General features: G+C 46.1%; 2 protein-coding genes and 2 long non-coding RNA genes across 5 annotated transcripts; 2 read left to right on the top strand and 2 right to left on the bottom strand.

Annotated features, from left to right (window-relative positions):
• Positions 1-64,422: 64,422 nt before the first annotated feature.
• Positions 64,423-91,260, bottom strand: NGRN (neugrin, neurite outgrowth associated). Its single transcript, XM_078683251.1, has 3 exons — positions 90,940-91,260; positions 81,575-81,685; positions 64,423-66,266 (listed from the first exon to the last, which is right to left on the bottom strand). The coding sequence occupies exons 1-3, from the start codon at positions 91,146-91,148 to the stop codon at positions 65,600-65,602; spliced, it is 987 nt and encodes a 328-aa protein (XP_078539377.1). The 5' UTR covers positions 91,149-91,260; the 3' UTR covers positions 64,423-65,599.
• Positions 91,261-256,651: 165,391 nt separating this feature from the next.
• Positions 256,652-865,738, bottom strand: TTLL13 (tubulin tyrosine ligase like 13). The gene is given in 17 exon segments (XM_078683250.1): positions 256,652-256,798; positions 293,780-294,026; positions 366,461-366,806; positions 570,731-570,940; positions 619,362-619,548; positions 690,651-690,839; positions 699,023-699,204; positions 700,271-700,496; positions 700,592-700,677; positions 727,255-727,398; positions 743,673-743,829; positions 746,228-746,358; positions 747,712-747,830; positions 770,328-770,368; positions 797,774-798,155; positions 865,590-865,662; positions 865,664-865,738. Coding segments are annotated over 17 exon segments (2,808 nt in total). The 3' UTR covers positions 256,652-256,785.
• Positions 514,850-515,589, top strand: LOC144825270 (uncharacterized). The gene is made up of 4 exons (XR_013609369.1): positions 514,850-515,050; positions 515,137-515,215; positions 515,317-515,435; positions 515,525-515,589. It is a non-coding gene; the product is annotated as an uncharacterized LOC144825270 (long non-coding RNA).
• Positions 555,338-619,618, top strand: LOC144824132 (uncharacterized). Of its 2 annotated transcripts, none has more exons than XR_013608908.1 (3): positions 555,338-555,524; positions 576,814-576,978; positions 619,499-619,618. It is a non-coding gene; the product is annotated as an uncharacterized LOC144824132 (long non-coding RNA). The 2 variants fall into 2 exon arrangements; XR_013608907.1 differs by having other exon boundaries at positions 555,338-555,536.
• Positions 865,739-1,130,872: the final 265,134 nt, after the last annotated feature.

Below are 1,130,872 nucleotides of genomic sequence, written 5' to 3'. Positions count from 1 at the left end.
TGCTTCCTGACCAGAAAGTGACCGCGCACAGCCACGGTCGGCGCCCCGTGAGCTTGCTCCGGCCCGACATCGGGCGGCCGCCCTGCCTATCATCCGCCGCCCTACTGACCTGACTGGAGGCGGCGCAGTGGGGAGCGACACCGGCATAAGCTTGACCGGCCCCGATTCAGTGGTGCTTGACCGCCGCACACCTCCAGCCATGGGGAAACCGAAAGGCCCGAAGGGGGGTGCCCACGCGACATCGGACGCTGAACCGCCGGACAACGAGGACCGAACTCACATGGGCAATCCAGGGGACCCCCCTATCCAAGCGCAGCTGGATAAGATCCTGCAGGCGATCACGGAGACCAGGTCAGCCTTACGAGAGGACATTGCGCAGGTGGCGACGGTATTGGGTCTCCTACGGGCGGATCATGGCAAGCTCTCTGACCGAGTGAAGGAAGTTGAAGGGTCGGTGAGGCACTTGGAGCCGGCGCAGAAAGTTCTGGACGCAACGATGAAGGACGCCTTGACCCGCATAGAAGCGCTGGAAAAGCGAGCGGAGGATGCGGAAGGGAGGAACAGGAGAAATAACATTCGCGTGGTTGGCCTTCCCGAAAAAATTGAAGGCGGGGACATGGTGGAGTACCTGGAAAACTGGCTGCGGGCAACAGTGGCGCTGGAGGGATTGTCCCCTTTCTACACATTAGAGCGGGCGCACAGAGTACCAGCCCGACCCCCGCTACAGGGCCGACCCCCCCGTCCGGTGGTGGCGCGGCTGCTCCATTTCCGAGACAGGGACTTTATACTCCAAGCTGCCAGACAGAACGGTCCTTATCAGGTGGACAACAGCCGAGTGAACATTTTCCCGGACTACACCTATGAAACGCAAAGGCGTCGGTCATCCTTCCTGGCCGTCAAGCGAGAACTACGAACTGAAGGCATCCAGTACTCTCTACTATTCCCGGCGCGACTTCGTGTCATCGTGGATGGCACCACCAAGTTTTTTGCCACCCCGGATGAGATATGCGATTGGCTGGAACTGTACAGAGCGGGCAAAGACGGTTTTGGAACTTCATCTCAAACCGCGACGGATGTTGCACCACCGAGGAGATCAAAGAGGTTCCGACACCGAAGGGGCAGGACTACTGGACCGTCCACGCTGGAGACTGCGGCAGAACGGGGTGGAGCATTGGAAATGGTTTCTTCCATGTCTGGCCCTGCGACGGAGCGTGGTGCGGCTCCTTCGGAACCGGGAGAGAGTGGTGGCCAATCGGACACGGAGGGCTCCGAGACGGACAGCGTGAGACTTCCGGTGGTTACCCCCGAGACAGCTGAAGGACTACTGGATGAACAATAAAGATATGGGGTGAGGAGGTTCTAGGTGGGGGACTGCGGGGGGGGGGGGCGTGCGTGGGGGTCGAGGAGCTCAGGAGGGTAAATGTTATACTCGCTAGCTGCGGGAGGGGGGTTGTAGGGATTCCCCTATACACGTTCTGATATTGTAGAGTTCGGCCGCGCCGCGACCTTCGGAGGGATCCCGCATCGGCGCTCGGTCCCCCACATTGCCCTTAAGGCACGCCTACGGTGACTACCGGAAGGATAGAGGGAGGGGAGGTTTTGGAAACTACAGTTTGGATGGGGACTAGATGGTGCCATTTGGAACCTGTTCTGGGGGGGGTGGCTGGGGGTTCATGTTTACAAGTTGAGTTAAAGTTGGTGAGGGAGGGACTCGTCATCGGGGAGGATGTTGTTGAGCATTTACCCTTAGCTGTGCAGTGGGCGGAGAGACTGAGGCATGCGATATGGGACAATGGCTGATTTCTCAAACCTGAAATGCGTCACCTGGAATGTGCGGGGCCTGCACACCATGTCAAGACGTCACAAGGTCCATGCTTATTTAGTGCGTAGAGGGGTACAGATCGCTTTGCTACAAGAAACGCATCTCAATAAAGCCGAGGGTCTTGCGCTACAGCGCAGATGGCGGGGACAGTTATACTGCACTTCATACTCGGCTTATGCGAGCGGCGCGCTGATCTGGATAAAGGCGGGAGTACCCTTGCAGGTAGATGATCACACTATAGATCCTGAGGGGAGGTATGTCGCGCTAGCAGGGAAGCTTGGGGGCAGGGATTTGAGCATCTGCTGCATTTATGCGCCCAATACGGACCAGCTCGCCTTTTTTAATGCACTATCGGGTATTCTAGCTCGTTATTTGTCGGGACCAGTCCTGATGGGTGGGGACTTTAACTCGGTGCTCGACGTTGACTTAGACAGATCACATCCTCCCCTCCCGGACTCCCCAGCCCATAGAGTGGCGAAGGGTAGACTGACTTGGCAGACTCAGTGGGGACTGACGGATATATGGCGGGCGCATAACCCGGGTTCTCGAGATTACTCACACTTTTCGGGAATGCATGAATTGCATGTGAGGTTGGACAGCTTCCTAGGGTCTAGGGAGGTGGCCGCTGCGGCGGTACGCTCCGAATTTCTGACGAGGACGATCTCTGACCACAACCCTCTATTGCTAGACCTTAGATGGATTCATGGGGCCCCTTGTGTGCCTTCCTGGAAATTGCGGCCGGAGTTGCTAGAGGATCAGGTGTTTCGCGGAGACCTGGAGGATAAGATAGCAAGCTATTTTGCGATTAACGAGGGTACGACGTCAGAGCGAGCCACGGAGTGGGATGCCTTTAAGGTCGTGGTGAGAGGTTATTGCATAACGCAAAAGGTGGGAGTGCGCCGCGTACTTCTGGAAGACCTGACCAAAGCTGACCGGGTCCTCCGTGACCTGGAGCTTTCCCGCCCTGGCCGCCCGGAGCTTCAGCAGCAGATCCTAGCGGCTAAAGAAGCGGTAGCGGTTGAGGTTGAGCGACTACGTAGCTACGACTATAAGACCTACCTATCTAGATCACTGGCGGAAGGCGACAAATCAAGTGCGTTGTTAGCTTGGCTTGCTAACCCTGCTAGACGCTCCCCTCCCACCGTGGCGATGAGGACGGACGGAAATGGGGAAGTTTACACTCCGCCTGCAATCCTTCATTGCTTCCGGAGTTACTACGAGCGGCTGTATCGTAGCCGACTACAACCGGACACTTCCCCGACGGATGCTTTCCTGAGGGACCTGCCTATCCCCACTCTTGAATCGGAACAGGCGAAGGCCCTGGGTCGCGATGTGGAACTAGACGAGATTAAAGGTGCGATCAAAAGAATGGCGCGTAACAAAACGCCGGGCCTTGGCGGCCTGCCTGTGGAATTTTATTCCGCATACTCGGATATCCTAGCCCCAAAGCTCCTGCAGGTTTACAAGGAAGCGAAGTCCTTGGGAAGATTACCGGGCTCGATGCGGGAAGCACTGGTGATACCTCTCCTGAAACCGGGTCGTGAGGGTACGGACCCGGCCTCTTATAGACCACTGTCGATGCTCACGGTCGACTACAAGATCTTGAGCAGCATATTAGCCGAGCGGTTGCTGGAACACATGGGCTCCCTGGTACACGCCGACCAGGCGGGCTTCATCCCCAAACGCAACACGACAATGAACATTCGACGACTTTTCAGACTATTAGAGATGGAGCACGAGGATGCTCCCGACCCTATGATTCTCTCGATCGACCTGGAAAAGGCCTTCGACAGCCTAGAATGGGTCTACCTTCGCAGGGTTTTTGAGAGATTTGGATTGGGAGAGGGATTCCTGAAGTGGACCGAAGTGCTGTATGCCGCGGCGGTGGCCAGAGTGAAATCGGGCCGGCTGGTGTCCCAGCAGTACCCGGTAGAAAGAGGCACGAGGCAGGGTTGCTCGTTGTCCCCATTGTTGTTTGCTCTAGCTGTAGAACCGCTGGCTATCTCAATCCGCACAGGGGCCTACTATAGGGGACTACAGACTCCGCTGGGTCCTCAATACATTTCCCTATACGCTGATGACCTGTTGCTCTTTCTCGAGGACGCTGATGCGGCCCTGACGGGAGCAGACTCGGTACTCACGTTTTTTGGGGAGTTATCGGGACTTCGGGTAAATTGGGCTAAGACCTGCCTATTTCCGGTGCGTCAGGATGGCCCTCAACCGGACACTCACAGAGAAATCAGATGGGAACCGTCCTGCTTTAAGTACCTGGGGGTACATGTTTATCATCGCCCGATCGATATCCTGGAGGGCAATATCTCCAGGGGCATCCGAGCACTCAAAGGCAGCATGGCCTTCTGGTCTACCCTGCCCCTGTCGTTGGCGGGGCGTATCGCTCTCTTAAAAATGGTGGCACTGCCCCGATTGCTGTACTGCTTTCGAACGCTCCCGGTATGGATCCCCAGGTCGGTTTTTAGGGGCCTCGACTCCATAATAGTGTCGTTCCTATGGGGAGCGGGCCGCCGTAGGGTTGCGCTCGAGACTTTGCTGCGACCGAGAGCGGAAGGAGGGTGGGCGGCTCCGGACTTTGAGACGTATTATTTGGCGGCCCAGTTGCAGTTCTACACCCAAGAAGTCGCGCGTGAGTTCCGAGGCCCGGAAGAGCTGAGGGGCAGTGGCACACCCAGGCATGTTTTATCATATATTGCGCTGCAACAGACATTGGAGCTGAAACACCTCACTCAAGAGGACCGCACCGTACGTTCCTGCTGGAACCGTATACACCGCAGGCTCGGTAGATCGCGACCCTATGCCCCGGAGATCCCACTGGGAATGCTTACTGCATTGCCCCACGGCGGAGACTGGTCTCGTCTCAGTGTTTGGGAAGACATGGGGATACAGACGATGGGCGACCTCTACGAGGATGGGGGGCTGCTACCCTTCCAGACCCTTTTGGATCGCTACGACATCCCTAGAGGGGATTTTTTGATCCACGCGGCACTCACGAGAGCGATACAGGCTCACTGGAGGACCGGTCACGAGGAACCGCGACTGTCAACGACGTGTCAATATGTCATGATGTCTGCGGGGACAGTTAGGGCGGTGTCGTGCCTCTACTCCAGAATGGTGGAGGAGAAATTAACCCCCTTGACGGCCCTTAAGTCCAAATGGGAGACGGACATAGGTAAGGAAATTCCAGAGACCACATGGTCCCAGCTGCTGCAGAGGGCCTGGAAGGGGACGAGGAATGCACGCTTCCAGTTGGTCCATTTCTATGTGTTGCATAGAGCCTATCTGACCCCGGCGAAACTACAGCAGTATTTTGGTCTGGAGGTGGCAGCCTGTCCTAGATGTAGAGCACCCGGAGCGGACCTTATACACATGCTATGGTCCTGCTCTGAGCTGGCCTCCTTTTGGTCGATAGTAGGGGACACGCTGACCGCGGTAACTGGTAGATCGTTACGGATGGACGTGGAGGTGGGACTTCTACACTGGTTTCCGCATACCCCTAAGACTAAAATTACCAGTAAGTTCATCGATTTGGGTTTACTATTAGCCAAACGGGAAATTACCAGACACTGAAAGGCGCGAGTTGGTCCGTCGGACGATAAATGGCGCAATGAACTGCTTAAATGGGCGGGGAGTGAGAGCACGCTAAGATTCCAACAGGCGAAGCGAAGACGAGATGAACGGGCGTTAGAGGCGGCGCAGGCTTGGGAAACGATAGTGCAGACCCTGCGCGACCATGACACACATGCTGACACAGACAGTACGGAGGGAGACGGCCTGAATCCCACTGTCGTGCCATGATAAAGTAGGGCGGCGCTACCGCGGCAGACTCACGGCCACTTTATCCTCAGATGACCACACACAGGTTGACCTACCGATGACGAGTGGGGGAGGGGGGGGGGTAGGGGTTAGGGGAAGTGAGATGTCTCTGATCCTTTGTAGCACTGAGACGATGAGTAGTGGTGAACAACCCCGTCTTCCACTGGGGGGGAAAGGCGAGGGGAGGGAGGGAGGGGGGATAGTTTTGAGGCAGTTGAATAAAAGCAGATGGGATTTACTCTAGTACCTGTGATTTGTTATGCGACTGGGGAGAAACATGCTTTATGGACATGACATACGCCGCCCGACCCCCGGGTTGTGGGCTAAATGGCCGTGTATGAAGACTAAGTGGATCCCACCCACACTGGATTGCGTACTAATACAGGTGGCAACGTTGTACTTACTTACATTTCCTGCAATAAAAATATATTTACAAAAAAATAAAAAAATGACTGGAATAAATATCAGCAATGACTGGAATAAATATCAGCAATGACTGGAATAAATATCAGCAATGACTGGACAGTTTCCTAGCAGGTTAGATACTGATCGTTTCACATAAATATCACAGGGTCATTCTGGTATCGCTGCCACCAATTAATCACTTTCAGGGTAAACACATTACGTTTGTCATTCAATGCGGAATGCGTGCTCTTACAGTTTTTGAAGTGTTCACGGGTTCGGGCTCTCTGGGCACAAGATACGCGTGATAATCCCTTAGTTGCACTCACAACTCATTGCGCGTATATCTGGAAGATAAAGGCATAAAATGACTACGGCAATTACACTCCGCGGTCAGCCGGTTCAATGCTACTGCTGCCGGAGGAGTCTGTGCGCTTCTGTCAGCGCAGGCAGGGTTTCCGAAGGCGGCTCCAGTTCACGAGTCTTGGGACCGTCGAACGGGCTGCCGGAGGGGCCAAAACACCTGCGCGCACAGTTCAAAATGAGACCGCATCACAGTTCCACAACAACGCGGCAACTTCAGGGGTAGAGACGGCCCACCTCACTTCGGCGGCGCCGGTAAGCCCTCCAGTCAGTATGGCACTTCTCCCAAGGGCGAAGGGGGGGTTCCAGGGGCTCCGCGATCCTCCCTCCGAGCTCACTCACGGGGGGGTTCCCGCCCACACACCAGCTCCCAAGTCACTCGGGCAGGGCAGAGACAGTAATCTCGCCCTAATGAAGGCCAGCCTTTCCCCGCCCCAGCGCAGCACCTCACCTTCTATCCACAAACAGCGCGTCGACGGCGGTGGGTTCGGAGACGTCCGAACGCCCGCCAGGAGGCACTTAAGTTGAAGGTGGCACTTTAAGAGTTGCGGTTGCGGTTGCGATCTCACCACTGGGGGGGCGGGGAGGCTCTAACTATGGCCAAAGTCTCTGAGGGGCAATTGGGCACTCGCTGACCAGGCGCTGAAGGCTAGAGGACACTGCTCACGCTTCTGACTGGAACGCCAGTCAGGGTCCACGCCAGCAACCTCTGCTGCTCTTCTGCCTGAACTATCAGCTGCCTCAGGGGGTTAACAGGGCAGGTGTCAATCTGGGGTCAAGTCCTCTTCTTCTGGTGTTCTTTGATCATTCTTCTCCAACATGGCCGCCAGGGACTGGGCCTTTTATAGCCAGTGCCCTAGGATGCCAGCACGAGCCAGAAGGTTCTAGAACCTTCCCTGGCTATGTCAATGACATGGCCCTTTCAAGGTATCTTTTTGGTCATTAGGAGCCACCGTACTGGGCTTCCTAAGGCAGCCATTTTGTGTACTTGTAACTCCTGAGGGGATTCCTGTCAGGTTTGCAGGTTACACAAAGTGCGCCAAAACCTTCAAAGGGTCAGAGGTCAGAGGGGCTCCAATGGGAGTCACTCTCATAGGGGACAATTGTGTCCACCATTTTAGGGTTGACAACCCCAGTTGGTTATGCCACCGGTTCCGTCAGGCGCCTTGTACATAGGTGCCAGGAACTTGGGGAGCAACTGGGCATCAAAGAGCATCTAGCCCCATGGGACAACACACAAAAGGGTCCTGGTAGACAAAGAAAAAGCGACAAATTTTAGGAGGTACGGGGGAACAAAATAAATCATAGTGTGAGGGGACTCTCAGAAGCAGACAGGTCTAACACGCGTCCCCCCCAGCTGAAAGTGGGGAGAGCTACCCAACCCCTTGGGAGTTCTCAACACTAAGGCGGAAATACCTGGAGAGACCGTCTGCATTGGCGTGGTCAGCTCCGGGCCGATGTTCCACCCGAAAGTCCATTCCCTGTAGGGAGATAGACCACCTCAACACTTTTGGGTTTTCCCCCTTCATCTGCATGAGCCAACGAAGGGGTCGGTGGTCCGTCTGAACCAGGAAGTGCGAACCAAACAGGTATGGTCGCAGCTTCTTCAGTGCCCAGACCACCGCAAAGGCTTCCCGCTCAATGGTACTCCATCTCTGTTCTCGGGGAAGTAGTCTCCGTGACAGGAAGACCACGGGTTGATCCAGACCCTCTTCATTGAGTTGCGATAGCACCGCCCCAATGCCAATGTCGGATGCGTCTGTCTGGACAATGAATTTTTTTGAGAAATCTGGAGCCTTCAAAATTGGAGCGTTGCACAATGCTTGTTTCAGGGTGTCGAAGGCTCGTTGGCAAGCCTCGGTCCAGATGACTCTCCTGGGTTGCTTCTTGGCCGTGAGTTCAGTAAGGGGAGCCACGATAGTGCCATACCCCTTCACGAACCGTCTGTAGTAACCTGTGAGGCCCAGGAAGGCTCGGACCTCAGTCTGGGTCTTGGGGGGTTCCCAGGCCACGATTGCCTCAATCTTTGCCTGAAGGGGTTGCACCGTTCCCCGGCCCACCAAGTGACCTAAGTACACCACCGACCCCTGCCCAATCTGACACTTGCTGGCCTTGATCGTCAGACCAGCTTGTTCCAGGGCCTGGAGAACGTCTTGCAGGTGCTGCAAGTGATCCTCCCACCTGCTACTGAAGACGGCAATGTCGTCCAGGTAAGCAGCAGAGAAGGATTCCTTCCCAGTGAGGATCGTGTTCACCAGTCGCTGGAATGTTGCAGGAGCGTTCTTGAGCCCAAAGGGCATCACACAGAACTGGTAGTGTCCATCAGGTGTGGAGAAGGCTGACCTTTCCTTTGCTCCATCAGTCATGGGAATCTGCCAGTACCCTGCTGTGAGGTCAATGGTACTCAGATATTGGGCAGCTCCCAACCGGTCAATTAGTTCATCCGCCCGAGGGATCGGATGAGCATCGGTCTTCGTGACCGAATTGAGTCCTTGATAGTCCACGCAGAATCGCAATTCTGGCGTGGTGCCAGGTGGTGCAGCTTTGGGAACTAAAACCACCGGGCTAGACCAAGGGCTATTCGAAGGTTCAATGACTCCGAGATCCAGCATCTTAGCTACTTCGCTTCGGATGCTGGCCTTCACCTTGTCCGACAGCCGGTAAGACTTAGACTTCACAGGAGGGCTGTCACCGGTGTCCACGTCATGAACACACAGATGGGTCTTACCCGGGACAAGGGAGAACAGAGGAGAGAATGACCCCAAGACCTGGCGACATTCCTCCTGCTGCTCCAGAGTTAGGGAGGGTGAGAGTTTCACTCCCCCCCACTGACCCATCCTTCTCTTGAGACGCAAACAGGTCGGGGAGAGGCTCAGTGTCCTCTTCCTCCGATCCATCAGTCACCATGATTAACATGACTTCGGGCCTCTCATAGTGGGGCTTGAGGCGATTGGCATGCAGCACCCTATGGGGATGCCGTGGGGTCTTGACGTCCACCAGGTAGGTAGACTTGCCCATCTTTTCCAATACCTCATAGGGGCCTGTCCAACGGTCCTGAAGAGCGCTCAGCTCTCCACACCTTCCACATTGCCCGCATGTATGCTGACATGAAGTTGGTCCCCCTATCAGACACAACTTCCTTGGGGAAACCCACTCGGGTAAAGATCCCCATCAGGGCCTTTGCCACCACGGGTGCAGTGATGGTTCTCAGAGGAATTGCCTCTGGATACCTTGTGGCATGATCCACCAGTACCAGGATAAACCTGTGACCGGAGGTTGTTGGTGGATCTAGGGGCCCAGCAATGTCGATGCTCACCCTTTCAAAGGGGGTGCCAACGACGGGAAGTGGTTCCAGGGGAGCTTTCAGCTTCATCCCTGTTTTCCCACTGGCTTGGCATGACACACACGACCGACAGTATGCGTCGGACGCCACCCTCATTCGAGGCCAATAAAAGTGGGGGACAAGCCTGGCAAAGGTCTTGTCCTGACCCAAGTGTCCTGCCAAGGGAATCTCATGAGCCAACTCTAACAGGAAGGCTCGGTAACACTGTGGGACTACCAGGGCCCGTGACAATCCGTGCACTGGCGCTCTGGGTTCACTGTAGAGAAGGCCATCCTCCCAGTAAACATGATAGTTCCCAGACTCGTTACCCGCTGCTTGGGCTTCAGCCTGTTGCCTCAGACCCTCGAGGGAGGGACATTCCCTTTGTCCCTTGCTCAGTTCCTCCCTGGACGGACCTCCCTCCACTCGCCAATCAGCGGGGATAGGTAAGTTCTCCAACGGAACCATGTCCTCCTCCGTGGACTCCGGGTCCACCTCCGCAGGTGGCCTATCCGCCTCACGGGGCACGGACGTCGAGGCAGGCTCCTCCTGTCCTCGACATGCTCCCTCATCAGCAGCTACGGGGCGGGCCATTGTTCCAGACTCCGACCCCTGCGACCTCTCCTCTCGAGCAGTCGCCGACCTGGTACTCACACAGGCCCAATCAGGTGTACCCAGCATCTCAGAATGAGCCCGGTATTCCACCTCCTTCCAAGCATTGTGCTCCATATCATTGCCCAGCAAACAATCGACTGGCACGGCGGGGCTTACGGCGACTCGAAGTGGACCTGCAACCCCTCCCCACTCAAAGGGAACCTCGGCCACAGGATAGTGACCCATTCTGCCGTCAGCCATTGCGGCTGGATGAAGTACGCCTGGCATCACCTGCTCCGAGGACACCAGATGACTCCTTACCATAGTCATACTGGCTCCTGTATCTCTCAGAGCTTCCCCTCTATGGCCATTGATGGTGATCCACTGCCCATACTTGGTAGTATTCGCGGGCACCTGGATTTTTGGAACCATCTCCCGATCACCCAGGGACACTAAGGTGACTCCCGCACACTCCCTTCCCTTACTTAAGGACATCTCCTCCCCAAGCGCTACACTAGCGACTCCCGGGGCCTTTCCTCCAGTGGGAGGTGGGGGTCTCTTTGGGCATTTCGGGTCTCCTTTGTAATGTCCAATACCACCGCACTCAAAGCAATGGACAACCCTTGGCTGCTGACTCTGGCCAGGGTTAGGGTTCTTCTGCGGGTTAGCCTTAGAGTTGGAAAAGGTGTTTTTCCCCTTAAAGTTATTTTGGGGACCTTTGGAGAACTCTTTCTTATTATCTCCCCCCTCTTTCCTCTGGGGAGCGCCCTGTCCGGACTTCTGAGAATCTCCTCCAGTCCCCTTCGTGGACACTCGGGTACTCGCCCAAATGTCCGCCTCCTCAGCAAGCTTACGGGGGCAAGTAAGTTTGCTGTCTACCAGGTGTTGCCTCAGCTCGGGAAGACATTTCTCGAGTAGATGCTCCTTGAGGATTAAGTCATACAACCCTTGATAGTCCTCCACCTCACTACCTTGGACCCACCCTTCCAGGGCTTTCTTGGCAAAATCCAGGAAGTCAACCCAATTTTGTGAGCTCAGCTTGTGGCTGCCCCTAAACCTTTGCCGGTATTTCTCGGGGGTCAACCCAAACTTCCTGATGAGCGCCACCTTCATGGCGGGGTAATTAACCTGTTCCTCCCGGTCTAGGGCCAATAGGGCATCCCTACCTGTCGGAGGCATGTACCGGTATAATCCACCACCCCAATGCTTCTCATGGATCCCATGGGCTCTTAAGGAGACCTCATAGGCTGCCAGCCACTTGGCTATGTCGTCTCCAGTGGTATAACTGGCGACTACGTCCTTGGGTAAATGGGGCCTGGGCTCCCTGGCAAATTCCTTTGACTCGACACCCTTCGGAGTGATGTTAGGGGCCTGGAATTCGAGTTCTCGTAGCTTGAACTCGTGTTCCATCCTTTTCCTTTCCATCTCCATCTTGGACTCATGTTCCAACCTCCTCCCCTCCCTCCTTTCTTCCAACTCCATTTTTGCTATTTCCCACCTTAACAGTCTTTCCTCTGTCCTGTCAGCTAACTCGGTTTCTGACAACCCTCTCGATGACACACTGCTGCCCTCCCGTGAGGTTGCCTTGGGGCTGATTGACATCTCACCCACCCCCGGGGGACATTCCGCAGTCCTATCAATGACAGTACCTCTGTCCGATTCCTCCTCCTCCACCGTTCCCTCCGTGTGTGCTTCCACCCATGCCCGCAGACTAGTACGGAGCTCCTCTCTTTTGGCCCCTCACCTGACAAACACTCCCCTCTCCTGACAGAAATCCTTGAGCTGGGCCACAGTATAGGTCTCCAGCTCTGACATTTTGAATTCCATCTTGTCAGTGAAAAGTGTGGACCACCACCCCGAAGTAGGTGACCAGGATAAGAACTTTGAGGGTCACTTCCACCCACCTCGAGGAAAGAATTTGGAAAAAGCAAAACGTTGAATTTGAGGGCCGCTAGGAGAAAACTCCGGGTGTGTACCTGTGGTGCACACTGAATTATTATGGGGTTCAAAACAAGCACGGCTCGCAATCCCACCCGCTGCCACCAATTTTATGTTGGACCTGCGATGGGCATGCCCAGCACAAAGGGGGTAGCTTGGCTCAAGTGACGAGGCAAGTGAAGGCTGTAGTGTTAAGCCGGCTCTGACCCAATAATAACTCCCTGCACACCACACAAAAAGAAGGACACCACACCACTGTTATAGAAAAATACGTTTCGTTTATGTAAAAGTTCTCTGGGTTTGAAGGAAGTTCACTTAGGTAATCACATTCACATTTCTTACATGGGTTTGATTAGCTGTGTACTGGTTTCTCAGGAATAAATAGTTGGACTCTAATAAATAAATATACTGGATAAATATCAGGATTCAATACATTAGAATAAATATCAGCAATGACTGGAATAAATATCAGCAATGACTGGAATAAATATCAGCAATGACTGGAATAAATATCAGCAATGACTGGAATAAATATCAGCAATGACTGGACAGTTTCCTAGCAGGTTAGATACTGATCGTTTCACATAAATATCACAGGGTCGCTGCCACCAATTAATCACTTTCAGGGTAAACACATTACGTTTGTCATTCAATGCGGAATCCGTGCTCTTACAGTTTTTGAAGTGTTCACGGGTTCGGGCTCTCTGGGCACAAGATACGCGTGATAATCCCTTAGTTGCACTCACAACTCATTGCGCGTATATCTGGAAGATAAAGGCATAAAATGACTACGGCAATTACACTCCGCGGTCAGCCGGTTCAATGCTACTGCTGCCGGAGGAGTCTGTGCGCTTCTGTCAGCGCAGGCGGGGTTTCCGAAGGCGGCTCCAGTTCACGAGTCTTGGGACCGTCGAACGGGCTGTAGGAGGGGCCAAAACACCTGCGCGCACAGTTCAAAATGAGACCGCATCACAGTTCCACAACAACACGGCAACTTCAGGGGTAGAGACGGCCCACCTCACTTCGGCGGCGCCGGTAAGCGCTCCAGTCAGTATGGCACTTCTCCCAAGGGCGAAGGGGGGATTCCAGGGGCTCCGGGATCCTCCCTCCGAGCTCACTCACGGGGGGGTTCCCGCCCACACACCAGCTCCCAAGTCACTCGGGCAGGGCAGAGACAGTAATCTCGCCCAAATGAAGGCCAGCCTTTCCCCGCCCCAGCGCAGCACCTCACATCCACAAACAGCGCGTCGACGGCGGTGGGTTCGGAGACGTCCGAACGCCCGCCAGGAGGCACTTAAGTTGAAGGTGGCACTTTAAGAGTTGCGGTTGCGATCTCACCACTGGGGGGGCGGGGAGGCTCTAACTATGGCCAAAGTCTCTGAGGGGCAATTGGGCACTCGCTGACCAGGCGCTGAAGGCTAGAGGACACTGCTCACGCTTCTGACTGGAACGCCAGTCAGGGTCCACGCCAGCAACCTCTGCTGCTCTTCTGCCTGAACTATCAGCTGCCTCAGGGGGTTAACAGGGCAGGTGTCAATCTGGGGTCAAGTCCTCTTCTTCTGGTGTTCTTTGATCATTCTTATCCAACATGGCCGCCAGGGACTGGGACTTTTATAGCCAGTGCCCTAGGATGCCAGCACGAGCCAGAAGGTTCTAGAACCTTCCCTGGCTATGTCACTGACATGGCCCTTTCAGGGTATCTTTTTGGTCATTAGGAGCCACCGTACTGGGCTTCCTAAGGCAGCCATTTTGTGTACTTGTAACTCCTGAGGGGATTCCTGTCAGGTTTGCAGGTTACACAAAGTGCGCCAAAACCTTCAAAGGGTCAGAGGTCAGAGGGGCTCCAATGGGAGTCACTCTCATAGGGGACAATGGTGTCCACCATTTTAGGGTTGACAACCCCAGTTGGTTATGCCACCGGTTCCGTCAGGCGCCTTGTACATAGGTGCCAGGAACTTGGGGAGCAACTGGGCATCAAAGAGCATCTAGCCCCATGGGACAACACAAAAAAAGGTCCTGGTAGACAAAGAAAAAGCGACAAATTTTAGGAGGCACGGGGGAACAAAATAAATCATAGTGTGAGGGGACTCTCAGAAGCAGACAGGTCTAACAAGCATCCACACTGGTTTGCTGCGGTATCTTCGCCATGCTCTTCATTAAAGGAGATGCTGACTTTATCCCCACTGATAGACAAGAGGCTGTTTCTACCTCTATTTACTGGCAGTGTGCAGTTTTCCTTATTTTATGCATGATCGGCACAGTTGCAGTTTCTGGTGTATATAAGGCAAGTGGCTTGGTGCGATAGAAATGTTCGAGCAGTTTGCCTCAAGTGGACAGATCCACGGAACCCCGGCGGAGGCCATTATAACCGTTATACCAAAGGATGGGAAAGACCCCGCGTCCCCGAAAAACTACAGGCCAATAAGCCTGATTAATCTCGACTCTAAGATCTATGCAATGATCTTGGCCAAAAGAATCCAAAAAGTGTTGCTCCAGCTGATCCTTCCATCGCAGGTGGGGTTCCTCAAAAACAGATTGTCCAGCGACAACACATATTCTAGAAAAAGCTAAACTGACTGACTTCCCCACGGTGGCCGTGACCCTAGATGCCGAGAAGGCCTTTGATAAGGTCGACTGGGCCTACCTAGAAGCCACCCTACACAAATTTGACTTGGGAACAGGCTTCATCCGTATGGTGATGGCCTTTTATGCTAACCTATCGGCAAGAGTAAGAGCGGGAGGCTGCCTCTCGGACTCCTTTGGGCTGAAACAAGGCACAAGACAGGGCTGTCCCCTCTCCCCATGGCTATTTCTTCTGGCGATCAAACCCTTCTTGTACTCTTTAAGAAACAATGATCTAATTAAAGGTATAGATTTTGGTGATGTCACAGTCAAAATTTCGGCTTACGCTGATGACGTCTTGGTGGTCTCCGAAAATGCAGAGATAGCGATCCCGTCTCTAATGTCTTCCATTGCAGAGTTCGCAGAAGTCTCAGGATATAAACTTAATAAAGACAAGACGGAGGTAAAACTGCTTAACACCTTAGGTGGAAAAAACATTCTGGGCGACTCTGGACTGTACTGGCAATCAAAGAGCTTTAAATATCTTGGCATTGACTTCGAGAAAGATTTAATCAGTACTCTTAAAACTAACGAACTTGCCTTATATAAGAAGATCTCCTCACTATTAGACGGGTGGTCCCCGAAATTCCTATCCTGGTGGGGCAGAGTAGAAACTTTAAAGATGATGATCACGCCACTCATAAATTATTTAATAAGTATGCTACCCATGATATTGTCAGAGGATTTCCTCTCTAAAATACACAAGATTTTTAATGTATTTCTATGGCAAAATAAAAAACCAAGAATATCCTTACGTAAACTCCAGCTGCCGAAGGATAGAGGAGGTGTAGGCTTACCAAACTTTAGATGCTATCAGACAGCCTACTTATGCAAACAGGGAGAAAATTGGTTTCACAGCTCTCAGGAATACACTCCTGTATAGATCCAAGTTATCAATCATTATTCACGTACCGCTGCCCGCTATAATGACTGGACGCCACGGCCTTTCCCCATTCTAAGTATGTATTTCTTAATACTAAAAGGGCTCTCCTCAACCTAGAGAGACATTGTAAGGCAAAAATAAAGTTCTCCAAATCCAATCTTACATCGTTTTGGCTTAACCCGGCGATAAAAGATGAAGGCCAACTCCTCTTCTGGGAAGATTGGTCCAAGAAAGGAGTGAACTTGTTGCAAGACGTTTTTGAGGGATCCACACCCCTAACCTTTGTCACCTTACAAAACCGATTCAATGTCCAACCCCTCGACTTTTACAAATTCCTACGCCTCAAAGCACTCGTATCTGACAGAGCCATTCAACCAAGGAATCCTACAATCTGCCATAAGCTAACACAACTCATGTCACTGGGCCAATGATCATATGGTTTCTAAAATTTATAAGATTCTGTCTCCTATGCCTCAGAAAACACATAGAAAATGTGAACGGGACTGGGAAAACGAACCTAACTCCTCCAAGGTGACTTTTGACTAGGATAAAATCCACCTCACACCTTTCTACTATAAAATATCACCGATATTGTCGCAGACTAAATTTATGTTGATAAATAGGCCGTATTGGACTCCAGAAAAACTCTTCAAACTCAAACTCTTAGAGAACCCGCTCTGTTGGAACTGCAAGTCAGAAGTGGGCAACATTGCGCACATGCTCTTTTACTGCCCATTGCTGGATACCTTGTGGCATGATCCACCAGTACCAGGATAAACCTGTGACCGGAGGTTGTTGGTGAATCTAGGGGCCCAGCAATGTCGATGCTCACACTTTCAAAGGGGGTGCCAACGACGGGAAGTGGTTCCAGGGGAGCTTTCAGCTTCATCCCTGTTTTCCCACTGGCTTGGCATGACACACACGACCGACAGTATGCGTCGGACGCCACCCTCATTCGAGGCCAATAAAAGTGGGGGACAAGCCTGGCAAAGGTCTTGTCCTGACCCAAGTGTCCTGCCAAGGGAATCTCATGAGCCAACTCTAACAGGAAGGCTCGGTAACACTGTGGGACTACCAGGGCCCGTGACAATCCGTGCACTGGCGCTCTGGGTTCACTGTAGAGAAGGCCATCCTCCCAGTAAACATGATAGTTCCCAGACTCGTTACCCGCTGCTTGGGCTTCAGCCTGTTGCCTCAGACCCTCGAGGGAGGGACATTCCCTTTGTCCCTTGCTCAGTTCCTCCCTGGACGGACCTCCCTCCACTCGCCAATCAGCGGGGATAGGTAAGTTCTCCAACGGAACCATGTCCTCCTCCGTGGACTCCGGGTCCACCTCCGCAGGTGGCCTATCCGCCTCACGGGGCACGGACGTCGAGGCAGGCTCCTCCTGTCCTCGACATGCTCCCTCATCAGCAGCTACGGGGCGGGCCATTGTTCCAGACTCCGACCCCTGCGACCTCTCCTCTCGAGCAGTCGCCGACCTGGTACTCACACAGGCCCAATCAGGTGTACCCAGCATCTCAGAATGAGCCCGGTATTCCACCTCCTTCCAAGCATTGTGCTCCATATCATTGCCCAGCAAACAATCGACTGGCACGGCGGGGCTTACGGCGACTCGAAGTGGACCTGCAACCCCTCCCCACTCAAAGGGAACCTCGGCCACAGGATAGTGTCCCATTCTGCCGTCAGCCATTGCGGCTGGATGAAGTACACCTGGCATCACCTGCTCCGAGGACACCAGATGACTCCTTACCATAGTCATACTGGCTCCTGTATCTCTCAGAGCTTCCCCTCTATGGCCATTGATGGTGATCCACTGCCCATACTTGGTAGTATTCGCGGGCACCTGGATTTTTTTAACCATCTCCCGATCACCCAGGGACACTAAGGTGACTCCCGCCCACTCCCTTCCCTTACTTAAGGACATCTCCTCCCCGAGCGCTACACTAGCGACTCCCGGGGCCTTTCCTCCAGTGGGAGGGGGTGGTCTCTTTGGGCATTTCGGGTCTCCTTTGTAATGTCCAATACCACCGCACTCAAAGCAATGGACAACCCTTGGCTGCTGACTCTGGCCAGGGTTAGGGTTCTTCTGCGGGTTAGCCTTAGAGTTGGAAAAGGTGTTTTTCCCCTTAAAGTTATTTTGGGGACCTTTGGAGAACTCTTTCTTATTATCTCCCCCCTCTTTCCTCTGGGGAGCGCCCTGTCCGGACTTCTGAGAATCTCCTCCAGTCCCCTTCGTGGACACTCGGGTACTCGCCCAAATGTCCGCCTCCTCAGCAAGCTTACGGGGGCAAGTACGTTTGCTGTCTACCAGGTGTTGCCTCAGCTCGGGAAGACATTTCTCGAGTAGATGCTCCTTGAGGATTAAGTCATACAACCCTTGATAGTCCTCCACCTCACTACCTTGGACCCACCCTTCCAGGGCTTTCTTGGCAAAATCCAGGAAGTCAACCCAATTTTGTGAGCTCAGCTTGTGGCTGCTCCTAAACCTTTGCCAGTATTTCTCGGGGGTCAACCCAAACTTCCTGATGAGCGCCACCTTCATGGCGGGGTAATTAACCTGTTCCTCCCGGTCTAGGGCCAATAGGGCATCCCTACCTGTCGGAGGCATGTACCGGTATAATCCACCACCCCAATGCTTCTCATGGATCCCATGGGCTCTTAAGGAGACCTCATAGGCTGCCAGCCACTTGGCTATGTCATCTCCAGCGGTATAACTGGCGACTACGTCCTTGGGTAAATGGGGCCTGGGCTCCCTGGCAAATTCCTTTGACTCGACACCCTTCGGAGTGATGTTAGGGGCCTGGAATTCGAGTTCTCGTAGCTTGAACTCGTGTTCCATCCTTTTCCTTTCCATCTCCAGCTTGGACTCATGTTCCAACCTCCTCCCCTCCCTCCTTTCTTCCAACTCCATTTTTGCTATTTCCCACCTTAACAGTCTTTCCTCTCTCCTGTCAGCTAACTCGGTTGCTGACAACCCTCTCGATGACACACTGCTGCCCTCCCGTGAGGTTGCCTTGGGGCTGATTGACATCTCACCCACCCCCGGGGGACATTCCGCAGTCCTATCAATGACAGTACCTCTGTCCGATTCCTCCTCCTCCACCGTTCCCTCCGTGTGTGCTTCCACCCATGCTCGCAGACTAGTACGGAGCTCCTCTCTTTTGGCCCCTCGCCTGACAAACACTCCCCTCTCCTGACAGAAATCCTTGAGCTGGGCCACAGTATAGGTCTCCAGCTCTGACATTTTGAATTCCATCTTGTCAGTGAAAAGTGTGGACCACCACCCCGAAGTAGGTGACCAGGATAAGAACTTTGAGGGTCACTTCCACCCACCTCGAGGAAAGAATTTGGAAAAAGCAAAACGTTGAATTTGAGGGCCGCTAGGAGAAAACTCCGGGTGTGTACCTGTGGTGCACACTGAATTATTATGGGGTTCAAAACAAGCACGGCTCGCAATCCCACCTGCTGCCACCAATTTTATGTTGGACCTGCGATGGGCAAGCCCAGCACAAAGGGGGTAGCTTGGCTCAAGTGACGAGGCAAGTGAAGGCTGTAGTGTTAAGCCGGCTCTGACCCAATAATAACTCCCTGCACACCACACAAAAAGAAGGACACCACACCACTGTTATAGAAAAATACGTTTCGTTTATGTAAAAGTTCTCTGGGTTTGAAGGAAGTTCACTTAGGTAATCACATTCACATTTCTTACATGGGTTTGATTAGCTGTGTACTGGTTTCTCAGGAATAAATAGTTGGACTCTAATAAATAAATATACTGGATAAATATCAGGATTCAATACATTAGAATAAATATCAGCAATGACTGGAATAAATATCAGCAATGACTGGAATAAATATCAGCAATGACTGGAATAAATATCAGCAATGACTGGAATAAATATCAGCAATGACTGGACAGTTTCCTAGCAGGTTAGATACTGATCGTTTCACATAAATATCACAGGGTCATTCTGGTATCGCTGCCACCAATTAATCACTTTCAGGGTAAACACATTACGTTTGTCATTCAATGCGGAATGCGTGCTCTTACAGTTTTTGAAGTGTTCACGGGTTCGGGCTCTCTGGGCACAAGATACGCGTGATAATCCCTTAGTTGCACTCACAACTCATTGCGCGTATATATGGAAGATAAAGGCATAAAATGACTACGGCAATTACACTCCGCGGTCAGCCGGTTCAATGCTACTGCTGCCGGAGGAGTCTGTGCGCTTCTGTCAGCGCAGGCGGGGTTTCCGAAGGCGGCTCCAGTTCACGAGTCTTGGGACCGTCGAACGGGCTGTAGGAGGGGCCAAAACACCTGCGCGCACAGTTCAACATGAGACCGCATCACAGTTCCACAACAACACGGCAACTTCAGGGGTAGAGATGGCCCACCTCACTTCGGCGGCGCCGGTAAGCGCTCCAGTCAGTATGGCCCTTCTCCCAAGGGCGAAGGGGTGGGTTCCAGGGGCTCCGCGATCCTCCCTCCGAGCTCACTCACGGGGGGGTTCCCGCCCACACACCAGCTCCCAAGTCACTCGGGCAGGGCAGAGACAATAATCTTGCCCAAATGAAGGCCAACCTTTCCCCGCCCCAGCGCAGCACCTCACCTTCTATCCACAAACAGCGCGTCGACGGTGGTGGGTTCGGAGACGTCCGAACGCCCGCCAGGAGGCACTTAAGTTGAAGGTGGCACTTTAAGAGTTGCGGTTGCGATCTCACCACTGGGGGGGCGGGGAGGCTCTAACTATGGCCAAAGTCTCTGAGGGGCAATTGGGCACTCGCTGACCAGGCGCTGAAGGCTAGAGGACACTGCTCACGCTTCTGACTGGAACGCCAGTCAGGGTCCACGCCAGCAACCTCTGCTGCTCTTCTGCCTGAACTATCAGCTGCCTCAGGGGGTTAACAGGGCAGGTGTCAATCTGGGGTCAAATCCTCTTCTTCTGGTGTTCTTTGATCATTCTTCTCCAACATGGCCGCCAGGGACTGGGCCTTTTATAGCCAGTGCCCTAGGATGCCAGCACGAGCCAGAAGGTTCTAGAACCTTCCCTGGCTATGTCACTGACATGGCCCTTTCAGGGTATCTTTTTGGTCATTAGGAGCCACCGTACTGGGCTTCCTAAGGCAGCCATTTTGTGTACTTGTAACTCCTGAGGGGATTCCTGTCAGGTTTGCAGGTTACACAAAGTGCGCCAAAACCTTCAAAGGGTCAGAGGTCAGAGGGGCTCCAATGGGAGTCACTCTCATAGGGGACAATGGTGTCCACCATTTTAGGGTTGACAACCCCAGTTGGTTATGCCACCGGTTCCGTCAGGCGCCTTGTACATAGGTGCCAGGAACTTGGGGAGCAACTGGGCATCAAAGAGCATCTAGCCCCATGGGACAACACAAAAAAAGGTCCTGGTAGACAAAGAAAAAGCGACAAATTTTAGGAGGCACGGGGGAACAAAATAAATCATAGTGTGAGGGGACTCTCAGAAGCAGACAGGTCTAACAAGCATCCACACTGGTTTGCTGCGGTATCTTCGCCGTGCTCCTAGATGCCGAGAAGGCCTTTGATAAGGTCGACTGGGCCTACCTAGAAGCCACCCTACACAAATTTGACTTGGGAACAGGCTTCATCCGTATGGTGATGGCCTTTTATGCTAACCCATCAGCAAGAGTAAGAGCGGGAGGCTGCCTCTCGGACTCCTTTGGGCTGAAACAAGGCACAAGACAGGGCTGTCCCCTCTCCCCATGGCTATTTCTTCTGGCGATCGAACCCTTCTTGTACTCTTTAAGAAACAATGATCTAATTAAAGGTATAGATTTTGGTGATGTCACAGTCAAAATTTCGGCTTACGCTGATGACGTCTTGGTGGTCTCCGAAAATGCAGAGATAGCGATCCCGTCTCTAATGTCTTCCATTGCAGAGTTTGCAGAAGTCTCAGGATATAAACTTAATAAAGACAAGACGGAGGTAAAACTGCTTAACACCTTAGGTGGAAAAAACATTCTGGGCGACTCTGGACTGTACTGGCAATCAAAGAGCTTTAAATATCTTGGCATTGACTTTGAGAAAGATTTAATCAGTACTCTTAAAACTAACAAACTTGCCTTATATAAGAAGATCTCCTCACTATTAGACGGGTGGTCCCCGAAATTCCTATCCTGGTGGGGCAGAGTAGAAACTTTAAAGATGATGATCACGCCACTCATAAATTATTTAATAAGTATGCTACCCATGATATTGTCAGAGGATTTCCTCTCTAATATACACAAGATTTTTAATGTATTTCTATGGCAAAATAAAAAACCAAGAATATCCTTACGTAAACTCCAGCTGCCGAAGGATAGAGGAGGTGTAGGCTTACCAAACTTTAGATGCTATCAGACAGCCTACTTATGCAAACAGGGAGAAAATTGGTTTCACAGCTCTCAGGAATACACTCCTGTATAGATCCAAGTTGAAAAATCAATCATTAATAACGTACCGCTGCCCGCTATAATGACTATGGACGCCACGCCTTTCCCCATTCTAAGTATGTATTTCTTAATACTAAAAGGGCTCTCCTCAACCTAGAGAGACACTGTAAGGCAAAAATAAAGTTCTCCAAATCCAATCTTACATCGTTTTGGCTTAACCCGGCGATAAAAGATGAAGGCCAACTCCTCTTCTGGGAAGATTGGTCCAAGAAAGGAGTGAACTTGTTGCAAGACGTTTTTGAGGGATCCACACCCCTAACCTTTGCCACCTTACAAAACCGATTCAATGTCCAACCCCTCGACTTTTACAAATTCCTACGCCTCAAAGCACTCGTATCTGACAGAGCCATTCAACCAAGGAATCCTACAATCTGCCATAAGCTAACACAACTCATGTCACTGGGCCAATGATCATATGGTTTCTAAAATTTATAAGATTCTGTCTCCTATGCCTCAGAAAACACATAGAAAATGTGAACGGGACTGGGAAAACGAACCTAACTCCTCCAAGGTGACTTTTGACTAGGATAAAATCCACCTCACACCTTTCTACTATAAAATATCACCGATATTGTCGCAGACTAAATTTATGTTGATAAATAGGCCGTATTGGACTCCAGAAAAACTCTTCAAACTCAAACTCTTAGAGAACCCGCTCTGTTGGAACTGCAAGTCAGAAGTGGGCAACATTGCGCACATGCTCTTTTACTGCCCATTGCTGCAAAAGTTCTGGGATAACATCTATAATCATATCCACCATACCTTCCACTATAAACCACTCAGGGAATTTGCGTATGTCCTGCTAGGGGCGATTGATACGAACATAGCAAGAGACCATGACAGACACCTACTGGACCTCATGATGACACTTGCATGCAAGGTAGTACCCAGCAAATGGAAGAGTACTTCAGATGTATCTTTCAAAATGTGGCAGGAATGGTTGGCGTCCCCGAGGGGAGCTGATAATGAAGCCCTCCATTCATCCCCTTGGCAAAAACCCCATACCAAACTGTGAAGCCTACTCGATTCGTTAGAACTATGTTACGATCCGCCTTAGACAATTTGCCTCGCTTTACGCCTGTACAACATACTGACAACACACTGAACATCTGTGCCTGTTATGTGAGCTCGCTGTCCTCTTATTCTTTAAATGCCATGTTGTTGCTGCCTGATCCCCCCCCTTCCCTCACACCTTCACTCCCTCCTTCCCTTATTGCACGGTTCCAATACTTTCTATATAGATGGTGAGACGAATACTTCCATTTATCAAGAGTACATATAGAACCCACTGCACGCACCTTTTGAATACTCAAGTATTAGTATTTGCTAGACAAACATCACCTGCCTTCAATTTGATATGTGTCCAACCACACATTATCTTCTGTCTCCCACTTTACGTTATGCCATCCATGCGCCTTAATTTGCTTTTGTACTTACTGTGAACCAGTAATTGATCTTTATTGTGTACTTGTTGCTGCCTTTCTTTTGTATTTTGTGCATTTGTGTATTTTTGTATTTCTGCATTATTTGTATTTTTGTATCATTTGTATTATTTGTTTCCTCAATAAAAAAGATTTGAAAACTAAAAAAGAAATATACCTGACCACCACCAGAGGATCTTCAACATTTGACTGTATTCATAATAAAAGGTTAATTATATTTATTTATTTGTTTACATTTGTAATGCGCACAGCTACCCAACAAAGGGTTTCCCGGCGCGGCAGATCCCAATAGCAATGCGGTTACAGAAACTAGATGTTAAAGAGCCATGTTTTTAAGGCTTTTCTGAATGTGATGTAATTCGACTCAGACCGCAATGTATGTGGCATTGAATTCCAGAGCGAAGGTCCTAGGAATGAGAAGGACTAAAAAAGCCGACCCCTTGTATCCAATTAAATACAGGGCATGTGTTATTCCCCCCCAAAAAAGAAATGTTCGAGGCTGTTTTTATTGGACGTTTTGGAACTGGTGGCACAACGTGACCATCCTGCACTCTGTAGAGGCGGTCGCTCCCTCACGCTGCTCCCCGAGCTGCCAGACTCCTACACTGCTGTCTGCTGCCTTCGCCTGCCTGCACGAAGTACCGCAAGTACATCGTAGCGCTTGATTAACAAATAATTAATTAATTTAGAAGCGCTTTTTGGATCGTAGCTCTTTAATTGAAAAACGCCTGATAGAATCTTGAGCAGTGCTGCGCCGAGTGTACAGCTGATTGCTGCCTGGTTGTGCCGGCTCCACTGCCACTTGCACCGCGTTGTTACCGATTGCGCCCCAATCCTATTTGGCTTTTGGCCTGCGTCCATTTTGTTTACTGCACTGTTGTTGTTGTGGCTCCCTACCCGAGTCTCCACCCCCGCTCCCGCCTCCCAGCTGCCCCGCCCTCCCACTGATAGCGTTAGCCCCGCTCCCCCCGCTGTAGCGCTGTGACCATCCTGCACTCTGTAGAGGAGGTCGCTCCCTCATGCTGCTCCCCGAGCTGCCAGACTCCTACACTGCTGTCTGCTGCCTTCGCCTGCCTGCACGAGGTACCACAAGTACATCGTAGCGCTTGATTAACAAATAATTAATTAATTTAGAAGCGCTTTTTGGATCGTAGCTCTTTAATTGAAAAACGCCTGATAGAATCTTGAGCAGTGCTGCGCCGAGTGTACTGCTGATTGCTGCCTGGTTGTGCCGGCTCCACTGCCACTTGCACCGCGTTGTTACCGATTGCGCCCCAATCCTATTTGGCTTTTGGCCTGCGTCCATTTTGTTTACTGCACTGTTGTTGTGGCTCCCTACCCGAGTCTCCACCCCCGCTCCCGCCTCCCAGCTGACCCACCCTCGCCCCTCCCCCTCTACCATCCACATATGACAGATGCTTTCGTGCGCAGCGGTCACGCGCAGCGGTCGCGCCAAAGGTAAGCCCGTCTACGCCCGTCCGCGCCTGGACTGCGCCCAGCGCCTGTCCCCCTGGTCCCCGCCGCATCCAGCCCACTAGAGTCACATATGATGCCGCAACTCTCCACGCCCTCAACCCCGGACGCGCACCACAATGCTGCGAAGCCACCCCAGGACGTACCCATGGCCCTTTCGCCTGCCTCCCCTGCAAGTTCAACTGCTTCAGGACCCTCACCAAATCCACTTCCTCCATACACAGCTCCAACTCCAACCACCTGAAGTGCATCCTGCTCAACACCCGCTCAGTCCACAGACACGCAACGGAACTCTGGGACCTACTCGACACTGCGTCACCGGACATCGCCTACCTTACAGAAACATGGATGAACACATCAGCACCCGACATCGCCATAGCCATACACTTGAAAAACAGACGCTTACAAGATTACCCGTAAATACCGCACCAATCAAACAGGAGGAGGCATCGCCATCATCCATAAGAACACCATCAAAATCACGACCAGCTCCGACGATAATCTTGCAACCGCCGAACATCTCCACTTCCAGATCCACACCGACCCTAGGACCACACTCAGAGGCACCCTCATTTACAGACCTCCAGGTACCCGCACTCAATTCAGCGATGTCATCACAGACTTCGTCAGCCCACATGCCCTCGCCTCCGTGAACTACATTCTCTTAGGAGACTTCAACTACCACCTTGAAAACAAACACGAGAACAACACCACCACCCTTCTGGACAACCTGGCCAATCTCGGACTCAAGCAACTTGTGGACACCCCCACCCACGTAGCCGGACACACGCTCGACCCCATCTTCACCTCCAGCAAGCACATCTCCTTCGATCGCACCACAGCTCTCCACTGGACGGACCACAGCTGTGTTCACTTCAGCTACAAAACCACCCTGACCCACAACCACCCACAACCTATTCCTCGGAGAAACTGGAACAAAATCACCTCCGACCAACTCCTCACATCACTCAACCAAAACCCTCCCACCTTCTCATTGGACCCAAACCAAGCGGCCAACAATCTCAAGCAATGGATCACCCACAGTGCCGACGAATTAGCACCCCTGAAAAAGCACCAGATCAAATCAACCAGCAAAAAGGCTCCCTGGTTCAATGATGACCTTAAAAAATCCAAGAAGCTATGCCGCACCCTGGAGAAAACATGGAGAAAAAACCCAACCACCGACAACATGTCCACCCTCAAGGCAGCCACCCGCAAACACCACCAACTGATTAGATCCGCCAAGAAATCAGCACTCAAGGATCGTCTCGACAACAACACTCACAACAGCAAGGAACTTTTCAACATCGTCAAAGAATTCACCAACCCCACCGCAGCATCTAACGACATTACTCCCTCCCAAGACCTCTGCGATGCGTTATCCTCCTTCTTCTACAACAAAATCGCCGACATCCACAACAGCTTCGAGAATACTCCCAGCGTTCAACCCTCCCCACCCCCCTCAGATCCTACTCCGCCAACTAACAACCTTAGCGCCTGGAACCCAATCACCACTGAAGACACCATCCGCCTAATGAACTCAATCCACTCTGGCTCACCAACCGACCCCTGCCCCCACCACATCTTCAACAAAGCGGACTCCATCATCGCACCCCATCTCCGTGATGTCATCAACTGCTCGTTCAACTCTGCCACCTTTCCAGAAAGCTGGAAACACGCCGAACAGAGCCCTCCTGAAGAAACCCACAGCAGACCCCTCGGAACTTAAAAACTACGACCCATATCCCTCCTCCCATTCCCGGCCAAAGTCATCGAGAAAGCCGTCAACAGCCAGCTCGCCGCCTTCCTTGAATCCAACAACTCCCTCGATCCATCTCAATCCGGGTTTCGAGCCAAACACAGCACCGAAACCGCCCTCATTGCAGCGACTGACGACATCCGAACACTACTGGACAACGCTGAAACAGTGGCCCTCATTCTACTCGACCTCTCCGCCGCTTTCGGCACAGTCTGCCACAGCACCCTTATACAACACCTAAGCAACATCGGCATACAAGGAAAAGCCTTGGACTGGATCACCTCATTCCTCGCTGGGAGAACTCAAAGAGTCCGACTTCCCCCATTCAACTCTGAGGCCACTGAAGTCATCTGTGGCGTACCACAAGGATCTTCACTCAGTCCCACCCTCTTCAACGTTTACATGAGTCCACTCGCCTCCATCGCGCGTCAACACAACCGTAACATCATCTCTTACGCCGACGACACCCAGCTAATCCTTTCCCTCACCAAAGACCCTAACACCACCAAAACCAATCTTCACAAAGGCATGAAAGAAGTAGCCGAATGGATGAAACATAGCCGCCTAAAACTCAACTCAGACAAAACGGAGGTGCTCATCCTAGGATCTTCCCCCTCTGCCTGGGACGACTCTTGGTGGCCTTCCGCCCTGGGCACAGCTCCCACACCCACAGACCATGCACGTAACCTTGGCTTCATCCTAGACTCCTCTCTCTCGATGTCCAGACAAGTCAACGCAGTCTCATCCTCCTGCTTCAACGTCCTTCGCATTCTCAAAAAGATCTTCCGTTGGATCCCCCGCGATACAAGAAAGACTGTCACCCACGCACTGGTCACGAGTCGACTGGATTATGGTAACACACTATACGCCGGAATCACAGCAAAATTACAGAAAAACTCCAACGCATCCAAAACGCATCAGCGAGACTCATATTAGACATCCCTCGCCAAGATCACATCACCGGACACCTAAAAGACCTCCACTGGCTTCCCGTCAACAAAAGAATTACATTCCACCTTCTCACCCACGCACACAAGGCCCTCTACAATCTAGGACCCGAATGCCTCAACACTCGACTGTCCTTCTACAAACCCACCCGCCAACTAAGATCGTCCAATCTAGCCCTCGCCGCTGTCCCGCGCATCCGAAAATCCACCATGGGTGGCAGATCCTTCTCCTTCCTTGCTGCCAAGACCTGGAACTCACTCCCCACTCACCTCCGCCTTACTCAAAACCACATCTCCTTCAGAAAAGAACTTAAAACCTGGCTATTCGACAAATAATGAACCCTTCCCCAAGCGCCTTGAGACCCTCTGGGTGAGCAGTGCGCTATACAAATGCCCGAACTTGAACGCAAGTGAGGTGCATATCTCTATGCATGGATGCCTTTTATTAATGTTAATCTGCCTTCTCCGTGTAATTTTATCTGACATTCTTTGGAATTCGCTTTGTGCCAAAGCAGTGAGCTTGTGCGAGCACTTCCCTTTCAAACCCTGCTCACCTTTCCTTCCTTTCCTTCTCCACCATTATATTGTTTCATGTCTTGTGCACTGAATCGCATGACGGCCATATTTTGGGGAAATTTTGAGTACTTTAAAGGCTTTTACGTCCTTTGTAGCTTACACTCTATGTGTCACATGGGAAGTTTGTTATTGCCCTTTCCTCTTCCAGCAGCATTGGCAGCGTTTTGGGATTTCCTGTAAATGTTTGATAATATATTCTTTCTTTTTTCCGCATTTTTACAGATTTTCTGTCCAATCAGTCTACTATGGCTAATAATAATAATTACCAGCATGAAAGACAAATGGCTTACACTTTTTAACAATTATCTTTTGGAAATGAATGGAGGAATATTTCCACCCCTAAGAAAAAAAAAAAACTTTACTACTAAGTTTAATGGGCACTGATGCTGAAGACATTTTCGAACAATTACCTGCTATGGCACCACCAAATGGAGTAGAAGCAGGGGATTGACTGTTATTCAGAAGCGTTAGATTACAAAAAAGATTCTGTGAAGAACCATATAAAGGTTTCATTTCAATACACATCATCAATTACTTGAGGAGTCTGTGGATGCTTATGTTTCTTCCTCGAGGGTTCATACTGCAGACTGCGCATTTAGTGCTGAAGTAGACACTTGTATTAGAGATCAATTGATTATTCTTTGCTCTAACAAAAAGACTGAAGAACAGCTTTTGCGCCAACGTGACCCTGCATTAGAAGAAAAAATAGACATTGCTAAAGGAGTTGAATGTTCTATTAATTCTTTTAAAACTATTAATGTTGACAGCCCTACAGTTGGGGTACCTGCATTTTCTATTGGAACTGCCAAAACTAAAATGTTGAAACCATTTACACCTCTTAGTAATGCAAGCACTACATTTTCTTGTAATCGTTGTGGTTCAGAAATGCATTTTGGCTCAATTTAAGAAATGCCCAGCCAAGGGTAAAGAATGTTTTACGTGTGGAAAAATTGGGCCTTTTGGAAATGTTTAAGTAAGGCGCAAAGAGTTTCACGTGTTCATGAATGCTGTATGGAGGATGAGTTTGAACAAGAAGTTGTGTTGTATATTAGAGAACGTCAGTCTGTAAAAGAAACTGATAAGAAGAATGATGTTTGCATGATCCGCAAGTCAGTGAATCAGTTTCCAATAACTGTAACGCTCAATAAGTGCATTTAATTTATTTCTGATGTTTCTCATGGTGAAGTGAGTGCAGAACCTTATGTACCACCCATGTGTGAGATCATTACGTCGCTGTGGATGGTTTGCAGGTATTCGGATGGAGACACCAAGGGAAGTTTAGTATCTCTCTTCATCCTAATGTGAAGATACAGGTGTGTTTTGCTGAAGACACAAAGTTTGTGCAAAGTGTTATGGCTAAATATAACAAATTAGAAAGTATTCTAGGAGAACATAAGTCTTTTTTTGGAAAGAACTTGAAACGGTTAAATGTTTTTTACATATTCAATTAAAAAAGGATGCTGTACCTGTACAACATAAATTGAGGTGTGTTCCATTATCAGTTCGAGCAGAGTTGTCTCAATTGTTGAAAGACGTGCAAAGAAGGAATAATTGAACATGTTAATTTATTAGAGTTGGTTTCTCCGATTGCTTGCTAAAAAAAATGGAGAACTTAGGCTCTGCTCAGATTTGAGGTCTCTAAACATACACATTTCGATGGATTGCTATCTTTTGCCTAAAGTGCATGAATTATTAGCAAAATTGGATAGTGCCAATGTTTTTTCTGCAATTGACATCAAATCAGCCTATCTATCATCAGGTTGCGTTAAAACCTGAATCAAGACATATTGTCTCATTCATTACACCTGATGGGGCATTTAGATATGTCAGGATGCCTTTTGGATTAGCGGCCACTGCATCGGTTTTTCAAAAATGTATGTTTTGTCTTTTTAGAGATATTGATGGAGTTGTTGCTTTCCAGGACGACATCTTGGTTTATTCTAAAACAGAGGATTAACATTCTGACATACTAAGTAGGGTGTTAACTATTTTGAAAGAAAAAGGGATGACTATTCGTCTTCATAAATGTAAATTCTTCACACATGAAATAGAATATTTAGGTCACACGATCTCTATATCTGGCATTTATCCTAAGAAAGATTTGTTGAATTATATTCAGAATACACAAATTCCCAAAAGGATGGATCATCGCAAATCTTTTTTGGGTTTATGCAAATACTATGCTAGATTTGTAAAAATAAAATCCTGATGTTCTTCCTTTCACATCTTTACTTAAAAAAGGAATCAAGTTTGAGTGCTTGGAAGAACATTCCTTAACATTTATTGGTCTTAAGGAAGCGATTATCAACTCTAAACCGTTGTGCTCCTTTTCTGATGATGCTACCAATGTGGTTATTGTGGATGCCAGTGCTACTGGTCTTGAAGCAGTTCTGAGGCGAAATAAGGATGGTGTTGAACGCACCATCTCATTTGCTTACAGACCACTTACTACAAACGAGTCTAGGTATTCCACCATTGAACGTGAGGCATTGGGATGGTATTGGTCAGTGGAACATTTCAAAATGTGTTTATGGGGAAAACATTTTCATCTTAAGACTGACCGTAAGCCACTAATTTCTTTACTTTCAAAACATGGTATGGGTAAAGCATCATCCAGGTTGGTTAGAATTTATCCAAACTTTATTAATATAATTTCACTGTGACATACATACCAGGGACACAGAATGTTCAAGCGGATTGTCTTTCTCGTCTATCAGATGATGTTTTATCATCCTCTAGTGCACTAACACAAGAAGAACGTGTTCTTGAAGATGTAGTTCTTTCAGCTGGTGAAGTGTTGCCTAAAGAAGAATGGTTGTTAGCCATGTCTAAAGATGGCACGTTTGAATCACTTAATGGTTATATTTTAGAAGGTTGGCTTTTAGAAAAACATTTGTCAAAAGAATTTCAAGTTTTCTGGAAGGTCAGAGATTACTTACTGGTTGAAAATGATGTAATTATAAAAGGAGGGTGTTTTGTTCCACCTCGAGGTATTGGGGACAAACTGATTTCAATTGCTCATTTAGGCCACATAGGTCAGTCTAGTACCATTAAAAAGGTCTGCAAGTTTTTTGAGTGATCATACATCGGCACTGACATTGTTAGGTTTGTGGAAAACTGTCCTTTATGTATTAAGTCTGACAAAGTCTTGAAGACTCAACAAATTGATCATGTTCAAACCACGTTACCGAGTAAACCTTGGACCAAATTAGATATGGATCTTTTAGGACGAAGGATTTGAGTTTGGAAAAACATATATTTTGGTTCTTATTAATTATTTTTCAAAATGGGTGGAATTAAAGTGGATTCCTCAATCTAATACTGGAGTTGTTATTGATTTTTTACTGAAAGTTTTCAGGAAAGAGGGTTTTCCAGATTTTATTGTATCTGACTATGGTACTCTACTTCCCTCTGCTACCATAAGTGACTATTTTAAGAGTGTAGGCATTTGACAACTTAAGACAATTTTATACTCTCCAAATATGAATGGTTTAATGGAGAGATTTAACAGAACATTAGTAGACGGCATCCAGTTGGCTCTCAACATAATGCCAATCTTTTATGGTCTAATCACTGTACCCCTCATTGCACCACCTAGTTTTCACCTTTTATATTACTTAAAGGGAGAAGTCCCAGACAACAACTTAATCCTGTTTGATTATTTCCCAATGAAGATACTTGTAATCTCAAACAGATGTACGATAAAGTCAAAACTAATAAGGAAATAAAAAAGTTTCAAACGAGTTTAAAAAAAGAAAACAATAACAAACATTCATGTTCAAAAAGGTTGTTCTACATTTTCTGATGTAAGGAAAATTGTCAAGTTTTTGTTTGTTGAATTTTTTTATTGAATTTAAACATTTAAAAAAATACACAGGTTAGAGTGATACAAGTCATGTATATCGATGTACACATGCAATAATACTACATCTTACAATGCACCGTTAAGCATTCAGAGGCCTTGCGGGTTAGGCACGGTATATACTATACAACAACGTTTGTTATATGCATCATACTGGTACGATGTCCCATCTGTAGTGGCTCTCATATTGCGGCGTGACCTGATGGATGGCCACTACCCAGGAGTTACTACTTCGCTCCCACATCAGCATCGCTGTATAATGACGTGTAACGTAAGGTGCCTGTGTTTTCGTGTGTTGGTGTTGGTTCCTAAACTACTGATGTACTTTTGATGGTCCGAACATGTGGGGGTAAAACTGGGAAAGCGGGTGTAAATCTGCAACGCTAGGCTCTGGCATGTCCTGTAGCATGCCAGCTATACTGTCTTTACATGAAGTGTTGATGTATACGGGCTGGTGAGGGAGCTAGGGGGGTTTTGTTCTCGGCGTATTCCTTCGATGTAGTTTGGTGTTTGGGGCTTCTAGGTAGTTCCTTCCCATAGTGTCTGCGTTACATGCTTACGTTTGATCCGGCGAGTGGGCCATTGGATCCCAGGGGAGGTGAGCGTGGGGACTGTGCCTGGGAGGTCCTAGGCGAATTCGCTTGTGTTGTCTCGTGGGTGTATTGGTGTACCAGTTGTGCCCATTCCAATGATATGGGATGTTTTCGTGTTCCTTTGACCTCCTCCTCCCTCAGTACCTCTTCTTCTGCCTTGCCCCACTTTTTAGCTGCCCCTACCCAGGCTGCCTCGGGTGGCTCTGACGGGGCTCACCAATACATTGCCAATCCCCGCTTCGCTAAAAGGGGGGCTTGTGATGTACCTTCTCAGTTTTCCACCTTCGGAATAAACTGAGGGCACACGCCTCCCAAGTGTATATGCCCGTAAGATTTGTTGTTGCTCAAAGAGCCCTGTGAATTGTATGCCAGTAATGTATCGTGGGGCAATCCCAAAACATGTGCCTAAAATCTGCCTCTGGGGTTTGACAACGGCGACATGCGAAGTGCGTGTCAGGACAAAAACAATGGAGACGTTGCGGTGTTAGGTATGCTCGATGTAGAATATTAAATTGAATGTTCTTGAACCGGGAGTTCCAGGACACCTTTTTCGTGAATTCAAGCGCCCTCTTCCCATTCCTTGTCGTGAAATACCCGTCCCACGTCCTCTTCCCATGTTTGACGTAATGTTTGCAGCGGTTGCAGAAGTAGTTTCCTGACAGCTTTGTAGAGCCAGGTGACTAAATGTCTACCTGCTCCCATGAGTAGAAATGCGTGTAGTACTGGGTGTGTCGGGTGTTCTCCTTCGTCTAGGGCCCAGTATTGGCGGCCACTATAGGAAAATTGTCAAGTTTGGAAAAACTTCAGCTTTATTGGACAATGGTACATAGTGGTTTATTTCTAGATTAGCAAAAACGAATTCTCATTTGCAAAAGTATGTCAATGTAACTGATGTACCTGACTTTCGAGGTGAATCAGTTACAAGAAATGTTTCAGATGACTGTCTTAAAAAAAGTTAGCGAAATACCTGAGATTTTAGAGCAAAGAAAGAGAAATACCAAGTTACCAAAAACAAATTGATGATTATATTATGTATTGATTCTTTATGTATTCATTGCTTTTAGTATAGGGAAGGGGGGTATGTGGTAGTTAATATTTTACAATGAGCATTCTAAGTTGTCTTTATTCCATGTTCCTAACCAAGTGTCTTTACCACAGGCATGACTTACATTATTGTTGATACTGTATGTATTCATTGGTTGAGCTTATTTATTCCATTTTCTTAACCAAGTTTCTTTACGGTAGGCATGACTTACCTTATTGTTATTGTATGTATTCATTGGTTGAGCTTCATCTAACTGATGGCATCCCACTTTCTAGGCTGGGGGTTCTTATTCAGTTGGTCACCAGTCTAGCTGGATGGTGGATGCTCCAATAAAGACTGGAATTGAATACTTATGCGTATGTGTTACTATTACTTCAAAGTGAACGACCCTAGGGCAGTGGTCAGGGGTACTTAGATACAAAGAAAACAAAATGTACACCAGAAAAAAAAAGCAGAAAACGGCTTTCCAGTCACAGAAAAATCATGAGCATCCATTTCAGGTGCTGAATTTTACCAATACTTTGTGCCCCGGCTGCGCACATGTTCGCCACCTAGATTGGCCTGCGACCTGACCCGGCTGCCAGTCCCTGTTGCACACAGTCTCGGGCTGTGCTTAGTGGGGGCAATGTGCCAATGGTGGGTCGTTTTCAGTGACTGGCCACAGGCTAGTACCTTCGCCCAACCCCAAATGCACAAGACCAAATGTCTTACACAATGGGGTTTGCACTCATCTCCAGCTGTTGGGTGCCCACAGGGGTTTGTATGACATGCCTAGCCATAGGCCAAGCCCTGCTCCTAACACCCACTGCTCACAGCCAAAGGCCTTGTGCAGTGGGGTTGCAATTCATCTCCGGCTGTTGAGGGCCCATAGCAGTTTGGATTCCAGGTTGTATGCCCAACCCCCACTGGGCATGGCTTACGCAGCAGGGGATGCTCACATGCAATGGCAACAATCACTGAAGAACTGTTAGAACATGAGTCTTGGTTCTGGCTCAAATGTATCAAACCACTGGAACTCGCCAGTTAAGGGTATTAATGCACTCAACACACGCCATAAATTGCGCCGTTCGCCGTGTTCATAACATCAGTTTCAAAATAGGCCAAATAACAAAATATATAAAGATAACAACTCGGCAGGCAGCATGGGCTATGGTGTGTGTTGATAACCATGGTTGGCTAAATTTCACTGCTATCATGCTTTTGAGCCAGAACCATAAATTACTTTTTCAACTGTGTTTTTCAAGTGATATCTGTACATACATACACTGAATATGTTAAAAACAAAGAAATCGCTAAAAAACAGTTCAAGTACAACTATGGTTTTGAATTAAAACTGAAAAAAAAACAATAATATTTGGCACTTATAAAACTGTTTGCTGGTAGTAGTTCTTAAGGTACCTGTTCATTTACTGAAAACTCAATAAAAAAAAGAATTTTGTTGCCATTTATAGGTAGCTCTGCGATCTATAGGTCACTCTACAGCTATTCCAATGTTTGTGACCTGGCTCTTGATGTGACAGAGGCAATTACAAATATAATAAACTTGCTGATGAGATATGACAGAGTTTGAGTCTGAGCTTTTGTCACCATCCCACTTCAATCAGCTTCTGCACCTACTGTGCTATGCCCAGCCCTTGCTTGAGAAGAATATTAGGCAAGGATGGCTAGCATGAATGCTGGGAAGTTTCTGGTAGGATCATTTCCTACTTCAACTGTGCAGTTGGGGGATGCCCGAAACTGTCTTTATCACTATAAACAGGGACTATGGTTTGCATTTTGACAACACACCTTGCCAAGGGTACTGGCAGACAACTAACTTTACAATATGTTTTAGATTTTTTTAATGAAAGAAGTTTTTAATGGCTTTTTTTAGTATGTGTTGAAAACATCTTTGTTTACATTTATATCGGTCTCAAATCGCTTCACCACAAGTACTAGGTACAGAAGTCTTAGCATACAAAACAGTCAGTTTATGGCCCATAGCCAGATATGTGCGCCTAATGTCTTGTGTCATGTTGAGCATTGAGTAGCTCACATGCCCCATTGCTACCACCATTTTCCTGTGGTTCCAAAGTAATGCCCTTATATACCTCCCATTTTCCCCATATCATAGTATGCTTTTGCGTACAACCATGAACCTCATAAACTGGCATCTACAGAACCATTCAGTTGCCTACCCACAGACCCAATTATAATAATAACAAAAACGCATTTTATAAAGCGCGTAGCTACCTTAAAAGAGGTGTCCCAGCGCTAGGTACAGGTATCCGCAGCCCCAAATGCAGCAATTAAACTCCCCTGGCTCCCACACTAAAGTACCAAGTTTTTCCTAAAAACACACTCCGTCTGAATCGGACAAAAAGTCAGTGGTAGAGTTCAACAACTTCGGTGCGAGGTGACTGAAATAACTGCCACCTGAACATGCTGTGTTTATGTTGGGAACAAACACCAACCTCTGCCCAGCTGATCTTAGATTTCTCGCTGGTATATATGGTCTGACCAGAGGTACTGTGGTCCTTTTTTTTGCAAGTGCCTTGTGATTATAGCACAAGGCTTTAAAAGAAGATCTATGCCTCTCCGGCAACCAGTGCACCTTCTTAAGTGTGGACCCCATCGAGGTGCACCATGGGAGGTGCAAGAGAAGATTCGCAGCAGCATTCTGTACTCTTGGAGTCTCTTAATCCAGCCCTGTGTAACCCTCAGATACAGCACATTGCAGGAATTAAGCCGTGACACAATCAGAGGCTGAACTACTATTTTTCTTGCAGGCTCTGGCAGAAGGCAGAGAATTTTTCTCAACATCTTTAGAATTTCAGAACATTTTCCTGCTAATGCAGTAATTTGGCTGTCAAAACACTGCTTTCTGTCCAGCCAAAGACCCAGTTCTTAACCTTGGGGCTTGGTTCAGGTAGCGGACCCAGCTTCATGGACCACCAAGCAGTGGACCAGATGTTTGATTGAGAGCCCAAGGTCAGCACCTTGGTCTTTCCACCATTGAGCTTAAGAACGTTCCAGTCCATCCACCTGGCAACTTCTGTAAGGCAGAGACACAAGGACCAGGCAATGGAAGAGTTCTGTGACAACGTGATGATAAGCTGCGTGTCATCCGCATATTCGACAATGGTAAACCCATACTGGTCGATGACCTCCGCAAGTGGTGGCGTGTACACATTGAACAATGTTGGACTCCAAGACGAGCCCTGTGGCACTCCTTGATTCACTGGAAGCACCACTGACTGGTATGGTTTTTGTGATACCTGAAAAGTATGCCCCTGCAAGAACAGCTCAGTGCTTTATCGCCCATTCCACAGTTCCAGAGTCTCTCCAACAGGATGTTATGGGGACAGTGTATATGAGGCACTAAGATCTAATAATAACAGTGCCGCTGAACTGCAGCATCCAGAACTCTGTCGCCAACAACAAGGCAGACTCTGTACTGTATGATGAACGAAAACCTAAACGAAAACATGATTGCGCCATGAGTAGTAAGTTATGGCTGTTTATATAGCCCGAGAGCTGCCAGTTAACAAACTTCTCTGTGAATTTAGAGAATAAAGGTAGTAGCGAAATCTGATGGAAATTATTTGGTTTAGCGGGATCCAGCAACAATTTTCTGAATAGTTGAACCACCACAGCATGTTTGCATCACCCATGATTCTGTCCAGAAGCCAGTGATCTGTTGATCAGTTTCCTACTTCAGGTACTCCTCTTACTAATAAGGATGTGGAGGTCGCGTCCAATGGCTACCCTGACTGTACAGCAGCACATGGCAAAGTCAGCTCCTCAGGCTCAATTGGTCTGAAGTTCAATAGCTTTGAGCTATCCTCAGGGCATTTGAACCAAGAGCTCAAGCACGGGGCATCTCTAGCTTTTTCAGGCAAAAACTCATATTTGGCCACCGTTTCCACATTAATTATGAAGCCTTGAGGATGCTCATTTGTCCATTCTTCTCCACTCTTTGGCCACTAGTAGGGCTATCTATAGGGATGCCTTATATCTGATAGCCTACATATCGTCATTATGTGTAGGATAATTAGTATGGGGTCTAGTTGTTAAGGCCACCCAGCACCCTCCGAAGTGAGGCATTACAGACCATCAGAAGCACTGCAGCACCTGGCACGGCCCTGTAGTGTGGAGAAAGTCACCAGCGCGCTCCCTACATCACATGTAATCAGGTAGGTGATGGAGTCTTTCCAAATCAGCAGAGTTTGAGATGAGCAAAGCAAACCAGGTGAATGAGCCTCAAATGAATCACTCTAAATTGAGCAGCTATAGAAAGCTCTTGGGGTGGGTTGGCGTGGAAGGGGGCCGGAGGCTCACTGTATTCTACACCATATCTCTCTCAAAGCCGATTTAAGCAAGCCATAGGTGTTAGGAGTACTAGTGATCAAGGAACGGTGAAGAACAATTTTTTTCTGGCTCATATCCCCATTAAGAGCTTACCTTGCAGTAGGTTAAGATCATACAGATTATCAATCCTTTGATGTCTCAGTGTAGAGCATTGTTGAGCTCTAGGTAGCTGAAGGAAATGTTGTTTGTGCGTGTCATGGCTCTTGAAGACTAAAAAAGAGCACATCTGAGCACTGGAAATTATATCACCCAATCTAGAAAAAACTATTTTGTTCCATTCCCGAACACCCGCTAAGGCAGCAGTTTCTCACAGTATAGTCTCCATTCGCAGTAGGGCTTCCCATGTCAAACGGCCCACCATCCCAGGTCTCCAAGGGTCTTGAGCCTGAGCTCCAGTACCCCATAGTCATTGAAGGAAAGTGTTTTGTCTCCTTACCTCATATAGGTAATGCAAGAAGTGAGTCTTTAAAATGGCCCACCATTCTGGATCAGATTGGGGAGCATGCCACCATTTTTGTCACTGCTGGGTGTGCTGCTGCCTGAGCCGCGGCTCTCCCTATACCACCATCAAATGGTGACTTGTAGCTACTCTAACCAGAACGGGTAAAGGTGGGGCGGACCAAAAAGTTAGGTTTCTGCTGAGTCGAGACGGTTGATCAAGAATGGTACATTCCCATGCCTCGTCTATGTATTGTGCAATATGCACATCTAGGTATTTAAACCCTTCACTGGAGATCTGCATTTCAGAGGCCCATTGCATATTCCTCATCTCTTTAATCGTGGAAAACCACTTATTTGGCTAGGATCACCCTAAGGAGGGAAAACTCACTGAAGATCCACAGTATCTAATGGACCCTAACCTCTGACTCTTGAGGTTCATTGTGGTACCCCTGCAGGTCACCCGCATAAAGCAAGAACCTGTTAGAGACCCTCAGGGGGCCACCTGAAACCCCTCACCAGGGTATCCACATGGAACCACAGAGTAAGGGTTTTAATAGCCACCACAAACAGCGGGGAAAGGGGAAAACCTTGTAGTATGCTCATGTGGACAGGGAAAGTATCCAATGTCTCCTGTTATTGTTGGTATTATGTGTTTGGCAGTTTGTTTGGAAAAAGTCTGCAAAAAGACCATTAAGAACAGGAGTTTTCCCCCTGAAGCAGTGTAAGGGCATCGCCGAATTCCGCCATACATCTTTCCGCCTCCAGTGTGTCCCCGCTTACTGCTGGCGAGCCATCTCATCAATCATAGATGCTTTAGACAGGGATTCCTTTGCTGTTTAATGGATCTATTCCTCAGCAGCAGAACACAACGGATTAGACTCCCACTGTAATGTAATGATGTCTTGTCTTGTAAAGCGCATGAATCACCCCACATGGGGTATCTCCGCGCTGTAGACCGCTGGGGAACCCGTCCTGGCTTTCCCTGTGAGATGGTCCCTACTGGGTATCTCCAAGGTGAAGCCAGGCATCCCCGGTGTATGTGGGGGGCCGTTGTGGAGATGAGGCAAGCTAATGTCCAGAGTTGCCGAGTGTGATCCCTGGTTAGAGTAGGCACCGAGGTGAGAATTATCGAGTCCGCTGACCCTGGTCCACGACCCTGCCTCGTCGGGAATTGAACCCTGGTCCCGGGCCGTCCTCTGCTTCCGGGTCTGCCGCCTCTAACCAGTGAGCCACACCACTCCACTGTACCTCTCGAAATCGACAGAGATCAGCTGCGGAGTACCCCAGGCCCCCTCCCTCAGCCCCATCCTCTTCAGCATCTACATAACACCACACACAGCCATCATCAGGAACCACGGGCTCAACATTGTCTCCTACGCCGACGCCACCCAGCTGATCCTCTCTCTCACCAAAGAACCCACAGTTGTGAGAAACAATTTCTAAGAAGAAAAGAAAGCCGTCACCACCTGGATGAAGGACAGCTGTCCGAAGCTCAACTCAGAAAAGACAGAAGTCCTCATCCTGCGAGCCTCCCCCTCTGGTTGGAATGAGTCCTGGTGGCCCTAGAAAGTCACCCTACCCCAAAGAACCACGCACAAAACCTCGGCATCGTACTGGACTACTCGCTCACAATGGAACACCAGATAAACACCGTCTCCTCGGCCTGCTTCAACACATTCCACCTGCTTTGAAAGACCTTCAGATGGATCCCCACCGAATCCAGGAAGACAGTCACCCATGCCCTTATCAACAGCAGACTCGACTACGGCGGCACACTCTATACCGGCGTCAACCAGAAACTCCTCCGAGGACTCCAGAATGTCCAGAAGACCTCAGCAAGGCTAATCCTCAACATCCCTCATCGTAGCCACATCACTCAAGACCCCTGCGACCTCCACTGGCTCCCAGTCGGCAGAAGAATAACCTTCAAACTCCTCACCCACGCATACAAGGCCCTTCACAACGGCGGACCTGTATGCCTGAATCACCCCCTTACATTCCATGTACCCAACAGACATCTCCCCTCTGCCCAGCTTTACCGGGTAACCGTTCTACAAATCCGCGAGATCAGTACCAGAGAAATGTCCTTCTGCTACCTCGCCTCCAAGACATGCAACACTTTGCCCATCCACCTCAGGAAATCACCCTTGCTGACGCAGTTCAGGAAGGATCTCAGGACCTGGCTCTTCAGATGAACTCAGCACTTAGTCTGATCTGCTGCACCCACCCTCACCCCACACTGCCTTGAGACCCTCACAGGTGAGTAGCTGTGCTTTACAACCCCTGATTGATTGATTGATCCCTATAGGTCTATTTGCGCTGTTGATGAAATTCCTCCGTGACATGGCACAAAGAGACAGTTGTATCCTACAGATAGAGGAACACATTCACCCCACACTGTTTGACGGAATAGATATCTCCTTGTCGCTGTATGCAATGGTTTATTGTCGGCACTCATCTTGTTCCTTTTTTTGGGCCATATTCTGTGATATGTTTGCTTGTAATGGGTAATGTAAACCAATTGCCGATCAATAAATCATTAATTGGATTTCTCTCAATCTACCCAAACAATAGTGCCTTGTTAATTCTGGAGATTTAAGGGTTTTAGTATTAAGGAAGTGATGGTGCACTGCAAATTTACGCAGTGTGTATGGGTTGCAACAGTGCGTATGGTGCTACCTAGGAAGGGTAGAACCTCGTAACCCCTTAATAACTATAGGGGAACCCTACAGCAAAAAAGTATAGCTAGATCCTGTGCACACATAAAAAATCTCAATACCTTGTGCCTTGTTAAACTTCCTAGTCAGTGTATTCATAATGCATCATGAATTAACTAAATGGGTTTGCTTACTTTCAGCATATGGAAGCCCTTCTGACGTGGACAGGAATGGGTCTCTATCCTCTAATTTGTAATACAAATGCGCACGTTGGCGGAATCAAAGACTCATATTTTACATTACACCAGAAAGGGACTATAACATAGATACATTTTCACAGCTCCCAAACAACTGAGTTGTGCACACTATGTTTTAGTGAGTGACAGTATAGATTAGATGGGGGCCGTAATCTCCGATTTACCATAACCTATACCACTAATTTATGTGGTAGTAGAACATTTTTTTGCAACTAAGGAGCTCTCGTCTTCATTATTGTGACTGTGAAGCCATGCCGTTAGGGAAGAGACTGCATGTTATACAAAGTCTGCGGAAGTATTAGAGGTTTTTGCCAAATTCTACATGAATGAATGAGGATGCTCTGGAAATAGAAGGGAAAGTAGCAGAGTTTTGTGGAGATAGTATGATCTCTAAGCTAACTGCTGATCAAAAGGAAGAGTTAGATGCTGACATTACCTGGGAGGAAGTGGAGGCAGCAATAATATCTCTGGCTGTCGGTAAGGCGGTGGGACCGGATGGGATTCCGCTTGAATTTTTTAGAACTTTTCGGTCGGTCTTGAAGGAACAAATGTTGGTGACTTTTTTGACCGCACAAAGGGGAATTGCCCCACTGTCTTGGCGGAAATCTATCATTACGATATTTCTAAAAAAAGATAACCCCCCCCGTCTCACCATCATCTTATAGGCCTATTTCGTTAATTAAAGTCAACAGTAAAATATATTCTAAAATTCTAGCTGAGCGCCTATCGAGGATAATTTCAATACTGGTCTCACAATTTCAGCATGGGTTTATTCCCGGCCGGGATACTGCTGATCATGTTCGGCGTGTTACAGCTCTGATGGATTGGGCAGAAGCCACAAAGACTACAATTGGAATCACCCAACAGGGTGTCTTGGCCATACATGTGGGAGGTTTTACGGCTGAAGGGGTTTGTATCTGGAATGCTTCAGGCTTTGAAGTCTTTGTATCAACTCCCAACTGCTTGCATACGCTTGGCAGGTCGAGAATTGGGTTTGTTCGCAATCAGCCGAGGTACACGACAAGGTTGCCTCTGTTCGCCCTTATTATTTGCCTTATATATTCAGCTTTTTTTGTCTAAATTAAACCAATCCATCGACATTAAACCAGTTAAATTGTGTGATACTGAGTATAGAGCTCTGGCTTATGCGGACGATATTGTCATCATTACCAGCGATTTGACTATCCGCACTGCCAATAATTGACGGATTGGCATCAAAGTTTGGGCTCTTTTTGGGGTACAAGTTAAATTTATCCAAGACACAGACCTTAAGTATTGGTGGCAATCCTCCTGATGGTATAACTATTGTCTCGGAAGCCACCTACTTGGGAATTAAGATATCTTCACCAATTGATAAGGTCCCTGAAATAAATATGAACCCTGTACTTAATAAAGTGAATTCAATGCTCGAGAGTTTAGACCATTTACAACTATCTCTGCACGGGAGGTCGAATGTTTTAAAGATGCTTGTGCTGCCCAAACTTTTGTATATGTTCAGAACTATTCCACTCGAGTTTCCAGAATCATGCTTTAAAAGACTTGAGAGAATAAGTTCCAGATTGTTGTGGGGTTATAAAAGGCAGAGAAGGGTGTATAAAAAGATGGTGCTGCCTAGAATTCGTGGTGGTTGGGGTATTCCGTCTTTTCTGCTTTACTATTGGGTGGCTGTTTTGCAATTTATTTGCCCTTTGGTTGTGGGGGATAGGGCTAGGTGTTTGCCCTGTCATAGCCCCTCGATTTTTGAGTTTGGGTTGGGGGAAGAGGCCAATGGCTGCTTGGTTAAAGTACTGGAACCAAGTTACTTTAGGAAAAGCAAATTTAAAATTCTGTGTGGAGGCAGGTCAAGCGGCATTTGGGTCTCCCGGATTTGAACGCTTATACTCCATTTGAAGCTGCTGGTGCACTCCCTTTGATCTTTCGAGACCAAACTGCATTTAGATGGCGTCAGAAGGGAATACATCGCTTAGGAGATCTATGTTCGGATGGTCAACTGCCCGCTTTCACAGAGTTACAAGCACAATATGGCCTGGCAAAACATGACTTTTTAAAATATTTGCAAATTCGCAGCTTTATGAATACGCTAGGCCTGGGCTTAGAGCATCAATTTAGCAAATTCCCTTTATTTGAGAAGATGGGGAAAAACAACGCCCATTGGTCTTTTTTATTCTGACTTGATAGGGGTACTACCAGATGATATAGAGCAATGTCAAGAGAAGTGGGCAAGGATGTTCAACTTAGAGGGAATTGATCTTAGTAGCTCCTTTTGTTTGACAAACGAAGTCTTGCTGACGGGTAGGATGCACGCACATTATATGGCCATTTACAACATGTATTATACCCCTAGGAAAATCTCCAAATGGGGGACAGCAGCCGGAACTAAATGCAATAGGTGTGGCTAATTTGCGGCAGGTGCTGTTCATATTTTTTATGCATGCCCTAAATTGGCTGACCTTTTTTCGTCTATCGAGCGTTTCTTAGCTTTATTAATGGGATTGCCAGTGTGTATCACTGGAGAACTGGTGATGACAGGGGTTAATTCAGGCAATGCCGCACAAACAAGATCTAAAGCAATGACTCCTTTTGTGTTTATATGCATGGCGGTTGTGCGTGCTTGTATCACGAAGGATTGGATTACCTCTGATCGTCCGTCATTTATTAGATGGCGGGCAAGACTTCTGGCGATGTATAACCTTGAAGTAGCCATCTATAAGACCAAGGGGAGAAGGAAGAGGGCAATGGGAGCAAAGATTTGGGCTGCTGTTACTGACTGGATTTAAGTTATAAAGATTTGATAGCTACTGCGCATTTCTCTTAGCTTAAGATGTTTTATTTCTCTTTTTTTTTGCTTTTTGCTGCTATAATTCGTATTGTATCTTTGATGTGTTCTCTGACCCCACTTGTCCATTCACCTTTTTTATGTTTGTATTGAAGAATGATCATTTCCTTGCATAAAAGTTGAAAAAATCAATAAAAAATTTTTTTTTTAAAAAGGGAAGAGACTGCATGCAACTCTGCTACATTATTTAGCCACATGCATAAAAAGGTTTCATAAATGTAGAACCGGCTAGTAAATTTAAAGTAGTGACATTTGAGAGCTTGGCAAGAGAAATCCTTTATGAGTGAGCTTGACATAATGCCTCTGGAGCCCTGGTCGAGTGGCCAACTATTTTGATGAGTCAGCCAGTACCAAGAGGCCGCTTGAGAAAGGGGGTGTATTACAAATGTAATGATTTAGCTTCCGTCAGTAAACACGGTCATAAACGAGGTATAGCCATAGCAAGCAAAGAGCAAAATACCTACCACTGATTATGAAATCCAAATGGGGATCCTGACCTCGGCAAGCTGTGTGTTTCCCTCAGGGAAACACAAGATTTTTTTTCTAAATAATCATACTCTCATTGTAGAGGATTCTAGATCATGCTCACGGGTGATTGTTGCTTTACATGTTTCTGCCCCAATAAAGAATAGTTCCAATCAATTGTGGGAAAATTGTAACCATCTTTTCGCAACTTATTATGGATATCCTTCATTGATGATCTAGAACATTGCTGGTCTTGGATCATAATTAGATGATACTGATTTCCAGGGATTTTTGACTAAGACAAAAAGGAATCGGTCGCCATTAAACATGGGTAAAAATGCTGGTAAATAAATAAGGGTATTGCGCTTATTGTGTTCTTGCTTTTAAGCATTAATTGGGGCGAGTTCTCTTCTGGTGGCCTCTTGATATTGTTTTGTGTAGATCTTAAAAGCAAATATCTTCCTCTCCCAGTGGATACCTGTGACATCCTGGCAGCCATGTTTTGAATCCAGAATATCAAAGACCAGCTTTTTAATATAAATAAGCGTCTGCAAGGGGCAATATGCTGGGCATTCTTTATAAGCTCAATCAGTATCTACAAAAGTTGTATTTACTGCAACCTCCAGCTCACTGAAATGGCTTAGACCATTGACATTGATCGCTGGAGACATCAAACTTCCATATCGTGCCCCAGATGTGGCTGATGTAAAATTTGAGAATGCTAATGGCTATTTCATGGTCCAAGATATGGCAGCCTTTTTTCCAGTCAGATGCAGGCAATAGTATGAATTTATTCATTACTGAATAACATATCGGCAAAGAATTTGAAGGATTGCTTTCTGTCAGATCTCAATGCAAAGTCCACCTTTTGCTCTGCTGCTTTGGAAAGGCTAATTGCTTATATCATACTGTTTATTGAGCATTGATAAAGAATTTTAAGGCGGATCCTTTAATCCTCTGCTTCGATCTAGCTCATTCTATACAAGGTAATGAGTTGAAAGATCTGAACAGGGGCACATATGTTTTACTTCAGTCAACAAGTATTACATAGTTGCCACTTAATCCCTGATCATCTCAGGGCCATATCTGCACCACTTTCTTCTATCTTAGGGGTTCAGCCCGAGTCTTCGGACTGTTCCTGCTTCTGTTGAAATTATCACATAATCATGCTGAAGGTTAAGCTCCCATTGTACCAAACCAGTTGTGCTAAGTCAAAGAAGAAAATTATATCAGTGGGCTCACTAAATTTATGTTACCCAGCGTAGACTGACCAAAAGGGCTTTGCTGTCAATGGTTTTAATCTACAGATATTCAGAGTATACAAACTATTGGATTAGCTTGTAGAAATTAATATTAAACAAAGGAGGTCTAGTACCAAGAAATCAAGGAGGCAGTCTCAAATCAAAAATCTAACCCCAGAGACAGCCTCAATGGAAGGCATAAAGGTATATTCTGGCTTTGCGAAGGACACCACAAAGATGAGGACAACACAATAAGATAAAATACTCACTCACTAGGCCATTGGAGGTAGACCAGGGAAGTGAGGAGTACAAAAGAGCCCTGTCAGCAAGGATGAGTCCATGTGGGAGGGTACTGGAGGACTGGTTGAGTCTCTCTGGTGTGGATGCAGGTTCCCTCTTCCACAATCTGAGAACTCCCGGCCACGAAGGTGCTGTGAGAGCATTAAAAAATCACTCTGGGGTAGACATGGGAGCCTAGCTATGGCAGTCCAGCTAATATTCAGCAACAGGCATGCAGGGTAGTAACACTTAAAGGGGTGAGATGCCTCGATTCTTGTCCTGCAGACAGTTGTGGGACAAGAGGGTCCACAGTGCGAACCGTCACTGTCTTGGGAAGGGAATTAATCCTAAGCTCTTACAGTGCCATCCTTCATTACTCAAATCCATTTCTTGTTCCAAGGTTCGATATATAAGATGCTGTTCAACATATGGACTGGCAAACCTACAGGTGTCCCATGGGAACTCTTGATCTGCGCACAAGTAGAATGTTTGCACTTAACTCTTGGCATCGGCAATTTGACTGGACTACTCTAAACATCCCCTCACTGTTGCTCAGGGGCATATTAACAAGGGCCTTATCTCCGCTTTTTTGGCTGTAAAAGCCAAAAAAGCAGAGATAATCTTAACGCCCTATTTGCAAGCTGGTGCTAACATGCATTAGCGCATGTTAGCAACCGTTTTGCAGACGCCTCGCTTTACATCTCTAATGAGATGCAAAGTGGGTGTCACTGGGTGTACCCTTGACGGACTACCTTGTAAATTATCGCGAAATGCACATTGCGATACTTACAAGGTGGTCCTCAGGATTTTAGCAGACGTTAGTTTTTGGCGAAAACTAACATTGGCTAAAATCTTGACTTACCTATTCACAACAAAGGGGGTGGATTATGTGGATACGACCACAGGGTCGTATCAGCAAGGTTATCTCCGTTTTCCATGGAACGTCGCTGGAAAACCAGCGACGTTTCATGGAAAACACCTCTATTGCAGGAATAATTATTGCCATTGCGCTATGCGTTGTTGATACAGCGCTAGCATGGCGATAATTTCCTGCGATAAAAAATCTATCGCTAAGCGCAGCCAGCGATAATTAACGATGGCCGTTGATAATATGCCCCTAAATTCTTAGCAATTTCAGTGTGTTCAGCAGTTTTTGAATCATGAAACTATTGCAAAGCCTGCTGTTTCAGCTAAAATGATTGAAAATAGTTTTCCCTTGATCCATCTCTTCCATGTTTATCTTGTTGTTTCTTTAATCAAGTCTTATCTATAAACTTACGGGCACATGCATCAACCTATTTAGGAAGTGCAAACGGTGCGAATCGGTAAATTCGGCCGTTTGCGCTTCCTAAATACGTTTTTGGGATGCATGAAACAGAGTTTCAAAATTCACTATTTTTTGCATTTCCTAAAAATGCGAATGCATTTAAGGAATCGCATTTGTGCGATTCCTTAAATGCAATGCATCAATTTTTAAAAAATTGCGAATTTTGAAATAGGAAGTGCAAATTAACACGAGGTTGACCCTCGTGTTAATTTGCGAAAATCTTTAAAAAAGCAAAGAAATGCACTTTTTAAACATTCATGTTACAGACACACATGTCCTTAGGACATGTGTGTGTGAAACATGCACTTTAAAATACATTTCAGGGGTGCAGGGGGGGGGGGTCCTTTGGACCCCCCTCTGCACCCTTGCAATGCATCAACAAATTGTGAGTGCAAAAAAAAAAATCGAAAACGGCATTGATTCCTATGGGCCTCTAGGCCCATAGGAATCAATGTAATGCCATTCCTTAATTGCGATTCGCAATTAAGGAATCGCAATTTCCGAAAATTAAGAAATCCTAAAAACTTTTAGGATTTCTTGATGCATAGGATTTTGCAATTCCTAAATTGCGATTCCTTAATTTTCGCAATTTAGGAAGTGCAAAATCCTACAATGATGCATGTGGCCGTTAATTTCTATACGTACATTTGTCAAACAATTATTTGACATTAATTAAGGCAATAGAATGATCATTTGAAATCTTAGGAGAGAGATTAGTGGGGAGATCGTTGTTGGGACGGAAAAGCCCTCTGCAGAATAATGGACGTGCAACCCTACCCTGTATGCCCAACTGTACTGTTGTCCGGATCCCCAATGCGGATTTTTTTGAACACTGATGATGCCTGTGCATCATGACATAGGCATGTCTCACAGATTGCGATCTTATTGGACTGGGAGGGGTCCCCAGAGCACTATCGGGCACATGCATCAAATCTTTAAAAATGCATTTTTTAATCTTTCATGTTACAGACACACATGTCCTTAGGACATGTGTGTGTGAAACATGCACTTTAAAATACATTTCAGGGGTGCAGGGGGGTCCTTTGGACCCCCCTCTGCACCCTTGCAATGCATCAACAAATTGCGAGTGCAAAAAAAAAAAAAGCAAAACGGCATTGATTCAGAAAGTGCAAAATCCTACAATGATGCATGTGGCCGTAAGTCTATACTGGTAGAAGGCTTCTGCTTTCACCAGGAGTTAAGCAGGATGAGAGCGGTGGTGGCAGCATATAGTATAGTAATCCATAGGAGCGAACAGCTCCTTTTTAGGTTGAGCCTGGGCAGCGCGTGTGCTGCGAAGCATGCTGTATTGGAGTATGGGCTTGACGCCCCACCCACTCTCCACTCATTTTTGTCATTGCCCTTTGTAAATGCTAACTTCTGATTCCTTAAAAGGCTTGTTAGTCCCTCCTTGGTTCCGCCTTATCTTCATTTGTAACTTCCCAGGAGGACTGGCCCTTTTACTTCTGTTGTTACACAGTAGGTCTTATTTAGTCACTGAGCACTATTTTCTTTAATGCGTTTTTCCTATTGTGGGCATAACATACTTTCTTGCAACTTTCAGCTTGCCAAGCGCGCTTAAACTTTCCAAGCAGCCCATCCCGTTCCAAGCAGCTTGTAGCATTTAAAGTCTCGCATTTATAAGTGTTTGAGCTATTGGCATTGTAAATGAAAATGCCTTTTATGTGTTAATTATCAAAACAGATAATTATAAGGCATTGTCATTTACAATGCCAATAGCTTAACCTCTCGCAAATGCGAGACCTATTGCATTGCAAATGCTTGTTAACCTGTGTCACTGTCTCACTCAACCTTTTAAAGCTCCACAGCTGTGTGTTTAACTCACCTTTAGCCTACATCAGTTGGAAGTAAAGTGCTGCTCAGCGCAGGAGTGGTGACTTTGCACTGGATGTATGTGTGCCTAGGAGTAGCACAGTGCAGGGATGGAGCAGTAGTGGGCGAGTGCATGTATTCGGTATATGTATACATGCTAGGAGCACCCCACATGATAGATGTCGTGCTTTGTAGTTCGTGCACGGTGAATGCATGCGTTGGGTATATGTGTACCTGAAAACAAGTACGATACATGAAGGATGAAGGGTTGTGCAGCTCATTCATGGTGAATGTAATGAACATATCACCGTGGCTGACATCCAGGTGTGAACTCTAGTCACTCCCATGACCTGTGCTGTGGGTCAATCAGCTTTGGAATCTCTGCTGCAGTGACAGACAGTCTTTCAAGAGGAAGGAGGCGAGAAGTGTATTTCCAAAGAAGCAGAACCCCAACATAAAACTTCAAAGACCCAGATACTAATTTACATTTGGTGCCTGGAAACAGGTTATAAGAAGGGGAGGTTGAGACCCCAAAGATTTGTCATCTGCCAAGCAGCCAGACGGGCTGTGTGAGGAGGGGAAGCTCTGCAAGACTTTATCCTGTGACGAGGACTGGGCACCAAGGCTTGCTAGTCTCCATGCTGGGTGAAGGGACATCACCCAAGGAAATTATAACCACCTGCTCTGGAGCACCAGCGTCTGTCTGCTTGCCAAGACCAGTGTGGCTTGTGAGGAATAGCAAAGCGTTGAAGGGACCGAGGTTCAGTTGTGAGCTCAGCAGAGTGCTCTCCCAGTGTGATGAGACTGCTGCTGCAACAATTGGGTCATTACCCATGTGCAGATTCAAGACAGAATCGGAATTGCCCCAGTCAACAGAGGAGGACACCATGGGTGTATCACCACACCATTGGGACCCTGACCGGGAGCATTGGAATCCAACCCCTTTCTCTCCGTTGGGGACCAGAGTGCCTCCAATCGCAGCTGGCTGCGTAAGCTCAGAGCAGAGTCTGCATGCAGGGTGCTGCCTGGCTCTCTGAAAAGGTTCGGAGCATTGGGAGTGCCTGTGGACAGGGCATCCTCTGAGACACTGCCCGATTCTACACTGCTGGAGCGGGTAAGACCGGTTACAGACCTAGCTGACCCCAGGGCACTCGCTGCTAAGGATGCTGCATTGCCAAGAAACTTGATTATTTTCGTCAGAGTGGACTCCTGAGTTAAGGCCTACTAGTGAACATTCCCTGGATGTGGCCCCCAATGAATAATGAATAACCCATACCACATTACAAAGAGCGGAGGGGACAGTTATTCGGCAGCAAAACACTAGAGCCCCAACCTCAAGAGGAAATATGTTACTGTTCATATAGGTCGTAACATTGCTTTCATTGTTTAGACTTAAAAATAAAATATTTATTTTTACTAGAAAAGTAAGTATTTGACTGGACATTTATTTATTAACACTGCTGTGCACTCTGAGTTACGAGGGTGAAGGAATGCAGAGCAGTGAGTAATAACAAATGTAAACATGGTGTGAGGCAAAGCATGTACAATGTAAACTTGTTGCGAAGGCAAAGCATGAAACAATGTCCAACATGAAAGTAGGACAAAAGCAATCACATAAGAAACTCCTAACACCAGAGAGTCATGGTAACAAACCTGTATTCACACTCCACCCTCACCCCCGAGGGAGCCTTTGACTGCTCGTCGGGCCCCGGATCATCAAGTATAAAAGGCCTCAAACAGCACAGCTGGGCCCATTAATCCGTGCATTCCCTGTGGCCCGATGAAAGGGAATCTGAGAATCATCTGTTGTAGGGATTCTGTTTTAGAAACAGAACTATGCCTGGGATCAGAACGTCAATATGTAGGGACTTAGACACCATACCATGTCAGTACCTATCGGCCGAATCCTGACTAGATCATAGTGCCTAACCTGCAGGGAACTGTGGTAACAGGTCATCACCTTCCTTTCTGTCACTCATACATGTCATACTATACAACGGAAAGACACAAAGAAAGTTTACAATATTTATTGAAACTATTGTGCCCTATCCTGAAGCAATTGTGCTGCACTATGGAAACATATGCTACTCAGTAATGTGATCAGCAATATCAGTAGAGAGTACACAATGAAAAGCCCTACCGTGGTGAATGATATATTTGCCTAAGCATAACCTCACTACATGAGCACTTTGATATATCCGAGATCTCTGAGATTATAGCTGGGCCCATACCTGGCATTTGCCAATAGCTGGTCTGCATCTCGGATTGCACAATTCTGGCGCGCTATGCATTAAGTGTGTTTGTGACTGACCACAGAGCAAAACATGAGACAGTGTTATTCTACCTTGTACAAAATGTTCAGACTGGACCCCAGCAGAAAAGCCGAATAATAAACAAAAATATGTGCAGCCCATTTCTAAAATAATAATGTGGCACAAAAAGAAACGTGTAACTTCGTAACGTGTGCACAGTAAAAGCGGTCTACACACGACAGTTAGACTAACATAGGGGAGAACTACAGTGGGTCCTATAGACAACTCATGACACTTTCAAATTGATTCTGTAGAGATAGAGCCTCTGCTTTATCATTATTAGGGCCTGATCCGTAACACAATCTTAATCAGAAAAGAACAATGTCTATCTAAGTTGTCTAGGAATAAGTGCTCTAGCCGATTTCAGGAACTGCAAATTTCTGTGCTGTATATACACTTCTATATTGTGGCTGGTCCCCAAAAAGAAAGGCCTCCATTCTTTAAATGCTCTCTTAATGGCTAGAAGTTTCTTTTCAGTGATGGTGTAGTCTTTAACTCTGTTAGTGAACGGTAATCAACGAAAATAATTTACGCAAACTTTGACCCTGCATACCTTCACTTCGCATTTTTTTTACAACGCGTGTGCATTTCCCACGCATGCCTTTAAAAGCAGCGACCAAGGAAGTACAGGACTATTTTTGCAAAAGGGGACATTATTTGCTGTCAAGAAGCTTGGTCAATGACTTCAACACCCATAGTGGCCTTTCATGAACATTGGTTTAATGCAACAAAAAAAAAAAAACATCTTCGGACGTCCATCGGGGGGTCTTTCTATCTTCATAAGCCACGCGAGAAAACTTAAGCCCACAGAAATAAAAGTAAACTCCCCAAACCTGCAAGCAATGACAGTCGCTGGGTTAAGGGAGGGTCACCTGCCGTTTAATCTGTTGCTCAAACTGCTATATCAACCCGGCACTGACTGCTGCCAGTATGACATCTCTTACCAACACGTTGGAAGATATATTAATAAAATATGAGCACTACAATGTAATCATCGCAGGAGACTTTAACTTGAGAGGTTTGGAAAGTGCCTCGGGAAAACAAAACAAACAGCAAAAGGCAGGCCCATTGCTTGGTCTTCTTAAAAATGTTAAACTTCACTCAACCCACTTCCTGATGAAATTACGATCACCCTCGTGGTGCTCCAAACTATTGTTCCGGAATATATCTACCATTGATTATATCTTAAATCAATAAGAAAACGGCAGAGAGGCTGGAAGATTTCCAGGTCGATGATAGAGGGGTGAGTGACCACAGACCTCTATGCGCAAGATTCAACTTAGGTATGAAAGCAACAGACCTCCAGAAAATGATGGGAGAAACCACAGGGGACGATCGTTTCAGAGATATTAAAAGAATAAAATGGCCAACCTCTCTCGAAGGGAAAATGCAGGAGTGGGTATTTTCGTTGAGGCTCGAGGATTACGGGAGACCGACTCAGAGGTGATTGGTCTCTGGGAGGAACTGACAGAAAACCTGTGGCGGAAGCTGGGCAAAAATCACCGTAAAAAAAACCCTGTCATAAGGCTCACTCCTTAAAGAACCAACAAACATTGAAGAGCCTGAGACAATATAAAGGAGCGCTAATGAAGGCACTCAGAAGAAGGAAGAAAAGAGGAACATCGGCAGAGGGGGCCTCCATAGTAGCACTAAGAGCCGCCTTCAGGAGGAAAGTAGGTGAGCAGAAGAGGAAAGAGATGGAACAAAAATGGATCACGGTATTTGCCCTGCTAAAGGAAAAGAACAATGCTAAATTATGGAGGTACATCAATCGCCTGAGCGCTCAACCTAGGAGCAACAAGAGGGGAGAGGTGTGGCGCCGCGGCCAGGGCGACTGACGCTGGAATCTGGGGATCACGGTTCGATCCCCGGCTCCGGCGGTAGATTAGCCCAGCACCATGTGACTCTGGGCAATAGCTCGCTTAATCTTCCCGACGGCCCCCAGCGCCTAGAGACCCTTACGGGTGATTGTGCGCTTTACAAATGTGGACTTTACTTTACAAGAACAATATTGCAAGCAACAAGTAGGAAGAGTACGTAAGGGGATTATATACCAAAGGTACACCAGCTACTGAGCAAGATCCTTTGAAGAACATCTGGGAAACAGGCTCCTACATAGCCACTCTCCCCAGGAACACAGAAAACGCAGGACAAAGGAGGCTTGAGGACGATGGATTTACGGAAGCTGAAATAACGATGGAGATTAGGAAAATGAGTAATGACGGGGCGCCAGGCCCAAACAGCATTCCAGCCATGGCTTTTAAAACAGCTCAAACATTGTTATCCACAGTCCTCACCCCCTTATACAACTTTTCATATGCAACTGCGATAATACCACACTCATGGAAAGGCTCTATCCTTTTCCGTATTCACAAGAAAGGCGATCACTCCAACCCCGCAAATTACAGCCTAGTGGCCCTGCTGGATGTAGAAGCCAAAGCTTTTGCCAAACTACTATTGAGCAATCTAGAGGACTGGGCTAATAACAACTAAATATTACCACTCCATCAGACTGGCTTCAGTAAAAAGAAAAAGTGCAACAACATATAACATCATGGCCCTGGCCTACCTCACAAAACATGCCGTGAAATTCAGGCACCCTCCGTTTTACTGTTTAATTGATTACAGCACAGCTTTTAATAAAGTCCATAGGGGCAAACTCGGGGGGAAACTGCTATCCTGGGGGTACCTCCCAAGCTACTGAAAGCCATCATATCCCTTCACGAGGGGACCTGGGTAGTACAAGTCAAATTAAACCCCACAGCTCTGTCAGCAAAAGTCGAAACCAACAACGGACTGAAGCAGGGCTGCGTCCTGGCCCCCTATTATTTAATCTTTATACTGCAGATATGGGGGGGGAGCCCTGAAAGGGGCAAGTCTAGTTCTACTGAGACTGGGCACGGCGAGAATGGCAATTCTACAATACGCAGATGATACCGTAGTGATGGACCACACAAGAGTGGGCCTCCAAAGAGCACTTAAAGAGCTGGGGGAGTACAACAAGGAGAATCACCTCACAGTTAATCAAGGCAAAACAAAGATAATTACATTTGGCAGATACCCGCATAAAAAACAAGCAGTCTGGAAGTTGGGAGATCACCAAATTGGGACCACCATAACCTATAACTATCTTGGTGTTTGGTTAAACAAGAGGGCAACATCGGCAGCTCATTCAAAACATCTAACTGCTAAAATCAACAGCGTAATTTTATCAATGAGACGCCTGAGTCAAAGCTTGACTGGCAATACAGCAGACCCCATGATGAAGGTCCTCAGGGCAAAACTAATCCCGGACGTTAACTGCGGTCACTTGGCATTTCCAGGAGTTTTAGATAAACCTATAGCAGCAGCGCAGGTCAAAGCCCACAAGATTGTGCTGCAAGTACCTAGGAATGCAAGGAACACAAGATTACGGCTGGAATTAGGCCTCAGCAGACCAGAACTGGCCCTACAGGGAGATCTAATAAAATACTACATCAGAGTGCTCACAGCACCGCACAACTCTCTCAAACATCATCTTATAACAATTTTCAGAGAAGAGGACTCCCCCGGTACACCAAGCTGGGTAAAGCAATAGAGACCCTAAACATAGATTCCAACAGTCTGTCCCTAACAGATATCCCACTTAAGGCTTGGTCAAACATCATGAGATGGCAGGTCCGTTCAATTTTGTATGAAAAGCATCTAAACGCACTCAGACATAACACCTTTACGAAGGTATTGGAGGAATCTTACACCTTGAGGAAAGCCCAACCATACCCAACGGAAGCACTAGGGGCCCAGGCACAAAAGAAAATCCTTTTTAGGAGGCTGACGGCACTTAGAATTGGGGACTTCAACCCAGCATGGGCACGGACAGACAGAGCCATTTCATGCCCCCTATGCAATTACCAACGGGAATCCTGGCTTCACTTACTATGCTGCTGCCCCAACCTCGCCAGCGAGCGACAGAGGCTGCTTTTTCCCATTTTCAGAGCCCTTGGCATTAGAACTTTCAAGGAAGCATCAGACTGGTGCTTTTCAGAAATAAAAACACACCACCTGGCTAGAGCGGCAAAATGTACTTACCAGATTGGTCAAGCATTAGACGCCAGAGTATAATTGATTTTCTTCAAGCCCATGAAAGTCGGAGTCAGATTAATGCGCCAACAAGGTTTCCCTGTAACACCCATGGGCAAAGAAGACCTTGTCCGCCACCTCAAGTACTTGGACTGGAACATCGCCACATTAAAATTAAGCTCCTGTACTGAAAGCAGAAAGTTCCATGGAACACAAGTTTCACTGGTGGAAATGGGGTTTTAAATCTCACAGGGGGCAGGGGAGGGGGTGATGAGGGAATGGGTGGGAGGGTAAGGGAGTTTTGGTTTTAATTTTAGCTTTTTACTGTAATGGTTTTAAATAATCGAACAGCCAATAATAAAATCAATCAAGTATACAGTATAGGGACCGGACTGGTGGTAGTGTTTTAGGGTAGAGTTGTGTAGTGCAGAGTAGTGGTTTATAGTAATGTTGAGGGGTCTTGCGGGGTAGTGTAAATGTAGGAAAAAGACTGGGTGTCGAGTGAGGATTGTGTAGGGGTACTACATTAGGCTGTAGGGTAGGGTAGGGTACTCTCACTTACCTTTAAAACTTTTACAATGAGTATACCTTTACCACGCATGCCTTTGCGTTGTAATGGCATGCGTGGTAAAGGCATAGTCGTTGTAAAAGTTTGCGTTATGATATTTTGCAGGGTCACAGTAATTGTATTATAAAAAAATGCGGGGTGAAGGTATGCCTGGTAATTGATTGCAGGATAACGTCACATATTCTTGGTGAACACATTTTAGAAAAATGAGCTACCAGAAGAATGTGTCAAACGTTAGGATTACTCAGACATTTAACACCCCACTGATATATTTGAAGCATCTTTTTTTTTTCTCGATAATAAAGAGATATCCTATTGTGCTTCAAATGCCCAGGTATTACAAAAAAAACTCCAAATAATACGAAAAATGTCTGTAATATGCCACAAAAGCCCACTGTTCTATTAGAAACCCCAACATACCAAGGCTGAACACCAAAGGGGCCAAGATGCCCCCCCGTACCTGTTACGGCTAATATTATGTGGGTGGGGCACTGTGAAAGAGCCGCCAACCCTACCTCGGCAAAGCTGCATCGTCCCTCAAGATCCCGAGCCTCGACACCCGACTCTGTGGCGTCCATGTCAACCCGGACTCCACCCCTCTCTCCTTCATTACAGGAACCAATCGTGACGGGCGGACTCCCAGAAGGACTGTCCAGCGACCCCGGAAGTACCTCCCACCATCCAGAGGTGGAGCACAGAAAAGCCGGAACCAAGGAATACCGAGTGTTCAAGCCAGCGGACTCGTGGCAGGAGACAGTGTGCGAAGAACCGGAGGAGGAGAGTGGTGACGGAGAAGGAGACGAAGTCTGGACTGAGGACTGGTGGAGTCCGTTGGAGGAGGCTGGAGAGCGGCCGTAACTCAGAGGAGAGTTACGGCGGGGCATGTGAGTACCAAACCCTTGCTGGAACGCATAGTAGTAGTGTATATAGTATTCACAACCACACCTTGCACCCGTCACTGTAGATATATTGTAGATAGCACCAGTGTTGTCTATCACGAGCACGCCTGTACAAAAGACCCCGGCCCTCACCCGTCACACTATCACCCTTCCGCCCTCCTAATCTTCCTCTTTCCGATTCTTGATCCCACCCCTACCTTCCTCATGTTCCTTTTCTCTCCCACGCCCCCTGGTGTCGGTAGAAAGCAATGTCTGCTTCGTGTTAGCCGGACTAACTGCCCCTCTCTCTCTCTTCTTCCCAAACCTCCGAGGGACCACCATCCCGAGCGGCCAGACGACGAGAGCGCTTCAGAAGAAGACCAGCACCCACCATCTTGCCAAGCGTCTCTTCGGACATCTCCTTCCTGTGTGTCTCCGTTTCAGTCCCTTTTGTACTTTACCGATATCTTGTACTTTGACAATAAATCCGGCTCAGACATAGCCCACTATATCCGGCCTCCCCGCTTGTTATTCCGGCCTGCCTACACCCCACGGTCACAGTTGGTGTCAGAAGTGGGATCGTCCGGAAGCATGGAGGCCGCTGTCACGAAATTAGCGGAGACACAGGAGCAGTTGGGGAAGACGATGGAACAGTTGCTCAAGACGGCCGAGGACGACCGCGGACAGTTGCACGATGTCCTTAAAGGCCAAGGCGCAGCTCAAGACCAAGCCATGGGCAAGCTCACTGACGTACTGGGCCAACAAAGACCAATCACGACTCTTCCTTCGGTGGTCCTCCAGAAGTATGTACCAGGAGAGGACCCGGACTTCATTTTTACCAATTTTGAGCGTTTGGCACAGGCCGCTGCCTGGCCCCTTGACCGTTGGGGTCACTACCTAGGTCCTCTTCTGACCGGCGAGTTACAAGCGGCCTACCAACAGGCCAATATCCAGGGACAGACTCCTTATGCGGACATAAAAACGTGCATCCTAGAACGCCTTGGCATAGATGACGAGACCTATAGGGTAAGGGTAAGGCTACACCAAGCCAAAGAAGGGCCCCAAGAAACACCCTGGGCTCTGTCTTTTCGTATCAGAAACCTGGCCGATCGCTGGCTGCGATCCGCCACGGCCTCAAAGGAGGACAGCCTCTCCAAAATATACTTGGAACAGTTCTTGGCATCTCTGCATCCGGCCACCCAAAAATGGGTTCGTCAACACGCCCGCCTCACCCTGGAAAACGCGATAGAAATCGCCAGTGCTTACAGTCGGGCCTAGGATTTTCAGAAACCCAAAGACGAGCACACCCACCGTCCTCCAACCCATAACCTCCACCGGGGTCCGAGGCCTCTCCTGCCCAGGAAACCAGAACCTGATCCCCTGTTCCCGTATCCAGTTTTGCCTCGCCCAACCCCACCCGGACCTCAGTGTCATCATTGCGGGGGTTATGGACACATCGCCAGAGTGTGTCCCCAGAAGGAGGAACCGATGGAAGTGGGTCTCGCCCGGAACTTCGTCTGTCTCCCTGCGGAAACCACCCCTCCCAAATACCATTGCCCTGTGAAAGTTGATGGACTTCCGGTACTAGCCCTTGCTGATACGGGCTGCAGGCAGAGTGTGCTCCGACCCCAGGAACTCCCCAACCCGGTGGGACCAGTGACCAGCACAGTAGCCATCCAGTGCGTCCATGGTGACACTAAACTGTACCCTACCGCCCGGATCAGGGTCCAACACCCCAGGGACCACGGAAGCACCCTAACCGTGGGACTCGTGCCCACTCTTCCGGAGCAAGTGATACTGGGTAGCGACTACCCCGGTCTTCCTCGTCTCCTCCAAGACACCACCGACTCCTTGGAGAAGTGGTGGTCGGAAGCCCCGTTTTCTCACGGACAGCCCTACACAGAAGGAACGGCTAGACCGCACAAAACAAAAACCCAAAAGGAGAAGAGGAACTATGCCACCGTATTCCCCGTTCGTGTGGAGGAACATCCCTGGGAAACGGACGGAGAGTTCCGCGCCGCACAACAGGAGGATCCCGTCCTACAGGATGCATGGGGACGTGCCCTGGATAACGAAGACCCCCTTCAAGTAGGTCCCTACTTCTACAAAAAGAACGGACTTTTGTACAGGAAGGGGGGGCCCAACAAGCACCCCAGCTAATAATCCCGGGGCCCTTCCGTGATAAGGTGTTGTTCCTCGCCCACAGTCACCTATTGGGGGGCCACTTTAGCGACGAGAAGACCGGGCAGGCAATCCTGGAAAAATTCTATTGGCCAGGCGTCTACCAGCAGGTAAAACAGTACTGCCGGACCTGCCCGGTCTGTCAGAAAAACAGCAGATATCGGCCCCCCAGAGTGCCTCTTCAACCCCTGCCCCTTATCGACGTTCCCTTCAGCCGGGTGGGGATGGATATTATAGGCCCCATGTTGCCCTCCAGAAGCGGGTGTCGGTATGCGTTGGTCCTGGTTGACTACGCCACCCGTTTTCCGGAGGCAATACCCCTACGACAACCCACTACCCAGAACATAGCCAAGGCACTAATATCGATCTTTTCTAGGGTAGGCTTCCCCAGGGAGATCCTGACGGATCAGGGGACCCCTTTTGTATCAGCCCTCATGAGACAGATATGTTCCCAATTAGGCATTAAGCAGATCAGAACGTCCGCATACCATAACCAAACGGATGGGCTTGTTGAGCGGTATAACGCCACCCTAAAGACTACCCTCAAAAAGCTGTTGGCCCTTGAGAGCAAGAGGTGGGAAGAGATGCTACCCCTGGCTCTGTTTGCAATCCGTTGCAAAGCCCAGAGCAGCACAGGATATTCGCCCAATGAGCTTCCATATGGGCGACCCCCGCGTACCCTGTTGGATATGGCCAGAGAGGCCTGGGAGGCCGAACCCGGCCCCTCCCGGAGTACGTGGAAAACCTTAGAACCTATCTGGGTCAAATCCGAGACATTGTGCGGCAGAACCTGGTGTCCGCACAAGCAACCCAGAAACGGCAATACGATAAGGGCTCGAAACCCCGGTCCTTTAACCCCGGTGACCTGGTACTCCTCCTAATGCCCTCCTCAGACCATAAATTGCTGGCTCAATGGCAAGGCCCCTTTTCGATTCTTCGGCTGGTGACGCCGGTTACCTATGAGATAGAAGTAGACCCAACCCGGCGAGTCACCCAGATGTATCACGTGAACCTTTTGAAGGAATGGGTAGGCCCTCGTCCTGTTCTCACCAACACAGTACCCGAAACCGTCCTCTCCTACGAGGTCTGTATTGATACCGATTTAGGGGAGAAGTAAAAACAGGCCCTCCGAACCTCCCTGAAACCGATGCAACGAGTGTTCTCCTCCTACCCTGGGCATACGACTGTCATTGAACATGCCATCCTCACAGAGCCCGGGAAAACGGTACGCCAACGACCCTACCGGGTCCCTGAAGCCCGTAGACCCGTTATCAAGGAGGAGATAACCCAGATGTTACGTATGGGGATCATAGAACCCTCTGTTAGTTGTTGGAACTCACCGATTGTGTTGGTGCCTAAACCGGACGGGTCGGTCAGGTTTTGTATTGATTTCCGCGAGGTCAATAAGATCTCTTCCTTTGATACCTACCCCTTACCCCGCGTTGATGAAATGATTGAACGCATAGGGAAGGCCAAATATATTAGCACGCTCGATCTCTGCAAGGGATATTGGCAGATCCCTTTGAGAGAGGAGGACAAAAAGAAAACGGCGTTTTCTACGCCCGAAGGCCTATATCAATTCACCGTGTTGCCCTTCGGCCTCCACGGCGCCCCCGCCACGTTCCAAAGGGCCATGAACCAGGTGTTGCGACCTCATTCCCAGTACGCAGGGGCCTATTTGGATGATATAATCATCTACAGTGATGATTGGGACCACCACTTATGCCACCTACAAGACGTCATCTCCTCCCTGGGTTCCTATGGCTTCACCATCAATCCAGCAAAAACCACCTTAGCGGCGCAGTCAGTCAAATACCTGGGTTCTCTGTTGGGCGAGGGGTTTATCCGTCCACAAAACAATAAGATCTCCGCCATACAGGCCACCCCCTTTCCCCAAACAAGGAAAGAACTCCGCGCGTTTTTAGGCCTCCTGGGGTACTATAGGAGATTCGTCCCTAACTTTTCTCAGACTGCAGCCCCCCTAACCGATCTCCTGAAGAAGGCCACAAAGACAGAAGAAGCACTAAGGCGGCCTGACCCCTCTTTGCTGCACGCATTCAACACCCTTAAACAAACCCTGATGTCTGGTCCTGTGCTCATCAGCCCAGACTATTCCCAACCCTTCATCCTTCAGACAGACGCTTCGGACCAGGGTTTATGGGCCGTACTGTCGCAAAAGGATCACAACGGAGAGGAACGACCCATCCTCTTCTTGAGCAGAAAACTGTTTCCCCGAGAGAAGAACTACGCCGTGGTAGAAAAAGAGGCTCTGGCCATCAAATGGGCGGTGGAAAGCCTCCGCTACTACCTGGACGGACGGGACTTTACCCTGTACACCGACCATGCCCCGCTGGAGTGGATGGCCCGTAACAAGGGACACAATGACCGCGTCTTGCGCTGGTTCTTATCCCTTCAGCCCTTTAGATTCAGGACTATGCATCGGAAAGACACGGACCAGGGCAATGCCGATTATCTTTCCCGCTACCCTTTCCCTCCACCCCGATCAAGAAGGACAGCTAGGGGAAGGGGATGTGAAAGAGCCGCCAACCCTACCTCGGCAAAGCCGCATCGTCCCTCAAGATCCCGAGCCTCGACACCCGACTCTGTGGCGTCCATGTCAACCCGGACTCCACCCCACTCTCCTTCATTACAGGAACCAATCGTGACGGGCGGACTCCCAGAAGGACTGTCCAGCGACCCCGGAAGTACCTCCCACCATCCAGAGGTGGAGCACAGAAAAGCCAGAACCAAGGAAGACCGAGTGTTCAAGCCAGCGGACTCGTGGCAGGAGACTGCGTGCGAAGAACCGGAGGAGGAGAGCGGTGACGGAGAAGGAGACGAAGTCTGGACCGAGGACTGGTGGAGTCCGTTGGAGGAGGCTGGAGAGCGGCTGTAACTCAGAGGAGAGTTACGGCGGGGCATGCGAGTACCGAACCCTTGCTGGAACGCATAGTAGTAGTGTATATAGTATTCACAACCACACCTTGCACCCGTCACTGTAGATATATTGTAGATAGCACCAGTGTTGTCTATCACCCTTCCGCCCTCCTAATCTTTCTCTTTCATATTCTTGATTCCACCCCTACCTTCCTCACTTTCCTTTTCTCTCCCACACCCCCTGGTGTCGGTAGAAAGCAACGTCTGCTTCGTGTTAGCCGGACTAACTGCCCCTCTCTCTCTCTCTTCTTCCCAAACCTCCGAGGGACCACCATCTCGAGCGGCCAGACGACGAGAGCGCTTCAGAAGAAGACCAGCACCCACCATCTTGCCAAGCGTCTCTTCGGACATCTCCTTCCTGTGTGTCTCCGTTTCAGTCCCTTTTGTACTTTACCGATATCTTGTACTTTGACAATAAATCCGGTTCAGACATAGCCCACTATATCCGGCCTCCCCGCTTGTTATTCCGGCCTGCCTACACCCCACGGTCACAGGCACCATTATGTCAGGGATGGCTAACAATAGGCCGGTCCTGCTCTTAATATGCAAGGACAGCTGCCTGTATGTCACAATTCAACCAAGAATGCCAAAACAAGATGACCATTATTATGACATTGGCACTATTAACGTATGAAGGAATACAAATGTGTTGGTGATTAACCCCTTATGATGAGAGGTATCATTCTTTTAGTGATCCTCGACACTAGGCATAGCCCCCAGGTAACACCTTTAAATTATTATAATTTGCGCACCTTGATACTCTGTGTATTCAACTCGGTAGCCACACTACAATAACTATAACTCAATAAAACATATGCTTTGCGATGGCATAACTCTTATTGTAAGTAATATTATTTTACATGGTATATCTGATATAATATAGAAGGGTATAAGTGGTGCATGGCGAACAAGTTACACAATGTAGGGTGGCTACCGAGCTGAATACACTGTGTAAGGAGGAGCACAAGTTCTAATGATTTGAAGGTTTTGCATAAATGATAAATTAAAAAGGTACAAGTTGCATTCCCTATTCCCCATACAATTCAGCCCCAGGGGATGGGGTCCCTGCAACATATTAAGTTTTAAGGAGGGGGCTGCATGACCCCTCCCCTTAATAATAGAATTCAGCCCCAGGGGATCGCAGTGCCACTGCCAAATCATCCCTCTCAGTGGCAGCCTTACAACACCATGACGGAATTTACTTGTTTTACATACCACATACATTTCTTGAAAATTACACGGCTGACTTTATATAGCAATCACTACATCCGCGCATTGTATAGATAGAGCGCGCGAGAGAGTACATTGTCCATGTACTTACTGACACTAAACCATTTGTTCAGCTGAAATGTCGTTTTTATGACAATCTAGTGTTTAGGAAGGACTTTCTTTGACCTTTGAAGCACAGACTTATAGGGGAGGAGTGGTGGTGACTAGTCTATCCAATTCTGGCACCTTTCACAGATTCCATGACCTTTATAATGGAAGTGTAGCATAGTGCGAGTTCCCTTTTATTCTGGTTGTGTTTTACCTTCCTTACAAAATGCAAGTTTCCAAGGAGAGAACCTCTTGAAGGTGCCTTAGCTGTAGGCAAGCACAAATGCTGCCCCAATCGGCCATTGCCTTCAGAAAGAAAAAAAGTAAATTTGGTTGCCAGTATTAACATGCATGCAACAGACCTTGGAAAACTCCAATGAACAACCAGGAACTTTTAACAAATAGGTTATTCATAATTACTCGATTGAAGGCTGATTTAGTTCTTGCACGCAATAGATGATAGTAGGAGAAGACGCTCTAACATGTAAAGGACACGTTCACCTCAATTGACCCAGACCTACTGGCTTTGCCAATGCTTGATATACTTTGTTGGAATCATTATTATCAAAACTTTATTAAAGTGATCGATTACTTCTCAGAAAAACAAAATCACAGGATTTAGGAAAAACTAGGATCTCCAACAATTCTTACAAATTTTTTGAAGTGCATAATATTTTTGACAACGAAACATCAGGTTCAAATATTTCTATTAAATGGCTGCACCGTGGACACAAAAAAAAAAGTCAAGAAAACTCAAAGTTGAACAAGCCTTGCAGCTATGACTTTGAAAAGTTTTGCTCATACAATGACAGTATACCACACTGGCGCTGTAGACTCTGGCCATAATGAATGAAAACGTACTATTCAAGTGGAGATTGTAAGTCAACATGAATACTTGATAATACTTAAACTAAGTGAGTAAACAAAACCAAATTCCCGTTAGGATACCTCTCAATGTCAAACATGTAGGTGTGATGATGAAATTAGAGTAAAAAACATAGCTGCGGATGTCCTTTACGGACCAAACATACCTCTTTTCGATTTTATGAACTGCAGTACTATTTTATGCTCAAGTTCCAGTTTATGCGGAAGTAGATATTCTTTTGGATTCATTACCAATCATGCCCGTATATTCTTCTTGAATTCAATTTTGTATGATTTGAAGTGACACTTCCATACTAATGCACTGCATTTTTGGTATTGTTACAGATATCGCTGCTGTAATATCATGCTATTACTACTTCAGTTATACTCATTACTGCTCTCTATATGATTGTACTAATAATGTAACACTGTGGCAGCATTGCCCCTAGGGTAGCAATTTGTCATTATAATACGAGTCACTTACATTCCGTTACTAGTGATGGGATATTAATATGGCTGTGCTTTATCCCCCTGATATATTTTCTTAATTCTGCAAACTTTGAAGCAATTTTTATATTCAGATTGTAAAAATATCTTTCAGATAATGGTTATGCAGATGTACAAAATAACTTTTCCAATCATTTTTTAATATATATTTTTTGACGTTTTTTCGTTTCCCTTTGGGTGAGTAAACAAGGACATTATAAAAGATGAACTGAAACAATGTCGGCTACAGCTGCATTGACACCGTCATTTAGACATGCCATGATTGAGGGATGATAAGTTCCAATATGCATTATGCATCAGGTTGCTTCAATGATATATTCCTTCTACAGTTCTTTGGCGTGTATAAACGTGTCATATTCTATACAAAAATTTCCCATCACTGTCAAAAAACTCTCGACCCTTTTGCACAACTTTCATGTTTGATTTGTATCCACTTTCTAATATAGACTCGAGTTCCTGTTCACTTAAGAGCTCCCCATCCCACTCTTCATCTTGTTCTTGATGATAAGCTGACCGTTCATTTGTCTCACAATCACTGATGAAGGTTGAAATGGATGATGGAGCTAAAGGTACAGTACCAGGATTCACCAAGTGTGGTGGTTTGCTCATGCTAGGCAGCCTTTCCTTTGTCCATCTTAATCTCTCTTGTGTAAAATTTGTTGGTGTTCCCATTATTTCCATGGATGTGGAGGCTTTTAGTTGCAACACCTCTGAACGTGAGTTATCCTTGCTGATATGCATGCCGGGAATCCTCTGCAGCTTCTCCATTCCAGGTTGTATTTCTACCAGCGGAGGATTTTCAGATGCAATATTGAAAGTTTTTGCAACTTTTGAAGAGGCTTGAGAAATCATTCTGCTTTTAGTTTTCATGGCAACCTTTTCATCTTGCTTCAATTTTACAGTCAACGGAGGAGAAAACTTGCTTCTCAAAATTCTTCTGATCACATCAGTGTCCACATTAAACCCTTCGGCCAAATGGGGGATTGACCACTCTTCTGGAAATTCCTGGTTTAAGTGCCTAGATCCAACATGGAAAAGAAAGATAAATTAGTAAATCTCAAAATGATAAACCAGATTGTATGGTTCCCCCTATCCATATGTCATATGGCACTGTCACATTCAATTCCTCATCAGCAAATGTTAAATTAACAAAGACTGGCTCAGTCAATAGGCCTGGCTATTTTTTACATTAAAGTGATTGAGTGATTAGCAAGTTTGTTTTCGTAGATTGGCGAGCTGGTGAATGTCATATGTCAATGGTTGGATGGATGAGCATGTATGAATAAATGAGAAAATGCACTTATAAGTTTATTACTACTGCTGTCTGAAACCTTAGCCTTCAGGATTGATGTAATGTGCATGAATCTAACCATTTAATCCATTCAGGCACTCAGCAATTCAGCCTTCCATCAGTGTACTCATTTATTCAAACATTCACCCATCTATGAACTCATTTGATCCTATCACACTGTTTAGCCTTGGAACATGAAAATAAAATCCCTTGGCTACGCTAAGTTTAGGAGTCTTGTCAGGCAATGGGAAGGCCAGACATTTTCTCTGCACAGGACACTTTAAGCACTAGGGATACCAACATCATGAAAGATCTATTCCACAACTTTTCCAATGTGCAGCGTGAAAACAATGAGCTTAAGAAATCCACAATGAGGGCTTATATAATGTTAAAATCTGTGTTGGGCATGGAACCATTCCTTTTAGCATTAACCAGTGCTCACAATAGATTTTTAATCAAGAGTTTTAGATTCAACCAACTCCACCATCTTTTTGCATACCCGGCAGTTTTTTTGCCCTAACCCAAAGGGTTCCATGTGGGTGCGATCTTAGATCCCCACAGGCCACACTCTACTTTGTTTTACTCTGCAACTTGTTCTCATTGCGAAGGAAAAGATTCTTTAGACCCCTGGTAAAGAGCCTGAAGTTCAGGCAAGCTAAAGTGGCACTTATGCACCTGCAGCTGCTACCAAACATTTATACCCTCTGCACAGTGATAAGCTTTTTGCGGGGAGCCTATAGATCTAGGCTCTCTAGGTTGGACAAATCTCTGAATAGACTACACCCATGAAGCCAATCCTAGCATGATGGTGAGAATAGCCCTAGAATTTTAGAATTGTAATGATTTGTATTGTTTTTAAAAGAGGGTGATGTTTTAACCCGTGTGTAACGGTGGTTGTTTAAAGACATGCATTTTGTTTTATTGTGGGACTGTATGACGGTATCTTTTATGGATGCTTTTGCATCCGAATAAAGAAGGAATTATTATTAAACAGAACCCAAGAAGAGTTTTTTTTAACAAGAACAAGATTTAGAATACAAGAACTACCCATAAAGAGTTGTTCGGGAAACTCAGCCGAGTTCGCTGCAGTAACAACCAATGTATTGTATTGTAATTACATTAATAGAGAGCTTACTACCCGGACAAAGCATCAAAGCGCTTTTTCTATGAGTATTATGCTATTCCGGAATTCAAAGTATTAGAAGTGAATTAGTATAGAGTAATATGAAAGTAATTTAAGTGGTGCATATGTTAGTCAGTTATTTGGATTGAGAAGGAAAGTGGAGGGATAGATGATGGAAAAAGGTTTACATTTATATAGCGCTTGCCACCCCTGATAAGGTGTTGAAGAGCTTTTTCAGGGAGTAGCACGCTACTCTGGAACCCATAAAGGATTAGAACAGTGAAATATGAAAGTAATTTGAGTGGTGGATATGTTAATCTGTTATTTGGATTGAAAGGATAGAGGACGGATAGAAGAGGTAAGGATTTAGAGGGTTTTTTGGCACTCATAGCAGTAGGAGGCGGCCTTGGATGAGTAAAAGGGAGGTGGAGGGGAAACAGTCAGAGGGAAGGGTTTGAAAAGGTTTGTTTGTGAGATCTGAATAGTAAAGAGGTATGAGATGATGCAAGTAGGCGTAGAGTGGGGAAGAGTCGAGAAAGGGTTATTTTGGGGATCATAGTAGTGGTATGGGGTTTGGGATGAATGAGAGTGGATGTAGAGGATATATTGATTGAGGTATAGGGTGAGAAATAAATAGGGTATTGCATTGGAAAGAGTAGAAGGATAAGGTTTGAGATGAGTCAGAGTTGAGGTAGAGTATATATTGAGAGCGGTATACGGTGAGAAATAGGGAGTGAATTGGATATGCTGATTTGAAAGAAAAGTAAATATCTAGATACACAAGTACACGGAAGGTATGTATATGCATAAAGAAGGTAGTATATGTAGATTAAAGGTGCATTTCAAGTGTTGTACTTTAAATTATTATTTTTGTGATTTTTTTTTGTAATTCAATAGTGAAGCAATGAGCATGCAGTCGGCATGACGCACAAGAGAGATACGACCTGATCTATGAAACGGGCCACGCGTGATCCCACAACCAGTGAATCCTCTCACCACCAACTAGACACTTATGAGTCTCAGGGTCCCTGCAGTATAGGAACCACATGCCTTAGATGCGGGCAAGAGTTCTGCGGCTCCGCAATAGACAGTCCGGTCTACAGGCACAAGTCTTAGAACCACATTCATAACGCGCTACCCATTGGGATGCAGTAGCCAATGTGGGCACTTGAGAGGGCACCACTCTCAGATGTCACAAGTAGATGGTGTAGGTCCCACGCAGGAGATCTGTGATGTCCCCGAGATCGCCGGGAGAACAGGAGGCCCACGGATGGGCCCTTGGAGTGCACACGTCAGGTCGCCACACTTTCAGTAGGTCCTCGGCCCAGGCCAGACACTATTCAGAAAGGACAAGTGGTCCCCTTCGAGGGCAGTAAACCTCTATGTGCACAACAGGGTTGTAGGATGGTACAACGCAGGTAATTACTTTGCATGCCTTTGCCACGTATGTTTTTACCGTGAATATGCATTTACAACGCATGCCAATACCATGTATTGTTTTTAATTTTGAAAACAATGTATTTGTGGGGGGAGACCCCCACACCCACAATTTACCTTAAATGGGTGGTATTGGCGTGCGTTGTAAATGCATATTCACTGTAAAAATATGCGTGCTAAAAGATGTGTGGAAAAGGCACAACGAGGTAAAAACCTCATTGTAAAGGCTGCTTCCCCACAACAGTACTCTGACAATATGCACGACGCAGTGCGGGTTCTCCTTTCACAGGTTTCTCACCCTTGGCTGAAGGATGTCACCAGTGGTTATACTGTTGTGTGTCTGAAGTTAGGGGTGGTTTAAGGGGTTTGCCCTTGAACTATAGATGTCTCCTCTAAATTGTAGTAATTGCAAAAACAACAATGATGGACAGAATGTGGATCAATGTCACACATTCACCCCAGTCCAAAGATCTGGGCCCAAATCCATCGTTTTTTTGCACCACACACCACCCTGGGTTAGACAATGGCGATATGCAAATCAGCACTGACCCTGTGCCCCATGGGAACAGTCCAGTCCGAACTACAAAAGCCATGTCCTTCCCAGAACGGAATCAAGCATCCGAGGACCGGCCCGGTTTCGAGGTAACACCTCTCGTCAGCCCGGCTAGCTTGACTCCAGTGGTGTGTAGTGCCTGGGACTCACGTCTGAGCATCCCCAGTACACTTAGAGCGGTAATTGCAAAAACAACAATGATGGACAGAATGTGGATCAATGTCACACATTCACCCCAGTCCAAAGATCTGGGCCCAAATCCATCGTTTTTTTGCACCACACACCACCCTGGGTTAGACAATGGCGATATGCAAATCAGCGCTGACCCTGTGCCCCATGGGAACAGTCCAGTCCGAACTACAAAAGCCATGTCCTTCCCAGAACGGAATCAAGCATCCGAGGACCGGCCCGGTTTCGAGGTAACACCTCTCGTCAGCCCGGCTAGCTTGACTCCAGTGGTGTGTAGTGCCTGGGACTCACGTCTGAGCATCCCCAGTACACTTAGAGCGGTAATTGCAAAAACAACAATGATGGACAGAATGTGGATCAATGTCACACATTCACCCCAGTCCAAAGATCTGGGCCCAAATCCATCGTTTTTTTGCACCACACACCACCCTGGATTAGACAATGGAGATATGCAAATCAGCGCTGACCCTGTGCCCCATGGGAACAGTCCAGTCCGAACTACAAAAGCCATGTCCTTCCCAGAACGGAATCAAGCATCCGAGGACCGGCCCGGTTTCGAGGTAACACCTCTCGTCAGCCCGGCTAGCTTGACTCCAGTGGTGTGTAGTGCCTGGGACTCACGTCTGAGCATCCCCAGTACACTTAGAGCGGTAATTGCAAAAACAACAATGATGGACAGAATGTGGATCAATGTCACACATTCACCCCAGTCCAAAGATCTGGGCCCAAATCCATCGTTCTCGGATGCTTGTTTCCGTTCTGGGAAGGACATGGCTTTTGTAGTTCGGACTGGACTGTTCCCATGGGGCACAGGGTCAGCGCTGATTTGCATATCGCCATTGTCTAACCCAGGGTGGTGTGGAGTGGAAAAACGATGGATTTGGGCCCAGATCTTTGAACTGGGGTGAATGTGTGACATTGATCCACATTCTGTCCATCACTGTTGTGTTTGCAATTACCGCTCTAAGTGTACTGGGGATGCTCAGACGTGAGTCCCAGGCACTCCACACCACTGGAATCAAGCTAGCCGGGCTGATGAGAGGTGTTACCTTGAAACCGGGCCGGTCCTCGGATGCTTGTTTCCGTTCTGGGAAGGACATGGCTTTTGTAGTTCGGACTGGACTGTTCCCATGGGGCACAGGGTCAGCGCTGATTTGCATATCGCCATTGTCTAACCCAGGGTGGTGTGGAGTGGAAAAACGATGGATTTGGGCCCAGATCTTTGAACTGGGGTGAATGTGTGACATTGATCCACATTCTGTCCATCACTGTTGTGTTTGCAATTACTCCTCTAAATTGTAGGCCTGTTGCCATGGAATGTAGATTTGAATCTTTAGTGGGGCAATGATCAGGCCCCCAGAGGCCAAGTGTCAAAACCTCTCCCTCCAATCTATCCCATTCAGCCCTCAAATTACAGAGGGCTGTTGTTCTATTGGTATACCCATGGTTTATGGCAGTCGCTGGGGAATTCACAGCGGTGCTCCCCGAGTATAGAAATCTCCATATTCTGTAAGTGGCATTTCTACACGAGTTATGCCAAACTCTTTTACCCTCGGAAAGGCATTGGCATGGAGAATACATTGATAGGAAACATCATAAGGATGCTCCACTGCGACAGCGGATGGTATACACACACAAAAAAAAAAAAAATAAGACGGCAGAATGGCGTGGTCACATTGAACGACGAGATATTGGAAAGGGTTGTTGAGATCAATTTCTTAGGTGTTAGATTGGCAGAATCAGGATAATGGCTCCCTCAGATAACCAAAAGTTCACAAGCCACATAACGGGAGCAATTATAAGAATAGCTAAAAAGGCACAGTGGTTCCCAGTCAATCCTGTGGTTGACATCTACACAATTCAGGTAATGGGGAGTAGGCCTGTATGAGAACTCTGGGGAAAGTGCAATCTGAACACTTTGGGTGTAAAGGAGAATAATTTCCTCAGAGGTATCACCGGGGTAGGGAAAGGGACACCCCTGTTGTCCCTAACATTGGACCTTTGAATACATCCTGTCTCTGATCTTACAGCTTTACGAACGCTGCTATATTGAGTCCGTATATGGACCACTAGCGAATTGCAAAGATACAGCTGCATGTCTGGCCTTAGTGATGGTATGCCGTGCAAGCACGTAGTGCAGAAGACTAAAGGGCTAAAGAATCTGAGAAGTTCACAGACTGAGCTAGGATTAACAGGGTTTTGGGACGATCCAGATAAATGCTGATCCAATGGTTAAACAGAGATATTGGGAGAAGGCATGCTCTCTCAGATTGAACAAGCTAGCTGTAGAGGAACGCTGACTAAATGTTTAATGCATAAAGCTGTACCTAAGGTTCTTGGATTACATTAAAACAGTAAGCGCCCGCACTCTGTTCCTACAGTTTAGGTATGGCACTCTCCCTATTGCTGCCATCACTGCATGCTGGGCTTCCTCTGTAAATGCCACTAAGTGCTGCAAATTCTGTACGAGTATTGATCAAACAGACGCACACCTACTCATCATTTAGCCTAAATACGGCAAAAGGCAAAGATAGTCTTTTTACAAGAGACCCACCTCCCTCCCCACGGTTCCCCTCCCTTTGCTTCCTCTTGGGGATCCAACAGGTTGTTCGCCAGCTACAGTACATATTCCCGGGGGGGTCTGCACTTTAATTCCCAGCTCTCTCCCTTTTACACTCCAGGATAATGCGGAAGATCCGCAAGGACGGTATTTACTAACAAAGGGAACACTCCTGGGCCAAACGGTCCTCCTCCTTAATATCTACGCCCCGAATACTGATGATCCTGTCTTTTTTGGTAATCTGCATACCCTGTTGAACCGCCACGATTGCGACATCCTCTTTTTAGGTGGGGACTTCAACCTCTGGCTCAATCATGCTCTAGACTCCTCAAACCCTCAGGTTCGCTCCATTGCGGTATTTAATGACCTGATCCATTCTTTGGATCTCCGCAACGTCTGGCGTAGGCATCAACCATTGGCCCGCGGCTACACTTTCTACTCAGCATCCCACTCAATACAAACTCGTATTGACTAGGTCTTTGCTACTGCTGCAGGATGTCGAAAGGTGGAGGATATGGACGTACAGCCCCGTACCTTATCAGACCATTCCCCTGTACTTTTGCACCTGAACATTCCACATTCGGCTGGGTGGGAATGGAGATGGTCTTTTCCAGCCTCGGCCCTGCTGGTTGAGGTCTTACGCTCAGAGGTCCAGGAAGCCATTATGGAGTACTTTGCTCTCAATACTGGGTCGGTGGCCCAATACTCCACTCCACTCAACACCTTTAAGGCATTTATTCGGGGAGTTACCATTTCCAAACAGGCCAGGGTTTTGCGGGCCGTGTGTGATAGCCTGGATACAATAGATGCCGAATTGACGTTCCTGGACGAATCTTCACTAGATCCGCATGTAGAGGCTAAGTGCAATGCCCTCTTGCTGGACTTCAATGATCACACTGACAGGGAGGCCTACCTGCTTGGTAAATACCATCTGACGCGGCACTACGGCGAGGGCAAACGCCCTGGCAAGACGCTGGCTCGCCCCCCCCCCTGAAGGGAACTGGCCATATCACGTCCATTGAGCGTGCGGGCAGTATGTCTACCACTTCTGACGCGGACATTGTGGCAGAGCTGGTGGCCTACTATCGGTCCCTTTACTCCACTACGCTTCCCTACATGTTTATACAGCACCTGTTCTATCTGGAGGAAGTGGCTATGGTATGTCTCACTAAATGCCATGCTGATTTTTTAGCAGACCCCTTTACGGTTGAGGAAAGCTCGCTTGCCATAGATGCACTCTCCGGCTCAAAAGCGCCGCACCTTGATGGACTCTCTGAAGCCCTTTGTAAAGCCTACAAGGACAGCCTGGCGCCCCAACTCCTGGAGGTGTTTGGTGAGGCACTGAAATCAGGAGTCTTTCCCCCCACAATGCGCAAGGCGGCCATCTTCCTTCTACTCAAGCCACGCATTGCTCGTCCTACTGGCCCATTTCCCTCCCCAATTGCGATAATAATATCCTTTCTAAAACGCTTTCCACGCGCCTTTCCTTGTTCATGGATCAAATTTTGTCCCCAGTACAGTCCGGATTTATACCGCATTGCTCCACTGGACTAAATCTCTGCACGATATTCTCGGTTATCAACCGCATTGAACCCACTACACCTGCGGCAGTTGCATTACTAGACACAGAGAAGGCCCTACATTCCCTTGAGAGTCCCTTCCTTATGGCGTCTTTGCGTAAACTTGGCCTACCTTTTTACTTTATCGCTCTGATTGCTCTGCTGTATTCTTCTCCGACTGGCCGCGTCCGGGGTAATGGCTCCTTGTCCCATCCCATTTCCATTACACGTGGCACACGTGACGGTTGTCCCTTGTCCCAGCTCTTATTTATCATAGCAATGGACCCCCTGGTCCGCCACCTTCAAGAAAAGCACTTGTTTTGCAGCCTGCAATTCCCTGCTGGACCGCTCTTAGTGTCTCTATACGCAGATGAAGTTTTGCTTTTCATCCACCATCCCCAAACTAACTTACAGCCCTTAATCGATGAGATTGACCGATTTGGCTCTGTGTTTGGACTCAAGATTAACTGGGGAAAATCAGTGCTATTTCCCATTACGGATCCGACGGCGACAGACGGGTCGGAGCATCCCTTATAGGCAGCCCGGGAGACTACGAAATATCTTGGGGTGCATCTCCATAGAGACAAAGGCCAGGTTATACAACTCAACTATGGGCCGGCTATAGAACACCTCACTACGGAAGTGGAGCGATGGATACAACTACCCCTATCCATGGTGGGCCGTATCACACTTATAAAGAAGCTATTGCCCTGTTTTCTCTGTTTTTTTCAGACCATACCCATTCCTCTCACCAATGCTTTTTTTGCTCAGTTACGTGGCCTCCTCATCCGGCTGATATGGGCTGGTCGTAGACCTAGGGTCGCATGGGACACTCTTACACTTTCGTATGCGCAGGGGTTTGCGGTTCCAGACCATCAACTGCATTTATTGGTAGCGCAGGCTCAATTTGCACATCATTGGTTCCACCCGGATGCCTGTATTCCCTATACCAAAACATATAAGGAATTAGCCGCTCCAACTCCTCTTCCGTCTCTGCTCCCAAAGGGAATTCACCTTGATATGCAAGACATTCTACCTCTGGCTACCACATGTTGGGCTTGGCGCAAACTTAATCTGTTATTTGGAGCTGGCCCTCTTTACTCTCCCGCCCTCCCGCTGGCTCACAATCCGTTCTTACTTCTCACCACTGACAGGGGGATGGGGGGGGTCTTGGCCACTCTCTCTAAACTGTGGCTGGACACCTCTGGATCCCTGTTCCCAGATAGCCGAGCATGAAAACTAGCTGACATGAAGACTACTTAAAATTGCACTGTGCACTTTATTCTTTGGCCCTACCTCATTTGCGCCATTCCCGACCTCCATTCCCTGCACAGCCAACTCGAGGCTGGTGAGAGAGAGGGGCGGACGCCATCTTGGGGGTAAGAAGGGGTAGCGCTCTAGCTGCTGCCTGACTCCCGCCCCTCCCTCCCCTACTTTGTATAACATGGCTACTACTTTCCGCCGGCGCAGCGGGTGCGCCAAAGGCAAGCCCGTCTGCGCCCACCCGCGACCGGACGGGGCCAGGGGCCACAACCCCTGCTCCCCTTACAGTGCATCACAATACATATAGCGCGGTGGAGCTGCATAGGTTGAGAACACAGGTTAGGAAGTCATGTCGTCATCTTTGTCATCCCTTAAACCTGCCTACTCTGTGCCAACAATGTAACGCCCAACTCAAACCTCTACCCCTGGCCAAGAGCCAACAGACCTATAAAATGTTTCTCCTTAACTGCAGATACCTTCCTAAGCATCAGACAGAAATATCTATATTGCTCGACGACCTTCAACCAGATGCAGTCTTTTTAACTGAAACGTGGCTCACCCCGCACTCAGACCCTGATATAGTGCAAGCCTTGCCGCAGGACTACCAAATAGCTAGATTGGATCGCCCTCATGGGATAGGGCGTGGCCTGGCTATTATATTTAGAGCTCACTATACCTGTCGATGTTCCCCGAATCCTTTTCCAGACTGCGAAAGCATGTCTTTTTGCCTAGAGTTCTCTCCAAACATGAGTTTTTCAGGGGCACTAATTTACCGCCCACCAGGGCCTGCAAAACAGTTTTATACATCTTTGCCCTCGGGTGTTGCGGATCTGGCCTCTTCCCCTTCCAACTTTACGTTCCTAGGCGACCTAAACACTCACCTTGATGATACAACTAACTCCGTGGCGCAAAAGCTAATTGCAGATCTTTCCACGTTGCAGATGGACCAGCGTGTCCTATCACCCACACATGCTAAAGGCCATCTGTAAGACCCGGTGTTTAGCAACTGCCCTAATTTGGTGGTTGAAACTCCGATGGCCCTCCCATGGACGGACCATTGGTTAGTCCCTTTTAGGTGGGAAACTCATAACACTCCAGTACTTACACCAGGACTACGGGAAGCACAGAACTGGTCTAGACTTTCACTAGACCAGTGGGTAAATAAGTTAGAAACCACAAAGCCCTCAACTACTCAAGACCCCCTAATAGCATATGCCAAATTTAACAACTGGATAACACTATCACTTAATATTGCCTATCAAAAAACCATATTAAAAAGATCCAGACCCACTGCTCCCTGGTACTCGACGGAGCTCCGGGAGAAAAAATGCCAGTGCAAGAGATTAGAAAGAAAATGGCACCTGGGGTACGCCGAGTTCTATCAGAAATGATAAAAAAAGAGATAGAATGCACAAGCTGTGTATTATACACAAAAAATCACGGAATCCAACTCCAACTCAAAAGAGATCTATCAGATTGTAAAAACCCTCACCAAACTCCCTCAATCCCTGTCAATTAGCAACAATTCACAAGCTCGCTGTGACGATTTAGCAGATCTCTTTTTTCATAAAATTGATCTCATTTATTCATCCTTCTCTTCGGACAGTGATTTAAATTGCCCAATGAATACCCCGACGACTTCTGTACAGAGCACTATGTGTAGTCAATCACCCTCGCTAGATGAGTTTCCCCTATTACAATCAGAATCACTTGCTACTCTAATGACGCAAGTGAAATCGGGATCCCCTAGTGACCCTGCCCCCCCACGCATATTGGTCACCGTTACCCGGACCATTCTTTCCACCCTGCTAGAAGTACTGAACACCTCAATTGCCACTAGCACGGTACCACCTGCGTGGAAACAGGCTATGGTGCGGGCACTTGCAAAGAAAGCCAATATGGATATTAACAACTTAGGCAACTACCGCCCCATTTCCCTGCTCCCGTGGGCTAGCAAAATTGTCGAAAAATATATAAACGGCCTCATAACAAACTTCCTTGAGAGCAATCACCTGCTTGCCCCGTCGCAGACGGGCTTTCGCCCCAAACATGGAACAGAGACCGCCATGTTGGCAGTCATGGAGGAAACCAGGAAAATCTTGGATCGAGGAGGATCGGTGGCAGTCATCCTCCTCGATCTAAGCGCTGCTTTTGACACTGTAAATCACAAAATCTTACTGCAGCGTCTACATGACACTGGAATATCAGGTAGGGTGCTGGAATGGCTCAAGTCATTTCTCAGTGGCAGAACCTTCCAGGTATATGAAGGAAATAGTATTTCCTCCAGTAGACCCCTTGGCTGTGGAGTCCCACAGGGCTCGTCCCTGAGCCCGACGTTATTTAACGTCTATATGAGACCGCTGGCTGAGATCTTCCGACCGTATGGTATTAAGATCGTTACCTATGCGGACGACACTCAGCTGGTGGTCTCGCTGGCACAGGAAAATGACTATTCCACCAAAGTGGACCTGGTAGGTTGCCTGGAGGAGGTAAAAAGCTGGATGACTGTCTTGTCTCAAACTCAATGGGGACAAGACAGAGCTCATGCTACTGGGTAGGACAGCCCCAGCATCAATCAGCTCGATTTGGCCCTCCAATTTAGGCTCGCCTCCTGTACCTAAAATCGCCATCAAGAGTCTGGGTATCTGGCTTGATAAGCCCCTGACATTTGACTACCATGTTGAAATTGGCAATGTATATACACATAAGCGGCGTTCATTTGTGTTCACTGTACCTCTTGTCGTAAGCAGAATGGATATTGCAAAACACTGACTGTGTTATCCCGCCAGCATAGACCCATGCACACATATATACAACAGCCATTTTAGGTGCCATGGTCTCCCTGTTCGCGATCAATCATCAGCGCCCTTCCCTGACCCTGCAAGCATCCCCCATGCACCCCGACCGCCCCCACTCTCACATGCACAAGTCATGAACCCTTCTCCTTCTGCATGACTGTCACTGGGAATCACACCCCGCGCCTGACCAACACCTCCTTTCCTTCCATGAATACCCCTCTTTTGATAAACCCTTCCTCTACGCTCGATTGTCCACACCGATCCTTCCTTTCACGAAAATCTCTCCTTTGATGACCCCTTCCTATGAGCCCGATTGTTTGCACGAACCGCTGGTCATCCCTTAGCCTGAGGATACAGTTTATTGCCCACTACTGTATGCACTCGCCTCTCTTGATAGGAGCCACTATTGATCATGACCTCCCCACCCCCTGAGATTCGATCAGGCGCACACATTCTAAAGGAATCAGCAGAACACTCAGCTGCGTGACAGCCCCCTCCTATTGTATGGAGGATAAGGGCCCCTACTGTAGCCACGTGTTGGAATATCTTCATACTCCACAATGTCTTGATTGTAATGAAGGATGTCTGTGTGCCATAAACCTGTGTATAAAAGACGAAGCCTCAGAGAAACTTGTTAGAGCACCTCCTGAAGACACTATGCGAGTGTTCGAAATGACAGGCTCTCCTCATGAGCAATAAAACTCTATTCTTGTATTTCTGCTTCCAGCGCCCGTCTCTTTATTCGGTAATTGTTCAAGATGGGAACTAAGAGGCGTCCTGCGCCAGCAGCCTGGGCATCAGGTGTGTTATGGGCTGACTTTTCCTCAACCAGGCCACTAGGCTAGCCGCGACCTGCTTCGGCTTACTCAGAACTCTCAAGAAAATTCTTCCCCTTCTACCTTTTATAGCCAGACAAATGGTGATACAAGGTTTAATCCAATCACGTTTGGATTTTGGAAATGCCCTCTATTTAGGAGCTCCGGACTTTACCCTGCGAAAATTGCAGATAATTCAAAATTGCGCTGCGCGCACGCTACTGCAAATCCCAAGCAGGATGTCTGCCAAACCTGGCCTGAAGAAACTGCACTGGCTTCCCGTTAAGGACAGAATTAGTTTTAAGTCCCTATGCATTGCCCATCAGGCTTTCTGGGAGACGGGTCCAGCAATTAACATCCCTCTAATCACCCCATACCATCCCAGAAGACAATTACGCTCAGCCAATGCTTTCTTGGCTGTAGTGCCCACGGTCAGAAGAACCAGAGCTGGGGGTCGTTCCTTCTCCTTCAATGTTGCTAAGTTATGGAACGCTCTCCCTCTTCATCTAAGGTCCAATCCGGAACTGACATCTTTTCGGAAACAACTAATAACGTTCCTATTTAATAAATAAAGCTCTCCCCATTTCTATGTCCCCCCCAGTTAACACTCACAGTCTTAGCGCTTGGACGCCTCAGGGCAACTATGTGCGCTCTACAAAAATCATTTTCATTTCATTTCATTTCAACTCCACGGACTGACTGGCGTAGACTCCTTAAACGTTGCCCGGCTTCAGAGGACCCTTCCGGCCACTTTCTCTGCCTTCCCCGCACCATACGAAGACTTTCCCCCGCTTACCCTGCTCATTGCGGACAAAACTGGATCGCACCTGGTCACAAAACTGTATAAGGCGTGTTTGAAGCTCCGGGTGGGAAGGCACGGGGAGGACTCGACAGAGGTGTGGGGGCGATCTTGGACATTCGCTGACAGACAAGGAGAGAGCCTTCTGTCTCGAGCAAACCCATAGAGTGTCTTCCAACCATAGGCCTAAATTGCTTCATTTTAAGTTTGTCCATAGACTTTACGTAACCCCTAGCCAACGGGCAAAGTTTGACCCCACTACACCCACAAATTGCCCTAAGTGTAATGTTTTGGATGCTGTTTTTGCACATATGTCCTGGGCTTGCCCTCCAATTTTAGCTTACTGGTAGGAGGTCTTTGCAACGCTGGCGCAAATTATAGACACTCTCTGGTACCCACCCCTGAAATAGGTCTGTTAGGATTGGTTACTCGCATTAAACTTTGTTATAGTCGCTTTGCGGCGATAGCGTTACTTTTGGCCAAACGGGAGATTGCTGCCTTATGGGGGCAAGGGCTCGACCAACTAAATCTGCCTGGCTTCGTAGCCTGGCATATTGTAGCATCCAATCTGAAATATTCGCTACGCTTCAGCCCCCAACCTCCAGACCCCGAGACATCTGGTGTTTTTATCGCACGCACTGGCAGCGAACATTACTTGCTTCGCAGGCTGCTACTTCCCCGACGGCCTCTCAAGCCATTGAATGACCAGCATACTAGCTGCCTATGTCACTCACCTGGTCCTGTATTCCTCCCTACTCATGTTTACGCACGCAGGAGTGATGCACCACAGACACCTGGTGTGTCGTACTGTGTCACAGGCCGGTGTAACTCTCACTTCAAATACTGGAACTCAGTCTCTTTTCTTCATCTGGATATATTGTGGTAATTGCTTTATGTGATTTATATTTTGTGTGATTTGTTGCTGTATTTCAATTGTTTTGGTATAATTTTGCATTTAATTGTTTTTGTGCTGCGTATTTGATATTTTTTTAATTGTATATTTTGAAGTCGGAAGTCGTTTATATTTTTGATATGTTTGTTCAATGTGTTTGTATTTTCAATAAAAATGTCCACAAAAAAAAAAACTATAAAGTGACAAACCAGGCCTACAAAAAAAAAATCATTAAAATGACCTCATTGTAATATTCTTGACTATAAACTGGTTTCAAATGATGTGCTCCTAGCAAATATTTTAAATAATTGAGCCACCATTTTCTTCATTATCACACATGAGAACACCTTCAAATATGCAAATAAAGTATGTCAGCTGTACAAAAACAATCTTTTGTCTGATTTAATAGACTAAACTTTTGTTATATGTACAATACCAATCTGGCCACATATAGGATATACAGGACCCCCAACTTGCCACTTAGTTGAATAACTAATCAGGGCAGTGGTAGGCATGTTTCTTCAATCATGTTTAAAATCCTATCACTTAAAAAAATACAAAGTTAAAAAATGAAGTGGTAGTACACTGTCATTTGGAATCAGCAGATTTTACAATGAAATGGCCACGAAATTTCCCTCTGACATGCGGTTTTACTGATAAAACTATATAGTGTAAAAACAACAATGTTTAGAAATAGAGTTTCTGTAAATATTTGTCATTTGCACCTCCATAAGTAAAGTGTTCTGATTTGTTTTGCTCGTCTTTAAATCTTCGTTTGCATCACAGTTCTCAATTACAAACAAATGGCTTAGCGTGCTTGCTTTCTGTAATTACTCAGTAGGAGTCCCCCGATTCCAATATGACTGATTGGGGGTCCCCAGGTTCCAACAATGAATAAGTGGGGGTCCCCAGATGTCAAAAGGTTAAAGAACCACTGGTTTAAATACTCTTCAAGAATGCCTACTGACAGTTGGTAGTGTGACAAGTGTTCAGAGTAGATGGACACTTCAAAACCACCCACGTTTGATAGGCCTTAACATCTCTTACCTGATCTGCTCAATGGCCTCCCAGGTGAGAGTTCTTTCAGTTGGCACACGAGGCTCCATCTCACGCTTCATTTTCTGGAACAGAATTGCCCGCTTTTGTCGCTTCAACAGCCTAAATATCAAAAATACAACAAAAGAGGTGCATAAATTCTGATCCTAAAAATGCCTATTCTAGATTTCCCACTGAGCTGCACCTCTGAGGAGCCAATGCCCCATGGTCACCCTGCACCCTGAAACAAAACAGAACCTCCTTAGGATCTTGCTAACTCCAGAGGCTTTTTGGAGTCTCTTTACAACAGAGCCTGCCAGGACAGGAGTCTTGGTTCGCACCAGAGTCTGGCACACACACACCCAGGGGCCTGCAGAAGTTTGGAGTTGTTCCAAATCAGAACCTCTGCAATACTAGTTCAAATACAGTTGTGAGGTGGGACAATTAAGTTAAGAACAGGATTTAGAATACTAGAAGCAATAAATAAAAGTCTTGTAAATTACAAACATCACACCCATTTTCATGCCCCACATGAGTTACTTAAGTTGTACTAAGTGATACGAAGGGCGTAAGAGGAGAACATTTAAAAAGTTGTAGATTCACAGCAAAGGTGGTAGCACTGAATGGCAATTAGTGGGTGGGGACTATTCAGGTCTTCAGTGCATGAACGCTGTTCTTTTAGCCAAGAACGTCCTTGATTGCTACCAAGTAAATTAGATTACAATTAAAACGTGTTGATTCTGCATCCTCTTGCTAATCCCTAACTCTAAATGTTGTAAGCTCAGACTGCACTACTGACAGTGGTTCCAGTATAAAAATGTGTACACACGTTTTTAATGTTTAGCAATATGAGGCTATGTATAATGCTCCCAAAATGCTCTCTGATAAGATGCAAATATTTGCAGAAGCTTGAAAGCATGATTGAGGATTCTTTGATTTCAAAATAAAATGTTCACAAAAAATGTAAGTAAGAAAACATTTAGCTAAACTATTGTAAATTTTAGGCACCATTTCATTGCAGCATCATTTAGTAAAATGTGTTGATGTAAGCTAGTCTTTCCCCAAAATACTCACTTTGGAAAATCAGCGCAACCAGTTTCAATAAGATTATGCGAAACAAAACCAAAGAAGCATTAGTAAATCCAGCAGGTCTAAAATTGGTGGTCAGCCTTTTGGCAAAAGCAAAAATTGTTATTGGTCTCAAACAGCACACACTGCCACAGTAGTTCGTGGCACTGAACAAAACTCCTTTATGTGCAGATATGCTCCTTGTGAAAGAGCAGAATATTGTCACTCACAGTGAAGCAAGCCAATAAGGCAGAAAGAGACAGACAGGCAGAATTGTAATGACCACAAAAGGTCATGGTTAACGTCAGACCTAATTAGGGGTCCAATTATTAAAGAAAGTCTCAAATGTGCACCCATGGTATATGTCTTTGAATTAAGTGCACATTACGGCTTTCCTGAATTTACAAGAATTTACAGAAGTAGACAAAGAATTAGTACTCCTAGAAAATATTGTGAACTGCATTTTAGCATATGCAAATATGTATGGGTAGATTTCCTAATACGAACATCTGGGGAGTATTTGCAAGTTCCCTTTCCCTCTAACCACATGTTTACCTGCCCTGGAAGAAGTTTTACATCTGCCCTTGTCAGGAGTAAATGTCCAACCTCTCTCAGTATGGCAAAAGATTAGAGAAGAGTTGGTGAAAACCCTTTAAACATGCAAGTTAGTAGGTTGCACATACTCAAACAGCATTCCAAGCCTGGAACTATTGCTTACCACTATCTTCAACCCCAGTATGTAGCTCTGCGTAAACATGGCAAAATAAGGGAATTGCTAGTATTTAAACCCTAATATGGTATGAGCACTGCCATAATCAGAAAGGATGTATCAGATCTCTTATTTAATGATATTGCCACTATAATTTGTTGCCACATTATATGGCACAAAAGGGACAAGTGGAATTTGTAACAAGACAAGTAGATATATGAAGAAACCTGCCCCAGGACAAGTAGATAGTTTTATTAAATTCCACACCCCTGATAACTACCCACCGTGAGTCCCATAATCCAGGTCTGCAGCTGACCACAGCATCACCTGCACTCAAACCACTGTTACAAGCCTACTCCTGTAGTCCTATCAAAACGTGACCAGGCCTGCATCCACGCTTGCATCTCAAACCCTGTTCAGCCCAAATGCTGAAGTAATCTTTTAATACCAATGGGTGGTCATTTGCAAACTTGAGGTACTTCAGAATACCAAAGCTTAAATATTTTGTATTCCACAATGGTCTTCGACAGAGAGGCTTTATAAGCTCCTGAATGCCTAGGAAATGCAGATGGAAAATGTCCTGACTTTGGATGCTGTTGACTGGTTGGTGACCGGAGTAAAGAATAAGTCTGGACAAAGAAATGGGAATGACTATATATATAACTAACCACAAGTAAGGGGAGAGGGTCAACCGTATCAACAACTCTACCACCCCCGAACCCCCTAAATCACGTTTATACACACAAAGAGGGGAGGAGAGACTCAAAAAAAGTATAACACCACAAGACAGAAAGAAATACAAGTGTTTTGGGAAAATTGCCCTCACTCACACTCCGAAGTGTGTGACATGCTTCATCATCGACAATATATACACTTGAGGAATGGTCCACCATATGGGTATCAGTCTGTGATTAACCATAAAACAGCACTAATATAACCAGAGCATGGGATGCCAGAGAACGAGAAGTGAGGAGCGGTGGTAAATCAAAGCATTTCTAGGTGCTCAAAGAATGGAATTGAAGAGGATCTTGTGCTACTAGTGCAGAAACAGACACTAAAAACCGCCAGTCACATCTCAAGACAACTATGCTCCTTGACGATATTAAGCTCCCGGCTCCGCCGACCTCCGCCAGTTGCTCACAAATCCTGACGATTATCCTGAGTTCTCGCCGGACTCCCGTGCAGCTGAAGTGTTCCTGACTCTAAAGGAGCAATCCCGGAATTTCTAGCTGCTTGAATAACGAAGATACGCTGTGTTCCATTCTCGGCCTAACCCAGAGTTGAAGCCGGGGACTCGATTTCTAACCCAGCCGGGTTGGAGTTGAATAACATCGGCCGCGGGACTTGGGTGGCGTCCGGTCTCCCGAAGTGGAGTGTTTCTTGTCCGTTTTGGATGGTGGATCGGTGGCAGTTTTATCTCGCAGCTATGGCGGCGTGACGCATCGTTTGCTGTGGTCGGGGATCCGCTGCCCGGAGGCCCCGTTGAGCTCCCGGGGTCGATGGGCTTGGTTCCTCGCTGGCGGCGACGGTGTTGAGATCGCGCTTTTGAGAGTGCCCACAGTTGTCATCGGCTTTGCCTGTGCCTGGTGCCCCGGAGTAGTCGACCTCCGGGGTTCAGAGACCTGCTCGGTCGCTACGTGAGGGGCGATGGAGCAGGTGGAATGTATACCGTCGCTGCATACTGTAATGGCCGCCATTGGGGAGCTCCATTCACAAGTCACCGCCATCGTCCAGAGGATGGTCGTAGCGGTTAATATCATCTGCCAGAGACCGGACTCCGACCCTTTGTTGGTTCTGGAACAAGCTGCTTTACCCGCGGAGCAAGCTCCGACTGTTATAGAGGGCCCCGCGCTGCAGTCAGACTTTGTCTTCTTCGTCTCCCGAACGGCAGCATGCGAGCCCGGGACTATCAAAGGTGCATCCTGCCCTACGCCGATACCGCCCAAGATGGATATGGACAATCTTATATTTCACAGTGAGTTCTCCAGTGACTGTTTGACTGATACCTCGCCCTTTTTCTCCCAGATGGTTCAAACACGCTCTGGCGACCTATGTCTGGTGGGCAGTGAACTCCGTTTGACTTTTGGATTTCGTGTACCGCTATCCTGGTTTCAATCCTTCCGTACTGACTGAACTTTTTCTATATTTTGATTCTGCTATTGAGATGGCGGTTCGAGTGGACAGGGCTCGCATGAAGAATCGTAGCGGCCAGGGTTGACTATTACTTTTACTGGATGGGTTTGAAAAATGACTTCTTTTGACACGGGATTTGTATCTCATAATGGCGCGGGAGTGGGGTGGTTCTTACAAGCTTCCCCCCGTTGGATTTTACTCGTTGCATTCTATTATTCTGGAGATGTGTGGGGTGGGTTGCTGCTGGCGGGGGGTAAGGGAGACCGGGGGCCGGTTTGATATTCCCTCCTCCACTCCTTTTTCCTACTTTTAGGTCTAGTTCCGGGGCGACAGGCACACTGCTAGTGGGGATGGGCCGTAGCCATTGCAGGGGTGCAGGGTGGGGGGAATGGGGTGGGGGTTTGATATTTTACCTTTGTTTAGTTCTATGGCCTTCTTTTTCTCTCTTCTTTCACAAGAGATGGGTCGCTTATCCTGTATCGATTTTCTTACTTAGTTGAGTGTCTAATTTGGTCTTCACTATCCTGAATCATGGGTGGGCGAACTTTGCAGGCTGTTTTGTCAGATTGGTGATCGTTTCTCCTCCTTAATGTATATATCGTTGATACAGCTACATACTTCTGTGAATTGATTTCTATGCCTTGGTATACTCGCTCACCTATCGTTGAATTTTATTCTGTGTATGACACCCGATTTATGTAAATTCTCTTGTCTTCTTCAATAAAAACCTAAAAAAAAAAAAAAACTAAAAAAAAAACTATGCTCATTGACACTGACTAGTCTGTCAGTGTCATGAGGGCAGTTTCACAAAACAAGCACATTTTTTTCCATACGGAGGTGCTGCACTTCTGCTGTTGAGAGGGACGTTTCCCAAGTGCACTATGGATACATCCAAGTTAATGCTACAATATTGGCTACTGAAATGGTCTTTGAAATGATTCAGTGTGCACCGAGAATGTGCTTATGTCAATCAAAACAAATCTTCAAGAAATACCATTGCAACTTCAATAGAACAGGATGGCTTACAGAGGAAAACCTCCATGTTGCTGCCATAAATAATAGCTCTGCTACGTTGTCGAATGCAGTTCTAATGTCGAGCCAAAGTTGAGTCTGTGCTAGAAAAGATGGAGCCAGTGGGGATTACTGAAAGTCAAAGGTTCTATTCCCTCAATAACACCAATTGCAGTCCTCTAAAAAATCTCAAACTATAGGGCTGTTAGACTGTGCTTGGACTTGAGGCTCCTCAACAAAGTCCAGAAGGGGGAGTGGCCCGTTATTGTCACCTTGGACATGTGGTCTTATTTAATTAGGATCTGTTTCATTTGAAACAATTGGGCATGGACTGAGATATCAGGGTAGAGATATGCAATTTGCAGACATCCTCTTGGCATACATTGATGGGAGATAATTGACAAAGTTGGATTTGGAAAGTCAGTGTCATCTGGCATTGTTTGGCTAGAGAAATACTAGAGAGTGAGGAATACCAGAGAGTATGGAATACCCCAGTTGCATTTGACAGATGGGTACTTACTTCTAAAGAACAATCACACTCAAGTAGTAATGACAGCCCTCTGTGGGAATCGGCTGAAGAACTTACTGTAACTCAACCGCCATTGCAACTTTAAAATGAAGTCCTCCAAAAACGGTATCAAATTGTGATGATGAAATCACTCACTGTAAAATATTGTCAGTTTGCCCGTAGGCCACTGTGGTGTTAAAACAAAGGCCCGCATATAAGGGACAGTTTGGCTCCAATGAGTGTGTGCTACCGTTAAAGACTATCTTCCCACTGATCAGGGTGTATGTTAAGGGGACCAATCACTTTCACTTCACATGCCTTGGGAAAAAGTCAGTGCTGGCTTCTGCTGCGCCTGAGAGGACAACAGCTCTTGCTAGTGAAAGTTAGGTCTCCCATGTATCCGGAGATAAGAGTAGCACGCTTAATATCCTAAGAAGAAGTAATCACCAAAGTGGAGCTGATTTTGGCAACAATTTATCCCAAGAGCAAAAACGTCCTCACACCAACTCTCGTATGAGGAAGGCAACATTTTACCCCACTGCCATCAAGCTGGACTGAGCGCGTGCATAAAAGAGGTTCCCAGGCACAAGCAAACACTTGAAGGGAGAAAGGCACAGATTATCATAGAGAAAAGTGAGAGTAGCAAGGCCTTCTTCCTTGGATCAGCACCTTTTCCTTCTTGGAGCTCCCGGCTTGGCAGAATATTTTTATACTCTGGCTAAAGCTGTGACTACGTCTCCTCCTGGATGCTAAAAGAACAGGCACCTTCTGAGGACTTATCTTGCATATCACCATTGCTAGGTAGGACCAATCCTTCACATACTGACTGCAGAGATGAACAGAAAATCCAGCAAACACCCTACAGATCAAGCAAAAGGAAGAGAGAGGGGGAAACAATAGGATGCATTGACTACAGCTCCTGCCTATTCCCAGCAGTAAAGTCAACAACACATGCCACACTGCATCCAGCACAAGAGACTGAGAACCACTCTGAAGGTTGACAAATTGCCAAGGATTGTGTTAAAAAATACTGCTGGCAGGGATATGGAATTACGATAGCCCGACGCCCGGGACATATTGTTTGGGGTCAAGGGCAACAAGTTTTAATGTGCATTTTGTCCTTGGGACAAGTAGGCCCAACTCCTGCAGCACAAACCCTTTGGCTGCCAGTTTACAGTACCACATTGTGGCTCAGGGAAGGGCATTCTCTACAATTAAGGTAAAGTGTGTGTTATATGTAATATGTGTGCTAATGCTGTTCAAACATGTATTATATGGTTAATTAACGCAAAGCCTTTATTATTAGGGTGAGCACTAAAAGTAAATGTTTTAAGCTCAGCCTGCACTACTGACAGTGGTTCCAGTATAAAAGTGTACACACATTTTCAAAGTTTAATAATATGAGGCTCTGTATAATGCACCCAGAATGCTCTCTGATTATTTGCAAATATTTGCAGAAGCTCCAAAGCAAGAGTGATGATTCTTTGCTTTCAAAATAAAACGTTCACAAAAAAAATGCAGGTAAGAAAAGAAAACATTTAGCTAAACTACTGTAAGATTTTAGGTACCGTATCTTTGCAGCATCATTTAGTAACATGTTGATGTATGTTAGTATTTCCCAAAAATATTCAGAATGGAATATCAGCGTAACCAGTTTAAATATGAACATGGAAAACAAGAACAAACAAGCATTGGCAAAGCTAGTGGGTCTGAAATTGGTGGTCAGCCTTTTGGTTTTGTCAAGGCGTGACTTGTTTAGGCATGGTTTTTGTAAAACCTTAACAGTGTGGGAGCTGCTGGGTACTCACCATTCTAACAAGCATTGGCAAAAGCAAAACAAAAAATGTTGGTCTCAGCACACATTGCCACAGCGGTTCTGGGCACTGAACAAAACTACTTTGTGTGCCAATATGCTTCTTCTAAAAGAGTAAAATACTGTCACTTACAGAAACGCCAGCTGATAGACAGACGGAGCGAGACAGAATAAAAAACGAAACAAAAAGGTCATGGTTAACGCCAGGCCTAATTAGAGGCCCAATTATTAAAGAAAGTCTCAAAAGTGCACCCATGGTATATATTCTTGCATTAAGTGCATATGTACAGTTTCCATGAATTCACAAGAATTTACAGAAGTAGGCCAAGAAATAGTACTCCCAGAAAATATTTGTGAACTGCATTTTAGCATGAGCAAATATGCAGGTGTAGATTTGCTTACGTGAAAATCTGAATGTTTTCAAGTTCACTTTTCCTCCAACCACTTTTTTCCCAACCCTGGGAGAAGTTTTAAGTCTGCCACTGTCAGTAGTAAATTTCCAACTGTTCTCAGTATGGGAAATGATTAGAGAAGAATTGGTGAAAACCCTGAAAACATGAACGTTAGTAGGTTTGCACAGACTAAAAATGGCATTCCAACCGTGGAACTATTGCTTACCACTACCTTCAGGCTCCATATGTAGACCTTCAGAAACATAGCAGCATAAGGGAATTGCTAGTATTCAAACACTACTATGGTATGAACCCTGGCATAATCAGAGTGGCAATATCAGAACTCTTATTTAATGAGATTGCTGCGTAATTTGTTGCCGCATTACATGGCACAAATAGGACAATTGGATTTTGTTACAGGACAAGTAGATTTATTAAGCAGCCTGCCCTATGGACAAGTAGATATTTTATTAAATTCCACACCCCTGCGCTGCTGCTGGAAATACTACAAATGAGCCTGCTCTCCCTCCTGTCTGTGATCTTGCAGAACATGGAAAGGCACAAGGATCTTTAACAACTACCGGAGGCCCACTGTACTTCCAGTGTCACAATCAAACCATGAAAGGGTGACCACAAAATCACTCAACACAGCAATGTCTCCAGTTTGTGACCAATGTGCTCACCTAGCAGAATCTTGAATAGTATACTTTTTGATTCATTCTCATCACAAGACAGAATTGTAACTATCCATAACAAATGGTGCACAGACTGCTTTGCCACCTAATTAGAATTCGTTCCCACTGTTTTAGGATAAACGTCTAGCTTAAAAAATGAGTATTTCGCTCTAATCAGGCATGCTTACTTGTATGCTAAGGATAGCAATGGCTACTTCTTTCTTCATACGATTCAGACTTTCACAAGGAGCTGAGTGTTGACACGTGGGACAGCCACCTCCTAAAGCTCGAGAAGAATTTTCACGAAGGACTCGCCCAAGACTAGGACCAAGAAAGCTATTGATATTACTGGACACTCATGCCTGTTGTTACCTGCTCCGCGGTCGATCACTACCTCTGACCACGTCAGAGCACACCACTGTAACAACGTATCACACACAAATCAATAAATAAACATAACTGAGACTATGAATGGGATCAAAGAACACTACGTAATGAGACTCAAGCCACTGGCGTAACGAAAGTTGAGGGGGCCCCCCTTTCAGGTACATGAAGGGGCCCCCACTCTGTATCTAATATGGCGCTCTCAGACCCGAGTACGGTGCCGAGGGGGCCCCCTGCAGCTCGGGGCCACCCCGCACCGGGGGGGCTGCGTGGGCTTGTGTTACGCCCCTGACTCAAGCCTCAGAATTGGAAATCAACAGAGACAGCCAGCTTGCAACTACAAGCCAAATACGCAAAACCATTCCCAAGCTTGGCCGCTGCCCTGTGACAGAGGTGGAGTGCGTGGATCTCAAATCAAGGGCACACATTCTAGAGCGGACCACCTTCCTCACAGCTGTATCTGCCATCCCACCCAACAGTGGCAACATTCTACTACTTGCATTTTACCACTTACCTGACTGGCCACAACAGGTTGATTTTGTTTCTGTTTTATATAGCGCCAACTCTACCAGCGCTGTACATCAGCACCAGTTACAAGGACACATTCATGTGTTTCCCCGCATAGAACCACCTGATTCTTATGCCCGCACCAGCCCACAACTCCCCTGAACAGCCCCTGTGATACCTTGCCACCTCTTGCATGTCCGGACCGTCGTCGGCCTCTTCTTCCAGCTCCCAGTCGATACTTTCGCTCTCCGCAGCCTTCGGTCGAGAGCCTCGCGCGCGTGTCCGAGGAGGTGCAGTGTGCACGAGCGCCTGGACCGCAGCACTCGGACGAAGAATTGGACCCCAGAGAGCAGTCCTGACGTTCCGCAAAACCAGAGCGACAGCCATGGTGGACAAGCTCCGCCGTCTCCCCCTCAGCGCGCGGCTGTATAATGTCTGAAGTGCAGCCACCGGCAGGGGCTCAGGAACTAGACTACAGCTTCCGCTAAATTGGAGCGACACAATGGAAATAGAAGAGGTACTACCCTCCCCGAGATCATGGAAATAACATTAAACAAACAAGCATTGGCAATGACAATATGTCGGCTCCTAAAAAAAAATGCTGTGTAAGCATTACGATAAATAGCTTGCGAATAGATGTGTGAGGAAGCAAAGGTCTGTAAAATAATATGGGTGTAGGTTAAAAGGTCAGATGTCAGTTGCACTGTCAAGCCAGAACAAAAAATCCATGTAGTTTGATGACTGCCCACCTCCCATCTAGGTGACCAACTGGCATGGTTGCAAATTCAGGACGGTGAGTGTAAAAATTCAGGATAAAGGGTCAAAATTCAGGACAAAAATTCAAGACAGCAGGTCAAAATTCAGGACAAAACTTCAGGGCAAAAGGTAAGTTTTACAGACACATCACAGGAGGTTGCGGAATAGTAATCCCATATATCAAAACATATTAATCCATTTGCAAACCTAGCCATCATGTTTCCTTCCATCCATCATTTCACTCACCATCCACCCTTTCACCCTATCCATTCGTACACTCATCCATCTACTCTTCCACCCATCCATCCATTTACCCTTTCACCCATCCAGCCATCCTTTCACTTACTCATCCACCCACGCAGTCACTAATCTTATCACCCATTCACCCTTTCAGTCATCCATCCATCCTCCCTTTCTCTCTCTATCGACCCTTTCACTTAGCCATCCTTCCTTCAATCCATCTACCAACCCACCCACCCATCTATTCATCCATCTGCTCCCGTTCCCGGCGAAGGTCATCGAGAAAATCGTCAACATGCAACTGGCCCGCCACCTGGAAGACAAAATAATCTTGGACCCGTCCCAGTCCGCGTTTAGACGAAACCACAGCACCGAGACAGCCCTATTCGCCGCCACAGACGACATCAGGCGCCAACTAGACAACGGCGAAACAACAGCCCTCATCCTCCTGTACCTGTCGGCTGCCTTCGACACGGTCTGCCTTCGCACTCTAAAGACACGCCTCCTAGAAGCCAGAATCCAAGAGAAGGCCCTTGACTGGACCACGTCCTTCCTCTCCGGCAGAATCCAGAGCGTCCGCCTCCCGCCCTGCCGATCCGAGGCCGCCGACATCATCTGCAGCGACCCCCAGGGCTCATCCCTCAGCCCAACGCTGTTCAACATCTACATGGCCCCCCTCGCACAAGTGGCCCGCCAACACAACCTCAATTTTATCTCCTACGCTGACGACACCCAGCTCATCCTCTCCCTCACCAAGGACCCGCATACCACCAAAACCAACCTCCACGAGGGAATGAAGGCCATCGCCGACTGGATGAGGAACAGCCGTCTGAAGCTGAACTCAGACAAGACGGAGGTATTCATCCTTGGACCCACTCCCTCAGCCTGGGACGACTCCTGGTGGCCGACCACACTGGGAACAGCACCAACACCCACCGACCATGCACGCAACCTAGGATTCATCCTCGACTCCTTCCTCTCCATGTCTAAACAGGTCAAAGCAGGCTCCTCCTCCTGCTACAACACCCTCCGCATGCTCCACAGGATCTACAAGTGGATCCTGACCGAAACAAGAAGAACGGTGACCCAGGTCCTCGTCAGCAGCAGACTGGACTACGGCAATGCACTCTACGCAGGAATCCCAGCCAAACACCTACGATGACTACAACGCATCCAAACGCCTCCGCCCGACTGATCGTCAACGTCCCCCGCCACAGCCACATCACCCCCCACCTGAGAGACCTACACTGGCTCCCCGTATACAAGAGGATCACCTTCAAGCTCCTCACCCACACACACAAAGCACTCCACAACGCCGGACCAGCCTACCTGAACAGCAAACTCCGCTTCTACACCCCCACCCGCCAACTCCGCTCCCCCAGCCTCGCCCTCGCCGCTGTTCCCCGCATCCAACGAACAACCTCCGGCAGCAGATTCTTCTCCTATCTCGCCTCCAAGACCTGGAACACCCTGCCTACCCACCTACGGCAGACCCAAGACCTACTCGCCTTCAGAAGACTCCTCAAGACCTGGCTCTTCGAGCAGTAGCGGCACCCCCTCCCCTCAGCGCCTTGAGACGCTCACAGGTAAGTAGCGCGCTTTACAAGTACTCTGATTGATTGATTGATTGATCCACTCGTGAATACATCCATTGACCCTATCACTCATCCATCCTTTCTCTCATCCATCCATCCTTTCACTCATCTATCCATTCTTTTGTCTATCTACCCTCCCTTTCACTCACTCATCCATCCTTACATCCACCCTTTCACTCATCCATCCATCTTTTCCCCCTTTCACTTTCAGTTCATCAATCCATGCATCATTTCACTCATCCATCCACCCTATTTACCCCCCATCATCCACCCTTTCACTCATCCATCCAGCCTTTCACTTATCCATCCACCCTTTTACCCATCCATCTACCCTTCCACCCATACACCCATCTATTTACCTTTTCTCTCATCCAGCCTTCCACTCACTCATCCATCTATTTATCCTTTCTCCCATTATCCATCCATGAACCCTTTCATTCATCCATTAACCCTTCCATTCATCCATTCACCCTTTCATTAATCCACCCAGCCATCCATCCATCCCTTCACTTACTCACTCGGCCACCTTTTCATATTAATTATGAGCTGAGCCTTTGCCTGCAGAGTTGCAGGCAGAAGAGGCCCATCAAGGCCCATCAAGGACCCCTGCTGCAGTTCCCAAAGCAAGGGGTGGGGCGGGGGTAGGGTTCACCATGCCCCTGCACATAGGCAATCTGAAAAAGTGGAAGTCATGAGTCATGCATGATGCAAAGTGCCAGGATGTGAGGTGACTGTGACATGGTGTTGTTTCCAGGGCTTTAAGCGGGATGAAAAAGGGGATTGTTAGATGTAATTATGGACATGGCTTAAAACACCTAAGCTAAAAATTTGTGCTTAGTATAGTGTGCCACCTGACTGGTATTTTGCCTCTTCTGTCATTGCATCCAAATATATAACACAAGTAACGTAACACCTACAACAACCCAGAACTATTGGCTTTGTCAATGGTTGTTAGTTGCATAAAAAGAAAAAAAAAAACAACCATAGCTTTGTTGAATATAATGTTGAAAATGCATTAGTTCTAAAATCATGAGACTGTAAAAGAACTCTAGCCCCTTCTTTTTTATTTTTTTAAATCTTTATTAACAAGTAGGCATATCAAGCATTAATCTGTTACATTCAATCATATATTCTCTTTTACATATTAAAATCACTGCAGTATACATTATATTTCAGACAACGTCCGTCAGTGACCTTACCTACCCATATTAATTCTAACGTAATCATTTTTACATGTCTAAATATTAGTCATCGGAGTTTATCAAAGTGTCTCTCGTTGTACGCTGCTTAACATGAGCCCCCTTGTTATTGAACCTAAGAAAATTCCCCCCCCAAACATAAGTCATCATTGTCAAGTATATTGCCACACCCCTCTCTCCATCAGCAAGTCTCCATGTCCCCCCGGCACCGCCCAATTACATTGTTTCAGAGCGACATGACATTTGGTCCGTTCAGGCTGTCATTCCCAGTCCCATCCATCACTCCTCTTCCCCCTCGGAGTCCAGGTCATCTCCCTCATGCAAAGGTTCACATATCTCTCCTCTATAGACATTCCATGCTGCCCATACCTTGTTCCACTTACGGGGGGAAGCTCGAAGGACATACACCGCCCTCTCCGTAACCATCAGTACATCCATATTTTTAGCCCATCTGTTCACAGTGGGTAGCTCCGGGGCCCCCCATTTCTGCGCGATATCTCGTTTAGCCACGGTCATAGCCAATGTAGCCCAAATTAGACCGTGCCTGTCTAGGTCGTTGGGATCCCAGATGTTTAGGAGGCATTTGCGTGGTTCAGGCAAAATTGAGATCTTAAGTGTTTGGGAGATTGTACGCATTATTTGCCTCCAGAATTCCTGTATATGCGGGCAGTCCCACAATGTATGAAACAGTGTACCCTCCTCCCCGCAGCCCCGCAAGCAGAAGGGATGTGGTGCTCTATGTATTTTGTGGAGCAGCGTTCTAGTATAGTAGATTCGGTGCAATATTTTGAGTTGCACCAACCTGAACTTTGCCGAAATTCCCACCTCTCTCGGGGAGGCTAGTGCCTCATTCCATTCTGATTCGTCCGTCCCTCCTATCTCTCCTTCCCATTTTTCCTTGAGTTTCAGTGTGGGGTCCTCCCAGTTGTTGATTAGTTTTTTGTATGTGAGGGAGGTCGCTCTATGTTGCATAAATTCCGTCAGTAGTCTATCCTCCAGTGGTGAGGATTCCGGTATGTCAGTGCCCGCTGGGATCGCTCTGAGTAGTGCGTGTCTGATTTGTACGTATCTGTATGTTTCAGTGGATCGAAGGCCATATTGCTGCTGGAGCTGTGGAAACGATATTATCGTGTCTTTGTCCCAAAGGTCCCCTACCGTGGAAATGCCTATTCAATCCCATTGCGCAAACCCTTTATACAATCTAAGGGTCCCCAGCGATTTAGTATCCCATAGAGGTGTCATTTTAGTGATTTTTCCTTTCCAGCCCAGTCGTGCCTGCGCTATGTGCCACAGGGTCGCTGTGTGCCGCTTTGGACCGATCAGATGAGCAAGCTGCGGTTTATTATAGAGCACTGAGAGCATACAGTCCGATCCCAGCTGTGACCAGTCAGCCCGATATGCTGGGTCGTCTCTCGGGGCGTGTATCCATTGGTTGATTATTTTAAGCTGAGCTGCCCAGTAATATAGTTGAATGTTGGGCAACGCAATCCCCCCCTCGTACCAACTTTTAACCAGTTTGTCGTATGCAATACGTGCCGGGCCATTAGTCCAGAGTAGATTGGAGACCAATGCCGCAATCTGTTTGAAATATCGTGGTGGGACGAGATGTGGGGTGTTTTCCAATACATAGAGGAACCTGGGGAGAGCCATCATTTTATATAAGGCTGCCCTCCCGAGGAGGGTCAGGGGTAGAGTTGCCCAGTGCCTAACGTCTGCACGTAGGCGTTCCATATGTGGCGTCAAGTTATTATTAAAGAAGGCTGCTTCATCCTGCGTGACGACAATGCCCAGGTACTTAAAGGAGGTCGTCGCCGTTGCCAAAGGGCAATCCGCCTGTAGCCTCGGCGCCGGACCCTTCAGTGTGTATATCACCGATTTTGACCAGTTCAGGGTATAGCCTGAAGACTTCCCGTGCGTATTGCAGAGTTCCAGTAGGGCTGGAATTCCGACATCTGGGTCGACCATATAAACGAGCATGTCGTCCGCATATAGTGATATTTTATCCTCCCAACCTTCCTCCCACTGAATCCCTCTGAATAAGGGCGTTGTCCGAAGCAGGATTGCCAAGGGTTCGAGTACTAGCGCAAAGAGTAAGGGTGACAAGGGGCATCCCTGCCTAGTCCCCCTGCCCAACGGGAATGTCAGCGAGATGTGGCCGTTGGCCACCACCCGCGCAACCGGTTTCGTGTAAAGTAGTCATATCCATGCTATGTATTTCGGTCCAAAGCCATACGTGCAAGCACTACAAAGAGATATTCCCATTCAACTAGGTCAAAGGCCATTTTGGCGTAGAGGGAGAGTATTACTGCCTTCTCCGAGAGGAGGTGCGAACGAGCCAGTAATCCATGAACCCTCCGGAGATTCAGCGCTGTACTCCTGTGGGGCATAAAGCCCGACTGGTCAGGGTGGATCAGGGTGTGCAGGTGTGGCATCAAGCGGTTGGCCAGCAGTTTGGCTAGTACCTTGGCCTCCACATTAAGCAGGGATATCGGACGATAGGAGGCACAGTCAGTTGGGGGTCTTCCCGGCTTCGGTATGGCTATAATCGTGGCCGTGCGTTGATCAAGCGGTAACTCCGCCCTTTCTCGGCTCTCCATATACATGTCTAGTAGGGGTCTACTGAGCTCAGAGGCCATTGCTTTGTACCATTCCACGGGTAGTCCATTAGGACCCAGCGCTTTGCCTGATTGCAATGCCTGAATCGACAACTGAATTTCCTCCCCCGTCGGGTCTGCCTCTAGGTTTTACATATCTTCGTGCGATATACTGGGAATGTCGATTGCAGCTAGCGAGACCGATGCCGTCTGCGCCGTGACGGCGTGGTCCGGAGTGTATATATCTTGGAAGTGACTCGCTAAGGTGTGCATAATTTTCTCCGGGTGTGTTAATACCTGGCCGTCATTGGTGTGAAGCCTCTGAATGCCCCTCGCACCCTCCCTTCTCCTATCCAACCATGCCAGCATTCTCCCTGCTTTGTCGCCCACGTCATAAATTCGGTGTGCAGTGTTTGCGATGTATCCCTGAACTGTCGCTTTGAGATGGGCCTGGTACTGTTGCTGCCGTAATTGCAATGTATGTGCTGTGTCCGTGGTGGGATTCGCCATGTGAGCAGTGTTCGCGTCGTTGAGTGTCAGTTCTATCTCTGTGAGTTCTCGTCGGGAATCCCGTTTGTGACCCGTTATTGCTGCTATTGCGGCGCCTCTGAGGACCGTTTTGTATGCTTCCCACAGGACTGATGGTGAGGTCACTGTACCAGCGTTTTCTTTGAAGTAGTGCGTAGTTGCTAGTTTGAGCTTCTTCCGGATCTTGGGAACTTTTAAGTAATTTCGGTATAGCGGGTAGACCCTAGCGCATTTTCTGTCTCTGGTGGTGAGAGATAAAGTGATTGGTGAGTGGTCAGAAATACCCCTGGGCAGGATATCTATTTTGTCCACAGATTCCAGCCCAACCCCCAAGAACAAGAAGTAGTCTATGCGTGGGAGGCTGTTATGTACTGCGGAGTAAAAGGTGTATTGTTTTGCCGCCGGGTGTAGGTGTCGCCACAAATCCGTGACTCCCAAGGCTTCTAAAAAATCAGGTAGTGAGGCATTCCCTCTTAAGCGGTCTCTGGTGGGAAAGGTATCCATCGTAGGGTTCACTATTGCATTTAGGTCCCCCCCTATTATCGTATCCCCTTCAGGGAGGTCTAGAAGGAATTTGCCTAGGGCAGGCAATGCTATGGAGTGAAGTGCCGGGGGTATGTAGACGGAGACTACATTTAGCGGCCTACCCTCCCATTGGCCATGTATAGCTGCAAAGCAACCCTGATCGTCCGCCGCGCGGTGTGTAATGATAAAGGGTGACGTCTTTTTCATTAGGATCCCGGTCCCCCTGGAACCGGTAGTAAAGTCTGCATGTATCGCCATTACATAGCCGCGCCTGTCAAGCGCTTTACACGTTGTCCCTGCTAGGTGTGTTTCTTGGAGTAGCACTAAATCTGGGCTCTGTCGCTTAATAGCTTGCAGGACCAATCCCCTTTTGATTTTGTCCCCTAGGCCTCTGACGTTCCAGGTTAACAGGCACAGTGGGGGCACCTCCATAGTCGTAGGGTTAGTCGCGTCGGGTGTAGCATGAAGTGTTCTGGCCATTAAAGCGGTGGGATAGTGTCACTTGTGCTGTGCCGTCAGGGTCAATGCCGACGTTGCGTGTCAAGATGGTGCGTAGGAGTGTGCCGATATCTGGAGTGGTAGTGTAGCGTGTGGACTGAATGATGACTAGAAACAGAAACGTGAACAACATAACTTTATCCCCATCCCCCCTCCCTGCTCCCCTGCTCCACGGACAAACCCCCGCCCGTGTCCCCAACATTGCAGAGTGCTTTAGTCCTTCCCAAACTATCTTACTTGCTCGTGGGGTTGGTGAGTTCCCTACAGACACTAACTGTGCCCACCTTACTCAGCTGCATCAGGTCCAAGGTCCTTCGCGTCACACTCAGTGCCTCACATATATAGGCAATCCTCAGATCGGAGCTGGTTGTCCAGAGTCGAGTAGATCTTGTGCAGTGTCAGACTCAGTTTCTTCCGTGCCACCGTGACAGGCCGATTGGCTGGCTTGGTTGCTCAGTTGTTTGCCGGTACGTTGGTTAGGTCGATCTCTGCGCGGATGGTGTTGTTGCCCCACCTGTCTCCAACCATCTAGCCAGTCTTGCGCCGCTTCCGGTTTATCGAAAAACCATGTTTTCCTATTGGCAACAATCCGTAACTTGGCAGGAAACAGCATTGAGTATGGCAATTCCCTGTCCCGCAGCGCTTTTTTCACCTCCGTGAATGACTTGCGGCGTCTGGCCACATCCGCCGTGTAGTCCGGGAAGAAGGCCAGAGTTGCGTTTTGAATCTTAACAGGTGGAGAGACTCTCGCTGCTTGTAGGATTGCATCCCTGTCTCTAAAATTGAAGAGCCTAGCTAGCACAGGCCGTGGTGTGGCTCCCGGTTTGGGTGTTCCGCCCGGGACCCTGTGTGCTCTTTCCACGGAAAAGAAGTGGGACAGTCCTTTTGGTTGTAGTTTGGATTTTATAAGATCTTCAATGTAGAGGTCCATTGCTCCCTTCCCCTCTGTTTCCGGAAGTCCGAGGATGCGTACATTATTTCTTCGAGAACGCCCCTCTTGGTCGTCCAGCTTATCTTGTAGAAGTCTGGTGACTTTCTCCATACGCTCCATGGCCATTTGGAGTTCCGATGTGTCCTCCACAAGAGATTTCGTGACCACCTCCACCTGGGATACTCTTTCAGTCATTTTTTGGAAATCTGCTCGTAGCAGCGTGACCTCAGAGGAGATGGAGCCCACTGTAGATTTGACTTCCGAGAGGGTCCTCATAATGTCTTCCAACGTTACTTTCTTGGTTACATCCGTTTCTTGGGAAGCATCCGTGGAGTTTCGCCCACCGGTCTGCGATGGTGCATGTTGGCTGTAGGCAAACTTGTCCAACCTGGCCTGCGTGGATCCACTCCTGGTGCCTTTGCCCGCCATGTTTTGAGCCTGCGGAGACCGGTTCCGTCCCTCCCTGCGTCGCGGCTCGTTTTTGTGAGGTTCTTTGTCCGTTGCGTGCGGGTCGGGGAACAGCGGGTCGGAGTATGTCCCGCGATGTCGAGTATCTGTGGGGAACTTTCCTTTAAACCGCTTGTTGCTGTGTTATTCGCCCCTCAACAGTCTCGCTATGCACCGGCACTAGGTAGTTCTCGGGACATTTCCATCCGGTGTGTCGCCAAAGTGATCCTAGTGAATGCTGGTCGCTATACCGCCATGCTTAGTGCACAGCCTGTCCCATCGCCGTCTGCCTCCGAGAGTGCCTCGAGTATGGAGTGTCCTATGGATCTTGTTGCTGGGTTCACCGGGCCGGATCAGGGTAGATGTTGCAACGCCTGGCGGGGTGGTCTGCTGGGTGTTTGTAGCACTACTGACGGGGCATGCGCTGTGTTAGCGTCACCGGGTCTTCCGGGACCCCACCAGGGTCCCTGCCGCTTAGTGTCACCACCTCTCTACCCCCAATATGGCCTGATCGCCTTTCACAGTATCACAGGATAAACGTTGCCAGCCCCTCCGGTGTTTTTCCCCAGGTCCACGTTGTGCTTGCCGGGCCCCCGGGGGGCACCTGCTTCTACCGCCACTATCCGGGTCTAATTGCGTGCAGCCGTATCTTCTCAGGGGGTGAAGGAAGTCTTTCTTACCCGTAGCGGCCGTGCTCTGCTAACCGCCGCCGCCCCGAGCAGATCGCTGTCTCCCCGGGGTGCCTCACTGATCCGCAGCGTGCAGCCGGTCCCTCCGTCCTCTGCCTGCCTCCGCAATCGCCGCTTCCCTTCAGCTGCAATAATCAGATGCCGGCAGGCGTTTCTGGCAGTCGCACTCCTGGGTGGCGCCTCAGAAGGTTGTCTCTCTGCGCCGGTTCCTCCAGCGGGTGGTATCGTGTTGTAGGTTGGGCGCCGGGGAGCGCCTCCACAAGCAGGCCGGCCCAGTCTCACTTCCGCCTGGGCCGGAAATTCACGCCAGTCCGCTGCTTCCCGTCGGGGCACAGGCCTAAGTGCGCCAGTGGTGATTCAGGCCGTGTCCAGTCTCCGCTGTGCCTCAAAATCGTATCGGGTGGTGCCGCTTCCAACCCGGACCCGAGTGCTGCCGCTTCAGGTGAGCAATGTTGCGGATGAATGCGCCGGATTAATGATTAGGCCACAGTGCCTTCAGGAGCTCTCACGCTACGCTGCTGCCATGTTGGCTGCTAGCCACGCCCCCTAGCCCCTTCTTTTTAACTTGTTCCACCATCTTCCATCTGACATTCTGCCCTGCCCTAGACCGAGGCTGGGTACGGCCCAACACATGCTTTGCAGCCCAGACTGCCCATTGTCATTCTGTATGTGGCAATCAGCTACATACAGAATGGCAATGGGTGGGTGGGGCTGCTCTTGTGCTCCGAGGCGGAGGGCGAGGTGGCCCCATCAGGGAATTGAGGCTACGTGCAGAGGAACAGTGATGTTCCCTGCAATGCCTAAAATTACGGACAAAAGGCGTCCGTAAAAGGGGCCATCACGGACAACAGACATGAGATCCAATTTACGGACTGTCCGTGGAATTTACAGACGGTTGGTCAACCTACTCTCATCTGTGCTGCTGCCAAAGAATAACCAACATACATTCTATGGCAGGACCATTGGCTCAGGTTGTGTTACTCATTTCTTTACTGGAAACCAGCAGTAGCCAATAAGTGAACAATAAAATAACAAGCATTTGTAATGCAATAGGTCTCGCATTCACACAAGTTTGAGCTATTGGCATTGTAAATGACAATGCCTTTCATTTATGTTTTGGGTTTTAAAACATAAATAAAAGGCATTGTCATTTACAATACTAATAGCTTAAACTCTTGCAAATGCGAATAAAGGGCCTTCTTGACCTCTTGTTAGATTGTAAATATCAGAGGAAGAGACCGGCATGCAACGTCTTCAAAGTAGTGATAAATAGTGCAGTGAAGAAGATGTGTAAGTGTTGTAAATTACACAGACACAAAATGCGAAGTGAGAGTTACAAATGATCCGAGCTATAAACACTTACAAAGCAGTCCAACACCTTTCACTATGTGATTATACTGTCGTGGGTTCAGGAGGAAGAGTTGGGGCCTATTTCCTGCCCTCTCCGTAATTTTAGTGTGCAGTGTGGCATTATGTAAGGTCATCGTTATCTTTGGCCTAATAAAAAACACACAGATGTAGTAGGGCCCTGGCTTCCTGGTGCAGGGCCGGCTGTGCTTTACGGCAAGCATGGAGGGAGGGATGGTCTTGGCTGCAGCTCCGGCCTCGTGCAGTGGCCCTGCTATTACCAGTGAGCGAGAGGCACTGAGGTTGTGGTATTGGCGGGGTGGTGGTATTGGTGCTGCTGGTATTGGCGGTGGCATTATTGATATTGGTGGTGGTGGTGGGGGCATTGGTGGTGCAATTGGTGGTGGTATTGTTGGTATCGGTGGTGGTGGTGGTATTGGTGGTAATTTGGTGGGATATTGGTGGTGGTATTGGTGGTGGTATTGGTGGTGGTATTGGTGGTGGTATTGGTATTGATGGTGGTATTGGTATTAGTATTGGTGGTGGTATGTGTGGAGGTGGTATTAGTGGTGATGGTATTGGTGGTGATGGTATTGGTGGTGGTGATGGTATTGGTGGTGGTGGTGGTATTGGGGGTGGTGGTGGAATTGGTATTGGTGGTGGTGGTGGTATTGGTATTGGTGGTAGTGGTAGTGATGGTGGTGGTATTGGTGGGATGGTATTGGTGGAAGTGGTATTGGTGGAATTGGTGGTGGTGGTATTGGTGGTGGTGGTATTGGTGATGGTGGTATTGGTGGTGGTGGTATTGATGGTATTGGTGGTGGGGGTGGTATTGCTGGTGGTGGTATTGGTGGTGGTGGTATTGATGGTATTGGTGGTGGTGGTGGTGGTATTGGTATTGGTGGTGCTGATATTGATGTGGTAGTATTGGTGGTGGTGGTGGTATTGGTGGTGGTGGTATTGGTGGCGGTATTATTGGTGGTATTGGTGGTGGTGGTATGGGTAATGGTGGTGGTATTGGTGGTATTGGTATTGGAGGTATTGGTGGTGGCATTGGTAGTATTGGTGGTGGTGGTATTGGTGTTGGTGGTGGTATTGTATTGGTGGTAGTGATATTAGTGGTGGTGGTGGTATTGGTGGTGGTGATATTGGTGGTGGCATTGGTGGTGGTGGTATTGGTGGTGTTGGTATTGGTAGTGGTGGTGGTGGTATTGGTAGTGGTGGTGGTGGTATTGGTGTGGTGGTATTGGTGGGGGTGGTATTGGTGGAATTGGAGGTAGTGGTATTGGTGGTGGTAGTATTGGTTGTGGTGGTGTTGGTGGTGGTGGTATTGGTATTGGTGGTACTGGTATTGGTGGTGCTGATATTGTGGTGGTGGTATTGGTAGTGGTATTGATGGCAGTATTGGTCGTGGTGGTATGGGTAATGGTGGTGTTATTGGTATTGGTGGTATTGTTTGTATTGGTGGTATTGGAGGTATTGGTGGTGGTATTGGTAATATTGGTGGTGGTGGTATTGGTGTACTTGATGATGTTGGATTAGTGGTGGTGATATTAGTGGCTGTGGTAGTATTGGTGGTGGTATTAGTGGTGGTGGCGGTGGTATTGGTGGTTCTGGTATTGGTGGTGGTGGTATTGGTGGTGTTGGCATTGGTGGCAGTATTGCTGGTGGTGGTATTGGTGGTGGTATTGTTGGTATTCGAGCTATTGGTGGTGGTATTGGTGGTGGTGGTATTGGTGGTGGTGGTATTGGTGGCGGGGTATTGGTGGTGGTTTTGGTGGTGGTATTGGTGGTGGTTGTGGTGGTAGTATTGGTGGTATTAGTGGTGGTATTGGTGGTGGTATTGGTGGTGGAGGTGGCATTGATGGTGGTGGTGTTGGTGGTGGTAGTGATAGTGGTATTGGTAGTGGTGGTATTGTTGGTATTGGAGGTGGTGATAGTGGTGGTATTCGTGGTGGTATTTGTGGTATTAGTATTGGTGGTGGTATTGGTATTGATGGAGGTATTGGTAGTAGTATTGGTGGTGGTGGTATATGTGATGGTAGTAGTGGTGGTGGTGGTATTCGTGGTGATGGAGGTGGTGGTATTTATGGTGGTGGTATTGGTGGTGATGGTATTGGTGGTGGTATTGGTGGCGGCATTGGTGGTGGTATGGGTAATGGTGGTGGTATTGGTATTAGTGGTGTTGGTATTGGTGGTATTGTTGGTATTGGTGGTGGTATTGGTAGTATTGGTGGTGGCGGTGTTGGTGGTGGTATTGGATTGGTGGTGGTGATATTAGTGGTATTGGTATTGGTGGTGGTATTAGTGGTGGTGGTGGTATTGGTGATGGCGGTGGTATTAGTGGTGCTGGTATTGGTGGTGGTGGCATTGGTGGTGTTGGTATTGGTTGCAGTATTGGTGGTGGTGGTACTGGTGGTGGTTGTACTGGCATTGGTGATGGTATTGTTGGTATTGTTAGTATTAGAGGTATTGGTGGTGGTGGTATTGGTGGTGGGGTATTGGTGGTGGTGGTGGTGGTATTGGTGGTGGTATTGCGGGTGGTTGTGGTGGTAGTATTGGTATTGGTGGTGTTGGTATTGGTGGTGGTATTGGTAGTGGTATTGATGATGGTTGTATTGGTAGTGGTCTTATTGGAGGGGGTGATAGTGGTGGTATTAGTGGTGGTATTTGGTGGTGGTATTGGTGGTGGTGGGGGTATTGGTGATGGTAGTAGTGGTGGTGGTGGTGGTGGTATTGGTGGTGATGGAAGTGGTGGGGGTATTGGTGGTGGCTTGGTGGTGGTATTGTTGGTATTGGTGGTGGTGGTGGTGGTATTGGTGGTGCAATTGGTGGTGGTATTGTTGATATTGGTGGTGGTGGTGGTGGTGGTGGTGGTATTGGTGGTATTTTTGGTGGGATATTGGTGGTGGTATTGGTGGTGGTATTAGTGGTATTGGTGGTGGTATTGGTGGCGGTATTGGTATTGATGGTGGTATTGGTATTGGTATTGGTGGTATTGGTATAGTTGCTGGTATGTGTGGAGGTGATATTAGTGGTGATGGTATTGGTAGTGATGGTATTGGTAGGGGTGGTATTGGTGGTGGTGGTATTGGTATTGGCGGTGGTATTGGTAGTGGAGGTGGTGGTATTGGTGGGATGGTATTGGTGGAATTTGTGGGAGTGGTATTGGTGGTGGTGGTATTGGTGATGGTGGTATTGATGGTATTGGTGGTGGTGGTATTGGTATTGGTGGTGGTATTGGTGGTGGTGGTATTGATGGTATTGGTGGTGCTGATAATGATGGTGGTGGTATTGGTGGTGGTGGTATTGGTGGTGGTGGTATTGGTGGTGGTATTGGTGGCGTTATTGGTGGTGGTGGTATGGGTAATGGTGGTGGTATTGGTATTGGTGGTATTAGTATTGGTGATGGTGTTATTGGTGGTGGTGGTATTGGTGGTGGTGGTATTGATGATATTGGTGGTGGTGGTATTGGTATTGGTAGTGGTGATGGTGGTGGTGGTATTGGTGGTGGCGGTATTGATGGTATTGGTGGTGGTGGCGGTATTGGTATTGGTGGTGCTGATAATGATGGTGGTGGTGGTATTGGTGGCGTTATTGGTGTTGGTGGTATGGGTAATGGTGGTGTTATTGGTATTGGTGGTATTAGTATTGGTGATGGTGGTATTGGTGGTGGTGGTATTGATGGTATTGGTGGTGGTGGTGGTGGTATTGGTAGTGGTGATGGTGATGGTGGTATTGGTGGTAGTGGTATTGATGGTATTGGTGGTGGTGGTATTGGTATTGGTGGTGCTGATAATGATGGTGGTGGTATTGGTGGCGGTATTTGTGGCGTTATTGGTGGTGGTGGTGTGGGTAAGGGTGGTGGTATTGGTATTGGTGGTATTAGTATTGGTATTGGTGGTATTGTTGGTATTGGTGGTATTCGAGGTATTGGTGGTGGTATTGGTGTTGGTGGTGGTATTGGATTGGTGGTGGTCATATTAGTGGTGGTGGTAGTATTGGTGGTGGTGGTATTGGTGGTGGTATTGGTGGTGGTGGTATTGGTATTGGTATTGGTGGTGGTGGTATTGGTATTGGTGTTGGTGGTATTGGTTGTGGTGGTGGTGGTAGTGGTGGTGGTGGTGGTAGTGGTAGTGGTAGTGGTGGTATTGGTGGGGTTGGGATTGGTGGAATTGGTGGTAGTGGTATTGGTGGTGGTGGTATTGGTGATGGTGGTATTGGTGGTGGTATTGGTGGTGGTGGTGGTATTGGTATTGGTGGTACTGGTATTGGAGGTGATGAAGGTGGTGGGGGTATTGGTGGTGCAATTGGTGGTGGTATTGATGGTGGTGGTACTGGTGGTGATGGTATTTTTGATGGTGGTGGTATTGGTGTTGTTGTTGTTAATAAATAGACTTTGAAAACAACCCTTCAGGTGGCTTAGTGCAGATGACATGTAACACAGATAAGCTGTTGTCATCTTCAGCCCTTACCTGGAATTCACCCGATTTAATTTGTTAATCAGTTCTAAATCCATTCCACTTGGGGGTGAGGGGGTGGTGTTTGAAACAGACACAAGATAATGCCGGGTTAAAGTGATTGAAAGCGGGGATCCGTATTACGGGGGCAGCCGTGCTGCTTAAAAAAACACAAGTTGTTTCAGCTGAAGCAGCGCATGTCCAGCCTGCAGTTACAGAAATTGTTGGTATTGGTGGTGGTATTGGTAGTATTGGTGGTGGCGGTGTTGGTGGTGGTATTGGATTGGTGGTGGTGATATTAGTGGTATTGGTATTGGTGGTGGTATTAGTGGTGGTGGTGGTATTGGTGATGGCGGTGGTATTAGTGGTGCTGGTATTGGTGGTGGTGGCATTGGTGGTGTTGGTATTGGTTGCAGTATTGGTGGTGGTGGTACTGGTGGTGGTTGTACTGGCATTGGTGATGGTATTGTTGGTATTGTTAGTATTAGAGGTATTGGTGGTGGTGGTATTGGTGGTGGGGTATTGGTGGTGGTGGTGGTGGTATTGGTGGTGGTATTGCGGGTGGTTGTGGTGGTAGTATTGGTATTGGTGGTGTTGGTATTGGTGGTGGTATTGGTAGTGGTATTGATGATGGTTGTATTGGTAGTGGTCTTATTGGAGGGGGTGATAGTGGTGGTATTAGTGGTGGTATTTGGTGGTGGTATTGGTGGTGGTGGGGGTATTGGTGATGGTAGTAGTGGTGGTGGTGGTGGTGGTATTGGTGGTGATGGAAGTGGTGGGGGTATTGGTGGTGGCTTGGTGGTGGTATTGTTGGTATTGGTGGTGGTGGTGGTGGTATTGGTGGTGCAATTGGTGGTGGTATTGTTGATATTGGTGGTGGTGGTGGTGGTATTGGTGGTAGTTTTGGTGGGATATTGGTGGTGGTATTGGTGGTGGCATTAGTGGTATTGGTGGTGGTATTGGTGGCGGTATTGGTATTGATGGTGGTATTGGTATTGGTATTGGTATTGGTGGTATTGGTATAGTTGCTGGTATGTGTGGAGGTGATATTAGTGGTGATGGTATTGGTAGTGATGGTATTGGTAGGGGTGGTATTGGTGGTGGTGGTATTGGTATTGGCGTTGGTATTGGTAGTGGAGGTGGTGGTATTGGTGGGATGGTATTGGTGGAATTTGTGGGAGTGGTATTGGTGGTGGTGGTATTGGTGATGGTGGTATTGGTGGTGGTGGTATTGATGGTATTGGTGGTGGTGGGATTGGTATTGCTGGTGGTATTGGTGGTGGTGGTATTGATGGTATTGGTGGTGCTGATAATGATGGTGGTGGTATTGGTGGTGGTGGTATTGGTGGTGGTGGTATTGGTGGTGGTATTGGTGGCGTTATTGGTGGTGGTGGTATGGGTAATGGTGGTGGTATTGGTATTGGTGGTATTAGTATTGGTGATGGTGGTATTGGTGGTGGTGGTATTGGTGGTGGTGGTATTGATGATATTGGTGGTGGTGGTATTGGTATTGGTAGTGGTGATGGTGGTGGTGGTATTGGTGGTGGCGGTATTGATGGTATTGGTGGTGGTGGCGGTATTGGTATTGGTGGTGCTGATAATGATGGTGGTGGTGGTATTGGTGGTATTGGTGGCGTTATTGGTGTTGGTGGTATGGGTAATGGTGGTGGTATTGGTATTGGTGGTATTAGTATTGGTGATGGTGGTATTGGTGGTGGTGGTATTGATGGTATTGGTGGTGGTGGTGGTGGTATTGGTAGTGGTGATGGTGATGGTGGTATTGGTGGTAGTGATATTGATGGTATTGGTGGTGGTGGTATTGGTATTGGTGGTGCTGATAATGATGGTGGTGGTATTGGTGGCGGTATTTGTGGCGTTATTGGTGGTGGTGGTGTGGGTAAGGGTGGTGGTATTGGTATTGGTGGTATTAGTATTGGTATTGGTGGTATTGTTGGTATTGGTGGTATTCGAGGTATTGGTGGTGGTATTGGTGTTGGTGGTGGTATTGGATTGGTGGTGGTCATATTAGTGGTGGTGGTAGTATTGGTGGTGGTGGTATTGGTGGTGGTATTGGTGGTGGTGGTATTGGTATTGGTGGTGGTGGTATTGGTATTGGTGTTGGTGGTATTGGTTGTGGTGGTGGTGGTAGTGGTGGTGGTGGTGGTAGTGGTAGTGGTAGTGGTGGTATTGGTGGGGTTGGGATTGGTGGAATTGGTGGTAGTGGTATTGGTGGTGGTGGTATTGGTGATGGTGGTATTGGTGGTGGTATTGGTGGTGGTGGTGGTATTGGTATTGGTGGTACTGGTATTGGAGGTGATGAAGGTGGTGGGGGTATTGGTGGTGCAATTGGTGGTGGTATTGATGGTGGTGGTACTGGTGGTGATGGTATTTTTGGTGGTGGTGGTATTGGTGTTGTTGTTGTTAATAAATAGACTTTGAAAACAACCCTTCAGGTGGCTTAGTGCAGATGACATGTAACACAGATAAGCTGTTGTCATCTTCAGCCCTTACCTGGAATTCACCCGATTTAATTTGTTAATCAGTTCTAAATCCATTCCACTTGGGGGTGAGGGGGTGGTGTTTGAAACAGACACAAGATAATGCCGGGTTAAAGTGATTGAAAGCGGGGATCCGTATTACGGGGGCAGCCGTGCTGCTTAAAAAAACACAAGTTGTTTCAGCTGAAGCAGCGCATGTCCAGCCTGCAGTTACAGAAACTCAATAAAGTAAATAGTGCTTACAGACTAAATAACAGGTCCTGTGTAACAACCGAAGTAAAGGGACCAGTAGGCATGGGAGGTTACAAATGAAGACAAGGCCTACTAAGGAGGGACTAACAAGCCTATTAACAAATTCGAAGGCAGCATTTAGAAAAGACATTAACTCAAGCCAATCAAAAATATGGGCAGAGAGTGAGTGCGGCTTCTCTCCCATACTCTACTACAGCAGTTTTGCAGAGTGAGCAGTGCATGCGCACTGCCGCTAGGATCGACCTAAAAACGACATTGCTGTGTATGGATAGAGGAGCGAATCATCAATTGCTTCTTGTTCCTTCTGGTGTGTGATATATTTGTTTTGATTACATTCCTGTACTGCTCGCTCTGTGCAGCAAATAGCTTACAGGGACATATTTTGTTTCGTACAGACGGGCCTTTCGGCTTCCTTCTGCTCTCCTTATGACCAGTGGAGTAAGAGACCGTGTTGTCAGATTTTTAAACCCGTCCCAAGGCCAAAGCTGTCCAAGTACAAGCCCAAATTCAGCCCAACACAGAGCAGTATCAGCACAAAAAACAGCCCAAAGGTGAAACACTCAAATTATGCAAAAGTAGCATTCAGACAACATTTTAAAGTTAATTCAAAAGTCTATAAAAAAACTGCAGTCACCAGTGTGTCTCCGGTTAGTGCCCTTCCATTTCTGGTGCTTTGCAGCAGTTTTAAGTTCTTCTGAGTGTTTTTCGTTGCTCAAATGGGTATACATTTTTGATATTTATATGTTCCTCTATTCTTCATTGATTGACTTTGCTTGTGAGAAAGTGTCACTCATAGTCATTGAAATGTCACTCATAATTACACAGAAATTCTGAAAATTTCACACATAGCAAACTAAAACCTTGGCACCTATGCTGTTTTACTTTTAGAGCAGCAACATGAAAGGGGTTTCTTAATCTCACTTCACCCAAAACAACGACCACAGTTAAAGCGCTATCAGCCCTCCTTTTGTTGGAGTACCATCGTGGCTGACTGCTATCTGGAGCTTAACACCTAGATCTATGTAATGGAGGGAAATAAAGACACTCAGCTTGTTATCACTTCAAAAGTACTCAAACCACAATATGATTTGGAGGCACATATTTTACTTTATTCATTACCTGTATGTAAAAGATATGCATACACTTTTAGAATGTCAGCTGTATGTATGCATGAGTAATTAGACTAATGATGGAAACACTACTTACTAATTCAATATTTTATTCAATTTCTTATAAAGCGCCATTCTTCCTAATGCATGGTGTTGAGTGCTTTACAACACACAACCATTACACAGAAACAATTAATCATACAAGTGTGTAAATCAATGTATAAGAGGTTTTTACATAGGCAATGAGTGTTACAATGTGTAGGAGTCACATATCATCCATATTTGTAGGCATTCTATGATAAGAGTACCTGATCCGAGGGGCGTGGCTAGAGCGCCGATGACGGAGGTCGCCTGAGCGTTCGGCTCCGCGATCGAGCCGCCTTTAATCCTGCAAGCCGGGCACTAGAGGCTCCCCAACCCATGAGCAACTGTTTGGAAAGGGGCACTGGGCTAAGAGGTAACATCGGCGGATTTCGGCGGAGCCTGGGTGAGGCGAGCGGAGCCGGGAGAGTTCCGACGGCTCGGTTCGTGCCGGAGACAAAATGGCGCCCGCTCCGAGTGGATTGATCGGAGGCGCCCTGCGGACTTGGGACGCTGGGGACTTGAGTGTATCCTCCCCCCCCTCATTGTGGGCGCAGGAGATACCGGCTGCCTGGGGGGCCGACAGCGTTTGCAGCTTTCCCGCGCGGCGGCTCCGGAGCACGCCGGCCGCGCGGCGCCCGTCGGAGGTTCTGCCCGGCCCGGCCCCTGGAGCACTGGAAGTTGCGCTGAGGAGAGAGGTGAGAGGCGGGGGGGCCGACCGGAGCCCCGCCGAGCCCCTGGGGACCCCGGCCTCTGCTGGTCCGAGATCTGGTCGAGTTGTCCCGCCCCGCTGGGCACTGTGGGGCGGCCGGAGACCGGAGAACTCTCCTTGTGGTCCCCCAGGGGGATGATTGCTGAGGCGCCCGAGTGGCGGAGCTGGCGCTGAGATCCCGGCTGCGAGCCTTGCCCGAAACAGCACATGGGCAATTGCTGGCAGCCCCATTGAAGGTGTGACCCGGGACCCGGGACCCGGGACCCGGGAGGTGCGCTGGGGCCACTGTGGACGCGCTGCCAGACTTTTGGGTCCGAAACAGAGGGCTGGAAACCAAACAGAACGGAGAGAAAGGTCGGCCTGCCCCTGGGGCCTGTGAGGGCCCACGGAGAGGACGGAGAGTGCCTGCAGAGCTAGCGGTAGAGCTGGAGGTGGAGCGGGGGGTCGTGGTCCCGGGAGAGACGTTGCTGGTCGGGGACGACCAGCAACGAGTCCGGGGAGTCCGGTCCACGAAGGGCTGAAGATAACCTGCGCCTGGACTCCCGGCGGCGCGGTCTGTCATAGGAACGCTCCGCAGAGGTTTTCCGCCGCTCACCGGTCTGCAGCCCCCGGGGGATCCGGTGAACGAGCCGTGAAGGCCGGAGGTGGCTGGGGGCGGGGTGGCTTCGGTTGGTGCTGCCCTGGCCTGTCGTCTCCGGAGCACGAGTGGTGTGACCTGGTGGTGGATCCCCCACCGCGCCGCTTTACCGAGACCAGATTGGAGGAAGGCCGAGGAGGGTACTGATCGAGGTGAGACTCTTAACGAACTGAAGTGGGGCTTCTCAAGGCTTGGTTGCTGTTTTCCAGATTGCCCTTCGCTGGCCTAGATCAATATTTACCACCACGGACACCATGGGGAAACCTAAGGGAGCCAAGGGCAACGCGCAGGCTACATCTGATGCGGAGTTGCCGGACAAAGGCGACCAACTGAACCCAGAGTCGCCACGAGACCCGCACCTTCTACACCAACTAGACAAGATCCTGATGGCGATAACGGACACAAGGTCGGCGCTCCAACAGGACATAGCACAAGTCGCGACGAGCCTGGGACTACTCAGGGACGGCCATGGTAAGCTCTCGGACAGGGTTAAGGAAGTGGAGTGCTCGATTGGCACTCTGGAACCAGCACAAAAATCACTGTCGGCCGCCATGAAAGATGTCTTGGGCCGGATTGATGCACTGGAGAAGAGGGCGGAGGACGCTGAAGGGCGTAATAGACGGAACAACATCCGAATAGTGGGGCTGCCAGAAAAAATTGAAGGTGGAGACATGGTTTGTTACCTGGAAGAGTGGCTCCGGATGGCGGTGGTGCCAGAGGGATTATCCTCATTCTATACCCTGGAGCGGGCGCATAGAGTTCCATCCAGGCCGCCGCAGCAGGGCCGCCCCCGCACCCGGTGGTTGCGTTTGTTACACTACCGGGACAGAGACTTACTGCTTAACAATGCCCGACTGAACGGCCCCTTCCAGATGGAGAACAGCAGGGTCAACATCTTCCCGGATTATACCTATGAAACTCAACGCAAGAGAGCCTCATTCCTAGCGATAAAGCGAGAGCTGAGAAGCGAGAGCATACAGTACTCCTTACTGTTCCCAGCGAGGCTCCGAATAATACTGGACGGCAAGACAACATTTTTTGACACCCCTGATGAAGCGTGCAGCTGGCTGGAACTATATAGAGCCGGTAAGGACGGCCCTAGATCACCTTTTCCAACAGTACCAGAGGAGAGGCTGCGGCGGAGATCTAGGAGGATCCGAAATGGTCGCAGTAGGCTTGGGCGGCCTTCAGCTCTGGAGACAACAACGGAACGACGAGGGGTTTTGGAAGTGGTGTCCAGTATGTCGGGCTCACAGGAGGTGCACATAACGGAGGACACGGAGCCTGGCAGAGGGGAAGACCGCACGGACACGGAGGACTCAGAGACTGACAGTGTACCCCTGCCAACGATCACCCCGGAGACAGCGGAAGGACTGCTAGACGGGCAAGGATGACACCGGGTGAGCTGATTCCACAAAGGAATGGACAATGGGAGTGGGGGCGGTGTTTAACAGGGGGGAGATTGATAGCCTGCCGACAGATGGGTTGAGGGGTAAGCCCTACATTGGCCCTGTGCTATTTGGGCTCGATCGCATATAGGAAGCTTGAGCAGAAGGCGGCTTCCTGCCGGTGATCGACCCCCACATTGCCCTTAAGGCAAGCCTGCGGTGGCTACCGAAAGGATACTCTACTTTTCTTTGGGGACAGTTTGGATGGGAACTAGATCATGGTCTTTGGGTCCTGTTCTGGGGGGGGTGGGGGAGGAGGGGGGAATTGGGGATGTTATTTCATTGGGGGGAGGGTACGCCATCGGTGCAGGGCAACTACTATATTTGGCCCAAATAGAGCTCGAGCGGAGGAGAAGAAACAGAGCATTGTGGGACTATGGTTGAACTGTCAAATTTAAAATGTATTACCTGGAATGTGCGCAGGCTTCATACTATGACGAGGCGTCACAAGGTACATGCTTACTTAGTGCGCAGGGGAGTGCAAATAGCGTTATTACAGGAAACATACCTCAGGAAAGCAGAGGGGTTGGCATTGCAGCGCAGATGGAGGGGGCAACTATACAATACTAGATACTCAGCTTATGCTAGAGGCGCGCTGATTTGGATAAGAGCTGGAGTCCCTCTCCAGGTGACAAAACACACAATAGATCCGGAAGAGCGGTTTGTGGCCATAGCGGGTAAACTGGGAGGTAGGGACGTAAATATCTGCAGCATTTACGCACCCAATGTGGACCAATTGGCCTTCTTCGCGACATTGTCGGGTTCCCTGGCCCACTATCTAGTGGGACCACTACTGATGGGAGGTGGCTTTAACTCGGTGGTGGATATAGCCCTAGATAGGTCGCATCCCCCACTAGCAGATTCCCCAACATGCCGTATAGCCAAGGGTAGACTGGAATGGCAAACAAAATGGAGATTGACAGGCATCTGGCGAGCCCAACACCCGCACACCCGAGATTACTCTCATTTCTCGGGCATGCACGAATTACACGTGAGGTTGGATGTGATCTTGTGTTCCGCCTAAATGATACCCGCGGTCACGAGAACCGAATATCTGGCGAGGACGATCTCTGACCACAACCCGCTACTGGCCGACCTCAGGTGGTTTCCGGGCGCCTCCTGTGTTCCAACTTGGAGACTGCGCCCCGAAATGTTAGAAGACCCAATATTCCGAAGGGACCTGGGGGAAAGGATCACTAACTATTTCACTGAGAATGAAGGCACGACTGGAGAGAGGGCAACAGAGTGGGATGCCTTTAAAGTAGTTGTAAGAGGCTATTGTATAGCTAAGAAGGTGGGGGTGCGCAGGGTACTACTGGATGACCTCGATAAAGCGGATCGTAAACTCCGCGACCTGGAGCTCTTGCGGCCCGGTCACCCGGAGCTGCAACAGCAGACCGCTGCGGCGAAAGAAGCGGTGGCGGTAGAAATGGAGAGACTGCACAGTTTCGACCATAAGGCATATGTAACGCGATATCTCGTGGAAGGAGACAAGTCGGGAACGTTGCTGGCTTGGCTTGCCAACCCCATGAAGCGAGGCTCACCCACAGTCTCCATGCGCAACGCTGAGGGTGTGGAGGGCTATACCCAACCCGAAATTCTCCACAGTTATACATGCTATTATGAAACTCTCTATCAGAGCAGGTTGATGGTGGACACCACCCCATAGATGAGTTTTTAAGGGAGCTACCCATCCCGAAACTAGGACCCGAACAGGCGCAGGACTTGGGCAAAGACATAGAAATAGGGGAAATCTGTAGTGCCATAAAACATATGGCGTGCAACAAAACCCCAGGACTAGACGGACTACCCTTTGAATTCTACGCTGCTTATATAGATTCGTTGGCTCCACGACTACTGATAGTGTATAAAGAGGCGAAACGACTGGGGTATCTCTCGAGCACAATGCGCGAAGCGTTGGTGATCCCCCTGCTTAAACCGGACAAAGAGAGCGGTGACCCGGCGGCGTACAGACCGGTATCGATGCTCACAGTAGATTATAAAATCTTGAGTAGCATCCTGGCGTCCAGACTACTGGACCACATGGGCACCCTAGTGCATAAGGATCAGGCGGGGTTCATACCCAAACGTAACACCACCATGAATATACGCCGCCTAGTTCACCTGTTGGAGGAGGACCACGAGGAGGCCCCTCACCCCATGATATTATCGATCGACTTGGAAAAAGCGTTTGATAGTCTAGAATGGGAGTACCTTCGTAAGGCGCTCAGTTGTTATGGGATAGGAGAGGGCTATCTGCGATGGACTGCAGTGCTATACGCTTCAGCGAAGGTGAGAGTAAGGCGCTAATCTCCCCACATTATCCGGTGGAGAGAGGAACGAGACAGGGATGCTCGTTGTCGCCATTGCTTTTTGCATTGGCGGTAGAGCCCCTTGCGCTGTCAATCTGCACAGGGGCCCACTACAGACGGCTGAGGACCCTAACGGGGCAACAATTTATTTCCCTTTACGCCGATGCCCTGTTGCTCTTCCTTGAGGATGCTGATGGGGCCTTGGCTGGTGCCGATGCCGTATTGACTCCCTTTGGTGAAATATCAGGCCTCAGGGTAAACTGGTCCAAAACATGCCTATTACCAGTCCGTAAGGGGGAACCCCAACCTACCGCACCCAGGGCAATTAGATGGGAACCCAATTGCTTGAAATACCTGGGGGTCTACATATATCACAACCCAACTGATGTACTGGAAGGGAATATCTACCGTAGTGTCAGAGCGCTGAAGGGCAGCATGTCCTTTTGGGCCACCCTCCCACTGTCGGTGGCGGGACGGATTGCACTACTTAAGATGGTGGCGCTCCCCAGGCTCCTGTACTATTTTAGGACGCTTCCGATTTGGATGCCTTCCGCTGTCTTCCGGAACTTGAAGTCACTGATCGTGTCTTTCCTCTGGGGATCGGGCCGTAGCAGAGTGGTGCTTACGACTTTGATGAGACCTAAGGCGGAAGGGGGGCTGGCTGTACCTGACTTCGAAGTGTACTACTTAGCAGCCCAACTACAGGTCTATACTCAGGAAATAGCACGGGAATTCCGGGGACCTGAGGAAGGGCGAGGATTGGGAATACCTAGACACGTACTCTCCTACATCGCAATGCGGCAGAGACTGGCCCTGCGCGACCTCACACAAGAAGAACGTACAATTCGGTTGTGTTGGAACCGCGCACAGCGTAGAGTAAATCACCCCTATGCCCCTGAAATACCGCTGGGAATGCTCACAGCATTACCACATGGTGGGGATTGGTCGCAATTGCAAAATAGGGAGGAGGCAGGGATACAAATATTAGGCAATCTGTACGAGGATGGGGCGTTGCTGCCTTTCCAGGCAATTTCGGACCGTTTCGACATACCCAGTGGTGATTTTTTCAAGATTCATTAAAACTTTTATAAGTCCCGAGATTGATGGCTTGCTGTTGGACCTCAGGAGCAGTTTAATTGGGGTTGGTTGGGATACAGGTTATAAAAGAAAAGCAGATACAAGCCGTTTTATTAACCGGTCATGGCTAGCAATGCACGGTACACATGCACGTAACGGGATTGATATTTGCCGCCCGACCTTAGGGTTGTGGGCTCAATGGCTGTGTAACTAGAATAATATAGACTAGTCGTTACATATGATGATGGTACAGCTGATGACCGATGTATATCTGTAAATGAATATCTGCAATAAAAATATATTTAAAATAAAGAAAAATAAAAAAGAGTACCTGATCCGAAGAAGAAAATCCGAGATTTTAAACCTAATGTAGTAGTTGCTAGTAGTTGCTAGTGCTGATAAGACTATTATTACCCAAATGAACCCTTTTTAGCAACATTGGAGTAATGAAAGCTTGAGGGAAATAAAGGTTGAAAGCTGGGTTGAAAGCTGTGACTTTTAGTTTGTATACAGCTCCTTGATGCCCGTTAGTTTGTATACAGCTCCTTGATGCCCGTTCATTCTTCACTGTGCTATATTGGAAGGATTTTAGCTTAGTAACTGCTAGTAAGTATCTCAGTGACAAGCGCAGTAACCCACTGAGCAATCCAAATACAGTACAAATCCGGGATCTGCATGTTACAGGTAGGTTGGATTTGTACTGACATAACTTGTAATTTACTGTACTAGTCAGAAGAAAAATTGCCAAAAGCTAGTATTTTCCCCTAATGACCTGTCTTGGGCTCATGCGGACTATCCGCGGAATCCTCCCCTTGCTTCCTCCCGTATCCAGGAAACTATTAGTCCAGGGCCTTATACTGTCACGGCTGGACTATAGTAACACGGTCTATCTAGGAACGCCGGAAGCCACCGTGGCGAGACTGCAACGATCCCAGAACGCAGCAGCCCGCCTACTCATGAACGTACCCCCCAGAGAGTCTGCCAAGCCCGCTATCAGGGCTCTACACTGGCTCCCGGTCCGCCAAAGGGTGGAATTTAAAGCCTATAAATTGATTAATGGCTCGGGACCTGCGATCCTTAGCGGCCTGGTCACTCCTTACAAAGCATCCAGAGCTCTCCGGTCCGAGAACGAGCACCTTGCCAACATCCCTAAATTTAAGAGGACGCGCACTGGAGGTCGACGTTTCTCTGTAAAAGCCTCCGCCGGATGGAACTCCCTCCCCCGTTCCCTCAGACTGGAGCCCAGCTATCTGACTTTCAGAAAAAAACTCAAAACCCTTCTGTTTCCCAAATAAGCCCTCCGCCCCTTTCCTTCTCAGCAGGTTACAAATTTTTCATAGCGCGGGGATGCCCTTGGGTCACCAGGCGCTTTACAAGTCGCTAATAAATAAATAAAATAAATAATGAGTACATACTTTATGATACCTGACTGATTATTAGAATAAACAAAGTCAGAAAAGCCATGTTGAAAATGAATGCTAGGGATTTTATGTAAAGTTATAATAAAGTATAATGGCCAGGCCTATACAGAATCTTCAAATGTGAAAATACGTGGAATATTTTTCTTTGGAAAATTTGGCGAGTGATCTTTGTAGCAGCCACATTGACCTGCTGCATTGTTTTATAATGAGGCAAAGTTATCACTAGACAAAACAAAGCTCTCTCTGGGCCATATTATTGACTACCAGCTTTATCTTACTATTGTTTTATCGGACAGGACACGCACAGGCTCTCAGCATGGCAGCAGGCTGGTAGGCATGCACACCAGTAACCGTGTTTGACTCGCAAGACAGCCGAGGTCTATTCAAACCACGAGGCAATCCATAAAACAAGTATTTACAATGAAATAGGTCTCTCATTTATGAGAGTTTAAGCTATTGTCATTTACAACGGCAATAGTTCAAACTCTTGTAAATGCAAGACCTATTTTACTTCAAAGAAGCAGGCACCATTGTCCAGGGCTGCTTGAAAGTGAAAGCGTGCGTGGCGAGGAAAGCACGCCCTGCCTGCAGTAGGAGAAACTCATTAAAGAAAATAGTGCTTACAGACTAAATAAAACATACCGTGTCACAACAGAAGTAAAAGGGCCAGTCGCCACGGTAGGTTACATATGCAGACAAGGCGGTACCAAGGAAGGACTAACAAGCCTAATAACGACTCGGAAGCCAGCGTTTACAAAGGAAGACAGAAGTCAAATAAAAATATGGCCGGAGAGTTGGTGGGGCTTCAAAGTCATACACCACTACTGCATGCCTCGTAGCAGCACATGCACTGCCCAGGCTCAACCTAAAAAACATAACAGGCCTGTCGAACAAGTCACTTACCGTTGGTAACGCATTATCTAGTAGAGACTCTATCTAGCTGCAGATTCCTTACCTTTGAATTTCCCAGGTGTCAGGCTAGATCTGTAATCTTTTGCTGCGCAATACAACTTGCGTGCGACATCGCGCGACTCCATTCTGCTCCATGCTCCGTGGGTTGTCGATGACGTTGGTAGCGTTGGTTATGATGTCGCGGTGCCAAAAGCGCAGAGCCACGAAGTGACTGACAAAAACGTATGCAAAACTAGGGCCTTGAAAGGGGAGGATCCCTAGATCTACTACATCAGTCTGCAGAGCGGGGAGGCATGGATGGGGCTGTAAGGAATCTGCAGCTAGATAGCGCCTCTACCAGATAATGCGTTACCGAAGGTAAGTAACTTGTTCATCTGACAGACTTCTAGCTGTAGATTCCTTACCTTTGAATTAGATACCCAAGCCATACCATCCCGGCGGTGGGTTGCGGACTCATGAACTAGACCACGGGTACTCATAGTATGGCCCGCGGGCCTCCAGCCGCCCGGCAAGCCTTCCCTGGTGGCCCGCGGAACGTTGCAGACAATTTACCCGTGTTTAAAAAAAAATAATTATAGAGTGTCTGCAAACACCGCGCGCCGAGACTCTGCTGCTCTGTGGGGGCCTGGGCATTCCAGTGATAGTCAGAGTGGAGCTGCAGGGGCAGATGAAATACAAAAGCCTCATTAACATACAAAGGGTATTTTAAAGACCTGTGAAGTGCTCGGGTGCGGCTGTGTGTGTGTGTGTGTGTGCCCGGAAGCTGTCTCAGCCCGGGCACACACAGGCAGGGTGAGATGAAGAGGGTGACATAGGGAGGTAGAGGGAGGGAGACAGAGGGAGAGGGAGGGAGGGAAAGGGAGGGAGACAGAGGGAGAGCGAGGGAGGGAGTGAAAGGGAGGGAGTGAAAGGGAGGGAGAGGGAGGGCGAGGAAGGGAGAGCGAGGGAGGAAGGAAAGGGAGGGAGAGCAAGAGAGGGAAAGGGAGACGGACAGAGGGAGAGCGAGGGAGGGAGGGAAAGGGACGCAGACAGAGGGAGAGCGAGGGAGGGAGGGGAAGGGAGGGAGAGGGAGATAGAGCAAGGGAGGGAAAGGGAGGCAGAGAGAGGGAGAGCGAGGGAGGGAGGGAAAGTGAGGGAGACAGAGGGAGAGCGAGGGAGGGAGGGAAAGGGAGCGAGAGGGAGGGAGAGTGAGGGAGGGTGGGAAAGGGAGGCAGACAGAGGGAGAGCGAGGGAGGGAGGGAAAGTGTCGCAGGGATTCTCCTCTTACACAGAACTGTGCATAGAGACTTAGAACATCAATAAATTAGGGTGTACCAAAACTCACCTCAGTTTCCAAAATCCCCTACCAGGCTAGCAATCAGTGTCTCATTGGTTCTTCCATACCCCCAATGATTAGACAACCCAGAACATGGACTTAGAACACCTCAGGTAACGTGGAACACATGAATACTCTTTCGTTATACTAAAATACCAATCCAAAACGAGGAGTAAATGAAGACATGTGCAAGTTTGAAATGTTTATTTCTAATGCCGTGTTCTCAGGCGCAGTATCTTAGCTAATACAATCAAACATATTATAAGCAACAAGGTTATCAGCATAGTTACTAGTCCATAAAATACAAAGGGAGAAAGCATGTTAAAATGCTAAAGGGAAGAAGGCTAAATGGCACCTAAGTCTTACCCTCCCTTGCTAGTATATTATATTATATCTAAAGAAGGTCTCTTTGGGTTTTAGAAGGGCGGCCCCATACCTTTGATCTTAGTGGAAAGGGATCACATCATCTTGTACCAGCTCTCTGCATGCGAATATTCATCAAGTGTGTGTGCATGCTCTGCACAGTGCATTATTTAACGAGCCTAAAGCCAGAGTTGGCTGCAGCTGCATATGTGTTATGTCTAGAACGTGCGCAGATCAGACCTCACAACAACCAATGTTTTGAAATAACCTTGAAGGCCTCTGCACTCACTGTTCAGACATAGCTTACCAAGCAAAGCTGATACAATAGGAAAACATTTTATTCTCGTGTGAAGCAAAATATTCTACTAGGCTCAAAGCTCTAATAACAATATGTGCCGTGTGCAGAAGCAGCAGAAAGGTAAAATGGCGTTTAAACTTCTAATAAGCTCATGCTAACTTAACACAGTGTGAAGGCAAAGCCTATCTATATGACAGCCTCCCTTGATCCGAGCACGGATAAGATAAGATAAGATAAGGGGCAAATTTCAGGAATCCAGAGTTCAAGAACGACAGTCAGCTCAAATTTGCGCAAGGTAAAAAAAGATTAAAAAGGAAAAAATTTGGTCTTTTTAAAGTAAATTTAGTCATTGGCCGTTGCGAAGTCAATAGGCCTGGGGCAAAGACATTTTTCATAGAGGCCAGAAAAAAATAATAATAATAAAAAAAAATGTTCGATGTCCAATAAATGACCTCGGTTATGGGAGAGTGAAGCGATGATACTGCTCATCCTAACATTGAATATGCAAAATATGCAGCAACAGCCTCCAATAGGAAGTCACTGTTCTCATCCGAAAACAATTCAGCCATCCAATTTAACAGTGGGAAAGAACATACATGCTCTTCAATTACTGGAACCTCCAGCACCATCAGAGGACAACTCGGTGGGCTCTCAATGAAGCTGTGTGCCAAGAAATCTTGGAACACATTCCAACGACCCAGTATTCCATGCATCGCTGCAAAGGCCATAATCCCTCCGTCAGAACAAAGCAATTCATGAGCAACTAAGGGGCTCATAAACTGATTATAATCCACATCGGGAGACAATGTATTGCAGAGACACAAATCCAGGGCCCAGTCGAAATCGCAACTCAGGCAATGAAAGACAGGCTGGACACATGTAAAATAGGAAAATTGAAACGATAATCCATAAGATGCACTTAAGGTTGTAAGCGCTCCATAGTACTCAAGCATTCGGTCGCGAAACAGCGCCAGACGTGACAGCTCGTCTCGTAACACAGGACGTGCATCCATTTTGAATTAAACAAAACAGCAAAAGAACGCCTGCAGCCAGAGCCAGTAGTAAGGGAAATCCACCAAATAGGCTGGAAAAGATCGAATGAAAGAAAGCAGGGAAGACACCTAATATAGTTTGAAAGGAAGTCACAAGGCCACTGCTTATAACTTTAAAAAAGTGGGCCAGCCCCGTTGTGGAGGATGCATTAAAGATTGTGTGAATTAATTCACCGAAATGCAAAGGCAAGTCAGTATTTAATGAAGCATGCACCTCTGTGCGGGTGTTAGCCACGTGAAGGACGAATGTCTCACGAGCAGATGTGAGGGCAACTTCTTTCTGGGACAATAGAGCTCTTATGCGACTCATCTTGTTGAACTCTGCTTTCAAGGTCGGAATCGTGGGCCAGATGGAAACATCAAGCTTCCCATGCGGGGGTGGATACATTACATTCTTACAGCAAACCACACGCTCACTGACGGTAACTACATAAGCAATTCCTTTTAATAGCCCACAGCAATCTTTATTGTTTAAAAGTAAATAACTCCCGTTAGCCAGTAATGTGAATGTGGGCACAATCGCAGGCACAGGTGTACCTTTCAAAATACAAGCCAAATTCGGCTCATTCTGGTTACAAGAGCCATGCAATTGGATATGTCTGCACATTAATGAGTGATCTGGTGTTTCAGTGCAATTTTCACCATTCAAATAATCTTCTTTACCCTCCCTAAGGCATCTATGGGTAAACGGAAGCTACCAAGCTTTATGGAGATAAGCACTTCCAAGAGGTTCATATCTACCAATTGCAAAGTACTTCATACATCCATCGAACTTGAACAGAGGAAACGGGAGTGTTATTAACCTGTGGATAAGCCACGTTGCTGAATAGGCCTCTGCCACAGAAAACGGTAATGGTTCTAACCTTTCAATGTGTAACATAGAAAAGGAGGCATCTTTCATTGACAGTAAACGCTGCTTGTCAGTTAAATTAAACGGGGCAAACAATGATGACGGGTTCATGCAATGCCATGGCACTTTGCCAGCTTTTGAGGTTCGCAAAGTCCATGCAAACTGCATAATGGAACGCAATTGATTTTGACCATGGTACAAAACAGACACTTCATCCAGGACAATATCAACAACAGATGATACTATATTGTCTAATGTGTAAATGCGGGAAGAAAGCGTATTAATGCTGTTATCTACAACTGCTAGCACTTTCTCCAAATTAGCCTGATCTATAGCTCTAATGCGGGTAGCCGCCTCAATCTGGGACGTTTTCCAGACTTCGTTGTAAATAGCATTCATCCATCTTTTAGATCTGCCGTTAGCCGGGCCCTTTATAAAATCATTCAGATCAACATCGTCAGTCAGTTTAGATAAATGTAGTTTAACCGACGTCAAAGTGGAATGTTTGAGCCAATTCTGACATAATTTGCCTACAGAATAGGTAGTAACAGAATGGCCACTTTCAAAACGGGGATCCACCCTGACCTGTGTAAAGCCTTGAGCCAAACCCAGAAAACGATGCTGGCAAGAATCAGCACTTCTGTGCCAGAGCAACCAACCCTTAGGATCCAAACTGGATATGTTAAAAGAAGAATTTAGAAACAGAGTTTGTAACTCTCTGATCAAAAATTTAGTGGCATTATTCCAACCGGAATATTCTTTTAAATCAGGAAAAGAAGGAGCATTACATTTTTTAGTAGTAGCCAATCCAAAGCATGTTGTCTGTGAAATTGTAGAATTCAAGAACAATATGTGGTTCGGGATGAGGCATGCACAGTGCAAAGCCTCACGGCCTTGTACTTGCCAGCTTTTAGAACCCCAAACTGATTTAAGGTCAATTGTATCCTTCCACAACTCGTAGCCACCTACAGCTAACTGGTCTAAGAAAGGACTTCGAATACAATAATTTAGTATCGGTAAGTCTAACTTTGGATGTGGACTTTTCGGTCATTTTAAAATAAAATGCATTGGGATTCGACTGATGCAAAATCAGTAAAATAAGAGAACCTTTTCAAAAAGGAAGCAGAAGCGCCTTGTATAGGAGCTGGACAATGCTCCCATTGTGTATAATTTACAGTGTTCCTCCTGGTATTAGTTTTATGCAGGTAGTGATTGCCAAAATGTTGGTAACAATATAAATCACCGTAATTAGCAGATTCTAAATACAAATCTTCAGCAACAAAGGCAGCATAATATTTCAAATCAGAAAACAAAGCTTCAACGGCCTGAACATCCCAATCATCAGAACAAATATTTTGTTTAATTACATCCCCCATAGAAACTCTAAGCACATTAGGGACATTTATAACCTCAGTGGGCCCATGAATTTGAAAACGAACAGCATCCCATACAATCCCATCTAAACAGGCCAAGCAGTGATGTTAACTAAAGCCAAGTCTCTCTTCAATCTGTGTGATGAGGAATGGGAAGCCAATGTTCCATTGATATGTCGAATGCATGTTCTCTCCTCGACATAGTGTCCATTGACAAGTCGAAAAAAATACACTACAAAGCCAATTGACATAAAAAGGTAAATTGAAAAAAGCACCAACCAAATGTAGGTCCAAGGGGGAATAAAAAAATGTTTTTTAAACAATTTAGCCAAATCAGAGACCTTAGAAGGTTTCTTCGATGTTGGTGAATCAGTGTCAAAGGAAAATCTGGATTTTGTAGCCAAGCGAGTTTGCAAATCAGGAATTGATAAGTCAGTTGGGTAAGTGTAGTCAGTTTCATCAAGTTAAATACCAGGCAGTGTACTCAATAAAGGACTAGAAGTTGCAGGCATCTCGAGGGCAACATCAGGCACTGGATTAGAAGCCGGGGCCAAAACAGAATTTCTCAAAATCAAAGGACATGAGACTGCCGGTGTCATACTAAGAAGAATCGGCCACTTTGTGTCTCTTGACATTGTCAATGGAGATATACCTGTTTTCCTTACGACCTGGAAGTGGTGGTAAAATGACTGTTCTTGTGCCCTTCACTCCAAGCACTGGAACTGGAGCACGATAAGAGGGACCAAATTCTTTCTTGTTTTCGATCTTCTCTCGAACCAGTTCTCCAACTTGGGCTAGCCAGCCAACTACCGGGATCTGCAACGCATCATCCGAGGTGGAGGGCAAATGTTCCTTTGCAAGACTGTCTCTCGTCTCTTGTAGATTCTGTAAAACATTGCAATGTCCATCTACGTCAAAGGAGGCAGCAACAGCCGGCTGGTCTAGACCGTCAAGGTCCGGTACAAACATCTTGATACCAAAGAGCATCTCGTATGGGGTCCGCCCACCCAGAGATCTTCTAGGGCAGGGGTACTCAAAGTACGGCCCGCGGGCCAGTAGCGGCCCGGCAAGCCTTCAGTGGCGGCCCGCGCGGAGCTTGAGACATCGCACCTTTGTGTGTTTTTTTTTTATCTTCAGCAAACACCTCGGGGAGCAGCAGTGCGAATCAGAGACACTGCTCTGTGGGGGCCCGGGCGATTCCAGCCACAGTCAAGAGTGGAGCTGCAGGGGCGCTAAGAGGTGAACAAAGCCTCATTAACAAACAAATGGTCGTTTAAAGACCTGTTAAGTACTGGGGTGCCCGGGAGGCTGTGTCAGCCAGGCTGAAGCACAGAGGAGAGGGGGTGGGAGGGGGAGGACAGCAGGAACTGAGAGCCTGGTGAGGTGGGAGGGCAGAGCAGGGAGTGAGAGCCAGGTAAGGGAGGTGGGAGGGCAGAGCAGGAACTGAGAGCCGGGTGAGGTGGGAGGGCAGAGCAGGGAGTGAGAGCCGGGTGAGGGAGGTGGAGGGCAGCAGGGAGTGAGAGCCTGGGTGAGGGAGGTGGAGGGCAGAGCAGGGAGTGAGAGCCCGGGTGAGGGAGGTGGAGGGCAGAGCAGGGAGTGAGAGCCCGGTGAGGTGGGAGGGCAGAGCAGGGAGTGAGAGCCCGGGTGAGGGAGGTGGAGGGCCGCAGGGAGTGAGAGCCTGGGTGAGGGAGGTGGAGGGCAGCAGAGAGTGAGAGCCCGGGTGAGGGAGGTGGAGGGCAGAGCAGGGAGTGAGAGCCTGGGTGAGGGAGGTGGAGGGCAGAGCAGGGAGTGAGAGCCGGGTGAGGGAGGTGAAGGGCAGAGCAGGGAGTGACAGCCTGGGTGAGGGAGGTGGAGGGCAGAGCAGGGAGTGAGAGCCCGGTGAGGGAGGTGGAGGGCAGAGCAGGGAGTGAGAGCCCGGGTGAGGGAGGTGGAGGGCATAGCAGGGAGTGAGAGCCGGGTGAGGGAGGTGGACGGCAGCACGGATTGAGAGCCAGGTGAGGGAGGTGGGAGGGCAGAGCAGGGAGTAAGAGCCCGGGTGAGGGAGGTGGAGGGCAGAGCAGGGAGTGAGAGCCTGGGTGAGGGAGGTGGAGGGCAGAGCAGGGAGTAAGAGCCCGGGTGAGGGAGGTGGAGGGCAGAGCAGGGAGTGAGAGCCCTGTGAGGTGGAAGGGCAGAGCACGGAGTGAGAGCCCGGGTGAGGGAGGTGGAGGGCAGCAGGTAGTGAGAGCCTGGGTGAGGGAGGTGGAGGGCAGCAGGGAGTGAGAGCCCGGGTGAGGGAGGTGGAGGGCAGAGCAGGGAGTGAGAGCCTGGGTGAGGGAGGGGGAGGGCAGAGCAGGGAGTGAGAGCCGAGTGAGGGAGGTAGAGGGCAGAGCAGGGAGTGAGAGCCGGGTGAGGGAGGTGGAGGGCAGAGCAGGGAATGAGAGCCGGGTGAGGTGACAGAGGGCAGCAGGGAGTGGGAGCTGGGTGAGGTGACAGAGGGCAGCAGGGAGTGAGAGCTGGGTGAGGTGAGACAGATAGAGATAGAGACAGATAAAGACATATAGAGACAGATAGAGGCAGAGACAGATAGAGACAGGGACAGATGGAGCTAGATAGGGTCAGAGACAGGGACAGCCAGAGACAGATAGAGGCAGAAACAGACAGCGATAGAGACAGACAGCGATAGAGACAGACAGCGATAGAGACAGACAGAGAGAGAGACAGACAGAGAGAGAGACAGACAGAGAGAGACAGAGGGAGAGAGGGAGACAGACATAGGAAGGGATGGAGACAGACTGAGAGAGACAGACAGAGGGAGACAGACAGAGGGAGAGAGGGAGACAGACAGAGGGAGACAGACAAAGGGAGGGAGAGACAGAGGGAGGGAGACAGACTGAGGGAGGGAGACAGACAGAGGGCAATAGACAGAGGGAGGGAGACAGACAGAGGGAGACAGACAGAGGGAGGGATGGAGACAGACAGAGGGAGACAGACAGAGGGAGGGAGGCAGAGGGAGACAGACAGAGGGAGACAGAGGGAGAGATGGAGACAGACAGAGGGAGGGAGACAAACAGAGGGAGGGAGACAGACAGACAGAGGGAGGGAGACAGAAAGACAGAGGGAGACGGAGGGAGGGAGACAGACAGAGGGAAGGAGGGAGGGAGACAGAGGGAGGGAGGGAGACAGAGAGATAGGGAGGGAGGGAGACAGTGGGAGGGAGTGAGGGAGACAGAGGGAGGAAGACAGAGGGAGGTCGGGAGACAGGGAGGCAGAGGGATAGAGGGAGACAGACAGAGAGAAATAGACAGAGGGAGGGAGACAGAGGGAGAGAGAGAGGGAGACATAGACAGACAGACAGGCAGAGGGAGGGAGACAGACAGAAGGAGGGAGACAGACAGACAGAGGGAGGGAGACAGAAAGACAGAGGGAGACAGACAGAGGGAGGGAGACAGGCAGAGGGAGGGAGGGAGACAGACAGAGGGAGGTAGACAGAAAGACAGAGTGAGACAGACAGTGGGAGGGAGACAGACAGGGAGGGAGGGAAACAGAGGGAGGGAGGGAGGGAGATAGAGGGAGGGATGGAAACAGACAGAGGGAGGGTGGGAGACAGACAGAGGGAGGGAGAAAGAGGGAGAGAGGGAGGGAGACAGAGGGAGACAGACAGAGGGAGACTGAGACAGACAGACAGACAGAGACAGACAGACAGACAGAGACAGACAGACAGAGGGAGGGAGACAGAAAGACAGAGGGAGACAGACAGAGGGAGGGAGACAGACAGAGGGAGGGAGGGAGACAGACAGGGAGGGAGGGAGACAGACAGAGGGAGGTAGACAGAAAGACAGAGTGAGACAGACGTAGGGAGGGAGACAGACAGAGGGAGGGAGGGAGACAGACAGAGGGAGGAAGGGAGACAGAGGGAGGGAGGGAGGGAGGGAGGGAGACAGAGGGAGGGATGGAGACAAACAGAGGGAGGGTGGGAGACAGACAGAGGGCAGACGGAGGGAGGGAGACAGAGGGAGATGGACAGTGGGACACAGATAGAGGGAGACAGATGGAGGGAGACGGAGAGAGGGAAGGAAAGAGAGGGAGGGAGATAGAGAGAGAAAGAGAGGTAAGACAGAGAGAGACAGAGGCAGAGAGACAGAGGGGAACAGAGAGAGAGAGAGAGAAGGAGGGAGCGAGAGAGAGAGATAGAAGGAGGGAGACAGAGGGTGGGAGAGTTAGGGAGAGAGAGAGAGAGAGAGAGAAAGAGAGATGTGTGTGTATGCTGGTCTGTTGGCTCAGTGGATCAACGCGTCAGCTGTCGTGGCCTGTGTTCAACTTCATGGTCACAGTTTTTTTCTTTCTAGCCCCTTCCCCCTCCCCCACTGACCCCCGCCTCCACCGGTGCGGCCCTTGGCCACAAACCACACTGTAAATTTGGCCCCCGAGAGAAAGTTTGTGAGTACCCATGTTCTAGGGTGATTATTTAGAGCACGCTGCACGCTATTGAGTTGGGCCAGCCAGTGCCTGCCAGTACCTATAACTCTAGCTGTCAAAGACTGCTTTAAATCTCGGTTCATTTGTTCCACAACACTATTACCCTCAGGCCTGTATGGAGACGAAAACGTGACTTGGACCCCCAACGAAGTCATGGCATCCTTATACGCCTTAGAGGCGATAGCCGGACCCTGGTCCGAATGGAAGGTACCACAGGCAAAAATCCCTACAAAGATACACAAGTCTCTTATGACAGTTCGTGAATCAGCGCTGCGGTGTGGCCACACCCACACAAAGCGTGTGCATGAATCAACTGCTACTAAGATATACTTATACGCAGTATCAGAAGAAAAAGGACCGCAGTGATCTAAGTAAACACAACCAAGTGGTTTATTAGAAATGAACAACTGTGTCTGGGGCGGACGCGCAGCAGTTGAAGGTTTAATCTGCTGGCAAATGTCACATTGAAGGACATAATCACGCGTCTGTTTGTACAGTCCCCGCCATTGGAAACGCTGTTGTAACTGAGCCACAGTAGCCGAAACGCCCGCATGCGCAGATGCCACACCTTCATGGGCCGCTGTAATCAGTGTGTGTCTGCGGTCCGCGCTGGGAATTAACCTCTCACCAACGTGAGGTATTTTCACATAAGGAACTTTATCAGGACTTAAGTGGTATGAATACTTTGAAGGGAACCTCTTAGGATATTTACTTCCCTTCTCAGTTGCAGCAATGGCTGCCAAGCTGTCATCATCAATCTTACTTTTGGAATGTGTAACTGCTGCAACCAAATATGACGATACGGCTGATTTGGCGGCCTCATCGGCCAACGAATTGCCGACAGCATGAACTCCCACGCGCTGATGACCGAGAGTGTGAATTACAAACACGAGTGGCAACTGCTCTTTAAGCTCAGCCACTCGGACCCAGATCATTTTATGTTTTACTGTGCTACCCTTGGAATCACGAAAATCATTCTGAATCCATAAGAACAGGTTTTCATTGTAAGACTGGACACAGTAGTAAGAATCACTTACAATAAGAGTTGTCACACTAGGATCAGCGTACTCCAATGCAAGCATCAGAGCACGAAGCTCAGCCAATTGTGCGGTGCAGTCCCCTAAAGTCTGCGTGTGCACGACTCTGGACTTGAACTCATCATTCACCATGGCACCTACCACAATGGCGCAAGCTGAAACGTATGCGTGCTTAGACCCATGCGCAACTTGCGCTGAACCATCAGTGTATATGATGCAATGGAAATCCTCCAAAGGCCAAAGGCGCAGGATGAACAAATTCATACTGCAAAAACTCTTGCGACTGTAGGGAGGCATCAAAAATTAATGTGACATCCGGAGATGTCAAGTATGCTGCCCATTGCATCCACCGTGGGTGCAAAGCTTTAGAATTTGGTACACTGGCTTTCGTCACTGCCTCTAATGCAGGATACGGGGTAACAACCAACATGCGTTTTCCCTGCGAGAGCGCACGTTCTTTAAGAATCGGCATCTGCACTGCTGGCAAAACTTTTTCCACAGAGGAAAACTGCATTTCAGCCGAAGTGTACAAGTGTGACTTGTAAGCAATAGGTACTGTGTCTCCTTCGTTAAAAGTAAGGTAAGTGAAACCCACCGCCCCAGGGATGATTCTTATCACCAGGTTGGTGTGGTTATCACGAGTCAGTAAGAATTTAGATTCTAGAAGGTCAGCCTGCAAAGATTGCAAAATAGCTGAGTGTTCTGGCAGCCAGCACGATTTGGTAAAAGTAGGTTATATCAAAGCGTACAAAGGCTTGATACGCTGGGCATATTCAGGAATATATGTACGCCCGAAATTCAAAAATCCCAGCAAGGACTGTAATTTTTTCAGAGTTGTAGGAGCGCACAGTTGTGCGCATTTCTCCAAGAAGTGAGGAGCCAATCCTCGACCTTCATTGTTGAGCTCATAACCCAGGAACAACACTGTGTACTCTGCAATGTGAGACTTTGCAAAGTTGAATTTGTAACCAAAGTCCGCAAAGTTACAAATTATGCGGTCAACGCGACACAGATGCACCCAAAGCTCGTTGTCTGTGAAATATATGTCATCCACATACAAACACGCATCCGTGTCCACTCTCTCTAAGAGAGAGACAATGCGGGCAGCAAACACGACTGGACTATTCTTATAGCCCATTGGCAAACATTTGTATTGGCGTTGTTTGCCGCCACTTGTAAAACTGGTCCATTGGGAACTAAGACCATCTAAATTGTGGGCAAAAAAAACATTGAAAATGTCAAGTGTGGTTTCAAACCGTTTACGCACAAGACCATCCACTAAAGCAGAGCCGTTGGTATTCTGTACTGCACAGGTACGACAATGCGAGTTCAAATGCCGGTAATCCAATACCAAACGGAACGAGCCGTCTGGCTTGGTCACAGTAAAAAAAGGGTTATTCATCGGTGACACACAAGTTTCAATTACACCTTGATATTCCAATTGTTCAAGGATTTCCACAACGGAAGCCTTAGCTTAGCGTCAATGGGATATTGAGGTTGAGGCTGTGGCATAGACCGTAAGGGAATCTTGTGGTGTGGGGAACATTTATCCCAACCACAGTGAGTACGGTACAGAGCCGGCGCAAGGGCTTTAGCCCACTCTTCTGCAAAATTAAGCGCATGCTCCTTTGAGACAGTGTGCGCGAAACTAGGGAGGATTACCTCCTCCCCTCTCTGAGCTGCGAGCACAAACGGTGGGGGCCAGTCAGCCTCCGCTAACAAAATGTCATAGGTGGTCGTAAGATTTTCCGAAAAAAAACCTTTTATGGTACGTTGTATGTCACCTTCAACTAAAAGGACTATGTTAAGAAGTCTATTAGGGGGAGCTACTCTGGTATCAGCGGTCTCCACAATAACATACTGGTCAGTCGCTGTCACCTTCAGTAGTAGACGCAGGGCCTCTCGCACTATGGTAATCTCCGCCGCGCTGTCCAGCAGGGTCAGAGCCCATGTCAGATTCCGAATCTGCGTTCTCACTATCTGTGGCATATCTCGCTGTTAAAGCGGCAACTTTCTTTTTCTGAAACTGAGGTCTTTTCGGTGTTGTATCGTCCTGCTTGACTTTACCGTCTTTCAGGCGGGGCTGGTCACGTCCCTGCTGGCCACCCCGACCTCTGCCGCCTCCTCCACCACCGGTCGATGAGGCCGATGAGTCCTGAAAAGAACGAGGAGAGCGTTGTTCAGAAACCTGAAAACGATCAGGTGATTTTATTGTCACGCCATCGCGCAAGTCATAAACACGTTCTGTGGGCGCAGGCACTGGAGATGCAGGACGGGACTCCTGTTTCTGTTGATGTTGTTTACACAGTTTTTTATTTTTGGGCCAATTTTGCTTTTTAGCCTTGGGCTGTTCATCCGTTTCGGACTTCTGCCCTTGGGGTTGCTTTTTCTCTTTGACAGAGAATGACTTGACACCTAAACTATTGCGGCCCACGGTTTTATAAGCCGCCACAATAATTCTTGGTAACTGACGGGGTTTATCGGCATCAGGAACAGCCAGCAAAGCATTAGACACCTGAAAGCTTACCGCATCTCCCTTGACGTTAGCAAGTACGAGATCGGAAACTACGTCAAAACTGCCGCATAGGCGCATACCCAATTCAACTGCTGCCTCGGGTCCGTGCTCATCTTGAACACGCTTAATGACCGTTGGAAGGACAGTCATTGACGGAGTGCCGAAGCACCACGTATACACTGCCGCAAAAATCTTACCCCAAGACTCACAGTCACCAGCTTCTGGTATCAAGTCTTTTGGCATACTAATTGTCAGAATCCTGTGTTTTTCAACAGGAGTCGTGTTAGGAAATTTTGCTTCCAGCTGGTTAAACTTTTCGGCAAGCCAGAAAGGAAAATCATCCTTATTCTGGGGGCGCTTGCCCATCACTGCGTTTACCATCACAGGACTAAGCATCATACCGCTCGGTCTGGCTGGAAGCCCCGCAGCACCTGGGGCCCCTCCCTGGAGGTTGCGGATAATGTACTGCACTAACGACCGAATTACACTAATAGCGACTGTATGCAGCAGCCGAAAGTCTGCAACAGGAACCACTCCATGTCGAGGATGCGGAGTAACCTTGAGCCTAACAAAGTGTGGGGTAGGGCGCCATTAAACCAAACTCGGTGCTGCCAAGCATTAATCGGAACTTGCTGTGTTCGATACTGAACATATTCCTGTGGCACGACAGTGGGAGTGTACATGTCGAACACATTAGTATTTGCGTTCACAGCAGGGAAGATCACCCACAAATAGAAAATTTCATATGGGTATGCCGTTTCCGCACTCACAACCATGATAACTGCCATGCCATCAACGGTGACATTATAAGCATGCAAATGATTGCGAACCGCAATCCGACTATGCTGCGGAATATCAACGGCAGCCATAGTGACACAGTGAGAAATTGGTACAACAAAAAACTACGTAGCACGACTGGGTAGTAATTCAAAAGGAAACCGTTAGAAAACATTCAAGCTTGATAAGACCTATGTAACTATAGGTAGGTTTGTCCGACACCACTGTCTTCCGGAAACAATAGTGAAGGGGGTTAAGGACTGATATAAGCACTACTCAAGTGTCACGAACGATTGGGCGCCATGTCGCAGGGATTCTGCTCTTATACAGAACTGTGCATAGAGACTTAGAATCTGAGTGAATTAGGGTGTACCAAAACTCACCTCAGTATCCAAAATCCCCTATCAGACTAGCAATCAGTGTCTCATTGGTCCTTCCATACCCCCAATGATTAGACAACCCAGAACATGGACTTAGAACACCTCAGGTAACGTGGAACACATGAACACTCTTTCGTTATACTAACATACCAATCCAAAACGAGGAATAAATGAAGACACGTGCAAGTTTGAAATGTTTATTGTTAATGCCGTGTTCTCAGGCGCAGTATCTTAGCTAATACAAGCAAACATATTATAAGCAACAAGGTTATCAGCATAGTTACTAGTCCATAAAATACAAAGGGAGAAAGCATGTTAAAATGCTAAAGGGAAGAAGGCTAAATGGCACCTAAGTCTTACCCTCCCTTGCTAGTATATTATATTATATCTAAAGAAGGTCTCTTTGGGTTTTAGAAGGGCGGCCCCATACCTTTGATCTTAGTGGAAAGGGATCACATCATCTTGTACCAGCTCTCTGCATGCGAATATTCATCAAGTGTGTGTGCATGCTCTGCACAGTGCATTATTTAACGAGCCTAAAGCCAGAGTTGGCCGCAGCTGCATATGTGTTATGTCTAGAACGTGCGCAGATCAGACCTCACAACAACCACTGTGTTGAAATAACCTTGAAGGCCTCGGCACTCACTGTTCAGACATAGCTTACCAAGCAAAGCTGATACAATAGGAAAACATATTATTCTCGTGTGAAGCAAATTATTCTACTAGGCTCAAAGCTCTAATAACAATATGTGCAGTGTGCAGAAGCAGCAGAAAGGTAAAATGGCGTTTAAACTTCTAATAAGCTCATGCTAACTTAACATAGTGTGAAGGCAAAGCCTATCTATATGACAAAAGAGAGGGAGGGAGAGCAAGGGAGGGAAACGGAGGCAGAGAGAAGGAGAGCTAGGGAGGGAGGGAAAGGGAGGGAGAAAGAGGGCGAGCGAGGGAAGGAGGGAGGGAAAGGGAGGGAGAGGGAGAGGGAGGGAGAGCGAGGGAGGGAGGGAGGGAATGGGAGGCAGAGAGAGGGAGAGCGAGGGAGGGAGAGAAAGGGAGGGAGAGCAAGGGAGGGAGAGCGAGGAAGAGCGAAAGGGGGAGGGAGGGAAAGGGAGACAGACAGAGGGAGGGAGAGGGAGGGATGGAAAGGGAGGCAGAGAGAGGGAGAGCGCGGGAGTCAGGGAAAGGGAGGCAGACAGAGAGAGAGCGAGGGAGGAAGGGAAAGGAGGGAGGCAGACAGAGGGAGAGCGAGGGAGGGAGGGAAAGGGAGGCAGACAGAGGGAGAGCGAGGGAGGGAGGTGGAGGGAGGGAGACAGGGAGGTAGGGAAAGGGAGGGGGCTGGAGAGCGAAGGAGGGAAAGAGAGGGAGAGAGGGAGGGAGGGAGGGAAAGGGAGGCAGACAGAGGGAAAGCGAGGGGGGAGGGACAGCGAGGGAGGGAAAGAGAGAGGGGGAGGGAGGGAAAGGGAGGCAGACAGAGGGAGAGCAAGGGAGGGAGGGAAGGGAGGAAAGGAAAGGGAGGTAGACAGAGGGAGAGGGAGGGAGGGAGGGAAAGGAGGGAGGTAAAGGGAGGCAGACAGAGGGAGAGCGAGGGAGGGAGGGAAAGGGAGACAGATAGAGGGAGACAGAGAAAGGGAGACAGACAAAGGGAGAGGGAGGGAGACAGAGGGAGGGAGACAGACGGAGACAGACAGAGGGAGGGAGACAGACAGAGGGAGGAAGACAGACAGAGGGAGGTAGACAGACAGAGGGATGAAGTAGGGAGGGAGGAGGGTGACAGACAGAGGGAGGGAGGAGGGAGGGGAGGGCGACAGAGGGAGGAGGGCGACAGAGTGAGGAGGGAGACAGAGTGAGGAGGGAGACAGAGTGAGGAGGGAGACAGAGTGAGGGAGACAGAGTGAGGGAGACAGAGAGGGAAGGAGAGAGAGGGAGACAGAGAGGGAAGGAGAGAGAGGCAGACAGAGAGAGAGAGGGAGACAGAGAGAGAGGGAGACAGAGAGAGAGAGGGAGACAGAGAGAGAGGGAGACAGAGAGAGAGAGGGAGACAGAGAGAGAGAGGGAGTGAGACAGTCAGAGTGAGTGAGACAGAGGGAGTCAGGGAAAGAGAGAGGGAAAGAGAGGGAGTAAGAGGGAGTAAGACAGTCTGAGTGAGACAGAGGGAGAAATAGGGTGAGAGAGAAAGAGATAGAGAGATGTGTGTATGCCGGGTCTGGTGGCTCAGTGGACGATGCCGTCCGCTGTAGGGACCTGTGTTTAACCTCATATTCACAGTTTTTTTTGTTGCTCTAGCCCTGCCCCCTCCCCCACTGACCCCGCCCCCACCGGTGCGGCCCTCGGACACAAACTACACTGTAAATTTGGCCCCCGAGAGAAAGTTTGTGAGTACCCATGGACTAGACTAAAAAGTCTTGCAGGACTGAGCGGGCAAAGTACCCGTCCCTGGGCATATGACTGTCAAGGCAATAATGTTTTGAGAACGTTTGCAATGATGCCCATGTCGCTGGCTTACAGATGTGTTGGACTGGGACACCCCGTGCCAAAGCCATATTCGCAGCCTTTCCCCTGGTGGAATGGACTCTTAATCACTCAGGGAGCTGTTTCTTTGCCAAGGCGTAATGCAGAGAACAACCCAGTGAGAGATGGTTCTTTTCTGCACTGCCTTTCCCTTCTTTGCTCCTACATATGACACAGAGAGTTGGTCATCCACCCGGAACTCTCTTGTACGGTCAAGGTAGAACGACAAAACTCTTTTTGGGTGCAGTCGGTGGAGATGCTCCTCTTCCTTAGAAGGATGTGGGGGAGCAAAGAAGGTGGGCAAAGTGATGGACTGACCCAGATGGAATGGGGTCACAACCTTTGGTAAAAAAGATGCCCTGGTGCGAAGCACCACCTTGTCCTGAAAGGACATAAAATAGGGAGGCGAGCTGGATAACACCTGTAACTCACTCACCTTCCGGGCCTATGTAATCGCCACTAAGACGGCTGTTTTGATGATCAACAGCTGGAGGGGACAATTGTGCAAAGGCTCAAAAGGAGCACACATCAAATACATGGAGACCAAATTAAGGTCCCATTGTGGCATACTAAAAGGTGTGGGTGGAAACAAGTGAACCAGCCCTTTTAAAAATCTATTTACAATAGGAGATTTAAAGAGAGAAGGTTGGTCTGGCAGCTGTAAAAAAATCACACAGAGCAGAAAGATAACCCTTAAAAGTTCCCAAAGCAGAGCCCCGCTGGGCAAGTTTCAGAATGAATAAAAGTACAGTAGAAAGAGAAGCAGAAATTTCTGCCAACGGCAGGTGTATACCGACTTAATGGAGGACCGCCTGGCCACAAGAATAACATCACAGACTTCGGGAGGCAGGTCAAAAGCCATCAATTGCAGCTTCTCAATCTCCACGCATGGAAGCGCAGAGTTGACAGGTTCGGGTGGAGAACCCTCCCTTGCTGATGCAACAGAAGATCCTCCCATTGGGGCAGCCTGATCAGAGGATGGACACCCATGCTCAGAAGCTCTGGATACCAGACTCTCCTTGCCCAGTCCGGCACCACAAGGATGACTTGGGCCCGGTCGCTCCTGATCTTCTTCAGAACCCTGGCCAGGAGTGGTATGGGCGGAAAGGCGTACAACAGGCCTGAGCTCCACTCGCAACGAAACCCGTTGCAGAGCGATGGCTGCCTTGGAAACTCCAGCGCACAGTACAGCTGACATTGCACGTTCTCTTCAGATGTGAACAAATCTAACCAAGGTTCTCCCCACTGCTGAAAGAGACCTTGCGCCACCTCCGACTGAAGACTCCATTTGTGATCCACTAGGCATCGTTTGCTGAGATCGTCTGCTCTGGCATTCAGAGAACCGGCCAGGTGTTGAACCATCAGCGTTATGCCCTGATGTTCCAGCTGCATCAGAGATGCAAGGCCTCTCGACAAAGGGTCCATGACCCCACCCCACCTTGCTTGTTGCAGTACCACATGGTGGGGGTGTTGTCCGTGAACACCTGCACCAACTTCTCCTTGACAGAGGGAAGAAATGCTTTCAATGCCAAGCAAATCGCTCGTAGCTCTAACACGTTTATGTGGAGCCCCATCTCCGCCGAAGACCAGTGTTTCCTGATCTCCATCTCTACCAAGTGGCCGCCCCATCCCAGAAGTGACGCATCCATCAGGATTGTGAAATCCGGTTGGGGAAGAATGGAGAGAGTTCTGCCTTTGAACCAATCTCGGTTCGTTACCACCACTGCAGATCCTTCGCAGTTCCTTCTGAGATCTGAACCAAGTCGGTGAGATTTCCCTGATGCTGTGCCTATTGGAACTTCAAGTCCCACTGCGTATGCGTCTTACCAACAGGATGCAGGAGGCCATGAGGCCCAACAGCCTCACTGTCAACCGAAATCCAGGATAGTGGCTGAAATATCAGAATCATACTCTGGATATCCTGGACTCGCTGCTCGGGAGGATTAGCCCGAAACTGCACTGTGTCCAGAACAGCTCCGATCAAAGGGAGCGCCTGAGAAGGAGTCAGGTGTGACTTTGGCATGTTTATAGAGGACCCCAGCAAATGCAGGATGTCTGCTGTAGTCTGAAGGTGGGGGCCGACTGCCTGGGGCGAGGACACCTTCAACAGCCAGTTATTGAGATAGTGAAAACCCCTAACCTGCGCAGTTGAGCCGCAACCACCGCCATCACCTTGGTGAACACCCGAGGGGCACTGGTAAGGCCGAAGCGGAGCACGGTAAACTGAGAGTGCTCGTGGCCTACCTTGAACTGAAAGTAACACCGTGGCCTGGCAGGATTGGAATGTGAAAATAGGCATCCTGCAGGTCCAACGCTACCATCTAGTCTCCTTGGTCTAAGCAGACAAGACTTGAGCCAATGTGAGCATTTAGAGTTTCTCCTTTTTGAGGAAGAGATTGACGGTCCGAAGATCCGAAATGGGCAGAAGACCGTTGTTGGAATCAGAAAGTAGGAAGCACTTTAAATTATCACTCAGAATCCAACTAGCTCCATTGAATGCTTGGAACAGACGGTAACCATCATGTCTCTGATTACAGAAGTTTTCATCATTTGCCACCCACCAACACCGCATCTGCCTTCATTGCAAATGTTGCCATCAATCCTTGGCAACTGACCCACCACTACTCCGCTCACAGTATGAGTACCACCACTCCACTTATAGTGTGTGTATCACCAGGAGCTCCTCTATATTCTTTATATCTTCCTCCAATACTCTAACACTGTCTCCTGCCTCCTTCCCCGTTCCTATTTTCTCCGCAGGCAGTTCACTATCTCAGGCTTGCAAAAAAACCCTCGTCCTGATGATGATCCAGGTATCTAGTATGGATCGAAACATCCTCGACTCCCTTAACAGCTTGCACCTTAAACTGATTTGTTAAAAGTAGTTCAATGGCTGTTGACCTAAAAGCTTGTCTTAACTATTCATATTGGCTTAAAGCTTTACCTTGTTTTGCCTGAAAACTGTATGTTTATTTGTAAATGCCTATTGTTTTTTTGTGTTTTTTCTTGAAGGATACAGGACTGTGGCCTACTCGATCGCCTTGTTTTTGATCAGTACTTATTACCCTGAATCATTAAATTAAATGTCCGGCTGGGCATTTTCTGTACAATATAGCACTGATACTGGTCTATATTTATCATTATTTTAAAATTTAATGCTTGAAGGACCAACTGTATTTCATAACTCCGCCGGGACCTGTGGCAGCACATGCACAACTGTCTCCCAAAGGGAATTGGAGAAACAGCCCAATAAGCATGCGGTATTCACTGACCGCAATGCCAGACTGGAGGAAGAAAACAACTTCTTCCCTAAAGAGTCCAGTCTCTTGGATTCCCTATCCGGAGGAGCAGAATGGAATGCGCACCCTGGGAAGTAGATCCCTGCACCACCTGGGGTGGGCTGTTGGCTGAGGAACTTTGGCTCGTCTTGTGCTGGGCGATGACGGCGTGCAATCGTCCTGTTCACAGGAGCCCCTGTGCTAGGTTTGGACCAAGTTCCTAGTAGGACGTCCGTAAGTGCCTTATTAAAGGGCAAAAGGGATTCAGAGGTGGAATCCCCAAGTTGAAGCACTTCGGTCAGGAGGTTAGCCCTGACCTGCACTGAGGGCAACTACAGACCTCAGCTGCATTCTTATCCACCATAGCACAGGACACCCCCTCTCCGTAGCCACTGCAGGTGGAGAGAGCATTCCAGAGTCTGGGAAAGTATCCAGATCATTGGCTTCCCCAAGTTCCCCATACCAGTCCATTGTCTCCTCAGAGACATCCCGGTTCTCTAGAGGGTCTCCAGACTCCTCCCATTTCTCCCCTGAGCCTAGCACGTCCACAAAGTGCTCAGGCAGCAACATTGAACCCCTGGGTTCTGTCAACGTTGGAATCGGCGTCGTACGAGCCGTGGCAACCCCGCTGGCACCGATTTCGGGTTCGACGTCGGGGAAGGTTGCGTTGGTACGAACGGCATTGAACCGAGACCGGACCCCTGAGGCCCCACCAGCGCCGTGGCCGAAGCCGACGACGTTGAACCCGATGGGCCCCCTCCGACCTTGCGGGGCCCGAGGGCTCACCAACGGGGTCTTTCCGCTCAAATACTTGGCGCATGGCCTCGTAAAATTTCTTAATTTGAGCGGGAGTTGCACCGGCTCCCGGAAATGGAGGGAGGCGCAAAGTCAACTCTGGCTCCGGCTCCGCAGAACCGTGCCTAGAGCGTCGGTGCTCCTTACCTCTCTTGACGACGAACAGCTATAGATGTGAACTCGAAGTCCGCTTGGACTTCTACTTCTTGTGCCTCTTCACGAGTGTTCAGATGTCATTGAATGGTAGGAAAAGGACTTAGGGTTCCGAGGGCGATCCCTCGACCTCCTCTTCGAACGGGATCGTGACCTCCCCGGAGCCTCGCTCGATGGTGTTGAATGCCAGGCAGCGAGCAACTTTAATGCCCGCTCCCTCAAGGTGTTTGGAGCCGTCGCCAGGCAGTCTGAACACAACTTCGAATCGTGGTCGCGTTCAAGACACCACAGACAAAGGCAGTGGGGATCAGTCACCGACATTGTGCAGGAACAAGTCCCACATGGTTTAAAACCTGTCATCCTACCCGACATCCCTCACACACAAAGTTTTCACAAATTTTGACAAAAGTAGAGAAAAATCCTGTCAAAAAGTGGCAGAGGGGTAGCTCTTCCCGGATCAGCGTTTAACTGCCACAGAAAGAAAAGAACTGGGATGTCATAACCGACGCTACCGACGTCATCAACGACACACGGAGCTGAATGGAGCCACCTGACGTCGCACGCAAGGAGTATTGCTCAGCAAACTTTCCGGATCCAGCCTGGCGCCTGGGAAATTAAAAGGTAAGGAATCTGCAGCTAGAAGTCTCTATCAGATCCTGATGACTTCATTGGTCCAGTCACTCTTGGGGCAGGCCAGCAGCATGAAGCAGGGCCGCCATATGTAGCGCTTTTGCTCTATGAATGATTGACTGCCCAGCTCTGCTGAGTTTGGGAGCTATGCAAATTTTTGATTGGTGGCGTCACTGCATGCAGGAATTTTGTGCACACCTGGCATAATAGAGCCCAAATTTGTGCACCTCGCCAGCAGAGGTATTTCCTGTATAAATAGGAAAATTATCGCTTATTTGTGTGTGATTTAGCCAAATCTGGCAACACTGGTGGGAGCTCGGCACGCAGTCCCCAGTCCATGTGTGATACACATGTGCACTCTAGCCCAAGAAGTGGCGAGTGAGCAAAGATCGGAGCGTGGACACCGGTGTCAGCCACATTGATTCGGTGTTTTTGGTAGAAAAATAATGGCATATTATAAGGACGCTGAGCTCTCAGATGCCTTACACATTTGAAATGTAGGGCAAGAATAATTATTGAGGAGGAGGACTTCCCAGGGACAGGGCTTCTCCTTCCACCTTAGAACTGTAGTTATAACTTATAGCACTGTTGCTATGTGTAAGTATTGTTGGTTGACCCCCCTTATTTCGTTTGGTTGGCTCGAGAATCAGATAAAATGTCACACTCAATCCTGACTGAGTTGAGTATTACCAATTTTTTGAGGAGGTGGTTGCCAATGATTAATTGGAAGAGGACATTGTGGAAGCGATGGACAATTCAGTCCAGCAGTCTGCAAATAGTATGCTGGTAGTTGTCAGGACCCTTAGCCCACAGGTAGCTACCATCTCGCACCAACTGCATAATTGTACCCAAAAGAACCCGATAGGTGGTTCATGGTCGGAATACGTGCGCAAGCGGAACTCCAACATGGTCGGAGGGCTGGAGTTTAAGTTTGCGGTCTAGTGTTTCTCTTAATAGAATGCCGAGTCCAGGTGAGGCGCACGCTCTCAGGAATCAGCGCACTTCACCTGCGCCATGACTCGGTGAGGAGAGGACGTCGAGAGCTCCGTGTTCAGAGGAAATTCTTTCTTGTAAAAATAGCGTTCGAGTGATTATATTACAACTCGTTTCGCTTACCCTAGTAATCTTTGATAATCCCTTGTTGTTGTTTGTTGCAGAGTTTTATATAGCGCGAACTAGACCCAAACCGAATCAGGTATCAGAGCGCTTTACATAGCACCAGTTACGTTACATGAGAATACACTTTAATTTTTTTTAGGCACGGGGAGATTAAGTGATTTGCCCAGAATCACAGGAGGTTTTTGGTGTCGTTACCGAGACTCGAACCCAGATTCCCAGGTCCGAGGTCGAGCGCCTTAGCCGTTAGGTCAACCCCTCTCCTTGTGCCCGTGTTAGAGTGAGAGAGACTCAGTGTACCGTAGAAAAGAAAGTCAGAAACTAACCTTCGACAGCTGAGGCAGCTGCGAACCTTAGTTCAGCTGAGGCAGCCGCTTTTCCAGCCTGAGACAACGCAGCCTGAAAATCAACCGGCAACAGGAAACTCCGCGTTGGAAAACCTAAAAGGAAAAATGAGGAGATAAGTGAAACTAATTTACAATAATGTAGAGATAACGAAAATGTAAATGTGCATAGAGTGTTACTTACCTGATAAGACTTGTAGTTAGACCTCCCAGTTAAAAGGGGTCACAAGACTGGAACCAATTTTGAGAAATTCCTAAAAGAGACAAAAACAAGTATTTAGTCAAGAATACAGCAGGAAGCTAGCGACAAGCTAAATAAGAATAGAAATAAAACGTCAGAACCAGTAAACAATACTTAAATTAAGGTAGAGTAGGTTATTAAATTAATAATAAGAGATTGTGTGTTGTTATTTCACAGAAAAGAAAAAAATAGACAGCTGAGAAATAAAGGCAATTAGGATAAAGGCACTGGAGGACAGAGAACAAGTGAGTGAAGGCAGACAACGTCATAATAAGACCCAGTATAGTTTAAGAGTTAGAGAACTAATGAAATTTAACCTCATTGTGCATTGCAGGGAATAACATACCAAATGATTCAGTCCTACAACGCCAGAAAAGAAAGAAAAGATAGAAGAGAGGGCAAGACTCTTGGAAGTAAATGGTAGGTGAGGAATAGAGGGGTGAGAGTAGAAGTAGAAAGGGTAGGGTTAGAACTAAGGTTAATTGTGATCTTTCTCCGCAGGTTTCAAATTAGTAGCGGTCTGCCGGTCGGACTGACGAGAGGACCCAGCCAAGAAAGTCTCTTCTTGTTGTTTATTATTTTATCCAATTTCCCCCTTCCCGCCTGAGGTAACAGGTTGGAGGCTTGATTATTTTGAGCTCTAAGTTGTTGCCCAAGGAGGATTCGGGAGCTAGCATCTCTGTTCCTGTGCAGCTATACAACAAGTATCCTTTAAGGTGATAGTAGATCTGACAGAGTGAAGTGCTCAAGTTGCACCTTGCACCCGAACAGAGATGGCAGAGGGAATAGACTTGCAAGGGTTAGGAGTAATCTTAGACACAATACAGAAAGAGCTAAGTGCAGTTAGAGAGGAGAATCAGAATCTTAAGTTGGAGATAGTGAATTCCAGAAAAGAAACGGCAGAGTTAGTGCAGAGGTTAGACAACCCTTTAGTTCTGGACAGGATGCTCAGAATTCTCTAGTGGAGGGTGCAAATAGAATGACCACTCAAGTGATCCATTCATTGTCCCCAGTGATACCCTTGGCAGCCCCGGAGCGATTTAGTGGGGACCCACAAAAGGCGCAAATATTCATAACTCACTGCTCACTTCATTACATGTGCCGCCCTTCAATTTTCCCTGATGCGCAATCCAAGGTGGCGTTGCTTTATCCTATCTAAGTGGGGACGCAGCAGCCTGGTCGTTGCCGCTCATAACCAGAGATGATCCGATATTGAGAAATGATGAGGAATTTAAACAAGAATTTCTGCGAATCTTTGATAGAAGAAGAATATCTCAAGTTTTCGATAACGAATTGCTGGACTTGAAACAAGGAAATAGAGATCTGGTTTCGTATTTAGCACAATTTAACAAACTCGTGGTGGAAACTGACTGGCCAGAGAGCAAGCGAGCCGCAGTGTTCTACCGCGGGTTAAAGGATGATTTGAAAGACGCCCTGGCTGGAATTCCTAACAGACCCACTGAGATTTCCGCATTAATGGATCTTGTGTTAGAAATAGACTTTCGACAGGGAGAAAGAAAAGGAGAAAGGAGAAAGGAATTCAGGCCAACGGTTCCAAGATTTGATCGTGTTAGATCGGAGAATAGCAGAAGCAATGAAGGATCATCAGGGGTGGAACCTATGCAAATCGGAACTACACGTGGACCTCTGTCGAAAGAAGAAAAAGAGAAGAGACGGTCTAGTAATTTGTGTATGTATTGTGGAGCGGGAGGTCATTTTGTCAGAAATTGCCCTAAGAAACCTAAGACAAGCTACAAGCCGAAGGAAAACAAATAGCACCACCTGTTGGAGGAGTTGAACAGGTGGGTGTGAGTCAAGAGAAAACTCCATAAGAGCATAGAGTGGCCAACACCTTACAGTAGGCGGCTCCTCATTTAGAGTTTATCAATGGAAGTTAGATTCAGACATTTAGTCCTAACTGGAGTTTCAGTAATGATAGACTCTGGAGCCACGGGGAATTTCTGTGATCTTAAATTTGCACAGAAGGTGGGAATACAAGCCATTAAGAAGAACAAGAGTGAACCCGTGAGAGCGGTGGATGGTACGAATTTATCTTCCGGTCCCATAATTAGTCATACCGAAGTGATTCATTTAGTTTCAAATAATGGTCACGAAGAAAAAATCCAGTTTAACCTGATTGATGCTCCCCAGTTTGAATTAATCCTAGGTCTGCCTTGGCTCACTGAGCACAATCCGACAATAAACTGGAGTAATCGAACTATCAAGATGGATTCCAAGTATTGTATAGACAATTGTTTTGAAAACAACGAGAGAATACAAGAAGCCAGTCAGGCTCACTCACTGTGCTACAATGGAGGATCAATATGTGTAATTAATGCGCCAGAGATTCCTGAGGAGGATGCAGAATTCAAAGATGTGTTAGACGAGGTGGAAGCAGAGCAACAACCCCCGCACAGAATCTACGACTGCAAAATAGAAATAGAACCTGGCTCTAATCTGCCCTGCAGTCGAGTGTATGCATTAACCGAAAAGGAACATTGCCATCTCAAAGAGTATCTGGACAAGTACCTTGCCAATGGCTTCATTCGACCCTCGCAATCTCCAGTCTCGTCGCCTTTATTTGTTGTGCCAAAGAAAGAAGGGGATTTGAGGACTTGTATCGATTATAGAGCAATCAACAGAATCACCAAAAAGAACAGGTATCCATTGCCTCTTATATCAGTGTTATTGGACCAAGTGAAAGGGGCACAGATATACACAAAGCTTGATTTGAGGGGGGCATACCATCTGGTCAGAATGCGAGAAGGAGACGAATGGAAGACGGCCTTTAGAACGCGATTTGGATTGTTCAAATACCAAGTTATGCCCTACGGCCTTTGCAAAGCCCCGGCGGCCTTTCAACATTTCATTAATGACGCACTGAAAGAATATATCTATCAATGTGCCATCGTTTATATAGATGACATTCTGATTTATTCCGCCAACAGAGAGAGACACCAAGATCAGGTCCGAGGGGTCTTACAGAAATTGAGAGAAAACAGGCTGTTTGTCAAGTTAGAAAAATGCGCTTTCAACGTTACACAGGTGGAATTTTTGGGCTTCATTATCTCCCCAACTGGCATACTCATGGACCAGCGGAAGATAGAAGCAGTAATCAATTGGAAGTCTCCAGTGAGCGTTAAGGAAGTTCAAAGTTTTATTGGATTCGCAAACTTCTACCGAAGGTTCATCAGCGAATTTTCTCACAAGATTCTGCCACTCACAAAGTTGCTCAAAAAAGTAATTCACTTTGAATGGACCAAAGAAGCTGAAGAGGCCTTCAATCTGTTGAAGTAAGACTTGACCTCGGCTCAAATTCTTCAACATGCTGATCCTACCCAACCCTTTTATGTAGAAACTGACGCCTCGGACCAAGCAGTGGGGAGAGTCTTGTCCCAACATAACAAAGTTACAGGGCAACTGCATCCAGTTGCCTACAGATCGAGAAAACTGTCCCCAGCAGAATGCAACTATACCATCACTGAGAAGGAGTTGTTGGCGATTAAAGACGCTTTTAAGGAATGGAGACATCATCTCATGGTAGCCCAGCACCAGATAACGGTGTTTACGGACCATCGAAATTTAAAATTCTTAAAGACCGCCAGAACGCTGACCCCAAGACAGTTGCGATGGTCCCTGTACTTCGCCGATTATGATTTTGTAATTACCTATCGGCCAGGTACACAGAACGGAAAAGCAGACGCCTTGTCCAGAATTGATACCGAAGGTCAGAAGTTGCCACTGGAAAACCAATCGATCATTCCAAAAGAAAAAATAATAGGTGTGACCACCTCAATTAACCTTGAAACCAGTATTTCGGAACTGATGAGTACAGAAGCTATGGAAGAGTGGGTAAAAGGAGAGGAAGGTAGAAAAATCATTCGGCAACTTTCATATTACCTGGACAACTTATATATTCCCACTAAGGAGTTACAGCAACAAATTATGCAAGAGTGTCATGACGCAAAACTGGCAGGACACAAAGGAGAAGCGAAAACCAAGGAACTGAACAAACAGCACTACTGGTGGCCGGGAATGGCCAAGGATATAGAGGATTATGCCAAGACTTGCGAGATCTGTGCTCAGGGAAAATCTGAACGGCAGGCTCCGAAAGGGCTGTTACAGCCTTTGCCCATACCACCCTATCCTTGGCACACAATCACATTAGATCTCATCACTGACTTACCACTCAGTCAGGGATACAACACCATTCTAGTAGTCGTAGATTCTTTTTCAAAAATGGCACATTTCACAGCTTTACGAGGTCTACCTTCAGCTGAACAGTTAACTACTCACTTTAGTACAGAAATAGTAAAGACACATGGAATCCCTAAGATTGTGATTTCAGACCGAGGTCCACAATTCATTTCTCACTTTTGGAAATCTTCTATAGAAATCTTAGGGACAGAGGTGAGGTTCTCCACCATTTACCATCCTGAGACCGATGGTCAAACAGAGAGAGTGAACCAGGAATTGGAACAATATTTAAGGCTGTTCCTTTTGAAACAGGATGGATACTGGTCCGAGTATTTATGGGCAGCAGAGTTTGCTTACAATAATGCTAAGAACGTTTTCACAGGCTTTTCTCCCTTCTATATGACTTATGGAAGACATCCAAACACGACCCTCAGACAAGTTGATATCTCAGTTCGTGCAGTAAAAGATGTAGTGTCCCATCTAGAGTCGATTCATCAAAAAGCAATGAAAAGTTTGAGGATAGCGAAGGAGTAATATAAGAACTATGCAGACAAGAAAAGACGTGAGGGTCCCATCTTGGAGATAGGAGATAAGGTCTGGTTGAATACTAAGAATCTGAGACTGAAAGGAAATCGAAAGTTTCAGCCCCGATATATCGGTCCTTATCCAATAGAGAAAAAGATCAATCCAGTGACTTATCGACTCATTTTACCATCAAGACTTAGAATTCACCCAGTTTTTCATGTCTCATTACTAAAGAAGGCGCCAACCAATTTCGAAAGATGTTGCCACCAAAGTCCTTAAACTTCGAAACTGGGGCTGAGTATGAAGTCAAAGAAATACTCGATTCAAAATACTCTAAGGGACAATTATACTACCTCGTAGAATGGAAAGGTTATGGTCCCGAAGAACGATCTTGGGAGAGGGATGAGGATGTTCATGCTCCAAGATTGGTCAAAATCTTTCATCAACGATTCCCTGCGAAACCAAGATGGAGAGGATCTACCTTGTTGGGGGGTACTGTCAGGACCCTTAGCCCACAGGTAGCTACCATCTCGCACCAACTGCATAATTGTACCCAAAAGAACCCGATAGGGGGTTCATGGCCGGAATACGTGCGCAAGCGGAACTCCAACATGGCCGGAGGGCTGGAGTTTAAATTTGCGGTCTAGTGTTTCTCTTAATAGAATGCCGTGTCCAGGTGAGGCGCGTGCTCTCAGGAATCAGCGCACTTCACCTACGCCATGACTCGGTGAGGAGAGGACGTCGAGAGCTCGTTTTGCTTACCCTAGTAATCTTTGATAATCCCTTGTGCCCGTGTTAGAGTGAGAGAGACTCAGGGTACCGTAAAAAAGAAAGTCGGAAACTAACCTTCGACAGCTGAGGCGGCTGCGAACCTTAGTTCAGCTGAGGCAGCCGCTTTTCCAGCCTGAGACGACGCAGCCTGAAAATCAACCGGCAACAGGAAACTCTGCGTGAGAAAACCTAAAAGGAAAAATGAGGAGATAAGTGAAACGAATTTACAATAATGTAGAGAGAACGAAAATGTAAATGTGCATAGAGTGTTACTTACCTGATAAGACTTGTAGTTAGACCTCCCAGTTAAAAGGGGTCACAAGACTGGAACCAATTTTGAGAAATTCCTAAAAGAGACAAAAACAAGTATTTAGTCAAGAATACAGCAGGAAGCTAGCGACAAGCTAAAGAAGAATAGAAATAAAACGCAGTAAGTCAGAACCAGTAAACAATACTTAAATTAAGGTAGAGTAGGTTATTAAATTAATAATAAGAGATTGTGTGTTGTTATTTCACAGAAAAGAAAAAAATAGACAGCTGAGAAATAAAGGCAATTAGGATAAAGGCACTGGAGGACAGAGAACAAGTGAGTGAAGGCAGACAACGTCATAATAAGACCCAGTATAGTTTAAGAGTTAGAGAACTAATGAAATTTAACCCTATTGTGCATTGCAGGGAATAACATACCAAATGATTCAGTCCTACAACGCCAGAAAAGAAAGAAAAGATAGAAGAGAGGGCAAGACTCTTGGAAGTAAATGGTAGGTGAGGAATAGAGGCGTGAGAGTAGAAGTAGAAAGGGTATGGTTAGAACTAAGGTTAATTGTGATCTTTCTCCGCATGTTTCAAATTAGTAGCGGTCTGCCGGTCGGATGACGAGAGGAACCAGCCAAGAAAGTATTTTCTTGTTGTTTATTATTTTATCCAATTTCCCCCTTCCCCCCTGAGGTAACAGGTTGGAGGCTTGATTATTTTGAGCTCTGATTTGTTGCCCAAGGAGGATTCGGGAGCTAGCATCTCTGTTCCTGTGCAGCTACACAACGAGTATCCTTTAAGGTGATAGTAGATCTGACAGTAGTGGCCTTAAACCCTATTATGCAACAACTGAAATGATATGCACTGAGGCATAAGAGCGAAGGCATACTACGACAGGTATGGATACTGATACGGAATTTCATACCCTCTGATCCTTTGGCCGGGCCCTCATTAGGGTCCAAGAGAAAACAAAAATCCACTGATGGCTGGTCCGATATGTCATTGCCTTCCCACTTCGGTTGCTTGTCCTTTGACCCCAATGACATTGTTCACCCTCGCTCATTACAGTGGGTCAATGCACCGGAGGTGGCAGAATATGTCCAGGTAAGAGACACTGCAAACCATTCAATAAAGATGCCAGAAACTGCCTCAGGGTGGAGTGGCTCTGTTGGACCTTAGCATGGAAGGTGGTGGTCATGCCAGAAGTAGTCCCTAAAATGCTTCTGTTTGTAAAGAAAACCCCAAAAAGGTATTAACCAAGCATGGTAGGCCCTCCAAGATAAACTACTAGACTTATAAGGACCAGTGATTAAGAACCTCAAATTAGCTTACCAAGCTATGGAGTCCGGCGACACTATTGACCTTGTGTTGGAAAATGGTTTATTAGTAATGGTAAATATGCATCTACCGCTGGATATAAGGCCACTAACATGGTCTAGGGCTCACTATAGGTCTCAATAAAGTTTTCCCAAGTTCAACCCTGGGTATGAGCAGGCAGCCTTAACTTAGGAGCCAGGTATGTAAAGCATTTAAAAACACAAATTCAGTCAATAATTCAACATGGCTGAAATCTCAGTAGAGGATTAAAAACGAGTTAAACCAACCGCCGTGTGAGTCATTTCCATAGCTCTCCTCCCCCTAACATCTGAAGATTCCTTCCTTAATCCTGCTATCTGGCTGGGTCAGAGGGGATGGGGTAGATAGACCTGGCATTCCCTGCCTTTCTTATTCTTCCTTTGAACATGAATGCTTTATGGCCCCTCCCCCCTGTTGTGGCATTCCCGCGTAGCAGAGCTCTCTTCAACAGGTAACCTCTCCCTGGGTGAGCCACTGATCACATCATCAAAGCAGCCTTGCTAATCCTGTGAACTCTGACCAATCAGGGATGACTGCAGGAAGGCTGCATTTTAGGTTACAGACAAGAAAGTTTTATAACTTCTTCTCTGTACATTTTAGGATAAATTCAACAATTGTTGGATTTATCAATACCATTCTCCTAAATCCTTGAATGATGTTTTCATTTAATTTGTACCAATATGTATGCGTGGCAGGGGATCTACAATGCGGAAATGAAATGTGCAATGTGTCCAACACCAAGACTTATAAAACATCTTTTATAAAACATCTTTTATAAGGGCCCTGCTTATAGTTATATGACCCCCCACCAAGGACTCCTAGAGGAGACCTTGGAGGTTCTGAATATGAAACACCAATATAGATCTACACTCCTCAGGGCTCATAGCACCAAAGTCGATTTTGGGAGGCACTTTATTACAATGGCGAAGTGAAATGTGCAATTTCTCTATCCCCAGGGCATATAAAACATCTTTTATAAGGGCCCTTCATATACTTACATGACCCCCCACCCCTGGGACACCTAGGAGAGACCTTGGGGGTTCGGAATATGCAAAAATATTCTAGATTATCACTTTTCAAGTGCCCCTACCACCGAAGTCAAGTTTTCTGTAAATTTACTTTAAGAGCAGTGCTGCAACACAGGGCTGCTTTTAAAATGACCTCAAGCGCTCAGCTTTGCACACATGTAAGTACAGAAAGGGCTGCTGGCCTCTAAACTGCCAAGGCGTATTATATACTAGGGACATATAGGTCGATTTAATCCCCCTGCCCTATTATCTAGTAAGGACATATAGGGTAGGTCATGCCAATTGTAAGTATACCTAAATATATAGTGAACCCTAACGCATGTGAGTGTTTTCACTAGTGTTTTCAACATAGCCCTGGCCCTGGGCTTGCCCACCAGAGCCCAAGGCACTCTTGGAGTCAGAAGGGCAGCATTCAGGGGTCTCAAATGGAGTAAAAAGTGGGGGACACTGCAAACAGGTCCTAATTTCCAACACAATCTCCAACAGCCCAAGAGACTCAGTCCATCCCAGGGAGAATCTTATTTGGAAAACCAAATTGCACCGGGCACTGTGTAGCAGTTGGACCATAGGTTTATGATCGAATTATACAACCAATACTACTGTGATACAAAAATATATCTTTTTTATTTCACTTCTTTTTTTCTTCTTATAAATTATTTCAAATATTATAAAAAGCATACATACATGCAATCAATGATTTTTTCCATAAAATACACATCCTAAATCCTTTTCTATATACATTTAAACCACAAGTTGTCATAAGGTATGATATACCTGTGATGTATAAATGCCTTCAGCTATTAAACAAAAGCAGTCACAGTTGATCTAGTACAATATATCTAAATGATGTTCAATTAGACACAAAACTTATGTCAATTTCAAATAAACTGATCACAGTTGTTGATTGTCAGACACCACATATGCACTGATTTTGAGAAGACACTGGTTACAGATTTTTACTATCACCAACGCGTTTCGGCAAAAGCCTTCCTCAGGGTTTTCACACCAGTGGTTTACTAGAATGGAAAAATATTTTACTTCAATTTATAATGGTCTATGGTACAACTGCACATTACAATAATAACATTGAGACGTCTAAAAAAGTCTTTCACCCTCCCCTATTTACAGGGTCAACAAGGTTCAAAGGTGGCAGTTCCGCCATAAACTGCCATCCATATTTTTTAATACAAAACTTCTGAACATATAACATACAGACTCTTATAACACCTCAAGAGTGATATTATTTGTCCATAAGGTTTATACTACACAGATGTATATCAGTTCTTAGTTTTTCCTATTTGGGTTTATGTACATGACATAAATGTCAATCATCAGTTTGATATAAATGCTAATTTTATTAACTAGATATGAGTTCTAACTCATATTTTCAGTCATCTTTTCAAGGTTGTATTGTATAAAATTTAGTGATATCGCGGGATCTTATTTTCATTACCTACTCTCTATGTCTCTGTTCTAAAATGCTGGAGTTTATAGGGAAAAGAGGTATGTTTTTATCTATGAATATACTCCATTTTACTATCTGATTGGCCATAACGTCTTTGTGCCAACATTTATATACACATGGTAGCATTTAGTAGCCCCTTACCAGATCTATTCAGTTCACTTTCCTCACTTCAATATGTATATCTACTGGATCGAGAACGTCACTGTGCACGCACTCAATCAATATCAAGCTGTCACTGTAAAGGTAAAATAATATTTATTACCTACATTCTTCTATATGTGAAATCTTAACTATTGTACCTATTAGTAACTTACCCAAACTATGTTGATTATGTCCTTTAATTACTTGTATTCCAACATGGGATTCAACATATAATCAAATAAATTGGTTCATGGAGTTTGAAGAGTATATAATATAGCTGTAACGATAAATTGATGTTTATTAGCTATAAAAACCTATAATTTTCGGTCTCTAGCTATACTATAAGGAGACTTGTAAGGGGACAAACCAAATGCTCACCTCTTAAATTATCACCATAAACCTGATGACTCAAGTAGTATCCTCCAATTATTTTATAAATATATATCACTGAAATTATAATAAATTAAACTGTATTAGAATCAATGATTCCCAGGGAGAATCTCCATGGTCTGTCAGGCAAGGAACAAAGTGCAAGAAGTTTCTGGCAGTGAAAGCAACTGATCAATATGTTACAGTTGAAACCCCAGACAGGCACATAGCCCATACGGATAGATTATATGCTTTGGATATACAAATAGAGGGTAACATACAGCATGCTATTCAGGTTACATTCTGGGAAAATTGTACACTATCATACGACATTCTCTTAGCGGAGGTCATGTGCCCCCCGGAGTTTGTATGACCATCCCCACAAGGTAAGGATGTAATACTACCATCATTTTCTGTGCTTGCCCATGATGATGGCAAACAAGCCTATGCCACAGAATGGCCTCTTGCACTAGCCCCAACTTTCTGTCGCAATCATGTTGGCTGGGGTAACGACTCTTCTTATAATGTAATTCCCATACAGTCTATCCACAAGTGCAGCCACAATACCCAATAAAACGGGATGCTAAAGCACCTATTAGAGAAATACTCTCATAGTTAGAGTACCTGGGAGTAATTGAACCCTTTGTCTCAAATAAATAATCCTCTTTTTCCTGTCTGAACACCGGATCATTCATATTGTTTATTCTTGGACTAAAGACACTTAAATAATCATATATGCATGTTTGTAATACCAAATATGTTTTGTTAAAAATATTTCTATAGCGCATTACTGCCCTGAGGCGTCTAAGCACTATTCAATTCAGGCTAGGCGTGTTATAGGTCCGCAAGGATTAGTGGTATCTGAACAGCCAGGACTTTACCGCTTTCCTGACAGCTAGAAGACTGGATGCTGTTTTTAGGTCTTGCCTGAGCCAGCGCATGCGCTGCCCTGGCGAGACATTAAGTAACTACTTACTGGGTACTTCCTGGCCACCAGCTTGCCAGAACGAGCACAAGCGCTATCGTGCACAACTGCTATTTGTTTTCTTCCTACTCTCCCCCTCAGTACCCTGCCCGTTTGCTTGCCCACTGTCTTCACTGTATTTCTTCGCACGGCCGCTGTGCTATCTTGCTCCCCCCTCTCACCCCTAGCTCCCCCGCCTGTTTGCCTGCCCGCTGTCTTCACCGTATTTCTTCGCATTTCATTTAACTTCGTAGTTCACATTTAGTTTCACTTCGTAACACTTGCTGTCTTAACTCCCCTCCTATTTTTTCATACTCCTCCTTTAGTCCAGGCATTTAATTTAATTTTTTTTGGTGCACACGGCCGCTGTGTTATCTCGCTCCCTCCTCCCACCCCCGTTTGCCTGGCTGCTGTCTTCGCTTTCTTTCTTCTCACCTCGCATTAATTTAACTTTCGGTTAAATTAATCACTGTTCGTCCGGGTCTGAGGGAGCTTCTTCAGTCCTGGCATTTAATTTAATTTTTTTTAAAACACGGCAGCTGTCCTAACTCGTTTGCAAATTTATGCACATAGAAATAACATGGCCCAATGTCCATAAGAAATCTTACTCCTTTGTCCTTACTTAGATCCGCCTCACACACAACAAAAACGCTTCCACCCGTCCACTACGCACATTTACTTTGCGTCCTCACACCCGATAGCATCATTAGAGCACTTAAAAACCTTGCATGTTCCTTCGCCGTAAAATAAATACTCCTCTGTGACAGTTTTTAATACAAAAAAATGTAATTAAGATTAAAGCAACTGTGTGCTTGATCTTGATTTTGGAACAATAATAATGTTTTAAACTCTTTAAATGCACTTTTCGGTGTCACTGTTTTAGTTCCACAGCTACAATGCTTAATAATAATTAGCAACTTTTAGCCTTAGAACAGACAACAGGCGCCACTGTGCCACAAGGCCGCCGAGTCATCCTCTTTCAGTGACACCTCATTTTCAGAAACAGCGGGTGCATCCTGCCTCTTTAGCTCCTTCCTCTCTGCTGGAAACAGACTGCATGCGCACAGGGGCAATCTAGACAGAGCCATCCTGGTTGATAAATAGTTCGGAAATATATTGTGTTGCAAGTAAATAAAACCAAGACAACAACAAGAGAGGAAAAAGATAGCCACAGACATCCGCCTTAATTTACCTTGCTACGCTAACACTAAAAAAGAAAATAAAAAAATAACCAATTTCACTGGGTACAGCAAACACATGTACTTTTCAAAGAATACACACTGTACTACCTTATTTTTTCAACTTTAATTTTATGTTTATCTCAATTCCTGCCTCTCCTTTCTCTTCCTTCCTCCCGCCCCTCTTCTAGACTCCCCCCTCCCTCCCCTGCACGTGTGAACAGCAAGTCACGAACTGTGGATAGGAGCTGTTTGTGCCTGCGTTAGGAGAGGGGCAGTGCGCATGGTCTATATCAGCCCAGCACTCTTGCTTTCACTATCTTGTTTTTAAATAGCTCTCCACAGCAGTGCTTTCTGCCCACATGACGTGCTGTCCTGGTTGAAGAACTTCCGGCAGCAGGGTCGCGAGAAGAGCATGATCTGTTTACTCTTTATTTTTATCAAAACAGTCCTCCATGGCCTGAGCTGACCCTAGCGCTCTCTTCATTCATTTTTGATGGGGCTTGCAGCTGGTCACCACCTCAGCGTAATATCCTATGATTCAGGATAAAGCTCTTCATTCTCTCATTAAACTGCAACACAAAGAGGGTGATCAAAGAGGCTGAGGTTTAAAGGGGGAATGTGTCATGTGATGCTACATATTTACACTGCGCTCAACGCAACATACACTCCAAATACCACTCAGTGCCACATAATTACACACCACATAATTACTATCTATCTATCTATCTATCTATCTATATATCTATCTATCTATCTATCTATCTATCTATCTATCTATCTATCTATCTATCTATCTATCTATCTATCTATCGCCCTCACTCTATCTATCTTTCTATCTATCGCCCTCACTCTATCCATTGCCCTCACTCTATCGCCCTCACTCTATCTATCGCCCTCACTCTATCTATACCCTCAATCTATCAATCTATCTATTGCCCCTCACTCTATCAATCTATCTATCTATCGCCCTCACTCTATTGATCTATCGCCCTTACTCTATCACCCTCACTCAATCTATTGCCCTCACTCTATCTATCTATCTATTGCCCTCACTCTGTCTATCTTTCACACTCACTCTATCACCATCACACTATCTATCTATCTATCTATCTATCTATCTATCTATCTATCTATCTATCTATCTATCTATCTATCTATCTATCTATCTATCTATCTATCTATCTATCTATCTATCGCCCTCCCTCTATCTATCGCCCGCCCTCTATCTATCGCCCTCACTCTACCTATCTTTTGCCCTCACTCTATCTATCTATCTATCTATCTATCTATCTATCTATCTATCTATCTATCTATCTATCTATCTATCTATCTATCTATCACCCTCACTCTGTCTATCGCCCTCCCTCTATCAATAGCCTGCCCTCTATCTATCTATCGCACTCACTCTATCTATCTATCGCATCACCACAGCATCACTCAGCACCACCACAGCATCACTCAGGGGCACCACAAAATCACTATGCGCTACCACAGCATCACTGAACGCCACAGCATCACTCATCGCCACCACAACATCACTCAGCGCCACCACAGCATCAATCTGTGCAACCATTCAACAACAACTCGTTCAAATATGTTCTATCAATGTTTCAAGCTTTATTACAAATGTCACAAAAATATGTTAATATTTCACTTCTGTTCTTGGATTTTCGTCACAATAAAATACACTGAACATAATCTTCACTAAAGTTATTTACAAAAGATTAAGCTATTGCCATTATAAATGACAATAACTTTTATTTAAGTATTAATTATTTAAAAAAATTAAAAGCCATTGTTATTTGTAATATCAATACATCTAAGTCACGTAAATACAACAGATATCGCATTACAAATGCTATAGGTGTCACATATGCGAAAGTTATAACTATTGGCATTGTAAATGACAAAGCTATTAATTTCGCTAGTTTCAAAACCAACACATTGATAAAAAAATTGTAATTTACAATACCATTAGCTCAAACTTTCCTAATTCGAGACCTACTGCATTGCAAATGCTTGTTATGGAGAGGCAGTGGGTTCCATGCTTTAGATGCTTCCAGCACTATGGTCCCCCCCATCATACTTGTTTGTACCTTGGTAGTATTAATAAATTAGCAGAAACTGATTGAAGATTTCTGACAAGGAGATATAGTTTGAAGCTCTGGTTCAGGGATTCGGGCCATGATTATGGAATGCTTTATAAACTAGACATATTTTATTACCTTAAAAGTTATTCTCTGTTTAACAGGAAGCCAGTGCAAACTTTTTAATTCTTGAGACACTGAGCAGTTTCTGGGAATTTTTAACAGAAGTCTGTCGGCTGGATTCTGGAAAACCTGAAGTTTATTGATATTAAACTTGTGAGTCGTCAGAAGCAGGCTATTGCAAGAGTCAATCTTGAACAGAATTAGCGACGTGACTAGTGTCTTATGTAGATTATGTGGTATAAGGGCAAAACCCTTTTCATTATTAAGAGAGTGTAAAAGGTAGAAGAAATACATTTATTTACCTAATCAGTAAAGTTGAGTCTGTAATCGATCATCACCCCCAGGTTTAGAGCCTTTTCCACCGGGGGTGGGGGAATGGGGAGGGATTGGGGCCATAATAGCTGGCCAGACTGTCGGACCCCAAAAAGATGACTGTGGTCCAAAAAGTAGGACTTCTGTTTTACCTGCATTTAAATTTAGTCAATTACTGTCCATCCAGTTATGGATAGCCAGCATGCAATCATGAAATCAAGACTCTATGCCTATTTCGTTCTTTCCTATAGAGAAGACAATTTGAGTATCTTTGGCATAGAATGTCAGAGAGGACCCAAAGCTTCTTATCAGATTCCTTAATGAGGAAACATAGATATTAAAAAGGGTAGGGCTCAGTGAGGACCCCTGCGTAACTCCACATGGAATGGAGACAGAGTGAGAGACATAGTTCTCCAGTTTTACTACATGTTCCTGATCCATTAAATAGGATTTTAGTGAGTCCCATGCTAGATCTGTTACACAGCATGTTGCTAGCCGAGCCGTGCTAACAGTAATTCATGTCTGACTGTATTAAAGGCAGCCGAGAGATCAAGTAGAACGAGAGCTGCCCCTTTTCCTTGATCTAGAATCTCCCTGGTCTCTTTGATTGCCCTGATCAACGCTGTCTCAATGTTATGTCCTTTCCGAAAGCTGAATTGGGTGTGTCCAGCAATTTGTTGGATTCAATGAAAGTTATCAGGTGATCTTTCAAAAAAGGTTTGCCTATTTTGGATGGTAGTGGAAGACGGAGACTGGACAATATTTTATTGGATCCTTTTGGTCCAATGAGGCTTTTTTTTAGTAAGGGGACCAGTATTGCTTTCTTCCAAATATTTGGGAAAGTGCCTGTTTTACACATGACTTGAAAAATAAGCGTTCGTTTGGGTGCAGAGACTTCTGCTATCAATTTAAGTATATACCAAAGGGGATGATGGACGGAGCGTTTGAGCAAAACAAACACTCACCCCCAGTCACCTGATCTAGGTTTAATCCATCATCATTCGTTAGCTCACCCCACCACCCCAGTTCAGACATGGCCATATGCAAATCAATCTGACCCTGTGCCTCATGGGAACAGTCCAGCCCGAACTGCCAAGCCATGTCTTCCCTGGACCGGAAACAAGCATCTTGGGATCGGTTTCTGGCATTTCAGCCATCATCAGCCAGGCTAGCTTGAATCCAGTGGCAAAGTTAGCAAGGGACCCACGTCTGGGCATACCTTGCCAACTTAGGGCGAACAAAGCGATACCAAAGGGGATGATGGACGGAGCGTTTGAGCAAAACAAACACTCACCCCCAGCTACCTGATCTGGGTTTAATCCATCATCATTCTTTAGCTCACTCCACCACCCCAGTTCAGACATGGCCATATGCAAATCAGTCTGACCCTGTGCCTCATGGGAACTGTACAGCCCGAACTGCCAAACCATGTCTTCCCTGGACCGGAAACTAGCATCCTACCAATTTAAGTATGTTAGGTGAGCAGGGGTCGTAAAGGGAACCTGAGGTAGCGTTTTTCAGTGTTTATCGTATCCTCATTTGATGGAGCAGTAAGTTCTGTGAGGAGTTTTATTGCCTCCAATGACTGACTGTTCATAGTGCCAGGTGATATAATGGGAACCTGTTTAGGATTAGATTTAGAGAATTTATTATAAATAGTTTCTACCTTTTCTGAAAAGTGTTTGGCCAAATCATCACAAAAAGATTGATTGGCAGTCGAAATATTTTTTGTTGCCATAGCTAGTTAATTCTGTAATTGTCCTGAAGAGTTCCTTAGTGGAGTCTTTAGTTTCCGCAATCTTCTTAGTAAAATATAATGCCTTGGTTTGTCAAAATAAGGTTTTTTTATACAGCTATTGATTGTTTATATTTTCTCTTTTCTTCCTCATTATAGGCCGTTCTTCATTTTCTTTCTTGTTTTCTACATTCTTGTTTACATTTCCATTAAAAACCAAGGCGCTGAAGGACTTTGTCGCTTTATTTTACCTGTTTTGACAGGGGTTACTTGATTTGATGCGTTCTCCAACCATTTATTATACTGTGTAGCTGCTATCTGAGACAGGAGATGTCTTCTCCAATACTTCATTTAAGTGTTCAGGCTGCACATTTCACCACACTCTTGACTGAAATGTGGATGGCATTTTATTTACATTAGTGACAATTTGTGATAGGGATAATTCAAAGAAAACTGCTCTATCGTCAGACCATACAACTTGAGATGTCTTTACATTAATTATGTCTGGGTTATTAGAAAAAATCCCACCAGGGTATGACCCGCCTGATGTGTTGGTTCTCAAACTGTGTGATCTAGTCCTAGCGCTGAAAAAGTTTGCAGTAGTACTGTAGTCTCAGGGTTGGTAATATCCTATAGGTGATAGTTAAAATCATCCAACACTGTGTAATTAGAATCTGAAATAAAATGCCGCAAGAGGCTAGCTATTTCCTGAGGGGGAACGTTTTTGGAGCTAGGTGGTCTATATAAGACCATGCCCTTGAATGATTGTTGCTTGTTAATTTTTATGACAAATTAAATTAGTTCTCCAAAAGGGAGGAGGGAGGACTAGTAGCTAGATGCCATATCATCTCTAACAATAAAACACACACAGTATGGCACTCATAAATAATATAGTCCGTAAAAGATTTAAAACCACGTTGAAAATTGCCAATGTTTTTTTCTGACAGAATATAGCGACTGAAATCAAAGATTGGACTGCCTTCTCTGTGCTAGCCTTTCAGCGTAGCTTTACTCGAGTCCCAATGGGATATGAGAACAGTCCAGGACTGTTTGTTGTCTGCATTGTGTCAATTCTACATAATATTGACCCAGGCACATTTTCCTATGTAGATGATATCTATCTGATGAATGATGAGTTAAACACACATTAGGCTAGAGTACATTGGATAATATTGGGATTTACTGAAAATGGCTTCAAGTTCAACTTTTAGAATTTCTTATATAGCATTTCTGAGTCTCCTATTTTTAGGATACACATTTACCCATGAGGAAAAAAGCCTTGCACCACACTTCCTAGAAAAGTGTTGCTGCGACAACAACCAAACACCTCGGAATCGACAATCCCTATTAGGGTTCCTTAATTTTGGCAGAACTAACATACCTTATTAAGCACAGCGGATTAAATCATAATGTAATTCAATTCAGCCTGATTTTTCCAGTTCACATTGGACACCAGAACATACAGACACAGCCAGATCACTATAATCTGACTTGCTTGCTACACAACACTTACAAACACATGTAAATAATACAAACCTGGTCATCCGTATAGCCGCAGGTGCCATTGGCTTTACATATAACCTTTAAGGAAGGCGAAATTGTGCTGATATCCACTGAAAAAATACTGACTGTGGTGCAGATAGCTATACTTAAAGAACAACCACTTGCACTAGAGAAACACATTATTGTCGTTACTCCCATTCCAAATTTAGAGGCTGTCACTAAAACTAATGTTCCAAATGCTAAAACCCTTCATCCTAGATAGATACAATGGGCAGCATCGTTAACATCTACGGAGGTAAACTTCGTCTTTGACTTGTCTTAGCAGACACAAACATTTCTTCAATATGAGCAGGCCTATCCCATGCCCAGCAATGATTTGCCTCTTGAACAGTATAAATATATTATGAATGAATGAATGAATATTCTTTATTCGGTTTTGCAAAAATAGAAAACCATAAAAGCAACATCACAGATATGAAACATGATTTTTTAGACATTGTCAAAACAATATAAAAAAGTACAATTCATAACAGATCATTTTGAATGCAATTAACCATAGGAGCATTAGGGGGTCAGATTCTACTGTCAATACATAGCAATCTAAAATTCAACCGTTACATGAATAGAAAAAGCTCTTCACAAATGTATTCTATGTTTAAAAATACATTTAAAAAAATTGACGATGAGGTTACAAGTATATTCAGTGTCTAAAAACTGCAATCGCAGCATGGCTGGGCGACATCGTCTGATACCCCACGATTTTAGCAGAGGTATCAGCCATAGCTTACGATGGCCATGATAAAACTTGCAAAACAAGATAGTGTGTATAGGTGTCTGTGCTGAGATTTAATCGCAAGGGCAGGGTATAAGAATTGAATCCCAGCTGTTTCTTACTGGGAAAACAACTAGGCGATGAAAAATATTTAGCATAAATCTTGTCAAGAGAAGTAGTTCGAAAACCTTCAGATCATAAGTTAAATAGGGTTGAATTGACAAGGTAATCTGTACAGCAATTGAATGCTGAACAGAGGCTTTTGACGCTTCATTGGCAATTCTTAATTCTTCTAAGTGACCCAGCGCCCTTGCTTTCAGATCCTTCCTTGTTATTTCACAGATCGTCTCAGGAGAAGTGTAGTAAGACCCTAGACCCATGTCAGTCAAAAACTTTCTCACATAAGAGAGCCAACTGATCTTCAATGAGTGGTCTAGGGACATACAATCACCCATGATTGCTTAGTGAGTACATTTTTTTCAGATAACCAAATTCTTTGCCAAAGTAAAAGTGGTTGAATTCTTAACAGGTCCGCCAAATGCGGAACCCCCAATTCCATATGGCATGCAAACATAGAAGCCGATTTAGGTGCTGCTTCTAAAAATCTCAGAAATATATTCTCTGCCACTTGTAGAGCGTTAATATTAGCAAGCCCCCACACTCCCGCCCCATACAGGGCTATTGCCAGGCATTTCGCATTGTAGATTTTTTAGCAGTTCTACCGGTGACCTTTTAACTAACATTTTGGAAAAATTAATGAGGGCTATGATGGCTCTCATAAAGAGATGTTTTCTTGATTCAACTGCAGATTTCCAATTCAGTTTGTCATCAATCATGATGCCTAAATAGGGATAGTGGGCCATTGTTTCAAGCTTTTGTTTACAGAGGAAAATATCTTTAACCCCTTTTTTCCCTGTGCCTTCTACCATTACATAGGTCTTTTTTATGATTATATGCAAGTCTAAGCTCCCCATGTAATCTGCGTATCTGTCCAGAGCCTTCTGTAATTCACGTGGGGTTCGGGCCAATATTACGTCGTCGTCCGCGTAGAGCAGAGCGGGAATCTGAAGTGTTCTTACTAGCGGTAGATCCTGGCCCCCCTCCAACATGGCCACCTTCAAACCATGTGTATATAATGAAAACAGAAAGGGGGCCAGGACACACCTTGACGGACTCCACGCTCTACCCCGAATGACGCAGATAATTCGCCTTTTACTCCAAACCGGACTTTTGACGAGGCTTTTGAATATAACTCCCTTAAAAAATCTACAAGCGGAGCATCGACACCCATTTGTGACAGAACAGACCAGAGCTTAGCGTGACAGACACAATCAAAAGCAGCGGACAAGTCAACATAAACCATGTATAACCTGCCCTGCTTTGCGTATACATATTTGCCCAACAACATTGATAGATTCAGAGCCTGTTCGGTGGTGCCAAAACCCTCCCGAAACCCGTATTGAAGATCGGAGAGCACCCTACCATCACCCGCCCACTGCTGTAGACGCTCGAGGACAACTCTACCCACTACCTTGCCCAACGAATCCAGCAGTGAGATCGGGCGATAGCAGGATACCTCCTGCCGGTTTCCTTTTTTAAATATAGGGACCATGATGGATTTGGTCCAAGAATCCAACAGGCCCTTTGCCATTGCTGGCTTAAACACCCTAGTTAGTATTGGGACCCACAGTTCCGTATTATATTTGAAAAGGTCTACGGGGACCCCGTCAGGTCCTGGGGCTTTCCTATTCTTGCTAGCATTCAACGCCCGAAGCACCTCGTGCATGTCAAATTCTAACAAAATATGGTAGGTTACCTCAGGGAGGCTACTGATGGAAGATGCGTAAGTCCCTGTTGCTGTGGGGTCTTTCTGAAAAATTGCAGAAAAATGAGCCACACAGACCGATTCCTCAATGGCTACCTCTATTTTTGGGAGATTATTGTCATCTGCTAGGAAGGGAGATTTTACCACTCTCCAAAAAGCCTCACTGTTTTTCTCTAGAGAGCTTTTCTGGAGTTGGTCCCACAAGGCTTGTTTTAATTCGCCCTTCCTCTTTTTCCGCACCATATTATACTCTATTCTGAGCTTACTAATTTCCTGTCTATCTCTCTTAGATTTTTTTAGTGCTGTTTTTAATTTTGTATGGGCTACAGTGTAGCTATGATTAAACCACCCTACTTTCCTTGGTCTATCTTGATGCTTTTTTTTTTACTGTTAGTTGATCGTTAATTTTTTCTATAATTACAGCAAAGTTGCTCAGAACTTCCTCCTCTGGGACTGCTAGGTCTAGGCATTTGAGGAATGATGGAAAGGCTGCTTTTATCACCATTTCGGTGGTATCCCCAGGGACTACCTTCTCCCATCTAAGGGAGTATCCGTTTATCCTATCTAAATGCAGATTGTTCTGACTTAGCGCTCTTAATATAGTCAGTGAGGGGGATTGAGTATGTGTAAGATATAGTTCAAAACTAAGGGCAGAATGGTCACTTGGTGTGTTGACTAGGAGTTCAAATTTTTTGATTCTATCAGCCAAAATGTTCGATGTTAGAACATAGTCAACTGTCGTTTCGTGGCCCCTCCCATGGAATGTAGCTCTCAACTGATGTGAGATTGGATCTACTTTATTAACTATAATGAGCCCCATTGCTGAGAGAATTTCATTCAGGTACAGCCCTATGTTAGAGTGATTAAAATGGATTATAGGGCAGTCATGTTCATCTGCCAACCAACAGAGATTACTACTACTGCGTGAGCAGGGATGCAGGTTAAAATCCCCGCCCCAAATGATAGTTGCTGTTGCTCTATCTCCATGATCCAGCATCAACTGGGAGAGCTTCTCCTGCACGTTGAGCAAGACCTCCAGGACCTGCCCTTCCGAAAGATTATTATAAAAATTAAGAAGGAGGATAGTCTCTTTGTTACCCAAGGAAAGGGAAAGAAGTTGGTAATTTACATCCAACTTTACCCCAGTTATTTTAAGTCCTGAGATAGTGTTGGCTATGAAAATAATCAATCCTCCTTTCGGTCTGCCCATTGTTCCCGCTACTGCTGAGGAAAAGTAGGTTTTATAACCTATCAGATGTAGTTCGGTCGTGGATCATGTTTCTTGGAGGCACATTATATTGTGCTTCCCCAAGAATTTCAGAGCGCTGCCATCTTCGACCTTAGGTTGAAGACCCGCTACGTTCCCAAAAATAAGTTTTAAGGAATTCGATTTATTAACCGGGGGAATGACCGCTGGGAGAATTTGGTCGACTTGCACCTGACAGCCAGGCAGGAGCCCCTTTGACGGTGATGGTCAATCAACCATCTCAAGGCAGCTATACCTATTTGTAGTCGGGACTCCTCTCCAGCTATCCCTATAAACTGCCTACCTAATAGGGTATCTGATGGGATTTCCTCCCCACTCCTCCCACTCACCTCCCAGGTCGCTGTGGCCCACTCTCTGCCAGTTTCCTTCATACACTGAGCCATTGCGAATCCTGAGGGGGTAGAAAAAAGAGAGTTGTCACATTGTCCTATGTAGATGATATCTATCTGATGAATGATGAGTTAAACACACATTAGGCTAGAGTACATTGTATAATATTGGGATTTACTGAAAATGGCTACAAGTTCAACTTTTAGAAATCTAATATAGCATTTCTGAGTCTCCTACTTTTAGGATACAAATTTACCCATGAGGAAAAAAGCCTTGCACCACACTTCCTAGAAAAGTGTTGCTGCTACAACAACCAAACACCTCGGAATCGACAATCCCTATTAGGGTTCCTTAATTTTGGCAGAACTAACATACCTTATTAAGCACAGCGGATTAAATCATAATGTAATTCAATTCATCCTGATTTTTCCAGTTCACATTGGACACCAGAACATACAGACACAGCCAGATCACTATAATCTGACTTGCTTGCTACACAACACTTACAAACACATGTAAATAATACAAACCTGGTCATCCGTATAGCCGCAGGTGCCATTGGCTTTACATATAACCTTTAATGAAGGCGAAATTGTGCTGATATCCACTGAAAAAATACTGACTGTGGTGCAGATAGCTATACTTAAAGAACGACCACTTGCACTAGAGAAACAGATTATTGTCGTTACTCCCATTCCAAATTTAGAGGCTGTCACTAAAACTAATGTTCCAAATGCTAAAACCCTTCATCCTAGATAGATACAATGGGCAGCATCGTTAACATCTACAGAGGTAAACTTCGTCTTTGACTTGTCTTAGCAGACACAAACATTTCTTCAATATGAGCAGGCCTATCCTATGCCCAGCAATGATTTGCCTCTTGAACAGTATAAATATATTATGAATGAATGAATGAATATTCTTTATTCGGTTTTGCAAAAATAGAAAACCATAAAAGCAACATCACAGATATGAAACATGATTTTTTAGACATTGTCAAAACAATATAAAAAAGTACAATTCATAAGAGATCATTTTGAATGCAATTAACCATAGGAGCATTTGGGGGTCAGATTCTACTGTCAATACATAGCAATCTAAAATTCAACCGTTACATGAATAGAAAAAGCTCTTCACAAATGTATTCTATGTTTAAAAATACATTTTAAAAAATTGACGATGAGGTTACAAGTATATTCAGTGTCTAAAAACTGCAATCGCAGCATGGCTGGGCGACATCGTCTGATACCCCACGATTTTAGCAGAGGTATCAGCCATAGCTTACGATAGCCATGATAAAACTTGTAAAACAAGATAGTGTGTATAGGTGTCTGTGCTGAGATTTCATCGCAAGGGCAGGGTATAAGAATTGAATCCCAGCTGTTTCTTACTGGGAAAACAACTAGGCGATGAAAAATATTTAGCCTAAATCTTGTCAAGAGAAGTCGTTCGAAAACCTTCAGATCATAAGTTAAATAGGGTTGAATTGACAAGGTAATCTGTACAGCAATTGAATGCTGAACAGAGACTTTTGACGCTTCATTGGCAATTCTTAATTCTTCTAAGTGACCCAGCTCCCTTGCTTTCAGATCCTTCCTTGTTTTTTCACAGATCGTCTCAGGAGAAGTGTAGTAAGACCCTAGACCCATGTCAGTCAAAAACTTTCTCACATAAGAGAGCCAACTGATCTTCAATGAGTGGTCTAGGGACATACAATCACCCATGATTTGCTTAGTGAGTACATTTTTTTCAGATAACCAAATTCTTCGCCAAAGTAAAAGTAGTTGAATTCTTAACAGGTCCGCCAAATGCGGAACCCCCAATTCCATATGGCATGCAAACATAGAAGCCGATTTAGGTGCTGCTACTAAAAACTCTGCCACTTGTAGAGCGTTAATATTAGCAAGCCCCCACACTCCCGCACCATACAGGGCTATTTCCAGGCATTTCGCATTGTAGATTTTTAGCAGTTCTACCGGTGACCTTTTAACTAACATTTTGGAAAAATTAATGAGGGCTATGATGGCTCTCATAAAGAGATGTTTTCTTGATTCAACTGCAGATTTCCAATTCAGTTTGTCATCAATCATGATACCTAAATAGGGATAGTGGGCCGTTGTTTCAAGCTTTTGTTTACAGAGGAAAATATCTTTAACCCCTTTTTTCCCTGTGCCTGCTACATTACATAGGTCTTTTTTATGTTTATATGCAAGTCTAAGCTCCCCATGTAATCTGCGTATCTGTCCAGAGCCTTCTGTAATTCACGTGGGGTTCGGGCCAATAATACGTCGTCGTCCGCATAGAGCAGAGCGGGAATCCGACGTGTTCTTACTAGCGGTAGATCCTGGCCCCCCTCCAACATGGCCACCTTCAAACCATGTGTATATAATGAAAACAGAAAGGGGGCCAGGACACAACCTTGACGGACTCCACGCTCTACCCCGAACGACGCAGATAATTCGCCTTTTACTCCAAACCGGACTTTTGCCGAGGCTTTTGAATATAACTCCCTTAAAAAATCTACAAGCGGAGCATCGACACCCATTTGTGACAGAACAGACCAGAGCTTAGCGTGACAGACACAATCAAAAGCAGCGGACAAGTCAACATAAACCATGTATAACCTGCCCTGCTTTGCGTATACATATTTGCCCAACAACATTGATAGATTCAGAGCCTGTTCGGTGGTGCCAAAACCCTCCCGAAACCCGTATTGAAGATCGGAGAGTACCCCACCATCACCCGCCCACTGCTGGAGACGCTCGAGGACAACTCTACCCACTACCTTGCCCAACGAATCCAGCAGTGAGATCGGGCGATAGCAGGATACCTCCTGCCGGTTTCCTTTTTTAAATATAGGGACCATGATGGATTTGGTCCAAGAATCCAACAGACCCTTTGCCATTGCTGGCTTAAACACCCTAGTTAGTATTGGGACCCACAGTTCCGTATTATATTTGAAAAGGTCTACGGGGACCCCGTCAGGTCCTGGGGCTTTCCTATTCTTGCTAGCATTCAACGCCTGAAGCACCTCGTGCATGTCAAATTCTAACAAAATATGGTAGGTTACCTCAGGGAGGCTACTGATGGAAGATGCGTAAGTCCCTGTTGCTGTGGGGTCTTTCTGAAAAATTGCAGAAAAATGAGCCACCCAGACCGATTCCTCAATGGCTACCTCTATTTTTGGGAGATTATTGTCATCTGCTAGGAAGGGAGATTTTACCACTCTCCAAAAAGCCTCACTGTTTTTCTCTAGAGAGCTTTTCTGGAGTTGGTCCCACAAGGCTTGTTTTAATTCGCCCTTCCTCTTTTTCCGCACCATATTATACTCTATTCTGAGCTTACTAATTTCCTGTCTATCTCTCTTAGATTTTTTTAGTGCTGTTTTTAATTTTGTATGGGCTAAAGTGCAGCTATGATTAAACCACCCTACTTTCCTTGGTCTATCTTGATGCTTTTTTTTTACTGTTAGTTGATCGTTAATTTTTTCTATAATTACAGCAAAGTTGCTCAGAACTTCCTCCTCTGGGACTGCTAGGTCTAGGCATTTGAGGAATGATGGAAAGGCTGCTTTTATCACCATTTCGGTGGTATCCCCAGGGACTACCTTCTCCCATCTAAGGGAGTATCCGTTTACCCTACCTAAATGCAGATTGTTCTGACTTAGCGCTCTTAATATAGTCAGTGAGGGGGATTGAGTATGTGTAAGATATAGTTCAAAACTAAGGGCAGAATGGTCACTTAGTGTGTTGACTAGGATTCAAATTTCTCGATTCTATCAGCCAAAATGTTCGATGTTAGAACATAGTCAACTGTCGTTTCGTGGCCCCTCCCAAGGAATTTAGCTCTCAACTGATGTGAGATTGGATCTACTTTATTAACTATAATGAGCCCCATTGCTGAGAGAATTTCATTCAGGTACAGCCCTATGTTAGAGTGATTAAAATGGATTATAGGGCAGTCATGTTCATCCGCCAACCCACAGAGATTACTACTACTGCGTGAGCAGGGATGCAGGTTAAAATCCCCGCCCCAAATGATAGTTGCTGTTGCTTTATCTCCATGATCCAGCATCAACTGGGAGAGCTTCTCCCGCACAATGAGCAAGACCTCCAGGACCTGCCCTTCCGAAAGATTATTATAAAAATTAAGAAGGAGGATAGTCTCTTTGTTACCAAAGGAAAGGGAAAGAAGTTGGTAATTTACATCCAACTTTACCCCAGTTATTTTAAGTCCTGAGAAAGTGTTGGCTATGAAAATAGTCAATCCTCCTTTCGGTCTGCCCATTGTTCCCGCTACTGCTGAGGAAAAGTAGGTTTTATAACCTATCAGATGTAGTTCGGTCGTGGACCATGTTTCTTGGAGGCACATTATATTGTGCTCCCCCAAGAATTTCAGAGCGCTGCCATCTTCGACCTTAGGTTGCAGACCCGCTACGTTCCCAAAAATAAGTTTTAAGGAATTCGATTCATTAACGGGGGGAATGACCGCTGGGAGAATTTGGTCGACTTGCACCTGACAGCCAGGCAGGAGCCCCTTTGACGGTGATGGTCAATCAACCATCTCAAGGCAGCTATACCTATTTGTAGTCGGGACTCCTCTCCAGCTATCCCTATAAACTGCCTCCCTAGTAGGGTATCTGATGGGATTTCCTCCCCACTCCTCCCATTCACCTCCCAGGTCGCTGTGGCCCACTCTCTGCCAGTTTCCTTCATACACTGAGCCATTGCGAATCCTGAGGGGGTAGAAAAAAGAGAGTTGTCACATTGTCCTATGTAGATGATATCTATCTGATGAATGATGAGTTAAACACACATTAGGCTAGAGTACATTGTATAATATTGGGATTTACTGAAAATGGCTACAAGTTCAACTTTTAGAAATCTAATATAGCATTTCTGAGTCTCCTATTTTTAGGATACAAATTTACCCATGAGGAAAAAAGCCTTGCACCACACTTCCTAGAAAAGTGTTGCTGCTACAACAACCAAACACCTCGGAATCGACAATCCCTATTAGGGTTCCTTAATTTTGGCAGAACTAACATACCTTATTAAGCACAGCGGATTAAATCATAATGTAATTCAATTCATCCTGATTTTTCCAGTTCACATTGGACACCAGAACATACAGACACAGCCAGATCACTATAATCTGACTTGCTTGCTACACAACACTTACAAAGACGTGTAAATAATATAAACCTGGTCATCCGTATAGCCGCAGGTGCCATTGGCTTTACATATAACCTTTAATGAAGGTGAAATTGTGCTGATATGCACTGAAAAAATACTGACTGTGGTGCAGATAGCTATACTTAAAGAACGACCACTTGCACTAGAGAAACACATTATTGTCGTTACTCCCATTCCAAATTTAGAGGCTGTCACTAAAACTAATGTTCCAAATGCTAAAACCCTTCATCCTAGATAGATACAATGGGCAGCATCCTTAACATCTACAGAGGTAAACTTCGTCTTTGACTTGTCTTGGCAGACACAAACATTTCTTCAATATGAGCAGGCCTATCCCATGCCCAGCAATGATTTGCCTCTTGAACAGTATAAATATATTATTTAAGCTGATGGTTCAGCCCAGCCAGCTATAGGGACCAAGCACCAATATCCGGCAGTGTGCGCCAACGTTCTTGGTGTGATGTTGGAGGGAAAATTCCAACCACAATAAACTCACACACAGTCCTTAGGGGACTGCACTGCACTGTTGGCTGAACAAAAAGCTTTGCTTCTTGCACTCTATCATACAGATACTGAATTCCCCACACTTATAGTGTGTGATTCATATTATTGTGTCCAGTCTATTAATGACAATTTGCATTATTGGTGCCAGAATGGATTACAAAATTCTAAAGACAACACTATAAAACATTAATCTCTTTGGGTGAAGTAGGCAGACCTGAAAGATAGGTTGCCACAGGCTCATGTCATTCATACATTGAGTCATCAGTGTGTAGGAACATATGTTGTAGGGAATTTTTCAGCAGATGAAGCAGACAAAGCCGTAGTTTCGACTGCAACAGTTGCTGTAATTGCTCTTTCACATACAAGGGTAGTTGACAATATACTGCCTGCTGTTAAAGCCACATGCAACGGCACACCTTTGCCTAGGTGCTTTACAGCTAGAAATACATATCATTTAAGCTGAACAAAATGTTCCCTTTGTTGTGATTCCAGGGGTGGCTGATCATTTGATTCCCAACCAAGATCTCAATCTAGCCTTAGTGATAGCTGCGCATGAAGGTGTTGCTTCTGTACTTGCAGCTGTGGCGGCCACAATTTTGGGGCAGATGTATCAAAGCAATTTTTAGTCGCAAACGCTGCGATTCGCCAAAAAGCAGCGTTTGCGACAAAAAATTCGCTAAAGAGTATGTATGAAGGAAATTGCATAGCAAAATTGAGGAATGGCAAAATTTGCGATTCCTTCATTTTGCGTAAGCATTTAAGGAATCGCAAATCGCGATTGCTTAAATGCTATGCATCAAGCATTCAATTATTGCGATTTCTCCTTAAGAAATCGCAAATTACCACCAACTTCAAGTTGGTGGTAATTTGCGATTTCTTTCACAAATGCACTTTATGGCATTTGTGAAGGTGCCATATGGTGCACATACATGCCCTTAGGGCATGTATGTGCGCCATATGCGCACACATGTCAATTTCAGGGGTGCATCAGGGTGTCCTTATGACACTATTGCACCCTTGAAATTATTCTCAATTTGCGATTCTCAAATTGCGAATCGCAAATTGAGAATAACTTCACATTCATTCCTATGGGCCTCCTGGCCCATAGAAAAAGGGGGAAATTATTCCTTAATTGCGATTAGCATTAAGGAATTTTAAGAAATCGCAAAAAAATTGCGATTTTTTATATACATACCATTTTGCAATTCTCAAATAGCGATTCTCAAAAGATCGCTATTTGAGAATCGCAAATAGGAATTCTGATATATCTGCCCCTTTGTTACTATAGCAAAGTTATTGGTGGCATGGTTTATATATAAACAGGCCAAGAAATATGTCCTTTTTTGTGACATTTGTCAACAAATTAAAAGTTCTATCATGGCATGCCCACCCCAGACATACCTGATGGCGTAATATCTTTTCCAATATAAACATCCCAGTTTACATGTTGTATGAAACTTTGCTTGATAGGTAGATAAGAAGCCCTGGGAGCAAGCTTAATTCACAAATTGTAGTAATTTATTTTTGATTATTGGTTTGAACCGGCGGGCAGAGAGGTATTCCTTAATGGAAATTAATGCAACTCTTCTGTCAGCCACTCACTTGTCTGTAAACACATTACTATTCATGGATCATTTAATACTTCAGCAGCGAATTTGGCATGTTTTCCAAAAGGAATACCAACCTCTTCAATTCTCTCCCTCATTACTGTCCTTTCCAATGGCAGTTATTTAACATTGGGTGACCAAAACCGTTGTGGAATGAAGGCTGGAACCATGTATGTACTTTCTGTTTCCCGACCTGCTGGAATAACATGCTTTCCCCGCCACTGTTCGTTGTTATGGCCTTCAATTCTAACTTTGAAGGCAGATTGCAGACTCAAAGCCTTATTATTTCAAAAAGACGTGGCATTAAAATCTGCCTGAGAAACCTTTGAACTGCAGGTTGCAAAGACATCCAGCAAAATACAGTGCTTTTAAACACAAATCTTCCACTGCATTTCAGCGAAATTGTACATTACATATTTTATGCTTCCAATACTGCAGGTAAAGCACACTTTCTAAAAATAATCAGGACTGGCTTAGTCAGTACCTTCCAAAAAATGTTTGGCGTGATACCGGCCTTGTTCCCTGTTTTCCAGTGTTTTCGGGGGCATACCCTTGTGCTAGTCCTCATTTGCAGCATTTTGCTTCTATTTTTGCTACTCCACAATGGATCTTCTGTTTCAAAACCCACTGGTAATGGAACTACCACTGGTTCAGCTGTTACGCAAGCGCATGATATGATTCTTTGGAATCCCTCTGCTCCAGGAACTGAAACACTGACTGGTCATTGTCATTCCGACCCACCTGGTGTACATCCCAAGTTTGATTGTCTATGGTGTTCCTTCTAGTTGGCACTTGATGTTTGCCTTGCACTGTTATTGCCTGTTTCTGTTGACATGAACCTGTTCATAAGTCTGGTAATGACCCATTTTCAGAGTTGTCCCATGAACTGCAGCTGCTTCAAGATGCATGGTTTGAGCTGCTCCCTACTGGGGAGAGGGGTGCTTCAGCACCAGGATTTCCGTAGTACGGCTCTAATAACATGGATGCAGGACAACAGACCACTTCCTCAGCATCAGCTAATAATGAGGACAATGTCTGTTCTTTGGAGCTTTTGAATGGGGCTATTGAGGAATAATTGTCTGTGAAAATTGAATTTGTTCTGTATTCACTGAACATTGACCTTCTGGAAGAAATCTTGGGTGCCCGACCCAACCTAATTTGGCCCCCTTTTAAAAATATTCATGTCCCATTAATATTATGCCTAAAAAAATTAATATTATGCTTATTAGCATTGCATTGAATTTGCTAAGCTTATGCCTTTTATTATTTTGTTAGTTTCTAAGTTACTCTCCCAACCAAGGAGCGGGGTAGTGATTTCCCTTCTGGGCCCCGTTTGGTTCTCCCTTAGTTTTGTGTATTAGATGTTTTTGGCTGCCTCTACTTTGCACAGCTGTACATAACCCATTTGTTTTTGTGACATTATTTTAGGAATACGCTGTACATGTTGTTTGTTATTCAGTGATTCTTCTTTGGATTCAGTCTGTACATATTTGTCCAAGGTTGCCTAGAATACATAACAACATGGTGCACTGTTTTATTTGCCTTGTCAGCAACAACTCCTAACATTTTAGACATAACTCGGTAGCACAGCTGCAGCCTTCCAATACAGTAGTTCTTACTATATAAACTGTCTCGTTCCCTTGGGGGCAGAGAGGATAATTCCAGCAAGAGATCGGTCCTCGAAAGAATGCCCGTAGAGCCTGACATGCAGCCTTTCGTAAACTGAGTTTACACTCATGATGCGGACCACCTAACAACATACATCAGGTATGGGGTCTGTTTGCAATCTCAGAGATCCATTATATATCGCTGTACTCACACAATAAGGGTAGGCCTAGATTAATAATTTGCCATGGTGGGGATAGTTATGTTATACAGCCTGATAGTAATGATAATTACACTGCTAAGTTGTATCTGCCTAATAATTGCAGCATTAATACTTCATAATTGACTATGATCGTTTCAATAAATGCATTGTAAATTGTATTTGTGTCTTTCTGTTGTTAACTAAGGGCATGCATGAGTGAGTGATGAAAAGTGAGGATCTGTTTCCACAGTTCTCTTGGAGACTAGAGGGTCATATTCTAGTTAGCAAAATCACCTGACATTCTGGGAAGGTTAGGAGTTCAGGTAAGACACTGTGAGTTAGAAAGGATTTGAGCCGACAGATACTGATGTTATAGAAAGACTCAGTCCCTACATTCCGACATCCTGACATCCCAAGACACAGTTCTGCTTTATCAGCAGAATCCCTGCGATAAGGGCAAATTGAAATTATTGAACTTGAAAGGGCACACTACTTAATGGCACAGTTGGACAGGGAGTCTTTGAGGAAAGCAACAACGCATGTCAGTTGCGAGCTAACTTCTTTATAGCGGACATATGTGGAACTGCTGGGGCAAGTCAGTAGAGAGATAGGTTTGCAACATTTGTTAGTGAACTTTATGTAGGATAATACACAGCAAAAGGGAGTAGGCATGCTTACCACTGTGGGGTAGCTATTTTATGGTCTCGGCTGAAGACAGGACTCAGTTGGAAGCATCTATAAATACGGGTGTGAACAAGTTGTTAAATCAGTCTAAGCCTGAGGGGGGATTGCTTTTTGACTGCATCTTCTAAAAGTGTTTGGCCCACCACAATTTCAAGGCTTAAATATCGAAAACAGAATTGTTGACAGGTAAGTATATATAGATAAGCAATGTTTAATGTACTTTAACTCCACGTTTATATATTTATTTATTTTTATCTATTTTCCTAGTTTTGTCTACCATATAAATGTCCTGAGAGTATCAGAGCACTTTACATCAAAAATAGAATTGACGTCATTATGCACCCCTATTGGAGTTAAAGACTTAGTTAAACAAAAAGATTATATTGTTTTTTGCCCAACAAGAACACTCGCATATGTCAGTAACAGAGCTCTTCATATTGAATAGCCCTGCTTCGTGCTCCCTGCATTGAAGTTAACGCCTCTGTTAAATATGATGCAAAAGGGTGGCCAAGGAGGAGACCAAGATGGCCGCCTCTTGTTGAAGCTCCGCCGGTCCGGGGAGTTAGCGCTCGCAATATGTGGTAACCCCAGATCCTACAGTGCACCCACACCCTCGATCCTGCGCTACATCCTTTACAGCACGACGGGTGCAACTTCCAGAACGGTGGCGGCAGCGGATCCGGAGATACGGTGACCCGACCTGCGGCCGGGCGGAGCGCGAGGAGAGGCGGCGGCTCAGTGCGGAGGTAGGGCGAGCAGCGCGGGGGGCGCCTGGGTGGCCTGCAGGGACCGGCCGCTGCGATTTCTGTGCTCCGAGGGCTGGGGGCTCGGCTCCGCGGCGGGCCCGCTGCTGCCCGGCTACCGTAGGGCGGCGCTGCGCGCCGGATCCGCTCTCGGGCCTTTGCGGCCTTGGGGGCGGGCTAAAGCCGGGTGCTCCATTGGGTCTGTGGCGGAGACGTAGGCACGGCGCGGGGGGCGGATTGCTTGGCGGTTGGCCTGTGGGGCCGCTCTGGGTGCCGCTGGCGCCAGCATTGCCCGTCCTCGCGTCTGCGGCGCGGCTTGCCCCCTCTACCCCCCCCGGTACATTAGGGAGGGGACTACAAGGACTCACAGCCTGTCCTACCGGACCACGAGGGCGCCTGGAGGAATTGCCCCGTGGTCGCCTGACCCACACCTCACAGGACGCCATCCACTGCTGCGGGTGACCCGAACCAGACAGAGCCCTACTCAGCCACTACAGAGGGTACAAGACCCATTGCCCGGCACGGCCACATAGCCATTTCTGACAGCGCCGGTGCGAGGGGACGAGAAGACGCACGAAGACCTGGGCCGGGTGGCCCTGCGGCGCGACCACAATGGGAAAGCGCGACCTCAATCAGCGCAAACTGAACTTTGCTGGGGCCTCCCTACCCGTCACCGACCCCCCACTGGAGGCCCGAATGGAGGCGACTGGGGGTGAGGACCGGGAAGATACCACCTCCCTCATGACAGCCATGATGACAGAGATGAGGGCAGGTTTCAAGGCGCTGGACGGGCGCTTTGACAGTCTGGAGCGCCGCATGGACGACATGGGCTCCAAACTCCAGGCACACGACCGACGGCTGGACCTAGCCGAATCCAGGATTTCCGATGTAGAAGATGGCGCAGCGAAATCCCTGAAGAGGCTGGAGAGAGTGGAGAGGATCCTCAAGGAGGTGGCCATCAAAAATGAGGATCTTGAAGCCCGGGGACGAAGAAACAACGTGCGCATTACTGGCCTGGCGGAGACGACGCAAACTGGCCGGATGGACACGTTTGTTGAACAATTGCTCATTGATCTCTTTGGCCGAGAATCCTTCACTCAGGGCTTTGTGGTGGAACGTGCCCACAGATCGCTGGGGCCCCGGCCCAAAACAGGTCTCCCACCACGCCCCATCGTAGCCCGCCTCATGAACTTCAGAGACCGCGACACAGTCCTCCGGGCGGCAAGGGACCGTGGTGAGGTGACATGGCAGGGCAACACGCTTTCCTTCTTTCCTGATTTCACCTTCACAGTCCAGGAAGCGCGAAAAAAGTTCAACGGGGTTAAGGCCACACTTCGGAATCTTGGTCTGCGCTACGGAATGCTCTACCCAGCTAGACTCAAAGTGGACATTGATGGCAGGCCCCGCATCTTTGAAACACCCACGGAGGCCCAGGAATTTTGCCACCATTACAAGCGACGTGACGAGGGCCCCTCTCGGTCTGGGTCCCACCCGCCTGCTTCCCCGCTCGGACATGCCTCCCAAACCAGCGTTGATTTGTTTGCCGAGACGGGCAATGGCTGAACATTTTATCTAGACATTTTGGGCTGAAAAATTTTTTTTTTTTTTTTTTTTGCTCTTGTTACCGGCGCACGAACTGGTTTGGTCGCTCGTGCGCAGATCATCCGATATCGTTTACTCCCCGACCGGCGTGGCGTTGCCACTCCCCATGGCGGATGCCACTGTTGTCTCACTACTCTTTTTCTTAATGCAGCTGAGCTATACTCTTTCATTGTATTTTGCAACCCTGTGTTTTGTTTGGCTCGCTGCTTGGTTCATAGGGATATGCCTCCCTGGGTTGTTTGGAGGCTGGGTGGGGGGAGGGGGTAGGGTAAGTTTGTTAGTTAGTTTGAAATCATTCTGCGCACAGATGGCAGACACACACCACATTCCATCGCACGTCTCAGTAGCCCCTGGCTCACCCTGGATTGCACATATAGACACGATCTCTTATGACCAGACAGCCTAGGCGGGATGACTTATCCCGGATTACCCTGATGTCCTGGAATGTCAGGGGCCTAAACGACAGAAGGAAGTGCAGGCAGGTCTTCAACTACCTCGGCAGACATACAATCGATATTGCGTTTCTTCAGGAGACGCACCTGAGTCCTACGGGGTCCCGGCTGCTGGCGAGGAGCTGGGGATCACACCGCTTTTTCTCTGACTTTAGCAGATACTCCAGGGGGGTGGCCATCTTGGTGCATAAGCGAATACCCTTCATGCTACACTCCACGGTGGAAGACCCGGAGGGCAGATACTTGTTGGTGACAGGCTCACTGTTTCATCAGACGGTTACCCTGGTAAACGTGTATGGCCCCAATGTTGACACCCCTGCCTTCTTTCACAACTTACAGACGAAACTGACCACGGCAGCCACTGGCCACTTACTTGTCGGGGGGGACTTTAATTTACTCCTTAACCCCACACGGGACGGGACTTCCACCGCTGCAGACACTAAGAAACACTCCAGACCGGTCATGGTTGAAATCTGTGAGGACTACTCCCTCGTAGACATCGAAGCTAGCCTACACGGGAATCCCACGGAGTATACACACCATTCCAGCTTCCATAACACTTGGACTAGACTAGATTACTGGCTGCTCTCCCCCGGGGTGGCTGAATGGGTGACATCACACACCACACTGCCGCGTACACTTTCGGACCACTCCCCAGTGGCGTTACAGCTAGATATACCACGACCTGGCGGCTTTGAACGGCACTGGCGGTTCCCTGGTAAGGCCCTTGCTGACACGGTGTTCACCGAAACACTCCGAACTGCTATCATGGACTATTTTGAGCTGTACACGGGGTCAGTGGACACACACGCTACCTTGTGGGAGGGGTTTAAGGCCACTATAAGGGGGGTATGCATTGCCACTCATGTGGGAGTTCTGCGCTCTATTAGAACCACGCTTACACGCCTGGAGAAAGACATCAGACAAGTGGAGGAGGACCAGCTCCGAGCCCCTTCTGAGACACTTGACACGCGCCGCCTTTCCCTGCTGCTGGAGTTTCGGGAAACGGCCGATAGAGAGCTACATTTTCTGACCACGCAGCACTCGGCACGGCAGTATGGGGAGGGAGACAGACCCGGGAGGCTGCTAGCACACCTACTACGCCCGCCACGACAGGCGCAATACATCACGGAAATAACGGCCCCGGATGGTACGCGGCGGCATACCACCCCCGAAATATCCCACACCTTCTTCTCCTACTACACTACCCTCTACGCCTCATCCATTGCCAACGACCTGCGCGCTCAAGGCTCCTACCTTGACGAAATTGCATTGGTCTTTCTGGAAAGACACATGCAAGAGTTCCTTGCACACCCGATAACATCCGACTCGGTAGTGGAAGCCATAGACGCTTTACGAGGCTCGGCGGCTCCAGGTCTCGATGGCTTCTCGGCAGATTTTTACAAGGCCTACAAGGAGGAACTGGTGCCGGAGTTATTAGAGGTCTATGCTGAGGCTCTGGAGACGGGTGTATTGCCCCCCACGTTTAGGGAGGCGGTTATCATCTTGCTCCCGAAACCCGGAAAGGACCCTGCCCTCTGTGGCTCCTATAGGCCCCTTTCGCTATTGAATACTGACTATAAAATCTTGGCGAAAGTAGTGGCCACGCGGCTGGCCCTTTTAATGGAATTCATCATATCCCCAGCTCAATCGGGGTTCGTGCCGCATCGATCCACCTCGCTGAATCTGCGCACCTTATTCGCAGTGCTTCACCGGGTAGACCCCGACACTCCGGCAGCCGCAGTGCTTTTAGACGCTGAGAAGGCGTTTGACTCCCTGGAGTGGCCCTTTTTCCTCTCCATTATGAGACGGATGGGCATGCCGGAGGTTTTTGTCTCCACAGTGGCGTTGCTGTATACTAAGCCAACGGCTCGTATACGCCTAAATGGCACCCTTACGGAGGCATTCTCCCTGTCCAGAGGCACGAGACAAGGGTGCCCCCTGTCCCCCTTGTTGTTCATTTTAGCGATGGACCCCTTGGTCCGTCAATTCCAGGACAACCACAGCTTCCGGGGCCTACAGTTTCGCACGGGTCCTCTGCTCGCCTCATTGTATGCGGACGATCTAATACTCTATGTCCGGGCTCCGGCCGAAAACTTGGCACCATTATTAGCGGAAATCACGCGGTTTGGCACATACTCCGGCCTGCGCATGAATTGGCGCAAATCCCTCATTTTCCCACTGACCGCCGCCACTACGCCCTGGGAATGCGAGTACCCCTTGGAGTGGTGCGACGAATCGGTGAAATACTTGGGTATACACGTCCATCTTAACACGGTGGACATTATCCGGCTCAACTATGGCAGAGCGCTGGATTTTTTGGAGGACAACATTACCAAGTGGCTCAGGCTGCCGCTCTCAATGGTGGGACGCATTGCCATAGTGAAAATGGTGGTGCTACCTCGGTTTTTGTACTTATTTAATAATATCCCAATACCTCTGACAACATTTTTTTTCACGCAGCTGCGAACATTGCTGCTGCGGTTGATATGGGGCAACAAAACCCCTCGAGTTGCGTGGCACGTTCTGACCCTGCCCTACGAAAGAGGTGGCCTGGGAGTGCCCGATTTTTATCGATATTTTTTGGCAGCACAGGGTTCCTTCGCATACCCTTGGTTCCACCCAGATGCGCGCATACTGTTCTTGAAGCCGGAAACAGACCTGGTGTTGCCTCACTCCTTGGCTACACTGCTCCCGAGAGGGTTCCCCCGCGACCCCCAGGATATCCAAACGGTATCGTCCACATGCTGGGCCTGGGAGAAAATCCGGAGGTTACTTAAACTTGATATACTATACTCCCCACTCCTCCCCCTCCCTAATGCACACTGGCTTCCGATCACTGGTGAGGCGGTGGTGCGTACTACACTCTCTAAGTTCGGACTACACACGGTGGGGGACCTATTCCCAGACGGACATGCTTTTAGTTTGACGGAGGACCCCCGGTTCCAGGACCGTACTTTTATGGACTCCTTTGTACTGTCCCGACTGCGTTCCTTACTGCGAGCCACATTTCCCACCTTCCCACTGGCTCCAGAGGAGGCGCAGCCCCTGACCGCAGTTATTCAACATCCATCGGGGACACACATGGTTACTAAGATATACAGACTTAGCTTAGCGGCTGCTCCTGCAGCAGACGAGAAAGTCCGCCTGGCTTGGGAAAGAGATTTGGGGAAACAGATCACGGATGAGGAATGGGCTCGGTGCTGTGCTGTAACAAAAACAGTATCGTTGAACACCCGGCACAAGCTCATTCATTTCAAATTCCTGAGGCGTATGTACCACACCCCTGCTCTGGCCCACAGAATAGACCCCTCCCGATCCCCTATGTGCCCGAAATGTAAAACTACAGAGGCTGATTTTGCTCACCTATCATGGACCTGCCCCCGACTGCAAGACTACTGGATACAGGTACACAGCACATTTGGTAAAATACTAGGCGTCCCCCTAACTCCGACCCCTGAAATTGCTTTGTTAGGCTTCGTGACGAACTTCCCACCAGCGGTTCGCAGGCTTGCGACGCTGGGCTTCTTGCTAGCTAAGCGCGAGGTGGCCTTACTTTGGTGCTCCGCAAGAAGCCCGACGGTGAAATATTGGTTGAAGAGCTTGGCCTCCTGCAATGTCAACTGCGTAGAGTACTCCTCCACCATCCCTGCATCGTCTAGACCCTTAGACATATGGGGGCCGTACCGCGCATACATTGCTAAACTTGCAGCTGACCACCAGGCGCAGCTAGACAACCAACTGTACCCGGAGGGAGTGGGTTAGCCTGTGCTGTTGGTACAACTTATGCGCTGCTGCTGAACACTATCTGTGGGGGCCGGTTGGGCTTGTTATTGCATCCGGGGCTATTTACTGGCTGTGATAAACTGTTGTGGATATCCCCAATCCCTTTGGACTTTGCACTTGTTCCTACGCCGAAAGCTGTCATTCAGGGTGTTTTTGTACTGCAAGATGGGGTGTATTGTTTCCATTGCTAATGGTTTGTGTATGATGCTTCTGAAAATGACAAATAAAGTTTAAAAAAAAAAAAAAATATGATGCAAAAGAATCACATCCTTTACACCTGCCAAGGTACTCAATCCCGTATTTCAGAACAGTGTGCCAAAAGTTGTTCGAGGTTGGTTCACCAACCACGAGTAGAGTTGTAGAAGATATTCCCAGTTACGGAGTTGTGGGTATATGAAGTGACTCCAAATATACACAAATGATGAGACAAATGTATTTAATTGACCATTAGTCCTAACAGCTCCCAGGAAACTGCCACCACAGAGCACACAGTGAATATTCCAACATTGGCATTCTGTTACCATGGAAAGGAATGACCAGATGGGAGCATGTAAAACCATAAACATAGAAGATAGATTACTACAATATCTCCCTTCTTTACAAAAGCTAAATAATGGAAATAAACAAGCATAAATCTATAAAACTGTAAACTGAAACTAAAAATGTATAAGTAATATACAAGAAAATAAGTGTGAAAAGGAAAAAATAAAACATATAAGTGATACGTACATTTCAAAGATAAAACTCAGGTCCTGATACTCCTCCTCAGAGGAACATATTTAAATAACAACTCAAAGAAATACAAATCAAAGATCCATCCATGTAGGTAAAATCCGAATCCTACTACTCCTCCTCGGAGGAACATATTCTAACTTACAATTACTGTTTGAACTTCCTTTGTCATCAATTTCATTTTCAGATTGACCAACATCCCTTTGTGAAACAACCTTCTCAGGTAATTTATAGATGCATGAAAGATTCCACCAGTTCTTCCCATTGACCCTCACAGCACACTTAACCACAGCATCCACTTTCACTGGAGAACTGAATTTAGATAATCCTTTAGGCACATTATGGGGTGATTTAATTTTGACCCAATCACCGACTTTGATTTTGGAATCAAAAACCTTGACCTTATTTACCTTAAGCTGACTACTGCAACCATCTTTTCCACTTGCCTCCTCTCTTCCACTACAAAATTCAGACTGAGTAATAGATTCACTTGTTTTCTTTTTAAGTAAAGAACCCCATTTTTTCATCCATGCAGGACATAAATGGAATGATGCTTCCCGCCCTCTCAATAATTTAAAGGGGCTTGAACCAGTTATAATACTTGGTGTAGTTCGATGAGCCCATAACATACTTTGGACTGCTTCTTTAATATCAATTGTAGATGACACTGCCCACTGAATATATTCTACCAAAATACGGTTAGTCCTCTCAATAAAACCATTTGCCTGTGGGTGATATAATGCCACTCTTCTAGAATTAATTCCTGATTGAGATAAAAAATTTACCATTTCTCTAGAAGTAAATTTTACTCCATTGTCCGACACAATTTCCTTTGGAAATCCTTCCCTTGCAAACAGACTTTGAATTCTTTTGATGACTTCCATTGAATTAGGATCAGGCATAAAATGTACTTCCCACCACTTACTGAAATAATCAGCAACTACCAAAACTAATTTATATTTACTAGGCAAGATGTTAAATGGTCCTACAAAGTCTAATGCCAACTTTAACCAAGGACCATCTGGCCTAGGAACCTCTTGTGTAGGGGGAGATACAATGTTCACTACTTTATCACTGGCATTACAAGTTAATCAATCTTCAACTCCTGAATTGATTTCCGATCCATGGACGGCCACTAATAAAACATTTTAATCCTCTTCTTAGTATTAGTTTGGCCCAAGTGCCCCTCATGCCCAAACCTGATAATGTGATTCCTCAACTTCTCAGGTGGAACAAACTTATCACCTCTCATGACCATACCACCTTCCTCCACAGTAAGTTCATCAGCAATCTTCGAAAAAGGATGTCAATCTTTTTCAAGATGTTTCTCTTTAGGCCAACCCGAGACTATATAATTTTTGACTTGTTTAAGAGTAGAATCTACTTACATAGCTGAAAAACATTCTTGTTCAGTAAAACATCCCACTGAGCAAGCATCAATAGCTGCAATAAGACAATCCTCATCCATGTCTTTGTTTAACTCATGAGCAGAAATCGGAATAGGAAATCTAGACAAAAGATCCGCTTGTATATTTTTGCCACCTGATATATGCGCCACCTTAAAACTATATTGTAATAACTTAGCACTAAGTCTTGCAATCCGTGGTGTATGGTCTTTTATCACTTTCCCTTGAAGAATAGGAACCAGAGGCTTATGGTCAGTAAGTAGATCAAAACTTCTTCCCGACAAAAAACATTTAAATCTTTCAATGGCCCAACAACATGCAAGCAATTCACGCTCTATGACAGAGTTATTTTTCTCACTTGGACGTAATGAACGTGACGCAAATCCCACTGTTTGTTCTTTCCCTAGTTTGAACTGAGAAATCATGCCCCCCAACCCATACAAACTTGCATCAACTGATACCATACATTTTAAATTAGGATCAGATGGTGTGAGCATTTTACATGATCCCAATTCTTTTTTAAAATCAATGAATACTTTTTCACAAATTTCCTCCCATCTAAATATAGCTCTTTTCTTGATTAATTCTCTCATATTAACAGTCTTCATAGAAAAATTTGGAATGAATTTCGAATAAAATTCACACATTCCTAAGAATGATGAAACCATTTCTTTAGCAGTTGGACTGGGAGCATCAACAATTGCTTGAACCAGTCCTTCCCTAGGGATAATGCCTTCACCCGAGATCTGATGCCCTAGATATTCGATAGAATGTACACCAAAAATACATTTTTGTTTGTTTGCCACAATACCATTCACTTCCAACCTTTTTAACACCATTGACAAATTCCGATCATGTAATTCTTCATTGTCACCTGCCACTAAGATGTCATCTTGGTAAACCACTGTATTATCAACACCCTCCAAAACTTTCTCCATTATGCGTTGAAAGACAGACGCCGCCGAGGCTAACCCAAACGGCTTCCTTCTAAATTGGAACGTGCCTATAGGTGAAACAAATGCTGTAACATGTTTGCATGATGGATCTAGTTGAACTTGATGATAAGCTGAAGCTAAGTCAATTTTCAAAAAAACCTTTGCCCTAGCAAACGTTGATAATATATCATCAATACGAGGAAGAGGATGGAAATCCACCCAAATGTCATTGTTGACACTACGAAGGTCAATGCAAACCCTAAGACTGCCATTTAGTTTGCGTCTTACAACAAAGGGAGATCTTCCCTCACACTAAATGGTACATTACGCAATTTGTGCTTAAAAGGGACAGCACTTTCCTGTACTCTAATGAGATGTTTGAATCCAGAAATACATCCCCGTACATTTCCAAAAACCTTTGGAAATTTAGAAAACCATGATATAGATGATTTCTCAAGAAATGAATCTTCTACTATTGAAACCTGCTCTTTAGTACCTGGTCTTAGTGTCATGCCAAACAATCCTTGTTGATACCATCCTAATATATTAAGGCCTTTCTTTGCTACATACACTTTACCTTGAATGTGTTTATTTTTAAAAACCAAAGAAGTTTCAAAAACCCCAGAAAACTCAATTTTCCTACCCTCATAGGAAACTGGACTCCTGTTAGGTGGACTGAGTGGTTTACTGTCCCAAGTTTTCTCAAACAAATCATCTGTTATCATTGTTATACGTGCTCCTGAATCAGCTAACAAATTAAGTGGTTTATTGTCTACTAAAATTTCCACTATTGGATCAATGCATTCTTCTGATTCATCTTTTACTACCACCACCAAATCAGATAAAGAGCTCACAACCTCTGATTCACTCTCACCTTGTTCCCCACAAACCACACTAACATTACCTTTGTTATTACACACCCGAGCAAAATGACCTTGTTTTCCACATTTGTGACAAACAGTATTTTTTGCTGGACAAACATTTGAAAAATGAGCTGCAAATCCACACTTTTTGCATAAATTCTTTAAAACAACATTCCTTCTCTCAGACTTGTTGGGTACCAATTTAGAACCTATAACCACGATATGTGGCTTAATTTGGGTTTGAGATTTCACATTTTTCTCGTCATTTTCCCTTACAACATTGACCAAATTATTTTCCGGTTTCAATTCTCTCTTGGATTTTTGAGAAAGTTCAATACACCTAATTATAGATATTGTTTCATCCAATGATGGATTTTTTAGAGTGAGTAACTTCTCTTGTACTTTTCCATTATTAGTATGAACCACTATCTGATCCCGAATTAGTTGTGATGTGAACTGTTCAAACTCGCACTCAGATGCAAGAATGCGCAATGCAGCCACATAAGCAACTGTACTCTCTTCTTTCTCCTGTTCTCTAGTAAAGAATGTATGTCTAGCTACCACCAAACTTTTCTCTACATCAAATTGTTATTGTAAACTTTGAACAACTTGTTGAAATTCATCCAACTCATCTTCTCCCTCCCCCACTACAATAGGAGGAAGATGCTCAAGTACAGCCTGTCCTTCAAATCCCAAATTATGTTCTAAAAGAAACTTTTTCCTTTGTGCACTAAATCTACTACCTCCAATTGCACCCAAATATTTCTCAAAACGCACGAAACCAAACTTTCCACACAACAGGTGGATCACCTGGGGTCTGTAAAAATGGAGGGGGTGCTTGTACATTCTGCATATTATCAATAGGTTAAATACTTAACTTCTATTAAGGTAATGTGCTCTTTAAATCTAAATCTAAATGAGATTGGTACAGTTAACCCCCTCTTACAAGTTGTATTTCATTAAACTAAATCTCATAAAGTTATCAACTGAAAGTAAATGCATTCACACAACATCAATATTTACGTATTCATTGTGATAAATTGTGCAATAATGAGAAAACACCATTAGTTTTCACATATGGTTCTCACAACATCAAAGAAAATCTTTCTGTTACTATAAATAAGAATTAAATTCTTCCCACTAACAGTAACATGACTCAGAAACACTTCCTGTCAGAAAATAAATAAATCATATTTCAACTCTGAAGACACTCTGACAATTGTACCCCGCCTCTGTAAACCCTTGGCACCAATCGTCTTTACTTGCTGAGTCTGAAAATCGCTCAATGTCAAGAACGCTCTTTGCTTCTTGAATCCGGGACTTTAATTTCAATATTGAAGACGTTCCTCCTACCATCAATGTTGAAGACGCTCCTCCGATTGAAGACGCTCCTCCGGCTTTATCTTCAATATTAAAACGTTCGTCCTACCCTCACTGTTGAAAACACTCCTCCTACCAGAGTACACTTCCTGGTAATAGAGACAAAGCCCAAATTCCCACACCGCTGTGAACGCTTAAGATGTACAAGACACCTGAGACTTCCTGATAATGAAGACCAAAGAACAATCTGTGACTACGCATCCATTCCGATCCTGCTGTGACGACATTAACAATCACCAAACAGCTTGAGGATTCTACTGCGTCATGATTCAAGCTTAGTCTCTTGAGGGGTGAACTTCGCCGGAGACCGTTATTCTCGTACCAACCTGCCAGTGAGTTAAAGGGGTTTTAAAAGTGATAAGCGCACACTCTCATCCAAATAACTCACAGTTGTAGACAGATAATCACGAAGCTCAACGGGTGATTCACTGTCTCCAAGTCGATTTTTGTAGGTAAAACTGATTTTCTTAACCGATTTTCATTCAAGCTGTCGATTTTCTTCACTTTTGTTGACAATGCTATTTACCATGTTCCTGGTTTGATTTCCGCTTCAACTGTCCACTTTTACAATATTCCAAGGTTTCCTTACCTCTGAGATCCAAGATCCCATCAGTGATATTAAATAGAAAACTTCACGATAACTTCCAGTGGTACTTGAAGCTTCAGCACACGTGGATAAATGGCACTAATGGTCAGTCCTCGTCGCCAACTTGAAGTGACTCCAAACACACACAAATGATGAGACAAATGTATTTAATTGACCATTAGTCCCACCAAATCCCAGGAAACTGCCAACACAGAGCACACAGTGAATATTCCAACATTGGCATTCTGTTACCATGGAAAGGAATGACCAGATGGGAGCATGCAACATCATAAATATAGAAGATAGATTACTACAGTATAAGAATTAGTTTTCAGTGCTGAGGTTTACATTGAGTCCATATTCACAGTGTTCATTGTTTCTATCATAATATATTGGTTCTCTGGGAGCTCCCTTAGTTGGGGATCAAGATACAATATCTCTTAAGTAGTAATATTTTGAGTACTTTCTTGAAGCTCATAAAAGATGGGTCGGTGCGTAACTTCTGTAGTAGCAGGTTCCAAACTCTAGGTGAGTTCCCAGAGATAGATTGAGCAAGAGATCTTTCCTGTTGCATTAGAAGCAGTGAGTTGGTGCTTTTCGGATCCCGTGTTTGTCCATCCCTTGAAAGTTTATTGGCTAAGTATTTCAGGCTCTCAGTGTGAATGGCTTTGTGTGTGATGCATGCTGTCTTTAAATTGATTCTTGCTTCTATGGACAGCCACTTCCGCGAGGTGGTGATGTGATCAAAGCATCTCTGACCTGTACTAACCCTTTCTGAAGCATTTATCATGGCGTTTAAAGAAGCCAGGTGTTTTTTTAGAGTGCCTGTGAGAGCAGCCTTGCCATAGTCCAATAATGAAAGGACCATACATCCAACTGCATTCTTGAGGTCATCAGTTGGAATGAAGGTTTTTTTTAAATTTTTGAGTATTATGTTGTAAATGCATTTTTTTGGCATGATGTTAATGTGTGCCTTCATATTCACGGGGCCCCCAGAGATTTTGCAGACTCTGTAAATGACCCCTTGATGTTTAGGACATAAATGTTATTCAGCCACTCCTGAATTCGTGGGGTTTTCCTTGCGGAGAAATTAGGAGGAGTTCTGTCTTTTTGGGACTCAGTTTTAAATGGTTTCTGGACAGCCACATCTAATAGAGTTTCATTTAGGTGGAGGGTGTCATTTAGTCCCAAGAGTTTTAGATATAGTTGTGTCATCTGCATATAGATGTTCTGCAACGTTTGCCTGTTTTAGTATCTCAGTGAGTGGTTTCATGTTATGCAGATTTGTAGAGTGCACTATCACCCGGGAGGGTATCCTTGCGCTGAATGAAGATGGGGGAAATCAAATTGACTTTTGGGAAACTCCTTGTTTTATGGGTGCTAGTTTCATTAGCTGAGATCTTTGATGGAGGTATGAGTTAAAGTACTTCAGGACTATGTCCCCGACACCTATGCGTTGCTTTAGGCCACTGAAAAGTCAAAGAGAATAAGAAGGCATGAGTTGTCTGTTTCTCGTGAGCTAAAGATGTTGTCAACTATAGGTATGGTGGCCATTTCTGTGCTGCAACCTCTCCTGAAACCTAACTGTAGAGAGTCAAGAAGGTTGTGAATTTCAATGTGTTTGTTAGGATGTGTCAACACACATTTTTCAAGGGATTTAGCTTGGAATGGTAGGTTGGTCACTGGCCTGAAGTTATTCACATCTTCTGGGTCTGCACCTGGTTTCTTCAGGGTGGCAGGTGACTTTTTCTAGCTTAAGGCAGTCATGCATTTTTTTTTGTAAATATATTTTTATTGCAGGAATCCGTTACAGTTACAAGTTAGTCACCCGTTTAGTGAACCGTAGTGTAAGAATCAACAGTGGAACAGCACTCATACACGGCCATTCAGCCCACATCCCGGAGGTCGGGCGGCGTTTACAGCTAATCATTGCAGTAGGGTTCAACGGTCTGTCAATGCCGGACAGGTGAAGATGGAATGTAGTCTTCCGCTTTTCTAAACAACCCGAAAAAACTCCCCCCCAAATGAACAAACCCCCCCAGCGGGCCAATTTCCAAATCTTCCGAGCTATAAATCTCCAATGTTAACGGGAGCAGATGACGCTCCCCCACCCTCTATCTCCCTCCCCCCTCCCATCCCGCCATCGGTGGTCTAGTGTACGTTTGAAGAGCGTGTGGCAAGAGACAGTATCCTTTCTGACGGGAACACCACGTCTTCGTTACTCTACAGGGATAGAGGCTAGTCACCATCAACACTATCAGTGTCAGTGTGCGTGTCGTGATCGCGCAGTGCCTGCACCAATGCCTCCCACGCCCGAGCCGCTTCTAGCGCCTGCTCGTTCTGTTGCCGCCTCGCCAGCTGATATCGCAAGGTGCTCTCGCTCCCCGCCCATTTAAGAAGTTCATTGCGCCATCTAGTGCCTGTGGGACCAACCCGTGCCTTTAAATGTCTGGTTATTTCCTGCTTCGCCAGGAGCAGCCCCAAATCGATAAACTTACTAGAAAGCTTATTCTTGGGGGTGTGCGGGAACCAGTGCAGAATCCCCACCGCGGCGTCAAACTGCAGGGACCTTTCAGTCACTCTGTTAAGCGTGTCCCCTACAAACGTCCAATATAAGGTCAACGCGGAGCAGGACCATAACATGTGAATGAGGTCAGCCCCGAGCGTCCGGCACCTAGGGCAGGCCGTCGTGTCCGAGGCGAAGTATTTCTGTATCTTCTCCGGGGTCAAGTAGGCCCGATGCAGTATATAAAAGTGGACCAATTGGAATCGAGCATTACGCGTGCTCTTCCATGCCCGGCGTATTAGCTGGGCCCATGTGGTCTCCGGGATGTCCTTCCCTATGTCCACCTCCCATCGGGTCCTGAGCGTGTCCAGGGGGGACAGCCTCTCGGCGATCATCCTGGAATACAAGCACGTTACTGCCTTGACCGTCCCCGGCGTCATCATGACGTATTGACACGCCGCTGATAACTGCGGTTCTTCAGGACCATTCTTCCAGTGAGCCTGAAGAGGCCTCGTGACCGCCGCGTGAAGCAAGAAGTCGCCCCGGGGGATGTCAAAGCGTTCCAAAAGCGCCTGAAAAGGCAAAAGCACTCCATCCTCATAAAGGTCGCCCATGAGCTGTATGCCCGCGTCTTACCAAACCCGCAGCTGCGACCAGTCGCCGCCATGCGGTAGTGCAGTGATCTCTGGGGCACAAGGGCGTGCCACTCCCAACCCGCGGTGTACCCGGTTCCAGCACGATCGTATAGTGCGTTCTTCTTGAGTGAGGTCCCTCAGAGCTAATCGTTGTTGCAGTGCGATATAGGATAGAACGTGTCTGGGTATGCCACGCCCCCGTGTCTCCTCCGGGCCCCGAAACTCCCGCGCTATTTCCTGAGTGTAAGTCTGCAGTTGGGCAGCCATGTAATATGTTTCAAAGTCAGGCACGGCCAGCCCCCCCTCCGCTTTCGGTCTCATCAGGGTCTTGAGCGCCACTCTGCGGCGGCCCGATCCCCAGAGAAACGCCACGATCAAGGAATCCAGGTCCCGAAAGACAGTCGGTGGGATCCAGATCGGAAGTGTCCTGAAGTAATATAATAGCCGAGGAAGCGCCACCATCTTCAACAATGCAATTCGTCCCGCCACCGACAGCGGCAGGGAGGCCCAAAAGGACATACTACCCTTCAGCGCCCGGATGCATCTGGAGACGTTGCCCTCAAGGATGTCAGCAGGGCTATGATAAACGTACACCCCTAGATATTTAAAGCAGTTGGGCTCCCATCTGATCGCTCTGGGAGTGTCCGGTTGGGGCTCACCTCTGCGGACCGGGAACAGGCAAGTCTTCGCCCAATTCACTCTGAGGCCTGATACCTTGCCGAAGGCAGTGAGTACTGCATCGGCCCCGGCCAAGGCTGCACCAGCATCCTCAAGGAAAAGCAGTAGGTCGTCGGCATAGAGGGAAATGTGTTGTTGTCCCGACAAGGCCCACAACCCCCTGTAATAGGCCCCAGTACGAACCGATAGCGCCAAAGGTTCTACCGCGAGGTCAAACAGCAGCGGGGATAGCGAGCATCCCTGTCTCGTGCCTCTTTCCACCGGATATTGGTGGGAAATCAGCGGGCCCGACCGAACTCTAGCCACCGCTGAGGCGTACAGCACCGTGGTCCATCGCAGGAACCCCTCCCCCAGGCCAAAGCGGCCAAGTACTCTGCGGAGGTAGTCCCATTCTAAGCTGTCAAAGGCCTTTTCCAGATCAATCAAGAGGATCATGGGACAAGGGGCCTCAGCGTGGTCTCCCTCCAGCAGGCGAAACAAGCGGCGGATATTCATCGTAGTATTACGCTTGGGGATGAAACCCGCCTGGTCAGCATGCACCAAGGAGCCCATGTGACCCAGCAATCTCGAGGCTAAGATGCTGCTCAAAATGTTATAATCGACTGTAAGCATCGATAGCGGCCTGTAAGCCGCCGGCTCACCGCCCTCCCTATCGGGCTTGAGCAGGGGGACCACTAGGGCCTCTTGCATCGAGCCAGGCAGGCGCCCCAGGTGCTTCGCCTCCTTGTAAACCACCAACAGCCGTGGGGCCAGGAGGTCTACGTAAGTGGAGTAAAACTCCACCGGGAGTCCATCTAGGCCTGGCGTCTTGTTTTGCGCCATCTTTTTTATGGCGCTGCGGATCTCCCCCAGCTCCACATCTCTCCCTAAGTCCTTCGCCTGTTCAGACTCCAGGGCGGGGATCGGCAAGTCCTGCAAGAATTCGTCAATAGGAGTAGCGTCAAGTGGCAATCTACTGCGGTATAATACCTCATAGTAGCGCCGAAAGCAACCAAGGATCTCTGGTTGGGTATAAACCTCCACGCCCTCTGCAGTCCGCATAGCCACCATGGGTGAAGTACGCCTCGTAGGGTTAGCCAGCCAAGCTAGAAGCGCCCCCGATTTATCACCTTCAGCTAACGACCTAGTCAGGTAAGCCTTGTGGTCAAAGCTTCGCAGCCGCTCAGCTTCCACAGCTACCGCCTCCCTCGCCGCCGAGGTCTGTTGTTGGAGCTCCGGATGGCCGGGGCGGAGGAGCTCCATGTCACGGAGTTTCTGATCAGCCTTGGCCAGGTCCTCTAAGAGGACCCGTCGCACCCCCACCTTCTGCGTTATGCAATAGCCCCTAACCACCACTTTAAATGCGTCCCATTCCGTGGGTCTCGCCCCAGCTGTGCCCTCGTTCTCCGCAATGTACTCAGTGATCCTGTCCTCTGGGTCACACCGGAACACCAGATCTTCTAATAGCTCGGGGCGCAGCCTCCAAGTCGGCACACAGGGGGTGCTCGGAAGCCACCGAAAAGCAGCCAATAGAGGATTGTGGTCGGAGACGGTCCTTGTCAGATACTCAGACCTTACGGCAGAGGAAACCAGCTCCGTCGACCCCAGCAATCCGTCCAACCGCACATGCAACTCGTGCAGGCCGGAGAAGTGGGAGTAATCCCGGGCGTGGGGGTGCTGGGCTCGCCAGATGTCCGTCAGTCCCCACTTAGTCTGCCAATCCCTCCTACCCCTGGTCACTCGGTGGGTTGGTGAGTCCGGGAGGGGAGGATGAGATCTATCAAGGTCGACGTCCATCACCGAGTTGAAGTCCCCCCCCATCAAAAGAGGTCCCGACAGGTAGAGGGCCAGGGAGCCCGACAGAGCGGTCAGAAAGGCAAGTTGGTCCGTATTAGGCGCATAAATGCAGCAAATGTTCAGCTCCCTTCCCCCCAGCCTGCCAGCAATCGCCACGTATCTCCCCTCCGGGTCCACTGTACATCTATGCACCTGCAAGGGGACCCCGGCCCGTACCCAGATCAGCGCGCCTCTAGCATAAGCTGAGTATGTGGTGTTGTATACCTGCCCTCTCCATCTACGCTGTAGCGCCAGTCCCTCTGATTTGGTGAGGTGTGTCTCCTGCAGCAGTGCAATCTGTACGCCCCTGCGTACCAGGTAAGCGTGGACTTTGTGGCGTCTGGACATAGAGTGTAGGCCCCGCACATTCCAAGTGATGCATTTCAAAGTGGACAGATCAGCCATTCTCCCATAGTATCTCCTCCAGCCTCCCCCAACACTGCTCAAACACAGGCAAGCACCTAGTTAGTTCCGCACCGATGGCGAGTGCACCCCCCAACAACAACGTAACATCCCCAAAACATTCATCCCCCCCTCCCCCCAGAACAGGTTCCAAATAGTTCCATCTAGTTCCCATCCAAACTATACCCACAGAACAATCCCCCCAATCTAACCTGACGGTAGCCACCGCAGGTGTGCCTTAAGGGCAAAGTGGGGGCCGAACGTCGATAGGGGGTCTCCGCAACCCAATGCTACCTAAGTGCGATCGAGCCCTAAGTTACGAGGGCTTGAAAGAGGGTGCAACCCCAACCCACCATACAGTTACCCAACAGTTCCCACAGCCAGACCCCCCTCCTCCCCATCACCCCCCCCAACCAGAACCGGCTCACCCGAAAACATCATTGTCCATCAAGTAGGCCTTCCGCCGTTTCTGGAGTGATCACAGGGAGTTTCACGCTGTCAGACTCGGAGCCCTCCGTGTCCGAGCGGTCACCACTTTCGCCAGGCTCCGAAATGTCAAGTATGGGTCCACCTTGGGAGCCAGAGATACTGGAGACCATCTCCAGTGCCCCCCGTCGCTCCGCCTCAGCCTCCACCGTTGAGGGTCGAGCAGATCTACCTCTGCGGTTCCGGATCGGTTTCGTCTTCCGTTGTAGGGTGATCTCAGAAGTGGCCTGGGAGGAGGTCCCAAAGCCATCTTTGCCAGCCCTGTACAACTCAAGCCAATTGCTTGCGTCCTCCGGGGTATCAAAGAACTTGGTTGTACCGTCTAGGATGATGCGGAGCCGTGCTGGGAACAGTAAGGAATATTGGATGCTCTCACTCCGCAGTTCCCGTTTGATCGCCAAAAAGGAGGTCCGTCTCCGCTGAGTCTCGTATGTGTAATCTGGAAAAATGTTCACTCGACTGTTCGCCACCTGAAATGGCCCATTTCGTCTGGTGGCATTGAGGAGGAAATCCCTGTCGCGGAAGTGAAGGAGCCGCGCCACCACTGGACGTGGGGGCCCGCCCTGTTGCGGCGGTCTGGCTGGTACCCTGTGCGCCCGTTCCAAAGTATAGAAGGAGGAAAGCCCCTCTGGCGCCACCACAGTCCTTAGCCAATCCTCCAGATATGCCACCAAGTCCTCATCCCCATTTTTTTCTGGTAGGCCTACTACCCGAATGTTATTTCTCCTATTACGCCCTTCCGCATCTTCTGCCCGCCTCTCCAGTGCATCTATGCGGGTCAGGGCGTCCTTCATGGTAGCGTTCAAAGTTTTTTGTGCGGGTTCCAAGAGTACCACCGAGCTCTCCACCTCTTTGACTCTGTCCGAGAGCTTGCCGTGGTCCGCCCTGAGCAAGCCCAGGCTCGTCGCGACTTGGGCAATATCCTGTTGAAGGGCCGACCGTGTATCAGTGATCGCCACCAATATCCTGTCGAGCTGCTGCTGAAGGTGCGGACTCCCCGGCCCCTCCGGGTTTAAACGTTCGTCGATATCAGGCGCTTCCACATCTGAGGCAGTCTGAGTACCTCCCTTAGCACCCCTCGGCTTCCCCATAGCGGTCTCAGTCTCCAACGGAGGTCTCGGCGGGCTCCAGTCGTGGGAAGGGTAAGCGGTGTGCTCCTAGACGTCGTCGACGGGTCCGTGTTGGCGCGGCACCGTCTCGTGTATACCCCTGCCACTCGGACTCCAGTTGCGCTGAGACGGGCAGACGTCCAAGGAGGCCTGACCATCCGCCGAAAGTCCAGAAAACCAAGGAGGGTATCAGTGAGGCTTCGCAGGCTCGGCGAGGGCACCGGGGCCAGAATGCAATGGCGCCTTCCGCTGGCGCCTCGTGGCGCAGGTACTCAATGCGTCCCTTCTCCCCACAGTTCGCAGAGGTGGTAGGTCGGGCGGGAGCCAGCAGCCCCTGTCTCGGAGGAGAGGGGGGAGGGGGGGTAGGGGTCACCGCTAGGTAGCAATATAGCGCCGGGGCCGTCAGTTCCCCTAGGTAGCGTCACCCCCGTCACCTGTTGTAGGCCCTGCCAGCCGTCCGGGATCCAGCCCAAGCTCCGTGTCACCGCCCACGCCGTCTCTCCAATCCCTGGTGGGGCTCGATGCCCTCCCTATGTGGTGGACTCAGGTCCGCTCGCTGCTGGAGCCAGAGATCTAAACGGTGGAAGTCCGTGTAAAGTCGAGCGGTGCGCTGCGAGCCTCCGCCCCCCCTCTCTCACGGGGCTCCGTGGTGGAGAGCGGCGGTTTCAGATGGCGTCGCCCGGTGAGTCTCCAGGCGCCCTTGGTCCCCCAGGCAGCCGGCGTTGGCTTCACCCCCCCAGGGGGGAAAGGAGAAAGACAGTGACGTCGGAGGCGTCGGCCTCTTCAGGTCCACGGACCGCCTCAGGACCTCGGGGAGGAAGCGGGCGCCATCTTGAGCTCCGCTCCGTGCTCCTCGCGGGTACTTGTTCTCCCCGGGCGGGCTCTGTTACAGGTCCCCGGCGTCTCCTCCTGGGTCCGGACCCACAGCGGTCTCCGATGTGGGGGTCGGGGCGCCCGTGTTGCCCGGGAAGCAGGATAAAAGACGGCTCGATCGCGGAGCCGAGCGCTCAGGCGACCTCCGCCATCGGCGGTCAAGCCACGCCCCCCTTAAGGCAGTCATGCATTGTTCAATTACTAAGTAAGAAGTTAATTCTTTTAGTCCACAGTGAAATAATCAGCAACTACCAAAACGAATTTATATTTACTAGGCAAGATGTTAAATGGTCCTACAAAGTCTAATGCCAACTTTAACCAAGGACCATCTGGCCTAGGAACCTCTTGTGTAGGGGGAGATACAATGTTCACTACTTTATCACTGGCATTACAAGTTAATCAATCTTCAACTACTGAATTGATTTGCCGATCCATGGACGGCCACCAATAAAACATTTTAATCCTCTTCTTAGTATTAGTTTGGCCCAAGTGCCCCTCATGCCCAAACCTGATAATGTGATTCCTCAACTTCTCAGGTGAAACAAACTTATCACCTCTCATGACCATACCACCTTCCTCCACAGTAAGTTCATCAGCAATCTTCGAAAAAGGATGTAAATCTTTTTCAAGATGTTTCTCTTTAGGCCAACCCGAGACTATATAATTTTTGACTTGTTTAAGAGTAGAATCTACTTCCATAGCTGAAAACCATTCTTGTTCAGTAAAACATCCCACTGAGCAAGCATCAATAGCTGCAATAAGACAATCCTCATCCATGTCTTTGTTTAACTCAAGAGCAGAAACAGGAATAGGAAATCTAGACAAAAGATCCGCTTGTGTATTTTTGCCACCTGATATATGCGCCACCTTAAAACTATATTGTAGTAACTTAGCACTAAGTCTTGCAATCCGTGGTGTATGGTCTTTTAGCACTTTCCCTTGAAGAATAGGAACCAGAGGCTTATGGTCAATAAGTAGATCAAAACTTCTTCCCCACAAAAAACATTTAAATCTTTCAATGGCCCAACAACATGCAAGCAATTCACGCTCTATGACAGAGTTATTTTTCTCACTTGGACGTAATGAACGTGACGCAAATCCCACTGTTTGTTCTTTCCCTAGTTTGAACTGAGAAATCATGCCCCCCAACCCATACAAACTTGCATCAACTGATACCGTACATTTTAAATTAGGATCAAATGGTGTGAGCATTTTACATGATCCGAATTCTTTTTTTAAATCAATGAATACTTTTTCACAAATTTCATCCCATCTAAATATAGCTCTTTTCTTGATTAATTCTCTCATATTCACAGTCTTCATAGAAAAATTTGGAATGAATTTCGAATAAAATTCACACATTCCTAAGAATGATGAAACCATTTCTTTAGCAGTTGGACTGGGAGCATCAACAATTGCTTGAACCAGTCCTTCCCTAGGGATAATGCCTTCACCCGAGATCTGATGCCCTAGATATTCGATAGACTGTACACCAAAAATACATTTTTGTTTGTTTGCCACAATACCATTCACTTCTAACCTTTTTAACACCATTGACAAATTCCGATCATGTAATTCTTCATTGTCACCTGCCACTAAGATGCCATCTTGGTAAACCACTGTATTATCAACACCCTCCAAAACTTTCTCCATTATGTGTTGAAAGACAGACGCCGCTGAGGCTAACCCAAAAGGCTTCCTTCTAAATTGGAACGTGCCTATAGGTGAAACAAATGCTGTAACATGTTTGCATGATGGATCTAGTTGAACTTGATGATAAGCTGAAGCTAAGTCAATTTCAAAAAAACCTTTGCCCTAGCAAACGTTGATAATATATCATCAATACGAGGAAGAGGATGGGAATCCACCCAAATTTCATTGTTCACACTACGAAGGTCAATGCAAACCCTAAGACTGCCATTTAGTTTGCGTCTTACAACCAAGGGAGACAACCAAAGGGAGGATTCAATCGGTTCAATCACTCCAGATACACACATTTTCTTAAGCTCTGCTGCCAGATCTTCCCTCACACTAAATGGAACATTACGCAATTTGTGCTTAACAGGGACAGCACTTTCCTGTACTCTAATGAGATGTTTGAATCCAGAAATACATCCCAGTACATTTCCAAAAACCTTTGGAAATTTAGAAAACCATGATATAGATGATTTCTCAAGAAATGAATCTTCTACTATTGAAACCTGCTCTTGAGTACCTGGTCTTAGTGTCATGCCAAACAATCCTTGATGATACCATCCTAATATATTAAGGCCTTTCTTTGCTACATACACTTTACCTTGAATGTGTTTATTTTTAAAAACCAAAGAAGTTTCAAAAACCCCAGAAAACTCAATTTTCCTACCCTCATAGGAAACTGGACTCCTGTTAGGTGGACTGAGTGGTTTACTGTCCCAAGTTTTCTCAAATAAATCATCTGTTATCTTTGTTATACGTGCTCCTGAATCAGCTAACAAATTAAGTGGTTTATTGTCTACTAAAATTTCCACTATTGGATCAATGCATTCTTCTGATTCATCTTTTACTAGCACCACCAAATCAGATAAAGAGCTCACAACCTCTGATTCACTCTCACCTTGTTCCTCACAAACCACACTAACATTACCTTTGTTATTACACACCCGAGCAAAATGACCTTGTTTTCCACATTTGTGACAAACAGTATTTTTTGCTGGACAAACATTTGAAAAATGAGCTGCCAATCCACACTTTTTACATAAATTCTTTAAAACAACATTCCTTCTCTCAGACTTGTTGGGTACCAATTTAGAACCTATAACCACGATATGTGGCTTAATTTGGGTTTGAGATTTCACATTTTTCTCTTCATTTTCCCTCACAACATTGACCAAATTATTTTTCGGTTTCAATTCTCTCTTGGATTTTTGAGAAAGTTCAATACACCTAATTATAGATATTGTTTCATCCAATGATGGATTTTTTAGAGTGAGTAACTTCTCTTGTACTTTTCCATTATTAGTATGAACCACTATCTGATCCCGAATTAGTTGTGATGTGAACTGTTCAAACTCGCACTCAGATGCAAGAATGCGCAATGCAGCCACATAAGCAACTGTACTCTCTTCTTTCTCCTGTTCTCTAGTAAAGAATGTATGTCTAGCTACCACCAAACTTTTCTCTACATCAAATTGTTTTTGTAAACTTTGAACAACTTGTTGAAATTCATCCAACTCATCTTCTCCCTCCCCCACTACAATAGGAGGAAGATGCGCAAGTACAGCCTGTCCTTCAAATCCCAAATTATGTTCTAAAATAAACTTTTTCCTTTGTGCACTAAATCTACTACCTCCAATTGCACCCAAATATTTCTCAAAACGCATGAAACCTAACTTTCCACACAACAGGTGGATCACCTGGGGTCTGTAAAAATGGAGGGGGTGCTTGTACATTCTGCATATTATCAATAAGTTAAATACTTAACTTCTATTAAGGTAATGTGCTCTTTAAATCTAAATCCAAATGAGATTGGTACAGTTAACCCCCACTTACAAGTTGTATTTCATTAAACTAAATCTCATAAAGGTATAAACTGAAAGTAAATGCATTCACACAACATCAATATTTACGTATTCATTGTGATAAATTGTGCAATAATGAGAAAACACCATTAGTTTTCACATATGGTTCTCACAACATCACAGAAAATCTTTCTGTTACTATAAATAAGAATTAAATTCTTCCCACTAACAGTAACATGACTCAGAAACACTTCCCGTCAGAAAATAAATAAATCATATTTCAACTCTGAAGACACTCTGACAATTGTACCCCGCCTCTGTAAACCCTTGGCACCAATCGTCTTTACTTGCTGAGTCTGAAAATCACTCAATGTCAAGAACGCTCTTTGCTTCTTGAATCCGAGACTTTAATTTCAATATTGAAGACGTTCCTCCTCCTACCATCAATGTTGAAGACGCTCCTCCGATTGAAGATGCTCCTCCGGCTTTATCTTCAATATTAAAACGTTCGTCCTACCCTCACTGTTGAAAACACTCCTCCTACCAGAGTACACTTCCTGGTAATAGAGACAAAGCCCAAATTCCCACACCGCTGTGAACGCTTAAGATGTACAAGACGCCTGAGACTTCCTGATAATGAAGCCCAAAGAACAATCTGTGACTACGCATCCATTCCGGTCCTGCTGTGACGACATTAACAATCACCAAACAGCTTGAGGATTCTACTGCGTCATCATTCAAGCTTAGTCTCTTGAGGGGTGAACTTCGCCGGAGACCGTTATTCTCGTACCAACCTGCCAGTGAGTTAAAGGAGTTTTAAAAGTGATAAGCCCACACTATCATCCAAATAACTCACAGTTGTAGGCAGATAATCACGAAGCTCAACAGGTGATTCACTGTCTCCAAGTCGATTTTTGTAGGTAAAACTGATTTTCTTAACCGCTTTTCATTCAAGCTGTCGATTTTCTTCACTTTTGTTGACAATGCTATTTACCATGTTCCTGGTTTGATTTCCGCTTCAACTGTCCACTTTTACAATATTCCAAGGTTTCCTTACCTCTGAGATCCAAGATCCCATCAGTGATATTAAATAGAAAACTTCACGATAACTTCCAGTGGTACTTGAAGCTTCAGCACACGTGGGTAAATGGCACTAATGGTCAGTCCTCGTCGCCAACTTGAAGTGACTCCAAACACACACAAATGATGAGACAAATGTATTTAATTGACCATTAGTCCCACTAGATCCCAGGAAACTGCCAACACAGAGCACACAGTGAATATTCCAACATTGGCATTCTGTTACCATGGAAAGAATGACCAGATGGGAGCATGCAACATCATAAACATAGAAGATAGATTACTACAGTAGTCAAGTCAAGTCAAATGATCTTTATTCGGAATAAAAACATCCATAAAAGTACAAACAAAATACAATAAAAACAATATGATACAATAATGACATCTGGAAAACAAGTCTAAGAACAGTCAAAATAATCAAATTTCAATTTCACATCTACACGCAAATTTGTCCCTTCATATTATAAAAACAGCTTTATACACAATTTAAAAATATGCAACTAAGAGATTCTCTAAAGCGCATAGAAAGAAGTGCAGTGTGCAATTATTCTACCTCAATATATAAAGTGGCTCGTGATCTGACGGCAGCTTTAAGGAAGCAGCTCACCCTGAATATAACTTCATCTGATCCCAGTAGTAAAAAAGACCTCAATGCTAATTTAAAATTAGTCAATTCATGTTTTCTACAATAAGGCATTAAATAATGGACGGAAAGTTTTTTATAAAAACCACAAAAGAACAAGAAATGCATAAGGCTCTGTTTCATATTAGGGTTACATGGACAATTTAGAGTTTCTAGATGTTTATTGTAACCCAAAGGGAAATTTAGTAAATTTACTATACTCCCATCTCGGAAACGAAACAGTAAACCCCTATTCCACCTGCCAAGGTGCAGACGTAAGTACCTATATGGTGGGCCAGGATGTTTAATGTGGGGTTCAGAATAGCCCATATATTTTGTAACAGTGCATTTAGTCAAGTTCTTCCTTTCCCGCTCCTCTCTATACAAATCATATAGTGCCCTAAGAATAATGGTCTTATGGGAACGATTTATTAAACTTGGTATAGTAAACAGAGAACCCTGCCCTACACTTTCAAGGCAATCTTTTACCGCTTTTAACCATGGTATACAGTGTGCCCTATCGCATTTTAAGCAATCTAAAATTATTTCGCGGGTCAGGATGGCAGCCGGGTTATTCCATATCCTTAGCCAGAAGAGTGCTGGTCTGGATCTTACAAAGTCCTCTATGTATGAGATGTTTAATTCGTTATGGCACACATAGTTAGGGGAACAAATGACCCCGCCCAGCACCTTCCGGCAGAACCTATTTTCTTCCATTTGGATATGGGAGCAGTTTGTGTAACCCCAAACCTCGGCGCCATAAGTGCCAGTTGGCATGCATTGGGTTTGATAGAACTAGTGGTGTAATTACGTCTGCGTAGTTGGGTTGTCTCAAAGAGATAACACAATTTATGGCTTTACCCAACTTATTCCTAGCATAAGATACATGTGCATGCCACGAACCAGTGTTTGAGAATAGCAACCCCAGATAGGGGAAAGTACTGGTACTTTTCAAAACATTTGACCCTGATTTAATCTCGGCAATTTTATAATTTTTAGGGCCACAACTCATGATTAAGGATTTTTTAAAATTAGTTGTCAGGCCTAAGTCGGCCATAAAAAGAACAAATCCTGAAATTAGAGTGCGGAGTGCCTTGGGAGTGCGGCCCATCAGGATCGCATCATCAGCGTAAAGAAGGGTAGGTATAGGGACTCCATTTACGTAGGGTACATCTTTTGTTAAAATACTCAGAGAGCCGCTTAAATTATTAATATACAAAATAAACAGGAGGGGGGCCAGCGCACACCCTTGTCTGACCCCCCTACCAATGCTGATATCGTCTGAAACTTCACCAGATTGATTTATACGCACACGTGCTTTTAAATCACGATGTAAAAAAGCTAAAAAGTGGACCAAATAATCATCTAAACCATACTCAAGGAGGGTGGACCATAGGCGGGAACGATTAACAAAATCAAAAGCGGAACTCAAATCCATAAAGCCAAAATATAAAGGGGATTTCTTAGCAGTGTTATATTTCGCCATAATCAGGCTCAGGTTTAAGCATTGTTCCACCGTTCCAACGCTACTGCGGAAACCAAGCTGGCTGGGATGTAGGATCTTACTCTCATCTGCCCAAGTTCTAATCCTTTTAAATATAACCCGCCCCAAAACTTTCAAAGTGTTATCAATTAACGAAATGGGGCGGTAACACCCCGGATCCAGCCTATCACCCTTCTTAAAAATGGGAACGATTATGCTGCAAGACCATGTTTCTGGAATTTGCCCGTTTGTTAAATTATTAAAAACATTACATAATAGTGGCGCCCAAAAATCGGGCTCACACTTCAACTGGTCAATTGAGAGCCCATCAGGACCGGGCGCTTTATTTCCAGCACTTTCTGATATGGCATCCTCAACCTCAGATACAGAAATATTAAGTGGGTTTAGGGGGAGTAGAGTCAAAGGAGGGTTGTCTGGTGTTGCATAGATTTTAGCAAAATGTTCAACCCAGATAGGACCGGTGATGTTACAATTAATTTCCGTTAAATTAGAGCCTATAGATCTTATCTCCTTTACCTCCTTCCAAAACCCAGTAGTATCTTTCAATTCGGCTGAGCGTGCCAAGGAACCCCAGTGAGTTTTAAGCAGTTCATTTGATCTAGTGCGTAGGGTACATTTGTACTCTGCTCTGAGCAGCCTTATTTGTGGTATATCCCTAGGTTCGGCTTTTAGGGCAGCTCTCAACTTCCTGTTTGCTTTTGAACAAAGGGCATCAAACCATCTAGGTGTTTCCTCAGCTTTACTAGAAGCTGGTCTGGAAATTTCACCTTTTATTACAGAGCAGAGTTCAGAGAATGATGTAATTATATTAACCCCATAGTCATCAGAACTCAGACAGTTTTCGATCAGAACTGGATGTTTTTTAATAGTTTCAGCTAGGATTCCCCTGTTGTCTGCGCCCTTCCAGATTACCCTCAATTTATCAGTTGAGACCTTCAAGTTTTTAGCACCTATTTCGTTTCGTAAACACTTGCCCCTCACAAGTGATAGGTGAATGACAATCGGGTAATGGTCGCTATAAATTTTGCATACCACTTCAGCCCTTGTTAGAGCATTAGCGACAGGAGGTGAAACGAAAACATAATCAATTGTAGTGCCGCCCCCATGGCCAATGAAAGTAGGAAATGGGGCGGCACTATTTTCCATACCTACATATTCCATACAATTTACAAGGTCTCTAGTTGCGAGAAGATTTGACAGTTCTGTACCTCTTTTGCATGGGGGATTTCTTGGATGTATATGAGCATTAAAGTCCCCTCCTAGGCAGATGCCATCAAATGTCCCGTATTTCTGTCCATCCATAATTTCGTCAATAAAATCAAATAAAAGAATAAAATTATGATTAGGTTGGGACAAAAAGTCATTGTTATAGAAATTGATCAGACATAACCTTGTCCTCTGGGTATAAGATAATGCCATGAAGCTGGGACATTTGGTTAGTAGTGTATCAACTTTAACTTCCGCAGTAATTTTTATCCAAATAGATAATCCACCGCTTGGACGACCAAACGGGGGGGCTAAGACAGTCCTATTATGGCAGCTGTACCCCTCAAATAACAAGTCATCGGTACACCAGGTTTCCTGGAACATTAGTACATCATGACAGTTGACCCAGTCCTTCCAAGAAGTGATTTCCATCTTGGCCTTCAGACCGGCAATATTCCAGCTAAGAATTTTTAAAGTATTATCTAGACTCGAACAAGGGCCCTGATCAGATCCTGAAACAAGTTTTACTATAGTATGCCCCTGTTGTTCACATGGTGTACTAAGTAAAAAAGTCTTTGGTGTTAACAGAAATGCCTCAGGAAGTATTTCCACTGACTGGTCGATAGCAGAACACACAGAAACCGGTTCAGTGGTAGTGGAGGGCAGTCAATCCAATGTTTCCAGATCGTGGAATATTGCAAACCTATTATGTAACGGAAAAACTGGTGGGGGCTGCATCATTTTGTGTGGGGGACGGTAGAAGTAATTTAGCGGTAAGGGGGTCACCACTGTAGATGTACCATGTCGAGCAAAGTTTTTATTCAGCAAGAATTTTGCAGTGCCCGGGTTTCTAAAGTTAATTACAATACAGTCCCCATTAATGTTTTTGAAAAGAGGACCAACCCAGGTTACTCGCCTTGTAGATAAGATCTCTTTAGAAATGTCATAACCCACCCCCTTATGCTTCGTTAGCCAGTCTATACACTTGTTGTGCAATTGAACCCACGATTCTCCTTGTCCTTCCCTAAGGGGTGGAATACCGGCCAGAACTAGAACATAAGGACAAGCCTCAGGTAAAAGATGTAAGGCAGGGCCTTGATGTTTAACAGGCCTAGTGTCTTCATGTGAGATCTTATTATAGCGCTGGCTAGAATTCAAGGGGGCCTTCTGCACTGTATTAGTGCATGTCGCTAAATTACTCTTATTGTTTTTCATTAATGTTCCATTTGCAGCGGTAGAGGGAGCAGAAGATTTAGTCGAGGAATCAGAAATGCTGGTAACGTTACTTGGAGGCAAAGGGGGTTTGGTTGACGAGTCAGGCGGGTTACTACCTCTTATGCTTTTGCTTTTGGTGACTCAACAATTCTGTCTCCCTAATAAAATTGACTTTTAGCCAAAATTCGCTGCTTTCCTATCCCTTTGAAATAGGCTGTTTGCCTATATAAAATTACATATAGGTGTGATATATCCAGACAGGATATATGGGAAATAACCTTTGGCAATAGTTTACTATACTAATCTAGAACTATAGATATATTTAGGGATACAGGTTTCCTAAAAATGTTACGCTTTTTTCTATCGAAGAATTATTCTTGGGATTTATCCCGTTACTGACAATACTGTGATGTTTATTAAATACGTAAATGTTTTCCAACTTTGTGTCCTTAAATCAATGTTATACTATGATAAGTCTGGCTATGTGAAGAAAAAAAGAAAAAAAGAAAAAAAGAAGGAAAAGTTTCCTTTTAACTGAATTAGTCTCTGTCTATGTAAATAGTAGTATTAGCAATGCACTGTGATTTATATATGATTTTGTTTTATTTATTTTATTTAGAAAAAGTGGCTGAATACCGATCTGTCCTGATGAAGACAAATGACTTTGTCGAAACGCGTTGACATACAGCCCCATATACTTTTTTGGAGAAATTATTTTTAAGAAAAAGCCCCCTACCCCTTATTTTATGTACATTGATATGTTTGTTCTATATTCACTGTCCAATGAAGTAATGTTTACTCATATCATGTAACCATTTTTTTATTGAATCATATGTATCCATATATCTTTTATAATTATATTAAAAATCAATCTTTTGATATCATTTCAGTCCATTGCTTTAATTTTATGAATTAGAATTTTATGAATATGTGTCCTTTACAATAGCCAGCTTTTTGTCTTATTTGTCTGCCTGGGTAGATACCTTTGCACAAAAATTGTTTTCCCTGACCCAGGAGCACGATCCACATCAGGGGGTCCTTGTTACCCACAAAATATTACCCACGGTATATCCGTGTGGGACCTTTTCTTCTACTTTATTCTTCGTTTGTTGGAAACTATCCCCCTGTTTTTTGCTGAATGTTTTTTCGAATTGTGCGATAAGTGGTTAACTGTCATTGTCTTCAAGAATTGGCGTAACATTTTTCTTTATAGACCTCTTAGGATTAATTTTCTGAATAAAAATGTCTAACCTTCAAACGTTCGGTTTCTCTGATGAGGATTTCGCCACCTTGGTAGGTACTAACGTGGATTTTGGTACTAACCAAACAGGCAATCCACAAAATAGCAGTGACTACAACAAGCTATTAAATCTTCAGAAGAAATTGATCAGAGTAGAAGCCCATGGGGAATTTATGCTGAATTACCTTAAGAACGGCATAATCCCTATGGGCCTTAGAATTCGGAATATTCCAGGTCTCTTTATAGATATGAAAACCTTTTTAGTGAAGTGGAGCATGATCGCTAGTCGATGTTCAAGAGATCTCATGATCTTGATCATCTCCACATCCAAAGAATTAGTTGCTGAAATAAAGAAAGAAATAGAAGAACTTGAAGACAAATTGAAAAAATCCACAACCTCAGAAGAGGCAGAGAAACAATTGGAGATAATTAAAAAAGATATACTATCATTCTCTGAATTTTTTTAAAAAAAGGAAAGAAGATAAATTTGTTAAAGACAAAAGATTCTATTCTGTAGAAAAAACATATCCCTATATTGTAGAAGGCTTTTACAAACCGGACTCACAATTGGGAACAAATAACCATACCTTCCAAAATAGAATCAATAACTTCTCTCATTCTTCAGCCTCTAATTCAGAATCAGAAGGAGAAGACAATGTGGGTTATCAAGATGATAGACCCTTTGACCCTAGAAATGGCCAAAGAAACTCTCGTCGACCTTTTTTAGGTCACCGAGGGGGGAGAGGTGGCCGTCAGAGAGTGAGGTTTCAGAATCACTCAAGGGGCAATTACCAATCCAATCAATTCCCCCAGGAACCTCAGCAATACCTAGAGACGAGAAGCAAACAATATTGGAGGAACGGGATGTAATCCCAATATTCAATCTATCCTCTCATACCCTTAATGCCCCAGATCTGTCACTCCTTTCCAAAGGCTTGTCTTTTGTTCCTCATGCAAATTTGAACACTTTTGAATTGTATCGTGACATTCATTCTTTTCTACGAAAAGTTAGATTAAAAACATTTTTCCAACAGACTGACCCTTTGGAATTAGATAATACAAGAAATAATATTGTAGCCCTACCATCCACCTTTACTCCTTCTCTACAGCAGGTAGGCCCAGAAGTGGGTATTTTTGAAAAGGTCGTATTGAAACGTTTAGATCAAGCTTTAAGGTTTATACCAAAACCTAAATATAACATCTCAAGAGAAGAACATCAATCTCTTGAAAGCTTCAAGAACAATGACACCATTGTTATTAAGAGTAGCGATAAAGGTGGAGGGATAGTCCTAGTGGATTGTAACACCTATGAAGAAAATATGACTAAAATGCTAAATGACCCGATTTTTTATAAAAAAATGAAAACTAACCCCACTGAGAGAATAGTAAAAACTATAAATAGGTTAACCACTAAGGCCATGAATGAAGGCATAATAAATAAAAAGGAATATGAGTTCCTAAACAATTCTGATAGAAAGGTATCCTGCATATATGGATTGCCTAAGATCCATAAGGACCAAAAAAATCCACCATATCGTCCGATTGTCTCTACAATCGAGACCCCGCTAGAAGCCCTTTCAAAATACTTAGATCAGATCCTACGCCCTTACATCTCCCTTTCGCAATCTTACGTAAAAGACACTGGTGATATTATTGCGAAAGTTGAGAATTTAGCCTTCAAAGAAGACAATGACATTTTAGTGACTCTTGACGTAGAGTCGTTATATAGCAATATACCACAGGCAGAAGCAATTGAGGCCACAATGTGCTTTATTGATTTACACAAGATTCCCTGCTCTAAACCTTTTATTAAAGACTGTCTGACTTTAGTCCTGAAAGAAAACTTTTTTGAATTTGGTAAGGATTTGTTTTTACAAGTCAAAGGAGTAAGCATGGGGGCTTCAATAGCTCCGTCGATAGCTAACATCTATATGATCCTGTTTGAAAGTAAATTCATTTTTAATGAGGTAGCACCTTTCTTCGAGTCTGTTTCCCATTGGTACCGCTACATTGACGACATCTTTTTCATTTGGACCGATGGGAAACAGACTTTGGATGAATTCCTTTTGTGGCTGAACCTTACAGATGAAAATCTACGGTTTACGGCACACACTAATGAATCGAAAGTTGAGTTCCTAGATATAAATATTAAAAACAAAGAGGGTGCTCTCGAAGTAGACTTGTTCACTAAGCCTACCGCTCGAAACACCCTCTTGCACTTCAAGAGCTACCATCCACGCTGTCAGAAGGACAGTATCCCCTTCTCTCAATTTTTGAGAGTAAGGCGGAACTGTACCAATATAAAGGACTTCGACACTCAAGCTGAAATTATGAAACAAAAGTTTATTGAGAGAGGGTACCCTCGTCGACTAGTTAGAGGTGCTTACAAAAGAGCGAGATTTTATGATCGTGACACTCTTTTGAACTCACAAAAACAGAAAGTAGATCCGAAATTAGTTTGCATTACTAAACATTCAACCATGAATTCCACGATTAGGCAGATTATAAATTCAAACTGGCATCTTTTGAATGTTATAGACAGCCAAAACAAACTACAAAAGCCCATGTTTGCCCATAGGCGAAACAAAAACCTAAAGGATCACGTGGTCCATTCCCGTCATAAAGGTAACACTATTAGTACTCCCTTTATTCAAAAATCGATTGATGGAGTAAATGCCATCAAGGGCACTTCACGCTGTGGTTCCTGCCAATCTTGTGAAACCATCATAACAGGTGACACAATGGATTTCAATAAGATAAAGATTCAAGCAAGAGAGTTTTGGACGTGCAACACTAAAAATGTTGTGTATTTACTCATATGCCCGTGTAACCTTGGTTATGTGGGCGAGACGTCACGTATGATAAAGACTAGGCTAACCGAGCATAGGTCAGCCATTAAAACAAAGAAGATCACAGCTCCTTTGGTCAACCATTTTATGGAATTCAAACATAAACCTGAAGAATTGAAATGGCGTATCTTAGAAAAAATCCACGTGCAGCATAATCAAGGAGGAGATGAAATTCGTAGAAAAAGGGAAGTCTTTTGGATCTTCACCCTTGGGACTTTCGACCACGGATTAAATCAAGACTTGCCGTGGGAAAACGCGATAATATGATACCACTGAAACACTGTGTCATATAACTGCTATGAACATATGGAATGGAAAACATATTCTTTCCACTCTGATAATGCCCGCCCGTTTTCCTATAAAATGACATTGCCCGCCCTCCTCCTATATAATTTCAGTATGATGCTGCTTTAATATAGACCCCGAGTATTTGATATAATATTCATTCAGTACTTAGACACTATTTATTTAAAGAAAGCGTCTCTTTAAATAAAGGCAGAGCCAACGTTAGGGCGGAGCCTGTTTAGGATATAAATAACAGTAGTAAAAGGACTACAGGTAATCATCCTTTTCTACATGAACTACTGAGGAAGGCAGAGACGTTTCGTACTTCGCGCTCTATATATCGGTAAGTTATCGCTAAAGCTCCGTGGAATCCTCCTATTGTTAGCATGTTTTTCCGTATTTTTGAGATCGCACCCGTTATATGCAATCTTAACCGAGTGTTTTTGGCCTCCTCCCGCCCTTTATTTTAACAGCGGGTGTTTGTATCGTTTAACAGGCATCCATTACGAACTGCAGCCACTTTTAAGCTACAGCCGCCCTTTGAAACGCAAGCGGAGCGAAGAGACACCACGTCTGCCGCCCCCTTTTTTCTCGCGTTTCCCTGAAGTCTGTATTACAGGTAAAACATTAGTAAAAAGTTGGTATTTTAAACCGCTCATTCATTTTCTAGCGCAGCATCCAAACATAAAACTGAATTTGAGTTTGTACCGTTCGACAGGCATTTATTACGATCTGCAGCCGCCTTTGAACAACAGCCGCCCTTTGAAACGCCAGCAGGGCGGGGATACACTACGTTTACCGCTCCTTGCCTTACTTTTCTCTGAGCTCTGCATGACAGGTAAATACCAGTAGAAAGACGGCATTTTAGACTTTTTATGCTACTCCTAGGGCAGTTTTCTTACACAAGATTAAATTTTATTTCACGAACTATAGCTGCTTTCCGAGGTACAGCCGTTGTTTGAAACACTAACGAAGAATAACCATACCACGGTCTCCGCCCTTCCCAGTGTTCCCCTGAACTTCGCATGAAAGGTAAACATTAGTAGAAAGGAGGTTCTATTTAGACCATTTAAATAATTCTTTGAGCAGCTAACGAGATAAAACAACATTTCTTTCTAGCTAAACTAAACACCGGCTTTTAAAAGAAAACAACGAGGAACCGTTTCCCTCACTTTTAAAGACGATGAAAAGTATTTGTAGGCAGTAGTAGGATGGAAGCAGTGATTACTGTCTAAACAGGTAAGAATATCATCTAATAAGAACGCCTTACTGAAACATGGAGAAAATTTGAGAACACTTAACAATTTGGTACAGTACCTTACACAACGTATTTCTCTCCTTAAACAGTTATCACATACCGTCTCCAGATATAAAAGGAGAGGTGCCTTACCTGCCCCATCTACCACGAACCTAATAGTTCATAACTTCTCTTTTTTTAGGTAAGGAAATTTGGCAATTAAATGTAAATATTCGGATGTAGACTCTGATCTTGCAGTCAAACACAATTGAAATTCTAGAAGGATTAGATTTTCTTTATCCTCACTGTTTATTTACTTTTGGTTTTTAAATTAGACATCATGCCATAATATTCTAGCATAGGCACAACAATTCTGTCTCCCTAATAAAATTGACTTTTAGCCAAAATTCGCTGCTTTCCTATCCCTTTGAAATAGGCTGTTTGCCTATATAAAATTACATATAGGTGTGATATATCCAGACAGGATATATGGGAAATAACCTTTGGCAATAGTTTACTATACTAATCTAGAACTATAGATATATTTAGGGATACAGGTTTCCTAAAAATGTTACGCTTTTTTCTATCGAAGAATTATTCTTGGGATTTATCCCGTTACTGACAATACTGTGATGTTTATTAAATACGTAAATGTTTTCCAACTTTGTGTCCTTAAATCAATGTTATACTATGATAAGTCTGGCTATGTGAAGAAAAAAAGAAGGAAAAGTTTCCTTTTAACTGAATTAGTCTCTGTCTATGTAAATAGTAGTATTAGCAATGCACTGTGATTTATATATGATTTTGTTTTATTTATTTTATTTAGAAAAAGTGGCTGAATACCGATCTGTCCTGATGAAGACAAATGACTTTGTCGAAACGCGTTGACATACAGCCCCATATACTTTTTTGGAGAAATTATTTTTAAGAAAAAGCCCCCTACCCCTTATTTTATGTACATTGATATGTTTGTTCTATATTCACTGTCCAATGAAGTAATGTTTACTCATATCATGTAACCATTTTTTTATTGAATCATATGTATCCATATATCTTTTATAATTATATTACAAATCAATCTTTTGATATCATTTCAGTCCATTGCTTTAATTTTATGAATTAGAATTTTATGAATATGTGTCCTTTACAATAGCCAGCTTTTTGTCTTATTTGTCTGCCTGGGTAGATAACTTTGCACAAAAATTGTTTTCCCTGACCCAGGAGCACGATCCACATCAGGGGGTCCTTGTTACCCACAAAAAAAAAAGAATTTGCTTTTGGTGACCGCAGATGTAGTAGACGGTGATAGATTAGTAGCAGCCTGTGGTTCCTTAACCATATTATTGCCATGATCACCACCAGTAAGAACACGGGTGGTAGATTCCAAATCCTTTAGCAGACGTTCTACTCTTATTTTGTCCAAGCTCACAATGCCTTTTCTCTTGGCATCATCATTTTTAATTAGGTTTTCCAGTCTGTCAAGTCTTCTAAAAATATTATTAAATTGTTTGTTCATTTGACCTTCAAGCTGTTTAAAAATAGTATCTGCAATAGTCTCAATGAGATTCCCCTCTGATTTGGAGTGGTAACTGTTTATATTGGGGAGTTCAGTCTGGGTGGAAATTGACATAGAATTTAAGTCCTCATTATTTATGACTACGACATCACCCAGATGAGATTGTTCCTGCACAGATACATTATGTTGGATCAACTTATGTTTCTTCCCCCTATTCCACATACTTTGTGGTGTTGGTTGGTTTACGCTCCTTAGTGGCTACTTCCTTTTGTTATGGGTTAGTTTTACTGGGCCCCTCTTTCTCTTAGCTACAACGTTCTCAGACGCCTTAATAGTAGCCTCTGTAGATGTTAATAACGGGGTAGGGTCAGGAGCTACATCTGAGGCTGTGTATGTAACAGTATTTTCATCGTCCAGAACAATGGGCACAGTAACAACAGGATGTGATGGTTTAACCACAATAACTTCCGGAATTACATGAGTGTTGGCGTTTAAACAACTCGTGGCATTTAGTTTGTTAATATTCATTGGACCCATAGAGAACCTCCTTTCAGTTTCAACAATCTCATTAAACGCGGTATCTATCAGTGTCTCAAAGGATGATATCAATGATACAGAGGTCTCTATGTCCTGAGTGAGTGCATCAGCAGTTGTACTAATGACATTGCGGTCACACATTATATTAACCAGATAGGGAAATGACCTTACGAGGGAAATGTTAGTGGGGTAGGCCGCCCGACCACTTAGACCTCTGAGGGCCTCAGAGGGCCCGCCCTTTGCCCGGGCTTCGCCCGGCGCCGTCCGCGCGCGTCCGCGACGCGGAGGGGACTCCCTGATTAAGTAGCGCCTCCGGGCGCGCAGCGTCAGGAAGTGGACCACAGGAAGTTGTCGCACTGCCCTCTGGGAGCTGTAGTCTCCAGCCGCTGCGATGGCGTGGAGCGGCGAGACCACAGCGTCAGGGCCCCAGGTGCGAGATGGTGTCCGGCGGCGAGATAGTCTCTAGTAGCTCCGTGTGGCAAATGAGCAGGTGAGCAAGTGATTACTACAGTATAAGAATTAGTTTTCAGTGCTGAGGTTTACATTGAGTCCATATTCACAGTGTTCATTGTTTCTATCATATTATATTGGTTCTCTGGGAGCTCCCTTAGTTGGGGATCAAGATACAATATCTCTTAAGTAGTAAAATTTTGAGTACTTTCTTGAAGCTCATAAAAGATGGGTCGGTGCGTAACTTCTGTAGTAGCAGGTTCCAAACTCTAGGTGAGTTCCCAGAGATAGATTGAGCAAGAGATCTTTCTTGTTGCATTAGAAGCAGTGAGTTGGTGCTTTTCGGATCCCATGTTTGTCCATCCCTTGAAAGTTTATTGGCTAAGTATTTCAGGCTCTCAGTGTGAAGGGCTTTGTGTGTGATGCATGCTGTCTTTAAATTGATTCTTGCTTCTATGGACAGCCACATCCGCGAGGTGGTGATGTGATCAAAGCATCTCTGACCTGTACTAACCCTTTCTGAAGCATTTATCATGGCGTTTAAAGAAGCCAGGTGTTTTTTAGAGTGCCTGTGAGAGCAGCCTTGCCATAGTCCAATCATGAAAGGACCATACATCCAACTGCATTCTTGAGGTCATCAGTTGGAATGAAGTTTATTTTTTATTTTTGAGTATTATGTTGTAAATGCATTTTTTGGCATGATGTTAATGTGTGCCTTCATATTCACGGGCCCCCATAGATTTTGCAGACTCTGTAAATGACCCCTTGAAGTTTAGGACATACATGTTATTCAGCCACTCCTGAATTGGTGGGGTTTTCCTTGCGGAGAAATTAGGAGGAGTTCTGTCTTTTTGGGACTCAGTTTTAAATGGTTTCTGGACAGCCACATCTAATAGAGTTTCATTTAGGTGGAGGGTGTCATTTAGTCCCGAGAGTTTTAGATATAGTTGTGTCATCTGCATATAGATGTTCTGCAACGTTTGCCTGTTTCAGTATCTTAGTGAGTGGTTTCATGTTATGCAGATTTGTAGAGTGCACTATCACCCGGGAGGGTATCCTTGCGCTGAATGAAGATTGGGGGAAATCAAATTGACTTTTGGGAAACTCCTTGTTTTATGGGTGCTAGTTTCATTAGCTGAGATCTGTGATGGAGGTATGAGTTAAAGTACTTCAGGACTATGTCCCAGACACCTATGCGTTGCTTTAGGCCACTGAAAAGTCAAAGAGAATAAGAAGGCATGAGTTGTCTGTTTCTCGTGACCTAAAGATGTTGTCAACTATAGGTATGGTGGCCATTTCTGTGCTGCAACCTCTCCTGAAACCTAACTGTAGAGAGTCAAGAAGGTTGTGAATTTCAATGTGTTTGTTAGGATGTGTCAACACACATTTTTCAAGGGATTTAGCTTTGAATGGTAGGTTGGTCACTGGCCTGAAGTTATTCACATCTTCTGGGTCTGCACCTGGTTTCTTCAGGGTGGCAGGTGACTTTTTCTAGCTTAAGGCAGTCATGCATTGTTCAATTACCAAGTGAGAAGTTAATTCTTTTAGTCCACAGTGGTGCAGTGACGTGGCTGGGGATTTTTGCTATCACTGACAGAAGAGGATCTGCTCTGTGAGAGGTGGGTTTCATGCCCGATACCTTGATTCCATTGTGTTTTGTAAGGGATCAGTAGTTCATCTATAGTGCAGTTTTTTTCAGGTGCTTGTGATAGATGCTGACATTTATTTCACATGTGTCACTGCATTGCGTACTCTTGGAGTCAGGGCCCTTGATTGATCGGAGTTGGCAGGGTTGTACAATACCTGACTATTGTCAGCAAAGGGGGTTGTCCAGTGATAGTTCTACATGTGCGATTTTGTGTGAGAAGAACGTGGCAGGTTTATCACAGCATTTCGAATGAAATCAGCTGTAAGTGTGTGGTGGTTTGTTCTTTTATGATGTAGTCGAGTTCTTTGGGGCAATTTATAGCTTTGTCAGTCGAGCTTTTTTGTAGAATATGTGCTTTTTGTATCTGTTACGTCCTAAGAGTAGGCAAGTAAGGTGAGAGGTTGATTGGTTGTGTCTCCATCTTCTCTTCTAATCTGAGTTGTCTCTTCTCTTTCTTTAGCTCTTTAGTGAACCAAGATCTTGTTGGGATACTTCTGAGCTTTTTAAGTTTTAGTGGGGCAACTTGGTCATGAATGTTTATCATTTTGTCTTATAGTACTTTGTAAGAACTTCTACTGAGCTCTTTCCTTCAGGTGGCTGTAGCTGAGCACCAAAATTGTTTTCCAGAACAGTCAGGGAGATTTGTTTAGTGTTCCCTATCCAGCACTTAGGCATGTGGGCTTGGGTGTGGTGTGTTCTGGTGCTTGAGTTTAGTTGAAATAGGACAATATGGTGGTCAGACCAGTCTGCTGGCAAGATGGAGTGAAGTGAAACTGCATCATTATATTATGATTATATCAAGAGCATATCCCTTTATGTAAGTCTGGTCTTTGCAAAGCTGTTGTAGGTCGTTACTTTCAATAAGATAATTTAAGTTTTGTATTAGAGCATCGTCATTCTCATGTCAATGTAGGTGTAAGTTCCCCAGGAATAAGACATTCGTGCCCAGTAGGTAGTGCTACAATATCAGGTTTGTTAATTGTTCAGAGAAGAGTTGTTTGTTAGCTATCTGATGATAGATTATGTGAACCATAGTTGGTTTTGAGCCCTTCAATGAGAGAAAAAAGCCTAGAAGAAAGAATACTTTATTGTTTTAAACGTGTGGATGTGAAAGTTGTTTTTGTGAATGATTGCTATCCCGCCTCCTGTAAAGCCTTCTCTGTCCAGCTGTATGATGGAGAACTCCAAGGTATGAGTAGGCCTAATATTGGAGTAGCAAATTTGTTGGGCCACGTTTCCATTAGAAATGTGATGTCAGTCTCATGACTTCGAATTGTTTCAGCTATTTCCTTTGCATGTTTGGCTATGGATCTACAGTTGAGAAGAACAAGTTACTTACCTTCCGTAACACTTTTTCTGGTGGATACAGTATCTGCCTGTGGATTCCTCACCTTATGAATATCCCCTGCGCTAGCATTCCGCTGAAACTTTTTCCTAGCTCTCCACGCCGACGAGGTCGTCACAATGCCTTGGCTCCGCACACGACTCCGCATGACGTCACTGGAGCCATGAGAAGACCACATCGGCGTGATGACGTCAGTTCCACCCATTTTTACGTGTGTCCGAGGCAAACGGGCGGACCAACCAAAGAGACAATGTATACATAGTACACAGTATTCACACAAATACACACAGTGTAAAGTGAAATAGGAAAGCAAAGAAAGCAAACATTTCCTATAAGCCTACACAAAGGCATTTAGAGGCAATACAAAATGACAATATGAAACAACCATATTAACCATTACCTCTTTTAATGTATAAAAAAGTGGACAACGGGGAGGAGGGTGGGTCAGTGATGAATCCAGAGGCAGATACTGTATCCACCAGAAAAAGCGTTACCGAAAGTAAGTAACTTGTTCTTCTGATGGATACATCTGCCTGTGGATTCCTTACCTTATGAATAGAATCCCACAGCAGTCCCACTCCCGGAGGAGGGTGTCCACCCTTCAATACCAAAAAGTCCTGCAAAACAGACCACGCAAAATGGCCGTCCCTCCTCACTTCGAATCTAAGCAGTAATGCTTCGCGAAAGTGTGGAGGGAGGCCCAAGTTGCGGCCTTACAGATGTCCAACACAGGAACACCCCTGGACAAGGCAGAAGTAGAAGATTTAGCCCTGGTGGAGTGAGCTCTAATGCTTTCAGGAGGCTCCTTACCAGCCAGAGCGTAGCAGATCTTGATGCACAAGATGATCCATCTGGATAAAGTGCGGTTGTGCACCCCCTTGCTCTTCATGCGTCCAACATTGCCCACAAAGTTCTTTGCTCCATCCAGATAGAAACTAATCGCCCTCTTAGGATCCAAGAGGTGAAGCCTCTCCTCCTCTTTGACAGTTATTGTGTTTTCTGCTTGGGCTACATTGTTTCTTGTTTTGAATCTTGGGGTCGATTGGTATGAGTTGTGAGCTAACTATATGTAGAAAAGCAAGTGTGTAGTAACCAAAGGATGAAACTTACTTCTAACAAAACATTTTAATGCAGAGAACAAGTCAGCGAGAGATGGTTCTTTTCTGCACTGCCTTTCCCTTCTTTGCTCCCACATATCCTACAAAGTGTTGGTCATCCACCCAGAACCCTTTTATGCGGTCAAGGTAGAACGACAACGCTCTTTTTGGGTCCATACAGTGGAGACGTTCCTCTTCCTTTGAGGGATGTGGGGGAGCAAAGAAGGTGGGCAAAGTAATGGATTGGCCCAGATGACATGGGGTCACAACCTTTGGCAAAAATGATGCCTGGTGCAAAGCACCACTTTGTCTGGAAAAGACATAAGATAAGGAGGCGAGCTGGATAACGCCTGTAATTCACTCACCCTCCGGGCCGATGTAATCACCACTAAGAAGGTTGTTTTGATGGACAACAGACGGAGGGGACAATTATGCAAAGGCTTGAAAGGAGCGCACATTAGATAAGTAAGGACCAAATTAAGGTCCCATTGTGGCATAATAAAGGGCGTGGGTGGAAACAAGTGAGGCAGCCCTTTAAGAAATCTATTTACAACAGGAGATTTAAAGAGAGAAGGCTGGCCTGGCAGCCGCAAAAAAGCAGACAGAGCAGAGAGGTAACCCCTGAGAGTCCCCAAAGCAGTGCCCTGCTGAGCAAGGGCTAGTATGAATAAAAGGACAGTGGAAAAAGAAGCAGAAATCGGGTCAATGGACCTTTCTGTACAGCATAATAAAAATTTCTGCCAACAGCAGGCGTATACAGACTTAGTGGAGGGCCGCCTTGCCACCAGAATAACATTACAGACTTTGGGCGAAAGTTCAAAAGCAATCAATTGCCGTCGCTCAGTCTCCGCGCATGGAGGCGCAAAGTTGACAGGTTCGGGTGGAGAACCCTCCCCTGCTGCTGCGACAGAAGATCCTCCCGAAGGGGCAACGTGATCAGAGGCTCATTCTCAGAAGCTCTGGATACCAGACTCTCCTTGCCTAGTCCGGAGCTACAAGAATGACTTGGGCCAGGTCGTTCGTGATCTTCTTCAGAACCCTGGGCAGGAGTGGTATGGGTGGAAAGGCGTACAACAGGCATGAGCTCCAGTCGAGACGAAGTGCGTCACCGAGCGATAGCCACCTTGGAAACTCCAGTGCTCAGCACTGCTGACATTGCGCGTTCTCTTCGAAGGCGAAAAAATCTAACTAAGGTTCTCCCAACTGCTGAAAGAGACCTTGCGCCACCTCCAACTTGTGACGCCATTCGTGATCTGGCAGGCATCGACGGCTGAGATCGTCTGCCCTGACGTTCTGAGAACCTGCCAGGTGTTGAACCACCAGGGTTATGCCCTGCTGTTCCAGCCATGTCCATAGATGCAAAGCCTCCCGACATAGGGTGCACGACCCCACCCTTCCTTGCTTGTTGCAGTACCACATAACGATGGTGTTGTCTGTGAACACCTGCACCAGCTGTCCCTTGACAGAGGGAAGTAATGCTTTCAATGTCATGCGAATCGCTCGGAGCTCCAACAAGTTTATGTGGAGCCCCGTCTCCGCCGGAGACCAGTGACCCCTGATCTCCATCTCTCCCAAGTGGCCGCCCCATCCCATAAGTGACGCATCTGTGAAATCTGGTTGGGGAAGGGAGAGTGGTCTGCCATTGGCCCAATCTTGGTTCATTAACCACCACTGCAGATCCTTCGCAGTTCCTTCCAAGATCTGAACTATTTCGGTGAGATTACTCTGATGCTGTGCCCATTGGAACTTCAAGTCTCACTGCAGAGCCCCCATACGCTATCTTGCAGCTCTCACCAAAAGGATGCATGAGGCCATGTGGCCCAGCAGCCTCAGAGTCAATCTCACCGAAATCCATGATAGAGGCTGAAATATCGGAATCATAGCCTGAATATCCTGGACTCGCTGCTCGGGAGGATAAGTCCGAAATTGCACTGTGTCCAGAACATCTCCAATGAAAGGGGGCATCTGAGAAGCAGTCAGGTGTGACTTCGGCACGTTTATAGAGAATCCCAGTGAATGCAGGAGGTTCTCCGTAGTCTGAAGGTGGGAGACAACTGTCTGGGGCGAGGCTGCCTTTAACAGCTAGTTGTCGAGGTAGGGGAAGACTGACACCCCTAGCCTGCGCAGTTGAGCTGCAACCACTAGGACGGAATGTACTGCGTACACGCACAGCTTAGGTAGTCTGAGCGTGATGGTAGCTAGGATAGGGCTGACACAGCTGGACACCCCTTCCACGAAAAGAAGACTGGCCATGAGGAGTGGAGGAGAGGCCCACGGACCTGGCAATAGCTCGAGAGTCCTTGAATCTGACCAGGGCAGAGTCTGCCTTTTCCCAAAAAAAGCGGGTTCCATCAAAGTGCCTGTCCATCGAATTGGCTTGGACATCCCCCAAGAAGCCAGTTGTATAAAGCCAGGCGTGGCGCCTCAAGGCCACCGCCATTGAAATCAACCTGCCCAGCAATTCGCTCTTATCTAATCCACACCATATGGCGAATTTTGTTGCATCTCTCCCGTCCTTGACTGCTTGGGAGAGCACAGCCTGGGCACAGCCTGGGCCTCCTCCGGGACTTGTGGCAGCACCTGTGCAACCGTCTCCCAAAAGAGAGTGGGAGAAACAGCCCAATAAGCATGCGGTATTCTCTGACCGCAATGTCAGACTGGAGGAAGAAAACATCTCCTGTCCAAATTAGCTCAGTCTCTTGGATTCCCTATCAGGAGGTGAGGAAGGGAATGCGCCCTGGAAAGTAGAGGCCTGCACCACCAAACTTTCTGGGGTGGGGTGTTGGCTGAGGAACTTTGGGTCGCCGGAGCTGGGCGATGGTGGCGTGCAATCGTCCTATTCACAAGAGCCCCTGTGCTAGGCTTGGACCATGTTCCTAGGAGGACGTCCGTAAGTGCCTCATTAAAGGGCAATAGGGGTTAAGAGGTGGTTCAGAGGTGGAAGCCCCAGGTTGAAGTACTTCGGTCAGGAGATTAGTCCTGACCTGCCCTGAGGGCAACTCCTCTCCAAGGACCTTGGCTGCCCTCTTAACCACCATGGCATAGGATGCCCCTCTCCTACGTAGCCACTGTAGGTGGAGAGAGCATACCAGTGTCTGGGGAAGTATCCAGACCACTGGCTTCCCCAAGTTCCCCTATGCCACTCCATTGTCTCCTCAGAGATATCCTGTTCTCTAGTGGGTCTCCAGACTGCCCCATTCCTCTCCTGAGCTCAGCACGTCCACAAAGTGCTCAGGCGACAACATAGAACAACATAGAACTCCTGGGTTCTGTCAACGTCGGAATCGGTGTTACTCGATGCCGTTCCAGCTCAGTGTCGTCGGGGATGAGGATGGGGCTTGCTCCACCGACGGGCATCGGGAGGTCGCGTTGGCACGACCGGCGTCGACCCGGATCTGGGATCAGATCCATGAGGCCCCACTGGCGCCATGGCTGGAGCCAACGACGTCGAACCTGATGGGGCCCCATCTGACCCCACGGGGCCCGAGGGCTCACCAGCGGGGCTGTTCTGCTCAAATACTCGGTGCATGGCCTCGTAAAACTCTTTTATTTGAACGAGGGTTGCTCCGGTATCCCGGAAAGGGGGTGGGGGGCGCTCGGTTCCAGCTCCTTACCTTTCTCGGCGACGGACACCAACTGAGGTGAGGCCAAAATCTGCTTGAACTTCTTCTTGTGCCTCTTCCCTGAGTGTCCAGATGACCTCAATAATGAGAAAGAGGACTTAGGGCTGCGTGAGCGGTCCCGCAATCTCCTCCTCCTCGAGCGGGACCTTGACCGCCTTGAGTCTCGCTTGACGGTGTCGACTGCCGGGCCGCGAGCAACTTCATCGCTCGCTCCCTCAAGGTCTTCGGGACCATCGCCCAACAGGCTGAACACGACTTCGAATTGTGGTCACGTTCAAGAGACCACAGACATACGCGGTGGGGATCGGTGACCGACATTATGCTGGAGCAAGTCCTGCAAGGTTTAAAACTTGTCTTTCTACCAGACATCCCTCGCACACGAAGTTGTATCTCAAAAAGTTCGACAAAAGTTGAGAAAAAGCCTGCCAAAAAGCGGCTGAGGGGTAGATCGGCGCTCAACTGGAAAGAAAATAACTGATGTCCGCGCGCATGTGTGGCGCCTATATACGCACAAAGACTTCATAACTGATGCTACCGACAGCGACAATGTCAAGCGGAGCCGAATGTAGCCACCAGACGTGGCGCGCAAACCCCTCAGCAAAAGTTTCCGGATCCATCCTGACCCCTGGTGGGGGCCAACTCATCGCTCTCACCCATGAGGGATTTTTTATCATTTTTGTTTATCCGTTTGTGCCTGGAATGAAAAGCAAACACAAGCAATGCCCACTCGGGATTTAAAGGGACTACAAGTATGGCTGTTAACAGTTTGGACTACAATAACCAAAAGGCCACTTCAGAAGTCCTTAGGGGAAAAACTTGTGCAGCCAATAAATATCGTCCTGAAACAGTTTGCTGTGTTCGTGAAATGGAAGCAAAAACATTGGCAGTGATCAAGAGTTGCTGATACTTGGAACGCGTTTGGCTGTTGAATGAGAAGCGAGCGGGGCACGCTGAAGTGAAACCACCTGTGGCAAGAGTGTGCCTACCCCTTTGTGTTCGACATCCTCAGTGGGGCAACTATATTTTTGTGATATATTATATATATATATATATTCGCCAGAGCATCGTGAATTCCAACAGGTGTGCTAATAACTGGGGGCGGAGCGGACTTACTTACTTATGAAGGAGGCAGGACTATCAGTCAGTTTGCGACATACCTCCTGGACACTTGGGCACTGAGGAAGGCATATTTCATGCCGAAATGCATTCGCCGTATCAACTTTAAATAAAGCAATACTCTGTTTTTGCATTACAAAGTATAGAGATCTGGTAAAGCAGTCAATGCAATTCATAATCTATGTAAACATAATAATATTACAAAATAATACTTAATATAGTCTCCAGTGTGATTCTTATGTATGTATGTATGTGTGTGTGTATATATATTGAGCTCTTCTTCAGTTTAAAGCAAGCTGTAAGGCCTGTGCATCAGGTCTAAATTAAGCGGGTTTCAATTTGCGCGTGGGGCTTGTTTCCCGTTGACTCTGTGTATATATTGGGCGCATGGGTTTGCAAGTTCTTACATTCGTCTGCGGAGCACTGCCACACGCGATTCTGGGTGACTGACAAGCCACTTGTTACAGGTGAGTGTTGTGTTGCGAGTAGGGATTTTCACCATCTATAAAGATTAGGCATATATTTACTTAATGACGCTCAATGTTATCTGAGTGTTAGCAGTAGGTATAGTGTGTCTTGAGTTTTAAATAACTAGAATGCTGGCACTAGTGCGTAATTGGTCACACTTAGGTACCGCACTCAGTTGGGGGAAGATAAGGTATGTCAGTTCAGAAACGCCGCATTTTTGATTAAAGTGGTATTGTTTGTAGTGGAGATCAATTTTAGGAACCTAAGAATGTTATTTAGTGCTACGACCGAAGTGGTGTGTCAGTACCGAGGGATAGTATGCGTTTGAGAGAATTTGTTTAATATTTTAGCCACTGCGTAGGCCATTATAATTGAGAGATTTTGATGGTAGGCATTGGGTCAGGATCAGGTTGTACCATACGAGTGGCAGATACACACGAACAACCATAGGGTAGTCACTAGCCACTGTCCAACGGGAGAAAAAGATTGGTCTTACTCTCACCTATCTCGTTATAGCCATGATCTTTACATGTAATTGGGGTTTATGTACGGGATGTAAGATGGTATCTCCTTTTCACTCCTTTTTGGCAGTGCTAAAACGAAGCTAGAAAAGGAGGATAAGTCCTGGGTCTATGGCTCCCTGTGAAAATATTACAGCTATCTACGTTTGAAAAATGAGAAGACCACTGTGACGCAAAAAATTCTACAGAGTTAAGGTATTTTTGTCTCTTCCCTGCTGATAATTAAAATACATGGACCATTTTCATAAGACTGTCTTGGGCTAATAGAATACCTTAAATTTTCTATGCAGATATACTGAGGTGTAGCAGTGGGTTTTTCTAGTATTAAACTCTTGAATTAAAGAACAGAGAATATATACAATTTGTTGGTAAGGAAACTGCCTGTGTGAGGTTTGAGATGGGCTGAAGGGCTTTTACTCCACAAATAGTTGATAGTAACAGATAATCTCCCTTCCCTTACTTTGGTAGGAATCGGGGCAGACTTTTTGAACCTTTAAATAGTGTGGGGGGTATCCCACCTATTAGTGATGAGTTTTGAGCTTCACTTAGAACATTCTACTACAGTAAGTATCCAAGGAAAATAACAGGGTATATGTTTAGATAATATTCTCTAGTCAATTTGTTTTTTCATCACTGTACTTTGTTTTGGACAAATCATGGTGGCACTTACTAATAGCTTCTGTCTCATCTTGTGCCTTAGTTGGCTTGGACAGGATAAGTACAGAAAGATCGTCTGCATATATGTTGACACTTGTTTGTGGGACTAGGTGGCACTTGTGTATTACATCCCGCTTTGTATGATTATATTGTGGTGTTTTGACAGGTTGGTCCAAATGATGTCTGTATATAGAGATATTGTGTTGTCATGGGCTATTAACCGATGGATTATTCCACATGTTTTTCCAGGTAATCCCAGGGTGTTGAGAACTCTTGGTGTGGTAATTGGCGGGTCCTGATGAAGGTGGCCTCTGTGTCTTCTTATGCCACCGAAGCGCATTGACCGAGTCCTGTTTCAGGCCTACTAATTAGCAGTAGCCCAATATAGGGCCATTGAGACTATAACCAGCTAAACGTGTAACTTGGGATAGCCTTGTGTAGTTCTGGATGGGTTACGAATGTAATGTATATATGGGGGGGCGTGGCCAGCCGGGCAACAGGGCGGGCGCAACTTGCTAGAGCTCCGCTAGCGAGGCCCTAACTGATCTTGTATTCCCCCGGGCAGTGTGAAGAGAGTGTGCAGGCGACCAGCGGAGAGGTTGTGGGGTCGCCTGGGACCCCACCGGTGTTTCAGGAGCCGTGTGGCGAGACCGGGGAGCCGTGAAATCGCCGAGGGAAAGGTGCAGCTGGCGGCCGGGGCAAAGGCGCGAAGATCGGCCGGGACCCGGAGAGGCGTGGGTGGCAACTGACTGTGACCGGAGGCAAAGGGAAGAACTGAAGAGGCGTGGTGGAAGCCCTGGTGAGAGAAGACCGGCCAGATAGCCCGCAACGTCGCCGGTGAGTCGGGAGACGGAGCCCTGCGGCGCCACTGTACGGGACTGGAAGGCGAGCCGCCATCTTGCAGCCGTCTGGACTGTGCAGCGGGAGCGCGGACTCGCCCGCTGGTGAGACTGGGAACGCATGCCGAGCAGTGAGGGACCCGCTCCTTGCTACCTGCGGGGAGCGGTGATAAAGAACAGCGGGTGGCAGCCGCAGGCTACTGGGGCCCTCGGAGCAAGTCGGGGAGCTTGGACGGCGGGGAGCCGAGAGCGAGTCTGGCTCTGAGAGGAGGAGGTACAAGGCGCCTCACCACTACAGACGCGGCAGAAGGGTTGAGCTGCGGGAGCTGGAGGCGTCTGGCGAGGGGGTGAGATCGGCGCAGCCCTGTGCAGCTTAGGAGACGGTGCTGCTCGGGCATCACATTGGGGCCCTCGCGCTGTGGGCCCCCCCAGAGACACGGCCCCCCCCAGCTGGGCCCCCCCTCCCCCTCATCTACAGCGCTGAGCCCTCAGATTGCGAACATTGTCGGCCAGAGACCACGCAGAGGAGGGGCCTACCCGGCCTGATGCCCCAAGGCTTGCCTAGTACATACAGAGTTGTGAGCTGGCCTAGGAACAGCCTCGGGCTGCCCACCGCAGCTGCCTACAGTGGAGGTGTTCTGCAGTCTATGCATAATTGCCCGTGTGTGGCCTCAACTGCTGCGCAGTGGACAAAGCCCTTGATGCTGGTCTGACCGTGGTACGCCCACTGGTGGATCCCCGGCGGCGTCTCCTTGCCCTGCCTAGCTGAATGAGCCCGAAACCCCATCGGTGACTGCAGTCAGAAGCGACTGGGAGGCAAATTGCGGACGGCACGCGCGGACACCGGCAGGTGGGCGTGCCTACAGACACCCGAGAGTAGGACTGCAGAGTGGACCGCTGTTGGATCCCTGGCTGCGACGGTTGGCTGGTAAGGGGAACGGACCCTACTCCCTGGGGAATAGCACCCACCTGGGGTGGCTGATAGTGAGCGGCCGGGAGAGTAGATGCCCACGGCACAGCAAATCGCTATGGGCAGACTCAGGGACAAGGCGCAGCTGCGACAGCAGGAGGCGACCGGGCCTGACATGGCGCAGGATCAGCGGAGGATGGCCCTAGACCCAGCTGCTACACTGGCGGCCAAGATGGACACAGTTTTGGCGGCGGTGGAGCGCATTGGATCGACCCTGGAGCAAACCAAGTCTTCACTAGAGGGACGGAGAGATAAGGTGACATCTGACTTCACACTGCTGCACGCTGACCACCGTAAGCTGGCGGAGACCGTCACAGAACAGCGCCAAGCGGTTCAGGAGATACAACCGGTGGTGCGTAGTCACGCCGCGGCTCTGCAAGACCTGATTGATAGAGTCCACGAACTAGAAGACCGCGCTGAAGACGCGTAAGGGCGCTCTCGGCGCAACAAAGTCCGGGTAGTGGGCCTGCCGGAAGGAGAAGAAGGGACAGCACCTGAGCGATACACCGAGGCGTGGCTGAGGACAATCCTGCCGACAGGAGTGCTATCTCCGCAGTTCGTGGTGGAAAGGGCGCACAGGGTGCCCGCACAAGCCCGGAGGGCGGGAGCTAGACCCCGCCCGTTCCTCTTCAGGCTCCTCAACTACAGGGACCGGGATGCGGTACTCCGAGAAACTCAGAAGATGAGCGATCTGCAGGTGGGCAACAGTCGCGTAATGCTCTTCCCGGACTACACCGCGGCGAACCAGAAGAGAAGGGGCTCCTACATGGCAGTGAAGAAACAGCTCAGGGATCTAGAACTACCCTATTCACTGCTCTTCCCATCGCGGCTGCGTGTGGTCGCGAAAGAGGGCACGCGCTTCTTTGACACCCCGGCGGAAGTCTAGGATTGGCTGGAGGAGACCGGGCAGTGGTCGGGGACGCGGCCGTAGGCCCCGGAGGGCGGCGGATGGCAAGTGCAGCGCTCCAGGAGGCGAAGGAGGAAGAGGGGGAGCCGGACGGGGAGCGAGCCTTGGACAGGCGGCACCCAGCCCTGAGAAGATACGGCAGGAGGCACTGGAGGCGGTTGCGACGCAGGGAGCGGGGACAGGACATGGCAGGCCGGAACATGGACAGCACAACGTTGCCGAGGCTAGCGGATCTTCCTCACCATCCACGATAATGTCGGACGACGCTCCACAGCCGGTGGTGACTCCTCAGACAGCGGACTACATAGTGTGACAGCCGACGACCATCTGATGGTCTACTACAAAACTGGTGTTTTATGCAAAATTCCATTGTATCTTTTGACTACCTGATGCCACACATCGCTGGGCAATGCTGCCATCCTGGGGTCGCCCATACGCGGCGACACAGTATTTGAACCTGCTAACACACTGCAGACACACAGCCACGCTTCCCGCTAGGGCATGAGTTACTACACACCCACGTGAGTCGGCGCTTGCAGATGGCTCGTACACGCCGACACACTCTACCATTGGGGACAACTAACCACATCTCAACAGCGATGGGCCTTGTCGAGGGAGTCCCCGGATAACACTGCTGACAGCGCGTTCCCCAAGCGCACACACATTGCGTTCGCAATACACTAAGCAATAGTTTGGTTGATCAGTCTGGACGCATTCTCCGTTGGGGGTACGCCCATAAAGTTATGACGTTAGTTTCAGTTCACATGTTCCAGATGCGGCAATTAATGCCTCCCGACCAAGGGCCCACCCCCGAACCTCACAAGATATGCCCCCTGGCGAGCACGTCACAACACCACTCATGGCATGCACTAACATCATGACTTGGAATATCCGAGGCATGCACACCCCATCACGTCGGTACTCTGTTTTCGCGTATATGCAGCGCCACCACACGGGAATTGCACTCCTCCAAGAAACACACATGTCCAGAGTGGAGTTGGAGAGGCTCCGCAGGCGATGGAGGGGACAAATCTATGTCACGACCTACTCAGCGCACGCGCGCGGCACTCTGATCTGGGTGAAGGCAGGTGTCCCCTTCGCGCACACAGACACGCAGGTAGACGCGGAAGGCGATACACACTTGTGAGGGGGAGGCTCAATGGGCAAGAAATATTGCTGGGCTATATTTATGCCCCTAATACGGAGCAGCCTGCCTTCCTGGTGTCTTTAAACCACGTCCTTCAGCAGTATGCGGGCCTGCCTTGGTTAATAGGAGGCGACTACAATATGGTGCTGGACACGCAGTTAGACCGATCATACCCGCCCATGCGCGCAGCGACAGCGACCTCATCGGCACAGGCCCATAGAGATTGGCTAACACACTGGGGCATTCAAGACCTTTGGCGTACACAACACCCCACAGACAAGCTATACTCCTACTACTCACTGTGCATGGCCTACATGTTAGACTAGACAGGATACTAGGCTCCCAGTCCCTGCTCCTGCTCATAACCAAGTCGGAATATTTAGGCAGGACGCACTCGGACCATAACCCCTTGTTGTTCCAAATTAGCTGGGTGGCCGATAGATCTCCGGTGCCCACATGGCGACTGCAGGCGGCTGCGCTAGAGTATGCGGAGTTCAGATCATCCCTGGGTAGCGCCATTCTCTCCTACTTTGAGGAAAACGGGGGCACACGAGCGACCCTATGGTGGAGTGGGATGCCCATAAGGCAACTATAAGGGGGCACTGCATAGGGACCACGTGGAACATCCGAGCGCAGGTATCTGCGTCCCTATCCCGCATAGAGTCCGAACTACAGCTGTATGAGCGGGAGGGGGAGGGAGCGGGTAGGCATGCGCTTAAACTGGAGGAGCTACGAGGCGAGCATGCGGTCCTCATTGAACGTTTAAGGTGTCAAAATTATGCAGCGCACATGGCCCGGACACATGCGAAAGCAGACAGGGCAGGTCGCTTGCTAGCCTGTCTGATACAGGCCACGGAGCGCAAGGCGCCGATTAGCGCCATTCGCTTGGGTGATGGTTATGTGGTATATACTCAGCGTGAAATACACCAGGCGTTCACCGAGCACTACCGGGACCTTTACAAAGCCCGAGGCACCGGCCGGGAACATGCGGTGGCTGACTTCCTAGGGCTGGTTACGTTGCCCAAAGTCACTGATGCCCAGAGGGAGGAGCTAGGTGCCCCGTTTACGCTGGAGGAGGTGGGTGACGCGATCCAAGCATTGGCGACCGGGAAAACGCCGGGGCCAGACGGCCTGCCAGCTGAATACTACAAAGCGAACAGAGACGTCCTGACGCCATGGCTGCTCCGGATGTATCGGGAGTCGATAACTGAGGGCCGACTTCCGTCCTCGCTGAGAGAAGCGTTTTTGGTGTCCCTGCCCAAGCCTGATAGGGATCCCATGTCCCTGGGCTCATATCGACCGCTGGTGATGCTCAATACGGACTATAAAATATTAGCCAAGATACTCGCTGATCGTCTGGCGCCATTAGTCCCCCATCTGGTCCACCCGGACCAAAATGGTTTTGTGCCGGCAAGGTCCACATCCCTGAACCTTAGGAGGTATTTTTGAGTGGCGACGGCGTGGCCTAGAGCAGGGTGCCTGATACTGGACCTGGAAAGGGCCTTTGATAGCCTCGAGTGGGGATATCTCCGGGCGGTGTTGGAGGCGTATGAGCTGGACAGGGAATTCCTGGAGATGGTGGGGCTTCTGTATAGGAATCCCGTGGTCCGCGTTCGACTGGGACCCTACGTCTCGGAGGAGGTGGCGGTAGGCAGGGGCACCCGACAGGGATGCCCTCTGTCGCCGCTGCTCTTTGCGCTAGCCATTGAACCTCTGGCGGCAGCCATGAGGCAACTGCTGACTGATGGGATTCCACTAGGAGATGGTATGCATCAGGTGTCCCTGTATGCAGACGACCTATTGGTCTTTGTCAGGGACGTGAATAGTATGCCGGAACAACTTACCCCACTGCTAAGTCGATTTGCCGACCTCTCGGGGCTCTGAGTTAACGCGGGTAAGTCTTGCCTCTACGCTTTCAATAGTGAGGTGCAAGATCCGGAGTACATCCTGCAAGGCACGAGAGTGCAGTGGCGCGCGGACACGTTCAAATACCTGGGGATCCAGATATACCGGCGGCCAGCGGACCTGATGGACGGGAACTTAGGCAGAGCGGTTACGGCGATCAAGGCACAGATAGGCTTTTGGTCCACGCTTCCCCTGACGACCACGGGCAGGGTCGCTTTGACCAAGATGGTGATGTTTCCTCGCCTTCTATACTATTTTACGAATCTGCCACTGTTCGTGTCCGCGGCTTTCTTCTACAGGCTTAATGGGATCCTGCGCGATTTTGTGTGGGGCACATCCCGACACCGACTGGCCCTAGGGAAGCTGTTTCTACCCACACACAAGAGTGGCCTGGCTGCCCCTTGCTTTGAGCAGTACTATCTGGCAGCGCAGCTCCAATGGATTGCACGCTGAATGGCGGACAGGGGGTGAGAGGACACTGCCACAAGTGAGCCGCCTTACACCTTGGAAAGGATCGCTGCGCTGTTTCATCCGCTGGCATACAGGGCCAGGCCTGGCATACAAGTGCTTCTGTAGGGCACTATACCTCACAAGGAAAGTGCTTCCGTAAGCGCCAGCAGTGCCGCTGGAGGGCTCCACGGGAGGCGAGGGCATACTCACACGTCGCATGCTCGAACAGTGGCAGGAGGCGGAGGTACAGACACTGGGCGACCTATACCAAGATGGAGTCCTGATCCCCTTTGAGTCACTGGTTGCAGAGGCTGAGCTCTCCCCTGGGGGTTTCCTAATGCATAGATCGCTCACAGCCCGGATGGCGATGAGGTGGGGTGACATAACGGAGGAGCCAGCGCAGCATCTGGTGATACAGTACCTCCATGTCATGGGCAGGGGCAGGCACCTCATTAAATGGTTTGCCGCGTCCCTACGTTTGCACGCAGAGCTGGAACTGGCCCCCCTTTGCGGGAAGTGGGAGTGGGATATGGGGAGGGCGCTGGCGGACAAAGAATGGGAACGGATACTCAAAAGTCCGGTGCGCATACCCAGAAACATGCGCTTTCGCCAAATCCAGGTATATATAGTCCACAGGGCCTACCTCACCCCGGCTTTAATCAATAAATATTTTAATAGGTCAGACGCATCTTGCCCCCGATGCGGCAAGCTTGCTGCGGACCTCCTTCACCTTTTATGGCGCTGTCCAAGGCTTAGCGCTTACTGGAGGGAGATACATGCCCGGCTCGTGCAATGCACTGGCCGCCAAATCCCTTGTGACTTGCCAGAATTTCTCTTACACCATTTCAAACGGTCTCCTGCTACCAAAGTGCTGTCCTGATTCCTGGACCTAGGAATGGTCACGGCGGTGAGACTACTGACAAAGCGATGGAAAGCGAGGGAACCACCCAGTGTGCAGGCGTGGACCCTGTCTCTCCTCTCGTGGGGCCGTGCGGAGTGGACCACAATTAGGAGAGAGGAAACAGTGGGACTACGCAAAGAGCCCATGGCGGAATGTTGGGAGGGCATGCTCGTCAAGAACGGTGATGGATTAAACCCAGATCTTTTGACTGGGTGTGAGTGTTTGATTGATTCAGATGCTCCGTCCATCACCACCCCCTTTTGAACCGCTTTTGGCCGCCATAAGTGTGGCAGGGTATGCTCAGACGTGAGTCCCTTGCTCACTTTGCCACTGGATTCAAGCAAGCCAGGCTGAAGACGGCTGGAATGCCAGAAACCGGTCCTCGGAAGCTTGTTTCCGGTCCAGGGAAGACATGGCTTGGCAGTTTGGGCTGGACTGTTCCCATGAGGCACAGGGTCAGACTGATTTGCATATAGCCATGTCTGAACTGAGGTGGCAGAGTGGGCTAAAGAACGGTGATGGATTAAACCCAGATCTTTTGACTAGGTGTGAGTGTTTGATTGATTCAGATGCTCCGTCCATCACCACCCCCTTTTGAACCGCTTTTGGCCGCCATAAGTGTGGCAGGGTATGCTCAGACGTGAGTCCCTTGCTCACTTTGCCACTGGATTCAAGCAAGCCGGGCTGAAGACGGCTGGAATGCCAGAAACCGGCCCTCGGAAGCTTGTTTCGGGCCAGGGAAGACATGGCTTGGCAGTTCGGGCTGGACTGTTCCCATGAGGCACAGGGTCAGACTGATTTGCATATAGCCATGTCTGAACTGGGGTGGCAGAGTGGGCTTAAGAACGGTGATGGATTAAACCCAGATCTTTTGACTGGGTGTGAGTGTTTGATTGATTCAGATGCTCGGTCCATCACCACCCCCTTTTGAACCGCTTTTGGCCGCCATAAGTGTGGCAGGGTATGCTCAGACATGAGACCCTTGCTCACTTTGCCACTGGATTCAAGCAAGCCGGGCTGAAGACGGCTGGAATGCCAGAAACCGGTCCTCGGAAGCTTGTTTCCGGTCCAGGGAAGACATGGCTTGGCAGTTCGGGCTGGACTGTTCCCATGAGGCACAGGGTCAGACTGATTTGCATATAGCCATGTTTGAACTGGGGTGGCAGAGTGGGCTAAAGAACGGTGATGGATTAAACCCAGATCTTTTGACTGGGTGTGAGTGTTTGATTGATTCAGATGCTCCGTCCATCACCACCCACTTTTGAACCGCTTTTGGCCGCCATAAGTGTGGCAGGGTATGCTTAGACGTGAGTCCCTTGCTCACTTTGCCACTGGATTCAAGCAAGCTGGCTGAAGACGGCTGGAATGCCAGAAACCGGTCCTCGGAAGCTTGTTTCCGGTCCAGGGAAGACATGGCTTGGCAGTCCCGGGCTGGACTGTTCCCATGAGGCACAGGGTCAGACTGATTTGCATATAGTCATGTCTGAACTGGGGTGGCAGAGTGGGCTTAAGAACGGTGATGGATTAAACCCAGATCTTTTGACTGGGTGTGAGTGTTTGATTGAATCAGATGCTCCGTCCATCACCACCCCCTTTTGAACCGCTTTTGGCCGCCATAAGTTTGGCAGGGTATGCTCAGACGTGAGTCCCTTGCTCACTTTGCCACTGGATTCAAGCAAGTCGGGCTGAAGACGGCTGGAATGCCAGAAACCGGTCCTCGGAAGCTTGTTTCCGGTCCAGGGAAGACATGGCTTGGCAGTTCGGGCTGGACTGTTCCCATGAGGCACAGGGTCAGACTGATTTGCATATAGCCATGTCTGAACTGGGGTGGCAGAGTGGGCTAAAGAACGGTGATGGATTAAACCCAGATCTTTTGACTGGGTGTGAGTGTTTGATTGATTCAGATGCTCCGTCCATCACCACCCCCTTTTGAACCGCTTTTGGCCGCCATAAGTGTGGCAGGGTATGCTCAGACGTGAGTCCCTTGCTCACTTTGCCACTGGATTTAAGCAAGCCGGGCTGAAGACGGCTGGAATGCCAGAAACCGGTCCTCGGAAGCTTGTTTCCGGTCCAGGGAAGACATGGCTTGGCAGTTCGGGCTGGACTGTTCCCATGAGGCACAGGGTCAGACTGATTTGCATATAGCCATGTCTGAACTGGGGTGGCAGAGTGGGCTAAAGAACGGTGATGGATTAAACCCAGATGTTTTGACTGGGTGTGAGTGTTTGATTGATTCAGATGCTCCGTCCATCACCACCCCCTTTTGAACCGCTTTTGGCCGCCATAAGTGTGGCAGGGTATGCTCAGACGTGAGTCCCTTGCTCACTTTGCCACTGGATTCAAGCAAGCCGGGCTGAAGACGGCTGGAATGCCAGAAACTGGTCCTCGGAAGCTTGTTTCCGGTCCAGGGAAGACATGGCTTGGCAGTTCGGGCTGAACTGTTCCCATGAGGCACAGGGTCAGACTGATTTGCATATAGCCATGTCTGAACTGGGGTGGCAGAGTGGGCTTAAGAACGGTGATGGATTAAACCCAGATCTTTTGACTGGGTGTGAGTGTTTGATTGATTCAGATGCTCCGTCCATCACCACCCCCTTTTGAACCACCACACTACAGGCAGCAGGGACTGACACGGCTGTGGAGGGAGCCGAGGGCACAGAGGGCAGACCGGATAACCATGGAGAGGGGCGTGTAGCGACCACCAATAACAGTAGCAATGACAGCAGCAGTGCTGACACCAGCGCGCAGGCGGGAGCTCACAGCCGGAACGCTGGGAGGGTGCAGTAGACAGGGGGAACATATAGGCGCCAAGAGCGGAGGGCAGAGGAGTGGGGGGCGTGGTAGGCCGGTTCGACAAGATGAGAGGATAAACACGCATTTACTGACTGAAGGGGAGGAAGGGGGACCTCGGGAAGGGGAATGGGGGACTGTTTTGTATTGTACACAGGTGATACAGCTGCATCTCGTTATTACTGTTTCTTGCAAATGTTGTGGTTGCAACTGAGTTATGTTTATACGAACTGGCACTCCAAGTGGAGAGGAGACACAAAGACTCGCACAAGCCATGGCCATGCACGACGGCCCGGAACTCAGTCGCCTGACGTACATGTCATACTATATTAGCGTCTTAATAGCAAATAGTGTTGTCAGAGTACTGATAGCAGAACATTGGGGTGAATGTATTTGATGTGCACGATGCGTAAACTGAATTGTTGAAAATGATACAAATGCCAATAAAAAAAGAGTTGACAAAAAAATGAATGTAATGTATATATGTGTGTGAGTGGTTTGTGTGGGTTGTTCTCTACCTGGGGATGAATAGATTATGACTGAGGAAAATTTGTTTGTACCCGAGAATTTTTTGTAAATAATATGAATATGTATTTTTTTATACAAATATTACAAATGAACTAAGATAAATGAATTAAGACATAGCAAAAATAAATAAAAAAGTTGAAATGATCATGTTGTAATATGTTATTGTCTTTCTGGTTCAATAGCCCATAATGAAATGTATTTTGAAATAGAAAGTAATGTTATTTAGGTCGTGAGGGAGGTATATTCTTTGTATTGCTCAGGTCTCAATTAAAAAATGCCACTGCAGCAGAATATATACATTTTCATTAACTGAATGAGAGTTTTGTTGGGGTTACAGTTCCATCCCAGATATGTTGGATTGTTTATTATGGAACTTGTTAAGAGTAGTGACATCTTGGAATGATGTAGGTGAACATTTGGAATTGATAATTGGAAGCGCTACTTCATTATAATGTAACAAAACAAGGAAAAAGTACCTTGAATATGTTTAAAAATGACCAAAAGGCTCATTCTAAAGGTGTGGTATGATTACATATGGTTCACCTTTATTATTTTTCCATTTCCCTTTGTGCCTTTTTATATATAAATTGGATTTTTTTACAACTTTTCAATTATTTAAAGAGTTTATGTGGGTATCGTATATTAGGTATTTGAATTGTGTTAACTAATTTGTGCAGCTGCACTTTGTTATTCATTTATAGGGCGCACAGTAACCAGAGGCACCATAAAACTAATAAAACAGAGACAGCCCACTGCCCAAATAAAAACCTAAACAAAATACAATAATTAACAGAAAAGGTAGGTCTTCAGTATCGTAGGAAATGCAGCATACTCAGATATTAAGCACTGCTGAAGAGTTTCAGAGTTGGACCACCATGACTTTGAAGGATTTTCCACCACAAAGTGCCTACTTGCAAATTAGGATCATCAACAAGGCAAGCTATCGAGATCTAAGAAGTTTTTACTGGATGTATGACGTTACAACGCATACTTTTACAATGCCTACCTTTACATCGCAAGTTTTACAACGCATACCATTACAACGCATAATGCTTTTGGGCGCTGGATAGTGAATAGTTTAATTTACTATTCCAACTCCAGTCCCCGTGGACACTAGGGAAGGTTATTGGATAGTATATTAACCTATTCCCTATCCTAGAGCACCCCCAAGCGCTATGCGTTGTAATAGTTTGTGTTGTAAAAGTTGCGTCGTAATGGTAGTGCGTTGTAAAAGTTTTGTTGTAAAGGATGTTTCCCGTTTTTACTACAACGTGAACTTTATTGGATGCATAACTTGAATGCCCTGTATCCGAAAGGGCTTAATGAGAGATTGGAATTTAGTTATTTTCTATAATGTTACTTGTTTACCTTGGTCTGCCACCCTCGTCTGTTGTTTCTCTCTGTCCCTGTGATATACAGCACCTTTACTGCACATGCAGTTTTATAGTAATTTTCTTGTTATATTTCACTGTTTCTCTTTTACATGTAGCTTTTCGTATGTTCTTTTTGATTTTTTGTTGCATTTACTTGTTTGTACATTTTTGTGACTATTTCTTTATTTATTTTCTTATTCATCTTTGGTTGCTTCACAGTATTGGGAGTTCATCCTTCTTACGCTCTCACATATCTCTTGCAACTCCTAATTGTTTTTTTGTAACTTTATTTGTTTATTAACCTATGCATGTTCACATTCTGTGAACTTTATTAGTCTATTTGTTTAATTTGCTCACCCACTGCACACCGGACTGTTCCTTGGAGTCTTTTTTCTATATCTACACCGTCACAACTCCTATTGAAACACTTCCGGTTTCACCGTAAGGGCCAGCCGCGTTGGTGTCGCTACCACGGCACTCTTTGCACCTCGGTACACCTGTGTGACCTCTGCTAATCGCGTTGAGGTAAGAGATAGTGCATGCTTACACTATGTAATTGTGTGGATGCTTTTAATCTGTTAGTTTATTCTCACAACACCCCGTTGCCTAGAGCTGACACTTATTAGTTACACCATGCAGGCGAGTCACCGGTGGTGAATTTTGGCATGCATGCTGTGCTTTCCATTATTTAAACCAGGCACCAAACGCATGAATCTCTTTCACTCTTTTTTGCTCCGCGAGCCTTCACACCTCTTTTTCATCATGCAGAGCTCGTACCCGAGCAGGTAGCTGATAGTACTTGTCACATTATGTTTTTTCATGTTTTTTACGTTACAGTTTTTATGCTGTTCACTAGTTCAATCAGCTGATCCTTATCACACGTGCTGCACTTATAAACCCTTTGGACTTTACATCGACTATCATCTTCCACTCTGTTTCAGGAGTGCCACTCATGTGCTTTTGTATCACGCTCGTTTTCCCATGTTACTTTCTTAATTCCATCGCCACTTCAGCTGCATGTGATTGTCACCCCACACCCCTTGATACTTATAGATACCCTCCGGGTATCTTATTGATACATTCCCCCTCGTATTGCGATATATGTGGTTTCTTTTATATATTCCTTAGACAATTCCCCCTGAAGAAGAGCTACTGCTCGAAATGCATCAGGGAGACATTTTCAACGTATTCACTATATGTTAATGGATCATTGAAGAATCATTGATGTTCCCTACTGGAATCAATTTCCTGATGGAATACTTTTCATATGCCGTAATATGAATATGTCAAAGATTGAATAAATATGGGATCATCTGGGAACAGTCAACTGGCTTCTTCTACCATTTTTTTAATTTATCGATTTGTATCGCCAATGGAGTGCTCTAGATTTTAACCTTTCACGGTGAAAGGTTTTTCTGTTTCTTTATCTATTCGCACCTCTATGAACAGGAGGTGATCATCTTCAGCACCCTAACCATTTGAACTTTGAATTACTCGCATATACTCGACTACCCCTGGAGTGCGGCGGTCTCCTTTATTGTTTACATCAGGTGAAAGTATTCCCCGAATACCGGCATGAAAAAATAAGTGAAGATGAGAATTATAATCAAAAATTAATTGCTACAAAGAGAAAAAGCAAAAATTCGAAAAATGAAGTAATGAACAATAAGTGCCCACTCACTCTTCAGGAACAACCTTGTAAACCACAGGTAAACGAATCCTCAAAACTCATGAGTGGTGTTAGCACGTGTTTCCAACCACATGAAGATCAGATAAGGCTGACTGCAATTCACTGAAAATTTGTTAAAAAAGCAATGACAAAACATTGGCTTAATATGGAGAGTTAAGGATGTGACAGCAGGATACTGGGTTGGTTACCCATATTTATGATACTTTTTATTTATCTTTTCAACCAATAATGTTAAAATAATTAACTCTGTTTGGTGCCATTGCTCTTTTCGTAAATTGCATTCCCAAAAGGGCGTAGGGTTGCAGTTAGCGTGTGTGGGAACTATTTGCAAATAAAAACATGCAGAATTTTTGGCATGTACATCTAAGATAAATCGCATGTGATGCTGATTTAAGTCAACCTCAAATTACATTCCTATTCTTTGCTAGAGAATTACTCTTTAAACTGTTTTATTGGAGCACCCTATAATATTAAAATATCAATATAACTGCCACAGGATAGGGCATATTTACTGTATTCTTCCATCACACCTTCCCCCAGACTACTGTTCCGTACCAGTGACTCTTAGGCAGATTCACACAAGATGGTGCAAATCAGGAAACCAAGGCAACAATTGGTATGTGTGTAAAATTTCCATTGGACAAAAATAATGAATTGTCAAAATAAGTAAGGCTGTGTCTAAGAGCATTTTAATATGGAAACACTTTTAGTCTTGCCTAACATTAAGAGATAGTAGTTCAATAACCTAATCTATCCTGGAATTGAATATTTGTATATAAGGCTACCATGTCCACAGTGATGATAACATTTCGGCTAATCAGAAGGCATGGTTAATGCAGGCTGTACATACAATGTTGTGCTTTTAGGAGGCAGCTCTTTTTCAATGGCTTAAACAGTTCTCGGTCAAATGGGTTCACTTTGGGGATTTTTTCTGTTTACCCCTTTCTAGTGGGAGAAACAGGGAAGTATAAGGATTTAGCATGAGTGGGTTGTAAAACAAAAATAGAAGATAAAGTTGTAACAAAGATCTGCTGTTTCCCTGGAGTTCTACTTACTGTGAAGAAGAATGCAGAGTCTAGACATCTGGCAACAAGGCTTAGATTTAACTTGCTTTAACTGCTGTTAAAGCAACTCGGTAAAAAAGCCCCAAGAGAGTATTTGCAATGTGTATTCACATTCTCAGTAACACATTTTTACAGCTTTACCACACAACACCACTGTCGGCTCCAGAATAAGCACCTCAAAGACACAAATGGTCTGAGGCAAACTCATAATTCTGTGCAAAGGTAAAGCTTTTCTCGCTGAAGCTGACTCCAGAACAGCTGTAGAAGCCCTGGCATCTCAATCATACCACCTACCATGCTGCAGCCTAATGGATCATGAGTCTCAGCTACAAAGTGTTACATTTGTGCACCACCATATCGGGCTAATTAGGTCCACACTGCCGGCGGGTTATCCATCACTGGCTGTAGGGACCTCAAAAGGCTAGATTCAGGGGCGTGGCCAAGATGGCGGCCGAGTAGGACGTGCCTGCTCGCCGCCCCGGCCTCTCGTCTGGGCCTCGGCCTCTCGCCTGGGCCCCGGCCTCATAGCATTGTCAGCTGCCCCCAGTCAATGCCGGAGATCGTTGTGATCTCCCCTGATCCCGACCTGTGATCCCCGGCATCGGAGAGATGAGCGGACGCCCCAGTGAGGGCTGAGCAGTGGCGCCTGCCGATTCCACGCTGCGGGGCCTGGGCTCCCAGACCACAAGGGAGTGGGTGCGGCCCTTCACGGCCGGGGTGCATTGGCATCCTTTTCCAGGGCAACGGTGAGGGACTTGATTACCGGAGCCCGGAGATTAGCGGGGGTCTCGGGTCTGCGACATAGATCCCTACCCAGCCTTGGCATTGGATCGGCCGGAGTTGGTGACTGTGTGGAGCCCGCCAGCGCAGGAATGCTCCGGCCGTTGGGCCGTAGTGCTGCCGGTGCTGAGTTAGAGCGCTCACCGGATCCCTTGCTGCCAGTGGGAGTGCCCGGCGGTGGGCTCGGCGGCATGGGAGGTTGAACCCTCCTCTTCCTGACATCCGAGAGATGAATACGAGCAGAAACAAGCAGCTAAGCAGTGGCTAGAGGAGGCGGGCACGCTGGGCTGTAAGCTCATCGGACGACTTGTGGTGGTGGTGTTTTGCCCCCCGGGGGAGATAAAGTAAGTGCTGCACTGAGTGAAGAGGTGAGCGGCCCATGAGGAGTCCCTATGCAAGCCCAGGAGTCACGAGGTGGGGGCGGCCCGGTGTGCTACCCCCCTCCGGGAACTGCCCATTCCTAAGATCTTTACTGTATTTGGGATAGTGGCGGAGGGCATTTCCAGGGACGACCAGTATCCAATGGGCAAGCGGCTGGAGGTGGTGGCTCTGTTCTGTGAAGGGCGGTCCCTTGAGCGGCGGCTGGATCGGACCTCGGAGATCCCGAGTGGTGCTTCCCTCTAGCTTTTTGATCCCGGAGCAGCCAGGTGTGCCTGGGAGTCGCTGTGAGGTCTCACCCTCACTTATTGCGTGCAGCCCTTGGCACCCTCTGGCCTGCCTCGAGCTGCTAGTTGAGCCCACGCGCTGTGGAGAGGCTTTCTAGGCCGGCCTGTCTGGACTTTGACTGCTTAACTTCAGGAACTGTGGTGGGACTCTCCACTCATGAGGACCTCAAGACCGAAGAAGGAGCGGTACGTTAAGGACCTTCTTGTTAAGCCCAGTGCCGGAGGGGCGGAGGCGGCACCACAGACTGGGGCACACTCGGCAGACGGCGAGCAGGGGGACCCCAGCGGGCCGGTCACTCGCGGTATCCTTGAGACTCCTTGCTTCTCTAACCGGAGAATTTCACGCTATGAAGAAGGAGGCCACTCTCGAACACCGGGAGATGCGTAGAGATATAGACTCAGTTGGGTAGAGAGTGGACTTCCTGGAGACCCAAATGCAAACAAGAGATAAAGAGGTCCACCAGCTCCAGCAGGAAGTCCTCCACCTTAAGGAACAGCACCTGGATCTCCAGGCCCACTTGGAGGACCTGGAAAACCGCTCCCGCCGGAAATTTTTTTGGATTAGAGCAGTCCCTCGGGGCCTCGACGGGGGAGGACATTGAAGCTTTTGTGGTGGGTCTCTTCTGTCACATTCTAGATGCGCCCCCCGGAACAAAAGATTAAATTGAACCGGACACACTACGTGGGGCCTAAAAGATCTGCGACGGCACCCCCACCAGACATAATAACTTGTGTACACGACTTCCAACCCAAGGAACAAATCCTGCGGGCAGTGCAGCGAAACAACCTCTCGACTTCCAATCTTTAGGCCCCTCCTATTTCAGGACTTAGCTTCCTCCACCCTGCAGAAATGATGTGCGTTTAAACCTGTCACAGCATTCCTCAGCTCTAAAGGCATTTCATACTCCTGGGGTCACCCATTCCGTATTGTTTTCAAATGGGAGGGCAAGCTTCATCAAATCCGTTCTCTGCAGGAGGCCTTGCTCCTACTTAAGCTGGCAGAGGAGGAGGAGAACTCCCCGACACCGGGGGAAGCAAGGAACCACCGTGATGGAATGGACAAATGACAGCGGGTGGGGGGGGGGGGCACTTCACATACCTTTGGCAGTCATTGCATCCCTGGCTGAAGACTGCCTCAGCGGACTGAGGAGCACAGGGCTTTGGTCTCTTTGGGGCAGCTTCATTGAGGGGTCCTTTTGGGTCTCTGATGCTGGGGTCTGGCGGGAGGAGGGGGCGGCGATAGACCCCTGCTGTACATCTCACGCCACACCATGGGGTTCACACTTCAGGACCATTATGGACTTCTCCAGTTCCAGTTCTGTTTTGTTTGGGGTAATGGGTTCCTCTCTTCCGCCCTCTACATTTAGGCATTTTGTTCAGAATACAGGCTGGGTTGATCACTCGAGCCGTTTGGCAGGTCCTGATGTGTTGTGCAACAGACTGGGGGTAACCCTGGTAGCCCCGGAATGCCAAGTGCTGCTCGGTATTTCCCTCAATGACAGTTGACATTAGAATTCTGTCACTTAACGTCAAGGGCCTTAACAGCCCTGTTAAGAGGCGAGCTGTTCTGTCCTTCCTAGAAAACTCCACTCCCATTTTTCTGTCTCCTTCAGGAAACCCACCTCCTTTTACAGGATACCCATATATTGCGTTCTAGGGCCTTCCCTCATCGGTTATTCTCCTCCCGGTCCACTAAAACAGCAGGGGTGGCGATTCTGGTTGCTGCAGGGTTCTAGGGCAAAATAGGGCATAATCAGGCCGAGATCAACTTTTAGCGTACTCCTTCACACTAGGACCTCACACCTTTACAGTGGCATCAGTTTATGTCCCCAATGAGGGGTAAGAGGGGTTCAGATGATAGGCAGTTCAGGAACTGACTTGCCTCCTGGACAGATCACTATTAATAGGCGGAGACTTTAACTTAGTTCTTGACAATGACATAGCTAGATCCTCCCAGCGATGGGGACAGTCCGGGCTATCACCAACAAAGGAAGAGGCTTGTTGGCGGATATCTGGAGGACACATCATCCGGGGTCTAGGGAATACACCTTCTACTCACAATCCCACAAATCGTACACCAGGATTGACTATATCTTGACCTCCGAAGCCCTCACACATTTGACGCACCACATAGAGATCCTCCCTTTCCCTCTGTCTGAGCACTCGGCAGTGCGGGTGTCACTGACTCTCATGGCCAATACCCCCGCCGCCTGTGGCGCCTTAGAGAACCCATGCTACAGCGCCCTTCTGTGGTCCAACAGGTCACCAATGCTGTCACAGACTACTTAGCTATCAATGATACCTCTGACATCTCTGTAGCGGCCCTGTGCGATGGCTTAAAGGCGGTAATTAGAGGAGAGCTCATTGGGATTTCTGCAACGTATAATAAGCTTAGGAGGGTGAAAAGGGAGCAGCTTTCCAAAGCAGTGACTGAGCTAGAGCGTATCCACCAGAGAACGGAGGTCCCTGGGTTTGGAAGCAGCTCAAGGCGCAAGAGCACAGTTAGCAGGCTTGGATGCTGACAGGGCAGAATTCGGTACGCTTAGGCTTAGACATGCCTTTTATGTGGGGGATAGATGAGGGAGGCTCTTGGCCAATAGGCTACGCGCACAGAAACAGGCCTCACATATCGCTGGGGTCGTAGACCACGCTGGCCAGAAAGGGTCTACAGATCAGAAGATTGCAGACACCTTCCGGCACTTTTATGCAACTCTCTATGAGGCACAGAACCTCCAGGAGGATGGTGCAGCTCAATATCTTGCTGGGGTGGCTACAGCCAAGTTAGTCCCGAGTCAGGCTCAGGAGCTGGAAGCTCCTAAACGGGTGGAAGAGTTCATATCAGCCATATTTAAATTAAAGCCTCATAAATCCCCAGGCCCAGACGGCTTTTCTTCCGCCTTTTTTAAAACCTTTTGCTCGACTCTGGCCCCGCTGCTTACGAGGGTATGTAACTCCATCGGGACCTGTAGCCCTCTCCCACCCTCAATGCTGGAAGCGCTAATTTCAGTAATTCCTAAACCGGGTAAGGGGAAGCGTCAGTGTGCTTCTTACCACCTAATTTCCCTCCTGAATGTTGACTTAAACTTTTTTACAGGGATTTGGCTCAGCGTCTTTCCTTTCACCTTCCCCGACTCATAGACCCAGACCAATCCGGCTTTGTTTCCGGGCGCCAATGCTCTGACAACACGAAGCGCTTGCTCCACCTTATAGATAGGTCAGAGCACTTTTCAGCCGAGCGGATGCTTCTCTCGGTCGACGCTGAGAAGGCATTCGATAGAGTGCATTGGCCCTATCTTGTGGAGACCATAGCCCATTTTGGCCTGCCATGTATTTATTACATGGGTGCTCAGCGGCTACTCTACCCCTACGGCCTTGGTATGGGTGGATGGGCTCCTCTCCAAGCCCTTTCGCATCCAGCGGGGAACATGACAGAGGTTCCCATTGTCACCCCTTCTGTTTGCCCTATATATGGAGCCGATGGCCCAACGGGTCAGGGACGATCCCCTCATCACTGGGGTGCAATTTGGGAGGGACAGACATAAGATCTGTCTGTATGCCGACGATGTGGTGGCGACGTTGGGGCCCCCCTAAGACTCTCTCCCTGCTTTGCTGGCCGAATTTGACCGGTTCGCTCTGGTGTCAAAATCAATGTGCGTAAGTCACAGGCTCTTAACTTATCTCTCTGCCTGTAATGTAATGTAATGTGTATACTTGTAAAGCGCACTGTTGCCAGCCGGCGTCCTGGCGCTGTATACCGCTGAGGAACCCGTCCTGGCTTTCCCTGTGGGATGGTCCCTGCTGGGAATCCCCAAGGTGGAGCTGGGAATCCCCAAGGTGGAGCCAGGCATCCCTGGCGTTGATGGGGCCGTTGTGGAGATTAGGCAAGCTAATGCCCAGAGTTGCCGAGTGCGACCCCTGGTTAGAGTAGGCACCGAGGCGAGAATTATCGAGTCTGTTGACCCTGGTCCATGACCCTGCCGCGTCGGGAATCGAACCCTGGTCCCGGGCCGACTTCTGCTTCGGGGTCTGCCGCCTCTAACCAGTGAGCCACACCACTCTGCATGGACACCATGGCCTTTCGGCAGCAGTCCTATAGTATTCAATGGGCAACGGGTATGATCCCGTATTTAGGCTTGAAGCTGTCGGCCAATCTCCAGATCACTAACACAACAAATTATACTCAGATCTTGCAGCATGTGGGGGACTGCCTCCGGAAATGGAGGCCCTACTCTCTTTCGAAGCTGTGCCACACCACCGCCATGTTATGTTATGTTATGTTAAAAGTGATTTGTTAAGCGCTCGTACACCAGGCGGTTTCTTGGCGCTGAAGAGAGGATGGTTGCAGTCGCAAAATAGTGAGTTCAGTTATATGCCTGGGAGAAGAGCCAAGTCTTGAGTAATTTCCTGAATTGGGTGTTAGAGCTTGCCATACGCAATTCGAGGGGAAAAGGGTTTGAGAACTGAAGAGCCATGGTCGTAAATCTAAGGCCCCCATGTTTCTTTCGTTTGAAGGGATTGGGGGATAGCAAGTTATTGTTAGAAGAGCGTAGGTGGCGGGAAGGAATATACCGCTGTAACTTTGAGGCAATAAAGGCAGAACCACATCCTAAAAGAGCTTTATAGATGGTGCAGCCTAGCTTGACTAGACAGTGTTGGGTCAAAGGAAGCCATTGGAGGCTTCTCAGCAATGGTCTCACGTGTTGGGGTTTCGGCTGACCAAAAATTAGCCTAGCCGCTTGGTCTGAACCAGTTGCAGCCGATGCAATTGGTTTGCTGGTATACCCGCATACAGAGAATTGGCGTAATCAATATGCAAAATTACCAGGGCAAGCACAACTTGAGTCAGGGCCTCTGTGGACAGGAATCTAATGATTTTTCGAATTCGTCGGAGATGGAAAAAACATGCGGAGACCACTGAGCAGATCTGAGCCTTCCTTCTTAGATCATTACTGATCCCGATTCCCAGGCTTTTTACAGAACTAGCTGGGAGTGGGAGACTCCCCAGTAACAGAGGCCAGAAGTTGGAGTTCCAAGGGTTAGCCGACCGGCCAGTAAGGATCAGCTCGATTTTGTCAAGGTTTAATTTGAGCTGATTTATGGTTATCCAATCACTGATGAAATTCATTGTGGATTGAAAACTCACAGCAGATGATGCGGATGAATCAATGTTAAACACCAGCTGAAGATCGTCGGCACAGTTAAAAACTATAACCTCTCTTTTAAGCCAGAATCAAATGTATAAATTAAAAAAAGGGGTGAAAGGGAGGAGCCCTGTGTGACCCCGCAGGTCAATTTTCTTTGTTCTGCACAAGAATTTGCAAGGTGAACTGATTGGAAGCGATTGTTGAGAAAGGAAGTGATCCACTTAAAAGGCAGACCTTGGATCCCGGCGCAGCCGACACAGTTGATCAAAAAGTAATGGTCGACCGTGTCAAAAGCGGCCGCCAAGTCGAGGAGCACCAGGGCCCGAGTAAAACCCTGATCAGCTCCCCTCTCAGTTCATCCAGGACTGCCAAGATGACAGACTCAGTTGAATTTTCAGGTCTAAACCCAGCTTGATGAGAGTCCAGATAATAAGACTGCTCTACAAAATAACTGAGACAATTAGCGACGTGGGCTTCCAAAATCTTACTTAAGTAAGGCAACAAAGAAATAGGGCGATAATTACCAGGAACCAGAGGGTCTAAACTGGGTTTCTTAAGGATGGGAACAACTTCTGCTTTTTTGAATAAATCTAGAACAATCCCTTGAGTGAGGGAGTTGTTAAGAAGCAGTAGGGGGGTCCGGGCAGCATCCGGGCAGCATAGGAATGCTTCCCAAAGGATGTGAGGGGGGGCAACTATCTATAGGGGAGCCGGACCAGACCTTTTTAAGTAGGGCAAAAAGGTGTCTTGAGTAATAAAAGGGATTTCATCTAAATGAGCAGGGTTTATGTAAGAGCATGGAGGGGTCAAGGGTAGGGAGGGCTTAGGAATACTGGCCTTAATAATGGCAATTTTCTCAATGAAGAAAGAACTGAGAGAATTACATAGAGTTTGTGATGGAACAGGTTTTGCCATGACCCGATCCAATGAAGCAAGTTTGTCCACAATAGAGAAAATGTCCTTAGCTTTGTTGGCTGAGTTTAATATTTTAAGGGAGAAATATTCGGTTTTGGTCTTAAGAATAGCAGTTTTATAGTCTCTCAGTAGAGACACAAAAGCGCCATTTTTGACGGGGCAGTAATCATGGCGCCACTTGCGTTCAGCTTGTCTCAGTGCAAGTTTCTTTAATATGATGCGGAAAACCAGCGTTGGGCGTCGTGGGGCCTCCTTGTTTTAATTTTCCTCAGGGGGGCTATACTATCTCTGGTCGATTTCAGTAAAGTATTAATGTATTCTGCTTGAATATGGGAGACTCGTCTAGGGCAGTGGGGGCTGAAGCAGTTAAGAAGGAATAAAATTATTTGATGTCCACCCGACCCCAGTTTCTGGCCAAGGGGCGTTAGTTGGACGGACATTAGGAATGACAAAGGTAATGAAGTGATGGTCCGACCATGTAAAAGGGGAAACCTGCAGATGAGGAATTTCTAAGTTGGCGGTCTAGACCTGGTCTAAAATGTGCCCCTTGCTATGGATGGCTACCTTTACATGCTGAGTGCAATTCAGGCCCTCTAAGAGTTCAGTGAATTCTATAGAGCAGGGACTTTCTCGTGGACGTAGGACCAGAAGTTAAAATCGCCAATACTCAGAATTCGGGAATGGTTAACCACCAATTCGGCAATTATATCACCTAACAGCTGGAGGAATGTGGGAGAATGATGTGGGGGTCTGAAGCATAGTACACATATGAAAGAGAATGGTGAGATTCAAATTTTAATAGAAGGCTGTTGACTGAGGGGATGCCTACAGGTGCTAATGATGTAAATTTGTACTTCTGTTGAATTATTGCTGCGACCCCCTCCTCCAATTTTACCCGCAGGTTTATTAGCCTGGAGGATATAGTTATTGTTTGGGATTGCTGCAAGAATGTCAGGAGCAGATTCTGTTGTCAACCATGTTTCGGAGAGGAGGAGGGTGTCAATGAATCAATCAATCATTTGTAAAGCACACTACATACCCGCGAGGGTCTCAAGGCACTAGGGGGGGCCACTACTGATTAAACAGCCAGGTCTTGAGTATCCTCTTGAAGTCAGCAGGTCTTGGGTCTATCGTAGGCTCAGTGGGAGGGTGTTCCATATTTTGGCGGCAAGGTGGGAGAAGGATCTCCCACTGGTGGTTGTTCTTCGGATGCTCGTGACGGTGACGAATGAGAGGTCGGCGGAGAGTAGTTGGAGGTTGGGGATGTAGAATGAGAGCCGTCTGTTGAGGTAGGCTGGGCCAATCTTGTGGAGTGCCTTGTGTGCATGGGTGAGTAGCTTGAAGGATATCATCTTGTTGACGGGGAGCCAGTGCAGGTTTCTCAGGTGGGGGGTGATGTAGCCGTGGCATGGTACGTCGAGGATCAGTCGTGCCGAGGCATTTTGGATGCATTGTAGTCGTTTGATGAGCTTGGTCAGGGCTCCCACGTAGAGTGCATTTCCGTAGTCGAGTCTGCTGCTGACGAGGGCCTGGCTGACTTTCTTTCTTGTATCTGTCGGGATCCATCTGTAGATCATGCGGAGCATGCGGAGGGTGTTGAAGCAGGAGGAGGAAACGGCGTTGACTTGCTTGGTCATTGAGAGCGTTGAGTCAAGGATGATTCCCTGGTTGCGTGCGTGGTCGGTGGGTGTCGGGTCTGCCCCCAGTGCCGTCGGCCACCAGGAGTCGTCCCAGGCTGAAAGGTTGGAGCCGAGGATGAGGAGCTCCGTCTTGTCCGAGTTCAGCTTCAGACAGCTGGTCTTCATCCAATCGGCGACTGCCTTCTTTTCTTCGTGGAGGTTTGCTTTGGCGGTGATGGGGTCCTTGGTGAGGGAGAGGATCAGTTGAGTGCCGTCGGCGTAGGAGATTATGTTGAGGTCGTGCTGTTGGGGTACGTGTGCGAGCGGGCCATGTAAATGTTGAACAGCGTCGTGCTGATGAAGGATCCCTGGGGTACGCCGCAGATGATCTCGGAGGATTTGGAACGGAATGGGGTGAGGCGGACGCTCTGGGTTCTGTCGGAGAGAAAGGAGGTGGTCCAATCCAGAGCCTTGTCTCGGATCCCTGCGTCTTGGAGGCATTCGCATAGTGTGCGGTGGCAGGCGGTGTCAAAGGCGGCAGAGAGGTCTAGGAGGATGAGTGCTGCGATCTCGCCGTTGTCCAGCAGGGTCCTGATGTCATCGGTGGCGGCGATGAGGGCAGTCTCGGTGCTGTGGTTGCTGCGGAACCCTGACTGGGAAGGGTCCAGGATTCTGTTTCCTTCGAGGTATCGGGTTAGCTGTCTGTTGACGGTTTTCTCGATGACCTTGGCCGGGAAGGGGAGCAGAGAGATGGGCCGGAAGTTCTTGAGGTCTCTTGGGTCTGCCTTAGGATTTTTGAGTAGGGCTTTGATCTTGGCGTGTTTCCAGATCTCTGGGAAGGTCAGGGTCTCAAGGGAGAGATGATGACATTGCGCAGGTGGGGTGCAATGCAGCTGCCTGCTCTGTTGAAGACGTGGTGCGGGAATAGGTCTGACGGAGAGCCGGAGTGGATTGAGAGCATGGTCTTGATGGTGTCATCGATACTCACGCTGGCCCAGGCTACCAGGGGGTCGTGGTCGATGGTGTATGGAGGGTCTGTTGTGTTGCTGTCTGTTGGGGCTGTCTGGGTGTTGAAACGGTCGTGGATGTCTGCTATCTTGCGGTGGAAGAAGGTGGCGAGGGAGTCGCACAAGGCTTGCAACGGCGGGATGTAATTGATGTTGGAGCTGGGGTTGGAGAGTTCCTTCACAATGTTGAAGAGCTCCTTGCTATTGTGTGCGTTGTTGTCGAGGTGGTCTTTGAAGGAGGTCCTCTTGGCCGTCCTGATGAGGAGGTGGTGGTTGCGGATGGCGTCCTTGTGTGATGCGTGGCTGTCCGGTGTTTGTTCACTGTGCCATTTCTTCTCTAGTTTCTGGCAGGCTTGCTTGGAGGCTAGTAGTTCTGGGGTGAACCAGCTGGCCCTCTTGCTGGTGTTATCAATCAACAATGGGCCTGATCACCAGACATTACACCCAGAACTATATATCCAGCAATAGAGGGGTCACCATAATCTTTATAACTCCCTCACGGACTTAACTAAGCCCCTAAGCTGTGGTGTGTCCAAGTTCTAAAATGTTTATACCATCATAATCCACCCAATGTTCTGGAAAAAAGTGTGGAGAGGAGAGGAGGCACCTCACGGTCGTAACACCAAGGGGACTGCTAGCTGGTACTTGTCAGCAAGTTCACTTATCATCATCGGTTACCACCTTTCCGTTTAAAGAAATGCGTGTGTGTATATTATTTAACAAACAATTCAAACCCATGAAATCAGGAAAAACTCAAGACCTAAGTGTCATAACATGCTAATAACATGTATGCCCAATGGACCCCGTGAGGATATAGACAGAGAATCCTCGCAACTAAAACTTGGTGAAGCTACCTAGCTATAACTTACTTTATTTGATGCTGCTAGCTTCCCAGATTAAAAATTGTTCCAATCAAACCATAATCAATTACGCCGACATGTTTCGTTGCCCATGAAGAATTTCAGGTAACTTCTTCAGGGCTGCTGGGGTTCCAAATTAGAATCTCATGGTAGGTTCACATCAAACCTATGATGGTATAAAAACAAGTGGAAAAAGCCAACTGTGAACACACTCTGCTTAACACTGATTTGGTGTGTTGTCACTCATAAAATCATATACTACCCACCATCTGGTTGCGTCCATCATATATACCTGCAACCATGCATGAAAGGGACGGGAAATCTAATATGCATCAATGGATCGCGTTTCCCCACAGTGAATGCCCAAACACAGTACAACCTCCACATGGGTAATGACCTGAGGGGAGATTAGAAGTTGATGGAGTTAATGCAGTGCGAGCGTGTACCAGTTTATCTTTCAAACTGGGAGCCCTTTTAAAAGCAAAGCAAGGCGGGGGCATCTTGCTGGTCCCGGTGTCCAGAATGGACCAGTGTTTTCGCACAATCTGCCTCAGTTTGGTAGATAGTTTGGGACGCTGTGCATTTGGAAAATATAAAGGGGCCCCTTGGAATATTTTTATTTTGGCATCTGTGTGAGGAGAGTGTCATGACAACCTGAGAAAGAGCGTACACTTTCCAGTAAAAACAGGGGCTTAACACGTACATGTACATCATGACAGTGGGGCTACTTACACATTATATCCTTCCTTTATCTATGTGATGCGGACATCAGTGACTGCATAATTACAGTTGGTTATATACACTGCTACAATATGACTGTTTTAAAAAAAAATATTTTTAGGTGATAGGACCTTTGGGCATTCACTGTGGGAAACGCGATCCATTGATGCATATTAGATTTCCCGTCCCTTTCATGCATGGTTGCAGGTATATATGATGGACGCAACCAGATGGTGGGTAGTATATGATTTTATGAGTGACAACACACCAAATCAGTGTTAAGCAGAGTGTGTTCACAGTTGGCTTTTTCCACTTGTTTTTATACCATCATAGGTTTGATGTGAACCTACCATGAGATTCTAATTTGGAACCCCAGCAGCCCTGAAGAAGTTACCTGAAATTCTTCATGGGCAACGAAACATGTCGGCGTAATTGATTATGGTTTGATTGGAACCATTTTTAATCTGGGAAGCTAGCAGCATCAAATAAAGTAAGTTATAGCTAGGTAGCTTCACCAAGTTTTAGTTGCGAGGATTCTCTGTCTATATCCTCACGGGGTCCATTGGGCATACATGTTATTAGCATGTTATGACACTTAGGTCTTGAGTTTTTCCTGATTTCATGGGTTTGAGTTGTTTGTTAAATAATATACACACACACGTTTCTTTAAACGGAAAGGTGGTAACCGATGATGATAAGTGGACTTGCTGACAAGTACCAGCTAGCAGTCCCCTTGGTGTTACGACCGTGAGGTGTCTCCTTTCCTCTCCACACTTTTTTTCCAGCACATTGGGTGGATTATGATGGTATAAACATTTTAGAACTTGGACACACCACAGCTTAGGGGCTTAGTTAAGTCCGGGAGGGAGTTATAGAATTTATGGCGACCCCTCTATTGCTGGATATATAGTTCTGGGTGTAATGTCTGGGGATCAGGCCCATTGTTGATTGATAATACGTTGAGTAGGGAGCGACCTGATCATTTCTTCCCCCTTTAGCTCCTATTGTTTGGATGACCTCTTGCTGGTGTCTCTGTGGGGGGGGGGGGGTTTCTTCACCCGGGCAAGGGTGTTGGCGCAGTCCACAATCCAGCGTCTGAGGCTGGTTTTTCAGTATTTAGGAAGTGAAAGATCTCGAGCTGGTGTTTCAATCTGCTATTTAAACACACACTCAATGGTGAAAGTCCCTCTGGCACCATAAAAATGAAATTCTCCCCAACATCATCTACGTGTTCCAAACGCTACCACTGGCACCCCTGTCGGGAGTCATTTTTTCATTTCAAAAGGACAAAGAGTGCTTCATATGGCAAGACCAGTGATGCCAGCTGCGTAGAGAACTGATCTATAGGAACCCTCTTAACGGGGGTTTAGGCGTCCCTAACTTACAGGCGTACTGGAGGGCAGTACAGCTGCGTGTGTTGGTGGAATGGTCCTGCCCAGAATTTGAGAAACATTGGCTGTATATGGACAGATCCTTGGCCAGACAGCCACTGTGGGGTGTTCCCTTTCTCACTCACTCTGCTGGGCCCCGGAACCTCTACCTTTCCAAGGCGACCTATCCCCTTTTGTTGGCCTGGGACCGGGTGGCCGTTTCCCGGGGAGGGCCTACCTTCCAGTCACCAATTACCCCTATTGTGCACAATTCGGATTTCACTCCAGGGTTGGACCCGACGGGATTCACACACTGGACCAAGGAAGGCGTGTGCTCCATAGAGTATTTCTTTGCTGAAACGGGGCATCTGTCTTTCTCTGACTTCTGCAGGGACCGGGATGTTCTCGAAACAGAGCAATTCCGCTTTATACAGATACGCCACTGGGTGATGAACCCAGAGGTTCGTGAGGGTGCGGAACAACACCTTACCCCTTTTGCGAAGTGGCTCCTAACAAGACACACTGACGCCCGCCTGACGACGGACTTGTATAAATTTGTTCAGGACACCCACGTAACTGGGAAATCCCCATGTCAGTTGCACTGGGAGGGGGAGTTGGGGCGTCCACTGTCAGAAAAGGAATGGTAGGACGTATATTATAGAGCCCGGCATTATGCCCGTAATGTAGCAGCTATTGAAACTGCCACAAAAATCGTTACGTATTGGTACCTAACCCCTCCCCGACTCCACAAAGGGAATCCCCGGAGGCGCGCCAGAGGCAAGCCCGTCTGGGCCCGTCCGGGCCTGGACCGGGACCAGGGCCACTCCCCCTGGCCCCGGGCTCATTGATACCCACACTACCCCCATTTACTATTCCTCTTCTCAGTTACGAGAACTCAATAAATCCACCACTAACTTGCGCTGCCGGATTCTGCCACCCCCTAGTTGCCTTGTGTCCGCCCCTGCCCCATGCCCTGGTTGTAATTACACTCTCCCTTGTCCTACTCCGTCTGCTCTCGACATCTGCCCCTTACCTAAGCGAAATTTCCGCTTGGCGCTTATCAACGCCTGCTCCCTCCTGAAACATAGCTTAGAAATCAGAGAATTCATCGGGAGTCAGGAGCTGGACATTTTGTTTATAACTGAAACTTGGGGAGATGCTGCCTCTGGCCCAGATTTCTGTGCAGCCACACCTGAAGGTTACTGTGTGGCAAGACAGGACAGAACTACGGGGAGAGGTGGTGGCTTAGCTTTTATTCATAAAGGGATCTTTCAATCTAAAATCGAATCTATTCACCGACTAAATTGCGAAGCCTGTACGTTCTCCATTACACTTAACCACAATCAAGTCTTTAAGGGAATTCTTATATACCGCCCCCCTGGCTCACACATCAGCTTCTTTTCGACTCTTGATGATCTTACAGAACTTTCCCTGGGCCATTCTGATTATACCATTTTGGGGGACTTCAATTTTCATGTGGAAGCCCTAGAGGATAAAGACACCACCCAGCTGATTTCCGACCTACATGCTGTAGGCCTACAGCAGTTGGTAGAAGCCCCCACCCATCAGGCAGGCCACACGCTGGATGGCTTGTTCACCAACAACTTTAACATCTCACTGACTACAGTTCTCCCTGTAGTATGGTCAGATCACTCGGCAGTTATCTTTACTATCCTGGCGCATAACTCCAATCCCCCGCAATACACCTCCCGCACCCCCATTACCACCAGAGCTTGGAAAAACATAGATTATCCTCTTTTGTCCAATATTCTGGCTGAATCCTCTTATGAGCCATCACCGCACCCCACGCTACTCTCTACTAGATATCAGGAGTGGATTCTGGATGCCATTAATAAAGTAGCCCCAGCTAAAACCATTACCCCCAACCGGGCCAGGCCATCTGCCCAATGGTTCACAGAGGATCTTTGGCTACAACGCCAGTATTGCAGGAATATAGAAAGGCGCTGGCGCAAGCATTATAGGATCTCAGATAAACAAACGTATAAAGATGCGCTAGCGCTATACAAGAAAGACATCATTAAGCATAAAAGCGCTTTTTTTCTCGCTCAGATCGAGTCTGCCCAAAACTCTGCTAGAAGGCTTTTTCAAGTCGTAGATTCCCTTTCCAATCCCCCGATAGGGCCTCCCAGTGAACCATCCCAAGACCTCTGTAATGCCGTTGCAACTTTTTTTTTCACCAAGGTCATGAACATCTACTCATCTTTTTCCTCCCCTATAGGTTTGGATCACATTGATCTTTTTCCTCAGTCCTCCTCACTCACTCCCACCTTTCCTAAATTCCACATAGTCACGACTGACCAGATTAGCAAGCTAATCACCTCCATTAAAGCTGGGTCTCCTTTAGACCCCTGTCCCCCTTCTATACGGAGTGCCTTAACTGAGGTTATTGCTTCTCCGCTCACGGTCCTATGCAACTCCATCTTCTCAACAGGTATATATCCTGAAATTTGGAAAAAAGCGGTCATCAAGCCTTTGTTAAAAAAGCCTTCCCTGGACCCGCGGACTCAGCTAATTATAGACCTATTGCTTGCCTTCCATTCCCGGCCAAAATATTTGAAGCTATTATGAACAAACAGCTGTCGGGTTTCATCGATTGCCATCAACTTCTAGATGATACCCAGTTCGGCTTCAGGAAGGGCCATGGCACCGAGACGGCTTTGATAAAAGCCTCGGACGAGATCAGGACGATAATGGACCAGGGCGGGGCAGCGGTCCTTGTACTGTTAGATCTATCCGCTGCCTTTGACACGGTCGATCATTCCATCTTGATCGACCGTGTCACAGCCCTGGGGGTGACCCATCTTGCCAGGGACCTCATTACTTCGTTTCTGGCTAATCGCACCCAGGCAGTGAAACTGGCCACCTTTTACTCGCCCATCTTCACCTTTCCGTGCGGGGTGCCGCAGGGCTTCTCTCTAAGCCCCACATTATTTAATATATATGTGGCGGATTTAGCGAGAGTCATTAAAGCACAGGGTCTCCGCTTAACCACCCATGCGGATGACACCCAATTGGTGTTGGCGATACACAAAGATGGACCAGCTGTGGCCGCAAGATTTCAGGAAGGGATGAGGACCATTAGCTCATGGATGTCAAGCAATTGCTTAAGTTAAACTCGGACAAAACCGAGGTTATGACCTTTGGCAACCTTGCTCCGGAATGGTCTTCCATCTGGTGGCCCACTGAAATGGGACCACCCCCCACTCCGGTTGCCAAGGTCAGAAACCTCGGTGTTATGTTCGATGAGAAGCTGTTGTTTAAACACCACGTGAATGCGGTGGTCTCATCGTCTTTCTATACGCTTAGGAAGATCAGAAAGCTGTTGCCATATCTCCCTTTGGGGGCAGGGAAAACCTTGATCACCGCTCTTGTTTTCTCTAAAATGGATTATGGCAACGCCCTCTTTCTTGGCACGCAAGAACAGATCTTATACAAATTACAATCTGTGCAAAATGCAGTGGCCAGAATTCTGCTTGGCATCCCTAGCCGTCGCCCCACCTCTCTGGCCATACGTCATCTGCATTGGCTAAGAGTCAAGATCGGATAAAGTTTAAGGCACTTTGTATTGCCTATAAGGCCATCCATGACTCTGGACCCAGGTTTCTCAAAGAGGCTTTTCGGATCTATGCTCCTGAAAGAGCTCTTCGCTCAGCTGGTACCCACCTCCTTTCTGTTCCACGCACCAGAACCACCAGCTGGGGAGACAGACGTTTTTTAGTAGCCACCCCTAGGCTGTGGAACTCTCTTCCTTTGCCCATCAAAACCAGTCCCACCCTTACCATCTTCCGTAAACTCTTGAAAACCTGGTTATTCAATCAATGAGTCTTCTGGTAGCTATCCGTCCCAGGCAGTCCGATATGCGCCGAGACACCTTCGGGTAGTTGTGCGCAATAAAAATCTCAAAAACATAAACAATCCCTCTATTAGCCCCTACTGCTGGAGGGCTTGGGGTTCGATTGGCACTTTAACTTACCTCTTGTGGGACTTTCTCTCCCTGACGGGCCACTGGAAGCAAATCTTAGATGACATCGACTTGCACTTCGAAACTGAGATTCCCTGCCTACCAGCGTACATCCTACTGGGTCTCCCTAACTCACTCACCTTCCCACTCAGAGCGAGAAGAGGCCGAGAGATGGCTCTAGCTCTACGAGCGGCCCTACAGGAGATCATCTCCCACTGGGGTACTCAGAAGATTCCAACTTACCTGGGGTGGCTCCATAGACTCAGGGGAATTCTGGGAATGGAGAAGATTTCACTCTCGTTGACACGCCCGGGGGCCTCCTCCTGCGACCTTTGGCAACCTTTTCTCACACTGTTGACTGCGGATTTTGTCCTGCAGTTTGGAGATTCACCCACTCTTAGACGATCGGATGGCCACACAACCACCTAAGTATTCTGGTTCGACGACTACCTATAGAGGCTCAGGAAACTTCTGCCTTGGTTTGACCTGCTTGAGGGTTGGAGGAGGGGGAGGGAGGAGGGAAGGGAGGCGCTTTTCTTTGTATTTGGTTGTTTATCTACTGGCCAAAGAGGTAGTCTGATTGTTGGGCTACATTCCGGTATGTACTGCTTCTGCTGGCCATGTATGTTTATTCATGCTTTTGAAATCAATAAAAGAAATTTAAACATAAAAGGCTACATACAAAAAATGCAGCAAAAGACAAGACCATAAGCCTCCTCTTGTTTTAATTCTAGGACCTGCAAATTGCTTCAACCCAAATAGAGCAGGCTCCTTTACTCCTGCCTTTCAGGTAGAAACGGACCCTCAACTTCAAGCAACACATCATCCATGTGTATGTAACCCTCCAGATGAGGGATGGCACTTGTCCTGCCTACATCCCTCTTGTTGCAAGGATTTGTAAACCAAGAATGCCAGAGTTATACACCAATGCTGTGCTGCGGTCCGTGTGTTTTTGTGCAGCTCTGAGCTTCTCCACAAGAGTATTGATAAAAACAGATAGTTGTGTATGATTTCTTGAGCGTTTGAGTACTGGTGGTCATGGTTGGTGGTTGGATCCAGAAGTGTTTATTGTGTCCAATGTGTGCAGCTTGGTGGTTCGATGAAAACCCCTTGGTTCGAAGACTGAACGAAGGATGTTCGTCTTGCGGCTCATCTAGCTTGGGGTGCTTTATTCCCTTCAGGTATGATTGTGTTTAATTGAGTAAAGTTTGCACTGAATTCAAAAGCGCAGCAAGTTTAAAAATAATTATTGTTCAGGATTTCACTTACCTGGGGTCATGAAAGTTGTATAAGAAACAGCAGAGAACATAATAAACCTAGTCGAATATTTGTCTCAGTTCGAAACTTTGTACATTTTTGCTTGGCTTGTACCACACGGCAGGGCAGACCTTATCACTTTAGTTCAGTGGGGGTTTATTCCAGTACACTCGGGTTCTGTATTGAAAAGTGTGCTGGAACTGACAGATATTAACTTAAAATATGGACTTTATTTAAAAAAAAAGTATTTTAATCACATAAGATGATGATTACCCTGTATTGTGTTTAGCTCTTGTGCTAATTAACATTCTGCGTGAACTGTGCTAAAAAGAGACAACAATACCGTCCTGTTGTGCAGTATACTAATTACAAACGTGATATTGCTTGTTAGTGGCAAATTAGTATAAAATGTGCTCTATTATTTATACTCCAAGGCCAAGCGCCATCGTGATTTTCCCCCAGGTTATAGGCGTTTTTGAAGTTGTCTTTGTAGTATGAACAGTGTCACTACATCACGCATTTCCTCATCTTGACTTCCTTCACCGGCGCTCTGGCGAGCAGCTTGCAGTTTCTCTCTTGCAGAAAATGCCCGGGGAGTTTATTTGGCACAGGTACCATCTTCCACCGCGTTAATCCCAGATTTCCAGAGTTTCTCTGATATCTTCCCGGCATAAAACTATTGGCTGTATATTCAGGTCCATTTCCTATGAAAGAAGAACAGCATCATTAACACTTATTGGTATAAAGTGCCATCATTGGTTAAGTGCACCTTTTAAGCACTATGAAAAAGGGGTTGGGCTAGCACACGACCGGAGGGCACATAATGAAAACAGAAACGTGGTATGAGCATTGTAATGAACACCAAATATGCACTCAATTGGTGGTTTAGCCTATTAGAAAAAAAGGCCGTTTGAAAAAAATAAAAGTGAAACTTAAATAAATATTATTAGCATACGTATTGATTTCTAACCTTAGAAAAATGCGTTCACTTCTTAAGGGAACACTTAGTAGTACCTTTATGGCTTTTCTTGGCGAGCACCCCTTTGTTTTTACATTTATACGCACAGAAAAAGAGTCGGAAATATTTTTCAGATATCTCTTTTTTGATAGAAACATTTCTTGGTAAACGGTGCCCGTCTCTTCAACGGCCGTGTTCCTGCAACTACTTCTGACACATTTTCACTCAGTCTAAAACATCATAGTATGGTTTGCACTAGGGATTCCCAGCTGCGCTATTTCTGCATTTTTCTTTTTACTAGGCACAAATCCTATAGGTCTTACCTGGAGGACTTTGTCCTTGCTAAAATACCTGTAATTATGAAGTTACATGCGCATGTTATGCCTCATTCAGAATTACACAGTGTTGGTAACACCTGGGTCGGTACTAGTGCTACAAAATACCACGCCATTCAGAATGATGCATGAGTGAGATGATTTGCACGTTCTCATTTGCAAATCATTTACTTCTCCTAAACCACGTGTATTGATTGCCAGTTGCTGTCCATTTATGATTTTATCTCTGGCAACGCGGAGAAGCTGTGGTAAAGTACGAGACTTTGCTGTGAGGCTCTACATTTCACAATAATCAAGACGTCTTCGTTGCACAGTACTCATCCTACTCAAGGATTTTTAAACTTCGGATAATGTGGTGAAGAGGATTGCTGCCTACTCAAGGATCACTACACTCACCCCACAGGACTACATTAACCATCAGGCAATGTGAAGCCAGCCCACTTAGGGCGGAGTCAAGCGAACAAAACTATCGCTGGCAGGGGTGCGTCCAAGCATGTCTCCTCACTTTGACCCCATGATTAAGAGGCGGTGTGGCCTCGAAACGCGTCGGGGTGTGGAATAACGAACTGAGCACATGCACGGAGGCCAGAAAACCGGATGGTTGAAATGTCAGTGTGTGCCCCTCGGAAGCGCAAGCACCTTGTTTAAATAAATAAATAAATATATATATATTATATATATATATATATATATATATATATATATATATATATATATATATATATATATATATATATATATATATATATATATATATATATATATATATATATATTTATATTTACCGAATCAGTATTTAGGAATTCGGTAATTTACCGAATTCTTAAATACCGATTCGGTAAATTATCGAATCTGAAATGTAGCTACCTACATCCAAAATGCCTAATCCGTTATCTGGCCCCTAGTGCCTGAAGTAATTGCCCAAGAGAGGCAGTCTTGGGAGTAAATAGGTGAACAGAACATATATACATTGGTTCAAACGGCAATGCCATGAGGAAGGTCAAAATTACATTTAAGTCATACTGTGGAGAAAAACCGGACATGTATTGAAACATGTACAAAAAACTCTATATGAATCGAGTTACAGTGGCGACAGTAGCTTATGAAGGCAGACATCACACCAAGTACTCTTTTACAGTTGAGAGTGTCAAGCTCTGTTGAGAAAGGAAGAACGCAAAGTTCAGAACACCCGATACGGGAGCCTCAAGAGGTTCAAGCCTACAGCTTGGAACCAACAGACAAATTTGTCCCAATGCTCAGGATAAATAGACTTGTCAGCTGGTTTCCCATGAGCCATAATTACGTCCGTCACCTCTGGCAGAAAATGTAAAACTTCTAATAGGCACCACTCAAGTTTCAAGCTTGGAGACGTCTCGGCCACCCTGTTGTGTAAGCAGAACTGCCCTGTCTAAAAGAGGGAAAGGAGGCCAAACACTGAGTTCGAAGAGATCTGGATAAAAAATCCTCTTCACCAAGTCCATGGCAATAACAATCACCTGTGTGCCATCCTTGCTCACTTGATGCAATACCCTCAAGATGTGTAAAATCAGAGGAAATGGAAAATGTAGCCCAGGGGTCTCCAACCTTTCTTGTTATAAGAGCTATTTATGTTCATTGAATATCATACTGAGCTACTGTTCTTACTATGGTTATTACTACTCTAATAGTGACCATAACGGACAAGATGACATTAGCGACCACCCCCATGCTAGATTACCAGCAGTGATCACCTCAGTGACACAGGCAAAGTTGCCACCAGCAATGTAAAAAACAGGCTTTATTAATGTGGAGTCACACTATATGGGTAATGCATAAGAGCCATAGCTGTAATACCCCTGGCACCAAGAAAATATTATGAGTCATAAGTCTTTCTGATGCTGCATGATTTGTCACTCAAATGTCATAAATATATTTTACAAAGCAAGCAAGCTGGGCTGCACACAGTAAAGCTACTAACAGGTAACTTGAGAGCTACCAATAGCGCAAGGGCTACTTGGAGAAGCCTGATGTATCCCATGAAATCATCTCAGTTAGAAGGCGTCGCCCAGACAGCCGTATAGTGGGAAGTGCAGGGTGCAGACAAGAAGACATTTTGTGTTGAGGACAGTGTTCAAGTGGGTGAAGCAGTGATGGCCCAGTTGGGAGAAGGCCAAACTCATAATCTCAGGGTGGAGTTCATATTTGGATCATCCACAGACAGGCGAATCAAAGCATCTGCCCTCATATCTGGCTCACCTGCCAAATTGGTGGCCACTGAAAAAACCTCTGGTTTTCAAATCCAATTACCAGAAGTGTTTGACCTACTATCAAAGTTTCCTAGAACCCACATTCCCTTGTGTGTTGGGGTAATTGACGGTGGTTGTGTTGTCTGATAGGACATGCACTACACGGCATGAGATGGAAGGAATGAAAAGTTACTTGCCTTTTGTAACTCTCTTTCTGGTCCAGACTCTATTTGACCACAGATTCCTCTCCTTCAGAGTACTCACCAGGTGTCAGACTGGATCTGAAAATGTTTGTCCAGTATCTCTGCACACCAATGAGTAGGCTGTGTGGATTTGCACTGACACAGTTCTGCTCTGGAAATGATATGGAGGGCCCATATAGGTGCTACTCCCACATGCTGACATCAGTTCTTTTAGAGGCTGTATGCGTTCCTTGGCGCAAAGCCCCAACAGCAAAAAACCTTTGACCAGTGCGCAGAATCCTAGACTTGAGATGGGGAGGATGGGAGGGTCAGTGAGGAATCTACGGTTAGATAGAGTCTCTACCAGAAAGAGTGTTACCAAAGTTAAGTACCTTGCTCGTATGATAGAGACTTCAACTGCAGATTTCTTGCTTTTGAGTAGAATCTAGCACGGTACCTATTAGGAGGTGGGTCTGTGAATTGGCTTAGACAATAAAGTCCTGTTTGACCGAAAGAGCAAAATTCCCCACTAGACGAACCTGGCTGTCCAGTCAGTAGCGCCTTGTGAACATATGGAGTGATGCCCAAACACTTAAATAATAATCAAAAAGAATGAATCACTTAGGTAGTTTTCCAGAGTCTCTTGTAAATTTTCTGATGAGGACCCTCAGTCACACTGTCACAGCAGCGGTATATCTTGGTTCTCTGCTTATTTGATTAAGTGGGATGAATCATCATAGGGTCTTGGCACCAGAGTGTCCCGTTCTCCAGGTGTTCATCATCCTCCACCAGGAGGGAGACTGTCTGGTGTGCGACAGTCGTGAGCGGGAAGAGTGTTGGAATAATAAAAAAATATAAAAAATATCTTCTCTTCTGTGTAGTTGTTTTTATTTTCACAGGAGAGGGATATTGTTAAAAAAGTGGGCGGTACTTATTTGGATAACTATAGGTCCAAAGCACCTGGTCAGTAGTCGGTCGACATGTTTCGTTCAGCCTGTACTGCCCAAAAGAGTCCGATGGCTTTCTTCAGGACCAAAGGATCCAGCCCTCTCAAATGTCGAGAGGCTATGTATGTGCTATGTAAGCTGAGTGGATTAGCTCACCCTATTAGGGTTACAGGTTGTATTTACTGCCTGTTATAGACATTTGGTAATAGGCCTTAATTTGGTCTATTGCTGGATTCTACATCCTGTACGACGCAGCGAGTCGGCAGGGACCGCGGGGGCCTTCAGTCTCCCCCGTGGTCCCCAATGAAAATGACTGGGTATCCTGGGTGGGACCAGGGCACCCAGTATTATGACCTGGGGGATGGGTCCTCAGGTCAAAATCAGCCATGGAGTGTGCCCCTCCCTTATATTTATAAAACAAATTAGAAAAATAAATAAATGTAGGCTGGTGTCCCCGGGGCCAGAAACGGCCCCTCTCACCATTCTACAAATGCCTGGCCCCGTGAGATGGGGTTCCCGGGGCCTAAATTGGCCCAGGGAAGGGGAGCCACCTTCTTCACCCACCCAGTACTGTGCCAGAAGGCGCATTTGCAGAGAGGTGGATAAAGGGGGCATGGCCTCTGACGACCTCTAAGCAATCCAGCTGTGTGAGTCTTACTGGAGGTAAGATGGGAGTTAGTTGGCCCCAAAGGACCCTTCACAGCCAAGGGGACTTAATCTCCCAACTAGTAGTGCGCTAGGAGGTGCGTTTGCATAGTGGTGGAGGAAGGGGCGTGGCCTCCAACAACCTCTCAGCAATCCTGCAGTATGGAACTCACTGGAGGTAATTGGAGGGGTAGTTGGCCCCCCAAGGATGTCCTTGGGGGCCAACTACCACTCCTGTTACCTCCAGTAAGTCCCCCACAGCGGAATTGCTAAGAGGTCTTCGGAGGCCACGCTCCCTTTCTCCACCACTCTGCAAACGCGCCTCCTGGCGCACTACTGGTTGGGGGTTGAAATCCACTTTACTCCTGAGGGACCTTGGGGGCCAAGAAGCCCTCCTAGTACCTCCTTCAAGTCCTACACAGCGGGATTCCTGAGAGCTGGTCGGAGGCACAGACCCCTTTCTCCACCACTCTGCAAACATTGTACCTTTGAGAGACACTACAATCCAAGGGCGTTGCTCAAGCAGGAGACAGAACTTGCCACCTGGGTAGCGGTCTTTGAGATAGACAGAATCACCCAGTCGAACCTCGGACACACAAGCCCTTCGACAAGCACTGTATCTGTCATTTGTGGCCTTTCTCCTGTTGAATACTTCCACGTCATCTATGGGATCAGAAACCCAGGTGGGGTGATGTGGGTGGTATCTGCAACAATACATGCAGGCATACCCTGGAGCACAGTTCATTGTCACATGGGGAGTATATTGGTAGTCCCACAGAAATCAGTAAATGGCTTGTTCTATCGATTGGTTTTCCGGGTGGGCTATGTGGATTACCTTGTTGAGGGTCCGCATAAACCACTCTACTTCAGCGTTTTCCTGCGGCCACCTCAGAGTCACTTTGTTATGATGGCAATTCAATGACCTCAGATAGTCTGTGAATTCTTGTCCATGAAATGGAGGTCCATTATCAGTCCTTATGACATTTATGATTCATTGCGTGGCAATAACTTTTCCTAATTTGGTGATGACTTCCGTCGCAGTCTGAGAATTGACAATATCCACTTCCGGGTATTTAGTGCAGTTATCAATAATGACTATCAAAAATCGCCCGTCAGGCAGATGACTGAAATCCAAATTGGCCTGCTCCCAGGGGGATTTCGGGCCTTCTTCCATGATGACTGGAGAGAGTTGCTCTGGGGATCCGGGACCCTGGAACCAGTGGCACTACTTGGTTGCCTTTTCCACCATTTCATCCATTCCCAGGAACCACACCTTAGCTCTAAGACTACTCTTGGTTTTGACCATGCTTTGATGACCATTGTGGGCCAGGTGCCCTACCTGAGGAGTGAGGCTTGACGGTATCACCAAACGTGGTCATCGAAGGAAGCACCCTCGATCATCCATTGACAGTTCATGAGGGACATAAAATAGAGAGTCAGTTATCTTTTGTGCCTCCAGCATTCCTCGCGACCATAGCGTCTTCAAAATGCTTCAGTCATTGGAAAGAACAGCTGCAATCACCACTTGCAAGCATTCATCTCCCTGCATGGCTGTTATCAGAGTGTCCAAAGCCAGTGGAAGTGGGCCAAATCGTTCTACGACATACCTCACGTATACCTCCGTCGCCTCCGTTTCCTCTGCTTCTTCGGAGGTGGCATCATGGGAATGACGGGAGATGTAGTCCGCAGGGTTGGAGAAGCCTGGGCGGAATTCTACCTGACAGTCATATTTTTGCAGCTATGACAGCCACTTTTTGAAACGGGGGGCGGCTTCGACGTTGAATAAAGGCAACAGCGGTTTAGGGTCTGTGGAAACAACACAAAAGTGTACATACACATATTTGTGGAAATGTTGACAGGCCCAATGTATTGTCATTACCTCACGCTCCATTGGTGAGTAACGGTGTTCCGTTTCTGTTAAAGACCGACTGTTGAGGCAACTGGGGTCTAATTTTCATTCTTCTGTCTTTGTAGTAGTACTGCTTCAAGGCTATGAGGTCTTGCATCCACCGCCACATTGGTGGCTTTCCTGGGATCAAAATAGGATAATGAGGTATTCGCCGATAGTGCTTCTTTGGTTTGCTGGAAAGCTGTCTATTGTTCGGGTCCCCATTGCCACAGGGTGGTTGCCTTAGTCAATATGCGAAAAGGTTTTGTAAGACCTGTGAGATCAGGGATGAATCTTCAACAGAAGTTCACCATGCCAAGAAAACTTCTCACTTCCGAAATGTTGCAGGGTGCAGGAGTTGCTTGCACATCTTTCACCTTCTCTGGATCCAAGGCGACTCTGTGCTTGGAGAAAGTGTAACCAAAGAAACTGATCTTTCTTTTTAGGAAGTCACATTTTCCTCAGTGGAGGGTGAGTCCCGCTTCCTTGATCCTCTGTAACACTCCCCGAAGGTGGTCATGGTGCTCCTTTAATGACTTGGCGTATACAAGAATGTCTTCGCTTACATAGATTTTTTTTTAAACCAGACTTTAGTGGTTTTCCAAATGGGCTCATCATATATATCATTATCAACATATCACATGCTTAGCATTCAAATATTCTGGCATCCCTTAAATAATTAGAAGTTCAACACCCTCTCCCTCCCTTCCCCCTTGAGTTGCAGCGCTTCCAGGTAACGTTCTAACGGTTAGGTGAGTGCGTCATGGGGCTTGTCGTTATTCAGTATCGTTTGATCAGCTATGTCAGGGGTGGTGTTCAGTAATCTCGCCTCTGCCTTGTCAAGGCTGAGCCTCCTCTCTCCGCTGGTCAGGTGATGGAGATCTTGTGGGGGGTGATGGCTCCTATTCGCAGTCAAATGCTGCTAGCTTGTCCACCAGTCGTATTCAAGTATGGGTTCAAGTGGTGGGACAAACGTGCAAAAAATGCAGGTTGTTTGGTGTTAAGGGCATATATTCTTATTATGTTAAATTTGTGTCCTTCTAAGCAGCCTCTTGCCACCACGTTTCGGCTCTCTGGGTCCACTAAGGAGTCTAGCACCTGAAATGGGACCCCTGCTTGTATCCCTATCCGGGTCCCTCAGGCATAGGCGGAGTACGTGGTAAAGAAGGCCTGACCTCTCCATCGCCTCTGTTGCACTATCCCCTCTTTCTGAGTGAGGTACGTTTCTTGCAGAAGAGCTCTTTGCAATCCGCTTCTTTTGGGGTAGGATAGTACTTTATATCTCTTTGCCATGGTATGCATTCCCCGGATGTTCCATGTCATGCATTTATATGTCTGTGGGGCAGATGTACAACTGTTTTTTGCTGTCACAAACTGAAATTCGTCCCATTTGCGACGGCAAAATAGGTCTGCCCCATACCCAAGCCATATTTTGCGACTGGCTAACCTATTAGCAACTCGCAAAATATGGTTTGCAACTCGGTATTAGGAAGGGGTGTGCCAAGGGAGTCCCTTCCTAATAGCGAGTCTAACACCAATGTACATTTGTGGTTGCAAAACAATTGCAGTTTACCACCTACTTCAAGCAGATGGTAAACCACTCGCAAACGGGAAGGGGTCCCTAGAGGACCCCTTCCCATTTGTGAATGGGTGCGAAAATATTTTTTAAGAGCAGGCAGTAGTCCCAAGTGATGTAACTCAGTGTCTCAAACATGTGTAACTGCAAACAAGATCCCCAACTCCCATTCCCCAGGATAAGTAGGTTTTCACCTCCCATCCAAACTATTAGTTCAAATCTATCCGCAGCTTCCTCGCTGCTAAGTTTGTCAGGAGGAGATGACCCGTTGCTCTTCCAGCTCTGGAGTTCGTCATCCAGCTCAGAGGAAACCGGGAGTCTCATCAGGTCAGCCCCCTCCGTGATCACAGCATTTCTGCTCCAGGGCTGCTAACTCTGAGCATCCTCCAGCCCGCCCCTCCTTTGGTCATTCCCGATTGATTCTCAGATTATGTCATCGGCTGTTTGTGGTGTTACCTGCGGACTTCCGGTGCTCAGTGTCTCAGATATACTTGATCCTTGTTCAGAGTCGGATTCTATTAGTGCGTCGCTACTCACCGGGGAAGCATTTCTGTTTCTTTTCCGCTTATTAAACTCACCACTTTCATTGCATTCTGTCTCTCTATTGCACCTCTTCCTGCGTGGGCAAGAGCACGTCTCTGCTGATCCTTCTACCTCGTGGCCTGCCATTGCGCTTCTGCTGCCTCCTCATCTCCCAAGGCGGGGTTTCGCCACGGCAGCGCTCTAACCATTTCCAGGCCTCTTGCGGGGTATGGAAGAACTCCATCCCTTCTGATGTGAACACCCACAGACTGGCAGGATAAAGCATAGTGTATTTATAGTCGAGCTGGTTCTGTTTCACACTTTGAAATGCTCCTCTTTGCTTCTGCACTTCCCTGGAAAAATCCGGGAAGATTCTCACTACTACATTGTTCACCTTAAGGTCTCCTTTTTGCTGAGTTTGCTCCAGGATATGATCTCTGTCTCAGTAGTGGTGAAGTCTCGCCACCACCCCGCGGGGGTGAGGGGACTCCAGGTGTGGGGTAACTAGCCTGTACTCTGTGGGCTATTACAAATGTGTACAACACCGACAGACCCTCAGGTGCCACCTCAGTACGTATACAATGCTCGAGGTAATCTACCATGTTGGTACCTTCCACTTTTTCAGGGAGTCCCACTATCCTAATGTTGTTCCTTCGGAATCTGTTTTCAGAATCTTCCACTCGAAGTTCCAGGGTACTCACCTTAGTTTCTAATTTAACCAGCTGTTGTTTTCTTTGTTGAAATGTCGGGAGAAGTTTCTGATAGTTGTCTTTAATTTGCCGTGACTCTCTCTGCTAACCGCTTGTGATCATCACGCAGTATGCCCAAGTCTGTACCTATTGAGTCTATCTTCGCCGCTAGGCGTTCGCTAGAGGCTGTATTCACTTGCACGATATCTTGCAGCATTGAGGCTTGTGGGTGCTTCTTCCGAGGGCTTCTGGGGGGTGAGGGCCTCACCTCCTTCCAGCGTGGTCTTTGCTGGTGATCCATCATTGCCGCACTTTCTTGTGACTTTCCCCATTGCCCACCTAGAGTCCCAGCCATAGACTGTGTCGGCGCCTTGCACTCTTCTCCTCTTTTCGCAGTCTAGGTGTGTGTAGTCTGCTCCTTAGGGGGACCTCCCCAATAATCCCCAGGTGTTTACCCCCTACGAGGGGGGTTTGCTGTCTAGCGCAGTACTTTGGGCTCAGCGTGGCTAACCCAGTTCCAAGTCCAGGTTACTGCACTCGTACTTCAGTGACCTTTCGGCCCTCTGCTAGTATGCCAGCTGGGTCGGAGTCTGTGCTTTTATCCTGCAGGGAGTCCTCCCTCCTTCCTCAGTTGCTCAGGCCCTTCACTCCCTCGTGCTATATGTAATATTCCAATCTTCCTTATTTGGACTCTGCAAAGGGATCCTCATTAAAACCTTGTCTACTCTCCAGGCCACTCCTCCATACCTGGACTTTGCTCTCTTCATTTGGTTCTGCCGTGCTGCTGCTCTGCTGGATTACCATGCTCCCTAAGCTTGCCTTAGGCTGTCATGCTCTTCTCCTATAGAATCTCTCCTGGGTGCGGGCTCACTGATGGGGTAGATGGATATTGCATTCCTTCCTGCTTTCTGGGATCTGGCGCTGAGGAAGCCCAGGCCTGCAGTTTGCTGCAACAGTTTGTTGCCCCCTGTTGTGTAATTTTTAAAACCTAAAGCGGCTAGTCATCAACCAAAAATATACTCAAAATTTGCTTCTTTAAGGGATGCAGGGTCAGTTCTTTGTAGTAAAAATGAGAGCCTCAGCAACCTCCCCTCCCCTTTGCGCCCAGCTAAAACAGGTCCTCAAGCACTTGAGGTTGTCATGACGGCTCTAAACAGTGGATACAGAGAAGTTAAAAATGAAAAAGAAACCAGCAGCGGTCATAAGTCCAGAGCGACAAGTACCCCATATCTAGAAGACCAGAATGAGAGGACGGCATTTAAAGAAACGCTCACCGATCGCCTCCAAGCAACCGACACGGCGCTAGGGATCTCGCAGACATTACCACCAGGAGAGGGAGCCGAATCAGCCAAGTACAAGCACGACAAAGATCCACCTCTCGAACCTATTGTCACCATTCTTTCGGGAAACTTCAACCCCATTTCCGATAATCAAGAGTTTTACTTCAACAATTATCAAAATACTGGAAAATCGCCTGCAACTGCTCTGAGCATAACCCCCCTATGTATCACGCAAGACGAGGAGCGCGAAGGAGCTCCTGCTTATCCAACGGGGTTAAAACCATCTAAAAATGAATCGATCTACTCTAAAAAAGAGAATCACACCATTTGTGTGGAACTACAGCCCCAAATGCCCATGGGCCTAATGGTCAGAAGTCCCTCCCGTCCAGAGATTGGTTTGGAAATCTACCACCACGGGACTAGCCCCAGTAGGGCGGAGGCTGTGCCGAGCACCGACAAAAGTATGTTAATAAGGGATAATACACCAAAACCGAGCATCGACAAATGTATGTTAAAAAGGGATAGTAGCTGGAATATCCCATTTTGGTGTACTATCGACAGCCTCAACCACGTCTCTTTGCCAACTCTTAACTCACTGGCCACTGCTTCTTCTCGTATCTCCTACCAAAAAACTGGAGAAAAAGGACCGGTACCAGCAGACGGCCCAATGGTCTTAGCTGGAAAGCAAGTTCATATGACTCAGGACCAACAGGAGTTTACTAACTCTTACCTACTTACAGACTCTTGGCAGGCTGAGTCAACTACCACTCTAAAAACTAGCAATAACGAGAATCATCAACCTGACTTAGGCAAGCTATGGGACTCATTACTGGACACCATGCAGCTTTCTGTCAAGTCAATGCAGTATCACTCAGACAAGATGGATGCCCAACTTTCCATCCTCAATTCAGTGGCTACTCACATCTCAAACATCGATAGTAGACTGGTAGACATGAACAACTTAATCAAAAGGGCCCAGGCAGATATGTATCTGGCTCCAACGCATTGCACCTGTTTCTCCATAGTCGACAAACTTTCCACTCTTCCAGTGATCATGGAGGACATCCTAGCAGACATCCGGAAAACAGCAAAAACCTCCAGTAAACAATCTCTGGTCGCTCAAACTAACAGCCCTTTGATGGGCGAATTCCACACCAAAAATGAAAAGGTGAATACAGGATAGGAACAGGGACTACTACATAGTTTACAAAATGAAAACCGATTAGGAAATCACTTAAGCGACAGCCAGATAATCATTACCAAAAAACCAGAAGAACAAAAGAGAGAGGACCCTGGAAATCATAATAATAAAGAGCACTTCATGGGCGATAAGCTCAGCTATGCTCACCCTTCGGAGGGCCCCTTAATAACAAATTCTGAATCAGAGGTCTCAGATAAATCTGATGTTGGGGGGCCCAAAGATCACAAACCAAGTTGTAAACAGAGGAGAAAGGGAAGAAAAAAGAAAAAGAATATAATGGAGTATTTTCGCACAGGCAGCATACAAATTGGGGAAAAAGGGCTCCCTACAAGTGATTCAACTGGAGCACTGCACCCAGAGGGAGTCGCAGTGAGCGCCCCGAAGACCCCAATAGTAGAGGACTCCAAAGCGGAAAAGAAAGTGGATGAACTGACAGAGCTATCCTCAACGGAGCAGGGAGAATCGACAAAGAATGCAAGTACCCGAGATCCAGCACCCTCTATTAAGATTAGATCATCAGGGAATTCCATCACTAAGAAAACAACAGGAGTAAGTAATTCAAGTTCATCAACTTTCCCACTATCAGGGGTCCGAGAACAAAAGCTGCATAAAACTGTGGGTGAACCATTAGTGCCACCCATAGCATCACAGAATGTGGACAGTAATCGGGTAAGTGGAGAACCAGTATATGCCAGCTTGGAAAGGTCCGGAGAGGCAGCTATTTTAAGGAAATCTTTCACCATAACCAGGTCAGACCGAAGAGCACTTCATATACACATTTAATTGAGCACACCGAAGAGGAGACAGTAAATCAGGCAACACCCATAATGGCTAACCAATCACAACCCAAAAATAATTCGATTCTATTCATCCCCGAATATAAGTCCAGAGGCAGAGGGGACATCCTCAACAGAGGGAACATAATACAACTGTTACAAGCAATTGACAATTTGGCAGATATAAATACAAACGATCTTGAAAGAATTGCATTTAAATGTATCAAGGGGATTTCAGAAAGAGAAATAACCAAGATGTCCTGGGTCTCAGAAGAAATAGTAAGGAGGCTTTTAGCTGAGGAAACACAACTGAAAGTATGGGGGATAAAAATACAACTTGATCATAAGCCTGGCTACCCACATCCATTAATTCCAAGTAAAAGAGACCAAGGGCACTTAGCTCCAATTTCAGCATGCACACAACAGCAATATGTATTGAAATGCGCCCGTAGCACGGACGCTCGACCATCTGAAAGGAAAAACCATCAGCAAATACTCGAGCCTGGAGACTGGTCAAGGCTAGCTAAGAACATAAACCGACAAGTCGAGAGCACTTGACTTAGGCCAAAAGAAACACAGTCAGGGGACACTAACTTACGAATTTGCTCTTGGAACATAAATGGTCTGGGGAACAAAACCTCGGATAAAGAGCTTTTGGTTTATTTTTAAGGCTTCAACCTTATTCTACTCCAAGAGACATGGTTAGAAGAACCCTTTCACTTATCTGGCTTTAAAGCCCATCACAGTCCAGCAGTGAAAAGTTCAAAATTTGGCCATCTAAAGGGGGGTTTAACAATTTATTCTTCAATAAAGAGCATAACATTGACTAAGGACGTAAATACCTTCACATCCCCAACTAATGCAATCAAAGCTCTTAAAGTGGACATAAGGGAAGGAAATATCAACCAACACCTTTTACTCCTAAATATCTACATACACCCGCGCGATAAAATTAAAGGAGCAAAAATAGTAGGGGCAGAAATAACTAGGGGTCATATTATCAAGGACGGGCGATACATTATCGCCGCTTTTAGCGGCGATAATGGGCTTGATAATATGCTCTATGAATTCCTATCGAAGCCCATGTTAGATGTGAAGACATCTAACATGGGCTTCGATAGGAATTCATAGAGCATATTATCAAGCCCATTATCGCCGCTTTATCGGCAGTTTCCTGCCGATAAAGCGGCGATAATGTATCGCCCCTCCTTGATAATATGCCCTTAGATTACTGACAGAAGAATCAACCACAAATATACTAATGTCGGTAGAATTTAACATGCATTTGCTGGGGCCACAGAATAGGGACGAGCTCCTTGATGAGCAACACATTGCCTGGAATATTCCTTGTCAGGAGCCGAGCGCCAGTAAGCGACAAACATCACACGCTAAGAACCATGTTAAAGAGCTGGAACATCTAAGCCTTGTGGCTCTCAACGGGCGCTTTGCTGGAGACCAGCCACCGGCGGCAACATTCTACAGCGCAACCTCAAGCACGTTGATAGATTATACTTTTGTATCCCTTTTATTCTTCAGTTGGATCTCAGGTTTCCAGATTGGGGACCATGATCAAAGCGATCACTTACCACAAGAAATTTCTACAAGACTATCTAGAACATCATTAGATATCCAAGTAGAGGACCCAGAGTCCATCCACACAGACAACTTCAGGAGGTTAAAAATTAAAACTAATCATCCAGAGGAACTACTATCAACAGCAAAGGCAATATGGGACCAACGGGAACAGTCAGAAGTTAATGAAAATATGATAACATACTGGGAACATCTAACCAAAACATTGGGAGCAAAGAATAGGAAAAATGCTACCCCAGCTTCTATGACGAACAGTGTGCCAGTCCGTCAGGAGACCCAATTTCTAAATTACAAAACCTCAAACCTCTGGAAGCTCAAGAATGCAATAAATAAATTAACACGCAATCTTCGGCGTACAGGCCATGACCCCATTTTAGTGAGGGAGTTATCTCAACTAAAAGCAGAAAAGAAAAAAGAAATTTGGCAGGTAAAAAGAGAAAAGGATGCTAACCTGTGGGCGAGGCTATTGCACAACTCCAAGACGAATAACAGCGCAAGATTTTGGCGAACAATAAATAGCTTAGACAACCAGAATGTGCAAAGAGTAAACTCCCACTTGTCATAAGAATCCTGGGCATTACATCTGCACACACACACTTTTATGCCCAACGGAGGCAGATCTCCAACATCCTAGAGGTATCCTACCCACATTTAAAAACTCCAACTGAGTACGATCATCTTTCATTTACAACCACACAGATCAAGAAAAGGATAGCCAAAGGCAAGAGGGATGGCGCTCCGGGCCCTAACGGTATTCCACCAATTTTATTCAAATTGGACCCGGAATACTGGGCCTCTGCTCTACTGCCACTGTACGGCCAGATAGCAGAAGGGTTCATCATCCCGGACTCATGGCGGGGTTCAATTATATCCCCAATATACAAAAAAGGGGATAAGAACTCAGCAACGACTTACAGGCTTGTAGCCTTAATTGACATCGAGGCAAAATACTACGCTGGCCTCCTTCTGGATGATCTAACTGCCTGGGCCGAAGATCACTCGATTATACCAATCAACCAAACAGGCTTTTGTAAGGGCATGGGAACAACTACTAATATCCTTGCATTGTCCCTACTGATAGACAGGGCTAAGACAGCAAAAACACCTCTATTCATGTGCTTCATCGATTATTCATCAGCTTTTGACAAAATCGATCGAGGAAAACTCTAGCACAAACTGAAGGAACTGAAAATACCATCTGCTCTCCTAAATCAGCTAATACTCCTCATACAAATACTTGGGTCCAAGTAAAGCTAGGGGATGGAAAGTACTTGTCCAGGAAAATTCCAACAACCATGGGACTTAAACAGGGGTGCGTTGTGGCACCTACGCTTTTCAACCTATTTATGTCTGACCTCTCATCAGAACTGGACTCCTGCAACTCTCATCCACCTAAGCTGGGAGGTCTCTCAATTTCCAACCTCTTGTACGCAGACGATCTCGTACTGGTCAGTCAGACCCCCATGGTCTCCAACGTTTATTGGATACAACTAGTCGATATTCTATATCTAATGGACTAACTATTAACCATGACAAAACGCAGGTTATGAGAATACATCCAAAGAAGGAAACTTATAAATACAGCTGGCATATAGCAGACTTTCCAATCAAAGTAGTTGAACAGTATAAATACCTAGGTGTGATTATGGACAACAAGGGGTCTTTTAAACTACAAAAAGAAGCAATTAAAAGAAGAGGCAACTCGATCGCGGTAGCCATAAAATCGATCAAAAAGAGAACGGCCGGCCCAAGCCTTGTTCCACTGCTACAAGTCTGGCAGGCGAAACTCATCCCGGCAATCACTTATGAGAGTGAGTGTCTGAGAGGAAGAGATGCATTGACTTTGGACAGAACTGTCTCTAGAGCTGCCAGAATAATATTTAATCTACCAAAGTACGTCTCGCCACACCAAATAAGGCTAGAATTCGGCATGCACAGCCAAGAATTTGCCCGCAAAGGAGCCTACGCTAAGACTTGGTATAGAATAAAAAAATCTGCAGCAGGCACACTGAACTCACAATTATGGAATGAAATACACCTAAAGAGGGAGTGTGCTGCAAGGTCTTACTTGATAGCATCAATAGACCGTTTGGGACTTAAGGAGCTCTGGGCCGCCTCAGGGTCCAACCCTTGTTTTAAACAAATTGTTAACAAAACAGTGAAAAAGCTATCACTAGTAGAAGACAAGGCGACACTCACAGAAAGAACCCACGGATGGTTTGTGGTTCACAGCTATGAAAAATCCTCTCCACAACCATACTTAGTCATGGGCTTTAATAGAAAGAGGAAAGAAAAATATCTTCACTTTCGTATTTTACGATCCTTACCGCATCTTCCCCCATGGAAGCGTCTTCAGGGTCAGTCAATATGCCGCCTATGTGCTGACGCCAAGGAAAGTGTACTACACCTACTATGCATATGCAGAAATCTACAGACAGAACGGCGACAATTACTAAAGCCGCTGTTTGTAAGTAAGCGGATCAGAACCTGCAGACAAGCTGTGAAGGCATGTTTTGGTGGAGGAGATGTACAACTAGCGTGTCGCCTTGTTCAATTTTTGGAAGCGGCAGGGGCAAAAATTCTTGCGTCAAGTGACCAGACTGTTTAATCTTTGCGTTCCATGGCCCCTTAAAGCTGACAGCAAATCTTTTTCTTACTGCTGGTACCAACCAGTTGACGATGGAACAGTTTCTCTCTTTTTCTTTGAGAAGTGAACCCTGCTTTTCTTAAACTTATGCACTGCGTAAACATTTACTGACAATTGCTCTGTGTTTGTTATTATAACACAAGAAAGTTTTATGTTTTATCGTACTAGTTTTAGAATATACATTTTGCTGTTGCTGCTCTGTGAATGTTAGCAATAACTCATGAAAGCTCCATATGTTTTATTTTAATGGTTTTAGAACATGAATTTTGTGACTATTATGTTTTTTTACATGGAAATTGTAAAGGTTTTAATTAACCAAACAATAAATATATTACTACTATAACTATAACTGTTGTGTAATGTGGTGTATCCCTGCGCTGGTGCTTGATTTTCTTCTGGGCCCCAGTCTTCTGTCGTGCCCAGTCTCCAACCAGTGCCCCGCGCTTTTCAGGAGTGTGTGTTCTTCGCAATTCACTGCAGCGCTGCCCTCATTGAGCGGGGTAAGCCTACCTCACTATTCACTAGCCGCTTCTGTGCACCAGGCGTTCCACACCACCCTCTGCGCGGCTCGTCCTGCAGGAGCTAGGCTTGTGTTCTCGCTGCTTGCACCTCTCAATGCAGCTCATCACCTGCCACTGTGCATTGGCCCCACTGTCCGATGGCCGACCTGGCTAGCGCTTGCAGTTTGGAAGTGATGCAGGATCGCCTCACTCTCCCAGTCCTCCAGCGCTCTCGCCAGTACCCTGGGTCTGTTCCACAGCTCTACTCTCATTAGGCTCCGCTGGATGCCGCCATCTTGGGAGGGCCGCCCTCCGCAGATTATTTCTCAACACCTCCGTTTACAGTGCACTGCAGCCCCCTCCAAACTCATCTGCTCGGGGCATGTTTGAGGGACCCCCAGGGTCTGATCTTTCACTGCTGAGCGCACGTCATTCAGCACCATCTCCTGTGGCGCTTGTCCGGCAGGGCCCAGGCCAGCGTTCACTCTACTGGTGCACTGATCCCAGCTCGCCACCGACCACTGTGTCCGGGCGCCACTGTCCTTTGGCCATTCTGGCTGCCACTCACAGCCAGGGAGATATGCACAATCACCTCACTCTTCGGGTCTTGCAGATAGCTTGCCAGTCCCCGGGGTCCGTTCTAGCACTGGACCCTCACTTGGCTCCGCTGGGTGCCGCCACCTTGAGAGAGCCTTGCGGTCGTGTTCCGTGAATTAATTTTCAGCTCCATCTGCATCAATGCGTTGCCGCCTCTGACAAACTCCTCTGCTCTTTGTGGATTCAAAGTCCGCTTTTTCACTAGAGGGGGTTCAGGATGGAGCTTGATGGTGGCAGGTGTGAGCTCTTGAGCACCGATGCTCACTCCATTGGCGCCAGACCACGTTCCTCGTCATCGCTTACATTGATAATGTCTGATAGGCAACTGAGCAGCTCCCTTATGGTATTCCAAAAAACTTCTGCTGCACTGGAAACACCTACCTGAGGTGGCGGTATCGATGCAACTCAAAAAGCGTGGAGAAGGTGGTGATATGCCTTGAATCTGGGTGCAGTGGTAGCTGATGATACCCTGACTTGAGATCCACCTTCGAGAACCATTTTGTGTCGCTCAATTCCCCTAGTATGTCATCTACTGTGGGGGTCAGGGGCCTCTTGCGTTTGATGACAATGTTGGGAAGCCTCATAATCTCACATATGTGAACTAGCCCTGGCTGTTTTGCCTTCTAAACGACTACGATTGAGGAGACCCAGGAAGTGGTACCCGTGACCTTTTCAATGATGCCGGTACTTTCGAGCTTCTCTAGCTCTACCTTCACTTTCGGTCTCAGGTGGAATGAAATGCAGCGATGTTGCAAGGCTACTGGTTGGATAGACCATCTATATGAATTTTTACCTCCTTATTCTTCAAGCAGCCAATACCAGTGAGAATGGATTTGAACCCTTCCAGTATTGCCGAGAGCTCCTCTTCCTATACTTCCAACGCAAAAGAAATCAGCCCTAATGCCTCAGCAGTTGCACAGCTCACCAGCATGCCATGGCTCTGTTCTGATACATATACGGTCGATCCACACTTTCCCCTTGGTGTGAAACTTTGGACTTGAAACAACCTATGAGTGGAATTGGGGATTTCTGTTCATAGGCAAAAACTTTAATTTACGCTTTTTCCAGCTTGGGACTGTGGTCCATGGTTTTGTATGTATTCGCTGACATGAGCTCAATGGACGTCCCTGTGTCTATGGTAGCTGTAACCTGTTGGTTGCCTATGGTGATTTGACACCGGGGTGAATGACAGCGGGCGAAGACATAATGGACCGAGTATTTCTCAGTGGCATCGTACATGTCCTCTTTGTTTTCTGGCTCCCTCAAAACTATCTGTGCCGTTTCTTTCTCGACTTTCGATGACCTGCACACTTTTGGAAAGTGGTTGTACTTCCTACACGCTGAACATCATTTGCCTTTGGTGGCTAGACAATCACTCATCTTAGGGGCAGGATCCTCTACATTATCTACATTCTTTTCTCCTCTCCTGGAAGGAGCCTGTGGCGCGGGACCTGTCTACGTGGCATTGACCAGTTCTGTTTTGATGTGTCAATTGAGGGTTGCTTCCATGTATGACACTCAAGCTTTTGCCAACTCTTTAGATCCTCCTATCGTCAGAATGTCTTATAGAGACTTCCCTGACTCCTGAAGAATTGTTTCTCGCATTTTTGCGGACTAACACTCTTGTATGATCTGGGCCTGAATCTCTTCCTGCTCATCTTGAAACCTGCACGTGCTAGCGAGTTCTTTGAACAACCAATGAAGGATGTTTTAGGACTCTTCTGCCTCCTGATGGGCTTTCCGGAAGAAGATTCACTCATAATCTTTATTGGCCATTGGCTCGAAATGAGCATTCAGGGCATTCAGCAGTTTTTGTATGTTTTCGGCATTGCTTCTACTATAATTTTATAGATTCTATGAATGTCTTTCACTCCCAGGTGCAATAGCAAAGCACACGTTCTTTCTCGAGATATGAAATCTCCTTCTAAGTAGAACTGTAACCTCTCTGTTCAGTCCTTCCATTTGGGCGCGTGTATCTATGGCGCACCATCCACCACAAATGGTTCAATGGCTGTGATTGCTGCCATGATAAACCACTGGAGAACTCTCACTCTTCCTCACTATCTCGTGGCATGAGCACTGTCTCACTTCTATGGTGTCTGGGACAGCCGCCAGGCTGCGGGAATGGAGTACGTGGAGCAGGAAGGTCAACGTCTGGGCAGAAGGACCAAGGGCCAGATGTACGACCATTTCGTTTTGAGACTCGCAAATTGTGAAAAATTGCGAGTCGCAAAAGCAAATGTACAACAGTGTTAGAGACACTGTTAGCGATTCTCAATGGGGTCGCAAAATGCGAGGCTTGTGAATATTAATCAGCCACTCGCAATTTGCAACGCCATTGGGAATGGCTGGCCCTCCCAGGGATGGTGGCCTGCTGGGCTCAGCAGACCTCCATGTCTGGGACTGCTTTTAAATAAAGCAGGTTTTTAAAAACAAATGCAGCCTGTTTTCCTTTAAGGAAAACGGGATGCCTTTAAAAAAAAAAAAGTGAAACGTTTTCCTTTAATTTTTTAAGGGCAGGCAGTGGTCCCTGGACCACTGCCTTCCCTTAAAAAATATTTTTCCATGCATTCCCAAAGGGGAAAGGGTCCCCTTTGCAAATGCTTTACTACCTATTTGAAGTAGGTGGTAAATTGCGACTGTTTTGCAGCTGCATTGCAGCCACAAAACAGTCATACATAGGGCTCAGAATCGCTATTAGGAAGGGACGCCCTTGAAACGCCCCTTCCTAATAGCGAGTCTCAAATCCTAATTAGCGAGTCGCAAATAAATTGCGACTCGCTAATTAGGGTTTGTACATGGCCCTTAGGTATTCTTGCATGCGCAAACGTGTCGCAAACCCGTTTGCGCATGCAAAAATATGTCATACATCTGGCCCAAAATATGCCTCTAGGAGCCTTTAAGTGAGGGAGGCTATGCAGGCTGTAGCAGGATTTAAGCTTTATTGAAATTTCTTTTTTAAAATGTTTTATTCTTGAGGATGCACACTTTGTGAGTTCCATGAGGACAGCACATGCAATAGGGATGAGAGACAAATTCCCTCCACAGATTGAACGAGAACACTGGGGAGATTGCACAGTCAACTCGTGGGAGCAGTCTCTCGCTTGTCAGGGCCCTTCAGCAGTGCCCCTGTTACCACAGTTGAATGGGTGAGGCAAGCGTTAGAATAACCGCACAGTGTTGTATATTAAAATGGAATGTGCTTATATTATGTATAACCTAATTAAGATGTAAAATGTAAAAAGGAATATTGAGTACAAAAATTTGAATCACAATAAATAAATAAGCAAATGATCTTGGCATAAAGAGTACATGGTTGAATTTTGTAGGAATTAGCATGTGGCCAGTCTTGTAAGTTATGCGTAGCCAAACAAAGTCCTGGGTCTTTGGCTGGTTGTGTCATCAAGAATGTTGCCATACAAGGTCCACTCAAGTTATTTAGAATCTCTTCAATTTGTTTATTCTTTATAATGATAAAGATTAAACAAATTGAAGAGATTCTAAATAACTTGAGTGGACCTTGTATGGCAACATTCTTGATGCAAGAGACTTTGCTAATCATTGTACTTACCCAATAACGTGTGCCCAGGACTTTGTTTGTCTAAAATTGTGCGGGTCTCTGCCCACACACACATAGGGGTTATAGGGTACTTCCCCTATCCTGGTTGCATTGTGTCACAGGCATAGCGAACATACTAAACGCAAACAGAGCAAGGCTCCATACTTCCTGTCACATCTTAAACCCTACCTTTCAGAAAGAGCTATACGTAGCCCTTCGTGGGATCTGGCATCATATTTCAATTCTTAGGAGATGATTACACTGTATTTGTATTACAAGTACATTATAACCTATGGCACTTGTAGATCACGTTACTTACCTTCAGTAATGCATTATCTGGTAGAGGCTCTTTCTAACTGCAGATTCCTTACCTTTGAGGTTCCCAGGGTTTGTCCGCCCTGGTGTTCAGAGAACCTGCCAGGTGTTGGTCCACCAGGGTTATGCCCTGCTGTTCCAGCCATGTCCAGAGATGCAGGGCCTCTCGACAAAAGGCCCACAACCCTACCCTTCTCTGTTTGTTGCACTACCACATGGTGGTGGTGTTGTCCATGAACACCTGCACTAACTTCCCCTTGACAGACTGAAGAAAGGTCTTCAATGACAACCGAATTGCTCGAAACTCCAACAAATTGTTGTGGAACCCCGACTCCACCTGAAAGTAGGGTCCCCTGATCTCCACCTCTCCAAGATGGCTGCCCCATCCCAGAAGTGTCGCGTCTGTAACAACTGTGAGCTCTAGTTGGGGAAGGGAGAGGGGTTTGCGGTTGATGAGCGGTTCATCAACCACTGCAAATCTCTGGCATTTCCTTCCGAGATTTGGACCACGTTGGTGATATTTCCTTGATGCTGTGCCCACTGGAACTTCAGGTCCCACTATAGAGCCCGAATATGCCACCTGTCATGCTTCACCAACAGGATGCAGGAGGCCATGAGGCCCAACAGCCTCAGAGTCAGTCTCACCGAAAATCCAGGATAGAGGCTGAAACATCGGAATCATAACCTGAATATCCTGGACTCGCTGCTCGGGAGAATAGGCCCAAAACTGCACTGTGTTCAGATCAGCTCAGATGTAAGGGAGCGTCTTAGAAGGAATCAGGTGTGACTTCGGCACGTTTATAGAGAACACAAGTGAATGCAGGAGATTCGCCGCAGTCGGAAGGTGGGAGACGACAGTCTGGGGCGAGGATGCCTTCAACAGCCAGTCATCCAGGTAGGGGAAGACCGACACCCCTAACCTGCGCAGATGAGCTATGACCACCGGCATTAACTTGGTGAACACCCGCAGGGCACTGGTAAGGCAGAAGGGGAGCAGGGTAAACTGAAAGTGCTTGTGGCCCACCTTGAACCGCAGGTAATCCCTATGGCCCAGCAGGATGGTTGTAGGAAGGTAGGATCCTTCCACATGGTCACCCTCACTTTTTGCCTGGTGTGTTCCTGACTAGTCTGAAGGATCTTGGTAATTAGGACCCCAGTCTCTGTGCTTCTTCCCTAAATTGGACATGGTGAGTACTTAGGTACACTCCAGATTGGCTACTCTTGTAATCTTTAAAATCCCTTGATATGGCACTAAGGTACCCAGGGCATAGGTACACCAGAGGTCCCCCCTGGGCTAAAGCTTGTACTATACCACCTATGGGAGACCATTCAAATTGTGACTAGAGGCCTGACATTGCAGCCGGTGTAAGCTGGTGCTAGCACCACTTACGACATACACGTTTCCTTATATCTGCGGTCACTACACTTTAAGTCTGTTAGTCAACACTAAGGCAGGCCTGTCAATCCTGAAGGCAGGGTGCTTGGTTATGAGTGGGAGGGTGCCCCTGCATGAGCAGGACACCCCTGCAACCTTCGGAGTCCATTCTTCCAGGTTGTAAGTGCATCAGCCATTACAATATATAGAGTGGCCGTGCATCATTATGCAATGGCTATCTCTAAACTGGCTGTAACGAAACCTGTCGTAATTAGTATCAAACATGTTGGAATCATACCTCCCACACTGTTTTGCACTGTGAAGCTTCTACGGCATGCCCTCAGTGCTCCTGGTACCAGTCGTCAAGACCTAGACAGCAAACAATGGCTGCTGCCAACCAGAGACACGATTCTGCCCTCCTGCTGCTGAGCCAAGCTCGAGCAGGGGAAGACTGGACAATAGGGTTCCTGTCACAGGGAGATGTGACCACCTCCCAAACAGAACTTAGTGTATTGAGACAGGGTGGGGCGCTTACCAGCACCACTAGACTGCATTGAAGGGCACATTTGGTGCCCTCCTTGCATACTCCTGTGGAAACCAGTTCAGGAAGCCATTGGCTCCCGCTCTGGTGTGAAACTGGAAAAAAAACATGGGAGAGTACCCCCCACTGTCCAGCCCCTCCTCTGGGAGGGACCCCTGAATCGTCCCAACCCTTTGCTTAGGATGGGCAAGGCCTTCTGAGCCATAGTACGGAACTCCGAGCATGACTTCAAATCATGGCCGCACTCGAGACACCAGCGGCAGACGAGGTGGGGGTTGGTAACCGACATCATGTGGTGACAGGTACTGCATGACTTGACCCCCGTCTTCCTCAATGATATCCTTGCACACAAAAGAAACACATCTTCAGAATCCGACAAAAAGTAGAGAAAAAGCCCTTTGAAAAGCGACAGAGGGGTAGCTCTTCCTGGATCGGAGCTTAACTGAACGTCCGCATGCCTAGGTGGCACGTATATAGGCATCGGAACGTCATAACCAATGTCACGCAGAGCTGAATGGAGTCACCCGACAGTGCACGCAAGGGGTATTGCTCAGCAAAAGTTTCCGGATTCTTCCTGATGCCTGGGAAATTCAAAGGTAAGGAATCTGCAGCTAGAAGTCTCTATCAGATATAAGGCGGATGGTGTATCCATCATGTTTGTAACGGAGTATCCCTATCCATCAAAGTCTAAATCAGGCCCTGACAACAATCCAATTTATGCTGGTAATTAACAAAACAAGCATTGGCATAGCCAATAGGTCTCGCCTTTGGGATCTTATAAGTGTTTAGCCATGCAACAGTTGATGTTGTTGCACTGAGGATATTGTGCTGCATACGTAAATACTTATAACGTCCCAAAAGCGAGACCTATTGGCTAAGCCAATGCTTGTTTGAATTACAGGAGTTCGGCTCGCACCTGTTTTCTCAGCTTGAAGGTTAGCTGCTCTAGCCTTACCCACAACTTCACCCACAAGAACGAGTAGCATTTTCAATATTATATAATATTATATACAACAAAGTGATAGTTGTTGCTTATTTATCTTCTGCAACTTACAACCATTGACAAAGCCAATAGTCCTGAAGGTATAATGTTACTTGTTGCATTATATATCTGGATGAATGGGAGAAGTTGTGGCCTTACGGCCAGGGGTGGCGACTTTGGAGCTGTGGAAGCAGGTTCGAGCCTAGGCGTCGGCTGTGCTTTCTGGAATTCTGGGCAAATCACCTACCTACCTAGAAATAAATGTGTCCTTGTGTAACGCAACTGGTTCTCATCTAATATGAGGAAAGGCTTGTGAGTCCTTCGGCCTGGTGCTCTATGGGGTGGATTGGAGTCTGTGGGGTTTGTGGAGTTACTCCAAAGCTGTTACCGTGTCAAATGTCAGGCCACATCCGTTCATTTGAATTAATTAAGAAAAGGGAAGCCTTAAGTACCAGTGTGCAGAATAAAACGAGCACCAGTAGAACTCAGAAATGTATACATCTGAACAGCTCGCACTTAAAAAGGGGCACCCTGGGATGGCTATATCCCCCTCCCTGGCTATGGTGCGTTAGATACAAATAAGAAGCCTTGGGTGGACCCCGCGCCCCCCACACTTCTCTCGCAGTGTATGACGCCATCTGTCTGCCAGGATGGTGGCAAGCAGCCAGAAAATGGCGCACTGTATGGGCAAAGCAGAACACAGGGCCAGAAGACGACCGCGTGAACAGAAGGCAGAGAGACATCCACTGATCACATTATGTAAACCGGCGAGAGAGCATCACCAGACTGCTGATGATTAGCAGCACTGACAATATTGGCACAATATTCACACGAGTGGCATATTTGCTCGGCAAAGCAATGCATGTACCAAGGGTTACGGCAGCTTTCATATAACAAGCATTGGCCGCGCGGCTGTAAAAGTAAAGCCGCGCGGCAGTGAAATGAAATTTTAAAAAACGCGAGTGGTGATGCGAGTGGTGCGCACGCGCATCACTGCAAGTGCTACCTTGCCGGCCACCAGCTTGCTATTACGCGCATCCGCACACGCTTTTGTGCGCGTGATAATAAGCTGGTCGCCGGGAAAGTAGCACTTTTCAAAGCAGCTACTAAAAGTCTCGGCCAGACCAGCGCATGCGCCTCGGCCAGACCAGCGCATGCGCTGGATCAGGCCGAGACCTAAAAATGTGTGATATTTTTCTGATGGGGAAGACCATCTATAAATATTTTACATGAATTTCACTAAGATATACCACCAATGCACTCAAACTTTACCATTGATTTGGTCAATGTAGTAGATCACATATGCAACAAAACATTTCTTAAAAATACTTTTGTACAGATATGTGTGCTCAAACAGATAAAAGACCAAGTTTTAGTTCTGTTTCTACTGCCGGCACACACAGCACTCAGTACTCTCCAGCACACCAGAATTCAGGAATTGAGAGTTGGTTTAGTGACTAACTTCCAAACCTAAGTGCCAGGGGCAACCAGATGCACCCAATTCCAACTGGTCAAGTTGTCTGTTTCACTTCAGTTCTTTTTTGCCTTTTTAAAAAAAATATTTATTTTTATTGCACATTCAACCAAATCACATCCAATGGTTACAAGCAGGTGTCTCCAACATACCACAATGACATATAGCACATTTCCAAATGATACACAGTTATAGTATTAGGCAGATCAGGGGGATCCAAGCGCATCAACATTTCCCAATTCTGGTGGGGTGCAGATATCCCCCCTGTAGCCATTCCAGGCCTCCAACACCCTGTTCCATTTCCCCGGACATCCCTTGGCAATGTAGACTGACTTCTCCCTAAACATACACCAGTCCAGATCTTCCACCCACTTCCGAATCCGAGGCGATTGGCTAGCTCTCCACATTTGAGCAATGTTACGCTTGGCTACCATGAATGCTAAGGTTGCCCATTGCGTTTTGTGGGTGTTCAGGTCTGTTGGTTCCCAGACATTTAAGATGCATCTACGAGCCTCCTGCTCCAAGTCAACCCCCAAGACCGCCCGCAGCGTGCGATGAACCTCCCACCTATGTGGTTGTATGTGTTGGCAGTGCCACAGTATGTGGATAAATGTCCCCAGTTCCCCACAGCCCCGCCTGCACTCTCCGCTCTCCATACGACCCATTCGAACTAGACGGGGACCTGTAACATACGTCCTATGCAATATTTTAAGCTGTACTAGCCGAAGTCTTGTTTGGATAGCCACTACACACGGGGAAGAAACCGCCGCCTGCCAGACTTCGCCGTCCAATTCAAGGCCATCCTCATTCAAATTCCGTTTGATATTAAGCAATGGATCGTCCATTTTATTTATTAGTTTCCTATAGATCAGAGATATGGTCTTTTCTGGAAGGAGTCCATCTAGCCCCCTGTCTTCCAGAGGAGAAGCGTCTGGAAGTGTCGTTTCCCTAGGGGTCTGGCAATGTAGCGCATGCCGAACCTGGAGGTAAAATAAGTACTCACTATCATTTAGACTGTATTGTAGCTTGAGTGATTTGAAAGTGTGGACAGTTCCCGCCCCCAGACGTCTTTTATTTGTGAGATCCCACTTGTCAAACCCTTTGGATTTCCAAAGGCTCCATAATTTCTCTAGTGGCTAGTGTCAATTTGCCTTACCACCTCAGGTGCCTGTTGGCTGCATGCCATACATGTACGGCATGCGCCGTGGGGCCAGTAAGCGGAAACCTGCGGGGCCCTGCGTATAAGGCCCTGGTGTATTCCGCCCTGGGAGCTGCCACCTATCCATGGCAAACCCAGGATCACTTGGCTCCCCATATATTCCATGACTGATGGGCACCAATTGGGACGCCCAGTAATATTTCCTAAGGTCGGGCAACCCTATGCCTCCGTCATACCAATTGAGGGTCAGCTTTGAAAACGCTGTACGGGGTTCGCCATCCCAGAGGAGCTGCCTCTGGAGACTCTCAATTTCTCTAAAGTAGGACACTGGGACCAGATCCATTGTGTTTAGGAGTATGTACAAGAATCAGGGCAAAGCCATCATCTTAAAAAGCAACGCTCTACCCAGCATAGAGAGCAGAAGGGCTTTCCAGCGAGCGACGTCGCTCCTGACTCTCAACAAGGGGGGAGTCAGATTACGGACGTAACGGAGTTTCGAGTCCAGTGTTATGTAGATGCTGAGGTATCGGAAACCTTCAAGAACAATTTGAATCGGGCAAGAGCCAGGAATGACCGGTGGGTCACCCCGAAGGACATATAGCAACGATTTGGACCAATTGATAGTGAAGCCAGAATATCTGGCGAAAATTGCCAACACCTCCATAAAACAGCTCAATGACCCTCTCAGATTTGTGAGATAGAGCAGGACATCATCTGCGTACACGGAGATCTTATCATTCATTCATTCAGTAAGTACTTTATTCGGTTAAGATTATTAACCATAAAAGCATACAAAATACAAAATTCATTTACATTAAAATAACAATAAAATTTTAGATAAAAATACATCAGATTTCCTTACAATCAAACAATACAAAGTTGATAGGAGTAATACCCTAGTTCTATCAGAGTAACATATCTGGGCCAAGGAGTAGGTTCTAGTAGTTATAGGGGGGTAACTGCTGATATCTAGTTGGTTCAAGACCCCTCCTACCCTCCCGGTGGTATCCCTCTACGCTCCACCTAGTGCTTGGTGAGTATGCAGTTCTTGGGTAGAAATCACACAGTTCAAGTGTTGATATAGGCCCATCTCCTATTTGTGGCTCCCAGCTTTGCAGATAAGGGACAACCCGGTTGTCCCGGAAGTTGACAATGACCAGGTCTCCCGCTATGTTCTTAGGACGGGAGCCTATCCACCCCACCCTTCTGACATTTAGGATTGCCCCGTTGATGTTGGATGCAAGTGGTCTATTTTTTGTCAGCCAGAACTGGACTTTGTTTTTGAGATCCTGGTGACCTTCAATCTTCCCGGTGGCGAGCACGGGCACCCCCGAGAGGACAGATACGTAGGGTGCTGCCTCTGGTGGTAAATTTATGGATCTATTACTCCCGGCAAACCCAACAGAACATTTACCTACTTTCGACCGCCCAGCTCTGGGAACAGAACTATGTGCCATTGTCAGTTCATTGGCTACCTCCTTATTTTTAATAACTGATAGTACAGGATCAAAAGGGTTATTCTGGGCAGTTATGCTGTATGCAGTCGTGTCAGAGATTTTTGAGGCAGCAATTCTCTGAGATTGCTTGTTTGACTTAGTTGGCTTGGTATTGTTGTCTATTGTTGAGAGCTTTTCCCCAATTCTCTCTAACCTTTCGATAAGCGGGGATAATAGGATTTTTACTAAATCTTCAAAGTGGGCCAAGAAAATAGATGGTAAAAGGGATATAGGGGTTTCCAATATTTGACCCACTTTAGGTGTCTCGGGGGTGGTGGTGGCGGTAACCAAAGAGGGGTTTAAGGTTGTTTTTCGGTATTTCGATGGTTTCCCCTTATATTTCATACCTTTACGTTTTATGCTCTGGGTGGGGACATAAGGATGTACTAACCCCTGAGTGGTAATTTTTATCTGTTGTTACAACTGGGATTTCCAGTGGATTTTTATTAGGTTGGTGCAAATTCCTAATCTGAGGGCTTCCAATACCCATGGGGCATGTTGTGAGACTGGATTGTTCAATTCCCTGTTCAATGGGGATATACCTGGTTTTGCAAATAGCGTTTAATCCCCTCCGTAATAAAGAGTTTGGCGAGTCAATTAGGATTGGAGGGGATCGTTTGCTACCTATGGTGTCTTTAGGGAGGCTATGTTCTATTGACTCAAAAGCCGATGTTACCCTAGTTAAATAAAGGTCAAGTGTCCCCTTAAGTGACCCTCCTTGCGAGGCAGATTGTTTGGCGGATCCTTTAGAGCTCATGATGCGACGAGCTAATGACCCAGCTGCACACACCTTGTGTGAGACCAATGGATATGTCCAGAGACTAAGGAAGACTAAGGGGCTGCGAAAAAAAAATAATTAAAAAAATAAAAAAAAATAAACAGGAACATTCGTTGGTCATCGCGCCCCACCTGTGGGACATCATCAACACCTCCTTCGACACCGCTACCTTCCCGGAGAGCTGGAAGCACGGCAAACTCAGCGCTCTACTTAAGAAGCCATCAGCCGACCCCACCGACCTCAAGAACTACCGCCCCATCTCGCTGCTCCCGTTCCCTGCAAAAGTAATCAAGAAGACCGTCAACAAGCAGCTGGCCGCCTTCCTCGAGACCAACGGATCCCTCGACCTCTCGCAGTCTGGCTTCCGGGCCAACCACAGCACCGAGACCGCCCTGATCGCAGCCACCGACGACATCCGAGCCCTGCTCGACAACGGAGAAACAGCGGCCCTCATCCTCCTAGACCTCTCCGCGGCCTTCGACACTGTCTGCCACCGCACCCTAGTGCAGCGCCTCAGCAACGTCGGAATCCAGGAGAAGGCACTGGAATGGATCGTCTCGTTCCTCGCCGGAAGGACACAGAGAGTCCGCCTCCCCCCGTTCAGATCAGAAGCCACCAAAGTCATCTGCGGCGTTCCTCAAGGCTCCTCGCTCAGCCCAACCCTCTTCAACGTCTACATGAGCCCCCTCGCAGCCATCGCACACCAACACAACCTCAACATCATCTCCTACGCCGACGACACCCAGCTGATCCTCTCCCTCACCAACGACCCCGCCACCGCCAGAGCCAACCTACACGAAGGGATGACAGACGTAGCCAAGTGGATGATGAACAGCCGCCTGAAACTGAACTCGGACAAGACAGAAGTCCTCATCCTGGGATCTTCACCCTCTGCCTGGGACAACTCCTGGTGGCCCCCCGCCCTGGGCAGCGCACCCATACCAACAGACCACGCACGCAACCTGGGATTCATCCTGGACTCCTCCCTCTCCATGACCAGACAAGCCAACGCCGTCTCCTCGTCATGCTTCAACATCCTGCGCATGCTACGTAAGATCTTCCGGTGGATCCCCACCGAGACCAGGAAGACGGTCACCCAGGCCCTCGTCACCAGCCGACTGGACTACGGCAACTCGCTCTACGCCGGAACCACCGCCAAACTCCAGAAGAGACTCCAGCGGATTCAGAACGCCTCAGCACGACTCATCCTGGACATCCCCCGTCGCAATCACATCTCCGGACACCTGAGAGATCTGCACTGGCTCCCGGTCAACAAGAGAATCACCTTCCGTCTCCTCACCCACGCACACAAAGCCCTACACAACCAAGGCCCAGGATACCTCAACAGCCGCCTCAACTTCTACGCTCCCTCACGCCAGCTTCGATCGACCGGCCACGCCCTTGCCGCCGTCCCCCGCATCCGAAGAGGTCAATTTCCTACCTGCCCGCCAAGACTTGGAACTCCCTCCCGACCCACCTCCGCCTGACCCAGGACCACCTTGCCTTCAGGAAGCAGCTCAAGACCTGACTGTTCGAGCAGTAGCGGACCCCCCCTCCCCTAGCGCCTTGAGACCCCCCCGGGTGAGTAGTGCGCTTTATAAATGCTTTGATTGATTGATTGATTGGTAGGCTCTAAATGGTTGGTCTCTAGTTAGGCATACCTTAGTTCATGTCTTTAGTCCCAAGCGACCAGCCAAGAGAAGTGACCCGACCTGACCTCCTCTGGCCTCTGAGGGCCACAGAGGGCCCGCTCTTTGACCGGGGCTTAGCCCGGCGCGTCCTGCGCGAGCCCTCGCGGGACGAGGGGCCTGTTGGATCTTTATGCGTCGCCTGGCGCATTCCTGCACACGTCGTTGCGCCCCTAAGGATCCTGGGGCGTGCAGTTACAAGCTCGACCGGCGGAGCCAAGCCCGGCCGGTCGACCACTGAGTGGGAGGGGCGGAGGGGAAAACAAAGCAGCCAGCAGGACCCTCAATCACGGTGGAAATCAGAAGGGATAAGAAATGGAGGGAAGCTGCCACTGGAGGAGGCCAGTCCGCAAAAAGTAAAACGTAAGCCCACTCACCAACAAACTTCCTTTTCTTCCCGCACTTTCCCAAAGGGAGGCAGGGACAAAGCAAAGGAGCAAGGGGAGATGGGAGTCGTAGTCCGCTCTGCACCGCAGTCACCGAAAAAACAGCTTTTATTATTATGAGCAAAAAGCAGAAAATCTTGAAAATCGGCGTCTGTAATGAAATAACGAATGTCTGGTCCAAAACGCGCTGCAGTGTTAGTAAAGGAACCCAAGTCTCTTAGTTTACTGCCATCATTGTGAGGAAAAACGCCGTCTTCAGGATTGATGGCTCCAATCAACACACGTTGAGTTCGTCACTCGTTGGAGCTGCCGAATCTATCACCTCCTGCAGAGACCCCCGCTTCACGGTCCCGTGAATATCCCGTGAATGCTTCGAGAAGAAGTTCCACAACGGCCCGGCAGCACAAAAAAAGTCGCCAGTGCAGCTACAGCCACCCACAGGTCCGTCACTTGTTGGAGCTGCCAAATCTATCAGCACCGCAACGCCGCAAGAGCCCTCGTATCACAGGTTGCCTTGTTAATATGCCGTGATGTGCAGTGGATGCCTCGAGTAAAAATTCAGCAACGGCCCGACAACAGGAAAAGCCGCCAGTGCCGTCGCAGCCGCCTGCAGGTAGACGCCATCTTATCTTCCCACTCCAGTGACCACCGCATTCCACGATTAGACCGGTCCTGTCTAACTCATGCCACCAGTGGCTCCAAGGCCAGTGCGAAAAGAAGTGGGGACAGGGGACAACCCTGCCGGGTGCCCCTACTCAGGCGAAAATCGGGGGACTTGCGGTTGTTTACCACCACCCAGGCCATTGGTTCAGCATACAGGAGACGTATCCAGCCCATGAACTCCGGACCGAAGCCCAATTTGTCCAGCACTGCAAACAGATAGGACCACTCTACCATACCAAACGTCATAGTGGCGTCTAACGATACTAAGGCCACCGGCTCCATAATCGTGGGGTCCTACCCAGTACCCCATGCAAACGACGCAGATTGAGGGCTGTGTTATGATGGGGCATGAAGCCTGAATGATCTGGATGAATCAGAGTGGTGATGACATTTGCCAGACTTGTCGCCAGCAATTTCACAAGGACCTTGGGCTCCACGTTTAGCAATGAAATGGGCCTGTAGGACGCGCAGCTAGTCCTGGGTTTGCCATCTTTATATATGACCACGATGTTGGCTACCCTTTGGTCATACAGGAGTTGCCCCCTCTCCTTGCTCTCCTCGAACATGGAGCGGATGTATGAGGCAAGCTTATTGGACCTCAATTTAGTTCTATAGGAATGCCATTGGGCCCTCTAGCATTTCCCGAGTGCACACTCCTGATGGCCTGCGCCACTTCATCGTCTGTCAGCAGGGACTCCAGATAGTCCCTGTTTTCACCCGATAACGTGGTTAGCTGACCACCTCCCTGTTTTCTGCTTCTGTGAATCTACCCACCGTGGTATACACCACGCGATAGTGATCTGCAAATGCATCTGCAATAGCCGGCGGGTCCGTGATGGCGCTGGAGTCTCCACCCCTTATCTCGGGCACCAGTCTCGATGCCCATTCCCTTCTATCCAACCAAGCAATCAGCTTACTCGCCTTATCTCCGTGCTCATAAATCCTACTCTGAACCTCCCTACTCTGTGCCTTGGCTCTCTCCCTGGCCAGACTGCTGAACTCATCTTGCCGTAGCTTCAAAAGGTGAAGGCTCTCCGGCGTTACCGCTCGGGCCACTTCCTCTTCCGACCTTAACACATCATCTTCTGCTCTTTCCAGTTCATCCTGTCGTTCCCTCTTTTTTCCTGCGATCATGGAGGTGGTCTCTCCCTGAATGACAGTTTTATATGCCTCCCACAGGGACTGCGCTGAGTCAACCGTGCCCTGATTCTCGTGGAAATATCTGTCAGTGGCTGTGGCAATGCTTTTCTTTGTAGCGGGGTCTTTCAAGTACCATGGGTTAATTGGGGCTACCCTACCAGCATTAACCTGTTCAAATTCCAGTTTGAGCCACACCGGGGAATGATCTGAGATGCCCCGAACCAGGTGACGTACCTTCCGGAGTGTATGGGACTGCGCGGCCGGGACTAGCACATAATCTATTCTCGACAAGCTTTGGTGCACGCATGACACAAGCCAATTGTGTCCACATAATCAGGAAGCCACCTTTGTGCAGGCCCAAGCGTACGAGCCGAGTGTCGGTCAATGACCCTGTCCATTATCGCATTGAAGTCTCCCCCCAGCACCAAGAGGCCCAGCGGCAATGACAAGAAATAGAACTCAGGTCCTTGAATGTGTCTGCCTGTAGGCCAGGTGGGACATATATCGAGACGAACGTGGCTGTTTTCCCTTCCCATTGGCCTGATATCCCCCCATATCTACCCCGCTTGTCTGACCACGTAGCCAGTATAGCACGGGGAAATGAGTGTTTAACCAGTACACCAACCCCCGAGACCCTGAGGTAAATTCCGTGTGTGCTACAAGTTTATACCCTCCTCTGTGTAAGGCCATGCACGTATTTCCATTGGGCCCTGTAGCATTTACCGAGTGCACGCTCCTGATGGCCTGCGCCACTTCATCGTCTGTCAGCAGGGACTCCAGATAGTCCCTGTTTTCACCTGATAACGTGGTTAGCTGACCACCTCCCTGTTTTCTGCTTCTGTGAATCTACCCACCGTGGTATACACCACGCGATAGTGATCTGCAAATGCATCTGCAATAGCCTGCAGGTCCGTGATGGCGCTGGAGTCTTCACCCCTTATCTCGGGCAACAGTCTCGATGCCCATTCCCTTCTATCCAACCAAGCAATCAGCTTCCCTGCCTTATCTCCGTGCTCATAAATCCTACTCTGAACCTCCCTACTCTGTGCCTTGGCTCTCTCCCTGGCCAGACTGCTGAACTCATCTTGCCGTAGCTTCAAAAGGTGAAGGCTCTCCGGCGTTACCACTCGGGCCACTTCCTCTTCCGACCTTAACACATCATCTTCTGCTCTTTCCAGTTCATCCTGTTGTTCCCTCTTTTTTCCTGTGATCAAGAAGGTGGTCTCTCCCCGAATGACAGTTTTATATGCCTCCCACAGGGACTGCGCTGAGTCAACCGTGCCCTGATTCTCGTGGAAATATCGGTCAGTGGCTGTGGCAATGCTTTTCTTTGTAGCGGGTCTTTCAAGTACCATGGGTTAATTGGGGCTACCCTACCAGCATTAACCTGTTCAAATTCCAGTTTGAGCCACACCGGGGAATGATCTGAGATGCCCCGAACCAGGTAACGTACCTTCCGGAGTGTATGGGACTGCGCGGCCGGGACTAGCACATAATCTATTCTCGACAAGCTTTGGTGCACGCATGACACATGTGTGTATTGGGTTCTGCCAGGGCTATGTGCCCGCCAGCTATCTACAAGCCAATTGTGTCCACATAATCAGGAAGCCACCTTTGTGCAGGCCTAAGCGTACGAGCCGAGTGTCGGTCAATGACCCTGTCCATTATCGCATTGAAGTCTCCCCCCAGCACCAAGAGGCCCAGCGGCAATGACAAGAAATAGAACTCAGGTCCTTGAATGTGTCTGCCTGTAGGCCAGGTGGGACATATATCGAGACGAACGTGGCTGTTTTCCATTCCCATTGGCCTGATATCCCCCATATCTACCCCGCTTGTCTGACCACGTAGCCAGTATAGCAAGGGGAAATGAATGTTTATCCAGTACACCAACCCCCCGAGACCCTGAGGTAAATTCCGTGTGTGCTACAAGTTTATACCCTCCTCTGTGTAAGGCCATGCACGTATTTCCAACTAAATGTGTTTCTTGCAGAAGGACCACTTCCGGGGTGTGCCTTCTGATAAATTGATTTACCATCCCCCTCTTCATTTTGTCTCCCAGTCCGTTCACATTCCAACTCAATACGCTGAACCCCGCTCTTCGTCTATTGCTGGCCATTATGCCTGTGCGGAAATGTCACCTGCTCTGCATTGTCACCATGAACAAGTGAAGATCTAAATTGCAAACATTCTTCACTAACATGAAAAAGAAAATCAATACAAACCCCACCCACCTCCCCCCCTCCCTGCACCCCTGCTCACGGCCTTCAACCATCCCCAATTGGCAGAGTGCCTGTCACCCCGCACACTAAACCAGACTAAAAGTAGTAAAGAGGAGGAAGGCCGGCACTCCGCCCCCCCGACCCATACCAACTCAAACAAAAGTGTCCTTGAAGCTGCTTTACACATTAAAGTCATAGTATCACCCCAGGATCTTTAAACGACCTATCGGCGGCCCGTATCCCCACTACCTGGCCACACATGTGCAGTCCCACAGCATACGTGCTGGATCTCACTCTTACTCCTGTGATGCCTGCTCTCCGCTTCGGGCCCGTGTCTCCAAGTAACCGGGGGGACGGCTGTCAATCCAAACAGACGCCACCTCAGGATTATCAAAAACCCTGCTTATCCCTCAATCTCCACGCTCAGGCATGCTGGGAACATCATTGCCTACTTTATTTCTTCTTTACTGCGAGAAAATTCCTGCGTTCCTTCTGCACCAATTGTGTGAAATCAGGAAAGAAAGAGAGGGAAGCATTCTCATAGCATAGAGGGGGTCCCAATCGGGCAGACTGCAGGATGACATCCCTGTCCCTAAAGTTCAGGACCCTGGCAATCATCAGACGCGGAGGCGCACCGGTCTTCGGCCGCCCCCCTGGGACCCTGTGCGCACCTTCGATGGTGAAGTAGTTTCTCAGTCCCTTGGCCTTAAGATGTGTTAGAACGAGGTCCTCGACAAACAGGTCCGGGGTCGGTCCTTCGCACTTTTTGTGCACCCACTGCTGCAATGACAACATGTATTGTGTTGTGATTTCCTTTTCAATAAAGGTTTTTAAAAATCAAAAATAAATAGTTTCAGCGTTCACACTGAACCAAAAAGTATGTTTAGCTGTCAATGAAACTGATAAAAGGCAGATTTCATCATCCTAGTTTTGTGAGTGATTCTCTACCCATCTTAATTAATAAAGTCAAAGTCCATACTAGAGTGGTAGACAACAACAGCCCTAACCTTGGTTTCTGCGGCAGCTATTCTTGCAGCCTCACTATCAGGAAAAGTGGTGTGGAGAGAAAGACACCCAGTGTGACACTGGATCTAGTATGTTGGGGAGTGAAAAAATTGTAGAAGAGGAAAATATGTGTAGGGCGAATATGCTAAGCTGATAACATCGACACTCAATTGATGAGACAAACATTTCTGGTGTGGGAACCTGGTGCCCAATCTATGGTATTACAATTTTCCATGTCTGGCTCGTGGGGATATATAACAACATGAAAAACCTGCAGGATGAATATTACGAAAAATCCTCTTCCCACATTAAGTACAGTGTATGAAAGAAAGTAGAACGATTACCTGTGCAGTTTCAGAGTGTGTGTGCTCGCAGGACTGACCCGGTGCATATGAATCACGCGTGGTGCAATGGGAGCAGAGGCAGAGGTTATAGCAAGCTCCAGTTCTGCAGAGTTGGGCAAGATCCCTGTTACACCGGGGAGGGCACGTGCTGTGGAAGAGAGACCAGGACCAGCAGGGAGAAGGTTGCTCAAAGTCTCACCAGGCAATACACCATTCGTACGGCCTGGCCATCTAGAGACAGAACGTTCTGCAAGAAGAGGCATATTTTAGGAAAACAAAGCATTACAAAGATGCAAAGACTCCGGTCGTACGCTGGAGAGATTGAAGGGGGCTTTCTGAATTGAACATGCTGCTGTAGTCGACAATTGTGCTCATTTGTAGTTTAGACCACAAGCAAAATCAGTTTGCTGTTTTCAATCAGTTAAAAAAGTGGAAACATACTAAAAAATGGCCAATTATGTCAAGCAGACATCAAAGACAGTGAATGATTTGGAAGATTTATTTTTAAGTTCTTGTGCTTATGTATGTGCTGTCTTCCATAGCAAAGTTTTTTTCACATTAGTTCAACCCCTAACCACTAAAACAGTATTCTTTTTATTGTAAGTCTATTAGTAATAGGCTCCATTCTGACAAACTAACTCAAACAATATGTATGCAACATTGATTGTAAATACTTGGTATACTGTTAAAACACAGATCACGTTTTTAACTTTTACCAAAAAATCACCAGGCCATACGTTTAATGACATATTATTAAACCCTGTATGAGATATGACTCCTCACCATTTTAATATGTTAGGAGCCAAATGCAATCTAGGTCATAGAGGAGGCCTAGCCTTTGCCCATAAGAAAAACCTGGCAGTAGCACTAATAAATCACTACTATAATGTGAATCCTAATCTTCTTCCTTTCAAGTTCATCTCACATTTTACTTACTTACATACTCCCTAACAATGCAACTGACATAATAGCAGAAATCTATATCTAGTATATTGACTTGCTAGGAGAAAAGCAATTTTAATGCCACACGCTCAGGGCCACTAACCTGATACTCTTTAATATGGATGGAGTATATGTAATTCACTCAGTTAATGGCACCCCTGAGGGTAGTAATACTGACATACTCAGCGCCAAAAAGAGGGTTCTCAGACAAGCAGCCTTTACAGCTGACATAGGCAAACCATGCAGCTATCCCTTTTCTACACTGCATGTAAAGCTACTCCTCTTCAGCTAAACCCAGTAAGTGTTGGCCATGGCCCTCTCTGCAAGGTCACTCCCAAACTTTTTGCCTTCTTTTTCCTATGTTTTGCTGAATTTGTTTTTGCTGGCCTTAGGAGTGCACTTTACCTCTGCTAACCAGCGCTAAAGTGCTTGTGATCCCGCCTTGAAACATGGTAACATTGCCAATTGGCACATACGCCAATAGGCCTATTTATTTACTTATGCCCAGGACCTGTAAGCTACTAGTGGGTCTGCAGCACTGACTGTGCCACCTACTTACATAGCCCTTTAAACATGTCTCAGGCCTGCCATTGCAGAGCCTGTGTGTGCAGTTTTAAATTGTCATTTAGACATAGCAAAATAAAGAATTTGCCAGGCACAAAACTTCATTTTTTGCCAAAACTTCACCCCGACTGCACGAACATTCTCAGCGCAGACCACCACATTCCTAGTCGATGGCAGCCTCAATGACGACGATGGACTACGCAACGCAGCTTCATAGCTTTTCAGAACCGACTTGACTGGACTGCGTGCTGCATCCTCAAAGCCAGACTTCGCATCTCAAGCCCCTGCAACGGGATTCTTGAAAACTATGCATGCCCTCGCATCACAGCCTCCCTGCATCTTGGAACAGAGGCATCACTTTGGCTGTGTGACGCATCTTTGACGTGGATCTACGCAACGCCCCGTAAACCAGGATTTGAAGGTGCTTAATTCAGCGGGCCCAACTGGGTCCTTGTAGTTAGCCCGCGCTCCATTATGGTCGGCCTGAACTTGTGATTTGTCCCGTCCAACTTGCCCAGATATCCACAGCTGGTGCTTTTTGGTGCTATTTATACCTAGAACTCTCAAATTCAATATTTCTGGTCCTGCTAATTGGAATTTTGTCGTTTTGGTCTTGGTTTATTCATTAAATTAAACTTTCTGGTTTTAACCTGGTGTGGAATTCTTTTCATTTAGTGTTTTCACATTTTTACTGTTTGAAACACTGCTCAAAAACTCAACACATTTCCTCCAAGTTAAGCCTGATTGCTCTGTGCCACACTACCAAGGGGTTGAGCACAGGTTTATTTGGGGTTTGCTTGTGCTTTTCCCTGACAAGGAATGTGGTTACTGCTTGAGCAGGGTTCACAGGCCCGTCAACCAGCTACCCAATTTATTACATTAAGAGCTTTAACAGAATGCGTCAAGTGGTGGCTTTAGACCACCTGTTTTTTTTTGCAAAAACGGTTTTTATTGGCAAGCAGGTGGAGAGATACAATACAGAATAAAGCAAGTCAGGCATCGGTTAACGATGCGATAAAGCAGCACAACTCCAACACTACACCGTTTAGAATGAACAGTCCCCAACTGACCCCCCCCCTCCTACAGTTCCCCCCCCCGTAGCCAGTGTGTCATGCCCTTCTCTTCCAGTCGATGATGTGTTATCAGCACTCGTCCTGAGTAAGGACCACAATGGAGGTTAAGAGGCCCCCCTCAACGGAGAGTCCCGACCCCCAGATCAGCCAACGGTAAGTGTAAGTAGTGTGTGCACCTTGGGGAGTGTGAAGAATCCCAAGTTCGGCGCCCTTACCCCGGGGTCCCCCCCTCATCCTCGCTCTGGTCGTCATCCGGCAATTGAAGCGCCACCACCAAGGCCTCCCACGCCCTGGCCACCTCCAGCGCTTTGTCATTGTCAAGACTCCTAGCCTGTCGCAGCCGCAATGTACTCTCCGCTTTCGCCCAGCGCTCTAGTGTGGTCTTCCAGCGCAGGTAGCTGGGGCCTTGAATTGACTTCCAATGCATGGAGATCTCCCGCTTAGCCAGTATTAAACCCAGGTCGCAAAATTTGCTGGTAACTCGGTTGCGAGGGGTGTGAGGGAACCACAACAGAAGGCATGTGCCCATGTCAAGATCGATCTGCCGGTCCGTGACAGCATTCAGGCAAGACACTACCGCCTCCCAATAATCCGCTAGCTTGGTGCAGGTCCAGAACATGTGGGCGAAGTCCGCATCCGCGGTTCCGCACCTGGGGCATAGCGAGGAAGCCCCCTCGAAATACTGCGAGAGCTTCGTCGGTGTTAGGTACGCTCGGTGTAGAGTGAAAAACTGGACCATTTGGAACCTGGCGTTCCTTGTGCCCTTCCACGCTCTGCGCAGTAGCTGTGGCCACACCGTGTCAGGAATAGGACGCCCGATGTCCCCTTCCCATTTGGCTTGTAGCCCGTCCAAGGGTCGCAAGGCCGTAGATGTCAGCCGTCGGTAAAGGCACGTGACGGCCTTATAAGTGCCAGCGGCCGTCACCACATACTGGCAGCACTCCGAAGTCGGGGGTTCAGTGAGCCCACTCCTCCAATATCGGCGAACACCTGCCACCAGTGCAGCATGCAGCAGGTACCCACCCCTCGGCAGACCGTAGGAGTCCTGCAGCTCCTGAAACGGGAGCAGCGAGCCGTCCCTGTAGAGGTCGCCGACCATATGCAGGCCAAGTTCCTCCCAGACTGCTAGGGCGGACCAGTCGCCACCATGAGGGAGGGCAGTGCACATCCCGAGCGGGATGTCTGGGGCGTAAGGGCGAACAGCACCAGAGCGCTTGTGCGCCCGAAGCCAGCAGCTGCGGATCGTCCGTTCCTCCAAAGTGAGCAAAGCTAGGTCCAGTTTCTGTCCCAGAACTATAAAAGAGATGATATGCCTCGGGAACAATTTTCCTGGCGCGTCCTCCGGGCCACGGAACTCCAAAGCCACTGCCTGGGTCAGCCACTGCAACTGCGCTGCTAGATAGTACCACTCGAAGTCCGGGGCGGCAAGGCCTCCGTCCGCCCTGGGGCGCATCAGCGTGGTCAGCGCAACCCGTCTCCTGCCCGAGCTCCAGATGAATCCCGTCATCAGGGAACGGAGTCCGCTGAAAACCGATACGGGTATGTAGATCGGCAGAGTGCGGAACAGATACAGCAATCGGGGAAGCGCTACCATCTTCAGCAGCGCGACTCGACCCGCGACCGAGAGCGGCAGCGTCTGCCAGAAGCCCATGCAACCCCGTAGGTTCCGAATTGCCCTGTTGATGTTGCCGTCGAGGAGGGCCGCAGGCGAGTGATAGATGTGCGTGCCCAAATAGGGGAGACAATGGTGCTCCCACTGCAAGGCACCCTCTAGCTGGGTGTCAGCGGCCCTCGGAGTCAACGGGAAGAGGCAAGATTTCCCCCAGTTAACTCGCAGCCCCGAGAGGCGACCAAAGTCCGACAGGAGCTGTTCGGCCCCGTGTAGTGAATCGCCCGCGTCTGCCAAGAACAACAGGCAATCGTCCGCATAGAGAGAGATGTAATGGGCGTCGCCCCTCAGCGGGAGCCCTGCATACGCCCGTCCCAGCCGGGCATGCGCCGCCAGCGGTTCTATGGCCAGTGCAAATAACAGGGGTGACAGAGAGCACCCCTGTCGAGTTCCTCTACCCACCACATACGAGGCAGAAATGGTGGACCCCGTTTTGACCCGGGCCGTGGCCGCAGCATAGAGCAAGGCAGTCCACTTCACAAAGCGTTCACCCAGCCCAAATGTCTCCAGGACCCGGAGCAGGTACGGCCATTCGACACTGTCGAACGCCTTCTCGATGTCAATTGAGAGGATTGCGGCATCCGGAAAGCTGGCGGCCTCACCCCCCATGATCCTGAGCAGCCGGCGCACACAGGTGGCAGTGGTGCGCTGAGGAATAAAGCCCGCTTGGTCGCTATGCACCAGGGAGCGCATGTGGGTCAATAGCCGCGTCGCGAGAACCCGGCTGAGGATCTTATAATCCGTGGTGAGCATGGAGAGCGGGCGGTACGCCGAGCGGCAGCTCGCATCACCCCCTCTCTTCAGTAAGGGTATCACCAAGGCCTCGCGAGTAGACGCCGGTAAGCGCCCCAAGTCCCAGGCCTCTCGGTAAACCGCCCGCAGTCGTGGGACCAGCACATCCGCGTAGGCCGCATAAAATTCTATCGGGAGTCCATCCGTGCCCGGAGTCTTTCGGCGAGCCATGTGTTTGATGGCCACCCTGATCTCACCCTCGGAGATGTCTCCGCCCAGCTGTTTCACATGCTCCGGGTCGAGCTTGGGTAGCTGCGCCGACACCAGGAACTCCTCCAGCCCTGCCGGTAGGCCCGGCATCCTGCTCACGTAAAGGTGTTCATAATACCGAAGGAATTGGTCGTTAATGTCTAGTTGCGTGTAGACCATGCGCCCCTCCGGGGTGGCGAGCGCCACTATAGGGGAGCCACGGGCCCCAGGACTGGCCAACCACGCCAGCAACGAACCCACTTTGTCCCGCTCAGCGTGAGCCCGGACCAGGAACTCCTTATAATCAAAGCAGCGCAGCTTTTCCAATGCCGTCGCCACCTCCTCTCGCGCCTCCGAAACCGCGCCACAAGCCTCGGGGTCCGTGTGGTTGCGCCGTTCCTCCGCGCGCAATCGGTCCTCACTGCGCTCCACATCCTGCAGCAGGGTCTTGCGGACACCTGCGGTGGCCGAGATGCAAACGCCCCTAACCACCGCCTTAAATGCGTCCCATTCCACAGCTCTGCTGGAGGCTGTGTCCACATTGGTGTCAAAATACCCCTCCACCCCACTACGCACACTTGCCTTAAACACCGGGTCTTCCAGCGTCAGTGGGTTCAACCGCCACATTGGAATAGCTTGGCGTCGTCGCATCCACTGTACCGACACTAGGCAAGGGTTGTGGTCAGACACCGTTTTAGTCAAATACTCACTATGGCGGATCAGGCTCTGGATGTCCAGTGAGCACAGAATGCTGTCTAAGCGAACATGCAGATCGTGCGGGGGGGAGTAGAAGGAGTAATCCCTTTCCGACGGGTGGTGGGTCCGCCATGCATCGAGTAGGCCCCAGCTACCCTGCCAATCTCTTCTACCTTGCGCTAACTTGTGAGCCGCTGCCTGCGCCAGTGGCGGGTGAGAGCGATCCAGTCCCACGTCCAACACAGAGTTAAAATCCCCCCCAAGCAGGACCGTGCCAGCCAGGACAGTCGCCAGCTTCCCAGACAGTCGCGCAAAGAAGGCAAGCTGGTCCACGTTCGGGGCGTAGACACTGCAGAGTGTCACGTCCCTCCCATCTAGGTGGCCCTGCACAGCAACAAACCTTCCCTCAGGATCAATTATCTCCACTAAAGGCTGAAAGGGAACCCCCGCCCGAACCCATATCAAAGCCCCCCGAGCAAACGCCGAGTAAGTGGTACAAAACACATGCCCACGCCACCTGCGCTGCAGGGCCCGCCCCTCATTTCGATCAATGTGAGTTTCCTGCAGGAAGGCGATCTGCACCCCCCTGCGGACAAGATGTGCATGGACCCTGTGGCGTTTCAACATGGAATTCAGACCCCTCACATTCCAGGTCACACACTTCAGGTCAAGGAGGGTCCCCATACCTCAGAACAAGCACAACCCCAACGAAGGCAACTTCCGCACGCACACTGGCTACTCCCCATGAAATGAACCCCGACACATCCCAACAGCCCCATGTCCCACCCCTCCCCAGAATAGGTCCCCAACAGCAGAAACCCATCCAAATTGGTAGCACCCAACAGCAACAATCCCTGGTAACTACCAGAGTCCCACAATAGGTGCGGGATAAAGTGAGGGGGCGGCCTGTTGCCTCTCTCACCAGACCGCCAGCAGCTCACTTCCCCGAGTTCGTGAGGCCTCCCCTACGCGCCCCATGCCCCCCGCATCCCCTCCACAAGTAAAGCTATCAGCACAACAGGAGGTGGCCGCCCAACTCCAGTCCCGGGCCCAGCAGGCCAATGTCGCCATCCCAGTGCACGAACACAGCAGGTCATACGATACCAGTTCAGGAGAACAGCAGCTTCACTCGTCCATCAGACCATCTGCAGTCCCAGGTGTGACATGCGGAGGTGCGGGGTCCCCAGTCACCGAGTCCTCCGAGGTCCCCCCGCCAGTGCCACCTCGAGACCCCGACTCCACAGCCGTCGCGGAGTCCAGCGCCTGGGAGATGTCGGAGACCGCCTGGAGGGCATCCCTGCGCTCCTGCTCAGTCTGTGAGACCGTAGGTGTCCGAACCTTCGGCGGACGTTTCTTGCGTCGCCTGCCCCGTTTAGGCCGCGGTGGCGCCCGCCGCTGTTCCCCAGGCGCGTGATGTGCATCCGCACCGGTCCTGTAGAGCTCCAGCCAGTCCCAGACATCATCGGGGTTGTCGTAGAAGGAAGATTTGCCATCAAGCATGATCCGCAGGCGGGCTGGGAACAGGAGAGAGTAGCGGACGCCCTCCTCCCGAAGCGCCTTCTTGACCGCCAAAAAAGTAGATCGCTGCCGCTGGACCTCCCAGGAGTAGTCAGGATATATGGAGACCTGGGCATTGTCCACTTTATAAGGCCCCAAAGCTCGCGCCCTTTGCAGAATGAGGTCTCGATCTCTGTAGTGCAGCAACCGCGCCACCACCGGGCGGGGAGGTCGGCCCTCGGCCGGAGGGCGAGCCGGCACGCGGTGGGCCCGCTCTAGAGTGTAGAACGGCGACAGCCCCTCCGGGACAACCATGTCCCGTAGCCAGACCTCCAGATAGCCCAGCATGTCGGTCCCCTCAATTTTCTCCGGCAGGCCCACCACGCGAATGTTGTTGCGGCGGTTTCGCCCTTCTGCGTCCTCCGCCCTCTGTTCCAGCAGGTGCACCCTCTGCTGCAGCTCCCCCAGCAAGGCGCCAGCCGCTTTCGACGAAGGTTCCAGCGCTTCAATCCGGGTTTCGGTCTCCTTGACCCGATCTGCCAATTTGCCGTGGTCTGCACGTAGTAGGCCCAGGCTCGTGGACACCTGCCCGATATCACGATGCAGGGCCTCCCTGGTATCAGCGATGGCCTTCAGGATCTGCTCCAGCTGACTTTGCGGCAGACCCGCCGCCGGGGCAGCGTCCGAAATGGGGCCCCCATCAACCACAGGCCCCCCAGCAGCCTCCGGGGGGGGGCTTCAAGGGGCGTTTCCCCATGAGGGCAGCCGCGTCTCTCCCCCGCAGCAACAGGGTCAACGTCTTACCCCGCGTACAGCTCGCCAGTCCGCAATCCTCGGGGCCTCTTGACGTGCGGCACTTCCTCCGGGCTCGCCGGTCCCCAAAACCAGCCACTCTCCGACGATGCCAGGGACCCCCTCGATATAATGTAGGCCGCCGGCCACCAAGGGCCCCCCCTGCCGCAGCACTCCCTCAAATCCAACTGCGACGTGCAGTTCCGTCAGTCCAAAATGGCGGCAGGGCGGCCGTGCAGGGACCCAAGTGCACGAGGGTCAAGGATCAGCGTGCCCGGGCCCCAAGAGAGGAGCCCCCGGGCGTCCTCAGGTGCTGATCACCAGTTCGTCAGCCGGTGGTGGTAGGGTCCTTCAATGGAGGATGGCCAGGGGTCGCGCAGGGGCGTCCCCCCCCAGGTCGGCAGCCTCAAGGTCCGGATGCACCCCAGTCCCGGGGCCCTCGGCCCGCAGCATCCCCCTCCTCTGGCTTGCACCGTAACGGTCCGCACCTCAAGCCTGCGCTCCACAGGCGGTGCACAGCGGGGGCCCCAAATCAAGCCGGGAGGGGGCAGCGCCGGTCGCCGTGTCCCTGGCGGGCCACACAGGAAGAAGTCCGACCCCAAGCGCGAGCCTCTCGGCCGGGCAGCAGCAGGGCCCCCCCCGGGCCGGGCACCTCACCAGGTCCTCTCGTTTGTAGGCTCCCCCGACGGGTCCCCACAGGCACCCCACAAGGAAGCGGGTCGAATCCCGTCGCTGCGGTGAACTCCGCACCCAGGGCTCCAGGCCACTCGGCAGCCAGTGGCCGGCCAGGTATCACCGCAGGTCGGCCGCCGGAGTACGTGAGGCCGGGGATGCGGCTGATCTTCAAGGCCGCAATATGGCCGGCGCCGCCCACCAATCCGTCGGTGCGGTGCGGGCTCCACGCAGCCAGGGGCTCGCCTCCGCCGCCTCCGGGCAGGCCCCCAGGAGTACAGGAGGAGACACGGGCAGTCTCAGGGCGCCAGGGCCACCAGGATCAGTTACGGCAGGATTAATGGGGGAAGGCCGCTGTGGAGCTCAGCGCTCACACGTCTTCCTCCATCGGCCACCAAGCCACGCCCCCCCGGCTTTAGACCACCTGTTATCATTATTTGTCTTTAAACAAAACCATTTATCTGATCACCAATCACTGTTCAATGATTTCAATGACAAATTGTTAGACAAAACACTCCTATTTAAAGAATCATCTGAACTCTCATCATATGGCCTCACCCTCTTCCCATAGAAACACAATTTCTTAAGCACTATAGACCACAATATTCTGTATTCTCCTATTTTCCATATTACTATTGCTAAAAGAAGCACAGTAAGGTCTTCTCAGCAGGAATATGATGATCAATATCACCACTTTAATGCTGATGATATGGAATTTTGTTTCTTACACTCACAGAACTATTAAGACTTGTTTTATTTGCTTGTTTCCCAAGTAAGCAATTGTCATCAATTACCAGCCTTACAAGCTTCTGATTCATGTCAATATTGTCTAAGAAATTCTTTGTCGGCTACTATTTATAAATAGCTCCTCATGCACAATGGCCCAGCACTAGTTATACAACCCTTATCAGAACCTCAGTGAAACAAGTTGTTTCCCCTTTTGATTAAAAATTGCTGCGGTGACTCCTCTTCTAACAAATCCCTCCTTATACTGTGTAGTACTTTTTTGACCAGAATTAGAATTTTGAAACACCAGTTTTCTTAGCCATGTAGCCAATATACCACAGTAAGGATTAATCAGATGTGGTCCCAAAGAGCTGTGATCAAAAGGAGACAAATGTCCCAGTTTTGCAGAGCCTGAAACTTTAAGGGATGGCAGGAGATTAACGGAGGTGCCTCATGTACAGAATACAACTTGTGGTGAAGTTACAGGAGCATTTCCCAGAATTAATGTGTGCTTCAAAGAGAGGGGACAGTCTAGTGCAGAAGTAACTGGCTTAGGTCCAAAAGTGCTGGATCTGTGCTACCTTTCAGAAGAAACGCACACATTAATCCAATATACATTTGCTTCATATAATCTTTTCTTTTGTTCATATCCTGAAAATCTTGCATTGATGTAGTCCACCTAGATCCTTTGTTGGACACCACTGATATAGTATAACCTTGAGACTGTTTAGCTTTTTGGTAGAAAATATATGGTGTTTGAGAAACACTGGATTGAGGCATGAAGTGTGCAGGTTTGAGAGAACTACGAAGGAGTCCAGGCAGGAAAATTTGTCTTAAACACATTAAGACTGAAAACAGTGTCCATTACGCACAACTAAATGTGGTTGTGAAAAATGCTGGGAGAGTTCAATGTACAGCTATTGTTGTTGGCTGAAGTGAGGAATCGAACCTGGTGTGAAGATGTCACCAATCGGCTACCTGAATAAGCTGCAAAACCAAAGACCAGAATGGAGAAATCATGAACTCCAAAAATGGATGCAGCCAGTGGAGAGAAGAGCAGCATACCACAGTATATTTGAATGGGAGAGTTGTTGATGTGGGAGTCAAACTACTATTTGCAGTGTGAGGACATCCAAGTTAGAGATTGGAAGTGGTGTTTAAGGATCTTGTAATTGTAAGAAAAAGGGCTGACAGGTTAAAGAGGTTGAACAGCTACCATGGCTGTTTTAGTATCATACAATGGGATTCAACTGAAAGGGGTCCAGTGAAGAGATGTTGTTGAGGAAGGCTTGAAAGCAGATGCAAACAGTTTCTTCTCAAATGTTCCCACTTAATTGGTGGTGTTGATATGACAGTAGCTTATTTTAACATTAGGATGAATGGTAGTTATTTTGGTAGCAGGGGTTTGATGGAGAATTTGTTGAAGAGGTCTAGAAAGATAACCTGAAAGGAAATGAGGCTGCACTTGGTTGGTGTGACTGGTCAAAGAGTAAGGTTGGTCTCCCTGGAGACCAGAGAAAAACAACAGTCTATATGTAAGGCGAGGGACTGGCTTTCAAAAATGTTTTATACAAAAATTTGGGGAGAGGCTTCATGGTAAGGTCTGGAACTACTGAGTAAGAGGTATTTGAATTTGATGAGATGAGGCCTTGATTTTCCCAAAAAGCCTCTGAGAGACCATTTAGTTATGGAATGCATGAGTCCTTTTTGGGTGACAAAAGCAGGTGTTAATTTTAGACGTACTGTGTATTTTGCTAGATTGGTGGCTATGATGTAACACTGTTGCAGTTGATTTAAGTGAAGTTGGTTGGATGGAGGTTTGGTTTTCCCTCATTTACTTTCTTTCCAGTGCAGTTCTTGTTTTTAAAGTCAGCCCGTTATGGAGAAGCAGCCTTTCCAGAAGGTTTTCCAAAATGCAAATATCTGTGCAGCAACTAATTAAATTTGCAGAACTGTTCGAGTTTCTTAAATTCATTTAATTATTGCAATGTTGGAGACCACTCAGGACATGGTCAGATCTAGCAAGCATGCATATCTGTGTGATATAAACAAAAAGATAGTTAACTTGTATGTATTATCTTCAGGTACTTGGCTGCAGAAAAACATTTACAATTGATCAAGTCCTACTAAACGAATTCCCTCTCTGACCCACAGTCTCTCAAACTCATCCTTATTCTTTCAGAGGGCTTTGACTCCCACCAAACTGGTCTGACCACTCCTCAATGGCAGAAACTACATTTTTTATTCTTCCTGCCCCTGAGGACTTTATGAGGGCAAATAGAAGCAAATGTCCTTATACGCTACATCAGGATCATTTATTTGGTCATATTTTATCCAGTTCCATACATTTCAAAGCTTTATAACCAAATATTTCTATATTCACTTATTGTGGAAATTCTTTGTAGGTAAAACATGTGAAGAGTGAGGCAGTCATGACAACTCATAACCAGATGGATTGTAAAAGAACAAGGTTATAAGGTTATGCTATCGGGAAGCAAACTTGAGTCTAATTAGGTATATCAATAGCTGCATCAATGTTTCATAACTTTCCATGTAAAGCAGCAACATAGTTGTTTCTACCTAACTTCTGTGCACATTACTACTTGTATTCTCAAGTGAAGGCTGACTTTCTAATGATCAGCCTTCCCTTCGGAATGTGTGGGTAAGGCTTCCTCCAGTTAGCTTCTTACAGTGCGTAATTTGTTAAAAATATAATTGCCAGGGCCCTCGTCAGGAGATTACTGCAGCTTGCACCGCCCATTAGTCCAGTCAGCGATGCCAAATGACTGTACTAACACAACTACTAACGATCACACTCCTACAAGTGTGCTAATTCAGACAATTCCAGGGCCTCAAAGCTATAACAATTGCTTGGGTGGTAGGTATTAGTCAATTCTAATGTATGTTTTATTAAGAAACAACTCTAGTGGTACGTATCTCTAAATTAGACGAACACCGTCTGTCATAAGTACCGGTGCTGACAATGGAGTGCTGGAGCCGGCAATTAAGTGCCCGTGATAAGCATTGGAAACCACTGGCTCAAATTAAGCACGAGATTCCTACTTATTACAAGCTAATACTCTGGCATCTGTTAGATCATTTGCTCAAGAAGATAAGGTTACTTACCTGAAACTATTTTTCTCAGCGAGGTTATCCTCCAGAGATTCATATCGGACTCTCCAAAGATACTCTTTTTGAGGATAACTGCACATATACATCTCAAACAAAGAATTAAGTAAGTGCCTGCTGGGTCTGAGCTCTATAACACAAATTAAAACCCACTCACTTTAAAAACACAGTTTAAAGGCTCCATCACCATTTTTATTAGGGGCTGCAGTTTACACTTTTGTTTTTAGGCTTCCCATTTCTGAAAATTATTTTAAGCAGTGGGAGGAGAAAAATGTTTTGTTTAGTTCTAAATTAGAACACACACATTTGGGCATTTCCAGCTTTAATTTGGCAGCCAGGAATTGAGTTGAGTTTTAGCGCTCTGTATAATATTAGTTGCATCTGATTTTATTTGTTTAATCAAATCTGATCTATTTTTACTCTGTTTTTTAGCACTGCAATTTGCATTTTACTTCGGGGATTTAATGTTTAAAATGCTCCGGTTCACGTCATAGTCTTTTGTTGTTTGCCGGAGAGGGGGACCAATCAAGTAATAGGGGATGGTGTCTGTAAGAGCTCCAAGTCCTTTAAATGGCAGTGGGAATTCAGACGCGCCTAAGGCAAGCCCGTCTGTGCCTGTCCACTGCCCGCAGGGGCTAGGGACTAGTTATCATGCGCAAAATGTAATTTACACATCGAGTGAGCTGAGAGAGCTGTACTCCCCAGGTTACCATCTTGGTTTAGCCACTCTCTCAGCTATATCCCATTTTGAGATACTAACTGATACAATAATAAGTTCCAGCGGTCCCAATATTTTGGAGAACTGTAATACTGATTCCAAAATGCTGTAAAACTGAAAAACCTCCCACATTACTTCTTATTCTAGCCCTATTAGTAGGTGTTCGCCTCCTCCTTCTTTCAATTAGTTGAGGATTTTGTACATAAATACTAGGTCTAAAACACCAACTGGAGATCTTCCTCTTGCTAGAATCTGAGAGCCCGGCTAGTCTGTTTTTAACAGAAACGTGGCTAAATGTTACATCAACCCTATATATCCTCGCAGCGCTGCCAAAGCTTACTACATCCTGCCATCTAATCGCGGCTCCGATAGAGCTGGAGGTGGTGTAGCAGCTATTATTATGAAACACTTAAAGTTTGCTTTACTTGAATCTTTTATCATTCCAATGATAGACAGTCACGTAGTGAGACTGTACTCTCCAATCCATCCCTTAACTTGTGTCCGGATTTATAGACCTCTAGAGTACATGCCATATTTTCTGCAAGCCCCAGAGAATAACATATCTTTCTTAGTTATTGATCATGCAAACATTCTATTGCTAGGAGACTTTGACTTTTGGACAAACGACGATTTGGGTGACCAACGTTCTGCGGGCTTCACAGAATTGTTAAGCAGTCTAAATCTAACAAGAGCATGTGCGCTCATTAATCCACATGAAAGGACATATCATGGATCAGGTATGGTCCTCTAATCTATCAGTCTACAACATCAAAATCCTCCCTTGTGTCTGGTTGAATCACTCCTTAATCAAATTTGCACTTTCAGATGTGGCCCTTCCTAAACCTTGCCTTTGTGCTAATTAACGCTCCACATACTGGGCTTGTATCAAAATGGAAGACTTTTGTTGTGCTCCTGCAATGTCGCTGCCAGACACTGACCTCCCTAATGTTGAAAGATTTTAGGGAGAGATTGCTATGTGGTTAACACAGGCCAGTGATGTTCATGCCCTGCTTCACAAAATCAAACCACCTCGGCAACATAAGGCGTCAAACTGGTTTTCTGATGAATTAAAAGTAGATAAATTAAAATCGAGCCAAGCTGAACAAAAGTGGCGGAAGATCTATTCCCCGAATGACAAGGCGGCATTAACGCTCCAACTAAAACATTATAAAAGACTAATTATTCAGGCTAAAGCTGCTTTTTTCTCAGGAAGGATTATAAATTCTACAAATAAATCTTCAGAATTATGAATGAACTATCCAATCCAGATAGAGTGACTATCACTGTCACACCGACTCGGAGTCTTTGTCAAGCTCTTAATTCCTTATTTGGGAATAATATTTCGACCATTAAAGCAAGCATTCCTGCGAGACAGCCTGAACGAGGGGTAACAGAGGAAGACCATAACCTCATGATAATGTCTGAACTGCCTGCTATCAGTAAGTATAGTTTTCGGGGATTATTAAACAAAGTGAAATCAGGATCACCTGATGACCTTTGTACTTCGTGGGTCCTATGGACTGTGTTAATCCATTTTCCTGAATTAACTCTAGCTTTTTTAAATCAGTCTTTGAGTTGTGGAATGGTTCCCATTGCCTTCAAGGAAGCCACAGTGGTACCTCTGTTGAAGAAGGTCGGGGAGGATCCTTCTGTATTAAACATTATCACCCTATTTCACTTCTTCTTTACTTGGCAAAAGCAGTGGCGTAGCAAGGTCAGGTGGTAACCAGTGCGAAAAATTTCTTGCAACCCCCCACACATTGTAATTATCAAAGAAGGAAAAATAAGATACTTAAACTTTGCCTTTCTGTTTTTTCTTTGCTGCGCACAACTCGTTTTAAATAATATAATTTTTTTATTTTAAAGTGTTGTGAGCCCAAATGTTTATTTTTTATTTTAAAAACACATATTTTTGCCATTTTGTCACCCCCCTCATTAATGACACCCAGGGCGGCCCGCACCCACTGCACCCCCCTTCCTACGCCGCTGGGTAAAAATACTTGAGGCACATGTAATAGGATGTATCTACTCTTTTATAGAAGACACTAACTTCTTTAACTCTCATCAAGCAGGTTTCCGGCCAGCTCATTCCACTGAATTGATTATCTTATCAGTGGTGGAAGATTTGCAGAGGGATGCAGATAAAGGGACTACATAGGTTCCTGGTAGTACTCGATCTCTCAGCAGCCTTTGACATGGTCCACCACATGATTCCGGTGGACCATGTCAGGGCGGCCGGCTTGGAAGGTACCACTTTGGAGTGGGTTATCTCGTTCCTCACAGATGGTGCACAGTCAGTTATGCTCTCTTCCTTTTGCTCTCCGAAGGTTAAGTTAGCCTGTGGTGTACCTCACCCTTTAGTGAGTGCTTTGACTGAAATGCATGTTAAAGTGTATAATTATGCAGATAACAAGCAACTGATCTTCTCCACTGAGGACTCACCGGAATCCAAATCTTCCTTCCAGGATACAATGGTGTTCATCCAGGATTGGATGAATAATCTACTTAAATGAAATTCAGATAAGACATTTTTATCATCAGTAAACAAAACAATCTGTGGAATGCTGCTTTCTGGCCTGTCTCAATGGGCACTCCTCCCATGCCAATACATTCAGTTAAATGTCTTGGAGTTGTGATTGACTCGAAATTGACAATGAACCCCCAGGTAGGGGCGATAGTCTCTGCCTGGTATTTCCAACTCTGGAAAATTTGAAAATTGGCAAACTTCTTTCTTTGAGGCTTTAAAACAAGTAATCATCACATTGGTCATCTGTAGAGTTGACTATGATAATTCACTATACTTGGGCCTTCCCAAGGGCCTAGTTGGCAGGCTTCAATTAGTTCAAAATCAGGCTGCAAGACTCTTGTAGTAATTACCCCACAGGTGGCATATTGCACCCCTGTTTCTGGAGTTGCACTGGCTTCCAATTGAGCAACACTCAGTCTACAAGGCCTGCTGCACTGTTTTCAAACCCTTACAGGGTTGCAGCTGAGCCTTTATTTCAACCCGCTTCCACAAATATGTACCTGGTCAGAATCTAGGATTCTCTTATTTGAATCTTCTATCTATTCCTTCCTTTACGAAGAAGACGTCGGGTGGCTCCAGTTTCTCAGCACTTTATCCTCGTAGTTGGAATACTCTACCTTCCGATATCTGGACTGCTTCTTGCTTTTCCAAATTTAGGAAACTCAGCTCTTTAGGGTAAGTTATGATTGATCTGTCAGAGTGCATAACTGGATATTGCTTCTGTAGCTCTAGCGCCAAGAGACCATATGGTGGATGTGCGCTCTCTATGTACTCGGTAACATAACATAACCTACCATGACACAACACAACACAACACAAGATAACATAACAAAACATAACATAACATAACGTACATATATCTTAACAAGCATTGGCAAAGCCAATAGGTTTTGCCTATGCAAAATCTATCCGCTTTGTCAATGTTTTTTTATGGTGCACAACAGTTGAGCTTCTGTGCAACATGGCCTAAAGTAAAAAAGAAAAAAGTGCTAGGGCGTAATTAATACTGGTCGCATCATAGGGCTTTTTTATATTACATTAAGCTAGGTTGCACAGCAGCTCAACTGCTTTGCAATATGTAAAAAAAAACAAAAAATGACAAAGCCAATAGATTTCGCCTTTAAGTTACATGCCTTGGGTCCGATAGCTCTGATTCCGTCCATGTGGTACATTAGTACGGGTGAGTGCTTAGTAGAAGCTGCAAGTGCATGTCTATATAAAAAAATAACAATGCATATATAATATAATTATAAACATAACAATGTCGTATTTCATAACAAAAATTATGTTTTGAAAAATAACAATTTTGAAAATTCATTGTGAAATATCAGTATTTTGGGAAACAAGGGGTTGCTATTTCAGCCAAAATATAAAATGCATTTGTGAAAGATATATAACACTGATATCTGAGCAGTAACCCATGTTAAGCTTTTGAAACTTATTTCTGGTTAAGGTAATTGGTATACTTTTATTTTTAACTTAGTTTATTGCCATTTTTTGCACTACAACACAAACAAGTACAGTACATGGTGGGCATTGCATTTACGCTGCATGGATAGGGCGATACAGTACATAAACCAAAGAATGTGAGGTTAAAGGTGCAGGACAAAATACATTATATCTGGCATTGGAAGGAGAGGTATACAGAATTTCACAACAGGAATACTAGAGGGTGACCCCGCTAATTGGGGGCCTAACGGACTCCATCTGACAGCCAGTCTACGCGTTCACAGCGTTATCTTCAACGTCTCCTGGCATCACTCTCAGCAGGTAGGAGGTGAGGGGTTCCCAGATGTCACAGGCTGTGAGCAGGGTGGAAGCAGCTCAACATATACATTGTTTTGCTCCTGATAATAAGTGAGGTCAGCTAACCAATCCTTAAATTTGGGCGCCCTGCCCCTCCCCCCATCTGCATGCAATTTTACGCTTGGCATGAAGAAGGCCCAGGGCCAGGAAGCGCATGATGTAGCCTTTGTACCCAGGGAGGTATCCCAGGAGGCCCATTTCAGGTGTAAGTTCAACTGCCCCCCAGCCATGTCCCCTAAGGCCGCTGCCACCCCAGCCCAGAAGTTTGCTATGGGTCTGCACTCCCATGCGATGTGTAAAAACCCCGCCCCCTACCGTCTGCAGCGGTCGCATTTATCACTATCACGCAATTGAAGTTTCTGCATTTTCACAGGGGTATAGTATATTCGATGGAGAAATTTGAAATGTATGATCCTAAATCCGCCGGTGGCAACAGTATGCCCAGACTTCTTCTGTAATTGGATGACCTAATTCCGTTTCCCATCCCTGCTTTGCTTTCAGGGTGTTATGGGATCCTGCCCCGATGGTGGCCATATAAATACGGGACACAGCACATGACACCCCTGGCCTGTAGCGTTAGGTGCAGTGGGAACCCAGGTGTGGCGGCTTGACGTTCTGCCGCAACCGAATGTATAGGATGAGGTCCATGCTAGTGGGGGAGTGACGCCGATAAACTCAGCTGCGCCTTGCCCTCCCTGTCTCGGATCACTAACACATGATTCGCTGTCTTTGGTGGCCTAATGGTCTCTGTTATGTTATGTTAGACCGACTTGCATAGCGCAACAGCTGCCTCAGCAAAGAGGCGCCTCGGCGCTTACTACAGGCAGACCAAACACTAGAGCCTAAACCGCAGGAAAAAGATGAGTTTTTATAGCCTTCCTAAATGTCAAATAATTATCCAGGCTGTGGATGTGCATGGAGAGGAAATTCCACAGTTTGGCCAACAAACAGCGGAAAGAGCGTCCCCCAGCACGCATGCTCTTTACCCGCGGAACAACGGCAAGGCATGACCCCAGAGAGCGCAAGTGGCGCGTAGGTGTGTATGGTACCAGTACGTTGGTCAAAATACTAGGGGAGGAGAATTTCAAGATTTTAAAAGCCAGGCAGAGAACTTTAAATTCTACACGCCTGGCTACAGGCAGCCAATGAAGGTACCGAATTGCGCCTGATGTGGGGTGTCTTCTCGGAAGTCCTAACAGGGCTCTAGCCTCCGCATTTTGGACCCTTTGTAGGCGCATGATCTCGGCTTTATTTGCCCCTAAAAAAGCGAGTTGGCATAATCAAGCCTAGACAGAATAGCTGCCTGGACAATCAATTGTCTAGTAGATGGATCAAAATAGCCTAAAAGGGGTTTCAATTCTCCTAATAGACCGACGCAGGTGCCAGAAATCCTCTTAGTATGGTTCGGAAAACTGAGGGTAGAATCCATCCAAACCCTTAGATTCTTCACCACCACCATGGGGGAAGGAGCACTCCCAAGGGTGTCCAGCCACCAATTCTCACTCCAGAGTTTGATGATTTTACCCACCAACAACACCTCCGATTTATTCGCATTAAGCTGGAGGCAGTTGGTGGTCAATTTGAAATCAAAAACAATTTAGGAACACGAAAATATCTTATCGGACCTGAAAAGCATACACAAAATTAAGACATGCATTTCTAAAAATATGTATTTTTTATTATTTTTTGTGATATTTTATAAATTAGTCATATTAAATGTCATAAAATAGCAATAACTCCAGTGTCAATTATTGCAAAAAGATTACCAGGAATAGTTATTCCAGCTTTATCTTAACAAATGATGCAATAATTTGTTTTTTATCCTGAAATTCATCAAACATTCACTGAATCCATTACTATGTGCAAATTGCTATTCAAAATTAGAACAAAATGATGATTTAAGGCATGACTTTTCTATACATTAATTCCTACGCGCGTTTCTGCCGAAGCCTTCATCAGGATGCCATGTACATCTTATAATTTGAAACCTTGCTTTCTCATGTTGGATTATTAGGCCTCCTCCTTGTATGCACAAGAGGCAATTATGTTCTCTAAATGGGCTTTGATGAATCAGACGTTTATGTACTCAAATCGCTTGTTTAAAAAAGAAGGGGGGAAAAGAAGCCAAACCGTCTGCAGGTTTTATCGGTCACCACAGTCTCTAGCTGGATAATAGAAGTCTGAGCCTTACTAGGCAAATACCTTGTGGGCAGAACTTGTGTGCAATTTACGCTGTTTATGCACTTTTCCTTTCAATGCTGTGTTTAAATGAAGGAAGTGCTTGTGTGTCCAATTACGGTGAATGGATGTCGGTCGCCTCACAATGAGGGTGTCTGCAATCCATGTCTGTTACTACGATACATATCCCGAGATGTGTCAATGAGTTCGGATTGGCATTCTCTGGGGTCTCGGGAGACACGTGTCTTACTAACTCGGCGCCATGGCTTCCAAGTTCGGCAGTTGGTGGTCATCCACTCTGCGACTGCAGCCAGCCCACTCCTAAATTTAGGGGCGTCCTGCATAGGATCGTCAGTGAGGACAACCACCAACTGCATGTCGCCGGCGTAGGAAACAATGGGGAGGCCTCTGTCCCTAGCTATCACGGCCAGAGGCTGAACGTACAGATTATAAAGTACGGGGCTCAGGGCAGAGCCCTGAGGCACACCCTGGCCAATAAACTGAACACGGGACAGGAAGGGTGGAGCAGACACCTGGAAAGTTCTTTCAGAAAGGAACGATCTGAAACAGTTCAGGGCAGAGCCACCGATACCGGCCTCCTCCAGGCAATTTAGGAGAATCCGGTGGGATACAGTATCAAATGCGGCACTGAGATCTAACAGGCGCTCTGCAAGCGCTTTGCCGGGGCGCTCACCCTCTCCGTATTTACGCACTGTGTAATATTTACCACGAAATACACATTCCCTTTCCGCCTCCGCTTGATACTCTGTGAGAAGTTTGCGAGTTTTGGCGAGGGTGGGGCCGTCGTGCACTGCGTGAGTGTGTGATTCCTGCTGCTTGATTTGGCGTTCCAGACTAGCAGTGATGGTGCAGATATCTTTGAGGATGCCCCCCGTTTTGGCCATACATTGGCCCCTAACAGTGACCTTTAGCGCTTCCCATAACGTGGCCAGGGAGGGCACTGAGTCTATGTTTAGCCGCAGGAACTCTTCCAATGTTTCTCACAATTCCGTCTTAAACACTGAGTCGAGGAGTGCTGTGGGCTGAAAGCGCCACAGCCTGGGTTGGGGCGACAGGCCCGGTGGGTTAAGCAGCATGAGCACGGGGGAATGATCTGGGCAAATTAGGCAATCGTCCTTGCTCATTTGAAGGGGGCAGTGGCAGCAGGGAGAACGCGCTGCTGCGACTGAAGGCTGCAGCACATTTGTGCAATTCTTAAATAACTATCGCGACGAAGTTTTAAAGTGCCCGTTTTTTGGTATATATTATTTCTATTGTGTTTCACGGTATCCCCTGTTTTTAAAGCCCAACTACTTGCACGTTAAATGGTTTAAACCACCGCCCTCGGCGGGTCCTTGCTCTTTCCTCGTGGTCCTCGTGACGTCGACTTTGGCGGCCATCTTGGGGGTGAGTGGGACGCCTCCCCTTACACGGTCTAGTCGTCACAAGGACGCTAGACCTCCTTCAAAAGGTGGGCAAATTAGGCAATCGTTCTTGCTCATTTGAAGGGGGCAGTGGCTGCAGGGAGAACGCGCTGCTGCGACTGAAGGCTGCAGCACATTTGTGCAATTCTTAAATAACTATCGCGACGAAGTTTTAAAGTGCCCGTTTTTTGGTATATATTATTTCTATTGGGTTTCACGGTATCCCCTGTTTTTAAAGCCCAACTACTTGCACGTTAAATGGTTTAAACCACCGCCCTCGGCGGGTCCTTGCTCTTTCCTCGTGGTCCTCGTGACGTCGACTTTGGCGGCCATCTTGGGGGTGAGTGGGACGCCTCCCCTTACACGGTCTAGTCGTCACAAGGACGCTAGACCTCCTACAAAAGGCGGCCATGCTAACGCGCAGCGGGTCCGCCGTCAGTCCGCCGGAGTTACGCCAGAATTCAGCCCGTCTGCGCCCGTCCGCGCTGAGGACGGGCTGCAGGATGGGCTGCCTTTGTCCATCATGCTCCCCGGTAAGCAAGTTCTGCCTGGTCGTGTATATTACTCTTCCTAGGCATTACTTTCACTGCGACCCTGCATCCCCACGTCTTGTACCTTATGCATTTTACCCCGTCATTATTTTTTATGTGCTGGTTGTGGCTTCTCTACTGGCAAAATGCAGCTCTCAATGACACAACAGAGTGTTAAACATTATAGGGGAAAAAGGAAGCCTACTAAGGGTCATACTTCTTCTCCTCCCCCGCTCCATTTCTGGAGCTTAAATAGTAGATCGCTTCCAAAGAATAAATTAAACATCTTCTATTTTATTACTGGGAATCCCCTGATGCTCTGTTCCTGACAGAGACTTGGATACATGCCAGCTCGGGTCCGGACATAGCCGCTGCCATTCCGCCCAACTATATGGTGCTGCATCAGGATAGACCCTCAGGTAAAGGTGGTGGAATTGCAATCATTTTTAAATCTATTTACCAATGTAAACTGGAACCATTACATCTTCCAGGTAGTGAGGCAGCATTGTTCAAACTTATGATTAATCCTCGAATGACGCTTTCCGGTCTGCTAATTTATCGGCCGCCCGGAAATGCTGCGTCATGGATCACCTCACTCATTGATTGCCTATCAGCAACACTACTAAAATCAAATAATTTCACCATTCTTGGTGATTTAAACATCCATTTAGATGATGTTAATAATCCCCTTAATAAATCTTTTCTTTCTGATCTTGAGGTTTTTAACCTCAAACTTTGTAATTCTGGAGCTACTCATTTTGCCGGCCACCTTTTAGATCCTATTATTTCCACTCTGTCATTTGACTGCACTCACTCGGCGCGTCCGCTCGTCTGGTCTGATCATTATGCGATACATTTCGAGCTACCACCTGGTCTATATTCGGCCAGTGTTTATGTGGAGGAAATTAAATCATCTTATCGCTGGGACAGGCTTGATGTAGCCGTTTTTAATCAGCGTCTGACTGAGACTATTCCATCCTCTATCAACTCTGAGCAGAATTTGAATGCTCCCATTGTTGGTTGGCTGACAGACGCAGTGTCGGCTCTCGTTCCCCGGTCTAGCAGCAAATGTAGATCCTTGCGCCCACCAGCACCTTGGTACTCGGAGGAGCTCAAAACTCAACGTGCTAAATGTAAAGCCCTGGAGAGGAAGTGGAGGCTGTATTACTCTGCTCCTTCTAAGGTGATTTACAAAGAAGAACTAAAATTTTACCACGCAAACTGTAAGCGTGCCAAGGCTTCTTACATCGCCTCCACAATCACCTCAGTGCAAAATTGTCCTCGGACTCTTTTTGCCACTGTTAAGAAACTTACAGGAGCTGATACTACTCCTGCGTTGCCGGCTTTGGATGGTACACAATGCAATGCCATTGCAGACTTTTTTATATCTAAGGTCGAGGGCATTTACCAATCTCTGGCCTCCTTCTTACCTCCAATCAATTTCTCTCAACCTAGCTCCTCCTGCAATGCCTTCGTTTCTCCTTCTGAGTCCATTTACAACTGGACATTATTTGATGACTCTTCCTTCCTGTCCTGTCTGAAAAGTATCAGGTCAGGTTCTCCGAGGGACCCTGTCCCTATGAAGATACTGAAACAACTTGACCTTGAACCTCGGAGATTTTTAATGAGGCTACTTAACATCTCTCTCATTGAATCTCGGGTAGAACAGGACTGGAAACATGCCATGGTCGTCCCCCTGCTCAAAAAATCAGGTGCTGACATCACAAACCTTGCCAACTTCAGGCCTATATCCCTGCTGCCAGCCTGCTCCAAAATATTGGAGCGTCATGTTAACACTCAGCTCAATGAGTTTGTTGAAAACGTGGGATATCTCCATCCATCCCAATCAGGCTTTCGCGCTAATTATTCCACCGAATCCGCACTCCCTGGGGTGACTGAGCGACTCCGACACGGTATCGATAGCGGTGAGACCTTTGCGCTTATTCTTCTTGATTTAAGCGCTGCTTTCGATACCGTGTCTCATTCCATCTTACTGGAGTCTCTCTGCTCCCTCGGTGTTGCTGGACCAGCGCTTGCCTGGGTGGCCTCCTTTCTTAATGAGCGCACTTTTCAGGTTTTCTCGAACAAAGCTGAATCTGAGATTCATTCCTCTGCCTACGGCGTCCCTCAAGGGTCTATATTGAGCCCTTTGTTGTTCAATATTTACATCAGACCACTTGCTTCCATCGTAGAGGACGCCGGTCTGTCTATATACTCATATGCAGACGATACGCAGATTGTGTTCTCTTTGTCTAGCAGCAGGACTCAGGACATTTCTGCCCTCAAAATTGGCCTTTCTCGTGTTGCAGCTTGGATGCAAGCGCATCTGCTAAAGCTCAACGGAGACAAGACCGAGGTGATTATATTGGGTAAACATAAAGATCTGTGGGGCCCTAGACACTGGCCAAGTGACATGGGTCCGTTGCCTATCCCCGTGTCTGTTGCCCGTAACCTCGGCGTCCTGATTGACGACAAACTCTCAATGAGGCAGCAGGCAACAAAGGTCACTGCAATCTGTTTTAATACCCTACGCTGGTTGCAGAAGATCATATGGATGTTGCCTGAGTCCACTCGAAGAACTGTCTTACAGGCCCTTGTGATGTCTCGCATCGACTATGGCAATGTGCTCTATTTAGGAGCAGATAAAGCCACAATCAATAAACTCCAGGTTGTACAGAACTCAGCTGCGCGTTTGTTGCGCAATGTTCCTCGGAGAACGTCCGTAATGCAAGCTTTGCGCGACCTTCATTGGTTAAAAATTTCTGATCGTGTTGTCTTTAAAACTCTGTGTTTTCTATTTAAGATTCGTCAGGGTTCTGCTCCCAGTTACTTGCTCAATCTTGCCCAGCCATATCTGCCTGGCCGTTCTCTTAGGTCTTCTAACAACAACAATCTTGTGATTCCTAGGATCCGATTGACAAAAATGGGAGGCCGTTCATTTGCATATCTGGGACCCAAGATGTGGAATGCTCTCCCGTTGGCGCTAAAAACAGAAACTAGTCTTTTTGTTTTCCGTAAAAAATTAAAGACTTTTCTGTTCTAAATTCTTCAGTTCCTGCTTTTTCTCTCAGCCATTGCTTGTTTTCTCTTTCTTCTCTAGTCTGTCCCTGGCGCCGGGAAACTCATTGCGGGTAGCTGTGCGCAATATAAGTTCAATAAAAATAAAAATAAAAATAAATCTGAGTAGGTATGTGCTAGGTGACTCGGGTGGAAAGGGCATGTACTTCTATGTCTCGTGATGCAAGCCACATGTCCAGCCTAGACCAGTTGTTATGTACTGCCGAGTGGAATGTGCCTTCACGCTGCGTGGGGAGGTGATGGCGCCAGACATCCACTAGCCGGTTGTCCGCCAGTATTTGCTGTAGTTGGCATTTGGAGCAGAGATGCGGCAACGAGTGGGAGTGGTCCTGTGTGGGCTGCAGTGTTAGATTAAAATCGCCCCCCCATATGAGATGAGTCGAACCTATGTTCACTATGCGCGCCCATAATGAAGTATAATGAAGTAATCCTCGTTGTCTAGATTGGGCCCGTAGATACAGACCAGTGTGATTGAAGCTGACGCCAGCCTGGGTAGAGCCCTCCTCTATGTAGGGCATCGTTTTTTAAGTTAGGATGGCGGTGCCTCTCGAGAAGGCTCAGTAAGAGGAGAAGTATCTATGGGAGGCCCATCTGGAAGCAAACTGGGGCTGCTGCACAGGAAGGGTGTGCATTTCCTGCAGCATAGCTATGCTGACATGGTGCCTGTCCAGATAGGCAAAGATGTGTTAATTTTTTCTAGGATCGCCCAATCCCCTGACGTTCCATGTTAGGAGTCCTATGTGCGCAGCGGTGCTGTCCCTCTGTCCCTCGCCCGCCAATGCCTAGTGTTCCGTGTGCATGTGTGTATAAAGTACATGTACCTGTTTCGAAGTTTGAGCTGTTCTCACGTATCCTATTATCCATTGCAAGCTTGGGAATGCCCGCCCTCGTTCCCCAACATCCCTCCCACATCGGCGACCCCAACTTGCCATGCACGATTCCCAACCACTTAATCCCTCCCAGTGCATCTAAGAAACCCCACCTATTCGGTGGGACAGCTGCCCTGAGTTTTCTATGCGCCAACAATGCTGCGGATCTGTCTATATTTGATATACCAGTTCGGGCGGCCACATAAGGGCAACATGTAACGTTACCTGTTGCTCGAAGCGTGCAGTGAGGATTACAGTGTTCACATTCAAACCTGCAAGGGATGGTCAGCAAGAGACCGCCGATTAACCTGAGTCCTTATCGTGAAGCGGTGGGCCTCTCTGCCGCTTGAGGGGGAGCGCTCCGCCCTCTTCTTAAAGAAGTCCGCCGCCTTTGGTGGAGTGTTGCAGATATAGTGCTTGCCATCGTAGGTGAGTCGTAGATGAGCGGGATAGAGCATAGCATACTCACCTCCTACTTGATGCAGCTTCTCTTTAATAGGCACAAATTTCTTCCGCGCCACCTGGACATTGAGGGTAAATTCGGGATACAGTCATAGAGCGTTGATCTCGAAAATAACGTCTTTCAGCTCCCTCGCTTTTCGCAGTGCAGCATCACGGTCGCAATAGGGGAGTAGTCTCGCGACTATGGGCCGGGGCTGCGCACCTGGTGGAGGCTTAGGAGCCAGTGTTCGATGCGCCGTTCCACGATGAGCATTTTTTAAAAGGTCTCTTGACCGAAACAGGTAGTGAACAGCCTTTCATTGCAGTCTTTAGCAACTTGTCAATGTCAGTAAGTTGCCAAGCCACCTGCGCATGATCATCTTCAAGAGTGGAGATTCGCGTTCCGACCTCTTTTATTCTGCCATCTTGCTTTTCGATCTTTTGGGTAATCTGGTCCATTCTCGTGCACATGGAGTCCATTTTCCCTTCGATTGAGGTAAAACTAGCTTTCATTGTATTAAGCAGCGTCTTCATATCTACCTCGGCCGTGTCTTGATTTGATTGACTAACGCCGTCTTGCTCCGTGTCGTGTGGATGTTCCCTGGGTGTTCTGCGGGTGTCAAATGTGAGGTTGGGCTGCTTGGGGTCCGGCTTTCCATGGTTGTGTTTGTCGTGACAGAGAGGCAGAGGCACAGGTGAACGCCAAACTGGTGCTCTATGCGCCATGTCACACCTGCGCCTTCTGGTGGCTTCATGGCTGTGTTGAGTACCTGATGGGCTTTGATTCTGCTCCGACGTGCCAGGGAGTGTATATTTACTCCAGGGTGATTGCAGTGCACGCTTCGGCATCCAGGCGCGGTGGTCATGCGACTCCTTGTGTTGTCCAGGTGATGCAGAACCTATTGGCGGTGCCCGAGTGATGCGGGGCATGCAATTTGGATTGGGGCCTGGGTGACTTAGGGCTCGCTCTTCACTCGTTTGTGTTCTGATGAGTGGAATGGCGCCCAACCGTGCTGCCACTGCGTCTCTGCCACAGTCAATTGGTGGGCTCAAGTGAGGAACTTAGACAGGCAATATGGTTTGTTCTCCAACGCCCACTTGCAAGTTCTGAGGGCTTTCAGTGGGAGTTCCTGGTGCCTGTGAGCTTCGGGGCAGCCAGACTGTTAAGAGTAGGTAATGCAGAGGAACGTTGGCTTCCCAGGCACCCTGTCAACCTGTGGGGAGTGCCCGGCAGCAGTCTGCGCGATGTAGGCACAGGAATTTTGCGCAGAAAGGGGCGCTGAGAGGCTGTCCACCCGCAGCTTCCCAGAGAGACATGGGTGTGATGTAGTGCTCTAACATTTACCTCTGGAAGGCACCAGTCTTTGGAGGAGGGGCAGGCCCGCAGTTCACGCTGATCGATTATCCCTAGGGCCGGGGAGCGCGCAGCCCTGCACACCACGGAAGCCAGGAATCAGGCTGGTCCGGCCAGGAGGCGCCTGGGGCCTGATGTGCCTGGAGCATGTGGTGGAGGTTGGGCAGGCCCTGCGGCAATCTGCAGCATGGGAGGTGAGTCGGTAGTCGCACAGTGGGTAGCGCAGGATGCCGCAGCAGGTGCGGCTTGATCCGGGTCTCCCGGTGCTGCACTGGGATGTCCGCAGGGCTATGGGCGCTCAACGTAGCTTCCCGGCGCAGACCGTTGCCGCAGATGCCCCAGTTTGCCAGCCGGAACAGCTGCTGCTTAAGGCGTGGGCTCAGGTCAGCTAGATGGAGGGGGGCGGCTCCTCTTCCCAGTCCGCTGCCCTTGTTAGAGTCAGTGGATGTATGTAGGAGCGCACTTCGCCTTGGGTGTCTGGATAGGGCCTTCAGTCCAGAATTGGGTCAGTGGAGCACTGCGTGTAATAGGCCCGGGGCCCCAGCCCCGCATGCTCTGATCCCTGCTAACGGCCCCCCAGGGGCAGTCCACAACGACAGCACCCAGAGCCCGCCCCTCAATTAAATTTTCCCCCAGCGCCGCCTCCTTGACATTTAATGATGCGTCCTTGGTTCTCGGGCAATTTTCAGCAGGGGTTAGACCCTCGCGGATGTGGTAGCACGGTCCCTTTGGCTGGCAGTGGGCCCTCTCCTCACTTGGCCCGGCCAATCATATCTCGGCGAGTAGGCCTCTGCGATGCCATGTAGTTTCCTCCGAGCGTCGTTATCGCTTCGTCAGGAGGCACATCCGTGGCTCTGGGGTGTCATGCAGCGGAAGCTGGACCCTGCGTTCTCGGCGCACGTGACGGGCAGCGGGCCTTCTCCTCACGCGGCCACTCCACCCGTGCGGCGCAGGCCACAATCCGTACATAGCGCCCAACTTGGTCTTCTGTGGATGGGGGGCTTTTGCAAACTGGTCGTGCCGCCTCAGCTGACTTTTCGCCAAACCATGCTGTCACACAGCAAGATTGCCCTGCAAATTAAGAATAATTGCTGGATCGGGGCTGCGGGGCTGACGGAGTCTCACTACAATGCTGCCATCTTGTCCGCACACCCCCTAGCGTCTCCAAAGGTAATTGGTATACTTGCAGGACTTCCATGACTTGCTTAGAGCCATTTCATCACGACTTAATAATATCACTACTGCTGTGTGTGTCCCAAGCCAATAAGAATGGTGTTAGCTGTCTGCTGTATGATCATACAATCTCCATGTAATTGAACTGGAGAATTTGCTATCCACGGCCTGTCCCTAAGATATGTCTACATTGGGATTTGTTTACCATGCCCGTTCCGTGACGAACTCTAGATATAAGATATAACTGACAATCTAATTGGAAGAGGTTGGATGGAAAAATGTGACAAAAAATACCAAAATATTTTGAGAAACAATAGCTCATATGACCTTGCGTAAATGGATTTTTAGCCAACGTATGTTAAAATCATGAAGCAAAATGTACCATGTTGCTCTGTATTTTTTAAATAATTTCTCCAGACGAGCCACCAAGGTGCCCTAAGGAGGCTAGGCTCACTTGCTCAGTTCAGTCTCCTTGGACTATTTTCTGGTGCCTGGATGATGTGACATTTGCTCTTGTGAATGGTAATGAAAGACAGGGGAACTGTAGGGCACAAAATGCATGCACTGTGCCACTGGAACCAAGATGCACGCGACTGAAGAGGCCCAAATAGGCTGAAACCGGCCTTGTGTTGCTTGTGTTCCGGTTCAGAGAGGACCTGGCTTGGCAGTTCCCAGTGGCTGAGATTAATACAAGTATTCCATCTATCACTTGTTTGTACTTTTCATTGTTATGGCCTGCAACGGGTATGCCCAGATGTGGGTACTGTGCTCACAGTGCCAATGGAACCAAGCTGCACCCGACTCAAGACATACAAATATCCTGAAACGGGTCTTGGGTTGCTTGTTTCCTGGTTCACAAAGGACCTGACTTGGCAATTTTGGCTGGGCCCATGTCGAATGCCCAATGCCAATGGGACATCTTTTTCTCAATTGGATCGGCAGGGGGCACAAGAGGAACAGTGCGCTGCTCACACTGGAATGCCCCTCGTCGCCCCTGCACTCGGTGTATCGAGCCTCTTCCTGTTTGTGTGCAGGCCCAGGACGGAGAACCATGAGGTAAAAAATAAGAATACTGCTTTGATTATTGATGTGGAATAAGGGAAAAAGAGTACTGGCAATATACAATTCAGAAGTAATGTGTAGTGTAGGATCACTATGAATGTCCAGAGAGTGTGGCAGAGGGCTCTGGGTCGCTGGAGACGGTAGGTGCAGTAGAGCAGCATTGACGACCGGTTAAAGGGAGTCCCTGGGTCAAGCACAAATCGCTGTGCAGAACTATGGAGAACACAACCAAGCTGGTTAAAAATTTGAAAACCTGGGGGCATATTACCAACAACTAGTGATATTTATCGCTAAATGGGCTTAGCGAGTTTTTTTTATCGCCAAGCATCGCTGGATATTATCGCAGAGATAACGTGCTGTTAGCAACGTTTATCTCAAAAGCGCTAAAATATCCGGCGATAGCGGCAAAATACGTGAATATCGCTGAGAATACACTAAAATCACCCATACCTCTCTTTACTTCTACCCACCTCTGAACCCTGTAATCACCCCTACCTTTTATCTACCCCCGAACCCTAAAATCATCCTTACCTCCCTCCCTTTACTTCTCGTCACCTCTGAACCCTAAAATCACACTTACCTCTCTTTACCTCTACCCACCCCTGAAGACTGAAATCTCCTTTACCTCCCTTTTCCTACATGCCAACACTTTCAAACTGGGAATAGAGATTTTGAAAAACATGATGGGGGAATATATTTTCCCTATTCGTTTATACGAAGCTGAGGCAACTTTAGGTGGGAGACACTAAAATTAAGCCATTTTGAGTTCAAATATTGGGAGTCTCCTGCTTAAGTCAGGTCTATTGGTATGTATGCCTTTGCCTCTGCTCACCCCTGAAACATAAAAGTACCCTTATTTCCCTTTACTTCTAAACTCTAGCATCATCTTTTAAAAAAAAAAAAGTAACTTAAAATGCATGTTATTTAAAAAATATATATTTACCTGCATGGTAAAGGTAAAACTACCTATCTGCAGGGTGCTTACCTACGTGGTCAAGGTCCTGCATGATAAAGGCTGTGTGGTAAAGGCTGTTCCTCCTCATGCAGTACACATCCATACCCTCCTTAAACACTCTCCTGCCTTCACTTTAGAGACCTTGAATGTTTGAGGGGCACTGTCAGTTGTTTCATGCCTTTCCGAATGTGTGGCGGCCACCTTCACACTTTTGCACCCTCTTCCACCACACCCTATTCTTTAGGTCTTGTCTGAGATAGCTCATTACCTGTCGTTTGCAAGGCATTTCATTTGCTTACAGGGGGGCTTAGAGCCTACCCTTTGCTTACTATTGGTTGGCTTCATCACCACTCTCATTTCCTTGCTTCTCTTTGGTCATGGAGTGCAAGCTTCACTTCCTTTTCATGGGTTTGTCCCTACCCTGGAGTATGGCACAAGTACTGCTTCCCTTGATCAGTGTCCTTCCATTGCTAAGCCCCCATGATTTTGATGCTTTGGGTGATACATTTTGCAGCTAAAAAAAGCAGGATTTGTTACCCAAAACCTAAAAATGTGTGTTATTTTTGCAGCAGCAAAAAAGGTGTCTGCCACAAGAATACTGTAAAGCCTGTGCTCTGTCACTGCTGGAGATTGTGTTATGTCACAATTGGTAACCTTGCAATTTCCAGAAGAACAGAGCATCGAAATGGAGGATGTCTGATGCCAAAGAGAGCAGATTACAATATGCAACCTGCTCTTTCTGTCATCAGACAACCTGTGTTCCTTGCCATGTGCAGGGCAGTGGGAGATGGGGGGTGAGGGAGGGGAGGCAGCAGGGGCATCCACACAAATGAAACAAGCATTGGCATAGCCAATAGGTCTCGCTTTTGGGACCTTCTCTTTAGTTATGCAGCACAATATCCTTGGTGCAACAACATTAACTTTTCCATGGTTAAACACTTATAATGTCCCAAAGGCGAGACCTATTGGCTAGGCCAATGCTTTTTTCCCTTGCAGGCTGCCTTTTCAAATATGAGAGAAGCATTTATTTATTTATTTATTTTACAGATTTGTAAAGCGCATGGCTGCCCGTAAGCGTCCCAGCGCTAGTGACAAGAAACCAGGTGCAGGGGGAGCATTACGGGAACAGCCATGTCTTGAGTGCCCTGCGGAATGAGAGTAGGTTAGGCTGGGCTCTGATGCCTCGGGGCAATGCGTTCCATAACTTGGAGGCATTATATGCAAAGAGTCGACCTCCAGCGCGGGCTTTCTTGATTCTGGGTACGAATGCCAAGTTGCAGTGTGAGGAACGTAGCGTTCTCTTGGTAGTATAGGGGGTGATAAGGTTTTTTAAGATGGGTGGAGCCTTACCATGCAGAATTTTATATGTCGTGCAAAGTGCCTTAAATTGTATTCTCTCCTGAATAGGCAGCCAATGCAAGGCATTCAGGGCTGGTTTGGCTGAACAGCGACGATGGGTTCCTGTGAGAAGGCGTACAGCAGTATTTTGTACTGTCTGAAGTTTTGATAGTACTTTTTTAGGGGCCCCCAAATAGAGGGCATTGCCGTAGTCTAGGCGGGACAACACAAGGCCGTGAATCAAGAGTTTTTGGGATTGTGTTGGAAGTAAAGGCAGAATTTTTCTAGCGGTCCGTAGGAGGCCATGGCACACACCAGCCGTTTTTCTTGCTTGGGTGGAGAAATTGAGGCCTTCATCCAGCCAGATTCCTAGACTCTTGATTTCTTGTTTCGGATTAGGTGGTGTGCCCATACAGGGCGGCCACAGGGATTTAGGTTGGTAGAGTTACTGATTGCCTAGGACCATTATCTCTGTCTTGTCATTATTACGTTTGAGATGTGAGATGTTCATCCATTTAGTTATGTCGCTAAGACAGTTGTGAAGGTTGGTGAGGGATTGGTCTTGCTGACTTAAGGAGACTACCAATTGGGTATCGTCAGCGTAGGTTAAAAGCTTGATCCCAAATGGGGTGACGATCTTCTCAAGGGGGGACATGTAAACATTAAAAAGGGTCGGACTCAGGGACGAACCCTGAGGGACCCCACAGCTGATGGCAGTGGGCCTAGAAGTGAAATTACCATCTGCTACCTGGAAGGACCTATCGTTAAGGAAGGATTCCAACCAGGACAGGGCCGTTCCTACAATTCCCAGATCTCTAAGCCTATGAACCAGTGTCGAATGGTTGACGGTGTCGAAGGCAGCGCTCAGGTCCAGGAGGATCACTGCTACTGATCCTCCTGAATCCATGATTTTTCTTGCCTCTTCGACAACCGCCAACATCGCAGTTTCTGTGCTCTGGCCGGGCCTAAATCCCGTCTGAGACGGCTCCAGGAGACCATTGGTTTCGAGGTATTCAGAAAGGTGGTGATTGACATATTTCTCGGCTATTTTACTAATGCCTGGGAGCAAGGAGATCGGCCGAAAATTGCCTAGATCTAGTGGGTCCAAATGCGATTTTTTAATAAGGGCTTTGACAATTGCTTTTTTCCAGCTAGATGGAACAACGCCATAGGTAAGTGAGATATTAATCAGCTTTGCCAGGTAAGGAAGAATGGTAGGCGCAACTAACTTTAGGATGTTAAAGGGTGCAGGATCGGTTGGGGATCCACTTTTGATTGAATTTAGTATTGGAGAGAGAGTATCTATTGTCAGGGGGGTGAAGTGGGACAATTGATATGCTATTGATATTGATGGAAGGGGGAAGAGTATCACCTTTCCCGAAGTGCCTTTCTCAAATTGATCCCTGCTTGTGGATAGCAGATGCACCAAGACCCATGAGCAGGCACCACTAGACACTAGAGATATTATTTTAGAAGTGGGGCGGCCAGCCCCCCCAGGGGTCGCATATTTTACTTATATGTTTTCTCTTCCCTGGGGAGGGGGGGGGGGCGATTGGCCCCCAAGGAGCTGCCTGAATTGCCAGAGAAGGGGCAATTTGGCAGCCTTTTTTAAAAAATGTTACAGGGGCTTTTCTGGTTCCTCACCACTCACAGGTGGATCCCCGTAGGAGACAATATATTACATTTCATTATTTTCCTTTCCATAGGGGGCTGATTTGGCCCCCGTAGCAGTTCAGCCACTGATCAGTGTGACATTCACATTTTATTTACACTCAGCAAAGCTTAGATCATGAGGCTATGGTGAGGTCACTTCAGCCAGTGATCAGTTATTCAGTCCTTCATTTTAGTATGGCCATAGTGTTTTAGGAGGCCATGGAGGGTGGGCAGACGAATTGCCCTAAGCTATTGGGTCGGAAGCAAAATGTGTGTGGCTGAATAACTGATTAGCGGCTGAAGTGGATTCAGCTATGCTCAGTAAACTTACTAAATGAATGGCACAATAACTGATAAATGGCTGAAGTGTGCTCACCCATTTTTGCAATTATTTATGCTGTGCTGGGGAAAGTAAAATGTGAATGACCCAAGAACTGATCAGTACCTGATGTGGGCTGTGGTCAGTGGAAGCAGAGGGGCACATAGTGCAAATGGCTAACTTCATTGTGAGTTACCCACAAGGAGTGCATCTTGCAACAAATTTTTGCCAAGCATCGGGGACCAATGTAGCATAAAGTGCTTTTTTCTTATTTTGTGTGTTGCAACATGAACTGTTTTTTAAAATCTTTTTCAATTAGCTTTGTTGGAGAATTTTTTGGCAACACTGGATGTTTTTGTCAGTGTTGGATCTTTGGAAAAGTTCTGTGTGTCAGATAAGTGCGAGTTTGAGACTGTTCTTGTGATCACACTGTGCTACACTCTCACAGCATTAGACTCTTTCACTTCATAGCACACATTTTCACTGCGCACACACACAGCAATCATTTCTACAAGTACCTCTGTATTCAACCTAGATCAGAAAGTTTTAGTTAGAAAACAGAGATGGCATTTTGTTTGGTGACTGCTTCTGAAGCACTAACTCGAATTATGGAGGAGAGGTTTGAGGAAGGGTCTGATAGTGAGACAGCATCAGAGCGAGAGGGTCATGGTGCAGGATCTGGAAGTGAGTTTTCAGTTGGATATCCTTCCGATGACAATTCATCTTCCAGTGATTCAGAGGAACATGGGCCTGCTATTTGTGATGTCCCTTTGCAAGCACTAACTGTAGAGCGAAGAGCTAGTGATAGTGTAGATCAGTGTAGAGTACAGGCAGTAAGGGCCTGAGCACAGACAGAGTGCTCACTTGCAGATATTTATTTATATTTATTTTATTTGAGGATTTGTAGAGCGCACAGCTACCCAACAGAGTTTCCCGGCGCTGAAAAGCGGGAGCAGTGAGGTTGATGGAGGTCAGTTGGCAATTAGGCCTGACTAAAAAGAAAAGTCTCTTAAGTCAAGCAAGAATTCCCTTTGGGACACCTTTAGTTAGTGACACAGCATTCAACAAATAACGAGGATCAATGACATTAACATAAAAATAAACATATGAGGCAATACAAAAACGAAACTATGAAAAGTCCTAAACAATTTATTTATACAATGCAAAAATAAAACATCATTGAGCACCAAATAAAACAACATCAGTTAAAATAATGGGGAAGAGCATAAATTAAGGAAACATTTAGTTCCTATTTTGCAAAGAAAGGAGGTATGTACGAAAAATTAAATTCAGCAAAAAATGTCAGAATTATTTTCAGAGCGTTATGATACACAATCCTCCTTCTATCATGCGACGCGTTTCGGTGGATCAGATGATTAGACCACCTTCATCAGGTATGTACATAGTTTCTTCCCCAAATTTTTTTTTCTGAAAGGTGAAAAAAGGCTTTTTCAGTTTCAGTTTTAAGAATGCACTGTCGGTAATAACCGTCTTTTTTTAGAAAACACAATAAAAAATAGCAATCAAAAAGTTAATTTAGTATAACATTTCAAATTAACCTCATTGTAATGCCTCAGACAGTTCACATTATAAACAAAACATACTGAACACCTATATAACTCAAACACATAAAAACATGCATCACATATCATTTTCATTATGTTGTATTTACATAATTTTACATTTCATCACAGATAAATACACAGAAACCTTAACACATTTCAATTTTGCCATTTTATAAATACCATCTAACAAATTAGAAAAGACCTTCCTTACAGAGATCTATGACAAAGGGTATATAGATTGTGTTCTATTATTTCATATTCCTGCCATTTTAGCTTATAACTCATGGTGACTCATTACTGCCAGGTAATGGCTTGGGCAACCACCTCACTCCTAGACAACTTCTCATAGAACCATTGAGGAGTGATAAATAGGTGTCTCCTGGGAATGATCAAAAAAGGGCAGTGTCAGCAGCCAAAAACAACTGTTTGATGGTTAAACTTAACCTACCTTAAAATTCTAAAAATTCAATTGCTTTTAATGGGAGTTTTCTACTTTAGTAGAACACCTTTTCACGCCCTATGGATCCACAGACCTCTCAGGCTAGGTGATCTGTTCACAAAAAACAAAGATACAAAGTATCACTTCATTAGTTACCTAAAGAGGAGCCTTACAGAATATAAAACAGCCTAAGCAAAACCCAGATTATAGAGTTAGCGACCGACCTTTATGGCTGCCAATACGCAAGGTGATCAAGGACACTCTCCCGCTGCATACCAATCAGCCATCAATGTAAAACTAGGTCTTCACGGTAACACTAAAGAAAAATGGAAATGCCTGTGACTATCCACTTTAACCTGTGTAACAGACAAGATAAGAGAGAGTATATCTCCTATTTCACTTACATTAATATAAGTCACGCGTTGTTTAACGGACACACGGTACAGGCAGGGCAACGTACTTCCTCATTCGGACATTGCAGAGACATACAGTCGCCGTACAACGAGTGGTTCTCGTTTCGAGTATTTCTCGGATACCACCTTAGATAATAAAAAGATAAGCGGATGAGGAAGGAGTGGACCCAAGACTAATGGACTGAATGTTCTAGCCACAGAGAACGCGCACATGCTTACCGAAATCTTCAGAGACACCGTCCTTCCGTGTGTCGATATCCTTCACCGTTCTGCGAGCTGCCACAGAACTAACCCGCTATATAAATACACATGTAAACGCGGGAAGACGTTGATAAGCGACAGCTGTGCGCGCTGTTCATTCACTCGCAATACAGCGAACATGAACATCAAAGACGGACTATATTTACCCTTGTAACCTATGTTTCTATATTTTGGGATCTATACATTTGGGAGGGAACAACTACACTCCTTGAAGAATTTCTAAGCTGGATTAACTTGGGAGACCCTAATTTAAGATTTACATCATCTATAATAACAAAAAAGTTGATTTCTTGGATATCTCGATTGGGAATGTAGATGGTGTTTTGGCAGTTGAATTATACACCAAACCTATGGCCAAAAATACTCTCCTACATTATTCAAGCTTTCATCCTAGCTCTCAGAAGGAGAGTATTCCGTTTAGCCAGTTCCTTCGGTTGCGGAGAAACTGTACTGATATTAATGATTTTTACAGACATGCGGAAACCCTTAAAGCTAAATTCAAAGATCGTGGATATCCAAGAAAACTATTATCCCACTCACTTAAAAGGGCGAGATTTTATGACCGGGAGGCACTGATCCACACAACAAAGAAAGAAAAAGGCCCTCTAAATAAAATTGTGTTTGTTACTAAATTTTCTGGTCTAAGCAACCAGATAAAAAACGTTGTTAACAAGAACTGGCACATTTTGAACCATGACGAGGAAGTATCCCTTGAGAGACCCCTATATGCGTTCAAAAAGAACAAGAACCTACGCGATCTATTGGTTCATACATATAGGGATAGTGCTATTGACTCACAAAGAACACTGGATAATACCAGAGTAATTGGGAACACAAGATGTGGTTCATGTAATGTATGCCCCCAATGTGTAGTTGCCTCAGAGTTTACTACTAATGGAATGACCATGAAATGCAGAACGCATAATAACTGCAGAAGCAAAAACATTATATACCTTCTCCAGTGCCCATGCGGCTTATGCTACATTGGGGAGACAGGCAGGGAAGCACGTATTCGCTTCCAAGAGCATCGATCAGCTATAAAACCCAAAAAGATTACAGCTCCTATTGTGACACATTTCCTTGAAAAGAACCATGGAGAAAGTGATTTTAGATGGTTTATCCTGGAGAGGGTAAAAATTGGTAAGAGGGGTGGCAACATCACCACTGTTCGCAAACAAAGGGAACAATGGTATATTTCTTTTTTTAATACGGTCAGAAACGGTTTAAATTTGAGAGAAGAATGGGACAGAATCATTGGGGCCCGTTAGATGCAATATGGGCTTTCTTGTTATCTAAGCTGTCATTCTGTGTTGGATTCGTCGCTCTGGGCAGTAGAATCAAAAATAGTCCAATGATTAGATGTACACTGTGTATAGACTTAATAGTGTGCCCAATGGGAATTTTTTAATATGAATTCATTTCTCTTCATTAGATCAGAGCAACACTCTTTTCCTTATTTAGAGTCCTTGCCTATACATATGGATTATATTGGCCTGATATTCAGGTCCTAATATGAATTTTGCCCTGTGATGGGCGGACTGTTGTTAAATGTAATAGGTCATTGTATCAACGGTATTTATTAATATTGGGCTGTTCCTGTTAAAGTGAGAGATTGATATGGCGTTAGTCCCTATGTTTGCCCGAGTTAGAGTGAGAGACTAATATGGCGACAGTCTCCATATTCGATTTCCTTAAAGGACTGGGTTTACTCGCTCCCCCTTTTTCTATTATCAGGAATTTGTCCTGAGTTGTATTGGCTGCTTACGGCGGTGTCAGCCATATTGAAAGGAGGGTTTTAAAATATAGAAACATAGGTTACAAGGGTAAATATAGTCCGTCTTTGATGTTCATGTTCGCTGTATTGCGAGTGAATGAACAGCGCGCACAGCTGTCGCTTATCAACGTCTTCCCGCGTTTACATGTGTATTTATATAGCGGGTTAGTTCTGTGGCAGCTCGCAGAACGGTGAAGGATATCGACACACGGAAGGACGGGGTCTCTGAAGATTTCGGTAAGCATGTGCGCGTTCTCTGTGGCTAGAACATTCAGTCCATTAGTCTTGGGTCCACTCCTTCCTCATCCGCTTATCTTTTTATTATCTAAGGTGGTATCCGAGAAATACTCGAAACGAGAACCACTCGTTGTACGGCGACTGTATGTCTCTGCAATGTCCGAATGAGGAAGTACGGTGCCCTGCCTGTACCGTGTGTCCGGTAAACAACGCGTGACTTATATTAATGTAAGTGAAATAGGAGATATACTCTCTCTTATCTTGTCTGTTACACAGGATAAAGTGGATAGTCACAGGCATTTCCATTTTTCTTTAGTGTTACCGTGAAGACCTAGTTTTACATTGATGGCTGATTGGTATGCAGCGGGAGAGTGTCCTTGATCACCTTGCGTTTTGGCAGCCATAAAGGTCGGTCGCTAACTCTATAATCTGGGTTTTGCTTAGGCTGTTTTATATTCTGTAAGGCTCCTCTTTAGGTAACTAATGAAGTGATACTTTGTATCTTTGTTTTTTGTGAACAGATCACCTAGCCTGAGAGGTCTGTGGATCCATAGGGCGTGAAAAGGTGTTCTACTAAAGTAGAAAACTCCCATTAAAAGCAATTGAATTTTTAGAATTTTAAGGTAGGTTAAGGTTAACCATCAAACAGTTGTTTTTGGCTGCTGACACTGCCCTTTTTTGATCATTCCCAGGAGACACCTATTTATCACTCCTCAATGGTTCTATGAGAAGTTGTCTAGGAGTGAGGTGGTTGCCCAAGCCATTACCTGGCAGTAATGAGTCACCATGAGTTATAAGCTAAAATGGCAGGAATATGAAATAATAGAACACAATCTATATACCCTTTGTCATAGATCTCTGTAAGGAAGGTCTTTTCTAATTTGTTAGATGGTATTTATAAAATGGCAAAATTGAAATGTGTTAAGGTTTCTGTGTATTTATCTGTGATGAAATGTAAAATTATGTAAATACAACATAATGAAAATGATATGTGATGCATGTTTTTATGTGTTTGAGTTATATAGGTGTTCAGTATGTTTTGTTTATAATGTGAACTGTCTGAGGCATTACAATGAGGTTAATTTGAAATGTTATACTAAATTAACTTTTTTATTGCTATTTTTTATTGTGTTTTCTAAAAAAAGACGGTTATTTCCGACAGTGCATTCTTAAAACTGAAACTGAAAAAGCCTTTTTTCACCTTTCAGAAAAAAAAATTGGGGGAAGAAACTATGTACATACCTGATGAAGGTGGTCTAATCATCTGATCCACCGAAACGCGTCGCATGATAGAAGGAGGATTGTGTATCATAACGCTCTGAAAATAATTCTGACATTTTTTGCTGAATTTAATTTTTCGTACATACCTCCTTTCTTTGCAAAATAGGAACTAAATGTTTCCTTAATTTATGCTCTTCCCCATTATTTTAACTGATGTTGTTTTATTTGGTGCTCAATGATGTTTTATTTTTGCATTGTATAAATAAATTGTTTAGGACTTTTCATAGTTTCGTTTTTGTATTGCCTCATATGTTTATTTTTATGTTAATGTCATTGATCCTCGTTATTTGTTGAATGCTGTGTCACTAACTAAAGGTGTCCCAAAGGGAATTCTTGCTTGACTTAAGAGTCTTTTCGGTACCCTATCCCTTTGGTTACGGGGTCCCTCTCTCTTTTACTAGAGCTAAAAAGAAAAGTCTTCAGTTTTTTTCTGGAAAACAAGAAGAGATTGACAGGCTTTCTGTTCCAGCGGAAGGGAATTCCACAGTTTTCGTCCCAGGAAGGAAAACGAGCAGCCACCCATGCAGGTCAGCTTCACTCTGGGAATTGAGAAGAGGGAGAGATTGGACGATCTTAGATTGCGAGAGGGCTAATAAGGCTTGACAAGGTTACTTATGTACATGGGGGCTAAGCCGTGCTGAGCTCTAAGCATATAGCAAAGGGTCTTGAATTTGGTACGCTTACTAACTTTGAGCAATGGAGTTGATGAAGCAAAGGGGAAACAGAAGTGTGATGAGGTAGCCGAAAAAGCAGGTGAGCTGCCGCATTCTGAATGAGCTGGAGATGGCAGACAAAGGTCTTATCCGCACCCAGATAGAGTATATTACCGTAATCAAGTCTGGAGATCAGCAAGGCCTGCAAGACAGTTCTCTGAGCAGCTGATGGAATGAGCCAAAGGTTTTTCTTTAGCCACTTGAGAGTTGCAAAGCAGGCAGAGATGACTCCCAAGACCTGGGCAGCGAGAGAAAGCTTGCTGTCGATGGTGAAACCTAAGTTCCTAACCTTGGGGACGGGAGTCGGCATAGGTCCCAGAGAGAAAGGCCCATGGCTGGCTCCCCAGTGCTCGGGCTTGTTCCCCAGGATGAGAACCTCCGTCTTAGAACCGTTCAGTCTTAAAGCAATTCTGGACATCCACAAGGAGATGTTCTGCAGGCCAAGTTTGAGTAGTGAAGTATGTAAGGTAAATACAGCAAAGTGTTTGTCCATTGACTACTTCCATCTTTTTATGGATGGAGACTTCCTTGAGGAAATTGTGCAGCCAACAAATTTGTATGCTGATCAGTTTTTGAGGAAGCATAGAGGCACTTGGGTGCCTCAATCTAGGGCACATCTATGGACTCCCACTTCATTTGGGGAGCTGAAAACATTTCTGGGCCAATCTTTGAAGATGGGAATAGTCTACAAACCGGATGCACAGTCCTACTGGTCTACTCATACAGTTTGCGTAACACTTTGCTTCGTGCTGGTCATGAGCAGAGATAGGTTTTTGATTAAGCAGCGTTTGCTGCATTTCAATGACAGTTCTGCTGCATTTCACCAGGACCACACAGACTTTGACCGGTTATTCAAAATTCGACCTGTCATTGAACGTTTCTTGGCCAAGTTTCCAGAGATTTATACTTCTGGAAGAAATATAGCAATTGATGAGTCCTTGGACAAAGGGAGACTGCTCTTCTTGTCAGTACATACCTAGCTAAAAGCTTGGTATGGCATCAAGATGTACAAGTTGTGCGGGAGCTCTACTGGTTATGTATACAGCCTGAGACTCTGCAATAAATCCTGTAGGTTGTTCCTCTGAGTTAGTGAGATCGCATGGGAGCTTGGCCAAACTCTCCATCACAAAGGTCATAACCTTTATGCAGGTGCGGATTTATGGCTCACTAACACTAAATGATGGGTTCAATGGTCAGATACTGTTCATTTGACCCTATTACAAGTGGTAGTCCTAAAACCAACCAGTATGAATTTGTGCTTCCGTTGTGGACAGACTCAGAGGGAACATTTACAGTCCTGCACATTTCTGAGAATTGGAAAACTGGGGGAGTCCAGGGTGGTGTGCTCTGAATGCACCATATGCAAATTCTCTTCCACTTAAAGGTATAAAGTTTCTTGTGGAAGGTAATTTTGCTTTTTGTAGAATGTACATGCACTCTTGTGGAAGACCTAGATGGCCATATTGAAGGAACTCAGGAACAGTAATGAAGGTTGAGGGTGCAGGATTTGGCCCTCATATTTGTACAGGATATCCTGTCTGCAAGGCAATCTCTGTGAATAAACAGGTGAAGAAGGTCTGAGATCCACCACTGATGAGGCCATTCCGATGTAATCATGATCATCCTGGTTTTGGACTGGAAACATTTGACCAGAACTGTCGGAATGAGGGGAATTGGTGGAAATGCATATTGAAATTTCTTTGACAAGTCTATCAAAAGAGCATACCGCTTGGTCCTTGTTAGTAATATCTGGAGGCATAGTCTTGGCATTTTCTGCTTTTTATGTCAGCAAATAAGTCTATTTGAGGATATCCCCATTCTTGTAAAATGTCTTCCTCAACTTCGTCATCATAGTTTTCTTAAAAGGTTCGACTGAGGGTGTCCGCTTCAATGTTTTGTGCACCTGGGAGGTGGACAGTTTTAATTGTCAAGTTCCTTGCAATAAGTAATTTCATGTAGCTTGTGAATAGGGACTCAAATGCATCCCTCCCTACGTGTTCAAGTAGTACATTGTTATTATATTGTCCGACTGAACAAGCAGAGAAGTTGTTTTGATTGCAGGAAGTAAATATTTTAAAGCCAGATGAAGTGCTCTCAACTGTAATAGGGAGATGTGGAGGTCTTCTCTTTATGTGACCAAAGACCTTGGGCCCTTAAATTGCATGAGGGAACTTCCCAACACATTAGAGATGTATCTGTATCTACCGTTTGAATTGGGAGATCCTGATGGAAAGAGGTCCCTTACAGCAGATATTTTGATCTGGTATGGAAGTGAATGGATTGCTGATTGTGAAAGAGTCATTTTCTTCTCCCAGTTTTTCGAGTACTGGTTCCACTGGTCTTCTGGACATTGCTGTAAAGGCTTCAGGTGCATTCTGGCTGTTGGATGAGGAGTTTCCAATAGAATGCAACACTTCAGTTGGATTAATAACAGTCTCTCCTCAGAAGGATACACTTTTTCAGGCTGTTAATCTATTATAGCTCCCAGATAATTTATGTTCTGAACTGGGGAAGTTTTATGTTGTCTGAGGTTTTACCTGAACACCTAACTTTGTTAGAGTGTGAAGGCATACTTGAAAATGGCTTTTTGTTTCTTTCAAGGGGTTTCCTTTTATTAGCCAGTCATCTAGGTAAGGGTAGATCATTTTGTTGTTGTCTCAGATATATTGCAATGACAATACATTGTTCAAATGTTCGAGGAGCTGACTTCAGTCCGAAGAGGAGGACTTTGTATTGGAAATGTCTGGAGTCTACTGTGCACCTTAAAAACATTTAATTCTTTTTTATGCCCAGAATGTGCAAGTAGGGGTTTGGCTCTTATTTACAGCCACCTTGGGCCACAGAACACTGTGAAAATAATACTACATAAGATGGTTGTGTGATTCATACACATCTTTACTTTTGTAAGAGAAACATTTTACCGAATAAGCATGACCTCAGGTTTCTCTTTGTACATTTGGGTTAAACACATTACTAACTTTAAGAATTTACACAATATAAGAAAGAAAAATCCCAATCAATTCTTGAAATGTGCAAAGACTGAGTTGTGAAAAACCTTGTGCTCAGAGTAAAATGAAAAAATAAGGTTTCCTGTTTCCAGAAGCCGGAAAAATGAACTGAGGGGGTATTGTGAGGTTCTTAAAGGCACAGTACAACATTTTTCTACAATGCTTTGCACTGCAGTCTATTAGCTAACAATGCTTCATATTCTCTTTCTTTTTCCTTTAAAAAAGGTGTGTGTAAGATGTTCTATGGACACTTTTTTATAGTGACAAATTTCTATGCAATTGGCTTCTTTTCAATATGAAAATTCAATGAAATCTGGCCATTTTTAACCTCCTTTAAGGCTGCAAACATATATCTAAGGTGCTATAATACAGAGTTTGCTATACATATATGTATACATTTTAAAGTGCTCCAGGACACCTGCATGTGGGTGTGACTATTCAGTGCTTATGACTATTGATGAGGAGCCCCTGGAAGAGAACTACGTATTTTATTTTACAAGTCTACATTAACTTTAAACATATGACCTATCAATTTTAAATGCATAACAGATGTTCTTTGATTTTGTAAGATGGCATCTATCTATGTGATGGTTATAATTAACTATGTATTAATACATTTGATTTTATTTTATTACTGGAAACAAAGCATTCATATACACAAAAAGGAAAGATTCCACTATACAGAATTGGAACTACAGCCGGGGCTGAAGAAAGCATCAATTGCAGACTTTACTCTAAATGGGTGCGCCAAGCAACGGGCTTAAGGAGCATAATCACAGGGCACCAAGTAAGATGGCCGCACTCTGACGTGGCTCAGGCGCACCACACTCAGCATCCTATAACATCTGCACATTAATCCATATGAAAGAGCTGAAACTAATCTAAAAAGTGCTTGAATCCTCCTGCACATACCTTAATTGAATGGTGTGGAGCTTCGGTGCAGGGGAACGGCTGTTTGCACCGGAACATCGGCAAGCGGTGAGGCCTGGGAGCGACGTGTGTTGCACCCGGGGAGGAGCGGCCCAGTGACAAATAACCGTAAGAAGCAGTGTCCTCACCAGCGAAAAGAGTGCAAGCTGCGGCAATGAAGTCAGCAACATGTGACCGCAGCTGCGGTGCATGAGCCCGGCCATGACCGAGGGGCGGGCCAACTCAAGCAGTGCGGCTGGACTGACAGGGAGGGCCGGGTCTGGCTCTGCCGAGTGACGGGCGAACTGCAGGCATGCTGGGGGACATCACCGGTGCTGGTCAGGCACGATCCCAGGTGGGACCCCGTTATCTAACGTGCGGGCGGCCACTGTTTGCAGTGGAACCGGAGAGTGAGAAATGAGCTCAACCGACCCCGCGCCCGGTACAGCGGTTACAATGGGCGGGGATCCAGCTCTCTGGTCTAGAGCGCGGAAGGCGGTGATCCTCAGACGGCTCCACGCCGCAATCAGGCTGGGTCCCAGCAAAATACAGAGGCAAAGAGACAGCGCTGAAATAGATTACATGCAAGGGGGCAGCGGACACTAACCGAACTGCGACACATACACGGCAGTGCTGATTACAGCGGACTCGACCGGCCTCGGGCCCGGTACAGCAGCTGCAGGGAAGGGGGGACCCGGTGGCCTTGACTCTCTGGCCTCGCCTGCAGAAGGCAGTGAACAATTGAAGACTCCACACTGGGAGCAGGCCGGAACCGTGCGTCCAGTGGAAATCCCAGACAAAAACAAAGGGCAAGATAGCCTCATAGAGGTAAAATATACCCACAGCGCTAGAGAGAATCACACACAGGGAGGTGGCTGGTGAAACCCGACAGGCCGGACAGGGCCCTTGTTCCCAGAGCAGGAGGTGGAGAGTACCCAGCTGAATCCAGCTATCCTGTGTACACCCTTCACGGCCTGCTGGGAGCAACAATGATGGGAGGGAAAACTGTCTGGACCTTGCTGCAGGCGAAACTGGATACATTTGCATGGCAAAAGGGGTCAGAAGCACAGGAAAAAGAAATGAACACTGCCTGTGCACAGACGCAACAGGCTGAAGGACAAACAGATCTGACTTTACAGGATACAATGTCAGCCATTTCACTGGAATCCAGGCTAGACTCTGCCTCCACCAAAGTCTCCCTGTTCAGAGCGGATATCCGTAATATGGACATCAGAGTCAAAGAAGTAGAGACCACCACCAACTCACTGGTCAGAGAAACTACTCAGTTAAAAAAAAAAATCAAGGACCTCCAAGTCAGGAGTGAGAGGATGGAAACCCAACTCGATGACTACGAAGGCAGGGCACGGCAAAATAATGTCCGTATCCTAGGAGTGCCGGAACGAGCGGAGGGCCCGGCTGCAGATCTGTTTGTAGAAGATCTAGTTGTGAAATATCTACAGCCCGAGGCTTGTCCAACTACTTTTCGATTGAAAGAGCACACAGAGTGCCAGGGGGAGAAGGGGTACCAAAGCTGGGAGCACCTCCTAGACCCATATTGGCATGTGTATTTAATTTCCAAGATAGAGACATAATCCTACAGGCAGCTCGTAGTGCACCGCTGGTCAGTTATAAAAACAGCAAAATAACATTCTTCCCTGACTTCACACTCAAAATACAAAGACAATGCCACAGTTTCCTGGAAGTCAAAAGGGCCCTGAGAGAGAAAGAGCTCAAATACGCCATGCTAATTCCCGCCAAAGTGAGAGTAGAAGTGGAAGGTAACACCAAAGAAGCATGGGAATGGCTAGATGAATGGCGCACAGTTGGGAGACGCGCACAGACTGACAAACTAGACCAATGTACAGATGAATGCTTAACCCACAGAGCACATGACTGATAATAGAAAAGGGAAATCCCTCCAATTCCTCAACTGGAATGTAAACAGGTTTGGGGATAAACTCAAGCGAAGAATAGTGCTTCAATATTTGAAACGCCACGCGCGAGAGATAGTATTACTGCAAGAAACGCACCTGATTGGCAATACCTGTAAGGCGTTGGACAGATAGGGATACGGGTTGGTAACTCATGCGGGGTTCACCTCCGACTCCAGAGGAACTTGTATACGGTTATATGTTCTTACAACGCATTCCGTTGCAACGCATGCCTTTACCACGCATGCGTTACAACGGAATGGTTTTTCAACGCATAACTTTTTCCTCTAATTCTTGCGTGGTGACGTTGTACGTCGTTAAGAAGAAACGGAAGTTTCTTACCGTTTCCTCTTAAACGACGACGATTGCCTGCACATTCTGACGTGATTTCAGGTGAGGTTTTTATTTGGGGGGGAGACCCCCCCCAAGCCCCCCTTGTTTATTTTGAACCTTTACCACATATGCCTTTACTACATACCTCGTAGTAAAGGTATGCGTGGTAAAGGCTTTCGTGTTAACCACGCATGCGTTGTAATGCATGCGTGGTTAATGTATTCGTGGAAACGGCCGCGTTGTAATGGCCGTTTCCCCTTGTATACTCATACGCAAAAGCTACTTGTACATAATACACAAAACATGGGTGGACACAGGGCAGATTTGCAGCGGATAGCTGGAATATTTGAGGGGAAACCAATTAACGTGCTGTCAGTGTACTTCCACCAGCTATGCAAAAAATGACACTAGCAGATATCAGCAAGTTCATTCTAGATCTTCCCTCAGGACTCCTCCTGATTGGATGTGACCTAAATATGATGGTAAATGGGCAAATGGACCGGAGCCCCCCGACAGAACCCACATGAGCTAATCAAAACTAGCAGACTTCCTCTCAGCCCTCTGCCTCTTAGATATATGGAGGCACCTTAACCCACTAGTGCGCCAGTACACATTCTACTCGGGAGCCCATGACACTCAATCATAGATAGATTATCTACTGATACTCGCAAATGACATCCATTACTTTACAGAGGCAAATTGTTTTGCCAGGGGTATTTCTGATCATTACTTAGTCCGCGCCAAGATTGTTTTGGACTCCCCGCCAAGATGGACAAGTCTCACGATTAATCTTTGGTAACTGAAAGTCTCACATGTAATAAAAGAGCTAATGAAAGATACAGACCTATACTTTAACTAAAATGTTGGTACAGTGGATTTGTCACAATCTCTGTGGGATTCATTCAACACTGTGATCAAAGGCCGAGTACTTGCACTAATGGTAGGCCACAAGAGAGAACTGAAAGCAAGGATAGAAACGCGGGAACTGTAAATTTTGGAGGAAGGTGCGAGAACGACAGACACAGGTGCCGAGTCTGCTAGACACACCCTTAACACTAAAAGGCTAGATTATGTGCAGTTGTTTTTTTTTTTTTAAATCTTTTTATTATCATTTCATAGAAACAATACAACAATGCTGTATTGTAACAACAGATGGAAACCAAACCGGACCCTTCCACAACCGCATTCATCGTCCAATTGATAATACATTATAATTATACAGTTTCTGCTCATACATACATGTCTCAACGCTGAAAGGTAGGTCTGTGTGGGAATACAATTCGTCAATCTCATTAATCAGCAATATGTCTACTTAAATAGTCCGTTAAATACTTCCAATAGTCCTTTGGCCTAGAACTCGCAGGTAATTCTTCTTCGTATGTTCTTAATGTATCTTGACAATGAGACATATCACATAGCCATTGTTTGACGGTTGGCACATTTTTGCTTTCCCAGCACATGGAAATCCTACGTTTGGCTAACAATAGTGCCACCATACAGTACTTTCGTTTCACAGCTCTGACCCCGTCCAAGAGTCCCAGGAGACGCACGTGAATGTTACATTCAATATCACTTCCCACCATTTCTGACAGTGTTGTCGTGACTTCCACCCAGTATGTATGAATTTTCGCACAGTGCCATGCCAAGTGGATGAAATCTGCCTGTCCGAAACTGTATCGTTTACACTTCGCCTCCGCTCTCAACCCATACTTATGTAGTCGCACAGGTGTGTAATATGCCTGATGTAAATATTTGAAATGTATTATTCGCAAATTACCATTAGGTGTAAGCATTTGGATCATGGTGCAAATAGTTTCCCAATCCCTCTCCGTGAGGGGAGACTCCAACACGGCATTCCACCTGTCAAGTGCCCTGGATGTAGTGTGGTTTATTTCAGCTTGTGCCACCGTATATAGACAGGATACCAAGTGTTTGGTGTTTTGTGAAGTCAGTATAAGCTGCAGCGTATTTAGGGGCGGTGGCTCATTTGGGTAATTAAGGTACAGCTGTTTGATTGCCCCTTGTAGTCTGTGGAAAGTGAAACGGAATAATAGTGTTTGATTCTGTATGAACGCTAAGTCCTGCGTTGTTATGAATACATCGTTACGATATAGGTCACCCATTGTTTCCATTCCCACCTGTCGTAGCAGACCCATACCCACATCTTCACCGGTTACTGATAACTCAGGATGATGATGCAGTGGTAGAGCTAGGACATAGAGTGGCAGTTTGTGTGCTAGTTGGCCCAATTGGCGCCACGCTGCATTGGTAGCATCAATTGTGTTAATGTCTCTGTCGTGCAACAGTGGTCGGCGATGTGTGATTATTGCAGTTAAAGGTATTGGCAGAGCGTCTCCTTCCTCAATAGCTGCGTGTGTCATGTATGGAATGTTATGATACCAGTAGGTTGCATACTGCGCTTGGGCACATAAATAGTATAGCAAGAAGTCTGGTACACCCAAAACCCCCTTTGGAGTAAGGTAGAGTCAGAGTATTTAAGTCGACCCGCGCCTGTTTTCCTTCCCATATCAATTTCAGTACCACTGATGTTATTCGTTTAAATACTTACCTGGACGGCTGAATGGGAATGTTATTGAATACGTATAGTAGTTTGGGAAGCAGTACCATCTTTACTATCGCTATCCGGTCAGCTAGTGATAATGGGAGTTGTATCCACCTTTTAACTTTATCTTCCAGCGCATCAATCGCTATGCCATAATTTGTTCTGATGACCAGATCCGGATCCCTGTGGAACCACACCCCTAAGTATCGAATGGGATCTGTCTGCCACTCCAATGGAAATTCCGTCTTGTGCGGCATGGTAGTGTCTGTTAGTGGGATAATAGATGATTTGTCCCAATTTATGTGAAGTCCTGAATGCCCCCCAAATTTAATGTATGTTCGCAACAGCGGGTCCAGATGACGTTCCGGATCTCGGACATATAGCAACATGTCATCAGTGTAAAGGGAGATATGTAGGGGACGACTTGGAAATTGCAATGCGGAGGGGTGGTGATTCTGCCTAACCTTACAAGCGAGTGGCTCAAGGGCAAGGGGAAACAGTAAGGGGGATAGAGGGCAGCCCTGCCTCGTCCCGCGTTCTATATTAAACGCCTCCGAAATATAACCATTCACTTTAACTCTCGCCACTGGCTGTGTGTACAGCAATAGTATCCATTGTATGAACATTGGAGGGAAGCCCATCCACGGAGCACTGTGAGTAATAGGGCCATTCGATAGAGTCAAAAGCCTTGGCGGCATCTAACATGACCGCCACCGCCTTCGTGTTCGGGATCAGATAGTGTGAAACTGCAAACAGTGTTCTGGTATCATGTGTGGTGGCTCCAGATGGTATAAAACCAGATTGGTCCGGGAGGACCAAATTCGTCATAAGTGGTTGCAACCGTGTGGCGAGTATTTTGGCCAGAATCTTGGAGTCTACATTTATTAACGATAGGGGGCGGTATGAGTCACATAGTTCAGGGTCTTTTGCTGGTTTAAGAAGCGCTATTATCATCGCTTCTCGTAATGTGGGTGGGAGAATGTTCTCTTCAAAGGCTGTACCAAACATCGCGACAATATGTGGTGCTAATATGTCTCTATAGACTTTGTAGAATTCACATGTGAACCCATCTGGGCCTGGGACTTTGCCATTTGGTAACGATTGGATCACCTCTGTAACTTCCTCCACAGTGATTGGGAGTGATAAATAGGCTCTTTAAGTATCTGAAAGCCACGCAATGGTTACACCTTCTAAGTAGCGGAGTATTTCAGTTGACGAAGCAATCGATTGTGATTTATACAAGTTGCCATATGTTCGAACAAATCCTTGCATAATGCCCATTGGGTCTGTGCTTACAGTCCCATCTTTATCTCGTATCTGCAGTACAGTTTGGGATTTGTGGCCTTTGCAAATTTTGGATGCTAATATCCTGCCGGGGCCTCCTCCCTCTCCGTATGCTCTGGCTACGGGGCGTTTTGTATATATTTAATCTCATCTTTTGCAAAGGATTGGTGCTCCGTAAGTGTTTGCCGGAGTTCACTAAGAATGGAAGGGTCTTGTGTTCTATCGTATTGATGTTCCAGCGAGCAAAGTTTTCCCTCACACTGTTTTAGCTGCTCTCTGATATCTCGTAGTATCCCCACCGTAGTGCTCATACAGACCCCTCACAGTGTGGCTTTGTAGGCCTCCCACAAGAGGCACGCATTATCCGAGGTGTGTTTATTCAACTGGAAATATTCTTTGATTGCCTGCTCTATGGTGTCTGCATACACCGAGTCTGTGAGTGCCGTAGCAATGAATCTCCAACTGGAAGGCCGTGGTGTATAATTGGTTATCTGGAGGGATAATTTGATGGGGTTATGATCCGAAAGAGTTTTTGGCATGTGTTTTATGCTCTTAGTCCATAGTAGCACTTTCCTGGAGCCTAGCCAATAATCAATTGGTGACCAGCTGCCATGTGCCGCAGATGTGTGTGTCGCTTCACTAACACCCGGATTACGCGTCCTCCAAATGTCTTGGAGTTGCATTTCTATCATAATGTCGAGTACTTTTGCTCAGGCTTTTCTATGTAGTTCGGTGGTTATGCCCGACCTGCCCAAGTGATCGTCTAGTGCTAGGTTTAGATCCCCACCCCACAGCAAACTTCTATCAGAGTCCCCGTTTAAGTGCTGCCAGATCTCATGGTAAAAGTCCGGAGCACCAGCGTTTGGGCCGTATGTATTGACAAGTGTCAGCCGCTGCCTGCGTAGTGTCCCCTTAACTATGATATAGCGCCCTTGATCATCGAGTACTGTAGTCTCAATTTTGATTGTGACCCCCCTGGAATAATATGAGTACCTGGAATTATGAACAGACTCTGCTCAATGTCGGCCCACCTGTGTGTGTTAATGCGGGGCGTTGTGTGTTTCCTGCAACAACACGATATCAAGGTGCCATCTGTCTAAACATGCAAATATTTGTCTTATTTTCTTCGGATTAGCGAACCCCCGTATGTTCCATGTAAGTAGGTTTAGCGACTGTTTACTTGGTGTGTTCGTACCCATGGGTACCGAAAGTGTAAGTGATAGATTCTAATTTCATGGTCCCTGTTTCGACCCCCCTCAGTGCATAATCTACTGTTCGCATAAGCAGATATCTCAGCGCAGTTACTGTCATCAGCCTGGATTTCAGCAATACATCTCAAGTGGTTTGGTCGATTGAATAAAACATAACCCCAACCCTTCCACCCCCCTCCCACAACAGCAGCCCAATCCTGCTGGAGCCATACCCAAGTCTTAACACCCCAATAGTACATAACTTGGGTGGGGAACACTCATGTAAGGGTGCGCCTAGAACGCACATCTCCATCCAAACTAATGAGTGTGAACGGACTAATTTATCTGGAAACAACCTTTACGTCAGTCTCGGCAATATAATTTGAGTTAACTGTGAAATGTGTAACATATCATAACTGACCAACTCATAACTTAGAACGTCTTGTATTGAAAAACAGTTTCATATTGTGACTTTCCTGAATCAATCTTACTGTTCTCCGTCCTCACCTATCTGAATGTTAGACTGGGCTTTTTCGGTACTGTGCCTGAGGGCGTTCTACCACCTCATTTTAATTTTACACAGTATGTAACCCCCGCAGGACGTTGCCGCACATTTCTACAAATACTAATATACTGAAGCGATCTTCCTGCCCCTCGTCTCTGAGGTATCTACCCTCCACCAGCATTTGTCAACAGTCCCCCTCCAAGGTATTGTATACATGCACTTAACACAGCTAGATCAATTACCGCATCCATGCCACTGTCCGGAAAACATTGCTATTGTACTTTAGATCCCATGTGCTTCCTGGCACATAATGAGGGAGTCGCCACTCTGCATAACCCCATCTTTACAAATGCAAGTGTCTTCTATTCCTAATTGGTAGAGTCTCGGCTCCCTGGCTCATCAGTTCCCGCCCTTCGTGCTTCATATCTAGCCAGTCTTGTTTCAGTATTGTAGATTGAATCATACAATTTCAGTTTGCACATTAGTTGAACTGTCAAACTTACCGCTTGAGGAGTATAATCTACATGATGGGCCATGCAGTTGGAGGTGTGCACGTAGTTACCAACTGTTGGGTAGTAGTCACATTCAGTAGACAATTATAGTGTCTAGAACCTCTCACCAGTAGCTACTCATTCTGCTCCTTGCTCCTTGTCCTGTTGTCTGCGCTCCTTCCGTTGATTATTAATTTTCTTGATGAAGTCGTTTGCTGCCTTTGGTGTGGGGAGAATCGTCCATTTTCCATCCCAGGTGATTTTCACTCGTGCTGGGTACAACATTGCGTATTCCACCTGCATGCTGCGTAATTTCGCCTTTGCATTTGCAAATTCTTTACGGGCCTGTTGTACTGCCATGGTGTAGTCAGGATAAAATTCTAATTGATTACCTTGGTAGTTGAGATTTTTCTTCTTCCTTGCCATCCTTAATATGCCATCCCGGTCTCGATAGTTCAAAATGCGAGCTACTACAGGTCTGGGCGGAGTGCCCGGTGGTGGATGGGTTGCCAGGGACCTATGGGCTCTCTCCACTATAAATAGCGGCGACAGTTGCTCCTTGCCAAACAGGGCGTGACATAGTTCCTCTATATACGTCTCCATGCGACCCGTATTTGTGGATTCTGGGATACCTGCGATTCAGACATTGTTGCGACGTGACCGAGCCTCCAAATCCTCTGCCTTTTTTCTGATCACATCTAATACGTTTTCAAAGCCAGTACACTTGGAGGTGCTGGTATGTGCTTTGTCCTCCACTGCTGATAGTCGAGTATCAGCTTCATCCAGTTGTTCACCCTGCCGATCCATTTTCGCCGCCATAGTGTCCATACGACAGGTGAGGTGATCCAACTTGTCATTAATGTCCTGTAGGCTTGATTGGATTGCTTTCAGGATAGATTCCATACCTTTTTCTGGAGCGCTGTCTGACTCTACCTCTGTGTCCGAATGGGAAGTAGGACCTCTTGCCGACCTGCGTGGTTCAAACGTGAGTTTCTGCTGCTGTTTGTCCGGTTTCCCCATCGTGCAGTAGCAGGGCTTTCCAAAGCTTGCGGTGTCTGGTGGGTCAAGGTAGTAGGCACGCACGCCCTGTCAATGCGTTTGCACTGCTTAGAATATAGTCACTTTCAGGTGGACCCTAGTCGATATCGTCTCAGCATGCAGAAGACCCAAGTGCTCAGTGTATATCTTCTCGTGAGTTCTTATGTAGCAGGGTTGTGCGCCCAGTATTCAGGATTGGGATGATGACGCAATTCTATGCACCAGAGCATTGTATGTATGCAGCAGTGATCATTCAGGTCATGAGTGTTGTTTCCGTATGAAGTTCTCCCTATATGCTAACAGCGCATTAAAGCTATGTTTTACCACCTTAGAATGCAGTGGCGGTTAACAGCTAGTACTACCAAAATGTGAGACCATGCTGATCCCTTGTACAAAATGGCCGTGCGACGCACAACACACATGTGTCCCAGTCAATGCAGCATCTCAGCAGCTGACTCTCATGCCCTCTGTGTGAGTCCCAACACACATTCACCCTTCCTTACAGTTATATGATGCTCGCTGCGTGCATCTTGCAGACCGGAGTCAGTGTAATTGATCAAAGTGGCAGATCTGCATCGGAGAGGATGAGTTTGCTGGATTTTGACTGCCACCATTTATGCCATGATCGCTAAATGCCGGATCCATCAGAAAGTCATTGGTGATGGCATGTGCTGTATGCTTCTCCTTTTCAAAATGTATCGTCTTTGTTATATTTGCATGTTTAACTGGGAGCCAGGGAGAATTGCGCTTATCTGGGGCTCAGGGAGCCCGACCTTGCAACAACGTTATGGGAGCCGCCATTTTGTTGCATGATCCATTAATAATGAAGCTAGTCACCGTGTATGTATTTGCGGGTATTACATGCCTGTAACTCACGCAGTGGCGGTGTCTGTAGCTATGTTGCTTTCCGCTTTTGAGCGTACTCTTTTGAAAATAAAAATGCTACTTACTCCGCGGGCGATAGTAAGAGCAATTCAGTTATTGCATGAGCGCTGTGTGCTGGGCTATTTGATTATCCCTTGTGGTGATATGCGCTATGAGCCCCTATCTACCAGGCGCTGGGCTCCTTATGTCAGCGGGATTTGCGGATGGTACCTAGATAAAGCAGCCATCATCTTGCGCTCAGCAAAGTCAGCATTATAATAGAGCTATAGGAGCCGCCATTTTGTTACTCAGCTTTCCGCAACTCCGCCAGTCTTTGTATGTTAATTTGTTAGTCTTGTGGGCATATATTTCTTATGATGGCATTATCAGCAGTGGCGCTGCTCTCCGTGTTCTTGCACATACCTTTGAAAATATATTCATTTGTTCTCCAATCGCATTAGGATCGCTACAATTATTCCTTGGGCGCCATCTTACCCAGCCCCAGTCGAGTCAATTACCGATCTCCAAAAGTTATGCTGCTTCACCTTGGACCAGTTTTATGCGGCGCAATCGCTACCGTTGACTTCCTTGCACATTCCGCCTGCCGATTTGACCATTTAGCATTAAATTTGGTTGCTTGTAGTGCGTTTAAAAGCGCAAAGTGTAGTCCGTCTGGCGGAGCTGTCTTTTCAGCCAGCCATCCCGCAGTGCGCCCTCTAGCGCCCCTCAGATTATGTGCAGTTGTTAACGGGGCAGCCAAAGCCAAACAAAAGGCAGCACAACACAAAATCTATGAAATGGGAGACAGGAAGGGCAAACTGTTAGCCTGGTTGGCGAGGAGGGCTCAGGCCCACCGCTGGGTACCGGTCCTGAGGGGGGCCCAAGGAGAGGCATTGAGACATCCACAGGAGATAACGGAGGAATTTACGACTTATTTCGCCAAGATATACACGCCCACCAACACAACAACTGCTGCCCATTCCCGAGACTTACTGGCAGACATTCCATTGGTCTCCCTATCTCCTGAAGAGTGGGAATCTATACAGGGGGACCTCACCGAAGAGGAATTACAAGTAGCAATATGTAGCGTACAATCCGGGAAGGCCATGGTGCCCAAAGGCATGCCAATAGAATTTTTTAAGCTAACGGTTTCCAAGAGAACACCCTACCTACGTAACATGAGCGACCAAAGACTGGCCTCGATAGTCGTGATACATAAACAAGGCAAACTGGTTGAGAAATGCAGTTCCTATTGCCCTATTTTGTTGCTAAACGCAGAAGCTAAACTTCTGGCCAAAATATTGGCCATTCATTAACCCCCATCATCAACAAAATAGTGCACCCAGATCAGTCAGGCTTTATGCCTGGGCAAAACACTTCCCTCAATCTCCGCCGTCTCCAGGGAGTGTTAGGAAGATTAGGTTCAATTCAAGAAGATGCAGCTATCTTGTCCCTTGATGCGAGAATGGCATTTGACATAGTAGAATGGCCTTATTTATTTGCTGTCCTGAAGTGGATGGGCTTAGGCCATACCTACATTAAATGGATCAAATTTCTTTATGCAGACTGAAGGGCGCAAGTAACTGTCAACTGCCACACATCTCGGCAATTCCAACTGGGGAGGGGAACTTGACAGGGATGCCCCATTCCCCACTAATATTTGCCTTGATGTTGGAACCTTTAGCGAAGTGGGTGATAGGTGACCCAATGATCAGAGGGTTAAAATGGACTGAACAACATGAAATATCCCTGTACGCAGACGATATATTATTATATGTCGCTGCCCCAGCGGCTTCGAACTATAGGATCCTCCATCTATTCTCCAATATGGTAAACACTCAGGCTACACATAAATTGGTCCAAATCCACACTATATACTATCCATTGTTCACCGCCAAACATGCTGACAGATTGTGAAGCTACTGTGACGATTAGGGGATTCCGTTATTTGGGGATCTTTATAACGCCCAACCCACTTTTCTTTTATAATGCCAACCTCCAGGGCCCGCTGAGCTGTTTACATAACGATGTCAGACATTGGTAAACTCTCCCTCCAACCCTTTTGGGATGAGCCCCCTCGCATTGCAATGCACAAATTGACGAGAGGATGGTATGAGGGGGGGATCGCTCTACCTGACCTCAAACTATACTATTGGGCATCCCAACTAGTGGCAGTCAATCAATGGGTACATGGCCCACTAGCCAAACCGGGTTACCAGAAGGATAGATGGCTAATGGGCATAGGTGGATACAAAAGAGCCCTCTACACAAACCCTAAACACCAAAACCGCATAGGTCCCACAGCCCACACAATTGCACTATGGCACCAAGAAACCAAGAAATTAGGCTGGCACAAGAAAATAACGCAAGCAACGCCACTGTGGGAGGCAGACCAATTAGGCAGATTGTGTAACTGCCCTGGGTTTGATAAGTGGGACATAATCAGTATCTTGACAGTGGGTGATCTCTAGAACAGGGAAGGGATGACCTCATTCACTAAGCTGCAAGCGGAGTATAAATTGGCAAACTCTGAACTCTTTAGGTATTTACAAATATGCCATGCTTTAACGTCCACTATCCCCGGCGGAGAGGCTCGCCCTGAGACATACCCACTGGAAGAAAGGCTGCTATTGGAGGTGATGACCCAAAAAGCAATATCCTTGACTTACCAAAAACTGGGGAACAACCTACCAGACCCACTCATACGTCTCAGACAATTATGGCAGACAGACATAGGGAACTCAGAAGAGGATGACTGGCAAGAAGCACTGACCTCACCACGTGAAGTAGCTATCCCACTGAAACTGAGACTGATCCAACTCAAAATTCTTCACAGATCCTATCTTTCAGCAGGTACTTTGGTTGAAATGGGGAAAAGAGAAGATGATGAGTGCCTCCGGCAATGTACCCAAGAGGGAACATTTTACCATACACTCTAGGAGTGCCCCGCTATTAAATCCTACTGGGGTGGAATATTATCCAGGCTGAAGGAGGTGTTTGGGAAAGGGATTGCCAGCACCCCCCAGCTGTGCTTACTCAATATATTGGAGGCCACTGATTTAACCCGTACTGAACAAGCCTGGGTCTCCCTGGGGCTGAAACTTAGCCCAGAAGTGGGGGGTAGGGGACACACCATTGTCGAGGGGGATGGGAGAGGAATATGGACAGATCCAGGATCGCTGAAAAAGATACACGTATAGAGGTGGAATATGTGTCCCTCCTACAGATGAACTATGCAGGGGGAATGGGGTTGTGAGGTGCTATATGTAAGTGATTCAAACTGTATTTCATGTCCTGATGACACAGAATGTAATGTATAACCAATTTACGAAATTGAGATCTCTCTTGATAATATGTTGTAAGACGAGATTGTTTTCAATAAAAAGATATGAAAAAATGAGCATAATCACACAACTACAAGCACTCTTACAAGTGGTTACCCCCTATGACCTTAACCGACATTGAAAAAGATGGTAAGACCTTGCCAGTGTTACCCTTTTAGATACCCAATGCCTCTGTTTGGAGAGATCCTCAACAAACTGTACATAGCATTTTATGCAGAGATGCGCACTATAAACTACTCCTCGATTGGTACTGTTATCCAGCTAAACTCCACCTGCTTTACTTCCACGTCAGCTCCAAATGATGTACAGTCTGCGACGCAACAGGTAATATGAGATATTTGGTGGGACTTTTCTTGTGTATCCCACTTTTGGACTGAGGTGCTTGAGGCACTCAAGGCAAATCTAGGCTATTCTGTCAATCATGAAGTTCTTACAGTACTGTTAGGAGTGACATCACTTGTTTTGAAGTACCAGACCAGTGTACGGAAGATCTTGTAGAACTGCATAGGAGCAGCTAAAATCACAGTATCACAGTGGCCTCACATTGTAAAAAAAACTTCTCCGTAAACACGCTAGCATACAAGCCTATGGGACCTTATAGCCTCGGAGAAATTAACTAACAACCTAGTAGACAGGAAAACTGCTTTTAAAACACCCTTGTTGCCTAGTCGTCTTAGCTGTCTGTGACAGCCTAATATCAAGTGGATAAAACTTGTTGAGAAATGTGATTAATTGGACACACCAGTAGTGAATGAGCTACGGCAGACAATTGGAAATTAGTTCTTATATATCCTTCTGGTTGCAATGGAGGGTCTGGAGATTTTACATGTGGAGTTGTGCAAAACACTGTATGAAGTAATGCAGACTTGTCTTTAAGTATGCTCTCAATACAGATCTAGATAAACTCAATAAAAATTATCACTGTTAAAAAAAATGGATTGCAAATGCTTTGTGCTTTTGTTTGTTTGTGGTAAATTTAACTTGAAAGTCAATTTAATGAAGGCAACCAAGCACAGCAATATTTAGAGACTGTACACTATAAAAATACTATTGTGGATCGAGGTTTTGCAGTTCACCACAAGCAAGTCAACATTTCAGGGGTATTTTGGATGATATCCTTCAAGTGAAGGGAACGATAACAAGTTGGTGGTGGAGGTATCAATGCCTGAGGGAGAAATCCAATTTTACAGGGTTCTGTAATTAACCCGGTAAAATCACATGGAAGCACAAGAACAGAACGGCCTTCATCCCATCTCCTCATATGGCACGGGGGAGCATGAAACACTGCCTAACCCCTACCTACCAACAACCTCAGCTGTTCTCAGAAGTGCTCACCACATCCACCACAAGAGACCAGCCACCCACAGCGCTCCTACGCTCCCCTTTACTATTTTCTCAATGCAGCAAATATACGGCGGTGGAAAATGTGTTTGTTTATCTTTGTTATGCTCCAAGTTTTGAATCCAAGGTTTTGGAGGAGTAGGCTTTCAGACTCAGAAAGGTTACTCTCAGATCAAGCACCTTTACATGGACAACAAATATAATTTGCCTCACAAAGAAGTGATGAAGAGGTCCCCGCGCAAGTTCCTCCTCATACTCTGAACAGTGGTTGTGACTGTGGGATGCAGATGGGACAGTTAGAGAGGGTATCTCCTAAGATGATAGAATTTGTGCACTCACCATTAAAAGCTTGGAAACAATGAGACAGGCATGGACTGGTCACCCTTCAACAAGTCCCAATGGCAGTAATGCTATGTGAACTTGTGCACTGATGCCCTAGTAGTTGCCGGACAGATATCGAAGACAGACAATTCGCATTGCCACTGCAGTGGTAGCAGTGTTCAATCTGGTGGAGTGTGCTCCGAGACCTTCTGGAGACTGCTTCTTAGCCAGCATGTAGCAGAGTTTTGTAGAGGACTATCCATCAAGAGATGGGCCTCATTTGCACAACCTTGCCTTTTATCACCTGTGAAAACCCCAGTGATCATCTACTCAATGTAAAAATTGAGTGCTCTCTTGGGGTCCAACCAGAGTCTCTCTTCCTCTTTCTAGAGATGAGGCAGAGCAAAGTAGGCCAGGAGTGCAATGGCGTGACTGATGTGAAAAGGCACAACCCCATTTGTCCGAAACCCTGCTCTGGTCCTGAGTTCCTGCATCTCCAGGAAAAAGGAGGTGTACGGAGGGTGGGCCAGTAGAGCCTGAAGCTCACTCACTCATGATGCGGAGGTTATTGCCACCAGGACTGTATTCAAGGTGAGCAGATGTGATGAGTAACTATGCATGGGCTCAAAATGTGTGCACATGAGAAAAGTGTGTCTAAATTTCAAGTACCACTGTGACATCACAAAAGGTGCTGGTGGAAAAGTACACTGCAAACCTTTTATAAGAATGCATCACGACTGGTGATTTGAACAATGATGGCTGGTCTGGCAACTCTAGAAAGGCCAACAGAGCTGATAAGTTACCTTAACTGTGCCCAGAGCAAGGCCTTGCTGGGCCAAAAATAAAACAACTCATCCGACAATTTTGACTGAATTGGCTCAAATCGTCGGGCACCACACCATTGCACAAACTTAGATTATGTGGGAGGATGCTTCCCTGCAAGGATGACATCAACAGCTTTGGGAGGGAGATCATAGAAACTCAACTGCTGCTGATCAATCTCAACGAATGGAGATGGCACATGCTTGGGTGCAAGACCTTCCTCTATTGCTCCCATAATGGAAGGATGATGGGAGGACAGATGCTCTGGCCCAAACATTCAGGGTACCACCATCTCCTAGCCCAATCTGGTGCCTCTAGGGTGATTTGGGCCCAGTCATTCCTGATCTTCCTCAAAACTTTGAGCAGGAGAGAATTAACACTCTCCTCTGTTGGTAGCCTGGGGTGGGGGAAACTAGTACAGTAAAAGGTGAGGTGTCTAGCCCACTGTCCTCTTGAAAGTCCATATTCTAGTCATCTTAATTTTAAGAAGTGTCATGGCCTTTCCATCCTCTCCACTGTCATCTCCAGAAGGCTGGTTCTGTTCAGAGTCCGAACCAAAAGGTTGGTTCACCGTATTTGCATGGCCACATGATAATGTGATTGTGTTCGAGTCCAATTGGTTTACAATAAGGTACAGCAAGTCAAATTCTGAGTGCGTCCTTGGTTTAAGTTGAGCCTACACCAGCTAGGAGTCAGACAATTGGTTATAAGTTCTCCTTTGGTGCCAGAGGCCTCTGTGCTGAAATCAATGAATGAGGGGCCGGTGGGATGCAGCACCGAGCACAATGCCGGTACAGAACCTGGAATGGGAGTCCAGAGGAAGAACCCGCTGGCAGAGATCCAACTGGACGACCGCACAGATCTAATGGGCCTGTATGCCTGCCAGAGGGAACTGGGATATAGAGCCAAAGATGAACAGCATAGTCTTACAAAAGGCTTCGACTTCCTGCAAGGACATCTATTGATCTACAAATTCAGGGTGCACTGGGACAAGACATGGGCACAGCTCCTCAGATCGGGCTGAAATAGGGAGTCATGTGATGCTCTTGCACCTGCTACGAAGACTGGCAGAAAGAGGCAGAGGCCTTCTTGGACTTCTTATGCTTTGTCTTTGAGTTAACCAAAGATTACAACCTCAAAGAAGATCGGCCTCTGGTACGTCCTTGGGACCAGGAGTGGGTCTACACTCGCAACTTTGAATTGGAGCAGAACCTGCGTGAGGCCTTCTGTTGCTTAGCCAAGTAGAGCTTTGCCTCTCAATCTCGGTTGGTTTTCGGGTTAATTTGGGAACAGTTGTTGCAAGCCTTACAGTTGTGTGACGAATCCAGGCACAAGAGGCACACCTAATGGCAATCTGTCACAGACATCTGTTTCCAACAGTACCTACAAGGCTTGAACCCTTTCGTCTTTGGGGTGACATACCTTACACTCTGAAAAAAATTTAGAAAGAGAAAAAAACTAGTCAAAAGTGAAGAATATATGAGTGGAGCTCTGGGTCTGCATCTGAAAGCACAGAAAGAAAGGAACAGACATTCCCAAACCAGACTCTCAGGTAGGCCACACTGTCCTATCAGGTCTTGCGTCTTTCCTCCTTTACATCATCCTGCCTTGATGGCACTGCTCGCAAATCTATTTAAGGAGATATGAATGATGATAAAGACCCCCATGATGGAGAAGGGAACGCTTCCTATCTGTAATTGTTGGTCATCATTATGAGTATTATCGTCAAATTTCTAAACAACCTCTTCAACGTCTGAAGATTTATGGTGTTTCTCATAGGACTTCAAAGCAGAACGAAGACACTCGACTGTTAAATCACTAGTGAACCTAAAAGGTCAGCACCCAATTCCATGCAACCTTTACACATGAGTTTTAACATACAGAAAAAATATACATTTTTAGTCATTCTCATTTTCTTGTTTACTGCCTCAGACCCAGCTTTCCCGTGTTGCTGTGCCACTCTGCTTTCTCCCCCCATCTCCCTGAGTGCTTTCTCCTGCTTTTGTCTCATTCTACTGTTACTTCTTTTTCCTTCCTTTCCCCATTTTCTAAATGCTTTCTCCTATTTTTGCCATGTTTTTTACTGCTTTCTCCTTCCTTTCTTCTGTGTCTGAGTGCTTTCTTCTGCTTTTGCCTAATTTTTACAACTTTCTCCTTCCTTTTCCCCTGTTTTTCCAAGTGACCTCTCCTGCTTTTGCCTCATTTTATTACTTTTTTCTCATTCCTCTCCTCCCATTTGTTTGAGTGCTTTCTCCTGCTTTTGCCTAATTTTTTACTGTGTTCTCCTTCTTTTCCCCAACCTTTCCTCTTGTCCTCTGAGTGCTTTATCCTGCTTTTGCATAATTTTTACTACTTTCTCCTTTCCGTTCCCCCTTTTTTCTGATTGCTTTCTCCTGCTTTTTCCTCATTTTTTTCTACGTTCTCCTGCTTTTGCCTCGTTTTTTTTTTCACAACCAAGTTTATTGAGCGTAAAAGTATCAAGGAAGTGGCATCTTCACACACCAAGATCACCACAACAGTATCAATGTAGAGGTGACATACATAAGATTCACAAAGCTAGTGTCAATGAAGCTCAGCTTTAAAAATGCCCTAACAACCCTCCCCAACCCCAACTACACCCCAACCCGTACCCACCAACCCCCCCCCCACCACACATGTACAGAGGCAACACAAAAACGATTCACATAGAGGATGCAGGTGTAATGCAACCAGGGTCGTGCCATTTGGGCCAGAAAAGTCACTGCGATCAAATGTCCTCCTCCTGCTCCGCCGGGGGTTCCAAGGTCAGGTCACGGTAGTCGGCCCACCGCCTCCAGATCTTGTAGTGTTTGCGTGGGCAGCCCCGCGCCTCAAAGATTGGTTTCTCAAGACCCATAAAGTAGTCCAGCCCAGCCTTCCACGCAGACAGGGGGGGGGCCCTCACAGATTTCCAGGCCCGAGCTAGGTCGCGCTTAGCAACCACCAGGCCCAGTAGCAGCAAGTGGCGCTTGTATATGTTGCCCCCAACCCCCTCCATAATGTGCAGCAGGCCGAGCCTGTGAGTTCGAGGAAGATCCCAGCCCAGGACCTCAGCCAGGCAACTCCATACGCCCCTCCAGAATCCAGCCAGGCGACCACACGACCACACCGTATGTATTAGGGAGCCAGGCACTTCCCCACAACGCAGGCACTCCGATGACGCAATCAACCCAGCCTTCCACAGTCGTTCACGTGTGTAGTAGGCACGATGCAGGTATTTGAACTGTATCAGGCGAAGCCGGACCGCAATTGCGGTGCCGCGCGGGGACTCCAGCGCCTCCCTCCAGTCGTCCTCATCCAAGGCGCCCACGTCTACCTCCCATGCGTCCCGAAGGGAGCGAAGAGTGGACGAGCAGTGAATAACAAGGGACCGATAAATCCCAGAGACCTTCTTGTCTCCCATGTCTCCCATAAACACTTTCGCCTCAATTGGGTTGAACTCCGGCAGGGAGTCGAGGCCGGCAATGCTGGGGGCGAGGGCATGCCTCAGCTGGAGGTAACGGAAGAACTGGGACTGGGGCATCTGGAACTCTACTCGGAGTTCCTCAAAGGATTTGAGGGTGGCGCCTGACATGACCTGGCCCAGTTGTGTAATTCCAATAGCCTCCCAACCCTCGAACCCGGCTAGGGCCGCCAGTTCTGGGAGCAGACCGTTGTGCCACAGCGGCGTTTCGGCCGTTAAATTGCCCCACCAACCCATGCGGCGCAAAGACTGCCGCCACACTGCAAAGACCACTTTTGTTACTGACGGCAGCCCGCGGCGTATACGGGCCGAGTAGAGAACGGTGTGGAGCGTATGGTCACCCATCAGATGCCTCTCCAGGGCATAGGCCGGGTCACTCCTGTCCCCGTACCACCATTCATTGAGGACAAGAAGATGTGACGCCTGGTAGTAGGAGAGGAGGTCGGATGTGGCCAGACCACCACAGTAAGTGGACAGAAAGCATGTCCTCAGGGCCACCCTGGCTGCACCGCCATCCCACAGGAAGCGGCTCAGCACAGAGTTCACCTGACGGAACCACTCCATGCCAATGGGGTGCGGGAAATGCTGGAGTTGGTACAGCAGTCTCGGCAGCGCCACCATCTTAAAAATGGCCGACCTCCCAAAGATCGTAAGGGGCATTCTGGACCACGTCTTGACATCAGCCTGAACCCGTTCCCACACCGGCAAGACACTGCGCGTCCAGACCACGGCTCGCGAAGTCGAGAGGAAAACACCCAAATATCTCAGGCCGTCCGTCGCCACGCGCAGGTCGGCGGCCCAAGGGTCGGTAACCGTTCCGCCACGTAGAACCCACAGGGTCGACTTAGACAAGTTAAGGCGGAGCCCTGAGACTTCGCCAAACCCCCGCATGATCTCCAATACCCGAGGGCCCGAGCGCCGCAGGTCGGTAAGGAAAAGGAGGACGTCGTCCGCGTAAAGCGCAATCCTATCCGTTAGGGTATCGTTCCAGACAAAGCCACGCAGATGGGCATCCAATCGTATCCGCGACGCCAGGGGCTCCATGGCCAGGGCGAATAGATAGGGGGACAGTGGGCAGCCCTGCCGAGTACCACGGCCTATCCGGAAACGTCCCGAGACCGCACCGGCTACCCGGACCGACGCCGTAACATTAGTATACAGGAGACTGATATAGGACAAGAAGACAGGCCCTAGATTGAGGCGGGCCAACAAGGTGAACAAATATGCCCAGCTCACCGAGTCAAAGGCCCGGTCCATGTCCGCGAGGAGCAGTGCGGCCCGTTCATCTCTAGCCCCCATGGCGTCGATCGCTGCCTGCGCCCGCCGGATATTATGCCTGGTGGCCCTGTGCGGCATGAACCCGGCCTGGTCAGGGTGGACCAGGTCGGCGATGTGGGGCAGGAGGCGATTCGCCAGGGCTTTCGCCAAGATCTTGGCCTCGATGTTGATGAGGGAGATTGGCCTGTAAGAGTCGTGTCGGTCCGGCGCCCTGCCAGGCTTCAAAAAGACCACAATCTCGGCATGGCGCCAGTCAGGTGGCAACTCGCCTCTAGACCGCGCCGCCTCCAGGGCGCTGCGAAAGTGGGGTCCCAGCTGGACATGGAACTTTTTATAGAATTCGGCGGGATAACCGCTCGGGCCGGGCGCTTTCCCAGTATTCAATTGGCCAAGGGCCTCCCCAAGTTCCTCGGACGTTAGCGGGGCCTCCAAGGCCGTTCTAGTCTCCTCCGGAACTGCCTGCGGGAGCAGGTCGTCCAAGTAAGAGGCAATCTCGCCCTCCATCAATGGGTCACGAGGAGCGTATTGTGCCTCGTAATAGCGGGCGAAGCTAGCCGCCAACCGATCCGGGTCGGTCATAACCGAGCCATCCTCCGCCGTAATGCCGGGTAGCTCAAGGGGCTGGAAGGTCGCCTGGCAAAGCCTATGTAGCATGGTGCAGGACTTATCACCCCATTGATACACCCTGCTACGCGTGGCAAGCCACGCCTGCCGGGCCTCCTCATAGAGGACCGAGGAATATGTCTGCTGGGCCTGCAGGAGCTGTCGCACGACGCCATCGCCACCCCCGAGTCGACTACGCTGCTCCAGCTCCTCCACGCGGGCCGCGGCAGTCACAATGGCCTCCCGGTGTTCCCGCCGAGCGGCTGCACACCAAGCTATATCAATGCCCCGGATCGTGGGCTTCAGCGCCTCCCACACAACAATGGCATCGACATCCCCAACCAAGTTCTCGCGCCAGAAATGGTCGATCTCTTTGCGTAAGTGCGCCACATACTCCGGCCGCTGCAACTGCCAGGCGGACATCCGCCAACGAAAGGGTTGTCGTTTAGACAGGAGGGTCACGGTGGCTAGAACAGGGGAATGATCCGAGAGGCCTCTGGGGAGTATCGTGGCGTCCCTGACACGGTTCAGATAGGCACCCGGTACAAACAAGTAATCGAGTCTCGAGAATGACCCATGTACCGCCGATACATACGTGAAGGCCTGCACTGCGGGATGAAAATGCCGCCACACATCGATCCAGCCCAGACTACGCACAGTCGCACACAACCGGGTGGGGGCAGCCGCGGGGGGGGGGGGGGTCAGACACTCCACACGCTCGCCTCAGGCGGTCCAGGCCCACATCCATAACTGCATTCCAATCACCCCCCACCACAGTCAGGACCTCCGGGATTTCGTCCCACAGCGCAAACAGCCGCTCAGATAGTGCCCATTGCAAGGGGGGAGGGGCGTAAACACTGCCAAAGACCACCGGCTCGGAGCCCAGTAGGCCCTTAACAAAGGCAAACCTTCCCTGAGGGTCAATCCATTGCTTCTCATGAACATAGGCCACCCTACGATGTATCAAAATGGCCACCCCCCGTGATCCCCTCGTAAAGCCAGCATGATAGACCTGGTGGTAACCGAACCTCTGGAGGCAAAGGGCCTTAGAGCCCAGCATGTGAGTTTCCTGAAGCAGGAGTACATCCACCATCTCCCTCTTCCCCCATCGCAGCACAGCCCCACGCTTGATCTTATCTAGGATACCCCGCACATTCCATGTTACCACCCGCAGGGTCTTCGAAGGAGACAGAAGCGCAGCATCAGCCATTGTCAATATACAGTTCAAAATCCGGCCCTCCCTCCCACCCAGGTGCAACCCGCAACCCGATAAGAACTACAGCCTCAGACATGTGTGGACCCACCCCCCCAGCCCGCAAACTCAGCGCCCCCAACCCCACCCAGAACCCCCCCAACAAGTACAACACTAGAACACCCTTCCAAACCCCACACCCACCACCCCAATACCTCAGAAAACAGTGAAGTATCTGTCGCGGTGTGGAGAGACCCGGGCCCATAACAGAGGACCCAGGGCCCGCCACACCAATGGATCCCCACAACCTCACAATGACACACACACACCACCCCCCCAACAACACTCACATCTGTGAGGGTCTGAGGCCCACGTATGGTACCCTCCGAACCCCACTGCGCCCCCATGACAATGACTAAAGTCTGCACACGGGAGCCGACTGGCACATCAAGGACAAAATGAAACAGTCTCACCAGCCGAAGCAGAGCAATTCAGTATGCAGCATACAAAGTGCATGTAGGCCCAGCAGTGTTCAGCTGCCCGCATCGGAGAGTTCCGAGTCCCTGGCACCACCCGATTGCGATGCACTGGCGGAGGCCGATCTTTTCTTGGAGCGAGACCCCCGATGGCGGCCCCTCCTGGGCGGGCGATCCGTCCGCTCCGGCGACGATCTCTGAGACCCGCCCGGGTCTAGCCCCGGTTGGGCATGGGGCCGGAGTCGCACCGCCTCGTCGGTCCAGCGGAACACCTCCTCCGGCGACTCGAAGAAGTGGGTCCGAGACTGATAGATTACTCGCAGGCGAGCCGGATACAGGAGCGAGTATTGGAGCTTGAGGCCCCGAAGTTTAGCCTTAGCGTCCATGAAGGATTGCCTTTTCTGCTGCACCATTTTCGTGTAATCCGGGAAAATCATGATGGTATGATTCTCGAAGGCGAGGGAGCCCTTGTTCCTCGCCTCCCGGAGGATAACATCCCGGTCGTGGTAGTTCAGTAGGCGAGCGATAACTGGCCGTGGGCGCTCACCCTCCGGTGGCCGCTGGGTCAGAGCCCTGTGGGCCCTCTCAATGACGAAGCACGTAGACAGTGCCCCTTCGGGGAGCCAGCTCTCCAGCCACCCGGACAGGAACCGCTCCATGTTGTCCTTCTCGCACCGCTCCGGAAAACCAATGAAGCGGAGGTTGTTGCGCCGCGCGCGCCCTTCTGCATCTTCCACGCGGGCTGCCAGTGTCTTTTGGATGCTTTCCACCTCCGCCAGTCGCTTCTTCAGACCACTAACGTCCGCCTCTGTCTCCGTGATACGGGTCTCGGCCCCAGCGATCCTCTCCACCGCGCTGCGAAGGTCCTGGCGCAGGAGCGCGACATCTGCCCCAACCGCTCCAATCTTGGCATCAAGTGCGTCTCGGGACTGGGTGATGGCCGTTAGGATAGCTGCAGTGTCCGGCCCGGGGCCGCCGCTACCACTGGCCGCCCCGGCGCCACCACTCGGCCCGGTGAATTTATCGATGGGGCCATGTTTAGGCGGGCCACCTCCCTTGTCCCTGGTCATGATAAGCGTTGGGCAAGGCAGGCACCACCCCCGAACCTTCGGGCACTGCCACCAATCTTGAGCGGGACAGCCCGGATGAGGCCCCAGGGAGGGACGGATGCGGGCCGGCTGCCGCGATCGGATGTCGCGGAAATCGAGGTCCCGGCGTCACCCCGGTAGGACAGGCCGCATCCACACTCGACCCCACAGGCCGCTGTCCAGGGCACAATTGGAAGAGTCCGCGGGTCCGCCGTCAGTGGGCAGGCGTATCCAGTGGGCCAAGCCAGGAGAGGCGGATCAGCTGCCCCACCGGCCACTAATCTATCCTCGGCCGCCTCGGGGCACAAGGAGCCCCGGCCCCGGTCTCCAAACCGCCGTGGGACCACGCCTCACCGCCACCGCTTGTTGGTCCTCCAGAGGGTGAGTCGAGGGGTAAAAGTTGTTGGCGCCGGCCCGACCTCCAGGTGGTCGCAGACAAAGAGATAGGCCAGGGGCGGCGTAGCGGACGTCTCCCGCACCCGCCAGGTCGCAGCCGCCACCCGGCGTCACGAAACTCGAGGTCCCCGGTCTCCGGCCGGCCACCAGGCCGCACGCCGCCGCCGCCTCCCTCCGACCGCCGGAAGGTAGGAAATGACAGGATCAGCACACCAAAGTAGACCGGAGGCTCCCTCGAATCAAAATCAATCACGGGGCACCGACAGTGGGCTCGGAGGTCAGGATAAATGTTCAAATTAGGTCCGGGCCGGCGGGAGCTCTACAAGGCTGCGACCGCCATCTTCGCCCGCGAAGCCACCCTTTTGCCTCGTTTTTGACTGCTTTTTCTCCCATCTCCGTTCCTCTTGTCTTTCTGAGTGCTTTATCCTGCTTTTGACTAATTCTGACTACTTTCTCTTTCCGTTCCCCCCGTTTTTCTGCTTACTTTCTCCTGCTTTTGCCAAATGTGTTACAGCTTTCTCCTTAATCTCCCCGTTTTTCTGAGTGCTTTCTCCTGCTTTTGCCTAGTATTTACTTTCTCATGCTTTTTCCATGTTTCTTACTGCTTTCTCATTCCGTTCTCCCTGTTTTTGACTGCTATCGCCTCATTATTACTGCTTTCTCCGTCCTTCCCCCCGTTTTACTGAGTGTTTTCTCCTGCTTTTGCCTCATTTTGTACAGCTTTCTGCTTTCTACTTCCTCTCCCCGCTCTTTCCTCTTGTCTCTCTTAGTGCTTTATCTTACTTTTGCCTCATTTTTACTACTTTCTCCTTCTTCTCCACCTGGTTATTATTAGTGCTCTCTCCTGCTTTTCCCTCAAATTTCACTGCTTCTCCCTGTTTTTCAATCATTTTCCACTACCGGCAAATGTCCTGCCACCACCACCTCCCAGCACCCCTCTTCTTCCCAGGACCTACTCAATGGAGGCAACAGTGCAACCCCACTGAACAGGTCCTAGATCCAGCTCTCTAACTGCTCTGCTTCTTCCCCATCTCTGAGTGCTTTCTCTCGCTCTTGCCTTATCTTCTACTGCTTTATCCTTCCTTTATCCCAGTTTTCTGAGTGCTTTCTCCTGCTTCTCCCTAATTTTTTACTGCATTCTGCGTCCATTACAGTTTTTCTGAGTGCTTTCTCCTTTCACCTAGTTTTTTTTACTGCTTTCTCCTCCCTTCTGCCTCAGTTTTCACTGCATTCTACTTCCTCTCCCCCATATTTCTGAGTGCTTTCTACTGCTTTTCCCTAGTTTCTTGCTGCTTGCTCCTTACTCTCCTCCATTTTTATGAGTGCTTTCTCCTGCTTGTTTCTCAGTTTTACAGCTTTCTTCTTCCTCTCTTCCTGTTTTTCTGAGTGCTCCATTATGCTTTTTCCCTAATTTTTCACTGCTTGGCCATGTTTTATTCATCATTTTCTGCTCCTGCCTGCCGCCCGTTTCTCTGCCTCCCACCTAGCCCCTCCACCATCTCATAGCACCCCTTCCTCCTCCCAGGACCTACTTAATGGAGGCCACAGCGTGACCCCATTGAGCAGGTCTCAGCCCAGCACTCCTGTGCTGCTGCACCGCTCTGCTTCCTCCCCGTCTCTATGAGTCCTTTCTCCTGCTTTTGCCTCATTTTACTGCTTTCTCCTTCTTTTCTCCTGTTTTTCAGAGTGCTTTCTCCTTCTTTTTCCTCCTTGTCTACTACATTCTCCTTCTTTTTCTCCAGTTTTCTGAGTGCATTCTCCTGCTTCTCCCTTGCTTTTTACTGCATTCTCCGTCCTTTCCCGTTTTTCTGAGTGCTTTTCCTAGTTTTTTCACTGCTTTCTCCTCCCTTCCCCCGCACTTCTGAGTGCTTTCTCCTGCTTTTGCCTCAGTTTTCACTGCTTTCTACTTCCTCTCCCCCATATTTCTGAGTGCTTTCTCCTGCTTTTCCCTCGTTTCTTACTGCGTGCTCCTAACTTTCCTCCAGTTTTACTGCTTTCTTCTTCCTCTCTTCCTGTTTTTCTGATTGCTCCCTTATGCTTTTCCCTCATTTTTCACTGCTTGGCCATGTTTTATTCATCATTTTCTGCTCCCGTCTGCCACCAGTTTGTCTGCCTCCCGCCTAGTCCCTCCCACTGTCTCCCAGCCCCCCTTACTCCTCCCAGGACCTACTTAATGGAGACCACAGAGTGGCCCCATTGAGCACGTCCCAGCCCAGCACTCCTGTGCTGCTGCACCGCTCTGCTTCCTCCCCGTCTCATTGAGTGCTTTCCCCTGATTTTGCCTCATTTTACTGCTTTCTCCTTCCTTTCTCCTGTTTCTCAGAGTGCTTTCTCCTTCTTTTGCCTCTTTGTCTACTGCATTCTCCTTCCTTTCCTCCAGTTTTCTGAGTGCTTTCTCCTACTTCTCCCTTGCTTTTTATTGCATTCTCCGTCCTTTCCCCCATTTTTCTGAGTGCCCTCTCCTGCTTTCACCTAGTTTTTCTTACTGCTTTCACCTCCCTTCCCCTGTCTTTCTGAGTGCTTTCTCCTGCTTTTACCTCATTTTTTACTGCTTTCGCCTTTCTCTCCCTATATTTGTTTAAGTGCTTTCTCCTGCTTTTGCCTTCCTCGCCCTCCATTATCCTGAGTGCTTTCTCCTCCTATTGCCTAATTTTCACTGCTCAAGTGGCTGTTCAAATTAACCGAGCACTGTGAAGCAGCTAGCAACTCCAGCGTCTTGAGTCCTTCATAGGTGTTTACAGTGCTTTATAAATCCTAATTGATTGTTTAAAAAAAATATAATCTAATTATAAATATGGAGTTTAAAATTCTTCATGGATTCCTCTGAACCCATAGAAATATAATATCAGATTTGAGGGAAGGTGTCAGCCCTATGTTGCCAATAAGTTCTGTACACACTAGTGGACAGAAGAAAGTATATGGCACTAAGAAGAAAGGGGAGGAGAGGACAGAGAGCTGAGGGTGAACGTTTTATATCAAATAATGAATGGTTTAACTGAATATAAGCACAAAATACATCCAAGAAAAACTAGCATCCAAAATATCCTCCCTTTACACATCAGTTCGTAAGAGGATATTTTATTCAGATAAGCTCCAGTGATGAAGCACAGCAAGTATGCTTTCACATTGTGCTCAGTATCTAAATGCTCATTACATTCTTTTGGGAAAATAACCTACATTTCAATGAGGTATGAAAGTTCCTGGCCAATGCCTAGCCTAGGACCGACTCAAACTGTTGAAGAACAGGGAAAAATACTACAATCTCATTATATACGTTCCATGCATTTATTTTGTACCAACATTCCTACGCCCCTAAACTAACTTCACTGATGAAGAATTTCCACCCACAATGTCGAAGGAAGATCTGTACTCACTAGATTCTGCGTTGATTCTCGCACTGGAAAATCGAACTGGACCTCCATCCTTCAATGGCTTGGTACGTGATGGAGCGTCAATGGTTCCAGTCAGCATTCCAGTGTTCTGGCCACCAGACCAGACCAGGCTCTTTGGATTGTGTCTCAATGCGCATTGTGTCGAAGGGGGAACACCTCCAAAGAAGCCAGGAGCAAAGTAATGGTGCAGCAAATGTTTGGACTTTGCTGCTGTGAGTGGGACAGCCTGTTTAGCCAGATCAGCCGTTACTCCTAGGTAGGACAGTGGAAGGTGGGACAGCAAGTCTTCATTCCCCTGACATAGAAACCTGTCTTGGATAAACCGTGTCTGTAACAACCAAGACGAGAATGAATCTTTTTTACAATGAAGAACATGAAAACACATGATAACATTTGAATGTGAAATATTTTCTTCTTTACCAATGTACTGAGCAACAAGATAGCATTATAGACATAAAGGAGTTTTACATAATACTTAAAGATTGTGTTAAGTCAAAATGAACAAAGGTAATGTAAACCTACATAGCTACTGTAGACCTCTGATTAATGTTATTTTACAGTACCAGCATTAAGAATAAACTTTAATATCTCAAAGAAATGTAATTGAAAATTATTTATATTGTGATGCTGATTATGCACATGTGCATCCACCAAAGTGTCAGGAGGAGCCTGCCATGCAGTGTTAAAGATATGATACTGGCGTGGCGCCCCAAATAGTATGATCTCCATGGTCCATTTTATTGTACACTGCATGGAATGTAAAACATTGCATAAAACCTGGTCTTGTTTGAATGTTACAGGTACAGTTCATGGACCAATAGAGTTGTGTTTCCCATGCTGAATGCACAATGACATTTTTAGCCTTGTACTAACTCAAGTTTTTCAAAGGCTGAAATACCATCAGCCATTTCATCTAGAAGGTAGTGTATAAATGCACCCCTGGTGTGCTTGCAGCTTCACAATGATGTTTTCAGATCCATCAGACAGTGGCAAAGATTCTTTGCTGCAATGCTACCTGTCACAGCTGCAGCTCTTCAGGAGGACAACATAGAACCAGATGGAGCTGTCAGACTCTTTATTATATGATGAACTAAAACCCATAGAACCTGTAGCGGTGTGAATTGATTAATACATTGGGCCAGCTGTGTGAATGCCTACCAAGATTGGTAACAATGGGGAGACGCCATAAGATTGCTGCATGTTCACATTATGTCGGTTTTAAAAAGTCGAACTACTACTAAAGGACGTGCATACTAACATGTTATTCAGCTTATTTTTTAGAAGTGGGTATGACTCCACACTACTCTCCAATAGTACAGGTAGGATAGGAGTAGGAAGTTATATATGATGAAGATACCGATACTGAATATGTAGGGCTGCAGGTAAGTAACTTTCCTTCCCCAGGGTTATCTTCACCTTGTTTCAATGCAAAAAACTCTGCACTTTTTGGAGACAGTAGACAAGAATTGACAATTTTATCATAGAATGCACTTCATCAGCATTGCTGTGGAACTAAAATCGAATCACTTGTCACATTTTCATAGGCGCTAAGATATCCAGAGGAAGCATGGAGCGTGCTCATATTTATAACCTTGGAAAGCAGCAGGTACTGCCTCTAGCAACAATCAGAAAAAACATAATCAGGGTTGTGAAGGTCCACAATAGTTGGGCTTCTCTAAACTTACGAGGCAACCAAGCCTTTATCTGGCACGCTTACCACTCCTTTCGTGGGATTTACTCATGTCAGCTCATCGAAAATCACCCTTAGCCTAATAAAGGCAGTTCTGAACTTCTCTAAAATATAACCACCTGGTTTACGACAGTCATGACAATGCCACTGAGGAATCCCACAGGCAGACTTTGTTCAGGCATATTTTGCATAATTGGGCTAGACTACATGTACTTTAAATTATAGAGTGCTTTTAAAAAATACATCTTTGTGTGTTTTCCTTAAATGGTTTAACAAGAGTGAACAAATTGAATATATTATGGATAATCATATCTGATTTTGGCTGTTAGTGCACCTTTCAAACTGGCAAATTCATGATTCTGATCCTACTCAGAAAAAAAGACTTGGTCATTAATGAATTCTGTAACTTTTGCAGAACATATTGTGCCCGATTACATATCACACTTATGGTCCTGGTTAGTGCTGGTGTCCACACTCACTGGGGCTACCAGGTGCAGAGCAGAACAGTGCACGCTCTACACAAGATATTCATTCTGAGTTTGTGTTTGCACTGACGAGAGTTTGGCAGTTAAAGATGTAGTGCAGATGTTGAACAACACCTTCGACTTCACTTGTTGGTGGACCCGGCCTACCTTCGAATGAGGGAAAGGACCCACAACAGGAGCAGTTTCTAAATGTAGCCCCATCTCAGAAGATTTTTAGGGAATGTCTGGAACCCTCAGTGCCTCATCCAAACTTGTTTCTATTTAGAAAACATTTTAATTAGTATTTTAAAATTTCTTATATTACATTTAGGTCTGCCTGTCATTGTTATATAGGTGCTACGCAAACAAATGATGGACGGAATGCTGAATAAATCATACATTCACCCCCAGTCAAGAGATCTGGGTTAAATCCATCGTTCTTTTGCTCATCATGCCACCCCAGTTAAGACCAAGCCATATGCAAATCAGGTTTGACCCTGTGCCTTATGGGAACAGTCCAAACCAAACTTCTTTTTGCATTAGTCATTGTTATATAGTCATAAAATCAATTATACAGCTCCATGATGTTACAAACCTAGGGCTAGTTAATAGTGTGACTATTAGCAAGCAGTCTTTGTTGTATCACAGTGTGTGTCATATCAAGTAAACTTACATATAACAGCAATATATTTTAACCTCCCACCCCACAATTGTAACTTATCTGTCCCCCAGAATGTGGCAATTTCCATTCAGATGCATGTTTAAAATATTCTCTGTATCTACATTTTTATTTCTATTGAGCACGTGTGGGCTACAGCTGTCTATACTTGCAATCTCGTAGCATTGCGTCAGCTTCTGGTTTTGCTTAAATTTAAGGAGGCCTATCATTGTTACATTCATTTTCCTTGAAGGCAGGGGTCATCTCCTCCTATTGTACTTCAATGGAGTTTTTGTGCAATCCCCCTCTCTTTGGTCTTTTTAGTGCTCTACTTTCAACCTCCGCCCAATGTAGTATCTCCCTAATCCAGGTATCTCTCCCAGGGGACTTCAGTCAGAAAAGTAGTCCCCTTTGGGTAACTTAAGACACCATAACCCATACAGTCAAACTTCTAGTCAAACTTATAACCATATCACCAGAACATAACACCACCACCATCAAAGGGTCAAATGCTGAACAATTCAAATCACGAATGACTTTATTAAATGTATTTATTACTTTCATTATTTCAGCAAATGTCTTAACAGTCTAAAATGTGGCTTTGAGACTGTTAAGACATTTGCTGAAATAATGAAATTATGTGCACAAAAATCATATGTTGAACAATAATCTCGGTCTGATGTTTTTGCCTTTTGCTTGACTTGGGAAAAAAAAATTCTTGCTGACTCTCCGATATTGTACTGAGTTGTTAGTTTTTAACTTTTCTTGCAATTTTATGTGGTGTATTATGTTTTTATTGTGAGAAAAAGGAATTCTTTTTAACATTCTATGGAAAATATTATCTGTGTGTAACCACTTGTTTTGATATATCTTTTTAATAATTTTTTTGTGATTTGAATTGTTCAGCATTGGCCCTTTGATGGTGGTGGTGTTATGTTCTGGTGATATGGTTATAAGTTTGACTATAAGTTTGACTGTATGTGTAATGGTGTCATAAGTTACCCAAGTGGAACTACTTTTCTGACTGAGGTCTACTTGGTGCCCTACTCTTTTGGTGTTTAAGGGGCCCCTCTCATTTATTTGAGAGATCTCGCCCAGGGAACCAGGTACTTTCCATCTCAATGTAATGGCCCTCTTGGCTAATATCATTGCTACATCATCAATTTTGTAGATACTTTAATTTTCTTACGTCGTGCGTGTATCCTGAGCATACAGCCCTCCATGCTCCCTCTATCTGTTCTCCCTTTGATGCAGCCTTTTTCGATGAGCACCATACTTCAGAAAAAAACCAAACAGATGTTAAACCTGGCCGCTATGGCGTGGTTTCCCCTGTCTTTTTGCCTCTACCACCTTTATTTTTGATGTTATGCTGGACTTATTTTTTGCTGGTTTAGGTGCTCTGGGCCCTTTACCATTGTTGATCTGTGCTAAAGTGCAAATTCTTTCAGTGTAAATTGTGATTCTGATTAGTTCTCCATGATTGGCATATTTGATTTACTGGTAAGTTTCTAGTAAAGTGCACTGTGTGGGCCCAGGGCCTGTAAATCAAATGCTACTAGTGGGCCTGCAGCACTGATTGAGCCGCCCACATGAGTAGCCATGTAAACTTGTCTCAGGCCTGCCCTTCCGATGTCTGTGAGTGCAGTTTTAAACTGCCATGTCGGCCTTAATATTCCCAACTACTACATGTAAGACACCCCTAAGGTAAACCCAATGCAGTGTAAGTGATAAGGTAGGACATGTGCTGGTGTATTTTACATATCCTAATAGTAAAATACTGCCAATTTCGTTTTTCACTATTGCAGGGACTAGCTCTCCCAAAGGCTATCATTAGAGCTGCCTTGTAACATTTTTACACGTGTATCTGTCATTTGGGAACAACTGAGATTTGGAGTTTGGGTTCTCTGAGCTCAGAATTTAAAAACACATATTTTAGTAAAGGTGCTTTTTAAATTGTGTTTTTGAAAATGCCGCTTCTAGAAAGTGGGCATTTTTCTTGTTTAACCATCCTGTGCCTCTGCCTGCCTGTGGAATCAACATCTGGTTTAGACTGACAGGGGCATGTTTGTGTATTCACTCTAGACAGTCACACAAAGGGAGTTGAGGTGTGCCCTGCATATCCTGATGGCAAATCACCAAGCTGATGGTCCTTTCTGAGCTAGAGTGGTGGAATAAGCTATCACCTGCACCTGAATAGGGCTGCACTTGGCCTCTCACAAAGCTGTCTCCACCCCACTGGAATGTATCTGGAGCCAAGACCAGGCAGGACAAGAACTTGTACACTAGAAAGACAGTCCTTTGAAGAATGCCTACTTGAAAGGCCTAAAGGGGTATACGTATTGGACCTAAAAAACTCCAGACATTAAAAACACTTCTGGATCAAGAGGAACTTCTGCATGCCGGGGTATAGCGCTGTACGGCTCTGTGATGACATCGACTCCGGTTGTGACGTCAGTGGAGCCATATAAGTCCCCTCCGGCGTGCAGAAGTCAGTTTATTCTGTGAAAACTTCCGTGCCAGAAAGCGGAGCCACTACAGAAACTGGCGGTGGAAACAGTGCGCCAAACAAGATCAATATATCTTTAAAGCCATAAACGGAACTGGGAAAAAAATGATAGGACTACACCCAGCCGAGGCCCATAAGGAAAGAACGAAAGGAAAGATGAAGCAATCCGAACTAATGGTGTGCCAAATTAAAATCAAGTTAAAGGAATAAGAGCTAATGGACCATTGAATCACACAATTCTGTGAAACAGTGATGACTGGTATATAAAACCAGTACTGAAAAGGTGCATGGGCAGGGTGTTAAGAAATATCCGGCTAGACTGTGTCTCTACCAGATAATATGTTACCAAAGGTAAGTAACTTGCTTATCTGATAGAGACATCTAGCCACAGATTCCTTAACTTTTGAATTAAAAGACAAAGCTATACCCACCTAGAGGCGTGTCTGCGTACCAATCCTACAAAAGTTCCCAAAGAGAACTAGTTGGTTGAAATTAGCCACTGACCAGACATCCTTATAAAAACTGTGGCAATGACCACAGACAATGTAAACAAGAAACAATCCCGCAGGCAAGGAAAAAAACAAAGCCTCAAGGGAAACAGGAAGAACTCTGCCAGAAGACATCTGACAACAGTCAGACAATAGTAATCAATCCGTAAAGAGTAAAAGAAACCTTAGATTAGAAGGGCCAAAGACAAAATGAATGCCATGTAACCAACATTCTTTATAATAGTATAGAAATCAAATCAAAATGAATAACCCATTTATTGCAAGGTCTGCAATAGCAAACCAAGTTCCAAGGTAGATGAATATCATAGTTCATCCGTGAAACAGAAACATATTTTAGCCAAAATGACTATCCGAAGGCTCACATAATGTATAGTCCCTGCTGAACAGTAAGATAACAATTAGCAGATATAAATCTGTCATAAAAACTGAACAATTATTTCCTGGTCTATATCACTGCGTTCCACACACATGTATAGATCCCAATACAAACTTACCGAGAAGAGAGATGCAATCACATATCATATTTTTTTTTGTGCAGATTCATAACTCCGCATATAAAACCACATATGCAACTCACTTATTTATCCTTTAAAAACACACATGGAAAAAAGGAACTGAAAAACAAGCCCTAAAGTACCAACCATATAGCATAAAGAGAAATATTGCACCCTCCATAAAACACCTTGGAGACTCAGCATAAATATAATGCCGCCTGCCAAAAGTATTATAACAGGCCAGTAATACGTAAAGAAAAAAATACATAAGAAAGACACCTTGCTATAAGCAAGCACCGACAACAGTTGGTCTAGAAGGTCTGTTGCAGGGATTCTGCACAAAAAGAACAATGTGTAGCATCATGTGACCTTAGTGTATAGGGACTGAGTCCTACTACCACCTAGGTACCCAGGAGCCCAGGACCGACTAGCTATAGTGTCTCACTTGCTCTCCTACTCACAGAGAAACAAGTGATTAGACACCCCAGAACACAACACTCCGACTCTCTCAGGAATCGCAGTTGCAAGACACACCCTTTCACTCACGCTCTTGTACTTGCCCACAATAAGATCTGACAGAGACACAAATGAGTTTAAAATATTTATTTTAACTAACATCCTCTAATATGCAGTATATGTGCCACAACAAGCAGAAAATGCATAACACTAATATGGCAAGCATAGTAATTAGTCCGAATATCATGAAAGGAGCTGTCATTATAAAAAGACAGTATGGCCTATTCTCCATCCCCTTTTATAGAAGCAGAATGTTAATAGAACAGAAAGTCTCTGGGAGTTATCGGTAGACCCCGTACCTCAGTCTATAGATAGCAGATCTACATCATTGGTGCTGTATTGCTCTTCTACCCGGAAAGGTCCCTCTCCAAGTGTGTGCTACCTATTTGTGTATTCGAAAACAAGACCAAAGTACGTATTCCCAAACAACAGCTGCATCTGTATGTTTCGTCAAGGTGCTAGGGTCTGACCAGAACAGGATAACAAGGGGTATTGTTGTTCGACCTTGCTCACACTGTTCAGACTAAATCCCAGGAACCTGCAGAGTGTGAACACAGTGATAGGTTCTCATGTGAAAATGCCAAAAGAGGCAGTTGCAAAATAAATTTGTGTAGGAACGTGTGCAAAGCAGCGGACAATCTGCAGCTTGCTCTTGCTAACTTAGAAAACGACAATGTCCCCATGGGCCATGTGACACCCTCCCCTTGGTCAGGTCATTAGCCCTGGACTAAAACAAAAATCAGAGGTAAGCAGAGGCAAAGTTTGTTGGTGAAAGGCCAAGGAGGCTTTCAAAGCCAAAGTGGAATCTAGGTGGCCTGGAAAATAAAACTGAGGACAAGGGAGATTTTTTTTTTGATGCACAAAGAGACATCCATTCACAGCATATCATCTGGGCCAAAACCTTCACGGGAGAAGTGGAACGCCATAAGCTCCAACAGGCAGTCAGAACCTTCAATAATAAAAAGGTATGCCATCCAATTCAGCAATTCGAACAAACACACATGCTCCTCCTATCCAAAGTCAGTCAGGAGCATTTCAGGGCAACCTGTGTTAACTTCGATGAAACTCCGATCCAAGAGGCGCTGTGCACGAGCACAGGTACTCAAGTCTGCTGATACTCCAAGCGCAGGTTTATACACAAAGCGTCTACCCACAGAACAGTCCTAGTCATGTGTCATCAATGGACTCATCAACAGTTCACAATCCAGGGCAGCGTGTGACGTATTGGAGAGTCAGACATCCAGGGCTCATTGAAAAGGGCACCGGAGGAAGTAGAACACAGGTTGCACGCGCGTGAAGTGGGCATACGGAAGGTCAGACAATAATCAATGTTAAGAGCTTCCAATGGCATTAATCCAAAAAGCTGCTGCATCCGATCATGATACAGCTGCAACTGGTCCAGGCTTGGCAGTACCACAGGTCAAGCAGCCATTACGGAGCAGCAGTATAAGTAACAGAACGCCACAAACGGAGATGAGCAGTAAGGGAAACCCTCCGAATGTCCCACTGTAGAATCACAATCCTCCCTAGTAAGAAAAGCATCCTTGTGCGCCCGCCGACAAAGAAATGGGAAAGGTAATGACCATAATTCATGAATATAACTTCTGCCAAGCGGCTCATATCTATCAACAGGATAGTGTTTCATGCAAGCTGAAAACTGTAAAAGTGAGATGGACAAGGAAATAATCCCTTGTATTAACCACACTGCTGAGTCAGTTTCTGACACAGAAAATGGTAACTGTTCTAGTTTCTCATCGTGTAACATAGTGAGTGTCGCATCTTTCTTTGACATAAGTTTTTGTTTATCCATCAAATTAAATGGTAAAAACAATATGGAAACGTTCGGATAATCCCATGGTACTCTCCCATTTTTCAGTGTTTGCAAGGTCCAACCAAATTGCATAACAGACAGCAGCTGATTTTAACCATGATATAAAGTAGACACTTCATGTTGGACAATGTCAATAACAGATGATACAATGTTACCTAATGTATATATTCAAGAAGACAGAGTATTTACACTGTTGCCAACCACAGCAAGAACTTTTTGTAAATTATCCTGATTAATTTGACAAAAACATACTGCTGATTCCATTTGGGAAAGTTTCAAAAATTCATTATATGGTGCGTATGCAAAACGTTTAGTGCGCAGGGATTTTGGAACTTAAAAAAAATCTGCAAGATCAATGTCAGCCGACAAAAGGAAGAGGTGGTGTTTCACAGACAACAGAGTAGAATGTTCTAACCACTGTTGACATAATTTACCAACAGAATATGTGGTAACTGTGTGTGTTTGGGGGTAAGGAGGGTTAGGTCTACTCTGAGTAAACCCTTTTGTGGCATTAGTAAACGCAAATGGCAGGCATTTGTGTTTATAGGCCACAGCAACCAACCCGAGGTATCAATAGAAGATGAATCATTTATATTCTTAGTAGTGGCCAAACCAAAGCATGTAGTCTGCTGAACTGTTTGATTTGAAAATATCAGCTGTGATGGTGATAAACAGGCATGGTATAAGGACTCAATACCCTGGACCTGCCAACTTTTAGTTCCCCATATAGATTATAAATCAATCTTGTCCTTTCAATCATCTTAACCTTTTAGGGACAACTAGGTTACGAAGGGCAAAGAATAAACCAGTTTGGAGTGGGTAAGCATGTATTTGTAGCGAGTGGTCATATTAAGTTTGTAATAATATGATCTTGGGTCTGATAAATTATTACCAGTAAAGTAGGTAAACTTTCTTTTCTGTATAACTGAACTTCCCTTATATGGCGTTGGGCAATGCCCCCATTGTGTATAATCAAATTGCAGTCTCTGTGTATTGGTCTTGTGCAAAAAGTGATGGCCCTAATGTTGGTAACAAAATAAATCTGCATACTTTGCTGAATTTAAAGGCAAAACTTCAGTATCAAACACAGTGTAATATTGTAAATCAGAAAATAGTGAGTAAACTGCGTTGAAATCCCAATTGTCGGAGTACGTTCTAGGTAACACAACATCCACCAAAGAAACTTGGAAGACGTATGGAATTTGCAAAATTTCCGTGGGTCCATATACATTGAATGGTACTTTGTCCCAAACAATGCCATCAGATACTGGGAAAGCCGAAATATTTACTAGGGCTCGATCTCGTTTCATTCTGTCAGACAAAGTATGTGGGGCCAGAACTCCGTCAACCAAAATCAACCGCAGAGCGTTCAGGTAAATAGTGACCATTAATCAAAAAGAAAAATACTGTCATGAAGCCTACCCACATGAAGAGAAAAACTATTGACAACACAATCCAGATGTAAGTCCATGGCGGGACCAGGTAAGTTCTTTTTGACCACGTGATGAGAACACAAATCTGTATAGGCGGCTCTGCCACAGTGGAGGACAATGAAGATATATCTGAAGAAAAATTATCTTGGTCCAAATAGTAATCACTGGAACCTAGTTGAAACAATGGGGGCTGTTTTTCATTGGAAGGTGAATGAATGGTACTTTCAGGAACATCAATTATAAATTCAAGTGGTGGGGAAGCATATTCATTTTCCACAGTTGTAGATGTAGAAGGCAGAACAGGCAATACATCCATTGTAGTTTCCATTTCCCCTTACACAATTTGGGGATGGATTCAAGGAAACAGAATGCATTGTATGAAGGGAAACTTCCCTCCGCTGAATGCTTGTAGTGATGAAAAAGGGTTCAGGCAGATCAGGTCGTTTTACCCCTTTTCTAGGTTTGCCCGGCGTTAGCCGCTTCTCACCCAACTCACGATTTACCAAATAAAGAGGCAGGCGCTGGAGATTGGAAGGCAGGAAACAGGAGTTTATTTCCGACGGAACAGAACACGTCAAATCAGACAACAGGGTATCTTCTCGAGGTGCTCTCACAAGTTTCTCTACGGCTTCGTCTTTTATACACAGGTTTATGATGTACAAACATTCCTTATTGCAATAAAGACACTTTGAAGTACAAAAAAGGGCATGTTTGGGACCCCAGCTCCAGGCCCATTCCCATACCGACCGCTCTGATGTTGTTTTCCCCTCACAAATGTGACATGTGATTGTAATCTGCAGCCGGACATTCCAACAGGACACGAGGGCAGGAGGGGGTGGTCAGATCTAAGGTTGGGCAGGCGATAAGATCATGTTTCGCTATGTGGGGCCGGAGGGGTACATCCACGAGACCTAGTTTTATGATGTGGGACTGGGTCGAGAGGCCAGGTGTAGCCGGGGGGGGTCATCAGAAGAGAGGAAGGGTGTTCCTGGGAGGGATGCGGGGGTGTCGGTCAGATCTAGGGGTGTGAAGGCCTTGATTAATCACCGTTCCTCTGATGTGAGGCGAGGTCCTACTGTAGGAAGCAATAAACTGCATCTGTTGGGCTAGGTGATGGCCTGGGATCAGGCCGGGCAATCGGGCAGGGAGGAAGAGGTTACCAAAAGGGCCCGTTCTATGAGTAGGATGAAAGTGCGAGGGGGCAGGGGTCCAGAGCGGTGACAAGGTCGTGTTTAGCGGTGCGTTTATGGCCCGAACAGGAGAGACCGGGGGCTGTCGGGGCGCGGGGTGCTTGCAGGGCTGGAGAGAGAGAGAGAGAGAGCGAGAGAGAGAGAGAGAGAGAGAGATGATGGCTATTGGCAATGGGCAGAGAGGTCATGACACAAAGATGGCTACTATCTATGTTCGTGATGGAGCCTAAAAGGGAACAAGATGGCGGGGCCACTGTTTCGTGACTTTCTTTACCTTCAACAGTGGCGAGGGTGAACACAAATGAACAGCGCTTATGTACATATACATTTGTCATTTTCCACAGTCGCCGCTTTTTACATAAGATAGATCATTTCCGTGTTTATCATAACTGACGGGGTGTACATATAGTCGTGTGTAGTCAATGAAATAGCGTTTGTCAATATTGGTAGACTTACATATAACCGTGTGTAGTTGATGCGACATACGAGGTGGAATACATATAAATTTACATTTGTCGTACTTAAAAGTGACCGATGAAACATTTTACAGGCAAAAGTGGTTGAGGGAGGAATTTAGTCCAATACAAGCAATTAGTCAAGGGGTGTAGAAAGTTCCGAAAAAGGGGGGGGTCTTCGCCACAGTGTCTTTTTAGTAGCGAGTCATCACTGGTAGGTTCTGGTAGTTCGTTTTCTTCCGTTGGCGCTGTTGAGCACCGGCGGTGGAGCTATAGGTCCAGCTCGGGTCCTTCTTTACACGTCGCAGGGTGTGATCTGTCCTTTGCCGTTAGGCCACAGTCCTGTTTCCTAGCTAATCTCTCTTAAGGGTGCCTTATGCTGGGCACCTGCATTTCTTTCTCGGAGTCAGAATTCACGTGGAAAGGATAGAAGGGGTTTTGTCGGATAATCGAGGGAGGAGAGGGCGGAGTGGGACCGGATCTTTGAGACGGACCAAGGGAGCAACAGGGTGATGCGCAGGCAGGTCCATCAATCGGGCTCAAAGGGCGGGGACTTCTGGCACGCGTGGGTCAACAAGCAGAGGGCTTCAAGGCAGCCCTCCATTCCTTCGTTTTCTGCGTTTGAGAGTGGTGCATCGTCCCGTGTCCCGTTGCTCTGCGGCTCCATCTTAGGTCGAGGTCACACGCGCCTCACGGTCTGTGGCCAGGCTGTGCGTCACGTCCAGCCCCTCTCCTCCGGTGACTGTGTATCCTTGAATGGGTACAAAACAGGTTTTAGCGAACTGGCAAGAGAAGGCATTTATACATTTCAATTCCGTCCCAGATCTAGGTAGCTGGGGGTACGTTTCATCGGTCACGGTCAGAAGTTATCACTGTGGAGTATGTATACAGGCATGTCTACTGAGTTTGAACTAAGTCTATTTGGCGTTCATTCATGTCGCATGTGGCTTTCTGACCCTAGCCCTGGCAGTCTTTTATCATCATGAGAGAGGGGTAGAGGCTAAACACTCCTTTCTCGGGGAGCAACAGTTAAGCAGGGTCATCAGTTATACCTCGAGTTTACGGAGCTGGGGTCAAGCGGGAGGAACGGGGACGTTTTGGACATCCGTACTTGGGTGCGGAGGGGTGGGGCAATCTGGGCCTAGGAGATTGTGTTTCTAACGAGCTGAGAGCAGAAGGCCACTGACGTATAGTCCTCCTATAAAAAGGGCCAGATTAGGGGGACATCAGTCGTCTTACCTGTCCTTTCCTTTATAGCCAATTCGAGTTCTATCATTTTTACAGAAAAGGAGAGGTAGTAACATGGCAAATTACAATTGTTTTAGTTGCTGGCAATTTGTCGATCACCTTTGTGTTCGAAAAACCAATTAGGCTCGTGCCGGCGGGGCACAACATTACCACACAGAGGAAGAGGGAGCAGGGGTCGTTCGCATTTTAAATGAACTATTCGGTACACGTACAACATGAAGGGAAAGGACGAGAGAGAGAGAAACGTGTACAATAATAGGCCATTTTGGTGCGCACAAAACACAAAACAGTAGGGGTCATATTATATAGAAACACAGACTGAGGGACAACGTAAATCCATATACTACGTACACATGAATTCAGGCGAGGGGGGGTACATGCATTTACATACAGAACTCAAGACAAAACATAGAACAGTACTTGGCCAAAGACATTTCCACCTGCATGCTGCGCATCCTTAGTTTCCTATTTAATTCGCCTGGCTGTCTTTTGCTGTTCGTCTCTGTTGCAAATACTTATACTTTCGTCAATTGTTCGGGAACTATCCTGGTCGGGCTAGTACTTACGGTGGGATCTTTGAATCATTTTTAGCGAACGGGTATCCAGGCTGAGGCAACGGAGGGTGTTAGTTGGGGGAACAATGGGCAACTTCGAGTTTCATGGCGTAAGAATCTACTCGTAGGTGCACGTCATTCTTGGTTGCATTATTCGGGGGCCGGTTGGAGTCATATTTTTGTCATACCGCAATAACCCGCCAAGTTTCTGCTTCAGGCCACCCCTCCAGTCGCTGGGTTCAGAGAGAGAGAGACGGTCGTTTCTAAGTAAGGGAGTGTTATATCTATGTTTGCTCGTCGTGTATAGGCACCATGTTCATACCCCCCTTTTCCCCCATTCCATCGGTCGTTCGATCATCCCTCAAGTCGTACAAAAACATCTCTCTTATCAAACCAACGCGTGCAACGTATATCCAGTCGAGTCATACACAACCGGTTATACACGCGTGCATTCATATCACCCAAAATCGTCATGTCCTCAGGGGCAGTCCCCATGGATAATGTATCATTTGTCCTCGCGGAACCATGGCGCGTTGCTTAGGTCTTTTCCATACTTTAGTCGACGTTCCGATGTGACCTGCAGAAAGAAGGGGAAAAAGAAGGGGTGGGGGCAGCGTTTTAAGACACATTCGCGCGCATAAACCCAAAAGGCTTTTACTTACCACGTATTCGACCTATCTCCGCGGGGTGCAGTCCCTTCCATCTCGGCGGTTTAAGCCCAGAGGGACTGGTGGTGAAGGAGGCATAATCATTTATGGACTGCACATTGCATAGATCGCCCACGTGTGGTATTGCGGACCTTGTGTGGGGGGGGGGGTTGAAACAAAAGGGCAATCAGGGTAAAGTGGGGTGAACTCGTGTTCTTCTTCGAGGAGTCGGGGTGGTCTACAGTGGTACCGGGTCTGGTTTAGGGGCATCTGAAACAATTTCCCTGAGATATGTGGCATACAAAGTAAAACAGAACACCGGGACCTTTATCGATTGCCTTATGTTGCACAAAAGTAAAAAAAACACACGCAACAACTTGGATCGTTCACATTTTCAATATTTCTAGGTACTTTGCTTTTTAACCTTTCAGTAATCGACTTGCTTTATTTCGCCTATATTTTACGTAGATCGGAAACAAGGGCTATGTATTCAAACTTACCAATCCAAAAGCTACGACTATATTTGTTGTCACAAAATCTTTATTTAAAAAATGTTGACGTACAAATGCAGGCCTACAACCACGTGGGCCAGCCACGGAGCAGACTGGAACTGTACATGAGGGCATATTTATCTGCGGAAAACATAACTGAGTCGGTGGTTGTTTTATTTCATCAAGGTATGATAAGTGCAATAAAATCATATCGAAAATTCATTGTGGGTAAGTACCATCAGTGTCAAAAAGATTCGAACTTTCAATAATACTGTAATCAATGATGCGTCAGAACTTAATATCAAATTCATTGTTCGAATGTTCAAGCAATACTCATCCCCTCCCGCCATGTGCTTCAAAACTGCATACATATCTCACGATATCAAGTCTGACCATCCGGAACACAACGGGGAATTGCGAGTTTCGTTTGTACCGGCGCCATTTTGGGTGGGGTCAGGCGGGTCCAAGTATAGTCAAAATGTCTCTACCAACTCGTGGTTGGACCAGAACCTCTTTTCGGCAGTCCAGAAGTTTCGTTAAGGGGCAACAGAAGGGACCGGTGACATGAACCATCAATCAAAGAAAAGGGAGGGGCAACAATCTTTCCTACCGGGTCGTACTGATGTTCCACCGGAACTGATCAAATCGGTAGTCTGCAGTATCTTGGGTCATTCAAAACTGAGGCTGGCGCCAGCATGAGGGCGCCGACGTCTCGTGGCTACGTCTTGGTCGTTCTGCGGGCGATCATGGCAGTCATTTCCCATCGGGGGCGGTTGGGGGCCCTGCGGAGGTCGAGGGCCCTCCGCAACTCTCGTAGAATCTTCAAAGTTGAGGAGAACGATTCTGAACGGAGGACTCGTTTTTCTAGCTGGCCAGCGACCAGGCCATCCTTGCATGCCAGGTTCGTTCCTGCAGAGTCGACCGCCATTTTTAGGAGTTCTGCAGCTACCGACAGTCACTGGGTCAAATGAGCAGACGGACTCCAGCCTGTTGGGTGAGGCGTTGTAGCACCGCCACAGTGGACGAGACCTTGCTGGGTGAGTGGAGCGTCTCTATACTGCAAGAGTGGACGAACCCTTTGCCGTGTGTGTGGAGCGTCCCTATACTGCAAGAGTGGACGAACCCTTTGCCGGGTGCGTGGAGCGTTGGGGGTGCAGCTGAGGGGCCTCCACCTGGGGAGGCGGGAGAGGCTCGTCCGCGCCGTCTCTCCCTCCCAGTGCACCCCACGGCGTCTCGCTGACATTTGTTATGGCCGGACCAGGCGATGAAGAAGAGGGGGGGGTCGGAGGCATATGCAAGACACCCCCCCCCCGTGGCCTGCAAGGCGCCGGGAGAAGAAGGGAATGGGAGGACCAGTACATTCCGGGTCGGGCATTGTGGGTTTGTTGTTGCAGCCGTTTGCCATGTGAATAGTCGTTTAATATATTTTTGTTCAAATAAAAACGTTTTAACCTGTTACTTTGCTATCGTGTTGTATATTTCTAATATTTGCCTAGGGTTTGTCGTTAATTGGGCGGGGTGGTTGGTGGAGCCGAGCTGTCTCGCATTCATCATGGCGTTGAGTTCGGCTTTCCTCGCTAGTTTCATACTTCCTGAGGGGTTGTTCCTAATGCTTCCATTTCAGTGAGGTTGAAAAGAGATCTCATCAGTGGCCTACTGATTTTACTCGATTCTTTTTGTTTTTCCTAATGATTTTCATGTTCTTTTATTTGCTAGCACGATACAGCGGCTAATCCGCATTTTCTTTATATATGTCCTTTTTATTAGGGGTGTCCTCCGGTGGAGCCAGATGGTCTACCTCTAATAAATGGTCCGGGCTGAACCAACTACTGAGCAATGGGGAGGAGATAGGCATGACGGGTTACAACGGGGACAAAAGTCAGCACTACCTATCCTTCACTACTTTGCGGAGACTAGGTAGAATATTTCTATTCTACAGTATTCGCAAATAGGGAATACCCAAAGAGAGAACCAATTCCAAACAGTCAAGTTCGGACAAACAATCAATCAATCAAATGAGGAATAAAATAGGCGCGACGGGTTACAACGGGGGCAAAAGCCTGCGCTACCTGCCCTTCACTATCTGCAAAGAGAGAGATCTTCCTGTTCCTCTCTGTTTGGAGGCAGAGAAGATCCTTTCCAAGAACCAATTCCGAACGATCAAGGTCCGGTCAAACAATCAATCAGTGGGGGATAAAAATAGGCACGACGGATTACAACGGGGGCAAAAGCCTGCATTACCTATCCTTCACTATCTGCAAAGACTAAACAGAGTATGGCGGCTCTGTGCTTGTTTGCAAATAGAGAATGATCCAAAGAGAACCAATTCCAAAACAATAAATGCTTGGATAACAATCAATCAAATGGAGAGGGAAGTAGGCGCGACGGGTTACAACGGGGGCAAAAGCCTGCGCTACCCACCCTTCACTATCTGCAAAGGGAGAATACTCCTATCCTTCCCCGTTTGTAGACAGAGAATCTCTCAGGACAAAACAATCAAAATGCGTAATACTAGTATTTTCCAATGACAATCAAACAATCAATTCGCAATTTGTCGTGTTTACACGACCTTACCCGGACCGTATGGACAGTTTCTCGTCTTCCGTTTCCAGCGCCCGATCGTCCTCTATTCTCCGTAATTGCTGTGGCACTCCTGATGGTTCCCAGTCAGGACCGTAGATCACTCGAGAGAGGTCTGTTCGGAACCAGTGAAGTTCGGATGATCGGCTGCCAGACAAGGGTCTATCGGGCAGGAGCTCTTCCCGATCATTGCAGTCGTTCACTCTGTCGTTGGGACCTCTCTCACTGGATCCACGTGTCGCTGATGGGCCCCACGTTTGGGACGCCAATTGATGAAAAACGGTTCAGGCAGATCAGGTCGTTTTACCCCTTTTCTAGGTTTGCCCGGCGTTAGCCGCTTCTCACCCAACTCACGATTTACCAAATAAAGAGGCAGGCGCTGGGGATTGGAAGGCAGGAAACAGGAGTTTATTTCCGACGGAACAGAACACGTCAAATCAGACAACAGGGTATCTTCTCGAGGTGCTCTCACAAGTTTCTCTACGGCTTCGTCTTTTATACACAGGTTTATGATGTACAAACATTCCTTATTGCAATAAAGACACTTTGAAGTACAAAAAAGGGCATGTTTGGGACCCCAGCTCCAGGCCCATTCCCATACCGACCGCTCTGATGTTGTTTTCCCCTCCCAAATGTGACATGTGATTGTAATCTGCAGCCGGACATTCCAACAGGACACGAGGGCAGGAGGGGGTGGTCAGATCTAAGGTTGGGCAGGCGATAAGATCATGTTTCGCTATGTGGGGCCGGAGGGGTACATCCACGAGACCTAGTTTTATGATGTGGGACTGGGTCGAGAGGCCAGGTGTAGCCGGGGGGGGGTCATCAGAAGAGAGGAAGGGTGTTCCTGGGAGGGAAGCGGGGGTGTCGGTCAGATCTAGGGGTGTGAAGGCCTTGATTAATCACCGTTCCTCTGATGTGAGGTGAGGTCCTACTGTAGGAAGCAATAAACTGCATCTGTTGGGCTAGGTGATGGCCTGGGATCAGGCCGGGCAATCGGGCAGGGAGGAAGAGGTTACCAAAAGGGCCCGTTCTATGAGTAGGATGAAAGAGCGAGGGGGCAGGGGTCCAGAGCGGTGACAAGGTTGTGTTTAGCGGTGCGTTTATGGCCCGAACAGGAGAGACCGGGGGCTGTCGGGGCGCGGGGTGCTTGCGGGGCTTGAGAGAGAGAGAGAGAGCGAGAGAGAGAGAGAGAGAGAGATGATGGCTATTGGCAATGGACAGAGAGGTCATGACACAAAGATGGCTACTATCTATGTTCGTGATGGAGCCTAAAAGGGAACAAGATGGCGGGGCCACTGTTTCGTGACTTTCTTTACCTTCAACAGTGGCGAGGGTGAACACAAATGAACGCCGCTTATGTACATATACATTTGTCATTTTCCACAGTAGGCGTAGTATTGAGTATCGGCCATATGGTGTAACTTGACATGTTCAATGGAAACAATACGATTCTCCTCGCGACCAGGTAGCGGAGGTAAGATCACAGTACGGGTGCCTTTCAAACCAAGGACTAGAACAGGTGCACGGTACAATGGACCAAATTGTTTCTTGTTCTCCCCCTTCTCTCGGACCAGGTCACCAACTTTAGGAAGCCATCTGGAAATAGGGATCATCACTGCAGCATCCATTGATGAAGGCAAATTTACTTTTGCATGAGTGTCTCGACTCTTTTGTGGATCCTGTAACATAGCACAATGGTTATCTACGTCAAACGTTGCAGCAGCCGCCACAACGTCTAGACCATCAAGGTCTGGCACAAACATTTTAATGCCAAAGAGAATTTCTTACCAGGTCCGCCCACCCAGAAATCTTCTTGGGCGATTATTAAGTGCATGTTGAACTCCATACAAATGAGTCTACCATTCTCGACCAGTACCTAATACCCTCGCTGTTAAAGATTGCTTTAAGTCACAGTTCATCTGCTCCACAACAGAATTGCCCTCAGGCCGATATGGAGACGAGAATTGCACCTGCACCCTCAGATACTTCATCACTACAGACAAATGCCCCTACAAAGACACGCACATCTTTGATAAGAGTCTGAGCATCAGCACTGCATTGTAGCCACACCCAAAGGAATCGAGTGCACAAATCCACTGCAAGCAAAATATAATTGAAAGCAGTGTCTGATGTCAAAGGTCCGCAGTGATCCAGATAAATATAACCAAACTGTTGATTTGAAATGAATAGCGGAATATATAGTGGACGTGGAACAGTAGAAGGCTTAATCTGTTGACAAATTTCACACAATAGAACATATTTGCGCGTTTGCTGGTATAAGCCACTCCACTAAAACGTTGCTGTAATAGCAAAACAGTTGCTGTCACTCCAGCATGTGCAGAAGCCATGCCTTCATGAGCAGCCACAATTAAAGAAAGTCTGCGGTCCTCGTTGGGACTCAAATGATCACCAATGGACGGAATGGTTACAAATGGAATTAAACAAGCGTTAAGTGATCAGTGTAATGTGAAGGGAATCCCTGAGGTAACTGTGTTCTCTCCTTTGTAGCGGCAATAGCTACCAAAATGTCATCATCAATTTTAGTCATAGACCTAGTAACAGCTGCTACTGAGCATGTGGCTACTACGGATTTGGCGGCCTCATCAGCCAAAGAATTACCAACAGTGTGTGCTTCCACAACCTGATGGCCCAAGGTATAGATAACATGTGTGAGTGGCAAATGTTCCTTAAGAGCGGCCACTCGGACCCAAAGCATTTTATGCTTTTTTGCGCTACCTTTAGAATCACAAAATTAATTTGCTGCCAAAAAGAACAAGTTGTCATTAAAGGATTGTACACAGTAAAATAAATCATACACTACAAGCATAGGAATTGCAGGCTCAGCAAACTCAAGAGCCAGAACCAAAGCCAATTGTGCTGTGCAATCCTCAACGGACAGTGTGTAAACCAACGAGGATTTAAAATCACCGTCCACTATCGTGTCTGCCACAATTGCGCAGGCCGTGGAATAAGCATGTTTAGAATCAATAGCAGGCTGTGCATATCCGTCAGTGTAAACAATACAATTGTATTGATCAAGGGGGAGTAGTGTTAAAGGAGGGGGATGAAAATTCTCATATTTTACAAACTCTTATGTTTGCAAAGAAGGATCAAAGATAAAATTGACATCAGCCGACGTCAATGAAGTAGCCCACTGTATCCAGCTAGGATGAAAGGGTTTAGAATTGGACACACTCGCCTTCGTGACAGCTTCTAAAGCGGGTACAGGCAAAACCATGAAAATGCGTTTACCTTGAGCCAGAGAGTGTCCCTTAAGAATCGCCATCTGTACGGCTGTTAATATTTTCTCTGTAGAAGAAAAACGCGTCTCAGCTTGAGTATACAAATGCGATTTATAAGCAATGGGGACAATGTCCACTTCATTGAGAGTCACGTAAGTGAATCCTAAAGCACCTGGTACAATCCTTAAGATCATTTGCGGTATTATCTCCAGTTAACAAGAATTGAGTTGCAACCAGATCATACTGCAAAGACCTAAGTACGTCGATATGTTCGAGAAGCCAACCGGAAGAGGAAAAAGAAGGTTGTATCAGCGCATATAGTGGTTTGATATGCTGGGCATAATCAGGAATGTAAGTCTTGCAGAAATTCAAGAAGTCCAGCAAAGATTGCAATTTTTTGAGGGTAGATGGAGGTTGCAATTGCACACATTTCTCCAAAAAAGTTGGGGGGCCAACCCCCTACCCTCATTATTGAGTTCGTAACCATGGAAAAGGACTGCCAAAAAGGCAATATGAGGCTTTGCTAGATTACATTTGTAACCTAATGTCGCAAAATGTTTGATAATGCGACCACAAGCAGTGGATTCAGATTCCTTTCATTGTCCGTCAAGTATATGTCATCAACGTACATGAAGGCATCAGGGTCAATTTCATGCAAGATCGACACAATACTTGCTGTAAACACTCCTGGGCTATTCTCATCTCCCATAGGCAATCGTGTATATCGTCTTTGTTTGCAGAGAGTGCTGAATGCAGTAAAGTCTCGGCTTTCAGGAGCCAGTGTGTGACTGAAAGAAACACTGGAAATATCCATCATAGTTTTATATTTCCTTTGAATAATGTTGTTTACTAACGCAGAGCTATGTGGTTTCTGTACCGCAAAGGTATGATCCTGACTGTTCAAGTGTCTAAAACTATACGATATGAACCATCCGGTTTCAATATCGGAAAAGAGGATTATTCATTGACGAAACACAGAGCTCAATTATGCCTTAATATTCCAATTGCGTCAAAATGTCACCAATGGATGCTTTAGCATCAGGTTTAATTGGATATTGCGGTTGCGGTGTAGAACGCAAAAGAATAACATGTACTGGTGAATCCATGTCCCAACCAGCCTGAATGCTATATAAAGTGGGAACTAAGGCTAGGCCCCATTCCAAAGCATAAGCATTTTTTGGACTCCTGTGGGACATATTATGAAACAACTAGGAAGAATAACCCCTCACCCCTAGAGGAAGTGAGGACAAAAGGGGGAGGCCAATCGACCTCTGCCAGCAGAATATCGTAAGAAGATGTGAGATTGTCCCAAAAGACTGCTTCAATAATGCACCTAATATCACCTTCAATTTGGAGGCTTAGTTCATAAAGCCTATCAGGAGGAGCAACACGAGTGTCAGCTGTTTCAACAGAAATAAAAGTGCCAGTTGCTTTCGCCTCCAGCCGCTGGTGGAGTGTCTGCCGCACTAAGGTAACCTCTGCCACGCTATTGAGAAGAGTTACTGCCCAACTCCTGTCCAAGACGAGCATTCTCCCTGCCTGAAGCATACTTTGCAGTCAAAGCAGCAACTTTTTTCTTCTGAAATGGGGCTCGATACTGAGGTGGTTCCTCCTGCTTGACTGTTATGTCAAACTGGCGCTGCGGGTCACGTCTTGCTTGCTTAGACTCGCCTTGTCTCCGATCCTGTTGCCCTCCTTCACCGAATTGTTGATGCAACAATTCCTGAAAGGAACGAGGAGAACGAGGATCAGGAACCTGAAACCTCTCTGGTGACCTAATTTTAGAGTGGTCGTGCAAATCATGTCTACGTTCAGAAGCGTCAGGTGCTGGCAAACCAACACGAAAACAAAGCTTCTGTTGTTGATGCCGTGCGTTTTATTCCAAGCCTTTTTAGGAAAGACTGGAAAAGTCTCCTTCTCAGGAGGGGGTTTACTCTGTATTTATGTAAATGCTCGAACCCCCAAGGTATTGCGACCTAAGGATGTATACACATCAGCAACAATAATCGACAAGTGTTGTTCCAGATCAACGTCCGCCACTGCCGCCAGGGGTTGACGAACTTGTAAGGACACTGCTTCACCTTTAATGTTGGCCAGAATCATATCGGAGACAATAGGGAACATGCTCACTAACTTCATCCCCAAATCCAGGGCTGGACCAGCCCCGTGTTCATCCTGTAACTTCTTCAGAACGCTCATGGAGGGAGTGCCAAAGCACAGTGTGTACACCGAAGCAAATACCATCCCCCAGGTTGTGCAGTCAGCCAAAGGAGGAGTCAGACCACTTGGCCAACTCTTTGTAAGGATCCTGTGTTTTTCAACAGGAGATGTATGTGGAAAAAAAGCCTCAAGTTGCTGAAATTTCTGTGTGAGCCAAAATGGTGAGTGTTTACCCATCACAGAATTAATCATGACAGGACTAATCACAAGACCTCCACCCTGACCTGGTGCTGGAGAAACTGCCCCAGCCAGAGCGGCTTGAAGTGCACAAGCCATAAACTGTATGACCAGTCTATGAAGATTAACCAATTGAGTATATAGTACTCATAGCTCTGCGATAGTAACATTGAGATAATTGAGATGTGGTGTAAAACCAGCAAAAACATGCCAAGTAGCCCCATCGATAGAAAAGAGGCCATTCCAACAAAAGAGATAGGGTGAGGAAGGGCACCATTAAACCAAATGGTATGCTCCCAGGACGTGAACGGAACTCTAATTAATGCATAAGGACGATACGCTACTGGAGGAGCAGCAGCTGTAAAAGCGCGAAACAAATTATCAATTGCAATGAGCGGGAAATGTAACCCAGGAATAAAACACCTCAAAGCGGTATGCTGGTTCAGCCTCAACCACAAAAATAATATTAGCCCCTGCATTTGAGTCTATGTGTTGAGTAAAGTGAGCTGTAACCGCCACGCGGTTATGTTCTGCGAAAGCAACTGGTTGTACCATGTGTAAAAAGAAATGTACAACTAAAACGGCTGCGCGAAATAGGGTCAAAAAAACCTTTATATTTCAAGCTTGAAAAACCTACAGAAATAGGAGGCAAAGCCTACCTACCACGGATGTCTCCGGAAACCGGTGAGAGGGTATCGTAGACAAGCACAAGCACTATACAGGGGTCTCGTGAATAAGTACCAGACCAAACGTTGGCAGTGCCATGTTGCAGGGATTCTGCACAAACAGAACTATGCACAAGATCATGGGACCTTAGTGTGTAGGGACTCAGTCATCCTACCACCTGGGTACCCATGGGACCAGGACCGACTAGCTATAGTGTCTCACTGGCTCTCCTACTCACTCACAGTGAAACAAGTGATTAGACACCCCAGAACACAACACTCCTGACTCTCTCAGGAATTGCAGTTGCAAGACACACCCTTTCGCTTGCACTCTTGTACCTGTCCACAATAAGATCTGACAGAGACACAAATGAGTTTAAAATATTTATTTTAACTAACAGGCTCTAATATGCAGTATACGTGCCACAACAAGCAGGAAAATGCATAACACCAACATGGTAAGCATTGTCATTAGTCTGTATATCATGAAAGGAACGGTCATTATAAAAAAAGACAGTATAGCCTATTCTTCCTCCCCTTGTATAGAAGCAGAGTGTTTATATATCAGAAGATCTCTGGGTGTTATATGCAGACCCCGGACATCAGTCAATAGATGGTAGATCGACATCATAGGTGCTGTTTTGCACTTCTCCCCGGAAAGGTCCCTCTGCAAGTGTGTGCTACCTATTCATATATTCCAATAAGACCAAAGTCCATATTTCCAAACAACAGCTGCACCTGTATGTTTTGTCAAGGTGCTAGGGCCTCACCAGAAGAGAATATCAAGGGGCATTGTTGATCGATCTTGCTCACACTGTTCAGACTAGATCCCAGGAAGCTGCAGAGTGTGAACACAGAGATAGGTTCTCATGTGAAAACGACAAAATAAATGTGTGTGGTAATGTGCGCAAAGCAGCTGACAATTTGCAGCATGCTCATACTAACTTAGAGAAAACGAAAATGTCCCCATGGGCCATGTGACAGGTCAAGATTAATAAAATAAGCCAAGTACCTGGAAATTACGGTATGTAACCTTTACAACGAAACTTTTACAACGACCTACCATTACAACGCAACTTTTACAACGCAAACTATTACAACGCATTGCTCTGGGGGGCGCTCTAGGATAGGGAATAGGTTAATTTACTATCCAATAACCTTCCCTACTATCCACGGGGACTGGAGTTGGAATAGTAAATTAAACTATTCAGTATCCAGCACCCCAAAGCGCTATGCGTTGTAAGGGTATGCGTGGTAAAAACCGCGTTGTAAAGGTAGGCGTTGTAAATGTATGCGTTGTAACGTCATACATCCGGAAATTACCCACAAAGGGAACTCAGATAAAATAATTGTCCATAAGACATATGAGCTAAACTCTAATCTGACCAGAAGACAGACAAGGGCCCTAATAGTACTCCAAGAACAATGAAGCACCAGATCATAACCTCACACTACGATCCCCTAAAAGGCTGTAAGGTACAGAAAAATAACAAATGCTTAACAGAGAAAGGTAACTGCCCAAAGGGGGACAGTTCAAGTTCAAGTTCAATCTTTATTATGTTTTGGAACTCCGTGGAGGTCCACATAAGAAAAAGAACAAAATACAAAATACCATTCATAATATAAAAAAGACAAATTATAGCACTTACTGCAGTACAAAGTGTCACATTAATACGCATATCATTCATCAAAAAATATCTAAAAAACATTTGAAAAAATTAAAAATGCAGAAACAAAATCTCTCATTAGGAGGGTTATATAGGGCGAACATAAAAGAATTTGCATTTACAATACCCATTTGCAAACATATTTGTCTTAACCATTTGCAGCGATAAGGGCGCAGCACTGGGCATATAAAAAGTACATGCGCTCGATCTTGAATAGATTGATGACAAAAATTGCAATTAGCAGAGACTCCATACCATTTAAATAAAAGATTGTTTAGAGGTAACAAGTCCTGTCTCAACAAAAACCAAAATCTCCGAATACCATGTGGTAAGTTCCAAGTGGCGTAAGGTTGCACAAATTTTCTTGCGAATGAATCAGTGAGAAGATTAATACCCTTCTTAGCAAGAATTGAAGTACTGTCTAGTCTAAAGCTAAGATCCCAAGTGGCCTCTTTTAAGACAGACTTTAGCTGGGGTGCGGATAAAGAAAAGAGAGAATTCTCTTCCAGCTGCAAGAGCGAAACAGCCTTTCTAAAATTATTAACAATTAAGGAGTGTTCTCTTAAACTTCCTAATAGTTCCGTCTTTAAGAGGAACCTCATAGTCCCCTCTTCTCCTTTGGCTATGCTTGCGACCCAACGTACTACAGCTGCCAGGCCCTGGACCCAACTGCTGCGCAACCCAAACTCAAGTCTGCAAGCAGCCACAGAGCAGGCAGAACTAATAGAGGCAACGCTTTTTAGCAATTTTCCCTCCACCTTATTTAGAAAATCCCAATGCTTAATGTCAATTAGTTCTAATCCATATAGAAGGGTAGAAGGAACTTTTGCCCTAAAGACCTCCAGTAAATATGAGAAATGCCTTCTTCCCATTGCCGAGTACAATGCACTTAAGCTTCTGCCCTGGGATAAAGCCTTCCGGGCATTGTTATAAGTGTGGGGTTTAGGACTTAAATTGTCACAAATTAATTTTCCTAAAAAGACATAAGTCTTTACTACCTCAAGTTTGTCATCTCCCACCGACCAGGTAAAGTTCGTAAATTTGTGCTTTTTCCGGCCTGAGATGCACATAATTTTGTTCTTAGATGCATTAATTTTTAAAAAATGGGAATCTGCATACTGATGTAGAGCTAGGAGGCGTTTGGCGAGGCCTTTAGGCATAAGATCCATTATTATGATATAATCCGCGTATAACATACATGAAATGTGCTTTCCGCCCAATATAGGTGCTATACCATCACAGGAAGAAAGTGAAGCAGGTAGGTCTGCAATATATAAAGAAAAAAGTAACGGGGCAAGGAGACAGCCCTGCTTAAGGCCATTACAAGAAGGGATGATCTCGGAAAGGCCCCTATCTCCTCCTTGCAAGACCTGACACCACGTGTCTGTATGTAACACCTGGATCATGTCCAACAATTGAGGGGGCATTCCCAAAGCGGAGAGCTTTCTCCACAGCAACGGGCGATCAACCTTGTCAAAGGCTGTGGAGAAATCTAGGAACGCCACGTAGACTCTTCCGCCGCGTACCCTTATATATTTATCTGTAATAGTCTGAAGAGCGGAAAGATTATCCAGAGTTCCATGGCCTTTACGAAAGCCTACTTGTTCTAGTGGTAAGATTTGTTTTAATACCACCCAATCGTTGATTAGAGATAAAAGGCATTTAGAAAAAACCTTCCCAATTGCGTCCAAGAGGGCTATTTGACGATAGTTAATGGGTAAATTTCTATCGCCCTTTTTAAACATGGGGACCAGAATACTCCCCTTCCAAGATGGTGGAATGGTTTTTTTGGTGTAGCAAAACCTGAAGAGAGGAAATAAAATTTTACTCCAGGTCGCAGGATCTTGTTTCAAAACTGAAATCGGGAGTTCATCAGGTCCCATAGCTCCTGATGGGCGCATCTCCCTAATAGCCGATTCTATGGATAATTCTGAGGGGGATTCAATTGTGGAGTTACTATCTTCCCCAATTCCCCTAAGGTCCACTTGCAGATCATTCTTAGCGTACAGACTTAAAATGAAGTTGACCCAGGTTTGTTCTGGAATAGGGATTGGAAGAGGGCGCACTCTTGAGCCGCACCCCTCCCCAATAAGAGTCCAGAATTGCCTAACGTTCCCTTGAGCAGCGGCTTCCCGCAGATCAATCCATAACAAGTCCTCTTTTTCATTTTTTTCTTTATCCTGCTTCTCCTTCTTTTGAGGAGAGATATTTTCTGAGATCTTTCTACTGCTGTACTTATGTATTGTTCCCTCACCAATTTATTTATCTCCTTATTAAGGGAAGCAACTGCTTTAGGGAGGGATTTTTTCTTCTTGATTAAATTCGATTTTTTTGCAGCCGAGATGATCTCTTTCATAAAAGCCTCAAAGGAAGACTGTTCTACCGCCTGCCAATTGTTTAAATTGGATAAGGTTTTCACAAGGATAGGTTCCAGGCCCTTCATAGCTTTATAATCCCAGAAACATCTCCCTGTTTTTTGAAAGGAGACCACATCCCTATCAAGCACCCAGGTGTCTGAGTTAGGGGGATCTACTAGGAGAGTTAACATAATAACATTATGGTCACTAAGGGTAGATTCTGTGACGACCAAATCCCTTAAAAGAGAAAAAGTAGGGTAGTCAACAATTAGGTAATCCAAAATAGATTTACTATTGGGGGAACTATGTGTGTAGTTTGCGGGAATGTCGGATGGTAGCCTACCATTCACTATAAGCCCCTCCGCACTATATAATTCCTCCAACAGAATTTTACCCCGTTTATTTGTTTTTATATTGTCTGGGAAGAGGGCTTGGGGAATCAACATAACCTCCTCTTTTACTTTATTCCTAAAAAGCTCCAAACTGTAGTTCGAAACTTTACAATTTAAGTCACCTACTAACAGAAAATTAGAGAGGGGGGCTATTTCTTTAATTTGCCTAATAAAGAGAAAAACTTGTTTCAGCAAGTTATTAAAAGAATCACCTGGCGGAATATAGGAATTTATTATCACTAAGGGGTATCTCTCTCCTGTTTTATCTAGATTGCAGAGAGTCACTGCCTGGAAAAGGTTACTGGGGTCTATATGGTGGGAAAAATTCCATTTTATTTTATTGGACAACAAGCAGGCAATTCCCCCTTTAGCATGACCTCTTTTAGAGGGGGTTGCTGCCACCTCTAATACATAATAATCTTTCCCTACAAGCAATTTATCAATACACCAAGTTTCCTGGATGCAGATTATGTTGGCATTCAAAGAAAAAAGGGGACAGAGAACATCCAACCTCCAGACAGTAAAGGTATGACTTTAAATAGCCAAAGAATTGGAAATATCCAAGATGTTCTTAAACTGAAGAAGGATCAAAAAGCAAACCTCTTCTGATGAAACCTTTCCAACCATGTTAGACATGGATGATAACCACCCTAAGGCAACTATCCCAACACTGCATCTCGGAAAATCTCTGAAGAAGCGCTCACAGGACAACCATGTTCCAAAATTGAACACAGTAATAACATCACCTCCAGAAATTATGGAAATAAAGGCTGTGGGCCTGATTCACAAAGGTAAACTGAGACAAAAGCCTAACTTTACTACTCAGAAATGCCCTTTGTTAATACCGAAACTCACAGTACTGCTCAGAAATTCCATTTGTGAATACCAAAAGTCGTAAAGTTAGACTTTTGTCTCAGTTTACCATGGTGAATCATGCCCTGTATATTCAAGAGAATACACAGCATACACCCTAGCTTGCCAGATGTAACCCCTCCAGCAAAGAGGAGCACACTTCCATGGATCAAATTCCTCTGTGCAGGTAAGTGAACTCAACACATTATAAAGCTGGCATAATTCCCTCACTGGGAAACATACCCTAAAATGAACCCCACGCAAAAACTATCCATGCACCTGTGATGCTATCAGGAACAGTATATTGACCCACGGCTCCATTCTGTATAACTGACTCCATTTTCTGTGCTCTCACGCAGTTGCAGGGTGGGGAGGGGATGTTTTTGCTGCTTACCTGTTTTCGGTCTTCACCGTGCAGAGTAAGCTGGAACATATTGTGTGGGTTGAGATTGTTTTTGCCATCTAAATGTGCAAAATATACAGCTCTGTCGCGAGTCAAAACACGGAGGCCTGGCCAGCTTCTGTGATGACCCTGACGCACACTGGTACGATCAGCCTGGTTTTCATAACAGAAGGAAGGGGAAGAGGTTTTTTTAAACTTCTACTCAGGTTGAGTGAAAGGTATTAATGGCGGGGGATCTTGGCTCTCAGACAGAAGCTCGCCTGTGCAGACGTATTGTCACAGGGCATTTTCGGTGTACCTGATCAAGATGTCTGCCTGACTGTCTAGAGCTTCCCAGTCGTGCTAGCCAGAGAGTCGAAAGACTCTCATTCAGTGATGTATTTCCTTTATTTCCTTTGTGTATATATTTTGTGAGTTTCTTTGCTTTGTGTACATATTTGATATGTACACGAAGCACATATTAAATATGTACACAAAGCTACATTTGACTCCTTTCAGTTGATATTTGGGAATCTGCATTAATCAATATATCTTGTCTTCCTTTTAAAAAGTGTTGAATTTCTAAATGCACGTTTCATTTTAAATGTACTTGAATCAGTTTCCTTACCTCATCCTGAGAGTGCTGAGTTCTTTTCTACGTGTGCCTTTTAAAGGTGCAGCAGTACATTTGCCTCACCTTGAGAGTTCTGAGTTTAAATGTGTCCTATTGTTTCAAGTCAGAAGCAAAACAATTTGGCGTCACTTTGCAGGATTGCAGTACAAAACAATTTTTCCAAAAAGACAAAGGCAGATTCCCAGATGCCAACTGAGATACCTGGGTGGGTAGTAGCCTTACGGTATGCTTATGCATGAGGGGTCTCATTGAGCTGGACTGAATGTAAACTGGAAATACATGTATGGCTGACGCTGAGCCAGCACAAGTGGCCGCATGTTTGCAGAAAGTGTCTATTGAGAAAGGGGAAGAGCTTAACACTTTAGGGTAAAGAGGCTGGATCTTCTTATGTGCTTATTGTAAAATACATGAAAAATGTGTTCAGTTACAGCAGGAACACAAGCTAATGAAAAAACAGCTTATGGAAGCCAGGAATACTTCCACAATGTTAACTTGTCAGAATAAGCTATTGCAAGTTAAATTGGAAACTTATCACACTATGGCTGAGAAAGCTGCTGTATGAGTAGCACATATAAACACAAGGAAAATGAGGGGAAAGGTTAATAAGAGAAAAGTGCTTTTAGTCATTGCTAAGGTAGGTATCGATTGGGACCCAGAAATATGGGATGGAAATATTTGGGACTAATCAGAATTGTCAGATTCTGGGGGAGAGTTTGGCCAAGCTAGTAGCCAGGGTGAGTCGGAGGATCGAAAGGTTGTTCATGCACAGCCCATATTTTGACAGAAGATACAGGCTATTCCAAATGATCCCCAGGGGGTTGTGATGGACTCCATGGAGGATTTTACTCACCATGAGATTAATGGCATTCTAGTCAGATTCGGACAGATTCCCGGGGAGGCTTTGCTTACGTGGATGGTGTGACTTTTTGATATGGTAGCCTCTGGGGTGATGTCAGACCACACAGACGAAGTTAAGTTTTGCACACCTAGCACAGACCCCACTATACAGGAACAGTTCAGGACTTATAGAGACATTAATCAAATCAACTTGCTACAATTAGCGGTTACTGTGTGCAGCCACAAGTACCCAACATAGGCAGACTAGCAAGATAATGATAAATCTTGGTTCATATTGAGGGATGCTATACAGAGACTTAAGGAGTAAGGAAAACTGCACATGAGCTGATGAATGGACTGTTGACAGTATCAGTTCAAAATAAAATAACTTGTTCAGCTCCCCAGCCTATAACAGCCAATAATGACCCTGTTATTTAACCAGACCAATAATATTTTGGGGCAGATGAGTGAGGCAGTTCTTGAGTTGGGGGAGTTAGGGGACTGGATAAAGACTGGGAGAGCTTCCCAGTCTGAGGCCCAGACAGACAATAACAGGGTGTCTGGGAGAGATATGTTCATGGCCGTGTTGAAGGATGGAGTGAAGAAAGAGCAGATAGATGGAATACAAACCTAGACTCTGTGGGAGATGAATCAGAAGCGAGGGCTGGACAAGAAAGAAAGGAGTAGGAAGGTGAATAAACAGGACAAAAAGCAAGTGAGTCAAAGAAAGCCAGAGGTGGAGGAAGAAGAAAAAGAGAGATGAAGAACTACCCATTTGAAGGTGGAGGGGGAGAGAAACTCAGACAATGAGTGGCTCAGTGAGAACAGGAGGACTCCCCCCGAAAGTATGACAGGTTGCACCTGGAGTTGCCTTAGGCAAAGGGTTGACAGATTGAAAGGAAATTAGGAAGTAGGCCAAGCTGTGATACAGGGATGGGCTTGCAAAAATAATAGACCCTATGTTGACAGAAATGTATTGAAAACATTGTAATGTTCAGAATGCCTGAGCTCTAGTAGACACCGGAATGAAGGTCACTTTAATATATGGAAATCCGATAAAAGTTTAAAAGGCAGTGCTTTACCATTACTTGTTTAGGTGGAAAAGAGACACCAGCTGTGAAAACAAAGGTCCAAATGAAAATAGGGCAAATACCAAAAAGAGAGTAAACTGTATTGATAAAGCCCTTCTCTGAATATATTATTGGAATTCACATTTTGAAGGGAATGACTCTGTATTTAGAGGATGGGTGCTATTAATTTGGATCAAAAAGGTACATCTCTACTACCGCCGTGAGGGTGGGTCATTTGAAGATACCTCCAGTGAAGGTCCCTCAGGCTACTAAGGCAATTCATATGAAACAGTATAGAACTCCAGGAGGGCATGAGGAGATCAGTGAGACCATACCAGACTTGATAGAGGAAGGGTGGTGATTCCAATCACTAATGCCTGGAATAACCCTGTGTGGGATGTGCAAAAAGTGACAATAGTTAGTGCATAACAGTTGATTATCGTCAATTGAAAAAGCACACTCCTCCTCTGACTACCGCTGTCCCGGTTACAATTAACTTAATTGAGAAAAAACAGAAACATCCTGGGACCTAGTATGCGACTATTGATATTGCTAATGCCTTCTTTTCTATACCAATAGCCCCCAAGAACCAGGAGCAAATTGCTTTCTTGTGGGCCGGTAGGCAGTTCACATTTCAAAAGCACCCATGGGGCACTTGCATAGTCCTATTATCTGTCACCGGCTCCTGGCGGAGTACTTGGATATGGTATCAATTATTCCTGAGCTGCAACTTTGCCATTACATTAAAGAAGTGTTGATACAGGGTGATACACAAGAACAAGTGCAGATTCAACTGGACAGGATTGTGGCACACTTGCAGCGTAAAGGGTGGAAGATAAATCCTGCAAAGGTACAGGGTGAAATGTGTGGGTATCCAATGGCATCAAGGACAGAGAGAGCTGGTGCCACAAGTGAGAAAAAAGATTAAAGACTTTGGGTGCCACGAAATAGGAAGGAAGCCCAGAGGTTCATTGGATTGTTTGGTTTTTGCAGAGAGCATATCCCTCACTTAAGCCAGATTTTGGTCCCTTTGTACAATGTCACACAAAAGAAAAATTAGTTTGAATGAGGAGAGCAGCAACGAAATGTATTTGAATCAGTAAAGGAGGCTATACAGTGTGCTTTGGATTTGTGGCCAGTACAAGAGGGGGATGTTGAGCTGAATGTGACAGTTCAAGGCCAGTATGCTAATTGGAGTTTGTGGCAGAAACAAGGATAGAAGAGGGTACCTTTAGGATTTTGGACAAAGAAGTTACTAGCTGCTGGAGAGCTGTATACTCCCTTTGAAAAACAGCTGCTTGTATGTTATTGGGCCCTGGTGGATACTGAGCAGTTGACTCTGGGGCACATTGTGTATTTTGAGACCTGAGATTCCTATAATGCAAAGGGTGATGTGTTCCCCAAGACCCACAGAATAGGGCATGCACAAGAAGCCAGCATAATCAAGTGGAAGTGGTATATACAGGACAAAACCAGAGGAAGTCCAAAAGGCACTGCAGTGTTGCATGAGCAGGTGGCGCAAGCCCCAGTAGATACAGAGGTGTTGCATGATGTACCCAAGATATACAAGTCCCCTGTGAAGTGGGATGAGCGGTTTGCAGCATTGTCTTCAGAAGACAAGAGACGTGTGGTTTACAGATGGCTCAGCGTGGTATGTAGGGACTAAGAAGCACTGGAAGACAGGCTCATACAACCCTGTGACCAAGAAACTGTTGACTACTACTGGTGAGGGAAAGAGTAGCCAGTTTGTAGAACTATATGTTGTGTATGAAGCCTTAAAACATGAATTGCCAGGAAAGTACTATATATACAGAGATTCATGGTCTACTGCTAATGGGTTAGCTATTTGGCTTCCCACATGGCATGCCCATAACTGGAGGATAAATTCAAAAGCGGTGAGGGGCAAGGAGATGTGGTACGCAATCGGAGAAATGTTACCACAAAGCACAGTCACTGTCCTATTTGTCAGCATACCCAACACAGACTAGTCGATAGTTTAGACTAGTAGATGTTGAGAAGTCAGCTAGGTATAGGAAAATTACCAGCACAGATCTGGAAGATTGATTACATTGGGCCCATGCCAAACAGTCGAGGATGTCAATATGTGTGCACAGTAATGGACATATACTCTGGATATTTGATAGCATTTCCATGCAAACATGCTACTCGGTTGAATACATTTAAAACGTTAGACTTTTTGATTTTGTACTATGGGATTCCAATGCAGATCCAAATTTATAACGGGTCTTATTTTAAAGGCAAATTGGTGCAGGGTTATTGTGCACAACACAATATAGAGTGGGCCTTACACATTCTGTATTACTCGTAGGAACGCAAGAACGGGTTGTTGAAAGATCAATCGAGAAACTTATTAGACTGGTTACTGAAAAATTGGAGAGATCCTTTGAATGAAGCATTACACATATTGAACATTAGACCTTTAGCAAATGCAGATACCCCTTTGATGCGGATGTTAACTCCAGCCTTGCAGATTCAGCCTCATGTGGCCACTAATACTGTTCTGTACTGGCAGACAACTCCCAGAGCTTTGGCTCCATATCGGGCAAAACCAAAGTCTGCAGGTCTTTATTTGCATGCTCTGAAACTGTACAGTCTCAAACTAAAAGATATAGCCCTCATTGAGACAGGGTGGGAATACAGATTCCCAGGGACCACTTTGGATTGATCACTCCTTGATCTGGGTTGGATCACAAAGGCATTAACTGTTGGGAGGTATGTTTGATGCAGACTATCAAGGCGAGGTCAAGGTCATCCTATTGAACAGTGGAGACACTGATTTGGCAATAGAAACTGGAGACAGAATTGATCAAATAGTGATTATTCCAGTGTAGTGAGGGATAATCAAGAAAGGGACAGCACCAGCCCTTATCACCGTGCGAGTGGAAGGATGTTCTTTTTTTCCCTGAGTTTTATATAGCATGAGCAAAACCTGTAGGTATCAGAGCGCTTTACATGAGTGCCAGTTGTGTTACATACAGACACATTCATGTTTTTAGGCAGAGGGAGATTAAGTGATTTGCCCAGAATCACAGGATGTTGAGCGTCCCTGCCGAGACTCAAACCTGGGTCCCCAGCGTCAACCGATCTAGCCGTTAGGCCACATCCTCTCCACTGATAAGAACCCAGGGGCCAAGGTGTGGATAGAATCTCTAAATAGCCCCCCTGGAGAAGAAGAAATCATTGCAACAGTGAAAGACAATGTTCTGTTAATCATGAAACAGGGCAAGAGAAATGGAAACGTGTGCCTGCTGACAAATGCTACTTGCGAGAATGATTATTACCTGTTTGTTCTCTGTTCTTTCAGATCACAGCATGGCATGTTTGTTCCCTTCTTGCATTCTCTGGACTGTGTTTGGACGTGTTCGATTGGGGCTGGGAGTCCCTAACTCCGAAGTGACCAACCAACAGCACAGACTGACATCTTTGTTGAATTGACCTGGCAAGGCAATGTGTGGGTGTACCTCGCGCCGACGGTTCTCAACATGTTGTACTTTTGCATGCCGAACATGAAGAGCACCATGGATATTATTTCCACATGCCTAGTACCTATACCTAACCCTGTCAATGTACTACTGCAGTCATTTAAAGGCACATGCAGGCAGGCCAGTAGAAGAAAATGATGTGAGAACTCACATGCCACCTTATAAGTTCCGGCAGTTTTGTTCAGAAGCTACTGACCATACTTGGGATAATTTAACTCAAGTGATAACGTACAATGTCACTATAGGTGAAATCTGCTACACATTAACCTGTAATCCAGCTAACGTTGGTAACTGTGCTCAAAGGCAACTTGAAGAAACTAATTCAAAGTTGACTTGGGAACAACAAACCCTATGAAAAAACTGAAATGAAAGTGTATGCGAAAATGTACATCATAGTATGTCTTGTAAGGAGGTAGTATCTGCTACCAGTCATATCAAGCATGTTAAATTGCCTATATGGTGGTTATTTTTTTGTGGTAATGTTACATATACATATATTCCAGCGAATATAACAGGTGGACTCTGTGCTTTTTCACGATTAGGACTTATGATGTTTCCATTGAATTCAGCATTCAATTCCAGAATACGAGAGAAACTGTTCAGCTAAATGAACAATGTGACTCTGAAGTTACTTTATTATCTAAGTCAGAATATATAGGTTTAGCTGCTTCAATAGTAGGAGTTTCAGGCTTAACTATTTATACTTATTATTATTATGAGGAAGCTTGTAAAGTGCTATGATTACTCCAAACGGAGTGTCCCCGCGCTAGGACATAGATGAAACCCAGCAGCCCTCCCATGCCAGGGACTATCAATAAATTAGCATGTTTGATGGCTAAAAATATTAATCACACATCTGTTTCTTTTGTAGATTTATTATTAGATATGAAGGGGGCAAGAAAAGCTATCTTACAGAATAGAGCAGCAATTGATCACCTGGTCTTAAAACATGATCATCGGTGTTCAGACTTCAATGGCAGGTGCTGCTTTAACTTTTCAGATCATTCTAAATCAATTAATTCTCACATTGAAGCTTTAAATGAACTGGTTAAAGATGCGAGACAGGACATAGATAAAGGATGGTGGGATTGTTTGTTTGTAAGGATACCTGGTTTTGGTAAACTTCGCTCTATCTTAGGTGGGATAATAATGGCAATATGTATTCTGATATTATTATGCTGTTGTGTTCAATGTATACCTAACGTTCTATCCATGTTTTTGACCTAAACAGATGATTACAGACCGGTATGTTATGACAGTCAATGGTCAGGGAGTGGAATGTGATCCTATCAGGAACTGTACATTGACCCTCGACTCCAACTGACTCCATTTTCTGTGCTCTCACACAGTTGCGGGGTGGGGTGGGGATGTTTTTGTTCTTTACCTGTTTTCGCTCTTCACCGTGCAGAGTAAGCTGGAACATGTTGTGTGGGATGCGCGCTCGTACCTTTCAAAAGGTTGAGATTGTATTTAGCCAGAGAAAAGTGCAGAATGTATAGCTCTGTCTCGGAGTCAAAACAGGGAGGGCTGGCCAGCTACTGTGATGACCATGACACAAACCAGTACGGTCAGCCTGGTTTTTGTAACAGAAGAAGAGGGGAGAGGAACTACCCCTGTGGTTGAGTAAAAGGTATTAAAAGCAAGGGATCTTTGTTTTCAGAGTGGATGCACTTTTCCCAGTCATGCTGACCACAAAGTTGAAAGACTCTCATTCGGTGATGTATTTCCTTTATTTACTTTGTGTACATATTTCATGAGTTTCTTTGCTCAGTTGTTTTTTTGCTTTGTGTACATGCTATCTACATTTGACTCCTATCAGTTGATATTTGGGAATCTGTATTAACCAATGTATTTAGTCTTCCTTTTAAGTGTTGAATTAATAAATGCACGTTTCATTTTAAATGCACCTGAATCAGCTTCCTTGCCTCATCCTGAGAGCGGCTGAGATCCTTTTCTACATGTGTCATTTAATGATGTAGCAGTACATTTGTCTCACCTTGAGAGTGCTGAGTCTAAGTGTGTCCTATGATTTCAAGTCAGAAGAGAAACAGCACCACCTGAATTCAACGAAAAGTGCACTCCGTTAAAGTAGCGAACAGGCCTGCATTACACAAACCAGAGACCAAAATTACCCTGAAGTGGACAATCAGACTAGTTGCAAAAACAAGTATACACTCTGTATACAAAGTCTCACAATTGGAGCAAGTAATATGTCAGTGTAAGAATACTGCAAATCACAGTAATGCATACCAGCATCACAAAACTGCTTTGAAAGAAACATGTGAAAAGGTAATCACCCTAACTGAGAGACACATCACTTGACCTCTTGCACATGTAATTGTAATTGTAATTTATTTTTGTATACGCTAATCACTGGCGGGTCTCTAAGCGCTTTAGGGGGAAAAGCCAGAGGTCGTGGGCAGATGTATGGCCACACAGTGTGGTGAGTTTAGACAGTGTCCAGTACCTCCCTAAATAGGAGTGTTTTAAGTTGTTTCCTGAATGGGAGGACAGCCGGTTCTTTACGCAGGTGGTGGGGCAGCTGGTTCCAGAGTTGTGGGAGCAGTACGGAAAAAGCTCTACCCCCTTTAGATGCAGTATTGCATCTAGGGGTGGCCAGGTGGCAGGCCTCATAGGACCGCAGTGTGCGTCCCTGAACATAGTTCTTCAAGTATTCCTTAATATAGGTTGGGGCTTTGCCACAGATTGCTTTATGGGCGATGCAGAGGCCTTCAAACTTTACTCTCTGCTTGATGGGGAGCCAGTGTAGTTTGCACAGCAGAGGGGAGGCATGGGCCCGCTTGGTAACCTAAAGCTCAGCCTAGCTGCATCGTGGAGTACGACTTGTAGTTTATTAATAAACTTTTGAGGGAGGCCTATATACAAAGCATTTCCGTAGTCCAGTCTGGAGGCAATTGTGGCCGACAGGATCATTTGCAAGGAGGCAGTTGAAAGGAGGGGGACAAGTTTCCTTAACTGTCTCAGAAGCCCTATGCAGGAGCCCACCACAGTAGTGACTTGGTTAGCCAGGGCGAACTCTGAGTCCAGTTTAATGCCTAGGCTTTTCACAGCGGTTGCTGGGGTGGGGGTGGGGGTGGCACCCAGCTCCTGGGGCCAGAATTGATCGCTCCACGGGTTGCCTTTTGTAGGGATGACACAGACTTCTGTTTTCTCAGGATTGATTTTTAATGAGTTTGCGTTCATCCAGTTTACAGTAAATCTAAGGATCTTTTGTGCTGCTTCCTGGGCATGGGTGGAGTTATCAATCCGGAAAATGAGCTGGGTGTTATCTGCATAATTGAAGACACGGCAGTCCATATGGGCTAGGGCTGTCACTAGAGGCTGTGGGTAGATGTTAAAGAGGAGCAGGGACAGTGCAGAGCCCTGGGGGAAGCAGCAGGTGAGAGCGCCACTGTTCGATACCCGTTCCCCCAACTGAATCCTCTGGGACCGCCCTGTTAGGAAGGATTCTAGCCACTGATGTGCTGGCCCCTGAATACCTAGGGTCGTTAATCGATCCAGTAACCGGGTGTGGTTGACCATATTGAACGTCGCTGATAGATCTAATAGGATCAGGGCGCTCGGTTGTTTATTATCAGCCATAGTTCTGAGGTCGTCCAGGACAGAAAGCATTACCAGTTCTGTGCTGTGGTGTGCCCTAAAATCCGCTTGTTGCATTTGGAGTAGTTGGTGTTCCTCCAGGAAAAATGAGAGAGTTTTAAGAAATGTTGTTCTACCACTTTCGCCAAGAAGGGAATCTGGGAAATAGGCCTATAGTTCTTGAGGATGGCATCGGTTCCCGGTTTCTTTAAGAGGGGGATTAGTCTTGCTTCCTTCAGGTTGGAGGGTAGGTAGCCGGTCTCTAGGGAGTGTTTAATAGTGAGAGAAACAGTTTTTCCAGGCCAGGAAAGGCCATTCGGAAAATCCTCAGGGGCAGGGGTCAGCAGGGGAACCTGATTTGATACAATTCATTAGTTATGGCAGTGATGTGGGACCCAGTAGAGGGAAGACACTGAGTTGGTTGCCAGGAGGTGAGGGGGACCTGGTGTTGAACTATGGAGTTCTGGTTAGTGGGGGTGTTATCGATCTCGGAGATGATATCCCTGACTTTTTGCAGGAAGTGGGACTGAAAGGTATTACAGACTAGGGAAGCATCTGCAGCTTTCACTTCGGATTTTTGGCTGAATTCTTTCAATATTTTGAAGGTCTCTTTCTGCCTGTTAGGAGCAATGGAGAATCTTGCCTCATAGTATTCGGCCTTCCTGTCAATAATTGATTTTTTATATAGGGTGTGTCAGGATTTATATGTTGCCAGCTCCTCGAGCTCGAAGGCTTTCCGCCATTGCCTCTCGGCGTGGTGGAGGCTTTGCTTTAGATCCTCAGGGTCTCATTAAACAAGGGGGCCCTCTTCCCTTTATTTCTCACTCTAACTCTTCTCTCTGGGCCACTTTGTCTATAACTCGGCATAAGCTATTAGTCAGGGCTTCGCACTCCTGGTCTGAATTTACTGATTTGAACATGGTCGCCTGGGGGGACCTAAGTAGAGTTTCTACTAGGTTGTCGGCATCAATTTTCTTCCAGTTGCGCTCCATACTCCACTCTGGGGGTGGTTGTAATAGTTGGGCGCCGTTGGGACCCAAAAGCTGAATAGCGTGTGGTCCGACAAAGTGCAGGGGCGGATATCTATTAAGCTAGCCCATGGACGCTAGGTACAGATGAGTTCCAGGGAGTGCCCTTTTAAGTGGGTGGGGGCATCTACTAGTTGGTGGAGCCCCTTTGCGCACATTCCTGTCTCAAACTGGCAAGCGGTCGGCTTTTCTGGGACAGTATCCCAGTGATAATTACAATCACCTGTTACAAGAAGTCATTTGTACAGAGAGCAAAGATAAGTGACAATTTCCATAAATAGTTTGTTAAAGCTAGGGGTTAGCCGTGGGGGGCGGTATTAATAGGCAGGATGATTTAAATGGGATTTTGAACCCCAATATGTCTGCCTGGTCAATGCTCTCGGACACTATTTTAGTGGCCTTTATCAGTTTATTAAAAAGAATGGCTACTTCCCCCTCCCCGGGCAATTCCTTGTCTATTGTGCCAGAAAGCATCAAAGTTCTCTGGAAGGACAGCGATGATATCTGGGACTGATGTATCACCTAACCATGTTTCAGTGAGAGATAGGATGTCTATATCTCCATCCTGGAGGAGTGAGAAGACTTCCAAGTGGTGCTTCCGTAAGGATCAAGTATTTAGGACTGCCACTTTCAGGGTGGGTGGTTTACTAGGTGTAGTGCTGATATTGGGGGGTGGGCCCGGAATATTGTTGTAGTTACATCTCAACAGATTTTCAACTCTCAGCTTACCTACCACACTTTCACTGAGGACGTGTGCAAGTCTGTCTCTGAGTAAGTCCGGATTTGACCAGGGGTTCTGGCCCCTGGCCCCGGACGGCCGCGGACGGGCTCAGACGGGCTTGCCTTTGACGCTTCAGCGGGGCACCCACTGCGCGCGTCCGCTGCGCGTTGAGGCAGGCATCGTTTTTTTATGGGCAAGGTGTGCAGCTAGACCGCTGACCTCCACCGCATTTTACCCGAAGTATGCTAGTAGCACTTCCTGTGTGCTTCAGTTCCCTCCACACAAATTGAATATTACGCAGTGGACTGGGGATCACGCAAACCAAGCAATGTAGCAGGTCAGGTTGTGGCAATAGTTAAAAAGGTTTTTAATTCAAAAGATGTCTGAGTGTGCTAAAAACAGAGTGAGCAATTTAAAAGAAACAATAATGCTAAACACAACTTCTCAGGAGCCCTTCACTAGGCACTCCACAGGATGTAGTACTGACCTTACTGGTTGTCTGACATTAAATGCCTCTAGCGCGTCCGCTCACTTACAAAAAACCAATTACAATGCCCTAACAAAGTCAGGCACTTTGAGAAACAAAGAATCCAGTATCACCTATACGACTCAATCAGTCCTAAACCTACTGAACCATGCTGTATCTGATTATAAGCTTAGCTGCCTGTTGTCCATTTCTAATCAGATTTTCAACATCAGAAGGAGGTTATCCGGAAGCGATGGCAACATAGTCTGCAAGGTATCCCACAAAGCGAAGGAAAACCTTCCAAGAACACAAGACGTGGTGGTGGATCTTAACGCAGAACTAGCAGAAGTGAAGATATATCTTCCACATGCATCTTGACTCCTAGGTTCGTTATTTAACAGAGTCGTCTTGGGTGCAGAATCCACATCCTGTGAACTACTGGACTACTAGTGGTAGGATGCCTGAGGAGACAAACTGGGTCTCCTGGAGCAGGTAGGTACCTATGGGATGTAGCACAGTCTACCAAGTCAACTGAATCAGGCTTGGCCCAAGTTGCTAACAATATGTCAATCAGGGCCTCACTGTATGGAAGAATAGTGTCTTCTTCTGACTGTCCTTGGTAAAGGCCATCCATTAGAGGGTCAGTGGACTTTTCCACCATAGGCAGTGACAAGTCCAAAACTGCTACCAGTCTCCTCAAAACATCTGCGAAGGTAGCACTTGCATCAGTAGTGAGACTAGGAGGGGAAAGTAGCACTGAGGCTGGAGAGGACTCAGCCCACTAGCATCACCAACAGCAGATATCCAACTCTCCACTTGAGGTAGAATAACTTCAGAAATGGGTTGAAAGAGCCCAGACTCTGAGAAGGAAGTGAAAATGCTAAATTCCCTTGTTTGCTCCACCGACACCGCACCTGACTGCGATCGACACCGAGAAAGTGACACTTTGTTGTGGATAGGAGGAAGGGAGAGACTTCGATCGGCGGCGCTGATGTCAATGTCGGTGTCAGCTAATCAACAACAGACGCCAAAGGTCGAGTCCCTGAAGGGCTGTGCACCGGCAACGTAACGTAGTTGGCTGACGCTGAACGGCGCCGACCTAAAGACTTAAATGGCCCAACCGCCACGGAGGAATAATTCACCGGCAAATTCCACTCACCTCCTTGGGGCTCCTGGGCGCTCCCATGGAAGGTGAAGGATCAAAGACAAGGTGTAGAAAGTTATAATACTCCCTCATCTGGGCCATCGAGGCCCCAGCTCCCAGAAAGATGGGGCGATGCGGGGTGGAGTTGTGAACAGCCTCCTCAACCAGCGAGCGGGGAAAGCCGTGCGAGACGGATTCTCTATGTGGCAATGACTGGTGCGCCAAGACTTTAAATGCCTGTGCTTACCATTGAATGTTTCTGATGTACGACATCCTGGAGAATGGCTCTGGCTCCTAGAATGACCTTGCGAACTGACCTCCGCAGAAGAATAAGAACGAGGCCACAATGGCTCAGAGGACCACAACAGACGTGCCTCTTGCAACTTCATACTGCGTTCCTTGAGGGCCTTTGGCTTCAGTCTCTGGCAGGAGCTGCAATCTTCCCCCAAACACCACAAACAAACAGTATGCAGATCTGTAACCAACATCTGTCGAGCACAGGTCCCACAAGGCTTAAAGTCCAATGACTTTAGGAAAAGGCTCACTGTTCCCACTGACAAAAGCGGTCGAAATAGGCTACGAAACAAAAACGGCCCGAGGAACCGCTTCTCCGTATATGCACTGACGTCCATGAACCAGAGGGGACTTATATGGCTCTACTGACATCACAACCTGAGTCAACGTCATCGCGAAGCCATATGGCATTGTCCCCCAGTGCGCAAAGGTACTGCTGAAAAATTTCTGGATCCAGTCTGACGCCTGGGGAGAATTCAAAAGTTAAGGAATCTGCAGCCGATGTCTTCATTAGATAGAATTGATGCGTTGTGGGACTGTGGCTGAAGAAATCAATTCAGCATTTGTTTGCTGCTGCTGCTGCATCAACCTTCAGCGTGTCTGGATTTCAATGCATCGCACCTGTGCGCCAAGTTTTTCTAACGCATCACCAGCAGACCAGAACTGTCTTGGATTTTGTATGCTTCACTAACCCCTACAGTCCGGATACAATGCAAGACTTCGTCTGCGTGCAGCAGAACTGACGCATCACTGTGTTTTTCAGATGCTTCCCCCCTCTGAGGCTGTTTTGCCTTGTGGATTTTGATGCATCTGAGGTACTTTGCATACAATCACAGCATCCATAGAGGTTTATGGACATAATTGCTTGAAACCTTTTAAAAGTCATATTTTGAGTTGTGTATGTTGGAATTTTGTGTTTTTGGTCTTGTTGATTTAGATAAAGATACATTATTTTTCTAAACTGGTGTGGTGTCCATTTGTAGTGTTTTCTCTGTGTTACTGTTTGTTATGTACAAATGCTTTACACATTGCCTCTTAGATAAGCCTGACTGCTCGTGCCAAGCTACCAAAGGGGTGAGCAGGGGTTATCTGGGTGTGTAACTCCCTTATCATGACTAGAAGGAAGGGTCCCTACTTGGACATCACTGCCAACTAGAGACCCCATTTCTAATAGCAGATCAGTTCGATAACGGATGTTTGATTTTAGCTGGTTCATGACTTCATCAGGTTGCTGTGGAGGCCGGGTATATACGCCCTAACTTGTATAGGGTGAAATATGTCCCATGTAATATAGTAAACTGGATAGATATGAATCTGGCCTTTTTGGACACCTTTTTAGGTTATGTAAGCGCTTGCTGCCATTCTTTATCATTACATACATGGCCTGAAATACTTTACCATTTATCCCTTAGAGGCAGGAGTGTGACACCAGTAGGCGCACCAATACATTTGTAAAGCCATGTCACCATCCTGCAGCCCATAGTATGTTTCGCCTGCACCTCTTTATGCATCAGAAGGTTGGAGAGCCGCCCCGTGGATGCCCCAGTAACCAGGTTATCTACACCAGGGAAGCCAAGTGCATAGGGGTGAAGAGACGTCGCAAACCTCCATAGATGACAATGGAAGACTTGGACGAAAATACCTCTGGAGAAGACAGTGAAGAAGACTGTTGGATTCCAAGTGTAGAGCCTGCAAGGGACAGAGTCTATGCCACTCAGTCGCAACCAGGAGGCATGAAGACACGATGCCCACCGAAGTCAGGAAACTCAGAAGAGCCAACAGTGACCTTTTTGCTGCAGCTGTGAGGACCAAGCGGCACTGAGGAACACCAGGAGCCATGCACCATTTGTTCCACACCACACCAGATATCAGTGACTAGGTGGTCGGTGTCCGGCAGGAGCACCAATAGCACCCGTTGGTAGCCACAAAGGATGTGGAGGACGAAGAAGGAGCAACTTTGGGACCAGCACGGTCCAAGGTGCTCACCAACAGCAGGAGAGTTGGAGCAGGCCCGAGCAACCCGGGGAGCCCACTGAAACCGTAGAGGACCCTTAGGAGGACCCAAGGCCAAAGGCATAGAAGTCACAAGAGGACCTCGAGCAGTTCAGCAAGAATGAAGGCCCACGATGCAGAGGATGTGGTAAGGATGCTGAGCTTGGAGCGAAGAGATGCTGGAGGTTGGAGCTTTTTGTAGCCCAAAGATCTCTGAGAGTGCAGAGCTAACAAGACTTGGCAACAGTAAGTCGATGTGGAGCACAGAGGTTTTGTCCCAGCGGTTCGGACAAGGGATACTGGCCTCAAATTTGCAGAGAAGACAGGTCTTCAAGGGAGTTGCAGAATCACCACTCATGTTGCTGAGCCTCGGGAAGTCCGTAGGACAACAGGAGCAGCAAACAAGTCAGCTTTGTTGTAGTGCCTGCAGATGCAGGGAGTGACTCCTTCACTCCCAGGGAGGTTACTTTGGGTGTCCTTGATGCCCATCGGTCTGTTGAAGAACCGGGAAGAAGCACAGACACAGACAACAAAGAATACTTGCAGAACAGCAATACCAGGAGCAGCAGGAGTCTTCCTTGGTGTTGGCTCGGTTCCAGGTGAAGTCCAGCGAATCCCAAATATCCAGATGGTCCTAGACTCGCATGGTTTGAGTCTTGTCCCATGATAAATCTAACGACCCATCCACAGGTAAGCCCTTAAGTACCCTAAGGAAAGGGCTCCTTCTCAGAGGAGGGGGTGGACAGAGGGGAGGATACTCCCATGTCCTTTGTCCAGATTTGCAAATGAGCGGGAGCCTTGGGCTCCCTGAACTGACCCAAACTGGAGTATGCAAGGTGGTCATCAAATGTGCCCTTCAAAGCAGTGAACCCCCACCCCAGCCCAATACACTAAGTCCTGTTTGGGAGGTGGTCACACCTCCCTGTGACAGGAAACCTATTGTTCTACCTACCCCTGCTCGAGCTTGGATAAGCAGCAGGAGGGCAGAATTGTGTCTGTGGTCTGCAGCAAAAGTAGCTTGCTGTCAGACCCTGTAAGGCTGTTACTGTCAGTACAAGGGGGTACCCCAAGGGAACAGACATTGGGTCATACTTCCAACACTGGAATCATGTTGGGGTATGATTCCAACATGTTTGATACTAAACATGACTGGGTTTGGTGCAGCCACTATATAGTTAGACATCTCACGTAATGCTGGATGTCCATTATACGTATTAAAATGGGTGACTGTACTTACAAAGCCTGGAGAATCAACTCCAGGGTTTGTAAGGGTTTCCTGCTCATGCAGGGGCACCCTCACATTTTTAACCAAACACCTTGGCCTTAGGCCTGAAGAGCCTGCATTAGGGGTGACTTATAGTTTTTAGGTGCAGTGACCACAGATATAAGGCTGCTTATATATGTCATGAGAGGTGCAAGCAGCAACTCACACAAGCTGCAATGGCAGGCATGTAGTCACAGTTTGAGTGGACTGCACAATATATGTTGCAGCCCATGGAAGCCGCCTGGTGTACCTAGGCCCTGTATCCCTTAGTAGTCAATTGTGGATGTACACAAGTACTTTCCATGGTCAATTTAGGGAAAAAGCACAGTGACTGCAGTCCTGATTAGCAGGATCCCAGTCAGACTAGGTCAAAAACATACTGACACCAAGCAAAAATTGAGGGTAACCATGAAAGCAGATCCTACTTTCCTATACACACCCTATGCACTTAAAGGGACACCTGACAATCAATAGGTGCATGGGGAATAGAGAAAGGGCTGTGTTAGCATCTTGAACTGCTTCTGTGATGCAGAAAGGCTCCCACAGGTGAACAAAATGCTGGTAAACGCCTGCTGCACCTCTGAGGCACTTCCCTAATCTGGGTCCTGGTATTTATTCAACAATACTATACTTAATCTTCTTGCTTATGGAGGAAAGGTTTGGTCCATTCCAAGTAAGTCCAATGGAAGATCTGTTCCTACCTTAACAAATATGACTTGTTTTGATTACACTGCTTGTGCTTCCTTTTCCATTTAACGTTGTTAACCTCGTAGGCAATTTTAATATTGTAACTAGGTCAGATTGGTGTGTAATTTCGCAGATAGAAACGGAGACAAGGCACCTTCCAGAATGTGCCATCACTAGGAGACTTGCTGCTGGACAGGACAGCTGTAGATACTTTCACTTTCGGTTGCAGCTGATAAAATGTATAGATAGGAACCGTTGTCATCTCTTCTGCTCTAAATTCTGGAACACAAGGAGCCCCAAAACACATTATTTCTACCTGGATGGCTCCGTCTTGTATACTTCAATTATTTCGAGTCTGTGGAATTTATTTCAACTGTGCAACCATTGCAGTTTCTTTTAGTGGCTTAAAATAGGTATGCTATTGATCTGGCGCAATGAAATTATGGTCTTAAGAAACTATTTATTTCTTATTTAATAGGCAATCTACATTTGTTTGCCTAAATGTGGTACACAGTGCACGGGTGCAAGTACGTAAACTGATATCCATACTTTTGAAATGTGTTCAAGTTAGAAACATCCTTTATCAATCACAGAAAGAACAATATTTACTGATTGTAAGCATGCAACATTATGCATACTCAACACTTTGCTGAATATGAAGACTCTCTCAAACTTTGTTAATATTTCACAGGTGAGCATTCTAGTGTATGTAGATCTCAAACGAGCGCATTTTTCCTGCTCACCTGTTTCGCTCTTTGGTGGATAAGATGAAAGACCTACATGTTTTGGAAAAGGTTATATTTGGGAAAGGTGCAACATTTTATCTGAAAATTGCAAGGAAAACATCTTAAAGATTGAGACTCGTATCCCAATAGAGTTGTCATACCATCACCCGTTCCAATCCTCTCATATCCTCTCCAAAGGGTAATGGTTGGACAACCAGGTAAGCCCAAACAATGAAGTAGAGACTACAAAAGTACTGAAACATCCATACTGCGTTTCAAACTAAGCAGAATCCCAATGGAACCGGAGATAAACATCCTTATGCCCTGTAACAACCAATGTTATAGATCATTGACAAAATGGCATCCCCTAATCTGAAGTTCTGCCCCTGAAATCAAGATAACCAATATGTTGGTTCTCTTAAGATGGGAACAAGGAGAGGAGATCCCTCAGAGTCTATATACCCTAAGGAAGCAAAACCAATCACACATGAATCTGTAAAAGATGCAAACTGGCCGTAACAAATACAAAGCAGTGGTCTTCTGACATGAAACTGTTTAAGTAAAAATAAATCTTCCCAAGAAGTTATTTGAAATTTTAAAACAAAACATAAGAAGCTGTCCTACCTATATTTGACCCGTCAAACAATAAATGTAAAAAATATCCAAATTCTATGAAGCAACAGTAAGAAAACATAGAACTCTCCCTCATCCAATGGTAATCAGCACACTGCAAGATCCAATACCTTCGAAATCTTCAAGCATCTGGCAATCTTTCGAATAATTCAGCCTATCTGAACTTATGCATATTTTTGTGAATAAGAAGCTTTCCACTCACTTCCTTGATCCTTTATTCTCCATCGTCTTGAAGGGTATTATTCCTTCTCATTCCCTATATTGGACCCGCCTAATCAATGCCTCTTTGACCCTGGGAGATGTACCATGCTGCATAAAAATTGCCTGGGTCTTACCTCTGGCAAAGGAAAGAAGAAAAAGTCAGGAGTTGATTCAGACGATCTGAGCAATTTCCGCCAATCTCCAACCTCCCCTTACTTGACAAAACAATAGAAATATGTGTGAAATTGCAACTAAATAAATTTATTGTGGATAGTGATTGTTGGACCCGGCCTCGTGGCGTGGTCCCGCCGTATCCGAAGACGACGATCCGGAGCCCGACTCACCGGGGCCCAACAGTGAGGAAGTAGCTGAGCTCGGCAACCTCCGGGAACTAGCCCAATGGCGCCAAGAAGGTGGCCCCACACGAGAACAGTTCCGGCAGGAGCAGAAAACCTGTCCTTCCCTCGAGGGAATTCGACAGCAAGCCGCCACTCAAGCCGCCGGAGACCCGTTGGGGTCCCACTGGGTCTATTGGGATCATGATCTCCTCTACAGCGAACAAAAGATTGCCGAACTGGGGGCCGGCCGGGTGCTGGTGGTCCCCCTCCGGTTCAGAGACTTCCTCCTGAACCTGGCACACGATGTGCCCCTTGCCGGGCACCTGGGGCAGGACAAAACATACAGCCGCCTGGTAACCCATTTCTACTGGTCAAAAATGAGAACCGATGTGCACAATCACTGCCGGACGTGCCCCACCTGCCAAGGACGGGGCCCTTCAAGGTGGTGGAGCGTAAGAGTCCTGTTACTTACCTGGTGGACATGAAATCCCCCAGGAACCCCCTCCGGGTCCTCCACACCAACCGGCTCAAGCCTCACTTTGTCAGGACCGAACTCAGCCTGCTGATGGCTATGGATGGCGGGGCCGAAGATGACTCCGAGCCCCTACCGGACCTCCTGAGCACCTCCGAGCAAGATGGCTCCGTCGAGGGGGTCACCCTCTCCTCCGCCCTGACCCCAGAACAGCGCCAGGACTGCCAAAAACTGCTGGGTCAGTTCACAGACTTGTTTTCGCTCACCCCCGGAGTCACCCAGTGGTGCGTCCACGATGTCGACACTGGGGACAGCCAGCCTGTGCGACACCGGGCCTACAGAGTTCCCGACCGAGTCCGGACCTGCATCCAATCGGAGGTCTCCAAGATGTTGGCTCTGTGGGTAGTCGAACTCTCTGACAGTCCGTGGGCCAGTCCGGTCGTCCTGGTCCCCAAAGTCGCCGCTCCTGGCGCCACTCCCGAACTGCGATTTTGTGTAGACTACCGGGGGTTGAACGCCGTCACCCGGACCGATGCTCATCCCATCCCCCGGGCCGATGAACTGATCGACCGCCTGGGGGCGGCCCGCTACCTGAGTACATTCGACCTAACCTCCGGCTACTGGCAGATCGGACTCACCCCAGGAGCGCTCCGCTTTCTCAACCCCCGATGGCCACTACCACTTCAGGGTGATGCCCTTTGGGATGAAGAACGCCCCTGCAACGTTCCAGAGGCTGGTGAATAAGGTGCTGGCGGGGCTAGAAGGGTTCAGCGCCGCCTATCTGGATGATATTGTGGTGTACAGCCTCCACTGGGCCGAGCACCTCAAGCACCTCTGGGAGGTCCTGACGGCCCTCAGACGGGCCGGACTAACAATAAAAGCAAGCAAGTGCCAGAGAGGCCAAGGTTCCGTGACCTATCTGGGACACCAAGTGGGGAGCGGCCATGTGGCTCCCCTCCAACCCAAGATCGACGCCATTATGGCCTGGGAGCCGCCAGTCACCCAGACAGCAGTCAGAGCCTTCCTGGGGCTCACTGGGTATTACCGGCGCTTCGTGAAGGACTATGGGAGCATTGTTGGCCCCTTCACCGAACTCACTTCCAAGAGACAGCCCCAGAAGGTGCAGTGGACGCCCGAGTGTCAGGCCGCCTTTGAGACCCAAAAAACAGCGATGTGTACCGCCCCCGTGCTTCAAGCCCCCGACTACAGCCGGGAATTCATAGTACAGGCAGATGCCTCGGAGCATGGTGTCGGGGCGGTCCTTTCCCAACTCAACGCCGAAGGAGTTGACCAGCCCGTGGCCTTCATCAGCCGACGTCTGCTGGCCCGAGAACAACGCTGGAGCACCATTGAACGAGAGGCCTTCACCGTGGTGTGGGCCCTCAAGAAACTCCGACCCTATCTCTTCGGCACCCACTTCCGGGTGCAAACTGACCACCGGCCCTTGCGGTGGTTGATGCAGATGCGTGGAGAGAACCCAAAGTTGCTGCGATGGTCCATCTCCCTGCAAGGGATGGACTTCACTGTGGAACACCGCCCCGGCAACGACCACGCCAACGCCATTGGCCTGTCCCGCTTCTTCCGCCTCGACGAGGAGAACCCCCAAGGAAATGGGTGACTCTCCCCGCCTTCAGCTGGGGGGGACGTGTGTTGGACCCGGCCTCGTGGCGTGGTCCCGCTTCTCCCCGCATGGCGGGCCCTGGACAGCAACGACCCCTGGCCTCCTCGACGAACCTCCCTCTCCAACCCTCAACGAGAGCCGCCACTCCGGGCGACCCCCAGCTCTCCCCCTCGGGACCACGGCGACCCCTACTCTGCTGGTCTGGCCCCTAACCGGGCCCGCCATCTCAGGCCCGACTCCATCTTGGGCCTTCCACGTCACAACCACGTGGCCTCGGCCCGACCTCGGCCGCGGCCCCAGCCCCAGCGAAGCCCCGACAGCGAGGCACCAAGATCCGACCAGGGGGGTAAAACGGCCACTCGACGAATCAAGGAGGAAGAGAGTTTCAATGGCCCTCCAGCCGTCCCCGGATGCCTGGTTTCGATCGCCCTCCGGACTCCCTGGGCGCTGGCTCCACCCCCCTGCTGGGTGTCTGGACACCCTCATCCCGGCCCCGCTGACCCCCAAGCACGAGGGTCCGGACATCAAAGAACTCCAGACCTATATCTGGGGCAGCTCTGGACTGAGTCAGTAGTTGTATCCTGGAGTCGAGAGCCCTGCTGACGCTGTCGCGGCTGACCCCGAGAAAAACTCACTGCTCTGATGGCTATAACCATCTTTGGAGTCCTGCTGGCGCTGCCGCGGCCCAACCTCGCTGAAACCATCTTTGGAGTCCTGCTGGCGCTGCCGCGGCCCAACCTCGCTGAAACCATCTTTGGAGTCCTGCTGGCGCTGCCGCGGCCCAACCACGCTGAAACTATCTTTGGAGTCCTGCTGGCGCTGCCGCGGCCCAACCTCGCTGAAACCATCTTTGGAGTCCTGCTGGCACTGCCGCGGCCCAACCTCGCTGAAACCATCTTCGGAGTCCTGCTGGCGCTGCCGCGGCTCGTCCTTGCGGAACCCCCCGGCTCGAAGATTGAGAGCTGTGCATAGGGTATCCCCGTACCAGGCTGGTACTAAGACTGTCCCGCTACCTCTTTCCCCCTAGTACCGAGACTTTAAGGATCCCTCGATCCGCTTGTACATATTGTCGAGAGAACCAATCTTTATTGTTGATAAAGAGCCTAAGAAGTTATCCTTTGGTGTGGTGTACCTTTGTAGTGGTGTGATTGCTCTGCTGTTACGATTCTAGGAGAGGAGCCTCTCCCAGGAGGCCTCTCGACAAACGCTCGGCCCTCTCCCGAAGGAGAGGTGGGTCTAGGGGTGGTCAGTCAGACATCTTCTGCCGCCCCGGGGACCGCCTTTCTAACAGTGATCTTTTGAATGACTTCCAATCAGGCTTCAGGCAGGTATGTAGCACAAGAAATTGCAGACCTTCAGATAGCAGACGACATACCACGCATGCTTGACAAAGGGGACTTCTGTCTTCTATTATTGCTTGGCCTGTCAGTCTGTCACTTGCAAATTGAAACAGTCAGCCACCACTCTTCCCTAAAAACACAGGAGGAACAAATGGAAATGAAGGGGACAGTTCTCAAAAAGTATGCTTCATATTTAAAAAAAACTGGAAAGAATATCTGTATCCAGTGCCAACACATCCTCTCTCCTGCAGTGGGGCTCCAAGGGATCTATCCTGTCTCCCATGTGTTTTAATCTATATCTGGAAAAAATAGCACCACTCTGACACTACAATATTGCTCATCACTTATGCGCTGATGACACTCACCTACAAATGAAAGTATTCTTCCCGAATATATTGCTCAGCTTGCCAAGATTCTCTATACCCAGCCTTGGATTTCAGTCCAATACCTGAAGCCGGGCTCTGCAAGAAGTTCATCCTGTTCTCCCAAGCATTATTTTCAATTCCTGTCCAAACTTGGGAAACAATTTCTACATAGTGGACTGAAAGCCTCTAAGAGTTGACTTTGTGAAATTTCGGGGATTCATGCTACACAAACTTTTTAACCTTTACACCAATTTAAGTTTCTTTTCCAAAGGAGAATAATAATATTTCAAACTCACTAGAGGCGTCAAACCTTTTTTTATCCATGAGTACAAATAGACCTTAGGAGCTGCTCTCAGGTATTCAAAATTCCAACTGTTTCCATTGAATGTTTCCCTCCATGGAGCCGCAAAGTTTAAGTTAATTTCCGGATTTCAAAGGTATGATTACAACACACTGATCCAGATCTCACTTAAATATTTCCCCAAGAACCATTTTCAAGGTGGCATGCACAGTGCATAAATGCTTGCATTCTGGATTCCCCTAATACCGGTCATACAAACTAATGATTTCCAGAGCAACTTACTCTCTGTGAAGCTCAGACAACAGCTCATAGAAACTCCATTCAGCCCCAGAAATGCAACTACAATGTGGAATTCGATCTCCCCAGCACCTAGAACCAACCTCTCTTATAAAGAGTTCAAAAAGGAACTAACTTACATCTTATTCCAAAGATTCTTTGGCCTTCAATGCTGTTTTTTAACTGATTATTTCAGCAAGGCCTTTGGCTCATTCACCTGCCTGAGGACAGACAATAGTTGTATATCCATGATCCCTATACACCGACTTCATTTAAAGACTATCCTTCTCTCTTGGGATATTATGACACACTATATCTTCTAATTGCTGCTTTTATTGCCAATGTCATCATTATATATTTTATATGTTATATGATATAGTTATTAAAACAAAATCCATGTATGCACGTCTGTAAAGCGCCCCATTATCCACCCTGGTATAAAGCACACTAAACAGAACCTCTAAAATAAATAAAGTGTCCATGATTTATCAAATCTGGTAAATGTGCAAAATTTGGCTAATGTGGTGTTCAATGGCAAATTACAAACATTTAATCTAGAGATGGCTGGGTTTCCGAGAGGGCTGTGTTGGCTACTGGCTGATGGGTTTAACAAAGCTGAGTGTAAACAACAGGATGTTATTTTTTGTGCACCTGGCCTACTGCATTTCAAATAAGATTCCACAGTAGGAATAAAGGTGGGTGTCCTAGCAGTGGAGAGGTAGATATAGATTACTGCCATATATTTTGGGTGTTCAACATTCTTGTTGACGTGTGTTTAGCGTTAGCTGTGGTAAACCATTTTCTGTCTTTTTTCAACTGAAATTTCAGTGTTGTATATTTTTCACACTCACTGTGAACACTCCGTGCAACAGAACTCAAAAGGCAGGCCCAGACACTTGTGTTAAGAGAACTGAAATAAAACTTGAAATTATGAAGACAGTCATGAACAAGAAAGGTGATAATAAATGTATGATAAATTGACAACAAGTGGTCCATTTTCAGTTTTCAAAGCGTCTAAATTAAACTGGTGGTGTATGTGAGGTGAGGCGGCAGCAGGATCAGAGGTGGAGGTAAGTTTCCGGTGGCTAATTTGATCTTCGCAAAGGCATATTTATTCTGGTTGACTTTGACTTCTTGTACTTTTTCTTGGTCAATACTGCTAGTGCTGGACACTTCCAGACACAGTCAAATTAACGTTTGTCTTTAAATTTTTTCTCAACCTTTAAACCACTTTAGATCACCGCATGGTTAATCAAAATGGGCAAATGCAAGCAGCCAAATGGAAAGGATGTCATTATAATTAGCCTCAAATCTGACCCTAAACCTGGTACTACCTTGGACTAATTTCTAGTGCGGGCGGACAGTGTGGTGTCCAAGAAGATTGAGTTGATGGAGAGACGGCTTTCTCTCGGGTCGGGAGAAGGCTTGATCGCTCGTATCCTATAGCAGAGCCCTTTGCAGGCTGCAAAATCAGCTCTCCCGAGACAGTCCCTGGAAAAAAATCACCTGCCATGGCAGTTGCATCTGTGCCAGGAGGGAGATTGGAGTAACTATTCTATCCAGCTCACCCAGCCCAATGGGAGCTACACCAGACAGATGGCCTGGCCCCTCCCATGGCCCTTGCCACAGCCTGAGTCCCAGCCCACGTGAGCCGGCAGTAAAAAAGAAAAGGAAAAAGAAACCGGGTCCCTTTTCAACCAGCACCGTAAAACCAGATCTCAAACCTAGATCAGCCAGGGACCCTGGCAAAAACTCAAAAAATCCTAAAACCCCCAAACCCTGGACTACCTGTTCCAACCTGCTCCCCTTGCAGCTGTGAGACCAGGCTATGTCGAGCCAACAGAGACACAACACATCATTTCAAAGAACCCTGGTCTGTTTAGTTTTAATATGCTGTGCGAGAAACGTTGTGCTATTCTAGAGGATAAACTCAAACTGATTAGGGAGCAGCTAAGCTGCACTAAAAGCAGATTGATGATCATTTCTACTAAGGTGATTGCCTATGAGAATGCTCAGATGACATCGCCAGTTACAACCAAGATTGATATTGTTGCTAGTCGCAATAGGGTGGAAACCACAAATCAAAATGCAGCAAGTTGCAGAGTTGTATACTCTAATGACACTTTGAAATTCTCTAAGGCAATCAGTAAATTGGGTCCCCAGGAGACAGAGGGGGGTACCTTGTCCTTGGGCTACACCGCCATACATAACCCAGGTCAGTCGGAGTCTGCTACAGCTAAACTTATGTATTCTCGAACCAACTCTACTCCGTGCAAAGACAGATTGGATCTGCCCCCAACCTCCTGACCCTAAGTCGAACGGCCACATGCATCATTGTAGGATTTTGCACTTCCTAAATTGCGAAAATTAAGGAATCGCAATTTAGGAATTGCAAAATCCTATGCATCAAGAAATCTTTAAACTTTTTAGGATTTCTTAATTTTCTGTATTTGCGATTCCTTAATTGCGAATCGCAATTAAGGAATGGCATTACATTGATTCCTAAGGGCCTAGAGGCCCATAGGAATCAATGCCTTTTTGCATTTTTTTATTTTTGCGAATCGCAATTTGTTGATGCATTTCAAGGGTGCTGAAATGTTTTTTAAGTGCAAGTTTCACACACACATGTCCAAAGGACATGTGTGTGTGTAACATGACACTTTCAAAAATGCTTTTTTGAGCATTTTTGAAAGATTTCGCAAATTAACACGAGGGTCAACCTCGTGTTAATTTGCACCTCCTATTTCCGAATTCGCATTTTTAAAAACATTCATGCATTGCATTTAAGGAATCGCACAAATGCGATTCCTTAAATGCAATCGCATTTTTTGGAAATGCAAAAAATTGCGGTTCTTTAAAAATTGTTTCATGCATAGCAAAAAGTGAATTTGGAATCGCAAACAGCCGATTTTTCCGATTCGCACCGTTTGCGACTCCAAAATCACTTGATGCATGTGGCCGTTAGTCCTGGCTGGAGTTTCTCACAGAGAGACTCCTGGGTCGAGCTACGAAACAAAAGCGTGGACTCGCTTACCAAGCACAAACATTTCAAGCCGCAAATTCAAATGAGATAATAATGGTGTGAAGGGTGGGCTGGGTTGGCGGGTCAAAGAAAGACATAGCGGGGGTTTGTATTGTGATGAATTTTTGCAGACCTCAATCTGTAAGAAATCTGTTGCAATTGCAGGAGACCTCTGGTCAAATTAACACCAACATATGCCTGCTCCCACTAGGGTACCTCTACAAAAACAACGCACCAGATAGCCAGCTGAGTTCTCATAATCAACACAATTTTTCGTCACAGCTTGTATGGAGTAACAGGTTTTCTGCCTTACGTAGTCTCGATCGGTTAGACTCACTGGAGCCCAATGCAATCCCTTCACTTGATCCACAAAACGAATTGCAGCAGCCTGTTACCCTTTCCTCCTCTGATCTAGGCAATGGTGCGACACACTTGGCTGCTCCTCACGTTGGGTTATCGCCAACATTAACATCATCCAGCCAGGGGGCTCAATCACCTAACCCACAGAGGGCCCATAACCTGACAATAGTATTTTGAATGTTGCTGGCCTAAAAGGCAAATTGTCCGTAACTGACTGGAGGATCTCTATTGACAAGGCTGACATAATCATGTTTCAAGAGACTCGGGACTTAATGGCTTCTGATAAGCATGGTTTTAAAAGTTTCTTCACGCCAGCGCCGGAATCTCGCTCAGGCAGAGCCTCAGGGGGGCCTCACAATATGAGTCAGTATTAGGTTAGGATGCCAGGTGAAACAATTAAGCATCAACTTCAAGGATACCTTGGGGTTACAACTTGGGCCGTGGAATGACAAAAATCTTTTTTTTTTATAATGTGTACAATAGGAAAATCCCCGCAGCCGCAGACTCAGAGATTATAACTAACCTGATGGAATGCCTACCCATTCCTAGTAGAGATACCGCTATTATAATTGGGGGCAATTTTAATATATCTTTAGAACCTTCAATTCTAATTAGAGACATAGCTAGCGATGAAGACTGCCACCATGGTGATCTCCGTCAGCAAGGAGCTTTTATCCCAATCACCTCTAAGGTTACTCTTCAATTGATAGATCTCTCTCTCTCATGCCAATTGAGTACATGTAATGGTCATACCCCCTCGGATTTAAAGAGGCAGCCCACATTTAGGAGGGGACCTTATAGAAGCAACATCGACTATTTTCTCTTAGATATCTAATCTTGACCTCTGCTGATTGATATGAGGGTCAATGACAGATATGAAAGTGACTACTGTCCCTTGCTTTTATATCTTGTGGGTGGACTCGTTTTAGCAAATCTGGCCAAAGACTTGCCAAAGGGCATTGGCTGTCACCAACAACAGAAGAAACATCAGATGGCATAGTATTGCTTCAAATCCTGGTGCTCTAAGCCAAATATTGGAACACTTTTTGGCATCAATGAGTGACGACGATCTTAACCCCCTGGATTAATAGAGCTCCATGGTGATTGTTTCAATGCGCTTAAGAGCACTTCTTTTACCAAAACTATAACTACAAATCCCAACCACACGCAGATTAATAGCTCTTGGTATAATAAAGAGTGTAGAGATGCCAAAACCTCCCTGGTTAAATCTATGAAAAATGGCAAACAATCCCTAATCCAGAAAGCAAGGACCAGGTATAAAGAAATCCTTAAAAATACCAAGAGAACCTGGGACTCTCAAATATGGGGGGACATCTTAGAAGCCATTCGAAATAAAAACCAAGCCACCTTTTGGCATATATTTAGCCATGGAAATAAGTCAGACATAATGACACCTGAAGCCAATATCCAACCCATGGACTGGGTGTTCCATTTTCAATCCCATTATGGCAAGGGCAAACTAAACAATATATAGAAAGATCTACCTGCTCACGAGTTGCTGTTCGAAGCCCAGTCTAGCATGGACCAAGACCCTCTTAGGCACTGCCAAGAGTCCCTAAATGATAAATGGGTATTCACCCTGTCTGTGACACAGCAGGCTATCTGTGAACTGAAACTTGGAAAGGCCCTTGTGCCGGATAAGATCCCTGGGGATTTGTTCAAATCTGTACCAGAGACCTGGTCACCATACTTAAACCGTGTCTGCAATGCCATTGTGGCAGATTCCTGGAAGGGAGCAGAAATAGTCACCATGTACCAGAAAGGCAGAAGATTGGTTCCAGCATACTATTGCCAAATAGGCGTGATAGATATAGCCCATAAGATCTTCTGCAAACAAGTTCTGGGCCATTTAAATACTTGGTAAGACATAATAATATGTTGTCCCCTTTTCAGGCAGCATTTCGCCCAAAAATAAGGACTGTAGACCAAGTTTTTAGGTACTTTATGCTGAGGTGGAAAACTATAGATCTCGGTGGAGGGAGCCTTTATGCAGCATTCATGGACCTCAAGGCTGCCTTCGATAATGTCCACAGGGTTAAGCTCTGGGCAAACTTGAAGGACATGGGTATCCCTCCCGTGCTACTCAAAATCATTGAGCGACTCCACACCGGAAACTATACCCAAGTAAGATGGGGCTCTGAGGTGGAATTAACATATCACATCCCAGTAGATAAGGGTGTAAGGCAAGGATGTGTTCTTGCCCCAGCACTCTTTCTACTTTTTATGAACAGGTGAGTCAACTTCCTAATGGGATGTGTAAATGACTCCCCGGTCCTGGGTAGTGTCAAGATCACAGCACTATTTGCCAATGACACCTTCTTGGTGTCAAAAACCCCCAAAAGACTGGAACTACTATTAGAAAAATTTAACCTGTTTTACACTACTACAGGGCTAGCCATATATGCTGATAAAACCCAGTTTATGTCTAATAATCCCCACAAACAATGCTGAGGAACAATGAGACTAGGGAGAGTTATTCTGGAGAGAGTCTCAGATTCCAAGTACCTGGGTATGCATCTGTCCAGCACCAGCTCATGGAACAGCCAGATAGTCACGAGTGGGCTACTTATAAATCATAGGGCTGCTGCCATGTTGAATTTTGCCAAAAATCCATATTTTTTTCCAATGTCCGCACTATTGGAAAGCTGGAGAGCCCAAGCTGTGTCTGCGGCTTCTGATGGCTAAGAACTCTGGGGCCATAGCAATTTTAAATCGCCATGGATTGCTGAACAGAAGTTCTTTCGGTCAGCGCTTGGACTCCCCCAAGGTACGCCCCAGGTTTTCTTTAGAATAGACCTAAATGTATGCCCAAACAATGCCACAGTGAGATTAAAACCAATCTCATATTGGCTGAGATTATGGCTGTTCTATGAGCTGGAATGCTTTAGGAATGGATACAAGGATATTCTCATAACCCCCAGATGTGTTAACACTTTGCAGTGGCTAAGCTACATTAAGCAATCTCTTTTTGCACTGGGGGCTACTGATCTTTCGCAATGCCCAGAGTGCGTCTCTGCCTCTTCAGTAAAATGGGTCAAAGTTGCTTTCTGTACTAACGAGTCAAGGAAGGTACTGACATCCATTAGTAGTGGCAGTCTATCTGACTTCCTGTTGAACCACAAATGTAAACTAAGATTCGAAACCTACCTGAACGAGATCGACCCATTTAGTAGATCCTTGTATATAAAATTTAGGCTGGGTATTCTGCCACTCGCATCTTTCACCTGTAAATGGAGGCACCACACAGAGAGTAGCACAGCATGCCCAGCCCGTGTAGCAGCCTGCCCAGGAGACAGATGCTCATCCACTTGTTTCTGCCCAAGATATACCAGACAAAGTAAATGATGAATTGTACCCTTATGTAGACTTTTTGGAACACGGTTCCACAAACAAGACTTGCGGATTTGCAGGTCAGACACGGGGTCTTGTGCGGGCTTTTCTTTGGCAAATTTTTTAGAAGCAGTCTGGCCTGTTTGCACCAGACAAATTATGCGAATGCCAGAATTCAAACATTGAGTACAATCATGATAGTTGCCACTGTACATCCTTGCCAAGCTGACTATTAAATATAACCTGCCAAGAACCTTTGAATTGTATAACAAAATTATTTTTTTTTACCTGGTTCTGCTTTTAAAATCATGTTTAACCTTTAAAATTGATTTTACGCAGAGATTTTAATTAATATATAATTTTACATTGTGGTCCTTTTAACTGGAAAATGTTTATCTTGTATCCACTTGATTAATATCACAATGTGCTTTCCATTTTGTGTTGCTTTTATGGTCGCTGACCAAAATAAAGTATTTTAGCGGAACGGAACGGAAATTGATTTGGGTACTCTAGAACTGTTTGAGTATTATTGCTAGTGATTATATTGGTCTTGCGTGAAAGAAGACACTTTTAAAAACATTTAAGCATCACATTTTGGCTATTTTTAATATACAAGGAATAAGCCAGGCCACTTCAGCTAATGGGGCCATAGGAGGTGGCATTTGCTGCTCTCTTAACTTTGGCTGTAAGTTGACTGGTGCTGTAAGTGCTTAGATGAGGAGTGAACATTTTCATTATGTATAAAAGGCAACAACTTGTGAAGTATGAAAATACTATTTTTTTCTGACCCAACTATATAGAAAGCTAGCCTAGTTTGATCTTATAATTAACATTTAATCTACTAATTTTTTAGGTATTATATTAACCCTTGCTATAAACAAAACACTCAACAGGTCTTGAGGTATATTTCTTTTAATGTAAATGCAGAGTTCATATCAGATGATTAGATCATACTTGTACTGCAGGTAAATCCCCATCAAGTTCAAAGTTCATATCCTGTATCCCACTCATAGGCAAAATGATTTTCTCAGATGGTCCTATTTTTCACATCTCCTCTTCACAAGGGACACTGAACTCAGACAAGTCCTGGAGGAAGAGAGAAGGAAAATCAGCCTCTGTATTCTCCTAAATTCGGGTTCTTTTCCCATTTACGGTATATCACTAGTCTTCTGGAAGACTGAAGGGAAATCAGCTGCTGTATGCTCCCAGCTTCTAGCCCACCTTCTAAGTGGCTCCTACTTCTTCCACTTACATGTCTCCCACCCTGGGTGGCCCAACCTACTTTGAAAAAAAAGTCCTACTAGATTGGCCCATGGTGGGTGCATCTATCCCAAATCTCATGCAGCCAATGGGGGGAGTATATGAAGCATGGCATGATATATCCTGTTCCCAACCCTTTTAACCGCATGCGTGCGGCACGAATTCCCCGCCCATGCTGACTCCGCCTTGCGCGGGCGGAGTCATGACGGAACGGTTCCGTCATCAGCACAGCTCAACCGACGCTCATGACGGAACCGTTCCGTCATCAGCATCGAAGGGGTTAAAAGCTTGTTGCAGTGTAACAAACCATGGGTTTTGCTACCCGCTGCCCAGTAGTTAACCCACCTTGTGAAACGCCTCCCCTGCTGGTTTTCTGCACCGTGCACTACTGTGGTTTCACCTGAAAAACCCATATATTATCTTAACAGCCCCTGCTTCTGAAGAGATTACAATACACACAATTATGTTCCGAGATGGTATGCCAGGCGTATGTAGTCGCCACAACAGGAAAGATAACTTTTAACCTTCCCCATAGTGTTGGCCCTAAGGGGCCTCTGTCCACAGTCCTCGCAAATACAGTTGTCATGCTCACACATTCCTTTGTGTCTGTGAGGTGTAAGGTGCGTCTGACCGTTGACATGGCACCCTTCTTTTCAGACATTCGGAAGGATGTGGCATTGACCATGTCTTCTGCGTCAAAGTAAACATACAGACACATTGTCTATATGCAATAAATATATTTTTCCAGTATGTAATTTTTAAAAACATTTTGTTCAAAATAAAAAAGTATTTTGAAGTGGCGTTCTTTCAAGGAAAAGAAAGGTACTGAAAAATGAAATGGCAGAGGCAAAAATATGATAATGCGTCTCATAAAATAAATCTGCTCCTCTGTAGTACAAGGGGGGGGGGCTAAAAAAATATTCGTTTACTAACATTACACTGTTTTCTGACTGTGAATGTTATCAAAAATTTAGTGGCAAATACATGGTGTGAGGAAAGTTGATGCTGAGTATTGGTGAGGCATGCTCCCATTAGCTAGTTTTAGGTCTTTAAAACTAGCTGTTGTATGACATAAACAACAAAAATATGTTTCTCATGCGATATGTCACAGTCCGTTTCAAATAAGCATTAATAATGTACTGCATCTTTAAACTCCCTATTTTGCACATTTCCTCAATCACTTCTATAACAAATGACGTTTATTCATCACCTCTTACTCCAACAGTCCAGGGTCCAAGTTTACCTAACCGTAGTCATGATTACAAAATATAAGTATCGAGTTGTTCACTCGAACCTTGAGGTAAAATAGAACACCATGAATCAAATGACAGACCAGGCTTTTGGAAAAAAAAATTTAATTCTTCAACTTTTTCTACCATGGAAGCATAAAATATTGATAAAATATGTATACTGGACCTCTATCCATAATTTCCGAGGCAAAATAGTTTTTTCTCTTAAAAATTATGTATTAACCACTACAGTTTATAAAAAGTATTCACCTGATAAAATTAATTTGAGAAAAAAAAATCTCAAATTAGTGTTTTACCGCCAAAACACAATTTAATTTCTAAGATGTGTTGTCACAATTTAAATAAGATTTTTTTGTGCTGTCCCCAAAAGTGTCTTTCAATCCACAGTTTGTCAATGAAAATCTCCTGCTGCTATAAAAACACAAATCGTGGAATTACGCTTCATATAACCTTCCTCTAATGCGGAACGAACTATTATAAAACAAACCATCAAACAAACACTTCCATGAACTACACCACAAATGTCAAGACTATCACAGCAATATTATTCAAGAGGGATTTTACGCCCAGGTAGGTACTGGCCAGGAGGGAGTAAAGCCCTCTGTTTTGTATCGACTCCTCTGACCTCACCAAGATCTTTAACTAATTTGGACTGCCTTTCTCCTGGATACTACTGTTTAATTACAAATAATTTTTCCAATAACCTCCTAGAATACAGCAAAATCACGAACACATTTTGAAACTCAATATTCAGAAAAAAACAAATGTTTTGTAAAAGAAAGGACAACCGAAGTCATTCTTTTTCAACTACATTAAAAAAAGGTGTCAAAGATGCAACACCGCTATTAGATCAAATCTCTTCAGCACCCACAATGCTCTGCATCAGCTAAGGGTTCACATTTCTGTTTGAAGCTCCCTGCGGGGCAACAGATTTTTCACACAGGATGAGGTTGAGTGTTACTTATCCCATCTCACTTTGATGACACGTTTAGGCCTCTATTCAAAATGTGCATTAATGATAATTAGCTGAGCAAATAATCTACCCTTGAATTCACATGTGTACACTGACATGAAGCTAATGCAGATGAAACGAATGTGCTAATGACATGGTAAAGTGTCTTCCTGGCTTACACTAACTAGGCCTCAGTTAGGAATCCACAGCATCTTTTCAAAATGGATGTCACAGTGTCATATTTATTCTCTGTTTATAGTTGTGCTGCACATAGTAAAGCAAGCTGTGTTTTGCTTATTTCTGAATTACACTTTTCTCTAAAAAAAACTGCATTGCGTTCATTCATAATGGTTTACTATTACTTATGTAACTCGTTTTTCTGACACCTCCAAATGACATTAGGTCAGAGGAGATTAATCAATATATTAATGTAGTGGGTTCATGCTAAAGTGTTAGGGCTATGTGACATTTTTAAAATGCTGTCATTTGATTTGTTGAAAATGTAATACTTTGCTCACAGCACCATGATTTTGCAGTTGTAATACTGTCCAATGGAGAGAATAACTATATAAACCCTTGAATTTAGGGGAAAGAGAGAAACTTTTCCTATGTTACTAGCGATGCTGTCCTGTTTCTTACTGATTTTACTGGACATTTGGGACTTAGCATTTTTCCGAATTTTGCTCATTATCCCGTCTTATTATGCATGGCCTTTATTGCAACTGATTGCTATGTAAGTTTCTGCATGCCATAGTTTTTGAATTGTAGTATTGAATTTTATAATAAACTTTTATAGTATTTCTAAGTTGCACTCTAGAATACACTTGTTGGGTCAGTCTTTTCTTTATTTGACTGTATTTTGAGAGAAACAAGCTCATCCACAGACCACACAACCTGTGCCAGAACATTTAAAGTTATTAACTTAGTTTATGTACTGGTTGTCTGTGTGCGAGGTCCAAATATAGGGGCACCAGCGAGGTACTGGAAGGTAGGTTCACCAAAGATGTAAGGAAACGATTCTCTATTGTAGACAAGCAGTTAGTAGTGCCAATACCCATAACTCTGCTCAATAAAGTGCCCCGCCTAACACCTTAGTGTTATAAATTTCCAAGGCTGGCGCAAGCTGTCTTGACAGTGTTTTCCTGTGAATTTTGGAAATATAAGCAGTCTGGTGTATTAGTTGCATTCTGACTTTCTCAATATGTGCAGCTCAGTAAATTGCAGGTGTCAGACGGATGCCGAGATAATCAAAGGCATTAACTCGCTCCAGCTTGCTATTTCCAATTGACACCCATCTTTAGGTGGGGTTGGCAGCTCCTTTTTAAATAATTATATATTTAGTTTTGGACTCATTTAGGACCAACCCTCGGTCATCACAGAACTTAATAAAATCATTTAAAAGAAGCTGTAGTCCCTCCGGCAACTTTGGCAGACTTACTTAGTGTATCTCGACGACGACGACTGGCAGGAGGCCCTCTCATCCCCCAGGGAAGTTGCCATCCCAATGCACCTATGCCTTACACAACTCAAAATCCTGCACAGAACATACTTATCAGCACATACATTGGCCAGGATGGGCAGACGCCAAGACTCTGGGTGCCTTAGGGGAAGTGGTGGTGAAGGTACCTTCTTTCACACGATTTGGGAGTGTCCACATCGCCAACCCTACTGGGCCAAAATTGTTGATACCTTGGAGCGGGTGGGCGGGAAAACGATTGGCTGTTCTGCTCGTCTTTGTTTACTAAATGTGTGGGAGGCCACAGACTTAACCCAAACGGAGCGCACATGGGCTTCCTTGGGGTTCGCTCTCGCCAAAAGGAGCTTCGCTCAGGGGTGGGGGGTAGTTGATATACCCAGGATTTCAAAATGGGCCAGAGACTTCGACAATGCAATGACTGCCAATAAAGACGTTTTCAAACGTAGAGGTTGCCCTGGCAAATGGGATAGTAGGAGGGCGAAATGGAATGTGTCGCGGGGGGCCTTTGTGTTGCCTTCAATTGAATTGCAGAAACATGCTCTCAATGTTGATCAGCTCACTGTTTAGGGGGATTTGTAGCCATGATTGGATGTAGGCACAGGTCTGTGAGCCTCTATTGTCATTTCCTACCACTATGCTTTTATGTGACTCGCCATGGTACCATTGTTTTTGTTCAATAAAAAGATAACAACATTTTTTTACAAAAGCTGCTTTAGTCCCTGCAGTGATTTAGAAATTAAAAGTGTGTCGTCGGCAAAAAGAAGGGCAGGAACTATTTTTGGACCAATTTCTGGGGCATCACACCCATCTCTATTGAGAAAATCGACAACATTATTAATAACAAGCATTTACAATGCAACGGTTTCGCCTTTGCAAAAGTTAGAGCTATTGGCATTGTAAATGACAAAATTTTTATTTATGTGTTGGTTTTGAAAACAGATAAATAAATGGCATTGTAATTTACATTGCCAACAGCTTAATCTCTCGCAAATGTAAGACCTATTGTACCCTACTGGACGAGCTCAGCAGACAGCAATTACTACCACACACACACACACACCCAGAGCCACACACACACACACACACACACACCCAGAGCCACACACACACACCCAGAGCCACACACACACACACACCCAGAGCCTCTATTGTCATTTCCTACCACTATGCTTTTATGTGACTCGCCATGGTACCATTGTTTTTGTTCAATAAAAAGAGAACAACATTTTTTTACAAAAGCTGCTTTAGTCCCTGCAGTGATTTAGAAATTAAAAGTGTGTCGTCGGCAAAAAGAAGGGCAGGAACTATTTTTGGACCAATTTCTGGGGCATCACACCCATCTCTATTGAGAAAATAGACAACATTATTAATAACAAGCATTTACAATGCAACGGTTTCGCCTTTGCAAAAGTTAGAGCTATTGGCATTGTAAATGACAAAATTTTTACTTATGTGTTGGTTTTGAAAACAGATAAATAAATGGCATTGTAATTTACATTGCCAACAGCTTAATCTCTCGCAAATGTAAGACCTATTGTACCCTACTGGACGAGCTCAGCAGACAGCAATTACTACCACACACACACACCCAGAGCCAGACACACACACACACACCCAGAGCCACACACACACACCCAGAGCCACACACACACACACACCCAGAGCCTCTATTGTCATTTCCTACCACTATGCTTTTATGTGACTCGCCATGGTACCATTGTTTTTGTTCAATAAAAAGAGAACAACATTTTTTTACAAAAGCTGCTTTAGTCCCTGCAGTGATTTAGAAATTAAAAGTGTGTCGTCGGCAAAAAGAAGGGCAGGAACTATTTTTAAACCAATTTCTGGGGCATCACACCCATCTCTATCGAGAAAATCTACAACATTATTAATAACAAGCATTTACAATGCAACGGTTTCGCCTTTGCAAAAGTTAGAGCTATTGGCATTGTAAATGACAACAATTTTATTTATGTGTTGGTTTTGAAAACAGATAAATAAATGGCATTGTAATTTACATTGCCAACAGCTTAATCTCTCGCAAATGTAAGACCTATTGTACCCTACTGCACGAGCTCAGCAGACAGCAATTACTACCACACACACACACCCAGAGCCAGACACACACACACACACCCAGAGCCACACACACACACCCAGAGCCACACACACACCCAGAGCCACACACACACACACACACACACCCAGAGCCACACACACACACACACACACACACCCAGAGCCACACACACACACACACCCAGAGCCACACACACAAACACACACAGAGCCACACACACACACACACACACACAGAGCCACACACACACCTACACACCCAGAGCCACACACACATACACACACAGAGCCACACACACACACACACAGAGCCACACACACATACACACACAGAGCCACACACACACAGAGCCACACACACACCTACACACCCAGAGCCACACACACACACACACCCAGAGCCACACACACACACCCAGAGCCACACACACACCCAGAGCCACACACACCTAGGAGAGCAAGCACAGCGAGGGGGGCAGGGAGGCAAGCACAGCGAGGGGGCAGGGAAGCAAGCACAGCGAGGGGGCAGGGAAGCAAGCACAGCGAGGGGCAAATAGAAGTAAGAGGTTTTTCGAACTTTTTGGATGCTGGGCTAATTAACCTCTTCCATTGCCTACAAATGGATACCCCACGGAACATGGATAGTACACCAGGCCGCAGGGATTTGGTTTTTCTCCATGCCATCTGCAAAATACAACTAGCCCATGTGATTGCTTAGTTATTGTAAACTGTCTCTGTCATGTTTTGTGGCTCTGTTAATCGGAAGTTCCCGGCTCCGAGTAGAGATATGAAGCCCCCTTGGCACTCGAGTTAAAATTTGTAAGCTTTTAGTTGTTCGGCCTAAACAATGTACCAATGTTGATATTTACTGATCGCCATCTGCATACACCCCCGTCTCTTCTTCATTTGCATCTCTGTGATACAGAGGTGCAAGCGTGTTCTAGTCTAGAAATGTCAACACTGGGGTATAAACGTGCCCTTGCCTTGCCTCGGGGAGCTCGACTCCACTTCTGATGGAGGGGGCTCCACATGCCGTTTTGCTCTGAGACTCGACCATTCTTAATCAATACTCTTTCAAACTCGACAAAACCTTAAGTCGGAGTTTTCTTCCACACACCAGAGTGACAGCAGGGAGGCATAATAGTCCCGCCCCTGGACTTCCGGCAGCAGTGAAAGGACATGGAGCACCCAAGGCCAATTAAAGGGGTAAACACGTTCTGCTTCCGCCTTGCACACAAGTGGCAACGTGTTGCTTCAGTAGACATTTCTAGTAGGTATGCTGGATGCGAGCACCACCATGGGGGCTGTATGAAGAGAATGCGTTGTCTGACTCAAGAGTACAAGCGCTGCCAATGCCACACATGTCTTTCCATGGTGAAAGGTTTTTTCATGTTTCAGCATTGCACACCTAGTAGATACCTGATGAGCAACAGCAGTGCAAGCTTCCCTTACATGCATAGAAGAGTCACAGCTTGGGTAGTAGTGGTAACACCCACAAACACAGCAACACAACGAAGGCCATAGGATTCAAAATGGAGTCAAACACATCCCACTGTAGTGCAGGCAGTAGCTTCCCTCACAATGAACAGGCTCTCGTTATCCAATAGCAGCGCACACGTCTCTCGCATACACAAAAGGTACAGAAAAGGTAGAAGCAGTAGTAGTGTAAAATCGGGGCTTTGCTCTTGACAACAGATTTGCAGGTAGCCTGAATGGAGGCATGTACCCCAGATGGGCATTACAAGAGATGGTTAATGGACGCTTTTCAGGGTGAGAGCTAGACAGGGAGCTGAGCAGCTTGAGAGGAGACTGAACCACTCACAGAAGTTGAAGCGGTTATAATACAGAGGAGCCCACGTGAATGCAGTGCAGACCAGGGCTACCTGGGGGAAAAGCCTGGAGGATGCCCACTCATGAAGGTGTGGATGTGTCCGCCAACCCCATAACAGGACTGTAATACCCAACTTAAAATCATCTGTACCCTCTGCGCTGTCATTAATACAAGTTGGGTAAAGCTTAATTTTATAAAGTGTTTCCAGTCCATATTTCATTTAAAAGAAAACCATGTCTAGAGACTTTAATCTGCTTGTGTTTAACAACCAGTACTCGGTGGCTGCAGCATGCCAAGACTTCCATTTACTGTGGCTGGGCATTTTTATCTAATGAAACGATGCCCTTTTGAAGGGCATTATCTGAATTATTTTAGGTAACACTTGCAACTTCTGAAACATTTCCTTCCCGCGCGTCCAAAATATGTAGTGCAGTCCAAGAATGAGCTGTTCCAACTTCCTTTCGAAAGCAAGCAATATGCCCAAAACAGAAGTGCCTAGAAACACAAAGAGTGAGGTGCCCACGTTGCTCGCAGCAGCAAGCCTCCCGCTTCCCATACATGGAGCCGCTCGGCGAGACAGCCAGGCAGGCAGTGTAGCAACCCCCCACACCTCCGGTCACGAGACCGCATTCGGAGATACTCAGAAACTCCGGAGTAAGAGGCCTCATTCCTCAGTCTTCCGTTGGGTGCCCCTTCACACGGCCGAAGTACTTCCTGGAGACAGGCCACAAGAGGGTGTCAATATAAAAACATAGAAATGCGTGTACCCCAACAAGCGCAGCCTGGCGGGCAGGAAGGAGGCCCTAGCGCGGCCATGCGTGCGCGCGGTCAGCTGTGTTTATCTCACCAAGCTATTCTCAGAGGAAGCATTTCAGCCTGACTAGAGCAGACTTTCCGAGAGCCATCCGTCTCAGGCTCCCTGACGGTGGGGAACGGGGGTGGGGAAAACACTGCACATGAAATCGAATTTAACAGAGACAAGCAACACCAGAAACTCGCGACCCGCCCGCCCCAGCTCTCTGAAAAAAATGCTGGCAAATGCTGCTTACCTGCTCGCAAACATCCCGGCAACATAAATTGCGCAGTCCACTCCTGCAAAAGCCACGATGAACTGAACACAACATGCCGTCCCACCCAAAAAAAACACCCGAACACCGCCGCAATGACGTTCTTAAAGGGGCGGGATGAGTAAAAATCGCCGGAACGCCCACGAATCTGCTCGGGCAATGACTGACAGATCTCTCTTCCAATGGCTAGCCTCCATTTATGGAGCTAGCCAATGGAAGAGAGAGGCGGGACAAAGCCCCATACTGTCTAACATAAGATTTCGCAGTGCTACGCCAGGCGAAACCTAAAAAGGGTAAAAAGAGTGGGGGCAAAAAAGCATCACTGCCTGACTCCGCACTGAACTGGGAAGGAATCTCTGACTTCTGCGGATATTGGATGAATGTAATCTGATCAAAACATCTAAGAGATTCATCAGCATACCCTGTTGCTTTAAGATTGTCTAAAGCCTTGCACGCAGAACTAGGTCAAAAGCAGACCGTAAGTCAACAAACAACACCTAAAGCTTTTCTCCCTTAGCTACCACTTCCTTCCAATATCTGCAAAGTAGTCGGAAGGCTTGATCCAAAGTACTTATCTTTGCTCGAAAGCCTGCTTGAAAGTTGCTAACAAAATGAGACTCATGAATCCAGTCCTGTATTCGTCCTAGGATTTGCTTACAGAAAATCTTCTGTAAGGAATCGATAAGGCTTATTGGCCTATAGCTGGCTGGCTTCGCTCTGTCTCCCTTTTTAAAAATAGGGACAACTTCTGCAATTTTCCAAGAGAAGGGAATGGGAGTGCCAGCTAAAATTGAGCTGGTCAAAAAATGTATGTAAGATCTCCAGAGTACTATATCCTTTTTATATAAATCATTGGGAATTCTATCACAGCCGGGGTGTGGGCTGGAACGCAAGAGCGGATTACTGCTTGAGTTTCTTCTAAAGACAAACATTTGCAATGCAATAGGTCTCGCATTTACGTGAGTTTAAGCTATTGACATTGCAAATGATAATGCCTTTTATTTTTGTTTTAGTTTTTAAAACATAAATAAAAGGCATAGTCATTTACAATGCCAATAGCTTAAAGTCACGTAAATGCGGGACATATTGCATTGCAAATGCTTGTTTTATTAGTCTCCCCTCCCTCCCTCATTGATCGCTGTTGCTCCGTGACAATTTTTACTTGCTCTCCTCATCACATTCGCTCTCCTTTACAACTTAACCCTCTTGTTTTTATTTTATTTAATTTTCTACTTTTTAGACAGGCCCAGCAGCTACAATTTGCCATTTTCTTCTTTCATTAAAAGCGGCTTTATGGCCCCCCTTTTTTTAAAAAATTTACTTACCTCAGCCACATCATGATGCATGTGAGAGCATACATCATCGCTCTGCTGGATTCTAGTGTTTTTTTTATCTGCAACAAGTATTTTCCCATTCTTTTCTTTTTGCCAATGATAATTAGAATTGGCAACAAACAATGGCAAATCTAAATGGCTGGCTACCGTTTTTCAAAGGCAAAATGATTTGCCAATGCTTGTTATAAAGCACAATTCAATCAGCGAGGTGTTAGTGCACCTATGCCTTACACAACTCAAAATCCTGCACAGAACATACTTATCAGCACATACATTGGCCAGGATGGGCAGACGCCAAGACTCTGGGGGCCAGATGTAGGTAGCCAAATACCGGTCGGTAACGGCCGAATTCGGCCGTTACCGACCGGTATTTGGCTACCGAGATGTAGGGGCAGGTAAACTGGGCAAATCGGTAATTTTACCGAATCTGTAAATATACCGGTCGGTAAATTTACCGACCGGTATTTTTACAGAATCGGTAAAATTGATATGTAGGTGGGACTCTTCTGAGTCCCACAAGGCCTAAGAAATCGGAATTTTTCCATCAAATTCAATTTGATGGTGAAATACCGATTCAGGTGTGCATGCACATGTGTGCATGCACACCTGTGCCATATGACAGGCAGACCTGCCCTTAGGGCAGGTATGCCTGCCATATGGCCCCCGAACCTTTTTTGGGGGTGCTAGAGGGTGTCAAAGTGACACCCCCTGCACCCTTGCCAAAAATCGGTATTTACCGATCGGTAAATACCGACCAGTAATGCCCCATTCATTCCTATGGGCTTCAAAGCCCATAGGAATGAATGGAGCATTACCGGTCGGTATTTACCGAATCGGTAAATACCGATTCTTAACGATTCGGTAAATGGAACATCTGGATGTTCCTACATACCCCCACTTCTTATTTACCGATTCTTAATTACCGAATCGGTAAAATTCGGTAATTAAGAATCGGTAAATAAGTTTTACCTACATCTGGCCCTGGGTGCCTTAGGGGAAGTGGTGGTGAAGGTACCTTCTTTCACACGATTTGGGAGTGTCCACATCGCCAACCCTACTGGGCCAAAATTGTTGATACCTTGGAGCGGGTGGGCGGGAAAACGATTGGCTGTTCTGCTCGTCTTTGTTTACTAAATGAGTGGGAGGCCACAGACTTAACCCAAACGGAGCGCACATGGGCTTCCTTGGGGTTCGCTCTCGCCAAAAGGAACTTCGCTCAGGGGTGGGGGGTAGTTGATATACCCAGGATTTCAAAATGGGCCAGAGACTTCGACAATGCAATGACTGCCAATAAAGACGTTTTCAAACGTAGAGGTTGCCCTGGCAAATGGGATAGTAAGAGGGCGAAATGGAATGTGTCGCGGGGGGCCTTTGTGTTGCCTTCAATTGAATTGCAGAAACATGCTCTCAATGTTGATCAGCTCACTGTTTAGAGGGATTTGTAGCCATGATTGGATGTAGGCACAGGTCTGTGAGCCTCTATTGTCATTTCCTACCACTATGCTTTTATGTGACTCGCCATGGTACCATTGTTTTTGTTCAATAAAAAGAGAACAACATTTTTTTACAAAAGCTGCTTTAGTCCCTGCAGTGATTTAGAAATTAAAAGTGTGTCGTCAGCAAAAAGGAGGGCAGGAACTATTTTTGGACCAATTTCTGGGGCATCACACCCATCTCTATTGAGAAAATCGACAACATTATTAATAACAAGCATTTACAATGCAACGGTTTCGCCTTTGCAAAAGTTAGAGCTATTGGCATTGTAAATGACAAAATTTTTATTTATGTGTTGGTTTTGAAAACAGATAAATAAATGGCATTGTAATTTACATTGCCAACAGCTTAATCTCTCGCAAATGTAAGACCTATTGTACCCTACTGGACGAGCTCAGCAGACAGCAATTACTACCACACACACACACCCAGAGCCACACACACACACACACACACCCAGAGCCACACACACACACCCAGAGCCACACACACACACACACCCAGAGCCTCTATTGTCATTTCCTACCACTATGCTTTTATGTGACTCGCCATGGTACCATTGTTTTTGTTCAATAAAAAGAGAACAACATTTTTTTACAAAAGCTGCTTTAGTCCCTGCAGTGATTTAGAAATTAAAAGTGTGTCGTCGGCAAAAAGAAGGGCAGGAACTATTTTTAAACCAATTTCTGGGGCATCACACCCATCTCTATCGAGAAAATCGACAACATTATTAATAACAAGCATTTACAATGCAACGGTTTCGCCTTTGCAAAAGTTAGAGCTATTGGCATTGTAAATGACAACATTTTTATTTATGTGTTGGTTTTGAAAACAGATAAATAAATGGCATTGTAATTTACATTGCCAACAGCTTAATCTCTCGCAAATGTAAGACCTATTGTACCCTACTGGACGAGCTCAGCAGACAGCAATTACTACCAGACACACACACCCAGAGCCAGACACACACACACACCCAGAGCCACACACACACACCCAGAGCCACACACACACCCAGAGCCACACACACACACACACACACCCCCAGAGCCACACACACACACACACACCCAGAGCCACACACACACACACACACCCAGAGCCACACACACAGAGCCACACACACACACACACACAGAGCCACACACACACCTACACACCCAGAGCCACACACACATACACACCCAGAGCCACACACACACACACACACACACACACAGAGCCACACACACATACACACACAGAGCCACACACACACCTACACACCCAGAGCCACACACACACACACACTAAGAGCCACACACACACACCCAGAGCCACACACACACCCAGAGCCACACACACACACCTAGGAGAGCAAGCACAGCGAGGGGGGCAGGGAGGCAAGCACAGCGAGGGGGCAGGGAAGCAAGCACAGCGAGGGGGCAGGGAAGCAAGCACAGCGAGGGGCAAATAGAAGTAAGAGGTTTTTCAAACTTTTTGGATGCTGGGCTAATTAACCTCTTCCATTGCCTACAAATGGATACCCCACGGAACATGGATAGTACACCAGGCCGCAGGGATTTGGTTTTTCTCCATGCCATCTGCAAAATACAACTAGCCCATGTGATTGCTTAGTTATTGTAAACTGTCTCTGCCATGTTTTGTGGCTCTGCTAATCGGAAGTTCCCGGCTCCGAGTAGAGATATGAAGCCCCCTTGGCACTCGAGTTAAAATTTTTAAGCTTTTAGTTGTTCAGCCTAAACAATGTACCAATGTTGATATTTACTGATCGCCATCTGCATACACCCCCGTCTCTTCTTCATTTGCATCTCTGTGATACAGAGGTGCAAGCGTGTTCTAGTCTAGAAATGTCAACACTGGGGTATAAACGTGCGCTTGCCTTGCCTCGGGGAGCTCGACTCCACTTCTGATGGAGGGTGCTCCAAATGCCGTTTTGCTCTGAGACTCGACCATTCTTAATCAATACTCTTTCAAACTCGACAAAACCTTAAGTCGGAGTTTTCTTCCACACACCAGAGTGACAGCAGGGAGGCATAATAGTCCCGCCCCTGGACTTCCGGCAGCAGTGAAAGGACATAGAGCACCCGAGGCCAAGTAAAGGGGTAAACACGTTCTGCTTCCGCCTTGCACACAAGTGGCAACGTGTTGCTTCAGTAGACATTTCTAGTAGGTATGCTGGATGCGAGCACCACCATGGGGGCTGTATGAAGAGAATGCGTTGTCTGACTCAAGAGTACAAGCGCTGCCAATGCCACACATGTCTTTCCATGGTGAAAGGTTTTTTCATGTTTCAGCATTGCACACCTAGTAGATACCTGATGAGCAACAGCAGTGCAAGCTTCCCTTACATGCATAGAAGAGTCACAGCTTGGGTAGTAGTGGTAACACTCACACACACAGCAACACAACGAAGGCCATAGGATTCAAAATGGAGTCAAACACATCCCACTGTAGTGCAGGCAGTAGCTTCCCGCACAATGAACAGGCTCTCGTTATCCAATAGCAGCGCACACGTCTCTCGCATACACAAAAGGTACAGAAAAGGTAGAAGCAGTAGTAGTGTAAAATCGGGGATTTGCTCTTGACAACACATTTGCAAGTAGCCTGAATGGAGGCATGTACCCCAGATGGGCATTACAAGAGATGGTTAATGGACGCTTTTCAGGGTGAGAGCTAGACAGGCAGCTGAGCAGCTTGAGAGGAGACTGAACCACTCACAGAAGTTGAAGCGGTTATAATACAGAGGAGCCCACGTGAATGCAGTGCAGACCAGGGCTACCTGGGGGAAAAGCCTGGAGGATGCCCACTCATGAAGGTGTGGATGTGTCCACCAACCCCATAACAGGACTGTAATACCCAACTTAAAATCATCTGTACCCTCTGCGCTGTCATTAATACAAGTTGGGTAAAGCTTAATTTTATAAAGTGTTTCCAGTCCATATTTCATTTAAAAGAAAACCATGTCTAGAGACTTTAATCTGCTTGTGTTTAACAACCAGTACTCGGTGGCTGCAGCATGCCAAGACTTCCATTTACTGTGGCTGGGCATTTTATCTAATGAAACGAAGCCCTTTTGAAGGGCATTATCTGAATTATTTTAGGTAACACTTGCAACTTCTGAAACATTTCCTTCCCGCGCGTCCAAAATATGTAGTGCAGTCCAAGAATGAGCTGTTCCAACTTCCTTTCGAAAGCAAGCAATATGCCCAAAACAGAAGTGCCTACAAACACAAAGAGTGAGGTGCCCACGTTGCTCGCAGCAGCAAGCCTCCCGCTTCCCATACATGGAGCCGCTTGGCGAGACAGCCAGGCAGGCAGTGTAACAACCCCCCACACCTCCGGTCACGAGACCGCATTCGGAGATACTCAGAAACTCCGGAGTAAGAGGCCTCATTCCTCAGTCTTCAGTGGGGTGCCCCTTCACACGGCCGAAGTACTTCCTGGAGACAGGCCACAAGAGGGTGTCAATATAAAAACATAGAAATGCGTGTACCCCAAAAAGCGCAGCCTGGCGGGCAGGAAGGAGGCCCTCGCGCGGCCATGCGTGCGCGCGGTCAGCTGTGTTTATCTCACCAAGCTATTCTCAGAGGAAGCATTTCAGCCTGACTAGAGCAGACTTTCCGAGAGCCATCCGTCCCAGGCTCCCTGACGGTGGGGAACGGGGGTGGGGAAAACACTACACATGAAATCGAATTTAACAGAGCCAAGCAACACCAGAAACTCGCGACCCGCCCGCCCCAGCTCTCTGAAAAAAATGCTGGAAAATGCTGCTTACCTGCTCGCAAACATCCCGGCAACATAAATCGCGCAGTACACTCCTGCAAAAGCCACGATGAACTGAACACAACATGCCGTCCCACCCAAAAAAAACACCCGAACACCGCCGCAATGACGTTCTTAAAGGGGCGGGATGAGTAAAAATCGCCGGAACGCCCACGAATCTGCTCGGGCAATGACTGACAGATCTCTCTTCCAATGGCTAGCCTCCATTTATGGAGCTAGCCAATGGAAGAGAGAGGCGGGACAAAGCCCCATACTGTCTAACATAAGATTTCGCAGTGCTACGCCAGGCGAAACCTAAAAAGGGTAAAAAGAGTGGGGGAAAAAAAGCATCACTGCCTGACTCCGCACTGAACTGGGAAGTAATCTCTGACTTCTGCGGTGTTGGATGAATGTAATCTGATCAAAACATCTAAGAGATTCATCAGCATACCCTGTTCCTTTAAGATTGTCTAGAGCCTTGCACGCAGAACTAGGTCAAAAGCAGACCGTAAGTCAACAAACAACACCTAAAGCTTTTCTCCCTTAGCTACCACTTCCTTCCAATATCTGCAAAGTAGCCGGAAGGCTTGATCCAAAGTACTTATCTTTGCTCGAAAGCCTGCTTGAAAGTTGCTTACAAAATGAGACTCATGAATCCAGTCCTGTATTCGTCCTAGGATTTGCTTACAGAAAATCCTCTGTAAGGAATCGATAAGACTTATTGGCCTATAGCTGGCTGGCTTCGCTCTGTCTCCCTTTTTAAAAATAGGGACAACTTCTGCAATTTTCCAAGAGAAGGGAATGGGAGTGCCAGCTAAAATTGAGCTGGTCAAAAAATGTATGTAAGATCTCCAGAGTACTATATCCTTTTTATATAAATCATTGGGAATTCTATCACGGCCGGGGTGTGGGCTGGAACGCAAGAGCCGATTACTGCTTGAGTTTCTTCTAAAGACAAACATTTGCAATGCAATAGGTCTCGCATTTACGTGAGTTTAAGCTATTGACATTGCAAATGATAATGCCTTTTATTTTTGTTTTAGTTTTTAAAACATAAATAAAAGGCATAGTCATTTACAATGCCAATAGCTTAAAGTCACGTAAATGCGGGACATATTGCATTGCAAATGCTTGTTTTATTAGTCTCCCCTCCCTCCCTCATTGATCGCTGTTGCTCCGTGACAATTTTTACTTGCTCTCCTCATCACATTCGCTCTCCTTTACAACTTAACCCTCTTGTTTTTATTTTATTTAATTTTCTACTTTTTAGACAGGCCCAACAGCTACAATTTGCCATTTTCTTCTTTCATTAAAAGCGGCTTTATGGCCCCCCCTTTTTTTTTTAATTTACTTACCTCAGCCACATCATGATGCATGTGAGAGCATACATCATCGCTCTGCTGGATTCTAGTGTTTTTTTTATCTGCAACAAGTATTTTCCCATTCTTTTCTTTTTGCCAATGATAATTAGAATTGGCAACAAACAATGGCAAATCTAAATGGCTGGCCACCGTTTTTCAAAGGCAAAATGATTTGCCAATGCTTGTTATAAAGCACAATTCAATCAGCGAGGTGTTAGTGCACTGTACACCAGAAAAACAATAAAGTCACATGGTTATCACTGACAAAGAGTCCACCTCAAAACCAATATAAGCAAGTGAACATAAATCTTAGGTAACACAAATAACAATCTCTGCAGGAGTCATGGTAGGTTAGACTTCATAGAAAACGAGCAATGTAGTCCTACATAGATGTCCAGGAAGCACTGCATGCTAATTTAGGCCAAGATCGTGTAGATCTCCGAGTTACCACCACAAGGGGTTAGCTAACTAGGATTTTGAACACAATTTCAACTTTAATCAGGCCATTTGAAGGGTTGAAAAACATTTAGGCACACGTTTATTAGTGGAGAGAGAACATTCACGAAGTCTACTTAGATTGAGGCTGGAGGTGCATTCCAATCTCTGGCCACACAGGAGAGAAATAGCTTGTTACATGGCATTTTTTCTTTGGGCAAAAAGCCATCTCTACTTTTCACAAGGGGATATGTCTAGGTAAAAAGTTACATGGGTTTTCTGAAAGGGAGAACATGACAGGAGCTGTAGAGATGGGAGATTTGGGTGCCACCGTGGCCACAGTACTGGAACGTACACAACAAACTATTACATGCACACATCCTTGTTCAAAAGGTTGCTCCCTTTCAGCAGCAGATGATAGGGATCGCAAGAGCTTGTGCCAGGAAGTGTCTGGGTTTAGTGGGCACCGGGTTTGGCAAACTTTGGAACTAGAAGGTCGAAATAAAACAATGAAAACAACACCCCAGAACCCTCCTTCCGACTGCTCATCAATAAGTGTGTTACTGAAAGTCAATATATACACAGTGCTTAGGACAATTTGGCCCAACTCTCAACCGTGAGCAGAAATGCTTATGTATCCCATTCCACAGATTTAGTGTAGTACAGAAATGCTGCATCAGTGCTGGAGTACTTTAATATCACTGATGCATTAGTTCTACATCACAGCACAAAAATACTATGCATGTTTTTTGCCAGCAAAGGGTTGGTTGCACTATTATATAAGGAAAACATATGTCAACAGTTATTGCATGTTATTCCTCATTAATTTCCACTGAAAGCTAAAACGGTAGGACATGCTGAGTGGTAATGTTATTACCGTTCTGGGTCAATGCATTAAGACCTGAGCGCTGAACTCTAATGAGTGCATCAGTATTCTGTTTTCTAACACCCTCTCTTGAGAGACTGAATTCTCCGCTATGACCAATAAAATGGAAAATGTGCTTATGTATTCCATAGATAGTGTCTATGTTCTGAGTCAGCCATGCATTAAACGTGGTATATGGCAGGGTCTCCGTGTATGTATGTATATGTAACACTTTAAAAAATATGCTATATATTATGTGGAGACAACTTCCTATGGAGGCTTGTTATCCCCCAAACTCCTCCTCTGCCTCCTCCGCCCCTCCCCCCCCTACGCCAGACCAAAGAGAATTACACACAACTCAGTAAAACCCTTCCCTTTCAGGTTTGTAAAAAAAACTCACCTCTCGGTCCTTGATGAGTTATCACAGCCCTATTGCAGTGACACCAAGCCAGCATGCTCTGAGCTGATCATTTGATGCAATAGTTAATTCTTCAAAGCCTTGAAAACTCCGACCAGTCAAGGACAAAACGTTTAAAAGTTAGGCTAGAGCTAAGAAATCTACATGGAGAAGGGTAAAAATCCACAACAATAGAACCACATGCCAATATATGCTTATCAATAGAGTGGAAAAAAACTTGTATTATAAAATCATTCAGCAGAAAGACTCCTGATCTGATGACTAGCTCAACATTCTCCATCTGCAGCTGACAAATCTTTACACCTTGAGGCTCAGATCTTGAGTGTACAGCGTGAGCCTGGAAAATCAATGTAATCTGACCAATAATACTGCTGTCTCTACAATAAGCCTGTATAATCACCGAGATCAGTCACGGAAGGAATTCCTGGCTCCCCTAGCTGGCAGCGGTGCTGATCATTCTGAGGCAGCCATTGGTGGCTGGCACATCCCATGCCGGTTGGTACAAGCAGGTTCTCCAGGGAGCTGCAGTCTGCATCACCAGAAGAGGTCTTGTATCGTACATTATGGAAAACGTGAACCTATTTGAAATGGGTTATTCGTGATTCAGACATCATATGGGGTTTGACGCAATGCATGGACAACAAATATGCAAAGGGGCTTTCAACTGGTTAAATAAAAAATATTTAACAAAGTAGATTGCATTAAACACCAGTAAATCTGACATTACCAAAGTTGCCGCCCTATCATGAGTCGCGCATGCCACCTCCAAAGCGGCGAAATGAAATACAAACAATACGTGCGCTTGCACTGCCGAAACCTGTCGTGGGGCGGGACTTCCGTTTTCTGCTGGAATCCCGCGCCCACGGAGTGGCTGGACAGAGGAGCAGTGGTGACGCGGGGCTCGCATGCCCGAGGGAGAGCCTCGCGTAGGCTTTAGAAGTCCGGAGTGGCGCCGATGCGGTGAGAGGGGCTTAGAGGCGCGGGGGGGGGGGGAAGGTTTCTCCGTGCGCTCATGTCTGTGCGCGGCGGGGGGGGTGTCTCTGTGCGCTCGTGTGTGTGCGCGGCGGGGGGATGTCTGTGCACTCGTATGTGTGCATGTGTTCATGGGGGGGTGTCTCTGTGCGCTCGTGTGTGTGCGCAGTGGGGGGTCTCTGTACGCTCGTGTGTGCGCGGCGGGGGGGTCTCTGTGCACTCGTGTGTGTGCGCGGCGGAAGGGTGTCTCTGTGCGCTCGTGTGTGTGTGTGCGTGTGCGGCGGGGGCGTGTCTCTGTATGTGTGCGCACGTGTGTATGCGTGCATATATGTGAGCTTGTGTGTGTGTCTCTCTGTGTATGCGCTTGTGTGTGTGTGTGTGAGCGTGTGCGAAAGCAGGGGGAGGTGTGTCTGTGTGTGTTGGAGCTTTCAAGGGAGACAGGAGATGATGAACTCGCGCGCGGCCTGATCCGATTCCTGAGGCTGCACGTGCCCATCTCCTGTCTCCCTTTTGGCTCCTTGTAAGCAGAGCTGACGGCTATAGGTCTCGCGGCGAGAACGCGCTTCGCGCTTTCGCCAGGGTGAGACCTAAAAAGGAGAGGACTCCACCCTCATCGACAGACATCACCCTACATCCCCGGGAAGCTCCCTCAGCTTTTGTGGCCCTGCATTTGTAGAGAGAGCCAAAGTGTGCTACCCACTCCTCGGGATGAACTGTAAATTGTAGGGTTCTCCCACTCCGCTTGAGCCAGTATGCCGCCTTGCTCCAAAAACTCTTGGGGTCTTTACTTACCAATGCATTCCATAGAGAGGACCACAAAGAGCTCTCCCACTCCTTCTTTGAAGACTCGATTGCACACCTATACTTAGCTCTACAGGCCACAGCCTCAGGACGGGATTTCTGACTTATGGCCCGTATAAGAGCCTCCTTTGAAAGCCTACAGTCTTTATTATACCAAGTGCCTTGGTGAGATGACTTCTGGGGTAAACAGACCCCTTCTTTCTTCTTTGGTTTACACGGTTGGGTCAACAGTTCCCTTATCTCAGAGTATAGTGCCTCGTGGCTAGGGCCCAGTGTCATATTCTAACAAATTCACAGACTTGGATACGATGCGCATTGTTCACAATCAAAAATTCAAAACAAACTTTTTTTCTTTTTTATACGATAGCACTTTTGGATTTTTCACGTTTGAATACTTATTTTTATTCCATCAGTATTCATTGGTATTTCTGATATATTGTGTCAAGAAATACCACATTTAAATTTTACACACAGTTACTCAATTTGATGAGTCATATGTTGGTATGTTTTAACATAAAATAAACATCAAAACATTACTTAATTTACAATATGGTAATAGTATTCAACTTCATGCCCGATGCATTTCGGGACGTCAGTGCCCCTTCCTGAGGGGCATATCTGAAAACCCAAAAGAAAATGCCAATTTTTAACAACTGGAATACATGGAAGTTCTCAATCGCCCAAACTAGAGTGCTATTATTAGAGGCCTGTAACGACCCCTATTATGTCATTCCACCCAATTATTCATGCTGCTGTGCAGCATTGTAAACCGGTGAAAACCTATGACAATTGTGTTACTGATGTGCATATTGCATGCCAAGCATGCAATGGCAGTGATTGTTGATCTGACAATATTTAAATGCACAGTGTTAAAAAAATCCAGTGTGCAAAACAATGTTATAGGTGGCTTGTCATTAATCCAGTGATGCATTAGTGTCAGAAAGTTCCAAAAAGTTAATCAATATCTTTCAAAGATACTGGCCTGCCAGTGTAAGCACACCACATATAAATGCTCTTACCTCAATAGAACAATTCCAATAGTCACCATATGTCAATGGTTAAGAAGTGCAGGTCCCTCTGAGAACAAGACCTTATGTCAGAAAGGGCAGTATTGTAGCAAATAGCAAGTCAAAGTCCTCTAAAACCACTGCCCTGCCAGTATAATCCAACCACGTACCACTGTTCCTAACTCAATATAACAATCAGAATGGTTGGCCGAGTTAAAGTATTTGAAAAAAATGTTATAGGTCCCTGTGGAAACAAGAACTTGTATCAGAAAGTTGCGGTATTTTGAAAAATTGCCACAAACTATCAGACCTACGTGTCTAGTTAATATCTTTTTGGTAACCATAATACCAGCCCAAATATCAAGAGGCTTGTGCCAAATATTCCCGTGCATGATGGTAAAAGAAAGGTAAATGCGTCCCAAGCTAACGAGTAAAAGCGTGGCCTAGGGCTAAGCTAGAAATGTATTGTTTTAACGTTACAGTTTTAAAACATATCTATCATTCATTCATGATAACTTTATTGTGACTATTACAGTCATAAAAGCACATATGGATTAATGACAAACAAGAATACATTTCCCATGACAGTGTACAATAAAATCTGGCGGTGACATTTACAAATGTAAGGATACATAAACTACCCGTTTTAGAAAGAACAACAATTTTAAATTGGAATTAGTTTAAAAAAATATAATTTAAGATAAAAACTTTAAGAAAATTATTAAACATAACATATTATTCTTTAAAAGCTCCAGAGTAATTACAACTAATTAGTTAAAACGGTCACATTTAGCTAAATATCAATTTTCAACAAGTACCTTGGTTGCAGCCACATAGCCTGGAGAAATTTAGAGATTACAACTACATACACTAGGTCTGAGTCAGATTTTAAGATTCTATAAAATGCAAAGTAATCCCTGATACCCAGGTTTCTACACAATTGTATAACCCATTTAGACCTGGCCTGTTTGTATGCCGGGCAGAAGAAGAGTACATGGATTTCTGTTTCCTCCGCCACACTGCATCCAGGGCAAAGATAACAGGCCTCGACTGACCTCTTATTTGTTATTGAAAAAAGTGGAAGGGTCCCGTATCTGAATTGGAGAAACAACCTCCTTGCCAGCGAAGGCTGTATTGAATCTAGGACCTGTTCAAATTGGTAATGCGACTTAAAATCCAAAAACCCATGCGTCAAACTCGTAGCTCTAGTCGCATGGATTAGACTAGTCAATTTAAAATCTCTTAATTCAGTAGCTAAAGTTTTTTTTGGGGTGGCTGGGCAGGACTCCTCCGGGGAAACCCATACGTCCTCCCTACCAATAGCACAAAACAAATCCCTCACAAAAGACAGCCATAATATGCTACCCATGGCCCCCGGTAACAATAAAAATGCCTTGAGTTCCTCCCTATAGTGTCTCAGCTCGACTGTACTCCATAGCCTATGCCAATAAAGCAAGGGTCGGCTCGAGATTAAGTCCACCATTGGGAGGATACCCAGGTCCATCCTCAGGGGTACCAAAGGAGTATTTGTTTGTTGCCCAAATATTCGAAAATATGGACTCGCTCAAGCGCGATGTCGTCCATTATTGGGTGTGGGTAAGTAGACGGTTTGGCATTGAAGACCATGTATTTTGTTTTGTTGATATTAACTAAGAGTTTCCTCCTTATGCAGAACTGGCTGAATTCCCTTAAAACTCGCTGCATCCCCATAGGTGACTTCGAGAGGAGCAGGGTATCATCCGCAAACATCAATGCAGGAAATTTGGGAGATGATATTTTCGGGGAATCCAAATCCTTTACGGCGAGTAGATCTTCAATTAAGCCGTTTAGGAAGTGTGAAAAGAGGGTCGGTGCGAGCAAACAGCCCTGCCTCACCCCCTTGTCAACAGAGAAGGGGGCTGTCAATCGAGCATCTTTGCCATATCTTACTCTGGCGTGCGTGCCCTCGTGGAGGTGTTTGAGTTGAAAACAAAGATAGGGTGGTACCCCCATGGCGAAATGTCGTACGCGAAGGTTGTAAGTCCTACATACCAATGTAGTGCGAGCTCGAAAATACTCCACATATATTAATACCACGGGCCAATGATACATCAAAAAATATACGGAAAAAAGATGTGAGAAAGGTCTACTACGATTGTATTGAATAGGATAAGACACAATACTCTTCAGATCAGAATTTAAAAGAAATGTTAGCACGCCCTAAAACCTTTTGTTAGAGCAGCTACATTGGGTAGGCGTAAATGTTTTAATAGTGTCAACTGCAACAAAGTTATGACTGGTAGCATTCTGAATCATCCACACTCTGGCAAACCAATCACGCTAAGGTACTCTGGTGATTGTAACTCTTCAAGTGTCATTTACATCATTAAATGCCCTTGTGGTCTAATGTATGTAGGAAAACCAGAAAGGAAAGGAAAAACAAGAATTACTTAACATAGGAGTACCGTCAGGACCAAAAACATCAAGTCTATTCTAGTCTCTCATTGGCACAAACATAAGCATACAATAGTGCAGTTGAGGTACACCATCCTGGAAAATGTGGCATTGATTACAGGTCGCGACAATGCAAATGTGTTGTCGCAACGTGAAATCTGGTGGATGAGGAAATTGAATACTTTAACTCCAGGGGGGGTTGAATGACAAAATGGATATGATGTGTTTTTTATAACATAGATATAGGGTATTGTATAATTGTTTACATTTTGAAATACCACTGAGTACTATGATTTTCTTTGTTCCCATCATTATGAGTCATTCTGGTAAACATAAATGACAAACAACAATATGCACAATTAGCACGGTTGAGCATGGCACGTCATCCCATTTCCCTCTTTTGTTTTTTCTTTTTATGTTTTCTACTTTTGATTCATTCTTACATTTTTACTCTTACTAACATACAGGCATTGATAAGCTTGATGGTTATGCACGGTAAGATGCATCAAGGACGTGTATTTTTGACGAGAGCCATGGGTAACAGTCGCTGTTTTACTCTTGTTAGCGTCTATGTGCATACAAAATCAATCAGCACACCCTTACTTCACATTAGTGTAGAATTTTGGAATTTCAGCGTTCCGATCTCAGTTTGTGTATGGAGTTCCTAAAGTCGGTTAGTTATGGGTGACAGCTTTGATGTTTTCACTTTTACAATGGGACTCTGTAGGTGAGTACATACCAAGAGGGCAGCCATGGTTTTTTGTTCAAAGAGTAGTCCTCTTTCACTTTCGAGCACTTGTTTAAATGTCATTGGACTCGGAGTTCTTACTATGTACGCAGAGACACAGATACGCTATCAGACCATTCTTCACTTCGCTTGGGAAGTGCTTGCCACGCACGGTTAAGATTGAGAACGATGCCGATTAAACAATGGGGGTTTGTTCATTGAATCATGTGGAGATAATGCCGTGGTTCTAATATCGGGATTTCAAACTTTACATATGGTTAGTTTCAGTGGTCGAATTCTTACGCTGAATATTTGGTTGTGGAGTGTTGTTATTCCAGATACCTGTGAAGGTATGGAAAGCACATGAAATGGGGTGCCTAAGGGATTATTGGGCACTGTGAAAGTGTTTGCTGATGAGACCACTTTGTTGTTTTAGGAGAGAACACAGTTTTGTTTTGAGCGCACTGAACTGAGCGCGTTGTCAGCAGCAAGATGTAGTAAGTTGCAGTACAAATTCAATCGCATGAACGCATGAATTGCAGTTTTGGTGATCGGTTCAGCTTTGTCACAAACTGAGAGGTTAATGCATGATTAGACAGTCTCTTCCTTTTTCTTTTTCCTTTTTTTTTTCTGGGTTGGATTTTAAACACTGTTTGGTGCACACGATATGAGCTACTGGTGCTAGTTCACTTGATTGCATGGCACAAGGTAATGCCACACAGGGATTGTTTTTGCCAAGAGTGTTTGCATTTGGGTAATGGGATAGCTATCCCTGTATATTGTACACCCAGCCTATCATCATGATGTTTAAAACAATTTTGTTATTTTTTACAGAATCCCCTGAAGAAGGGATTGTTTAACCCGAAATGCATTGAGCAACTGATGTTACGGACATTTAAGCTGTTTATTAGGATAATGTTTTATTTACATGACAGACTGTTTTGCAATGAATTCATGAGGATGTACACAATTAATTTATGTAGATTATGAGCATGTCATTATAATAAAAGGTTCTGAACATAAAGGGCTGTTGATAAAAATTGTTTACTTAGATTACTGTGAGTATGTGAAAAGTGAATAGCTGCTGTGCAACCAATCACCAAGTGAAGATTCACTCGCTTATATTACCTATTACTTAGGAGGGTTGGCTACCTTCAACGGGGCTGCACGCATAGTAGTATAGTTGTGATAAAAGAGTTATTTTAAAAAAAAAGGTGTGCACAACTACATTCATACTCTTATAGTTTGAGGCCATTTTTCAAAATACTGCAACTTTCTGATACGAGTTCTTGTTTCCACAGGGACCTATAATATTTTTTTCAAATACTTTAACTCGGCCAACCATTGCGATCGTTTCATTGATGTAAGAACAGTGGTATTTGGTTGGATTGCACTGGCAGGGCAGTGGTTTTGAAGGACATTGATTTGCTATTTGCTACAATACTGCACTTTATGACATAAGGTACTGTTCTTACAGGGACCTACACTTCTTAACCATTGGCATACGGCGAAAATTGGAATCGTTCTATACTGGTAAGAGCATTTATATGTGGTGTGCTTACACTTGCAGGGCTGTGTCTTTGAGAGATATTGATTGACTTTTTGGAACTTACTGACACTATTACATCACTGGATTAATGCAAGCCATCTATAACATTGTTTTGAACACTGGATGTTTTGAACACTGGGTGCATTTAAATGGTGTCTAATCAACAATCACTCAGAGGAGGAGCTTTGCGCGCATCCGTGATGGCCGCGTGAGCACAGGGCTCCCGAGGACCCTTGCCACCTCCCGCATTTATCCTGGATAATATCCTGATTTGATGGAAGGTCATTAAACAGATCCCCCAGGATATAGCGGCATGGATTAGCAAATTTAGCGGCACAAAAATGAAAATTTAGCGGCACAAATATGGAAATTTAGCGGCAATTTTGCGGCATTTTATGTGGCCATTTTTCCTACAACAAACACAGATATCTTAGTTTTTTTAGTTATTTAACAACATGAAGCTATGTATAATTGGTTTCTTTACAATGTAGACACTTTGGGGCAGATTTACAAGCCCCTTGCGCTGCTTTTACGCCGCCGTTGCATCACTTTTGTGACGCAGCGGCGGTGCAAAAGATGCACCATGGTGCAGGGTATTTACTACGTGACGCATCTCCCAGATGCGTCACATTGCAAAGCCCTGCGCCAGAAGAGGCATACCATTGCAGGTCAGTTTGTGTCTTGCAATAGCCTTAGAGCTTGGTGCCACTGTACCTGCTGCACTAATGATGGCTATACCTATCCATCCCTTCATCCATCCCCTCATCCATCCTTTCACTCATCTCCATTATCCATCCACCCTTTCACCCTATCCATCTGTACACTTATCCATCCACTCTTCATCCCATCCATCCATTCACTCATCCATTCAGCCATTTATCCTTTCACCAATCCAGCCATCCTTTCACTTACTAATCCTTCCACCCATCCACTATTTAAGTCATCCATCCATCCTCCCTTTCTCTCTCCATCGACCCTTTCACTTAGCCATCCTTCCTTCCATCCATCCTTTCACCCACCCATCATCCATCCATCCATCCATCCATCTGTCCTTCCCCTCATCATCCATCCTTCCCCTCATCACCCATCCATCCTTTTCCCTCATCATCCATCCATCCTTTTCCCTCATCATCCATCCATCCATCTACCCACCCACTCTTCATCCATCCATTCTTCCCCTCATCATCCATCCATCCTTCCCCTCATCATCCATTCATCCTTTCACCCACCCCCTCATCATCATTTGAAGAACCGAGGTTTGCTTACAATTTAGTGACAGTAATTACGCTCTGTGAAGAGAACCACGTGCTGCCTCGGTGTAATCAGGGGTGTAATCTGGCCGAGTCTCGGATCTTTGGGGCCCTGGGTAGAAATGGAATCTGTGAGCCCCCCTTCCATCCATCCATTCATTCATTCCTCCTTCCGTCCTACCTCTCATCTTCTCTTCCTTATTTCTTTTCTCGTTTCCTTCCCTTCCATTTTCTTCCCCTTTTTTCTTTTCTCTCCGTATCTACCCATCTTTTGTCCCTCATCCTTACTTCCTCTCTTACCTCTCTCTCTCATGTCGACTTTTTTTCCCCCTGTCTGTATTTTCCCCAATTACCATCATGTCTCCTACTCTGTTTCCTTTGCTGTGCATGTCAGTCCACCTCCCACCCTCGTCAATCAAGCCTGGCGACCCTATCAGTATTATTTATGAGCAGTTAGTCAGCAGCCCAGCAGGCAGAAGAGGCCCATAAACAACTAATTCACAATTTAGGGGGACTCAGTTCACCAGCCAATTAGGCGGAGTGGCGGCCCTCACTTAAGCTGTTTAAGTGGGGGGTTCATTACAGCACTGATGGGTGATTGGTTGCTGTCATGGCGAGGATGGATGACGGTGCTCGAAGGTTTGCAGGTATTATCGTCCAGTTCTGGAAGGGGGAAGCAGAGCCGACCCTGATGGAACTCGATGAAAGACCAGTAAGTTCAAACGGATCTCTGCAGCAGGCTCTGTGAAGAGAACCACGTGCTGCCTCGGTGTAATCAGGGGTGTAATCTGGCCGAGTCTCGGATGTTTGGGGCCCTGGGTAGAAATGGAATGTGTGAGCCCCCTCTAAATAGCAGAGACATGACACATTCAGGGCTGTTTGCATGTGAATAGATGTCTCTGCTCCTGAACCTGCAGCCCCTCCCTGTCAGTCACCCTCGAGCACCTCTTAACAGGTCATCAAGGGCTGGAGGTGTGAGGGTTGCCATCCCGCTGTGCCTCTCCAATGCTGCTGATAAAGCAGACCCCCCAGGATATAGCGAAAAATGCTGCGATTTCTACAAAAATGCCGATTTCGCGGGCATTTTTGTAAAAATCGCGGCATTTTTTAAAAAGTGCCGATTTCGCGGCAAATCGCGAAATAGCGAAATCGCGATATCCTGGAGGGTCTGATTAAAGACACAACCTGGCTGATGTACTAGCAGGTTTCTGGGTCGGAATCGGACGCAGGGTCACCGAGTTATGCCGTCCTGAAGTTTGTGGCCTTCTCCATGGAACCCCCTGGACCTTGAGTTGTGGCTTTACCCAGGTCGTAATTCAACAACAACGACTGGCGGGGATCGGTTCACAGCCTCACTTCACTTTCGGTTTCGTTTCTCCTGCGCATCGTCTTCTATCTGCGGGGTGACGGCTGATCGGGCTGGCTCCTATGCCAGTTCATTGGGCTTAGAGCTAGCGACAGGTTGGCTGTGGACTCAAATTGACTCAACTCTGCCTCTGGTATTCCTGTGGGTGAATTCTAAGGAGCCATTTGGACCAGATCCCAAGCCTCCCTTCGGGGCACCCGGCTCGCCATGACGGGCAAGCCCGAGGGTGAAAAACGGAAAGTCAAGACCATCTTCCGTGGAGGCTCAACCCAGACGAATGTCATGGATCGTTACACACTTTCTAAAGGATCCCCCAATGGCACACCTAGGACATGGGAGGAGGCTGTCGACGATCCCGCTGTATCGGCGGACTTAACGCTACAGGACGTGATGGGCGCCATTGCTGGTATCAAGTCTTCTATTGGCCAACAATATGAAGCCCTGGCTCTGACGCTGGACACGGTGGCCATTGATGTCAACCTCATTCGAACTGATTTGGCCAAGACGAACAAGAGGGTGAAGTCCCTTGACCTAAAGACATCCAGCCTCACAACGGATGTGTCCGACTTGCAAACAGAAGTGCGCAATCTTAGAACTGCCAATGACTTCTTTACTCGTCGCTTGGAGAATTTTGAAGGCCGTGCACGGCGCAACAACGTGCGTATTATTGGGGTTCTGGAAGACTCTAGTTCACTCTCCACTGATCTTCGAGTGTAAATGTAAATGTAAATGTAAATGTATGTGTCTTGTAAAGCGCACTGCTGCCCTGAGGCGTCGTGGCGCTGTAGACCGCTGGGGAACCCGTCCTGGCTATCCCTGTGAGATGGTCCCTACTGGGTATCTCCAAGGTGAAACCAGGCATCCCCGGCGAATGTGGGGGGCTGTTGTAGAGATGAGGCAAGCTAATGCCCAGAGTTGCCGAGTGTGATCCCTGGTTAGAGTAGGCACCGAGGCGAGAATTATCGAGTCCGCTGACCCTGGTCCACGACCCTGCCGCGTCGGAAATTGAACCCTGGTCCCGGGCCGTTCTCTGCTTCCGGGTCTGCCGCCTCTAACCAGTGAGCCACACCACTCCACATGGAGTGGAGGACCTTATCCTCAATCATCTTGCATCCCAGGGCCTGAGCAAATTCTTTGCCATGTAACGTGCACACAGGGTGCCGGGGGGACAGGCTAAGCCCGGCTTCCCCCCCCCGTCCGATTATTGCACGGATCTTCAACTTTAGAGATCGCGACGCCATCTTGCAGGCGGCACGGACAGGCGGTCCTACGCAGTTCGAGAACGCTGCTGTGCACTTTTACCTGGATTTTTCCCAGTCGGTCCAGAAACAACGAATGGGATTTCAAGGGGTGAAACGACGGCTTAGGGACATGGAGTTAAAATACGCAATGCTGTTCCCGGCCCGACTGCGTGTTGAACACGACAACCGAACATTCTTCTTTGCCAGGCCTGAGGAAGCGAGTGATTGGTTGGACGCTTTACCGGCTCGCCGTGCTGATCAGGACCATACTGGTGGCGCTGAGGGGGGTCTAATGGACCAAGAATAACTATGGCGTCTGTGTCCGGAACACTATTCACCGTTAACAGCTGAGGCTCACTGACTTCTTTGATCATTCCCTTCGTATCCTGGGAGGTAGCGGGGATGGCGGGACCCTTTCCTCCTCTGGGGTTTCTTTGTGTAGACTAGTTGTTTGTTTGTAATTGTTAGGAACACAGGCACACTGCAAAACGGGGTGGCTTCTGAGTCTGTGCAGGGGTGCAGGGTGGGGGGGGAGTTGTATTGGGAACATTGGGGGGAGGGAGGGAAATGTTTTTGGATTGTTTGTTTTTTCTTTTTCAAGGCAAAGAACTTTCACTATTTCTGACATTGGTGTGATGCTCGTTTTGAGATGGGAGTTCATTGTAGATCTGGATGGGGGGTAGGGGGTTGAGGGTATTGTGCTGGAATGTGAATGGGTTGGGTGATCGGATAAAGAGAGGGGTGGTTATGCAGCTTTTGCGGCGCCTCTCGCCCGACATTGTTCTGCTACAAGAGACACACTTGATTGGGAATACTTGTCACGCTCTTAATAGACGGGGTTATCTTCTTGCTGACCATTCTGGGTTTACATCTAGTTCTAGAGGGGTGGGTATATTGCTTAGGACTTCCCTCCCCTTCGAGGTTGATGATGTGGTCCTTGATGCCAGGGGTCGATATGTTGCACTTGTTGGGCGGTGGGAGGGAAAGACGGTTTCGTTAGTGTCGGTGTATGTCCCTCCTGGTCTACAATCCACGACCTTTGCTGACCTGGGGCGGATGGTTTTGGGTCTCCCGGAGGGTGTTTTGATATTGGGTGGCGATTTTAACTCCGTCATTTCTGGAGGAGCGGATCGCTATCCGCCCAGAGACCTTCCTGCTGCACAATCCTGGTTGGGTGAGTTTCTTGAAACATTGGGGCTTGTAGATTGTTGGAGGCTAATGCATCCAGAGCAGACTCAGTTTACCTTCCATTCGGGAGCACATGGTAGTCTTTCTAGACTGGATTATATCCTCATACCCGCGGCTCTGTCCCCTTCGATTGGAGAGATTAAACACCTGGCCCGGGGTATATCAGACCATTCCCCTATCTGGTTTCATTTTACATTTAACACAGGCGCTGAAGGGAGGATGGCCCCGATTAACCCCTGGTATCTTCTTAACCCCAAAACTCGCACTGAACTGATTAAATCATTTGATCTGTATTTTGCTGAAAATGTGGGTTCTGTGTCCTCGCCTGTTTTGCTGTGGGAAGCCTTCAAGACTGTTATCAGGGGACAGGCTTTGTCTTTGATTGGGTGTGCCAAGAAATGTAAGAATGAGGCAATTGTTCATCTCGAGACTGAAATTACAGAATTAGAGCCTGCATTGGAGCGAGATGTGACTCGAGAAGCATTGCATATTCTCCACCTTAAACAATTGGAATATAAAACTTTGGTTACTGATGCGGCCAAGCTGATGAGTAGGGAACAGCAGGGACGGTTATATGACGTGGGCGATAAAGCAGGGAAATTGATTGCCTGGCTGGACAGACGGGAGAGAGCGAGTCGTGTGGTTCCGGTGATTGAGAAATTGGATGGTATGCGTGTAACGGACCCTGTTGAAATTGTTGAATGCTTTGCTGACTATTTCCGAGAGGTGTATACCTCGGTGTCCGACAGGCCCGAGGAGGATTCTCAGTTGTTGCTTAGAGATATAATTTCAAAAAGGGGGTGGTGATGGACAGAGTATCTGAGTTAATCAGAACACTCCTACCCAGTCAACAGATCAGGGCTTGATCCATCACCGTTTTTTAGCTCACTGTACCATCCCAGTTCAGAACCTGGCTATATGCAAATTAGTCTGTCCCTGGCCCAGTGCATCATGGGAACAGGGCAGACCAAACTACCAAGCCAATTCTTCACTGGAAAGGAAACAAGCTTCCGGGGACCGGTTTCTGGCATTACAGCCGTCTTCGGCCCGGCTTGCTTGAATCCTGATGGTGCAGTGAGCAAGGGACTCATGTCTGAGCATACCCTTCCACACTCATAGTGGCCAAAATAATTTCAAAAAGGGGGTGGTGATGGACAGAGTATCTGAGTTAATCAGAACACTCCTACCCAGTCAACAGATCAGGGCTTGATCCATCACCGTTTTTTAGCTCACTGTACCATCCCAGTTCAGAACCTGGCTATATGCAAATTAGTCTGTCCCTGGCCCAGTGCATCATGGGAACAGGGCAGACCAAACTACCAAGCCAATTCTTCACTGGAAAGGAAACAAGCTTCCGGGGACCGGTTTCTGGCATTACAGCCGTCTTCGGCCCGGCTTGCTTGAATCCTGATGGTGCAGTGAGCAAGGGACTCATGTCTGAGCATACCCTTCCACACTCATAGTGGCCAAAATAATTTCAAAAAGGGGGTGGTGATGGACAGAGTATCTGAGTTAATCAGAACACTCCTACCCAGTCAACAGATCAGGGCTTGATCCATCACCGTTTTTTAGCTCACTGTACCATCCCAGTTCAGAACCTGGCTATATGCAAATTAGTCTGTCCCTGGCCCAGTGCATCATGGGAACAGGGCAGACCAAACTACCAAGCCAATTCTTCACTGGAAAGGAAACAAGCTTCCGGGGACCGGTTTCTGGCATTACAGCCGTCTTCGGCCCGGCTTGCTTGAATCCTGATGGTGCAGTGAGCAAGGGACTCATGTCTGAGCATACCCTTCCACACTCATAGTGGCCAAAATAATTTCAAAAAGGGGGTGGTGATGGACAGAATATCTGAGTTAATCAGAACACTCCTACCCAGTCAACAGATCAGGGCTTGATCCATCACCGTTTTTTAGCTCACTGTACCATCCCAGTTCAGAACCTGGCTATATGCAAATTAGTCTGTCCCTGGCCCAGTGCATCATGGGAACAGGGCAGACCAAACTACCAAGCCAATTCTTCACTGGAAAGGAAACAAGCTTCCGGGGACCGGTTTCTGGCATTACAGCCGTCTTCGGCCCGGCTTGCTTGAATCCTGATGGTGCAGTGAGCAAGGGACTCATGTCTGAGCATACCCTTCCACACTCATAGTGGCCAAAATAATTTCAAAAAGGGGGTGGTGATGGACAGAGTATCTGAGTTAATCAGAACACTCCTACCCAGTCAACAGATCAGGGCTTGATCCATCACCGTTTTTTAGCTCACTGTACCATCCCAGTTCAGAACCTGGCTATATGCAAATTAGTCTGTCCCTGGCCCAGTGCATCATGGGAACAGGGCAGACCAAACTACCAAGCCAATTCTTCACTGGAAAGGAAACAAGCTTCCGGGGACCAGTTTCTGGCATTACAGCCGTCTTCGGCCAAAAGAGATATAGCGCTGCCATGTTTGTCAGACACAGATCGGGATAGTTTGGATGCCGCACCCTCCGTGGATGAGGTGGCTCTTACGCTGCGCTCCATTCGTTCCGGCAAGGCTCTGGGTCCCAATGGCCTTCCTATAGAATTGTATAAATTACGCCCTGATACTCTAGCTCCCTATCTCCGAGACATGTTTTTGGCTGCGCGAGAAAATGGCTCCCTCCCTAGGGACCAGCGTCTTGCGACCATTGTGGTGATCCACAAGGAGGGCAAGCCACGGGATCGCTGCACGTCTTATAGACCCATTTCGCTCTTAAATGCGGAGCCTAGATCCTCGCCAAGCTGCTCGCTAATCATCTGATTACGGTGATCAGCGACCTGATCCATCCAGATCAGTCGGGTTTTATCCCTCATCGTAACACGGCATTAAATGTTCAACGTTTGCATGGTGTTCTCGCGAGGCCCCGACGTTGCGTGAACCGGCCATCTTGGCGTCCTTAGACGCCACGATGGCCTTTGACACAATCGAATGGTCGTATCTCTGGGCCGCACTCGCCAAGTTTGGATTTGGCGCTGGCTTTATCGGTTGGGTCAAACTCCTGTATGAAACGCCACTGGCGCAGGTGGTGGTTAATGGTCGTGTTTCCATGCCTTTTGCTCTTGGGAGGGGCACGCGGCAGGGTTGTCCGTTATCCCCACTTCTCTTTGCTCTTGCGTTGGAGCCACTCGCTGCTTGGCTACGGTGGGAACCTTCGATGAAGGGCATACGTTGGACTCCGGAATTTGAAGATCGTATCTCCTTATATGCGGATGATATTTTATTGTACCTCACATCTCCCCAAAAATCGCTTAATGTATTGTTTGACGTGCTAACTCCTTCGGGAAGAACTCGGGCCTTGTTATCAATTGGTCAAAATCCTATATCTACGTGCTCGCGGGTACGGTCCCTCGTTTACCGCGGGGCTGTCCCATCCAGTTGTCGCAGTCTGGTTTTAAATACCTGGGTGTGTTTATTTCGCTGGAATCGGCGGTTCGCTACGAACGTAATTTACTCCCTCCACTCCATAGGTTGCGCTCGGATGTAGCGCGCTGGCATAGATTACCGTTGTCTCCCCTAGGGCGTGCAGCCCTCTTTAAAATGATGTCCTTACCGCGGTTTCTCTACGCACTTCAGAATAGTTTTGATGTAATCCCGTCGAAATATTTCCGGGAGATAGAATCGCTGCAGAGGCAATTGCTATGGGACGGACGTTCACGCATCGCTCTTTCAAAATTAACACTTCCCTGGTATGATGGCGGCATAGCACTTCCGGATATTCGTAGGTATTATTGGGCCTCCCAACTTGCTGCCATCAACCACGGGATGTATGGTCCGGCATTGAGTCCGGCTTTTGAAATAGATAAGTGGCTGCTCCCGGGTGGTGACTACTACAGGGCGCTTTACTCGAGATCCTCCCGTTCACAACTCTCGGGACCTACCGCTGTAGCCGTGCGGGTCTGGCATAGCGCGACGGCAGCTATGGGCTGGAGTGATAAACTAACTGGCGCAACTCCGCTTTATGCCTCTGCAAAATTGGGTTGCCTATGGAAGACGAGGGGATTTGATAAATGGGACACGATCGGTATCAGTAAAGTGCGTGATCTCTGGGTTAAAGGAGGGGTGAAGTCCTTTTCGGACCTGAAAGCAGAATATAAGCTGAGTGATAGGGAAAAATTTAGTTATGTCCAGGTACGCCATGCTTTGAATTCTGTGATTCCCGTGGGTAGTGATATTCCGGAATCCTCCCCCCTCGAAGATCGTATTTTAGACGGTCATGTGCCAGACAGTACTATCTCCTTGTTTTATAAAAAGATGATTAATGACCGATCGAGTTTGCTTGATCGCCTTCGTGAAGCCTGGATTGCTGATGGCATTGAACTAGATGATGAGGACTGGCAGTCCGCAATCTCCTCTCCCAGGGAGGTTGCGATTCCGGCCCGTCTCCGTCTGGTCCAACTCAAGATCCTCCACAGAATCTATGTCACCGGCCCCCGTCTGATCCATATGGGCTATTCCACGGATGGCTTGTGTAGGCGTGGTTGAGGTCTCCTTGGCACCTATCTCCATATCATATGGGAATGCCCTGAGGTGGTGCGATTTTGGAACCGTATTCATGATGTGATGAATGAAGTAACGGGTGTTGTGATGATGCCAGAAGCCCGGCAATGTTTATTGAATGTATGGGGTCCGAATGATTATGACGTGTCGCAGCTGCGGTGGGTGACTCTTGCCAATATGGTTGCCAAACGGGATATTGCACAATTGTGGGGGTCCCCGAGGCCGCCTACAGTGACTGCCTGGAAAGAGAGTATGGACTGGTGCATGTTCAAAGAGAAGACGGTATATATAGTAAGAGGCAGACCCAGAAAATGGGGAAAGATTTGGGACCAGTGGAACTCATACCGGGGAGATATCTGTATGCCCCCACTCGCAGAAATTCCTAGTCCTTCTCAATCGCCCTGACCTGCATTCCTTCTAAGCTGTGGTACATTGTGTTGTTTATATGCAATTTTGCCTTTGGCCCCCCCTCCTTATCTATATTCGAAGAATTTTCTCTCCTGTTGTCATGTATCTCCCGTTCTCCTTGAGCACAGACCTAATGGATGTACTATTGCTGTATTGCCTTGAATGTATGTTGATGTGTTTTTGTTTTTTCTGTTTAATGTAATAAAAAGTTACAAAAAAAAACAAAAAAACAATCACTGCCATTGCATGCTTGGCATGAAATATGGACATCAGTAATATAATTTTTATAGGTTTTCACCGATTTACAGTGCTGCACAGCAGCATGAATCATTCAGTGGAAAGACGTACTAGGGGTCGTTACAGGCCTCCAACAATAGCACAGTAGTTTGGGCGAATGAGAACTTCCATGTATTTCAGTTGTTAAAACATTGCCATTTACTTTTGGGTTTTCAGATATGCCCCTTTGGAAGGGACACTGAGGTCCCGAAATGCAACGGGCATGAAGTTGAACACTATTACCATATTGTACATTAAAAGTAATGTTTTAATGTTTATTTTATGTTAAAACATACCAACAAATGACTCTTCAAATTGAGTCACTGTGTGTCAAATTTAAATGTGGTATTTATTTTCACAATATATAAGAAATACCAATGAATACTGATGGAATAAAAATAAGTATTCAAACGTGAAAAATCAAAAAGTGTTATGGTATAAAAAAGAAAAAAGTTTGTTTTTAATTTTTATTTTTGCTTGTGAACAATGCTAGGAGTGCACCTCCCATATCCAATAATGGTTTAGGGCGCAGTATCTCCACAATGTTGTTAATAGTGCGATTTGCTAGCTCCTCCAAGAAAAGATGAACTTGGCTCTTGGCTGTATCTAATCCCCTCGGCTGTCCCTCCACCCAATCCTATCTAATTGCTCTCTGGTTGTTTGTGATAGACAAAACGCCTAAATCCGGACTACCCCTTATATCTGGCTCGGGTGCGCCCTGCTTAGTGAGAGTAAGTACTAATGCTTTGTTGTCACTGTCAGCCCTTTTAGCCGCTGTCATGTCTTGGACTAAGTGCCAAAGGTTGAGAGAAACCAACCAGTAATCTATTCTACTTACGTAGTCCGGTCTATTGAAAGTAGGGTACCCATTGGGATCAGAGGTAGTCCTCTTATTTGTGGCTCTCAAGCCATGCTGCATAGTAAGAGCAAACAGCTGGGCACCTCTCTTGGACTACCTAACTGTGGGGGTATCTAACTGTGGAATTTGCCACTCTCTATCCCAATCATCAGTCAGGTCTGACGGGATCGGGGCAAGCGGTTTAAAGGTGCAGTTAAAATCACCTGCAACTAGTGAGGGGATTTTATCTGGATAGTGAGACAAAGCGAGATCAAGGGTGCTCAATGTATTAGTTTCCTCCTGACCTACAGCACTCAATTATATACATTGAATATCAGTGGCGGATGGTGACATTTGAAAGTGGTGAGGCGTTAAACAATTGTTGTACTGCACTGAGGCGAGCGAGCCCGTACCACCTAAGGGAGGTTTGGGGATGATTCTTCCCGAGCCAATTTTGAAAACCAGTGGGCAAATGGTGCATTTTCAAGCAAATTTAAGAAAGCATGAAAAGGCAGCTGCCGCCTGCCTGGCTCCTACTGTACACTTTGTGGCCCACCCATATACCTCCGAGAGTAGCAGGCTCGACCACAGAAAGACATGTTTGTACAAATACTTCGGAGCCATGACAGGCCAGGAGCCTGTCGCCACAGTACACTCACAGGGTTCAGAAGGGGAACACCAACGGTGTGCATGGATGCCAGGACAGACACACACATGTGCATGTGGTGTGCCATGTGCAGGGATTGCCTATGTAGGCGGCAGAGTGCAGGAATGTGCAACAGATGCATTACAAGCCCCCCTTAGTAGATTTTATTGCCCAATTCATTAAGTTCTTCAAGGCATGTGTCTGGCTGATGATCAGTTACACAACATATGAAAATAGTATGTGCTAAAACCTTTGGACTGTCATTAACAAAATAACTGTTCAAAGGAAAGTGTCACAGAACTAAAGAGATGTGTGGTGCAAATTAGACAGACACCAAAAGTTAGTACATTCACAAAGCCCTAGGAATGCACCCTCAAACTTGTAGATTTAACTTAAACCGGAATAATTCAGTCATAAATCGTGCAGAAAATGTGGGAATGTGCCCACTATCTCTAGTTAATGCTGGCTGATTGTAGCAAGAGGTTTTGTGTGTGTAAAAACAGCCTAGGTACAGGGAAGATGCTGTTAAGAAAGGATTCCACAATTTGACTAACCCTTGACTTGCATGTTGTACGCATTGCAAATGTGAGGTAATAAAAATAAGCTAGGAATATTGAACAATACCAGACAGATATGTGTTTGCATATCACATGTGTATGTTTTACAAAAGCCACTAGGGAATGTATGTGACTATTCTAAATGTGATAAACAACAAGTCTAAATACACAAGCAGCACTGTGCAGGTCGGTATGGACATCTTGATCTTTCTGGAATGGCCCTTTAGTGCTATGATCTAGTACAGAAGGCACTTTCTGCTCCGTTCAAGCCGGACAGGGCCAAACAGTGCACCCTGAGTGTGATGGGATAGCTAGCACGCCATGCAGGATTCCTCGTGCCTTGCACAGTCTGAGTATATGGCCAGGGGTCAGAGAACAGCAGTTTAGGGTCACTGAAACATGCCGCTTATGGAATCCGTACATCCATTTAAACTTTAGTAGTGTTGTATAGGATTTTAGTACCCTGGTGTAATTTTCCCGATTCATGCCCTTATATAGGTATAAATCACCCTATCCTTATATAGGCATAGAAATCATAACCATATTTAGACAAAGCTCATGCAGTCCAAATACGGCATGGCTACTTCCACTAGTTCTGAAAATCCACAACGATTTCGTGGAAAACTCTGCTTCAGCAGTTAGGGACTTCCCCTTGCTTGAATATTGATTTATCCAAGAACTCATGGAGTTTTCAAAGAACTGAGACTCTTTAATGACTTTATTATGTCCACCTTCACGTCAAACTCGGCACCTTCAAGGTATAAATATGCCCACACTTGCCTTAGCAAACACACAGTGGTTTGGAGCAGTTCGACTATCTACTTGTCCGACACAGCTCGCTACAGCAAGTGCCGAAGGAAGCCGACCCTCCAGCAGACGCACTGAGAGAGACGCTGTCTTTTCTTCCACTGAGAAATCCAGCTCCAGTGTTTCCAAGCTACCCTTGCGGGTTGTTGGGAAATCGAGTCCTGAGACAGAGAGATACCAGACTTCCTGCATTCTAAACCAAGGTACGGAGCTGATTAGACGCTAAGAGAAATTTTGGATAGATTCTTGGCAAAAGAATACTAGATTTATGCTACACCTCACTTACTACTTCCCTTGTACTAGACTTAGGTTAGGTACACCGGGGTAGGGGTATTTTAAAAGCACCAGCTGAGTACTTTTAGTCTTTATTTATTCATGTATGTAATCTATGTATTTTATGGCTTAGAAACCATACCATGCTTTTACAGTATTATTTTATAATACTGTTTTTGCTGTACGCATTATACTTTGCAGCCAGTATTACGATTGTAGCAGTTCATTTCTTCTGCATGAGAAAGAAGACTGTTCAATAAATAGCTTTTATTGAAAAACGCCCGTCTCTCTATTTTCTCTGCACCTCTGGTGAAACGAAGCATGCACGATTGACTGGGTAAAATATCTATCTATTGTTTCCACGACTCTGAAGATACGTTTTATCTTGGGGAAACAAAGTTGTCATGTTTATGCAGTTGTCAGAAACTAATCCCTTCTTGTTTATTCAAGAAAGTTTCTAGTGACCTCTGAGCTAGCTGGCACTCACAATTAGGAATATGCTACTTACCAGTATGCATCTGTTCTTGGCATGTAGGGTTGCTGACATTCATATCTATGCATAGATCGCCGCCTAGTGTTGGGTCCGGATGATTGCACATTGTTGTCCTGGAAGAGTCTTCGAAGTATCACCAGATAGGTGGCTCCTCCCTTGGACTACAGTGCGCAAGGGCATCCTCTCCATCCTCAGATTGTTTTTAGCCATTGTGGCAGAGATGGAGTATGATACTGTAAGTGATGACCATGCCTGAGAATAATTCTGAGTGCTACAGCTGCGACAGGCATCGGGGAGGAGGGCGGCGATATGAATGTCAGCAGCCCTACATGCCAAGAACAGATGCATACTGGTAAGTAGCATATTCCGTTCGAGGCATGTGGGCTGCTGAATTCATATCTATGCATAGAATAAATAGCAGTTTCCTCCTTAGCGGTGGTTGCCCGTGCCAGCTGCAGCAGTCTGAAAAAGAGTCCTGAGAACAGCCTGACCTACAGCAGCTTGCTGTTTGGAGTGTACATCCACACAGTAGTGTTTGGTGAATGTATGTATGGTGGTCCATGTGGCTGCTCTATAGATATCCTCTAGAGGAATGTTACCTAGGAAAGCCATGGATGCCCCTAGCTTGCGTGTGGAATGCGCTCTTGGGGGAACTGTTAATGTGCGTTTAGCTTTTTGATAACAGATTTGTATGCACTTAACAATCCATCTGGCTATACCCGACTTGGAAATGGGGTTGCCTTTGTGCTGTGGAGAGAAGGCAACAAACAGTTGCTTAGTTTCCCTGAAATCTTTCGTCCTGTCAATGTAATACAGGAGAGCTCTTTTAACATCTAGTGTGTGCAGTGCTCGGTCTGCCACTGAATCTGGATTTGGGAAGAATACTGGCAGTTCTATTGTTTGGTTAATGTGGAACTGTGACACCACCTTAGGCATGAATTTAGGGTTGGTACGCAGCATATTAGCATGAATCTGTATGAAAGGCTCCTGAATAGTTAGGGCTTGCAGCTCACTAACTCTTCTTAGCGATGTGATCGCCACGAGAAAGGCCACTTTCCATGTTAGAAATTGTATGTCACAAGAGTGAAGAGGTTCAAAAGGTGGTCCCATTAGTCTGGTGAGAACTATGTTTAGATTCCAGACAGGTGAAGGCGGGTGTCTGGGAGGAATTAATCTTTTGAGTCCCACCATGAAAGCTTTAATGGCAGGCACTTTGAAAAGGGAAAGGTGCTGTCTGTTTTAAAGATAAGCTGCCATTGCAGGTAAATGTATCCTGATGGAACTATATGCCAGATTGCATCTGTGTAGATGCAACAAATAACATATAATGTTTTGCGTTGATGCATCCATCGGATTTATGTCATTATTGGAACAATAAATGACAAATTGCTTCCATTTTGCCGCATAGCATGCCCTGGTTGTAGGTCGTCTAGCCTCCTTGATAATGTTCATACAGTCAGGGGGCAGGTTCAGGTAGCCAAACTTTATGACCTCAGGAGCCATATTAGCTTAGTACTGCTAATAATTTTATAGTTCCCCTACCTGTGTTCTAATCTCACGGATCGCTTCCTTGCACAGCGGTATTACGCCGCTATCACTGCCATTTGGGCGGGCCGGTCCCCGCGCTTTGTTTACTTGGGGCGCCATCTTGGGTGGGTCCAAGTAGGACTCCTCAGCTATTGGCTGAAGCCAATCACGTGGACTGGCTAGAGGCTGTACTCCGGTGTCCTACTTAAAGCGGGTAGGTTGAGAGGCTCATTCTCTGTTTGATTTCGTTGTGCACATCGTGCTTCTCGTAAGAAGCAGGCTGCTACTGGATATTTTTAACCAACCCTCTTTTTGTCGTTTATGTAATCTAATTTAGCCGCATTTCCCCTGTTTTTAAAAATAGCTTAGTACTGCTAATAATTTTATAGTTCCCCTACCTGTGTTCTAATCTCACGGATCGCTTCCTTGCACAGCGGTATTACGCCGCTATCACTGCCATTTGGGCGGGCCGGTCCCCGCGCTTTGTTTACTTGGGGCGCCATCTTGGGTGGGTCCAAGTAGGACTCCTCAGCTATTGGCTGAAGCCAATCACGTGGACTGGCTAGAGGCTGTACTCCGGTGTCCTACTTAAAGCGGGTAGGTTGAGAGGCTCATTCTCTGTTTGATTTCGTTGTGCACATCGTGCTTCTCGTAAGAAGCAGGCTGCTACTGGATATTTTTAACCAACCCTCTTTTTGTCGTTTATGTAATCTAATTTAGCCGCATTTCCCCTGTTTTTAAAAATAGCTTAGTACTGCTAATAATTTTATAGTTCCCCTACCTGTGTTCTAATCTCACGGATCGCTTCCTTGCACAGCGGTATTACGCCGCTATCACTGCCATTTGGGCGGGCCGGTCCCCGCGCTTTGTTTACTTGGGGCGCCATCTTGGGTGGGTCCAAGTAGGACTCCTCAGCTATTGGCTGAAGCCAATCACGTGGACTCGCTAGAGCCCTTTATAATTAAATGGACACGACGCGCAGCGTGTACGCGCATCGTGGGCGCCGCAGTCACGCCGGAGTCACGCCAGAGTCCAGCCCGTCTGCGCCCGTCCGCGCTGAGGACGCGCTGGACGGCTGGACTCTGGACTCTGCCGCTGTTACATCTTCTCGGCTTAGCTATTCCCGTCAGGAAATGTTGCGCTTAAAACCTCGCAGACTAGGATGTACGCATTCTTTTGAACCAGACGATCTATTCCGTCCTTTGCGCTGTGGCTGTTCTACTAATTCTAGGCCTGTCAATCCCCTTCGTCTTTCTCCTCCTGGGTACTCTGGTGCTACTGGGCCTACAACTACGGTAGTAGAAGGTATCCTGGTTAACGCTCGTTCCCTTGTTAAAAACAAGATTATGTTTAGGGAAATGGTTTTAGCTAGAAAACCAACCCTAGTGTTTATTACTGAAACTTGGGCCAAGGATTCATCTGGCCCTGATCTAGTCGAAGCGGTCCCTGATGGGTACTGCCTGACTAGACTGGACAGACAGGGTCGAGTGGGAGGTGGTATAGCGATTCTCTATAAAGACCACCTTCAATGTCATACTATACCCATTCCTGATTTCCCGGACTGTTTTCAAGCCCTTTATTTCACCATAAAGGAAGCACAGTGTCTTTTTTTCCATGGAATCCTACTGTATCGACCACCAGGTCCACGAACTGATTTTACTTTTAAATTTCTTCAGGCCTTGGAACCATACTTTGGTCGTGAAAATTTTTCCATCCTAGGTGATTTTAACTATCATTTAGAACGACAGGATGTCTCTGACACATCAGGACTCATTGAAGCTCTGGCTTCCTGTGGGCTTATGCAGCGAGTCAGTGGGGCGACTCATCGGGCAGGTCATACGTTAGATGGCATTTTTTCGAATGACCATCGTATTACCATCAAGGATCCGGTGCATTTATCTTGGTCCGACCACCTCGCAGTTCCATTCCATCTGGAATACCTGATGAGGGAAGGAAGTAATAAAGGGAATCATGCAATGGTTACGTCTAGAAACCTTAGGGATATCAGTAGCCACTCCTTTGCGCCTTGGGCTGCTAGCTTTTCTATCACGGGTATGGATAATGTACATACCGCAGTTGGTCATTTTGAACAGGCTGTCACCGAAGCTATGGATGAACTAGCTCCCATACAGACCAGACGCCGAGCAAGGAAGAGACCTTCTGCTCCATGGTTCTCCGACTCCCTCAGGCTCCTCAGGCAAGAAGTGAGGAGGAAGGAGAGACTCTGGCACTCTAGCTGGGATTTCAAGAATAAAGAAGCCCACAAACTCCTTGTCAGGAAATATAAGGCTGAGATTGTGCAGGCTAAACAAGATCACTTTGTAACCCTGACCACCTCGCTCTCCTCCCCGAAGGAGCTTTTCAAAATTGTCGACGCGTTAGTCGACCTACAAACTCCTGACCCTGTTATTCCTTCGCAGGACTTATGCGACAGGATTGCCCTATTCTTCCATACAAAAATATTGGATATCCACCTAGCTCTTGAGAAACAAAGAGCGGGCATCAGTGTCTCTAATGCCCTGGCCCAGCAGAATCTGCCCATCCTCGATGCTCCTCCACTAAGCACTCTGGACTCCTTTCCACCACTAGAACCGCAGGATCTTGAAGCCCTGCTTAATAAGATCAAATCCGGTTCCCCTCTGGATACTTGCCCTCTGAAAATCATCAAGCAGTGCAAGGAGTCCTTCTTATCACCACTGCTGGAAATTATGAATCTAGCAATAAGAGATGGTGTCTTCCCCTTGGAATGGAAGAAAGCAGTAGTAAAACCTCTGCTAAAGAAGGCCTCCCTTGACCCGGAAGTCCTGAAAAACTTCCGTCCAATCTCGCTGCTTCCCGCCCCTGCGAAGATGCTTGAGGCACATCTGAATAAGCATCTCGCCGCTTTTGTAGAAAGCTCGGGTTGTCTTGACTCTTCTCAGCATGGATTCAGGAGGGATCATAGCACCGAGTCGGCCCTCACTGTCGTGCTCGATAACATCCGCACGACAGTGGACAGTGGCCAGACTACCCTCCTGGTCCTGTTAGACCTAACTGCGGCCTTTGATACCCTCTCACCCTCAGTTCTTTCATCTCGTCTGGGGGATGTGGGGGTGAAAGGCGCAGCTTTAGATCTCCTGACTTCCTTCCTGACTGGGAGGGAACAAAGAGTCAAGATGGGTGAGTTTCTATCTCCATCCCGGCCTGTGCTTTGTGGGGTCCCACAAGGGTCGGCTCTTAGCCCGACCCTATTTAACATCTATGTGACCCCACTGGCCAGACTAATAAGAACTTTCGGGATGGAGGTAGTATCCTATGCTGACGACACCCAAATACTCGTCTCTCTCTCCCATTCAGATGTGCAGACCGTCTCCAAATTTAGATCTTGTATGGAGGCGGTCGGACACTGGATGATTCAGAACTCCCTCAAACTGAATGGGGAGAAGACTGAGGTGATGGTGTTTGGTGGGAACGAAAATATCTGGTCCTCCAGTTGGTGGCCTGACTCGCTAGGTGTATGTCCCTCCCCCACTACATCTGCAAAAAATCTTGGGGTGATGATAGATCCTGCCCTGGATATGGGCAGACAGGTGAGTAGGACCATCTCCACCTGTTGGGGCCTTATCCATACCCTGCGAAGGATCAGGAAATATCTTTCTGTGCAGTCCAGAAAGCAAATAGCGGTTGCGCTCATCGGTTCACGCCTGGACTACTGCAATGCGCTGTATGCGGGGCTAAATAAGACCCTCCTGCAGCGCTTGCAGGTTGTCCAGAATGCTGTGGCCAGATTTGTTCTGGATGTTCCCAGACGTTCCTCGGCCACTTTAGCCAGAAAAATGTTGCACTGGCTTCCTGTGGAGTACCGAGTACGGTTTAAGGTCCTGTGCATGACATATAGAGCCATCGCAGGGAACAGTGACTCTGGAGTGGGCTCTATCATCTCCCACTACATCCCCGGAAGGAATTTGCGTTCCTCTGGGAAATTGCTTCTCTCAGCCCCTCGTGTGCGAAAGGCTAAATGGGGTGGCAGGGCTTTCTCCACGTTAGCCCCCAAGTGGTGGAATGATCTTCCTTTGGATCTTAGGTCCCTGCCTTCCCTGCAGACCTTTCGCGGTGCTTTAAAAACCCGCCTTTTCTTACAGGCCTATGTGTAATGATGATTGACTCAGACTTCTGATGTTATTGTTAGGCGCCTTGATACCTTCGGGTTATTGTCTTGCGCAATATAAATTTTTATCAATCAATCAATCAATATTGCAAGGCTCAACTGTTGCGGATTTGGGTGCTGAATGTCTCCACGGCTCTGAGTGAGGAGACTGGGTGTGAGTTTTAGTCGTTGATGAGGCACCACTGAAAGTTCTAGGAACGTGGTGTACCATGCCTGTCTCGCCCATGTTGGAGCAACTAGAATGAGTGTCATTGAGTGCTGCCGCAGTTTGCGCGCTACCAGCGGTATGAGCGGTGCTGGAGGAAAAGCGTAAGCAAATCTGCCTGACCAGTTCATCCATATTGCATTGCCCTGAGACTGCGGGTGTGGGAACCTGGCGGCGAAAGTTTGGCATTTTGCGTTTTCCTTTGGCGAATAGGTCTATTTCTGGATGACCCCACTGTTGGAAATACAGTTGTAGCACTGAGGGATGTATCTCCCACTCGTGCATCTGATGGCTGTGCCTGCTGCGCAGGCCCGCTATCTGGTTGTCTTTGCCTGGGAGGTGTTCCGCCATGAGGAACATGTTTCTTTGAATGGGCCACTTCCACATGCTCTGGGCTAGGTGTGATAATTGTGGAGAGTGTGTCCCTTCCTGCTTATGGATGTAATGCATAGCAGTCATGTTGTCCGTCCGGATAAGCACAACTTTGTTGCACAAATGCAATTTGAACGCCTTCATCGCCATGAAGATTGCCATCAGCTCCAGCAGGTTGATGTGCATTTTCTGCTGCTGCATCGTCCATAGTCCCTGTACTGTATAATGGAGGACATGCGCTCCCCAGCCCTGGAGAGATGCGTCCGTCGTCAGCACTGTGGTACAGGCTGTTGGAACGGTCGTCCCCTGCAAAGGTTTTGTGTGTTCCACAAATGCAGAGAGTTGTATGCACGACCGGTCACCAACACTAGGTCATTTAGATGTCCCCGAGCCTGATTCCACTGTTGCGCCAAGCACTCCTGAAGCGGACGCATGTGTAGCCTTGCGTGAGGGACTATGAAGATGCAGGAGGCCATCATGCCTATCAGCTGCATAAACACTTGCGCTGGGAGTGAGTGTTGGGGTTTGAATTTCTGAATCAGCAATTGCATGCTGTTGATTCGTGCTGAGTTTGGCTGTGCTGTTGCTGCCAGAGTGTTTATTTCCGCTCCTAGGTACTGTTGGACATGTGCGGGTTGAAGATGAGATTTTGGGTAATTGAGTGAAAATCCTAGACTGTGTAGGAGGTGAATCGTGCGGGACATGTGGCTGGCACATTGCTGGTTCGACTTCGCTTGGATAAGCCAGTCGTCCAGATAAGGATAGACATGGATGTGTTGTCTCCGAAGGTGCACAGCTACTGTCGCTAAGCACTTGGTAAACAGTCTGGGGGCTGTAGTGACCCCGAAAGGCAGGACCTTGAACTGGTAATGCTGGTTGTTTATGGTGAACCTGAGATATTTCCTGTGTCCTGGGTGAATTGGAATGTGGAAATATGCGTCCTTTAGGTCTAGGGTTGCTAGGAAATCTCCCTGACTGAGCAATGGTAGAACTTGCTGCAAAGTGAGCATGTGAAAATGTTCTGACAAGATGTATTGGTTCAGGGGTCTGAGGTCTAGAATGGGCCTGAGAGATCCGTCCTTCTTTGGGATTAAGAAGTACAGTGAGTACACCCCTGTACCCTGTTGTTCTAAAGGCACGAGTTCTATGGCCCCTTTTTGCAGCATACAGATGACTTCTTGCTGCAATAAGTGCATGTGCTCTGCGGACATAGATTGGTGCCTTGGGGGTATGTTGGGTGGAGTGGAGGTTAGCTCTAGACAATAGCTGTATTGTATAAGTTGTCTCACCCACCTGTCTGTGGTAATGCCTTCCCAGACTGGCAGGAACTGCTGAAGTCTTCCCCCGACCGGTGTTATATGGTCTGGGGGCAGTGACAAGACGTCACTGTTTATTGGTGGCTGGGGACCTGGCATTATTATTTCCATGTCCTCTGCCCTTGGCGCTGTTTCCACGGTATCCACCCCTATTGGTTTTGTTATAGGTGGTCTGTGTACGTCCCTTGTTGTATTGGCCTTGCTGTGATGCTTGACCTCTAGAGGCTCCCCTGTTACCGGAGCGACGAAAGGAACCACCCCTGAACTGTTGTGACTGCAGAGCTCCCATGGACTTTGCTGTCTCAGTGTCCTTTTTAATTTTTTCTAGTGTTGTGTCTACATCGGGACCAAATAGAAAGTCAGGGTTAACTGGCTGATTGAGGATAGTTGTTTGGATCTTTGGCTTGAAACCAGAGATGCGGAGCCAGGCATGCCTTCTGAGCATCACACTTGTGTTGATGGCCCTAGCTGCTGTGTCTGCTGCATCTAGCGCACATTTAATGGATGCATTTGAAATTAGCTTCCCCTCCTGTATCAGCATTTCCGCGCCCTCCTTATAAGCATCAGGCAGGTGTTGTAGTAGCTGCTCTAACGTGTCGTAATGAGCCCTATCATATCTGGCTAATAGGGCCTGTGTATTTGAGATTCTTCAAATATTTGCCGCTTGAGCCACTATTCGTTTGCCAGAAGCCTCCAAGATTTTGGATTCTTTGTCCGGAGGAGGAGCATCACCACTTGTTTGAGAGTTCGCTCTCTTATGAGTGAGCAATAGCCACCACCAAGGAGTCCAATGGTAGCTGGCCTTTGATATACGTAGGGTCTACAGGCGCAGGCCGGTATTTCCTTTCAATTCTTGGGTTTACAACCCTTGCCTTTGTGGTTTCTTTGAAAATGTCACCAGCGTGTTTAAGGACACCCTTTAGCATAGGCAATGTCCTCACTGATCTTTCTGATGTTGAGAAAGTGTCAAACAAAAAGTCTTCTTCTACCGGGTCAGCGTGCATTTCCACATCATGGTTAGTAGCTGCCCTTTCAATCAATGTATTAAACGCAGCAGTATCTTCAGTAGGCGAGGTTTTGACTGTATAGGACTGAGTGTCTGGCGTGGTGTGTGGCTCACCAGGGTCAACAGGGTCAGTCCAGGGTTGAGACTCCTCTTGATCTGTGTTAATAGGATAAATAAATTCTTCCTCATTGTATCCTTCCTCCACATCTTCATTGGTACGTGTGGGAGAATAGGGGTATTCCTGTCAATAGGACTCTACAGGTTCAAAAAGAACTGGTGAGGTGGCAGAGTCCCTTTTCTTTTTGAGTGGGATATTGTATGACTCCATAGGATTCTCTGGAATGATTTTTCTTTTATAAATAGTGAGTCTTCCAGAATCGGAGTCGATGAATAGTTTTGACTGATTATCATAGGATGGTGCTTGGAACACAACGTCCTCTTCTTTGGGCTGAGTCCTTGAGGCTACCGACACCTTTGTGGCTGTGTCGGTGCTTTTTTGTGTGTGGAATGCCTTAGGTCATTCGTTGGGGGCAGTCTGTACTTAATTGGTGATGTAAGCATTGGAGACGGACCGACCTGCTTCGAGGGTGGCCCCGCCTTTGATCCGACCGACTTTGTTTTACCACTAGTTTGTTTGTGGCCATGCGTTGACTCGAGCTATTGGTGCGCAGCAGGCACGCTCTTTTGCTTCGATTTGACATGCTCTTTCGGGTCGATTTTGGTCTTCAACTCGAAGGCCTTGACCAGCAGTGGCTTGGAGGCTGGAAGCTTCGGATCGAGAGTCTTCTGAGCCTTGAGTCCCTTGTCAGTGTCGCCATCTTTGGACGTCGACGTCGACTACGTCAGTGCGACGTGTTTGACCTTAGATACAGGCTTCGGCGCCCGATGTTCGGGCCGACACCTCCTTGTGACCCAGAGGGGTCGATGACTCTTTTTAATTTGATTGGATCCGATGAATCCCAGGTTGTCGATCCGATGACTGTTTTTAGCAGCTTCGGTTTCGATTTAGCGTCTGTTGGTTTCGGTTTCGATTTTACCGCTGATTGTGGTTGATCGACCGATGGCTCCTTAGAAATATTCTTAGCCGGGCCTTGACGCGGGGCTATAGAATGTGGATTAAGATCTTGGCTAAGGCCTTCCGGCGATGCCTCGACCTGAGCCTTTGAAAGTACAGTGTCATTATCGGGCCCCGCGATTGCGGTTGGGCCTTGCTCATCGCTGGAGTCGTCATCGAAGGCTCCGATGGCCTGTGCGTCGTCTCCTAACTCGACGACGTCTTCATCATGGACGTAGACTTCTTCTTCATCTTCATCATAGTTAAAGTTTTGTTCTGACGCAGGATCCGACTGCTGCTCAGTATCCTCTGGTTCAACGCCCATGTCGTCTTCAGCCTCGAAGATGTTCTCTGGGTCGGGCGCTGTTTTCTGCGCCGACTGTCTCGCGGCGCGTCGAAGCCGAAGTGTTTTCTTCGACCTGAACCGAGAACAGGCCATGCAGCTGGCCTCGTTGTGGTCCGGTGATGGGCATTTATTACACACCGGGTGCACATCGATGTGAGGGTATTTAGAGTTGCAAATGGGGCACAGTTTGAACGGGCTCCGTTCCATGTTGATCGTGGATGGGGCCTTTGGTGTTGAAAAAGGCAAGCGGCCTTCGACGTCTGGCTCGAAGAACAGGAGAAAGTACCTGGAACCGAACGAAAGACAATACCGACGCCCCGAAGGCCTTTTGGCCGTGTGAAAAAACTTTAATATCGATTCCGAACTTGAGTCAAGAAAGTACATCCGAACCCAATGGCGGAAAAAAACAATCTGAGGATGGAGAGGATGCCCATGCGCACTGTAGTCCAAGGGAGGAGCCACCTATCTCGTGATACTTCGAAGACTCTTTCAGGACAACAATGTGCAATCATCCGGACCCAACACTAGGCGGTGATCTATGCATAGATATGAATTCAGCAGCCCACATGCCTCGAACAGTTTAATATATTCAATAGAGACCTAGTCGACCTCAGTCCTACGTCTAATCTAGAGGATATATTATTCCAATGCGCAGAGCCTATTAGGAATATAGGAACTACACTACATGGCACCCAACGTTTGGAAAGGCACTAATTTAGAGACCCCTTTTTCCCGTAAAATACTCCAATAGACATCTGGAGTGGGTGAAAGGATAAAAAATCTGGTATAACTGAGTAGGACGAAAATCCTATGTATTAGTTTTTGGTAAGTTCAACATTGAAGGATACAGTGTTCCAAAATATTGTGCACCTTATCTTTGTTTCCTTGAAACTTGCTCTGCAAACTTTCATTAAACAATGTTGAATAACGGCGACAACAACGCAACCGGTGGAGCTGCAGTAAATGCAAACCAACTGGGCTTTGACGTTACAGGGTTTAATGAAGACGACGATGATGCTATAATCATCCCAGAAAACTTAAGAAAAACTACAGCTATAAAGCTTATAGAAAATGGCCTATCACCAAGAGGTGGTAGGGTAATATTTGTCATAGAGGCACATGAATATCGGCAGGCAGCGGTATTCTATTCATGGATTATCTTTCCACAAGCAAATCCAACAACACATGTGTTCCACTTCTATAAGATAGAGGAACCTCCAGCGGAATACGTTCCTTTCGAGGACGTTGAAATTCCATTAACATACCAAGAGCATCAGCTCTGGTTTAAAGGCGCCCTACAACATCAAAATCACATTACCAGCCTTGGTCCATTAGGTAGACCAAGAGCAACATGCCCGGTACTAGCCAGCTATACACCACATCCTGACATTGAACAAATGACAGGTCCAGAACTGTTAGCTCAGCTAAAACAATTAATAAAAATACATAGACAAGTGGTACAATATGTCATGCGGACTCTAACAGTCCAACCTGCTATAGGAATTCCACAACACACCCCTCATCAGGGGAACACAAACAAAATTACATCACAGACTATACAATCAGTCATTGGTAAATTGCCCGCAAAAAGGGAACAAATTCCATTCTGGTTAGCTCAAAAAATTACTCAAATAGAGGCAGTATTTCCTGATAGTACACCTCATGAGAAACACAGAATTCTAACAATCTGTTTACCAATGGGGATAGCACCACGCGTGGAGGACTGTGACACTTGGGGTACAGCCTTTGCTTAATCTACACAAAAACACATGGTGTTTCGTCTATGGCGGTAATACCAGACGTCCTGAAACAGGTTCAAAATGAATACGGACCAGAACCTGCCTTGAATCTTGGTATGAAATTACTAAAAGATTACAAACAGGTCTCGGCTATATTATGAGCTAGCATTAAAGGTGAAGCAGCATCCGTGGCAATCCGCCAAAAATTAAAAGAACTTGATGTAACTGAGCAACCGTATGAACTTGCCAGGAAAATAGAAAAATCCTATGAAGAACTAGGTAGAGACAGTTTGGGAGGGAAACCAGTAAAACCCTAACAGAAAATCCTGAAAAAGGTTTTATCAAAAACACTCTAACTACTCCTAAAAAGAAGTGGGAAAATACTAGACAGTCACTTCCTAAAAGAGAAGCGTTCCCAATCAAGAGGTAGGTCTCCTCAAAGGGAGCCCTCTGAAAAGAGATATAACCTCAGAAATAGGAATAATTTGAGAAAACCTGATAGATATCAAGATACTGATACACGTTCCTCTCATACCTTTAAGACTTCCTCGCAGAAATCTGAAAGAAGAGGACGATCAGAACACAAAGAAGAACGCGTGAAGTCCAACACGCGTGAAGTCAGCATGTTCCAAAAAATAAGAAACAACAATACACCAAGAAAAAGGTAGCAGGTCTAAAAAGCAGACATGCCGAAGATCTTGAGGACACAACTCAAGAACGGGGAGTGGGCCCAGACAAGGCTGGACAGCACAGCAGAAGAGACAGTGGACTTGAATGAATGCTTCAAGTTGAAACTGCCGACACCAGGGTTAGTGTACCCCATAAGTTATATGAAGTAACGCTCCAGATGGAGGGGACATAACTAGGAAAATAAAAGCACTCTTTTGGGAGAAGCTCTCAAAGGGTTATGATATTCTTCTGGTTGAAAAAGACTAGCCACCAGAATTTGTCAGGGAGTGCCCACATGGCGAAGACATCATTATGCCAGCCTTCTCGAATCATATTCCAATTCATAAAAAAACACCTATGCCAGAAAATGGGCTGTAGCCCAGGCTCCAGCATCATATAACAATCATGTGGGATGGGATGAGGATTCTCCTCACCATAAAATCCAGTTAAAAACTCAGAGGCAGTATCAAGTTAAGCAGGAAGCTAAAAAACAGGTTAGGGAGATCTTAGATCAACTTGAATACCGATGGGTGATTGAAACATGCACCTCGTCCATGAACAATCCTTGGTTTCCTGTCTCCAAACCAGACAAAACGTATAGTCTAGTTTTGGACTACAGACACTGAAACTCTTGCTGCAAGACCTTTGCAGTACAAAATACACACAGTGCAGCACTGATGAATAACATTGTGCGCAAAAATATAAAACTACATTAGATATTTCTAACGGTTTCTTTTGTCAAAACATTGCACCTGAAAGAAGGTATTTGACCGATTTCTCAATTATGGGGACACAGCGTCATTTTTGCCGTCTTCCCCAGGGATTCAAGAATAGTCCAGGGTTATTTTCAGCCAGAGTAACAGAGTTAATACAAACGTATGATGATGAGGCATTATCTTATGTCGATGACATCTACCTTACAGATGATGATTTGGATGTGCACTTGAAAAGAGTGAACACCATAATACTTGGGTTCGCTTCTGAGGAGTACAGATTCAATTTTAAGAAGTGATGAATTGCCCACCTCAACGTCCTATTCTTGGGATACGAACTTTCAAGTGAAGGCAAAAGCCTGGCAGCCAACTTTTTAGAAAAGTGTGCGCTGCTCCAACCTCCAAAAACGCTGAAAAACTTACAGTCAATTCTAGGTTTCCTGAATTTCGGAAGAACTTACATTCTAAATTACGCAGAAAGGGTTAAACCTCTCTATGAATTAATCAAACCTGATTTCAAACAAACTAATTGGGCTAAAAAAAAAACACAGAGGTTTTGCGTTCAGTGCAAACAGACATGTTAGCAACAAAACATTTACAAACACGAGACAATGTACGCAACCTTGTAATCCGAATCATTCCAGGGAGATGCAGATTCACATACCTAACCTTTAATGAAGGTGAAAAGGTACCAATAGCTTACAAATCACACTTGTACACACAAGCTGAAATGAAATTCACTTCAACAGAGAAAATTCTGTTGGCGGTTCAAACTGCAGTAGCAAAGGAGACAGCTCTCGCACAGGGTAAACGCATAATGATCGTTACGCCTGTACCTGCCTTAGAGGCAGTGACAAAAGCAAGCGTTCCAAATGCAAAAGCTTTACATCCAAGATGGATACAATGGGTTAACTCTCTTGCTGCAACAGACGTTGAATACGTTTTTGACCCCTACTTGAAAACACAAGAATTTCTACAATATGAACAAGAATGTCCTCTGTCCATTGAGATTCTGCCTCTTGAACATTACGGATGTATAATATATACAGACGGATCAGCACAGCCCGCAATTGGGGGTAAACAAGCTTATAGTGCTGCGTGCGCGATTGTTAAAGGTCGCTGGCGCGATGGTAAATTCAGACCTATGGTCACAAAAACTCAATCTCTAGGAGATTGTACAGCTCAGCGAGCTGAACTCCAGGCTTTCAAAATGGAGCTTGGGAATACCGATCGCGAATTCCCCACACTCATAGTGTGTGATTCGTATTACTGTGTCCAGTCTTACAATGAAAATACTTGCAGAATTGGGTACAAAACGGTTTCAAAGACGCTAAAGGTGGCACAATCAAGCATAAATTGCTTTGGAACAAGTAGTTCTATTACAGAAAGAACTACAAAAGACTCACGTGATCCATACACTGAGTCAGCAGCATAATGGCGTTCACGTTGCAGGGAATTAATTGGCTGATGAAGACGCAAAGGCAGCTGTGCAAACGACCTCCGTAGCTGCAATCACTCGTTCAAAACAAAAATAGGCGGCGAAACAATGCTAGCTGTCAATGCCACAAGCAAAGGCAGCGGAGTTGCGTTACCTCTGAACTATCCACTCGAGTATACATACATAATTGATGCCAACTCCGTTCCTTTTGCTCGAATCCCTGGAGTGGGGTATAAGGTAATTCCAAACAGGAATCGGAGAGGTGCTTTGATTCAAGAAGCACATATGGGAGAGGGTCTGATACATCAAGGGATCTCAAAATCTCTAGTAGAATTACAAGAGATGTACTGGTGGCCAGGGATGAGCGCCCACAATTATGAATTTGGGATTAATTGCGAAGTCTGTTACAGAGTTCATAGCTTTGAAAGCCACCAGATACCCGACTACAGTATAGCCAGCCCAGTTTAAACACCATTGTTAGACAGCATTAGACTTTCTTTCTACACGCAGGCGTCCCTATGGACAAATGTGGTCCCACAACTACTAGGACAAGATTCATTTGGATGTGGCCTCAGCGCTCGGCTGACGCCTGAACTGTTATAAAAGATTTGCGAGTCTTTATCGGCACATACGCAATTGGCACGCTACATTCTGACCAGGGTACTACGTTTAGCTCCAAAGCTCCAATCTGGGTGTTGCATTGCGGTACTCGAGTCCATTCCATCCTGAGGGAAATTCGGTAGTGGAAAGAAAAAAACGGGACATAAAGCAATCTATAACAGCTAGGGTATTGGGTTCGGGTGACGGGTGGGTCAAACATCTAATAAGTATCCAACGTAGCCTTAATAACCTGCCAAGAAATTCTCTGGGTGGAATCACTCCATATGAAATACTTTTTGGTTCTAGAATGCTTATCCAGGACCTTAATCGTCACACTTCAGTGGTAGAACAAAAACCCTTTGATATCAAAGAGCGTTTGGCTGTTTTGCAGGACTTAGATGAAACACGAAGAAGTCTGAGCAACACATTACAGAAGCCAACGACCACTGAAGAAAACCACCTGTCCCAGCAAGACCTGTCTGGATTACTAAGATTGGGGATCTGGTCAGAGAAAAAATAGCGGATAAGAAGGAATTTGGGCCTTCTTACAGAAAGCCAGTACCTGTACTAGTGGTCCACGGATCAAGAACAGTGTTACTGCGGCCCCTTGCTGGAAGAAAGGAGAACCGCTCCGTATCCATCGATCTGGTCAAACCACATCATGTGGCCGATAATAAGTAGTAGGCCCAGTGGACTCCAAAGAAGTTGCAGACAACCAAATCTTGCTACTATCCAAGAGGTTCAAACTGAAAGACTCATCACCTTTGAAGAACCTGCAGTGAGAAAAGAAGGACTATGCAACAAAGCCATGGAACTGGTGCCTCTTGAAACCCAAATAACAGTTTGTCAAGACACTCCTGTCTACAATGATGTAGCATCTGACTATACCAATATGTCAAGGGAACAAGCAGCTCCAGCGATTAAAAAAAATCCGGACGCAATACCAACGATTGACAGAACTGCCTCTGGCTATTTCATCAACTTTGATGACTTTTCTGAGGATCCAATGAGCCCGAAATAACGCCAGCAATTAAAACATTCAAAGAACAAGTAACGGAACATTGTCACCAGCTTGCAAATACATATGGGTTGAATTTTGGATTGTGTTAGGTGTCATTTTCCCCCTACTTTGGCTCATTCTTGTTTTAAGTTTGGGAAAGCTGATAGATGGAAAATACAGTAAAATGGACACAGCAAGTAAGACAATCAACTTGCTCATGAAGCCACACACATCATCTCATCGTGAACAAAGAGACCTGTCATCAGTGAACATCACAGCAGTTCCTATAACTGGTGGTATAGCATGGGACAGAACTGATTATGACATTTATGGTACTGTTGAGCTGTTGAGAATTCCACACCAATTTAAGGTTTCCTTGAGTGATTTTGTTTCACCCAGCACATTTTCTGATGATTGGGACTTTGAGACTGTTAATAACATGATGGCAGACTTAGAAATGTCAGCACAATTTACAACATGAATACCTAGAAGGTTCATCAGATTATGAACAAATGTATTGTTTTATTGGGGGGGCGCTAGGTGGCGTTTGTCCATAATGGCCGCGCTGCTGTGAGGCTCCCGCCGATCCGGGTGGATTTTTCATCATCAAGCTAGTCTTATCGCACCATTACCGGGCAGCGGAAAGAATGCTGCTGCCGGTGAGCCAAGCTTGATGCCTGAAGGTCGCTGTATTGAGACGCGACGAGCTGTGGGACCTGGAGGCGGGGCAAAGTGTGAACGGCCTGGAGGGCTTGGTCGGCTGCAGTAGCTGCGAAAGCCCGAGGCTGTGCAGGCCTAACCGCGACGTTGCCTGAGACGCTGTGTGGCAGTGGGGGACCATGACGTGCGGCGAGACCACACGCTGAGAGGACGACCGCTCCTGCTGGGGAGCCCCGGTGAGTGAGAACGAGGCTGCCGGGAGGAGGAACTAGTGCAATAATTAAGCTGTTTATGAAATTTGGAAACAGTGTGTTGAACAGTAGAAAAAGCTTTAATACATGCTACCAAATCAGGAGTTTTAATTTGGGGTAGCACATTTGGGAGGGTTTTAAGTAGTACATTACAAATCATTTTATATTTAAGAGCTTCAGTATTGGATAACATGAATCTAGCCCATAGTTCAGAGACAGATTACAACGCATTATTTTCATAAATATCCTTAACCACTTGGATGCTAAGGCCACCTCTGGCTCTTCAATGTAATTTCCATTGAAATCAATGGAAACTCCATGACGAGCTGGGCTCGTCATGAGCGTCGAAGGGGTTAAGGAAGAAAATACCAGCCGATATACATAATTTCCAAAATGTGATAGTACGATTAAACTTTAATGTAGGGTTATGCGAAAGAGAAATCATAGTCCAGTCTGAAATATGTGACGAAAAAGATGCATAAAAATCAGTAATAATCAATTCAGTGGATGCTATGATGGGGGAGGATTTAAAATGTATTTGAATTGGACATTGACAACAGTGATGGGAGGGTAAATGGTGATTCTAAGTTGCGTTCTATCATTAACCATTTAGGGGAATAGCTAGGGTCTGCACAAGTAAACCATAGTGAACCTTGTTTCAAAATAAATGCCTTATGGTATTTGTAAAAATTGGTATGCCAAATACTCCATTGAGTTTGGAAGTTTAAGTTTAGTATAACCTGTCAGATTTCAGAGTCAGACCACACAAACCGTCGACGGTTCCCCACGCCACCACACCCCAACAACCACCCAAAAGTTATGACTTCTGGTTGACCGTTCGGGCACGAGGAAAGGGGAATGGGAGAGACAGAGAGACAGCCTCCGCATTGAAGAACGTGAGTCCTCGTCTGCTTCGGGTCAAGCAGCTTACGTCTTGAAAACTGTACCTGTGGGAATAACATGCATTGAATACACCCTTCTGCTTTACAATTCTTTCAGACTATTTCTACTACAAATTTTCTAGTTCAAAATATTTACCCTTTTTGACCTAGGCTATTGCCACTCTCTACTTTGTTGATGAGCTGGAAGCACACGAGTATCTGCACAAGATAAGAGTTAGTTATACCTTACTTTTATATTTGTGATTATTATTATTGTTTATTTAGCTGTTCTAGTATTTGCCCCTTACCTTAATGTGCGTGTGGTTCCTACTCTCTTGGCTGTTAAAAGATATAATGCTCGTTTCTTATCCACTAGGGATTCTCTTCAATGACAATACTACAGTCTTGTAGACTAACGCTGCATTATTCTCCTGCGGCGTATATTTAAACATAACAAGTCCTGAATACCTTAATTCTAGGAAATGCTGGCTGAAAACAGGCTCCAAAAATCTCTTACGATAAGTGTTTACCTCAGAGTGCTTGCTGGAAGAATTCCGTTGACTTGCCTCACGAGCCGAACACTCCCTCGTCGCGCATGCGTTCTTCTTTCTTCTTTATTCGTCAACAGAAGTCAGACACTAGACGGAAAAGAAAATGAGACACTACTTGTGTCTCACCAAAACTCGCTACTTCAAAATTTGTCTGTTCGAGAAGGAGAAACGTACTCCTCGCACGAAGAAACGGTTGAAGTGCGCAGCTCCTTTACTGAGCATGCGCAATAACCGTTCTAGTGATCGCAAGCCTGCAACCACTAGACCCCTATCCTAGAACTTGGCGGCTGCGTCAAAACCGCCCTTCATGGGTAGGAATCCCCGATACTTTCCATACAACGTCGGAGGAACAGAACAGAGACTTGATGATGATGGACCTTGCCTGAATTTCTCTGCCCTGTCAACAAGCACATCTTTTTTAACCTGTTTCTCACTAAACCTGGAGTGGTGGTCCCAGTAATCCTGACATAACCAATATGAGGAGGCTTATGATTCCAGATACATTTCGAAATAAGTTTATCAATTTTTTTGGAATACTGATAAAGGCAATTGTATGGGGATCATAGATAAAGAATAGGAGATAATTGGGGCTAATACTATTTTAATGGTTTCTCCCACCAAGATAAATTAAGTGTGGACCATTGACGAATTTTAGCTATAGGTTTTTTTTTAACAGAGTATCACAAGTGAGAGTAATGGAATGTTTTAAGGAAGATGAAAAAAGTACACCTAAATACTTAATTTTCTCTTTTTGCCAGATAATATCAGTATTATCCAATACTGAAGGTGTATGATGAACATTTAGGGGAAAGAATGATGTTTTATGAGCATTCAAAGTATAATGAAAAACAGTTAAAAAATCATGTATAACATTTAAAACTGCAGGAATAGATGTGGCTGGGTTACTAAGACATAACAGGACATCATCTGCATAAGAAGACGTTTTAAGGTTAACATTAGCCAACACTAAGCCTTCAATATCAATGGAATTCCAAATATAGGAGAGAAATGGTTCAATTACAAAAAAAAGAAGAGGTGACAATGGACAGCCTTGTCGGGTTCCTCTATAGAGAGAAAAGGGATTAGAAAATTGACCATTAATAAAGAGTCGAGCAGAAAGGGAGCCATGTAATGTCGATACCATTTTAATAAAATGATTACCAAAATTAAAAGAAGATATCGTTTGAAAAAGAAACTGCCAATGAACCTTATCGAATGCTTTCTCCGTATCTAAAGCAAGAAGACCAGCAGGAGAAGTAAAAGTAAAGGCTTCATCAATAACATGAAAGAGGAGTCCTGTATTATTAACAGAAGGATTTGACATTGTGATCTTAATGAAAGGCCTACTGTGATTGAGGTCAGTATGGCCAAAAGAAGGGTGTTACCTACATCTGCCTATGACAGGGTAGGAATCTTTTAAGTAAATCAAGTTACTGGGCCCAGCCCGCAGCCACAAGAACACCTCACCGCATCTAAGGCCTTTTGTGCCTGTCCTGGGAGCATGTTCACACGTCATTCACAGCTATTCGAATGGCAATTACTGACTGGCCTACAGGGACTTCCGGCAGGGAACAGGAATCTTTCTGAAAGTACCTTTTCCTTAATGGTTATATAAAATTCGATGTTACCATTAAAATGAATTTAGACTTTATCTGTTTGAGCCTTGAATTCTTTTTCTAGCTGCTTCCAAACGGAAATTAGCATTATTAGGTGTAATGTTGTAATTCAGTGTTTTCCTATGAAGCAGCCAGACTTGCTACATTGAAAAAAACATTTGGCCTTTTTCACTGCAAGGACATGTAGAACAGTAAACCTTTACATGTCCTACTTTTAAATACCATGCAATCTTGCCCTATGTGCAATATGGCTAACTTTGGGGTTACTTATTATTATTTAAAAGGAGGGCTTAACACCTTCAGTGCTAATGACAGCTCCCGGCCGTCATGAGTCACGGTAGGCATGTGCTCATGACGGCCGGGAGCCGTCAGAACGTTGCCGCTCCTCCCACGCGCAATTAATTCCCCGCCTGTGCGGGCGAATTAATCAGTGTCATGAGCACACGCCTACCATGATTTATCACGGCTGGGAGCCGTCATGAACATCGCAGCACCACACCTCCCCGCACCCCTTCCCTGCACTGCAGCGAAATTCGTGCTGCGGCAAAGTGGTTAAGCCTGGCTAAAGGGTTTATTTTGACATGTTGAATTTACTGTTCAAAACTGCACAGCCACGCTACCATGGTGGTCCTCAAGACATGCTTTACAGTGCCGCTGCATTGGATTGCACACTTAGTGCTGAAGTCCATGGGTAGAAATGTATTTAAAGGCCCTGGATACACTTGGTACATATACTAGGAACTTACAGGCAAATTAAATAAAACCAACCAGGGGTGTACCAATTTTACCATGTTGAAAGTAGGAGCACAAGTACTTTACTCATGGTTAGCAGGGGTACAGATCACAGAGTTTGAAAGCCAGCAATAATAAGGTCCTCAAAAAGGAAAAGAGAAAATCTGGAGTGACCTTGCTGAAAGCCCATATTTCCAACACTAGTATGCAGTACAATGCAGTACAATATAGACAAGCAAACCAGAAGATCTAATTTCTTTCAAACTGTATAGTGTGATAAACGAATCAGTGTGTTGTGTTTTGCCTTTATTTAACTTTTCTGGACTCATGGAGGTAGCGCTTATACCCTTTCAAATGCCTGTAGGATAATATGGTCAGAAGCCATAAGTAAGAAAAGATATACACATAGTATACATTTTGTCATCTCCTTAATCAAAGCACTTTTAGACAATATAATTTTAATAGCTAACATATATTTGAAATTGATCAAAACTTTCAACACTAGCATAAAATGCAGATATGCACCTTGTCCAAATTGCTAATGCTGACGTGCTGACGAGAATTGTGGGGCAGAGCACATGGCGGAGCCACGTGAGCAGTGCAAACCAGCGGATTGAGTGGACTGAAAGCCAAGAGTCTGGGGCCGTGGAATTCACGGACGATTACTCCAGCCCACTCCTGTAAACCCCGATGCGCTTGCCTTGGCCCACTACATTGCCAGCATAGCCTAGTGACTCACCAGAGGACAGGAAAGCTGGGAGGCCTCCCGAAGTGAGTCAGCTGGGTGAAGCAAAGCCACGGCTGTACTTGAGCAGATGTGGGAGTGGGCAGAGTCCTGAAAGCATGGAAGCGGCCGGCTTAGCAACCAGTGTGGCTTGTGCTCAAGGCCTCGTCCACCTAACCCTGCACCGCAGCACTCTACAGACTCGGTGCATTTGTCACATGGATTAATCTGGCCACATACTCACCTGGGCAAAATGTCATGCCAATATTTGTCAGCCGAAGGCGCCCAGCACAGGTGCACAAGAGAAAGATAGCGGCCAGCTAAGCCAATGAGAAAGGAGAAATGTATCCCTAAGGAAACATTTATATAATAAAGAGCATCTTGGAGACCGAGTGCCCTAAAAGCCTATTCTTCTCATGAAAGAGTCAGCATAGATCAGGAATATGACGGATCACCCCACTGTGTCGTGTCTGCCCAAACAAGACTTAGTGGTTGCTGAAGGAGGCTACTGCCGCAGGAGGTCAAAGGGAAGTCAAAGTCTGCGATGAAACCTTATTTCTATCCTGCTACCATTTAGGAGCCGGCGGTTTTGCTATAGCATCAGAAGCACCAACTACCCTAATACTCGCCAATCAGCCTGGATTTGCAGGGGCCTTGTGTCCTTTAATGAGTGTACCTCAATAATCAACTTTTAGACTAATCTAAAGTGTGCAGTCCAAATTGTCTGTGCTACAAAGCATTTCACAAAATGAAAACAAGAGCATAGAGGCTTCTGAACAGTTCAGGGAAAGGTAAAAGGCTCTTTGAAAAGGACATCGCCACAACAGACAGGATAGAAATAGCACATAAAAACAAGCAACAAACTATTACTCCATGCTGTACAGGCGTTCGTTCACAGGCATCAGGCCCACCATTAGCGGGCAAGGACAGCTTAGAATAAAAGTTTCATTGAAAGAGGTGCAACAACCAAGAAAATTAACAGAGGCCACCGCACAGATAAGTTGCCTAACAGTCAACAATCTTCTCTACTTACACTACATAGACTTGGACAATTTATGACAGACTAGGTATATCGAAGCAAGTTCTGCTTTCATGCACAGTTAGAAGCCACCACTCAGGCATATGCAACTTAATAAATGATTCTAATCTATTTAATGAGCTGAATTTATCAACACAATATCAGCAACCACAACAAAAGGGGATTGGGGTTTTTATGGAGCAACATATGACAAACTCATCTCCGATGACAAATCAAATATCTGCACATGTAAAGCCTAAATCAGACTTGTCCATTCAAATAGATATAGATGTCAAGAAAGGCGTTCCTCCTACTTATCCGGCACTCACTGCTGTGAATGCTATAACCAACACGTTAGCAAGAATCTCACATATTGCTCCCTTAGGGTCCCTAGTGGACAAGGTACAAAATTCCTTCAATATAGAGGACATAATAGGTTAATTTGCAATTGTTACCACATAAACTGCAGACCTTACTGGATGGGGGCAATGTAGATCTAATTATAAAACATGGAATTGAGAGGACCGCCATCAAGGGCCCCACTCCACACGAAAAGGCAACAATTTTTGAGGGAAGTCCACAGATATGGATAACTAATATTCTTAAGAATCCGAGTGGCTGGCTAAATGCCCAACCAGTAAGAGCATAAACATGGACAAGAGTTCAATTTTGTCTCTGGAAGCTGAGCTTAAAGTACATGTAGACAAGGGGCAGAATCATCATTTAAACGTAGATCAGCATATTGGTGGCTTGCAACCATATATTGGCAAATGGCACTTAAAAAGGCTTAGCAAACTTCATAGAAAGGGGACAAATGAAGCAGTAGAAGACACCCGAAAAACACACACTCCCAGAAAGAGAAAGTTTGCCATCTCTGATAGAAATTCTAAACAGAGAAAGAAGGGTTTGGCAGCGAATGACAAAAAATATTCTAACCCTCTGAATAACCATATTGCAGATCCATATCGGTCACAAAATAGGAATGAAATCTTCCTAGGGAAAGGGTTTTCTTTCAGAGGAAAATAAAAAGACAGGTGGTATAAGCTTGATAATGAAAAGGCACAACAGTGTACAGAGCAGGTTGATCAATAAAGAAGGAAGGGCTCGCCAGCGGGAAACTTTGGAATGGAAAATACTAAAACACAAAAGAGAACTCCCACTGATGAAAATAGCTCAGGTCCCCAAGAAGGAGAAGAGAATCAACTTACTCTCTTGAAAATCTCTAAAGGCATTTCACAAATTGTGAAAATTTACCACTACCCTCAGAGATTGAATGATACGTATTTCGATTACCACCTAAAAAATAAACACAATTACTTAAAAAAAATCTTTCGACAGTCCAAGGGCTAACCCGAGTTACACCTTAATGAAGCATAACTCTCCCGTCACTCCAGTAAATAAAGAGTAATGATTCAATCACAATGTATGGGGGAGGTGGATCACAACATTTGTTGATTAATTTGTATCCCTTGTACACGTCTGAAGGCTCATTTGTTATCCTAAATAACATACTAAGAATATTGCACCGTTGTAGCGAGCTGGAAAATATAAACTCAGGTGATCTTTTAAGTGTTCAGTTCATATGGGACAGTAAAACCAACAAGCATTTGAAATGCAATCGGTTTCGCCTTTTGGACCTTATAAGTATTTAGCCATTCAACACATATATGACATCTTATGAACAACGTACTTATTTTAAAATTATGCATTGAATTGCTGCTGCATTAGGCGACCCTTTCTGAGCTGAAGAGGTATAAGGGCTTCTCACATTGTCAGGCAACATGTTTCTGAGACCTGGACTAAACCAAGTACTGAGCACTTGCACAACATGAACCACCATGGCCCCACCATGCTCATGGTCACCCAGAGGGGTGTTCCTCAAGCTTCCTGGATTATGGGTGTGAGTGTTGTTTAAATTGTGAAAAGCATCAGCGGTCAAAATATGTCAATCATAAGCTTGTTTGTTTGCCATGTAAGAGTCATGATTTCGTGATGATGAGTGGAGAAGTGTGGCTCACTGGTTAGAGGAGGCAGACCTGGAAGCAGAGGTCAGCCCGGGACCAGGGTTCAATTCCCGGCTCGGCGGGGTCTTGAGTCCTAAAATGTCCATGGACTCGACAATTCTCGCTCCGGTGCCTACTCGATTCATGGGTTCACACTCTGCGACTCTGGGCAATAGCTTGCTTAATCTCCACAACGGCCCCTCGCGGCGGGATGCCTGGCTTTCACCTTGTGGATACCCTGCCGGGGTTATCTCACAGGGGAATACCAGGACGGGTTCCCTAAGCAAGCGCTTAGAAACCGCTTGGTGATTTGCGCTATATAAATTCCTGTACATTTACATTTACATTTACATTTACATTTACATTTCCAGAAAAGGAGCATAGACAAACCCCATATTTTGTCCACTCCATGATGGTGGTTTGCCTAGTGAATATTAATAGAGGTTACCTCTCCAAGAAAAGGTAGAATATTTTCCAGCCATTTGAGTTTCCATTGGTACCTTATAGAATAAGGAACTTTCAAAATCAAGGGTGAATCACAACACATTTGTTTGCCTATTTTTTGTCACATGCATCACCCTTTTAATACCTTGTTTTTGTCCCTAAATTGTGCTCTGTGACGTTTGAACGCTCTACAAAATGCCTCTTCTCAATTCCTTTTAATTACTGTTTTCTCCTTTCTGATGTTAGCAGGAGTTTGGTGCTTTGCTATTTCTGTGGTACTAATATTCATCTTCGATTAGACATGCCAAGGATTATTTTTTAACCCTTCATGAGTGATTTTCTCTTAGCTGGGGACATTTTAAGAAGACTTATCAGCTTTCATTTGTATTAGATCTGCTGTACAGTGAGGCGATGAGGTTACTGAGAGGAGTCACCCTTTACTTATTTATTTGGAGCTTTATATAGCGCTGGCTAGACCCGGAGGTATTAGAGCACTTTACATAGGTTGAGAACATGAATAGTTGTACAATAAACAATAAACATAAAAGTAACAGTAAATAATCACATCAATGAAAAACATTTGGGAGGTGAAAGCTGAGAGAGGGATGAACATAGGCAAACTACGCAAGGAGCAGAGGGGTAACAGGAACCAGGCAGATGGTAGAAGGAAAATGATCAAGTTTGGCAGATCTGTACCAACCAGGGCACACCCGGATCCAGTCCATCACCCCCAGGCCTTTGTTCAGGAAGTCAGGAAGCGGACACACCAGACCTTCTCAGCGACTCCTCACTGAAACACTTACTTAGCCAAGCAATTATATAGGGAATAATATAGTCACATGGCTAGACTGGCAATTGCATGTTCCAGTTGGCCTCTGGGATAGAGGGGCTGCTTTAAAAGTTGGATACACTGATACAACGATGAAAGCCTCAGTGGACACATTTTAGTCTTGGGCTACTACTGCATTATGGAGTAGGGCTCTTTCGGCACTTTGTATTCCTTACAACACATGGGTGCCTGCCTCACTTGCTTGACTGTCACTTTTGTCGACTTCCTCCCCTCCTTCCATAGATGTCAAGAGAATCATTAATACAAAAAATGAATAAATAAATCAATATATTTTATAAATATTGACTTTTAGCGCGGTCTTACTTAATCAGTCAGTCCTTCACAGAAGGCATGTCACTAGGGCTTTTCGCTTCCTTGTGGTTTACGTAGCAGCTGGACACCAAGCGACACACAGCATTTCCAAAGCTTGTAAGCAAAACTTTTGCAGCCAGCTGCATTTTGAACTGAGACCTAAAAACGGGGGTAAATCCACTCTGATCAAGGTGCCTTACAGAATTTTTAAAATGGGCTCTCTGTGGAAGGAAAGAAATTAGGAATCAAAGGAGAAAAACATGAACGCTATTTACAAATGCGATACAGCTTTTTAGGTCTCGCAGAGCCAGCGCATGCGCTGCTCTGCGAGACATTTAGTATCGGGGTTTTCAAAGTGCTGCCTGGTGACCTAGCGCTTGAGTACACGCGCGCAGCCGCCATCTGCCTCCTTCCAGCGCGATCACTTTAACTTTTTCGTGCTGCTGCGCGCGTGCGCATCACTAGCGCGTTTTTTTTTTTTAGATTACTAAAGCTTCCCGTGAAGTGCGGCCAATGCTTGTCATTAAATTATTGGAGCTATTCCAGCATTTATATTTATGATTGTAGTATGTTATGTGTTTCTAAACATGCAAACAAACTAGGTGTTCCTATTAGCATTAGGACCATTGTTTTTTGTTATAGTCTCATTTATGAATACAATGCATTATAATATGTTAACCCAAAGAGACTTATTTTGGCTCCAATGCTGTGAATTCATTCTTGTAGTGTAATAGAGTTCTAAATCACAATGCTCGGTCTTTAAAAGTAACAGCGTAACATTAGATTTTCACTTCTGGTTGTATATGAACTTGCCAGTGACCTGCAGTAGACTGAATGTTTTGGGGCATTGACAAGATGGTCATTTTGTTGATTAAAATAAGGGATGGCTGTTGCCGTTTGATTAGTTGCATTGAGACGTGGTGTCCTTCTCGAAAAGTATACATTACAGAAATAGGGCAGGCATAAAGAGGCCTAGTTATTGTCAAAAGCCTGTTTGCTAAAAGTATGCTGTTTTGGTTAGAAAAAAATACTAAGGATGTGACTTGAATTTGCATTGCTATAGTTATTGGGTATTGTCAGTGTACTGCAAGTTGGTAACTTGAACCAAGTATTATAAAATGTATACATAGTGAGCATTTAGTGATGGATCACAACATGAACATTGTGATTTGCCACTACGCTGGTGCAGTAAAAGTTAATAGGCAAGAATAATTTAATAAGAAGACCTGAATCTCCAATTGTTCTCGTTTTGAAGAGTTTTTTTTTATAGATTTGACAGCAAAGAGGTAATTGACACTTCTGTGTATTTACAGTGACCATTTCAATTAGAACCAGCATTGACAAAGCCAAATGGTCATGCCTTGGCCCCTATTGGCTTTGCCAATGATTTTCTTAGAAGCTGTACAGCATCCCCTAATCTGTGCATCATGGCTACAGAAGAATTAAAAAAGACTATGATGCAGCTGCCTGCGCCATTTTGTATGCAGCCGCATACACAATGATGGAGGCCCTTTTTAGGTCTCGCCTAGGCAGCGCGCATGCGTTGCTCCAGGAGGGCCTTTAGCCATCGGTCTTCACTTTTCAAGCACTGTACTTGTGCTTGTGGCAGCTTCCACCTTGCGAGAGCGAGCAGCGGCACGGCCACGTTAATTACAAACATATGGCTGCTGCTTGCTCCCGCAAGGTGGATGCCACCACAAGCACGAGTGCAGTGCTTGAAAAGTGAAGACAGCTGATCGTGATGCTGCTTGCGTGTGGCATCACTTGCCTGAATGCTGATGTAAGCCTCTGCCTGCACTCCCGGGCTAATCTCTTCGGCATCTCCGCAATGAGGAAGCACCCGCCGTTGCTCCCCAGGGGTTACTAATAGCTTTTGCCGTGGTGATTGACTCGTCAAGGGTGCGCTTTGCATGTTGGCAGTGGACTACAACTATCAACATGCAAAGCGCACTCCATATTGCCCGGAAAACAGCATGGCCCCATTATTTTACCCTGATTGCGGAGGATCATGGTTTATGCCTTCGAATAATTCATTTAAGGACTCCGTTGTGCTCAGTAAGTGTGTTATTGTATACTGTTTGTATAGTGCGTATCGGTAGTTACAAATATAGTTTTGTAATCATGAAAGGGAGTCAGTTGGTAGTAATGCATTTGAGACTGGGTTACTTCTATACTAACTTTAACTTGCAGCTTTTTAGATAGAGGCGCAAGCGTTACTAAAAGTTTTTGCAAGGGCGATTGAATCGTCAAGTGTGCGCTTTGCATGTTGGTAGTGAACTGCAACTACCAACATGCAAAGCGCACACTATACTGCCTAGAAAACAGCAGGGCCCCAATATTTCTCCCTGATTGTGGCGGATCATGGTTTATGCCTTCAAATAATTATTTTAAGGACTCTGTTGTGCTCGGTAAGTGTGTTATTGTGTACTGTTTGTATCGTGCGTGTCGGTAGTTACAAATATAGTATCATAATCATGAAACAGAGTCAGTTGGTAGTAATGTATTTGAGACTGGGTTACTTCTATACAAACTTTAACTTGCAGCTTTGTGGACAGCGGCGCAGCACAAGCAAAGCCGAAGAGGGTGGAAACATCATCTTCCATGAATATCTCAGGAAGTCTAAAATAATAACGGGTTACCAGTTTAGGGAGGGGTCTACAACTTTGATCTCAAACCTTAATCAGCATTGCCCTTACACCCAAAGTTCATTAAGATGCAAGACTATCCTGTCCCAAGAATGCTAAGAGAAGCGGGGATTGACACCCTTGTCTTATGCAGAATGCCTTTTAGAGCGGGTGCCTACTTGCCCAAGATCACACAGATATACACTTGAAGAATAAGTTGTTACGTGTTCAAGGTAACAAACGCATCTTCATATGAATGAGGGGTGCCCGTGCTTGCTTAAGAAGCTACATGCTCTCGAGGGTTAGAGCCTTACATTTCAGAGCACTGGGTAGAGGATGAGTGACAAAGGTGTAGTCCTTCCTTCAGTAGTGTCTAGAAGTGCTATACATTAAGGCAGTGAAGACATTCTTCTCACTTTATTGTTTAACACACGACCGCACCATTACAAGTGTCCTTGCTAGCTCTGTGGACTTCAGACTAGACAGACTGATGATTTTAGTATTTCTGTGATTTGTCAGGGACCTACCTTTTTACGGAAGCTGAACACTCAACAGGAAAGTGAATTTCAAGTCTTCAGACAGTAATTGTAAGAATAAGTCCAGTGGGATAAATCGATAGATGTGCATTGTCCTTGGAGTGAATGGGGGCGCCTTCAATGGTTGGGGTCCCCTGCGCCACAGGGACTGCGTTACGCCTCTGAATGTCTCCTTACCTATCCATTATTGTCTCCTACACGTCCCTTGGGAATGTGAAGTCTAACAAAAGACCACAGATTGATCGTAGAAAATTGTGCATATCCAAGACTTATGCCTAGTTGAAATACAACACTAAGGGACGGGATTGTATTCATTTCGCTAACCCCGCCCCTTTTTCCTTCTGTACCCTCCCCGCTCCTGCCTCCCAGCTGCTCCGCCCCCCCGCGCACTTGGCCATATATGGCGACCGTGCGACGCAGGTGAGTGTGACCTAGTTCTAGGACACCCCCGCGCCGCACGGCCACCAGCTGCTGCGTGTGCCTCCCTGCCTTACTGCCTCGCCGCCCGGCTGCCCCCGCGTGACCACGCCCCCTCCATCGAGCGGCGTGGTCCGTGCTCGCCGCTTCTCTCCCTGGTGTCATCGTTGTTAGAATTGTTGTAAATTGTTTAATTTTTACTTCTGTATTGCCTGTTTTGCTGTTTGCTGTTTGCTGTCAGTAGCTGCCCTCCGTCTTCCCTCCCCGCTCCCCGCTTCCCGCCACCGCCGCTAACCCCGCCCCTTTTTCCTTCTGTACCCTCCCCGCTCCCGCCTCCCAGCTGCTCCGCCCCCCCGCGCACTTCACCATATATGGCGACCGTGCGAACGCGCAGCGTTGACGAGCAGCGGGCGCGCCGATTGTGCGCCGAAGGCGCGCCAAAGGTAAGCCCGTCTGCACCCGTCCGCGCCTGGACCGCGCCCAGTGCCAGGACCTCTGGCCCCCACCGGTGGAAGCCGACCCGACGAACCTACAACGCCGCCGATCTCATTGCACTCAACACCGGCTGCATCCCGGGATGTCACCGAGCCACCCCGAAGCACACCCACGGACCCTTCAGCTGCCACGCCTGCAAGTTCACCTGCATCCGGACCTACCCTGCACCAGCACCCGCCAAGCCGAACACCAGCAGCAACCACCTCAAGTGCATCCTGCTCAACACCCGCTCCGTCCACAGACACGCCATCGAACTCTGGAACCTCCTCGACACCACAGCCCCTGACATCGCCTTCCTCACGGAGACCTGGATGAACGCCTCCTCAGCGCCCGACATCGCCATCACCATCCCAGAGGGCTACAAGATCACCCGGAGGGACCGCACCGCCAACCAGATGGGAGGAGGCATCGCCATCATCCACAGGGACACCATCCGCATCACGACCAACATCGACGACACTCTAACCACCGCCGAACACCTGCACTTCCAGATCCACACCGACCCGAAGACCACCCTCAGAGGCACCCTGATCTACGACCCCCGGGACCACGCACACGATTCAGCGAGGACATCGCCGACTTCATCAGCCCGCATGCCCTCCCCTCCGCCGACTACATCCTCCTGGGGGACCTCAACTTCCACCTGGAGAACAACAGCGACCGAAACACCATCACCCTGCTCGACAACCTCGCCAACCTCGGACTCAAGCAGCTGGTGTCCACCCCCACCCACCTCGCCGGACACACACTCGACGCCGTCTTCTCATCCAGCAAAGACATCGCCTTCAGCCACGCAACAGGACTCCACTGGACGGACCACAGCTGTGTCCACTTCACCTTCAAAAGAACGACGATCCACCACCACCAGCAACAGGTTGCCCGAAGAAGCTGGAACAAGATCACAGCCGACCAGCTCACCGCTTCCCTGAGCCAGCATCCTCCTGCCGGCTCAGCGAACCCCAGCCAGGCCGCCGACAACCTCACGAAGTGGATCAGCAACTGTGCGGACGAACTCGCCCCTCTGAGAACCCCGCCCAGCAGACCCGGCAGCAGAAAAGCCCCATGGTTCACCGACGAACTCAAGAGCTCCAAGAAGAACTGCCGAGCCCTCGAGAAAGTATGGAGAAGGGAACCAACACTGGACAACATGACCACCCTCAAGCTCGCCACCCGGAAACACCACCAACTGATCCGCGCCACCAAGAAAAACGCATACAAGAACCGGCTGGACAACAACGCACACAACTGCAAGGAACTCTTCAACATCGTGAAAGAGCTCTCCAACCCCAACGCCGGACACAACGACATCACCCCATCGCAAGACCTCTGCAACTCCCTCGCCTCCTACTTCCACAACAAGATCGCGGACATACACAACAGCTTCAGCATCCAACCGACGCACGCCACAACCGCAGCAACGCCACCCACCACCACCCTCCGCGCCTGGACTCCGATCAGCACCGAAGACACCATCCGCGCAATGAACTCCGTCCACTCCGGATCTCCGACCGACCCCTGCCCTCACCACGTCTTCAACAAGGCCGACGCTGTCATCGCACCCCACCTACGGGACATTATCAACACCTCCTTCGACACCGCCACCTTCCCTGAGAGCTGGAAGCACGCCGAACTCAGCGCTCTACTCAAGAAACCTAGAGCAGACCCCACCGAACTCAAGAATTACCGTCCCATCTCGCTCCTCCCGTTCCCGGCCAAAGTCATTGAAAAGACCGTCAACAAACAGCTGGCCGCCTTCCTCGAGACGAATGGATCCCTCGACCCCTCACAGTCTGGCTTCCGAGCCAACCACAGCACCGAGACCGCCCTCATCGCTGCCACCGATGACATCCGAGCCCTGATGGACAACGGAGAAACAGCGGCCCTCATCCTCCTGGACCTCTCCGCGGCATTCGACACTGTCTGCCACCGCACCCTAGTGCAGCGCCTCGGCAACATCGGAATCCAGGAGAAGGCACTGGAATGGATCACCTCCTTCCTCGACGGAAGAACACAGAGAGTCCGCCTACCACCGTACAAGTCAGAGGCCACCGAAGTCATCTGCGGCGTCCCTCAAGGATCCTCGCTGAGTCCCACCCTCTTCAACGTCTACATGAGCCCCCTCGCGGCCATCGCACGCCAACACAACCTCAACATAATCTCCTACGCCGACGACACCCAGCTGATCCTCTCCCTGACCAACGACCCCGCCGCCGCCAGAGCCAACCTGCACGAAGGGATGAACGATGTAGCCGAGTGGATGACGACCAGCCGCCTGAAACTGAACTCAGACAAGACAGAGGTCCTCATCCTGGGCTCCTCGCCCTCCGCCTGGGACGACTCCTGGTGGCCCCCCGCCCTGGGCACCACACCCAAACCGACGGACCACGCACGCAACCTGGGCTTCATCCTGGACTCCTCCCTCTCCATGACCAGACAAGTCAACGCCGTCTCCTCGTCATGCTTCAACATCCTGCGCATGCTACGGAAGATCTTTTGGTGGATCCCCACCGAGACCAGGAAGACTGTCACCCAGGCCCTCGTCACCAGCCGACTGGACTACGGCAACGCCCTCTACGCCGGAACCACCACCAAGCTCCAGAAGAGACTCCAGCGGATCCAGAACGCCTCAGCCAGACTCATCCTCGACATCCCACGAAACAGCCACATCTCCGGACATCTGAGAGACCTGCACTGGCTCCCCGTCAACAAAAGAATCACCTTCCGTCTCCTCACCCACGCACACAAAGCCCTACACGATCAAGGCCCGAGCTACCTCAACAACCGAATCAACTTCTACGCTCCCAAGCGCCACCTCAGATCAACCAGCCACGCCCTCGCCGCCGTCCCCCGCATCCGAAGAGCGACAACAGGAGGAAGGTCCTTCTCCTACCTGGCCGCCAAGACCTGGAACTCCCTCCCGACCGACCTGCGCCTGACCCAAGACCACCTCTCCTTCAGGAAGAAGCTCAAGACCTGGCTGTTCGAGCAGTAACGACACCCCCCCCCTAGCGCCTTGAGACCCTACGGGTGAGTAGTGCGCTCTATAAATGTCTTGATTGATTGATTGATTTCAAATGCTTTCTTTACCAAGTTGGTACAATTTCCCCTTTTTTCATTTGTTTTTTTACTACACAATGAACATACAAAGTGATGGCACAATGTTGCAGCGACTACAACCACGATCCGCAAACACTGCACATTGTACCTCTGGGTTTGATTATAGTTATTTATTTATTTATTTGAAAAGTTATGAGCTGAGTGCCTTCATGGCTATGTAAAAGAACATAAATAACTCTGCATGACCTTGACTTTCGTGTTACCGGTCAATAGTGCCCCTTGTTTCTTATTTACTTTTAAAACGAGCATTGGCGAACCAATTGTTCTGCCTCAACAAGCCACGCGATTACATACAACAAGTATTGGCATAGCCAATAGGTCTTGCCTTTGGGACCTTATAAGTCTTTAGTTATCCAGCACAATAACCTTGGTGCAACTGTTGCATGGCTAAACACGTATAAGGTCCCAAAGGCGAGACCTATTGGCTATGCCAATGCTTGTTTCCGTTTTCTTTCCCCTTTTTCCTACACTCAGTATATGAAGAAATGCATCAGAATAACAAAATATTTATGCTGGAACGTACAGTTTCCTTCCAAGCAGATAAGGCATATTAACACACATTTCGGTTTAAATTGCTTCCGTACAAACTGTACCCTTTAATGTCTTTTTGAAAAAGTATTTAACGTTTTTCACTGGATATGTGTTCCGCGTAGATTTTTTTTCAGACAAAAATAGAGGAGACTGATATTTAAGCCTGGAACCTACACACCAGCAAGACAAGATAGCAGGAAAAGAAATGCGCAGAGCCCTTAATAAAGTAACAGGGGAGCCCAAGGGTGCCCAAACCGGGAGCGGGGCGTAGATCCTTGCACCAGTGCTGACCGGAGCTCGTTCTGCAAGTCTAGAAAGTGCGCCTGTTAAAATGCTGGAATACACTGGACATTAGGGTCGCTTGGCAGAAAGCTATTTACCTAATTGTTACTTATTGATTCTATGAGGAGTTTTTGTTGTCACCTGCACATTTTAATGTGATGAATACAACAGGCCAAATATGCATAATTAGAAGAACAGTTACCAAATGAAATTAACAAGCTCTCGTGTCTAGGAAACCGAGCTGAGCGTCTTCCTGCTGTGAGGTAGGCCGTCTGCTCCTAGGTCATAGGTTGCTAACATTGAAATGTGAAAATGACAGGACTTGCAGAGGCCCTACAGCCAAGTGTGTCTCCTCATGTCACAAACATATCATTGCAGTGCCTTTCGATGTAGAGTATGCCCTACGAGGCCAGCCCTTCAAGGAGCAGATTTGTATTTGTGTATATAGATTACAAAGAGGGTTTGTCTTTTCAAGAAAACATACAGAAACTTTCTCCACAGTGTCGTATATTACAACTTATAAACTAATAAATAGCACTCATTCTAAGGCTATATTTTCATAATACCAAAACCGCACGTGGAACATAGTTTCCCTTCTCAGCTGCATTCCTGCCCTGGTTTCTTTGCTGCATATCAAAGGCTGTGTAAGGGAGCCCAGTAATAGCCGAGGGGTTGCATGCTTTGGCTCAAAAGGTCATTTGTGAATAAGGTGGTATTGGGGGGCAACCGAGCGTAGGGAAGTCTGCCACCCGGGCAGCTTGGGAGGGGCTAGGGGCTAGGGGCTAGGTTGGCAAGTCTGCCACCCGGGCAGATTGGGAGGGGCTAGTTTGGCCTGGCCGGCCATTTTGTAGTTTTTGGGCTGGGTTTTGATTTTGGGCTGTTTTTGCGCTGTAGCCCAATTATAGCCCAATTGTATAAGGGGCTCTTTCGCGCTCTCCCAGCCACCATTTTAGGTTCTTGGTGACCTGGTGGCTGGGAGCAGGGTAGTGTAGAAATGAAATGAAATGAAATGAAATGTGGCATTTATAAAACGCAAACTGTTGCTCCCAAAGGAGCCTCCTGGCGCTATCCAGATAACGAGCGGACTAGTGAGAAGTTAGGGCCTAGATAAGGGCAAGACAGGATTCATCACTTATTCCATAAATCCAAGTTTTTAGAGTTTTCCTGAACTTTATTTCTGATACAATCATTCTCAGTTCGATCGGCATAAAATTCCAAGCTTTTACACCTAATACTGTAGCAGTCTTCCCTCCCCTGGTTTTAAGTTTAAAACCAGGCAATTTGAGGAGGTTAGCAGATGTAGAGCTAAGGTCCTCCCTGTGGTATATGGTGTGAATCTCCTAGAGAGGTATTCTGGTCCAGTTTGACGGGTAGCTCTGAAGGTGATGACCAAGAGCGTGAATAGAATTCTCTTGTGTAGAGGGAGCCAATGGAGAGTTTTCAGAGCTTCTGATGCTGATGACCTATGTGGGAGTTTCAAAACTAGTCTGGCGACTGCATGTTGTACTACCTGAAGTCTCTTCAAAGTTGATTTATTAACCCCTGCGAGAAGGCTGTTACAGTAGTCTAGGCGTGAGAGTATTAACGCCACAGCTACCGTTTTCCTTGCCGCCAGTGGAATCAACTCAAAGAATTTTTTCATGGTCTTAATTAGGCTAAAGCAAGTACCCACCACCTTAAGGGTGTGGTGTTTGAAAGAGAGAGAGGAGTCAAACCACACCCCCACATTTTTGGCCACTTCCACTGTGGCTGGGGGGCTGCTGCCTCTTCCGGCCACCAATCCTTCGGTTGAAAGGGGTTGTCTTTCCCGATCAGCAGGATTTCTGTTTTGTCCGTATTACAACGGAGATGGTTGTTTTTCATCCATGAGATGACCTCCGTGAGGCAGGCTTTAACATTTTCTTCAGCCTCTGCTGAGTTTTTCTCAAGGGACAGGATCAGCTAAGTATTGTCAGCGTAGGATATTGTTTCAATCCCGTAGGCTGAAACCAGCGGGGCCATATATACATTAAACAGGAGTGGACTAAGTGAGGCCCGCTGTGGGACTCCTTTGGTGATAGTGCGTTTTGAAGAAAGAAAGGTTCCAAGGGAGAGTTCCTGCCTCCGATTAGACAGGAAGGAAGTGATCCAGGCCAGAGCCATGTTGGAAATGCCGCAAGATTTTAGTCTGTCCAAAAGGATGTCATGAGATATAGTATCAAAAGCGGCCGGCAGATTCAAAAGGATAAGCACTGCCTTCCTGCCATTGTCTATAATGAATTTCAGAGTGTCAGATATCCCCAATAAGGCTGATTCCGTGGAATGTTTCGGGCGGAAGCCAGATTGTCGAGAATGGAAGATCTGAGCTGACTTGACAAAATTAGAGAGTTCCTTACAGACTATTTTTTCCAAGGATTGGTAGTAGGGATATAGGTCTATAATTGGAGAGATTGGAAGGGTCAACATTTGTTTTTTTCTTTAAGGGCTTCACTATCACGAATTTCCACTCATCGGGCACTATGCCAGAAGACAGCGAGGAATTCACAATCCCCTTAATCACTGCTTCACTATATCCATAATGTGATGCAATATCGTTGGAGGACATGCATCCAATGGGGACCCTGATTTACATGCTAAATAGCTTCATGTAGCTGAGATACGGTAGCTGTTTGAAAAGTATGTAGAGAGGGTCTATTCTGCATGTGATTTGACCCCAATACGTTCACCACTTCTTCTGTTCTTAATACTCCAAAGTCTTTTTGGATGTTGGTGATTTTTTCCTCAAAAAATGTTGTGATGTCATTACAGAGAGATTGAGAGAGGGGGACTACTGAATGCAGGGCTTTAGGATCTATGAAAGAATACACTATAGCAAAAATCTGTTTTTGGTTTTGTTTTGCCCTAGCTATTCTATTCCCAAGTTTGATAGCTATATGGTATTGCTTTCTGTGTGATTTAAAGTTTTGAAGATTTGCTATCTCATAGCCCCTTCTCCATCTACGTTCTAGTTGTTTACTGTGTAGATGGAGCTTCGCTAGCTCTTTGGTAAACCATGGATCATTGTGTGATTTTGTTTTGCCTCTTCTGGAAGTATGTTTTAGAGGCATTAAATCATCACTTATCGACATCTTCCAGGTATGGAAGCGGTGGGAGTCTTCAGCTGGCTCTCCAGTCAGTATCGGAATTTGTTCTTGGGCAGTTTTGGGCAGGCTGGGATTAGTAGCTAGTAGATGCCATTTCCGTTTTGGTATCCCTATAGAGCAATTCTTAGATGCTTGTGGCGCCTTAGATATTGGGATAGCCAAGGGGATAACTTGATGGTCGGACCAAGCCTGAGGAATAGATGCCTCTATCCGGATTGAGGGAGAATTTGAACAAACACTATTCAATGTATGTCCTGCCCTATGTGTTGGACCTTGAACTAGTTATTTCAGACCAAGGGGAGCAACAATTTCCAGGAATGTAGTGACCCCAGGGTTGTTACCACATTCTAGATGGAGATTTATGTCCCAGAGCAATGTCAAATTAGCATATCTAAGCAAGGCTTAGCCAAGAGTTTCCCCTAATGAGTCTAGGAATGAGCCGCTGTAGCCAGGAGAGCGACAGATTAAGGCTCCCACAAATGAGGTTGAACAATTTATGGCACAGCAGAAGCCAGGGCTTTCGGCCCCCTTGAGTTCATGTAGAATAAAGTTCTCCTACAATAAAGTATCTCTGTGAATGATAGCCAACCCTCCACCCCTACAATCTCTGTGTGTCTTTCCTGCAGATGGTATAATTAGGGGGTAGGGCGACTGCAATATCTGGGTTGCAGACTTCTTTTAGCCATGTTTCTGTAATGCATAAAAAGTCTAAGTCATTATCAATGATTAGTTCTCTGATGTCAGTTGCATGTTTGACTAGGGATGTGCATTAATTAAGCCCTCCTTCATTGTTGTAGTTCTATCTAGGACGCTAAATTCGATAGTCCTGACTTATGCCCTTATGTGGTTATAATCAATAATATCCTTATAAAGGCATAAGAATCATATCCATATTTAGTCATAGCCCATGCTGTCCAAATTAAGCAAGGCTACTTCCCCAGGCTCCTAGCAAGTACAACGAGTTCTGTAAACAAACCAAACCTCCAGCAACCTGGGAATTCCCCATTGCTTCTGTTTTGATTTCGTCCTAGAACTCCTGTGAGCACTCTAAGAACGGCCAGTTCTTAGTGACATCTTTATTGACGTCTTATGTCCAACCTTACGTCAAAACCCGGCCCCTTTCAGGTATAAATATACCAACGCTGACTTAAGCAAACACACGGTAGTGGTTTTGGAGCAGAGCAGCTATCTACTTGCCCGAGAGCCCAGCTGATGCGAGAGCCCACGGACGCTGCCCCTCCTCTTTGACGCACTGAGAGAGACGCTGTCTTTTCTCCTGCCGAGAAATCCAGCTCCGGTGTTTCCAGATACCTTCGCGGGTTACTGGGATATCGAGTCCTGAGAGAGAGATATAAGACCTCCTGCTTTCTATTAACCCAGGTACGGAGCTGACTAAAACCTTAGAGAGAATTCTTGATTCAGATTCTTGGCAAAACCAACTTAACTTAAACTGCTACTTACTTACTCCTTCCCACGTATTAGGCTTAGGTCAGGTACACCGGGGTAGGCGTATTTAGAAGCACCAGTTGAGTACGTTAGTCAATGTATATAAGTATGTATATATTTTATCTATTTTAAAGTATCTTATGGCTAAGAAACCATATCAATGCTTTTACGGTAATATTTCTTAATCCTCCTTTTACTGTACGCACTTTACTTTACTATGAGTATTGCAATTGTGGCAATTAATTTCTCTTGTATGAGAAAGAAGACTGCTCAATAAATAACACCTTTTATTGAAAACGCCCGTCTCTCTTTTCTCTGCACTCTGGTGAAACTAAGTATGCACACTTGACTGAGTGAAATAGCTGTCTATTGTTTTCACACGACTCTAGAGATACACTCTTATTCTGAGGGAGCAAAGTTGTCATGTTATATGGTTGTCAGAAGCTAATCCCTTCTTGTCTATCCAGGGAGGTTAAACTCCTCCTCGTTTATTCGAGAAAGTTTCTAGTGACCTCTGAGCTAGCTGGCAAAAACTTAAGTCTAATATAGTCAGTAGAGACCTAGTCGACCTCAGTCCTACGTCTACACTGCTGAATATATTATTCCAATGCGCAGAGCCTATTGGAAATATAGGAACTACACTACATGGTGCCCAACGTTTGGTAAGGCGATAAATCTAACGCAAGACGTTAGAGTAACTCAGTCGTGCTTGTTCACACAGAACCCTTTTTCCGTAAATACTCCAAAAGACGTCTGGAGTGGGTAAAAGGTTAAAATCCGCCGGAGCTTAGTAGGAAGAGATTCTATGTATAGTTTTTGGTTTAGTCAACGTTGAAGGATACAGTGTTCCAAAATATTGTGCACCTAATCTTTGTTTCCTTGAAACTTGATCTGCAACAAAAACCTTTCTGTCAGTAAAAAATGTCAGAAAGTGAAGACAAAAGGGAGGCAGCTAGAATAGCAGCTCAACTCCTAGCGGATGACACAAGTCTCCGAGACAATGACCCGAATGCTATACTCATTCCGGTCAACATAAGAAAAACTATAACTATTAAACTTATAGAAAACGGACTAACATGGTATAGTCATATTCGTGATAGAGGCTCATGAATATCGGCAGACAGAGGTATTCTATTCATGGATAAACTTTCCAGCAGCAAACGCTGTCACACACGACGTCCACTATTACAAAATAGAGGAACCTCCGGAAGAGTACACCCCTTTCGAGGAGGTGGAAATCCCACTAAATTACCAAGAGCACCTGCTCTGGTTTAATGGCACCCTAAAACATAACAATCACATCACAAGGCTCGGTCCACTAGGTAGACCAGGAGCAACGTGGCCGGTTCTAGCCAGCTACACACCACATCCAGATATTGAAAAGATTTCAGTACCAAAACTTTTGGCACAGCTAAAACAACTGATTAAAATACATAGACAATTAGTCCAATATGTAATGCAGACTTCAACAGTCCAACCAGCAATTAACATTCCACAGCTGACCCCTCATCAGGGGAACACAAACAAAATAACACCACAGAACATACAATCATGTCTTGGTAAAACACCCGCAAAACGGGAACAAATTCCATTCTGGTTAGCACAAAAAATCACTCAAATAGAGGCAGTATTTCCGGATACTACCCCTACTGAGAAACACAGAATTCTGACTATCTGTCTTCCAATGGGGATCGCACCACATGTGGAGGACTGTGACACTTGGGGCACAGTCTTTGCTTCCATTTACACAAAAACACATGGTGTTCCGTCCATGGCGGTTATACCAGATGTGCTAAGACAGATTCAAAATGAATACGGTCCAGAACCTGCTTTAACTCTGGGTATGAAACTACTGAAAGACTTCAAGCAGGTCTCGGCTATATTATTAGCCAACATAAAAGGAGAAGCAGCATCTGTGGCGATCTGCCAGAAATTGAAAGAAACAGATATAGCAGAACAACCATTTGAACTTGCCAGAATCATAGAAAAATCCTATGAAGAACTAGGTAGAGATAGTTTGGGTGGGAACCCAGTAAAACCCCAACTAACTGAAAATCCTGAAAAGATATTTATTAAAAATAATCTAAACACTCCAAAAAAGAGCTGGGATGGAAATAAACAATCCACTCCCAAAGAAAAAAGATTCCAGTCCAGAGGAAGGTCTCCTCGGCGGAGAGAAAGATCTCCGGACCAAGGACACAAGTCTCCCCAGAGGGAGCCCTCTGAGAAAAGATACAACCTTAAAAATAGGGATAATTTGAAAAAAACCTGACAGATATCAAGATATTGATACACGTCCCTCTCGATCTTTTCAGACTTCCTCGCAGAAATCGTAAAGAAGAGGGCGGTCAGAACACAGGGAAGAGCACGTCAAGTCCAAAGACAAGGAACCTGCTCAACAAAGTAAAAAGTTACAATTTCCAAGAAGGAAGGTAGCCAGTATTAAAATAATTAAACATGCAGAGGATACTGAGGACACAACTGAAAAACGGAGAGTGGGCCCAGACAATGCTAGACAGCGCAGCAGAAGTGACAATAGCTCGCAAGATCCTGATGAATCTTCTGGAGACAGTGGACAAGAATGAATACATTCAAGTGGAAACTGCAGATACCAGAGTTAGCAAACCTCATAAAATATACGAGATAACATTACGTATAGAGGGAGATAAGACCAGAAAAATAAGGGGTCTCTTTTGGGATAATCTTTCGAAAGGCTATGACATCCTTTTAGCTGAGAAAGACTGGCCACCAGAGTTTGTCAGGGAGTGCCCTCATGGCGAAGAAATGATTATTCCAACTCATAGAAAATATACATATGCAAGAAAGTGGGCAGTAGCCCAAGCTCCTGCATTATACAAAAATCATGTAGGATGGGATGAGGACTCTCCTCCTCACAAAATCCAGTTAAAATGTCAACCCACTGCACAGAGGCAGTACCCAATTAAACAAGAAGCTAAAAAGTAAGTCAGGGAGATCTTAGATCAACTTGAATACCAGGGGGTGATTGAAACATGCACCTCTCAAATGAACAATCCTTTGTTTCCTGTCTCCAAGCCAGATGATTCATATAGTCTAGTTTTGGACTACAGACACCTTAACTCATGTTGCAAAACATTTGCAGTACAAAACTCACACAGTGCAGCACTAATGAATAACATCGTGCGCAAAAAATACAAAACGACATTAGACATCTCTAATGGATTCTTTTGTCAAAACATTGCACCTGAAAGCAGGTATTTGACCGCTTTCTCAATAATGGGGTCACAGAAAATTTCTGTCGACTCTCACAGGGATTCAAGAATAGCCCAGGATTATTCTTAGCAAGAGTAACAGAGTTACTACAAATATATGATGATGAAGCATTATCTTATGTCGATGACATCTATCTCACAGATGATGACTTGGACACTCACTTGAAAAGAGTGAACACCATAATACTTGTGTTGGCAGCAGAGGGTTACAAATTCAACTTTAAAAAGTCACGAATTGCCCATCTAACAGTCCTGTTTCTAGGATATGAATTATCAAGTGAAGGCAAAAGCCTAGCGGACAATTTCTTAGAGAAATGCGCTGACCTCCAAGCACCAAAAACGCTGAAGAACTTACAATCAATACTAGGTTTCCTGAATTTCGGAAGAACATACATTCTAAATTATGCAGAGAGGGTTAAACCTCTCTATGAATTAATAAAACCTGATTTCAAACCAATCAATTGGACTCAAAAACACACAGAAATGTTAAGATCATTGCAAACAGACATGTTAGCTAAAACTAAATTACAAACACGCGAAAACATACGCAACCTTGTAATCCGAGTCATCCCAGGAAGATGCGGATTCATGTACCTGACCTCTAATGAGGGAGAAAAGGTACCAATAGCTTACAAATCACACTTGTACACACAAGCTGAAAAAACATTCAGTATTACAGAAAACATTGTAAACGCGGTTCAAACTGCTGTAGCAAAAGAAAGAGCCCAAGCACAAGGCAAAAGAATAACTGTTTTAACAGCAGAATCAGCCTTTGAGGCATTAACAAGCCCACGCAATTTGACTAACGTGGCATTAGATCCAAAATGGATCGAATGGGAAAATTTTCTTGCTGCAGAAGACGTGAAATACTATTTTGACCCGAACATGAAAAAACTAGAAAATCTAGAATATGAAGAAGAATATCCTCTGCCAATCGACATTCTGCCTCTCGAACAATACAAATGTGTAATCTACATGGACAGATTTGCACAACACTACGATGTAGAGAAAAAATCCTACAACGCAGCGTGCGCGATTGTTAAAGGTCGCTGGCGCTTGGGTAAATTCAGACCGTTAATTACCAAAACTGAATCACTCAGAAACTGTTCAACTCAGCGAGCTGAAATAAGATCTTTAAAGATGGCGCTTGAAAATGCCGATCACAAATTCCCCGCACTAATAGTGTGCGATTCGCATTACTGCGTCAAATCTTACAATAATGACTTGCAGAACTGGGTTCAAAACGATTTCAAAGATGACACAGGTGCCACAATAAAGCATAAAAAGCTTTGGGAACAAGTAGTTCTTTTGCAGAAAGAACTACAAAAGACTCACGTGATCCATACACTGAGTCATCGGCGTGATGGCGTTCACGCTGCAGGGAATTCATTGGCTAACACAGCCACAGCTGAACCAACTCAACCGGCTTCCATAGCCACAAAAAAGCGCTCAGAAAAATACATAGACGGAGAAACCATGCTGGCGGTAAAAACGTCTTCAAAAGGCGACTGTGCAGCACTACCCGTGAACTATCCACTCAATTATACATACGTAATAGATGCAAACTCCGTTCCTTTTGCTCGAATCCCTGGAGTGGGGGATAGAGTGATTCCAAACACGAACAGGAGAATCTTCTTGATTCAAGAAGCACATATGGGATTAGGTCTAAGGCACCAGGAGATCTTGACATCTCTGAAAGAATTACAATCAGAATACTGGTGGCCGGGGATGAGCCTGCAAAACTACAAATTTGCAATGGGCTGTCAAAACTGCAACAGAGATCGCAGTGGCGAACCAGCCGGAGTATTGCCAGGACCCTTCTTTTAGAAAGCATAAGGTTATCTATACGCAGAAATCCAATAGGAGTAATGCGTCCCATTAACATTCAAGACTAGATTCACTTAAAATTGCAGACACCAGCGCTCGGCTGACGCCAGAACTGTTATAAAAGATTTGCGAGTCCATATCGGCACATACGCAATTGGCATGCTACATTCTGACCAGGGTCCTGCTTTTAGCTCTCGAGCTTATAAGGAGGCCATGACCAGCATGGGCATTGCATTGCGGTACTCTTGTCCCTTCCATCCTGAGGGAAATGGGATTGTGGAAAGAAAAAAACGGCACATAAAGCAATCTATAACGGCGAGGGTATTAGGTTCGGGTGATTAAAAGATTTTTACCACCATGCTGAAATCATGGATAAAAAACTACGAGAGAGGGGATACCCTAAAAAACTCGTTAAACAATCACTAAAACGGGCCAGGTTCTATGATAGAGACCATTTACTGAATATCAACAAGACGAAAACCAATAAAATTCATAACAGGATTGTGTTTGTTAGTCAGTACTCAGGACTAAGTAACAAAATAAAAAACATAGTGAACCGCAACTGGAAAATCATTAACAATGGTCTTGTGGAGGAGGAGCCAAGATGGCCGACAGGACGGACGAGTAGGCTCCTGGCTCCGCGAGCCTTCCACTCCTGCATCGACATCCTGCTGTTTATCCTGTGCCTGTGTCGCATTGTAACGGCGGATTAATCGCGCAGTTTTCGGGCGCGTTCTTCCGAGGTCTCTGCCTGCTGATTTCATGGAGAACTCGCTGCGTTGGCTATCCTCCGTGGCTGCCCCTGGACCCTGTGCTGATCTCCGCCGCTGGGCGCTGATGTAACGTAGTCGGTTTGCGGATCTGGAGAGGCGCGGACACTTGAGGTAGCGCTGTTGATTGTGGAGGGAGTTGGTGTACATCCTTACCGGTGAGGCGAGATTCCCTACCTGGCTTACGTGTGTACTGGCATTGCGGGCTCCCTTCTCGCATCGCTTCTCTTTGTTCCGCTGCTGCTGGGCTGAGCAGACTCCATCTTGGCGCGCCTTCTCGGTTGTTGGTTGCCTTCCTTCGCTGAGGTGCAGGGGCTCGCTGAGCGCCGCTCTGGATTCCGAGTCGTGCTCCTGCCGGCGCCCCGGACTGAAGTTCCCAGGTGTCGGTGTCGCCTCAATCCTGCTATTGTGGATTCCTTGTCGGAGTGACGATGGCGCCGGTCTCCCATGACGATGAGATTAGTGCTTCCTTGTCCCCAGGGCGTGATATTCTGCCTGGTCTTGAACGATGTGCAGATCCGACGGCGTCCGCTCATAATGCGGTTTGGCTGGGCCGCAGCGGGTCCTGACTTGTGGCGACATCCTGTCAGCTCTTGCCGACTTAAGGGTTGCATGGCTGCGACACACTCGAGAGCTGGATCGGAAGATTTCGGATGTTACATCGGCACTGGGGCGACCGAGGCGTTCTAGCTCCCTGCTACCTCCACTTACTCCTGCAATGGATACGTTGTTTCCACATATGTCTACAGTGAAGCGGACTGTACCTGACTATAATCGGTTGTGTTCATCTACCGACGAGGCTGCAGTTACACTGTTTCCCCCCACTCTGAGAACTGAGACTCTGCAGTTACCATCGCTACTATTGTTTCGCTTGCCGGCCTCTCAGGTGTTGGCCCTCCTGGCTGCCTTTGCCTCCGGAGCCTCATTCCTACATCGGGGACGAGTGTTTCATCCTGTGATCGTGGGGATGCTCGTCTTTTTGGACCCTGGACTGCTTGGTAACTGGAAACATTCATCTCATCCTTTTATGCTTCTTCTTTGTGGGGGGCGGCCATCTTGTTTCTTTGTTCTGCTTTCTGTGAGCTCTCAGCGGTGGCCATGTTTGGTGGACTTTCAACGTTCGGGCCAGGGTTGATGGTGTGCTTCCCGTTAATTTTGTTCGTTTTATTGGCGGAGACCCGGACTGGAACGCTTTCCTGATATATTTTAATTCGCTGTTTGCCATGTTCTTCCCCACCAAAAGTTGTAATTGATATGTCCTGTTGTTGATCCTGGCTGGTGGGGTGGGAGCTCTGTGCGGGCGGTGGAGTCCGAGATTAACTGATTCTGACCCTCCTCAGATTTTCGGTACTCTATGGGAGTATTGCTTAGGTTATTCCTTTCTTACTCTCATACTTCCGTATTATTGTACTTCTTTCCTTTTTCTTTCTTCTTCTTCTTATTCTATATTTCGGGTTTATTGGGCGACAGACACACTGCTGGGGGGGGGTAGGCCGTAGCCTCTGCATGCGTGTAGGGTGGGGGGATGGGGGATGGGGCTTTTGTTTCTTGGTTTTAGTTTCTATGGTGCCTTTTTGTCTTTTTGTTTTGTTTCTTCTTCTTTATTCTATCTGGGTCCGTGTTTGGGGCTGCTGGCAGGCGGGTGGCGGTGGTCCTTGGCTAGGTTGTTGATTCTGATGCCCTGCGGCATATACTTTGATCCGCCATGCCGCCTGGAAAGACGTGCCTTTTGTGTTGTTAAACTGTATGGTGACTCTCTCACTAATGTTTTGTTATGCCTCCACGGACTCTGCTTTCGTAGTTTGTAGTTTTTGTTTTCAATTTAAAACTGAAAATCGACCTTAATAGTTGCAACGTAAAACATTTAAAATTAACCTTCATGGCTCCTGAGGCATGGTATCGTGTTGATCTGCTGTGTAATTTTAATGCTCGTTTATGGTACTACTATGTGTCTGTGTCGCCATATTGCATGCCCTGGTGCTTAACAGTATCCGTGGCCGGCCTGATGGTTGTGGGCCCGTATTTGTTCTTTTACCAATGCACAATAAAGGTTTTCACAAAAAAAAAAAAAAAAAAAAAAAACAATGGTCTTGTGACCCCATTAGAGAAACCACTTTTCTCATTCCGGCGAAACAAGACCATAAAGAATGCGTTAGTAAAAACATACAAAAATCCTATCAGTGACTTTCAAACAACCCTGACCACTAACATAAAAGCCACAGGGAATTATAGATGTGGTTCATGCTCCATCTGTCCCAATTGCATAACGATGAAGTCCTTAACCTTTAATGGAAAAATATTGACTCCCAAAACTCTAAACAATTGTTGAAGTAAAGGCGTGGTGTACCTGCTCGTCTGCCCCTGTGGCCTAGGCTACGTAGGGGAGACGGGCAGGGAACTCCGCACTAGACTCCTAGAGCACAGATCATCAATAAAAACTAAAAAAGAGAATGCGCCTCTGACTGACCACTTCCATAAATTAAACCACAACAGTAATGCCTTCACGTGGTTTATTCTGGAAAAGGTCAATATAAGCAGTAGAGGCGGGAATCTAGAAGGAATAAGGAAAACACGTGAGCAATGGTTCATGTGTTACCTTGATACCATAGACAAAGGTCTTAACTCTAGAGAAGAGTGGATGAAGCTAACAGTCAGTTAATGAGAATGAATACTCTGACTAATGTCACAAGTCAACCCTTTGGAGGCACGGATTATATACTGCAATAATGGGAACGAGTAATGATTAATAAACCCACAACTACAATAAAGGTTTAAAATAAATTTATTGTAAACAATGTGGGTTGTACCAGGGGGGTTTGGAATGTTATAAGAGAGGTCCACTATATTCCAAACCAATGTGTAATGAGGCCCCTTTCTTTTCTTTTATCCATAATAAGGGATGATGCTACCATTACATCTTAGTACAGCATAGCCCCATATAGCCCTGCATTTCTGTAGGCAAAACGCTACATACTAAACATATTATAAAAAGGTCAATTGCTAGTCGCCAGAGGATGGATACATAGAAATGGCAAATCTGTGGACCATGAAGGCAGGTATACAATAGGATTTATATTACCAGAAAAGTGTCCTTGAAAAAATGTTTTCTCTTAATAGATCTCCTTACAAGGGTCATTTGTAAGTACTGTGGCGTTTCACCAGACCCCAACGCAATCGATACAATAATATCTCGGATTTTAGAGTATCAGCTGGGTAAGTGAAACAGCTTAAAATAGGACGGAGTCAGCGTGGTGAGCCAATCTGACATTAACAAATACGAAAACGAGGCTTGACATGCAGGAACAAAACAAAACGAAAACGAGGCGTGGAGGTCGCAACCAAACGTAGATAACCAACGAGGGCTGCAACGCGGAAATGCAATGCGGTCCAGCGCTGAGATTTACAGCAGTCTTTCAAAGCGCGCATTAATTAATTGGCATCAGCTGAACCAGCTCCACGCCGTCCAATAACAACCACAGTAAAGGTGTTTAAAAAAGCAGGCTCACAGAGTCAGGCCATTCATGATTTTTCGGCAAACTGAGCTGTTTGAAGAAGAGTACCGGTTGTGGAGAGACGAGGTCCCAGGAACTTAACGGTAAGGGAAATGAAATAGGGACCCACAGCATTAGTAAACGAGGACAAGCTTGTTTAAATATTAATACAGGCAATGTTTTTGTCCAGGTTCCTAAAATACAAGACCCACAGATAAGGACCAGGAGTACTATTCACATCTGAGACTCCCCAGTTAACCCAATTTGAGGTAGGTTTTCTTAAAACAAATAGTACCTGTGCAGTGGCATTTTATATGCCACCGTTTATACAAAGACCGGTTCCCTGATCACTGCCCTCTTCTGTCCACAGAGGAGAGCATACAATTTAACAGGCTGAGACACATCTAGGAGAATAAAGCTACCTAGGAAAGGTCAAAAGAATAATCAATTCCTGCACAAAACCGATTCCTGCACGTGGTGGTTTTTAAAGTAGGTACCAGTATAATATTGCTAACAACGAAAGGGCATGCTAAGGAAAGGGCATAGAGACATAAGTCTAAACGCAGATCTCTTTACAGATAAGAGGAATATACACATGAATAATCAATTTGCTGAGGGGCTGGCCAAGCAAGAACAAGCTTTTAAGGTAACAGCCGATTGAATCAATTTAAATGCTAGCCAAATTTAAAACATGAATGACAATTATATTTATTATAAAAAAACTTTCTTTGCAGTCCGAACTTACAATAGATGCCGATATTCACACAAATAGAAAGAATGAAAATAAAATAACAGCATAACATGAAATAAGGTAAACACACTTTTTCTCACTACTACATACTAAATCAATGTAGTTAAGCATAAAATAGATATGAAAGCTATTTAGAAAAGGTGTAACACTGCCATATTTGAGGGAGGAGCTACGCTAGCAAGCAAGATGGCCACATAAGCTCCCGGCTCCGCAGACCTCCGCCAGCAGCTCGTATATCCTGCAAGTTATCCTGTTTTCCAACCAGACTCCCGTATATATGAGGAGTGACTGACTCTGAAGGCGCAATCCCGAACTTTTTATCACACCGGATGACGGAGATACGCCGTGTTTCATTTTCGGCCTACCTGGGAGTGGAAGCCGGGGCCTCGATTTCTAACCCATCCAGGCTGGAATTGAACAACATCGGCTGTGAACCTTGGGCTTTGTCCGGTCTCCCGAACCGGGACATAATCTACCTGTTTTAAACGGCGATTTTGTGTCCTGCCTGCAACGCACACGCTACGGCGTGACACATCGTTTGCTGCGGCCCTGTATCTGACGCCTGGAGACATAGTAAGCTTGTCGGGGGGGTGCGGACGGGAGCCCCTACCAGCGGCGAAGGTGCAAAATTGTGAGGTGAGAGCGCCCGTGGTTGATGTCCGCTCCAGACTTGCCTGCTTCCCCGGAGTAGCCGGCCTCCGGGGTCTGCACCCTGATCTGTTGCTTACGAGAGGAGATGGAGGGGACGGAAGGCACACCACCGCCGCGCGCCGTAATGGCGGCCATTAGAGCGCTCCACTCACAGATCATCGTCAACTACCAGGCACTGTCGGTAACAATGGATGATCTTTGCCGGAGACCGGACAGCGGCTTTTTGCCATCATCGCAGCCAGCGGTGCCACCAGTGAAACATCGTGTATCCAACTTCGAGGTCCCTGTGCAGACGCCGGATCCCTTTCGCGCTGCTGATTCCTATGAGACAGATCGCGCGCCCGTGGACATTGTCAGCGTCCCTTGCTTGAACCCTATCTCGCCGACTATCACTATGGACAACTTTGACTGCCTTAACAAGATCACCTGTGCCTATTGGAAAGTTTTATCATCCTTCCACGCTTTTTCTCGCTTGCTCTGTGGAGATCGTGAACTTTTATCCTTTATTTGGCTTGCTCATACTGACTTGAACTTTCATGGAAACTTTGCCTCTGTCATTGTTGCAGTGGCCTGGGTTGTAAGTGCTCCAGTGGACATTCGTACTGGCCAGGGTTAACTTGTGGGACTTTTTAGGATACGTGAAAATAATTTAATCTGCTGCTGGGATTGTGACCTGTGAAATGCGGGAGTCGGGTGGTATGTTTCGTACTTCCCGGATTGATTGTGCATCTCGTTACATTCATCTTGCACTTGTTTCCGGGTGGTTGCGTCTGGTGGAGGGTAAGGGAGTCCGGGAGTGTTTTTTTTTCTTCTTTTTTTTTTTTTGTCTCTCCTCCTCCGCTTCTTTCCTTCTCTCTTTTAGGGACGTTTCTGGGCGACAGGCACGCTGCTAGTGGGTTAGGCCGTAGCCATTGCAGGGGTGCAGGGTGGTGGGGGGGTTTGTTATTTTGCCTTTGTTTTGTTCTATGGCCCCTTCTTTCTTCTCTTTCTCTCTCTTTAGGGTATTCCTCTGGGCGACAGGCACGCTGCTAGTGGGGTAGGCCGTAGCCATTGCAGGGGTGCAGGGTGAGGGGTGCGGGGGGGGTTTGTTATTTTGCCTTTGTTGTGTTCTATGGCCCCTTTTCTTTTTTCTCGCAGGGTCCGGTAGCGATACTTTCGATCTCATCCTGCTGCATATGAGTGGGCGGGGTTTGGGGTGGGTGGTTATGATGATAGATAGGTAGCTTTGTTCTTCTCCCTTAGTGAACATACTGGCGCTTGCATTTTTACTGTTGGTCTATCTTGATCCATGACTGCCTTTTAACGCCTACCCGCATTTTTATACCTCCAGTGTGTAGCTCCGGATATCCTGTATCTTCTTCTTTATCTTGTTTTTTGGGGGGGGGGGGTTCAATGTAAAATGAAACCTTAGGCATATCCTTGATCTCGAAATGTTTTCAATACATCGTCTATCCTCTACCGCTGCCGGACCCACGGGTTGTCGGCTGAAGAGCTGTGTTATTGGATTTCCTAATACGTTCTGCATACATGTGGTGACCGGCCCCTGTCGATGCAGGGCTACTTCTGTATTTTGTGTTGAACGATATAATAAAGGTTTTCAAAAAAAAAAAAAACACTGCCATATTTTTGACCTATGTGAATGGGTGGTGCTTCATGTGGATTATAATAACGGAAAAGGGGCATCAGCTATGTATAATTATGGCATAGGAAGCCCATATACAGGTACCTGATTTTTCGAGTACTCACGACATAACAATGTTCTGACAATGGAGCAGCAGGCTGTTGCTAAGATTAATTAATGTGTATCTGGCCTAAGGGCTTATTTGAATATTTGATAACTAGTACAGACCAATCTACTATGCAGAATATATGAATATTAATTTGGCCAATGGATGATAATAATGACCTACTAAAGATCTCAAATCCATTAATATCCATGTAATAAGCATGACCATTCTCTCCAGTTTAGAGTTTGATTACTTAGAAGAACAGTATATAGCAATATGATTCTATGCATATAACTGATTCTAGTGTGTTTATCTGCAGGATATTATTTAAATGGCAACCACCCAGTGCCACTAAATACGAGAGACACATCGAACAGTCTTGATAAAGATGGTATATATCTACTGAACCATCGAAACGCGTTGACGCCTATACCAGCACAATCACGAGACCAAACTAATTCCTATAGACAGGATTCTTTTAGCAAGTCCAGGTTTTAGCTAAATATTGGTCGTTGTTTGATGTGCAACTATGATGACAATAGTGTCTATGTCTGTCTCTCTTATTGTGTTCCTCTGTTGTCTATAGCTGACAAGCACGATAATTAGTTTGTGTTCTGAAACTTAATGTGCTTTTTCATTTAATGTGGTGTAGAGTTGATTTATGAAAAAGTATCTTAGATACATATAATTGTGATATATTTTGCTGATGTTTTTAATGAAATCTCTAATTGTTTCGCGGCGTTTCTTTTTTAACAAACTCATTGTACTGTCAATGCAATTTTAATAAACTGAGAACTTTTTATATAAAAAATAAATAAATCTTGTTGTTTATGAAATATATGTGTTAGGTATTGGTACCAATAAATGGGCTTACATTCAAGTTGTTTCTCACTAAGGGATACCTTGTTATTTCACGGGTCCAACATTTAACAAGTGTCCAACGTAGTCTTAATAATCTGCCAAGAAATTCTCTGAAAAGTTTCCGTCCGTACGATCTATTGTTCGGGACTAGAATGCATATTCAGGACCTCGATAGTCAGACTTCAGTGGTAGATGAAAAATGCTTTGATATCAAAGATCGTTTGGCTATTTTACAGGACTTAAATGAAACAAGAAAAGACCTGAGCAACGTAAAGTTAAAACAGAAGCCAACAGCCACTGAAGATAAACCACCTGTCCCAGCAAGGCCTGCCTGGATTCCAAAGATTGGGGATCTGGTCAGAGAGAAGATCGCGGTGAAGAAGGAATTTGGGCCTTCTTACAGAAAAGCAGTACCTGTCTTAGCTGTCAGCGGAACAAGATCAGTTGTACTACCGCCCCTTGCTGGTAAAAAGGAAAACCGAGTTGTATCGATCGACCTGGTAAAACCACAATCATAAGTAGTAGGCCCAGTGGACTCCCAAGAAGTAGCAGAGTACCAAAACTTGCTACAATACAAGAGGTTCAAACTGAAAGACTAATCACATTTGATAGCCTCAGATTATGCTAATAAAACAAAGAAAAATGCAAAAGCAACTGAAAATCCGGAAGCAATTCTAACAATTGACAGAACTGCATCTGGCTACTTCATCAATTTCGATGACTTTTCTGAGGCTCCAAGCGAGCCTGAAGAAAGCCAACAACAAAAACTTTTAAAGACAAAGTAACATAACTCTTTCATCAACTCAAAGAAACCTATCTGATTTCTCCATGGATTGAATTTTGGATTTTGTTAGGTGTACTTTTCCTCCTGCTTTGGCTCATCATGGTTCTTTGTTTAGGAAGATTTATTGAGGGAAAATACAGTACAATGGACACAGCAAGTCAGAACATCAACTTGGTCCTAAAGCCACACAAGTCATCTCAAATCGAGAAAAGTGAACTATCATCAGTGAATGTCACAGCCAATCCAATACCCGGTGGGGTAGCTTGGGACAAAACGGATTACGAAATCTATGGCCCGGTCGACCTCTTGAAATATCCACACCAGTTCAAGGTTTCATTAAGTGACTTTGTAAAACCGAGTACATTCTCTGATGATTGGGACTTTGAAGTATTAATGATATGATGTCAGATTTAGTAATGTCAGCAAAATTTACAGAACATGATTATTTACAGGGTTAATCAAATTATGAAGAAATGTATTGTTACAACCACTTTGCACATCACTATTTACATAAATCTGCTCAACCTAGAAATGTTTTTAATTATAATCAATGGGAACATTGTGCAACTCGTCCGAAAGGTAGTTCGAAAACATTTTATGAGAAATTCCCATACTTCTCAGGGTTTAACACAAGTGATGCAGAAACGTTTTATTTCAAAATGTTAATTAAGACAGGAATGAAAACAATGCTGACAAATACTAAATTGATCTATTCGGAAACATTTTATGAAAAAATGATTACATTTGGTTTTGATTTCTGGAAAACAACATTGAAACAAAAACCATCTGGGGTACAAAAGAATGGCAGGTCCAAGGCCTAGAAGCATTATTTAGAGCCTGCATAATCCCAGAACAAGTTATATTCTTGAATGACACCATTCAACAGACAACCTGTCTTGGCCTAGCCAAAATTAAAGACTTAAACAAACCGTCTATTCCAAAGCCAACACCTGACAGTAATAGAACTACAGATGTTGAGATAGACGTATCCCATATTTTTAACCGAAACAGAACACATCCTGATTGGAAAAAATGGTTGATCTGGCCCACAGACACAAATAACTGTCAAGATAGATTCCTGAACAAAACACAGGGGTTACAAATGACCAGGCCAGACCCAAGATACTCCCAGAGACAACATCCAGGGATAGTCACAACATACAGTTTAGGGAAACTCTGCCTCGAATGGCTACAGAAATCCACACTGGCTGAAATTAAGCAACACTTGACTTTACTTAAAGACGGTGCTGACTTGCGTGATTTCTTAATGGGACCACGAAAACAGCGTCAAAAACGTTTCATAGCGGCCGGTATATACGCTACTTACAACGAAGCTTGGAAAGTGATGCAAATCAAAACAGCAGAAAAAATACTAGAAATTGATCGTATTAATTTGGAAAAATCATTTTCTGTTGTGGACAATGGGTTAATGACTCTGTCCTCCAGAATATATTCACTGGACAGTATTGTATCCTCTGCTATTGATATCATAGAGCAGGACTTACTAATGTTACAACACGGTCAGTCCCAATTACGTTCTATTGTACAGCTTGGCTGGACGTTGCAAAATCTGCGTTCAGGCTACGTGCCCTGGCGTTTAATCAACACAACGTTATTATTCTCTATCTTTAACCTTACTGATACACAAATCAGTTTGGCACAAAAAGGAGCAGACTATACGATTCTGAGCATTGAAAAACTTGAGAGATTACTTGAGTGGAGAAGTGTGGCTCAGGGGTTAGAGGTGGCAGACCCGGAATCTGAGATCGGTCCTGGACCAGGGTTCAATTCCCCGCCCCGGCGGGTCTTGGGCTAAAAATTCCACGGACTCGATAATTCTCACCCCGGTGCCTCCTCGACTCACGGGTTCACACTCTGCGACTCTGGGCAACAGCTTGCTTAATCTCCACAACGGCCCCTCGTGGCGGGATGCCTGACTTTCACCTTGTGGATACCCTGCTATCTCACAGGGGAATATCAGGAAGGGTTCCCTAAGCAAGCGCCGGGACACCTGCTTTGCGGGTAGCTGTGCGCTATATAAGCTCAACTACATTTACATTTACATTTACATTTACATTTACCATTGACAATGTCAGAAAGACCTGTCATTGAATGGATAATACATGGAATAATCACAATTCCGATAACAACTTTCCATTTTAAATACTGTCAAGAGTATATACCAGCGGGCCAGTAAAGGGTACATTAAGTCATCATGGAAATTACCTTATACACACACATGTTACAGTGAAAAGAAACAGAATGTATTTCTTAGTGAAAAAAATTGTAAACAATCACTAAGCGGTATACTTCTGTGTCAAGGTATTGACCTGCATGGGGCCTGTGAGGGGACTTCAAATAACCTTTCATGTCACCAGCACGGCACACCTGCAACACAAATAGAGCCATTCTTTAGACGACTTTCTAACGGGAGTTACATTCTAATAGTGGACCACAGCTGTTGTGGCATGGTGCCAGGAAAAGCCTATCTCGTGAGCGTGAGTTCCATGGTCACTTGCTGTATGCAAGTATTGTATCCAAACAACACTCCAGATACGGAGGCAACAATCTGGCCTTCTTTGAATATCTCTTCTATTCGAATTGATACTTTAAGCAGAATAATGTCTGTCCTTTTACAGACAACTGTGCCCTTAACGTCATCAAAAGAAACGTATGATCTGCAAGTTGCAAGGACAATGGCAGAGATACATACCCTTTTATCAACAAATTGCCCCGTGCATTTCGTAGAAATGCTAAGCCAAATTCTAAATATGTCAGATACCAGTGGTATCCCACATATATTTAAGACAATTTTTTCGGGACTGTTAACACCCTTTTTCCTAATTTTCTCCATTCTGTCTTTGGCGGCCTACCACTTCTGTTGGGACTCGTAGCAGGCATTTTATTTTTGATCCTTCAGCTCCGATTTGGCAAGCCAAGTCACAGACATGACTCCAGCAACAATGGAAGAAACGATCCTAGCTATACGCTATCGGGACCGCATAACTAAAGTCCTTGGATTAGCCCGGCTAAGAGATCTGAATATGACCTGGTTTCTTTCATTCAGACCCATCTGGCAGAATTGCATCTTACCTGTGCTTCGATGTATGCTATGCGGAGAAGAATGCGTGTTGGACGTCTGTCTTACACTACCACCAGCAGTACCATTGGATACAGATACTTTGCCAAGTCCGATAACGGCTCGGCACGTGTTGCCCCCAACGGCTAACCATTCTGATGACGGCATTCGTTGAGACTTCACCACTACGATTAGGGGGTAGTGAAGTACGAGATGAGAGCAACATCACCCAGGTACGACCTTCTGTGAGCATTGCTGATCCTGACATCGATGATAGCAATCATTCTCACGACTGCACTGTTGCGGCATTTTCAAACTTGGTCGAACTTTCACCTGAAGCCGTAGACCAATTTTTTGAGAGTCTGTCTGAAATGATGTTCTCCCCTGAACAGAAAGAATAACTTTTTAAGCAACGAGCACACAGCTTTCCCTGAACTCTGAATTCGGCCTTCAGCTTTGATAAACAAAAGCTACTGGAAATATTTGGAACAATTTTTTCCCCTGAAGCGAAATTATTTTTTTTCCACTTCCAAAATATTTACTTTTTTCTGGCACATGTACTCTGCTTAAAGTAGAACTATTCTTAGAGAACAGAGCTTCTATTTTAGGAACTCTAGAGACAATATATTACCTCAGCCTCTAGCACATGTACCCATTACAAGAATGGGGTAACCCTTAAGGTATGGACCTGGGTAACGAGCGATATGAACAAACAATGGTCCGCGACCTATAGATTGCGGTACACAGATCTGATCAAAAAGTGAATTATTATTCCCAAAGCAGTAGCACCTTTTTTAAGTCTGCTAACTATACAACAAAGACTAAATCTTTGAGAGAAGGAGCCTAACACCACGGTTTTGGAAAAATATATATTCTTATTTTATTTTTATATATTCAAATTATAACATATTTTTGTCAATAAAAACAAACGGGTTGCCCCAAGACAGGAAGGTGCAGTGATAAGAGTGTGATTCAAGGGGGTGAACAAGTGAAAACAGAAAAGAAATTACACAGTGATAGAAAAGAAAGTTGAATATAATTTAGTCAATACTGCATATACATAATTCAACAAAATTACAGCAATGAACACCTAACCAGCAGATATAAGTTCATAAAATCATAAATCACAACATTGTAGTGTTCATGTATCAATGTCCATAGTTTTTGCACAGTCTACAATGTTGGAGATACACTGGTCTAGGGTGTGTGTATTGAAAAATGTCGACGTTTCGACTCGACTTATTCCCAAACGGTGATTTGGACCTGGGGATGGCGAGTCTTCATCAGGACAAAGAGCAAAATACGAGGCAACCAGGGATTATGGAATAACCCCTTAGTAGTAGAGGAACCGTTGATTTTGGTGATCCAAAAGAATTCACCTAGTCTCACACAGGATTCCTTGAAGCGATATCTGGGTCCATATGGAGTCGTGATTTCTTATATGGACATGATAGGTGATGCCTTAAAGATATATCTTGGTCCATGTAATGTACTCGTGATTTTCTTATATGGGCATGTGATTGGTACCTTAGTTGTGTCAGTATACAGATTCCCAATAGAAACAGATACCGGCCGGTATCCCGAAGCACCGTGAGGCTCGGAGATAGAGGGTTCTGTGGATTAAAATACGGCGTCCCCATGTCTAGTGGAAGTGACCTCCACAAGTTTTAAACATCCGGAAGCACTGGGAGGCTCGGATGTCAACGCTGGAAGCCGGAATATAGCGGCTCAATTGGATGGAATTGGATTAACTTCACTAGCGTCCTTCAAATAAAACAATCGGGAATCAGTGCGCCCTCAAATTATTGGAGTGACCGGCCGTATCTGTTTCTATAGGGGGAATCTGTATACTGACACAACTAAGGTACCAATCACATGCCCATATAAGAAAATCACGAGTACATTACATGGACCAAGATATATCTTTAAGGCATCACCTATCATGTCCATATAAGAAATCACGACTCCATATGGACCCAGATATCGCTTCAAGGAATCCTGTGTGAGACTCGGTGAATTCTTTTGGATCACCAAAATCAACGGTTCCTCTACTACTAAGGGGTTATTCCATAATCCCTGGTTGCCTCGTATTTTGCTCTTTGTCCTGATGAAGACTCGCCATCCCCAGGTCCAAATCACCGTTTGGGAATAAGTCGAGTCGAAACGTCGACATTTTTCAATACACACACCCTAGACCAGTGTATCTCCAACATTGTAGACTGTGCAAAAACTATGGACATTGATACATGAACACTACAATGTTGTGATTTATGATTTTATGAACTTATATCTGCTGGTTAGGTGTTCATTGCTGTAATTTTGTTGAATTATGTATATGCAGTATTGACTAAATTATATTCAACTTTCTTTTCTATCACTGTGTAATTTCTTTTCTGTTTTCACTTGTTCACCCCCTTGAATCACACTCTTATCACTGCACCTTCCTGTCTTGGGGCAACCCGTTTGTTTTTATTGACAAAAATATGTTATAATTTGAATATATAAAATAAGAATATATATTTTTCCAAAACCGTGGAAATAGGCTCCTTCTCTCAAAGATTTAGTCTTTGTTGTATAGTTAGCAGACTTAAAAAAGGTGCTACTGCTTTGGGAATAATAATTCACTTTTTGATCAGATCTGTGTACCGCAATCTATAGGTCGCGGACCATTGTTTGTTCACATCTAGCACATGTACAGCATTTTGTATTAATATGTGATGGAATGGTCTCGACCTTCTTTTCCGTATTAAGAGCCATTTCATGTGTAATTTTCGCAAATCATTCAGCTGATAATTTTATGCAACCCTTTTTTCTGAATGATAACACTGCTTGAAAAGCGTACAGTACTAATACTCACTTTCGTGTATTACCATATACCATTTCAATATTCAAATTTATGTATTTTGGGGGGGGGGGGTTGGAAAACACATGCATCATTATATGTTTACTATTGCTTAGTTTTAAGTAATGAGGGACATTAGATCGTGGAGTGGGTGTTGTAGTTCTAGCTAGGACCCTAAATTCGATAGTCCTGACTTATGCCCTTATGTGGTTATAATCAATAATATCCTTATAAAGGCATAAGAATCATATCCATATTTAGTCATAGCCCATGCTGTCCAAATTAAGCAAGGCTACTTCCCCAGGCTCCTAGCAAGTACAACGAGTTCTGTAAACAAACCAAACCTCCAGCAACCTGCGAATTCCCCATTGCTTCTGTTTTGATTTCGTCCTAGAACTCCTGTGAGCACTCTAAGAACGGCCAGTTCTTAGTGACATCTTTATTGACGTCTTATGTCCAACCTTACATCAAAACCGGCACCTTTCAGGTATAAATATACCAACGCTGCCTTAAGTAAACACACGGTGGTGGTTTTGGAGCAGAGCAGCTATCTACTTGCCCGAGAGCCCAGCTGATGCGAGAGCCCACGGACGCTGCCCCTCCTCTTTGACGCACTGAGAGAGACGCTGTCTTTTCTCCTGCCGAGAAATCCAGCTCCGGTGTTTCCAGATACCTTCGCGGCTTACTGGGATATCGAGTCCTGAGAGAGAGATACAAGACCTCCTGCTTTCTATTAACCCAGGTACGGAGCTGACTAAAACCTTACAGAGAATTCTTGATTAAGATGCTTGGCAAAACCAACTTAACTTAAACTGCTACTTACTTACTCCTTCCCACGTATTAGGCTTAGGTCAGGTACACCGGGGTAGGCGTATTTAGAAGCACCAGTTGAGTACGTTAGTCAATGTATATAAGTATGTATATATTTTATCTATTTTAAAGTATCTTATGGCTAAGAGACCATATCAATGCTTTTACAGTATTATTTCTTAATCCTCCTTTTACTGTACGCACTTTACTTTACTATGAGTATTGCAATTGTGGCAATTCATTTCTCTTGCATGAGAAAGAAGACTGCTCAATAAATAACACCTTTTATTGAAAACGCCTGTCACTCTTATCTCTGCACTCTGGTGAAACTAAGTATGCACACTTGACTGAGTGAAATAGCTGTCTATTGTTTTCACACGACTCTAGAGATACACTCTTATTCTGAGGGAGCAAAGTTGTCATGTTATATGGTTGTCAGAAGCTAATCCCTTATTGTCTATCCAGAGAGGTTAAACTCCTCCTCGTTTATTCGAGAAAGTTTCTAGTGACCTCTGAGCTAGCTGGCAAACCTTAAGTCTAATATAGTCAGTAGAGACCTAGTCGACCTCAGTCCTACGTCTACACTGCTGAATATATTATTCCAATGCGCAGAGCCTATTGGGAATATAGGAACTACACTACATCATTACCATGTCTGTACAAAAAAGCTAATGGACGACGTAGGGTATACTTGGGTGCACTAATAAGGGTTATTATCAGTCAGTAGTATTGGGGTGCACATCTACCAGCTACTGGGGCATCGTCCCAACCCCAGACTAAACATGTAAGTATTCAAAGAATGAGCTGGGAGTGCTAAATTATCTCAGAAAAGTCCAGTTATTTAATCATAATTGATATACAAAGGAATCAATAATCAAGCAATATTCATACAAATAAAACAATATTCAAGCAATGTTTCAATCACAAAAGCAATGTAATTCTTGTGTTTCAAATATTTTTCTTTATATTGACCGCAGCCGACGCGTTTCGTCCTAAAGGCAGGACGTCATCAGGGCTGCAAATACAAACACAAAATACAAATGCATAAGTCACATGATCAGTCTTGATTATTCTTGCTGTAAAAAAGACCAAGTGATTAGTTTACATTTTATTACACACAGCCCATTACACCTGGTGCTAATAAAGTAAAGTTTATAGATAGACTACCTTCTTATAGTATTTGCTTGTGATAATCTAAAAACTCGCGGGACCTATTTACACATATATGAAAAACATCAGTTCAAACTCTTTTAATTTACATGAAAATTGAACATCCTGGGATAAAGAAGGCAAACCGTTCACAATATAACACTGTAAGGAAAATCCATAATCATGCTCACCTTGCATATTATATTACAACTCTTCCATATCTGCAATATTTCTGAACCTTTAATCAAGGATGCTCACAGCATGAGGCCCGATTCTTCAATGATCTACTGATATGATATCATACTAGGATTAAGGTAAACAAGGGGAGACCGGTCAGTCAATGATCCATAATGTATCTCTGTCTCCCTAATTTCCATATTTGCTATAGTGCATCGAACCCAACTGTTATATTCTAATTGTTTCTAACATCACAGTCGCCAAATGTTAAAGCCACAACAATAAAAAATCATACCTTGTGACCACTAAGCCAATAGAAACCCCCACTCGCTCTGACTCTTATTTCTAGTTCATGAATCTTCAAATCACCTTTTCAAAAAAAATGTCACACCTAAAAATGAATAAACAATACTTCAAACTCATCGTGCATGAAAGGTATTGCATTAGACAATCTCCAGTCATATGGAATAACTATAACCTTGAAAATCACTCACCCAAAATCGATTTTCTAGAAAAAGTATAATTATATTCTCCTTAAATCCGATCTCATCTCTTCGTTTCAACCAAACAATATCTACAAAGGTGAAGGAAACAGACAAATACATCGCACTGTCAGTGCCATCTCAAAAGGCTGTCTAATTTACAAGATTCCTCCTATTTCCCTCTGCTTACCAGCACTCACGGAGCCTCATGTTACTCTGCCGCCGCCCGGGTACGATAAATCCCGATAGCAGGCATCAGAAAACTCCCATTTACTATAAGGAGCCCTGTATCCAATCAAAATCCGCTAAATTTCCCGGGTGAAATGTAATTCAAAACACCTGTGTAATACTATCAGTGTCCACCACGGTCCGCTACATCTATTATATCCGGTCTATTTCAGGCCATTTCCGTTCCTGCGCACCACCCGGTTGGTGATATTATGATAACTTCCAATCCGGACTCGCCCTGCGAATAACATCCGGTTTGTATGTGTTCGTTCAATGATCTTACAATCTGTTTAACGTGCCTTCCGTTCCTGCGCACCACAAGCATTCTATTCAATCCTAGCTTCCAGTCCGGTCCGACCTATAAATAACATTCGGTATGCCCACGAGTGTTCACGATGTCAATAGGTCGAATTTGAACGAACATTCTCCGGTTAAATACCCAACAATTTACTATGAATTCATAACTTTATTGTCGCCAGCCCATCTCAAAGTACGTCAGAAACGATCAATCTGTTGAGCCAAGGTCTTATTACCGTTTTGTCAGCTTTTCCGAATTCCCAAAATAAATTTCGTATTTCTATATAAAAACAAGTAAATAAAGCAATAATGCATTAGTAAGCCAGATATGTCCCACGAAACGAGTTGTTTATCCGTGGAGTGAGCGCAGTGGAGTGAGCGCAGTGGACTGAGCGCAGTGGACTGAGTGATAGATCATGCCAAATCACTATTACCGGATGAAAAACATAGATGCTACCTATTTTGATTAAATATATTGCGTATATGCAACAATTTGCCTAGATGTTTATCCCAGTATGTGTACAAAACAAAATACAAATGTAATTTCCTCGAGTTTTACATGTACTACAACTGCTCACACACACTTCATTTTAATTCAGAAATTATATGAGATTATGCCAGAAAATGATGTAATTCAGAATCAATGTTCAAACCATGTTTCATAGTTCTACATTTAATTATCCATCGTGCTTCAGTTTGACGAATTTGTAATTCCCAATCCCCACCTCTCACATGTTGAGACACTTTCTGTATTCCGTGAAATTTAAAATTTTTATTGGAACCATGTTCCTTCTCCATGTGTACATACAGTGGGGATTTTACATCGCCATTAATAATCGCCCGCCTGTGTTCTTGTATCCTGGTTTTAAGGGGCCTCTTAGTACTCCCTATATATACTTTCCTACAACTACATACAATGGCATAAACAACTCCTATACTATTACAATTTATGAATTCATTGATCCGGAATTGTTTATTACCATTGTATTGAAAAGTTTTGGTTTTGTTCATACCATGTGCACATATTATGCACGCACCACAGACATATAAGCCTTTAGGCTGTGGTGGAAACCAGTCCTGAGTATGTGTGGTCATTGGACGGATGTAATTGGTAGAAATCCTGTCTCTAATTGTAGGGCATTTTTTAAAAATTAATCTAGGCTTGTCATCCAACTCTGTTGATAAGCGCGGCACACCTTTTAACAGAGCCCAATTTCTGTTTAGAGCTTGCCTAATCTTATCTTTTTGTATACAATACGTTGTAACAAAAGATGGTCTATGTCTGGTTACCTCTTTCTTTTTAGGAAGTAAAGTAGTTTCTCTATTAATTTTAGATACCTTCTCACTGGCCCGTGTTAAATCTTTGTTGGCATAACCTCTCCTACTGAGTCTTTGCTGCAATTGGTTTAATTCTATGGAGTAGTCTTCCTCACGGCTACAATTCCTTCTAATTCGAACCATTTCTCCATATGGTATACCTGTAATGACAGCTCCTGGGTGAAAACTGTCTGCCCTCAAGATAGAGTTGGTGGCAGTCCCTTTTCTGAACAGTTTACTATGTATTTTGTCCCCATCCACCATTAATGTCACATCCAAATATTCTATGCTCGATGAACTTTGGCTCATCGTAAGCCTTACATTGAAATCATTATCATTCAAATAGTGCAGATAATTTTTCAGTTCCTCAGAGGTGCCTCTCCATATTAGTAGAATATCATCGATGAATCTGGCCCAAACTACCACCAGATCCATCCATTCCCCTGCTCTGCGGCTCCAGGCATGCTCCCTCTCATACCAACCCATAAATAGGTTGGCATACGAGGGAGCAAACCTGGAGCCCATCGCAGTACCCCTGATTTGATGAAACCATTCATCTTCAAAGAGAAAATAATTGTTATTCAGTATCAGCTACTCATTTGCACCAGCATTTTTGAATGATGTCTTAGACTCGCACTGCTGCTACTGAGAAAATGTTTCAACGCTTCTATACCTTTCTCCATATGAATACAGGTGTATAAACCCACCACGTCTAACGTGGCCAGAATCATGCCTTCTTCCCATTTAAAGTCATTAAGTTTATTTAGAATGTCCGTGGTGTCTCTCACATATGAGGGTAAATTTACCACTAAGGGTTTTAAAAAACCATCTACAAATTCTGAGAGATGTTCTGTGGCGCTGCCAATACTGTTTTGAATTACATTTCACCCGGGAAATTTAGCGGATTTTGATTGGATACAGGGCTCCTTATAGTAAATGGGAGTTTTCTGATGCCTGCTATCGGGATTTATCGTACCCGGGCGGCGGCAGAGTAACATGAAGCTCCGTGAGTGCTGGTAAGCAGAGGGAAATAGGAGGAATCTTGTAAATTAGACAGCCTTTTGAGATGGCACTGACAGTGCGATGTATTTGTCTGTTTCCTTCACCTTTGTAGATATTGTTTGGTTGAAACGAAGAGATGAGATCGGATTTAAGGAGAATATAATTATACTTTTTCTAAAAAATCGATTTTGGGTGAGTGATTTTCAAGGTTATAGTTATTCCATATGACTGGAGATTGTCTAATGCAATACCTTTCATGCACGATGAGTTTGAAGTATTGTTTATTCATTTTTAGGTGTGACATTTTTTTGGAAAAGGTGATTTGAAGATTCATGAACTAGAAATAAGAGTCAGAGCGAGTGGGGGTTTCTATTGGCTTAGTGGTCACAAGGTATGATTTTTTATTGTTGTGGCTTTAACATTTGGCGACTGTGATGTTAGAAACAATTAGAATATAACAGTTGGGTTCGATGCACTATAGCAAATATGGAAATTAGGGAGACAGAGATACATTATGGATCATTGACTGACCGGTCTCCCCTTGTTTACCTTAATCCTAGTATGATATCATATCAGTAGATCATTGAAGAATCGGGCCTCATGCTGTGAGCATCCTTGATTAAAGGTTCAGAAATATTGCAGATATGGAAGAGTTGTAATATAATATGCAAGGTGAGCATGATTATGGATTTTCCTTACAGTGTTATATTGTTTGCCTTCTTTATCCCAGGATGTTCAATTTTCATGTAAATTAAAAGAGTTTGAACTGATGTTTTTCATATATGTGTAAATAGGTCCCGCGAGTTTTTAGATTATCACAAGCAAATACTATAAGAAGGTAGTCTATCTATAAACTTTACTTTATTAGCACCAGGTGTAATGGGCTGTGTGTAGTAAAATGTAAACTAATCACTTGGTCTTTTTTACAGCAAGAATAATCAAGACTGATCATGTGACTTATGCATTTGTATTTTGTGTTTGTATTTGCAGCCCTGATGACGTCCTGCCTTTAGGACGAAACGCGTCGGCTGCGGTCAATATAAAGAAAAATATTTGAAACACAAGAATTACATTGCTTTTGTGATTGAAACATTGCTTGAATATTGTTTTATTTGTATGAATATTGCTTGATTATTGATTCATTTGTATATCAATTATGATTAAATAACTGGACTTTTCTGAGATAATTTAGCACTCCCAGCTCATTCTTTGAATACTTACATCATTACCATGTCATAAATGACCCTTTTGTTTTTTGGCATAACAAGATTAAATTGCATAGGCGGTAGCTGTACAATAAATTCTTTACAGGTAATGGGGCCTCTGATTTTATCCACATCCAAGTGACGTCCACACTGATTTTTGGTATTCAATTTTTTTAAGAAGACGGAAGAAAGTACCTTATCTGATTGTGAACCAGCAGCATGGCTGCATTAGTTACGGGGACGGGAAGGTCCTCATGTATTGGTGTCGATCGATTTAGCTAAAGCCTTTGACACAGTGCACTGGGGATACTTGATGCAGGTGCTCCGGAGGACAGGGTTCGGACCTGAATTTCGCGCCTGGATCCGGGTGCTCTACGGAGCGCCCCGGGCCAGGGTGCGGTTGGGATCGGCCCGTTCGGAGGAGTGGTCGTTGGGGAGGGGTACCCGGCAGGGCTGCCCTCTCTCCCCTCTCCTCTTCGCGCTTGCGATTGAGCCCCTTGCCGTCTCCGCCCGCGCTGAACTACAGCGTTGGGGGATAGCCGTGGGTGACACTACTAATGTGATATCCCTATACGCAGATGATGTACTCTTTTATCTTGCCTCCCCCTCTGAGGCCCTTCCCGTCTTGATGTGGATCCTGGACCGCTTTGGTGCGACCACTGGGTTGCGTATTAATCTTAACAAATCCCTGGTTTTCCCGCTGACGGGCTGCGTCCCGGACCCAAGCGTGGATAGGCCATACCTGGGCCTCCGTTGTGAGCGGGAGGCGTTCCGCTATCTTGGTATTCAGGTGGCCACATCTGATGAGGCCCTGCTGACTCATAATGTTGACAGGGTGCTTATAGCCCTCCGCAAGTCTGTCACCTTTTGGAATACGCTTCCTCTCTCTCTCATGGGACGGTTGGCAGTTGCCAAGATGGTGATGCTCCCTAGGATCCTATATATCTTGCAGAACACCCTATGTCCATTGCCTCCCCGGGTGTTTCGCACTTTGGACTCGCTCCTCACCTCCCTGCTCTGGGCGGGTGGGCGCAGCAGAGTAGCTTCCCGCACAGTAGTGCGCTGTTGGGAGGAGGGAGGCCTTGAGGCCCCGAGATTCAAACTATATTACTTTGCGGCGCAACTCCTCCCAGCGGCGAGGTGGTTTGCGGAGGAGAAGAACTGGGAGCTGACACTGCTGGCTGGTGCGGTCAATGAAAGGATCCTACGAGAGGCCTTGATGCAGGGCCGCGGCGCCGATGACACTCTACCATATGTAGTGCGCCACACGGCCGAAATCTGGCAGCGGTTTGTTGAGAGAGTGTTGAGGCGAGCGCCGTTTCATAGGGAGCTTCGGATATGGATCTTGGCCCCGGTACTCCGGTTGGAAGAAACTATGTCCTACCGGGAGTGGCGCTCTGGTGGATGTGAGACGCTAGCAGATCTCTACCCAGACGACTCCTTCCTATCCTTTGAACGAGCCAGGGAGTCCTTTGAGCTGGGAAGGGGGCAATTCCTCCACTATCGGAGCCTTCAAGACGTGGCCAAGGCAACATGGCCCCAGTATCCAGAGGCCCCTCCACTCACGCATACTCTCGACATCATATTGTCCTGTGGGCGAGGCAAACGATTGATCTCCCTTCTCTACTCGGCCATGCGCCGAGACTCAACCCCCCCGACAGCGACGGCTTGGGCGGCTTGGGAGTCGGACTTAGGGGTGGCACTGGAGCCAGACCAGCGGAAGCGGATTGGGCTCTTGACCCACAAGGTCTCCTGTAATGCGTGTTTTAAACTCATACATTTTAACTGCATCCACCGAACCTATATGACCCCTGTCTCCTTGCATTGCATCTCGGCGGATAGACGTCACACTTGCCCGCGGTGAGGAGCGCAGAGAGCGGGCTTTCTGCATTTAGCATGGGTCTGCCCTCCGGTTCAGGACTTTTGGAGGAAAGTAGTGCCCCACATTGCCCGGGCCACGCATATCAAGCTCCTTTTGGACCCGCTCCATTGTCTCCTGGCGCTGGTACCCAAGCCCAGGAAGAAGAAACTGTCTTATAAATTCTTGCAACTCTTGTTGGTCCTGGCGAGGAGGCGCGTGGCCATCACTTGGATGGGGCAGAGGGCACCCGACCTTTCCCTTTGGCTGGGAGATGCGAGAGAGTGGGCCCTGGCTGAGGAGACGCACATGCAGCGCACTCGCAGGGATGAGAAACTGCAGGATGATCTGCTTGCCTGGAGGGTGTTGTGCATGGAGGGGCTAGCAGAGGATGAGTCGGATGCCACCAGCGCTGAATTGTTTACTTCCACTGATCCGGAGTCTGACTGTCCTGGGGAGGGTTCCGAAGGGGGGAGTCTAGATCAGGTGTAGGAGCCCATGGTACCCACGCCGTGTTTCCTTAGAATGTCTGTTTGTGCATAGCTGCGATCCCCATAGGTCCAGACTACATTATAATGTCCATGCCTTAGCTGGGCTCCACATTTATAACTTACTTCCTTAGACTTTGTACTATTGATGCCTTTGTTTTTTTGGGGGTTTTGGTTATTGTTGCAATGTTATACGCGATAAGTATTCAGAATGAGAAAATTGGCGAATGTATTGATAGTTTTGTATCCTCAGGGCACGAATGCATCTCTACTGTCCTCATTACATGCTTTGCTCCTACGCCGCCCGGCCTCCGGGATGTGGGCCGTAATTGGCTGTGTATTATCCTGGTGACAGCGTGTTGTTATCCCATCTGTGTATGCGATCTGGATGTCATTGTACTTTTTGCCTACTCTATATTTTCGCAATAAAAACATATTTAAAAAAAAAATAATAATAAATAAATAAACTGTTCCGATTTTCGTATCCTTTGGAAACGCGAGGAAGCGTTTCTATTCAAAGAACCCTTGGCCGCTTTATTGTTTTTTGGAAACGCGAGGTAGCGTTTCGGTAACAAACAATTTCCACATGGTGAATTCCTGAGAACGCGAGGTCGCATTTTTCCTGATTTAAAGAGACAGTCCTTCTTGGTTCAGTATCTATTCTCCCACGAGGATATTTCTCAACTTTTTCTTTACCTGGATACTGTCCCGGAGATATAAGGGAAAAGGAAGCCTTCCTGGAACTCCTTGGCCTTCCTGTTTATTTTATATAGAGAGACCTAAAGACTCCTGCTTGGTTCGTATCATTTTGTTTCTGGTGCTATTTGGAAACCTTATAAGTTTGTTGACTCTCAAAGGTCAGGAAGCTGTGCTGAAGTGAAGTCTGGTGCTCTGACTGAACTACATTTAGACCTATGGTTTTGGTCTCTCTCTTTTTCTAAGATAGAAAGCCGTCCCCTTGTGTTTCTTTAATCACCGGGGAAGGGTTATCTTGGGGAAGGGGATTGACACTGTCTGCACTTCTGAGGAGTCTGGTTTCTGCCTGGATACTGGTTTACGCCCGACACTGGAGCTGTCTTTCTCTGAAGGTGAGTGAGAAAAAGGCCCGACGGGTTTGGGAGCCTGCGGGAGGTAGTCAGGCTTGGGAGGGACTGGATATTTTCAACTACTAGAATGACAAGGTGGAAGGTTTTGACAGGGTGGGGCAGGTGGACACGTATTTAGCCAAGGGTTAGCCTTTGGGTTTGGGGGAGAGGGGCAAGGGCCTGATCAAGCAGGGCACAAGGAGCCATTTGAGTCGGGGGGGGCCATGGGGTCGGGTCTGGGCAGATTTGGCCATAGGCTGGAATTGCAGCTGGTTTGGATGGGAGCTAGGGGGACAATGGGGGGGTCAGTGATAGGGAGAAAGAGGACCTGTTTAAGGTAGGGTGTTGCTGGGCAGAGAGTACCATAGGCAGAAGCAAGAAGAGCAGATGGGATTTCGGAGAGGGGTGGCCTAGGCCCAGCACACTAGACCAGTTTTTTATTCTGCAGGCGGGGGTACACCGCAGAAGATCACACTCAGCAGAGCTGGGGGCAGCTTGCTGGTGCAGAGGAGAAGAGAGGGCGGAGCCTCGAGCGGCGCACCAGTTACCAGCGGGGGATCCCGGCGTGGCCCGCATAAGCAGGCCCCGAGTGGTCTCGCTGGCCCCAACACCTGACAGACCTCAGCGGTCAGCGGGACATGAGGAGTACAGTAATAAGTGGACAAAAGATGCTGGGGAGGAGTGCCGGGTGTAATCAGCACCACCTCGGGTGCGGGGGAAGGGGCCCGGGTAGGGGCCAGCAGGTAGCATCACAGGTTGATTTAAGCAACAAACTGGATTTCGATGAGGAAAACCTTGAGGAAGGTGAATTGAGAGATGAGGAAATAATGGGGGGGTTGAGGGGGACAGAGTAATGTCTCAAATAGTGTTTTGCAGATGCTGAGAAGGGCGTTTGAGACCTTTGGAGAGGCCAATACGTTCGGAATTACCCAAGACACTGGCGAGGCTGACTGCAGCAACATGGGCACCTTCCTTGGAGCCAGGTAATGTCAAGGGCAGGCTGGGAAAGCCACTGATGGTGTTAATCGGGCCCAGGATGATGAGGAGTTGAGGGCACGTATGGCCTGGGATTCCGAGGCAAATGGGGGAGTTAGATACTGATTTGTGGCAGGACACTATGGGGGCGTCTAGAGCGGGCAAAACCATCTTTACGGCTAGCAGCTCCCAATAGTTTACCGGCCCTTTCAAGGGAAGCCCACCCCGGGAGGGGTGGGAAGCACAGGTATAGGGCAGGTGGGGGCAGGAGGGTCCTGTTGGGATTTTAATAAGGGACTCTGCACTCTGGAATTCTGTAGGTTCCGGGACAAGTGTTCACAGTGCGGAGGGAGGCATGCGTTGGTCATTTGCTTCGGGCTGGGGCAGTAATCAGCAAGTGGGCCAACAGTGGCAACACAGGGGAATGGTTCAGGGGGTAAACAACAGCAGCACTTTGCGGAGCGATGGGTAGCTCGTGGAGGGTCAGGGGTCTGGGCCAAAGGGCTCATACCCCGGTTAGGTTGGATCAGCTGGATGCAGCATTACTGGGGTATCACAACCAGCTCCCACATGGAATATCTGCAACAAAAACTGGTTTTAAAGCTATAAAAAGATTTGCAGCAAAGGACGGATTGAATGTCATTGGCACTAAGGTAACACTAGCTAACGCCAAGCTGGTTCCAGTCTGTACATAAGCAGCCACTTGTTGGCCACTGGAAACCCTCAGGAGAGCAGAAACAGTGCTTATTAGTGCTATAAGGAAGATATTCAATCTATGAAAAGCCATTCTGCAAAGCCTAATCAGACGGGAACCGGGCCTAATGTCAATTACGGCCCAAATAACTGTATCAACTATTGTATAGGCAGACGGGGCGGCTAACAACACTATAAGATTTTTTATCAACAAAGAACTGTCTAAATCACATAGTGACACATAACCTGCCAGCCATAGACGAACTGTTCAAAAAGACCAAAGCCTCTCAGAAGTTACTATTAAACCAAGAAATTAAGATGATCAGCTGACTCTTAGACAATGAGAGGGTATCATTATACAAAGACTCTATGTATAACATGAAGTCTTATTCAAGTCAAAGACACTCATATTTAGATGTTAACTTGAACACAAAGGCTATATCATCTTGTTTATGCTTGACTTCTCTATTTGCCTTTCTACCAGTTTGACAGAAAGCCCCTCACAGATAAGCAGCAGGTGCTGTCTTTGTAACAGAGAGAGGGAAACATTGCAACACATCATTAATTTATGTCCTGAGCTAATGAACATTTGAAAGAAGCTACTGAAACAGTATTTTAGTACAAAAGGGATAAGAAAAGTACGTGAGGCTATTTTAATCTGTTTTGAATAGACCTTTCTGTACCATATTTTACAAAGCTGTTCCACCGACAGCCGTGCATGGTCTTGCTGGAGGGCCGCTTGGCTGCCAAAATACCATTCCACATTTCGGAAGGAAGATCAAATGCTATCAACTGCTACCACTCAATATCACGCAAGAAGGCGTAGAGTTGACAGATTTAGGAAGAAGACCCTACTCTGCTGCTGCGACAGAAGATCCTCCAGAAGTGGCAGCCTCATCGGAGGATCGATGTCATTTGCAGAATTTTGGGATATCAGACTCTCCATGCCCAATCCAGAGCCACTAGGATGACTTGGGCCCAGTCGTTCCTGATCTTGAGAACTCTGAGCAGAAGTGGTATGGGTAGAAAAGCGTACAGCAGGCATGAGCTCCACTCAAGACAAAAAGCGTCTCCCAGTGGAGACCGCCTTGGAAACTCCAGCGCGCAAAACTGCTGAAATTACAGGTTCTCTGTGGAGGCGAATAGATCTAACCAAGGATCTACCCACTTTTGAAAGAGACCTTGCGCCACCTCCAGTTGGATCCCTGATCCACTAGGCATCGACGGCTGAGTTGATCTGGTCTGGCGTTCAGAGAACCTATAAGCGTTGGAGGGTGCAGAGTGGCTCGGACGTAGACGCCGCACCTTGAAGAAAGTGTGGTTATAGGGCGACGTTCCCACTCTGGCCCCAGGTTTGGAGCAACAATAATGAGACTCGGTTATGCTTCAAGAGTGTCGCTATAAAAGGCAAGTATTGCCATATATCTGTCGCTACCATCCCTTTTAGTGAAGTAGCAGCAATTAGGTGTTTACTAAGGGATCTGTATCCTGAAGAAGGCCGACGACTCATTAGTGCAATAGGAATAGGCTGAAACATGTTGATACTGGAGGACAGAGTGATGGAGATATAGTCTTTCTTATACACCCACTTAAAATTTTTAATCCTGTCACGGGATGGCCCAGAATAAATAAGAAGAGGGGCACCTACTTAGTTTTAATACTTTTTTCTTTCTGCAATTGGGATCCCTTTCATGAACAATTCTTTCTAAAAAAATATATGCGCTCCACACTGAGCCTTGGTCAGTGTCAAGGTATTGAAGTGGCCCTAGGATGAAGCATGCCACTATTTAATGGGTGAGGGCAATTTTATCTTTCCCATGGGTTTTCCTCCTAGACTATCTCCATGTCATAGATTTCCAGATCCTGACTAGGGTAATTGGGAGTCTATCAGTTGTTTGTCTTTCCCATTTGGTGAGTTCTTTTTTTTTTTAAACAAATTTTATTTATTAGAGCTCTGTAACCCAAAGACGTCTGCACGATCAATATTCAGCATCATGACTTTGACTTTTCACTAATGAATTCAAGGAGAAAGTGAGAGCAATACTGATGAAATATGTCAAATGAGAAACCCCCACCCAGCTACCCCCCTCACCCCGTCGCACTAACAGCATCCCAAATAACAGCCTAGATGTAGATTATGTACCCATTTGGTGAGGTTTAGAGTCTGGTTTGGAGCGCAAGGAAAGATTCATTCTCCAGTCTCTCCTAGTTTTGTGTTTTGTTCCGAGATCCAGCCATGCCCAGAGACGGCAGGGCCTCTTGACAAACGGTCACGCTTTTCGAAACAACACGGAACCACAGTTGAGACGTTTAGACACGTAGCAAGGTATGTGGGAAGAGAGTCTCACTTATCAACTCCACCTAGGCAGATTGATGACTGAGTATGTCAGGTTTTTCCAGAGAGTCCCTCATTATTAGAACAGGTCATCATAGTACGCGATAATGGGTTTTAACTGTCTCCTTCGAGTGGTTAACAAGAGATGTAGAATGCGGGGCTATTTTGTTTTTTAAAACTTGGAAGTGATTTGATATGAGTCTACCGGCAACCTATGTTAACAAAATCAATCTTAGCTAACGCTCTTGCCAGAGGAGCTTCGGTCCCTGATTCTTGGCTAGGGGCCGAGATACTGCCCATAAATAAGCAGGGCGATCGCTCTGCCCCGGCCAATTATCGTCCAATCAGCCTTATAGACGCGGTACAAAAGATTGTGGCCAGTCTACTCTTGGGCCGCATACAGGGCTGGATGGCCGATTTTGATGTATTAACTCCCTTACAGGTGGGTTTTAGGTCGAATATTGGCACCCTAGATCAGGCTTTTAGGGTTATGCTTTTATATTGGAAAGAGGTTTTGTTAGGTGGGGGTTTGCTATTTGCGGCCTTTGTAGACCTTAGGTCCGCATTCGATCTTGTACCTAGGTACAAGTTGTGGAAAGTGTTATTGGGGATGGGCATGCCTAAAGAGTTGGTAGCCTTTCATATTAATATCCATGACCATACGCATGCAAAAGTACGCTGGGGCAAACCAGGTGAGGTGACTAATAGGTTTGCGGTTTCAAAAGGTGTCAGACAAGGATGTGTGTTAGCCCCCACTTTGTTTTCACTGTTTATTAACGGGGTCACAAACTATTTTTCTAACCACCCTACTGATGCCCCCCCTAGCTGGCAAAAAAATTCCTTTGCTCATGTTCGCGGACGACACGCTCTTAATTTCGAAGACGAGACAGAGGTTACAGCTTGCACTGTCTCGCTTTGAGCTGTTCTGCAGCAAACATGAGCTGGAAGTCAATGTAGGGAAGACCAAATTTATGGTCTTTCGTGGTCCAAGACCAGGGTTAAAATGAGTGGGGTCACCCTTGACCAGACAGCTGTTTTCACATATCTTGGAGTCACCTTTAGTGAAAACCTAAGTTGGAAACCGCAGATTGATCACCTCAACCTTAAGCATGCCCAACTCGCTGGCGCTCTGTTGAAGGAGCACAGGAATTCTATAACTAAACCACTGGCCCCCTGTTAAAAATTTATGGCTCCAAAATTCTACCGGCCATTATGTACGGAGCTGAACTGTGGGGCTACAGCGACACTTCCCAACTTAAGGTCGCACAGAATAAATTTTTAAGATCAGCAATAGGACTACCCCAGTCAACACCTCGTATCCCCCTATTATACGACCTAGGTTGTAACCCCATTGAGGATGTGATTCGGTTTAGACCTTTGGCGTTTTGGCGGCACCTATGGACGACACCGGAATTGTCTATGTTCACCGAGGCCCTGTTGGAAGTAAAAGGGCTATGGGGCTCATCCAGAATTCCCTGGCTATCTGGAATAAAAGCAGCTTTAATTGATATGGGGATGGGGTCCATGTGGGATGATCCAGTATCTGCAGTTTTCCCTCCCAAGAAGATTTTTAAGGACATTTACTGGAGCAGGATTAAGGACAAGAGAATGGCGTTTGTACAGGGAAGCTCTATGACTGCTTCATTCCTGGTTATCAAGGATATTCCCCATTACGAGGAATATTGGGTTACTGTAACAAAACCTAGAGATCGTAAACTCTTTCACCAGCTAAGAGTAGGATCACTACCTCTCGGAGGCTTGTTACGCTCTTGGAGCACTCCGGGCCCTGACAAATGTCCCCTTTGTGTGGAGGAGGTAGAAACCGTGGATCATTTTCTTTTTTGTTGCCCATTATACACACACCCCAGACGGGTTTGGCTGAGGCCCTTATGCCGCTCGCTGGGCACCAGATCCGCACAGTCTGCAAGTAGGATACTGAAATCTGACACTTCAAAACTTAATGTAATATGTGTATCCAAATTTTTCAGCTGGGCTTGGTTAATTCGGACCCGGTACATGAGTTCTTAACATTTGATGTATACTTGTTGATGGGGGGTTAGTATGAGTGCTTATTTTAAGTGATGCACAAGTTACTACTTGTGTAACGATATATCTGTAAGAGACATTAGTTAGTATTAGATATCTTACCTTAGAATATCCCCAGGCGTCAGACTGAACCGGAATTTTTTTGCGTAGCAGTATCCTTGCGCGTCGGTAGGCGTCGTATGCGGCTCCGCGTCAGTCGTCGGCGTCGTGGGCGCCGTGATGACGTCGTCGGAGTACTTAGACGCCGCCTCCGCATGCTGACGTCAGTTCTTAGACACAGCTTTTCCGTGCCAGAAGCGCTGAGCCATGTTAAAAAGCAACACTGGTGCCATTGAAACTAGGGCCCTGAAAGGGGATAACCCTAACCCTAGATATCGGTTCGCAGATCGGGGAGGATGGGTGGGTCGGTAAGGAATCTAATACTAACTAATGTCTCTTACAGATATATCGTTACACAAGCAGTAACTTGTGCATCTGAAATAGACACGTTAGTATTAGATTCCTTACCTTAGTATAGATACCCCAGCAAAACCATCCCCGGTGGCGGGTCTCCGAACCAATAATCACACCAGAAAGTCCTGGAGGACAGAACGGCCAAAGAAGCCATCCCTCCGGACTTGGCTGTCCAGGCAGTAGTATCTTGCAAACGTGTGCAGCGAGGCCCACGTAGCTGCCTAACAGATGTCTTGTAAGGGCACTCCCCGGCCCAGGGCAGTTGTAGTCGCCGTGGCTCGGGTGGAATGAGCCCGCAATCCAACAGGGGGCTCCTTTTTAGCCAAGGAGTAGCATGCCTGGATACACAAGATGATCCACCGGGAGATGGTCCTCTTGTGCACCGCTTTCCCCTTCTTAGCGCCCACGTAACCAACAAAGAGTTGGTCATCCACCCGGAACTGGCGTGTGCGATCCAAGTAGAATGAGAGCGCACGTTTTGGGTCCAGACGGTGGAACAGCTCTTCCTCTTTAGAGGGATGCGGAGGCGGGAAGAAGAATCCGCAAATGCCTACGGCCCACATGCATCAAACAGAATTGCATTCGCAAACGGTGCGAACCGCAAAATTCGGCCGTTTGCGAATGCAATTATTTGTTTTGGGATGCATTAACCTTTTTTGTTTTTTCGCAATTTAAGAAATCGCAAATTATTTGCGATTTCTTAAATTGCGATTGCATTTAAGAAATCGCAATTTTGCGATTTCTTAAATGCAATGCATTATCTAAAAAAGTTTGCGAATTCGCAAATTAGAAGTGTTAAATTAGCATGAAGTCAACCTTCATGCTAATTTAAGAAAAGTTTCAAAAATGCACAAAAGTGCATTTTTGACACTTTCATTTTACACTCACACATGCCCTTGGGCATGTATGTGTGAAAAATGGTCTGTAAGTAACATTTCTGGGGTGCAGGGTGGGTCCTTTGGACCCCCCCCTGCACCCTAGAAATTGCATTCTCATTTTGCGATTCCTTAATTGCGAATCGCAAAATGAGAATGCCTTCCCATTGATTCCTATGGGCCTCTAGGCCCATAGGAATCAATGTAAAGGGATTCTTATTTGCGATTCGCAAAATTGGGAATCGCGAATAAGGAAAAAAAAGAAATCGCAAAAAAATGTGCGAATTTTTAATGCATAGGTATTTGCGATTTCTATATTGCGATTCCTTAATTTTCGCAATTTAGGAATCGCAAATACCAACAATGATGCATGTGGCTGGTAGAAATTGCAGAAAAATGTGCGATTTCTAAACATTCCTTAATTGCGACTCGCAAATTGCGAGTCGCAATTAAGGAATCCCTCCCCATTCATTCCTATGGGCCTAGAGGCCCATAGGAATGAATGGGAAGACATTTTCATTTTGCGAATCGCAATTAGCGATTTGCAAAAGGAGATTGCGATTTCAAGGGTGCAGGGGTGTCCAAAGGACACCCTGTTGCACCCCTGAAATTGATATGTGCACCCATGTTACGCACACACATGCCCCAGGGGCATGTGTGTGCGTAACATGGGACTTTAAAAAATGCACTTTGATGCTTTTTTCAAAAAATCGCAATTTACCATAACCTTACATGTGATGGTAAATTGCGATTCTTAATTGCGAAATTGCAAATCTTTTTACTTTCTTGCATTGCCTTTAAGGAATCGCAAATTGCTATTCCTTAAATGCAATCGCAATTTAAGAAATCGCAAATTATGCGATTTCTTAAATTGCGAGGGGCTACTTGTTTCATGCATTCCAAAAGCAATTTTTGCGATCGCAAACGGGCAATTTTTGCGATTCGCACCGTTTGCGATCGCAAAATGCTTTGATGCATATGCCTGTAAATCTGCTTTCTTGGTGCACCTCCTTGCTTACAACACCACATCTGTCCGCCTGCAAAATTTGGATTTAGAGCACCTTTAGGTTTCAGTCTGAGGAAACCCCACACCAAGATCCTGACAAACATGGAGCCACTGGCGTAAGTACATCATAAAATATGCCTTACATAGAGCAGATGATTTGATGTACTTTTTTTCTGGAAAGACTTCCAGTTCTGACCACAAAAAAAAAGAAAATTACTCCCACACCCTTTGAGAAAACTCTCAAGGTCATTCGAATTTTGTATTACAAAAACAAACTCATGCTTTTGGAGTTTGTTTCTGTAAAATACACACAATTGCTGAGCAGTTGCATAAAACATTGTGGCCGCTCAACAAACCTCTAGTGCCTTTAAAGGAAAGAAGTATTTCAGGAGCAGAACTTTTTTATCCAAGCTAGACTACTGTAATGCCCTATTTTGGGGTATTGACAAATCCCAACTGAGAAAATTGCAATCCCTACAGAATGCAAAATTACACCTGGGCATACCCAGAGGACAGTCAACCTCTGCAGGAATCAAATCACTCCATTGGCTTCCTATCAAACAGCGTGTGGAATTCAAGTCTCTACGCCTTGTGCACAAGGCAATATATGGCGGGGGTATTGTTGACATTCAAAAACTGTTTCCACCATACATTCCCCCACGTGCTCTTAGATCTGCCAGTCTGGGCCTCATTAAGACTGCAAAGACCAAACGGGCAAGATGGGGGTGGGGAGGTAGAGCAATATCACAATGTGCGACAAAGCTTTGGAACAAAATGACTTTGGCCATGAAGCTTCAACCCAACTTGCACTTTTTCAGGAAGAGCCTGAAAATATGGCTGTTTACTTCCGCACAGGCTCCTTGTCAATACAGCGCATTGTTCCTGTCCACACACCTCAGCGCCAAGACGCCACTGCAATCGAACGCTAAATAAGCATATAAACATAAAAAACATAAACATAACTTGCAGAAGACATGATACTAGCCCTGTAAATTATCAGACCTTGGATTGTGCTTCCTGAAGTTTCTTCTGGATGAATACTTCAACATATTTATTTATTTATTTTGTAAGTTTTGTATAGCGTGAACATGACCCAAGTGGGTATCAGAGCGCTTTACATAAGGATGACTAAGAGAAAAACATATAGATGGACACATTGATGGAGAAGAATATAGATGGACATATTGATGGAGAAGAATATTCTTGCTGTAATACAGAGTTTAAAACTAGGGGAGTTTTGACCCACCACTAATGTTGCTGACCTAGATCATCAATGGTCTGGGTAGCAAAATCAAACAGGGTTTGGTGGTGCAATATATCAAGCGGACACAAACCAATATTGTTTTCCTACAGGAAATCCCACCTAAACGGGTCACATTGCAGACGTGAGGAGCATACACCACCCGGGTTCATGCTGAATTTTCCAGGGGGTTTAGGGGAGGGCCATTTTAGTGTAAAAGAACGTCCCCTTTCAGGTAAAATGGATTTGGGTGGATCCCAATAGTAGATATGTGGGAGTGCAGGGCTGCAAGGGACGGACTGATATGACCCTATTGAGTATGTACGTTCCTCCAAGACTATAGGCAATCATAATGGCCAAGATAACAGATATTTTTTTAGACTGTACCTCCATGCGACATATTGTAGGTGGGGACTTCAATGATATCATGGCCCATGCCCTTGACCGATCGGGGATACGAGATGACCCCCTTCCAGATCACTGAGCTGGCGCAGTTTGTGGATGGGCTGAGACTGGTTGACCTCTGACGCGATGTGCATACTGCAGACAGGTAGTACTCTTACTTCTCAGGGGCATGTGGGTGTATTCGAGATTAGATGACATTTTCGTACCCTGGGTAGAACTTGGGGCGATACAACAAGCTGATTATTTGACTAGAGTTTTATCCAATCACTCCCCCTTACTGGTCCAGGGAGGAAGCTTCAGAGGAAAGCAGACAACAGGATGGAGGCCGAACAGATGAAATCTGAAGGACAGAGAAGTAGAGTGGTGTCTCAGTGTTGACACTGAGCTCTATTTTACGGAAACAAGGTGTCAGAGGGGTTAAATATTATGCTGTGGGAAGCATTTAAGACAGTGCTCCAAGAGAGGGCTCAAAACCTGACAGCACAAAAAAAGAGGAGAGAGGTGGCAAAGCTTGAGGGATTGGAAACTTAAATCCTGCAGCTTGAAGGGTCCTAGGGGACAGAAACTGAACCCCTGGTTCTCATATAGATTATGACTTTACAGACAGAGTATAGGGACTTAGCACAAGATGGGGCCGAGAAGCAGATGATGGTCATGTTGCACCGTCTTCACAAAACGAGAGACAAGTAGGCTTCTGGCATGGCTGAGCAGAAGGGAAAAGGAAGTTTGCTGGGTACAGACAATCGTCAGCCCCATTGGGGTTAAGCTGTGACACGGACGGCCTCATTGTTGGTGAATTCGACCACTATTATGAGGAGTACCAAATGGCTTTATTGCTCCAGAACCTGGATCTATTGCACAATATTTGGCTGCGAATCCCACTCCGTTGCTGGATGTGGAAGCCTGTGACTCTCTGGCAGAAGAGTTAATGCTGGGTGAAGTACAAGACGAAATATCCAAACTGAGATCGAGGAAAACCTAGGACCCAATGGGATAATTGAAAAGGGACCTGGGTGCAGGAGCTCCTGAAATTGTGAGGCTTTGAAGCATGGAATACCATAGGTATCTCTAAGGTGGGTGACATCTTAGAACAGGGGGACATTATGCCCTTTTCCTCGTTACAGAGGGAATACCACATGCACCTTACACAATTTACAAAGTACGCCCAACTGAGACACTCCTGGCACACCAATGGGATAGATTGGCAGAGCTAACCGAATATGCTCCGTTAGATGGACAAATATTAATTGATGAACTGGGAGGGGAGCAATCTCTGCCACCTATAGAACGATTAATAAACATCATGCTGAATACCCTGGGTCCGTTGCTTGGGAGGTGGCAACAGGATGTGTGGCATTTGAAGACATAGACTGGGAGGTGGCATTGATGCACCGGCGTGAGGGAGATATCAAATCACGTCTGATGCAGTTCAAAATACTCCACAGGGTCTATTATGATCATCACAAGCTACACACTTTTGAGAGGGAATCTACCCTGAACTGCTTGCGCTGTGATCCCACTATGGGTAGTGTTATTTACACGCTCTGAGTCTGTCCCAGCACACAATCCTACTCGACAGCAATCCTCCAAGAACTTGACACCATTTTTTTGTGTCTCTCTACGCATTAACAGAGGTTTGTCTTGTTGGGGATGCCCAATGACGTGGATGTCCTGCGTTTTCAGTTGCTTTTCAGGTAACTTGCTTTGGTGGTGGCTATGAGAGATGTTGCCAAGTGCTTGACTCTAATTACGCACTTTATACATTTATGTACCATATGTCATTCAACATGTAAAAGTGCATGATGAAATTTCTGTTCTTTTATTTGAATTCTGAAAGTTGAAGAACCGCCCGCTTTTGCCTAAAAAGCCCTTCTTTGTTTCACGTTGTCCATTGTATTTTCTGTGTATGTTTGAGTAGGGTACAGGCTGCCCCATTTTGTTGAACAGTGGAGAATTCCTCTCCCATACCTTTCAAAAGTAAAGATTGGACCTCTGTCCGGCTGGACATGTCACACCAAATATAGAAACGATTGTGGCTATATTTATTGAATTGAATTTATTCTCTTGTAAGGGACCACTGTTGTTTGAAAAAGAGCCAAGTGCTGGGGCCCGTCAGAGATACCCTCTGTGGAAGAATGGAAGCAAGGGATGGACCTTTACATGGCGGCAGAAAAAGGGACATACACTAGTAGGGGCTTTCCCTGCAAATTTGACAAGATATGGGGATAGTGGAGGGACTATTATGGGTTGGGGTGCCTAGAGGGAGACCTTTGTGCGATATATATATGATATGACAGCTTTGAAGAGGGCCCTAATTACATTCACTTGAAGTTAGAGCCCTTTAACTTCCCCTTGCACACCCAATTCAAACACTAAAGGAAGGGCCGTGGTAGGGTACCCCTTCGAGGGACCTAACCATTTTTTAAAAATTTAAGGCCCAGTTCAATTTCATAGAAACAGAATGATGTTGGTATTGTTACCTGGGGTACTAGACAATGGATACGGAATTCAAGGCAGCCACAATTAGAGAAAACACTGTTTGAAAAAAAGGTGGCCTCAATTAGCGGTTTGTGAAAGTTGATATTATCAATGTGAGATAATGAAAATTCTGTCTTCCAATGTTCTTAGAAATACATGAAGAAGTGGGAAAAGAAATTAGGAAGTACTATTCAGAAAGAGTAATAGATGCAATCCTGGGAAGACATGACAATAAACAGTTTAGCAGTGTATCACCAAGAAATGACTTGTAAACTAATGACAAAGTAATAACATACTCTGGAGCAAATGAGGTTGAGGTACCCAAGCACCCTGAGGATTGCTACAGGGTTGCGGACAATAAGGCTTGGACCTTCATGTAAGGTGACTGTTCCATCTTCAACATTTAATAAAGACAATTATGGACACCAAATCATGGGATGTTCACATTGAAAGACTGTCCTCTGACCATAATAGAACTGTGACCGTTGTCATGGAATAAAATAAACACAAAAAGATGTAAGCTAATATACCAATTATTCCTAAATTGGTCATTGCCATGAAAAGGAAGAAATTATAGGCACCAACAACGCAAATGTGGCAATTAAGACCTTGGGACACAACGGCACTCGTAGTAGAGAAAAATGTTTGTACATTAGGCAATCACTAGTGACTTAGCTGGACAGAATAGATGACCAGGTCATCTGCCCTCCTAAACTGACGGCCCTCAAGCTATTCTCTTGAAAACTGATATAAGATGTGACTCACATGAACAATGGAAATTGTTACAACAATGTGAAATATCCTATATCTTCATCTGCTTATCCAGAAGGATTGGGGGAGGAGGATCATAATAGGGGCATGTGAGATTTCAGGGTTGGTGGACCGCCGCGCAGGGCCGGCTTTAGTGCTGGTGGCACCCTGTGTGAGAATGTTTGTTGGAGCCCCCCAATGACCACCTTCATCACGGATTCCCTCACTACCACTCTTCTACAGTGCCCCTCAAGTCTCCATAACTACTCTCTCACAGATGCATTAAATTAGTTTTATAGCACCACTCATACCAGTTTAGTGGGTCAGACCCTTTTACATCACCAATATTGCACAGAGACAATCAATCTAGCCCTTTGTCTGTCTGTGGCGGTCACTGCATTTGCCACCCCGCGGCAGCCGATTGAAGAGTGAGAGGGATTTCCGCACCAAGACGACAGGTAAGAGTGAGGGGAGGCCGCAGCCGCCCGAACTTGTGCCGGCTCGGGTGGGCCGCCCCTTCCTCCCCCCCATTGCTACACCACTGAATCAATTATATGTGTGTAAATCAGTGTATGGGAAAAGCTACATAAGACAGAGGACCACAAAATTAGTCATGTCATCCATACTTGTAGGCAGTATAATTTAAGAGTGCTTGGTTTGGAGAAGCACAAACTTAGAATATAAAACTTAACACCGTGGTTGGGGGTTCTCTTTAATAATGAGAATTGATTTCTGCCCAAATTAACCCATTTTGCAACATTAGGATAATGAAAGGCTAGGGGAAAATCATAACGCTCTAACCTACACCATGCAGTTTTCATTCAGCTCTTTGATGACAGTTAATAGCTCCCTGTAATACATTAGGATTTTAACTAACAAGCTGCAAGTAACAATAGGATCTCTCTGACAAAGCAGTAACCTACTGACTTATTTACATTACATACTCTTTGTGATGTGCATGATACATGTTCTTTGCAGCAGGCATATTAACTCTGTGTGCTACCTTACAACAAGCATTGGCATAGCCAATAGGTCGCGCCTTTGGGACCTTATAAGTGTTTAGTTATCCAGGACAATATCCTTGGTGCAACAACATCAAGTGTTGCATGGCTAAACACTTATAAGGTCCCAAAGGTGAGACCTATTGGCTATGCTAATGCTTGTTTTCTCTTCATGTCAAGTATGGATTAACAGTGTGAATGGCCTCTTTAAACTCTGGCAGGAGGAGTGGCGTTGTGGCTAGCACTGTCGACAATGACCCCCAGGCTCAAATTGCAGCTGCAGCTCAACATCCTGTGATTCTGGGCAATAGTAAAATATTTCTGTGCTTAAAAACAAAAAATAAAGGTGCGTAACATAGTCTGCTTCAGTTGTAAAGCGCTGAAATGCCCGTGGGCCAGGTTTGTGATATAAAAACTGGCGAAAGATCCTGGAGTGGATCCTACAGGGAAAAGATGTTGGCAGTGTGGTGGAAGATGCCGGAGCTGTCACGCCCCTTTTTTTGCGGGTCTGTAGGGCTTTTGTGTCACCTTTGATCAGGCAATGTTTGATTTTCTGAGCAGAGAAGACTCGCTCACAATGCAAATTTGAGGAGGGTGAGCGCGAAGTGGAGCTGAAATCTCTGCCATGGAGGTCCCTCAAGAGCCTCGGTGCGGGGGCAGAGAGGCCGTGGGCATCAGAAAGAACCACCTGGCGACCCAGAAGGAAGTGGTGCACACATCAAACAAGCTTGACACTGGGAGGCGCCTATTACACAGAACTGTGTCATGGGATTTGTGTTTAAAAACCCGCTGTTGCTGGAACTACAGAACTTAAGTAGCAATGTATTTCTGAAGGGGAAAGTGGGGAAACATGCAAACGATGGGTAAGAATTCTAAAAAGATGTAAATTCTTCAATCTTTGGTGTCAAGCGTTTTCTGCAGGACATGGCATGATCTACGGCACTGTTCTCCGTGCTGTTTCTTAGTGTAAAGGGGTTGTTCCAGACAGCCTACGGAGGGAATGAGAGAATAACCCAGATGAAAGGTCGAGGAACTCATTAGTAACTCTAAGTTGTGCAGTGTGAGCACTCTCCTTTGGTGCTGTAACTTGATGGAACTTTCCAACTGTCAACATAACCTATAGGTCTGGCTTAGAAGAATCCATGCATACAAAAGCCAACAGCTTAGGAACATGTCTCGGAAGTTCTAAATAAGAAGAAAGGGAAGAAGAATGAATGTTGCCTTCGATAATGCACTTGCCCCACGATGAAGAGGTGTGAGTTGTTGCCACTCTCTCCCTAAATAAAAGATCAATTTGCCAAGAGCTTTGCAGGATGTAGCCCAATTTAGGGAAAAGCCCATAAAGTAAAAAGATTAACAGTGGTATGCAGTGCTCTGGTGGTCTTCTTTGCACACAAATCTTTCACCTACAGTCTTTCAACTAGATATGAATATCGGCACTCCTTTAGTATAGTAGTGGGGTAGCAACAGTGAATCACTGTTTGGATGAGCTTCCTGCAGCCATGGAGCTTGTGCTAATCTCCTCTAGCATTTTGAACGTTTTCCTGCCTGGTGCATTGGCACTAAGGATGGTAATATCCTTTTGAACATGGCTTTTGAATCTGTTTCACAGTCTTTGTATGACAATTACAATTTTTCCCTGGAGTTGAGAAAGCCTCTTTTGTTCCAAATGTAAAGGGCAGACCATTCCGCCCTCTACTTTAACCCTGTTTTTATTAATCCGTATAAGAGTCAAATGATGAAGGTCCAGCGTTTAAATAAAACTATTCTTGCCCAAGAATGGTTCAGTAGGCACATGGTATGTCTAATTTAAATGTCAGCAGAGCAGCAATATCCTTTAAAAGTTTAAACAATTGGACACTGCCTTCCTTAAACTAGATTCCTCATTTTGAACTTTAGTTAGTTTTAGTGTATAGTTAGTATATGTGCAGCACATCAAGACAGACTGCATACTGTGCTGCTGGCAAACAGAAGCTTTGAACGTCAACTGCCATTCACCCACTCCAGCAGTCACCCTAATGTTAGAGGTCACAGAATGCTGAACCTAAAGGACACTACAATTAATGCATACAAAATAAGTTACAACACAAATGCAGAACTGAAATCTTTCATTTATCCACATGCTTGAATCAATGCCCACGGTCTTCCTGGAAGTCCTCATGAATTTCATACATAGAGGTAAACAGTATTAGCATCAATAGTGACAACATTCACTACACCCAAACTTTACTCAAAAGAGTCAATGTGACGAGCCTCCATTTCCCCTAGCACCCACCACAGTTCAGATTGGACTATAGAGATGAGCTTCAAAATGGAGGGGGTTTCGGTGCAGGGTGGGGAGGGAGGGTGGCATGTTAATCTATGACAGATAAAAATGCTGGAAAACTGTAGTTTCAGGCAAGTAAATTATTTCTTATTCAGCACTGGACCACTCATAGATTCAGTTGTGTGAATAATAATAGGAAACAACCCTTATCACACATGACGTGTGGGGGAAAAGGCTCACCTTAATAGAACAGATTACAAAGAAACGCTTGTTCAAATACAAACTGTGGCCATATTCTCCCTTAGGCATTAGTGCTTGTAAAGGCATGACAACTCTTCTATATGATGGCTATGCAGATGTCGAGAATGCACTCCTGCATATAAAAGGGTTGAGGTCGACACACTTTATTTAGAGTGAGCTACAATTATCGCAATTAGAAGAAGGCTGGCTTTGGGACTGCAACATGTTAGGGCTCCTGAAATCCATCTAATAATCCTCTAGTTTGCTTGGCCGCCTAAAAGAAACAAAAAGTTGGCATGAAAGACCAAAGCTTTTGAGTATAGCAAAGTACAATTTAAGACAATGTTGGATATCCAACGAGTGTAGGATTTTCTCTACTAACGAAGCAGTAGTCACAAAGAAAGTTTAAAGAGAACCCTATTGTCCATTTTATAAAATCTCATAGTATATCATGATGAATGAATAAATAGGGAATAGGACTTATATGTTTTTGATGTGTCCAATAAAGTTTAGAGCATTGGCTGCTGATCAGAACTTGCGAACACCTACAAGTGTAACTGGCATAATTTGTACGTTCTCAAATGACCAAATCTCAATTCTAATGACCCCCAAAAGAACCACTTTATTACTTTTTGTAGTTTCTGATGTAGACCAAATCTTGAGATTGCAACAAGATGAATGTTCCCTGAGCTTTAGTACAATATAGCCTTGGCTAAATGCCAGTGATTAAGTAGAAGTTGGTATGGCTGTGTACACGCTGGGTGAGGCCTTCCTCAGAGCAACACACACAAAACCTTATGCATTTGACACTTGGTTGGTCAAAGGAGCTACAATCTGTACCAACACTAACCTATAATCCTCTGTGATGACGAGATGAGCAAACTACATATTTTCAAGGATTGAATTCATCAAGCTGAGAGACTCTTGGTCATGATGCAGAACTTGTCCTTCATGCCTGGACAGGAGATCCTAGTGGACGGCAAAGATGTTCTGTGGTCTGCAAGACGGGAGCAAAAGTCAGTATACCAGGATGTACACTTCCTTCTTTGATTTTGCTCAGTATTACCAGGGTAGGACAGACCTAGACAAATGCAAAGAATTGGCTTTCCTGTTATCTCTGCTTGCAAACAGGTCCAGTTACTATTTTCTCCAGTGCTGAAAGACTACACAGCAGGCATGGAAATAGTGCAGACTTGTAGCAGTCTTTATGTAATCTGCTCATTGCATCTGTTCATTCATTATTTGTGCCCAGTGGTTCCGCTAACTGGTTGATGGTGCGCACATTGGTCAAGTGCACCACAGAATTTGAGCTTCCTCTCAAAATATGGGCAATCTTGTTTCCCCTTGCCTGTGTATGTGAATATGGATAAGGTGGTGTCTGTCTTGATCAGTACTGAATAACTCCGGTTTCGATGAAGAATCACCTGGAGCTTCAGAAGTCTTACTTTCATTATGTTTATGTGCACAGCCTGCTACTCTGTTAACAACTGGTCTTGTGATGACAGTTTTTGCTGATGTGCCCCTCATGCTTCTGTCGATATCTCAGTCATTATCATCACAAAATGTAGCATCAGCTCCTTGGATGAAAATCTTATGCTGCACTGCTGTTCTGACTACTGAAGTGCTTATTTTAGCTGCTGCAGCATTATTCGAACAGTATTGTCCTATGAGTCAGAGACTTGAAGCCACTGTGTGTCCAATGCATCCTGGGCCAGACACATGTGCAGGTGATAAAGATTAATCAGAGTAATGCTGGAGGACACTCCTGAAACTAGTACTTGTGGACTGTGCAGGTGAACGTTTATGGGAATCGTTGATCATAGACTGAATCTAAGATTCAAGTTCCTTGGATGTCAAGGGTTTTACCAATGATGCATTGAGGATGACTTACAGAAACTGCAGAAACTGAAGGGAGAAAAGGCAATTTGTCCTGAACAGAGTAAGTCCCAGGCTGTCAAACTGTGACAAACAAGTGACAAGCAATAGTACAGAGCACAGAAGGACATGGCCGTTTTTATCTGTCTTATTACTTGAGAGTGCTACATGCAAGTTTGCCAAAGAGCCTCTCCATTTATGATATGCCTAGCACACTGTTCTAGACCGTGGAAAAGGGTACTGACATGCATCCCAGAGCAGCTTCGAGTAGCCTAAACTCTGTCATGGATACATCCATGGTGGCATTTAGGACTACAGATGAAGCGTGCTCTTCATAATTGAGAATGGTTTAGCCTTGTTCTTTTTGTCCTCTAGAATAAAGTAGAGGGAGTGAGAAATGTTGGGCCACATAAAAGCCTAGTAGGCATTGTACTTGCAGCTTTGATGGATGTTGCTCCATTGAAGCTAACCCTATATCTGAAATTATCAGTATTTTGTTGTTCATGATGTGGTGGGGAACTGCATACAAAAGCTACTTTTCTAGAATGGTGCAGGGCAGCAGATACACTTACAAAATCAGTTTTAGAAAGTCCAGTAGGTCAAATCAGGGTGCTGTCAGGGATCCGGTATTTCTTTGCACTACTGCAGAAACTGTAGCCAGGTCTCTGAGAAATAGTTTACTTCCTTTGATATGATCTCAAGAGTAACAATTTCTTTCATTGGTTCACAGGGCTAAAACCATTCAAGAAACAGTCATTAACATGCCATGGGTAGATTGAACATTTTGGAGGCCCGCTCTTAGAAAATTGAATCAGGTTATGATTTTCAGCAGTGAATCTGATGGGGAAACAGAATTTTGTCCTGAAAGGGGATCACATACTCCTGGGGCTGGTAACTGTGTGCATCATCATGTTTCTCCCTTCATCTTCACTACTCTCCCCTTTCTTTCCCTAGGTTGTTTCTAGCTCAGTGTGCTGCACAGATCAACACTGCTGCAAGAGGTGGGGTCGAGGTAGCTCATAGTAGGTGTGAAAAAGGTTGCTGTGACATCACCATGGTGGGGATCGATGCAAATTTGGAAATCGGATATAGACATCATTAACATATCCTACAAAGATGCTATGAAGTCTACTGTGACCTGAATCATGTGAGACTCCTGGTAGGAAATACGTTTTTCAGAGTAAAAGTAATAATCCTTGTGATATTGCCAGCGAGCATCTTTGAAGTAAGGATGGTGGCTCTCACCTGCCTCTATTTCCTCATCATCTTGATAGTACTGCAGATCATTACTTGTCTTGTTTCTCCGAAATGTACTCCATCGTGAGATATACAGAACTATCATCATAAGCCTGGGTACTATCAATAGCACCTTAACCCTCTTCCTCAGTTTTTTTTTATTTCAAATCATTTTTATTGAAGGAAAATAAATGAAAAGACAATGAATCGACAATTACAGAAATTGAATCATGTGTGCTGTCAAACAAAAACCGAAATAAATCTAAAATACAGTTATCTGATGTTGTCGGAGTCAGAGTTACATGCAAGTAAACAAGAAAGTATAAGTAAACCACATAGCAACAAATAAATAAATATATAGTACATACAAATATAAATATAAATATAAGCTGTCATCTGTTAGGTCAGGTACGAGAGATCCGTAGGCTTAAGTCGAGACACGTATAGAGTGGGTCTACATTCAGGCTATCCACACTTACAGTGGATCAAGGCGTGATACATGAGATGCCCCAATCTAGAAGGCATTGCAAGAATACAGTAATAAGTCACGGGGGATCAAAATTAAATGAAGACGCATCGAGAGAATTCCACAGTTTTTTGTTGGAGGTGCGCCAAGGGGAGTAATGCAGCGCCGGATTGTTGGCTCCCCTCAGAAAGGATAACTAGTCCTGCCAGATTTTAAAACATACCTCTGATGCATTTTTCCATTTTCACAGGACTACCTTACATGCCAATGTGAGCATTAAGTCCAGTAGTTGGCGATCTTGTGCATTCGGTAGGTCCGGGTCAAGAGCTCCCATTATGACATATATACATTCCCTCTTAGGTTTTAACCTGAATACATGGTCAATGCAGTCAAAGATTTTCCCCCAGTATGTTTGTAGAGAGGAGCAGTTAAAAAGCATATGGGCTAGGTCGCCTACTTCTGAGTGGCAATTCCAGCAAGTGGGACTATCTCTCAAGTGGGTTTTAAAAAGTCTTTCCGGTGTCCAAAATGTCCTATTTAGCAACATGTATTTGGTCTGGGAGAGGATTGGGGATACTTTAGAAGAGAGGGCAGTGCTGTGAATTATGTCCCAGTCGAGCGTAATGCCCGTAGAGTTTGGTTCTGCTTCCCATTTGGCTTCATTTCGTCTATGTGACTTCCTAGGCAGAGGGAGGAGCAGCTTGTACACTCTAGAGTTGAAGTGACCTGCTCCCAGGAGACGTAGTATTTGGGTCAGAAGCCAGGGTGTTTGAGGTGCGAGGTGGCGTGTCGAGATAATAACTTTCAGCTTCAGGAAGTCATAGAAGTCTAGGGGTGTTAAGTTATGTAAAGCTTGGAGTGAGGCGAACGATAGGGGTTGTCCCTCTTCAAAGAGGTCGCTCACCAGGTTAATGCCCTTCACGGACCAAGACTCCCAGTAGAGGGTTTTGCCATCCAGTTTAAAGGAAGGGTTCCGCCAAAGGGCCATCATTGTGGATTTTCTAATTTTCAAGCTGGATTTGTGGGCCTGGTCAAGTCTCAGGAGAGCGCGCCTGGTGTTCATCATAATGTATTTAGAGTGGATTAAGTGGGAGAGGTCCATGGTGGGCAGGGCCAGTAATGGGGAGTTATCGATGAGAGATTTCTCAATGTCTATCCATAATGGGGTATAGGTTGGAGTCGCAGAAAGCCATTCCTGTCTGGTAATTTCTAAAGTTGGGGAGACCCAGGTCGCCTTTTCCTTTAGCTAGTTGTAGCTTTTTCATTGATATCCTGGCTTTCTTCCCCATGCCAGAGGAAAGTACCAAACAGTTTATCAACTTTGTTCAAGAAGTCATCAGTGAATATCATAGGTAACAAAGGTAACATACTCGCCAAGTAGTTTATCAACGGTGTCACCATCATTTTGAGGGTTTCCGCCCTGCCCCACAGGGAAAGATACTTGGGTGACCATCCGTCCTGCAATGTGGAGATCTTTTTTAGAATTAGATTTTCGTTTATTTTTAACATGGAGATTAAGTCCTTATCAAAGTCTAGCCCTAGGTATTTGAAGCAGTGTGGCTGCCAAGTTAGTCCAGAGTCACCAATGATGTCTTTGCCGCCCATATTGTTTAATAATTTGACCTCCGTTTTATCCTTATTCAATTTATATCCTGAGACCCTCGAGAACTCATCGATAGTTGACATAAGAGCAGGTATGGCCTTCCCTGCCTTCTCCGATACAACCAACACATCATCGGCGTAAGCGGTAAGTTTTATAGTGCATCCCTTGAAGGGAATACCAGCAATGGAGTCGTTATTTCTTATATGATGGAGGAACGGTTCGATTGCCAATAAAAACAGTGAGGGGGAGAGGGGGCACCCCTGTCTTGTACCTTGTTGGAGTTGGAAAGAGGAAGAGAACAAACCCCCAGCTCTTACCCTTGCCGAGGGGCAGAAATATAGGGACATTACTAGTTTCGTGAAGGTTTTCCCCAGATTGAATTTATTTAGCACAGCCTCCAGGAAAGTCCAGTCCACTTTGTCAAATGCCTTTTCGGCATCCAGTGTTATTGCCGCTTTGGGTGTGTTAAGGAGTTTCGCCTACATGTGCTAATACACTGGTGTTGTCACTGGACAACCTGTTTTTTAAAAATCCTGCTTGTGAGGGGTGAATTAGTTTGGGGAGGACTTGCTGAAGGCGAGTGGACAGGATAATTGCGAGGATTTTACAGTCAAGATTAATGAGGGAAATGGGTCTATAATTTTTTGGGAAGAGTCAGGTCTTTCCCATCTTTGGGGAGGACCACGATGATAGCTTCAGAGAGTGTGCCTTTTAGTTCCCCGGTGTCATTGATTTCTTGGAACAGATGATGTAGAGGTTGTACCAGAAGAGAAGGGAAGGATTTATAGAATCCAGCTGAAAATCCATCAGGGCCAGGGGCCTTCCCACACTTTAGTGATTTAATTACTTTCTCTATTTCAATGGTCTCGATTGGCGCATTAAGGATCAATTGTTCCTGAGGGGAAAGTGTTGGAAGGTCTCATTCATTTAGATAATCTTTAATTCTAGCCTCTTCTACCGATTTATTTTTGGCATACAAAATCTCATAAAAATCTTTGAATACCTCAGCAATCTTGTCTGGCTCCGAGTGAACCGCCCCGGTATTGTCTTTGATGGAATTAATTGTGTTCTTCTGTACTTTAAATTTCAGGTACGCGGCCAAACTCTTGCCTGCTTTGTTTGATTCACACAATTTAAATCAGCTTCTCCTATCTAGCCAGACCCGGCTCTTTTACTTATGATTTTGTTATATTCATACTTCTTGTTAGCATATTTATTTAGCGTTGTAACGTCCCGATCTGTCTGGTGTTTGTTCTCTAAGATCGATATCTCACTTTCAAGGGTTTCTAGTGCTTTGTTATAAACCCTCTTCTTCTGTTAAACAGAGTGGTAGGAGTTTGAAGGAGTTTGACTTTACTGGGCAAGTTACGTGCCAGAAGGATGGACATTGTCACTCTTGTGGCAAAACCAACTTTGTAGATGTATATTTGCATGTGAACTACAGCAGTTTTTTTTATGATACCATTGGTGAAGTTACTAAGAAGAAGTTCATAAAAAGTAGTATCTGTGATAAAGTAATCATCAATGGTAACATCAATGACAAGATGATCAAGCGGCTGATGATACAAAAATCGGTAAAGACAACTTTGTACCTGAGGTGGAAGAAGCGGAATATCATTTGAGATGGTGTGCCTGTAGAGAGAAAGACTCCCTAGAGGCAATGCCTTTCAAGATTTAGCAGACATAGTCCTGGCAGATGACGAGGAGCTGGTTGACTGAGATTTCCCATGGGTCCAAGCAACAGGAATAGAGGGCTTGCCATTCTTTTTTATTATTTTTATTTATTATTTCAGAACATAAAAAAGTGTAACACCAACGATTAGCTGCAGCTCCACGAATAGTACAATTAAAGGCATGGTGAAATTCATTGGAAGTCGCATCAGGGCAGTCAAGAGACATACATGGTAGCATTCACGCACCTCGAAATATATGATTATATCGAATTAAAAGTAATTTACCTAGCATATAAAAGGGTCAAAAACACATCAGCAAGTGACAGAACTATGTGCCGCAGCAGGGGCGTGCCATGCTTTTTAAATGATTTGTGAAGTGGTTTCTTGGAAGAGGAATCCAGCTATTTAATCCCTGGCAATTAAATTTTTAAAATCACCAATTCATATTTACTTTTGCCTGTCTTTTTGGAGGGTGCAGTGAGGTGCTCCACACCGATTCTTTCTCGAAGGTGGGCGAGGGCATCTAGTCTCCCTAAGGGCACATATTAGCCACGTTCCCTATCCCTACGGGTCTTGGAGGAAAATGTGTGGCAAATGTGGCCATTAGGATTCTGTTAAAGGTACAAGCAATAAAGGTAATAGTTGTGAGAACAACCAGCATAGATTTTTCTAAGGCCACTGGCAACACATGCCTGTAAAGAGATTTTGTTCTCTTAGGAAGATTCAACCATGGAGTATAAACACAGTTTCTTGGCTTAAAACCCCTGAAAAACACTCCTCAGTAGAAAAGGGTGAAATACGGTATGCTGGATGACCTCCAGAGGTAAGTATACTTTATGTTGTTGAAAAGCAGAGCTCCGCAAGAGACTTTCACTTGCACAACATGTGTACACTTCTCAACTAAGGGGAACTCTAAGGTGTGAAGTACCTCATTGGCTGATGTTTGTAGAGTATTCATATAGTGATTGTGCTAATGTTGTTTGCCAGTAGGCATGTTAACACCGTTTACTGATATGCACAAAATTATCAGGGACTCTCAGCCTGAAGCACAAGTTACTACTTGTGTAACGATATATCTGTAAGAGACATCAGTTAGTATTAGATTCCTTACCTTAGAATATCCCCAGGCGTCAGACTGGATCCGGAAATTTTTGCGTAGCAGTACCCTTGCGCGTCGGTAGGCGTCGTCTGCGGCTCCCCGTCCGTCGTCGGCGTCGTGGGCGCCGTGATGACGTCGTCGGAGTACTTAGACGCCGCCTCCGCGTGCTGATGTCAGTTCTTAGACACAGCTGTTCCGCGCCAGAAACGCAGAGCCATGTTAAAAACCAACACTGGTGCCATTGAAACTAGGGCCCTGAAGGGGACAACCCTAACCCTAGATATTGGTTCGCAGAACGGGGAGGATGGGTGGGTCGGTAAGGAATCTAATACTAACTAATGTCTCTTACAGATATATCGTTACACAAGTAGTAACTTGTGCATCTGAAAGAGACACGTTAGTATTAGATTCCTTACCTTAGAATAGATACCCCAGCAATACCAACCCCGGTGGTGGGTCTGGGAACCAATAATCACACCAGAAAGTCCTGGAGGACGGAACGGCCAAAGAAGCCATCCCTCCGGACTTGGCTGTCCAGGCAGTAGTGTCTTGCAAACGTGTGCAGCGATGCCCACGTAGCTGCCTGACAGATGTCATGTAAGGGCACACCCCTGCCCAGGGCAGTGGTAGCCGCCGTTGCTCTGGTAGAATGAGCCCGTAATCCAGCCGGGGGCTCCTTCCTAGCAGGGGAGTAGCATGCCTGGATACACAAGATGATCCACCGGGAGATGGTCCTCTTATGTACCGCTTTCCCCTTCTTAGCGCCCACTTAACCAACAAAGAGTTGGTCATCCACCCGGAACTGGCGTGTGCGATCCAAATAAAATGAGAGCGCACCTTTTGGGTCCAGACGGTGGAGCCGCTCTTCCTCTTTAGAGGGATGCGGTGGCGGAAAGAAGGTTGGCAAGGTGATAGACTGCCCGATGTGGAAGGCCGTGACAACCTTGGGCAGGAAAGAAGGTTTGGTACGTAGCACCACTTTGTCCGGATGGACAGAAAGGAAAGGTGGAGTACAAGAAAGAGCCTGGAGCTCACTCACTCTCCTGGCAGAGGTGATGGCAACCAGGAAAGCAGTCTTCAAAGTCAGAAGGCGAAGAGGACAGTTGTGAAGTGGCTCAAAGGGAGCGCACATCAGAAACGTAAGAACCAGGTTCAAGTCCCACTGAGGCATCACAAACGGAACAGGAGGAAACGTGTGTGTGATGCCTTTAAGAAATCTGTTCACAATAGGGGACTTGAACAAAGAAGGCTGATCAGGTAGCCTGAGAAAGGCTGAAAGGGCAGAAAGGTAGCCCTTGATAGTGCCCAGAGCAGAGCCCTGCTGGGCAAGAGAAAGAAGGAAGAGAAGAACCTCAGAAAGAGGGGCATTGAGGGGATCCACAGCCTTTGCTGTGCACCATGCCACAAATCTGTTCCACCTGCAGGCGTATACCGACTTTGTGGAGGGACGCCTGGCTGCCAGAATGATGTTACAAACTTCAGGAGGCAAGTCAAATGGCCTCAACTGTCGCCGCTCAATCTCCAAGCATGGAGGTGGAGACTGGACAGGTTCGGGTGGAGGACCGTCCCCTGCTGCTGCGACAGAAGGTCCTCCTGAAGAGGCAGACGAACCGGGGGATCGACTGACAGACTGAGTAGCTCTGGATACCAGTACCTTCTTGCCCAGTCCGGAGCCACCAGGATGACCTGGGCCCGGTCGCGCTTGATCTTCTTCAGCACTCTGGGCAGAAGTGGTATAGGCGGAAAGGCGTACAACAGACCGCAACTCCACTCGCGACGAAAAGCGTCTCCGAGCGAGTGCCGCCTTGGAAATTCCAACGCGCAGAACTGATGACATTGCGCGTTCTCTTTGGTGGCAAATAGATCTAACCAAGGCTCTCCCCATCGCTGAAAGAGGCCTTGCGCCACGTCCGAGTTCAGACGCCATTCGTGATCCATCATGCACCGACGACTGAGCTCGTCCGGCCTGGCGTTCAGAGAACCTGCCAGGTGTTGAGCCACCAGGGTCACGCCCTGGCGTTCCAGCCATTGCCAAAGGCGAAGAGCCTCCTGACAAAGGATCCACGACCCCACCCCGCCTTGTTTGTTGCAGTACCACATGGCGGTGGTGTTGTCCGTGAATACCTGCACTACACTCCCCCGGACAGAGGGGAGGAATGCCTTCAGTGCCAGACGAATCGCCCGGAGCTCCAACAGGTTGATGTGGAGCCGGGTCTCCGCCGGAGACCAGAGGCCTCTGATCTCCGCCTCTCCCACGTGGCCTCCCCAGCCCTGGAGGGACACGTCCGTCACAACTACGTGCTCCGGTTGGGGAAGGGAGAGGGATCTGCCGCTGACCCAATCGCGGTCCGTAAGCCACCACTGCAGCTGTCTCGCAGTGCCCTCCGAGATCAGGACGTGGTCGGATAGGTTGCCCTGATGCTGGGCCCACTGAAACTTCAGGTCCCACTGCAGAGCCCGCATCCGCCACCTGGCGTGATGCACCAGTAGGATGCAGGAGGCCATCAGCCCCAGAAGCCGCAGCGTCAACCTGACAGAAACCCGGGATAACGGCTGAAAGATGGGAATCAGAGCCTGAATATCCCGGACCCGCTGTTCGGGCGGATAAACCCGAAACCGCGCCGAGTCCAGAACCGCTCCGATGAAGAGGAGCTTCTGAGAGGGGCACAGGTGTGACTTCGGCACATTGATGGAGAACCCCAGCTGGTGCAGGAGGTCCGCCGTCGTCTGGAGGTGGCTGACGACTGTCTGGGGCGAGCCCGCCTTCAACAGCCAGTCGTCGAGGTAGGGGAAGACTGAAACCCCTAACCTGCGCAGATGAGCTGCGACCACCGCCATCACCTTTGTGAACACCCGTGGGGCGCTGGTAAGGCCGAAGGGGAGCACGGTAAATTGAAAGTGCTCGTGGCCCACCTTGAACCGCAGGTAGCGCCGGTGGGCAGGCAGGACGGGGATATGAAAGTAAGCGTCCTGCAAGTCCAACGCTACCATCCAGTCTCCTGGGTCCAGGGCAGCCAGAACCTGAGCCAGAGTCAGCATTTTGAACTTCTCCTTCCGGAGGAAGCCGTTGAAGTTCCGTAGGTCCAAGATAGGGCGTAGGCCCCCTTTGCCCTTCTTGGGTACCAGAAAGTAGTGGGAGTAGCAACCACACCCTACTTCTGGCCCAGGAACGCGCTCGATGGCCCCCTTGGCCAAGAGGGCCGTAACTTCCTCCTGCAGAAGTCGCAAGTGATCCCCCGATACATGGTGGTTCTGCGGTGGCATGGCTGGAGGAGTCGCCTCGAAGGGGAGGGAGTAGCCCCTTCGGACGATTTGCAGCACCCACCTGTCCGATGTGACAGTGCGCCAGTGGAGGTGGTGATGGCGAACCCTGCCCCCCACTGGCGTCACATGGGCCTGAAAGCACGGACTAGGAGGGTTTTGAGGCGGATGCTGCGGGGGAAGGTGTGGACTGACCTCGCCGCTGCCCCCCCCCGACCGCCCGGACGGCGGTTCCCACGGCCGCCACCGCGTTGGGTATTGCCCTGCGGTGTGTGGCTGGTGGCGCGTGTGGGCGCACCCCTTCCGTGGCCACGAAAGGAGTGAAAGGCAGCCGATTGCTGCCGCTGGCCCGAGAGGCCCAAGGACTTGGCCGTAGCCCTGGAATCCTTAAAGCGCTCAAGCGCATGGTCTGCCTTGTCGCCAAAGAGGCGACGGCCATCGAACGGCATGTCCATGAGCGTGCTCTGAACATCTGCCGAGAAGTTGGCGGACCTCAGCCAGGCGTGGCGTCTGACCGCCACCGTCGTTGCCATCGCTCTACCCAGCGAGTCAGTGGTATCCAGCCCACACCGGATGGAATACTTGGCTGCATCCCGGCCCTCCACAAGGGCTTGGCCGAGTTTGGCCCGTACCTCCAACGGACACTCTGGCAGCACTTCCGCGACCTTATTCCACACAGAGTGGGTGTAAAGTCCCAAGAGGCAGGCGGTGTTGGAAGACCGCAGTCCTAGACTAAGGGATGAGAAGATCTTCTTCCCATACTGGTCATACCTCTTGGATTCCCGGTCCGGCGGGGCCGACGGGAATGCGGTCTGGGAATTGGAGGCCTGGATGACCAGGCTCTCGGGGGTAGGGTGGGAGGACAGGAAACATGGGTCGCCCGGGGCTGGGCGGTGGCGTCTGGCCACGTTCCTATCTACGGGCGAACCCGTAGCGGGCTTGGACCAAGTGCCCAGAAGAACGTCGGTCAAGGCCTCATTAAAGGGCAGCAGAGGCTCGGCCGAGCTTGACTGCGGTTTAAGGACCTCAGTGAGGAGGTTAGTCCTCACGGCCGCGACGGGGAGCTCAAGGCCCAAGGCCTTGGCAGCCTTCATCAGCACCACACTATACGTTGCCCCCTCCTCCGAAGCCACGGTAGGAGGGGAGACAAACCCAGTGTCTGGAGAGGTGTCCAGGCCACTGGCCTCCCCAAGGTCTCCTGTCCAGTCCTCCTGAGACTGACACTCCCTGGTCAGAGGGTCCTCAGACCCCTCCCAGTCTTCCTCATCACCCATCTCCTGAAATTCAGGGTTGTCAACCAATGGGGCCTGTTCATAAAAGTGAAATTCACCAAACGACGTCTGGAGCGGCGCCCAACGGGGCCGTCCCGGCGCCGGAACAGGAACGAAGGTGGAACCGAGGCCGGCGCCCCCCCGAGGACGGTGCCGGAGGGTCCGACACCGGGGAGGTCGTCAGATCCACCGGCGACGATCTCGAACCCAAAGGAGGACCAGCGGCGTCCTGCGGCGCCGGGCCCAAAGGCGCCGGCGGCGTCGGAACAACTGGACCCCTCGGCGCCGGCGGGATAATGGGGGCCTGCGGCGCCGGGCCCAAAGGCGACGGCGGCGTCGGGGCCGAAGCACCCGACGGCGTCGGGGCCGGAGCCGCCGACCCGCTAGGGCCCCCAGACGGGTCCGCTGGGCCCGAAGGCGCCGTGGAGCCCGTCGGAGGAGAGAGTTTCCTCATGGCCATGAGGAAGCTCTCGATCTCCTCCGGCGTCGCGTTCAGCCCAGGGACCGGAGGGTGTGGAGCTGCACGCAGCGCCCGCGACTCCGACGGAGCCGCGTGGGCGGTGTCACCCGAACCCCCGGCCACATCGCGCGAGCGTCGGGGGGAGTCCGAGGAGCGATGACGCCGCTTGGACTTCTTGTGCCTCTTACCTGACGACGACTTCGACCCGGAGGAGTGCGGCCTACTCTCGGAGCTGTGGTGGCTCCGAGCCCGCGACCTGTCCCTCGACCTCCGATGGGATCGGGGCCTCTCACGGCACGGGGCCGACTGCCGGAGCTCGAGGCGCCAACGGGACCGCTCCCGCCTGGCCTTCGAGGAGAGGGCCCGGCAGTCAGAGCAGGCCTTGTCGTCGTGGTCGACGCCCAAACAGGACAAACAGACGCGGTGAGGATCCGTGACCGACATCAGACTGTCGCAATCGTCACAGTTCTTGAAGCCAGGCATCCCTACGGCACCGTTCGGAGTCGAGAGACTTCGAAAAGCAATCAAAAAGGATCAAAAAAGTTAGTAAAAAATGACTAGGGTTACTGCTTTTTCCAGATCTGCGCTTGCTGGCGCGGAAAAAAGAAGAACTGATGTCAGCACGCGGAGGCGGCGTCTAAGTACTCCGACGACGTCATCACGGCGCCCATGACGCCGACGACGGACGCGGAGCCGCAGATGACGCCTACCGACGCGCAAGGGTACTGCTACGCAAAAATTTCCGGATCCAGTCTGACGCCTGGGGATATTCTAAGGTAAGGAATCTAATACTAACGTGTCTCTTTCAGATAATAAGTAATGATTCCAGCATATCAATCTATGAAAGGTCCAGTTCCGAAGATTACAGCACATTGAGGTATAGAATATTAGTAAGCTTTAAAACAACAAAATATCAAGCATGTCAGTATACAATCAATGATATACAGGAACCTAAGGAGCCAAAAGTAGTATCACACCAAACATATAGGTCAAAAGTAAGTAAAAAGGAAAGAAAAACAATCCTCGCTACATTTGTGTTTTTCATTGGTTCTTGCACCGTTTTATCAAAAAACATCATTTGCCTTTTTAGGAACTCAGAAAGCTTAAGATCACACGATGTTGCAGGATGCTCACAATAATGTGGAAATTCTCCTCCATACTGCCCTTTTCTTTTCAATAGTATGCTGTTTGACAGTAGTCGACATCAACCTATCTTGAGGAAGGGATCCATCTCTGTTGCCACTGCCACCCTTCTCAGGCTTTGTTCTGCTTTGTTGGCTGCATCTTTCTCGATTGTTTACCTGCTAAACTGGTGAAGGCAAAAAATCCATCATTCACTTGATTTTGCTATTCCCTGCTTTTAAAAAATGACTTAGGGCCTTATTTAAAGTTTGACAGAAAGAATACTCTGTCCAAAATTGACGGATATCCCGTCTGCTTCATAGACTCCAACGCACTTGTAATACAAAACGGTCGATGGGATATGCACCACGATTGCAGTACAGTATCCCATCTGCCGAACACTAAGGGCCTAATTACGCGTCTGGTGGTCCAAGGACTGCCAGACTTGCACGGGCATGGTGGTTCAACCGCACCAATTGCAACTTTGGCAGTAGGACTACCACTGCACTGCCGCGACCGCCAGCGAACCGCTGTTCCATGGCGGCGGCGCGGCACACATGGGCTCTGCAATATGCTGGTGGTGCCACTGCTGCACCGTCATGCATATTAGGTTCAGGACCTTCAGCGGTGTCATGGGGGTCTTTACTCTATGAAAATGATGGTGGTCCACAAACAAAGGGGGGCCTACAGGGCCCCCTGTTGCCCGTGTCCATGCCATGCAGTTACTCTTTTTGGCGTTCCCATTGTGGTGCCTATTTTCGGAGGCACCGCCATGGGACCCCCAAAAAAGCCCACCAGACACAAGGAAATTCATAATCTGGTGGGCAGTGGGCACACAGGTTTGGCGGTGCAGGAGCAGGCCGCCAGCATAGCGGTCTGCTCCCGAACCGCCAAACTAGTAATCAGGCCCTAAATAGTGCCCTAAATCAGTTTATAAAGAGTGAGGCACAAGCTCCATAACTTGCGCCCTAGTCCTCCAAGGCCACTTCTAGAATTGATATAAGCAATTTTTAAATATTACACATGGGCAGGACACTTCTTGTAACACATTGCCTCAATTCAATAAAAGTAGCATTATACCAGACATCATGAACACTTTTTTTATACAGTTCTCTCCAGATTAGAATGCTGCTAGAACAGTATCTCTGGCATTTAATTTGTGTAACAACATATTATTCTGGGACATTTGCATGCTAGAGAGCCTCTTTTCGGCTGACCAGAGCCCATTCAATGAGAGTATGCTTTGGTGAAGCTCTCGCCCAGAACCCACCCACCGACCCCACCGACACAGACGCCGCCGCCCGTTAACTTCAGACAGTGGATTCAACAAAGCGACTTTCCCGGAAAGCTGGAAGCACGCCGAAATCAACGCCCTCCTCAAGAAGCCCATGGCGGACCCCAATGACCTCAAGAACTTCCGGCCCATCTCCCTGCTCCCCTTCCCCGCGAAGGTCATCGACGAGAAAATCGCTAACATGCAGCTGACCCGCCACCTCGAGGAAAACAACATCCTAGACCCATCCCAGTCCGGATTCAGACGAAACCACAGCACCAAGACAGCCCTCATCGCAGCCATAGATGACATCAGGCGCCTACTAGACAACGGCAAAACTTCAGCCCTCATCCTCCTGGACCAGTCAGCCGCCTTCCACACGGTCTGCCACCGCACACTAAGAACACGCCTCCAAGAAGCCGGAATCCAGAAGAAGGCCCTGGACTGGACCACGTCCTTCCTCTCCGGCAGAACCCAGAGAGTCCGCCTCCCACCCTTCCGATCCAAAGCCACTGACATCATCTGCGGTGTACCCCAGGGCTCATCCCTCAGCCCGACCCTGTTCAATGTCTACATGGCCCCCCTCGCACAAGTGGCCCGCCAGCACAACTTGAACATCATCTCCTACGCCGACGACGCCCAGCTCATCCTCTCCCTCACCAAGGACCCACACACTGCCAAAACCAACCTCCACGAGGGAATGAAGGCCGTCGCCGAGTGGATGAGGAGCAGCCGCCTGAAGCTGAACTCGGACAAAATGTAAGTCCTCATCCTCAGCCCCTCCCCCTGGGACGACTCCTGGTGGCCGACCACACTGGGAACAGCTCCAACACCCACGGACCACGCACTCAACCTAGCATTCATCCTCGACTCCTCCGTCTCCATGTCGAAGCAGGTCAACGCCATCTCCTCCTCCTGCTACAACACCCTCCGCATGCTTCGCAGGATCTACAAGTGGATCCCGACCGAAACCAAAAGAACGGTGACCCAAGCCCTCGTCAGCAGCAGGCTGGACTACGGCAATGCACTCTACGCAGGAATCCCGGCCAAACACCTGTGACGACTACAACGCATCCAAAACGCCTCCGCCCGACTGATCCTCAACATCCCCCGCCACAGCCACATCACTTCCCACCTAAGAGACCTGCACTGGCTCCCCGTCAACAAGAGGATCACCTTCAAACTCCTCACCCACGCACACAAAGCACTTCACAACACAGGACCAGACTACCTGAACAACAGACTCAACTTCTACATCCCCGCCCGCCAGCTCCGCTCCGCCAGCCTCGCCCCGCGCATTCAACGAACAACCTCCGGCGGCAGATCCTTCTCCTTCCTCGCCGTGCAAGACCTGGAACGCTCTCCCCGCCCATCTGCGGCAGACCCAAGACCTGCTCACCCTCAGAAAGCTCCTCAAGACCTGACTCTTCGAGCAGTAGCAGCCCCCTCTCCCCTCAGCGCCTTGAGACCCTCACGGGTAAGTAGTGCGTTTTACAAGGTTATTGATTGATTAATTGAAACCCACTGCAGGGGACTAGAAGAACCTGGAACTTCTCGTTTGACCAAGAATGAAAAAACTTTAAGTGATGCAGAATGTACTCCTGAATAGAATTTCTAACACTTCCAAGGTCTCAACTGGGCTTCCCCTAGAGATAGGAATAGATAGAAATGTGAGACTTGATGATCACATGGCACAGCCTAAGCAGGCAATTTCCAGATGGGTTATATGCTATATTAAAATGTGCTTCAAAAATTAAAATGAGTCTTTACCAGGTCCCCCAGGGCTCATTCAGTGAGGGCAAGAGCTGTGACAGCATCATTCCTGAGATAAGATTCCCCGTTGAATATTTGCAGGTAGTCTCTACAAAAACAATCTAAGCATTTTGCAGGTACTTCTGCCAAGACTGTGATACAGATGCTGATGCCCTGGCACTGAGTTTGCAAAATATACTCACACACTGGCGTACCGACCACATCCCAACCTTCACAGGCTGGCTACACCGCTTGTGGCAGGTACTTGGTATGGAGAAGCTAACACTGAGTATGGCAGGGGAAGGATCCAAATATGCCGAACTGTGGCAACCCTTTTTGTCCCTGTTGGCCTCTGAATTCCGGGAAATTGCTTGCCCTAGATACCTCTGCTTACTGCGCCCCTCTGATACGACACAGATGACAGAGCTGGAGGCCATGATTAGCCTAGATAGCTTAGGTGGTGGACTTGGAACATGGGTGGGAGGGCGGGAAGGGGAAAGGGAAGGGTTTAGGGGTTTTCGTTCTGTTCTGTTTTTTCTGGTCATTTATAGTATATACAAGGCTTCTCTACATTGGCATAGACCCATTCTAGCACTGCCTTGTCCTTTTCGGGGCTTGGATTTAGCAATGTTAATGGACATGATGCCTAAAGCTGCATGTATGTTTTTGTATATGCTAAAAAATGTAAATAAAAAGATTTAATACTAAAATTCTCTTTAGTGCATAACTTAATAACCTTCACCTAAATTGGGGACTACTTGCTTTTTTTTAAAAAGATCTCAGGCTGGAGAAAAGAATGTTAAATCCCTCTTCAATTTGCAAACTTGCCTTAAAAAGTATTATTTACTTGGATCATTTATGGAGCCAAAACAATACTCCACCCTAGGACTCACATCTTGTGTTCTTGGTGCTCTGATAGCACTGGTAAAAATAAACTGATATGCCTAAGTTGATGCACTGCATTGTGGGATTGCAAAGCTCTTGTGTTCTGTAGACTCCCATAATGGTATAAAGAGTTCATAATTATAGCAGCACCCTTCCACATTGTTATGAAAAACACCAACAAGGATCCCCAACTGCAGCACAGAATGTTTACCCAACTGAAATAACGAGTCTGAACAATAAACAATTTCTTACTGCCTTTCTTGCTTGGATGTCTGCAGAGTAGATTTCAGGTACATAATTGGGAGAAGCTTTGCGGTTGACTGCATTAAGGAGTCTGTAGATCAGATCTGGGATGCCCAGCTCCCGAATAAGCTTTTCTCTTTCCAACAGCCCCCGCACTCTTTCCAGCTCTTCTTCTTCATCAATGTCCAGTGGCTTCATTGTGTCAATTGGTACCTCCTGCTGTTTAAAAATAGTTATTAACAAGATGCAGATAGAAGAGCAAATGTTTCTTTTTCTGCTATGCATGTATATGAATTATCTGCCTTGTAGGCTGTTTCAACATCCTAAGGCTTATTTGTAAACACTGCAATAGTATAAAATACAAGCATTCGCTGAACTGAACATATAGCTCCTAAAGTTTGTGAGCCATAACACTGTGGATAACATTAAAAACCAGATCGAAATGTATCCAGCAACACAAACATTATTAATACAAGCTGGGTCTTGTTGTAGAGCATTTGTATGAACGCTGCCATTATGGTAAATGCACCCTCTAATTCCCTTTAGAGCTAAAGCTGAAGCAGTAATTAAGTGGCACCTGAAATAAACACAATTCACGTAATTTTGCACAGTAACTTTCGGGAAATTTCAAGGAATTATGCAAGAGAAAATTATGTGATTTTTTTACATCATTCATTAGGTGGTTTTAGTTTTTGTAACATCTTGAGCTCTCCGTGGGCATCTTCAAAACCACATAAAATACATTTGAGGAACTGTTAGGTAAAGACAATGTATTCTGTATTGCTGTGTAACTAAATCCATTCGGATCATCTTTACCAAAAGCATGCTGCTCGATGCTTTAGAACGAGTGCTGGTAAAAGGTGCGTTAAACATGAACCAGGGATTGTGCCAAGCCAACCAAGGTACTCGCCTCAGAGGCAATATTCTGCTTTACTAGGCAGAGATTGAGCTTTTAGGATCAGGTAGTCAGTCCAGAGTGCACCAGAGCAACACTGGAGTAATCAATACTTTGTTCCACTCTAAGGGCCTGATTCGCAAAGGTAAACTTACGATTTAAGTGCAAGTCTAAGATTTGTTCTTATTCACAAACAAAGTTTTGAGAGTCTCCACACTCATGAAAGAGACTCCAGACATAAAAAGATAGGACAGACCTGTCCTTTTATGTGTGGAATCTCTGCCAGGAGTGCTAAGACTCAACACTCGTGAAGATACTACTTGTAAAATCGGTTTGTGAATAGCAACAATCTTTATGTATCAGTCCCTAAGAGAGAATTCCTGTTTCTATGAATCATGGCTGCTGCACTGTGTCAGCTGGTCACTTATGCCAGTCTGCGTACCAGCTAGGAACATTCTTCTTTTCATAGTTGCAGTGCAAGTTGGACATAGCTTTTTTTGCCTGTTCCTGTGCCAGGTAAGCACTGCACGTGTCTGATTGTGTCTGTACTAGCTGGGCAGTACCTAATACTTTTTGCTTCCCAGTCCTAAATCAGTTTGGTCTTCTTTCCTCCTACTTTATTTTTGTAATTATACATTTCTCGCAATATATTCCAGACATGGGTGGTGTCTCAGCAAGTCTTTTTGGTTACTGTCTGATCCGTCTCAAATTTCTAGTTTCTAGTAACCTTTCAAAATCATGTTTCAATGGTCAGCTTCTGCCTTCCTCTTTGCCTTTTATCATCCATTTCCCTTTTCAGTTCAGTCTCGCTGGAGTCAGACTGTGGAGAAGCTGGGTCCGAGTTAGACGTGGCTATCCATGTCTGGTGGGTCTCATTTAGTATGTTAAATGTTGTGGTATATTTTATGATGTATTAGTGTTTGCTAATGCCCTTATATTGCAGAATAACACTCTGTCAATGTGTGTTGCCATCCTTTTTTAGTCCCATCTATCCCTGTTCAAAGTTTAGATTTTCTTATTGTATTATGTGAATACTAGAAGAGAGTTTTTAGCCATTTGCCCTATCCAACTAATACTGCTGAATGAAGCACTAGAAATCATATATGTGGATTTGCACAGGAAACGCAACAAATTTGTAATGCTTTTCCACTTTTACAACAACAACACAATAAGGTATGACAACGTCATAGCGAGCAAAAGTGGCTTAAGTGTGTTTACAGATTGAGCAAGATTTCCATAAAGGGCTTTTGAGCTCTCTCCTACTCGCTAACTCTACAGCAGGCCTAGAAAACGATTGCCAAATGCCGGCCTTACATTTATATCTTCTTGCTTTATGAAAAAATACGATTGGATATTTCCTTTGATTTGAGGAATCCCTTCATATATCTCTGACAGGCATATGGGATAACCGTGCACCGCTAGAGAGAGCAGGACTGGACTGGCCATAGCGGGAGCCGGGCAATCCCCCGGTGCGCCGCACGTGTGGAGGCCGTTTTTGTTACAGGGCCATCAGCCCTGTACCAAAATCGGACGAAAACCAGCCCCGGCAAAGAGCTCGGAGGCACCATCCAACCCCCACCTCCAGTGGGGATGGAGGGGGCCGGCCGAGCACTTTGCCAGGGACGGTTGTGGTTCCCAGTCCGGCCCTGAGAGAGAGCCCAGACTTGTGAAGGAAAGTGATCTCCCTGCAGAGAGTAGGATATTAAGCCCGCGCCTGCCTGTGCCCCTGACATACTCCCCCCTCGCTATGGTGCACTCCACGCTGGCGTCACACTCCACAACCCCGCCTGGGATTGTGACTCTTCAGATGCGACAGTCGTGGTGGCCCCTACCCTGGCATCCCAATGACAGTCCTGGGATCCTGGAGCTTGTGGACCGTCGAAGTTGGCTTAGTGGAAGCAGCTGGGAAGGTGAGGAGGGACCGAGCAGTACTTGTGGCCCGCTGGATGTGCTACCGGGGGATTGCTGCATGGGCTGCTATGTGACGTGGAGCAGCTGACTGAGCCTGTGGGCGCTGAAGACTGCCTCCCCCACATCGGTGATGGCTGTTTGTACGGCCTGGTGGGGAGAGGGCATCAACGCTGTTCCCAGGGGCCACGTGAACGTGGTGGTGAAGATGGTGCACATAATAGACTACACAGGATGTGCTGATCTGGGCCCGCCATTTTATGCCAAGGTTGCTGTGACTCTTACTCTGGGCTCACCATCTTGTTGGCCTCGACCGTTTGCTGCGTGAACAACTAGCCTTCTTTCATTAGTCTGTCCAAACCTGCCATTGTTTGCCATCAATGCTGCGGCAGTCCTGGAGAAATGTGTCATGGGAGTGCTTTTGTGTGTGCGCCTGTGCGTGTATGAGGGGGTGTGTGCGGACACACGTGTGTGTGTGTGTGTGTGCGCCTGTGCGTGTATGAAAGACTATGTTCACATTTCTGTGTGCTTGTGCGTGTGATGGTGTGGACATGTAGTTGAGTGTTTTTGTATTAGAGCATGTGATTCCATGTGTGCTTGTGTTTGTGTGAACAGATGTTTCTGTATGTGTGCTTATGTCTGTGCGTATGATGGTGTGTGCATATATTTGAATTAGAACATGGGATCGTATGTGTGCTTGTGCGTGTGAATGTTTCTGTATGCGTACTTGTATGCGCCCTCTGTTCACGTATGAGAGTGTGTGCGCACATTTGTGCGTGCTTATGCATGTCTTTGCGTGTGATGGTGTGTGTGTGTGCATGTATTTTGTGTGTACGTCCTTGGGTATTTTTGTTCTGGAGCATGTGATTCTATGTGTGCCTGTGTTTTTGATAGTTTCTGTATGTTTGCTTGTGTGTGTGTGCGTGCCTGCGTGTATGAGAGTGTGAGCGCATTTGTATGTGCTTGTGCATGTCTGTGCATGTGACGATGTTTGCGTGTGCATGTATTTAAGTGTTTTTGGATTAGAGCATGGGATTTTATGTGTGCTTGTGTTCTTGGATGTTTTCTGTCTTGTGTGTGTGTGCATCAGTGTGCATATGAGAGTGTTTGCTCACATTTGTGTGTGCTTGTGCATGTCTGTGCGTGTGATGGTGTGTGCACGCTGGATTTGTTATTCTCTGGCGGCCGCTGTCCTGGATATTGACTTTAACTGCCAGATGTCTGACCTTAGGATGGCCACCAGTGTACCAGTGTACAGTTCAGTCCTCTGCCTGACCCCAAGATGGCTTCCATAATGGCCCCCTACACGTTGTTTTACTTCCCCGGCACAACAATTGGACATTGACCAGACCTTGAACCTATCCCCTAACCTGCCTACACATCTGGACTTGGAACCTGCGGAACTTACCCCAGACTGTGCAGACCTAGCGATTTGGCTGATGCCTGGTGGAGCTACCATATAGCTAAAGAGGAGATGTGTTGACTCCCCCACAACCAGCAGGGAGGAACCCTTCAATTTTTTACCATGTACACGTTTCCTAAGTTGTCTTGTCTTTCCCATGATTACTTTTGACACACATTTGCATGCTTGACAAGGCAGGAATAGTTTCTCAAAAACTACCCCGCTCACAGATTCCACTTAGTCGGAACATTATCACAACTCCTTGAAAATCTCAGACAAGGCCTGACACACATTGTGCAAATGTTGTTATTTATTTTCATCCACAAGGCGACACAGCTATTAATAGAATCATAACAATGTCTGCCTTCCTAAGGTCTCAGCTTGAGAACAAGGATGCTTTTCGTTATAAATAAACAAGCAGTTCCGGGTTTAGGCAGAGGAGCACTCTGCTGTCATTGCAAGGTCAGTCAGTCAAACCATCTTTATTTGGCAATAAGCCATAAAAGCATAAAAACATTTCTACATATGGATATTATAATTTAAATAAAACATATTAAACAAATCAATTTCAGACGATAAAACAGAACAATTTCTAATAAAAACATAAAGTGCCAATCATGTAAAAATACTAATAGTTTTATAGGCAATAATGCGTACCTTCTCCTAATGGCCATACCTTTCTTCATGAAGTTAAAAATGTTGTAGCAAACCTCTTTTATAAGCAGTTTGTGCAAAAACTCCAGTGCCAATCGATATTGTCTAACATTTGCCTTGCATAACACTGGTGCAAGATAAATGGACCTCGTAAAGAATATAATGTGCAAAACAACATAAAGTGACAAGTGCTTTGGGTCCAAACATTGTTACATCGACTTGGAGGTAACTCTTTAGACCATAAACATTTGCCTGAAAAGGGCACTTTAAAATGAATCATGCTTAGCTTAAAATAAGTGAGGAAAAGATAACAAGTTGAGTTCTCAAACCATGATAAATAGGGTTCAGTGGTGCTAACAGTTGGCACTTGTAGATAAGCTTCTACGGACTGCATTTTCTATATATGTACTAGTCTCTTGGCCTCATGAAAGCGTTGTTTCACTATAATTTTTGTATCACTACCGGGATTTTGTGTATCAAAATTCATTTCTTCTAGCTGAAGTGCTGGATGGGAGCTCCCGCGTACGCCACAGTTCGCCCTCTTGCATGTTATGGAAGGTGTGGGGGGCAACGTATACAAACTACACCTGCTGCTGCTAGGAGGGACATAGCCAAAGGATGGAAAGACCCCCGTCCTCCTAAGTTGACGGTCTGGAAAAGGGGACTAGATTTCTATATGGGCTTGGAGCATCCAATTTTTATAGCCAGGGGCTGCCCTCGGAAATATTTTAAAATTTGGAAACGCTGGGCGGATTACAGGGGGATGTGGCTGGAGCCGCCGGCGGAACAGGATGATCTTCCTCAAGATGTGTGAGGGGGGCTGTGCCAGGGAGATTAGTTGGGGGAGCGGACGAGACAGATGGACTGGCAAAGCACGATTATATGTATGGCGTAATACATGTTTGTTGTGGTTTTCTTTTCCTTATTCCTTTCCCAGACCCTGTGAAAGCTGTGCGACTGTGGGGGGTGGGTTGGGCGGGGTGGGAGGGGGAGTTTGGGGGTGGGGGGCTGGGAGGGGGGAGTGGGTGAGGGGAAGTTGGGCGGGGGGGGGGGCGGGGATCCATGTTCGTCCCGTTGTTTTGGCGGTATTTGTTTGCATATTGAAGAAAAGAAGTCAACTGCTGATGATATTGTGCTGTTTATTGTGACAGGCCCCCTAGATGTCAGAACCCTGTGCTGTATTGCAAATATGACAATAAAAATCATGTTTTAATTTTTTTTTATTTCTTCTAGGCCTAGCGGGTGGAACATCTGTTTGACATAACAAAGCCATGGTAACTTTCCTACATTGTCTGAATCTAAACAATCATGGATACCTGACCTTGCTAGGCCTGCTTCCGGTGTCACCCAGCATTTAATCCACAGAAGAAGGGGGCCCACTCCAATCATATCCTCCAGGTATTGCAGGCCTAATTCTTAGTGGCGGATTACATTTGTGGAGTTTTTTGGAACAGCCAACAACCTATGTGTGAAACTGTTTTCAGTACGTTGTAACATCTCAGCTATACAAAAAACCCACACACCTGTACCATACATGGCACTCGAAAAACATTTTGATTTATATATATATAAGTTCTACTACTACTGGTTTGTGGTTTAGTTTTTGGGTGAAACAGAAGATTCCTTCAATATCCCTAGCAGGGATTTCCAAAAAAAGGAGGAACTGAAAGCTATTCCCAAGAAGTTGAATAACCTGCCCTTATCAAGATGAGGTCCACCCATATTAAACTGCTTTGCTTTTGTGTTAGCGGAACCACACATCATTATGTAGGATTTTGAGTATTTCACTTTCAGGTCTAAAACCCCCAGGAACTCAAGACAAAAATCTAGTGGAGAAGTGTGGCTCAGGGGTTAGAGGCAGCAGACCCGGAAGCTGAGATCGGTCCTGGACCAGGGTTCAATTCCCCGCCTCGGCGGGTCTTGGGCTAAAAAATTCCACGGACTCGATAATTCTCGCCCCGGTGCCTCCTCGACTCACGGGTTCACACTCTGCGACTCTGGGCAATAGCTTGCTTAATCTCCACAACGGCCCCTCGCGGCGGGATGCCTGACTTTCACCTTGTGGATACCCTGCTATCTCACAGGGGAATACCAGGAAGGGTTCCCTAAGCAAGCACCGGGAAACCCACTGCGGGTAGCTGTGCGCTATATAAGCTCAACTACATTTACATTTAATAAGCTCTGAAGGCCATTAGCAGCGCGGGCCATCTGCGTACAACAGAATTAGAATATTGTGAGAGGCCATTTTTGGCGAATCCCTTCCTAAATTAATTTAATGTTGTGAAATTCCATTAATGCATAATAGGAAGAGGAAGGGGGCCAAGATGCAGCCTTTTCTGTCCTCTCTAGAGGGAATCGATATATGACGATATTTCTCCTTCAGGGCCATAACGAATTGATACCTCCAAATCCTAGTGTAAGCACCATATTGAGAAGAACAGGGTACACAACCATAGCCTGTATGATTTCCCATAATTTCTCTAGGTTGACTAGGTCGAGAACCCTAGATAAATAAATCAATAAAAGCCATGTGTAGCGCCCCATTTTTGGCTGACATGTATTTGCTGATTATAATTTCAACACGTTTTTATTGATTTTTATATACAGCATAAAACATAAAACATACAGTCATTGTCGCATTCTTGTTACAGGTTTTCCAGCCAAAGGTCGCTGATTCCATGCCTCTATGGATAATGGTTTCCCCCAGTACTTTATCTTCCTGTTCACATCTTCTTTATGCTGATGTCTATTTTCTGGTCTACCTTGAGCAGGGCGTTACGTGTATTTTTGAGTATTGGGTTTTGTCGGTTGTGTGCTTTTATTTGCTGTGAGGAGGGCTATGGGCTCAAGGTTATCTAGCAAGCTCCTCTCAATCTGGAGCCAGACTGGCATAAAGTCTTGTTCAGGGAGAATCCAGTATACCCCTTGTTTTGCAAGGAAGACCGTTTGGAACGTTTTGAAGTCTGCTAGGTTAAGCCCTCCCAGCATCTTATGAAGCCTTAGCTTCTTCAGGCTTATCCTTGCTTTCTTATCCCTCCACAAGAATTTGTTAATCAGCTTGTCTATCTTATGGTGGAAATCGTCTGTTAGTGTTAGTGGAAGCATGTTAGCTAAGTAGTTGACCATTGGTGTGATCATCATTTTTGTTGTCTCAATCCTCCCCCGCCATGTTATGTATCTGGGTGATCATGCTTCCAGAAGCACCTTTATTTTTGCAACGAATTGACTCTCATTCTGGTCTAGAGTGCTCTTAAGGTCCCTGCCGAATTGTATCCCCAGGTATTTCATAAACCCGGTCTGCCAGGCAAGGCCCGAATTCCCCAGTGTTTCTTTGGTGGTGTGGATGTTAAGGTGCTTACATTCCGATTTGTCCTGGTTTAGTTTGCATCCTGAGTGGTTGGAATATTTGCTATGGTTTCCATTAGGGCATTGATAGATGATTGGGGGCTCTTCGTGATTATGAGGATGTCGTCCGCGTATGCGGCTAGTTTCACCGTCACCTTGTTGATGGTAAAACCCATCATCTCGTCATTGGCGCCAACATCTCTGATCAGTGGCTCCAATGCCAGCAGGAACAGTGAGGGTGACAGCGGACAGCCCTGTCTTGCCCCCCACTGCAGGTTGAAGGGTTCTGAGACCGCTCCGTTGATTACTATCCTTGCACTTGGGTTTTTGTATAGGGCCATTACTTTATTTGTGAATGCCTCCCCCAAGTTGAATGTCTGCATACACTGCTCCAGGAAGTGCCAGGATACCCTATCAAACACTTTCTCTGCGTCTAGTGTTATCGCCACCGCTGGCTCCTCACTTGCCGCAGTTTGCTCCAGTATGTGGAACAGGAGTCTGGTGTTGTCATGCGACATGCGCATCTTTAGCAATCCTACTTATGCGTTGCTTATTAATTTTGGCAGTACTTTGTTCAGTCTTGATGGAAGAATTTTTGCATAGATTTTGCAATCGACATTGATTAGTGATATAGGCCTGGGACTTTCCCAGGGGAGGATTGGTTAATGGCTGTGAATACTTCATTTAAAAGAACAGGAGAAAAAAAAATCTGTAGGGTGAGAATGATGTCCAAAGACCCAGTACGAGTCTCACACCAAGATGTACTGCTGTTAATCACCTGAAAAACTTTCCTAAAATGGGTTACACATTCAGCCTCCGTAATCAAAGAATCCATTTTGTGCCTACATAATCAGAGAAAAAAGGGTAGTTTATCACTTGCCAACATTTGTGAGTATCTTTTAGGACACCCGTCTGATTTAGGTTCTCCCAGATATTGTCTCTAATCTTGTTCTTCCATTCCTGCAGGGCATTCTTGTATTGTAACCTGGCCTCTCTAATGTTGGTTTGTGATCATGGCACTTTTTAATTTTTTGGGGGCAGTAGAGCATGCTTTGTTAAACCAGCAATGTATAGGGCTCACTGACTTGGAGCTATGTGATATTAGTTCATTTGAGTTGGCTTCATATAAGAGCTCATAATCACTTCATGTTTCCTTTAATTATCCTGTGATTCAAATCTAAAGGCTTCACTTTGTTTGACTCAATGCGCAGTCCTTGATTCTCGTTTTATGACTAGTGGTTGCCCCCACTCTTACTAAATGGGTTTTTAATTAAACAACTAGTGTTTTATGATCACTCATATAATTAGGGACAATCCCAAATTCTAAAATAAGATGCATGGCTTCTGCCGAATTCACTATAAAATGAATGGTACTTCCTTGGTAATTGTCATTTAAGGTAGGAATAGGGTAAGGGTCGACTGACTAGATCCACTATGAATATCATGGGTGAAAACGAAATCATATCTGGCTAATACAGATTTCATGGCATCCCCAGTCTTATATGCTTAAAATGAGCCTTGTTTAATACACCCTCCATAAAACCACATCAATGGCTATCTTCAGCCTGGTAAAGGGGAAAATTAAAATCTCCTGCCACACATTATTGTAGTCTTTTTATTTAGGAAGAGATTACAATTTTCAAGAAATCAACCAACTCGTCAATTATATCACTCTAATGATGGTTAAACACATTGTTGTAAACATTTATCAACAAAAGGTAAGGTTCTCCAGGGCATGATATTAGGGTGACCCAAAAATATGCCGAAGACCAATTATGAGAATACTTGAATGAGGAAAGCATCATAGAAACAAAGGTTGCAATATCTGCCTTCGCTCTGTCAGCTACTGCAGCAATAGCAGGTTGGATAAACACATTATATCTATCTAAATAAAAAAAGGGTCAATCATCCGCATCTCCTGGACACATATGATGTCATGGGCAGTTACAAATCTCCACCAGTCGGGTTTCTTAGCTTTGCTACACGCTTCGGTTATAACATTTACATCTGGAAAAGTAGGACATAGTGCAAATGATGAAGGCTCAGCCATAATGACAGAGAAAAGTCCGGCATGGCCTCAGGCACACAAAGTCCATCATTGGTATCAAGGTTGGTTAAAAGTTCAAAGCGTTTTGAGACTGGTATATTATTTATTTTATTTTTTATTTTATTTTAAGCATTTATAAAGCGCAACTGCCAGCATTGCAGGCATCTTGGCGCTAAGAGATAAAAGAGACCGGAGGGAAGCGGACTAGCCGGGGAATAGCCAAGTTTTTATCCTCCTTCTGAAGGAGTTCACCAATATGCCTAATCTCGATTGGAAGAGTGTTCCATAGTCTGGCGGCAGTCACTTCAAAGGATCTGCCACCGGCTCTAACCTTCCTGAATCTGGGAACAACTACCAGTTTAGCGTCGGAGGATCGAAGCTGCCTGGTAGGGGAATACCAGGCAAATTTAGATTGCAAAGGAGCTGGGCCAGCTCCATGGAGAGCCCTAAACAATATACAGAGGGCCTTAAACTGGATCCTCTGCCTTATGGGAAGCCAATGCAACTTTGCCAATGCGGATGCTCCATGAGAACTTCTCGGAAGCCCCAGGGCCGGTTTAGCAGCCGCTGATTAGACCCTCTGGAGACAATCCAGCAGGAACTCAGGGTACCCAAGCAGGAGGGCGTTAAAATAGTCCAGCCTGCTAAGGATGGTGCATCTAACCACTTGCGCACGGGCACAAGTGGGTAGGAGGAGCAGGACTTTCCTTAGAGAGTGAAGGATGGCAAAGCAGCAGGCAGATGTTTTTTGAACATGCGTCTCCATACTAAGCTTCGGGTCCAACATGACCCCTAGATTCCGAACAGATTCCACTGGCCGTACCGAAGTCCTGGTTTCCGGGGGCCAAAAATTAGATGGAAAAGGTTGAGGAATCCTAGTACCAGCAGTAAAAAGCACCTCCGTCTTTCCTGCATTAAACTGAAGGGAATTATCCTTCAGCCACCTAGACGTTTCACGCAGACAATTATGTAAAGTCTCCAAGGAAGTAGAATCCTCGCCTTCCAGGGAGAGAATCATCTGCGTGTCGTCGGCGTAATTCACGATTTTAATGCCAAAGCTTTTGATAAGAGAGATCAGAGGTCTAAGATAAATATTAAAAAGAATGGGGCTGATAGCAGAGCCCTGAGGGACTCCATGTGATACCAGGGAAAAGGCTGACTGAAACGGTGGCATAGAGACTGCCTGCTGCCTATCCTTCAAAAAAGAGTGGAACCAGAGCAGCGCGGTGTCTCTCACTCCTGCCTCCCACAACCGCTGCATTAGGACAAATGCAAGGCAAAAGCCGTTTTATAGAAAAAGCCCAAAGGGAGAAAGACACAGGGACCCTCCCGGGATCTTGTTAAGTAATTCGTAATTCAAACTTTGTACCAAAAATTGAACAAGACCGGGGACCTTGAAGTTGACCACAATACAGTCATCCTTGGATGTTTTCCATGAGTGGACCACCCATTTTACCCTCCGTGTATGTAGGATTTAGTTATTTGAATTGCCCTGATGCCTGGATTTTAAGGACAACCAATGTGTAGTCTTGCGCATGAGTTCCTCAGTGCCTTCACATGGAGGAGTGGTGAAACATTTTCTAATATTAGCACATATGGGGCACACTTCGAGGGGGACACTTCGGGGGCAACTGAAGAGTTCCCTCATACATGCGCTGTCTAAGATCGCTTACTTGGTCTATACTGCTCGATCTGGGATTACTAACAGAGTCCTCCTCCAGGATTGGACAGGACTTAAGGATGCCTTTGGGGCGGTTTTTATTTCCCGCTTGGGTTTGCTCCATACATTCTTGTTTCCCAACGGAGGTTAATTGTTGAGTCTCACCACCGGGTGAATTACTTGTCATTTGATTTCCTGTGTTTTGTATTAAGAGACCCACTACAACCTGTGTTATGGGTAGAACTACAACCAGGCCCGAGCCAAGGTTCCATAGTGCCACTTCCAATTCGGTTTCAATCAGCTGTGAAAACTTCTCTTCCAAACTCATAAGAAAGTTGTTTAATAAAGCCTCCATTTTGTTAAAAAATTACTCCATGAAATCACTTACCATAAACAGAGTCTTGTGTTGGAGCAATTAAAGCTGTATTTCCCATGTTGCTATTGGGCCCATCTACGGCAGTTCTAGTAAGCTTTGTCCAGCTAGTGGTATGATTTTAGGTTTAAAATTCCTTTTTTTTTTGCGGAGGGGACTAGTAGATAGCTGGGCATCCATCCAGTTTTGACACTCAATGTTGTTCTCCAAATGTGGGTCTGGGTTGGGTCTTGCTGGCAGGGAAGATGGTAAAGGATGAGAAAGAACAACTTGCTGCGGGCGTATGTGCACATTTACCAGGGGGTATCCTTTCCGTCTTTCGCCCTTTTCCATAATCACAGTTGGTTCACGGGATGGTTTCTGGACCATTACTGCCACAATCCTTTCCTCAACCTGTTCTAATTCTATCGTTAAAGGCCCTTTTACTGACGATAGGTTGTAATCATGGGCTGGAAGGGTTTATTCATTTTTGCCGTGCTCGAGGCAAGAGCCATTTTCCTTTTCCCTCATCTTACCTTTGTACACTATAGATTATGTGTAGGCCTTTCTACAAATATGGAATGACTGCCCTCAATATGAAAGGGGGGTGACCCAACCTCTTCTGGCCAATGGCCAGAAGAGGCTAGGCCTCTGTAGCAGGGGCCACTGTAGCAGCACTGTAGCAGTCTCTAGGTGAGGGAGATTGTCAGGACAGTCTCCTGGGGCCCTGTGCTCCCTGGTTACTGATGTCCTCCCCAGTCATAGCTGTGTCACCAAACAAACAATGCAGCAAGGTCACTGAATATTAAATTGAACATAACAAATATTTTTTTAACCCAAACATAGGTAAAGCCCTATTTAAGGGATGCATTTATAAGCTATATCCAACTATTTGGTGGGACACACTAATTGGACATTTTGTGTAACTAGAAACATTTTATTTAATTAAAAAAAAATGGACACAAAAAGACCCTAGAGCAATTACTGTATGGTTTAATGTACTATGAGCTGCAATAATCGGTATGTATTTTCTGTCCTTCTGTGTTTTCTAGAAATAAACTTTTTACAATGTTTGTCCTGGAGAAGGTGGAAGAAAATATTATTTCATTGTTGATCGAAAGGCTGCGTCGACATTGTTAGAATTTTTTATTTCTAATATTAATTGTATATTTCTTTATTTTTAATTGCTAATACAAATATAGATTGAATTTTGATATTCATGTATCAGATGTAACGGTGATCTTATAGGAAGGATATTCATTCAAGGTGCACCATAATAATCACATTGTTCTTAAATTTGTATTTACATTATTTGTGGATTCTTCATAAAACCCAGAGTAAATAATTCATAATAAAAGCAAAAAAGGATTTATATATACAAGGTTTATGATATTTATTGAAAGACTCTGTAATACAATCATTGTTTGTATAACATGTATAGGATGATGTCCATTTGATTTTTTTGCATTATCTCCCAAAAATTATTTTTAATTCTTAATTTATTATTGTCTTTACTATTTAAAGTCCATAAATACTTAAATAAGGAGGAAAAGGGGAATCAAATATTGTTTTTGTTCTACACTACCCTGGCACTTTTTCTACATAAGGGCCTGGAGCATGATGTGCAGCACGGTACTGCGCGTAACAATTATTGAGACGTTGAGCAGTGTTTCTTGCAATGTTTTGGAATGGGTGATATGTGGAGGGCAACAAACATTGCCACAATGTGAGGCAAACTCACATACAGAGCCCATTGTGCAGTAACTTCCTTAGGATAAAACATGCAAGAACCAAAATGGTGGATTAAATTACCATTGAATTATTATATGATGACGTCAGCACCGTGCCCTCCCCCCTCCATATTGACGCGTAGCACCATCTGAGCATACAGCCCCTCGAGGATGGGAGTTCTCTGCACTCATTATACACCTGGACAGGAGAGTCCCCAGTACTGAGTACTTTTGCCCCATTATGCTTTCTGGATTAGAAAAGTAATTGTTGTGTATTACTTCTATCTGCACGGGGAGTTTCTAGTTCAACAAACAACGGAGGTACTGGAAAGGCAACCAAAACTCAGTGGAGACATCATTGCTGAACTTGGTTGGTTCCGTTTGTCAGGCTGGGAACACACATATTGGCCTCTTCTTAAATTTGCTCAGGTTCACCTCTGTCTGTTTCATGACTTGACATGAGCAATGCAGGACCTAACTTAAGACTCGAGTTCTCTGCCACTGATTTGAATTGATTGGTTTCTCAATCAGCTGAAGATCTGGGGTCATGCTATTTTACCCCCTTGGACAGTGCTGAATTGTTGCTTTCCATTGGAACTTTAATGGAGCGTGTTGACTTTGGCTAATAATGCTGCAGAATTTGTGACATCTTTAAGCACAACAACATTAACAAAACAAGGCACAACAATAAATGGAAACTGGCGGGGGCAACGCTCCTCTGCCAAAGCAGAGGAGCTGCTGCTATTGATACTTTTATTGATGCATCCTTTAAGTACCCCACTGCTTCCAGCCAGTGTAGTGCTAGTGCTTGTGGTCTGAAACCCTGTGATGACCTTTTACTACCATTATTTTAATTGACTTTGGTGTGTTATTTTATCCTAGCCTGAATGTACAACGTCCTGCATATGCCTTGCATCTCTTAAAGGTTTCAGTATTTCAGTGGGAGCTGTCACGGAGTAGGACAGCCTTGCCAAGAACAGAACGTGTGGGGTGTGCATTTGAAAGCATGAGAGAGAGTGAGGTGTGGAATGTACCTTTTGGTCTCGAAGTGCAGTGTTGTGAGCAGTGGTGCACAAATGTGCGCTGTGTTGTACACTGAGAGATGAAGTATGTGATGCTATAAGCAGTGGTGCGTAAATGTGCACTGTGTTGTACATTGATAAGTATTAGGAAGTTCTTACTATTGGCTTTGACATGGCCCCATGTCATCCTGAATTCTGACTCTTTCGTGAACTTCATCAAGATAAAGGCTGGAACATGCGAGATTGGAGAGGGAACGGGGGAACTCCTTCCTACCGTGGAATGCTGGCCACTCCTAGTAAGATTCCTCTGGCACAGGGGGAAGGTTCCTTGAATCCTCTAGTGTGTTTTTGAGGTTATAAAGCTGAGGGTTGTTGACTTAAAAAACGGGATTGTGGAATCCGAATGCGGACAGACGCCTCTACTTCGGTACAGCAGAACCCTGGTTGCGGAGGCTCGCAACCACGGCTGTTAATCCCCCGGTCAGGAGTGGCCTAAGATGCTGTGTTTGCACCAGGTGAAGTGTGGAGTTTTGACTAGTGCCAATTTGGTGCGTGGTTCCATTGGCTGTGGTCATTTGAGGTGTTAGAGCTTTGATTATTGCCATTCTGATGTGTGGCCAGTGGCTTTGATCATTTGAGGTGCTTGAGTTTTAATTATTGCCATTGTGATGTGTGGCCAAGGCTTTGATCATTTGAGGTGTTTTCTTTGTGATGTGTGACTGAGTGAGGGTGCACATCCAAAGTAATCATTTGGTGCATCTAGTGTATTTATATCTTTCTGATCGCATGCAGGACGTCCCATTATATTTGCTTGAGTCTTATCTCATATTATTTGATGCTTGTTTATTCATGTTATTATTCATGCATTTACAGGTTGCATTTACCAAGTGTGGTATTATTGCTTGCATATAAACACATATATATATATATATATATATATATATATATATATATATATATATATATATATATATATATATATATATATATATATATATACATACATATATATATATATATATATATATATATATATATATATATATATATTTATATATATGTGTATTTGAATGTTCTGCATTTGGCATTTGGGAAAGCCTTTCTGTTAGAGAGCATTGTGTAAAATAAAACCCCAAGCCTTATTCTAAAAAGGGAGTATTTGCATTTTGTAAAATAAAACCCTTTTCTAAAGGTGTTGTTTGTTTTGTGTTATGTCTCCTGCTTCACCGTGGGTTGAGCCACCATGTGGGAGATTCTGTATTATCTGAAAGGCGAAGCATGACAGCAAGGCCGCCACCTGTTAGAGCCTTGCTGTTGAGGCGGTATCAACAAACGGGTATCTCCAGGACTGTCTTGTCCATTGATATGTATAATTAAGTCAGAGTGTCTCCACATCTGCCAAATCCCAACGGCAGTTTTATAAAGTTGGTGTTCAAGCTGTTGAAGAAGCAAAGCAATATATCATACAAGGAAAGAGAAGAAATTTACAGTGTGACCTGTCCTAGTGTAGAAAGGGTTAATCTCACCCAAAAGTCTACTGATTCTCTGCGGGATGACAGGGTTCGGGTCAGATTTCCCATCAAATATTGAAAGGTTTCAGACTAATAACAAGCTATGTATATATATATTCACTGAAAAAACCATAGGTTATAGACCATATATAGTTAGGAATTAGCATTTAAAAAACCTTATTTTACTCACACAAAACCATTGAAATTCCATATATAGTTAGTTGCACTAACTATATATCGCGCACCTGCAATCCACTGCTGATCATGTCACATATTACATCATTCATGACATGGTCAGTGACATCACTGATGACATCACTGATGACATCTCAAATGACATCACTGATGACATCACTGATGACATCTCATTTGACATCATTCTTGTGCTAATACGATAAACCTCTTCAGACTCTAATATAACCTTAGATACACTCAGTGTATACAGACACTCACACACTTCCACTCATCCATGGAGTTACTCACACACCCAGTCAGTCATGCAAAGAAACAATCTCATCTCCATTTCTTCAACTATACAGTTAAACACACCTTACTTATTGAAACATATACTAACACATATTTACTCTCTTATACAATCCCTGATACAAGTTCACAATGATCGATACAACCACTCACTCATTCGGTGGCTCTCATGCACAGTTATTTATATATGCCAACTCTCACATGTACTGTGTTTTACATATGTACTTACTATGACATGTAGCATTGAGATATCCATTCACTCATCAATACACTCATGCACACAGTCAACTGCCCATGTAGCTGTTTCCACATGCACTCTTGAACTCATACACCTAGTGAATAAACTGTTCACACATCTATGCATAGAGTCACACACCTTCCAGCCACCCCCACACAAACTCAATCTCCCATAGAAATACTTGGGCAAGCAATTAATAACACATATAGCCTCTCGTATAGCTAATGATCAACACATGCAGCAGTTTACAGAACAACAGACATAATGATGCACAAATTAAGACAGTTTAGTCACTAACCCATGCATTCAGTGAGACACATTTAATCACTCACTCATACAGTCAGTCACGCACCTACTAAATCCTTCATCCAGACACTTATACATCCACTCATTCTTCAATATGTAAGATATATTTTAACTTTACAGAAACATACAGTCACTGGATGTTGTCATCAGTGATGTCATCAGTGATGTCATTTGAGATGTCATCAGTGATGTCATCAGTGATGTCACTGACCATGTCATGAATGATGTAATATGTGACATGATCAGCAGTGGATTGCAGGTGCGCGATATATAGTTAGTGCAACTAACTATATATGGAATTTCAATGGTTTTGTGTGAGTAAAATAAGGTTTTTTAAATGCTAATTCCTAACTATATATGGTCTATAACCTATGGTTTTTTCAGTGAATTTTCAAGGTTTTGTAAATGCTAATTCCTAACTATATATGGTCTATAACCTATGGTTTTTTCAGTGAATTTCAATGGTTTTTTAATAGCAAATATCATAAGCTGTCGAATGTCAAGTACGTGGTAAGTGAAAACATTTTCGTGTTTATGCACACTGATCTGCTTTGAATGGTGCCCCCCCCCCCTCATTTCTATTAGGAGTACTCTCTCTTTGCAGATAGTGAAAGGTAGTTAACGCAGGCCTTTGCCCCCGTTGTAATCCGTCGTGCCTGCTTCTCTCTCCATTTGATTGATTGTTATCCAAGTATTTACTGTTTTAGAATTAGTTCTCTTTGGTTCATTCTCTATTTACAAACAAACACAGAGTCGCAATACTCTGTTTAGTCTTTGCAGATAACGAAAAATCGTGTAAAAAAAAAAGAAAAGGAATCGAGCAAAATCAGTAGGCCACTAATGGGATCTCTTTTTGACCTCGCTAAAATAGAAACATTAGGAACAACCCCTCATGACAAATACAAAACTAGTGAGATGAACTGAACTCCACACAATGATGGCTGCAAAACAGCTCGGCTCCGCCACCCACCCCGCCCAAAATAACGATAAAGAGCGGCTGCCATGATTGGTTGCGGAATGGCCACGACGGAGCTACGAAATGATGCTGCTCTCATGCTAACCCCAGCTTCAGTCTGAAACATCCAGAAACACTGTAGACTACCAATTCGATCAGTTCCGGTAGCGCCCCAATGTAACCCGGTAGAGAAGAACTAGCCCTCCCCTCTTTCACTGATGGTTCTTGTTGCCTGTCCCTTCTGTTCTCATTTAACAGAACTATTTAGCCTGCTGAAAGGGGTTGTGTTCCGACCGCTGGTTGGTGGAGACATTTTGACTATATTCTGGACCTGCGTTGTCGCGTAATGCGTCATATGACGCGCCGCGTTAGCGCATCCGGAAGTCATCCGGGGCGCGCAGCGCGTAACGTAAGCATAACAAGTCATGTGACTTGTTAATAAAACTTTTCATTGGTTCATTTTACTTTTCTTATTGTAATGATGAAAGGCTTGCTCATATGACCTAAAAATTACGCTTTTCATTACTTCCGAACATTATTTTTTCTTAAATATATGTTATAATGTTCCAGGCTAATGTACTTTCCCGGAAATTTTACAACTGTCCTGCAAGTAAAATATATTCTTTTTTCGAGAAAAAGAGCGTTTCTTCGTCCCATGATGGAGCCGTTGAGCAAAAGAGGGTCGACCTGCTGTCTTAGTCGCCGATACGCCTGAATATGAGATTCTTATCGATCACTTTATGTTGCAGGAATAGAAAACACAACAGCCCTTGACCATTTATCTTTACTGCGTTCCTTCGTATTATACCTTTTACCCTTCATGTAATTGGTCTGCTTTATTTCACTTGCCTTTTAATGATTCTAAAACAGTGACTATTATTACAAACTTTACCAATGTATATACTACTACCATGTTTTCTTTTAAAAACCTTTATTGTGAAAATTTCATTATACAAATACGAGCCTATAACCACGTGGGCCGGCCACGGAGCAAACTGTAATCGTATGTGATGAGTAGACATTTACACTGTAGAGGAACGTAACGGGCGGGCCATTAGGTTGCAAGAACTAAGGTGTCTAACAGTTACGGAATCGGTGGACGTACATTTTATAATTAAAATACGACAGGGCCAGTTACAATAAAATTATCTAGATATACATTTGCGGGCAAGTACCATGGGTGACGTTAATTCGAACTTTCAACAGTACAGTAATCAATAACACATCAGAACTTAATATCAATAGGGATGTCGAAATATTCAATCAATTCTCGTCCCCGCCCGCCATGTGCTTCAAAACTGCATACGTATCTCGTGATTTCAAGGTTCTGCAACCAGTACACAACAAGGAGTTACGAGTCCCATTTATTCCGGCGCCATTTTGGGCGAGGACGGGCAGGTCCAGGATATAGTCAAAATGTCTCTACCAACCATCGACTATGATGATGTTCATATGCTGTATTTATTAGAGTAACACTCATCTGCCCACATGAAATTAATTTACCACAATCTAAACATGTCATTTTAATCTTTCCAAAGTTCTTCTAAATATTTGGGACCGTTTCCCTTGCCTCTGAAGCTCTCAGTGCCACTTCTTTGATGAATGTACTAGCAGGTCAGGGGTTCTCCTCCAAATCTCTCTTTTATGCAGCACTATAATTAATTGGTGCCACCTCTCCATATGACGATGCATGGTATAGTTACCACAACTATATATTTTTTCGGTTCCTCTGGAGAGTTCATCGTGGCAGATGAAGCGTGTAACATACCGGGCATTTACCTTTTTTTGCATGTACAGGAAAGGAAAAAAAAATCGAGCGTTCGAGTTCTTAGGTGTCCCAGGGCCATTTTAGTGGACCAGGCCCAAATCCAAAGAACAGCTATCTCACAGGCTAATGGGGCGACCCACGCCGAGTTTCAGCATTGTAGGATGACCACACAAGTACAGCAACTTGCTAGACATCACCTCGGTGCTATCCGGATCTCGGCGCCCCACTGCAGATGAAGTGCCTCTCAACTATGAAACCACCACGGTGCCATCCGGATCTTGGCATCTCAGCGCCTTGTGGTGTCTTCTCGTCAGAAAATATTGTTGCGCTGCCTTTGGCCCCATTCGCACATCAGTCCGCTACTGACACCATCTCACAGGCCAACAGGGCGCCCCACGCCGACTTTCAGCATTGTAGGATGGCCACACCAGTGCGGCAACTTACTAGACACCACCTCGGTGCCATCCGGATCTTGGCGCGTTGTGCTGCCTTCGGCCTATTCGCACATCGGTCCGCTACTGACGCAAACTCACAGGCCAACGGGGCGCCCCACGCCGACTTTCAACATTGTAGGATGGCCACACCAGTGCTGCAACTTGCTGGACACCACCTCGGTGCCATCCGGATCTTGGCGCGTTGTGCTGCCTTCGGCCTATTCGCACATCGGTCCGCTACTGACGCCGCCTCACGTGCCAACGTATTTTCTCCGCATTTTATACCCTATGCCGCATAACAGGTCATGTGACTTGTTTATAAAACTTTTCATTGGTTCATTTTACTTTTGGTTTCCTAATGATGGAAGGCTTGATCATATGACCTAAAAACAACACTTTTCATTGGATGAAAACTTTTTTTTTTTCCAAACGATGAAAGCCCCACCTTGTTTCTGGATGTTTCAGACTGAAGCTGGCGTCAGCATGAGAGCACCACCATCTCGTAGCTCCGTCGTAGTCATTCCGCGAGCAATCATGGCAGCCGCTCCCCACCAGAAGCCTGCAGGAGTCGGGGCCCCCAAAACTTTTGATGAATTCTCAAGGCGGAGGGGACGCTTTCGAGAATGGGGTCCAAGACCTAGCAGACAAGCGTCCGATTTCCAAGGTGTCCCAGGGCCATTTCAGTGGACCAGGCCCAAAAAGGAAAGAGCCTGCCGCCATTTTGAGAGTCCTGTGACAGCCGCCTATCGCTGCACCGCAAGAGTGGGCGCAACTCAGCTGAATTGCGGCTTTTGACACAGTGGACCAAAAACGGACGGAATGGCAACTGAAACGGTAAAGGGGCGCCCCACTACAACAGATGACACTCCACCTGGAGAGGCCCGTTCACGCCGCCTCCCCCGGGGCGCCCCACGCCGTTATTCGGAGCAGCATTGTAGGATACCAAAACCAGTGCGGCAACTTACTGGACATCACCTTGGTGCCATCGTTCTGCTGCCTTGGAACTATTCGCACAACAGTTTGCTACTGAAGACCCACCCCCCGCGACGCCCCACGCCGTTATTTGCTGGGTGGCAACTTACTAGACATCACTTTCGTGTCATCTAGATTTCAGCGCGTTCTGCTGCCTTGGAACTATTCGCACAACAGTTTGCTACTGATGACCCGCCCCACGCCGGAAATCTGGACGTTGTGCTGCGTTGGGACTATTCGCACAGCCGACCGCTACTTCGTTCTTTTTCCCTAAAAATGTTTATATGTTATTACTATTTTTGTTTTCTTGTATATATTTATAAATTATTAAAGTTTTATAATCTTACTACTTTGTCGGAGTGCTATATATTTTTAATGTGACACATAATTGTAAAAACTTTGATGTACAAAGAGTCATCCCTGGAATCTTCCGCTTCACGCTCGGTCCCCTCCCCAATCACAATACAGGATGGTTTTCAGATAATAGCAACGCTTCTGCTGTGACGGATCTCATCGAGTGTGGGCCTTGATCTACTATAACTCCTTTGAAGAGGGGTGAATCTTTACAGCTGTGGCCATAAACTACATCTGCAGGGCTAGCTGATACCCTAGGACCAGCCTGGACAATCGGACACAGAGGAAAAGGAGTGTCAGAGGGTGCAGTAGTGAATAGGGCGAAAGGGAGGTGTCGGGCGGGCACAGGGTGTGATTCTCAGGAAAGAGCAGCGCAGATGGGGGGAGGTTTATTACCCATGCATAAGACAGAGAGCGGGGGTGACCACTGCCTGGGGGAGATGCTTGCGAGGGTGGGGAGCCATGCTAAGGATCGACAGCGTGCACAGAGTGGGTCTGGTCAAGGCATCTAAAATGGCTGCCGTGCACGACAAAAGTGTGGCATTTGAAAAAAGACAAGATGGCGCAGACAATGTTTTTCAACACTTCCTGATTTCCTTCGAATCGAACGTTAACAGACGTTGGGGCATATTACCAAAGTTAAGCGATATTTATCCCTAACGATGCATTGCAAAGATTTTTTTACCGTCAGAAATTATCGCAGATAAACCTTGCTATTATCAAAGTTTATCGCAAATACGATAAAAACCGACCGCAATGCATTAATATCGCTGAAAACTCAGCGATATTCATGCATTACCGAGCTAATCCTCTTAGCCATGTTATCCACCTCCCATAGGATAACATGGCTAAGAACTGCTCAGGGCAGCTGTTACTTTTTGGAGATATTCGCGCTTATCTCGAATATTTCCAAAAGTTGATAATAGGAGATAGCGATGTTAGCGACTGTTTCCAGTCGCTAACATCTTGGCATGCCCACTTTGCATGTCATTAGTGATAAATATCACTCACATGCAAAGTGGGGCCCAAGATGGTCGCTATCTCCTACTAGCCGTCGCTAACTGGTGTTAGCAACAGCTAGGTAATCAGCCGTTCGATTATTATTATTTATTTTTTTTGCCCCGCGGGGCCCTTTTAAAACCTCCACATCAAACCTAGGGGATCAGCGAGGATCTACTATGCCCCCTTATGGTCATTTGCCCCTTCGCTTTGGCCTCCTCTTGTCTCTCGATCCTACCGAGAGACAAGATGGCGGCCGCTACGGACTGTTTGGAATGTTTACAGACACCGGAGAGCCAATCAGCTTCGCTTCGCAAAGCTCCGTAACGCGAAAAGTACGCGAAGCGGTGCGCTTTTACAGATATATATCTTTTTTTGAACGTTAATTTCTCAAAATCCACTGAAGCACATATATTGAGACCTAGCAAAGGCACATCGGGCTACCAGTCCCTACAATTTTGCCAAGTTTCGTGCAAATCCATTCAGCCGTAAGATTATTATTATAATTTTTTTTTTTTGCCCCGCGGGGCCCTTTTAAAACCTCCACATCAAACCTAGGGGGTCAGCGAGGATCTACTATTCCCCCTTATGGTCATTTACCCCTTCGCTTTGGCCTCCTCTTGTCTCTCGATCCTACCGAGAGACAAGATGGCGGCCACTACGGACTGTTTGCGGCCACTACGGACTGTTTGGAATGTTGACAGACGCCGGAGAACCAATCAGCTTCGCTTCACAAAGCTCCGTTGCGCGAAAAGTACGCGTCCTAGGCCGCTGCCCGGTCCGCGCTTACAGATATATATCTTTTTTTAAACGTTAATTTCTCAAAATCCACTGGAGCACATATATTGAGACCTACAAAAGGCACATCGGGCTACCAGTCCCTACAATTTTGCCAAGTTTCGTGCAAATCCATTCAGCCGTTCGGGCTAAAAGTGAGGCCAACCGCCCTATGGAAATTAACATGGGAAAAACGCGTTTTGGGACCCCCCTTTTTTCTCGGCCCCCCCTTGACGAACCCCCCCCAAATTTTCAAAGGCTGCTCAGAAACAAAATGTGCCATTTTCCTGAAAATTTCAGCCAATTCCGTCCACAAACGCCAAAGTTATTAGACATAGAATTTTCAAAAAACCCATAGAGAAAAAATCCTAACTATATATACCTACTGGCGACCGCCAGTAGGTAATATATATATATTTTTTTTTTGGTTCGTAAGAGTTTTATTGACATTTAGCTTCATAACATTCACGTCGCCTACATCCCGCAGGCCGGCTACATTCCACAATCATATGTGAAGGTTATATTTTACACAGCTGTTCAGCCGACAACCAGCGGTCCGGCAGCGATTGTATCGGATTCACGTGTATATCAAATCACATGGCATTGCATATTTTATGTATCTCTTACTTTTGTGTTTTATAAACATAACTTTAACTTTGATCAAGAATTTCGAAGAACATCCCTCAAGTCTGCCCTTTGTATGTGGTCATTCCATCCGGCGGTCAGTTATGCCCCCACCTTCTACGACCATGTACAGTGATCCCCCCTCAACCCATCCAATGTGTAAAACTGTTCACGAGCCCCTTAAGTCTGCATTCAGTACCGTCATTCATCCGAATCCTCCCCCTCTGAACTGTCATCATCGTCTTCCTCCAGCGGGTCACATATGTCTCCCCGGTATTTATTCCAGGGTAGCCACACTGCATTCCATTTGCGCGGGTTGGCCCTCTTCTTGTACACCGCTCTTTCCGTCACCATAATCATATCCATATTCTTGCACCACTGGCCTAAAGTTGGTGTCTCAACCGCCCCCCACTTTTGTGCTATATCCCGTTTAGCCACCATACATCCCACAGTCGTCCATACCTGGCCCTGGCGTGTCAGGTCCGTCGGTCCCCACATATGAAGTAAGGCCACACGGGGGTCTGGCACCAGTGTCGTGTCTAACGTCTGTGAAATGGTGCGGGGCACACGTTTCCAATATTCTAAAATCCTAGGGCACTCCCAAAGTGTATGCAGGAATGTACCCTCCCCACCACAACCCCTCAGGCAGCGCGGGTTATCTGTTCTGTGTAGTTTGTATAGGGTTGTCCTTGTGAAGTATATTCGGTGAAGGACCTTCAGTTGGACCAGACGGAACCGTGCCGAAATACCCGCCTCTCTGGGGGTAGCTAGCGCCGCATTCCAGTCTGTTTCATCCATGTCACCCAGTTCCTCAGCCCACTTCTCCCGCAGCTTAAGTAAGGGGTCGGGCATATTATGTAATAACTTACGGTAGGTGAGGGAAGTGGCGCCAGTTTGCATCTACTCTGTCAACAATCTGTCCTCCAGCGGAGAGGACTCCGGGACAGTTGTTCCCGCTGGTATTGCACTCATCAGTGCGTGTCTAATTTGGATATATTGATACGTTTCATCTGGGCCTAAGTGGTAAGTCTGTTGGAGTTGGGAGAATGGGACTACACTATCAGACGCCCACAAGTCTCCTACGGTAGATATACCTATGGTGTCCCATGCAGTGAAGCCCATAGTATGTCGCAAGCTCCCGAGTGCCCTAGTGTCCCACAAAGGCGTCAATTTCGTTATAATTCCCCTCCATTTAAGCTTAGTCTGTGCGCTGTGCCAGAGTGTCACTGTATGTTTGATTGGTCCCAGGAGCTTGCTCGCCTTACCCTTATGATACAGCGGTGCCAGCAAGCTCTGCACGCCCAGTTGACATCTATCTGCCAAGTAGGCCGGATCATCCTGCGGGATGTGGAGCCAGTGATTGATGACTTTAAGCTGCGCTGCCCAGTAGTATAGTTGTATATTAGGCAGGGCTATCCCGCCGTCATACCAACTTCTAGTAAGTTTCATATACGCTATTCGTGGTGGGCGTTCGTTCCACAATAAGTTATTCACCACCGCAGTCACTGCCCGTAGATAGCTCGCGGACACTACGCTTGGGGCGTTTTCTAGTATATACAAGAATCGTGGCAGCGCCAGCATTTTAAATAACGCTGCCCTCCCCAGCAACGTTAATGGAAGAGTCTTCCAGTGTCTGACGTCCCCCTTTAATTTAGTCAACGGCGGCAGTAAGTTCCTCTCATAAAAGGTCGTAGCGTCCCTCGTGACGTGTATGCCGAGATACTTAAACGACGTGCCCGCCGTTTCCAGAGGGCAGTCAGGTGGTAGAGCGGGGGGGGGTCCCCTTAGCTCGTATATGACAGATTTGGTCCAGTTTATCTTATAGCCAGACGCCTGTCCATGCACCTCACACAGTGCCAAGAGTACTGGGACTCCTTCCTCTGGGTTTGTGAGGTAGATCAGCATATCGTCAGCGTACAGGGAAACCCTGTCTTCCCAGTCGCGACTCCATGCGATCCCCCTGAGCAGTGGAGTGGTTCTAAGTATCACCGCCAGTGGTTCAGGACTAGTGCGAAGAGTAACGGCGAGAGTGGGCACCCCTGCCTCGTCCCTCTGTTCAGTGGTATCTCACGGGAGACATGCCCATTGGCCGTCACTCGTGCCACCGGATCGGTATACAAAAGCCGCACCCAGGCAATGTACTTAGGGCCAAAGCCCATATGACCCAGTACCGCAAAGAGGTAGCGCCACTCCACCATATCGAACGCCATCCTGGCATCCAATGACAGAATGGCCGTCGGTTCAGTTAACAGCGACGCCCGTGCTATTGCACCGTGGACTCTCCGGAGGTTCAGTGCCGTACTTCTGCATAAAGCCCGACTGATCCGGGTGAATCAGCTGGACGAGATGTGGCATCAACCTGGTGGCCAGTAGCTTAGCCAATATCTTAGCCTCCACATTGAGGAGTGATATCGGGCGGTAAGACCCGCATTCCTCAGGTGGCTTACCTGGCTTCGGGATTGCCACAATGATGGCCTGTCTCTGATCGTGGGGCAACATCCCTCTAGCCAGGCTGTCTTTGTGCATGGCTAACAGGTGCGGGCTCAGCGTGTCTGACATCACCTTGCACCATTCGATCGGGACGCCGCTGGGGCCCATGGCCTTCCCAGAGTGTATCTTGGTAATGGCTTCTTGCACTTCGTCTATTGTAAAATCAGAGTCAAGTTCTTCTACCGCGTCCTGTGATAATGTCGGCGTCGGCACATCAGTTAGCGCTGCCACCGCCATCTCTTCCGTGACACAAGTGTCTGGGGTATAGACCTCCTGGAAGTGGTCCGCAAGCAGACCTACAATTGCCGCCGGACGTGTGTGTGTCTCCCCTCCCCTATCTTTCAAGTGCAGTATACTCCTGGCTCCTCCCCCCTTCCTTTCCAACCAGGCCAAGAGCTTGCTGGCCTTGTCCCCCACATCATAGACTGTTTGTGCCGTTGCTGCTATGTGTTCCACCGCCCTCTTCTTGAGGTGGTCTGTGTGGAGTCGCTGACATAGTTGTAGGGAGTGCAGGGTGTCTGCTGAAGGGTCCGTCATGTGCGCGGTGTGCGCCTCTGCAAGGTTTAGTTCCAATTGTGTGGCTTCTCTCTCTTGTGTGCGTTTGTACCCTTGTATAGTCGAGATGGCCTGCCCTCTCAGAACCGTTTTATACGCTTCCCATAAGGTCGTGGGGGAGTCTACTGAGGTTACATTTTCTTTAAAGTAATTCCGGGTCGCTTTTTTCAGTTCCCTTTTTATTGCTGGTATCGCTAGATAGCCCGGGCGAAGCTGGTACATTCTTTTATACACTCTTTCCGGACACGACAGTGTAAGGGTCAAGGGTGAATGGTCAGATATACCCCGCGGTCTAATTTGAATATCATCTATGCTAAGGCGACCCTCCCCTAATGTGAAGAAGTAATCAATGCGTGATAGGCTGTTGTGCATTGCTGAGTAATATGTATATTGTCTCTCGCTGGGGTGCATACTTCGCCACACATCCACCAGTCCCTGGGACTCCACGAACTCACTGAATCGGGAGGGGGCTGGAGTATGTACTCCTACAGGGAACCTGTCCTGTGTGTTATGGATGACAGCATTGAAGTCACCCCCTATGACCACGTCACCTTCCGGAAGCTCCAATAGGAACCTCCCCAGTTCAGGGAGAACTATGTTGTGTAGTGCTGGGGGGATGTAGACCGATACTATAGTCAGTGGTTTACCCTCCCATTGGCCACAGGCTGCCGCAAATCGGCCCTGGTCGACTGTTTTCGTAGAGAGAAGCTGGAACGGGGATGATTTCCGCAGTAGGATTCCTGTCCCCCTCGACCCTGAGGTAAAGTCAGAATGTACTATCATGTGGTAGCCCTTCCTATTTAACGCCTGGCTTGCAGTACCCACCAGGTGTGTCTCCTGGAGGAGAACCAAAGCCGGATTCACTCTCCTAATGCCCTGTACCACTAGACCCCGTTTGATTTTATCTCCCAGTCCCCGTACATTCCAGGACATGAGCTGCAGTGGCACCACTGGTACTAAGTGGGGGCCTACCCTTGGGGCGTCAGCCTGTACATTGTGGGCCATGTTGCGGTTCGGGGTGGAGCACTCTCGATCGTCACTAGGGAATCCCCACACGGGCAATGGAATGGTACAGTGTCTACATGCATTACTGCCTTACAACGTGTTCTTCCAGTCCGAAATAGCTTGACAACAAACAACACCACCTGCAGTGAGGTGCAAACTTTTAAACTCGCCCCCTCTTGAACTGCCCCCTTCCCTGCCCTCATGCCATACGGACCCATAACTGCCCGCCCCCCCAACCTAGCAGAGTGCTTAGCCCCTAAATTGAACTTGATACTTGTTCGTTGAGGGGAGGAATGCCCCATGATCGGCGGCCTCTCATACTCTCCTCGGGGGCCCTCCACCCGATATCCAATGGCAGTCTCTCAGGCAGTAGTCTCTCGTGTCCATTGACTTTTATTCACCGGGTGATCATTGTCCCGGTGCAGGGACGTCTTCCACCCTGCCCGACACTTCTGAATGTTCTCCGTCTGTGCGGTTTGGGGTCAGCGAGCTTGCGCGGCCCCTTGCGGGTGGGTCACCTTTTTTCCTGCCCCCTCTACGGTGCTGGGCGGCGGGCCTCCATCCATCCATCCATCAAGCCACTCATGCGCCATCTCAGGGTTGTCAAAGAACCAAGTCTTGTTTTCCGCTACTATTCGCAGTCTGGCCGGGAAGATCATAGAATAGGGAATTTCTCGTGACCTCAGTTCCCATTTGACGTCCAGGAACGTCTTCCTACGACGTGCGACCTCCGCAGTGTAATCCGGAAAGAAGGCAATTGTCGCATTCTGCATCTTGATCGGAGGGGATCTCCGGGCTGCCTGTAAGATGGCGTCTCTATCACGAAAGTTAAACATGCGAGCCAGAATGGGTCTCGGAGGCGCTCCCTGTTGTGGTCTGCCCCCTGGCACTCTGTGTGCTCTTTCCACCGAAAAGAACGTCGATAGGCCCTTGGGCTTCAGTTCAGTTTTGATCAGTTCTTCGACAAATAAGTCAGTCGCTTCCGTGCCTTCCGATTCCGGAACTCCCAAAATCCTTATGTTGTTGCGCCTTGACCGCCCTTCCTGGTCGTCCAGCTTGTCTTTTAGCGCTCTGTTCTCCGCCGTGACACGTTCCATCGCCGTCTGCAGCTCCGACACATCCTCTACCAGCGATTTAGTGACTACCTCCAGCGAGCCCACCTTTTCCGATATTTTATGAAGGTCCGCTCTTAGTAATGTAATCTCCGTGGAGATGGAGCCTACCGTGGTTTGCACCTGTGTCAAAGTGCGCATAACATCATCCAGCGTCGCCTTCGGTCCCTCGCCATTCCCTTCCACTAATGTCCTGCCGGGTTGCCGGCTCTCCGTTGGCGAGGACGCTCCCTTGTTGTACGCATATTTCTCGAGGCGGGTCTGTGCCGCACTCCCTCTGGATCCCTTCCCGGCCATGTCGCCGGTGATTGCTGTGTGTGACAACTGTGGCCGTTGCCACTGGCGCAGTCACGTCGAGCTTGCTGTCCTTCGCCCCCCTAACGTAGCCTTGCGATTTATGGTCCACCCCGGCTCCGTCGCACAAAGGGGGAGCAGTTTATATAGTAGTCCAATAGTAACCGGCCTGCCCGTGCACAGTCGTGGCCACGTGGATGGGCACTGTTCAGAGGACTCTTGCTAATGCGCTTCCCTTCACAGGCAATGCCCGATGTCGTGCGTCTTCCCAGTCGGGGCTGCGTGCCTACCGGCGTGCCGTGCGAGTGGCCAGGGTCACCGGATGTCGCGTGATGGGGACTCACTGCGCCTGATTCTCCAACACCTTCGCCGCTACTCCGGTGTCACTCCCTCGCACTGTACCTTGGTGCGGGTGCGTGGCTCCACCTCGTGCGGCTCACGGTCCGCGGGAGCCCAGCCGACACCTCCGCTCCCCTTGATGGATGCGCTGGGGAAATCTGCGGCTGCACTTAGGGTCAGGCTCCGCTGAGTTGTCCAACGGGGCTCGCCTGCACGCAAGGAGCCTTCACACCCCCTGCCGGGGACGCCCTGCGCGGGAAAGGCTCGCCCTCGCCGTGAGCGTTGGTTCCCAGGCGCGATGCCGACGGTGGTCCGGCGGCGCCGCTCACGGTGCCTCGCGTCTCTCGTCAGCCCGCCGTTCAGGACGCCTCTGCCCTCGGATTCAGTTGCGCCAGGTGTCAGAGTCTCGGCCGTGGTCTGGCCGCCACTCTCGGCTTGCTCTTGTCCGGCGTTGCTTCGCTGCTCGCCGACCGGGTGCTTCCGGTCCGGCCAGTCCCTGCTCCTTGCACTTCCGGTCGGGGTGGCTCGTTACTCGCGCCCCCGGCTCCAGATCGCCGCTCAGGCCGCGCAGGTCTTCAATGCTTATTCGGTCTCCCGGTTTCGGATCGCCACCGGAGTCACCGCCTTCGATTCCTCTCGGGCTTCGGGGACTCCCCAAAAGAGGCAAATGGTGATTCGGATATAAGGTCGGATTTGAGGAGAGGCCGCTCTAATCACGGAGCTCGTCCTCTAAGCTGCCGCCATGCTCGGCTGCAAGCCACGCCCCCAGCTATGTATATTTTTAAGCTAAATAGGACTCGTTAGTGTTACATTTTAGTCATGAAACTGCTGAATTATTCAAGTCTACTTAATACCACTGGGAGCCCGACCACACGCCCTGGATATATAACAGGATGCTCTCTGTATAATTGAGATAATATTTACTTGCCCTCAGACTATCAGACCATGTTTTACTCCCTCATTGTGATTGTGGTTTGCTAATGGCTCCATAGCTAAAATGAGTAGGACTGGTGAGAAAGGAAAGCCTTGTCTTGTCCCTCTTTGTATTAACAGTGATTCTGAGACCACCCTGCTTGTCTTAACTCTTTCAGTGGGACGTGAATGTAAAATATGGATCCATGTTAAGATTCCTTCACGAAATTCCATTTCTCTCATCAAAAGATTAGAAAATTGTTAGACCTGTCAGCCGTAGGGTGGTCTTCCTCCAAACTTTTGCTTTCAGCCTTCTATTTTTCTGAATTCATTTTTTCTGTCCTTGAGACTGTGCACTTTACCACTGCTAGCCAGTGCTAAAGTGCTTACTCCCTAAAACATGGTAGAATTGGTTTGCACCGGATTGATATATTTAATTTACTTATATGTCTCTAGTAAAGTGGTACACCATATACCCAGGGCTTGTAACCTAAATGCTATTAGTGAACCACCAGCTCTTATTGTGCTACCCACTTAAGCAGCCCAGTAAAACATGCCCCAGATCCACCATTGCAGCCAGTGTGCAGTTTTATGACTGCCAATTTGACTTGGCAAATAACCCCCTTTCCAAGCCTTAAACTCCCCGTTTATTACATATATGTCATCCCTAAGGTTGGCCCTATGTAGTCCATAGGGCAGGGTGCATTGTAATTAAAAGGTTGGACATGTACTTTTAAGTTTTACATGCTCTGGTAGTAAAAAACTCCCAAAAATTGTTTTCCACTACTGTTGAAGCCTACCTCTCCCATAGGAGATCATTGGGTTTCTTTGTTACATGTAATCAGTGGCGGCTGGCATGGATTGGGGGTGGGAGGGGACGGGGTAAATAAAAATAAATGAACTTACCTCCTCGCCGCGTCTCTCCACCATTGTCTCTCCAGGGACAGGAACAGAGCCCCCAGGAAGCACCCAGGCTCCCCTAAACCGATCACAATGCTGCAATGCAGTATTGTGATTCGTCTGAGCGCCATGGTACGGTGCTTAGATGGAGACTGGGCATGTTCTCCACACAGGCTGTAATGCAGCCTGGGTGGAGAACATGCAAAGTACGCATGACTGTTTGGCTGGCCCAAGACCGCCGGCCAAACATTTATGCGCACTTAAGTTCACATACCACTCCTCCCCCTGCTGGCTGTGATGACAGGCAAGCCCCACCCTGCCCCGCAAAACTGCAGCAGCCGGAAAAAAGACAATTTTATTATCATTTTATTTTTCCTTTATTTACACTGCTGCAAAGCAGTGGGGCGAGGCTCCTCCGCCTTATTGAAGGAGCTGCCACAGCATTTAATTAGTGCTAACTTATGATTGGGAACAGGTAGGAAAGTCATAATTGATGTCTGAGAAATTGGGTTAAAAACTCTCTTTAAAGATTAAGTCAGATTTTAAATTACCATTTTGAAAATGCCACTTTTAGAAAGTTGGAATTTCCCCGTCGTATTTCGTGCCTGCAGCCTGTTCCTGGGACACATGACAGGGTGTAGTTGGCAGTTGGACTTTGTATATTCCTCCAAGATGGCCACACTATAGAGTGATTGGCTGTGCCATTACTGGCAGGATGGGGGGTAGGGGTGTGAACTGAGCCCAGCCCCACTTTAAAATAAATGGCCTGTGCCCTTCCTTCACACAAAGGATTTTCCACTAACCCATTGTGCCTGCAGCCAGGCTGGAGCTTGGGCAGGGAAGCAGGAAATTCCAATAACGCCTTAAAGGGAATTTCTATAAACTTCTACTTCAAAGGCGGCACCAGGTATAAAAATAGGACCCTTAGACCCACTCTTCAGAGCACTTCTGGACCTGTGGAAGGCTCAGAAGAAGGACTGCCCTACTGCCCTGTTGCCCTGTTGCCCTGCTGCCTGAGTGGGAAGGATTAGATCTGCATCTTGAACTCAGGACCACCAGAATGACTCTGAGGGCTAGTTATCTGACTTCCTGATCAGAGCCTCAGGGTCAGAAAAGGTTCCACTTATTTCGAACCTTGCACCTGGAATCTGCCTGCTGTAAGGTCCTAACCCCTCCAAGTGGTGCCCGTCCAGTCCTGGATCCTTGGAAGTCTGGCTGAAGGTGCTCTGCCATACTAGCTGTGGTCTAATTAGAACTGATGCAGCGTGATGCAAACCCACGCAGCTCCTCATTGGAAACAATGTAGCATGACACATCCTCAACACACGGTACAAAAGGGGGTGGTGATGGACGGAGCATCTGAATCAATCAAACACTCACACCCAGTCAAAAGATCTGGGTTTAATCCATCACCGTTCTTTAGCCCACTCTGCCACCCCAGTTCAGACATGGCTATATGCAAATCAGTCTGACCCTGTGCCTCATAGGAACAGTCCAGCCCGAACTGCCAAGCCATGTCTTCCCTGGACCGGAAACAAGCTTCCGAGGACCGGTTTCTGGCATTCCAGCCATCTTCAGCCCGGCTTGCTTGAATCCAGTGGCAAAGTGAGCAAGGGACTCACGTCTGAGCATACCCTGCCACACTTATGGCGGCCAAAAGCGGTACAAAAGGGGGTGGTGATGGACGGAGCATCTGAATCAATCAAACACTCACACCCAGTCAAAAGATCTGGGTTTAATCCATCACCGTTCTTTAGCCCACTCTGCCACCCCAGTTCAGACATGGCTATATGCAAATCAGTCTGACCCTGTGCCTCATGGGAACAGTCCAGCCCGAACTGCCAAGCCATGTCTTCCCTGGACCGGAAACAAGCTTCCGAGGACCGGTTTCTGGCATTCCAGCCGTCTTCAGCCCGGCTTGCTTGAATCCAGTGGCAAAGTGAGCAAGGGACTCACGTCTGAGCATACCCTGCCACACTTATGGCGGCCAAAAGCGGTACAAAAGGGGGTGGTGATGGACGGAGCATCTGAATCAATCAAACACTCACACCCAGTCAAAAGATCTGGGTTTAATCCATCACCGTTCTTTAGCCCACTCTGCCACCCCAGTTCAGACATGGCTATATGCAAATCAGTCTGACCCTGTGCCTCATGGGAACAGTGCAGCCCGAACTGCCAAGCCATGTCTTCCCTGGACCGGAAACAAGCTTCCGAGGACCGGTTTCTGGCATTCCAGCCGTCTTCAGCCCGGCTTGCTTGAATCCAGTGGCAAAGTGAGCAAGGGACTCACGTCTGAGCATACCCTGCCACACTTATGGCGGCCAAAAGCGGTACAAAAGGGGGTGGTGATGGACGGAGCATCTGAATCAATCAAACACTCACACCCAGTCAAAAGATCTGGGTTTAATCCATCACCGTTCTTTAGCCCACTCTGCCACCCCAGTTCAGACATGGCTATATGCAAATCAGTCTGACCCTGTGCCTCCTCAACACAAGCCCCGATGGTAGCCCTACAGCTCATCAGAATTGCCACTCCTCAGTGCATTCTCAACGCGGACCTCGTAGCTTTTCGGAACTGATGCATCGGTACACAGCATTGAAGCAACGTGAATTCTTCACGTGAATCTCACATCCCTCCTTGGGACTGGCAGGATTTAAGGTACAGTCCTCAGCTATACTAACTTGGTCCCTGTCCAGCGCAAAAAGATAACCACAGTTGGCACTTTATGCTTTTAAGCACTATTTTTACCTAAATGTTTAAAACTGCAAATCTCCCGTTCTACTAATTGGATTTTTGTCATTTTGGTGTCAAATAATTTATTAAATTTTACTCTACCTTTCTAAATTGGTTTGGGACTTTTTCTAGTGATGTGTTTTCACTTTATTACTGATTGCGTAATGCATAAATACTTTACAAATTACCTCTAAATGTAGCCTGACTGCTTTTGTGCCAACCTACCAGAGGGCTAAGAACAGACTAATTTTGTGACTTTAGTGGATTGTGACTGTTGCTTGAGAAGGGTTTCCACCCCACTCGAACAACAAACCAATTTCTCACAGAAATGGTTGTCCCAGCCTTGTCAGTAATGTAGGTCTAGTCTTTATGAAAGCTTTCTATAAGAATCAGTGACAACATATCACACATCATGGCTTTAAGCTTGAACTCTGACAAAGTAGTTTGCATCAGACCGTTTTTGGACTTTGTTCTCTGTCTTCTCTTTTATCACAAAACAGTTTTTTTGGTTTTCAAAGAATGTAGCTTTCACCATATTTTCAAGTAACTGAGACTTTCTGCTTTCACTGGTGTCCTGACCTTACCCGATTTGTGCTTAAACTCACTGAATTAACTTGTGATGAATGTCTAACTGGGATTTCTGATAGAGCAGAATGCAAGTGTTTGATTTTCTTTTAGATCTCAAAACTACATTGTGCTTGTATGTTCCACTTTTCACTGCTGAAAGCTAACCTTCTCATGTCAGTTCTGACATTGAAACCTTAAATATACTGTGAGTTATTAAATTATTTGAACTAATACCACCTATTAATAATATTTTTATAATGATAGTAAAAAAGGTGTGACATGCCCAATATCTTTCAGACAAATTCAAATATGAATTTCTTTACATTGTTCAGAGGAATATTTGCATTTTTAGACATCTCTAATGACCTCACCTGAATGAATGAGTTGCTATTTTCTCTTGTAGCTTTACATTAACCAGCTATCAAGTTATCCTTTAGGTCCTGTTACACATGGGAAGGTGTGACAAAAAAGGAAGAAAATCCATATCTCAAGGGAGAATATGCAGGGCTGTGGTTTTGTTTCTTGCGTGTTTTAATACGACTTCCATGTATAAACGCATCTACCAAGGATGAAGCATTATAGAATTGCTATGTTATAAACCTATGCATTTTAGATGATTAAATCGGCTAATAAGTGCTCAAGTAAACACTTAATACACAACACAATACCTCTAGGACCATAGATTCATAAACTACTCATGCTCATGGATCTTACTTTTATCCACGGCAAGTTCAAACAATGTACATTAACACTTTCAGTTTGTTAACATTTAAGGTAGGTACACAGCTAATCAATAATTTTTTCAATAATGAACAACACAGAACTTGCTTTTCTCTTAGATTTTTCTATTTATCTTATGCGTTAGTTTTCATGAATGCAAATGTCCTTCAATTGCATGACAAAACATAGTTGGATTGCTTTTTATATTATGTTTGTACATCTGGTCTTAATACGAAGAAAAACGTAGTCATTTGCAAAGAAATATTAAACCATGTTGAGTTCCGTCCACTCAGCCCATACACTACAGGAACGAAGTATGGTCCAATCCTCTTCCCCAGCCCAGCTGCCACTCACAAGAGTATAAACTATGAGTGCGCAGATGACCCAGAAAAGGGGGTGGAATATCCCTAGACACCAAGTCTATTTCCACCCAAACAGGGCGATAGATTCACTGCTCCAGCCTCCACGCTTCTGCACCAGACAAATATGCAGGCTTAGCTTCGTGGAGACATCTTGGGCAGCAGAGGAAGCAATAAATAACATCCAAGATAACACCTCTTGGATTCTAGACCTGGACAAACACGAGTTAACAATGTTCCTCCAAAAAACGGTGTCTTATTGCAGGATAAAGAGGGAAAAAGCCTTCGCAGGGCATAAAAACCCCCCTACTGAATCGGGATACACTAAGGACGTGGGCAAGTCAAAATAATGAAAAGCCGATCGTAAAACACTCGGCTAGCAGCTCCATCGCGGAATGACCCAAAACGTCATTACCGTTTGCAAAACGATGTGGAGCGGATGTAAAAAACGCGGAAGAAAACGAACAAAACGTTCGTTTTCTTATCGCGTCTTTAATGCTCTATACTTGCTCCGTGTGTAACAAACACTAAAGCCTTTCAAAACGGGGGGATTGGAGCCCCAAACCCCCGAACTAGGCAAAAAACGGGCTCTGGAAAATCGGAAGAAACAAGGAAAGGAAGACCTAACTAAACTAAACTAGACTAAAAAAAGCAAACAACAAGGAAGGGGAAGGACAAGGGCAAGGAACAAGGTATTCTGGCAATAACAAAAATAGGAAGGGGAAAGGAGAATGGAAGCACTCACAAGCCTGTGAGAATACTGCAAGAAAACCAAATCACTGGAACCAGGAACCCACACATTCACAATTTCAAGCAATGAAAGGAAGGTAGGACTTGCTTATATTCTCATCCTGGCAGATCATGTGATGTCCGACCATGGTCACCGAGAGAGGACTGGACCTGAATCCTAACAGTACTCCCCCCCCCCTAACAAGCCTCCCCACCGGGCGGGGTTTCCCGGGATGTTGCCTATGGAACAACCTAACCAAACGAGGCGCATGCACCCCACCAGCCGGCTCCCACGTTCTGTCCTCAGGGGTGTAACCTTTCCAATCCACCAGATAATAAAGGCGGCCCCTCCTGCGCCTAGAATCAAGGATAGCCTGGACCTCAAACTTCTCCTGCCCATCGACTACCAAAGGAGGCGGGGGAGGCAACACCAGAGCAGAGGGCACGTAGGGTTTCAGTAGAGATGTGTGAAAAACAGGATGTACCCTATAGTCGTCTGGCAGCTTAAGCTTCATAGCCACCGGATTAACCACCTGAACAATAGGGAAAGGGCCCACAAACCTGGGTTGCAATTTACGGGAACCTTGCAGTCTTAAATTACGAGATGCCAACCATACTAGGTCACCCACCTGATACGCTGGGGCTAGGGCCCTATGTTTATCGGCCTGTGTCTTCATAACAGCCGTAGCGTTCTGCAGCTGCTTCTTTGCCACACCCCAGATATCACTCAACCTCTTACACACATCATCAATGGCTGGCACATGCCCAGTGGGTTGGATAGCTAACGCTCTCGGATGGTACCCCAGGGAACAATAAAACGGAGACATACCCAAAGCGGAATGGAGACTGTTGTTATAGGCAAATTCCGCAATAGGAAGAGCAGTTACCCAATCACAAGACAAAGATGACACCAAACACCTCAGGTACTGCTCCATAGTCTGGTTGGTACGTTCAGTCTGCCCGTCAGACTGTGGGTGATAGGCTGAGGACAACTTCACTGCCAATAGCTCTCTCTCTGCCACAGTGTAGTTGCGTTCTGCTGGCAACAAGGTTTTGGAGAAAAAGGCGATGGGATGCATATGGCCAGTCCCCTCATCCCTTTGCGATAACACCCCACCTACAGCACACAACGAGGCATCTGTTTCCACGAAGAACGGCAGGGCAGGATCAGGATGCACCAATACTGGTGCTGATGTAAATTTCCCGAGTAACAATTGAAAGGCGTCCTGTTCCTCAGATGACCAAACAAAGGGAACCCCCTTCCTCAACAGGCGTGTCATAGGAGCAACGATATCAGAAAAATGGGAAATAAAACGCCTATAAAAATTGGCAAACCCTAAGAGCACCTGAATGGTCTTAACTGTAGATGGTATAGGCCAGGTGACGATAGCCTGTATCTTCTTAGGGTCCATCTGAATACCCGTTGCTGAGATGATAAATCCCAAAAACTCTACCTCGGAGGTGCTGCACTGACACTTTTCTAACTTAGCATACAGATGATGTTCTTGTAACTTCTGTAGCACTTGTGTCACGTGTTCTAGATGTTCTGCACCGGTCTCAGAGAAGATAAGAATGTCATCCAGATAGACGATGACGGTTCTATCCAGATGCTCCCTGAGAACCTCATTAATGAAGAATTGAAATGCCGCGGGCGCATTACATAAGCCAAACGGCATCACAAAGTACTCAAACAAGCCATGTTTGGTCTTAAAAGCCGTTTTCCATTCATCCCCGGGGCGGACACGTATAAGATGGTAGGCGCCTCGCAAATCCAAATTGGTAAACACCGTGGCTTTGCGAAGCTGGTCCAACAGCACGGGGATGAGTGGAAGAGGATACCTGTTCTTCACTGTGGCCCTATTCAAGGCCCTATAGTCCACACATGCTCTCAATGTCCCTTCTTTCTTCGGTATGAAGAAGATCGCTGAAGACACCGGCGAACAAGAGGGACGAATGTAACCCATCTTCAACATCTCCTCTATATATTCCTTGAGGTGCTGCTCCTCGAGTTCTGAAAGTGCAAATACACGACTGCACGGCAAAGGAATACCAGGCACCAGGTCGATCTTACAGTCAAAAGACCGGTGCGGAGGAAGACCCTGAGCTTGACCTTTATCGAAAACTCCTTTAAAGGCAGAATACTGCGGGGGAACAGAGCACATCTCAGTCACAGCACAAGATAAAGGGGATCTCTGATTACTGGCCTCATTATAACAATGTTTAAGACAATGGGGGGAATCCAATGTCACCAAACGTTGAACCCAATCGATCTTAGGATTGTGTTCCTGCAACCAAGGTACCCCCAACACCAAGCCAAAAGAAGGAGCGTCAATCAGATCGAATATCACTGTCTCACAATGTCCATTGTCGCACAGCAATCTTAGGGGTTCAGTCTGGCGAGTGATATAACCCGATGTCAGTTCTGTCCCATCAATAGCCCTTACCGGCTCCGGCTGTTCTTTATCTCGACAAGGAATCAACAATTTGTCAGCCAGAGTGATGTCAATAAAGTTTCCTGTAGCACCAGAATCCAAAAGAACTGACACAGGCACCCGATTACTCACAGAGAGCAGAAGATGAGCGGTTATAATAAAATGCCTTGGCACCTGGTCCAAAACCCCTAAAACATCATACTTTCCCTTCAATTCTTCTGTCTCAACCTGGCGACCGTTCCCCTGGATGCATGCCACCTTCTTACCATACCCAACTCCGGAAGGCTTCACAGGACATTCCCTTGCATAATGGCCTCCTTGTCCACAATACAAACAAAGATTCAACTCCCTCCTCCGCTTCTTTTCTTCCATGGTCAAAGGCCCTCTGACCCCACCTATTTCCATAGGTTCAGGCACGCTCTTGTGCTCCCCAAGGGATTTTACATCAGCTTTAACATAGCTTCCCCGGGATACCTGAAACCGATTGCGCTCCCCACGTCTCTCTGACAACCGATGGTTCAACTTAACCACCAGGTCAATGAATGCCGCACAATCATCAGGGGGATCCACCACCTGAGATACCACATCCTTAAGTTCCTCAGAAAGGCCCTGATAGAACAGGGAGGTTCTCTTGTCCATGGGCCAATGAGTCTCAGACACCAATCTGTTAAACGTGGAAATATAAGCCACAGATCCTGTCTGCCCTGCCGTAGCTTCATCACTAGCCTGCATAAATGCATGTTTAGCAAACAGTCCCCTCATCAATTCTTTGAAAGCCGGATAGTTGTACAATACTCGATCATCGCTATCGACTAAGGGGATAGACCACTGGGCAGCAGTACCAGCCAAATATGATATGGTGAAAGCTACTTCGGCCGAGTCATCAGGGAAGGCACCAGGCTTACACATAAAGTGTAATTGGCACTGATTCATAAACGTGCCAAACTTCTCACTATCCCCAGTAAACCTCTCCGGGGGAGCTAAAGGTACAGTAATAGGTGTAGTGACCGTTACTGCTAGAGGGACCCCTCCAGCACTAGTGCTCTGTCCTGGCCCACTACCTCCATAGTGGAAAGTCGCAGGTTGTAATACCGGTCCTGGTCCCCTCTGTTGTGACTGTTCTGTGGCCCTCACCGCCCCTAGTTCTTGTTTGAGACCTGCATTCTCCTGTCGCAGGTCCTGGACCTGGGCTTGTAAGGCCGACAAGGCGCCCATTACGTCCTGCATGGTCGGAAGGTTAGTGGCCCCATCTAATGACCCCTCCCCTGACTCGTCCTCCATACTCGTCCGGGCAGTGTAATAATACGTGGGCTTGAAATTCTGTTGAGTTCCGTCCACTCAGCCCATACACTGCAGGAACGAAGTATGGTCTAATCCTCTTCCCCAGCCCAGCTGCCACTCACAAGAGTATAAACTATGAGTGCGCAGATGACCCAGAAAAGGGGGTGGAATATCCCTAGACACCAAGTCTATTTCCACCCAAACAGGGCGATAGATTCACTGCTCCAGCCTCCACGCTTCTGCACCAGACAAATATGCAGGCTTAGCTTCATGGAGACATCTTGGGCAGCAGAGGAAGCAATAAATAACAGCCAAGATAACACCTCTTGGATTCTAGACCTGGACAAACACGAGTTAACAATGTTCCTCCAAAAAACGGTGTCTTATTGCAGGATAAAGAGGGAAAAAGCCTTCGCAGGGCATAAAAAACCCCCTACTGAATCGGGATACACTAAGGACGTGGGCAAGTCAAAATAATGAAAAGCCGATCGTAAAACACTCGGCTAGCAGCTCCATCGCGGAATGACCCAAAACGTCATTACCGTTTGCAAAACGATGTGGAGCGCATGTAAAAAACGCGGAAGAAAACGAACAAAACGTTCGTTTTCTTATCGCGTCTTTAATGCTCTATACTTGCTCCGTGTGTAACAAACACTAAAGCCTTTCAAAACGGGGGGATTGGAGCCCCAAACCCCCGAACTAGGCAAAAAACGTGCTCTGGAAAATCGGAAGAAACAAGGAAAGGGAGACCTAACTAAACTAAACTAGACTAAAAAAAGCAAACAACAAGGAAGGGGAAGGACAAGGGCAAGGAACAAGGTATTCTGGAAATAACAAAAATAGGAAGGGGAAAGGAGAATGGAAGCACTCACAAGCCTGTGAGAATACTGCAAGAAAACCAAATCACTGGAACCAGGAACCCACACATTCACAATTTCAAGCAATGAAAGGAAGGTACGACTTGCTTATATTCTCATCCTGGCAGATCATGTGATGGCCGACCATGGTCACCGAGAGAGGACTGGACCTGAATCCTAACAAACCACAATCAAACAAAAGTGCATCTCATATATACAGTGAAAACCACATTTTGGTGCATTTTGGTCACAATCCTACGTTTTCTGTCCACCAGGGTACATCTAAATAGTACTCCTTGGTCAATTTTACTGAGTGGTCCTTAAAAAAGTATAGGCTCAGAGAGTTGTTACGAAAATGTTCAAGGTAAAGACCATTCAACTTTTTATGGCTAAACTTTTCGAGTCCTTTTTAATACTCCTATTTATTATTGATGCTCTGACTCTTGTGCAAGTGAGAAGGTGAGTTAGGTGGGTGTGCCGACACGTTTCGACTTTCGTGCTGGGGACCAGGAGGATTTTGAAGAAGGTCTTCCTCAGGGCTGGGACTTTGTGATAGGATTATCGTGATCTACAATTTGTGAGGAAAGGAATAAAAAATGTAAGTGTCTCACAGTACCTGCTTATGTACATTAGCTATTTCAGTTTCACCATAAGGATATCACTGGCATACCTAGTGTGATTGAAATGCAGCGATTCAATGTTCTCCGTCTCGTCATATAAGGTTTACATCTTGGAACGTTTTGGATCTTTGTTTCTGGGGGGTTAAATAACATGAGGTCACTCCTATCCAGTTCTTGCATCAACGTCTCATTATCTGTTAGATAACTAATGAGTAAATGGGTGGTCATATTAATTCAGAGTTGTGCTTCCCATTCTCAAGCGTGATCTTGAGTGTTTAGCGGTATGGACTAATTTTAACTGAACCTCATAGTGTGGGGGCAAAGTGTCTCCGTGTGTCTCGAGGTTGTTTAACCCCTTCGGTGCTCATGACGGAGCGGTTCCGTCATGAGCGTCGGTTGAGCTGTGCTCATGACGGAACCATTCCGTCATGACCACGCCCGTTTCTATTACGGCCCAGCACCGGAGGGGGAAACGCGGTCGCACGGAAAAGGTTAAAAAGTTTCTGATCGTCTCGGTATCACCCACGTGTTTTCATGTGGCATACCGTGCGTTATAGAGAGTGACTTACAACATGTAGCGTGCCTAGTGAATCTCCATTGATTTACCGAGATCACCCTACTGTGCCCTGGTAAAGCCGTGCTTTAAACACCTTAAATTCTTCTGTTCGTCGTGATTTCTTCGGCGATGCGAGGATTCAATATCTCGGCTTACTCCTCAGGCGTCTCGGCTGCCTCGTCAGATTCTCTTAGTTGGCGGCTTATTGGCTAATTATGTTCACTTCACTGCGCGCGTCATTGGCTAACTGTGTTCACTTCACGTCGTGCGTCATTTGACATGACGCCTGCCTGACTTCCTCCTTCACCTGTTGCAGGAACAGTCCCGTGTTAGTTGCGCCTGACTTCCTCTTCTAATGTAGTCATGGCAGCAAACTTTATTTGTACACACAATGTTTGCGCCTCGTATTTTCTTTCGCTCATGACTTCAGAGTCTTCCCTGAGGTATGTTTATTACAGGACGCTGCTTGATTCATCGCGTTGGTATTCCTGTAGTGATGTTATCACGGCAGCTAGCTTTATTTATACCTTTAATGTTTGTGCTACATGTACTCTTTTTCCAAAATTCAGGATCTTCCCTTAGATGTGTGTATGGGGACACGTGTGATCTTAATTTCGTTACACTATTTTTCTTGCGTCTCGGCTCTACTACCAACTTCAATTGAAGCTCTCTTCGATTCCAAGGTTTAGTTAGCTTGCGGGCATCCACCCATCTTCCTGTTGTGGCATGGTTATATGAGACCCACTAGGTCCGCAGTCAGCCGGGGGGCGTTACAACTGTGTTTCTCTGGGATTCATGTTGCAATTATTACAGTGTGTGGTTGGATAACTTCTCTTTAGCATTACTCGTTGCGACCCACATCTGTTATATCCTCCTGCATGCGTTAATTCTGTAGCCAAGTAATTTAATTATCTAAACTTTCATACACAGGATAGAGGATCAGCTCGATATTCTCTGGAGGGGTCCTGAGCCTGCCATAGTCTGTTGGTTTGGAAATGGTCAATTACACATTGGGTAATTTGACTGTGACTAGCTATATACAGTGTACAATCTCTAATAATTCATTAAGGCCGTTTTCTGTGGTCCCAAGTCTCAAAATCATTTTTGCTTCTTCATTCAGCAGTCGTTTTTCTGGCAATCTTCCTTTGATTTGTCTGAGGACTGTCTATTTCATTTCGTTAATGTTATGGTTTACCTCCATCCAATGTTTCACCATGGGTGCTGTCCATACTTTGCACTTGATCCTGGATTTATGCTGCGTTATTCTTGTTTTGACTGGCTGTGTCATTTTGCCAACGTATGCCAATCCGCAGGGGCATATGATGCAGTATACCAAATTTGGAGTATTACAATTAGTAAACTCCTCGTGGCAAATGGTTTTATTGCCATACGTGAACTCCGTGCCTTCCACAATGTTACAACAAGCCACGCAATTTCTGCATCTGTGATGACCTTTGATTGGTGGGAGAGATAACATCGATTGTATTGATGGTTGCACCCTTTTTTTATTTGTGTTTACTCGCACCAGCATTTCCTTAATGCTGCGATTTTTCTTCAATGCGAATATTGGTAATTCTTTGAACTCGGTTAGACCTTTGACAGTTTGCCAATTCCGTCTGATTATTTTTTTTGTTTTTTTTTGTTTTTTTAAAACCTTTATTGACATCAAAAAGGAGAGACAAGTCAAGGCCTACAACCAAGCCGGCCGGCCGCAATGTGCAAAACAATCAGGAGTCACCAGGCAAATATCACATAATCAATCAGTACAAAGCAGAGGCCGTACAATCATAAAAGGGGGGAGAAGAAACACAGTAACCAAAGGGCTGAAACACAGGAGTAAATAAGGCTTAATTTTATAATATGGGGAGAGGACGTATGACAGGCTCACTTTCAATACGAAGGCATCCGATATCCCGTAACCAACATCAACATTAAGAAGGGGGCATGAGGTCAGAACATCGGGGGGGACAATATAATGCATTCAAGAAATCAGGATATGTGAGACACCATCAGCCCCTGAGCATTATCATCGTAACATGCCCACCTCCCAAGACACTACCAAGCCAGAACAGAGGGATCGGAAAGGCAATACACCAAAATCAGCCCGCCATAGTAACCTCCAGGACACCGAAAGGAAAAAAGGGGGAGGGAACGGGGTAGGGAAGGGGAAGGGGAGGGGAAAGGAAAATGGAGGGAAGACAAAATAAAACAATAAAAAGGGGAAATAAAGAAATATGAAAAACGAAAGGAAAAAGACACGCCGACACAGGCCCCCCGTGGCGGGAAGGCAGGAGACAAAAGGAGTAGCGGCCCAAGCGGGGGTATGGCGATCGGGGAGAAAGACAGCCAAAACATAGCAGGAGGAGTAACGACGCCACACCCCCCACCCGAAACACACCATAGGAGGTCGGGACAGACGCGGCCTCACGAAAAAGAGATAGAAAAGGGCCATAGAACCAGAGGACAAACAAAAAATAGAACCCAACCCACCCGTCCCACCCTGCACCCCTGTAGAAGGCTATGGCCTACCCTTCAAACAGCGTGCCTGTCGCCCTAAACCAGAACCCGAAATATAGCGAGAAGTAAGAAAGAAGAACGAGACAAAAAACAGTAAAAGCAAAGAAAAGAAGACAGGAGGGAGGAGCAGAATAATTATAATCCGAACGGGCGGCCGCAGCCCTCCGCCCCACCAGACAAGCACAGTCAACAACAGGCCAGGTCGACACCCCATCACGCGCCATAAAACAGTAGGCGAAGGGGACCTCCCACCTTTCCACGACTGAAAACATTAATGCTACTAAATCGTACACCTGGAATCAAACAGAAGTCGTACATTTCACCCCCAACCCTTTCGAGCGATAAACCCCACCCACCACATGTCAACGTAAAACCACATACTAAATACGGAATCAGCATATAATCGGGTGGAATGGCAACTAACATAGCTACGTGGGGGGTAGATAGTTCCACAAGGGAGCAACAGTCCAAACCAAAAGTGTAGATGCATCGACAATCGCAGCACGAGCAATGAAAAACAGGAGTTCAGTTGCGCCACTGGATCGGGCGAGGTGGCCCCAATTATAGACACAGGCAAAGTCATCGAAGCAGGCACAGGAGGCAGTCCACCAATAGTTTCAGGCAACAATGTCGAACAGGGTCGCAGTACAGCATCCAAGTCCCCGGGGTCCGAACCTTGAAAAGCAGGGCGCCCCAAAGTCACCGGTACATTACACGATCTTCGATCCGTGGCGGAGACACTCAAGCCAGTCGAGGGGGGCGAGGCAAGGGAGTCATCGAAACAAGAGGGCGACAAGAAGCAATGGCCGCCCAAAATGGCGGCAGATCGTGGCGGACCCACCGAGATGCCCAGGGCCAGGGAAGCGTGCAGGGATCTCAGGGCTTCCAGGATATCTCTGACCGTCGGCTCACGTCCACCAGATCCACTCCCCACACAATTAGGCAATACGGGCCCGCCGCCACAGGGTGACTCTCGTTCCAGAGGGTCGGCCGCCATTTCGTGAATCAGCCCAATCGCCGCCCACCAAGACCCCCGGAAAGAACAGTTCTCAAATGTAGGACTTTACAAGCTCCGGGGGTCCCAGCAAGGGCGGCCTCGATGCCAAAAGGATATCCGCCCAAGACGGGCTTCCGCCAGCGCCAGCACCGGTGCCCCAAACAAGCGGAGCCCGGGCCCCGAGGACCAGGGCCGCCGGACAAAGCAGCGGCGGGGAGAGACCCCCTCACAGAATCAGGTCCCGGAGCCTCCCACCCACGCCGGCCGCGCGGCCACCAGGGCAGGCCCGGGTCAGGATCGCCGGGATCTTCGCACATCGGCTCCCAACACTGGTTCTCGCTCTCGGCCGGGCCGAGAGCCGTAGGATCTCGCCGGCCAGGTCCCGGTCCAAGTCTCGCAGAGGCCCCGATCCCTCGGAGGCCACAACTCCGGAGCCACTGCACACCGAGACCCCGGGGTCGGATGGTAAGTACAAACAAGCCGTTATGTTCCAATGCCCCAAAAATGTGTCGTCCTCGGACAGGATAGAAGACAGGATAGGCAATCAGGACGGAGGGCTGCGGGAGCCGAGCTAAAGGGCGACCATCACGGCCGCGAGCTAGGCTCCTCCCCCTCTGATTATTTTTTTGACATCATTCGTGGATCCTGAGTAAGTGGTGACACAGACCAGAGGCATGTCTTTATTTTTGTCTTTCGGTGTTAATAGGCATTCCCTAGGGGTATTCCACGCCCTCTTCATTGCTCGTTTAGTCATTTTCCTTGGGTAGTTTTGTTATACCAGTTTATCCAATAAGATATTTGCATTCTTAAAGTAATCTTCCTTTTTTGAGCAGTCTCTTCTTATACGAAGAAATTGGCCGTATGGCAAGTTATCCATCAAATTTCTCTGGTGGAAACTAGAATAATGTAGCAAGGTATTGCGTTCTGTGTCTTTAGTGTATAATGCGGTGAATAATTTCCCATTCTCCTGTTGGATTTTCAAATCTAAGAAATTAATCTCCGATTTGCTCGATGTCAAGGTAAACTGTATGTGTGGGCTACGTTGATTTAGCCAGATGTAGAATTTGTTCAATGATTCCAGTGATCCCCTCCACAGCATTATGATCTATATTGATGCCAAGATTTTATGTGGCCATCGAACAAATTATTGCTGTAGATCCACCTTTCTTCATACAATGTAAGCAAGTAAACACTTAAGACATTTAGTGAAGCTACCTTTCCAAATGACAACTGTCATAGTGCAAAGAAGCAGCTGACTAAAGATATAGTGGACTGTATTGTAGTGACAGCATGTTCCTAATCCCTGGTGGGCAAGGAATCACTCTATTTACAGTAAATAAAGAAATGTAAAAGTAGGTAAAATACTAATAAGAATTGGGCATGCAAATAGGGTATGGGAAAAAGGAAACAAAATCTTAAAAGCTATTGTTCTCAATAATCAGACCAATCATATTAAACAAAAAACATGATGAAACGATCACTCCTTGCTGGATCTAGCGGATAATGTTAGAAGCACATTTAACCGTCATGGAATGGAGACCTTTCAAAGGAACAAGGCATCCCACCTTCAGTGGGGCACCAAAGGCCTCATTTTGTCTTTTTTTCCTTGAAGTCTTCCTGTTTTCAAATCTTGTTACATATGATTTCGCAAAAGTTCTACAACAATATGGGTGCGTTTATCATCTCTGTTTAAAAAAAAAAAAAAAACTATTTTTATTATTGAAATAACACACAATAATTGTAACAACTTCGTGAGCCATTTTTCATCAGACATCAGTCCTTTTTTCCTGTCAACAAATAGGATCACATTTGTGAGATTATATTTCACTACATCGTCTTGCCGGGTTCTCGTTGTTAGGTCTTCCCCTCCCGGGGACAGTTGGGGTACATACGTTTCCTCTATGCACATTCCACCTGCTCCATATTTGAACCTTTCTATTTTTTGCTTACAGGACAAGACCACGGCTTTTTAAACCTCAATTCAATGTTATACCTTTGCTAACCGAATGAGAAAACTTGAATATTGAAGCAGAGCGTGTATTCCAGCCATTCATTCCTCACTATCCTTGTATGCGAATGTCATCAATCGTGCTCCAAGCATTCCAAAGTGCTCATTGTAAAGGTACCAAGAAGTAGCAATCACGAGAACCTTTTTATAATATATACAATTTCTAACTTTGTCCTGATGCACACGTCTGAGCTTTTAGTACAATCATTAATATCAATACCTTTGTTTCTGGGATCCTGACATTGCTGAATGTCATTCGAGGTAAAGCCTTCTTAACAACTGTGCGGCGGGAAATGTTTTTTTCCCCTGCTGACTCTCCCTGAAGTAACTCTTTGCTCTCCTTTTTCTTCTTTCCAGTGAGATTTTCCCGTTGTTCCTGTTTCAAACGAAGCTCCTCCAACTGAAGCCTGAAAATAAACGGAAAATAACATATTTGGTGCCAGTGCCTAATGGCTGTCTCAGGTTTTCATTCAGCCAAATTACATTCGAGACAGTCAACACCGTTACCAACTCCCAGAGCCTTCATGCTTTCTGTGGATAAAAACACCATTCAAAAGGGGGTGAGCCTATAGAGAATATGTGTTCAACATCTGAGAGAAGCATGATATCTTGCCATGCTCAACTGTCTAACATGTGACTGACGGGGTCACGAGCTATCGTCTCGGGTGATGTCAACTGATATCACTCTATACACAGAACCAAATGAATAAAGGAAATCAGAGCAACTCTTAAAGATGCAAAAACTCTGTTTTAGAAGAATTTTAATAAAATGTTTATATAATAGAAGTGTGTACATTACTTTCTTGGAGATGTAAAGTGAAAAAAAGCAAAAATCTATTGATCAAACGGTGTTAGATCTGGCTTCTTTCGCCGTGGTCTCCCCTGACGTGTTGGCCACTGACCTCCTGTTTGAACCTTGCTTTGCTGGCGTAGGACTTTGAGGGCTTTGACTCTGCTAGGCAGTGCCAAAATGCTGTGCTTGTCATATACATACTGGTGATTGGTGTACATCCTTGGCTGATTTGAGATAGTAGTAAGTTGCTCGTCTAGGGGTAAGAAATATACCTAGGGCATGTACCTCAAATGCTCCTCTGTGGGCTGCAGCAATGGTTGTGCCACCCACGGAGGTAGCTCTTCAAAGGTGCCACAGGTTTGCCCTGGCAGGTCCTGTGTGTGCAGGTTACTGTTACTTAGCTTGCCATTTAAAAAGCTACTTGCCAATGTTCTGCATGTCTCTTGCTACATCGGAGTAGTTCCTGGGGGCAAGTTGTGGTGTCGGGAATAGGTAGGGCATGTGCGCGTGTAGGCTACATGCACTGGTAGTGAATGACACCGGGTGGTAAGTCTGGCTTCTCGCATTGATTGATATGAGGGTTCTAAGGAAAGGCTATTGAGCTGTATTTCCTGAGTGCAGAAGAGTGTCAGTATAGTGTTTGATATTGATGCATTATTGCAAGTGGTTTCAACATTATTAACATGGAAATGCTACTTTGGGAAAGTTGGAATTTATGTGCTCATGGTTCTTTTGTGCCTGTCGGCCTGTCTCCAATCCACATCTGGGTGCTGGGGCAATAACTACATCGGTGCATTCCTGATAGATGGCCATAATGTGGGGGCTCAAGGGAAACTGCAGAACTCTAGCTAAGAGGTACGGATAAGAGGGGGTGGAACTGGCACCTACATTCCAAGGGGTAGGGTCCTGGCTCCAATAAAGATATTGATCAAACCTCCCAGGGTAGGATGGCAGACAGGACAAAATTTAGAGAGGGCCAGTGCATTTTAAACATGGCGTTTTGAACCGATTTAATCTTCAAAGGCCTTTGTGAGTATAACCACTGAGGCTTTGCCCTCAGGAATCTGAGATGCTTTTGGAATTGGACCCATACTGTGCTGGTTCGACGCTGGTACATCGACAAGAGGAACCATTGAGGCAGGAGGGATTATCCGCAAACTTGTGGTGGCCTGGAGTTTGTCGTTATCCAGGAAGGGGACTATCACTTGGTGGATTTTGCCTGGATGTTGCTGAACTGCAGCTAATGCCAACTGTTGTGGCTCAGGTCCCTAAGAACTCTCCAAGGGCCGGGTTGCAGGCCTCCTGACAACAAGATCCCAATGACAAAAGGAGTTCTCCCCATTTCCATTAGATTGCAAGGACGAGTGTGGCGGATAACGGGTGGAAGTAATCATCGGTTGGGACAAGGACCGTCCTGACGTCTGCAGTGATCACACTATGCAGAGAAGTGAGCTTGTAACAATCAGCAGCCCACCTGGCGGTGCCAAAGTGTGAGGACCTGAGCTTACAAAGGAAAATCTGTGCTAGCTTGTACCTCATAGCGTGTGGTGTCCGAGGAGTGTTGGGGAGGGTTGCTAAGTCCATAGACCTGACCTGAAAGCCTAGACTGTCTACGACTTAAAGATCGAAAGGATGACAGGCCTCATTTCGAGGTCACCAGCTCCTTCTTGCTGGACCCATGCCACAAGGTACTCTGGTGTTGAGGATATCATGACAGGATCCATGAGGTCCCGTTTGCCTTGTGTGCACCCACAGCTGGCTGCCTAGAGCAACTGCAGCTCGTGCCTCTGCTGGAGGGAAAACATTTCTCCAAATTGGAAGCACGCCAGCCTCCGGTGTCACAGTCTTTGGTGTGCAGGGGGCTATTAATCTCAGACTCGTGAAGTTGTTGGTGGGTGCCTGAGGTCCTAATCTGGAGGGACAAAATCAAGTAACTGTTTCCTTCCACTTAAAGTGTTCTTGACAAACTAATCAAAGTGTTTTGATAGCTGGTGCCAAGTGTATCATGGGCTGGGGTGGTTTGAGTGGCTGGGTCAAGAGGCATAGTCAAAACCTGTGATTTCTAGACCATAACAACTGTACGGGGTATGGGATATGGGATATTGAGAATGTCAATTTCAATGCTAATGTGATAGCGGGAAAGTGGAATACCTCTGAACATATGTTTCTGTCATTGTTGATGTGGGAGGAATAGCTAGGATCGTGAACACCTCAGGGAAGTACAAGCATGGGTTCATATCTCTTATGAGGCTGAGGGGCAAATGGGGCATGTAAATACATATGACTAGTGAATATATGGTCATGGCATTGTGCTGCTAATGGGAAAGTTCAACAATTGCCAATACCTGTAAAACATACATTCAATGTGTATGTCGTTTTCAATGTGTGTGTAATACAAAGACCAGTGTTTTATACATGCGGTTTGGAGTCTTTTTGTAGTGTACTCAGTGTGTTGCAAGGGCGGTGTTGGGCCAATACTTTGCACTTTGACCCTGAGGATAAGCCTGACTGCTCAGTGCCAAGCTACCCAAGGGTGAGCGCAGGTTATTGGATGAGTGTATCGTACTCATCCTATCTAGGACGGTGGATTCTGGCTCGCTTAGATGCGTCTCAGCGGACCAGAAACCTCTGAGTCTAACAAATAGGTTTGACATTTTTTCACAATAGGGTTGCATTCAATGTAATGTACATGGGTATCATTTCATTTCTTAGCTATACCACCGTTTTATTTGTAGAGGTTTCTATTAGGAGTTTGTTTACCAGTGAATCTAAGAAAGGACCACTGAGTGTCTATATGGGGTCGTGCACTTATTCATGCAAGCCCTCATGAATCTTTAAAATAGGTTTGAAAACTGTATGCAAATGATTCCCAAATAAAGAAAATTTACATGTATACCGAGAAATCCAAGCTTGGTCCAACCTGCTGTGTTTACATTTTGAGAAATGAATGGAGAATGTGAGATTCAATTACTAAGAATAGAAAAATGAGAAATAGCCTGCACAGGGCTTTATACTCTCTTTATAAAAAAAAGTGATTGAAAACACAGCTTGAAGGTAAAGAGAGAGTGTGGCTGTGGCCCCAATTATAGCTCACCATGGGTCTAAACAACCACTGGCAAAGCCAATAGGTCTCGCCTATAGGCTTTGCCAATGCAATTTTCTGATGCTGTGCAGTATTGGTATAATAATATGAGACGCGACACAACCATTGTTTCCAGTTATGTCATTCTGTAGGCACACACATGCGCCACCACGCATGCGCTTGCCGACATAATGTGGTAGTTGTCATTTTTTTAAATGTATTTACTGATCCAATATGGGTGACTTGGATCGGTAAAGTGAATGCACAAAATAAAAATTTTAAAACGGTCGGCAAGGGGTAGTGGGCAACATATCAGCAGGTGGGAGGAGCAGGTGGAGAATGAGGAGAAAAGCAGCTCGAGGGAAAGAGCAACATGATGTAGAAGAAGCACACAACAGAGTAAACAACAGGGAGCGCGGGAAACCTGGGAAGAAGCACACCAGAAGCAGCACACAAGGGAGGGAGGGAGCAAAAGATCGGGTGGGGGAGAACCACAGGAGGCAGAGAGCAACTTAAAGTGCGGGGGTAATGGGGAGAGAAGCGATAGAGAGTGCAGTCAGCATAAGAGGGTATAAACAACATGGGCATCGGAGGATTGATATTTCACAATGGGAGATGGTGTGCTTAATTAGAAAAAGTAGCTCCCTAAAAGTAAGCAGTGGAAGGATACAAGGCAGACATCCAAAAGGCTGGTATAGAGGCTATGCTACAAGGAAGGTCAAATACAAGAAGAGGAAGCAAGAAGCAACAAATGAGAGTGACAGAAAAGCCAACCAATATTGGAAAATCAGTGCAGACGCTATGCACAGCTGCTACTTTGTGTCGCTCGAGTAGATTTTCTACTCGAGCTGAAGCTTCCTCACCACAAACGAATGGTTTCTCAACGCATGCAGTCACGACCATCAATGACCACCCGCGTTGAGAATTGTCGCTGGGGGTGGTCCACAGTTGGATTTCCCTCGCTTGCGCTCGCCAACTTACCGGAGAGCGGAAAACTCTGCAAACTTCGACAACGGAGCGGAGTTCACCGCCCAGGCATACTTAAATCGAGAAGAATGACAGCAGCTGTATCTCAACTATCAAGGACCATTTTTAATTCTTCTGTCACTGCAAGTAGCATTGTTTCTGTGCTGCATCCCAGTCTAAATCCAGCTTGAGCAGGATGTAAAATGTCATGGGTTTCCAAGAATGTGGAGAGGTGATTTCTTATTAGTTTGTCCATAATTTTGCGGACTCCAAGGAGGAGACAGATAGATTTGTAACTCTCGACTAGCTCTGGATTCAGCGATGGTTTTTTATTAGGGGAAAGATAATTGCGTGCTTTCACACGTCAGGTACCCTGCTACTATTCAGAGATAGGTGGTATAAATATGTGAGAGCTGAGACTATGAAGTCCATGCTTTCAGCAGAATATCAAGGGGGGCCGGTTCCAGTGGGGAGAATGATTTTATGGTTTTGGCTATGTTGATGATGTCCGTCACACTGATGTGAGGAAACGCAGGAAGTTCTCTCTTGGTCCTGACTCCAGAGATCTTATTGTTAATCTGGTCACTGAGATCAGAAGCCACGATGAGCTGATCGCAAATAAGATGAGCTTTTGTGAGATTGTAGTTAGTTAATGAGTCGCAACAAGACTCAGCGGTGGGGAGGTGTGGGGGCAGGGCTCAGCCTAAACTCTGGCTCTGAGGTTTCAAAAAGAATTTGTTTATTTTGTACAGTTGCTTCAAGGAATTGGAGGAACTATCAATTCTCAGGGCTATGTCATCCATCTGGGCTTTCCTGATGGCGTAGCAATACTTTTTAAATGTTTTTTTGTCAGTTTGCATGTGTCATCCTCTATTTCCTTTCCTTTACAATTCTGCTGAGAACCTTTAGGATTTTATTTAAAGTCTAGGTTTTTTGCTCAGTCTCACATGGATCAACTCACATAGTGAGTTTTTTACCCAGTCATTGAAGACTGTAAATGATGTAGAGACGTTGTCATGAATTTCGGTAATGGAAGTAAGTAAGTACGACCTTTCCTCAGCTGGTTGTATCTAGTTTAGACCATAGTCTAGTTGCCTTTGGCTGCCCATCTATAGGAGATTTATTCACCATTATTGGGAATGAAAAAGAAATAATAAAATGGTCTGACCAGCACCCAGCGAGGGGGGCTTTTACTGACATACAGTGAATAATAGTGAAGACTGAGGCAAGTAGAAAACTTTTTTTATGAGAGGTGGATTTGACTAACTGCGAAAGCTGTATAGCGCAAAGATTGTGTAACAAATGTACTGTCTATTCACATTTGCTTTCCTCTAGGTGCATGTTTATGTCGCCTAGCAGCATGACATTTGTGTACTGCAGACTATTTGAGGCCTGAATGTCAGGCAGGACATATAAAAAGTCAGTGGCTGACCCTGGGGGGCAATAGGAAAGGAGTCCTAAAAAGGACAAGGTAGGGGAGATTTAATTCTTAAACAAAAGAGTTTTGCATCCCGGGATCGATATAAGAGTGAAGTTAGGCTTTTGAAAATCTCAGCAACCTGACCACTCACTTTGTCAGCCCGATTGCACAAGGTGATCGAATACCCTTGTTGGAGTGCTACTGCAATAACAGGTAAACAGTCCGCTTTTAGCCAGGTTTCTGTGAATAATAAGGCTTCTGGCTGTTTATCCTACGGAAATTCAAAAACGGCAAGCTTGTGCTTAGGAAGGGACCTATAATTAACTAAGAACACATGTTACTGGTGGTCACTCTTATTCTGAAGGGTATGTGCAGTCATAACTTGGCTGAAAGGTGGGTCAATTACCTTCTTTGGGCTTTAAATGTTCTACTGTGTACCTACAGGCCCCACATTTATTGGGTAGGCTACCAGGATTCAAAGAATGATAACATTTCTTATCTACAGGATAATGCAGTTGTTTTAATCTAACCAACAAGTAGCTGATCGGCCATGTGGTCAGGCATGTGGGCAGTCTGGCCACTGTCTTGTGCAGACAGGGTTGCCTTTGGTGCGCCTTTGGCACTCCAGAGGCGCATACGAGCACTGGCTCTCATTAAATAATGAGCTCAGGCAAAAACACTAGAGTGCGAACAAACATTGTGCCTCTGGTATAGGTGGACAAGTTACTTACCTTCGGTAATGCCTTATCTGGCTGAGACATAATCTAGCCGTAGATTTCTTACCTTCGAACTTCCAGGCGTCAGGCTGGATCCGGAAGATTTATCCCTTAGCAGTACCCCTGTGCGCTGGTAGGTGGAGTCAGTCGACTCCGCGTGACGTTTTAGGCATCGTGACGTCCGCATCATCAATATAACTGCCACTCAGGCGCAATGACGTCAGTACTTTTCACGACTTTCTACGCCACAAGCGCGAAGCCATGAAGTGAATGACCATGGTGTGTTGAAAAGGAACAGCTAGGGGAACATCCCGGACACTAAAAACAATTTCGCAGTGTGAGGAGGATAGGTGGGTCAGTAAGGAATCTGCGGCTAGATCATGTCTCTACCAGATAAGGCATTACCGAAGGTAAGTAAATTGTCCACCTGATAGATACATCTAGTTGCAGATTCCTTACCTTTGAACAGATACCCAAGCAATAATTTCCATGGAGGAGGGACTGCGGAAACGTTTTAGACCAGAAAATCCGGCAGAACAGAGCACCCACGTGGCAACTTGACAGATATCAGCAACGAGAGCCCCACGCTGGATGGCTGTGGTGGCTACCTTTGCCCTGGTGAAATGGGCTCTAAGGAATTTAAAAGGCTGCTCCCTTGCCAAGGCGTTGCAGATTTTTATACAGAGGACTACCCAACAGGAGATGGTCCAGTTTTGAATAGCACACCCCCTCTTTGCTTGCACGTATTCTATAAAGAGTTGGTCATCCACCCGGAACTCTTTAGTGCAATCAAGATAGAATGTGAACGCTCTTTTTGAGTCCAGATGGTGGAGAAGCTCCTCTTCTCTGGAAGGATGCGGAGGTGCATAGAAATTGGGAAAGGTAACGGACTGTCCCAGATGAAAGGGAGTTAAAACATTGGGCAAAAAGGACACCCTCGTTCTCAGCACCACTTTCTCCAGAAAAACTGTCAGGTAAGGAGGCTGTGATGACAGTGCCTGCAGTTTGCGCACCCTCCTAGCAGAGGTAATTACTAGTAAGAATGCTGATTTGATGGTGAGCAACTGTGAAGGGCAGTTGTGCATCAGCTCAAACGGTGTGCACATCAATAAAGGTGAGGTCCAAATTAAGGTCCCATTGTGGCATAAGAAAAGGAGAAGGGGGAAGCAAGTGGGTTAATCCCTTTAAAAACCTCTGCACCAGAGGGGACTTGGAAAGTAAAGGCTGATCTGGTAGCTGAAGAAAAGCTGAAAGGGCCGAAAGATAGCCCTTCAACGTGGCCAAGGCAGAGCCCTGCTGGGCTAAGGAAAGGATAAACAAAAGGACATCTGCCAGGGAGGCAGACAAGAGATCAATGGACCTTTCTGAACAATATATACAAAATTGGTTCCATCGGTAGGGGTATATTGATTTCGTGGAGGTACGCCTGGCTGCCAGAATAACCTTACAGACTTCAGAAGGGAGGTCAAAAGCTGTCAACTGTCGCCACTCAATTTCCACGCAAGGAGGCGGAGAGTGGGCAGGTTCGGGTGGAGAACCCTCCCTTGCTGCTGCCACAGAAGATCCTCCCGAAGGGGCAACCTGATTGGAGGATCGATGCTCATGTCTAGAAGCTCGGGATACCAAACTATACATGCCCAGTCTGGAGCCACTAGAATGACTTGTGACCGATCGCTCCTGATCTTCTTGAGCACTCTGGGCATGAGTGGTATGGGAGGAAAAGCGTATAAGAGGCCTGACCCCCACTCGCGGCGAAAAGCGCTGCAGAGCAAGAGTCACCTTGAAAACTCCAGCACACAAAACTGCTGACATTGCGCATTCTATTCAGAGGCAAACAGATCTAATGAAGGCTCTCCCTAGTGCTAAAAGAGGCCTTGGGCTTGGGGCTGGGAAAAGGGCCAAGAGATTAGGGCCACCAATAGATGTTGGGTTGTCTGCACATGATCAAGACATATATCTTCCCAGCATTCAAGTTTAAACAATGTTTTTACAACCACCGACAACCTCCTCCAGACACAACCTTAGCGAAGTAGCTGTAAGAAAATAAGTTACTTACCTGTAACTGAAGTTCTCCAGTACTGGTATCTTTTATAGATTCACATGCTTGAATCATCCCCAGTCATCGAAGTGCGAGTCCCATGTTACCATAATAAAGCAGTATGTATCACTAATATAGCCTATAATGGCAGTGAAAAAGTCAGCTTAATAGCCTATCTCTGTCCTTTAAAAATAAAAAAAATGACCAAGATTGAATTAGAACCAATCAGGTGACAGTACCCTCAGTGGCTGAGTCCCTCAGATTTTCTAGCACAAGTGGGAATAAATAATCCCGAGCTATAAGGAGAGCCTCTTTGGGGAGGAGGATGAGTCGCGTGCGAGTCTATTAACAATACCAATACAGGAGAACTGCAGTTACAGGTAATCTATTTTCTTCTCCAGTATTGGAGCTTTCATGGATTCACATGCTTGAATCAGAATAGCAAATAGTTACTGTATTTGTACATCTTGTAGTATAGCTCAAATAACAGATGGTGGGTAGACAATATATACATAACATTCATATGCAATTTAAAAAAATTAATATAGGATGAGGCAAGATGGCGACTGTGTGAGAGACTGTGGCGGTCGCTACCCTGCTGCTTGGGGTTGTTTGATGAGGACATGATGTCCAGAAGCTATTTGAACAGACGCACTGAATTTATAATTGTTATTTTTTTTTTTGAGAGCCAGTTGCTAGAGTGTTAGAGCGTTTGTTGTTTGAGTTGGGATAGAAAGTCTTTGTCCTGAACAGTATCTAGTGTTGCGACCTAGTAACAGAATCTTCTTGGATGGATGAGTTGATGATCTTTGATAATTCACAAGGACACCTAGTTTGTGAAACAACCTCAGGTTCTAAATGTAGTGACATGGAACCAACCTTGGCACTGACCGTGACGGTTATGGGAAACCTATTGAAGCTATATCTCTAGCACAATCTAGTTTTACTGATGAGGACGTTTCAACCCCTGCAGAATCTTTTTTGTTTCTGTCCTTTCTGTTTTGCGGCTGAAATTCTATGGATGTGGCAATGGCTGACTACATCTCGTGGTTATACCTGCCTCATAATGCCAGTGCATTGGCTGCCTGTACAGCAGCATCGGGCATAGTTGAGAACGCCTCTTTGCTGGTTAGGTGGGGTTATGAGTGACACGGTTTTCCATGACTGCAATTCCTCCCAGATATATCAACAATTGGAATAGGTCTCACAGCTTTTCTATTTAAAACCAGAAAGAGAACAAACAAATGCGTATTTGCTTTTGGAAGTTGGAAGCGTTTGGCCGCTTGTTCCTTTAGGGTCTGCAAACTATCAAAAATCATCAGGTGGGGAATCCAGAGGTTGTGGGCCTTCTCTCTATCATCACCAGATGTGAACAGGCTGCTCCCAGGAGTAATGGCAATATTTGATACTGGGAACACTCTTTCAGAGGCAGGGGCATCGGAGGATGTGGACATATTAGGCACAATGTGACCTTGCAGGCTCTGGAAAGTGTTGGTAGTAATCCTGTAACATGCCTTGTAGGTCTAGTATTAGAGCTACATAGACTTGACTCATGCTCTGAATTTGGAGATGGAGCGAAGTAGTGAAATTGCTCCACACATTTTCTCTGAATATATTGCTGACTGTTGTAGACATGCTCATATTAGTACCATTCATTTGTGAAATTAAGTTATTCTGGAATGTAGGAGAGTAGGGTCTGCTTCCTATAGTCACTCCCACTTTGTTGCTGTGATTCTCTCATTTTTCGACTTTAGTGTGGCTGAGGACCTGCTAATCAGACCCACAGCCCAGCTGTTCTCTCTCTAAATTGGTACCATGTACTTTAGGTACCTACCAGATTGGTTACTGGGTCACTCTTGTGAGCCCCTGTATAGTGTACCATAGGTACCCAGGGCATAGGTGTACCCTAGGCCTACCAGGGGCTGCAGCATGTATTGTGCCACCCCTGGTTTGCCTTCCAAACTGGAACCACAGGTCTGTTCACACAGCCTGGGTAAGGTGGTGTAATCACCCCTTACCTAGATATAGTATACCTATATCTACCTTCACATATAGACACATATACCCCTATAAGCCACTCATATGGTAGGCCTCGACAATCCTGGAGGCAGAGTGCTTGGTTCTATGTGAGAGGGTGCCCTAGCATGAGCTTAGCCCCTCTGCAGCTTTTGGAACTATCTCTTTATAGCTGTTCTATGATATAGCCCTACTATATACTCTTAAGTGCATTATAATCCTCGCGGTTAATGCTAACTTTGGTTTGGCTTCATCAAAACATGTCGTGTAAGGTGTCAAACACTTTGGAATACTACCCTCCCCCCCGCCAATTCTGGAAGCGGGGGTAGCATTCCACCCTTCTAGAGGGAGAAGACGTGTAGTTACTGGTTTACCCGGTTAAAGTTAAACAGAGCCTCAGCATCACAAAATGGATGCTGCTGCCACAGACAAGAGTCTGACCTTCTGCTGCTGGACGAAACTCCGGCAGGGGAGGCCTGGACAATAGGTTTCCTGTCCACCTCTCCAGACAGGGGTTTTGTGTATTGGGGCAAGGAGGGCTGCATTCAGTGAATGCTTCTAGACACTGCCGGGGGCACACAAGGTGCTCCATGCATAGCCCGGTTCAAACCAGTTGCTGGGGCACTCCAGCCCCAGCTCTGGCGCAAAACTGGACAAAGGGAAAGGGGTGTAACCACCCCCTTCTCAGGTCCACCCATAGGAGGGACCGAGTCAGGTAATCCAGACCCCATTCTTAGTCTAAGTATAGGAGCTGTGTCCCTAGGACTTTAGATTATCCTGGATGAATCTTTGAAAGACATATCTTGGACCTTCGACATTCCATTCTGACAGGAAGACGGAAGACATCTCCCTTGTGGTCAACAAGTGACCACCCTGTGCAAACCGGCACCAACAGCATCTTTGCCGGTCTGCAGTTTCAAGGCTCCCGTCAGAACTCGAAGACTCTGCGACACAAGAACTGGACTTCCAGACTTCTCTGACCCCGACCCACATCCACAGCAAAGCTGAGACCCGTGGCGGACACGAGAGACGTGAGACCGGACATCTTGGACATCCTGCATTTTGCTACCTGCACTCTTTTCCTGAAGCCTCAGTAAGTTGTGCATTGGGGTACGAGAAGCCCCAGCCCCGAGCACCATTTGCACTGAAGCCCAGGCCCCCACACTCCGCGAGTGTCCTGTGGGCCCCGCCTTTGCATTTGAGCTCAACGCGTCTTCCCGGTTCCTAGTTTGTTGGCTAGTGAACCCCCTGAAGACTCCATTTGGAATTTGACTTGCTTTCCTGGTTGCTCCTGGCTTCTCCAGCTTCCCTGAAAAGGAGAAGCGCCACAGACCTTGCTGGTCTACAACAGAGCCAATCTTGACATCCTGTGTGGGTTGCAGATGCCAAGGCTTGTTGGGTCCAATCCGGATACCGACACCACAGTCATCTAGATTCATCGTGGGACAGCCCGAATTCAGCGCCTGGTTATCGTCGATGCCTCCTGGACCTCGTGGCTGAAGAGACATACTCACCTTCTTCACTTACAAGCACCCGACATCGCCTGGTTCCTTCCTGGTACCTTCCTGGTCACTGGCTAGTGACCCAGACTCTGTCCCCTCTGCTTTCAGGTTCTTCACATCTCAAATCCACCCTTGGATCCACCTGGCCAATTTTCCTCTGGTCGCCTGCAGCACTTCTTTGCAGCTCTCCATAGGAAACGACGACAAAACCGGGCACGAAAAGACACCTATGCACCCGGCTCCCCTGGGTGAGGTAACACGAGTACTCCGGTGCTCTCATGGGTCTTGACTCTCGAAGTGTCCTAGTTTAAAAGGGTTCCATCCTAGTCCATCCGGAAGTGTCCTTAAATTGTATATTTGTAACTTCTTTGTTTCCCATAGAAAGTCAATCGTAACCCGCGTCTGTGTTTAGACACTGCACGCGTCTCCCGTGGGCCTCCTACTTCCTAACCCTTGGTTGTTTAGTGTAGCCCCAGCAATTCCACAGGCCCCAGGCCTGCTTTCTAACACTAACGTGGTACTTATATCACTTTCTAAGTATATGGTTTGTGAGGCACCTAGGGCATAACGTATACTGTGCAACTTATCATATATTAACTGTGTGACTTGTATTGTATGTTTACCTCTGCCCTCATAAAGAGTGCAGAGGGGTTGTGTTTAGATTAAATACATACATATATACCTTGTGTGGTGTCCTCTCATTTGGTACTCAAGGGATTATATATGGTAAAACAACTTGCTTAACTCGCCTACTGAAGTCTTAGCCTGAAGACTGCTGGTTCATGCTACCACTAGGATAGCTTTCTATAAGGTTGACTTTACAACCACCATCAATAAGGGTCGATTAGACTGGTGCAAGGTGCCCACTAGAAATAGTGAACATCATATGCCAGGCTAACTTCTCACATGCATTATGTGTCTTTTGTTCTTGTTGCTGACTACGGTGCTTTTGTTGTTTGTATTGTCATCGAGATTGTAGTTGACGAGGTGGACGTAGATGACTAGGCGGACGTCGACAATGTTGGCCGTCAACAAGGCCTTCGCCGTAGACGTGGCAGTTGTAGAGGGTGCAGTCAGATGAGGCCACCGCAGTCGAGCCATCGTAGATATGGTTATCGTAAGTGAGGTTATCGCAGTCGAGGCTGTCATCATAGACTACCGTTAGAGACAACCATCATAGATGAGGCCGTCGTAGACAAGGCTGTCATAGACAACTGCCACAGACGATGCCATTGAAGATGAGGCCATCATAGAGGAGGCAATCATATAGGAGGCCATTTATAGATAAGGCCATTGTTGCTAAGGCTGTTGTCGACAACCGTCGTAGATGACCACTGTAGATGAGGCTGTTATCAACAACCTTCGTAGATGACTCTCATAGCCTATGCCATTGCAGATTAGGCCACCACAGATAAGGCCATTTGTAGATGAGGCCAATGTAGATGAGGCCATCATAGATGAGGCCATTGTAGATGAGACCGTCGTAGATGACCATCGTAGACGACCATCGTAGATGAGGCTGTCGTAGACTGTCATTGTAGATGACCATCGTGGATCAGGCTGTTGTAGAAGTTCATCATAAACGACCATCGTAGATCAGGCTGTCATAGACGGTCATCGTAGATGAGGCTGTTGTTGACGACCGTTGTAGATGAGGCCGTCATAGACGACCATTGTGGATGAGGCTGTCATAGGCGAAGATGTCGTAGATGACCGTCGTAGAGGACCATCATAGGTCAGGCCGTTGTAGAAGAGGCTATTGTAGAAGAGGCTCTCATAGGCGACAGTCGTAGATGAGGCCATCATATATGACCATAAAAGACAATGTCATCATAGACGAGGCCATTATTTGTGAGGCAGTAATAGTCAACATGGTTGTTAACGATGATTTTGACTGCAGTTTTGACATAGAAGCCTCATTGTCAGGTTATGAGGATTTCCCTGATGTAGTGTCGGGGCTGAAGAGTGAGTTGTAGGGTGTGCCTCTGAGGAAGTTTTTTCAAATTGTCGCTCTCTCTCTGTGAGAAGTGCCTTATCAAGACTCATAGTTAGTCTTTTTTATGGCTTTTCTACGCACCCTTTGGAGACTCTATGGGAGACCTCTCCTATTGACCTCTCCTATGAGATGGAGGAATCCTCACTGTCCTAATCAGAAGCGATTTAAGTTTCTGTAGTCCTAACATTAGCCTCATCTCTCTGAATGTGAGAGTTTTTGAGGGAAAGGTTAGACATATTTTGGAGTTCATTACCTTGTTTCCTGCTACTCTGACATATTAGTGCCAGTGTCAGAGAAATTAAATATGAAATATAATCTTGAATGATCCAAAAAGAAATAAAAGCTGAAGAAACTGAGCAGAGCTCAGGGAGACTCCCTTCACACGACGTGCGGTAGCAAATCTGAGGGACTCAGCCTGTGTTGGGAATGTTCTAGAGGGAGCTATTGCCTGATTAGTTATAGTTCAAGTTTGGTTCTTTTTTAAAAGAGATATAGATAGGCTATTAAACTGACTATTTCATTGCCATTATAGGCTATAATAGTGATACATACTGCTTGACTATGGTACAGTGGAACTCCCACTTTGACGACAGGGAATGGTTCATGCATGTGAATCTATGAAAGATCGAATACTGGTGAATTGCAGTAACCTGGAAGAGGGTGAGGATCATCTGAGTATCATCAGCATAAGTGATCACTGTGAACCTATGCCGTTCAAAGATCTTAGCCAGAGGGAGCATGTATATCTGAAATAAGGTTGGAGTCAGGGAGTAGCCATGAGGTACTCTTTCCTACAGATGAAATTCTTTAGAGTGGTATAATTTTTGACACACCTGGAAGGTGTGTCCTTTTAAAAAGGCAAACCCACCATAAAGCAATGTGCTCCAAACCGCATCACCGCAGACGTCCAATGAGCAGGCTGGCTGTGTGATACAGTGCTGAATGCCACACAAAGATCTAGCATCAAAAGAGCGGCTGTGTCCAAGATTTGGAGAATGGATTCCGAGGCTAACAGCCGGGCTGACTCCGTACTAATGGATGGGGGAAAACCCGACTGTGTCCTATGAGGAAGATCTTTAGCCTCGATGAACATGGAGAACTGTCGGGTTACATGCTTCTCAGTGACTTTAGCCAAAAGTGGTAGCAATGAAACAGGTCATTAGTTGGTAGTTAGTTGATAGTTTTATCAAATCTTAATTGGTGGCTTTTTAATTCCTGACACACCATCAAACATCCTATAAATTTGTCCTACCCAAAGGAAATCTAATAGTGATCTATGGACCTTCAAAAGACCACAGAATGGGCAAACATTTTTTCTCCCATTTAATACGGTATAGAACACATAAAAGATCAATGGCGAATATGTATCAATCTTAACTCTATCATTAATATTTGTATTGTATGCAATGTTCTAAAAATCAATACATTAATAAAATGCTATTCTGTTAGCCCTACTCCTTAAATTAACTCCAGAATCTCATAGAATTGGGTTGAGCTTAATTTATTTATTTAATGCGATTTTCTATAGCGCGAACATTACCCAAAGGTGTCAGAGCGCTTTACAAAAGAACCAGTTGCGATACATAAGGATTTAGGATTACATGAGTTACATAAAAGATACAAACAGGAAAAAAATTGCAAATGTACAAGTTGTAAAGTCACACAGGGAAGAGATACAAATAGGAAAAATTGCAAATGTACAAGTTGTAAAGTCACTCAAGGAAGAGATACAAATGGATAAACTCTAAGAATCACATAGGAATGGTAGTACAAAGGTCTACTACATATACTAGTGGTTAGAGTTATCCCTATATAATAATAATAATAATACTGTCTTTTGTAGAGCGCGAACAGGTACCTCCTTAGTGGTGTCCCGGCGCTATAGCAACTAGTGGTGCGCCAGGCAGCCTGCGTAACACAGAGAGTCCAAGAGGCTACTCCTGGTTAAAAAGCCAGGTTTTGGCTGCCCTCCTAAAAATGGTTTCAGAGGTGATTTGTCGCAAAGCGTTTGGCAAGGCATTCCAAAGCATGGCAGCCTTAAGCGAAAAGGATCTGCCCCCTAACCGAGCTTTCCTAACTCGAGGGTTGCGTAAAAGGTTCTGGGAACCTGATCGGAGAGAACGAGGCAGCTCATATGCGCCAAGCCTTTGCTTCAGATAGCAGGGGCAGGATCCATGGAATGCCCAGAAAGCCTAGGGTTAAGGCCTATATACATATATGTATATATACAAATAGTTGATTTTCTCAGGATACCATTTTACCAGCGATTCGGCTTGGACAAGTATATATCACATATTTACAGAGTGAAAAGAGAAATTTAATTTTTTTTTAGAACATTAAATAAAAAGAGGTAGAGAGCGGTATGTGGGAGAGAAGAGTTAGAGGCTGAGATTGGTGAGAGGAGAGAGGGGGACCTGAGGGGGAGAAAGAGATAAGGCAGTCCAGTGTAAGTGAAATGTCTGAAGGTCAGCAGGATGGAATCCAAGGGACCAAAGGAAATGACAAGAATCAACAAAATGGCAGGCCAGGGTCGTGGGCATCGATGGAAACTCAGCCCTTCACTCCATGATGCAGTTGTCAAAACATCCTCAGCTGAAGAACAAAAGTTCCACCCTAGAAGGTGTTATATACTGGCTGAGCCCTTGAGGGGTTGGTTTCTTTAAATCCCCAAGACACTTAGGGTGAGACTTTCCTCTTTGTGCTGGGGGGAGCCTGCGCTTCTCCAGCAGCTCCCCCAGCACCTTGGCACATGTATGGTGGTGACCCCGCTCTCCTGGGTAAACCACAAGCTGTGAAAACGTTGTGTTGCCCTTGCAGGCCGGTCCTGGCCTGCAAAGCATTATGGGTGTTTCAGCATATTATAGTAGCGGCTCCCCCGCTGTTTCAGAGGGAGCCGTGATCTCACTGTAGCTTCACCGCGTCTCCCGTTCTTGATGGGTGGCCCGGTCCCACCCGGATCCCACGGTGAGTGGATGTGGCTCATTGGGGGGCCTGGTCCCAAAATACCCCAGGGGATTCATGGCAGATCGGGGAGCCCAACCCTGGCTGATCCTGCAGGTGAGTGGTTTCGCTTCAGGGAGGTCCGGTCCTCCTGTGAGGCTCCTGAGCCTTCAGCAGCCAAGGAAGCCTACCCCCGGCTACTCCGGCAGGCTCCGTGTGCGGCCGCGGGAGCCGGCATCTTCAGTCTGGTCTGCCTGCTCCGGCGGGCAGACACGGAGGTTCCTGCTGGTGCTGGCGGACCGTGGGGAAGTGCGACGGTACTCCCCCGCCTCCCTCCATTACTTGGGGGCCCGGGGAAGAGATCCCGGGTCCTGCCCCTCTGCACACCTTTACTTTTCAGCGGGGGCCAGGGTGGGCTCCTGGCCCCCCTGCAGGGCATATTCTCGGGGAGTGCGATGGCGCTCCCCGGCTTCCCTTCTCCTTGGGGGCAGCCCCCGGGACCTGACCCACCCCGGGTGCATCTCTGAGACCGGCGGCGGAGCCCCACACGCTTCGTTGTCGGTCTTCTTGGTTGCCTACCTTCCGGGGGCCATATCTCAGCCCCTGGGGGTCCGATCTGCCCCATTTTAGTGTCTTCTTGCTCCTGGTGGAGTCCCCCGGGGTCTCCAAGAGGCACGAACCACTACCTGAACTGAGCCCTTTTTGTACGACAGGGCAGAGGCACAGCACAGCCGCGGAGCTGCAGCGGGAGAGAGCAGGTCCCTGGCCGTGAGGTCAGAAGTCCAGCTCGTGCTCTTGCGCAGTGGCCGCCATTAAATAGGGGAGGGGGACGGAGGCACAGGTGGGAGGAGGGAGCAGGAATCGGCCTGGGGTGGGACCGCGGGGCAGCAGCGTCAGGAGGAGAGCGCAAAACCAACACAGGAGGGCACAAATGAGCAAATCAAAAGGCACAATAGCAAATAGAAAGGCACAGTTAGGACAAAACAGTAGTTATGAGGGGCACAGTTATACGGCAAAGTTATTCTGAAAACAGGCGCAATTCAGTCTGGACCAGGGCTCAAACCCCTACCTGCACTGAGCCCTGTACAGGGCAGCGGTACAAAAGGGGGTGGTGATGGATGGAGCATCTGAACCAATCAAACACTCACACCCAGTCAACAGATCTGGGTTTAATCCATCACCGTTCTTTAGCCCACTCTGCCACCCCAATTCAGACATGGCCATGTGCAAATCAGTCTGACCCTGTGCCTCATGGGAACAGTCCAGCCCGAACTGCCAAGCCATGCCTTCCTTGGACCGGTTTCAAGATTCCTAGGACCGGTTTCTGGCAGTTCGAGCTGGACTGTTCCCATGAGGCTCAGGGTCAGACTGATTTGCATATGGCAATGTCTGAACTGGGGTGGCAGAGTGGGCTAAAGAACGGTGATGGCTTAAACCCAGATCTGTTGACTGGGTGTGAGTGTTTGATTGGTTCAGATGCTCCATCCATCACCACCCCCTTTTGTACCGCTTTGGCCGCCATAAATGTGTCAGGGTATGCTCAGACATGAGTCCCTTGCTCACTTTGCCACTGGATTCAAGCAAGTCGGGCTGAAGATGGCTGAAATGCCAGAAACCGGTCCTCGGAAGCTTGTTTCCGGTCCAGGGAAGGCATGGCTTGGCATTTCGGGCTGGACTGTTCCCATGAGGCACAGGGTCAGACTGATTTGCATAGTACACAGTAATGCGGCAAAGTTATTCTGGAAACAGGCACAAATCAGTCTGGACTGGGGCTCGAACCCATACCTGCACCGAGCCCTGCACAGGGCAGTGCACAGCACAACAGCGGAGCTGCAGTGGGAGAGAGCAGGTCCCCGGCCGTGAGGTCAGAGGTCCAGCTCCTGCTCTCGCGCAGCGGGTGCCATTAAATAGGGGAGGGAGGCACAGGTGGGAGGCGGGAGCAGGGATTGGCCGAGGGACGGGCCGCGAGGGAGCTGCGGCGGAAGGAGAGCTCGAAACCAACAACAGGAGGGTACAAATGGGCAAAACAAAAGGCACTATAGCAACTAGAAAGGCACAATAAGGACAAAACAGTAGTAATGAGGGGCACAGTAATACGGCAGAGTTATTTTTAAATGGCCACAATTCAGTCTGGACCGGGGCTCGAACCCCTATCTGCACTGAGCCCTGCACAGGGCAGTGGCACTGCACAGGGCAGTGGCACAGCACAGCGGCGGAGCTACTGCGGGAGAGAGTAGGTCCCTGACCGTGATTGGGAAACTAACTGTGCTGAAGAGTGGCACAGGAGAGTAGAAAGGCGAAAGGCTGGCGCAGGGAGCCAGGGAAGACAGCTCCCTGCAGAATAACACTACCTCCAGTAAGCGCCAAAAAGCTGTGTTGCAGAGAGGTGTCAAAAGGGTTGTGGCCTGTGAACAGCTCTCTGCAACGCAGCTCCCTGGCGCTAGCTGGTGGGGCCTGGTGGGCTAGTTGGCCCTCAGGGACCCTCAGGATTCAAGGGGACTTAATCCCCTAATTTAAAATGCGCCACAGGGCGCATTTGCACACTTGTCACATCCCTGCACCACTGTGGAAACGCGCCCCGTTGCCCGTTTAAAGTTGGGGAATTAATTTCCCTTGAATACTGAGGGTCCCTGGGGCCCAACTAGCCCACCAGCTACCTTTAGTAAGTGCCAGGGAGCTGCCTTGCAGAGAGGTGGTCCAAGACCACGCCTCCTTTTTACACCACTCTGCAACACAGCTCTGTGGTGCTCACTGGATGTAGCTGGTGGGGTAGTTGGCCCCCAGGGACCCTCAGGACTCAAGAAGACTTAATCCCCCAATTTACAATGCGCTAGGTGATCCGTTGGCACAGTGGTGCAGGGATGGGGCGTGGCCTGATGTGACAAGTGTGCAAACGCGCCCTGTGGTACGTTTTAAGTTGGGGAATTAAGTCCCCTTGAATCCTGCGGGTCCCTGGGGGCCTACTAGCCCACAAGTTACGTCCAGGAAGCGCCACAGAGTTGCGTTGCAGAGAGGTGTAAAAAGGGCCGAGGCCTCGGACCACCTCTCTGCAACGCAGCTCTGTGGTGCTTACTGGAGGTATATGGTGGGCTAGTTGGCCCCCAGGGACCCTCAGGATTCAAGGGGAATTAATCCCCCAAATTAAAACCCGCCAGGGGGTGCGTTTGTACAGTGGTGAAGGGAGGGGGTGGGGCCTGATGGGACATGTGTGTACTTATGAAATCACTCCACCAAAACCCTAGCACTTATAAATTCACCATGCACTCTCCTTGCAGCACTCTAAACATACAGTACTACCCATGAACTCATGCAATGACTCATGCACTAACATGCGCACTGCTACAATACCCTGAGCAGAACCCATGCAGTCCAGCCATTGCCCTGTCACTACCCAAGCACTACTCCAATCACCCAGCGAGCACCATGTACTTATCCAATCACTCCGCCAAAACCCAGGCACTTATAAATTCACCATGTACTCTCCTTGCACAACTGTAATCTTCTAGTCAGTACCCATGTATTCATGGAGTGACCCTGGCACTAACACATGCACTGCTACAATCCCGTGCACTACCCATGCAGACCTCTAACTACCTACACAGTACTGATTCACTCCTCCAATTACCCAGGTTGTACCCATGCACTCCAGAAATCCCTCTGTCACTACCCATGCACTCCTCCAATCACCCTTCCAGCATCATGTACTTATCCAATCACTCTGCCAAAACCCATGCAGTTATATAATCACCATGCACTGTCCTTGCAGCACTCTAATCATCCAGTCACTACCCATGTACTCATGTAATGTCCCGGGCACTAACTCAAGGCAAATACACAGGAGGTCATGCTCTTTAGGGGCACACCGACACATAGTGTTCCCTAGAATATGTAGGTGTTTTCACTGTATTCTAAGAGTCTTTTAGCATAGCACTTGCTCTGGTCCTGGTTAGTCAGAGTCAGTTACCACCAGTACCCGTCACTAAAAAGTTGGCGGCACAGGAGGACTTTCTGCTCCTCTGTTGGTTCTTTCTGCACATCTCTTGTGTGGTGTTTTAAGCCAAAATAGACAACGTAGTCCATGAAATCAGGTTCGTAGTTTTATTGTCAGCGCAATAAGCCACCGCTCCTCTCACTCCACTGGAGAGGTACAAACTGCCACTTTAGAGAACCTACACATGACAGAACCATGACCTATAAAAGATTCTAGAAGATATGCAACAAGCATATCTAAATACAACATTATCTCTTTTTTTCACAAGAAAGTACATATTTAAAATGGAGAAAAAAACAAAAGAAAAGTAGGAACAAAGCGGAGAGAAACTAAAACAAAAGAAACAGGAAAGATGTGTTACCTCACAAAAATTACAAGAGCCACATATTATACATAGAAGATCAGTTTAACAGAGTTACATTGCAAATAATGAGAAAATATCAGCTTTACAAAAAAACAATTTTAGGAAAAATGTATCGTAACTTCCAAAGAAGACGGGTCACACGTGAAGACTTCCTAATAGTGGTAATATCAACATTTTTCACTGAAGAACTCCCATCTGTTCCCCTCTTGTCGGAAGACACATCTTGTACATGGGAGGTACCCCTGACTTGGGGATCATTCAAAGTAGCATTTAAAGCAGAAAGAGAATGGTTACTACTAGACTTGACTTTGACTACTTTACCTACATTGCACCAATGCCCACCTTTGACCATGACAGCATTCCCACAAACATTTTCAACACTGACAGCTTCACCAAAAGTGTCACATCCTTTCTTGACCATCCTGTCATTTTTGATGCGAACCATATCACCAGGAAAAATATCACGCACTTTAGCAGATTTTTTTGCATCGTAACTAGCAGCCATTTTGTTCTGAGCATTTCTAACACGTGTTAATCTAATGCCAGATTGTCAATCCCACAACTGGTTTTTTGAGAGACAGTCCTCAATAACCAGACAGGGTAAAGAGTCGAAGTTGGTAAACGCCCTCTGAGAGAAACAAACGGGTCAATTCTGGTAGTGAAATGTGGAGTTGTGCGATAAAACCATAACATTGATCTTACAGCACTTTCAACATCAAAATTGTTGTTCTTCGCCCATTTAAAGCACTCCACAATTACACGGTTCATTCTTTCAACAAGACCGTTCGTTTGAGGTTGTCCAATTGAACTCCTTAAATGTTTAACACCAGTATCGGACAAAAACAAAGACATATCATGATTAACAAATTGTACCCCATTATCCGAAACTAATGATTCGAGGAACCCTTCTCTCAAGAAAATTTCTCTGAGAAACAAAATGGCACACTTGGCAGTAGGATTAGCACAGAACTTCACTTCAGGCCATTTACTGTGAAAATCAATTAAGACAAAGGCAAAACGCAGATGTTGTGGAAGAAAATTGAATGGTCCCACTAAATCGATGCCAACCTTCAACCAAGGTTTGGAAGGGAAAGCTATTGGTTGAAGAGGAGGAGTAGTGGTCTTCAAGCTCTTTTCAGCCCCCAAACAAACACAACACTCTCTAACTCTTTCTTCCACATCGCTATCCATAGATGACCACCAATAATGGTGGTCCCCAGCGCCTAGAGACCCTTACGGGTGATTGTGCGCTTTACAAATGTGGACTTTTTTTTTTTTTTTTAATAATGCAATCTAAGTCTCCTTTTGGTCATGGTAATGCCAAGATGTCCTTCATGCGCACGATCAATTAACTTTAATCTTAACATAATGGGAGGAATACACCACCCTCCCTCATAACGACACCATCTTCAATAGAAAGATCTTCTGAGACTTTCCAAAAGGGTTGAATGTTAAAAGGCACACTCTTCTCTCTTGGCCAGCCATTAATGATATAGTGTTTGACCTCTTCAAGAGTGGCATCAAATACCATAGCTTCTTTCCACTCTTTCTCACTGCATACCACACTCTCAAACTAATCCGTTGCAGTGGCTTAATGCTTCAAAACACCTCGTCGCCAAAATAATTGTGGTGTTTTAAGCCAAAATAGACAACGTAGTCAATGAAATCAGGTACGTAGTTTTATTGTCGGCGCAATAAGCCACCGCTCCTCTCACTCCGCTGGAGAGGTACAAACTGCCACTTTAGAGAACCTACACATGACAGAACCATGACCTATAAAAGATTCTAGAAGATATGCAACAAGCATATCTAAATACAACATCTTGCTTCTTCCTGCACTTTTCTTCGTCTTTCTGGACTTCTGTTGCCTCTTTCTGCATTTGTCTTGCTTCTTGCTGTGCTTTTCTTCCTCTTTCTTCACATGTCCTAACTTTGTAGGCATAGTTAGAAATTAGCATTTAAAAAACCATTGAAATTCACTGAAAAACCCATAGGTTTCAGGCATGCTATAGTTAGAAATTAGCATTTAAAAAAAACATTGAAATTCACTGAAAAAACCATAGGTTTCAGGCACGTAATAGTTAGAAATTAGCATTTAAAAAACCTTAGAAATTCACTGAAAATACCATAGGTTTCAGGGACGTTATAGTTAGTTGGACATTTCACTCGTACAAAACCATAGAAATTCCCCCGTTATAGTTAGTTTAGCTAACTATAACTCGCGCCCACGCAATGCACTGCTGATGACATCACATATTACATCATTAATGACATTTTTGACATGGTGAGAGGTAGACAGTATGCGCCACAGAGCTGCATTGCAGAGAGGTTTAAAAAGGGGCGTGGCCTGGACTACCTCGCTGCAAGACAGGCCTGTGGCGCTTCCTGGAAGTACCTGGTGGGCCCTCAGAGACCCTCAGGGTTGATCGGGAATTAATTCCTCAACTTAAAACCCACAACAAGGCATGTTTGCACACATGTTACCTTAGCCCCCACCCCCTCCCTTCACCACTGTGCAAAAATGCCCCGTGGCACGTTTTAAGTTGGGAGCTTAAGTCTCCTTGAATCCTGAGGGTCCCTGGGGTCCAACTAGCCCACCAGACCTCTCCAGTAAGCGCCACAGAGCTACATTGCAGAGGTGTAAAAAGGGGCATGGCCTGGACCACTTCTCTGCAATGCAGCGCAGTGGCGCTTATTAGAGTTACCTGATGGGCTAGTTTGCTCCCAGGGACCCTCAGGATTGAAGAGTAATTAATTCCTCAACTTAAAACGCGCCACAGGGCGTGTTTGCACACATGTCACCTCACGCCCATGGCAGATTTTAAGTTGAGAGATTAAGTCCCCTTGAATCCTGAGGGTTCCTGGTGTCCAACTAGCCCACCAGGTACCTCCAGTAAACGCAACAGAGCTGCATTACAGAGAAGTGTAAAAAGGGGCCTAGCCTGGATCACCTCTCTGCAACGCAGGCCTGTGGCGCTTACTGGAGGTACCTGGTGGGCTAGTTGGCCCCCAGGGGCCCTCAAGATTCAACGGGAATTAATTTCCCAACTTAAAACGTGCCACAGGGCGCGTTTGCACACATGTCACTTCAGACCCGCACCCTCCCTTCACCACTGTGCAAACACGCCCGTGGGAGGTTTTAAGTTGAGAGATTAAGTCCCCTTGTATCCTGAGGGTCCCTGGTGTCCAACTAGTCCACCAGGTACCTCCAGTAAGCACCACAGAGCTGCATTGTAGAGAAGTGTAAAAAGGGGCGTGGCCTGGACAACCTCGCTGCAGCGCAGCCCTGTGGCGCTTACTAGAGGTACCTGGTGGGCTAGTTGCCCCCCAGGGACCCTCAGGATTGAAGAGGAATTAATTCCCTAACTTAAAAAGCGCCACAGGGCGTGTTTGCACACATCTCACCTCAGGCCCCACCCCCTCCCTTCACCACTGAGCAAACGCGGCCCATGGCGCATTTTAAGTTGGGGGATTAAGTCCCCTTGAATCCTGAGGGTCCCTGGGGTCCAACTAGCCCACCAGGTACCTCCAGGAAGCGCCACAGAGCTGCTTTGCAGAGAGGTGTATAAAAAGGCGTACCCTGGACCACCTCTCTGCAACGCAGGACTGTTGCACTTACTGGAGGTACCTGGTGGGCTAGTTGGCCCCCAGGAGCCCTCAGGATGAAAGGGGAATTAATTCCCCAACTTAAAACGCGCCACAGGGCGTGTTTGCAAAAATGCCACCTCAGGCCACGCCCCCCTCCCTTCATCACTGTGCGCATTTTAAGTTGGGGGACAAAGTCCCCTTGAATCCTGAGGATCCTTGGGGTCGAACTAGCCCATCAGGTACCTCCAGTAAGTGCCACAGAGCTGCATTGCAGAGAGGTCTAAAAAGGGGTGTGGCCTGGACCACCTCTCTGCAACGCAGCCCTGTGGCACTTACTGGAGGTACCTAGTGGGCTAGTTGGCCCCCAGGGACCCCCAGTGTTGAAGGGGGATTAATTGCCCAACTTAAAATGCGCCACAGGGCGTGTTTGCAGAGTGTTGCTGGAAAGGGGCGGTGCCTCCGCGATGCCGGTTTCCTTTTCACAGGGGAGCTGTGTGGCCTACCTTCCTTTCCTATTTTATGGGCCCTGGGGACCCCATCCCCCAGACTTGACCCCTATTTTATTTTTATTTTTTAATTGGCCATATTCGGCGCCGGGGACCCCATCTCCTGGGGCATGGCCAGTGTTTTTTTTTCCTCAAATATATTTGGAGGGGGCTGCATGGCACTCCTACTCAGGCCTAAAACAAATTTTACAATGGGGGAGGGGGCCACGTGGCCCCCTCCTGGGCCACTCTTTGCCCCGGGGACCCCATCCCCGGGGCCCGGCCTCTCGTTGGGGACCGTGGGGGGGAGCCCCAATGCCCCCACTGTCCCAGCCAGTTCCCCGCCTCCTGCGGGAGCCGGCATTGCATTTCCACACGAGAAGCTGCTGACATGCAGCTCCCCGTGTGGAAAAGCAATCTGGTTTGGATTTTGGAAGAGAGAGCAGGTTTCCTGCTCTTTCTTCCGAAATCCAAACCACAGTTTGCTATGGCAGGGCAGGAGCCATAAGGCTCCCGCCCTGCCATAGCAAACAGCAGTGTCCCAGGGATGAGCACCCCGGGACACTGTAGGAGCCGGCCCTGGCGGGTGGCAGTCCCCAGGGCCATCACAGGCTCCAAGAAGGGGTGGCCGCACGGCCGCCCTCCCATCATATGCACAGCCCCAGGAAGGTGGCGGTCCCCAGGGCTTGGGGGTCCTTAACGGAACCCCAAATTTACAATTTAGTGCCCCGGGGAGGAGGCAGTCCCCGGGGCGTGTTGGGGGGCTCAAGCCCTCCCTACACAAGTTTATTTATTTTTTTAAATATCAAGGGGGTGGCGGTCCCTGGGGCTGTGGTGGGCCCCTCACACATTAATAAAACGAGCCCCGGGGTGGCTGTGCCCGGGGCTTGCCCCCCCCCCACATATTTTAAAAGAAGCCCTGGGGGTGGCGGTTCCCGGGGCTGCGGAGGGGCAGAGTGCCCTCCTGCACTCATTTCAGCAAACCGAAACATATCAGGTTCTCTTTTAGAACTGTGTTTGTTACACAAATAAAAGGAAATGCCTTCCATTGTGTCCAAAAACGAGTATGATGGAGCTTATTTTCATAGAAATGACAGAATGAAAAAGTATTTTGATGCTTTCTGTCTGTGCCGTTTGTACTGGGACATGTTGCTTGCCTAGTCATCTGCAGCACATTTTTCTAAGGGACAGAATTCCCTTTAACTCCTGTTCATGTCTGTTCCTCTTTTCTGTGTCTATATCACACGAGAGCCAGGGGCACTCTTGTGTTGTCAAAATGCTGGAATTGTTTACTCCTCTAAAGACTGACTGAAGTTTATCAAGGATGAACTAAGACTTACCTGAAAATGCCAAATAGAAAGAGGAGTGTTCAGAGAAGGAGATGTGTGGCCAATTTGATGTGATCCACATGAAGAAGATAATGATTCTGTTTGATACACAAAATGACAAACTGTAAAAGATGTAAAAAAATAAAACAATTGATGGAGCATTGACATAATCTGTATCAAAGCAAATCCAGGAAAAGGGACAGACAGTAAGTGGCCCAAAAAAGGAAAAATTATCTTCGGAGTGATTCTGGTACACCTAGCTCTTGCTCTCCTTCCTTATAACTTGTTTAGAGTTGAAAGTGACCGGCAAGCAGGGTCATATAAAATGTCTATAAAATAAGCTGTCCATTAGCAAGGGTGCCTCTACACTCTGTGCGCCACCCAAACGCCACAATCAGATTCTACATGAAGGTAATTTTCTTTACTGTGTCACCGTTTTCTCCCTTCTCCTCACCAGCGCCAGGGGTCTGTCTTTTATTCCTACCTGTCAGCGCATATAAGTCTCCTTCCTTTGGGAATGACAGGATAATTCCAGCAATCACTAGTAGGCAGAATATAAGCAAGTCATTCTGCACAGCATCATTTCACCTCCCCTAATTAAGTTTCTGCCTTTCCAGTCACATCTCTTAAGAAGGGTGTTTGGGAGTAAATTTTTTCCGGTTGTTAATCTAATGAGTTCTTTATTACAGGGGAGGGTGTTTCCATACATCAAAATGTGGAAAAAAGGAAACTTTATTTGAAAACACCCTTGATCAAAGACATGCTGATTCCCCGTTCTTGATTGAGGATATTACAAATGTAGGTGGTTAACTACTTCCTGATGCTAAATCCACCAACAACCGAGTTCCTACTCACACCAGTGCACAAAAACAAATTTGATCTGGCACTCATTGATCAGCTGAAGGTTGAAGGTTTCTTCTCCTCCATTTCGTTCTCATTAGAATTGCTACTCCCCTCACCACCTACTTACTTCAACCAAACATTAGCAACATAGCATACTACTGACTATAAATGAACAAACATTTACTATCCCACTCTCGCTGAGAGTTGCGGCACATGCTTTTGTAATTTCTAGGCTTAACCTTGGTAATGCTATTTTAACAGAAGTACCAACATTGCCTCTTGCTCCAGTGAATGCAGCTCCACATCCACAGACACCAACTTCACAAGACATGTGGCCACATCTTTTCTGGACCGGGTACCCTGGATGCCCATTGAAGTCAGAATGAATAAATTAAGGACGCAGAGGCGAGGATTATGCTGTAATTTCCTTTATTCCTTACAGCCAGTAGTGTTCAACTTTAACATTCAAACAAAACACTAGCACTGCCAAGGTGCTTTAGGCAGTCCATAACAGCCACCAATCAGCGTCCTCCGTCATCCCCAAGGGCGTGTGCTTCCTGTGGCAACTCCTCTTTCGAGACTGCGGCCAGAACAACCTTGCATCAGACCATTCATTTTTGGCATCCTCGGAACCTGACACAGATCAACCAGAAGGACCATGACTCTATTCTACATGACTCTGACAGTCAATACAACAAGGCATACATAAGCACCTGATGACCAAAAGAGAACACACATTTCTGTAAGATATACAAAATGAGGCAAAGTAGACATACTTATACTATAAGAAGAATCATCATCCCCACAGTAAGAAGTATGAAGCCACAAAGGGTGGGAGCACGGGAGATCGTTAGAGCCCTGGGAGGGGGAAATCCTCGCCTCCGCGTCCTTAAAAGAATTGAAACATTATGTCATGATTACTAGGAAATGTTTCATTCTATGTCAGGAAAGGAGGCAAGGATTATGCTCAGTCAAAGCTTATCCACCACTAGCGAGGCCATATCCACGACTGGTTAGAAATAGAACCAATTGAACATCGAATCCGATGACCAGTCAGCTGTGTTCAAAATGTCTTCCAGCCTGGCTTCCAGGGAGAAAGCTTTTGACGCCATGGCTCCTTGCACCGAATGGGCGCCAAACAGCGAGATGTTTATGCCCGCTTCTTGCATCACCCATCGGATCCAGCGTGCTATAGTCGGTGGTGTAACCGCTTTAAAGGGCTTTCGTAAGGAAATCAACAATTGCTGTTTACCCGGAGGACGTGTCTCCTCCGACATGCTCTCGTATTCTTTAAGGCATCTGACCACGCACAACTTGGGCGAACTATCAAAGAATGGTTTCGATATCACTCTAGAGTCCGACTTAGTTCTGCGGACGATGTAGAAGGTAAATCCCTGCAGGGTATTGACTCGGCCTGAGATGTCCAGAGACCGGACATCAGACACCCTGCAACAGGAATGGAGGCACAGGAGCATCGCCAGCTTTGCCGAAAGTTCTTTTCGGGAAAAAAATCTATTGGTTTGCCAGCATTTGAACAAGTGGAGAACCTTGTTAACATGCCAAAGAAATGAATATCTAGGTTCCGGGGGAAGCGTTAAGTGTATACCCCTCAGCAGTTTGCACACCATAGGGTGTTCCCCGACTGGGCGGCCCTGGAGTGGCATATGGCCCACTGATATCGCTGAACAATAGGAATTAATCATCCGATAAGTTAAACCCTAAGAAGCTAGGGATGCCAAGAAGTTTAGGATAGCTACCACCTCGCACCCCATGGGATCGTGATTTTTCCAAACACACCAACCGACCATTCGAGCCCAGGCTGATCTGTATCTCTTGTTGGTGCTGTCCGCCCACGCTGGTCTAAGCAATCGCTGAGCTTCTTGCGATAGTCCGCCTACTCTCCAGCGATGCAAAAGTAATCAAGACAGTGTGAAATATAGATTGAAAAGGAAATTTCGAGTCAAGAAAATCAGTTACAGTGCAGTGTTTTATTCACAACGCACTATTATAACCTTCCCATGGTTAGACAGTATATATCATACAAATGTTCAAAATCTTTTTGTGCCCATAGAGAAGAGGGGGGAGGGGGAAGATGTGTGGGATACAGTTAAAGGTGAAGGTAAACGTGACTCGCTTTACAAATGGTATAGCATTAACACATACATTGAAAATCATGCATACTTTGTATAAGATGGTCCCCATTTGGCGGGGCCTCAAAAAAACGTGCAAACATCTAACACATTATTATGTATAATCAAGCTCCTGAAGGTCTGTATAAATCACGCTGGTATTCGGAGTTGACGGGGTAGATATCAGTCTACGTTTCGACCCTTAGACGTGTAGGATAATTAGTCCTTACAATGCGGGTCTTCATCAGGACAGGTAAGGGAAGGGCAAAACCTCCTAGGGTCAAAGGAAATGAAAACTATTTATAATAGAAGACTCAAAAGTTCTTAGTAAACCGGCGGAGATACCGCAGGTGGATTTACATTAAAATACTGAGGGCTATATACACATAGAGCCACATGGTGTGCTCTCAAGGGTAGATCGTGATTACCTACCCCATTGGTTGGTGCGAGGTAAACAACGATTATTCGTCGACGATCTACGGGAATTAAAGGACCTTATGAGGGGTAGCCGTATCAAAGATTTACGAGCAGTGTGATCCGGGGCGTCTAAATATGTTACCTGTTATCAGCAGAAAAGGCTGGAATTGTTCAGCAGCACGATTCTGGGGTTGAATGATGGAAGCAGCGATTTTTCGTCGAAGATCTAAGGGAATTAATGGACCTTATGAGGGGTAACTGTATAAAAACATTAAGAGCAGTGTGATCAGAGGCGTCTAAATCCGTTACCTGTTGTCAGCAGAAAACGGCTGGAAAAATTCAGCAGCGCGATTCTGGGGGAAGGAGAAAAACGTAGATCAGTAAATCTACGAACCACAGTTGTTACAGAGTCCACTCACAAAAGGACTAGGGGGTCCCGCAATGCGCTCACCTATTAAATCAGACGCTTGAAACACAGGGTCAGTCTTGTGGCTGAACGATCGCCTCTATTCCCCGTAACCAGGAAGTCAGGCGGGAAGGGGGCGTGATGACTTTAAAACCTAAAGTAATGAACATAGAGAAAAGACTGGTCTATCATTGTTGCTTGGTGACCGATAGCGTCCCAGAAAGGGGGAGCGAGGTCTTAGTGTAAATAAAGGTCTTATGAATAATTAGGTGAGCGCATTGCGGGACCCCCTAGTCCTTTTGTGAGTGGACTCTGTAACAACTGTGGTTCGTAGATTTACTGATCTACGTTTTTCTCCTTCCCCCAGAATCGCGCTGCTGAATTTTTCCAGCCGTTTTCTGCTGACAACAGGTATCGGATTTAGACGCCTCTGATCACACTGCTCTTAATGTTTTTATACAGTTACAGTTACCCCTCATAAGGTCCATTAATTCCCTTAGATCTTCGACGAAAAATCGCTGCTTCCATCATTCAACCCCAGAATCGCGCTGCTGAACAATTCCAGCCTTTTCTGCTGATAACAGGTAACATATTTAGACGCCCCGGATCACACTGCTCGTAAATCTTTGATACGGCTACCCCTCATAAGGTCCTTTAATTCCCGTAGATCGTCGACGAATAATCGTTGTTTACCTCGCACCAACCAATGGGGTAGGTAATCACGATCTACCCTTGAGAGCACACCATGTGGCTCTATGTGTATATAGCCCTCAGTATTTTAATGTAAATCCACCTGCGGTATCTCCGCCGGTTTACTAAGAACTTTTGAGTCTTCTATTATAAATAGTTTTCATTTCCTTTGACCCTAGGAGGTTTTGCCCTTCCCTTACCTGTCCTGATGAAGACCCGCATTGTAAGGACTAATTATCCTACACGTCTAAGGGTCGAAACGTAGACTGATATCTACCCCGTCAACTCCGAATACCGGCGTGATTTATACAGACCTTCAGGAGCTTGATTATACATAATAATGTGTTAGATGTTTGCACGTTTTTTTGAGGCCCCGCCAAATGGGGACCATCTTATACAAAGTATACATGATTTTCAATGTATGTGTTAATGCTATACCATTTGTAAAGCGAGTCACATTTACCTTCACCTTTAACTGTATCCCACACATCTTCCCCCTCCCCCCTCTTCTCTATGGGCACAAAAATATTTTGAACATTTGTATGATATATACTGTCTAACCATGGGAAGGTTATAATAGTGCGTTGGGAATAAAACACTGCACTGTAACTGATTTTCTTGACTCAAAATTTCCTTTTCAATCTATATTTCACACTGTTTTGATTACTTTTGCAGGCTAGGACCCCTCTGTCTATAAAAATAATCACCCAGGTCCCTCAGACTTTATGGGTTCAACCCTGTGGTTTATAATATACTCTCCAGCGATGCCTGAAATCCGCCAGGCCATTAGAGGCATTCTCCCTTGCTAGAGGAGGGGGTGAGGGAGACCTTGAGGATCCCTCCTAAGAAAAGGATCGCGGGGTGGAAGGATTGGAGAATCCCAAGAAAGTTCCAGAAGAACTGGAAACCACACTTGTGACCTCCAATAAGGAGTGATCAGCACAACCTTCGCTTGCTGCCTGCGAATATGAGTTGTGAGCCCCATGATCATCGCAAAGGGGGGAAAAGCATAACTGGTGTCCCTGGAACAGTCTTGGAGGAAAGTATCTGTTGTGGTCGCTAGAGGGTCCGGCTTTCAGCTGTAGGATTTTGGGAGTTGATGTTCCAGCCTGGATGCAAAAAGGTCCACCAAGAACGGGCCCCACGTGTCGTTCCTGAAAAACCGCTGAAAAACCCGCAGTTGAAGCTGCCACATGCTCATGTCCAGCCAACTTCTGGAACACCTGTCCGGCACTACGTTGGACACTCCCGGGAGGTATTCCGCCATCACCGAGATGCTGTGGGAAAGACAAAAGGTTCACAGATCCTTGGCCAAATCCGCCAACGTCTTGGACTTCGTACCCCCAAGTTGGTTGATATAAGGCACCGCTAAGACGTTGCAGGATATCCTGTCTTTGGTCCAGCACTGTATCGCGAAGGAGCCCGTCATCCATTCCAGACAATTGATGTGCAGCAGACCTTCTATGGCAGATTACTGTCTGCCGGTTAAGGAGTCCCCGCAAGAAGCCACCTAGCTAGATTTTCTGGCATCGGACTCTATAACTAGATCCGTGTCACAGCCAAAAATGGCTCTGCCATTCCAGGCCTTCATGTGGTCGAGCCACCATCTCATCTCCATGCGAACCTCCTTTGTGAGGGGAACCTGGTCTGCACATTGCAGGCCCTTGCAGAGATGGGAGGCTTTCAGATGCTGTACTGCCCTGTAGTGGAGCAGGCTGGGAAGATAGCCTGGATCGACAAGGACAAGAGACCCACCAGACGAGCTATCTGCCTCAGCGTGGTGGACGAACGAGCCAACGTGTGTCTGAGTTCCTTGCAAATTTTGACAATCTTCTGCGAGGAAAGGCTCAGGGTGCGTGCCACCGAATCAATGGTAAACCTCAGGAAGGTCACCTGTCTGGACGGGGTCAGAAGAGATTTCTTGTCGTTGTTGACAAACCCCAGGCTCTGTAAAAGACCCGTTGTTTCCTTGAGCCGGGCAACCAGATGTAAGGGGCACTTCTCCAGAAGCAGGATATCGTCTAGGTAGACGATGAGACGCAGCCCCTTCGCCCGAAGTGTTTCCACAACCGGTTTGAGAACCTTCGTGAAGCACCACGGGGCTGACGAAAGGTCAAACAGAAGGGTTGTGAACTCGTAGACCACGCCCTTTCAGAGAAACTGAAGGAATCGTCTGTGAGGAGGATACACTGGTACAGTTAAGTAAGGATCTTTTAAATCCAGGCGCGCCATCCAATCGTTGGGTTGCAGGAGGGCGCGCAAAAGATGGATGCCCTCCATCTTGAAATGGCGGTAGACCAGCCACTGATTGAACTCTTTGAGATTCATGGCTCCTTTCCGCAGAAGCTCGGTCACCTATTTGTCGATAAGTGCAACCTTGTCTTGTGTGAAAAACAGCGGCCTGGGGTGAATGTCCTGGGCGGGATGCACCTATGCCCTGGGTACCTATGGTACACTATACAGGGGCTCACAAAGGTGACCCAATACCCAATCAGGTATGTACCTAAAGTACATCGTATCAATTTAGAGAGAAAACAGCTGGCTGTGGGTCTGATTAGCAGGCCCACAGCCACACTAAAGTCGAAAAACCAGATAATCACAGCAAAAAGTAGGGGTGACCATAGGAAGCAGACCCTACTCTCCTACACCCCTCATGATCCGAGACGCACTGCACTGCAGAGCCTGTGACTGAGGGGCTGCGAGCGGAGCTTTGACGATGCTCCCGGGGCCTGAACGAAACAAAAATACCTAAGGGAAAGAATTAGTAGTCAAATACCAGCATGACAAAAACCTCTCCTCTCCCCTGTCGAATCGCGGGAGGCAAGTGAAACCAAGAGCACAATTAAACATACACAGCGCGCCGTAAATACACTTCAAGATCATTCATTTCATATCAAAATAAGAAGAGAAGGAAAAAATGTGACTTAACTGCTGGCAGCAGGAAAGAAAGAGGAGTTGCCACAGGAAGCACACGCCCTCGGGGATGATGGAGGACGCTGATTGGTGGCTGGACTGCCTAAAGCACCATGGTAGTGCTAGTTTTTTGTTTGAATGTTAAAGTTGAACACTGCTGGCTGTAAGGAATAAAGGAAGTTACAGCATAATCCTCACCTCCGGTCCGGACGTAGAATTACATTTGAGATTGGCTACCAGGAATACAAACCTATTCAGCTAACACATTTGCTCACCATCTCTGAAGTACATATTCACTTACCTGAATGTTTTGAAGTTTAAAGCTACCCAAGTGTACAAACCACATTCTAAGGGGTAGCAAATTCTTTTTGGAAATATATCCCAGTGGACCTCAGAACTCAGACAACCCTTTTATTCTTTAGGACACATTTAAAAACCCATCCCTTCTGTCTCTTTTCCTAACAACCTATGTAGCCTGTATCAAATGCAAGCACTATGTCCAACATAGGTAATTAACTTCAAAGAAGCAGATAATAACTGTTTATGATTGCAGATATTGCTTAGAAAGTCGAAAATCCTACAGTTGAACTCTGAAAGAGTGTAAGACAAAATCTTGCTCCTTAGAAACAACCAATAGAAGGAATAAGGAAATGAACGGGATACCTGAATAACGGGATTTTCCTGAAATTAGGCACAATCAATATTCAGTGCTAATGTTTGCCAATGTCAGTATTAGTGTAATACAATATTTCTCCCTGATGACAACCAATTGGCACTTGCCAAGTAGAATTAAAGTACTATATCATGGTAATCGATCAGTAATGGGGCACACTTTCAAAAATTCCTATTAAATGTTCATCTGATATTCACAATATGCAATGGAAAAGAGCATTTGTTAGGAGTCTATTAGAGAAGGTGTAGCAAGCTAGCCTGAAAGATACCCTAGATGTCTGATGTGAATATAGATGTCTGTTGCTGACGTAAGCAGGGTGACAAAGCAATACCTTTGATATAGAAGGGGAATGGCAGGACCTAGTGGCAGGTGAGGAGTGATATACCCTGGGTAGAATCTAAGGATGGGCCTTACTAAGATTGTGAAAGATTTCCTTTCTTGTAGCAAGATAAGAAGCAGTAAGTGGAACGAATATGTGGACAGGCGGTGGTTTGATCTTGTGGTTGGGAGGGGGGAGCCACCATATCAGCTACCTGAGGAGTATATGATTACGGTGAGGCAATAAGGGCTGGTTAATAATATAACAAGGAGAAATACACAAGAAAGAGAAACCGTTTTTGGCTTGCTTGTGTTCCAGTCCAGAGAGGACCTGGTTTGATGTTTGAGCAGTATTGTTCCTACTTGAACGGGACCAACACTCATATGCATATGACTGGGTCTAATGTGAGGTGGCATGGTGGTAACACACATGCAGCCTTAAGTAATTACCACTGGCTGAGACTAATTCAAGCATTACATTGTTTGCTTTGTATTCTCCACAGTGGCAGTGCTTAATTTGAGCAGGTGCTTTCCGGTGCTCAGCAGGACACACTTATTTGGAAGGCAGCTGATTTTTCGCGGAATCACAGGATGTTGAGCCACACCGAGACTCAAACCTGGTTCCCCAGCTCCGAAATCAGCAGCTGTAGCCATTAGGCCAAGTCCTCTCCAGAGTAATAAGTGCCTGGGCTCTAGTTAGGAGGCAGTTTGCCCCAGCACATTTCTCCTGTTAGCTCTGCCTCCCGAGGAGAGCCCCAGCACTTTTTATTTTACAAATTAACCACTGCACCGTGGTGACCTAAATGCAACAGGTAGGCCCAGACATGATTCACATGCTCGCTGTGCCACTTGAACCAAGCTGCACCTGACTAAAGAGACCCAAATAGACTGACACTGGTCTAGGGTTGCTTATCTTATGGTTTAGAAAGGAACTGGCATGGCAATTCAGACTGTACTGTTCCTACTGGAGTGGGACCAAGGGGGATTTGCATATGGCTGGTATGGTGGGGTGAAAAAATAATGGATTGTCATGTGGCCAGAATAATTACTAGTTGCTTAAATTAATCTATGCATTCCATCCATCACTTTTTTGTATTCTTCATTGTGACGACCTAAGTGAGATTAGTATGCCTTGAAGTAGGTCCCCTGCTCACTGTACCTCTAGAGCCGAGCTGCACTTTACTACTGAGGCCCAAATATGTTAAAACCAATCTTGGGTTCCAGTCCTGGGTTGTTTGTATTCTGGTTCAGAGTGGACCTGGTCTGGAAGTTTGGGTTTCGAGAGGACCAGGCTTGCAGTTCAGGCTGGGCTGTTCATTCTGGAGAAGGACCAATGCCGATTTGCATATGGCTGGGACTAATTTGAGGTGGCATAGTGGGCAAAAAACATGGAGTGGGGTGTGGCTGTGAGTAAATACTGGAGGTTGAGATTAATTCAAGCATTTGATTTGATTTGCATTTGTAGAGCGCCTAGTTACACCAACGGTGTGTCGCTGCGCTAATAGCAGATTCTCAGAATGACACGAGATAGGTAGGTGTGCCCTAGCTGGCAAGTTATATAAGTCTATTCTAATTTATTCTGATTCAATGCATCACTTTTTTGTAGTCTTCATAATAATAGAACAAAGCTGTAATTACTGAATAGTAAAAGATAAAGGTGAACTGAAAGAACACAGGATTCTGAATATAAATTTGCAACATTATTATAGAATTTGCAGTTTAAGAAGTGGGAGTCTCATTTCGTTTTTAACCCCTTCGATGCTCATGACGAGCTCAGCTCGTCATGAGTTACGGCGCTCGTACGCTGATGACGAGCTGAGCTCGTCATGTAACGCGGCTTTTCGAAAAACGCAGCGCACAGCGAGAAAACCGCTAGCGCGCATGCGGTTAAACACCAACCATTGCCTGTTTGACAACAACAATAGATAGGTGGTAATCAGGTGCAGGGATAATAAAGAATCTTGAGATAAATATTGGCGGCCAGGGAATTTCTCACTGCATCACCTGAAGTAATTATCAATTTAACAAAACACAGTTGCCCACCTAAAAAATGACCAGCCACCAATTGGTCATACATTAATAACTTAGAGCATAGAATGAGAGGTAACAACAATCCTCAGTGTAACAGGCAACAACATATGCACAGTACTGAAGCAAGCAAGACGAATCAGCCATTGCTTGTAATTTTTCTTTTTTATTCCTTTCCTTTTCAGCAAGCACAGCCAACTCGTTTTGCCTACACATAGGTTTCTTCAGGGCGAAATCCTACGAATTACAGCATATTTTCTATATCAAAATGCCGTATTTGAGTAAATCATTTTAACCAATCTGACCATCAATTGTTATTTCACTATATCTAATATCGAACTCAGTGGAGCTGCTATCTTTATTTTGAGTAAAGAGGTTCAACAGGTTATTAAAATTCAGAGAGGGTGCGCCAAATACTGTGTTCGGCTAAGAAAGTCTCCCGGACCGCAGTGTCTTATTACACACGTTCGATATTGGATATAATGAAATAACAAATGTTGGTCAGACTGGTGAAAATGCTGTACTAGACTATGACATTGTGATAAAGACAAAGAAAATATACAATAATTTGTAGGATTCCACCCTGAGGAAGCCTCTGTTCAGGCGAAACGTGTTAGCTGCGGTTGCTGAAGAGCAATGGAATAAAAAAGAAAAAGCAGTGACTGCTTTGTCTTGCTCCCTTCAGTTTGTGCTTAGGTTGTTGTCGGTTACATTGAGTATTGTTGTTGCCTCTCATTTTGTGCTCATAATAAATAATCTTTAGAAAGAGACACAGCCATGTAATAGAGAGAATCACCAAAAAAACAACAGTAAACGCTAAAGTCTCATCTACTTAATAGAAAGGCCAAGTACACAATGTTTGTCACAATTTTGGGTGAACCAAATGAAATTTGCATGACCCTTTGAAGGCAGAAGTTGAGAAAGTTTTGATGATATCGTTTTGACATTTATATATGCTGAAAAGGGGCTGTAATTATGAGCACGTTGCGATTGGGTTGGCTGTGCTGTATTATGCTTTAAGCAATCTTTTAGTGTTTCTAAGGAAATTTAATGAAAGAAATTAATGTTCTGATTATCTCATTTTGGAACTTCTGTATCATTCTGTATCACTTCAGCTTTTATAGAGAAAATCTACATTGGTTTTAAGTATCCTAACACAAATAAACCTTACATTATTTTAAGTTCAGAGAGTCATTCTTACACCTTTTAAAAAGATACATCTCATGCCCTGTCACAAAGACACATAAACTGATCCTAAACTGTTAATTTACTTTTCTTTTTTTTAAACTTCTTTTTATTAAACATTTGTCAGTATCAATATACAGCATCCTAATAGGCAATATTCGTTGGTACATCATCATCTCCGTATTACACATTTTGTAACATATAAGCTTATGTAACATATTCAACTGATCAATCAGATTCCTATCCTGAGACACCCCCTGCCCACCACCCCCTCGTTCTAAGCTTTCAGGTCAGGTATCTCCCAGTTGCCCCTGTATACTTCCCATTGCTGCCAATCAATTAATCAATCATAGCATTTGTAAAGCGCATTACATACCTGTGAGAGTCTCAAGGCATGAGGGGGAGGGGGGGCAGAACGCAGCTACTGTTCGAAGAGCCAGGTCTTGAGGAGTCTCCTGAAGGTCAGGAAGTCTTCTGTCTGCCGTAGGCGGATGGGGAGGGAGTTCCATGCCTTGACGGCGAGGTGGGAGAATGATCTGCCACTGGCGGTCACTCTTCGGATGCAGGGAACGGAGATGAGGGCGCGGTCTGCGGAGCGGAGCTGGCGGGCGGGGGTGTAGCGGCTGAGTCGGCTGTTGAGGTACGCTGGTCCGGTGTCGTGGGGAGTGCCTTGTGTACGTGGGTGAGGAGCTTGAAGGTTATCCTCTTGTTGATGGGGAGCCAGTGCAGGTCCTTCAGGTGGGGTGTGATGTGGCTGTGGCGGGAGATGTCGAGGATCAGGCGTGACGAGGCGTTCTGGATGCTTTGCAGTCGTTTCAGGAGTTTGGCCGGGGCTCCTGCGTAGAGTGCTTTGCCATAGTCCAGTCTACTGCTGATGAGGATTCAGAAAAGGGGGTGGTGATGAACAGAGTGTCTGAATTAAGCAGACCACTCTTACCCAGTCCAAAGATCAGGGCTTGATCCATCACCGTTATTTAGCTCACTGCCCCATCCCAGCTCAGAACCTGGCTATATGCAAATTAGTCTGTCCCTGGCCCAGTGCATCATGGGAACAGGGCAGACCAAACTACCAAGCCAATTCTTCACCAGAAAGGAGACAAGCTACCGGGGACCGGTTTCTGGCATTTCAGCCTCGTCGGCCCGGCTTGCTTGAATCCTGATGGAGCAGTGAGCAAGGGACTCATGTCTGAGTATACCCTGCCACACCTATAGTGGCCAAAAACGATTCAGAAAAGGGGGGGTGATGAACAGAGTGTCTGAATTAAGCAGACCACTCTTACCCAGTCCAAAGATCAGGGCTTGATCCATCACCGTTATTTAGCTCACTGCCCCATCCCAGCTCAGAACCTGGCTATATGCAAATTAGTCTGTCCCTGGCCCAGTGCATCATGGGAACAGGGCAGACCAAACTACCAAGCCAATTCTTCACCAGAAAGGAGACAAGCTACCGGGGACCGGTTTCTGGCATTTCAGCCTCGTCGGCCCGGCTTGCTTGAATCCTGATGGAGCAGTGAGCAAGGGACTCATGTCTGAGTATACCCTGCCAAACCTATAGTGGCCAAAAACGATTCAGAAAAGGGGGTGGTGATGAACAGAGTGTCTGAATTAAGCAGACCACTCTTACCCAGTCCAAAGATCAGGGCTTGATCCATCACCATTATTTAGCTCACTGCCCCATCCCAGCTCAGAACCTGGCTATATGCAAATTAGTCTGTCCCTGGCCCAGTGCATCATGGGAACAGGGCAGACCAAACTACCAAGCCAATTCTTCACCAGAAAGGAGACAAGCTACCGGGGACCGGTTTCTGGCATTTCAGCCTCGTCGGCCCGGCTTGCTTGAATCCTGATGGAGCAGTGAGCAAGGGACTCATGTCTGAGTATACCCTGCCACACCTATAGTGGCCAAAAACGATTCAGAAAAGGGGGTGGTGAAGAACAGAGTGTCTGAATTAAGCAGACCACTCTTACCCAGTCCAAAGATCAGGGCTTGATCCATCACCGTTATTTAGCTCACTGCCCCATCCCAGCTCAGAACCTGGCTATATGCAAATTAGTCTGTCCCTGGCCCAGTGCATCATGGGCCGTCGTCGGCCCGGCTTGCTTGAATCCTGATGGTGCAATGAGCAAGTGACTCACATCTGAGTATACCCTTCCACGCTTATGGTGGACAAAATGATTCATCCCTAAGCCCGATATTATTTAATGTCTACATGTCCCCATTGGAGGAGGTTGTCAACCCATTTGGAGTGAATATCATCAGCTATGCTGATGACACTCAATTAGTGGTGTCTTTATCCCACCCGAACCAAAAACCATCGGATCTATACAACTGTCTGGCAGAAATACAAGGATGGATGAACAGTTCGTCTTTGAAGCTTAATGGCGCAAAGACAGATATTCTCCTCCTTGGCCAGAAGGGGCTTTCCCCCCTCACGGAATATCTGGCCCCCCTGTTTGGGTGAACCCCCCACTCCTAAGTCTGAGATCAAGAGCTTAGGAATTTGGCTTGAAAAAGATCTGTCTTTTAAGACGCAAGTCCAAAAAATCGCGGGTACTTGTTTTGGGCTCCTCAAATCGATCAGGAAGATTCTGCCCCTACTTCCTCCGCCCTCCCAGAAACTGCTAATCCAAGGCCTTATCTTATCAAGGCTGGATTACAGCAACACCATCTACTTAGGCGCTCCTGAGGTAACCCTTAACAAATTACAAAGGATCCAGAACGCTGCGGCCCGGATCCTTACTAACACCCCGGCCAGATCCTCGGCCAAACCAGCCCTGAAACTCCTTCACTGGCTCCCAGTGAGAGAGCGAGTGAAGTTCAAGGCTCTCTGTCTGTCTCACAGACTTCTACAAGATAAAGGCCCCCCTATTTTAAGAAAATTCATTAGGCCCTACAAAGCCCCAAGATCCCTCCGTTCCGATCAGGAATACCTTATCACCATCCCCAGAGTCAAGAAGGTGCGCACGGGTGGACGGCGCTTTTCTGTTAATACTGCCCACCTTTGGAACTCCCTTCCCCGTGACCTTAGGACTGAATCGAAGACTATCTTCGATTCAGGAAGCGGTTGAAAACGCACCTTTTCCCCTGATCTGTTTCTCCCCCTCTGCCCTGGTTGACCCTCAGTTGTTTGGATCTTAGCACTGGGATACTTACGGGTGACTACTGCTTTATAAAATGTAATAATAATAATAATAATAATAATAGGGCGTTGATCTCTGCGTGCTTCTAGCTCTCCGGGAAGGTCGCTGTCTCGAAGGAGATGTTGATGGTTTTCCAGAGGTGGGGTGCGATGGAGCTGCGGGCTTTGTTGAAGATGTGGTGTGGGCAGGGGTCTTCCGGTGATCCGGAGTGGACGGTGTTCATGATCTTGACGGTGTCGTCGTTGTTGATGTTGGTCCAGGCGAGCAGGCGGTTGGTGCGGGTGGTGGTCGTGGGAGCGGGGGTGGTGGCGGTTGCCGGGGTGGTGGTGGCATCGAAGCTGTCGTGGATGTCTGTTATCTTGCGATGGAAGAATGTGGCCAGTGAGTCGCACAGGTCTTGTGATGGTGGAATGTTGTTGGTCTTGGAGCTGGGGTTGGAGAGTTCTTTCACAATGCGGAAGAGTTCTTTGCTGTTGTGTGCATTGCTGTCTATGCGGTCTCTGAAGGTGGTCCTTTTGGCGGATCTGATGAGTTTGTGGTGTCGGTGGGTGGCGTTCCTGTGGGCTGTGTAGCTTTCCGGTGTTCTTTCGCAGGTCCAGTTTTTTTCTAGTTTTCGGCAGGTTCGCTTGGAGACCTGGAGGTCTTCGGTGAACCAGCTGGCTCTCTTGCTGGTGTAGGTGTTGGGGAGCTTCTTGAGCGGGGCGAGGATGTGGGCGCAGTCGTTGATCCATTGTCTGAGGCTGTGGGCTGCGGCGTCGGGGTTGGTCGGGTCCGCGGGTAGGCTGGGTGGCGGTTAGCTGGTCCTCAGTGATCTTGCCCCAGCTGCGGCACCGCATCTGCTGGGTGCCGTGGTGGGTTTCTGGAAGGTGAAGTGGATGCAGCGATGGTCGGTCCAGTGGAGTTCGGTGGTGCGGTCGAAGAAGATGTGGGTGCTTGCTGAGAAGATGGGATCAAGTGTGTGGCCGGCGGAGTGAGTGGGTTTTGTGACGAGTTGTCTGAGTCCGAGGTTGCTGAGGTTGTCGATCAGGGTGGAGGAGTTGGCGTCGTTGTTGTTCTCGAGGTGGAAGTTCAGGTCGCCGAGGAGGATGTAGTCCGTGGAGGCGAGGGCGTGTGTGCTGATGAAGTCCGTGATGGAGTCGCTGAACTGCGGTCGGGGTCCGGGGGGTCTGTAGATGAAGGTGCCCTGAGGGTGGTGTTGGGGTCGGTGTGGATCTGGAAGTGCAGGTGTTCAGCGGTGCTGAGGGTGTCGTCGGCGTGTGCTGAGATTTTGAGAGTGTTTCTGTGGACGATGGCAATTCTTCCTCCTATTCCATTGGGGCGGTCCTTGCGGGTGATCTTGTAGCCTTCCGGGATGGCTTTGGCGAGGTGCAGGTGTCAGGTGAAGAGGAGGGGGTCAGCCAGGTCTCTGCCAGGAAGGCGACGTTTGGGGCGTTGGTGTCGAGTAAGCCCCATAGTTCCACGGCGTGTTTGCTGGCGGAGCGGGTGTTGAGCAGGATGCATCTGAGGAAGTTGGGTTCCTTGTTGGTCTGGTTGGCGGGCCGGATGCTGGTGAAGCTGCAGTTCCGGCAGGAGAAGGGTCCTTTGGTGCACTTTGGGGTGGCCAGGCAGCAGGTGCGTGATCGTCGGCGTTGAGTGCGTGGAGGATGCTGGAGTCGTAGCAGAGGCGGGCGTCGTGGAGTTCGGAAGGGTCAGGGGTCCTGGCACTGGGCGCAGTTCAGGCGCGAACGGGCGCAGACGGGCGCAGACGGGCGCAGACGGGCTTGCCTCCGTCATATAAGGGGAGGTGGGAGGGAGGAGCAGCTGGAAGGCGGGAGGCGAGTGGATGGCGAGGGGGGCGGGGCCGCAGGGGGCGGTGGGAATCGGGGCTGGGGAAAAGGCAGGGAAACAGAAGGCAAAAAAGTGGAGGGCACAATGGGTAGAGGGGCAAGAAAAAAACGGAGAGGACAAAAACCAACAGCAGCACAATACAAATTATACAATATGCGCGACAATCACAGTGCACAATAAAAAATGGAAAAAGCGGGCTGCGAACCTGGCAGCAGCAGAGCTTGGGACATGGGAGCAGTCAGGTGGAGCTGCGCGGCGTGGGAGCGACCTGCCTGGGAGCAGGGTCAAGGGTCGTTCTCACTGCCGTGCAGCAGCCGTCATATAAGGGGAGGTGGGAGGGAGGAGCAGCTGGCAGGCGGGAGGCAAGTGGATGGCGAGGGGGGCGGGCCGCAGGGGGCAGCGGGAATCGGGGCTGGGGAAAAGGCAGGGAAACAGAAGGCAAAAAAAGGTGGGGGGCACAATGGGTACAGGGGCAAGAAACAAACGGAGAGGACAAAAACCAACAGCAGCACAGTACAAATTATACAATATGCGAGACAATCACAGTGCACAGTAAAAAATGGAAAAAGCGAGCGGGACCTACGGCGGGCTGCAAACCTGGCAGCAGCAGAGCTTGGGACACGGGCGCAGTCAGGTGGAGCTGCGCGGCATGGGGAGCGACCTGCCTGGGAGCAGGGTCAAGGGTCGCTCTCACTGCCGTGCAGCGGCTGCCATATAAGGGGAGGTGGAAGGGAGGAGCAGCTGGGAGGCGGGAGGCGAGTGGATGTCGAGGGGGCGGGGACGGCGGGAACCGGGGTTGGGGGAAAAGGCAGGGAACAGAAGGCAAAAAAGGTGGGGGGCACAATGGGTACGGGGGAAAGAACAATACGGAGAGGACAAAAACCAACAGCAGCACAGTACAAATTATACAATATGCGAGACAATCACAGTGCACAATAAAAAATGGAAAAAGCGAGCTGGACCTAAGGCGGGCTGCGAACCGGGCAGCAGCAGAGCTTGGGACACGGGCACAGTCAGGTGGAGCTGCGCGGCGTGGGGAGAAACCTGCCTGGGAGCAGGGTCAAGGGTCGCTCTCACTGCCGTGCAGCGGCTACCATATAAGGGGAGGTGGGAGGGAGGAGCATCTGGGAGGCGAGTGGATAGCGAGGGGGGCGGGGCCGCAGGGGGCGGTGGGAATGGGGCTGGGGAATAGACAGGAAAACAGAAGGTAAAAAAAAGGTGGGGGGCACAATGGGTACAGGGGCAAGAAAAAAACAAAGAGGACAAAAACCAACAGCAGCACAGTACACATTATACAATATGCGATACAATCACAGTGCACAACAAAAAATGGAAAAAACGAGCGGTCAAGGGTCGCCACACTTCTCCCCATTTCTTGGGGCACCCCCTGCTTTCATATACTGTCTTTTCAGCCACACAGCATCAATCTTTATCTCTCTCTTCCATCGTTTCACTGTTGGTGGTTGTGTGGCTACCCAGGCTCCGGCAATATTCCTTTTGGCCACCATTGCCGCCGCTAGCAGCCAGATTAGTTGGTATTTAGGCCATGTCTGTTCCCCCGATATACATAACACATGCCACCTAGCATCAATGGGTACTTCCAGTCCCACAACTTCCGACATTATCCGCATCAACCCCGCCAATACCACTGTATGATTGGACATTCCCATATAATATGAAAGAAGGTACCCCTGGGATTACACCCCCCTGACAGTTTTCCGTGGGTATGTACCCCAGCTTGAACATGAGCACACTGGTGAAGTAAGATCTATTTAGGATTCACAGTTGGACAAGCCTGAATCTTGCCCTGATCGTCACCTCTCTGGGTCTTTGCACCACCTCCACCCAGTCGTCGTCCTCCAGCAAGCCCACATCAGATTGCCAGGTCTCCCTTAGCTTCACAAGGAGGTCTGGGGCATTATTAATAATTTTTTATAGGTGCATGATAGTGTTTTTTCCGGGATTGGAGTCTGTCCTCAAGCGGACTGTGGTCAGGTATCTGCTCCCCCTCCTTAAGGTGCCAGCCCAGTGTATGTTTCAACTAAAAATACCTTGTATCCACTAATTGATAGTCTTTCTGTAGTTCAGGGAACGCGAGCATGGCCTGTCTCCGCCACACATTTCCTAGGCGCACTACATCTATCAGTTTCCATTTACAGAAACCCTGTAGCCTACCTACTTCCTGAAGTATATCACTGTCCCATAGGGGGGTCTGTTCAGTCAGTCGATTGGTCCAACCCAAAAATCGATTGGCTTTTGTCCACACATTTACTACTATCTGTGCATGGGATTGCATGTCTTCTTTCTTCCCCCATCTATATAGCGCTCCGAGGTGTCCTCCAGCCCCCATTGCCCAGTGGTCTACTCTGTATGCTGGGTCATTCCTATGCGTAAACACCTAGTCATCGATTAACATTAGGTGTGGGGCTGAGTAGTACTTTTGTAGATCAGGAATTGAATGACCACCCTCATAGACTCCTTTTTGTAATTTGTCTAATGCAATTCTCGCACCCCCACCATCCGACTGTAGTCTTCTTAATTCGCTATCTACATCTTTAAAGAATTTGTCAGGTATTGGACAAGTGGTGTTTTGCACAACGTCTAGTATTCGTAGTAACAACATCATCTTGAAGAGCACAGCTCTTCCCATAAGAGATATCAACAGTTTTCTCCAGTGGGCGACATCTCTCCGTAAGCGTTCCAGCTGGGGTTATAAATTCCCATAGCGAAGGTAATAACGTCAACCCGTGACTATAACAACAATCAGCAGATTGTGGGGCTGATGTTGAGAAAAAGCACTGTTATATGTTGTTGGTCTTTTTCTGGTGTTTGTTTCCTTTTCCCACTGTTATGAGAGTGAGTCACCAATGATGATAATTGGGATTACTGACAATTGCTAGTCAGGTAAACTCGATTGGCGGTTCTTCCGTGAGGGGCTCACTCTCTTCTCCACACTTTTTTCCTATGAACATTTGTTGATGGGTGATGGTAGAGCGACAGTCTATTTGCGTGAGTACCATATTAATCTTTGACACTCGGATGGTTGTGAATAGCCAAAGATTACTTGGCCGGTGATAAATAAGAATCTTTTCATATCACCTGACCAGTTTTACATTTAAATTAAACTAAGGGTGTTTGTGGTGACAGGCCTGTAGCTGTGTATTTTGTTATAAATTCCCTGCCAGAAATCCTGCGTCTGTTTTGGCTATTTGTATACCCAAATACTTAAAACTATCTTTAACCTGCAACTTATTGTCAGCACCGTGTATTGGAGGTGGTCCGTCCAATAGCATGTACAGGAGTGACTTATCCCAGCTAATCTGGTAACCCGAGTACCCTTCAAAGAGAAGTCTGTTTTTTGTGAAACCTCGGTCTCGTTACATATAGAAGTACATCGTACGCATATATCGATATTCTCTCCTCCCAGTGTTCCCCTACGTAGATGGTGATGATTACCGGGTCTCCTCTCACCCATGCCGCCAGGCATGTGCCGTTATGGAGAGCAAAGGTAGGTTACACCGCGCCGTTCACTCAAACTCTAGCTAGGGAATGCGTGTACAGCAACTTAACCCATGCCTGGAATTGTGGGCCAAACCGAAACCGCTTTAGGACCTGAAACAGGTAATGCCACTCAATACTATCAATCGCCATTCGGGCATCCAGAGACAGGAGTGCTGCCTTCACCCCTGGGTTGGTCTTTACCAGGTGCATCACCCCGTAAAGTCGTCGCAGATTGAGCCTGGTACTTCTGTGGGGCATAAAGCCTGATTGGTCTGGGTGTATCAAGGTCAAAATTGGAACTAGGAGTCGATTCACCAGGACCTTGGCTAGTATTTTAACCTCCATGATTAACAGGGATATCGGCTGGTATTAGGTACATTGGTCTGCTGGTTTGCCCGCTTTGGGGATTACCACAATAGTTGCTGTCCGCTGATCAACCAGTAAACATTCCCGCCCTCTCGCTTCATTAAACATGCCTAATAGATATGGGGCCACTATAGTTGCTGCGCATTTAAAGAGCTCCACCGGTAAGTCGTTTGGTGTCGGTGCCATCCCTGCCTGTTGGTCTTGTATGACCCCTACTATTTCCTTGGTGGTTATATCCCTATCAATACTTTCTCTGTCTTCTTCCAACAGTACCAGCAGCCTCATTTCCTCTAGTAGTTTGCAACAGCCTGTAGCTGACTTAGCTGGGTTTGGCTCGTATAGTTCCTCATAGTAATCCGCAAAAATCTGAGTCATATCCTTTTTAATAGAGTACGCCTGACCCCTTTTGTCGCGTATATGTGCCACCGAGTTCCTTTCCCTGTCTCTCTTTTCTAACCAGGCAATCATCTTGTTGGCTTTGTCTCCCAGGTCATATATTCGTCACTGTGTAGCAAGCGCAGCAGATCTTGCGGCAGTATTCGCCATGTCTTGCAGTTCCTGTCGCTTAAGTTCTAATCGGTGTTCTAAGTCGGTGTCAGTCTGCCCACCCTCCAGGTAGGCAGCCTTAATCTCCATTGTCATCGCCTCTAGTTTATCCCATTGCAGTCTCTTTTCTTTATTATTACCTCCTATGCAGGCCTGGACATGACCCCTTGTGACTGATTTAAATGCCTCCCACAGGTTACATACTTCTTCAACCGTCCCCTCATTTTCCTGGAAGTAGAGTTGTGCCCGCTCCCAGACTTTTTGAGTATTTTGTTTGTTCTTAAAGAACCATGCATTCAGCCTGGGTGGCAGGGCATAGGTTCTAATCGGTCCCCTCCCCATTACTTCTACTGGTGAGTGGTCCAAAATACCCCATGGAGCAATTCTAGTGTTAGAGAACCACGCATCTTCTCATCTGTGTGTCAGAATATGGTCAAGTCTAGAGTAACTACCGTGAGTGGCTGAGTAAAAGGTGTATTGACGAGTGTTCGGGTTATGCAGTCGCCAAAGGTCTGTCAGGCCCATTGCTTCAACGAAAGCGCTGAGTGGTTCCACCCCTCCGTCTCTAGCTGATGTGGATTCTCTGGCAAGCCTCGGGGTGGCCCAGTACTAGGAGTCCCTGTGGAAGTTCAACCAGTAAGGTCCCCAGCGCTGCCAAAGCCTAGTACCGCATTGCCGGCGATATATAATAGGAGACAATATTAACCGTTTGTCCGTCTCATGTTACTTTACTCTTCTGATGGTGTTGGTATTCATCAATTTCTAGTCTCTAATTAGTTTAATTCATTAGATTTTGCATTTAATCATTCATTCCTGTGAATAATTTACAAAGGCAACTTATTTTAGCGACACTGAACTGTTTAACATTTATGCATTAAAACGTTGATATCTACAAGGTAGGTGTTTCTGAGATGCAGAGGAAAAGCCAGATGTAGAGGAGGAAATATAAAGTCAGTTATCAGAGAATAGGTCATCATATACATGTGCAAAGTAGAGTAGAAAATAAACACAACTGCAGGTAATTGTAAGAATATGCTGAAACTAGACTGTGATAACGGACCTGAAAGTACAGCCGGCTATGTGCATTTGTTAAGAACATTCTGTCTGGTCGTGGAACAGTAAGCCTGCTACTTGGACATATATGTACACTTTCATCAAGGCTGCTGTGTGCATTCCTGTGCACAACTTCTTGACAGGCTTCATAGTTTGTGTGCATTTTCCCATGCATCTCCCCATATTTTTCTCTCCCACCCTTCTCTTGTGGGTACTGCTAGATTTTGGGACATAAGAGCTAAATCTTAAGAACTAGGAACACCTTGGTTCACTGTAGTAATCATCCTACAAGCACTTGCATACTGGAAAGAGCCAAATACTCTCCCATTTAAGCGATACCTTTAACCATAAAAAAGTTACATTCGCCTTATTTCGCTATTATGGTTGGTATTTGAACTCAATTATTTATTTATATGAATTAATTTATTCAGTTAACATCTAAAACAGTAAAATTGTACAAAGGTACATTAAAAACGTGACAAGAGTTTTTTACATCACTTGGTAACAAAAACGAGGATTCAGCAATATTGGTGACTCGAGTTTGTTTGCAAATGCTAGCAGACTTATGCATGTGGTATTTTGCTGTCATTTAATACTGTGATCATTCAGTCACAGAAAAAGAAGTGAAGGCTAGGTAAGTCAAAGGCACAGACAATTGGCACTGAATTATTAAGCGACAAAGAACAACATGACAGGAAATTACAGCAGGCTCAAAGGAACAATAGGCAACTGTATCATCACTTAGTCACTGTTTGCTTGTTGTACATTTATTTCCTCTTATGTTGGTCATTTCTTATGCACACACTAGGACCTGAACCTTCCAAAAGCAGGAGATGCTGAGGACCAAAAGTGAGGATGAAAGAGAAACCAGAAGCTCACAAATAGCAAGGAAGCAGGAGTAACATGTATTTGAGAAGCTATAAATTAAAAGCAAATAAGAATGACCATTGGCTTTGGCTAAAGGAGATGGAGATTTCCTTTGAAAACCAAAGCGAATTCCCTGGAAAAAATGGTAGTTGTTTGGGCAGGCCGAGGGTTTTATGAAAAGAGACTCTATCCGGAGACTCTATCCGCTCACATGAGTATTATTTTCATGCTTTAGGAAGAGCAGTGACTTGTCTGAACATATAATACTTGAACAGGTGGGTGTTATCAGTTAAAGAAGGGGGTTTGGGGTGGAAGGAATTATTTACTAAGCACTGTACATTAACTAAGTGCTGTACTAGTCGATTTAAAAGACATTATACAATACAGAACACAATCAAAGGTTAAATAAAGCACACCAATCACTTGCTTAAAGAAGTGACTGGTTTGCATTGTATGGAATGCCTTGATTCAAGGTTCTAATTTCCAAACTAATGACAACAACCTCAAAACTGTGAGATGGAAAAAAGAAACAAAAGAATGGTGGAACATACCAAATGTGGTCCACGGACTAGGAATACAATGAAAGAATAAAGAGGCTCCTTCTTTCAAGGATTATCATGTAATAGCTGGATCTCGGGGGGTGTGTCCAAGCCGTGCTGCGAAATGGCCGCACGTTAAGTGGGCTTTGCCAGCCGAGCCTCATTATCCAACACAATCCTGTCATCAGCAATGGAATACTAGCATAGCAGTATGTTTTCTTCCACCCATATAGCGGACGCTTGCTGGAGACCGCGTTTAGAGAAAAGGCGGTCGGAGATGGAGGATGCTGCCCGAGACCTGTGTGGCCTTGACGCGAGGCCCAGACAAAAGCCAGGGACTTGCGTGAAGCGAAGGGCCGTTGCCTGTAAAAATGTGAGCCTGGGCCTTTGAAGCACTACAGAGACTGGCTGCATGAGAAGCCTGGCAGCACCCGGCGAGAAACTGGACGGCAATTTCCGAATGCCGACACGGGGGCTCGGACCAGAGGAGAGGCCCTGACAGCTCGGCCTGCTGTAAGGACTCCGGCGCTGTCCGAACTAACCATCACGCTTGGGCCTCCTGGCAGGGCACAGCACACACATGATTGGGCAGCACCCACAATAAGGGACCCATTTGGCAGACACCCGTGTGGGGCCCCAAACAGGCGCTAAAGCGAGATTCTCCTGAGGAGCACTGAGACCGCACCACCTTGCTTGTATATAAGGGCTTAGTGGGCGCCCGACTGGCGATAATCCAAGCTATCTCCAAGAGCGGAAAGCAAGCGCTATGTATGGTGCGTACAGAGCTGTGAGTGAGCACCAACGTCGTGGGGTGAAGCGTGAGACCACTGACAGGGTGCTCCAAAGACTGGGGCTCCAAAGACGTTGTACATCCCCATGGTTTGCACAGGAAGAGGAGGAAAAGTAAAGTATGTGCGGCAAAAGCCGGAACAAGGTATACCCTTTCAGCTGGAGACAAGCCTATTCAAGAGAATTAGTTCATTAAGACCCTGACAGAAGATTACACTGTGTGAATCAGCTAGAGAGTGGCTGTGGGTGCATACAACTAGCGTACTCGAACTGCGGCCCAGACACAGCTGCGTGGAATACAACGCCTTCCAGGTAACAAAGGTGACCGCTCGGGTTGCTGTGGGCTGGCGCGAGGTGAGCGGTGTACGCTCTGTGGACTGCACGTGCAAGGTAGCCTGCTGAGCTAGTAAAAAGCGGACCAGACCCCTGCGGCCTCCTTGCAGAGTCAAAACAGCCATGGGGAAAGCGGACGTAAAACAACCTTGGCTGACATTCGATAAAAGAGCTACCAAACAACAACAGGAGGGAGAACCGGTGATATAGACGAACAAGGAGATACCAGCATGAATACCTTTCAAAACGATGATATTCGTTCCATGCTCAAAGATGTTAAGGCAAGCTTGCAGGCCACAGACTGGAAGATAGACACTCTAGCAGCTAGAATGGATCGGATAACAGAACGCGTGGAGAAACACGAAAATCGAATAGATGCGCCTGAGAACTGAGTGTTTGATGCTGTCGATCTACAGACTGGGGCACAAGAAAAATTGCTACAGATGGACACCGTTTTGAATCTTATAAAGGCCAAGAATGAAGACCTGGGAGCTAGGTCCAGTAGAAATAACATGCACATTACTGACATTCCTGCGTCCACAGACATTCAAAACATGGAGAAATTTGTGGATTCTATGCTGAAGGAGCTGTTCGAAGATAACCTCTCACACATGTTCCTCATTGAGCGAGCGCATCGCTCTCGCGGCACCAGGCTGCCTACAGGCACAATCACGCCCAATCCTTGCACGTGGGCTAAATTACTGGGATCGAGATACAATTCTAAGAAATGACAGGGAGCGAGATAATGTGCAATACCGAGGCAGCAATATATCCCCATATCTGGATTTCACCTAGCAGGTTCAAGCTGCTCGCAGAGTTCATCCCTGCCAAGAAGCTACTCCAAGAGGCTGGAACCAAATATGCCCTGATCTACCCGGCTAAATTGAAGATGCGCATCACTGGCAAACCCGCCATATTTACTGACGCAAAAGCTGGGTTGAAGTTTGTGAAACAAGCAGGCAAGGCGCGAAAACCGCAGAAGCAATCAGGAGAGATCTCACCAGACGAACGCCTGAGTGACAATGACTGAAGCACCCCATGAGCACTTTGGGCTTGATGTGTATAAACAGATACGTTTTAGGGGTTACTATTGGTTGTTCACAACACTACGGGCCATCACTGGGCTGCAAGGGAGACTCTTGCGACTCTTAGTCAGTTAAATTACAAAGACACAGACAAGAGATGGGGGTAAGGAGATGCTTGTTTATTGTCTAAACTGTGTTAAATGGTTTACTACATTAAGTAAGGCTGTGCTGCAATAGGGCTCGGCCACACTGCAGTATGTAGCAGGAGAGTTAGCCAGTGACCCCACGTTCCCCCGGGTATAATTCCCAACTGCTCTAGGTTGCCTAGGATATCTACAAGATTTGGGTCGATACAGGGGATGATAACACAACCTAAATGTGGGTTTGGTGTGGGTGGAGGGAGGGTAGGGGTTGTTATTTGTTGTTGCTTAATACAGCTAAATGTCTTGCTAATGCTGCCGTCATTCTACACATCGCTCATTGACCCTGGAATAAACTGCGGAGATCATCTCATATGCAGAAAGGTCATCATACCAGACATGCACTGCACCACAGGTAGGATATCACACATTGTGCTGCGCGACTCTGTGCATGTATTGTAAACTACACTAACGAGACAGAATGTCCACGCTAAAAGGCTTTACTTGTAATGTACATGGGCTAAATGATAATAGGAAGTCACATTTAGTGTACTCTTTCCTTGCCAAACATGGGGCAGACATTTGTCTGCTGCAAGAAACACACTTAAAAGATTCATCGAGATCTAGATTAAATTCAAGCAGATGGGGTGAGGTATTCACATCTAATCACTCTAATTACTCCCGTGGAGAGGCGATTTTGATGTGAAAGGGCATCCAATGGACTACACATCAGGCCATAACAGGTGTCTTCGGCCAAATGCATTACTCGACACAGTGTTCAAAGAAGAGATACGGAATAAGATAGAAGAATACTTTGCACACAATGAAGGTACGGTAGATTTGGTAGGTACGACATGGGAGGGGTTCAAAGTAGTGATACTTGGGGCCTGCATAGCATTACATTGGTACAGCACAAGCCCTTGATATGTGCAGTGTACTATGGACCTAATGAGGATAACCAGGGACCCTTAGTAAAGCTTGAAGCCTGCCTACTAGAAACAGAAGCTCCTATAATTTTAGGAGGTGATTTTAACTTGGTCTTAAATAAGGAATTAGATAAACGTCAAGGGTAAAATATGTTGCTCCCCCAAAAGCATTTGCCAAATTGAAAAACATGATAAAAATTTAATTTGGTAGATATTTGGCGCAGTAAGAATGGAGAGACAAGAGAATTTACATATTATAGTACAAAATTTAGGAATCACTCCCACATAGATTACTTCCTTGTAGACCAAGCCTTATACGCAGATATAGAAGCAGTATCGCATACCCCTGCAATCCTATCTGACCATTCGGCAGTGGTAATGTCTTTGAACATCCATCAAAGTGAGGGGCAAAGGAGATGGACGTTAGATAGAATATTATTAGATGAAAACGCGATAAGAGATTTGAAGGAGAAAACTGAAGACTATTTCCGGGTGACTATTAGTTCTACAAATGAGCATGTGGCCTGGGATGTTTTCAAAGCATATTTAAGAGGAATTCTAAGGTCAATAATGGGGGGAAAGGAAAGATAGCAAAACAGGATGAAGATAGTAGAATAAGGGAGATTAAGATAAAAGAGAAAGATCTACAGAAAGCCTCCTGGGAAGGTACAAGTAATATGCCTACCCTGGTAAAGGATCTAGAGGAGCTACAGGCCAAACAAATTTCAGGCCCAACTGGATAAAAAATTACTCGAGAAATGGATGGTAAGCAAGCTTCAACATTTTGCTTATGGTGAAAAATGTAGCTCTCTGTTGGCCTGGAAAAGTAAAGCAGACAGAGCTAGAAACATAATAACAAGTTTAAAAAGCAGAGAATCTGGGGAGGAGCTCTGTGCGAATGTGGACATATTGAGGGAAGCTAGAGGGTTTATGAGTGAGCTTTATCAAGAAACTGTATGTTCAGACCCAGAGAGTATCAATAAGTGGTTAATGCAGGAAAACCTTCCACAGCTAGCTGCAGAACAGAAAAAACTCTTTAGAAAAGAGATAACAGAAGAGGAGGTGAGGATACAGTGTAGAAGAATGGCCAGAGGGAAAGCTGCAGGGCCAGATGGTATACCAGTGGAGGTATATATATCTCTGCTAGATATTGTAGTACCTATATTCGCATCATTGTGTAATAGATTACATAACCTGGGAGAGAATTTCCCTACCTCATGGTCAGAAGCCACTATCACCTTAATACTTAAACCTAATAAAGATTCACAGAAAGTAGATTCTTATAGACCGATATCCCTCTTAAATGTTGATGATAAGATCTACTCACGTATTTTAGCAGCACGCATGGCTAAGGAGATAAAAGAGGTTAAGCATTCTGATCAAATGGGCTTTATTCCAGGTAGGCAATTAAACGAGCTCATGTTTCAGGTGATAGGAGCTATCAATATTGCTGAAGCACGAAAGATACCCTTGACAGTAGTAGTAGTAGATGCTGCTAAAGCATTCGTTCAAGTTAACTGAAAATATATGTGGGAAGTTCTTAACGGGTTTAATTTCCCAGAGAATTTGGTGAGGGCGGTGAAAAACCTATACCAGAGCCCTAGAGCTAAGGTATTGACTAATGGGGAGCTATCAAACTGGTTCAACATAACAAGAGGCACAAGACAGGGATGCCCACTGTCTCCACTTCTGTTTCATTTATATATAGAGCCCTTGGCTATTTCCATTAGGGCAGATACTTCGATTTAACCCTTTTCCTTTAATGGGTTTAATGTGAAATTGGGACTTTACGCAGACAATTTGATTTTATATACAACTAATCCTAAAGATGCAATACCTAATCTGATGGGAAAAGCTGAGGGGTTTGGCTTAATCTCTGGGTATAAAGTTAGTTAACATAGATAACACCGAGATTATGCAGTGTAATCAGGAAACAGGTATTCAGGAAGCTAAAACACGAATGCGATACTTGGGGGTAATAATTACTCAGAAACTGGAAGATATCCCAAGAGAAAACTGGAAGAAAGTAAGCCAGGAGATTTCATCTACATTGTTGAGGTGGACGAACCTGCCTTTAAACATCTATGGTAGGGTAAACCTTATAAAGATGGGTATACTCCCAAAAATGACTTTCCTTTTTAATGTAATCCCTTTGTCTTTTAATAAAGAAGATATAGCTAAACTACAGGGTAAAATTGGTAGTTTTATCTGGGCATCTAAAGGGTCAAGGATAGGTTGGAAGAAATTAAGGAGGAAGCTGGGGGGTTGGCGTTACCAAATCTGCTTATGTATTGTTACGCATTCCATTTCAAAAACTTTGTATGTTAGCAAACAAGCCAGATAGGTCAATTTTGGGTGTATTGTTTACAGCAATGCTTGGAGAGGTGGGTCAGGGCCAGCGGCATTTCTTATTTAAATATGGTGACCCAAAATTTTTCAAAAAGGTCAGATTGAAGATTTTGAGTACGGCATTAAGAACATGGCTGTATGTCCGGAAACAAATGAAAATTCCTTATTACTTGATGAGGGCACCAATTTGGGAATCACCGGGTACCCCAACATGTTTGAATGATCAATTGAGTCAACCGTTAAAAGATGGGGGTATTTTACTATTGGGCAGACCTTATGATAGAGGGCAGTCTAGTGAGCTGGGAGACACTTAGTAACCTGACAAAGGGAAAGCTAACAAGGTTCAAATATTATCAATTGGGCTCTTGGTGGGCAACACAAGATTGGGCACAGGAGGAGGAAGATCCTAAGTTAGACCAGATAACAAGAGCAGAGCACTGGGAGAAGGAAATCTTCTACTGGTATTGGGCCTTTGTAGATGCAGAAGATACGCCAGAGGCTGATGTGAGAAAATTATGGAGTAAAGAGCTTAAGGAGGAGGAAGCTAGTATGATATGGGCAAAACCATTTGATATGCTACGAGCAGTTGTGAAACCAGCCTCATTTAAGCGTAACCCCTTTTTTACTGCCCAGAGAGTCTATTGGTCTCCGTTGAAGTTAACAAAGGTTATAGGTAATAAATACTGCTGCCCAAGATGCAAGATAGAAGGAGCCGACGATAGGCACATGTTTCTGGAATGCCAAAAAATTACGAAATACTGGTCAGAGGTCTGTAACTTCCTGGGAGAGATCCGAGGTAAACAAATCAAGGTAAGCACTTGTTTGGTGTTCTTTGAGCTATCGCAAGAGGGAGAGGTGGGGAAAGATGTTGCTTCTAAGCTTACTTTTTACGTGATTCTACTTGCAAGAAGTGGAAGTCTGAGGACCCCCCATCCTTTGCTGAACTTTTAAAAAGTATTATAGTAACAAGTGAATCAGATATGGCCTGTGACCCAAGGAGTAGAGAGATTTTATTGATGGAATGGAAAGAAAAAACAAGTGGGTCCAATGATTAAGCCAATGTGCTGGCGGCTCTGAAGTTCTCGGAGTTTATTTCCAAGGGCGGTACAGAGAAATGTGGACTGGTATCAGAAACGGCACTCTCCATAATTAAGCACTCCTTCCTCTCTCTGATGGTCATTATAATCAGTATAGAGAGATAGGAAGAGGCTCAACATGAGAACTGGCAATATGATGACCAAAAAAAAATAGGCATTACAATCGGGAGTCCTCAAAGATATTCAGAGACGTCTAAAGAAACTTGAGTGCAAAATTCACAACCTGGAATGTCAATACTTCCAGATCCCCGAGCACACAGTACTTGCGTCAATACGGGTAAAGTTGACAGAATATCAAAAAGAGGCAGCGAGAGAGGTCAAATTCTTGCATAAATATGCACAAGTTTGTAGGTGTGGGGAGGGGGATAGCCCGGGAAAACAGTGGCGAATCTCCTAAAATCTCCCAGAGGCTCAGCGTACATTACTGAGCTTAGCAATACTGATGCACCACCGTCCCGATCGATAACAGAAGTGCTAAATACCATGAAAAACTTCTACTCACAATTATACACTACACAAACAGATCCGGACAATTCTCAACCGTTAGGATACCTGGAAACTCTAGAATTCTTATCTAAGTAGGACAAATCGCGAATATCTAGACGTTCCGTTCTCGGAAGAGGACATTAGACAAGTGATTCAGAGCCTCCCAGCAGACAAGGCCCCTGGGGCCGATGGCATCACTTCCAAGTTTTATAAAGAATAAGTAGAGTTGCTGGCGCCACGTTTGCTGGAAATATTCAAAGAGACGCTATAAAACGGAATACTGACGCAATCTATGCAGGAAGCGATCATAATAACTCTTCTCAATCGAGACAAAGACCCCACAAAATGTGATTCATACCACCCACTCTCCCAAATAAATTTGGAGCAAAAATATTTACCAAACTACTAACCAACAAACTACAACCACTACTCCCGCTAATTGTGCGACAGGATTAATACGGATTTCTCCCTGGCCGCTCAACCTCACATATTCTGCGCCCAATCGTCACCCTCCTCCATTATCTTGCCCCACATGTACCAGCAGTCGATGCACTATTAGATGCAACAAAAGCCTTTGACTCCTTAGAGTGGAAATTCCTGTTCATACCTCTAACTCGGGTGGGTCTGAGCCCCAGTTTCATTCAGCAAATCAAACTGCTCTACACATTGCCCACTGCCAGAGTTAAGGTAAATGGCCTAATATCAGATCCCATAAAAATAACACGGGGAACCCGCTTGGGATTCCCAGTATCATCCTTATTATTTGCTATTGCTACAGAGCAACTAGCTGCCATATTAAGGCAACACCACGCAAACCGAGGTATAGGATTCTGGACTAGAGGGCTGATAGTCTCGATGTACACAAATGACATCACATTATATGTAAAGGACCCGGCGGAGAATTTTGCACCCATCACCAGAGAACTTGTGCTCTACAGAGCTCTATCCGGGATTCAAATAAATTGGGCTACATCCACTATAATCCCACTAACGACTGGCACATTTGCCTTTGACTCGGAATATCCAATAGAATAGGCAGATCGCCCGATGAGATACCTGGGCATTTGGATCAGCAGCGATGTGCAAGAAATTTGGTCAGCCAACTATAGCCAGGCTGGATAGAAGATAGGATTCAAAGATGGAAAACACTGCCCTTGAGAGACGCATTGCCCTCACTAAAATGATTATTCTTCCCAAACTGCTGTATCTCTTCGTGAATATTCCCATACCACTAACCATACAATTTTTTCAAACGCCTTCATTCCAGTATGACTTCACTAGTATTGGCAGGAAAAAAAACCCGGATATCCTGGGATGTACTCACTTCACCGTTGGCGCTGGGGGAGTTTGGGACTTTGAATTATACGCAAACAGTGCCCGGCCCAATTCTTAAATTTTTGGCAACCTCCGACACGCTTTTAACTTCACGTGGCCATTGAGATAGACAGGGTGGCACCCCTACCTCTAAACAGAGCCTTTTACCAAACATACAAACGCCCTAGACTTGAAATCAATACCACTGAAACCTTATGTTGGGCCTGGAAGGGGCTCTACAAAAGTGTGAAACTAAGTGTATTATATGCAGCATCAATGCCATTAGCAAACAACACACCGACAACTTAGCTGCTGGAAAACACCGCTAAGGCTAGAGCATAGACAAATGAACTTGTGGCCGGTTGTGATTTGTACCCAGAAGGGGAATTCCTCACATTCCAACAAATGTATAGCTCACCACTACCCTCTGCATTGGATAGCCTACTGTATTACCAGATAAGAGCAGCATGTAGGTCAAGATACAACACATTCCCCAAAGCCCCAGCACAGCTGCCGGCACTGGAACATATAATCACAGTGTACAATGCACGTAACTGATAACTAGACTGTATTCCAATACACAAAGAGAATCCCCGCTTATAGTTCCCCAGGCACGCACAGCCTGGGTAGTAGACATCAGAGAAGAAATCACAGATTAACAATGGGTCTTCTGTTGTAGTAAATTAGAGCAACTCTCTCCCAATTACCGCCTAAGGCTGATCCATTTTAAATATTTGCACCACATGTATCGCACCCCGACACAACTACAGTGTATGGGATTACGCCCTGACACGTGTTGCTGGAGATGTATGTCCCCATGGGCTACGTTCCTACATGTGGCCTGGGAGTGCCACCCCGTAGCCACATACTGGGCGGAGGTACTCATACACATTGAGTAAATAACTGAGCTAACCCTGGCACAAACTCCCCTGGTGGCACTGCTGGGATACATACATAACCTTAATATTACATAATATTACCATAACCCTACCTAACGCGCCCTCCCACCCCAGAAGACTGAAGGCCTATCTTGCGTCTAATGATATTGATGACATGCTCAACTCTTACTCGCCTACTCCAGACACCAACAAGATACCTCCGGGGCAAATTCAAGCCATTCATTCTAACCCGAACAGAGAACCCCGCACAATCTTAGACTCATTAATAATCACAACCTCTTGAGAGTGAACATCACCCAGACTCCTTCCCCTCATACACTGGTATGTCTTAAATGCTTACTACTCAACTGCAGGTCAGCCAGTAAACACGCTTCTGATATCTTCTACCTCATCCAACACAATGAATTAGACATCATCATCCTCACTGAAACTTAGCTCAATCCCTCTTCCACTCCTATCCTAGACCTTCTGGTGCCTCTTACCCACAACATAATTCGTCTAGACAGAGCTATGAAGCTGGGCGGTGACCTAGCTTGTATACATCGAAGCACTCTCTTGGTTTCCCACTCGGAGTCCTCTACGCCATCCTCCTGCGAATACCTTTGTCTTAACATCTCAAGTAACAACCTTCTGCTGTGCAAACTTCACACATTCTATCCCCCCCGCGGAGGACAACCTCCCCTTCATCAAACAATTAATGGAAATCATCTCTGGCAATGTCGATTCCATAACATCCCAAATCTTCCTCTGTGATTTCAACCTTCACTGGTCTAACCCAATGACCATGCTGTAACATGTCTTAAATCATTCCTAAGTGATCACGAGTTGATTTAACATTGTGACCTGCCAAACCATAATAAAGGAGAAATTCTAGATCTCATCATCACCAAAGGACACACCAACACTCTGGATACCCCTTGCGATTGGTCCAACCATTACAGCATCTTCTTCTATATTAAAAGAGAAGTGTCTCTGAGGAAGGCTCAACCTACCAAATCAAAGATTTGGAAAAGGGACCTCAGATCTATCAATACAGATGAACTAGCAACCCACTGTAAAGATGCCCTCTCCTCCCAAGATGACATGTTTGAGTTTCATGTACTCACTGACTTCTAAAACTCCACTATTTCTAGCATCATGGATTCCATTGCACCACTCCAACAAAAAAATGCCTCAACAAAAATATCCAAACCGTGGTTCAACGACAATGTAAACTCGGAATGCCGCAACTTTAGGGCAATTGAACGATATTGGAGATCCAAGGTATCCTCGGATCAGCTAAAAATCCTTAGAGTGGTTAGGAGTTCCTATAACAAACAAATCAAGAGCGCTAAGGCCGACTACTTCAGATCCCAACTTAATCAAGCCTCTAATAGCCCCAAGAAACTTTTTGAACTGCTTAAACAGCAATCGGTGGAAGCTCCAAACCACTCTGACTCTGGACCCACCTTCATGCGACGAACTGGCTGCTTTCTTTACTGAGAAATCAAGACTCAATCAATATTGAACTTGTTTCTAAGAAGGCTCTACTGCCACCTTATGGGTCTGCGCCACCTTTGGCCCTCTTAGAGAAGCTCAAACCAATCAGCCTGAGCACCAAAAACAATGCCTCATGGGGCACCATCACTCCTCTCAGTGAGAGAGATATTAGTAAGATTCTCCAGAGTATCAACCCATATAATCACTTCAGCGACCCGTAGCCACCTTCTATTTTCAAAGAAATCAAGGATGTCATCATCCCCATCTGGAGAAAGATTGTCAACGCGTTACTGGCACAAGGCACGATCCCGGATTGCCTAAAAGCAGCTCAGGTATCACCTATACTAAAAAAAAAACTAACGCAGATAGTGTTGACCTTAACAACTTCTGCCCTATGTCTAACATCCCCACTCTAACCAAACTCCTAGAAAAATGCGTCCACTCACAACTCTGTGCTCACATCGAGAATTTCCAACTCCTGGACCAACATCAATCTGGCTTTCGGAGTGGGCACAGCACTGAATTGGCTCTCACTCACATTATGGATGACATTTTAAAAATGCATGACCATGATGAATCTTGCATCCTGTACCTTTCCTCTGCATTTGACACGGTCAATCACGACGACCTCCTATTCATTTTGAAGAACAGGATGGGCCTTTCTGGGCGGGTGTTGCAATGGTTCTCGTCCTTCCGCCACCACAGATCCCAAAGAGTCAAGGCAAACCACTTTCTCTCCAAGCCCTCTCTAGTATCCATGGGGGTCCCCAAGGGTCCACCCTATCTCCCATTCTCTTCAACTTGTTCTTGGAACTATTAGCTAATGCACTAAATTCCACAAACATTCTCTTCCATATATATGCGGATGATAGGCAACTCTATCTGAAAATCTACTCCCCGGATTACCTCATTTCACTCAACACTACTTTAACGAATACTCAAAACTGGTTAACCGAGAACCACCTCCTGCTCAACACCTTCAAATGGACTTCCTTCTCATTCCTCCTCCAAATCACATCCCCAAGTTAGACCTCTGGATGAACCACCTCACTGCCTTCAACTGCTCCCCCTTCATTATTGACTCAGCCAAATCTCTCGGAATCACCCTGGAGAAGCATCTGAACATGAAGAATCGTATTAGCAATGTGTGCAAGGGAGTTCATCACCTGATGAGGATACTCTGGAATCTCAAACCATTCCTTCCACAAGCTGACTTCAAGCTGGTGGTCCAAGCGCTTGTTTTGCCGAGGCTAGACTATGGCAGTGCTACGCTCTGTGGCCTCCCCAAATATACCTTGGCCCCACTAAGGGCATCGTTGAACGCTGCTGCCAGATTGGTTACTGCTACCAAAAGAAATGCGCACATATCCCCAGTGCTAAAATCTCTAAATAGGTTGCCCCACGAACGAACATTTTAAAACCCCCCGTTATCTAGCGCAAAAGCTAGTATTGTCCGGAGGAAGTAGACCTTCTAGAAGTGCTAACTCTTTCCTCCTTAAACCACAGATCTTTCGCAAAAAGAGAACGTGTCACTGAGCTTTCTGAGGCTCTGCCCAGACGATCTGGAACTCTCTCCCACCGGAAGTACGCAGAATCTCTTCCAAGGTTGCTTTCAAATTGAAAGCTAAAAGATTCCTGATGAACAAGTTCTTACCTTAAATGGGTTTGCATCCTCTGCTCAAAGGGATTGGACTTACACCTTTAAGGCCGGCGTTGGTGCTATTCTTCTTTAACTTATCATTTGCTCCCTTCCTAGTTCGATATGTACCAGTTCTGTCTTATTATCTACTGACCCCTTTTGTTTGTAATTGTTCTGTTTGGTATTCTTATTTGATGCTGATACTGCATTTATTACCTTTACTTCCCTCCAATTGTAAAGCGCTCTGATATACTTCGGGAGCTTGTTCGTGCTGTATAAAACTTTATAAATAAAATAAATAACACCCCGACGTCTGCTAAAAAGCTCACTGCCCTAATGTTACTCCTTGCAAAAAGATGTGTGGTCATACACTGGAGAGCAACATCACCCAGAACTGTAAATGCCTGGGTGAAAGACATAACATATTGCAGGGATCAACTGTCATGCTCCTGGGAACTTCTTTCAACGCGCTCGCGCATCTGGACACCATTCACAGTTGGCTTGCGGTGACTTTGGTTAGACATATTAGATTAAATACAACTTGCCAGGGTATACAATTGTGGATTATGTGATAATGCAGGTCGATGGTCAGGCTCTGTCCATTGTCAGGACATACTTCTTAAATTCAATCTGTGGTGAGTGCACTTTGAAATGTTTGTAAAACCATGGGTTGTATATACACTATTTGGAATGACGTAGACGATTTTCACACTATATTGTCAGTAACACCGGACAAAAGCGGATTTTTTTTTTCTTTTTGTTATTATATTGATTCTATGTTAATTGCTGTAAAACTCCAATATATTATTTTTTTTAAATAAAGGATTATCATGTAATTGAAAGATTAAGGTGACAGAATAACTACATATGCATAACTCAGTACCACCACAGCTTCATTTCTTTTTTTTTGTAAAACAATTTTTATTGCAGGGTTATGTACAATATACAGTGCCACATTTAGTATCACATAATACAGAGTTGCTGTTCATTGATTGCTTTCCAGATGTGTTGGACACAGCCATTCAGCCCAAATCCCGGGGGCAGGGCGGCGTCAATTCTCAATACAGGCCTCTCTCTGGACCGTTCTGTTCCCCACTGACAACGTTTAGCGTTCTCCGCCCTCTGCTTTTATCTTTTCGGTGGACTGTATTGCACTGTTATTCTAGTGAAGATGTACATGTACCACTGCGGTATCCCCCTAATACTTAACTCCCCTCCCTTCCCCCCCTCCCGGTGCCTGCATCTGTGTTCGGTGCAATTGTAAATGTCTATATTGTGGGATTTCGGAGCTATTGTGTTTTACTGCGTGTGTGTACCCTGTGGCAGTGCCGCAGACCTGTCCTCCACTGTTGGGGCTGATCCGTCTGCTGCCTCCTCCTCCCCTTCCTCATCGATTGTGCTATCTCTGAGTGCCTGCACCAGTATTTCCCAAGCCATTGCTGCTTCCTGCGCCTTATCATCTGAGCTGCGGCGGGCCAGTTGGTAACGTATTGTGCTCTCCGCAGTCGCCCATTTCAGGAATTCATTCAGCCATCTTCTATGTGTCGGTCCCACCCTTGACTTCCACCCTTTAGTCAGCTCTCTCTTCGCTATGAGTAAGCCCATGTCTATAAATTTACTCGATAACTTGTTCTTTTTCGTGTGAGGGAACCAATGCAAAGTAGTGACTGCGCTGTCATAATGCAACTCCCTTTCTGTGACTGCATTCAGGGTCTCTTCAATGTCCTTCCAATACTCTTGCAAACAGGGACACCCCCTCAACATATGTACCAGGTCAGCTCCTATTTGGTTGCATCTAGGGCAAGCCGCGTCTACTACTTGAAAGTACGCTGTAAGTTTACTCGGGGTGAGGTAGGCTCTGTGGAGGATATAGAGGTGTATTAGTTGGAAGCGTGCGTTCCTGGTGCTCTTTCTGGCTCTCCGCACCAGCTGTGACCATGTCGTGTCCGGGATGTCTAAGTGCAGGTCCGCCTCCCATTTATTTTTAAGTGGTGTAAGAGGTAGTAGTGTTTCCGAGAGCATTCTGCGGTAGAGGCATGTAACGGCCTTAAATGTTCCCGCCGCCATCATCGTATACTGACACGCTAGTGTTGTTGCAGGCTCTATTAGCCCTCCCCCCCCCCCCAGTGCGCCTGTATGGCTCTCACCACCGCCGCATGCAGCAAGTAGCCTCCCCTCGGAAGGTCGTACCGCTCTTGTAAGGCCTGGTAAGGAGATAACACCCCGTCCTCGTACAGGTCGCCTAACATCTGCAGCCCTGCCTCTTCCCAGAGATGTAGTCCCGACCAGTCCCCGCCATGCGTGAGTGCCGTCACCATGCCCAATGGGATTTCGGGAGCATATGGGTGACCAGGTCCGACTCGCTTCTGCGAGCGGTTCCAGCACAATCGAAGGGTCTGTTCCTCCTGGGATAGCCCCCGTAGTAGCAATTTTTGTTGTAGGGTAATATACGCCAGGACGTGGCGGGGGGTGCCGTTCTCCCTCTCCTGTTCCGGCCCACGATACACTCTTGCCACTTCCTGTGTGAAGAATTGCAGCTGAGCTGCTAAGTAGTATAGCTCAAAATCCGGGACAGCTAGTCCCCCCTCATCTTTAGGGCGGGTTAGCGTCGCCAGTGCAATCCTGCGTCTGCCCGTTCCCCATAAGAAGGATACCAACATTGATTTCAAGTGTTTGAAGGTCGCGCCGGGTATCCACACGGGAAGGGTCCGGAAGAAGTACAAGAGTCGCGGCAGGGCAATCATTTTCAGAAGCGCAACTCGGCCCGCTGTCGAAAGGGGCAGAGTGGCCCAAAAGGACATACAACCCCTCAGGGCACGGATACATCGACCTACGTTACCGTCTAGGAGGTCCGCTGGATCATGGTATATGTGCACCTCTAGGTAACTCAGGCAGCGGGGTTCCCATCGAAGGTTCGGGCGGAGTGAAGGGCTTTCCTCCCCCCTCCGAAGTGGGAAGAGGCAGGTTTTCGTCCAGTTTACCCGCAGTCCCGATATATCGCCAAAGCGCTCTAGTAGTTTCTCGGCACCCTCCACAGCCTCTTCCGCATTATCTAGAAAGAGGAGGAGGTCATCCGCATACAAGGTGATGTAATGGAGTTCTCCCCTGAAGACAAGCCCGTTGTAGTATTCACCTCTCCCAGCCATAGCTGCAAGAGGTTCCACCGCAAGTGCAAACAGCAGGGGGGAGAGAGCGCACCCCTGTCGGGTTCCCCGAGTCACTTCGTATTGGTCCGACACTAACGAACCGACCCTCACTCTGGCCTTCGCTGAGGAGTAGAGCACCCTCGTCCACCGTATGTATCACTCTCCGAGGCCAAATCTGTGCATCACTCTGTATAGGTAGACCCATTCCAGGCTATCAAAGGCCTTTTCTATGTCAACAGCCAATACCCGGGGGGGATCTCGCCTCCGGAGGCGGAGCATCCACCAGCCGGAGTAGTCTGCGAATGTTGTGTGTGGTATTCCTCGTGGGTATAAAACCTGATTGGTCTTTATGGACCAGATCTTGCATATGGGTCAACAGCCTGGTGGCCAGCACCGTGCTCAATATTTTGTAGTCAGTTGTTAGCATAGATAGCAGCCTGTAGGATGCAGGGTCCGTGCTCTCCCTACGCGGTTTCAATAAAGGGATCATTATGGCTTCGCTCATCGATCGGGGGAGTCGGCCCGCCTCCCTGGCCTCGTTATAAATCACCTGGAGCCTCGGGCCAGTTGGTCTAAATATTTCCCGTAGAACTCAATGGGCAACCCATCCATCCCCGGTGTTTTATTGCGCGCCATTCGCTTCACTGCTCCCCTTATTTCAGTCAAGGCAATTGGGCCTCCCAAGGTATCCGCTTGTTCTTGCTCTAGGTGTGGGAGCTTCAGGTCGCTCAGAAAGGCTTCCAGCGCTTCAGTGTGGTCACCCATCTCAGTTCTATACAACCTCTCATAGTATGATCTGAAACAGTCCAGTATTGCGGATTGTGTGGTGTGGATGTGGCCCCCATATCCCTGCAAGGCTAGAATCGGCGGGCTATTTCTGCTGGGGTTTGCTAGCCAAGCCAGGAGTGTTCCAGTCTTGTCCCCTTCAGCAAGAGTCTTCGTCAAGTATGTCTTGTAATCGAAGCTATCAAGGCGCTCCACCTCCACAGCTACCGCCTCCCGCGCCCCACTTACTTTCTCCTGTAATTCAGGGTGATTAGGTCGGTCTAGTTCCACTTCTCGCAGTGTACACTCAGCCTTTTCCAGGTCTTCTATCAGTGTCTTGCGTACTCCCGCATATTTCCCAATGCTGTGTCCCCTCACCACCACTTTAAATGCATCCCACTCTATTGCTCTGGATGAGGTGGTGCCCTCGTTCTCCACAAAATACTGGGTGATCCGATCCCCCAGCTCAGCGCGGAAGGGCGGGTCATCCAACGTGTCCGGCCGCAGTCGCCACGTTGGGATTTTGGGAGGTTCAGTCATCCAATCTAGCGTCAGGAGGAGCGGATTATGGTCAGATAATGTGCGTGCTAAGTATTCCGTCCGGGCCACCGCAGTAAGTACCGCAGGGGAGCACAGAAAGGAATCTAGGCGCACATGCAGGTCGTGTAGACCAGAGTAGAATGAGTAATCCCGCTCAGCGGGGTGCTGTGCGCGCCAGCAGTCGGTTAGGTCCCATGTACCCTGCCATTCAGATCTGCACTTCGCCAACTGGTGTACTGGGGAAGTGCGTAGTGGTGGGTGTGACCTATCTAGTGTAACATCCGCTATGGAGTTGAAGTCCCCGCCCATTAGCACAGGACCCATGAGATAGCTGGCAAGTACCCCGGAGAGTTTCGTAAAATAAGTTGCTTGATCTACATTCGGCGCATATATGCTACAGAGCACAATGTGTTGGCCTCTAAGTAGACCCTCGAGTGCCACATATCTCCCATCTGGGTCCTCAGTGTGCCTAGTCACCTGGAGGGGGATACCCGCCCTCACCCAAATTAACACTCCCCTAGCAATTGCAGAGTACGTAGTATAGAATAAGTGGCCCCTCCATCTACGCTGAAGCACAATTCCCTCCTGTTTGGTTAAATGGGTCTCCTGCAGGAATGCTATATGCACTCCTCGGCGAATTAGGTACGAGTGGATTTTGTGTCTCCTCGCCATTGTATTTAAGCCCCGTACATTCCAGGTCACACATTTCAACGGGCCCACATTAGCCATTGTCCCATTGGACGTAAAGTGGATTTCTAGCAGTTTGCATCCGGACTACAGGCTCGGCCCGACCCCTCCCTTCCCCGTCCATCCCCCAATCCCCCTCCCCAAACAGCTCCCAGAGTCTCCCCAACTCCTCCAGGCCCTCCCTCCCCCAGAACAGGACCTAACTTCAAGAGAGTAGCTCCCATCCAAACAATTGAGCAACGTGCTCACAGATCCTCTAACCCGTAGTCAATGCTACGTCGGCCTTATGGGCCTCGGGGTGCGCACGCTAGCCTCTGAAGCCTTCAAGTGCTGCCACCTAACCCCCGCCCCACAATACACTTCATGTCTTATAACATTCCAGTCTTACAGCGGCCTGCTCCAGAGTTCTCAACAGCTGCATGAGTCCCCTGCATCACAACCAGGTACCTTGTCGAGGGTTCAGCTCTCGATGATTTCACCTGATGTCTGCGGTGTGACCTTCGGGCCCCCGGCTCCACCCAGCTCCGATAACTCAGTGTCCGAGCCCGTACCCTGGCCCTCCGAGCCCGAGTCCCTCTCCGAGTGGGTCAGTGCTGACCCCGATACTTCCTTCACCGCCTGTAGCGCCGCACTACGTTCATCTGCTGTTTGGAAGGTCGTCGGTCTTTTGGAGCCCTGTCCGCGCCCTCGGTGCCGTCTCGACGCCTGAGAGATTGTTCCTGGCGCTCCTCCTCAGCCCTGAACCTAGCCCCGTCCGTGCCTGCTTTGTAGGTATCCCACCAGGTCCAAGCTTCAGCTGATGTTGGGAAGAACAGGGTGTTCTCGTCCACCACTACCCGGAGTCTGGCCGGGAACAAGAGCGAATATTGTATGCCTTCCGTGCGGAGCTCTCTTTTGATAGAAAGGAAGGAGGCGCTCTGTTTTTGGGTTTCGAACGTGTAGTCCGGGAACAGCGTTACCTTACTGTTATCCACCTGGAAAGGGCCGGCTTCTCTGGCTCGCTGCAACAGCCAGTCCCTGTCCTTATAGTGTAGAAGTTTTATGACCACTGGGCGAGGCGGGAGGCCCGGTTTCGGAGGCCTCGATGGCACTCGGTGCGCCCTCTCCAGAGTGAAGAAGGGGGAAAGACCCTCCGACTGCTGCCACTCGTGTAGGTAGCTCACCATGTCCGTTCCCTCTATTTTTTCCGGGAAGGCCCACGAGGCGCACGTTGTTCCGTCGACTGCAATTTTCAGCGTCTTCGGCTCTCCTTTCCAGGGTATGGATCCGGTCCAGCGCCTCCGTGAGCTTCCCATCCATCGACTTGTGTGCTGGTACAATGTCCTTTAGGGTGGCCTCCGTTTCCTTGACTCTGTTAGTTTCGCATGGTCGGCCCGTAGGAGTCCTAGGCCAGCCGATACCTGCGCAATGTCGTGGTGCAAGGTATCTTTCGTAGCAGCTATAGCCTCCAGGATCCTGTCCTGCATTTGTTGCAGGTCCGTCGCAGGCTGCGTGGCGTCTTCGGGTGTTTCTGAGGGAGGACTCCCATCACCTTTGGGGCCTCTGGGCTTCCCCATGTCACACTTGTGTCGTCGAGCCGAGTCCTAGGGATATACAGCAGAGGCAGACTCCTCCCGTAATAGATTGTCCTCTGGGTGTGTGCCTGGGGTCTACTCCACCCCCCCCTCCGGTAGTCCGGCCCCGGGGTCTTCCCTGGTGCAAAGGTCCTCTTCCCGGGCCCCAACCGCAACCCCGTGACCGCTGTAAGGAGATCAGCAGGGCTCCCCGTTCAAAGCCTGGTAGTGGTGGATATTTGAGGTGCACTCACAAGTTGGCCTCTCCCCAGGGCGCTCTTCCTGTGCAGGTCGGTAGGCCAGGTGGGTCCCCGATCCTCTCCGTGAAGGTCGCTGTTCGCCGCCGAGCCAGTCAGCACCTCGCCCACCGCCTCAGGCGCAGCTCGGCCCAACCGCCTTCTGGTTGTACTCGATGGTAGTCGTTGTGCCCCCAGCACCCTGTGTAGGAGACCACGCTTCACAGCCGGGGCAAGACACAGGTAGTAGCCAGGGCTCCAGTCGCCGTTCTAATCACGCAGGGGGGCACTCGGTCCCAGACGACCAATGGGGCAGGTCCTCCGCAGGGTCGCCGCCACTCAGGGCGCCGTAGTTGGCGGTGCGCCGACTGGCCTCAGCCCGTGGTCCGGACCCCACCGGCACCGCCCGAGAAAGTGGACAGCGACGAGGATGGGGCTGCAGCGTCAACAGGGCAGGCCCCGCAGCGGTGGAGCTCCGCTACTCCCGCACGTTTACAACAGGCGGGCCGGCGGGATTCCAGGGGCCAGTCCACTCCTGTCTCCGTGTCTTCTGCTGTGTCGCCCCACGCGACCGGACGGGCCCCGGGACCGCGGGAGTCCCCGCCGGGAGTGTAGGCCCCAAAGCCGGGGCGTGGATTTGTGGTTCTTCGGGTGGGGCGGGGCCTCACCAGGTCGCTCCGTTGGTAGCGCTCCTCACTGGCCTCGCCGCAGGTGGGGGACAGCGGCTCGCCAGGAGGTCTCAGTTCGTGTTCAGGGACTCGTCGACCTCACGCGGTGCAGGCAGGTGCCGGGGGAGGAATCCTCAGGATCACTCGGCGTTCGGCTATCTGGGAGCCGCCATCTTGTGAGCCGGCGGCCCCGGCACTCCACAACGCGCGGCTGCCGCTGCAGTCGATCCGCAGGCTCGATACTCACACCGGAGCAGGCTCGGGTGTAGCACTCGGGATCTACCCGATTTGCGCGGGGATCCCGGGTCTCAGCAAGGATTTATGACGGATCTTCGGGCGGAGGGTCGGGAGCCTCGTTAGGCTGCGACCTTCCTCATCGGCCGCTAACCACGCCCCCCCACCACCACAGCTTCATCTTAGTATATATTGTCATTCAAAGTTAGCTACCGAGGATCGACCATAGGGAAAGTGTGATCCAGCTACTGGTGCCTAAATCTACCGATGGAAGCGAGGATGTGTTGAGTGGATGCACCAGGGCTCACCACGAGATGAAGCACTATGGACATCAGCAGGATCTTAGGTATTGATTTGATTGCCACATAAGGTAGTTCTGTGGCTTCAGCCCTTTAATCTTAGTCATTGGTAAATCTGTTACACAATTAGACTTTCTGAGATAATTCTTCACATCAATCAAAAGAACACCTAACATTCAACCTCCTTCAAGATGCTATTTCTACATCAAATAAGTGTATTTCAGGGTGGATAGCTTACCTAGCACATTCCTCCCTTGCTTTAGATGCAGCAGTCTCATGAAACAAGGAACCATTGTGTTTAAAAAACTTCTCATACTTGTCTGACTTTTCACTGGGAAATATACGGCGGAATCCGCCCAAATGGCTGTCCTCGTATTTCTCTGACTGTTCCAGCCAGACAGCTTGATTACTTTCCAATTGTTCTCGCCTGCAATGAAAAGCAGAGGCAATCATGAATGAGAATCCAATGCATCGTATACTTTTCATTTGTATTTGAAAAACAATTGACTAAGCTACAGCAAAAAAAGTCTCTGCATAATAACCTCGTATTGCTCAAGTTATATAAATATTTAACAATTCACGTAATTGCTAGCAAACATTGTCTTTGGCGGTCCTCTTCTGATCTTCCTGCTGATTCAATTGTGCTATGTGTAAAAAAAAAAAACAGCAATCCTTATAAAAGTATCACTTCACCTTAATCAGTTTAAATAATAAAATGCTTAGCCACCTCTGCTTGATGGATCTCGAGAACAGAGGCCATAGAATAACCACCGCATTCCACAATAATTTTTAAACGATACCTTCAAATGGTGTCATTTATGCAGAAGTCAATTTACCACAGTTTAAAATTCAATGTAGGGTTAACCCAAAAGCCTAAGCAAACACTTCCCCTAAGTCAACAAGCCATTGGTATACATTATGAACTTAATGAGGTCAATGCCCAGATGGAGGGATGAAATGCTGACCATAATTGCCTCCCTTTCCAAATGTGATCAAATTTATAAATAAAAAACAAATAAACAGGTTGAAGGAGAGTCCTAATTACATATTTTTAGTCTTAGAGCTGACAATCATTTACTTTACCCAGGTTAATAATTTATAACATAGAAACAGGGGCTGGAAACGTTTATAAAAGTAATTATTACTTAACAAGTAAGTCAACAAATAAATATAGTAACTTATGCAAGAGGAAAATGGTCCATCATAATTGTCGAGCCAAACGTTAAATAAGCCCATGACCAATAGAAATCAGAAGGGTTGTTGGGTCCGAGACAACAATTAGTATTACTGCCCCATATATATCAGATGTCTGGATCACATTCATTCTCAAATTATATCTAAAGAACTCAAGGGCGGAACAAGTTTAACACCAATTATCTATGGACTTGGAAAATTACAGTACTTGGATTTCGGTTTTCAAATAAAACTGATTATAATCGATAAAACACCACCAAAGGAAATATTAGCTTTTCAGAAGAAACCAGAAAACTCTAGATTTTGCTTCTCTTTTACTGCTTTTGTGCTTGAGAGCAAAGCAGTGCAAGTGCAGCCTTCACATCTATGCAGTCTTCTGTAATGAATGCTCCCACGATGGCCCTCTAGGGCTTTGGTAAGCCATGTAATATAGCCTTTAGACATGGTCCACCGACACCCTTGATGTACCTTCACTCCTGTTTGGGAGCATGCGTCACCTTGTATGCTTTCAGCTCACTGTTTACTGCACATGGCTGTGCAGTGCCTAACAGGTTCGCGGATGAACTATGAGCAGGGTCTCAATCCAGGGCAAGAGGTACCACAAGGATGTAATCCTTCATGGAGAATGGGATGGAGCTTTGCTTTCTTAAAGCTTAGTTAGCAAGATTGTGACAACAAAGATCACTGTGCATACAGTCACCTCTAAAAAGAATATAATTTCATAAAGTGTTGTACCCATCAATATTTTAGGATGGTCTGAACAGCATGCCTATGAGCAGTGTGTCCCCTCATGCAAAAGAACAAATACCATGTGATGAACATCTTCTGTAAATATGCACAGCGCATAAGAGATGCATCACAGTGCATAAATGTATGGGTTGGGGCATGAGCTGCTGACAGTGCAGCTCAGAACAGGAATAGGCACCCACTGCTCTGTGTGTACTAGTTTATGGTGCGCACAACACAATCTCAGCAAAAATTTGTTAGAATCCATTCTGGGCCGGCATACATCCCCAGGATCACCAAGTTCAATTTCATTCTTTTTGCCTCCATTTCAAAATGAAGCTTGAAACTGATGGTGCCAAAAGAAGACCACTTCACAAAATCACCTGTACAACCCAGAGAGACTGTGTTTAATAGAAACAAATACAGCTGTGCTCCTTCTTTCTCCTATGAAGGATAATGCACGACAACACTTAAAACTCCACAGACCACAACGATTAAGTGCACTGGGGAATTCTCTAACATGCCTGCTGGAGCATAGTTGCAGCATTGCTTTCCAATAAACATAAACCCACATGGTTGACAAAAATCTATCCTTAACTCCATATGCGTGGCCCAACAGTGTAAAATAAACTTAGTCCATGGTGTGAATTAAACAGGTAAACATCATGTTCATAATAAAGTTTCTTTACTACTTCGACTGCTTCTTTGTATAGCATGAGAGTTTGCGGTCACCGGACCCCATCGCTAACATTATTCATAAGTGCTCACCAGACTTCTCCCCTTTGACCTGGTACGGCTGGAATAGTCCCAGTTGAGACACTATTACGTACTGATTAGCCCCATTCTGTCTTGGCATCTCAAGACAAAGAACAAGGCAGTATGGCAATGTCCCGCAGTCACCGAGCCCCAAGCACCCAACAATACAAACCTCGTATATCAGGTAGAACATCTTGATTGAGTTGAACTTTGTTATTTGTGTGAAGACTAGAGCCGCAGGAAAGTGTGTTTGGATTGTTCACCATTAACCTGTTATCTCCGACAAGTGTCCCGGCGTTCATGACTCGGAAGCGAAAGGCGACCAGGTTACTTTAGTGAGAAAAGGTAAGCCTTTAAAGCTTCATGAGAGGCTGCTCATGAGAGATCACACAAAGAAAGCGGAGGGATGCGATTCCATTCGTCTCCAGCCACCACCATGAAGGATGGCCAGACGTGGACAAGGTGTGTGTAAGCGTGTAAATTATTGTAAGTCAGGAAATGATATGCCTCACAAGCAGTATCCATCAATCAATCAGGGAATTTTAAGTGCGCTTCTCACCCATGAGGGTCTCAAGGCGCTGGGGTGGGGGGGTGGGAGAGGGGTATGAAGGTACATCTAACATTTTAATTGCACAATTCTAAACTTACAAAAAACATGAGCTAAGCACATTGTGCACTGAGGGGCAGCTGGAGGTGACTGGCTATGAACACTGTGGAGCGCACTGTTGTTTTGCAAGGGGCACCCTCCCCTGATGTCAGACAGAAAACACTGGGTCTGAAGAAGCCATCTGAAAAGACTTATTTGTGGGACTTGTGTGGACTCACAGAGGTATATACGGCACAGTTCTGTTCTAAATCTTAATGCGGTGCAAACATACCCCCCATCCATGCTCATCCTGGACATAGGTGGATTGTACTAGTCTGCTGGAAAAGGGAGTGCATTGATGTAAGTGCTAGGAAATGAGAGAGGCAGGGAGGTGGGCAAAATAATGAAATGTTACTTGCAAGAACAAATCCAAGGAAAAGGTACAAAGAAGGGAATTCGCACAGGAAAAAAGAAGAATTGAGAAATAGGAATGAAAGAAGGAGGGAAGGAAATAAACACCATTCATGAGAAAAAAAGTAAACCTTGAAAAACATTGTTTTTTTTATCAATTTTCAAAAACACTGGTAAACGGTAAATAATCCCACTAGAAATCACAACAAATTGAAAATGATAACAGGAAAGCCAACATATTTCTGATGGTGGATATCTTCATTTCCCTTGTGTTCACTCACAAGCCAATTGATAAAGATAGCAAATCGTTCACAAGGTCAAGGCCCATTAGCGGTGCCCATGTAAACCATCTGCCTAGAGCCAAGCAAATAGGATGCTGTATTACCGCCCTCCCCTGTTGAAAATCTGAATACCAACGAGCAATCTGGGGTCGATGCCCCCCCCCCTTTTTACATTTCTTCCATGGATGTGCCCCAGTTATAGTTAAGACTGCACTTCATTCCTGGTGTGAGGTGAAGAACATCACTTACCAGTATTTGCAGTACTAGTACAGTGTAGTTGACTAAAACATTCTCAAAGAAATTCGTTTATAATTTCAGAATAAAGCCATAGTTTAGAAGATAAATATTTCTATGCTGCAATAAAACAAGGGCGAAGACCACTCTGTATCTAGTAGGGCAATCAATCTGTAATTAGATAGCAGCTTGTTTAATTTCTTTCGTGCTTCTTCCACTCACACCACCACCCTTTCATGTATGTTGCTTCAGCCCTAGTGTGATGAAGTAAATGGGCAGATACAAAAGTACAGTGGTGTCAGGCCATGCGGAATGTGCTTTTAAAAAGGCCTCCTCGTCCTTGAGCTTAAGAATATCTCAAAGAAATAATAAATGCAACAACCATTTCTTCAGGTATACACACGGTAGTAGCTCAGCTATTATGTCAGGGGCTAATGGATGTGGTGAGAGTAGTTATTCTATTTAAGATTACCATCTTTGTGGTTCACATGTGACGTTTTTGTATTTAGGCATCAAGGTAAACCCCTTTGTACAATTATTGCCTCTATCACAGTAAAGCGTTTTTTGGCACATGCTGTGTGATGGAAACTCCGTTTTACTCACACAAAATAAATCATATATTGCTGGCAGGGCTTTAAGTGGGCCGGGTCCTGCCGGTGAAGCAGGTGCTGAGACGGGTACGTAAGGGTTTTACATTTTGGCCCTCAGTGTGAGAAAAAAATCTTAACTCTGCAGCAGCACCACCCTTCACAGCTTTTGAGGTAACTTCAAAGAGACTGGTTATAGTTCTTTCAGTCTCATCATTTCAGAAATGAAGCGTTTTCAATATTCTATACAACGATGCCGTTGTTGTTGCTTATTTATCTTACAAATCTAACAACCATTTCAAAGCCAATAGCCCTAACTTGTTTTCGTAGGTTTTATGTTACTTGTTGTATTATATATCTGGATATAATGACAGAAGCAGCTAAATACCAGTCGAGCAGCACACTATGCTAAGCACATATTTTTAGCTTGCATGTTTTTAAGCCACGCCCTTAATTGCATCGGCCACGCCCTTTTGTGAGACCCCCTCGTTTTTTCATTCCACTTAAAGCCCCTATTGCTGGTTTATTTTGTGCAGCATCATATTGATTGCTGCATCTCAACAAATGACCTTTTAATGTAGAGATTTTAGTGTCCAGAGAGGGCTACCCTATATGGGAGTGGGGCAGGTCTGTCTGTGGGCTGGTATTTTGGCTCTTTGTGGGACTGTATTTTGGTCTGGTGGCCTGCTGTTTACTGTTACTATCACTGGTATCACTGCAAACATTTGCTACAGCAAGCTCTAATGCAGTCAGTCTCCCATATCTCGTAAAACACATGCACAGTGTGTTTTTACAAGTTCAAAACTGCCCCGATTTTCAATAGGTGCCACTTTCTTGGCTATCCATTTCCCTGAGGCGGCCTCTTTTATTTTGGTGCCCGGCCTATTTTTTCCCTAGACCGACCCTGGTTAGAATAGAGAGTAAAGTTCATTAAATTAGCTGTTCCCTAGCAAAGAAGTCTACACTATCTCACCTTCTGCAGTATATACACAATGTACTACGTTGGGATACTGGTGACTGTAAAGGTCTGCCTCAGCCTATGTTATGTTGTTTCTTCCTACAATGTTACCTCCTCAAATTGCATGGTGCATTAAAAATCTTTCTACCACTATATTCCTAAAACCCTCCATGAAAAATTCCATTTGACTTTTCTCTCCTTTCTTTCTTCTCACTGACCCTCTCCTTGCCTTCCATCTTGTTCATGCCTCTGATCTCTGAGTATATCATACTCTAAGTTATATGCCTGTATGCCTTTATATTCTATTGCTGTAGTTCTGTAAATGACTCATACCTTATTTCATAGATAACAACAGATAACAACCTATCCCCCTTTAAACCATATTCCTGCAACCCAACAACAGTTAATCACTGCTACCCAAGGAATTCATCCCACCAACTATTTGTAGGTACCTGCATAGCTCACACTAATGACCACACTCAACTCCCCCAAGAAAATGGAATAAATCCACTGAATGGTTTACCTTGAGGGCATGTAACTTATCTAAAAATCTGTTAATAACTAATACCCACTTGATTAACCACTACCCCTGGGTTCTGGAGTAGTGTGCTACTCACAGTAAAGCATTTCAAAGCCTTGCAGGGGTAGTAAGTGCCATAAAAATGCAATTACAATTACAAAGACTGCATCACAGAATTTCACCTTGCATTCATCTGGTGACATCTGTTGTATAAAAATGTAGCCATTAGCCCCTCCCTCCAATTTGCCTCAACAAATTATATGTGTCACCCAAATTCGGCTAGGAAATTGTGTGGAATGTCTTTTTAGGTCGGGTGTTAGCAAAGATCTTTTGATTTTATCTACGATAAAATTTACACATAACGGCTTTCAGCCAGCCCTCTTCATCCACTGGGCTGTTGTTTTGTCATTCACATTTTGTTTTTGCACACTAAAGCATACAGCGTGGGGCAGTGGGACAGCTTACATAAGCCACCGGTTAAAATTCACTTTGACTGCCTGCATTTTAATCTTTTACAAGAAGCACATCCCCACTCAAGCTAGTTCTGTTCAGTGCCAGTATTATAATAACTCCAGTGTTTCCTTTATGTTTAGAGCCTGATGTGATAGCATGACGCTTCTGATCCTCATTACATCTTTATCAGTTCCCATCTCCTGCCAATGATGTCGTAAATTCCTTATGGAATGTTTTGCTTTTCTGACTGCTGCTATTTCACAACATACCAGATTGTATCCATTTGAAACGTTTCTGTATTAAGCTATCCCTTTTTTACTCTTTTTCTTCCTTTCTTTCTTTCTTTCTTTCTCTTCATTTCTAGCCTTCTTTCCAGCTCGTCTTCTTTCCCATTATTTTCTTTCTTTCATTCAGTCTTACTTTTTTTCTTTTTTCCCTGTCTCTTTCTTTCTTTCATGCCTTCTTTCTCTTTCATTTTCCTTCCTCCTGTCCGTCTTTCTTTCTTTCCTTCCTTCCTCCCTCCTTTCTTTCTCTTTCCTTCTACCCTGTTTCAGCTTCTTTCTTGCCTGCCTTCTTTTTTTTCTTTCTTTCTTGCCTTTGTTTCCTCACTCTCATTTTTTCTTTCTGGAAGGTAAGAGATTTGCAGCTAGTGATATACCGATTGTCTTTTTTAGGCATAGGTTAGCCAAGACCTTTGGATTTTACTATAATGATGCTTATAACGAGGTAACTTACAGGGGTTTATGCCAAACCTCATCCATTACTCTGTGGGAGGCGTCATTCGCATTTTTATTCCAAACACTCCAGCATGTATTAAAAGGAAATGTATCAGCTCACTTCAGCCCCTGCCTGACTTCATTATGATGTAGGCTCCCTGTTTAACATTTTTACAGATAAATAGAGACAGAAAACAATGTTTGAAACTTGATGACTATAGAACTAGGCCTATTCCCGTCTGCTATAGAGCCGGGCTTCCCTCCCCTCTGCTAAAGAGATGATCCTCCTCCCCTCTGCAATAGAACTGGGCCTCGATAAATACAGAAAATTGTGCTTCTTTTAAGTGACTCTCCGTGCTGTCTTTCATGAATTGTATAGCCCAACAGCTGAGCGATGGGCAGCATGGGAAATTAAAAAACAGGATGAAATTTCTTTAATTAATTGCATACGTCAACATACAGTTGTGTTATAATGCTACTATTTAGTGGATGCATTATTACACAATATTTGGCATCTTAAATAGCTAAATCATGACAGACATTAAGAATTAGTGTGTCTCTATCATTTAAATAAATATGGAAATTTACAGTTTTAGAATATTATATATAAACAAAACATAAATAAATATGAATACAGATAAAATGGCCAAAAAACAAATATGGATAAATACAGATGGAAATGTTGAAAAAATAAATTCCATAAAACCGGGAACCCTAATTATGAGTTTTGGCATGCCTCCCTTTCATAAGGAACACATCTGCACCCAAAGTAGTCCCCCTCAGTGCAAGGGTACTCTATGGCAATCTGTTAGGGTTTATTTGGACCAAATATTAGTTTGCCTGTAGCATTAGATTTATGTGGACCCGAAATATTCCCAAACAATAAGGTTTTGAAGAAACCTTGATGAAACAAACACGAATTGCCAGAAGGCTGGTGGCCCTTGCCATACCTATTAGCTTTGCCAAAGCTTGTTTAATATTTGACATATTTTCAGTAGTTTGTTCGTTTGGAGAAGAACCATCTTTCTGCATAACTGAAATGAAACCAATTTTATCTTAGCCTTCTTCATTCAAAGCTAGAAGTATAATTTATACACAGTGCAAAAGCCTTGAAAGAATACACTATCTGACTTACTAAAACATATCATGAATTGTAACTAGTTATTCTAGTGAGTAGCAATGCTATACCTGGCTTCTCGTGGTGGGTTGCGCTGGAAGAGACGTTCTTTTACTCTTCGTTTGTCTTCTTCTAACACCTTCTTCTTGTCACATGCTCGGATATTGATCAAGTTCAAGGTATCAAAAAGTAGGCTATCTTTCACCTCTCTATCCATTAGGGAATCAGTAGTAAAACTTGGGGAGTGATTCACCTGAACATAACACAGTAAGAAACAAACAACAAAAGTTTTTAGAAATGCACTCATTTATTCATTTTACATACATATAACACTCAAGTTCGTTTCAAAATCGTTTATGAAAAGAGAGTATCACAGAAAAAAGTGGGAACTAATGCATAGGGACAACATGATCCGGAACAAGAAAGAGATATGGTATTTGCATTTTGAAGCATTTGTGACACATTGATGAGTATGAGAGATATAGGCTATGAAAGCTTTGACGCCTCTGCTTGGTTTTACAGTGTTGTAAAAGTGATGATGTTGTCCGCTACAGTGTTCAATGTTAAGAAGTGTCTTTGTTTACGTCAGAGGGAGAGCAGATGTATATTAGTACAATAAATGTAAGGTGTACGTACCGAGCATTACTGTTCTCTATTTTTTTTAAACAATTCTTTAATTAGTAATTGGGTAGGATGCCACTGCATAATCAAAAATACAAGATCAAATTAGACATTGTAAATATTCAAACTCGATATACTGAAGGAAGAATGTTTATCAAAAGTTTCGAAATTGTGTTTCGTCTGTAATCAGCAAAAGAAAGTATTTGAGAAAAAGAGACATAACACTGCAACGTGATGGGAGAGTAGGGCAAAATAGAGGGAAATAATAATGAAAAATGATAAGAAAATAGGAAGAAAGGAGAAGAATGTAATACAAAGTAAGAAGAAAATAAAAAAGAAGTAGGTGTTAGGAGACAATAGATACCATTTGAGCAATCTTGCCCAAAAGCCCATGCGGTCAGGCAGGGATCACTATCATAGGAAAACATTTTTGGTCCAAAGAAAACCAGGTAGCTACATCACGCCTGCAGTGGTAAGACCACGAGCAATGTCGTGTACAGTTAAGAGATAAGACTATACAATGTTTAGTAAATAAATAATGTAGAGCGGTTTAAATCATTGTAAAGGCTGGAATCCAAATTACTTAAGAATGTGCACAACAATGCTGCATTATGTCTTAAATCCAAAATTGATATAGAATTGCTTCAAAAATCCTTATTCTTTTCCTGAAGAAGTAAATACAGAAAATTGCTCATTACCTCAAGCAGCCAAGGTTTGGTCTTTCTGTCCAGCAGGATGTCGAATCCCAGAATCTCAAAGCAGGCACTTCCAGCGACATGATTTGGGAAACAGGTACGGTAGTTGTGCTTGAGGATGGGGTGAGCTGCGATCAGGGTCTTGATAACCACATCCTCAATATCTTCCCATAGCTTGGCAGTGTCATAATTATGGTCCTTTAACCACTCATTCAGGGTGGAGAGCTTCCTGGTTAGTAAACAACAGTGTATTTAGGAATAGCTGACAGAAATACAGGGCACATTGGTTGGGTCAGTTTTGTATGACATGAAATAAAATGATACCTTTTGCTGCCACTGACTTCATCTCGGATAAAATTTTCATTATGTTTATTGATGGCATAATTGGTGAGGTGCATGCATATGTCATCCTGATGGGAGGAGAGAAAGTTATATATATTTACTGATTGTGCATTTGTATTAAGAAAATTCTTATTAGCAATAATATTACATGGTGTACACTGTCAAACCAGTTTAATGCAGGGATATTTGATGTTTATTGTCACCCGAATTTACGGTAGCTATGTAACTGATCTTAGAAGAATAAAAACAATGAGCGGTCCTGCTGGGATTTGAACTTGTGACCACAATACTCTTCTTAACTTCTTAAGCCTTGCAACCAAGTGATCACATTCATCCCCATTGAACTAAGTTACACCAACCTGCTAAAGATTTCAACTACAGAATTGGCTCTGAAATGAATTTATATCAATTCAAACTATGTTTCCAAAGTCCTCTTAAACTTTCCTTTTAGACATAATGAGAACTTTTGTAGCAAAACGTGGTTTTGCTGGTTGCTTGGGTAGGAAAAGGTTACGGTGTAAGTACAATGTAAATTTTTGAGAACTTTCAGTACTTTCTCTAACACAATTAACATTTTCCACAGGCCTAATCATAATCAATTCACATTAACTTCAATTACATACTTTGGAATTGAATGCTCTGCACTTCTGTAGTAGAAGTGAACTAAATGCCTAGTGCTACCAGACATTTCAAGTGACTGACTTCTACAGATTACTTAATCACTTAGAGACGATGATTACATTGGGTGTTTGAACTATCCTTTTTAGGTCTCGCCTGTCAATGCGCTTGCGCATTGAGCTTGCGAGAATATAGGCGCTTATCCTGAGGTTAACCAAACTGGCGATTTCATCCAGTGTCCGTGAAAAGCAAGCTCAATGCGCAAGCGCATTGACATAAAGCGCGTTCACATCAAAGCCACCAGCCTCCCTCCCACAGGCATTAGAAGCTGTGCGCTGCACTTCAAAGCCACCAGCCTCCCTCCCACAAGCTTCCCCCAGCGGGCGCTCTTCCTCTCCTCCCCTAATTATTCACTGCCATGCTGGCCGGCCGTACTTTCACTTTTACCCCTCCCTCCTCCCAAACAACATCGAGCGGCCGGCCGGCTGTACTTTCACCCACGTTCTTCAATTTTGATTACATTTTGTAATTGATTATGGCTAACTGCAACTTTCAAGCTAACTTCGGAGGTAAGAGTTTCAGCTTCAAAGAATGCCTTTCACCGAGCCAGTTGAATTCAGCTCAAGCAGTGTCTGTGAGCGAAATTTTAAGTTCCTGCGTTTATGAAAGCCACCTTCAGGCCGAGTTTAGGGTTTGATTGGCTGCAACATTAACACAGGCAGACAGTGCATGTTTGAAATACTTTCTATAGCTAAACGTGCAATGTCGCCCAATGACTTGTCTGACTCTGTTTACTTGGCTGGGCCGAATTTGTGCACAGTCACAATAACCGCGTGTGTTGATGGCTTCTTGTTTTCACGGCCGCTAGGCCGTGAGCTACATCAAAGGGCTGGCTCCCCGCCCCCTGCTTCGACGCTTCTCAGGCAACCAGCCTGCCCAATACTTCTTCTCCGTAATGAAAGAGTCTATTGTTGGCTATAAAAGTGCTATATTAACAAAGCAAGAGGCCGTCTTCCTCGCAGCCATCTTCCGATTGCACCATCACCTCCGTGATAACGATATATTACAGCTACACATACGCTGTATCAGTGTCGGGAATGGGTATTTCATTACCGCACCACAACTTCACGCATCCAGTATTGTTGCCCATTAGGTGAATCTAGGAGCAGGAGCATATTACTGATAATTCATTTACCAGCTCCCTTCTATTGCTCACCAGTATTACATGTCACGTTAACGTCACACATACGATGCAATGCCAGCCGCGATGTAAAATTTAGCAGAGCGTCATATGTTACATGAACACCCTGGTAATGTCTTAAACACACTGCAGGGATAGCTATCATGGAAACTTCAGTGCAGCATTCCTTTCTTCCGCTACTCTTGTGCGGGGAACTGAGGGCTGAACATACGCCATGCCGAAAAATCATTTCCGATAAACATCTGGGGATGCAGTGCCGCGCGTGCATTTAAACAAAGGTAATTTTAACTTGAATACAGTGTCTACAATACTTTTTCGACTGTATATGCATTAAACCATATTGTACAAAAGGCCTGGCCATATGATTTGTCAGTTTGGAAGTACCACGCGTACTGCATTATTTCAAACTTTATTGGTAAAGGTCCCTTTAAACAAACATCTAAACGATAGGTTTTAAAGGGCTGTAAGAATCATGCATTCCAATACAAATGCGGGTGGAGTCAGCATGCTCAGATTGAATAGCCAGAGCCCTCCATATAAGCAGCATAATGGTCTTTTTAGGTCGAGCTTGCTCGACATTTTGAACAGGGGCTTTTCAAATTGCTACCCCTGTTTTCCCTGGCTGCAAGCTTGAGTGCATGTGCGCGTGGCCAGCTTGCTCCATTTCACCGTGTTGCGCCCCTTCCCCCCACGCATTCCCGGCCCTTTGATGCTTCCGCCGCACTCCAATTGCTCCCCTCTCCCGTGGCGTTTGTAATCCTCCCCCCTGCGTTGCCTCCTCACCCTCACACTGTGCTTGCGTCTTTGTTTGACTAATACACCCCAATGATTGTTGTAGTCGCTGTGTAAATTGTACTGCCTCACACTGAGCATGCCACTGCAAAGCACTCGGCTGCTCAGCAAAAATGTGCCTGCCAAACTTAGCATTATCCTAAATGTTTATTTACAGTGTACTACCTGCATGGTCAATTTACGGATTCAAGACTGAAGTGTATTCCGGAATATCATTTGTTTGACCTAATTTCTCTGCCTACACCCAGTTACGTTGTATTCACAACTTCTACAGTGTAATGTTGCGTGGCGGAATCCCCTTAATTCACAGTTCCTGACCCCGATTAAAATCTAGCCTGTAAGGTTCCCCATTTCCATGAGGAGTGCTTCCATTTATTTGCTTGTTTTTTTTTATTATGCATCAAGCTCCTAAACCAAACGTGCCTTCCTGGTATTTCATGGTGCTGGAGTCGATAACATGGTTCTCACTCTCTCCTCCTCTATCTCTCTCCCTGCTCTCCTCTCTCACTCCATCTCTCACTCCACTACCTCTCCTCTCCCTCCTTCCCTCTCGTCCTCCCTCTCTCTACCTCCCCTCACTCTCTCACTCTCCCTCTCTCCGTCTACCTCTCTCCCTTTCCCTCACTTCCCTCTCCCTCTCTCCTCTCTCACCTCTCCCTCCCTCTCTCCTCTCTCCTCTCACCCTTTCCCTCTCTCTCTCTCCTCTCTCCCTCTCTTTACCTTCCCCCTGCTCTCCTTTTTCTCCCTCTCCCCATCTCCCCCTCTGCCTGCTCTCCTCTCTCTCTCCCTCCTCTCCGTCCTTCGCTCTCGTCCTCCCCCTCTCTTCTTACCCTCCCCTCTACCCTCTCTCCCTTTCCCTCTCTCCCTTTCCCTCAGTTCCCTCTCCCTCTCTCCCTTTCCCTCTCTTCCCTCTCCTCTCTCCCCGTCTCAGTCTCTCTCTCCTCTCTCCCTCTCTCTCTCCTCTCTCCCCCTCTCTCTCCTCTCTCTCCTCTCTCCCTCTCTCTCTCCTCTCTCCCTCTCTTTACCCTCTCCCTCCTCTCCTTTTTCTCCCTCTCCCCATCTCCCACTCAGCACCACCACAGCATCACTCAGCACCACCACAGCATCACTCAGCACCACCACAGCACCACTCAGCACCACCTCAGCACCACTCAGCACCACCACAGCACCACTCAGCACCACCACAGCATCACTCAGCACCACCACAGCATCACTCAGCACCATCACAGCACCACTCAGCACCACCACAGCACCACTCAGCACCACCACAGCACCACTCAGTGCCACCACAGAACCACCACAGCACCACCCAGCACCACCACAGCACCACTCAGCACCACCACAGTATCACTCAGCACCACCATAGCATCACTCAGCAACACCACAGCATCAATCAGCACCACCCCAGCATCACTCACCATCACCACATCATCACTCAGCATCACCCCAGCATCACTCAGCACCACCACAGCACCACTCAGCATCACCATATCATCACTCAGCGCTACCCCAGCATCACTCAGCACCACCACATTCTCACTCAGCGCCGCCCCAGTATCACTCAGCGCCACCCCAGTATCACTCGGCACCACCACATTATCACTCAGCGCCGCCCCAGTATCACTCAGCGCCACCCCAGTATCACTCAGTGCCACCCCAGTATCACTCAGTGCCACCCCAGCATCACTCAGCGCCACCCCAGCATCACTCAGCGCCACCCCAGCATCACTCAGCGCCACCCCAGCATCACTCAGCGCCACCCCAGCATCACTCAGCGCCACCCCATCATCACTCAACGCAACCTTAGCATCACTCAGCGCAACCACAGCATCACTCAGCGCAACCACAGCATCACTCAGCGCAACCACAGCATCACTCAGCGCAACCACAACATCACGCAGCGCAACAACAGCATCACTCAGCACCACCACAGCATCACTGGTTCAAATATGTTCTTTCAATGTATCAAGCTGTTTTCAAGCTTTATTACAAATCACAAAAAGATGTTAATATTTCACTTCTGTTCTTGAATTTTCGTCACAATAAAAAACACTGAACATAATCTTCACAAAAGTTATTTACAAAAGTTTAAGCTATTGCCATTACAAATTAAATAAATTATTTAAGTATTAATTATTTAAAAAAATAAAAAAACATTGTTATTTGTAATATCAATACATCTAAGTCACGTAAATAAAAAACATGTTGCATTACAAATGCTATAGGTGTCACATTTGCGAAAGTTATAACTATTGGCATTGTAAATGACAAAGCTATTAATTTAGCTATTTTAAAAAACAACACATAAATAAAAAAAAAATCATTTATAAGACCAATGGCTCAAACTTTCCTAATGCGAGACCTATTGCATTTCCAATGCTTGTTTTAAATGTCATCACTGACAAACGAAGAACCTAAAAAAGATTCTACGAAAAACAAAAACAATAAAAAACAGGAATTGCTCAAATTATCACTGAAGTCTTCTAACACACACTCCAGAACTCCCTATAACTCTAACGGGCACATGCATCATTGTTAATTGCATTCGCAAACGGTGCGAATCGCAATTTTCGGCCGTTTGCGAATGCAATTGACAAAATTGGGATGCATTATGTTTTTCGCAATTTTAGAAATCGCAATCATGTTGCGATTTCTAAAATTGCGATTTCATTTAAGAAATCGCAATTTCAGATTTCTTAAATGCAATGCATGAACATTTTAAATTTGCGAATTCGCAAATAGGGAGAGCTTAATTACCATGAAGTTGACCTTATTTATTTATTTATGGTTTTTGTAGAGCGCGACACTCATCCCGAGGGATATCACGGCGCTTATACCAAGTGAACACTACTGAAGACTGAGGCAATAGGACCTAACAGTGAATAGGAAAGAGGTGGGTCTTCAGCTTTTTCCGAAACAAGAGATAATTTGTGGTGTGTCTGAGGTCATCCGGGAGCTCATTCCACCTCCTAGCTGCCAGATAAGAGAAGCAACGGCCACCTGTTCTAGCTTTATAAATGCGTTTCATCCTGGCTAATGCTGATTGAGCTGATCGTAGGTTCCTAGTGGGGACGTAAAATTCAATCTTCCCTGAGAGAATGGTGGGGCCCGTCCTATGCAGGACCCTATGGGCATGGCAAAGTAGTTTGAAAGCAGCCCTCTGACGCATTGGAAGCCAATGAAGTGTATTCAGACATTCCGATGCCGAGTCTAGCCTGCCCTTGTCGCAAATAAGTCTCGCAGCCGAGTTCTGCAGTACCTGTAGTCGAGAGAATAGATGTTCATTCATCCCCACAAATAGCGCATTGCCGTAGTCCAGGTGGCTAACCAATAGGGCCTGTGTTACTGAACATCTACAGTCCAGGGGTATCCAGGGAAAAAGCCTGGCTAACAGTTTCAAAGTGGCAAAGCCCTTGCCACAAAGGGATCGCACATGATCTTTCATGGATAACTCATCTTCCATGATAATCCCCAAGTTCCTAGCATGTTGTTTAGGAATAGGGGCTGAACCCAACGAGGGCGGCCACCATGAGATGTCCCACACTCGCTTGGCACCACCGAATAAAAGGATCTCGGACTTCCCCGCATTCAGTTTTAAACAGTGGGCATGCATCCATTGGGCCATTTCTGAAAGACAGCCATGAAGTTTGGTTTTGATAATATCCGGCTTCTCATTCAGGGCCACCGTCAACTGCGTGTCATCCGCATATGAGCAAATGCCGATGCCCCACTTCCTTCCAATGTCGGCTAAAGATGACATATATACATTGTAAAGAGTGGGGCTCAGCGAGGTGCCCTGGGGTATTCCGCAGTCGATGGGAATAGGCCTAGATTGGAACTGACCCATATGGACCGCCTGGGTGCGATTACTCAAAAAAGAGTAAAGCCATTTCAAGGCGTTGGATTGGACTCCTTTCTGCCGAAGTATATTCAGCAGACAGTGGTGGGACACCGTGTCAAATGCCGCTGACAGGTCAAGCAGTATCAGTGCCAACGCTCCTCCTTGATCAGTGGAGGATCTGATACTGTCCGACACTGCCAGCAACGTTGCCTCAGTGCTATTGTTGGCTCTAAAGCCCGTCTGGGAGGGATCCAAGAGAAGATTATCTTCCAGGTATTTTGTCAGCTGGACATTGACCAATTTCTCCAGGAACTTACAGAGATAAAGGAGCTGAGAAATGGGTCTGTAGGTCTCTGGATTGAGGATATCGGATCCCGCTTTCTTCAGGAGAGGGATCACAGCAGCATGCTTCCAAGCGTCGGGGAAGGTAGCAGTACTGAGCGATTTGTTAAAAAGTTGTGTAATTAAAGGGCAGATTATAGATGCAATCTTAGAGAACACGAAATGGGGGCAGGGGTCCAGAGGGGAGCCAGATTTAACTGATAGCATGGCTGTTGGAACATCTTCAGCTGAGAATAGTTCAAAGTCAGCTAGGCGGCGTACAATACCCTCGGCAGACATAACTGCTGAGGTTTCCATGTCTAACAGACTATCAGAGGGTTAACAGGCTGAGGAGAAAAGGTAGAATAGATTTTCTTAATTTTCTCCGAAAAGAAGATGCTGATGCGATTGCAAGCCTCAGTCGTGGGGGTAAGTGTTTGCGAAATACTGGTGGGTTTGCTCAGTTCCTTCACTATCTTAAACAGTTCTTTTGCAGAATTACTGTTCTCTTGGATACGTTGGGTAATTTGCGAAAACTTTCAAAAATGCACAAAAGTGCATTTTTGAAAGTTTCATTTTACACACACACATGCCCTTGGGGCATGTGTGTGTGAAAAATGCACTTAACGTTATATTTAAGGAGTGCAGGGGGGGTCCTTTGGCCCCCCCCCTGCACCCTTGAAATTGCATTCTCAATTTGCAATTCGCAAAATGCGAATCGCAAATTGAGAATGACTTCCCATTCATTCCTATGGGCCTCTAGGCCCATAGGAATCAATGGGAAGGGATTCCTTAATTGCGATACGCAAATTGTGAATCGCAATTAAGGAATTGTAAGAAATCGCAAAAACAATTGCGAATTCTTGATGCATAGCCTTTTGCGATTTCTTAATTGCGATTCCTTAATTTTCGCACTAAGAAATCGCAAACGGCAACAATGATGCATGTGGCCGCAAAGCCTTTAATTATGTCCCAAACTCCCTGTGACACCTTAAAATTCAGGTTATTTAACCACATCGTGCCAAACTACCGAACTAGCCATCCCTTGCCTTTAGAAATTGGGTCTCGCTTTCTGCCTTCTTCTTTACTGCATTTTCCACAAACATAAAATAACAGTGCTATAAGTAATGCAGTGATCCATTGGTTAAGCCAACATAATCAATATAGAGCATTCATTACCCATAGCCAACTGGGTAGATCTCAGCCGGGGGTGAGCATCTTTACATCAGTCATGGCATGGACTCACGGATGTGATTAAGATTGGAGTGGAGATGGGGGGCGCTAGAGGGCGCACTGCGGTATGGCTGGCTAAAGTGACAGCTCCGCCGGGCGGATCCATACATTGCAAAATAACACCGCATAATGGGCGAATTCAGCGGATCCAGCACTAAAATCGGCAATCGGAAATCACAGCGAACCTGAGGTGTGCTATGAGCCTTTCAAATCTGGGCAGCAAGAGGGTAAAATATGCGACTCTGCTGACGGCGGTAACCGGAGACTGGCAACATGGCGGCCGTCATACGGACCTCAGTTACGGAGCACATCGACGAGCATCGGCAAACCTAGCTTGCAGGTGATTAGTGGAAATAAGCTGAAGCTGGGCACGACTTGAGGAGCACAGTGAGAGGACACCAGAAACATATCAAAGGTTAGACGCGCAATTTCAATAATCGGCAGCGCGAACCCCGTAGACAAGATGGCGGTGCCCAGGGACTGCTCCGCAACGCTGCCACGATCGGCCAGTGAAGTATAAGTGCTCTGGCTCCTGCACCACCCAGCTGACATTGGCGGTAGACCCATGCGCCAATGCACATGCCCCCAGCCTTCTACAACGCTGCGGTAAATAATAGCGAAGTAAACGATCACCCTCCATTTCACTTCGAGCATCAAATACCTGCCGGACCGAATGCCTGCACACCGAAAACCCACCACTAAATGCTATGACTACGGCGATTTGCGAGGGAAGGTATTTGCATAATGCTGGCAGCGTTGGAAGTACGATCTAATAGCGATGGCATCACTGAATAGCTCTGGCTGGAGCTTCTGCAGAAACTGAGCCGCCATCTTAGGCGCTCGTTGATTGCGCGCCAACTGGAGAGCCTGAGTGGAGAAGGCGGTTTGCGGGCCTCACTCGCTGCAGCTTGGGAAGAAACACCGCCGCAGCCGGAGACTGTACAGACGTGATATAAAAAGACTGCTTCCACATATGATCAGTGCCATGCAACACTGGACTAACAATACCATGCAGCGCTGAGGCACTTGACTGAACTTCCTATCACCGCGGTGCTTTGGTCCCCAACCTAGAGATTAAGTGCTCGGCATACTATGCGTGTGTGCCACAGGCTCTATGTCATCATGGCGTTGATCTACTGAGACACTGTGGACTACTCCAGTAATCCATGCATCGCTCCTGAAGAGAGCCTTGTTGTGCAGAGGCAGGCACGCATCACAGCTATTAACGTTGGATATACAGCCATAGCACAGTTTCGCGCAGTGAAGTCTCGGACACACATTGCCTCGGTGCTGCTGCTGACCACGCCGATACGTGATATGGGGAAGCCCAATAGACAACAACCTAAATAAAATTTTGAACCACGGCGAACCGGACGTGGCCAGGCGAATCACTCGGATGCTGAAACGGAGACTGACACTACCCCTGAAAACGGAATGGAATCAATCCTGAAAGCGATCCAGTCTAGTCTGCAGGATATAAATGGCAAGCTCGACCACTTAACCTGCCGAGTGGATAACATGGCAATGAAATTGGACACTCAAGGTGAGCGACTAGATGAGGCTGAGAACAGACTGTCAGCGGTGGAAGATGAGGCACGGACAAGCACCTCCAAGTGTAGTGGAATGGAAAAAGTGCTGGAAGTTATACGACACAAAGCAGAGGTTTTGGAAGTGCGGTCACGCCGTAATAACATCCGCATAGCGGGCGTTCCGGAGACCACCAACACGGGCCGTATGGAGGAGTATGTGGAGGCGCTCTGCCGTGAGGTCTTTGGCGCGGATCATCTCTCCCCGATTTTCATAGTGGAAAGAGCCCACAGGTCGCTTGCGCCTAAACCACCGCTGGGGACACCACCCCGGCCAATAGTGGCCCGGGTCTTGAATTATAGTGATCGTGACAGCAAACTCCGCATGGCGAGGGAAAAGCAACATGTGATCTACCAGAACAACAAGCTAGAATTCTACCCGGACTATACTGTGGCAGTACAGCAGGCACGTAAAGAGTACGCAAATGTCAAGGCGAAATTGCGTGACATGCAGGTAGAATATGCAATGCTGTATCCGGCTAAATTGAAAATCTCATTGGACGGTAGGCAAACGATTCTTTCCACCCGGAAAGCAGCTCAGGAATTCATCAAGAAGATCGCCACTAGACGAAAAGAGCGAAAGCAGGCAACTCAAGAGCACGATGCGGACTGAAGGATAACGGACTCGGTCGTGTGTACACATGACCCCCAGAGTGACTTCAATTTCTAACGTACATACTGGGTAGGTCTGCTAATCTTCAAGTGCGATTGATAGGACCTGACTGCTTCGACTGTGGTAAGTGGCACTGAGCGACACATAATAGCTGAGGCACTGGTGAGTGATAGGAATGAACATGGAGTGGACTATAATAAGCTAGCTCCCTGTCCACACACCGCGCTTACCTAGCTCGCCCTTGAGGTCTCTAATTGATATAACAATTTTCCAGTAGACTGCTGGGTCGCTAATGAGTAATACTGTATGGCGAGGAGGCCTGTGTAGAGCATGCAGCATGCAGCAGAATTACCCGCGATGTATTCAGGACTGCAGAAATACTTAACTAAGGACCTAACCTGCTTGCACAGATTAACTCAGTGCTGAGAACTGTATGGACCTGCGAGCTTTTAGCTCTACACGGTTGTATCTGAAAACTGCGCGCGAGATTCAAGATAGATCGGATACCACGGCATTTATGCTGAAGGGCAATATGGTGCCACGATCAACATGAGATGGGTGGCTTGTACATTTGCTTGTTTGGGGATTTACAACATGAACAAAGTATAGGTCCCTACCTGACAATAACCTCGCTACAACCCAAATGACTACTCACGTTAAAGTCATAACCATGTTTCAGAATCAGAGACAATGCACACAATCGCGACTATGAGTCACAGGTTGTGCTCTGCTAGACACGTGCCTAGGCAAAGGTTGATGCTGTTGTTAACTCTCTGATTGGGTCGGTTGGGCTAGTTTTTCTAATATGATATGTATTATTTGCCTATAACTTTATTATGATCTGCCCACATCCATATATTTGATGGTGGCGTACTCCCCACACGGTTTATGTGTCCTACAAAGTTTAAGGGGGGGCTATGGTTTCGGCGGAATTGGGCTGCCGTTGTGGGAGGTGGGAGGCGGGATGGGGACACAGTTCTTGTTACTAGGCCATGGTGCTTGAGAAGCATTGCTAAGACCCAGAATGTACTGTTTTTATATGATTTGCAGTCCCGATGTACACGAATTTGGTTCCACACATTACGAGGCACTCAGTTACATAAACTTCGCATCTTTATGTTTTTTCATCCCTTTTCGCTATGACAAACACAGTACCAGGTAGATTAACCTTAAATATGCTTACGTGGAATATAAGAGGTTTTGCTAATCCGAAGAAGATAAGGCAACTATTTGCGTGTCTGCATAGGTGGCACATAGACATCGCGTTACTGCAGGAAACGCATGTGGCTCCACGCACTCTCACCTGCGTAGGTAACAGATGGGCAGAATCCGTACATCACTCCACATATTCCTCATATGCTAGGGGAGTCTCTATTCTGGTAAAGAAAAACACGGAATTCCAAATAGAAAACGTCATAAGTGACGACCAGGGGAGATACGTGATAGTAACAGGGGTGCTTCAGGGACAACGGATTACTCTAGTTAACACCTACGGACCAAATGTTGACGCCCCAGAGTTCTATCATGAAGTTTGGCAAAATCTACATGATAAAGCGGATACTGTATTGTTGTGGGGAGGACATTTAAACCTAGCGCTCAATGATAGGGTAGACAGATCGGGGACGACAACAGAGCCACATAGAAAGGCACGCGCCAAGGTGATCGACATGATGGAAGACTTACAATTACATGATATCTGGAGGGTTAGACATCCAGGGGGCAGCGAAGCAACCCACACTTCCATTGCACACAACAGCTGGTCTCGCATTGACTACTGGTTGGGTTCTAGAGCAGCGTTGTTGTGGACAAAGGACATTAAGCACATGCCAAAATCCCTGTCTGACCACAATCCAATAGTATTGACCCTCAAAATACCACACTATACTCCACCTCCCTACAGCTGGAGATTCAATGCAACGGCACTCACAGATTCACTGTACGACAACACTATAGCCACTGCGATTAAAGATTACTTCTAGCTGAATGAAAAATCGAGAGAAGACCCGAGTTTGTTATGGGAGGCCTTTAAAGCCACATTAAGAGGGGTATGCATCAGTACAACGGAACGGATACTACGGGACATTAGGGCACAATTAGTGCGCTGTGAGACAAAGTTAAAATCATTAGAACACCAATATGAACTCACCCAAAATGAATCACTCATGGCGGAAATACGTAAGGAGCTTTCAGACTACCAAACGTTTGCAGAGGACGAAGTTAAGTATATTCACAAACGTCCCAGAGCTCGAGCTTTTGGTGAGGGTGGTAGACCAGGCAGGGTATTGGCAGCCAGAATATGTGAAGGACGTAAATCCAGTGCGATTTTGCGAATAAGAGATGATGCAGACGCACTATGCACAGACCCCCATGATATTTTATGCGAGTTTGTTAAGGCGTATACTGCGCTTTATCAATCCCAGTTAACTACGTCACCTGAGGACATATTGAAATATCTAGAAGACGTGGCCATTGTCTGGCTCTCGGATTCACAGAGGGACTATCTCTCACAACCAGTTACAGTGGAGGAAGTCACTGAAATTATCAAAACCTTACCGAATGGCAGGGCTCCCGGGCCTGACGGCTTCACTTGTGAATTTTACAAACACTACGCTGACTTGCTGGCTCCACGCCTGGTCGCGATGTTCGGTGATGCCTTTGAGAAAACCATTCTCCCACGACATTGCGGGAAGCGATGGTGATAGCGCTTTTAAAGCCATCCAAGGACCCGGAGTCTTGCGACTCATATCGCCCTCTGTCACTTATAAACGTAGACTCTAAAATCTTAGCTAAACTACTAGCCACACGTCTGCAGCCTCTTATGCCTAATCTGGGACTACCAGACCAATCTGGTTTTATACCGTCTAGAGCGACCACACATAATACCCGCACTCTGTTCGCCTTGTCCCATTATTTGATCCCTGATTCTAAAGCCGCGGCGGTTATGTTAGACGCTGCCAAGGCGTTTGACTCCATTGAATGGACCTACCTTATCACAGTGCTGCACAGGATGGGCTTTCCGTCGATATTCATTCAATGGGTCAAACTGCTATATACACAGCCGGTGGCTAGAGTACGGATCAATGGCCACACCTCAGACCCCATATTGATAGAACGTGGAACAAGGCAAGGCTGCCCACTATCCCCTCTGCTCTTTGCCTTAGCTTTGGAGCCGTTGGCATGCAAAGTTAGGCAAAATCACCACCCATCTGCGCTCCAATTCCCCAGCAGGCCATTACACATATCGCTGTATGAGGACGATATGTTATTATACGTTCGTGACCCTGAGATCCACCTGGCACCGATATTGAGGGAATATATCAAATTTGGAGGTCACTCTGGGCTGCACATAAATTGGGACAAATCATCTATTATCCCCCTTACTGACACCACATTGCCACACACCACCGAATTCCCACTAGAATGGCAGGACGATCCCATCAAATACTTAGGAGTGTGGTACCACAGAGACCCAGAGCTTGTCATTAGGACGAACCATGGTAGAGTACTTTAATCCATAGAAGATAAAGTAAATCGTGGATACAACTACCATTGTCACAAGCCGACCGTAAAGCAATCGTCAAAATGGTTATCCTCCCCAAACTCCTTTACCTGTTCAATAATATCCCAATCCCACCACCGAGGGAGGTATTTAGGCGAATTACAGCAGAAGTCATCAGGCTGATATGGGCAGGCAAACAGGCCCGAGTTGGCCTGCCCACGTTAACACTCCCATACTCGAAGGGGGGATTGAGTGTTCCGGATTTTTTATTGTATTACCTTTGTGCACAAGCGCAGTATGCAACGTATTGGTATCACCCGGTTCCGTATCTGACGCACACAGCTATAGAAGAAGGTGACGCGCTACCCGTTCCACTGACAGCGATTATTATGCATAAGCGCCAGCCCTTACACGCTAAGGATATTAAAACTATTGGCACTACGAATAATGCATGGTACAGGCGAATAAACTACCACTGTATGCGTCAGCTCAACCACTCCATTATCACCCTGCGATATCGGTTACTAGTGAGAAGGTGGGCATGGGACTACTGAGGCAGGTAGGTCTGGGAACACTAGGAGACCTATATGACAACGGAACATTCATAACCGCACGAGATCTGTCCTATGTACACAACCAAACTTTGCTATTTCGCTTCACCCACTATAGACTGCAAGAGGCGATCAAACAGTTGTATCCAACATATCCCACTGAACCACCACAACTAGACTCGCTCCAATTGGTACTCACCTCACCGAACACTGCACACTTAGTATCCTGCCTATACACGGTCGCGCAGAATGAAATTAATGATAACACTCATAAAGCCAAGGACAGGTGGAGTTCAGCACTGGACACGCCTCTCTCCGAGAAAGATTGGCAAACGGCCTGTGATTTGATTAGGATGTTAACGCCCAATGGCAATCTGAGGCTTGTACATTTTATGTATTTGCACCAAATGTACCATACACCGGTCAAACTGTACAATTATGGACTTCGCACGGAAGCATGCTGCAAACGCTGTGGCCATGATCAGGCTGATTTCATACATCTGGCATGGTCTTGCTTAAAAGTGCACGAGTATTGGGAACAAGTCACAACGACACTGACAGATATGGTGGGAGTGACCATTGAGTGTACTATACAGATGTGTCTCCTAGGTCTGTTACAAAATGTTAGAGCACTGAAAAGAAAGTTCTGTGCGGTGGCGCTACTGCTCGCCAAAAGACGAGTGTCTATGTGTTGGGATAGTAAAGTCACCCCGACTATTAAATAATGGCTTGGCGATATGTCCCACTGCCAGGACACCTTGAGGACTTATGAAGAGGAGCTTCCTGCCCGATCTCGACCGAAAGATTATTGGCAATATTTCACACATTATTTGAATGCTAATCTACCTGCTTCCTGATACTGATGATTAATAATTGTTTGCTGTCTCCTTGTAACTGACGTATAATTGCAAGAAATGTGTACATTCCTTTTAGTACAGATATTGATGGGTTGACGAATGCTGAAGTGTAATGGCCTAAGTTGTATTCCTATGTTAAATCTACTGTTTTTGAGATGTATCATTCAAAATCAATAAACAGATTTTCAACAAAAAAAAGATTGGCGCGGAGATATCCGGTAGAAAATGTATGCAGCCATTCCTAGTCAATCAATCAATCAGGATTTATAAAGTGCGCTAATCCCATGATAGGGTATCCAGGCACTTGCAGGTCCTAGAGGCTTATTCAAACAGCTAGGTCTTGAGGGCCAATCAGAATTGCAGAAATGAGGTGATGGTCTGGAGTAGCATGGGGAGGCTGTTCCAGGTCTTTGCTACAATGTGGGAGAGAAGTATTTCAGCTGGAGACCAGACCCTTTGGTGAGAATGTCTGCTTTTCTTCCTTTTGCAATGATACAGAGAGTATTTTTGAAGGTGTGACAGGAAAAATGTCAAATAGTGTTGCTTAAACCATTTTGGGCGTCTCAGGTATGGTTCCCGTCAGTAAAGGAGTTAGCAAGTACAGAACCGTTTTTGATTCCAGCACGAGAAGGTCTTCTAAGGAATGCAGAAGGGGAGGAGCATCATTGCGTGCAGAGCAAGGTGCTGAACCTTCTTGTTTAGAGGGTGTCAGGAGAGGTAGCAGTTTCAGAGGACTTGCAAATAAGGCTGCAGAGGTACTGGGGGAATCATGGGTTCAAGGAACTAAGAGTAGGCATAAAGGAATTTGGAAAACATGGTCTGGTTGGTGCATGGAAAGGAGTTTGGATCCCGTGGAGGCTCCTGTAGTTGAGGTAGTAAATTTTTTGGTAGAGACGTTTGAGGAAGGGTTAATTTACTGAACGATTAATTGATATAGGTCAGGAATTTCAGCGGGACATACTCTTGTGGGGAGAAAAGTTATGGTTTGTAGGATTCTGAAGAGTATGAGATTGAAAAGGCCTCATAGGGTGAGGCACAATGTGTGTGGGATGTCAATGCAGTGTTATGTTTTGTTTTTACATTGGCTGACGAATACATATTTGGATTTGAAGAGTTAAAAATTAGCAACTTTTATATGCTTTGTTTCATGTAGGAGAGTTTCAGATGTGAGTGCATTGGAGGTAAGTAACAATGTAATGGGACCAGATGGGGTGTATTTTGAGATTTGGAAATGGACAAAGACGATGTCAGAGTCGATATTTTACCCAAAGTTACCAGAGGAAAGAAAGTTGTGTGTAGTAGTATGTATGCATGAATGAGTATGTAAACAGGGTGTTGGAATTAAGAAAACATGGAAAGAATCAATTATTAATATCATATGTGAAACCATATGGTGCGGTTAGTACTGCAACTATTGCTGGATGGGTGAGGAATGTTATGAAGGAAGGTAGCATTGATGTGAAAAGATACAAGGCACATTCTTAAAGAGGTGCAATGGCAAGTAAATTGTATTTGTCTGGAGGAAGATTAGAGGAAATGTTTTAGCAGCGGATTGGTCTAATGTAGGGATTTTTGCAAATCACTATGTTAGGCCAATACAACCTTTGTCAAATTTAATTTTGAAAGGCTTTCAACATGCATAATGGTAGCCTCTGGTCTTGAAATGAAATGGCAATTCTTCAAGCAAAGTGAAATGAGAATCAAGATTTCATTAAAGACACAGAGGCTAACATTATCCCTCCTGCCTACTCCCTTAGATAAACAAAAATTAGTAAATAATTTGAAAAAAGAAAGTAGCAATGAGGGGTAACAGGAAAGAGAAGGTGTAATTTAGGATTATGTATAATAATTTATTTTACTGAGACTGTCTTTGTGCACATTTGTATTATATGAGGAAATAAGGAGGTTCATGGGTTGGTTTTCTCTCTCAGCAGAGTAGCAAGCAATAAGAAGTATTTGAACGGCTTGGCGGGTAAAGAGAAGAATAAGCTGTGAAAAGAGAAGATATGTTCGCAGATTAAAAGAGGAGGAATGTTCTAGACAAGGGATATTTATGTACTGGAGTGTCCTGGTTCTAGTGTTTTGGATTGTTATACTTCTTAAAGGTGCTTCAGAGTGGCAATTAAGGATGTGATGCATAATGTTAGCATCAGGTGTCTTTAATGAAATCTTGATTATCATTTCACTTTGCTTGGAGAATCGCCAGTTCATGGCGAGCTTGTTGTCAATGATGATTCTGAGCTTTCTGGTGTGGTCGGAAGGAGTGGGTGCGGGTCCTAAGGTCTGATGTCCACCAGCAGTCGTTCCATGAGACCCTGTGATCCGACAATGTAGGGAAGTGGGTCTCATATGCATTAAAGAGCTTAGGGCTGAGGGATAAGAGCTGAGGGACACGGCATGTGATATCCTTGGGTTAGACGGTGAAAGGTGGTAGGAGGATCCTCTGCATTGTTCCGGGAAGGAAGGAGGTGAACATTCTAAGCACATCCCCTTGGATGCGGATGTGGTGGAGTCTTTCGATCAGGGTGTGATGGGATAAGGTGTTGAAGGCTGCAGAGAGGTCAAGCAGGATCCCAGCTGCAGTTCGACCCCGGTCAGGAGGGTTCAGATATCCTCGGTGGCTGTGATCAGGGCCGTTTTGGTGCTGTGAGTGCTGTGGAAGAACGATTGGGAGGCGTTAAGTAGCTGGTTCTACTCTAGGTGTACCATGAGTTACTTGTTGATGATCTTTTCCAGTACCTTCACTAAGAATGGGGGCAGGGATATTGGCCAGTGGTTTTTGAGTTCACTGGCATCGGGAGAGGGTTTTTTGAGTAGTGAGTTGACTTTGACTTTGCAGTGGTGATAGAGGTGTTGAGCACAGTGAAGAGTTCCGGGAAGATCCCTTGGTTTCCGAAGTGGAAGATGTGGTGCAGGCATGTGTCTGTGGTAGCTCCCAAGTAGATGGATTTCAAGTGGAGGTGGTGTCCTGGGTGGAGGGAGGTTCCATGTGTTCAGTCTGTGGTTCGTGTCGGTTGTGGTGGTGGGTTATTTATTGAGGAAGTCAATATGTGTGGGTTGGGGTTTGAAGTTTCTGTACATAGTTGCGATCTTGTCATGGAAGAAGTCTGCAAGTTTGCTTCACAGCTCCTGTGAGGGTCTGATGTTGTTTTTATGGGCAGCCGGGTTGGAGATTTCCTTAACGATATTGAAAAGTTCCGTGGTGTTGTTGCTGCTGGGTTTGAAGCCTGCGGATAAGGCTTTCTTCGTTGTTGCCCTTAGCAGATGGTAGTAGTGTCATGTGGTCATATTAGGCCCAGGCAGGAACACTACCATTTTACATGATGACGTTTTTAATTTGCCTTCTTTTCTTAGAACCACTGACATTTGACACACATTTGCTTGTGTTCCTATGCACGATAATATGCTCTGAAATATCAGTGTTTACATTTGCACTTTGTTCGCATATTATCACAGTACTTTGAACATTCTGTACAAGGGCTAAGTTCAATGCGCAAAAAGTATTTATTTGTTATTGTCCTCAGCGACTGAGCCATCACAAAAGAATCAACAATAGTGGCCTGACTGGGACTTCTGCATGGCAACATGGAGGATGTGGATTACATAAGTGGCATCACTCCATCGTTTAGTTTGAGGAGCATTTCACTGGCACTGTGATGTTGCCTGAATTCCAGCCCAGTCTGATTCCTGTTTACCTCCTACAAGGGATGAGGTCCAGCTCTCTACTAAAAGGAGGGCTCCCTGATGACACTTACTCACAGGTAACGGGGGAGTTAGATCACCCTACAGAAATTGTGATAGATTCACCAACCCTAGGCACAATAGGTTAGGAAGTGCTAGGTAGGAATTCTTTATGTTACAGGACTTATATATAAGCATGTATTCTCTGTAACAGCGAAATGGTTGAATTATTTTCTTCACCATTTTCATATTGCTGATCACCTTATTCTGTTGATTATTTTTTAACACTAATATTTTACTCAAGAATCACAATGCGTCATTAAATATTGAAACGCCATGCTGTCTATTTCTTGAGCACCTCTTTGGGTATGCATGAGTAACCAAACGATAAGGTTTAAGATCTGTTACCACGATTTCCTTGGGGTGTCAGGGTTCTCATGTTCTGAGGTTGCATATTCCACCTATCACCTTACCCAGTTGGGGGTACAGAAGGTGCACTGTGAGCTAGCAGGACTAAGGCCAGGAAGTATAAGCTGTACAACATGGCACCACCAATGATCTAGCTAGGGTTCCTATTGAATGGACTGCCTGAGTAGCTTTCTTTTGTATGTCCAAAGACCCCTACTCACCAACTTACAGGAGACGTCTGTTGTGTTAGGGAAAAATCGTCCTCAGCTTAGTAGGCCAATCCTATGTGTTGGCTATAGGTTGTTCAAGCTTGAACATTTCAAAGGATCACCACACTGAGGTACCCACTCTGAATACCACATATTCATAGCTGATAAAACAGCAATTAATATAACACAAACTGCAAACAAGTAGTTACCCAAATGCTGCAACAACATGGACTCCCCTTTGCGGGTGGAGAAGGTACCTTTGTTGTGGAGGCCCACTAGGCGTACATGACAAAGGTATTCTATTCATGGGTTACATTCCTAGCAGTAGATACACAAAAATACACTTTCATGCTTACACTGTAGCTGCAGTTCCTAACAACTACACAACTTATAAAGCACTAGAGATACCACCAACACCAAGGTGCCTTACCACATACAAGAAACAATGTTAGAATAGGTCCCCTTAGTAATGAGGGAGTAACATGGCTAGTCTTAGCCAGTTACACATAGTACACAGATATAGCTCATCGGATAGCAGCAGACCTATGTATACTATATAGAGATCTGGTTAGACCATATAGATGTTTAACACATTATGAGATGTGAACAATGACAGTAAATCCAGTGAGGGCTGCTCAAGCTGCACAACCACAATTGGCTATGCCTGGAATAAGTCCAGTAACCATCAATGGAGTAATGGGTAAGGTTCCCATCAGACAGAAGGACACTCCCTTCGGTAATGCACAAAAACAAATTAGCATGAAGCAGGGTTTCCCCATATAGGACCCGATGAAAAATAAAGAATTCTCACAATATGCCTGTCAATAGGGATGGCTTCCCTATTGGAATACTACACCACGGAGGTACAGACTTTGCTGTAGTATATACCAGACCACACATTACACCACCCTCATTAGCTATTTTTCAGCAGAATCCGCCATAATGTTAAATAGCATAAAAGATGAAGGAGAGAGTTGGCTATATGCCAGTGATTCACAAGGGTTACTCCAGGATACGAGAAGTGCAAATTACCCAAAATTATTGAGGAAACCTATGCATCGATAGGTAAAGATCATTTGGAGCCAGATCTAATAAACCACAGATCAAGGGTAATTCTGAAAAGGATAACTCGAAGCAGGCACCCGACTCTTCTAAGATGAAGTGGGATGATAAGGAAAGTAAAGAAAGACTAAAAATGGGGTGGATCTCCTCAACAGGAGTCTACTGAAAAATGCTATAATTTAGGTAACTGTGATTCACGTAGAATGCCTGATTGGTATCAGGATACTGAAACACGTTCCTTTCAGGACTCTTTCTGAAAAACAAGCAAAGAGAGAAGGACTATCATAGCATAGATCAGAGGAGTATGTTAAACCAAAGAAAGACTTAAAAAATTCTTCTGATTTTCTAATACAAAAGGAAGACAAACCTAAACAGTTCAAACTTCAATTAAAAAGGAAGAAGGTAGCTGGCAAAAAATCAAGCTTGCCAAGGATATTGATGAAACTGCTTCTTAGCGAAGAGTGGACTCTTACCATGCTGGACAGCGTGGCAGAAATCATGATAGTTTGACGGAACCTTTAGAGTGTCTGGCGGCAGTAACAATAAGGGACTACATCCAGGCTGAACTCCTGGACTAAAGACTGAGCGTCTGTAGTCAAGTATACGAATTACAATTCCATTATGGAGCGGGAAATACAGCTTTCCCTAAATGTTCTCTTTTTGGAGAACTTGTTATTCAGCAGTGAAATTCTCTTGGCTGAAAAGGATTGGCCACCAGAGTTTGTTATGGACTGCCCCAGGGGAGAAACTGTAATTTTACCTGCTTTTTCTCTCATTGTTCTAGAATCAGTTAAACATTCATATGCCAAGGAGTGGCCCTTAGCGCAAGCTCTGGCAATACACTGCAACTATGTGAGGTGGGATAATAGCTCCCCTTATCTCATTATACCTGCAAGGTCAACCCCATGAACACAAAGACAATACCCCATTAAACATAAGGCTAAAAAATAAGTTAGAGATATCCTCACACAAATTGAATACCAAGGTGTAATAGAAAGTTGCACCTCACCAATGAATAATCAGTTGTTTCTAGTAATGAAACCAGACCAGTCATATTGTTTAGTGTTAGATCATAGACACTTGAACACCGCTACACACACATTTGCTGTACAAAACGGGCTTAGTGTGCGTAAAAAATACAAAACCACGTTAGATATTTCAGATGAATTTTTCTGCCAAAATATAGGGCCAGCTGGTACTTGTCCACATTTAGTGCTCTTGGTTCTCAGAAAAAGTTATGTTGATTGCCCTAAGGGTCTAGGAACAGCCCAGGGTTGTGTTCAGCCTGGGTAAGAGTACTTATACAAGATTTTGACGACGTGGCATTTTCCTATGTCGATAACATATACCTAAAGAATGATGAACTATCAACTCACTTGGTTAAAGTAGATTGCATAGTTTTGGGATTTGCTCACATGGCCTACAAATTTAATTTAAAGAAATCAATATTAGCCTAACTCTGTGTTCTGTTTATGGGATACAAGCCTACACACAAGAGCAAACACCACAAACCGGGTAATCCGTATAATTGCGGGTGTTTCGGAATACATATATGCCACAATCAATGAAGGAGACACTGTACCAATTGCATATAAATCACATTTATATACCAATGCAGACATGTGTTTTTCTGCAACTCTACAAACTTGGTATACCTGATAACCTGCCGATGTGGCCTAAGATACATTGGCATGACCACCAGGAAAGTCCGAACAAGAATGACGGAACACAGGAGCACGATAAGATGTGGTAAAAATATCAGCAAGCTTACAGACCACTTTCTTACCCACAACCACACCCCCAATGACTTCTCCTGGACTGTCATAGAAAAATTTGACAATACCACCAATGAGAGACTCCTTCTCCAAAAAGAACAACGATGGATATACCGTTTATCCACACATACCAATGGCCTCAACAATGCCATACCTTGGAATTCCCTAACTGTGTAACCCCTGCATCATGTGCGTAGTAGTCCACTATTCAGTGATATAAGTGCCAAGGCACCCCAGTATGAGCGTGTCCACCCGTTCCCCTCTCCTTCCTGACGGGCCCCAGACACATGCTTTGGTGTACCAACTTGTCACCGTCATTTTTAATTCCTTTTTTTCCCCCTTGATCACGCAGCCAGGCTATTACATTCTGGTTCCAGGCCGTGCAATACCAATAGTTCCCCCCACCACGCAACCAATGCCCACACCCTAGTCTTCAATTAGACTTCACTGGGCACTCACACGCATGCGCCACACTCCGGCGCATGCGCTAAAGCCACACGCATGTGCTTATCCCCAGCGCATGCGCGAGAAGGCGCTCCACTTCGTAGCGCATGCGCACAATGCCCACAAAGACAGTCTATCAGCTCGCGCTCAAAACGCATGCGCTCATTGCCGGCGCATGCGAGAGAAGGCGCACTACTCGATAGCGCTTGCGCGCACTGCCTGCAATGACTTGGCTATCAGCGCGCACCCCTCCCTCTGTTTCTACTACACGCAGGTGAAACTATTCAACTGGGCAGTGCAAATAAGAGACCGGACGCCCCTTTCCCCTCATACCGGGCGCCGCGGAAGGACGAATAGGTCCAAGGAGGAACCAGACCGAAAATCTCGTGAGTAAAACAGGACCGCTACAGCTACTACAGGGTAAGCCAATACCTTTCTCTCCCTACAGGTTGGACATATGTTGAATATACCTTTATACCCACAGGGTCTCTTTCTCTGCCAGGCGACCCATGAAGCTTTTTACAAGTTAAAACAGAGTGAGGACCTATTACCATACTTACCTGTACCTCACCTTGTAAATACGCTCTTTTAGTCCACCACAAAAACACCTCCGGTTTTTGCTAAAATCCTCACCAGCCTCATGCACGTGCCATGAGCTCACCATAGCCGTTTATAGGTCGTACACCACCTAATAAGTCGGCAACATTGTGGTACAACTAATTACCATACTGAAATGACTCTACCTTGTACGTCTTGTCCCTGTCCTATGTGTTATATGTAGTCAAGCTTGAGGGAATCCCCTCTAACAGCTACAGCGCCTTAGCGAGCGCCACATATAGCGAAAAAAACAACACAATCACTTAAATTAAGTTTATTTTGCACTCTTTCACATAGTAAATGGTCCTGAGGAAAGCCAGCTTTAAATTAACAAGGCACTGGCTGAAACATGTAGACCGCACTAGACGCTGGAGGTCATAATTAGCACTCCATCACGTCTCCTTGCCTTTTTATCTGCTAGCAGAGGCCCAGTTCATTAAAAATAAACAACCCTCGGGTGCTGGGACCTCCTGCATAGCTTTTAAACTACACCTTCTCACCCTTTTTCACCGCACACTCAGCAACATACCAGCTCCGCAGTCTCCTGGCGTTGAAGCACACCCGGGGCACATTCGGTGCCACTGTGGTGGGCCCGATGATGAAGCATGCCACCGACTAGGTCGGTGGGTGAGGGCTTTATGAGGAAAACAACGTCTTTCCTCACTTTATGTTGCTCTTTGACGTACCTAACTGAGTCTCTTATATCCTACTAAACTAGCTAGCCCTTATTGATATAAATACATGTGTTTTTCAGCGACAGAGAAAGTTTTAACAGCTGTACAGACTGCTGTAGTGACAGAAAGATCATGGGCTTATGGGAAATGCATCATTGTCATGACTCCAGTTCCAACCCTAGAGGATGTCACAAAGGCCAACATTCCTAACGCAAAAGCTTTACATCCAAGAAGGATTCAATTGGTCAACTCATTTACATCAAGCAATGTAAATTGACTTTACATTAGAAACACATATATGAACACGAATATCCCCTGCCCAACAAAGTCATCCCTCTATCTCAGTATGATTATATCATCTATTCTGCTCAGTCTGCCATAAAGACAAAGCACCAATACTCTGCTGCGTGCGTGACAGTAAAGGACAGGATGCTGGGTGGAGAATTTCATCCTCATAAAACCAACAAGCAGTCACTTGGTGATTTCACAGCGCAGCTGGCTGAACTAAATGCTCTAATTCTGGTACACAAGAATACGGATCCCAGATTCCCCCCACTTATTGTGTGTGACTCTTATTATTGTGCTCAGTCTTGCTAGGAGCACAGAATGGATTCAGAGATTCCAAAGGGTACACAATAAAGCACAAAATGCTTTGGTGAAATGAGGCCAAACTAAAAGCCTGTTTGCCACTGACTCATGTGATACATGAGCAGGGAATTCCATGGCTGGCGAAGCAGCAAAAGCAACAGTGCAAACTGCTGCATTCAATGTAATTACTCATTCTAGTAAGAGAATAGACGGAGACATCATGATTGCTGTCAAGGCAGCGAGTGACATCCCACACTTATCTAAAGTTTTTTTAAAACTAAATACTCCTACCAGTTGAGCGTTAAAACATTCCATTTGCTCACATTCGAACAGTGGGGATAGAGTAATACCAAATTCAGATCACAGCTTAGGACTGATCCTAGCAGCACATGAGGGCCTAGCATCTGCTCATGCAAGGGTGGCAGCTACAATTTCATTATTACAGCAATGCTATTAGTGACCAGTTTTATACAAACAGACCAAGGACTTTGTGCTCAAATGTGACATCTGTCAGTAGATTACATTTTCCATCACGTCCACCACATATTGATCTCAGAGAAGGTTCTGGCTTGTGTTTATCTGGACCACTACTGACCCTTACACTCTGATGGGTCTAACAAGTACATCATGGAAGCAGCGGATTCCTACTATCGATTCCTATGCGTTTTATTTGGCCACAGGGATCGGCTGATGCCCAAACTATTATAAAAGACTCGTAAGTCTTCATCAGAACATTTTCTGTAGTCACATTTAATTCAAACCAGGGTCCAGCATTTGTCTCTAAGGCTTACAGAGACACCATGGGAAAATTGGGTGTGACTGTCAAGTACTCCTCCTCCTACCATCCCGAGGGAAACACAGTAGTAGGAAGGAAGAACCAAGACTTAAAACAGTCTTTGACAGATAGGGTATCAAGTTTAGGTCACAGATTAAGTTTTTGGTAACCCATCAGAACCCTGAATCACGTTGTGGGGATGACCTTTCTCATTCTGAGGTGGTTTAGGAGTGGCTTCGTTTTTAATTTCCAACAAGGATGTTGCTGTTATGATATCTGTTTTACACTGGGTCCTAAACCTTTTGACGAGACCAACCTATCCTTGCTATCTAAGGGGAGATATAAAATGTTCCCATGTGCCCTCTGTGTTTAAGAAAAGCATGTGAGCTACACTCATTACTGAGACTATAAGTTTCATGTGGTACGTTTCTTTGGTCAATATGAGGAGTTAATTCTGGGAGAGGACCAACAACTTTATTTTAAAAGATTCCATGGCACTGGACATTAGGTCAATGAATTTAATCTCTGTTTGAGTTGGCAAAGGCAAGGCTTTCCATTTTAAGTGAAGGAGATACAACATAGGATTGTGTGGAAGCCACTCAGATTCTTAGTTAGCATCCTTAATTTATCTTCCTTTTCGGCTACTACTGAGGAGGTTCTCAACTTCTTCCAAGCCTACACTACTTTCAGACCACTTGCCCAAGGAGAAAAGAAGGGTCACAGGCTGAGGGAGTTCATAGTTCCCACCATAAAGGGTTTAAAAATCTGATGTAGGATAATTTTCCTGCGCTATTAGCATGCACAGTTTGGCAGCGTCTGGATTTGTTTTAAAAAAGAACATTTTAAAATGTTAAAACCACAACCTAAAAAACAAGTCAGGGAGATTGAAGTGCAATTCGAAGGTCATGCAGCTGAAAAACAAAAATCAAACATGGTGGTAGGTACCCTGGTAGATGACCAATAACAAGACATTGATATGAATGGCACTGCCCACGATCTGCCCTTATGTAATTGGCCAATGTATGGATTTCAAGGTCAAAGTCGCTTCATTTTTCAAATGGGAGCATGTACTACATATCCAGCCACCAGCTATCCCCAACACTGATTACTAATTATGTATCTGAAATTCTACCACCATAGGTTTATACAATTAGAAATATGGAAATGTACATGTTTATCTTTGCTTAAATTGCCTTGATGCCTCCCCTGAATAAACCTCTCACACACTCTTCAAGGACAAGTGGAAATTCTTCATCTAAAACCTAACAGGGTGTATTATCTTAAAATATGCCCTCTTCCAAGGGAAATAAAATCTTTTACCAGGTTATTGTTGCTTGGTTCGATGTAGTTGTTAGTTGCAAACCGTGCCAAACCTTCCTCATAGACGAAGATCCGAAGTGGATCACAGGAGGTGACAAGAACATAGACTCTCAAGTCAAACTTAAATCCATCAATGAGGAATGGCTGAAATAAAAACAAACATGCATGGTGAACATTATGTAGTCACGACTCAGCCTTTTAGATAACCATTGGCAAAGGTGGCTTTTAATATTTTATCCGTATTTTTTGTGTCATTAATTACAACTTAAAAAATCATTACTGAACATAGATTTTATATAAAGGTAGTACAAGAGGCCTAGAAATGTACTGGATGGTAAATGCAAGACGAAGGAGGTTATCGATCAGTAGCTTAGTTGTAGTAGGTCACATAATTGTATTTATTTCATAAAGAGCATTCCTACCAATTATGGTTTCCTTTCACTTTGTGGAGAAAATGTTTAAAGCAGTACTAAAACCAAACAAGAAGCTTTCTCAATGGGTGATGTTAATTCCCAGCACAATGAAGTAGCCTTCAAAGTATTAAGCTTGAGGTAATTATGGCTCCTTCATTTCTGATATGCAGTGAGGAACAGAGAGCAATTGGAACCAATTTGCCAGCAAAGATGTAAACTAGCTCATCACAACATTGCCCATGTAAATCTCTGTTATTCTTTGGAGGATTGTACAGTCAACCATGTGGAATGTAGCCGAGCACGTCCTACTCATTCAGTATGACTCTCACCTTATTAAAAGCAACAACCAAGGTGGATTCAGTAACCCACCGTGGTTGGATCCCCATTTGCCAATGGTCAATAATTTCATGCTCGTCTGGCTAAATGGACAGCTGTTTACCTAGCACCCTTTCCAGCAGCTTGTCTAGAGCAAGAAGTAGGGTTATTGGCCTATGTAGCCCAGATTCCTAGGTGAAATGTCTGGTTTCATTAGGATAAGAGAGACCATGCTAATCTTCCATTGCTCAGGCACTGTTTTGTGGAAACAGTACAAACTAGTCAGACTACTTTGTACTGTTTCCACAGTTTAATATTATGTATGACAGTTTTGTGTGTAAGCAGGTTGGCAACACTTTGGTATAATTCACTGATTTAAAAAGTGGCCAATTTTGCTCAGTCTTTGCCTGTTACCCCTACACTCCTTACCTCCTTTTCAAACACGTTCTTTCTAGGTATGGTACAGGATTGTGCCCTACTGTTATTGTTCTCCAAATTTTGTGATTTACTACAAAATAAACACCTGTGTCCGGCTGGATACAGAGAAAGGACCACTGTTTTCAACAAAAAGATTGATACCCACGGTCCTAAGCAAACTGACTGGGTTCCCTTGTTTTGTCTTCTTAAAAAGAGGTTATTTAGAAACACAATCACAGTGAGAGTCAATATGGAAAAAAAGTGTTTCGTCACAGGCAACAGAATTAGACGAAGGAATTTTTTTTTTTTAGCAGAAATGGTTTAGAAAGTCATAACAATACAATGAGCTTTACAATTAACGTTGGGCTTCGGTATGGGAGTGGTAACGGAGCAGCAAGAGTACGAGTAGTGGGGGCAGATGTAAGCTGGTAAGGTCTCTGGGGAAGGGTGGATGGGACAATGCAAATATGTAAATATGGACGGGCAGCCGGGTGACAGTGTGACTGGCTCTGAAAAGTCTGTTATGTTGAGACGTATAAGGCAGATATGAAGACAACTATTGGGTGAAATCATTGTGGTCAGTTGAGGTCATCTTAAGTGGGATGTAGAGCAGTTGATGAAGTGTAAGCATGGGAGATGGTCAATAGGAGACAAGGGCAGAGTGATATTCAACCAAATATTGATGGTTGAGCTTCATGGTGCATACATGTGTTCAGATCTGATATTATGGATCTGGTCTGTTTATTTACAGTATAAGAAGAGAAGAAAACTCAAACACCCACCTACATTCACACGGCCCAGCAGCATTTTAACTGCACCATTCTCAAATACCATTAAAGTATTTTCATGTAAAGGGTTTGGGCAGTGCATATGTCAAACACACGTATTGCTTACTATATTCATAGATTAAGCCCCTTTCTAACACTGGCTTTCTTAAACCAGATCTTTCAGCATCTTGCTTAAGATTTTGTCTATCACATCTTGGCCCGGTCCAATCAAGCATTTATCTTTCACCTAATGCTATTAACTGTCTGAGTGTACCCTTCTGCCTCCACTCGAGTGACTGCATCAACTACATGATGTATAGAGAACAATTGCCCTCTCAGTCCACTCCTGATGAACTTAACATACTTACACTGCATACTAAGTTCTCACTGTCTATTTGATGTCGCTTAGAACTCCTTGGTGAAAAACATCTCCGTCGTTCACCATTACCAATAGATAATTATTTATGTTATGTTGTCAAACGCTAAGATTAAGACAACTATTGCTGCCATCACTGTAAATGAGAGTTTGTAAAAGTATATGCTGTTTGAGAATGTTTCCTTTGCACAAACTTTTAATGCTTAAAGAGTTAAGCTTGTTTTATGACATGCTAATGGTTTTTGTAAAAGGTATGCATAAGAATATGGAGCTGCATACATTGTCATAGTGCCACAGTAAACAACAAGCTCCACATCATGCCTGTCCAACAGATATGCATTTTAGGGTTAATCAACCATTCAAAAAATCATGTGTTTAGCACAATATCAAAAGCAGTCACTGTCGCTGCAGATAGCATGTTGCAGGTATCTTAGTACATAAGGGATCTGTGTTCTACTTACATCGTCAGCTCTCAGTGGCTGAATAATTTGATAGGTGCTATGTGAGCAAGAAGTATTTTATGTCCGTACATGGGAAACTAATGAATGAGTAAATGAGGTATGCACTAAAATATGACTTTCTACTTAGGGCAAGTTGCAGACTAGTTTGTTCTGAATACTAGCTGAGCTGAACATCCTTTTACACAGCATTTCCATCACCACCACCACCTTAACCATCATTAAAACTAATATCACCCCCACCATTACTGCAACCAACACAATTACTACCATTGCCACCAACACAACCACCATTATCACCAGCATAAGCACCATTAGCAATGCTTCCACTACCTTCATTATCACCACCATCACTATAACCACCATCATTATCACCACCACCATTACTACATCATCACCAGTAAACTTACTAGCATTACCACCACCATCACCCAATCACCATTTGTATTGCTTCGCACTCCCAGATAAGAGAAAATTCAGCCCTCCCACACAGAGACTCAAACATGACGAAGCAATAAAAACAACACAACCCCACCCGAAAAGGGATTTCACTTTATAAAATGAAACACATCAAAGAATAAGGCATGAGTTTTGATTTATGCAATGCTCTCTTAACAGAAAGGCTTTCCCAGATGTCAAATGAACAACATTCAAATGTATATCAAGATATATATGTATATATGCAAACAATAACAACACACAAGTTTAAATGAATAGAATAAAATACATCAAATACAAGCAGATAATATTATGAAATAAAACCCAAGCAGACAATACTGGAATGAAACACAAGCAGATTATGCTGGACGTCCTGCAAGAAATCATAAAGATATATACATTAAATAAATCAGATGATTACAATCACTGAGAACTTGGATGTGCACACAGACACTCACACATCACAATGAAAACACCTCAGATGATGATAGCCACTGGAGACTTGGATATGCACACAAACGTACTCACACATTACAAAGTCAATACTCAAAAACAAAACACCTCACCTATCGTTCACTCAACATCCTACCCAACTTAAGCTGGAGGAGACCTATTAACAGCCCAGCCAGGAATCTCGATCGGGACCCTAGTTCCCTTGTGATGACATGTCTGCCCCATGCGCGAGCTCCTGTCTTATATACCTTTTACTAAACCGACGGTGATGGTTCAAGAAACATCGCCCCCTTTCTACTGTTACAAAAAACCAAGCTGACCATTCTGGTCTGTGTCAAGGTCAAGACAGAAGTTGGCCAGGCCCCTGTATTTTGACTCCGAGACAGAGCTGTACATTCCACAAATTTCTCTGGCAACAACAATCTCTGCTCTAAAAGGCACCAAGCACACTTACCACACATTATCCCAGCGAAAATTTTGAAAGCCTCCATCCAGCTGAAAGCAAAACAACCTTGAACATGAATAACCTAAACAGCCGGAGTATTCTGGGGGCCTGCCTGTGCACGCAAAAGCTCATGCTAGCCGACAGAGTTAGAAATCCAGACGGCGTGAGGCCCTGTTAAAGCTAATAGTAAGAACTTCATAATACTTCCCAATGTACAACACAATGCACATGTGTGCACCACTGCCTATAGCATCACATACTTCATCTCCCAATGTACAACATAAAACACATTTGAGCACCACTTTTTAGAACACTGCACTTCAGGACCAAGAAGTACATTACACACCTTTCTCTCTCTCTCTCTCTCTCTCTCTCTCTCTCTCTCTCTCTCTCTCTCCCTATGTCTCTCTCTCTCTCTCTCTCATGCGTACAAATGCCCATCCCACAAGTTCTGTTCCTGGCAAGGCTGTTCTACTCTGTGAAAGCGCCCACTTTAAAACTACAAAGGGGCACAAAAGAAATCTTCAAAGAAATGTGCACATGCAGGACAATCAAGCTAGGATAAAATAAAACACCAAAAGTCAATTAAAACAATGGTGGTCAAAGGTCATCAAGTGATTTCAAAACATAGGAGTGCCTCTAGCACTACACCATTACACCAACCATTTCCAGTAACACAATTTCCAAGAACAATACTGTTGCCACCACCACTCCCATAACTACTACACCCATTAACATCATAATCATAATTATACTTATTAATATTACTATTACAACTGCTACCACTAACACCACAAAAAGCGAAGTCAAGTGCTGGTAATGGTATTGATGGTAAAGTATTACTTTTTTGGGGGTTAGGAAGCTTCAATTTGCTAAGGGCCACTCTTTTCTTTGTAACGCGCTTCGTATATCTTTTCATGTGTTTTTAATATATCGCTCCAAAATGGGCACCGTATGTTCATAAATTAAAAAACAAATGTCTGTTGCAGCATCACAATGTTTGCACTCTGCGGTGACCATTTTTTGTTTTTTTGCCAATGCTGTTAAGTATGAGCAACAACCATATTATTTATTTTTTGTCGATGTTGATCAGCGATAAGTATTGGAAAACCCAAAATGTTCCTTTAAAATTAAATAGCTATTGGCTTTGCTAAAGCTTAACAACTGTGATAAATGTTTTGTAAGAAATTGGGCTATTGAATGAGGGGGTTGGAAGCCCCACTCAGGCAACAAAACACAATCATTTAACGTTGTTAGTGAGCTCCAGTAAATGCAGAAAGTCCATCGTAGTCTGGAAGTCGGAGACAACTGACTGGGGCGAGCTTGCCTTCAACAGCCAATCATAGAGGTTGGGGAAGACTGGATACCCTGACCTCTATAGATGTGCTGAATCCACCACCATCACTTTCATGAACAACCGAGGGCTGCTGGTTAGGCCAGAGGGGAAGACGGCAAACTGCAAGTGCCCACTGTAAACCACAGGTAGCGCCTCTGGCTGACAGGATGGGGATGTGAAAATATGCGTCCTGCAAGTCCAATGCCACCATCCAGTCTCCAGCGTTCAGGGCAGACAGGACTTGAGCTAGAGATAAGGTGATCATTTTGAATTTCTTCTTTTTCAGGAAGAATTTGAGTAGGCGCTAGTCTAGGAGAGGACGAAGGCCACCGTCCTTTATGGGCACCAGAAAGTAATGCGAACAGCAACCATGACCTACTTCTAGTGCCGCCACCCTCTCAATAGCTCCTTTGGCCAAAAGAGCCAACACTTCCTGAAGGAGAAAGGCGAGATGATCATCCGCCAGCTGATTGCAAGTGGGTGGCATCCAAGAAAGGGATGGAGTAGCCATTCTGAATGATTTACAAAACCCACTTGCTGGGTGTTATTGACTTCCAGTGGGGAAGGTGATGCCCATGTTGGTAAGAGCACAAACTAAAGGAGTTCGGAGGCTGCGGCTGCGAGGGGAGTGGTGGACTGACTGGACCGCTGGCTGGTGGTCCCACGTGATCTGTGGAAATAGCATCCATGGAAATTAAAGGCTAGAAACCCTGTTAGCCTTGGTAGCTAGACAGAAACGCAACTACCAATGCCATGGAAGGGGCAAAGGCAGACTGGGTTTGCCGAGAAGCCATGGATAGGCCCAATGACCTGGCTGTTGTTCTGCTATCACTGAAGCACTCCAGCGCTGACTTTGCCTATTCACAAAAGAGATTAGAGCCATCAAAGGGCTTGTCCACGAGCGACATCCCTTGAAAAACTAGTGCTTCTCAGCCAGGTGCGCCGTCTAAGTGCCACTAACAATAAAACTGCTCTGTCCAGAGAGTTGGACATCCCCTGAGAAACTATTGCTTCTCAGCTAGGTGCGGCATCTAAGTGCCACTACTGCTGAAATTGCCCTGCCCAGAGAGTTGGTCATATTAAGCCCACATCTGATGATGAACTTTGCTGCATCGTGCCCATCAGCAATTACTTGAGAGAGCATGGCTAGGACCATGTGTAGCACTTGTGCCACCAAATTACTCACATTATGCTGCTTTAGGCTTAAAAGGCAGATGGTGTTCACCGAATGCCATGCTAGGGTGGCGGAAGGGAAAATCCTCTTACCGAAGGTATCCAGCCTTTTGGATTTCCTATGCAGTGGAGTGGTAGGGAAGGTGCCAGTATTGATCCTAGAAGTGGAGGCTTGGACTACTGGTAAACTGGGGTACCTGGGAGTGGAGTGATGGTAGCGGGCAATTGTCCTGTGCATTGGAACATACCCCAAAGAGGACATCAGTGAGGGTTTTGCTGAATGAGAGTAAAGGTTCATAATGGGTGACTCTTGGCTGAAACTCCTCTGTCATAACATTTGTCTTGACTGCCACAGTAGGAAGCTGAAGGCCCAGGACCTCAGCTGCCCTCTGCACCACTGCGATTGATATACCCTCCTGTGTAGCAACAGTAGGAGGAGTGACCAGACCAACGGCTGGTGAGGTGTCCGAGCCACTGGCATTCACCAGTTCCTCATAGCAGTTCCCCTCTGTATCATCCATGATATGACAGTAACCTTAAGGGTCCTCTGACCATTCCCAGTCGTCACCCTTTCTAGGCTTGTCAAAAGGAAAAGGCAATGGCTCTGACTAAGAGAGCATGGTACCAGTCAGCGCCGGAGCAGGTATAACTATGGGGCCTGGACCATCGTGGTCCGGCAGCTGCAGCAGGACCGACGTCACTGCAGTGGGTTCCGGGGAAGGTCCAAGGGGCCCAACTGGTGTAGAAGGTGGAACTGGCTGGGGGCCCCTCCTATACCCATGGGTCAGAAGACGCTCCAGAGGGACTGGGCTGCCCAAATATGAGGTGTATAGCCTCATAAAACTCCTTGAGTTGTGAGGATGTTGCTCCAGCTCTCTGAAACTCAAGGAGGTGGAGAGCTGACCGGGCACAGGTTCTATTGCAAAACAAGACCTATAGTAGCAAAGCTCCTGTGCCAGGTCCAACACTTGAACCGGCAAGGAGAAGTTGAAGAGCACTACGACTTCCTAGATTTCTTCTTTTTGTGTGACTTACCCAATGATCCCTGCGAACAGCTCCGCAAGCGGTCCCGAGCCCTCTCCACGACCGAGTGTCACAGTGTCGTTCGATTTCGGGCAGCAACAAGTTTGAGGGATTGTTCCCTCAGAATGTTGGGTTTTCACGGAGCGGAAATCCTTGCATGTCTAGGAGTCCTGGTCCTGCCTCAAAACCAGAGACAAACCAGACGTGGGTCTGTCACAGACCTCTGCCTGTGACAGGCAACACATGGTTTGAAGCCTGTGGGCTTCTTGGGAGACATCTCCAGCACCCCAGAATATAAAATCTCGAAAAAGAGCTCATCAAAAAGTTGAGAAAAAGTCAGTGAAAAATGACTGGGGGTAGCTCTTTTCGGATCTGATGTTAACTGGCGCACGGATTAATAGAACCAACTTAAAGCCCGCTGGGATAACGCCTATATATGCACTTTGCAAGTTATATCCGGTGCAGAGCCAAATAACAACACCTACCAGCATACTGCTCGGAAATTTATGGAATCAATCTGACACCTGAGGAATGTGGTAAGGTAAGGAATCTGTGGCTTTATCAGATGTGAAAACGCAACACAAGAAAAATCCCAAACCAAATTAGAAAAACAGAGTAAATTTTCATTAATAAAATTACACCAACAATAATTAAAGGCAATCAGTAGAACTGAAGGTAATAATTTATACGGTTTTAGGCAAATATAGTGCCTAAAAGCAGAAAGCGCCACTTATGTGCTAAATGGGGAGAAAGACACAAGATCAGGCTGACTGCAATTTGCACGCAGCCCTGATACACGGACCAGGCTAGTCCAGCTGAAAATGTTACCTTCTCAAAGTCTGGCAGGAAGAGTTCTTTTCGCAGCGAGGAGGCAGTGAGGAGCAGGGAAAGCGTCGCTGATGGTGGTCACGGTAGCACAAAGAGCAAATGGTCATTGATGTTGCATATATGTGGTCAGCGTTGTGAAGGGTCATTGCTGGACCTTTGTAATGTGGGCTGTTGTTGCTTTAGCGCAAAGTGCAAGTCTAAAGTTGATGGCTGCTGCTAGAGGTCACTGTGATATGTGAAGAGTCGAGTTCAATGGAGCTTTGTGCTGGTGATCGACGCGGAAGGCAGAGTCTTGGTCTCAGGACCTCTGCTTTTCTTCACAGGAGGTGCTCCACTGATACAAGCCAAGGCGCCATGACCTGGGAAAGCACCACTTTGAGATCAGGAACTCCCTCCAGCAGAGGCCTGCGGGGCTCAGATAGGTCCACTTATAGGTTTAGATGCAGCAGGGCAGCGCAGGGAAGTCTCTGGAGCTTGCTGTGTCCCTGTATTCCATAACAGGAGTTCAGTCAACTGACCCTTGGATTCGCGCAGGTTAGCTTGGAATGCTAGGAGCAGGTCTAGTCTTCTGTATTAGAGTAGTGTTCTGGAGAACAAGGCAGGTCTCAAGCATCAGGACAGTCCACTGGTAGCAGCAGGGAAGTCCTCTAGGGAACAAGTTAGTCCTTCTTCTGTAGTCCACAGGTACAGGGGTGTACTGAAGAGGTGTTCGGAGGGTCCGCTATTTATCCCTGATGCCAGTCTTTGAAGTGGGGGCTCGAAAAACGATGGGGTTATAAAAGTACTAGTGTGTATGCTTTCGGCAGGCTTGTGAAGTGTAAGTGAGGCAGGGAACAACTCCACTCCAGCCATCCTGCCAGATGGCTCATCCTGCCAACACTGTGCCCCCTTTTGTCTCACTGTCTGGTGGGAATACAGAAATCCCAAAAGGTAAGCCATTCATAGTAATGTGAAAGGCCAGTGGCAGAAGGCACCCAATGGTTAGGACAAGAATATGCCAAGTTTCTAAAAGTAAAAAGAACAATTGATGGAAATAATGTTGAACAATGTCAAACATTCACCCCAATACAGAGATGTGGGCCTAAATGCATTGTTGCTTTGTCCCCCATGCCACTCCAGTTTAAACCCAGCCATATGCAAATCTGTCTTGATCCTGTTCCTCATTCGAACAGTCCAGCCCGAACTGTCAGGTCAGGTTCTCCCTGGACTGGAAACCAAGCATCCTAGGACCGGTTTTGGGGTTTCAACTCTCATCAGGCAAGTTAGCTTGACTCCAATAGCATGAAGAGCACAGGACCCACATCTGGGCATACCAGTCTCACTCGGGGTGACATGCAAAAAAAACAATTGATGGACAGAATGTTGAACAATGTCAAACATTCACCACAGTACAGAGATCTGGACTAAAATCCATCATTTTCTTCCTCCCCATGCCATTCCAGTTTAAACCTAACCATATGCAAATCAGTCTTGACCCTGTCCCCCATGGGAACAGTCCAGCCAGAACTGCCAGGCCAGGTTCTCCCTGGACTGGAAAACAAGCATCCTAGGACTGGCATTCTGTCTATCATTTGTTCCTTTGCTTTTGTCGTCCTAAGTGGGAAGGGTATGCCTAGACGTGGGTCCCGTGCTCACTGCGCCACAGGATTCAAGCCAGCCTGGCTGATATGGGGTGATGCTCAGAAACCTTTCACAGGATGCTTGTTTCCAGTCCAGGGAGGACCTGGCCTGGCAGTTCGGGCTGTACTGTTCCCATGAGGAATAGGGTCATGACTTATTTGCATATAGCGGAGTCCAAACTAGGGTGGCATAGTGAGCAAAAGAACAATGGATTAAACTCAGATCTTTCTGACTGGGGGGGAATGTTTGCATTGTTCAGCATTCCATCCATCATTTATTCCTTTTACTTTTGTCAACTTAAGTGGGAAGGGTATACCCAGATGTGGGTCCCTTGCTCACTTTGCCACTGAATTCAAGCTAGCCTGGCTGATGAGAGGTTACCTTGAAACCAGTCCCAGGATGCTTGTGTCCGGTCTAGTGGGACCTGGCTTGGGAGTTCGGGTTGGACTGTTCCCATGAGGAATAGGGTCATGACTGATTTGCCTATGGCTGGGTCCAAACTGGGGTGGTGTGGTGAGCAAAAGAACAAAGGATTAAACCCAGATCTTTGTGACTGGGGGTGTGTTGGAAAACAAGGCAGTATCTGTGAGCCCTGCACAATAACATGGCTACATTTGTCCTTCACTGGGATCCAAACACTCAATTGTAGCACCTGACTCTCAGAGGGGAGCGTTGCAGAGCAGTCTGAGGCTTACTCAAGTGAGGTGGTGTGGGCTAGTAATCACCATTACAGGTGTGCAGCAATAACATTCAATAATTGATTGTCCAGTCTGTACTTTGCTTTATTAAAGTAAGAGTACATTTATTAAACACAAACACTACTCAATACTATGCCCCAATTTACAAATATACATAAGCTGTTGGAATTGCTTTTTGACATTGCATAACATTCCACCCCTCCCGTAGGGGGGGTGGGGTCTAGTACCTACACTCCTATCTATGCACATCATCTTGCCCCCAAATGCAGTTAGTTGAACCTAACCTGGAACAAGGGCCCTGCGCACTGGCATCATCTCAGCGGCGACCCAACCCGCTACCTCAAAAGCATTTAAAATAGGTATCCCTGGCCTGGTGACACACAACCCTGACTGATCATTTCCTACTGACCATGAAGTATCGACCGCTACGTCTTAAGGGCTAACAGTCTGGGTTCTTCATCTAAGCGTAGCAGCAAGAATACATGTTTAAGCATCACTTTAGAATGACAGTACTCATCACATTTGTTGGTCATTAGAATTCATTGCAATTACAGCCCTAAAGGCATCACAGATGAAATCACAGGATTAAGCATATACAGCCAGACACCCTAGCAGGAATATCTGGCAACATTACCCCACTTTGCTTATGACATCACTTTACACAGGTAATTCACATTACACATGTGACCTTCAGTCCACCTAAAAGAAATAACGTGGTTAAATGCATTTGTGGTGCAATTACACCTCTTCACCTCCAGGGGATGCCCTTCCCCAGACATCCACCAGCTCAGTTCTTCATCCCTTGGTGCGCTTCTCACTACACCCCCAGCTGTAGAACAAATGTTCCAGCCCAGGAGGTGTTAAAAAGCTGGCCAAGCGCTTGAGGGGTTATTATTTTAAAGTCCCCATGAGACTTAGGGACGGACTCTTCTTCGTGCTGGGGGAGGCTGCATTCTCCCGCAGCTCCCCCTGCACCACTGCACTCACTTGGTGGTGACCCCGTTCTCCTGGGGCCACCACAAGCAGAGGAAACGCTGTTTGCCCTTGCAGGCCGGTCCTAGCCTGCAAGGCATAATGTGGGCGAGGCTCTTCTGCTTCATGAATATTATAGCAGCAGCTCTCCCGCTGCTTCGGGGAGAGCCGCGACGTGGTCCTCCGGCCGTTTCCTCCTACCAGTGGGGGTCCACACTTACCCCCAGGTGAGTGCCCGCAGCTTGGGGAGCCCACCCCTGGCCACTCTTGCCTATATTCAGGGGCCCTGTCCTACCCGGGCTCAACGTTGCAGGCCCGGTGGCTCCCGCCGGCTCTCCGCCTGGCCAGCACCCTTGCGTGCTGCCGCAGGAGCTGGCACTCCTCTTCGGGTTTCCCCACTCCAGCGGGGGGACCCAGAGACTGCTGCTGGCCCAGCGAGGCCTCGAGGGAGGGCGACAGCACTCCCCGATCCTTCCCGCTGCGGAGGGGAGTGCGGTGGTACTCCCTCCCTCCTTCCAGCCGCGCACCAGGGACATCTTCAAGGGGACCCCGATGGTGCTCCCCGACTTGTCTTCCTTCTCTTCAGGGCACGGAGATTGGGAACCGGGCCCCTGGACAGCCTTCACGGGGGGACGCGATGGCCCCCACCCTGGACTTCCACCTTCTCGTCGGGGGCCTGTGTGGGCTCCTGACACCCCGCTTGCCCAGCTTCACGAGGAGCGCAACGGCGCTCCCCGGCTTTTCTTGCAGCCGTGAGAGGGGTTGCGCGATGGCGCTTCCCCCTCCCTTTCAGCTCCATTCTCCATGGCACCATCAGTTTCACGGGGAGCCCGACTGCCCTCCCCAACTTCGGCGGGCCAGGAGTTGGGATCCTGGGCCCCTCTCCCCATTCCCAGGGGGTCCGAAGGCGCTCCCCTGTCTCCAGTATCGGCGTGGGCCAGGGTGGGCTCCTGGCACCCTGTGGGGGCACTTTTCACAGGAAGCGCAACGGCACTCCCCGATTTTTCTTTTTGTGGGCCAGCCCCCGGAGCCTGACCCACCATGGGGGCACATTCTAGACCGGCGGCGTAGCCCCACGCACTTCGTTGTCGGTCTTCTTGGACGTCAAAGGTCGCCTACCTACTGGGGGCCATATCTCAGTCCCCAGGGTACCAATCTGCACTATTTCCGCCTCCTCTTGCTCCTGGTGGCGCTCCCCAGCCACCGAGAGCACTCTGCTTTGCCCTTTAGGTCTCACAGAGGATGGGTTCAGCAGGGAGCTGCCTTCACTGGCTCTCTGCACCAGCCTTTCGCCTAGCTCTCCTCCTGGGCATCTCTTCTCCTTGCACAAAGGCCCCTGCTTCTGCGCACTGGTCCTGGTCTCTTCTCCAGGATCCTGGGACAGTCAGGGGATTCCTCCTTCCAACTTCCCATTGTGCCAGGCTCCAGCACCCTCTGCCTCAGCAGACCACACCTCAGAGAGAGCTTCTCTTCCTGTGCAAACACTTTTTAAAGTTTGGGGAGGGGGCTGGCAGGAAGTCTCTGTTTTTCCCTATCACACAGTGACACATCACTCCTCTGTCCCTGCTCCCTCCTTCCTCCCCAGGCCTCTGGGTTGGTTCATGATGGCGTCATCCAGGGTCTCTAAAAGCCCTTCCCCCCAGAGCTGCCTTCTCCCTTGTGCAGGTAGGTGCCTGGGACCAGGTGACGGCTGCTGATGGATTATCCTGTAGCTCCACCCATCTCCCCTTTGTGGAGAGGAGGCCTTATCTCTTGGAGGAAAGGTCATTAATCCAGCCTGCTGAGGTGAGCCCCCAGGCAGGCCCTGGTTATGGCTGACTCAGAGAAATATACCATTTTTGGATGACCCAAAAGCAGTACAAATATGACTTTGGACTCTGCATAATACTTCTTCTCACACCAGTTACAGTGGACTTTACTGCGTGTCTGGAATTGGTAGGTCTTAGGAGAGTGAAACTAGCACATGGGCTAGAAGAATAATGAAGTGAACCCGTAAAACACACTGACTTTCCCTGGCATGTTTCTTCCCAGTTTATAAAGCCTATTCCATGTCAACACCCAATTCTACATAAGTCCTGCCACCCATTCTCTTTGTATCTGCTCCTCGGCTGCGCACGCCAGGAATCTCCCTGCGCAGCCCGCACATGTTTGCACACGCATGTACACATGTGTCTGCATGTAACCAGCCCGGTGCCCCATGCTCCAGCTGCTGCGCAGCAGCCTAGTCAAGCTAGGGGGACACCAGTAAAATCCACATGCAGTTTCTTTTATCATAAGTTCACTGTGGGTGAGTCCCAACTTATGAGGCTCTCCCACAGTAAAAGCTCAACAAATAGGTGCCCAAAAAGTGAATAATCCGGGCGGCTCAGAGTGTCAGAACCACTTTCTAACAAGGTGAATGTTTGCAATTTCAGCATTTCGTTTCAGCATTTGTTACTTTAAATTTCTGAAAGTGTCATTTTCAGAATTGTGACTTGAAAATCTGACTTCAACATTAAAGAGGATATAAAATTACAATTCATTTGAGTCCAAGCTTCACATCCCTAACTTCTCCCAATCAAAAGTTAGCACTTATTAAATGAAACAAGGTAACTCCATGGTATCCTGTAGGAAAGATAGGCCTTACAGTAGTGAAAAATTAATTTAGGAGCTTTTCACTACCAGTACATGTAAAACTCGAACACACATGTCCTACTTTTTAAATACAATACACCTTGTCCTATTGGCTTTTAGGGGTAACGTATATGTATTAAAAAGGAAGGTTTATGCCTGGCAAAAGGTTTATTTTTCCAGGTCCAAAATTGCAGAAAGGCAGGTTAACACCGTAATCTCATCATTTCTGGAAAACAACAATGTCATCCACCAGTCCCAGATGGGGTTCAGGCCCAAACATAGCACTGAATCGGCACTGTTGGTGGTCACCGAAAAACTGAAGTCGATTTTGGTCCAAGGTAAAACAGCAACGGTGGTACTCCTGGATTTAAGTGCCGCTTTTGATACGGTAGACCACACAGTGCTGATTCAGAGACTGGCAGAGGTGGAAATAGTAGAAATAGGTCTCATCATTCCTGGGCAATAGGCATTTCCAATGTGTGGAGGCAGGTTTCCAGTCTGACCCCCTGGAATCCCCCTGGGGAGTAGCACAGGGCTCTTCCCTGAGTCCGACGTTATTTAACGTATACCTCAGCCCATTGGCACAGTTAATACAGGAATTCGGTATCTCCATTGTGTCATATGCCGATGACACGCAACTGGTGTTTGCAATCTCGGATTCACTTAACTCGGATCACCACCAACTTGACCCTTGTCTATAAAAAATTGGATCTTGGATGGCAGATTGTAAGCTTAAGTTAAAGGGAGATAAAACGGAACTAATGATTCTGGGCAATAAAGCTAACCCAAAATTGGAAATCCCCTGGCCGTCAAGCTGGGGTCCTTCACCCTCCCCCAAGGCTACAATTAAAGATCTAGGCATATGGCTGGACCAGGACCTAACAATGGAGAACCTGGCCAAAAAAATGGCCGCGACATGCTACGGAATCATGCGTATGAACAGGAAAATTATGTCCTTTTTCCCTGAGGGAGCGAGAAGAACCATAGTCCAGGCGCTAGTTACATCGCGACTGAACTATGGGAATTCCCTCTTTCTGGGATCACCAAAATATGTTGTAAGGCGACTGCAAGAGGTCCAGAATGCTGCAGCTCGAATGCTGCTGAGCATTCCAAGACGTCAATCAGCCAGGGCAGGACTACGCAAATTGCTCTAGCTACCGATACAGGCTAGAATTAAATTCATGTCCCTGAGTATTGCCCATAGGGCCATGCAGGGGAGAGGCCCGGTGCTTATCCAAAAATTAATTAAGCATTACTTACCGGATCGGCACCTCAGATCTAGCTCAAAATTTCTGATGAAAACAGTTCCAGCTAGAAAGGCTAGATGGGGGGGAAGATCCTTTGCCCATCTGGTTCCAAGGTTTTGGAACAGCTGAGACCAAGAGATCGGTCTCATTGAAAATGAACTCTCTTTAAAAAAAGGCTTAAGACCTGGCTTTTCCCGCTGGATTAAGTGTTGGCGGCTTTTCTCCTTATCTGGTAGCGCTGAGATGCCCAAGATTGGTCATGTGCTTTATAAATCCCACAAAAAAAAAAAAAAAACAGGTCGAATTGACAGTTTAAAGGTGCACGGCTGCAATGGCAGGCATGAGAAGGCTACCTTATTGGGTGGCACAATGAGTACTACAGGTCCACTAGTAGCATTTGATTTACAGGCCCTTGGTATAGGGAAGTAAATTAAATGTGGCAATTAGGTATAAGTCAAATTTACCATGTCTAAAGGAGAGTGCACATGCACTTTAGCAATGGTTAGCAGTGGCAAAGTGTACAGAGTCCTAAAGTCAGCAAAGAAGAATTCAGTAAAACAGGAGGAATGAAGGCAAAATGTTTGGGGGAAGATCACGAGGATGTCAGGTCTAACATGTTTCTAATCGAATCAAACAGACTAAATAAAGTCTTAAATAAAAAAGTGAATGGTCTCTTCTGAATTGCTCTGGACAAGTGAGAAAGTTTACACTGTCTACAATACAATTCATAACTTGTTCATTTAAATCAGTCCTCATAACAGGAAAGAAATACTTCAGGAACGCGTTCTGAGGACTAACAAGATGTAAACACTTCCCTGGCTGTTACCTTGACAATATACTGCTGGCATATCAAGTGATCCCCATGTTTAAGCTCCTTTGGATTGCGGCAGATGTAGATGCCTTTACCTTGGCAGCCGCTGTCAGGTTTACAGATATAAGTCTTGTTTTTCTTCATGCGACAGTAGGCTTGGAGATCTCCATAGCTACAGAAAAAAGAAGCCAGAAAGCAATGACACCATAGTTATACAGCAAAGTAAACCTCATCTTTACAAGATTATGAGTACTGTAAGGTTAAAATCGCTTCTGAGAGGGGTAATTATATAAAGTAGTGGTTGCAAATACTGCACTTGTGTTTCACAACAGAAACTTCTGACACAGCTGCTAGTAAAGCTGATAGACTAGAAGAACATTACTTTTGTATGCTTGAATGTTCAGGCTACTTTCTGCTTCACCTTCAAGAATGAAAAAGTTACTTGCATGTAAAGTCAGTTCTCTCGAATTGGAATCTCTCATAAATTCAAATGCTCAGAAGAATTCTCTATCATTAGGCTGGGAATTCTGTACATTGTACATAAAATAATAAAATCCCTTGCCTACAGAGCATTTGTACCCACCCAACATGATTTCAACACTGCAATTCAGATGAAAGAGTTCTGCTTGGCCTTAGGGCCATCATTAGTTAGTAAAGCATGAGTGTGCTATGATTACCTTGTTGAGGAAGGCAGGTTACATTTCAATCTATAAAAGAGACCAAAACTGAAGACATCGCTACGGATACGTCAGTGTTTCATGAATCCACTGACTTTAAAAAAAAATGGAAGTAATGAACAGGCAGAGCGGCTCGCCTCTTTTAAATAGCCTCTGGCAAACTCTTGCTTCTCATGTGGATTTGATATCAAGGAAAAATGTTTTGTAAATGCATGCTGCACTACATAACTACATTGCACATGTGCTGCAGAGGCACCCCTGCAAGGAGAGCTTCAGCAGCCATTAATCCTCAAATGAGCACACCATTAAGCTTCTACATTGAAGCATGTAATTCATGAGATTCTCCACAAATATATACCTTGATTAGATAGCCCAAGTCCTTTAGTACTGACGACAACAGCCACCTTCAATTGTTCAGTTCTGTCGATATTATGGCCACATTGCATCACAGCGTTGAAAAACTCTCTCATCGGGCAAATAATAATATTGATAAAAATGACTGTTGATCAACCAGCCTGATTAATATATGACCAACCTGTCTGATTAATATGAAAGCTTGCTTGCGCTCCTGGCAACTTGTACGACGACAATAAATGCTATCTTCCAATGTATGAATTTGCAATATACCTTATACGTAGGTTGCAATGAATGAATGATCATCACCTTTTGAAAATAGTGTTTATTTCCAAAATATGGAACCAGCTTCACAACCATAAGGAACAATGAAAATAACAAACTTTTGACTGCATTTATTATGCACGTCGACAGTGCTCTATATTGCATGGTGGTGAACTTTTCAGACTCGGATCAGCCAGATGCACTTTGCTGTTTTCACATCTGGATCATACACTGTTGTGTGCTTTTACTCCTGGCCTCCCAGAGCTTCATTTGTAAAATAATAAGTGCTAGGCCTCATCAGGAGGCCATAGCAGCTTGCACCATCCATTGCCCCCTGCCAGTGACAGTACCAACACAACTACTAACCATCACACTGAGATAGCAAAACAGAAGAGGCATACATTAAGCTGTCAAGTATTAGCAGACAGGTTAATAAGTTAAGTTATGCATATTTGTAGAGTGCACTATCAGACGGGAGAGTATCCTAGCATTGAGTAGGTGTGAGTCTAGCCACACCTAGGGCCAAGTGGGATTACTTGAAAAGCCAGGTCTTCAGTTTCTTCCGCAATTGGAAAAGTGAGGTAGAGGAACTTATGTGTAGGGGCAGGTCATTCAATGCTTCAGGAGCGATGTAAATGGCTTGGCCGCCGGATCTGGTTTTCCATATGTGTGGGATCTGTGCAAGTAAGAGTTTTGATAAGAAAAAGGGTCTGGAAGGTTTGTGAAAGCAAATGCGATGGTCCCATTCCTTCACGTAGCTGATTAGGCAGCTTATGAGACCAGCTAGTGATATATCATGCCTTCCCTCACAAAGGGTGGAAGATAAAAGACTCTTTTCTCCATCTATCGAGTGGACGAAATTGTGACATAAGGTCTTCCTATACTCATTGAACTTACAGGAAAAACCTTTCGACTTTAACAAAGGAGCAGCACTGACAGAAACATTTGCCACTCTGTCAGTAGACCATGTAGCTCTTAGTCTTTAGAGAGCAAAATAGTTGAGTCATAAATAAAGCTGTACCAGCAGAGAGCTTAATACTGCCCTTTCTTACCAATGGTTAATTTTAGGAGAGTTAAAGGGGGCAGGACTTCTCCTAGCCCTTCCAATAAAAAAAAAACACCCATACCATGAGTGAAAAAGTCTTCAGATGCACAGCTGTAGTGATTTGAACATCTCTGCATCATGAACACAGATATGCTGAAAGAAGGAACATAGAGCAGAAACACTGAAACAGAGATGGGTGAAAAAAGGCTTTAAGAATGTAAATGACTCACTCTGCAGGAAGACACCATGTGCGTGGGAAAATGTTGAATTCTTTGGGAAAGAGTTTCAGGAGCCTGTTCATGTTCCGGGCAAGCAAATCTTTTCTGCAGATCTCATTCATCCCTGGAAAATGGTTGATTTTCTGATTCAAGACACAGCATATTTATAGACGTGAGTTTTTGGCAACTAAAAGGTACAACATTATGGCAGTGTTCAAATAAGGTATTATTAAAACACACAATCTTCAGTCTTTCAAGAGTGTCTACACACCTGAGTTTAAATCAGTGTTGTTTGAGATGCCCAATCCAGCACAACGAGGACCAACTATGCAAGACTTTCAAGATAGGCACTAACTTTTTAAATTATTTTAATTTGAAGAAATGTAATGTGAATATATCTTCCATAGATATTCTGAAAATGTGGCATGCATCCAGCCAGTTTGGGCATATGTTGGTCACCCCTCACATCGACGGTCTATTTTTGTAAAAAAATAATAATAAACAAGGTATCACTAGCTCAAATATGTGGGCCACGTCAGCACATAGATCTTCTTCAATGGAACTCAAACCACTAAACCTCAGTACTGCACTGATTAGAGCAGGTGTGGTCCACTGGTGTCCTACCTAATGGTGAGCAGACACAGCAACCACACTCATTTACAAGACTCTGTTCTCCTATGCTAACTAAAAAAAGGAAATCAAAATGATCTCAATGCATAAAGTGGCCACTTTAAAATGCATATTGTTTTTTCAACTGTCTAGCTTAACTTTAACACCTATGAATTATGCACATACTGATATAGAGTTCAATTTCAGTGTGGCTGAAGACTTTTTGCATCTCAAAAATGCCCAAAGTGGGTAGGGTTGGCCTTGTGAACTTATACGTCATTGGTTAGGGCCGTGCCCAAGAGTCATTCCCATACACTAACTTGCGCTATTTAAATGCAAACCTTTTTTCCTCTTCTATCGCTTCACTAATCCTTTGTGGGTTCTGGGGAATTGCCAAACTTTACTCTAAACCAACAAAAAAAGATATCTACAGTATTATTGGTACCGGAAAAGCAAAAAAGGATTTTGAGGACAATAATGGACAGACATCTTTCTGACACACAGTGCTTTTGCGAAACACATCCAAAATGTAGTTATTTTATGATCCTGCATGATTGGAATTGGTCTCCTTTCAAACTATATCAGGCAAGACTCGTCACCTCCTGGCAATGCTGGTGATGTGACCAAGAGGGAGACAACACTATACATATTCCTTAGTTCTGATCCCTATCACTGCCTTCAAGAGTGAGGTATGGAAATCTCAGCTCAGATATAGGGCTGTTTCAGAAAAACCCAATAAAAATATTTAAACAGAGATAATGAGGACAAATTAAATGAAAGGCACTGTGGTCTTTATCTTCTGCCACCCCAAACAAATGCATGGGCATGTCCTGCTACAGGACCAGCCTTGGTGGAGCTCTTGTTCCACTTTTCTCTAGAATGTTTACCTGAAACCTTTTCATTTCCATGACCCGCTCCAGAGACACAGAACAATCTGTCCAGTACAGGATCCACTCTTCGTCATCCCCAACTTCTCTTAAGTTACAAAGCTTGGCCGCACGCCGCACTAGAGCAGAACCAAAGAAACAGACTATTTAGTGGAATGTGGACATGCCATGCTTGACGGCATAAGTGTAGGGTAAGGGATCTTGAAACCAGATTTGATCTAACTGTTACTTAAGCACCTGCTATTGTGATATATAGGCTTGCACTCAATGGAAGAACCAATGAAGAACAATGAACCTTCCATTGAACAAAGCTGACAATCTGCCAATGGTAATTCAATCTGATTGAGAGTGCATGCTAGTGTGACGTTCATAATATCCACGGTTACAAGGTAATTTTTTTTTCTTTGAGCAATAACAAACATTTCCAAGTTGTGATTCCAGCACAATTACATACGTTTAGGCACTGTAGTATATATCCCACAATAATCAAAAATCAGAAAGAGGTACCATACATAGGTGATATGTGTGTTTTAAGCATTCGTCCCTGATTCAGCTTTTCTAGGCATCTTGAAAGTTCAGCAGAAGACCTGTTTCCGATCATGTTCCCAGTCAGCAGTTAAGTTATTGTTGCATCCTGAAAAGCAAGTGAGCATAGGAATCTATAGGGAACAGTTCAGTTATACAATAGGTTATCCATCGCACCACCCACCCAGAGTGGTAGTATTAGTTTTATACATGTACGTGTGACTTTTATGTAGGCGCTAAGGCTGTTTGAGGAGATGAGCTCTATTTGCTTGCAGCAATAATCCCATTGCTGGTCCGTAATATCGCATCCCAGTTCCATGCACCATTTGGCACGAGCTGGGCAAGGTTTATAATCCATATCTGTATATAAGCTGTGGTATAGAGTTGACACTAGATGGGAGGCTTCAGGGGCGCGCAATACATGATGTAATGGTGCAACTGTAGGGGGTTCTCTCGGGTATGACGGTGTGTTTTCTTGAATAACCTGTCTCAATCGCACATATAGGAATATATCCATGGAGGAGGCTTGTGCTTTTTGAAAAAGTTGTGTCATGTTCTTAAATGTGCCATCTAGATAAAGATCTCCCCAGTTATGAATCTGGAATTGGGATTTCATCTTGGAGAAGATGCCCTCCGATAATAGTGGCATCCGCAGATATGTAAGGGGGAGCACCAGAGAGTAAAGCATTGGTGCCTTGAGTATTTGAAGGAGGCGCTGCCAGGCTTTAATAGTGCAGTCTACTGAAGATGGCCCTTCAGCCCTACTCTCAGGTTCAGCCAGGATTACACCGTCGAGTGGGATTGGATGTGCCAGCCAATGCTCTGTGGCTACCTGAGGTGTGTACCTGGGGGGGGGCGGGGGTGTGAACCCAATAATCTGCAAAGTGCGCCTATGCACATAGATAATGCAATTCAAAATTCGGTACGTCAAAGCCTCCTTGTGAGAATGACCTAGTTAGGATCTCCCACTGTAATCGTGGTTGCTTGACCCCCAAAACAAGTCTTATGAGCTCAGTTCTTAACATTGTAAAAAAGGGCCGGCCAGGGTATAGGGGAATATTTAAGAAAAGATATAAAATTTGGGAAGTATGATCATTTTGATAAGCAAGATGCGCTCAGCCATTGTGAGGGGCAAGGCTATCCACCTATTGACACAGTTTGTGACTTGCTCTAATGCACACCCATAATTACTCCGGAGTAACCTGTACCCCCAAATATTTCACCTGTTCAGTACACCATTCTATGGGGTATTCTGCATGGAAGGGCTTCGACAGTGCAGTTAGTGGAAATATTTGCGATTTAGCCCAGTTAATGACGATACCAGACAGGCCGCCAAATCGTATAAATTCGCGCAGCAACAGGTTAAGATTATGTATCGGGTCTTTAACATATAAAGTGACATCAACCACATATAAAGAGACTAAGAAAGGGCGTAGAAAGCACCTAAGAGCTTTTTCCGAATGGTGTTGCCGGAGTCTTGCAGCGAGGGTTTCGATTGCAAGGGCAAATAGTAGCAGGGAGAGAGGGCATCCCTTCTGGGGCCCCTCGTAAGTCTAATGGAGGAGGAGACATGCCCATTCACGCATACCCTGGGCATGGGGGAGTTATATAGAAGTCAGATCCACTATAGGAACCCAATCGAGAGTCCCATGCATTGCAAAATGGTAAACAGGTAATCCCATTCGACCGATTCAAAGGCTTTTGTGGCGTCAAAAAAGACGGCCACGATTGCCAGCTGCGGGTCGACACTGTGCATAACCGAAAACAGCGTACGCAAATTATGAGACGTAGCCCTTCCCGTATAACACCCACTTGATCCGGCAAAACTAACTTTTCCATTAATAGGGATCTTCGCATCCGTGTGAATTAGGGATAGAGGTCTATACGAATCACATTGATCCGCAGCTTTGTCAGGTTTTGGCAGGGAGATGATGAGGGCCTCTCTCGTGGATGCTGGCAAAATTTGAGACTCCAGTTATTCCTCATAGACTGCACTCAATATAGGTATCAGCTGTTCAATGTAGACTTTGTAAAAAATTACCCGGTATCCCGTCAGACCCCGGGGCCCTGCCAGATTTCATTTGCATAATCGCTTCTCTTAACTCATCCACCTCGAAAGGTGCGGCTAGAAACTTCTGTTGGGTGTCTCCCAGCCATCCCAGGGCGATGTCATTTAGAAAAGGGCTGAAGCCCGGGGGGGCGGAACATCTGGAGGTATAGAATGCCTCATAGAATGATGTACATGTGTCTAAAATGTCGCGACTATCCTTATGGCGCGTTTCAGATGTATCCAGCACCTCCAAAATATAATTAGAGAATTTCGGTTGTTGTATGCTCTGAGACAGTGCCTTACCTGGCCTCTCACCTCCCCCATATTGGCATGCAGTGAAATGTTTCCCGCAAAATCAAGTTTCCCGTTCAGCAGTCTCCATATATTCGGTGAGTGTGTTTCGAAGGTCAGCCCTCCGTGCACCCGACGGGTCTTGTCACATATCCGCTTCCAACAACTTGAGCACTCCCTCTAGTCTATGTAAATTGCGTCTTATGTCCCTAAGTACCCCAAAACTCTTTGCCATACAAAAACCACAAATGGTCACTTTAAAAGCTTCCCAAAGAGTACCTATACTAGCCACAGACCCTTTATTACGATAAAAAAATTCTGAGATCTCCTCTCCTAGTTCAGCCTTGAATACCATGTCTAAGAGCGCTTTGGGAACCAGTCTCCAACTGAATGGGGGGGCAGTAATGCAGGGGAGAGTTAACTGTAAGAGCACGGGCGAGTGATCTGAGATTGTCCTAGTCATGTGCGTCACGGATGTTAGCCAAGGGCCACCCCTTTGGTGACCAACCAACAGTCTAAACGAGACCAGGCAGCTCGGGCAGTAGTGTGATACGTGCCTTCTCTCCTCCCTGGGTGCCAATGCCGCCATGCGTCAACTAGTCCATGAGCTTGGAGGATCTGTGTGAGAGTTTCCTGCTTCTGTGTGTAGTGGTGCGGTTAAACTCCCCTCCACAAATGATATGAGTGGAACCAACTTTTAGGATCTGTCCCTAAAAGGAAGTGTAATAGTCAGGGTAATCGGTGTTGGGACCGTAGCAACATACCAATGTGAGGGATTGCATACCTAGAGTGCCCCAAATCAGGCAATATCTACCCGCGGAGTCACTCAGTGAGCCTCCAAAGACAAACGGGATACCTTTTTTAATTAATAATAATGTGCCCCTTGAGTAGGATGAATACGAGGAGAATATCCTTATCGACGCCCACCTAGTTCCAAAGCAGGACCCACCATGGGGCGTAGTGTGCGTTTCCTGGAGTGCCGCTATATGTATTTGGTGTCGGTCCATGTAGGATAAAAGTTGCCTACATTTGCGGGGATCACCCAGGTCTCTAACATTCCATGTACATAGATTAATCTTCAAGGGATCAGCTTTCGAAGGCATGCTCATTTTGGGAATAGATAGTATATGGTGCCATATGCGAGTATCGGTCTGCAAGAAGTGCCATGTGTGCCAATATATTCAGTTGACGCTCCATCATATTAAAACATTTAAAATAGTGCAACAGAACGTTACCCACCTCCAACCACCGCGGCACCCCAATCGTGCGGGGAATCGCCCACCCATCCAAACCCCTGTTAAGTAATATATATGCATAATCAACTAATGCATTACATGGAATTAGAACAAAAATAAAACAACAAGTGGTAAGGAGGATTTCCTATATGGGGGGGTCGCCAGGGCAACACAGAAACCACCACTCCTCTCTCCAGCAGAAGCCGGGTATGGTTGGTGCCACAACAGGGAATAAAGCAGGCCAGGGGTGGCAAAGAGGGGGTCACTTGGCTCTTCGCAGGTTGTTACCGCCTGCCATGTTGGAGAAATAATACCAATAAAGTTGACATCAGGGGGGAGACAAACTCCAGGAATCTAGTAAAGTCACTTATCTGGAGTCAGCCATCATCAGTCTGTTTGTCGTCTCCAGTCTGGTACACCGTCGCCATCAAGTCCACAGGCTCCAGCCACATGGGGGCTCTGAGTGGCAAAATGTGTCAAGGAGATTACCGCTGATTACGCGGAATATAAAAAAAAACACGGTCCATACAACAGTGCACTCCCTATCCGAGTAGGGAAGGGCATCAGTCTGTTTGAGGAGAGGGCGATCTGGTGATCCAGTCATCCGATGCAGTCCCAGGAGAGCGACGTTGGATTGATTTGAGGAATTCCTCCGCCTGGTGTGGATTAGTAAAGATGCTGCTCTTACCTCGGTGAGTGACCCGCAAGCATGCCGGGTACAGTATGGCATATTCAAGCTGGGCTTTCCGGAGTTTTTGCTTCACACCCAAATACTTGCGATGCGTCTCTTGTACTGCCACAGTGAAGTCTGGAAATATAGTAAACTCAACTCCATCATATCACAAGTTCTTGTGCTCTCTGGCCAGCTTCAAAGCAGCGTCACGATTGTGGTAATTAAGAAAACGAGCCACGATTGGTCTTGGGGGGGCCCCCCAGGTGGTGGTCTCGGCCCTAGGGAGCGGTGTGCCCGTTCCACTATGAACTGGGAGGAGAATGGGTTGTCTTCACTGGCACCTCGTAACAGCCTCTCCACATACTCCTCCATGCGGCCCGTATTGGTGCTTTCTGGAATACCCATGCTTCTTATATAATTGCGGCAGCTACGGGCTTCCAAATCTTCATTTTTTGCTGCGATAACTTTAAGAAGTTTGTCCATTTGGGTGACTTGATTCTGCAACTGCAAGGTATTGTCCTCATTATCTGATATGCGCCGCTCCGCTTCTTTCAGCTGTCCGTCATGTTTGTTGACCTTCTGGGTGAGGAAACCCAGGCGCGTGTTCATGGTGTCCATTCTCCCAGATTGGTCAGTCATACTATGTTGCAGAGCCAGAAGCAATGACTTGACATCGTCTTCCTGCGTTGGGAGTGGAGTTATCTTCAAATCTCTCAAACTTGAAGTAGAGTAGTCGGAATTGGAGCGTGTGGCTACCCTCTTGGCGTCAAAGACCAGCTTTGGTTGTCTACTGTCCGGTGCCCATGACTGACAAAGTGATCGTGTGATCTACCTTAGGTAGGTGTCAAGAGGTCTTCCAGGTTGTAGAGCCAACGACCAGAGGAAGTGGAGATAGGTGCAGTGTCGCAGCGCCAGCTATGCATCGTCGCCTCCAACAGATGCTGCAAAGTTCATGGTCTCCCCTGATCTCCCACCTTGTCTCAGATGTCTAATGTTGAGGAGAGGCGAGGTGTGATGCGCAATTTCTCACCAGCTGTGATCATATAGGGGAGAGGCCTTCCCCCATCACAATCCTGAAAATCAAGTTCTTCTTCAATGTTGCATTTCTTACATTTCCTAGAGGTAGTTAACCCAGCAAACAGCCAATCACTGTATTGAGGCCCCCCTTGTGTATGCTTCAGAGGTGTCTTTAAAAGGGGCGCGGTGATGGAGGCCAATGTAGGCCGGCCGTCAGCCCCCACTTGCAGCCCGAATCTAGCAAGGATAGGATGCATCTGGGCAAGTGTGTTTCACGTTCCCGCGGCAATGGCAGCAATCAAGCAATCTGTAAAATCACTTCCGGTGCTGGGAATACGTGTCTCACAACAACCGCGGGACTCAGCCAGCTTCAGGTCACAACGCGGGCTTTTTACCCGCGGGCCGCACACTCATTGCCACTCTTCTGCTCCGGGGGGGGCCCGCCCGCCTCACACCATGCCCTTCAGCCCACCCAGAAGGGCTCCGTGGCGCGTTGCACCCGGGGTGCAATGCACACACTCGCAGCTCTCACCGCCGCAAGCCAATGAGGGTCCGATCAGTGGCAGATGAAATGTTTGTCGCTGATGTGTTTGTCTTCCCCCGCCGTCAGCAGCCCGTTTAAAGCGGCCCAGCGCCCACGTGTGAAGCCGCGGCACTCCAGTTACTACCACTGCATTTCAGGGCTCCATACAGGATGCAAAGGCGCTCCGCCGTCTGGGTTGCAAGGCTCCGCCTCTCGCTCAGATTTAGCAGTCACGATGAAAACCCATACCGGAGCAAACAATGGGTCCACGCCCCCGGTTCACGATGTCTTTATAGTAATTACACAGCAGGGGTACAGGAGAAATGAAAAAGAGATGAGCCAAGTAGCCAGGGCCTAACAGGCTTGCGGCCATCTTGGTTGTGCGCCATCTAGCGCCCCCCACCCCCGACAAGGTAATTTTTGGTAATGTTGTGTTGTATTATGCTATGTACCACCGGATCTGGTTTTCCGTATACATTGGATACGTACAAGGAGGAGTCCGGACGAGTGGAGCTGTCTGAAAGGTTTGTGAAAGAAGATGCAATTGTTGAAGTATGCTGGGCCAGTGTAATGTAGTGCTTTAAAGGAGTGGGTGAGGAGTTTGAAATGAGCTCGTTTGTGAATGGTGAGCCAGTAGAGCTCCTTCAAGTGCAGTGTGATGTGAGGGTGACTTGAAAGGTTGAGAGTGATTCTGACCACCGAGTTCTGAATGGTATGCAACTCTCTGGTGAGATTTTCATTGATCCCAGGCAAAGGGTATTCACATAGTAAAGCTTGCTTGTGACCAGGGGCCGCATGACAGTTTTCAGGTGCTGATTGGGAACCATTTTGAAATCTTCCTCAGCATCTTCAGGGTATGGAAGCTTGAGGCAGTGACTGACTGAGTGGGTCCTTCCAGTCAGGAAGGAGCAAATTCATTGGTGCGAATGTACCTGATTTCTGATGGCGTGTCGGCATTGGATGAGGATGGGGTGGGAGACTCTGTCAAGTGGAAAGGTCAAGGAGGATGAGGGCCGCCGTGTCTCCTCTGTCTAGAGTCATGTGAATGTAATCCATGGCAGAGATGATGGCAGTTTCCGTGCTGTGGTTGGGTTTGAGTAGTTGGTGGTCGTTGACAAGACTGTTGATGATTTTCTCTAAAACCTTGGCTGGGAATGGTAGCAGGGAGATCAACTGCCAGTGGCTGAGATTAATTCAAGCTTTCCCTCGAACACCTTCTTGTTTTTTCATTTGCTGCCCTAAGGGCCCCAGTATGCTCAGACTTGGGTCCTGGGCTCCCTATGCCACTGAAACCAAGCCATACCAGGCTGATGAGCCCATAATAAGGGAGAAACTGGTGCTGGGCGGCTTATGTTCTGGTAAGGGAAGACCTGGCTTGGCAGTTTTGGACGGACATTTCCCATGAGGAGCAGGTTCAAGACCGATTTTCATATGGCTGGGTCCAAACTAAGGTGGGATGGTGGACAAAAAGCGATAGATTGGGATGCTGCCCGAGCGACTGCCAGCAGCTGGGATTAATTGCATCTGATGTTCTAGGTGCACCAGGTATGCCCAGACGTGGGTTCCAGGCTCACTGTGACACTGGAACTAAGCTATACCCAGCGAATAAGCCCATAAGAAGGGCAAAACTGTTCCTTGGTTTCTTGTGTTCTGGTTCATGGAGGACCTGGCTTGGCAGTTCGTGCTAGACTGTTCCCATGAAGAGCACAGTAAAGACTGATTTGCATATGGCTGGGTTCAATCTGAGGGGGCATGGTGGGAAAAAAAGATGGATTGGGATGCTGCTTGAGCAATTTGCCAGTAACTCAGATTGATTTAAGCATTCCATACATCACCCTGTTGTTTTGCATTTGGTGTCCTATGGTATGCTAAGACGTAGGCCCGAGGTCACTGTGCCCTGGGAACCAAGCTATACCCAGCTTATGAGCCCATAACAAGAGAGAAAACTGTCCGGGGTTGCTTGTGCTCTGGTTCAGTGAGAACCTGGCTTTGCAGTTTGTGCTGGACTGTTCCCATAAGGAGCGAGGTCAATACTGATTTGCATATGGCTGAGTGCAAACTGAGGTGGGACAGTGGGTGAAAAATTATGGACTGGGATGCAGCCCTGAGCAATTGCCAGTGGCTGAAATTAATTCAAGCTTGTTGTTTTTGCACTTGAGGTGGGGCCAGCATGGTCTTCCAGGTGGGAGATGAAGTCTCTGAGTAGGATGCAGTTGTTAGCATCAAAGTCAAGTGATGCACCGAAGTCTGTAATGATGTTGTTGCGCGGTCCTGGTAGTCTGTAGATGAGAGTGCCACGTAGGGTAAATGTGGCAGTGACATGTAGCTTGAAAGACAGTTGTTCCAAGTTGGAGGACAATGTGTCTATGGATGTGGTGCAGCTGATAGCGTTCTTGTGGATGATGGTGATTCCACCACTAGGCTTGTGAAGTCCATCCTGCCTACCAATCTTGCATGCGGGGGAGATGAGAGAGGCTGTAGCGAAGTCAGGTACTGATGCAGGGTTCAGACAAGTTTCTGTGAGGAAAAGCAGGTCAGGAGCATTGTCATGCAGCATGTCCCAGATCTCTGGGTCGTTTTTGATGAGTGAGCTGGTGTTGAGGAGCAAGCTTGTGAGTGTGAAGTGTTGTATGGGTGGTTGCAGGACTGTGTGAGTTACTGTGCAGATGGATGATGGGAAATCCTGTGATGTCACTTCTTGTGCAGAGTGATAATGGAAATGACCCCTCTTGCTTGGCTTCTTCTTTTAAAGACTGTTTCGGCAGTGATGTCACTTCCTGGGCAACTGTATGATGGGAAATCCATTAATGTCACTTCCTCTGCAGAAGAATGATGGGAAATCCAGTGATGTTAAACCCTGGGCACATAGATGATGGAAATGACTTCTCTTGTTTTGATTCTTCTATTAAAGACCATTTTGGCAGAAAACAGTGATGTCACTTTCTTCACATGGATAATGGGAAATCCAATAGTGTGACTTTCTGTGCAGATAAATGATGGAAATGTCTCTGTCTGCCTGGCTTATTCTTTCAAAGACTGTTTTTGCGGGAAACCAGTGATGCCATTTACAGCACAGGTGGGGGATAGAAAATTCAGTGAAGTCACTTCCTTTGTAGCTGGATGATGGGAAATCCAATTATGCCACTTCTTGTGCATTGGGATGATGGAAATGACTCCTCCTGCTTGTCTTCTTCTTTTAAAGATGGTTTGGAGGGGAACCAGTGATGTCACTTCTTGTGCAAATAGATGACGGGAAATTCAGTGATGTCACAACCTCTGTATATGGATGATGGGAAATCTACGGATAGTATTCCAAAACCATTTACTGTAACTGATGAGAATTAGAAAATTGAACTGAAGGGCTGGGGAAATTTAGACAAGGAGGAGACTAATTGTGTCTATTGCTTCAGGTATGAGCATTTTCCTTTTTCAGGAAGTCAATGGTAATCCATAATTCGATGGCAGAGAATAAAAATTTCTAAGTCCTGATGTTAGTTCTGCTTATTGGTGCTGTGAACATAGGAATGTGTACCAGTACGCTAATGGTGCAGGGTGTTGTAGTCACTGATGTTACTTAGGAGTTGTGGAGGTAGATGTTGAAGAATATATGTTATATGGCGATCCTAATGGGACACATCATAAGATCTGATGAATGTTAAACCCATGCTAAAGCAGTAAAAATACTGTAGTGTGTAGAGAACGTCATAGCTCTCAAGGTAACCTTCATAAAGTAACTTTAACAAAACAGGTGAGGGAAAACATTGTAAGCATGTTGCTAAATTATAATACAATCAGTGTCTTGTGGGGAACACTATTTTATTAAATATAATGACTTTTAGGCTACTCGGAAGGGCAGTACTTCTCCCACAGCACCATACATGATAGTGCTCAATTGTGTTGTCCAGAAAATGTATCCCTTAATTCTGCATTGCGTATATTCTAGTTCCTGTCCTTTAAAAATTTAGTAGTAGTACATGTTTATGAATATTCAGAGAAAGCATCAGAAGCAGTTCTGTAACACAAAGACATTTATTTGCATACAAATTTAGAAGATCTTGTAAAAAGCATCTTTAAAGATTTTCAGCAGCACTGCTATCAAATGAGAGCTAACTGAAAATGTAACACACGCAAGGTACAAGGCAAACACAGTGGTTGTCCGGGAGATCTGCTTTGGTGAATCTGATCAGGGATCTGATTCACTGCAACAAGCTAGCGAACAATTTCCACAACAAGATATCCACCATCTACAGGAACTTCGAACCCCAATCTACCAACTTTCTACAGCCTCCTCACTCCTACGGATGCCATCCCAGGCCATCTGCTCAAACCATGGGAACAGCTCACCACCCAGAACACCACAACCATAATAAACTCCATCCATTCGGGAGCACCCCCCATCGCCTCTTCAACTTTGGAAGCAAGGAGATCAGCCACCAACTCACCACCATCTTGATTGCATCCATCTCCACAGCCACCTTCCCTGATGCATAGAAACATGTCAGACTCTCCTAAAGAAGCCATCTGCCGATCCCAGCAAACTCCAAAACTACCGCTTCATCTAATTGCTCCCTTTTCCCACCAAAGTCCTCGAGAAAGTCATTGACCGTCAGCTCAGCGAATATCCGCGGAGAAACAACCTGCAACACTTCCAAATCTGGCTTCCGTGCCAACCACAGCACTGAGACCCCCCTGATCACCACCATTGACACCTTCCTCGACACGGGAGAATCAGAGGCACTGATCCTTCCCAACCTTTCTGCAGCATTCGTCACCGTATCCCACCACACGCTCATCAAGAGATTGCATCACATTGGGATCTAGTGAGACGCCCTCAGATGGATCACATCATTCCTCACGGTAGAAAATCAGAGAATCCGCCTACCCCCTTCACTTCAGAACCAAGGAACACCATTTGCGGTGTCCCCCAAGATTCATTCGTCAGCCCCACCCTCTTCAACACCTATATGACACCCGAAGTGGTCATCGCCAGAACCATTAACATCAACATCATATCCTACCCCGACGACACCAAACTCATCTTCTCACTCTGTGCAGACCCCTTCACCACGAGGACCAACTTCCACAACTATATGATGAGTGTGCCGATTGGCTGAAGACCAGTTGTCTGAGGCTTAATACGGACAATACCGAAGTGCTGATCTTTGGTAACAACGCATCCCTGTGGAACGGCACCTGGTGGCCTGCTGAACTCGACCCCACCCTCACACCAACAGACCATGCCCGCAACCTCAGCATCATCCTGGCCAGCAAGCTCACCATGAAACAACAGATTAATGCAGTCTCCTCTACATGCTTCAACACCCTCCGCATGCTCCAGAGAATCGTCAAATGGCTCCCCATTCAAACAAGAAAAACCATTGCTCAAACCCTAGTCTACAGTGGTCTGGACTACGGTAACACACTGTGCGCAGGAACCACTGCCCAACTCACAAGGAGACTCCAGATGATACAGAACTCAACATCCAGCCTCATCCTCAAGCTACCCAAATGGACATACATAACCCCTCACCTCAGAAACCTTCACTGGCTCCCCCTCCAGAAAAGGTTCCAATTCAAAATGTTGACACACGCCTACAAAGCCCTCCACAACCAAGGACCAGCATACATCAACCACCGCCTGAACATCCACCAACCCTCCAGAGACCTGCACTCCACCTCCCTTGCATCCGGCGTAGCCACAGTGGAGGCTGTTCCCTCTCCTACCTCACCGCCAATTCCTGGAACAACCTTCCCATCAACCTCGGCACATCACCCTTCCTGGCAGAATTTATGAAGAAACTCAAGACCTGCCTTTTGACTAAACCCTACAACTAGCACCTGTATACCCTGATGGGTGATTAACAGTGCTTTTCAATATGCGATTGATTGAATGTACAAGTCTGAGCATTGCATTATAGAACACTTAAACTGCTGCAGTAAATGTACTACAGTTCCGTTGCTGCATATTTTCTAAAGTGTCCATATTATCTTGTGGCCTCTTCACAATGCTGGAATGCCAATTTCCTAGGACCATCCATAGTTTCCTTCGTAGGAGCTTTTTGGTCCAGCAATCAAGATCTCAACCATACTGAAGAAGAGAAAGGGAAGCTATAACAACAATACTATTTTTTTACTTTCTGTTGTCAAACTGTGCTAGAATATTGGCACCCTCTTATACACCACAAAGCAACTTGCATGAAAGTGGGAATGTGGGAACTGAGTGGTGACTGAAAGTGTGGTAAATGATTTTAAACAGTTATGAAGGTGAATGTAAAATGAGACCATCTACAGTAAGACCAGGAGACTGAAGAACATAGGGTCAAACCTAGATATCAAGATTCTCAGTTCCACCTACACGTCCTCACAACACATCAGAATACTGTTCTATTTATGCCCTAGATTCTTCTTTTTAAGTTTGTAAACCAATCAAAAGGTGTTTCATGTTCATGACATGCATGAATATGATATTCATTCCTTGATGTTGCACAGTTTGTGATTCCACTCAACATGTTTGGAGCAGGGGAGAAACAAAACCACCAAATAACCAACCCTAAAGAAGCACTCAACAACTTCTGTAACAGGTGTGTGTCACCAAATAGGAGAAAGACGACAATTCAATGTATTCTCTTAAGACAATGTATGTGCTAGTGAATGAAAGGGAATGGAAAGGTTGGAAAGGTGTGTGGGAATGACTGTCTGGGAGATTGAGGAAAGGAAGGTCCATAAGAGCAGTTGAGGGTAGTTAGCATTACAATATAGCACCAATACATAGCTTTACAAAGAGAGAGAAAAAAGAGCCGGTGAGTGAGCGAGTGTGTGTGTATAGCCGTTTTACCAAATGATGACGGCTGTTTTTTCTACTAACTTGTACCAATTAATCAAGAATACCCAATATACTGGTGTTGTATGGTTTGTACCTTACTGGTATATTGTGTGTTTGTTGGACAGCATAAACATTAGGATTGTGCCAGACTGATTCTGTGTACACCCTTAGGATATGCTGGCTTATAGTCCTGCTAGCTCACAGTGCACCATTTTCACTTCTATCCCCACAGGATAACAAATGTGTCTGCAACCTCAGACCATGACAATCCTGACTCCCTCATGAATTTTGGTAACAGTTCTAGAACCATTTCGCTAAGTCACTTGTGCGTACCTGAGAGATACACAAGAAATGCACAAAGAGGAGTTTCAGTATTTATTGAACCATTGTGATTTTTGTATAGTAGTCATGTGCTGCAATGATTATAGATAGAAGCAGATGAGATTAATTAGCATTACAAGAATACAGAAAAGGATAAACAACTCCACCTTTCTGCTAAAACAGGGTATGTATGCAGGCATATAAGTAATGTGTGTAGTGTACTCCTACTATGTGCTCCCTAACTAATTTGCCTAGAGCGGACGATATGTCAAATCTCTTACTGGATGATCTAACTCTCCAGTACACGAGGGTAAGTGTATGCAGATCCACGTCATGAGAACAAGTTGGACCTCCCTCCTCGCAAAGGGAAGGACAGCAGAGTGCTCGTCTCCCGAATCCAGGAAACGGTTGTGTATTTATAATAAACAGCACCCATGCTTCTGTGCTAAAGCATCAGCCATGCTGACATTGTTTATCCTCTTGTGATAGTTGTGTCGCCTTACGGATGATCAACAAACAAAATTTTCACAATGTACGCTTAGGCCTTGCACTAAATGTTCAAGGTGTTGTGAAAGTGTTCCTAAGAAGTTGACATGCAAGCAATATGGTTTCAGAGAAACTAATCTTGCACAGTCACCCAAGCAAATGTGTGTCAAAGGTCGATGTGTAAGAAAAGAAGGCAACTTAAGAAAGGTGTACATGTAAATGTTGGCGCTCCTTCCTGGTCCTAACCCAGACACATGACACTCACTCCTCGGACGTGAGTCAACTAAAGCTATCCAAAACTACTAAAAAAACAATGCGCAGCAATGCTATCAATATATATGTTTGCTAAAACTATTACATTTGAAACCAAAGCATTCAGAAAGCCACAATTTAAAATATGTTAAAGTTAATACAATTAAATGTTACAAATAATGTAATTTGAAACAATTTAGGATGTTAAAAACAAGTCAGAATTAAAACATTTCAACCACTCAAAACTGGCAGATTGTTTACATGTTCTGAGAGGTAGACGAAAGATTGATGTGCCCAGCTACCGATGACGATGTTCCCACAAGCACACCTCTGAGCAAATTTATGGAGCACACATGAACCTATCCATTCCCCATAGCAGCCGCTGAAGAAAGAACCATGGCCTGTGCAAAATTCACAGAACCAGGGCCAGGATCAAATTCACCAGGAGCACAAGCATCCCAAGAGGGCTCGTAGAAAGCACTTAGGAGCAATGGCAAAAGCAGGGGACACAAATACGAAAGGGCCTTCAGAAGGACCACCAGTACTTCCTTGTCGAGAGGTCGAACCAGTTGTGTTCCCAAGCATATGTCAAGGCACTCTCAAAAGTGCACAGCAGACAGCAGAATACCAGCTGCAAGCAGTGTAGCCAGACAGGTTGAAAGGACAAGAACCAGTGCTCATTCAGTTTCTAAAGCAAGGGTGCGCCAAAGCATTGTACGATGTGTTCACGGCACAGAAACACAAGTGGTAGTGCTAGTTCCATTTGATCACACAGTGGGACATTCAATGCAGAGCAGAAAAAATAAAATCAATGTCCCTACAATCAGGAGCAGGACCAGTGGAAGACCTCTAAAAATCCTTCCAAGCATAGAGTGAGTGAATGATGGAATGATCCCAAAGACTGACTGGAAGGTACTAACCAAACCAGATCCTATGATTTTTAAAAAGTCTGCTACCCTGCAGCATTAGATATGTTACAAATGTGATATACCTATTCTCCAAAACGTAATGTGAAATTAGTGAGGAGTTTCTACAGTCTTTCAGAAGAAGACCTTGCAACTAGAAGATAAAACGTCTCCTTTGCAGGTGTTGAGGTCACATCTTTCTGAAACAATAAGGATTTCAATCTGCTCAGGGCGTCAAAGTGCAAATTTGAAAGCTTTATCGAAAGTTCAAAGCGTCAGAAGGGGAAACAGTACTTGCCTATAACAAATCACAATGGCGGAAACAGTAACAAGATATGCTATTCCTGGTGTCATGCTGCAACAACTTTGATCGTTCATCATCAAATAACTCCCATGGTTCTTATGCAGCCTAGGAGAGCAGCTTAAAAAAAGCCCTGGACTCACTGCACTGGCTCCCAGTTAGGGAAAGAGTTATGTTTAAGGCATTATGCATTTGCCTCCGTATATCTCAGAACACTGGCCCTGCCTACCTGAGCGACTTGGTCACCAGGTATGTGCCTAGGAGGTCTCTTAGATCCAGTGGGACGGGGCTGTTGGTAATCCCTAAAGTAAAAAAGGCCAGAATGGGGGGCCGTTCTTTCAGGTTCCAGGCTGCTCTGACCTGGAATAAGCTCCCGCAAAAACTGAGGTTGGAATGCCCTGAAGCGAAATTTCGAAAGCTGCTTAAGACATATCTGTTTTCCGGCTAGCATGAAGTGGTCCTAAATCTGGCTATGTCATTTCTTCTCACCCAGCGCGGGGACACGCCGAGATGGCGTAACCATGCGCTCTACAAATTTCTTCTTCTTATTATTATTAGAGAGCAATCTGAAAGTCAGATGGTTCATGGCCGCTGGTGAAAAACAATAAGTTTGTCATGGACGCATTACATGAACCAGGAAGTGAAACTTCCTTGCAAACTAAGAAATTACCCAAAGTGCTCCCACTAAGAAAAACTTCAGACTCCCTATTCCGACAATGGAATTTAGGTAAAATCCATGATCATGTACCGACCCCTCTCATAGTCGTATCTGCCTACCTGATGTTGTAAGCAGGATTGGAAAATAAATATTGAAATCGGCAGAGTAACAAACCTGTGGATTATTCAATCCGCAGAGGCTGTTTTCACAACCGTGAAAAGTAATTTTTCTAGCTTCTCTATGTGTAACATAGTGTATGTTGTATCCTTTGCTGTTTTGTAAGATTGTATGGTGAAAACAGGCTGATGCCATTAATATGTCACCATGGTACGCACCCAAAACAAAGTGACTGGAGTGTCCAATTTAGCAGCATGATCGATCTAAGCTGTGACTATCCATGTTGTAATGCGTACATGTCGTGTTGTATAATGTATATTGCCAACAACATAATGTTACGCAGAGAGTATATCCTAGAGGACAAGGTAGGACAAGGTAGTTATACCATTAACAACCATTGCTTGTGCCCTTTCCATATTAGCCCCGCCAATTTTGCGCAATCTATTAGGAGCCTCCTGCTGTAAGACCTTCTGTATCTCATTGTATATTGCATACAAGAAGCGCTTTTGATGTGGTTTTCGAGGACCTAATAAAAAGTCCCGTAGTTCCATGTCATCAGAAAGAAGGGACAAATGCTGTTTCACCTGGATCAATGGTTTTTAGCCAATCAAGGCACAACTTTCCAACACTGTAAGTTGTTCCCACCCTTAGTGTTCTGTCTGCACATTGCGCGGGTCAAGGCTGCTAATCTTAAACCCGTTGGTGTTACCCAAGAACCGTGTCAGACATCCATTAGTCTTGAACGGTCTCTAACGGCCACACTAACCATCCCCTTGGTAGCTGATGAATTGAAAAAACCATTGCGTAGGTTGGCATCTAGTGTTCCTCCATTTATCTTGTAAACTGTCACCAGTTTGCAAATGTGGGAATGCTTGGTATGCTTCAGACTTTGGTCTTAGCTAAACTAAGGCATGGTTTTTGCTGCATAGTTGTGTTGAGGAACATCATCTGATGTGGTATAAGGCATGCTCTAAACGAAGCCTCATTTCCATGAATCTTCCAACCCTTCGTTCCCCAAATGGATGTCATATCTACAGTGTCCCTTAAAAAGTCAAACCCTTGTGTGGACAGCTGTGAAAAGAAAGAAGCAGAATATATCAGCTGAGTGTCAGCATATTTTTCTTTGCAGGTGAAAGTGCAAGCTTCTAAAAATAAGACGCAGGGTCAGATGTATCATAACTAGAAAATAAGCAAACTTCTGTACAAACGTCTTTGAACTACCCAGTGGTGATACAGGGTAGTGTTCCCATTGTGTGTAATTAAATACTGCAAGTGGAATATTTGCTTTATGTAAGAAATGATCCCCATAATGCTGAAAACAGAACATTTCATCATATTTAGATGTGCCTTTGTACAGTTCATCAGGAGAAAAAGCTGCAGAATGCGCAATATCTTCTAGCATTTCATGCACTGTATCAATATCCCAATCTGCAGAAACAGTATTAGGGGTGATACTGTCATTCAGAGATATACAAAAAACATATGGTATCTGTAAAAGTTCTATAGGTCCCAATACATCATGCGATACCCTATCCCAAACAATCTGGAACGGACAGGAACTGGAACAGCTGAAATGTTCACCAGGGAAAGGTCTATTTGCACTTTGGGTGATGAATAACCAAGTTCACCAGTTGCACAGCAGAAAGATCAGAGAGATAGTGTCTGTTCATGTGCAAGAAAAAAGACTGTCACAAAACCAATCCAAAGGACTAAGGAAAGTATTGAGATTGTAATCTGAAGGTATAGCCAAGAAGGAACAAGTATGTATTTTTCAGGCAAAGTTAGAAAACATGTAGTCTCATCCAGAATGGTAGAGGTGGAAGTTCAGGTGGATCAGATGAATCCGAAGAAAAGTCATTAAAGTTGATGATGAAGCCGGAGGCAGTTCAATCTATTTTTGGCAAATCTGTTGTTTGTGTAGAACTGGAAGATGACTCGAACTGTGGTACATTGATGTAAACAGCGTTTGTGTCAGGATTTCGAATTGAAATCTGTATTTCTGTACAAGTTGATTGTATAGTAGTGATGTTACAGGCAGAAGGGATACTTCATTGTTGTTTTCTGCTATCCCCAGCCGGGAAAAGAAGTCTTCATCAGTGATTAGCTTCCAAAGGGACTTCCTGTATGGTAGTGAGAGGAGGCATGAAACTACCCAGGAGGCATGAAACTACCCAGGAGCCCACGTGGCCTACTTGTTACAATCAGTCACATAATGTTGTTTGATCAGATCAATTGAGATAAATCTCTTCATTCTGCAGCCAGCAAAGGGTGGAAGAAGTATAGTTCTCATTCCTTCAACAGCCAGGAAAGGTACAGGTGCTCTGTAGAATGGCCAATTCTTTTTTGTCCAGAATTTTCTCCCTGACTAGGTCTCCAACCTTTGGGATCCAGCTGGGAGCTGCTGGTGCTTCCTTCACTTCTCCAGTGGAGATGCGTTTTACTTGGAGGTTGCTTTGTACGTCCTGGTAGCTGGTTAGTTCCTGTAAAACAGCCAAATGTTCATTTATATCAAATGGTGTTTCAGCCGCCACTGTGCTGGGACTGTCGATGTCTGGACCCACATCGTAACCCCAAAAAGAATCTCATAGCAAATGTGACTTCCCAGGGATTTCTAGGCAGATTGTTCAAAGCTCTGTGGACCCCATATAGGTGATGGACCCGGCTGCGAACTGAGCCTAATATCCCAGCTGTTAAAGACTGCTTTAAGGCTCAGTATTTTTTCACAAACAAATGTTCCTACGGATGATTCGGGGAGGAATACTACAGGGTCACACCCAAACTTTCCATGGTATCTTTAAAAGCCCTTGAGCCGAAATCTGGATCTTGGTTGGAATTTGAATGTGCCAACTGTAATTAAAGCATTAAACATGTTGAGATTGGACTACGACAACTGCCTATATCTAGGAGCCAATAAGGAGGTAATACGCAGATTCCAGGTAGTTCAGAATTCTGCGGCTAGGCTGCTCTGTCATGTACCCAAAAAATCTCCCATTTCAGGCACTCTTTGGGACCTCCACTGGCTAAGAATAGGGAACCGGACTAAATTTAAGGCATTATTCCTTATGCTTAAAATTAAAATAGGCACAGCTCCCCGTTATTTATGTTCTTTGGCCCAGACATATCGTCCGACACTTCTGCTTAGATCCTCTTCTTAAGCTAGATTCTTAGTCCCAAGATTTAAACTAGCACGCATAGGGGGACGGTTCTTTTCATACCTGGCCCCTGTGTTGTGGAATTCACTTCCATCTTTACTTCGGCATGAAATCAATCATAAAACATTCTGCAAAAGCCTTAAGACCTGGCTATTTAATCAGCAAATACTGTCTTTCTGTTGCGTTGGTCCTTGGTGCCGGGAAACTTCCGGGTAGCTGTGCGCCCTACAAATTTAATTTAATTATAATTAAGCTTCCCTATTTTCAGTTTCTATTTTTGGTAAATTCTGGTGGGGTTTTTTCAGTGTTTTCAATATCTTAAAAAACAGTTGTTATCAGTGGTTACACATTTTCTCGCCACTGAAAACAACAGAAAAAGTTTTTTCCCGGTGTTTTGCTTTTATTGCTTGCTTTCTGCACTGAAAGAACATGGTATATCGACAGTGTACTTATAGTGTAAATGAGGTCCAAATAGATTTTTGCAAATTAATCTTATTGTAGTACACCATACAATTCTTCTTCAGTGAGTCTTTGGGTCATGTGCGCTCACTCTTTCCTTCCCATGTAATCTTCTGTGAAAAGGCCCTCTCAACATTCATAGCCTCTTAGCTGAAAACCATCAGCTAAGGGACACAGTTGGGATGACTCTTTCTTTGATGCCACATAAAACACGAAATTATAAATATTTGCGTTTAAGTTCCTGTGCATAAGAAAACAGTGCACCAGAATGGACTAAAAAGTCAATAACATCCCTCATTAACTCTGAACATGGTAAAGATGCTTTCAGCATACCATCTAACAAGTGTCAAGGATCTCCTACAGGGAATCACTTCAGCTCGGGTATCAATGTTGACAGGTCATCACACAACTTTTTTATATACGTAGCTGATTCACTGCAAATTCAAACAATATCACTCCAATCTTTGTTGAACTTGGAAATAACCTTTTTTTACAGAGCATTACAAGAGACACTACGTTCAATGTTTTCCAAAAGTCTGATGTCATGTTTTCACCACTATACCAGATGCTTGGTGATATATATACTTGTCACTATACCTTGCATTGAATGTTTAAAACCTGAGGTATTGGCAATTCACCTACTATCAATACTGACCCACTAGAAACTATGGTCAGATGTATTAAGAGTTTTTACCCATTCTCTGTGGGTAAATGTGCTGAAACATATTAGGAAAGATTTTTATGAAACCAGCCATTTTACCTATCCGTGAAAGAACCAAATGCAGCCAAAATATCAACTATAAGTTTGATATTTTCTGATTCTCTTCAGTTTATAAAATAATTAAACTAGACCTAAAACATGAAACTAAACCCTGCATCTTTAGACCAAAGGCCACAAAACTGAAAAAAGTAAAAGGAAGAAGAAACAATATTTTAGTGGCCTCCCTAAAGAACAAAACTCACGCAGAATAATGTTAGCCAGTCTTCCTTACTGCTAGCTTGTATAACAAAGTTACATTGTAGAAAACAATGACTCTTTCACTCTCTTTTTCCTTTCTTTGAAAGGCATTTAGTTTATGGTTGTGTAGGTGGTTTTTTCAGTGTTTATATGTTTTCACCGGTGAGGGCTATTTATCTTTCAGTGGGGTTTTATCAGTTATTATAGGTTTAAACCTAAAACCCCACAGCCTAATTATAATAATAATAATTATAATAATAACAGTGTATGTTTCAATAAAGATTTGCAGATTCTTTATAGCAGTTCTGGTGTCAGCTGACCACTGTGGCCAGAACTATAGGAATAGAGATCAGGGATCCCCTCAACCAAGTTGTACCTGTAAGCCCTATCTGATGACAAGGGGCTGCAATGGTCCAGGTCTACACAAGCCAGCGGCTTGTTTGACATTCAGAGAGGTTTCTGTGGTGGACAAGCCACAGTAGAACCCTTCATTCTGCTGGCAGATGTCGCATTTGAGGACAAAGTCCTTGGTCTGTTTGTAAAGACATGGCCACCAATTGCATTGCTGCAATAGCGAATTTGTAGCCACCTCCCATGTGTGTGCAGATGCATGACCCTTGTGTGCAGCTAGAATTAAACTTAACCTGCGGTCTGAATTTGGTATTACTCTATCCCCCACTACAGGATTATGAGTAAACTGTATGTTTTGCACATTTAAATTATAGGAGTACTTGAGTGGAAAGCTCAAGTACTCTAAGGCAGGTGGGTGCCATTGGGTGCAGTGTTGACAGTTGTCATGATGTCTTCGTCTATCCTCGTACTTGAAGGAGTAACTGCAGTGACTGCAGCAGTTTGCACTGTTGCTTCTGTGGCTTCATCCGCTATGGAATTTCCTGCAATGTGTGTGCCAGCACGTTGGTGACTCAATGTGTGTAAAACATGAGTCCAAAGCAAGCACTCTTCAGCTTAGCCATTTGTTCCCAAAGCATCTTGCTCTTAAATGTGTAACCCTTGGAATCTGTGAATTCATTTTGGCACCAGTAGTGTAAGTACTCATTGTAAAACTGGACACAATAATAAGAATCATACACTATTAGTGTGGAGAATTTGGGATCTGTATTCTTAAGTGTCAGAATTAGAGCTCTTAGTTCAGCCAACTGCGCAGTGCAGTCTCCAAGTGACTGCACGTAGGTCTTCTAAGGGTGGAATTCTCAATCCTGCACATGAACCTTTGCAGCAGCGCACGCTGCTGAATATTGGTGCTTTGTCCCTACGGCAGGCTGGGCAGAGCTATCAGTATTGATGATGTAACCATACTGATGTAGTGGCATGACTTAATGAGGCAGATGATATTCGTGTTCATATTGCAGAAAAACCTCTGTTTGTAGTGTAAAGTCAAATCTGTAATCTACATCTGTTGCGGTGAGCAAGTTAGCCCATTGTATCCAAGGTCTAAATGAGCTCTAGAGAACAGGTTTCATTTATATATAACTCATCTTACTTCGAAAACAGACAATGCAGAAAGGAACACAATTGCTACAGATTGGTAGAATGGAGGAGCAATCTTGGAGATATTCAACAATTGTATTGTTACTCTTCCCTCCATAGGTCCAATAGGTCCAATATGTTCATGTTTTTTTTCAAAATGACAACAGACCCCATGTACATTCATGAAATGCATATGGTACATACTGCTAGCATGCTTATTGTGTTTTCTATTTTGTGTTTGAAATTCCATTGGGAAAATGATTTGCAATAAATGTAATGCATGTGTGTCACCAGAATACAAATAAACTTAAGTATTTGGCAAGAAATTCCTTTTGGATATAATTGTTTTAGTTCGAAACAATGAATAGATTAGTCTGCTTACCACTCTCATACTTGCAGTTTGTCAAATTTATACCAAGTAATCTGTAATTTAAGAAAAAAAGAGTGTTAATAATGTTTGAAGTCTTTGCATTGACTGTCTTCAAATGAAGACATGAAAATGAGTCAACAAAACAAGCAAATGTATTTAAATCAGCATTTTGTACAGCACAGACTATGAAGCTCTATGGACTCTTCAGAGCACTTTCTTATATAAATCGGAGCTAACTAGAATATGGGTTACCAACGAATGGCATTAACATAGTGATTGGTCTAATGGTAGGAAGTATTCCAGCGAACCTGGAAATAGAGTAGTGAACTTGTCAGGGCCTGAAAAAGAGGTGAGTCAAATCATACAGCTACTCAATGGTTAAGCAATGCTGCAGCAGTGTCAGATTGGTGACTAAACGCCAACCATCAACATTTTGCCCAGCATGGAGACATCAAGCACTAACAACCTTCAGCATATGTAGCAATGGCCTGTATAAAACATACCAGTCATGCACAGCCATAAAACATAACTAGTATTCAGAGCTTGCTTAATGCAGTCAAAATAAGGGGAGAGGATGTAGCCTTAGGGCTAGAACAGTCGACGTTGAAGCTGGGGAACCGGGTTCGAGTCTCGGCAATCTCCCCGTGCCTAACAATAATGAATGTGTCTTTGTGTAACGAAACTGGTGCTAAGTGAAGCGCTCTGATACCCGATACCTTTGAGTCTAGTTTGCGCTATATAAAACTCTAAATAAAAAAAATTATGTTGGGCAGAAAATCAGAGAAAGATAAAGTGCACTAAATCCTACATAGTGATCTTGAGAATCTGGAGAAGATGTATTCAGGTACCACAAACAGTCGCGGCAAGCATGACTCACAGGTGGGGGGACGGGTGAGTGGTCGCGAGGGAAGGGGGGGCCGCGAGGGAAAGGGGGGTCGTGAGGGAAGGGTGGGTCGTGAGGGAAGGGGGGGGTCGTGAGGGAAGGGGTCGCGAGGGAAAAGGTCTCGAGGGAAAGGGGGGTCGCGAGGGAAAGGGGGGTCGCGAGGGAAAGGGGGGTCGCGAGGGAAGGGGGGGTCGCGAGGGAAGGGGGGGTCGCGAGGGAAGGGGGGGGTTGCGAGGGAAGGGGGGTTGCAAGGGAAGGGGGGTTGCAAGGGAAGGGGGTTGCGAGGGAAGGGGGGTCGAGAGGGAAGGGGGGTCGAGAGGGAAGGGGGTCACGAGTCTAAAGGTTTGGTGGCAAAAGGTAGGAATAGGGTAAAACTACATGTTTAAATTAGACCAGTACAGAAAGGTCTCCAGAAAGGAGGTTTTTGCAGAGTTGAGATAGAAAGGGCAGCGCTTAATTTGTAAAATATTAAGTGCAGGTGCTCAAATATTGTAAGGAGGCCACACCCACACACCTCTGGCTCCACCCACTCACTCCATTGACTCCACCCACTTCCTCTATTGGCTCCATCCACCCACACCCATAACTAGTAATGCTGAACGTGCCATAAGAAGGGTTAGACCAAAATCTACAGGTTGAAAGGTCAGAAAATGAGAAATGTGCATCGCCATAAGGATGCACTACAGGACAGTCTATACCAGGGGTCTCCAACCTTTTCTGTAGTGAGAGCTACTTTTGATGAGTGAAAATCATCGTGAGCAACTAACGGCCGAGCAACTCGCAAATTGTTCCCAGAGTTCCCCCCCCACCCAGCTTCATTGACGAAAGGGCCTCTTCAGAGAGAGAGTTACCCATTTAGCAAATGCAATGCACAACATGAAACCAGAAAACCTATCCCAGCTTCCCTCTTCAACAGTTTGAGTGATCCTGGTATCTGAAGTCACCAGCTAAGAGAAGTACACTACAATCATAAGAAATTGTAGGGACCTGCAGAGATATGTACAGCTACCAGCATTGAAAACCATAAACTGAACGTCTTTCTCTCACAGCTTGCTGGCCATGTAGGTAATTGCTACAGTGCCCCACAAGGGGTTATCACACATGACAGTAACTTGAAATGCTTAAGTTCAGGGTGTGCATTGTACAAAAATCTCCCCTAACAGACTATAAAGTTGTTACACATGACTTGTCTCCGAGTACATTAATATACCATTGTCATAAGGGACGGTGGGAGTCCACGACTGTTTCAAGTTTAAAAACAATCACTTTTAAGAATGCCTCTTAATGCTGTGGTGTAATTTGATGCTCCAATTTTTGTATGACTTTTGTGTCATTATTTGCAGTGTTTTCGAACCTGTGCTCGTGCAAGGAAGGGGTTATGCACCTAAGCTTAGTTCAAGTCTTAGCTTTCCCTGTTCCTTTGTCGCAGAAAAATATAGCCACCATAGGGGTTAGGTACTTTTTTCAACTGGGATATATTTAACTGATGTGTTGACCCTTATGTTCATTAAATTTATTTGAAATTTCTCGTTTTACAGGGATTTCTTTTAAATAGTGCTAATGTGCACAGAGTCCTAAGGTCAATAAAAACCAATTCAGCAAAACGCAGAGGAGGAAGGCTAAATGTTTGGGGGTGCCTCTGCAGAGAGGGACATTTCCATCTAACGTCAGTTGAATGAAACTATTTTAGTTACACGAGAAATAACTAAGTCACTACGGATGGGTTCCCCATTTCTGGATCTTCTAAAAAGAAAATGACATCCAAGAGCTCAAACACATCAAACCTGTTTACTCACCTTCATGAGCACCAGCCATTACTCTTTATTAAACACTGCATAGAATGAGAATCAGACACCCCCTTCTCGCTGCTTCCATAGCCGCAGCATCACCCTCTGCCTCAAAGGTGCTACTAACCTCTGTGCCATGTGTGACCAACATTTCTCACTCAGCCTCACACAAAACAGAAAGCTGGTCTGATTGACTGACAGCGACTTGACTGTAATTTAACACCTGTTGAGTTCACGTTGCTGATATATATTTGTGTTCTTTAAAAAAAAAATCACATTACTTCATTACTTTACCGACCGTTCTGGGAAGAGCTCCAGGGTCCGGCTGCTGGTGGGCCTGGCCTTGCCCTCTGCAGCCCCGATTCACGCCTCATTAATTCCTGCTGTGCAGCTAAAATGACGCGAAGCAGCACTCTGTCCCCTTTTCGAAGAAAGCCGGTGGAAACCGGTGCCTGCACAACACTATGATAATGTGCAGGTTCACCCGACCCTCCCTTAAAAACCGTGACATAATCCAGGCACTACCCAAAAACCGGGACATTTGTGTAATTTGGAGAAAAGTGTCGGGACACTTCTCCAAAAAACGGGGACCGTCCTGGGAAATCCGGGACGTCTGGTCACCCTATCAGTGAGTCTCCGCTTCATTAAATCACGCAGCCATCCCTAAGGCTGCAGCATGTGTACAAATTGTAATGTGCTGTTGTGGCTCGCGCTTGCATTTTCGACTTCACTTCTTTATGCATTGTAAATCCTCGGCGTAGGCAATCTATCACTGCTCATGCCAAGCTGACATCACCCGCTTCTCCCCGCCCCAGCTAACTTAATAGCCAATGGCAGCAGTGTGATCACGAAAGAAACACCAGCAAGAACAAATAAGACGCTAAAACGGCCTGAAAATAAACATAACGACAGTGAGAGGGTACAAAAGTGAGCACCAGGCTACGAGCTACTGGTAGGTTGTTGGCGAGCTACCGGTAGCTCGCGATCGACCGGTTGGAGACCCCTGGTCTATACCCTGTACTGTGCACCTGTGGCTGAGGGTCAGTCACTAGCCACATGTCATCGAAGCACAGATGGGCCAAGCTGTGGCACACCAAGATCCTGAGGAGGTGCCTGTCACCCACAGGGGTGTACGTTTGAAAACACCACACATCCACCCCCCAGAGAGGTGGAAGACTGAGCACCACACACCCATGACATCTCACCTCCACATCCCTAGCCCACAGGAAGCCCATCAAGGCCCCATTAGCTCCTGTATACACAGGCTGTCAGGATCTGACTTGCGAAACCCCTGCAGGTGCTCAGCAGTGGGTAGAGAGCCATGCGAAGGACTGAGCTCCTGTCTGGAGTCCAGTGCTGCAGCGAGCGGACCCGGGTAAACTCTGAAATTAAAGCCCTGCTGTTCCTTTCTGATGATGCTTATCCTAGAACGTCACTTATTCACACCTGACTACCCCACCCCTTCTCCCAAGCTACAACCGGACCTGACCAACCAAAACAGAAGCATCACTTACGTAATGTCTCGCAACCGCTGCACCCTAAATACAGCAGCAGCCTTGGCCCTACCAGAGAGAACAAGACGTGATTCATTGTGATATTATATATAATATTTATACAATCTATGATTTTTAGGTGAGCCACACCAATACTTCATAGACAAACGTTGCAGTTGAGCTCTTTTTGTAATTGCTGTTCATATTTAATTTCCTGCTTAATAAGGTCCTCTAAGTTGTTTATCGCCACCCAATGTCCGGTTTTGTTTAGCATTACTCCATATGGACATAAACAAAACATTCCATTCTCCTCTAACCGTTCCAAGCTTCAAATCGGGTAAACTGTGAGAAAAAGTGGTGATGAATGTTCAAGGCAACAGCAAACCAACCTTCTCCCTTCCAGCCTCCTGAGAAATTCCCAAGTTAAGCAGCTACAAATTACTTCAAACAGAAACAGTGCTAATTCATCTTTTTGCCGAACGATGAAGTGGCCAGGCAGCCAGAAGACAACTGTGGGTGCGCTAGTGTAAATTACGTGAAAGGGGCACAAACAGTGCACGAAAAATGTGTGTACAAGAGTGATAGTGGTATTTTTTTATTGGCCAAAACTCAAATAATATATTGTGCATTGTTTACATTCTGCTGTTTTAATTAGTTTCAAGCTCAAAAGAATAATTTTTCAATGTTAAACTACCCCTCTCATTTTAACTCCATCAGTCGCCATGAGTCATGGAGCCAGGAGGTTCTCCAAGCAGCTTGCCTGAAGAGTGTAGTATTTATTTGATGTTGCCTTGTATTGACGGGGACCCAATGCAGATGGAAACTGCCACATGAAACGTGACACCGTCCGGGCCTTTGAGATGAATGCGCAAATCTAAAATATATGTGAGTGTTCACACACAAAGCCTGTCTGGTAATCATTCAACTGCTGTATTTACATCTAAGGTTACTACAAGAATGGAGATGCTAGAGCCAGGGGGCTTACAGTGGACCGATTTGCACTAGAAACACGAACATAGATAACCTGCAGGAACTTCTGTCCATACGTGTGTCACTGGGTTCTGCCTAAAACTTGTAGTGCAGCTGCAGACATGAGCTGTAACCTGCCCTTTTTCATTTGCAGAGTCTGCAAAAAGAAAAACATGCCGGTGTACATATGCCGAAAAGCACTGTCACTGGCAATTTACTCTGGTAACCCATAAATTGGGAGGTCAGATGTGGCAGAGGAAAGGGGCCGCTGAGTCACAAGGTGCTGAGCTTGAAAATGCAGAGTTAACAGTTAACGTATACATTTATTTTCTACAAAGAAATGGTGAAGAGGACACACAATAGTAAATCTGTTCCAGATTAAATAATAGCAACTTGTTGCAGTGCTATCTACTACTCTTGTGCCTGTGACCTGCAGTCTCCTTGGCACTGGCTCCATTAGATCGATAATTGCAAACACAACAGTGATGGACAGAATGTGGATCAATGTCACACATTCACCCCAGTCCAAAGATCTGGGCCCAAATCCATCGCTTTTCCACTCCACACCACCCTGGGTTAGACAATGGCGATATGCAAATCAGCGCTGACCCTGTGCCCCATGGGAACAGTCCAGTCCGAACTACAAAAGCCATGTCCTTCCCAGAACGGAAACAAGCATCCGAGGACCGGACCGGTTTCGAGGTAACACCTCTCATCAGCCCGGCTAGCTTGATTCCAGTGGTGTGGAGTGCCTGGGACTCACGTCTGAGCATCCCCAGTACACTTAGAGCGGTAATTGCAAACACAACAGTGATGGACAGAATGTGGATCAATGTCACACATTCACCCCAGTCCAAAGATCTGGGCCCAAATCCATCGTTTTTCCACTCCACACCACCCTGGGTTAGACAATGGCGATATGCAAATCAGCGCTGACCCTGTGCCCCATGGGAACAGTCCAGTCCGAACTACAAAAGCCATGTCCTTCCCAGAACGGAAACAAGCATCCGAGGACCGGCCCGGTTTCGAGGTAACACCTCTCATCAGCCCGGCTAGCTTGATTCCAGTGGTGTGGAGTGCCTGGGACTCACGTCTGAGCATCCCCAGTACACTTAGAGCGGTAATTGCAAACACAACAGTGATGGACAGAATGTGGATCAATGTCACACATTCACCCCAGTCCAAAGATCTGGGCCCAAATCCATCGTTTTTCCACTCCACACCACCCTGGGTTAGACAATGGCGAGATGCAAATCAGCGCAGACCCTGTGCCCCATGGGAACAGTCCAGTCCGAACTACAAAAGCCATGTCCTTCCCAGAACGGAAACAAGCATCCGAGGACCGGCCCGGTTTCGAGGTAACACCTCTCATCAGCCCGGCTAGCTTGATTCCAGTGGTGTGGAGTGCCTGGGACTCACGTCTGAGCATCCCCAGTACACTTAGAGCGGTAATTGCAAACACAACAGTGATGGACAGAATGTGGATCAATGTCACACATTCACCCAGATCCTTGTACTGGGGTGAATGTATGACATTGTTCTACATTCTGTCCATAAACTGTGTTTTTTGCAATTTCACCCCGAGTGGGCTGGGGATGCTCAGACGTGAGTCCCAGGCTCTCCACACCACTGGAGTCAAGCTATCCAGGCTGATGAAGGCTGATAGCCAGAAACCGGTCCTTGGATGCTTGATTCCGGTCTGGGAAAGACATGGCTTGGTAGTTCGGACTGGACTGTTCCCATGAGGCACAGGGTCAGAGCTGATTTGCATATAGCCAGTGTCTAACCCAGGGTGGTGTGGAGTGCAAAAAAACGATGGATTTAGGCCCAGATCCGTGTACTGGGGTGAATGTATGACATTGTTCTACATTCTGTCCATCAACTGTGTTTTTTGCAATTTCACCCCGAGTGGGCTGGGGATGCTCAGACGTGAGTCCCAGGCTCTCCACACCACTGGAGTCAAGCTATCCAGGCTGATGAAGGCTGATAGCCAGAAACCGGTCCTTGGATGCTTGATTCCGGTCTGGGAAAGACATGGCTTGGTAGTTCGGACTGGACTGTTCCCATGAGGCACAGGGTCAGAGCTGATTTGCATATTGCCAGTGTCTAACCCAGGGTGGTGTGGAGTGCAAAAAAACGATGGATTTAGGCCCAGATCCTTGTACTGGGGTGAATGTATGACATTGTTCTACATTCTGTCCATCAACTGTGTTTTTTCCATTAGATCGATGGCAAATAATGTGTTTTGGTGGGGCCCAGACCAAGAGCATCAGCATGCAATGCAAATGACAAGTCAAAAGGAATAATTTATGGCCTGCTTCTACTGGGTTTTCATTTCAGTGCATGTGAGTTGTTAACAGACAGCAGCTATGCACTTTTTTATTACTTCGACGATGTCGTATTAAGGTTATAGCTGAGACCGGAACTTTCCAGGACCCAGTCTGCCTTGCCCACAGCTCACCCATCAGTCAGCCCTCAACTGTAATAATTAACCAATGCGAAAAGAAATGCTCCTCGAAAGGCAGGCGTGCACTACTCAATCAATCAATCAATCAAACAATTTATATAGCACGCTACTCACCCGGAAGGGTCTCAAGGCGCTGGAGGGAGGGGTCCTGTTACTGCTCGAAAAGCCAAGTCTTGAGTTGCTTCCTGAAGGAGAGATGGTTGTGGGTCAGCCGTAGGTGGATGGGGAGGGAGTTCCATGTCTTGGCGGCTAGGTAGGAGAAGGATCTTCCTCCGACGGTTGCTCTGCGAATGTGTGGTACTGTGGTGAGGGCAAGGCTGGTCGATTGCAGCTGGCGAGTGGGCGTGTAGAAAGTGAGGCGGTTGTTGAGGTACTTGGGGCCCAGGTCGTGGAGAGCTTTGTGTGCGTGGGTGAGGAGTCTGAACGTGATCCTCTTGCTGACGGGGAGCCAGTGCAGGTCTCTCAGGTGGATGGAGATGTGGTTGCGGCGGGGGATGTCCAGGATGAGTCGTGCGGAGGCGTTCTGTATGTGCTGGAGTCTTTTCTGCAGTTTTAGTGGTTCCCGCGTAGAGGGTGTTTCCGTAGTCCAGTCGGCTGGTGACCAGTGCCTGGGTGACAGTCTTCCTGGTTTCGGTGGGGATCCATCGGAAGATCTTACGGAGCATGCGCATGGTGTTGAAACAGGATGACGAGACGGCGTTGACTTGTCTGGTCATCGAGAGGGAGGAGTCCAGGATGAAGCCCAGGTTTTGTGCGTGGTCCGTTGGTTTGGGGGTGGTGCCCAGGGCAGGGAGCCACCAGGAGTCGTCCCAGGCGGAGGGGGATGATCCCAGGATGAGGACTTCCGTCTTGTCTGAGTTCAGTTTCAGGAGGCTGTTCTTCATCCACTCGGCGACGTCTTTCATTCCTTCGTGTATGCTGGCTCTGGCGGTGGCGGGGTCGTTGGTGAGGGAGAGGATCAGCTGGGTGTCGTCAGCATAGGAGATGAAGTTAAGGTTGTGTTGGCGTGCGATGGCTGCATGTAGACGTTGAAGAGGGTGGGGCTGAGTGAGGATCCTTGTGGTCCGCCGCAGATGACTTCGGTGGCCTTGGATCTGAACGGGGGGAGGCGGACTCTCTGGGTTCTTCCAGCGAGGAATGAGATGATCCACTCCAGTGCCTTCTCTTGGATTCCGATGTTGCTGAGGGGCTGTATTAGGGTGCGGTGGCAGACAGTGTCGAACGCTGCAGAGAGGTCCAGAAGGATGATGACTAACATGATGTAGTCATCATACCTGGACCTGGGAGGGTCTTCCTGCAGGAAGGAGGACGACACAGGACACAGGACCGGTAGGTACATTTCTTTTTAATAAATATTGGGCTCATTTCACTGGGGAGAAAAATTCAATAGCCCTGGCCTTGTTAAAAAAGTGCCGGTACTTAGAACCTGAAAGCTCCTGCACAAATTAGGCACGGAGAAAGGGTACATTCTATTGGCTGCATATGCTCTCAAGCAGATGGTGAATCCTTAATTCATGCTGAATATGTTCAATTGACTCCTTCCCTGATATAATGTCCTTCTTCCAAATATCTTCCATTCTTTTTTAAATTACTCCAGTATCTTCTGTTCAGATACTACCCATATTACCTTTTCTATCTCCTGGTTGTTGCCCAAAGCACAATAGAAAGTAAAGAAAATGTTAAAAGAAATGTAAATACGTTTTCAATGCAATGACCTTCAGCTGAATACTAAAAATAAAGTTAAAGTCACAGTGTGCAGGTGGATAAGCAGTTATGAGACATGGGGACAATATAGACTAAATATCATAGGCAACAGCAGTCTGGCCAATACGATAGTCCTAAAGCATGGGGAAGAAAATGGTGTGTGTGCCTTATAGGTACCAAAAGACAGAGCGAAAATGGAACCTAAAGTACCACATTATTTTGCTGAAAAAAGGCTTACAGTTCATGTAACTGACTGCCAGAGTAACAGTGTTAGTTACAGAAATCTATTTTCTGTGCTCAGTATGAATGGAGCTGCATGTTTGTACAGTTTTGTGACACTGTGATATGAAAAGGGAACTGCAGATTGTTGGCACAGTAGTAGAGGGAACAAGGACTTGTTATCGTCTTGAGTAGGTTATGTGTAGTCATGGAAACTAACAACACTTCTTCATAGGGCTGTCATACCATTAACAGGCAGTGCTGTCACTGTTCACCAGATCTAAAATACTTTCAATGGGTCCACGTCTAAGCTTCGCCTCGGGCTGCAATACGTCATGAGGCGGTATCAAAACCTTTCAGCAATTCTCCTGTATTTTAAATGGGACAGAAGCAGAACTTCTAATCAAGGCTGGTGATGTTTAATGGGCCAGATTCGGGACTTCACAGCTAGGTTGTATAAGTTTTGTAGGACAGTACTGGTACATCCCTATATTTTAAATGGGGCAGTTCCACCATTTGTTGTCAGCCTCTGCAGTTACGTTCGGGATTGAATAGTAAGTAGAATGATCGGACAGAATCTGGACGACAGTGAACTGGTGTCTTTTTATTAACGGAACACCTTTTCAAAATAATGTATCTTATGCTTCGTGTTTACCGACATTTATAAAAGGAAGGCCGGACCAGATCAGCTCTTTCCCTTTTTAGTGTTATAACACTTGTATGAATTTTGTTACAACTTTCTTTTCAATGTCTCACGATTTTATTGGATTGTGGAAACGAAGAGGCCCAGTTTAACTAAGCCTTAACTGATGTGCTGAGTATCACAGAGGTGTTGTGCCGAGACTTAACAAGGATGGCAAAGTCAATAGGTCGTGACTTTGAGACTTTTGGCGCTGGCATTGCCTTTTGTTCATGCTGTAGAGCATGTGCATAGCTGACTAAGACAACTATTTATAGGCATGCTGTATAGCAGCATGGCTGCTGTGCAGCATGGCTAAAAATAATAATAAAAAAGGACTATAATGCATCCAATGCTAATGTAAAAAAAAACTGCATTAGCCTTGGCTGCGTCATAGTTCTGTTTTTTAAATTAGTTTTATCCACACTGCAAGATATCCGAGCTGCTCTACAGCATGGCTACTAAATGTTACCACAGCCAATGGCTTTCACAGACGAGACCAACTGCCTTTGCCAATCGTTGTCTTATTGGAGGGTTTACTTTTAACGCTACACACGCCTGACAGTGTGTCAATGTTGAGCAGTTGTAAAGAATGATTAACTAAAACAAAGTAACAAGATCTTCTCTTAAAGGGGTGCTGCAAAGTAATGTTTTAGATTACAGAGATGTTATGGTAACCTGGTAACATAAAGAAGGTAGTGTTTTATGTTCCATCCAGTCGGGTGAGGCATGAAAAACACAAGTACAGACATGTCCAGGGTTTAAAGCATCCACAACTGCCATGATTTTGTGAAAAAGAGAGACACAGGACATTAAGTAAGTTTCAGTACTAACTTATTCAATCCGTTCAGGGAACAGTTTGGGCAAAAAGGGATAATGATGTGGGAGGAGGCCGGAACAAGCACATTAGGGGACCTGTTTCAGCATTCCCATTTGAACAATTGGGCGATGACAGGGTTCTACCAGCGGCACACTTCCTAAGCTTGAATGACGGCTGAGCTCGGAAGAGTGTGGCAGATTACTCACGGAGAATCTCACAAACATCCACCCGTACACACCATACACAGTGTGGGTGCGGGCCCGCGCTTATTAACAGGGCTGATCCGTGTCTTCTCACATCATACCAAAGACCCCCTACTCACACTTTGGAGACCTTGGTAGGACGATACAGGTCAAGAGCTGACGTAGAAAGAATGGCATAGAACACTCCTCTACCCGCGGAAGGTCTCCCATAATGCAAGATTTCAGTACATTCAACATAATATTTTACATCGGCTTTATCTCACACTGGCAAGACTCCAGAGAATCTTTTCCACATCCTGGCCGAACTGCCCGCGATGTATGGATCCCAGGGCAGACATAGCGCACATGTTCTGGAACTGCCCAATGGTCAACAGCCTCCGGCTAGTGGCTTCGAACAAACCCGCTGACCTCACCAGTTGCACCTATCTCCACACCATTGCCAGTGCCTAGTCAGACTGAACAGGAGGAGGTGAATTAGGGGTGCGGTTTCCCACTCCATAGACTTGGCAATGATGATGACTCGTAGGCTGATTGCCATGCATTGGAAGGCCCGGGCACTGCCTGGGGTGGAGTGTTGGAGTGCGGAAACGTTCAAGTGGGCAAGAGCGGAGGCAGTGGCACTGAGACAAGAAGAGGCGCAAGGAGTATGTAAAAGACCCATTGCAGTAGATTGGGAAGGGCTATTGGATGATCTGCAGGCACCCACAGAAGACTGGGACATAAGAAAATGTGAAGTGCTGACTAAGAGACTGGGGTTTTAAGAACAAGGGAAAGAAACCCTGGGACTTTAGGGACTAAGGGTAATGCGTGATTAAAGGAACAATTGTCCCTAAGCATTTCGTTTTAGTAAGCAATATTCGTGAAAAAATATTAATTCCTATAGATTGTTACAATGACTATATAGAATGTAATTTATTTCCATAATAAAAATCAACAGAAAAACATATAAGGAATATACCCCCACCGGAGTAAATGCCAAGTAGGTGTTAAAACCAGCACGAAACAGACAAAATAGAAAACATACAGGCAAGACTAAGTGTGATCAATGATCATGTACAATAGTAGGGTCACTTGTTTAAGAAAACAGTTCACTTTTGCACCCAAACAGAAGTTTTATATATAATCTAGTGGGTCAGAGTGTGTATATCGACGGCGTTTCAAGCCTGTGTTAATATGTGATCATCATAGAGTCTTCTCCAGCTCAATCAACAACCTAAGACAAAGTGGGTATTTATTCAGTGATTGATAAGTTCTTAAGGCGAAAGCAAAGAATCTACCATGAATTTGAGACTACATGAGTTCAAGAAGAGATAGATCAACGTGGTCTAGTCCACTGTTCTGTTCAAGCAATTTTGGAAGCTGTCCATCTTCAAAATCCTTTTTAGTTCTGCTGAGAATTGTCGAGATGTCACCTCCACGTACTGGTGTCTTTATGACCACAACGACCAGCCATTTAATATTATTCTCATTATGTCCTGATGTCTGAAAATGCTCCACGAGAGGAGCATTCATGACCTTGCACCTGATCTGGCTCCTACGTTGGCATATTCTTATTTTTTGCGTAGTTTGGCCAACATAGATCATGTTACATGGGCAGGTGATTACATAAATGTTGTGAGTGTTATAACTGCAGAATTCCGTTAAAACAGTTTGTCCATCAATATGTACACATTCTTTAGATTCAATGGCGTAATCACATATGCTGCAGTCATCACATTTATAGTGCCCAACAAGGGGTGTGAATCTCCAAACATCATGTAGATTCTCCTTATTTAGTACTCCTATTTACCATTCTAACTTTTTTGTACGGCATTGGCTTATTATCACTATTGTAGCCCAATAGTCCTTCCATGAAGGGATCAATAAACATCAGGTCAGCCTACAGGTCCATATTAAAGAAGATTACCTTGCATTGGCCCTGTTCACATTCGTTGCATGGACACCCACGCCTCGCGAACCGGACACACAGTTATTTGGTTTCTAAATGGCTGCATGTAGCATTGGATCATATTGCACTACCTTGTATGTGCCGTACACTGTCTTGATTTTTCTTGTACTGAATTCCATCAGTTCATTATTTTCCGTCTTTTTCTTCCTTCCCTTTCCTTATATTTAGGTGGTTTAAGTATCATTGTACCATTTGATCCTATATTGACACATGATGTGAATGATGCAATTCAGGTGTTTAATGTATTATTGTACTATTTAGTTTTGTCTCAGGCATATGATTGATAGACCTGATGGTGATCCCATATTAACACAGGATCGAGGTGCCGTCGACACACACGGACTCACTAGATCAATAAAACTTCCGTTTGGGTGCAGAAGCGAACTGTTTTCCTAAACAAGTGTCCAGGGCTCGAGTAGGGGTACCAGCAGGTGGACCACGTCCCCCCACTTATTTTACTGGGTGGACGCCGTCCCCCCTGCCCAAAAGCCTGGTCGCATTGAGAGCTTCGCCAACGTTAAGGAGCTGTATGGAAATATTGCCGAGGCTTTCAAGAGTCCCTTCTCTGAGATGCGTATACTTTTACCACTAAGTATGGTGGGTCATGGATTATACTGGGAAGGAGCATGGCAGCTGCCAGGGGGCACATGGTGGTAGCGGGTGTACTAGGCTACAAGAAGGCCCCTTAGGAAAGAGTGAACTGTGGCCAATGGCCAGCGCCTGATCTGGTGAATGTACTGTAGATTTTGGGAGAGCTGAATTGTAGCTGAATTGTACCTGCCTCATCGCCATGTAACCTTGACGGGTCGATTCACAGAGCTTTTCATGGAATCGCTCCTAAAAACACACAGAGAATGACGCTACATTCCACAGTGTGTTAACGTGGCCCCCCAATTGAAGCGGGTCTCCCTGTAATAAGAGGGGACTACCTTTTGTGATGTCACTTCCTGTCAGGAAGTCACTTCCTGTGACACCACCTAACTAGGAGCGTCCCCCCACTTCTTTTTTTAGGACTTGTGCCCTGCAAGTGATCCTACTATTGTATGCAGGGCTTTAAGTGGGCGGGGTCTCACCGGGTCTGAGTACCGGCAGTTTTTTTAAGGGAGCCTCAAAACGGGTCTCTATCGGGCTCTGTTTTGTGCCCTGGCACAGGCGGTCGGGTGTTTTTTTTCCCAGACTACAGTGACAGCAGGCACATTGATGTGAGGATGGTGAGCGTTGTAGGGGAATGGAAATCCAGTCCAGCCAGTAGTCCTGACTTGCAGGTATGATGTGACTTGTTGTATCATATCTGGACGCAATGACAGGAACAGCTAAATAAAAGTCGAGCGGCACACAGTGCTAAACACAGATTTTTAGCTTACTTGTTTTAAGCCACGCCCTGAATTACATTGATCCTGCCCCTTCGAAAGACCCCCAAGTTTTTCCATCCCACTTAAAGCCCTGAGTGCACGTGATTATTGTTCACACTTTGTTCTGCCTGTATGGTTTCTATGTTGTCTGCTTTGTTCTGGTTTTAACACCTGTTTTAGATTTACTCCGGTGGGGGTATATTCCTCATTATGACAGACTGGGGGCAGTCTCTTCCCCCCGTCAGGGAATGACTCGCACATGAAGAGGCTATGGGAACACAGCACGAATGCAGGCTGTGGACTCGAATCCAAGCGGCGGTAAATGTTAATCTACAAAGGTGATGTATGTCTGGGGCTTACGAATCACAGGACGGCTGGGGCTCTCCCGCCCTCAAAAGATATACAGAACACGAGGACTGCAAGTTTGGCTTATCGCTTGTATTGTTTTCTGTTTTTCTTCTACATCTTAGGGTCATGGATGTAACTCCGTAGTGCACAGAAACATCGCAATATGATGCCAAAAAATATTGTCAATATCACTCAGATTGATATGATTATCTGCTAGCATATGCTGGCAAATCCACTGCAATGTGTATGCTGTGGTTTAAAAAAGTATTCAATATTAAAAGGGTCTGTAATGACAGCAAATACAAGTTTCACAAATCTCGGGGGGATACTCTAGGTGAGTAGACACGGCGCCTGGTTAGCAGTCATCAAATGCCTGCAGTTTGGCATGTGTCATATGTGCCTGTGCACGTGCGGGCACGTGGGTGTATGTAAGTAAGCACTACTCAAGATACTGCTAGCTGGTGCTTTTAACTTGATCAAGTCTCACAACTGAAATTCAGACTCTCTATATGCAGGGTGGCTAGGGCTGGAGGCCTCGTCCTCCTTTGACTGAGGAACCATGCGGATCTTCAGTCATCACCATCTAGAGTGGGTAGTTATGGGGGAGTCAAAGTTTTGCTTTTTACCCTGTGTACGTATGACAGATTCTAGTTCTCCTATACAACTGGTGATGCTGATGACCTCCAAACCTTTTCATACCCTTGGTAAAGTTGATGACTTCCAGCCTTCTCTACAGTGAGATTTTCTCTACCTTCACTGGGTGATAATTAAAGTCTCACACTTATAGTTGGGTGCTCATAATGCCCCACAATCCTTCCATTCATTGGACCTATAGGTCGGTTTGGCAGGTGCACAGTAGAACAGTGCAGACTCGGGACCACTCCTTTTCTTAGAGGGAGGAGGAAGCGAAGGCAGACTAGCAGGCTGTGGATTTGGCTGTCACAACCCATATTTCTCAATTGGATGAAATTGTGGGAAGACAGGTCTGTGGACAGTGCTGTACAGGCAGCCAATCCGGTTTTAGACAGTGCAGAGTTGTAGGCGGATCTCTCGAATGAATATGGATTGCAGACCAAAAGGCTAGATAAGGGAAAAACTACAATGTGGTTTTCCGGTTACAAGGACTATGGGCTTCTCCAAAGACATGGAATCTAGAAAAAACTCACTTTTGCATGGAAACACAATCCTGTCACACATGCAAATGTGTCAATTTATGCTGCATACTGGCTCCATGCACTCCATACACATGTATTATCACACAAGTACTCAGATGGGAGTAAATCATTTTAATTATGGGAGACCGCATAGATTCTACCAGGTTGATAGATATATCTTCAAGCAACACTTGTGAAAAAGACTATGTCCCTGCACCATGAACCTGGTGGCACTAATCATTAATCACACCCATGGCTTACGTAGGGGACAATATTCACCCTCCAGTTTGGGGAGGGTACATGCTAGATGTGTACACCATTGGTCAAAGTCTAGAACAAACAAAACCACAAGGAGTGTATCTTTGTGGCCATGAGCTGTAATGGCACTGGTCACAAAGAAAATCACAGCATAGTTCAGAATGCGCACCACTGCGGCAGGCTCTCACAGCAGCCTATCAATGTGGGACTTCTATCCCAACATCATGGTTACTGAAAATCCAAATGAGTGCATCTCTAATCGTATGCTGAATGTTTTTATAAAAACAATGATCAAATATGCGTCTTTGTATGTCTATGTTATGCAGCACCTCCCTGTTTATGGATGTCTTAATCTCCTCTTAAACCTTCTAATATAATTCCTGTAATGAAACAACCTTCCTGAATCCATCTAGCTTGCCTACTAATCACTCTACTACATTACTTGTGTTTCTTTCCAGAACTATGGAAAGGACCATGCTATTACTTTTTAATTCAGTTACAGCACACTCTGCAGACGTTGTCCACTGTGGATGCAGGTGTTCACCCTGGGTACTCAATGGAAGCTTTCTAAACCAAGCTAGGCACCAAAAACTCTTCCATAATTGGGCTCCTTTTTTATTGCACTGTTATTCTTTTTTCACAGAAACCAAGTGAGAGACAAAATACCTGAATTATAAGTAACTGAAGCAGTTTTATAATGATTCACAGATCATTGCTTCTCCTAAATGCATATACCCATGTAAGAAAAGATAGCTCTTACAACCTTACATTGACCCACATCATGACCACCCCTCCTTCCTTCTTTAGTCATTGTTGGGGGCTTCTTTGATTGATATTCTTATTCAACACCATTTACTTCCCATCATTCTAAAAGCAACAGAGCTCTAAGTCGCGCAGTGCATGTCTGCGCTCAGTTTTCTTGGGTTATGAAAGTTTGGAAGGGTTTCCAAATTAGACTGATTTTCATTTAATTTTCCTCACCCCGCATAAATTGTTCCAGAGGTTTCATGTTATGATGAAAATATTGGCTTTAGTGATAATCAGTTTTGCTATCGATAGCAGTTACAACAAAAACACCTCATTATATTTGGTTAAAGTCTTCAGTATATCATTTCTCATTCCAAAAATAACAAACTGTAGTTTCGCCACAAACGAGAAGACCACCAAATCATACTGACTGACTGACGTACTAATCACACTACAATACTTTTGCCTTAAAATATGCATCTTCCGACGTGCCCACCAGAAGTGGAGTACGCCAGTAACGTGCTTTACCAGGAAATATGTGAGAATCTCATTACTGTATATTCTTCCTTGTTAACACATATTTTGAGAAACTTAATAAATGTGCATGTGTAGTTCAGTTATGCTGCATTATTGGGGCCCTCCAGTTTATTAAAAACGCAGCAGTGATAGATTCCTTTTAAAACTTAAATGGTATAATTAAGTATCAGCGGGTCTGGTAACTTTGCATTGGTTACCATTGGTTACAATTTAAGTCTTTGTGCTCATTCATAAAGTGACGCATGTCCTAAAAAGTTTCTCTTTGTACTCCAAATTCAACGGCATGATCCTAGTTGGCATCAGCGTTTAAGCTCATTAACACTTGTAAAGATACCTTCATTTAGAATAGCAATCCTCAAGATACTCTCCAAGGCTTTTTTAAATTCCCATATCTACTTATTTTTGCAGTTTTTATATAGTTTAAATGTGGCCGAAGGGTAACAGGACCAGTTTATGTTACACAGGCAGATCAAGCGATTTTTGCCGAATCACAGGATGTTGAGCCAAGGCCAGGTTTGATCCTTGATCCCCTTTTCCAATGTCAGTGTGTTACATCCTGCTTTTCCTCTTCTGTTAGCTCATAAGGTGGAACTTCGCTTTCTTCCTCTTTTTTCACAGACAGCTCCTCCTCTGGTTCAGTGGCGGTTTTTGGTGCTGCTGGTTCTCATTCTTCTTCATCTTCTTCCTTCTGTTGAGCCACAACCGGTGTTTGTGTTTCTTTTGTGTATGTTACAATTTCTTTAGGTGGGAAGTCAACTTGAGTGATTTTGGCCATTGCAAGTTTAACCTGCCCTCGTCTGGTTCCCACGGTGCCATCACCGGAGTCTTGACTTCCCGCCTCACTTGGAGTGCTCACAGATTTGGAAGATGGAGACGTAGGAGGAGGGACTAAAGAAGTGTCTGGTGTGATTCCCATGCTCTGAAGCAATGCTTCCGCTTCTTGTCTCTTTTTGTCAAGGTCAGACTCTTCTTGAACAGGAGGCGCTGGTTCTTTTTGTTGATCGGTCTCTCTCCTCCTCCTTTCTTCCTCCTTTCTTTTCTTCTCCTCGCGTATCTGAGCCAAGGACAGTGGACTCCTGCTCAGCCTCAGATGTAACTGACTCTCAATCCAAGCATACACATTCAGAACCCTTTGTGACATCATAGATGCATGCTGAGCAAGATATAACAAACACTAAAGTAGGACAGAGAAAGAGGAAAAGCAGGATGTAACACATCTCCCTTCTTAACAAAGTAAGAACACAAAACCGTTTGGAAAAGAAGAAGATAGAACATACAGCACATACACCGTAAAAATTACTGGACAAGTAAACAGAATGGGTTAAAATAAAATTTGAGCTCCTCTAAAAACATTAGAGTAACAAACTCCACAAGAATGGAAAATAATGGATTTGATAAATTAAATACATCTGTAAGACAAATCCACAAGAATGGAAAAAGATGGATTTGATAAATTAACTTCAGATCAAATTAAATACATCTGTAACACAAATCCACAAGAATGGAAAAAGATGGATTTGATACATAAATAAGAACTTCTCTACACGTTAGATCATTTAACTGATTGAAGAACCTCCCTCTCCTTAAAACATCAAACAATTTGAACACCTCTAAAATATTAGAGCACTTACGTGGTTCAATAAATAAGCAACCTATGACTCTTTAAAAATCAAACGATGTGAACACCTCTAAAATATCAGAGCACAAATGTGGTTCACATCCCAAAATAAAGCAACCATCCTCTCTTTAAAACATCAAATAATTTGAACACCTCTAAAATATTAGAGCACAAAAGTGGTTCAGAACCTAAAATAGAGCAACATGCAGCTCTTTTAACCTTGAACAAAATGAACACCTCTAACATAGTAGAGCACTAATGTGGTTCAGCAAAGCACTAAGCTTTTAAGGCTCATCCTCGGATGCAACCTCAAACACATTAAATCTAGAAGCACTATAACTCCTCACATAACACTCTTGAGGCTCATCCTCGGATGAAACCTAACACATTGACTCAGCAAAACAAGAACACCCTGTAAAATTAATCGAACATCAATGGCAGCACTATAAAATCAAATTGAAAGAAAGGAGCACCTCAAAATTGAGCCCAAATGTGGCCCCGTCAAAATACACATTCAATACATCCCAAAGCATGAATATTTGAATGAAAGTCACTGCAAACAAACATCAGAACAAACCTGCAATCAATAGAGTGAATGAGATAAAACTGAGCACCTCAACCAAAGTTGAGCATAAAAATGGCTCACTCCAATAAAGAAACTAACTCACCTGAAATTTGAATTTAAAACAACTGAGCACCTCAACCTTAGTTGAGCATAAAAATGGCTCACTCAAATAAACCAAACTAATTCACCACCGGAGTAAATAACTGACAACCTCCAAAACCAATACGCAGCAAATATATGAAACACCTGAACATGGTAAAAATCACAACATAAAATGTACATGCACATTCTTTTCCACAAAGCACATCTCAAACTGCACCATTTCCCTCACAAATAAATAAATTACAATAAAATGAATAAACACACTCCGGTGAGCGATCTCTCACCCGAGGTTGCCACAGAAGTTGAAATCACCGTTCTCCATAAGCCAGTAACAGCCTCCAATGTTCACGATAATCCACGGAATGGTTTTAACGTTTTAGTTATTGTCTGTCAGTTCCCTCTGTTGCAACATAACAATTATGTCAAATAATCCACGGAACGGCTTTAACGTTGTAGTTATTGTCTGTCAGTTCCCTCTGTTGCAACATAACAGTTATGTCCCAAAAACTGCTTGCATGTCGCTGCAGAAAGAACACTGTCTGCCAGTTCTTTCCTCTTCTGACAAAAAGATCGTTTCCTTAGTTCTTTCCTTTTCTGACAAAAAGATAATTTTTTCCACTTCTGGCAAAAGGATCGTTTCCATAGTAACGATCTACACTCCATTGCATTGATCCAATGTAAAATGATGTAATTACTAAAATGGTGGCACGCATACCACGTCGCACCGGGTGGTTCTCAGCACACCGCTGTTCAAAAACGTGAAGATGCAGCATAACAAACTCCCACTACGTCACAAGGAGCTGTGCAGCTAAGGTAGGCGTTGCGCGTTTCTCGCGCACTTCTTTTCCTTCACATTAAAGATGATTGTTAAGCATTTCTCGCGCACATTATATTGCTCAGTTAAAATTACATTGATTTGAAATAATATTAATTTGAGCAACTTACAATAACGTTGTTAAAGCCCACACTTGCTCTCCGCACGGCCTCATAAATCAATTGTGCGCAGTTCTTGAGGTAAAGGTACTGTCGTACAAATTGCTTACCGGTGTAAACTGGTCTCTCCACTTGACCTCAAACAGTAAAAAAATACTACTAACGGTGCCTTGTTCACAGTCTTGAACACCAGTCAATGATGTAGAAGCAATACAATAAGTCGATTCCTTAACAGCAGCAAAATGTTGCACATCCATTTCCACATGGTTGATAGCAGACGCCTTTTCCCTTTTAACACATGGATGATAGCAGACGCCTTTTCCTATTTAAACATGACAAACATCCAAGTCATGTATGTAAATTCTTTACAATTCAGGCCAATATAGTTTCAATCATGTAGCAAGAACTCATACACCCTGGGGAAAGAAGCTGTCCAGATCACTAGAGACACTGATGGGGTTTAACAGGGCGCTTTGCTTATTTTACCTTAAATTTTCAAGTTTCTTCAGTTGCAGTTGCAGTATTCTTAACTTCTTTAGTTGTAGTAATCCATAGTATCTGACTTTTCCTTCACGCATGGGTTTGTACCTCGTCGCCAAATTTGTAGCAATTAAAAGATGATCCTTGAATCCAGTTGATAGAAATAGATCTGATTTATTGAAGATTAGTTGATAATACAGAAATATGTAGGTTCAATAGTAATCCAATTAAAAACCCCACCAGGAGCAAATGGACTCCTGCTCAGCCTCAGATGTAACTGACTCTCAATCCAAGCATACACAATCAGAACCCTATGTGACATCATAGATGCATGCTGAGCAAGATATAACAAACACTAAAGTAGGACAGAGAAAGAGGAAAAGCAGGATGTAACACAGCAGTTCTAGCCATTTATCCCCATCTCCTATTGCAAGTGCTACGCTTCCAACAATGTTTCACCTTACAATACAGCTCCAACTTTATCTAGCAGTAAACTGGATTTTATTTTCAATTCTTTCGTAACGTGCTCACAGCAAATCGTCACTGACACTCATTGACATAGATTTCAGCTCTATAATATGAAGAACTGTTGCTCTTTTCTTTTCTTTGCTTTAAAACTTCTCCCAATTGTACTGCTATCCTAATTAAACTGCTGTTTGTCTTTTTAGGTTGTGCTTCCTACCTATGCTTTGGCACGTTTGATCAATCACAAATATAGAATTATCTTACATGTTCCCCTTTCCTACCACATTACTCCCTAATTGTGGCAATGTCGCCAACTTTGGATTTCAGTGTTTTCTCTTTTTCTCTGCACTGCCCTCAAAGACTGTAATTTCTTAGTGCCTTTTCATCTCTCTTCTCCAATCTTTCCAAACTAGCCTTCCAAGAACGTTCAACATGCTTTTCTGTTTTGTCTATGGTTCCTGGACCAATATGTTTCATCCAATTCTTCACTGTTTGCTTGTATTGACCTTAATAGGGGGACCAAGCACTCGCTGACCAAAGCGCTGGACCAACATCAGGGAACGATAACAGAGACATGATTACAAACATGTCTTTATCATTGTGGCCCTCTCATTGCAAACATTTCCTTGGCACACTACATCTCTAATGTATATGGCATTCCCATGAGAGCAAAGATTGCACGAAATCCTTCATGCTTCCACACCTTAAACCCTTTATGCTTCCCGTCCACATAATCTTTTATACTTAATAATGGTCTTTATTTGGCTTTCTTGTCTGAGAAGCAAGGAGGTGAAGTTGCTGGTACACTAAAGGTACAAGTACCTGGGAGGGCCTCTCCAGGATGGTGAAAGTCCAGCTTGGACTCAATGCCACACTTTCCTGGGCAAAGTCTAACCATTTTTTGATCTCTACTCTGTCACAAAGTTAATAAGAGCTACTTTGATCTTTATTAACAATGCAAGTTACCTCTAAAAGTACATAATTACATTTTAGCATACATGAGCAGAGTTAGTTCACTTTCCAGCCCGATACTAGACTGGCATAGACATAGGGTGAAATTATAGATGGAAATGACTAATGAACAGAACAAAGAAAATGCTGAATAATTGAATCAAAATGCTAGAGAAGCTCTGTGGGTCAATGATATTAGATACACATTAAGATTAATGCCGGTTTCAGGCTCCCAGATTGTTGTACACAGTGCCATTAGCAATGCTCCAGATGTCTCAGTTGTGTCTGGTGCCGATGCATTGAGAGATCCACATGACTGGTAAAGTGAAGACATTGCCTTAGGTCTGGGAAGGAAATGGCCACCAAACTTATTAATTCAGGGCATTGTTCCCTAAATCTCTATTGTAGGACAAGGTAAAAGTGTAATAAAGAAGTGGCAGTAGTGTGGCACAACTAAAAGAATCACCTGGCCTTGTAGTCACATATATTTAGGCTATCTGGTTTTAGGTTTTAACCTATAATAACTGATAAAACCTCACAGAAAGAAAAATAGCCATCACTGGTGTAAACATATAAATACTGGAAAAAACATCAGCCCCCTTTTCTAGTGAGTCAGTATTGATTGCAAGTGAATTGCCAAACACCCCAAGCGTTAAACATTCACCGCAAGATGTAGTGGCAGGTATATGTGAAAAGAATGTTCTCAGCAAGCATCTGAGATAGTGGTGAAAACATGACACTAGACGTTTGGTAAAAATGGAACGCATTGTCACTTGGGATGCAGCTGAAAAAAGTTCCCACCAAGCTCAATAAAGATTGGAGTGATATTGTTTGTATTTTGAGAAAATCCGTCGTGGGCCGTCACGCTTTGTTAAACCTTTGAAGCACGTGTGTTTTAGCAGCTTATCAAGGACTGCACATACGTCGCTTTGCGTTACGACAACCTTGGATATTAATATAATCTGTTATGCTATTTGTGTGAATAACCTGACGGACTTTGACGCTTTGGATACCCTATTTCTACTTGGAATATCTGCACTAGTTTATATACCATTATACTGGCCAGTTCCTCTTCCTTTTACATATTTGACTGCACAACTGTGAGAAAAACCATCTAGTATAAATGCCCTGACGAAGCTCCCATGGTTGGGGAGCGAAACGCGTTGGCTGTCCTGTGCACTTTGAAAATACGAAAATAAAAAGAAAAATATATTTTTGGATAAAAGACTTTGGTCATGTTGATTTACTTCAAGTTTGGTGCTGCCTCCACTATTCTTTGTATTTGCAGTAATTCAGCTACGTATGTAAAACAGTTGTATGATGGTCTGTCAAAATCGATACCTGAGCTGAAGTTCTCCCTGTAAGAGATCCTTGTCACTTGCCAGACGGCATGCTGAAAGCATCTTTACAATCTTCAGAGTTAATGAAGAATGCTATTGACTTTGTAGTCCATTCTGGTGCAGTAAAAATGTATTTGGACCTCATATACCCTGTGCACATGCTATCTATTCACATGTACTATCAGTGCAGAAAGCAAGCAATAATTCAAATTAAATTAAAATTCCATAAACACCGGAAAACACTGTTTCTGTTGTTTTAAATGGCACGAAAATGTGTAACCACTGATAACCACTGATTTTTAAAGGAATTGAAAAAACCTCACCAGAATTTACCAACAATAGAAACTAAAAACAGCGAAGCCTACATATATTGTAATTCAGACCTTCATAATAGAGGCCATGAACACAGTTGTATGCCTGAACATGAAAAACTGTAATGATGATACTGGGACTGGAATGATTCCTGCATGGTATAGGGGCGTGTTCCCCTGCCCTGAGCAACCGATTGTGTATATCTAGTATCCTGACTTTTTATTTTGCCACTGGCGTCACGCTAATCTAAGTGTATGAACAGAGGCCCAGGTCTGTCCCTGATAATGCAAGTTCCAGAACTTGTCCTATGACCTTTAGGGGTCACCAAGCGTATCCTTAGAATGGACAGAGGACTACTGCCCCTGTCTTGGGTGTAGTAAATAAAGCAGATGTTGCAGTGTAGCATGTTTTGGAGAGTGATACTGATAGCAACTGAGGAATGACCACACATGTTTATGAGGGATGCTGAGTGTGTAGCCTGTAGGGCCCTTTTTTGTAAAGTTCTGCTGTTTTGTGTGTGTGCAGACCATTGCAATGGCATCCTATGTGTATGTGTAGTGTGTATGTAACACATGCAAAGTAGTAAGAGTCTGTGAGTGAGTCTGAATACCGGAGCCCGTGGGATCCATTTTGGATACCCTTGGCTGCCCATGGCACAAGATGTAGGATGAGCACAACTTTCCCTGACAGTGGAAATGAACTGAGAAGGACACTTGAATGAGAACCACAACTAACCAGTTCTGAAGTTTGAGTCAGGGGATACACATATCCGGTCTAGAAAATGTGTAAAAATGAGGTTCTCAAACCATCCACTTTGTTCCAACTCCAGGCCCTTTATGACCATGGAAGGGACCACTCCAAAGGACTGCTTTGTGACTCGGGCTGGAGTCTGCCTACAGCCAGACACCAGCCTTGGGATGACAGGACATCACTTGAAGTCTGCACATTTTGCTGGAGGGCTGAGGATCTGCGTAGTGCTTATAAATCTGGCTACCTGCTATGAGTGGGACGGGGTCTGCCTGGGGCTCCAGGAAGAGAGACTGTCCAGGAGGAAAAGTCCATTGTATCCGTACAAGTGAGGAATATCCAGAGAAGGCTCACTACTTGAGAGTAAAGCTAGGAGTGACCTGGATGACAAAGGTTTCCCTTGGTTTCCCACAAAAGGATCCTGGCGGGATTCGGTTCAAGCATTCATGACCACTTTGAACCAATCAGGGTTGCATTGCCCCAGTAGGGACTACATCTGCTGTGGTGACTATGTATCCCGAATCAGGCCTGTAACTGCCAGCATCAGCCCGGTCAGGGCTGCATCTGTTGCGGTGACTGTCCTGGCCCGTTACAACTCCTATGGTGGCCGAGCCTCCCATGTTGGGCCCTGTACCTGCATTGACAGGTAGTAGTGTTCCCATAGGGAAACGTCCGCACAACTCTCCAAAGGATAATATTATTACATATACAATTTGTACACACTTATGGTCTGAATCACATAAGAATTTTTTTTGCAAAAAGGGTGCTAAAGAAACTCAGGGCACCTACTACCTCAAGGTGCTATTGGCATACACAAAAAGTATGTGTCACATAGGCTACAAGGGGTTGAGATTCTAATTACAGCACTCCTGATAGTTTCAATTATAACAGTCTGGGCATAAAGTACATAGGCCCTAGATATAGCACACTCTAGTTATCATAGAGGATACCGTAAGGGACAAAAAAACAAGATTCTATTTCGTGGGGGATTCCAGAGAAATTAAGTATAGTCCCGTTTTTGATTTCTTCAGTCTTTTCTTTATTGATATTCAAATTTCATAAAACAAGTTCTCCCAGCACGTAAATCGCCACACGTGTTTCGTCCCACACAAGGACTTCATCAAGGCATTCAATTTGATGACGGGGTAAATATCTGCAGTATAGAGTGAGGAATTTGTTCAGATCTGTCAACCAATCGCAACAACAATCAGGTACGAAAGGGCTATTGTACTACTCACTATGTACAAATAGTGTAACGTTTATACATCTCCTGTGGAATTATAGTCTAGGTTCACAGTCAACGGCTAAACAGTATTCATGATGTTAACGTTTTCGCAACCATGATAAGTTGCCTCGCAGAAAATTGAGTAGTAACGCTTCCACACAGGTCCGTCCCCGACGGGGACGGACCTGTGTCCTCTATGATAACTAGAGTGTGCTATATCTAGGGCCTATGTACTTTGTGCCCAGACTGTTATAATTGAAACTATCAGGAGTGCTGTAATTAGAATCTCAACCCCTTGTAGCCTGTACCTGCATTGGCCAAATAACCCAGTTGAGACTGACTCACATCCCGTGGTCAGACAGAGATGCACCAGCCAGGCCCGCACCAGTGCCATGGCTTACCAGTGAACTGAGACAGCCGGGTGCATGCACAGAGACGCAGGCTGCATTTTTACTCTTCAATGGTTCCTAAGATTGTCTTCCCTTGCCACACACCTCCATCTGCAGGAGGACAGAGAGACCGCCGTATCTACTCTGGAGAAACATGGGAGAGAATATTGCATTATCCACATTCACGCTAACTGCTTGTGGGTGGGGAATTGCACATATCAAGGTTACATTGGGGAATTGAACCAGGATCACAGTGCTGGGTACTGAATTGAAATTGTGTAATATTTTAGTATCATGGTGTGATGAAAAAGTATTTTTTAAAAGACAAGTACTGAGATGGGCACTGAATTTATTGTGTCTGTTGACTGAATGCCGAGTTCTGAGCTCGTGCACTCCAACACTATCTTCCTGAGAAGCCTGTGACTGCTCTCCCTTGCTAACCTAAGAGTCAAGTGCAGAAAAGGTTGTATTTAGCCCAGTTTGTAGAGCCATAGTAAGACGTGCCCCATGACACCATTGGAAAACAACCTCAACAACAATGGTTAAAGCCTAGTAACTCAGATCTGCCCCATTACCCCCTAAACAGGGTCTCACTGAGATTGCCACTGGCGTACTGCCGGCAGCTGAGCAATGTGTGCCTTGTCAGTAGTGGTTCACCATACATTAGTTAAAAACCCATTCAGTAATAGTGGAGTGGATAGAGAGCATGGAACACTGTACCTGAGAGTTTGAAGATAAAAAAGTCATAACCAAGTTTTAATACCTGCGTTTTTTCCTTTTTTTCTTTCTTCCTGCCTCAGTCTCTTCTGCAGCCTTTATAGGTTGTGGTACGAGCTCTGATGTTTCTGATTTTGGCATAGGTTCTCCAGTTGGACTATCTTCCTTAGGATGGTATTGTGCTTGTTGATCCATGATGGTTTCTGTGTTCCATTCTATCATCGCAATAGTGGGATCAGCCGTAGGCGGAGCTGCGGGATCTTGGTCGGGTTCTTCTGTACTTTCTGCTTCAGACTCACATTCGATCTCTTCTTCATCTTCCTCCTCCTCCTCCTCCTCCTCCTCCTCCTCTGCATCTTCTTCCTCCTCAAAATCACCCTCTGACCCATCGCCCTCTTCAGAGTCCTCATTCATGTTGTTTGACAGGTCTAATTAGTTTCAAAATAAATCACACCATTTCAAATCAGATAATTGAAAATTAAAGCAAGTGACAATGTAAAACCTTTAGAGGCAGTGATCAACAATATTTGAACTCTAAAACATGCATACTAAACCGTACAAAGAATGGCACACACTGGCAGCCCCTGTGATGTGAGCTAGTAATGGTAAATTTGGATGGTTCATTTTGATCACTGGCACGTGAACATTGAACAACACGCCTAATATATAGATAAACTCTGAAAGTAGATACTAGACAAGCTGTTAGTAAAGCATTACATTGTAACAACAACTATTGATAATGAATAAAAATAAGAGTCTTGGAGGTGATAAGTGAGCTATCCAAAAACTTCAAGTAAATAAGGATGATAAACAGGGATGCACACTGCTGAAGGATGATGCATAGAGGGATTGGCAAGGACTGCAGGTTTGCATTCGATATGTGAAATGATACTGTGTTAATCAAGCCAACAATTAAAATCATTCCCATTAAAAAATCATCATGGAAGTACAATTATTTATTGAAGATAGATATTGTAATGCTATGTGTGGACTAATGTGAACCTATGCAGTTGGTTTAATTTTAAAACACATTGTTACTGATTTATTGGTTGATTTATTTATCTCTCTTCTCCAATCTTTCCAAACTAGCCTTCCAAGAACGTTCAACATGCTTTTCTGTTTTGTCTATGGTTTCTGGACCAATATGTTTCATCCAATTCTTCACTGTTTGCTTGTATTGACCTTAATAGGGGGACCAAGCACTCTCTGAATAAAGCGCTGGACCAAAATCAGGGAAGGATAATGGAGACATGATCACAAAGCATGGCTTTATCAATGTGGCCCTCTCATTGCAAAAAATTCCTTGGCACACTACATCTCTAATGTATAGGGCATTCCCATGAGAACAAAGATTGCACGAAATCCTTCATGCTTCCACACCTTAAACCCTTTATTCTTTTCATCCACATAATCTTTTACACTTAATAATGGTCTTTATTTGGCTTTCTTGTCTGAGAAGCAAGGAGGTGAAGTTGCTGGTACACTAAAGGTACAAGTACCTGGGCGGGCCCCTCTAGGATGGTGAAAGTCCAGCTTGGACTCAAGGCCACACTTTCCTGGACAAAGGCTAACCATTACTTTTATTTTTTTATTTTTTATTTTAGCAGTGAAATAACAAACATGGCAGCAAGTTACATCATATTCGAGTCTGCTACGGTACCAGTAATACATTGACATTTCCGCACGTTCATATATACATAACCATGGAGAAATCAGTGTTAATCAATGTCATCTGAGCCAGTCTGTGGGGCATGTGGAGGCTCGCATTTGGTCCCCCTATACTCATTCCAGCATGTCCATATTTCTCTCCATTTTCGAGGGCATCCTCTCGCTACATACACAGTCTTTTCTTGCAGCATACACCAATCCATGTCGGTTTGCCAATCAATCAGTTTCGGTGGGTTGAGGGCACCCCATAATCTAGCAATGTTCCTTTTTGCCACCATCTGCCCAAGCGTCACCCATGTTCTTCCTTTTGGAGAGAGGTCCGTGGGCTCCCAGATGTTCAGGAGGCACCTCTTAGCCTCTGGGCGAATCTCCACCTCCCACACCTCCTGCATACATTGCACCACCCGTCTCCAGTACCTTTGTACCTTCGGGCACCCCCATATTATATGGAAAAAGGTGCCCGTACCCCCACATCCCCTCCTGCAGAGTCCGTCGCCTCCTCTCCCCATAATTTGTAATCTAGTACATGATATATATATCCTGTGCAGTATTTTCAGTTGGATTAGTCGCAGTCTAGCCGATATCGCCACCTCCCTAGGGGAGGCAAGAGCATACGACCATTCTTCGTCGTCAATCTCCAACCCGTCAGCGACCCATTTCTCTTTCAGGGGAAGGAGCGAGTCAGGGGGGTTATTAAGTAGTTTTTTGTATGTAAGAGAGATGGCGTGTTCTGTCATGTGTCCATCTAGTAATCTGTCTTCGAGTGGGGAAATCTGTGGCAGTGTAGTGTCCGGTGGAATATTCGCCTGCAGGGAATGTCGCACTTGCATGTATCTAAAGTATTCAGTTTGTGCAAGTTCATATGTTTCTTGTAAGTGGGCGAATGTATGGATCCCTTTGGGGCCCCAGATGTCTTTAATTTGTGAAATTCCGATTAGGTCCCAGTTACGGCACCCTTTAGAGTGCCCCAAGTTGCCCAGTTTCTCGGAGGCCCACTGTGGTGTGGCCATCGTGAGGACGTCCGACCATCCAAGTTTCTTCTGTGCAATGTGCCAAATCTGTACTGAGTGTCGTGTCGGTCCAGTGAGTTTGTGAGTGCCTGGCTTGGAGTAGAGTGCAATCTCATAATTCCCTCCCGGAAGCAACCATCTGTCCATCCCGTAAGCAGGGTCATTGGCGTCCCTATACATTCCCTGGTTAATCGCTGAGAGGTGTGCTGCCCAGTAATATTTACGGATGTCCGGTAGGGCTTTCCCACCGTCATACCACCCCAGCGTGAGTTTTCGCAACGCGATTCTAGGCGCTTCGGCCCAGAGGAGGTCGCGCTGTGCCGCCTCAATGGCCACAAAATACGTGTTGGGGACCAGGTCTGGGTAATTTTGTAGGGCGTACAAAAATCGTGGCAGCGCCATCATTTTAAAGAGGGCTGCTCGGCCCAGCAAGGACAATGGGAGTTTCTGCCAGGATTTGGCATCGCGTTGGAGCAGTCTCAGAGGTGGTAAGAGGTTTTTCTCATACAGCAGAGTCCTGTTAGTGGTAACGAAGACTCCCAGATACATGAAACGGTCCTCTGCCACTGTTATGGGACACGAGGCGGGGAGCCTCGGGGGGTCGCCATGGAGGACATAGAGGAGAGATTTGCTCCAATTGATGCGGAAGCCGGAGTTACGCCCGAAGCTGGCGAAGATATCAAGTGCCGCCTTTATAGATCTACGCGGTTTGGAGAGGTATAGAAGGATATCGTCGGCGTACAGGGAGATCTTGTCTTCCCATCCTTCCGCCCAGGCTATCCCTTTAAGGTATACATCCTGTCTTATCCAGGCGGCGAGTGGTTCAAGGGAAAGTGCGAATAGGAGGGGAGAAAGAGGGCAGCCTTGTCTAGTTCCTCTTTCCAGGGCAAATACCTCTGAGACCTTGTTGTTCACCAGTACCTGCGATAACGGTTCTGCATAGAGGAGACGGACCCAGGTTATAAAATTGGGTCCGAAGCCCAGTTTGCGAAGGACTGCAATCATGTAGGGCCACTCTAAGGCGTCAAACGCCATGGTAGCGTCAAGCAAGACCACCACCGCGTCTTCCCTCAACCTATGACGCTGCCCCAGTACCCCATGAAGCCGTCGGATGTTAAGTGCGGTGTTGCGATGGGGCAAGAACCCGGACTGGTCCGGATGGACCAGGGTAGTAAGGACAGATTGAAGCCGATTCGCGAGCGTTTTGGCTAGAATTTTTGGCTCTGCATTAAGCAGTGAGATTGGCCTATACGAGGCACAGAGTTCTTTAGGCTTTCCCTCTTTAGGTATCACAACTATGGTAGCTATACTTTGGTCTCGCGGCAACAGTCCCGTTTCTTTGCTTTTTTCGAACATGTGCTTGAGGTGTTTGCTCAGGACATCTGGTTTTAGCTTGTAAAGCTCTATAGGGAGGCCGTTCGGCCATAGGGCTTTACCCGGGCGAAGTTCTACTATGGCACGTTGGAGCTCGGCGTCAGTAAGCGGGCTCTCAAGGGCCTCCCGATCCCCATCCGAAAGGCAAGGCATTCGGACGTCCGTCAGGAGGTCTACCGAGTCCTCCTCTGGACGGTCTGACTCACGGCTGTAGACTTGTTTGTAGTGCCTAGCGAATTCTGCCACTATCTCCCGGGGCTCAGTGACTACGGTACCGGATGTCGTGTGTATTTCCGGCCCTACATTCCTGGCCCGCTGCTTTTTATCAAGCCACGCTATAAGTTTTCCGGCTTTATCGCCCTGGTCGTATAGCCTACCCATCTTGTGTTGTGTCACCTTTTGGGCCTCCCGGGTTACCAATTCTTTATATTCCGCTGTTTTTAGCTGCAGTCTATGTCGCAACCCTGTGGTCCTACTGTCCCTTGCTTCCCTTTCCAGTTCGCCAAGATCCGCTTCAACTGAGGCGCCCTCCTTTTGTTTTTCGTTCCGCACACCTGAGATGGTCGATAGTGCCTCTCCTCTGATCACGGTCTTAAAGGCCTCCCACAGTGTGGTAGGGGAATCAACCGATCCCTCATTACTTTCGAAATACTGGGTAATGGACTTGGTTAGCTTCTTCCTAATGTCTCCGTTTTTTAAATGCCAGGCATTTATTGGTGCGATGCAGCCCTCCCAGCGGGTCCCGAATGTTATGTGTGTAAAGACCGGCGAGTAGTCCGAAATGCCACGGGTTAGGTGTGTAGCTTCTTGTACTGTTGTGTCGGGCTGTAGCAGAGTGAGGATGTAGTCAAGGCGGGAGAAGGAATGATGTGGCCCAGAGAAGAAAGTGAAGTGGCTATCTGTGGGGTGAAGCAGGCGCCATACGTCTGTTAGCCCGAAGGCTTCAAGGAAGTCAGACAGCCATTCCTGCACCTGAGGTATGTCCCTGGGAGGTCGTCTGTCCAGGGACCCTGACACCACTGCGTTATAGTCGCCCCCCATAACCAGTTGTCCGTCTGGGAGGGAAAGAAGCAATTTGCCCAGGTCTGTGTAAGCTTGAGTTTGGAGGCCCGGCGGGACATATACTGAAAGGAGGTTCAGCGTGTAACCCTCCTACCTTCCGGACACTGCTGCAAATCGGCTCTGCGGGTCTGACTCAGTATGTTCTATGTGGAGGGGCAGTGAGCGACGCACCAGGATCCCCACACCCCTCGAGCCGGATGTGAAGCCTGAATGGGCTGCAAGAGTGTATCCCCATCTGTTGAGGGCCTGACATGTGTTCCCCATTAGGTGCGTTTCTTGCAGCATGACTGCGTCCGGCTGGTATCGTTTAATGAACTGCAAGACTATTGTGCGTTTAAGTCTGTCTCCTAACCCGTTGACATTCCTGCTCAGAACTTTAAGACTTTTCTCCCATCTCCTAGCCATAGCCATTGCTGTGCGAGATTACTTGTCCCTGTACACTGGCATCACCACCGACTCTGTATTCGCGTGCCATGCAACCCTGCCCACCCTCCACTCGGCATTTACATTCAATACAAACGGTCATTTTTGGAGCAGATATGTGTCTACCCCTTCCCCCTCAACTTCCAACATCTTCCTCGCCCCCCCCCCTGTACAACAAATCCCCCCACCCTGCTCCCTGCTCCGCGGGTTTCTAACTACCCACCACCCCAATTAACAGAGCACCTGTCGCCCAACCCTGCCCCGGAGAGTGAGACCCCCTCCGAGGAAACTCTGTGTGGGAAAACAAGGGCCGGCACCGTCCCCGGCCGCCACACCCGTAGTGTCCCAGAAAGTTGAAACCCTCAGGTCATAGTGCTTTTAAGGCTTTTAAGAAGTCTAGGAGTCCTCGGGCAAACATGTGTGCCACCCAGCTGTACCGCCCCAGACATTCCCTAAAATATTTGTGTGTACGTTACTGTTCGATGGATTCTAATGCGAATGTACATAACATCATCGCGCTGTGTTGTCTCGGGCTCAGTCCCAACGGGGACTATTCGATCTGGAACGTCAGGAACGCTGGCTCTGCTCGTCTCCATCCGATCGGCTCTTTGCAGACCCAGGGGAGGGTACCCTGGTCTTCCGCCAAGTGCCGCCATCTTGCCTCGCCTGTGCCTCCAGCTCCGTCGTGTCCAACCATTCCTGTACTGCTGTTGGCGATGTGAAAAAGAGGGATTTGCCTCCTGCAATAATTTTCAGCTTCGCTGGGAAAAACATCATATATCTAAGGCCACGTTCTCGGAGCGCCGCCTTAACCCCTTGGAAGGAGCGCCGCTCCTGCTGGACCTGAAGCGTGAAGTCTGGAAAGAATCGGACTGTAGCCCCTTCATATTGCAGGTCTCCTTGTTGTCTAGCAACCTGGAGGATTGCATCCCGATCCCGATAGTTGAGTACTTTAGCAATAATTGTTCTCGGTGGGGCCCCTGGTTTAGGTTTCGGGATTGGGGCTCGGTGAGCCCGTCCGATGTTGAAGATCTTTGATAGTCTCTTAGGCTTCAGGTGGCGGAGGACCAGGTCTTCGAGGAAAAGCTCCATACTATCTCCCTCCAATCCTTCCGGTACACCTACCACGCGTATGTTGCTCCTCCGGGCCCTCCCTTCCTGGTCCTCGAGCTTCAAGGCCATCTGCCGATGTTGGTGAACGAGCTCGTTAACCCTGCCCTCCAGCCGTTCTTCAGAGGCCTGCAACGCCTTGATGTCCGCCTCTTTGGTCTTGGATCTGTCTGTGGTTTTTCCCAGGTCTGCGCGCAGCAGGTTCACCTCGATCGAGATTTTGTCCATTTTTGTCTCGAGGTTGGTGCCGAGGGTCTGGATTGCAGTCATTATTGAGGTCAGGGAGGGTTCTGCCTGGTCTTTGCCATCCTTCGCCGCCCCACCAGGCTGCGATTGCGTTATGGGCACTGCGTATTGATCGAGTTTATTAGTTTGGGTCACTGTCCCCCCTTTGGGCTGCATGTCCGACCAGGGCGCTTCCGAGTCCGGTGGTGGCGCCGCCTTTTCGTAGCAGTAGCAATCTATGGGTCAGCGCCGTTGCAGGTCCTGCTCTTCAGTGTGGCCAGCAGCCGCCGTCGCCAATAGCCGAGGTCTGCCCACGGATGATTTGCGGCACTTAGTATTGCCTAGGCGGTGTCAGCAGCCCCTCGCTCGTCACTCACTATGGTCGCTGTCGCCTCGCTTCAGCAGAGGGTTCTCTGTGGCTTTTCCTTTTGGCGAGGTATAGCACCATGTGCTGGAGTCGGCCTCTGGTTGCGGGGCAGTTATGGCCGATCCCACCTCAGGGTCTGCCGTGGCCTAGCCCGTCCTTCCCCCGCGCCAGGGTGATGGGTTATCGGGGCAACCGTACTCACGCAGTAGGTCCCGGGGGGGCTGCGCCGGATCGTTGCGCCCTATCCGCGTCGCTGGGTCCTCAGTAGCTGTCCGCGCCCCCAGCCGGTTCCTCTCCAGGCTCTTCAGGCCGCAGCCCCTGCACAGCGCTTCAAGCGCGGCCACACCCTCTGCCGATTTCGCGCCACACGGGCCTCGCCCGCGCCGCAGGCCGCAGACCGGGGCCTCGATTTGGGCAGCAGGCGGCGCTGGGGCTCCAGGGCTCGATCCTCGGCCAGCCGCCGAGAATCCCGACCACGGTGCGGCGCGTCCCAAGGGTCCTGGGACTCCGCTCCAACGCTCAGCTGTGGCACCGCGCCTGAGGGAGTTGGGGCGCCGATGACAGTGCGCTCCAGCGAGGATAAAAGTCCGGATTTTGAGGGGACAACAGCGGTCCCGGCGTCGCTCGGGCTTTAGGCGGCCATTGTCAACGGCGCCTGGCCACGCCCCCCCCCGTCTAACCATTATTTGATCTCTACTCTGTCACAAAGTTAATAACAGGTACTTTGATCTTTATTAACAATGCAAGTTACCTCTAAAAGTAAATCATTAAATTTTAGCATAAATGAGCAGAGTTAGTTCACTTTCCAGCCCGATACTAGACTGGCATAGACATAGGGTGACATTATAGATGGAAATGACTAATGAACAGAACAAAGAAAATGCTGAATATTTGAATCAAAATGCTGGAGAAGCTCTGTGAGTCAATGATATTAGATACACATTAAGATTAATGTCGGTTTCAGGCTCCCAGATTGTTGTACACAGTGCCATTAGCAATGCTCCAGATGTCTCAGTTGTGTCTGGTGCCAATGCATTGAGAGATCCACATGACTGGTAAAGTGAAGACATTGCCTTAGGTCTGGGAAGGAAATGGCCACCAAACTTATTAATTCAGGGCATTGTTCCGTAAATCTCTATTGTAGGACAAGGTAAAAGTGTAATAAAGAAGTGGCAGTATTGTGGCTACAACTAAAAGAATCACCTGGTCTTGTAGTCACATATGTTTAGGCTATCTGGTTTTAGGTTTTAACCTATAATAACTGATAAAACCTCACCGAAAGAAAAATAGACATCACTGGTGTAAACATATAAACACTGGAAAAAACATCAGCCCCCTTTTCTAGTGAGTCAGTATTGATTGCAAGTGAATTGCCAAACACCCCAATAATCGTTTTTTATAGCGCTTATGCATTAATGAAAGTGTAACCCCTTTATAGGGAACATAAGTTAGAAAACATTTACATTGTCAGACTTGACATTTTTGGACTAGTATTCCCTCAAACCTTCCTGCCTTCCCTCCTCCTGTTTTGCCAAAATCATTTCTGTTTGCATTAGGACTCTGCGCACTACATCTCAGCTAACCACCGTTAAACTGCTTGTGCTCTCTCCTTCAAATGTGGTCAAATTTGACTTCACCTAATTGACACATTTAATTTGCTTGCATTTTCCTATTAAATGGTACTAACTGTACCCATGGCCTGTAAATATAATGCAACTAGTGAGCTGCAGCACCAATTGTAGCCACCCACTAGAGTGGCCTTTTAAAACATGTCTCAGGTCTGCTAGTGCAGCCCGTAGAGCATGTTAAAACTGCTATCTCAACCTTGCAAAATAAACCTTTTTGACAGGTCTAAACCTAATACTCATATGTCACCCCAAAGGTACGCCCTAACCACCCAGATGGCATGGTGCATGGTATTTAAAAGGTAGGACATAAATGTTTATAAATGTCTTGACAAAGAAAAGCTCCTTCAGTTGTTTTTCAATATTGTAAGGCCTGCCATTGACTAATGCTGGGTTACCTTATTACCTTGAATATGAGCTAACTTTAGATTGGAAGTAGATAGAAATATACTATTTACACTCAAATAAATTATAATTTGATATCCCCTTAAATGATAAAGTCAGATTTTAAGTTAGAATTCTGAAAATGCCACTTTTAGAAAGTTTGCATTTTCTTGCCTAAACCATTTGTACCTTTGCCATTGCCCTGATTATTATGATTGTGAATGGCTCTGTTACTGAGGTTTGTGACAGTAACACAAAAGGGACTTCAGTGTGGGCAGGATGGCCAATCCTGGCCAGGTAACTGGGCCCCACTTGAACTAGAAAGTAATCTGCCTTCTGCACACACAGAGGAATCTGACCCCAGGTCTGCCCTGCCTTTGGTCACCCCTGGACAGTCTGCAGCCTTGAAAGGGGACGAGAGAGCACTTGCCAGAACCAGATATGGGAGTAGAACAGGAAAACCTTCCCCCCCCTCACACTGCCCAAAGGCTGGCACCAGGTATAAATATCCGACTTCCGTAGCGCTGCTAGACCTGTGAAAGTTACACAAGAACAACTGCATTGCTGCTTGAAGTACTGCCTTACTGTCTGAGAAGGATAATTGGAACTGCTTGCCTTCATCCCAAGCTAACCAGAGTGACACCAGTTGGCTGACCTCATGTGTGAGCTACAGGAACAAATCAAGCTTCACTGCAACTGCTCAACTAACCTGCTGTAACTGGGTGAGAAGTTGGCCTGGTATATGTTGTCCACTAATTAAAGTGGGCACCTTGCACCAGTCCCTTATTGTGATTGAAGAGGTCAAAGATAACCTTAGAAAGGTATCCAAGTGGTAGCTGAGGAGAGGAGCCCTGAGGCTTAGTCTTGAAGGAATATCAAGCAGCTTGTTTTATCAGAATGCAATCTGATAGTATTGTTTAAATGAAAGGAGAACCACCACACATAGTATAACACTGTCTAGTATGACACAGTATCTCCTACAGTGAGATAATCACAAAGCACACAATACTTAAGCACAGAAATGACAGTAAGTAGCATTAATACACAGTCTGCCCCGGGGGGGGGACCAAACTGTATACTAAGTAATTGGTATAAGAACCACGACTTGAGTGAGGACCATGTTGAGAGGACGTAGAATTGCTAGGACCCCATGGAACCACCCAAGGTGAGTGAGTAGGGACCCCACGGAGGACTGGTGCAGTGTGAGAACACGACCGCTTGCTCCATACAACTCTATGGGAAAGTCGTGGTTGAAGTTTTAGAGATTAACCACTTCCATGCTAATGACAAGGTCAGCTCGTCATGCAGTTTACTGTAGCTGTGCTTATGACGAGTTGACCTTGTCATGAACAATGGGAATTGATGATGTTTAGCACCCAGCGGGAATTGCCTTAGCAGGCAAGGTGTTAAGGACTCTTCCCAGTGGACTTCGAAGAAACCCTGTGGAAGACAGAAGGTTGGAGAGGCACCCCACCCTTGGATACCGAAGTACCCAAGTTTTCTATCCTAGGGAAGCTGGATGCATAGGAGTGAAGTGACGTTGAAAACCGCAAACGAACCCGATGGAGGACTTCGAGAAAGTGCCGCTGCTGGAAGGAAGAGGAATGTCCGGTGGAATCCAAATGTGTTTGCTGAAGAGTACCTAAAAGCAGAGGGGACAGTGTCTGGGTCACTTAGGAGTGACCAGGGGCTCCGTAGATGAATGCCCACCGATATAGGGTGCTTCAGGTTAGTTGACGGTGCTCTTGACTCTGCAGCTGCGGGGACCAGGCGACATTGAAGATGACCATGAGCCGGATGCAAGCTGTCCCATGAAGGTTGTCGAGTGCTATGGGGTTGGTGTACGGCGGGATTACCAACTAGCCTTGGCACCAGCAACCCAAGCAGAAAGTCAAGATAATGTACGATTCTGATCAGCAAGGTCCAGCACAACAAGGGAAGTCAGGCAGGCCTGGAGCAACCAGGGGAGCCCAAGAAAAGCAAAGTTGACCTTCAAATGGACCCAGAGGCCAGAGGCACAAGAGTAGCAAGAGGACCTCTAGCAGTTTCACCACACAACAGGCCACGGAGCACTTGGTGCGAGGAGGTTGAAAATCTTGGTAGGAAATGGTGCCAGAGGTTGGGGCTACACAGAGCCCAATGCACTTGTTAAGGAAATGCCAATAAGCACAGGCACTTGCAAATGAACACGTGCACAGGGGTTTGGGTATTGCAGCCCCCACCAGAGATACTGGCCTCAAACTCGGTAAGACGGTAGCTTGGGCCTTGAGGGACAAAGAAACTCACCTCCTGTGCTGCTGGACCCTTTGGAGTCCGTAGGAGCTCGGGATCAGTAGACCGGTCATCAGTGTTGAGATGCCTGCGAATGCAGGGGAGTGACTCCTTCACTCCAAGGGAGATTATCTTTAGTTGTCCTTGATGCTCCACAGGTCCTGCATGGATCCTGTATGGTGTACGGGCACGGGTAATGCAGCAGACTGAGAGGGAGAAGAAGTCAGGCACAAACGAAGACCAGTGGAGTCCAGAGTGTCCAGACGGTCAAAGTGCAGGGGTTTCTTGTTCAGAATCTTGTCCACGACGAATCTAAGATCCTACAGCCAGGTAAGCCCCTACGTACCCATGGGAGAGGGTTGTCAAGATTCAGGGGATCCTCCCAGGGGGAGGTTACTCCCATGTTTTTTGTCCAGTTTTGCACCAGAGCGGCAGCCAACGGCTCTCAGGACTGGGTTGAACTGAACAATGCACAGGGACACCAAATGTGCCCCTCGTGCAGACTGTCACACCTCCCTGGGACAGGATGCCTATTGTTCTGCCTTCCCCAGCTCGAGCTTGGCTCAGCAGCAGGAGGTTAGAAATGTGTCTCTGGTAGGCATCAGCCATTTTGTGCTGTCCGGTACTAGAAGGCTGGTACAGGGAACACCAGGGGCCCCATTAAGCTCGCTTCTGAGGGGTGGAATCATACCTTCCACATCGGTTACCAGTGTGGGGGTATGATTCCAACATGTTTGACACCAAACATAGTAGGTTTAGTTTCAGCCGTTTTAGAGTTGGTCATCACGCTGTCGCGTAATGCCCCTCTATAAGTCATATATGGCTGCTTCACTGACAACCCGGGAGAATGGACTCCATAGGCTGCAGGGGTGTTCTGCTCATGCAGTGTCAACCTCTCACTTAGAACCAAGCACCCTGCCTTCAGGATTGTAAAGGCCTGCTACAGGGGTGATTTATAGGTTTTAAGTGCAGTGACCCTTAAATATAGTACACCTATATCTTAAGTAAGTGGTGCATGCACCACCTTACACAGGCTGCAATTGTAGGCCTGTAATTCCATTTTGCATGGCCTTTCATGGGTGTCATAATACATGCTTCAGCCCAAGGGAGGCCTCTGGGGTACCGATGTCCTGGGTGCATGGATACCATATAGAATGGACTGACAAGGGTACCTTAGTCTCCAATCTGGAGTGTACCTAAGTACATAACACAACAGTTTTAGGAGAAAGCAAAATAGCCTGGGGTCCTGATTAGCAGGATCCCAGTCAGACTAGTCAAAAACAGTATTACATTTAGCACAAAGTGGGGATAACCATGAGAAGCAGATCCTACTTTCCTACAAACTGGACCTGCAACTGGACCTGTCTTAGCCCTGCTGGCCTTGGCTGGAGTGAGTCCATGATCTGCAAGAGGTGCCTCCCTGGGTCCTGGGCTCTTGCCTGCAATCAGAGTGTACTCCTCACAAAGAAAAGGTGAGAATTCAGAAGTTTGGGCTCCTCGTGGCCACGAACGAGCCTGTTCACACCAAACCATAGCTGCCTGAGATAACTGCCAACGCAAAGGTCCGGTGAACCTTATTCTACACTCTGACAACAAAATTTAGCGGTGACGAGTAACACGAGGCCTGCACTTCGCGCTACAGCAACAACAGCCCGAGACGACCACCAACGTGAAGCTACATCAATGACCGTCCATCACACTCGACCGACTCTTCGCACTACATCGAGGACCTTCCACAAAGCTTCAGCTGTTCCTCATGGCCTCCTCCAATGAGAATGGAACTCTCTGTACTGGACTTATAAGGTAACTATTTAGTGGGGCTGATCTGGTTGCTAATCTGACCGGGGCTCCATCATAGCCAGCCTGAACTTGTGACTTTCCCTGATCTAGGGTGACCAGATGACAGTAAGTGGTGCTTTGTGCTTTAAGGCACTATTTTTATGAAAAACTTTAACTCTGCATATCTCTGGTTCTACCAACTGAATTTTGAAAGTAATTGAAAGCAACAGGAGCCGCAACACAATCCCACCACGCTGCAGAAGCCGCGAACAGCAATTGAAAGCGGCAGGAGCCGCTAAACATTTCCACAACGCGGCAGAAGCTGCGAACACGAATTCACAGTGGCAGGTGCCGCTAAACCTTCCCCTAATACGGCAGAAGCCCCAAAGAGTATTCAACTGCTGAGCCACAAACAATCTGGCAAATTACTGGTTTTTTTTTGTCAGCTCTGATTCCCGGCTGCGCTGCTCTACGCTGCTCAACGCTTACGCTGTCCTATGTGACCACGTGACCGGCATTCTCGGGCCAGATCGGGTTGTGGAGTGAGAACGGCGGAGGAGCATGGAAGACTTTCAAAAAAAGAACGCCAAACGCCGTGATTTTTCGAGGAGGTACTGCGCGGGGCGCAAAAAAACAAACAACCAGTTGTACACAGTGCGGGGGGGAGGGGCATGAAGCCCTGGACTCTGCTTCGGAAATAGCAGTCAACCAGCGTGCAGCAAGCAGCTCGCAGTCGAGGAACAGAGGTGAATGTAATTACAGAGTGGGAGGATTAAGGAAATACCGGCAACTAAAATTTTGTGGGGGTATAAAAAGAGACGATGGAGTTCTGATACTAAGGTCTTAGTAAGTTCTTATTAAGCTGGATAGGGCATTAAAGGTGATGGCCCTTGGGAGAACAAGAGCTCGGAAGGGCATTCTAAAAAAGAAGAAACAAAATCCAGATCTTAGTATGTCAGAAGGAGAAGTTATGGACTTGGAAGAAAGGAGAAAAGAGTTGGCCAAGGGGGTTATAAAAGGTATAGATGGCAAGATACCGGCACGTAAAAAAGTCACACTGAAGGAGCAAAAATCCCCGGATACAATACCGCAACAGCCTGCCCAAGGAGGGAAAAGGACAGTCCCTCAGCTACTAAATCAATTAAAGACTTTGTGGGAAAATATTATAAAGGAAAGTGCTTGAAGGAAGGGGAAATAAGTGCGGATATAAATCTCCCAATCTCAGCAAATACGGTAGACTTAACTTCAGTCAATACCGTTTCTACAGGACAAGATTCACAGGTCCTGTTCGACCTTAACCTCTCTGGAGCGTCACTGGACCCAAGACTGTCCTCATCCCCAAGACTTTTTGCCTCGCCAAATGCGTCGCCAAGTGTCCATGAGATAGGAAGGAAGGAGGAGGAACGGGGGATAGAAGCAGAGGAGTATTTAAGTAATAACCTCTCTTCAAAAGAACATCGGGATGAGAGGGAGAAGGATGGAGTGGAAACCTATCAGGATAAAATAACCGATTCCACCGGATCATCTGTGTCCAATTTAGAGGTCACAGGGTCTTCTAGTGCTTCAATGTTGGATGTGATGATGATACTGCAAAATATTTTGCAAGGTTTACTAGAGGTAACAGTATTAAACAATGAAGCCCTAAAGGCTCAAAGGGCCCAGTTTAATACTATGATAGGTGAGTTAAAACAAATTAAAGATCTAATGCCTTCTATGGTTAGACCGGTTGGGAAAGAACTTCGTGAGGGGGGTAGACAGCTGCCCAAGATACCGATAGAGAAGTCCGAACCTAGCGTGTACGTCTCAAGATATCCAATGATAATTAAAAAAAAGGAGTGAGATGAGGGGATTTAAACTACGTAACCCACGTCCACGAGTGTGGGAGGGTAAGAAAAAAATGAGATGTACCCAACCTCCTACACAGCAGAGATCAATAAAGGAAGTTTCTGAGAAAGAACAAGATGGCGAAAAAGAGTCGGTAAGGTTTGCCCTGACAATGGAAAATAAGCAAGGTAAAGGAACTGCCTATGACAAGCCCGAGACGGTAGGCAGAAGCAAAAAAGGCATAAGAAACCCTAAGAACAAGAAACTTACAGCCTGATTCATGTACATGCCGTTTTGCGTGTCCCTAATAGCGAATCATAGCGATTCGCTTTTGAGGACACGCAAAACGGCATTCATGTAGGAATTGCTACTTAAATAGCGATTCCTACATGTTCTTTATTTGCGAGTAGCAATTTGCTACTCGCAAATACTCCCCATTCATTCCTATGGGCCAAGAGGCCCATAGGAATGAATGGGGATTTGCGAGTAGCAATTTGCTACTCGCAACTAAGATAGCGATTTTAAGGGTGCCAGGGGTGTCCAAAGGACGCCCTGTAGCACCCCTAAAATGCACTTTTGGACAGGTGTTGCGCACACACATGTCCAAAGGACATGTGTGTGTGCTACATGCAACTTTGAAAAATGCTTTTAAAAGCATTTTTCTGAGTTTTTGCTATTTACCGACAGGTCTGACCTGTCGGTAAATAGCGGCCCCAAAAGTCCAAAATCGCTATTTTGTTTTGTGTCATGAATAGCATTTGAGGAATCTCTATTAGAGATTCCTTAAATGCCATTCCACGCAAATATGCGAATTCTTACATAGCGATTTTTGCATTTGGTATCATGAATACCAAATGCAAAAATCGCACTCGCAAAGGGCCAGATTCTCAGAATCTGGCCCTTTGCGAGTGCAATTTACCTACATGAATCAGGCTGATAGTCCCGATGAGGATTGTGGTACCAGACGAAGGGTCAAAGGCTAATAAGAATGGAGTGAGTTTGCAAGTTGGTGAAAATATTAACTCTACTAAAGGGCATGTCGAGGCTAGTATCCCCCATGAGAGAAGTATAAGTGTAAACGACCCATTAAGGACCCCCCGTTAATTAGAGGTAAGAGGTAGTTCAGATTTATGGTTATATTTTGAGCCAAGTGACCAGGGAAAAGGGGGAAAAGGTGAGGAAATGAACCCTGCTAAATAGATCCCAACTGCTTTTCTCTCTTGCAAACTGTAAAAGTTTACGTAGTATTGGATCGGCAGACCTTAAAGTAGTGGGGTTCTCTGTGAACAATAAAGGGACTGAAGTTACTAAGGTTCTGCTGTATTCGGAATTAGTAAAGTCTGCATTAATTAGGGCGGAACCAGAGTTACATAAACAAGGTATTAGATTGGTTAAAAAGATGGAAATGCAAGGTTCAATTACACAGGAGAGACCATTTCTATTAAACCATGCTGGTTTGGGACAAAGGCAGGTCAGAATGATGGGTGCCTGCTGGGAAGAAAAGAATGATATAGAAATTACGGTAAGAAATAGGGATCAGGAGGTAGGCGAAGAAGAAATATTAGCTGGAAACAGACATAGAGCCTTGGTATTGCCTGATTATGATTATGATATAAATAGGAGCCTAAATGAAATTAACTAGGTATCTGGGTCGTCACGCAGCCTGACAGTGTTATCCTGGAACATATATGGGTTTAAAAGAATAGAAAATAATGCAAATTTTAAAAAGATCGTTGATAGCTGTGAAATTGTGTGTTTGCAAGAGACCTGGCTGTGTGACAATACCCAAGTAAGGGTAGGGTATGTTCATCAGAGAAAGGTAGCGGTAAGAAGACGCTTTGTTAGACCCTCAGGAGGGCAAGCGACACTGGTATTGACCAAAATCGCCAAGAAAGTGGTTCTGTTGAAGGTAAAATGTAAATGGGTGATAGGATGTAGAGTGTTATTGTCGAACCCAGACCCTCGGTTTGATGGTATTATTATTGTAAATGTGTACATTCAGAAGGGGGAAGAGAGGCCGTACAAAGATGACATGGAAAAATGTAAAGAAGATTTGTCAACTATGACTGAGAACGACCCAAGAGATGTAGTGCTAGTGCTGGGTGATTTTAATCATAAGTTAAACCCTGTGAGGACTGACGGTTGGTGTCAGGATCTATTGCACCTCTATAAAATTAGGAATGCAATATTTCCAAGGGTGGTAATGTCAGAACATGAATCGACTTTAGGTCAAATGTTGGTGGCCTTGGGGTTGATTTGTGTAAATGGTAGATTTGATGAAGATAGACCAGCAAAGCGAACCTTTAAGACTGGCCAGTAACTCTGCCCAATTGACTATGTTTATATACAAGCCTGGAATTTTGAGCTGATCAAAAAAATTGAGGTGCTATGTGAAGAAGATAGTGATCATTTCCCGTTGAGGTTTGAAATGTGTGAGCTAAAGAAAAAAGAAAGGGATACAGTGTTGTCGTTCCAAGTTGATTACCCCAGACGACTAACAACTCGGATTACGGAGGAATATTTGGAAAAATTAGTAGCTGTTCAACAGACGTTGCTGGTAGAAGATATCCCGAGTGTATATGAAAGCGCCTGGTTTGAGAACTCAATTAGTGTATTAGTTGATTGTTTGAAGGTAAAAATTAAAGAATGAAGCTCCAGTTGTGTGACGGAAAACTCGGTATATAAGAAAGGGAGGGGATGGTTTGATGAGGAATGTAGGAAGGCCAAAACCTTTATTAGGCAACAGGAAAGAAGATTAAGGGTAAAATACAATGTAGAATTGTTGTATAATCTCCAGAAACAAAGGAGACTTTATAAAATGTTGGTGAGGAATAAAAAACTATGTTATAGAGAGAGTTGCTGGGATAAATTGCTGACTGCAATAGAGTCTAAGGATCTGAAAGCGTTTTGGAGGTTGGTACAAGGAAGCTCAAGTAAAGTAAGGGGAGTTTTGAAATGTGTGATTCCTGAAAATGAATGGGCGATATACTTGGGGGAAATCTATGGGGACTGGAAAGAAACTGAAGATCTAAATGTAATAGTATGGGCTGGTGTTAGTAAAGAAATGGAGGATCATTTTTCTGTTGCTAATGTCCCAAAAATTATTTCTAATCTAAATTGGACTCGTGCAGCTGGCCCAGACAATCTCCCTGCAGTGCTGATAAAAAAGAGGTCGGAGTGGTGGGCTCTTTTCTTTTCAAAAATGTTCCAGGGGATACTTACCTTAGGCCAAATCCCCGAAAACTGGAGAGGCGCAATTATAAGGCCTATACATAAAAAAGGTAACCTTAATTCCCCCCTTATTATTGGATATAGGGGAAAAATTATTTGACAAATTGATTCTGGAAAGACTAAAGGAATGGTCAGAGAAGAATCAGGTTGTACCTCCAGAACAGGGAGGGGTTTAAGGAGGGCCATTCAACGGTCGACCACTGTTTCGCATTATGGTCCATTGCTAGGAAGTCCATGGAGCAGAATGGTAGGTTGTGCTGTTGCTTCGTGGACTTCCGTGCGGCATTTGATTTGGTGGACCGTGGGAAGTTGTGGGAGACATTGAATGGTTACGATATCCCTAGAGATTTGTTGAGCCTAATACAACTCTTGCACTCTGCAAACTGGGCATGGATTATTTTATACACAGATGGGAATATCTCTAGAAAAATTCAAATTGGAAATGGGCTGAGACAAGGGTGTGTCTTGGCCCCCCCACTTTTTTCACTTTTTATAGCAGACTTGCCCTCAATTTTAGATGGAGCAAGGGGAGCAAGTCCTAAGATAAATGGGAAACATATAGCATGTCTTTTATACGCTGACGATTTGGTGATTTTTGACCGAACAGAGATCGGTTACAGAGAAAGTTGAATAATTTTAATGAGTACTGTAGATATAAAAAGTTAGTAGTAAACATGGATAAAACAAAGATTTTATGTTTTGCCGAAGGGAAATAAGGTATAACTGTTTTTTAGGTTCGGTGAAGCTGGAAATAGTAGAGGAATATAGGTATCTGGGCATGTGGTTTCAGAAAAATCTGAAATGGACCACCCACCTTGACGCATTAAAAATAAGGTCATCAGCCTTGATAAACGGCCTAAAGAAATTTAACGGAATCTACGGTGAAAAATCTGAAAGGCCGGTTTTAAAGGCATATTTAGCTATGGTCCCTCCGCAATGCTTATATGAGGCCGAATTATTGTTTTTAGGCGGTAAACATAGTTGGGACGCTGAGGAGGGAAAAGTTTTGAAAAATCTATTTTCACTTCCTAAATGCTCAATGGTGCAAGCTGATAGATTAGAAACAGGTGTAACCTCATGGAAGATAACAGTTTGTATGGCCTTAGTTAGATTCTGGCAGCGCCTGGGCCTTGTGGAGGATCATAAAGTCTCGCAATGGTGTAGGAGGGAAGCCATGATGAGTGAACTAGCATGGGCTAAAGGGGTAAGAAATTCCCTCAGGTTAGTTGGTAAATTGCTGAGACTGGCGGTAAGCCCCGTGACTCTACAAATGGAGATTGCGAGGAGGGCTCTTAGGAAAGTTGAAAATGAAGTATCCCGAGCAGAGGACCAAGATTACCTGGCGATGAAAAAGTCGGTAAAGTTTATGACCCAATCCTGGCAAAAAGATGTACATTTTCCATTCATCGATAGACTACCAAATAGATGGCTGAGAAGAGAAGTCCTAAGGTTAAGAATTGGATTGAATCCTTGCTATTGTAACCTGAGAGTAATAAAAGAGACGATAGATAGCATTGGGAATTGTAAATGTATACTGGGAACTTCATGTGATATGATGCATATTTTATTGGACTGTCCAAAGTTTTTAGAACGACGGAAAGAGATCTTACGCCCCATTTTTAAAAATACAGTATACATAATCAATCAATCAATCAATCAATCAGTACATTTATAGAGCATGCTACTAACCCGTGAGGGTCTCAAAGCGCTGGAGGGAGGGGGGTGTCGCTACTGCTCGAAAAGCCAGGTCTTGAGGTGTTTCCTGAAGGTAAGATGGTCCTCGGTCAGTCGTAGGTGTGCGGGGAGGGAGTTCCATGTTTTTGCTGCCAGGTAGGAGAATGATCTTCCTCCGGTGGTGGTTCTGCGGATCCGTGGGACGGTTGCGAGGGCGAACCTGGCAGAACGTAGCTGGCGGGTGGGGGTGTAGAACGAGAGGCGGTTGTTGAGGTATTCGGGGCCAACGTAGTGGAGTGCTTTGTGTTCGTAGGTGAGGAGCCTGAACATGATCCTCTTGGTGACGGGGAGCCAGTGCAGGTTTCTCAGGTGGGCGGATATGTGGCTGTGGCAGGGGATGTCGAGGATGAGTCGTGCGGAGGCGTTCTGTATTTGCTGGAGTCGTTTCTGAAGTTTGGTTGTGGTTCCTGCGTATAGGGCGTTTCCGTAGTCCAGTCGTCCTGTGACGAGGGCCTGGGTGACGATTTTTCTGGTCTCGGTGGGGATCCACCGAAAGATCCTCTGGAGCATGCGCAGGGTGTTGAAGCAAGATGACGAGACGGCATTGACTTGCTTGGTCATTGTGAGGGAGGAGCGAGGATGAATCTCAGGTTGTGTGCGTGGTCCGTGGGTTTTGGTGCTGAGCCCAGAGCTGTGGGCCACCAGGAGTCATCCCAGGCGGACGTGGATTGTCCGAGGATGACGACCTCCGTCTTGTCTGAGTTCAATTTCAGGCGACTGAGTTTCATCCATTCTGCGACGTCTTTCATTCCTTCCTGGAGGTTGGTTTTGGCGGTGGCTGGGTCTTTGGTGAGGGAGAGTATCAGTTGGGTGTCGTAGGAGATGATGTTGATGTTGTGTTTGCGTGCGATGGCGGCGAGGGGGCTCATGTAGATATTGAAGAGGGTCGGGCTGAGCGAGGAGCCTTGGAGTACGCCGCAGATGATCTCGGTGGCCGCTGCGCGGAAAGGAGGTAGGCGGACTCTCTGGGTTCTGTCGGTGATCCAGTCCAGGGCCTTTCCTTGGATCCCTGTGTTGAAGAGGCGGGTTATCAGGGTGCGGTGGCATACGGTGTCGAAGGCAGCCGAGAGGTCTAGGAGGATGAGAGCAGTTGTTTCTCTGTTGTCCATCAGGGTCCTGATGTCATCGGTGACTGCGATGAGGGCGGTCTCGGTGCTATGGTTGGTTCAAAAGCCAGACTGGAACGGGTCGAGCGAGTTGTTTGCCTCGAGGAAAGCAGTCAGCTGTTTATTGACGGTCTTCTCGATGACTTTAGCCAGGAAGGGAAGAAGAGAGATGGGGCGGAATTTCTGGAGGTCTTTGGGGTCCGCTGTGGGTTTCTTCAGAAGGGCATTGATTTCTGCGTGCTTCCAGATCTCAGGGAAGGTGGCTGACGTGAAGGAGTTGTTTATGATGTTCCGGAGGTGGGGTGCGATGATAATGTCGGCTTTGTTGAAGATGTGGTGGGGGCAAGGGTCAGAGGGGAAGCAAGAGTGGATGGTGTTCATGACGTGGGTGGTGTCTTCAGTGCTGATGGGGGTCCAGGCGCTGAGGATGGTGGTGGTGGTCGGTGGTTCGGTGGCTGGAGGCGGAGTCTGGGGTCCGAAGCTGTCGTGTATGTCTCTGCTTTTGCGATGGAAGAACGTGGCTAGGGAGTTGCAGAGGTCTTGTGATGGTGTGATGTCGTTGTTGCTGGCAGTGGGTTTGGAGAGCTCTTTGACGATGCTGAAGAGTTCCTTGCTCTTGTGGGTGTTGCTGTCTAGCCGCTCTTTGAACAATGCCCTTTTGGTGGTGCGGATCAGCTGGTGGTGTTTACTAGTGTCGTTCTTGAGGGAAGTCATGTTTTCGGTGGTCTGATTGTGTCGCCAGGTTTTTTCGAGGGTTCGGCAGGATTTCCTTGAGTTTTTGAGGGGGCGGTGAACCATGAGGATTTCCTGTTGCGGGACTCGCCTTGGGGTTTCTTCAGTGGAGCGAGGTCCTCGGCGCAATTGGTGATCCACTGTGTGAGGTTGCGGGCTGCATTGCTGGTGTCCGCTGTGTCGGCTGGCGGGTTCTGGCTCAGTGATGAGAGGAGCTGGTCTGTGGTGATTTTGCTCCAGCATCTGCGGGGAATTTGTTGCGTGCGGAGGTGGGATGTAGTCTTTTTGAAGGTGAAGTGGATGCATCTGTGGTCGGTCCAGTGTAGCCCGGTGGAGTGGCTGAAGGAGACGTGGTTGCTGGCGGTGAAGATGGGGTCGAGGGTGAGGCCAGCTAGGTGGGTGGGGGTGTTCACCAGCTGCTTGAGTCCGAGGTTGTCGAGGTTGTCGAGCATGGTGGTTGTGTTGTTGTCGTTGTTCTTCTCCAGGTGGAAGTTCAGGTCCCCTAGGAGGATGTATTCTGGTGAGGCTAGGGCGTGCGGGCTGATGAAGTCGGCGATGGTTTCGCTGAATTGTGTGCGCGGGCCCGGGGGTCTGTAGATGAGTGTTCCTCTAAGGGTGGTCTTGGGGTCGGTGTGAATCTGGAAGTGTAGGTGTTCGGCGGCAGAGAGCGTGTCTTCGTCGTTGGTCGTGATGTTGATGGTGTTCCTGTAGATGATGGCGATTCCTCCTCTGATTTGGTTGACGCGGTCCTTCCGGGTGATCTTGTAGCCGTCCGGGATGGCTATGGCGATGTCTGGGGCCGAGGAGGCGTTCATCCAGGTTTCCGTGAGGAATGTGACGTCTGGAGCTGTTGTGTCGAGGAGGTCCCAGAGTTCGATGGCGTGCTTGTGGACGGAGCGGGTGTTGAGGAGTATGAACTTGAGGTGGTTGTTGTTGATGTTAGGTCGGGTGGGAGGTCTGCAGGTTCGGAGGCAGGTGAATTTGCAGGCTTGACAGGTGAAGGGTCCCTGGGTTCGCTTCGGGGTTGCTCTGTAGCAGGCGGGTTGACGTCCAGTGTTGAGTGCGTTGAGGGGGGAGGAGTCGTATCTCAATCGAGTTCCCTGGCTCCGGTGGGGGCCAGTGGTTCTGGCGCTGGGCGCGGTCCAGGCATGGACAGGCATTGACGGGCTTGCCCTTGGCGTGCCTTCGGCGCGGCCGCTTCGCGGCTTACATAAGAGGAGCTGTGGGAGGGAGGGGCAGCTGGGAGGTGGGAGTGTGGCAGCATATGGGAACGGCGGGGGGCGGGGACGCAGGGATGCAGCGGCGGGGAGAGGGCACAGAGGGGACCGGGGGAGTAGGGGAGTAGGGGACTGGGCACGGGCGGCGAAACGGGGCACAAGGGGGCACAGAAGGCAAAGGGGGAACAAGGAACAATCAAGGAATCACAGAATGCAAAAACAAAATACAGTAACACAAGTAAAACAGTGAGCAGCAGGGGGACACACGCGGCAGCGGCAGAGGCGACAGCGGGGGCAGCGTCACAGGAGGACCGTGTGGCGGCTGGGGGGGGCGACCTACCTGAGGACAGGGACAGGGTCATAATAGAGTTCTGCAAGTGCTCTCCTAACAGAAATGATGAGTTTAGATATTGCTTGTGCCTTGGGGAGATTTATGCGAAAAGGTAAACAAAACTTTAAATGTTAGTAGTCTATGTCGCGTGTGATCTATTTCTTTTTTTTTCAAAACCAGATTTTATTGGCATTTCAAAAAAAGATTGCAGAAATATCTACAGCACTTCAGGCACTGGAGAGGCTGTAAGCAAATAATCATGAATCACAGTTGCAGCAATCAGCACAAAAAGCAGGATAAAATAGTGACATTAACTACCCGGATCCCCCCTCCAATCCCGTAACAACCCCCCACCCGGTTCCCGCCCCCACCCCGTTCACGAAGGTCACCAGGATTTAAACATAGTAATCTGCACAGAGATGTTAATGCGCTCGCACTCCTTTCCCGGCACTTATGACAGTTGATCCGCTATTGTATCCTGCTGCGGCGGCGGCTCCAGCCACAACCCCCTGTATTCTGCCCACCTCTTCCAGATTTTATAGTGTTTTCTGGGGCAGCCACGGGTCTCAAACACAGGGCGTTCTAGGCCCATACAATAGTCCATGCCCCTTTTCCAGACCTCAATCGGGGGAGCCCCAGGCTTTTTCCAGGCACGGGCCACATCCCGCTTGGCAACTGTAAGGCCCAGGAGCAAGAGATGCCTCTTATAGATGTTACCGCCCACTTGCTCCAAGACATGCAGAAGACCCAGCTGCGACGTACGCGGGAGCTGCCAGCCCAGAACCTTATCCAAGCAGTCCCAAATACGCTTCCAATATCGTACCATTGCCCCACAGGTCCACACAGTATGCAGGAACGTACCCATTTCCCTACCACACCTCAGACAGTCGGGGGAGGCAATCAAGCCAGCCCGCCACAGTCTCTCTCTCGTGTAGTAAGCCCTGTGTAAGTATTTAAATTGGATAAAACGCAGCCGCACGGCGACGGCCGCCTCCCTCGGAGCCGCAAGAGCCTCCCTCCATCCCTCCTCATCTATTTCACCAACGTCTCTCTCCCATTTGGACCGAAGGCCATCTAGGGAGGGCGCACAGTGGGTGACAAGGGATTGGTATACGCACAAGATTTTTTTCTCCCTCAATTCTCCCATGAACAATTTAGCCTCTATGGGACTGAATTCTGGCAGGGAGGCCAACCCCTCCAGGGCGGGGGAGATAGCATGGCGGAACTGCAGGTATTTGAAGAACTGGGAACTCGGCATATCATACTCATCCCTCAACTCCTGGAAGGATTTAAGGGTCGTGCCCCTCATAACATGCCCCAACGCCGAGATCCCTATCAAGTCCCAGCCGCGAAACCCCGGCAGGGTCGACAAGGCCGGTAGGTGGCCATTCTGCCACAGCGGGGTCTCCCCAGTCAGCCTATTCCACCACCCCATGCGACCAAGTGCCCGACGCCAGACCTGAAAGACAGTCTGAGTAACCACCGGGAGCTTCTTTCTTTTCCCGGCCGAGTATAGTAGCGTATGCAAGGTATCGGGTTCCATTAGATATCTTTCCAGAGCGTATGTCGGATCGCCCCGATCTCCATACCACCATTCGTTAAGTATCACGAGATGGGACGCCTGATAGTAGGAAAGGATGTCCGAGGACGCCAGGCCACCGCAGTATGTAGAGAGGAAGCAGGTGCGAAGGGCCACACGCACCGCCCCCCCCAGCCCAGAGGAAACGGCCCAGTGCCGAATCAACTTGGCGGAACCATTGTGGCAAGATAGGATAGGGATGATTCTGCAGTTGGTAGAGCAGACGAGGAAGAGCGACCATCTTGAAGATGGCAGACCGGCCATAGAGGTTCAAGGGCATGCGGGACCATGTCTTCATGTCCGATCTGACTCTGTCCCAAACCGGAACAATATTACGCTCCCACGAGACTCCAGGGATGTCAGTCAAAAACACCCCCAGGTACTTAAGGCCTCCCGTCGCCTTTTGTAGGGCTGACGCCCAGGCACCAAGAGCCACCCCGCTGCCTAGGGTCCACAAAACAGACTTCCTCACATTGAGATTCAGCCCTGATACTTCACCAAACACTCTCATTATCTCAAGGACTCTGGGGCCTGACCTGTCAAGGTCCGTAAGAAAGAACAGTACGTTGTCCGCATAGAGCGCGAAGCGGTCTGACGGCCCAGCCTCCCATTCGAACCCCTTCATCTGTGCATCTATTCGCACCCACGCCGCAAGGGGTTCCATTGCGAGAGCGAATAAGTATGGCGAGAGCGGGCATCCCTGTCGGGTGCCTCGCCCGATAGGAAAGGCGTCTGAAATCGCACCCGCCACCCGCACGGACGCCGTCAGGCCGGTATATAGCAGCCGCACATACGAGAGGAATCGAGGGCCGAGATTCAAACGGGGAAGGAGTGCCTGTAAGTACATCCAACTCAGCGAGTCGAAGGCTCGATCGATGTCAGCCAATAGGAGCGCCGCCTGGGAGCCAGTGGCTTTCATCATCTCCAGAGCCACTTGGACCCGCCTAATGTTGTGTCTAGTGGCCCTGTGTGGCATAAAACCAGCTTGGTCCGGGTGGACCAGAGCGGTAATAAGAGGCAGGAGGCGATTGGCTAGCGCCTTCGCCAGTATCTTCGCCTCGATGTTCAGGAGAGAGATAGGGCGGTATGATTCGTGTCTATCTGGCGGTCTCCCCGGCTTACAGAACACCACTATCTCGGCATGCCTCCAATCTGACGGCAGCTGACCACGTTCCCCGGCAGCATCCAATGCCTTCTTGAAATGGGGCTCTAACTAGAGGTGAAATTGTCGTAGAAACTCGCACGGGAAGCCGTTCGGCCCAGGGGCCTTCCCGGCATTCAGCTCGCCAAACGCTTTGCCCAGTTCCTCCGCGGACAAAGGAAGCTCCAGACCATCACGCTCCTCATCGGAGATCCCCCGCGGCGGGAGATCCGCCAGGAATTTGTCTACGGCCTCCGCAGGAAGGGAGTCTCTGGGGGCGTATTGCGCCTCATAGTAGCGCGCAAAGCTGGCAGCTATAGTCCCTGGATCGGTTATGGGGGTCCCGGCCTCATCTTTCAGCGCCGACAGCGTCTGAGCCTGGAACGCGCTCTGGCACAACCTGTACAGCATAAAGCTGGATTTGTCCCCCCATTGGTATATTCTACTCTGCGTTGCGAGCCATGTATGGCGCGACTCCTCAAGCAATAGGGAAGCAGAATCAGTCTGCGCCTGCAGGAGCCGCCGCGTATCTTCCTCTGCCCCTGTCTCTGTAGAGCGTGCCTCCAGAGTGCGGACGCGATCTTCCGCCTTCTCCAGTTCCTCCTTTCGATTCCTCCAATCTGACGGCAGCTGACCACGTTCCCCGGCAGCATCCAATGCCTTCTTGAAATGGGGCCCTAACTGGAGGTGAAATTGTCGTAGAAACTCGCACGGGAAGCCGTTCGGCCCAGGGGCCTTCCCGGCATTCAGCTCGCCCAACGCTTTGCCCAGTTCCTCCGCGGACAAAGGAAGCTCCAGACCATCACGCTCCTCATCGGAGATCCCCCGCGGCAGGAGATCCGCCAGGAATTTGTCTACGGCCTCCGCAGGAAGGGAGTCTCTGGGGGCGTATTGCGCCTCATAGTAGCGCGCAAAGCTGGCAGCTATAGTCCCTGGATCGGTTATGGGGGTCCCGGCCTCATCTTTCAGCGCCGGCAGCGTCTGAGCCTGGAACGCGCTCTGGCACAACCTGTACAGCATAGAGCTGGATTTGTCCCCCCATTGGTATATTCTACTCTGCGTTGTGAGCCATGTATGGCGTGGCTCCTCAAGCAATAGGGAAGCAGAATCAGTCTGCGCCTGCAGGAGCCGCCGCGTATCTTCCTCTGCCCCTGTCTCTGTAGAGCGTGCCTCCAGAGTGCGGACGCGATCTTCCGCCTTCTCCAGTTCCTCCTTTCGAGTCCTACGGACCCTCGCACACCAGGCTATGTCTACTCCTCCGAGTGTCGGCTTCATGGCCTCCCAGAGGGTCACCACGTCCGAGTCCGGCCCCTCATTCTCCTCCCAGTAGTGAGCAATGGCCTCACGCATGTGGGACTGGTAGTCATCTCGGAGCAGATGGCATGTAGAGAGGCGCCATCGAAACGGCTGTCGCCGCCTGTCAAGGAGGATATCGATCGTAACGGGGGAATGATCAGAATGCCCCCGGGGCAGAATGGCGGTCGACGCTACCCTTCCGACGGCGGCGCATGGGACAAACAAGTAGTCCAACCGCGAGAATGAACGATGGACCGCAGACACATAAGTAAATTCCCTACTGTGCGGGTGTTGGCAGCGCCAGGCATCCATCCATCCCATACCTCTCACCATCTCACTCAGTTTCGTAGGGGCAACCGCCAGTTGCCCGCCATCAGGCCTGTAGCGATCCGCAGATCCATCCATTACATAGTTCCAGTCGCCACCTATCACTGACAAGACGTCCGGCACCTCTGCCCAGACCGCAAACAGCTTCTCCGCCAGAGACCATTGCAAGGGGGGGGGAGCATACACACTACCAAACACCACTTGTTCTTCGCCAATCAGTCCTTTGATAAAGACATACCTGCCCTGGGCATCAATCCACTGCGAAGAATGGGTATAGGATACCCTCCGGTGGACCAAGACCGCCACCCCCCGAGATCCCCGGGCAAACCCTGCATGGTACACCTGATGATAACCATATCGTTGTAGACTCAAAGTCTTCGTACAAAGGAGATGAGTCTCTTGTAGCAGTAGAATATCAGCCTTTTCCCTTTTCCCCTGTCGCAGTACAGCCCCTCTTTTAATTTTATTGAGCATACCCCTCACGTTCCAACTCACAATTTTCAGTGTAGCTCTGGGGAGCTCCGAGGCAGGACCCCTAGCCGCCATCAAAAGGAAGGGGGCGAAACTGCCCGGGCGTAGGAGAGCGCAATTGCCCGTAGTACATAAATCGAACCTGGTGGACCATCGTGTGTGAACAAGTTACCCCTGTGGACCCAAACACCGTGTACCCCCCTCCCCCAACCCCCAAACCCATCCCCGACCCAACTCCCAGCAAACCGCCCCCCCCCCTCCCCTATACCTTAACAACATTGAAGTACCTGTCGCGGTGCAGGAGCACCCTAACCCCCAACGGGAGGTCAGCGGCCACCCACTCCAATGGATCCCCAAGAACCCCTCCCTCAACAGTCCCAACTACCCACCCAGCCAACCAACTCCCCCCCTAGCATCTCCCACTGGAGTAGGAGGCAAAGCCCCTGCAGAAGAGCTACCTGAACCCCCCCCCCACCGCCCCACTTTGTCCCAATAGTGATAAAGGAGAGCAAGCAGCGATTATGCAGTCAGGTAGCAAGCCACAGTCCAAACGAACACAGGAAAACCATCACCCAGCCGGAGCCTGTACTGATCCCGAGCAGATTCAGTCCCCTGTGGCACCTCCGTCCTTGCCAGAGTGGTCAGAGTCGGTGGGTGCGCCATCTCGTTTCCCACCACGTGAAGGGGAGCGTTTTCGCGACCTTGACCTCCCATGTCTCCTGTTCTTGGCAGTGGAACCCTCCCGCGCCGGCGACGGGTCCCTCGAGCGACCCGGGTTCAGTCCCGGCTGGGCATGTGGCCGGACCCTCACTGTCTCATCCGTCCACTTAAAGACGTCTTCCGGAGTATCAAAGAAGTGAGTCCGCGACTGAAAGGTTACCCGCAGGCGGGCTGGATAAAGGAGGGAGTACTGGATCTTCAGACCACGCAGTTTTGCCTTGGCGGCAATGAACGAGTGATGTTGTTGTTGCACTATCCTGGTGTAGTCCGGAAAGATCATTATCTTGTGATTTTCAAAGAGAAGGGAGTCTTTGGTCCTCGCCTCCCGCAGGATAGTGTCCCTGTCGTGGAAATTCAGAATCCTCGCAATCACCGGCCTGGGCCACTCCCCCACCGGCGGCTTCTGCGTCAGGGCTCTATGTGCGCGCTCAATGACAAAGCACCGTGACAGAACGTCTGGGGGAAGCCAGGACTCCAACCATTGGGACAAGAACAGTTCCATGCTCCCCTTCTCGCAGCCTTCCGGAAACCCCACGCGAAGCGAAGCGAAGGTTGTTTCTGAGCGCCCGCCCTTCAGCATCTTCCACGCGGAGCGCAAGGCCCCTCTGGACATTTTCCATTGCCGCCATTTTCCGCTTCAGGGTCCCAACGTCGTCCTCCACCACCGATATCCTGGATTCCGCCTCAGTAATACGCACCACAGCGTTCCGCAGGTCCTGACGCAGTAGGGTCACATCCGCGCCGACTGCCCCAATCTTGGCGTCCAGCATGTCTCTGGACTGGGTAATCGCCGCCATAAGTGCTGCATTGTCAGGGCCCAGTCCGTGGCCTTCGCCCGAGGCACCAGGCGCCCCACTTGGCCCCGTAAACTTGTCTAGGGTCCCCTGCTTGGCGGATCCGCTGCCACCCCCACCTCTGGTCATGGTCGCAGTACACCTGGGTCCAACTGATGTCAGAGTAACAGTGGATAGTGTCGGTGCCGACCCCCTGCACCTCCAAATGTAAGCGAGAGTACACCACACGAGGAACCTCAGGTCCACAAGTCCTCCGCGCTAGCGCCGTCCGCTGCCAGGGGGGGCATCGGGGTCCACGAGGCTGTTCCCAAGATGAAGGAGCACCACGGCGTCCCAGCCTGGCCCAGTCTCCGCTCCGCGATGGCTCTGCTCCAAACCCCTAGTCACAAGGGGGGGGGCCGTGGATTCACACCAGGCCACGCAGTGATCAGCCACTAGCACCCTGCGGAGGAACCCCCCCGCACCACTGGCCAACAGTCACGGGCACTCACCGGCGTTACGTGGGCCGGTCGCAGGTGTTCCCTGTTGCCACTCAGAGTCACCGACAAATATATGGTCTCACCAGGCGCCGCCACCGGGTCCACTCAGGATCGATCCCCACACTCGTCCGAGGCAGGGGAGCACACCAGACTCCCGGGAAGGCGCTCGCTACGGGGGGCACCGCGTTCTCAGCCGCTCCAGTCGACTCCTCAGCCACCGCAATACTCTTGCCCTCGCAGCCGGGAGTCTCGAAACTCGAGGTCCCGGTCTCTCGGCCCCGATGTAGGCCGCAGAGCCCTCCGGCCTTTCCCTCTGTCCAGGCCGGCGCCCCCACTACTAAGGGCAGGTCCGCGGATATAGCTACTGTTCCGCCTCCAAGGGGGGGCCGCAGGCCCAGGAGAAGTGTTGGCCCAGCCGGCCGGCGCGAAGACCCTCCGACCGGGAGGCGTCAAAATCGAGGTCCCGGCTTCTCTTCAGGGACTAGGCCGCAAACTGCCGCTGCTGCTGTCGTGGCTGTAAAGGATCCGGGAGCACCGAAAAGTGCACCGGATAACACCTCCTGCTCTCCGCCACTATCACCGTCGGTGTGGGCTACGAAGTGGGCTCAGGAGCCAGGATAAATTGCCGGATAAAGGTCGGGCCGGTGGGAGCTCTAGCAAGCTGCGTCCACCATCATTGCCCACTAAACCACGCCCCCGTGATCTATTTTAACAAGATATAAGTTATACATTGTTTTAAAAAATGTTATGGGAAAATTATTGTTTTTATGATGTTTTTATCTGTTTAAGGACAATGGTCGAAATAAACTTACATTTTGAAGAAAGAAAAAAAGGTATCATTTTATTTATTAAAATGTAGTCTATCTTTTAAATTCGTTTGGGATTTGTCATCTTTTGTTTTTTCACTTTATTATTGTTTGAGTGCTGCATAAATACTTTACACATTGCCTCTAAGTTAACCCTGTCTGCGTTTGTACCAGGCTACCAGGGGGTTAAGCACCGGTTAATTTAGAGACTATTGTGATTTACCCTGACAAGAGTTGTTGCAGCCTGAGGGGAGCTTCACCCCCTCAATCAATAACCTAATTTCTTACAAACATGTTGCTACAGAAGGCAGAGGCCAGTGTTTGGCAGGATAACATCAGTTCTTCTTTTTCAGGGATAATCAAAATAAATGAGCAACCAAGTGCCATCTGAGCAACGAGAAAAAAGGTGTGACTCTCACTTCCACTAAGCAAAATCCATAAAGAAGATGCAGCTCCGAAAAATCAATGCTGTTGGGTTTGGGCTGTATGGAATTGGGATGCGGCTACAAATAAGCCATTACTTTTGCTAAATCTCCTTCGTCCACCTAAGATATTGAGTAGACTGGCCAGGTAAGAAGGTGTATTCAAGTGCATTTATCCTCCAATGTAGCTGGACTTTATATATTTAGGGTGCTGGTGATGGCTAATATTCACTACTATGACTGCTACACACAAGCAGAATTATAAATGTAAAACTGGCAAATATTTATGAATGCTATTACAGATCCCATAACTCATGTGTTTTGTATGGCTGGCACATAAATCAAAACAAACCTTATTTCTAAAAATAGGGAAAGGTTATTCTGGCCTTTACTGATTGATTCAGTGCCATCTCATGGAAGGACTACTTATTTTGCTACTGGTAGCAAAATTATTTCTTGGTTCTGGCGGGTTTGCATAGAAAGGCGAAACTACAAATATTGCTATTGACTAAGACTGCAAAGAAGGGAAGCATCTGCAAATGCTTATTCAAAAACTACAAATATTCCTTGTTAGACCAGTCAGCCTTAGGGTGGCCTTTCTCTAAATTTTTTGCCTACTTGCCTCCAATTTTGCTGGAATTCGTTTTTTATGACTGTGCACTTTACCACTGCCAACCAGTGCTAAAGTGTTTGTGCTCACTCCCCTAAACATGGTTTGATTGGTATGTACCTAATTGTCATATTTAATTTAAAAATAAGTCCCTTGTAGAGTGGTATACCATATACCCAGGGCCTATAAATTAAATGCTACTAATAGGCCTGCGGCACCTATTGTGCCGCACACTTAAGAAGCACTTCAAAACATGTCCCAGATCTACCATTGTTGCCTGAATGCAGTTTTGAAATGCCATGTCAACCTTTTGATTTTTACAAATTTTGATTAAGTTTTGATCGTAATACGTATTGCGAGCATTGCGGATCTAGTCGGCCATTCATACCAAACGCCCATTGCAATGTAAAGTATACCACAACAGGAGTACATGGTTCAATTGAACAGAACTCAACTAAACAAGATAGCAGAACACAAAGACATTCTGGGTGTTAATAAAGAGAGCATCTTAAATGACTTATAGTCCAGTCATGGGTGTAAGTCCTGTGGCATCTTGTGCAAAGAACTGCCAAGTCTACTTGGCACTTAAATCCCTTGCCAAGCCTTAAACTCTCCTTTTATTAGATATACATCATCCATAAGGTAGACCACAGGTAGCCCATAGGGCAGGGTGTTGTGTAATTAAAAGGATGGACGTGTATCTTTAGGTTTTAAATGTCCTGGTAGTGAAAAACTCCTAAATTTGTTTTTCGCTACTGTGAGGCCTACCCCTCCCATATGATAACATTGGGGATTTCTTATTACATTTAATACGCTGTAATTCCTTATTGGGAGCAGGTAGGTTATCATAGGATTATGAAATTGCAATGATAAACCGTCTTTATTGGTCAAGTCGGATTTTTCATTACAATTTTGAAAATACCACTTTTAGAAAGGTATTTATATATATATTTTATAACAAGGGAGACCCCAAATATTTTAGAGAACCTAGAAAAATAAAAGTAATTGTAAGACGGTGGTTGATTATGGATAATAAATCATGTAGACAAAAGAAAGTTTGGTCTATAAGCATTTTTACCAGACACTTCGTTAATCCACTAAAGGCACATATAGAAGTAGGCACAAAAACAGTATTTAGACTGCAATTGATTTATTAATTGTGTATTTTATATTGCGGAATATTTGAAGTATATCAATCCGAAAATATAAAACAAGATCTAGTGCTCGCATTTAAGTGAAAAAGCATGTAGTGACAGTTGTGTGATAACAAACATGCATCAACTAACAAAGACAGAATGTACGAATCCTTAGGTTATTTTTATATAGTCAAAAAGGAGACGGTATGTTTATAGTCGAGGGTGTTCATTAAGTGTGTGCATAACCTGGGGCCTGGGAATTTCTGACATTAAGCTTTACTATTGGGCCACCCAATTAATACCAATACATGATTGGCTCGTTGCTGACAGTGAGTACTTCGTTATTTGTCTTGAGATGGAAACCCTGCGTATTCCTCATCTATTGACACAAATGTATGGTGATAGGATCACCCCGGGCCTTCCATTGGTCTTGAGGCTTCTGATAGACAACTGACACCGAGCATTTAAGATGATGGGCTGGCACAAGCAGATAACAGAGAAGGATAACACTCTTATGCCATGGTAAGATTGCGCCAGTAGCCCAACTTACTGGGTTTAGGGTGTGAGATACCATTGGGATCTTTTAGGTGGGTGATGTATCGGAGTCTAGTCATATAAAATCCTTTGAGCAAATACGGACAGAGTTTGAGTTGCATAACACAGATTTTTAGATACCTACAACTCTGGCTTGCCATGAAAAAATACAAGGCCAAATTGTCCACAATTCCCAAATTCAACCCCCTTGAATCTAAATTGGTCTTAGGCAAATTAAAGAATAAGGGTATTTCCTGTACCTACAGGTCGCTGGTTGGAAATACCCTGGAACCCTTCCACTCTATCCAAGATTAGTGGGAAAGAGACCTGCCCCCCTAGAGGACAGCAATTAGGCAGAGGCTAAGATAGCTGCCAGTCAGCTGGTCATATCAGCCATCTATATTTACTATAATTTAAGTGATTTCACAGGATATATCATACGCCATCTGGATAAAAGTAAGGATGATTTATGTCTTTGTCGACCCTTGACTGCGAGTAGTTTCTCTCACATAGTGTGGGATGCCCATGATCCAGGTGTGCTGGTCTAGAATACACAATGTACTGGCACAAGCCTGTGAGAGGTCACTTGCCACTGATCCCCGAATCACCCTGCTTGAGATAATGACTGATGAGGGGGAGACTGGACTTTGGGAAGACTGGCTTTCACTGGTCTCTTAGTTGCCAAGAGAGATATAATTGGAGAAGCGTGGCTCAGTGGTTAGAGGCGGCAGACCCGGAAGCTGAGATCGACCGCGGACCAGGGTTCGTTTCCCTGCCTCGGCGGGTCTCGGGCTCAAAAATTCCACGGACTCGACAATTTTCGCTCCGGTGCCTACTCGAATCACGGGGTCACACTCTGCAACTCTGGGCAATAGCTTGCTTAATCTCCACTACGGCCCCTCGCGGCGGGATGCCTGGCTTTCACCTTGTGGACACCCTGCCGGGGTTTCTCACAGGGGAATACCAGGACGGGTTCCCTAAGCAAGCGCCAGGATGCCCTTTGGGTGACTGGTTTGCGCTATATAAGTACACCTACATTTACATTTACATTTACATATAGCAAGATATTGAAGATCTCCCTCCACCCCACCTATAGAGAAATGGTACAAAGGTATGGATATCTGTGCAGAGACCAAGGAGACAGATTATAAAGCCGGGGGCTGCCCCTAAAGCTTTGGGAAAAATGGCTGGATCAGGTTTACCCTTTAGGTCTACAGTTGTGACAATGGATCGGATGAATACGTTTGAGCCCATAAAACATTAGGCTTGGCCTCTGGTTTCATTGTTGTCCTGTGAAATATGCTGGTAATTTCTCGACTGAGGGTTCTGATTGTGGCTGAGCTATATTGTTATGTTAGTTATTAGTGTTACAGAGCACTAAAATTGATCAAAACAACTGAAAATAAATCTAGTGCATGATGTACTAGCTGGTTTACTGCTGTGAGGTGGCAATATGTACAGCATTAGGATAGTTTAGGGAAGAGTGCATGTAAGCTCCTGAAAACCTACCTTGAACAACTAACTGGCCCTCAATTGATAGGAATGCATCCAGCAGAAGTATATCTTAGTACACATGCTTTGCTATATAAGTGCATTGTTTAAGTTTTGCATCGTTCTTAGCAACCCTTTAAGATTATTAAGAAAACTTTTGAAAATGGTAGAATAAATGGAATTGCTGTCTATGAGCCAAAGTGATTGTAAGGCTGCACTAGTACTTTCATCTCCATTGTAAAGTTACTTGATTCTTATATGGGGCATTGCATGTTCCTCCTTATTCTAAATGGGTCTCAATTTAATCCTCCATCCTTTGCTCCTCAAAGCGAAAATGATTATGTGTTTTCTTAAGAACTGAAAATGAATTTTTAACTCCCCAAAAATGCTCAGACATTCTAGAATCTGGTCAAAATCAAGTAAAGTGCTTTAAAACACGTGTTTATTTCTGGGGCGAGATGGGTTTAGAGCATGAGACATCAGTCATATTTAACAAGAAGAGCTCAGTAGTTTCTGTGCCTTTACACGTGATAATGTAAGGTCGTCTTGAGTGACCAAGCACTTGATGTGGATGAGCAGCCAGACAAGCCCTAACGTGCATTCTGTCCCTTGTTCATGTTTTGAATGACTCCAGGACTGAAGTATTCATTGTACCTTCCATATGATATGCAACAAATGCACCTTAGGCTAATACCACGTTTGTGAGAAAATAAAGGTTTTTGCATTTCAGGGATCGTGTATTGAGTGCCTGCAACTTTTTTTATCAATGATCTTCACCTAGTACGAGGCTGGGTTATATGTAGTCACACAGACCAAAGGCTGGATTCCAATAGGCCCTCTTGATTCTGATTTTAAGAGATACTCAATCTTTTCGGGGTAGTCTCATTCTCTTAGTGGAACCTCCAGACTCTCTGCATGTTTTTTTTTTTACAAATTCTATAGTTTACTGCAGTTCCTCCAGAAAAGTAAAAATTGGCCACAGGGAAAAATGTCTCTATGGCTTGGGATAGAAACTGTCATATTTTAACAGGTTATTCTTGTCAGTAGGCTTATTAGGGGGTATTGTTCGAAAATAGCCTTGATTGAAAATTATATACATACAGACCCCCCACACTTAAGACAGAGCCTATTCATGTTTCGTGGCTCTGTAAGTATAGGATACCTTTGTATTCAAAATTGTTCCAGAGCAAAATGTCTGGGGTTAGAATGCTACCGTGTTTCACTGAACAAGAGTTCTTCAAGAACTGCAAGTGTATCCTGAGGTGGACTGGTATAAATGCTTTCTATGTCTAGACCAATAAGATTATTTCCTGGATGAAAATATATGTCTTTCTGGAGGATCAAGAGAACCTTTGTCTCCTTATGATAAGTGGAAGTTCTTTAAACCAGAGGTTGCAAGAAAGAAAATGCTGAATTGTGAGAGCTGTTCCAATACTAAACAAATGCTCGGCACAACAGGGCATCCTGGGGGCGGTACCTTGTTCCTATGTACCTTAGAGAGGGTACAAAAATATGGAGTCACTGGCTTGTGTTTAACAAGGAATTCTGATTCATTCCTTTATATCCAGCCTCCCATTTCTGATTCATCTACCATATCTTTTATTTCTCTAAGTAGCTTTTGTGCAGGGTCTTTAATCAAAATCGTACAGTTTTTTTTAATCACATAAAAGTTATAGGCACTCCTTTCTGTAATGATTTTTCTCTGTGTTACTAACCCACCTCTCTTGTCTGCAGGCTTTATTAAGCTTCAGTGTTTGTTCTCAATTCACTGAGAGCTATTTTTATTCCCCTTGACATGTGGAATGAGCCCAGCGTAGTAGGGTCAAGATGATCATATTCCTTAGTAACAGCCTGCTTTAAGATACGGATTTCTACCTGTTTAATTTTGTGTGGCTGGGCCCTTACTTGTAACTGCAGCTGTCCCAGCAAAATGTTCTTTTTTATTTTATTTTAATTTCCAAACAACACTCAGGTAACTCACATAGGAGCATGAATTAATCCCAAATGTAATTTTTCTTACTTAGACCTTTTTATGTCAAATGTATCACTAGATTGTGCTTGTACTTCGGCCCACTATTGTGTCCTTGGTCCATGCTTTATGTCTGTGCCCTCTGCTGAGTATCCTCCAACTGTATCTGATTGTTTTTCTTCTTCCTCTTGACTGTTCTTGGCTTCTCTCTAAATAAGATGGTGTGTTAATGGAGGAGAATCTTGGTGGTGGTGGGTGTAAGCGGAATGGATCCATCCACACATAGTACTATGGAGGTGGTAATAGGGTTGATAGAGGGTGGACGGAGGGAAATTCCCATTACTGTTCCATGGTTGTCCCCAGGGCCTGCCCCTGCATTTGCCCTTACATCTACCCCAATGTTCTTCATTGCTACTCCAACTTTCAGAGCCATACGATGCCCTGTACTGATAGCTTCTTGTGTTTTCTACATGCTAGTGTGTGTCAATAGGACGTTCCTGCCTCCATCAACCTCATAAGGCAAAAAGAGCTGATTATACCCATAACATCTTTTTGATGTTCATTTTGAAGGATGCAGGGTCTATGTTGATTGTACTATGCTAAAATTAAAGATATTTTCACTAAGGCCTTTTTTATTTGGCTTTTGCAAGCCAGTCACTGAGGAATTAATAATAATGGGGGTCTTAGTGTGCAGTATTCACAAGGTGACACAACTAAATGTGATTAAGTATGATAATATTACACTGAACGCACTATATAGTTCTTTTGAACCCACAGATACTCTACTAAGGCGAGACTGAAGAGGGTTTGTATATGCGAGTATGGCTCACAGAGTGTGTGGCATGGCTGTGATTAGTGAGAAACACAGATTGTGGTAGGAGACCTAGCAAAGTAGAAAAATGTTTTGTAACAGCTTGATAAGTAGATACCAAGGGATCTATGCGAGTTCTTGATAAAAGTCACTTAGAACAGCAGAGAACTAGGGTGGCTGCAACATGTCGACCAAAGGAGTTAGTAATTCCAGTGGGTGAGAGTTCTAATAAAACTACTCTGAGATTCCCTGACGAGATAGCTAGTTTGGGGAGATCATACATTTATTACGAAGGAGTCATCCCTATATTTGATCTATCATGTACACTTGGGACGCTGGGGTGACCCTATTCATCTTTTCAGTCCCTCTTTTTGGTAAAAGATGTGCAATCACTGCATCCGTGGCATCAGCGCATGAGTATCTCCGGATATCAAAGTCTTGCTCTCTCCTGTTCCAAGACTTGAGAAACTATATCACTGATTGTATTATTGCACAAATACCCACATATGGTACCTGCGGGGATGCTGTTTTCTTCTCTGCAAAGTTCCACTTAGCCTGCAGCATGCATTGCAATATATACAAACATCGGCAAAGACAAACTGTTTGAGGTTTGTATTGTGTGCACATTCTATGCAAAAGGCAAACCCAGTCGAATAGTCTGCAGACAAAAGCACCTGAAAACTGATTTTACAGAAAATAAAGCAATTCTTTGGCGTTAGCCAAGTCTTTTGATCGTACTAAAATTATATATAAAACACACGTACTTATATAGAGGCATTCCGCCAGCCTTTTTCATCTATCGGTCTGTTGTTGTGTCATTCACATTATTCTTCTGCCCACTACAGCATACAACATGGAGCAATGGGTCTGTCCACTTCAGTGTTTGGATAACTTCACTGTGAGTTAGCATTCTGCTTTTTTACAAGGAGTTCGTCTGGACATGTACACACATGGCAACACATGCTTTTTGAGTCCAGCAGCTCCATCAACAATACAATTTTACAAAGCACTGAGAAAGCCAGACCTATTATTTTCCCTAAAGTGTTTTTAGTGTTCATGTTCAGGTGCTTTTGTCTGCCATACTACTTGACCACTTGATGACTGATTTCAAGTGTAAAATAGTTCTTTATGCATTCCAACAGGGGGAAAAGGAAAGACCCTATCTTTGTGCATTCCAACAGGGGGAAAAGGAAAGACCCTATCTTTGTGCATTCCAACAGGGGGAAAAGGAAAGACCCTAACAGCCAATATAAAAACAATGAGACTAGAACACTCATGTGGGCAAGCCACAATGTGATTGTCAATGTCTTAAGACAATGGCTAACGGTACCAAAGCAAAAGAAGCCAGTGGCTGAAGGAGGCTGACTCATAGCCCCTTGAAGTACGTATAGAATACAACACTTCTGCCAAAATTGGTGGCGTGCACATCAATTCCAATAAAACCACACACATATGACTGGTGAAAAACCATGTATTTGCTACTATTTAGCTACAAATTATTTGGTTGGCCATGTTAAAGTTACTAGAAAATTAAAAAAAATTCCTTCACATATACAGTTCTCTCACCCACTCTTAGGACTAAAGAAAGATAGGTCACTGGAAGACAATGCAATCTCATTTCGCTTTCTTTCGATCCGATTATAGTTCAACAGAAACCAATGCATGCGATATAAAATTAACTTTACTTTTCTGGTCCCAAAACTAAAAATCAAAGTTGAGAAAAAAGAGACTAGTTCATTTAAGAAGCTATTTTTTATACAGTTTTTGGCAGTGCCAAATAGTTTATTCAAGACGTTCATGCCTTAAAGAGTAAAGTGAGCGCTGCTCAATCTAAATAGATGATAACCTACAATTGTGACAAAGAAGCAGTTCATACAATAGGCCCTTGAGTCTATCATAAAACGAATCTTCTCACAAAAGCAATTTTAACGAAGTCTAAAACCAGTGGCGTCACTAGGGGGGTGCGGGGGGTGCAGAGCGCACCGAGTGACACCCTCACCTGGGGTGACACCATCTGGCTACGTTACGCTGTGTATGTAACACAGCTGATCTCCCCCAATCCATACCCTTCAGGTTTTGCTCATCACCGCAACTTCGTTTATCTTGGACGCTGACGCGAGGACATTCCTGTGCGTAGTTTTCCCGATATACTTGTTTTTTCCCGGCATACCGACTTGCATGTTTGCCAATAGATAACAGCTCGCAGGGATCACACATCACTGACAGTGGGCGCCTGGGGGAAGAATGGTCAGTCATTTAATGTTTTGAGTCTGTCGCTGGCGCAGGACGGTACGTCCGCCTGACCACCGTTATTCGCCAGATTTGTGCCAAAGTGAAGTAATGTCGTGGATGAGGGAACCCCGATGGGGACACTGGAGGACACCAGCCATGACGTCTGTACTGCACCTGCTTATTAGCATGTGTTTACTGGGTCATACTGGTAACTGGAGCAGGTAATTTTCGAATGAGTGACGGAGTTCGTTCATTCAGACTCCGTTACCTCGGACCTACAGGGTGTGCACAGGCCGCAGATTTCAGGAGCCAGTTCCGTACTAGGTTTCACAGTACTGGCAGCATTTTACTCTGGTACATGATATTTATGGAAACAGGGAATCGGCTACCAAAGTGCCGTGCAGCACTATTAGACTCGCAGTCAGTCTGAATGTAGATTCCCCCACGAGGATGAGGATGACTCATGGATTCAGGATGTTAGAGAGCCAAGGAGAAGCATAGAGGAAGGGGTGAAATCAACAAGGGGGTTGTTTGGGACTATCTTCTGTTTTTCACGTCGGCAAAGTGTTGCTGGTGTTAACATATCTAAGATGAAAAATGTTACATATCTTTAGCAATGTTGGCTCAATTGAACTGAGCCATGTGGCCGTGCCCAGGGGGGATGTGTGCAGATATTGGTATCAATCAGCATACTGAGCCCATGGCATGACTGCAGGGCATACTGCATGCCCAGTGACAACTAGGACCTGGTAAGCCAAGTGATTACCGTGGGAAGGGATATTTCTCCCTGAACATGTCTGTGGTGTCCAGGCAATCAATTAAGGTACCAGATCTGGTGAAATCAATGTGTATAGCTATTGGGTCATAATGATAACCCTCTTTCAGCAGTTGTTTCAAATTGTATATTGCACATCTATGGTGTCATACATTATTTTTTTTAATTTTCAATAATTCACTGAAATTATATAATTCTGTAAAATTTGACTTTCAGTCAGCGAGGGTGCTAGGAAGTAGAGCATTACACTTGTTAACATACAAAAGTGTTATGAAGTATTATTTTTATTATGCGTTTTCCCATTTCAAAAACATATAATATGAAAATGCGTAACAGACGTGTTAAGACGTTTAGGTGACATTTACAGGCTAACCTCTGCTCTGTGTCTATTTAAACTTATCCTCAGCGGCGCGCGCACAAATTCATAGCACATTTCATGTGTTTATTTCAGTCACTTTGAGAAAAGCCGAGAACTGTGAGGGAGAAACCATGGGGGGGGGGGGGGGGGGAGAAGGCGACTAGGAAAGGGTTAAAAGAGCAGCAGGAGGGGGAGGGGGCGCAGGGGGAGGGATGGTGCAGGCAGAGAGGGAGATGGTGCAGGCAGAGGGAGAGATGGTGCAGGCGGAGGGGAGATGCTGCAGGCGGACAGGAGATGGTGCAGACAGAGGGAGAGATGGGGCAGGCAGAGGGAGAGATGGCGCAGGCAGAGAGAGAGATGGTGCAGGCGGAAGGGAGATGGTGCAGGCAGAGGGAGAGATGGTGCAGGCGGAGGGGAGATAGTGCAGACAGAGGGAGAGATGGTGCAGGCGGAGGGGAGATGGTGCAGGCAGAGGGAGAGATGGTGCAGGAAGAGAGGAGATAGTGTGGACAAAGGGAGAGATGGTGCAGGCAGAGGGGAGATGGGACAGGCAGAGGGTGAGATGGTGCAGGTAGAGGGAGAGATGGTGCAGGCAGGGGGTGAGATGGGGCAGGCGGAGGGGAGATGGTGCAGACAGAGGGAGAGATGTTGCAGGACGAGGGGAGAGGGTGCAGGCAGAGGGAGAGATGGTGCAGGCAGAGGGAGAGATGATGCAGGCGGAGGGGAGATGGTGTGGGCACAGGGAGAGATGGTGCAACCAGAGGGGAGATAGTGCAGGCAGAGGGGAGATGGTGCAGGCAGAGGGTGAGATGGTGTAGGCTGAGGGAAAGATGGTGCACGCAGGGGGTGAAATGGTGCAGGCGGAGGTGAGATGGAGCGCACAGAGGGAGAGATGGTGCAGGCAGAGGGGACATGGTGCAGGCAGAGGGTGAGTTGGTCCATCCGGTAAGTTGTGAGGGGGTGACACCATTTGTTACCCGCACCGGGTGACACCAACCCTAGTGACGCCACTGTCTAAAACATTATCTTGTTGCGTAAGCTTGTTGATAAATCGGTCATTCTGCAGCACCCGGAACACAGTTAAACAAGAAATGGAGAGCCATTTGATTTGGGCTCCAGGTGCTAAAATCATGTCTCTGTGTAACTTTTAATTTCATGTTTTTATATATATTTTCTGTACATTTTTTTACAGCTTTGTTACATATCTCTTGTGGCATACATTTTCCACATCAGGATATAACAGTGCTATGATGCGGGAGTGTCTGGTTCAGGTAGCCTGTGCGGCAATACAATTACATAAGGATAAGTCAGAAATGTCTCTGTATCACCTGTATAGTTCTGTGCCTCCTATATCAGTGTCCTATTTTAATTAGAGTTGATTAAATGAGGTCCAACAACATCTGAAGTTGTCTGCAGAAAAGGCAAAAAATACTTTGCTTTGAACAGTTTCAGTGTGGGATCAAGGCAAGGGCATGGGACAAAACCAGCCCACCTTGGCATGAGGGTATGGGATAAAAGCAACCCTGCTCGGAGTATGGCCCGGAATGAAACTCTCAGGAATGTTGAACAGGATGACATGATGGGGAGATCACAAAGACACTAGGAGGAGAAAAAAGACAATGCAGGGAAAGAGACAGGGCAAACTACAGATCCCAGCTACACGTGCATGTAATAGAAGAATGGGTTATAAGGTTGGCTGGAAGTGATGGAGAAACAGGTAATGGAGTTTCGAAGTGAGAAATAGACCGCTATCCCACTTATATACTCACTGCTGGGATAGGTCAACCATTGACAGAGAATTATAGGCAGGCAGGCAGCAGACGTATTTAGGCTGAAGGTTAGAGCGCAGATGCTGTCTGGCAACTTTTCATTCTGTTGTGTGGCTCTGGATTTGGCTAATTAATCACAGTTTTTCAATCTGTTGATCTTTCTTGTTTTTTCTCTTTGCCGGTTCCCTGAAACTGGTAAAGTTTATGAAGAGGTGACCCTGACCCTGCGCCTGACCTCCTGGTCCAACGTCAACGACGACGAGACAGGCAAAGTCATGAACTCCATCCACTCAGGATCTCCGTCAGACCCGTGCCCACACCAAGTATTCAACAAAGCAGACGCTGCCATCACACCCCAACTACGGAAGGTCATCAACATCTCCATCGAAACAGCGACATTCCCGGAAAGCTGGAAACATGCCGAAATCAACGCCCTCCTCAAGAAGCCCAAGGCGGACCCCAAGGACCTCAAGAACTTCCGGCCCATCTCCCTGCTCCCGTTCCCGGCGAAGGTCATCGAGAAAATCGTCAACATGCAACTGGCCCGCCACCTGGAATACAACAACATCTTGGACCCGTCCCAGTCCGGGTTCAGACGAAACCACAGCACCGAGACAGCCCTCATCGCCGCCACAGGCGACATCAGGCGCCAACTAGACAATGGCGAAACATCAGCCCTCATCCTCCTGGACCTGTCAGCCGCCTTCGACACGGTCTGCCATCGCACTCTAAAGACATGCCTCCTAGAAGCCAGAATCCAAGAGAAGGCCCTTGACTGGACCACGTCCTTCCTCTTGGCAAAACCCAGAGCGCCCGCCTCCCGCCCTTCCGATCCGAGGCCACAGACATCATCTGCGGCATCCCCCAGAGCTCAACATCTACATGGCTCCCCTCACACAAGTGGCCCGCCAACACAACCTCTATATCATCTCCTACGCTAACGACACCCAGCTCATCCTCTCCCTCACCAACGACCCACACACCGCCAAAACCAACCTCCACGAGGGAATGAAGGCCGTCGCCGACTGGATGAGGAACAGTCATCTGAAGCTGAACTCGGACAAGGTGGAGGTACTCATCCTCGGACCCACCCCCTCAGCCTGGGACGACTCCTGGTGGCCGACCACACTGGGAACAGCACAGACACCCACCGACCATGCACGCAACCTAGGATTCATCCTCGACTCCTCCCTCTCCATGTCTATACAGGTCAACGCCGTCTCCTCCTCCTGCTACAACACCCTCCGCATGCTCCGCAGGATCTACAAGTGGATCCCGACCAAAACAAGAAGAACAGTGATGCAGGCCCTCGTCAGCTGCAGACTGGACTACGGCAACCCACTCTACGCAGGAATCCCAGCCAAACACCTACGACGACTACAACGCATCCAAAACGCCTCCGCCCGAGTGATCGTTAACGTCCCCCGCCGCAGCCACATCACCCCCCCACCTGAGAGACCTACACTGGCTCCCCGTCGACAAGAGGATCACCTTCAAGCTCCTCACCCACGCACACAAAGCACTCCACAATACCGGACCAGCCTACCTGAACAGCAGACTCAGCTTCTACAACCCCACCCGCCAGCTCCGCTCCGCCAGCCTCGCCCTCACCGCTGTTCTCCCGCATCCAACAAACAGCCTCCGGCGGCAGATCCTTCTCCTACCTCACCGCCAAGACCTGGAACACCCACCCTACCCACTTACGGCAGACCCAAGACCTACTCGCCTTCAGAAGACTCCTCGAGACCTGGCTCTTCGAGCAGTAGCGCCCCTCCCCCCCACTCCCCCTTAGCGCCTTGAGACCCTCATGGGTAAGTAGCGCGCTTTACAAGTACTTGGATTGATTGATTGATTGATTGATTGATTGAAGAGGTGTTGTTACTTTGTTTGTTCTGTGCCTTCTTCCTCCTCTTACAGAACTACTGGCTCGCCTAACATCTGGGGAGTTTAGGAAGAAAGGCTGCAAACCCAATTAATTTTGTTACTGATTTATCATTGCCACACCTGATAATTATATGTCAGACAATCAATTATTTAAACAAACAGGATATATAGAGCGCATCTAATCAGCTGTGAGGGTATTCAGGCGCGGAGATCCAAGCTCTTCGGGTGATATCAGTTGAACAGCCAGGTCTTGAGTCCCCTTCTGAACTCCTGTAGAGAGGATGTAGTCTGAAGATGGAGGGGGAGGCTGTTCCAGGACTTTACGGCAAGGTAGGAGTATCCTCCACTGTTACTTCGGCAGATGAGGGGGTATGAGCAAAGGAGAAGGAGGCAGATCACAGGAGTCAGAAGAGTTGGTGGAAGCTCAGGCAGTGGTTAATGTATGCTGGTCCTTGGTTGAGCAGTAGTTTGTAGGTGTGAGTCAGAATCTTGAATTGACATCTCTTGAGGACAGGAGGCCAGCGGAGTTTATTCAGGTGAGGGGTGATGTGTGTGTTTGGGGAGGTCGAGGATGAGCCTGGTCGCTGGGTTCTTAATGGTCTGCAGTCTTGTGAGGAGGTGTGTGGTAATAAGGGCATAGAGTGCATTGCCGTAGTTCAAGCAGCTGGTGACGAGGGCTTGAGTGAAAGTGTGTCTGGTGGAGAATGGAAGCCATTTGAAGATCTTTCAGAGCATGCGCAGCCTGAGGAAGCAGGCAGAGACTGTGTTGATCTGCAGCGGCGTCACTAGGGTTGGTGTCACCCGGTGCGGGTAACTAATGGTGTCACCCCCTCACAACTTACCGGATGGACCAACTCACCCTCTGCCTGCACCATGTCCCCTCTGCCTGCACCATCTCTCCCTCTGTCCGCTCCATCTCACCTCCGCCTGCACCATTTCACCCCCTGCCTGCACCATCTTTCCCTCAGCCTACACCATCTCACACTCTGCCTGCACCATCTCCCCTCTGGTTGCACCATCTCTCCCTGTGTCCACACCATCTCCCCTCCACCTGCATCATCTCTCCCTCTGCCTGCATCATCTCTCCCTCTGCCTGCACCATCTCTCCCTCTGCCTGCACCATCTTCCCTCCTCCTGCAACATCTCTCCCTCTTTCTGCACCATCTCCCCTCCGCCTGCACCATCTAACCCCCTGCCTGCACCATCTTTCCCTCTACCTGCACCATCTCACCCTCTGCCTGTCCCATCTCCCCTCTGCCTGCACCATCTCTCCCTTTGTCCACACTATCTCCTCTCTTCCTGCACCATCTCTCCCTCTGCCTGCACCATCTCTCCCTCTGCCTGCACCATCTCCCCTCCGCCTGCACCATCTCTCCCTCTGTCTGCACCATCTCCCCTCCGCCTGCACCATCTCTCCCTCTGTCTGCACTATCTCCCCTCCGCCTGCACCATCTCTCCCTCTGCCTGCACCATCTCCCTTCCGCCTGCACCATCTCTCTCTCTGCCTGCGCCATCTCTCCCTCTGCCTGCCCCATCTCTCCCTCTGTCTGCACCATCTCCCGTCCGCCTGCAGCATCTCCCCTCCGCCTGCACCATCTCTCCCTCTGCCTGCACCATCTCCCTCTCTGCCTGCACCATCCCTCCCCCTGCGCCCCCTCCCCCTCCTGCTGCTCTTTTAACCCTTTCCTAGTCGCCTTCTCCACCCCCCCCCCCATGGTTTCTCCCTCACAGTTCTCGGCTTTTCTCAAAGTGGCTGAAATAAACACATGAAATGTGCTATGAATTTGTGCGCGCGCCGCTGAGGATAAGTTTAAATAGACACAGAGCAGAGGTTAGCCTGTAAATGTCACCTAAACGTCTTAACACGTCTGTTACGCATTTTCATATTACATGTTTTTGAAATAGGAAAACGCATAATAAAAATAATACTTCATAACACTTTTGTATGTTAACAAGTGTAATGCTCTACTTCCTAGCACCCTCGCTGACTGAAAGTCAAATTTTACAGAATTATATAATTTCAGTGAATTATTGAAAATTAAAAAAAATAATGTATGACACCATAGATGCGCAATATACAATTTGAAACAACTGCTGAAAGAGGGTTATCATTATGACCCAATAGCTATACACATTGATTTCACCAGATCTGGTACCTTAATTGATTGCCTGGACACCACAGACATGTTCAGGGCAAAATATCCCTTCCCACGGTAATCACTTGGCTTATCAGGTCCTAGTTGTCACTGGGCATGCAGTATGCCCTGCAGTCATGCCATGGGCTCAGTATGCTGATTGATACCAATATCTGCACACATCCCCCCTGGGCACGGCCACATGGCTCAGTTCAATTGAGCCAACATTGCTAAAGATATGTAACATTTTTCATCTTAGATATGTTAACACCAGCAACACTTTGCCGACGTGAAAAACAGAAGATAGTCCCAAACAACCCCCTTGTTGATTTCACCCCTTCCTCTATGCTTCTCCTTGGCTCTCTAACATCCTGAATCCATGAGTCATCCTCATCCTCGTGGGGGAATCTACATTCAGACTGACCGCGAGTCTAATGGTGCTGCACGGCACTTGGGTAGCCGATTCCCTGTTTCCATAAATATAATGTACCAGAGTAAAATGCTGCCAGTACTGTGAAACCTAGTACGGAACTGGCTCCTGAAATCTGCGGCCTGTGCACACCCTGTAGGTCCGAGGTAACGGAGTCTGAATGAACGAACCCCATCACTCATTCGAAAATTACCTGCTCCAGTTACCAGTATGACCCAGTAAACACATGCTAATAAGCAGGTGCAGTACAGACGTCATGGCTGGTGTCCTCCAGTGTCCCCAACGGGGTTCCCTCATCCACGAGCTGACTTCACTTTGGCACAAATCTGGCGAATAACGGTGGTCAGGCGGACGTACCGTCCTGCGCCAGCGACAGACTCAAAACATTAAATGACTGACCATTCTTCCCCCAGGCGCCCACTGTCAGTGATGTGTGATCCCTGCGAGCTGTTATCTATTGGCAAACATGCAAGTCGGTATGCCGGGAAAAAACAAGTATATCGGGAAAACTACGCACAGGAATGTCCTCGCGCCAGCGTCCAAGATAAACGAAGTTGCGGTGATGAGCAAAACCTGAAGGGTATGGATTGGGGGAGATCAGCTGTGTTACATACACAGCGTAACGTAGCCAGATGGTGTCACCCCAGGTGAGGGTGTCACCCGGTGCGGTCCGCACCCCCCGCACCCCCCTAGTGACGCCACTGTTGATCTGGTTCTTCATTGTAAGTTTGTTGCCCGAGACGAAGCTGAGGTTCCGGGCGTGGTTCGTGGGGGTGGGAGAAGGTCCCAAGTTAGCAGGCCACCAGTTCTAAGGGGAGGTGTAGTTCCCGAAGATCATTAATTTAGTCTGGTCTGTGTTGAATTTGTTTTGCAACCAGTCAGCAATGCTGGTCATGCACAGGTGGAAGTTTGACTAGCGAAAGGATCAGCAAGGATCAGCAGGGTGTCGTCTTCATAGGAGATAATTTTCAGTCCGTGGTTTCTGATGATGTTTGCCAGGGGGGTCATATAGGCATTGAACAGAGGAGGGCGAGAAATGAACCTTGGAAGACGCCACAGATGATGTTCTTGGGCTCCGAGATGAATGGAGGAAGGTGGATTTTCTGTGATCTTCCAGTGAGTGAGGATGCAATCCATTTGAGAGCGTCCTCTTGAATTTCGATCTGATGAACCCTCTTGATCAAAGGGCAGTGGACACAGCGTGGAAAGCCATTGAGAGGTCGGAGAGGAACAGGGCAGCCACTTCTTACCAGTCTAGGAGGGTTCTGATGTTGTCAGTGGCTGTGAACAGGGCAGTTTCAGTGCTGTGGTTCGTGTAGAATCCAGATTGGGATGGATCCAGAAGATTGTTGTTGTCAAGGTATTCCATGAGTTGGCGGTAGATGGCCTTTTTGGGGACTTTGGCGGTTAAGGGTAGCAGGGAGATGGGAGCTGGGCCAATAGTTTTTGAGCTTGTTGGGGTTGGGGGACGGTTTCCTGAAGGGGGTTTGACTTCGGGGGTTTCCACTCATCTGGAGAGGTAGCTGAGGTGATGGATGTGTTGAAAATGGCTGTCAGTTTGATGCGGATGGTCGTTGCCCAGATTGAACATGTGGTGGGGACAGGGGTCCGTGGGTGCTCCTGAGTGGACATGCTGCATGATGTCAGTAGTACTCTGCATGTGAGCTGGTCCCAAGCGGTGATTCAATGGTCGGATGTTGCGACTGTAGGAGCGAGGAGGCTGATGATGTCGGCGTTGTAGACTGGGGTTCGAAGTTTTTATAGATGGTGGAGATCTTGTTGTGGAGGAAGTTCACCAGGATGTCGAAGAGTTCTTGGGAGGGGCTGATGGTGGTTTCAGTCGCTGAGGGGTTGGAGACCTCCTTGATGATGTTGATGAGTTCCTTACTGTAGTTCAACCTGGCTTTGATGCAGTCAGGTAGGGTGTTCCTTTTCGTCTCTTTCAGGAGTCTGCGGTACTGGTTGAGCGATGTCTTGAAGGTGGTTCGGTCGGTGGGCTCCTTGCTGGTGCACAGTTTCCTTTCCAGTTGTTTGCATTTGAGTTTCTCTTTAACCTAGATTCACATCTTCTGCTGCCTCCTGGCCTTCTTGTTGACTCAAAGAGGCAGATGATAGGCACCCACCTGCATCTATTGCTTTCTTGCCTTTTTTCCCCTCACACTCTCTGGTTCATGTGTCCTATTTATTAACAGAGAAGGAGGAATGGGATTGTCATTGGCATTGTAGCCTTTGACTCCAGGCTTGACAGAAACCAGTTCTTTTTGGCATGTGTTGGGGCCAATCTATGCAGAAATGTAGTGTACACCAACAGATCAGAGTATTAACCATGCCACTAACATACTCTATACTGCAGTGTTTTTCTTCGGAGTATCCTGCAGAATATCTTCATATTCTAGCAGAACAAACAGTGTAACAAAAAACATAAAGGCCCTGTGACACAATCAGTTAAACATTTTTATTGTTCATTACTTAAAAACATACAATTCAAGCACAAATGTGACTATTAAAACAAACAGGAATGGTAGAGCACCTTAAAATATAGACACTAAGAAGGAACTGTTAAATACCATTGCATAACCCCCATAACTTTTTTTCTTTTTACTTATTTTTATTGCAACACTGCACAGATATCACATTACATGTTGACCTTACAGTTTACAATGTATCAGCGGTAGACTAATTATTAACGTCTTATATCACAGCAGTCTACTTGGGTGCCCGTATGCTCCACTCAGTAGTTTCCTTCCTGGACGCATAATAACTAAATGGTATATAAAGCTTTTCCCACCAAGGAGAAATAAGTGCAGCAAGACTTATTATAGCTTGTAGTAAGGAAATGAAAAGAACAACAAAATGAACCCTGGCAGCGATCAGTGGCAGGAACACATCCCATAGGGAATAGAAAACAGGACATCCTAGCAGGACTATCAAATGGCAGGCAGAGGTTTCAGAGGGCACAGGTGGCAAGCTCTTCTTCCCTCAAAACTGAGTGAGCTCAAACCTTGCGTTACTGGTTACCTCACAGACTTGTGCAAACGCCCTCTTCAACTCCCCCTCAGTGAGTGGAGACTTCAAGTCCGCCATCCATCTCCATCTGCCTTTTATCGTGGATACCTCAACCGTACGATCCTCTTTCAAGGCTTTATATATGCGTGAGATTAGTCCTCTAGTGGACCCTCGGTCAAGTAAAAATGAAAACGTGTGTGACTCCTCCGGCTCATCTGGAAACGAAGTCCATATTTTGCGATATTTTCACATATTGTAGGAAGTAACCATCCGGCACTTGGAACCCCTCCCTTGCCTCGTTGAAGAATAAGAAGGCCCCGTTCATGTACATGTCCCCAGCTGCTGTGGAGCCCCACTCATACCATTTAGTGATATCCATAACGAACTGGATCTGGTGGAAACACTGCAGCCACCGAAGAGGAAGTGAGCTAGCGTATGTAGCCCTGTGGATAATCAGGGTAACAACTTGCTCCCAGGCCTCCTCTACCTGCGTGACTAAACAACTTAAAAAATGGGAAATCCCGGGCCCAAACAAGTTGCCAGCAGAATTTTTTAAGTGTTTGATGTAAACTAGGAGAACCCATTCATCATATGTTATATGATTAACGTACTATTTAATCTGTGCATTCACCCTCTTGCTGCGGTGGGTAGTGCCAAAGGTCTTACCATGGTCTCGTATGCTGATGACAGGCAATTGGTGGTGGCCCTCTCCGACGACTCCACGCAGGATGCCTCCAAATTTAGGAGTGGCCTGGCGGCAGTCGCGGAGTGGATGACCGCCAACTGCCTCCAGCTTAACGCCAATAAATCTGAGGTGTTGCTGGTGGGGAAGGGACTATGGAGTGAGCAATGGTGGCCCAACACCCTTGTTAGTGTACCCACCCTAAAGTCGGTGGTAAAAACTTAGGGGTATGGATGGACTCTACACTCATCTTCCAGGAGCACACCAAGAAAGTGGCCAGCACTTGTTTCAGCCTCCTCTGGGGACTTAGGCCCATGCTGGAGTTTTTTTTATCCACCCACCCGTCAGTTAATCGTGCAGCCGGCAATCTTATCTAGACTGGCCTATGCCAGCTCGCTCCTCTTAGGGGCTAATCAGGCAGAGGGGGTGTACCTGCAGCGAGTTCAAAATGCAGCAGCCAGAGCCCTGCTGGGGCTCCCGCAAAGCTGCTCAACGGCCAGTGCCATTCGGTGGTTACACTGGTTGCCTATGGCCAAGCGGATCGAATTCAAGGCTCTCTGCTGGACCTTTAAAATGTTGAAGGTTGTGTCTCCTGGGATATTGGCCAACTTGCTGGTACCTTATGTTCCTATGCACCAGCTGCACTCCTTGGGGCAATACTTGGTTGCTGTCCCTCGAGTGAACCGTCTCCGTGCGGGAGACGGTCCTTCCTCTGTTTGGCAGCCAAACTGTAGAACTCCCTGCCCTTTCAGATTCGCAGTCTGGATAGCCTGCTGGCATTTCTAAATGCCATTAACCCCTTCGACGCTCATGACGAGCTGGGCTCGTCACGTAAAGTGCGATTTTTAAAAACCCAGCGTACGGGCGGAATTCCGCCCGCACGCATGCGGTTAAGACATACCTTTTCCCTGTGGCCTAGGTCTTAGCCTCTATGTTACACTGCTTCCAGCGCCGGGACTCCTCTTCGGTGAGGCAGCTGTGCGCTATATATGTCTAGTTAACATTAACATTAACATATGTAGTGAAACAAGAGGGCAAACTCCCCTCAGCTCAGAGGATGGCCATGATGGTTCACATTTATAAGTAGGCAAGGTACCAAAGGACTTTGCCTCTTACTGGCATATCCCATTCTTGAATACAAACTTTAAGATTTTGCTGAAAGTCCTTTCAAACCATTTATATGCAGTTATATATAAATATACCCACATCAATCAGGCTTTTGCCATATTGATCGACAACCAAAAGTATACAAAAAGTGATGGATGGAATGCTTGACTTTATCTCAGCCACTGTTACTCAGTCGGGCTGCATGCCAATCCATGGTTATTTTGTACACCATGCCACCTTAGTTTCCACCCTACTTTATGCAATTCAGTCTTTACCCTGCTACAATGGGAGCAGTCCAGTCCAAACTGCCATGGTAAGTCCTCCCTTAACTGGAACACAAGCAACCCAGGACCGCTTTTGCCTTTATCATGAGCTCATCAGCCAGTGGCAAACTGTAATATTTAGAATGGCTTTCACATTAAAAGAATCAACACCTATTCCAGACTTAACATCATATGGTAAAGGAATGCAGTCATCAAAATGTAGCCTTGCTATATGTTCATTAGCAAAGCCAATATGTTTGGCTGAGATCTTTACTTTAGGGCTGTCATTGTTACAAGGTCCAGATTTCAAAGGGATCCGTGAAATTATGTTCCATATTTTACAGGTCACTATGAAATATGGCTTTTTATACCGCCTCACTTTCTACAATAAATGGACCGAAACATGTAATATAAATGTATATAGATACATATAAATTCGATGGATAAACCAAAGATTAAAGCTTAGTTATAGTTAGAAAAACTCTATTTAATCTTTCTATACAAACAAAACTTAAACTACACAAACAATAGAAATTCTAAATTTATAGTTGCACTTTAAATTTATAATTTATGCACTATCTTCAAATAACTATAATATTATTTATTCTATCTTTACAACAAATCAAACAAACACTACACAGACATTAGAAATTCAAAAGTTATAGTTATACCTGAAATGTATCATTTATGTACCACCTTCAAATTACTGCAACTCCCGTATCTCAGGACATAGTGTTGGCAACTTGCAAACCACAGTACATTTACTATAACTCACCACTCTACGATAACAGTGTACTCACAAATTATGTCATTTGAGATGTCATAAGTATTGTTATGAATGCTCTGATTTTACATGGAATAAGTGATGTAATATGAAAGGGTATAAACAGTGCCTCCCAATAGAGCACAGTGGAATAGGGTATAGTGGAGTGGTATAGAGTGAAGTGGTGTAGAGTGGAGTGTATGGCGTGCAATATTGTAGAGTGCAGTAGCGTTGAGTAGAACGGTGCAGAGTGGTGAGGGATGGAGTGGAGTGGAAAAGCACAGAGTGGAGTGGTATAGGGTGGAGTGGCATAGAGTGGAATATTGAGAATAGCGTAGGATGGAGTGGCATAAAGTGTAGTGATGTAGAATGGAGTGACGTACAGTGGAATGGCAGAGTAAAGTGGTGTACAGTGGGGTGGTGTACAGTGGAGTGGCACAGCGTAGAGTGAAGTGGCACAGCACAGAATGGCGTAGAGTGGAGCGGCATAGAGTGGAGTGGAATAGAGTGGAGTAGTGTACAGTGGAGGTGTGTAGAGTCAAATAAGGAGTGGAGTGGTGCAAAGTGGAGTGGCATTAAGTGCAGGGGCGTAAAGTGGAGTGGTTTAGAGAGGAATAGCATGGAGTGGGGTGGCAGACAGTGGGGTTGTGCAGAGTGGAGAGGCAAAGAGTGGAGAGGCAAAGAGTGGAGTGGCGTAGAGTGGAATGGCGCAGAGTGAAATGGCGCAAAGTGGAATGGCGCAAAGTGGAATGGCGCAGAGTGGAATGGCGCAGAGTGGAATGGTGCAGAGTGGAATGGCGCAGAGTGGAATGACGCAGAGTGGAATGGCGCAGAGTGGAATGGCGCAGAGTGGAATGGCGCAGAGTGGAGTGGCGCAGAGTGGAGTGGCGCAGAGTGGAGTGGCGCAGAGTGGAGTGGCGCAGAGTGGGGTGGTGGAGTTGACTAATGTACAATAAAGTGGCATAGAGTGGAGTGGCATAAAGTGTATTGGCTCAGAGTGGATGGTGTGGAGTGGTATAGAATGCAGTGGCATAGAGTGGAATGGGGTGTGCAGTGTAGTGGCATAGAGTACAGTGGAGTGGCATAGAGTACAGTGGAGTGGCATAGAGTGTTGTGGCATAGAGTGGAATGGCATTGAGTGGAATGGCATTGAGTGGAGTGGCATTGAGTGGAGTGGCATTGAGTGGAGTGGTGTAGAGTGGAGTGCCAAAGAGTGGAGTAGCGTAGAGAGGAGTAGCGTAGAGTGGAGTAGCGTAGAGTGGAGTGGAGTAGCGTAGTGTAGAGTGCTGTACAATAGAGTGGAGTGGTGTAGAATGGATTGGCGTAGAGTGAAATAGGGTACAGTGGAGTGGCGCAGGGTGGAATGGCATAGAGTGGAGTGGTGTAAAGTGGCACAGAGTAGAATACCTTAGAGTGGAGAGGAGTGGCGTGTCGTAGAGTGGAGTGGAGTGTCAGAGAGGAGTGAGCTGTCGAAGAGTGTGTGACGTGTCACAGAGTGGAGTGACATGTCATAGAGTGGAGTGGCATGTCATGCAGTAAAGCGGAGTGGTGTGTCACAGAGTCTAGTTTAACCAGACGTAGAAGGAAAATGGCTGAGCTCATGTAGATGAAATTTGGCAGGAATATAGATGTTGGGGTCGAAAAGGTCCTTATTGGCTGTAGATCTAAATTGGTTCAGTAGTGTTAAAGTTATAAAGCACAAAAACGTAGTTAGATATTACGCTGCTGTATACTGCAGCACTTTCACAGTATAGAGCAGTACATCACAATGACAGAACAGCATATGATTGGGTAATGTTTTAAAGTACTGTGGTACTTTCTATGTAGTACTGTTATACTCTGCTACTTTTTGTTAAAATATGTAAAATAACAAAACTACTTTTCCCTTCTTTTTCAGACTTACGAGTTAAAAGAAGAAGCTCCCAGCTCAGACTTTATATCAAATGGTAATGGAATGCATTTATCAAAATGTAGCTCTCTATATGTTGATTTGCAAAGCCTATAGGTATGGCTTAGACTTTTACTTTGAGACCGTCATTTATAATGAGGCCCAGATTTAAGCGGGACTCGTGAAATTATGTTCCATATCTCACAAGTCACTATGAAATATTGCTTTTTATAACGCTGCACTTTGTGCAATAAATTGACCCAAACGTGAAAAATAAATATATATAGATATATATATATAATATATATTCAATGGAAAAACCAAAGGTTAAAGCTTAGTTACAGTTAGAAAAACGTATTTAATCTTTCTCTACAAACAAAACTTCGACTACGCAAACATTAGAAATCCTAAAGTAATAGTTGCACTTTAAATCTATAATTCACGCACCACCTTGAAATTACTATAACTCGTTATTTATTCTTTCTATACAAACCAAACTAACACTACACAAAAATTAAACATTCTAAAGATATAGTTATACCATAACTTTTCTAATTTATGCACCACCTTCAAATTACTGTAACTCGTGCACCTACTCACACAATGTTGTTAACTTTCCAGCCACAGTACATTAACTATAACTCACCACTTTACCATGCACAGTGCTCTCACAAATGAGATGTCATAAGTATTGTTATGAATGCTATGATTTTACATGGTTAAGTGATGTAATATGAAGGGGTATAAGCAGGGAATCATAAAGGCGCAGAGTGGAATAGGACAGACTGTAGTGACATAAAGTGGAGTGCATGGAATGCAATATCGTAGAGTACAGTGGCATAGAGTGGATTGATGGAGAGTGGAATAGCGTAAAGTGGAGCGATGTAGAGTGGTGTGGCATAGAGTGGTGTAGAATGGAGTGTTGTTGAGTGGAATAGCATGGAGTGGAGTGGCCTAGAGTAGAGTGGTGTAGAGTGGAATAGCGTAGCGTGGAACAGTGTAGAATGGCGTAGCGTAGTCGAATAACGTACAGCGGAGCGGCATAGAGTCGACCAGCGTAGAGTGGCATAAAGCGTAGTGATGTAGAGTGGAGTGGCGTAGAGTTGAATTAAGTAGAGTGGAGTGGAGTGGCGTAGGGTCCAATAACCTAGAGTGGAGTAGCATAGAGTGGAATAGCAGAGGGGAGGAGAGTGACGTAGAGTGGAGTGTCGTAGAGTCAAAACTCCCAGAATGTAGAGGCGGAGAGTGGAGTGGTATAGAGTGGAATAGCAGAGTGGAGAGGCGTAGAGTGGAGTAGAAAAGCATAAAGTGGAGTGGTGCAGAGTGGTATAGCAAAAAGTGTAATTACGTGAATGGAATAGAGTTGAATAACCTAGAGTGGAGTGGCGTAGAGTGCAATAGCAGAGAGTAAGTTGCCTAGAGTGGAGTGGCGTAGAGTGGAGTGGTGATGAGTTGGATAATGTACATTGGGGTGGCGTAGAGTGGAGTGGAGTGGCGTAGAGTGGAATCGCATAGAATGGAGTGGCATAAAGTTAACTGGCATAGAGTGGAGGAGAATAGAGTGCAATGGCAGGGAGTGGAATAGCATACAGTGGAGTGGCATTCAGTGAAATGGCGTAGAGTGTAGTGGCATAGATTGGAGTGGCATAGAGTAGAGTGGTGTATAGTGGACTGGCATAGTGTGGAACAGTGTAGACTGTAGTGGCGCAGAGTGGTACAGCATTGAGTAGGATGGCATAGAGTGGAGTGGCACACAGTTGAATCAGGTAGAGTGGAATGGCATAGATTGGAGTGGCATTGAGTGGAGTGGCATTGAGTAGAGTGGCATAGAGTGGAGTGGGATAGAGTGGAGTGGGATAGAGTGGAGTGGCATAGAGTGGTTTAGAGGGGTGCGCTGTAGAGTCACACAATATACAGTGGAGTGGCGCAAAGTGCAACAGAGTAGAGTGGCATAAAGCGGAATGGCTTACAGTGGAGTGGCATAAAGTGAACGAGCATTAAGTGAAGAGGCACAGAGTGCAGTGGTGTAGAGTGGAATAGTGCTCAGTTGAGTGGCTTAGAGTGGAGTGGCATAGCACCTGGATATCCCTGCAGAATGAGGAACCAGTAGGACACTGGTGTACCTCCTCAGACGACTCCATAGTGCCGCGTGCTAGTCAATGCTGTGAGGAAACAGGCCACTGCCATCTTGTGCAAAACAGGCTGCTGAGAAGTTCAAATAAAGGGACATGAAATGATAGCCTCTTTTTTTGCTGCAGATGGGCTTAATGAAGGACAAAGAGTGAAAAGTACTCCTAATTAACCATACAGTATATTTTTTCCTACTACTGCTGCTTTCATAACCTCCGATACCAGCAATAGTAACAACTGGTCTTACCCAAAAGTAAGCCAGGAGTAGCAACTGCTACACTTGTCTACCCCAATGGACCAGTAGCGGCTGCTACCGGACGGGAGTGGTGGGGTGGGGGAGAGGAGGTGGGGAAGAAATGGAAAAAAAAACAGGCTGCCGTCTCTCCTCAGTCCTCTTCCTCCTTCTTCGTGTCTCCGATGGCAGCAGGAAGCACCCAGGTTCCCCTAACCCAATCACAATGCTGCATTGCAGCTTTGAGATTGGTCTGAGCGCCGTGGTTTGGCACTCAGACAGGGACTGGGAGGCTTTGATTCTTCCTCACCGGGCTGTGCATTGCAGCCTGGTGGGGGAACATGCAAAGTGTGCTTGATTGTTTGGCCGGCCCAAGAGGGACGGTCAAGCAGTAATGCACATTTAAGGAGTGCAATCCACTCCTCTCCCAGCTCTGGCCAGACCCGTCCGCCCTGAGAGCCACTGACTTCAATAGGAAAAAAAATGATAACGATATCTTAATATCATTTTTTTTTCTTTTGGCAGTGGGGCAACGCTCCTGCGCCTTAGCTGAGGAGCCACCCCTGCAATGGACATTCTTTTTTAAAGCATTAATTGTCTCAGAGAATGTCTGCCTCAGCACTCTACTGTGAGAGTTGAAATTGGCAAGGGAGTACCAGTCAACATGATAGAGGTGTCGAAAATGAGGAAACAAGAGGGGTTTATGAGTAGGATCCATTTTACAATATATTTTTATGTTTTGATACCTTGAATTTGTCTTACTTGATTAGGTTGTTTATTTCAAATGCTGAGCTTTCAAGTATCCAAAAGGAGATAGTGCCGTATGTTATTATCTTTATGTTAAGTACCCTGGCTTATGCTGTGTTAACGGACAACAGAAATCTGATATCCTATATGAAAAGTTATGTTAATATCATTCTACAGACCCCATGCCAAGTATGCCTTACAAAGGCTGCCTTTTGGTGCGTGGGTCAGAAGGCTAAAAGCAGGACAGGCAGCTGTAGTACAAAGTAGAAGAGGTTAGGAATGAAATGCCCTACAAAAGCATATTGAGTGCCCTGCTGAAGCATTCCTGTTGATACATGTCAACACTCCTCTTGTAGGCAGGAGCTTCCTGATACTTTGAAGCACAAATGTTATGTTCTGTTATTTTGTGGAGCGCGTTGGTACCTATAAAGGTGTCCTGATGCTAGATACCATCACTAGAAACTGTCACAAAGATACAGAAGACTAATTAGATAGTGTCCAGCCAGGTGTTCAGAGCCTTTCTAAATGTCAGCAAATCAGTAGCTCCCAAGAAGGACGGAATGTCATTCCTAAAATTGAGCCACTTTAACTGAGAATTGTCTACTCCCTAAACTCTCAAGGATACTCCTTGGGATAGTGACAAAGTTAGCATTTGAGGAGCAAAGCAAACAGACAGTGGCATGACGTTAAAACTCTTGTGTTGCAGATAAAGAGGGCCAGTCTTATGAAGAGTTTTGAACGCAATACATAGTGATTTAACCATGACTCTAGTGATTACTGGCAGCCATGCAGGGAGTCCAGAGCAGTGGAAGCAGACAAGTGACGAGGTCATAGTAATACCAATCGGGCTGCCGTATTTTTAATTCTCTGTAGACGACTTGAAACATATGCTGGGTCACCCAAAAATAAGGAGCTGCCATAATCCAGCCAACTTAGAATAGTCAACTAGATGACAAGTTGCAGTGCTGAGTCATACAGAAGAGTTGAGATTTACCATAAAACATTAAACAAGGCAAAATAGGCAGTAGGCAGCTTGTGAGCATGGCTGATAAGAGATCGTTTCTCATCCAGATAGAAACCTAAATTACGAACTGACTCTGCCAAGTTTGAGGAAATATCATCTATTAAAGGTGAGAGGGTAGGGCCCGCGTTGGGCTTCGGCTCTTACTGCATTGTACCTCTGTCTTGTGAACATACATTTTAATGAGTTTTGCACCACCCAAACTGCAATGTCTCTCATACATTGATCGAACTCATCGAAATGAGGAGGCACTGAATAATCAATTGAGAAATTCAACTAAGTAGAGCCAGCATAGTTCATAAAATGACCCACATGTGACCTGCAAAGCTTAGCTAAGGGAGGGATGTGAACATTTAAAAGAGTAGGCCTTTTGGTGGAGGGTGGTAGTACATGTTGTTTCAGTAACTGAGACATAAAGGGGGAAGAGGTACTGCCAGTTTTTTGTGCTCCAGTTAAACCATGCGGCAACCCAAATATTCCTAGGAACTAAGGCAACTGAAAATATAAAAGAACACAGTGTTCTTTCAGCCTCAAATGAATAGATGAAATGTCCACAACCAACGGGTGACTCAGTGGTGATTTGTCGAATACTTGACCATCTGAATTACTTAATGAAGGGTCTTCCTCGGGACAAGGTAGAGGTAGCATTGTACAATTGAAGGCAATGATTTAGTCCATCAAAAGTTTAAAATGTCCTTAAAGATTGCATTACATAGACAAAGTGGCTGAAAAAAGCTCACCTCAATATTTAGTACAAAGATATAATTCAATATTGCTTCCTCAGGTATATCTTGACAATGTACCTTTCTCAACCTAAATGAATAGGGAGACAGCAGTGATAACACATTCCAACCATGAATAACTGGGTGTAATAAATAAAACCCAGACCAATACAAAACTCATGCGTGAATTGTGGAGTGTTTGAAGACAAAAGGAATCTGAAAGTTGACATTGCCTACATTGCAACAGTACATCGAATCATAAAGAGAATTGTGGTAATCGGTTGGGTGGTCAATATTTTATGAATGTTGCAATCTCATCAATGCTCAGAATGCTGAGTGGAGAAAACAGCCTAATAGGCTAAACAGTGGCAAGAGAATAATTAAAAGACATTCAGCAAACCCGCCATCAAAATGGTACAATTTTTTTTTTATGTATATGCAATAGAAAAGTGAAAAAGCCTCCAACTCATTTAAACTCACAGACCCCTTTGATAAAACCTGACAAGTGGCAACCTGTAGAAAGGCAAAACAATCAGTGAGGCTCGGACGAAACCGGCTATGCAGGCTGTGATGATGATGCAATACCAGTACCTGTTATACTGCATATGAAACTTGTCAGGCTCTAAAAGAAACCAGTGTTACCAATTAGCTAACTGTTGTGAGTGATAACATCACTTCTTCAAGTCAAAGATGTTAAAGGGCTGCTGACTCACCATTCAGCAGGACCGGTGATTTGTGTATAATAATTATGTTTTTAAAGATATAGATATTCGTTAGTTCTGCTTAACAAATGTACATATTACTTTTAGTTACATTATTCTATGTTTAACATGTATAAAAGTGAATGCATAATTAAGTAAATCTTGTATCATAACTATTTCTCTACTATTGCTTCCCTATCGCATTACAAAACAATTAAACAAAATAATAATTTAAAGTACAGCAACACTTGAAAGTCTGAGTTTACTAAATGCAACTTTAATCTACATATATTACTTTCCTTATACATACATACCTTCCATGTACTCATGTATCTCTATATTTATTACTTTCCTTCTAATTCAGCATATCCAGTGCACTACCCTATATCTCACCATATATATCTTGCAATATATACTCTACCTCAACTCTCAGACTCATCTCAAACCTCATTCTATTACTCTTTCCAATGCACTACCCTATTTCTCACCTTATACCTCTCTCAATATATTATCTACATCCACTATCATTCATCCCAAAACTCATACAACTACTATGATCCCCAAAATAACCCTTTCTAGACTCTTCCCTCCTCTACACCTATTTGCAGCATCTCATACTTCTTTTCAGATCTCCCAAACCAGCCTTTCTAAACCCTTCCATCTGACTCTTCTCCCTCAACCTCCCCTTTACTCATCCCAAATCCCCTTTTAATGCTATGAACTAAAAAAAATATTGCTAGACCACTCCCTCTTCTATCCCCCCCCCCACTTTCCTTCTCAATCCAAATAACTCAAATTAAGTTCATATATCACTATACTAATTCACCACTAATCCTTTTGGGTTCGGAGTAGCATGCTGCTCCCCCAAAAAAGTCTCATCAGGGGTAGTAATTGCTATAAAATGGAATTACAATACAATACAATACAATAGAGAGGAGTGGTGTGGTGTGGAGTGGAATAGTGTAGAGTGGAGTGGAGTGGTGTGGAGTGGAGTGGTGTAGAGTGGAGTGGCGTAGAGTGGAGTGGCGTAGAGTGGATTGACGTAGAGTGGAACAGGGTAGAGTAGAGTGGTGTGGTGCAGAGTGGCATAGAGTGCAATATCATAGAGAGGAGTGGTGTGTCGCAGAGTGGAGTGGTGTGTAGTGTCAGTGGAATGAACTGTCGTACAGCAGCATGGCGTGTTATAGAATGGAATGGCATGTCATAGAGTACAGTGGAGTGGCGTGTAGTAGAGTTTAGTTTAATCAGACATAGCAGGAAATTGGCTGAAATTTGGCAGGAATATAGATTTTGGAGTGGAAGGGTCCTCTTTGATAGTAGATCTAAATTGGTTCAGTAGTATTAAAGTTATAAAGCACTAAAGCGTAGTCACATATTGTGCCACTGTATACCGCAGTTATTTCATGGTATGCAGCATACATTGCAATGACAAAACAGCATATGATTGGATAATCTTTTTAAGTACAACGGTACTTTCTATGTATTACCGCAGTACTCCGTTGATTTTTGTTAAAATATATAAAGTAATTAAACTACTTTTCCCTTCCTTTTCAGACTCACCCAAAGTGCCTTGATCCTTCCTGTTTACTTAGGAACCACTAGTACACTTTATTTCTAGTCAAAACCCACAACACACGCTAAGTGTGGGCTAAACAACATGGCTGCATTTAAATGTTGTAAGGGGCGTGATTACCCAATCATATATTGCCTTGTCATCAGCATGTACTGCGGTATACGGCGAAAATACCTCAGAGCAATATATGATTACGTTTTGGGGGTAAACAACCTTTACAACGCAACTTTTACATCGCAGAGCCTTTACAACGCAACCATTACAACGCAAACTATTACAACGCATTGCTCTGGGGGGGCGCTCTAGGATAGGGAATAGGTTAATTTACTATCCAATAACCTTCCCTAGTGTCCACGGGGACTGGAGTTGGAATAGTAAATTAAACTATTCACTATCCAGCACCCCAAAGCACTATGCGTTGTAATGGACTGCGTTGTAATACTTGCGTTGTAAAGGCATGCGATGTAAAAGCATGCGTTGTAATGTCATACATCCCGTTTTTGGCCTTATAACTTTGAAACTACTGAGCCAAATAACATCTACTACCAAAAAGGATCCTTTCTACAGTACAATATATATTCCCGAAATACGACTGACCATTTTGCCACTACGTCTGTCTATAACGTTTACGGAAAATACAATAGTGAAAAAACGCTTTTTGGGACCCCCCCTTTTTGTCTTTGCACCCCATTAACGAATCACCATGAAACTTTGCTTCATCCGCCAATGTAGGAAAAGCAATAGATATGCAAAGTTTTGTAGAGCTTCGTCAAATGGTGAAAAAGTTATTAGCGAGCGAACATCTGCAGAATTCGTATTTCTTGGATTCCTATGATAGCTATAGAGTTGCTAAGGCCACTCTGCAATATCTATCTATCTATACATTCATACATATATTTGCGTATACGTATAAACTCATGCTTATATTTATACAATCTTCTACTGATAGTCACAGTTTTTTCTCATAGACAGAAAGGAATGTCATTCCTGTAAGTTTAACAGGTGGTAACTGTAGACCGGTGCTGATCTGAGCGGTGGATTTAGATTAGTTAACTATAATTAAGGTTTGAATTGCCGATGGTTACTCAGCCTTGGCATTCTTGGCTTTTCTCCCTGTGGTGAGAGGCCTTACATTTCATGGTCTAATAGATATATAAACACCTTAGACTAGGTGGAGGATAGATAAAGAGAGGAAATATTCTGAGCTGCAGGCTTTGTGGTCAATAGAATCTAGAAAAAAGAAGACTCAGAATCCCCAAATACCTCAAAAAAATTACACTTTTTACCTTTGCTTAGTGCGTGAAGACACTGGTAATAGTCAAGGCAAGACAATGAAGTATTTCTGCATTGCAAGTAGATTGTTAACTTTAGCAACGCAAACAATATGCTGAAAGGCCATCTTGCACAGCTAGTCAGTCAGCATTTTCAGTCTATTGAAAATCGCTGAAAAACTTCTGAATGATATAACATGGAAGCCCTAATTTATTCAATCACAAGTAATTGATTTTCACATATTCTTTTATTTTTCATTCATCCACATGTTTTTCACATTCTTCTATATAAAAAAATGGAACTGGCGTTTGTGTGTATATTTTTTTATCATTTCCACGATGCACTTCGAACCATATGTTTCATATAAGTCAGGAGAAATTACATCACTTTACAGGCATTGCTTAGATCATATTCTACTGCTGCTTCTCTGAATGTTACATCGCTTTAACTTTGAAACCCTGAAACTGTAAAATAGGATGTAATGAATTAAATAGGTATATAATTCAATCCATTGAAATCTGAAGTGTGAGATGTATTCAAAGAAGCAGGTCTACTGATTAATGTCAATATAACATTTCCTATCGGTAAATCTGTAGTGTTAAGCGGAGAAGCAGAACATTTTGTCTGTATATCAGTGCTAACTCCAATCTATTTATTGGACTCAGGGCTGGATTTCCTCCTGTAGGCCCGTGTGTCCAGGCATGGACACACAATACACTTAAAAACGTTGAGGTGGCATAACATTACAGGCAAACTAGGTTAGGTGGTGGACAGACAGAGTGTGTAAGCATAAATGATCCGGGTGAGAGTTGGACCTCTTTTTCTTAGGTGGAAAATCTGAGGAGTACTGCCAATGGTACGCCTTCTGTAAATACTGGAATGAAAATTCAGCATGGGTCAGATTTCCAAGCAAACGGGGTTTGCAATTATCCATATAAAGTATTTCTTCTACTAGGTTTCAAGGCTTCAAAGAATCTTTATTCAATTTTTAAAAATCATAAAAGCAAAAAATCACAAGTTACTAGTCTTCAAACGATTTTGATGATGGAGTCTGACCAGAAGGAGTATCGAGCCCATTGTCACTAAAAAGAAGTCGATATTTCAAACAAAAAAAAACCCTGTTTTCTTTTGTGATATAATCAGGGCTTTAAGTGGGCCGGGTCTGTCCGGGTCTGAGCACCGGCAGTTATTTTTATGGTGCCTCAAGAGGGGTCTCTATCGGGCTCTATTTTCGGCCCTCACAGAGGCAGACCGTTATCTTTTTTTTTTCTTGGACTACAGTGAGTAGAACTGGAAGGTTTACAGCTGTGTTGGAAGATAGGAAGCGATGGAACATAAGTAATGTGGTGAATCTGAGAAAAAGTGGCGAGTGCGGAAAGAATCTTCTTGTGATGTACAATATGCTGATTTAGAACAGCAGGCACCGTTGGCTGGTAAGCAGGTCTGAATGACAGAACGAGTGGATCTGGGAAGGAGTGCACATCACCGGAAGATACCATCAAGGTTGAGCGATTACGCGTGAGGGTATTGGTCCTGTGTTGTTTCCAATGGGCATTAAGTAATAGGTAGCTTTAGTTGCATTATTTTTACGCTTAAACATGAATATATTTGCATTCATTGTTTTATTTCCTATGGGTATCATTCAGTATATAGTCTCATTCTGTATTATTATTCTTAAAGACCGATGTGTTTTATTTTACGTCACCATTCTAGAATAGAGAATCCGAATGTATGAACGAAAATGTTTCCCTCCTCAGCAATTGAAGTTAGGAGCTTGCTCAGGTTGCTGGCAGAGGTGCAACTAGTGCCAGTGAAAGTCAGAGTGGAGATGCAGGGGCTCTAAGGAGGGTCGCGAAGAACAACAAAGCCTCTGTTAGTAAGTAAATGGTATTTTAAAGACCCGTGAAGGACTCGCTCGGGTACATCTGTGTGTGTGCCCGGGAAGCTGATCATCATGTGCTGACACTCACGATGGGGGGGGGAGGGGGTAAAGCTGGTGCGTTTATTACTTTTATAAGCAAGTTCATTTTTACAGCATCGCTTGGAATACATTTAACAAGTGACGTTTTACACAGGAGCCACTTTCCTGTGCTAGAATTAGTGCCCACTTCGCCCTTACTTGAGCCTCTGCCTTGACATTAATCAGTCCAGTCATAACCCAGCCCACAGCCACTCACCTGCTATCTCAACCAAAGAAGAGATGGCGGTAGCGACTCTATCAGCTTTTTTTGCTTAACGGCAACCAACATGTGCATGGCAATTTGCAATGCTTGTGGGGGATCAGAGGAAATTAGTAACATATATTCTCATTTAACTGATATGCATGCACTCGGCAGGGCTATGAATGGCTGCGCTCCGAACTACCCCCGATCTCACGAACAAGTCGAATCTATTCGCGACTGCTAGGTTGATGCCTCCTATTTATGTGTTTTTATAAAGCGCGTACTTTACCCACAGGTGTCAGAGTGCTTTAAAATAGAGTGAAGTAAATTACATAAGGAGTTCGGAGTAACATGGTAGTAGATGGCACTACTAAGGGCTTTAATTGGGCCGGGTCTGTCTGAGCACTGGCAGTTATTTTTAGGGTGCCTCGAATCAGGCTCTATTTTCGGGCCTCTCAGAGGTAGTCAGTTATCCTTTTTTTTTTTTCTTGGACTGCAGTGAGAGCATGCACATCGATGTGCGCATGCTCATTTTGCTCACTACTGAGTAGTGCAGATCAAGGCATGATGTCATGCCAGGTGAGCCACGTTGTACGAGGACTCTGTGGCATGTTTTGACAGGGGTGGTGGCTTTGTTAAAACTCACCCCTGTGAAGCCGCGTTGCCTTCTGGGAGCAGTGCTTCTAGTACACTCAGCCTCACGTGAAGTCACCCTATACAGGAGGTGTCTGTCTGGGCATTTCCCAGGATGACAGCACAGGTCTTGGGGTACTGGGGAGGGTGTATGGCGTTATCCATACATAGCCTTGCTGTAATAAGGAGGGGAGATAGCAAGCCTGAGCGGGTAATTCCAAATCTGATGACACTGAGGAGTCCTAGAGCTGACGGTTTGTCAGAGCAGGGGGTACTGCTACACTAGTTATATTTATTTAGACCACACCCCTACTTAGATAGGCCACACCCCTTTGAGGATTGCCCCACCCCTCTTAGAGCACCCCCAGTTTTTTTTTTACCACTTAAAGCCCTGGATATAATCCTTCATTTATGATGGGGTTTCCAAATCAAAATATGCCTGCATCTCTTACGATCACCATTTGAACCGTTCTTGATAAACACATATGATGTGGTAGTGAACATCATTGACCTTTCAGCCACTTTAGAAAGAGGAACAAACAGCTCCTCTGGCAGTAGTAATCAGCTGGACCGTTCTGGACAGAGCACCCTAGGCAGGAGCATCAATGTAATGGCAGGGAATCAGGTGATTACACGTTCACAAAGGCTCCGAGACCTTGAGTTGATTCGGCTAACGAATAACAGTCGAAGTGGATCAGAAGTAGGAACTCGTGCAGAGGATAATTTGTAATCATTACCAGAAATTACACCCGGTGCGAAAATAAGCAATTGCTCCAAAGAAATAGAAGAAATCCTCTGGATGAAGGCCAGCTGCAATCTATAGGATCAGAAGAAGGGGCCGAAGTAGAAATCAATGTTGTTAGAATTTAGAAAGAAGCATTAAGTCCGGGCGGAAGAAGCTGGAACAGAATAAGAAATGAAAGAAAGGCAGTCAAGTTCCAAGTAGACAACGCGCCGCCGTGAGGAGCAATAGCAGGCTTGAGCAGACAAGTCCTCCAAGACTAGTTCCGCTGAAGCAGACGAGTAATCGAAGTCATTGATAACAAACCACTCCATGAAGGAAGGAAAACACAGTTCCCGAGAGGGTGAACCTCGGACAGAAGAGTTTCACTACGAAGAACACGAGGCACAAAAGCAACAGTCACGTGTAAATAGAAAAAGCGAGAAAAAAGTACTTCAAACAGACTAAACGCAGTCACAAATATGGGACATATGTTGCTAACCGCGTCACGTGAACCTTGTTTGATGCGGCTGCAGCTCACAAATCTTCCAGGTGCGACTGCGATCCCGTAGGTCAACAACCCCACTGCCCACTCACCTTCAGCGGCCACTGTGGTAGTTACTAGGGACGCGGCGCGGTCCAGTGTGACTCCGGGGGTGTCCTCGGCCCCCCCGCCGGCGGTATTCGGCACCCTCCGCCCCCGGCTCCCGTCTCGCCGCCGATCGGTCGGCCACTACGACTTCCATCAAGAGTCCAGACAGCGGACACGCCGTCACCATGGAGACCGAGAAGCGGGGCTGCGATTGGAGGGACACTGCGTGACGGTGACGCCGGAGGCGGGGCGTGGCGGGGTGAATCTTTGTGTAATGTTAGTCTATGCCACTGACAGTGGTTTGACAACCGCGATGACGCTTCCTGAGCAGGTTGTTAATATTGAATTATGAGCTCTAATTTTACAGAAGCTACGATTGCAGGTGTTTTCCAAGTTAACGTCACCACTATACAGACTACCCTGTCGGCTGATAAGAAACACGATCTTTTTCTTTCAAGCTGGTACTCCTACACATTTTAATTATACTTTCAACCGTAAAAAGGTATTATTGTTTAGGTTAGTGTGGACCAACTACCAGGTTTGGGGGGCAAGGTTAGTAGAAAAGAACAAAAACAAGTATGCCCCTGATTTGAGCTGGAAGGGAGGATGGGGTTTAGCAGTGATGAGGTAGTTTTTGGGCAATGATACTGTATTCATTTGTAGTAGAGACTTATTTAAAGTTGTTTTTAAGTCGAAACCTACTATGTGTCTGGTTGCAAAGACATAAAGACGACATGCTGAAAGCTTCTTAGGAATGCATTCCGCCCATTGCTTACCATTGGCTGTGTGTTTTGTTACTCACATTTGCTTGCTTTCTGTTCGTTGACTTTATTTGTTTTAGGCTGTCCAGCATGTCTTTGTCCCTCACGAGGAGCAGAGCTTGTTTACCACATCACTGACTGGCTCCTTGCATGTGTCCACAAGTGCTCACTTTATGGGAACTCTTTTTTCTTTTTCAATGGGAGACGTCTCCTGCCTCCCATCTTTCTGATTGACGGATTCTACTTCTCTTTGCTACTAATCTTGCATGCCTGTGAGATATAATGTTCTGTCTACTAGTTTGTTTATTTTGGTCAGTGCTCTATACTAATAGCATCATTTAAACAATCCCCTTCCTCAATTTCAGGCTCATGCCATTTGCACTGAAAGGAGGAGAGTGTGGGGTACTGTTGAACCCCCCAAATAATGGTACTGGAACAGCTAGCCAACCTGCTACAGTTATCTGCGGCATATAGCGAGGGGGGTGCATTCAATAGTAAGCATAATGCGCCTGCGCACTTAAAAAATAGATCTCAAAATCAGGGATGTCAAACCCACCCTGCTCGAATGGCCTTGTCAATATTGACCAGCTAAGTCTCGACTGTCTCCCCCCACACAACAGCTGCAACTCAGAGCGCAATGTTTTGAAAAATAACCTCCCCGCGCATAGGGTATATTGAGAAACAAGTAGAGGAACTGGGGAAGTACGATCATCTTGATAAGGGAGGCTCTCCCAGCAAGCGACAGTGGCAACTATATCCATCACGTGACATTGGCATTAAGACGTGTTATGGCCGTACCATAATTTGCTCTTATTGTTTCCTCCCTGTCTCTGGTCACTTTGATGCCAAGGTACCTCAACTCCGTTTCACACATTCTATCGGGAAATCAAGTGGAAATTGCGTCACCGCCGGCGTAAGGGGGAAAACCTGGGACTTCCCCCAGTTGATACCTATTCCAGACACTCAACCACATTTTATAAAGTCACGCAGAATGGGATTTATATTCTGTTGCGGATCTCTAATATAAAGCGTGATATCGTCCGCCTACAAGGATACCCGTAGTTTACGAAGACAGCAGCGGAATGCTTTGTCTTTGTGTAATTGACTCAGTCTACAAACCACCGGCTCTACCGCAATAGCAAAAAGAAGCGGGGATAACGGGCACCCCTGACGAGTGCCTCTGGAAATCATGAGGGGTTGGGACAAATGGCCATTAATCAAAACCCTGGCAGTGGGACGATGATACATAGTTCCAGCCAGGACAGGTACATCTTAGGGAAACCCATTCTCCGTAGCACCCCAAATAAATAATCCAGCTCAACCAAGCTGAACGCCTTAGTGGCATCTAAAAAAACTGAGGCTAGTCGGAAATCAGGTGCTACATTATGGATTAACGAAAATAGGGGCCTAGGGTTATGAGAGGTGGCCCTGCCGGGCACAAATCCCGATTGATCAGGCAACACAAGCTTATCTAAGAATAGGGACAGCCGATTGGCTAAGACCTTCGCCAAGATTTTCGTATCACAATTCATCAGTGACAACAGGCTATAGGATTCGCAGGACTCAGGAGGTTTCCAGGTTTTAGCAATGACGTGACTATTGCCTCTCTCACCGAGGAGGCGAATATTCCCACTTCCAATGACTCCTCGTACACCTCCTTCAGGACTGGCGCCATGATGTCAATACAAGCCTTATAAAATTCAGCTGGTAGGCCATCTGACCCCGGTGCTTTCCCATTCTGAAGCTGCATGATAGCCTCCCTAATTTCGTCAATCTCAAACGGAAGGTCTAAGAACTCCCGCTGGGTATCCCTGAGTCAGGCTAGTGCCAGATCCCCCATAAAGTCTTATAGGTCAATACCACCATTCCTTTGAGATGTATATAACGCTGCATAGTGCTCAGTGAATGCCTCCAGGATACTCTGCGAGTCACAATGTGGTGGCTTACCCGGCTCTTGTATTTCCAGAACATGTGTTTGGAATCTAGGACCCTTTGTCACTGCAGCCAATGCTCTCCTTGGTCTTTCTCCCTCCCCATATCTGCGTGCTGCCCAGTACCGCCCCCGAAACTTCACCTCCCTGTGTGCAGTATCTTCATATTCAGTTAAAGTGGTACGAAAATGTGTTTGCACCTGCCCCACCTCATTCGCCTCTCCATACCTCTCAGTTCTCGCTCCAACCTACGTATCGTGTTTTGTAGGTCCCGCAGAACCCCAAAACTCTTGGACATGCAGCGCCCACGAATCGTGACTTTAAACGCTTCCCATATCATTTCAACGCTATCAACAGAGCCTTTTTTCCGAATGAAAAAGTCATTGATTTCCTCTCCCAGCTCTGTCCGAAAAACCATATCTGAAAGAGCCATAGGTTGTAGCCGCCAATTCGGCCTAGGTCTATCGTACCCTGGAGGTGAGAGTGAGACCTTGACTGGGCAGTGGTCAGAGAAAGTCCGAGCTAAGTGTATAACATTACTGATTGTCGGCCCAAGTCCCCTTGTGAGTAGGCAGTAATCTATCCGTGCCAAGGTTCCTCTATACGATGTGAAATGCGTACCTTCATGCTGTAGGGGGTGTGTATACCTCCAGCTATCAATTAGCTCACATTCTGCTATTATTCCCTGCAGGGCTTCCTGTGCTTTGGTGTAGTGTTGCGGACCTACGTGGATCTGTCTAATTGTGGATTTAGAGGCAACATTAAAGTCACCCCCCCAGATAATGTCAGTCGATCCAATTGTTATGATTTTACCCCATAAATTAGTAAAGAATTCTGGACAGTCCGATTTGGGGCCGTAACAGTTGGCGATTGTGACAGTATCCATGCCTAGGCGCCCCCATAATACAACGTATACCCCTTGTGGGTCCTCTAACACCCCCAACTTCTCGAAGCATGTGTGTTTGCTAAAAGGTATGGCCGTGCCTTGAGCATAAGAGGAGTAGGATGAGAACACACGGCAACTCGCCCATCGACTAGCGAAGGTATTTGTGACATGTCCTGCAATGTGAGTTTCCTGTAAGAGTGCCACCTGGATCTGCTGCCTATCCAGGTAGGCCAGGACTTGTCTCCGCTTCCTCGGATCTCCAAGGCCCCGAACATTCCAGGAGATGACCCTTAGGACGCTTCTATCTTCCTGGCGTCATCAAACCAAGTGTCTCCCACCTGATCTATATATGATGAGCGATACAAAAGGGGATGATAGACGAAGCGCTTGAACAAATCAAACACTCACCCCCAGTCAACTGATCTGGGTTTAATCCATCACCATTCTTTGGCTCACTCCGCCACCCCAGTTCAGACATGGCCATATGCAAATCAGTCTGACCCTAGGCCTCATGTGAACAGTCCAGTCCGAACTGCCAAAGCCATGTCTTCCCTGGACCGGAAACAAGCATCCTGGGACTGGTTTCTGGCATTTCAGCCGTCATCAGCCAGGCTAGCTTGAACCCAGTGGCAAAGTGAGCAAGGGACTTACGTCTGAGCATACCCTGCCAACTTAGGGTGAACAAAGCAATACAAATCCTCCCAGTTAGCACCTAACTGTTATTGAGCAAGGACACACAGCTTAACATCCGTACCCGCGGCGAGATACTTCTTGGGAGCCAGGGCTGTGTATTGGGTGTATTAGAACAATCAAACTCCCCTCCCCACACCAGCCCCTCCCACTGAAGCATCCCAATCATCCCAGCAATTCGTAACCCCCCCCTTCCTATTTGCCCCCAGCTTCTCTAACAGACCAACAGGGTCCATTCCATCCCCCCATAACCCTGAGAGGGAGGTAAAGAGAAGCAACAATGATATATTAGAAATAGTGAGGTTCTCCCAGATGGGGAATACGCCAAGGCGGTCCACGAATACCTCTTGTCAGTCGGAATGCCGTGCCTTGCACAGCCATGGTCCAGAACCTACTCGAGGGTGACCAACAATGCACTGTTTACTCTCTCCTCGTAAAGCAACTGTTTAAGCGAAGGCCGATTCCTGTATATACCTAATATGTCATCCCATTTAACCTTTGACAAATATCGGCACGCCTGTATCAGTTAAACCCGGGGTGCATCACATCAGCACAACAGAACACCTTGTAACGATATTCACTCCTCTACTGGTGATTGCGACCTAGGAGAGTCCACAGTGACCATCTGTGATCTTTTCTGTTTCTTAAGTTGCTTCAGGAACTCTTCCGCCTGTTGCGGCTTAATAAAGAAATGTTGTGTTCCCTGATGGGTGACACAGAGGCGAGCTGGATATAGAAGGGCGTAATCAATCTGAGCTTGTTTAAGCTTACGACGTTCCTCCTGCACATGAATCGTGAAGTCGGGGTATATAGTGAAGGATATACCATCATAGGTGTCAGAGGGTCGAGGACTGCGGTCCTGTAACAGACTTTTCCTCTTCACTGCAGGACTGGGCTGGGCCCTTTAATTCCTGCCTCGCCTACGAGGCGGCCTGCCCCGCCTCTATGACGAGGAGACCCTGGGGCACCAATCACAAGCCGCTTCGCGACATAGAAGGGCGGATCAGGAAGACACCGTCTCGCTGGTGTGGAGGGAGGCTACAGCCACGGACGGAGAACGAAGCGCTGAAGAGGAGACCGCGGAAAAAGCGACTTCTGTGAATGGTGCCCAGCGAGAGGATCTTGGTATTCCAGCGGCTGCGTCGGGAGGAAGTCCGGAGGACCGGAGGAGTCAAGGCGAACCGGAGGAGCCGGAGGTCGACCCCGAGCGAGAACAACAACGAGGAAAGGAGCCGGGGAAGCCGGGAGGCCAACGACACCGACTATCGCCCAGCCACGCACAGGAGGACGCGTGGCTACCACAGGTGCGTAACCGCTTGCGTAACTGTTCAGCTTCAAGCGGGGTGGGACCGGGTAGGAGGGAGGCGGGGGTCCGTAGGAGGTATCTGATTCGCTGCACGCTCGGGTCTCTTGAGCCTTGGTGGTGGTATCTGTGCATTCACGGAACGTACTCCCTCACTTCCCCTTCCCCATATCGAGTGTTTACAAGTGCAATGCACTAACAGCCACATTTGTTTCCTTTGTGCTTTTCGGTTGGTGAGCTGGACAACAGACATCCGAATCCAGGGAGGAGACAAGGAGAAACCGAAGCCCCCAGGATTAATACAGAAGAGACACTGTCTGCCCTTTTTGTTTGCCTTACTTACGTGGACCATTGAACTCTTGTACAGTGAATAAACATACCTGGCCCATATAATCGCCTTGGCTCTGTCCGTCCTTGTACCAAAAGGTTACAATAGGTTAGTTGTTTTTTTTCCCTGGCAATCCATAAAGCAATGTCTCTGTCCCTAGAGTTCAACAGACGTGAAATGATAGGTCTAGAAGTACTGCCAGGAGGAGGTTGCGGGCCTAATGAGCGATGAGCCTGCTTGACTACAAAATGAGGAGAAAGCAGGAAAGCACCCACCACAGATTGCAGCAGTTTCTCAGTATACTCCTCCATTCTACCCGTATTCATACTCTCCGGTATGCCCAGCACGCGGATGTTGTTTCTCCGACTGCGTGCCTCAATGTCCTCATTCTTTGCCGCTAATATTTTGAGTAGCTTATCCGTGTGCGACGTTGCTTTCTGCAGCTGGGTAGTAGCATCCTCCACATCCGAGACACGCTGTTCCGTCTCCTTAATGCGTGTCTCATGGCCTTCAATTTTCCGTACTATAGCATCCAACCGTGTGGACACCGTGTCCATCTTGGCAGACATAGTCGGGAATCCTTGTCTGACCCCCAGCAAGAGCGAATTCAAGTCGTCATTCGGCATCTGCTGCTGTTCCGGTTGAGAGGCTGCCGTCTCAGTATCTACTTCGACTTGCTGCTGTCTAGTGGATTTTTTCCCCTCAAATGTCAACTGGGGTTGGCGAGCATCCAGCTTCCCCATTGTATCCCTGTATCCCACTGCAGCTGGCAGCGTGCTTAGGTCACTACTGTCGTAAATTTTCAATACCCACACCTGGGTGCAGCTTGTAACAGCGGCGCCACGCAAACAGATTGTAGAAGCACCCTCAGATGAACTGTGTTAAGGCAGTGATGATTCTGGTAGGGGGAGGGGCAGAATAAAACAGGAATGCCCACCTGAAGCCACAAACATCCAATACAGTCTGTTGAGTCTCCACTACAGCCCCACTTGTCACACACAGAGCGCCACAGTGTCCGCACCTTCAGCCCACAATTCTATGCTTCTGTTATAGTGAGCAGTGCCTCCTCAACGTCCTCACTATTTGCCAGGCGTGCAGGGGTCCAATCCCATTAAGGGGCCACAGTCACAATCCACACTCCTCGATAGCCACCTCCTACTCTTGGCAACTACCTCCCCCACCTGCCCCGTCGCTCCATAGAACAAATATTGTGAGCCTGTCCTGTCGGGGAGGCAATTTGGGATGCAGTTTCCGGTATCAGTGATGTGGGCCTACTGTGCTTCCTCTAGTCCTTGCCTTCTGCGGTATGTCTCAGCACCACAAAGTCTCCTCGAGCGCAGTCCTCACCCATCCAGATCAAGTGTGAAAGAGTGGTGAAAGCGCAGCAGCGCCGCTCCTACATGAAAATCTCCACTCCAGTCACCGGAGGGGGCGCCTTTATTGCACTCACACTCTCTCAGCCTGCCGCTGCCTTGCTAGATGCAAGAAGTCTTCTGACAATGATATGCTGCTGAGGGAGAACTATAGCTGCTCCCAGTCCCTCCGCGCTCTAAATTGGGTTGTATCAAGCTGGGCAACTAACGCTGTGCCGCCATTAGGACGCGATGCGCGGCCGGGACTCCTCTCATGCCCGCGTCTCCACAATACTCGGACACTGCGCCTCAGTCCACAATGCAGGAGACACGCACCTTTATTTAGCAGTAAGTATGCCGCCCCCGCCGCACTCACTGTTTGTGGATTCCGCGGAGCTCTCCACTCAATGCCCACGCGGAGAGCGAGCATCACGCGAGCCCATCTGCCGATCCTCTGTCTCGGCCCAGCCGCCCTTTGGAAGCCACGGGCCTCTCGTGCCCCGCTGCACCGATTAGTGGTTCCAGGGGCGCCCAAGTACAGCCACGGCTATCCCCACTCGCGCTGCCTGCTCGCATCAGCCGCCATCCCAGGCCCAATATTTAGCACCGCCACAGTCCTGGAGGCTTTAGGTCAACACCCCACGCTCGTGGAGTCATGAAAGGTACGAAGAGCAGGATAAATGCCGGATTCTTCTGTCGGTCTGCGGGAGCCTCACACCAAGGCGACCATTCCGCTCGTGCGCCCCCTAGCGCCCCCGAAATAACTATCCTTAAGTTCAGAAGCGAATGAGCAATAAACAGACCTTTAAACTTTGTTTTTATCTTATCACATTTGCTGTGCATTCAAATACTGAGTTCTGTCTTCCAAGAGAGGTTGGTGTTTACTTTTCTTTCTCTGCCTGCAAAGTGAGAGGATTTAGGTGACAATCTTGCTGGGAAAGGCTGCAAGATGTTATTTTTTTTTAACACTCAACAAATGTTAATATCAGTAAAGGAATTGCATGATATTTCAGAATATATCTAAAATAGAAAAACACAAAGGAAGCACATTTTTGTAATTCTAAAGTGGGGTGGAAACAAATATTTTAATAACATAAAAACAAATCAATATATTAGTTGATGTCAATTTCCACACATTATCATTAATGCGCTGTACAGTTTTTTCAAGTAAACTGAATGTCGGTGCAAATGTAAAGGTAATTTCAATTGAAAATGAGTTGTCTGTAATGATAGTGCGTTACCATACCATGCAACTCCTCTCTAAGTCACTCCACTCTGACACTCTAATTCATGCTCCTCTATGTCACTCCACTCTGCTATACTCTATGCCACTCTACGACCCTCCACTTTATGCCACTCCACTCTATGCCACTAAACTCTATGCCTCACCACTCTATGCCACACCACTTTATGACTCTCCACTCAAAGTAACCTCATACCACTCCACTCTTTTTTACACCACTCCACTAAGACACTGTACAATACTCTGCAATACTCTACTCTAAGACGATCTACTCCAATCCAGTCTATGACCCTCTACATCACTCCACTCTGCGCCACTCAATTCTATGACAGTTCACTCTATATGAGGCTCTACTCCACTCTAGGCCACACCACTCTATCACACTCTTCTCCACTTTACAACACTCCACACCACTTTACTCCACTCTATACCACTCCACTCTATGACGCTCAGCTCTATGACACTCTACTCCAGTCTATAACACTTCACTCTATGACACTCTACAGCACTCAACTCTATGCCAATTCACACTACTTCACTCCACTCCACGACAGTCTACTCCACTCTACAACACTTTACTCCACTCTATCACATGCCACTCTACCACACTCAACCACACTCTACTCCCCTCCCCTCCCCTCTGTACCACGCTACGCCACTCCACAACACTCAACTCTATGCTACTCTACGACACTCATGCCACTCCACTCTACAACATTCTTGTACGCTAATACCTTTTAGCCATGCAGAACAGCAGCCATGCTGGTGTTCAACATGGCTGAAACAGATTGGCAAAGGCAATAGATCTTGCATAGGAGAAACCTATAGGCTTTGCCAATGTGTGTTTTCCTGTATGGCTCTTCTACATGCATCTTGTGAGGAAGATCTCGCTTATTAGGATGGAAACCTGGTACTTAAAGATTACACACATATCCCTTCTTACTGTATTCTGTGTAAATATATCCCTACTTACTGTTTTCTCTGTAAAGGTAATTATTTCTATTCTCGGAGAGGAGTAACTGGCACAGCAGGGCTAATATTATTGGACAGGTAAATAAATGTCATTTAGTTCTGTACAGCCTTTAAGTAGTACCGAATTGTACTAGGTTGTTTTCGTAGCAATAGTTATTTCTCTCAGAGTCTGCCCATGGGCTCACTTGGGCTTTGCCGGAGAGAGGCATGTTCCTGAAATGCCCAATAGTTTTTTTCAGTGAACCCAGCTACCTTTCTCATTAGTGAGTAAGACGGATAAGAGGAGGGCCTGCTGGTAGTGTTGCTATCCGGCTGTGTGTTTTATCCATAAGATCAATATTTTAATGTCCTGGCCAGTACAAAATGTAGGAATACCACATAAAGCCATATTTACCACCGTTATCGGTACATAGTTCAAAAAGTAAATATAAGAAGAAAGCACTTTGAAATGTGGCCTACAGCTGCCTTAATGATCCCTGACTGATTGTAGTATTCTCATGTGAGTCATTAAAGAATGAAACTCATAAGGTTCTGAGTTCTTTAGGAATGTTCAACTGTTATATAATGTTGTTATTTAAAATTGAGTCAGTTTGTGGTCCCCTGCTGGTAATGGTTGTGCTGGGGGCCCGTTGTTCTACGATCACAGTAAAACTTACCAGTTTGTTTCCTGTCATTGGAGCTCGGAGTCTTCTATCAGCAGAACACTACAGCTTTTCTTTGGCAATGAGTTGAAGGAGAAGACAGCAAGCTGTTTTCTGTTTCAATTCTCCCACGTTTTCTTCTTCAGTGATTTTTCTCATTGTCCAACTTATGTCAACTCTGAGGGCTGTGTCGGAGCCCTTGGAGCTGGCGGAGTTTCTGTTCTAGTGATAAACCCTCTTCACCTGTCACGCTCTACCTGGGTTTATCTTGGGCGAGCGCAGCGGAACGGATACTGTATTTCAACTGTGAAGCCATTTACTTCCTTGCGCGAGCACGCCGAGGTTTCTGCCGTCAAGATGCGGTTACTCAGATGTAGAATTTACTCAGGGCCTGTTTCCAGAATCCTTTCCGGGTCTGTGCATGTGAGTTTCAGGACTTTCTTCCGGATCAGTGCATTGTATTGGCACCACCTGCTATTCTTTAATGATATGTCCAGTGTACACCTGCATTTCCAGTCGGATCAAACTCTGACTGGGTTGGAGGCCGGAGCCGTGTGTATGCGCACAGTATGGATGACAAATTACCTAATTTTAAAGAACCTTATAGTTTTGGAAGTGATTTGCAAAAGGATTTTGCGGGCAGGTGCATTGATATTCTGGGTACAACTACATTGTTGACATCACATTAGTTAAAGTTCTTCTTGAACAATATATTTTTTTTAGCTAAACTAAGAACGGCATGACATTTTAGATTCATTACTTCTGAGGACTACTATTTTTAATCTCTTCAAAATTCATGAGAAGTTGTGTTCACCATGCAGTCAGTAAATCCAGCACCAGTTTGATAGAATCTCCTTGTGACCCAAATATCACCTGGAAAAGCTGTTGAAACGTATTTGAGGGCAACAGGTGTGTTAAGATTTGGATTGGAGAGAAAAAAATGCCTTTGATTACATTTAGTTGGATTTGAGGAGAGAGTGGTTCTCAAGCACCTCCCAGAACTGGATCCCAGCATTTGTGATGGGTTAGATGAATGTTAACTTGGAGTGAAATAACGCAAAGCAAGGTTTGACATTATGCCCAGCTTGGTTGTACCGATCCAGCAGTAGGGCCAGGGTTAAACTCTTCACAGTCTACAAAAAATCCAAATGGGCCCATATACATATTCAAGTTTTTTGGCTGTTTATCTGGGGGTCAAGTTTTGTAATTCACTTTGATCTTGATTAGTCAACGTCTAACTAATCTTCACAGATCAACACTCTTCCTTTGGTCCATTGACTATTAGTTGAGTAGTTGATGGTGATATTAACATTTAACTAACTAACTTCTCTGATCTTAGTGAAATAACCACAGACTCAGGGTAAGGTTCAATTAATTTGATCTACAACTCACTCATTTGGTACAAATTCACAGTGCAAACTCCATCAACTTTCATGGGAGAGAAGGTTCATTTAGCAATACATTCAATTCACAGAATAATTCAACAATTCAATGCATTAAGAGTGGATAGATGAAGAGACATAAGGCATAATAAATAATTAATTTGCAAAAGATATGCACATTTAAGACAGAATAATAGTTCCCAAAGTATGATAACGGGAAACTCAGCCCTGTGGCCAAAGGACTTGTGGAGGTCTCCTGATTAATAATCAGAAGAAAAAGACTATAGGACAGGATCAGGACAGGGCAATATTTACTAAACTTCTCTATAGACCAGACGCACCAGGGTGCATCCCTCTCTAACACTCTCTCCCTCCTCAATATCCTTCCGGAATCTTCAATCTAATCAAGTTGTCATTCAGGTATTGATCACCCCAGTCTGTTCTCTTCTTCTCAGCAGCAGCTCTCTCCTCTCTCTCTCTCTCTCTCTCTCTCTCTCTCTCTCTCTCAATGAAAAAACCGAATCCTCTCTCAATGAACAGAGGCTTTCTCTTCTAACTCTTAAAATCTTAAGTCACTCTAGTTATAGTCTTTATTTCTGCATGTCTCACCCTCAAAGGTAACAAATATCAGTGGATTACGACCTGTGATTGGGCAGGGACAGGGGAGTTGTCATAACCTCATGCCGACATACTTACTTCTTTAATGAACTCTTTTGTCTAGCAAACCCCTCCCCTTTAGATCGTTTAATATTAGGTCTTATTTCCTTTCACATGTATTTAATGTTACAAATCAAAACATATTTCAATACAGTTCCACAGTCGAGAAGAGGTCCTTGGCTCTTGGCAGCCTGTCAGTCACACGGTCAGCGGGTCACATCACTATTACACTGCGCATGCCTAGCTCGCCTCCATCTTCGCTGCCATCTTTTTCCTTTGCATGCCACAAAAAGCCCAAACATACACTATTAATAAAGGAATCATTAACAGATGTTAATTTCTCAAATATGTGATTATCACTGTTCACCACCCACTTCTACTCTATCCCACGTTAATTTATTTTTCTTTAAGCAAAAGCATTAGCAGCAACAGCTCTCTTTAAGTTCAGGCAAGCCTATGAAAGGCATGCGGTGCCTCAAGACCGAATGTTAGTAACCTATGCGCATGCGTGAGAGTTTTCCCTGAACTCAGACAAGACGGAAGTCCTCATCCTCGGCCCCACCCCGTCTGCCTGGGACGACACCTGGTGGCCGACAGCGCTAGGAACAGCACCGACGCCCACGGACCACGCACGCAACCTGGGAGTCATCCTCAACTCCTCCCTCTCCCTGTCCAAGCAGGTCAGCGCCGTCTCCTCCTCCTGCTATAACCGCCTCCACATGCTTCGCAGGATCTACAAGTGAATCCAGATCGAAACCAGAAGAGCGGTGACCCAAGCCCTCGTCAGCAGCCGGCTGGACTACGGCAACACACTCTACGCGGGAATCCCAACCAAACACCTACAGCGACTACAACGCATCCAGAACGCCTCGGCCCGTCTGATCCTCAACCTCCCCCGACGCAGCCACATCACCCCCACCTCGGAGACCTTCACTGGCTCCCCATCAACAAGAGGATCAACTTCAAGCTCTTCACCCACGCTCACAAAGCACTCCACAACTCCGGACCAGCCTACCTAAACACCAGACTCAACTTCTAAACCCCCGCCCGCCAGCTCCGCTCCGCCAGCCTCACCCTCGCCGACATCCCATGAATCCAGCGTACCACCTCCGGAGGCCAATCCTTCTCCTTCCTCGCTGCCAAGACCTGGAACACCCTCCCCACCCACCTGCGGCAGACCCAGGACCTGCTCACCTTCAGGAAGCTTCTCAAGACCTGGCTCTTTGAGCAGTTGCAGCAGCCACCCCCCTCCCCCGCAGTGCCTTGAGACCCTCACGGGTAAGTAGCACGCTTTACAAGTTCTGTGATTGATTGATTGATTGATTGGGTGTGTCGCGTGACGGTGGTAAATTCTCATGCATCAGTCCATCTGCACATGTCAATGATGCAGTATAGTATGCGGTACATGTGTACGTGGAGGCAGGAGAAGAGTGGTTGTGTGTGCTCGCTGCCGCATTCCCTTTGCGCCGCTGCGCAAGCTCCATGCCCCCCTCTGTGCTCATTGGATCACGGTGGCACCATACTCCTACCAGAAAGCCAGAGCCTATGCCGGGGGCCTCCATTTATAGTCTGCGGGAGGCAGTGGGTAAGCGCTTTATAATATCGGCAACTCCAGGAACAGAGCTGCCAAATAAGTGAGACCATCTATCAGTAGCCCAAAGTACTTTTGTAGTTAATGAATGTATAATTAACTACAAAAGTACTTTGGGAGCTCGCCGTGCTGCTTCCTGCAGTGCTCCAGAGTCGACTCCCGCAGTTTACTTAGCTCCGTTCTGCGCGCACCACTGCTGCTATAGTGACCAAGTCTTCACTGTAATACGTTGTTTCTCCAGCGCTGGGCGGGCTGAAAAAAGAAAGGTCAGGTGTATTTATTGTCCAAAATCTAATTTCAAAAGATAGCACATGCAGGATCCATGGGAGTTCGGCATGCATATGCCTTCTTTTACTTTACAGGCACTTCATGGTTCAGGCCTTCAGGCGGATGGTCAAGGCTTTTAAAACCCCTAAACCTGCCACTCCGCGTGAACAACTGTGGTTGAAGTGGAGCTCTGTGCACAGGTGCAACACAGCAGGATATGCATGCCCATGATGCAGTCTCTTAGTTGCAATCACATTTCTGAGCACTCTAGGGGCCCACCTGCTGCTGCACCGGGTCTTTCCTAACGCTTCTGGATGGCGCTGTCAGGCTAAGGCGCTGTACTCTCGCAGTCTCAAGGCAGATCGTCATCAGCTGCCTAGCACCAGTGTAGAGGCACCAGATTTAAGTTCTGAGTGGTGTCATGCTAGAGCTCAAATATAAGTATGTGGTTTCTATAATAAAGGGAAGTTCAAAAGAAGAGGAGAGTCAAGGCTAGAGATCCTGCACCAGTCAGCAATCTCCTATCTAGGCTAAGTCTATTGTTACATTCTGTGGTGCACAGGGGCCTGGAACATGACCTACATTTGTTCCAAAAAAGTAGTGGCACAAGTGCCACTGAGACAAATTGAATAGGGGGTGGCCCAGCACTCAAGCTAGTATGTTATATAGGTGGAACTTATTAGCAATTCAAAAATTCATGAGAACTCAAGATCAAGTAAACAGCGTATCAAGATCTTCCCAAAATGAATTAAGAAAAATGTGGGTTAGTTTTGATTGTAGTTATGATAATTCTTTATTCTTTTTTCAATTTCTTAAGATTCATAATCGCCGACACGTTTCGTCCTCATGCGGACTTCTTCACAGCTAAAATATGTACAAAAAGGACATGGTTTACACATTTTTAATATAAATTCATTATAAATGTACATGAGCCACACAAAACCAGTGAGCAAATCGAGTCCAAACAGAATATACAATTGAAGCATTGTTATCCTATAACATGATTTGGGAAAAACATGATACAAAAAATATATATACTCACATTGACAACGGAAAAAACACAATAAACATTAATACAAAAAAACATAGATAGCTCTAAAGTGCAAATGCTTGTTACTTTCATGATGATCCAGTTGACATTATTTTCAAAAGTTTAGCCGACCAATGATGTCCCATTGGAATTAGAAGAGAACACAGGTTAATAGCTAGATAACCATCTATGAACACCGTTTTGCAAAATGGATATCATTCTTGGTAGGGAAAAAAACATGTATTCATAATAGACAGTCAAAAGGCACGCTTAATATTATTATGTCCCACAATGGGTCCATTTATTCCCTAGATCAATGTTACAATCAATGGTTTTCCTAATTTTACATAAAATCCTAACATAAAAATACCTAAGAATACAAATAGAAATTAGAACATATCACAGTTATACATTGCCACAATATTCACAAAATTCATTCAATTGTGCTAACATACCTCAAAAGTACTTTAAGACCTTTGTTTAGCTTTGAGGATTCGTATATGAGATCCAATCAAATGGAAAAGCAAGACAGTATGAAAGAGAGGAGTAGAAAACAAAACTACCCTTCAATTGCGGCTATACAAAGCATTCTTCTTAATTGTCCCTGTTCAATGAATCACTAGGTCAATGGTTATTTATAATGATTTGCAACTTGGTGGTCATAACACACCATTGCATATATTAATATCTGCAATTACTTATGAGTTATTCTAAAATTTAATATTTCTAGAAAATTGGGATCCCACCTGTAAAGACATAATATTATTATTTTTTAAACTTTGAAATAAGTGATGACACCTCAGACATATCAGTCCAATATCGACGATAAAATATTAAAATTCTCAGTTATACTTGATCCATACAATCTAACTCTCTCAAAATAAACAGTTTACATACAACAAAAACACAAATACGTGTATTTGTGTTGCTCCTCTTGATTATGCTCGAGTTCTTGTATTAAGACATCTCTGTAATTCAAATCTAAAAATAGTATGGAAATCGTAAAACAAAAAAAACTCCAAAGCTACAGAGACCACAACACCTCTCATTATATGATCTGCAGACCTTAAACTTATGTAGGGCATGATTAGCCTGCCATAATGCAAGAGACCCGACTCTCTGACAATACCACAATGTTAGAATTAGACAATGAACTTAAACTATGGAATCGGGATTTCGAAAGAGATCCTATTGACACAAATGGTGGACCGAAAAAAGCCTTATGAGCCAGGAGGCTGTAGCTACAGTCGCATTTGTTTGAAAAATGATGACACCATATTTAAAAGGACTTCCTGATGCCAGTCCTGATAGACATAAAGTTTACCTGCATTCGTCGGAACAGAATGGACCCACATCAGTCAGGTCTAAATTGATAGAGACCATACGAAAAATTATATACGGGTCAATATCAGTCAGCATACACTTTTGAGTGCAAAATGAAAATATCGATTGAAGGGTGGACTAATGCAAGTAAATACAATTAAAAGTGTTGGTGATCTTCTAGAAACAACATCATATTAGTACCGTCTTTTGAAATATCATGACCAGCATGCAATATAAAACATATCCAATATGGACGACCTCCTATATCGATAAGCATGTAATGTAGAGCATACCCATTATTATTTATAAAGGTGAGTTTAAAATCCTCGCTTGTTACACTCACAGGTTATGTATATCCCTTCTGGCAACAGTGACGTCTGGTTCAGCTTCAAACCAAGCTAAACAAAGATCTTAAAGTACTTTTGAGGAATGTTTGCACAATTGAATGGATTTTGTGACAATGTATAACTGTGATATGTTCTAATTTCTATTTGTATTCTTAGGTATATTTATTTTAGGATTTTATGTAAAATGAGGAAAACCATCGATTGTAACATTGATCTAGGGGATAAATGAACCCATTGTGAGGCATAATAATATTAAGCGTGCCTTTTGACTGTCTATTATGAACACATTTTTTCCCCTAACAAGGATGATAGCCATTTTGCAAAACGGTGTTCATAGATGATTATCTAAATATTAACCTGTGTTCTCTTCTAATATCAATGGGACATCATTGGTCAGCTACACTTTTGAAAATAATGTCAACTGGATCATCATGAATGTAACGAGCATTTGCACTTTAGAGCTATCTATGTTTTTTTATATTAATGTTTATTGTGTTTTTCCGTTGTCAATGTGGGTATATATATATTTTATATCATGTTTTTCCCAAATCATGTTATAGAATAACATTGCTTCAATTGAATATTCTGTTTGGACTCGATTTGCTCACTGGTTTCGTCTGGTTCACATACATTTATAATTAATTTATATTCATAATTTGTAAACAATGTCCTTTGTGTACATATTTTAGCCCTGAAGAAGTCCGCATGAGGACGAAACGCATCAGCGATTATGAATCTTAAGAAATTGAAAAAAGAATAAAGAATTTTCATAACTACAATCAAAACTCCTCAGCGTTTTTTTTTTACTTCTGTTTGGGAAGATCTTGATACACTGTTTGCTTGATGTTGAGTTCACATGAATTTGTGGATTACTAATAAGTTCCACTTATATAACATATTAGCTTGAGTGCTGAGCCAGCCCCTGTTCAGTTTCTATAATAGTGATTAGGATGACTGTAGTTCAAGAAATATTCAACTGCTTTACTGTTGTTTTATGGCACTGTATCTCATAGATGCCAAGGTTAAAGATTGCTATGTGTGACATTTTCATAATGTCAGTGTAATCATGAGTGAAATGTTAACAACTATGAGTGACACTTTCTCTCGAGCAAAACCAAGCAATGAAGACGAGTGAAGTATAAAATATCAGAAGTTAGACCCATTTAAGCAATGAGAAACACTAAGAAGATTTTAAAACTGCTGCACACCACCAGAAATGAAAGGGCACTTCACTAGCCCAGTGCCCTTACTGAGCAGTATAATTAAAATCGATATGGATGGATTAATTGCCATATAGCTGGGTCTGAAGTGAGGTGGCAAAGTGAGCTAAAGAATGATGATGAGGTGAGTGTCTGTAAAGTTTTAGCACTCCGACCATCATCTCCTTGTGTTTGCTTCATTGTTTTATAGACCAATCTTAAGTCCTGCAATATTATTGACTAGATTAGAACTAGATTCTTGAAAGATGGCAGCCATTATTTTCAACACAGCTTGAACAACAGTTTGATTTCCCCAGCATTTTACAAGTTTCAGAAACGTGGTCCTTCAACTTAATTAGAATTTCCAATGGGCAATGTTGGCGTGGCTCTTTCCCCTTCAAAGTCATGTTTTTCACATGCTGCACTGTTACCTCATTTAGGTTGCCTGTCTCTGATCCATTAAAAAGGAATATGTTTCAAAGCAGAGCAATATGTGGTTGTTTATGTGATTATCTCTTGATTGCTTCCTGTTCAAATAAGTAGATTAACACTGAGACATGAATTAGTTTTTTAGGAAAGTAAGCAATCTAGTTTTTTTTGTTTTTTTTAAAAGCTTTATTTATCATTTTCCAAATAAAAAATAAGACATTGTTGCATCTTTTCGTTACATATTGCCGTATAAACATATCAGCGGAAGAGAGGTGCGTACGCATATAATATAAGTTAGACCATCTCGGGATGCTAGGGCTGTAAAAAATCGACAATTTTTATCAATGTAGAACTGTTGGGGCACAGAATTCAATATATAATTAAAAGGGGGGAGAAGAGAAGAAAGAAAAGAAAGAGAAGAAAAAAAAGGGGTGAAAATTCAAATATAATACAACAGCGATCTACATAAACACATTAAAATGGCATTCTATCCATATACAACGCACAAATGATTGAACAATAAAAATAACCCATCGGTCAAATGAATTACAAATCTCAAAATACAATAATACACAACTCCTCAGCCCACTCCCTCCGGAATGATGTGGTTTTCCAGCTGAGACTGGCGTTCAGCCGTCATCTTGGCTATGTATGAGCGATATGGGCCCCAAATGTCAATAGGACGGGATTGACAGGGGACCAGAGTCGAGTACTCCTCAGAATTAATATTACAAAAGGCCGTACTCCTGAGCCAGGACTTTAGTCTTGGCGGCCGTCTGTCACACCATAGCAACGCCACCTCCTGTTTTGCCAGAAAGAATCCCAATGCTGCAAGTTTACGAACATTACGCGGAAAGTTGGCAACATAGCCCAGCAGCGATATATGTGGGACCAATATTCATGCAAAAGTGGACACGTCCATGAGAGGTGAGCGAATGGGGCCTTGCATTTGGGGCATTGGTGGGGACGATTGGGATCAATTTTGTGTGACCGCGCCGGGCTGTGATACAGTCTTCGTAGAAATTTAAAATTGATTAGTTTGTGTCTACTGTTTAGTGAAACTTCCCTTGTGGCTCTGCAGCATTGTTCCCACTGTTCATCAGATATGGGTTTGCCCAGGTCCCCCTCCCACGCATCTCGCACTTTAGCGCCAAGGACGGGGAGTGAAGCACTACACATCCGATATAATTTGGAGACTAAGGGGCTCATTAGGATTGCGGTTTTTCCGCATCCTCCGTGCCGGCGGAAGCCACCGCTGGCCCGGAGGATGCGGAAAAACCGCAGCGGACCCACCAAAGACCCACCGCCACATTAGGATGGCTGGTGGGTCCTGGTTTCCGTCCGCAGCTTTTCCGCCGCGGTTGGCTTACAACCGCGGCGGAAAAGCTGTAATATGGTGACGGTGTCTCTCAGACACCGTCCACCATATTAGGATGCACAGAAAGAAATGCTTTTACACGGCGGATATTCCGCCGTGTAAAAGCATACGGTGCTTCACTGCGGGGCCCGTTGCGAGCCCCCTGGGTGAAGGGGGGGTGGGGGGTGCACATGGGGGGTACCTATGGTACCCCCCTGCATATGTATGCAGCAAGCGGCAGGCACCGCGCGGTGCCTGCTGCTTGCTGCATACATATGCAATGTATGCTTTTTTAACATTGCGGCGGGTGCAGCTTGAAGCTGCACCCGCCGCAATGTTAAATATCCAGGATGTGACCGCCAGGGTGGCGGTCACATCCTAATTTGCACGGAGGGACCACCGCAGCCCATGCGGACGGTCCCTCCTACTCTAGGGTGGCGGACGGACGCAAGTCCGTCCGCCATCCTAATGAGCCCCTAAGTGAGCTCCCGATGGGTGCTGGATGAGGAAAGTGAGAGGGGAAACCTCCTCGGGAGTAAGTGGAAATGTAGGAAACGAGGCCCTCAGCAAGGATCGTAATCTAGTCAAGACAAAGGAATCCATGAACGATCGATCTGTGAAGCGTTGATCATCAGATACAGAAAAAGCATGGCCACCAGGAAAGAGATCCCCAATGGTGCGAATGTAGAATTTGGCCAAAGTGTGTTTTACTACTGATTCCCCGGTGATCGGGAGCCAAGAAGCGTTGGGCAAAGGAAGGGCTGGCGAACACAATTGATCGAGGCCGAGAAGTCTGCGCTATCTGTCCCATGCCCAGCAAGTTGATGAAACAGTTTGAATATCTAGCGGATCTCGAGTGAAACCCCCAGGGAGAACAGTGGATAATAGACCGGGAAGGACCAGGTCTGCTTCCGGTTTCAAATACAGATTACGGGCACCTGGGTGAAACCAAGAATACGCATATGAACTTTGAACAATTAAAAAATAAAGATAAAAATCAGGAACACCGAAGCCGCCTCGTTCATTTGGAAGCGTCAAAACCCGCCACGCAATACGTCTGTTCCTATCACCCCATACCAACCACAATAAAAATGAACGCTATTGGGAGAAAAAAAATTTGGTGAGGGGTTGGGGATATTATTAAAAAGGTACAGAAAGCGAGGAAGAACAACCATCTTAATTATGGCTATTAGCCCGGCCATAGATAGGGGGAGGCGAATCCATCTCTCTATCTGGCTTTCTAAGACAGCAACCGCACTACGGTAGTTTAGTCTAATGATGGAGGTGGTGTCCAAATAAATATGGATCCCCAAATATTTAACTGAGTCGCGACTCCATTCAAGGGGGAAAGAGCAATTCCACGTGGTAGTACACTGGGTGAGCGGGAAGATGACTGATTTGTGCCAATTAATGCGTAAACCCGAGAATTTGCCGTAACGAATTATCTCTAGAATCAATGGTTCGAGGTTAATGTGAGGCATTCTGACATATAGGATCGTATCATCCACATACAGCGATATCAGAAGTGGACCAGTACAAAACTGGAGACCACGATGTAAATGTTTTTCTTGAAAATGGCGGACCAGGGGGTCCATTGCCAGGATGTATAGTAGAGGGGATAAGGGACATCCCTGACGTGTGCCACGCGATAAAGTGAACTGCTCAGTGATGGTGCCGTTAAGGCGCAATCTGGCCGTTGGTGACATGTATAATAGTGCCACTGTGGAGACAAAACATTCAGGCATGCCCATGCGTCTCATGATGGACAGGAAGAAGGGCCACTCCAAGGAGTCAAACGCCTTCTCCGCGTCAAGAAGGATCGCGGCGGCCGGAGTGGAAGGATCTATGCGGTGCAGTACAGAGAAAAGGGTCCTCAGGTTAAGCGAAGTAGAGCGGTGTGGGACAAATCCAGACTGAGCCGGGGATATGATAGACTCCATCAATAACGAGAGTCGAATGGCGATAACCATTGCCAGAATCTTATAATCGAGATTTAATAGAGAGAGAGGTCTGTATGAACTGCATAATGTGACGTCCTTGCCTGGCTTTGGGAGAAGAATGATAACCGCCTCTCTGAACGTAAGTAAGCAACCTAGTTTGACGGGGAAGACCATGTCATGGAAATGTAAGGGCCTTCTGATAAATGATGGAATACAATTGTGGGTTCTGGACATCTCACTTGGCATCCTGAGTCTGTCTGAGTCACTGTCAATGCAGTTATTAGTTCTGTCCCACCTTATGCTGAGAGCTCTGATTTCACATGATTATCTACTACTCAAACCCTGAAATGTTACTAGAGAGAATGAGGACTGTAAGCAAGGCGTAAGAATGTTAAACTTCGTATCTTGTGTTCTCTAGATTTCCACATTTCTTCCTTTTCCCGGAAGCAGCCCCATATTTTCCTGGATGCAGTCATAGAAACAGCAACTTTGGACACAGCAGCATCATAGCCTTTAAGAAGCGGATGCAGCAGCACTAGCCACAGAAACTGCCACACTGCAGAAAATGATGTTATGTTATGTTAAAGATGCTTGTTACCGCGCACGGACACCAATTGGTTTCATGGCGCTCAGAGACAAGTGAGGGGGAGACACAGGGGGGTGAAGAGGCTGATCGTAGGCAAAATGGAACAAATGAGTCTTCAGGAGTTTGCGAAAGGTAATGTAGTCCGGGGTGAGCCGAATTGAGAGGGGAAGGGAATTCCAGGTTGCAGGAGCAAGAAAAGAAAAGCAAGCGCCCCCATGTTTCTTGCGTTTAAACCTGGGAGTGATCAAGAGATTATGGGCAGAAGACCTAAGGTGTCGTGAAGGAACGTGAGGGTGAAGGCTGAGAGAAATAAAGGCAGGGACAGAAGTGGATAGAGATTTAAAGACAGTGCATCCCATTTTGAAAGTACAGCGGTGCGCTACCGGGAGCCAGTGTAGTCTTTTCAACAGAGGAGTGACGTGTTGGAATTTAGGCTGTTGAGAGACCCGTCTGGCTGCCTGGTTTTGCACCAGCTGGAGCCGGTGAAGGTGGTATGCAGGGATCCCCACGTACAGACAGTTGGCATAATCAATACGTGAGGTGACAAGGGCCATAATGACTAGAATGAGAGCCTCCGGGGATAAGTACCTTCGGATTTTCCCAATTCTACGAAGGTGAAAGAAGCAGGCCGATGTAACGGCATTAATTTGGGGCCTCAACGATAGGTCACTAGAAATAATGACGCCGAGGCTTTTCACAGAGTTGACGGGGCAGGGGGAGGGACCAAGGGCCGGAGGCCAGAAGTTAGGATTCCAAGGATTTGTGGGCCCACCGATCAAAACCAGCTCAGTCTTACTGGGGTTGAGCTTCAGCTGGCTGAAGTTCATCCACTCATAGATGGTGAGCATTATAGATTGAAAATTAGAGCAAGAGAGAGGGGAAGAGTCGATAGGGAAGATTAGTTGCAGATCATCTGCGTAGTTAAAAATAGTAACAGAGGAGTGACGAAGAGAGGCTAAAAGGGGCTGCATATATAGATTGAATAAAAGAGGGGACAAAGCAGAACCCTGGGGGACACCACAGGAGAGTGAGATTTGGGGGGCAGAGAAAGTGGACAGTTGGACCGATTGGGAGCGGTGTTGGAGGAAAGACCCGACCCATGACAGGGCAAGGCCCTGAATACCCGCATTTCTGACACGGTCGATCAGGATGACATGATCGACCGTGTCGAAAGCGGCCGAGAGGTCTAACAACACTAAGGCCTGGGCCAAGTTCTTGTCCGCCCCCTGTCTCAATGTGTCCATAACCGCTACCACCACTGCCTCCGTAGAATGGGCCGGTCTGAAGCCTGCCTGCTGGTCGTCGAGAAAATGAGTTTTCTCGATGAAGGCGCTCAGGCAGCGGGTGACGTAAGTCTCCAGTACCTTCCCCAGATAGGGGAGAAGGGAAATGGGTCGGTAATTCCCCAAGACAGTAGGGTCAGATCCGGGTTTTTTTAAAATGGGTACTACCACAGCTTTTTTGAAAGCATCGGGGACAGAGCCTGTAGCAAGGGAGCGGTTAAGCAAGTCAAGAGGAGGACCTGGGCAGGCCAAGAAAGCATCCCTTAAAATTTGGGGGGGGCAGCAGTCATGGGGGGAGCCAGAGCTAACTGCCTGCAGTAAAGAGAAGAATACTTCTGAGGAGATAGGAGGGAATTCGTGCAGACAGTAAGGGTTCGGAGGAGGGAGGACACTGACATGGGACAAGGAAGGGGGAGGGATATTGTTTTTGATGGAGGAGATTTTATCTATAAAAAATGAATTGAGAGAGTCACACAAGACCTGCGAAGGTTGAGGCTGGGCCGTAACACGATCAGGGAGGGAGAGTTTGGCCACAATAGAGAAGATCTCCTTAGTTTTTGATGCGGAGCTAAGGATTTTCTGGGAATAGTAGGAGGATTTGGCCGAAATAATAGATTTTTTATATGATTTTTGAAGGTCGGTGAAAATGATCTTAGATGAAGAGTCATAATTTTGCCTCCAACGGCGCTCAGCTTGTCTGAGAAGTAATTTATCCGCCTTAAGTTGTTCGGTGAACCAACGCTGGGCGTCGTGTGGGCGTTTGGATTTGATGGTTTTCACAGGAGCAACCATATCGCTGGCTTGGGACAGCCATTGGTCCACTATGGAGGTTTGAGAGTTCAGGTCGGAGTGATCATTGGGAAGTGTAGTGGCGAGGGTTGAGTGAAAGAGGGAGATGTCAGCATGTTTCCAGTTGCGTGCCGAGAAATTCGACACTAATGGAGGGCGGGTTGGTAGTACCAGTTTCAATGAAAAAGAAATAAAGAAATGGTCAGACCAAATGCAAGGGTAGACCAGGGGAGGAGAGATGTCCAAGTTGGTTGTCCATACCTGATCAAGGATATGACCCTTGTTATGGGTTGCGACGGAGATATGTTGCAAAAAATTAAGACCAAGTAATAGGTTTGTGAATTCAGTTGATGAGACGGTTTCATGGGGGTCTAGTGGCCAATAGTTAACGTCGCCTATAATCAAAACCCTGGCGGAATTAATGATCAACTGAGAAATAAGATCGCCAAATAAAGATGAGAAAGAATGCATATTTACAGGGGGATGGTAAACTAAGACACAGATGAAGGAATATTTGGGGGACGAGAATTTTAAAGTGAGTAAGTCAGAATGTAATATAGGAGTAGTTGTTAGGGAAGTGAATTGTAACTTGGAGCGGATAATGGCGGCTACACCACCACCCGGTCTGCCAGAGGTTCTATTGGATTGGAGAATGTAGAAACCTGTGGGGATAGCGGCCAAGATGTCAGGGAGGGAGTCATCATGGAGCCAGGTTTCTGAGAGGAGCAGGATATCGATATTGCCATTATCCAGTAATTGAAACACTTCAAGTTGGTGTTTAGGGAGTGAGCGGGTATTGAGATAAACAATCGAAATGGAGCAAGCAGCTGGAGAGCTGATCCTGGTGGTATTGGGGGCGGGGTTACACCGAAGAGGGGGGGCAGATATAGAGGGCAGCGGGGTGTGGGAGGGATGGGAAAACAAAATGCCACACGTCTGGGCAATAGTAGCCACGTGAGGGGCAAGAGGGACAGAGCAATGGAGAGAGTGAAGATCCTGAGAGGAGTAAGTAATGTGACGAGCGGCATAAACGGCCCCGGGCCTCGATCGGCCGCGGACGGGCGCAGACGGGCTTGACTTTTGCGCGACTTCGGCGCGAAGTCGGCGCTCCCGCTGCGCTCGTCTGCTGCGCTTCCTCCAGGTCACCATTTATACTGCCTGACGTGAGCCACTAGACCGCTCACCTGCACGGTGGAGAGGCAGGGCGGAAGTGGTGCAGAGCAGAGCAGGAAGTGTCACTCGTGGAAAGGACCCTCCGCACAAACGGCACACAGCCGGGGCGGACCGGGGTCGAGAGCGAGGGAATGAGGTAAGCTGTTACCAAATCAAGAAAATTATAAATGCGGGCGCAGTAACACAAAACACAGAGTCAAGTTAAAAATACACAAACAGCTCGTAGTCAGCTGAGTTGCAGTTAAAATTGTCAGCAGCGCTGGAACACGCCCGCGGCCTGACCGCCATGTTTGTCAATGATACCAGAGACAATAGCACCAGAGGTAGCAGGCATCAATCACACAGAGGCATGAGAGACAATATGTTCTAGTTTAACCCAGATTGCATGAAAGCCTAAAGAAGGAGATGCTTTTGAAGTTCGGGATTTGCTGTGGGACATTCTGGAGATCACTAGACAAGGGCAAGATAAGGCAAACAAAAACACACAATGGACACGTTTATAATTAAGAACCGAATAGCTGGTGAAAATGGGGTTCGCGAGGAACAAAATGTAGCAGCTATTGAGGAAAGTACCCAAGAATCAACTGAACTGTCTGTCTCAGTACGTAAGAAGTGTAAAGGAAAAATCTCCAATCCTCGTTTATATAATAAAGCTCATATGAAACTGGGGTTCACGTTTTCTGGTAATGAAAACCATCCTTGTATCCAGTGTTCAGTTTGTGGGGAAATACTTGCAAATGAAAGTATGGTACCAAATAAATTAAAACAACATTTTACCACAAAACACAGCCATTTGTCCGAACAACCAGTAGAGAAGTGTGGCTCAGGGGAGAAGTGTGGCTCAGGGGTTAGAGGCAGCAGACCCGGAAGCTGAGATCGGTCCTGGACCAGGGTTCAATTCCCCGCCTCGGCGAGGTCTTGGGCTAAAAATTCCACGGACTCGATAATTCTCGCCCGGTGCCTCCTCGACTCACGGGTTCACACTCTGCGACTCTGGGCAATAGCTTGCTTAATCTCCACAACGGCCCCTCGCGGCGGGATGCCTGACTTTCACCTTGTGGATACCCTGCTATCTCACAGGGGAATACCAGGAAGGGTTCCCTAAGCAAGCGCCGGGAAACCCACTGCGGGTAGCTGTGCACTATATAAGCTCAACTACATACATTTACATTAGAAGACTTTATTGAGCTTTCAAAATCTATAAGGAAGCAGTCTGAATCATTCACAAAGAGAATGAAGACATCAGAGATAGCTCAAAAGCCAAGTTACTTGGTTGCTCAAATGATTGCCAAAAGCAAGGAACAACACACTGTTGCCCAAACCACCATCAAGCAATCTTGCTGTGCTATTGTTCGAACAATGTTTGGGCCAGAATTTGAGATAGAAGTTAATAAAATCCCTTTGGCAGATAACACAATTGGAGGACTTATTCACGATATGTCTGCTAACATTAAGCTGCAAATGAAGGATATTTTTCAAGACGATAATATGATCTTTACATTGCAATCAGACGAATCAACAGATGTCAGTGGGTTAGCTCAATTACATGAAAAAGAGTCTTAGTTTGGGGGTAAGTGACAGGTAAAACAGAATAATTAGGGCCTAAATATAAATTAGGGTTTTGATTCCTTTCACCTTCATCATTACTTCCCAAATGTTGAAATTTAAAGACTATGATTGCATCAGAAAACCATTTCTTTCAACTGCAATTGGGAACTTTTCACTTTCTGGAGAAGAATTAGCTGAAATAAAAAATGACACTGAAACGTGGACGCTTGAAGATGCTTAATGACAAAATGCGAGTGTTTTTATCTAATATGCCACCAAATATTGACCAGCTGTGTTCATCGTATCAACCTCATATATATCATTAAAATAGTAAGTGCTGTTGTTTTTATTCAAAGTTTTGTCATTCTTGTATGTGTGGTATATTACAAATCATATATTTAAAAAAAATCAATGAAAGGTTTTCGTGAGATATGTTGTGTCCCCATACATTTTGATATTTACAATTTGTAGGAGATATGTATTTGTCCTTATTTCTTAGATGCAATTCATTTTACCTCAAATTGCTGAATTGAAAAACATATGACAACATATTTTCTGTAGGTTTTTGGCGTGCTGCGGAGAGCAGTCCCACCTGAGTTCAATGCGCAGAGACCGGCTGATAAGTCGCATGATTATTTTACCACTCACAATTTCCCCTTCCTAAATCGATTTTTGTATAAATCATATTCAGCAAGGCAGCAGGCGGACTTTGTGCATGGTTGAAAGGGTTGGCAGTGCGTGTACCCGCCCTTTTTGTGCCGTAAATCACTGGGGCATGTGTCAATGTGTGCATGATTATATTCTTGTTTCAGGTACAAACCTAACCTTACACCCAATTTTGCCAGTCACTGTCTTTGGTAAAACAGATTCACAATTGCTTCATTAACCTTCCTGCTTTCTCAAATTTGCTAGAAAATGCACAACTTGCCCACTTTTCTTTCAAAATTTTCTTCGGAGGAAAGAACCCTCCCAAACCCCCATTTGGTGTTTCAGGCTCGCTCGCTACACTGCCTTACTGTGTTGCAAAACTGATGCATCGACAAAAAGTGTGTCACCAACATGAAAAGTTTGGAAAGCTGTGACTTAGTTCCTAACATTTGAATGAATGCAAAGGCTATCAAAGTGAAACCTCACCTAAAACCAAACCGAATTTTAAAGTACAACGCCCTTGCACACTTACAGCAAAGGCTCAGGCAATCTTAACATGTCACTAGCATTCATAGCAAACATCTAATCACACAGGGCCCGATTCACAGAACTAACTTAAGACAAAATTCTAAACATTGATGAGTAAGGGCCTTCTGTGAATACTAAAATGTGTAAGTGCACCAACTCATTTTGGTATTCACAGAAGGCACTTACTCATTTTGGTATTCACAGAAGGCACTTACCCATTGATGAGTAAGTGCCTTCTGTGAATACCAAAATGAGTTGGTGCACTTACACATTTTAGTATTCACAGAAGGCCCTTACTCATCAATGAGTAAGTGCCTCTGTGAATATCCAAATGAGTAAGTGCCTTCTGTGAATACCAAAATGAGTAAATGGTAGTAAGGGGTCGATTAGGATCGCGGACGGACTTGAGTCCGTCCGCGACCCCTGAGGAGGAGGGAACGTCCGCATGGGCTGCGGCGTTCCCTCCGATCTGATTAGGATGTGACCGCCAGGGTGGCGGTCACATCCTCTATCTCTAACATTGCGACGGGTGCAGCTTCAAGCTGCACCCGCCCCAATGTAAAAAATGCATGCACAGCATTTGCGTGCACAAAGCGGCAGGCACCGCGCGGTGCCTGCTGCATTGTGCACGCAAATGCAGGGGGGTACCATAGGTACCCCCCATGTGCACCCACCACCACCCCTTCACCCAGGGGGCCCGCAACGGGCCCCCGAAGTGAAGGTCCGTATGCTTTTCCATGGCGGCAATGCCGCCGTGGAAAAGCATATTTACACACACATCATAATATGGCGGACGGTGTCTCATAGACACCGCCTGCCATGTTATAGCTTTTCCGCCGCGGTCGGAAGCCGACCGCGGCGGAAAAGCGGCGGACGGAATTCCAGACCCACCAGCCATCCTAATTTGGCGGTGGGTCTTTGGAGTCTCCGCCGCGGTTTTTCCGCATCCTCCAGGCCGGCGGACACTTCCACCGGCCCGGAGGATGCGGAAAAACCGCCATCCTAATCGGCCCCTTAGTTTGGGATTTTGTCTTAAGATAGTTCTGTGAATCGGGCCCTGAGAACTCATCTGTATGTGAGCAGCAACAACAAAGAAGGAAGATGGTTGCCTGTTCTGGATGTTTATAGGGCTGTAGAATATTATAAAGTTCTTCATTATTTTGTTTGCTGCTGTGGTGAGTAAGTGCTAAAAAAGAGGAAATGAGTAATGTTAGCCTCCATAATTTGCTATAAAAATGATGGTTCAAGGTTGAAGGGTAGTGCAAGAGTTGAATATAGTATGGCCTATTAAAAAGAGTAGTGAATAATTTGAGGTTGAAGGGGTTACAGAAGTGGGTGATATTGGCCATCAGGCCAATAGTATGGGAAGCTTTGGCAGGAATTCAATTTGCAGGCAATGTTTAAAAATGCATTTCTATAGAGCTCACTACCCCATAAGAGGCATTGAAGCGATGTGTGGCGAGTAACACAGTACCTGGGCGTCCAAAGTTAGAAGCCAGTCCATTAGTTGTGGGAGTTAGTTTTCCATGCTCATTCCATGCATTCACTCCAGTTGCTTTGTGATACATTGTTGACATAGATGTGATTAGAGGGGGCCATGTGAGAAATTGCTTCCTAGAATAATTAGAGTTATGGTTTCCAAAGAGCTTAAGAGATTCAGAGTAATTGTAATACATCTGAGGAAGGGAGAAGGTAGAAGGGACTCAGAGATGCATTAAAAAAATAGGGGAATGGAAGTAAGCCACAGTTTCATTGAAGGTCAATTTTTCATGCAGAATTTTAAGAAATACAATATAATGGGAATTTTTGCAGGCATGCAATCTGTGGAAGCATTCCCGTTGAAAGGAAAAGTTTCAAATGCTGCTAAGGAATGTAGCTTAAACAATCTTTCTAGAGGCACTTAAGAGGTGACACAGATACTTCCCACAGTGAAGAAAGAAACCCAATGCTTGTTGAGACCTCCCTACGAGTGACTGTCAAGCAGTACAATAAATAAGCACATTCCATTACCCATAACTACAATTTGAGAACACCCCAGAGAGATCCATTTTATATGCCTACTACAGCAGTATAAGCAATACAATAAAATATTCTTACAGTTTATGCTAACCATATGCACCATACATAAACTACGCATATAACATTAAACAGGTCATGTAAACACCTACCAACTTAAAAATATAACAAGGCAACTGACCACAACATTGCAGCAATCATTAGTATATTCAGTGCATGTTTTTGTCCCATTCAATACCTAGTTTGGAAGTTGCTGTCCACTGCGTCCACCTGAAGAGCACCCCCACAGAACAGACACCATATCCAGCAGTATGGATGTGTCTGAGGTCACCTTCACCTTCCTGCATCTACCTTGCCTCTTAATGGAATGTGGAAGAAAAGGGCATTATGTAAGAGATTGTAAGGAAGGTGGAAGCAAATGTCTGAATATTGTTGAATATTTGGTAGAAAATATGGGTAATATAGTGTTTTATGAGAAAAATGATGAGGAAAAAAAACAGATTTGCCAAATTGTGAAAGAAAGCAATGTTAGATGTCCAAGGGGTGAATGCTTTGGTTTATTCATCATGTTAATCTTACACCCTTTCAATAGAAGTGTATTCAGAGAAAAGTTTAAAGTTAGTGGTTATTTGCTAGAGGAATCACATGTCATGCCTGGAAGGTGTTACTGGGATCATTGGAATGGATGGTGAGGACGAGGATTTTGTTTAAGGGAAGGTAAAAGGTTGGGAAGGTGTATTTGACCAAAGACTGGACTGATTTATCAGGATTGAGGTAACAGAAGGAATTCTGTATCAAGCTACACCCCAATTAAGTTGATCTGGTAGCCATAGTTGAGAGATTCTTAGTGATGGTGATCTTTCTGAGCAACTCCATGATTTGTTTCCAGAGAATGTATGGTTTCTTAAGTATTTTGAACAACATACAGTTGTTAAGGATGTTGCACTTCCTATAGTACATGAAGTGTGTCAGGTTACTCATCTCTTGAAGGAACTTTCAAAACAAGTATTAAGAAAACCTGGGAAGCAAAGTGTCATATGAAGTATTGAATTATCTGAAAGTATGGCTCTGTTAGTTTTGACAACCAAGACAGGGCTGGCTAGGAATAAGTATTCCACGTTTGTGCAGATTTAAATGTTCTTGACTCAAATATCTGGGTGAATTGACACCAACCAGATGTTGAGTATGCTTGGCGAAGCCACTTGTCTTATCATGTGGGACTGCACCAAGACTCAGAAAACCTTTCATCGGAGCCTTTATGTTTTGGAGGACGCTGTTGTGGTTTGCCTCTGCAGCTGCAGGTTTCCAGAGCAGCATGCCATAATCCTTCAGAACCTCCAGAATGTGTTTTGCTTCCACACTGATATCTGTGGTAGGAATGTAATTGAACATGGTGAGGTTTAGATAGATTTTTGAGGAGAGTTAGATAAGCTAGAGAAAAGGTAGAGAAAAACAAAGTACTAATTGGGGTTCTGTAAAATACATTGGATATCCGTAGGTCTAAGACTAAGTAATGGCATTTGATTTAGTGGAGGCTGTGATAAAAGTGCTGGGATCTACTGATCATCATGAAAATAGTTTTTGGGTCTTGCTGAATATTATTTGAACTTCTTAAGAAAGGTTTACACTTTAGTAACTCAGTTGTGCATTTAAAAAAAAGAGGCTGCAGTTCGAATGGTCTGAAGGTTTTCAAGAAGCATTCACCCAATTTAACAGGAACATTTACAAAGAGCCCTCCTTTTGGCAATTTGGCTCAGTGGCATGTAGTTTTTTTGGGAAAACGTAGTTTATTGGGTTTTATACAGACATCATACATATACATTCAATCCACCAATCAACTGGTCAGTTCAATCCCCGCACCAGGGTGTAACTCCACTGCCCTTTGTACAGAAAAATTATGCAATCTTCGCAGTGCAATAGAAACCAGATGACAATAAACATATCCCAATACTACTTACAATCCCAACACCCCCCAACTTATGTTGTGTCCCCTCCCCTCCCCCCATGTCGCCGGTGTGTACTATCCCACGGATCTATACAGTCGTGTGGTAACAGGAGTCACTCCCTATACAACCTCTAGCCATACCTGTCCTAGCTCGGGTTGCCTACCGCTTCTGCAATCACCTCTCTTTCTTCCTCTATCTGATAATCCTGTAATGCTTGTACCAATGTTTCCCATGCCGTTGCCATCTCCAAGGCCCTATCTGTATTCAGTCGACAAGCCTGTTGGTATCTACGTGCGCTCTCACCGGTCAGCTCTCCATTTCTCGCTGCTAGGACCGACCGTCACTTTCAATCGTCTCGTTATTTCTCGTTTCGCCAGTAATAGACCCATATCTATAAATTTACTTGTGATTTTGTTTTTCGATGTGTGGGGAAACCAATGCAGGATACCAGTGGCTATATCAAAGGTCAGCTGTCGCTCCGTAATGGTGTTCAGTACCTCTCCTACCTCCTTCCAATAGTCCCCCATCTCAGGGCAAGACCACAGCATATGCAGCAGGTCAGCACCTGTTCGTTCACAGCGAGGGCACGCTGCTTCCTGTACCTGAAAATATTTTTGGATTTTCCTTGGTGTCAAATAGGCTCTTTGAAGAATATAAAAATGTACCAGCTGGAATCTTGCGTTTCTTGTGCTCTTCCAGGCTCTGCGCATGATTTGTGACCAGGCCGGGGCAGGGATGGGCTTCCCTATGTCAGCTTCCCAGTTCTCTCTCAACACCTCCAAGGGCGCCAATCCCTCATTAAGCATCCTAGAGTAAAGACACGTGACCGCTTTGAAAGTCCCGGCCGCCATCATGGTATATTGGCATGCCATGGTCGTCTTAGGTTCCGCCAGCCCCTCCCGCCAGTGTACTTGGAGTGCACTAGTCAGCGCTGCGTGCAAAAGAAATCCCCCTCTCGGCAGGCCGAACCTCTCCTACAACGTCTGATAGGGCAACAAGGCCCCATCCTCGTACAGATCTCCTAATAAATGAATCCCTGCATCTTCCCATTCCAGCAGAGGTGTCCAATCACCGCCATGCGGGAGCGCTGTCATCATTCCCAACGGGATCTCAGGCGCATATGGGTGCAGTACTCCCGCCCTACGCTGGGAATGATTCCAGCACAGCCTCAGTGTCTTCTCCTCCATGAACAGGCCCTTAAGATCCAGTTTCTGCTGCAGCACTATGAAGGACAGTACATGGCGTGGTATACCCCTGCCTCGCTGCTGATCCGGACCTCTAAACTCTATCGCCACTGTTTGCATTAAGACCTGGAGTTGGGCCGCCAGATAGTACAGCTCAAAGTCCAGGACCGCCAGTCTCCCCCCTCGGCTTTGGGCCTAATGAGCGTTGCTAACGCAACCCGGCATCTGCTTGTTCCCCACAGGAAACTGACTATGAGTGACTTCAACAATTTAAACATTGAACACGGGATCCACACCGGAAGAGTCCTGAAAAAATACAATAGTCGAGGGAGCGCTATCATTTTCAACAGCGCTATGCGCGCCGTCACCGACAGAGGGAGTGTGGCCCAGAAGGTCATGCTACTCTTCAATGCCCTCAAGCCACGTCCCACATTGCCTTCAAGCATATCGGCTGCTGTATGATAGATATGCACTCCCAAATATTTCAAACAATTGGGTTCCCACCTCACCTCTCTATCAGTAACTGGCTGGGGCTCTCCCTGCTTCAACGGGAACAGGCACGTCTTCGACCAGTTCACTCTCAACCCCAAGATATCGCCAAAATCTGAAAGCAAAGTCCCAGCTCTCGTCAACGCTCCACTGGCGTTATGAAAGAATAGCAGCAGGTCATCGGCGTACAAGGAAATGTACTGCCGGCCTCCTCTACACCACAGACGGTCAGAGTGGTCTCCCAATCGGACCTTCACCGCTAACGGCTCCACCGCCAAGGCGAACAACAAAGCAGATAACGAACACCCTTGTCTCGTGCCCCGATTCACTGGGTACTGCGAGGAGATCAGCGATCCGACGTGCACCCTAGCCACAGCCGACGTGTAGAGCACTTTCGTCCAGCTGAAAAAGTCAGCCCGAGGCCAAATCGCCCCATCGTGGTATATAAATAAAACCACTCCAAGCTGTCAAAAGCCTTTTCAATGTCCACCGACAACACCATTGGTTGTGGTGCCTCCGGCTGGTCTTGCTCAAGCAGCCTCACTAACATTCTGATGTTCGTGGATGTGTTCCTCGTTGGGATGAAACCAGCCTGATCCTCATGGATCAATGTGGTCATATGGTGTAGAAGTCGGGTCGCCAAGATACTGCTCAGTATTTTATAGTCAGTGGTCAGCATCGATAACGGGCGGTACGAGGCCGGATTCGCCCCTTCCCGCCCTGGTTTTAAGAGGGGAATCACTAAGGCTTCTCGCATTGAAGCAGGCAACCTGCCCAGCTCCTTTGCTTCCCTATAGACCTCCAGGAGTCTCGGTGCCAGTATATCTATATATATCAAGTAGAACTCTATTGGCAACCCGTCAACTCCCGGCGTTTTGTTTCTGGCCATGCGCTTAATAGCACTTCTAATTTCGCTCAACTCTATATCGCGGCTGAGGCACGTCGCCTGTTCTGGATCCAATTCTGGAAGTGAAAGTCCCTCCAAAAAGGAACCGATTTCCAGGTCTCCCGCCACTAGCGAACTCTCGTAGAGTCCTTCATAGTAGCGCAAAAAACTCTGCAGAATCCCATTCTGGGTGTACACCAACTCCCCGCCATCATCAACCATGGCCAAAATAGGGGAGTCCCTCTTGGTCGGGTTGGCCAGCCAGGCCAGCAGCGATCCTGCCTTGTCTCCCTCCGCATGAGCTCTTGTGGTATAGGCCTTATAGTCATAGCAGTGCAACCTTTCCACTCCTGCAGCAACCTCTTCCTTTGCTGCCTTGACCTCCTCCTGAATCTCAGGATGAGCAGGTTGCGCCAACTCTGTCTTACGTAGTTTAGTCTCGGCTCGCTCTAGGTTCTGGAGGAGCACCCTCCGCACTCCCGCGTGTTTCCCTATGCACATTCCCCTGACCACCAACTTGAAAGCATCCCACTCTATCGCCCTCGTGGAGGCCGAGCCGGTGTTCTCTGCAAAATACCGGGTGATCCCCTCACTCACTTCGCTCTGAAAAATCGGGTCCTCCAGTGTCTCAGGGCGGAGCCTCCAAGTGGGGATACTCGACACCCCAATCATCCAGTGCATGGTAAATAACAGTGGATTATGATCGGCGATCATTCGGCCAGGTACTCAGTTCGTTCTACACTGGGCAGCACCGTTGGGGAGCACAGCACCGCATCCAATCTGACATGAAGATCCTGCATCCCGGAGTAATAAGAATAATCATGGTCAAGTGGGTGATGCACACGCCAGGCATCCACCAGGTTTCACCTAGTTTGCCAGTCCAGTCTGCCTTTAGTCAGTCTATGTATCGGGGAGTCAGCCAGTGGAGGGTGCGATCTATCCAGCGATACGTCCGTGATGGAGTTTAAATCTCCACCAATTATCAGGGAGCTCGCAAGATAGGACGCCAACGTACCAGAAAGTTGTGTCAGAAAACCTAGCTGATCTACATTAGGTGCATAAAGACTACAGAATGCTACATCCCTGCCCCTAAGTCTACCCTCTATGGCCACAAACCTGCCCAAAGAGTCTATCATCTGCCGCGTGAGTTGGAAAGGGACCAACGCTCGTATCCAGATCAGAGCCCCTGTGCAAACGCTGAATAGGTGTTGTTATAGACCTGCCTCCTCTATCGTCTTTGCAGTGCTATGCCCTCCTCTTTAGTTAAATGGGTCTCTTGGAGTAACGCTATGTGAACCCCTCTGCGAACCAAATACGCATGAATCTTGTGGCGTCGTGTCATAGTATGTAGGCCCCTCACATTCCAGGTAATACAGCGTAAATCAGCGGTATCTACCATTCCCCACAAGTGACATCTGCATCCCAAAACGTACACCTGCTTCCACACCGGTCAACTTCTCCCCCCCAAGCTTGTCTCCCACTACCCCGCCCTCCCTGTCCCCCAGAACAGGACCTAGTAACGCACCGCTAGTTCCCATCCAAACCAGTACCAACTGTAACACACTCCTAAGCCCATCAGCAGTCACTGAGGGCAAGCCGTAAGGGCAATGAGGGGGACCGGGTGCCAACGGGCCGCCACCCAGCCTCTGCACACTTCCCGCCACAAACTGAGCCCCGGATAAATGAAAACTTTAACGATCCCGCCCCCCGACTCAAAGTCCTTGAACAGAACCTGCTACAGGAAGTCCATATATTCTGCGGCAGCGTCTCCAACGCAGTTCAGCAGCCGCTTTAGCCTTCATCCAACATACTTTCTGCCGTTGATGGTGTAACCTTCGGCAGGTGCACACTGTCCACCTCTGAATATTCGGTATCGGTTCGGTCGCCGTCCTTCTCCGAGTCTGAACCTCCCGGAGATACCACTCCTTGCGTTCCCAGAAGAGCCGATGCCACTTCCAGCACATCTCGACGTTCGATTCTGTCTGCTGCAGCGAGGGCCTCCTCAGTCTGTTTCGAAGCCTCCTCGATTTCCTCTGAGGCAATTGTCTTGCAAGCCGTTGCGTTCCTTGGCCGTCATCATCCTTCCCGGCTCTGTATAACTCCAGCCAAGCACAGGCATCTTCCGGAGTTTCCGGAGCAAAACTGCCTCGCAAAATAAGGAATCGTAAAATTTGCGATTCCTTATTTTGCGATTGCATTTAATGAATCGCAAATTGCTATTCCTTAAATGTAATGTAAGAAGCACAGAAAAAGCACACATACATGCCCTTGGGGCATGTATGTGTGCCACATGTGCACACATACACATTTCAGGGGTGCAACAGGGTGTCCTTTTGACACCCTAGCACCCTTGAAATTGCATTCTCAATTTGCGACTCTCTAATTGAGAACCGCAAAATTGAGAATGTCTTCCCATTCATTCTTATGGGCCTCTAGGCCCATAGGAATGAATTGGGAGGTATTCCTTAATTGCAAATTGCCGAGAAAGTGGGCTAAAATCTGGGGGGCGTGGAATGAGCACAGGGGTTTTATATGTGAGCCACTGCAATTAGGCAGTGACAGCTATTCTGACTGAGGGGGGGAGGGAGCTACAAGGACAGGGGGAGGGCCATTGACCTGATGTAAATGTATTATGTACCTGAGGTGCCATTGAATCTGATTCCACGTTGACCCACTATTTATGCAAGCATGTAATGATCTGTCTATGCCCAATGTTTAAAGTTTTTGAATCAATAAAAAAGTTTTCCAAAAAAAAAGGTGGGCTGGCTTTGATTGACAGCAAAATAGACACCTTGACCACCTCACAGAGAGCCTGGATAAGCATAAACTGTGACTGGATGGTGCTTGGAAGTGGATCTCCAAATATGAAGATGAAGTTACTGACACGGCCAAGAGGGTTTCCTTACTCCAAAAACAGATGCTAAAGATGACAGCAGAAAATGAGGATGTGAAGGCTTGCTCCCATCATAACAAAGTCTGGATCAAAAGGTTGCCAGAGTCAATGAATATGAGGTGCTCAGAGGTTTTTGTGGATACTCTATTGTCAGACCTCCTTGGCAGAGAGGCACTCTCTGCAACCTTCCTAGTGGAAAGGGCACACCAGTCTCAAAGGCAGAAGCCCCCACCTGGACCCCCCTTGCTCCCTTATTGTTTAACTCCTCAATTATCGGGCTGGAATGCCGTGTTCTATCTCACTAGAGTTTAAACTCCCTTGCAATATCAGGGGTTGGAGATATTCACCTACCCAGATTTTAAACCTGCAGTTCAGGAAGCCGGATGGAAATTCATGGGCATCAAGCTTACCCTGCGTTCAATCGGTATATACAATTTGCTGTGCTGTATCCATCTCACTTGCGGGTGGAACTTGAGGGCAAGATGCAAGATTTTCAACGGCAGCTGAGGCTACTCAAACATGTAAGAAGTTGCTGGGCTCCCACGGATCCACTCCAGACTCCTCCTGTGCTGCCCAGCATAGCAGGCCACATACTCCACCCATGCCAAAGTTTTGTAGAGTGAGGCAAAAATGACATTTGTACTGTTGGCTGCTGATGCATGGGCTCCTAGCCTGCTATCCCTGTGGACCTCATTGATTGTTTTATGGAGCCTCTCTGGGACGTTACTTACCAATTTATCGTGCTGGCTGCCCAAAATATGCAGTATTTTCCTGGACTCCGATCAGATGTCGCACATAATCTGTGTACAAGCAGAAGTGGTTGCCACATCCTAGGTGTGATATGCTGAAGTTCAGGTTCTTGTACAGGCACAACCCCAGATGTTTGCTGAAGGTTTTTATGTACCTACTCTCCTCTGCCTGCAGCAGCTGGTGGTAGCTGCCATTCAGTTCCAGCTTCGAGAATCAAAGGGAGATATTGACGTCTGCTATGATGTCGCCCATCATGGGCGTGTGTATTGCTTTGCACTCCCAGATAATAGAAAATACCGCCCTCCCACACGGAGTCGCAAACACGACAAAGCAATAAAAACAACACAAAACACCACCTGGAAAAGGATTTCACTTTTATAAAAGGAGACACATGAAAGAATGTATTCAGAATAAGACTTGGGGTTTTATTTATGCAATGCTCTCTAACAAAAAGGCTTTCCCAGATGCCAAATAAACAACATTCAAATGTATATGGAGGACAAAGACCTCCTGGTCAAAACGCGTCAGCTCCAAAAATAAAACCATAATTGGACTTACCTGGAGTGCGGGCCTTTCTTGCGGTGCAGCGGCATCAGCAGGGACTATATATAAGGTCACTCGAAATAAACTATTTTTTTGCCCACAAGAAAACCTCGGAGGTCTGTGTCTCTTTCCTCGCCTAATCCGCCGTTGGCGGAATCAGGAAGTGGTTCGAGTTTCCAGGATATATATATATATATATATATATATATATATATATATATATATATATATATATATATATATATATATATATATATATATAATATATATATGAAAGCTCCGAGTTACCCACAGGTTAAGGATGCACTCATCCAGCAGCCCTTGCTTCAAACGGGTAAAGACATCTCGGCACCCCAGTCTGCAGCTTCTCATGTCTCGATTAAAAGCCTGACGCGTTTCTGAGCCTACGCTCGTCTTCAGAGGCTCGACTTGAGTTAGACGCTTTGACACTCCCACTATTTAACCGCCCTCAGATGAGCGAACTCGTGTGAGTTGGAACGCACTGCCTTGTGGGACTTGTAGTTCGTGTCTCTTCCCTGTATGGGTGCGTGTTCTGCCATTTCATAGCCCTGGATGGGCCCCGGGATGCAGATGTCCATAGATCCCTTGGCTGCTGCTTCACAACAGGTTCGGCGACTTCCGACCCGTGACCCCCATGGATCTTCCGCGGGGGGGTGCACCCTTCGCGGGTGGGCTGCCGCGTGCAAATGAAAGCTCCGAGTTACCCACAGGTTAAGGATGCACTCATCCAGCAGCCCTTGCTTCAAACGGGTAAAGACATCTCGGCACCCCAGTCTGCAGCTTCTCATGTCTCGATTAAAAGCCTGACGCGTTTCTGAGCCGACGCTCATCTTCAGAGGCTCGACTTGAGTTAGACGCTTTGACACTCCCACTATTTAACCGCCCTCAGATGAGCGAACTCGTGTGAGTTGGAACGCACTGCCTTGTGGGACTTGTAGTTCGTGTCTCTTCCCTGTATGGGTGCGTGTTCTGCCATTTCATAGCCCTGGATGGGCCCCGGGGTGCAGATGTCCATAGATCCCTTGGCTGCTGCTTCACAACAGGTTCGGCGACTTCCGACCCGTGACCCCCATGGATCTTACGCGGGGGGGGTGCACCCTTCGCGGCTGAGCTGCCGCGTGCAAATGAAAGCCCTGAGTTACCCACAGGTTAAGGATGCACTCATCCAGCAGCCCTTGCTTCAAACGGGTAAAGACATCTCGGCACCCCAGTCTGCAGCTTCTCATGTCTCGATTAAAAGCCTGACGCGTTTCTGAGCCTACGCTCGTCTTCAGAGGCTCGACTTGAGTTAGACGCTTTGACACTCCCACTATTTAACCGCCCTCAGATGAGCGAACTCGTGTGAGTTGGAACGCACTGCCTTGTGGGACTTGTAGTTCGTGTCTCTTCCCTGTATGGGTGCGTGTTCTGCCATTTCATAGCCCTGGATGGGCCCCGGGATGCAGATGTCCATAGATCCCTTGGCTGCTGCTTCACAACAGGTTCGGCGACTTCCGACCCGTGACCCCCATGGATCTTCCGCGGGGGGGTGCACCCTTCGCGGCTGGGCTGCCGCGTGCAAGATCCATGGGGGTCACGGGTCGGAAGTCGCCGAACCTGTTGTGAAGCAGCAGCCAAGGGATCTATGGACATCTGCATCCCGGGGCCCATCCAGGGCTATGAAATGGCAGAACACTCACCCATACAGGGAAGAGACACGAACTACAAGTCCCACAAGGCAGTGCGTTCCAACTCACACGAGTTCGCTCATCTGAGGGCGGTTAAATAGTGGGAGTGTCAAAGCGTCTAACTCAAGTCGAGCCTCTGAAGACGAGCGTAGGCTCAGAAACGCGTCAGGCTTTTAATCGAGACATGAGAAGCTGCAGACTGGGGTGCCGAGATGTCTTTACCCGTTTGAAGCAAGGGCTGCTGGATGAGTGCATCCTTAACCTGTGGGTAACTCGGAGCTTTCATTTGCACGCGGCAGCCCAGCCGCGAAGGGTGCACCCCCCCTGCGGCAGATCCATGGGGGTCACGGGACGGAAGTCGCCGAACCTGTTGTGAAGCAGCAGCCAAGGGATCGATGGACATCTGCATCCCGGGGCCCATCCAGGGCTATGAAATGGCAGAACACGCACCCATACAGGGAAGAGACACGAACTACAAGTCCCACAAGGCAGTGCGTTCCAACTCACACGAGTTCGCTCATCTGAGGGCGGTTAAATAGTGGGAGTGTCAAAGCGTCTAACTCAAGTCGAGCCTCTGAAGACGAGCGTAGGCTCAGAAACGCGTCAGGCTTTTAATCGAGACATGAGAAGCTGCAGACTGGGGTGCCGAGATGTCTTTACCCGTTTGAAGCAAGGGCTGCTGGATGAGTGCATCCTTAACCTGTGGGTAACTCGGAGCTTTCATTTGCACGCGGCAGCCCAGCCGCGAAGGGTGCACCCCCCCGCGGAAGATCCATGGGGGTCACGGGTCGGAAGTCGCCGAACCTGTTGTGAAGCAGCAGCCAAGGGATCTATGGACATCTGCATCCCGGGGCCCATCCAGGGCTATGAAATGGCAGAACACGCACCCATACAGGGAAGAGACACGAACTACAAGTCCCACAAGGCAGTGCGTTCCAACTCACACGAGTTCGCTCATCTGAGGGCGGTTAAATAGTGGGAGTGTCAAAGCGTCTAACTCAAGTTGAGCCTCTGAGACGAGCGTAGGCTCAGAAACGCGTCAGGCTTTTAATCGAGACATGAGAAGCTGCAGACTGGGGTGCCGAGATGTCTTTACCCGTTTGAAGCAAGGGCTGCTGGATAAGTGCATCCTTAACCTGTGGGTAACTCGGAGCTTTCATTTGCACGCGGCAGCCCAGCCGCGAAGGGTGCACCCCCTCCGCGGAAGATCCATGGGAGTCACGGGTCGGAAGTCGCCGAACCTGTTGTGAAGCAGCAGCCAAGGGATCTATGGACATCTGCATCCCGGGGCCCATCCAGGGCTATGAAATGGCAGAACACGCACCCATACAGGGAAGAGACACGAACTACAAGTCCCACAAGGCAGTGCGTTCCAACTCACACGAGTTCGCTCATATGAGGGCGGTTAAATAGTGGGAGTGTCAAAGCGTCTAACTCAATTCGAGCCTCTGAAGACGAGCGTAGGCTCAGAAACGCGTCAGGCTTTTAATCGAGACATGAGAAGCTGCAGACTGGGGTGCCGAGATGTCTTTACCCGTTTGAAGCAAGGGCTGCTGGATGAGTGCATCCTTAACCTGTGGGTAACTCGGAGCTTTCATTTGCACGCGGCAGCCCAGCCGCGAAGGGTGCACCCCCCCGCGGAAAATCCATGGGGGTCACGGGTCGGAAGTCGCCGAACCTGTTGTGAAGCAGTAGCCAAGGGATCTATGGACATCTGCATCCCGGGGCCCATCCAGGGCTATGAAATGGCAGAACACGCACCCATACAGGGAAGAGACACGAACTACAAGTCCCACAAGGCAGTGCGTTCCAACTCACACGAGTTCGCTCATCTGAGGGCGGTTAAATAGTGGGAGTGGCAAAGCGTCTAACTCAAGTCGAGCCTTTGAAGACGAGCGTAGGCTCAGAAACGCGTCAGGCTTTTAATCGAGACATGAGAAGCTGCAGACTGGGGTGCCGAGATGTCTTTACCCGTTTGAAGCAAGGGCTGCTGGATGAGTGCATCCTTAACCTGTGGGTAACTCGGAGCTTTCATTTGCACGCGGCAGCCCAGCCGCGAAAGGTGCACCCCCCCGCGGAAGATCCATGGGGGTCACGGCTCGGAAGTCGCCGAATCTGTTGTGAAGCAGCAGCCAAGGGATCTATGGACATCTGCATCCCGGGGCCCATCCAGGACTATGAAATGGCAGAACACGCACCCATACAGGGAAGAGACACGAACTACAAGTCCCACAAGGCAGTGCGTTCCAACTCACACGAGTTCGCTCATCTGAGGGCGGTTAAATAGTGGGAGTGTCAAAGCGTCTAACTCAAGTCGAGCCTCTGAAGACGAGCGTAGGCTCAGAAACGCGTCAGGCTTTTAATCGAGACATGAGAAGCTGCAGACTGGGGTGCCGAGATGTCTTTACCCGTTTGAAGCAAGGGCTGCTGGATGAGTGCATCCTTAACCTGTGGGTAACTCGGAGCTTTCATTTGCACGCGGCAGCCCAGCCGCGAAGGGTGCACCCCCCGCGGAAGATCCATGGGGGTCACGGGTCGGAAGTCGCCGAACCTGTTGTGAAGCAGCAGCCAAGGGATCTATGGACATCTGCATCCCGGGGCCCATCCAGGGCTATGAAATGGCAGAACACGCACCCATACAGGGAAGAGACACGAACTACAAGTCCCACAAGGCAGTACGTTACAACTCACACGAGTTCGCTCATCTGAGGGCGGTTAAATAGTGGGAGTGTCAAAGCGTCTAACTCAAGTCGAGCCTCTGAAGACGAGCGTAGGCTCAGAAACGCGTCAGGCTTTTAATCGAGACATGAGAAGCTGCAGACTGGGGTGCCGAGATGTCTTTACCCGTTTGAAGCAAGGGCTGCTGGATGAGTGCATCCTTAACCTGTGGGTAACTCGGAGCTTTCATTTGCACGCGGCAGCCCAGCCGCGAAGGGTGCACCCCCCCCCCGCGGAAGATCCATGGGGGTCACGGGTCGGAAGTCGCCGAACCTGTTGTGAAGCAGCAGCCAAGGGATCTATGGACATCTGCATCCCGGGGCCCATCCAGGGCTATGAAATGGCAGAACACGCACCCATACAGGGAAGAGACACGAACTACAAGTCCCACAAGGCAGTGCGTTCCAACTCACACGAGTTCGCTCATCTGAGGGCGGTTAAATAGTGGGAGTGTCAAAGCGTCTAACTCAAGTCGAGCCTCTGAAGACGAGCGTAGACTCAGAAACGCGTCAGGCTTTTAATCGAGACATGAGAAGCTGCAGACTGGGGTGCCGAGATGTCTTTACCCGTTTGAAGCAAGGGCTGCTGGATGAGTGCATCCTTAACCTGTGGGTAACTCGGAGCTTTCATTTGCACGCGGCAGCCCAGCCGCGAAGGGTGCACCCCCCCGCGGAAGATCCATGGGGGTCACGGGTCGGAAGTCGCCGAACCTGTTGTGAAGAAGCAGCCAAGGGATCTATGGACATCTGCATCCCGGGGCCCATCCAGGGCTATGAAATGGCGGAACACGCACCCATACAGGGAAGAGACACGAACTACAAGTCCCACAAGGCAGTGCGTTCCAACTCACACGAGTTCGCTCATCTGAGGGCGGTTAAATAGTGGGAGGGTCAAAGCGTCTAACTCAAGTCGAGCCTCTGAAGACGAGCGTAGGCTCAGAAACGCGTCAGGCTTTTAATCGAGACATGAGAAGCTGCAGACTGGGGTGCCGAGATGTCTTTACCCGTTTGAAGCAAGGGCTGCTGGATGAGTGCATCCTTAACCTGTGGGTAACTCGGAGCTTTCATTTGCACGCGGCAGCCCAGCCGCGAAGGGTGCACCCCCCCGCGGAAGATCCATGGGGGTCACGGGTCGGAAGTCGCCGAACCTGTTGTGAAGCAGCAGCCAAGGGATCTATGGACATCTGCATCCCGGGGCCCATCCAGGACTATGAAATGGCAGAACACGCACCCATACAGGGAAGAGACACGAACTACAAGTCCCACAAGGCAGTGCGTTCCAACTCACACGAGTTCGCTCATCTGAGGGCGGTTAAATAGTGGGAGTGTCAAAGCGTCTAACTCAAGTCGAGCCTCTGAAGACGAGCGTAGGCTCAGAAACGCGTCAGGCTTTTAATCGAGACATGAGAAGCTGCAGACTGGGGTGCCGAGATGTCTTTACCCGTTTGAAGCAAGGGCTGCTGGATGAGTGCATCCTTAACCTGTGGGTAACTCGGAGCTTTCATTTGCACGCGGCAGCCCAGCCGCGAAGGGTGCACCCCCCCCCCCGCGGAAGATCCATGGGGGTCACGGGTCGGAAGTCGCCGAACCTGTTGTGAAGCAGCAGCCAAGGGATCTATGGACATCTGCATCCCGGGGCCCATCCAGGGCTATGAAATGGCAGAACACGCACCCATACAGGGAAGAGACACGAACTACAAGTCCCACAAGGCAGTGCGTTCCAACTCACACGAGTTCTCTCATCTGAGGGCGGTTAAATAGTGGGAGTGTCAAAGCGTCTAACTCAAGTCGAGCCTCTGAAGGCGAGCGTAGGCTCAGAAACGCGTCAGGCTTTTAATCGAGACATGAGAAGCTGCAGACTGGGGTGCCGAGATGTCTTTACCCGTTTGAAGCAAGGGCTGCTGGATGAGTGCATCCTTAACCTGTGGGTAACTCGGAGCTTTCATTTGCACGCGGCAGGCCAGCCGCGAAGGGTGCACCCCCCCGCGGAAGATCCATGGGGGTCACGGGTCGGAAGTCGCCGAACCTGTTGTGAAGAAGCAGCCAAGGGATCTATGGACATCTGCATCCCGGGGCCCATCCAGGGCTATGAAATGGCAGAACACGCACCCATACAGGGAAGAGACACGAACTACAAGTCCCACAAGGCAGTGCGTTCCAACTCACACGAGTTCGCTCATCTGAGGGCGGTTAAATAGTGGGAGTGTCAAAGCGTCTAACTCAAGTCGAGCCTCTGAAGACGAGCGTAGGCTCAGAAACGCGTCAGGCTTTTAATCGAGACATGAGAAGCTGCAGACTGGGGTGCCGAGATGTCTTTACCCGTTTGAAGCAAGGGCTGCTGGATGAGTGCATCCTTAACCTGTGGGTAACTCGGAGCTTTCATTTGCACGCGGCAGCCCAGCCGCGAAGGGTGCACCCCCCCCCCGCGGAAGATCCATGGGGGTCACGGGTCGGAAGTCGCCGAACCTGTTGTGAAGCAGCAGCCAAGGGATCTATGGACATCTGCATCCCGGGGCCCATCCAGGGCTATGAAATGGCAGAACACGCACCCATACAGGGAAGAGACACGAACTACAAGTCCCACAAGGCAGTGCGTTCCAACTCACACGAGTTCGCTCATCTGAGGGCGGTTAAATAGTGGGAGTGTCAAAGCGTCTAACTCAAGTCGAGCCTCTGAAGACGAGCGTAGACTCAGAAACGCGTCAGGCTTTTAATCGAGACATGAGAAGCTGCAGACTGGGGTGCCGAGATGTCTTTACCCGTTTGAAGCAAGGGCTGCTGGATGAGTGCATCCTTAACCTGTGGGTAACTCGGAGCTTTCATTTGCACGCGGCAGCCCAGCCGCGAAGGGTGCACCCCCCCGCGGAAGATCCCCCCGCGGAAGATCCATGGGGGTCACGGGTCGGAAGTCGCCGAACCTGTTGTGAAGAAGCAGCCAAGGGATCTATGGACATCTGCATCCCGGGGCCCATCCAGGGCTATGAAATGGCGGAACACGCACCCATACAGGGAAGAGACACGAACTACAAGTCCCACAAGGCAGTGCGTTCCAACTCACACGAGTTCGCTCATCTGAGGGCGGTTAAATAGTGGGAGTGTCAAAGCGTCTAACTCAAGTCGAGCCTCTGAAGACGAGCGTAGGCTCAGAAACGCGTCAGGCTTTTAATCGAGACATGAGAAGCTGCAGACTGGGGTGCCGAGATGTCTTTACCCGTTTGAAGCAAGGGCTGCTGGATGAGTGCATCCTTAACCTGTGGGTAACTCGGAGCTTTCATTTGCACGCGGCAGCCCAGCCGCGAAGGGTGCACCCCCCCGCGGAAGATCCATGGGGGTCACGGGTCGGAAGTCGCCGAACCTGTTGTGAAGCAGCAGCCAAGGGATCTATGGACATCTGCATCCCGGGGCCCATCCAGGACTATGAAATGGCAGAACACGCACCCATACAGGGAAGAGACACGAACTACAAGTCCCACAAGGCAGTGCGTTCCAACTCACACGAGTTCGCTCATCTGAGGGCGGTTAAATAGTGGGAGTGTCAAAGCGTCTAACTCAAGTCGAGCCTCTGAAGACGAGCGTAGGCTCAGAAACGCGTCAGGCTTTTAATCGAGACATGAGAAGCTGCAGACTGGGGTGCCGAGATGTCTTTACCCGTTTGAAGCAAGGGCTGCTGGATGAGTGCATCCTTAACCTGTGGGTAACTCGGAGCTTTCATTTGCACGCGGCAGCCCAGCCGCGAAGGGTGCACCCCCCCCCCCGCGGAAGATCCATGGGGGTCACGGGTCGGAAGTCGCCGAACCTGTTGTGAAGCAGCAGCCAAGGGATCTATGGACATCTGCATCCCGGGGCCCATCCAGGGCTATGAAATGGCAGAACACGCACCCATACAGGGAAGAGACACGAACTACAAGTCCCACAAGGCAGTGCGTTCCAACTCACACGAGTTCTCTCATCTGAGGGCGGTTAAATAGTGGGAGTGTCAAAGCGTCTAACTCAAGTCGAGCCTCTGAAGACGAGCGTAGGCTCAGAAACGCGTCAGGCTTTTAATCGAGACATGAGAAGCTGCAGACTGGGGTGCCGAGATGTCTTTACCCGTTTGAAGCAAGGGCTGCTGGATGAGTGCATCCTTAACCAGTGGGTAACTCGGAGCTTTCATTTGCACGCGGCAGCCCAGCCGCGAAGGGTGCACCCCCCCGCGGAAGATCCATGGGGGTCACGGGTCGGAAGTCGCCGAACCTGTTGTGAAGCAGCAGCCAAGGGATCTATGGACATCTGCATCCCGGGGCCCATCCAGGGCTATGAAATGGCAGAACACGCACCCATACAGGGAAGAGACACGAACTACAAGTCCCACAAGGCAGTGCGTTCCAACTCACACGAGTTCGCTCATCTGAGGGCGGTTAAATAGTGGGAGTGTCAAAGCGTCTAACTCAAGTCGAGCCTCTGAAGACGAGCGTAGGCTCAGAAATGCGTCAGGCTTTTAATCGAGACATGAGAAGCTGTAGACTGGGGTGCCGAGATGTCTTTACCCGTTTGAAGCAAGGGCTGCTGGATGAGTGCATCCTTAACCTGTGGGTAACTCGGAGCTTTCATTTGCACGCGGCAGCCCAGCCGCGAAGGGTGCACCCCCTCCGCGGAAGATCCATGGGGGTCACGGGTCGGAAGTCGCCCACCTGTTGTGAAGCAGCAGCCAAGGGATCTATGGACATCTGCATCCCGGGGCCCATCCAAGGCTATGAAATGGCAGAACACGCACCCATACAGGGAAGAGACACGAACTACAAGTCCCACAAGGCAGTGCGTTCCAACTCACACGAGTTCGCTCATCTGAGGGCGGTTAAATAGTGGGAGTGTCAAAGCGTCTAACTCAAGTCGAGCCTCTGAAGACGAGCGTAGGCTCAGAAACGCGTCAGGCTTTTAATCGAGACATGAGAAGCTGCAGACTGGGGTGCCGAGATGTCTTTACCCGTTTGAAGCAAGGGCTGCTGGATGAGTGCATCCTTAACCTGTGGGTAACTCGGAGCTTTCATTTGCACGCGGCAGCCCAGCCGCGAAGGGTGCACCCCCCCGCGGAAGATCCATGGGGGTCACGGGTCGGAAGTCGCCGAACCTGTTGTGAAGCAGCAGCCAAGGGATCTATGGACATCTGCATCCCGGGGCCCATCCAGGGCTATGAAATGGCAGAACACGCACCCATACAGGGAAGAGACACGAACTACAAGTCCCACAAGGCAGTGCGTTCCAACTCACACAAGTTCGCTCATCTGAGGGCGGTTAAATAGTGGGAGTGTCAAAGCGTCTAACTCAAGTCGAGCCTCTGAAGATGAGCGTAGGCTCAGAAACGCGTCAGGCTTTTAATCGAGACATGAGAAGCTGCAGACTGGGGTGCTGAGATGTCTTTACCCGTTTGAAGCAAGGGCTGCTGGATGAGTGCATCCTTAACCTGTGGGTAACTCGGAGCTTTCATTTGCACGCGGCAGCCCAGCCGCGAAGGGTGCACCCCCCCGCGGAAGATCCATGGGGGTCACGGGTCGGAAGTCGCCGAACCTGTTGTGAAGCAGCAGCCAAGGGATCTATGGACATCTGCATCCCGGGGCCCATCCAGGTCTATGAAATGGCAGAACACGCACCCATACAGGGAAGAGACACGAACTACAAGTCCCACAAGGCAGTGCGTTCCAACTCACACGAGTTCGCTCATCTGAGGGCGGTTAAATAGTGGGAGTGTCAAAGCGTCTAACTCAAGTCGAGCCTCTGAAGATGAGCGTAGGCTCAGAAACGCGTCAGGCTTTTAATCGAGACATGAGAAGCTGCAGACTGGGGTGCCGAGATGTCTTTACCCGTTTGAAGCAAGGGCTGCTGGATGAGTGCATCCTTAACCTGTGGGTAACTCGGAGCTTTCATTTGCACGCGGCAGCCCAGCCGCGAAGGGTGCACCCCCCCGCGGAAGATCCATGGGGGTCACGGGTCGGAAGTCGCCGAACCTGTTGTGAAGCAGCAGCCAAGGGATCTATGGACATCTGCATCCCGGGGCCCATCCAGGGCTATGAAATGGCAGAACACGCACCCATACAGGGAAGAGACACGAACTACAAGTACCACAAGGCAGTGCGTTCCAACTCACACGAGTTCGCTCATCTGAGGGCGGTTAAATAGTGGGAGTGTCAAAGCGTCTAACTCAAGTCGAGCCTCTGAAGATGAGCGTAGGCTCAGAAACGCGTCAGGCTTTTAATCGAGACATGAGAAGCTGCAGACTGGGGTGCTGAGATGTCTTTACCCGTTTGAAGCAAGGGCTGCTGGATGAGTGCATCCTTAACCTGTGGGTAACTCGGAGCTTTCATTTGCACGCGGCAGCCCAGCCGCGAAGGGTGCACCCCCCCGCGGAAGATCCATGGGGGTCACGGGTCGGAAGTCGCCGAACCTGTTGTGAAGCAGCAGCCAAGGGATCTATGGACATCTGCATCCCGGGGCCCATCCAGGTCTATGAAATGGCAGAACACGCACCCATACAGGGAAGAGACACGAACTACAAGTCCCACAAGGCAGTGCGTTCCAACTCACACGAGTTCGCTCATCTGAGGGCGGTTAAATAGTGGGAGTGTCAAAGCGTCTAACTCAAGTCGAGCCTCTGAAGATGAGCGTAGGCTCAGAAACGCGTCAGGCTTTTAATCGAGACATGAGAAGCTGCAGACTGGGGTGCCGAGATGTCTTTACCCGTTTGAAGCAAGGGCTGCTGGATGAGTGCATCCTTAACCTGTGGGTAACTCGGAGCTTTCATTTGCACGCGGCAGCCCAGCCGCGAAGGGTGCACCCCCCCGCGGAAGATCCATGGGGGTCACGGGTCGGAAGTCGCCGAACCTGTTGTGAAGCAGCAGCCAAGGGATCTATGGACATCTGCATCCCGGGGCCCATCCAGGGCTATGAAATGGCAGAACACGCACCCATACAGGGAAGAGACACGAACTACAAGTCCCACAAGGCAGTGCGTTCCAACTCACACGAGTTCGCTCATCTGAGGGCGGTTAAATAGTGGGAGTGTCAAAGCGTCTAACTCAAGTCGAGCCTCTGAAGACGAGCGTAGGCTCAGAAACCCGTCAGGCTTTTAATCGAGACATGAGAAGCTGCAGACTGGGGTGCCGAGATGTCTTTACCCGTTTGAAGCAAGGGCTGCTGGATGAGTGCATCCTTAACCTGTGGGTAACTCGGAGCTTTCATTTGCACGCGGCAGCCCAGCCGCGAAGGGTGCACCCCCCCGCGGAAGATCCATGGGGGTCACGGGTCGGAAGTCGCCGAACCTGTTGTGAAGCAGCAGCCAAGGGATCTATGGACATTTGCATCCCGGGGCCCATCCAGGGCTATGAAATGGCAGAACACGCACCCATACAGGGAAGAGACACGAACTACAAGTACCACAAGGCAGTGCGTTCCAACTCACACGAGTTCGCTCATCTGAGGGCGGTTAAATAGTGGGAGTGTCAAAGCGTCTAACTCAAGTCGAGCCTCTGAAGATGAGCGTAGGCTCAGAAACGCGTCAGGCTTTTAATCGAGACATGAGAAGCTGCAGACTGGGGTGCCGAGATGTCTTTACCCGTTTGAAGCAAGGGCTGCTGGATGAGTGCATCCTTAACCTGTGGGTAACTCGGAGCTTTCATTTGCACGCGGCAGCCCAGCCGCGAAGGGTGCACCCCCCCGCGGAAGATCCATGGGGGTCACGGGTCGGAAGTCGCCGAACCTGTTGTGAAGCAGCAGCCAAGGGATCTATGGACATCTGCATCCCGGGGCCCATCCAGGGCTATGAAATGGCAGAACACGCACCCATACAGGGAAGAGACACGAACTACAAGTCCCACAAGGCAGTGCGTTCCAACTCACACGAGTTCGCTCATCTGAGGGCGGTTAAATAGTGGGAGTGTCAAAGCGTCTAACTCAAGTCGAGCCTCTGAAGACGAGCGTAGGCTCAGAAACGCGTCAGGCTTTTAATCGAGACATGAGAAGCTGCAGACTGGGGTGCCGAGATGTCTTTACCCGTTTGAAGCAAGGGCTGCTGGATGAGTGCATCCTTAACCTGTGGGTAACTCGGAGCTTTCATTTGCACGCGGCAGCCCAGCCGCGAAGGGTGCACCCCCCCGCGGAAGATCCATGGGGGTCACGGGTCGGAAGTCGCCGAACCTGTTGTGAAGCAGCAGCCAAGGGATCTATGGACATCTGCATCCCGGGGCCCATCCAGGGCTATGAAATGGCAGAACACGCACCCATACAGGGAAGAGACACGAACTACAAGTCCCACAAGGCAGTGCGTTCCAACTCACACGAGTTCGCTCATCTGAGGGCGGTTAAATAGTGGGAGTGTCAAAGCGTCTAACTCAAGTCGAGCCTCTGAAGACGAGCGTAGGCTCAGAAACCCGTCAGGCTTTTAATCGAGACATGAGAAGCTGCAGACTGGGGTGCCGAGATGTCTTTACCCGTTTGAAGCAAGGGCTGCTGGATGAGTGCATCCTTAACCTGTGGGTAACTCGGAGCTTTCATTTGCACGCGGCAGCCCAGCCGCGAAGGGTGCACCCCCCCGCGGAAGATCCATGGGGGTCACGGGTCGGAAGTCGCCGAACCTGTTGTGAAGCAGCAGCCAAGGGATCTATGGACATTTGCATCCCGGGGCCCATCCAGGGCTATGAAATGGCAGAACACGCACCCATACAGGGAAGAGACACGAACTACAAGTACCACAAGGCAGTGCGTTCCAACTCACACGAGTTCGCTCATCTGAGGGCGGTTAAATAGTGGGAGTGTCAAAGCGTCTAACTCAAGTCGAGCCTCTGAAGACGAGCGTAGGCTCAGAAACGCGTCAGGCTTTTAATCGAGACATGAGAAGCTGCAGACTGGGGTGCCGAGATGTCTTTACCCGTTTGAAGCAAGGGCTGCTGGATGAGTGCATCCTTAACCTGTGGGTAACTCGGAGCTTTCATTTGCACGCGGCAGCCCAGCCGCGAAGGGTGCACCCCCCCGCGGAAGATCCATGGGGGTCACGGGTCGGAAGTCGCCGAACCTGTTGTGAAGCAGCAGCCAAGGGATCTATGGACATCTGCATCCCGGGGCCCATCCAGGACTATGAAATGGCAGAACACGCACCCATACAGGGAAGAGACACGAACTACAAGTCCCACAAGGCAGTGCGTTCCAACTCACACGAGTTCGCTCATCTGAGGGCGGTTAATTAGTGGGAGTGTCAAAGCGTCTAACTCAAGTCGAGCCTCTGAAGATGAGCGTAGGCTCAGAAACGCGTCAGGCTTTTAATCGAGACATGAGAAGCTGCAGACTGGGGTGCCGAGATGTCTTTACCCGTTTGAAGCAAGGGCTGCTGGATGAGTGCATCCTTAACCTGTGGGTAACTCGGAGCTTTCATTTGCACGCGGCAGCCCAGCCGCGAAGGGTGCACCCCCCCGCGGAAGATCCATGGGGGTCACGGGTCGGAAGTCGCCGAACCTGTTGTGAAGCAGCAGCCAAGGGATCTATGGACATCTGCATCCCGGGGCCCATCCAGGGCTATGAAATGGCAGAACACGCACCCATACAGGGAAGAGACACGAACTACAAGTCCCACAAGGCAGTGCGTTCCAACTCACACGAGTTCGCTCATCTGAGGGCGGTTAAATAGTGGGAGTGTCAAAGCGTCTAACTCAAGTCGAGCCTCTGAAGACGAGCGTAGGCTCAGAAACGCGTCAGGCTTTTAATCGAGACATGAGAAGCTGCAGACTGGGGTGCCGAGATGTCTTTACCCGTTTGAAGCAAGGGCTGCTGGATGAGTGCATCCTTAACCTGTGGGTAACTCGGAGCTTTCATTTGCACGCGGCAGCCCACCTGCGAAGGGTGCACCCCCCCGCGGAAGATCCATGGGGGTCACGGGTCGGAAGTCGCCGAACCTGTTGTGAAGCAGCAGCCAAGGGATCTATGGACATCTGCATCCCGGGGCCCATCCAGGGCTATGAAATGGCAGAACACGCACCCATACAGGGAAGAGACACGAACTACAAGTCCCACAAGGCAGTGCGTTCCAACTCACACGAGTTCGCTCATCTGAGGGCGGTTAAATAGTGGGAGTGTCAAAGCGTCTAACTCAAGTCAAGCCTCTGAAGACGAGCGTAGGCTCAGAAACGCGTCAGGCTTTTAATCGAGACATGAGAAGCTGCAGACTGGGGTGCCGAGATGTCTTTACCCGTTTGAAGCAAGGGCTGCTGGATGAGTGCATCCTTAACCTGTGGGTAACTCGGAGCTTTCATTTGCACGCGGCAGCCCAGCCGCGAAGGGTGCACCCCCCCGCGGAAGATCCATGGGGGTCACGGGTCGGAAGTCGCCGAACCTGTTGTGAAGCAGCAGCCAAGGGATCTATGGACATCTGCATCCCGGGGCCCATCCAGGGCTATGAAATGGCAGAACACGCACCCATACAGGGAAGAGACACGAACTACAAGTCCCACAAGGCAGTGCGTTCCAATTCACACGAGTTCGCTCATCTGAGGGCGGTTAAATAGTGGGAGTGTCAAAGCGTCTAACTCAAGTCGAGCCTCTGAAGACGAGCGTAGGCTCAGAAACGCGTCAGGCTTTTAATCGAGACATGAGAAGCTGCAGACTGGGGTGCCGAGATGTCTTTACCCGTTTGAAGCAAGGGCTGCTGGATGAGTGCATCCTTAACCTGTGGGTAACTCGGAGCTTTCATTTGCACGCGGCAGCCCAGCCGCGAAGGGTGCACCCCCCCGCGGAAGATCCATGGGGGTCACGGGTCGGAAGTCGCCGAACCTGTTGTGAAGCAGCAGCCAAGGGATCTATGGACATCTGCATCCCGGGGCCCATCCAGGGCTATGAAATGGCAGAACACGCACCCATACAGGGAAGAGACACGAACTACAAGTCCCACAAGGCAGTGCGTTCCAACTCACACGAGTTCGCTCATCTGAGGGCGGTTAAATAGTGGGAGTGTCAAAGCGTCTAACTCAAGTCGAGCCTCTGAAGACGAGCGTAGGCTCAGAAACACGTCAGGCTTTTAATCGAGACATGAGAAGCTGCAGACTGGGGTGCCGAGATGTCTTTACCCGTTTGAAGCAAGGGCTGCTGGATGAGTGCATCCTTAACCTGTGGGTAACTCGGAGCTTTCATTTGCACGCGGCAGCCCAGCCGCGAAGGGTGCACCCCCCCGCGGAAGATCCATGGGGGTCACGGGTCGGAAGTCGCCGAACCTGTTGTGAAGCAGCAGCCAAGGGATCTATGGACATCTGCATCCCGGGGCCCATCCAGGGCTATGAAATGGCAGAACACGCACCCATACAAGGAAGAGACACGAACTACAAGTCCCACAAGGCAGTGCGTTCCAACTCACACGAGTTCGCTCATCTGAGGGCGGTTAAATAGTGGGAGTGTCAAAGCGTCTAACTCAAGTCGAGCCTCTGAAGACGAGCGTAGGCTCAGAAACGCGTCAGGCTTTTAATCGAGACATGAGAAGCTGCAGACTGGGGTGCCGAGATGTCTTTACCCGTTTGAAGCAAGGGCTGCTGGATGAGTGCATCCTTAACCTGTGGGTAACTCGGAGCTTTCATTTGCACGCGGCAGCCCAGCCACGAAGGGTGCACCCCCCCGCGGAAGATCCATGGGGGTCACGGGTCGGAAGTCGCCGAACCTGTTGTGAAGCAGCAGCCAAGGGATCTATGGACATCTGCATCCCGGGGCCCATCCAGGGCTATGAAATGGCAGAACACGCACCCATACAGGGAAGAGACACGAACTACAAGTCCCACAAGGCAGTGCGTTCCAACTCACACGAGTTCGCTCATCTGAGGGCGGTTAAATAGTGGGAGTGTCAAAGCGTCTAACTCAAGTCGAGCCTCTGAAGACGAGCGTAGGCTCAGAAACGCGTCAGGCTTTTAATCGAGACATGAGAAGCTGCAGACTGGGGTGCCGAGATGTCTTTACCCGTTTGAAGCAAGGGCTGCTGGATGAGTGCATCCTTAACCTGTGGGTAACTCGGAGCTTTCATATATATATATATATATATATATATATATATATATATATATATATATATATATATATATATATATGTACGCTCGCGTGTAAAGACACAGCCACACTCGCGGGGAGAAACTTGAACTCGCCTTTCTTGCCACAGCGTGCTTGAATAGCTGAGGAGCTCAAGAGAAAGTGATTCAATCCCATTTCGCCGTGGAATTCCTGACGCGTTTCGAAGGCTCCCGCCTTCTCTTCAGAGGATTTGGCGAACTGATGATGGGAATGCAGGTACCAGCCCTAATAATGACCATGGCACGCCCCTGGTGGGCAGTCCAAATGTCCCAGTGCCTGATGGGACTGGTAGTCCTGTTTAGTCTTGCCGCCCCATGTGTGGATCAAGGCGGACGAGTGGTCTCCCCTCGCCAACCAGGCGACCTCACGATAGCGGAGTAGCAGACGGATATATGCCCGTCAAACTAGCAAGCTGGATGCTTGCCCTGGTCGGCTCCTACCCTGAGGCTGCTTGGCGGTGCTCAGCGTGTATGCAGGGTCACTGCTAGCTCGTTTCCATCATGGCGCTGCTGCACTCTTCTGGCGGGTGCGGTAAAAGGATGGTGATGGTTCCATCCTGATATGTACGCTCGCGTGTAAAGACACAGCCACACTCGCGGGGAGAAACTTGAACTCGCCTTTCTTGCCACAGCGTGCTTGAATAGCTGAGGAGCTCAAGAGAAAGTGATTCAATCCCATTTCGCCGTGGAATTCCTGACGCGTTTCGAAGGCTCCCGCCTTCTCTTCAGAGGATTTGGCGAACTGATGATGGGAATGCAGGTACCAGCCCTAATAATGACCATGGCACGCCCCTGGTGGGCAGTCCAAATGTCCCAGTGCCTGATGGGACTGGTAGTCCTGTTTAGTCTTGCCGCCCCATGTGTGGATCAAGGCGGACGAGTGGTCTCCCCTCGCCAACCAGGCGACCTCACGATAGCGGAGTAGCAGACGGATATATGCCCGTCAAACTAGCAAGCTGGATGCTTGCCCTGGTCGGCTCATACCCTGAGGCTGCTTGGCGGTGCTCAGCGTGTATGCAGGGTCACTGCTAGCTCGTTTCCATCATGGCGCTGCTGCACTCTTCTGGCGGGTGCGGTAAAAGGATGGTGATGGTTCCATCCTGATATGTACGCTCGCGTGTAAAGACACAGCCACACTCGCGGGGAGAAACTTGAACTCGCCTTTCTTGCCACAGCGTGCTTGAATAGCTGAGGAGCTCAAGAGAAAGTGATTCAATCCCATTTCGCCGTGGGACTGGTAGTCCTGTTTAGTCTTGCCGCCCCATGTGTGGATCAAGGCGGACGAGTGGTCTCCCCTCGCCAACCAGGCGACCTCACGATAGCGGAGTAGCAGACGGATATATGCCCGTCAAACTAGCGACGGGCATATATCCGTCTGCTACTCCGCTATCGTGATCCACACATGGGGCGGCAAGACTAAACAGGACTACCAGTCCCATCAGGCACTGGGACATTTGGACTGCCCACCAGGGGCGTGCCATGGTCATTATTAGGGCTGGTACCTGCATTCCCATCATCATTTCGCCAAATCCTCTGAAGAGAAGGCGGGAGCCTTCGAAACGCGTCAGGAATTCCACGGCGAAATGGGATTGAATCACTTTCTCTTGAGCTCCTCAGCTATTCAAGCACGCTGTGGCAAGAAAGGCGAGTTCAAGTTTCTCCCCGCGAGTGTGGCTGTGTCTTTACACGCGAGCGTACATATCAGGATGGAACCATCACCATCCTTTTTATCGCACCCGCCAGAAGAGTGCAGCAGCGCCATGATGGAAACGAGCTTGCAGTGACCCTGCATACACGCTGAGCACCGCCAAGCAGCCTCAGGGTAGGAGCCGACCAGGGCAAGCATCCAGCTTGCTAGTTTGACGGGCATATATCCGTCTGCTACTCCGCTATCGTGAGGTCGCCTGGTTGGCGAGGGGAGACCACTCGTCCGCCTTGATCCACACATGGGGCGGCAAGACTAAACAGGACTACCAGTCCCATCAGGCACTGGGACATTTGGACTGCCCACCAGGGGCGTGCCATGGTCATTATTAGGGCTGGTACCTGCATTCCCATCATCAGTTCGCCAAATCCTCTGAAGAGAAGGCGGGAGCCTTCGAAACGCGTCAGGAATTCCACGGCGAAATGGGATTGAATCACTTTCTCTTGAGCTCCTCAGCTATTCAAGCACGCTGTGGCAAGAAAGGCGAGTTCAAGTTTCTCCCCGCGAGTGTGGCTGTGTCTTTACACGCGAGCGTACATATATATATATATATATATATATATATATATATATATATATATATATATATATATATATATATATAATGTATAGTATGTAATGCATGGCATATACATGAAATAAAATGCAAGCAGATAACAATAATAAAATGAAAAGTAAGCAGATAATAATATGGAATGAAACACAAGCAGATTATGCTGGACGTCGCTGAAAGAAATTAGAAAAATATATACTAAATACATCGGATGATTATAACCACTGAAGACACCTCAGGTGATTATAGCCACTGGAGGCTTGAATGGGCACACAGACACTCACACATCGCAATGGCAATAATCAAAAACAAGATACATCACTGGCTGCAAACTTCATCTTGTCCCACTCCAGACTGGGGAATTCACAGCCGGGGTCAGGAGACTCAGCAAATCCGGGAGCCGCTGCACTGTAGACGCGTCCGTCATTCAGGCCAAACAAATCCCAGTCTCCAAGTCAACAAACCCCAGCTTTATAATCTCAAAACACACTAGAAGGCTTCCAGAGGCCCTCCTCTGCGCCAAGGAAACTTACTGGAATTGGCCACTTTCCATGCAAGCATTCCAAAGGCAAAAGAGTTCTCACATTCCTTCTACACTGTCACATGTTCCAGCCTTTATCTTAACAAAGCTTACTAAAGTCCCCAGCATACATTCAATAATCTCCAAAAGCACTGTAAACAAAACAACCTTGAACGTGAATAACCTAAACAACTTGAGTAATCTGGGGGCCTGCCTGTGCGCGCAAATATCTCAAGCAAAACAGAGTCAGAATTCAAGATGACATGAGGCCATGTAAAAGCCAATAGTAAGAACTTCATAATACTTCCCCATGTACATCACAATGCACATTTGTACACCACTGCCTATAGCATCACACACTTCATCTCCCAATGTACAACATAATGCACATTTGAGAACCACTGCTGATAACACTGCACTTCTAGACCAAGAAGTACATTCCACACCTCTCTCTCTCTCTCATGCTTTCAAATGAACGACACACACATTCTGCTCTTGGCAAGGCTGTTCTATTCTGTGAAAGCTCTCCCACTTTAAAACAACAAGATTACATTAAATACATCGTCAAGGAAATGTGCACATGTAGGACATTCAAGTTAGGATAAAGTAAAACACCAAAAGTCAATTAAAATAATGGTAGTCAAAGGTCATCATGTGGTCCCAACACATGGGAGTGCTCTAGCACTACAGCGTGATGTGTTACTCCCGCTTGATGGCTCGGCTTGGGAGCCTCATGTTGATACACAGGCAGATTTTCCCTAGTTGTTTAGGTTTTTTTGCAATCACCATTGGGAAGACCCAGGGGGTTGGCCCTGAGACTTTCTCCAATACCCCTTGTTTTTCCATTCTCTGTAGTACTTCCTCTAGCAGTGAATGGAGATGGAAGGCGATTTGGCGGTGGTGGAGTGCCACTGGCGCGACTGCTGGGTCAATGTGCAATTTCACTGGGGAGTATTAGAAGCAACCGAGGCCCTTAAACAGCTCGGGGAACTGGTCCAGCAGATCATCTATTTGATGCAACTGTACGCTCTTGGCCAAGGACACCAGGCCAAAGTCTTCCGCCATGTGGCTGCCAATTAGTGTGTCAGCTTCTTGATCAATGATGTGAAATGTTGTCTTGATCTCTTCATTGTTGGACTGCGCCAGCACTAACTACCGCCCACTGAGGCGCAGTGGTGACTGACTTCTGTTTGCGAAGATCTTGGTGTTCGACGGCACCAGTTGGGGTTTGTGCTGGAGACAATATTATTCTTTATTCCCATGACATTGTCAGATGCACCGGTGGCAATGAGGTCTTTCACTTCCAACCCAGCTATTCGGACCATACATGTGGGTTGCATCCTTCTGTGGTGCTTCAGTTCCCTCATGAATGAGATGAGGAACACCTCCTCTTCCTCTTCTTCTGGGGAAGAGTCTTCTAGATGGCGATTCTGCTTTGTGGGGGACCGTGCATCATCCTGGTGTGTCAGGTTTGAGAGAGTTAGCTGTCTAACTATTTTTGTCAGTGTTCTCTTAACATTTGGATCCTTGTTTCAGAGTTTCTATTGGCAGACCGACGCAAAGTGGTTGATGATCCGCAGTTGGAGCAGGTGCGGCCTTGTGTCGGGCACTTTGCCAATTGAGTTTTCCTCTTGGCAGCAATATCTGCACGTCAGCCTGGGAAACGAGTCAACCCGTGTGAGCACTTTGAATTTGCCAGGCTTCTGCGCAGCAGCGAACCGGTCTGGATGCATGTGTGTTGCCATGCGATATCTGAGGCCTAGGCTGAGCTGTTTGTCACTGCGGTCTCCTGTAGAGCTCTGCTTGGTCCAGCCTTGCAGATATGTGCGGCTGCCTCGCTCAACCTCTGCTTGGCTGAAACAGAGGGGCGCCAGCAGCCTCTTTGGCAGTTCTGGAGACCTTCGGGTTGCTGCGGCTCCTTGGGTTGAAAAGGCGGAGTCTGCAGGAGTGCGGGCTCTGCGCTTCACAGTTGCTAGATGCCGCTGACTTCGGGGTGAGCGGGGGAGCATCCCACTCTCATTGCCAGTGTGGAGCTTGGGGCTCAAGCCTGCCTCAGCAGCTTTTCAAGTGTGTAGTCCCTGCTCCCATGCCCCTTTAACAAATAACAAACGCACACGCTACATGCAGTGTCGGAATGAGCCCCGAGCGGTTCACTCCTGTTTATTTAAAGATTTGGGCCACGCCTGGGCCAAGGGTGCAGTTGGTTTACATCTTGGTAGCACTTGACGAGCAGGAACTCTGACCTGCTACAATTAGTAGACTAAAGGCACTATTGGTGCACCACATATATTACACACATTTTTCACCCTGTCCCATCACTCCTACACTGTCAGGTGTCATTTTCTGTAATAATGTGCTGTGATAATTTACTAAAATAATCAAATGGTTTAATGCAAGCCGCTATTATGGCTTGTGAGGGAATGTTAGTTCAATTACTATATTGTGCTTTATATGTGATGGGAAAGCTACGGATAAGCTTGTGTCTTATTTCCTTTGAGACAATGCGGGGGGAACAGTCTTATGATAAGACCATTTTTGCTTGGCCTTCACATGCCTTCAAGTGTGCAGAACAGCAATGCCTGCTCTACCACCAGCAGCTAGGTCTATGACTTTGCTCACTTTGCACCATTTCCGATCCACCCACAGCAAGGTGCCACGATCATAGCCATCACTTGATGAATGTAGAGTTGCCCTTACTCATGGATTGGGCATGGCCATTGTCACAGGTCCTTCAGGTGTTTACCCTGGGTGGTGTTCAAGAACTAAGACTCATTAATTGACTATCCAATATTTTTACCTGTGTTTCTGTGATGCTGAAATAGCCTTCAAGCTACCTACTGATAATCTAGGGATAGCAATGCGAAAGGTTGTGGTGAGGTGTGGTGTGAGGAGCTTCAGCTTCTTGCAATAGTTTTCCCCAGCTGTATAACCATTTTGCTATCTCAACTGCCCTTCCAAATGATAGGGTCTGAGGTACAGTCCAGACCCTGCTGGGACGTGATGGAGATTCATACACTCAAATAATGCAATCTTCTTTATTGAGTCTTTCACAGGCTATGTTGACCTTGTTTTAGGCTGACTCACTCCAAACAGCTGAGTCCTTTTTACTAGCAGCTAATGACATGGAGGAATTTGATGTAGATTAGGCATCCCTCTTGGGAGGCATTACTTCTCACACAGACGAAGAAGGCACCCCTGCAGCAATGTCAGGCGATGGGTAGCATGCCACAACTAACTGTGCCCACATCATTGTTCATCTGCTGCACTTTCTTAATTGCTTTCAGAATATTTTCTATAGATATTCTGTGATTTTGTTGCCCTGATAGAGAACATTGTTGACAAATGAATGGCATGGAAAGAGATAAATATAATTTCTGTTCTATGGATTCACCCTCTGGATTGCCTTCTCTGCATTTGCTACCATTGAACTGGGCAGGGACAGTCTATTACTTTATTAGTATGCCTGGACTCCACAATCGGTTTAGGCTCTCTGCTGGTACACTTTCTTTGTCTTATCCTGCACACATAGGGGCATATTCACAAGGACATTATACCACAGGAGCATAACTTTTCCTCGCACTATAGCAAGGCATGATGGAGTGAGAACTCCAGCATGCCTTGAGAAAAAGAACGCACTGGAGATGCCCACTAGAGGCACTTACTTAATGAGTATGCAGAAAAGTTGGAAGTGCTGTTGTGTTGCTAGATTCACATCAGATGCCTGTGAACAAGAACCATGCTGGTTCAAAACGTGTAAGGCGATAAAGTGTTCTTGATGTGAAATGCTGTTTACCTTGAATAAAGGACTCTTCTGAGCTCGTTTGCCTTGAGAGTGCATCTTCAATATAGGGCAACCTTGTGATATAAATATAACAATTATTGTGTGCGTTAGAAATGGGTTTTTGTGGTTGGCTAGGGTATGCACCTAAGCCAGGCAGAATCCACCACTCTAGTCAGGATAAGGGGATTACACGTTTAGACCCCTTCTCACCCCCTTGGTATCTTGGCACGAGCAGGCAGGTTTATCTCAGAGGCAGTATGTAAAGCATTTGCATATAACCAAAAGTCATCCAGTGAAAACACCACAAAAGACACAACACCAGGTTTAGAAAATACCCAATATCTATTTGTGTAAAACAAGATAAAAAAAATCCAACATATACTCACAATACCAATAAAGCAAAAATAGACTTTATATACAGTTCCTTAAAGTCAGTAGCTTCATCCAGGGCTATCATGGCGTTGTGAACAAAAAAATCCAACAGTTCCATCTGGTAGCACCATCGCGGGCCACCTACGGTGTCAGGGAGACCCGTAAAACAGTACCTTTGTAGATGCAGGGAGTCAGACCTTGCAGTGAGCTTCGGAGGAGCGGCGACGGCAGGAATCAGTTCCGGAAGTCATTGCAGGAGCCGTCGGACCCTTGAAGTCACACATGTTGCAGGTTGAACTCTGTGATTTTGAAGTCTGGAGCGCCGGCAGGTGTCGGGGGTGCAGTGTGAAGCGGAGTGGTGCGACATGCAGTTGGAAGTGGAGCAGTGCGACATGTGGTGTCCTCAGGTCGCAGTGCAGGCAGCAGCTTGGTGATGGTCGTCCATCGGTGTCGGTGAAACTAGGGCTGCTGTGAGAAGAGGGGCGGGGCTTTTTACGGTGCTGACAGGTAACGGTGTACGCAGCAACGTCGTCATTGCTGAAGCGCTGTCTTTGGGAGACCCAAGGCTGTGGTGCAATATGGGGCAATGTGTTGTGCGGGGGCTCACAGGTCGCGGTGCAAGCAGTGGCACCGGTTGATGATGTCCAGTCAATGGCGGTGGCCCCGGCTGCGGTGTGGGACGGTGTGGTGCATTGTGTAACTTACAAGCAGTGACCCCAAACCACGGTGCAGGCATCGGCATCAAAATCAGCTTGGAGTGGCATCCTTTATGAGACTAGGGCTGTGGTGCAAAGCAGGATGGTGCTCCGTGTTCTCCCCAAGCGGTGTCCACAGGTCACGGTGCAGGCAGCGGCATCAGTGACTGCCTCGTAGCGTTGTCAGGGATACCGGGGCTGCAGTGTGAAGTGAGGCAGTGCCCACAGGTCAATGTTAAAGCAATGGCTTGGTTGCGGCGTTGGACGGTGTCGTTGGTAACCAGCATTGTTGTGCAAAGTGTGGCGGTGCCACTGCGGTGCCTTCAGGTCATGGAGCTGGCAGCGGTGTCGTTGACAGCATTGAGTTACCTTTCTCCTCTGTGACAGCTGAAACCTCCAGTTCCAGAAGCCGGTACCCAGAAGATGTTGAAGTCGTTGATTTCCCCAAGACTTCCAATAGGAGGCAAGCTCTATATCAAGCATTAATATTAAGTTGCAGAAAGAACAGTACAGTCCTTTCCCCACCCAGAACAGTAGCAGCAACTGCAGGCTACCCCAACACAGCAACAACTGTAAAAGGGGCAGTACACCTCCTGTCAGCTATTCCAGCTCTTCATCCTGGTAGGTTCCTTAATCCAGCAGTAATCTAAAGTTCTGGGGTCAGCAACCCAATATTTATACCACATTTTCCTTTGAAGTTGGTACAAACAAATTTCCTCTGGCACACATAAACCAGTTCTGCCTGGCGCAGGCCAAGTTCACTTCACGAGGTGGAGAAAAGCTTTGTGGTAGGCAACGCAGTCCATTCAGGTGCAAACGACAACTCCTCTCACTACTCTATATGCAGCCAGGCAGGTCTATTCAGTCTGGCTATGAGTCACACAGGAAAGGTAGGACACACCTAAACCCCCCTTGTGTCTGTCTAGTGTGAATGCACATCCCCAGTTCCTGTCACTCCAAACCTAGACGGTGAATAAAAAAAATGGCGCACAGGATGGTTGAGCAGGAAAATGCCCACTTTCTAAAAGTGGCATTTTCAAACACACAATATAAATATCATCTTCACTAACTTTTGAGTTCAGGAAGCCTAAGCTCCATTTCTCTATTATCCCAATGGAAAGTTACGCTTATAAGATGTTACAAGTCAGCTCCAATGTTAACGAATAGGACAGACAGCCTTTCAACAGTGAAAAACGAAATACACAGTATTTCACTATCAGGACATGTAAAACACACCAGCACATGCCCCACCTTTCACATACACTGCACCCTGCCCAGGGGTCCTTTAGGCCTATCGGAGGGGTGTCTTACATGGAAGAAAAGGGAAGGTTAGGGCCTGACAAGTGAGTGCATTTGCTAGGTCAACATGGCATTAAAAAATGTGCGGAGTTGTCTGACACCTTTGAGAAACTACCTTTGTGGGTGGTACAACCAGTGATGCAAGCCCACTAGTAGCATTCGATTTACTGGCCCTGTGCACACACAGTGCACTGCACTAGGGACTTACTAGTAAATCTAATATCCCAAACATGAAAAACCAATCATAACACAATTTAAATGGGGAGCATATCCACTTTAGCACTGATAAGCAGTGGTAAAGTGCTCAGAGTCCTAAAACCAACGAAAAATAGGTCAAAAACACAGAGTGGTCCGGCGGTCGGACCTTCGTTGCGAACCCAGCTGACACAGGAAGCCCCGCACATTCATTTGGGGGCATGGAAAACGACTGGCTGGGGACACGACACTGCTGGAGACTGCTCTGACATGCCCGAATCTGTGCTCCTCGCGAGGCCCGGAGGTGACTTGTCCAACCCCGTCGACTGCTCCTGAATGGACATTAAGCAACACCATCTGCAGCGGTGTATCGGAGGTGTCCACGGAAAGGACCTGGACCGCGGGGCAGTTAGGCTCATGATTAAAGCGGCACCTATGCATCTCCTGAGACACTCTGAGACTGTTGAGGCCTCAGCTGTGATTAGTTAGTGGCCCCGGTTGGAAGAAGCCTGACTTCAATAACGTGTGCCCCCATGGAGGATTGTGGGGATGGTCGGCTCCAGTGCAGGAGCTAGGGTGGCGGCGATTGGAAGCCCCGACCGTCGGCAGAAAATTGCAGAAAAGTGAACGCTCGGGTGACGCCAAACAGTGAGTAGATCTCCCGGGTCTGTGAGAGGGGTCTGGTGGTGGCGGGACGGCCTGATCCTAGAGGTACAGGCTTGCTCGAGGATCCCTTTGGGACTACTGCTAAGAGACACAGGAGGGACCTCGAGAAGAACCCACCACTGAAAAGGCTGTCAGTGGACTGCACTGGGTGTCTCGCATATTAAATGCACACAAACCTGGTGACCAGTTGACATTATCAGTGGCACAGGGGTAGCACTTCACTGTCTGGGCTGCTATAAATGAAGATGGAGACAACAAGATGACGAGGCCCATGAGTGAAACCTGATGTCAAAAACTGTAGGTGAAAATGTCCCATTGAAAAAGCCAAGTCTAACACAACCCCCTCCCAGCCTAAAACCAGGGTAGACTAATCAATCCCTTGATGGACTTTCCTGCTTGGGGCGATAGAACATAGACATGGCCATCAACAGCGGAGCACATTCTGGTTCTATGCCTTCCTGAACGCAGTTGGATCACTCTGTCCATACTCTCAGGGCCCACTAAGTTAAACCTTGGGGAACTCTTTTCACCTGCGGGCCTAATCTTTGCAGCACCTAACCAGTACCACAGCGGCCAACACAGTGGTGTGGCCCAGTCCACCCCAGGGGTGTGTGTCCTGAAGTACCCCCCTCCCCACAGCGGCAATGCTATCCACTAGGACAGCAAGCCACAGTGGTCTCTGACAGCTGTGTGTGAGGAGAGCGAAGCACACCACCTCTCAAGGCTTGTAATCTTGATTTTATTGTTATGTGCTATATGCAAGGTTTTAATTATCAAGCATAATAAAATTACTTACTTACTTACTCAAGGCTCCCTAACCTCTGTAGCATCTAATATTGGATATCACTCCTACACTGTCAGGTGTCATTTTCTGTAATAATGTGCTGTGATAATTTACTAAAATAATCAAATGGTTTAATGCAAGCCGCTATTATGGCTTGTGAGGGAATGTTAGTTCAATTACTATATTGTGCTTTATATGTGATGGGAAAGCTACGGATAAGCTTGTGTCTTATTTCCTTTGAGACAATGCGGGGGGAACAGTCTTATGATAAGACCATTTTTGCTTGGCCTTCACATGCCTTCAAGTGTGCAGAACAGCAATGCCTGCTCTACCACCAGCAGCTAGGTCTATGACTTTGCTCACTTTGCACCATTTCCGATCCACCCACAGCAAGGTGCCACGATCATAGCCATCACTTGATGAATGTAGAGTTGCCCTTACTCATGGATTGGGCATGGCCATTGTCACAGGTCCTTCAGGTGTTTACCCTGGGTGGTGTTCAAGAACTAAGACTCATTAATTGACTATCCAATATTTTTACCTGTGTTTCTGTGATGCTGAAATAGCCTTCAAGCTACCTACTGATAATCTAGGGATAGCAATGCGAAAGGTTGTGGTGAGGTGTGGTGTGAGGAGCTTCAGCTTCTTGCAATAGTTTTCCCCAGCTGTATAACCATTTTGCTATCTCAACTGCCCTTCCAAATGATAGGGTCTGAGGTACAGTCCAGACCCTGCTGGGACGTGATGGAGATTCATACACTCAAATAATGCAATCTTCTTTATTGAGTCTTTCACAGGCTATGTTGACCTTGTTTTAGGCTGACTCACTCCAAACAGCTGAGTCCTTTTTACTAGCAGCTAATGACATGGAGGAATTTGATGTAGATTAGGCATCCCTCTTGGGAGGCATTACTTCTCACACAGACGAAGAAGGCACCCCTGCAGCAATGTCAGGCGATGGGTAGCATGCCACAACTAACTGTGCCCACATCATTGTTCATCTGCTGCACTTTCTTAATTGCTTTCAGAATATTTTCTATAGATATTCTGTGATTTTGTTGCCCTGATAGAGAACATTGTTGACAAATGAATGGCATGGAAAGAGATAAATATAATTTCTGTTCTATGGATTCACCCTCTGGATTGCCTTCTCTGCATTTGCTACCATTGAACTGGGCAGGGACAGTCTATTACTTTATTAGTATGCCTGGACTCCACAATCGGTTTAGGCTCTCTGCTGGTACACTTTCTTTGTCTTATCCTGCACACATAGGGGCATATTCACAAGGACATTATACCACAGGAGCATAACTTTTCCTCGCACTATAGCAAGGCATGATGGAGTGAGAACTCCAGCATGCCTTGAGAAAAAGAACGCACTGGAGATGCCCACTAGAGGCACTTACTTAATGAGTATGCAGAAAAGTTGGAAGTGCTGTTGTGTTGCTAGATTCACATCAGATGCCTGTGAACAAGAACCATGCTGGTTCAAAACGTGTAAGGCGATAAAGTGTTCTTGATGTGAAATGCTGTTTACCTTGAATAAAGGACTCTTCTGAGCTCGTTTGCCTTGAGAGTGCATCTTCAATATAGGGCAACCTTGTGATATAAATATAACAATTATTGTGTGCGTTAGAAATGGGTTTTTGTGGTTGGCTAGGGTATGCACCTAAGCCAGGCAGAATCCACCACTCTAGTCAGGATAAGGGGATTACACGTTTAGACCCCTGCTCACCCCCTTGGTATCTTGGCACGAGCAGGCAGGTTTATCTCAGAGGCAGTATGTAAAGCATTTGCATATAACCAAAAGTCATCCAGTGAAAACACCACAAAAGACACAACACCAGGTTTAGAAAATACCCAATATCTATTTGTGTAAAACAAGATAAAAAAAATCCAACATATACTCACAATACCAATAAAGCAAAAATAGACTTTATATACAGTTCCTTAAAGTCAGTAGCTTCATCCAGGGCTATCATGGCGTTGTGAACAAAAAAATCCAACAGTTCCATCTGGTAGCACCATCGCGGGCCACCTACGGTGTCAGGGAGACCCGTAAAACAGTACCTTTGTAGATGCAGGGAGTCAGACCTTGCAGTGAGCTTCGGAGGAGCGGCGACGGCAGGAATCAGTTCCGGAAGTCATTGCAGGAGCCGTCGGACCCTTGAAGTCACACATGTTGCAGGTTGAACTCTGTGATTTTGAAGTCTGGAGCGCCGGCAGGTGTCGGGGGTGCAGTGTGAAGCAGAGTGGTGCGACATGCAGTTGGAAGTGGAGCAGTGCGACATGTGGTGTCCTCAGGTCGCAGTGCAGGCAGCAGCTTGGTGATGGTCGTCCATCGGTGTCGGTGAAACTAGGGCTGCTGTGAGAAGAGGGGCGGGGCTTTTTACGGTGCTGACAGGTAACGGTGTACGCAGCAACGTCGTCATTGCTGAAGCGCTGTCTTTGGGAGACCCAAGGCTGTGGTGCAAGATGGGGCAATGTGTTGTGCGGGGGCTCACAGGTCGCGGTGCAAGCAGTGGCACCGGTTGATGATGTCCAGTCAATGGCGGTGGCCCCGGCTGCGGTGTGGGACGGTGTGGTGCATTGTGTAACTTACAAGTAGTAGGTGAAGTAGTGTGGCTCACTGGTTAGAGGCGGCAGACCCGAGAGCAGAGGACTGCCCGGGACCAGGGTTCGATTCCCGGCGCGGCAGGTTTCTGGACCAGGGTCAGCGGACTCGATAATTCTCTCGCCTCGGTGCCCACTCTGATCAGCGTTCACACTCGGCAACTCTGGGCATTAGCTTGCCTCATCTTCACTAACGGCCCCACCAGACCGCCGGGGATGCCTGGTCTCACCCTGGAGATACCCATTAAGGGACCATCTCTCAGGGAAGCCAGGAAGGGTTTCGCAGCGGTCGAAGCGCCTTGGGACCCTACGGGTAAGTAGTGCGCTATATAAATGCCTATACATACATACATACACATACATACAAGCAGTGACCCCAAACCACGGTGCAGGCATCGGCATCAAAATCAGCTTGGAGTGGCATCCTTTATGAGACTAGGGCTGTGGTGCAAAGCAGGATGGTGCTCCGTGTTCTCCCCAAGCGGTGTCCACAGGTCACGGTGCAGGCAGCGGCATCAGTGACTGCCTCGTAGCGTTGTCAGGGATACCGGGGCTGCAGTGTGAAGTGAGGCAGTGCCCACAGGTCAATGTTAAAGCAATGGCTTGGTTGCGGCGTTGGACGGTGTCGTTGGTAACCAGCATTGTTGTGCAAAGTGTGGCTGTGCCACTGCGGTGCCTTCAGGTCATGGAGCTGGCAGCGGTGTCGTTGACAGCATTGAGTTACCTTTCTCCTCTGTGACAGCTGAAACCTCCAGTTCCAGAAGCCGGTACCCAGAAGATGTTGAAGTCGTTGATTTCCCCAAGACTTCCAATAGGAGGCAAGCTCTATATCAAGCATTAATATTAAGTTGCAGAAAGAACAGTACAGTCCTTTCCCCACCCAGAACAGTAGCAGCAACTGCAGGCTACCCCAACACAGCAACAACTGTAAAAGGGGCAGTACACCTCCTGTCAGCTATTCCAGCTCTTCATCCTGGTAGGTTCCTTAATCCAGCAGTAATCTAAAGTTCTGGGGTCAGCAACCCAATATTTATACCACATTTTCCTTTGAAGTTGGTACAAACAAATTTCCTCTGGCACACATAAACCAGTTCTGCCTGGCGCAGGCCAAGTTCACTTCACGAGGTGGAGAAAAGCTTTGTGGTAGGCAACGCAGTCCATTCAGGTGCAAACGACAACTCCTCTCACTACTCTATATGCAGCCAGGCAGGTCTATTCAGTCTGGCTATGAGTCACACAGGAAAGGTAGGACACACCTAAACCCCCCTTGTGTCTGTCTAGTGTGAATGCACATCCCCAGTTCCTGTCACTCCAAACCTAGACGGTGAATAAAAAAAATGGCGCACAGGATGGTTGAGCAGGAAAATGCCCACTTTCTAAAAGTGGCATTTTCAAACACACAATATAAATATCATCTTCACTAACTTTTGAGTTCAGGAAGCCTAAGCTCCATTTCTCTATTATCCCAATGGAAAGTTACGCTTATAAGATGTTACAAGTCAGCTCCAATGTTAACGAATAGGACAGACAGCCTTTCAACAGTGAAAAACGAAATACACAGTATTTCACTATCAGGACATGTAAAACACACCAGCACATGCCCCACCTTTCACATACACTGCACCCTGCCCAGGGGTCCTTTAGGCCTATCGGAGGGGTGTCTTACATGGAAGAAAAGGGAAGGTTAGGGCCTGACAAGTGAGTGCATTTGCTAGGTCAACATGGCATTAAAAAATGTGCGGAGTTGTCTGACACCTTTGAGAAACTACCTTTGTGGGTGGTACAACCAGTGATGCAAGCCCACTAGTAGCATTCGATTTACTGGCCCTGTGCACACACAGTGCACTGCACTAGGGACTTACTAGTAAATCTAATATCCCAAACATGAAAAACCAATCATAACACAATTTAAATGGGGAGCATATCAACTTTAGCACTGATAAGCAGTGGTAAAGTGCTCAGAGTCCTAAAACCAACGAAAAATAGGTCAAAAACACAGAGTGGTCCGGCGGTCGGACCTTCGTTGCGAACCCAGCTGACACAGGAAGCCCCGCACATTCATTTGGGGGCATGGAAAACGACTGGCTGGGGACACGACACTGCTGGAGACTGCTCTGACATGCCCGAATCTCTGCTCCTCGCGAGGCCCGGAGGTGACTTGTCCAACCCCGTCGACTGCTCCTGAATGGACATTAAGCAACACCATCTGCAGCGGTGTATCGGAGGTGTCCACGGAAAGGACCTGGACCGCGGGGCAGTTAGGCTCATGATTAAAGCGGCACCTATGCATCTCCTGAGACACTCTGAGACTGTTGAGGCCTCAGCTGTGATTAGTTAGTGGCCCCGGTTGGAAGAAGCCTGACTTCAATAACGTGTGCCCCCATGGAGGATTGTGGGGATGGTCGGCTCCAGTGCAGGAGCTAGGGTGGCGGCGATTGGAAGCCCCGACCGTCGGCAGAAAATTGCAGAAAAGTGAACGCTCGGGTGACGCCAAACAGTGAGTGGATCTCCCGGGTCTGTGAGAGGGGTCTGGTGGTGGCGGGACGGCCTGATCCTAGAGGTACAGGCTTGCTCGAGGATCCCTTTGGGACTACTGCTAAGAGACACAGGAGGGACCTCGAGAAGAACCCACCACTGAAAAGGCTGTCAGTGGACTGCACTGGGTGTCTCGCATATTAAATGCACACAAACCTGGTGACCAGTTGACATTATCAGTGGCACAGGGGTAGCACTTCACTGTCTGGGCTGCTATAAATGAAGATGGAGACAACAAGATGACGAGGCCCATGAGTGAAACCTGATGTCAAAAACTGTAGGTGAAAATGTCCCATTGAAAAAGCCAAGTCTAACACAACCCCCTCCCAGCCTAAAACCAGGGTAGACTAATCAATCCCTTGATGGACTTTCCTGCTTGGGGCGATAGAACATAGACATGGCCATCAACAGCGGAGCACATTCTGGTTCTATGCCTTCCTGAACGCAGTTGGATCACTCTGTCCATACTCTCAGGGCCCACTAAGTTAAACCTTGGGGAACTCTTTTCACCTGCGGGCCTAATCTTTGCAGCACCTAACCAGTACCACAGCGGCCAACACAGTGGTGTGGCCCAGTCCACCCCAGGGGTGTGTGTCCTGAAGTACCCCCCTCCCCACAGCGGCAATGCTATCCACTAGGACAGCAAGCCACAGTGGTCTCTGACAGCTGTGTGTGAGGAGAGCGAAGCACACCACCTCTCAAGGCTTGTAATCTTGATTTTATTGTTATGTGCTATATGCAAGGTTTTAATTATCAAGCATAATAAAATTACTTACTTACTTACTCAAGGCTCCCTAACCTCTGTAGCATCTAATATTGGGGAGCGGTAGCTCCAAGTGCTTTGCACCCTCTATCCACTCTCCCAGATCAGATCCTGACACTGGCCCACCAGCCCAGGGTCTGTACCCTGCAGCTGGCCAGGAGACAGGGGTGAGCTCTCCCACCTAAGGGTCTGGAATTGTCAGGGAAACTGGGCCACCGTCCTGCACAATTTTCCCACCAGTTCAGGCGTGCTATCCTGCAACTGGTTAATCAGCTCAGGGTCTGTACCATGAAGCTGACCAGGAGACTGGTGTGGGTCCTCCCCCCCCCGGTCCTTCCTCCTGGGTCATGTACACTCCACTGTGGAGATGTACCCCTAGGGTCTGGAATTGTCATGACAACTGGGCCACCATCCTGCATAATTCTCCCACCAGTTCAGGGGTGCTATCCTGCAACTGGTTTGCCAGCCTAGGGTCTGTACCGTTAGGCTGGACAGGAGTCAGGGGCAAGGCTTCCCTCCCCCTGTTCTCCCCAAGGCTTTGTACCTTCCCACCTGAAGCAGTACCCCCAGAAGGCAAAATGGTAGGGACACTACTAGCAGTCGCCCCTTTCGCCAGGTCAGGGGTACACCCTGACCCTGGTCCTCCAACCAAGGGTCTGTAACCTGAGGCTGGACCTGCACCTGGTATGGCAGGACTTCTATGGGAGCACATCCACACCTGCCAATGGAAACACACTCCTCATGAGTTGTGCAAGAGACTGCTTGGCGCAGGTCTCCAGCCTTCTGTCCACCAGAAATTGCATCTGGTCTTTCCACTGGGGACTGTCTCCCCCCTCACCCCTTTCTCTGGACTTGTACACCCTCAAACTTGGAGTGGTGCTGCCAGACACAAGAACTGGTGGGACGCTTGTGAAAGCCGGTCCCTCCTCTCAGCCCCTTCCCCTCCAGCTCACCTGACACCCTGGGTTCCTCCTAAGGGATGGCCTTGAGGTACAGACTAGGCCCCCCTCCTGGTGCTCACTAATGGAACCAATCTGGCTCTGGGGCTGGGTTTTGGGCACCTTGGGACTCAGCCCACACCCACTCCCTCTACTCAGAGACAGAACATGGCATTCCTCACCCATCCCACTAGACTGGGACCCTGGGTCCTATGTGGGTCACTACAAAACTCCCCTACCTCACCTGGTTGGGGAAGACCAGAGCCACCTCCTTCAGGATCACTCCCAAAAGCCAAATCCGACGCTCTGGAATTTACCAAAAGATCTGCATCCAGTGCAAGCTCCCTGGGATCAGAGAACTCACACCCCAATGGGTGTTGGCATAGCTCTGGAAAACAGTGACTTAAAATATGGTCTCCAACAATTAAGTCACACAGCCCCTCACATGTGCTAACCACGCTACCCTTCACGTCACCATCCAGTGCCTTGCAAAAGCACCCCACATCACCCTCCTGAGACTGGTAAGACAGTGTCTGACTGTTTCTGTCACTCAGCCCACATTCTTCTGGGTGGTCTCCACACATACATAAAAGGGCTTCTATCATGGGGAAACTCATCTGGAGTCACTATTAGGAATATGAACCCCTTGCCGGTTCTCCAATCCACCTCAGGGACCCTTCGCACCACTGGAGCTTCCACATAAACATGAATCCTCTGGTGTATGTCATCCCCTTCCTTGAAGCTGGGCACCAAGTCTCTGGGTGTGGGTACTACTTCCTCAGTAGTGGACGTAACACTTTTACTGCCACCATCTGAGCTGGACTCTGCCCCATGGCTTCTCCCTCCAGCCCATCCAAGCTCAGTTCATGAACTACACAAATTTCTTTTTCCTGGGCTGAGCCTCTCTTAGCCGCAGCCCTCTTGAGTTCTTGGTTGAACTCTCTCAGTCTCCGATCACAAGCTCAAATCCTACTCTTTTCTTCACAAGCCCATCTTTCCCACATTGTTTCCTTCTTTTCCTGGTACTCCGGCTCGGGATCCTCCCCATCAGACTCCTTCTCAGCATCATCTGGAAGTGCTGCTACCCAATGTGTTTACTGCCTCAAAATCCCGTCTTGTGGATCTCCTCTACAAATGCAACCCCCTCTCCTTACAAAAGACTAGTAGCTCCTTCATCATGTAGATGTACAAGTGGCAAAAGTTGATTTCCATGTTGTCAAGGCCTCACAGGTACAACAACTAACCAGAATTCCAGTTCTCAACAATACATCCAGAAGGCAAACAGGCAAAACAGTATGTGGTGCGTAAGGATCTGCGATATGGTAGTAGTGTACACCAATCACTGTAGGTCACGTGCAAACGCAGGTCCTATCCTCTCCGCTGACAGCCAATGTTAGAAATGGGTTTTCTGGTTGGCTACGGTATGCACCTAAGTCAGGCAGAATACTCCACTCTAGTCAGGATAAGAGGATTACCTGTCTAAAATAACCCCTGCTCACCCTCTTGGTAACTTGGCACGAGCAGTCAGGCTTATCGCAGTATGTAAAACATTTGCATATAACCAACAGTAATCCAGTGAAAACACCACACCAGTTTTAGAAAAATACCTAATAGTTATTTGTGTACAACAAGATCAAAAAAATATAACATACAGTAATCCACAATACCAATAAAGCAAAAATAGGCTTTATATACAGGTCCTTGAAGTCAATAGCTCAGTCTGGGGCTATCACACTGTTGTGAACAAACACATGCAACAGTTCAGGCCAGTTGTGGGCCAGCTATGGTGTCGGGTAACCCGTAAAACAGTACCTTTGGAGATGCAGGGCGTTGGATCTTGCGGTGAGCTCCGGAGGAGCAGCGTCTGCAGGCGTTGGTTCTGGAAGTTGGTGCAGGATCCATCGGGCCCTTGAAGTCACATGCATTGCACCTTGAGCTCCGTGAGTTTGAAGTCAGGAGCACCAGCTTTGGGGCTGCGGTGTGAAGTGGAACGTGCGGTGCCCTCAGGTAATGGTGCAGGCAGCTCCTCGGTGATGGTAGTCCAGCAGCGTCGGTGAGACCAGGGCTGTGGTACGAAGCGGGCTGTGCTGATAGGACATGGTGCAGGCAGCATCACCATCATTGCTGAAGCGCTGTCGTCGGTAGACCCAAGTCTGCAGTGCGAGACGGATTTTTATATTGTGTGTTTGATAATGGCACTTTCTTGCTGAACCATCCTGAGTGCCTCTGCCATTTGTGTATTCACTGTCTGGATTTGCAGTGACAGGAGCTGGGGATGTGCATTCACACTAGACAGAAGAAGGGGGGTTGGGGTGTGTCCTGCCTTTACTGGGTGGCTCATAGTCAGGCTGAAGAGACCTGGCTGCATTTAGAGTAGTGGGAGGAGTTGTTGCTTGCACCTGAATGTACTGTGACTGCCTTCCACAATGCTGTTTCCACCTCCTGTAGTGAACCTGGTCTGCACCGGGGAGAACTGATTTATGTGTGCCAGAGGAACTTTGTTTATAAACTTCAAAGGAAAATGTGGTATACATATTGGGGCCCTGACCCCAGAACTTTAGATTACTGCTGGACTAAGGAACCTACTAGGATGAAGAGCTGGAAGAGCTGCCGGGAGGAGTACTGCCCCCTTTACTGTTGTTGCTGTGTTGGGTTGCCCTGCAGTTGCTGCTTCTGTCCTGGGTAGGGAAAGGACTGGATGGTTCTTTCTGCAACCTAAGCATCTCCAAGGGCTTGATGTAGAGCTCATAACACAAATAGGTCAAAAAGCAAAACGTCTGGGGGTAGACCCACTGAAAAATTCAAGTCTAACAGTACATATATATATATATATATATATATATATATATATATACCAACTCCTTTTCAGCGTGAAAGCCTCCAGGCACTGGCAGCGGTAGGCCTGGACGGGGTCACAACTCCCACACAATCCAACAATCCTCGTTTAAAGTTGATGTAAAAAAAACGAAGTCCAGGCTACTAATCCTTGATTCAGCGTGTGTTTATTAAATGCAGCTCACTCGACGCGTTTTGGAGATCTAGTCTCCTTGTTCATATATATATATATATATATATATATATATATATTCCACAAACGCTCAAAGCTGGAGGACACCGCCGACAACTCCCTGGCGCCGCTGCAGCAAGGAACACGAGACCCAAAGTTCAGGTGAGAAGATTTTAGTCGGCACCTTCGTCAAACATAACGTTTCGGCCTCCGAAAGGCCTTGGTCACATGACACTCAGAGAGCTCGATCAAAATTTAAAGTGCTAGTGCTGAAATTCGACCACATTTAATTGAACACCATGTAGTCTTCACAAATGATATGGAAGACAGACTATTGGTACATTTAAGACACTGGATAATCCAATATAAATTTCATTTGTACATTAAAGTGACTTAATGCATTATTAATCGGCATGTAGAAATGTATGTTACTGAAGCCACTTTTATAGATATTAATAGCAATCTCATAACAATTAGCTCAGAAGTGTGCTGCAATATAATCGGTTAATCCATTTTGCACAAAACCAAGAGCAAAAAAAGAGACACCATGCATCCGATACGTTTGTTAATAAACCAATCAATAACATCTTTGCTGTATAAATACAATGACACAAATATAAAATTTGCACCAACCGTTCCAAAAAGTACACGGAACAAACATGCCTAAATAATCACATGCCAAATGTCCAAATTATTCGTGTCGAAAACAAAAAGAATAATCAAATCAGTGAATGTGAGAACATATACATCATAAGTGATTATGTATATGTGGACTTAAAATCAGTAGAATTAAATTACATAGGTTGGTCCCAACCTATGATGATGTATTAGATACACTTTTTTGCTTCCAGAACGGACCACAAGCGTAGGTCGTTTGCAAACCCCTGTTATTTATACATGATTTCCTATATGCTACAAGTGCATTATAGATATAAGAGGGGATATTAACACAACAAAACAATAGCACAAAAACAAGACTTATGTAGATGTAATAGCAGCATCACTGGTTGATTATGTTAAGATATTTCAAAGACATGTATATAGATCTTCAGAAAAATTTAGTCCCCAAGGGGATTTGCTGTTCAACTCAATGATGTACTTAGTCTCCAACGCTCTAAGGAAACCCTCCCTATTACCGCCTCTTCTGAGAGGACCCACTGCATCAATTGCATAGTACCTAAGGAGTGCACTGTTGTTATTATGGCACTCCTTAAAGTGCCTAGCAACTGGGTACGCGGCATCATTTGTATTGATCGGCCTGATGTGCTGGAGCACCCTCTTGTGGACCTGCAGTTTGGTGCTACCAACATAACGCAGTCCGCACGGGCACTCCAGCACATATACAGCGTACTCACTTTTACAAGTCAGTTGCTTCAAGATTTTACGGGGCGTAGCTGAGAACGGCGTGGTGTATTCAGTTTTGCTCACACCATGTAAACAGGCTTTGCAGTTTGAGCATTTTCTAAATCCCTTGCTGCCTGACATCCAATTATCGGGCAAAACCACTTCAGGACTTGATTTTACTAATGCGTCCTGAAGAGAAAATGCCTTCCGATAAGTGATAGCCGGTTTCCTGGGCATATGTTCTCCAATCACCGGATCAAATCTTACAAGATCCCAGTGTTTGTTGATGATCTTTCTCAAAGCCCCATGCTGCCTGTTATAGGTCCAAATCAATCTGGTGGGTTGTTCCTTGACATCAGTAGTGGTTATTAGGGTTTTCTTGTGGATGAGGGCAGTTTCTCTAGACATAGCATTAGCCTTGTTAATAGCAGCATCTATGATGTTAACATTATAGCCCCTTGCAAGGAACCGCTGCTTACTGGCCTCTTGGACCAGCTTACATTGGCTCGTGGTGCTGCATACCCGCCTGATACGGAGCATTTCCCCATAGGGGATGCTCCTTATCAAGTGGGGAGGATGATGACTCTGTGCATGCAACACTGTGTTGCCCGAAGTGGGTTTTCTGTGCAAAGTGGTTTCTAACTGACCCTCACTGACTTCAAGAGTGACATCCAGAAAGTGTGCTTTACTTTGACTCACTTCTGAGGTAAAAGACAAATTATACTTGTTACAGTTTAACTTATCAATGAACTGCTCGACTTCTGCCTCTGTTCCATGCCAAATTAAGAAAACATCATCGATGTATCTGTACCATCGAATGATGTTCTTCATACAGATGTCATGGTGTTCACCAAAGAGGACCTGTCTCTCCCAATAGCCCATATGCAGACAGGCATAGCTGGGAGAAAAACAGGCCCCCATGGCAACCCCTCTCACTTGCTGGTAATGTTGTTTGAGGAACATGAAGTAATTATTATGGAGACAGAAGCTGATCATAGAAATGATCATTTTGTTGTGTTCTAACAGTTCCAATGGTCTTTGCCCAGATAAAATTGTACCGCCCGTATCCCATCCACATGAACTATGCTGGTATAAAGAGATGTAACATCTAGTGTTACCAACAAATATTCAGGACTCCATTCCACCTCTTTGATTTTTCTTAAGAAGTCACTCGAGTCCTGAATGTAAGATGGTAACCCACAGACATATTCTTGGAGAAAGGAATCCACATAGATTATAGTTTTTTCCAACAATCCCCCACATGCTGATATAATGGGTCTCCCCGGAGGCTTAACAATGTCTTTGTGGACTTTGGGGATGAGATAAAGGACTGGGGTGACAGGGTGGTCATTTTTTAAGAATTTTAACTCCTCCATGCTAATGAGACCTGATGATCGCCAGCCCATTAACATAGAATAAAACTCAGATTGAGCTTTCCTGACCACTCCCACGTCACAATGTTTGTAGCAGTTGTTGTCATTTAGTTGATTAAGGGCTTCCTCCAAATACAAACTTCTTGGCCACAACACCACATTCCCGCCCTTGTCAGATTGGCGAACAATGATATTGCCATCTTTCTGGATTCTCCTCACAAGGTCAGAGTACATTTGATTCTGTCTATTCTTATGCTTGTTGGTTGCAAGTGTCTTGATATAGAGATCTTTGATCTCCTGGGTGACGGCTTCGTGAAAAATGTCAATATTATCAAAGGTCATCAGAGGTGTAAAAGTAGACCGTGGTTTGAAGTTGGATCGGCATATAGAATTGGTGATGGGGAAGTCTTGTGTACTTTGTGAGATCGATTGTTCAACTCTCAATGCCTCCAAATCTTCCACAAGGGGTGCATCATTGACTGTAAGACCCTTTCCTGTAGCGGCATGAGTTGGTCTCTCCTGACCCTTTCGGAATTTACTGCCAGAAAAATGTTTCCTTAGTTTCAACTTGCGTGTATATTTAAACAGATCTATACGTGTTTTAGCATAGTTGAAATCATTTGGTGGGCAAAATGAAAGGCCCATTGACAAAATGCGCAAATCCGAACTTGAAAGTTTTGTAGGGGTGAGATTTAAAACTGAGAAGCCACAGTCACGAGCTAGTACAGCACCCATTACTTCTTGTTGTTCCATTTCTTGTTGTTTTGCTTTTTCCATTTTGGTTTCGCGCCTTGTGCTGGCTTTCCGCTGTTCTCTACGCTTGTAGTTGAGGTTTTTGTTTTTGTTTTTGGCTGAGGCTTGTCCCTGGGACGTAGAGTGTCGCGTCTGTCCTGTCGAACACAGTCCAGTTCCTGTGCCAGGGTAAGCCGGGTAAACCCCAACTGAGATCTATTTGCGCCAGCCTCTGATTCTGAACCACTGTCCATATTCGAACTGAGATCAGCATTCGACGAACTCTGAGATAGTCTAGAGGAAAAAGTTAGCGAGTTATTGGTGGTTGCTAGAGACACATTGGGTTTAGCAGCTTTAATTGCATCGTATTTTCGCGCAAACGTGAAAATGCGCCCCTCTAAATAGTCATTTTTGTCTCTTTGAAACTTATATTGTTTCCTTTTGATGATAATATCCTCTTCCTTTTGGACACGCACCAACATTTCATCTCTAAGTTTGGTGCACTCAGTCAGTAAATCCTCTCCTAGCTTGTCTATCTCCTCATTGAGTTCATCAATTAATGTTTGAATTTTCTTGCGGTCTGAGTCTGCATAGCGGATCAAAATCTCAACGAGTCTGTGAGATGAGTCCAAATTGCACTCGGCCCACTCCCTTAACATTTCTGGGTCTGGTTGTTCATAGCTAGGAGCTAGCATAATCCTGAGCCCTCGTGGAATACGATTGACTTCTAAGTACCGGCTCAAAGACCGATGCTCCCACCACTTGGACTGCTCACGTTTGGTGAGTTTCTCCAGTAATTTAAACTTATCACGGAGCGTCGAACCAGCGCTTGTAGTCGGCTCTGAAGAAGCAATTGTAGTCGATCCCCCGGCCGGGGAATCGTCAAAAACATCGAGGGCAGTCACCTCCCTCCCTCTCCTTGCGCCAGTTGACATGGTGCCTTGAATAGATAGAAACGCGTATTGCGTACTCACTTGAAGGACGGTTGTGCACACAAATGGTAGAACCGCCCAACACGAACAACACTCCTCGTCCGGACTTTCCTTCGCACGCCAACCTGCAACGAGCAGCGGACTCGGTCTAGGACAACAGTCCCACCGGGCCCAGCCCGATTTCAGTACACGGCGTTTCTTCAAGGGTCCAGGGGCTGGAACAGTCTCTCCCCAACGGGAGTTACCAAACGACCTCCGGGTCACCAGGGGTCACAGCTTCCTGCCGCTCTGCCACTTCTAGAGGAGGGGTCTCGTTACGCCGGAGAAGCACACAACCGGCTAAAAGTATTCCACAAACGCTCAAAGCTGGAGGACACCACCGACAACTCCCTGGTGCCGCTGCAGCAAGGAACACGAGACCCAAAGTTCAGGTGAGAAGATTTTAATCGGCACCTTCGTCAAACATAACGTTTCGGCCTCCGAAAGGCCTTGGTCACATGACACACAGAGAGCTCGATCAAAATTTAAAGTGCTAGTGCTGAAATTCGACCACATTTAATTGGACACCATGTAGTCTTCACAAATGATATGGAAGACAGACTATTGGTACATTTAAGACACTGGATAATCCAATATAAATTTCATTTGTACATTAAAGTGACTTAATGCATTATTAATCGGCATGTAGAAATGTATATTACTGAAGCCACTTTTATAGATATTAATAGCAATCTCATAATTAGCTCAGAAGTGTGCTGCAATATAATCGGTTAATCCATTTTGCACAAAACCAAGAGCAAAAAAAGAGACACCATGCATCCGATACGTTTGTTAATAAACCAATCAATAACATCTTTGTTACATCTTATATATTACCCACTGGCGGTCGCCAGTAGGTAGTTATAGTTAGGACCTATTATCCAGAGGAAATCTGCAACATTCTATTTGGAATAACTTTGGCGCCGGTTGACGAATCTTCGCAAAATTTTCAAAATTGGTGCGGCGCTCCGGTCCGCTCCTATCCTGAAAGTCCCGAGGTGATTCGTGACGCAGAGGCCGAGAAAAAAGGGGGTCCCAAAACGTGTTTTCCCCATGCAATTTTCCATAGAAACGTTCATTGCGTCTACAGCCAGAACTGTTGAACGGAATTACACCAAATTTGGCAAAGAGGTAGCCCTTGGTTCAGACTCGTGCCTTTATATATCTATGGCAGCAGTGGATCCGCGCATCCTGAGCGCACCCTAAGCGCACAGTCACGATCACGCGCTGAATGCTAATTGGCTGTCATTTGGTTGTCAACATTCGAAACCAGGAAGTGTTGGCAGCCATTTTGCGCCTCGGTAGAAGCGAGGCTGAAGAAGTCAGTGTAACAAGTGTGCAAAACGTATAAAGGGGCAGGGTAGCAATACCCTGACCCTCTAGACCTGCTTAGGGGGTCACACAAGGACCCCCAGGGTCCCCCCAAAATTATTATTATTTTTTTAAAAACCGGCAAAATGCGCACGGATCCTGCCGTAAAAAAAACAATAATAATATAATGAAGCGCAGATTAGTAATTAGCCCTCAGGGGGGCCAAATCCCAGGGGAAAAATATAAAATTTATGGGGGGCCCGGAGGGGCCCCCCAGCCCTGGGGACCGCCACCCCCGGGAGAACAAAATAAATGGTTGGGGAGGCTCAAAGCCCCCCCCCAGCAAAATACATGGTTGGGGGTTAACGGCCCCCCAGCCCTGGGGACCGCTAACCCCGGGGCTTTCAAAATAATGGGTGGAGGGGGCTCAAAGGCCCCCACCAAGCCCTAGGGACCACAACCCCCCGGGGCTTTGTATATTGTGGGAGGAGGGCCACGTGGCCCCCCTACTGAAGCTATCGAGGGCCCAGGGGACCGCCACTCCCCAGGGTCTGCAGTGTCCCAGGGTGCCTACCTCCGGAACACTTCTGTTTGCTATGGCAGTATGGGACTTGAGGCTCCCGTACTGTCACAGCAAACTTGGTTTGTATTTTGAAAGAGAGAGCAGGGAAACCTGATCTCTCTTTCAAAATGCAAACCATATTGCTTTTCCACACGGGGAGCTGCTCGTGTGGAAAAGCAATGCCGGCTCCCGAAGGACGCAGTGAGCCGGCTGGGACCGTGGGGGCATTGGGGCTCCCCCCACGGTCACCAACGTTATATATATATAAGCCCCGGGGGATGGGGTCTCTGGGGAGAATTGAAATTAGTGAAAGGTGCTATTTATTTTTTACGGTAAAATTAGGAGTTGCGCACCCAGCTCGGCGTTCAGCGCGGCCACCTGGTGTGCACGCATTAGGTGCACGATTCCTATCGTGTAGGGTGCGCAACTCCAGCGCGTTGGGTGCACAATCTTGTCACGTTGGGTGCACGACTCCTATCGCGCCGGGTGCGCGACACCAAGCAAAAAAAAAGTAATATTTTTCAGATATACATCAAGCTTATGTGTTTAGATCTTGGGTGGCTCTAAAAAGAGCCGTTGTGTTTATTGAGAGATTTTGGTACCTACAAGTAAGTACCAATTCAGAGTCTAAAGTGGATGAGGAAGACTCTATTACCCTCATCTGTAAAATGTACACCATCTCTCCTCTAGATGCCATCCATATTGTTGTGGTAAATGGACCCCATCCTATAATCACGAAGAAAAGCAGAAACAGTTTATTGACATGTTTCCTAGCTTTCTCAATCTGTGGACAAAATTGATTGGACCAGTTCAATTTCTGCCTTTGGCATATGTTAGAATAGACAAAGGAAGTTTGGGGGAAAAGTGACATCAATTCTGTAAAGGTGTCCTTTATAAGCATTTCCAGACCTACCCCAGTCAAAGTGCCTAGGTCATTGCCACCAGAGTGCACAATTATGAGGTCAGGGTGTTGGAGATGCAAAAAGGATTTAACCAATGGCATCAATTGGTGCCACTTTAACCCTCTCGGTCCAATCCATTTAATGTCTACATTTGGCAAAGCTAGGTCTTTGTCAATGCCTCTATTTTCTGCATACCTTTGGCTCCAGAAAATATAGCTGTGTCCCACAGTCCACACTCTAAGCATCTTGAAATGAGGTCTGGATGCACTTAGAAGGCATCTGTATGTGAAATGGCTGTTTGAGAAGTAAGATTTTTCTAAAATGATGGATAAGATGCAGTTTTGAAAAAAGAAAAGATATGATTGGCTGTTTGACAACATTCTAGACTGAAAAGTAGGCTGCATGTTTTTGTTTTTTAAAAGCATGTTTCTTATTGGTTAAGAAAAAGTGTTTGAAAGGAACATTACATAGGATAAGCTGATATTTTGAAAAGTCAAGCACACTTGCTGTTTGGATTAGCAACATTGTGCGCTGAACTTGTGACCTGTGTGCTCAGTTGACTTATGTCAATTCGAAAGGGTTGAAATGTGTAACCAATAGAAATGTGTGTTAGCTTTTGAATTAATGTGGGAAGCAATGTGATTTGATATTTACATGTATATGTGTGCAGAATGAGAGGGAAACTTTGCCATTTTTTGGTTTTGATATGAGCAGTGCAGTCCAGAGATTCTGAATAGGAAAATCTGGTGTGTGACTGACATACTTCTTAATCTACAAATCAATTTGAAAGGCGAGTTATTAATTTGTGAGGGGTTGTATTTGGTGTCTTTGATTTTAATAAGATTAATGTGTTTTGCCTGGTAAAGCCCAGGGAGTACTCTTGCTTGTCTAGAATCGCACTGTGAGTCTGTGTGCATTTGGGAACTATTGTGAAAGAAGCATTTGGATACTTCATGTGCTTGCAGATACATAACTGCTTAAAACCTATGCTGTTCTCAGGTTTTGGTAGAATTAGAAACCAGTCATTGCTTATGTATTTACAAAATGAGTCAGGCTTCCACACTAAACTACAGTTCTAAGAAATGTGGAATGTGTGCAGTCATCTTACCTCTTTCAGATTAGTAAATGAATTTTGGTAAAGTCCAAGGGATAGTGTTGCTTGTCTAGAATCACACTGTGAGTCTGTGTGCATTTGGGAACCATTGTGACAGAAGCATTTGGGTACTTCATGATTTTGAAGACATATAACTCCTTACAAATCTATCCTGTTCTTAAGTTTTGGTAGAATTAGAAACCAGTTATTGCTTATGTATTTGCAAAATGAGTTATGCTTTCACAGTAAAGTGCATTTCTAAAATATGTGGAATGGGTGCAGTTTGTTTTCTCACCTGCTTTTCACACTAGTAAATGTTTTTTGGTAAAGTCCAAGGAATACTGTTATTTGTCTAGAATCATACTGCGAGTCTTTGTGCATTTGTGTAACATTGTGAGAGAAGCATTTGGGTGTTTTATGTGTTTGCAGACACATAACTGCTTAAAACCCTATTTTGTTGTCAAGTTTTGGTTGAATTAGAAAATAGTCATTGCTTATATATTTGCAAAATGAGTTAGGCTTTGACTCTAAAATGCAGTACTGAAATATGTGCAATGTGTGCAGTCACCTTACTTTTTCTAGATCAGTAAATGTGTTTTGATAAATTCCAAGGGATAGTGTTGGTTGTCTAGAATCACACTATGAGTCTATATACATTTGGGAACCGTTTTCAGAGAAGCATTTGGGTACTTCATGTGTTTGTAGAATGGTTAAAAATGTATCCTGTTGACAAGTTTTGGTAGAATTTGAAAGCAGTCATTGCATATGTATTTGAAAATATGTCAGGTTTCTACTCTAAAGTGCAGTAATGAAATATGTGGAATGTGTGCAGTCAACTTAACTTTTCTACACTAGTGAATAGTGTTGGTTCGTAGAAACACACTGTGAGTGTGTGTGCATTTGTGAACCATTGTGAGAGAAGCATTTGGTAAATTCATGTGTCCTTGTAGTACTCTAATCATTCATTCAGTATCCATGAACTCTACAGTGAGTCAGAGCTTGGGACATGGACTGCTTTAAACTCCTATGCACAATGCATGTAGTGGTGTCACCACCTTTTCACTTGTGTTTCAGGCCTACAATTCCCCAGTCAGTGTCCATACACTCCAGCAAACATCCTATGACTGCTCTTGCAATCCCATAGTGACTCTTTCACTAACATGTAGTAATCCATTCACTAAAGTAAAACTCAACCAATTATAAATTCACCCAGTGTATCTCCTTGTAGTACTCTAATCATTCAGTCAGTATATATGTACTCATGCAGCGAGCCAGGTCTTAGGACATGGACTGCTTTGAACTCCTATGCACTATGCATGTAGTGGTCTAACCACCTTTTCACCTGTGTTTCAGGCCTACAATTCCCCAGTCTGTATCCAGAAGGTGTGTCTTTTTGAACAAAAACAAACTCCACACAACACAGATATCCTTGCACCATGGTGCAAGAGTGCCCATGTCACCACATTGCTGCATTTTAAGCAGCAGTGCAGAGGGAAGCATAGACTTGCAACATATTTATGTACATATGTTGCATCCCTATGCTTTGAAAGTACCACAGCACGCTGTACCTAAAGAACTTACAGTGTCATGCTGCAGCACTTCCTTATAGTTCTGCACTTATACATTCATCATACACCATAAATGCATTCTTTCAGTCAATTATGCTCTACACATACATTCATCTAAACTTTCACACACTAGCATACAAATATAGCTCTTTTTTTTAACCAGAGTAGTTAGTTCTGAAAATAACGTTTTTTTGTAGTTTAATTTTTGGGGGGGGGGGATTTTTTGAACTTTTTTAGATTTTTTGGTTTTTTTTAAAGGAAAAAAAAGTCAACTAGATGAACAAAACCATGAACTTTGGGAGAAAAAAAAAACTAACTTCGATGGTTTGCCCTGCAAACTAAGTCTACCGATTGCTCCCCATAGCAGATCAACCGATTACACTTCACACAGAGCATTTTTTCTTTTCCAAATTGGGGACGTATGTCCAGTTGTGAGGTTGAAGGTGATGCCCCAGAGGTACTTGGAATTGCCTGTGGTGGAGGTGCATTTTGGCGGAGTTTTCTGCATTCTTCATGAGCCTAATTCACTGGATGCAGGGATTGTAGGTACTTCCGCATACTTGCAGTGCCACAGGAGTATTTTTCATTAGGATCTCCTCTAGATAGCACAGCCTTTCAAATCTTACATGTCACCTTGGGGGCATTAACTTTTTTTCTTCCCTCCAGAAAAGTGAAAAATTTCCATACGAGGGATGAGTATTTTTCAGGACGGGGAGGTTCTGGTAGAAATCCCTCTGCATCTGAATGGCCAGAATCAGACGACCTTGCAGTGGTGTAGCCATTTTTCTCTGCAGGAAGGAAATTCAGGGCTCCAATGAAGAAAAATTAGGCTCTTCTCAGCACAGGTCTTCTCCCAAGGAATGTCTAAAAAGAGTGATTGAAATGGGTGGGGTCCTTCAATAGTTAGAATAGGAAGTGTTATGAACCAATCAAATCTCTTTTTTTCTGGTCACATGGGATCCGCGTAGGGTGCGCATATTCAGCACGCACCCAGCGTGACTTCGTGAAACTGCATTTAAAAGTAATATAAGTTTATTAAAACTAAAAGAATATTATTTTTTGATTAGCTCAGATAATGTCTTGCCTTAATATTTATATTGAATACATATAGATATATTTTTAGACATTAAAAAATTTCGCGGGAGTCACGCACCCACTGCGTCCAACACGCAGAAACACGCGAGCGTCGCGTAACGTAATACGTACATGTCGCGTATGCGCCAGGAGTCGCGTACAAGTCGCATAGCAATTGCGTAGGGAAATACGCACCCATCGCATACCCTACGCGGATCCTTCACAACAATCCTAAATTGGTGGCTAGGTTCCGCGCAGTAATCGAGGAATGTGCGCTTTGGGTGTGCGGCTCCCCAAAAAATTTTTTAAATGAGAATATTATAAATACATTTTAAGAAATATAAAATATATATAGAATTTCAATATTTTTAAATTTTTTTTTTCAATTTATGTTAAAAATATGTAATGTCATTTTTTTTTAAAATATCTAAAAATAAATAGTTTAAACAAATGTAGTAAATCACTATCAAAAAAATAAATATAACAATCAATACATTTAAAAATTGTCATTGAAAAAACCTTTGGAATTCACTGAAAAAACCATAGGTTTCAGTCATGTTATAGTTAGGAATTGTCATTTAAAAAACCTTTGAAATTCACTGAAAAATCATAGGTTTCAGACATGTTATAGTTAGGGATTAGCATTTAAAAAACCTTAGAAATTCACTGAAAAAACCATAGGTTTTAGGGGTCTTATAGTTTGCTGGACATTTCACTCGTACAAAACCATTGAAATGCCTCTGTTATATTTAGTTGTTCTAACTATAAATCGCGCGCCCACAACCCACTGCTGATGATGTCACATATTACATCATTCATGACATGGTCAGTGACATCACTGATGACATCTCAAATGACATCACTGATGACATCATTCACGTGACAATCTGAAACACCTCATCACACAGTAGTATAACCTTTAATCATTCAGTATAAAATATAGAGTACCATGTTTAAACCATTCAAACACCAATACAAGTTTCTAAAAACCAACTCAGTAATTTGTAGATCTACACACACATCGAAACACTTACCTATACATTTACTCATACATGCTGAGAAAGATCAATAACACACTATTAAATATACTTATACACCTATATCAACATTAGACACCAGCACACATCCTAGTCACTTATGCAGTCATCCTACTCACTTATAGAAACAATTGATCATACTTACATCTACTCAGCTACACACTTATACAAACAACACTTTATTCATTCATATAGATAATAAGTCATACTTAGTAATGTTATAAAAACACTATTATAAGTATATAGCTTTCCATATAATCACTCAAACTATCAATGAGTATTATGTGTACTTATTTATATACAACAACTGTCGCATACATTGCCTTTTCTTTTCTTCTACTTTGTTGGACATATATCATTGAGAAATATATTTACTCATCAACACACCCATAAAGAGATTCACTCACCCAAACAACTGTTTTCACATACAGTCTTAACCTCATATATCTACTTAATCAACTATTTACACATCTTTAGACAGTTACACACCTTCCATCCAACTACACACACACATTCACTCTCATACAAATACTCACTTAACTAATTAAAAACTAATATAGAGTTTCACATAGCTAGTAACAAACTTATGCAGTAGTTCACACAACAAGACACAGAGTGAAACAAATATTCACACAGTGAATTCACTATCCCATATGTTTAGTGAAACACTTTAAATTAGTCACTTACACAGTCAATCACAGTAGTACTAAATCCTCCATCCAGACACTTCTACATCCACTCAGTCTTCAATGCAGATTCCAATATATATAATACTTATTTAAATAACAAACCAAACCAGATTCACTGGATGATGTCATCAGTGATGTCATTTGAGATGTAATCAGTGATGTCATCAGTGATGTCACCGACCATGTCATGAATGATGTAATATGTGACATCATCAGCAGTGGATTGCGGGCGCGCGAGTTATAGTTAGTACAACTAACTATAATGGAGGAATTTCAATGGTTTTGTACGAGTGAAATGTCCAACTGACTACAACACCCCTAAAACCTATGATTTTTTCAGTTAATTTCTAAAGTTTTTTAAATGCTAATCCCTAACTATAACATGTCTGAAACCTATGGTTTTTTCATTGAAATATATATTACCTACTGGCGGTCGCCAGTAGGTAGTTTTAATTAGGACCTAGTTTCCACAGGAAATCCACAACATTCTATTTGGAATAACTTTGGTGGACGAATCTTCATAAATTTCTCCAAGAAAATGGCCTGCTCGGTTCTGCTCCTTCCCTGAAAGTTTGGGGGTGATTCGTCAAGTGGGGGCAGAGAAAAACATGTTTTTCCCATGCAATTTTCTATAGTGACCTTAAGCCAGGGCTACAGCCCGAACGGCTGAACGGAATTACAGCAAATTTGGCAGAGAGGTAGAGTTTGGTTCGCAGATTGTGCTTTTTGTTAAATGGTGTTATTCCATTCAGTAGTTTTTGAGAAAGTAAAATCATAGCGATATCTAGAGACGGAGTTCTGCACCCGTACGGAAAGTCGCACAATTACGAGCACGAGCTGCATGCTGATTGGCTGTCAACTGTCTGCCAACACTCCAAACCAGGAAGTGTTGGCAGCCATCTTGTTCGTCGCTAGAACAGAGTCACAAGAAAACAGTAAAACAAAGTTGAGGAATAAGGAAAGGGGGCAGGGTGGAAACATTCAAAACCCTGTAGGCTTGCTCATGGGGTCGTACATGGATTTCTAGAGTCAAATTTGTTTTAAAAAAAATGTAAAATCGCGGCGTACGCGTATGGTACTCGTATGCGGTGGAAAAGGGGTAAAAAAAAAGTTGAAGTCCGTTTTATTCATTAGGGGTCGGGGGCAATTTTTAGAGCTATATTTCTATGATAGTATGTAAAACTTTCAGCTTTTTTTTGTGCACTAGTTGTACTCTGTATGTATGTGCAGCCTTGTTTGCAAGCGCACTTTTTTTGTTTTTCTCAAAGTTCGCCAAGCAAACCTCTAGAAAGCCAGAGAAAACAACATTAAAACTGTCTCGTAGAGTCTGGAGTTGAGATTTTTTCTTCAAAAGTCAGACATAGATTTAGAAGCTGCTTGTGTCACTTTTCCCATGTTAGAAGTGATAGAAAAGTGTCGTAATAAGCTCTAGTAGATCTGTTTGTCAGACTGTTGTAACCTATCTGTTGTCACTGCTCGGAGGTAATTATACATTTTACAAAGTGAAGCTGTTGTACACTACCGACTGTCTTCTTTTACAAATGAAGGTAACACTACAGTTTAACGTGTGCAGTGTGCCTAGTACATTACAGTTCCGTTATAGTGCCGCATTCAATTGGTGTCTATATGGAAGTGCCTATTGCGTTAGTGACGCAAAAGTGGCAGAACGAGATTGTAAATAGGCTGAGTTATTTCTAATGCATTGTAATGAAGGCATTGTATATTTAGCCTCTGTCCTTACCGTTGTATAAAAACTGCGGATAGTGGAATTCACAACTTGAACTTAAATTTTCTTGTACATTTCGAAGGAGACAGCATTTTCTAGAAGTTTAAAAGAGAAAGAGAAATGATGTCACAGAGAGTGATTGAAAGATGGTGCTCTACGTGTGGAAGAAGCCTTCACTGTAATCAAGAGAGTTAATCATTTCAATTTAGATAATGCTGTATAGAGCAGAGTGGAGATAGCAAAGTCGAAAAGTTTAAGAAAAAAAGAGAAACGATGTGAGAGAGTAAGAAAGAGAAAAGGAAAAAAGGATATTAAAACATGGGAGAGACACACACAATAGGGGAGGGGTACCTGAAGCCAAAGGCGCAACAACAGTGAAAAATATCGGGGTTGGGGGGCTAGAAAAAATTTGGGGTTGGGGTCAAGTTCAAGGAAGAGTGGAGCTGCAGGGGCTGTAAACGGGGGGGATATAAAAGCATCATTAAGAAGCAAAATGTGTTTGAAAGACTTGTGACGTACTCGGGTGTGACTGTGTTTGGGTCCAGGAAGCTATGACATCGTAGCTGAAGCCCCGTTAGCCCAATGTTGTTTTTGCACTTGCTGTTTACTACAGATTCTCTGTTTTGACAGATAAGTTGTCGTTGTTTCAGAAACAAGCTTCTTTGCTCACCTTGTGCTATTCTCGTCGTCAGTGTTACATAATCCATCGTGAAGCTGGACATCTAAAAGATAATAAAAGAAATATGTTATGATTGGTAATTATTACAATATTAATTTGGAGTTAGATAATATCGAGCTTTTATTATTGCAGGGCCGGTGTTCTATCGATAGCCTCATTCCATCTGTCTGTACACCGCCCGACCAAATTTCCACTCATGCGGATAATTTTGCGCAGCCGCACTATGGTCCATGTCTTAGATGCATGTAGTTTTAAGCTTACCACTCAGAGTTAAAGTATACAAGTGGAGTTCATTAAGACTGTGGTCGGTTGCGATTTAAGTTCAAATTCGTTACATTAATAGAGAGCCGGAGATGGGATCGAAAGCTATTTCGCAATACAGATTATAAATTGTTTCGCCCTGGAACCTTTTTATGTTGATTACAATTATACAATATTTTTTATGTCGGTTCCGAGGCCATGCTGCAGGTCAAAATGGCTGCCCGCCTACATAAAACTGAATTGAAAAGTCGTTTTCTTTCTATATTTTAAGCGGGTCTCTCTAGGGCATGGACTTAACGCTGAATATTCCATCATTATTAAGGATATTTTGATTGTCAAAGGACCGCATTTTGGATTGTCTACATGTAGGGTGTGCACAGCCAGACGGGGGAGCAGGAGTAGACAGGGAGAACCTGCATGTATCGGCACCCCTCTGACGTAGGTGGTGTACAAAACGATGGGGGTGAGCATATAGTTAGAACACCGGACTGGCTACCGGGCATTTTGACATTTTGCAGAGCTGAGGACTGATTTCGTTGATGGGGACCTGCGTGTACAAAACGAAATTCGTTTTGCATTGTTTATTTTCGAAGCAGACGCAGGTCTCCATCTACGAAATTAGCCTCTACCGCAGTGACATCAGCTCCCAGCTCTGCAGAATGTCAAAATGGCCGTTAGCCAGTCCAGCTCTGAGAGGTTGATTGTCACATTTCTACGAACTGTTTGTATTGTGAATATATTCCGGACATTTCAGCGATTATAAAAATATTACTGCTATTGGGAAAAAAAATGTAAACATGTAAATTAATAGATTATGGAGGAGTACGTTTGTCTAAAACATTAAGTCGTATTTTTTTATGTAGTCAGCTAAAACCCTTTGCCTCCCTATGATGCGTACTCAAGCCTCACTGCTCACCTTTTCGTGGAAAAGAGACCTTCTTCCTGATGTAGTCCCGATCTCTAACAAAGAAGACTCATATATGGTGCCGCATCTTGATATCTGTATGGGTAACGACATACTCGTGCTCCCATCATCATCATCGCAGGTTCTTCACCCGCTCAGTGCTTCGGGCACCACTAACTCAGTGACCCAAGAAGCCACGCATGTAGTAGTGGGCCACTTGTTTGGTGCTTTGGGAACAACTCTAAAATGGCGTATAACATGTGTGCTCCGTCTTTTTTATACATAGGGTCACGTGTGTAGGGACGAATATGCTGAATGGGTGTGGTGTGGGTGTATACCAGCCATGAGGGAGTGTGTGTGTGTCGATCTGACAACTAGACCTGTAACTAAGAAATCACTACAATGGAAATTTCGGCCTCATAGTGTTGTGGTATTTTCCTGGTAGCGTAAGAGTGGCTTTCTTTTTTCTATGTGACGTTACGATACGTGGCCTATTTTGGGAGCCATTTTATTTTGTAATGCGTTTCAAAAACTACGTAGGGTGGTTTTAAATTAAACTGCGAAGTGTGCTTATGAGTTAGTTGAGTGTAGAAGTATTTTTTTTTCTATTTTCTATTCTATTATAATTATGCTGAGTTTTGTCCTTTAGCATGCAGTACTATATTATTTTATAAAATGTATAATTGTTGAAATCATGTTTGAAAGTAGAATGGAAGCATGTAAACTGCTCTCTGTGATGAAAAACATGCCGGCTCCTGCAGGAAGTGCGGAGCCGGCTGGGACCGTGGAGGCTTTGGGGCTCTTCCCACGGTCCGCAACGTTAGATTTGAGGTCCGGGGGATGAGGGGCATATTATCAAGGACCGGTGTTAAAATTATCGCCGTTTCATCGGCAGGAAACTGCCGATAAAACGGCGATAATGGGCTTGATAATACGCCCTTGTTAATTCCCATAGAAGCCCATGTTATTGTGTTAACATAGGCTTCTATGGGAATTAACAAGGGCGTATTATCAAGCCCATTATCGCTGTTTCATCGGCAGTTTCCTGCCGATAAAACTGCGATAATTTTAACACCGCCAATCCTTGATAATATGCCCCGGGGTTCTTCGGGGATTATGAAAAATTAGTGATAAAGGCTATTTTTTTAATGTTAGATTTATCGTACGCGTAACAAGCACGTATTGGCGACGTAGCGTGCTAAGATTGGAAGTCGTCCCATAAGTGTACTGAAGGAAGAAAAAGAATAATATTTGTAAGATATTTATGAAGTGTATGTGTTTAGATGTTGGATGGCTCTAAAAAGAGCCCTTTTGTTTATTGGTAGTTTTTAGTACCTATAAGTAAGTACCAATGCAGAGTATAAAGTTCAAGAGGAAGACTCTGTTTCCCTCATCTGTAAAATGTATACCGTATCTCCTATAGATGTCATGCATATTGAAACGTAGATTGTTGTGGTAGATGGACCCCATTCTATAGTCTCGGAGAAAGACAGAAACAGATTTATTCACATGTTTCCTAGCTTTTTCAATCTTTGGACAATAGTGGTTGGACCGCTTCCATTTCTGCCTTTGGCATATATTAGAATATACAAAGGCAGTTTTGGGGAACAGTGTCATCAATTGTGCAAAGGTGTTCTTCATAAGCATTTCCAGACCTACCCTTGTCAAAGTGCCTAGGTCATTGCCACCACAGTGCACAATTATGAGGTCAGGGTGTTGGAGTTGCAAAAAGGATTTCTGTAATGGCATCAATTGGTGCCACTTTAACCCTCCCTGTCCAATCCATTTAATGTCTACATTTGGTAAATGTAGATCTTTGTGAATTCCTTTCCGTTCTGCGTACCTTTGACTCCAGAAAACATAGCTGTGTCCCACAATCAACACTGTAAGCATCTTGAAGAGAGGTCTGGATGCACTCTGAAGGTCTCTGTAAATGAAGTGGTAGTTTGAAAAGTGAGATTTGTTCTACAATGGTGGACAACATGCAGTTTTGAAAAAAGAAAAGGATTGATTAGTTGTTCGAGAACATTCTGCACTAAGCGAGGATGAATGTTTCTGTGTTTTAAAAGGCTGATTTTTATTGGTTAAGAAAAAGTGATAGAAAAGAACGTTACATAAGATAAGCTGGTATATTCTGGAGTCAAGCACACTTGTTGTTTTAATTTGCAACAATGTATGATGAACTTTTCACCTGTGTGCTGAGTTAGGTGTTCCGTGAATTGTTTCTATGGTAACTGGCAGATTGTGGAATGGGGAAGGGTTGAAAGTTTTGTCAGTTGGAAAGGGTGCAAAAGTTCAAGCAATATAAAAGTGTGTTTCGTTTTGATGTAATGTGGGAATAAATGTAATTTTTTATTTATTTGTAAATGTGTGTAGATTGAGTGTGTAGATTGACAGGAAAAGTTTGCTATTTGCTATTGGACTTCCTGTTGTCCTAGGACTGCGTAGGGGGGTTGACAATGCTCCGAAGATCAAAATGTTTGATGAGCCTTTAATGGCCCTGGGGACCACCAACTCCCAGGGCCGGCTCCTGTATTGGTACGGGGTGGCTATCCTAGGGACATTGCTGTTTGCTATGGTAGGGCGAGAGTTCTCTTTGAAGTAGGAAAGCAGATTGCTTATGGTCTGAGAGATCAGCATGTAAGCTGGTCTCTCTGACAAAAAGCAATGCCGGCTCTCGTAGGACGCAGGGAGCCGGCTGGGACAGTGGGGGTTTTGGGGCTTCCCCCACAGTCCTGAATGTTATATTTGAGCCCCGGGGGATGGGGTCCCCGGGGATTGAATAAAATTAGTGATAGATGCTATTTTATTTTTTGGGTATATTTATTGTACGCCTACCGTGCGAATTTTGAAAGTCGCTACATAAGCGTATGTAAGCAAGAAAAAATCTATAAAAAATATATATTTTACAAATATGTATCAAGTTTATGTGTTTATATGTTGGTTGCTTGTAATGAGACCTTTTCTTTTTATTGGTACTTATAAGTAAGTGTGAGGACACGGACTCTATGGACGCCCAATCGGGGCACTTTTCCCCTCACTGTTCTCCTATTCTATGTTTACAGAACGTCCCCGGAAAATACGACCCCTTTAATTCCTATGCCTGGGCTGGTCAGCTGAGGGGGCCACGTGGTTCAGAGGTTCTGAAAAAGGAAGATGCCGAGGAAGATATCCGCTCGTTAGGACCTGCTAGAGAGGAGCAGATGCTGGAGACGACCTTTGAAGTGTTACCGTGGAACAACGCATCGCGGAAGAACCCGGAACCAGCTGCTGCCGAAGAGTCTTCACTGCGGGAGGAGAGCGCGGACGAGCGAAGAGAAGGGCAGCCAGACCCTAGCTGGCAACACGCTGAAGCCTGCCACGGCCCAGGAGAAGGGTCGTGGCTAAACAAGGTACGGGGACGTGTCGGGCTGACGCCGGGAGGGACCTGGGTTGGGGGGAAGCCTGGGGATGGTCCGGGTGAGAAAGCCTAAAAGCCCGTTATTGCCGCACGAGCGAGTACACATTGGTGACGGTGGTGACTTCCCCTACACTTCCCCGGCATACCCGCGACACGAAAAGGAAGGAGAAACCCCTTCCTGACATTTCTGTTTTTTTTTTCTTCTTTCTTCCCTGTGGCCCGGCGCAACATCCTGCGGAGCACCACCAAGTCCAGAAACGTGAGGGGCTATCACAAACCACGAAGCTGTCCCCTGAACTCAGGAAAGGAAGCGGACTACAACTCCCATAATCCCAAGGACCACGTATAGACTCTAGTAGACTTTGGGAAGATCATTCCTTGTTTATTCATTCCGTTTAGAATCCCAATAAACGGCGTTCTGTTGAAAGAATACTCTATCTTGTCCTGGTCTGCTTCTCGCCCACGTTACAGTAAGTGATTATGTAGAGTCTAAAATTGTTGAGGAGCAGTGTTTTATACAGTGGTGAACTTTTGACCTCTGTTGACAGGTGACCTTTGCATGATCTGTTGGGGGTAGGGTGGAAAGTTATGTCAGTTGGATAGGTTTGAAATGTTAAAGCAATGGAAATGTGTGTTTCGTTTCGAATTAATGTGTGAAGGATTTTAATTGGTTGTTTATATGTATGTATGTGTAAAGTGAGAGGGAAAATGTTCCATTTCGTGGTTCTGGTGCAAACCGTGAACTAGAGAGATTCTGTATAAGAATATCTACTGCGTGAGTAGCATTCTTCTTAATGTACAAATCAATTTGAAAGGTGAGTTGATAAATTGTATGGGAATGTATGTGGTGCATGTTTGTACATTAAGGAATTATGGGGCATATTATCAAGACAGGCGATACAATTATTGAAGCTTAATCGGCAGAAAACGGCAGATAAAGCAGCGAGAATGGGCTTGATAATATGATGTATGGAATTCCAATCGAAGTCTATGTTAGATGTGAGGGACATCTAAATGGGTTTCGATTGGAATTAGGGGGCATATTATGAAGGAGTGGTGTTAAAATTATCGCTGTTTTATCAGCCGGAAAGTGCAGATAAAATGACGATAATGGGCTTGATAATACGCCTTTGTTATTTCGTATAGAAGCTCATGTTAACGCCAGAACATGGGTTTCTATGGGAATTAACAAGGATGTATTATCAAGCCCATTGTCGTCCATTTTATCGGTAGTTTCCGGCCAATGAAATGGGGATGATTTTAACAGCGGTCCTTGATAATATGCCCCTATATTCACTGCTTTTTAAAGTTTTACAGTAGTAAATGTGTTTTGGTAAAATTCATGGTCTTATAATTTTTTTGGGTAATATGACACTGTGTATGTGTGTATATTAAGGAATTATGGGGTATATTATCAAGGAGCGGTGGTAAAATTATCGCCGTTTTATTGGCAGGAAACTGCCGATAAAATGGCAATAATGGGCTTGATAATACGCTCTTGTTAATTCCTATACAAGCCCATGTTAACATCAGAAGATGGGTTTCTATGGGAATTAACAAGGGCGTATTATCAAGCCCATTATCGCCGTTTTATCGGCAGTTTCTTGCCGATAAAACGGCGATAATTTTAAGACTGGTCCTTGATAATATGCCGCTATATTCGCACTTTTTTGTATATTTTCTACTCTCTCTTGTCATACTCCCTCCTGTCTTGTCTTACTCCTTCCTCTCTGATTATACTATCTTCTTTTTCTTATACTCTGCTCTCTTTTTATACTTTTTTTTCATACTTGCTCCTCTTTTTGCATATTTGTCCTATTCTTTATATTCTCTTTTGTCTTTATATTCACCACTGTTCTTACTGTGTTCTCATAGTACTCCCTCTGTACTTATACGGTCAATCTACCTTTATAATTGTGTTTACTCCACATTTTTGTCTCTGTGTCTTTTTACATTCTTTCCTCTTTCTTCATATATACTCTTCTGTTCTTATATTCTGTGTTTCTTCTTAGTCTTGCTGTTCTTTGCAGGTACTCCCTATTCTTTTCTCATACTTTTGTTTTTGTTCTAATACTCTTCTCTCTGTAGTCACATTTCTCCTGTCTTTTCTTATACTTTGCACTGATTACTAATTTTGCCATCTTTTATTATTGTCATATTCCTCACATTATTTCCCCCCCTGTTCTTATACTCCCCCCTGTTTTCATATTCTGCTCTCTGTTGTCTTACTTCTGCATGTCTCCTCATACTACTGAGTTTTTCCTATATTTTCTTTTGTCCTATACTCCTTCTCTCTGTGTTCATATATTCCTCTTTTTCTTCATATTTCTTTTCTATTTTTTTTATTTTCTGTCGTTTCTGTTTATACTTCTTAAATCTGTTCATATTGTTTGCTCTATTCTCTTATTCCTCCTTGACTCCCTGCATACACTCTGCAACAGTTTCTTCATATTCTCTGTCTTTTCATAGTGATCTGTCTCTTTATATTTGTTTCTCTTGTCATACTTCTGCATGTTTTGTCATACATTTTTTACTGTTTATAATCCTCCATCTGCTTATACTCCTTCTTTTCTCCTCAATCTGTATCTTCTGTTCTTGTATACCCCTTTTTTCTTTATGTTCCACTTTTCCCCACATTCTTCGTGCTCTCTTCTGGTACTGTTCGCTGTGTCCTTATACACACTGTCCTTTGCTAGTATTCGTTTTTTGTTCTTATAGTTGCGTGTCTTTTCACATATTCCTTCTTTTTTCTTTAGAGTCTTTCTCTCTCTTTTAACAGTGCCCCCTCTGTCCTGTTACTCTCTTTTTTCTTCTTATACTCTTTCTACTCTCCTCATATTTCCATGTTTCTTTTTATACTCTCCTTTAACTATTGATACTTTTCAGTTTATTTATACTCCCTTCATCCGTTTATATTACAGTGTCTGTTTATACTCCCCTTTTTGGTTTTATTTGTCCTTGTTTTATACTTTTTCCTCTCTTGTTGTAAGTACTTTTATTTTCATTGTCTCACGTTTCTCGTCATAATTCTGCCTCTGATCTTATAAGTAATATTATAGAATATTTCATATATTTATTTTTGTAATGTTATATATATATTTTTTTTAATAGATTCTGTCTATCAATACTGAAGAAACGGTATAATGCCTACCCGAACTCAGAAGAGGAAACAACGAAAGAAAGGTGTTTATTTGAAGAGAAGTCATCCACAAGATTTACATGAAGAACCATGTGTTAAGAAAAAGAAAAAAAGTCCTGGTAAGAGAAGGAACACTTTTCTGAGGAACATATTAAAGACTAAGAGTAGTGTGGACAAAGGGAAAAATAGTATTAGTGTGTCTGCAACGAAAAAGAAAAAGAAGAATAAACAGAAGAATCATGGAAAGTCAACTACAGAAAAAATAGTGTATAGTAAAAGGAGGAAAAATTAATTTATGGAAATTAGGATTTTTTTTATAATAGAGTTGTTTCAAATTTACTTAAAGAAAATAAGGGGTGTAAAAAAAACAGCAGTTTATAAGAAATAGAAAGGTATAGGAAATGTAGTTGAGAAAGCTTTGGAATTGAAAACAAAATTGTTCATTTTAGTAATCAATAGAATTCGATCACTAGATAAGCCAATCCATTTAATAAAGGCCAAAAGTAAGTGGAGAAGAGTAATTAACAGACGCAATTTTTGTGAATTTTTTTGGGGTGAATGGAAACATAGTTCAAGTTCTGAGCCTTTTTTTAATGAAGAAAGTTATTTTCAGAGTAATTATTTGTTGCATACAGTTGACACTAGTGCTCGTGCTTATGAGGTTAGACATGGTTGTCCTATTGTGAAAGAAAAAATTGTTCCTAGAAATGCAGAAGAGGTGTTAGCTGATGAAGTTTTAGGGAGTTGTCTTAAAGCTCCAGTGTACACTTGAATTGTAGTAGTATTTGCAGTGTACGGCAAGAATCTATTGATTTTTTTATGCAATTTCTTACGTAACTATACTAAGAAAAGTGTTAAACAAAAGATTAAGATGTTGCAAGGACTAGACCCTTGTAGAGTGAGAGAAAATACTGGTTTGCAAGGTCATTCTCTGGCTTGTCTTTCTAAAAAAGTATGTTGAAGTGTTTTTCACCATTTCAGGATGTTAGCAGTACATCATTCTGGAATGAGGAAAGTAGTCAGAAGATTGTATTATGCAAAAAGTCCAGCTCTAATGTTAAAGAAGTTGAACAGTGCTCTTTTGCATGGATCTGTATGAAGTGTAAAGAAGGTTTGTGATGAAATTGAGGTTAGTTATTTTGGTCCTGAGCAAGACAGTGCAGAAATTGAGATATTAATAGAAGGAAATGTAGAAGAGAAGGTACACCATTGTAGTACAGAAACTTTTGAGCAAGAAATTACAAAGTTTAATGTGATTTCAGGTGAAAGGCCAAATTATTGTTGTGTGTGTTGTCGACGAACTCATTATAAAAATCAGACCAGTACTGTTGATCTGTATTTAAAAAGTGAAAAGGAAAATAATAATGAGTGGAAGGATTTTGCAACTTATTTGTTGGTAGAGAATTGTTTTAATTTGCGTTCTGATCAGCGTATTTGTAAATATTGTTATAACAAATTAGATGAGAACAAAATGCCTGCTAGAGCTGTGCATTATAATTTTGAGTTGGTAAATATTCCTTCTGAACTGATGGATTTAAATACCTATGAATCTATTCTTATTCAATGTGTGCAACCATTTCAGGCTATTGTTCGTATGGAGCCTAAGACAGGAAAATTGCCTCCTTCTGATTTACAGAGAGGATTAAAGGGAAGAGTTGTATATTTGCCTCTAGATTTAAAGAAAAATATTGAAACAATTGGTGTAGAAAATGTAGAGGATGAACCTTTAGTTATTCTTTACAAATAATTTTTATTTCAAATATTTTTTATTTTCAGAAGCATCAATAAAAGAACAGAATGTCACACAGCGTTGAGCCTACAACCCATGCAGGGCCGGCCGCGTTACTAGAGAGCACAGTAATGGCTTCAGAAACATTCATTCAGTCCTATTTGTACACAGCGTTCCGCTGTGAAGTGGTGTGGCTCACTGATAAATAATAATAATAATCCACATTTGTATAGCGCACAATCACCCGTTAGGGTCTCTAGGCGCTGGGGGCCGTCGGGAAGATTAAGCAAGCTATTGCCCAGAGTCGCATGGTGCTGGGCTAACCTGCCGCCGGACCCGGGGATCGAACCCTGATCCCCAGATTCCAGCGTCAGTCGCCCTGGCCGCGGCGCCACACTTCTACTGATTAGAGGCGGCAGACCCGTAAGCAGAGAACGGCCCGAGACCAGGGTTCAATTCCCGACGCGGCAGGGTCGTGGACTAGGGTCAAAACGGACTCGATAATTCTCGCCTCGGTGCCTACTCTAACCAGGGAACACACTCTGCAACTCTGGGCATTAAGCTTGCCTCATCTCTACAACGGCCCCCCACAGATGCCGGGGATGCCTGGTTTCACCTTGGAGATACCCAGAAAGGGACCATCTCACAGGGAAAACCAGGACGGGTTCCCCAGCGGTCTTCAGCGCCAGGATACTCCATGGAGTCGCAGTGCGCTTTACAAGTACACCCACATTTACATTTACAACCCCTTGGGGCCAGCCGCGTCATTTTGTATCAAGCCCAGGCATTCAGTCTTTGCAGGAAATAACCCGACCCCTAGGGTCGAATACGAATAGGTAACCAATGTAACTGGAACAAACGGACCGTTAAGGTCGAGACTCCCACAGGCAGTGGAGTAAAAGATAACAGGACAGGAGAGACAGAAGGAATAAGTAAAGAGTGAGAGAAGAAAAAAGGGAGAGACAGCCGGAGGGGCAATGCGCGCCCGGAGCGGAAGACTACGGGACTGGTCTGTCCCATCGCTCCTGGTGGCCAGGGCCTAGTGCTCGAGGGTGCCTATGACAGCAGTGTATCGGGATCAGGGGGTGCCACAGCATCCTCGAATAGTCGCAGCGCCTGGAGCCTAGTAGGCATATGGCGCGCATGTTCTACAGTACATAAATATTGAACCAGGGGTCGCCAGACAGCTTTGAAGCGCGTGACCCGGGCTTGCAACTGAGCCGTAAAGAGCTCCATCGTAATAACATGCCATAGGCGCACAAACCAGGCTGTGATTGGAGGAGCCTCGAGTTTTTTCCAATACAAGGCTATGAGCTGCCTGGCCGCTCCCAGCATTTGAAGCGCCAGAATCCAATCGCTCCGGGTCAGTGCCCTCAGGCCAGCAGGTTTTATACCCAGCAGAAGTGTGCTTGTGGCTTCAGGCAAAGGGAACCCCAACACCCCCCTGATGTGACTTAGGACCTCCTTACTGAAGAGGGTCAGCAACGGACACGCCCACCAAATATGGATAAAATCCCCGGTCGCAGACTGGCACCGCCAGCACGTCGGAGAAGAAGCAGGGAACATCCTGCACAGGGCTGAGGCATGTAAAACCACTGGATCGAGATCTTATAGGCATTCTCCTGCTGCGGGATGGTACGATACACTTTGGGAATGTCCTGCCACAGGCGACGCCACTGTGCCGGAGCAATGTCCGTACCTGATATTGTCTGCCAGCGTTGTTGGTATGGATGCGAGGGCGGCGTCTTTGGGTGTTGTAGAATTTGGTAGATCTGTGAGATCAATCCCTTTGAGTCAGTAAAGGAGCGGGCCAGCCACTCGAACGGGGTGAAGGCGCGCGTAGCCACCCGATATGTTTCATCTTCGGCAACCCAATGCCTCAACTGGGCGTATTGCATCCCCGCTTCAGGGTTGACCCGAAATTCCTCTTTACAGTGGGCAAAGGACTTGATGGAGCCCCCCTCAAACAGATCTGTGAGCACCCTGCAGTTTCCTTGCGTCCACTTGCGAAGACACTCATGCGATAAGCCGGTCAATCGGAGTGTGCGGTGAGGGGAAGGTCGTGAGACCCCTGCGAACCGCTATCCTATCCCAGATCTCTAGCACCATTTTCGTGGGTATCGCCATATAAGCGCTCCGAGAGCGCGCCGCCCTATGATACAACGGAAGGTCCTAGATGGTACGCCCAGTCACCACCCGATACATGTGCAGCCACCCCTTCTCGCTTTCAGTGACTCCCCACTCCACTATAAAGCGGAGGTGCGCTGCCCAATAATAGTCCACAAGGTTAGGGCAGGCCAGTCCCCCCCTATCCCGTGGTGCCATCAAGAGGGTCTGGGAGAACCGAGGCCTCCTTCCCCCCCAAATAAATTTGGTAAGGTCGTGCTGAAGGCCTTGTATATAGTGCAGCGGGATGGACGTGGGGAGACATTGGAATAGGTATAGAATTTTGGGGAGAATAGACATCTTAATGGCATTAAGTCTGCCCAACCACGACGGCACAAGTGGCTTCCACCTCCGCAGATCTTCAAGAACCGAGCACCTACATTCCCGCCAGTTTACTTGCATCCATCCATCTAGAGAGGGGGTTAGTTGAAGGCCAAGGTAGCGGATGTGTTGGGCTGCCCATTGGTATGGGACAAGCTGCTCCAGGAGGGGTATTTCATCTTTCGGAATGGTGAGGTTAAGGGCCCAGGACTTATTGTGATTGATCTTCAGGCCGGAGGCCCGTTCGAAGAGGCACAGCACTGAGTGCATCTCTGGGAGGGATTCTCGAGGATTCGTAAGCGTAAGAATAAGGTCGTCTGCAAATAGCGGCACCTTGTTCTCGCGGTCCCCTATGGGGATACCATGTATTCCCGGGGTCCGCCGGATCATTTCCGTTAAAAGCTCAATCGCAAGGGCGAATAATAGGGGTGAGAGCAAACAGCCCTGCCTGGTACCCCTAGAGATGGTAAACGGCCCGTGAGTTGTCCGTTGACTCGGATCCTGGCCTGCGGAGCAAGGTACGGCGCCACGATCCTGGTGATCATCTTCTAACCTATCCCCAATTTATGCAAGACCGCTCGCAGGAAAGACCAGTCCACCTGGTCAAAGGCCTTCTCCGCATCCAGTGATACAAGGCAGGCCAGTGTCTTCCAATGGTGCGCTTTGCCCACCAGGTGGGCAACCCTGCGCACGTTGCTCGCACCCTGCCGGTTGCGGATTAAGCCAACCTGATCCGGGTCTACCAGGCCCGGCATGTGGGGGTCCAATCATTTCGCCAGCAGTTTGGTGTAGACTTTAAAATCGGTGTTCAGCAAGGCAATCGGGCGGTATGACGCACATAGTGTAGGATCCTTTCCGGGTATCAGAATCAAAGCTATCTCTGCCATACCCATATCAGGGGACGGTCCACCTCGTCTGTGAATGAGTTGTACAGCCTGGGAAGGTGAGGCCGTAGCTGAGCCTGGAACATGCGATAGAAAGATAGGGGGAGACCATCTGGCCCCGGGGTTTTCCCCAGCGGGAGCTCCCGCATGGCAGTCGTTATCTCATCAGGAGAGATAGGGTCCTCTAGAGACTTCGCATAGTGTGGGTGTAGTGGCTGCCCAGTGTAGTTTCCCAGAACCTCCTCTACCACCTCCTGAGGCGGTACCTCCTCCCGATATAACGCGGAGTAGTAGGCCCTAAATGCCTCACATTTGTCCCTCTCCGTCGTAGCTCTCGTCCCATCGGGCAATTGGACATCCCCCACCAGTCTGTCTTCCAGCGAGCGAGCTTCGCGCCCGTGCGATCGAGAGTGAAGTGATATGACCCGGTATTGTGGCCTTGAAGGCGTCCCATACCACTGGGAAGGGTGTCTCCGGCAAGTCGTTACTAAAAAAATAGGAGTCAATGGCATCCCTAATGCTTTTGACGTCGGCCGCATCCCAGAGGATAACCGGCGGCAGGCACCACCTTGCTTCCCGGGCAGGGCAAGCGGCCGGGTCCTGCAGGAGCAACTCGACATGGGCGTGATCAGAGAGCGAGATATCGGACATGACGACCCCAAGGATGACTCGGGAGAGGGTGTGGGAGGTAAAAAGATAATCGATCCAGGAGTACGAGCGGTGCGCATGTGAGTAAAACGAGTATTCCGTCCGGTCTGGGGAGTGGTAGCGCCATGCACCAGCAGCCCTAAGTCTTCAATCTGCTTGTACAATGCTGAGGACATGGCCCCTGCTCCACTAAAGGAGCCCTCACTGCGGTCCACATCCAGATTCCAAACTAAGTTGAAGTCCCCCCCAGGATTAAGGAGGAGTCTCCTTGCGGCACCTGTTCTCGTATGAGGTCTCGGAGGTAGCGGTCCTGTGACTGTTTAGGGGCATATATATTACACAGGGTGTAGCGGCGCCATCCAATCTCCACATTCACTCGAAGGAAGCGTCCATCCCCACTCCGAAAGGGCTTGGTCCCCCCCTGCCTGATGTCAGCTCTGCACAACATTGCCATGCCTGCTGTCTTAGTATCTGCTGCAGCCCAGAACTGAAGAGGGTACTTAGGATGTGCCAAGCGCTTAGTGTCCGCCTGCAATAGGTGCGTCTCCTGTAAGAATATGATGTCAGGGCATTGCTGAAGGAGATAATGCCACACCTGCCTCCGCTTGTTAGGGGAATTAAGACCCTTGACATTGAGTGTTAAGACCTTCAAAGGGCTAGGCAAGCTTGTTGTCATGATAGGGTCCAATCAGGGGCCACCCATGCCCCCCCACCGGGCGCCAGTAGTGCCCTATAAATGCAAGGAGCGCCCACCAGTACTATCCCCATGTTGTGCCACAGTGCAAGCTCCCCCCACCAGGTGCTCTTAGAGATAAAAAAGGAAAGAGAGCAATAGGCCAGTAAGAAACTAGGAAAGGAGGAAAATATCGAGAAAACGAAAAGCGACCAAACAGGCCACACATCTCTGAACAACAATGTCGGCCAACGGGGCCATAGTACACTGTCCCAAGTACAGGGCATCCTACACCCCAGGGTTTGGACGCTCTCTGGGATGTCACTCCCGTAGTGACAGCCGGGGTGGGTCTGTGGAAGTCTCAAAGGTCTAACTTCTGGGAGCTCCCGCCACCCCCCACCCCCTAACCAGGAGCCGGGGTGTAATGCCCAACCCGCTAACTAGTATGTGGCCCCCCTCAGATCATGGCATTGAGGGGCGCGAGACGGGCTCCTCCCGGTCCCCTTCTAGAGATCTGATGTGTGCAATAATGTCCTGCTTGGCCTGGGAGGTCGACCGCCCGTCCAGAGGAGGCGTGCGACTATTGCGCTGTACAGTGGTCCAGGAAGGCTTAGCTGGCACCCTTTCCTGTCTTCTCGAGCGGGACGGGCTCGCCGGCGGCGATGTCGGTAGCCGAAGGAGCTGTGCCGTTTCTGTGTAGGTTCGCACCACTTTCCGCTTAGATTCCCTCTGGAAGATGAGAGCGAACGTGTGGCCCCATTGGTAGGATATGCCCAGAGTTTGTAACTTTTCAGTTTCAGGTTTAAAGACTCGCCGTCTCTTCAGAGTGTTGGGCGCCAGGTGCTGGAATATCTGAATTCTGTGTCCCTTATAGCTAAGGTCCGGTTTGTCACGTGCCGCTCTCCAGATAGCTTCCTTCTCTGTAAAGAAATGGACCCATGTCAGGATGTCCGGAAGAAGGCCCGGTCTCCCCGCGGGCCCCGAAACACGGTGAGCTCAGTCCAAAGCCGGCGGGGAGGCATTCTCATCGCCCTAGACCTCGTGAAGGAGCTGCGCCACATACGTCAGGATGTCCTTCCCCTCCTCTCCAATGGGAACCCCGGATGCGTAAATTGTTCTGGCGGCTTCTGTTCTCCAAATCCTCCTGCTTCACTTAAAGCTCTATATTCTGCTCCTCCAGAACCGCCAGACGCTGCCACCGTTGCTCCTGATCTTCGGTACCTGCATCCATCTTCCTTTCCAGTCCGTCCACTTGGTCTCCCATGTCTGTTACTTCCCTCCTAAGCTCCTTCACGCATGTGTGGACCTCAGACCTTAGGGAGCCTATCTCCATTTTGAGCTTCGACATAAAGGAAGTCATGAACGCCTGAGTAACCGGCATAGATCCCCGGCAGCTTGGGATGATCCCTCAGTGATAGTAGACGTGCCCGCCTTCCCCCACATCGCCATGACAGTATTGCCTCTGGGGGCAGTGGCCGAATCGGCCTTGCCCCATCTGGATCGCGTCATCGCCTGCTTTGCAGTGTTCTGGGGGGAGTCAGAAAGTGCAGCCACCGCACATCCAACGTAGAATACTTAGGGGACCCTCTTCCCACTCTCCAGGACCGCAACTCTTCAGGTAGTAGGAATCTGAAGTCTCTGCCTTAGGATGGAACACAAAGTGGAGATCCCCAGTGCCCTCCTCGTCTGCTCGTCAGCCTGTTGGCGTATAAAGTACCAGGCAGGCCCGAACCCTCATGTTCCCGGCCTGAGCAAGGGAAGGGGGCCACCAGTCAGGGGCACTATCTGTAGGGGCCTAACAGAGTAGTATCAAGACTGCAGAGCAGCGAGCACTCCCAATCCCCTTGATAGAGACAGGCAAGGGCCCCAGCGTGCCAGAGGGTCCCAGGCCACACACCCACTCACCCCCCACCAAAGCTGATCCCGCAGGACCCCACATAGCGATCCTAAGGCAGACCGTAGATCCCCGGGCCTGCAGGGCACACCAGACACCGGGCACAGAGCAAGCAATCGCAGTAGCACGAGGCCCCACACCGTCACTGGGTTAAAATGTCGCATGTACTTACCCCACGCATGTGCCCCCAGCAGCCACTCCCCAGCACCTCTCCCGGGGTCGCCTAGGCTGCGCTCACCCCCCGAGCAGCTAGGGCGGGGTAGGTGCAGGCAAGATTGTCAATGTCCCTGGGTCCTGCAGTGGCATCCAGCGTCGCCGCCGCTAAGCGCCCCCGTTCCAGTGAGCAGCAGCGGCCTCTCGTAGGCCCTCCCCAGACATCTCTCGCAGCCGCAGAGCACTATGGGCCGGGGGGCTCAGCACTCCATGCTGGGGGTCGCGCTGGTTGTGGAAGTCACGGCAATCTCCAGACCACGGTTTCGAATGGCCACAACGGAGAAAACAAGCTTCAAGGTGGGGGGGGTGACCGCCCAGCCCGCACTCCCCCAACAGCGACAACACACCCCGTGTAGGAGGATCCAAGGGCCGAGTCCCCCAGCCCCCAGGGAGGGACGCCAAAGTAGGGCTCCGCCGGTGCTTTTACCGTGTCCACTGATCGCCCCTAAGTGTAGACACAATATGGTGGCTCCGATATGTAGTTCTCGCTCCACTGCCCCAGAGCGGTCAAGCCGAGTATACTCCGCTGGGGGCCTCCTCCAATCCCACAGCCCGCAACACACTGAAGTGTGGGGGCCCCAGGCTAGTTACAATCCGCAGGGAGGCAGGAATCACCAGGGGCCTGTGCCTCCCGATCACCCAGTGCAAGGAGTCACTATGGCGGGGGGAGCGTGCGCCCAGGACCAGCGCTCACCCCAGGGAGCCGCCGCCTCAGGTTACCGCAGCCTCCCAGGGCCGGGCCCGCCCCACAGCAAAAGCTCCGCCTATCCGCCGACAGCTGTCCGAGGTCGGCCCAGACTCACCGCCTCTCTGGTCACTGTTTAGGCCCAGCCACGAGACTCCTCGCCGGGCGGCTCCCAGTGCTTCAGTCCCCGGTCGCGGGGGGTACCGCCGGGAAGAGCCCCCCCCAGCACCGCTCCACCACATTCACACCCAATCATGGTGGGGCCAACAGAACGTCCGCACCGCTCGAGGCCTCTGTGTAACAGGCCAAGCCTCCCTCCTCCGCAGGCCCCAAAGCCTATGTTCCGCGGCTGCCGGAGGGTCAGCGCCGGCAGTCCCGCCAGTCGTCCCCAACAAGGGCCTCCTCAAGCACCGCAGCCCCCACTGTCTCAGCTGGTGCTTCTCACGCCGATTCAGGAGGAGTGCAACCTCCTCGGGTCCGGCAGGCCGCTGGATGGCAGGGCGTGTTAGGAATTGCCTCGACCCTTCACAGTCCTCTTTCTCTTGCCATGCATAACGAAGCCCATGTGACACTAGGTGGGGTTAAAAGGCTGTTTCTCCCTGTCTCTGGTGCTCGTTATCTAGCATTGTAGTTCCTGTCCCTAGCTGAGAGTTGTTGTTTGGGAATATTGATTTGAATTCACGGGCTCGTGATATTCCCTATATTGTGTTCTTGGCTCTGCATTTTCCCTTTGGATATCCTGGTTCTGCCTTTGTGTGTGTGGGGTTTCATTTAGTAGCCTGTGTTTGTCTGTTTTGTCTTGTTCCGTTTTTTGTCTCTTTGTTTTTTGTGCAGTTCCAAATCCTTAGGCTTTATTGAGCCATTTTATCCCGGCTGGGATTTAGGAGTGGCTGGGGCTCCGGCGCTTCTGTCTTGGGGATCGGTGGTCCGGCGGGATCACCCGGTGGCATTTGGTGTTTTTGAGAGCTTGGACGCTGCCCCGCACTTCCGCGTCTTTTGTAGGCTCTCCGCATCGTTGTGCGGAGGCGGAGTGCCGGTTTGGGCGCTTCCGCATTTGAAGCGACGCATACTATAGATCGAAGTGCTCTGCCTTTCAGTCCCTGTGTTCGTTTGTTTTGGACCCCCGTTTGGTTGTTTTGGACCCTCGTTTGGCCATAAGGAAAGAAGAATCTTATTGCCTTGGCGATTGGAGGTTTTTTTTAGTCGTTTTCACGACTTTTTCCTCCTCTTTTCCCCCACTCCCCCCTTGGCCTCTGTGGGTTTCAGTTACCTGAAGCAATCCCCTGCTGCTTCGCTCTGTCTTTCCTTGGTTCCCTTACCCCCCCCATTATCTGCCTGCCGGACTCAGCATCTACTCCTGGACGGAGCACTCCACCCGGCGATTATTATAGCTTCTGTGGGTAAGGAGGAGTGAGCACGGGGAGGTGTGTGTGGGAGGCATGAGAAGAGAAAGAGGGCTTGTATATTGGGGATATTGATACTGTGTTGTTTTTCTTGTGTGGCAGACGGCGATTTGGCCATCCTCCTGTAATAGAGCACGTGGAGTTACATGGTCCTGGCAGAAGGACTCTTTCCCTTGGAGAAGAAGACCTGGGATCCCTTGTTTGTCCTTCCCTTATTCCCGCCCCCTGTCCCTAGCCAGTTCGTTGGTTCATGGTATTATTTACGGTGTGATCCACGGAGTGGTGGGTTCAGGGGAACGGGGTTGTCTTCGCTGTCTTCGCTCCTGCAGTGTATGGGCATAGGTGGGCAGGAGCCAACAGAATAACGAGCCCACGTAATAATTGCACTGCCTGAGCGACGATGGATGAGGATGTGGGTGCTACGGCGGGTACATCTCCCACTTTACAGGATGTCATGGGCGCTTTGACTGCACTTCAAAGTCAGATCCATGACTTACGACAGGAAAATGTGGCCATGAAGCAGGAGGTTGGGGCACTACTTAGTAGAGAAAGGGTGCAGCTTAGGACACCTCAGACCCCGGTACTACAACCAGCCACATTTCAATATACAGGTGGGCCAGGGCAGGGAGCTAGTGGGGGGGTACCAGTATCAGTTACTGTGAATACACCTGTACCTGTACCATTGGCGCCACCAGAGAGGTTTGCAGGGGATAGCGCCAAGTTTGGCACTTTTATGAACCAATGCCAACTGCACTTCATGTGCAAACCGACTGCTTTTCCCAATGACTCAGCCAAGGTGGCGTTCACAATATCATACCTGGCTGGCACAGCGGCACAGTGGGCTATACCCCTAGTAGATAGGGATGATCCGGTGTTGACTAACTATCCGGCATTCAAAGAACTGATGCGCGGGTTGTTCGCGAAACATGCCTTTATGCAGGCAAGTGACGCAGAACTCCTGAAACTAAGACAGGGACGTCAGGACCTCCTGACATATATTTCCACCTTTAATCGGTTGGTGTCGGAGACACACTGGCCCGAGGATAAGAGAACATCTTTGTTCTATCAGGGATTATCCGAAGACCTTAAGGACATAGTCTCACAGGTAGTGGACCCCCCACTTGATTGTGCCGCCTTTATCGATCTGGTGGTTAAGTTGAACCATCGCTTGGCGGAGAGACGGGGGGAGAAGAGCCGTTACCAGGTGTCTCGGGGAGGGTTTGTGAAGCCTGACCATAAGCCCCTGGGAGCTGGTGAGACAAAGGGTCTCTCTGAACCAATGGAGATAGGTGGAGTAAGGGGGCCTTTGTCCGATGAAGAGAAGAAACGAAGACGTGAGATGGGTCTGTGTCTGTATTGTGGCCAGGGTGGGCACTTTGCAAGGGAATGTCCCGTGAAACCCTCTGGATCCTCCTATGGGAAGAAGGTGGCCTGTTTGTACCATGAACGGAAGGAGCGACAGTACGAGGTGCTTGGGGTAGTAGACAGGGCTCCTAGACATTTCATCATTAATGCGCATTTGGTACTAGGAGGAGAGAGTAGAGTGCCAGTGTCGGTATTGTTGGATTCGGGGGCTACGGGGAATTTCCTTGATATCACTTTGGCTGACAAATTGAAGGTTCCCTGTTGCGTAAAAGACCAACCCGAACCCGTGCGGGCGATTGATGGCACAGAATTAACATCTGGTTCAATTACAAAGAGGACTATGCCTCTGTGCCTGGTATGTGAGAACGGACACACCGAGATGGTGTGTTTTGATCTCATTGATGCTCCCTCATTTGGGATGGTTTTAGGTGTGCCATGGTTGCAAGAACACAACCCCAGGATAGATTGGGCACAAAGGCTGGTGTCTCTTGATTCCTTGTATTGCATAAAACATTGCTACGGAGATGCAGGGGAAAAGGAGTTGTCATTATCTTGTGCTACCACTGACATGGATGCAATACCTTTGCAATACCAGGAGTATAGGGAGGTGTTTGATGTGGAAAAGGCGCAGGGTTTACCACCACATAGGTCATTCGATTGTAAGATCGATCTTATTCCTGGGGCGCCCCTTCCTTGTAGTAGAGTGTATGCTCTCTCCGAACCGGAGGAGTTGCACCTGAAGGTGTATCTCGACGAGATGTTGCGTCTGGGGTTTATCCGTCCATCATGTTCGCCCGTTTCTTCGGCTATCTTTTTTATTCCGAAGAAGGAAGGTACTCTGCGGGCGTGTGTGGACTATCGCACATTAAACAAAGCCACCATCAAGAACAAGTACCCTCTTCCACTCATCCCCGTGTTGTTAGATCAGCTTCGCAGCGCAAAGGTATTTACCAAGTTGGACTTGCGGGGCGCCTATCACTTGGTGCGTGTGAGAAACGGGGATGAGTGGAAGACGGCTTTTAAAACGAAGCATGGACTTTATGAGTACTGTGTAATGCCGTTCGGGCTGTGTAATGCCCCGGCGGCATTCCAGTACTTCATAAACGAGGTGCTTCGGGAGTTCTTGGATCGGAGTGTGATAGTCTACTTGGATGACATCTTGATTTTCTCTGAGACAGGGGTTGAGCACCAACAGCATGTGATCCAGGTTCTACGCAAGTTGCGGGAGCATAACCTATATGCAAAACTGGCGAAATGCCAATTCAGCACTACGCAGGTGGAGTTTCTTGGGTTTGTGGTGTCTGCCGGAGGGGTTCGGATGGATCCAAGAAAGATCGAGGCCATACTCACCTGGCCAGTTCCAACGTCTGTAAAACACATACAGGTGTTATTGGGATTCGCCAATTTTTATAGGCGTTTTATCTCTCATTTTTCGGACATCGTGGCTCCCCTGACTCAGCTTTTGCGAAAGGGTGTACCCTTTGAGTGGTCCATAGAGGCGCAGGGGGCTTTCCAGCGGCTGTTGGGCGCGTTTACATCGGCACCTGTGTTGATCCATCCTGACCCGGCTCTACCATTTTTTGTGGAGACAGACGCATCGTTGTGTGCAGTTGGGGGAGTATTGTCCCAGAGAGAGGTTGAGACTGGGTGTATGCATCCTATTGCTTTTTTCTCCAAGACCCTGCTGCCTGCGGAGCGTAACTACACAGTGGCAGAAAGGGAGCTATTGGCGGTTAAGTTGTCCTTTGAGGAATGGAGGCATTATCTGTGGGGGGCGAGGCATACCGTTACTATTTATACGGACCATAAAAATCTGGAGTTCTTCCGTTCAGCACGAGCCTTGACACCACGCCAAATGCGGTGGGTTCTCTTTTTTAATGAGTTCGATTTCATTATTACATATCGGCCGGCAGCACAGCAGGTTAAGTCTGATGCCTTATCACGTATCCATGTAGACCCCAGTGAACAGGGTAAGGAGAAGGAGAGTAGGCCTATGATATCTGAAGACAGGATTGTCGGGGTGGTGGATGGGGAAGCGTTCACTGCGTCGGTAAAGAACCAGTTGCGCAGGATGGATCTTACGCCTTGGGTATCTTTGCCCCAGGCATCGTTCCAGGATGACTTATTGTATTATGAGGATCGGTTGTTTGTCCCCCCTTCATTGCGAGATCAGGTCATGGAATGGTGCCATTCTTCTGCCTTGGTGGCGCATCCTGGGATCCCAAAGACAAAGGAGATGTGTGCTAGGTGGTTCTGGTGGGAATCATTGGCTAAGGATGTTCAGGGGTATGTCAAGGCTTGTCCGGTATGTGCTATCAGTAAGCCCTTACATGGTAAACCATCGGGTCTGCTGAAACCTCTGGAAGTCCCTCCTTCACCTTGGCACACTATCAGCATGGATTTTGTGACTGAGCTTCCTTCTGTTTCTGGGTTCACTGCTATATTGGTCGTGGTTGACTTGTTTACCAAGATGGCCCATTTTATTCCTCTCCCGAAGATTCCTACCGCCAGAGAGATGGCTTTGGTTTTTATGTCTTCCATAGTGCGAATACATGGGTTGCCTTCTGCAGTTGTGACAGATAGGGGGGCGCAGTTCGTTTCCCATTTTTGGCGGGAATCGTGTGCAGTGTTGCGGGTGGACGTCAGATTGTCCACTGCATATCATCCACAGTCTGACGGCCAGACCGAGCGCACAAACCAGACAATGGAACAGTACCTTAGGTGTCTGACGTCATCACTGGCATGTGATTGGGTTATGGCTCTTCCCATCGCCGAGTTTGCGTACAACAACAGTCAGCACTCGGCCTTGGGCATGACACCTTTTTTTTGTTCATTTGGTTACCACCCTAGGGCATTGGCTATTCAACCTACTGGGCATGTGCCAGCCATAGATGATGTATGTGGTCGATTGGGCAAGATATGGGATATTGCCCGGGAGCAGTTGTTGACAGCTAAGGCTACTATGAAGTTGCATGCGGACAAGCATCGTGTCCCTGAGCCTGTGTACCAGATTGGAGACCAGGTATGGTTGGCTACGAAAAATCTGAGGCTTGAGGGTTCTCGTAAATTACAACCTAGATATGCGGGACCGTTCCCAATAGTACAGATCATCAATCCTGTGGCCATGAAATTAGAACTGCCCAGTGACTATAGGGTTCATCCCGTATTTCATACGTCCCTATTAAAGCCTTATGTACCTTCCTCACAGGTCTTGCCACCTCCTCCCCCTATTCTTGTGGATGGACAGAAGGAGTATGAGGTCCGGGCTATCCTGGATTCAGAAAGACGCAAGGGACGCCTGTTCTATCTGATAGACTGGAAAGGGTATGCCCCTGAGGATCGGACTTGGGAGCCGGCTGGGGGAGTACACTCCCCTCGTCTTGTTCGTATGTTCCATCGTCAACATCCTTCCAAGCCCTGCCCTGTGGGGAGGATCGTTGGGAGGGGGTACTGTTAGGAATTGCCTCGACCCTTCACAGTCCTCTTTCTCTTGCCATGCATAACGAAGCCCATGTGACACTAGGTGGGGTTAAAAGGCTGTTTCTCCCTGTCTCTGGTGCTCGTTATCTAGCATTGTAGTTCCTGTCCCTAGCTGAGAGTTGTTGTTTGGGAATATTGATTTGAATTCACGGGCTCGTGATATTCCCTATATTGTGTTCTTGGCTCTGCATTTTCCCTTTGGATATCCTGGTTCTGCCTTTGTGTGTGTGGGGTTTCATTTAGTAGCCTGTGTTTGTCTGTTTTGTCTTGTTCCGTTTTTTGTCTCTTTGTTTTTTGTGCAGTTCCAAATCCTTAGGCTTTATTGAGCCATTTTATCCCGGCTGGGATTTAGGAGTGGCTGGGGCTCCGGCGCTTCTGTCTTGGGGATCGGTGGTCCGGCGGGATCACCCGGTGGCATTTGGTGTTTTTGAGAGCTTGGACGCTGCCCCGCACTTCCGCGTCTTTTGTAGGCTCTCCGCATCGTTGTGCGGAGGCGGAGTGCCGGTTTGGGCGCTTCCGCGTTTGAAGCGACGCATACTATAGATCGAAGTGCTCTGCCTTTCAGTCCCTGTGTTCGTTTGTTTTGGACCCCCGTTTGGTTGTTTTGGACCCTCGTTTGGCCATAAGGAAAGAAGAATCTTATTGCCTTGGCGATTGGAGGTTTTTTTTAGTCGTTTTCACGACTTTTTCCTCCTCTTTTCCCCCACTCCCCCCTTGGCCTCTGTGGGTTTCAGTTACCTGAAGCAATCCCCTGCTGCTTCGCTCTGTCTTTCCTTGGTTCCCTTACCCCCCCCATTATCTGCCTGCCGGACTCAGCATCTACTCCTGGACGGAGCACTCCACCCGGCGATTATTATAGCTTCTGTGGGTAAGGAGGAGTGAGCACGGGGAGGTGTGTGTGGGAGGCATGAGAAGAGAAAGAGGGCTTGTATATTGGGGATATTGATACTGTGTTGTTTTTCTTGTGTGGCAGACGGCGATTTGGCCATCCTCCTGTAATAGAGCACGTGGAGTTACATGGTCCTGGCAGAAGGACTCTTTCCCTTGGAGAAGAAGACCTGGGATCCCTTGTTTGTCCTTCCCTTATTCCCGCCCCCTGTCCCTAGCCAGTTCGTTGGTTCATGGTATTATTTACGGTGTGATCCACGGAGTGGTGGGTTCAGGGGAACGGGGTTGTCTTCGCTGTCTTCGCTCCTGCAGTGTATGGGCATAGGTGGGCAGGAGCCAACAGGGCGAACCTCAGCACAGGAGATGCAAGATGGCGGCTCCTGTCTCGGGGCCTCTATTCAACTCCGACCGTCCGTCCGCATCACCGCCACAGATGTCCAGACCACTTCACCGCTGGTGGCCCAAGTGTTGGCGATCAGCATCCACCCCACGGATGGCAGGTAAGCCCCCCCGGCTCCGCTTTAATAGTTTGTGCAGGTGGCAGGCGCCGGGAGCTCCTCCGAGACACGTCTTACCACATCGCTGGTTAGACCACGCCCCCCCTTTAGTTATTCTTGTTAATGGCGTTCCTACTAAGAGCAGGAAAATCTGGCAAGAATTAGTGGATGTTAGGAAAGTGAAAAAGGCAACGTTGTATCTGGTAAAAAATAATCAATATTACAGAAATGTGTATGTGAGAGAAGAAGAAATAACTGTAGAAGAAGATAGTGACTTGCCATCTGGACAAATTGAAAAAGTGGATGTGTCCAGAACTGAAGAAATCTACGAACATTACAGTGTTCATCCACTGCATTCTAAAGAAGTGATAGGGAATACTTTAGAGTTATTCCAAATGAAAGAAGCAAAAGGAAGTCCCATTAGTGTATGGGAAAAAAGCTTGGAAGCTCATTGTTTCGCTCAATTGTTTCCCACAGGAAAAGGAGGACGATATGATGACAGACCTGTGCAGATTCCTGTATCTGAATACTGGACGTCAAGATTATATGCAGAAGATCCAAGATTTCGACAATGTATTCCGTATTTGTTTCATCTTTTGTTTGAGAGTGATTTGTCTGGACTTTCTTTTGCAGTAAACCATATATTGAAAACAGGTGTGCATCTGCAAAATGTTTCGGCAAAGGAATTCATGGATAAAGTACTGCAGAAAGATAATGTTTTGGAATCTCAGCTAATTAATCTCATGGCGTGTCAGTGTGGTACTAATGAGTACTGGTACCGTCGTCATGGAGAACTGAAATGTATGCTAAGGAACTTAGGAACTCCTACATGGTTCCTTACTCTAAGCTGTGCTGAATATGCTTGGGATGATTTACTTCAATTTCTTCGAGAGGCAAATCCAAATATACTAAATATTGAATTCAAGACACCGGAGAATTGTGCTGTTTGGATCCAGCTAATGTATGCAGGTATTTCAATCATAGATTTGAAGCTATGGTGTCTTTTATCACCAATAAAAAAAATCCTCCTCTTGGAGAGGTTCTGGACTTCTTTTGGAGAAAGGAGTATCAAGCAAGAGGTGATCCTCACATACACATGCTAATATGGATCAAAGATGCTCCCAAATTTGGAACAGACTCAGATGATACTGTGTTGTCTTTTATTGAAGAATATGCTACATGTGACGCTTTCAGTGTCTATGTTAGTGGTACATATATACAAACAATTTTGACAGTCATGTTGCCATTTATAAGAAAGGCCAAAAAGGTTTTCAATATCTATACCTTCATCTTCCAGTACACCAAGTATAAACATTAAAAAATCCTGACAATCTTGCTGAATATTCTGCGTAAATTGACTAGAACCAGAACATATGTCCAAAACATTTCGAATATCAGAAACACTTTGAATTCTACTTTTATCACTACTACATTTCTCATAAACAGAATACAACAATGAACAGAATCATTCGTAACGATTTGCTGTTGCAATCTTTCAAGAACAAAAACAACATTAACAACTACATTAGCATAGCAGTTGACACCACAACTATTTTCAAACCGATAGACAACATTCTCTTCAACACTGTCCTTTTTCTTTTTGCTTGCAGGCGCAACTTCATCTTGTTCTTTTTCTTTCTCTACAGTTTCACTACAGATATTCTCAAATATCCTTTTTCTACCTACCACACGCTTTTCAAATACTGGATATTGACCTAAATTGGGTGCATATTCTCTTCTTAACCTATTATACTCTTTCACACAATTTGCATCTGCAGTAACCTTTGTCTCATCAAAATCAATCAAGTACAATCCAGATAAAGTTCTGACTCGAGACAAAGCAACATATGCCATCCCCTCTTTAAACATGGTACTTCCAATATTCACTAAAGCACTATCTACACTTAAACGTTGAGATTTATGAATGGTCACCGCATATGCCAAACAAACAGGAAACTGTTTTCTGCGTACATACAAATCTTTTACAAGCTAAAACCGAGATGAACGACTAAACTGTTGTACTTCTGCAATTTCATCAAATTTGATTTTCAAAAATTCAATCCCATCTCTATTTACATAATTAACAAAATCAACAATTTTACCAATTGCTCCATTTGCTAAATCTTTTTCCACATTCAAATTACGTCATAAAATTACCCTACAGTTTACACATGCATACAAATTCTTTTCTAATCCTGCAGTTTTACTTATCGATTTCTCTAAAGAATCCAATTTCCTCTTCAACTTTTCATTCAAAATAATAGTGATTCCTTCATGTTCTATTTTATCAATAGCTTCCAATTTTATAATTTCTTCATTTTCCAACTTTAACATTTCTTCATTGAATATAGAACATTCACGTAGTGTTGGCATTAAGCAGATTACAGAGTGCTTCTCTGCAATTCTCAGGTATAGTTTCTCTGGGACAATATTTTCATTTGGAAACAAATTCGATAGTAATCGTCTCTGTAAAGCTTGTTTGCCATGTTCAGTCATTTTTCCAATTCTTATATCTTGAAGAATAGTTCCATAATCAGCATCATTTGACTGTCGCATATTTGTAATAAGTTTCTTATACTCAAAATATAGCCAAATGTTTACATTTCCAATGCTTCCCAAAGACGTTCTGATATCTTCATGCGACAGTGTTTTAAACGCTGGCTATTCTTTTACAGGAGTAAGTTGTAGAAGATCTCCAAAAACTATGACGTGTTTTCCTCCGAATAATACGTCATACTCTGTTTTAAGAATTTGCTGCATTCTTAAATGCATAAAAGCAAGCATTAAGTTTGATACCATGCTTACTTCATCAATGATGAGAAGTTTCATTTTCCTCAAGACTCTTGAAACTTCACAAGAAGCTTCTCCAGATAGCTTATGGTACTCTAATTTATTTTCATGCTCTACTGGTAGCATTAATAAACAATGTAAAGTAATTCCTTTAATATTGTGGGCTGCTAATCCAGTTGGAGCAGTGACAACACAAGCAAATGCGACTCAGTTGTTTTCTGTAGAAAAGTTGTGATTACTTTAATTAAAAAAACTTTTGTCTGTTCCAGCTTCTCCACTCACGTACATTCGGATAGGTTCAAATGATGAGCAAGAGCACTCTTTCTTCTCATGAAGTCATCCATGGTCAATCTGTTCTCTCACTTGCTCATATATTTCTTTCTGCTCCAGATTTAGTTGTTCTTACAAGTTTCATAAGTTTCTTACATCTTCTTGACCTTGATACATTGCTGTTTCCACCTCTTCCATAGCAGTTGCTGCCTCATTTTGAACAATTGGTTCTCCTAGTGGGTCCTGACTCAATGGAGCAGAACGTTGACTGTTTTGAGAACTGTCTCTAGCAATCTCAGCTGCAATGCTAGCTTCTTGGTCAATTTCGTCATTCAACATTTTCACATAATTAGCAAAAACAGGACATTCTATAGTATCTTTACTTGCATTGAAGGAATCTTCATAGCTCTCGAAATGTCCAAGTAATTCCAATTCTGAACGCCATGGCTTGAAAAGTTGCAAAAGAGCTAAATAGTAAAATTCCCTTTTGTCAGGTGTTTCGCAACTCAGTCTACGGTGATTAATCAAATGTCTTTTTCTTTGTTTCACCAGACATCCTTCAGAACCAATAACAGCATATATACCATTAATAATGTTTTCGGTAATATTCCGTTTAAAAATATAGTTTTGCAGCACTTCATAGAGACAAATGTTCTCAAGATGATGACTTCTATTTGGATAATATGTATCCAACATATTTGTTTTCACAATATCTGTACTTTCTGGCTCTTTTTCAGCTAAATATTCAATTTCTTGTTCAGATTTAAGAACTCGGTTTCGTGTTGCAGCAAGACCTAGACTCACCCAAATTATTCTTCTAGATTTGGAATATAGACTTGCAGATGATAACCGATCCGAGCATTCATACGCTCCAATTTCTCGATGAGATAACATCTTCAAACGGTAAGTATATAACTTCTTACTTAGACTCTTCTCTTGGGAAATCTCTTCCCACATTTCCTTCAATTCCGTCTTTTCTGATTTTGTTATGTAGGATGTTACATATCGAGCAACAGCAATGGAATTGTCCGCAACATATTGAATATCCATATTAGCATTCCACATGGATAAAATGACTGGGTTATAGTCATTTATATGTTTTGACTCTTCATTTCTTCTTAAGTTGTAGGTATTTTTTGGAGACTTTCTGTGATAGTATGTTGCAAAGATGACATAAAACTGTTCACTCTTCCTTTTGATATTACAGGTCGTAGAAATGCAAAACGGCATTTGATGTAGAATTTGTCCTTAGATTTGTACTTTCGACGACAGTATTTCCCACAACAATGGCTTTGGAATCGTAAGACTTGTTGTCTTAAGTCCTTATCTTGTGTACTTTTGGGTATATCACATGTAGCATATTCTTCAATAAAAGACAACACAGTATCATCTGAGTCTGTTCCAAATTTGGGAGCATCTTTGATCCATATTAGCATGTGTATGTGAGGAGCACCTCTTGCTTGATACTCCTTTCTCCAAAAGAAGTCCAAACCTCTCCAAGAGGAGGATTTTTTTTATTGGTGATAAAAGACATCATAGCTTCAAATCTATGATTGAAATACCTGCATACATTAACTGGATCCAAAGAGCACAATTCTCCAGGTGTCTTGCATTCAATATTTACTATATTTGGATTTGCCTCTCGAAGACACAGCTTAGAGTAAGGAACCATGTAGGAGTTCCTAAATGCCTGAGCATACATTTCAGTTCTCCATGACGACGGTACCAGTACTCATTAGTACCACGCTGACATGCCATGAGATTAATCAGCTGAGATTGCAAAACACTATCTTTCTGCAGTACTTTATCCATTAATTCCGTTGCCGAAACATTTTGCAGATGTACACCTGTTTTCAATATATGGTTTACCGCATAAGAAAGTCCAGACAAATTACTCTCAAACAAAATATGAAACAAATACGGAAAACATTGTCGAAATCTCGGATCTTCTGCATATAATCTTGATGTCCGGTATTCAGATGCAGGAATCTGCACAGGTCGGTCATCATATCGTCCTCCTTTTCCTATGGGAAACACTGATAGTATCATGGGGTGGGGGGGCTCTACATGGACTTCCTCCAGCAGTCGTAGCAGTCGGCGTATGTTCATAGTGGTGTTGCGCTTAGGTATGAAGCCCGCTTGGTCCTCGTGGACCAGGGTGGTCATGTGCCCTAAGAGTCGGGATGCTAAAATGCTACTCAGAATTTTGTAATCCGTAGTTAGCATCGACAGCGGTCTGTAAGACGTTGTATCGTTGCTCTCTCTACCGGGTTTAAGAAATGGGATTACTAATGCTTCGCGCATAGATCGCGGTAGACAACCCAAGTGCTTTGCCTCCTTGTAGACTACCTGCAGATGCGGAGCCAATATATCCATGTATATGGCGTAAAATTCAATGGGCAAGCCGTCTAACCCCGGGGTTTTATTATGTGCCATCTGTTTTATGGCGCAACGGATTTCTCCGAGCTCGACATCTTTACCCAAGTTCTTCGTTCTTCGCTTGGTCAGGGTCCAACACCGGGAAGGGGAGCCCTTCAAGGAACTTGTCTATAGCCGGAGTGTCAGCCAATAATTTACTCTGGTATAGAGTTTTATAGTAATTTGTGAAACTGCTCAGGATTTCAGGTTGGGTGTATACTTCGTCACCCTCGGCCATGTGCATGGATACTATGGGGGAGCTTCGCCTCATGGGGTTGGCGAGCCAGGCCAACAGGGCTCCTGACTTGTCTCCCTCTGCGTGGGATCTGGCTGTGTAGGTCTTGTGGTCAAAGCTGCGCAGCTTTTCGACTTCAACTGCTACTGCTTCTTTTGCCGCAGTGCTCTGTTCTTGCAACTCGGGGTGACCAGGTCGCAAGAGCTCCATGTCCCGGAGTTTCTTGTCTGCCTTATCAAGGTCGTCCAAGAGCACCCTCCGTATTCCCACCTTTTTGCCTATGCAAAACTCTCTGACGACTACCTTAAAGGCATCCCATTCCGTCGCTCTCTCCCTTGTCGTGCCATCATTCTCTTCGAAGTAGTGGGTTATCCACTCCTCCAAGTATTTATGGAAGAGTGGATCTTCTAGCATTTCCGGGCGTAATCTCCAGGTAGGAACACAGGAGGCACCCGGGAACCACTGCATAGTGAGCAAAAGAGGATTGTGATCAGATAGCGTCCTCGTCAGATATTCCGTTCTCACAATCGTTGGTATCAACGTTGAGGAACACAGCAGCGCATCCAACCTCACATGGAGCTCGTGCATTCCCGAGAAAAAGGAATAATCCCGGGTGTGCGGGTGCTGAGCGCGCCAGATGTCGGTTAGGCCCCACCTTAATTGCCAATCTAGCCTGCCCTTAGCTATGCGGTGTGTTGGAGAGTCCGCCAGCGGAGGGTGTGATCTGTCGAGGGCGACATCTAACACTGAATTGAAGTCTCCTCCTATGAGCAGTGGCTCTGCCAGGAATTGGGCAAGGGAGCCCGACAGCGTCGCTAGGAAGGTCAACTGGTCTACGTTGAGCGCATATATGCTGCAACTGTTAATGTCCCTGCCTACCAACTTCCCCGCTATGGTGACAAATCTCCCTTCAGGGTCCACCACCTGCTTGGCAACCTGAAAAGGGACTCCAGCCCTGATCCAAATTAGTGCGCCCCTGGCGTATGATGAATATGAAGTGTGGTATACCTGGCCTCTCCATCTGCGCTGTATTGCTATCCCCTCTAATAATAATAATAATAAAAACATTTATTAAGCGCCTGGTTACACAGAGGAACAGTGCGTCCCCGCGCTATGAATGCATTCCGTCAGAACTCCCAAAACAAACCAAGCAGAAGGGGAAAAGATAGAAGGGTACTACAATCACTAGACTTTGGGGAACAGATGTCTTCAATTTCAGCCTGAACCGTAGTTCAGATGGTTCCATCCTAAGTTAAATAGGAAGTTTGTTCCAGTATTTACTGGCTAGGAACGTAAAAGACCGCCCTCCCATCCGCGCTCTGCGGATATGGGGCACCACCAACTGCATGCTGCCCATGGATCTAAGCAATCGTTTGGGACGGTATATAGTCAGCTTACTTTGGAGATAGACTGGGCCGCGGCCATGTGCTATGTGGTGGGTGATGCACATGGTTTTAAACCGAACGTGTTCCTGCATGGGGAGCCAGTGCAAGGTTTGTAAAGCTCGCTTCCCAGATGACTTCCTGGGTAGGTTCAAGACCAATCGAGCCGCCGCATTCTAGACACATTGGAGTTGGTTTAGGCCCTTTTTACAGATTCCACAGAGAAGTGAGTTCCCATAGTCGAGATGGGAAGTAACTAAGGCATGCACCAAGGTTTTCCTCGCTTTGATGGGAAGAAGATCTAGAATTTTACGGAGGACCTTTAGTATGCCATAGCATTTCCCGGCTACCATTCCAACATGCTGGGAGTATGAAAGATTGGAATCCAGACAAACACCCAGATTTTTCACCGTATCAGAGGGAGATGGCATAGTACCCAGATCGGCTGGCCACCAGGCTGATGTCCAGATCGAGGGAGACGAACCGATTATTAGAAGTTCTGTCTTGTTCCCGTTAAGGCGCAAACAGTTATTCTTCATCCAGCCAGCAAGTGCCACAAGACAAGCGGAGAGATTCTCGGCTGCCTCAACTGGATTATGAGATAAAGTGACCACCAGTTGAGTGTCATCCGCGTATGACACAATATCCACCCCATAAGATTCTACCAGTCTTGCCAGGGGCTCCATGTAAAGATTAAACAGCGTGGGGCTCAATATAGAGCCCTGTGGAACCCCTTGCCTGAGAGAACGAGGTGTGGATTTAAATGGGGGGCAGTGCACTTGAAATTTCCTGTCAGCTAAAAAGGAGCCCATCCATTCATAGGCTGGGCCAGCTATCCCCATCTCACTTAAGCGAGCAAGGAGCCCTGAGTGCGATACGGTATCAAATGCCGCACTCAGGTCTAATAGTATCAAAGCAGCTGTATGTCCCTCATCTACTTTGCGACGGAGCAATTCAGTGGAAAACAGGAGGGCAGTCTCCATAGAGTGCTGCGCCCTAAAACCCGATTGGGAGGAATGAAGAAGTAGATTATCCTCTACGAAGGTGACTAGTTGGTTATTAACCAATTTCTCCCCAACTTTAGCGCAGAAAGGTAGGAGGGAAATGGGGCGGAGATTATCCAACTGAGTCATACTCATATTGGCTTTTTTTTTATGGGAACAACCTGTCTGTCTTCGTTAAGTGTGTTTCTTGCAATAATGCTATTTGGACTCCCCTGCGCATCAAATAGGCGTGTAGTTTGTGATGTCTCGTCATAGTGTGTAGTCCCCTCACATTCCAGGTAATGCATTTCAAGGTAGATAAGTCACCCATTGTCCCGCAGTGTCCCGTGTCCGCTTCTCCACCCAACTTCTACATGGTCAGAGTATGAAAAAGCCCCAGCACCGATGGCGTGCCCTCCCCCCAACAAAATAACCTTCCCCAAACCTCCCTCCCCCCAGAACAGGACCCAAAGATCGCAATCTAGTTCCCATCCAAACACTCCCACAAGAAACTGTTATAGAAGCCTAACGGCAGTCACCGCAGGTATGCCTTAAGGGAAAATAGGGGGGTCAAGTACCAAGGAGAAGCTGCCCTCCATCTGGGTCTCCTGTGAGTGATCGAGCCTTAAATGATTATGTGCAGCTGAAAGCTTCGCCCGCCTCCCCTCTAGAAATAAGCCATCAGCTCCCCTACCCAATGGGTAGTAAGCACTCAGTGTCCCTGTGGTCTTTGCCCTTGCCGAATTCTGTCTCCTCCGTCACCTGATATGTTGGACACCACCTCCAGGACACCCCGCCGCTCCGCCGCCGTCTCCAACACGAAGGCCGCCCTAGTCCTCTACATCTATTGCGTAGTTTGAGTTGAGTTTGAGTTTAAAAATTCTTATATAGCGCTCTTACACCAGCGGTTTCATGGCGCTGTAACTGGCAGATCTCCACGAAAGACAGGGAAGGGAGGTCGGGTAACAGGGAATTAAATAAAAATTTTACTGAAGAAGTAGGCTTTAAGTTTCTTTCGAAACTGGGAATATGGGGTTAAAGATCTAAGATCAAGGGGTAATGAGTTCCAAAGGGTTGGGGCAAGGGTCGCAAATTTTGAGCCCCCCCACTTTTTCCGGCGAAACCGGGGAACCATCAAGAGGGATTGAGAAGAAGATCGGAGCTCCCTAGCTGGCAAGTAGGGGATAATCTCCGAAGAAATAAATGCAGGGGCCGTACCCAATCGAGCCTGGTAAGTAATAGATGCAAGCTTGAATTGGATACGTTCCCGAACCGGAAGCCAATGTAAAAGTTTCAGAAGGGGGGTGACATGTGAGGATTTAGGAAGGTTAAAGACCAGCCGCGCCGCCTGGTTTTGGATCATCTGCAACCGCCTGAGACTATATGCAGGAATACCCGCATATAGGGCGTTGCCATAATCCAGGCGGGAGATGACCATCGCAAGGATGATCAACTTCAAGGCCTCAAAGGTGAAAAATCGAGAGACCTTGCGGATGGTACGAAGAGACAGGAAAGAGGAAGAAACCACAGAACTAACCTGGGAGTGAAGGGTAAGGTGAGAGTTGAGTTTAATACCAAGGGTTTTTACCGAAGAAGAGGGGACCGGAGAGGGGCCAAGGGAAGGGGGCCAAAAAAGTGAAGACCAGGGACTGGAGCAACCACCTGTCAGCACCAACTCGGTCTTATCAGGGTTGAGTTTCAGGTGGTTGAAATCCATCCAGTCCCTGATGAAAATCATAGTAGACTGGAAATTAGAGATAGAGGCAGAAGAAGAGGACAGATTGAAGACAAGTTGAAGGTCATCCGCATAGTTGTATACGGTGACCTCCATTTGTTGTAAAGAAAAAATGAGGGGAGAAATGTAAAGATTAAACAAAAGCGGTGAAAGGGAGGAGCCTTGGGGGACCCCGCACAGGACCTTCCGAAAGTCCGCAGTGAAATCACCCAGGCGAACTGCCTGGGTGCGGTCCCTCAGGAAGGAGGACAACCAAACCAGGGCCGTACCCCCGATCCCCGCCGCCGCGACACGGGAAAGTAAGATGGTATGATCCACCGTGTCGAAGGCGGCAGAGAGATCGAGGAGGACCAGAGCTTGGAATTGATTGGTGTCCCTCCCCTCCCTGAGGTTGTCGAGGACCGAGAGGACTACGGACTCCGTAGAGTGTGCGGGGCGAAAGCCAGCCTGGCGGGAAGCCAATACCCCATTTTCTTCCACAAAGGTGCCCAGCGACCTGGTGACATGGCGCTCGAGCACCTTTGCCAAAAATGGTAGGAGAGAAATGGGGCGAAAGTTGGCTGGGATCGAGGGGTCTGCGCCAGGTTTTTTTAAAATGGGTAAAATAATAGCTGATTTCAAGGGGTTGGGGACAACCCCCTGAGAGAGTGAACTGTTTAGTAAGTGAAGGGGAGGATCAGAGCAAGAGATGTAAATGTGACGGAGTATATGAGCGGGACAGGTGTCCAGGGGAGAGCCAGATTTTACAAGGGGGATTAAAGATGTGAAAGATTCCTTGGTCAGAAGGGGAAGAGAGTTTAATTGTCCTTGGGAAGGGGGGCACTGAGGATCAACAAAAGACGGGGAAGGTGCAGGGATATTAGCTTTAATGGCAACAATTTTATCAATGAAAAAGCTATTCAGAGAGTGACAGAGGGCAAGGGAAGGAGAGGGCTTAAGAGAGGTACGATCTGAGAAGGCTAGGTTCTGAACAATTGAGAAGATTTCCCTTGATTGGTTCTCGGCTGTGAGGATCCTGGAGGAGAAATAGGTCGTTTTGGCGGCCAAGATGGCATTCTTATATTGAGCTAATAAGGTGGTAAAATCAGCTCTTAAGATGGGACAGTAGTTTCTCCTCCAGGCCCTCTCAGCACGGCGTACCGATAATTTGATGGTTTTCAGGTCATCGGTAAACCACAGGTTAGCATCTTTCTCCCGCTTGGAGGTCAGACGTTTCAAGGGGGCAATGGACTCACTGGCTGAGGAGAGCCATTGTTCGATGCTGTTAACCTGAGCCAAGGTGGAGAGCCCGTGTAGGGCGGGATAAGAAGCACTTAAAAGAGCTGATAAGTTCGCCGGGTCAACTCTACTCCACGAGCGGACCCAGACATTTTTGGGAAGGGGGGCCCTAACTGGAGAGCTGATAGAAAGAACAAAAGAAATCAGGTGATGATCAGACCAGGTGCAGGGAGAAATAAGAAGGGAGTCGACAGGGCAGTTCAAGGACCAGATCTGGTCCAAGATATGCCCCTTGACGTGAGTTGGGGAAGATACGTGAGAAACAAAATTAAGAGATAAAAGTGTGTCTGAAAACTCTCTAGAAGATGAACACTCTGCTGGGTCAGAGGGCCAAAAATTAAAATCACCCAGTAATAACACCGAAGAGTTGTTGACCGAAAGGGTGGCTAACACCTCCTGGAAGTCAGGGAGAAATCGTAGAGGCGACTGGGGGGGTCGATAAATGAGAAGACAGGTGAGAGGGGGGGATGTGGACGTGGTTCGGATGGCAAGATACTCTGTGGTGGCAATATCGGGGAGAGAAAGCAGTTGAAATGGAAGATCAGACCGGGCAATGACCGCGACGCCACCCCCCGCTCTGCCGGATGAACGATCGGCCCGAAGTGCATAGTAGGGGGCGGGCGTATCCGCCTGGATTTCCGTCGTAGTAGCCCCTCGGACACTGCTTCAAGATGGGACCCAAAGCCGTCTTTGCCGGCTCTATACAGTTCCTGCCAGCTACATGCGTCTTCTGGTGTATCGAGGAATTTGGTAGTATCATCAACGATTATTCGGAGTCTAGCCGGGAATAGTAAGGAGTATTGGATGCTCTCGTTTCTCAGCTCCCGTTTGACCGCCAGGAAGGAGGACCGTTTACGTTGTGTTTCATAAGTGTAATCCGGGAAGATGTTGATTTTACTGTTCTCTAACTGAAAGGGTCCCAGCTTTGTGAAGTAGCTGGTCTCTGTCTCGGTAGTGCAGCAGACGTCCAACCATTGGGCGCGGAGGGCGGCCCTGCTGTAGCGGTCGGGATGGGACCCTATGCGCTCGCTCTAGCGTGTAAAAAGGGGACAGACCCTCCGGCGCCACCACTGTCCGGAGCCAGTCCTCAAGAAATCGTACCATATCTCCCCCTTCGATTTTTTCTGGTAGTCCTACAATTCTAATGTTGTTTCGGCGATTGCGCCCTTCAGCGTCCTTAGCCCTTTTCTCCAGTGCGTCTATTCCTATTCGATCCAGCACATCAGTCATGGTGGCTGAGAGGGCTTTTTGCGCTGGCTCCAGGGTACGAACCGTGCACTCCACCTCCTTGACCCTATCAGAAAGCTTGCCGTGATCTGCTCTGAGCAATCCAAGCCCCGTTGCCACTTGTGCTATGTCTTGTTGCAGCGCCGCACGGGTTTCTGTTATCGCCGTCAAGATCTTGTCCAGTTGGTGTCGGAGATGCGGATCCCGTGGCGTATCAAGGTCTGGTTGATCTCCCTTGTCCGGCAATTCTGTGTCAGTAGTGGATTGCGTGACGCCCTTGGCCCCTTTCGGTTTCCCCATAGCGACAGTGACGACCAACGTTGCCCGCGACGAACAGAGGGGAGCCGCCCAGCAGCAGGTGAAACTCGCCGAGGTCCGCCCCCGTCAGTGGTCACCCCAGTGGCCAGGAGGGACAGCACCTGGGTGCGCGGAGCCCGGGCTCGAAAGAACAGTCACAGAGAGCTCATCAAAAGTGCGCCGACAGGTTATGACAGGTATATCTGGTCAAGAAGGTACTAACCCGAAATGCTATTGATCTCCGGCGTGGTAAGGCCTCGGCGGGGGGGGGAGACGGATCCTCGGGGGTCTCCACACAGCGTGGCAGAACCACCAGCGTTAACTCCGAGGCCAGTTCCAGCAAGTGACTTCCAGTTCCACCGACCACCGATCAGGCCGTCCCCGCACCAGCCGATCTCGCAGGTGTCCCAGGGAGGGGCCAGTCTCACTCACACAAGGAGCGGTCACAAAGGAGGGTCCACCCGGCGTATCTCGCGGAGCCAGGCACAGCCAGTTAGTAGTCCCCCGGCTGCGCTGTAGCTGCACCACGTCATAGGAGGCCCCAACTCGCGCCGGCCCGGTCCTTAAGCCCCGCTCCGCCAGCAGTATGTGCCCCAAAGCTTAGCAGTCTATGCACGGGTGTCCTCAATGGTGTCCCCCCGCAGGAAGCACTTCGTCGGCGTCTCTGCCTCCACTCACGCACATGGGGGGACTCAAGGGCTCCCAGGGGCTCAAAAGGGGCTCTCCAACAAGACTCCGGCGGCTGAGCGCCGGCGATCAAAGTTTCTCGCCGGCCCGCGACACCTGGCACGGCAGAGCGCTCACCTCGGTATCTCCCTGAGGGTCGTTCAGCACTTCGCAGGAGCTTCCTGGCAGTTCCTCCGGTCCTCCGCTCGCCTCCACAGCCAGGGCCCAGCCCAAGCGCGGCTCGTCTGCAGCCTATCTCAGGGACCTCCCAACGCACCCCCGATGGTCGCAGAGGGGAGGGGGGGGGAAGGCCAGTCGCTGCTCCGTGGAATGAGGAAGGCCGATACCCAGGCCGGCCCCGGCAGCGGAAGGCCTCCTCCAGCTCGGGTATTTTAAAGAACAATGGTCCCTATTTTGGAAGGAAAAATAGAGAAACACAATAATCATACGCTTAAATGTATCGTATGTCTTTTGTCCAGCCGGACAAGAATTTATTTTCATATAGGTTCAATTAATTGTGATTCAAAACATTAAATAACAAGTGGGCACAGCCGTGACCCACAGAACCTGCTATTCAGCGCGAGCAGGAGCTTCCAGGCCCTGACCATCCTCTGCTATTCAAGAGGTGCAACTTGGCACCCAGTGGACATATTCAATTAACCAAAAGCCCCCAGTGCGATCCGGCACTCACTCATATCGATATCAGAAATTAAACTTTTCGAGGAAGGCCGACGGCTTAATAATGATCTAATGACTGCCGCCGCAATTTATGGATCCTAATGTGCGTTCCATTACCGGTACATCTACCTGCTCCTTCAAACTAATGCGATATAGGCTATACATGTGATTAAGTTTAAGACAACAATGATTTATCTTTTGTCCTGAAGATGATGCTTTATACTGTTGTGAATAGCATCGAAACGTCGTCGACACTAAAAACACCATATGCAATATGATTTTATAATATTGTAATGATCAATGGTGTGTAACTGGTTATCTAAGTCTGTCATAAGTGATTACAAACATACAGACACATTTTATACCCTGCCTTTGGCCATTCTGTTTTTCGTTGGTTTGTCTTGTGTTCTGTGGGTCACGGCTGTGCCCACTTGTTATTTAATGTTTTGAATCACAATTAATTGAACCTATATGAAAATAAATTCTTGTCCGGCTGGACAAAAGACATACGATACATTTAAGCGTATGATTATTGTGTTTCTCTATTTTTCCTTCCAAAATAGGGACCATTGTTCTTTAAAATACGTTACTGCCCAAGGTCCCTATGGCATACCTTCTGGGTTTCCCTTGTTTTGTAAAATAGTATCCTCCAGCTCGGGGGCACGTCGCTCACCAGAGCCGCCTCCTATCCGGCCAGGCGGGACTCGCCGCCACCGCTGTCCTGCTCCGCTGCGTGGCAGCCGCCCGGCGGGGTGTTTTGCCCAGGCTCACTGCCGTAATCAATAATCCGCTGGGATTCCAGGGGCGGTCACGGATCTCGGCGGCCACAAAGCTAGAGGGACTCCGCGGGCGCCATTTTGCCAATCCGTTGTCGGCACCCCGGGCCATCTGCAAAGCTCGGCACACTAGATTGCAGGGCCAGGGAGGGGATGTCCCGCAGTCGTGTTGTAGGAGACCGTCTCCGCCATCTGTGTGAGGGGAGACGGGGGCTCCCGCGTTCCACTATCAGGATAACAAAGGGCTCGATCACGGAGCCCAGCGCTCAGGCGACCTCCACCATTCTTCCACTCATTATTATTTTCCTTTTCACTTTTTAATTACAAATCAACAGTCCTGGTCTGATTTTTATAATGAGTTTGTCGACAACAGACACAACAATAATTTGGCCTTTCACCTGAAATCACATTAAACTTTATACTTTCTTGCTCAAAATTTTCTGTACTACAATGTTGTACATTCTCTTCTACATTGCCTTCTATTAATATCTCAACTTCTGCACTGTCTTTCTCAGAACCAAAATAACTAACCTCAATTTCACCACAAACGTTCTTTACATCTGATACTGACCCACGTAAAAGAGCACCGTTCAACTTTTTTAACAGTAGAGCTGGATTTTTTGCATAATGCAATCTTCTGACTAATTTCCTCATTTCAGAATGATGTACTGCTAACATCCTAAAATGGTGAAAAACACTTCGAAATACTTTTTTAGAAAGACAAGCCAGAGAATGACCTTGCAAACCAGTATTTTCTCTCACTCTGCAAGGGTCTAGTCCTTGCAACATCCTAATCTTTTGTTTAATACTTTTCTTAGTATATTTACATAAGAAATTGCGTAAAAAATCAATAGATTCTCGCCGTACACTACAAATACTAGTAAAATTCCAAGTGTACACTGGAGCTTTAGGACCTCTCCCTAAAACTTCATAAGCTAACAGCTCTTCTGCATTTCTAGGAACAATTTTTTCTTTCTCAATAGGACAACCATTTCTAACCTCATAAGCACGACCACTAGTGTCAACTGCTTGCAACAAATCATTACTCTGAAGATAACTTTCTTCATTAAAAAAAGGCTCAGAACTTGAACTATGTTTCCATTCACCCAAAAAAACTCACAAAAACTACTTCTGTTAATTACTCTTCTCCACTTATTTTTGGCATTCATTAAATCGATTGGCTTATCTAGTGATCAAATTCTATTGATTACTAAAATAAACAATTTTCTTTTCAATTCGAAAGCTTTCTCAACTACATTTTCTATACCTTTCTTCTTATAAAATGCTGCTTTTTTTCCCATCCTTAAATTTCTTTAATTAAATTTAACACTACACTATTATAAAACATTTTTTTCCTAATTTCCGTAAATTGGTTTTTCCTCCATTTACTATAAACTATTTTTTCTGCACTTGACTTTCCATGATTGTTCTCTTTATTCTTCTTTTTCTTTTTCGTTGCAGACACACTAAAACCATTTTCCACTTTGTGCACATTACTCTTAGTCTTTAATATTTTCCTCAGAAAAGTGTTCCTTCTCTTACCAGGACTTTTTTTTCTTTTTGTTAACACATGGTTCTTCGTGTACATCTTGTGGATGACTTTTCTTCAAATTAATACCTTTCTTTCGTTGTTTCCTCCTTTGACATTTCGTAGGCTTGATACAGTTTTTTCAGTATTGATAAACAGAATCTATTATAAAAAAAAGATATAACATTACAAAAATAAATATATGAAATATTCTATAATATTACTTATAAGAACAGAGGGAGGTTTATGAGCACAAATGTGGGACTATGAAAATAAAAGTACTTACAACAAGAGAGGAAGGAGTATGAAACAAGGGAAAATATAACGAAAAAGGGGACTATAAACAGACACTGCAATATAACGGGATAAAGGAACTATATATATAAAGTGGAAAGTATGAATAGGTAAGGGAGAATATGAAGAGAAAGATGAAGATATGAGGAGAGAAGAAAGAGTATAAGAAGAAAAAAAGAGAGTAAGAGGACAGAGGGGGCACTCTAAAAAGAGAGAGAAAGACTCTAAAGAAAAAAGAAGGAATATGTGAAAAGACGCGCAACTATAAGAACAAAAAAGGAATACCAGCAAAGAACAGTGTGTATAAGAACAGAGCACGGACAATGTGAGGAAAAGTGGACCATAAGTAAAAATGGGGTGTACATGAACAGAGGATACAGTCTCAGGAGAAAAAAAGGACTATAAACAGATGGAGGATTATAAAGAGTGAAAAGTGTATTACGAAAGAGGCAGAAGTATGACAAGAGAAACAAATATAAACACAGAGGTCATTATGAAAAGACGTACAATATGAGGAAAGTGCTGAAGAGTGTATGCAGGGAGTCAAAGATCAATAAGAGAAGAGAGCAAACAATATGAACAGATTTAAGAAGTACAAACAGAGAGGACAGAAAATGAACATAGAAAATAAATATGAAGAAAAATAGGAAAATATGAACACATAGAGAAGGAGTATAGGAGAAAACGAAATATAAGAAAAGCTCAGTAGTATGAGGAGACATGGACAAGTAAGAGAACAGAGAGGACAATATGAAAATAGGGGGGAGTATAAGAACAGGAGGGAAAATGAGGAGAGGAATATGACAATAAGAAAAGACGGCAATATTAGTAGAGGGTGCAAAGTATAAGAAAAGAGAGAAGAAATGTGAGTACAGAGAGAAGAGTATTAGAAGAAAAAGAAAAGTATGAGAAAAAATTAGGGAGTACCTGCAAAGAACAGCAACAATAAGAAGAAACAGAAAATATAAGAACAGAAGAGTACATATGAAGACAGAGGAAGGAATATAAAAAGACACAGAGACAAAAATGTGGAGAAAACATGCCGATAAAACTGCGATAATGGCCTTGATAATAGGCCCTTGTTAATTCCCATAGAAGCTCATGTTATGATGTTTAACATGGGCTTCTATGGGAATTAACAAGGGCGTATTATCAAGCCCATTATCGTTGTTTTAACGGCAGTTTCCTGCCGATAAAATGGTGATAATTTTAACACCGGTCCTTGATAATATGCCCCATAGTGTAATGAGAGAGGAAGGAGTAAGACGAGAGGTTAGGGAGTATGACAAGGTAGTGTAGAAAATATGCAAAAAGGGGCGAATTCAGGGGCATATTATCAAGGACCGGTGTTAAAATTATCGGCGTTTTATCAGCAGAAAACTGCCGATAAAACGGCGATAATGGCCTTGATAATACGCCCTTGTTAATTCCCATAGAAGCTCATGTTCTGATGTTAACTTGGGCTTCTATGGGAATTAACAAAGGCATATTATCAAGCCCATTATCGTCGTTTTAACGGCAGTTTCCTGTCGATAAAACGGCAATAATTTTAACACCGGTCCTTGATAATATGCCCCATAGTATAATGAGAGAGGAAGGAGTAAGACAAGAGGTTAGGGAGTATGACAAGGGAGTGTAGAAAATATGCAAAAAGGGGCGAATTCAGGGGCATATTATCAAGGACCGGTGTTAAAATTATCGCCGTTTTATCGGCAGGAAACTGCCGTTAAAATGGCAATAATGGGCTTGATAATATGCCCTTGTTAATTCCAATAGAAGCCCATGTTAACATCAGAACATGAGCTTCTTCAGGAATTAACAAGGGCGTATTATCAAGGCCATTATCGCCGTTTTATCTGCAGTTTCCTGCCAAAAAAAACGGCGATGATTTTAACACCACTCCTTGATAATATGGCCCATAATTCCTTAATGTACACACATGCACAGTGTGATATTAGACAAAAAAATTAGACCATGCATTTTACTATTTGCTACTGAAAAACACGTAAGTGACTATACATATTCCATGTATATAATTACTACATTTAAGTGAACAACACTGACTCATTTTCCAAATACATATGCAATTTACTACATTATTTCTTCCACTATTACATCAAAGAAACGAACACAATGAAACAACAAAGACGCACAAGGGGCTTATAAATCGACCCAGACTATATACAGAGGGAGAGAAACGAGAAAGAGGACAGAACAGGGAGTATCAAGAAAAAAATGAAATATGAAGACAAAGGGAAGAAAATGAGGAGACAGAGGAATAAGAGGAGAGACAGGAAAATATAAAGACAAAGAAGGGCAATATGACCACAGAGCACAACATAAGAAAAAGACATTAGTACCGAGAGAGAGAAAGGAGTAGAAAGGAGAGAGGGGAGAGTATAACAATAGAGACTAGAAATTATGGAAAAAGGGACAAATATAGGGTCATATTATCAAGAAACGGCAACACATTATCGCCGTTTTTATCGGCACGAAATTGCCGCTAAAGCGGCGATAATAGGCTTGATAATATGGCCTTGTAAATTCCAATTGAAGCCCAGGTTAACACAATAACCTGGGCTTCTATGGGAATTCACAAGGGCATATTATCGAGCCCATTATCGCCGCTTTAGCGGTACTTTCCTGCCGATAAAAGCGGCGATAATGTATCGCCCTTTCTTGAGAATATGGCCCATAATTCCTTAATGTACACAGACGCACAATGTGATATTAAACACAAAAACATAACAGCATGCATTATAGCAAAACACATTTACTACTATAAAACTTTAACAAGGGACGAATATAGGGGCATATAATCAAGACAGGCGATAAAATCACCGCCGCTTTATCTGCAGTTTTCTGCCGATAAAGCGGCGATAATTTTATCGCCTGTCTTGATAATATGCCCCATAATTCCTTAATGTACAAAGATGTGCCACATACATTCCCATACAACTTAGGAACTCACCTTTCAAATTGATTTGTAGATTAAGAAGAATGCCACTCACACAGTAGATATTGTTATACAGAATCTTCCTAGTTCAGTCTTTCCAGCACAACAACAAAATGGAAAATTTTCCCTCTCTTTTTACACATACATACATATAAACAACCAATTAAAATCCTTCATACATTAATTGAAAACGAAACACACATTTCTATTGCTTTAACATTTCAAACCTTTCCAACTGACATAACTTTCCACCCTACCCCCAACAGATCATGCAAAAGTCAACTGTCAACAGAGGTCAAAAGTTCAGCACTGTATAAAACAATGCTCCTCAACAAATTTAGACTATGCATAAGCACTTACTTATAAGTACCAATAAAAAAAAAAGGTCTCATTACAAGCAACCAACATATAAACACGTAAACTTGATAGAAATCTGTAAAATATATATTTCTAATTGATTACGTACGTTCATGAAACAACTTTCAGAATTCACACGGTACGCGTACAATACATACACCGTAAAAAAAAAAAAAAAGAAATAGCATCTATCACTAATTTTTTACAATCCCCGGGGACCCCATCCCCCGAGATTCAAATATAACATTCAGGACTGTGGGGGCAGCCCCAAAACCCCCACGGTCCCAGCCGGCTCCCTGCGTCCTTCGAGAGCCGGCATTGCTTTTTGTCAGAGACACCAGCTTACATGCTGATCTCTCAGACCAAAAGCAATCTGCTTTTCTACTTCAAAGAGAACTCTCGCCCTACCATAGCAAACAGCAATGTCTCAAGGATAGGCACCCCGTAACACTACAGGAGCCGGCCCTGGGAGGTGGTGGTCCCCAGGGCCATCAAAGGCTCAACAAACTCCATCAAAGATTTTGACCTTGGAAATCATTGTAAACCCCCCTAAGCAGTCCTAGGGGTACAGGAAGTCCTATAGTAAATAGCAAACTTTTCCTGTCATTCTACACACTAAATCTACACACATATACAAATAAATAACAAATCACATTTATTCCCACATTAAATCAAAACGAAACACACGTTTATATTGCTTGAACTTTTGCACCCTTTCCAACTGACAAAACTTTAAACCCTTCCCCCATTTCACAATCTGCCAGTTACGATAGAAACACTTTAGGGAAAACCTAACTCAGCACACAGGTGAAAAGTTCATCATACATTGTTGCAAATTAAAACAGCAAGTGTGCTTCACTTGAGAATATACCAGCTTATCTTATGTAACGTTCTTTTCTATCAGTTTTTCTTAACCAATAAATATCAGGCTTTTAAAAAACAGAAACATGCATTCTAGCTTAGTGTTGAATGTTGTCGAACAACTAATCATTTCTTTTCTTTTTTCAAAATTGCATATTGTCCATCATTTTAGAAAAATCTTACTTTTCAAACTGCCATTTCATTTACAGACACCTTCAGAGTGCATCCAGACCTCTATTCAACATGCTAAGAGTGTGGATTGTGGGACAGAGCTATATTTTCTGGAGCCAAAGGTACGCACAACAGAAAAGAATTCACAAAGACCTACGTTTTCCAAATGTAGACATTAAATGGATTGGACAGAGAGGATTAAAGTGCCACCAGTTCATGCCATTGGTGAAATCCTTTTTACATCTCCAACACCCTGACCTCATAATTGTGCACTTTGAGGGCAATGACCTAGGCACTTTGACAGGGGTAGGTCTGGAAATGCTTATGAAGGACACCTTTGCACAATTGATGACACTTTTCCCCAAAACTGCCTTTGTCTATTCTAATATATGCCAAAGGCAGAAATGGAACTGGTCCAACCACTATTGTCAACAGATTGAGAAAGCTAGGAAACATGTGAATAAATCTGTTTCTGCCTTTCTCCGAGACTATAAAATAGGGTCCATCTAACACCACAATCTGCATTTCAATATGCATTACATCTATAGGAGATACGGTGTACATTTAACAGATGAGGGAAACCGAGTCTTCCTCTTGAACTTTAGACTCTGCATTGGTACTTACTTGTAGCTACTAAAATCTCCCAATAAACACAATGGCTCTTTTTAGAGTCACCCAACATCTAAACACATACACTTCATAAATATCTGAAAAATATTCTTCTTTTGCTTCCTTCAGTACGCTTATGGGACGACTTTCAATCTTCGCACGGTACATCGTCCATACATGCTTCGTACGCGTACGATAAATCTACCATAACAAAATAGCCTTTATCGCTAATTTTTTATAATCCCTGAGGACCCCATCCACATGGGACTCAAATGTAACGTTGTGGACCGTGGGAAGAGCCCCAAGACCTCCACGGTCCCAGCCGGCTCCCCACTTCCTGCGGGAGCCGGCATTGCTTTTCGTCACAGAGAACAGCTTACATGCTTCCATTCTACTATCAAAGATGATTTCAACAATTATACATTTTATAAAATAATATAGTACTGCAAGCTAAAGGAGAAAACTCAGCACAATTATGATAGAATAGAAAATAGAACAAAAAAAATTACTTCTACACTCAACAAACTCGTAAACAGAGTGCACAGTTTAATTTAAAAACACCCTACCACAACTAGTTTTTGAAACGCATTATACAATAAAATGCGTCACAAAATAGGCTACATACATGGTGACTGTATCGTAACATCACATAGAAAAAAGAAAGCCACTCTTACGCTACCAGGAAAACACAACAACAGTACAAGCCCCAAATTTCCATTCTAGTGATTTCTTAGTTGCAGGTCTAGTTGTCAGATCGACACACACACACCCTCATGGCTGGTATACACCCACACCACACCCATTCAGCGCACCCGTCACTACACACGTGACCCCATATATAAAAAAGACGAAGCGCACCTGTCGTACGCCATTTTTGAGTTGTTCCCAAAGCACCGAACAAGGGGCCCACTACTACATGCGTGGCCTCTTTGGTCACTGAGTTAGTGGTGCCCGAATCACTGAGCGGTTGAAGAACCTGCAATGTTGATGATGGGAGCAGGAGTATTTCGTGAGCCAAAGAGATATCAAGACTCGGCACCATATATGAGACTTCTTTGTTGGAGATTGGGACTACATCATGCAGAAGGTGTCTTATCCACGAAAAGGTGAGCAGTGAGGTTTGAGTACGCATTAGAGGGAGGCAAAGGGTTGTAGCTGACTAGATACAAAAACGCGACTTAGTACTTTAGAGGAACGCACTTCTATATAGTGTATTAATTTACATGCATACATTGTTTTCCCAATAGCAGTAACGTTTTTATAATCGCTGCAATGAGCGGAATATTACCAATACAAACTGTTTGTAGAAATGTGAGAATGAACGTGTATAAAAGCGCAATGTTATCTGATTCCAAATTAATATGGTAACAATTACCAATCATAACATCTTTCTTTTAATATTTTTTCGATGTAGACCTTCGCGATGGATTATGTAAGAAGTACGACGGCAATGGCACAAGGTGAGCAAATAAGCTTGTTTCCGAAAGAACGACAAGTTATCTGTGAAAGGGGAGAATATGTAGTATGCAGCAGGCGTGCAAAACACACATTGGGCTAACGGGGCTACTGCTAGGATCAGATAGCTTCCTGGGCCCACACACAGTCGCACCCGAGTACTTCACAGGTCTTTTAAAGACATTTTGCTTGTTAATGAGGCTTTGATGTCCCCCCTTACAGCTCCTGCAGCTCCACTCTTCTGTTTCCTTGAAGTTAAGCCCCACCCCCAAAAGGAGCTTGTAAATCTGCGTTTGAATTTACAAGAAACAATCTCAACTCCAGACTCTGCGAGACAGTTTTAATGTGGTTTTCTATCTCTTTCTCTCACTCACTCTCTGTGACATCATTTCTCTTTCTCTTTTAAAGTTATAGACACTGCTGTCTACTTTGACTGTTGAAGGAAAGGTGTCTTCAAGTTGTGAACTCCGGTGGCCGCAGTGTTTGACCGCACTAAATATACAAGGTAAGCATAGCGGCCTAGATATACAATACCTCCATTGCAATGTATTAGAAATAAGTCGGCGTATTTACAATCCCGTTGTACCACTTTTGTGTCAGTAATGCAGTAGGCACTTCCATATAGACACCAGTTGAACGCGAGACTAGAACACAATGTACTAGGCACACTACACACCTAAAACCGTAGTCTAACCTCTATTTGTGAAAGGAGAGAGTGAGCAGTGTGCAGCAGCTTCACTATGTTAAAATGTATAATTACCTCCGAGCAGTAACAACACATAGGATACAACAGTCTGACAAACAGATCTACAAGCTTATTACGCCACTTTTATGTCACTTTTAACATGGGAAAAGTGACGCAAGGAGCTTGTAAATCTGCGTCTGACTTTTCAAGAAAAAATCTCAACTCCAGGCTCGGCGAGACAGTTATAATGATGATGCTTTATACTGTTGTGAATAGCATCGAAACGTCGTCGACACTAAAAACACCATATGCAATATGATTTTATAATATTGTAATGTTCAATGGTGTGTAACTGGTTATCTAAGTCTGTCATAAGTGATTACAAACATACAGACACATTTTATACCCTGCCTTTGGCCATTCTGTTTTTCGTTGGTTTGTCTTGTGTTCTGTGGGTCACGGCTGTGCCCACTTGTTATTTAATGTTTTGAATCACAATTAATTGAACCTATATGAAAATAAATTCTTGTCCGGCTGGACAAAAGACATACGATACATTTAAGCGTATGATTATTGTGTTTCTCTATTTTTCCTTCCAAAATAGGGACCATTGTTCTTTAAAATACGTTACTGCCCAAGGTCCCTATGGCATACCTTCTGGGTTTCCCTTGTTTTGTAAAATAGTATCCTCCAGCTCGGGGGCACGTCGCTCACCAGAGCCGCCTCCTATCCGGCCAGGCGGGACTCGCCGCCACCGCTGTCCTGCTCCGCTGCGTGGTAGCCGCCCGGCGGGGTGTTTTGCCCGGGCTCACTGCCGTAATCAATAATCCGCTGGGATTCCAGGGGCGGTCACGGATCTCGGCGGCCACAAAGCTAGAGGGACTCCGCGGGCGCCATTTTGCCAATCCGTTGTCGGCACCCCGGGCCATCTGCAAAGCTCGGCACACTAGATTGCAGGGCCAGGGAGGGGATGTCCCGCAGTCGTGTTGTAGGAGACCGTCTCCGCCGTCTGTTTGAGGGGAAACGGGGGCTCCCGCGTTCCACTATCAGGATAACAAAGGGCTCGATCACGGAGCCCAGCGCTCAGGCGACCTCCACCATTCTTCCACTCATCATTATTTTCCTTTTCACTTTTTAATTACAAATCAACAGTCCTGGTCTGATTTTTATAATGAGTTTGTCGACAACAGACACAACAATAATTTGGCCTTTCACCTGAAATCACATTAAACTTTATACTTTCTTGCTCAAAATTTTCTGTACTACAATGTTGTACATTCTCTTCTACATTGCCTTCTATTAATATCTCAACTTCTGCACTGTCTTTCTTAGAACCAAAATAACTAACCTCAATTTCACCACAAACGTTCTTTACAACTGATACTGACCCACGTAAAAGAGCACCGTTCAACTTTTTTAACAGTAGAGCTGGATTTTTTGCATAATGCAATCTTCTGACTAATTTCCTCATTTCAGAATGATGTACTGCTAACATCCTAAAATGGTGAAAAACACTTCGAAATACTTTTTTAGAAAGACAAGCCAGAGAATGACCTTGCAAACCAGTATTTTCTCTCACTCTGCAAGGGTCTAGTCCTTGCAACATCCTAATCTTTTGTTTAATACTTTTCTTAGTATAGTTACATAAGAAATTGCATAAAAAAATCAATAGAATCTTGCCGTACACTACAAATACTAGTAAAATTCCAAGTGTACACTGGAGCTTTAGAACCTCTCCCTAAAACTTCATTAGCTAACAGCTCTTCTGCATTTCTAGGAACAATTTTTTCTTTCTCAATAGGACAACCATTTCTAACCTCATAAGCACGACCACTAGTGTCAACTGCTTGCAACAAATCATTACTCTGAAGATAACTTTCTTCATTAAAAAAAGGCTCAGAACTTGAACTATGTTTCCATTCACCCAAAAAAAACTCACAAAAACTACTTCTGTTAATTACTCTTCTCCACTTATTTTTGGTATTCATTAAATGGATTGGCTTATCTAGTGATCAAATTCTATTGATTACTAGAATAAACAATTTTCTTTTCAATTCGAAAGCTTTCTCAACTACATTTTCTATACCTTTCTTCTTATAAAATGCTGCTTTTTTCCCATCCTTAAATTTCTTTAATTAAATTTAACACTACACTATTATAAAACATTTTTTTCCTAATTTCCGAAAATTGGTTTTTCCTCCATTTACTATAAACTATTTTTTCTGCACTTGACTTTCCATGATTGTTCTCTTTATTCTTCTTTTTCTTTTTCATTGCAGACACACTAAAACCATTTTCCACTTTGTGCACATTACTCTTAGGTGTCGATTCCGATCCGGTAAAATGCGCTCCGAATGGTCGTACGGAGAGTTTTTTCCCCGTACGAATCGTATCCGTAGACGTCCCGTACGTACGATGAAGTACGATCCGTACTAGGTGCCGAACTCCGTACGAGTCGTACAGGACTCCGTACGACTCAAATCTCCGTACGAATCTCACACGGAACCCGCTGTACGCGACATCGCGGCACGTTTTTACGACCCAGCAAGTACGATTCGTGTCGGGTACGCGCCGTACGACCCTTTTCCTACGGGAGCCGAAAACAGTCGTAGACGCAGAGTTCGCGCCGAAACAGGTACGGAACGCCCCCCCCCCCGGGTACGGCACGTACCCCCCATGATGGCAGGTGTACGCGGTGTACCCCTGTGGTCATGCGGGGTACGTGCCGTACACCCAGCGTACATGGGGTACGCACCGTACCCCATGTACAGTGGGTGTACGGCACGTACCCCGCATGACCACAGGGGTACGCCGCGTACCCCTGCGATCATGGGGGGTACGCGCCGTACGGTGTGTAGGTGATCGTGCGCTTTTCCGTACTAATCGACGTGTACCGTACGAATCGCGTACGGGTCGGCGGATCGGGATCGGAATCGTCCGGTCGTACGGCGTCTGTACGAGTCGTACGGAAACGGCTCCGGATACGATTCGTACGGACGGGGATTTTACCGGATCGGAATCGACCCCTTAGTCTTTAATATTTTCCTCAGAAAAGTGTTCCTTCTCTTACCAGGACTTTTTTTCTTTTTGTTAACACATGGTTCTTCGTGTACATCTTGTGGATGACTTTTCTTCAAATTAATACCTTTCTTTCGTTGTTTCCTCCTTTGACATTTCGTAGGCTTGATACAGTTTTTTCAGTATTGATAAACAGAATCTATTATAAAAAAAGATATAACATTACAAAAATAAATATATGAAATATTCTATAATATTACTTATAAGAACAGAGGGAGGATTATGAGCACAAATGTGGGACTATGAAAATAAAAGTACTTACAACAAGAGAGGAAGGAGTATGAAACAAGGGAAAATATAACGAAAAAGGGGACTATAAACAGACACTGCAATATAACGGGATAAAGGAACTATATATATAAAGTGGAAAGTATGAATAGGTAAGAGAGAATATGAAGAGAAAGATGAAGATATGAGGAGAGAAGAAAGAGTATAAGAAGAAAAAAAGAGAGAAAGAGGACAGAGGGGGCACTATAAAAAGAGAGAGAAAGACTCTAAAGAAAAAAGAAGGAATATGTGAAAAGACGCGCAACTATAAGAACAAAAAAGGAATACTAGCAAAGAACAGTGTGTATAAGAACAGAGCACGGACAATGTGAGGAAAAGTGGACCATAAGTAAAAAAGGGGTGTACATGAACAGAGGATACAGTCTCAGGAGAAAAAAAGGACTATAAACAGATGGATGATTATAAAGAGTGAAAAGTGTATTACGAAAGAGGCAGAAGTATGACAAGAGAAACAAATATAAACACAGAGGTCATTATGAAAAGACGTACAATATGAGGAAAGTGCTGAAGAGTGTATGCAGGGAGTCAAAGAGCAATAAGAGAAGAGAGCAAACAATATGAACAGATTTAAGAAGTACAAACAGAGAGGACAGAAAATGAACATAGAAAAGAAATATGAAGAAAAATAGGAAAATATGAACACATAGAGAAGGAGTATAGGAGAAAACGAAATATAAGAAAAGCTCAGTAGTATGAGGAGACATGGACAAGTAAGAGAACAGAGAGGACAATATGAAAATAGGGGGGAGTATAAGAACAGGAGGGAAAATGAGGAGAGGAATATGACTATAAGAAAAGACGACAATATTAGTAGAGGGTGCAAAGTATAACAAAAGAGAGAAGAAATGTGAGTACAGAGAGAAGAGTATTAGAAGAAAAAGAAAAGTATGAGAAAAAATTAGGGAGTACCTGCAAAGAACAGCAACAATAAGAAGAAACAGAAAATATAAGAACAGAAGAGTACATATGAAGACAGAGGAAGGAATATAAAAAGACACAGAGACAAAAATGTGGAGAAAACATGCCGATAAAACTGCGATAATGGCCTTGATAATAGGCCCTTGTTAATTCCCATAGAAGCTCATGTTATGATGTTAACATGGGCTTCTATGGGAATTAACAAGGGCGTATTATCAAGCCCATTATCGTCATTTTAACGGCAGTTTCCTGCCGATAAAATGGTGATAATTTTAACACCGGTCCTTGATAATATGCCCCATAGTGTAATGAGAGAGGAAGGAGTAAGACGAGAGGTTAGGGAGTATGACAAGGTAGTGTAGAAAATATGCAAAAAGGGGCGAATTCAGGGGCATATTATCAAGGACCGGTGTTAAAATTATCGCCGTTTTATCGGCAGGAAACTGCTGTTAAAACGGCAATAATGGGCTTGATAATACGCCCTTGTTAATTCCAATAGAAGCCCATGTTAACATCAGAACATGAGCTTCTTCAGGAATTAACAAGGGCGTATTATCAAGGCCATTATCGCCGTTTTATCTGCAGTTTCCTGCCGAAAAAACGGCGATGATTTTAACACCACTCCTTGATAATATGGCCCATAATTCCTTAATGTACACACATGCACAGTGTGATATTAGACAAAAAAAATTAGACCATGCATTTTACTATTTGCTACTGAAAAACACGTAAGTGACTATACATATTCCATGTATATAATTACTACATTTAAGTGAACAACACTGACTCATTTTCCAAATACATATGCAATTTACTACATTATTTCTTCCACTATTACATCAAAGAAACGAACACAATGAAACAACAAAGATGCACAAGGGGCTTATAAATCGACCCAGACTATATACAGAGGGAGAGAAACGAGAAAGAGGACAGAACAGGGAGTATCAAGAAAAAAATGAAATATGAAGACAAAGGGAAGAAAATGAGGAGACAGAGGAATAAGAGGAGAGACAGGAAAATATAAAGACAAAGAAGGGCAATATGACCACAGAGCACAACATAAGAAAAAGACATTAGTACCGAGAGAGAGAAAGGAGTAGAAAGGAGAGAGGGGAGAGTATAACAACAGAGGCTAGAAATTATGGAAAAAGGGACAAATATAGGGTCATATTATCAAGAAACGGCGACACATTATCGCCGTCTTTATCGGCACGAAATTGCCGCTAAAGCGGCGATAATAGGCTTGATAATATGGCCTTGTAAATTCCAATTGAAGCCCAGGTTAACACAATTACCTGGGCTTCTATGGGAATTCACAAGGGCATATTATCAAGCCCATTATCGCCGCTTTAGCGGCACTTTCCTGCCGATAAAAGCGGCGATAATGTATCGCCCTTTCTTGAGAATATGGCCCATAATTCCTTAATGTACACAGACGCACAATGTGATATTAAACACAAAAACATAACAGCATGCATTATAGCAAAACACATTTACTACTATAAAACTTTAACAAGGGACGAATATAGGGGCATATAATCAAGACAGGCGATAAAATCACCGCCGCTTTATCGGCAGTTTTCTGCCGATAAAGCGGCGATAATTTTATCGCCTGTCTTGATAATATGCCCCATAATTCCTTAATGTACAAAGATGCGCCACATACATTCCCATACAACTTAGGAACTCACCTTTCAAATTGATTTGTAGATTAAGAAGAATGCCACTCACACAGTAGATATTGTTATACAGAATCTTCCTAGTTCAGTCTTTCCAGCACAACAACAAAATGGAACATTTTCCCTCTCTTTTTACACATACCTACATATAAACAACCAATTAAAATCCTTCATACATTAATTGAAAACGAAACACACATTTCTTTTGCTTTAACATTTCAAACCTTTCCAACTGACATAAATTTCCACCCTACCCCCAACAGATCATGCAAAAGTCAACTGTCAACAGAGGTCAAAAGTTTAGCACTGTATAAAACACTGCTCCTCAACAAATTTAGACTATGCATAAGCACTTACTTATAAGTACCAATAAAAAGAAAAGGTCTCATTACAAGCACCCAACATATAAACACGTAAACTTGATAGAAATCCATAAAATATATATTTCTAATTGATTACGTACGTTCATGAAACAACTTTCAGAATTCACACGGTACGCGTACAATACATACACCGTAAAAAAGAATTAAAAAAAATAGCATCTATCACTAATTTTTTACAATCCCCGGGGACCCCATCCCCCGAGATTCAAATACAACGTTCAGGACTGTGGGGGAAGCCCCAAAACCCCCACGGTCCCAGCCGGCTCCCTGCGTCCTTCGAGAGCCGGCATTGCTTTTTGTCAGAGACACCAGCTTACATGCTGATCCCTCAGACCAAAAGCAATCTGCTTTTCTACTTCAAAGAGAACTCTCGCCCTACCATAGCAAACAGCAATGTCTCAAGGATAGGCACCCCGTAACACTACAGGAGCCGGCCCTGGGAGGTGGTGGTCCCCAGGGCCATCAAAGGCTCAACAAACTCCATCAAAGATTTTGACCTTGGAAATCATTGTAAACCCCCTAAGCAGTCCTAGGGGTACAGGAAGTCCTATAGCAAGTAGCAAACTTTTCCTGTCATTCTACACACTAAATCTACACACATATACAAATAAATAACAAATCACATTTATTCCCACATTAAATCAAAACGAAACACACGTTTATATTGCTTGAACTTTTGCACCCTTTCCAACTGACAAAACTTTCAACCCTTCCCCCATTTCACAATCTGCCAGTTACCATAGAAACACTTCAGGGAAAACCTAACTCAGCACACAGGTGAAAAGTTCATCATACATTGTTGCAAATTAAAACAGCAAGTGTGCTTCACTTGAGAATATACCAGCTTATCTTATGTAACGTTCTTTTCTATCAGTTTTTCTTAACCAATAAATATCATGCTTTTAAAAAACAGAAACATGCATTCTAGCTTAGTGTTGAATGTTGTCGAACAACTAATCATTTCTTTTCTTTTTTCAAAATTGCATATTGTCCATCATTTTAGAAAAATCTTACTTTTCAAACTGCCATTTCATTTACAGACACCTTCAGAGTGCATCCAGACCTCTAATCAACATGCTAAGAGTGTGGATTGTGGGACAGAGCTATATTTTCTGGAGCCAAAGGTACGCACAACAGAAAAGAATTCACAAAGACCTACGTTTTCCAAATGTAGACATTAAATGGATTGGACAGAGAGGATTAAAGTGCCACCAGTTCATGCCATTGGTGAAATCCTTTTTACATCTCCAACACCCTGACCTCATAATTGTGCACTTTGAGGGCAATGACCTAGGCACTTTGACAGGGGTAGGTCTGGAAATGCTTATGAAGGACACCTTTGCACAATTGATGACACTTTTCCCCAAAACTGCCTTTGTCTATTCTAATATATGCCAAAGGCAGAAATGGAACTGGTCCAGCCACTATTGTCAACAGATTGAGAAAGCTAGGAAACATGTGAATAAATCTGTTTCTGCCTTTCTCCGAGACTATAAAATAGGGTCCATCTAACACCACAATCTGCATTTCAATATGCATTACATCTATAGGAGATACGGTGTACATTTAACAGATGAGGGAAACCGAGTCTTCCTCTTGAACTTTAGACTCTGCATTGGTACTTACTTGTAGCTACTAAAATCTCCCAATAAACACAATGGCTCTTTTTAGAGTCACCCAACATCTAAACACATACACTTCATAAATATCTGAAAACTATTCTTCTTTTTCTTCCTTCAGTACGCTTATGGGACGACTTTCAATCTTCGCACGGTACATCGTCCATACATGCTTCGTACGCGTACGATAAATCTACCATAACAAAAATAGCCTTTATCGCTAATTTTTTATAATCCCCGAGGACCCCATCCACATGGGACTCAAATGTAACGTTGTGGACCGTGGGAAGAGCCCCAAGACCTCCACGGTCCCAGCCGGCTCCCCACTTCCTGCGGGAGCCGGCATTGCTTTTCGTCACAGAGAACAGCTTACATGCTTCCATTCTACTATCAAAGATGATTTCAACAGTTATACATTTTATAAAATAATATAGTACTGCAAGCTAAAGGAGAAAACTCAGCACAATTATGATAGAATAGAAAATAGAACAAAAAAAATTACTTCTACACTCAACAAACTCGTAAACAGAGTGCACAGTTTAATTTAAAAACACACTACCACAACTAGTTTTTGAAACGCATTATACAATAAAATGCGTCACAAAATAGGCTACATACATGGTGACTGTATCATAACATCACATAGAAAAAAGAAAGCCACTCTTACGCTACCAGGAAAACACAACAACAGTACAAGCCCCAAATTTCCATTCTAGTGATTTCTTAGTTGCAGGTCTTGTTGTCAGATCGACACACACACACCCTCATGGCTGGTATACACCCACACCACACCCATTCAGTGCATCCGTCACTACACACGTGACCCCATATATAAAAAAGACGAAGCGCACCTGTCGTACGCCATTTTAGAGTTGTTCCCAAAGCACCGAACAAGGGGCCCACTACTACATGCGTGGCCTCTTTGGTCACTGAGTTAGTGGTGCCCGAATCACTGAGCGGTTGAAGAACCTGCAATGATGATGATGGGAGCAGGAGTATTTCGTGAGCCATAGAGATATCAAGACTCGGCACCATATATGAGACTTCTTTGCTGGAGATTGGGACTACATCATGCAGAAGGTGTCTTATCCACGAAAAGGTGAGCAGTGAGGCTTGAGTACGCATTAGAGGGAGGCAAAGGGTTGTAGCTGACTAGATAAAAAAACGCGACTTAGTACTTTAGAGGAACGCACTTCTATATAGTGTATTAATTTACATGCATACATTGTTTTCCCAATAGCAGTAACGTTTTTATAATCGCTGCAATGAGCGGAATATTACCAATACAAACTGTTTGTAGAAATGTGAGAATGAACGTGTATAAAAGCGCGATGTTATCTGATTCCAAATTAATATGGTAACAATTACCAATCATAACATCTTTCTTTTAATATCTTTTAGATGTAGACCTTCGCGATGGATTATGTAAGAAGTACGACGGCAATGGCACAAGGTGAGCAAATAAGCTTGTTTCCGAAAGAACGACAAGTTATCTGTGAAAGGAGAGAATATGTAGTATGCAGCAGGCGTGCAAAACACACATTGGGCTAACGGGGCTACTGCTAGGATCAGATAGCTTCCTGGGCCCACACACAGTCGCACCCGAGTACTTCACAGGTCTTTTAAAGACATTTTGCTTGTTAATGAGGCTTTGATGTCCCCCCCTTACAGCTCCTGCAGCTCCACTCTTCTGTTTCCTTGAAGTTAAGCCCCACCCCCAAAAGGAGCTTGTAAATCTGTGTTTGAATTTATAAGAAACAATCTCTACTCCAGACTCTGCGAGACAGTTTTAATGTGGTTTTCTATCTCTTTCTCTCACTCACTCTCTGTGACATCATTTCTCTTTCTCTTTTAAAGTTATAGACACTGCTGTCTACTTTGACTGTTAAAGGAAAGGTGTCTTCAAGTTGTCAACTCCGGTGGCCGCAGTGTTTGACCGCACTAAATATACAAGGTAAGCATAGCGGCCTAGATATACAATACCTCCATTGCAATGTATTAGAAATAAGTCGGCGTATTTACAATCCCGTTGTACCACTTTTGTGTCAGTAATGCAGTAGGCACTTCCATATAGACACCAGTTGAACGCGAGACTAGAACACAATGTACTAGGCACACTACACACCTAAAACCGTAGTCTAACCTCTATTTGTGAAAGGAGAGAGTGAGCAGTGTGCAGCAGCTTCACTGTGTTAAAATGTACAATTACCTCCGAGCAGTAACAACACATAGGATACAACAGTCTGACAAACAGATCTACAAGCTTATTACGCCACTTTTATGTCACTTTTAACATGGGAAAAGTGACGCAAGGAGCTTGTAAATCTGCGTCTGACTTTTCAAGAAAAAATCTCAACTCCAGGCTCGGCGAGACAGTTATAATGTTGTTTTCTCTCTCTTTCTCTCTCTCACTCTCTGTGACATCATTTCTCTTTCTCTTTTAAAGTTATAGACACTGCTGTCTACTTAGACGTGTAGAGCAACAACTAACGTGAGGTTGTGAATTTCACTGGCCGCAGTGTTTGGCCGCAGTGTTTATACAACGGTAAGCACAGAGGCTTACATATACAATGCCTTCATTACAATGCATTAGAAATAAGTCGGTATATTTACAATCCCGCTGTACCACTTTTGTGTCAGTAACGCAGTAGGAACCTCCATACAAACACCACTTGAACGCGAGACTAGAACAGAAGTGAAATGTACTAGGCACACTACACACGTAAAACCGTAGTCTAACCTCTATTTGTGAAAGGAGAGAGTGAGTAGTGTGCAGCAGCTTCACTGTGTTGAAATGTATAATTACCTCCGAGCAGTAACAACACATAGGATACAACAGTCTGACAAACAGATCTACAAGCTTATTACGCCACTTTTATGTCACTTTTAACATGGGAAAAGTGACTCAAGGAGCTTGTAAATCTACTTCTGACTTTAAAAAAAAAAATCTCAACTCCAGACTTTGCGAGACAGTTTTAATGTTGTTTTCTCTTTCTTTCTTTCTTTCTCTCTCTCACTCTCTGTGACATCATTTCTTTTTCTCTTTTAAACTTATAGACACTACTGTCTGCTTAGACGTGTAGAACAACAGCTAACGTGAAGTTGTGAATTCCACTGGCCGCAGTATTTGGCCACAGTGTTTATACAATGGTAAGCACAGAGGTCTAGATATACAATACCTTCATTGCAATGCATTAGAAATAAGTCGGCATATTTACAATCCCGTTCTGCCACTTTTGTATCAGTAACGCAGTAGGCACTTCCATACAGACACCCCTTGAGCGCGGCACTATAACAGAAGTGAAATATACCAGGCACACTGCACACATAAAATTGTAGTGTTACCTTGACTTGTAATGCTTCAGCTCATTTACTCACATCTACATAATTCTAAACTCTATTTTTTGTTTTGTTTTGCACATTACCAAGCGTACGTCTTTTGGAGTCCACCTCACAATTTGTTTATAATATTGTTCTTTTAAAGTTATTTTTCAAGTAGTTTATAATATAGTTATCATTAAGTTTTGTTTACAGTTATTGTTTTAATAAAACCTAATAAAAAAACTACATACTACTTTTTTTTGTGGGGGGGGTGACGATCCACAATAAAAATAATATTTATAATGTTAAAGTACTGTAGTAAAATGTTCAAGAGTAGGATTGAAAAGTACAGAGTTATATTTTCTCTGGATAGACTACAACATGGTAAAGAAATCAAAATAATACGAAACAATGTGTACCACATTTACAAACCTCTTGCAACATTTTCCCATGCAAACTTACCCCCCTACAAAATGAAGTGTGTGGGCCTCAACGACGCCCCTCAAACCACGGAAACAATCACCCCACAAAGAGCTCTATATTGTATGAGAGGGACTGCGTGCCCTCCGCCTGGTGCCCTGGAGTCCGCCACGCCCAGACCCAGTTGCTGCAGTGTCCTGGGGGAAACAGCCATCACAACGCGGTCATATTCACGCGTGATAGTCACCACGAAGCCATAAGCACGCATATGGGTTTAGCACGCATGCCTTTACCACGCATGCTTTTACAACTAGTAAACATGTACCACGCATGATAAACGCATAATCATAATAATGTCTTTTTTGTGGACGAACACGCGTTGTAATGGCTGTGGCTTATGTGAATCAAATTAGTTTTTAGGTATACGTGTGACCAAGTCTGATAACATCGGAGGCCGTGGTGTCTGTGGCAGGAAATCTCATCGATCACAGAGAAGATAAGCGGAGGGTAAAATGAAAGTAGCACATATAATAAAAATAACGGAGGAAAACTACTAAAATGGCGGTGGTCGGAGTATGTAATCAACATTTGGCGCCTCGGCAATACGTTTCAAATAAATATAGATAGAATATAGTTATTAATATATTACAAAAGTATAGCAGCGGATGACACACACGGCCCGGGAAAAGAAAGCGGCAAATTTAATACCTGAAATGAGGACACATTTCCTTGGCGAACTTGAAGAAAAAAGAAGAAACATGGGCTTGGAAACGAGGCTGCGCATGCATAGAGTACAACTGGTGCACAAAGAAAACCGGAAAGTTTTACATACTATCATAGAAATATAGCTCTTTTTTTGACCACTAAAGTTAGTTCTCAAAAAGAACTGTTTTTTTTAGCCGCAATGCCCCCACGATCCCAGACGGCTCCCAGACGGCAGCACTACGGAGGTAGTGGTGCCATCGGCCGCTGAACGTGCGCAGCACTTAAGGGGTTAAGATCGTTGTTATGCAAATGTTTGTCGAGCCACCGGATAGCTTGGGTCAGAGTTTACTATAGCCCGCAAGTGTTGTAATATGTGGTTAAAAACTTGTCGTTTAGTACTGCCTACGTATTTTAATCTGCGTGAACATTCTAAGACGTAGACCGCAAAATCCGTACGACAAGTTAAGAAATTTTTGGTTCTCATAGGTTTAAGTTCAAATACTGTTGAGAACTCACAAGTATTTTTCCCAAATTTACATGCTGGACTCAAGCTGCACTTATAAAAACCTGTTCTTTTGGACAACCAGTTAGATGAAACAGTGACCTCTGGACTAGTTTTCAACAGTGCATCCCTCATGGAGGGTGCACGTCTAAAAGTTAACGCAGGTAACTCAGGCACCAATTGTGACATTGTTAAGTCTGTTTTTACAATGGGCCAGTTTTTGTAAATAATTTTCCTGAATTGCTTCTCCTGGCGACTATAGGTTGTAATAAGTCTCATTGTATCCTTAGTTCCGATTGGTCAGTAACAGTGTTGCTACTCATGAGCGTGGTGTCAGTTTTAGCACTGTGTAAACTCTTCTTCTCTGGTATGGCCATTTGCTTTAGTCATGGCCGAACTGAGATCCCTATCCTTGTACACTCGAGCCTTAAATCTCTGGAATGCCTCACTTTAACAGAATTTGAGGTCCTGATCCGAGTTATAAATTCGCCTCATTCTTAAAAATTCCCAATAGGGGATACTTTTAATGAAGTGGTTAGGGTGGGAACTGCTGGCATTAAGTACGGCATTTCCTGCAGTACTTTTTCTGTGTAGTTTAGTGTGTATGGAATCATGCTTAATATATACCTCGACATCCAGAAATTGTACACTCTCATTGCTAACCTGGGCTGAAAAATTCAACTTTATACATTCTTGTTGATGATATATATATATATATATACATATATATATATATATATATATATTTGAGATTGATAAAGGCTTCTAGCAAGCCGAAACGCGTCTCTCTTTTACCTCTGGGATTGAGGGTGACCCACGAGAATAAACAGATGCCGAATCCTGACTACCTCGAGTCTGTGCCTTCTTCCGTGGATGAGTTTGTGGATGATTCTGCGGGGGCTGGATGGAGTGCATATATATATATATATATATATATATTACCTACTGGCGGTCGCCAGTAGGTATATATAGTTAGGATTTTTTCTCTATGGGATTTTTGAAAATTCTATGTCTAATAACTTTGGCGTTTGTGGACGGAATTGGCTGAAATTTTCAGGAAAATGGAACATTTTGTTTCTGAGCAGCCCCTGAAAATTTGGGGGGGTCGTCAAGGGGCGGCCGAGAAAAAAGGGGGGTCCCAAAACGTGTTTTTGCCATGCAATTTTCCATAGGGCGGTTGGCCTCACTTTTAGCTCGAACGGCTGAATGGATTTCCACGAAACTTGGCAAAATTGTAGATATTGTTTGCCCGATGTGCCTTTGCTAGGTCTCAAGATATGTGGTCCTGTGAATTTTGAGTAAATTAGGTTTAAAAAAAGATATATATCTAGAGCCGCGCCCGGTACGCGTACCGGGGAGCGCTCCAGGCGCGCCACGCGACTTGCGCACGGCAAGCTGATTGGTTCTCGGGTGTCTGTAAACATTCGAAACAGTCCGCAGCGGCCGCCATCTTGTGTCTCGGTAGGATTGAGACACAAGAGGTGGCAAGAATCAAAGGGGGGAAATGAGCAAAAGGGGGCAGGGTACACCCCCCTGACCCCCTACTTTTGATGTGGGGGCCATAAAAGGCTCCCGCGGGTGAAAAAAAAAAAAAAAAAATTCGATTTTCGCGGGGGGAGCGCCCGGTACGCGCACCGGGGAGCGTACGGGGGAGCGTACCATGGAGATAAAAAATGACAGACTTTTAAAAAAAAAAAAAGCTTCTTTTTATAAATTGGAGGTAGTTCTGAAAAGAACTTTTTTTTTGATTTTGTTGTTTTATATATTTTTTTGTTTTTGTTGTTTTATATATTTTTTAGACTTTTTTAAACAATTTTATATTTTTTTGGATTTTTGTCAAGGGAAAAACAAAAACAAGGATTCCAAAACTGCTCAACAGGAGCAAAAAAATTTGAAAATTTAGGGACTGGAAGAGCAGCGGTGTTGCTATTTCTTTAGGGCAATGAGTTCAACACTCTGCTCCCCATAGCAGAGCAGTTCGTCACACTCCGTGCACAAAAATTTGATGCCTGCAAACACCGGCTGAATGTTAGGGACCATTCTTCCACGGGGTGGTCCCGAAGGTGTTGCTCCACCAGTGGAGGTGCTGCCGCCATCTGTGGGTACATTCCGTGCCAGCTCTCTGACACTCTCCCTGGCAAAGTTGTTAGGGTGTCTTCTTTTCACATGCCTGATCAAATTAGCATTTCCAAAACTATATTTTTTCAGAGGATTGCCTCTGGATAAACTACTCCCACATATTTTGCAGGTTACTTTGGGAGCGTTGACTTTTTTCTGTCCTTCAGGGATGTCGTAAAATTTCCAGATGAAATGGGTTTTTTTCTTTTGCTGAGGAGGGTCCTCATCTAAAAATCCCTCTGAATCACTGCTGGATGACTCTCTTGCAGCCATTGCTGGAGATCAGAAAAGTAGGAGATAAACAGAGTAGACAGAACAGCTCTTGCTCTCTCCAAGTACAAAGCAATAGTGAGAGAAATGGGTGGGTTTCACACAATTTGGAAAAAAAAAAGTTCTGAACCAATGAAAAGTGTTATTTTAAAGTCACATGGTTTGACGCGCTTACGCTACGCGCCCCGGGGCGCGTCCCGGGCGTGTATCGTAAGCGCATCGGGGCGCTTACGTTGCGCGATCGTATGCGCTTCGGGGTGCGCTTATGCGGTGCGTCATAAGACGCATCTCGCGGCTACGCGATACGTGTCTTATGACGCAAGGCGTGGCGGCTACGCGATACGTCACGATGTTGTTTTCATTCGCGGCATTAGCGCTTCCGGGACGCGCATCAGTACGCGCCCCGGGGTGCGCCGCAAGATTGCGCTTACCCGTGCGTTCACCTGTCCGCGCCCCGGGAGCGCACCAAAAATAATATAAAAAAAAAATAAAAAAATTATAAAATATAAAATTTGATTTAAAATGTATTATTTTTATAAAGATTTGCTATTAAAAAACCTATGAAATTCACTGAAAAAACCATAGGTTATAGACCATATATAGTTAGGAATTAGCATTTACAAAACCTTGAAAATTCACTGAAAAAACCATAGGTTATAGACCATATATAGTTAGGAATTAGCATTTACAAAACCTTATTTTACTCACACAAAACCATTGAAATTCCATATATAGTTAGTTGTACTAACTATATATCGCGCACCCGCAATCCACTGCTGATGATGTCACATATTACATCATTCATGACATGGTCAGTGACATCACTGATGACATCACTGATGACATCTCAAATGACATCACTGATGACATCACTGATGACATCTCATTTGACATTACTCATGACATCATTCATGTGATGATACGATGAACCTCTTCAGACTCTAATATAACCTTAGATACACTCAGTGTAAACAGACACTCACAGACTGTCACTCATCCATGGAGTTACTCACACACCTAATCAGTCTTGCAAAGAATCAATCACACCTCCATTTCCTCAACTATATAGTTAAACACACCTTACTTATTGAAACATATAATAACACATATTTACTCTGTTATACAATCCCTGATACAAGTTCACAATAATCCATACAGCCACTCACACATTCACTGGCTCTTATGCACAGTTATTTATATATGTCAACTACCACATGTACTGTGTTTTACATATGTACTTACTTTGACATGTATGTTATGTTATGTTATGTTATTAAAAAATTTATAAAGCGCGCGTACGCCCAGGGGCTTCTTGGCGCTGGTAAGATAAAAAACATAACAAGAGGTGAGTCTGCCGGAAGAGTTATTTCGGGTAAGCTTTTATGAAGAGGTGAGTTTTAAAAGCCTTTCTAAAGGCAAGGAGGTCTTTACTCTGTCTGAGGGCTAGTGGTAAAGAGTTCCATAGGGTGGCTGCCAGGAAGTGGAAGCTGCTGCCGCCTTGTCGTTTTTTCTTAAAACGAGGAACTTCTAAAAGGTCTTTGTGGGCAGATCTTAGATTCCGTGAAGGGACATATCTACCGATCAGCTGTCTGATAAATAGGGGTCCCTTGCCTTGCAGAGCCTTAAAGATAATGCACCCGGCTTTGAATTCGGCTCTTTGAGCCACGGGTAGCCAGTGCAAACTCTCCAGGCCTGGTTTGATAGATTCCCATTTGGGTACTTTGCAGATCAGCCTAGCGGCCTGATTCTGCAGGTACTGTAGTCTTTTGAGTTGTCCTGCGGGTAGGCCTAGGTATAGGCTATTAGAAAAGTCAATGTGGGAGAGGACTAGGGCCATGACTACCTGGATTAAGGCGGAGGGAGTGAGGAAATGGGCGATTTTCCTGATTTTTCTTAGTTGGAAAAATCCAGAGGAGACCACGGTACCAATTTGGGATTTTAGCGAGAGGTCCCCATTGATGGTTATCCCCAGACTTTTTACAGTGGAAGATTTCTTAGGGGGAAGACCCATGTCCGACGGCCAGAAGTTAGGGCTCCAACTGATTTCGCTCTTGCCGGGCAGAATCAACTCAGTTTTCCCCGGGTTTAACTTGAGGTGATTTGAGGACATCCAGCTCTGGATTAGGGTCATGGTGGCTTGGAAGTCCTCCACCGCGTTAGGGGAATTGAGAACAAAGATAAGCTGTAAGTCATCTGCATAGTTATATGCAGTGACTTTGTGCTTACTCAGGGCAAAGAGGAGGGGCCGCATGTACAGATTAAATAGCAGGGGGGATAGTGAGGAGCCCTGGGGCACCCCACAAAAAGACTTGACCTTGGCGGCAGAAAAAGAGCCTAAGCGAACCGATTGGGTGCGTTCGGTGATGAACGATTTTAACCAGGCTAGGGCAGAGTCTCTAAGACCCGCCTGTTCGACACGGTTGACCAGAATGGAATAGTCAACCGTGTCGAATGCCGCGGACAGGTCGAGAAGTACTAAGGCTTGATGAAGGTTGTTATCAGCGTTGGACCTCAAGGTGTTCTGGACTGCCAATATTACTGCCTCAGTGGAGTGGCCAGGTCGAAAGCCTGCTTGGTTGGGTTGGAGATATTCTGTTTCCTCCACGAAGTTAGAGAGGCAGTTGGTGACGTGCGCTTCCAGCATTTTCGATAGAAAAGGTAGCAAAGATATGGGCCGATAGTTCGTAAGGTCGAGCGGGTCGATGCCAGGCTTCTTGGTGAGGGGAATCAGTAGGGCCTGTTTGAAGCTGCTAGGTACTGTCCCTGACGTAAGAGAGTCATTGAGTAGGGATATCATGCTGTTGGGCATAGCTCGTCCAATTTCTTTCATGATATGGGGGGGGCAGACATCCATAGGGGATCCTGATTTGACTCTAGACAATAATGTCAAGAAAGTTTTCAAATCAATAAGGGGATAGGAATGTAAAGTTGAGGGATTGAAATAGATGTCATCCACTGGGGCGGATGATGGGAGTGTGGAGATGTTCTGCTTAATCGTTAAGATCTTATCACGGAAAAAGTCATTCAGGGAGTTGCATAACGCTTGTGAGGGAACTACCGGGGGGGAAGTTCTATCGTCGTTGCAAAGGTCGTTCACAATCCTGAAGATTTCTTTTGACTTGTTGGTGGAGTTGAGGACTTTAGATGAATAGTAGGTTGTTTTATGGTTCTGTAGAGTTTTTTGGTATGTTTTCCTGGCTGAGCAGTATGCGGCCTTAGCCAGTGGACAGTACTGGGAGCGCCAGGTTCTTTCCTTTTGCCTCACCTCTAATTTCAGTATTTTTAGTTCGAGTGTAAACCATTTATGTGCATCCGGGCTCCTTGAGCAGCTGAGATGCGTGAGGGGAGCATAGATGTTAATCGCTTCAGTGAGCCATTCATTGAGCCGGCTATCGGCCTCATCCACATTGTTGCTGTCGAGGGGGGGGGAGTTACCCAAGAAGTTTAGAAAGGCTGGCATATCCATGGAGGACCATTTCCTGATGGTTTTGCTAGATTGTAGTTTAAAGTGGGTTGTCTTATCTAGCTGGAAAGAGAAACTGATGCTGTGGTGATCGGACCAGCAACAGGGTTTTATGTCTAATACAGATAGGGGCAGGTTCAGAGACCAGATTTGGTCGAGGCTGTGGCCCTTCTGGTGGGTCTCGGTGTGGATGTGTTGTGTCAGGTTAAGATCACAGAAGAGTTCGCTCATCTCTGCAGCTTGGGGGTCCAACGATAGGTTGTCGAACCAGAAATTTAGATCTCCAACCAGGAGTAGTTTAGAATGGTTAGTGACCAATGGTGCCAGTAACTGAGCTAGAATGGAAGGGAATGTAGCCATGGTTTGGGGAGGGCGATATAATAGGACCAATATAAGTGAGCCATTGGGGGTGTCTATTTTGGCGACAATGTTTTCAGTATTAGGTAAAGGCAGAGAGGGGAGCTGTCTGAGTTGGAACTTTTTATTGACGATTATTGCTGCTCCTCCCCCAGTTTTTCCGCCAGGGCGGAGTGCTGATAGAATATAATAGTCTGCAGGTAGGGCAGCTAAGATATCCGGTAGTGAATCCGGAGTGAGCCAGGTCTCCGTCAGTAGCAGCATGTCAGGCTGTTTGTCCATGAGTAGTAGAAATATATCAGATTGGTGCTTAATCATGGAGCGGGTGTTAAGATAGATACACCTGAACGTGTAGGTGGAGCAGGGTGTGGTCGTGCGCATAGAGTACTCCGGAGCAGGGGCGTTCGTGAGGGAGGCAGAGTTGCCTATACCTAAGTGAGAAATGCGTTTAGCTGCGTGATAGGGGACAGGTGGACACGTCGTGACGGTTGGGCGCAATACCTGTAGTTCAGCAGAAGTATAAGTGTAGTGGCTCGCAGGGTCCTTGGCCCCTGGTCCCGGACGCTCGCGGACGAGCGCAGACGAGCTTGCCTTATGCGCGCCTTCGGCGCGCATTCGTCGCGCATTCGTCGCGCCCGCTGCGCTCGTCCGCTGCGCTTCCTGTGTAGGCACATGATTTATAGCTGGCAGGGGGGATGAGATGTGGGCGTGGCCTGACCGGGTGGGCGTGGCCTATGTCCTGGGCAATGGCGGCAGGGAAACCAAAACAAACCCTCGCCAATGGAAGCTTGTATCTCAGCTGTGAGAGGCCTCGTGAAAGCGCGAAGTGCTCAGTGCAGGTGAGTGCAAGTTTTTAAAAGACCAAAGAAATTCTGTCACTTTCTATTTAAGATATGCAAAATCGCACTACTCCCGGCTCAAGCCTCAGGAGGTTCCGTTTTTTGTAGCACTGAGATATCCATTCACTCACCAATACACTCATGCACACAGTAAACCGCCCATACAGCTGTTTCCACATGCACTTTTGAACCCATACATCTAGTGAATCAACTGCTCACACATCTATGCACAGTCATACACCTCCCAGACACCCACACACACACTCAGTCTCCCATACAAATACTTGGCCAACTAATCAATAACCCATATAGTTAGTCATATAGCTAATGATCAACACATGCATCAGATTACAAAACAACAGACACAATGGTGCACAATTTAAAACAGTTTAGTCACTAACCCATGCACTCAGTGAGACACATTTAATCACTCACTTATACAGTCAGTCATGCACCTACTAAATACATCATCCAGACACTTATACATCCACTCATTCTTCAATATATAAGACATATTTTAACTTTACAGAAACATACAGTCACTGGATGTTGTCATCAGTGATGTCATCAGTGATGTCATTTGAGATGTCATCAGTGATGTCATCAGTGATGTCACTGACCATGTCATGAATGATGTGATATGTGACATCATCAGCAGTGGATTGCGGGTGCGCGATATATAGTTAGTACAACTAACTATATATGGAACTTCAATGGTTTTGTGTGAGTAAAATAAGGTTTTGTAAATGCTAATTCCTAACTATATATGGTCTATAACCTATGGTTTTTTCAGTGAATATATATATATATATATATATATATATATATATATATATATATATATATATATATATATATATATATATATATATATGTATATTCACTGAAAAAAACATAGGTTATAGACCATATATAGTTAGGAATTAGCATTTACAAAACCTTGAAAATTCACTGAAAAAACCATAGGTTATACACCATATATAGTTAGGAATTAGCATTTAAAAAACCTTATTTTACTCACACAAAACCATTGAAATTCCATATATAGTTAGTTGCACTAACTATATATCGCGCACCCGCAATCCACTGCTGATCATGTTACATATTACATCATTCATGACATGGTCAGTGACATCACTGATGACATCACTGATGACATCTCAAATGACATCACTGATGAGATCACTGATGACATCATCCAGTGACTGTGTGTTTCTGTAAAGTTTAAATATGTTTTACATATTGAAGAATGAGTAGATGTATAAGTGTCTGGACGAAGGATTTAGTAGGTGCATGACTGAATGTATGAGTGAGTGATTAAATGTGTCTCACTGAGTGCATGGGTTAGTGAGTAAACTGTCTTAATTTGTGCATCATTATGTCTGTTGTTCTGTAAACTGCTGCATGTGTTGATCAGTAGCTATATGATTAACTATATGGGTTATTGATTGATTGTCCAAGTATTTGTATAGGAGACTGAGTGTGTGTGTGGCTGGCTGGGAGGTGTGTGACTCTGTGCAGATCAATGTGTACTTGTATCAATGATTGTATAAGAAAGTAAGTATGTGTTAGTATATGTTTGAAAATGTAAGGTGCTCTATGTTTAACTGTATAGACAAGAAAATGGAAGTGTGATTGATTCTTTACAGGACTGACTAGGTGTGTGAGTAACTCCATGGATGAGTGGCAGAGTGTAAGTGTCTGTATAGGTGTATGAGTGCATATGATAGTGTTGTAAAGATGAGTGATTGTATGTATGAATGATTGTATGGGTGAATGAGTGAATGTGTGTGTAGACGTAGGAATCAGTGAGTACGTATGTAGTAACTAGTATTGGTGTGTCAATGGTTTCAAAAATTATACTCTGTATTTAACACTGGGTGAAACAGAGGTTATATTAAAACGTGAGGAGATGCATTGTATTGTCACATGAATGATATCATCAGTGATGTGGTCATTGATGTCAAATGAGATGTCATCAGTGATCTCATCAGTGATGTCATTTGAGATGTCATCAGTGATGTCATCAGTGATGTCACTGACCATGTCATGAATGATGTAATATGTAACATGATCAGCAGTGGATTGCGGGTGCGCGATATATAGTTAGTGCAACTAACTATATATGGAATTTCAATGGTTTTGTGTGAGTAAAATAAGGTTTTTTAAATGCTAATTCCTAACTATATATGGTGTATAACCTATGGTTTTTTCAGTGAATTTTCAAGGTTTTGTAAATGCTAATTCCTAACTATATATGGTCTATAACCTATGGTTTTTTCAGTGAATTTCAATGGTTTTTTAATAGCAAATATCATAAGCTGTCGAATGTCAAGTACGTGGTAAGTGAAAACATTTTCGTGTTTATGCACACTGATCTGCTTTGAATGGTGCCCCCCCCCTCATTTCTATTAGGAGTACTCTCTCTTTGCAGATAGTGAAAGGTAGTTAACGCAGGCCTTTGCCCCCGTTGTAATCCGTCGTGCCTGCTTCTCTCTCCATTTGATTGATTGTTATCCAAGTATTTACTGTTTTAGAATTAGTTCTCTTTGGTTCATTCTCTATTTACAAACAAACACAGAGTCGCAATACTCTGTTTAGTCTTTGCAGATAACGAAAAATCGTGTAAAAAAAAAGAAAAGGAATCGAGCAAAATCAGTAGGCCACTAATGGGATCTCTTTTTGACCTCGCTAAAATAGAAACATTAGGAACAACCCCTCATGACAAATACAAAACTAGTGAGATGAACTGAACTCCACACAATGATGGCTGCAAAACAGCTCGGCTCCGCCACCCACCCCGCCCAAAATAACGATAAAGAGCGGCTGCCATGATTGGTTGCGGAATGGCCACAACGGAGCTACGAAATGGTGCTGCTCTCATGCTAACCCCAGCTTCGGTCTGAAACATCCAGAAACACTGTAGACTACCAATTCGATCAGTTCCGGTAGCGCCCCAATGTAACCCGGTAGAGAAGAACTAGCCCTCCCCTCTTTGACTGATGGTTCTTGTTGCCTGTCCTTTCTGTTGTCATTTAACAGAACTATTTAGCCTGCTGAAAGGGGTTGTGTTTCGACCGCTGGTTGGTGGAGACATTTTGACTATATTCTGGACCTGCGTTGTCGCGTAATGCGTCATATGACGCGCCGCGATAGCGCATCCGGAAGTCATCCGGGGCGCGCAGCGCGTAACGTAAGCATAACAAGTCATGTGACTTGTTAATAAAACTTTTCATTGGTTCATTTTACTTTTCTTATTCTAATGATGAAAGCCTTGGTCATATCACCTAAAAATTACGCTTTTAATTACTTCCGAACATTATTTTCTCTTAAATATATGTTATAATGTTCCAGGCTAATGTACTTTCCCGGAAATTTTACAACTGTCCTGCAAGTAAAATATATTCTTTTTTCGAGAAAAAGAGCGTTTCTTCGTCCCATGACGGAGCCGTTGAGCAAAAGAGGGTCGACCTGCTGTCTTAGTCGCCGATACGCCTGAATATGAGATTCTTATCGATCACTTTATGTTGCAGGAATAGAAAACACAACAGCCCTTGACCATTTATCTTTACTGCGTTCCTTCGTATTATACCTTTTACCCTTCATGTAATTGGTCTGCTTTATTTCACTTGCCTTTTAATGATTCTAAAACAGTGACTATTATTAAAAACTTTACCAATGTATACACTACTACCATGTTTTCTTTTAAAAACCTTTATTGTGAAAATTTCATTATACAAATACGAGCCTATAACCACGTGGGCCTGCCACGGAGCAAACTGTAATCGTATATGATGAATAGACATTTACACTGTAGAGGAACATAACGGGCGGGCCATTAGGTTGCAAAAACTAAGGTGTCTAACAGTTACGGAATCGGTGGACGTACATTTTATAATTAAAATACGACAGGGCCAGTTACAATAAAATTATCTAGATATACATTTGCGGGCAAGTACCATGGGTGACGTTAATTCGAATTTTCAACAGTACAGTAATCAATAACACATCAGAACTTAATATCAATAGGGATGTCGAAATATTCAATCAATTCTCGTCCCCGCCCGCCATGTGCTTCAAAACTGCATACGTATCTCGTGATTTCAAGGTTCTGCAACCAGTACACAACAAGGAGTTACGAGTCCCATTTATTCCGGCGCCATTTTGGGCGAGGACGGGCAGGTCCAGGATATAGTCAAAATGTCTCTACCAACCATCGACTATGATGATGTTCATATGCTGTATTTATTAGAGTAACACTCATCTGCCCACATGAAATTAATTTACCACAATCTAAACATGTCATTTTAATCTTTCCAAAGTTCTTCTAAATATTTGGGACCGTTTCCCTTGCCTCTGAAGCTCTCAGTGCCACTTCTTTGATGAATGTACTAGCAGGTCAGGGGTTCTCCTCCAAATCTCTCTTTTATGCAGCACTATAATTAATTGGTGCCACCTCTCCATATGACGATGCATGGTATAGTTACCACAACTATATATTTTTTCGGTTCCTCTGGAGAGTTCATCGTGGCAGATGAAGCGTGTAACATACCGGGCATTTACCTTTTTTTGCATGTACAGGAAAGGAAAAAAAAATCGAGCGTTCGAGTTCTTAGGTGTCCCAGGGCCATTTTAGTGGACCAGGCCCAAATCCAAAGAACAGCTATCTCACAGGCTAATGGTGCGACCCACGCCGAGTTTCAGCATTGTAGGATGACCACACAAGTACAGCAACTTGCTAGACATCACCTCGGTGCCATCCGGATCTCGGCGCCCCACTGCAGATGAAGTGCCTCTCAACTATGAAACCACCACGGTGACATCCGGATCTTGGCGCGTTGTGCTGCCTTCGGCCTATTCGCACATCGGTCCGCTACTGACGCCATCTCACAGGCTAATGGGGTGACCCACGCCGAGTTTCAGCATTGTAGGATGACCACACCAACTTGCTAGACATCACCTCGGTGCCATCCGAATCTTGGCATCTCAACGCCTAGTGGTATCTTCCATACAGAAAATATTGTTACGCTGCCTTTGGCCCCATTCGCACATCAGTCCGCAACTTAGACATCACCTCGATGCCATCCGGATCTTGGCATCTCAGCGCCTTGTGGTGTCAGTCAGAAAATATTGTTGCGCTGCCTTTGGCCCCATTCGCACATCAGTCCGCTACTGACACCATCTCACAGGCCAATAGGGCGCCCCACGCCGACTTTTACCATTGTACGATGGCCACACCAGTGGCACAACTTCCTAGACATCACCTCGGTGCCATCCGAATCTTGGCATCTCAACGCCTAGTGGTATCTTCCATACAGAAAATCTTGTTACGCTACCTTTGGCCCCATTCGCACATCGGTCCGCAACTTAGACATCACCTCGGTGCCATCCGGATCTTGGCATCTCAGCGCCTTGTGGTGTATTCTCTTCAGAAAATATTGTTGAGCTGCCTTTGGCCCCATTCGCACATCCGTCCGCAACTTACACATCACCTCGGTGCCATCCGGATCTTGGCATCTCAGCGCCTTGTGGTGTCTTCTACTCCGAAAATATAGTAGAAAATATTGTTGCGCTGCCTTTGGCCCCATTCACACATCAGTCCGCTACTGACACCATCTCACAGGCCAACAGGGCGCCCCACGCCGACTTTTACCATTGTACGATGGCCACACCAGTGCCACAACTTGCTAGACACCACCTCGGTGCCATCCGGATCTTGGCATCTCAGCGCCTTGTGGTGTCTTCAAATCAGAAAATATTGTTGCGCTGCCTTTGGCCCCATTCGCACATCGGTCCGCTACTGACGCCATCTCACAGGCCAACGGGGCGCCCCACGCCGACTTTCAACATTGTAGGATGGCCACAGAAGTGCGACAACTTACTAGACACCACCTCGGTGCCATCCGGATCTTGGCGCGTTGTGCTGCCTTCGACCTATTCGCACATCGGTCCGCTACTGACGCAAACTCACAGGCCAACGGGGCGCCCCACGCCGACTTTCAGCATTGTAGGATGGCCACACCAGTGCGGCAACTTACTAGACACCACCTCGGTGCCATCCGGATCTTGGCGCGTTGTGCTGCCTTCGGCCTATTCGCACATCGGTCCGCTACTGACGCAAACTCACAGGCCAACGGGGCGCCCCACGCCGACTTTCAGCATTGTTGGATGGCCACACCAGTGCGACAACTTACTAGACACCACCTCGGTGCCATCCGGATCTTGGCGCGTTGTGCTGCCTTCGGCCTATTCGCACATCGGTCCGCTACTGACGCAAACTCACAGGCCAACGGGGCGCCCCACGCCGACTTTCAGCATTGTAGGATGGCCACACCAGTGCTGCAACTTGCTGGACACCACCTCGGTGCCATCCAGATCTTGGCGCGTTGTGTTGCCTTCGGCCTATTCGCACATCGCTCCGCTACTGACGCCGCCTCACGTGCCAACGTATTTTCTCCTAATTTTACACCCTATGCCGCATAACAGGTCATGTGACTTGTTTATAAAACTTTTCATTGGTTCATTTTACTTTTGGTTTCCTAATGATGGAAGGCTTGATCATGTGACCTAAAAACAACACTTTTCATAGGATGAAAACTTTTTTTTTCCCCAAACGATGAAAGCCCCACCTTGTTTCTGGATGTTTCAGACTGAAGCTGGCGTCAGCATGAAAGCACCACCATCTCGTAGCTCAGTCGTGGTCATTCCGCGAGCAATCATGGCAGCCGCTCCCCACCAGAAGCCTGCAGGAGTCGGAGCCCCCAAAACTTTTGATGAATTCTCAAGGCGGAGGGGACGCTTTCGAGAATGAGGTCCAAGACCTAGCAGACAAGCGTCCGATTTCCAAGGTGTCCCAGGGCCATTTCAGTGGACCAGGCCCAAAAAGGAAACAGCCTGCCGCCATTTTGAGAGTCCTGTGACAGCCGCCTATCGCTGCACCGCAAGAGTGGGCGCAACTCAGCTGAATTGCGGCTTTTGACACAGTGGACCAAAAACGGACGGAATGGCAACTGAAACGGTAAAGGGGCGCCCCACTACAACAGATGACACTCCACCTGGAGAGGCCCGTTCACGCCGCCTCCCCCGGGGCGCTCCACGCCGTTATTCGGAGCAGCATTGTAGGATACCAAAACCAGTGCGGCAACTTACTGGACATCACCTTGGTGCCATCGTTCTGCTGCCTTGGAACTATTCGCGCAACAGTTTGCTACTGATGACCCACCCCCCGCGACGCCCCATGCCGTTATTTGCTGGGTGGCAACTTACTAGACATCACTTTCGTGTCATCTAGATTTCAACGCGTTCTGCTGCCTTGGAACTATTCGCACAACAGTTTGCTACTGATGACCCACCCCCCGCGACGCCCCACGCCGGAAATCTGGACGTTGTGCTGCGTTGGGACTATTCGCACAGCCGACCGCTACTTCGTTGTTTTTCCCTAAAAATGTTTATATGTTATTACTATTTTTGTTTTCTTGTATATATTTATAAATTATTAAAGTTTTATAATCTTACTACTTTGTCGGAGTGCTATATATTTTTAATGTGACACATAATTGTAAAAACTTTGATGTACAAACAGTCATCCCTGGAATCTTCCGCTTCAGGCTCGGTCCCCTCCCCAATCACAATACAGGATGGTTTTCAGATAATAGCAACGCTTCTGCTGTGACGAATCTCATCGAGTGTGGGCCTTGATCTACTATAACTCCTTTGAAGAGGGGTGATTCTTTACAGCTGTGGCCATAAACTACATCTGCAGGGCTAGCTGATACCCTAGGACCAGCCTGGACAATCGGACACAGAGGAAAAGGAGTGTCAGAGGGTGCGGTAGTGAATAGGGCGAAAGGGAGGTGTCGGGCGGGCACAGGGTGTGATTCTCAGGGAACAGCAGCGCAGATGGGGGAGGTTTATTACCCATGCATAAGACAGAGAGCGGGGGTGACCACTGCCTGGGGGAGATGTTTGCGAGGGTGGGGAGCCATGCTAAGGATCGACAGCGTGCACAGAGTGGGTCTGGTCAAGGCATCTAAAATGGCTGCCGTGCACGACAAAAGTGTGGCATTTGAAAAAAGACAAGATGGCGCAGACAATGTTTTTCAACACTTCCTGATTTCCTTCGAATCGAACGTTAACAGACGTTGGGGCATATTACCAAAGTTAAGCGATATTTATCCCTAACGATGCTTAGCAACGATTTTTTTACCGTCAGAAATTATCGCAGATAAACCTTGCTATTATCAAGGTTTATCGGAAATACGATAAAAAACGACCGCAATGCATTAATATCGCTGAAAACTCAGCGATATTCATGCATTACCGAGCTAATGCTCTTAGCCATGTTATCCACCTCCCATTGGATAACATGGCTAAGAACTGCTCAGGGCAGGTGGTAGCTTTTAGAGATATTCGCCCTTATCTCGAATATTTCCAAAAGTTGATAATAGGAGATAGCGATGTTAGCGACTGTTTCCAGTCGCTAACATCTTGGCATGCCCACTTTGCATGTCATTAGTGATAAATATCACTCACATGCAAAGTGGGGCCCAAGATGGTCGCTATCTTCTACTAGCCGTCGCTAACTGGTGTTAGCAACAGCTAGGTAATACACATATAATTTCATCTCCGCGAAGCGGAGCGCTGTTACAGATATATATCTTGTTTCTGAACGTTAATTTCTCAAAATGCACTGAAGCACATATATTGAGACCTAGCAAAGGCACATCGGGCTACCAGTCCCTACAATTTTGCCAAGTTTCGTGCAAATCCATTCAGCTGTTCGATCCTACCGAGAGACAAGATGGCGGCCGCTACGGACTGTTTGGAATGTTTACAGACACCGGAGAGCCAATCAGCTTCGCTTCGCAAAGCTCCGTAACGCGAAAAGTACGCGAAGCGGTGCGCTGTTACAGATATATACCTTTTTTTGAACGTTAATTTCTCAAAATCCACTGGAGCACATATATTGAGATCTAGCAAAGGCACATCGGGCTACCAGTCCCTACAATTTTGCCAAGTTTCGTGCAAATCCATTCAGCTGTTCGATTATTATTATTTTTATTTTTTTTTGCCCCGCGGGGCCCTTTTAAAACCTCCACATCAAACCTAGGGGGTGAGCGACAATGTACTATGCCCCCTTATGGTCATTTGCCCCTTCGCTTCGGCCTCCTCTTGTCTCTCGATCCTACCGAGAGACAAGATGGCGGCCGCTACGGACTGTTTGGAATGTTGACAGACGCCGGAGAACCAATCAGCTTCGCTTCACAAAGCTCCGTTGCGCGAAAAGTCCGCGAACCAGAGCGCTGCCCGGTCCGCTGTTACAGATATATATCTTTTTTTAAACGTTAATTTCTCAAAATCCACTGGAGCACATATATTGAGACCTACAAAAGGCACATCGGGCTACCAGTCCCTACAATTTTGCCAAGTTTCGTGGAAATCCATTCAGCCGTTCGGGCTAAAAGTGAGGCCAACCGCCCTATGGAAAACTCAATGTTAAAAACACGTTTTGGGACCCCCCTTTTTTCTCGGCCCCCACTGGACGAACCCCCCCCCCAAATTTTCAAGGGCTGCTCAGAAACAAAATGTGCCATTTTCCTGAAAATTTCAGCCAATTCCGTCCACAAACGCCAAAGTTATTAGACATAGAATTTTCAAAAAACCCATAGAGAAAAAATCCTAACTATATATACCTACTGGCGACCGCCAGTAGGTAATATATATATATATATATATATATATATATATATATTTCACTAAAAAGCCAAAGTTCACATGGACGTTATAGTTAGATTCCGATTTTACACTCAAAAAAACATAGAAGTTCAGCAGTTACAGTTAGATCAAGTAACTATAACTCGTGCCCTAAGGTAACTATAACTTACACCCCTGCCATGAATAGTTTTCTCATCAATAATTTTATTGCAAATGTTGCAGTGATATTATCAATGTTGTCATGGCTGATGTAATATGTGGAGTAATTAGCAGTTCATGGCGAGGGCAAGTTATAGTTACCTTAGGGCACCTAGGGCATCCTCCACACTAGGTTCGGGGGGCACGGGGGAGGCCCACTGCCCAAGCCGTCTCCCCGCCTCTAGCGGGAGCAGCATTGGTCCCACCCACAGGGAACACCTAAAAATGCTGCTCCCTGCAGGTGGAGCAATCTTTTCGCTTGTTTCTCTGCCCACCTCAGTGCGGGCATGGAAACAGATGAAGTCCACTCCCAGCAGGCGGGAGCATTTTTCATGCTCCCACCCCCTGGGAGAGGACTTGGGGCCAGATGTAGGTAGTCTAATACCGGTCGGTAACGGCCGAAATTACCGAATTTCGGCCGTTACCGACTGGTATTAGGCTTTTCAGATGTAGGAGGCCAAATTGAAGGATTTGGTAATTTACCGAATCGGTAAATTACCAAATCCTTAAGTTACCGAATCGGTAATTTACTGAATCCCTAATGTAGGGAGCACTCATGTGAGTGCATTTCCCATTTAAGGATTCGTTATTTACCACCAACTACAAGTTGGTGGTAAATATCGAAAACTGTTAAAAAAGCAATTTTTTGCTTTTTAACAGTGCCATGTGGCAGACATACATGCCCTTAGGGCATGTATGTGTGCCACATGTGCACCCATGCACTATTCAGGGGTGCAACAGGGTGTCAATGTGCCACCCTTGTAAGTCTTTCTCCTAATACCGATTCGGTATTTACCGAATCGGTAATTCCCATTCATTCCTATAGGCCTCCGGGCATTCGGTAAATACTGAATCGGCAATTACCGAATATTACCGATTCGGTACAATTTACTGAATCATTAGCTACATCACATTTACCGATTCCTAAATACCGAATCAGTAAAATTCGGTATTTAGGAATCGGTAATATGTGATTACCTACATCTGGCCCTTGGTGTTTTCTCTCACTTGATGGGAGTTTTGAAATTGCTCCAGCCAAGCGGGAATAAACACAGGTTTCCCTGCCCGTACCATTGAGGGCAGGGAGACGGCTATGTCCCTGAGGTGGGCACCCAAGGACATAGCATATTAGCTGGCCTTGGAGGATGGGGACCCCATGGCCATTAATGGCTTAGGGAAAGGGGGCATGCACCCCCTTCCCTTTGTAGATGCAGCCGGACCTCGGGCCTGGGGAGGGGGACTGCATGCCCCCTCCCACTTATTTTTTAAAGGCGATGCCCACAGGGGTGAGGCCCCCTGGGCTGAAATTGGCCTGGGGAGGTTGGCCACATGGGCCTTCCTCCCCCAAATATATCTATTTTCCCCCGCCACCCATTGGACCTGGCCCACCTGGGGGTCGAGGGTGTTAAAAAAATACCAAGCACGGGAGACTGCGCTTGTTTTTTCTTTTTTACTTTAGCCGCAGATGCTCTGCAAATTTTGTGCAAATTAAAAAATATGTATTTGTGGCCCCTGGTAGGTCTCTGTGGGACTGCTCCACCAGGCCTAGGAGGTCAGGGTATTCCTGCCATTACTCCTTGTGTTTTGTTTTTCTCTTTTTTCTTGGGACTTGACTGAGTCCCAAGGTGGCTGCCACCACTTCCTGGTTGAAGTGGTGCCAGCCGATCAGAACTCAGCATGGGATCTGTCAGATCCACAGACCCTCTGCGTCTCTAGATATACATAAATCTTTTTTTATAAATGACTCCAAGGCTACTGAACAGATTTACAGCAAATAACAACAAGCATTGGCATAGCCAATAGGTCTCGCCTTTGGGACCACATAAGTGTTTAGTTATCCAGCACAATATCCTTGGTGCAACAGAATCATCTGTTGCATGGCTAAACACCTATAAGGTCCCAAAGGCGAAACCTATTGGCTATGCCAATGCTTGTTCTTGTTTTATTTCTTTATCCCCTCCCCAGAGTGAAATGTTGGCATTACAAGGATATTTTCCATTTGTTGTCTCGGTATATGAAACAAGGCAGTTGGTGGTTCGCCTTTGTATTTCTTTAGATATAAAAATGAGAAGGAGCCGGTTAGAAACTGTGTGTGATCTCTCATTTGAGGGCTTAACGTGAATCTGTCTCACTACTTGTATGAAGCTTGGCGCCTCAACATGTAACTGATTGTCCCACTGATTGATTAATATAGGGAAGCGGTTCAGCGCCACACATAAGAGTAGTAAGCCCTATGTAAATTTGGCAATTCAATGCAAAGTATCATATTCATTGTCTCTATGTTGTACATGCACCTATATTTTAAAAATATTTTAATCGTACATACTGATAAATGTGTTTAGCTGTAAACTAATGCTGTTAGGCTGCTGCTAAAAGTGTTAACAGAGATGAACTCTGCAAACGGCAGATGCATTGGATAAAAATATATATTTGCCACTATGAGAACGGAAAGCAGTTATGATGGCCGTGAAGTTCGCAAAGAATTAGAATTCTAGTCTTTTCTTTAGGTTCATTCCACATCACTCACGTGACATAGTTTCAGCTCTGGACTGCGTTCAACAGGAAGACACCAGAGTTTCATATTGAAATCAAGCTGTCAATTTCCCGCGCATGATGGAGTCCCCAGAATCCCGCCGGCCTCGCCGGAGTTCGGGCCTGTTATTAAATGCACTCCTGAACACTACCGAGGCGCAGGTGCTGCACAAGGCCTTGGGGCGGCTGACTAGTGTCATGCGCGCCATTACCGCCAACATAAACGGCAGTCTGGAATGGTGAGAGACTAGTGCGCTTGGGGTTTAGAGGTGGGAAAGCCAGCCAATTTATATGAACAACCGTGCCAAAAGTCTGGCTTGTCTACAAGAACCAGAGGACCACCAGGTCAGAATTGTCAGCACTTAAAATTGTGCAACTAGTAGGTTTGAACATCATCAAATTCCCATTAAAAACATATATATATAGAATAAGTATGTCTGAAACTCTACCGATCTTATAATACTGTACTTCTCCCGAAAGAGCCCATAGATTCCTTACACTGTTGAATATTATGCATCAAAAGCAAGTTTTCGAAGGAGAGGTGAGCTGGAGAGAGCAAAATGGGTTCTTCTGCTTTTGTAAACAAAACCTAACCTGCCGCCACTCTCCTCCTTGGAAATGCCCAGCCGTGCTCTATGTAGAATGAGAATTGGTAAATGAGAATTTAAATGCCATGAATTTTCTCCTAGCTATACGCATCAGTAGTTAAGGAAAAGTGCTGTCTTTACCTCCTATATGATGTTACACAAAGAGTTTGCTGAGAAAACAAGTACAAGCGCAGGCGGCAACAGGGGGAGGGGAGAGAGGAGGGGGCCTGCACGATTCTCTTGCTGGAGCGAGCAGCAAGGCGCAATAATTGATAACATATGGCGCCAGCTGCTCGCTCCCGCAAGGGAATCGCCAAACTGCACGCGTTGCCATTGAAAGCAATGCAACACGTGCACGTTTTTGGGTGAAGAAGGGAACCGATGGCAAAAGGTTTTTTTCCTATGCACCGCATGCGCGATGCGTAGGCGAGACCTAAAGAGCACTCCTTTCGGAACAAGATCTAACTTTCTGCTAAATTTGGTGATATTCTGTTCAGCTGTTTGGGCTGTAGTCCAGTCTAAAATCCCTATTGGACATTGCATGGGAAAACATGTTTTGGGATACCCCCTTTTTCTCAGCCCTTGCTTGACGAGTCACCCCAAACTTTCCAAACAGCAGCTGAAATAAGTGGCAAACTAGATTTGAAAATTTTGTGAAGATTTATCAAACGGTGCCAAAGTTATTAGCAAAACAAAAAACCCTTTTCCTATTGAAACTAGCTCCTAGTTATAATGACCTACTGGTGACTGTCACTTGGTTTTATATATATATATATATCTGATCTGATCATTACAGGTATAATCCTACGCCAATCCAGTCCCGAAAATGAGTAAATGCTGCTCATATATCTGTTATGTGATAGGTTCAGCATTTTACAAAGTCAAGAATATGTATGGTTTTAATCGTAATTACTACCTGGATGAGAATATCCCAGAAGCTAGGGAGGTGTGAGCGGTTTGGTTGGGAATCTAACTGGGTAAGAACAAAATTCATAATATGCTGGCATCTGACAGTATTACAAGGTCTAAAATCCCCTCTGCCTTTCCATGTCTCTGTGTGGTCCCTTTACCAGTTGATTTCCGATATGCCTTCATACCATAAAACTGAATTTAAATATAACAATACAGTGCATATGTGAAGGATCATTACAAACTAAATGGTCCTGCAATGTAAAATGCCTGGCAAAATAGCCTAAATGGGCATCAGGCAATTTATTGCTGTTGCCAAGAATTTAGGAATGGCGACTCTAAGTAAAACTCAATTCAGTTCTTTCTTTTTTGCCCTGATCTTCATCCTAGGACATTGAAGGGTCATGGAGTCTATCTGAATCCATAAAAATAGAGAAATCACCATTCATACCTGAGCTAGAACAAGTGATAAAGGGACCTAGCGTTTAAGTAATATCTTACCCACGTAAATTATCCTTTGTACACGCTTCATCCTGGGAATTTTACCTCTGGTCTCATCAACTTACCAAAGAAGCCAGGGGCTGATCAGAGATCGAAAGGTAAGGTAGTTACTTCAAAGAAACTAAAGAAATCTTAAGAGGGGGTGAATTAGAATGGAGAGAGATGTATCCTTTAGGTCTAATTAGTCTATACAAATGTAAACTCCTTCTGTTAAAATGTCCCTCAGAAGATGTGTACAATACATCCTGGAATGCGTGTACAGGGTTCCATGCATTGAATTTCATCTGAGTTTTACAGTATGAAAACCCTTTGTCTTTCTGGAAGGAATGATTAGTCCTATTCACAGCAGCTCATAACGTCTGTTTGCACTATATCTTGTTTTTCAAGACGGGAGGAGCAGGTTATCAAAATGTTTGGGAAACTTCTATTGAGAAACCTTAACTGTCTTTGGGATCCATGCATCCTGAGTCAGAAGATGCCAGCTGTGCAGGAATTGCCTGATTATCTCACCCAACGTTACCCAGGGTAAAGCTCATCTCTAAATCCTGAGAGGTGTGATGCAATGGCACCAATGATGTTTCCTCTATTAAATATTCCCTCTCATGCTTGGGATGGAAGAGAGGCATCAAAGCATTTCTGTTCTGGCCAGCCTGCTCATTTGCAGGAGCTATGATACCTCTAGAGACCTTGCACCCCCTACCAGGGACTGCCCTGCCAAAAAGGTGTTCATTGAAACCTTTCTTAAGACAGAGGTTCATCAGTTGCAGAAGTGCTCACAAACCTGCAAAGTTCCTGCACAAAATGTTCTCTGAGGAGAAACCCATGTTTAAAAGGGCCTACTTACGAAGAAGTGAGGTCCCCAGGCTTAGGATCCGCTGTCAGGAGAATGGATGTGACGTTGAATTGAAATAGAGCTTTTAATGTTGCCAAGGAGATAGGCCACTCTCTGCACCCATCCTGCTAAAATGTCTGGGTTGGTTAGTAGGCCTTTCTGATTGGCCACGATTACCATGCCCAGGTTCTTGACAAAAGGAACTTTCTAGTCCAGTGTTTTGTCCTGACAGACCCCCTATAACCTGTCAGTGCCACTTTTTCGTTCCCTGATTTATTTTGTAACAAACAACAACTTCTTAGGCTTTTCTTATGCAGTTTTGAACATATGTAACCACAAGAATGGGGCCCCTTCTGCTGACCTAGGATAGATTGTAAAAGCAAAAGGTATGCAGTGCTTAGGTGACTGAGTAGTGGCACCCATTAGTGATGTATATGTACATTTGGTAGCATTGTCCATGATCATGCCATTAGCAAATTGTTGCTGTCAGTAAATGTAAAAACAAATAGAGACAAAGACACAAAAGAGGTGGTATACACATGACAAACCATTCACAAACCCAACAGTCATGTGTGAATGCACGTGGCACAAAACCAATATCTAGTTGTTATATAAAAGTAAATGTATGTCCCTTAACACTCGTTGCTTTCCTTTGTTCATTGAATCAGAAAAACTGATACACAGTAGATCCGAACAATGTCAGAACAAAGTGTTGAAAGTAGAGTCTTTAGATGCTGAACTCTGACGTGGGTTTGCCATTCCGCGGATAGCCATGCATTAAACATTTGTATTTTCTTTACCTGCGGGTGAGATAACTTAACTTCGTTTTATTTTGACTTATCCTGTTTGCCTTCTTTTGTGTGCATGAAAATATTAGTGAGTGTGAAATCTCGCCTCCAAATGCCTTATAAAACAAGCATTTTCAATGCAATAGGTCTCACATTTGCGAGAGTTTAAGCTATTCACTTGTAAAAGACAATGCCTTTTATTTATCTGTTTTGATAATTAACACATAAATAAAAGGCATTGTCATTTACAATGCCAATAGTTCAAGCTCTTGTAAATGTGAGGCCTATTTAATTTCAAAGAAGTGGCAGCCATTGTCCCAGGCTGCTTGGAGAGTAAATATAACTAAAGACGATGGTCCCTAGACAAGAGAGAGTTTAAAGAGCAAACAGTCCACATACGCTAAATAGACAATATGTTCTTTGTCCAGCCGGACAGCATTTATTCATCAGTAAGTATTTTTAAACAGAAGGATCAATAACATATACAAGTGGGACGCAACCTGCATCCAACTCAAGAACATACATGGATAACATAAAGGAAGGGGAGGGGTTTCGTTTCAGGCAAGAACACGAAGTCTGTATACGATAATGTTTTTCAGACTTAATTTACAGAAGAGTACCATTGCAATTTGTGATCCAAAACTTTTTAGAAACATATGGTGTCGACGACGTTTCGATCCCTTAGGGGAGAATCATGGGATTATCCTCAGGACAGTAATAATACACAGACCTGTGTGCAAACATTGTAATTCATGTTTGTCTAATACTGAATAAAAAAAATGTACAAAATTACAATAGGAGGAAGCAAAATAAGGGGGGGGAGAAGAGGGAAAAATGGGGAATAGAGAAACTGCATTGGAGCATGTAAGGGCAGACCATACAGTTATAAAAAACTGTGACAAATTGTGCAGAGATTGTAATTACGACGCAGTGTTTGAAGACATAGATGACTCTTTAACCCCTTCGATGCTGATGACGGAGCGGTTCCGTCATCAGCATCGGTTGGGCTGTGCTGATGACGGAACCGCTCCGTCATCAGTACAGCCCTGGGGGGGAGCGCTGGCGCTCCCCCCCTGGGGCATCGATGTTGGTGCTTTTACCTGGGGTGGCAGCGGAAGACTTTCCGCTGCCACCCCCTGGCCCCCCCACGCTTCCTGGTGATGTCAGCGCGAACAGCGCGCACCGATGTCATCAGGAAGCGCTGGACGCGCTGGAATCCATTTCATTCCAGCGCGTCCAGCACAGAGGTTGGTGTTCGGTGCTCCGGTGGGGCAGGGGGGCCGTTTTTCGGTGCCTTGAGGCATCGGGGGGGAGGAAACTGTGTTTCCTCTCCCCTGATGTCCCAATGCAGGGCATTCCTGGTGCACGATCGCGCACAGCGTCGCAATCGTGCACCAGGAATGCCCCACTAGACACCAGGGATTGTTTCTTTTGCGGGCATATTGTGTAGGAAGCGACCCCTTGGGCAAGGGTCGCTTCCTTTTTGGCCCCAATTAATTTTCAGACTTTTCTGCCCCCCCCTGGGGCAGATCGGCCGTTTTTTTGGCCGATCTGCACTCAGGGGGGGCAGAAAAGCCCACTAGACACCAGGGATTGTTTATAATTGTAAAAGAAGCGACCCCTTGGGGAAGGGTCGCTTCCTAGTGCCCCATATTTTTGTTTTAGACTTTTCTGCCCCCCCTGGGGGCAGATAGGCCGTTTTTTCGCCCGCATCTGGACCCGGGGGGGGGGCAGAAAAGCCCACTAGACACCAGGGATTGAATTATATTTATGAAGGAAGCGACCCCTTGGGCAAGGGGCGCTTCCTTAGGGGGATCAATTATTTTTCAGACTTTTCTGCCCCCCCTGGGGCAGATCAGCCGTTTTTTTGGCCGATCTGCACCCGGGGGGGGGGGGGCAGAAAAGCCCACTAGACACCAGGGATTTGTTTATAATTGTAAAGGAAGCGACCCCTTGGGGAAGGGTCGCTTCCTAGTGGCCCATAATTTTTTTTAGACCTGTCTCAGCCGTTTTTTGGGCCACGTCTGGTCCCAGGTGGGCAGAAAAGCCCACTAGACACCAGGGATTTTATTATATTTATAAAGGAAGCGACCCCTTGGGCAAGGGTCGCTTCCAGGGGGCATTATACATATTGTAGACTGTTCTGCCCCCCCTGGGGGCAGATCGCCTGTTCTTTTTACCGTTTCTGGACCCAGGGGGGGATAGAAAAGCCCACTAGACTCCAGGTTTTTTTTTTTATAGTGAGCGACCCCTTGGCCAAGGGTTGCTTCCTTGGCCCACTTGTTTTCAAAAGTATGTTCTGCCGTGTCTTTATTTGCCCTCTCTGCCCTCCGTAGGGTTGCTTCCAGGGGGCCCATGTTTATAATGATTTATATTCTGCCCCCCTTGGGGACAAACACCCCATTTGTGACTTACCCTGTGACATAGCCTGTTGTAATGTGTGTTGTTTTTGTTTCTTCTAATGTGTATTGTGTTTTTTTCTCTTTAGATTGTTGCAGTGTGCGGTTCCGTTACTGGTGGTTCTGTTGTTCTGCTGTTTCTGTAGTTGCATGTGTTTGGTAAGAGACCTGTTTTTTGTTCAATTGTAATGTAATTGTTTATTTTGCAAACTGTGTAGTAATACGAGTATGTTTGGTTTCTGTTTTTTGTGATTGTAAAACATGTTTTGCATTTGTTTTTGATGTGTCCTTCTGTAGATGTAAGTTTTTTTTTCTTCTTTCTAGTGGGATATAGTTGCCTATTTCCTGTGTCTTTGCAGAGTAGGTGCTGGGGAGTGTAGTTGTCTCTTGTAAGTGAATTGTATATTTTTTCTAAATATAGATATTTGTGATAAAGGCTTACATTTTTTATCTTACTTTGCACAGTGTTGGGGTTGTTGAGTTGTTTGTGCAGACTCCTTTATTTGTAAGGATAATGGCTAGCCAACGGATTACTGCTCAGCAAGTTGTTGGCATGCTTTTTGATTCTTCCTCTGACCATGGTCCAGAGACTGACTCTGATTCTGAGCCAGAGGTGGGAGGTGAAGATTCAGGTAGTGAGTTTTCTCTACACATGGCTTCATCTGATGATGAAGACACTCTGAGTGCTGATGAAGCTACTTTTGGTGTGGATGATGTGCCTGTGGTTGCGGAGGACATTGCTGTGCCTGTGGTTGCGGAGGACATTGCTGTGCCAATAGTGCGGCAAGAGACATCTGGGCTGCAGCCTGGGGCTGCTAGACTTCCAGTTGGTGTAGTGAGACAAGAGGCAGCTGGGCGGCAGTCTGCGGCTGCAAGACTTGACGTTGAAAGTTCTGACCTCTGGGTTGCACCAGGCATGGTGCAGCCGGCATTGCCTGAATTTACTGGTGTTCCAGGGTGTAGGGTGAACACTGAAAACTTTTTGCCTATTGATTTTTTCAAGTTGTTTATGGATGATGTGTTTTTGGCAGAGATTGTAGAGCAGACTAATTTGTATGCTGAAAATGTTTTGAGGGTGAACAGTGCCAGCCTTAAGCCCCACGCTAGAGCTACCCGTTGGACTCCCACAAATTTGGAAGAGATGAAAAAGTTTTTGGGTTTAACTTTTTTGATGGGCTTGCTTAGGAAACCATCAATGGCTTCATATTGGTCTAGTAGTCCCTTGATGGCAACAGCTATATTTCCGGCAGTCATGAGTCGTGATAGGTATTTGCTTCTGCTTCGGATGATGCATTTTGTTGACAATAGTCTTGCTTTGCCACGAGATCACCCTGATTGTGACCGTCTTTTCAAGATTCGGCCTGTAATTGATCATTTTGTTGATCGATTTCCTGAGATCTTTAATCCTGGGAAATAAATTGCAGTGGATGAGTCTTTGCTGTTGTTCAAGGGCCGCTTGGTATTTCGGCAATACATTCCTAGTAAGAGGGCACGCTATGGAATCAAACTGTATATGCTGTGTGACAGTGAGACTGGATATGTCTCTAATTTCAGGGTGTACACTGGTAAGGAATCCAGGATTAACCCCCCTGGTTGTCCGTCGACTTTTGGAGTGACTGAGAAAATTGTGTGGGAACTTGGTCGTGGATTTTTTAACAAAGGCCATCATTTGTATGTCGATAACTTCTACACTGGTGTGCGGTTGTTCAGGGAATTGGCCAAAGTGGACACTGTTGCTTGTGGCACAATCCGCTCAAACCGTAAAGGTTTCCCAAAAGAACTTGTTTGTCGAAAGCTTGCTCGGGGACAGTGCAGTGCATTGCGTTGTGAGGAGCTTCTAGCTGTGAAGTTTTCAGACAGGAGAGATGTCTACATGTTGACTACAATACATGATGAAAGCACTGAACCGGTGACTGTTTGGGGTCAGGTTGCAGAAGTGCGCAAACCTGTGTGCATAATGGACTATAATAGGCACATGGATGGTGTTGACAGAGTAGATCAGAGGTTGGAACCGTATGCTGCTCTTCGTAAGGCTTACATTTGGTACAAGAAGTTGGCTATCCATCTTTTCCACTTGGCAACCTTTAATGCTTTTGTTGTGTTCCAGAAATCTTGTCCCCAGTCAAAGATGTCTTTTGTAAAGTTTCAGGAGTCTGTAATAGGCAGCCTTGTTTTAGTGGAACAGGCAAGTGTTCCTAGAGTTGGAGTGGTGGAGGATGTTGCCAGATTGAAAGATCGCCACTTTCCTGATCAAATTCCTCCTACAACTTCAAAAGACTTTCCCAGTCGGAGATGTAGAGTCTGTTGGCGAAGAGGTTTGCGGAAGGAGGTTCGTATGTACTGCCCCGACTGCCCTTCAAACTCCGGGCTGAGTGTACCTGCTTGTTTTAGATTGTACCACACGCAAAATAATTTTTGGGAGTATCCAGGAGTGGTAAAGTGAACTGGTTGGTCTTTATTCTTTAAAACTTATTGTTCAGTTTCAAAGTTGGCATTTGTGTAGTCTTTTTAGATTTAGTTGTTGAGTTAGTAGATGTGTATCAATTTGCAATTTGTTTTTGTTTCTCTTTTATTTTCAAAAAAATCTAAAGTATGATGTTGGTTTGCGTGTAGTGTCCATTGTCTGACGGTGTGCATGGTTTGGCGCTTGGCTACAGTTTTCCGGTGTCTGTGGACTGGTGCTTTTCTGGCGGTGTCTGTGGACTGGTGCTTGGCTGGCAGTGTGCGTGATCTGGTCTTTGGTTGGCGGTGTGCATGCTCTTGCGCTTGCCTGGTGTTGTGTTTGGATTTGTCCTTGGCTGGTGGTGTGTGTGGAGTGGCGCTTGGCTGGTGGTGTGTGTGGAGTGGCGCTTGGCTGGTGGTGTGCGTGGAGTGATACTTGGCTGTCTGTGCACGGAGTGGTGCTTGGCTGGCGGTGTGTGTGGAGTGGTGCTTGGCTGGATGGTGTGCGAGGAGTGGTACTTGACTGTGTACGGACTGGTGCTTGGCTGGCGGTGTGTGTGGAGTGGCGCTTGGCTGGATGGTGTGCGTGGAGTGGTACTTGGCTGTCTGTGCACGGAGTGGTGCTTGGCTGGCGGTGTGTTTGGAGTGGTACATGGCTGTCGGTGTGCGCTGAGTGGTGTTTGGCTGGCGGTGTGCATGGTCTGGTGCTTGGATGGTGGTGTGCGTGGAGTGGCGCTTGGCTGGATGGTGTGCGTGGAGTGGTACTTGGCTGTCTGTGCACGGAGTGGTGTTTGCCTGGCGGTGTGTGTGGAGTGGCGCTTGGCTTGCGGTGTGCGTGGAGTGATGCTTGGCTGGTGGTGTGTGTGGAGTGGTACTTGGCTGTCGGTGTGCGCTGAGTGGTGTTTGGCTGGCGGTGTGCATGGTCTGGTGCTTGAATGGTGGTGTGCGTGGAGTGGCGCTTGGCTGGCGGTGTGTGTGGAGTGGCGCTTGGCTGGATGGTGTGCGTGGAGTGGTACTTGGCTGTCTGTGCACGGAGTGGTGCTTGGCTGGTGGTGTGTGTGGAGTGGCACTTGGCTTGCAGTGTGCGTGGAGTGGTGATTGGTTGGTGGTGTGTGTGGAGTGGTACTTGGCTGTCGGTGTGCGCTGAGTGGTGTTTGGATGGCGGTGTGCATGGTCTGGTGCTTGGATGGTGGTGTGGGTGGACTGGCGCTCGGCTGGCGGTGTGTGAGTAGTTACTTTCTGTTGGTCACTACACACACTGCTAGTTGAGTGACACTCCACGCAGTCCATCATTTTGTGTAGTTGCAATGTCAGAAATGTGGGCGTGTGAAAGTGATGGGCCCTTGAATGGCGCTGTCTGCTGGTGTGAGTGTTGAAATGTGATGGGTCCGCGGCTGGAGGTGTGAATGTTTTGTATGTGTCACACATACGAAAGGTGTATGAATGGCCTGTAAAGAGGTTGGTGCCTTGACGTGGCTTTACAGCCCACGAGCTGTGAGTCAGTGGTTCAGTTTATCATACTTTCAATTATACGCAGTGTATTTAATTTTTGTGAAATTACTTGCGAATACAATTGTATGTACTGAATCATCACTCACCCTCATGCCAAATCCAACCAGTATGTGTGTGTGCCTGCGGATTAGATGGCTGTGCAGTAATATTTGTCTTTTTTCTCTTTCTGAAGTAGGGTGTACCTTGTCCCTTATTGTGATTGCTGTAATGTGTTGCTTTTCCTTCCGGATGGTGTCAATGGTCTGGTTTGTATCAGGTATGAAAGGTGCATGAATGGCCTGTAAAACGGTTAGTGCCTTGTCGTGGCTTTACAGCTCACGAGTTGCGAGTCACTGGTTCGGTTTTTATGCATTTATTTATCGACAGAGCATTTAATTTTTTTGAAATATCTTGTTAATAAAATTTTATGTACTGAACCATCACTCGCCCTCGTGCCAAATCCAACCTGTATGTGTGTGTCTTTGAGGAATAGATAGCCGTGCTTGAATGTTTGACTTTTGAGTAACTCTGTTAAGGTGTACATTATAGCTATAAATAACTTACTAAATTTAGATATTATTAACCATGGGAGTATATGGTCATGTCTTTCTGGTAAATTCTATTGTTGTTTTTTATCCACAATCTCCTGCAAACTTGAAATTGTCTGTCACAATTTCCATGCAATATTGTCCCATGAGTCGCACGCTCTCAAATTGAAAACTTAATTCATTCAAAACAATTTGGTTTTGCAAGGGGGTTCCCATGAGTTTTTGCCCCGGGGCTTGGCGGGCATCTTTGGAAACTACCAAACCCAAACAGTTCTGAAAACTAGACACCCGGGGAGTCCAGGGAGATATGGCATGCGTGGGTCCCCCAATGTTTTCCTACCCAGAAATCCCTGCAAACCTTAAATTTAGGTTAAAAAAACCACTTTTCCATACATTTTTGGGTGGGATCTCCCTGCCGGCACAAATGTCCTACCACCCAGTGTTCCCCTTGATCTCCCGAGTAAAATGATACCTCACTTGTGTGGGTGGGCCAAAGGCCTGTGACTAAGGTGGGGTGCTTAATTTGTCAAACCTAAATACTACATTTTTTAAAAATTTATTTTTAGCCTGTTCTGCTTTGGGACACCCACACAAGTGAGGTATCATTTTACTCGGGAGAACAAGGGGAACGCTGGGTGGTAGGACATTTTTGCCGGCACGGAGATCCCACGCAAACAAGTTTGGAAAAGTGATTTGTTTTACCTAATTTTAAGGTTTGCAAGGAATTCTGGGTAGGAAAACATTGGGGGACCCACGCATGCCATACCTCCCTGGACTCCCCCGTTTGTCTAGTTATCAGAACTGTTTGGATTTGGTAGTTTCCAAAGATGACCGCCGAACCCCGGGCCAAAAACTCAGGTGTCCCCCCCCCCAATCAAGGTAGTTTTGCTATAGGGTATTTTAAATTCTCCACCGTACGATTTGGACCTTTTCCTGTTGCAGCCACTATGCCTACCCACTCAAGTGAGGTACCATTTTTATCGGGAGACCTGGGGGAACGCTGGGTGGGAGGAAATTTGTGTGAGCCCAGTGATGCCACGCTTTCCCACACAAAAATGTGTGAAAAAAATTATTTTTTTCAGCTAAAATTGAGGTTTGCAAGGGATTCTGGGTAAAGGAACGTTGGAGGATCCATGCAAGCCATACCTCCTTGGAAGCCCCCAGGTGTCTACTTTTCAGAAATGTGTGGGTTTGGTAGGTTTCCCTAGATGGCCGTCTAGCACGGGGCCAAAAACCCAGGTAACTCCTCTTGCAAAAGCTGGTGGTTTTGACAACAAAACCACCAGCTTTTGCAAGAGGGGTTACCTGGGTTTTTGGCCCCGTGCTAGACGGCCATCTAGGGAAACCTACCAAACCCACACATTTCTGAAAAGTTACCTGGGTTTTTGGCCCCGTGCTAGACAGCCATCTAGGGAAACCTACCAAACCCACACATTTCTGAAAAGTAGACACCCGGGGGCTTCCAAGGAGGTATGGCTTGCGTGGATCCTCCAACGTTCCTAAACCCAGAATCCCTTGCAAACCTCAATTTTAGCTGAAAAAATCATTTTTTTCGCACTTTTTTGTGTGGGAAAGCGTGGCATCACTGGGCTCACACAAATTACCTCCCACCCAGCGTTCCCCCAGGTCCCCCGATAAAAATGGTACCTCACTTGCGTGGGTAGGCATAGTGGCTGCAACAGGAAAAGGTCCAAATCGTACGGTGGAGAATTTAAAATACCCTATAGCAAAACTACCTTGATTTTTGGGGGGTGCACCTGAGTTTTTGGCCCGGGGTTCGGCGGCCATCTTTGGAAACTACCAAACCCAAACAGTTCTGAAAACTAGACACCCGGGGGAGTCCAGGGAGGTATAGCATGCGTGGGTCCCCCAATGTTTTCCTACCCAGAAATCCCTGCAAACCTTAAATTTAGGTTAATAACCCACTTTTCCATACATTTTTGGGTGGGATCTCCCTGCCGGCACAAATGTCCTACCACCCAGCGTTTCCCTTGATCTCCCGAGTAAAATGATACCACACTTGTGTGGGTCGGCCAAAGGCCTGTGACTAAGGTGGGGTGCTTAATTTCTCAAACCTAAATACTAAATTTTTTAAAAATTCATTTTTAGCCTGTTCTGCTTTGGGGCACCCACACAAGTGAGGTATCATTTTACTCGGGAGAACAAGGGGAACGCTGGGTGGTAGGACATTTTTGCCGGCACGGAGATCTGACGCAAAAAAGTTTGGAAAAGTGATTTTTTTACCTACTTTTAAGGTTTGCAAGGAATTCTGGGTAGGAAAACATTGGGGGACCCACGCATGCCATACCTCCCTCAACTCCCCCGGGTGTCTAGTTTTCAGAACTGTTTGGGTTTGCTAGTTTCCAAAGATGGCCGCCGAGCCCCGGGCCAAAATCTCAGGTGCCCCCCCAAAAATCAAGGTAGTTTTGCTATAGGTTATTTTAAATTCTCCACCGTATGATTTGGACCTTTTCCTGTTGCAGCCAATATGCCTACCCACGCAAGTGAGGTATCATTGTTTTCGGGAGACCCGGGGGAACGCTGAGTGGGTGGAAATTTGTTGATCCACGCAGATTCCAGAACTTTCCACCACAGAAATGTGAGGAAAATGCTCTTTTTTTTGTCAATTTCTTAGTTTTGCACGGGATTCTGGGTAACAGAACCTGGTGGTAGGCAGTCGAGTCACCCCATCCTGAATTCCCCTGGGTGCCTAGTTTTCAAAAATGTGTAGGTTTGCTAGGTTTCCCTAGGTGCCGGCAGAGCTAGGGTTCAAAAACAAAAGGTAGTCTCTTTGCCCAAAAAGGGCACAATTTCACTGGGAAATTGAGGTGCGACCACATTGCGTTTTGCACTGTTTCCTGTCGCAGGCACTAGGTAGACCCAGGCAAGTGAGGTACCATTTATTTCGGGAGACCCGGAGGAATGCTGGGTGGGTGGAAATTTGTTGATCCACGCAGATTCCAGAACTTTCCACCACAAAAATGTGAGGAAAATGCGTTTTTTTGTCACTTTCTTAGCTTTGCAAGGGATTCTGGGTAACAGAACCTGGTGGTAGGCGGTCGAGTCACCCCATCCTGGATTCCCCTGGGTGTCTAGTTTTAAAAAATGTATAGGTTTGCTAGGTATCCCTAGATGCCGGCAGAGCTAGGGTTCAAAAACAAAAGGTAGTCTCTTTGTCCAAAAAGGGCACGATTTCACTGGGAAATTGAGGTGCGACCACGTTGCGTTTTGCGCTGCTTCCAGTCGCAGGCACTAGGCAGACCCAGGCAAGTGAGGTACCATTTCTTTCGGGAGACCCGGGGAAACGCTGGGTGGGTGGAAATTGGTTGATCCACGCAGATTCCAGAACTTTCCACCACAGAAATGTGAGGAAAATGTGTTTTGTTTGTCAATTTCTTAGCTTTGCAAGGGATCCTGGGTAACAGAACCTGGTGGTAGGCAGTCGAGTCACCCCATCCTGAATTTCCCTGGGTGTCTAGTTTTCAAAAATGTATAGGTTTGCTAGGTTTCCCTGGGTGCCGGCAGAGCTAGGGTTCAAATACAAAAGGTAGTCTTTTTGCCCAAAAAGGGCACGATTTCACTGCGAAATTAAGTTGCGACCACGTTGCGTTTTGCGCTATTTCCTGTCACAGGCACTAGGCAGACCCAGGCAAGTGAGGTATCATTTTTTTTGGGAGACCCGGGGGAACACTAGGTGGGTGGAAATGTGTTGATCCACGCAGATTCCAGAACTTTCCACCACAGAAATGTGAGGAAAATTCGTTTTTTTTGTCAATTTCTTAGCTTTGCAAGGGATTCTGGGTAACAGAACCTGGTGGTAGGCAGTCGAGTCACCCCATCCTGAATTCCCCCTGGTGTCTTTTTTTCAAAAATGTATAGGTTTGCTAGGTTTCCCTAGGTGCCGGCAGAGCTAGGGTGCAAAAACTACAGCTAGGCCCTTTGCCATAAAAGGGTCAATTGAGGTGTGACCACGTTGCATTTTGCGCCGTTTCCTGTCGCAGGCACAAGGCCGACCCACACAAGTGAGGTACCGTTTTTATCGGGAGACTTAGGGTAATTCAGATTTGTAAATCAATTGTTATTACCAATTGAGTTTTCATGCATTTCTCCCTTCCCAATGATGTAAAAAAATAATCTTTTTCAAAAATGACCAATAATTTCAAATACTTGGGCATTGTCATCGCGAGCGGGGAGGCAGAATTTTTTGTGAACAACTTAAAACCTCCCATGGATCGCCTGCGAGCAGATGTTAAGCACTGGGCGGCCCTCCCCCTGACCCTGCTGGGCAGGGCAGCATTGTACAAAATGATGGCCCTCCCACGCCTCCTCTACGTCCTGGAGAATACTCCACACCTGGTACCGCAGCGTTACTTCCAACAGATTGTTGCGCTGGTCACGGTCCTGCTTTGGAACACAGGCCCGGCACGCATAGCATATGACAAGCTGGTAAAGAGCTGGTACGAGGGGGGTATAGCGCTCCCCAACATTCAGCTATATTACTGGGCGGCCCAACTCAAGATTATAAACTATTGGATACACGCCCCGAAAAGCGACCCGGCCTATCGGGCGGATTGGGAACAACTGGGGACGGACTGTATGCTGTCCGTGCTCTACAACAAATCACAACTGAAGGCCCTTATTGGTCCGACCAAACACACTGTGGCGCTGTGGCACGTGGCACAGGCCCGGCTGGGGTGGGCAGGCCGACTCACTAAAATGACGCCCTTGTGGGACACAAAAGCGCTGGGGAACCTGAGAGGCTGTAAGGGGTTTGAGCGGTGGGACGCAATAGGCATCTCTACAGTGGGAGACCTCTGGGACGCCGACTCAGTAATACCATTTCCACAACTGCAGCAGCAATACAACCTCGGACCCACAGAAACGTTTCGGTATGTCCAGATTAGGCATGCTTTACTACAGACTATCCCTACCGGCACCACACTACCGGACTCTTCCCCTTTGGAAGATAGATTGCTAACAGATTTCATGCTCCAAAGCGCCACCTCCCTTACATACAAAAAGCTGATCAACAATCTCAAAGACCCGACGCTAAAGCTTAAAGAAAAGTGGGAGGGGGACCTGGGTGAGGCAGACGAATTTGAGTGGAATGAGGCCCTGGCCTCCCCGAAGGAGGTGGGTATCTCTAGTAGGTTCAGATTGGTCCAACTTAAAATCCTACACCGCATCTATTACACCAGGACACTGCTACACAGAATACAGAGGGCGATCCACCCCTTCTGTTTGTGAGGCTGCGGGGAGGAAGGGACACTGTTCCACACGTTATGGGAATGCCCACACATACGCGAATTCTGGAGGCAGGTCCTCCGATCCATCTCCCAGGCCCTTAAACTTTCCATTCTACCTGAACCACGTAAATGCCTTCTAAACATCTGGGACCCTACCGATCTGGGTAGATATGAGCTGATTTGGGCATCCCTGGCGATGACAGTGGCTAAGCGGGATATAGCACAGAAATGGGGGGCGGCAGACGTACCCACCGCCAGTAAATGGGCTAAAAACATGGACATCCTAATGGTGACGGAGAGAGCGGTTTACGTGCTTCGAGCAGCGCCCCGGAAATGGAACAAAGTCTGGGCGGCTTGGAACAAGTACAGAGGGGATATTTGTGATCCATTACCGGAAGGGGAAGAATCAGACTCAGAGGGGGAGGAGGAGTAAATGAACGGTTGTGGGGCGATTGCATCGGGATCATGTCAATGTTACATGGGTGGCAATAATCTGGCTTTCTATTGCAGTATGACTAGGGGCACAGGCAACTATGAGCTGTGGGAGACACGTATGGGTTACGATGACACATGTTTGGGGGGGTTAGTTGGGAAGTTTGTTATTATGGTTCTAAATGAACAGAAATTTAGCCATCACTGATATTGGAGGGAGGGGGTACCATGGAACTGCACTTTATGTACCGTATTCTACAGTTGATGTGTATCTGAGACACGTAAAGCAGCAGACCACCTTGTCCTAAGTTACGAGATTGTAGTTCGCTGATTACTGCAATGCTAAAATGTACGAACTGTAACGATTACCGTATGGATGTATGCCACTGATTAACCGCTATTCCTTCCTGACAACAATAAAGTGTTTTAAAAAAAAAAAAAAGCAATATTATCTTACCAGATAGACTGTATCCTAATAAGCTGTGAAAACTACAAACAAGAGAACAGATATTATTTTTATAAAGCAGCTCATATTTTTCCATAAAAAAAAAAAAAAAATGACCAATAATTCTCATGCTAGTATGAGTATTCACAATTTTGAAAATGTGCAATTATATACTGTTTCTAAAATCTATAATTTGTACCCAATTCAGAAATACATAGGTGTCTTTCATACAGATTTTTCCATGTATACATTTTCCAAGAAAAAGTGCTCTATACCCAGTAAATAAAAAAAACCATTGCAAGTTGCTGCTCAGTTTTTGGATCTGGGTTTGTCGGGTTCTTGGTGAAACTACAAGTCCTATATATCCCCACAACCAGGAAGGTCTAATGGATGTAACGGTATGTTGCTTTCCAAGAGCTGTCAAAATTACAAAAAGTTATAGGTGAAAACGTTGAGACAAAAGGCTCTTTTTTTCAACAAATTTTCAATTATTCCAAAATTGAACTGTTTGTTTATATAAAGAAACCATCATGGATTTAGACAAATGACCCCTTTCTGAATTTAGAATTTTGTCTACTTTTTGAAAATGTATAGCTTTCCAGGATCCATTATTGCTTTCAAACTCATTTCTACCATTAACTGGAAGGAGGTGGAAAGCTCTAAAAATAGCAAAAATAGGCTATGTCCCAGAAAAATGCCAAAACTGTGTGAAAAATGTTGGTTCTCTGACAAAAGACTGTCATTCCCTAAAATCTGAGAAAATGGAGATTTCAGCCCCACAAACCCTTTTTTGATAACATTTTCAGGGAAAAATCCAGAGGCTTTCATTTGCAGCCCGTTTTTCCCATTTTTCTGAAAAAAACAAAAATGTCACTATATTTTGGTTAATTTCTGGGACCCCTCCAAGGGAATCCACAAACCCTGGGCACCTTTAGAATCCACATGATGTTGGAAGAAAAGGACGCAAATTTGGCGTGGATACCTTATGTGGTCAAAAAGTTACAGGGGCCTAAGCACGCACTACCCCAAATCGCCAAAAAAGGCTTAGCAAAGGAGGGGAAAAGGCCTAGCAGCGAAGGGGTTACTTTTATAATCATAGTACGTGCACAGTTCAATCACAGTACGTGCACAGTTCAATCATACCATGTTGGCCATTGCGAGTGAGGCCTGATCATAGACTATGGAGGGAGCTAGAAATACTCGTCGGGGTGAGGTTTTGCCGTTTTATTGTATATATGTGTAGCACCAGTGCTGCAACGCTGCAGAGAGCTCCCAGTAAGGGCCTTACGGATAATGGGCAATGAAGTCGCCTCTGTATCGGTAATGGCAGCAAAAGTTTACCTTATGAGTTCGACAGAAGAGAGAGGTTTTTGACCTCTTGAAATTTAAATAAATATCTTCTTTGCTTAAGTTTAACCGAAGCACGTGGCAGACAAACAGAGGAGCCTGGTGCATAGAAAAGGATGCTCGGTCCCTCCAGCAAAGGGACTATCTTCGTGGGGATCGGGATGAAAATACGAATGGTACAGAAAACAGCAAGAAGTATAGCAGGTAGCCCAGAAGTGTGGTGTCGCCTGGCACCCCTATGAAATGTCCGTATCTGCAGCTAAGCTGAGCTAGAGAGTTGTGAAGTAAGAAAGTCTGTGTAGGCCTGAAAGGGCCTAACCTTCAGTGCAGGAGTCTGACCAAAGTCAAGAGGCCTGGACTGTGCCAGTCAAGATACATTAGAAGAGATAGTCATATGTGTAGGATCTCTGGCAGACAAGGCTGGCAAGGAGAAAGGACCAGAAAAGAGCATCCCTTTGGTATATCTGTATAGTTGATACAAATTCACTATGGTGCAGTACTGAGAAGAAAGAGTCTGCAAGTTCAAGCATGGACAAAAAGCTATAATGTGGCATAACTGACAGGACCTCATACAGGAATTTGGTTCATGCATTAGCTGCTAAGTACAGCGCATGCCACCAAATCAGGCAGATTTTTTTTGTCATGCACAAGCGCTTCTGTTGGTGTTTGCATAAATGCAGCTCATGTTCATTTTTTAACAGCTGCACGTCCCCTGCTGCATCTAAAGTCAAAGGCAACTCTGAGACATGCAGAACTGCCATTCATGGCTGCTCTTTCCACTGTTTAATTCCTGCTAGGGTGACCAACGGGCATGGATGCAAATTCAGGACAGTGAGTGTAAACATTTTGGACAATGTGTCAAAATTCAGGACAAAAATTCAGGACAGAAGGTCAGAAGTCAGCACAAAAATTCAGGACAAAAGGTAAGTTTTACAGACACATCAGAGGAAGTTGCGCAATATTACATAAGTAAAGAGACAACCAACACAAGCACAAGTCAAAATAAGTTTGTATTAGGTTGAGACAACTTTGCACTGCATCTGCTCTGTTTGTGAGAGAAACTTAAACACCTGCGTTTGCATCTTCAAAAAAACAAAAACAAGCATTTGCAATGCAATAGGTCGCGAATGTATGCGAGTTTGGGCTATTGACATTGCATATAACAATGCCTTTTATTTTTGTTTGGGTTTTTAAAACATAAATAAAAGGCATTGTCATTTACAATGCCTATAGCTTCAATTTGCGTAAATGCGAGACCTATTGCATTGCCAATGCTTGTTTACCTATGCACCCAAGATCTAAAAAAACAACCACGTGTCCATAATGACCGTCCCAAAGGTGCTCCAATTTAGGAAAGAGTTAAAAACTCATCTCTATAAAGATAAGAACATCACAATACATTTACCGTCCACAACCCAGCTACCTTTCCTATCACTTGTTAACGTTATGCATGTATTTGAGCCTGTATGGTGCTTGTAGGAAGGTGGAATCTGACTATATGGTTACCTCCACTTTTTGCCTGTTGTTTTGCTGGTTTTTGACTTAGTTGGACTGGGACCCGGCTATTCAGGGTCCCAGTCTATCTGCTTTCACTATAAAATGGACTCCATGTACTTTAGGTACATACCACCCTAGGCCTACCAGAGGCTGCAGCATGTATTGTGCCACCCCTGGTTAGCCTTCTAAACTGACACCACAGATTTGCAATTGCAGCCTGGGTAAGGTGGTGTAATCACCCCTTGCTTACATATAGTATACCTATATCTATCTATCTATCTATCTATCTATATATATATATATATATATTTATATATATATATATATGGCTTCGACAATCCTGGAGGCAGAGTGCTTGGTTTTGCGTGAGAGGATGCCCTAGCATGAGCTGAGCCCCTCTGCAGCTTTCGGAACCATCTCCTTTATAGCTGTTTTATGATACAGCCATACCATATACTCTTAAGTGCATTATAATCTTCGCAGTTAGTGCTAACTTTGGTTTGGCTTTATCAAAACATGTCGTGTAAGGTGTCAAACACTTTGGAATACTACCCCCCCTTCCCCCTCCGGCCAGTTTTGGCGGCCGGGGTAACATTCCACCCTTCTAGAGGGAGAAGACATGTAGTTACTGGGAAACCTGGTTAAAGTTAAACAGAGCCCCAGCATCACAAAATGGATGCTGCTGCCACAGACACGAGTCTGCCCTTCTGCTGCTGGACAAAACTCCGGCAGGGGAGGCCTAGACAATAGGTTTCCTGTTCCTGTCCAGGGAGGTGCCAGCACTTCCCCAGACAGGCTTTAGTCTATTGGGGCAGGGTGGGTTGCATTCAGTGAATGCTTTTCAGACACTGCCTGGGGCACACAAGGTGCTCCATGCATTTTCCAGTTCAAACCGGTTGCTGGGGCACTGAGCCCCAGATCTGGTGCGAAACTGGACAAAGGGGAAGGGGTGTAGCCACCCCCTCCCCAGGTCCTCCCATAGGTGGGACCCTAGAGTTAGCCCAACCCCTAATCTTGCTATAAGAATAGGAACCCAGTCCCTAGGACTTTAGATTACCCGGAACGAAACTCTGATAAATAATTCCTGGACCTTCGACAATCCATTTCAACTGGAACAAGGAAGAAATCTCCCTTGTGGTGAAGGAGTGACCACCCTGTCCAAACGGGCACCAACAGCATATTTGCTGGTCTACATTTTCGAGGCTCCCACCGGATCCCGAAGAATCTGCGACACAGGACATGGACTTCCAAACATCAATGATGCTGACCTGCGCTCCCAGCAAAGCTGAGACCTGTGGCGGACACGAGAGACATGGGACCGGAACTTCTGGACATCCTGTATCATTGCTACTGCACCTACTTTCCGAGGTACTACAAAGTTGTGCATTGGGGTATTTGAAGCCCCTGCTCGAGCACCTTTTTCACCGAAGCTCAGAGGCCCACACTCCACGAGTGTCCCGTGGGCCTGATTTGTGCATTTCAGCTCGACGCGTTTTCGTAGTTCCTAGTCCGTTGGCTAGTGAGCCCCCATGGAGACCAATCTTCACTATCTTGAGCTTTCCTGGTTGCTCCAGGCTGGCTCCCACTCCTCTCCAAAGGAGGAGTTCCTCAGACCTTGCTGGTCTGCACCGAAGCCAATCTCGACATCCTGCGTGGGTTGCATTTGACAAGGCTTGTTGGGTCCAATCCGGATTCCTACACCGCAGTCAACTATAGATCCTTAGTGGAACAGCCCGAATCCAGCTCTTGTTTGTTGGACCCCGTGGCTGAAGAGACAAGCTTCACCTCTATCACCCGAAAGCACCCGACATCGGCTGGCATCTTCTTTCCGCCATCCTGGTCACTGGCTAATGACCCAGACTTTGTCCCTTCTGCTTTCAGGTTCTTCACATCTCCGATCCACCCTTGGATCCACCCGGATACTTTTCCTCTGGTCGCCTGCAGCACTTCTTCGCAGCTCTCCATTGGAATCGACGACGAAACCTGACACCAAAAGACACCTATGCACCCGGCTTCCCTGGGTGAGGTAACACAAGTACTCCAGTGCTCCCGTGGGTCTTGACTCTGGAAATGTCCTAGTCTAAAAGGGTTCCATCGTAGTTCACCTAGAAGTACCCTTAAACTTTAACTTTGTAACTTGTTCATTCTCCATAGAAAGTCAATGGTAACCTGCGGCTGTGTTTAGACACTGCACCCGTCTCCCATGGGCCTCCTACATCCTAACCTTTGGTGGTTCTAGGCAGCCCCAGCGATTCCACAGGCTCTAGGCTTGCTTTCTAACACTCATGTTCTTCTTATACCACTATTTTAGTATATGGTTTGTGAGGCCCCTAGGGTATAACGTATACTGTGCAACTTATCGTATGCTAATTAAGTTCCTTGAATTTTACTTTTACCTCTGACTTCATAAAGAGTCCAGAGGGGTTGTGTTTAGAATAAATATACATATATTTGATATATACCTTGTGTGGTGTGCTTTCATTTGATCATTCAAGAGATTATAATTGGTAAAACAACTAGCTTAACTCGCCCCTAAGTCTTAGCCTGAAGGCTGCTCTCCACAGCTACCACTAGGATAGCTTTCTATAAGTTTGACTTTACAACCTACCATTAATAAGGGTCGTTTGGACTGGTGCAAGGTGCCCACTAGAATAGTGGACATCATATATCAGGCCAACTTCTCATAGTGCTTTGTTGCCTTTTGGCTAGTTTCACGCTACTGAAATACAATATACATATATACATTACCTAACTGATATATGTACCTTTCAATATCTATAGTTTTGGTGCCCCAACTAACCATGCACAATACAGCAATACATGGACCTAAAGACATTAGAAAGTGCAAGCACATATGCACACCAGCAGGTATTTAAACTTCATTAGGAATCTGATTTCTTTTTTTTTTTAACTCCATGTGCTTTGAAAGCGTAGAGCAATTAGCCTGACAGCCATGGAAACCACATTTCTGTACATCCCTTCCTTAAAATAAACATGGATAATGAATCAAATTGGTTCTTAGCTGTATCTTTGAGTGAACAAATCTTTTGCGCCACAACTTAATTCGACTGGATGGTTGTCGGTGGGGTCCACCGGCACTTATTTTTGGGGGGCGGCACTTATTTTTCCTTATCATACATCGACCGAGAGCGAGAAAGGTAAAACAAACACAGCAGGAACATGCAAGAGAAGAGATGAAGGACCAAGGTGTGTCTGGTAGTGGATTCAAGAGGCATGAGGTGTATTTAAGTCAATGCATTCATTTAATACCACGGGCTGTGGGCTTCTAAGCAGAGCTTTGGGCACCAACCCTCATTCTTTTACAAATTAAGAACTGGTTAAAACTGAAAAATGAGAGCATTATTTATAATCAAATGCCTAGTTGGTCAACTGAAACAAAATCTTCTGGGCTGCTCCACTTCTGAATTACGGCTGCAAAATCTCATGTAAACACTGCCACCCTGGTGTGCCCTTCAGCACATTCAGTACAATACAATAACACTTTATTACCATGACTACACGAAGATGTTCCCAAACCTGAGAGGTGAGCACCTCCTGTTGAGGAGCATAAGGTTGGACTAACCATCAACTCAGTCTGGCTTATGCCAGATTTTTTGGCTGCATTATCCACGTTGCAACATCTCCCGTGCTGGTTCGTGGCATTTCACTGGCTTGTAGGGCCACCTTCAATTGCAAGTGTTCACAATGATTCTTATCAGCATCTGCAACAGTAAATATGTTTCTGAAGTGGTGTTGTGCCCACCTTCTGTGCTGCAGCGTCCCCTTGAACACAAATGCTGCCCCTCGCAGGTACCGCTGCACAGCTCATGTATGAAGTGTACTGGACATTTGGCATGCCCAGATTGGCCTGAATCTTCTCCGCTCCTGGCTGCAACGGATCTCAACCAATGCCATCCAACGAAACAATGGGGCTAAAACATCGCTTTTTCTGCAGCAGATTGGCAGATAGCTGCTGCATTTTCGGGCACACCACACCTGTACTTTTATTGGAGCCATTGTATTGCTTCTGGGGGGAAGCTGCAAACCGGGCCTGTTAAGAGGAGCAAGACAGCTCCCAGGCTGAGCAGGAAAGAAAATCACCCGCCATCTTGTCAAAGCGGCCTAGCTTGAATTAGCTGCCTAGCAGCAATGACTGGAGTTACCGACTGCCATCACGGATGTTTGCTGGTCATGATACATTGGGAGATCCGAGGCTGGTTTTGCACAGAGTGTGTGGCCGAACTAGGGCAAAAGGAAAAGCAAGATATTTTCTGATGTTCAGCTTCAATGTAAGGCTGGGTTTCCTGTTGCAGAAAAATATTACTCGGTTAACCATACAATGAAATAAAAAAATATATACAGCTTTGGCGCACTTTCTCTATTCTATGCATAGTCTTCTTTTCCTCTCGGTATTCAGGTAGTCCAGTTCCTTTCATTATAAATTCAGGACTACAAGTACCAGTAACAAAAAAAGCTGGCCTGTGTAAGCTAACCATGAATTGTATCGGAAAGCTTGAGAGGAAGGCTTTTGGCTGTCTTTTCCCCAATTATTTCTGATTATTCACCCAGCCAAAACGCCTCCGGGGGACCATAAACTTTTATTATGCTTGTGTCGCGGAAAGCGGCGAGCAAATCGCAAATATTTAAAAAGTTACATTTATGTAAATGCAGTGCGGTGCATATGCGAAGAAGAGGCAGTCCAAAGTTTGGTCACTGCTGTGCATGATTCAGCAGTGAAAGGACGAGTAACATTATCGAAAAGATGTGCAGTGACAGAGAAACGCAAATAAAAGCGTGCATTCCTCCTCTGAACTCGCTGAAGAGAAGGGAGGGGGCGCTGGCATCCGACTGCTGATACGAGCAAAACGGCAGTAGCCAGAGGCATCCAGGACCTGTCGTCTACACCTGCAAGCTTTCATGGAAACGCCCAGTCTGTTCCCAACTATTCTGTGCTGGTAGCTCGACAATGCAGCGCGACTGCCCCCCCAAACCCTGCTGTGGGCTTGTGCATATATACTTACAGAGACGGCTGGTTCGTTCAGCTAAAAAGGGTTTCTTTTCTGGGGGACGCTGCCCCCCTTCTCTGGTGCGACGTCTGTTCTGCCCTGCGCTGCTGCGGTTTCCTGGTTTGAGAACTAAGAATGAAAGTAAAACCCGTGAACTCTGCTCACTAGGCTGACCAACTGCCAAGAAGGCTAATTATTCACAGTGACAGTAAAGAACAAGCGCTCGCCATTGCTTGTCCTCCCCCTGACCCCGTGCGCCTCTGAGCTCCGTGCCTGCTTCACAGCTGTCGTGAAGACTTTTCTTATCGGCTTGTTAAATAAACAAGCAGATAAGAAAAGTCTTCAGCCGTGAAGCAGGGGAGGCAGTCCACCAAAAAGTCAAAGGGAGGCCATGAAAAACTCTCATTTTCAATGGGAAGCCAGCATTTACCATAAACTTTGAAGCTACCCAATGGAAATGAGGGTCGGGGTTCGAGTCCCCTTCTCGAAACGGACTTATTTACTATAGCTCTTGCATGCGAGGAGCGCATGTGCCCTCCTACGCCAGGCGAGACCTAAAAACAAAAATGAAGAAAAAGATCAAAGCTGAAGGCTTCTTAGATCTTAAATGCCCCCTCTCACCCATTGACAAAAAAATACCCAAACTGATCAATCATCCCAAGGGGATGTCATGTGTAAAAGCTAAGGAGGCCAGGGTAAACATGATAATAATAACAGCACAAATGCAGAAACTTTGCACTATTGGAGCAAAAGAAATAAACAATAAAGGACAATTGTATTTTTGTATTCGTACCGTTATCACTGCTTGTGTGACAGTTCAAGAGGCTAACAGTGGATGCACCTGGGTAACATGTGCCAAAATGAAACCTCCACCTCCCCAGAGCTTGGCCCCTGGTAAGGTGACAGGAGCCCATAAAGGAAAGCAGTTTGCCATTCCCTGGGCTCTGGCAGGAGGAGGCCCAGCAAATGCTGTCACTGCGCAGAGGGGCCCATTATCATTCTGTATGTGATAATTAGCCCGCATACGGAATGAAAATTGGGTAATAGCAGACTGTGCCAGGTCGTGTGGGGCTGCTGTAGGCCCCTGATTACAGCAGGAGCACGAGCTGGCCCCTGCAGTGAGAGTTACAGAACTTTCAGGCTGCTTGCAGGGGATAGCTCCATGTGATGTCTGATATTACGAACAAAAGGCGTCTGTGAAAGAATACCTCACAGACAACGAACAAGAGGCCCAAATAACGGGCAGTCCATGAAATTTACGGTTGGTTGGTCACCCTAATTCTTGCACCATAGCATTTCCGTCAGTGGCATAGCAAGGGGAGTGGGGGAGGTCTGCCCCAGGCGGCATGAGTTTTAGGGGCGGCGGCCTCCTCCTGCACTTACCTGCCATCTCACGACGGCAATCGCCGCCCAATCTCGCCAGCACCCCCTCTCCCACCTCCACCCTCTTCAATATGTCCGCCGCGGGGCGGCAAACGCAGGGACCACCACGGGTGGCAATAGGGCTCGCTATGCCAATGGTTCCCGTTGTGTGTGGATTCTCAAAAGTAGTGGCTGAGTGTTCCGGCACAGTTCTGCACTATTTGCTGCATGTTCACCACTATGCTTAGGTTATGTTATTAAGGATCCACCTCTAGAAGTTTCTGATTCTAAAATGAAAGTATGACTGGTAGAGAGAAAAGAGTTACTGACAGTTTCCATTTTGTTTCGAGAAGCCTAATGATCAAATGTTGTGCGCAATTCCAGCGAGCGGGCATTCCATATTACAGGTGCAAATATCGAACCGAGGTCTAGTTCATCTAAAGAGAGAGGCAGTTGGAAGCAAGTTGTTGGAAGAATCTAGGGTATGTTGAGAGCAGTATTTGGTAAATATCCTAAACATGAACAGCAATAGTTTGCCATAGAGCTATTTATGAAAAAGACAGCATTTTGAAAGAAATTTGCTTGCATACGGGGAGCTCATGTAGAGATTTCAATAACTTCTGTGAATAGCTTCTGTAAGTGGATTCTAAGGTGTGGCATACAGCCTGATTCTTGGCTAGCTGGTTATTGCTTAAAGGACTTTTTCATCCCTAAATAAACTGCACTGCAGTAGTTTAAACTGGATCCTATAATAGCCGCCACCAGCTTATGCGAGTCCACAGGTTCAAATGTAGTTATATGCGCCTAAGACAGTGTAGTTGATAGATACATGATGATGCCACAGATAGCACTTGAGGTGGTGTTTGCAAATTGTCATCAGTTTTCGTTCCGAAGCTTCCTACCTCTTTTTTGTAGATGGGCAGCTGCCCAGGGTGGAAGGCCAGATGCAGTCATTCCATTAATAGTGGTTGTTGCCCATTATTAAAACCTCAGTGTTATCTGGGTTCATCTTTAGCCACTTATCATTCATCCACATGTTGAGATCGGCCAGCCGGTCCTTGCTTTCCATGCAATCCAACCCAAACAAAAGTTGCATGTCATTGACGTATGTGTATATGTTTATATCATGTGATTGTACTAACTTAACAAGTGGTTAAACATATATATTGAACTGATATGATGATAATGCCAATCCCTGTGGAACACTGCACTTAGGAGAAAAGATTTGGACTACAGGTGACCAAGTACGATAAAGTAAAAAGATAGAAACAAAGTTGAGAATCATACTTTGTATGCCAATAGAAGTTAGTTGGGTAATCATAATTTTAGGGTCTATGGTGTCAAATGCTGGCAGTAGGTCAGATGACATCAGTGCATATGAGCAGTTGGCTGGCTATGCCATCAGAGCTTCTGGGAAGCAGGAAAACTTGCTTAGCTCTTGATCTGTCACATCATCTTTTCATGTTTGCTTTGACATTTTGCGCATTGCATCGATATTGTTGCAAACTTTCAAGGTCGCATTACCATACTCTGGGAATAATAGCTGTTAGAAATGGAGTTTCTAATTGGCAGAGGTATGCGCCCTGTCCAAGTAGGAACCACAATCCTAATCATGGTAAGTCAGATACACCCCCCAAATTAACCTGTGCTCTGGTAGCTTGGTACAGAGCAGTCAGGTTTAACTTAAGAGGTAATGTGTAAAGTACCTGTGCAACACTTAAAAAAAAAAATGGAAAAAAGTCACACAAAAAGATACCACACATAGTTAGAAAAATACAGCGTAATGTATTGAGCAAAGCAAGACAAAAACAGCAAAATGTATAACCATAGTTATGAATTTTTATAGAATAAACTGAAATGTAGTACTCAAAAGCATAAAGCTCCAACCAGAGCCATCTGGTTGTGCTAGACCAAGTCAAATCCAAAAGTTCAGGTTGACCACGATGGAGCGCGGGTCAGACACAAGGACCAGCCTTGTCCAGGTGAAACTGTACCTTGGTTTGCAGTTGCGTTGAGGACGAGATGTGAGGAGCAGAGGAGGCGATACATTGTCGTCAATCCCCTCGGATGTAGGCAAAACATCAGTTCCTATCTGTGCAAGTTGGAGATGCAGCGTCGTTGAGCCACAAAATGTAGGCGACGTATTGTCAACAAGCCACGCAAGTCGAGGATGCATCAGAAACTTGAGGCAATGTGCCGTGCAGTCTGCGATGCAATGTCTTCGGCCCTTGAGGTAGTGGCGATGGTTCTGGGGGCTGTGCCGGTTCCGAGCCATGCAATGACGGTGATGCATGGGTTTTTCCTGGAGCAGCATTACATACCCACTTCCAAGGGTCCAGGACTGGATTGACACCACTTGGCAGGACAAGACCCTCAGATGACAGAGTTCAGGTACTGTAGGTAGATGGTTGGAAGTCTTAGATGTCCCTTAGACTTCAAAACAGGTGGCAAGCAGAAAAGCCTTTTGAGTCACTTTGGTTCTGGGATGGAGCGATGTAGGTCCAGTCCTTCTCACTCCCAGGCAAGAGGGCAGCAGGTCAGCACCACAGAGCAGGAGTCCAACAGAGTGACAGTCCTTGCAGCTGTGCAGCAGTCCTTCTTCCTGGCAGAGTATCCATAGGTTCAGAAGTGTAGTGAGTGGGTGGTTGCAGGGTCCAGTACTTATACCCTCATAGGAGGGAGACTTAAAAGAGAGGCCTTTGAAGTGCCCAGAGTCCCTGCCCTTCGTGCCCTTGCTCCAGACTCAATACAGGGGGTATGCAGCCCTTTGTTTGGGGGCAGGACACAGTCTATTCAGGTGTAAGTGTCAGCTTCTCCCTCCGATCCTGCCCAGGATGACCCATCAGGATGTGGATGGCCCATTAGTCACACCTAAGCTTCCTTTGTGGGTGGCTGCCTAGAGGTAATGCACCAAGCCCAGTTGTCACCCACCCCAGATGCATATTCAGAGACAGGCAGAAGGCACCAAATAGTTAAAGTAAGAAAATAACAACTTCCTAAAAGCGGCATTTTCAGAATTACAATTTAAATTCTAACTACACCATAAGTTAGGATTTTAAATTGTGATTCCAGAGACACCAAACTTGGGGATCCCATCTCTTCCCAATTTGAAATTACACGTATAAAATGTAATAAGGTAAAACAAGTGTTAATCTATTTCAGAGATAGGCCTTTCAGTAAGTACTGAGAAATGAATGTAAGGTTTTTCAATACTAGGACATGTAAAACATAAAGGTACATGACCTTCTTTTTAAATACACTGCACCCTACCCTTTTGCTATGTCACTTATATGTATTAAAAAAGTAGGTTTGAGCCTGGCAAGAGGGTTAACTTGCAACGTCAACATGGCAGTCTAAAAAAAAAAAAAAACACACAGGCTCTGCAGTGGCAGGTCTGAGACATGTTTAAAGGACTACAGAAGTGGGTTGCACAATCAGTGCAGCAGGCCCAACAGTAGCGCCTAATTTACAGGCCCTGGGCACATGTAGTGCACTTTACTAGGGACGTATGAGTAAATTAAATATGCCAATTGTGGATTAGCCAATGTTACCATGTTTTAAGCAGAGAGCACATGCATGTTACCACTGGTTAGCAGCGGTAACGTCCCCAGAGCACTAAAACCAGCAAAAACGAAATCAGCAAAACCAGGAAGTCTGAAAGCAAAAAGTCAATGGAACCACGCTAAGGATGCCAGATCTAACAAAAGCAGTGATTTATAGTATCTTCTAAGATTGTGCTAATACTTATTTAGTCTTTTGAAAAGTGTACACACAGTTGTGGGTCTCGGGAGGAGGGGTTAATGGAGGAGTCTGAGAGGGCAATAAAGTAATGAAATGCAGTCCTGGTTCTAAATGCAACTGGACTGAAATGTACTGCTAAAGTGAAATAAAAGCAAGTGGATAAACAGTGGTCATTTTATAGCTAAGTGGTAAGCCATACAGAGGGTTTGGCCTTAGCTTAGTTGTACTAAAAACAGAAATAACGTAGGATATGTGTGTTTTTGTGTAAAGGTTATTTTGCTCAGGCATCTAATTCTGTGCAGGGGTATTGGAGAATTTGTGTTCTGTCAAGCTGTGCATAATGTATACAACTGAAGTATTGTAGTTTTGAACACCACTGCAAGTTGTTCTGTATGGTTGTGTAGTGTTTGGAGGTCAAGGTTTAACCTAAAATCATGGTTTCCCGTGGGCACTGATATTTTGTGCTGTGGCTATGTTTATGCATTTGGTTGGTGCTCACATTAAATTGCTATGCATTCAGGCGTTTTGGATCTAATCTGTTTTTGATGACGCGTGACTGCATTTGAGACATGGAGGAGTTATTCTGGTGGAAAGGGCTGCATCGCATGTGGACCTAGACCCATTTCATGAGTAGAGATCCTGTGACTGATTGAATAGTTTTGTTTGTGTGTGCAGGCATTGGATCAGTCAAAGTGTTGGAGGAGGCTACTGGACAAGTTGGCCTAAGCCTGCTACTGGATTAGAGAGCACATGCTTCTTTTGTGTGTGCAGTTTAGGGACTAGCCCTGTGCTGGAGTGAACTGCAGGGCCTCCAGTACTTTGCCTATTGCATTAGGAGTGTTCCTGTGACTTCATTTTTCTTCTTTGTGTTTACATTAACGATAGTTGATAGGTTTAACTTCAGTAACACCTACAGCAGTGAGTGAAGATTAAGAACATAGGGGCAGATTTATGATAACTGGCGCATCCCCATCTTTGCAATGCTGCGTCAAGACCTACGCCTGCTTCAAGCAGGCGCAGGGTTTTGACGCAGCATTGGCCTCAAAGTGACTGAGTGAAATCTTATAGATTTCACTCAGCCACTTTTGCGAGGCGCACCTGCCCCGGAACGCCCACCCTGCGCCGGAACGCCCACAAGCGGCGCAGGGCTTTACAACGTGACGCATCTGCCTAGATGCGTCACGTTGTAAATCGGTGGTCGTAGGGATGCGCCACGTTTACGCCGCCTTGCGTGACGCAACAGCGGCGTAAACGTGGTGCAAGGGCCTCATAAATCTGCCCCATAGTTTATGCCTACCTGGTCTGTAGATTGTTTTGTTTGGTTTCATTGTTTGCTCTCCGTTGGCTTTGTAAAGGCAAGGGAGGTGTCTTATATCCTAGTACGCTGTATGTTTAGTGTTTCTTCCCTTTGTGTGGAATTAATTGAATGCATATGTTGGATCCGCGTTCTATCAGTAACACATATCGGTGACAATTTGTGAGGCTTAGTAAGTGGGCTGAGCTGACTAAACCCATAGTGCTGTGTAATGCGGAACTATTTTAAGTAGATGCTTATAACTAGATCTTATCAAATAGTTGCCACATGAACTTTTCTTAACACAAATGTGCTTTTGTAAATTTTGTTTACACTAAGGTTTAACCCATGATCCTGCTGGGGCAACCGATCCCATCGTATCAAGCATTCCTTGGTGAGGAAGTGGCAAGTCTAGGCTGCCTCTAAAGGAAGAAATTAATTCACATTTTGATCAAATGAAGATGACCGTAAGAACGTGCAAAAGTTATGAACATGGTGGTACGGAAGTATAGGATGCTTCTGTAGAATAAGGGCTTGAAGTGAGCATCGTGACATTCTATGGATAATAAAGAGTTATCGCCTTGTCAGGATTAAGCTTTCTGCATTTTTTTCTCAGACAACGCACAGCGTGTCCTAACAGAACAGATGCAATTTATGAAGGGCCTTGCGACAAACTAAGACAGCTCAAGCAACTTTTTAAAGGGCGGATATGTCAAGCTCTTAGATAACCGATTTTACTTGCACAAATCTGACAGTTTGGAGAGTGATAGCCTATAGAGGGCATCCAGAAGATAAGCTGAAAAACAGCCTTTTATTTTCAAGTCATCATTTACAATTATCATATAGTATCAAGATATAGTTGGAGTTTGTTCGCCTACGACCAATTCTATTAAAGGGACTACCCAGCGCATACCGGTCTTTTGGGTACTAGCAATTGCCTTATACCTAGAACTGAAAATAAGAGGTATTTGATCTTTTCCTGACAACATTCACGTTCCATGAGAGTCACATTCGTATCTTGATAAAGATGATCCAATTGAAACTTTCCATCGAAGCTCGGCGACGCTTACGACGCGGCAACGCTTATTTTCACAATCCATGTAGAGGCTGGAACTACAGATAAGAAATAAGACACAGAGTATCGGGTTCGAGGTCTAGTGTTTCCAACAGGGATGTGTGTTTTTTGTGACAAATGTTATTGTCTTTTGTGTGTACTCTCTCTCATAGAGTGCTTTTGTCTTTCTGAGTCCCTTGTTATTTGCCTGTTTTTATTGTACTTAATGAACTGCCTATAGATGTATTAGTATTGTTGCTCTAACGAGTATGTAGAATAACCCAGGTTGATCTAGTTATATACTCGTAACCTTTGTTGACATTTTACGGTAGGTTTATCAATTTTTAATGAACTTTTTGCTTTCTGTTTTTGTATTCGTTTTTAAACAACAATAATAAATAGATATGTTTCTATATTTCCTTGTGTTTTGGCTTTGGGTTTACAATTGGATTCCTCAAGTATGTATGGTGTGTGAGAAGTAACATATGACTGCTTGATTCTAAGAAACATTGAGGATTCGGCAAATCCAAAGGAAACCCCCTTTTTTTGTAAATGATTATTTGAACCCTGTTCTTTTGTCAAGTCAAGTCAAAAGATACTTTATTCGACAGCCAAGAGCACAGATCATTGAAAAATATTAATACATAAAATCTTTAGAACACCCTAAAAAAAATATTCTAAGCATGCTTATGTAAAACAGATAAAAGAGCATCCCTTTTAGCAATTTCATCATACATGTATAGATCTCCAAATAAAACAGCAATATAAGGTATAAGCAAGCAATAAATATATGACCAGAGTATATTAGAGCTATCTCATAAAGTGTACATTAAATAACCGAACATACTGACTCTAACGCCAGCAAAGTTTTCCTTAATCTAATAGCCGCTATTAAAAAGCTTGCAACCCCCAGGCAAACCGTGGAAGAGAATATCATTTGAAGATAAATCAGAGCCGGCCTCACGTGGACAAACTGGCGTTATTTAAGCAGTGCTAGAATATGGTACCTGCGCTGAGAGTCGTAAAAGGTGCAGAAAAACATGAAATGTAATGTGTCCTGGTCTTAAAAATTGTCAAAGGGCAGGGTTTGAGTGAATCAGGTTTTGAATAGCCATGGGGAAATGCCAAGAGCCAAGGGACCAAATTCAGACGAAATCTTGTCAAAACAAAGCGGTGATGTGCTTTGTTAACATAAATTAAGTAAGGCTGCATCTGTGGGCCCATGCTTAATATAACAAATCTTCTCACAGACGGTTTTGCTAATTCCAACTCCTCCCTAAACATCTGCCGCTTATCCAAAAACTGCTTTTTAATCTCTCTAATAGAAGTCTTGCCCAATGTCCCTGGATTCAGGAACAGATCAGGGAGACCAAGCCATCCAGTCTGCTCCTTTATATAATTCAGCCAGGGAATGCGTAAGGCCCCATCCAAGCTGGTGCAGTAATCAATTATGAGCTGGTTTAGATTTGGTATCGGACACGCCCAGATTCTAAGCCAGCGAGGCAGTGGGGCAACCGCAATCTCATCTGCAATATATCCTGCTTCCAATTGTTCATGCAAATTAAAAACAGGGGTAGCGATGGGGACCACAAGGAGTTTCTGCATATAATTATTCTCAGCTACCGGGATCCCCTTCGCATCCCTGTAATCCCAGATGTCACTCCCATAGATAGCCATTGGAATGCATTTTGCATTATAGATCTTTAATAGTGCAGGAAGTGGTTTAGACCACAATCATTTTGCAAAATTCAGGGTAGCCCCCACGGCTCTGAATAAGGTGTTCTTTTTAAGTAAAAGTAGCAGACCCCAGGAACTTTTTTCATCAAAAACTACCCCTAAATAGGGATATGTGGGCACCTCAGTCAATTCAGTCCCTTTACAGTAAAATTTGACCTTGGCCGCCTTTCCTGAACTTATGGTCATACTATGTGATTTCTTATAGTTCGTGGTTAAATCTAGTGACTCCATAAAACGTATAGAACAATTTAAAATACGTTGTAAACCCAATGCAGTTCTAGCCAGCAGAACTGCAACATCTACATACAGAAGTGCAGGAATCATTTTGGAGCAGGATCTGGCAATATCTTCACAACAAGCTGTTAAGGTTTCACCCAATCTATTAATGTAAAGTGTAAACAGAAGAGGTGCCAAAATGCACCCCTGCCTGACCCCCCTTTTTACTTCCCAAGTATTTTTCAAACTACCATCTGTATTATACCTTTCTGCTGCTGTGGTGTTTTCATGGGCAGTATGCAGAAAGGACACTAACTCCGCATCTATCCCTAGATCATACAACACTAACCACAGCTTAGACCTGTTGACATAGTAAAAAGCTGAGGTTAGGTCCGTGGAAGCCAGATGTAAGACTCCTCTCTTGGAAATGGTGTACTTTCCAATAACTAGATTCAGATTTAAACACTGGTCCAAGGTTCCTTTCCCCTGCCTAAAACCATGCTGCAGATCAGAGATGATATTGGCCTGGTCAAGGTAACCTGTTGTTATGTGGGAATCTAGGACCCTAGTAACATTTTCCCGATTCATGCCCATATATAGGTATAATTCACCCAATCATTATATAGGCATAGGAATCATTACCTTATTTAGTCTTAGCATGTGCAGCCCAAATATGGCATGGCTACTTCCACTAAACTCCGAGAATCCACAACGATTTCTTGGAAAAACCAGCCTTCAGCAGTAAGGGACTTCCCCCTACTTGAATACTAATTTATACAAGAACTCCTGGAGTTTTCAAGGAACTGAGGCACTAGTGACGATATTATGTCCAATTTTACATCAAACTCGGCACCTTCAAAGTATAAATATGCCTAGATTTGCCCAGTCAAACACACGGTGGTTCAGGAGCAGATCGATTAACTGCTTGCCCGATGCCCTGCTGCTGCAAGTGCCGAAGGAAGCCGACCCTCCAACTGACGCACTGAGAAGACGCTGTCTTTTCTCTTGCCGAGAAATCCAGCTCCGGTGTTTCCAGGCTACCCTTGCGGGTTGCTGGGAGATCGAGTCCTGAGAGAGAGATACAAGACCTCTATCATTCTAAAACCAAGGTACGGAGCTGATTAGACCCTTAGAGAATTCTTGGAACAGATTCTTGGCAGAAAATTACTAGACTTAAGCTACACCACACTTACTCCTCCCTTGTACTAGACTTAGGTTAGGTACACCGAGGTAGGCGTATTTTAGAAGCACCAGTTGAGTACTTTTAGCCACTATTTTATCACTGTAGGTATTTTATGCATTTTATGTATTCTATGTTTATGGCTTAGAAACCATATCATGCTCTTACAGTACTATTTCATAATACTATTCGTATTATATGCATTGTACTTCTTAACTAGCATTTCAATTGTAGCAATGCATTTCTTATGCTTAAGAAATAAGACTGTTCAATAAATACTTTTATTGAAAACGCCCGTCTCTCTATTTCTGAGCATCTCTGGTGAAACGAAGCATGCACATCTGACTGAGTGAAATAGCCGTCTATTGTTTCTGCGACTCAAGAGATACGTTTCATTCTGGGGAAACAACGTTGTCATGTTATATGGTTGTCAGAGACTAATCCCTTCTTGTACTTTCGAGAAAGTTTCTAGTGACCTCTGAGCTAGCTGGCACTCACAATTAAGTCTAATATATTCGGCAGAGACCTAGTTGACTTAAGTCCTACGTCTAAGCTGCAGGATATATTATTCCAATGCGCAGAGCCTATTGGGAATATAGGAACTACACTACATGGCCCCCAACGTGGGGCAAGGCGATAATTTAACGCTAGATACTAAAGTAACTCAGTCGTGCTTTTCACACAGACCCCTTTTCTCCCGTAAAAACTCCAAATGATGTCTGGAGTGGGTGAAAGGATGATATCCGCCAAAACTGAGTAGGACGAAAAATCCTATGTATTAGTTTTTGGTTTGTACAACGTTGAAGGATACAATGTTCCAAAATATTGTGCACCTAATCTTTGTTTCCTTGAAACTTGTTCTGCAAATTCTCAGCAGACTAAAATGGCGGCTAGTGATACCAAATTGGAGAGAGCTGCAGCAGCAGCTCAAGCGATCCTAGATGACGCTAATATCATAGAAAATGATACGGATGCTATACTGCTCCCGGTAAATGTAAGGAAAAGTATAACTTACAAATTAATAAACAATGGAGTATCAGCAAGAGGTGGCAGAGTAATCTTTGTCATAGAGGCACATGAATATCGGCAGACAGACGTATTCTATTCATGGATTCAGTTTCCAGCAGCTAATGCGAGAACACGTGAGTTCCACTACTACAAAGCAGAAGAACCTCCAGCGTAATACGTTCCTTTCGAGGACATTGAAATTCCATTAACTTACCAAGAGCATCAGCTCTGGTTTAAAGGCGCCCTACAACATCAAAATCACATTACCAGGCTCGGTCCACTAGGTAGACCAGGAGCAACATGGCCGGTACTAGCCAGCCATACACCACATCCAGACATTGAAAGGATGTCCGATACAGAATTGTTAGCTTAGCTAAAACAGTTAATTAAAATTCATAGACAATTGGTTCAATATGTCATGCGGACATTTTATTTGGTCAAATCTGTTTATTAGCAATTTTTAAAGAGAAACATTACAATAAAGAAATCACAGTGCATTGGACTCGTTTGTTTCCTCATTAATGGCACAGCAAATGGGCACGCCAGACATACCACGTCGGACTTAGCAATTGATAAACGGGGGGTACAAATCCATATGCGCAATTAGTAGGAAGAATACCCACCCAGCGCTGGCCATCAACTTGCTGTCGGGGCCATCGCCCCAAGGTGAGTCCATAGGTGTCCGCACGCTAAGTTTTCATGCATGAGCATAGTTGAGGATGGATCCTCCTAGCATCAGATTTGCACACAAGATTGACTTTAAAATAACAGTTGAAACCAAACAGTAAAGGAAAAGGAATTGAGTAACAATTGCAGCTGAGGTAAATACCCCAATACCTACTAGTCCCCCCCGCCCCCGGAGAAAAGCCCCTCCCCCTCTCCCCCTCACGCGCTCATTCGTGAATCACAGCTATACTATACACCAGGAGCCCACGTGCCCCAGCAATCAAAGGTGTTATTCAGATGTTTATTTGAACTGGAGCTCATCCCGCTGCACACCCCAGCCTTCTGATGGTACCACTCAATCCTCTGCATCCCCAGCGCCCTCCGCCTCCCCATCCTGCTGCAAGACACCAAGCATGCACTCCCACCGCTCCGTCATGGGCTCCCTCCGGAGGCCATCCGTTTCCTCCCTGCGTATAGCCGTCCACTCCGCTCGGGCCCACGCCTGAAGGGATGAGGTCCACGCCTGCACACTTGGCGGGTCGCTCGTCTTCCAATGCCTCGTAAGCAGGCGCGTAGCCACCACCAACACAAGGTCCAAGAAGCGAGAGGACGCCCTGTCTTTGGGTGATCTCTTAAATTGATGCAATATGTATTCCGGCCACTCCAGGGGTATAGTGCGTCCAGTACATCTACAGAGCAACTCACCGATTGCACCCCAGTAGGAGCCCAACCTGGGACAGCTCCATAAGAGGTGAAGGAGCCCCGCATCTAGTTCCCCACACCTGGGGCATGACGCATCCACACGGTGGAAATATCTGTTTATGAGTGCAGGTGTGAGGTAGGCCCTGTGCACTACATAGAGTTGTATTTAGCGGAAGCGTAGGTTTCTGGGGATGCGCACAGGGCTTTTGAGTATTCTATCCCATTCCTTGTCAGTCAATGTCCTGCCCATGTCCTGCTCCCATTTAGCCCTGAGTGAAGTCAAACTGACTCCCGTATGTATCCTCGACGACTCCGCAAACCAGCATACCAGGTGCCTACCCCTCCCCATAACATGCAGGTATTGCACGGTTAAATGTGTTGTAGAATCCGCTGCCATGGCTCCCCACTTGGCCGACATCTTTGTCACTAGGGATCAGTGCAGCAGGAACCCCACAGGGGGAAGCCTGTCTTCTGCTACCAGAGTCACATATGGTACCAGCGCGCCATCCCGGAAGAGGTCTCTCAATGTCTGTATGTCTGCCTCTTTCCAACAGTCCAACATGGGCCGCGCAAGGACTCCATCGCCCCCCCAGGAAAGCCTCCAGAGGCACCGCAGGCGCATATGTAGGCACGGTACGAGTGATGTAGAGGGCTCTGCGAAAGCACCTATATGCCACTGCCAGCAGGAGCGGGACAGGCCTTGCGGGTGCCGCCAGTGGGTGAAAAAGCCGAGTGATTCGCTCCAGTGAGTACGGTGGCTCCGCTGTGGCGGTGTCCTCCCTACCTCTGTCCGCCAGCCAGCGGGCGACCCATTGAAGCTGCGCCGTTAGGAAATAATGCTCAAAACAGGGAGCGGCTAGTCCGCCACTGTCCTTTGGCAGGAACAATTTCGCAAGCGCCAACCGGTGTCGGGCCGTGCCCCATATGAAATCCTGTAGCATTTTATTGAGCGATGTGAAGAAGGAGGGCGGCACATAGAGAGGCAGATTGACAAAATAATACAGGAGTCTAGGGACCATAACCATTTTGCCCATCGTGGTCAGCGGAAGGGTGGTCCAAAAATGTATCTGGGATCTAAGTGCTGTCACTGCCCTACCTAGATTGCCGTCAAACAGGTCAGCCGGCTGTCTGTAGATCTGTACCCCTAGGTACCGGAAGGTGTCTGCCTTCCATTGGACCCTCGTGGCACCAAGACAGTACCCTGGATCCTCTGTTTCCGCATTGAAGGCATAGAGACATGACTTGCCCGCGTTAACTTTAAGCCCCGAGACAACTGCAAACTGTTCTAGCACCTGGGTCAGCCTCTCTGGCACGCGCGCCACATCCCCAACGAACACAAGTAGGTCATCGCATAGAGCGAGACCTGATGGGTCGCATCGCCCAATGGAATCCCCGCTCTCAATGTCTGTCTCAACATCTCTACCAATGGCTCCACCGCGAGCGCGAACAAGAGCGGGGACAGGGGACATCCCTGACGAGTGCCCCGGCCCACCGCTACCGACTCGGAAATATATGGACCCAGCCGCACCCAAACCTGTAGAGGAGCTGAACCACTTGTAAAAAGCCCTCGCCCAAATCATAGCGTGAGAGCACCGCAGTTAGGTATCTCCACTCCAGGCAGTCGAAGACCTTCTCCAAATCAATTATCAGGCACCCTGCCCTGGGCCAGTCCCTCGTCGCATCCGCCGCCACCCGAAAGAACCTCCTGAGATTCAGTGACGTAGATCTTGCCGGTACGAACCCGTTCTGTTCGGGGTGCACTAGGTGTGTGACCACTGCCGCGAGTCGCTCTGCTAAGATTTTTGTGAAAATTTTATAGTCCACGTTTAGCATTGCCAGCGGCCTATACGAGCCTAAAACAGTGGGGTCCCTGTCCGGTTTAGGTAAGGAGACTAGAAATGCATCCCGCATAGACGGGGGGAACGAACCTTCGTCTAAGGCCGTGTTAAACAGCCGAAGGAGTAGGGGCGCCAGAGTATCCCTGTTTGCCTTGTAATATTCCACGGGCAGGCCACCAGGCCCGGGAGTTTTGCCGGCCGCCAATTCCTCAATTGCATCTCCCACTTCTTCCAGAGTGAGTGGAGCATTGAGCGCGCCCCTATGATCCTCAGTTACCACGGCTAGGGTAAGGGCGTCCAGAAACGCGTCCTGCGTGTGCCGGGGGCCTGTTCCTCGAGAATGATATAGTTGCTTATAATGATCGGTCAGAGCGCAATGGATTTCTCTCTGGGTGTATACCACCTCCTCCTCCGCAGTGCGCAGTGCGCCTATGGGGGCCCGACGTCCTTCACTATGCACCAACCAGGCCAACCATCGACCGGCTCTATCCGGCTTCGCATGCGTTCTAGCAGAGTGTGCCGCGTAGCTATGGCAGCGCAGTTATTCCATAAGCGACGCGTGCTGTGTGCGTAGGTCACTGAGCGCATGCGAGTGCGCACCCATCCCTTATATAGCGGTGGAGCTTCAACTCCAGATTCGTTAGGGAAGTCGATAACTTTTTCCGTATGTTCCACATGGCCCCTATGCAATGCCCGCGAATAGCTGCTTTATGTGCCTCCCACTCCACCAGTGCGCTGCTCGCCGTCCCCTCATTATCCTCAAAGTAGGCTAAGATAGCCATGCTCAACGAGGAACGGAACTCGGCATCTTCAAGCGCAGCAGGTTGCAGCCGCCACGTGGGCACGGGGGGGCGGCCTGCCTCCCAACTGATCTTGAACCATAGGGGATTATGGTCCGAGTGCGTTCTCCCTAGGTATTCTGTCTCAACAAGGAGCGGGAGTAAGAACTGGGTACTGATTATTCTATCCAGGCGGACGTGTAGGTCATGGACTGGGGAGTAAAAGGAGTAGTTTCTGTCTGTGGGGTGCTGCACACGCCAGAGGTCACACCCCCCCCAGTGTACGAGTCAAACCCTAAACGCTTGCGCGGTGGACGCCACTGTCGCGGCTCGAAGGGGAGGAAAGGACCTATCTAAGTGTATGTCCAGTACCATGTTAAAGTCCCCCTCCAGCAACCAGGGAAGTCCAGCGTACGGGTGGAGGATGTGTTTCAGACTCTCCAAGTAGGCAGGCTGCTCTGTGTTCGGGGCATAGAGGGAGCCAAGCAGAATTTCCTGGCCATTCAGTCACCCTCGCGCCAACATGTACCTGCCCGCAGGGTCCACCCGCGTAGCTCAAAAAATTACTCAAATAGAGGCAGTATTTCCTGATAGTACGCCTCATGAGAAACACAGGATTCTGACAATCTGTTTACCTATGGGGATTGCACCACACGTAGAGGATTGTGACACTTGGGGGACAGTCTTTGCTTCAATATACACTAAAACACATGGCGTTCCGTCCATGGCGGTAATACCAGACGTTCTAAGACAGATTCAAAATGAATACGGTCCAGAACCGGCTTTAAATCTAGGTATGAAATTACTGAAAGATTTCAAACAGGTCTCGGCTATACTATTAGCAGCATCAGTGGCAATCCGCCAGAAACTAAAAGAAACAGATATTACTGAGCAACCATATGAGCTTGCCAGAATAATTGTAAAATCCTATGAAGAACTAGGTAGAGATAGTTTGGGTGGGATACCACTAAAACCGCAAACATAATCTCACTACTCCTAAAAAGAAGTGGGAGAACACTAAACAAACGCTTCCTAGAGAGAAGCGTTCCCAGTCCAGAGGAAGATCTCCCCAACGAGGCGGTAGGTCTCCCCAACGGGAGCCCTCTGAAAAGAGGTACAAACTCAGAAATAGGGATACTTTAAGAAAACCTGATAGATATCAAGATAATGATACACGTTCCTCTCGTACCTTTCAGACTTCACCGCAGAAATCAGAAAGAAGAGGACGGTCAGAACAGAAAGAAGAACGCGTGAAGTCCAAAGACGAACAGCACGTTCCAAAAAATAAGAAAACTCAATTCACCAAGAAGAAGGTAGCAAGTGTAAAGATCAGACATGCCGAGGATTCTGAGGACACAACTCAAGAACGGGGAATGGGCTCAGACAATGCTAGACAGCGCAGCAGAAGTAACCATAGTTCGCAGGATCCTGAAGCATCATCTGGAGACAGTGGACTTGAATGAATGCATTCAAGTTGAAACTGCCGACACCAGGGTTAGTGTACCCCACAAGTTATATGAAGTAACACTCCGGATGGAGGGGGACATAACTAGAAAAATAAAAGCTCTCTTTTGGGACAAGCTTTCCAAGGGTTATGACATACTTCTAGCTGAAAGAGACTGCCCACCTGCAGTTGTTAGGGAGTGCCCACACGGCGAAGAGATAATTATGCCAGCCTTCTCAAATCACATTCCAAATCATAAAAAATATACCTATGCCAGGAAATGGGCAGTAGCTCAGGCTCCAGCATTATATAAAAATCACGTAGGATGGGATGAGGACTCTCCTCACCACAAAATCCAGTTAAAAAATCAACCTACTGCTCAAAGGCAGTATCCAGTCAAGCAAGAGGCTAAAAACAAGTCAAGGAGATCTTGGATCAACTTGAATATCAAGGGGTGATTGAAACATGCACCTCATCTATGAACAATCCTTTGTTTCTTGTCTCCAAGCCAGACAATTCATATTGTCTAGTTTTGGATTACAGACACCTAAACTCTTGTTGTAAAATGTTTGCAGTACAAAATGCACATAGTGCAGCACTGATGAATAACATTGTGTGCAAAAAATATAAAACCACATTAGATATTTCAAATGGGTTTTTCTGTCAAAACATTGCACCGGAAAGTAGGCACTTGACCGCTTTCTCAATCTTGAGGACACAGCGACAATTTTGCCGTCTCCCCCAGGGATTCAAGAATAGTCCAGGGTTATTTTCAGCCAGAGTAACAGAAATACTACAAATGTACGATGATGAGGCATTATCTTATGTCGATGACATGTATCTTACAGACGATGATTTGGACGTGCACTTGAGAAGAGTGAACACCATAATACTTGGGTTCGCTTCTGAAGGATACAAATTAAATTTTAAGAAATCACGAATTTCCCATCTCAATGTCCTATTCTTAGGATACGAGTTGTCAAGTGAAGGCAAAAGCCTGGCAGCAAACTTTCTTGAGAAATGTGCGCTACTCCAACCTCCAAAGACGCTGAAAAACTTACAGTCAATTCTAGGTTTTCTGAATTTTGGAAGAACTTATGTTCTGAATTACACAGAAAGGGTTAAACCTCTCTACGTACTAATCAAACCTGATTTCAAACCAACATATCGGACTCAGAAACATACAGAAATTTTGCGTTCAGTACAAACAGACATGTTAGCAAAAACACAATTAGATACACGCAACAATGCGCGCAATCTCGTGATCCGGGTCATCCCAGGGAAATGCGGGTTCACATACCTGACCTTCAATGAAGGTGAAAAGGTACCAATTGTATTCAAATCACACTTGTACACACAAGCTGAAATGAAATTCACTTCAACAGAAAAAATTCTGACAGCGGTTCAAACTACAGTAGCAAAAGAGAGAGCTCTCGCGCAGGGTAAACGCATAATGATCGTTACACCTGTACCTGCCTTAGAGGCAGTAACGAAAGCAAGCATTCCAAATGCTAAAGCTTTACATCCAAGATGGATACAATGGGTTAACTCTCTTGCTGCAACAGACGTTGAATACGTTTTTGACCCCTACTTGAAGACACAAGAATTCCTACAACACGAATACGAATGTCCTCTGCCGACAGAAATTCTGCCTCTAGAACATTACGGCTGTATAATCTATACAGACGGATCAGCACAACCCGCAATTGGGGGTAAACAAGCCTATAGTGCTGCATGCGCGATCGTTAAAAGTCATTGGCGCGATGGTAAATTCAGACCTATGGTCACTAAAACTCAATCGCTCGGAGACTGTACAGCTCAGCGAGCTCAACTACAGGCTTTCAAGATGGCGCTTGAAAATACCGATCGTGAATTCCCCACACTAATAGTGTGCGATTCGTATTTCTGCGTTGAATCTTACAACAAACACTTGCAGAACTGGGTTCAAAAGGTTTCAAAGACGCAAAAGGTGGCACAATTAAGCATAAAACGCTTTGGGAACAAGTAGTTCTTTTGCAGAAAGAACTACAAAACACTGACGTGATTCATACGCTGAGTCATCAACATGATGGCGTTCACGTTACAGGGAATTCATTGACTAATGAAGCCGCGAAGGCAGCTGTACAAACAGCTTCCGTAGCTGCGATTACTCGGGCAAAAACATAAATAGTCAGCGACATAATGCAAGCTGTCACTGCTTCAGTTAAAGACAGTGGTAAGACACTCCCGAAAGGCTTTCCAATAAAGTACTCATATATAACTGATGCGAATAATGTTCCTTTTGCTCGAATCCCTGGCGTGGGGGATAGGGCAATTCCAAACATGGAACATAGGTGAGGACTGATCTTAGCAGCACATGGAGGACTGGCATCTGCACACGCAGGCATTTCCGCTACAGTATCATTATTAAAACAGAGATATTGGTGGCCGCGCATGAGGAAACAAACTAGAAACTATGTTCTAGAATGTGAAATCTGCCAGAAAATAAGTGTCAAAAGTGAAACGTCCTGCACAGACGCCCCTCCTGATTTCAGATAAACCGCTAGCGTGTGTTTATGTAGACCACTGTGGTCCCTTACAAAGGGATGGTAACTATAAATATATCATGGTCGCAGTGGATTCCTGCACAAGATTTATTTGGATATGGCCCCAGCGCTCGGCTGACGCCAGAACTGTTATAAAGGATTTGCGAGTCTTTATCGACACATACGCAATTGGCACGCTACATTCTGACCAGGGTCCTGCGTTTAGCTCTCAAGCTTACAACGAGACCATGGCTAGCTTGGGCCTTGCATTGCGGTATTCTAGTCCCTTCCATCCTGAGGGTATTGTGGTAGTGGAAAGAAAAAAACGTGACATAAAGCAATCCATAACAGCTAAGGTATTAGGTTTGGGTGATGGGTGGGTCAAACATCTAATAAGTGTCCAACGTAGTCTTAACAATCTGCCAAGAAATTCTCTGGGTGGGGTCACTCCGTATGAAATATTGTTTGGTACTAGAATGATAATCGAAGACCTCGATTGTCAGACTTCAGTGGTGGAACAAAAACCCTTTGATGTCAAAGATCGTTTGACTGTTTTACAGGACTTAAATGAAACAAGAAAAAATCTGAGTAATACAATACAGAAGCAAACGCCCACTGAAGAAAAACCCCCTGTCCCAGCAAGGCCTGTCTGGATTCCAAAGATCTGGGATCTAGTCAGAAGGAATTTGGGCCTTCTTACAGAAAAGCAGTACCTGTCTTGGCAATCCAAGGAACAAGATCAGTAGTACTACCGCCCCATGCTGTTAAAAGGGAGAACAGGGTTGTATCCATCGACCTGGTCTAACCACAACATGTGGCCGATAAAAAGTAGTAGGCCCAGTGGACTCCCGAGAAGTAGCAGATGACCGAATCGTGCTACAATCCAAGGGGTTCAAACTGAAATCACTTTTGATAAACCTGCAGTACGAAAAGGACTATGCAACAAAGCCATGGACCTTGTACCTCTGAAAACCCAAATAACAGTTCGTCAAGACACGCCTGTCTACAATGATGTGACATCTGACTATACAAATATGGCGAAACGAGAAACAGCTCCAGTGATTTCAAGTAATCCTGATGCAATCCCAACAATTGACAGAACTGCTTCTGGCTACTTTATCAACTTCGATAACTTTTCTGAGGATCCCAGTGAACCTGAGGATAAGCCAGCAAAGACAAACTTCAAGGAAAAAGTAACAGAACTCCTTCATCTACTGGAAAAAACATATCTGGTTTCACCATGGATTGAATTTTGGATTGGATTAGGTGTATTTTTCCTCCTGCTCTGGCTCGTACTAGTGTTAAGCTTGGGAAGGATGATTGATGGAAAATATAGTACTATGGACACAGCAAGTAAGAAAATCAACTTGGTCCTGAAACCTTACAAATCATCTCATCGTGAAAGAAGAGGCCTGTCAGCAGTGAACATCACAGCCATTCCTATACCTGGGGGTATAGCATGGGACAAAACTGATTATGACATCTATGGTCCGGTGGAATTATTGAAGATTTCTCAGCAGTTTAAAGTTTCTTTGAGTGACTTTGTCGCACCCAGTAAATTTTCGGATGATTGGGACTTTGAGACTGTTAACAATATGATGAAAGATTTAGAAATGTCAGCTAAATTTACAGAACATGACTACTTAGAAGGGTCATCAGATTATGAACAAATGTATTGTTTTAATCATTATGGTCACCATTTTTTGCATAAATCTGCAAGCCCTAGAAATGTGTTTCATTACAATCAATGGGAACATTGTCCTACTCCGCTGAAAGGCAGCTATAAAACATTTCAAGAAAAATGTTTGTACTTCTCAGGGTTTAATGTTACCAATCCAGAAACGTTTTATTTTAAAAATATAAATAGACAGGTATGAAAACAATGCTGACCAATACTAAAGAAATGTATTCTGCAAACTTTTATGCTCAGCTGTCTACATTAGGTTTTGACTTTTGGAACGACAACATTGAGACAAAAACTGTCTGGGGCGCAAAAGACTGGCAGGTGCACGGTTTAGAAGCCCTGTTCAGAGCCTGCATTATACCAGAACAACTAATGTTTTTAAATGACACTGTTCAACAGACGTCTTGTCTTGGCCTGGCTAAGATTAAAGAGTTAAACAAACCATCTATACCTAAACCCACAAGTGACATTAACAGCAATTCAGATGAGGAGGTAGACGTACCATATATCATTAAACAAAACAGAACTAAACCTGATTGGAAAAAATGGTTAATCTGGCCCACAGATACAAATAAATGTCAAGATAGATTCCTGAACAAAACACAGGGGTTCAAAAAGAATTGGCCAGATCCAAGATATTCTCAGAGACAACATCCAGGGATAGTAACAACTTATAGTGTGGGGAAGCTGTGCCTTGAGTGGCTTCAGAAATCTCCACTTCCAGAAATTAAACAACACTTATCTTTACTTAAAGAAAGCAATGATTTGCGAGATTTCTTAATGGGGCCTCGCAAACCACGGCAAAAACATTTCATATACGCCGGAATATATGCGGCATACAACAAAATATGGAAAGTGACGCAAATGGAAACTGCAGAAAGAATACGAGAAATTGATCGTATAAATTTAGAAAAAAGCCTCTCTGTAGTGGACAATGGGTTAACGACTCTGTCCTCCAGAATTTATTCTTTGGACAGCATCATGTCATCTGCCATTGACATCATGGAACAAGACTTGTTAATGTTACAACATGGCCAGTCTCAAATACGTTCTATCATGCTGCTAGGCTGGACATTGCAAAATCTGCATTCAGGCTATGTGCCCTGGCATTTAATCAATACCATGTCATTGTTTGCTGTATTTAACCTTACAGATAAACAAATCTCTTTGGCACAAAGAGGAGCAGACTATACGGTGCTGAGCATTGAAAAACTCGAAAGATTACAATTAACAGTTTCTGAGAAGCCTGTCATTGAATGGATAATTTATGGCACCATTACAATACCAGTGACGTCCTTCCTGTTTCAGTATTGTCTGGAGCATATACCAGTGGGCATGTATGAAAGGTTGGGTAAAGAATACATTAAGTCGACCTGGGTTTTACAATACACACACAAATGTTGGAATGGGGGACATGAAGTATTCCTTAGTGGTAAGAATTGTAAAAACTCACTGAGTGGTACACTTTTGTGCCAGGGTATTAATTTGCACGGAGCCTGCAAACGTTCTGCAAATAACCTCTCTTGCCACCTGCACAGTTCGCCCTCCACAGCGATAGTACCGATTTTCAGACAGCTATCCAATGGCAGCTACGTTATGCTCAATGATCACAGCAGTTGGGGCATGTTGCCAAGAAAAAGTTATCTTGTAACTGTGTCATCCACGGTCACTTGTTGTATGCAAGTATTGTATCCAAAAAGCGACACAGGAAGGGAGACAGCTTTATGGCCTTCACTGAATATCTCTTCTACACGAATTGATACTTTAAGCAGAATGAAAGCCATTCTTTTACAAAAAAATGTGCATCTGACCTCATCTAGAGAAACGTATGATCTGCAAGTAGCAAGGTCTTCCGCAGAGATACATGCATTATTATCAACAAACTGCCCAGTACATTTCGCAGAAATGTGAAGTCAAATCTTAAACATGTCTGATACCAGTGGCATCGCACATGTATTTAAGACAATTTTTTTGGGACTGTTAACACCGTTTTAAGCAGTCCTCGGCATTTTTCCAAATTTCGTGCACTCTGTGTTCGGCGGCCTGCCTCTCATCTTGGGACTAGTAGCAGGAATTCTATTTTTATTCCTTCTGCTCTGATATGGCAAGTCCGGCCACCAACAACACCCAGACTACCATGGAACAATGCCTCCTTGCCATGAGGTATCGTGAGAGAATTTTGCAGATTCTTGGCTTGGCTCGTTTAAGAGATCTGAACACAACCTGGTTTCTATTGTTCAGACCAATCTGGCAAGATTGCATCTTACCTGTTCTTCGATGCCTGCATTACGGACAGGAATGCGTGTTGGACATTTGTCTTACACTTCCATCAGTACTGCCATCGGATGTTGATACTTTGCTAGGTCCAGTAACGGCTCATGCATCGTGTTGCCCCCAACGGCTGCCTATTCTGAGGACGGCATTTATTTATTTTTTGCAGAGTTTTATATAGCGCGAACTAGACCCGAACCGAATCAGGTATCAGAGCGCTTTACATAGCACAAGTTACGTTACATGAGGACGGACACACATTCATTTTAGGTACGGGGAGATTAAGTGATTTGCCCAGAATCACAGGAGGTTTTGGCGTCGTTACCGAGACTCGAACCCAGATCCCCAGGTTCGAGGTCGAGCGCCCTAGCCGTTAGGCCAACTCCTCTCCTCTCATTCATTGAGGTCTCACCGGCAAGTCTAACTGAGGGTGAGATACGAGAAACTACGGGCATACAGGCACCATCTACTACGGACATTGCTAATGCATCAAACGCTGACGGCCATGATCCACACTTCTGCACTTTTGATCTGCTAACTGAAGTGGTTCCACTTTCACCTACTACGGTAGACGGTTTCTTTGCCAGCCTTGACGATCTGATGTTTTCTCCTGACACTCCTGAGAATAACTTTTGATTATTTCACACAGCGGTCTGAACTCTGAAATTCGGCCTTCATTTTTCAAAACAATCTGCTAATTTAAACTTTTTCCAAAATAGAACTTTTTGGCACAGAGTAATCTGCTTAAAGTAGAACTATTCTTTTTTTTTTAAACATGTTTTTATTGGTTTTACAGCAAACTTAAAAGTAGCATTTCGCATGTAGAGAACATCCAGTTACAATACGTACATGACATTTTTGACGACACTTTTCATATGTCTCAGTACTCCCTTGGTAATCAAAAGCAATCCCAACAATAGCATCGACCCACCCACCCTCTCAATCATCCCCTGAATCATCATCTGAGCTATCTTGGTCGGAGTCAGGAATGGGCTCGCAGATATCTCCCCTATAAGTGATCCAGGCAGCCCACACTTTGGTCCATTTTAAAGTAGAACTATTCTTAGAGAACAAGATTCCGTGTTTGAACTTCCTAAATGACAATATTTGGCTTCCACCTTGAAAACAAACACAGTTAAAAACGTATGCTATGGGACAGATTTCAGGTATCAATGGATGAATGTACTTTCATTTTATTTAATGAGAGAATATATGCTCATGATTTATGCTTGATTTCAGATGACGCCTATAACTTTTGCATACAGTATATACTCATTTCATGTGAACAAGCCTATTCAAATGCATTTTTGTATTTTGGGGCGGGATTGTGAACACTTTGCTTTAGATATGTTCAGTGCTTAGGTATTATTGAACTTAATAATCGTGGAGTGGGTGTTATGTGGGAATCTAGGACCCTAGTGAAATGTTCCCGATTCATGCCCATATATAGGTATAATTCACCCAATCCTTATATAGGCATAGGAATCATTACTTATTTAGTCTTAGCCTGTGCAGCCCAAATACGGCATGGCTACTTCCACTAAACTACGAGAATCCACAACGATTTCTTGGAAAAAGCAGCCTTCAGCAGTCAGGGACTTCCCCCTGCTTGAATACTAATGTATCCAAGAACTCCTGGAGTTTTCAAGGAACTGAGGCACTAGTGACGATATTATGTCCAATCTTACGTAAAACTCGGCACCTTCAAAGTATAAATATGCCTACATTTGCCCAGTCAAACACACGGTGGTTCAGGAGCAGATCGACTAACTACTTGCCCGACGCCCTGCTGCTGCAAGTGCCGAAGGAAGCCAACCCTCCAACTGACGCACTTAGAAGACGCTGTCTTTTCTCTTGCAGAGAAATCCAGCTCCGGTGTTTCCAGGCTACCCTTGTGGGTTGCTGGGAGATCGAGTCCTGAGAGAGAGAGATACAAGACCTCTATCATTCTAAAACCAAGGTACGGAGCTGATTAGAACCTTAGAGAATTCTTGGAACAGATTCTTGGCAGAAAATTACTTGACATAAGCTACACCACACTTACTCCTCCCTCGTACTAGACTTAGGTTAGGTACACCGGGGTAGGCGTATTTTAGAAGCACCAGTTGAGTACTTTTAGCCACTATTTTATCACTGTATGTATGTTATGCATTTTATGTATTCTATGTTTATGGCTTAGAAACCATATCATGCTCTTACAGTACTATTTAATAATACTATTCGTATTATATGCATTGTACTTCTTAACTAGCATTTCAATTGTAGCAATGCATTTCTTATGCTTAAGAAATAAGACTGTTCAATAAATACTTTTATTGAAAACGCCCGTCTCTCTATTTCTGAGCAACTCTGGTGAAACGAAGCATGCACATCTGACTGAGTGAAATAGCCGCCAATTGTTTCTGCGACTCTAGAGATACGTTTCATTCTGGGGAAACAACGTTGTCATGTTATATGGTTGTCAGAGACTAATCCCTTCTTGTACTTTCGAGAAAAAGTTTCTAGTGACCTCTGAGCTAGCTGGCACTCACAATTAAGTCTAATATATTCGGCAGAGACCTAGTCGACTTAAGTCCTACGTCTAAGCTGCAGGATATATTATTCCAATGCGCAGAGCCTATTGGGAATATAGGAACGATCCAAAATTACTTTTCCCAGTATTTTAGCCACAGAATCTAAACGGGAGATTGGTCTATAGCAGGCGGGATCGTCCCGGGCTCCTTTTTTAAATATAGGGACGATAACCGCCTTGGCCCATGATGAGGGGAGACCCTTAATGCACGCTGCGTTAAAAACATGGGTTAAAATCTTGGCCCAAACATTTGGATCAGCTTTATAGAGGTCAGCGGGTACCCCATCTGGACCAGGCACCTTTCCTGCTGAGGTTGAGACTATAGCTTTTTGAACGTCATCTTCATTAATATTCCTTTGGGTTAAAGGGGTCCCTCTCTTTTTTTCATACATAGACGTCCAAATGAACATGAACCTTTGGTGCCCCCCTACTTTTAGAGTTTGGTATCAGAAAAGTGACCAGTTAAATGCTTGTTTTGCCAATAAAAATAATTTCTAACTAGCAAGCAGATTTACATATTTTTAGGAAGAGCCTTTTTATAAAGATTTTTTTTGATGGCTTTACACATACAATTTGGTTGCAGTTTTAATTGTAATGTATTTTTTTCATTACTATTTATGTCACATGAATGGAATTTGTTGCATCTCTTATTTGTAAAGATTTTTTATTAATCACATTCTTAACTGAAACAGAACTATTCTGAACGGTGGTTAACGCAGCAACTTCAGTTTGTCTCACATGCAATTGGATGTTATGTTAACAACATAGTTTAAGATATACAATATCAATTTCCCATCATTTCAAGGTTCCCATAGAAAACCTTTAGTTTATATAGGAAAATAGTATATTATTGGTTAGTCACATTTTCGACTTCTGAGCCAACAGAATGCGGAGTAGGGGAAAAGATTACAATACCATTAGGTATGTTTCCTGAAATACAAAATGTAAACTCTGTTACACTTTGCCCCACCAGCCCTGTTTAACACAGCCCCTCCCCCCAAAAAAATATCGCGAGCTACTAGGCGGATAATAAAGGTATTGGCCATGTTAATATTATTTTTTTGAACAAGGTTGGTAAAGAAGAATTGGTCACACACCTCTCTTATCTGATCCTGCTATGTATCTGGTTTACCTGTTTTCTGATATCACAGCCTAAGACTAGGTTACCAATGTTTGCCCTATATGGATTAAAGCTTGGTTTGTGGTTCTAAGACTGGGCGAATATACCTTTTGCGCTCACCTTCCATCCTGGTCCTGCCCAGCCACTCATGACCTAAGCTGCTGCTTATGCAAACAATGAAAAGAAACCCCAATTCATGTTTTATGTATTTGCCCCCTATTACTGCAACAAAGGAGAACTCTTCTCCATGCCAACTTCTTTCGGCTAGGAGTGCGTACCTGTGGGCAGGCAGTAATCACTAGCCTGAAGCCATTAAATCCACTACTTGACATTAAACTGTCAAATTTCTCTAGATGGCACTGATCAAACTGGATTTAGCCAATGGCACCAGTGCAGGGGTAATACACTCTTTAATGCTGTAATCATTGCCCTCTGTGCTCACCATCCTTAATTGCATACAAGGGGTTGGCAAAAACTTGACAACGTCGACATGTTTAGCATGACGAGCCAGAGTCGAATTCTATGTCAGTCCACGGAGGCTCAGATTATGCTTCTCATTATTTTACTGACAAAACAGCAGCCAATAAAAAACTTTAAATTAGCATAACCCCGGAAGGACAACCCCCTCCAGTGTATGCACCAATCACATAACACTCTTTTACTAAAAATGTCTGTGACATCAAACTTCTTCCTCTTTCTTTGCTGCTGCAGTAGCGAGTTAAGTGTATTTTTTTCTCTGATTACTGGTTGATATTTGCATTGCGTATCGCGATTGTGTGCGTCTGTGTTCAGCGCCTACAGTTTTGCATAATTATTGTTGCGCGACATGGTGAGTAAGAATCAGAAGGCTCTCCCTGAGGGGACATTAAGGGGTGGCTCCCTCCACGGAGTAATAATAGCAGTTTTGGCACAATTTTGGAGAAGTTAGTGCCAGGGTGAGTGTTTGGTGTGTGCTTTCAAGTTAGGGACAGGCTAGCTAGGGACAATTACTCCACTCTAATACTATTATTGTGCATAATTAAGATATCAGTGACACCCGTGGGTTTCCTCCCACTGAAATTCCTCCACACCTCCTGTTACACAATGTCGTATTACGTATGAGGAGGTTGATCAGTGGGCTGATTATGACAATTACGCAGAATATGAAGAGGTGCCTTACGAACACCAAATGGAGGAAAAATTGGTTGAAGCCCTGGATACCCACGTCCAGGGCTCGGTGAACAGGGCGCTGATCAAGGCTCTACAACCATTTCCCAAGCCCTGAAAAATTATGGAAAACGCAAATTTAAGGTGTCTTTGGGCAAACCATCAAGATACTTCTCTGCGGAGAACCTTTCCCAGGTGGCGTCCAGTGTCATTGAGGACGATGGTTATGACGTGTCCCTCCCGACGGGAAATTCGTCCCTTTTAATGACAGGGGAGGCAGAGGAGTTGTCTCCAGCCACTAGGATACCTCAAACTCTGAACAAGACCATGTAAAATCTAAGAAGGAGACCAAAAAGAAATGCAAGACTCATAACGTCACCCCAGTCCCGATTAATAAGGACTTGCTGTTCGACCCCAAGAATATTGAACACCCAAGATCTACCGAAAGGGTGCCTTGAGTAGAGGTTGCTCACTATGTGCAGGAGAAGCTTCGACAAGGCTTTGAGCGTGAGGTACGCACTACATTGCGATGCCCTAGACCCGCCTTGTTAGGCAAAACAGCCAAAACACCGGAGGTAGATCCGAATAAAATTTTCAAAGGACCCAAATAAGGGGATGGACAGGGCATGGAGAGGGTGTCAGGATAAACTGTTAGATGTCTCTGCCCATAAATTCTGGATGTGGCTGTTCAGGCCAAGGATTCCAATACACCATTAGATGCTATGGAAATTTTGGAATGGGCACAGAGGGCTCTCTGTTTTTTGGGCAATGCCAATTGCGCACTGTTGACCGAGAGGAGACGATCATTCTTAATGAGGATTAATCCGCAGCTGGCGGACATGGCCACGACCGAAGCAGGGACCCTGGCGAACGGGTTACTGTTCGGAGATAAGTTTGTCAAAGAGTTGGGGAAGTATGTTGCGACATTCTTTTTTTTTTAAAACATTTTTATTGTTTTTTCCACATAGAAGATACATAACAAGCATGTCACCATCAAGAAGTGTCCCCGCGCCCCCCACCCCACATCCCCTCCATGTCCGTCAGATTGCAATGTCCCAACATCATATTTCAAATGTTCTTTCACATTAGTATCGCCCGCATTTCCACCCATCGTCATGGTTCCTCACAGCCCATCCTCCCGCAACAAGTCAATATACACATTCGTGAACCCCCTCATAGACCTCCGTCTAAACCATGATAGTGTCTCCATTTACTCCATACTCTGCGGAATTTCTTTGGCCATCCTCTCGCTATATAGGTGACCCTTTCAGCCGCCATGTACATGTCTAGATCCCTCTTCCACTCCTCCAGGTGGGGTGTATCAGGTGCCCCCCATTTCCTAGCTAGGTCTCTTTTGGCCACTACTAAGGTTAACACTAGGAAGATTAGCAGCGGACGGGCCAAGTCTATGTCATTGGTCACCCCAGGAGGATGAGCTTCGGGTCTAGTGGTATGTCTACTTCCAATATTTCACTCAGTTCAGTAGTAATCGCGACTCAATATGCCTGAATATGTGGACAGGTCCATATTATGTGGCGGAAACTCCCGCTATCGTGTCCGCAGCGCAGGCAACTAGGATCGGAGATTCTCCCCATTCTATGGAGCCGTATTCTATCATAGTATACCCTGTGTAGGACCTTGAACTGGATCAGGCGTAAGCGTGACTTGATTGCCACCTCCCTAGGGTGCATCAGGACCACCCCCCAGTCTACATCATCCATCTCCCCTAGTTCTTGTTCCCACTTAGCTCGCGGACCCTCCAGTTTATCCGGTTTATTATTCATGATCGTCTTGTAGGTCAGTGATACAGCCTTTTCAGGCATACTTTCCTGCAGTAAGCGGCCTTCTAGCGGGGCATATTCAGGGAGCGGTTCCTGTAGCGCAGCTTCTGCCCTCCATGCATGCCTCAGTTGTATGTATTTAAAAAACTGGGAGCGGTGCAGTCCAAATTCAGCCTGCAGGGAGGTAAAGGGTTTCAATTCTCCATTTTTGGCTACATCCCCCAGAGTGGAAACGCCGATGGCGTCCCATCCCTGGAACCCCTTCAGCTTGCCTATTTCTTTAAGCCATGAGCATTCCCATAGCGGGGTCTGCCTCGTAGGTCTATGGGTCCACCCCGTGATATTCGATACTCTGTTCCATGCCCTAAGCGTGATTTTGGTAGCTGGGAGCAATCTGGCCTGACCCTTCCCACCGTAAATGTAGTGGAGGCATGAACGTGTACCCATGGTGTACCTTTCTAGGGCATACGTGGGGTGTGTGGCGGGTGCGTGTATCCAGTCATTAATGGGTGCTAAGTGCTCTGCCCCAGTAGTAAGCTTCAAGATCTGGAAGGGAGATCCCTCCGTCATATTGGTGGCGCTGCAGCGTTGTCAGCCCTACTATAAGGTGTTTCCCCAGCCATAAGTAGGACCGGAGCTCCGCCTGTATGTCACGAAAAGTCTTCGGTGGCACCGGGAAATATTAATTTTGAAAGGCGTAGAGGAATTTTGGGAGGGAGATCATTTTAAACATGTCTGCCCTGCCACGAATTGTCAGGGGAAGCGTTTGCCATCTGCTGGCATCAAGTTTTAAGTCGCGTATGACACGATTAACATTTCGGTCGTACGAGATGGTGCTGTCGGTTGTGACAAATATCCCTAGGTACTGAAATCCGTCATCTGTCGTCTGCAGCCTCTGTGGCAATTGGGGCCAGTCGCTACGTCCTCTGGGGTCATAGAGCGTCGATTTATGCCAGTTGATCTGGTATCCTGACCTAGCGCCATATCTTGCCAGTTCGTCGAATAGCGCTGGTACCGTGCTTTTCGGGTTCGTGATGTATTGTAGGACGTCATCTGCGTATAGTGATAGTTTCTCGTCCTGTACGTCCATCCGGAACCCTGTGATCCTTTTGTTTTGTCTTACCGCGCAGGCCATCACCTCGATAGACAAGGCAAAGCAAAGAGCAAAGAGCATGGGTGATAGGGGGCACCCTTGGCGAGTTCCCCGCTGGATGGGAAAGGCCCTTGACGTTGTCCCGTTAACCCTCACACGGGCACGAGGGTCTGCGTAGAGTATACTAATTTTGCGCCTATATTTAGGTCCAAAGCTCAATTGTTCCAACACTCCCTCCAAGAAGGGCCAACGAATGCCTCTTCTGCGTCTAGTGATAAGAACCAATGTGGCTCTGCTCTGTCTTCTACTGCACAAAGCCAATTATGTGTTCTTCGCAGGTTGTGCCTAGTCGCCCTTTCCGGGATGAACCCCGTCTGGTCCATATGGATCAGCCCTGGGATGAGCCAGTATTGTGGCATAGATCTTTGCTTCTACGTTCAGCAATGAGATGGGGCAATATGATGTGCAATATTCTGCCTGTTTCCCTGTCTTATGAATTGGGACAATCGTGGCCTGCCTGATATCCGGTGGGAACTGCCCCTCCTCCTCAGCGTCCAGGAAGAGGCCGTGCAGGTGTCTGGTCAGGAGATCAGCCATGTTCTTGAAAAACTCAGCTGGGAATCCATTGGGGCCCGGGGTCTTCCTAACTCGGCGTTTTGTCAGTGCCACCCTAACTTCTTCCTCGGTGACGTCAGACTCTAGGTCCATGCGATCAGTTTCGCCAAGAGTCGGGAGAATGATGGTTGTCATGTATTGCAGTGCCTCCAGTTTGGATCCTAGATCCCAGGCCTTGTACAGGGTTTCATAGTAGTCAGCAAAGGCTTCAGCTATCTTGTCATCGGTACATACCCAGTCGTCAGGACCCGCCCGTATTCTGTCGACCCAGCGGTCATCCCTTTCTTTCCTGCTAAGCCATGCCAGGAGCTTCCCAGATTTATCTCCTACATCCTACATCATAGATGCGGTGGAGAGTGGCTAGTGCTTGCGTCTTAGCCTCCCTAGTCACTAGTTGTCTGTATTGAGCCTGTGTATCGGCGAGGCGTCTTTGCGTCTCTATGTCCCTCTTGAGTAGGTGTTCGCTCTCCAGCTTTAGTATTGATGCTTCCATGGTCTGGATCTCAGACTGTCTCTTCTTCCTAGCCTCCGCCAATCTACAGTGAGCCCTATCTCGAAGCACTACTTTAAGCGCCTCCCATAGCACTATCCGCAGTCCCCACGTTGTCTGCCAGGTACACCTTTACGTCAGCTGTCAGCCCCTTTATAATATCCGGGTCTTGCAAGTCCCAAGCCGAGAGTCTAAGGAGTGTAGGTCCTTTCCTTCTCCTCCCACCATATTGCACTACCAGGGGTGAGTGATCAGATATCCCTCGGGCATGATATTCCGCTGAGTCTGTCACCTGTAGTGCCTGTCTCGCCATAAAGATATAGTCCAGTCGGGAGTAGACCTTGTGTGCTCCGGAGTAGAATGAGTATGCCTGTGTGTCTGGGTGCAGCCAGCGCCATACATCCATAAGGCCCAGTGTCGTCATGACTTTAGCTAGTGGGTCATCGGATGAGGTCCCTCTCGTGTACCTGTCCTGTCTGCAGTCGTATTCATTACGTCATTGAAGTCCCCCCAACTATTTGTACAGTGTCTGATGTGTTGAGTATAATGTCTGACACTCCCTTCATAGTATCTGCTTGTAGTTTAGGCAGGGCATAGGCTGAGATAAATGTGTACTCTCCTCTCCTCCATGTCCCGCTCACTCCCACATAGGTACCCTGACGGTCATTCCAAACCCGTGTTACTGTCATTGGTGGGTGTTTTTTAATCAATATTGCAACCCCTCTGGATCCCGAGGTAAACCCTGCGTGCGCTAGAACCTTATATTGTCCTCTCGCCAAGAACGCGCACTTGGTGCCCTGCAGGTGTGTCTCTTGAAGGAGTATTACGTCTGCCCCTGACCTCTTGATGTAGTTATTGACTAATCCACGTTTGATCCTACAGCCTAAGCCGTTTATGTTCCATGTCAGCACCTTAACGCTCCCCCTACTTCTAGTGTCTCCTTCTGGGCTCCCCATAATCATATTGGTGGTGAGTGAACAAGGGCCCGGATATCCCATGTGGGTGGTCGGCGCCGGCTGTATGTCGATGTCTGGTGGAGCTTGTCACATAATATCGGAGGACATCTGACTTTGCGCGGTGGAGTGTGCTGCGCCCTGCGCGTGCCTTACTGACAGGTGAATGCATCTTTTGTGGTGTAAAACTCCCCCCCTCCCCTCCAACTCCCCCCAATGCCCTCGCCCTCCCCCCTCGTGCCGCCTTCTGCGCGCTTAAGCCAGCTCAGAAACATTTCCCAACATTTCCGCCCCTCCCCTCACCCCACCTTCCTCCCCCAACAGGCCCACGTTCTACCTCCCTTTGCGATAGGCCTTATTGGCGGGAAAAGGTCTGTCGTCCTCCCTGGTATCTCCCTCCCCTGTAGATCTACCCCAACTTGTCAATCACACAATGGCCTAAGTGGCCGAGTAGTTCAAAGTTCACAGCGTTGAGTATAAGTGCTCTATAGGAAGAAGAAACAAGAGAAAATAATCAAACAGAACTCAGTATTGAACAAGTGTTTCGCCAAGAGTCGGGAGAATGATGGTTGTCATGTATTGCAGTGCCTCCAGTTTGGATCCTAGATCCCAGGCCTTGTACAGGGTTTCATAGTAGTCAGCAAAGGCTTCAGCTATCTTGTCATCGGTACATACCCAGTCGTCAGGACCCGCCCGTATTCTGTCGACCCAGCGGTCATCCCTTTCTTTCCTGCTAAGCCATGCCAGGAGCTTCCCAGATTTATCTCCTACATCCTACATCATAGATGCGGTGGAGAGTGGCTAGTGCTTGCGTCTTAGCCTCCCTAGTCACTAGTTGTCTGTATTGAGCCTGTGTATCGGCGAGGCGTCTTTGCGTCTCTATGTCCCTCTTGAGTAGGTGTTCGCTCTCCAGCTTTAGTATTGATGCTTCCATGGTCTGGATCTCAGACTGTCTCTTCTTCCTAGCCTCCGCCAATCTACAGTGAGCCCTATCTCGAAGCACTACTTTAAGCGCCTCCCATAGCACTATCCGCAGTCCCCACGTTGTCTGCCAGGTACACCTTTACGTCAGCTGTCAGCCCCTTTATAATATCCGGGTCTTGCAAGTCCCAAGCCGAGAGTCTAAGGAGTGTAGGTCCTTTCCTTCTCCTCCCACCATATTGCACTACCAGGGGTGAGTGATCAGATATCCCTCGGGCATGATATTCCGCTGAGTCTGTCACCTGTAGTGCCTGTCTCGCCATAAAGATATAGTCCAGTCGGGAGTAGACCTTGTGTGCTCCGGAGTAGAATGAGTATGCCTGTGTGTCTGGGTGCAGCCAGCGCCATACATCCATAAGGCCCAGTGTCGTCATGACTTTAGCTAGTGGGTCATCGGATGAGGTCCCTCTCGTGTACCTGTCCTGTCTGCAGTCGTATTCATTACGTCATTGAAGTCCCCCCAACTATTTGTACAGTGTCTGATGTGTTGAGTATAATGTCTGACACTCCCTTCATAGTATCTGCTTGTAGTTTAGGCAGGGCATAGGCTGAGATAAATGTGTACTCTCCTCTCCTCCATGTCCCGCTCACTCCCACATAGGTACCCTGACGGTCATTCCAAACCCGTGTTACTGTCATTGGTGGGTGTTTTTTAATCAATATTGCAACCCCTCTGGATCCCGAGGTAAACCCTGCGTGCGCTAGAACCTTATATTGTCCTCTCGCCAAGAACGCGCACTTGGTGCCCTGCAGGTGTGTCTCTTGAAGGAGTATTACGTCTGCCCCTGACCTCTTGATGTAGTTATTGACTAATCCACGTTTGATCCTACAGCCTAAGCCGTTTATGTTCCATGTCAGCACCTTAACGCTCCCCCTACTTCTAGTGTCTCCTTCTGGGCTCCCCATAATCATATTGGTGGTGAGTGAACAAGGGCCCGGATATCCCATGTGGGTGGTCGGCGCCGGCTGTATGTCGATGTCTGGTGGAGCTTGTCACATAATATCGGAGGACATCTGACTTTGCGCGGTGGAGTGTGCTGCGCCCTGCGCGTGCCTTACTGACAGGTGAATGCATCTTTTGTGGTGTAAAACTCCCCCCCTCCCCTCCAACTCCCCCCAATGCCCTCGCCCTCCCCCCTCGTGCCGCCTTCTGCGCGCTTAAGCCAGCTCAGAAACATTTCCCAACATTTCCGCCCCTCCCCTCACCCCACCTTCCTCCCCCAACAGGCCCACGTTCTACCTCCCTTTGCGATAGGCCTTATTGGCGGGAAAAGGTCTGTCGTCCTCCCTGGTATCTCCCTCCCCTGTAGATCTACCCCAACTTGTCAATCACACAATGGCCTAAGTGGCCGAGTAGTTCAAAGTTCACAGCGTTGAGTATAAGTGCTCTATAGGAAGAAGAAACAAGAGAAAATAATCAAACAGAACTCAGTATTGAACAAGTGTTAAAGGTGCGTGTGTGTCACTTGCGTGGTTCCATGCGGTCTAGCCGATAACGTGTTCATCCACCATCCTGACCAATAAAGTGCCGCGGGGGACAGTCTCGTCCGGCATCACGGGTCTATCAGCGGCAGGCCCACTCTCCAGTTCTTGAATGGCCAGTGCCATCGGGTGGAGCGACTGATCTTCTCCTTCCTCGACCTCGGACAGTTCTCCTCCCGTTTCGCTCTCTAACTCTGTATGCTCCTCTACAGCAAGTGCGCTAAACCTAGACCCAGACGGGTCTCCAGGCCGCGGTGAGCCAGGGTCTCGCTCCTTCCTTTGGGATCCATTCTGTGGTGGATACGGCGTCGTTTGTGTCCTCCTCCGTCCCCATGATCTATGTCTCCTCTGTGGTTGTACCCGCTCCCACAGGTTTCCAGCTACTGGGTCTGTCCTCGACGCAGTCGTCTCATTCCCCTCCCGCCTGCGAAGAGGTGGGCGTTCTTCTAACCATTGCCACGCATCATCCGGATGCACGAAGAAGTACGTTTTGTCCTTATAGATGACCCTTAGTTTCGCCGGGAAGAGGAGCATGTACTGAATTTTCAGCTCTCTGAGTTTGGCCTTTACTGTATCGAAGGAGCGCCGGGCCTTTTGTACCTCCTGACTGTAGTCGGGAAAAATCATTATTTGAGCGTTCTCAAGTCTGATCTCTCTAGTTTTCTGGCCTCTCGCAGGATCAAGTCTCTGTCGGCAAAGTTTAGGAACCTCGCGATGACCGGCCTTGGCCGCACCCCCGCCAGTGGCTTGGCCATAAGGGCTCTGTGCGCCCTTTCAATGATGAAGCAGTTGGAGAAGTGCGCCCGGGGCAGCATCTCGATCAGCCACGTGCGCAGAAACTCCCCCATGTCGGCCCCCTTGATACCTTCTCTAAATCCCACAAAATGGAAGTTGTTCCGCCTCACCCGGTTTTCGGCATCGTCCACCTTCCATAGGAGCTGTTTGTGCGCCGTCTGTAGGTCTTTAACATCTTTCAGGAGGTTGTGTATGACATCCTCCGCCTCCCCCAATCGTGTCTCCGCCGTGGTGACCCTCTCCGTAAGGTTTCTGAAGTCCTGCCGTAGCAGATTGACCTCCACCCCCACCTCACCGATTTTCACTTCAAGGGCCGCCCTGGACGCCTGAATGTCCGCTCTAGAAGCCTGTATCGCACTCATCAGGAGAGCTGTGTCCGAGTTCGATCCTGTCACCTCTCCGCCGCCATTCTGCTGCGCCACTGCAAATTTGTCTATGAGGCCTTGCTTCTGTGTCAGGGTTTAGAGCAGTGTGCGCCTACCAGAACTTCAGTTCCCATGATGCATAGGGCCCGAACTACAAGTCCCATGATCCTCAGCGGTACTGCAGGATATTGCAGGGCGGAACCGGGTGATCGGGGCTCGTGATTCTACTGTGGTTGCGGGAGCGCCTGGTTCCTGAGGTTCCTGGATCCTATTAGACCAGTGGGGATTGAACACGGTCTCCGTTCATCCCGTGGAAGAAAGCATCTGGTATTTTTATCACGCGCTCGCTAGCACGTTTGTTTATATAACTGCAATCGGCTCGGAGCAAGTCTGCACGAGCTCAACAGTGCCTCGCGGCTGTGAGGATTGATGTAAGGAGTTGGTTAGTACCCTCGGGAAGAGTGACTCAGAGGTGTGCACATTTTGGAGGGTGTTTGTTTTCACGTTCCAGTGGCGGAATGTAGGGGGGGAGAGGTCCTCCGCATTACCGTCATGAAGACATGACGTTGCATGTACATTACCTTGTGGAATATAAATGCCAAAGCGGATGGCAGTAGTGAAGGAACTACGCCATGCCGTGTTTGGTTTAACATTTTTACCTCTGGTACGGTGTTGGGCACATTAGTACGTTTCATAGCGAAGGAGGATTCTGCTGGCAGTGACTAAGGATTCTCTTTCATTCTAAAGCACAGTGCTTGTTGCACTTCATTGTGACTTTACGTTCTTGGATCGAATCACTTTGCATACATTGCGTTTTGGTCTATTCTTCAGAGCTCTCAGCTTTCAGGCTACGGGGTAGGTTTTTAGTGAGAACCTGTGTTATAGGCAGCTAGAGTTCATCACATATGTTAATAAGGTTTCTTGTGTTGTACAGGACAGGAGGGAGTCAGAAGAAAACAGCTGTATGAAGGTTAAGGCACAAGGCTTCCTACAGGTGATTCATAGTGCCCTTTATCTAGTGAGAATGTAATGAGAGCAGGGTTAAGAATCGTATTAACCATTGTGTGTTTTTTCTTGCAGCTTCTTTTCCCCTGCTGTCCCTTCCCTCTTCCCTTTTTCTTTTGGGTTTTTTCCCCTTTTGGGGTTTTTCCCTCACCGTATCGTCTGAACACCCTGTGAGATACATTCAGGGTGTTCGGAAGGTCCGAAGGTGGAGCATTGTTGCTGCATGCGGATCCTGCGGAGCGCAATCTTGACATTCTGCGCCTTCGCGACCGCCTCCTTCTTCCCCATGGCGGATTGGCTTCTCTAGCGCAGGGGGGGGGCCGAATCCAGGGTCTGAGTGCTTGCCCGCAGACCACTTCTTCCCTCCACCGTGCTCTCGGAGTGGTGGCCCAGCAAGGCGTATTGGGGAGGATGCCAGTGGCCTCAGGAGAGTGGCCCGGTAGGAAAGGGCCTCAGGCTGTAGCAATCTTCTTCTGGGCGCGGGAGGCAGGGGCAGCGGGCCATCTGGGGCAACCGGCCAAGTCAGGGCCAGAAGGGAGTCTCTCAGCCCCGTACGGAGGGGGTGGGGGCGCAACGGGGGGGGGGGGCACTCAACCCACGAGTTAGTGATGTCAGCGCTCGTCCGCTCCCATGCAGTCCCCCGGTCCGGCAGAGCCCTCCGGGCACTGGGTATATGACACGCAGTGCGTAGCTGCAAACAAACAGCACCGCACCGTGCACCCCCTGACCTGCTTCCTTCTCCCGATCTCCAGGCAGCAGCGGGGTCGGTCTCCTTTTGGCTGTGATGCTCCTCAACTCCGGTCGGGTCGTCTCTGCACCCCGCAAATGGGTTCGGGCCCCACTCTCTTAGCTCGCATGGGGTTCCGCTACCTCAGCCCGCACACCCGGGTCTCGTCAGGGGTCCGGACCCGGGGCGCTCCGCCTGTTAGATCTCGCCTGTCAAATCCCCGCGCCGCGTGGGGGAAGGGGCCAGGTGAAAGTCACGCTCCTCCGGTCCGCCGCTTCCGCCAGATCCAGGCGAGTCCCGATGCAGTAATGTAGGGCTCCGGTACAGCCTCTAGCCCCCAAAACGGTCAGCGCCACAGGGCCGCAGCTCCACCGCCCCCTAGGAGGCCCTCAGGTCCGAGCCTCGGGTGAATCAACAGTCTGACGCGGCCGCCGCCATCTTGGCTCTGGCTCCGAGTCCGGCGGCTGTTTCTCAGCGATTCCTGCGCTCTTGTGTCTCAGGAAGATTAGCAAAAGCAGTCGCTTGGGTCAGCCAGTCGTGCACCACAGCATGCCGTGATTAAAGAGTCGGTGGATCAAGGTAATAGTGTCGGATTATTTCGGCTAGCCGGAGCTGGCGCAAAGTGCGACTCACTCGGCCATGCTGCTAGCCACGCCCCCTATGTTGCGACATTCTTGGCACTGGACAAAGCCCAGAGCAATATCAAGAAGATCTTCCACACGCTTTAGGGGTCGCGTGACCTCCCGTGGATTTAGTCAGACCTCCAGAGGCTTCGACCAGAGAGGACGTGGGGGAGCCAATCAAACCAATTTTTATCCCACCAGAAATCTTGGTGGTAGAGGCAAAAGTCAAAAAGGAGGCTATTTTGGGTAGAGTAACGACAGAGATGCTTCCTATTCAAGTAAATCTGATTCAGGGTGGGGGTGTCAAGGTAGGGGGTTGGATTGCCTGGTTTGTACACAAGTGGGAGACCCTGACAGACAACCCTTGGGTACTCCAGACAGTTCAAGGCTTTCATATAAATTTTTACGCAACACCATGACAAAATCACAGACCAAACCCATTACATTTTACCTCAGTAGAGAAATCTTTTAGGGACGCCGAAGTGGCATCAGTGATGCAAAAAGGAGCGATTGTGAAAACAAATCCTCACAGTCACAGCTTTATCAGCACTGTGTTTCTAGTCCCAAAGAAGTGTGGTAAATAAATAAATAATACCCTATTTTTGGATGAATGAATGAATAACAGATAGCTCAATAAATAAGAGTCAAGATTCGAGGTAGTTAGGAGTTTCTGCAGGTTTATTACAGCATAAGGACAGGATCAGGACAACCTGCATAGGAACAGGATGACAGGGGAAAAGAGGCCCGGCAGCTGCCGGGGCTGGGTCTGGGATGAGCGCGCTAACATTCAATAACAAGACATTCATTTATATACATAACGCAAACACATAGCATTACATTGCAGTAGGCGTAGCAGTGGGTGGAGCAGAAGGCATGACGTGTAGCAGTCGCGAGAGATAACAGTAAAAAGAGGTGTAACTGGGAGTTTACTTAGACATGTGAAGTAAAACGTAACAGAATATGTCATGAATGGGCGGACACATAGGAGGGGGCTACCTAAGGAGCCGGGACCTCTAACCTAATGGTGCGCGAAAACTGGCAATGACGTGTTACTAGGAGAAGCTGGGGGCTACGAACTCTGTGCTAGGAACAGAGACTAGAGTCTGGAGGGTCGGAGCGACATGTACCTAAACCCTATCTGGTATCTAATGTTTAGGGAACATGTTGATATAAACTAGAAGTCATGAGGGGAGAGGCTAACTTGATTCTAAGACTGGACCATGCATTATTCTACATGAAATGCGTGATGAAGAATACTAAATGACCATTAAATACAGTATTTCTCTAACAGGGAGACGAGAAGGCTAGACAACGACGGAAACTATTGATGCAGTTCAGTAGCTTAGGAATGCAAAGGAGGAGGACTGAACTGATAGCTGGAACTATAACATACTTTTGGCAGACTTAGAGGCAGGGCCGGGCTGCACCGGGCAGTGCGAGGCAGGAAGTAAGTGAAAGGTCGAGGATACAGGTGGGGGCTGTATCGCTCCTCAGCGAGGCTTTCAGGAGACAGGAGCTGAATCCAGGGTCCGGGCCCTTTTGAGGCCTAGAAACGGGGACTTTATAATGGAATAACGTGCACACTGAGAAACGTGGCAACATTATTTTACATAGGCCTGATATTCGTAGTATTCACAAGGACTGGAAACTAACATATTAGAGGTGGACACAACTGTAATTGCGTCATTAATCAGAAATGGGGAATAACATATGCATATTGGTCATGCATTCATAACATATGATGGATGGGGCGTAGGGACACAGAACATGGCAAAATTTACTTTTCCACATTCCCTCCTTGTCACTACGTTTCCATCAGGAAACATCAATATTCATGATACCGTCTATCATTTCATACAGTACCATTTGCTCGTCTCGAATTGTCTTGGAACGGGATTTAGAACGGGGCTTGGGACTAGGAATACAAGAGGTAGCACACATGCTGCAAATCGCAGGGCCACATTGTATACAGAGGCAGCAGCTAAATATGATCGCTACTGCAATACCTAGAAAGGACAGGACTTTCCATCCCCATGCGGAAATTACATTCCAGAACCAACCGGACCATGTCCAGGTGCCTGGATCTTGATGTAACAGATGGGCAATTTTATGGAGTCTGGTTATAGCTGAATAAACAGACGGCGCGTTATTTGGAATGAAAATGCAACAACTGGATCCGAGAATTCTACAGGCCCCGCCCCTATCGGCCAGTATGACGTCAAGGACGAGACGATTCTGTAAAACGACAATTCTCATAAAGGATTGCTCTTCAGTTAAGTTACCTAGAGCGGAGGCAGTCTCATCTACTACTGCTTCAAGGGTTCTTGTTAACCTACGAATAAGCTTACTATTTACAACTGTACCTAAATAAGGGAAAACACCTTTATCTATATCAATGAATTGCTCTGCGGCGGTTTCAGTATAATCGACAATCGGGAGATTTCTCTTGTGTCTAGTGTGTACTAAGAAAGAATTCCTATGATAATCAGGTGGGGCTAGAAAAACAGGTGGCAGTAGGAAAGCAATGTAACAGGTTCCCTCCCAATCGAGGGGCAGACGGACATATGCAGTTTGACCACAAACAAAATAAGAATGACGTGAAGCTTTAAAAATAGATTTCCTACTGTCACTATACTGGATAACAGTAGTACATTCACTATGACCTATATGTACAGAACCATAACTACGGACACATAATTCGCCTTTGACTGGTAGTACTGAAATAGCGGGTGAGTCTGGAGTAGTATCAGACTGAACATTCAGAACCATGAAATTCGACGAATAATTTCCTAAATTATATACTTCATTTTCTAGATCTAAACCTGTTCTATGGGGGAAACCTTGCTTGTCTGGGAAACATGTACTGTTAAGAAAAGACATATCTGTTGAGGATGACGTTAGCGTGGACCATGCTCCACACGAACCATTGTGTGAAAATGGATAAGGAAACAGTGGCAGAACTCCCTTCGATGTCTGGAAAGGGGGGAGTCGACCACACACCCAACAATTAGTGGCATTGCTGGTCTGGTGTGAATAATGTAACATACGGATGAATGTGTTATTACGCATGGCGAGGCGGTATGAATATTCGTGAGGAGGCAGATCACTAAACGTGTGCTCTACTGTAGCATGAGCAGACATATTTACATGAGGAACTGGAAAACACAGATAGAAAGCATAACTGGTGCAGGAAATCATTATGCTGATGAATAGTATGAAACTCAGAAAAACGATGCATTTGAGTGAACCTTGACTGACTCTCTCACTATGGGGGTCTATTTTATACATGTCAGAAACAGTCTAACCGTTTCACCTAGGGGAGGACTTATACAATCAAACTGGCTGACTTATTAGACCTGAGCTTTAACTTATACTCCTGTTGCGGAGTTTTCTCTACCAAGGGAGGGGTTGTAATAAAGTCTGGTGCGGGACAGTCCTTTAAAACAATGTTCTGGCAATCCTTCGAATCCGGGGAAATGTTCTTGGCAATGTCTTTGAAGTCTGGCTTTGGTCCTTTGAAAAGTTTTACATGAGAGAGGTGGACCCACCCCTTCCTGCCTTCTAACTTGACGGCAGTTCGGGTGGTCAAGAGGACCTGACGTGGCTCCTTCCAACGTGGTTCCAGCGGACTTGATCTGTCAAAATTGCGGACCATCACCAAGGATCCTGGAACGATCTCGTGCGGTGCCACCTCTGTATTGTCTGGAAATGCGGCGGCAACCTGTGAACGACATGAGTTGAGGGCAGACATCAAGGAAGCTAGGTAATCTGTCAGCATATTACATGAAACATCGGTAATACTTCGGGGTCTAGGAGTACCCCACATGTTAGGGGGGCGGCCGAATACGACCTCATACGGGGACAGACCTGATCTGGAATGTGCGACCATACGCATGTAAAATAGAGCGACTGGCAAAGCTACTAACCAGTCCACACCCTTGTCTTTACAGATTTTTGCTATACGGATTTTCAGAGTCTGATTATGTCTCTCGACTAGTCCAGCTGCTTCTGGATGGCGTACACAATGGAACTTCCACTGGTACCCTAACAACAGGGAAACGTGTTTCATGAGTTCGGATGAGAATGGCTGACCGTTATCAGAATATACGACTCTAGGGAGTCCGTATCTAGGGAAGAATTCACGAACCAGCTGCTTGGCAGTGGTCGCGGCTGTGTAATCTGGGACTGGATATGCTTCTGTCCACCTGGACAAAGCGCATACAACTACAAGGACATACTTGAAACCTCGACATCGCTCCATCTGAATATAATCCATCTGGAGGACCTCAAAAGGGTGGTCAGGGGGCTGGAAACCACCTTGTTCCACCGGGACACTTCTACCTGGATTAAACTGGCAACATATCATACAGGTACGGACTTTCTGCTTGGCTGCAGCTCGTAAATGCTTGTTGAACCAAATGTTCTGGATACTGTCTAACATAGCTTTTTCTCCTAAATGTGCTGGACTATGTGCGGTATTGATAATAACTTGAACCATAGAATCGGGGAGAAACCATGTGGCTCTACCCTTCGTTAACCATCCTTGATCTGTCTGGACCCCTCCTTGTACAGACCATTTCTTGATTTCATCGGGAGTAGCATGTAACTGAATATCTATGACATCTTGTGTAGGGTCCTTAACTGTCATGCATGTAATCAGATCTGGAGTATGTGTCATGTTTACTGGAATGTCTGGTGTCTGTGCTGTAAGCTTGGCTGTGCGGTCTGCTAGATCATTACCTTGGGAAATAATGTCAGTAACTTTCGTATGTGCTTTGCACTTCATGATAGCAATAGATGTCGGTAAATGTATGGCATTTAACAGAGCTTGAATAAGGAGACCATGCTGAATCTTGGTTCCATGAGAAGTCATAAAACCTCTCTCCTGCCAGAGCACTCCGAAGTCGTGTACAACTCCGAATGCGTAACGTGAATCTGTGTAAACATTAACCTTCAGGTTCTTGGCGTGTATACAGGCTTGTGTCAGAGCAACTAGCTCTGCTGCTTGAGCGGACAGGGTATCAATACGGTGTGTTTCAATAACTTCAGTGTCAGTAGTCACTGCATATGCGGCGACTAGTTCTCCTGTACTAGTTCTCATACATGAACCATCCACATAAAGTGTCAGGTCAGGATCTGGTAACGGAATGTCTGTCAGGTCTTGTCTTGGCTTTGTCGTAACGTTAACTACTTCCACACAGTCATGTGTGTCTGGATTTGAATTAACTGATGGTAACAGTGTAGCAGGATTCAGGACATTGCAGCGTCTAATTTCTATGTGTGGCTGGAACAGTGTCAATTCATAACCTGTTAAACGTGCAATTGTCAAGTGCTGAGTTTGTGTTCGGTTTAAAAGAACTTCTACTGAATGTGGAACTTGTACTGTCAGGGAATGTCCTAAAACTATGGAATCACTTTGTCTGATAGCTAGTGCTGTGGCTGCAACTGACTTGAGGCACGCAGGCAACGCCTGGGCGACTGGATCTAATGTGCTTGAAAAATAAGCACAGGGCTTGTATTGACCTGCTTGATCTTGTGTGAGAACAGATAATGCTGTACCTTCGCGTTCTGTAACGAAAAGTGTAAAAGGCTTACTGTAGTTCGGTGTAGCTAGAACTGGAGCTTGGCATAGGGCTTTCTTTAACTCGTTGAAACTAAGTGTATGTTCAGATGTCCAAGGGAGGACAGTCGATACGGCTGCCTCCTGTGTCGTTAACTGTATCAGTGGCTTGGCTAGAAATGCATACTGGGGAATCCATTGTCTACAATAAGAAGTAAGGCCGATAAAAGCACGTACCTCCTTCTGGGTTCTGGGCTGGAGAAGATTCGCTATTAACTGGATACGGTCGGGTGTCAACTGCCTACCCCTCTTGGACAGCAAGTGTCCTAAGTATACCACTTGCTGGACACAGAATTGAAGCTTTGAAGGTGACACCTTGTGCCCCATCTCGGCTAGAAAATACAGAACTGTAAGTGATGCTCGCTCGCAAGCACGTTCAGAACGGGCTGTGATCAGTAGATCATCGACATACTGGAGCAGGGCAGTGTCAGTTGGCATGTGAATATTGTCTAGTTGTCTCTTGAGTGCTTGACTGTAAATACTAGGGCTTTCTGTGAAACCTTGAGGAGCGCGTGTAAACATATAGCTCCTTCCATTTAAACAAAATCCGAAAAGAAACTGGCTGTCTGGATGAATTGGGACACTAAAAAATGCATTCTTGAGGTCAATAACAGTGAAAAACATGGCTTCGGAATCAATGGCAGTTAACAGGGAAGAAATGTCTGGAACAACTGGATACTGAGGAATAATACATTTATTAAGCTCTCGTAAATCAATCACTAATCGATATACTGGGGGTGCATTTGGATCAGTACGTTTCATGACTGGAATGATCGGAGAATTGCATACATTGGAGTCAGTTTCTACAACTACTCCTTGAGCCATGAGCTCGTCAATAATTTTGGATAAGGCTGCTACAGCCTCAGGTGGCAATCTGTACTGTCGGATTCGGGGTAACACTACACCTGGTTTGAGAGTCACACGATAGGGTGTGATTTGCATGTAACCTACATCAGTTGGACCTTGCGCCCATAAATGCTGCGGAACATTAGACAATCTGGAATCAAAATCTCGTAATACATAGTGACCCTTAAAGTCACGTAGGAACAGACGTATTCCCTCTGGGGAACAGCAAATAACTGCACCTAACTCTTTCAGTGTCTTAATACCTAACAGATTTTCTGGACATGCCTTAGTAAGTAACAGATCAGTAGTACGGGACAATGGACCTACTTCTAGAGTAACTGGCTGAGATATTTCATTAACTATGGGTTTTCCTGAAAATCCAAGGGAAACATTTCTTGAGCCTGAGAGCGGAGCCCCTGGAACTTCGGCGTGACTAATTGTGGTCCTACTTGCCCCTGTATCGATCAAAAACTTTCTGTCTTTCCCTAATACTTGACTGTGTACATAGGGACCTTCTTGGTCTACAGGTATCTCGATAAGAGGCAAGCCTACCTCCCTCTCTAGGCTGTTTCATGAATATGACTGGTACTCTGGATACTCAGACTGTGCATACTGGTACATCTGCGATGTAACGTGCTGTGTTGCAGCAATAGGCTGCGGTACTGTAACTGTCTGTTGTGCATTCTGTGACTGAGGAATCTGTGAAACTTGTTCTTGTCTCGGCGGACGTGGTCTTTCTTTAGTCTTACCAGTAGCTATGTTGTGTTTCAGAACTGCACACTCGTTTATAAAATGACCTGGCTGTTTACAATAATTGCAGTTCCCTTTAACGGGAGCTGCAGGATGACTGGCTTGAATCGGACCCCTCTTCTGACTGTCTTGAGGAATAGATTGTGCAACTAGCACTTTCATTTTCGTGTCTTTCATACGTTTTCTTTCGTGTTCTTGCTCTTCTCTAATTCTATTCTGGTGATACTGGAGCATCTGGAGCATCTGGGACGGAGTATTTGCTTGCCAGGTGCTTTCGACTTTCAAAACTCGGTTTTTAATTTGTGGACTTGAATTCTCGACTAATTTGGTAACGAAAAGATGAGGGTATGACTCACTACTTGTCTTGAGACCACTATTAATACTGAAACATTTCTCAAATCTAGAATAAAAATCACTAATGTCTTCATCTTGTTTCTGTTTACAGGCTGAGATGGCATCCCAGTCTTCTTTTCTAGTTGTCAATAATCTGGGTAAAACTTGAATCAATAATTCTGGTAATTCTTTACATTTATCTCCAAGACCGGTACCTGGTACTCGTGCCTTGTCTTCAGCTTCTAGAGCTGTCCAATCGATCTTTTTCTCTCCCACCTCCCATTCTTTTTCCTTTAACTTTTCATACACCCCTGCGGGTAGCAGAACCTTTAACATTTTAATGACATCTGGGTACGTGTATTCTCCCATACGGAGCATGTCTTTTAATTCTCTATGGAACCCTGCTGGATCTTTGTCATGACAGGGAATTAGCTTTTTCATTTCGAGGAGTTCCATCTTTGAAATCGGAGTGTATACAAACACTCGTTGCATTACGCCACCCGCCCCTTGGACTGGGTGGACTTCTCGTAGCGGATTCTGTCTGTCTATGTAGAATGGTTTACTTTCTGGGGGTGAGACGTGAACAAAATGCGGGTTCAGGAACGTTCTATACTTGTGACGCTGTTCTAGAATAACACTAATTAAATCGGTACCTAGACCTCTCCATCTGTACTGGAGTAACTCGTTCAGGATATCGTGTAACGGGCCTGGATCAGAGTGTTGACCCTCATACTGAGTAATGAGGTGCTGGATCATATACATACCCACCAGTCGTTGCTCGGCTGGGGGCAGTTTCAGAAACATTTGTGCCACTATTTCGTCTGGAAAAGTGGTAGAATCAGTAATCCATCGGACTGCTGATCGGGCTAATTCTTGTTCATGCATGGTGCTTAACTCGCTATAACCGACTCGTGATTTCAGAATGTGATCGGTAGCTTGAAATACTTGTTCTAGAGAACAAGGCTCTCGTTCTGGTGCTGGATGATGAAAAATAGACTTGGGTTCTAGACGTAAATGGCGATCTGGAAATCTGGATTTCCCTACATACGCTATTCTGGCGGGATTCTCGTCTTCCTCTTCAGGATCAGAGATACTTTCTTTCTCACTTACTTGTGCTGCTTTACGCTGTTCGTGTAACCTTACTATTTCTTTACGAATTTTCTTGTACATACTTTCCATGGCACTAATGGTCTTGTGCTTACCCTCGGCTATATTATCACTCCACCTTGTCAGGATTCTCATTTCGGCGGGATCTTTAGACGGGTAATCTTGTTCTCTTATTAGACAATTGATCAGGAACTTTAATATCATGAGCTGAATCTCGGCTTTCCTTTGAGACATGATCTCGCCAATACTTTCTGGATCATCCCCTGTACGGATGAAACGATATATTCTGTCTAGATCTTCTTTCATATTTGGTAAGGTGACTAGATACTCGGTCACCCTTCTTACGCGTACGGAATATAAAACCATATTATATTCGCCTGGAACTGGATCATAAACACATTCGGCAAGGGCTTGTCTGATTTCTGTAACAGACTTATTACTTTTAGGAGTACGCTGTGATGCTTGAGCATGTAATTCGAGTGCTGATAAACGTTTGTGTGGCGGCGGGGTTTGAGGAGGACCTCCTCCTGCGGCCCCTAGACTAGAATCGTCGACTGACATTCTTCGTGCTTGCAGGGTCGGTAATTGTAACGTGGGCTGAACTTGTATGGCAGGCTGACCCGGGGGTACCGTAACAGGTACTCCGGTGTCTGGAGGAACGGGAAGTGCCTGATTTACAGGGACTAGCGGAGCGCGAACAGGATTTGCATATTCTGGAACTGTGTCGTCCAAATAGGACGAAATAAAAATATCAGCTGCGGTCGGTTTGTGACGTAGCTTGGTCGGAACTAATGGTGGCGGGAAATTACTGGGTGCCTCTGGGGTCGCTTTTGGCGAGCCTTCGGCAAGGAGAGGATACATACCCTTAATAAGGGCATGCCTCTGTCTGTCTGACTGTTCGGCTTTAACTTGTTCACCTATCTCGATTAATTCTCTTTCTTGGGTTCGTTCTTGGGATTCTCTACTTAACTCTGACTTTCTGACTTCCTTTTCCGTTCTTCTATGCGCTTCCTTACGCCATAACTCGATGGCATCTTTCTGTGACTGTCTGGCTTTCTTTTTCCATAATGCTTCTTCTACTCGCATGATACATTCGGCATCCCATGTACCCGATACGGGCCATCTATACTTTTCTTCTAACTGTTTGGTATACTCTACCCATAAATCTAGATACAATATGGCGCTTATGCCATGTTTCTGATACATAAAGTGACCTGGACTGTCCCTAGGCGGAACAGGAACTGCTGCTTCCAGCAGACCCTTTCTAGTTTTTAACTGACGTAACTTGGAAAAGAGCGGCATTCTAAACTTGAATCGGAACACAATACAATACACGAAAAACAATAACAATTGGGGAAACAATTCAGGCATACCACGACATTGGAAATACGTTAAACAATATCGTAAATAACAGTTCGAACAGAATACTACCTGGAAATACTGAAAACAGAACAGAATTCTCGAGAACGGAACAGACTAGAGTTACTGGATGCACTGCTATAACAGTACGGAACATACCGGTCCCATAAAGGAACACATCAAGACCCGTATCCACCTAGGTGAACACTTCGTTTGTGAGCTTGGGTACCACCAACCCACGGACCAGAGTCAATTTAGACTGACCCTGTCTAGACACTACCCCAGCAATGGTACTCACCGGGCAGCACGGAACGGAAGGCCTCGGACGGGACTGGACTACGACGACGAACTTCGGACTTCGGACTTCAGTTACGGGTGGACCTCCGGATACCTCGGACCTTGGACTCTCGGCTTGGGCTCTGGTCGGGACTCGCCGCGTTCCTCCACCGTCTCGTTCGGATGCTGGACCGCCTCCTCCGTCTCCTCCGTGGGCCTGAGGGATACTTGAAGCAGAAATATCTGCCAGGTGCACGGTATGGTTCCGTCACGACTGCAGAGGGTCAGGGGGTCGGCGTGGCTTCACCGACGCGTGGGGAAAGGGCAAGTCCCTATTCGGGCGCCATTATGTGGTAAATAAATAAATAATACCCTATTTTTGGATGAATGAATGAATAACAGATAGCTCAATAAATAAGAGTCAAGATTCGAGGTAGTTAGGAGTTTCTGCAGGTTTATTACAGCATAAGGACAGGATCAGGACAACCTGCATAGGAACAGGATGACAGGGGAAAAGAGGCCCGGCAGCTGCCGGGGCTGGGTCTGGGATGAGCGCGCTAACATTCAATAACAAGACATTCATTTATATACATAACGCAAACACATAGCATTACATTGCAGTAGGCGTAGCAGTGGGTGGAGCAGAAGGCATGACGTGTAGCAGTCGCGAGAGATAACAGTAAAAAGAGGTGTAACTGGGAGTTTACTTAGACATGTGAAGTAAAACGTAACAGAATATGTCATGAATGGGCGGACACATAGGAGGGGGCTACCTAAGGAGCCGGGACCTCTAACCTAATGGTGCGCGAAAACTGGCAATGACGTGTTACTAGGAGAAGCTGGGGGCTACGAACTCTGTGCTAGGAACAGAGACTAGAGTCTGGAGGGTCGGAGCGACATGTACCTAAACCCTATCTGGTATCTAATGTTTAGGGAACATGTTGATATAAACTAGAAGTCATGAGGGGAGAGGCTAACTTGATTCTAAGACTGGACCATGCATTATTCTACATGAAATGCGTGATGAAGAATACTAAATGACCATTAAATACAGTATTTCTCTAACAGGGAGACGAGAAGGCTAGACAACGACGGAAACTATTGATGCAGTTCAGTAGCTTAGGAATGCAAAGGAGGAGGACTGAACTGATAGCTGGAACTATAACATACTTTTGGCAGACTTAGAGGCAGGGCCGGGCTGCACCGGGCAGTGCGAGGCAGGAAGTAAGTGAAAGGTCGAGGATACAGGTGGGGGCTGTATCGCTCCTCAGCGAGGCTTTCAGGAGACAGGAGCTGAATCCAGGGTCCGGGCCCTTTTGAGGCCTAGAAACGGGGACTTTATAATGGAATAACGTGCACACTGAGAAACGTGGCAACATTATTTTACATAGGCCTGATATTCGTAGTATTCACAAGGACTGGAAACTAACATATTAGAGGTGGACACAACTGTAATTGCGTCATTAATCAGAAATGGGGAATAACATATGCATATTGGTCATGCATTCATAACATATGATGGATGGGGCGTAGGGACACAGAACATGGCAAAATTTACTTTTCCACAGAAGGATCAGGGCTTTCAACTAGTACTAAATCTCAAAGAGTTCAATTCTTGGGCAGTGTATCGCCACTTAAAGATGGAGGACATACACTTACTACGAGACTTGATCTTGGAGGGAGACTGGATGGTGCGACTCAATTTAAAAGACGCCTACTTAGCGGTACCTATTCTCCCCCCTCACCAGAGATTCCTTCAGTTCCATTGGCAGAACGCATGGTTCGAATTTTCCACACTGCTGTTCGGACTCTCGTCCGCCCCTTTGGGTTTCACCAAACTCCTCATACCGGTTGTTCAGTATTTGAGAGAGAGGGTCAGGCTTATATTCTATTTAGACGACATCCTGATAATTGCTCTGAGTGTGGGTACAGTTCTTCAACATTTAGCGTGGACAACGCAACTTCTACAGGAGTTGGGGTTTGTCATCAACTCGGACAAGTCTTTAATGATTCCAGCACAGTCAATTTATTATTTGGGGTTCCAAGTGAACTCGGTCACGGCTCAACTATTGCTTCCTCTGAAGAAAAGAATTGGCGTCAAGAAAGAGTCGAGGAGAGCGCTGTCCTCTCAGACTATATCCTTACGGACTTTGGCCAGGTTGGTGGGCCTGTTAGCCTTGTCGATTCAAGTCATTTTTCCGGATCCCCTTCACTACAGTGCACTTCAGAGATGAAAGATTTTGTATTTGTGCAAGGGTCTGAGCTACACAGATTTTGTTGAATCAGGAAGCCAGGACAGAAAGTTTGTGGTGGTTGGAACACATGGATTCATGGAATGGCAAGGCCATTTTTGCGTCAGTCCCAGAGGTAGTGGTTGAATTGGATGCCAGCAGGTAGGGCTGGTGAGCCCGGTGTGGCTCCGTGAAGACGGGGGGGCAGATCGTCTCCGGAGGAGCTGAAACTCCACATAAATTGTCTGGAGCTATTGGCGGGCTCATTTGTGATCAGGACATTGTCTCCACAGAAGGCAAGTTGTTGCATACTCCTGAGAATGGACAATGTCTCAGCAGTATGATATATCAATCGTCTGGGAGGCATGAGATCCCAGCTGTTAGCGAAAATAGCCAAGAATTTCTGGCATTATTGCCTACTCCACCACATTTCAGTAACAGCGAATTACATTCCGGGCAACACCAATGTGGTGGTGGATTGGAATTCTCATTTTCTTAAAGACTCCAGTGACTGGCGACTTCACCCCAGGATTTTCCAACTACTGAACGACTAGTTGGGCCCTTGTGTGATAGATCTGTTCGCGTCCAGACTCAATACACAACTGCCTCAATTTTACAGTTGGCGGCTAGATCCTGTGGCGAACAACTCGGACGCATTTCTTTTATCATGTACGATGGGTATGCTGTATACATTTCCTAAATTCGTCATGATTCAGAGAGTGTTGGCGCAGCTCTGCAGGCAGAGGGCAGAGGTGATGTTGATATCCCCGTGTCGGAGAGAACAAGCGTGGTTTCCAGTGGCGCTGGCCCTGTTGTGTGCATATCCAATACATCTGCTATCGTTCCCGGGGATTTTGAAGGACCCTCTGGGTCAACCTCACCCCCTAGTACTTCAGGGACAGTTGTCACTCATGGGGTGGAAGCTTTCAGGAGACGCTGGAATTGCCGGGAGTTTCTGAGAACACAATGTTTTTATTGTCCCAATCCTGGGCCTCAAGTACGCATAAACGATATGAGTCAGCCTGGCGTAAGTGGGTTAGTTGGGATGCTGAACGACAGAGGGATCCCGTGGGATATGGAATCCATATGATGGTTAATTTCCTGTCGGATATGGCAAGTTCAGGTTTAGCTTATAGGACAGTTTATAATTTCAGATTTGCAATTTCGGCTGGTCACTCTCACGTGGATGGTAAACCAGCAGGGGAACATCCTTTGGTATTGATCCAGCGCCCCTATAGAAAAACTGTCTCAACAACGCTACCCAACACCATGATACTCACCATTAATCATAAATCACTCACAAGGCCCATAAACTAACGAGACAATTTGTGGGCAACTGAATCATGTGACCTAATTAATCAGAACCTATTCACAATCTATTTACACATTTATATACATCTGCAGTTTATCAACTCTTACCATTGTTTTTATGCAAATATCATTTTAATTAAGTCACTAAGGAAAATGGATCAGCTGATGGTAACTAGACCATGAATAAACAAGACCAGCTTGTCATTTCAAAAATCTAATTTATTAATTTTATTCTTCAAGAAAAAGCATTTTATTCAATAAATCATTATTTTATTAGCAAGTAAGCAGCATTTAATGAGGAATGATCAATTAGGCTGACATTTCAAAGCAAATCATTAAGCATGTATTAAGGCAAAATAACAGTTTCCAATCCCTCAAGCTATTTCCCTAACTATTCTTTGCTCCACCTGTAAGGGAAAAATCATTTGAGCCTATTATCCTTACGTGCACCAAAAGTCCATCAGCGCGACACGCCCTTCTGGAATTGGAAAGCGAGAAGCGCCCTCCTGTCAAAGGGGTCAGGCTTTATACCTTTTCTGTCTGACTAATCTCACTAAAATGTATTCTTTCTTTTGCCATCCAGAGTTCCCATTGGCTGACAGATGTCAGTCCATATAATATGTGCCGTTAATCATTAACGGCATCCCTCTAGGGCACACGCAATTCTTCTCTTATTCAAAAAGGATTCAACATAAAGTTCCATCTGAATGTTCAAAAATATTGCTTTATTGATTCATTCGTTCTTTGAAATTAATTCAGCTTTTCATGTTCCATTCTTAAAGTAACATTTTAGTTGACATCATAAAGATTCCATCCTCCTATGCATTTCGGGCATTGGAGCCCCTTCTCAGGGAGAGGCAATGAATCTGATGTCTAATGCAGCGTGTAAAACCTTCAAATGCGGTCGGCCGCCGCTTCATAAGCCTAAACTTCCGGTGATCTACATCCAAATTTGTTTACAAAGTCCATGTCAGCTCATCATATTTTCAATCCAAAAACCGAGCCTTTTCTTTGGCTCCATTGTCCGACTAAAAACGGGACTTTAGCTTCCTCGGAAATGCAACATTACTTCAAGTAACAGACCGTTACTTCCTTAGCTTGGCAGACTTGCCGCATCCTGTCCTTGATTTTGTCATTCTCAGAGCACGTCCTGCACAAGAGTCATTCATCAGTATTTCTTTGACAACTGTCGATGTGGTAAAAAGTTTCCACTATACGTGCAGGGCTCCACTCTGGACAGGATTCTAAGCACCATCTTTAAAACGCTAGGCCTTAAGCCTCTCCCTTGGTAACTAGTATTTAAACAAACACAAGACATTAATTAATTAAAGTATTGAAACTCGTTCTGTTACCCACCCCATTTGCTAATTATTAACCCATTAATCAATGTTACCTAGCTGAAGCTAAAGCACACAGAGCTGCATGTTTTATATCTACCATTCTTCATTTAGGCCGCAGAATCCTCCACGAGCTAATGCCACATAAAGACGAAAAGACATAACATAAGCACACAAAATAAGCACCTGCCATTAGTTAAACAGCCGCATTTAATACTGACAAAGAAAATAGACAAGTTTAGTTTATTATTTTCAACGTACTTGCAATTGCAACATAGAGCACATAAATTAGTCCCCTGTGTCGTGTAATGCATTTTAAAACTAGGTTGATTAGTACTTTTCAACATACTCTGATTAATACGGTTATGATATTATGGAAGTTTTAACTTTTCGAGTCAGAACAACATTTTATTCTGAACCTCGCTCCATCAACTCCCTCATCTGGTGATTTCAAAATCACCAAACTACACCCAAAATTTTAGCAAAAATTTAAACCCTTTGAACATGTTTTGACTTTCACTGTATTAGTGTTTCTAAAGTTTTGATTCTGCTGTCTGGTTGTAACTCTCATACTGTGATCTACGAAATTCTTCTAGTTCTATTTCCTTATCTTGTTCCTTCCTGAGCTTATAAATCCTCCTCTTTTCCCTTAGATATTTCTTTCTTTTGTGTAACATGCAACTAATTTTCAATAAAAGTATCACAAAAACTATAACTAATAAAGGAGTCAGTATTTTGCCTAAAATTGAACTACTAATCTCTTGAAACCAGGTTTTGATTGCTGCAAATATTTTGCTCAAACGTTCTGAAAAGTCTTCATCTTCTAAAGGTTCAATTTCTGAATGTAATTCTGTAATGTTTTTAATGTACATTTCAATATTCTGGCTCTTATCTGGAATGTATGTGCAGTAATGCTGGACAGGTAAAATTCCACAAACTCCTCGCTCTTTTGCTAGCAGAATGTCTAAAGCAAGACGGTTCTGTATAACCATAGATCTCATAGCAATAATTTCAGTTTCCACTAGCTGGAAACCACCAGCAGTATCAGTGGATAATCTGTCAACAATTGTGGACAATTTTTTTAATTTAACTGCATTCAGGGTTATACCCACAAAAGGTATTACTGCACCAAAAATATCTCCCAAAATTTCTGAAAGACTTTCTCTTTTGAATCTTCTCAGATGACTGTTAATCTCAAATGAACCTTTTTCATTTCTGTCTACATGAAATATCTTTGGAAAAACTAATCCAACATAGCAAGTCCCATACCAGTGGTCTGGGAGATTGTAGTAAGCTTTATCCCCACATACAAAATAAATTCCAGGGAAAATTGGATCCTTGCCACCTTTGAATCCCCATCCACCCAAGATCTGATAAGTATTCTCGCATTGGCTTGCACCCACAAAATAATTGTTAACAAGCGTGTTGTCTCTCCTAATGCAAAGCTTTCCACTAACTGGTTTATCTATATGAATAGCAACATTTTCTGATGATCTTCCAATAAGCTTTTCATCCTCAATTTGCCAAAACTTAGATTTGGTTTGTTTCAGCATTTCATTTCTTTTATAAATTGCTCTTCTCTCTTCAACTAAGTTTAAAAAAGACTTTTCTTTAGCTCTCAATTTACAAGTTAGATTGTTTCTAAAAGCATACTCATAAGTAAGTTCATTAGTTACAATGAAAAATTCCCTCATCTGTTTAGCTTGTTTATGCATATTCAAGCTTTTTTCAACCTTTAAATTTGCAAAAATCTCGTCGTAATTAGAATAATAGTACTCTAAACGACCTGTTTGATAAAACAGACTAGCTATTACGCTGCAAGTAATGCCATAAGTAAGGGGAAGCATATTATATGTCACCTTCTCCGAAACAGAAGCAGGTAGTTTCACACAAATGTAGCAGTCTTTAACATCCATGACCATGACCCTAAAATATTCAGATAAAAGCCTTGAAAAAGTATTACTAGAAAAATCACCAACAGATCTATCTTGGTGGATCTCTGGTTTATGATCAATAACTCTGTTAGTTTTGCCTGCTGAACCATGATTATCTTGTTTAGGTATAGTTTTGCTTGTCATATTAGCTTTATACATCTCCTTGTCAACTCCAAAAGGGAAAATGACAGCTAAAATTAACCAGACCAAGATTATTAAAACCACACAAATAAAAGACATTTTACAACATCTTCTTAGGATTGAACATCTTGAATTTCTGTTAGTAGTAGGCATCTTTACTCTAACACAAGAGCCTTACAAGAAAAATAAAAAATCAAAATTTAAAATCACTAAATATACCCCCCTGTTTTTTTGTTGTTTTTTTTTAAGAAAACCCTACTTTCTAACAGCTTTTCTTCGACCTGACGTCTTACATCGAATGTATTTTTCAGCTAACACAATTTCTTCGACCTTGTGTCACCTAACACAATTTCTTCAGCCTTATGGGACCCGGGACCAGGGTTCAATTCCCGGCTCGGCGGGGTCTTGAGTCCTAAAATGTCCATGGACACAACAATTCTCGCTCCGGTGCCTACTCGATTCACGGGTTCACACTCTGCGACTCTGGGCAATAGCTTGCTTAATCTCCACAACGGCCCCTCGCGGCGGGATGCCTGGCTTTCACCTTGCGGATAACCTGCCGGGGTTATCTCACAGGGGAATACCAGGACGGGTTCCCTAAGCAAGCGCTTAGAAACCGCTTGGTGATTTGCGCTATATAAATTCCTGTACATTTACATTTACATTTATGCCAAAACAGATTTTAATCAGTCATTATCACTTGTGTCATTTATATCTTCTTGACTACTGCTATTTACCTCCACTACTGGTGGGATAATAATGTAGGTCCACTCAGGGGAATTATACTTTTGGTTAGGTTTTACAACTCTTTTTGCCCTACTGCTAATTACTTCAATCTTCTTCCCTGCTTGAATTTTCTTATCCGTATCTCCTTTTTGACTTGATATTTCGTTAATTTGCTCTTTTGATCTGTTGACTAATTTCAATTTCAGACCTTCATTCTCATTAGACCAATTATCTCCTTTTCTTGATAACTTCTTCTTTGGTTCAGTCGAGTTACACTCTGCTCTCCAAGCTCTTTTTCTAAAATTTCTTATTTAGGAATCTTCATCACTTTCATCTGATTCCGTTTCCGAGATTTCAATTCTAAATCTAGGTTCTTCTTTACTCAGCAGTTTCACTCTGTTAGGAACATCATCCTTATAGCTGGTACTCGGAATTTCGTCTTCTTCTTCTTCTTCTGCAATAACTTCCAACTTCCCAGTTTCAGAATTACCGTTCCTGCCTTCAGAGCTTCCAATCTGCTTTTCAATACTCTCCTGATTTTGAATTACCACTTGATCAGACTCTTCTTCTACTTCTTTTTCTAGCAGATTTTCTTCATCTTTTGAGTCTAGTATCACAATTTCTTCAGTATCTTCATTCAATGCTTCATTCGCAATTGAACTTTCCAGATGTCGACCTTCTTGTCGATCTTCAGGATCTAGATTTCTTTCAGGTTCTTCTTCAGAATCTGAATCAGCTGTAGTATCACCTTCGTCAGGATTTTCAGGTGGTGGCACACGAATGGTGGTACCAGCGTGAATCCACCTTTTCAATCCTTTGCACTTTACTGAATTTGTTGTGACAAGAATCACCTGTCTTGCCTTTTGCCACCTGGGTACTAGGCAATTTCTTCTCCGGTGTATTTTTGTCCTCACCCAATCTCCTGGTAACAGAGCATGAGCTTGTTCCTTTTCTCTTGTTATTACATCAGTTCCCACCTGATGGAACACAGAAGTCACAACGTCAGAAAGGTTCCTACAGTATTCCAAAATGACGCTATCATTTATACATATTAATTTTCCAACTGGTACAAATGCTTGTCTCATGACTCTACCCATGACAATATCATGAGGGCTTAGACCTGTCTTTTTATCAGGAGTACTTCTCAAAGATATCAAAACAAGTGGAAGTGCATCAGTCCACTTTACTCCTGTAGCTAGACACATTTTAGCTATTATATTCTTGATTGTACCATTTATTTGCTCAACAACACCTGATGCTTCTGGTCTGTAAGCACAATGCAACTTTTGTTTTATGTTCAATGCTTCACAAATCATCTGTAATAGTCTGTTTTCAAAATGTGTGCCACGATCAGTTTCAACAGTCACTGGAAAACCGTACCTAGGTATGATCTCCCTTAAAAGCAATTTTGCAACAGTAACTGAATCATTGTGACGTGTTGGGAACGCTTCCACCCATCTTGAAAACAAACAAACTATGACCAAAACGTACCTCAACCTGTTATGGGGTGGCATGTCAATGAAATCCATTTGCAATCTAGTAAAAGGACCACCCTCCCGTCCTACGGTTCCCATGCTCACGACTGTTTTTCTGTTTGTGTTGATCTGCTGGCATGTTAAACATCTCTGACAAAAAGATTCTGCAATTAGTCTGAATTTTGGGTTGTACCATGTCTGCCTAAACAACCTAATCATTGAATCCCTTCCAATATGTCCTTGACCATGATACATTTTAGCCTTGTCAGCAATCATGCTATTTGGCATAACTGGTCTGTCATCTTTGTAAACCCAAATCTCATCTTCTTCTCTCTGTCTGCAACCTGCTTTTAACCATGTGTCTTTTTCCTCATCATCTGCCTCATCCTGTAAATCTTTTACTCCTTGCCATGTCTCAACTACAGATGTTAGCATAAGTGAATTCAAAACATGTTCACTGTCTTTTTCCCGATTGATTGAAAAATTGGTCTTTGCACAATATTTGGCAATATCATCTGCATAGACATTACCTTTTGTAATATAATCATCACCCCTTTTATGTGCTGTACATTCACGACAGAAATTTTCTCTGGTAACTGAATGCCATCGATCAATCTTTTGATCAATTTTGCATTCTTGATCGGAGTTCCCTCAGAAGTTAAATAACCTCTTTGAGACCAGAGCTGGCCATAATCATGAACTACGCCATATCCATACTGACTATCAGTCACTATGGTAATCCTTAAATCTTTTGCTCTTTCACATGCTCGAATCAAAGCAATCAATTCTGCTACTTGAGCTGAACGAATTCCTTCGAGACAAGAAGCCTCAACTACATCTGCAACCGTGCAGACTGAATATGCTGCTCTTAGAACACCTTCATCTGTTCTTAAGCATGAACCATCAACAAAGTAAACAAAATCTGATTCAGTTAAAGGGACATCTTTAATGTCCTGCCTGGGTTTGGTACAATATTATAAAACATCCAGGCATTCATGATCAATGTCATTCTCGTTTCTGATTTCCGTCACTGTACCATCAGGCAATAATGTGGAAGGATTTAAATTCACACACCTTGCTATCGAGACATTATCTGATCCCAGAATTAATTTTTCATATTTGGTTAATCTGTTACTTGTCAAATGCTGTGTTTTGCTTCTGGTAAGAAGAATCTCGACTGAATGGGGTACATAAACTTTTACAGGAAATCCCATTATAATTCCTTTACTCTGCTCAAGGCTTACACTTGTTGCAGCCATGCTTTTAAGCAGCCAAGTAATGCTTTTTCAACAGGATCAAGAACTGCTGAGAAATAGGCTATTGGCTTTCTCAGTTTTCCATGTCTTTGAATCAGAACTGATAATGCACAACCTTCCCTTTCACTGCAATACAGTTCAAATTCTTTCTCGTAATCTGGCATACCTAAAGCAGGTGCTTCACACAAACTTTTTTTTAACAGTTCAAAAGCTTCTAACTCAGTTTCTGTTAGAGAAATCGGGTCTTTTATGTCTGCTTTTGTCAATCTCTGTAATGGTTTTGCAATTACCGAAAATCCACTAATCCATTGGCGACAATAACCAGCCATTCCCAAAAACATTCTGACCTGTCTCTGTGTTTTTGGAGGTTGCATTCCTTGAATCATTTTAATTCTCTCAATAGTCACTTGCCTGATTCCTTTTGCAATTCTGTGACCAAGATATGTAACCTCTTGTTTGCAAAACTGTAATTTTGCAGGAGACACTTTATGTCCCTCATCTGCCAGATGATTCAAAAGAGTAATGGTATCTGTTACACAGTTGTCTTGTGTTTTTCCAGCCACAAGGAGGTCATCTATGTATTGCACCAAAGTTGATTTTCCAGGCAAATCTAATTTTTCCAAGGATTTCTTTAACAACTGATTAAAAATAGATGGACTCTCTGTATACCCTTGTGGGATACGACACCATGCTAAAATGCGATCCTGGAACCTAAATGCCAAAATTTGCTGGCTTTCTGGATGCAATGGAACAGTGAAGAATGCATTGCAAAGATCTATAACTGTATACCATTCTGCATCATGCGGAATCTGATAAAGAATTACCGCTGGGTTTGGAACAATTGGGCAACATGGAACAACTATCTGATTAACCTTTCTCAGGTCTTGAACAATCCTGAAAGTTCCGTTTGGGTTTTTAATCCCCATAATCGGTGAATTACATGGACTACTTTCAATTTCTTTTAGAACACCTTGTTTTATGAATTTATCAATTACAGGTATGACACCCTCAATAGTTTCTGCCTACATTTTATACTGAGGAATGTTTGGAAAATCTACTCCTTGTTTCACTGTAATTTTAACTGGGTCAACATTTTTCATCAAACCCATTTCACTTCCTGTCAAATCCCAAATTTTAGCATTAACTGTCTCTTTTAATTCTTCTGGAAGATTATCTTTAATCAAATGCAGGAAATAATTTACTTTCTTCTGCTTCAACCATTAACATTGTTAACCTGTAAAGCCCATCTTCCTCTTGAGTTTGAAGCTCAATACCATCCGGTGAGCAATATATTTTGCAATTCATCTTGAATAAAATGTCCCTCCCTAACAAGTTTACAGGACTGCTGTTACAAACTACAAATCTATGTTTATCTTTAAATTGACCAATTTCAACTTTGACAGGTTCTGTTAAAACTGTTTTAATTTGTTGATTTGCTACGCCAACTACTTGGATGGTGTCACCAGAGAGAGGTAGGTTTTCTATTTCCACTGATCTAACAGTAGAACGGGTAGCACCTGTGTCTACAAGAAAAGTGATTTCTACATCATTCACTTTACCATTTACAAATGGACCTGATTGGTCTACCTCAAGAGTGGCTCCAAGCACACACTCTTCCTCCTCTCTCAGGCACCGTCATAAGTAATCCTCAGAATCACTCCCTCCATTTTCTTTCATCAAATATTGTTGAGAAACATTTTGCACATTCACTCTTTGTGATCTGTTTACCTGCTCTCCTCCACAGAATCCCGTCTCTGTATTGTATCTCTGCACATTCACACAATTTGGAAGTGGCGGTTGTGGAATCTGACTCTGCTGATTCACTACCTGTCGCTGTGGCGGTTGCTGTAGCTGTAGCTGTTGATGTAGCTGTTGCTGTAGCTGTTGCTGCAGATTTATCTCATTCTGCATCTGTGGATTTAATGATGCATTTTTTAAATTTTTGGGCGGATTTTTACATTCACGCTTCCAGTGTCCAATTTCGCCGCAATTAAAACATGGGAGTTTTTGCTTCAACTCCTCAATATTTCCCATCAATCTAGGCTTATTACTTTTAAATTTTCCTTGATTCTGATTAACATTTTTGTTTTCCAGAGTTGCTATTTGCTGTTCAGCTACCTTCACCTGTGCCCACATAACTTTCTCCTTTAGCTTCTTTTGTTTGGCATCTATCTCGTCACTACAATATTTTGCTTTTCTCAAAATGTCATCAACTGATAGTGATTGCCAGCCAACTATTCCGTTTCTAATCATATCACCAATTTCAGGTCTTAAACCATAAACAAACCTGTATATAAAGTGGCTCATGTCCTTTTCACTTAATTTTTCATAGCCACTGTATTGTTTAAAAACCAACAGTAACCTTTCATAAAATAAATGTACTGATTCTTTTGGCTCTTGATTTGTTCTGTCTATTTTAACCCAATCAACTTCTTTTGGGGCAATCTTGTTTTTCAACCACACAATTACTTTGTCATACAGATCCATAACATCTGCTGATGGAGCACCTGTTATTCTATCTCGAGCAGGTTCTTCTTTGGGCCAACTTACAGAAATTTTACATTCTGTCCAAAGATCCGATGGGACGACAATGTCAAAGAATCCATCAAGATCAATCCACAGAACTTTTGAAACCTTAATAAATCTATCCACCTGTCGATACCATTCCACAGGCTTTTCTCTCAGTCGAGGGAAATCATTGGTGAACAATAAGATGTCCTGCCTTGTCCAAGGAACATGCCCATACCCACCTCCAGCTATTTCTCTCATTGGAAACTGATTTGCTACTTCACCTCCCTCTCTCCTTTCTTCCTCTCTTTTCTTTGTCCATTTCACTCTCCATTTACTTAATTCACCTAATCTCTTTAGGACCACAATTAATTGTTTTATATGAATTATTCTCCCTGTAGTGTTCAAGTTTTCAATGTCTTTTTCAGTAAAATCTACTCTGTAATGTTTTCCCAAATTCTTCTGCCTGCTCCAATCAACTTCCAATTCAGCAGCTAATTCTTCTAACTGTTCATACTTCGTTTTGGTTTTCCATTGTATGCTTTTACAAATAAACAATAATTCTTCATCTTGATACAGCTTTAAATTTTCAGGTCCAATTGTGGCAATAATCAATTCCTCCAAATCTGCTTTTAATTTTGCAACATCAAGTAATTTAATTTCTGGAGTCTTTGGAGTATGCGGTAAATCTATTTTATTTATGCTCTTTTCTGGCGAATCAGTATCAGATTCTGCACCTGTTGGTGTTCTACATAACGGACTTTGATTAAAAGTTAAATCGGGCATCATTGGTTTTTCTCGGTGAATTTCTGACAAATCTGAGTAAAATTTTTCAGCCACTTTCTGGATTTCTGCATTTAATGGAATAGTTAAAGCTGAGTGTCTAACTTCTCTTTGATCAAATACAGATTGAACAGGTCCAATTGTTACTGGTACCGTTACTGCTTCCATACTTTTAGTTAACTGCTGTATTAATTCATCTTTTGTTCGAAAATATTCTAAAGTATTTGGCATTTCCCCACATCCTTCTGTTCTCATTACATTTCTTGGGATTTCATTTCTGCGAACTGGAGTTTACACATAATTTCTGTTTTCTCCAGATATACTGGAACTAGATCTTGTTTTTACTCTTTCAGGAGTTTTTGCATTATTCGGGTATAATCTGGGTGATGTCTCATCAATAATTTCTCTTGGAGGAGCACTTGGAGAAGTTCCTGGAGGAACCATCGGGGAAGACCATGTACAGGCTGGTTGATAAGGAGTCTTTTTCTGTTTTGTAATATAAATTTCTTCTAAAACTGGATCTTCTAATTCACTTTCTTCAGCATTATTATTTTTCTTTCGGGCATTGTTTTGACTAGTTGCCTCACCAAATCTTGCTGGATACAGACCATCACATGCACTACGTCTCCAACGACGCATTCTATCCTCATGAGTTTCTCGATCAATGTCTAATCTGGTACCTCTTGCTATACCTTTGCTCTCCCGTTCCAATTGAAACATCTCATCCTCCCATTCAGCTAAAGCCTCAAATTGTGTAGGTCTAGGCCTTGGTTCAAGTGTCATCATCTTGTCTCTTAAATTTTTCATTACCTTAATGTTAAAGGAACCATCTTCCGGCCATGCTAAAACACCATCTTTCTTGGTATAATCCATCCAATTCTCAAACCAAGGCAAGTATGATAACCATATTCACCTTCCATATAAGCTGCAGGTGTCTTGTACTTATGAAGTAACTTTCCACCTCGCGTTTCAATTTTCTTGTCAGATTTCAATTTATTTTTCAATTTCTGAAACCATGAAAGTTTCTTTTTCTGCTTAATATAATAATAATCCATGTTTTAAAACTGTTTCCCTTGCTTTAGTAAAGATCGTAACAAGGAAGTTAGTATTCCGCTGCACCAGCCAATCCGTGCGCGAAACTCACTAACAAGCCAATCAGGTTAAGCTACGTCACCACCTTCCTCAACCAATAGAATTGCTGTTTTCAGGATAAGCCAATCAGCTGTCAGCTCGTCTTAGTCACGTGAACCAATCAGCGCGCTTGCTGTGACGTATGTTAGCCAATCACAGCGCGGACCCTGTGACGTACACTGCGGCTGCAGCTTCTCGTCTCTTGCTCCTAGAGCTCACCCCTCCTTCACAACATATTTTTACAGCGCCATTTTAACAAAACTTTTCAATGGAATTCAATTAGTAACTCCAGAAAAAACAAACCATTTGTCTGTATCACTAAAATAAAGCGATAGCTTTTACAGTCACTCAAGTATTCTTTTGCATGAAATAGACAACGCTATTTTCACAGAATATTCATTTGTTGATAAAGTAAGACTACTCTACCCTTCTAACAGGTAATAACGAATTCGATTCTCTCTGAATGCACTTAAAGTGACAATTCAAAGTTTCACTTGATCGTATATTAAAAAATTCATTTACACACAATCAAACGGAAAATATCCCTAACCATACATACATGAATCTTGGTAGGACTTTAACCAACCAATGAAATCCTCACTCACTAGTAAAAATAGACGACGCTACCTTACCCTTCACTCAAGCTTGGATAAATTCTACTACTCTTTTCACAGTGAGTTTTAAAACAGGACAGATGTCCCTATACTCGAAAGCTACGATTTCATAGACAACCCTTACTATACATTTTACCTAGCACACCTAAAAATCCCTAAACTTGTGCTGTACGACCACAACACTAGTGATATATGACAATACCACTGTTTTGAAACAGAACAAATGCACTGTGCAACTTCACCTGTTACACTACTCATATGCCGGCACAAAACCAGGAATTTTCACACTGCTGGAAAAAACCTTTCGACTACAAATAACAACTGACCAAACTCAACATATGTTAAACATTGATCCTATGTAAATACCATGTAGCATAACAGTTACCATAGCAACCGTAACTCTGCTACCAAGGAATTGATCCAGCGCCCCTATAGAAAAACTGTCTCAACAACGCTACCCAACACCATGATACTCACCATTAATCATAAATCACTCACAAGGCCCATAAACTAACAAGACAATTTTTGGGCAACTGAATCATGTGACCGAATTAATCAGAACCTATTCACAATCTATTTACACATTTATATACATCTGCAGTTTATCAACTCTTACCATGGTTTTTATACAAATATCATTTTAATTAACCCCTTCCAGGCTGATGACGAGCTCAGCTCGTCATGAGCGTTACCTGCCGTGCGCTCATGACGAGCTCAGCTCGTCATGAACCGCGGGGTTTTTAAAACCGCCGCGCACAGCGGGAAAAGCCGCTGCAGCGATGCGGTTAAGTCACTAAGGAAAATGGATCAGCTGATGGTAACTAGACCATGAATAAACAAGACCAGCTTGTCGTTTCAAAAATCTAATTTATTAATTTTATTCTTCAAGAAAAAGCATTTTATTCAATAAATCATTATTTTATTAGCAAGTAAGCAGCATTTAATGAGGAATGATCAATTAGGCTGACATTTCAAAAGCAAATCATTAAGCATGTATTAAGGCAAAATAACAGTTTCCAATCCCTCAAGCTATTTCCCTAACTATTCTTTGCTGCACCTGTAAGGGAAAAATCATTTGAGCCTATTATCCTTACGTGCACCAAAAGTCCATCAGCGCGACACGCCCTTCTGGAATTGGAAAGCGAGAAGCGCCCTCCTGTCAAAGGGGTCAGGCTTTATACCTTTTCTGTCTGACTAATCTCACTAAAATGTATTCTTTCTTTTGCCATCCAGAGTTCCCATTGGCTGACAGATGTCAGTCCATATAATATGTGCCGTTAATCATTAGTGGCATCCCTCTAGGGCACACGCAATTCTCCTCTTATTCAAAAAGGATTCAACATAAAGTTCCATCTGAATGTTCAAAAATATTGCTTTATTGATTCATTCGTTCTTTGAAATTAATTCAGCTTTTCATGTTCCATTCTTAAAGTAACGTTTTAGTTGACATCATAAAGATTCCATCCTCCTATGCATTTAGGGCATTGGAGCCCTTCGTCAGGGAGAGGCAATGAATCTGATGTCTAATGCAGCGTGTAAAACCTTCAAATGCGGTCGGCTGCCGCTTCATAAGTCTAAACTTCCGATGATCTACATCCAAATTTGTTTACAAAGTCCATGTCAGCTCATCATATTTTCAATCCAAAAACCGAGCCTTTTCTTCGGCTCCATTGTCCGACTAAAAACGTGACTTTAGCTTCCTCGGAAATGCAACATTTCTTCAAGTAACAGACCGTTACTTCCTTAGCTTGGCAGACTTGCCGCATTCTGTCCTTGATTTTGTCATTCTCAGAGCACGTCCTGCACAAGAGTCATTCATCGGTATTTCTTTGACAACTGTCGATGTGGTAAAAAGTTTCCACTTCAGAATACGTGCAGGGCTCCACTCTGGACAGGATTCTAAGCACCATCTTTAAAACGCTAGGCCTTAAGCCTCTCCCTTGGTAACTAGTATTCAAACAAACACAAGACATTAATTAATTAAAGTATTGAAACTCGTTCTGTTACCCACCCCCTTTGCTAATTATTAACCCATTAATCAATGTTACCTAGCTGAAGCTAAAGCACACAGAGCTGCATGTTTTATATCTACCATTCTTCATTTAGGCCGCAGAATCCTCCACGAGCTAATGCCACATAAAGACGAAAAGACATAACATAAGCACACAAAATAAGCATATGCCATTAGTTAAACAGCCGCATTTAATACTGACAAAGACACTAGACAAGTTTAGTTTATTATTTTCAACGTACTTGCAATTGCAACGTAGAGCACATAAATTAGTCCCTTGTGTCGTGTAATGCATTTTAAAACTAGGTTGATTAGTATTTTTCAACATACTCTGATGAATACGGTTATGATATTATGGAAGTTTTAACTTTGCGAGTCAGAACAAAATTTTATTCTGAACCTCGCTCCATCAGTATGTAAGGTGGTGAGAGGCATCAGGTTGGTAAACCCTCCAAAATCACGGTACTCACAGTTGTGGGATGTGGATGCAGTCCTCTGTTTCCTCAGAAATTGGCCAGCTAATGAGGGTCTATCCCGCAAACAGTTATCAATAAAATGGACACTTTTGCTATGTGTAGTTTCATGCAGACGAGTGTCTGATGTGCGCGCCTTGGACTTAGCAGGTAGAGTTTTCACTCCTTCGGGGGTTTCATTTACTATTTCGAAATGACTTAATACGAATTCTAAACGTATTTCTTATCCTGCGTTTCCGCATCACAGTAAATTGTGAGTAGTTCAATGTTTGAAATGTTATGAAGATTGCACACGAGAATTTAGGAATGATATGGCAGGACAATTGTTGATTTCTTTACAGAGACCTTTTCGCCCACTTACTGCCGCAACTCTAGCCAGGTGGGTCACTTGGTTGTTGAATTTGGCAGGCATTAATACGTCGCCTTTGGTGCTCATTCTGTAAGAGGAGCTATGGCTTCTAGGGCTTTTGCTACAGGTTCTCGCTTCGAGGATATCATGACTGTGGCGGAATGGTCTTCTGATTCTACTTTCAAGACGTTTTATCACAAACCAATTGTAGATGTTGCAACTAATGTGGTGGGACAACTTTCAAACAATCTAATAGTTTTTTTAAAGAAATGTTATGTATATGAAATTGTGCATATGCTATAATGCTGGAATATTTTATCATTTATGTATAAGTATGTATCGAGGTTTATCAAATATCATGTTGTATATGAGGAATTAAAGTGTATTCCATGTGTAAAAACAGTAGTCTATTATTATTAATTGTTGTGTGGCATACGCCACTTTTTATGTGCTAGTAGGTATTGAAAATTTGCCTGGGTGTTTTATTCACATATACTATTTGCCCTGACCCAGGAAGTTGATTCTTATCAGGGGGTCCTTGTTGATTCACACATTGGGACAACTTTAAAGTAGCATAATCTGAGCCTCCGTGGACTGACATAGAATAAAAGATTTTCTAGCAAGTGTCAAGAATTTCCAATTCTATTAAGGACACGGAGGCGAGGATTATCCCACCCTTGAAACACTATTGTATAATATGAGGTTGGACTTTGTTCATATTGACAATTGTAATGTTATTATATTTTGTTTGATATTATTGGGTTTCTTCCCGCCCATTTTCTTGTTGGACATGCAGTCAATGAATGGTTTATTATGATCCATATTCTCTTTTCAGGAGAGCAGAATAAGATGGCTGAAGGAGTCAAAGGGAATTCCTGTCTGGATCGGGAGAAGAACTTCCTGTGGTTAAAGTTCGAGTCGATGAAGGAATCGGCGGAGTTTAAAGTTCCTCGGTTCAGTTTATGGACTGTGTTGAAAGGTTTTTTTGCAAAGAAAAAGGAAGAAGTTTGACGTCACGGACATTTATAGTAAAGGAGTGTTATGTGATTGGTGCATACACTGGAGGGGGTTGTCCTTCCGGGGTGATGCTAATTTAAAGTTTTTCATTGGCTGCTGTTTTGTCAGTAAAGTAAAGAGAAGCATAATCCTCACCTCCGTCTCCTTAATAGAATTGAAAATGCTTGACGCACTAGCTAGAATTTTTTTTTATTTCACAGTGGTTTGAACAAGGGGCGGGCCCAGCCATAACTTCAAGTTTTCATGCACACAGTCTTTCACTGTATGCACACTGCTACCCACAAGAGTTTTATAATGACCCAAGCTGCTGTTTAACTTTCTTAGGCTGGCCATCGTCCATGTTTTTATGAATATTTATCTCCACTCCTTGCACTTATGCGCTCTAAAATGCACTGTCCGGGCTGCACCAGGCCATCCTTCAAATAATAGAACTTTTGCTCTTCATCCCAGTCAACTGCTTGACGCCCAGACCCTCGCTCTGCAACGTTTGCACACTGCTTTTAACACCTTTCTGCGAAGTTGGCCTCT

This window comes from Lissotriton helveticus, chromosome 3_1, assembly GCF_964261635.1.
Source record: "Lissotriton helveticus chromosome 3_1, aLisHel1.1, whole genome shotgun sequence".
Classification (NCBI taxonomy): Eukaryota; Metazoa; Chordata; class Amphibia; order Caudata; family Salamandridae; genus Lissotriton; species Lissotriton helveticus.
The sequence above is the reverse complement of the archived record's forward strand: the minus strand, read 5'-3'. Positions and strand labels throughout refer to the sequence as shown.

Bases quoted from the DNA above. Each gene is read 5' to 3' on its own strand.
- NGRN (XM_078683251.1), bottom strand. From the start codon at position 91,148: ATGGCTGTCGCTCTGGTTTTGCGGAACGTCAGGACTGCTCTCTGGGGT. The intron at 81,686-90,939 runs GTATCACAGGGG...TTTGATATTTAG, and splicing joins GACATGCAAGAGGTGGCAAG to GCTGTTGAAGCGACAAAAGC. The intron at 66,267-81,574 runs GTAAGAGATGTT...TGTTGGATCTAG, and splicing joins GAGGCCATTGAGCAGATCAG to GCACTTAAACCAGGAATTTC.